The sequence below is a fragment of the Tachyglossus aculeatus genome, chromosome 5 (assembly GCF_015852505.1).
Source record: "Tachyglossus aculeatus isolate mTacAcu1 chromosome 5, mTacAcu1.pri, whole genome shotgun sequence".
In the NCBI taxonomy this organism is placed as follows: domain Eukaryota; kingdom Metazoa; phylum Chordata; class Mammalia; order Monotremata; family Tachyglossidae; genus Tachyglossus; species Tachyglossus aculeatus.
In genome coordinates, this window is record NC_052070.1 from 46,518,344 (window position 1) to 47,661,067 (window position 1,142,724).

The 1,142,724-nt window shown below is 45.4% G+C and overlaps 9 protein-coding genes and 9 non-coding genes across 31 annotated transcripts; 10 read left to right on the forward strand and 8 right to left on the reverse strand.

Moving 5' to 3' along the window:
• Nucleotides 1–1,863: 1,863 nt before the first annotated feature.
• Nucleotides 1,864–45,693, forward strand: SLC45A1 (solute carrier family 45 member 1). 6 transcript variants are annotated; one of them, XM_038747427.1, is made up of 10 exons: nt 7,601–7,710; nt 15,703–15,837; nt 17,639–18,070; nt 20,459–20,551; nt 21,409–21,633; nt 22,159–22,898; nt 32,126–32,279; nt 36,267–36,443; nt 39,996–40,201; nt 45,236–45,693. In XM_038747427.1, the coding sequence occupies exons 3-10, from the start codon at nt 17,668–17,670 to the stop codon at nt 45,500–45,502; spliced, it is 2,265 nt and encodes a 754-aa protein (XP_038603355.1). In that variant the 5' UTR covers nt 7,601–7,710; nt 15,703–15,837; nt 17,639–17,667; the 3' UTR covers nt 45,503–45,693. The 6 variants fall into 6 exon arrangements, with proteins under 6 accessions (XP_038603358.1, XP_038603355.1, XP_038603360.1 ...); XM_038747432.1 differs by having other exon boundaries at nt 45,457–45,691; XM_038747433.1 differs by having other exon boundaries at nt 45,462–45,691.
• A 14,721-nt stretch (nt 45,694–60,414) lies between these two features.
• On the reverse strand, nt 60,415–622,991 carry RERE (arginine-glutamic acid dipeptide repeats). Of its 6 annotated transcripts, none has more exons than XM_038746110.1 (23): nt 622,666–622,991; nt 434,057–434,525; nt 397,854–397,924; nt 386,315–386,440; nt 323,481–323,586; nt 321,186–321,282; nt 309,032–309,136; nt 244,930–244,978; nt 239,307–239,431; nt 235,892–235,991; nt 203,961–204,059; nt 149,214–149,294; nt 78,230–78,392; nt 75,674–75,766; nt 74,703–74,902; nt 73,076–73,237; nt 72,276–72,389; nt 70,358–71,742; nt 69,816–70,038; nt 68,004–68,724; nt 64,963–65,109; nt 63,888–64,068; nt 60,415–63,429 (listed from the first exon to the last, which is right to left on the reverse strand). In XM_038746110.1, exons 2-23 carry the CDS (start codon nt 434,379–434,381, stop codon nt 63,396–63,398), a joined length of 4,707 nt encoding a protein of 1,568 aa, XP_038602038.1. In that variant the 5' UTR covers nt 434,382–434,525; nt 622,666–622,991; the 3' UTR covers nt 60,415–63,395. The 6 variants fall into 6 exon arrangements, with proteins under 6 accessions (XP_038602038.1, XP_038602036.1, XP_038602037.1 ...); XM_038746108.1 differs by having other exon boundaries at nt 68,004–68,727; XM_038746109.1 differs by having other exon boundaries at nt 73,076–73,240.
• On the forward strand, nt 116,663–116,800 carry LOC119929112. The gene has a single exon (XR_005451252.1). It is a non-coding gene; the product is annotated as a small nucleolar RNA SNORA7 (small nucleolar RNA).
• On the forward strand, nt 588,938–589,075 carry LOC119929337. The gene has a single exon (XR_005451465.1). It is a non-coding gene; the product is annotated as a small nucleolar RNA SNORA7 (small nucleolar RNA).
• Nucleotides 622,992–636,405: 13,414 nt separating the features above from the next.
• LOC119929192 lies at nt 636,406–636,545 on the reverse strand. The gene has a single exon (XR_005451328.1). It is a non-coding gene; the product is annotated as a small nucleolar RNA SNORA7 (small nucleolar RNA).
• A 55,451-nt stretch (nt 636,546–691,996) lies between these two features.
• On the reverse strand, nt 691,997–715,506 carry ENO1 (enolase 1). The gene is made up of 12 exons (XM_038746320.1): nt 715,402–715,506; nt 712,326–712,419; nt 708,694–708,789; nt 705,868–705,926; nt 704,270–704,339; nt 701,819–701,952; nt 701,168–701,390; nt 699,650–699,847; nt 697,278–697,479; nt 696,268–696,376; nt 695,843–695,901; nt 691,997–692,450 (listed from the first exon to the last, which is right to left on the reverse strand). Exons 2-12 carry the CDS (start codon nt 712,408–712,410, stop codon nt 692,381–692,383), a joined length of 1,305 nt encoding a protein of 434 aa, XP_038602248.1. The 5' UTR covers nt 712,411–712,419; nt 715,402–715,506; the 3' UTR covers nt 691,997–692,380.
• A 22,023-nt stretch (nt 715,507–737,529) lies between these two features.
• Nucleotides 737,530–737,668, forward strand: LOC119929184. Its single transcript, XR_005451321.1, has one exon. It is a non-coding gene; the product is annotated as a small nucleolar RNA SNORA7 (small nucleolar RNA).
• A 33,304-nt stretch (nt 737,669–770,972) lies between these two features.
• CA6 (carbonic anhydrase 6) lies at nt 770,973–812,349 on the forward strand. The gene is made up of 9 exons (XM_038746716.1): nt 770,973–771,089; nt 774,000–774,182; nt 787,730–787,878; nt 790,268–790,363; nt 792,341–792,407; nt 796,851–797,008; nt 798,262–798,385; nt 799,729–799,818; nt 811,392–812,349. Exons 1-9 carry the CDS (start codon nt 771,014–771,016, stop codon nt 812,009–812,011), a joined length of 1,563 nt encoding a protein of 520 aa, XP_038602644.1. The 5' UTR covers nt 770,973–771,013; the 3' UTR covers nt 812,012–812,349.
• On the forward strand, nt 779,008–779,145 carry LOC119928975. Its single transcript, XR_005451120.1, has one exon. It is a non-coding gene; the product is annotated as a small nucleolar RNA SNORA7 (small nucleolar RNA).
• Nucleotides 812,350–813,389: 1,040 nt separating the features above from the next.
• Nucleotides 813,390–841,281, reverse strand: SLC2A7 (solute carrier family 2 member 7). Its single transcript, XM_038747291.1, has 13 exons — nt 841,164–841,281; nt 840,606–840,715; nt 838,164–838,262; nt 835,316–835,476; nt 832,122–832,246; nt 830,714–830,866; nt 826,608–826,733; nt 826,195–826,382; nt 825,865–825,975; nt 822,869–822,970; nt 819,280–819,355; nt 814,370–814,497; nt 813,390–813,611 (listed from the first exon to the last, which is right to left on the reverse strand). Exons 1-13 carry the CDS (start codon nt 841,279–841,281, stop codon nt 813,390–813,392), a joined length of 1,719 nt encoding a protein of 572 aa, XP_038603219.1.
• A 6,364-nt stretch (nt 841,282–847,645) lies between these two features.
• Nucleotides 847,646–874,381, reverse strand: LOC119928609 (solute carrier family 2, facilitated glucose transporter member 5-like). The gene is made up of 12 exons (XM_038747013.1): nt 874,334–874,381; nt 867,661–867,759; nt 866,315–866,475; nt 859,088–859,212; nt 857,333–857,485; nt 854,021–854,146; nt 852,795–852,982; nt 852,460–852,570; nt 850,288–850,389; nt 849,833–849,908; nt 848,819–848,946; nt 847,646–847,825 (listed from the first exon to the last, which is right to left on the reverse strand). Exons 1-12 carry the CDS (start codon nt 874,379–874,381, stop codon nt 847,646–847,648), a joined length of 1,497 nt encoding a protein of 498 aa, XP_038602941.1.
• A 21,821-nt stretch (nt 874,382–896,202) lies between these two features.
• LOC119928943 (solute carrier family 2, facilitated glucose transporter member 5-like) lies at nt 896,203–924,933 on the reverse strand. Its single transcript, XM_038747502.1, has 12 exons — nt 924,770–924,933; nt 914,742–914,840; nt 913,385–913,545; nt 907,460–907,584; nt 906,294–906,446; nt 903,715–903,840; nt 902,580–902,767; nt 902,220–902,330; nt 899,997–900,098; nt 898,720–898,795; nt 897,472–897,599; nt 896,203–896,643 (listed from the first exon to the last, which is right to left on the reverse strand). Exons 1-12 carry the CDS (start codon nt 924,815–924,817, stop codon nt 896,419–896,421), a joined length of 1,542 nt encoding a protein of 513 aa, XP_038603430.1. The 5' UTR covers nt 924,818–924,933; the 3' UTR covers nt 896,203–896,418.
• LOC119929228 lies at nt 916,462–916,599 on the forward strand. The gene has a single exon (XR_005451362.1). It is a non-coding gene; the product is annotated as a small nucleolar RNA SNORA7 (small nucleolar RNA).
• Nucleotides 924,934–926,106: 1,173 nt separating the features above from the next.
• Nucleotides 926,107–926,244, forward strand: LOC119929201. The gene has a single exon (XR_005451337.1). It is a non-coding gene; the product is annotated as a small nucleolar RNA SNORA7 (small nucleolar RNA).
• A 16,873-nt stretch (nt 926,245–943,117) lies between these two features.
• GPR157 (G protein-coupled receptor 157) lies at nt 943,118–970,619 on the reverse strand. 2 transcript variants are annotated; one of them, XM_038746619.1, is made up of 5 exons: nt 970,125–970,619; nt 955,968–956,181; nt 953,514–953,708; nt 952,643–952,917; nt 943,118–944,397 (listed from the first exon to the last, which is right to left on the reverse strand). In XM_038746619.1, exons 1-4 carry the CDS (start codon nt 970,514–970,516, stop codon nt 952,705–952,707), a joined length of 1,014 nt encoding a protein of 337 aa, XP_038602547.1. In that variant the 5' UTR covers nt 970,517–970,619; the 3' UTR covers nt 943,118–944,397; nt 952,643–952,704. The 2 variants fall into 2 exon arrangements, with proteins under 2 accessions (XP_038602547.1, XP_038602548.1); XM_038746620.1 differs by lacking the exon at nt 953,514–953,708.
• On the forward strand, nt 961,045–961,184 carry LOC119929100. Its single transcript, XR_005451241.1, has one exon. It is a non-coding gene; the product is annotated as a small nucleolar RNA SNORA7 (small nucleolar RNA).
• Nucleotides 970,620–1,079,314: 108,695 nt separating the features above from the next.
• LOC119929002 lies at nt 1,079,315–1,079,452 on the reverse strand. Its single transcript, XR_005451146.1, has one exon. It is a non-coding gene; the product is annotated as a small nucleolar RNA SNORA7 (small nucleolar RNA).
• A 25,953-nt stretch (nt 1,079,453–1,105,405) lies between these two features.
• H6PD (hexose-6-phosphate dehydrogenase/glucose 1-dehydrogenase) lies at nt 1,105,406–1,125,369 on the forward strand. 3 transcript variants are annotated; one of them, XM_038747505.1, is made up of 5 exons: nt 1,105,406–1,105,431; nt 1,108,885–1,109,516; nt 1,112,255–1,112,372; nt 1,122,655–1,122,924; nt 1,123,936–1,125,369. In XM_038747505.1, the coding sequence occupies exons 2-5, from the start codon at nt 1,108,896–1,108,898 to the stop codon at nt 1,125,297–1,125,299; spliced, it is 2,373 nt and encodes a 790-aa protein (XP_038603433.1). In that variant the 5' UTR covers nt 1,105,406–1,105,431; nt 1,108,885–1,108,895; the 3' UTR covers nt 1,125,300–1,125,369. The 3 variants fall into 3 exon arrangements, with proteins under 3 accessions (XP_038603433.1, XP_038603431.1, XP_038603434.1); XM_038747503.1 differs by lacking the exon at nt 1,105,406–1,105,431 and adding an exon at nt 1,106,202–1,106,404; XM_038747506.1 differs by lacking the exon at nt 1,105,406–1,105,431 and having other exon boundaries at nt 1,108,588–1,109,516.
• Nucleotides 1,125,370–1,142,724: the final 17,355 nt, after the last annotated feature.

Below are 1,142,724 nucleotides of genomic sequence, written 5' to 3' on the forward strand. Positions count from 1 at the left end.
TGCCAACCCTGTTATACTATATTCTCCCAAGTGCTTAGTAAAGTACTTTGTACACAGTAAGCACTGAATAAATATGACTGATCGATGGATGGATTAATTTATTGCCTCTAGCAGCCTGTAAAGACCCCAAGGATCTTTTAATGTTGCTCATCCAACCTCACGGTTAAACCTCTACTAAGCTCAGTAGAGTTGAGATCTTGGGACTGGGTGTCAGAGGAGCAGAGTTCTAGCCCCAAGATAAATCATTTAACCTCCCTGTACTTCCATTCCTTGTCTGTAAAAAAGTAACAAAATACCTGCTCTAGTTCCCTCTGAGTTTGGGAGGCTCATGTGGGACAGGTACAGTGTCCGATATGATTATTTTTTATCCACCCCAGCACTTGGCACAATGCTTGCCACAATGTTTAGCACAGAGTGAAGGTGTGATGACCATCACAATTAGCTAACAGCTCAGTGTAAGGCATGCTGCACTTTGTGCATCTCAGTTCTCTGTATCTGAGAGGGTCATCAGGGGGGCCCTATCTAAAATCTTTCTTCTTTCCTTCTTCCTAGATTTGAGGGCTGTGTCATAATCTAGTCCTGGTATTTCCAATCAATCAACCATATTTATGGAGTGCTTACTGTATGCAGAATACTGTTCTAAGAGCTTGGGAGAGTACAAAATAGCAGAGGTGGTAGAAACATTCCCTGCTTTCACTGAGCTTGCAGTCTAGAGGGGGAGGCAGACATGAATATAACTAAATAAATTAAATTATGGGTATGTGTTTAATTGCTGTGGGGAAGAGGAACAGAAGAAGCCCATTAGGCCAATGTTCAGAACAAAGATGTCCCCCTCGAGCTTCTGCTTACACATTCCTCGTGGCTCAGTGGAAAGAGCACGGGCTTTGGAGTCAGAGGTCATGGGTTCAAATCCCAGCTCTGCCAACTGTCAGCTGTGTGACTTTGGGCAAGTCACTTAACTTCTCTGGGCCTTAGTTACCTCATCTGTAAAATGGGGATTAAAACTGTGAGCCCCCCGTGGGACAACCTGATCACCTTGTAACCTCCCCAGCGCTTAGAACAGTGCTTTGCACATAGTAAGCACCTAACAAATACCATTATTAGTAGTAGTAGTAGTAGTAGTTGTAGTAGTAGTATTCCTGGTGGACAAGGGGCATGTCTATCAACTCTCTTCCAAACGCTCCACACAGAGTAACTTGCTTAATAAGTACCATTGATTAGACTGTAAGCTTGTTGAGGGTAAGAGTATGTCTGTTCTATTATTATATTGTACTCTTCCAAGCACTTACTACAGTGTTCTTCACTCAGTAAGAGCTCAGTAAATGCTATTGATTGACTGACTGACTGATTGATTGGATCTGCCTGAAACCTCCACCTCACCCTGTCAAAGCTACCCTTTCAAGAATCAGCATGGCCCAGTGGAAAGAGCACGGGCTTGGAAATCAGAAGTCATGGGTTCTAATCCCGGCTCTGCCACTTGTCAGCTGTGTGACTTTAGGGAAGTCACTTCACTTCTCTGTGCTTCAGTTCCCTCATAAGTAAAATGGGGATTAAGACTGTGAGCCCCACGTGGGACAACCTTGATTACCTTGTATCCCCCCAGTGCTTAGAACAGTGCTTGGCACATAGTTAGCGCTTAACAAATACCAAATATTATTATTATTATTACTCTGATTGGTAAAATTGGTTTACAGCAAATGAATCTATATGTGCTACGATTGTGCCACCTTGTGAGCAACTGAGAAATAACAGCTAAACAATCTGGCCGAAATCCTAGGAACCATCAAAACAAGTCTGATAAATTTAAATGAAGCCGCCTCGGTTATAGTCTCCTCTTTCTTGGAGGACAAGTCCCAGGCATTCTTGGGAAATACAGATCAGGTTAGTGGCTTTAAATGTTTTCTGGTATAAAATATACAAAAGACAAAATCTGTTCTTTGGAAAAACTAAAGTAATCTCTCCCAAAATAATTATTTTGATATCTAGAATTCTGAATTTACAGCTCTGTGATTTTTTTTCAACATGGAGGCAGGGAACCGGACTAAGTGCCAGGCACTGTACAAAGTGCAGAGGTAGATACAAGTTAATCAGGTTGGACACAGTCCCGGGCCCAAATAACCCAAGTGCTTAGTACAGTGCTCTGCACACAGTAAGTGCTCAATAAATATGATTGAATGAATGAATGAAATAAAGTTCATAGTCTTAATCCCCATTTTACAGATGATGTAACTGAAACACAGAGAAGTTAAGTGACTTGCCCAAAATCACAGAACAGACGAGTGGCAGAGCCGGCATTAGAACCCAGGTCCTTTTAAGTCCCATGTTTCCTGCCCTCTGAGAGCTTACAGTATAATGGAGAGACAGACAAAAATTATTTATAAATAATGAAAGCAGGAGGAAGAAGGCAGAAGCAATAAAATGTATCAAGATGAAACTGCTGAATAAATATATATATATATATATATATATGTATATATATGTAGTCATAAGTGCTGAGCATGGAATAAAATGCTTAAGTGCTAAGGATGGGTGTCTGAAGCACCTGGACTGCTATTAAGTAATCTGGGAAGGCTTCTTAAGATCATTTTTCTTCCTCCTCATTGGTGCCTATTACTATGAGGACATATACACTGATTAATGTGGTATAGTGCTTCTATTTTAGAGGTAGGCAAGGGTAATTAGATGCTTATTAGTGTCTCTGAGAGATTTGGATGGCTTGAGACAAGTGATTACAAGCCCAGGCCTGCAAGCTTTTGTTCATAATCGATCAATCAATCAATCAATGGCACTGATTGAGTGCTTACTGTGAGCAGAGCACTATACTAAGTGCTTGGGAGAGAACAACAGGAGAAGCAGCGTGGCTTAGTGGAAAGAGCCAGGGCTTGGGAGTCAGAGGTCGTGGGTTCTAATCCCGGCTCTGCCACTTATCAGCTGTGTGATTTTAGGCAAGTCACTTAACTTCTCTGGGCCTGTTACCTTATTTGTAAAATGGGGATTAAGACTGTGAGTCCCAAGTGGGACAACTTGATAACTTTGTATCTACCCCAACGCTTAGAACAGTGCTTGGCACATAGTAAGCGTTTAACAAATGCCATTTTTTAAAAAAAGAGCCAAGACTTGGGTATCAGAGGACCTGGGTCTAATTCTAGCTCTGTCACTTACCTGCTGAGTGACCTTGGGCAAATCACTTAACTTCTCTGTGCCTCAGTTCCCTCATCTGCACAATGGGAAATCAATACCTGTTCCCTAATCAGACAGTAAGCCCCATGTGGGACTTGGTGATCTTTTATCTACCCCAGTGTTTAGTACAGTGCTTGGCACATAATAAGCATTTAACAAATGCCTTTTTATAATTATTTATTATTATCATTACAACAGAGTTGAGAGATACATTCCCTTCCAAAAGGAGCTTAGAGTCTAGAGGGGGAGGCAGACATTAAAATAAATTATAGCTATGTACGTAGGTGCCATGGGGCTGAGGCTGAGGTGAATATAGAGAGAAGCAGCGTGGCTCACTGGCAAGAGTCCGGGCTTGGGAGTCGGAGGTCATGGGTTCTACTTGTCAGCTGTGTGACTTTGGGCAAGTCACTTAACTTCTCTGGGCCTCAGTTCCCTCATCTGTAGAATGGGGATTAAGACTATGAGCCCCACATGGGACAACCTTGATTACCTTGTATCCCCCCCCCCCAACACTTAGAACAGTGCTTGGCACATAGTAAGCACTAAACAAATACCAACATTATAGAGAAGCAGCATTGCTCAGTGGAAAGAGCACAGACTTTGGAGTCAGAGGTCATGGGTTCAAATCCCAACTCCTCCAATTGTCAGCTGTGTGACTTTGGGCAAGTCACTTAACTTCTCTGGGCCTCAGTTCCCTCATCTGTAAAATGGGGATTAAGACTATGAGCCCCCTGTAGGACAACCTGATCACTTTGTAACCTCCCCAGCGCTTAGAACAGTGCTTTGCACATAGTAAACAATAAATGCCATCATTATTATTATTATTAAGTGCTTAAAGGGTACAAATCTAAGTGCAAGGGTGAAAGAAGGGAGAAAGAGTAGGGAAAAGTAGGACTTGTTGGGAGAAGGCCTCTTGGAGGAGATGTGATTTTAATAAGGCTTTAAAAGTGGGAAGAATGATCCTCTTTCAGATATGAGGAGGGAGGGAGTTCCAGGCCAGAGGAAGGATGAAATAACTTCACCAGAAAAATACCCAGCACCTGTTTCTATGGACTGTCATTCATCTGGAAGGCTGGTTGTACTCAGTGTTGCGATGCTGTATCTGGCTGGTGCAGATGCCGTTCTCACCATTACAGAGTATCCTGACATTCCATTATACAATCATTACTTTCTTTGTCCTTGATAAGATTGTGTATTACCCCGTTAAGGTTCACCAGTCATGTCCTTCTGTGAAATCTGTTTTGGATAAGGCAAGCAATTTTTAGGGACTCCTTTTCTAGCCATTCAGTCAGTCAATAAATGGTATGTATTGAGTGTTTATTGTGCGCAGAGCACTATATTAAGCTCTTGGGAATGTACACTATAGTAGAGTTGATAGTCACGCTCCCTGCCCACAAGGAGTTTTTGGTCTACAGAAGGAGCTTCTGTCTCCCCTCTAGACTATGAACTCCCCGTGAACATGGAATGTGTCTACCAGCTCTGTTATACTGTACTCTTCCAAGAGCATTTTTCTCACCTGGCCAAGTCAGAACACAAATGAACGTGTTAAACAGTAATAAGAATTGTGGTATTAGTTGAGTGCCTACTATACGCCAGGCACTGTAATAAGCACTGGGATAGATACAAGACAATCAGGCCCCACATAAGGCTCACAGTCTAAATTCGAAAGAGAACAGACATTGAATCTCCATTTTGCAGATGAGGGAATTGAGGCACAGAGGAGTTAAGTGACATACCCAAGGTCACACAGCAGCCAAGTGACAGAACTGGGATTAGAACCTCTGGCTATTAGGCCCAGGCTCTTTCCTCTAGGCCATGCTGCTTCCCTAGCCTAGGTCCTCTAGGGCCTGAACAATGGGGAGAAAAAGAGACAGTGGATGAACCATGGCAAAAATTTTGCTTTTTCCTCCAATCAGTTCATAGCATCTATGTTGTACTCTCCAAAGTGCATAGTACAGTGCTTTGCGCACAGTAAGCTCTCAATAAATATGATTGAATGAATGAAGTGAATGCCTACTGAGTGCTGAACACTGAATTACAATAACTGTGGTATTTGTTAAGCATGTACTATGTGTCAAACACTGTTCTAAGCACTAGGAATCATGTAGGACATAGTTCCTGTCTCAAGTGGGGCTCACAATATAAGTAGGAGGGAGAATAGGGATTGAATCCCCACTTTACAGATGAGGAAACTGAGGCACAGAAAAGCCAAGTGACTTGCCCAAGGTCACACAGCAGAGAAGTGCAGAGCTGGGACTAGAACCCGGGTTCTCTGATTCCCAGGCCCATACTCTTTCATTCATTCATTCATTCAATCATATTTATTGAGCGCTTACTGTGTGCAGAGCACTGTACTAAGCACTTGGGAAGTACAAGTTGGCAACATATGTCTAACAGTCTAAGTTCAGACTGTCTTTCCACTAGATCACACTGCTCCCATGAAGTAGCATGACAAAGTATAAGCATAAGTGAAGTATTAATGCTTCAGAGAATTCATGGGAAGTAAAACACTTGTTTATTCACAATGCGCTCTGGTAATTATGGTCTGTAGCCCCCCACCTGGTAAAATGTTCTGCCTCTCAGTGAAGCAACACACCATGCTTGGACGTCCTCAGTATACTTCCTCATCCGTAGCTCCTCTCTATAACCCATCCATTAATCATCCATTAATTCATTTAACCCCTCTCTATCTCTTTAAATTTTCCTTTAATTACTCAGTGTGGGCTTTCTGTCCATGGAGAATAGTCCTGGGAGTGACAAAAGTTCTTAAGTGTTCAGTACAATGCTCTGTATACAGTAAACACTCAGTAAGTACCAGGGACTGATATATTGACCAATCTTGTCTTGGCCTGCTTTGTGACCATGGACAAGTCGCTTAGACTTTCTGTCTCTGTATTTTCCTCGCCTATAAAATATGGAGAATCGATCAATCAATCAATCAATGGCATTTATTGAACATTTACTGCCACTTCTACCTCCCTCTAGACTGTAAGCTCATTGTGGGCAGGGAAAATGTCTACCAACTCTGTTGTATTGTACTCTCCCAAGTGCTCAGTACAGTGCTCAGTAAGCACTCAATAAATACCACTAATTGATTGATTAGATGGCAAACCCAATGTGGGGTCTGATTATATCATAGCCTCCCTAAGGATTAGAAAGGTTCTTGCTATATAGTAAGCACTTAATTCAATAGTAATAATGAATTTGTCCTAACCTTTCTTGAATCCATTGATACATTTATTGCCACATCCTTCTGAAGAAACAAATTCCATACAGTTACCATTTGCTATAAGAAAATGTTTTTCCCTTTTTTTAACGCATCTTCAGCTCCCCTTCTCAAGTGGGGCCAATAATATGTGCCCCCCAGAAAATCTGAGATTGTCACAAGCTTCAGCCTTCAACACAAGCAGTAAAGACCCTCAGGACAAGAGGCTTTTATTAGAAATATTCCAGCCCTGGTAGAAGCAGTGTGGTCCTATTGATAGAGCATGGATTTGGGAGTCAGAAAGACATGGGTTCTAATCCCAGCTCTGCTTCTTGTCTGCTATGTGACCCTGGGCAAGTCATTTAACTTCTCTGTGCCCTAGTTTCCTCATTTGTAAAATGGGGATTAGGACTGTGAGCCCAATGTGGGACATGGACTCTGTTCATACTTACGCACTTAGAACAGTGACTGGTCCATAGTAAGCACTTAACAAATACCATTAAAAAAACCCACATCTTGGCCTAGTGGATAATATCAGGGTTCGTGGAGTCAGAAGGACCTGTGTTCTAATCCTGCTTCCATCACTTGTCTGTCTGCTGTGCGACCTTGGACAAGTCAGTTGACTTCTCTGTGCCTCAGTTACCTCATCTGTCAAATGGGGATTAAGACTGTGAGCCCCATGTGGGAAACGGACTGTGTCTGACCTGATTAACATGTATCTACCCTAGGGCTTAGTGTAGTGCCTGGTACATAGTAAGCACTTAAGAATTACCATTAAAAAGCATTGTAGGTTCATCCTCTGTGGTAACTATAAAATGAGAGTAATATGGTTATTCACCTACGTTGGGGGAGGCGCTTAGCCCAAGGAAAGCGGCAAACCACAGACTCATCCTTAGCTATTTATGTCCTGTGGCCTTGATGAACAGAGAGATAGATGGTCCCTAAGGGCTCGGCTCATTGGTGAAAATCAATCACTGAAACAGAGCCCACAATGACCAGGATCCTGATGCAGGTGAGGGGGAGATGGAGTCATCCTGTCAGTCTCCCAGATAATACCAGCCACTCTGCAGTTGCCGCTTTAAGGAACAATAGCAGAGCCGAGAATCGCTGATGCTTCTGCAGAGACTTCAGTGGGTTGGGAGGTGGCAGGACTGCACGAGTGATGTCATCACCACCTCCCCAGACGGAACGGAACGCAGGCTCCTTGGGTAGGAAGGAGGGAAGCAGGAGCAGCAGCAGCAGCAGAATCACAGGCCTAGGAACTACCGCTTCGGATGATTCAGTCAGTAGACCAGCCTTTGAGAAGGGATGATCTCTAATTACAGGTACCACCATTTCATACTGCATCCATTCACAAAGCTTCCCAGATTACCGAGCAAAAATCCTGCTGTATCAGGCCCAGAAGCAGTTAAGTCTGCAAATCGTGAGATTTGGACCCAAGATCTTTGTTCTTTGTGGATCTCTAATCTATTAAAATATCGATGGACAAATCTCCAAAATGGTCCTTCATTATCAGAAAGCTACTGCTAAATCGGAAAGAGAAGGGAAAAAGTGGAAATAGCTAGATGACTGATTGTGTTGTACCGGGATTTTCCTGAAAATAGCAGGCAGCTTGAATGGTACAGGGAGGAGAGAAAATCCCGAGTGTCAGCCACGGTGATATGCATTGGGTTTATGAGGACTGCAGGTACACCCCCAGTGTCACCTGCACAGGTTTGAGCTGGCTGTTCTTTCAGTTTCCGTCGAATGCCGAAACCGCTTAAGATACATCCCGGATAATTTCTACGAAATTAGGGTGAAGCAGCCAGAGTGTTGAATATTTTCAAGTACTAGGGAGTGGTATATCTTTTTAAAACAGTTATAAGCTGCTACTAAATGAGAATGTAGGAAATGATCCACAGTTGGGCAGTTCCTTGAGGTGTTTTTTGCAAAGCTGTATCATTTTTAGTATTACTTTTGTTTATTGGAAGGAAGTAGGATATTCAGTGTTGAACAGAATGGCTGGATCCATTTCTTGCCTAAGGGATGACAGGAGCAGTTCAAAGTCCAGACAGGGAGGATGATGAAATTCTGAGGAAGAAACCACTTACAATTTAGCAGAGCACTAACCTGTAGGCCCTGTGAAATCCAACCTAGATGTCCTTAGGAACTTAGCAAAAGACTTTTCATAAAAATTAATTTATGATTTGGGAAGGTGGAAAAAGAAGGATTATTCCATGCAGTGGAAAAAAGAATAAAAGGGATGCTTGCAGGGGCTTGAATAGAGTGAGAGGTAGAGTAATAGAAACCCTAAAATTATTTTGGTTCAGAATAGGATGGCCAGTCTTAAAGCTTGCAGGTAGCCTGTCCCGTATCCTGTAATAATAATACCAATAATAATAATAACTATGGTATTTATTAATAAGCACTTACTATGTGCCAATCACTGTCATGGCAGAGTGGATAGAACACCAATCTGGGAGTCAGAAAGTCATGGGTTCTAATCCCAGCTCCATCACTTGTCTACTGTGTGACCTTGGGCAAGGCACTTCACTTCTCCCTGACTCAGTTACCCTATATGTAAAATGAGGATTGAGACTGTGAGCCCCACGTGGGACAAGGACTGTGTCCAACACAATTTGCTTGTACTCACCCCAGCACTTAGTACAGTGCCTGGCACATAGTAAGCACTTAACAACTACCGCAATTATTATTACTATTACTAAATGCTGGGGTAGATATAAGATAATGAGGTAGTACACAGTCCCTGTCCCACACAGGGATTGCTGTCTAAGTGGGAGGGAGGAGGATTTAATCCCCATTTTACAGATGAGGAAACTGAGGCCTAGAGAAGTTAAGTGACTTACTCAAGGTCACACAGCAGGTAAGGGGCAGAGCCAAGAATAAAACCCAAACCTTCTTACTCCCAGGCCCATGCTCTTTCCGCTAGGCCATGCTGCTTCCATGGATGTATAAATATGAAACCAGACTCTCTAAAAATTTTTTAAAGTCCTTAAAATCTTTAAAATTTTATGTTCCAAGACTCCCTCAGCTGAAGTTCCTGCTGCTAAGTTCCCTGCCCAAGCACTAGAACCCACATGAACCTGGGAAGGGAACACAACAGCCTTAGAACACAGAGCTTTGCACATAGTAAGTGCTCAATAAATACAATTGAATGAACGAATGGAACAAGAGGTGGGGTCAGGGGTCCCTGCAAAGTAATGCTCCAGGATTGGCCAAACTCGGACTTACCTCTGCAATATAATAATAGCAATAATAATCATAACGTTGGTATTTGTTGAGCGCTTACTATGTGCCGATCACTGTTCTAAGCGCTGGGATAGTTACAAAGTTATCGGGTTGTACCACGTGGGGCTCACAGTCTCAATCTCCATTTTACAGATGAGGAAACTGAGGCACAGAGAAGTTAAGTGACTTGCCCAAAGTCACACAGCTGACAAGTGGCAGAGCCAGTATTAGAACCCAAGACCTCTGACACCCAAGCCCAGGCTCTTGCCACTAAGCCACGCTGCTTCTCTATGATCCAGGATTGGCCAAACTCGGATTTACCTCCGCAATATAATAATAGCAATAATAATGATTATGGGTTTTTTTAAGTGCTTGCTATGTGCCAGGCACTGTACTAAGCACTGGGGTAGATTCAAGCAAATTGGGTTGAAAACAATGAGGACTGCAGATACGCCCCCAGTGTCACCTGCACAGCTTTGAGCTGGCTGCTCTTTCAGTTTCCATTGGAGTCTCTGTCCCACGTGGGGCTCACGCTATAAATCCTCATTTTACAGATGAGGTAACTGAGGCCCAGAGAAGTTAAGTGACTTGCCCAAGGTTACACAGCAGACACATGTTGGAGCCGTGTGCTATCCACTAAGCCATGCTGTTTCCCTGGGGCATCATCACATTATGCTGTGTAGGACTTCAAGTCAATCTCCTGCTCCAAAATTAATGAAGAACGTCAGGACCCCCGTAGTTTGGAACTGGGCCGGTGGAGAAGCAGTATGGCCTAATGGAAAGAGCATGGGCCCGGGAGTCAGAGGACCTGGGTTCTAATCCCGGCTCTGCCAAATTCCTTGCTGTGTGACCTTGGGCAAGCCACTTAGTTTTCCCATTCTCCCTCCAACTTAAACTGTGAGCCCATATGGGACAGGGACAGTGTCCAACCTAATTGACGTATATCTACCCCAGTGCTTAGAACAGTGTTTGACACATAGTAAGCACTTAACAAATACCAGAAAAAAATTGAGATGTGCCATCTGAAATAAATGCTATTCGAGGTAAATTCTTCTGATAAAATCGTGATTTACAAACTTTTCATATAGTAAGAAGACTTTATAAAGTGTATTTCTAAACTGAATGGATCCACTTATAGAAGAACCAATTTCCTAACACACTAACAAAAATCTAGGCACTCGTGACAAGAATTTTAGGGTTTTTGAACCTGCCCTCATGAATCTTGAGAGATTTCCTATCTTAAAACTTTCTTAAAATTTTGAAAGTAAAGAAGATACCTAACCTTTTTGGATCCCTGGGATATATGTTGAATAATGTAGAATGATTAAATAGCCTTGTGACTGAGAGTTTGAAAAAGTCTAAGTCCATGTAAAATAAAATTTCCCATAAGTTTAATTTCTACTTCACTTGTAAAATTGCACAGTGACCCAAAAAAATCAGCATTCTTTTGGTGCAGCTATGAATTCAACTATTAAAAACTTGTTTTTTCTCTCTTAAAGATATATTAAAAGTGTTACGTAGTGGAAACAACACAAGCCTGTAAATCAGAGGACCTGGATTCTAGTCCCAGTTCTGCCACTTGCCTGCTGGTCAACCTTGGTCAAGTAACTTAACTTTTCTGTGTCTCAGTTTTTTCTTCTGTAATATGGGGATTAAATGCCTGTTCTCCTTATTTATCTAGACTGTCAGCCCCATGTGGGATAGGAACAGTGTTTGACTTGATTATCTTGTTTCTACCCCAGCTTATGAGGCCCAGAGAAGTGAAGTGACTTGCCCAAGGTCACACAGCAGACATGCAGTGGGGCAAGGATTAGAACTCATGACTGTGCTATATCCCCTAAGCCATGATGAATTGCTGGGGGCAGGCCAATTTTGGATGGTGTAATACACCATTGTGTAATAAAAATTGTGGTATTTGTTGAGCACCTATTATGTGTCAAGCACTGTACTAAGCACTGAGGTCACAGTCTCACTGGAGGGAGAACAGTGCTCTGCATACAGTAAGTGCTCAATAAATGTGATTGATTGAATGAATGGATGAATCTCTGGTTTACAGATGACCCACAATGGGCAAGTGGGTCGAGAGTGTGCAGACTTCCCATAATCCGCAGGGCTGAAGCTGAAGCTGTCACTCTCATTCTCCCTCCGCAGTACTGTGGTCCCTCTGGAGTGCAAGTCCAGCTTTACTCCCCTCCAATAAAAACTGTGGTATTTTTAAGCACTTACTATGTCCTGTACTAAAGCATTGGAGTAGATAGGATACAATCAGATATGAGACTGACATGCATGGGGCTCACAGTCTAAAGGAGAAGCAGAACAGGTAAGGGTGGATTTTAGTGATATTATGAAGTTTGAAGTGACAGGATTTAGTGATAGATTGAATATGTGGATTGAAAAAAAGAGGAGTTAAGGATAATGCCAAGGTTACTGGCTTGTGAGACAGAAAGGATGGTGGAGCTGTCTACATTGATGGGAAAGTCAGGAGGAAGACAGGGTTTGGTTGGGAAGATAAAGAGTTCTGTTTTAGAAATGTTAAATCTGAGCTGAAAGCAGGACATACAAGTACAGATGTCTTGAAGGCAGGAGGAAATGCAAGACTGCAGAGAGGGAGCGAGATCAAAGTTGGAGCTGTAGATTTGGGAATCATCCACATAGAGATGGTAGTTGAAACCATGTGAGCAAATGCATTCCCAGACTGAGCCCCCTTTTTCCTCTCCTCCTCCCCATCTACCCCACCCTACCTCCTTCCACTCCCCACTGCACTTGTGTATATTTGTACAGATTTATCATTCTATTTATTTTACTTGTACATATTTACTGTTCTATTTATTTTGTTAATGATGTGCATATAGCTTTAATTCTATTTGTTCTGACGATTTTGACACCTGTCTACATGTTTTGTTTTGTTGTCTGCCTCCCCCTTCTAGACTGTGAGCCCGTTGTTGAGTAGGGACTGTCTCTATATGTTGCCAACTTGTACTTCCCAAGTGCTTAGTACAGTGCTCTGCACACAGTAAGCGCTCAATAAATACGATTGAATGAATGAATGAAAGAGTTCTCCAAGGCAGTGGATGTGGATGGAGAATAGAAGGGGACCCAGAAGTGAACCCTGAAGGACACCCACCATTAGAGTAGGGGGAGCAGAGGAGGAGTCCACGAAAGAGCCTGAGAATGAGTGGCCAGAGAGATAAGAGAACTAGGAGAGGACAGTGGCAGTGAAACCAATTTTGTATAATGTTTCCAGGAGAAGGGGATGGTCTGAGGTGTCAAAGGAAGCTGAGAGTTTGAGGAGGGTTAGGATGGAGTCCTTTGAATTTGGCAAGAAGGCTATTATTTGTGACCTTTGAAAGGATGGTTTCTGCAGAGTGAAGGGGATGGACGCCAGATTGGAGGAGATCAAGGAGAGCACTGGAGGAGAGGAACTTGAGACAGCGGGTGTAGACAATTCACTCAAGGAGTATGGAGAGGAATGCTAAGAGTGAGATGGGGCAATAACTGGAGGGAGCCATGTGGTTAAGGGATATTTTTTTAAGATGGGGAAACATTAGTGTGTTTGAATGCAGTGGGGAAGAAGCAATTGGAGAGAGAACAGTTGAAGATGGTAGTCGGGAGGAGGAAGGAAGAAGGGAGGGGGCAAGTGTTTTGGTAAGATGCAAAGGGATGGGGTTGGATCTGCAGGTGGAGGGGGTGGGATGGAGGGGTTGGATTTTGAGAGAGGGCAGGAGACCTCTTGAGAAACTGCTAAGATAGTAAAGAATATAAAAGGGGAAAGACTCCTAAGTATATAAAATGGGGAAAAACCAAAATCAGTACAGAACCATTAGGCTCCTCTGGTGACCTTGGCCAACCCACATACTCTGCATCTTGAAGATATTCTGCAACCAGTTTCTTACTACCCAAAGACTTCATCTTTCTGGTCTTTCCTTTTATGCTCTCATTTCATTAAAAAAAAATTCTTTTCCCAAGACCTCAGGTGATTGGTTGTCCTAACTATTTAGGTGGGATTCAACAGATGAATAATTAGTCCACCTTGCTTAATGCCAAAAGGGGATACAGGCTTTCAGTTAAATTATTTCCCAGAGAAGCAGCATGGCTCAGTGGATAGAGCCCAGGCTTTGGAGTCAGAGGTCATGGGTTCAAATCCCAGCTCTGCCAATTGTCAGCTGTGTGACTTTGGGCAAGTCACTTGACTTCTCTGGGCGTTAGTTCCCTCATTTGTAAAATGGGGATGAAAACTGTGAGCCCCCCCCCCGTGGGACAATCTGATCACCTTGTAACCTCCCCAGCACTTAGAACAGTGCTTTGCACATAGTAAGCGCTTAATAAATGCCATCATTATGATTATTAAGCAGCTTCCCACCCTCTTCCTATGAATTATCCCTGAATGAGTAGTTGGTTAAACCCAAGACAAACAAACCCTTTCATTTCTCTGTTATATTTACATGGATTAGCTTACCTTGTGATTTTAGTAGGTAACCTATCTCCTCCCTTCCCCTTTTTCTATTGTACTGGTGTGAAATTCTCTTAATAAGTAACTCACCCAAACTAGTAGATTTCAGAGACTTCTCAGACTTTCTGTCTCCCCTCAAATCTCCTTTGTATCAGTGAACCTGGGCATTACATGAAATATCATTGTGGAGTTTCCCCGGGGCAGCTAGGGTATTGGATCTACGAAGTGTTGCTCTCTGGGTTTCTGAAGATGAAATCCCAAAGGAGACTATTTTGGAAGTCAGGCTGTCCAGATCTTATCAAAGACAGGCAGACTGAAGCTGACTGTCCTTTCCCACTCTTGGTGAGATTTTTTTCTCAGAGTATAGGCTCAGAGCAACACTCATTTAATTTCATTGTCCCTTCACTGATGATATACCTTTTTTTTTCTTAAGTGGCATTTATTAAGTACTTCCTATGTACCAGACACTGTACTAAGTGTGGGGGTAGATACAAGTTAATCAGGTTGGACTCAGTCCCTGTTGCACAAGGGGGCTCAGTCAGTCTCCATTTTACAGATGAGGTAAGTGAAACACAAAGGATTTAAGTGACTTGCCCAGTGTCACACAGCAGACAATGGCAGAGCCAGGATTAGAACCCAGGTCTTGCTGACTCCCAGGCCCATATTTTTCCACCAGGCCATGCTATTTGTCACTTTGCATTACACACTGAATGCAATGCAGAAAGTTTGTTCATTTCTAGCTTCGTCCTCTGATGCAAATAAGAGAGCATATAATTGTAACTTGGTCTACAAATTCATAAAGGATCAAAAACAACCACCAGGTCTACAAAATAGGGTGAAGGGTGTATGTGGAATTGTTCACCAAATCCTACAACACCAGTACTAGAGCCACCCCTTAAGCTTGAAGATGGTAGGTTCGAGATAGGTGCAAAATGGAGGGTTCAAATTATAAAGAGATAGGTTCAGGACAAACACAAAGTACCATCACACAAGATGGTAAACATGTAAAACATAATAATAATTGTGGTATTTGTCAAGCCCTTACTATGTGCCAAGCACTGTACTAAGCACAGGGGTAGGTACAGAAAAATCAGGTTGGGCTCACAGTGTAAAAGAAGGAAAACAGCTATTTAGTCTCCATTTAACATATGAGAAAATCGAGGCACAGAGAAGTTGAGTGATTTGTCCAAAATCACACAGCAGGCAAGGGACAGAGGTGAGTTTAGAATCTTGGCTCCTTGCTCTTCCCTCTAGACCACAATGCTTCTCAGCCTGTAACTACAGGAAGTTGTGCAGGCAGAAAGGAAAATATATTCAAGAAGAAATTAGATGCCTTGAGACCAGCAGGGTCCCTATTAGATTATCACGGAAAAATTGGGAGATGTTAAAGGGACAATCTTCCATGAGCCTGGATGTCAAGGAATCCCAGTTCCTCCAGCCATCTTTTGGTACCATTGTGAAAGGCAGAATCTTGGTGTTGGATACCACTGGATATTTGGTTGGATATTGGCTTACTATGTTGGATACCATGCCCAGTAATATTGTTCATTACGTTTAGTGACTCCCTTCATGCCAATCCTCCTGGTTTCAGTTGAAACTCATTTGCTTGCTTACTTTCATATTCCCCCAAATTGTTTAGCACCCTAATAATTCATTGCCCATCATGGAGCGGATCTGACTTCCAGCTACTCGGATACTAAAAAGCTTTTAATGTGACTACAGAAGAGCTACACAGTGCAGATCTTTGAATGGTCTGGAGCTGTGTTCATCCCAGGTAGGTGCAATTTCCTCTCCAACCTCTTAGACATCCTGGGAGCACTGCTGCCTAGTGGAGCTTATTACAGAATTTCTGAGACAGGACAAATAGAACCTCCAAATTGTGTTAAAGCCCTAAAGCCAATCTTCGTCTGGGTTGGCCTCCAAAATAGTCTGGATAAGTAACCTCCTTTTTATGATCTTATTTATCATTAAGTGCTTACTCTGTGCCAACCCCTATACTAAAGTTAGGGTAAATTCAAGATAATCAGATCGGACCCAATTCCTTGGCCAACAAGGAGCTCACAGAAGGAAGGAAAATAGGTATTTTAACCTCATTTTACAGATGAGGAAACTGAGGCCCAGAATGATTAAGTGACTTGACCAAGACCACACAGCAAGCAAGTGGCAGAGCCAAGAATAGAAACTAGGTCTTCTGACACCCACTCCTCTGAACTTACCACAAAGCTATGCTGTCTCCCTGTGAGTCTTCTATGCAAGGTCACTTCAGGAACCACCTTCCCTGACCGAAAATTATTCTGGCTGCTTTTACCCTTTGTCCCTGAATCCCTTTTGATCCCTTTGAGATGTTCAGGCTGGATCATTATTTTTTTTAATGGTGTTTGTTAAACCCTTACTATATGCGTCCGGAGCAGACTGTGAGCCTGTTGTTGGGTAGGGACCGTCTCTATATGTTGCCGACTTGTACTTCCCAAGCGCTTAGTACAGTGATCTGCACACAGTAAGTGCTCAATAAATATGATTGAATGAATGAATGAATATGCCAGGTACTGTACTAAGCTCTGGGGTAAGTACAAGATAATCAGGTTGGTTACAATCCGTGTCCTTCATGGGACTCACAGTCTTAATCCCCATTTTACAGGTGAGATAACCATGGCACAGAGAAGTTAAGTGACTTGCCAAAGGCCACATAGCAGACACATGGCAGAGATGGGTTTACAGTCTAGATCCTCTCACTCCCAAGGCCCGTGTTCTTTCCATTAGGCCATGCTGTTTCTCATGGGCTAAGTCTGGAATCAGCCTTGGAAAGTTTTCTTTTGACATCATGAATAGCATTGATTAAGAGGAGGTGGAGGAGCAGAGTGGAGGAAAAATGCTCACCACCCCAAACAATGGAGTGTTGCCATTGCACTTCTGGATTTTTTATCTGAATCTAGTGAGGAGAGAAAAGATCCATGGAAAGGACAGAGAATCCTCATTGGGTAGATGGAGATGGGTGGGGCTTTGGGGTCAAATAACTCTGATGTTCTGTACTCTTCCAAGGGCTTAGAACAGAGTTCTGCACCCAGTAAGTATTCAATAAATATTATTAATTGATTGATATTCATGTCTGTCTCCCCTCTAGACTGTAAGCTCATTTTGGGCAGGGAACATGGCTAGAGCATGGTCCTGGGAGTCAGAAGGGCCTGGGTTCTAATCCCAGTTCTGCCACATGTCTACTGAGTGACCTTGGGTAAGTCACTTCACTTCTCTGGGCCTCAGTTACCTCATCTGTAAAATGGAGATTAAGACCGTGAGCCCTATGTGGGACGGAGACTGTGTCCGAACTAATTATCTTATATCTACCCCCTTGCTGAGCACAGTGCCTGACACATAGTAAGCACGTAACATATACCATTAAAAAAAAGTGTCGGCTAATTTGTTGTACTGTACTCTCCCAAGTGTTTAATATAGTGCTCTGCACATAGTAAGTGCTCAATACATATGATTGATTGATTGTTAGAAATAGAGGTGACAATTTGTTGGGTGAGGTGACAGTTTGTACCATCACACCCTGACCAGGACTTTCTTCCTTCCAGGAACGGCCACTAAAATCTCTCCTTTTAGGATGATCCCTTCCACGGCGGCCATGGCGACCCCTCCCACTGAGCCCCTTTTCCCCAGCTTGGCGTCTCAGGAATTCTGGAGATCCCAGGTCTCCGGCTATTCTGGATCGGTCACTCGCCACATCAGCCACCGGGCCAACAACTTCAAAAGGCACCCAAAAAGGAGGAAACACATCCGTCCGTCCCCACCGCCACCCCCGAACACTCCATGTCCCGTCGAACTGATTGGCTTTGGGGGCCTGCACCCTCAGAGATCACTCCGAGAGTTGCTGTTTAACGGGTGCATTCTCTTTGGGATCGAATTCAGTTATGCCATGGAGACGGCCTACGTGACACCAGTTCTGCTCCAGATGGGGCTGCCTGATGAGCTGTACAGCATGGTGTGGTTCATCAGCCCAATTCTAGGTAGCCCTCATCATTATTATTATTACCATCATCATCATTATTATTATTATCGCATTTGTTAAGCAATGTGTCAGTCACCATTCTAAGCACTCGGATAGATAAAAGTTAATCAGGACAGACACAGTGCCTGTCCCTCATGGGGCTCTCAGTCTAAGAAGGAGGGTGAAAAACTATTTAATCCCCATTTTACACGTGAGGAAACTGAGACACAGAGAAGTTAAGTGACTTGCCCAAGGTCTCACAGTAGGCAAGTGGCAGAGCTGGAATTAGAACACAGGTCTTCTGATTTCCAGGCCTGTGCTCTTTCCGCTAGGCCACACTGCTCCTCCCTCTTCTTCTTCTGTATATTAGCAGAAGTACTTATCCTTCCTCTGGATTGTCTTTCTTTTCCCTTATTCCCCTTCTCTCTCTTGCCTCTTTCTGGCTCCCCCATACTGTCTCTTCCATAGCCTCTTCCTCTCTCCCTCTCTCTCTCTCTCTCTCTCTCACACAAACACACACACACACATACGTACAGGCAAACACAACAACAGCAACAGACAAGGCTCATATTCTGTTATGGATCCTGTAGGAGCCAGTCAGGAAACTCAGCCAGTCAGCAGCACAGAAACAAGAAAATGCTGGTCCATAGTTTTTCCTGTTACTGAGCTTTGGGCTGATATATCTACCTCTGTAACTGCTGCTCTGCTCTACCCTGGGCCACTGACACACAACATAGCCTAGGGGATAGAGTACAGGGTAGAGTACGGAGTCAGGAGTACCTGGGTTCTAATCCCAACTCTGCCACTTGTTTGCTGTTTGACCTTGGGCATGTCACGTAACTTCTCTGTGCCTCAGTTACCTCATCTGTCTAATGGAGAGTAAGACTATGAGCCCTATGTGGGACAGGGACTGTGTCCAAACCAATTACCTTGTATCTACCCCAGTTCTTAGTACAGTGCCTGGCACATAGTGAGCGCTTAACAAATACCACAATTATTATTATTAGAATCCTTATCTTGGCTCTTAGAGGATTTATGCCGGGATTTGAACCCAGCCAATGGGAGTGGCCGGGGAAGCAGTGGTCCTTCACACCAGTCTTTGGATGGGTGTTGTGGTCCTTTCTCTGTAAAGACTGTCTCTGTGGTTAGTATTTCAATGGCTGCCTTTATGGCGCCTCCTGACTACAGGGCTTTTAGGAAACGAGATAATCACTTTTCCTCCTATGTATGTAGAGATAAATTGGAGAAATTGATCATTCTATCATTCTTATGGGGCAGGGTACGGTGATTTCATTATCTCTAATTAAGATTATGCCTTGTGCAAGCTGCGATCTGTGCCCATCCCTGCAGTGGATATGGAGGAAAAAAAGAACAGGAGATTTTAATAGTAACAAGCTGAAGTTCATGTTAATGTGGCAATACCCTACATATGGTTAAGTAATTCAGTTCCAAACATTCTTAGGAAAGCAATTAGTTTATGGCCTCAAGTTTTCAAGCCTTATAAAGATGCTGCTTTTTTTCTGACTAGAGTTTCAAACTCCCCTTGGGAACCTTGGATAGAGCATGGACCTGGGCATCACCCAGCTCCACCACTTGACTGCTGGGTGACCTTGAGCAAGACACTTCACTTCTCTGTGCCTCAATTACCTCATCTGTAAAATGGAGATTTAGATTGTGAGCCCCACGCAGGACAGGGACTGTGTCTAAACGGATTAGCTTGTCTAGCCTAGTGCCTATAACAGTGCATGGCACATTGTAAGTTCTTAACAAATATCATCATTATTTTCATTTTTATTATTTATTAACCGTAGTATTCAATAATTGTGTTATTTGTTAAGTACTTATTGTGTGCCAAGCACTGTACTAAACACTGGAGTAGATGCAAGAGAATCAGGACCCACATGGGGCTCACAGTTTAAGGATGAAGAACAGGCATTGAATCCCCATTTGATGGATGAGGAAACTGAGGCACAGAAAAGTCAAGTGACTTGCCCAGAGTGACACAGTAGGCAAGTGGCAAAGCAGGGATGAGAATCTAGTTCCTATGACCCTCAGGCCCATGCTCTTTCCACTAGGCCAGGTTGTTTCCCTAATCAATAAAACTGATCAATAAAGCTGAGGGTGCCTTGGGATAGGACAGTGCTCAGAATTTTGTAAATCCTGAAAGGGTCAATATGGCTGTGGACTCTTCAGTTAGAACCAAGAGAGGGAATTCTATAAAATTCCAAGTTTGTATATTGAAATACATCTTTCCCTAGATCCTCAGATATGCACTTTCTCCCACCACACACTGGGTTTGATTGGGGAGTGATTTCAGACTAAGAAGAAGCGGTAAAAGCAGGCTTGTGGTATCTCCTTAACATGAGATAAAATGGAAGTGCCAATTATTGATGAACTTTTGTTTCAGGATTTCTTCTGCAGCCTTTTCTAGGGGCTTGGAGTGATCGATGCACCTCAAGATTTGGAAGGCGAAGACCTTTTATTTTTGTCCTGGCAATAGGTTTGTGGTTTTTGACATTTGAAAAAAAGCACCTCAGTTTTCAGAGAGGGCAAGAGTAGCCTTTTTTTCCAGTTTTGGGGTGGGAAGCAGCGTGGCTCAGTGAAAAGAGCAAGAGCTTTGGAGTCAGGGATCATGGGTTCAAATCCCAGCTCTGCCAATTGTCAGCTTTGTGACTTTGAGCAAATCATTTAACTTCTCTTTGCCTCAGTTACCTCATCTGTAAAATGGGGATTAAGACTGTGAGCCCCCCATGGGACAACCTGATCACCTTGTAACCTCCCCAGCACTTAGAACAGTGCTTTGCACATAGTAAGTGCTTAATACATGCCGTTATTATTATTATTGACATCTACATCTTCCTCATAGATATCCACAGAAATCTGATATGCCCTACTAAAAGACGTAATTTACCTTTCTCAGTGTTGCGTAGGCGACCTATCTTAGACACCTACTTCACCTACAGTGATGCCTTCAAGCATGGGGTTAATTATCGGTTGGTATGGAAACCCAGATACTAAGAGGAAGAAGCTGGTGAATCTCACCACGAATTGCTCGTTATCAGGGAAGGGATTGAGTCTACTAATTCTGTTGTATTGGAGTCTCCCAAATGCTTAGTACAGTGCTCTGCACGCAGTAAGCTATTGTAAGCAATAAGCAATTGTAAACAGTAAGTAATAAATATCATTGATTGATTCTCAAGTATGCAGAGCAGAGAATTTGACTTACGACCCCCATGATCCCCTGGGTTAGAGATTAAGAGAGGGAAGACTTTGGGGGAGAGATGGGGTGGGTGCATGGGCTGAAAATGAATAAATTATACTTTCCCCGGCTGACTGATATTTCCTTCTTGTTGCTAGGTGCGTTGCTGGGGCTTTCACTTTTACTGAATGGCAGGGACATTGGAATAGCACTGGCTGACACTGTGACTAATCATAAATGGGGGATCATTCTCACCGTGTGTGGGGTGGTCCTGATGGACTTCAGTGCCGACTCAGCAGACAATCCCAGTCACGCCTACATGATGGATGTGTGCAGCCCAATGGATCAAGACAGGGGACTCAACATCCATGCACTCTTAGCGGGTACTTAATTTCCTTCAAGTGTTTAGCTATCTGTCCGTTAAAGTCACCTTGAAGTTTATTGAGGGCAAGCCGGGAAGTCCTCAAGATTGCAAACTTGTTGTGGGCAGGGAATGTGCCTATTACATTGTTATATTGTACTCTCCCAAGTGCTTAGTACTGTGCTGTACACACAGCAAGTGCTCAATAAATACAAATGATTGATTGATTGGTAAGTCAGGAGAGCATGCCAAAGAAGAGTCTGGAAGAGAAAGTCCCAGTGGACTGTGTCCCTGGAAGGTGATCCAAGATGGTGAACCTTCCCGGAGTGGGACACCCCTCCCTGAGGTCCCCATTCTGGCCTTATTTATGTACACATGACCCAGACAAGGGAGCTTAGAAGTTGTGGCTTTTGGGTGAATTTAGGTAGTTATTTTTGTGTTGCTCCAGATGCGATTCTATTTAAAGAAGGATCGCTGGGAGAGCAGTCTTCATAACTGAACTGCCGTGCCTCTGGAAGGAAAAGTAAAACTCTGTTTCTCTCACTAGGTCTTGGAGGTGGTTTTGGTTATGTCATTGGAGGAATAAACTGGGATCAAACCAGTTTTGGAAGAGCCGTGGGCGGACAGCTGCGCGTCATCTATGTCTTCACCTCAATTACTCTGAGTGTCATGACCGTATTGACTCTGATTAGCATTCCTGAGAAGCCCCTGCAGGTATTTGACAAGAAGAAAACAGTGATGAAGAGTCCAAGCCTTCCTCTTCCACCTTCTCCCCCTGTTTTGTTTGAGGAAGGCACAGATGAAAACCTCAGCTCTCAGAGTGCCACGCATTTATACACGAGTTTTACCAGCCCTATTTCCCCCCTCAGCCCTTTAACGCCAAAATATGGCAGTCTCATCAGTCGGGACAACTCTTTGACAGGGATTAATGAGTTTGCATCCTCATTCGGAACCTCAAATATTGACAGCGTGCTCATCGACTGCTTCACCGGAGGTCATGACAACTACTTGGCGATTGCAGCCAGCTTCCCAAGACAGGCCATCAGCGTCAGCTTTCCCAGGGCTCCCGATGGCTTTTACGGGCAAGACAACAGCTTTCTGGAGAGAGGGGACGTTTCTCTGACTCCTGGCCCAGATGGAGAGATGTTAAGAGCGGGGTCTCTGGATGCATCAAAACCTCGGTCAGCTGGGATTCTGAAGAGGCCTCAGACTTTAGCCATTCCGGATGCCATCTCAGGAAGCTGTCCAGAAAGTAGCAGGAGGAGGAATGTGACCTTCAGTCAGCAGGTAAAAATAATCATCTCTTGTGTTTGGAGAACACTTCTGTTGTTCTAAAGTACTTTCACGTTGGTGATCTCATTTCATCCTCACAGCAATCCTTGGAGGTAGGGAGAGGCAGGTATTATCATTCCCAGTGTTCAGATGGAGGCACAGAGAGGTTAAGTAACTTGCCCAAAGACATACAGTGGACCAATAGCTGAGCTGGCACTATAATTTAAGTCACCTGACTCTCACTCCCATGCTCTGGCCACTACACCTTGGGACTGTCTATGATCTGGAGGCATTTTTTAGGCAGTAGTTACTGTCATTATTTACATCATGTAATCACAAATTCAATTTAGCTAGAACAGTGTCTATTGGGTAACGCTACAGAGTAATATTTAAGCAGAAGATCTCAATGAGCATAAAAAACAACCTTATGGCTAGTGAATACTGTTGTACACAACTTTGCCTAGAAGTATGAGTGCTGACAGAATAAAAAATCCCAAATTCGTGAGTGTGTCCACTAATTCTGTTGTATTGAACCCTCCCATGTGTTTAGTACAGTACTCTGCAAATAGTAAGCATTCAGTAAATGGCATATATTGATTGACTGCTGGAAAAAATGTCGGAAAATGAAATGCCACATCAGAAAACCTGAATGGAAATGCTTGGCACATTTCATTTATTTCTGTGTGGCTCAGTGAAGAAGTATTTTTGAATCAATCAATTAATCAATCAGTTGTATTTTGGGGGAGCTTATTGTGGGCAGAGCACTTGGTATAAGCTCTTGGAAAAGTACAATACCACAGAGTTAGTAGATGCGATCCCTGCTCACAAGCAGCTCACAATCTGGAAAACATAGAAACTCTTTAATGGCTTCTGAACCTCACATACCTTCATAGGCAGGATCAGAGGGAGATTTCTGAGAGAAGACTGTGTCTATCTGACAACACCATCAGCCCACTGGGTCCTCCAGAGTAATGCCTTCGGCTCATCTTCGGGGTAGGAGAGAAGTGATCTCACCTGGGAAAGCCAAAGGCCACCTGGAAGGCTGATTCATTTGGCTTTAGGCTGCAGTCTGGCTTCATGACAAGCCCACTGATTTCCCTGGAGCAAGATCCCTGAATTCCAATTTCAACCTCACTGCTGAATGGCTGGGTGGCCTCAAACGGGTATGGCTGAGATGCAGAAAAGTGATTTCCTCAGTCGTGAACTGGAAAAAACCACCCCTGCCCCATCTGGTCATGATGGAGGATGTTGAGATCATTTTGGCAGAGAGTGTTGAATGACCTGCAGATAATAATAATAATAATGATGGCATTTATTAAGTGCTTACTATCTGCAAAGGACTGTTCTAAGCACTGGGGAGGTTACAAGGTGATCAGGTTGTCCCACAGGGGGCTCACAGTCTAAATCCCCATTTTACAAATGAGGGAACTGAGGCACAGAGAAGTTAAGTGACTTGCCCAAAGTCACACAGCGGACAATTGGCAGAGCTGGGATTCAAACCCATGACCTCTGATTCCAAAGCCCGTGCTCTTTCCACTGAGCCACACTGCCTCTCTATGCACCAGATAACTGGTGCATTGAAATCCTTCAGGTTCAATGGAAAAGACTGTTGGGAGGACTTGGGGAATTAAAAAATGCATAAAATTAATTATAGGGGCACACAAATAGAAGTTTAGAAATCCACATGGGTTATCTGATAAATGATAGCACCTTCTCTACACTCAATTTAACCGTTCCATTCATTGAGGGCTCTTGCCCAATTCTGCTTGTTTCCAACTCCTACCAAAACCTTTTACCTAGTGGACTGCTTCCACACAGATTTCTCTTCTTGACCCTGATATTTGACTCCTAATTTCTTGACCTCTAATTTTTTACAGATATAGAGTTAGTAGGTGAGGCTTACCTGCAGCTGGGGCCAGTGGACCAAGACTAGACAGGGTGAAGACAGGTAAAAGGCAGCAACAGATGAAACAAATACCATCATCATCATCATCAACAGAGACATAGTCAGAATTAAAGAGCCAGAGAACGAGAGCAGCTACTGATTGAATGAGACAGACGTGTGAGGCACAGTGACTGACTATAAGCTCTTGTGTTCTGGGTTACTCTCCCAAGTTCTTAGTTTAATGCTCTGAAATCAGTGGGTGCTCACTAAATATCACTGATTGACTGAGGAGAGCTCCTTGTGGGCAGGGTTCATATCTACCACCTCTATTGTACTCTCTCAAGTGCTTAGCGCAGTCCTCTGTACACAATAATCTTGCAATAAATTGACTGAGAGAAACAGACAAGAGAAACCCAGAAGAAGCAATGTGGTCTAGTGGATAGAGCACGGGCCTGGGAGCCAGAAGGACCTGGGTTCTAATCTCCACTCTGCCACTTGTCTCCTATATGACCTTGGGTGAGTCATTTAACTTATCTGTGCCTCAGTTACCTCATCTGAAAAATGGGGATTAAGTCAGTGAGCCCTATGTGGGACATGGACTGTGTCCAACCTTATTAGCTTGTATCTACCCCAAAGCTTCATACTGTGCCTGGCACATAGTAAGTGCTTAACAAACACCTTTAAAAAAAAAACTTCAGGCACCAAGAGGTAGACAAAAATAGGAAAGATGTAGGAAGACAGATGGACAGAGACTGGGACTGAGAGACAGAGGAAGAAAAACAGAGGGAAATGCAAGGCAGGGAAACTGGAGCTACAGAGATAGGGCCAAAGAAACAACAGCAGGCACAGAGATGAAGAGACAGAGACACACACCAAAATACACACACAATACTCTCACTCGGATGATTTGTCCTCAGGCAGCAATGATAGCAGTAGCAGCAGCACAATAGGAGACAGTCAGAGAATGCCCCCTCTTCAGCTACCCTGAGCAGGCCTGCTGTGCTCCCGACTGGAGGGGCTGCTGTTGCTGATGTGGAGCGTAGTGGGCAGGAATTGTTGGGGTGAATAGAAAGCTGCCTGAAGGGTGACCCCCAAAGCCTTCGAACCAGGAAACCTGAGGAACAGGGGTACAAGCTGGAGCCAGGATCCGAACTAGTAGAGGTGCTGAATGGGTGTCTGAATGGTCTTCCTTCTGCTTTCTTACTGTAACTAACTGGCCTGCAGGCTACACCAAGCTTCTTAGTGGCCACAATAATAATTTTAAAAATTGTGGTATTTGAAAAGACATGTATGTAAATGCCATGGGATTCAGGGTGGGGTAAAAATTAAATGCCCAAAAATCACAGATCCTAGTGCATAGATGACACAGAAAGGAGAGTGAGTGGAAGGAAAAAAAGCTTAATCGGAGAAGCCCTCTTGGAGGAGAGGTGACCGTAACAATAACTTGAGGGTAGGAAGAGTGGTGGTCTGGCATATATGGAGAGGAAGGGAGTTCCAGGCCAGGAGGAGGGCATGGGAAAGGGGCTGGTGGTGAAACACACAAGATTGGGGCACAGTGAGTAAGTTGGTGATAGAGGAGTAAAGTGTGTGGGCTGGATTGTAGTAGGAAATTAGTGAGGTGAAGTAGGCGGAGAGAGTTGATTTCTTTAAAGCCAATAGTAAGGAGTTTCTGTTTGATGCGGAGTGGAAGGGGAACCATTGGAGGTTCTTGAGGAGTGAAATGACATGGACTGAATTTTTTTTCTAGAAAAATGATCCAGACAGCCGAGTGAGGTACAGATTAGAGTGGGAAGAGATAGGAGGCAGGGAGGTCAGTGAGGAGGCAGAAGCAGTAGTCAAGGCGGAATAGGATATGTCAGCCCATTGTTGGGTAGGGACCATCTCTATATGTTGCCAACTTGTGCTTCCCAAGCGCTTAGAACAGTGCTCTGCATACAGTAAGTGCTCAATAAATACGATTGAATGAATGAATGAATGAATATGTGCTTGGATCAGAGTGGTAGCAGTTTGGATGGAGAGGAAAGGACAGATTTTAGCAATGTTGTGAAAATAGAACCAACAGGATTTGGTGGCAGATTGAACTCGTGGGTGGAATGAGAGTGGGTGGAATGAGAGACGAGTTAAGGATGTGAAAGAAAAAATTCACGGACTTCGTTGTGTTCAAAAAAGGGTATGTCAGAGACAAGTTTATTACTACTAGCACCTCTTCTAGCACTAGTCGGGAGTGGTGGTTTAAGGGCAGAATTTCCTCTGCTAGTCAAGGCCAGATCAACTTCAAGCAGTGCAGAGTTTCTTTATATACAGTTGGTACAGTAACCACACTGATTAGAAGAGCATAATACAGGAAGACCGGAAACCCAGGAATTCCTCCTGGACTATTTCCCACCCAATCCCAGGGCCTGGTTTGTTCTCCAGGTGATCAAATACAGCTGATAAGCAAGGCCAGGAGTCTGACTTGCTAAGGAAAACACAGCTTCATCCTGTATTGAGTTGATATGCTAATATCCTTGATAATTCAGGCTCTGGAAACAAAGGGAAGAACATTTGTGATAGTTTGCCTTGAGTGGCAATGTTCAGCAGTACTTGGTTCCTTATTATGTGGTAATCAAGCAGTTCTAGAGTTGAAAAAGCTAGAATGGAAGATCTCAGAGAGTGGTGGGGTGGGCAGGCAAATGCAAGCCCCTGACCATTGTGCTTTCATAAGGACAATGCCAAGGTTATGGGTCTGTGAGATAAGGAGTATCATGGCTTTATCCACAGTGATGGGAAAGATAGGGAGAGGGCAGGGTTTGGGTGGGAAAATAAGGAGTTCAGTTTTGGACATAAGTTTGAGGTGCCAGTGGGACATTCAGTCGTATTTATTACTTGCTATGTGAAGAGCACTGTACAAAGTGCTTGGGAGAGTACAATGCCACAGTAAACAGACATATTCCCTGCCCACAACGAGCTTGCAATCTGGGGGGGTGGGGTGGGGGGAGAAAGACATTAAGATAAATAAATAAATTATATATATGGACATAGATGCTGTGAGGCTAGGGTGGGGGGAAGTACAAAGGGAGCAAGGAAAGCAGGGGTTCAGTCAGGGAAGACCTCTTGGAGATAATAATAATAATAATAATGGCATTTATTAAGCACTTACTATATGCAAAGCACTATTCTAAGTGCCAGGGAGGTTACAAGGTGATCAGGTTGTCCCATGGGGGGCTCACAGTCTTAATCCCCATTTTACAGATGAGGTAACTGAGGCACAGAGTAGTTAAGTGACTTGCCCAAAGTCACACAGCTGACAATTGGCAGAGCTGGGATTTGAACCCATGACCTCTGACTCCAAAGCCCAGGCTCTTTCCACTGAGCCAAGCTGCTTCTTCAATAAGGCTTTGAAGCAGGGGAGAGTAGTTGTCAATCAGATTTGAGCAGGGATGGTGTTCCAGGCCAGAGGCAGGATGTAGGCTAGGGATTGGAGTCAAGATAGATGAGATCCAGGCACAGTGAAAAGGTTAGCATTAGAGGAGTGAAGTGTGCAGGCTAGACTGTAGTAGGAGAGTAGCAAGGTGAGTTAGGAGTGCTTTGAAGCCAAAGGTGAGGAGTTTTTGTTTGTTATTGAGGTGGGTGGGCAATGACTGGAGTTTTTTGAGGAGTGGGGAAGGAAATATGTCCTGAACGTTTATTTTTTTTTTAAATGATCCGGGCAACAGAGTGTAGTACGGACTGGAGTGGGTGGGGAGAGACAGGAGTCTGGGAGGTCAGCAAGGAAGCTGATGCAGTAATCCAGGTGGGATAGGGTGAGTGATTGTATGAACATGGTAGCGGTTTGGGGATGGAGAGAAAAGGGTGGATTTTAGCAATGTTGTGAAGGTGGGACTGACAGGATTTAGTAATGGATTGAATATCTGGGTTGAATGAGAGAGAGGAGTTGAGGATAATGCCAACGTTATGGACGTGTGAGACAGGAAGGATGGTGGGAAAGTCAGTGTTGGGAAGTCAGGTAGAGATGTTCTGAAGGCAGGAGGAAATGTGAGACTTCAGAGGAGAGAGATCAGGGTTGAAGATGTAGGTTTTGGAATCATCTGCATAAACTCCTCACTCTGGGCTTCAAGACTCTCCATCACCTTGCCCCCTCCTACCTCACCTCCCTTCTCTCCTTCTACAGCCCAGCCCACACCCTCCGCTCCTCTGCTGCTAACCTTCTCACTGGGCCTCATTCTCGCCTGTCCCGCCGTCAACATCCAGCCCACGTCCTTCCCCTGGCCTGGAATGCCCTCCCTCTGCACATCCGCCAAGCTAGCTCTCTTCCTCCCTTCAAAGCCCTACTGAGAGCTCACCTCCTCCAGGAGGCCTTCCCAGACTGAGCCCCCTTTTTCCTCTCCTCCTCCCCATCCCCCCCACCCTACCTCCTTCCTCTCCCCACAGCACTTGTATGTATTTGTACAGATTTATTACTCTATTTTACTTGTACATATTTACTGTTCTATTTATTTTGTTAATGATGTGCATATAGCTATAATTCTATTTGTTCTGATGATTTTGACACCTGTATACATGTTTTGTTTTGTTGTCTGTCTCCCCCTTCTAGACTGTGAGCCTGTTCCTGGGTAGGGACCATCTCTATATGTTGCCAACTTGTACTTCCAAAGCACTTAATACAGTGCTCTGCACACAGTATGCACTCAATAAATACGATTGAATGAATGCATGAATGAAATGGTAGTTGAAGCCATGGGAGTGAATGAGTTCTTTAAGGGAGTGGAGAATAGAAGGGAACCTAGAATTGAGCCTTGGGAGACCCCCACTGTCAGAGGAGGAGCCAGCAAAAGAGACTGAGAAGCAGCAGTCAGAGAGATAGGAGGAGAACCAAGAGAGGATAGTGTCTGTGAAGCCAAGGTTGGATAAAATTATAAGGAGAAAGGTGGTCTGCAGTGTCAAAGGCAGCTGAGAAGTCTAGGAGGATTAATACAGAGTAGAGACTGACAGCACTACAAGTCTGTAGTTGAGTCATAGCAGGCAAATTCCTTTATTCTTGAAACATTTACTGTTAAAAATAATTAGTTCTCGCCCAGTATCTCTCAGACGTTTGGAATGTCCAACAAACCAAAACACTCATTTCCGCCGAGTCACTGTGAATTGAAACCTAGCATTAAGCAAACCAAGCCCCTTTGGGACAGGGGTGTTTGGTGCCAAAATATTGTTTTCAAATCCCAGGAAAAAAAAAAATCCAACTTTCACTTAACTGGTTTCACAACTGGGAGTTCCTAGGAGTATCGGGTCATTGGTTGTAGGGGTAGAGGGCACTGACTTGGTTGCTACCAAGTAGCTCTCACTTAGGTGAAGTTAGTCAAAGGTTTTTCCCTATTTGACTTTGCCTTAATGGGAAGATCCTGGATGAAAGAAACAATGAAATGACTCCATTTCACTTAGGGGTGGGCGGGTTGTGGGGAGCAGGTGGGGGTGTGTGTTAGAGAAGCAGCGTGGCTTAGTGGAAAGAGCACAGGCTGTGGAGTCAGAGGTCATGGGTTCAAATCCCGGCTCCGCCAATTGTCAGCTGTGTGACTTTGGGCAAGTCACTTAACTTCTCTGGGCCTCAGTTCCCTCATCTGTAAAATGGGGCTGAAGACTGTGAGCACCCCCATGGGACAACCTGATCACCTTGTAATCTCCCCAGCACTTAGAACAATGCTTGGCACATAGTAAGTGCTTAATAAATGCTATTATTATTAATAGAGCGGGTTTTAGCTCTTACTCCACCCACAGCAAGAAACAAATGCCTAAAAGCATTCAGCATGACATTATGTGGAAGCCGCCTTAACCCAGGCAGTTGTCAGGAGACAATTACTCTCCCCCTCTTCAAAGCCTTACTGATGGCACATCTCCTCCAAGAGGCCTTCCCAGACTAACCCCCACTTTTCCTCATATCCCACTCTGTTCCACATCACTGACTCACACGCTTTGCTCTTCCCCACCTCTCCAACCCTACAGCACTTAGGTATAGAACTGTAATTTCATTGATTTATATTGATGTCTGTTTACTTGTATTGATGTCTGTCTTTGCCACCCTGGCCCCAACACCCCAGACTGTGAGCTCGCTGTGGGCAGGGATTTTCTCTCTTTATCACTGTATCGTATTTTCCCAAGCACTTAGTATAGTACTGTGCACACAGTAAGTGCTCAATAAATACGATTGAATGAATGAATGATCCCCTGAACTTAATTATTATTGTTATTATTATTATTATTCTTGGGGGGGGATTCCCTGACCCACCCCCTGCTTCACCGGCCCCTCCCAGGTTCCTAGTAACACAGCGGTATTCTTCTAACTCAGGCCATGCCCAGCACTGTCCACCCTCTGCCACTCCCCTGGTGCCACCATTGCTGCCCCATCTGGAGAAGCAGCGTGGCTCAGTGGAAAGAGTACGGGCTTTGGAGTCAGTGGTCAAGAGTTCAAATCCCGGCTCTGCCAATTGCCAGCTGTGTGACTTTGGGCAAGTCACTTCACTTCTCTGTGCCTCAGTTACCTCATCTGTAAAATGGGGATTGACTGTGAGCCCCCTGTGGGACAACCTGATCACCTTGTAGCTTCTCCAGCACTTAGAACAGTGCTTTGCACATAGTAAGCGCTTAACAAATGCCATCATTATTATTATTATCTCACACCGGGCTCTGAAGTGGTTGTTTTTTACCTCATGTACTCTGTGCAGCTGACCCTGCTGGGGAAGAGGAAACAAGGAGTCTGTTCATTAATTGACGAGGGATCGACCTGAGATTACCTTCCAACCTCCCATGTCCTTCATTCAAAGGCAATGGAATTAAGTGTCATCCCCATTCATTGGTTGACATGAGATAATAATAATAATAACAATAATTGTGGCCTTTGTTAAGTGCTTACTATGTGCCAAGCACTGTACTAAGCACTGGGTGTAGATACAAGGTAATTCATTCAATTTTGTATTTATTGAGCGCTCACTGTGTGCAGAGCACTGTACTAAGTGCTTGGGAAGTACAAGTCGGCAACATATAGAGATGGTCCTGGGTTGGACACAGTCCCTGTCCCACATAGGGCTCACAGTCTTAATCTCCATTTTTCCATATGAGGTAATAGGTCCAGAGAAGTGAAACAACTTGCCCAAGGCCATGCAGCAGACATGTGATGGAGCCAGGATTAGAACCCAGATCCTTCTTACTCCTAGGCCTGTGCTCTACCCGCTGTCACACCACTTCTCAGACAACTGAGCCCCCAAACTGTGTTTAATAGATTCTCTTATTGTTGCGCTCCTGATTTACTTTTCCAATAGGTTTTAGGGTGATAGAAGTAATTTGGAAACATTTGTCTTAATTTCTATGTGTTTTATGATTTACTCAACAGGTTGCTAACATTTTGCTGAATGGCGTGAAATATGAGAGTGAACTGAATGGGTCAGGAGAGGTTTCTGAGCAGCCCCTTTCCATGAAGCGTCTCTGTACAACCATCTGTAACATGCCCAAGGCACTGCGTAATCTCTGCATCAATCACTTCTTGGGTGAGCACAAACACAGCCACATCATCATAGAAATAATAACAATAATAATTAGGGTTTTGAGTAAGTTCTTACTAAGTGCCAAGCACTAGGCCAGACACTGAAGGATAATTGGATTGGATACTGTGAGGGAAGTGATCTTGTCCTCTTGGAAAAAAAACTGGGTAAGTATGAAAATTGACAACATTAACAAATGTTATTACAAAGAGTCTAAACATTTTTAATGGTATTTATTTAGTGTTTTTTATGTGCCAGACACGGAACTAGATACAAATTAATTGGGTTGGACACAGACCATGTCCCACATGGGGCTCAGAGTCTTAATCCCCATTTTATAGATGAGGTAACTGTGGAACAGAGAAATTCAGTGACCTGCCCAAGGGCATACAACAGACATGTGGCAGAGCTGGGATTAGATCCCAGGTCCTCTGACTCCCAAGCCCATTCTCTATCCACTTGGTGACATTGCTTTTCCATGGACATGCTACTTATGTGAGATTTTGTGTCTCCTATACAACTTCTGAGTGGGGGGTAAAAAGATTCCTTGCTTTTGTAAGGGGAATGTTTCTTTGTGTGGTTTCTGGGGGTTCTTAGACCTAAATCCTGGCCAAAGTAACTTCCATAGTCACTTTAGGAGGGCCAGGACTCCTGTTTGCCCCCACTGAGACCTAAAGCTTCCTAGTTCTTCCTTCCCAGGAAAGGCTAGGCTGGGAATTCCTGCCGAAAAAGCCCCAAATCCCTGCACCCCTATTGCTGCCATCGCCTTCTGCCTCAAGCTTAGGCGTCTCCCTGAAGGCAAGGGATCATTTGAGGACCAGTCTACCACAGCCATCCTGGGGCTGGCTACAGAAAGCCAGCAGAGAAAGGGCTCCCTCCCCATCTCCATCCTGCAACTTCCTGGGTCTAGTCACCTCCCCAGCAACTAGAGCTTCTTCCCCAGACAAGAGACCCACAGGCAGACAACAAGATCAGATATTTCAATAACTTTTAATCAAACTTTTTTTCCCTAGATCTAATACTTTCCTACCCAGGACTACTTTCCTCCAGGCATCCTGGTCCTCACCTTCTCCTAAACTTCTCCCTTCTTCTCTCTGGGCATCATAGGTTCCAGTCTCTCATCCTCTCTGAACTCTGAGACCTTCCGGTGCCAGAACCATTCTGTGCCATTTCATTCCCTCAGAGGCAAGAGCCTCTCTCCTGCTGAGTCCTAACCTCTGGACCATGAAAAGTTCTGGGTATTCTAATGCTCTGAGATTACATGAAGCAGCAGGGCTTAGTGGGAAAAGCACAGGCCCGGGAGTCAGAGGACCTCAGTCTGCTGCTCAGACTCCACTTGACCTTGCCCAGACTTGACCTCGGGAATGTCACTTAACTTCTCTGTGCCTCAAATTTCCTCAATCAATCAATCAATCCATCAATCAATCATATTTATTGAGCACTTACTGTGTGCAGAGCACTGTACTGCTTGGGAAGTACAAGCTGGCAACATATAGAGACAGTCCCTACCCAACAGTGGGCTCACAGTCTAGAAGGGGGAGACAGAGAACAAAACCAAACATACTAACAAAATAAAATAAATAGAATAGATAGGTACAAGTAAAATAAATAAATAAAGAGTAATAAATATGTACAAACGTATATACATATATACAGGTGCTGTGGGGAAGGGAAGGAGGTAAGACGGGGGGATGAAGAGGGGGACAAGGGAGAGAGGAAGGAAGGGGCTCAGTCTGGGAAGGCCTCCTGGAGGTGATGAGCTCTCAGTAGGGCCTTGAAGGGAGGAAGAGAGCTAGCTTGGCGGATGGGCAGAGGGAGGGCATTCCAGGCCCGGGGGAGGACGTGGGCTGGGGGTCGATGGCAGGACAGGCGAGAACGAGGCACGGTGAGGAGATTAGCGGCAGAGGAGCGGAGGGTGCGGGCTGGGCTGGGGAAGGAGGAAGGAGAGAAGGGAGGTGAGGTAGGAGGGGGCGAGGTGATGGACAGCCTTGAAGCTGAGGATGAGGAGTTTCTGCCTGATGCGCAGATTGATTGGTAGCCACTGGAGATATTTGAGGAGGGGAGTAACATGCCCAGAGCATTTCTGGACAAAGACAATCTGGGCAGCGGCGTGAAGTATGGATTGAAGTGGGGAGAGACACGAGGATGGGAGATCAGAGAGAAGGCTGATGCAGTAGTCCAGATGGGATAGGATGAGAGCTTGAACGAACAGGGTAGCGGTTTGGATGGAGAGGAAAGGGCATCCATAAAATGGGGATTAAATGCCTATTCTCCCTCTTACTTAGACTATGAACCCCATGTGAGGCCCAATGCTTAATATGCCTAACAAACACTTAACCCAAATATCATTATCATGCCTGTATTCCCTCCTTATGCCCTGTGTCCTTACAGGGTCACTGTTCTGAGCCTTTCCTGCATCCCGCCCTCCAAGGATCGTGGTTCAGACTTCTCTCCTAAAATGGCCAAGAATGGCTTATTGGAAAGAGCAAAGGCTTGGGAGTCAGAGGATGTGGGTTCTAATCCCAGCTCTGCCAACTGTCAGCTGTGTGACTTTGGGCAATTCACTTAACTTCTCTGTGCCTCAGTCACCTCATCTGTAAAATGAGGATTAAAAATGTGAGCTCCACGTGGGACAACCCGATTACCCTGTATCTACCCCAGCACTTAGAACAGTGTTTGGTGCATAGTAAGTGCTTAAGAAATACCATAATAATAATTATTATTACTATTATTCATTCAGTCAATCGTATTTATTGAGAGCTTACTTAGGGAAGCAGTGTGGCTTAGTGGAAAGAGCATGGGCTTGGGAGCCAAAGGACGTGGGTTCTAATCCTGGCTCTGTCACTTGTCTGTTGTGTGACCTTGGGCAAGTCACTTAACTTCTCTGTGCCTCAGTTACCTCATCTGTAAAATGGGGATTAAGACTGTGAGCCCCACGTGGGACAACCTGATTACCTTGTATCTACCCCAGTGCTTACAACAGTGCTTGGCACATAGTAAGTGCTTAACGAATATCATAATTATTATTATTACTCAGTCGTATTTATTGAGCACTTACTGTGTGCAGAGCACTTTACTAAGTGCATGGAAAGTACAATACAGCAATAGAGACAATCCCTGCCCACAATGGGTTTACAATTTAGAGGGCTTACTGTGTGCAAAGCACTGTACACTGTATTAAGAGCTTGGAAGAGTCCGTGCAACAACAGACACATTCCCTGCCCATAACGACCTCACAGTCTAGAGGGGGAGAAAGACATTAATGTAAATAAAAATATAAATTGCAGATATATACACACATGTGCTGTTGAGCTGGGAGGGAGGATGAATGAAGGGAGCAATTCAGGGCAACTCAGAAGGGTGTGGGAGAAGAGGAGAGGGTTTAGTCAGGGAAGACTTCTTGGGGGAGATGTGCCTTCAATAAGGCATTGAAGTGGGAGAGAGCACTTACCAGTCTGAAATGAGGAGGGAGGGCATTCCAGACCAGGGTCAGGTTGTGGGTGAGAGGTTGGCAGCAACATAGATAAATTTAATTAATTAAATGAATTAATACCATTAATGGCTGCTCAACTGAACTTCTCTCAGCGAGGAGCACTTAGGAGTCTATTTCCTGGGTTCCTCTTTCCCCTGCTCCTGAGTGACCACCATAAGCATCTGTCATAAACCACAAGCACTTGTGTACATATCCATAATTTATTTATTTATTTTAATAGCTGTCTCCCCCTCTACACTGTGAGCTCATTGTTGGCTGTGAACATGTCCGCCAACTCTGTTATAGTGTACTCACTCAATGTTTAGCACAGTGATCTGCGTGCAGTAAATGTTCAATACATATGACTGAAGCCAAAGCACTGAACTCTGAACCAGGAACTGTCTGATCAACACTATGGCCAATTTTAGGTTACCTTGCATTTTCAAAGTTTCTATTTTATTTTAAGCAGTAATCGACTGTTGATTTGAGATTGCTGCTGATCCTGTGATTTCTCTTTTTAGGGTGGCTCTCATTTGAAGGCGTGCTACTCTTCTACACAGACTTCATGGGAGAGGTGGTATTCCAGGGGAATCCTAAAGCTCCCCACAATTCTGAAGAATATCAAAATTACAATGCTGGCGTCACCATGGGATGCTGGGGCATGTGCATCTATGCATTTAGTGCTGCCTTCTATTCAGGTACGAAACTGCCGAGTGGGTGGTGAAATTCCCAAGGCATATTAAGTTCTCCTGGAACTTGCAAAATCCACCCTATGGAAAACTCAAATTGGCTGTACTTGGTGTTCCACACCGCCTGCAGGCACGTGAGCAGTTTCTTCAATAATGCGACACACCAAGTCCAGGCAAGCTCACGCTGTTGGAAGAACTTTCCCCAAATCCCTAGAAGTGTACTCACGAGAACACATAGTGAAAACCCTCATGATCTCAGACCTGAGTGTACTCCTTGGATCCAACAATGGATTTCTGAGTGTCTATTGTGTGCCGAGCACTGTATTCTTTGTAGGTGTCCTTTGCATTCAAAGAAGATTCCACTTATGGTGAAATTCACCCTACAGTCTGGCCCCCTCTGTGCACAAAAAGAGACCATTATGTTGTCCTGTTTGATGCTTTCAGTGCCCGGTGCTGTTTTCACTTTTGCCTCCTTGTCTCTTCTTTCTTACCAAGCCTTTGCGAAAGATTCACTTCTTTCTGGACAGCATGCTGGTCTCTCTTCAGCGTGGCTCAGTGGAAGAAGCCCGGGCTTTGGAGTCAGAGGTCATGGGTTCAAATCCCAGCTCCCCCACTTGTCAGCTGTGTGATTTTGGGCAAGTCACTTAACTTATCTGCGCCTCAGTTACCTCATCTGTAAAATGGGGATTAAGACTGTGAGCCCCCCGTGGGACCACCTGATCACCTTGTAACCTCCCCAGTGCTTAAAGCAGTGCTTTGCACATAGTAAGCACTTAATAAATGCTATTATTATTATTATTAATACCCACTTTTCTGCTGGGATGCTGCACTGTCTCAGGCTATGTTTCACCGTGTCCTTATTATTATTATTATTATTATTATTCTTAATACCCACTTTTCTGCTGGGATGCTGCACTGTCTCAGGCTTTGTCCTTAAAATATTCCCTCTGTCCTGTTTTCTTCTGGTGTCCTAGTTTCAGCTTTCCAGAGAACAGTTGTTTGGGTCTCCTGCTGTCATTCATTCTCCTCACGTGTCCCTCCCAGCTCTGTTGAGATGATTGTAGAGTTTGGGAGAGTACAACAGTGATAGAAAACATGAGCCCTGCCCCAAGAGTCCTTACAAATCTAATGTGGGATGCAGACACACAATAATTTAAATAGGAAGAAGGAGCTCTTAAATAATGCAGTGAGCAAACTGATATAAATCCTTTACCGATCAATCTCTCCTTTGAATCACAATCTTAGTTTTGGAGATGGCCCACTTTTTAATAAAATAATAAAATAGTGATGGCATTTGTTAAGCGCTTATTATGTGTGAAGCACTGTTCTGAGTGCTGGGGGGATACAAGGTGATCAGGTTGTCCCACGACAGTCTTAATCCCCATTTTACAGATGAGGTAACTGAGGCTCAGAGCAGTTAAGTGACTTGCCCAAGGTCACACAGCAGACAAGTGGCAGAGCTGGGATTAGAACCCATGACCTCTGACTCCCAAGATCATGCCCTTTCCACTGAGCCACACTGCTTCCCTGAGATCTGTTTGTGTCATACTATAAAGAATTCAGAGCTAGAATCTCTGTAATCACAGAAGTGCATGTCCTCTTAAATAACCCCTTGAGCAGTTGGCACCCTTCCAAAAATGTCAGGGGAATGGTCACTTTCCCAGAGCTATATATATGTGCATTAAGAAAAGGGTAATCATATAGAATGCAACCTTGTGTAGAGAGTAAAAAAATCGTATTAGGTATCTCGCACAAGCTTGGATATGGGATGGCCCATTTTTTCAGAAATTCTTCATGATCAGTGTTTTCCAAAGAAATAATCAAGATATTGCTAATAACAAACTCACTCTACTAGTAGTAATAATAATTATTATTATGGTACTTATTAAGCGCTTACTATGTGCCAAGCACTGTTCTAAGCACTGGGATAGATACAAATTAATCAAGTTGATTAATCACTCTCTTAATCCCCATTTTTTACAGATGAGGTAACTGAGGCCCAGAGAAGTAAAATGACTTGCCCAAGGTCACACAGCAGACAAGTGGCGGAGCCGGGATTAGGATAATTTTGGTATTTGTCAAGTGTGTGGCAGGCACTGTACTAAGCACTGGGATAGATACAAGCTAGTCAGGTTGCATAGTTCCTGTCCCACATGGGGCTCACAGTCTTAATCCCCATTTTGCAGATGAGGTAACTGAGGCACAGAGGAGTAAAGTGACTTGCCCACAGTCACACAGCAGACAAGTGGCAGAGCCAGGATTATAACCCAGATCCTTCTGACTCTCAGACTCATGCTGCACTAGTAGGTCTTGCAGTAGTAGTGGCAGTGGTGGTAGTAGTAGTAGTAATAAACGCCTATTAAGTGCCATGCACTCATCTGAGCTCTCTTCTACTGGATGAGGGTAATTCCAGTAGGTGTTTCATCAACCATGGGTGTTTTCAGGGCCTTTGCAGATGCAAATGAGGCAGCACCTCTCTGGGCTATAGGGTGGGGCTTTCTCTCCCATTTTCAGGTGGAGAGAAAGTTCCAGGAAGCCCCAAGGACTTCTAGGAAGTCAGTGGGAATGTCTGGATGAAAAGTTTCAGTTTCAGAAAAATTTCTTCAGCGTTCAGATCACTGGGCCGTACCGCTACAGACCACAACCCCTCCAGAGATAAAACAGTGGTTGGTAAGAACGATGGAAATTCATACTCTGTCTCTGTAATCCAAAAAGCTCCTTCTCTAGGCTGATCATTGCCTGAGCCCCAAGTTCAAATGTCAGTTGGACTTTGGCCTGGCTTCCTTGCATTGGGAAAATTAATAGCCAAACTCTGCTAACCCCCAAATAACTTTGACCGTTAACCCCTCAAGGGCAGGGAACTTGTCTGTCACTCTCCCCACCCTTAAAATCTTACTAAAAAACTCATCTCCTCCAAGAGGCCTTCCCTGATTAAACCCTCATTTCCCCTACTCCCTCTCCTTTCTGCATCACCCTTACACTTGGATTTGTACCCTTTATTCACCCCCCAGCATTTAGGTCCATGTCCGTAACTTATTTTAATGCTTGTGTCCCCTCCTAGAACATAAGCTGTGCATATAGCTTTAATTCTATTTGTTCTGACGACTTTGACACCTGTCTACATGTTTTGTTTTGCTGTCTGACTCCCCCTTTTAGACTGTGAGCCCATTGTTGGATAGGTACCGTCTCTATATGTTGCCAATTTGTACTTCCCAGGCACTTAGTACAGTGCTCTGCACACAGTAAGTGCTCAATAAATACAATTGAATGAATGAATGAATAAGTTCCTTGTAGGCAAGGAACATGTCTACCAACTCTATTATATAGTACTCTCCTTAGCACTTAGAACAGTGCTGTGCACACAGTAAGTGCTCAATAAATATGATCGATTGATTATAGTTTCCAGAGTGCTTAGTACTGCATATTGCATTCAGTAGGTGCTTAATTACTACTCCAATTAATTTTTTAAACTGTGACAGCTCAGAGGGTAAACTATTAACAGGGGAGAGATAGCCATCTAATCAGAGTGACTTTTCTGGCAATTTATTCTCTGTTTTATAGCCATGCTAGAAAAACTGGAAGAATACCTCAGCGTCCGCACCCTCTATTTCATCGCCTACCTTGCCTTTGGGCTGGGAACAGGCCTCGCCACCCTCTCCAGGAATATCTACGTGGTTTTATCCCTTTGCATAACCTATGGGATATTATTTTCTACTCTCTGCACCCTCCCCTATTCTCTTCTGTGTGACTACTACCAGAGCAAGAAGGTAAGTGTCTCTCCTATCTCCTTTCCTCAAAAATCTCAATGTGGAGCAGTTTTTACCTCACCCAGGCTCTCCTCTACTTGGCGTCAGACTAGGTTTTTATTTTTTAATGGCTTTTGTTACGCACTTACTAAGTGCCATGGACTGTACCAAGCACTGGGGAGGATACAAGCTCATCAGGTTGGACACAGTCCATGTCCCACATGGGGCTCGCAGTCTTAATCCCCATTTTACAGATGAGGTACCTGAGGCACAGAGCAGTTAAGTGACTTGCCCAAGGTCACACAGCAGACAAGTTGCAGAGCCAGGATTAGAACCCATAGATTACCCTAACTGAGCCTCTCTCCTCTTCCTTTTCTTCCTTTCCCTAGATATGTATCTATTAGACCCCTAATCTCAAACAATCAATCAATTGCATTTATCAAGTGCTTTGTGAGTGCAGAGCACTGCACGAAGTGCCTAGAGGAGTACATTATAATAGGGCTGGTAGACATGTTCCCTACCCACGAGGAGTTTACAAATATTTTAGGATTCATGTGCTTATGAAAGGTTAGAGAGAAGAGCATCCCCATTATCCCTGGTGTATTGCCTTTCCCTCTCCTGTGGGCAGGGACCCAGCAGAAAACACCTGCTAGAAACAGCTTGGTGTCTCTGGGTCAGTTCCATCCTGCAGCCATTAGAGTCAGCTGGATCCCTTTGGATCATCGCCTTGGGAATTTGGGACCTGAAATAATGCATTCCTCAGGGCCGCAGTGCTGCTGGCTCCGGATAGGGTTGGGGGGCGGGGGGCAGCAGCATTAGATACCCCAGCCTAGGCTGGAGCAGTCAGCGGGGGCATCGGCCGAGGGCCATGCCCACTCAGACCAGGGCTTCAGATCATCATCATCATCATCAATTGTATTTATTGAGCGCTTACTGTGTGCAGAGCACTGTACTAAGCGCTTGGGAAGTACAAGTTGGCAACATATAGAGACAGTCCCTACCCAACAGTGGGCTCACAGTCTAAAAGGGGGAGACAGAGAACAAAACCAAACATACTAACAAAATAAAATAAAATAGATATGTACAAGTAAAAAATAAATAAATAGAGTAACAAATATGTACAAACATATATACGAGCTGTCTGACATGGTCCAGGGAACTGGAGGAGGGCGGGGCCACTACTGAATCAATTTGGCAATTGCTCTGGCCCCAGTGTTTTTGCTTGTTGAGTGTCCTAAGCAGTTACCCTCTTCCCCCTCTCTCCCCCTGCCACATCACTTTCTTTAATTATAGTATTTAATAATAATAATGATGGTATTTGTTAGGCACTTACTATGTGGCAAGCACTGTTCCAAGCTCTAGGGTAGATACAAGCTAATCTGGCTGGACATAGGCCCTGTTCTTCATGGAGTTCTTAATCCCCATTGAGTTCTTAATACCACTGAGGCCCAGAGAAGTGAAGTGACACAGCAGACAAGTGGTGGAGGGTATTAGACTGCAGGTCCTTCTGACTCCCAAGCCCGTGCTCTATCCTCTAGGACATGTTGATTCACATATTTGTTCCTGAACTGCCGTGTTCAGCTGTGGAAGTCCTTTCCAGGCAAGGATGGCTTTGGCTGGGCCTCACTAGAGGGAGAGGAAGCAGGGTCCATGGTTGGAGGGGAGACCCACCTTCCAGGGCACTTGGGGCAGTGGAGTTAGTGAAAGAGCGGAGAGGATGTGAAAAGTATGCCCCATCCCCAACTTCTGCTATGAAGCCAAGCTCAGCAGAAGGACCACAGAAACACCCTCTGAGCTTTCATTGCCTTTGAGGCTGATTTATAGCTAAAAACATGTGTAAGTAAAAGCCACCTAATTGTTCTGCTCTGTTGGCTTGATTACTTCGATAGTGTTCAATCCTATGTTGGCCACATCCAAGTATTACCTGTCTTAGTAAGACCAACTTCTGACTCTGACGAGACAGAACAGGGCAGTGAGGGAGGAAGTGATCCCCAGGATATGGCTGAAAGGATAGGGGCTCTCCATCAGCCATGGCTGGAAAAGCCCCAACATTTTTCATTATCAGTTGTAGTTGTATTTCCATGAGCACTCTGAGGTCCTAAGTAACTCACTAATTAACAAGTGAGTCCATCCGCAGGCCCATTTCTTTGTAGAGAAGGGGGCTGCTTCTTAACCAGCCAAGGTGATGTTCAGATAGATGGGAGTGACCTGGACCAATTGGGGTATTTATTAAGCACTAATTATGTGCCAAGCTCTGAACTAAGCGCTTGGGTAGGTATAAGGTAATAATAATGATGGCATTTATTAAGCGCTTACTACGTGCAAAGCACTGTTCTAAGCGCTGAGCACTGTCCCACATGGGGCTCACAGTCCAAGTAAGAGGGAGAACAGTTGTTAAATTCCCATTTTGCAGGTGAAGGAACGAAGACACAAAGAGGTTAACTGACTTGCTCGAGGTCACTCAGCAGACACAAAGAGGTTAACTGACTTGCTCGAGGTCACTCAGCAGACAAGTGGTGGGGTCAGGATTAGAACCCAGGTTCCCTGACTCTCAGGCCTGGGCTCTTTGCAGTAGGCCAGGCCCCTCTAGACGTAAGCTCGTTGTGGGCAGGGAACATGTCTGTCTATTCTGTTGTAGTGTGCTCTCCCAAGTACTGAGTATGGTGCTCTTCACAGAGTAAGCACTCGATACATATGTTTGATTGATTGATTAATTGCTGCTTCCAGTGGAAAGTTCCTAGGGGATTACTTCCATTTTAGTACAGGAGTATTTCTGGATATGAATATCTTATAGAAAAAGCCTCAGCACTGTCCTTCTGCCACCTGCAGGATATTTTTTAATGGTATTCTTTTAAGCACTTACTATGAGCCAGGCACTGTACTAAGCTCTAAAATTTTCAGGTTGGACAGAGTCCCTGTCCCACATGGAGCTCGCAGTTTTAATGCCCATTTTACAAATGAGGTAACTGAAGCACAGGGTAGTTAAGTGACTTGCCCAAGGTCATTCAGCAGACAAGTGGCAGACCCGGGATTAGAACCCTGATAGGCCTATGCTCTATCCACTAGGTCAAGGTGCTTCTCAGTGTGTGACCAACCTGTCTCCCCCTTTAGACTGTAAACTTGTTGTGGGCAAAGATCGCGCCTACCAACTCAATCGTATTGTACTCTTCCAAGTACTCAGTACAGTGCTCTGCACACAGTGAGCAAATAAGCAGCATGGCTTAGTGGAAAGAGCACAGGCTTGGGAGTCAGAAGTCATGGGTTCCAATCCTGGCTCTGCCACTTAGCTGCGTAACTTTGGGCAAGTCACTTAACTTCTTGGTGCCTCAGTTACCTCATTTGTAAAATTGGGATTAATAATAAAAATAAGAATAATGGCATTTGTTAAGTGCTTACTATGTTCTAAGCGCTGGGGAGGATACAAGATGATCAGGTTGTTCCACATGGGGCTCACAGTCTTAATCCCCATTTTACAGATGAGGTAACTGAGGCACAGAGAAGTGAAGTGACTCACCCAAAGTCACAGCTGACAAGTGGCGGAGCTGGGATTTGAACCCATGACCTCTGACTCCCAAGCCCGTGCTCTTTCCACTGAGCCAAGCTGCTTCTCAGACTGTGAGCCCCACGTGGGACAACATGACAACCTGTATCTACCCCCAGTGCATAGAACAGTGCTTGGCACATAGTAAGCGCTTAACAAATACCATCATTATTACTATTATTATTAAGTACCATTGATGGGTTGACTTGGTCTCATAATGATAATGAGTGGAAGGCAAACTGCCTGCCTCCCTCCCGTTTGATGCCCATGCAATCGGACCTGAGAACAGAGCTGACATGTCACTGCCTCAGCAGCGAGGATGTATCCCTGCCTCTTGCTGCCCTAGCCAGTGCTGCAGACTGCAGCCCGTATTCCTACACCAGTGTATTTCTGGCTCTGCAGCTCATGGTCGACGCCTTCTGCTGTGGACCACAGTGTTGCTGTTGTAGTTATTATTATTATTATTATTACACTATCTGTTAAACATTTATTCTGTGCCAAACACTGTATTCAGTGCTGGAATAAGATCATCTGGTACCGACCCTATCTCACACACACTTCAGAGCCAGATATTGAAGCTTCTTTTTAAAAATGAGGAAACTGAAGCACAGAGAAGTTTAAGTGACTTGCCGGAGGCCACACAGCAGACGAGTAGCTGAGCTAGGGTTAGAATCAAGATCGTCTGACACTCAAGCCTGGGCTCTTTCCATTAACACATCTAAGTATCGAGGCCTAAATTGTTCCTGGTTTTCTAATTGCGGAATCTTCCGTTGTGTTTCCCCTCAGTGTGATTCAGACAGGATTTCCAGTCAGGACCATTAAAGGCTATAATATTAGCCCCCAAATGAGTAAAAGTCAGGAGGTGACTTACACAAAATGAATAGTGTAAAATAGGAGGGATAGAGTAATCTGATGCTTAGAGTTACTGGGATGATAACACCTTTCAATAGCCCCAAAGAAAAGAAGATGATTGATTGAAGAGTTTTGTCTTTAAAAAGTACCTAGAATGCTTTGTGCTGTAGAAATTCTTGGGAATAGATAAGATTGAGAAAGATGGCACATCACAAAGTTTTCTTTCAGATGCCCAGATTTTCATTCCTGTCCCTTAAAATAAAGAACAGGCCCCGTAACTCCCCAGATCTTCTCATTTCTTGATATGGAGTCAGTGGTCCCTAGTGGGGAAGGGGTGAGAAGGGGCTTGTGCAAACCAATCAATTTTAAAAAAATGCTTCTTAGAATGCCACTCCTCATTTGGTGGTAGTCACGGATTTTGGGGAGGACCATCATCTTTCAGGAAAAAAAAAAAAAACAGACATTGTTTATCTTTGTTTATCTCTCTGATTTCCTGCTAAAAGGGAACAGTGGAAAATTTGCTCTCCACGGTCCCGGAATGGAAACATCTGTGTTTGGCACAACTTTGAACAATTCTGCGCTTTATTAAAAGTTCGTGCCCTAAGCTCGGCGTTGTTAACTCAGTTACAGTGTCTCTCACGTTTTTCTCCCTCTAAAATCAGTTTTCAGGGTCGAATGTGGACGGTACGAAGCGAGGAATGGGGGTGGATATCTCCCTCCTGAGCTGTCAGTACTTCTTAGCTCAGATTCTGGTTTCCATCATTATGGGCCCCTTGACCTCAGTGGTGGGCAGTGCCAATGGGGTGATGTACTTTGCTAGTCTCGTGTCCTTCACTGGCTGCTTGTACTCCTCCCTCTTTGTCATTTACGAAATTCCTCCCAGCGAAGATCTAGAAGAAGAGCACCAGCCCCTTTTGCTGAATACCTAACATGTTGGGGTCTTCCACTTCGGGACTCGCCCTCAGAACACGGGCACCATTGGCATCGTTGAGTGTCAAACCAATAAAGTAACCAAATTGCCTTGAGCAATCTCCTCAAGCAGTGTACAGTTGGTGAGACTTCCTGTGGCTATGTAAATATGTAACTCTGGAAAATAAAGGAGATTACTCTTTACTCTACTCTTTATGACCACTGGATCAGCCTTTTCAAAGACCTCCCTGCCTCTAGTGCCTCCCCTCTCACGCTGCTGTCTGGATCATTTTTTAAGAAATAGTTCCGAGTAAGTCTGCTCCTGCCTCAAAAATCTTGGGTGGTTTCCTCTCAACATCAAGCAGAAACTCCTGACCGCAGGCTTCAGAGTACTAAATCAGCTCTCTCTTCCTCTCTCTCCTCCTTATCCATTCTTATCTTGTCAGTCAATCAATGGTATTTACTGAGCACATACTGTTTGCAGAATGCTGTACTAAGCACTTAGTGCTGTACTACGTGACACTCCACTACACCCCAGCTCACACACATTCTCTGTTTCTCTGAAACGCACTATCTCACTGTGCCTCATTCATGCCTCTCCGCCTCCCTTCCCCCGATAAGGCTCTTATTCCTGCCAAAAACTGTCTTCTTCTACAAATCTGCCAGATCACAGGGATCCCCATGTTAGCAGTCCTTCACAAACCACACCTCTCCTGGAGGCCCTTCCTGATGAATTTTTCATTTTTTTCCTTTTATAAAAAATGATATCTGTTAGATGCTTACTGGATGTCCAGCATTGTTCTAAGTGCGGGGGTAGAAATTCATTCATTCGTATTTACTGAGCACTTACTGTGTGCAGAGCACTGTACTAAGCACTTGGGAAGTACAAATTGGCAACACATATGAAATGAAACGTAGAAATGAAATAACCAGGTTGGACCCAGTCCTTGTCCCACATGGGACTCACAATGTTAATCCCCATTTTACAGATAAGGTGACTGAGGCACATAGAAGTGTCTTGCCCAAGGTTACATAGCAGGCAAGTGATGACGCGCAGTGCCTTTCAGAGCACCTGGTTTAGGCGTTCACACAGACCTCATCAGGGCAACATTACAACCCACAGCATGCCCAGCTTTTGAACTCACCCACCAGAGTACCGTATCGATACTGTAATGACGTCACATGGAAAGTAATCCCCCATCTCAGGATGGCCTAGGGCCTGAAACCGCCCTGTGTTCACTAGCCTCTGCGCTCAGATTCACTTTGCCCAGAAGGGAACATTAGAGCAACAGAGATGGCACCAGAGGCCCAGAAGGGAAGCCTGGCCTGGGGTTAAGGGTCAGTGGGTATCAGACCAGACCAAACTGGTTTGAATCAATGACTCATATTCTTGGTAAAACCTCCACTCCCCCCAAATAAAATATGATGAAGCACAAATCCTCCTTTGAGATCTTCCAGGTGACTGAGTGGGAGGGTGGGACCACCTGCAAGTTCATGACTCACCTCCCCTCGGGGCACTAGAAGAGAGTGAGGCGACTACCCTCAGGGTACACTGTCAGAGGGAGCGGAAGAGGTGAAAAATTTGTAAATGTCCAGAGCCCCTCTCCGGCCCGAATCAGACATCATCATCATCAATCATCATCAATCGTATTTATTGAGCGCTTACTGTGTGCAGAGCACTGTACTAAGCGCTTGGGAAGTACAAAATTGGCAACATATAGAGACAGTCCCTACCCAACAGTGGGCTCACTTTGTGTACAGACATGGGGCCTACGCTATGGTGAGCGGCCTTGGACTTGGGGGAAGGAGCATTGTGACTCCAGAGAGAGGGAGTGGGGCCAGGTCCCCCCCAGAAACCAGGTTTGGGTGTTCACACAGACCTCCCCAGAGCAACATTAAACCCTGCAATAAGCCCAGAGTTGCACCCGCTCTTAGAGTACTGAATCGATACTACAACAATGTCACTTAGAACGTGATCTCCCTGCTCAAGTCGGCCAGGGGCTTGGAACCTCCCTGTGTCCACTCACTGCACTCTTCTCAGTCTTGCAAACAGGCGCAAAGGCTTTACCTCATTTCTCCTACCAGGCCACTCTCCCTCTGGAGGAAAAGGGAGAGAATGGAACAAAATCAGGGCCCTTCACCACATACTGCTCACCTGGGTGACATCGGTGGCGGGTAGGGGACAAGGACAAAGGTGAAGGGCCTTCTACACTGGAAAGTTGCAAGATTCACATGTATCAACCATGGCACATCACAAAATAAAAAAACAACTTGGTCACTCAGCTGAAACCCTAAACTGATAAAGAACTTTGGACCTTGCCCTTCTCTTCCACTCTACTGCATCTCCGCCCCCGTCTTCTCCTTTGGATTCTATTTATTTTTTTCCTACTGGCTCTCCCTTCTTAGATCTTCCCTCTCTCCCTTTTACCCTCCAGCTAAAGCTGCTCAGGCTCTCCTTCCCTTGCCTTCCTCTCTCTCTCTCCTTCCTCTCTCCCAATCTGAAGCCTCTAATTCAGGGGTTTTCTCCCCTGTTCTCCTTTCCTTCCTGTGCTCAAATACCCGGGCAAACAGACCCACCTCCAATAGTAACTGCTGCAATCATTAATTAATTCATTCAATCATATATATTGAGTGCTTACTGTGTGCAGAGCACTGTATTAAGCACCAATGGTATCTATTGACGGAGTGTGGCTCAATGGAAAGATCCCGGGCTTTGGAGTCAGAGGTCATGGGTTCAATTTCCTGCTCCGCCAATTGCCAGCTGTGTGACTTTGGGCAAGTCACTTCACTTCTCTGTGCCTCAGTTACCAACTTGTATTTCCCAAGTGCTTAGTACAGTGCTCTGCACACAGTAAGTGCTCAATAAATATGATTGATTGATTGATTCTCTGTGCCTCAGTTACCTCATCTGTAAAATGGGGATTAAAACTGTGAGCCCCCCGTGGAACAACCTGATCACCTTGTAACCTCCCCAGTGCTTAGAACAGTGCTTTGTACATAGTAAGTGCTTAATAAACGCTATTATTATTATTATTGTGTGTGGGCCACTGTGCTAAACACTTGGGGAGGACTAAAGATTCAGTAGACATGATCTCTGCCTTCAAGGAGGTGGACAGACAAATAAATGACAGGAAGGAGAAAGCATGGGAGGGTAAGGAATGTACATGAGTCGTCAGTCAATTGTATCTATTCCACACTTACTGTGTGCAGAGCTCTGTACTGAGCACTTGGGGTACAATATAGCAGTAAACAGACACATTCCCCTGCCCACAATGACCTTACAGTCTAGAGCACATGAGTGCTATTATCACCTGTTTGAGGCTCCTGTACCCTTGCTGCAAATTATGAAGTTGGTATCAGGGAGGCTTGCCCTTCTGAAGGGGCACATCTGGCTCCTTGACAATAATAATAATAATAATTATGGTATTTGTTAAGCGCTTACTATGTGCCAAGCACTGTTCTAAGCGCTGGAGTAAATACAAGGTAATCAGGTTGTCCCCTGTGGGGCTCACAGTTTTCATCCCCATCGTCCAGATGAGGTGACTGAGGCATGGAGAAGTTAAGTGGCTTGCCCAAGTCCACACAGCAGTAAGGTGGCAGAGCTGGGATTAAAACCCACATCTTCTGACTCCCAAGCCTGTGCTCTTTCTACTAAGCCACAACAACCTTTCCCACCTCAGTCCTTTCCTCTTGACATGGCTTCTTCGGTTTGAAATCCCCTCTGGAAAGTGCTCAGGTGCAGTTAAGTTGCTCAAGGAGGAGAGGTCGTGGGCTGAAGAGGCAAGATGGGACAAAGGCTGGCAGAGGTAGGAAGGGGCGGGAGTGACACCCAAAAACCCACGTCCCCCAGACACTTGAGCCATGTGTCAGCATCATGGGAGCCTAAAGCAGGAATGAGCAACTGCATCTATTGGGGACAAACAGCGGGGCCAAGGTGCCTGTTGTCCTGGACTCCAAATATTATTGCCACCGTAAGCACCATGGTTGCCATTAATAGGGCTCAGCCACAGGCTGCTTGCCGGTGGTGGTAGCGGCAGCAGAAGAATGTGTAGCATTGAGAAGCAGCATGGCTCAGTGGAAAGAGCCCGGGCTTTGGAGTCAGTGGTCATGGGTTCAAATCCCGGCTCCACCAATTGTCAGCTGTGTGGCTTTGGGCAAGTCACTTCACTTCTCTGGGCTTCAGTTCCCTCCTCTGTAAAATGAGGATTAAGAGTGTGAGCCCCCCGTGGGACAACCTGATCACCTTGTAACCTCCCCAGCGCTTAGAACAGTGCTTTGCACATAGTAAGCACTTAATAAATGCCATCATTAGCAGTGAGAGGTAAGGACTCTCTAGACTGCATGCTCCTTGTGGTCAGGGAATGTGTTTACCGATTGTTACATTGCACTCCCCCAAGTGCTGTCCATACGGTGCTCTTCCCTTCCACTCCCTCACACCCATTGCCTGCTTTCTCTGCCCTTCCTTTCCTCTTTCTCCTCCCTCCAAACTCCATCCCAGATTGGCCCACCCAGAGTGGAAGGCGGCAGAAGGAAAGTCCCTGACTGTTGTGGTCACAGGGCAGGGGGGCAGGGGCAAGTGAGGGACATGGGTGGGGAGGGCCGTTCTAGCCACTGCTTCTCTCCCACTACCCCAACTCCATTTGTGGGGGCCAAGGGGTCAGAACTCCTCACCACAGTCGCTGCTGCTCCCCCAGCCCAAAACAAGACCCTCCTAGCTCCTGTCAACCCCAATTTGGGGCACAAGAAGGTGGTCAAAAATTGGGATCAGCTCCCAGAGTCCCTTAAGTACAGACAGCTGGTCACTTCACACTCAATCCCTCTGGCTATAAGAAGCATTTCCCTGGGCATCCTGAAAATCAGGGGCTGATCCATGCTGGAAAGCCTGTCTAGGTCAGCAGAGGGGCAGCCCTACCTGAGGGCAGGAGAGTGACAAAGCGATCATACCTAGGTCTGGGTTATCTCGCTGCCGACCTCTTGCCCTCATCCTGCCTCTGGCCTGGGGCACCTTCCCTCTTCATATTTGACAGAGGATCTCTCTCCCCACCTTCAAAGCTTTATTAAAAGCACAACACCTGCCACAAGCGTTCCTCAAAAATCTCCAGTGGCTACCAATCAATCTGCGCATCAGGCAGAAACTCCTCACCCTGGGCTTCAAGGCTGTCCATCACCTCGCCCCCTCCTACCTCACCTCCCTTCTCTCCTTCTCCAGCCCAGCCCGCACCCTCCGCTCCTCCGCCGCTAATCTCCTCACCGTACCTCGTTCTCGCCTGTCCCGCCATCGACCCCCGGCCCACGTCATCCCCCGGGCCCGGAATGCCCTCCCTCTGCCCATCCACCAAGCTAGCTCTCTTCCTCCCTTCAAGGCCCTGCTGAGAGCTCACCTCCCCCAGGAGGCCTTCCCAGACTGAGCCCCTTCCTTCCTCTCCCCCTCGTCCCCCTCTCCATCCCCCCCATCTTACCTCCTTCCCTTCCCCACAGCACCTGTATATATGTATATATGTTTGTACATATTTATTACTCTATTTATTTATTATTTATTTTACTTGTACATATCTATTCTATTTATTTTATTTTGTTAGTATGTTTGGTTTTGTTCTCTGTCTCCCCTTTTAGACTGTGAGCCCACTGTTGGGTAGGGACTGTCTCTATATATTGCCAATTTGTACTTCCCAAGCGCTTAGTACAGTGCTCTGCACATAGTAAGCGCTCAATAAATACGATTGATGATGATGATGATGACAAGCCTTCCCCGACTAGGCCCTCATTTCCTCTTTTCCCACTTCCTTCTGCGTCACCCTTGCACATGGCCTGGCTCCGATTTGCTCACATCCACCCCAGTGACCAACCCAGTACCTAATAATAATTATAATAATGGCATTTATTAAGTGCTTACTATGTGCAAAGCACTGTTCTAAGCACTGGGGAGGTTATAACGTGATCCGGTTGTCCCATGTAGGGCTCACAGTCTTAATCCCCATTTTACAGATGAGGTAACTGAGGCACAGAGAAGTGAAGTGACTTGCCCGAAGTCACATAGCCGACAATTGGCAGAGCTGGGATTTGAACCCATGACCTCTGACTCCAAAGCCCGGGCTCTTTCCACTGAGCCACACTGCTTCTCTAGTACAGTGCTTCTCTAGTACTGCTTCTAGTAGTGTCTGACACACAGTAAGCGCTTAACAAACACCACAATTATTATTTAGAGAAGCAGTGTGGCTTGGTGGAAAAAGCACAGGCCTGGGAGTCAGAGGACGTGGGTTCTAATCCCAGCTTTGCCCCTGACTGCTGTGTGACCTTGGGCAAGTCACTTAACTTCTCTGTGCCTCAGTTACCTCATCTGTAAAATGGGGATTAAGACTGTGAGCCCCACATGGGACAATCTGATGACCATGTAGCTACCCTAGTGCTTAGAACAGTGCTTGGCACATAGTAAGCACTTAACAAATCCCATAATTATTATTATTTATTTCACCCCTCCCTCAGCCTCACAGCACTTACGAACAGTGCTTGGCACATAGTAAGCACTTAACAAATCCCATAATTATTATTATTTATTTCACCCCTCCCTCAGCCTCACAGCACTTATGTCCAAATACAAACTCCTGGCTTTGCCACTTGTCTGTGTGAACTTGGGCAAGTCACTTCACTTCTCTGTGCCTCAGTTACCCCATCTGTTAAATGGGGATTGAGACTGTGAGCCCCACATAGGACGGGGACCGTGTCCAACTCGATTTGCTTGTATCCACCCCAGCATTTAGTACAGTGCCTGGCACATAGTAAGCACTTAACAAATACCATTACTACTATTATTATCATTATTATTCATATTATCATCAATCGTATTTATTGAGCGCTTACTGTGTGCAGAGCACTGTACTAAGCGCTTGGGAAGTACGAGTTGGTAACATATAGAGACAGTCCCTACCCTACCTAGAGAAGCAGCATGGCTCAGTGGAAAGAGCCCGGGCTTTGGAGTCAGAGGTTGTGGGTTCGAATCCCGGCTCTGCCAACTGTCAGCTGTGTGACTTTGGGCAAGTCACTTCACTTCTCTGGGCCTCAGTTCCCTCATCTGTAAAATGGGGGTTAAGCCTGTGAGCCCCACATGGGACAACCTGATCACCTTGTATCCTCCCCAGCGCTTAGAACAGTGCTTTGCACATAGTAAGCGCTTAATAAATGCCATTATTATTATTATTACCCAGCAGTGGGCTCACAGTCTAAAAGAGTCTATAGACTGTAAGAGTCACAGTCTATATTAATATCCATCTCCCCCTCTACACTGCAAGCTTATTGTGGATGGGGAACGTGTCCAACAATTCTGCTATACTGTACTCTTCCAAGCGCTTAGTACAGTGCTCTGGACACAGTAAGCATTCAATATATGCGACTGAAGGATTGATTTAAGGATTCAGCTCAGGGATTTGATGGGATGCAGAAAGGATTCGGGAAAACCAGGCTCGGCAGTGGAAAGGTTTCCCCTTATTGCTTTGGTTAATGCTGCCACCTTGTGCGGAGCAGGGAAACGATGGACACCGAACCATTTTCAGGGGCTTCAGTTCCATTCTATAGGCCAATCAATCAATCAATCAATCGCATTTATTGAGCGCTTACTATGTGCAGAGCACTGTACTAAGCGCTTGGGAAGTACAAATTGGCAACACATAGAGACAGTCCCTACCCAACAGTGGGCTCACAGTCTAAAAGGGGGAGACAGAGAACAGAACCAAACATACCAACAAAATAAAATAAATAGGATAGAAATGTACAAGTAAGATAAATAAATAAATAGAGTAATAAATATGTACAACCATATATAATGATTCTGCCAATCTTAAGTATGAGATGCCCAGAGAGGGAGGCACCGCCCCAACCCTGCTTTGGAAAGGTCAAGGGTCAGGAGGCCATCATCACAAGGCAAAGTGCAGAGAGCTCAAGACAGAGTCAACAGCAGGTGACAAACTCAAAACTCCATTCCAGCTTTTCACAGCTGGGTCAATAATAATGACAATAACGATGGTATTTGTTAAGTGCTTACTATGGGCCAAGCACTGTTCTCAGCATCGATAATAATTTTGGCATTTGTTAAGCGCTTACTATGTGCCAAGCACTGTTTTAAGCACTGGGGTAGATACAAGGTAATCAGGTTGCCCCACGTGGGACTCACAGAAGCAGTGTGGCTTAGTGGAAAGAGTGATATTTATTGAGTGCTTACTGTGTGCAGAGCACGGTATTAAGCATTTGGGAGAGTATAGTACAGACGGTAATAATAATAATAATAATGTTGGTATTTGTTAAGCGCTTACTATGTGCCAAGCACTGTTCTAAGCGCTGGGGTAGATACAAGGTAATCAGGTTGTCCCACGTGGGGCTCACAGTCTTAACCCCCATTTTACAGATGAGGGAACTGAGGCTCAGAGAAGTTAAGTGACTTGTCCAAAGTCACACAGCTGACAAGTGGCGGAGCTGGGATTTGAACCCCTGACCTCTGACTCCAAAGCCCGGGCTCTTTCCACTGAGCCACGCTGCTTCTGTGAGTCCCACATGGGGCAACCTGATTACCCCAATGCTTAAAACAGTGCTTGGCACATAGTAAGCCAAGACACGGTAGACATGACCCCTGTTCTCACGGAATTTGCCGTAGTGTGGCCTTGTGGATAAAGCACAGGCCCGGAAGTCCGAAGGATCTGGGTTCTAATCCCCGCTCTGCCACTTGTCTGCTGGGTGATCTTGGGCATATCACTTCACTTCTATCTGCCTCAGTTCCTTCATTTGTAAAATGTGGATTAAGACTGTGAACCCTGTGTGGGACAGGGACAGTATCCAACCTGACTAGCTGTATCTAGGCCAGCGCTTAGTACAGTGCCTGAGAGAGATTGTTGAATTGTGTGCAGGTCCTTGGGCCCTTGAGAATGAAGAGAACAGGAGAAAACAGGGCTGGGTTGGTGTGAAGGCAGTGATCAATCTGTAAAAATCCGGGTCGTTGTCACCTGAGAGTTAAAGCAGCCACATCCTGATCTGTGTTCTCCTAGGACCATGGTTGATGAAACTTGGGACTTCCAGGAACTGGAGGGATTGGACATGGCTCCCCGCTGCTCCTCATAACAGCCTGGAGGCCTCCCCTTCATGGCTGAATGAACCTTCAAAATCTCCTCAAAGAGAGCTTGGACTTCCAGAAGGGATTCTGAGATCCTTCACTCTCCTGCAACAGGAGAAAAACAACAACAAATACACTCTCCCAAACACTCACCTCACTGCTCTTCAGGTACACAAGGGGATCATTTGGGGGTCCAGACAGCCAAATCTCTGCATCCTAAGGGCTGGCGGCTGGGGAAGAAATTTTTCCAGCATGCATGAGAAAGGCATCTCTCTGCTTACACACAAGCAGGTTACTGTCTGATCTTTTCCTTTTTAAAGTAGAATAAATACATGTACACAGCAGATATCTAATGAGTTCAGGGACATTTGAAACAAGTCTCATTTCAAACTGCCTAGCCCTAAGCTTATATGGTTACTAAGGGGTTAACCTCTAGTTGTCCCCATCCCTATAACTCCAGGACTTGGGAACTTCCCTGCAAGAAGCAGAGTGGCCTAGTGGAAACAACACAAGCCCAGAAGCCAGAGGACCTGGGTTCTAATCTCAGTTCCACCACTTGTCTGCCGTGGACCTTGGGCAAGTCCCTTCACCTCTCTGTGTCTCAGTTTCCTCAACTGCAAAATGGGAATTCAATACCTGGTTTCCCTCCCACTTTAGACTCTGAACCCCATGTGGGACACAGAGTATATCTGACCAGGCAATCTTGTATCAATTCCAGAGCTAGGATCAGTGTTTGATACATATTAAGCACTTAATAAATATAATTTTAATTAAAAAAGGTCATCTTGAGGTACTTCTGGACAATCCACCTCCTCTCATCACCACCACTCTGCAAACTCTACTACACTGAGGGTCTCCAAAACCCTGGAACGCCCACCCCGTCCCATCTTTTAAAGACATCGCTAACCTTATTCTTCTTCTTAGCTAGACCCAGTCCCCAGCTCTTAATTCTCCTTGACTGACTTTCTCTCTGATGACCCAGCCAAGAGGTAGTGATTGACAGCTATTTTGATTCACCGTCTCTGTTAGGATGTGGCACGCTTCCTAGGGGCTCCCACTACAGATAAGTTTTGCTGTGGGACGAATAATCAATCAATTGTATTTATTGAGCACTCAATGTGTGCATTGTTCTAAGCACTTGGGAGAGTCCAATATAAAAGAGCTGGTAGGCATGATCCCTGCTTACTCTTTGTGTCTTCTCCATTAAGCCGCCTTCTCCTTTACTCCCTCTTTTTTCAACATCACACATGCACTTGGATCTGTGGAAGAAAAACTTTACAGAATCTGCATTGTATTCAGAAAAAGGTATGTCATGGACAAGTTTTATTACTAGTAGGGAGAGGCGCTGAGTGGCAGAGATTCCCCTGCTAGTCAAGGCCAGCTCAACTTCAAGCAATACACAGATTCTTTATATGCCATTAGTACAGCATCCATAATGATCTGAGAAATACTTTAGGATAGAAAGCAGTGAGTCTCTGGGGTGTTTTCTGTTTAGTCCTGGACCTCCTTTGATAAGAAGGGTATAAGTAGGGCCAGGGGCTTGATTGGTTCACAAGGGCAGGGTTTTACCACGTTGTAATGTGCTTGACTGAGATGGAGATTGGCTATTCGATTTGAGTCACTCATATAGTGAAGTTATTTGAGTCAATCAAATGACTGGGCTTGGCTCTGAGTAGGTAGTTTAGGTTAATTAAACTACTGGGCTTGATTTAACCAAGCCTGGAGTCAATCAATCTGTCAGGCACACCCAAAGTGGTCAAGTGGGACTAGACAGAGGGGAAAGGTCAGAGGGAAAGATGGAAAAATGCAGGACCTTAACTACTGTACTTCCACAGATCTATATCCTTTAAGTACTTGATATTCACCCCACCAGATTTATACCCTTTAAGCACTTGATATTCACCCCACCCTAAGCCCAACACCACCATATATACATATCTGAAATTTATATAAGTGCCTGCCTCCCCCTCTTAAGCTTCTTGTGAGCAAGGAACGTTCTAGACTGTGAGCCCACTGTTGGGTAGGGACTGTATATGTTGCCAACTTGTACTTCCCAAGCTCTTAGTACAGTGCTCTGCACACAGTAAGCGCTCAATAAATACGATTGATTGATTCTTACCAATTCTGTTGTATTGTACTTTCCCAAATACAACGCTCCGCACACAATAAGCACTCGATAAGTAGCACTGATTGATTGTGGGAGAGGGGTCTTATACAACTGCCTTTCCGAATACTGGAGAGCTCCCCTTCCCAGGACTTTCTAAGCTTCTGACCCTATTGCCAGGTGTGAGGCTGGTGAGCATGACACTTGAAAAATGTATTCTTGTTGTGAAAAATACACACGCCCCCACCCCCAAGGACTTGCAGGAGCTGTCAGCCTGATCCGTAACACCCAGAGACAGTGGTGAGGGACCAGGACCGGAGCTATGCCACCGTGCCGGGGGCAGATTTGAGGGACCCAAGCCCACTTGGTGGAAGGGAAGGGCAGAGCAAGGATCCCCACATCAATTTTCCCAACAAAACAAAGACTTTCACCCTGGACAGTTAACTAGCCTTCCCACAATTAACAAAGCTACCTCACCCTCTTCTAGTCACTCTCATCTTTTCCTCCTTCCCAGTACTAACCAGGCACCTCTACGACCCTTAATCAATCAACAGTATTTATTGAGTGCTTACCGTGTGTAGAAAACTACTAAGCGCTTTGGAGAAAACAACCCACGAAAATGGGTACATGCGATCAGCAAGTTTGAGGAAGTGGGGTACTTAACTGCATGGCTCAGTGGAACGAGCACGGGCTTGCGAGTCAGAGGTCATGGGCTCGAATCCTGGCTCTGCCACTTGCCAGCTGTGTGACCTTGGGTAAGCCACTTAACTTCTCTGTGCCTCAGTTACCTCAGCTGTAAAACGGGGATTGACTGTGAGCCCCACATGGGACAACCTGATCACCTTGTATCCCCCCCAGCACTTAGAACAGTGCTTCGCACATAGTATGCACTTAACATACTGAGCTTCATTATTATTATTATTATTATAACTGTTGGGGCAGCCCATGGGTTGAAGATGTAGAGATAGCAAGTCCAACCTCTTTGGTTGGTGGTTTGAGGGGTGGTCACCTTGGGGCCCCAGATTCCCCTTATTATTAAACTGGTTTAATTCTATGGCAATCACACTCAAAAGCCACCCCCATCTATGTGAAATATGTAACCGGTTCTCCTTAATAATAATGCTGGTTTTTGTTAAGCGTTTACTATGTGCCACTGTTCTAAATGCTGGGGTAGATATAAGGTAATTAGGTTGTCCCACATGGGGATCACAGTCTTAATTCCCATTTTACAGATGAGGTAACTGAGGCACCGAAAAGTTAAGTGACTTGCCCAAAGTCACACAGCTGACAAGTGGCGGAGGCAGGATTAGAACCCAAGACCTCTGACTCCCAAGCCCATGCTCTTCCCCCTAAGCCACGCTCCTTGAGGCAGGCAAACTGAAGGAGAGCTTGTACAGTGAGATACCTCCAGAAAGAAGTGGGTTCAAGTCTGGGGAGGAGAAACCAGAGGATCCAACCATGTCCAGGACAGTGTAAACCGGCACAAGCCGGTTCCCTCTTGGGGTTCTTGGGCTTGAACCCCAGCTGACATCTCCCTCAAGCCCACCAGACTCTGAAGGGACCCCACAGCTCTGGGCAACGCAGCCGATGTGGGAACCCGATTGCAACTCCTCCCAAAGCTCTATTTGCCCCGCACTGATGCTGCTGCTCACTTACATCCACCTTCTCCGCCTCACCACCTCTGGCTTCGGGGGCCTCATTCACTCAATCGTATTTATTAAGTGTTTACTGTGTGCAGAGCACTGGACTAAGTGCTTGGGAAGTACAAGTTGGCAACATATAGAGACGGTCCCTACCCAAAAACGGGCTCACAATCTAAGAGGGGGAGACAGACAACAAAACAAAACATGTGGACAGGTGTCAAGTCGTCAGAACAAATAGAATTAAAGCTAAATGTACATCATTAACAAAATAAATAGAATAGTACTCCTCTCTTCCCTATTAGGCGAACAATCAATCAATCAATCGTATTTATTGAGCGCTTACTGTGTGCAGAGCACTGTACTAAGCACTTGGGAAGTACAAGTTGGCAACACATAGAGACAGTCCCTACCCAACAGTGGGCTCACAGTATAGAAGGCGGAGACAGAGAACAAAACCAAACATACTAACAAAATAAAATAGAATAATAGAGTAAAATAGAGTAATAAATATGTACATAGAAAGAGTAAAATAGAGTAAAATAGAGTAATAAATATGTACAAACATATATACATATATACAGGTGCTGTGGGGAAGGGAAGGAGGTAAGATGAGGGGGATAGAGAAGCAGCATGGCTCAGTGGAAAGAGCCCAGGCTTTGGAGTCAGAGGTCATGGGTTCAAACCCCGGCTCCGCCACTTGTCTGCTGTGTGACCTTGGGCAAGTCGCTTAACTTCTCTGTGCCTCAGTTCCCTCATCAGGAGGAGAACAACCCCTTGGCATGCTGAGTTAAACTGGCTCTGTGCCCCCCAAGCCCACGAGGACCTGCCCCTCCTTGCCCCCAGGACTGTTGTGAGAACAAATTACGATAGCTGATGAGAACGCACTTTGGCAAAATTAATGTTCTCTAAAATTTGAGGTATTATTATTATTTCCCTTGCTAAAGTGGAACAAATGCTGAACCATTTAAGAAGGGAACAGGATGTACCAGCAAAAAGAGCCCCTAAGGTAAAAGAAATATTTCTCTAGGAAAGTGCCAAGACAGCTTCGTAATTTCAAAGGCAGCAAAGTCGTGACAACTGGACGGGGAAATGGCGGTACTTGCTGCTGCCCTCTTGTAGCCTGTCTCTGTCCTGCGTAGGTCCTGTAAGCAGGAGGTGGAGGCCGCAACCAACTTTTTCACCTCTCCATTGGTCCTCTTGATATCAATCTGGATTCCCCTTCTGGAGCAGACACAGCACAGACCACAGAAAGGAGTCAGCGGGCTGCCGAGGGCAAGGAAACACAACTGGATTTTTCTCCCCCAAATGAGGAGAGAGTTCTGGTTGTGGGCAGGGAATGTACCTGCTGGTTCTGTTGTATTCTTCCAAGTGCTTAGTACAGGGCTTTGCACATAGTACAGTGTTCTGCACATACGTAAGTGCTCAACAAATATCATTGATCAACTGATTTTCCAGGATGTAAACAGGTGAAGAGATGGGAGGGAGAAGGGTGTAAGTGGACCAGTGGCCATCCACAAACCCCGAGTCCATGGGCTGGGGGCATCTCATGGAAGGGACACACAGGATCTGTGGAGGCACGTGGCCTCACAGGCAAAGCACAGGCCTCGAAGTTGGAAAACCTGGGTTCTAAATCCTGTCTCTGCCAGTTACCTGCTCTGGGACCTCGGTCAAGTCACTTAACTTCTCCGTGGCTCGGTTTCCTCATCTGTAAAATGGGGATTCAATGTCTGTTCTCCCTCCTATTTAGACTGTGAGCCCCAAGTGGGACAGGGACTGTGTCCTACCTGATTATCCTGTATTCACCCCAAAGCTCAGAAAGGTGCATGTTACAGAGTAAGCACTTAATAACATAATAATAATGATAACAATAATAATAATATCAACAGACCAACAACTGATTGTCCTCACCCAGTGCCTGTGACTTCAAGCTGGACTCCCCTCCTAGGCCGCCGCCGGTTGGGATCGCCTTTCTTAGGGCCGACCGACGCTCCCCACAAGGTTTTAAAGTTTCAGCCACCGCCCCTCGGACCATTCCGTTCCCCTCCCCTCCCAGGAATGAGACACACATCCCGCCGGCCAGTGCCGGGTGGCTGTAGTGTAGCTTGGTTTTATTTATGTCCACAAATATTTCAAAAAAATTACAAAATACTCAAATGGAGAGAACACAGAAGTCACGATTTCTGGGTTTCTACTCTGTTTACACTGTGTTATCTCATGGCAAACTACTCATATATACATTAAGCTTCAAGATATATATAAATGTAGCAAACCAGAATGTACACTCTGCTTATGCTGCAGTGAAAACAAGAAGCTCGACCTGACGACATTGAACAAGATACGTTCAAAACACAAAAAAGCAAAACAAAAACTTCAAACGAAAGGAGGGGGTGGTGGGGGTGGGAAGGCCAAAGGAAACAGTGTCTGTGTTGCCTCTAACAGGGTACCACACATAGGAGGGTTCTGGGGCCGACGCAATCAAACTGTAGCTAATCAGTTGGCAGGTGCAGGGCTCGGGGAGAAGCAAGGAACTTCGGTCTCAAGTTGGGAGAAAGATCCAGGGAGAGGAAAATAAATAAATAAGGTGGACAATGCTGAACTGAAGGACGAAACTTCTCAGCTCAAGACATTTTTCAAGTCCAGCTACTGAAACACTCTACCTCAGAAACTTGAGGGGGGTGGGGGGGAGGGAGGGAGCGAAGACAGTAGAAGAATGAATGGCCCAAAGGATTCCTTTGCTCCAGAGGAAATGCTGGAGTGGGTTGGGGTGGGAGAGAAATAGGGAGTAGCAGCAAGGTGGGTGAGAGGAGTGTTCCTTGGTTCCCCTAATTCTGGAGGTGACAAGCCACTTTTGCGACTCAGGAGAAATGGCCAAACAGCCCAACAATGGAGTCGTGTCAACCCTGCCCCCAAAAGCTCCTGAATTTCCAATCCGAATGCTGATGGATGCTGCTCATCTGGAGTGACCTTCCCCAAGGAGCTGAAGTTAAAGCAGAAACGGAATAAGGAGGGGAAAAAGAAAAAGCAGTTTGAACAGAATAAGCTCCAGCTCCTCCCTACCAACACTGAGGCTGTGTCCAGGAGGACGGGAGGAATTGGGATGGCCCGATTCAAGTTCATGACCTCAAGATGGAACCAGGACCAAGCAGCTATTGCTTCTGCTGGTCACCACGGGGCTTGGGTCAAGGGGTTGACAACTGCTTCTTCCCTACTCTGTGGCTGGTCACTGGCCAGGTACTCCACAGCCTGAATGGACAACTACAGCTTTATCTGCCATGGCCCAATACAGTCCTATGACACGACCCCCACAAAGAACAGTCCACAGCCCTTAAGAGTTTGAGTGAGAGAACGTGAAAGTGGACAGTGAGGGTGAGACAGTGAGAGTGAGACCGAGCGACAGAGACGGTGAGTGAGAGAGAATGAATGAACCTGATCAGCAAGTGCAGGCACCTCCTGGATTTAATTCCCCTACCATCTGCTTTAGTAAACAGTGCCCAGGTGAGAAAAATCAAAGGGCAACAGGCAGAGGGGCTCCTCTTGGGTCCAGGAGCAAGAAACAGAGCCCATGGAGGTCTGGCTGCCGCAGCCTGTGGACTGCTTCTGTGGTTTCTGCTGAGGGACCGTACCTTAATGTGGGACAAAGTCTGCTCCATCAACAAGACCCCAGTTTGACCTGCACCATCTCCAAGATCCAGTTGCTCTAGGTTGGAGCTGAAATGCTTCTATTGGCTTTCAAACTTCACCACAGCCAAAGTGCCACCTCCCCGCCCCCCACAAACCCCCAACTCTGGAGCTGCCCAAATATGCTGAAACAGTGAGTATGTGTGGAGTGGTGGGGGAGGAGGAGACACAAAGGAAAGGTGGAATTCCAATCTAAACCCATCAAAATGAGTCCATTTCATTGTATAACTGAAAAAGCCCTAAAAGGCAACTTGCAGCTGAAGATATCTATCTTGAGCAAACAGTCAGCCTCCTTCTAAGCTTGGGTTTTGGATCAGATTTCTTGTTTTGTCAGGTGGAGAAATTTGAAGGCTGACGCAAATTTGGACAATGAGGAAGGCCGTCAGCCTCTGGACATTTATGGGGTCGTGGAAATTCAGCCCCTGAATTACTGGGGGTGCCAAGGGCCTGCTCTGTTGGCCAGGAGAGGGGAGAGGGGAAAGGGGAGAGGAGTGGGATAGAGAGAGGAGAGGAAAAGGGAGGGGAGGGGAAGGGAGAGAGAAGGGAAGGGGAGAAAAAAAAACAAAAAGCAAAACAAAAAGAAAGTTCATCTAAGTTATCCCTGCAATCCCCTGAATGCTAACTGCTGCTACCAAACCAAATTCCAAGCTTTCGTCCATTTATTAGTGAACACCCATCTAGTCCCTTTAATTAAAGGGATAATTATATTTTTTTATTAAAAAATCAACTCTGTATTCTGTCAATAGCAGGTAGGAATTCACGATTAGTGACGTGGCTGGAAAAAATATATCAGAATAGTTTGTGGAGAAAACAACAAAACACCTGTTTGTCTTAAAATTATTTACAGACTTAAAAAGCCATGCTGCTGAACTGAGCTCTCTTTAAAATTATGAAGATTTCCCTACAATGTATTAAAATAAAAGTCGATTTTTTTTATCACAGCTCTTGGATTCCAAATTCATGTTCTGCCTAGGCTCCCGCTGGGACCTGTGGAGCTGAGTGTCTCCGCACAGGCTCTAGGACTGTTAACAGTGTTTGGGGGAGGTGGGTGTTCAGACTCTAGCCCCCCACCCACCAAATCGAAAGGAAGTTGGAGAAAGGAAGCAACACTCAGCTCCCTCAATGCCTGGAGACAGCGTGGTTCTCGGATTGCTCCACAAATCCAAAGAGGCAGTCGTGCAGGGAGGCCCAAACCAGTCGTGAAGAACCCTCTCTACAAACGAACACTATTATGTGGATAAGTGTCTAGTGGTGGTGTTTTTTTTTTGTAATATATAAAGAAATCTTTAGAAGATAATCTTTTTGCTTTTGCAGCTCCTACTGTATGTTAAGAGTCCCATTTCTTCCCAAAGGACTGGGGATTCTGCAGCCAGCGCTAACAAATAAATAACTTATTACAACTGTTTGTCACCTTCTTTCTTCAGTCGACTGAAAGAGAAAGAGAAGTCGGGTTTCAGTTCGAGTGGGAAGACGGGCTATGTGGTGGTGGCCGGGGAGGGGAGCCAGAGGAGAGGACCGGGAGACTGCGGTGAGAAACCGGGGCCCGAAAAGGGAGTAAGAGGCTTGGACGGCCGAGGGAAGAGTCAGTGTCAGACCCAAGAGTGCCCGGCTCTATGCTCATGAAATGTCAGCCACCGGGCCAGGCAGATCTAAAGATGCCCAGTTCCCTTCTGGTGGCTGTTCACTGGGGCTACTGTGTGGGCTGCTCAAGGTGGTAAATAGGGTTGGGGTGATGTCAGGTGGCGGAGGAAGTGACGCAGTCCCAGTGGGCAGGGTTGTTCATCCTCCCCGACACTCCAACCCAGGCCCAGAGACGGAGGCGGCGGCCCAGGTGCCTAGACCAGGAGCCAAGGGGCACGGGGGCTGACGCTAGTTGGTCCTCTCACCTGTAATAATCTTCCTGACTTGGTAGGTGTCCTCCATGCATGTGAGGATGCCCATGCAACCACTGCTGCTCCATGGCCAGCCTCTGCAGCTCCGCCGACTGGGCGTGCATGGCCTGTAGCTGGTGGGCGGCTGACATCGGCGGCGGGATGGCCCCGGGCAGGTCTCGGGGGTAAGGGGTGCCTGCAAGGCACGAGTGTGCACACAAACAAAAACCATCAGAATGGGAACAGTCCCATCCCCTGGAAGGGTGAAATGGTCATGGGAGAACCCATTAACCCTTGCCTAACACTTGTGAGGAGTAGTCTGGTGTGCCCTTTCACCTCAAAAGAAACCCTGTCCCTTTCCAGGGTGGGGACATCTTCCGACGGCTGGGAACGTTAACATCTATTGCGTCTCAGCATCTGAGCCCCCTGAAAAAGCCCCATGGGCAGGTCACAGACCATGGGCTTGACAGCAGGTGGCTAACAGACTCTTTGGAGGCTCATACTGGCCAGCCAAGGCCTCCTATTGGAGACTCTCTCCAGTCAGTCAGTAGGTCAATCATATTTATTCAACACTTACAGTGTGCAAAGCACTATATTAAGCGGTTGGGAGAGTACAACGGTATAACAGACCTCCGCTACCACCCAACCCCAAGTCAGTCCACCATATTTACTGAGTGCTTACTGTGTGCAGGGCACTGTACTTGGAAGAATACAGCAGAACAATAAACAGACACATTCCCTGCATAAAACAAGCATATAGTCTACTGAGGCCAGCCCGGACCACTGCTGCTGCCCCTCACCCCGGCAGCATCTGTGTCTCCTCAGAGGTGCTCAGAGCCCTTACAGACCTCTTCCACGCCAATCTTTCCCACTATGAACCTGGGGGCCCGGAGCAGGCGTGAGCACCTTTCCCTTTACAGAGGAAGCAACTGGCTCCGGCAATCTCTCTGGTTCTCAGAGTACGTGAGAGGTAGAGCGAAGCCGAGAGCTCAGGCGCACCGTCTTGACCCGCCTGTTCCCCGGCGCTTAGTCCCTGCGGTCAGCGTGGTCCACCGTCAGCCCCCCATGCAAATACAGCGCAGCTTCTCACCAAAAACAGGGTGCCGGAGCATCTCGTGCTCATGGGGCGGCTGTCCCAGCAGAGGGTTGGGGAGGGTGCCAGGAGGGTAGGGGAACCGGGCCAGATGGGGGCCGGCTGCCAGGGGATCCACCAGCGGGTGCACCGGTCCTGCCGAACCTGGAAAGGGGAGGGAAACCAAGCGTAGCCCTGAGGGAGACTGGGGCAAGCTGGCCGCCAATGGCTCGAGGCCTCAGGTGGGGGCCCATCTCCTGCCCCAGCCTTAAGCCACCAAGCCTAGCGCACACCACCGGGGCCCCACCCCAACCTGTTTTAGCAAAGACACGAACCGGTTCACCTTATGGCCCGGAAGGAGTGGAAGCAACGGTACGAGTCAATGGACATAGGAGCCAGGATGCCTGTGCACGAGCTGCCCACGCCCTCGCTTTTGGCCCAGATGCACGAGGAGCCAACTGCTTGAAGGCAAAGGGCGGGGCAGGCCGACAGGGCCCAGACTCCAGCTTGGCACAGGCCTCCGGCTCGGCATCCCTCACTGCTAGCACAGAGCACCGCGGGCACGGACCCTAGATTTGGGACTGGATTTCCATTCCCGCCCCAAGCAGTGTGGCCTGGGGTACTGCGGTTTGGTTCCACCTCTCTGCCATCCCTGGCTGCGGGGACAGACCTGGGCGCCAGCTGCCACCTCCCCGCAGGGCACAATAGCCACAGCGCTGGCCCCCCTGGAAGCTTCTCTGCAAGGGACTCTGTGTCCCTCAGCACTGCCCTCAGCTTTCCTCCACTCTGGCCCAGTGAAGCCAAGGTCCCCCAAGAGCCAGGGGCCTACTGACCCCCAGGCCACTGCTATCCGTGCCCATGTTCACATTTCCTGGCTGGTGCCACCTGAATCCCCTCCCCACAGGGTAACTTTTTAAGGGCCTTTAGGATTCATCTAAACACTTCACTCCACCAAACTTGGAGAAGAAAACTGGGCTGAGCTTTCACCAGGATTCCTTGCAGAGCTGTGCTTTAACCAGAAAAAGCAGCCTGAGGCCTTTAGAGTTTGCCCGATTTTTGGCCTGCTCTTCATTGTAACGGGGTGGCAAGAGCTGGGGAGACGGGGATGGACCTGGCCCCCCACAGGGCTGCTAGGAGGCTCCTTGGTACTTAGCTGGGGGGCACGGAATTCACCCATGGGGCACCCGTGGCCTCTCCAAGCGCCACCTGAGAAAAGACCGCTCGCCGCTGTTCTAGCTTGGCAAGTGTTTCCCCTACGGCAGTTGCCCAGGACCAGCCGTTGTCTGGAAAAAGCTACACAGACACCAAAGACTAGGCTCTGCTGCCACCAGGAGCTCATGGATCAGCAAGGAGAGGGCAGCAGAGCTCAATTATTCCCTGCTCACTCAGCTACATCCTCAAGGCCCAGACCAGCTTTGGGGTCTGCTTTCAATCCCCCTATTTCTGCCACTAAATGCTCCCACCTGAAAGTCCATTGACTCTCACACGGGGACGGGCCTGAGACCATCATCTGGCCAACTCTCGGCCTGCCCGCTGCCTTGGGGGGTCACCTGCCGGGACTTCTCTTTGGGGGAACCAACTTTTTGGGCCCCTTTCTAGGCTGCAAAAGCTCCAGTGAGAGGGGACTGCTTGAATGAACACCCACCCACTGGCCACACCATCATCATTTGCAGAATTTGCCCCTGGCCTGGCAAAGGGCCTCAGTTTCTCCATCTGTAAAATGGAGACGAAACAGCTCTTAGAGACCAACTCAAGGCAAACTTGCTGGGGCCGGGACTGGGCCAGGGGCTGGGTGCCCTGACACTCGGCCCGGCTTTGCTCCCTTGAACAGCTGGGTCCTTCAGAGGGAAGCAGATGGCAGGGTACTGCCAACTGAACCTGCTGTGCCCTGGGGACCCTCACTGTTGGCTAGGGGGAGCGAAATGAGACTACCTTACTACATCTAGCCTGACGGAGAAACCTGAGCTGAGGTTTCTCCAGCCTTCTGTCACGAACTGTGCGTTAAGCGGAGGAAGCAGCTGCCGCCACCTCCTCCAGAACCCCACAGGGAGAGTTCCTCTCTACTTCTTGGTTAATAATAATAATTGTGTCATTTATTAAGCGCTTACTATGTGCCAAGCACTAGCCTAAGCGTTGGGGTAGATAAAAGATCAAGACCCTCATGAGAGGGCGGGAGAACAGATACTGAATTCCCACTTATACAGACGAGAGAACTGAGGCTCAGAGAAGTGAAGCAACTTGCCCAAGGTCACGCAGCAGGCAAGTGGCAGAGCCGGGATTAAAACCCAGGTCCTCTGACTCTCACGTCTGGGTTTTATCCACCATGCTGCTGCTTCCTAAGACCCAGAGCTGACACCTCCAGCCCCTCTTCTCTCGGTCTCTACTGCTTGGGCCCCAACTGTTCCACAGGGAGGGGTCCTGCTCCATGGCCGTGATCTGGCCCTGGGCCCGTCACAGTGTGCCAGCTTGGGCATCCAGTCAGTACACCAAGCACGTGTCTCCCGTGGTCCAGTGAGGCCACGAACTCCCTTCTTCCTCTCCCCCCCGCCCCGCCTTACCTCCTTCCCCTCCCCACAGCACCTGTATATATATATATATATATATATATATATATATATATACACATACACACACACACATATACATATATGTGCATATATATACATATATATATATATGTTTGTACATATTTATTACTCTACTTATTTTACTTGTACATATTTATTCTATTTATTTTATTTTGTTAATATGCTTTGTTGTCTGTCTCCCCCTTCTAGACTGTGAGCCTGCTGTTGGGTAGGGACCATCTCTGTATGTTGCCAACTTGTACTTCCCAAAGGCTTAGTACAGTGCTTTGCACACAGTAAGCGCTCAATAAATGCGACTGAATGACTGAAGCTCACTCCCTCACCCCTGAACGGGAGCTCCTCTCCCGCAGACAGGGCAGGCACCCGCGGCGATTGGGCTCTCCAGCTGAGCACCCGACAGGGCCTCCCAGAGCCGGGGTGGAGGGCCCCACCCCAGGGACCCCCTCGCGCCCCAGGGACCCCCGGGCTCACCTTGGTGCAAGGGGTCCTGCTGGTGGAGGTGGAGGTGAGAGTGTATGTGCGAGTGCTGGTGGTGGTGCGGCGTCACGTTGAACATCTGCAGCCGGGCCAGCGGGTCATTGGTCAGCGAGGCCATGCGCTCGGCGTGGATCCTCTCAGCCGCCAGTCTATCGGGGTAGCTCATTTCAGGCCGCAGCTGGGGGCCCGCCAGCGCCAGTCTCTCCCGCTCCAGGGGGTTCAGCCCCGGGTGGAAGGAAGCAAACGGGTGGGGTCCGGCCGTCGGGGGGATGGTGAGTGCGCCGTGTCGGGCAAAATGCTCCATGGGGTTCGTGGCAGGGTGCAGGGCATCCAGCTCGGGGGGCTTCACCTCGAAGCCCGGCTTCATCCTCTCCCGTAACTCCCGCTCCCGGAGTTCCCGCTCGCGAATCTCCCGCTCGCGGAGCTCCCGCTCCCGGATGGTGGGGTCCACGTTGTAGAGGCCGGGCATATGGTAGGCCAGCAAGGGGTCGGTTGGGTTCAGGGGAACGAAGAAGGGGTGGTTGCGGTTGGTGGGCGACATGACGTGGGGGCGGGCGTACTCGCTCAGAGTCCGGAGCGCGGGGGTGTCGGGCCCGATGTAGGGGGGGACGGCAGCAATGGTGGTCGGGGGCGGCTCAAAGGAGGGCCGCATGTGGGCCGGGCCACTGAGCTGAGTGTCGCCGAGGCGGCCTTCGTGAGAAGAACTGGACGCCTTCTGCTGCGGGAAAAGCCGGGGACAGTCAGCCAGAGGTGGGGTGACAGAGCATCCACCCGCTGCTATACGCCGACTGAGAGGCGGCTGATGTAGCCCAGATCGGGGCGGGGGGAGGAGAGGGGCAGAGAGTCTGCCCGACGAGATTGGGGGAGGGACTGCCACAACTGGCTTAACACCGTTGATGGGGGCACACTGCCCCGTCCAATGCCCAACACCCGAGTCTTCAGCCAGGGAGCGGGAGGCAGAAACTGGGACTAAAGCCCTTCCCTGGCTGAACCCGCCAACCTAACAGGGCAGATGGACCAATGCGGGTCACAGGAGAGGGCCGGGCCCTGCCCCTGTCAACACCACCTCCTCCCCAACTTGGGCTGGTTTTGAGGATGAGGAGGACAGATGGGAACCCGCTGTGTAGGGTGGAGCAGGAGGTCGAGGGCGGATGCACGACCGAGTCCAAACCCAGCCGGTAGCCCCAGATGGGCGGCTACTTACTCATGGGATCGGGGAAATCCACATGCCAGCCGGTGAGAGGCAGTGGGGAGAACCCCTACGTCATTCTCATTAAAGAGCAACTGACGCGCAACTGGCTGTCAGTGGCTCTCGTCCTGGGCAAATCTTTCCCATTAGGCAGCTGGACAATACTCCAGTCCCTGTCCCAGCCCCCTCTCCGGCCTGTGCCACTTTTCTCCATTTCCCACCCCCAAATCACCACAAATGCCGGAGGAGGGGATGACGGGGTCAGGACTGAAAACGGAAACAAGGGCCTCCAAGCTCCCGGGGCTGGCAGCTGCTCTGCGGTTCCCCAGGAAGCCCGCTCCACTGCTTCTCTCAGGCCCACAAATGCCAACACGCCAGCGGGAAAGACCAGAATGAAGGCATGACTAAGAGAAGCTGCTGATTTCACTCGCGATTGTTATCTCCAACCCAGAGGCATTACTACTGCCCTCATCGGCAGTAATATCCAGCAAAGAGATCATTTCAGACACTTCCTACAGAGGGGGGGATTATGCCTTTCAGAGCATCCAGCCCCCTGGGCGGGACTCTGCGCACCATGCTGCCCAGACCCTGACTGACCCTGTTGGGCGGGCACTCACCGCTGCTCGTTCAGCCTCTCTCTCCCGCTCTCGCTCCCGTTCCCGCTCCTTCTCTTTCTCCTTCTCTCGCTCCCGCTCTTCCCGCGCCTTCTGCTCAGCCTCCCGCTTGGCCTTCTCGCTGGCCTCCTCTCTCTTCTTGGCGAGCTTGGATCCCGCCAGGGGGATGAAGTACAGGTCGGTTCTTCCGCAGGAGTTGTAGCCCCGTTCCAGGTGCTTGTAGAACCTGCGGTTGACAGAAGACACCGTGACGCTGCGAAGCAGGAGCCTACCATGGTGGAAGGACGGGCCCGGGGGCAGAGCACTTGACGGGCTGGCCTGAGCTCCGGGGGACCCCGTTGTCGATGGTCGTCCCCAGTGCCCCCAACCAGTTCATTGGGGTGTGCTATGCTCCCGGGGGACAGCACGGCTGCTCTAGGGAGACCACACTGATGATTCCCCGACCACCACCAGGGAAAAGTGCCGGACGGCTACCCGGGGCTCCCCGTCTCCCAGAGGGCTGGTGCCGGGCCGGTCGGTGCCTCAAGGCCCTGGTGAGCACATACCGGGCAGATTGGCTGGCGTGGCTCGGCGTGTCCACCACGGTGGGTTCAGGAGACGGGCTCCGTGGAGGAGGCGGAGGGCTCTCGGGCTCCTCGGCCTCGTCGGGGGCCTCCTCCTTGATCTGGATGGGTGGCATGGCGCAAGGTGTCACCACAGGCCCGCTGCTACTGGAGGCCACCACCGAGGCAGAGCAGGTAGGCTGTGCCGGAGCGCTGGCCCCCGAGGGTGGCGTAGTGCTGGAGGGCCCAGAGGGAGGTGTGATGGGAGGTGGACCCCCGGGCACGAACGGGTGCTGAGAGAAGGGCGGCTGCGGGGGCGGCTGGTGGAGGCCGGAGGAGGGATGGCTGGCCGCCGCTGCTGCGGCTGCTGCCGGGGGGAGGCTCTGACTCTGGGTGAGGACCGGGGGCTGAGCCGGAGAGGACTGCAGCGGCTGGCTCTGCGGCATCAGCTGCAAGGGGGGCGGGTGGGCCGACGGCGGGTGGTGAGTGGACAGCGAGCTCAGGGGCTTCAGAGCCGGCGGAGGGGGCAGGTTGGAGTTCATGGCGAAGGGGGATGGGCCCGAGAGATGGGGTGGGTGCTTGTGGGCCTGCGGTGTGGGTATCTGGGGGATGGGCGTGGTTGGAGGGGGCTTGATGTGCGGCATCGCCATGGGGGCGGGCGGCAGCGGCTGCTCTCGGGCCGGCTGGCCGCCCGGCCCTGGCAGCGGGGCGTGCGGATGGGCAGGGGCCTGGGATGCCGGGAGAGGAACCTGAGACGGAGAGGCCTGAGGCGGGAGGGGGAAGGGCTGTGGGGTTCCCGGGTGCTGCAGGAGGGGCTGGGCCTGCAGGCTGTGAGGCAGGGGTGGGGCCTGGCCGTGGAGCGGGGGCTGGGAGTGAGGCTGTGACGAGACGGGGGCCGGGGGCTGGCTCTGGCCCGCCGTCAGGGGCTGCAGAGGTGGGTGTGGCGAGGGCAGTCTCTGAGGGTGCAGGGCCGGGGCCTGCTGGATGTGAGAATGGGGCGGGGGCGGCGCCGGAGGCTGGGGCTGACCGGGCGGCTGAGGAGCCGCCGTTGTGGCCGGTGAGACTTGCGGAGGGGCCGGGGTGCCAGGCGCACCGGGGCCCGGGGCCGGGAGCTGAGCTGCCCCGGGAGGGGTGGAGGGCGGGGCCTGGCTGGGGCCATTCTGGGCCGGCTGCCCCGGGGGCTGGGCCGGCAGCACTTGCTGTTGGGCCGAGGAATCCGAGTCGCTCTCATTATCCTGGGGGCTGGGGATGCTTGGGGACGTGCTCCGGTTGTCTTGGTCGATGTCCTTGGGGTCGCTGCTCCCTTCATCGTTGACACTGCGGCTGTCCGAGCTCTCCCCCTCCCCCTCGCCCTCCCCCTCTGACGGGGAGTTGGGCCTGCTGATCTCCTGGGTGGCGAAGACAGCGGGAGGGACACAGAGGCAGAGGAGGGGTTACCAGTGCTGCTGTCGAGGGTGACGCGGTCTCCTTCGGCTGCCGAACTTACCGGCCTAAACCGGCCAGAGCCGGGTCCCTGGATGCTGTTGCTGCTGACTCTCTCCCCGCCCACCCACCACTGGACCTGCGCTCCAGGCTGAGCCACGTGCTCAGCGGTCCCTCTCCAGTGGGCAGGTAAAGATCGAACAGCCCCCTGCCCTGGGACAGACTCAGCTTGCCTCCTCTGGCCCCACTCTGAGAGAAGGGGCTCAGTGACCTCAAGTCTGGGCCCAAGTCTAGTGGAGTGCTTGGACCGGCAATGCCGCTGTCGATCAGGTGGGCCGAGACTTGTGTCCCAGTTGAATCCCTCCCTTGCAACCATACCCAAGGCCTGGCAGAGCAGTTTTCCCTAAGAAAAGGCCAATCGAACAATTAGGAGGGGCTGGAGGGGGGAGGCAGTTCTAGGGAAAGAACAGGCTCCACTATGGGGGCAGGAAGGGCTTACCTGGGTTTTTGATTTCTTGGCGTTGGTCCTGTCGGGCTCTTCGGTGTCAGACGCTGCCTTCTCTCGCTGCCGCTTGGTGCTTTTCAAGGGTGAAGATGCCTCTTCCTTTATTTTCTGCCGAGTGGCAAACACAAGGGATCCAATTCAGATAAAAGCACGGGCCCTACGGCTCTCCCCTCTCTAGGAGAGGGAAATGGCTCAGAGAATCCAGAGGCCTCACTGTACTCCTCCAGGGTGTCGTAGTGTCCTGGACACGGTACAAGTAAAGGGTGTGGCGCGCTGCAGGTTGAGGTGGGATTAGTGGGGGGCTGACTGGGTGGGGGGGCCAGGGAACGACCAAGTTTTTCATCTGCGCTCTCCTGAGTCGACAGTGCTCCCTACGAGGCCAAATTGACCCGTTGCTCAGCACAGTGCTACACAATGGGGAAAGGTGCCGGCCTCCAACGCCAAGCCGCTCCTTCCCCTCACTCATCATATATGGAGGGGAGCTAGCTCAAGGCACCAGCCTTTGCTCCCTGAAGAAACATCTGACGACGGCCCCCGACCAACAAGTCGGGGTACCACCTGCCTCCAGGGCACAAGGTTTAGAATGGAAATGGCACTACCCTGCGGGTGGGGGCCTCTTACAGTGAACCAGACCTAGTGTTGAGTCGGAGACGGGCACCTGAGCTCAGAGCCACGGCCCTGGCCTTGTGGCCGATCCAAGCTCATGGCTCCCGCCCAGACAACAGAGTCAGAGCTTGCGCAGGAGGAGAAGATGCGACTCTGGAGGACAGAGAAGGCACCCCTTCAGGCCCTACCTTGGTAGATTTCTTCACGGAATCAGCTTTGCTGTCATTACTGGAGGTGCTGGCGGCACTGGGGGAGTTACGACCGCTGGATCGGATGTCTTCGTTGATGGGAGAGGCTCTACCATCAGGGCTGGCTGGTTGCTTCTTCCTTCCACTTCGTAGTGTAGACATCTGCTGTCCGCAAAACACACCCGCCAAGGTTGGGTTTTCCCTCCAGGCCCCAGTCCTCTCCTCTCTCCCAGGCCCTCAGGCGCTACTCGGGGAATCCCTGCCTCACGTATTACAGAGAGGAAAATAAGACCCAACGAGGAGGTCACTTCTCATGCTGCCTGGGAGTGCTCCCCACGCTTCCTCAGAGGACAGAAACCCCCACCCCACTCTCATCAGGCCTGGCTCACTATAACACAGCATCTGCCAGAATCACCAAGACCCATGCCGACTGCCTCAACGGTCAGCAAAGGAAACCTCCCCTCGCCTCCCAAGTCTCCTCCACCAGCTGGGTAGGGACCAAAGTAACCCAGAGAGACAAGCCTGTCATGTAACGTAGCCTGACTCTTAAAAAGCAATAATAGCTCTAGCCTGTTTCTGCCACGACAGCAAGGGCTTGGAGGAGATTACGTGGCAATAATTCATGCAGTTTCATCTGTTCCCTCCTAATGTCGCAGCTGGGTGGATGACTGGTTGTCAGAGAAGCCAAGAGCGAATCTGAGCTGACAGGGCTACTGAGCAGCCCTAACAAGGCCCTAGGTAGGCGGGAGGCAAAGGAGGAGATGGAGGTGAGGAACAAATCTATTACATGATACCTGACCAAAAAAAAAAGGGAGGGGATAGAAAGAGAGGGGTAAAGGGGAAGAATAGAAAGAGAGGGACAGAAAAAAGGGGGGAAAAGAGAGAGGGAGGGAAGGAGGGAGAGAAGGGGATAGGGAGGGAGGGAGGGAAAGAGAGAGGGAAGGAGAGAAGGAGAATGGGGGAAGAGAGAGAGAGAAAGAGAGAGAGAGCTGGTGGGGGGAGGAGGTAGGGAGAAAAGGAGAGAAGAGCACTCAAACAAGCTTAAAGAGAGACTTGGAGGTGGGGGTCAAGACCAAGAGATCCTATTGCCCTAAATCAGTGATTTTCTTGCTTAAAGCTCCCTGCACTCTATATGAAAAATAGAAAAAGAAAAGGAATGGAAGGGTCTGGAGAGAGTCCAAGATCTAGCACAGAACTGTGCACAAAAACAATTCCCCAAGTGCCAGAAATGGGCAGCACTCTGAATTCTGCAACTCTTTGTGGAAGGCACAAGGCAGCTTTCAGTGGGAACCGTGAACCAGAGGCCACAAAGATCTGGGTTCTCTGCCCAGTTCTGTTATGTCTTCCTGTGTGACCTGGAACAGAAGGATTTTCTCAGAGCCTCAGTGTTCACATCTGCAAATTGGGGATGTTGCCTGTTACTTTTTCTTCTTTCTGGGGACTGGACAGTAAGCAAGCACAAGTATAGCCTTTTGTGGTGCAGATGTTTGCAAGGCATCGGTTGACAGCCCATTTTCCAGGAGAAGCCCAGGCCTACTAGAGGTCTGAACTGGGGGTAGCCAGAAGATGTGGGGAGGCCAGGCAAGGGGAAAGCCCCACGGGCAAGGCCGGCCGTTGGGGGACATACCGAGCCTCGACTCCTCCGGGTCCTCATGCTATGCTTCCCGCTGAGCCCGTCATCTTCCTCTTTGACAGGTTTGAACATGAAGGGTGGGGGGTCCACCGGCTTCTCTATGGGAGGGAGCTCGCCGTACTTCTTGAAGTGGATGCGGCAGTCGGTGCACAGCAAGATGTTCTCGCGCCCGCCGTGGTGCCAGTCTTTGGAGGCTTCGAGGGGGGGAGGGAGGAAGAGGAAATACCGGTGAAAGATTGGTTTGGAGCAAATGGCCTTGGACTTGGGGAACCTAAGAAGGACATAACAACCCCCAATGGACTTGCGCAGCCTGGCCGGGGCCTGACTCGGGCAATGTCTGAGCAGAGGTGGCTACTGGCCGCTGGAAGCACTTCCTTGGCCCATGGCGTTTGGACTCGTCCACTGGACCAGCACTGAGGGGGGGGGGGGGAAGAAGAGCACAAGAGCTTGGCCAAGCGGCTGGGCTCGTCGGATCGGAGCCATGGCCGAACAGAATCCGTGGTGCCTGAACGTGTTCTGTGTACTCGGGAATCAGGGTTCTACACCGAGTTACTCATCAGGAAACTCATTATCACAAAGGACACAACCTGGACAGGGAACCCTGATTCCATGTATTCCCCAACTTTCTCACTGAGTTCCTGGAAACCCGCCCTCTCGACCAACTTCCCGAGCCCTCTTGGGCATGCCCCGGCCATCAGATTCCTGATCATCATCATCATCAATCGTATTTATTGAGTGCTCACTATGTGCAGAACACTGTACTAAGCGCTTAGGAAGTACAAATTGGCAACATATAGAGACAGTCCCTACCCAACAGTGGGCTCACAGTCTAAAAGACAGAGAACAAAACCAAGTGATGATTTCACTTCACTGAGGTTAAGGCTCTGTGGCTCTTTAGGACGACTCAAGCTGGGCCACTGGGCCAAGGGCAGAGAACCAGAGTTAGATCGACAGGAGGCACGTACTAGTGGTGAAGCAGTGACGGCAGGCATAGCCTTTCAGTTCCTGTTCACTGTCCTCGCTGTCGAAGTCATCTTCACTGGCTGAGCTCAGGTCCACTGAATTTGCAGGAGAGAGGGAGAGAAAGCAGGGTTAGGATTAGGATTCCTCCAATGGTCATGGCCAGCTGAGCGGTTATTTCCGAGGGTTTGAGTCCTGCTTCAGTCCCAGCAAAGCAGAAACCCTACAACATATGGGCTGGGACGGGGGGAAGGGCCCATGGCCACCCCTCCTCACCCTCCCATCCCCACGACCCTCTTCAGATTTCAACCAGCTTGGCCAGGCCCATACAGGGTCAGTGTGGGTTCCCAGCAGAATCACCAGTGAGGATGCGGGGCATGGCTGGGCTAAACTGAGAAGCAGCGTGGCCGAGTGGAAAGACCACAGGTCTGGGGGAGCAGCGTGGCTCAGTGGAAAGAGAATGCGCTTTGGAGTCAGAGGTCATGGGTTCGAATCCTGACTCCGCCACATGTCTGCTTTGTGACCTTGGGCAAGTCATTTAACTTCTCTGAGCCTCAGTTCCCTCATCTGTAAAATGGGGATTGACTGTGAGCCCCACAAGGGACAACCTGATCATGCTGTATCCCCCCTCAGTGCTTAGAACAGTGCGTTGCACATAGTAAGCGCTTAACAAATGCCATTATTATTATTAATCCTGACTCTGCCACTTGTCTGCCTTGTGACCTTGGGCAGGTCACTTCACTTCTCTGTGTTTCAGTCACCTCGTCTATAAAATGTAAGACTGTGTGCCCCACAGTGGATATTGGCTGTGTCAATCATCATCATCATCATCAATCGTATTTATTGAGCGCTTACTGTGTGCAGAGCACTGTACTAAGCGCTTGGGAAGTACAAATTGGCAACATATAGAGACAGTCCCTACCCAACAGTGGGCTCACAGTCTAAAAGGGGGAGGCAGAGAACAAAACCAAACATACTAACAAAATAAACCTGTATATATGTATATATGTTTGTACATATTTTTTACTCTATTTATTTATTTATTTATTTTATTTGTACACATCTATTCTATTTATTTTATTTTGTTAGTATGTTTGGTTTTGTTCTCTGTCTCCCCCTTTTAGACTGTGAGCCCACTGTTGGGTAGGGACTGTCTCTATATGTTGCCAATTTGTACTTCCCAAGTGCTTAGTACAGTGCTCTGCACATAGTAAGCGCTCAATAAACACGATTCATGATGATGATAAAATAACTGTGTCCTACCCAACCAGCGCTTAAGAGCAGTGCTTAGCACATAGTCAGCGCTTAGCAAATACCTTCATCATCATTAGCTTGCACCCACCCCAGCGCACAGTAAGTGCTTAACAAACACCACAAAAACAAAGCAACAAAAACAAAAAAAAGGAACTGCGCCCCCTGGTGGCTTTTGCTAGCCAGAGCACAATGGCAGAGGGCAACAGAGACTCCAGGTATTTTTCTGGGTTCTGACCCTAAAGGGCCAGGCGGGATTCATCATCATCATCATCAATCGTATTTATTGAGCGCTTACTATGTGCAGAGCACTGTACTAAGCGCCTGGGAAGTACAAATCGGCAACATCTAGAGACAGTCCCTACCCAACAGTGGGCTCACAGTCTAAAAGGGGGAGACAGAGAACAAAGCACATAGTAAGCGCTTAGCAAATCCCAGCATTATGATTACGATTCCAGTTTGAATCACCGCTTCTTGCCTCCCCACACTCCTTCTGCAGCGTCACCCAGACGGAAATGCCTGTAGCCACACTCTTGCTGCCATGCAACTGTTAGGGCACAGCCGCTATGTCTCCCCTGCACCAGGCCAGCAGCGTTTCAATAGTGGATGGGCTAACCCCCAGTAGGACCAATGCAGCCGTTTTATATTTTTTTCAGCGTGTTGGCCTGGCGTATAAATGTCAAGATATCATTTCTACTGCAGGTGCTGCCTGAACACAGTATTTGAAGCCAATACTCCATTATTAAATTACTGTTCGGATTCTGGTCAGCACAGGGATTTTTACAAGTCACTTGCGCCTGCGGGTGGGAAATTTAATGAAATCATCCAGTGCCAGAAGAAAAGCATAATTAACCAAAATTTTCTCAAGTGGATCCTGTAAACCTTATTCCTATTCAAATGACTCCTTTGCCCTCTACCTAGGCTGGGCATTGCATTCCTTGGCTAACATCATGGGGGTGGGGGAAGGGGGGAAGAGAGAGGGGAGAGAGAGGGAGAGAGAGACAGAGAGAGACAGAGAGACAGAGACAGAAAGAGGAAAAACAACAACAGACATTTCGGAACCACGTCGGTGACACCCTGGGGAAGGGAAGGAAAATCCACCCCGACTGCCTTCCCTCCCCATTCTGCCACTTAACACCCTCACACCCACAGGTCAAAAATCGGCAGTGGGGGCAACGGAGGTAGGGACTGTGTGCTGTTGCCCACTGTTGACACCGGCCCCCTTGGCTCTCCCTTCCAGGATCGGGCAGAACCATTATAAGACTGTGGCTTTCTGCGCTTTGGGCCAAAACGCCCCCCTCAGCACTTACAAAATTCACTGGAAGGAGGCCTAGATGGAGTGTTGACGGGAGTGGAGGCCGTGCGGGTTTTAATCCTCCGAAAGACAGCCTGCCTGCGGTGCCTGCGGTGCGCTCGGGAGCTCGCCGCTTCCGGGGTCTTCTTCCAGTAGTAGTAGAAGGTGATCAGCTCTCCCTGCGGAGCACAAAGGAAAGAGGTCAGCTCACGGTTCTCCGGATCTTCCTGCTCCCTGCTGGGAGGGTATTCACCCCGGGGGGGAGTGGGGCCAGCTCTGACCATGAGATGAAGCCTTGACCAGAACCTATTAGGTGAGTCGGCCCCAAGGCTTTCCAAAGGGGTCGATCCTGCTCCCCCGTTGCTGGGTTCTGGCTGCCGTGGTTCTAGACCTGGGCCCCAAAGCGCCACGGGGAGTCCCTGGCTCGAGAAATACCCCAGGGACTAATCCCCTGAAACATAAGGCTGGATTAACCCAGGTGCCTGAGACACCCAGAGCCCTGAGGACTGTTTCTCGGGGCTCATGCTGGCCTCCCAATAGCTGTCACTTGTCCCTTTATTTCCACCACTCTACTCTGGTTCCTTGAATGGGCCTTTCCATCCTAGCTCCAAGGGGCCACTAATAAATCAATCAATGGTATTTATACAGTGCTTACTATATGCCCAGCACTGAACTAATCACTTGGGAGAGTATGATACAACCCAATTAGCAGACATGTTCCCTGCTCATAATGTGTTCACGGTCTTGGGGAGGGGGGAGGGGAGAAACAGACATTAATGAGTAAATGAGTAATTTATAATATAAAATGTAAAAATATGTACATAAATGCTACAGGGTTGGAGGTGGGGTGGCTATCAAATCCACCCTTGCTCTAGACCACTGGCACCCTTTAGTTCTGTACTGGTGAAGTGACATATGGGAGCAGTTCTATACACTGTAAAAAAAATGCACTTCTTTGGAGAAGATATGGGTTCAACAGAGGGCATCATAGTCATTTCCATGCCGATCTGGCCTTGCTAAATCATCCTAACCTTTACATTGTACAAACCAGCCACAGATAAAAACAACCAACCAGGATGACAGCAGGATGGCCTGGTGGACAGAACACAGCCTGGGAGTCAGAACGACCTGGGTTCTAATCCCGGCTCTGCCACGTGTCTTCTGTGTAAACGTGGGCAACTCACTACACTTCTCTGTACCTCAGTTACCTCATCTATAAAATGGGGATGAAGCCCGTGAGCCCCATGTGGGATATGGACTGCATCCAATCTGATTAGCTAGTGTTTACCCCAGCACTTAGAACAGTGTTTGACACACAGTAAGTGTTTAACAAATACTATTATTATTACAACTATCATCTCTATGCTGATGACACCCAAATCTACATCTCTGGCCCTGCTTTTTCTCCCTCCCTTCAGGCTCGTGTCTCCTCCTGCCTTCAAGACATCTCCATCTGGATGTCTGCCCACTATCTAAAACTCAATATGTCCAAGACTGAACTCCTTATTTCCCTCCCAAACCCTGCCCTCTCCCTGACTTTCCCATCACTGTTGATGGCACTACCATCCTTCCCGTCTCACAAGCCCGCAACCTTGGTGTCATCCTCGACTCTGCTCTCTCGTTCACCCCTCACATCCAATCCGTCACCAAAACCTGCCAGTCACACCTCCGCAACATCACCAAGATCCGCCCTTTCCTCTCCATTCAAACCGCTACCCTGCTGGTTCAATCTCTCATCCTATCCCGACTGGATTACTGCATCAGCCTCCTCTCTGATCTCCCATCCTCCTGTCTCTCCCCACTTCAGTCTATACTTCACGCTGCTGCCTGGATCATCTTTGTGCAGAAACGCTCTGGGCACGTTACGCCCCTCCTCAAAAATCTCCAGTGGCTACCAGTCAACCTACGCATCAAGCAAAAACTCCTCACTCTCGGCTTCAAGGCTCTCCATCACCTCGCCCCCTCCTACCTCACCTCCCTTCTTTCCTTCTACAGCACAGCCCTCACCCTCTGCTCCTCTGCTGCTAACCTCCTCACTGTGCCTCGTTCTTGCCTGTCCCACCGTCGACCCCCAGCCCATATTCTCCCCCTGGCTTGGAATGCCCTCCCTCTACACATCCACCAAGCTAGCTCTCTTTCTCCCTTTAAAGCCCTACTGAGAGCTCACCTCCTCCAGGAGGCCTTCCCAGACTGAGCTCCCTCCTTCCTCTCCCCCTCCTCCCCTTCCCCATCACCCCTGCCCTACCTGCTTCCCCTCCCCACAGCACCTGTATATATGTTTGCACAGATTTATTACTCCATTTATTTTACTTGTACATATTTACTATTCTATTTATTTTGTTTTGTTAATATGTTTTGTTTTGTTGTCTGTCTCCCCCTTCTAGACTGTGAGCCCGCTGTTGGGTAGGGACCGTCTCTATATGTTGCCAACTTGTACTTCCCAAGCACTTGGTATAGTGCTTTGCACACAGTAAGCGCTCAATAAATACGATTGAATGAATGAATTAATTAATTATTGTGACACAAAACTGAGGTAAAAGCCAACCACACTGGTGTCCATGCGGGTCCCCATCTGTGTGCACTACTCCCAAAGCAGCAGTACAGTTAGTACACAGCAGGATTTGTGTCTACAATACCACAAAGCAACTAAACTAACCAAAACTTTAACCTGAATCAACTCAGAATCAATTAATTAGGGGGCTGAAATTTCATGTCCAAAGAAGAAAGTAATAATTCCACAACAAAATGGATCTGGCCCATGTACAATAGACGAGCAGACGACACTCAAATAGTGGCTGTTAATATGGAGCTAAAACCGTGTGTGGTTTCTAATCCCTGTTCTTTCATTTCGAAATCCTGTTGCTTCCTGGAGGCTGGCCCACCTTCAAGGGAAAAGAAATGATTTCGTTCACGCTTTCTAAGCCCCTGGAAAAAACAGCTTCAGTACAAACAGAGCAGAATTTCCCACCTACAGTAAGAGCCAGGGCATGCGTGAGTTAGACTGGTTCGTCCACACATCCCTTGAAAGTCAATCACACACTGTTAAAAGCCAGGCCAACGTCACTGTTATGCCAACAGATCAGCTCGCTTGAAGAGAGCTGGTTCTCAACTAATAGTACACGGCTAACTCTTTGATGTTTAAGCAGCTCTGATGTGGTCAGGGCGGGTACATCAGGGTGTGCTGTTCCTAATTAAATCAATATTATTGATATTCAATCTAGTTATTAATCTGAAACGATGCCACAAAACACCACTCTCAAAGGTTTTGCTTGGTTACTGTGTTTTTAGTGGAAAATTAAGGAGAGCAAAGGGCAGGATGTGGATGAAAGAGTCTCCATGAAACAGTCTGACAAATTTCCATAAATCTAAAACACCAATAGCTGAAATGTTGGTTTTATTTATTGAACAATTTTACCAACTGCACATGTGTTCACAATTTATTTGCTACAACTTAAAGGGGAACGGTAGGTATTTAAGAACTCTCCTTCCAAACCATAGCACTTACACCCAAATGGGAGTCACCAGCTCATTCCCCACTTTCACTGAGAAAATTACCATTGTGCAAGCAGTCCCCTGCCTGCATTGTCTGACTGGCAAAATACGCCTGGACTCAACTGTCATCAAAACCAGTCTTCAAAGTGTTCCCTCACTTGTTGAGGCCTGTCTTGGAGCTAAGAGCTGGGAACGCTGAGCTGGATGAAGGAACTGGAAAATGGAGGACCAGCCTAGAACATCTGTTTCTGGGTGGCTCTGGGTTGCAACACTTGGCAGCGTCAAAGATGCCACCTCTTCTCCAAGGGGCCTTCCCTGACTAAGCCCTCACCTTCCCTACTTGCCGTCCCTTCTGCGTATCCTAGGTACTTGACTTTGCACCCTCTAAGCACTTGATATTCCTTCCACCCCCACGCCACTTTATGTACATATCTTTACACTCCACCACTTCTCCTAACTATAATTTATCTTCATGCCTGTCTCTCCCTGTACAATGAAGCTTTCTGTGGGCACAGAGTGTGTCTACTACCTCTACTGTACTGTACCCTTCCAAGCGCTTTGTACAGTGCCCTGCACAAAGCAGGAGCTCAATGAATACTGTCGATTGATTGACTTACTGATTGGATGGAAGAATCCTGCACCTTCTGGAACTTCCACTCAAGCCAACCCTGTCCTGCCTCCTTATCCAGAAGCACCAGTTACCCCAGGGACCCGGCTAGGGCCAGAAACAGGCAGGCCAGAACACAGACTTCAAGAAACCTGCTTTCTCTCACTGAAGGAATATAGTCCGGCACTAGACTCTTTTTCCCCTCTCTTCCTCTGACCTTAGTTCTCCACTCAACTCACAAAGACCTCTGCCCCTCCAACCCCTCTTCTTATCTCCTCCAAGCCTCTCTCTGCCCCATTCCTTCCCTCCAAATCTGGTTCCTCATTTCAGTTTCCTCTTAAAACAGCCTACCGACTGCTGATGACTGATTTTACTCATCTACTCAGGCAGTAATAAAAAAACAAAATCCAGTTAAGGCAAAACATAAAGTTACATAAATGACACAATTTAAAACATCTCCCATTTCTTTTCCTTTTGCCCCATATACTGGGGTAAAATCCTGCTTAGCTTTATGTGATCATTTCCCTAGCAAACACCCAGAGGGCAAGGACTGGATGGTATTTTGGGTTAACTTCGGTGGGCACTTAGCAAAAGGCAAAGAGCTCACAGTTTAATAACATAGGTCATCAGAAAGGAGGTACAAGTATCTTTAAGTGGGGACTGAATATCTATGAACCAATCAATTGTATTTATTGAGTGCTTACTGTGTGCAGAGCACTGTATTAAGTGCTTCCCTGGCCACAGCGAGCTCACAGTCTATAGGAACCTGGCAAATCCCAACCCTCTTTTTACAGATGAGAGGAGAAAAGCCCAGGAAAGGTCGGGTGGCTAACTTGAGATCTAAGTGAGAGGCAAAGTCAGTAACCAACCATTTAGTACAATGCTTTGCATACCGTAAGCCCTCAATACATAACACTGATGATGATGATGATGAGGCTGTGAGCCTGTTACTGGGTAGGGACCATCTCTATATGTTGCTAATTTGTACTTCCCAAGCACTTAGAACAGTGCTCTGAACAGAGTAAGCGCTCAATAAATACGATTGAATGAATGAATGAATGTTGAGACTCCTGGTACCCAGTATCCTATTACCAAATGTGCCTGGTGCACACTGGGAGCCTCTGGAACAGAGACCAGTTCTAATTTTGTTTTTTAAATGGCATATATTAAGCTCTTACTAAATGCTGGGGTAGATGCAAGCTACTCAGGTTGGACACACTCCATGTCCCATATGGGGCTCAAAGTCGTAATCCCCATTTTACAGATGAGGGAACTGAATCACAGAGCAGTGAAGTGACTTGCCCAAGGTCATCATCATCATCATCAATCGTATTTATTGAGTGCTTACTATGTGCAGAGCACTGTACTAAGCAGTATGCACTATGTACTAAGGTCACATAGCAGACAAGCAACAGAGCCGGAATTAGAACCCAGGTCCTAATTCCCACGTGCGTATTCTCTCCGAGCACCTAGTACAGTGCAGCACACAGTAAGAGCTAAATACAAACACTACTATTACTACTTCTGTTGGGCTGGACGGCTGTGCTGCTCTCCTGATAATTTGCTCCCTCGTCTCTTACCCTAAAACCACATTCAACTCTCCTACTTTCAACCCAAGGCTCATGTTTTTCTTCCTGCCTGGATCTTGCTCAACTCTCTCCATCTTCAGAACTCAGCTCTCCCCATCTTCAAATCTTTCTGAAATCCCAGGAGGCTTTCCCAGATTCATCTTTCCTCTCCCCAGGGCATATGCTCTCAATGACCAGCTCAACACTTTTGCACCACCTATGTATGCAAGCTTAGCCTCAGGTATCTCTTTTGCACAGAAAAATTTACACTCTGTACTTCTCCCTCTCACTCTGAAGTTATTTTGTGTGCCCCCTGTCTCTCAGACTGTAAAATGCTTTAGGGATGGGATTGTGTCTTCTAACCAAATTTACCCTCTGAAGATCTTTGTACAGTATTCTGCACAAAGTATGCACTCAATAAAAACTGCTTGATTTCTTCTCAAATCAATGACATTTATTGAGCACTTACTCTGTGCAGAGCACTGCACTAGGCAATTGGGAGAGCATAACAGAGTGGGTAGACATGATCCCTGCCCTCACAGAGCTACGCTCTAGCAAGAGAGAGGGAAATTAAAATAAATTACCAGTGGGGGATGCAATTGAGTGTAAGGCTATACATATATAAATATACCTAAGTACTGTGGAGGTAGGGTGAGCAACTAAGTGCTTAGGGGGTATAGACTCAAGGACAAAGGTGACACGATAGGGGAAAAAAAGGGTACGGAAATGAGAGATTAGTTGGGGACGCCTTCCTGAAGATATGATTTTAGAAGATGGGCAGGCTGATGGTCTGTCAGATATGAAGGGGGAAGTAGTTACAGACAGGAGGGCGGATGTAAGCGGGAGATCAACAATGAGAGAGATGAGATCGAGGCACAGTGAGTAGGTTCTTGATAGAGGAGTAAAGTGTGGCAGCTGGGTTGTAGTAGAAAGGAGCAAACTGATGGAGTGCCTTAAAGCCAACGGTGAGGAGCTTCTGTTTGCTGCAGAGACGGATAGGCCACCAGTTGAGGTTCTTGAGAAGCAAAGAGACATGCTCAGAATGATGTTTTAGAAAAATCATATGAACTGGAGAGGAGAAAGGCTGGAGGCTAGGAGGTCAGGAAGGTGGTTGATAATAGCAGCTGAGACACCTAAGTGCTTGGGCCACCACAGTAGTAGTTTGGATGGAGCGGAAGGAAGGATTTGAGAGATGTTGGGATGCTAGAACTTTTGGAGCCAGAAATAAGGGATAAGCCAGTGTCTCAACTCTCTCAGTTTGGGGATTAAGAGAGTTATTAGTGAGACAATGCAATCTTTTCATCTCTCAGAAGAAAAAAAAAAAATCAGTGGTATTTACTGAATGCTATGTGCAGAGCACTGTACAAAGCGCTTGGGAAGTACAAATTGGCAACATATAGAGACAGTCCCTACCCAACAGTGGGCTCACAGTCTAAAAGAGTGGGCTCACAGTCTAAAACTGACCACTTAGTACAATATAACAGAATTGGTAGACAGGTTCCCTGGCCTCTAGACTGTGAGCTTGTTATGGGGAGGGATTGTCACTGTTTATTGTTGTATTGTTACCTTCCCAGGCGCTTAGTACAGTGCTCTGCATACAGTAAGCACTTAATAAATACAACTGAATAAATGAATGAAAAGGTTACAGCTGAGAGGAATATGAAATAGAAACAAATTTAGCCCAGCCTAATTAATAATTGCGGTATTTATTAAGTGTTTCCACACAGCAGATACATGGTAGAGCTAGGATCACAAGCCAGGTCCTCCAACTCCCAGGCCTGTCCTTGCTCTTTCCACTTGGCCACGCTACTTCTATAATTCTCCAGGTCACTCAAATACTGTGAAAGGATAATAACAGTCCCTTTCCAATAATAATGATGGCATTTATTAAGCGCTATGTGCAAAGCACTGTTCTAAGCGCTGGGGAGGTTACAAGGTGATCAGGTTGTCCCACGGGGGGCTCACAGTCTTAATCCCCATTTTACAGATGAAGGAACTGAGGCCCAGAGAAGTTAAGTGACTTGCCCAAAGTCACACAGCTGCCAAGTGGCGGAGATGGGATTTGAACCCATGACCTCTGACTCCAAAGCCCATGCTCTTTTCACTGAGCCATGCTGCTTCTGCTTCTTCACACTCTTTCTAGAGTGTGTCAGGTCATAAGAGTTAGAAATAAAAAGTAACTTCTGGAGAATAAACTATAGTCTTTTATAGGATGCAGAACCCTATGCTGTAGGGGACAACTGGCTTATTTTTCCTTAAATAACTCTCCAACTTTAAGGCACCAAACTTGCATCAAGCACCTTGAGGAGTCAAAACTCATTCTTAGGTTCAGTGTCTCCATGCAGTCACGATTAAGGGTCAATCTTGGGCCACGTTCAATTTCTACCCCTGGGGAAAATGAAGTTAAACACTCTGAGGGCAGGGATTATGTCTCCGAGTTCTTTTTCTGTTCACAAGCATTTAATGGTAAGGGGCTGGGAAAGGTGCATGATTAAGTGCACTATTAAGGTCATATCTCCTCCAAGAGGCCTTTCCTGATTAAGCCCTTTTTTCCCCACTCCCTCTCCCTTCTCCTTTATCTATGCACTTGGATCTGTGACCTTTGGCCATTTGATAGTCACCTCACTGAGAACCCCACGGTCCTTCAGTATGCATCTTTGCATTATATAGTCTAAATTATTACTTATATTAATGTCTGTCTCCCACTCTAGGCTGTAAGTTTGTTGTAGGCAAGGAATGTGTCTGCCAACTCTGTTGTCTTGTACTCTCCCAGGAGCTTAGTAGCAGTGCTCTGCACATTGATTTATTGATTGATATTGTACTTCCACGGACAAAGTGTGGCAAGAGACTCTCTCTCCCTGCCACTCGTGGATGCAGTTTCATCACCAGTGCCCTGTCTAATGGAAGGGCAACTCTCCTAGTACAGGGCTCCCCGATCAACAGGTGACTAAGCCCCCCCACACCTTTCCTCTTCTCCCATTCCCTCCTGCGTTATCCTGACTTGCTTTCTCTGTTCTTCCTCCTCCCAGCCCCAAAGCATTTAAATACCTGCCTGTAATTTTTTTTTTTTGTATTTATGTCTGTTCCCCCTCCCAAACTGTAATCTCTTTAAGGGCAGGGAGCGTGTCTGTGCTGTATTGTACTCTCCCAAGTGCTCTGCACACAGTAAGCACTCAATAAATATGACTCAGTCATAAGAGAAGCGGGGCCGTAAAAGAAGCAGCAAGGCGTAGTGAATAGAGCAGGGGCTTGGAAGTCAGAAGGCCACGGGTTCTAATCCCAGCTCCACCACTTGTCTGCTGTGTGACCATGGGCAACTCACATTGCTTCTCAGTGCCTCAATCAACTCATCTATAAAATGGGGATTGAGACTGTGAGCCCCACATAGGACAGAGATTGTGTCCACCTCTATTTGCTTGTATCCACCCCAGCGCTTAGTACAGTGCCTGGCATAGAATAAGCACTTAACAAATACCATTACTATTATTATCATTATGAACAGCTCTCAATAAATGCTCTCGAAGACGGAATTACTTATCCAAAGTTATTCAGATAAGCCTGTAGCAAAGTTTAAAAGATGGCCGAATGGCAACAGCCCCATGTCCTCTCCCTGTAAGAAGATGATAATAAGGATGGAATTTACCAAGTGTTTACTGTGTGCCAAGCACTGCACTAAACGCTGGAGAAGATCCAAGATAATCGGGTGACACACGGTTCCTTTCCCACAAGGGACTCTCAGTCCAGGAAGGGGAGAAGATCATTATGGGCAGGGAACATGACCACTATTTCTCTAGTAGTTGTACTCTCCCAAGAGCTTGGTACAGTGCTCTGCACATAGTAAGTGCTCAATAAATACCACTGATTGAGTAGGAGAGAAAGGTCCACAACATCAATCATCAATATCAATGGAATTTATTGAGCAAGATGGACTATCCAATGTCACCATCCGAAAGTGTTGGCATTTCTCCAGCTAATTAGGAGCTTGACTAGCCCTCAGACTCAAAGGGCCAGCGTTTCTTAAAAATGAAAAATGCCAGGGGCCCCCTAAGATGGATTTGGAATTAAAGTTAATCAAAGGAAGTGAAAAGACCCAGCGTAACCCCCAAATTCCACCCCTGGTTTTATGAGTTACCCTTGCCGTCAAATGCTGTAATGTCTACCTAAGGGATTAAACCTTGGAATGGAGCGAATCTGGGAGGATTAGAAGCAGCATATTGGTGACTGCATGGGTGGCAGGGTGTTGAGCACAAACAAAGGAATACGTCGAGGGGGGAAAGCTTTGGTTCCGCAAATAGAGAGTGAAACAGCTCTGGGCCTCGCTATGAGTGAAGTCAATTGAACTTTAATCAAACATGCATAGTGTGTGCTCCGGAGACCCACTGCACATAAATTCTGGGAACAAAAGCTGTTGCAGAAATCAATAGCCTCCTGAAACATTAACACAGGCAATCATTGATCAAAAGGCCGCTTTACAAAGGCAGCCTTGCAAATTAGCTCCTGCTTTTGCTTGCAAGCAAACACAGAGGCATAAATGCCATTGACATGAATGGCCTGTAATGATCATTTTGTTCCCAGTGATCTCACCTCATCTCACAACAAGGTCTTACAGTCAACACATCTTACATCTCTGTGCTATAATTGCTAACAGCATGATGAACAGAACTGGTTTCCTACAGGAGCAAAAAGAAAAGGAAGGGAAGGAAAAAAAAAAAAGGAGGAGGCATTTCGAATCTTTAGTGTTTTGGGCTTCAGCTCTCATCAAGGGTGCACCTAGCCAATCATCCTATATTTAGCTGACTTAGAAAAAAATCCCTTAGTGCCAAGAGCGAGATTTTTTTTTCCCCAGCAGTTATTACACTAGAAGTGGCCGACAAGGAAGAGATTCTGCTCCCAGCTAGAGCCGTTCACCCTCGTATCCCCCGCAACCGGGAGAGAATTCCTCCCTTGCTTTCTTTGGCTGCCCCAAACACTCCCCATCCTCAAAGAAAACAGGGTTGCTTTCATTTGTTTATTCTTTTTCCCAGGACTATAAAAAAACCCAAAGAAAAATATCAGACACACACACAGTGGAACCAGTGAGGAAAATGCTTAGCTCAGCTCTCTTCTCCAAGTACCTGCTTGGAAAGGCAAGTGGACAAAAGGATTCCGATGCCATCTGAGAACTGCTCCATCACGGCCTCCTCCTGAAACCCAGCATTATTGCCCTCTCTCGGCCTGGGCCATTTGTAATTATTAAGAGGTGGTTTCCTTGGCCTGAAGCACCACCTCTCCTCTGCCACCATTTTATTCCTCTGCCCTCCTGGGTTATGCTGTAACTCAATCAAGCTCTCTTAGCAGGCCATAAAGCTGGGCCACCTGATTAATCACTCCATCTTTCAGAAAGGAGTAGGGGTAGTGTGACCTGGTTTCTCACTTTTTAAGGCTGGGTTTTCCGAGGAAAATACACAGCTTAAGGGAGGCTTAAAGTGTGAAGTACCAGGTTGGTGTTACTTTAAATAAACAAAAGATTAATACAAGATTAACACTGAATGTCCTGACACTCTGTTTCTGAAATTGAGAGACCCTGACAGCAGTTCCTGGGAAGACTGTCACATGAGTCCATCAACTTCCCTTCCAGTATTTGTTAGGGCAAAACAGAGAGAAGCAAACAGACTAATTGCTATTTAATTTCCCCTGGGCATTTCTCTGCCCTGGAGGAGAACCAGTAACTTGCTCAGTGCAATAAAAAAAATAATTTTAAGTAAGATAAGTCACATGGCCTCTCTTGATCACTAAACTGGGGAAGAGTGGGGGGCCTAATACAGAAAGATTGCTGGAGAGGAATAAAGTAAAAAGTTGCACTCAGAATTCCTTGAATAAAGGATCCTAGGGCATCATGTAATTCGCTGTATAACTGTCTGCTTCCAGAACTTTACATGTCCTGGTTGGCAGTCCGTGGTGACCTGGCTTCCCAGAACATCACTTATCGCCCCACGTTTTCAAAGCAAATGAGATGCCAGAAATAGAGTGGGGGCAGAGAGAGGAGCCTGGAAATCAACAGCTTTTGGTTCCGCCAAATTACACCTCAATTCATTTTATTACCACCCTAAAAAAGTGGCCACATCCTGGAGACACCAAGGTGGGTAGGAAGAGATGGATCCCAGAAATTCCACTGACTCCACAAAACCCCAAAATACATCCTGATCTATGTGTGGTGTGGCAGAACCTCTCAGTGTGCCAATACAGTGAAAAGTCATCAGAGATCCCCTCTCCAAGGCTACAGAACAGCAACTTGAAATCACTTTGCAGCACATGAGCCCAGAGAGCTTTCTTTTCAATCCTAAATTTAATTTTTGCCACATCTTGTGTCTTAGTGGAAAGAGCACAAGTCTGGGAGTCGGAGGACCTGGGTTCTAATCCTGATTCTGCCACTTGTCTGCTGGGTGATCATGGGCAAGTCACTTCACTTCTCTGTGCCTCAGTTCTGTCATCTGTAAAATGGGGAATCAATACCTGTTTGCCACTCCAACTTAGATTGCGAGCCTCATGTGGGAGCTGATTATCTTCTATCTACCCCAGAGCTTAGTACAGTGCTTGATACATATCAATCAGTCATATTAATTGAGCACTTCCTGTGTGCAAAGCACTGTACTAAGCTCTTGGGGGAATACAATATGATAGAGTGGGTAGACACGTTTCCTGCCCACAACAAGCATTTAGTAATGCTTAAACACCACCATAATTACGACTATGGAAGAAGACTGTAGGCTACTGGAGGACATAAGAATCATGCCTACTAACAAACTCTACCTCAGTATGGTGTTCTGCATAGAGGAAGCAGTCAACAAATATTAGTGGTTAAGGAGAGGATCATTACCCCCTCATTTTACAAACAACCAGAACCACTTGCACAGAATGCCAAAGTAGCTGACCATTTCAGAAAACTCCCCCAAAGGAGGCATTAACAGTCATGGCATTTATCAATGGCAGTGAGTGCAATGCACGGTATTGAGCACTTGGGAAATTACAACAGAAAAAAAACAATAACAAGAGGGCGGAATCTTTAAGTACTTACTATAATAATAATAATAATGATGACGATGAAGCTATTTGTTAAGCACTTACTATGTGCCAGGTACTGTACTAAGTGCTGGGGTGGATACAAGCAAATTGAGTTGGACACAGTTCCTGTCCCATGTGGGGCTCACAGTCTCAAAATCCATTTTAGAGATGAGGGGACTGAGGCCCAGAGAAGTGAAGTGCCCTGCCCAACATGATGCAGCAGACAAGTGGTGGAGCCGGGATTAGAATCCATGACATTCTGACTATCAGGCCTGTGTGCTATCTACTTCGCCACGCTGCTTCCCATTCATTCCCTGCCCAGTTTGGAAATCCACACTGGTCTCGGGAGGGGCTCCCTCCTTGGGGTTAGCTCCAGCCACAGGCACTGTCTACAGGTTTTGCTGTGGATGCACTTCATTTGTGATGAAAGATCTTCAGAGACACATGATGGGGCAATCGTCCATTAATGAGATTTCACTGCTACCACAGACATTTCATTGTGTCTCTTGCTGGCCCAGAGGAACCTGAATTGAACACTGTGAAATGAAATGAGAGGCAGGAGAAAGAATTGAGGGGCTGGAAGGGAGATGTCTGATAACTAGGTCTATAAATCCCGCCTCCCCCCCCCCCAGCCTTTTTTTTTCCACTGAGGTCATTGTATATGGCACTTTACTAAGGTTTTTATTAACCTGAGCATTTTTACGGTTTTGATCGCAAACCCATATACCATTGTCAACTTTGACAAAGAGGCTGATGTGTGATTCTAATTAAGAAAGGAAGCAGGACAGACCAAGCAGCAGTGCTGATTAATGTGCACCTTTGGATGCACAGTCAAGCTCTGCAGTTGCTGGGGCATAAAAATAAAACATTTAGCGGAAAATCTTTTTCCTCACTTTCCAAAACTGTTCGAATGAACAAACATACAACAATTTGAGGGTAAGGAGACGGACGTGGTTATTTGCACGGAGCCCTGCATTTACAAAACGGCAAACTGAGCAGTTCAGGGTCTTCAGAAACTCCTATTTCCCTTCAGGTGGCGTTAACACCACCTGATGGGGTGTTTAGACCCTGTTTAGTGGGAGCGTCCCCAGCTGAATTAATCAATCGTTTCTACTGAGCACTTACTGTGTGCAGAGCACTGTACTAAGCGCTTGGGAAGTACAAGTTGGCAACATATAGAGACAATCCCTACCCAACAGTGGGCTCACAGTCTAGAAGGGGGAGACAGAGAACAAAACCAAACATATTAACAAAATAAAATAAATAGAATAGATATGTACAAGTAAAATAAATAAATAAATAGAGTAATACATATGTGTAAACATATATACATATATACAGGTGCTGTGGGGAAGGGAAGGAGGTAAGACGGGGGGAAGGAGAGGGGGATAAGGGGGAGAGGAAAGAGGGGGCTCAGTCTGGGAAGGCCTCCTGGAGGAGGTGAGCTCTCAGTAGGGCCTTGAATCAACCCCGGTTGCTCTAGAACACCTTCTAACTTTCGGACCTGCAACTGCGCTTCCCTCTAGCACGAAGGGGGGCTAATTCTGATGACAAGCAAGCTTAACAAAATTTGCTTGTACTTCTTTGATTCCGTAGACGTTAAAAGGTCAGATATGACCAGTCAATCCATCAGTCAATAGTTTTTCTTGAACGCTTACTACATACAGAGCACTGTGCTAAGTGGTTGGGAGAGTACACTACAACAGAGTTGGCAGACATGCTCAAACGCAAGCTGGGAAGCCGTACTCTGAATTTGGATTGCCTTTTCTTTCTCAAGCAGCATGCCTTTTCTGGACTGCCTGGTGCCTTGCATGCCGCTTGAGAAAGAACAGGCGGTTCCAGTGATTAAAGCCTGGCTGCCGTTCCCTTCTCTTGGCAACCACCTGAGTCTCCCCTATTTCCTAATGGACGCTAAGATATTGTTGGCTTGCTCCACTGCTAATTTACTAAAACACCACTTTCCAAAGAGTTTGAGTTAGCCTGGCAGAATACTGGCCCAGTTGCCAGGCATTGGGAGAAGACGTGATACACTGTTCCCTCTAGACGCCTCTCCCAGGGCCTAAACGTTTCGGACCCCTGGTAAATAGTTCAAGCAGGAAAAGGGAGGCTGTGGAGGTAAACCACAACCAGGAATCTTACCTTTTTCCGATCAATCAATGGTGTTTATTGAGCACTTACTGTGTGCAGAACACTGAGCAAAGTGCTTGGGAAGGTACAGTACAAGTTGGTAGAAGTGATTCCCGCCCACATGGAACTTAGAAACTTCATTTTCCTTTCATCTCTCAGAAAAGGAAATCCAGGCCATTACCCCATAGGATGCTCTGTGAATCCATGTACTTAATAATTATGGTATTTGTTGCACTATTTGTTAAGTGCTTTCTACGTGCCAGGTACCGTACTAAGCACTGGAGTAGACACAGTCCCTCTCCCACATGGGGCTCACAGTCTAAATCTCCGTTTTACATATGAGGTAACTGAGGCACAGAGAAGTGAACTGACTTGCCCAAGGCCACACAACAGACAAGTTGCAGAGCTAGGATTAGAACCCATGACCTTCTGACCCTCAGGCCTGTGCTCTATTCACTACACCATGCTGCTATTGATGGATTATCTTCACCTAATCATCTCGGTGTCTTTCTGCTTCTACCATCACCACGCATTACCCCCCTGAACCCAACCAAGGTGCAGTCCATATGTTTCCTTTCTTTTTTCTAGGGAACAGGGCTCAGACTCACTTCAAGAACCTGGGTCACGTCATCATCAGCATTAAGGGAATGCCTACTGCTGCGAGGTCTTCAAGTTTACAGAAGAAAAAGACAGAGCCTCTGCCCTCTTGGAGCTTACAGTCCGACAGGAGAGATGACACGAACACAGAATCAGGGAAAGCCGGCCAGAGCGAATCCATAAAAAGGCACATATTGATGATGAGTGCACAGGTGTCTGGCTTGACCAAGAAGGGAGGAAACATAAGGGAACCATGTGCACTTGCTGTGGACTAGCCAAGTCTCACCCTAATGTATCCCAGTTCAACGAGAGGATTCTCTCCTTTCCCCAACTGCACTTGGCAGTCCTAGAGTTCAATCCAGCGGTGGTGTGGAGCATTATATTAAGCACTAGGGAGAGTAAGCTCTTGGTAAGTTCCTCCTCTTCAGACTGTGAGTCCCATGCAGGACAGGGTTTACTCTGCATCTACTCTACCTTAGTATATGGTACTTGGCACATAACAAGGGCTTAACAAGTATGATGATGATGATGACGATAATTAATACTGATCCCCAAGGCTGAAAAACAAGGAGTGAGTCAGAACTGTCCCAGGTCCCAAAACGCTTACACTCATCACAGCAAGGTTTCCGAAGTGAAAGAAGCTGCTTTGACTGACCTGGCCTTTGGCTTGACTCAGATCTTTTCAGCCTTTCACATCCTTTAATACTACTACTACTACTAATAATAATGGTATTTGTTTGCACTTACTAAGTGCCAGGCACTGCACTATACGCTGGATGTGTGTAGCTATATATCTACATACACACACATACACACACACACACACACACACATATATACACTATATGTTGTCCTTCGTAGAATCTATCTATACATATATATACACACACACATATATATGTATATCTACATATCTACATATGTATAGTCTATGAAGGACAACATTCCTTCATATTCAAAGACGCCACTGATGGTGAAGTTCATCTATGGGTGCATGTACTGCTGAAAAGGCAAATATGGGATCCACAGTTCCAGCTGCAAAAGGCACAAAAATTGGTTGTTGTGTTGTTTTGTGTTTTCTCTTTTGCCTCCTTGACTCTTTCCTTGTGAACCTCTCCAAGAAGCAGCAGCTTGGCTTAGAGGGAAGAAAACGGGCCTGGGAACCAGAGACCCTCACTCTAATTCTGCCTCCGCCACTTGTCTGCTGTGAAGCCGTGGGTAAGTCACTTCACTTCTCTATGCCTCAGTTAACTCATCTGTAAAATGGGGTTTAAAGCTGTGAGCCCCACATGGGACATGGACTGAGTTCAACCTGATTAGCTTGTATTTCTCAAGCGCTCAGTACAGGTCTTTGCGCACAGTAAGTGCTCAATAAATACGACTGCCTGAAAGATTGATTTCATTGCTTAGTAGGGTGCCTGGGACATAGTAAGCGCTTTAACAAGTAACAAAACAACCACAGCAACAAAATGACACCTGGGTGTGGCCTAGGTCACACAGCCATAGGGAAGGCTGGAAAACACTTCTGTTCTGTAGACCTTTTAGTTTGGTCTAGAGCCTGGCCACGTTCTGACAGTCTCCTAAAGGACAGGCTGGCCTTTTTGAACCGGTTTTTCTATTTCCTTATCTATCTTGGCATCGTTGGACAGTGTGCTGCCTTGAGAGCAGAATCCTTTCACAGACCCTTGCTCTTAAAGATGGACTCAAACGGCGACTGATCTTCCCAACTCAGGGCTAATATCCACATACTGGATATTATGGAGCATCTTGCCCTAAGTTCCTAAAAAGCTGCCTATTTACAGAGGAAGTAGGGAGTTTGTAAACTGAGGGAGTGGGGACACACCCCTATTTCAGTGTGGCCCTCCCATCACAAAGGCACTTGTCCAAAGGACAGGGCTACCCACCCCAGATGACAGTAAGGTGGTATACAGTTTTATTCACAAGATCAGCAGTGCATTCAGTGGGATTCTTATACATGTCCATGCGTGTTGTGCCCAGGCTTATGGAGAATGTTTTCCTAGTCTCCATTTCCCCACAAGACATTTCACAAATTCCCCAGTGTGCTCAATCATTATTCATGACCAAGCAAGCACTAGAACCCTAGGGCTGCCAGAATGCATTCATTAGTTATGGGGCCCTTCAGACCTGGTCTTGGATTTGGGGGTTGAGCCTAATCAATTCAACCAATCAATAGTATCTATTGAGTGCTTACTCCTTGCAGGGCAGGGTACTGAGCACTGGGGAGAATACAACAGAGCTAATGGAAAGAAGAATTAGAATGCCTGGGTCCCGAAACAAAACGGAGGGGAAGGGCTACCTTTAGTAGGGCATGCAAATAAGTGACTCCTACTGTAGCGGTGGTGGTCTGCACTGAGCCATCCACACTTTCTCGCCCAGTTCCCTGGGCTGCTTTGGGAGACAGCTGGAAGGAAAAGAGGTATGGTCTATGGTCAAGGATCAAACTGTGTCTGAGATTACCTCCGCAACATCGCCAAAATCCGCCCTTTCCTCTCCATCCAAACTGCTACCCTGCTCGTTTAATCTCTCATCCTATCCCGACTGGATTACTGCGTCTGGACTGTGAGCCCACTGTTGGGTAGGGACCGCCGTCTCTATATGTTGCCAACTTGTACTTCTCAAGCGCTTAGTACAGTGCTCTGCACACAGTAAACGCTCAATAAATATGATTGAATGAATGAATGAATAAATGAGATCCTGGCAGCGGCAGACACTATGTGCCTTTACCCACTTTGAAAGCTATAATTCTATTTATTCTGATAGTACTGACACCTACTTATTCTGTTTTGTTGTCTGTCTCCCCCTTCCAGACTGTGAGCCCGCTACTGGGTAGGGACCATCTCTGTATGTTGCTGATTTGTACTTCCCAAGGGCTTAGTACAGTGTTTTGCACACAGTAAGCACTCAATAAATGCGACAATGAATGAATGAAAGGTACCTCTGGGAACGATATTGAGTGACTTAGTTAATAGGGGTCAGAAGGGTGTTTTCCACTTTCTTAAAAAAAAGTAAAAAAAAAAAACCCAGTGGAAAAGCAAATAATTAAAGCAAACAACAAAAAAGAAAAATACTAACTGTAACAAAAAATACACTGACCTCTCTCCAACTTGTCCTTCTGTACTGTGCAGAGCAGTGCTTACTTTATTATGCCTTAGTAAATAAATGCCAGAATGTAGGAGGAGCATCAAGACAAGGGGGCAAATACAGGAAAGGACTTTTATTTCAGGGAACAGTGCATAATCACTAGCTCGGGCTATTTGAGAAACCCTAAAAACAGCTTCCAGAACTGCACGTGGGACCAGTCCCTCAAACTGTGAAGTGCCTTTTACACTTCAGTAAGGACAAAATGTTCTAAACCAAACAGAGGAAAAAAAAATACTTGCTCCTGGCTTCTTTTTCAGGAAGTTTTCAGCCTACAGCAGCGTGAAGAAGCTGATGAGAAGCAGCGTGGCTCAGCAGAAAGAGCACAGGCTTGGGAGTCGGAGGTCATGGGTTCTAATCCCAGCTCTGCCACGTCTGCTGTGTGACCTTGGGCAAGTCACTTAACTTCTCTGAGCCTCAATTTCCTCAGCTGTAAAATGGGTATTAAGTCTGTGAGCCCCACGTGGGACAACCTGATCACCTTGTATCCCCCTAGAACTTAAAACAGTACTTTGCACATAGTAAGCGCTTAACAAATGCCATTATTATTATTATTACATCACTATTTTTTAGGACAGGTCCAATACACTATGGTACGCACAAGCCTTACAATGGGGGTTTGCACACAATTGGTTTCTTGTTGTTTTTTTAGAGATTGTTGATATTTTAATCTCAGTGGCATGACACCAGGAATCTGATTTTCTCAGCAAGGCCATCCTGGTCTCAAGAAGTCATTCCTCGAAATCAGTTTTCTTTTCCACAAGCGGAATACTTCATTATTTCCTGAATTCATTTTACTGGAGTTCAGGAACAGGGCCAGTGGGATTTCACTGCAGTTGGTTATATCCTTACATTACCTTTCTAACTGTTTTCTTGTGCTGGTAACTAACCACAATTCCATCAGTGAAGAGGAAGAGGAGGAGGAGGAGGAGAAAAAAAGAGAAAGAAAAGGAAAGAAAAGCCATAAGGCCGTTAAAGCCCCCATTCTCCATCTCGTAAACATTTTTCTATTTATCTGCCCTTCATTACATGTGCAATCTTATTATCTCTGCAGAGCATCAAAGTGACATCCGTCAGGGTCACCCTATAAAATATACATTGGCAATGTTACATTTAATGACGGGAGCGAGGAGAAAGATGAAGGATGGGAGAGGGTGGAACACTGCAGGACATTTTAAGGGGATCATCAGTTATATCTGTGCATTTCCCGAGGTGATAATTGAATGACAGGGGCTGGAGGGAAATCCATTTTTGAGCTCAGGAAAGGATTGTTAGGAGAAAAATGTTTTTGTATTGGAGGCATGTAATGGCTGCCAGGAAATGAAAAAGGCTCCTCCAGCCATATCACTTCTTATATTTTATGGCTTTTATGTACGCTCTGCAAATTATCAAATACAATGAGCTTTTGAGGTTCAAATTTAAAAATACAGGACAGACTTCCTCATTACATCTTGTAGAGAAAAAGGGTTATTTAATGGTGTCGCTCTCCTCACATTCAGTTAATTCAAGTATAGGAGCAATGGTTAGCTTTATATCATAAGAACGGAGATGGCATCACACCATTTCTTAGGGGCAAAAGTCTCTTCCTTTAGTTTTGAAATAAAAGGACAAAGGAAAATGATGTTAGCTATGAAATTCACTCCACTCCCCAAAATGGTGACATCAGTGTAATACCACCCACAAAAGCCACATAGTTCAGTCTAGACTAACCTCATCCATGCTGCTCTCACCCAAACCGTTGCACCCAGCGATAGCTTCAGACCTGCAATTCCAGAAACTCTTGGAACCAAGTCAGGTTTTTTGCACCGAGGGCAGCTGAGCAGCCGTTACTGTGGATTTTTCCAAGTGTGGTCAGCAAGGTTCCTCCCCACCCTTCGATGACTAAAATGCCACCGCTCTGCTACAGGAGCCTGATGGTTTTTTTTTTAATAGTTTTTGTCAAGTGCTTAATATGTGCCGGGCATTGTACTAAATACTGGGGTAGATACAAGAAAATCACACTGGGCACAGTCCAATGGCCCACATGGGGTTCACAGCTTTAATTCACATTTTACAGATGAGGTAACTGAGGTACAGAGAAGGTAAATGACTTGCCCAAAGTCACATTGCAGACAAGTGGCCGAGCTGGGATTAGAACCCAGATGCTCTGACTCTCAGGCCACGCAGCTTTTCATGTGTTTCGAAAAATGCTTAAGGAGAATCAAGTACCAAACTATTTGCATCAAGCAGACATGGACAGTCACAGTGAGGCCTAGTGGAAAAAACCCTAGCGTGGGAGTCAGAGGACCTGGACTCTAATCTTGGCTCTACCACCTCCCAATTTGGTGACCTTGGGCAAGTCACTTAACTTCTCTGGGTCTCAGTTTCCTCACCTGTAAAAATGGGGACTCAATACCTGTTCTCCCTGCCCTTTAGGCTGGGAGTCCCATGGGGGACAGAGACTGATTCTGCCCTGATTATCTTTGTATCTATGTCAGCGCTTAGAACAGCGTTTGACACAAAATAAGCACTTAATTCCCATTATTATCATCATCTGGAGTGAGCCAGATTTCAGTGATGTTTTTAGCACCTCACACTGCCCAAGACCAACCACAGCTCAGTACAGTCTTGACACATAGTAAGCAGTTAACAGACACCATCATTGCTGTGAGCCCCAGTTGGGACAGGGACTGCGTCTAACCCGATTACTTTGCCTCTATCCTAATGGTTGGAACAGTGCTTGGTACATACTGAGCACTTACTGAATACCACAATTATAATTATTACTTGTTTTATCTTGTGGGATTGGGCCCAAGGAATGGGACAGGCAGTTTGGGGAAAGGGCAAGCTAACTGGCCTCTTCACGGTTTTTAAATATTTCAAACTCGGGCAAGTCTGAGCCTCATGTGGGACAGGGACTGTGTCCAACCTGATTACCGTGTGTCTATCCTAGTGCTTGACACACAATAAGCACTTAACAAATACCATCGTCATTATTATTATTAGAGGTCCATTAGGGATATTACCCAGGTGACCTGTGGCCAGCTAAACTCCTACTGAATTCTTCTCCCTCCCCTTGAGAATGGAAGACGCACGGGGGAGACAGGGACTGTGTTCCATCTGCTCACACTGTATGGCTCTTGGCACAGAGTAAGAGCTTAACCAACACCACAGTTATCATTAATTCTCTCTCTCTCTCTCTCTGAAATCCCAAGGAAATTGTTCAGTACTGGAAGATGGTGGGGAAAGAGAAGAAAGATCCCAGTTTAAAGGGAAATTATTGCTAAGAGGAACCACTGCTGTTTATTACTAACACAACAAGCCAACCCACCCCAGGGACCCAGCTAAAATATATAAGCATTTAGCTGTTCTGTTTCCACCCCCAAAAAAGCTCTCTCGTCCAAGATAAAATAATAGTCTTAAAAACAGAAATTTAAGCCTTTAGAAATGGCTGGCACAAGAAGTAGTAATATCAGTAGTTTTTAATTCTCACCAGGTGCAATCAATCAAGGATATTTATTGAGCATTTTCTGTGTGCACAGCTCTGTTCTAAGGCCTTTAGAAAGTACAGTGGAGGTTTTTTTAAAAATGGTATTTGTTAAGTGCTTGCTATGTGCCAGGCACTGAGCGCTGGGATAGATACAAGATAATCAAGTTGGACACAGTTAAGGGACTTAACCAAGGTCACAAAGCAGATGAGTGGTGGAGCCGGGATTAGAATCCAGATCCTCAGACTCCCAGGACTGTGCTTTTTCCACTAGTCCACACTGTTTCCAACTTCCTTCAAGGAGTTCACATTCTAGCAGCAAAGCCTTTAAAGACTGTGTTATTTTGGCAACTCCTGTGGAATTGCTTTTGTTTTCAATAAAACATAAATGAATCAACCCCAAGGAACAGCAAGAAAGACTCCACACACCCTGGCCTAATGGATAGAGCTCCGGTCTGGAAGCCAGGAGGACCTGGGTTCTAATCTCACTCTGTCACTTGTCTGCTGTATGACCTTGGACAAGTCGCTTATTTTCTTTGTGCACCAGTTTCCTCATCTGTGAAATGGGGATTAAGTCTGCGGGCCCCATGAGGGGACATGGACTGTGCCTAACCTGATTACATTTATCCTCCCCAATGTTTACAACTGGGCTTGGCACTTGTAGGAAAAACCATGAGAAAACCAAACCAAACAAAAAAAAAAACCACCTTTAGGTGCTGTCTGTGAAAATGGTTCGTGTTCATTTGTACTTATCCTCAAAAGGCTGGTAAAGATTTAGAGTGTTCACTGCTCCCAGTTCCTTGGAACTGGTGTCAGAAAGAGTAACACTTATAACATGTGTATGATAATAATTATAGCATTTGTTAAGCACTTACTATGTGCCAAGCACTGTTCCAAGCCCTGGGGTAGACACAAGGTAATCAGGTTGGACACAGTCCCAGTCCCATAGTCTTAATCCCCTCTTTACAGATGAAGTAACAGGCACAGAGAAGTTAAGTGACTTGCCCAAATTCATACAGCAGACAAGTGGCAGAGCTGGGATTAGAACCCACATCCTCTGACTCCCAAACCCGTGCTCTTTCCACTAAGCCACGCTGCTTCCGTGGCTTAGTGGCAATGTGGACCTGGTAAAACGCCAAAGCGACACTGAGCCAGGACACGTATCCGCCAAAGGGGGCCCTGATCTCACCTGAATCTTCCTGAGAAAATCCTAGAAGGACCTCGTTTGGCTCACAATTACATCTACTCATAGGCAGCTCAATAAAAGCAGGTTTGACTAAGTACATTTGGGGGACTCAAATTCCCTCGTCCCTCTCTCCATCCCCCCCATCTTACCTCCTTCCCTTCCCCACAGCACCTGTATATATGTATATATGTTTGTACATATTTATTACTCTATTTATTTATTTATTTATTTATTTTACTTGTACATATCTATTCTGTTTATTTTATTTTGTTAGTATGTTTGGTTTTGTTCTCTGTCTCCCCCTTTTAGGCTGTGAGCCGACTGGTAGGGACTGGTAGGGACTGTCTCTATATGTTGCCAACTTGTACTTTCCAAGCGCTTAGTACAGTGCTCTGCACACAGTAAGCGCTCAATAAATACGATTGATGATGATGATGATGACCCCACCACTAGAGTGGAAAGCACCTTGTGGGCAAGGAATGTGTCTGTTTATTGTTATACTGTACTGTCTCAAGCACTTTGTACAGTGCTCTGCTCACAGTCAGTGCTCAATAAATACAACTGAATGAACGAATGCGGGAATCATGTCTACCAATTCTGTTGTACTCTCCCAAGTGCTTACTAGAGTGCTCCGCTACACATTAAGCGCTCAACAAATACAACTGATGACCCCATAATTCCCACAGCATCATGGATCACGATATCAAAGAAGTCAGAATGGCAGGTGACGTCCTGTGGGGTTTTTGGATTTATTGCCCTATTGGGATTTGGACTGGGTCCTGTAGCTTGTTACCTTCACTTTGAACTAGCAGCTTTGAATCTTCACCTGTTGATTGGATTTTAGCCCGGACAGTTTTCCTCTGGGCTGAATGTCAGCAATCTCAGCTTTGCTGAGCTAAGTTGTCCAGTACTGGCCTTGGAAGTTATGTCAGCTAGATGGAAGAGTTGCCTAGATGGAACCAGGCTGAAGGCGATTTGTTGCTGGGTGCCAGAGGGTAAAAAGCGTTAGCGCTACCCTTCTATTTACCTGTCACTCAGATTAACTTGAAGGAGCCCTTAGGTGATCTTTCTAGCACCTCACACTGCCCCAAGACCAACCATGGCTCAGTGCCACCTCTGCACACCATGTTAAAGGCAGAATGATAATGATGACCGTAACAGTGATGATAATAATTGTGGTATTTGTTAAGTGCTTATTATGTGCCAGGTACTGTACTAAGCACTGTGGTTAGATACAAGATAATCAGGTCCCACCTAGGGGCTCTCGGTGGAAGTAGAAAAGAGAATCCCCATTCTGCAGATGCAGAAGTTAAGTGATTCGACCATGGTCTCATGGAAGGCAAGTGGCAGAGCCGGGATTAGAACTCAGTTCCTCTAACTCCCAGGCTTGTGCTCTATCCACCAGGCTACACTGCTTCTTATGGGTGAACAATTACTTTGCTGATACATCTGAATTAGGTGTGAGGCTCCCCAAATTTCCTCAGCAACTCCTTCACACTCTATTACCCGCCTCTTTCTTCTCCTTCCTCTGTGGTTTCTCAAGAGGAGGTTTCCCACCTACTCACTAAATCCACCCTCTACTTGCATATCTGACCCTATCCACCTTCCATATGCACATCTTCAATCTCCCAACTCACATTCTGTTTTTCTACCTTTTTAAAATGGTATTTGTTAAGCGCTTACTATGTGTCAAACGCTGTTCTCAAGGCTGCGCTAGGTACAAGTTAATTAGATCAGACAGTCCCTGTCCTGCCTGGGGTTCCCAGTCTAAGTAGGAGGGAGAACAGATATTCCTGTTTTACAATTGAGGAAACTGAAGCCCAGAGAAGTGAAGTGACTTCCCCAAGGTCACAAAGCAAGCAGCTAGCAGAGCCGGGATGAGAATCCAGGTCCTTCTGACTCCCCAGGCCTGTGCTCTCTTCACTCGGCCGTGCTGCTTCTCCAAGCTTACCTTCTACCTGAACCTCACTGCTTCCATCCCCTTATTGACATTGATCCCCAAGCTCGGGACTCCTTCCCTTTCCAAATCTGACAGACCCACATCCCTCCCCATATTCAAAGCCTTCCTGAAATCCCATCTCCTCCAACAAGCCCCCTCTGATGAATTCCCAGCACCCCATTTTTCTAAAATATCATTCTGCACAGGTCTTCCACGTGGCTCAAAAGCCTTCAAAAGGTTTGACCAAGCAGGAGCTCCTTGCTATCAGCTTTGAGGTACTCAAGAGGCTCCCTCTCTCCCACTTCTCCACGTTCTTCTCCAACTATACCCCAGCTTGTGCTCTTGGGCTTCGTTCTCATCAATCTCTCCCACTGCCAACCTCTTGTTCGCATCCCTTCTCCTGCCTACCATTGCCTTCCTTTCACATCATGCAGACCACAGTTGTCCATCTCTGAAGCATTCTGATCTCTCATCTCCTCCAGGAGGTTTTCCCTGATTAACTATTATTCTTCCCAGATTTTCCTTCCTCCTAACCATCTCTGTGACACCAAATCATTCAAAGATTGTATACATCTCATACCCTTTTATTTAAGCACGGATTCTTCTACTTATTCTCTTTTCCTTCTCCTTCCCATCTACAATTTATTTCTGTATCAAACACTCCCGTTAGAGCATAAACTCCTTGAGAGCAGGGGTCACATCTATTAATTCTATTGTAGTCTCAAGTGGGTGCTCAATAAATGCTATTGATTGACATAGCTTTTAATTGCATATTCAATTATGTAATTTGACTATTTGGTAAACATTTTTATGTCTGCCACCCCATTTAAGTGAGAGAACACAGCACTTCTTTATTTTGTACTTTAAAAGCATTTAAAACTCTGTTTTGCAAACACTGAGAGCTCGGCATATACCACTACTACTGCTGCTGCTAAACAGTGTGTTTCTCCTGTTTCTGAGAGCACTTAACTGCTACTTTGGAAAAGCCAAGAACGTTTTACTTACAGTAACTAAAGTTAAGGCCAAAAGCTCTACAGAGTCCCAGCGACACTGAACCTCGAAATCTCCACTTCCCATTCCAAGAGCACCCAAGCCTACCTCAAAAGACTTATTTTACAGGCAGTGATTTCTCTCTCGAATCCAATTCTACTAAGGCCAAAGACCACTGGCCTTGTGGAGGGAGAGACTTCTAAACTAGGATCATCCAGCAAGGCGGGAAACAGAGTCACCCACAATCTTTTCCAGAGGGCACTTAGCCCCATCAGTCTTCAGTCAAATACCATCATCGTCATTATTATTCAGTCATTTCTGGTGGTTGAGTTATGCCCAGCACTGTGCACCTGTGGGAGAGGCCACTACCCAGATAATCTGGAAAACCAGAGAAATCTACAACCCTCGCAACAAAGATCCACTTCAGATCTCTGGGGCAGGAGAGCTCAGTGAGCTTTCGGGAAGGCTTCTCAAATCTGAGACAAATACAGGCAAACTGGAGGAAACTCCTGACTGTCGGCTTTTAAAGCACCCAATCAGCTCACCCCTTCTTAATCTCACTCCTAATAACAGTTGCTTCCCTACTTCTTCTCCTACTGCAACCGAGCCCATACGCTTCACTCCTCTAAACATATTTATTTTGCCTCAATCGTATGCCTCGCCATCGACATTTTGCTCATGTCCCGCCTGAAACTCCCTCTTCCTAGGCATCCAAATGACCACCACTCTCCCCCTTTTCAAAGCCTTACTAAAACCACATCTCCTCCAGGAAGTTTTCCCTGATTCACCTTTCATTCCCTTCACCTTATTCTCCCTCCAATGTCACCTGTGTACTTGGGACCATTCTCCCTAATCTCCTGTACACTCACGCCACCTTTCATTCATTCATGCAGTCAGTCATACTGATTGAGCATTTACCGTGTGCAAAGCACTGTATGAAGCTCTTGGGAGAGTACACTATAATAAACAGAGCCATTCCCTGCCCACAGTAAGTTTACAGTCTAGAGGGGGGAACAGGCATGAATATAAATACATAAACTACAGGTATTAATTATATAATCACATAAGTGCTGTGGGGCTGGGAGGAGGAATGAATAAACGGAGCGAGTCGGGGCGACGCAGAAGCGAGTGGGAGAAGAGGAAAGGAGGGCTTAATCAGGGAAGGCCTCTTGGAGGAGATGTGCCTTCAATAAGGCTCACAGTACATATGTACTTATCCTTATAATACTTTATTGTTTCCCCTAGCAGTAACTTATTTGAATGCCTGTCTCCCTCGCTGGATTGTAAACTCCTTGAGAGCACGGGTCATGTCTACCAAGTGTATTGTACTCCTGCAAGCGTTGGACACAGTAAGCGCTCAGTAAGTGCCTTTGGACTGATTGCCTCTTTGTACCATCAAAGTCTTTCAGGATTAATAAGTATGTAGGCAGAATTTTTCTATTTTATTTATTTATGAGATAAATTGAGGTTCAGGCCTCTAGATCAATTGAATTAGTTAAGGTAGCCTGAGAAAAGAGAACTGCTTTCCCATCCCAAGGGAGGAAGATGCGTAAAATCGGAACAAGCAACGCTAAGACGGTGTTGATACCTTCATGCGCTGATATGCACTTTGAGTTTCACTTGAACAGATGTTTTTTGTTTTCCCTACAGATCTGTGATGAACCACACAAGCCTGGCTTGACAGGGTGCCAGGGGCTGGGTCTTAACTTGCATTAGCAAAGCTCAGGAAGGATATCTCACTCTGTGAAAACTACCCTGACTTCTAAAGGCTCCCTTCCCCCTTCAGCTCTTGGAGCTGTACATTTTTTCCTCTGGAGCCATGTGAAGCAGTTCCCAAGCTTGTCATGTTATTAGTATGGGCCTCTGAATAAGTAAAAATCAAAAACAAACAAACAAAAAAACCCCAAATCCTCACTTCCTTTCTCACCAACCCAGCTTTCCCTCTTTGGAAAACATAAAGAGTGTGGGACAGCTTTCACTGCTGAAATAGGGTATCAATAAAATGATACCAGGAAATTCATCAAGATATTGAGATTAGTTCATGACTGCCTGACTGGTTTAGGTCTGAGCTAAGGGGCCCAGGAGCTATCTGATCCTATCTGCCCATGGAGGAAAACAGCATGGCCTAGTGGCTAGAGCAGGGGACTGGGAGTCAGAATGTCCTGGGTTCTAATTCTGGCTCTGCCACTTGTCTGTTGTGTGACCTTGGGCAAGTCATTTCACTTCTCTCTGACTCAGGTCCCTCATTTATAAAACGGGGATTGAGACTGTGAGCCCCATGTGAGACACAGACTATCTCCGACCTGATTACTTTGTACCTGTCCCAGCGCTTAGTAGAGTGCCTGGCACATAGTAAGCACTTAACACATGCCATTAAAAAAAAAAAAAAAGACAATGATGCAGAGTTGGCCCAGTCCAGTTCCAACCATGATACACAACCATGCTAAAAGACGCATCAAGAGCTCTGGAGAGAGGTGTTAGAATACACTTCCACTCTCTGAGAAACTCTTACAACTCAAGACTTCCAGTACCATCCAAAGACCTACAGAGTCATTTAAGAATTGCGGGGGGCCGATGACTGCGCCCATAGGCACACACCCAAGAAGATGTGCGAATGAGTCCCTTCGTGGGAAGGGAATGTGACCACCACCTCTACCAATAATTTAGTACGGTGCTCTGCTCACAGTAAGCGCTCAATAAATACGACTGAATGAATGAATGGATCAGAGCTCACAACCTTCTGAATTCCAGGCTAGAGTTGAAGAGCTGCCTCCATGGCTGTGAGACCTGGACAGCACACGGGTGACATCCTGCTTCTTGAGAGTTCTACCACTGCCATCTATGAGACCTTCTCAATAATATCAAATGGAAAGACAAGATTCCCTTGGACTGTAAACTCCTTGAGAACAGGGATCCAGTCTACCAACTCCACTGTGCACTGTACTTCCCCAAGCATTTAGTTTAGTGCTCTGCACCCAGAAAGCACTCAATAAATACTACTGATTATTAATAACAGTGGCATTTTTAAGCACTTACTATGTGCCAAGCACTGTACCAAGCGCTGGGGTTTGATACACGCAATGGGGTTGGACCCAATCCCTGTCCCACATAGGGGTCAGAGTCTTAATCCCCATTTTACAGATGAGGTAACAGGCAGAGAGAAATGAAGTGATTTACCCAAAGCCACACAGCAGACAATAGCAGATCTGAGATTAGAACCCAGGTCCTTCATTCATTCAATCGTATTTATTGAGCGCTTACTGTGTGCAGAGCACTGTACTAAGCACTTGGGAACTACAAGTTGGCACCACATAGAGACAGTCCCTACCCAACAGCGGGCTCGCAGTCTAGAAGGGGGAGACAGACAACAAAACAAAACATATTAATAAAATAAATAGAATAAATATGTACAAATAAAATAAATAAATAAATAGACTCCCAGGCCTGTGTGCTCTATCCACTACTAGTATCCCCTGCTTCTCTTGATTGACTGATTGATACCAACAATGGTGAGTAAGTTATGCCCATCTCAGTGTGACTACGCTGGATGGGACACGTGAGGAGAATGAATGACAGAAAGACACTCAAACAACTGCTATATCGAGAAATGTAGGTGGGAAACTTAAAGCAAGGGCGGCAGAGGAAACATTTTCAGAGCCCAGTTTAACAAAGTCTCAGAAGATGCTGAATACCAGTTGAAAACTGGGAGTCAGGTGCTGAAGGCAGAGGAGTGTGGCATACCACCATAAAGGCAAGAACTATGACTTCTGTGTCTCGTGAATGATGCTTAATGAATGCCAATGATTGATTAAGCATTTTTTGGCATCTTTCTGCCTTGGAATCCTGTACCTGAGCCCAAAGGACGAGGCCTAATTCAGACGAGCTAAAACTAGACATATGGGGGAAAAAAAAAGTCAATGTAGCCCTGTCACTTTGGTTCTTTTCAAAGGGCTTTCGGTGAGTGTCAGATGCTAACTCCTCCGACTAGGAACATTTCGTTTTCGGTTAAAGCTGGAGAAATTCTCAAGCTATTACGATGTACCAGAGCAATGATGTGTGATGGATATAAGTGTCATCCTCAGGCAACACACTAAGCAGAAAGAAAATCCATAGTAGTTGCAGCCGGACCACAGTTGCTGTCATTTTTCCGTGACAGTCTCAAATTCCTGTCGTAAGAAAGCCTCTAAGTCAGGGAAATTTAACCAAACAAAACCTGCAAGAAACAGCAAAAGTAGTAAAACAATACTGGGCTAAATTGTGAATGTGGCTCACTGGTGTGTAATAGAACTGAACTGGATAAAAAAAAATGAGGGAAACAAGACTTTAGGGCCAACAAGAAACAGATCAAAACCCCATCAGCCTTGAGGAATGAGAAAAGTAGAACCAGGTGTGTCCTTGCAATGTGAAGCAGCAAAGCCTCGTGGATACAAGCACAGGCCTAGGAGTCAGAAGGACCTGGGTTCTAATTCCGGCTCTGTCCTTGTCTGCTGTGTGACCTTGGGCAGGTCATTTAACTCCTCTTTGTCTCTGTTATCTCATCTGTAAAATGGGGATTAAGACTGTGAGCCCTAACTGGGACAGGGACAGTGTCCATCCTGGATAACTTGTATCTAATCCAATGCTCAGTACACTACCTGGCACACTGTAAGCACTTAACAAATACCACTTCTTTTTAAAAAATGTACTTCTGCCTAATCACTCCCTATGGTGAGTCATAATCATCTCATGTGGTCACACGGGTTAATCTCATGTAGGTTAACACAGGACCTCTTTGAGGATAGACAAAGCACAGTAAAATAATCAAAGCCCCTGTTTAGTATGCACACTTTGTAAACAGCTAGTTCTTGAATAATAATAATAATAGTAGTAGTAACAACAATAATAATTGTGGTATTTGTTAAGCATTTACCATGTGCAAGGCACTCTATTAAGTGTGGGGGTGGATACAAGCACATTGGCTTGGACACAATCCCTGTCCCACATGGGGCTCACAGTCTTAATCCCCATTTTACAGATGAGGTAACTGAGGCACAGAAAAGTAAAGTGAATTGCCCAAGGCCACAAGGCTGACAAGCGGTAGAGCCGAGATCAGAACCCGTGACCTCTGATTCCTAGGCCCATGTTCTATCCACTACCCCATGCTGCTTACTGTGTGCCAGGCACTGTACTAAGTGCTGGAGTGGATACAAGCAAATCGTGTTGGATGCAGACCCTGTCCCACGTGGTCTTAATCCCCATTTTACCGAGGAGGTAATGGACACAGAGAAGTGAAATGACTTCTCAAGGTCACACAGCAGATAAGTAGGAAGCCGGGCTGAGAATCTAAGTCCTTCTGACTCAAGGATTGGGCTCTATCCATGCTCTGTTCCTCATGCTTCCTCCTAATCCAAAGGCCTGACCGGCCCATTAACCCGCTGTGCAACTCAGAGTATTCCAGACTCCAAAGGAGAACTGTTTTGGGAGGGGACTGGGTAGGGGAGGAGGGTGAGGGAGCAAGACTGTGAGCCCACTGTTGGGTAGGGACTGTCTCTATATGTTGCCAACTTGTACTTCCCAAGCGCTTAGTACAGTGCTCTGCACACAGTAAGCGCTCAATGAATACGACTGATGATGCAAAGGAGCGTAAGCAGGCTGATGAGCCCGTGACCTCCCAAACAGGTGACTAGCTTAGTCACTAGTCATCACTGTCGGAAACATTTCCTCCATTCCCCTGTACGTGCAGCATCGTGGTAGGCATTAAAGAGCAACTTAAGCAGCCCCTGGCCGGCAGAGTTGACATTACACACCATTAAAATCCTAGAACGGTGCTTTGCACATAGTAAGTGCTTAATAAATGCCATCATTATTATTATTATTGGCATGGCACAATCACATCTGAACCTGAGGATAAACCAACAGAGAAAATGAACAGACAAATAATGACTGTGAATATCTACCCTTTTTTATGTGATGCAATTATATGTTTCCCCAGCCTGTTCAAAACTCTCTTCAAATTCTACTGCTGTTAAGGAAACTGAAGACCTATCAAAGGTATTTACTGAGTGCTTACTATGTGCAGGAAACTGTACTAAGCGCTTGGGAGAGGACAACAGAATTAGCAGACACCCTCCGTGCCTAGAAATCTTTAGGGAAATAAAGGGGCAGAATGCATATTCCTGATCCTGATCTGGGGCAGATAGAAACTTGGCACAATTCACCAGATCAAACTGAAGACTGTTTTATCCCAGCTGTACTCGGGGGGATGGGAGAACGGGCTTCTTTTTTAAAATCTACTACTCCAGAGGCCCTTGCAACCTTCCCATCATTCCCAAATGAGATTTCCTAAGGATGCTGTGATTTCCAAGATGTCCCTGAACCGTGGGCACTGACCTCCTGCTGCATAATTTCTTTTGTCTCGTAAGCACCTAGAATCTCAGCTTCACATGACACAACGTGGTAACGCTTCACCATCGTGGGGTGAAGACATTGTGCTGATGTGCCCTGGAAACTAATCTGCTGCCTCAAACACACTGGTATATTAGAGCATCTATCTCCTGACATCATGTTAAGACAGCCACAAAGGGTTGAGACCCTCACTGAGGAATCCAAGGGTTCGTTTCAATTATGACTCATACCCAGGTGGTAAATAAAGATGGCAAATGTTTGTTACTGAGGCAGTCATAAAAATCCCACGTTGCCCACTTTCCTTTTACAAGAAGAAAATTTATCTGATCAGGACTCGTTTTTACAGTAGGGAAATGGGCTTTGATTAGATCATAACAGATCTGTTGCCATAGGTAGCAAACACCTCCTAAGGTCAGTGCCTTGGCTTCCCCCAGCCAGAGAAAGTTTTTTTGGGGGGGTTTATTGTTGTTTTTTTAATGGCATTTGTTAAGGGCATACCATGTTCCAGGCACTTTACTAAGTGCTGGTGTAGATACAAGCAAATCAAGTTTGACACAGTCCCTGTCCCATATAGGGCTCACAGTCTTAGTCCCCATTTTACAGATGAAGTAACTGAGGCACAGAGATGTAAAGTGACTGGCCCAGGTCCTTCTCACTCCCAGGCCCATGCTCTACCCAACAGGCCATGCTGCTCCTCAAGTTGTTAGCTACTTGGAACCACAAGAGAACTTCACATTGATTATGCGCTTAGTACAGTGCTCTGCACACAGTAAGCCCTCAATAAATACGAATGAATGAATGAATTATGCTTTCCAGAACTATGCTGCATTATGAACAGTCTTTTTGGGTGTGTTTGTGTGTGTGTGTGTGTGTGTGTGTGTGTGTGTGTCTGTTTTGTTTCAAACCATCCAGAAAGTCCTATGGAGGTTCACCAGGGAAATGCATAAGAAAAGAAGCTGCTTTTCCCAGGCAGCAAAGGAGCTGATTCATGCACCCCAGGAAGGAGTGGTTCTGGGCAGAGGTAAGCCCCCCGGATTTTCTTGATCGAGCTGGAAAAAGACTGCTTCCTCTTCCCTGCCCATCGCTGGTCGAGTGACGAGCTACCTATGACTGCACAGCTGGTCCACTGAGGTCAGCCCAAAAGCCCCTCATTCAGGGGATGCAAAGAGAAGTCTAGAAAGTTGGGGTTGGTGTTCTGTTTTGGAGTTTCCTCTTTTGTGAATCTGTAGTTCATTTGTAAATCTGCAATTCATTTGTTTTCCATCTCTATTTGGAGTCACGTCCTCACATGGTTTTCAATGACATCTCCGATTAAAATGTTATTCATTCATTCGATCGTATCTATTGAGCGCTTACTGTGTGCAGAGCACTGTATTAAGCGCTGGGGAAGTACAAGTTGGCAACATATAGAGACGGTCCCTACTCAACAGGGGGCTCACAGTCTAGAAGGGGGAGACAGAGAACAAAACATGTTAACAAAATAAAATAAATAGAATATGTACAAGTAAAATAAATAGAGTAATAAATGCATACAAACATATATACATATATACAGGTGCTGTGGGGAGGGGAAAGAGGTAAGGTGGGGGGGATGGGGGGGGAGGGGGACCACTCCACTTATGTGATCATTCATTCAATTGTATTTACTGAGTGCTTACTGTGGGCAAAGCACTGTACTAAGCACTTGGGAGAGTACACTGTAACAACAAATAGGCAAATTCCTGCCCACAGAGAGCCCTCAGCCTAGGGGACTATGTTCATAGTTCTTCAACATACTCAGACACAGCTTCCTTTGTGATTCTTGCCAGATTCCACATCTCTTTTATTTCCTCTGGATTGCCTAGTTTAAGGAAAGGCTATTATTTATGTTACTGACCCTAAGTATCTTAGCTAGGTAGCTCCTCTTTAACCAAACAACTAACAAGTATGATGATGGGATTTATTTTCTATCCCCAGGCATCAAAAATGACCCACAGAACAACTACAGAGCTCGGATCTGTATGCGGAGAAAGAAAGAGAGTGTTTTTGCCCTCCACCCTGTGATGAGGTCCAGGGCTCCTAAGCTGGGAGATTCTGTCTCCTTCCTGTCTGTTAGGACTGTCAGTTCCCCCGTAGCCAGCTTCCTGCCGTCGACCCCCGGCCCACGTCATCCCCCTGGCCTGGAATGCCCTCCCTCCGCACATCCGCCAAGGTAGCTCTCTTCCTCCCTTCAAAGCCCTAGTGAGAGCTCACCTCCTCCAGGAGGCCTTCCCAGACTGAGCCCCCTCCTTCCTCTCCCCCTCCTCCCCATCCCCCTGGCCTTACCTCCCTCCCCTCCCCACAGCACTTGTATATATGTATATATGTTTGTACGTATTTATTACTCTATTTTATTTGTACATATTTATTCTATTTATTTTATTTTGTTAATATGTCTTGTTTTGTTCTCTGTCTCCCCCTTCTAGACTGTGAGCCCACTGTTGGGTAGGGACCGTCTCTGTGTTGCCAACTTGTACTTCCCAAGCGCTTCGTACAGTGCTCTGCACACAGTAAGCACTCAATAAATGCAATTGAATGAATGAATGTTGCCAACCTGTACTTCCCAAGCGCTTAGTACAGTGCTCTGCACACAGTAAGCGCTCAATAAATTCGATTGAATGAATGAGTGAATCACAAATGACTGATGGGAGAGTCAATCATTCATTCATTCAATCATATTTACTGAGTTCTTACTGTGTGCAAAGCACTGTACTAAGTGCCTGGGAGAGTACAACAACTGACACAGTCCCTGCCCATTTCGAGCTGCAGTTTCACTAAGAAAAGCTGAGATGATGTGGGAGGGGAGTTACGTCCAGCCTCCCCAATTGCTGGGGATCACGCCTAAGGGGCTGATACCAGAAGCTCCACCCTCCTCCCCCACAACTTTCTGGGCAAGGCGGGCAGTCACGCCAAGACCGCTGGTGCCAAAATGGCAGACTCCCTTTTTGTCCCCTGCAAGAAGGAGGTGGCCCCCCGCTCTTCAGATCCCCAGCGGGCTGCTTCTGAGTGGCTCTTCTTGCCCCCACCCATCCCCACCCCAGCTGGTCCAGCAACCTGGGAGGCCAGCCAGAGATGGTGCAGGAGATGCCACACAGGGCTGTATGAGCGCTGAAGCGTCCAGGTCTGGATCCATGACCACTGCCCCTTGTGCTACCCTGCATGGTGCCCATTCCATGGCAGGTCCAAGGCTCCGACTTCCATCCTGTCCCCAGTGGAACCCCAGGTCGCCTGGATAATAATTCTGTTATTTGTTAAGCGCTTACTATGTGCCAGGCATTGTACTAACCTCTGGGAAGGATACAGGCCAATCAGGTTGGACACAGTCCCTGTCCCACATAGGGTTCCTAGTCCCAATCCCCATTTTACAGATGAGGTAACCAAGGCCCAGAGAAGTGAGGGGACTTGCCTGAGGTCACACAGCAGACAAGTGGTGCAGCAGAATTACAACCCATGACCATGACCATGACCAAGCCAGTACTCTAGCATCATGCTGCTTCTCCATGCACCAGGAAAGGGGGAGGCGGTCAGAGGTTCCTCCTCACACAGCTTCGGCTTGAGAAACTGCTCGAAGCGGGGTGCTGGGGGAGGAGCAGGAGGAGGAGGAGCCTGGGGAATACCTCTTCCTTCTTCTTCTCCTCCCTTGCCCTTCTCTCCCTCTCCTCTCCCCATGCTCCAAACAGAAGTCACCAACCTCCCCTCTTAACATTCCTTCCCAGTCCCCAGTCGAGTTAATAGGTCTTATCTGAAGTTCGTATGATCAAGAGCATCTACATCCAGGGCTGGGAAGGAACAAAGTCATTTGGGCTTAAATGAAAACCATATTCTTTAAATGCAAATTGCATGGAGCGCCGAGGCCAGAAATATCAGGCTGGATTTTTGACTTCTTTTTGAAACATCCTCTCCCTTTAAGATTTAAGCCTAGCTGTTGTAAAACTCCCCTTCAAATGGTGCCATGGAGATCAAATCGATAGAAGGATTAAGTTCAGGGTGATAGCTTCGGCCTATTCTTACCTTGCAGAGAAGGACTGCTTGAACATCGTTCATTTGGTAGAAGAAAAGCGAAGTGTAAAATGGCCAGAGAGGTCTTTCAAACCACATTTGGTTTACTGCTCAAGGAGGGGTAATATAAGACATTAATGACACGGCGCAGACTTGCTTTGAAGTCCAGGGGCATTTCTGATTTAACATTGTGGGGAAAATCAGCTCATAAGACAAAAGGCTTGATTTAAGGGCACGTGGAATCTGAAATTAATGATGCTCAGCTTTCTTCTCACTGCAATGTGATGTGCCTTTCTATTAGCATCTCATCAAAAACATAACCCTCCTTCCCCATTGAGCAGGAAAAAAAATAAAAGCAGAGAGACAGAGAGAGAGAGAGAGAGAGAGAGAGAGAGAGAGAGAGAGAGAGAGAAGACTTTTTCTATTAGCATTAAAAATGAGTTCTTCATTGGATTTATATTCCAAAGCTCTCCACTAGCCACTCAGGGAAGCCACTTGCCATTTCAACCTGCAAGGCTAGGCCGCATTAGGTTGGGGTGCATGGTTCAACAGTTCGGGAGACTTGGCCATCCCGCCTTGACTGCCAAAGACACTATTTAGGATCAATTTAACATCATCTCATCACTGACAGCAGCACCATTTACTATGCACTTCCATGGGCACTGCATCGCACGAGGTGCCCGGGAAAAAGCCTATAAAAGTCCACGACATCCGTAGTCTCAAAATGCTGCTTAACCTGGGGGTGTTCTTACCAGCCCCATCGCAGTAAAATCAGAAAAGAACGGCTCAAGTACACAAAGTCTGCGGTTGGCATAACCCCCCCAGAGAAGCAGCGTGGCTCAGTGGAAAGAGCAAGGGCTTTGGAATCAGGGGTCATGGGTTCAAATCCCAGCTCTGCCAACTGTCAGCTGTGTGACTCAGTTCCCTCATCTGTAAAATGGGGATTAAGACTGAGCACCCCCTGTGGGACCACCTGATCTCCTTGTAACCTCCCCAGCACTTAGAACAGTGCTTTGCACATAGTGAGTGCTTAATAAATGCCATTATTATTATTATTATTATTATTCAAGGACATCCTATCATGGAAAGTTACTGAGCGCCCAAACTCCTTGCAGTCATTCAATCATTCCAGATTATTTATAACAGATTGGCTGCCCAAGAGGATAAAATGCAATCACAGCTAAGATGACTGAAGATGACCCAGAGGAGGCCTCTTAAGCTACCTTTTGCCCTGCTCTTCTCCAACAACTAGACAACACAGTTTCTGAAGCTAAAAGGCTTCTTCAGCCCCGCTATGTACACAGACCAGGTAGCTCTGTGGCATAGAATAAACATGCTGTGCCTGACCTCCTAAACCTAATGCTCCAGCTTGGACCTTCCTTATCCCCAAGAGTGCTACAGTGCAAACCCTTTAATCCTTCGTGGACCAGTGGAAAAAAGTAACAACAACAGTGGTAGTTGTAAAGTTCTTACTATGTGCCAAGCACTGTTCTAACCTCGGGGGTAGATACAAGGTAATCAGGTTGTCCTACATGTCTTAATTCCCTTTTAACAGATAACAGGCACAGAGAAGTTAAGTGACTTGCCCAAGGTCACACAGCAGACAAGTGGTGGAACCGGGATTAGGACCCACATTTCTGACTCCCAAATGACCTCTGACCTCCATAAGTATAGGGCAGGGGGCAGAATCCCTAAATCTGAATGCCAGCTCTACTGTGTACTGCTGGGCAAATCACCTAACCGCTCTATGCCTCAGTGCCCTCATCTGTAAAATGGCGGAGAAAGTACCTGTTCTCTCTCCCTCTTAGACTGTGAAGACCCATGGGGAGGGGACTGTGCGGGTTCTGATCATTTTGTAGTAGTAGTAATGAGATTTCCCCTCTCAGGGTCACACCTGGAGGGTTTCCAGTATTCTACCAGTCTCGACTATGGGAGGGTGAGTCAAGCAGAGGCCCATCCATTCCATTCCCAGCTTGGGCAGTGGCTAGCGAGTGGAAGGCAATCTGCTACAAGTCAAAACTCACCTGTGCTGGGTAGCAGCAGCAAGGGAGACAGTCAAGGGTGGAGACTCAAGTTTACTGTGCGGAAGGAAGCAATGGTAAACCACTTCTGCAGTTTTACCAAGAAAACTCTACGGATACACTACCCAGAACAACTGCGGATGGAAGTGGGTTGTTCAGGGAGAGATGTGGCCATGGCGTCGCTATGGGTCGGAGACAACTCGACAGCATGAGACAAGACAAGGAATGGAACTGTATGAGTATCCACTGGGTGAAATTCACTGTGTTGGGAACTTCAAAACAGAACAATGGCATACTCCCCACCCACAAAGAGTTTATACTCTAATGGGGAAGACTCATGTGGGAAACCACCTGTAACTGAATATCTTATAACTACCCTAATTCCTAACTCTGGGTTGGGCGTATATGATGTGCTCTACATCATCATCATCATCATCAATCGTGTTTATTGAGCGCTTACTGTGTGCAGAGCACTGTACTAAGCGCTTGGGAAGTACAAATTGGCAACACATAGAGACAGTCCCTACCCAACAGTGGGCTCACAGTCTAAAAGGGGGAGACAGAGAACAAAAACAAACATACTAACAAAATAAAATAAATAGAATAGATATGTACAAGTAAAATAGAGTAATAAATATGTACAAACATATATACATATATACACGTGCATCATCATTATTATCATTATTTTTTCCCACAGTACCATCTGGGATGGGGATTACAGATGAACAGACCTGCAGATACCCACCCAAGTTCTCGTCTACATAGGTCCTGAAAGGGAATGCAAGATTTTACCATAAGTGCCAACTCATCTAAAAAATGCGGCATACGGACGCTATTTTTCCTGGTCTCTTGAGGGTTGGGGAATTACTCAAATAGGCCCCTTACCTGATAAAAAGCTTCTAGAGGGTTTGGATGATCCTTCTATATTGATGAGTTTAGGCCTCCCAGAAAATCTAACACTAGACCAGAAAGCCGATGAAAGACTAGCTTTAGTTGTGTGGACCAGAGAATTAACCAGGAGGCATACCACAAGAGAGTACCAAGAGGAGCCAAAGCAGAAGGAGCCTATCATCTTGCTCCAATCAGTCAAAACATAAGGATGACAATTTTAATTTTTCAGAAAGAAGGTGCCAATCTGTGGCCATTGAGGCTAAATAATCCTACTTTAACAATTCATACTGGTGAGAAATCAAGGCAATTTATTTTGCACTCCTAATTATGTAACACAGGAAGAAGGCGGACGTGAGGCCAGCTCAGGCAAAAGGATTCTGGTTCCCAGGTTGACAGGCGCTTACTTCCACAAGGGTATTAACATAACCCAAACAACATTTAAGTAATGCTCTAAATTCACCCAGAGTTGCACAACAAAGACACTCATGCCAAACAAATAGCACTTCCTGTTCCAAAACAGGGACCCAAGCTGCTCTGCCACCATGGGAACAGGTGGATGAAGAAACAGGATTAAGGATGGGTGAAATGGCCCAAGTCGGTGAGTGACGAAGAGCGTGCGTGCGTGCGTGCGTGCTCTCTCTCCCCGTGCCAAAGAAAAGGGAACAGCTGCAGGTAGTTCTGAATATTACAAAATAGGAAAGGGTGGTGAGGAGAATGTGAAACAACTAATGTTCTCCCAATGAGTCAGATATGAAACATTCCCCTTCTCCTCATAAACTGCTCTATTTGTTCGCTTGTTTGTTTCAGCAAAAAAAAAAAAAAAAAAACCAGACAGACAGGCTGGTCTCATCTCCCCCATTGCTGATTGTTTTTTTTAAAATCCCACTTATTTTCACTGCATGTAATATTTGAAAATTTAAGTCCCATGGAAGCACTACAAAGAAATTTCGCCACATCGAACTTGCTGGTCTTCTCATTTCAGAATGCGTACTTCAACCCTAAAGGCTTCTGAACATATTATTTTTTGAGTTCTCTTGCTCACCCACCCACCCCACCGAGGTATTCCCATTAGGATAATTGTTCTTCCAAATGTCGCTATAATCCCAAAGGGTGAGCAACATTTTTAAAAGGGTTTGCTACGGAGCTGCCTCTGCAGTTATTAAATGAGTTGCACAGAGCGAAACCGAGGATTTTCTCTTATTCATTCATTCATTCATTCATTCATTCATTCATTCAATTGTATTTATTGACTATTACTGTGTGCAGAGCACTGTACTAAGCGCTTGGGAAGTATAAGTTCACAACATATACAGATGGTCCCTACCCAACAACGGGCTCACAGTCTAGAAGGGGGAGACAGACAACAAAACAAAACATGTGGATAGGTGTCAAGTCATCAGAATAAATAGAAGTAAGGCTAGATGCACATCATTAACAAAATAAATATAATAGTAAACACGTACAAGTAAAATAAACAGTGTAAGTTCTGGGGTAGCACAAGTTAATCAGGTCAGACACTCTCCACTGGGGTGGTCATTTCAAATGCATTTCCATCAGTTTAAGATGATCAAAGATGTCTTTGGTAAGATGGCCAAAAAAGATTGGTGAAAGAATCATCAGGCGCGCAGGCCACTGCCACTGTAAATTCATTCTCAGGAAAGTGGGGGCCTGCCTCTACACCTGTTTTGGGTGGTGGTAGGCTTGCAATAAATACAGAGCAAGCAGGAGAATGTCAACAGATGGCATCGCAATCAGTTGCAGCGGATGGCATAGCAATCGAGTAGGCGAAAATGGCAGGTCAGCCCAAGAACAAGGCATGAAGCGGGACTTTGATCCTAATGTAAATGCATTGTTAATGGCCGTTGGATTTAGTGATTCCTGGTAGGCAAATTCCAAAGGTACAGGGGACGGGGATGAAGTGAACTGGTAAACTACTTTTATACATCCCCTCCTCAGGTCTAAGGCTTGAGGGGACCAGAGATTTGTCAAGTGAGGGTAAATGCCCCAATCCTCCTTACATGAGGGGTTTTTTTAAATTTGCTTATTTTTTCAGGGGCCACTGGGAGTGAATGCAGCACTTTTCAGATCAAATATGTTTCTCCAGGAACCTGTGGGAAATTCAACAGACACCAAGCAGATTTGCTCCAACTTAGGAAGCAATCTCAGGAGATGTCGGAGTAGAGGGAGGTGGGGGGACAAGGTGACCCCAGCAGCATCCAAGAGACCATGGCACTTTGGGAGAATCTGAAAACACGCTGGAACCTGGTGATAAAGGGAAATGGGATTTCCCAGAGACTCATAAATCACTAACCCAAACCACAGACTAAACCAAATGTCAAACCCTCACCTTCCACTCCTGCTGATTGGAGCAAACTTTTTACCCAGTGGAAACCTGATCCAGCAAGAACATTAAACAAGCAAAACTAGATTTGGATGGAACTGTTCTTTAGAATGCGCGGGCAGGGAGGTCGTACGCACGTATGGATGTGTGTATTCACGTATGAGGGTTGGGGTGGAAAGACAGGAGGAGGCTTAACACAAATCCTAGGCCTCTGAGCACAGCCTCATTGTGATTTCCATATGAAATATTCAATAAGCTAAATATGCTCTCAGCTTTGTGTGCAGTTCTCCATTAATTAGGAGCAAATCATAGCAGTGACAGCCGCCTCAGCTCTTAAAGGCACCTGCAACTCCAAACAATCCTTCACTCCAAGTTATTCAACAGCAAAGGAGATGCTGTCACCCAAGTGTCTCTGCCTGCTGCTGAACCTTTCTATTTTTGTGCCTGTCCAGATTTAGGGCTGGCAATACTCAGCCTGCTGCCGACGGCGGGCTTGAGTTCCCTTGGCTCGAGATATAAAATGAGCTGACCAATGATAAAGACTCTGGGCGTCCACTGGGGGTTTTTGGCGAGAACTCTGCTGCTTTGGTGGAGGAGTCGGAGACGGAAGGAAAAAAAGTAGCACTGAGTTATCCAAACTGAGGAACAGAAACAAATATCTAAAAAGTGCTGGGTGTTGTGGGAAGGGGACTTGTCTACCGACTCTGTTGCACTGTACTCTCCCAAGGGCTTAGTAATAATAATCATAATAATTGGCATTTGTTAAGCACTTACTATGTGCAAAGCACTGTTCTAAGCGCTGGGGAGGATACAGGGTGATCAGGTTGTCCCCTGTGGGGCTCACAGTCTTCATCCCCATTTTACAGAGAGGTAACTGAGGCCCAGAGAAGTGAAGTGACTTGCCCAAGATCACACAGCAGACATGTGGCGGAGTCGGGATTCGAACCCATAACCTCTGACTCCAAAGCCCGGGGCTCTTTCCACTGTTAATATCTGCCTCTCCCCCTATACTGTAAGCTCACTGTGGGCAGAGAATGTGTCTGTTATACTGTTTTCCTGTACTCTCCCAAGTGCTTAGAACAGCAATCTGCACACAATAAGCATTCAAATAGGACTGACAAAAATAAGACTGACTGATGATTAATATTAAACTAAATTAAAAACTAAACAGGGAATTTCTGTTGTGAACTAAGAACAAGAGCCAATACTTATGACCTCACTGCTTGGTAATCTCAGTTGCCACCATCAGTACCAACCAGAGATAATTACTTACCTTCCCTGAGTTTGATTTTGATTTTTTTTTTTCTTTTTAAGCTTCTGGAGATCTCACAAGGAATAGTTGCGAAGGAAAAAAGATTACACAGAACTTTGATGTGGTTAAGCGCTTTCTATGTGCCAAGCACTATATGAAGCGCCGGGATAGACAGGATTAGACAGAAGACAATCAGGTCCCCCATGAAGCTCACATTCTAAGTAGGAGACGGCACATGTATAAATCCCCATTCTGCAGATGAGGGAACTGAGGCACAGAGAAATGAAGTGACTTATCCAAGGTCATGCAGCAAGGCAAGTGGCAGAGCCAGAATTAGAACCGGTCCTCTGACTCCCACTACGCAACGCTGCTTCTAAAGTATGACACAAAAGGTCAACAAAATTACCACCGAATACTGTGGATCTCTGTTGTCCAACAGGATCTGATCTACTTGATGAAGAATACATGACAGGAGAAAAATGAAAACACTCTTGCTGCTGACTTCCCTCCTCTCAAACGTTACTTCCCTCTCCACTCATTCTTCATGGGTTTGCAGAAACCTCTGCAACACCGAAACAATTGATCTTCTCTGTCAACATAGGACAGCTGCTGTGACTGTACACAGTCCACACCCTCCCCCCCATATAGCCCAATCCCATACTTCCTTTTAGTAGCTTTAATTACTGCCTGAAACAAAATGTTTATACAGTGCACCAGCCATGGAGTCCATTTAAAAGGGACAAGGAGGCAGTAGTGAATTACGTTCAGCATTTGTTAAGTCGGCACTAGGGCAAACATCTGCTCCAAGGTTGTGGTGAAAACATCTCTATCAATTCGGCCATCTTGTCTGGAAAATTACAAACCCTGGAGGGATGTTTGCTATTAAAGTTTCAGCCATTCGAGGAGCAGCACTCTGACTGATGCAAGACACACACACAGAAGAACACTGCTACTAGGAATATAATGTGCCATTTAATAGTCACTTGCATGAATTTCTATCTCAGACAGGCCTCCTTGGCAATTTCCAATCTTCACAGTGCACAAAAAGGCAGGGGTAGGGGGTGATACTCACCTACGAAGTGCACAGCTGAAAGAAATAAAAGCAATCACAAAACTCCAGGTAGCAGTCTTCAGTAGGGGATTTGTATGGAAGAAAGTTCAAAAGCTAAGGAAACCTCCTCTCCACCCTCCCCTCCCCCTTGGCTTTTCCTAGGGTTCTAAATGTTCAGTAACTCCTGCAGGAGTGGGTATTGCTCTGCTACATTATTTTCCCAGGCTTGGTAGTATTCTTGCTTTAACGTACATAATTTATCCTTGGGGAGTTTGCAATCCTTGCATGATTTTCCTAACCCAAATCCCTTACCTCAAAGACTAACTTCTCAGAGCACCTAAACAATCCACTCCCCATCTTCCCAAGAGAAGAAAACCCAAACCAAACCCCCGCAAGTCACCCCAAAGAAAACAGAGGTGGGCACAGGGCCTACCACTCAGAGACAGGCATGTGCCTAGGGTCCCACAGCCTATCATCATCATCATCATCAATCGTATTTATTGAGCGCTTACTGTGTGCAGAGCACTGTACTAAGCGCTTGGGAAGTACAACCACCACATCCTAGATGCAGTAGGGAAGGAGGCATATGGTCTAAGGCAGTCAGTCAGTCAGTGGTACTTATTAGAGTGCTTACTTACTGTGTGCAGAGAACTGTAATAAGTACTTGGGAGAGTACAACAGAGCAATGTAACACACACATCCTCTGCCCACAACAAGCTTGCAGCCTACAGGGAGACCTCGTATCTGTTGCTGAAAGGTTGCGATGTTGTGGACCAGTGTTACTTATTCTTTTATGCCTCAGGCAGGAGCGGGGCAGATGGGGCAATCACCCTGGGCTCCAGGCTGCTAGAAGAACCCCCGCAACACGAAGTCACTCCCACTCTAGAATGTTTAGCACAGTATTATTGTTTTTATCGAGCACTTACTGTGTGCAAAGCACTGTACTAAGCGCTTGGGAGCATACAATGCAACAACTACCCCTACCCTTGATTAATTTAGGGTGCATCTACCCCTACCCCTGATTACTATCCTTCCCCTACCACGAGAAGCAGCATGGCTCAGTGGAAAGAGCATGGGCTTTGGAGTCAGAGGTCATGGGTTCAAATGCCGGCTCTGCCAATTGTCAGCTGTGTGACTTTGGGCAAGTCACTTAACTTCTCTGGGCCTCTTTACCTCATCTGTAAAATGGGGATTAAGACTGTGAGCCCCCCGTGGGACAACCTGATCACCTTGTATCCTCCCCAGCGCTTAGAACAGTGCTTCGCACATAGTAAGCGCTTAATAAAATGCCATTATTATTATTATTGATTAATTTAGGGTGCATCTCCCCCACTAAACTGTAAGCTCCATGAGGGCAGGACTCACGTCCACTGACTACATTGTTCACTCCCATGCCCTTTGTTCAGTGCCCAGACCACAGAAAGCACCACAAGGAAAATCTGATTTTCTGCATTTAAGAAGCCTGGGGTTATAAAATGGCAACACTGCTACATGCCAGAAGTCCCTCCGGGGTCCTCATCCAGTAAGCACTCAATAAATATGACTGATTGATTGATTGCTTCATCACTCATGAAATATACTCGGTTCTCCTAGGACACGAAGAGCGTGTCTTGAGAAACGTCGTGTTAAGGAAAACTTGTGTTGTGATATTCCACCCAATGTAACACTGGGAAGTCAAGTCCAATTATGCGGTATGTCAACCCCAAACAGGTGTATGTTGCTTGAAGAGGGGAACTCATACCCTAATTCCCTAACAATGTTCTAAGCAGAAGAGATGAAGTCGCGTATTGTGGCAGAGCTAAATGTTCACAACTGAAGTTCAAACCAGCTGGCCCAGACCACCATTTTACAACATTATCCATGAATCTTAGTCTCCCTGTTAACATTCCAGTTCTGCAGTTCCACCAGGGCAAAAGCAGATAGATTTCTACTTCCACTGTTGTAAACTTGAGTCACTCAGCTAAGAGACCCTATGCCGCCTTTCTTTCATTGCTAATAACTGTGGCACTTATTAAGCGTTTACTAGGTGTCAAGCACTGTACTACGCGCTGCGGTAGATACGAGATAATCAGATTCCATATGGGACTCACAGTCTAAGTAGGAGAGAGAACAGGTATAGAATCCCCATTTTGCAGATGAGGAACGGACGCCCAGAGAACTCAAGTGACTTGCCTAAGGTCACACAACAGACAAATGGTAGAGCAGGGATTAGAACTCAATTCCTCTGATTCCTAGGCCTGTGCTCTTTTCACTTGGCCATACTGCTTCTGATCTCTGGACCTAGCCTTAACCTCCAGCGCTCTGAGAAACCAAATCCCAAATTATGGGTTTTTTGGTGCTGTTGGTGTTATTTTGGGGGGTCTTCACGTTACCAAAATACAGTTTTAGAAGCGCAGCATTTTACATTTCTGGATTACTGGAAAGCTGTCAATGTGGCCTAGTGGAAGTCAGGAGGAGGAATCCAGTTCAGACAGGTCCATTGATGAACACAAGAGCCACAATGAAAGAGCTGCCAAAATAAGATGCCTCACCCGATAAAAGGGGGAAAAAAAGATCAAAACCCATACACATTTCAAGATAGGTGAAAGCAGAACAATGGCTTTATACCACGTAGCAGGGGGCTGCTGGGCTACATTCACTGGGAAAACACCACTCTGGTTTACCGTGCCAGGTGGACTTCTTCATTGCAGAAATCCAGTAGCGGTGTTGGTGTAGTAAAGAACTAAGATTAAATATAAAAATCCCAAAGAATGGGTGATTTCCTTTTCGGCGGCCTTTGACCGCATTACTGGCTGCAGGAAGAGAGCGACTTCATTTCCTGCCCAGCTGTACGGTAATCTGAGGACACTTGAAGAGTGCCATGGCTAGAGGGACATCAGAAAGGCTGGAGGCGGCAGGGAGGGGAGAGGGAAGGAGTTTGAGACTATTTCAAAAGCAGTAAAGAACAGGCTTCTTTAAGGGCATATTACCAACTCTATTATTTCAAATCTTTTTTTTTTTTTAGATAAGAAACAAAAGTTAAGTCCTTTCGAGCCAAAGGGATTTGTTCCAATTCCCAAACTGTGGAAGGAAGTGAGGCTTAAAAATGAATACAGTGGAATTCCCAGGATGGATTCTCGGAGGTGAGGGATCATGGCTAGATTTCTGAATAGAAAGGAAAATGCTTCTGTCCAGTTGTGCAATAAAAGCCCAAGGAAAGACTCTGAGAAGGAGAAGCACAGAACACAACCTTCTCAATTAGCTAATTACAAGACTCAAAGAATGTATGTTATCTCTAAATCACACAAGACATAGGTGACTGCAATACAATCTGGGGGGAGGGGGTGTGTGGGTGGGGTGTGTGTGTGTGTGTGTGTGTGTGTGTGTGTGTGTGTGTGTGTGTGTGTGTGTGTGTGTGTGTGTGTGTGTGTGTGTGTGTGTGTGTGCATGCACGCGTGCGCTAGTGGGAGAGTGTGTTTGCATTGTCAGCTGGGGATTGAATGATGCCTAGATCAAGGAACCAGAAAAAGAGCAACTGAGGAACTTTAGCAAAAGCCTTCAAGCAAGTGATGCTAACATTAATAATTATTGAGGAGGCGGTGGAGTCCATCCCTAGGCAGCAAGAAACCCTTTTCCCCGGCTGTCTTTCAAAGATACATCTAATGAAACCAAGTGAAAATCCTCCCTGAACCCAGGATGTGAAGACAATCGGAAGGGCGGTGGATGTGAAGGCCAAGGAGAAGGGTCAGCTGAGAGATCAACAGCGTAGGTGTGCCCAGGGACTCTCCAAACGTGGATTCCAATGTTTCCAATCGGCTCCAGAGCACAAGAACCATTTACCAACAGGTCCAGCTACACCAGGCTCCATATCCAACTGCAGTCTCAAGCACTGAATCCATTGGAGGGCTATTACCAACACCCAACTGGCAAATGTCAAAAGCTGTTAGAGGAAGCAGCTCTAGAATACAGGAACACACACAAGACTTTGGCTATAAAAGGGAAGACAAGAAATGCCCAGATAAGGAGGGTTTGGAGTCTAAAAGATCACCTTGAAAATAAGCTACCTCTGCCCTTGGGACACCCTTTATTTTCAAGCTCTTTCAATCTTGTCTGCAGAGATGATGAATGGAGGGAAGGATTTCCAAAGGTTACTCAGGGATAGGTCTTGACATAATGAATCGAGTTTAATTTTAACCATATGAAGTATCTCCCATTACTTCTCTCCGAGTTCACTCGAAAAGGTCAAAACTCAAATTACCCCGAACAGGACTAATAATACCTAGAACTCATAGAGGCCAGTTTCTTCTTCAAAATACTTTACAATGCTTACTAATTTACTCCCAGCAAAGCCTGGATTATCACCAGTTATTAACCCCACTTTACAGAAGGGGAAACAAGCAAATTAAAGGGTGGTTGGTAGGAACGAGTTAGGGTCTGAACTCATACGCATACCCAATAAAATAGCTCTGGGAACAAAATGGATGAAATGTGCATTCAGACCTTATTCTGAATCAACAGGATTTATTGAGCACTCTCTATGGGCAAAGCACTGCTTTTAAGATCTTGGGTGGGTATGATAGAGGAAGAAGACATGATTTCTGTCCACAAGGAGTCTACATGTAATGGGGAAAATAGACTTAAAGTAATTTTAAAAACAGGAGGGGGTGCTCCCTCCACAGTAAAGTATGCAAAACGATATGTACAAAAGTGAAACGAGCAATTGTGAGACTGCATAGATGCTAAGCTAGTAGAGAGGAGAAAACTCCTGAAGGAGGTGGGATTTCAAAAGTGCTTTGAAGATGGTAAGAGCTATGGTTGGCAGCAAAAGTGGGAGCTTTGTCAAAACATAGCTTTCCACATTCTATTTCATTTGCTAATACATTCAAATACAAAATCTCTAAATGGGCTTCCGTAAAAGACTGTCCTAACCTTTGAATGTACTTAACAAAAATTGCCTTGGTTATACAGATTGCACCTCTGATAGGTTGAAAGTATTTAACTGATTTAATTTCATTTAATTCTAAAGTCCCGTGAGAGTTAGACTGGTACAAAGTCCCCATTTGACAGGTAAGAAAGCTGGGACTCCCAAACCAAGGAATTTCACTTTGCTGGACTGAAAAACTGGAACCAGAAACCCCTCGTTCTTGGATCACACTACCTAACTGTCAAGCATACAGTGTCTTTGGATGAGGGAGGGAGGGAGGGAGGGAGGAAGGAAGGAAGGAAGGAAAGAAAGAAAGAAAGAAAGAAAGAAAGAAAGAAAGAAAGGAAGAAAGAAAGAAAAGAAAAGAAAAGAAAGAAAGAACCACCACCACCATCACAAAAAAAAAAAAGCTTTCACTGACCCAAATGGACAGGAGGTTACCTCCCTCTGCAGGTACCCAGACCCAAGGACCTGGGATTTTGGGGCCAGTAGTGGGGTTCTGGATGGGACCATAACAAATCATTCATTCATTTAATCATTTTTATTGAGCCCCTAACTGTATGCAAAGCACTATATTAAGTATTTGGGAGAGTACAATGTAACAACAGACACATTCCCTGCCCAAGCTCAGCTTACAGTCTAGTGGGGGAAGCAGACATTAATATAAATTAACTGCAGAAATGTACATGGCTGGGGTGGGGTGGGGGCAGTGATGAATTAAAGGGGCAAGTCAGGGTGACTCGGAAGGGAGTGGGAGAAGAGGAAAGGAGGGCTTAGGAAAGGCCTCTTGGGGGAGATGTGCCTTCAATAAGACTTTGAAAAGGGGGAGAGTAACTCTCTGGGATTTGAGGAGGGAGGGCCAGAGGAAGGTCATTAGTGTGGGGTTGGCTGTGAGATAGACAAGGTTGAGGTATAGTGAGAATGTCAGTATTAGAGGACAGAAGTGTGTGGGCTGGCTCATAGTAGAAGAATAGCGAGGTGAGGTAGGAGGGGGCATCAGCCCTGAGTGGCAAGGTGCTCAGCAGAGGGGAAGGTTCCTGCCCATTTCCACTTGCTCCCCATTAAATTTTGAACTAAACTCTGGAGGGAGTCTCCCTACTGGGTGAGGAGTCCACTATGTAACTTCCCAAAAGTTCATGTAAAGAGAAGACCTTTTTATGCACCCTGGAAAGCTTCCCCCACCAGCCCGGGCGTGTGGACGCCCAAGGGTGGCGGACAGATGGTTGCTGCTTCTGTTCAGGATGAGTCACTGGCAAGCAGTAAGTTACCTGGCTAAGGAATGAGTCAGGGGAGTTGGTGATAAAATGGGGAAAATATTCATCTCTATTGACTAATAATAACAACTGTGGTATTTGTTAAGCGCTTACAATGTGCCAGGCACTGTACTAAGCACTGGGAAGGATATGAGTAAATCAGGTTGGACTTAGTCCCTGACCCATGTGGGGCTCGCAGTCTAAATCCCCATTTTACAGATGAGGCACGTAGGAAGTGAAGTGGCTTGCCCAAGGTCACTCAGCAAGACAGGTGTTGGAGCTGGGATTAGAACCCAGGTCCTTCTGACTCCAAGGTCCAACCACTAGGCCAGGCTGCTTCCCCCCAAGGGCTAATGACAAAGGGGTAATGGTAGTAGTCACTTAGATCCCCATGTGGAACAGAGACTGCATCCAACTTGATTACACAATCTACTCCAATGCTTAGTACAGTGCCTGGCACATAGTAAGTGTTTAAATACCACAACTTATTATTGAGTCATAAATCATACCAAGGTTGTGGGCTCGTAAGACAGGGAGGGTGGTGGTGTTGCCATGTTGGACAAGTCAGGGGGAAGAGAGAGTTTGGGTAGCACTTTGGGTGCACACGATAAGTCTGAGTTGTCAGTGGGACTTCCAAAGAAAGATGTCCAGAAAGCAGGAGGAAATGAGAGACTGTAGATAAGGAGAAAGGTTAGGGCTGAAGAGGCAGATTTGGAAATCATTTGCAAAGAGATGGTAGCTGAAGCCATGGGTGCAAATAGAGGCAGCGTGGCTCAGTGGAAAGAGCCCGGGCTTGGGAGCCAGAGGTCATGGGTTCTAATCCCAGCTCCGCCACTTGTCAGCTGTGTGACTCTGGGCAAGTCACTTAACTTCTCTGGGCCTCAGTTACCTCATCTGTAAAATGGGGATGAAGACTGTGAGCCCCCTGTGGGACAACCTGATCACCTTGTATCCCCCCAGTGCTTAGAACAGTGCTTTGCACATAGTAACCGCTTAACAAATGTCACCATCATCCTCATCATTCTCTGAGGGATTGGGGTGCCCAGGGAAAATACAAGGGGACCCAGAACTGAGCCTTGAGGAGCCCACCATAATTAAGTGGGAGGCAGAGAAGGGCCCCACAAAAGAGACTGAGGAGCAGCCAGAGAGGTAGAAGGAAAACCAAGGACGAGTGTCAGTGAAATCAAGGTTAGATAGTGTCTCAATCAATCAATCAATCAAATTTATCGAGTGCTTGCTGTGTGCAGAGCACTGCACAAAGCACTTGCGAGCTACAATATAACAGAGTTGGTAGACATGTTCCCTGCCCCCTGTGACCTTACATTCTACAGGGGGAGACAGGCATTAATATAAATTACAGATACGTAAATAAATGTCATGAGGCTGAGAGAAGGGTGAATAAAGGGCACAAATCCAAGTGTCATGGCGATGCAAAAGGGAGTGGTAGAAGAGGAAATGAGGGCTTAGTCAGGAAAGGCCTCTTGAAGGAGATGTGCTTTTAATAAGGCTCTGAAGGTGGGGAGAGTGATGGTCGAGGTACAGTGAATAGGCTGGCAGTAGAGGAGCAAAGTGTGTGCACTGGGGACAAGTAGCAGGAAATCAGGGAGGTAAGGCAGGAGGGGGCAAGGTGATTGCTTTAAAGCCTATGGTAAGGAGCTTCTGTTGCATGATGGGGTGGCTAGCCAACCACTGGAGGTTCTTGAGTGGGGGAAAAAGGACTAAACAGTTTTATAGAAATATGAAAAAGAGATGGTTCCCAGTGTCAAAGGCAGCTGAGAGGTCACGGCAAAATTAGGATGGAGTAGAGTCCACTGTCAATAGCTGGAAGGTTACTGGTGACCTTGGAGAGAGCCATCCCAGTGCAGCAGATGGGGTGGAAGCCAGATTGCAGAGAGTGCAGTTTAATTTTTAAGGTAACATCTCAACCCTACTTTACAATAGAATAATTTAATCCTGGATCAAATGCTCAAATGGCAAGTGGTGGAAAGATTCAGGACTCACTATTCATTCATTCATTCAATCATATTTATTGAGCACTTATTGTGTGCAAACCATTGTACTAAGAGCTTGGGAGAGTACACTATAACAGACACATTCTTGCCCACAATGAGCTCTCAGTCTAGAGGGGGAGACAGACGATAATATAGATAGATAAACAAATACATAAATTACAGATATATACATATGTGCTGTGGGGATGGGAGGAAGGAAGAATGAAGGAGCACGTAAGAACGGAGCAAAAGGGAATGGGAGAAGAGGAGAAGAGAGTTTAGTCAGGGAAGGCCTTCTTGGAGGAGATGTGCCTTCAATAAGGTTTTAAAGTGGGGGACAGCAATCCTCCCCAGCACTTAGAACAGTGCTTTACACATAGTAAGCGCTTAACAAATACCATCATTATTATTATTATCTGTGTGATATGAGGGAGGTCGGGCATTCCAGGCCAGAGGTAGGATGTGGGCAAGATGTTGGTGGCGAGATAGATGAGATCGAGGTACAGTGAGAAGATTAACATTAGAGGAACAAAGTGTGTGGGCTGCATTGAGGGCTCTCACTAGAGAGCTCTTAAGAAGCCCTCATTATAATAAAACTCCGAACTCGGGCAACACAAACCTTCTACCTCAAATGGCACAGAATAACACACATTAGAATTGTCCGATCATTAAAACCACACACCACAAATGAAAGCAGAAGGACCTTTTATATGGAACAATCTCCCAACTTCACGTCGCAATGGGGCAAAAGTCCAGAAACGGAACCCACGGAGTTATTCTGCCAAAGGGAGGCAACCGAACAGCGGGAAGCAGAGTGAATGACTGCTCACATCCTCTTAGACCTGCCAGGTCTGTTCTGATACAGTTCGTATTTTTGCCCCGAATCGGACAATGATGAAACTCTGCAGGTCGGACCAAGTTCTTGCAGAAACAAAGCTCTTTGCTTGTGAAAGTGACAGTTGTCCAGGCCCTAAGCCCATCAGCCATTACAGTTTATTAGCACCAACAAAATGTCAGGAAACACGCCTCCTTTGTTGCATGGAAGGAAGGAAGGAAGGAAGGAAACCAAGCATGAGAGAAACAGAACTCTCTCCGAAGTTCCAGGCTACAGAGCCTTTCACCAGTTCCCAGAAAATGGTCCACAGCCAAGGAGACCTATTTGTGCTCAAGCAGCATGTGGCCCTGGCTCCTCCTGATCAGTAGCGCTAAGCTTTCAGGGGGACGAAAACATACAAACAAGTCTTAATGGGTTAAAGAAGTCACCAGGAGTGAGAAATCCTGGGTTCTATCCTTGGCCCAGCATCTGTAATAACTGGGAGCAAGAATTTAACCTCTTATTTCCCTGGCTTCTCCATCTGTAAGAGTGGAATAATACCCGCTTCCTTCACAGGGACAAGGGAGAGATTAATGAGATAATATTTGTAAAATGCTCTCAGCTGCTAGGATGAAAGGAACCACTGAAGTACAAAGCAGAGGTACCATTTCCTCCAAATAAAAAAAGCACAGCCATTTTTTCTGGCTGCACAGTAGGAATGGCTGGGGGGGTGGCGACGGGGGAGAGGGGATGGGAGGGAACGTGCTTCGCTGTTCATTTACTGCCAACTTAGGTGGCATCTTCCAAGGCATCGAGCAGAAGCCACAAGCTGGTTGGGCTCCACACCAAAAATTCGAACAAAAGCAGAGGGGAAGTTGCAAAATGGTTTCTGTGAGTACTTCAAGCAGAAGAAACTGAGAAACAAAAGTATCATTCAACTAAGGTGGTGTGTTGTATTCTTGACTTAAGTAGAAATCAAAGGAGGCAGGGAGGTCTTCCGAGGAAGGAATGCAAAATTCCAGAAAAGAAAGAAAAAGAGCTCAGGAGGTTTCCTATTGCCTCTTTTTTAGGTAAAAGCCAACGATTCCCTGAACTACTCCAGTGCAGCAAACTTTTGTAATGAAATGCTTAGCCTTGGCAAGGTTCACCAACTCTGCCATAAAAATGGGAACAAAATTAAGCTTATGGGAAACAAATCTAATCAAAGCTCAAATAGTAACAAAGGGCAACAGAAACATTTTTACTATATCACATCCTAGACCCTGGCCAAGAGCCCAGAATTTTCATTACAACTTAAGAAAAAGAAAAAAAAAGGGATTTCACAATGGAATTATCAAGGCCCCAACCCAGGATGCCTTGCTGCACAAACTGAAATTTGCAGGAGGTCAGCCTTTCAGGAGGTCAAAAGCCCAGCATGTGGAAAGCGTTAGGACTTTTATGTAGATGGGGTGGTTCTAAAAATGACTACTGTTCTGCTCTGAAGTCTCAGAGCTTCACAGATCATTAAAGGTTTCTAAACCACAGAGAGAGAGAAGAGCAGAGTTAGGAAAATAAATCAAAAGTTCCTCCGGGATGCTCACATGCTTACTTGGAACAGGCTTTAGGCACAAATATCCTTAGTATTAAACAACAGGGAGGACTTCTCCAAAAAAACAAGAGGGAAAGAACTCCATTTTATTGGGAGGCATGCGCTTTCTTTTGGGTTTAAAGGTTACTTAGATGTGCTGTAGAAAATGATTCAGCTCCTGTCATGAGGGCTGGAAAAAAAGAAAGAGCAACTGTGAGTGGACACAAAATCCAACAAAGAAATGCTCTGTCTAGGGAAAAACCGAGTTAATGGGGTCTGCAATGTTTAGGGGGCACTGCCAACAACTTCTTGCCTTCATCTGTTGTTTTCCACTGCTCATCACATCCTCTCGCCGGATTTGAAAATCATTTTTTCAGATCTGCTTCCGTGGTGATTTTACTGGCGTGTTTGTGACTCGGGGGGAGGGAGGGGGGAAGAGGAGAGGGAGGGGGGTGTAGAAAGATGGGGGAAAGGGTCTTTTTGGGACCCATGGCCACTTTGAATGCTGAGCAATCCAAACGTCTGGGAAGAGAATGAGCTGTTCGAGAGCCAGCAGAGGGAGTCTTGGTTTTAGAGATGGGCAAATGGAAAAATGGTGGTCAACTTGGTTTCTGTGCTTTTAAGGTTTTCCTCCCTTGTTAATGAGATAGAGGCAGATAGCGATAAAAGCAGACATCTGACACAAGATGAGCATTCTCAACAACAACACTTGGGCAACTTCAGGGTAGGCTCTACTTCAAATCCAGCCGAACACATCTTTTAATCCGACTGGATTATGGCATCAGCCTCCTCTCTGATCTCCCATCCTTCTCTCTCTCCCCACTTCAGTCTATACTTCACTCTGTTGCCCAGATCACCCATGTGCAGAAACGCTCTGGGTACGTTACCCCCCTCCTCAAAAGTCTCCAGTGGCTACCAGTCAACCTACGCATCAAGCAAAAACTCCTCACTCTCGGCTTCAAGGCTGTCCATCACCTCGCCCCCTCCTACCTCACCTCCCTTCTCTCATTCTACAGCCCAGCCCGCACTCTCCGCTCCTCTGCCGCTAACCTCCTCACTGTGCCTCATTCTCGCCTGTCCCGCCATCGACCCCCGGCTCACGTCCTCCCCCTGGCCTGAAATGCCCTCCCTCCGCACATCCGCCAAGCTAGCTCTCTTCCTCCCTTCAAAGCCCTACTGAGAGCTCACCTCCTCCAGGAGGCCTTCCCAGACTGAGCCCCCTTTTTCCACTCCTCCTCCCCATCCCCCCACCCTACCTCCTTCCCCTCCCCACAGCACCTTTATATATGTTTGTGCAGATTTATTACTCTATTTTACTTGTACATATTTACTATTCTATTTACTTTGTTATTGATGTGCATCTAGCTTTACTTCTATTTATTCTGATGACTTGACACCTGTCCACATGTTTTGTTTTGTTGTCTGTCTCCCCCTTCTAGACTATGAGCCCGTTGGTGGGTAGGGACCATCTCTGTATGTTGCCAACTTGTACTTCCCAAGCGCTTAGTACAGTGCTCTGCACACAGTAAGCGCTCAATAAATACGACTGAATGAAAGAATGAATGAATAGGTTAATAAATGGACAAAGCCACTTCCTTAAAAAACACATACAACGACTTCAAAAAACAAAGCGCCAACAACTGGCTAAGTTTAAATCAAATCTTTACTTAACTTTTTGGGGGGAGTTAGAAGGGGGAAGAAGATCAAACACTCAATAATAAAGATACTGGGTTATGACCTTAGTATATGTTACACTTACACAGCTTTTCAGTGCAACCCTGACACCATTTTCCAACAAGCAACTAGTTAAGACTAATGGTTTAGGCCCAAGAAAGGGAAAGATTTGAAGAGGGAAAGGGATTTAGAAGGAAAAATGGATTCACTCATACTTTATGACTGAGTTTTACAATTTTATTTGGGAGAAGGAAGTGGAGGTTTAGAGGAGAAAATACTGTTTCAACAGACTATCTGACCTTGTCTCCAGAGACTCAAGACAAGTAACAGAGCAATTATCTTCTCACCTTGAAATTCAGCTTCCTATTTATTCTATGAACTACATAGTTCCAGAGAGTTTTTATTTGCTCAGGAAAGAAACCCTGTCAATCAAAGCTATGCCCTAAACAGCTGGTTTGAAACTAAAGCCCCAAACGCAAATGAAGGCATCTGTTTGATAAATTATGACCATCTCAATCTCCATCTTCATAGTTATAACAACATATAGCAATGCCAAGAGGTGGATAATGGATTGGGGTGGTGGGGGTCGGTTTGGTGCCAGAGTAAGAGAGTGGATATAGTTATTAGGGTTAATCTGGGAGAGCAGGGAAAGCAGTAAGCCAAAAGAGGTCTTCATTTCAGGCACCTTTCTGTGTCTGAAGTGAGAGGATGGCTTACTCATGGCCTCTACTCTAGGTTTCGGGAGAGTCTGAGAGCAACTGCCTTCTGTTTCATCCATATCAATTCCTAAATTTTTGTGAATGAAGGGTGGAGGAAAAATGACCACTCCTGACTAAACAAACCCTAAAAATCCCATAGTCCCACAGAGAAAGTGCAAAAACTCATATCCAAGGCTTCAAAGGAACAAGTAGGGGTTTTTTAATAATTCTCTTTAGAAGGGGCTATTACACACACACACACACAAAAAAAAAAATTCTGCTCAGGAAAAGTAAAGGTTTTAAAGAGCTAATTGACCAGGCCTTTGATATCAGGCAGCAAATAAAATCACTTACCATGACTTCAGGGAACTACCTGCAAAAGGTGGGTTGAGAGACTGGTCTTCCAAAACAATAGTTCACAAATAGTTCACAAATATATATATATATATATATATATATATGTGTGTGTGTATATATGTGTATATATACATACATATATATATAAACAGAAAAAACAAAAAACAAAAGTGCTTTATCAAGACTGCCAGTATTTTAATTCCGGAAAACAAATTATAGGCCTGAAGGTATTGGAAATGAAATATAGTCAATAAAAGAAAAGTTTAATAAGCTGATATTCCTACTTGGAAAAAATCCTACTCTTTTCTTGAAAAAAAAAACCAGCCAAAGCTGAGTTCACCTTCCATCCATAAGCCTCAAAATACTTTATCATCCAAGATGAAATGCTATTCGACTGGAAAGGGCTAGGTCCAAGCACTACTCAGATTTATGGATTTTCCTGCAAAACGGTGACCCTGAAAGTAGTTGGTCCCCGGTCCTCACTCCTTACGTAAACGGTAAATTAAGCATAAGCAGTAAATGAAACCTTAAAAAATATATGAGTGGGTGTCCTCAGTGGGTCGGAGGCTCCTTCTACTCCTGCACCCAGGCTGAAAGAGAGGGAAAGGGGGTGGGATTGGAGAAAGGAGATTGCTCTGTTCTGGTATTCCTATAGGACTGTCCCAGAATTGCCTATCACCTCATTTTCCAGGGGACAAAGTATGCTTCAGAAAAGATGATTTCCCTTTTCAGTCAGTGTGCAGTTTTTGTGGGGGCTTTTAATGGTGTTTGTTAAGTGCTTACTATGTACCAGGCACTGTTCTAAGTAGTGGCATAGATACGAGTTAATCAAATTGGACACAGTCCATGTCCCACATGGGGCTCACACTCTTAATCCCCATTTTACAGATGAGGTAACAGGCACCGGGAAGTTAACTGATTTGCTCAAGGTCACACAGCCGACAGGTGGTGGAACCAGGATCAGAACCCAGATCCCTTTTCTTTCTTTTTTTTTTAATGGTATTTGTATACCGCTTATTGGTACCAGGCACTATAAGTTTGTCTTGAATAATAATAATAATAATAATGTTGGTATTTGTTAAGTAAATGTGCCAAGCACTGTTCTAAGCGCTGGGGTAGATACAAGGTAATCAGGTTGTCTCAAGTAGGGCTCACAGTCTTCATCCCCATTTTACAGATGAGGTAACTGAGGAACAGATAAATTAAGTGACTTGTCCAAGGTCACACAGTTGACAAGCAGCAGAGTCGGGATAAGAACCCATGACCTCTGACTCCCAAGCCTGTGCTCTTTCCACTACGCCACACTGCTTCTCCGAAGACTGTACACTCTTTGTGGGTAGGGAATGTGACTGCTTATTGTTGTAATGTACTCTCCCAAACGCTTAATACGGTGATCTGAATGGAGTAAGCACTCAATAAATACAACTGAATGGAAATACATAAGTGCTAGGGTGAATACAAGCTTATCAGGTTGGACACAATCTGTGTCCCAATGGGGCTCACAGTCTTAAATCCCCATTTCACAGATGAGATAAATGAGGCACAGAGAAGTTAAGTGACTTGCCCAAGGTCACACAGCACACAAGTGGGGAGGCCCGTGCTCAATCCACTAGGTCATGATGATTCTCATATCCCAGAAGATACCTGCAGTTAGTTCTCTGGTGAACAGGGATGGTCAGAATAGCCAATCTGAAAAATTCAGGTAAAATAAAGTTTTATGTGGTCAATAAGCGAGTGATCAATAAATACGTTTGACTCACTGTGCGCAGGGAACATGCCTATCAACTTTGTTGTATTGTCCTCCCTCAAGTGGTTATTACAGTGCTCTGCACACAGGATGTGCTCAATAAACTGAATGATTGATTGATTTTAAGCGCTTAGTACAGTGCTCTGCACACAGTAAGCGCTCAATAAATACGACAATGAATGAATGTGGTCCAAATTCTCTGGATTCACTGACCTGTCTAAAATTTGGCAGATAACTCCCCACTCCCCAAGCTGTTCTCTGACTTGGTAGGAATGAAGAAAAGGTCCCCTGGGAAGCAGCGTGGCCTAGTGAAAAGAGCAGGGGTTGGGGGTTGGGGGCTGGAGGACCTGGATTCTAATCACAATTCTGCCAATTGCTTGCTGTGTGACTTTAGGCAAGTCACCTAACTTCTCTGCACCTCAAGTTTCCTCAACTGCAAAATGTTGGTTAAATACCTATTTTCTTTCCTAATTAAACTGTGAGCCGTGTGTGGGACAGGGACTGTGTCTGATCTAATTAACTTGAAACTACCCCAGCACTAAGAACAGTGTTTAACACATTGTAAGTGCTTAAATACCATAAAAGAAAAAAAATGCTACTTTTGGCCTTTTCCAATGAACCTTGTTCCCTCTATTTTGCCAAATACCTGAAGTTAAAAGCCCTTCTTAACAAGCATCTCGTTAGTAAAATCATGAAAATATGTTTTCCAAACATTGAGATGGCCTGTTTGATTACTCTTGGAAGAACCATAACAATATACTTTCCCATTGATGAACTGAAAAGCAAATCCTTCTGGACAGGGGGATTTCAGGCAGGCATGAAGGCATATGCACACGGGCCACTTAAGAGAGGTCTTGGCTTCCACCACTGGAAGAAAGTATCTAAAACAATAGGCCTGTTAATATTGCTCCACTCCTATAAAACAAAAAGGCCTTGTATCAAGATAGGGAAAAAAGGCATAAAATTGGAGGAGGGAAGTGACAAGACATAAAGAAGGCCAACTTTATATATCCAATGGTTGCCTTTGGGGAGGAGACCAGGAAAAGTACTAGAAAGAAAAAACACCGAAGCACCTTTTCATCCAAGGAAAGAGGATGGGAGGGGAGAATGTGGGGAGAGGAGGATGAAGAGGAAGGGAGGGAGGCGGGCAGGCAGGGAGGGAGGGAGGGAAGGAGGGAGGGAGAGAAGGAGAGAGAGCAAGAGAGAGATGACAGAAAAGTCAAAATCATTGGTATGTGTGTCTTTAATCTCCTCCACACAGATAAAGGACAATTCCAGAAGCTACAATACATAGTTAATGAAATGGCACCCCAAGATGACTCACTGACAGTTACACAGACCTGAACCCTTTTCTATGAGCCTGCTGAGGAAAGGGGGAGAGCTGGTCATTCTGAATCCTTCCCCCAAATCCCTTGGCTCCCATCTCCTGTAGGCATTTTCTTCACTAAAGATGTGCTTTACTGGTTCATTCTGAAGCCAAGTTGCAATTGGCTAATGGCTTGCTACGGCTTAAAACAATATGTTATCCTTGATTAGCGCACTAAACCTGCCGAGAAAAATAAACAATGGGTTTCAATCTTTTAAGTAACCTAGAAAATAGAATTGCTGTGCAAATAGATTAGGTGATTTACCGTTCACGATAAACTGATCGGGAAAGTCCGATGTTGGCACACGAACCCCCAGCTTCTCGTTTTACTGTCTTTGGCCCCAGCAGCTAACACGGTTTTCCCCACATTACTCAAGCAAGCAGTCGATGCCCAAAGCTGTCAGTTTCAAATGCACTTAAAAACAACAGTCAAGCAGACCAAGTTTTCACTAAATTGAACCAACCAGTGGAAAACACTTAAAATGGAACATTATTTGCCTCTAAAGCTGTACAGTGCTCACATAGGCCTGCGAGAGCTGCTGATCTTAAATTTTTTTTTAAAGAATCACATGAGCGTAAAGGTTGGAACACAAGTGAGGGGGCAGGACTGTGGCTAAGGAATGTAAGGCTGAACTTTTTCAGTGTAGTTAACATATGAAAATAATAAAGTGGACCAGCTGGGATCACCAGAGTGATTATTAGCCAGGCCCCAGAAACCAAGATATAGTCCTGAGACAAAAACTCCTTCAAGGAAGAAAAAAGGAAATTAAAAAAAAAGCTACAAGGACTTCCACAGGCACAGAATGGAGAGGACCTTGGCAAGTTTAGATCTTAGCGTGGCTCAATGGAAAGAGCCCGGGCTTGGGAGCCAGAGGTCATGGGTTCAAATCCCGGCTCCGCCACTTGTCAGCTGTGTGACTTTGGGCAATGGAAAGAGCCCGGGCTTGGGAGCCAGAGGTCATGGGTTCAAATCCCGGCTCCGCCACTTGTCAGCTGTGTGACTTTGGGCAAGTCACTTAACTTCTCTGTGCCTCATTTCCCTCATCTGTAAAATGGGGATTAAGACTGTGAGCCCCACGTGGGACAACCTGGTTGCCTTGTATCCTCCCCAGCGCTTAGAACAGTGCTTTGCACACAGTAAGCACTTAACAAATGCCATCATTATTATCATTATTATGTTGATGATAAAATCTGGATCCTCATAGTAACCTGACCGATGCTCAATTTTCTCCCTTGGAAGACCGAGCCAGTATTGGAAGATGTGGTTCTGGGAGCTCCAGCTCTTTCCTGGGAGACGATCTGAGACCACAGTGGCCAAATTCTAGTAATTTACCACCATAAACTGTGCCACATCCAAGAAGGTTCTGAGGAAACACTCAACAAGAAACCATCCAGGTCACTCCATTAGATGCACTGCCATAGCATACAGGAGACTTTCCCTGCCACTGCCAGAGGCAGAGAGTTAAAAATGTGCCATATTCTATAAATCAAAACTGGACTCAGTGCAGCTACTGACTTTCCCAAGGCCTACCCAACACTTCCCCAATCCTTGTTACCCGTATGGGGCTTTATACCTTTTAATAATGGTACTTGTTAAGTCCTTACTATGTGCCAAGCACTGTACTAAGTACTGGGGTAGATACAAAATAATAATAATAGTAATAATAATAATAATGATGGCATTTATTAAGCACTTACTATGTGCAAAGCACTGTTCTAAGCACTGGGGAGGTTACAAGGTAATCAGGTTGTCCCATGTGGGGCTCACAGTCTTAATCCCCATTTTCCAGATGAGGTAACTGAGGCCCAGAGAAGTGAAGTGACTTGCCCAAAGTCATACAGCTGACAATCGGCGGAGCCGGGATTTGAACCCATGACCTCTGACTCCAAATCCTGTGCTCTTTCCATTGAGCCACGCTGCTTCTCTAAAATCATCAGGTTAGACACAGTCCGTCTCACATGGCGCTCACATTCTACCTGTACAAAACAGTCGATCGATGGCATTTATACTGTGCGCATAGCACTGTACTAAGTGCACGGGTGAGTGTAACATAACAGAGTTATGTAGTTAACAGAGTGTAACATAACAGAGTTGGTAGATATGGTCCCTGTCCACAAGGAGTTTACAATCTAGAAGGGGAGAAGTACATTACTGATGCATAACTCCTGTGGTGCTGAGGATGGATGATTATCAAGTGCTTAAAGAGTACGGATCCAAATGTACAGGCCAATGCAGAAGGGAAAGAGAGTACGGGAAATGAGGGCTTAGTCAGGGAGGGTCTATTGGAGATGTGATTTTAGTAAGGCAGAATACCACAGGCTCCTCTGGGAGCTGGACACGGGGAAAATGGGGATCTGTGAAAGAGCGTGGCCTGGGTGGCTATGAATATTTTGCTTTTCAAGCCATTACCGTATTTTTAAAAGCTGCTATTGCTTTTAAACAAAATCACTCCACGAGATGATCTCAAAACAAGATTCGAAGTGCATAAATTAGCCCAAGGACAACCATTTAGGTCCTATTTTATGATCAGAATGGTTATTTTTAAAGGAAGTTCCACAACTATGGTAGTATTTTTAGATTCCTCAATAAATTGGAGTCCAGAGTCTGAAGAAATTTTAAAAGGGTTCTCTAGGTTCAATTTATAAAGCCGAAAAATCCTTATCTACGGCGTAAAGTAGGGACTGAGCAGAGTGGATAAACACAACTGAGCATACCAAAGGAAATCACAACTTGTAAGTCTTTTTAAAGACCATTTCAAACCTTCCATTTGTTTTACTAGCCTATAAAATTGCAGAGTCTGCATAGGCTTAACAATCATAAACGTCTCCATCTAAAAATCATCTGGGTAAACCACGATCCAGCCAAACCATTAAGAATACAGGTCCGTGAACAGCAACAGCAGATAAATATCTGGTCCTAGTAAACGGCTTTTTGCTTGTTGCCCTGTTATTGGGTCTTGAGTGCTGCTTCTGGACATTATGCATTTCCCAAGATGAAGGGTCTCCGCCAGGCCCGTAATGCCTCATGCAAGAGATGAAATGATGCCCTAAAATGGCTCACCTTAAGGATATCAGACCCAAAACTACACTCAAGGTTCTTTCCTAAGCCAGCTACTCTAGACATTTGTTGGTTTTAAATAAAATTGTGTGGGTTCCTCCTCCCCTCACCTCCCCATCTCCTATTTGTTATGCAAATGGATTAACTGCTTCACTTTCAGAAGGAAAACAGTCAACCAGTTCCCCTGGGCCCCTGGTTCAACCAAACTACAACCCAGTGGAACATCAACACGGATTAAAGGAAACTGAAGAATTTTTAGTTCATCCCACTAATACCTTCGTGGTCCCTCCCTACTTTAACTGGAACATTCTTCTACCTTCCCTCAATGAAACAACTACAAGTGGCAGAAGTCCTTGTGACTGAGAAACAGGACCTGTTTACACTGGCAATCATTTCTGCCTCCAGTGGAAAATTTCAGCTGTCTGTCTGCACCAATTCTTGGACAAGTTATTAAGGAGAAAGCTTTGGCTTTTAAATGTTTTCCCCACCTTGCCAACCCTGCAAAAGAGCGAACAGAACTTCTCCATATGTAAATAGGGCCTGTGAAAGCAAATCTCCAAAAACTCTGTGCCAGCACAAAACCACAGGTTAATATCACATCAATAGGGGAAGACAGTATCTAAAGCAAAACGTTTTCCATTAAAGGCAGGACAGTGTCTAATCTCCCTTGGGTTGCGTACAGTGATTTGATGATGTGAAGTTCCCAAAGGTAAAAAGCAAAACAAAGACAATGGGTACTTAGTAACATTAAATGTTCTGGAGGGAATACGGTAGAAGAGTCTCTTGCTAAAAACCTAAACTTCCTATTTCTTCCATTTTAAAGCCGTATTCTTGTTAAAGGAAAAAAAAAGAAGATGGTTACAGTCTGTGACGAACTGGAAAAAAATAAAAAAAACCACAAAAGAAAAACTCACTTTATGCTTCCCGGCGAATGGGCTATGCTACTTAAGTTTACATCATTATCTACACAGCTAGGCATTAGAGGAGAACCCCGCTCTAAACCCAGTGACCTTCTCAGCTACCATTACAATGCTGCAATACATTAGCCCTTAATAATACAGAGCTGTTCAGGAAGTCCATTCTGTAGATTATGTAACACTAGATTAAACAGTAATGAGGCTAGAATAAGATTGTTTATTTAATGTCACAATCTGAAATTAAATAAAACTTTATACTAAAAGCACAGAGGGAAGTCATTTTTGCCTCCTGATTAGTATGGAAGCTGGCTTACCCTGTATTGGAACTCATTTCCAACACTATCCACTCCTGACTGGAGAAACTTGTTGCCTGAAAAAATTATTCTGGGTCAGAGAAAAGGACAATGAGTATTCAGTTCTGATACATACACTTTTCCGAATATTATCCAGACACTAAAGGTGGTGGGTGATTCTCATGCTGTTTCCTAAATTTAAAATTTTAACTTCTGTTTCATTAAGTGGCAGTCCCTCTCACTTCTGGTAAAACCATTAAAACCAAGTGCCATATCACCCAGTCTTGGTAACATCTGTTCAGCGACCAAATATTAAAGGAATAATTCAATATTTAGAATCAAAATGAGAGTTAACCTGGGGTCACCCTATCATAATTTTCATTTCTCTCTGGGCATTTTCCCTGAAGGAACAACCATCAAGGATTCACTGACCCTGGAGAGAAATTGGACATGGTCACTATTAGGACACCAGAAGCCTTAAGTACTTAATATGCTTAAAGACTGGTGTGGCAGATGCCATAGAAATTAGAAAGACAAGTGTGCAAAGATATACCCCTTTATTCCTTTCATTTCCTATCTCCAGAGATTTAGAGTATCACATCTGTGACATTCCTTGATACAAAGCAAAGAGGCTTCCATATCCTGCCCAACTCCTAACCCAGGACTGTTTCTAAGACAGGGGTTATGATGGCCAGAATTCTGAAGAACAGGTCTCACTGTCTACATTTAACAACAATACTAATATCCACAACAGTGGTATTTGTTCATTCATTCGTTCAATCATATTTGAGAGATTACTGTGTGCAGAACACTGTATTAAGCACTTGGGAGAGTACAGTATCACAGTAAACAGACATTCCCTGCCCAGAATGAGCTTACTATGTGCCAAGGACTTTACTAGGCAGGGGGGTTAATAGAAGATAATCGGGTTGGACCCAATCCCTGGCACAGTCTACATAGGAGGGAGAACAGGTATTGAGTCCCCTTTATACAGATGAGGAAACTGCAGCCCAGAAAAGTTAAGTGACTTGTCCAGGGTCACACAAAAGGCAGGTGGCAGAGAAGGAATTAGAACCCAGGTCCTCTGACTTCCAAGTCCATGCTTTTCCACTAGTCCAGGCTGCTTGTGTCAAAAACTGAACATAATTAACACAATTTCATTAACTGACTGAAATCATCGTCAGTATGACACATTAACCAGAAATTAAAGAAAATGTAAAAAAACCAAGGTGTCGAGATGCAGAAAACCCCCACAAAAACTAACAACTTCTAATTCAGCTTCCTAGGGAACTTTCTAATCTGGAAATACAATGATACAATTCTACTTCGCATTCATGTCTGGATTTCCAAATACTTGCAGGAAAAAAAAAATCTGTCCTCATCCTGTGACCAAGGTAATATTTCTCCTGTTTGGAACATGAGTTAACTAAGCATCAGAGATTGTGTGATTCATCTGAAGCCTTAGTGTGAGTCAGTGACAGAGCTCAAAATAGAACCTGATGCCTGGTTCTACAGCCCATGCTCTGAGGCTCAGACCGAGCAACACTTATTTTGATTTGTATAAGGCGAGGATCTCCTATGTGGTAAGGGCTGAAAATCAACTGGTGGGAGAAGAGGAAGAAGCACGGTAAGACTGGGATACTTGGGCAAAAATGGCCACTATATTTGAGAGAGCCCGAATTTCTAAGTAACGTTCAGGACATGTCACCCCTCTCCTCAAATATCTCCAGTGGTTGCCTATCGACCTCGTATAAAGCACTCCATCACCTCACTCCCTCCAACCTCACCTCGCTTCTCTCCTTCTACAACCCAGCCCGCACACTTCACCCCTCTGGTGCTAACCTTCTCACTGTGCCTCAATCTCGCCTGTCTCACCATCGACCCCTGGCCCATGTCCTACCTCTGGCCTGGAACGTCCTCCCTCCCCAAATCCTCCAGACAAGTACTCTCCTCTGACCCCTCCAAAGCCTTACTGAACTCACATCTCTTCCAAGCGGCCTTCCCAGACTAAGCCCCACTCTTCCTCATTTCCCACTACCTTCTGAGTCGCCCTTTCTCCCTTTGCTCTTCCCAGCTCTCCCCGCCCCACAGTACTTATGTATATACATTGGTAATTTTATTTATTTATATTGACGTCCGTTTATTTGTATTGATGTCTGCCTCCCCCCCCCTAGACTGTGAGAGTTCCTGGTGGGCAGGAATTGCCACACTTTACTGCTGTATTGTCCTTTCCCACAGTAAGCGCTTAACAAATACGACTGAATGAATGAAGAGGCATGGAATAATGGGCAAAGGAAGACTGAGAGGGAGTGTGCTGCTAATAAGGGGAAAGAGAGAAAAACCAAATCATTCCAATATTTTTTGAGGTTTTACTTGCTGCTATTCCCTTCGGTAGTTTATGGTTAACACATACCACCAATCCAACTAAACCCCTATAAACATGTTGGTTTTCCTTAACAGCCACGTTCCCATTCCAGCAAGGGAGTATGGTTAAAGAAGAGTCAGTTTTTTTTTTTTAGTTCCAGTGCAATGTACACATAAAGAATGTAAAAGCTGTTTATGCACATGTGCACCAGGAATCTCTCTCAGACATAATTGCATTGAAATAAACTGGTGCGCGGGTGTTCTCCTCTACCCAGCTTCCTGATACAGGGAATAAATTTCAATACGTTTTCCTTCCTCTCACCCACTCCACCTGCTTAAAAAAGAATCACAGCAACAGAAACATTTGATTCCTTTCTCTGAAAAGGTTCAGCGAATTTGCACGGCACAAGGGAAAGAAGAGAAGAATGAGAAGAGGGAATGAACTGAGTCTTTCCTGGTTCTTGGAGCATGAGACGTGATAATAATAGGCAGGAGGAGCTATCCCTGGCCACAAATGCACTGGCACCTTGGAACTCCAAGCCCTTTACAAATGCTACTTCTCCAAATGAGTAGTCTGAAACAGAGAAGTCAGGTGACTTGTATCTGATCGCAAAGTAGTTAGTCCTGGAACCAAGAATAGACTGCAGGTGTCCTGTTCTCAATCCTTTGCTTGGCCAATCTATTTCTTGACTAGACGTCTACCTCCCTCCTGACATTACAAGGGATTTAAAGAATGACCAAGGCCATTAAGTTAGAGGGAAGGTGATATTAAAAGCAGCCTAGCCTGGAAGTTTTATGTGAAAAGGGGACGTGAGTGTCGGACGGAGTGATCTAAGAGAGCCTCCACCTTACACACAGCTTCTTGGTTAAAGCAGTAAAGAGAGATGACCTCTGCCCCCCGACATGAGCGGTGAATGATTAGCTAGGCAGGGTTGTTACATCAGGACAATGCAAGATGAGGCAGCCAAACTGTGTTACTACTCCCAGAGTCCTTGTCAAATAAAAAAAGGCCCGGGCCTATCCTTTGTGACATGCGGCAGATGGCATAATGTGGGTACCTAAATGTGGAAAACGGGAGGCTCAAAGAAGGGGGAGGTGGGAAGTTTGACTTCTTTGCTCTGCTATGCACTCCTCCACGAAATGAAGAGAAAGCTGTTGAGTCAGACATCAATAAGGAAAAGAAGGGAGAGCTGCCAGGAAGGAGAGAAAACAATCTATTCTAGGACAAAGGTCATCTGTAGATAAATGACCACAAAGAGGTGTAAAACCAGCTATAATTTGGAGGCCTAATGCTTACTCTCAGCACCCACTTCTTAATGGTGCTGAAAACAATAAAAACTGCCAGGGCTTGAATGCAACTACCTGTATCATATTTCCTTGGCACTCCACCCCTAAGAAGGCACAAGGAGGTATAAACTCTGGAGTTCAGTTGAACCCTTCAAGAACTTGATACTCACTCCATCCTGAGCTCCACAACACTTAGGTAGCTAGCCATAATTTATTCTGATGTCTGTCTCCCCACCTAGACTGTAAGTTCCTTGTGGGCAGGGTGCGTCACATCTGCCAACTCTGTTGTACTGTGCTTTCCCAAGCTTTCAGTACAGCACTCAATAAATACTTGACTGATAGACTCAAGAGGTAAAAGCAGCTGGGACACTTTGACACATTAGAGGTCACACCTAGTGGGTTCTAATCATTCCTAGTATCTTTAAAAAATAAACTAATGGTATTTGTTAAGCGCTTTCTATGTACCGGGTAGTGTACTAAGTCCTAGGGTAGGTGCAAGAAAATCAGGCTGGGCACAGCCCAGGTCCCACATGGGGCATACAGTCTTAATCCCTGTTTTACAGATGAGATAACTGAGGCACAGGGAAGTGAAACGACTTGCCAGAGACTTGCGGACAAGTGGCGCATCCACGATTAGAACCCAGGTCCTCTGACTCCCAGGCCTGTTGCTCTTCCCACTAATAATAATGTTGGTATTTGTTAAGCGCTTACTACGTGCCAAGCACTGTTCTAAACGCTGGGGTGGAGACAAGGTAATCAAATGGTCCCACGTGGGGCTCACAGTCTTCACTCCCATTTTCCAGATGAGGTAACTGATGCCCAGAGAAGTTAAGTGACTTGCCCAAGGTCACACAGCTGACATGTGGCAGAGTCGGGATTAGAACCCGCAACCTCTGACTCCCAAGCCTGTGCTCTTTCCACTGAGCCACGCTGCTGCTCAGTAGCTACTCCCTGAAGAAACACCGGCTCGGGGGCAAGACTAAGCAAAGGCATTTTCAGTTTTAAAAGCACTCTTCAAACTTAGAGCAGAAGCAGTTTCCCCCAAAAATACTAATGACAAAAGTAATTATTGGTAGGGGGTGCTTTACACAGTAGCCATTTCTAACCCACAATAACTCCCTTTTTTGTCTTGGAGGAAATTAAGAAACAGACCCCTGAAATGCTTAAGGTTGCCAATTTAGGTTTAAAAAATAAATAAAAATCCCCCAACACATCTGAATCACTGTTTCCTTCCTCATTGCTTTTTCTAAAGCACGTACAAAAACTAGAAGCTCAGAAAGGGCCCTATGGTTGATATCAAACCCTAGAACAAGAAAGCCAAAGCCAAAGCCTACCACCTATTTTTTCCCTATATGACAAATTGGAAAAGCGACTATAATGTCGGAAATCCACCTGATTTTGGGTAGCAGGAGGAAAGGGAAAAACCCACTGAAGTAAAAACATCCTTAAAAACTGAAGAGGCATTTGACGACATATAGTCCTTTTGCCCTGTGAAAGTTTGCTCCAACTGTCCTCTTCACCCTTAGTGGCGTTATACATGGTAAAATACACATAAGGCAGCTCCAGCCAAAGGGCCTGTTTGCCTCCCCAATTTATGTTACTTTATTGGGCGACATTCTAACCTCCCTCTCTGTCTTCACTGGGCCCCGAAGAAGCTCCAGAGACTCAGACTCCACCAGCAAGCAGAGCTCCTAGGGAGGGGGGCAATTAAATGTAAAGCAAGGCTGACTCCTCCCAGCACTTCCTTTATCTCTTTCACTTTGAAGTGAAACATTTTGGCTTTGATTCCCAACACTTCCTCCCACCTCAAATTGTTCAGGAATGTCAGATGCAAGACTCCCAGCTTTATCAAAGTCAAGGCAGTTAAATGAAAAAAACATGCAAACGCCCCCCCCCCCCCAAAAAAAAAAACCCAACAAAAACCACTCCAAAAATCCCCTCTCCACTCTTTTTAAAAGTGCAAGTTTGCCCACGGAACAAAAGTGCATTTCAGAGTAGGAACTTGAAAGAGTTAAAACTTAACAATTCATCAGAATTGGGCAGTGTTAAATGATGAAGAGGAAAACTCTCGGCGGAATCCAAAGTGCATTTGGCACAAGTTTCATCTTTTTAAATCAATTAAGCTTTGTTTTGTTTAAAGCTTTTTGTTAATCGCTAATCCTAAACCGGAGTTATAAACGAATTAACCTACTTCATCCTCAGAACGTAAAAATTAGATCTGAATTCCATTTCGGCTGCCTCTCCCCCACTCCCCTAAACTCGGCCTGCCCCCAAAGGGGGATGAGATTCATACAGAAACAACAGAAGTTTATTGTTTTAGTGGTGATTACAACAAACTGTTTCCCCAGACTGCAGCCCTGATTCCTTAGCTACAACCGAAAAGCACCGAAAAAGAAGAAAAAAAGAAAAACATTACAGGATGGAACTGGTTCACGGTGGCTCACTTCCCTCTAGCTAAATCCTGGAACCCAGCATGGGGTTAAAGGAAATAATTTCATAATAACAAGTGGCGAGAAACAGTAGGAGTCAGAAGGAGGAAAAAAAAAAAAGCAAGTTATATAAAGTCCGGTTGCACTCACCGTCTCCTTGTTGGGCAGCAGCTCCTTTCTAATCCTGAAGAAGTTCTTGCCGTATTGCCTGAGCCCTTTAATGAAGCGTTTCTGCGTGAAAAAAGAAACATAACAAATGGGATGTATAAAGAAGAACGAAGAAAATCACGATGTCAGCAAGAAAACAAAAGTCTCTTTAATCAGCACAATGGCCAAGAAAGTCTGAGCTGGAGATCGCTGATAATGGAAGGGAGGAGAAGGCGCACACCTAGGGCCAAACCCCAAAAGTAACGACCCTCGGGGGGCAAGCCATCGCCCCAACCCTCCCCCAATACCCCAGAAGATCCGGGAGGTGTTGCTACGCAGCAATCAATCTAATTTATTGAGCGCTTACTGTGTGCAGAGCACTGTACTAAGCGCTTGGGAAGTACAAGTTGGCAACATATAGAGACAGTCCCTACCCAACAGTGGGCTCACAGTCTAGGAGGGGGAGACAGAGAACGAAACCAAACATATTAACAAAATAAAATAAATAGAATAGATATGTACAAGTACAATAAATAGAGTAATAAATATGTACAACCATATATACATATATACAGGTGCTGTGGGGAAGGGAAGGAGGTAAGGCGGGGGGGATGGAGAGGAAGGAGGGGGCTCAGTGTGGGAAGAATAACTAATAACGATCAAACTTCCAGCCGTCCAAGCTCAATCCCCGGGCGCGGGGCCGGTCTTTGCATTCATCACCAATCATATTTATTGAGCGCTGACTGTGTGCAGAGCACTGTACTAAGCGCTTGGGAAGTACAAGTTGGCAACATATAGGGACAGTCCCTACCCAACAGTGGGCTCACAGTCTAGAAGGGGGAGACAGAGAACAAAACCAAACATATTAACAAAATAAAATGAATAGATATGTACAAGTAAAATAGAGTAATAAATATGTACAAACATATATACATACATACAGGCGCTGTGGGGAAGGGAAGGAGGTAAGGCGGGGGGGATGGAGAGGGGGATGGAGAGGAAGGAGGGGGCTCAGTGTGGGAAGAATAACTAATAACGATCAAACTTCCAGCCGTCCAAGCTCAATCCCCGGGCGCGGGGCCGGTCTTTGCATTCATCATCAATCGTATTTATTGAGCGCTGACTGTGTGCAGAGCACTATACTAAGCGCTTGTACTAAGCATCGGTCCAGGGGGTTTAGAAGAGACCCCCCCCCCCCCCCCGGCCCACTTGAAGGACAAGTGAGCGGGGCCAGCCGGAGGGGAGGAGAGGGTTTGGTTCTGTTCTCTGTCTCCCCCTTTTCGACTGTGAGCCCACTGCTGGGTAGGGAGGGTGCCAACTTGTACTTCCCGAGCGCTCAGTCCACCCAGGAAGCGCTCAATAAATACGATTGATGATGACGATGAACGAAAGCGCTTAGTCCAGTGCTCTGCACATAGTAAGCGCTCAGTAAATACGACTGGTGATGAAAGCGGCGACTTGGCCCAACTGATGATGATGATGAACGAAAGCGCTTAGTCCAGTGCTCTAAACATAGTAAGCGCTCGGTAAATACGATTGGTGATGAAAGCGGCGACTTGGCCCAACTGATGATGATGAACGAAAGCGCTTAGTCCAGTGCTCTGCACATAGTAAGCGCTCAATACGATTGATGATGAAAGCGGCGACTTGGCCCAACTGATGATGATGAACGAAAGCGCTTAGTCCAGTGCTCTGCACATAGGAAGCGCTCACTAAATACGATTGGTGATGAAAGCGGCGACTGGGCCCAACTGATGATGATGAACGAAAGCGCTTAGTCCAGTGCTCTGCACATAGTAAGCACTCACTAAATACGATTGGTGATGAAAGCGGCGACTTGGCCCAACTGATGATGATGAACGAAAGCGCTTAGTCCAGTGCTCTGCACACAGTAAGCGCTCACTAAATACGATTGGTGATGAAAGCGGCGACTTGGCCCAACTGATGATGACGAACGAAAGCGCTTAGTCCAGTGCTCTGCACATAGGAAGCGCTCACTAAATACGATTGGTGATGAAAGCGGCGACTTGGCCCAACTGATGATGATGAACGAAAGCGCTTAGTCCAGTGCTCTGCACATAGTAAGCACTCACTAAATACGATTGGTGATGAAAGCGGCGACTTGGCCCAACTGATGATGATGAACGAAAGCGCTTAGTCCAGTGCTCTGCACATAGTAAGCGCTCAGTAAATACGACTGGTGATGAAAGCGGCGACTTGGCCCAACTGATGATGATGATGAATGAAAGCGCTTAGTCCAGTGCTCTGCACACAGTAAGCGCTCAATACGATTGGTGATGAAAGCGGCGACTTGGCCCAACTGATGATGATGAACGAAAGCGCTTAGTCCAGTGCTCTGCACATAGTAAGCGCTCAGTAAATACGATTGATGATGAAAGCGGCGACTTGGGCCGGTTGGAACGGAAAAGTCGGTCCGCACCACCGCCCAACCGGGGCCTCGTAGGGGCGGGAGGCCGCGATGGTCCCCCCCTCCCTGGTCGTTGGTTGTGCAGGCCCTGCTCTTTCACTTGGCCGCGTTTCCCGGGGAGCCGGGCCCCCTTGGCGCCCTTCCTGCCCGGGTCCTCTCCCGGGGAAAAGAGGGGGCGAAACCGGGGGGCGAGTGGGAGGAAAATGGGGGGGTCCGGGGGGGCGAGACCTGGATGTCCGCGGCAGCAGCAGCAGCAGCAGCAGCTACAGGTCAATCCCGTCCAAGGCTCCGGAGCTGGGGAGCCGCCGCCGCTTCCACCACCACTACCGCCGCCGCTGCAAACCGCTTGTCAGTCGGGGGCTTTGACACTACAAAGGGGGAGGAGGAAGGGGAGGAGGAGGAGGAGGAGCAGGCGGCTGCTGCTTAGCATGTGACCGCGGCCGGGCCCCGGCGCGCTGCAAAAAGCGGCCTGGATCCCCTCCAACATCATAATAATACTGACGGCGTTTGCTAAGCGCTTACTAGGTGCAAAGCACTGTCCTAAGCGCTGGGGGGGGGGGGGATAGCAGTCAGTACCAATCAATCGCATTTATTGAGCGCTTTCTGTGTGCAGAGCACTGGACTAAACACTTGGGAAGTACCAGTTGGCAACATATAGAGACGGTCCTTACTCAACAGGGGGCTCAAGGTGATCGGGTTGTCCCACGTTGGTCCCATTTTACAGACGGGGGGACTGAGGCACAGAGAAGTGACTGGCCCGAGGTCACACAGCCGACACGTGGCAGGGCCGGGATTTGAACCCATGGCCTCTGACGGTGAGCCCACTGTTGGGTAGGGACTGTCTCTATATGATGCCAATTTGTACTTCCCAAGCGCTTAGTACAGTGCTCTGCACACAGTAAGCGCTCAATAAATACGATTGATGATGATGACTCCCAAGCGCGTGTTTTTACCATTGAGCCACGCTGCTTCTCCAAAACACACACACACACACACACACACACACACATACACACACACACACACCCACCCACCCACCCAGCTGTGTGACTTTGGGCAAGTAGCTTCACTTCTCTGTGCTTCAGTTCCCTCATCTGTAAAATGGGGATGAAGACTGTGATTAGGTGGGACAACCTAATCACCCTGTAACCTCCCGAGCGCTTGGAACAGAGCTTTGCACATAGTAAGCGCTTAATAAATGCCATTATTATTATTATTATTACACACACACCCCATCCCCAGCCAAAGCAAGAAAGCTGGACCCGGCCTCCCGGGGAACGGTGAAGGCCCAGCCCGGGGGTGGGGGGCAGGACTGAGCGTCACTCCGGGCTGGGAAGTAATAATAATAATAATGGTATTTGTTGAGCACTTATTATGTGCCATTCATTCCTTCATTCAATCGTATTTATTGAGCGCTTACTGTGTGCAGAGCACTGTACTAAGCGCTTGGGAAGTACAAGTTGGCAACATATAGAGACGGTCCCTACCCAACATTGGGCTCACAGTCTAGAAGGGGGAGAGAGGGTTGTGGGATTAGAACCCACAACCTCTGACTCCTAAACCCGGGCTCCACTGAGCCACGCTGCTTCTGACTTTTCTTCCTGATTTTACCATTCTCACGCCATTCCCCGTTTCCCCTCTCTGGGGGAAAAATCTGTTTTCTCACTTCTCAGGGGCAGTATTGGCATTACCCTTTCCCTTCCCCGCCCATCCTCCGGGTGGACAACCCTCTTGCTTCCTTTTCCCTGGATTTTGGATTACCGAACCTTGGAGGATGGGCCTGGATTTCTCCAACCCCAACGTCATGATCACAGAACACCGAAGAAATCAATCTGAAACTGGAGAAAGATCTTCAAAAGTTCTCCGGGAAGAGTTGATGCATTGGCATTAGGGATTCAAAACCTCGGCTGGTCGATCGCGTTTTCAAGCTCAGCAAGTAAAACAGACAAAAATCTGCGAGAGCAGTGATGATGTACGACCCGCTGGATAATTATCGAAAGCCTTTGTATTTCCAGGTTATATCCTGGCTAATATATGAATCAGATTCACTGACTATTTTCAACATCGCTCATAAAGAAATAAACGGAATACCTCCGGCTGATTTTGGAGGACGGAGGCCTCGGAGTAAATCTCTAGCATTTTTAGAGGGCTGCTGAAATTGGTCCAGTAATTTGGTGCTGCGTCTTGGAAAGTTATCACCCAGTGTCTGCCCCAGCGTTTAGCACATAATGCTTAATAAATGTTCTATTAATAATACTAATAATGGTATCTGTTAAGCACTTACTTTGTGCAAAGCATTGTTCTAAGTGCTGGGGGGGATACCCAAGCACTTAGAACAGTGCTTTGCACATAGTTAGCACTTAACAAATACCATCATTACTATTACAAGGTGAACAATGCCTTGCACATAGTAAGCACTTAAATATCATTATCATTATTATTATTATTATCAGGTTGTCCCACGTGGGGCTTACAGTTTTAATCCCAGTTTTACAGATGAGGTAACTAAGGCACAGAGAAGTTAAGTGACTTGCCCAAAATCACACAGCTGACAAGTGGTAGAGGCCAGATTAGAACCCATGACCTCTGACTCCCAAACCCGGGCTCTTTTCACTGAGCCACACTGCTTCTCCTAACATTACTATTAATAGCAATAATAATCAACCAAATTTAATCAATCAATGGTATTTTTCAGCTGAGCACTGTGCTAAGCACTTGGGGAGAGTACAACAGAGTTGGCAAACATTCCCTACCAGAAAGAGCTTTCAGTCTAGAAGGGGAGACGTATGTTAAAGTTAATTATTGATATAATAGTAATAAAGTGATCAAAATAATAATAGTATTTGCTAAATGCTTACTAGGTTACTTGGGAAGCAGTGTGGCTCAGTGGAAAGAGCACGGGCTTTGGAGTCAGAGGTCGTGGGTTTGAATCCCGACTCTGCCACATGTCTGCTGTGTGATCTTGGGCAAGTCACTTCACTTCTCTGGGCCTCAGTTACCTCATCTGTAAAATGGGGATTAAGACTGTGAGCCCCACGTGGGACAACCTGATTACCCTGTATCCTCCCCAGCACTTAGAACAGTGTTTGGCACATAGTAAGCGCTTAACAAATACCAATTATTATTATTATTATTAGCTGCCAAACACTGTACTAAGCGCTGGGGTAGGTACAAAATAATCAAGTCCTACAAGGGGCCCACAGTCTAAGTAGAAGGTAGAACAGGCATTGAATGCCCATCTTGCAGATATGAGAATTGAGGCACAGAAGTTTTGGGGGGGTTTAATGATATTTGTTAAATGCTTACCATGTGACTTGCTCAAAGTCACGCAGCATGTAAGTGGTAGAGCCGGTATTAGAACCCAGGTTTTCTGCCTACCAAGTCTGTGCTTTTTCCACTAGGCTGTGGGAAAATGAACATAAGTTGTGAGGCTTAACGTGGAGTGAATATCAAGTGCACAAAGGGTATACATCCAAGTGCAGAGGCGATGCAGAAGGGAGAGACAGCAGGGGAAACGAGGGGCTTAGTCTTGTGGGCAGGGAATGTGTCTACCAACTCTGTTGCATGGTATGCTCCTAAGTGCTTAGTACAGTGTTCTGCACACAAAAAGTGCCCAATAAATGCCAGCGTTTGAATAGTCAGAGAAGGTCTCTTGGAGGAGATGTGACTTTGGCAAGGCTTTGAAGGTGAGAAGCAGCATGGCCTCGTGGAAACAGCAAGGGCCTGGGACTCACAAGATTGCTGACGAGATGGATTAGATTGGGGTACAGTAAGCAGGCTGGTGTTAGAGGAGCGAAATGTGAGGGCTGGACCGTAGTAGGAAATCAGTGAGGTAAGGTAGGGAGGGGAGAGCTGCTTGAGTGCTTTAAAGCCAACAGTAAGGAGTTTCCGTTTGATGTGGAGGTGGACAGGTAACCAACTACTGGAGGTTCTTAAAGAGTGGGGAGACGTGGACTGACAGGTTTTAATACTCAAAAGGGCCAGGCAGCGTGCAAAAGAAACAGATGATTAACAGCTACCCCTTCCGCCCACCAACACTGCTTTTTCCACCCACCAACACAGTGCTTTTCTAAAACGTTTATTCCAGAAGTTCTGCCATATATACCCTGTAGCCTTTTCTCTCTGGATCCATCACCTCCACTTTAGATTGCCAGCCTGTTACAGACTCAAAATATGCTGATAAATTGCCATGTATTCACTGTGTAGACTGTAAGCACTTAATAAATGTTTACGGTGATGAAGACATAAGATTAGAATGACAAAAGCGTGGCGAATAAATGCATGATCGGACTCGAACAGGGGTAGGCAAAATCTGGCCCATCAAATGAGGAGATTCATTCAATCGTATTTATTGAGCGCTGTGTGCAGAGCACTGTACTAAGAGCTTGGAGATGACACTCTGGCCATAATTGCTGGCAAAAGCGACGGTACTTCAACCACGATTTAAGTCTTTCTGCTGATTCTTCAAACACTTTGTGATTCCCTCAGCATGCCACAGCCCCCAAAGGTTCCCCAGGGTACTTCCGTCCATGCACCTTCCTCCCTGACCCTCTGCTTCTCATTCAGACAGCCAGTAGGTTTGGAAAATTTGGCAAGGGGCCTGCCGGACCGAATGAATGCTCCCCTCTGAGGTCGGGTCTGGCACAGACCCAACCCCCGGACTTAGGATAAAAGGCAACGCGGTGGAAAAACGGACCGCGTTGCCTTGGCTCCCGCACTAGATGGCTGGGGAGGGGAAATGAAAGTGAGAGGGTGGCCACTGGCAAGCAATGCAGCTGTGTCACCATCACAATCATATACACGCTGGAGTTTGGGGGGTGTCTACTGACATTACTAATCTCAGCAATGAAAGGAAAAACCTTGCACGAGCGACCATCTGTCCACAGACGAACCCAAACCAGAGGCAAATGGCAGCCCAGGACTGGGCCTGGCACTTGATGGGCCTGGCAAGGGCTTAGATGGGGTCCCAGAATGGGCAGGACTCACGTCACGCTAGCAGTAGACGGGAGAGAAATCTGCCCCTCCCACATAACGATTACCAACCCCTGAAATACAGTTTACCAGAATTATGGACTGACTTGGAAAAAAAATAATCTATTCTGATTGTAGTCTAAATGGAATGGATCAGTGTGTTAAAAGGATTTCAACAATAATAATAATAATTATGGTATTTGTTAAGCGCTTACTATGTGCCAGGCATTGTTGTAAGCACTGGGTACATACAAGGTAGTTAGGTTGTCCCACGTGGGGCTCACAGTATTAATCCCCATTTTACAGATGAGGTAACTGAGGCACAGAGAAGTAAAGCGACTTGCCCAAGGTCACACAGCAGACAAGTGGCAGGGCCGGGATTAGAACCCTTGATCGGTGACAGTGATATCTTCCCTCCCTCGGCAAACTCATACTTTCACATTTAAGCCCGTGAACGAATAAAAAAGTGGTCAACTTCTACATGATATCTTCATGAACAGTCCTACTTCACAGCACTTTATTCTGCTGATATCCTGTATTTCCACTCTGAAATTCAAGGTCTCAAATTAGTTCCTTCCCTATTTACTTTCCTTTCCCTGATTGTGAGATACAAAGCAAACACTAAGATGCCCCCTCTAGACTGTAACCTCCCTTTGGGCAGGAAATGTGTCTGCTAATTCTGTTGTAATGTATTCTCCCAAGCGCCTATTACAGTGCTTTGCACATAGCACCCAAATTTGACTGATTGATGGACAGACTAAGATGCAAAGCTAAGGGAGAAACCATGCATACAGTAAGTTTCTCTGTATGAATACCATGGTAGTCCCTCTGTTTTAAAACTAGTTTCTGATCCTTCTCCAAAACTTTCAGGGCAAGTTTTTGCAATTTTCCATCAGTGCAACTGCCACCATTTTACACGAGCAAACTTCCAACCAAACACAAAAGCCCCTAAGTTCATGTGAGAAAACAAAACAGCTATACTGCTCTGGCAGACTAGTGAGCAAGGGATATCTAATTTCCTTAGGACACTGTGTCCAATCAGATTGTCTTGTATCTCCCCCAGTGATTAGCACAAAGTAAATGCTTTATAAATGCCATTTTTATTAGCTCAATTCACTCTAACTTGAATTCTGAGGAGTCTGGCCAATCACTCTTGATTTCATTGGACTTTTCCTAGTCTTTCCTAGTCATACCCCAATATGGCTTGTCATTTCATTACCCCAACCACTTACATGCTAAATGGAACCAAAACTGCCCCTAGCAACACAGTAGCTTTGTCAAGTCCCAGGCGACCTTGTGGAAGTCACTTCACTTTTGTGCCTCAGTTTCTTCATCTATAAAATGAGGATTCAATACCTGTTCTCCCTCTGACATAGACTGTGAACCCCATTTGGGACAGGGACTATATATGACCTATTTCCAACATACATAGGCATGGCATATAATAAGTGCTGAGCAAATACCACAGTTGTTATTATTATTATTACATTAACCCCTTGCTCTGAACTCTCAGAATTAACTCCCTCTAGTACATTCCAGCTAGGATTATAAGCTTTCTCTAAACTGAGTTTCTCTCAGGCCTTGAGGTAAGTAATAAAAGAGTTCCCACTGAATCCTGATCCTGTTCAAAACTTAGTGTTAATAATTTACTGGTTCTCAGAAGGCTAAAAAGAAAACAAATTATTCTCAAAAGGTCCTGGAGTAGAGGAAGAGCTGTGAGTTATGTCAAGCGTACCTCTCTTTTCCTAAGAAGGGAGCTGTGGGGAAAATCCAAGGAGTCTTAAACACAATCTTCAGAGGGATAGCAATATGGTCAAATGCAAATGCTGCATTACAAAGAAGTTGGACAATGGGTATTCCAGTAAGGGCTATAAAAATAACTTCCAAAAATTTGAAATTACTTACTTTTTCATTTAAACATCTGTCTCCCCCCTTATACTGTAAACTCATTATGGGCAGGACAAGTATCTGCTAGTTCTGTTGTACTGTACTCTCCTGAGTGCTTGCTACAGTGCTCTGCACATAGTAGTTGCTCAATAAATACCCTTGATTGACTGAACAGTATTACCACTTCTATTATTGCTACTACTACAGGACTACTTTCAAACGGACCTCATCCCAAAGGCCCACTCTTAGTATTGCCATGAGAAGTGAGGTTTGGGTTAAGTATATTATAAAATGAAATGTGGAAAGGAGGAGATAGAAGGATTGGTCACTAGTTATCTTAAATGAGTTGCAGTGGATCCAAGGGCAGAATGCCATCCATTGCTGGCACTGGTATGATGATTATCAGAAACCCATGGGCTTCTGACTCCAATAATTGTTGGTTCGATCACTGAACAGATCCTATAGTTTCCTTCTGCATTCTGTAAACAAGGGCTCTATTACCCAGAAGCTCCAGCCTCAGGCATGTTACTTGTGCTCCTTGGAAGCCCCATATGTCATCCCAAGAAATAAATACTCTGACAAGACAGGCGGAGCAGTGATGATCTCGGTAGCAAAGGGCAGACAGCATGCTTATCAATGTGAGATTACCATTATGAAGCTGGAGTTTAGGTCGGGTGCATTAGGGTTACTATTATCAGGCAATTATAGTGAGATTGTTAAATTGACTGTAAGATGAACCATACCAGGTCCCCACTGATCCTTTGGGGAGGAAGTGGAGGTGGGGATAGGAAAGGTGGGGACAGAAGGGTCAAAGGGGAGGGATTGCAGGAGCGGCAAAGATTGAGTGACACTGAATGAGCCATCTGGTACCTTGGAGCAAAGATGCTAGCTTGGAAGATGTCCCTTCAAATGTTTATCAAAAACCTGAAAATTTAACATTTTGGTATAAATTAAAGGCTCTAATCACTATAAACCTTACAGTGTGGTCATCCACGGGATCTTTGATTTTGCAGCCAGAACTCCTTTCCTTAAAGATGATGATGTACTGCAGGCAATGGATTCTGAAGCAACTCCTGCATTTGGAGTTTACAGGAGCCAACTGTGGACTGTGGGAGGCTCACACAACGCCTTCCAGCTGCTTTCCAGGGGCCCACATACCTTGGCAGTTCCATCTCCCTTCCCTGTCTCCCAGCATAATGAATCATATGTGACAAGAGAATGTGCGCATCCCTACCTGCCCCTCACAGACAGGGAGAGGGAGTGCGAGTCACACCCACGTAGGTCACTTTTGAACTGGTAAGGGCGCTGGGAACCATGGCCATGTAGCCACGGAGGCAAAAATGCATTACGGGCCCCATAGAGGCCAAGAACGGGACGCAGTATGCGAGGGAAACCAGCAGGCATGGCTGAGATTTTCAAGGCTGAAAAATCTCTTTAGCAGGAGCCCTCCCTTTCAATGTGGTTATTTGAAAAGGAACAGTGAGACTGTCTCCCTGTTTCTGCAAAGCTAGACCATCTTGATTCATAAAATAAAAATTCCAGCCCAGGATCTGTATAGGAATGGGGAAGCACTTACAAGAGTAATTAAGGGCTTAATAAATACAATTGAACGAATGAATGACACATACTATTACTACTACTACCACCACTACTACTACTAGTAGTAATAATGAAGAATCCCTGGCACTGTCCTCCAGTACCTACAAGACGGGGAGAGGATAAGCCTTTTCTTTGACAGGGCCCCAGATTGGAAGGCTGACCATACGAGTTAGGCTACCAGGAAGCTCAAGAATTTGAGCACGCTATTTCCCCATGAACTACTAAGTAATCGTGGTTGCATCATGAAAGTATTGTCATGGCCTGTTTCTGCCTAACATTTTGGATAGGATACTGCAGGAGAATTAGGGAACCTTTTACCAAAAACACACACCTGTCTGGATGGAATGGAAGGTGGCACTGGAAGAAATAGTTGTACATATGCATGCAGCATTGCACAATCAATCAATCAATGGCATTTATTGAGCACTCACTATTTGCAGAGCACTTGCAACAAGTGTTTGGGCAAGGCACAATGAGAATGATCAATTAATGATATTATTGAGTGCTTACTGTGTGCAGAGCAGAGTACTAAGCACCGGGGAGGGCACAATACAACAGAATACATACACACATTCCCAGCCAACAAGGAGCCTACAGTCTAGAGTGGGACACAGACATTAAAATGAAGAAATTACAGATATGTACATATATGCTGTGAGGCTGGACAGCAAGTGCATAAAGGGCTCAGTCCAGGTGTATAAGTGACACAGAAGAGAGAGTGAGTAGGGTATGATGGCTTACTTGGGGGAAGGTCTCAGAGGAGATGTGAAAACAGAACTCATCTTTTCACCAAAATCCAGTTCTCCCCTGTAACAGCACTACCCTCCATGTCGCACAAGCCTCTAACCTTGGCATTAACCACGACTCACCTCCCTCAGGCAATCCACATATTGTGTGTCTTACCAAACCCTATCAGTTCTACCTTTACAGCATTGGTAAAATTCGCTCTTTTTTCTCCATCCAAACTGCTACCACGCTGATTCAAGCACTTACACTATACTACCTTGACTACTGCACATCAGCCTCCTCCCTGATCTCCCTGCTTCCTGTCTCTGCTCTCATGAGCCCATTCTTCACCTTGCTGCCCAGATCATTTTCTAAAAAAAAGTTCAGTTCAGCTTTCCCCAGTCAATCATCTTCACTGAAATCTTACGGTGTGGAGAGCACTGGACAAAGCGCTTGGCAGAGCACAGTGTAACGGAGTTGGTAGACATGTTACCTGCTCACAATGAGCTTACAGACTAGAGGAGGGGACTAATATTAATATAAATTATGAATATGTACATAAGTGCTGTGGGGCTGAATAAAAGGTGTAAATCGAAGTTCAAGGTTGACACAGAAGAGGAAATGAGGGCTTAGTTGGGGAAGCTTCTTGGAGGAGATGTGCTTTAAATATGACTTTGAAGTGGGGAAAGTGACGTCTATCAAATATAAAGAGGGAGGGGATTCCAGGCCAGAGGCAGGATGTGGGCAAGAGGTAATGGAGAGATAAAAGCTTGTCCCATCCTAAGTTACTTTGTTGATTTCCAACTACAACCCAGTCCAAACACTACATTTAATGCCAACTTACTCAATGAACCCCAAAGTTGTCTAACTCTCCAGTGACCCCTTCGCCATCACCTCTTTCTGGCCTGTAAGTCTGCCCCCCTTCAAATGCCACAGATCACCACCCTTCCCACCTTCAAAGACTTTTTAAAATCACATCTCCTATACGAGGACTTCTCCAATTAAGGCCTCTTTTCCCCTACTCCTTCTCCCTTTTGCATCACCTATGCAATTGAATCTGTTCCTTTTAAGAATGCCTGTCTCCCTCCCTAGACTGTGAGCTCCCTGTGGGCAGCGAACTTGCCTCCCAGCTCTGTTGTACTGTACTCTCCCAGATACTTATCACAGTGCTACACATACCCATGGTAAGCATTTAATAAATATGATTGAATGGGGAGAGTGGTGGTCCGTCATGTATGAAGGGGTAGGGGAGTTTCAGGCCATATGGAGGATGTGGGGAAGGGGTGAGTGATGAGATAGATGAGTCTGAGGTGTAATGAGTAAGTTAGTGTTGGAAGGAATAAAGTGTGCAGACAGGGTTATACTAGGAAATTAGCAAGGTAAGGTAGAAGGGAGAGAGCTGATTCTTTTAAGCCAACAGAAAGGAAATTTATTGGATATGGAGGTCAATGGACAACCACTGGAGGGTCTTGAGAGGTGGGGAGACGTGGCCTTAACTTGTTTTCAGAAAAATGATCAGGCAGCAGAATGAAGTAAGGATTGGAAGGGGGGACAGAGAGGAGGGAGGTCCATTAATCATGGTATTTGAGTGCTTATTCTGTGCAGAGCACTGAATCAAAGTGCTTGGGTGAGTACAATTTAACAGTCAGTGGACACATTTCCTGCCCACAACAAGCTTACAGTCTGGAGGGAGAGATAGAAATAATACAAAATGTATAGCTATGTACATAAGTGCTGTAGTGCTGAGGGAGGGGCAAATACTGAACGCCCAGAGTTCAGAGGTCCAAGTGCATAGACAATGCAGAAGGGAGAGGGAGTCATGGAAAGGAAGGCTTAATCGAAGAAGGCCTCTTCGAAGAGGAAGGGAGATCAGAAAGAAGGCTGATGCGGAAGTGAAGGCAGAATAGGGTGTTTGGATCAACCTCTCCCAAGTGCTTAGTACAGTGCTCTGCACACAGAAAGCGCTCAATAAATATGATTTGATTGATCAATGCAGTAGTGGCAACTTGGATGGAGAGGAAAGGGTGGATTTTAGGCCTTCTATATATTGCACTATGTCTTTTATATTTACTTATATTTGTATTTTATATATTTCATTATAATGTGGGCTTCTTCAAGAAAACAACCTCTGTGTTATGAGCACTAACCACAGAAACATTTATTCTACTCAGTTTCAAAGAATCCCATGGATTTTTAAAAACTAAAATGAATGGCATATACATCTCAGAAATCATTTTATCCACTAAACTGATGTGACTTCATGGGTGAAAGATGACAACTGCTATAATAATCATCCGGGAACACTATCCAGTGGTATAACGCAAGAACAGGTCTGATGCTTTGGCCAGTTAAAACTATTAATTTTGATTAAGGTACAGAATGACTTTGAATCACTATCCCTCTTCCTGTATGCAAAACTTACTACTTTGTGTATATTTCTTGGGACTTTAGAGAGAAAAGGCTTTAGAGAAGCAGTGCGGCTTGGAGGAAAACAGCATGGGACTTGGGGGTCAGAGGAGGGGCCATGTTCTTCATCTTCCCTCTTTCCTTGCAGTCAGGGTGTGGCTGTTAGCCTCCAGGTAGCAAAGGCACAGATTCATAATAATAATAATGGCATTTATTAAGCGCTTCCTATGTGCAAAGCACTGTTCTAAGAACTGGGGAGGTTACAAGGTAATCAGGTTGTCCCACAGGGGGCTCACAGTCTTAATCCCCATTATACAGATGAGGTAACTGAGGCACAGAGAAGTGAAGTGACTTGCCCAAAGTCGCACAGCTGACAATTGGCGGAGCTGGGATTTGAACCCATGACCTCTGACTCCAAAGCCCGTGCTCTTTTCCACTGAGCCACGCTGCTTCTCTAAAAATTCATGCATTTTTACATTTCAACAGCTGCCTGGCTTGGCTTCACACACACTTAGTCCCTGCTTTCTCCTACATTCACACCAACCTGGTCTGTTTACGCCTAATCACTGGCTTCTTCCCTCTCAAGAACATTGGCCCCTTCACCCTCAAAGACCCAAGGAAAATTCAACCATCTTCCCAGGGTATGTGGCTTAGTGAAAAGAGCACGGGCTTGGGAGTCAGAGGTCGTGGGTTTTAATCCTGGCTCCGCCACTTGTCAGCTCTGTGACTTTGGGCAAGTCACTTAACTTCTCTGTGCCTCAGTTACCTCATCTGTAAAATAGGGATTAAGACTGAGCCCCACTTAGGACAACCTGATTACCTTGTGTTACCCCAGTGTTTAGAACAGTGCTTGGCACATAATAAGCACTTAACAAATACCATCACCATCATTATTATTAAGTAGCTATTGCTGTCTAATCTCAACTACAACTCAAACTTCTCCGTCTCATTTTAACCCTTCGATCCCCCAATCCAGTCAGTCCATTCCTCCCCTCCACCACCCAAACCGTCCCTACCCCTTGCACCATCCCACCCCTTCTCCCCACCCCAGCTTCCCTTCATCCTTGACTTGTTCCTGACCCTCATTACTTCCCCTCGCCATCATTGAAATCTGGGTCTCCCTAGATGACAGTGTCTCCCCTGCTGCTGTCTCCAAAGGGGGCCTCATCTTCTCCTACTCCCCCAGACTCACTGGGAAAGAAGGTGTTGGCTTCTTTCTCAAGCCCCAGTGCCGCTTTCACATCATTACACTTCCCCCATTCCTTTCCTTCCCTTTCTTCAAAGCCCATATTATCCGCCCCTTCCACCCACTACAGTTTCTAATAATGGTCATCTACCACCCCCCAGGTCCCACCTCCAACTTCTGTAACTATTTTGATCTCTTTCTCACATTTCTTCTCTCTTTCGCCATGCCTACATTGACCCTTGGGGACTTCAAAATCCACACAGATGTTCTATCGCTCCTCAACTTCACTGACCTGCTCCACCTCCCTTTGCTCACTCACCAACTTGGACATACTTGATCTCATCATCTCTGGCCATTGCTCAATCTCTACCCTCACCAACTCTGAAATCCCTCTATCCAACCACAACCTCCTCACTTCCCTTCTCTCCCATACACCTCCTCCACATACATCTGTACTCTTCCCCCGGAGAGATCTCCGATTTTTAGACCCCATCCAATTTTCTCAACTCATCATACCCAACTTGCTGTCCATTCCCAAACTACCTTCCCTTGCTCTCAACACCACCCTGTCTACTGAACTCAAGTCACTCGCTCCCCTAGCCCTTAGTTGCTCAGAGCACTGGATCACCTCCACATTCCGCCTCCTTCGCTCTTGTGCATGAGCTGCAGAACGCTGCTGGTGGAAATCTAAATATCAGGCTAACTTCATCCCCTGCATAACTGCATCCAGACATTTAACTACCTCCTCAAACCACATATTCATTCATTTGTATTTATTGAGCACTTACTGTATGCAGAGCACTGTACTAAGCATTTGGAAAGTACAATTCAGCAACACAGACAATCCCTGCCCATAATAGGTTTAAAGTCTAGGTGGGGAAGACAGACATCAAAACAAGCAAACAGGTATCATATCCCATATCTCCCCTCCAACCCATCCCTTACCTCCAATGATCTGGCTACCTACTTTTTTTAAGAAAATTGACACTATCAGATGTGATGTCCCTAAAATCTGTCCTGCGTCCTTTCAAAAATCCACCCCTTCCACCTGCACATCCAAACCAATTCTTTGCACCCTATCAAAACACTTGGCCTCTCCCTTCTTCCCTCCCTAACAGCCATCTTCAACTGTTTGCTCTCTAATGGCTTCTTCCCCACTGCTTTCAAACATGCCCATTTCCCCCCACCCTAAAAAAAACCCTCCCTGGACCCCTCGGCTCCCACCAGTTATCACCCAGTTATCCCTCCAGTTATCAAGAAGCAGCATGGCTCAGTGGAAAGAGCACGGGCTTGGGAGTCAGAGGCCATGGGTTCTAATCCCACCTCCACCACTTATTGGCTGAGTGACTTTGGGCAAGTCACTTAACTTCTCTGTGCCTCAGTTACCTCATCTGTAAAATGGCAATTAAGACTGTGAGCCCAATGTGGGACAATCTGATTACCCTGTATTCCCACCACCCCCAGTGCTTAGAACAGTGCCTGGCATATAGTAAGTGTTTAAATACCATCATCATCATCACCCTATCTCCCTCCTACCATTACTCTCCAAACTCCTTGAGTGAGTTGTCTACACCTGCTGCCCTACATTCCTCTAATCCGATTCTCTCCTTGACCTCCTCCAATTTGGCTTCCAACCCTTTCATTCTACAGAAAGCACTCTCTCAAAGGTCACTGATGATCTCCTTCTTGCCTCTACTGCATCCTAATCCTCCTCGATTGGAAAACAGTCAAATTCCAGTTCCTCCTTTGTCCACCCTGCCACAGCTCCTACTCCGGTCAGGAAATGGTGTCAGTGGTTAGAAGGTACCAAGCAGAAGGGGAGGGGTCACAGTCCAGGAACTCAACCTAGTGATTTGGGGATTGTATAAACTGCTAATGAGCATGTCCTAAGTCCTGACGCAGGAAGTCTAGGCCTTTTGAGAGCAGCTCTGGACAATTCTTCAGGCAGAAGACTCCATCCTCTGTGCCAGGAGCCCTTAACAAGAAAACTACACCTACCCACAGGCCCCTGAGGCACGACAACCTTTCTAGTTCACTTGCCCCTTGACAGTAGCTCAACTTTCATTAATTGGGATGCAAGCCCCCAAATTTTCCCCACCCGATTCCTAATTAGAGACTAATTTCTCACTCCTTTCCAGGTCAATGTATGTGACCACCTGTATTTCCTCTTAAAATCGCCATCATTGATTTTATCCAAGAATCAGAGACAATGCCGGCAAGTCACCTTTTCAATATCTTTGTGGGCTTCCTCTACCACAGGAGGTCTTGACTGTTCTGGGGAATTTACTGCCCTTTCCAAGAGTCCCACCACATGACCAGAGCTTAGAACAGTGCTTGGCACATAGTAAGCGCTTAACAAATACCATCATCATCATCATCATCAAAAGAGAAGATGACTTTGAGCCCGTGTGGGACAGGGACTGTGTCCAATCTGATTATCTTGTTTCTACCCCTGAGCTTAGTACAGTGCTTTGCACATATGATAAGCACTTATCCAAATAATTAAACAATCAATCCATCAATGGTATTTATTGAGCACTTACTGTGGGGAGAGCACTGACTGAAGAGCTTGGGAGAATACAATAAAAGAGGGTGGATAGACATAATAATAATAATAGTGGCATTTGTTAAGTGCTTACTATGTGCAAAGCACTGTTCTAAGCGCTGGGGAGGATACAAGGTGATCAGGTTGTTCCAAGTGGGGTTCACAGGCTTCATCCTCATTTTACAGATGAGGGAACTGAGGCATAGAGGAGTTAAGTGACTTGCCCACAGTCACACAGCTGACAAGTGGCGGAGCCGGGATTTGAACTCATGACCTCTGACTCCCAAGCCCAGGCTCTTTCCACCGAGCCACGCTGCTTCTCTAAGCATGGGACATGATTCCAACCCACAATGAGTTTACAGCCTAGAAGGAGATACAGACATTACAAGTAGTTGCAGATAGGGGAAAGGACAAAGTTTAAGTACAAACATGTTGTGGGACTGGGGTTGGGTATCACAATGTTTAAGGGGTACAAACCCAAGTGCATAAGTGATGCGGAGGGAATAGCAGATAGGTTAGGGAAATGCGGGGTTATAGTCAGGGAAGTTTCTTGGAGGAGATATCTTTTGAGGAGGGCTTTGAAGATGAGAGTGGTGGTCTGTCAGCTATGAAGAGGGAGGGAGTTCCAGACAGGATCAAGGTACAGCAAGTAGGCTGGCATTAATCACTACCATTATTATGGGTTCAACTAGACTGTTTGTGCAGGAAGTGGGCGTGGTATATCAGTCTTCAAATCGCTATTTAGTTACCTCCATAATACTGTACGGTTCTTGAGGGCAGGGAATGTGTCTACCAAATCTGATGCATTGACCCTTAATTCTTGACCCTTGACCCCACAGCTCCCTCCAGTTATCACTTCATCTCCCTCCTACCATTCCTCTCCAAACTCCTTGAGTGAGCTGTCCACACCTGCTGTCTCCACTTCCTCTCCTCCAGTTCTCTCCTTGAGCCAATAATAATAATTGTGGTATTTGGTAAGCACTTACCACGTACCACGCCTGTACTAAGGGCTTGGGTGAATACACGTAAATCAGGTTGGACACAGTCCCTGTCCCACATGGAGCTCACAGTCTCAATCCCCATTTTACAGATGAGGTAACTGAGGCACAGAAAAGTGAAGTGACTTGCTCAAGGTCACACAGAAGACTAGTGGTGGATCCTGATTAGAATCCATGTCCTTCTGACTCCCAGGCGTGTGCTCTATTCACTATCCCACACTGCTTCTCCAATCTGGCTTCCATCTCCTTTACTCCACAGAAACTGCACTCTCAAAGGTCACCAATGATCTCCTTCTTGCCAAATCCAACGGCCTCTACTCCATCTTAATCCTCCTCGACTTCTCAGCTGTCTTCAACACTGTCGACCAACCCCGTCTCCTTGAAATATTTTCCAACCTTGGCTTCACTGACACTGTCCTCTCTTGGTTCTCCTCGTATCTCTCTGGCTGCTCATTTTCAGTCTCTTTTGCAAACTCCTCCTCTGCCTCCCACCCCCTAACTATGGGTGTCCCTCAGTTCTGCATCTCCTTCTATTCTCCATCTACACTCATTTCCTTGGTGAACTCTTTTGCTCACATGGCTTCAACTACCACCTCTAGGCAGATGATTCCCAAATCTACATCTCCAGCCCTGATCTCTCTTCCTCTCTAAAGTCTCACATCTCCTCTTGCCTTCAAGACATCTCTACTTGGATAATAATGATGGCATTTATTAAGCACTTACTGTGTGCAAAGCACCGTTCTAAGTGCTGATGTCCTGCTGTCACTTCAAACTTGATATGTCCAAAACAGAACTCCTTATCTTCCCACCCAAACCCTGTTCTTCCCCTCATGCTGCTGCCCAGATCATTTTTCTACAAAAACGTTCAGGCCATGTTTCTCCACTCCTCAAAAATCTCCAGTGGTTGCCCTCCCACCCACCTTCTCATCACACAGAAACTCCTTCCTGTCAGCTTTAAAGCATTCAATCACCTTGCCCCCTCTTACGTCACCTTGCTACTCTCTTTCTACAATCCAGTCTGCACACTTCGCTCCTCTAACGCCAACCTTCTCACTGCACCTCGACCTCTTCTATCTCGCCGCCGACTTCTCACCTCAGCCTCTGACATGGAACGCCCTCTCTCTTCATAGGCAACAGTCAATAACTGTCCCCAGTCTGAAAGCCTTTTTGAAGACATATCTCCAAGAGGCCATCCCTGACTAAACCCTCTTTACCTTCTACTCCCTTTTGCATGGCCCTGATTTATTCCCTTTATTCATTCCCCTTCCCAGCCCTTAAGCACTTATGTACATATCCATCATTTATTTCTAGACTGTGAGCCCGCTGTCGGTTGGGACCGTCTCTATATGTTGCAAACTTGTACTTCCCAAGCACTTAGTACAGTGCTCTGCACTCAGTAAGTGCTCAATAAATATGATTGAATGAATGAATGAATTTATTTATATAAATGTCTGTCTCCCCACCCTAGACTGTAAGCTTGCTGTAGGCATGGAGCATGTCTGTTATACTGTTACACTGTACTCTCCCAAGCGCTTACTACAGTGCTCTGCACCCAGTACACGCTCAATAAATACCACTGATTGACTATATGATGCATCATTGTCAATGTAACTCTTACTCGTTTGGGTGCACTCTGTGCCTAGAGGACCAAGACCAGCACACAAAAGTCCTTTCATTATTACCAGCCTTCAGGAGGCTCTGCCCTTGAGGGCCGATTAGAAAAAAATTCCTGGGTGCATAGCTGTAAGGCAAAGAAGAGCTGTATTTCAACTTTAAACTCAGCTTGTAAGTCGATCATATATAGGCCATTAAAAAGTTCACCTTATCTTGGCAAACAAGGTCTCAGCTCAGGAGTGAGAAGAAACACAACTGAAAAAAGGAGGCTTTTATCCGATTTGCAAATGACAAGGGAAGAAAAGGAAGGGCAATCTCCGAAGGATCTTTCAGGCAGTCTTGAAGAGGTCCTAGCTCCATAGGCCCCCGCCCTCTGAGTTTTAAAACATTAAGAGGACAGGATCAATTGAACCGTTCTGCGAGGGGTGAGCAATGACTTCACTGTCATCCCCCTGCCTCCGCACATCCGTCAAGCTAGCTCTCTTCCTGCCTTCAAAGCCCTACTGAGAGCTCACCTCCTCCAGGAGGCCTTCCCAGACTGAGCCCCCTTCTTCCTCTCCCCCTCCCCATCCCCCCGCCTTACCTCCTTCCCCTCCCCACAGCACTTGTATATATGTATATATGTTTGTATGTATCTATTACTCATTTCGTTAACATGTTTTGTTTTGTTCTCTGTCTCCCCTTTCTAGACTGTAAGCCCACTGCTGAGTAGGGACCGTCTCTATATGTTGCCAACTTGTACTTCCCAAGCACTTAGTACAGTGCTCTGCACACAGTAAGCACTCAATAAATACGACTGATTGAATGAATCAATGAATGAACTGTCACAATCACACTCTGCAACTCTAGAAGGGCCATCATGTTAATTAAAGTGGAAAATGAGAGAGCTGGAAAAAATAAATCTATTGTAAGTAAGGTCTGAGATTCCAACTCCTCTGACTCCTTCCTCTGTATGATCTCAACCTGCTCCTCAACTCACCATGATTTGCCTCACAGAAACAGGGAAAAAGAGGAGCTGGAGAATTACCCTAGGCCAATCCATGACCCAGAGATGCACCAGGGCAAGGAATCCAGTTCCCAGTCTTCTGTTCTTTTTAAAACCAAGGAAACCCAAACAAATCAACCAACAAACAAAAACGTCTTACCTTTTCCACTTCTAGAAATGGGGTGGGGGTAGAAGGTCAAACTAAGGAAATAGATCCAAACGGGATTCCTGTTCATTAGGGTCTGCCCGTTCAATATTGTAACAGTCACACTCACTGAATGGCAATCGTTTCAGAACAGACACCCTCAAGGGAGTGCCACAAGATCATGGGATGGTAATGAGCCCCTCCATGGAGCCGCACTGTTATCTTTTGTTCCGAACAATAGCTCTCCCATGATACCTCACTCCCGCTGAAAATATTGGTATTAAGTGAGCATGAACACAGCTGTGTGTAAATTACATATATAAACAGATTAGATTTGTATATTTATTCAGAATACAAACACACTAATAGCACATTTACATACACAGTTGGATACTTTGGACTATGCACAGAGTGGAATTTGAGTTCCTATGTATTTCAGAATTTGATGAAAATACATTCTTGGGCTACTGTTCAGGAGGTCAGACTGGATAGCTTTCCTTTCCCCCATCCATTAAGTACTATATGCAGGATGCTCTCAGAGATACGGTTTTTACTCATTTGCAATCCCATTGGGATTTTATCTGTAATGGGGAAAAGCCTCACATGCCGTCTTTTATCTCCTAGCTTTACAGAAGAAATTGAAATAGGAAATTTTGATTGTTAAAAGGTAATTTGGCTTTTATTTTTTAGGGAGGTGGGGAGCTTAAGGAAGACAGTGGCAGAGGCAAAAGGGGTAAGTAGGAGCCATCTGCCGGAAGAGAATTAACTAGTCCCAAAATGGCAGCTCCCTTTTCCTCACACATACCCAGAGTAGGACCCATGAAAGACACCTGTTCAAACAGAACAAAAGTTCAAAGGCAAGCCACACTGCCTTTACTTTAATTTAGGATGGGTTTCTAAGTGGAAGACAGAACTCTTCTGCTTATGACAGCTGAAGAGCTACAGGATTTGCCCAGGTTCCAGAATTTTATGACAACTTTCGCACAAGGATATAAGTTTGGAGACCTGGATTCTATTTGGGGGGAATCTACCACTGGTTTTCTGTGCAACCTTAGGCCAGCCATTTTAATTCCCTGGACCCTACGGCCTGTTAATAAAGCCCTTTGAGATTCTCATGGGTAAGGACATGAAGTGGAATGCAATTTATACAGACCTTTAACATTCAGGTGCACCAGTTTTAAAAAAACTGCTTCTTTTTGAAGCCAGCTTTCACTGAGATACTTCAATACATGATTTACACCCATGCAAACTCATACGTGTGCATCTCTGCGTGCTTATGCAAGCTCATTAGGGGCAACGAATGTGTCTATCAACTCTGTTGCATTATACTCGCCCAAGTGCTTAGTATAGTGCTCTGCACACAAAACGCTCAATAATACATATCTGTATCTATATATAAAACATATAATATATGTATGTTTATGGGCAGATACACAGGCATTTTACACACACACCCATTTCCAGCTGAGAGTTTTAGTTCCCTATAATTGACAGCCCCAGTGACTTCTTTAAAATCTTTATATTGAACCTCCCCATCACACCTCCCGCAAAGATGTCTTCAAGTTTGTCTCCTCGGGTTCCCCTTTGTGGTTTGCGTGTCGCCTCCCGTTAAAGGGTCCATTTCTGCGGCTTGGGTTTACCACGCTTGCAGCCCGGCTAATAAATCATCCACCAATCTGGGCTTGGAAAAGCACTGGCCACGGTTTGATTGCTGCAGCCCTGGGGTTGCCAGGCAACCGACACAAGAGGGAAGTCTGAGGACTGCTGACAGATAGCCAAGTGGCTGAAACAACAGACTTCTCTCTGTCAAAAATGTGTTTCAGAGAGCCACTTCCCCGCCTCTGCTCTCTGCTCAACACTGCACGATTGTCAAATCCAAATCAAAAGGCTATTGTAATAAAAACACACTTCCTGCTCAATTACTAATTGTTCAAAAGCAGTGGGGAGGCTGAGATCACAGTGTATGGCAACAGAAATGAGATCCTGTTAAGGAGATAAAGTCAACAGCACACCAGGAACCAGATCAAAAAGCAGCTCCACTGCCCTTCACCTGAACAAGGACCCTACCAGCTGGGTAAAAAAAAAAACCCAACCAAAATAAAATCCTGATTTTTCAGAGGATTTTTTTTTACTGTGATGATTTCTGAAGGTACAGGCTAAAGCTATTTACAAAATGACCCTAGTATCTTCCCAAATTGTTCTGAAGCACACGAACTATCTGTTGGTCACCAAAATTTTTGCAGCCTAGCAACTGTGGTATTTGTTAAGGACTTGCTTTGTGCTAAGTATTGTGCTAAGCACTGGGGCATTCAGGTCCTACAAGGGGCTCACATTCTAAGTAGGAGGGAGAACAGGTGTTGAAACCCCATTTTGCAGATGAGGGAATTGAGGCAAAGTGAAGTGACTTACCTAAGGTAACACAGCAGACAAGTGGCAGAGATAGGTTTAGAACTCAGGTCCTCGGCCTCTTAGACCCAAGCTCTTTCCACCAGACTATGTAGCTAGGACAACTTAGCCAGGAGTAAGGAAGAAAATAGATCTCCTTTTGGGGTGGGGCAGAGATTGGGGCTGGGGGATGCTTATTCGAACAGGTTTTTTAAATGAGGAAGCTACAGAATGACCCCGGTCTTCTCTTGGGATTCCCCCCGTCCCCCACACCTGGTGGTTAATAGAAGAATCAAAGGCCTTCTCATTGGGTACAAACTGGATAGAGTCATTGAGATGTGAAAAAGTAAAAAAAAAAAAAAAACAAAAAACCCCAAAACCAAGATCACACCAAAAAATTACTGGCTCTATCCCCACACTATTGAAAATATTTGCTAAGGTCGGGAAAAGGGGGTGGCATTGCTAGAAGAATACAATAAAGCACCAAGACTTTTGAACATAAAATAGGCCTCTTTACGTTACTTGCCTTTTAAACAGATTATAATGCAGCACTCTTTAGTTGGCTTCGATCAGAGACAGATAATCACTTGGCACATACTATTTGACATTATTTCACCAGAATAGGTTAATCATACTAATTTCTACTAATAGAAGCCTTCAAAATTCCTGAAAAGCACCGCTCCACATGCCTTGGAAATGCAGATAAAAAGAAGATGTCCAAGCTGCTGGTGACCAACCAGAGGTATAGTGCATGCTAGGCAGAATGACAGAAACAGAAAGCGGCTGATTATAATTCAAATGAAGTTGCCCAGCACAGGAAGGTATTCATTCTGGATTGTGGCTTGTTTTAAGACGCAATAAAAGTGCTCTACCACATAAAGCGTTGTTTTCTGATGGGCTTAAGCTAAATCAAGGCAGTCTGAAAAGAGACCCATCTCACAGTGCATTCCTACTCTTCTTGGAGACATTTCTCATTTGTCGATTGCAAACATCATAAGGAAAGAAAGGGAGCATACCATTAAACATCAGGAAGGTTAAGTATGTCAAATGTTCTTCACCTGAGTAGACACAAGAGAAATGTCAAGAATATGTGAAGCGCTGCGCTCTAAAATTGCCATAAAATGTCAACTTTCACTAAGTTTCTGGGATTCATAGTCTCATAAACCAGAGGGATTTTCATTCATTCATTCATTCAATCATATTTATTGAGCGCTTACTGTGTGCAGAGCACTGTACTAAGCGCTTGGGAAGTACAAGTTGGCAACATATAGAGATGGTCCCTACCCAACAGTGGGCTCACAGTCTAGAAGGGGGATTTGCACACGCAGTAAAATCTACAATGGATCCCAACAACAGATGGCATGGCAAATTGGATAGCGCATGAGCCTGGGATAATCCCACCTCTGTCACTTGTCTGATGTGTGGACCTGGGCAGGTGACATGCCTCAGTTACCTCATCTGTAAAATGGGGATTGAGACTCTGAGCTCCACATGGGACAGGGACCGTGTTCAACCTGATTTGCTTGTCCCCACCTAGTGCTTAGTACAGTGCCTGGCACATACTAAGCACTTAAATGCCATAATATTATTATTTTAAACACAAAAATTATAAAGCAGCAAAGGAGTGGGTCTAATATGAAATTCACTTCTTCACAGACACATCTTCCCGGTAAAGGAGGTAACTGCATTGGAATGGATAAAAAACCATCAGCCAACCCTGGGTTTAGTTTTCCCTCAGTTCAAAACTTTATTTCCCAACTAACTGTGATATGCCCAGATTTCTCCCTTTTAATTTTTTTTTAACTTGTTCAGCACTTCATATATGCCAACACTGTTCTAAGCTCTGGGGTAGATACAAGAGAAGAGAAGAGACTAGAAAAGCAATTTGCCCTAGTAAAAGAGCACGGGCGGGGAGTCAGAGGGCATAGGTTCTAGTCCTGGCTCTACCACATGTCTGCTGTGTTACCTTGGGCAAGTCACTTAACTACTCTGGGCCTCAGTTACCTCAAGACTGTGAGCTCCATGTGGGACAGGGATTGTGTCCAACGATCATTCATGCAATCATATTTATTCTCTCACTGCATTCTCTCACTGATGTTCTGTTTTTGGATTTATTTATTTATATTAATGTCTGTTTCCTCCTTTAGACCGTGAGCTCGTTGAGGGCAGGAATGTGTCTGCTGTTCTACTGTACTCTCCCAAGCACTTAGTATAGTGCTTAACACACAGTAACTTAAATATGAGTGTTTACTATGTGCAAAGCACTGTACTAAGCACTCAGAAGCATACAGCATAACAGTAAACAGACATATTCCTGCCCACAACAAGCTTACATTCTAGAGTGGGGAGACAGAAATCAATACAAATAAATAACAAATATATACATAAGTACTGTGGGGCTGGGAAGAGGGAAGAACCAAGGGAGCAAGTCAGGGCAACGCAGAAGAGAGTGGGAAAAGAGGAAAGGGTGGGCTCAGTCTGGGAAGGCCTCATGGAGGAAATGTGCCTTTAATAAGGCTTTGAAGCAGGGGGAGAGTGAATGTCTTTTGGACTTGAGGATGGACAGCGTTCCAGGCTAGAGGCAGGACTTAGGATAGGTGTCAGTGGCAAGATCGAGGCACACTGAGAAGGTTAGTATTAGAGGAGCAAAGTGTGGAGGCTGGGTTATAGAAAGAAAGTACCGAGGTGAGGTAGGAGGGGGCAAGGTGATGGAGTGCTTTAAAGCCAATGGTGAGGAGTTTTGGTTTGATGCGGAGGTGGATGGGCAACCACTGGAGTTTTCTGAGGAGTCAGGTGACATGTCCTGAATGATCCAGGCCCCAGAATGAAGTATGGACTGGAGTGGGGAGAGACAAGAGACTGGGCAGTCAGCAAGGAGGCTGATGCAGCAATCCAGGTGGGATAGGATGAGTGACTATAACGTGGTAACAGGTTGGATGGAGAGGAAAGGGCAGATTTTCTACCCCCAGTGCTTAGAACAGTGCTTGGCACATAATAAACGCTTATCAAATACCAAAATTACTGAGATAATCAAGCTGGACACAGTCCCTGAACCACTTTTCCCAGGCAGTTCTCTAAACACCACGCCATGGGACTGGCGAACCGGTGGCTTATACCACTTAAATTACATATTTACATTACATATGAGAAGCAGCATGTCTTAGTGGAAAGAGCACAGGCTTCGGAGCCAGAGGACATGGATTCTAGTCTTGGCTCCACCACTTGTCTGCTGTGTAACCTTGGGCAAGCTACTTAACTTCTCTGTGCCTCAGTTACCACATCTGTAAAATGGGATTAACACTGTGAGCCCCACGTGGGACAACCTGATTACCCTGTATCTACCCCAGCACTTAGAACAGTGCTTGGCACACAGTAAGCATTTAACAAATACCATCATTATTATTAAAACAATCAATCGTATTTACTGAGCACTTTACTATGTGCACAGCACTGTACTAAGCTCCTGGGAAAGTACAGTATAACAGAGATGGTAGACATGGTCCCTGCCAACTGCAAGCTTATAGTCTAGGGGGAACAGAGAAGAAACACTGGATGCTCACAATAGAGTTTATTTTTCATGATGTGTGTTTATTCTCTTCAATGTCCAGGATACACTGGATCCTTAAAGCACAGTTTCTGTTTATGAAAAGAATTCCTTTAAGACTGTTTAAGCAGTACTATAGCATGGGCTTTTTTTAAAAAGGGTGTGTTTCTTTTAACTGTCCACTTATCATACAAAATGCTACGAGTTAGACGATTTAAAACATATTCCATAACCCTTTCCAGTCACAAACACATCATGTCAGGGGAAGTTTTCAACTGAGGAAATGCTGACCTAAGGCTGAGGTTATTACTGATCCAATTATTCAGGAGCCCTATGGCTTTTAGCCTTTTGGTAGTGAGGTGGGGAAAGTAGTGGAATGAAGGAGGGAAGAGGAGAGAACTTTAGCTCCTTCTCTTTAGAGCAATAAATTGTATTTATTGAGCACTTACCATGTGCAGAGCACTGTGCTAAGCAATTGGGAGGGTACAAAATAACAGAGTGGGTAGACACATCCCCTGCCCACAACAAGCTTACAATCTAGAGCAAGTAACAAATAGAATGAAAATTTAACCCACTGATAGCAGGAATCAGAAAGGAAATCATATAAGCTGGGGTGTAAATGCCTCTTCTTCAGATGAGTTGTCTAGGCCCAAAAGCAGCAGATTGACTGTTTTGTGGAGACTGAAAGCTCTTTGTGAGTAGGGAACATGACTACCAGCTCTGTTGTATTCTACTTTCCCAAGCACCTGATACAGTGCTATGAACAGCAAGCATTAAATAAATACCACTAATGGATATTCTTGAGACTGGGGAACAGGCTTCTCTGCCTTCCTTCCAAGCCTGGCAGGGTTGACAAGTGTATTCTAGAGAATGCCTTCAGTCAGGCTCAGACCATTCCAGCATTCTAACACAACCAGGCACAGTGGGTCTCACGCTGGGAACAACTAGGAAAAAAAAGTTCTGCACATTAAAGGAATTATTTCTCCACCTATCAAATTCCTTACAGTTCCAACTCCAATCTTCGCTCCACATTCAGAGCTTTGGCTGGCTGGATAAAAGGGGGAGAGGAAGCAAAAAGGGAAGAAGGGGAAAGAGGGAGATACTGAAACCCTAGTCACGCAGGCTGAATGGGCTTGCCAGCAGAATCAAGAAGTTAACATGAATAGTTCACAGTAGAGTTTAGCAGCATTCTCTCACTGCTTTTCGGTTTATGGATTTATTTATTTATATTAATGTCTGTCTCCCCCTTTAGACTGAGCTCATTGTTTGCAGGAATGTGTCTTTTGTTCTATTGTACTCTCCCAAGCGCTTAGTGTAGTGCTTTGCATGCAGTAAGTGCTCAATAAATACGACTGAATGAATGAATGAGAGGATTTTAAGATGTAAGGTCAACTCCAGTCTAATAGCTACATGAGTGTGAGATTGTACAGTTAGGAAGACAGAACTATTCCCCACTCTAGGGTAGGGAAAAGTTTAGTAATGCTTTCATGCATTTGCATTTATTTTGAGAGCTTACTGTGTATAAAGCACTGTACTAAGTGCTTGGGTGAGTACAACAATAAACAGACACATCACCTGCCCCAAACTTTCAGATGCTCCCAATTCCTAAATTCACAGAAGAGAATACTTGCAAAAGTGTAACCTGAACCTGATAACAGAACTTGGAAGGACTGCCACTAGACTCCCCAACCAGCGGTGACCCCTAACCCTCAAATTCAGCAGGCAGTTGTCAAAGTAAATGTACACTGCTGAATCCTACCTCTCTAGGCCCTGAGTCTGAGAGGGCTGTAGACCTCACAAAGAGAGGCACCATTCCCCGTTCGCCTCCCCCCGCCATCCCCCCACCACATGCCAACACCATCAAATTCCCCCTGACAGCAAGCTCGACCTAAATGACTCACACTAGCATTTATAACCAGACTGCTTTGGGCCATATTCAGGACTCTGATGAAGACAGGCCCATTTGGACCTTGCCTCTTTTCTTCAGGGCACATGATCTCAGGGCTCTCAACTGAGGTTTGGGGCCTGATGAGCCCAATCACCCCAGCATTTGCACCATTTCTTTGTATCTCCACTGGATACAGACATTCCTGAGCCTGGGCCTTGAGAGGAGGGGTTAGTACAGTGCTCTGCACACAGTAAGCGCTCAATAAATATGATTGATTGATTTAGCCTTCTTGCAAAAACTCCCAAAGATGCCTGCATTATAATAATTGACCAGCCTTTCTTTCCACCACCAGTTTCACTTCCTTGACCAGTGCTTCATGGCTTGTTGGGTTACTCTCTGAACTCCAGGCTGCCTTCTCTGAACCTCCTCGGGAACTGAACAGGGGTCTTTCATGGTGCTTTGTGTTCAATTTCAGAGTCCTTAGGCAGGCAGGGTGAAACTCATGCTTCCTCTTATTTTTAGACCATGGGCAGTCTGATTCCTTCAAACACACCCATACACATATTCAGACACACATACACACATGTCTTCTGTGAGGACAGCCTCCACAAAGAGCATTAAAACCACACAGAACTAGATAGGAATAATTGTCCTAGTGCAAAGTTCTCTTCCCTCTTTCTTTTCTAGCCAAATCCAGTGGATGTACTCAACTCGCCTGATCTCTTAGTATTTTTTACCAGCCTGCAGTTACTACTACTAATAATAATTATGGTTCTTGTTCAGCCCTATATGCCCAGCACTGTTCTAAGCACTGGAGTGGATACAAGTTAATCAGGTTAGACCCAGTCCCTGTCCCATATGGGGCTCACAGTCTTAATCCCCATTTTTTACAAATGAGGTAACTGAGGCACAGAGAAGTTAAGTGATTTGCCCAAGTCACAGAGAAGACATGTGGCCGAGCCAGTATCAGAACCCAGATCCTTCTGACTCCAGGCCTGTGCTCTATCCACTAAGCTACGTTGCTTCTTGTAGTTCCTCATTTGGTCCTGTCTTTACAGTGTCAATCAATCAATCCATTTAAGTGCTTACTACGTGGACAGCACTCTACTAGTAGCTTGGGAGACTACGGTATCGTTCCCTGCCTACAAGGAGTTTACAGTCTAGTGAGGGAGATGGACCTTTAAATAAACCAAAGATATGTAGATAAGCATTGTGGGGCGAATAAAGGACACAAATCCAAGTGCAAGGGTGATGCCGAAGGGAGAGGGCTTAATTAGGAAAAGCCTCTTGGAAGAGAGGAGACTTTAATAAGGCTTTGAAAGTAGGGAGAATGATGTTCTGATAGGTATGAAGAGGGAGGGAGTTTCAGGCCAGAGGAAGGATGTGGGTGATGGGTTGGTAGTGACAGAGATGAGTTCGAGGTACAGTGAGTAGGTTGGCATTGCAGGAGCAAAGTGTGCAGGTTGGGTTGTAGTAGGAGAGTAGCGGTGAGGTAGGAGGGGGCAAGCTGATTGAGTGGTTTAAAGCCAATCGTAAGGAATTTCTGTTTGATGAGGAGACGGATGGACAACCCCTGGAGGTTCTTGAGAACATGGAAAATGCAGACTGAATGTTTATTTAGAAAAACAGTTCCTCAGTTCCTCAAAAATCTCCAGTGGCTACCAATCAACCTATGCATCAGGCAGAAACTCCTCGTCTCTGCTTCAAGGCTGTCCATCACCTCGCCCCCTCCTACCTCACCTCCCTTCTCTTCTTCTACAGCCCAGCTCGCACCCTCCGCTCCTCTGCCGCACCCTCTCTCCTCACCGTGCCTCGTTCTCGCCTGTCCCGCCGTCGACTCCCAGCCCTCATCAGCCCCCTGGCCTGGAATGCCCTCCCTCCGCACATCCGCCAAGCTAGCTCTCTTCCTCCCTTCAAGGCCCTACTGAGAGCTCACCTCCTCCAGGAGGCCTTCCCAGACTGAGCCCCTTCCTTCCTCTCCCCCTCGTCCCCCTCTCCATCCCCCCCATCTTACCTCCTTCCCTTCCCCACAGTACCTGTATATATGTATATATGTTTGTACATATTTATTACTCTATTTACTTATTTATTTTACTTGTACATATCTATTCTATTTATTTTATTTTGTTAGTATGTTTGGGTTTGTTCTCTGTCTCCCCCTTTTAGACTGTGAGCCCACTGTTGGGTAGGGACTGTCTCTATATGTTGCCAATTTGTACTTCCCAAGCGCTTAGTACAGTGCTCTGCACACAGTAAGCGCTCAATAAATACAATTGATTGATTGTACATATTTATTCTATTTATTTTATTCTGCTAATATGGTTTGTTTTGTTCTCTGTCTCCCCCTTCTAGACTGTGAGCCCACTGTTGGGTAGGGACCGTCTCTATATGTTGCCAACTTGTACTTCCCAAGCGCTTAGTACAGTGCTCTGCACACAGTAAGCACTCAATAAATACGATTGAATGAATGAATGAATGAATGAATGGATGAAAACGATCCAGCATCAAAATGAAGTATGAACTGGAGTGGGGAGAGATAGGAGGCACCGAGGTCAGCAAGTCGGCTTCATGCAGTAAAGTCAAGGCAAGATATGATAAATGACTGAAACTGTACACTATAAACTCATTGTAGGTGGGGAATTTGTCTTGTTTATTGTTATATTGTACTCTCCCAAGCGCTTAGGACAGTGCCCTACAAATAGTAAGCACTCAAATATGACTGACTGAAGCAGCGTGGCCTGGTGGAGAGAGCATGGGCCTGGGAATTAGAAGGACCTGGGTTCTAAAACCGGCTTCACCACTAGTCTGCTTATTGACCCTGGGCAAGTCACTTCACTTCTCTGTACCTCAGTTACCTCACCTGCAAAATGGGGATTAAGGTTGCGAGCTCACGTGGGACATGGACTGTGCCCAAACTGATAACCTTTTATCTACCCCAGCTCTTAGACAGGGACTGGCACACAGTAAGTGCTTAACAAATACCATAACAAAAGTACATGGATCAACACAGTAGCCATTTGGCTAGAGAGGAAAGGGCAGATTTTAATGATGTTGTGACAGTAGAACAGACAGGATTTGGTGACAGACTGAAGATGTGGGTTGAATGAGAGAGAAGAGTCAAAGATAATGCCAAGATTATGGATTTGTCACATTCATTCATTAGTCTCTGTGAAATATGCCCAAGAAACGTGACCAGGTGGGGTCAATCTAATTTGTCTGACTCAAGTGAGAGGAAAGCAGAATGAGTGCTAAAAATCTGGGATTTTTTGTTTGCTTGTTCATGATACTTGTTAAGCATTTACTGTGGTGCCAAGCACTATACTAAGCACTGGGGAAGAAACAAGATCATCAGGTGGACACAATCCCTACCCATATGGAGCTCATAATCTAAGTAAGAGGGAGTACAATGTAACCCCTATTTTACAGACAAGGAAACTGAGGCACAGAGAAGTTTAAAGGGCAGAACCAAGATTAGAGCCCAAATCCTTGACTCGCAGGCCCGAGCTCTTTCCATTAGGCCATGCTGCTGCTTCTTGTCTTTAGAGTGAAACACCCCAATTCCTAAAATCTTTCCTCACAGATACAGTTCTTCTCACAATGGATCCAGCCTTAGGAAAGGGGGTAAACACTTATAAGAAAATAACAGACCAGCCTGCCTTTTCTTTATGCATTAGGCTTCATAGGGGCTAAGCAGCTTCCACACACCAGGTGCTTCAGGATGGCAAATGACAGTGTCCAGTCATAAGGTTCAGTTTCCCAATGCCAAAAACAGTCAAGAATGCCACAGTGACAGAGAGAGCCCTGCTACACTGCCAACCAATTACAGAACAAGATGCTGGTTCAGGCGGAGAACTTGGCAGCTAAAATATAAAAGCAGTTTTAAAAAGAGCCGATGATTCATAAGTTCCTTTCCCTTTGTGCGAGTGTCTCAAAATACTGAAAAAAAAATTCCTCAAAAACTGTGCCAAATATAAAAAGATCTCTTGGATAAAAGAAAGAAAAGAGGAAACGGAACCACACTGTCAGCAGGAATTACGAGAAAGAACAGGCCCATGAATGTAGGTTTAGAGGCAGGTGTAAGCTTCTCTAGACCGTAAGCTCGTTTTGGGCAGGGAAAATGTCTATCAACTCCGTTAGATTGTACAATCCCAAATGCTTTGTACAGTGCTCTGCACGTAATAAACACTCAATAAATGATTAATTGATGAATACAGTATGTGTACCTATGGAATCTTCCCAGTGACAGTCCCAATGACAGGGAGAGCAGATGTGTCTCAACAACGGCGGAAAAATGGGATGACGTCACAGCAGGGTCCGCTGCTGAGGGGGTCCACCTCAAAAACTGTGCCAAATATAAAAACATCTCTTGGATAAAAGAAAGAAAAGAGGAAACGGAACCACACTGTCAGCAGGAATTACGAGAAAGAACAGGCCCATGAACGTAGGTTTAGAGGCAGGTGTAAGCTTCTCTAGACCGTAAGCTCGTTTTGGGCAGGGAAAATGTCTATCAACTCCGTTAGATTGTACAATCCCAAATGCTTTGTACAGTGCTCTGCACGTAATAAACACTCAATAAATGATTAATTGATGAATACAGTATGTGTACCTATGGAATCTTCCCAGTGACAGTCCCAATGACAGGGAGAGCAGATGTGTCTCTGCACAAAGTAAGCGCTCAATAAATACGATTAATGATGATGATGTGTCGCAACAACGGCGGACAAACGGGATGACGTCACAGCAGGGTCCGCAGCTGAGGGGGTCCACATCCTTTCTCTATGGTGGCCCTTGGATTGCTCCCTTTTTTCACCTCTCCCTCAGACTCACAGCATTTATGTATATATCCCTATTTATATTAACATCTGTCTTCCCCTCTAAACTGTAAGCTCGGTTTTGGCAGGGAACGTGTCTAACAACTCTGTTATACTGTACTCTCCCAAGTGCTTAGTACAGTGCTTTGCACACAGTAAGGGCTCAATCAATATGACTGATTGATTCCACCACAGATTGCAACAGTACCTTCCTCACCAACCATTAGGGAAGGAGCGTGGGCCTGGGAATCAGAGGACCTGGGTTCGAATCTCAGCTCCACCACTTGTCTGCTGGGTGATCTTGGGCAAGTCCCTTAACTTTTCTGTGCCTCAGTTACCTCAGCTGTAACATGGAGATTAAGACTTTGACATGCACTGTGCCTAGTGCTTTGAATGGTGTCTAGCACATAGCACTTTAGAAGCAGCAGGGCACAGTGGATAGAGCACTGGCTTGGGAGTCAGAAGGTCATGGGTTCTTAACCCGGCTCCCCCACACGTCTGCTGTGTGACCTTGGGCAAGTCACTTCACTTCTCTGTTCCTCAGTTACCTCATCTGTAAAATGGAAACTTAGACTGTGAGCCCCACATGGGACAGGGACTGTGTCCAACCTGATTTGCTTGTTTCTACCCTGGCATTTACAACAGTGCTTGGCACATAGTAAGTACTTAGCAAATACCACTATTATTGTTATTATTATTACAAATACCATATTAAAAAAAATCCTCAACATTTTGCCAGGCATGCTGTTGGATTCAGAGGGACTGGGTCAGAATGTGTATATGGCTCAGAAAACAACATCACTAATGAATACCACCTAACTGGTGGTGGGATACCTCACACCTCACACTCACAGATAAATTTCACCATCAGTGGCATGATCTTTCTGTGTGTGTGTGTGTATGTCTGTGTGTGTGTGTGTGTGTGTGTGTGTGTGTGTGTGCCGTGCACGCACGCACATTCGGTACTTCCAAAAAGAGTGCTTTTACTATGGGTTTTGGAAAAGACTGAAGTCAGAGAATTAGGCGGGTTTTTTTTCCAACCACACATGTCAAGCTGGAAAACTTGCGGTACAATGTTGGAAGAAATGGTTGCACATGTACGCGTGGCATATAAACCAGTTTTTTCCACTACACAGAATTTTATAGAACGTTACCCCTATATTTTAGGCACACTGAGCGTACATATGTGTTTTCTCCATTTTTTGATGGGACACTAAGGTTACCTGCTTATTCATGAAAGAGCTACTGCTCAGTTCTGCACCAGAAATTCAATTCTAAAACAGGTATCAAAATGAGGTGAAGGTCTCCCCCAGCCCCCAACTCATAACAAATAGAATGCTTGATTTGAGTGCTTGAAATTATTCCGACCCAGTGGAGGGTAATATGGTGTGATGCCTATTGACTCCTCTAAATGCATGAGCTACTAGCTGATCCATCTCCCAGTGTAGCCTAAAAGCAATATAAATCTAAAAGGATACTTTGAATGTTTGACGGGGGTGGAAGACAGAGGAACGGAAGAGAAAGTGTGAGCTGAATTAGACACCAACAAAAATAGAGACAAACGCAAGCAAAGTGGAATGGAGACGACAGATCTGCAGGCTACTGGGAGTTCTGGATGCCCCAAGAGATTGGCTGCAGATGCTTTATTCCTTAAGTTCGGAGGCTGCTGATAACCAAAGGACGGAATTTTCACGGCGCTGATCCGATGGGAGAAAGAAGGAAGAAACCCAGGTGCCAAAACCACCCTGCTAAGCAACAAAATCCAATAGAAACATTTAGAATCTCATTTCCTTGGAATAATAATGATAATGGAAATACCAGTACTTGTTAAGCACCCTCTTCGGATTGCACCTGGAGAGTTTCCAATACTCTACTAGTCTCGGCTATGGAAGGAAGAGTCAAGAAGAGGCCTATCCATTCCATTCTTAGCTTGGGAAGTGACTAGTGAGAGGAAGACAATCTGATACATGTCAAAACTCGGCTGTGCTGGGCAGCAGCAGCATGGGAGAGAGTCAAGGGCAGAGACTCAATTTTACTGCACAGAAGAAGGCAATGGAAAACCAATTCCACAGTTTTACCAAGAAACCTCTATGGATCCACTACCAGAATGATTGCAGATGGAGGTGAGGGGTTCTGGGGGAGATGTGTCCATGGAATTGCTATGGGTTAGAGATAACATAAGGCAAGACTTGTTAAGTGCTTACTATGTGCCAAGCACTGTTGTAAGCGCTGGGGTACATACAAGTTAATCAAGTTGGACACTGTCCCCACCCCACATGGGGCTCACACTCTCAACCCCCATTTTACAGATGAAGTAACTGAGGCCCAAAGAAGTTAAGTGACTTGACCAAAGTCACAGAGCAGACGTGGTGGAGCTGGAATTAAAATCCAGATCCTTCTGACTACCGGGCCTGTGTTAATAATAATAATAATAATAATAATAATAAAAATCGTGGCATTTGTTAAGAGGTTACTATGTGCTAAGCACTGTACTAAGTGCTTGAGTAGACATGAGCAAATCGGGTTGGACACAGTCCCTGTCCCACATAGAAGCAGCGTGGCTCAGTGGAAAGAGCGCGGGCTTTGGAGTTAGAGGTCATGGGTTCAAATCCCGCTCCGCCAACTGTCAGCTGTGTGACTTTGGGCAAGTCACTTAACTTCTCTGGGCCTCAGTTCTCTCATCTGTAAAATGGGGGTTAAGGCTGTGAGCCCCCCGTGGGACAATCTGATCACCTTGTAACCTCCCCAGCACTTAGAACAGTGCGTTGCACATAGTAAGCGCTTAACAAATGCCATTATCATCATCATCATCATCATCATAGGGCTCACAGTCTTAATCCCCATTTTACAGATTAGGTAACTGAGGCCCAGAGAAGTTCAGTGACTTGGGAGACAAGTGGCAGAGCTGGGATGAGAACCCATGACCTTCTGACTCCCAGGACTGTGCTCTATCCACTACACCGTACTACTTCTCAGTAAGTTCGATCCACTAAACCACACTGCTTCTCTGGGACAGAACTAGGATGGGGCAACAAGAAGATGGTCACACTCGGCCCAATTCCCTCCCTGTTTCACCCTTCATCATCATCATCATCAATCGTATTTATTGAGCGCTTACTGTGTGCAGAGCACCGTACTAAGCGCTTGGGAAGTACAAATTGGCAACATATAGAGACAGTCCCTGCCCAACAGTGGGCTCACACCCTTTCCCTCACCGCCCCTGCGCACCCACTCTGAGTTCTGAGTTTGAGGGGTTCCTGGGGCTGCAGGGGTATCTGACTCCTCTCTTCCCTAGTCTCCCTTGAAGGAGGGGAAAGCTCCAAGCTAAATCTATGCCCTGAAGCCCCAGCCAGGGAGTTAAACCACTCATTGCCCTTGTCCCTTTAAACGCGCAAAGGATTCCACTGGGCATGAAGGAACGCTAGCCTCGGGCTGGTGGGTGGCTAGCACTATTCAGGAACAAAGTTATTTTCGGGTTCTAGTCTAGATCATCAAACGGATCCTCAAGCCACCGAAACAGTGAGCCTGGTGGTGCGGTCTTTTTTTCCAAATGGTTAACTAAGCCCGGTTGGCCGTTACCCTCCTAACTAATCAGGATCCCTGGATGGGCAGAGCAAATGATTAATATTTAGGTCTTACGTGCCTGCTACCAGAAAGAAGCATATTAGCCAACGAGTGACACCTCCACAAACTTAAATTAAATAATGGCTCCCAGAGAGAATTCAGAGCTGCTGACAGAATGGCAAGTGATTTAAGTAACATAAAGCGGAGCAACTGGTGATGGATCACAGTTTTTTCTCACCCACTCTGCTCTAGCCTATAATAGAACAAATAATCATTTTTCAGCCTAATTGAATATGGCCTCCCTGCTTGTGCACAAAAGGAGACAGAGCTATATAATTTGCTTCATTAAAATGCATTTTTATGTCATCTCAAAGATTAAAAAAATTGCCACCACTGATGGGGAGATTAGAAAAATAAAATTTATCATGCAAACACAACCTGCAAATGAGCTGCAGAGTGGCATCTGGGGCCCTTATTTTGCACAAAAAGATCAGTGTGCAGAACTAAAGGACACAAGAGCAGCTATGGCTTTGACAGGATCAGGATTTCCTAAATAAGAACCGATTTGACACTGGTTATGCCACAGATGAGCTGACAGACATACCTACTAGCAATTGAGCAGTTCTTTTTTTCAAGTGAAAACAACAACCCCCCAAAACACTTTTGTTCTTTCTTACCTCATTACCCACTAGGAAGTTTAAACCCTTAAGGAAAAAGTATTTTACAACATTCAAAGATATATGCCATGCAGTTTAAGTCACAAAAGCCTGATATTGTCTTTTGGCAATGGTAGTAACTGGGGGCTTAGAGTACAGGACTGCTGTCTGCCTCACCTGGGGAGAGGCTGGATTCTCCTATTTCATTTCCACTGACTTTGACTCTCTTCCTGCAGCTTTATCATCACTTTTCCTACTAACCGCTTGGCCCACCTTTCAAAATCTAAACCAATTTCTCCCCATCTGTCTTTTCCATAGGAAGAGAAAGGGAAGTGACTTTTTTTTTTTTCTTTTCTGCTCTTTTTCAAAACTCCAACGGAAAGAGGTAGGTCACCAGTAAGGCATTTATGTTAGCCCAATGCTGGGTGTGTCTGTTGGGGGAGGACTTTCTATTTTTGGCAGCCCATCCCAAAATGGCACTGCTTCAGATGTCCGATGCTTAGTCAGACGCTGCCTAAACCTCTGTTGTAGTCAGGAAATTAAGAGAATCTCAATGATTATTAAGTGCCTAAGGGATGCTATTTTCTGAATGGAATTTGGGACTAGGCAGATTTGTACTTTGAATGAAAAAAAAAATACATTGCAGCTGGTACCCCACTCTTTAATTCACTTCTAGGGTAGTTTTTACTTTTCTTGGAAGTATCTTTGAGCATCATTCCCCACTCTGCTCCATATGGATCAGAAGAGTCTCTCAATTTCCCTCTATTGAGGAAAAAGCTGCTACCACCAGCCTTGGAAGAAAAAAATGAAAGCACACATGGGGATGTTGAAGGAAGCTCACGGGACACAGATATAAACCCCACACTCTCAGTAAAACAGGTGATGAATCAATGCATCTCCAGGGCCTTCGTAAGCAGGTTAATAAATCAGAATTTCGGCAGTGAGGTGATGTAATGTGCTGGGTGGGGTCTGCAGTTTGAGTCAAAGGATCAGGATCCTCATTGTGTTGTTTGCTGAACCCTTTTACTCTGCACAGGTTACCCCCGTACAGCAGCTGATTTCCAACTCCGTGAATCACCTAACGGCATCAGGGGATCTGGGCAGGCAAGGTAGCTGTTCTCCAAGGCCCAAAGACTGGCACCACCAGCAGCCCCAAATCCACCTCAACCAAAAGCGCCTACAGTGGCCTAAGGTTCCCATGCCATTTAAAGGCAGACACCCGGGAAGCAGAGAAGCCAGCAGGGAATATTCCAGCTGACAGAACTGGAGGTCCGTTGAGCCAGATCCAGATTTTTTCCACCACAGAAGCTCGGAAGCCCAGGTCACAGGAGTTTCTCAGCCTACGGCCCTAATTTCTGTTACTTCAGCAAAGAAACTGCATTGACTCTTAGTGAGCAAGGATTTAGCCAGTCTTACGCAGCAATTCCCTCCATTCTACTGCAGCGTGGGAAGGGAAGCAGCGTGGCTAAGGGAAGCAGCGTGGCTCAGTGGAAAGAGCACGGGCTTTGGAGTCAGAGGTCAGGGGTTCAAATCCCGGCTCCGCCAGTTGCCAGCTGTGTGACTTTGGGCAAGTCACTTAACTTCTCTGGGCCTCAGTTCCCTCATCTGTAAAATGGGGATTAAGACTGTGAGCCCCACGGGGGACAACCTGATTACCTTGTATCTATCCCAGCGCTTAGAACAGTGCTTGGCACATAGTAAGCGCTTAACAAATACCAACATCATCATCATCATTACTGCATGTTCCCTGCTTGAAGAACTAGGGGAACACTTGTTCTGGAGTTCCTGCCGGAGCAGTTCTTTACACAGAGATGTGAAGCAGCGTGGCTTCGTGAAGCAGTGTGGCTCAGTGGAAAGAGCACGGGCTTTGGAGTCAGAGGTCATGGGTTCAAATACTGGCTCTGCCAATTGTCAGCTGTGTGACTTTGGGCAAGTCATTTAACTTCTCTGTGCCTAAGATACCTCATCTGTAAAATGGGGATTAAAACTGTGAGCCCCCTGTGGGACAACCTGATCGCCTTGTAACCTCCCCAGCGCTTAGAACACTGCTTGGCACATAGTAAGCACTTAACAAATACCATTATTATTATTATTATTATTATTATTATTGAGAAGCAGCGTGGCTCTGTGGAAAGAGCACGGGTTTTGGAGTCAGAGGTCATGGGTTCAAATCCCGGCTCTGCCACATGCCTGCTGTGTGACCTTGGGCAAGTCACTTAACTTCTTGGAGCCTCAGTTACCTCATCTGTAAAATGGGGATGATGACTGTGAGCCCCACGCGGGACAACCTGATCACCTTGTATCCCCCAGCGCTTAGAACAGTGCTTTGCACATAGTAAGCGCTTAACAAATGCCATTATTATTATAGAAGAAACCCAACCACTGGGGAGAAATTCGTACAGGAAACAATCCACTGATGATGGGACCAAGAATCTGCTTGATCTAAGCCGCTCCACAAGGTAAAATGGACAAAACAACAGTCTTACTTCTGCAAAAGTCAATCTGTCCACTACCTTGTAACAAGATTCTGACGTTAAGGAGAGAAAATTTCTGCTAAGATGCTCTCTGGCCACTAGGTGGTGCATTTCAATGAATCAAACGATGGGCCCTGGCTCCAGCAAACCTTAATTTCCTCAATTAAAATCCATAAGGAAACATCAAAATGGGGATATGCATAAAACAGCTTTGGACAAACACTCGGCATCTGCCCAGGCCTATTTATTCCTGTCTCTCCGTTGCCTCCTCAGTTCCCACTGCTAATTTTGCTAATTGTGGACTTGGGGGGGTGACAGCCGCTGGCAGCTTCACCTTCAGTTTTTGGCTTCTGATACGCTGAACCTGCCTCCCACTAGCTCAACCCCAGGATTTTCTTTCTTTAATCTGATCTGTCAGCCGCCACATCCTTTGCTGGTATTTTGTCAGCAGGCTGGGAATGCTGGCGGCAGCTCCCTCTGAGTCAGAGAGGCTAGAAATCAATCCATCGTACTTATTGACAGCTTACTGGGTGCAAAACAGTGTACTGAGGGAGGACAATCAGTGATCACGTGGATATCAAGCAAAAACTTCTCACTCTTGGCTTCAAAGCTCGCCATCATCTCACCCCCTCCTACCTCACCTCCCTTCTTTCCTTCTACAGCCCAGCCGGCAGCCTCTGCTCCCCTGCCGCTAACCTCCTCACTGTACCTCGTTCTCGCCTGTCCCACCGTCGACCCCCGGCCCACGTCCTCCCCCTGGCCTGGAATGTCCTCCCTCTGCACATCTGCCAAGTTAGCTCTTGTCCTCCCTTCAAAGCCCTACTGAGAGCTCACCTCCTCCAGGAGGCCTTCCCAGACTGAGCCCCCCTTTTCCTCTCCTCCTCCCCATTCCCCCCGGCCCTACCTCCGCCGCCCCCAACAGCACCTGTATATATGTTTGTACATATTACTCTATTTATATCACTTGTACATATTTACTATTCTACTTATTTTGTTAATGATGTGCATCTAGCTTTATTTCTATTTATTCTGATGGTACTGACACCTGTTAACTTTTGTTCTGTTGTCTGTCTCCCCCTTCTAGACTGTGAGCCCGTTGTTGGGTAGGGACCATCTCTATATGTTGCGAACTTGTACTTCCCAAGCACTTAGTACAGTGCTCTGCACACAGTAAGCGCTCAATAAATACGACTGAATGAATGAATGAATATGGACCCAAGTCCTCCACCAAGCATAAATCCCTGCTGCAGCACAACATTTTCCATCTGCCCTGTTTCTAGCTAACATTCTGGTAAGTGGCAATGAGTAGGAAAGATAAAAGAAATAAGCTTGTTGGGGGCAGGGAATGGGTCAACCAATTCTGTTACACTGTACTCTCCCAAGCGCTTAGTCCAGTGCTCTGCATACAGTAAGCGTACAATAAATATGACTGATGATAACTGATGACCAACATTGTTATTGAGAGGAATACTTTAAAATCATCAGAGACAAAAATCAAAAGTATCATTACTTAGAAAACCATAAAATTGAGAAGAAAGCTGAAGATAACTCTCTTTCGAGACATGGGTGCTCCGTTCTTGACATAGCCCGCAACTGGGGGCAAACTCATACTTCAGTACACACAGTACTCACAGATGCATAATTGCAAATGTTTCTTCTGACACTACATCACACTCACTCCAAATGAATGTGCGCTAGCGATCGATTACTTGCTACTCTGGAATAAAGCAGGAGTGAAAATACGTGTTACGAGAGAACTTGAGGGTATTATATATTAATTAGCTACAGCCAACTTTGACCGGGACTGGACCAGAACTGCAGAACCTCCAAGGAAATGGAACCCTGATTTCACAGCATCAAAATTGGACCACTCACCCATTTTATATTTTCTGGCTGCTCAGACATTTTTAGCAACAAGACCATAGGAAGTTCCCTATCATGCCCTCAGTCACCACACAATATTTGTATTTGTATTGTATTGTGTAGTAAATATTTGTATTTCCTATACAATAAATGTGTAGTAGACAGAATCCACACCTTGGGTCCTGGGGCTTATTCCAATGGCCCCTTTGTGTGGCTCTGTTACACAACAGAAACACCAAATTCTTGTGGCAATAAACTGCCTTTTGACAAATTCCTAAGGGTGTCCAACACCTCTAACTCCTCAGTTTTCTTGCCTGCAGAACAGTGAAGAGAGGGATTCTAGCAAGGTAACAGATCATTATTAAATAATAGCAATACTAGTAATTATATTTAAGCGCTTACTATGTGTCAGGCACTGTTCTATGTGTTGGGGTGGATTCAAGCAAATTGGGGTGGACACAGACCTAGAGGTCCTGAAGCAGTGGCTCAAGACTTACATAGCAACTCCAAAGGTGACTAGTGTATGTTCGGGGCTAGGGACAAGGGAAGAAAATGGAGCAAAAGTCATTAGATGGAATAATGTACTGCCGGCCTGTTATCAGGAAAAGATCGAAAAGGGCCGACAGGTAGCAGAGTCCGGAATTACATTGCTCAGGGCCACCGTGAGTTATTTACCTGGGAGAAACTTTGATTTAGTGAGCGGGGCCCATCACTAGGACTGATCTAGTCTCTCTCACTTTGAATGGTTTCTATTTTTCCTCCTTTCTCTTTCAGAGTTTCCTATTACCAGTCCAATCTCCGTCTCACTTGTGAAGCTGTAAGGCTCTACATCTAATGTTGCTATACATAGAATATACATTACACACATACACAGAAGATTGACTCCAGCTCTGTTGCTAAGAAACTACCAAGGAGAGGTTTTTTAGTCCTCTTCATTTATAAAATAACCACTTTGCCTATGGGAGAACAAATGCAATCTCTCAAGCCCTCTTGTGTCTTGTTCTCATTTTTAAATGAACACAGAAAGATGATCGAGAGCAGCTGAAGGTGTAAGCTATCTCCATTTTTTCGTCGTCCTTGAAAATGAGATGAAAAACACAGTTTCAACAACCAACTGCTATAGCATTTATTAATCTTTCAAGCAGCAGACTTTCCCCCCCTTGGAAACAGTGAAAAATGCCTCATAAAAAAAATCTGATTTGAAAAGATTACTTGGAACACCTAGGAATAATTTAGCTTATGCTGGCAGGCATTCGATTTGGGGTTAGCGTCCTACCCCTTACTCAGAAACACCTCCCTCCAGTAGCCCTGAGCACCGTGGAAAAAAACCCCCAACTCAACCAACTTTTCCTTTTGCTTAGGGTATCATAAGTACTTAACTATAAATATTCAGTCTGGGGAAGAAGGACAATGAATAAGAAAAAAGAAGAAAGAAAAATAACAACATTGGTAGGAAAAGGACCAACTTATTTGGCAGCTGTAGAAAGATCAAGCCTAGAAAAGCAATAAAGTCACCCATGGCGAAGCCAAGGTCACTGACTGGATTTACAGATTTTTCCTGAAGAAAGCCTTTGCTGAACATGAAATGCTGATTTTTTTAAAAAAATTCTCTCCCTTCCTAAGTGCTTACCCTATCTCATTTGCTAAAGGCTTTTAAAATTCATTCATTTTTACAGCTGGTTAAACACTAGGATCTTTCTGCAAGCTAGGGGATGAAACTGATTGCCCTATATCAACTTTTCTACACATATAATTGATTTTTAATTCACTGTCTCATTTCTAAAAGGATTCCACAATAAACTCGGCTCGATCCACGATATCTACCTCTTTAAGCAAAGGTTTTGATCAAAATCTGATGAGAGTTAATCACAACAAGAGCAGTCATATTTCATTATTAAAGGACATTCATCTTTAGATAAGGACAACCTCATCCAAATTTTTCTCCATTTTTTGTTTTATTTGAGTTTCTCCCCGCTACCATCCTAGTCTTTTAAGACTTCATGCCTTGTCTGTAATGAGTTAACCCACAAGATCAACTGTAACCACCTTTGGTTAGTAGTAAAATGCTTGAGAATAGTCACTATTTTTAAATGACTTGCTTCACTGACAATTTTCTCTGAGGAGCTCCTTCTAAATATGCGAACAAATACATTCCCTTTTTCCTGTTTGTTCATAGAATATTACTTTCGGGCCTACCCTCTGATTAGATAGATTTTTAAATGGGGGCTAAGTGGAAAGGAATGTGGTAAAATCTACCTTTCTATCAGGTCACACACATTTAGGCCTTCCCAGACTGAGCCCCCTTTTTCCTCTCCTCCTCCCCTTCCTCCCTACCCTACATCGTTCCCCTCCCCACATCACCTGTATATATATAGGTGTATGTATATATATATATATATATATGTTTGTACCGATTTATTACTCTATTTATCTTACTTGTACATATTTACTATTGTATTTATTTTGTTAATGATGTGCTTCTAGCTTTATTTCTATTTATTCTGATGACTTGACACCTGTCCACATGTTTTGTTTTGTTGTCTGTCTCCCCCCTCTAGACTGTGAGCCCGTTGTTGGGTAGGGACCGTTTCTATATGCTGCCAACTTGTACTTCCCAAGCGCTTAGTACAGTGCTCTGCACACAATAAGCACTCAATAAATATGATTGAATAAATGAATGAATATCTGGTTCCTGGCTAAGGTTTCAAAGTACAACTTTCAATTTATTCCCAATTTCCACAGAATAAAAATTGTTTCGAGACTGCCTGAATTTCAGTGATGTGATTCAAATTGGAAGGGTGGGAATTCTTACCAGCAATCTCTCCAGAATGAAACTGTCCTATTTTCTGGATTATGGACATAAAACTGATGTCAAGCCCATGCACTTTTCTTCAACATTTAAAAATATTTTCCACGATTCAAATGCAGGCAAGCAATGGAGGTTTCATTTACAAAGATGGCTTGATGTTTCCTTCTCCTTCATGGCTGCCCTCTCTTCCACTCCCTCTTCTTGTTCCCCGTGCAAAGACTTTAGTTCGATTTTGCTCAGAGTTAGTTCCCTTTTTTACAGCTGCCACACAAACAGTAAATAAAATTCATAGTGTTTTGCCCCAGTAAGAAGCCCTGTCTTCCAGCATATTCTAGGTGCTTGGCTTCAAAGGAGTGAACAATGAAAACAATGTTTTCTTGAGCAGATATTCCAAAAGGGGCATGAGAGAGGTGTTTGGGGAAGATGCTGGGAAAAGAAACCAAGCAAATAACTGTGTGTATTCTGTGGAAATAATTTCTTGACCAGCTGCACTGGTTCATCGGATTACGGATATTCAGAAAATTAGTCTGCCATGTCATGTCATTTTTGGAAGAAGGGTTTTCATTTATATGTATGACAAACAGCTTTAAACTGAAGACGTGATCCAGACGTTTTAAAATTTATGAACTTGTAAATCCATGTACATGGCCAATTAAGGTTTACCACCAGCAAGGATTAATTATCTTTGGATAAAAATTTCAGAGGTTACTTGAATTTGGTTGTTGACCTCAACAGCACTACATTAAAAGTGGTATAAAATATTTAAAAGATGGCATGTTTTGTGATAAAAGCTACAGTTATCCAGGATAAAATGGAAGGGTCTTCGACAGGATCCCGCATTAATTTGCACCGTAACAAAACCTTCACCTCAAGCAACACCTGGCCTTCTCCTTCAAGGTGATTCAATGTCTAGACAATTTCAAAAACCAAAGAGGGTCAAACAGACAGCTATGGAATGCAAATTCCACAATTCTTTGAAACTCCAATCACACAAACCTTTGCCCTGTGCAGCAACCTGTCTGACTTTGCAAGGAAAATGCAGGCCTCGGTTTTTAAAGAGAATTCAATTAGCCTCATCAGTGTTTCTGTAATCAACAGCTGAATGCTAATTAAGATCCCAGCATCATGCTGCAATGGAATCCCAGTGCAATAAGCAGCAACAGAGCAGCAGCAGCAAATGCTGCCTTCAGCTAGCATGCATAAATAAACAGAATTAATATCTATCCGAGTGTGGATGGGTGACTTAATCCGTTTCGATTAGGTGCAGTTCAGCCTGAGGCCTTTGTGTTATTTAAATGTGTTCATCATGTTTAATTAAAAACTTAATAAACTATGGGTTCTTTTAGTTCTGATTTGTATTTTTCTCTCTTCCTCTTGTTTAAGCCTTATTGTTCTAGGTGGTTTTGCCACAGAATGAAAGAACATAATTTTTATATGGCCTGTGTGCAAACTGGCTAATGATTAATATGCAGGTAGCCACAAGTCAATTACTTTGACTCTTTTTATTCATTCAATCGTATTTACTGAGCGCTTACTGTGTGCAGAGCACTGTACTAAGCGCTTGGAAAGTACAATTCAGCAACAGAGACAATCTCTACCCAACGATGGGCTCACAGTCTAGACTCCTGCCTTGCCTGTCCTGATATAGTAAATATTCTTCACAGCCATAATAAACTTTTGCTGAAGAGGATGAAGTACAAAAAACAACTGCTACGATTTGAGCGGCGTGGCCGAGTGGAAAGAGCACGAGCCTGGGCGTCTGAGGGCCCGGGTTCTCAGCCTGGCTCAGCCACTTGCCTGCTGTGTGACCTTGGGCAGGTCACTTAACTTCTCTGTGCCTTAGTTCCCTCGTCTGTAAAATGGGGATTCAACTCCTCTTCTCCCTCCTACTTGAGACTGTGAGTCCCAAATGGGATCTGATTATCTTGTAACTACCCTAGCATTTGGTACAGTGTTTGGGACATAGTAAGTGCTTAACAAATACCACAATTATTATTACTGAACGATTATTCATTCATTCGAATTCCAGCTCCTCCACTCGTCTGCTGGGTAACCCTGGACAAGTCACTTCTCTTCTCTTCCACCTGTATATATGTCTGTAAATATTTATTACTCTATTTATTTATTTTGCTTGTGCATATCTGTTCTATTTTGTTTTGTAAGTACGTTTGGTTTTGTTCTGTCTCCCCCTTTTGCACTGTGAGCCCACTGCTGGGTAGGGACTGTGTCTATATGGTGCCATCTTGTACTTCCCAAGCGCTTAGTACAGTGCTCTGCACACAGTAAGCGCTCAATAAATACGATTGATTGATTGATTTATTGAGCGCTTACTGCATGCAGAGCACTGGACTGAGTACTTGGAAAGTATAATTCGACACCAGATAGAGACAATCATCCCTACCCAACAACTGGCTCACAGTCTAGAAGGGGGAGACAGACAACAAAACCAAACAAGTAGACAGGCATCAATAGCATCAAAATAGATAAGTATAATTATAGATCTATACACATCATTAATAAAATAAAATAGAATAAGTATGTACAAATAAACACAAATGCTGTGGGGAGGGGAAAAGGGTAGAGCAGAGGGAGGGAGGAGGGGTGATGGGGAGGAGGCGCAGAGGAAAAGGGGGGCTCAGTCTGGGAAGGCCTCCTGGAGGAGGTGAGCTCTTAGGGTTTTGAAGCGGGGAAGAGAGCTAGTCTGGTGGATGTGAGGAGGGAGGGCATTCCAGGCCAGAGGTGGGACATGGGGCAGGGGTCGATGGTGGGACAGGCGAGAACGAGGCACAGTGAGGTTAGCGGAGGGGAGCAGAGTGTGTGGGCTGGCCTATGTATCAACTATACATTTTTTTCCCCCATCGAAGGCTGCTACCAAGTTGGCACCACTACACCTTCCTCCTTTTTAGAAGCAGCAAGGCCTATTGGATAGAGCAAGGGACTGGGAGTCAGAAGGTCATGGGTTCTAATTCCGCCTACTCCATTTGTCTGTTGTGTGACCTTGGGAAAGTCAGTTCACAACGACAACCTCATTCGCACCAACTCAGCCTTCCTGTCCCGCCATCGACCCCCAGCCCATGTCCTCCCCCGTGCCTGGAATGCCCTCCCTCTGCCCATCCGCCAAGTTAGCTCTCTTCCTCCCTTCAAGGCCCTGCTGAGAGCTCACCTCCTCCAGGAGGCCTTCCCAGACTGAGCCCCTTCCTTCCTCTCCCCCTCGTCCACCTCTCCATCCCCCGCATCTTACCTCCTTCCCTTCCCCACAGCACCTGTATATATGTATATATGGTTGTACATATTTATTACTCTATTTTACTTGTACCTACCTATTCTATTTTATTTTGTTAATATGTTTGCTTTTGTTCTCCGTCTCCCCCTTCTAGACTGTGAGCCCACTGTTGGGTAGGGACTGTCTCTATATGTTGCCAGCTTGTACTTCCCAAGCGCTTAGTACAGTGCTCTGCACACAGTAAGCACTCAATAAATACGATTGATTGATTGATTGATTCTCTGGGCCTTGGTTACCCCATCTGTAAAATGGGGATTGAGACTGTGAGCCCCATGTGGGACAGGGATTGTGTCCATCCTCCTTCGCTCATATCCACCCCAGCACTTAGTACAGTGCCTCGCTCATAGTAAGTGCCCGCTCATAGAGAAGCATCATGGCTGAGTGGAAAGAGCATGGGCTTTGGAGTCAGAGGTCATGGGTTCAAATCCCAGCTCTGCCAATTGTCAGCTGTGTGACTTTGGGTAACTTCTCTGGGCCTCAGTTACCTAATCAATAAAATGGGGATTAAGACTGTGAGCCCCCCATGGGACCACTTGATCACCTTGTCACTTCCCCAGCGCTTAGAACAGTGCTTTGTACATAGTAAGTGCTTAATAAATGCCATCATTATTATTATTCTTATTATTAAGTGCTTAACAAATACCATAATTATTATTTTAGAATGGAGATTGAGTGCAAGACATTCCATGTCTATTAGTTACAGACAAATCCACATTTACTCGAGGAAATATGTTAAAGTGTTCCTTTTTTTTTTTTCAACTAGACTGTCTTTATCATCTGAATATAATTTATGCTGACCCAACTGACTGAAGTGGACCAGTAGATCAAATGTGAGGCTTTCACAGAAAACCAAGCTTCTTTACTAAGTTTTAAAATGACTGCCTCAGATGCCTGTTTTGTAACATTTTGAAGCTCATCCACAAAAATACCCTAGTCAACGGGAAAGCTAATTACCCAGATTATCTAGGACTGGAACTGGTTCTCATACTTGAAAGACAGAAATATGGATCTGATTTGCTTTGGCAGGTGAGAGCCCAATTCCCTTCAGTAATCTGAAACATTTTCAATCACTCAAACTGTTGTTTACTTTGGATAGCCCATCAGGTGCCTAGTTAATGTTTCTAAGTGTTGTGTTTTTAACTTGTCCTTGATAAACTTACTCTACTCTCACGTCAGTGATTCAATAAGAGGCAGCAGGCAGGAAAGTCATCTAAATGCTGAGTATCTTTGTATTATTACTTTTATGGTATTTGTTAAGCAATCACTATGTGTCAAGCACTGTTCAAAGTGCTGGAATGGATAAAATTACACAGGTCGGAGACCGTCTCTGTCCCACATGGGGCTCACAATCTAAGTAAGAGGGAGAAAAGGTACTGACTCACCATTTTACAGTTGGGAAAACTGAGGCACAGAAGTCAAGTGACTTGTCCAAGGTCACACAAGCAATTTTACAATTTTTATTGTAATAAAAATAAAAAGTATGGCCTAGGTGAAAGAGCATGAATGGGCTGTGTTGTTACTCCCAGCTCTGCCATTTGGTTTCTGTGTGACCCTGGGCAAATCAACTTAACTTCTCTGGGCCTCCATTTCCACATCAATAAAAAGGAGATTCAATACTTATTTTCCCTCCTTCTTTGGGGCAGGGGCTGGGTTCAACTTGATGATCTTGCATCTACCCTAGTTCCTAGTATAATGCTTGGCATGGAATAAGCACTTAACAAATATTATCATTGTTATTATTTACAACAAACCATATATCTATGGCCCAATCAAGGCTGGAGCATGACCTAGTGAGCTCTGTAGGCCACAAGCTCGTTGTGGGAGGGGAATGTGGCTTTATACTGTTATTCTTCCAAGCACTTAGTACAATGATCTGCACAAAGTAAGTGCTTAATAAATATGACTGACTGACTAGTGGAAAGAGCACGGGCTGAGAGTTAGAGAAACTGGGTTCTAATCCTGGCACCGTCATTTGTCTGTGTAACCTTGGGCAAGTCACTTCACTTCCATGGTCCTCTGTTCCCTCATCTGCAAAATGGGGATTCAAAACATGTTTTCCCTCCTGCCCCATGTGGGACCTGATTACCTTGGTTTTACCCCAGGGCTTACTACACTGTTTGGCACATACAAATACCATAATTATTATTTGGTCCTTGCAATTTCAGAAGGACGTAACAGAGCTAGGGAAACTAAGAGGATGGCAAAATGACCCCAAATGACCAAGGGATAGAGCAGCTTGCCTAAGAAAACAGATAGAAAAGAAAGGGAAAGAATGAGAAGGGGCATGTTTCAAGTTTATGAAATCACAAAGGTTATAAATAAGGTGAACTTGGAATAGTCACTTACTAAATCCCATCACACCAGGGTCAGGAGGAACCCACTAAAGCTGGAAAGAAAAAGGATAAACACTCACAGTTTAGGTGGTACACATACAGAATTTGTTACCAAAGGAAACTCTGTAGGCAGAAAATATCAACAGCTTCAAGAAGGGGGAGGCATTTATAGTCAAGAGACCTGGGATGGATTATTAAAAGGAAAGTGAGGAGTTTAGAGGAAAAATGATAGGGATGTTGGAATGCTTGAGGGGGGTGGGCAAAACACATGGATGATAGTAATGGTGTGTATCTAGTGCCTGTGGAACTAAAGAAGGCCAAGACATATTCTCTGCTCACAAACGGTTTACTCTCTAAAGGTCCACAATAGGTTGTTTGAGAGAAAAATTAGGAATTAATCAATCGATGGTATTCACGGAGCTTCTACTTTGTGCAGAGCACTGTACTAAGCACTTGGGAGAGGACACTTCAACAGAGGAATTTATAGTCTAGAGGGCTAGATGTACATTTCGGGTAGGGGAGGCAAAAGAGTATAAGGATATATACATATATGCTTTGGGGATGGGGTGAGTATCAAAGTGCTTAGAGAGATCAGACTTAAGTGTATGGGTGACACAGAAGTGAGGGATAATTGGGTGAAGAAGGGAGAGGTTAGTCAGGGAAGGTTTCCTGTAGGAGACATAATTCATTCATTCATTCAGTCGTATTTATTGAGCCATTTCTGGGTGCAGAGCACACTACAAAGGACTTGGTAGAGTACAATATACAATAAAAGGACCCATTCCCTGCCCATTATGGGCTTACAATCTAAAGGGGGAGACAGACATTAAAATAAAGAGGAGTCTAGGGTATTGGCAATAAGAAGGCAGGACAAGGATCTTACTAGAGCTTTGAAGACAAGGAGAGTGGTGGTCTGTCGGACATGAAAGGAAAGGGAACTCCAGGCAGGAGGGAGGGCATGATCAAGGTGTCTTTGCCGAGACAATCAATCAATCAATTGTATTTATTGAGCGCTTACTGTGTGCAGAGCACTGTACTAAGTGCTTGGGAAGTACAAGTTGGCAACATATAGAGACAGTCCCTACCCAACAGTGGGCTCAAGACAAAACTGAAGCAGAGTAAGTAGGCCGGTATTTGGGATGGAAGAAGGTAAATCCCCAACCCAGGATAGATGTTCGGAAAAGCCACCACACTATTCCCCCAAATATCCTTTGTTGCCCCCACTGGAGATGGAAAACTGGGCTAATTGCAGCCTGGGTCTCCTTCCTGTAATGGAACGGCTTCTATGACATCAATATGGAGTGCTCATATACATGACTGCAGGCTACTAGCTCATGGTCTGTCAATAGAGGCAGATCTGCAGGGATTACTGGATAACCTGATCCCTCCCCGTACATTTCACGGTCGGAGATTTATATTGCCAGGTGTTTCACTAACCCCTAAAAGTCGGCAGCAGCCGCTGTGAAGGTTGCACACTGATGCTACAGGGATACAACTCCTTCTCGACTTTTTATATGACACGATAAAACAGAATGATATACTGGAAACAGAGAGCTTAAAAATAACCAGATGAAAAGTGTGCAAGAAAATGCCTTTAAAAAGGGAGAAGACCAGAAGTGGGCATGGTACGCTTTTGTCCAAGCAGCTCTTTTATTTCTTGTCATTTATTTTCCGATTCCTCTGAAATCAAGTTTGGGGAAAAAGCAAGTAAGCTTAAGAGCACATAATGTACTGACAGGGAATGTTCTTTAGGGAAGAGACTGAATTATGGTTACGATTCTAATTGTCTTATCTGGTGCGCTATTGCTCCAAGATTTGATTTTGCTACATTCATCCGGAGCGTTCTCCAAGCTGTCAATCAGAACTGCAAACAAATCCACATGATAACCAAGGATATGTACGGGGGTGCACGCACATACACACACACGAAAACAAACAGCTCCCTTCCCCACTCTCCTCCCCTCTCATACACTTCAGATTTTGAGGGTGGGGCTTAACTTCCTATTTATAAGACAGCAGTTTGATCTCTGGCTCCACAAGGGTTGAATCACTGCCAAACATTTCTGGAAACTTGGACAGAATAGAACCAGCGGCAAATATGATAAAATGAGCCAAGACTGACAATGATTTATGGCGTTAATGATCATTATTCTGTACTCATAGCATTCTCTGTTTTGGAGTAATGTTTCATTTTTCAATAAACCTTGCCTTTGCTTATTTGTAAGGCTGCACTCTCCATCATGTAATACCAACCGCTGATCACAAACCCCAGGCTGTAACAATGGTGACACAGTCAGCGTATCACAGTTAACATAGGCTACTGCTGCAGGGCAGTAACCAGGGAAGGAAAAAAAAAAAGGAGCGGGTGGAGAGGAGGGAATAGGAGAGAGGTGGTGAAAATGGAGGTTGGAGGAGGGAAGGGAAGAGAAGGGAAAGGCTGGGGAAAAAGGAGGGAAGGGAGCTGAGGGACAGGAAGAGTGATAAAGACACTCAGGCAAGATGGAGGAGGAGAAAGAGGAGAGGATAGAAGCTACTGAGTTGATCCAAATGTAATAAACAGTTAATCATATTATATGTAAGGCCAGGGTAAGTAAAATAACTTACCCTGTAACTATTAGACACACCTAATTGGTAAACTTAGATTATTGGATTTTCGTATTCTGTACTGTTTTCCTCCTACCCGCTTTCGTCCCCAGAATGTTTTTGGGCAGTCCCCTTCCCACAGTTTCGTCTGCTTGATAGAATAAACTGCTGAAATCTAGGCCTCTTTTAATCCAGATTTTACCTTCGACTACCAAAAAAGTTACACTGAAAAGCGGCAAAACGCATTGAAATCACCTGCTTGAGCCTTTCAGAATAAGTGGAGTTTATCGATAAAGAAAAGTACTGGAAAGAAAATTCAACCTCCTTTTAGCTTCAACAACAGCTTGCTGTTTTAACTGATTCTCCCAGCTTGGGATTTGCTTAAATAGTCACACGGTCTTTTGGGTTATGTCTTTTGGTCTATGTCATTAGGCAGGCTATGTTCATTTACAGCTCGTCGGTTAAAAATTGAGGATCCACAAGTGTTATGTTACATTTCGACTTTTCAGGTAAGAAAATATACAAAAACTTAGCCTTTCAGTTGCAAGGCCCCCAAAAGAGTGAGGGGCTTGTCCAAAGTTCATGGAGGTGGAAAGCCCAGGAAGCATGAGTCAAAATGGGGAAGGTACGGGGTTCCCACTGCCCACACACTTGAACCTACAGACGCATATGCAATTGGATCAAATATGGAGGCACCTAAGGCTCCTAGAGTATCCACCCCTACCCTAAAGCCACGGCTTAAGGATACAGTCCCAAATTTTACATTGGGAGGATATTCTACAACACTGATTTCCAAAATACAAATGGAGAGCTCTCAACTTTCTCTGCCTTATCATTCCCGTGATCTTCGCATCACCTATTGGCCATTGTCTGCCGATTTACCTAAAAACCAAGACGACACTTCCATCTTGTTTAGGTGGTGGAGTTTAGAGGCCTGCTTTCCATGGGTCTGTGTTGACTGACATCCCATTCAAAAATGCATCCCTTTTCCCAGTGTGGCAGTACAGGGATGTCCCAGGGAGGGGGTGGGGGGAACCCAAAGCCACCTCATGAGGACCATTCCTTACCACTTCGTCTTCAGTCCAACACTTCTCAATCAGCTTGGGCACCGGCTTCTTCACCAGGCGCTGAAGGGCCTTTCCAGCGTCGTAGTTGCTTTCATGTAGCTAAATGATAACAAAAAAAGTCCAAAGAATTATTTCATTATCCACTTCAGAACAGGAGGCAAAGCAACAAAGAGGAGCCCTTGATGAATTGAGTGTATCAATGCTGAAACAGATATGGAGACCGGGGGAGCTCATGCCCACAATGACCAAAAGTGACCTACTTCCAACCCCCTCCTCACTTACTCGTGGGAGATGTGGCAGCAGAACTGCAGAGACATTCAACAGGACCGAGTTAGAGGCGAGTCTCCTAAATGGCTGCAGAGCCTGGGCTCCAGAGAACTGTCTGAGAATGGTTTCTATGTTTATATAGCCTTATGTGGGAGGAGTTTCCCCAAAGAGAGTGTCTATTTAGGGCAACTGGTCGAGTAGAGTGCAAGGATTTGGGAGTCAGGATATTGGCGTCCTAGTCCCAGCTATGCTAGGCTGACAGTGCGACCTCAGGCAAATCAGTTAACCCATGTCGCAGTTTCCTCACCGTAAAATGGGGATGACACCTGCTTTCCTTTCCTCTTATCCTGATTCCTGTGTGGGACAGGGACTGTGTCCATTTTGATTATCTTGTCTCTAGCCCAGAATAACTGCAGGGACTTGCACAAAGTAGACACTAAATACACCTGGAGATCTACCCTAAGGTCAGCACACTTAGGTACTGTCTTTAGCTGGGGCACTGAGGGGAAGGGGGTATCAAGGAAAGACCCCTATCAAAACGCTGCCAAAGGTCCCAAACAATTCTTTACTGTCTGACTGGATGGAGTGTATCTGGGTTTTGGCTGATCCTCAGAAGGGTTAATCCACACCCCACAAAAAAGTCAGGCGTGTACCATACATTACTGAGATAAATCTCTTCGGGTTATGGGATGGGTATCCAGAAACAACCACCTTCTGACGGTGCCAGTGAATAATGGAACCCCAATTCCTTAAGACTTTTAATCATCCTATACCCTCAGATAATTGGCTTTTTCTTTCTTGTGCAACGTTTCCAGTGTTTCAACTCCTCTACCAGGCCTACCTGTTTAACTATCTTCACTGTGCACATCTTAAATTATTTTTGCTTAGGAGACAATCAGTGAGTTCTATCAACTTCTTGTATTTATCAAGCAGGAGAATGTCTGGTCTGTTTGCTAGAATTTGTCTGTATGTAGTCTTGACTCTATCTGGTTTTGTTTTTTCTTAATATTATGCCTGGGCTTCCCAAAGAGACTTTCTTCCTAAGAAAACAAAGCTCTTGCACATGGATTTTCTTCACCTCACCCTGCCTAAAAGTCTCCAAGGCTCACAGGAGCAGGGATTCTCCTGCTATTACAGATGGGGAAACTAAGGCATCAGTAACAAATTATCCATTTTAAAAATTAGGTAAGAATGAGAGGATAAATATACACACAAACACTAAATTGCTCGATAGGTGGCAAGAGCAGGAAGAGGGGAATTAATAACGGAATGCCTCCTGAAGTTGGCTAAATTTTAGGAGGGCCCTGAAGATATAGCGAGCTTGGCGGTGGGGGGGGAGGTATTCCACACAAGTAGGAAAGTGGTGATGGATTGAAGAACTGAAGAATGAGGTACAATTAGAAAATTAGAAGGAGTGAGAAATGTAAGCCGGGGTGTAGTAGAAGAGAGGAGATGGGTAAGAGGGAGACAGCTGGTCACAAGCCTTGATGCTAACGCTTAGGAGTTTCCTATTTAAGGACAGAACAAGTACCCACTGGAGGCTTCTGAGGAAGAGTGATGAGTTCTAAACAGTGTCTAAAGGAGATGAAACACACAGCTGAATGTAACAAGGTTTTTGAGGGGAGAAGATTGAGGTGAGGAGACCAGCAAAGAGGTTTCTTACATGTAGATAGGGGGTGATGCAGGCTAGCTGAGTAGTTGTAAGAGGGGAGAAGAAAGGATGTATCCATAAAATACTGTAGTAAAAGGACTGGTAGGATTTAGAGACTGATGGGTTGTGGGATGCAGAATGCAGAAAATTCAAAGGCAGCAACAAGGTTGAGAGTTTTATGTACAGGAAGTACAATGGTGGTGTCAAAACTGATGGGAAAGTTAGGAGGCTATGGCTTAGAAAAGAAGTTGAATTCGATTTATGATGGCAGGTGATTGAGGTGCAGATATCCCAGACACAGGAAAAGATACAGTCAGGGTAAAGCAAGGGAAAAGACAGCGTCAAAAAGATAGATTTGGGAGACATCTACTTGGTTCTGGTAGCTGGAACCCTGAAGGAAGATGAGATCCCCAAAACAGCGAGTGTAGAGGACCTAGAGCAGAAGCTCCACAAACATCTACAGTTAAATGGCTTCAACATCTCAGGCCATTTTGACTTCTAACATGGATATCAATTAAATCTAATTATTCATTCAATCATTTTTTGAGCGCTTATTGTGAGCAAGGGAAAAGACAGCGTCAAAAAGATAGATTTGGGAGACATCTACTTGGTTCTGGTAGCTGGAACCCTGAAGGAAGATGAGATCCCCAAAACAGCGAGTGTAGAGGACCTAGAGCAGAAGCTCCACAAACATCTACAGTTAAATGGCTTCAACATCTCAGGCCATTTTGACTTCTAACAAGGATATCAATTAAATCTAATTATTCATTCAATCATTTTTTGAGCGCTTATTGTGAGCAGAACACTGCTTACGCACTTGGGAGAGTACAATGCAACAATAGACACATTCCCTGCCCACAATGAGCTTACAGTCTGGGAGGTTGGGGAGGGGTGGCGGAGAGAGACAAACATTAATATAAACAAATAAATTACAGATATGTACATAAGTGCTGTGGAGCTTGGGGGGGGGGGAGAACAAAGGGAGCAGGGAGACACAGAAGGGAGTGAAATAAGAGGAAAGGGGGGGGACTTAGTCAGGGAAGGCCTCCTGGAGGAGCTGGGCCTTCGATAAGGCTTTGAAGGGGGAGAGTAATTGACTGTTGAACTTGAGGAGGGAGGGTGTTCCAGGCCAAAGGGAGGATGTGGGCAAGGAGTTGGCCGCAAGACACAAGGTTAGCATCAGAGGAACTAAGTGTAATAGCTGGGTAGGAGAGTAGCGATGTGAGGTAGGAGGGGGAAAGGTGATGGAATGTTTTAAAACAATGGTGAGGAGTTTTTGTTTGATGCAGAGATGGAGTTTTTTTGAGGACTAGGGTGACATGTCCTGAACATTTGTGTAGAAAAATGATCCGAGCAGCAGAGTGAAGTAGGGACTGGAGTGGGGAGAGGCAGGAGTCTGGGGAGTCAGCAAGGAGGCTGATGCAGTAATCCAGGCAGGATAGGATGAGTGATTGTAATTCAATTGTATTTACAATTGAATAAATGAATAAACGAATAGTATTTAGTGAGCATCTAGTCTGTGTGTTGGCCTTTACCAAGCACTTGGGAAGTACAAGATAGGTTAAAAAAAAAAAAAAAACATGGACCCTGCCCACAACGAGCTCACAGTCTCGGACTGATTGAAAAGTTCCCCAAAAGTCTTTTAGCTGAACCACTAACTGTCAGGGGTGATGGTTCCTTTCCCCCAAAACAGGAACAGATCAATGCTCCTCTTTCACGACAGTCCCCTTGTGAAAGCTGGAACGGACTGGAAGCAGAGTCCATCGCTCCATGTCCTTTGGGGCAACCATTAAAATAAACCATAATCGACTCTGGTTGGAGCAATAGAACACAACCAACTGATCAACTTACAAATATTCTATAAGATACACACTTTAATATTTTTCAGGTGATTTAGGTTGCTGGTCAAGTACCTATAAAACATGTACCAAATCAAGAAATTTTTCAATGAATCTCCACTCCTCTGAAAATACATCAGTAGTCAAATAGATACACCCAGCATCCTTTATAACTTGCCTGAGTTGCACTGGTTAGCCTGGGTGGAAATGACTGAAATCAGATTAATATAAATCATGATATATTCACAATTTAAGTCACTGGTCAAGGAGTCTTGATTTCAAATGAATGTTTTTGACAAATAGTGTTATTTTTTTGTTTGCCATTAATACAAATTATTCACATTGTACATGTCATTTTTAGAAGGTAATAATAATAATAATAATGATGGCATTTGTTAAGCGCTATGTGCCAAGCACTGTTCTAAGCGCTGGGGCGGGGATACAAGGTGATCAAGTTGTCCCACATGGGGCTCACAGTCTTACTCCCCATTTTACAGATGAGGTAACTGAGGCTCAGAGAAGTTAAGTGACTTGCCCAAGGTCACACAGCAGACATGTGGCAGAGTCGGGTACCTACGAAACATTTTAAAACAGTGGTTTATTTAGAACCTTATTCAAATCATATTTACAGTTAGACTGGAAAACCGGATTGAGATTTAATTACTGTATTTCAAAAATCTACTGGATATTTAGGAACTCATGTTAAGTAATCTTTCGCTAGATTGGTGAGGAATATTTGAAAGCAGGAAAGGAAGGAGGGTATGCATAGCATGCTGAGAGCCACAGAAGTGACCAAAAATAAGCACCACTTACAGATTTGATTTAATTATCTATGTATCAATCGCTGATATTTATTGAGCACCTAACTAGGCACCTGGAAGAGTACAAGACAAGGAAGATCCATGTCATAGGGTGCAGGATTGTTCAGGAAATTTCCAATCTCATGAGCAGACAATCAAGCAATATTTACAAACTAGTGGGAAAAGGAGGAAGAACACAGATGAAACAAGTAGTAGTAGGTCTGCATGAAATGACTGAATACATAATTGAATATTCATAAGTCCATAAATGTTGAGAATAGAAATGAGAAGCAGCATGGCCTAGAGCATGGGCCCAGGGGTCAAAAGGACCTGGATTCTATGTGTCTGCTGCATGACCTAAGGCAAGTCACTTAACTTCTCTCTGCCTCAGTTACCTCATTTGTAAAATGAGGATTGAGCCCCATGTGGGAAATGGACTGTGGCCAATCTGATTAGCTTGTATCTACCCCGTGTTTAGTACAGTGCCAAGCACATAGTAAGCACTTAAATTCCACTAAAAACAAGACAAAAATGTGCACGGGAGTTGTTGAGCTGCCATGACTGAGGGTTTTGTGAATTACTTGGGGAAGGCTTCCTGGAAGAGTAGGATGTTAGAAAGGCCTTGACGGCGGGGAGAGCCGTGGCCTGGCAGATTTAGAGGGGTGGTAGGGACAGAGGAATCAGATAGTTCCAGGCAGGGGTAAGTGAGCGACCGAAGGGTCGGATACAGGAGAGTTGAGCTGCTGTCATCATCATCAATCATCAATCGTATTTATTGAGCGCTTACTGTGTGCAGAGCACTGTACTAAGCGCTTGGGAAGTACAAGTTGGCAACATATAGAGACAGTCCCTACCCAACAGTGGGCTCACAGTCTAAAAGGGGGAGACAGAAAACCAAACATACTAACAAAATAAAATAGAATAAATATGTACAAGTAAAATAAATAGAGTAACAAACATGTACAAACATATATACATATATACAGGTGCTGTGGGGAAGGGAAGGAGGTAAGATGGGGGGGTGGAGACGGGGACGAGGGGGAGAGGAAGGAAGGGGCTCAGTCTGGGAAGGCCTCCTGGAGGAGGTGAGCTCTCAGTAGGGCCTTGCTGTGAGGTGAGCTGGAGAGAAGTGAAGAGGCTGAACTGCAGTATAGCGGGTGAAGTGAACCGATACACAAGAAAGAGGATTAGCTGGCAGAGAAGGTTGAAGCCATTATCAACATGTATTTTGGATGTTTTTCTTCACCAACAAACCATACATAACTATTCCTAGGCTCTTGCTCCTCATCCAGAATGACTGCACCCCTCAAACTTGTACTCCTCTAAGCACCTTCAAATGACTTTTTTTTAGGGAAAGTTAAAGACTTAATTCTGCATCCCCAAGCTTGAAGGTGGCTGCAGCAAGCATTTTAAGGATTGATTCTTTAGTCACTCCCCGAGAAAAAAATGCTTTAAAATAAATTGGGAGGTTGGGGTCAAGGATCAAGAAAGTCAATTTGAGAACAGACCCACCATGCTCACTCTATAACAATAAAGAAAATGGAAAAGCTGGGCTAGTACAGGCCAAGATGCTACCATTCTCTTTCAACTTCCCGTCTTTTGTCGAATCATTAAAACCAAAGCACGTTCCAAACTGTAGCTCGGCGAAGCACTTCTTATCATTTGCTTTTGAAAACCAGCAGAGCAAGAAATATTTTCCAGTGGGATGGAGAACTGAATTCGTGTCTGGGCCACACACTCAGGTAAATTCCTGCTGAGGTGCTTCCATTAGAGCTTGGCCTTTCCTGTTTGCTGTACAGACCTCGGTTTCAGATCACTAGCTCTGCCGAAGGAGCCGTTACAATCCCCATCACGCCTCAAGCTTCAGCGCCGACGAATCGAGAGGCATTAGTATTACCAGGGTTTTAATGAGAAGCAGGGTGAAGGAAGTCAGTAAATACAAATAGAAAGCAAGTATGCAAACTGTCTGGTTTTAATTCCAAAAAGAATGAACAACGTTTTAATTGAAGTGAAGCAGTTCTCTCCCTCAATTCCTAGTGTGTCAGAGAGCTGGTCAGTTGATTGGCCAAAACATTTGAACTAGAATCCTTAAATCTGGACACAGGCTCCAAACACGCTTGGGAATGCTCTAATAGTAGGGAGCGCTAATCAGTAGGGAGCAACACCAGACATGCTCCTAGTTTAAAATGGCAAAAGGTTCTCGGCCAAATAGGACTACAACCAGTTCTCCTAGAATACGAGGGTTGAATTTTTGCAAGACTGTGCATTAAGAGATAGAGGATTAAGAGATAGAGGATTAAGAGATGAGGATTGAGCCCCATGTGGGAAATGGACTGTGGCCAATCCGATTAGCTTGTATCTACCCCGTGTTGAGTACAGTGCCAAGCACATAGTAAGCACTTAAATTCCACTAAAAACAATACAAAAATGTGCACGAGAGTTGTTGAGCTGCCATGACTGAGGGTTTTGTGAATTACTTGGGGAAGGCTTCCCGGAAGAGTAGGATGTTAGAGTGGCCAAGGATAGAGTACGGATCTGGGGGTCAGAAGGATCTGGGTTCTAATTCCGCCTCCCCTAAGTGTCTGCTGTGTGACCTTGGACAACTCACTTCACTTCTTTGCACCTCAATTACCTCATCTGTAAAGTGGGATTAAGACTGGTGAGACCCATGTGAGACATGGACTACGTCCAACCTGATTAGTTTAGGTTAGAATAGTGCCTGGCACATAGTAAGTGCTTAAATACCATTAAAAAAAATTAAGGAAAACTAATGCTGTAGCCCTCACCTGCACCGGCACTGAGCACATGTGCATAAGCAATTTATTCTGACAACGTTTCACCTGCTATAATAACAGTAATTGTTAAGTGCTTATAATTGTGTCAAGCGCTGGAGAAGATAAAATATAGTCTGGTTACACACAGTCCCTGTCCCATAAAGGCTCACGATCTAGGAGGGAGAATATTCTCAAATAAGCCCACATTGGCCAAAAAACATTCCCTAACTTCTTAAGAGCGTTCTAGTCAGAACGCAGAGAAATGCATAATGGCAGACTAAGTACCCTTAGTTCACAAAACAGTGTTGCATTTCAGGTCTCTATAATAGTGCTGAGGTGAAGCGGCTGTGATACGATGAAATATCCTACTACATTAGAAAAAGCTATTTTTCTGGAAGAAAAAAGAAAAGAAAGGAAAAAGAGACAGCTGAGCAGGGAAACCATACTGGAAGAGCAAGTTGAGTTTTTCCCCAGCTTCATTTTCAGGCCTGCTACATTTAGCTGCCGGGAAAGCAGGCTGAGAGAGATAACTTGCCTGGATACTAAGCCTTTGTCCAACCTGGGGCGAAGTGAAAACTGGGTTAAAACTCAACATGGGTGTAGTGTCAATAGGGGTCACAATTCAGAAATAATTCTGGAAAAGGATCTCTGCAGAAAGGACAGTTTAAGACACCAATATCTTTGCTCCATTCGTCTCTCAATCTCTGCAAGCCATTGGTAAGAGATGCATTAACACACCCAAGACATCAATACGCCTTGCCGGCAGTAAGTCAGTAAGATCCATTACCTGCAGTCACTTAGGAGAAGCCCTGCTTTTAAATGCACCAGCACAGGTAAAGATTCCAATGTGCACTAGAATATTCGCCTGTAAATCTGCCCATGTCACCCACATCAGTGGCAGCTCTCTTGACTGCGATCCCAACCCAGTGAACAAGACGCAAGCCCATGGCCTCGGGAGTCAGAACAGAGATGCTCCAGACCCCAGATCATCATCATCAATCGCATTTATTGAGCACTTACTATGTGCAGAGCACTGTACTAAGCGCTTGGGAAGTACAAATTGGCAACATATAGAGACAGTCCCTACCCAACCGTGGGCTCACAGTCTAAAAGGGGGAGACAGAGTACAAAACCAAACATACTAACAAAATAAATAGAATAGATATGTACAAGTAAAATAAATAAATAGAGTAATAAATATGTACAAACATATATACAGGTGCTGTGGGGAAGGGAAGGAGGTAAGATGGGGGGATGGAGAGGGGGACGAGGGGGAGAGGAAGGAAGGGGCTCAGTCTGGGAAGGCCTCCTGGAGGAGGAGCTCTCAGTAGGGCCTTGAAGGGAGGAAGAGAGCTAGCTTGGCAGATGGGCAGAGGGAGGGCATTCCAGGCCCGGGGGAAGACGTGGGCTGGGGTTCGATGGCGGGACAGGCGAGAATGAGGTACGGTGAGGAGATTAGCGGCGGAGGAGCGGAGGGTGATCTGACTGAGCACCGCAACATCAAATCATTACTGCGGTGGCATGTGCCATCTTTGAATTTTCCGGATCCCCGTGGCTTACCTCTAAACCTCCTAAAAGACATAATCTTTCCCCTCTTGATGTGCTTTATGACTGAGCAAACGTTGACGTACCCCTTCTGAGGGGCCAGAACAACACTTCCCTTCTCTTTTCCCGCCCCCTCCCACCCCTCGGGCTATCACGCCTGCCTGCTCATATGCCAGCATTCGTGGGAATAGTGGCACTTTGGGCAGAGTGTACGTATGTGGGTTAATAGTCTGCAGGTGCATGGCAACCTCACAGCTGCTCTGTCTTTGTTTATGTGTGAAGGTTTGCTTTTTTTTTTTATTTGCTTGTCCTCTCTTCTACTATTTAAGCTGACTAACTTTAATGATTTCGGGAGGGAATATGTCTATGTCGCCTGCAGGGATGTAATATATTTTCGTCCGTTCCCATTTACTCCCACTTCTGAGCCACCCAGACGTAACAAAGATGGGGCCACAATGAAATGTTCTCCCTCCCCATTAGACTGCGAGCCTCAAGTGGGACAGGGCCGGGTCCGATCTGCTTATCTTGGATCTACTCTGGCACTTAATACAAGACTTGGCATTATAGTGAGTGCTGCATAAATACTACAATTATTATTATTACTATTATTATCATCATCTTGGAATCTATCAAAGGGAGAAGGGAATTCACCAGCGCAGGGCTAGCAGTATCTACGGCAGCGCACTTGGAACAAATTTCCTGTGAATCTGGAACACTGGCTCCTACCCAAGATGGTCCAAACCAGAGCACGAAGGATCATTTATTAAGAAGAAAAAGGCATACCACAGCATAACTGCTGCACTCAAATCTACTTTTCTAACTCTGCCTGTGGATCATTCCCTGCTTATCACTTTCAGTAATTTAATATATATAAGCACTTTACTGGCAAGGTACTTGGAAGAATAAATAATACCTAATGATGACTGCCTACAGTTTAATTAACTCATGGCTGAACTTTTCAGGGAATCGCTATAAAAACTGAATTATTATCCCACTCCAAAGCTGTCACGGGGGGAATCACTGTTTGAAGCATCAACCCTGCTGACAGACTAAGTCTGGAAATATGGCAATCCTACCTGTGCCCAAACACACATACATAACTGGGTCCCTCAACCTAACTTGTGCTTTATAAAGCGGCATTTCTATAGCAAGCACAGGGTTTTAATTTAAAGAAAATTTTGAGCGTGCGCGTGTCCAAACAGCTCATTTATATCACAACAGTCATTAAATATCTCTGAAACGCAAGCAAATCTTGTTAGCATAAGCTAGGCGTAGGACCACAAGGTTTCAAGTTTCTACTCCAGCTTCACATTGTGGCGAAGCTGCCATTTTCTGTCTGCGTGATGTTGCAAATAAATTTTCCTTTTGGCATGGCTCAGCTGTCAGGCACCTCCGTTCTATAATGAACCCATGAATTACATCTCCCCGCTCTGACATCTCTGGTCTCACACATCAAAATATTGTTCTTCAATTGTAATTTATAACTTAATTTAAATGTCCCTTTTACTGTGACCTTTTTAGATCAGAATGGCACTGCATCTGGCAGCTTCTATTTCAGCAAGGCATCCTTTTACAATTACAGTCATTACGATGGCTGTAGAAAAGTCTATGTGACTTACACTGCTTTCAGACTACAATATTAAATAATTGGAGCCCATTAAGAACCCTATATAGATCTTTTTCCTCCCTGCAAAATCCCTATAGCATGCCACAAAAAACCCCACCAAACTTTAAATCATCTTAGAAAAGAAAAATTGCACGGGAGAGCCGAGGGGGAGAAGCAAATATACACCCAATAATTCTAGCTATTTGGAGCCTGGAGAGCATTGTTATTTTTTTTTTTCCCCAGGCACATATAAGCAACATCTCTCTCCTTCTGGTCACAGTTTCCCTGATAAGCCACACTCAGGCAGCATTCCATCCGATCCTCATTTCAGGGTCACCACCTCACTTTCATCCATCTCCTCATCTTCCCCGATATATCACTTGAGGACTAGAGGAGGGGGGAAAAAAATGAACATGCAAATGCATTTTTGGAAGTCCAAGTGTGAAGCTCCATTTGATGATAAAGGATAGCTCTAAGCACTGATCACTGAACACCAAAAAGGGGCATTTCTTTTTCATTTCTGTGGATCACCGAGAGGCGGGGTTGACGGACCAGAGGTACGAGCACTCAGACGGGGATGGTCAGGCTGGATCTGATCCATACATATTTATTACTCTATTTTATTAATGATGTTTATGGATTTATAATTCTATTTCTCTGTTTTGAAGGTATTGACGCCTGTCTACTTGTTTTGTTTTGCTGTCTGTCTCCCCCTTCTAGACTGTGAGCCCGTTGTTGGGTAGGGATTGTCTCGATCTGTTGCCGAATTGTACTTTCCAAGCGCTTAGTACAGTGCTCTGCACACAGTAAGCACTCAATAAATACGACTGAATGAATGAATCTGAATAAACTGTATGTGTGTACCCCACTTTTTGGACCACTTGGTCTGGCCAAGTGACTGGGATGAATCCAATTTGATTCTACAGCAAGCCGGTATGGGACAACAAGCAACCTCTGAAGCCCTAAACATCACTTTATTCCTAATGCCTTATCAGGTGGAAGTTCTGCAATATGGCCACCTTTTCACAAAATATGGAGGCTCCAACCCATATTCCAATCTTTTTTTCAATCGATCCATTGTATTTATTGAGCACTTACTGTGTGCGTGGCACTGTACTAAGCGACTGGGAGAGTACAACACAACAACAACAATAATAATAATAATGGCATTTATTAAGTGCTATGTGCAAAGCACTGTTCTAAGCGCTGGGGAGGTTACAAGGTGATCAGATTATCCCATGGGGGGCTCACAGTTTTAATCCCCATTTTACAGATGAGGTAACTGAGGCACAGAGAAGTTAAGTGACTTGCCCAAAGTCACACAGCTGACAATAGGCGGAGCCAGGATTTGAACCCATGACCTCTGACTCCAAAGCCCGTGCTCTTTCCGCTGAGCCACACTGCTTCTTAACATAACAGATACGTTCCCTGCCCCCAGAGTGCTTACAATCTAGAGGGACAGTGGCACTATGGTCAGAGAGGGGAACAGTGGGTTATGTTTCTGGCTGTTTCAACATGTTCTGCCTTGGGATTCTGAACTTCAAACAGTTTGTAACCTCAATTTCCTCCAGCTGCGAAACGGGAAGGATGACTTTTATTAATTAACCAAGCATAGTCTGCTGCCCATGGTACCATGGTGCAAAACCTCACAATACCATGGAAAGAGGCTGACTTCCTGGCTACTCCAAAGAGTGGCCACGCCATTTAACTGTGCCACGATCAATCACTCAATCAACGAAATTTAGTGAGTGCTTAAATAGCATGGTGTAGTGGATAAAGCACAGGCCTAGAAGTCAGGAGGTCATTGGGGAGAAGGTCATTGGTTCTAATTCCACCTCCAGCACTTGTTTGTTGTGTGACCTTGGGCAAATCACTTCATTTCTCTGGTCCTTAGTTATCCCATCTATAAAATGGGGGTTGAGATTGTGAGCTCCATGTGGAACAGGGATGGTGACCAACTCAATTTGCTTGTATGCACCCCAGCGCTTAGTACAGTGCCTGGCACATACTAAATGCTTAACAAATATCATTATTATTATTATGACTGTGTCCAAATCATGGTCCTTAAGCCCTTGTGGGGAGAGTACAACACAAAATATTTTAGGAAGACATAATCCCTCTGTACGAGAAGCTTAGTATGTTTGGTTTTGTTCTCTGTCTCCCCCTTTTAGACTGTGAGCCCACTGTTGGGTAGGGACTGTCTCTATATGTTGCCAACTTGGACTTCCCAAGCGCTTAGTACAGTGCTCTGCACACAGTAAGCGCTCAATAAATATGATTGATTGGTTGATTGATTGACTGATTGATTACAATGTAGAGGGGACCTCATCCAACACTCTAATTCCCACCTGCTTGTGAATAAGGTACAGGGGATCAGCCACGAAAACATATTCACCCTCCTCAGAAGCAAGCCAAGGGGCACATCCCATTCATTACTGGTCCTCCTCTCTGACAAGTACAAATTGGTAATCTGATGATGATTGGCTTGATTTGCTAGAGAAACTCCATCTAGAGGAAAAAATAATTTACCTGACCAGCCTCACCATTTTAACTGAGAAACCAGACAAAGGCATCCCGCACCAATTGTCCTGTTCGTGCCATATTTGGGGTAATTGAAAATAAAAGAATCTTCCTTGGTAATTCTGCTCCATGCCTGTTGGCCAATGAGGGCTTTTCAGACTCACCTCCCTGTTTATTATGGAGCAGGAGCCAATTCAAGCCCTTGTCAGTTTCTGCCTCTGGAGCAAAGATGGGCATCAGCCTTCTTGGGAGAAACAGGATCATCTTTGCTTAACTCTACCTTCAAAGCCAAATGAGAGTCTACAGACTATTTTGCAGTTTGACACTCCTGAATAACGAATATAGTGATGCTGGGTGGAATGAGAAAGCAGACTATTAAGGCTTAGTCCTGGGTTGTTCCCCTTCCATCTCATAACGAGGAAAAAAAAAAGCAATCCCTGCCCTCTCTCCCCCACATAAAACACTCTCTCTCTCTCTCTCTCTCTCTTCCCCCCCACCCCAACATTTCGGTTTAGGGACTATTATTTCAGCTCTTTCTTCAGGCATTATTAAGCTAGGTCTTGATTTTTAACAACATCTCCAAAAAGGCTTAGCCCGGCAAACTGCACCTAGCTCAATATAACGTCCTCAAAAGGATGAGGGGCTAAATTGACCTTGTCAACATCTGAACTCCTGGTTCCGGGGAGTACAGGCAATTCCAACATGATGGGTAGCTCACTAAATTACCTAACTAGCTTTTGAACTACCTGCGATATAGCATCCATACTTCACTGGTCCAAGCTACAAAACAGTTCACCAGATAAAAATCATCTTGTTTTATCCCTGGGCCCCTCCTACACCAAAAAGGGAAAGGATGAATATAATCAGCAGCTGACCTAACCTCCCATTAGCCTAGGAGAGGCAACGTCTGTAACATGCACAAAATGGCAGATGTCAAGCCGTGTGGCCTAGTGTAAAGAGCACAGGTGTGGGAGTCAGAGGACCTGGGTTCTAATCCTAGCTCTGCCTCATGATTGCTGTGTGACCTTGGGCAAGTCACCTAACAGCTCTGTGCCTCAGTTACCCCATTTATACAATGGTGATTAAATCTTTCTCCTTCCAATTTAGAATGTGAGCCCCAAGTGGGATAGGGACTGTCTCTGACCCAATTAACTTGTACAGACCCCAGTGTTTGGAACATAGTGAGCACTTAACAAGTACTATTATTATTGTTATCAGGTGATGGTAGTGCAATAGCACTACCTCATTTGAGCCATTCACTTTCAGTGCAACAGAGACATACTGCCACTTTTACAACCGCTAATGGGGGTTATACACACAAAGAAGTTCCTGCCCTCAGAGGACTTGTACTTCCCAAGCACTTAGTACAGTGCTCTGCACACAGTAAGTGCTCAATAAATACAACTGAATGAATGCATGAATGACTGCAGAATTATGGTTATTAAACAGTGAAGAGGGCTGGGCCCCAAGAGATCTCTTTATCCAACTAAGCGTTATATTATTTAAGGAGTTTTCTTAGGCCTTCAACCTTGGCTGGAGTTAATGAACAAGAAAAATCTGGTCTAAGGGCACGTCAAAACAGGGAGTGATTTGTCTGGGTGACATCTCCCTTAGAACTGAATTTCCCTTGGTTGATATTGCACTGGCACATTTGTCACTCACAGTGACACGCTGCCATGTAATATTGTGGTTGGGAAATGCAGAGCAATCCTATTAAGAGGGAGCGATTCACATGAGAACCTGGACCCTATAACCAGTCAGCTTGGCTTTGAAGACCATTTAAAAGGGGCAGAAACAGGAAACCACTCGACAGTACAGCGACCAACCTCGTCACAGAGGAACATCTATGAATGAGAAGCGGCATGGTCTTGTGGAAAGAGCAGGGGTCTGGGAGTGGGATTCTAATCCCAGCTCCACCACCTGTCTGCTGTGTGACTTTGGGCAAGTCACTTAACTTCTCTGTGCTTGGTTACCTCACCCGTTAAATGGGGATTAAGACTGTGAGGCCCCGGTGGAACTCAGACTGTGTCCAATGTGATTATCTGTTATCTAACCAGCGCTTAGAATAGTCAGCAGGGAATGTGTCTGTTTGTTGTTTTACTGTACTCTCCCAAGCACTTAGTACAGTGCTTTCCACGTGGAAACCGCTCAATAAATATGATTGAATGCATAGGAAGTGCTTAACAAATACCCTAGAAAAACCAAAACTGGCATATATGCCAACCAAAGCCAGATAATTCAACTACAGGAGCGTCCTTGTATGGAGGGAATACGTCTAACAACTCTGTTAGACTGTACTCTCCCAAACACTCAGTATAGCGCTCTACATACAGTAAGCACTCAAATACGATTGAATCAAGAGAAGCCTGACTAGAATTGTAAATACCCCTATCCATCTTGCCCACCTTGCTCCCACTCTCATGTTCTTAGGGAAAGAGCTGGAATGGTTCTCAAAAGACTTGTGCCATCTCCTCCTCTGAGGCAGAGCGAAGCATGGCCAGTGAGGACACGCACAGGAGATGGCTTCCACTTCCACCAAAAGAGTAGAGGGGTATAGGAATCCTGTACCCAAGTATTATCTAGCTTTTGCTTTGAAAGACTCGTATACATCGACCAAAGGAAAAATATGGGCACACAGGCTATTCAGTGAGGGAACGGGTAGGAAGCAGAAAAGAGGCTGCTCCATGCAATCACACATAAAACTAAAGCCATGCTCTCGCTTGGCCTACTTTGCCAAATATCGATGGAGGAGAGCAGCCCTCTGCACTCTGAAATGCTAGAAACTCTGCATTCAGGGCACTGAAAATTTTCCTCGGATTGGCAGAACTGGGACGCCAGCACATCTGATCGTCTGAACAGATGTTTAAAGCTCCTTCTCAGCTCTTTTTCCATTTTTAAAAAACAAACAACCGAGCTCCACTAAAAACATTCGGTTCCTCATAGGTCTAAGCAATCCTCCTTACAACCTGGACGTCCTTGAAATCTGGCAGTTCTGAATGTGTACTCTGTCCCCTCTAAAGAGGACAATGAAAACGAGGGAGCCCAGGGTGACACATTCCCAAATGCGAGTCAGTGGCAATAAACTGAACTACCCCGCTATGGCTGCAGAAACCCACTGCTGACTCCTTACCATTAAATGATCAATAGCATTTATAATGATGGTATTTATTATATGCTGTGTGCCAAGCTCTTTGGAGAGTACACATGAATTAGTAAAGAATTAGTATACACGATTCCTACTCTTAAGGCACTTACTGTATAGATGAGGAGACAGGTGTCGAAATAAATTACAAGTAGGAGGAAACAACAGAGATACATACATAGGCGCTTAGGTGGACGAAGGTGCTTACCCTGGCTTCAAGTACATAAAACAGGAATCTTTGCTACAAACACCGCCTCACTGGCTCCTCAGTTTACCACTCTTCATTCTTCCCACTTCCTCCCACTCTACTATTTCCCCTATCTGTAATTTATTTTAATGTCTGTCTCTTGTAGATTGAAAGCTCCTTGTGGGCAGGGAACATGTTTGCCAAATCTATTACACTGTACCTTCCCAAGTGTTGACGATGATGACTCTGGACCAAGAACCTGTAGAGAAAATCTGACCGAGTGGCAATAGGATAACGCATTCTGCAATTCTCCAAAAAGACGACAATAATATGGCAATTGTTTCCCCATTCTGCAGTCAGTCTTATTGATTGAGGGCTTACAGTGTGCAGAACACTGCACTAAGCACTTGGGAAAGTACGAAAATGAACAGAAACATTCCCTGCCCACAACAAGCTTGCAGTCTAGAGTTCTCAAAAACCTCCGGTGGTTGTCCGTCCACCTCTGCATTAAACAGAAACTCCTTACCAGTGGCTTGCCCTTTCCTAGCTAATCTTGCTGATTTCCTACTACAACCCAGCATCCTCACTCCGCTCCTCTAACCCCAACCTAGTCACTGTACCTCAGTCTCATCTATCTTGCCGCTGACCCCTTGCACAAGTCCTGCCTCTGGCCTGGAACTCCCTCTCCCTCCATATATAACTGATGATCACTCTCTCCACCTTCAAAACCTTGTTAAAATCAGATCTCCTTCAAGAGCCCTTCCCCAACTAAGCCCTCATTTCCCCTACTCCATCTCTCTTCTGATGCACTCTTACACTTGGATTTGTACCCTTTATTCACCCAAGTCACTTAACTTCTCTGGGCCTCAGTTACCTCATCTGTAAAATGGGGATTAAGACTGTGAGCCCCACATGGGACAACCTGATTACTTTGTATCCCCCCAGTGCTTAGAACAATGCTTGGCACATAGTAAGCACTTAACAAATATCCTTCTAGACTGTGAGCCCGTGGTTCTGTAGGGGCTGTCTCTTTCATTCATTCATTCAATGGTATTTATTGAGTGCTTACTGTGTGCAGAGCACTGTACTAAGCGCTTGGGAAGTACAACTTGTCACGGGCTTTGGAGTCAGAGGTCATGGGTTCAAATCCCGGCTCCGCCAACGGTCAGCTGTGTGACTTTGGGCAAGTCACTTCACTTCTCTGGGCCTCAGTTCCCTCATCTGTAAAATGGGGATTAAAAACTGTGAGCTCCCTGTGGGACAACCTGATCACCTTGTAGCCTCCCCAGTGCTCAGAACAGTGCTTTGCACATAGTAAGCGCTTAACAAATACCATCATTATTATTATTATTATTATTATATAGAGACGGCAACATATTCAACCAAGTGCACAGTCTAACGGAGTTGTTAATAATAATAATAATGATGATGGCATTTGTTAAGCACTTACTATGCGCAAAGAACTGTTCTAAGCGCTGGGGGGGGATACAAGGTGATCAGGTTGTCCCACGTGGGGCTCACAGTCTAAATCCCCATTTTACAGATGAGGGAACTGAGGCTCAGAGAAGTTAAGTGACTTGCCCAAGGTCACACAGCAGACATGTTAAACAACCTAATGAAATAGTGAGGTCTAGAGAAAAGAACATTGGCCTAGTAATGAGGATAATTGGGTTCTAATACTGGCACCATCTCTTACCTACTATGTAACCCTGGGCAAGTCACTTAACTTTCCTGCAACTTGGTTACCTCATCTGTAAAATGAGTGAAGTCGGGGATGACACAAGGTTGTGGGCTTGTGAAACAGGAAGGATGGGAGTGCCGTCAACAGTGATGGGAAAGTCAGGGAGAGGGCAGGGTTTGGGAGGGAAGATAAGGAGTTCAGTCTTGGCCATGTTGAGTTTTAGATGGCAGGCAGACATCCAGATGGAGATGTCCTGAAGGCAGGAGGAGATACGAGCCTGGAGGGAGGGAGAGAGAGCAGGGGCAGAGATGTAGACTTGGGTGTCATCAGCATAGAGATGGTAGTTGAAGCCGTGGGAGCGAATGAGTTCACCAAGTGAGTGAGTGTAGATAGAGAACAGAAGGGGACCAAGAGCTGACCCTTGAGGAACCCCTACAGTAAGGGGATGGGAGGGGGAGGAGGAGCCCGCAAAAGAGACGGAGAATGAACAGCCTGAGAGATAAGAGGAGAACCAAGAGAGGACAGAGTCTGTGAAGCCAAGGTTGGATAGCTTGTTGAGGAGAAGGGGGTGGTCCACAGTGTTGAAGGCAGCTGAGAGGTTGAGGAGGATTAGGATAGAGTAGCGGCCGTTGGATTGGGCAAGCAGGAGGTGATTGGTGACCTTTGAGAGGGCAGTTTCAGTGAAATGTAGGGGACGGCAGCCAGACTGGAGGGGATCGAGGAGAGAGCCGGCATTGAGGAATTCGAGGCAGCGGGTGTAGATGACTCGTTCGAGGAGTTTGGAATGGAATGGTAGGAGAGAGATAGGGCAATAACTAGAAGGGGTGGTGGGGTCAAGAGAGGGTTTTTTTAGGATGGGGAAGTCGTGGGCATGTTTGAAGGCAGAGGGGAAGGAACCAGTGGAGAGTGAGCAGTTGAAGATGGAAGTTAAAGAGCGGAGGAGGGACGGGGCGAGAGATTTCATAAGATGAGAGAGAATGGGGTCAGAAGCACAGGTGGCCGGAGTAGCACTTGAGAGGAGGGAGGAGATCTCATCTGAGGATACTGCTGGGAAGAATGGGAGAGTAGCGGAGAGGGTTGAGAGCTGGGGGGTTGGAGAAGGGGGAGGAGTGACTTTGGGGAGCTCAGATCTGATGGAGTTAATTTTATTAATGAAGTAGGAGGCCAGATCGTTGTGGGTGAGGGAAGAAGGAGGTGGAGGAACAGGGAGCCTGAGAAGGGAGTTAAATGCACAGAAGAGCTGATGGGGATGATGGGCATGGGTGTCAATAATGGAGGAGAAATAGTTCTGTCTGGCAGAGGAGAGGGCAGAGTTAAGGTAGGAAAGGATAAACCTGAAGTGAATGAGGTTGGCTTGGTGTTTAGTCTTTCGCCAGCAGCGTTCAGCAGCTCGAGCATAAGAGTGAAGAAGGCGGACAGTGGCAGTGATCCAGGGCTGTGGGCTAGTGGTACAAGAGCGGTGAAGGGAAAGGGGAGCGAGGGAGTCGAGCTGAGTAGAGAGGGTAGAGTTGAGAGCAGTACTGGCACAGGCAAGTTTTCCATATAAGGTCTTTCCTCATGGACTCTGTGTACATTGCGCCATAGAATATCCAGAAAAGGAATTTAGTGCCTTAGCTGCTTACAAACCTTGTCAGTAGCATAAAGGACAGGACGACTTACTAAGAGTTAAGGACACCCATGGATCACACTGAATCCTATCACAACAATATTATGGTGCTGACATACATGCACCACACTGCTTTAAACGGACTGGGGTTTGGTTTCCCTCAGCAGCTTCAATTGTTTACCCCATTCCCATTTCCAATTACCTTAGAAGACTTCTAGCTCACCAAACCAGTGGCCCAACTCATATTGTAGGAGTCCAAACAGGGAAATTGAAACTGGTATGGCCTCAGGAAAAGCCCCAGTTTCTGCACGATCTCAGGCCCTGAAGTTAGGCCTAGCTGGGCCTCAGATTTGCAGCCTGGGCTAGGCTCCAGAGTATGGATGGCTAATGCAGTTTCTCCCAACAGCCTGAAAATGCTCTCAGAATGAATTCCTTCCTGAGTTATAAAAAAAAAAAAAATGGAAAGAATTTCTACTGGAAGGACTTTCTCAGTACAGAGCCAAAGAGTAAGAACAGAAGCATTATTTCAAATTGATTTGACCACTTTGAGGATCATCTGCTTCTAGGGTACATTTTCACCTCGGCATTGAAGGGAGAGCTAGGAGCGGCTCCCTCTGCTTGGAGAAAACTCTGCCCCCTGTACCTACTAACCAGCTCCCACGAATCCTTTTCAATCAATCAATCAATCGTATTTATTGAGCGCTTACTGTGTGCAGAGCACTGTACTAAGCGCTTGGGAAGTACAAGTTGGCAACATATGGAGACAGTCCCTACCCAACAGTGGGCTCACAGTCTAAAAGGGTGGGGACAGAGAACAAAACCAAACATACTAACAAAATAAAATAGAATAGATATGTACAAGTAAAATAGAGTAATAAATCTGTACAAACATATATACAGGTGCTGTGGGGAAGCGAAGGAGGTAAGATGGGGGATGGAAAGTAGACAGGTGTCAATCCCATCAGAATGAACAGAATTGTAACTAAATACACATCATTAATAAAAGGAATAGAGTAATAAATCTGCACAAATAACCCTGCTTTCAGACTCTGCTGTGTGGCTCCTTCTCCCTCCCTCCTCAATATCTACCCTCTCTATTATTCCGGCAGTTGAGGAAATAAGAGATTTATGGAGTTTGGAACAAAAAGTACCAAGGTCCAGGGTGAAGGAAGGAGGTATGTATGGAAAGAGAAGCAGTTTGGCCTATTGGAAAGAGCACACGCCTCAGATTCAGAAGGATATGGGTTCTAATCCCACTAGTCTGCCACTTGCCCTTGGGCAAGCCACTTCACTTCTCTGTGCCTCAGTTACCTCATCTGTAAAATGAGGATTAAGACTGTGAGCCCCACGTAGGACATGGACTGTGTCCAACCTGATGAGCTTGTATCATCATCATCAATCGTATTTATTGAGCGCTTACTATGTGCAGAGCACTGTACTAAGCGCTTGGGAAGTACAAATTGGCAACATATAGAGACAGTCCCTACCCAACAGTGGGCTCACAGTCTAAAAGGGGGAGACAGAGAACAAAACCAAACATACTAACAAAATAGAATAAATAGAATAGATATGTACAAGTAAAATGAATAGAGTAATAACTATGTACCTAACCACAGCACTTAGAACAGTGCCTGGCACACAGTCAGTGCTTAACAAATAGCATAAAAATAAAAGATGGAGAGGGAGCAAGCAGGCACTTGCCAAAGAGGACAGAGAGGGAACAAATCCCAAATATACTCAGTGTGGAACCAAGTCCTTGGCTTAGGCAAGGTCCAGGGACTTCCTGAAGGTGCCTTGTGGCTGTCTCTTCGACGAACACTAATTGCAGGAGTTGTTTCTTGCAGGAGCAATTCCCAGCTGTGTATTCTTTCCGAGCACTTAGTATAGTGCTCTGCACATAGTAAAGGCCTGATATATACTATTATTACTATCAATCAATCAATCAATAGTATTTATTGAGCGCTTACTGTGTGCAGAGCACTGTAGTCTACAAATTGGACAGCTCAGTGATTTTGAGGCCCATTCCATTTTCCCCCCCTTTTTAAGTGGGTGGGAGTGGAGGTAATTAAGTTTCCTCTAAAAATAGATGGGTGCTAGAAGGCGGGGGAAACTCATTTATCAGTCCTAAGCTTGGCTGTGGGGCATCAGTAGGTGGCTCCAGGAAATCAAATGCCAAGTTTAGTAAAAAAACAAAAACAAAAAAAACGCAACAACAGAGCCAGCCCCATTTCTTGGAAGGGTCAATATTATAAGCAAAGCTCATGGCACATCTTCATCCTAATCGTTCATTTAAATAATACGTTTCTAAGTAATACCACTTAAAGGTGAACTCTGTTGTTGCAGGATATACTTGGTGAAAAAGTAATGACAGTTCTCAGGGTTTTTAAAATAAAATTATTTGGATTTTTTTTCCTTATTTAATCTGGAGGAAAAAAAATCAGGCAAATTTGCAAATTAGTTCACTTGCTTTAAATAAGTTTTTTTTTCACCCTCTCTACAAATTACAGGCTCTTTTGTGCTGAGAGCAGCACTTCAAATTTAGTAGCCAAGAAGTTTTAGAGAAAATTACAAACACGAGACGGAAGAGGATCTCAAATGGAAAAACCTGGGTACTATAATTCTCAGAATTTGGGGGCACACTTTCAAACCATCATTTTGCTTTTCCTGGGTGCATTTTTCAGTCCAGAAAAAATTCCAGGGTGCAGTATTCATTCAACTGTATTTATTGAGCGCTTTGTGTGTGTAGAGCACTGTACTAAGCTCTTGGGAAGTACAAGTCGGCAACATATAGAGACAGTCCCTACCCAACAACGGGCTCACGGTCTAGAAGATTCATTCATTCATTCATTCAATGGCAATAGTGGCCATCTGTAAGAAAACACACCCCAAGGCTGGTACATGCTGAACCTCAAACCCATTTCCAAAACTCAGAGTAAAGATTTTAAACATTTTTCTGTTCCCTTAAATTCTTGGTAAATAATTTGGTTGTCTCCTTTTAAAAGTGAAATTTTTCTTCCAGCTGTTTAAAGATGAACTGCTTTAATGCTTTCCATGGCACCAGAGGTTTGTGAAAGAATCTCCATAACCAGTAAGAGACAAAGCGAATCAAAAATCATCATTTGTAAAAATCCCAGAATTTCTTTTTTTGTCTTCCAAGGGACACCCATGTAAAAAACAAATGGACCCGGGATGGAAAATTGGCATGCTTTTCCCTAATTTTCAGGAATTAAAGAGTTACGTGACTATTACTGCTACTTCATAAAGTGTTTAAACATTTTCCCATTCTAGAGCCACACAGATAGGGTTAAGGATTAACTGGAGGCTGATGATGGAGAACTTTTGATAGGGGAACGTCAAATATTGTTACCAGATTTGAGCACCTTCCTTTAAAAGATACAATACTAATCCAAGAGAAGAAGGAAAAAACTCTCATAGTCAATCTCAAGATAAATGTTCCCACTATTATTATCCAAGCCTGTCAAACTGAAGTATGTCTTAACTGCCAATTCTGCTGTGGCAACCTCGGTGGATTTCCAACAGCCTGAAAGGAAACACAACACTAAGCTCAGAAGATTTTTCCTTTAAAAAAGTGTTTTAACCTAGTGCATTAAGGGGTCAACAATTTACAAAATGAAAATCTTCAAATGTTCTCCAACTGCTGAGCAAAGTGCTCTAATGTGGCACATGAAGCTGTTCATCAAAGCTACAAAATGAAAGTTGAAATTTAGCCATGCTATTAAGTAAATAATCACTTGAAGGAGTTATTACACTGAAAAATCGAAATCGCATGGCATCTTCCCTCATCTTCATTTCTATTTGGTGTAATTAACAATATATCACACTGCAGGCTACAGCACCCCGTTATTACATAAATAAAACACTCGCAAAGGAACTTGTCGAGATTGATTTATATGATGTGCTGCTCTGAAGTATATTGGATTTCCATAATAAGATATCATATAGCATATCAATTTTTCCCATTCATCTTCTGACATTTATCTCATCCCATTCCATTCAAAGACCACTCTGACCCAGCCAACCCCTAAGTTAGAAAAGCAGTAACCTCTGACGTAGGGTGAGGCCTGTGGAACCCCCATTCCATCATGGGGAAGCTTCCCTTCATCCTTGCTCCATTCCTGCTCCTCCGTGCCATCACTGAAACCCAGCTCACTCCGGATGACGCTGTCTCCCCTGCCGTGCTCTCTTGAGGGGGCCTCGTTGTCTCCCCCAAGGCTCACTGGGAAAGGAGAGTGGCCTTTCTTCTCGCTTCCCATGCCGCTTTTGTACCATTCCACCTCCCTCATCCCTCTCCTTACATTCCTCCAAATCCCATCCCATCCATCTCTACCACCCACTCCAGTTACCACCACCCACCAGGTCCCAGCTCCAATTTTCTGAACCATTTTGATCCTTTTCTCACATTTCTTCTCTCTATCCCAACATTGATCTATGTGTATGCTTCCTGTCACTTCTCAAGTCCACTGACCTAGTATTCCACCCCACCTCACCCACTCACCAACTTGGGACACACTTGATCTCACCATCTCTAGTCACTGCACAAACTCCACCCTAACAACTCTGTAACCCCTATGTCTGACCACAACCTCTTCATCTACCTTATCTGCCACACCCTGTGAAACTGTCCTTTTTCCCCCACAGAGATGCCCAATCTTTTGACCCCATCCAATTTTCTCAAGTCATCAAGCCCCATTTAGTCTCAATATCCCATTTGTCACTCCATGAAGAACAAACTGATGCCCTCGGCACCACTCTTTCTACTGAACTCAACTCACTCGCTCCCCTATCCCTTTGCATAACTTGTACCACTAACCCACATCCCTGAATCACTTCCATAGTCCACTTCTTTGGCTGCCATGCACAAGCCATAGAGCTCAGCTGTCGGAAATCCAGATATCAGGCTGACAATGTCCATCTCAAATTCACCTTAATGTGCTTTAACTCTGCCCTCTCTTTCACCCAACAACATTATTTTTCCACCCTTATTGATTCCCATGCCCACTGCCCTTGCCAGTTGTTTCGGGCATTTAAATCCCTCCTCAAACACCCTGTCCCCCCACCCCCTTCCATCTCTTGCCCTTAATGACCTGGTCAAGTACTTTATTGAGAAAACTGAAACCATCAGGCATGATCTCCATAAAATTTTCCCTGCTCCTCTCCTGTCCTTCCCTCCTCCTGCCCTTTCTTCAACTGGCCCATCTTTTCCAGCAGTATCTCAAAAGGAAATTTCCTTTCTGCTCTCAAAATCCACCCCCTCCACCTGTACCTCCAACCTCATCCCTTGGCACCTTATCCCCACCCTTGTCCCCACCCTTCTTCCCTCCCTGACCGCCATCCCCCCTCTCGCCTCCTCTAGACCGTAAGCTCATTTATGGGCAGGGCAAGTGTCTGTTTATTGTTGTACTGTACTCTTCCAAGCGCTTAGTACAGTACTCTGCACAAAGTAAGCACTCAAATACAAATGAAGGAATGGATCTTCAGCTGTTTACTATCCCATGACTTCTCCCCCCGTGCTTTCAAACATGTTCATGTATCCCCTATCCTAAAAAAGACTTCCCTTGACGCCCCGGCTCCCTTCACTTACCATACCTCTCCAAAATCTTTGAGCAAGGTGTCTATATCCACTGTCTCCACTTCCTCTCGTTCATTTCTCTTGACCCCCTCCATTCTGGTTTCCATCCCCTTCACCGCAAGGGAACTGCCCTCTCAAAGGTCACCAATGCAAACTGGAACCCCCATTCCTTCATGGGGAAGCTTCCTTTCATCCTTTCCCCGTTCCTGGTCCTCCGTGCCATCACTGAAATCCATTCCAATCCTTCTCGACCTCTCAGCTGCCTTTGGCACAGTGGACCACCCCCTACTCGTGGATAATGATCCAACCTTGGTTTCACTGACACTGTCCTCTCTTGGTTCTCCTCCCATCTCTTTGGCCACTCAGTCTCTTTCACAGGCTCCTCCTTTGCCTCCCACACCCTAACTATGGGAGTTCCTCAAGGCTCAGATCTGGGTCCCCTTCCATTACCCTATTACACCAATTTCCTTGGAGAACTCACTTGCTCCCACAGCCTCAACTACCACCTCTTATTCACATGACTTCCAAATCTATATCTCCAGTCCTGATCTCTCTCCTTCCCTAGTGTCTCATATTTCTTCTTGCCTTCAGAACATCTCTATTTGGACTCAAATTTAACATGTCCAAAACAGAACTAATCTTACCACCCAAACTCATGACATTCCCAACCCTGCAGACAGCACCGCCATGTTCCCTGTCGCACAAGTCCACAACCCTGGCATTATCAGACTCATCTCCCTCAGTCAACCCACATATTCAGTCTGTCACCAAATCCTGTCAGTTCACGACAGTGCTAAAATCTGCCTTTTTCACTCCACCCAAATTGCTACCATGCCTATCCCACTACCATGCCTATCCCACCTTGATTGCTACAGCAGCCTCACTGCTGACCTCCCTGCCTCCTGTCTCTCCTCATTCCTCTCTCCTCTCTTAAACCTCTTATGTGCTCTTTAGTCTGTTGCCCGGATTATTTTTCCATTAAACCATTCAGTCCGTGTCTCCCCACAATTCAAGAACCTCCAGTGGTTGCCCATCTACCTCCAGATCAAGCAGAACCTCCTTATTACTGGCTTTACACCAGTCAACTGGAACCCTCTTATTTTACTTTCCCTCCTCCAATGCCAACCTATTCACTACCCGATCTTCTCTATCTCGCCACCAAACCCACTCCCATGTCTTGCATAGCCCTTTTAAAACCCCATCTCCTCCAGAAGGCTTTCCCCGACTTAAGGCCTCATTTCTTCTAGTCTCTCTCCCTTCTGCATCCCCCCTGACTTAGATTGTTTTGACAGCCCCATAGCACCTATGCACATATTCATAATTTTATTTATGTATATTAATGTCTATATCACCCTCCAGACTGTAATCTCCTGATGGGCAGGAAACCTGTCTACCAACTCTGTTATAATGTACTCTCCCAAGTGCTTAGTACAATGCTCTGCACACAGTAAGGGCTCAATAAATACAACTGATTGACTGACTGACTTTGAACTGATGTTACGGAGAGAAAGTAGCAGAGGATATGGAGAGACCAGAAGTGTCAGAATCATGTGTCAAGGTGCTGCAAAAACAACCAGTGCCCTAAGGGAAAGTCATATAATGTGGAAGACAGACTTTCACTCATTCTCGTGGATGACACCCATTACAAATCAAATGATCTGTGTGGATCCTGGATTATTTTGTTACTTTGAGCACAACGAATTCTCCTGACAGTACTCAACTGGACTCTTTGAAAACCCCATTTAACTTAAATTCAAATTAAGTCAACAGCTAATACTCCACTGTTGACTCAACCATGGTGGGGAGTGGGGGAGTGGAGGGCGGAGGGGGAGACACAAAACTAATGCTTTAGGACAGCCCGATCAACAACCACCAGATTCTACATGAATAAACGACCCATATGGGAAGGTGATCACAAAAACCTCTTAAGTGCTCTGCATGCTGCTTTTTTTTAATGGATTCAGCCTGCTTTCAGGGTGAATTAAAGAGTGCTGTAAGTGGCTGCAACGATAATCACGAAAAGAGAGATTAATTAGGAAACAGCCAGGACCCCAGGGTAAAGCGGAATCTTCTCTATGGAGTAGCCGTGTTTCCATTAGCCTGTTTGAGTAAGGATATTTGGAGGGAGGTTCCATCTCAGGCATTAGAAATCTCTGGCAAAGACACTGGCATTTCAGCCATCTGTTTTGCTAGTTTAGCCTCTGGCACGAGTGGCAGGACCACCCATCTTCTTCAACCCTGAGGCTTTACACAGTCCAGGCTGCATTCATCTCTCCTTGGCTCTACCTCTGGCTCGGGCTCGCCACTACTCTCCTAAGCACTGGTTCCTCTGTTTAGAGTGATATGGAGGACTTGTTTGTGGTTATAGCACCCCAAAGAATTAGCTCCAAAAGCAGGAGGGGTGGTATCAAAACTGGTGGGGAACCCTGACCCTAAGGGAAAAGCAGCAGTTCATTCATTCATTCATTCAATCGTATTTATTGAGCGCTTAACTGTGTGCAGAGCACTGTACTAAGCTCTTGGGAAGTACAAGTTGGCAACATATAGAGACAGTCCCTACCCAACAATGGGCTCACAGTCTAGAAGGGGGAGACAGACAACCAAACATGTGGTCAGGTGTCAAGTCATCAGAATAAATAGAAGTAAAGCTAGAAGCACATCATTGACAAAATAAATAGAATAGTAAATATGTACAGATAAAATAGAGTAAAATCTGAACAAACATATATACAGGTGCTGTGGGGAGGGGAAGGAGGTAGGGCAGGGGGATGGGGAGGGGTAGAGGAAAAAGGGGGCTCAGTCGGGGAAGGCCTCCTGGAGGAGGTGAGCTCTCAGTAGGGCTTTGAAGGGAGGAAGAAAGCTAGCTTGGCAGGTGTGTGGAGGGTTAGTCTTCATCCCCATTTTACAGATGAGGTAACTGAGGCCCAGAGAAATGAAGTAACTTGCCCAAAGTCACACAGCAGACAAGTGGCAGAGCCGGGATTAGAACCCGTGACCTCTGACTCCAAAGCCCGGGCTCTTTTCACGGAGCCACGCTGCTTCTCATATGAGAAGAGAACAATGAAAACTTAAGAAGAAAAAAGCTGGAGGAAAGGAATATGCCTTTTTAAGGGAAACTAAGAAAGCCTGAAAGCAGCCGGTATGATGATTGCTGGGAGCCCAGGATCAGAAGGGTCAACTGGATTTGGGTTAAAGGGAGCTGAAGCAGAAAGCCACCGTCCAGAACAAAATTCAGCTAAAATGACTTAAATTTCCCAGCTCCCTGACTATGGCTATGGCCAGATTCTACTGTGCCACAGAATCTCATTCATCTCCATGGGGACAAATAATAGAGAAGTGTATAAATAACATAGGTATTTTTTTTTAATGGGTCTGCTTGTAAATTTGCTATCAGAAGTTTCCAATTAATCAATCAATCAATCGCATTTATTGAGCACTTACTATGTGCAGAGCACTATACTAAGCGCTTGGGAAGTACAAATTGGCAACATATAGAGACAGTCCCTACCCAACAGTGGGCTCACAGTCCTGTGGCCAGCTTGCAGCCCCTGCATATGCTCCCTATCACAGTATTGCCTTAGGGATGTAAACAACACTCTCTCTCTCTTCCAAAGCGCTGTTCTCAATTACTTTATTGGATAATGTTATTCCAATCTTCTGTTTCACTCTGAGAACGAAACAAAAGACACTAGCTTCTCACAAGACAATTTCTATTTATTTTGTATCTTCATTGGTTAAGAAAACTCAAAACCTCCATTATTCTGGGGAAGTAAAAAATGGAGAGTAATGTCTAACTGGATTGCTTTCATTCACTATCTGCATTTATTTAAAATGTGCCTATTGCCTGAAGGCCTCTGGGGACTTGGAGAGAACTGCAAAAATAAGCAATTCTGCAACTGTGCTGCCCCACAGGGAAGGTGAAGGGGCTGGGTACCTGGGAGCTAGTCTGCTACATACATTTTTATCTTACGCAGAACAAAAGAAAGAGCACCCTTGACTTGGGGAAAGTTCAAGTTTGGTCTGTTGGGGGCAAACAAAATAAACGATCAAGAAGAAAACTCAGGAAAAGTACCTAAATTATCTTTAAACTCTCCCTAAATTCTAATAAAAGCTTCCAAAAGCAAACCCTGTAGAACTGTTTTAGACCACAGTGAATAGGTACAATTTTGCCAAAGTCTCAACACTAGTCACAAGACAGGAATGTATTTTCAGTTGTGCCTGCCCCCTCTTTGGAATGGGTGAAATGATAGAATGAGATGGCCATTGGGAACAGTGTTATTATATGAACTTAGGTCTTACACAATGAATAATGGAGACTTGATCTAGTGCTAAACGGTGTGAAAGGAAGAGGGTAATTGATCTGTTCATTTTGACAACTACACCTTGGCTATTACTGGAGGTGACTTTTCTGGAAAATACTGTTTTGTAAAAATGCTGATTCCATGAAAAATTTATATATAGATATTACACATATACATATATTTCTCTATGTAATGTTTGTATGTGTAATACCTACACATATCTATATTACACACACACATATATATACTTATCCATATATATATGGGGGGGGTATTTATATGCATCTATGTCAGTGTCAGCTATGTCAGCTGTGGGTGTGGATGGCTTTCCCAAGTTCTTAGTACAGTACCCTGCAAACAACAGACATTCAATAAATATTCCTAATTGACTGCTGATCTTAGCTTTACTTTCCAGGTGTCTCTCTGTCTATGGCTCGCTATATCTAAACACATTACAGTTAAAGCAGCTGATGTCCGTAATCCTATTCTGCATTTTATCCTAGCATACTGGGTGCCTTGTTGGATTAACGGAGGCACTGTTAACTTTAAGACGGAGGAAATGCATCCTATTTTGAATCTAAACCTTCCTGCTTTGGCAGCAGTAGAATTGGGGAAGAGAGGAACCAGGGTTATGCACATTTCAATACCATCTTTGCAAAAAGGAAGTTGCACCATCTCCTGAGAAGCAGGATGACATCATCCACATTTTACTGACATAGCATGTTGTAAATTTATTTGCTTTACACAAGGCTCCAGTGAAATTGAGGACACAACGTCTGGCACAATAGCAAAATTTGCAGAATAATTTCAAGAAAGGGAAAGGACACTAGGAGTCCCCCAAATTTGGAAATTTTCTTGAGAAATTGAATTGAGGTTCCCCACCACTAGAAAAGGATATCAGTTAAAGGGAATATGACATTTGGGAGAAATCAATCAATGGTATTTATTGAGCGCAAACCTTGCGCAGAGCACTGTACTAAGCGCTTGGGAGAGTAGAATACAACACAGTTGGTAGGCACGTCCCCTGCAACGAGTTAAAGGGAATATGACATTTGGGAGAAATCAATCAATGGTATTTATTGAGTGCAAACCTTGCGCAGAGCACTGTACTAAGCGCTTGGGAGAGTAGAATACAATACTATTGGTAGGCATGTCCCTTGCAATGAGCTTACAATCTAAAGGGGAGATAGACATTAATATTAATATAAATACATTACATATATGTACGTAAGTGCTGTGAGGCTGAGCGAGGGGTGAATAAGGGGAGGAAATCGAAGTGCAAATGGTGAAAATAAACATGTAAAATTATACAGAAACTCCAGGGATTATACAATTATGACCCATAATTCTGTGGGACGTCCAACTGAAATAAGTTCTCAACATTCTGTCTGACAAAGGAAACACACATGGCTCAAAAGCAAGAAACTTGGCTTTTACACGAAAATGTCTAAACTGATTTAAATAGAGAATCCTGAGCAGGGGACACATAGCTGATTTCAGTCCCCACCTACCACTCTGAAAAGGGAAAATGTCAAATGACTATCCATGACAGTAAACAACAGTAAATGGAGACAAATTAAAATTCTAACTACAGCCAGCAGACATCAATTTGTGAGTTTCATTACCATGGGGAAATATCAAGTTATAAAATTATATAGCTTTTGAAAATTGTTTTGACTATTTGCATCTATTCACTAACCAAAAATACAGGAAAGGAAATTAAATTGTTTAAGACTTCAGGAAAACGGTCCAGACATCTGGTGGGGGTCAGGGTGAAGTCCTTTGTTCCACTCAGCTAAGCTAATTGGGCTTTTGAGGTCAGTAAAACGTCCACCATTCTAAAACTGGGCAATGCCAGAGTTAGGCCAGGGAAACGGAGCCTGTTCCTCAAATACCACTACAGGGTTAAACGCCCTGTTGCAGCCTACACCATTATTATAGAAAGTGAACTGGAATCAAACATTTCTGCATTTCCTTCTGGGTCTTCTGATTGGAAAGCTTCATTCTGAGGTGTGCAAAAGGCCCATTATGCTGGGCAACTAATTAAAGCACCCTAACCCTCCAGGCTAGGCCACCAAGGGGAAGCTCCAACTCTACTGTCATCAAGTCCTAAAAAATAGGCTCCTTAGTAATAATAATGATGGTATTTGTTAAGCGCTTACTATGTGCAAAGCACTGTTCTAAGCGCTGGGGGGTTACAAGGTGATCAGGTTACCCCGCAGGGGGCTCCCAGTTTTAATCCCCATTTTACAGATGAGGTAACTGAGGCACAGAGAAGTTAAGTGACTTGCCCAAAGTCACACAGCTGACAGCTGGCGGAGCAGGGATTTGAACCCATGACCTCTGACTCCAAAGCCCGGCCTCTTTCCACTGAGCCACGCTGCTTCTTAGTAGAACTAGAGAGTCGGCCTGGGAACACTTACTGTGTTGAGGGCGTTGAGTGTGGTGTCATCCCGGGAGGCTGCGACACAGCCATCCTCTGTGGAACCTCCATCACACATCCCGGCAAAAGCGGCCATACTCCTTCAGAGAAGAGAAGGGAAACCCAAGGTAAAAAACAAAACAAAACAAAAAAACATCACCAGATCCATTCGGGGCTTCTAATTACCACATCACTTGCACTGTGGTAGAACTTCTGCCTTTCTCATGAGAAGCTCCGGTGCTGAGGAATTTTGGCCTCATGTTTTATAGACACAAATATGGAGACAATTTAGCTTGCCATTTCAGACTTACCAACCAGGGTTAGTAAGCCACGTCACCCGCCGGGGCGAGAACTCTATTTTTGGTTTTGGACATTGTGCATTCTCTTCCCCAGACCAACCAGTGCTAAGCCTTATTACAGTTTCAACCATGATTATGTTGGCAGCCTACAGGTGTTTCCAAAGCAGCTTCACGGATCACTGGGTACAACTGATTATTTTTAATTTTTGAAGAAAAAGAATATTTACTGCCAATAAGAAATTGTGAGTTAAATGCCTTCAAAACTTTTACTTGATTAGCAACTGACATTTTTATAAATCTCCAATGCATGTTTCTTAGTCTAATGAGTTTTAAACTGAGCATTCCAGACCTCGCCTCTTATTTTGTTTAACAGTATTTGTCAAGCACTCACTGTGTGTCAAAGACTGTTCTAAGCGTTGGCGTAGGTTCAAGTCACTCAGATTAAACACAGTCCCTATCCCACTAAGGGCTCTTAGTCTAAATAGAGGGAGAAGAGGTATTTAATCCCAATTTTACAGTTTGAGGAAACTGAGGCACAGATAAATTAAATGACTTGCCCAAACAGTCGGCAGTACTGGGATAAGAACCCAAGTCCATGTTCTTGGCACTAGGCCATTCATTTATTCAATCGTGTCTATTGATCGCTTGGGAAATTACAATACAGCTCGGGCCATGCTGCTTCTCATTAAACTATTGAAATGAATTTTGGGCCAAAAGAATAAATTTCTCCAAATTGTCAGCTCAGACCCTAACCTACCCAATCACCCACACATGCTCTTTGGGAGGACATCTAAAGATGCCTCGCTTTGGAGATCATTCTGGAACAGGTTGAATGTGTCTTGAGCTCAGTGACCCGCAATATGGCAACTTCCCCAGGCTTTTTTCCTATAGGGGCTGCCCAGGAGTGATGTCAAACAAAAAGCCAAATCAAAGGGATTAATCTTCCACAGTGCACATCAATCATACTTAAGGCATCCTTACTCTAATACCCCATGCACTGCATTCAATACGGCTTTTCTGTTCTGATCCTGATAGTTCACGTGCTTCTTTATATTAAAAAAAAAACCCATTTCTATGATTATAACCTGGCCTCTGAAATGGTTTCAGATCAGAACCTTTGAGTGAATTCACACCTTCCAAAACTTACAGGACTAACACAAACTCTTCCCCCATCCTCCAACCCCTTCATCACTACTGCATAGATTAAAGTATTTATGAGCATAGATAAGAATATCTATGAAAACTGTCTTTAAATGGCTTGTGATTACCTATTGGGCTCCCCGGAGTATTAAAATCCCCCGAGCTGTAGCATGGCCTAGTGGAAAGAGCCTAGGCCTCGGAGTCAGAGGACCCGGATTCTAATTCCAGCTTGTCTGCTGGGAGACCCTGGACAAGTTACTTTTCTGCATCTCAGTTTCCTCATCTGTAAAATGGGGATAAAATCCTACCTACTCCTTCCTATTTAGAGGGTGAGACCCATGGGGGGCGGGGACTATGCCCAACCTTCTTATCTTGTATCTACTCCAATGCTTAGTACAGTCCTTGGCATATAGTAAGCACTTAATACCATAAAAAAAAAATAAGAAAACAAAACCAAGCAAAAAACCAAAAAAACCCTGTGGCCTGGACATTTCTTGAGGCATTTCAGACAATTTAATGACTTTTAAAGAGCCGGGTATGGCAGGGTATTCAGCAGGCTAGGTCCAGGAAAGTCAGGCTATGGTTCTGATGATTGGTAGTCCTCGAACCCCTAAAATTCAACATGTAGGTGAAATTTCCAGAAGGTTTGGACATCTTATAGGCTAGTGCAGGTGGCATGCCAATGGATGAACTATCCCAGCCTAAGGAGTGTTGGTGGTGGTAATAATAATAATAATAATAATAATAATAATAATAGTAATAATAATAATAATAGTACTTGTTAAGCACTTACACTGTTCTAAGCACTGGGGGAGATCAAGGTTATCAGGTTGCCCCACATGGGGCTTACAGTATATATGGCTCAGCATGGCTCAGTGGAAAGATCCCGGGCTTTGGAGTCCGAGGTCATGGGTTCAAATCCCGGCCCTGCCAATTGTCAGCTGTGTGATTTTGGGCAAGTCACTTAACTTCTCTGGGCTTCAGTTACCTCATCTGTAAAATGGGGATTAAGACTGTGAGCTCCATGTGGGACAACCTGATCCCCTTGTATTCCCCCCAGTGCTTAGAACAGTGCTTTGCACATAGTAAGCGCTTAACAAATACCAACATTATTATTATTGCATATGAGGTAACTGAGGCACAGAGAAGCTAAGCGACTTGCCCAAAGTCACACAGCTGATAAGTGACAGAGCCGACATTCGAACCCACGACCTCTTACTCCAAAGGCTGTGCTCTTGCCACTAAGCCACACTGCTTCTCTTGGGCCAGCCTTCACCTGGCCTGGCTCATTAGATGGCAGACTCAGGGCTCCAAGGTTACGGCCAGAATAGCGTAGGAGTCTAATCCTTAGAAGAATTCATTCAAACCAATACCCAGCCAAACTTTGCTCAGAAGATTCCAGCAGCCCAGGGGGCTGTTTAGTAATACAGGATGCCCAGAGTGCTCAGGCAATTGTGCGATCAGTTTGTCTTGTCTTATGCCGTCGAGTCGTTTCCGAACCATAGTGACACCATGGACACATCTCTTCCAGAACGCCCCACTCTCCATCTCCGCTATCATCGTTCTGGTAGTGGATCCACAGAACTTGGGGAAGATTCACGAGCCAACTATGCCTTGCTCCCAAAATGAGAAACAGCATTGTTTAGTGGAAAGAGCATGGGGCCGGGAGTCGCAAGGACCTGGGTTTTAATCCTGGCTCCGCCACTTGTCTGCTGTGCGACCTAAGGCAAGTCACTCAGTTTCCTCATCTGTAAAAAGGGGATTTAGACGGAGTGCCCCATGTGGGACAGGGACTGCATCCAACCTGACTAGTTTTATTGCATCTACACCAACGCTTAGCCAAGTGCTTGGCAGATGGTGAACGCTCAATATTGTAAAAAAAACAACAACAAAACTAAACAACAACAAAAAAATGAGACAAAGTCCCCAAGGGAATCTGCTCCCTCTTATCAGAGAACGAGGGCTGGCTACCGTTACCTTGCTGCCCGCAAGTACATGAGCAGGTCACAATCGTTAACACCAGGCATCCAAACCAGTTCTTCATGCTGTGTCACAGTGTCACCATCTGGGGAAGGGAATGGCTGCAAATCGGGAAGCTTTGCCTGGAAGACAAGGATGCACAGATAAGAGGTTTCCCTGGGCAGGCCGCCACAAAAGCCTTGACTTTTCTGACTTTTCCTGAGGTTACTGTGAAGAAGCCCCTTGAATAAAGCCCCAGGGGCAAAATGAAGGCTCAGCAAGTCACACTCTACCTGGAGTCCTTTTAAACTGCACCATCATGGGTGTGGTGTTAAAAGATGGACCTCTATTTGAACAAGCTAGCTGCATTTATCAAAAGGGAGCCACTCTCAGAACAGCCGTCTGGAAGAACGTTTTGGAGCTGATATAGTGAAACAGAAGACTGCCAGGACCCGGCTGCCCTTGGGGAACATCTCCCTTTTTAAATTCTTTGCAAATTCCCCAAGTCTCATTCACATGTTGGGTATTGAGATGACTTGAGAAACTCAGGAAAACCAGACTGGAAAGACCCAAGGAAATTTTCACAAAGGGAGATAGTTCAAGAGAATGAATTCTGCAATCAAAGTGTTATTACCCTGAATCAGGGAACCCAATTAATGGCCATAGTCACCTATGATAAGACAAGGGAGTTGAGAGCTTATAGGGTAACAGCTTTGGGGATATATAGTTTTGATGCAAACCACATCTGAAAGGCAACATTTACACACAAGCAACAATTCAATGTTTCAGGTTACCAAGTCTTCACTGCTCTCCCCACTTCTCCAACTCATAAAATTCTTCTTTCCTGAGAAAATGGACTACTTAAATTGTCTACTGTTGAGAGATAAGCAGCAATTAAAAACACCACTGCTAGTGGGGATTTGTGTAAAATTCACTGTCACATTTGCTCCTAAACTAACATACTCTCCCCACCTTCTTTTGACACTAACAAGAGGCACAGGTTTCATTAGAGAAGCAGCGTGGCTCAGTGGAAAAAGCCCAGGCACTGGAGTCAGAGGTCATGGGTTCAAATTCCAGCTCCGCCAATTGTCAGCTGTGTGACTTTGGGCAAGTCACTTCACTTCTCTGGGCCTCAGTTACCTCTTCTCTAAAATGGGGAGTAAGACTGTGAGCCCCATGTGGAACAACCTGATCACCTTGTAACCTCCCCATTGCTTAGAACAGTGCTTTGCACATAGTAAGCGCTTAATAAATGCCATAATCATTGTTATTATTATTATTATTATTATTATTATTATTATTATTAATGTGCTTGTGAAAGAGTCCAGAAAACCAGAAGAGAGTACGAAGGAAATTCTGAATCAATTATCCTAGATAGTGATGTCAATTAAATCTAACATTATGTCCAGTTTTATAAAGTCTTCAAAAAACCTCATGAGTGCACTTGGATTTGCTCCTTTTTTTCATGCCTCCTTCAACCCTTAGGTACATAACCGTAATTTATTAATTTGCATTAATGTCTATCTCCCTCTAGACTGTAAGCCCATTATGGGCAGGGAATATGTCTACCAACTCTATTACATTGCACTCTAAGCTCTTAGTGCAGTATTCTTCACATAGTAAATGCTCAATAAATATGACATTGAAAACTAAACATAATCTCAGAACCAATAGAAAAATCGCTACACAGTGCCTATATTAATTAATTCATTCAATCATTTATTGAGCGCTTACTCTGTGCAGAGCACTGTACTAGGCACTTGGGAAGTACAAGTCGGCAGCATATAGAGACGGTCCCTACCCAACAACGAGCTCACAGTCTAGGAGGGGGAGACAGACAACAAAACACGACGTGTAGACAGGTGTCAAAATCGTCAGAACATATATAATTAAAGCTATATGTACATTATTAACAACATAAATAGAATAGTAAATATGTACAAGTAAAATAAGTAGAGTAATAAATCTGTACAAATATAGATATGTGTATATATATACATATATATATGTGTGTATATATATATACACAACTGCTGTGCTGTGGGGAGGGGAAGGAGGTAGTGCAGAAGGGATGGGGAGGAGGAAAGGAAAAAGGAGGCTCAATCTGGGAAGGCCTGCAGGAGGAGGTGAGCTCTCAGTAGGGGTTTGAAGAGAGGAAGAGAGCTAGCTTGGCAGATGTGTTGGGGGAGGGCATTCCCGGCCAGGGGAAGGATGTGGGCTGGGGTATGACGGCAGGACAGGCGAGAACAAGGTACAGTGAGGAGGTTAGTGGCAGAGGAGCGGAGGGTGAGGGCTGGGCTGTAGAAGGAGAGAAGGGAGGTGAGGTAGGAGGGGGCGAGGTGATGGAGAGCCTTGAAGCCGAGACTGAGAAGTTTTTGCTTCATCCACAGGTTGACAGGCAGCCACTGGAGATTTTGGAGGAGGGGAGTAACATGCCCAGAGCGTTTCGGCACAAAGATGGTCTGGGCAGCACAGTGAAGTATAGACTGAAGTGGGGAGAGACAGGAGGATGGGAGATCAGAGAGGAGGCTGATGCAGTAATCCAGTCGGGATAGGATGAGAGATTGAACCAGCAAGGTAGGGTTTGGATGGAGAGGAAAGCGCGGATCTTGGCCATGTCGTGGAGGTGAGACCAGCAGGTTTTGGTGACAGATTGGACGTGAGGGGTGAACGAGAGAGCGGAGTCGAGGATGACACCAAGGTTGCAGGATTGTGAGATGGGAAGGATGGTAGTGCCGTCTACGGTGATGGGAAAGTCAGGGAGAGAGCAGAGTTTGGGAGGGAAGATAAGGAGTTCAGTCTTGGACATAATGAGTTTTAGATGGCGGGAAGACAACCAGATGGAGATGTCCTGAAGGCAGGAGGAGACATGAGCCTGGAGGGAGGGAGAGAGAGCAGGGGCAGAGATGTAGATTTGGGTGTCATCCGCGTAGAGATGATAGTTGAAGCCGTGGGAGCGAATTAGTTCACCAAGGGAGTGAGTGTAGATAGAGAACAAAAGGGGACCAAGAACTGACCCTTGAGGAACCCCTACAGTAAGGGGATGGGAGGGGGACGAGGAGTCCGCAAAGAAGACTGAGAGTGAACAGCCAGAGAGATAAGAGGTAACTGAGGCACAGAGATGTTGAGTGATTAGCCCAAAGTGACAGAGCCAGGATTACAACCCAGGTCCTTCTGACTCCCAGGCTCACATTCTATCCACTAAACCACACTGCTTCTCTTTTGGAGGAATAATCAGGAACCCCTTGCAAGCATGTCTTCCTAGAAATGGGCAAGGAATTTCTTCCTTTTCCCCTCTGTCCTCCTCTATTCCATCTGAGGAGAAAAAAGGGCACAAAATACATCACGTAATTACTGGATACTTCCTCAGTGGTACCTCTATTTGGATGTCCTGCTGGCACCATGCTCAATCTGTCCCAAAGTGAACTCATCTTCCCTCCTGAATCGTCTCCTCCACCTAATTTTTCCATCACTGTTGAAACATCACTTTCCTCCTCATCTCAAGCCCATAACTGTAAAATTATCCAATTCCTCCTGCTCTTTCAGGCCCCACCTTTATAGTTTTGTTAAAATCACATCAACTCCAAGAGGCCTTCCCAAACTAAGCCCTCATTTCCCCTACTCCCTCTCCCTCGCAATTGGATGTGTACCCTTTATTCATCCCACCCTCAGCTTGACAACACTTACGCACAGATTCATAACTTAACATCTATCTCCCCCTCTAGACTACTACTTTCCTGTCCAAAAGTAAGCTACTTTAGGAAACTTACCTAAAAACTCTGTTAAGCTGTACTTGCCCAAGTGCTTAATATGGTGTTCTGCACACATCAAGTGCAGATAGTGCAGATAGTGATGGTAGTCCAGTGGCTACCAAACAATCTGCGCATCAGGCAGAAACTCCTCACCCTGGGCTTCAAGGCTGTCCATCACCTCGCCCCCTCCTACCTCACCTCCCTTCTCTCCTTCTCCAGCCCAGCCCGCACCCTCCGCTCCTCTGCCGCTAATCTCCTCACCGTACCTCGTTCTCGCCTGTCCCGCCATCAACCCCCAGCCCACGTCATCCCCTGGGCCTGGAATGCCCTCCCTCTGCCCATCTGCCAAGCTAGCTCTCTTCCACCCTTCAAGGCCCTACTGAGAGCTCACCTCCTCCAGGAGGCCTTCCCAGACTGAGCTTCTTCCATCCTCTCCCCGTCGTCCCCCCTCTCCATCCCCCCCATCTTACCTCCTTCTCTTCCCCACAGCACCTGTATATATGTATATATGTTTGTACATATTTATTACTCTATTTATTTTACTTGTTCATATCTATTCCATTTATTTTATTTTGTTAGTATGTTTGGTTTTGTTCTTTGTTTCCCCCTTTTAGACTGTGAGCCCACTGTTGGGTACGGACTGTCTCTATATGTTGCCAACTTGTATTTCCCAAGCGCTTAGTACCGTGCTCTGCACACAGTAAGCGCTCAATAAATACGATTGAATGAATGAATGAACCAGTCTGCTGTGTACATATACTTACTCTTATTTATTCCGAGTCAGCCTGTGAAAATTTCTATCCCTGCCTCCCAAGTATAAGAGGGTAAGCTCTTTGCATGTTATGCTTTTGATGTTTTATTACCATTAATATTTCTAGTACAATTATTAAAAATTCTGAAGACTGCTTGCAACACAGGGAAGTCCCTGGAGTTATCCACAGGCTAAGCACAGTAACTAGAAAGGTTAACCAAACACTCACGTTTACTGAGCACCTATTATGTGCTGAGCATTGTACTGAGCATTTGGAGGAGCACACTACAACAGAATTAGCAGACATGTTCCCTGCCCTTCATGAGCTCACAGTCTCGAGGGGGAGACAAATTAATATGAATCAAGGAGAAATAATAATAACAATGATGGCATTTGTAAAGTGCTTACTATGTGCCAAGCACTGTTAGAGATACAATGTAATCAGGTTGTCCCATGTGGGACTCACTGTCTTAATCCCCATTTTACAGATGAGGTAACTGAGGCCCAGGGAAGTTAAGCAACTTGCCCAAAGTCACTCAGTTTATAAGTGGCAGAGCCGGGATTAGAACCCACATCCTCTGACTCCCAAGCCTGTGCTCTTTCCACTAAGTCACGCTGGGAGATTCTTTTTTGTGTGAAGAAAAAATGAGGCTGACCCATGTGAAGAGACTTGGAATTGCAATCCAGATAAGGTGAAGGAAGGAACTGATCAGAGACTGACCACAGAAGGAGTCAGCTTCACACTGGCTGCTTTTCCTTCTTTGGGATGCCAAGGGCTACAAAATCCACCATACAACATACGGTGTCCAGAGCAACAAAACCCTGGAGAGGCTGAGAGGAAACCTGAACACTTGTACCCAATTCCTGGTGGAGTTACCCCAGTTCCTTGGTGCTGCTCAGACCTAAAGGCTAAGGGGAGTCAACAGGCTGCTGGGGAGACCTCTAGGGTGTGAGCTCATTGTGGGCAGGGATTGTCTTTATGGCTGTATTGTACTTTCCCAAGCGCTTAGTACAGTGTTCTGCACACAGTAAGTGCTCAATAAAGATGGATGGTTGGATGGATGGATGGATGGACGGACGGATGAATGAATGAGAATGAAGAGCAAATAGGAGAGTGGCTCCTAAGAATTGACTTTACCTGATGACTGGGTCCCACCCGGATTTCTCCTTGAGTGCTGTTCAGCCTCCTGCAACGAGACAGAGAAAGCAGCATTGAGCCAGTTAACAAAGCTTTGACACAAACGCTCACATTCAGGCAGGAAAACGATATTTCCACAGTATCTGTGATGCAGTTTGGGACCAGAAAGCCGACGACTGCCGAAGACAGAAAGGTAGAATAGGTGATTACCTAGGCAGGTCACGGGACTTCAGAGTGCCCAAGTTCTCCCAACGTCCCTGCCTCAACGTCCTCATGATTCTCACTAACAATTCCCAAAGCCCCCTTAATTTTCCATTTATGAACTAGCAGAGGCATTAAGCTTTCTGCTCTTCCCCGCTGCTCTCAGGTGTGTGGATGCTTTCTACCCCAAGGTGCAACCTGAAATGGAATAAGCCTTTTGTTCTTTGAGACCCCAGTCCTACTGCACTTCTGAAAATATCTTCACAAACTAGTATTTTACTACTTCCCCTTTCTGTAATTGATTTTAGTGCCCATCTCCCCCTCTAAACTGTAAGTTCCTTTTGGACGAGGGAATGTGTCTACCAGTTCTATTGTATCATACTTTATAAAGAGAAGCAGCGTGGCCTAGTGGGAAAAAAGCACAGCCATGGAAGTCAGGCTCACTGATGTGCTGTGTGACCTTGGAAAAGCCACTTCACATCTCTGTGCCTCAGTTTCCTCACCTGCAAAATGGGGATCTAGCTCCTACTTAGACTGTGAGCCTCATGTGGAACAGGGACTGTACCTGACTGCCTGGCTCATAGTAAGTGCTTAACAAATAGCATAATTATGATCAACTATCCAGGGCTTAGAACTCTGCTTGGTACCCAGTTAGCACTTAGCAAATATCACAATATTATTACTACTACTACTAATAATAATGATGGTATTTGTTAAGTGCTTACTATGTGCAAAGTACTGTTCTAAGCGCTGGGGGGATACAAGGTGATCAGGTTGACCCACGTGGGGCTCACAATCTTAATACCCATTTTACAGACAAGGTAACAGGCACAGAGAAGTTAACTGACTCTCCCAAAGTCACGTAGCTGATAAGTGGCAGAAACGGGATTAGAACCCATGACCTCTGACTCCTTTCCACTGGGCCATGCTGCTTCTCTAGTTTCCTTCTAACATTTAACTTACTACCTTCACGGGCTGGGTTGCATGAGCTTACAGACATGCCTCATAAGGATCCAGAGTTTACTCCCCTTCTCTACAAAAGGAAGGCTCTTTTCTCAGATATCTTTCTCCTGAACTTTTCATTTAGTTTGCTGAATCGCTTCAGGTTTTGCACGTTCCAGGCTGAATCAAGACAGATTTTTTTTTTGGAAACCAGAGTGAATCAGAAATGCAGTTCTTTCACTTCGTGCCAAATCAGCTTGATGTTCTGCTCCTGGGATGAGAGGGTGGAAGGAAAGGGATGCCCAGGGGAAATTTGTTGGAAATAAACATGGCAGCTAGCCATGACCACCTGGAGAATCCAGATGTCAGGGATGATCTGGACACATGACCCTAGGTTCTCAAAGGGTTGTTACAGGCTCCTTTAGAAACTGCGGGTAGGGATGGAAGACCGTGGAGGACGCTGGAGGGTACTGGGTTAACATTTTCAAGCACTTTCTGGAGTTAAACTCTTACACACCTGGAAATAGTAGATGCATTAGTGAATTAGGAAGGATAAACAGGCAAAAGCAACCTGAGATCTTCCTAACTGGAACTTGCATCTTGGGGTTGTTCTCTGAGAGAACAGGGGCTTCCTCGGTTCCAAACACAAAAGACCCATGAAGAGCATTAATGTAGACTGTCCTGGATTTCTATGGTTGGCTATGAACATGAGTGTCCACTGCTATGACTCTAAGGTTGACCAAAGTTTCTCCGCGGACCCGCCTAAGTTCCACAGACTTCTGATGCTGGGTAATGTAGACTGGAGAGATTAGGACTCCAGTGGCAGGTACGATTAAATGGAAGAGTTTACAGGATCGGGCCTGGGGAATGGTGGCGATGGAGGCCAGGATGATGTTACATAGGTGCCAAAGCTGTGGGAACCATGGGGACAAATTGCCCCATAACTTTTTGAGCTGGACGCAGATTTTCTCATCCCAGGTCTTAAATAGGAAATGAAAGTTACCAATGTGGGCTGAAAAAGCCCCAGACTGTGGCTTATGACTATTGTTCTTTTGAACCTGGTCTCCCATTTCTCATCCCCCACTCTAAAATTTGTGCCTTTCACTCCTCACTCCTATGAATGTAGGTCCTTTATATGATGTTCTTATTGGACTTAAACCAAAAATGGAGAATAACAATGACAATAATAATGGCATTTGTTAAGTGCTTACTATGTGCTGAGCACCGTTCTATGCACTGGGGTAGATACAAGGTAATCAGGTTGTCCCACGAGGGGCTCAATGTTTTAATCCCCATTTTACAGATGAGGTAAGTGAAGCACAGAGAAGTTAAGTGGCTTGCCCAAGGTCACACAGGAGACATGTGGCAGAGCCAGATTTAGAACCCATGTCTCTGACTCCCAAGCCTGTGCTCCTTCCACTAAGCCATGCTGCTTCCCAACAACCAACCAAAAATCCAACCAAGTGTAACTTAAACGGTTAAGGAAGAGAGGATAGGGATGAAGTGAACTGGGAGAAAGGATTCTGGAGAAAGAGGAGGCCAGCTCCAGTGGAAAAGACTTCCTGTTCTGTGCCAGTCAGCACCGTGAGGCTGAAAAACATCAATCCATCCAGAGAACTGGAGGAAATTTTCTCAATCAACAGAATTACCCGTGTATTTGTGAAGCATTTACTATGCTCACTATATTAGCCCTGTTCTAAGCACTAGTGAAGATATAAGATAGTCAGGTCAGACACAGTGCCTGTCCCACATGGGACTCACAGTCTAAGTAGGAGGGAGAGCAGGTACTGAATCCCCATTTTACAAATGAGGAAACTGGGGCACAGATAATTGAGTTGACTTGCCCACGATCACACACAGCAGGAAAAGTGGTAGAGCCAGGACTGGAACTAAGGTCCATGCTCTTTCCACTAAGCCACACCGCTCCTTTGTCTCATCATTTGAGTTTTCGTACTTCCTACAAAATGATCAGAAAATTTGCAAGGTGTTGGCCTGTGTCCCCCATTTCACGTTGAGTTAGCAGGAACACAGGAAGGAACAAATGGCTTTATCGTTAAGAAGAAAGCTGCCAGTGTTCTCAAAACGGCTATACTGAATCTTTCCTTCCACTCTGCCCCTTCCCACAGCTCTGTGCGCCGAACAAAACAAGCTGCTAAATCCATTTCTTTATTCCCCAGCACCTTTCTGCACAGTGGCTCAACGCCCAGAAAGAGGTCTAGCAGGAGGGCCTCCAAATGGCCATAAGAAGAGCACTGGGAAAAACTTCACCGGCGATTCTTGCCAGATTCCTGTTCCTTTGGTTCTATATCCAGCGGCCAAAGGAGGCCGGAGGCTCAGTGCTCCCTGGCAGCTGGATGCGGATCCGGTGGGGTGTCCCCTCCCATACCATCATTTTCCTCTGTGTACCACCATTCCACAGACTACGATGAAGGATAATGACATATTTGCCACCCACGGTATGCAAGACAGCCCGGACTCCAGACTTACACACTGCAGCAATTAATTAAGCTTCCTCTCTATATTTAAATGCAGGATCGAAACAACAGGGAAATGGGGAAAGCTGCAAACACCAAGATAGAAAACAAAACGAAAAACAGAGTTTAGCCACTCTGAACCATCTACATCTGGAATACCACTTGCCATTCTGGACACACCTCAACTTAAGGAAGCACCAGAGCTGGAAAAGCTATGAAGAAAGACAACAATCACCGTCAGAGGGATGGAGTAGTTTCTTCTGAGGACAGGTACCCTGAAACGATTGGGACTACAGTTTGGAATCATGACATGATTGAAGTTTACCGAACCATAAAGGGTTTATAAAATCATAAAAACACTGAATTATCATTCACCAACTTCCACAACACCATGACTGGAGAGCCCCTACTTAAGCTTGAAGACAGCAGGCTGAAGACAAACAAAAGGAAATGCCTCTTCATATGACAGGAGCTAAGTGGCATTCATTGCTAAGGGAAACTGTGTAGGGAGAAGATACAATAAAGTTTAGGAAGGGCTTGGATAAATTCATGGATGAGAGGCCCATAATGGCTTCTGTTAGATAGTCGGAGGAAAAAAATGGCAATACCCAAAGACTTGAGGAGAGTGAAATAAATACATGGACAGTAGAGCTGACAGAGATTCTAACAGTGTTTGTTGTTTCTTTTTTTATGGTAAAATGCACTTCCTAAGAGTTAGGCACTGAAGGAATCGCTGGGTAGATAGAAGATAGTCGGATCAGACAGAATCCCTATCCCACTTTGGGCTCACGGTTAATCTCTATTTAATGGATGAGGTAACTGAGGCACGGAGAAATGAAGTGACTTGCCCAAGCCCACATAGCAGACAAGTGGCAGGGCTGGGATTAGAATCAAAGTCCTCTAACTCCCAGGCCCAAGCTATTCCCACTAAACCACCTGGCTTCTCATAGAAAGGTCATCCCTGACCCCAGTGTTGGCTGCCAACAAGGGCCAGCTGCCCTTGGAAGCTCTTGGTATAAGCATCCTTTGGTACCCCAGTTGGAGACGGTAGGCTGGACTGGACCCGCATGGCCCCAATACCAACTCACCCTAAATGCCACTCTCGCATCCTCTTACCTGGAACTCGCATGCAGCACACCACTCTTCTCCCTATCTTCAAAGCTCTACTAAAGCCACATGTCCTCCAGGAAGCCCTCCATGATCTATCTCATCTCCTCATTCTATTTCCCTCCCCAGTGCATCACCAATGCACTTCAGCCCTTATTTCTATTCATTTATTTTTTAATAGTACTTCTTAAGTGCTTACTACATGCCAGGCACTATACAAAGCACTTGGGTAGGTACAAGCTAATTGGTGATAATAATATTAATAATAATAATAATAGCATTTGTTAAGTGCTTACTATGTGACAGGCAGGGTACTAAGTGCTAGGGTCGATACAAGCAAATCGAGTTGCACATAGTCCCTGTCCAACAAGGGGATCACAGTCTTAATCTCCATTTTACAGATGAGGTAACAGGCACAGAGAAGTTCAGTAACTTGCCCAAAGTCACATAAGAGACAAGTGGTGGAGCCAGACTGGATCGGGCTCACAGTCTTAGCCCCCGCATTTTACAGATGAGATAACAGACACAGCGAAGTAAAGTGATTTGCCAAAGATCACAGCAGATAAGTGGTGGGGCCGGGATTAGAACTCTTATCCTTCCAACTCCCCAACCTGTGCTCTATCCATTAGGCTATGCTGCCTCTCCCTTTACCCTCTAAGCATTTCGGTACTCACCCCCTGGGCCCGGCACTTCTGTAAAGGTCGTTATTCTCGGTTGCTTCCCCTCCCTGTAATGTAACATCTGTCTTTCCTGCTAGACTGTACATTCCTTGAGGACATGGATCATGTCTGCTAAAGCTGTTCTACTCTCCCAACTATACGGCTCTGCACAGAATAAGTGCTTAATAAATACTACTGATTGAGTGGTTGACCCATTATAGAATTTTTCATGCTAAGACAAGAGAATTCTGAAAACCATCAGGCACAGACCGATCCTCTGTACTACCCTGACACTGCCACCAACATGTGAGTGACTGGCTGGGCCTATTCAGGGACCACACAGGCCTCACCGATTCCCCCCACCCCCTCCGTACCTCCGCGGTGCCCTGAGGGGAGAGTTAAGGTCGCAGGGCAGCGGGAAATTCCCCACTCCCAGGGCTGCCTGCATCCCAGCTCTGCTTTGGTGATAATCCGGCCCATTGGGGACCGGCCCGGAGGATTATCTTATTATTTTGGGCAAGCAGCGTGGCTCACTGGAAAGAGCACGGGCTTTGGAGTCAGAGGTCATGGGTTCAAATCCCGCCTCCGCCACTAGTCAGCTGTGTGACCTTGGGCAAGTCACTTAACTTCTCTGGGCCTCAGTTCCCTCATCGGTAAAATGGGGATGAAGACTGTGAGCCCCACGTGGGACAATCTGATTACCTTGTATCTACCCCAGTGCTTAGAACAGTGCTTGGCACATAGTAGGCGCTTAACAAATACCAACAAATATATATATTTTTATATATATATATATATATATATATATATATATATATATATATATATATATTATCTCGCCTTTGGGTCGGACTGCCTCCCGCCACCACCACCACCACCACCAGAGCAGGAGCCACAGCAACAACGAGTGAGCTGAGAGGCACCTGGGAAGAGAGGCTGCAGAAACTTTTATGGTGCTTGGGCCCGTCCATCCCGTTTACAGGCGCGCCCAACCCGATCCAGCCCGGCCAGCAACCTCTTCCTCCCTCACCCAGCTTGGGGTGACACGGTGGCCGTGCCTCTCAACTCCTCCCTGGGGAACTCCCTCCCCCTTCGGAGTCCAAAAAGCTAAGGATGCCCTGCCTTGAAAGCCCTTCTGACATCTCGTCTCCTCCAGGTCTTCCTCAAATAATCTCTCCTTTATAACACAGTAATAAACTGTATACTCACTGTGGGCAGGGACCGTGTCTATTTATCATTAATAATAATGATGATGGCATTTATTAAGTGCTTACTATGTGCAAAGCACTGTTCTAAGCGCTGGGGAGGTTACAAGGTGATCAGGCAGCATGGCTCAGTGGAAAGAGCCTGGGCTTTGGAGTCAGAGGTCATGGGTTCGAATCCCGGCTCCGCCACGTCTGCTGTGTGACCTTGGGCAAGTCACTTAACTTCTCTGAGCCTCAGTTACCTCATCTGTAAATGAGGATCGACTGCGAGCCCCACGTGGGACAACCTGATCATGTTATATCCCCACAGTGCTTAGAACAGTGCTTTGCACATAGTAAGCGCTTAACAAATGCCATCATTATTATTATTATCAGGTTGTCCCAAGGGGGGCTCACAGTCTTCATCCCCATTTTACAGATGAGGGAACTGAGGTACAGAGAAGTTAAGTGACTTGCCCAAAGTCACATAGCTGACAACTAGCAGAGCCGGGATTTGAACCCATGACCTCTGACTCCCAAAGCCCGTGCTCTTTTCCACTGAGCCACGCTGCTTCTTGTATTGTACTCTCCCAAGCTCTTAGAACAGTGCTCTGCACATGGTAAAGGCTCAATAAATACGACTGACTGACCCTCCCAGGCACCTAGTACTGTGCTCTGCACATAGCAAAGCATTCAAATGTGATTCAATGATATTCCCCAACTGCCACCCGAAACTCTGTTGTACTCTTCCAAACGCTCAGTACAGTGCTCTCCGCATAGAAAGCACTAAATAAACACTATTGAGGATGAAGAAGACACCACTGTCGGGGTTCAACTATGATTGAGCGAGTGGCTGAAAGGATCAATGTGGGAGCGACAGCCCCGACCAATGCGGGCACCCAATAATAATAATGATGGCATTTATTAAGCACTTACTACGTGCAAAGCACTGTTCTAAGCGCTGGGGAGGTAACAAGGTGATCAGGTTGTCCCACGGTGGGCTCACAATCTTCATCCCCATTTTCCAGATGAGGTAACTGAGGCCCAGAGAAGTTACGTGACTTGCCCAAAATCACACAGCTGACAATTGGCAGAGCCGGTATTTGAAACCGTGACCTCTGACTCCAAAGCCCGAGCTCTTTCCGCTAAGCCATGTTGTGTGTCGATATTGTGGCTGCTTTTCTCTTTTGTCTCCTGGGCTCAGATGAAGCTCTCACTGAAAGTGCACCACAACAACTGACTCCCAGTGTTCAGCTGGGATGCAGTATCGTCTGTGGTTTTGTTTTACCACCACACACACTCACCGTTATCTGTGCCAGTCTTTAAATAATTAGTTGTTGCTGTTTATGGTATTTGTTAAGCATTTACTATGTGCCAGGCATGGTTCTAAGAGCTGGGGTAGATACAAGTGAACCAGGTTGGACACAGTCCCTGTCCCTTTTGGGGCTCACAGTCGTAACCCCCATTTTACAGATGAGGTCACTGAGGCACAGAGAAGTGAAGTGAAGCGACTTGCCCCAAGTCACATAACAGGCACTTGGCAGAAGCAGCGTGGCTTTAGTAGAAAAAGCACAGGCTTGGGAGTCAGAGGTCATGGGTTCTAATTCCAGATCTGCCACTTGTCAGCTGTGTGACTTTGGGCAAGTCACAACTTCTCTGGGCCTCAGTTAACTCATCTGTAAAATGGGGATTAAAACTATGAGCCACACATGGGACAACCTGATTACCTTGTATCTACCCCAGCGCTTACAACAATGCTTGGCACACATTACTATTAAGTGGCAGAGAAGGATTAGAACTCAGTTCTTACTCTCAAGCCCACTTGTTGAATCAATCAATCGTATTTATTGAGCACTTACTGTGTGCAGAGCACTGTACTAAGCGCTTGGGAAGTGCAAGTTGGCAACATACAGAGACAGTCCCTACTCAACAGTGGGCTCATGTCAGTCGTGACTTTAAAATGCCTTGGGAAACGGCTGATGATAAATACGAATGCTGCCCTTTAGTTTCATGACAATTCATGTTGTTTCTTTCCTGAGACAAACGGCTGGCCTACACTCTAATCCACAGAAAAGCAAAAAGCTCCTTGTTGGGAAACACAATATACCTGGCTCATATAAGAGATGGAAATACAGTTCAAGTACGAGTAAAAAATGTCGGCAGCACCCATGAAGAAAGGCAGCAAGAAATGGTGGGTAAAGTGGTGCACCTGGAACAGGAGAAGCTGCTGCAAGGCCTGAAGTGCCAAGGATGAGGTGAAAAGCTGATGGCAGAGCAGATAAAAGGAGCTCATAGTGAGGTTCGGCCTTTGTTGGTTCGTGGACAAGAAGAATAAGATGGAACAGGAACCAAGCAAGACCGAGCCTTTGGAAGAAAACTCAAGGATTTGGAAAACCACACTTCAAGATAAAGCACCGAAACAGTGGGCATCTTAAGGACAGCGAGATATTAGCTACACTTTATTCAGCCTGATTAAACATGACTGAGATCAGAGCAGACCACGATTTAATGGTGAAGTGAGAAATGACAATGAGAACTCTCAGTTTAAGTACTGTAGATAATGAGTAAATTTTACAGAATTCAAAGAGTTGGGTTTTAAAGAAACACAAAGGAAAGTAGTAACTAAGTAAATCCAGAGGAAGACTAGAGGTACCATGCAGGTCAAATAGTTCCAAATCAAACTTCTTTCGATTCATTTAAAGGTGCCAAGTATTGCATCACTGGGGCTACTTCATCCTTATAGATAACGGCAGGGACCCTAAATGAGTCAGAAAGAGCACGTTTTGCACTTCCATGCACAAATACTTCACCTCAGATATTTTTTGCCAGTTAAACCAGACCCAGCTTTACAAATCTTTGCTTTGGAAGCTGAAACACCCAATAGTTTGCAAAGCCAAATTATATTGGTGAATAATAAGTGATTCCAGTTATAATTGGAAGTCACCATGTTTATTCCAAACACCCCCCCCAAAAAAAAATCCAGCACTGTATATGAAATCTGACACAAAAGAAACTGATGTAACAAAGCAGTATCCATAGCAACGACAACTTAATATTTCAGTCCTCTTCAGCTGCAGTGGATTAAATAAAATGACAAGATGTTCCCTTTGAAAAGTAACCTGTTGCCATGGAAACATTGTATTCTATGCAGTAAACAGGGGCTGGACAGAAAGGAGCTAGAAGCTTGCAACTGAATATCAAAGAGAAAGAAGTGTCCATAAGCAGAACACAAGAGGAGCGCTAATCTCTAATCCAGGAAAGGCTCTTTATGAAGAGGTCTGAGCTGGGGGTGTTTACTTTACTACTCCCTTTTTCTCCAGGCACTGATAAGCATAATAGAAGACCCTGCCACGAGCTCCATTTAAAGTAGAGAAGGAGAACTGTGAACAGGCACAAATTCTATGATATCTCACCCTGAGGAGCAGCGAGGCTTAGTGGCAAGAGCACTGGCATGGAAGTCAGAGGTCGTGGGCTCCAACCCCAGCTCCACCACTTTGACAGCTGTGTGACTTTGGCCAAGTCACTTCACTTCTCTGGGCCTCAGTTACATCATCTGGAAAATGGGGATTAAAACTGGGAGCCCTACATGGGACAACCTGATTACTTTGTATCTACCCCAGTGCTTGGCACATAGTAAGTGCCTCAAAAATACCATTATTATTATTATTATTATTAATACTAAACTCCCAGTGGGCAGGGCCTTTTTTTTTTTTACAAAAAAAAATTGGTGTTTGTTAAGTGCTTACTATGTGCCAGGCTCTTTACTGAGCACTGAGATAGATACAAACTAATTGGGTTGGACAGGGTCCATGACCCCACATGGGGCTCACAGTCTTAATCCCCATTTTACAGATAACTGAGGCACAGACAAAGTGAAGGGACTTATCAAGGGCCACAAAGCAGACAAGTGACAGAGCCAGGGTTAGAACGCAGCTCCTTCTGACTCCTGGGCCTATGATCTATCCACTAGACCAGGCTGCTCCGCTGTCTTCAATTCCTAAACTCTCATCTTTCTGTTGTGACGTCTATGCACTATGATCTGTACCCTTTAACCACTTGATATTAACTCCCCGCTCAGCAGTTTTGCACATATCTGTAATTCATTTGAACATCTGCCTGCCCCTCTAAGACTGTAAACTCCTCAAGGGCAGGGAACGTGTCCATCAACTCTGTTTTACTGTATCCTCCTAACTGCTTAATACAGTGCTTTGCAAACATTCATTCATTCAATTGTATTTATTGAGCGCTTACTGTGTGCAGAGCACTATACTAAGCGCTTCGGAAGTACAAGCTGGCAACATATAGAGACGGTCCCTACCCAACAATGGGCTCACAGTCTAGAAGGGGGAGACAGACAAAAAAAAAAAACATTAACAAAATAAAATAAACAGAATAGTAAATATGTACAAGTAAAATAAATAGAGTAATAAATCTGTACAAACATATATACAGGTGCTGTGGAGAGGGGAAGGAGGTAGGGCAGGGGGGATGGGGGGGGAGAGGAAGGAGGGGGCTCAGTTTGGGAAGGCCTCCTAGAGGAGGTGAGCTCTCAGTAGGGCTTTGAAGAGAGGAAGAGAGGGAGGAGGGAGGGCATTCCAGGCCAGGGGGAGGACGTGGGCTGGGGGTCGATGGCGGGACAGGCAAGAACGAGGTACGGTGAGGAGGTTAGCGGCAGAGGAGTGGAGGGTGCGGGCTGGGCTGGAGAAGGGAAGAAGGGAGGTGAGGTAGGAAGGGGCGAGGTGATGGACAGCCTTGAAGCCAAGAGTGAGGAGTTTTTGCCTGATGCGTAGGTTGACTGGTAGCCACTGGAGATTTTTGAGGAGGGGAGTAACATGCCCAGAGCGTTTCTGCACAAAGGTGATCCGGGAAGCAGAGTGAAGTATAGACTGAAGTGGGGAGAAAAAGGAGGATGGGAGATCAGAGAGGAGGCTGATGCAGTAATCCAGTCGGGACAGGATGAGAGACTGAACCAGTAGGGTAGCTGGATGGAGAGGAAAGGGGGATCTTGGCGATGTTGAGGAGGTGAGACCGGCAGGTTTTGGTGACGGACTGGATGTGAGGGGTGAACGACAGCAGAGTCGAGGATGACACCAAGGTTGCGGGCTTGTGAGACGGAAAGGGTGGTAGTGCCGTCAACAGTGATGGAAAAGTCAGGGAGAGGGCAGGGTTTGGGAGGGAAGATAAGGAGTTCAGTCTTGGACATAAGCAGAAAATGGTCAATGAAAAACAGCACTGACTGATTCCTAGGGAGACAGCATGGTCTAGTGAATACAGCACATGCCTGGGTGTCAGAATGACCTGGGTTTTAATTTCAGCTCCACCACTTGGTTGTGTGTGACCAGGGCAAGTCACTTTACTTTTCTGGGCTTCAGTTACCTCATCTGTAAAATGGGGATTAGTACTGTGAACCCCAAAGGGAACAGGGACTGTGTCCAACACAATCTACCCCAGTGCTTAGTAGAGTGCCTGGCACATCGTAAGTGCTTAACAAATACCACAATTATTATTATTTGGTACATTCCCAAACATCTAGTTCAGTACGCTACAGAACGGGGTTCACAAAGTCCTTGCATCAGTTGGGCCTTTCCCGAATGGTCCATGCGTCCAATTTTAATTGTGAATTAACACAGCGGCCACAGGGTCAGAAGGGTCATCCACTGATCAGCACTGAGACATCCAAGCTTTACGGGAAGGTGTCCCAGGCCCTGAGGCCCTAGTAAACTTGTTTTGCTGGAAGCACACTGCATCCTGCACACCCCTCAGGGAGTTGGGGTGACTTGGTCCCACATTCAAGCACTGATCCCTGCTCTAGCCAGGAGCAAAGCAAATCCTGATGGCAGCATGCCCTACTGAGGTCAACACACGCCCTCAGGAAAGAAAAATTCAAGTTCTAGCCTGCAGTCTGTGGCAGACTCAGGTCCTAGGCTCCTCTCTGGATTTTTTTTTAGGTTTTTTTTTTTTTTAAAAGTACTTGTTAAGCACTTACTATGTGCCAGGCCCCATACTAAGCGCTGGGGTGGACACAGTGTAATCAGGTTGGACACAGTCCCTCCTCTACATAGGACTCACAGTCTTAGTCCCCATTTTACAGATGAGGTAACTGAAGCACAGACAAGTGACTTGCCCAAAGTCACACAGCAGATGAATGGTGGAAGAGGAATTAGAACCCAGGTCCTTCGACTCATGCTCTTTCCACTACGTCAGGCTGCTTCTCTCTGTTCCCGGGATTCTTTCTCCTTACCTTCTGAATAATAATAATAATAATAATATTAATAATAATAATAATAATAATATTTGTTAAGCACTTACTATGTGCCAAGCACTGATCTAATCACTGGGGTAGATACAAGACAATCAAGTGGGACACAGTCCCTGTCCCACATGAGGCTCACAATCTTGATCCAAATTTTACAGATGAGGTAACTGAGGCCCAGAGAAGTGAAGTGACTTGTCCAAGGTAACAACAGCAGACAAGTGGTGGAGTTGGGATTAGAGACCACAACCTCTGACTCCCAAGCCCATGCTCTTGCCATTAGGCCACGCTGCTCTCCTTCTAAATTAGGGTGCTGGGTGACCTGACCCTAATGACCAATAGTGGGACAAGTACTCTAGTAAAGCTATTTGGTCATTCATTGTACACAGGGCCTCATCAAAACATCTTTTGGACCCAGAACTTACATCCCTCACTCCATGAAAACCCTAAGTATAAGAGCCACAGTAATCTGCTTGGAATAGTCAGGCTCTGAGCTTTGGAGACAGGGATACAACTCAACCAGGAATTAGACTGTGAGCCCACTGTTGGGTAGGGACCGTCTCTATATGTTGCCAACTTGTACTTCCCAAGCACTTAGTACAGTGCTCTGCACACAGTAAGCGCTCAATAAATACGATTGAACCTGGAAAGAAGAAGAAATAAGCATTTGTGCAGCTGCTTGCCTACTGAAGAGTGGGGGACTGGAGAGAGGGGAAGGAGCTCATTTTTGGAAGAGTCGGTTAAGTCCTCAGGGGCTTTTCCGATCTTTTTTATGGGCCCTGGCCAAAGAATCTGAGTTTTTAAAAAAAGTTTCTGTACCAAAGCAGCCTACGACAGAACAAGGACCTAAGAACAGAGAGGAGGTGAACATGGTATTAATGAATTTGCAAGGGTAAAAATCATGATACAAACAAAACGACAAAAGCAAAAACTTTTGCTCTGCCCTCTGCTCGACAGGCCAGCAAGTATGGCCTATTGCCCAGAAGTAAGCACATTGAAGCCTGATGAAGAAAAATTAATAAGAAACAACAACAAAAAAGAGCATGCACAAGAAAATAGTCTTTTTTTAAAAAAGAATGGTATTTGCTAAGCACATACTATATACCAAGAACTAAACTGAGCACTGGGTTAGATACAAGAGAATAAAGCTGGACACTATGTCTCGCTTGAGGCTTACAATCTAAAGTAAAGGGAGGAGGATTTAATCCCAATTTTACTGATAAAGTAACTGAGGCACAGGGAAGTTAAGTGACTTGCCCCAAGTCACACAGCAGACAGTTGGCATGGCAGAGCTGGGACTAAGATCCAGGCCCTCTGATCCCCCAGCCCAGGCTCTTTCCACTTAGATTCATTCATTCATTCAATCGTATTTATTGAGCGCTTACTGTGCGCACAGCACTGTACTAAGCGCTTGGGAAGTACAAGTTGGCAACATATAGAGACAGTCCCTACCCAGCAACGGGCTCACAAAGGGGGAGACAGACAAAAAGCAAAACAAACATGTGGAAAGGTGTCAAGTCATCAGAATAAATAGAAGTAAAACTAGATGCACATCATTAACAAGATAGATTGGTAAATATGTACAAGTAAAATAAATAAAGTAATAAATCTGCACAAACATATATACAGGTTCTGTGGGGAGGGGAAGGAGGTAGGTCGGGGGGATGGGGAGGAGAGGAAAAAGGGGGCTCAGTCTGGGAAGGCCTCCTGGAGGAGGTGAGCTCTCGGGAGGGCTTTGAAGGAAGGAAGAGAGCTAGCTTGGCAGATGTGCGGAGGGAGGGCATTCCAGGCCAGGGGGAGGACATGCTTCCCTGCTGTGAGAGTCTGTAATTTACACACAGACACAAGCATACATGCACCCCCGCATAAGCACGTGCACACACACTTACACACACCACCACCACCATGCCACCCTCCCTTCCCCACCCGTGACCAGGAAGCAAAAGCAGGGCTATTTCAACTGTCCCAAGCCTGAGCCATAGAATAAGATAGAAGTCATTGCTGGATACTATCAAGGGAGTTGTGGTAATGGGGACATACACTTTTCCCTGTTATAGCCACCAAAAGTCACCAATTTGCTTATAAAACCATTGAGCTGGGGGCTTCTGCTACCCTGCTACTTTTCCTACTTTCTGTCCAATTGAACGTATCTCATCTACTGACTGCAAGGACCGCTGCTTTGTCCAGATGGCACCCAAGGACTTCACAACTCTAACATACATGGGTAGAGTTTCCACCCTAATGAGGGGGGCAGGAATCAGATGTCAGCATCCTTGGGGGCCTTTGAAGATTAGGCTCTTCTTCCTGGCAGAAACTCTGCTCCCTTTCTGCATACTGAGATGGTACTAAAGGGAATGGAACGTCCCAAGAAAAAAGGACTTTCAGATAAAGTAAACATTACACCCCAATGCACCTATAAAAGTCTATTTGTTCCTGCTGGGAGGTCTCTGGGAATTACTTCCAAAAGTCCTTACGCCCCCATATTCCACCAGCTGTGTGAGTGTGTGTATTTGGGGAGGGGCAGTCAAGGAGGCAGGGGGCCCATTGTGGGTGGGGAAGGAGCCACTTGGCTTGAAATACTATTCACGCAGGGGAAGGTGGATGGTTGAGGACTAGGGAGAATCAGCCTGGTGCTGAGAATGCGAAACCTGAAAGACCTTGAAAGAAAAGGTTAAAATAAGAAATGTTTTCCAACCATCAGGCCCGAGAGAAACCAGCAGCAGATAAGGAGTATCGAGGATGCTGAAGCCTATTTTAACTGCTGCGGTCCTCAAAGGGAGCCCTGACGATCCGATTTGACAATGTCATCCTCTGGCGGGGTCCAAAGTGAAGTCTCTCAGACCCTGTCCCCTCAATGTTGACTTTTGAAACTTCTTAAGGGAAGTCATTTGGACCACCTGCTGCTGCTTCATCATCATCATCAATCGTATTTACTGAGCGCTTACTGTGTGCAGAGCACTGTTCTATGCGCTTGGGAAGTACAAGTTGGCAACACATAGAGACAGTCCCTACCCAACTAAAGGGATGCAAATTGTAGAATTTACAGCAAGAAAGCCCCTTGGGGACCTGGGACTACATCTACACCTCATCTGTGCATGTCTTTCCCAGCACTTAATATAACAGGTTGTACATAGTAAGCACTAAATAAATATAATGATAATAATAATGATGGTATTCACTAAACACTTACTATGTGCCAAGCATTGTTCTAAGTGCTGGGATAGATATAAGGTAACCAGGTGGTCCCATGTGGGGCTCACAGTCTTCATCCCTATTTTACAGATGAGGTAACTGAGGCACAGAGAAGTTAAGTGACTTGCCCAAAGTCACACAGCTGAGAAGTGACGGAGCCGGAATTAGAACCCACGACCTCTGACTCCCAAGCTCGTACTTGTCCCACTGAGTCATGCAGCTTCTCATTTTAACTATTACCACTAAAGCTGATGATCGGGACTTTCTGCTCATTGCAGAGAAAAACGAACACCTGTTGGAGATTTTTGGAAAGCAGGGAGACATGTGAAGAACCACATTTTTAGAAAAATGGTTCAGGCAGAGGGAAGTATGGAATTCAGCAAGGAGGGTGATGAAGTAATTAAGTTGGATATGAATTGCCTGGACTAGTGCAATGGCCATTTGGATGGAAAGGAAGGCGTGGACTCTGGAAATGTTGTCAATCAATCATATTCACTGAGTGCTTACCATTTGTTGAGCATTGTACTAAGTGCTTGGAAGAGTACAACACAACACTATAACAGACACAATCCCTGCCCACAACGAGCTTACAGTCTAGAGGGCAAGACAGACATTAATATAAATAATAATCACCAAGATTTGGTGGCAGATGGGATCATGGGGATTGAAAGAGAGGGAGGAATCAGGGGTAATGCCAAGATATGGACTTGAGAGATGGGGAGGAACGTGGTGTTGTCAACTGTGATAGGAAACTTAGGTGGAGGAGAGGAGGTGGGAGAGAAGATGAAGAGCTCCATTTTGGACATATTAAGCCTGAGGTGCTAGCAGGCTACCCAACAGAAACGAAGAAAATAGAGTAGAAAATAAGAAGCAGCAGAAAGAGCACGGGCTCGGGAGTCAGAAGTCGTGGGTTCTAATCTCAGCTCTGCCACTTATCAGCTGTTTGACAAATCCCCATTTGACAGAGGAGGAAACTGAGGCCCAGAAAAGTTAAGTGACTTGCCCAAGGCCATGCAGCAGGCAAGTTGCAGAGTCAGGACTAGAACTCAGGTCCCGACCCCCAGGCCCATGCTCTTTCCACTAGGCCCACTGCTCTTAACGCACACAATAAGCGTTCAGAAAAAAATCACTCAAATCATACCTGTAATTTATTATATCTGTAATTTATTTATGTTAATGTCTGTCTCCCCCTCTAGACTTGTTGTGGGCATGGAATGTGTGGTTATTGTTTTATTGTACTTTCCCAAGCACTCAGTACAGTGATCTGCACACAGTAAGCACTCAATAAATATGATTAAGTGAACGAATGAATGAATGACTGGCATTTGGGCACTTACGGTGCACAAAGCACTGCAGGAAGTGGTTGGGAGAGTAAAGTATAGGAGGTAGACACAATTCCTGTCCTCAAAAAGTTTACAACCTAGCAAAGGAGACAAACATTGAAAGAAACTATGGGAAGGAGGATTCACCAGAGTACAAGGGGTGGGGTGAGTAACAAAGTGCTTGGGTGAGAAGCAGCGTGGTGTAGTGAATAGAGCATGAACCTGGGCAAGTCACTTTACTTCTGGGCCCCAGTTACCTCATCTGTAAAATGGGGATTGAGACCATGAGCCCCACTGTGAGCCCACTGTTGGGTAGGGACTGTCTCTATATGTTGCCAACTTGTACTTCCCAAGTGCTTAGTACAGTGCTCTGCACACAGTAAGCGCTCAATAAATACGATTGATGATGATGATGATGACAGGGATTGTGTCCAACCCGATTCACTGGTATCCACCCCAGCACTTAGTACAGTGCCTGACACATAGTAAGTGCTTAACAAGTACCATTATTATTATTACTATATTATTATTATTGGGTTGGCAGGAAGACAAGAGTCAACTGAATGCCATAAAAGCAATACTTCCACCTGTCTCCCCCGCAGATTCTGCGCTCGTTGTGGGCAAGGAATGTGTCTCCCAACTCTGCTGTACTGTATTCTCCCAAGGACTTAGTACAGTGCTCTGCACACAGTAAGCACTCAATAAATACAAGTGATTTATTGAGGAATTAACTGATGCAAAGACAGATGGGAAATCATTGGAGGTTTTTGAGGAGTGGGGAGATGGAGATTGAGCTTTTTTTTTAGAAAAATGATCTGGACAGTACAACGAAGTGCGATCAGAAGTGGGGAGAGACAGAGGCAAGGAGTGAGGAGACTGATAATAATAATGATAGTATTTGTTAAGCGCTTACTATATGCCGGGCACTGTATCATCATCATCAATCATATTTATTGAGCACTTACTGTGTGCAGGGCACTGTACTAAGCGCTTGGGAAGTACAAGTTGGCAACATATAGAGACAGTCCCTACCCAACAGTGGGCTCACAGTCTAAAAGGGGGAGACAGAGAACAAAACCAAACATACTAACAAAATAAAATAAATAGAATAGATATGTACAAGTAAAATAAATAAATAGAGTAATAAAGATGTACAAACATATATACATATATACAGGTGCTGTGGGGAAGGGAAGGAGGTAAGATGGGGGGATGGAGAGGGGGACGAGGGGGAGAGGAAGGAAGGGGCTCAGTCTGGGAAGGCCTCCTGGAGGAGGTGAGCTCTCAGTAGGGCCTTGAAGGGAGGAAGAGAGCTAGCTTTGCTGGGGTGGATACAAGTAAATCGGGCTGGATACAGTCCCTGTCCCACATGGGGCTCACAATCTCAAACCCCATTTTACAGATGAGGAAACTGAGGCAGAGCCGAGATTAGAAACTCATGACTTTCTGACTCCCGGGCCTGTGCTGTATCCACTATGCTGTGGAGTATCAAAGCAGGACAGGATAAGTGCTTGGAACAGTGTGGCAACAGCCTGGATGACACGAAAGGGACGGAGTTTAGAGATGCGGTGAAGGTAAAACCGACAAGATTTGATGACAGAGTGAATATGTAGGTTGAAAAACGGAGCACTGTACTCTTCCAAGCACTTAATACGGAACTCTGTATACAGAAACCACTCAATAAATGCCACTGATTAACTGATCATGCTCTGAATAATGAGCTATATCTACTTTTCTAAGGCAATTTTGGTAAAGTCTTCCTCAAAAATCTACACTAGACGTAGTATCTTAAACCACTCTAGTGCGACCTGTCTTGCTTTTCTCTGAACAGTTCTAACCTAGACCTCTTATTCAAATGATTTCAAATAATTGCTCTTGCAATCAATCAATCAATCGTATTTATTGAGCGCTTACTGTGTGCAGAGCACTGGACTAAGCACTTGGGAAGTACAAGTTGGCAACATATAGAGACAGTCCCTACCCAACAGTGGGCTCACAGTCTAGAAGGGGGAGACAGAGAACAAAACCAAACATATTAACAAAATAAAATAAATAGAATAGATATGTACAAGTAAAATAAATAAATAAATATATTAACTATTACAAAATATATTTTCTTGAAATTTTAGCTTTCATGCTCAAGTAAAACAGTATTTCCTATATTCTACAACTTCTGGTAATTTTGGGGTTGCAGAGAAAACCCAACACAGCATACTTTCCAAAGACACTAATTTGCCAAGTCACAGCTTACATTTCTCTACCCATGCTCAGGAGGTTTGAGGAGTCCAACTGAACTTGAATGCGACAAAAGGTTAATTGGGGGGCAAAGACACAGAAAAGCCAACAAAGAACTAGCCAGTCACCTTTTCCCCAAGTGTTTGCAGGTTTTGATGTGAGATTGGTCCAGCAAAAGTCTTGTTGACTCAATCAGCTGTCCCCTCCTACTTCATCTTCCAGGAATACAACTCAGCCTCCATGCTCTTACCAGGCAGAAACTCCTCACCCTGGGCTTCAAGGCTGTCCATCACCTGGCCCCCTCCTACCTCACCTCCCTTCTCTCCTTCTCCAGCCCACCCCGCACCCTCCGCTCCTCTGCCGCTAATCATCTCATCTCACCGTACCTCGTTCTCGCCTGTCCCGCCATCGACCCCCGGCCCACGTCATCCCCCGGGCCTGGAATGTCCTCCCTCTGCCCATCCGCCAAGTTAGCTCTCTTCCTCCCTTCAAGGCCCTACTGAGAGCTCACCTCCTCCAGGAGGCCTTCCCAGACTGAGCCCCTTCCTTCCTCTCCCCCTCGTCCCCCTCTCCATCCCCATCTTACCTCCTTCCCTTCCCCACAGCACCTGTATATATGTATATGTTTGTACATATTTATTACTCTATTTATTTATTTATTTTACTTGTACATATCAATTCTATTTATTTTATTTTGTTAGTATGTTTGGTTTTGTTCTCTGCCTCTCCCTTTTAGACTGTGAGCCCACTGTTGGGTAGGGACTGTCTCTATATGTTGCCAACTTATACTTCCCAAGCGCTAAGTACAGTGCTCTGCACACAGTAAGCGCTCAATAAATACGATTGATGATGATGATGCTCTTCTCTAACGCCTAGCAGTAACTGTACTTCAATCTTGCCTGCATTGCCCCCAACCCCTCGCCCACATCCTCCCTGCGGCTTGGAAATGCCTCCCACTTCATATCTGACAGACCACCATTCTCCCCACTAAGAAAGCCCTACTAAATATTGCATCTCCTCTAAGAGACATTCCCAAATTTCCTTCCCCTACTGGCCCTCCTTTCTGTGTTGCCAATACATTTCGTATATTCTATCGTATTTATTGAGCACTCACTGTGTGCAGAGCTGTACTCCCTTGATAGTCACAGCACTGCCACAGCACTCATGTACATATTCTTGTAGTCTGTCATTTCCCTTACCTGCAATTTATGTTAATGTCTGTCTTTCCCTCTAGGCTGTAAGCCAAGGTGGGCAAAGATCATGCCTACCTACACTACTGTCTCACATTTCAATCGTATTTAGTATTTCTTGCAAAGTAGCAGTGTGGCTCAGTGGAAAGAGCACGGACTTTGGAGTCAGAGGTCATGAGTTCAAATCCTGGCTCTGCCAATTGTCAGCTGTGTGACTTTGGGTAAGTCACTTAACTTCTCTGTGCCTCAGTGACCTCATCTGTAAAATGGGGGTGAAGACTGTGAGCCCCACGAGGGACAACCTGATCACCTTGTAACCTTCACAGCGCTTAGAACAGTGTTGTGCACGTAGTAAGCACTTAATAAATGCATTACTATTATTATTATTATTCTACTCTCTAAAGTGCTTAGTACAGTGCTCTGCTCACAGTTAAGCGCTCAATGAATACCACTGATTGATTTGATCCTAAAGCCACAGTGCTAAAACTGAAAGAAAAATAATTTCTGTTTGAGTAACGCTAAAGGGCCAGCAGTGCTAATCCGACTGGAGCTGATTTGTTTAGCTCCAGAAACCTAGGGCGTTAATAATAATAATAACGACGGTATTTGTTAAGCTCTTACTATATGTCCAGCACTGTTCTAATGGCTGGTGTGGAGACAAGGAAATCAGGTTGGATACTGTCCCTATTCCATGTGGAGCTCACATTGTTGTCCCCTACTCCCACCTTAGATGGGAATCCCTGAAAACAGCTCAGCACCCAGATAATCCCAACAATAATAATAATAATATTAATAATAATGGTATTTGTTAAGCACTTACTTTGTGCCATTCACTGTATTAAGTCCTGGGGTAGATACAAGCAAATTGGGAACAGTCCCTTTCCCACATGGGGCTGACAGTCTCAATTCCCATTTTACAGATGAGGGAACTGAGTCACAGAGAAATTAAGTGACTCGCCCAAGTTCACACAGCAGACAAGTGGTGGAGCCGGGATTAGAATCCATGACCTTCTGAATCCCAGGCCCCTGCTCTATCCACTATACCACGCTGCTTCTCACGAACACATGAGCAAGGAAGCAAGGATTTCCTCCTGGGAAATCCTGGAAGGACGCTTCGTGGGGAGGAGGTTTGCAAAAAGGGTGTCATTTTTCTTGCACTGCATTTCTCCCCAGGTCTCTCAGTCAGGGAAGCTAGCGGGTCAAGCGCTTACTGCAGTGTTGTACACCTGGTGGACACCCAATAAATACCACGGATTGACTGGCGCTGATTAGAGTGGTGCAGTGTTTATGGTCCAGACGGATCCCGGCTGATGGAGATTTTTCCCCAGTCACAGCTGGCCTTGCCCAGCTCTACCAAGTGATGAGAGGAAGAAGTCACCGATCAACCAGCCGATGAAAAGTATTTATGGGCTATCTCCTGGGCTATCTATTAAACAGTTAGGGGAGAACAACAGTTTGCAGAATCTTTGCCCACAATGAAGCTTTTGGTGGGAAGGAAACAGCACTAAGAAACAGACTGGGAAAGGAAAGATAGAAAATGCTTTCCATTTCTCCTCTCCTTCACAGATTCCAAGTTGAATTTTTCACTGCATTATTCAAATACTTAGACCACAAGAACTTACATCCCTATTTCGCACTTGGCCCCAAAAGTCAGAAGCAATTTAATAAGCCACGGTCTTTTCCAAATATGCGTCTTCAAAGCTAGTTTGGCTTTTCTGTGTAACACGTAAAGCTCTGCAGAGAAATTAAACCAATTTATTTTCACCGTACCTATAAGGAACATACTCATCAAAAGTCCAAGCTCACCTACCACTGTCTGAACAATGATATTTTAGTATTGTGGAATTTATGTCATCTCCTCCAAGGGGTCTTCTCAGACTAAGCCCTCCTTTCTTCTTCTTCTCATTCTCTTCTGTGTTGCCCCTGGCCTTGGATTTTCACCCTTTATGCACCCCATCTTCAGCCCCTCACCATTTAGGCACATATCCTATATGTCCACATATCCGATATGTTGCCAATTTGTACTTCCCAAGCACTTAGTACAGTGCTCTGCACATAGTAAGTGCTCAATAAATACGATTGATGATAATGATGATATCCATAGCTTATTTATATTAATGCCTGTCTATCCTTCTAGATGCCTGCCTACCCTTCTAGATGGTAAGCTTGTTGTGGGCAGGGAATGTGTCTACTAACTGTTATACTGTATTCTCCCATGCATTTAGTACAGTGTTATGTGAACAGCAAACACACTTCCCCCCTTCCAAGCCCTACTGAAGGCTCACCCCACCATGAGGCCTTCCCAGACTAAGACCCCCTTTTCCTCTGCTCCTCCTCCCCAACCCATTGCCCCGATCGCTCCCTTTACTTTATCCCCTATCAACACCCCACAGCACTTGTGTATGTATGTACATATCTATAATTCTATTTATTTATATTAATGCCTGTTTACTTGTTCTGATGTGCGTATATATATATAAATAGAATTAGATATATATCTACATCTAATTCTATTTATTTCTATTGGTGCTACTGATGTCTATTTGTTTTGATGTCTGCCCCCCCACCCCCCCACTTCTAGACCGTGAGCCCATTGTGGGCAGGGATTGTCTCTCTGTTGTTGAATTGTACTTTCCAAGCACTTAGTCCACTGCTCCGAACACAGTAAGCACTTAATAAATACAACTGAAAAAATGAATGGAATTAATAATAATAATAATGACATTTATTAAGCACTTACTATGTGCAAAGCACTGTATTAAGTGCTGGGGAGGTTACAAGGTGATCAGGTTGTCCCACGGGAGGGCTCACAGTCTTAATCCCCATTTTACAGATGTGGTAACTGAGGCCCAGAGAAGTGAAGTGACTTGCCCAGAGAAGTGAAGTGACTTGCCCAAAGTCACACAGCTGACAATTGGTGGAGCCGGGATTTGAACCCATAACCTGTGAGTCCAAAGCCCGAGCTCTTTCCACTGCGCCACGCTGCTTCTCTTAAGCAGAATGAATGAATGAAGAGTGAGCGCTCAAATACAATTACTGCTCTGCACACAGCAAGGACTCAATAACTACCACTGACTGATTAATAGAGTTTGATGTCTAGCAGATAAAAGTCTGAGAGCCTTATGAGACCATACCACAATGAACTCAAGGGAGCTCTAGTTTCTAAGCAGTACCGGAAAAGCATGACAACTAGGAGTCATTCTCAGAAGCAAAGCTGGCTAAAGCCTTGCCCCCAAATAATGCACGCCTAAATCATACGACCATAAAGCAAGATATGTTTCACAAGGATTAAGACCTCCATAAAAGGCAGAAATACTGACCCTAGGATGACGTGAACACCACTATTAAAGTCGACCTACTGTTTCGAAAGGGCGCAAGTGTAGTACTTTGCAGCTCACTGCTGGTTTAATGGATTTATATCTTGTCTGCCCTGCAAGGACTACAACTAGGGTAGGGTCTGGTCCAGTGTCTGAGTTCTGGGGTACGCCATCAATCAATTCCCTGGGCCACGCAACTTGGTGTTTGGCAGCAGCAGCAGCTGCAGAGTGTGGCTGGTTGTGACAGACACGGTCCCCCGCACTAAAACACTCGGCTGAGGGCAGAGCAATGCTTGGCCACAAACCACTAGAGCATCTCTGGTAAGGGCTAAAAGGCTCAGACTCCTAGCCATACAGCCTGGTGGAGAGCGCTCAGGCCTGGGTTCTACTCCCAGCTCCGCCACTTGTCTGCTACGTGACCTTGGGCAAGACACTTCACTTCTCTGGGCCTCAGTTTCCTTTTCTGGACAATGGGATTTAAGACTGTGCGCCCCATACTGATTAGCTTGGATCTACCCCAGCACTTAAAACAGTGCTTGCCACATAGTAAGTGCTTAACAAATACCATCATTATTACTATTATCATTCCTTTAAGCTTGGAAGAGGGAGGGGGTGATATCTGGCCTCCAGGGACAGAGCTGGGGAAAGCTGAAGGCCAAAGGGATGGAATGAGGCTTCTGGCTTTAGAAAACCAGAGCAGGAGTCCCAGAAGCTTGAGCCTTGCCCAGGGAGCCCAGCCCAAGTTCAATGTGTGCCCTGCATTATCAAGTACGTGACCCCAATCAGTGGCATTTATTGAGTGCTTACTGGGGACACAGCACTGTACCTAGTACCCGGAGTCCAATATAACAGACTTGGGAGATATGTTCCCTACCCACAAGGAGCGTATAGTCCGGAGGGGAGAGATACATTAATAAAAACTAGGGATCTATACCTTAGTGCCGCAGGGCTGAGGGTGAGGTGAATAAAGGGTGCAGGGTGAAGAGGAAATGAGGGCTTATTCAGGGAAAGCCTCTTGGAGATGTGCTTTAAATTAGGGTTTGAAGGTGGGGAGAGTGATAGACCGTTTGATACCATGTGGGAGGGGCTTCCAGGCCAGAAGCAGGACGTGAACAAGGGGTCGGCGGCAAAATACACCAGCTGGGGTGGGGGGTGGGGGGGGCGGTCATGTAACACCTACCTAGTACCTAGATATCAGTTGCTGTTTGGACAAGTTCTCCTAGGGTCAAATAATAATATGAATAATAATAGTTGTTAAGCCCTTAACTATGTGCCAAGTACAGCACTCGTGTATATATGAACATATTTATTATTCTATTTATTTTATTAATGTATATATCTATAATTCCATTCATATTGATGCTATTGATGCCTGTCTACTTGTTAGGTTTTGCTGTGTGTCTTCCCCCCTTCTGGATAGTGAGCCCGTTACTGGGTAGGGATTGTCTCTGTTGCCAAACTGTACTTCCCAAGTGCTTAGTACAGTGCTCTGCACACAGTAAGCATTCAATCAATCAATCAATCAATCAATCGTATTTATTGAGCGCTTACTATGTGCAGAGCACTGTACTAAGCGCTTGGGAAGTACAAATTGGCATCACATAGAGACAGTCCCTACCCAACAGTGGGCTCACAGTCTAAAAGGGGGAGACAGAGAACAGAACCAAACATACCAACAAAATAAAATAAGTAGGATAGAAATGTACAAGTAAAATAAATAAATAAATAAATAAATAGAGTAATAAATATGTACAACCATATATACATATATACAGGTGCTGTGGGGAAGGGAAGGAGGTAAGACGGGGGGATGGAGAGGGGGACGAGGGGAGAGGAAAGAAGGGGCTCAGTCTGGGAAGGCCTCCTGGAGGAGGTGAGCTCTCAGCAGGGCCTTGAAGGGAGGAAGAGAGCTAGCTTGGCGGAGGGGCAGAGGGAGGGCATTCCAGGCCCGGGGGATGACGTGGGCCGGGGGTCGATGGCGGGACAGGCGAGAGCGAGGTACGGTGAGGAGATTAGTGGTGGAGGAGCGGAGGGTTCGGGCTGGGCAGTAGAAGGAGAGAAGGGAGGTGAGGTAGGAGGGGGCGAGGTGATGGAGAGCCTTGAAGCCCAGGGTGAGGAGTTTCTGCTTGATGCGCAGATTGATCGGTAGCCATTGGAGGTTTTTGAGGAGGGGAGTAATATGTCCATTCAATAAATACGACTGAGTGAATGAATGAATGAAAGCACTGCACCAAGCACTGGGGTGAATACAAGATACTTGCTCCCTGCTCCCCATGGGGAGAACTGGTATTTAATCCCCACCCTGCTCTCTCTCCCTCCCTTCAGGCTCATGTCTCCTCCTGCCTTCAAGACATCTCCAACTGGATGTCTGCCCGCCATCTAAAACTCAATATGCCCAAGACTGAACTCCTTATCTTCCCTCGCAAACCCTGCCCTCTCCCTGACTTTCCCATCACTGTTGACGGCACTACCATCCTTCCCGTCTCACAAGCCGGCAACCTTGGTGTCATCCACGACTCAGTTCTCTCGTTCACTCCTCACATCCAATCCGTCACCAAAAACTGCCGGTCTCACCTCCGAAACATCGCCAAGATCTGCCCTTTCCTCGCCATCCAAACCGCTACCCTGCTGGTTCAATCTCTCATCCTATCCCGACTGGATTACTGCATCAAGCCTCCTCTCTGATCTCCCATCCTCCTGTCTCTCCCCACTTCAATCTATACTTCACGCCGCTGCCCGGATCATCTTTGTGCAGGAACGCTCTGGGCATATTACTCCCCTCCTCAAAAATCTCCAGTGGCTACCAATCAACCTACACATCAGGCAAAAACTCCTCACTCTCGGCTTCAAGGCTGTCCATCACCTCGCCCCCTCCTACCTCACCTCCCTTCTTTCCTTCTACAGCCCAGCCTGCACCCTCCACTTCTCTGCCGCTAGCCTCCTCACTATGCTTCGTTCTCGCCTGTCCCACCATCGACCCCCGGCCCACGTCCTCCCCCCGGCCTGGAATGCCCTCCCTCTGCCCATCCGCCAAGCTAGCTCTCTTCCTCCCTTCAAGGCCCTACTGAGAGCTCACCTCCTCCAGGAGCCCTTCCCAGACTGAGCCCCCTCCTTTCCCTCCTTTTCCTCCCCCCCCGCCCAATCTCCTTCCCCTCCCCACAGCACCTGTATATGTCTGTACAGATTTATTACTCTATTTTACTTGTACATATTTACTATTATATTTATTTTATTTTGTTAACATGTGTTGTTCTGTTGTCTGTCTCCCCCTTCTAGACTGTGAGCCGGCTATTGGGTAGGGACCGTCTCTATATGTTGCCAACTTGTACTTCCCAAGCGCTCAGTACAGTGCTCTGCCCACAGAAAGCGCTCAATAAATGATTGAATGAATGAATGAACTTTACAGAGGAGGACACAGAAAACTTAAGTGGCTTACCCAAGGCCAAGGAATGAAATACGATTCATTCAATCGTATTTACTAAGCACTTACAATTTGCATAGCACTGTACTAAGCATTTGGGAAAATATAGTACAGCAATAAAGAGTGACAATCCCTGCCCACAACGAGCGCTCAGTCTGGGGAGGTTGTGGGGGGAAAGGGTGGGAGGTTGCGTGCTTACTATATGCAGGGCACTGAACGAAGCAGTGTGGCCTAGTGGACAGAGCATGGGCCTGAGAGTCAGAAGGTCATGGGTTCTAATCCCAGCTATGCCACTTGCCTGCTATGTGACCTTGGAAAAGTCACTTAACTTCTTTGTGCCTCAGCTGGCTCATCTGTAAAATGGGGATTAAGACTGTGAGCCCTATGTGGGACAGGAATTGTGTCCAATCCAATTATCTTGTATCTGCTTCAGCGCTTAGAACAGTGCCTGGCTCAGAGTGAGTGCTTAGCAAATGCCATCATTACTATGGTATTATTATTATCATCATCATCATCAATCGTATTTATTGAGCGCTTACTATGTGCAGAGCACTGTACTAAGCGCTTGGGAAGTACAAATTGGCAACACATAGAGACAGTCCCTACCCAACAGTGGGCTCACAGTCTAAAAGGGGGAGACAGAGAACAAAACCAAACATACCAACAAAATAAAATAAATAGGATAGATATGTACAAGTAAAATAGAGTAATAAATATGTACAACCATATATACATATATACAGGTGCTGTGGGGAAGGGAAGGAGGTAAGATGAGGGGATGGAGAGGGGGACGAGGGGGAGAGGAAGGAAGGGGCTCAGTCTGGGAAGGCCTCCTGGAGGAGGTGAGCTCTCAGCAGGGCCTTGAAGGGAGGAAGAGAAGATGCATTCCTTCCCAATAATCATCAAATGTAACAGAGATGATGGAAATGTACAATGTAACAGAGATGATGGAAACATTCCCTGCCCACAGAGAGCTTATTTTCCCACCTTCTTCCTTTGGCCCAAACTGCACTTGGCCCACGCACCTTAGCTCATCCAGAAAGTGGATGGGAAGTCTTTGGAACTGCCCTCCTCCACCCCAAAGCCTGACTCACCTCCCCGCAATCAGTGAGGAGTGGGGTGGGAGGAACAGACAGAAGCTGGGGAATGCCTGCCGGGATTACACCGTCTGTAGTGAAGGCTTCTGACCAAAGAACCACCTAGAACATCTCATGTACAGGGAAGGCCAAGCAGGAATCCTGAACAGCGGGGGCTAGTTTGAGTAACGAGACCCACAGAGGCTAACGAGGCCACATCCAACTGGCAGCAACCTGCTGTGGTACTTTCCAGGGCGACGGCTTCACGGTTCATCATCATCATCATCAATTGTATTTATTGAGCGCTTACTATGTGCAGAGCACTGTACTAAGCGCTTGGGAAGTACAAATTGGCATCACATAGAGACAGTCCCTACCCAACAGTGGGCTCACAGTCTAAAAGGGGGAGACAGAGAACAGAACCAAACATACCAACAAAATAAGTAGGATAGAAATGTACAAGTAAAATAAATAAATAAATAAATAGAGTAATAAATATGTACAACCATATATACATATATACAGGTGCTGTGGGGAAGGGAAGGAGGTAAGACGGGGGGATGGAGAGGGGGACGAGGGGGAGAGGAAAGAAGGGGCTCAGTCTGGGAAGGCCTCCTGGAGGAGGTGAGCTCTCAGCAGGGCCTTGAAGGGAGGAAGAGAGCTAGCTTGGCGGATGGGCAGAGGGAGGGCATTCCAGGCCCGGGGGATGACATGGGCCGGGGGTCGATGGCGGGACAGGCGAGAGCGAGGTACGGTGAGGAGATCAGCGGTGGAGGAGCGGAGGGTGCGGGCTGGGCAGTAGAAGGAGAGAAGGGAGGTGAGGTAGGAGGGGGCGAGGTGATGGAGAGCCTTGAAGCCCAGGGTGAGGAGTTTCTGCCTGATGCGCAGATTGATCGGTAGCCATTGGAGGTTTTTGAGGAGGGGAGTAATATGTCCAGAGCGTTTCTGGACAAAGATAATCCGGGCAGCAGCATGAAATATGGATTGAAGTGGAGAGAGACACGAGGATGGGAGATCAGAGAGAAGGCTGGTGCAGTAGTCCAGACGGGATAGGATGAGAGCTTGAATTAGCAGGGTAGCGGTTTGGATGGAGAGGAAATGGCGGATCTTGGCAATGTTGCGGAGCTGAGACCGGCAGGTTTTGGTGACGGCTTGGATGTGAGGGGTGAATGAGAGAGCGGAGTCGAGGATGACACCGAGGTTGCGGGCTTGTGAGACGGGAAGGATGGTAGTGCCGTCAACAGAGATGGGAAAGTCAGGGAGAGGACAAGGTTTGGGAGGGAAGACAAGGAGCTCAGTCTTCGACATGTTGAGCTTTAGGTGGCGGGCGGACATCCAGATGGAGATGTCCTGAAGGCAGGAGGAGATGCGAGCCTGGAGGGAGGGGGAGAGAGCAGGGGCAGAGATGTAGATCTGGGTGTCATCAGCGTAGAGATGATAGTTGAAGCCGTGGGAGCGAATGAGGTCACCAAGGGAGTGAGTGTAGATCGAGAACAGAAGGGGACCAAGCACTGAACCTTGGGGAACCCCCCACAGTAAGAGGATGGGAGGGGGAGGAGGAGCCTGCAAAAGAGACTGAGAAAGAATGACCGGAGAGATAAGAGGAGAACCAGGAGAGGACGGAGTCTGTGAAGCCAAGGTCAGATAACATGTTGAGGAGAAGGGGGTGGTCCACAGTGTCAAAGGCAGCTGAGAGGTCGAGGAGGATTAGGACAGAGTATGAGCCATTGGATTTGGCAAGCAGGAGGTCATTGGTGACCTTTGAGAGCGCAGTTTCCGTGGAATGAAGGGGACGGAAGCCAGACTGGAGGGGGTCGAGGAGAGAGTTGTTGTTGAGGAATTCTAGGCAGCGCGTGTAGACAACTCGTTCAAGGAGTTTGGAAAGGAATGGTAGGAGGGATATGGGACGATAACTAGAAGGTGAGGTGGGGTCAAGAGAGGGTTTTTTTAGGATGGGAGAGACATGGGCATGTTTGAAGGCAGAGGGGAAGGAACCAGTGGAGAGTGAGCGGTTGAAGATGGAAGTTAATGAGGGGAGAAGGGTTGGAGCGAGAGATTTCATAAGATGAGAGGGAATGGGGTCAGAAGCACAGGTGGCCGGAGTAGCACTTGAGAGGAGGGAAGAGAGCTCCTCTGAGGATACCGCTGGGAAGGATGGGAGAGTAGCAGAGAGTGTTGAGAGCCAGGGGGTTGGAGAAAGGGGGGAAGAGACTTTGGGGAGGTCGGACCTGATGGATTTAATTTTGTTAATGAAGTAGGAGGCCAGATCGTTGGGGGTGAGGGAAGGAGGAGGGGGAGGAACCGGGGGCCTGAGAAGGGAGTTGAATGTACGGAAGAGCTGGCGGGGGTGATGGGCATGGGTGTCAATAAGGGAGGAGAAATAGTTTCGGCATTGGCGTCATGATGCCTCGGTCTGAAATAGATTTCTCACGTGCACTTTGCAATGCGCTGCCTCCCCCACCCCAGGAGGAACACAATCGGGAAGAACTGGAGTACAGATTTATTTTGATTAATGCCTGTCTTCCCCTTTAGACTCCAAGTTTACTGTGAGCAGGAAATGTGTCTGCTTACTGTCGGATTGTACTCTCCCGAGAGCCTCGTACAGTGCTCTGCACACAGTAAGCGTGCAATACAATTCGAATGAACGAACAAAAATTGACTGAAATGCAAAAATCACTACCATCATAATCAGTTCCTTTGGACAGGGTCTCGGTCTCCAGTCTCCGAGACAAGTCTGTTGTTCTTGGCAGGAGACTCCAACGGTAGGCTGGGAATCGCCTCCAGCCATCCAAGGGACTAGATCGCCCACGCCGGCGCCCAGGTCAAGAATGAGACCAGAAGTGCGGTCCAAAAAAAGAGACCCACTGGAGGCGCGAAGACTCCCCGACACAGGTCCCAACTTAGTCCAAGTCACAGCATGGCCCAGTGGAAAGAAAATGGGTCTGGGAATCAGGAGACCTGGAATTTCGTCCGTCTCCATCACCTGCCTGTCGTGTCACCTCCGGCAAGGCACAGCTTCTGTGTGCCTTGGTTTCCTCATCTGTAAAACAGGGATTTGATTCCTGCCCTCCCTCCTGACTTATTCCTCCCTTCTGGACTGTGAGCCCGCTGTTGGGCAGGGATTGTCTCTGCTGCTGAATTGTACTTTCCAAGCGCTTAGTACAGTGCTGTGCACACAGGAAGTGCTCAATACACATGACTGAATGAATGACTTTAGACTTTGAGATCCATGTGAGACACAAACGGTGTTTGACACATAGTGGGTACTTCTTTTCTTATTTTTGATGCTCGATCGGAATCAAAGTCACCAGACATGTTGGCGAGGTCTTTTAAGGTCCAGTCCTGCTCTGTCTTAGGATTCTGCCAGATGCCAGGCCACAAGACAAGGGGGAGTTGTAATACTGCCTTTTGAGGCTTTCATAAATAATGTTTCCAATAAACAAAGTTATATTAGGAGAGAAATATTTGGTCAAACAGTGTAACCAATGCACTAAATTGGTCTTGTAAATCCCTTGTCTCCTTAATCCAAACTCTGGAAAAACGTTATCCACCAATCGCACCATGGCTTCCTCCGCTGGTTTTAGTGACCGCCTCTCCTCCAACTCTCTCCCTGACCCCCGGCAATCTGGTTTCTGCCCCTTTTGCTCCATAGAAACTGCCCTCTCTAAGGTCATCAATGATCTCCTTCTTGCTAAATCCAATGGCCAATACTGCACCTTAATCTTTCTCAAGATCCCTGATGCCTTTCGACACTGTGGATCACTCCCTTCTCCTGGAAATAGTATGGTATCACTGACCTCTCCTGGTTCTCCTCTGGTCTTTCTGGCTGCAACTGCTCAGTCTCTTTTGCAGGGTCTTCTTCTGCCTCCCACACTCTAACTGTGGGGGTCCTTCAGGGCTCAGTGCCGGGCCCCCTTCTATTCTCCATCTACATCCACTCCCTTGGAGAATAGTAATTATGGTATTTGTTAAGTGCTGACTATGTGCCAAGTACTGTTCTAAGCACTGGGGTGGATACAAGATAATCAGGTTGTCCCACGTGAGGCTCACAGTTTTAATCCCCACTTTACAGATGGGGTAACTGAAGCACCGAGAAGTTAAGTAGCTTGTCCAAGGTCACACAGCAGACAAGTGGCGGAGCTGAGATTAGAACCCACGTCCTCTGACTCCCAAGTCCGTGCTCTTTCCACTAAGCCATGCTGCTTCTCTCATTCCGTCCCAAGGCTTCAACTATCATCTCTACGTGAATGATTCCCAAATCTACCTCTCAAGCCCTGACCCCTCCTTCTCCGCAGTCTGTATTTCCTTCCGCCTTCAGGACATCTCTGCTTGGATGTACCACCAACACCTCAAACGTAACATGTTCAAAACACAACTCATCTTCCCACTCAAACCCTGTCCTCTCCATGACTTTCCTAACACTGTAGAGAACACCATCATGCCCTCTGTCTCACAAGCCCATAACCATGGCATTATCCTCAAGTCGTCTTTGATTCTACCCACATATTCAATGTCACCAAATCCCGTCAGTTCTACCTTCACAACAATTCTAGAATCTACTCAACTGCTCTCCATCCAAACTGCTACCACGCTGATCCAAGCACTCATCATCATATCCTGCCTTGACCACTGCATGAGCCTCCTGGCTGACCTCCCAACCTCCTGCCTCTCCCCACTCCAGTCCATACTTCCCTCTGCTGCCTGGATCATTTTTTATGAAAAATCCATCCAGTCCATGTTTCCGCACTTTGCCAAACCACCAAGGGTTGCCCATCCAGTTCCACAAAGAGAAACTCCTTACCACCAGCTTTTAGGCGATCAATCAGCTCTCTACCTCCTACCTTACCTCTCTGATCTACTACAGCCCAATCCTCACATATTACTCCTCTAACACCAACTACTCACTGTACCTCAATCTCATCTACGTCTCTGCTGACCCACTGCCCACGTCCTCACTCTAGCCTGGAACTCCCTCCTCCTTCATATCCAACAGTCCACCACCTTTCCCACCTACAAAACCCTCCTAAATAATAATAATAATGACATTTATTAAGCGCTTACTATGTGCAAAGCACTGTTCCAAATCACATCTCCCCTAGGAGGCCTTCCCTAAATCCTCATTCCCCCTGCCCCTCTTTTCCCCACTTTCCCGGGGTTGCCAACTCACTTGGATCCAAATCACTTAAACACTTGATATTCACCTCACCTCAGTCCCACAGCACTTAGATTATGAGAGGCAGCACGGCTCAGCGGCAAGAGCACGGGCTTGGGAGTCAGAGGTCATGGGTTCTAATCCTGGCTCCGCCACATTCATTCATGTCCAACTCAACATGTCCAAGACTGAACTCCTTGTCTTCCCTCCCAAACCCTGCCCTCTCCCTGACTTTCCCATCTCTGTTGACGGCACTACCATCCTTCTCGTCTCACAAGCCCACAACCTTGGTGTCATCCTCGACTCCGCTCTCTCATTCACCCCTCACATCCAAGCCGTCACCAAAACCTGCCGGTCTCAGCTCCACAACATTGCCAAGATCCGCCCTTTCCTCTCCATCCAAACCGCTACCCTGCTCGTTCAAGCTCTCATCCTATCCCGTCTGGACTACTGCATCAGCCTTCTCTCTAATCTCCCAAACTCGTGTCTCTCCCCACTTCAATCCATACTTCACGCTGCTGCCCGGATTGTCTCTGTCCAGAAACGCTCTGGGCATGTTACTTCCCTCCTCAAATATCTCCAGTGGCTACCAATCAATCTGCGCATCAGGCAGAAACTCCTCTCCCTCAGCTTCAAGGCTGTCCATCACCTCGCCCCCTCCTACCTCACCTCCCTTCTCTCCTTCTACAGCCCAGCCTGCACCCTCCGCTCCTCTGCCGCTAATCTCCTCACCGTGCCTCATTCTCGCCTGTCCCGCCATCGACCCCCTGCCCACGTCCTCCCCCGGGCCTGGAATGCCCTCCCTCTGCCCATCCGCCAAGCTAGCTCTCTTCCTCCCTTCAAGGCCCTACTGAGAGCTCACCTCCTCCAGGAAGCCTTCCCAGACTGAGCCCCTTCCTTCCTCTCCCCCTCGTCCCCCTTTCCATCCCCCCATCTTACCTCCTTCCCTTCCCCACAGCACCTGTATATATGTTTGTACATATTTATTACTCTATCTATTTATATTACTTGTACATATCTATTCTATTTATTTTATTTTGTTAGTATGTTTGGTTTTGTTCTCTGTCTTCCCCTTCTAGACTGTGAGCCCACTGTTGGGTAGGGACCGTCTCTATATGTTGCCAGCTTGTACTTCCCAAGCACTTAGTACAGTGCTCTGCACACAGTAAGCGCTCAATACAATTGATTTATTGATTGATTCATTCATTCAATTGTATTTATTGAGCGCTTACTGTGTGCACAGCACTGTACTAAGCGCTTCGAAGTACTCCTCACTTTCGGCTTCAAGGCTCTCCATCACCTCGCCCCCTCCTACCTCACCTCCCTTCTCTCCTTCTCCAGCCCAGCCCACACCCTCCACTCCTCTGCCGCTAATCTCCTGACCGTGCCTCGTTCTCGCCTGTCCTGCCGTCGACCCCCAGCCCACGTCCTCCCCCTGGCCTGGAATGCCCTCCCTCCGCACATCCTTCAAGCTAGCTCTCTTCCTCCCTTCAAAGCCCTACTGAGAGCGCACCTCCTCCAGGAGGCCTTCACAGACTGAGCCCAATTTTCCTCTCCCTCTCCCCATCCCCCCCGCCCTACCTCCTTCCCCTCCCCACAGCACCTGTGCATATGTTTGTACAGATGTATTACTCTATTTATTTTACTTGTACATATTTACTATTTATTTTGTCAATGATGTGCTTCTAGCTTTACTTCTATTTATTCTGATGACTTGACACCTGACCACGTTTTGTTTTGTTGTCTGTCTCCCCCTTCTAGACTGTGAGCCCGTTGTTGGGTAGGGACTGTCTCTACATGTTGCCAACTTGTACTTCCCAAGCTCTTAGTACAGTGCTCTGCACACAGGAAGTGCTCAATAAATACAATTGAATGAATGAATACAAGTCGGCAACATATAGAGACCATCACTACCCAACAGCGGGCTCACAGTCTAGAAGGGGGAGACAGACAACAAAACAAAACAAGCCACATGTCTTCTGTGTGACCTTGGGCAAGTCACTTAACTTCTCTGAGCCTGTTACCTCATCTGTAAAATGGGGATTGAGACTGTGAGCCCCAAGTGGGACAACCTGATCACCCTGTATTCCCCCCACAGTGCTTAGAACAGTGTTTCGCATATAGTAAGCGCTTGACAAATGCCATTATTGTTATTATTATTATTATTATATCCTCATGCTCTGCCATCTCCCCTGTCTGTAATTTATTTTAATGCCTGTCTCCCCCTCTAGACTGCAAGCTCCTTGTGGACAGGCATTGTGCCTATCAACTCTACTTTGTTGCATTTTCTCAAGCACTTAGTACAGTGCTCTGCACATAGTAATGCTCAACAAACACCACTGATTGATTGATTAGGCCACTGAACAGTATTACAAGAAACAGCACAAATTCCCCATTCAGAATCAAGGATTCCCTCAAATGTGACAAGCCACACAGATCACTACAGATCAGAGTCCAAAAGAAACCTAAATCTCCACTGCCCAACTGCTGGATGAAAAGTTTCTCCTAGAGTGGTTTTCTGCCCACCTCTCATTCATATATTAATAGATTTTTTAACTTCACATTGTTTCCTTCTCCATATGTACTTATGTTCGCCAGACTGGACTGCACAAATCAAAGTTTTCATAATTTTCATTTAGAAAAGAAAATTGGCAGAGGGGAAGGAAGAGGGAAACAGGAGAGAGGGGAAGGAAACGTACTCTCAATAGCTGAATCTCAACAGGCTCATGAAAGGGTGGCAGACCTGCTGATCCATGAAGGAAAGGGGGCAAAAACCCAATCTCTTGGAATAAATTCTCGAGATAGCTAATCTGTGCACCACCTGGCAGCGTCATCCTCTCAGATCCAATCAGACAAGTGGAGAGCAGAAAAGTGCACCTCAAAGAGCAATCCGGGAGCACCCAAAAAGTCATGGCCATCAGAGATGGCCACGCCTCACTTCTCTAATCCATCAAACTACAAAAGTCCCACATCCCCTTCCTAGCACCAACACCACCAGCCAAGCAATGACCTCTGGACCGAAGCAATCAATCCTGTTTATTGAGCACTGATCTGAGCACTGAGCACTGATCTGAGCACCTGGGTACGATACAACAGAGTTGACAGAAATGTCCCCTGCCTGCAACGAGCTTGCCGTCAACCTAACCCAGAATCGACCCCATCAGCTACTGTCTGATCATCAAAGACCCTGTATGGGTTTTTTTTTTTTGCACATTCATTAAGAAGGAAACAAAAAATGGTTCTCACTACTGGTTTAGGATTTGATCCGAACACTATTTAAGCAACATTCATTCATTCGTATTTATTGAGAGCTAACTGTATGCAGAACATCATACTGAGCGCTTGGCACAGTACGATACAACGATCAACATGGCTAGGGGTGGTATGCTGCAGACAGGTGTGACACGATAAGCTTAAGTAAGGCTTCTAATAAAACATATATACTCTCGCTTGATATGTCGGCGAGAGGCAAGCCGACTCGCAGACTATTTGCTTTTCGATTCTTCAGAAAAATATCCCAGGAGCTATAATTTGCTCCGGCTCTCAATCAAAAACAAGTTCCACCCACCTTCAAAGCAACCAATGGCTGCCCACCTACCACCCTCCCTAAAACATTATCTGCACACAAGTCTCTCATAGGCCCAAACATTCTCTAATAGCCACATAGGCAACAGTACATCCTGCAGATGTGCTCTGCAGCTCTCTCCGGGCAAGCAGCAAGCTTGGCACCATGCATACAGGCAACTCAAATTCAAACTGCACCGTGAGGAAGGAAAAGGAGGAAAAAAAAAAGAGCAGCAGAAAAAAAAAACCCAAAAACCCACCCACACAGCTTTTACATTCTGCGTTTGCTACGCACATCCCTGCGCAGAGTCGAGCCTTTCGACGCTGCTTTTCATGCACCGGAAAACCACCTGCAAGGCCGGGCCGGTCTACCAGAAAGGTCCTGAGGAACATGCAACATGAATAATGAAATGATTTCGCGGAGATTCTCCCAAGTCAGAAACGGCAGCAAAAACCATCACTGTTTAGGTGAGGCCAGAGTATCGTAGCCTACCTGCAGGGGTTGAATGGATCGTCCATGACTAAAAGAAGCTCTGGTGGGTCTAGCTGCTTTCCTCAACCTCTACTTACTGCTGAAAACTCTGCCTTTTCCTACTCTCGCAACTCAAAATGGAGGCACATGCAGTCTGAGAGACCTCAGAGAGCTTTCACTGAGCTTGTGCTATGACCTAAGCCTTCACGCAGAACGCAGAAACTTCCCCCTCAGACTGACAGGACTGAGCATGTGCTGTGACCCTCCCTCATCCTCACGCTGTCTCCCAATGCAATCAATCTCAACCCTGCTGTTTCCGTAAATAAAGCGCAGCGGAACAGACTCTGCAGCTTCTCCCTGCATACCAAGCTAGTGTGCAGAGAAGTGGGGCCGTAGCGAAGGGACTCTCAGACAGCCAACGCCTGCTCGGCCGCGAGCGCAGCAATCCCAGCCATCCGGAGCCTTCTGCGTTTGAAATGAATGCGACCTTTACCTCCGAAGACACCAGGACGAGGCGAGAATAAAACAGAGCTGCGGAACAGCTTTAATCCGAGTTCCTTTCCTTCGCTGCTTCGCAACAGAATAAAAATGACGCAGTTTTAAATAAATCATTGGGGACATTCTTTCAGCGATCACACTGCTCCCTGAAGTCTTCTAGACTGTGAGCCCGCTGTTGGGTAGGGACCGTTCTCTATATGTTGCCAACTTGCACTTCCCAAGCGCTTAGTACAGTGCTCTGCACACAGTAAGCGCTCAATAAATATGAATGAATGAATGACGCTTTTGACCACCTCCAACAATCAGCTGGGCAAATATATATACCTATATATACACACAGAAATACATATATTTGAGGCCATGCAGATCAACTTTGGAGCTGCCTAACATTGCTCTAACTACCCAGGAACTTCTAAGTGACAAACAGAAATCACTTCAACTACCAATCAATTGTATTTACTAAGCACTTACTTTTTTTAATGACATTTGTTAAGTGCTTACTACATGCCAGGCACCGTTCTAAGCACCATGTGCTTACTGTGTGCAGAGCACTGTATTAACTGAGTGGAAGACTACAATACAACCACAGAAACGCAGCCATCTCTGGGGTGGAGAAGAGTGCACAAACGTTGAATACAAGCCTTTCTGTAATTTTTTTATTTGTTCATTTATTTATTTTCAAGTACCGCACCATCTATGTGCTTCACAGGATTTTCCCTAGATAGGGCCTTGGTCTCTGAGGAGTCTCGCACAAAATAAAATCCTCCCTCATTCATGAGGTGAAAGGGTGAAGCAAATACAGACAGTTTCATATTTGCTATGAACAGTTTTTGAGGTTAGGTGTCTCCAACCTGAACTTGGACTTGCACCCATTACTCACCCCTCCTTCAGCCCTACAGAGCATATGTCCATATCTAGAATTTATTTATATTAATGTCTGTCTCCCCATCTATCTACACTGTAAGCTCACTATGAGCAGAGATTGTGTCTACCAACTCTGTGATGCTATGCTCTCCCAAGCGCTTAGTACAGTGCTCCACACACAGTAAGCACTTAATATGATTAATCCAATCATTCTGGGACCTGGGACAAAGAACTGCATCATTAGCTACTGAGTGGGCTCTAAACTCTAAGAGCCATTTACAAAAGTTCTCCCATAACCAAGGGATTGTGTTCCTGCAAAACTCCATGTAACAACTCACTCTGGGTCCAACCCCAAGTGCTCTCACAAAACCACTCGTTTTGGTATTGCATGACACTGGATTCTGGCAGACCTGGGCTGTTGGAAAACATACCCTAATTTTCTAACAGGGTTCTGGCCAAACTGTGTAGTAAAAGCTTCCTTTCCAATAGAACTGAACGTATAGTGAAACCTTTTGAACAGCACACTCCCAAAAGGCCAGGTGTTTTCAACAACTTTTTTTTTTTTCAGAAAAATATCAAACAAGAAATGAGAAAGGCACCAAAAGAGAGTAATAGTAATAGTATATCTTAAGTGCATACTGTGTGCTGGGCACTGCGCTAAGAGCTGCTAATTCAAGCAATTTTCTAGAATTTCCTGAAGGTCCATTCCATTAATCCCAATCACGCCACACAACACATCTAATATCTATTCTATTTATTTTATTTTGTTAGTAAGCTTGGTTTCGTTCTCTGTCTCCCCCTTTTAGACTGTGAGCCCACTGTTGGGTAGGGACTGTCTCTATATGGTGCCAACTTGTACTTCCCAAGCGCTTAGTACAGTGCTCTGCACACAGTAAGTGCTCAATAAATATGATTGATTGATTGATTGATCTAATACTCACATTCAGAACCAGAGTCAAACATTCTGTGAAGAAGTCAGTAAGGAAAGTAGTCAGAACTCATATTCTGGCCCCCTCCCCACTTGGTGCAAATTTTCAATGCTGGATTATTCCAACATTGGACAAAAACTTCCATCTTCCCATTTGAAATCTAGCTAAAAGCATCTTTTTGACATATCAAAACAAGAACCCTGCAGAAGGGCATCAAAACCCAACTAAAGAAACGCTTTCACCAGTTGTTTATTCAATCATATTTATTGAGGACTTACTGTGTGCACAGCTCTGTACTAAGCGCTTGGGAGAGGATAGTACAGACACAGATACACAGATACAGATAAACAGTACAGATAAACAGACACATTCCCTGCCCACAGTGAGTTTACGGTCGGGGGCGGTGGGAGGACGGAAGGTGAGGGGAGTTGACATCAATACAAATAAATAAAATTACAGATAGTACATAAGTGCTGTATGCCTGGGACGGGGGAAGACCAAAGGGAGCAAGTCAGGGTGAAGCAGAAGGGAGTGGGAGATGATGAAAGGCAGGACTTAGTCTGGGAAGGCCTCTTGGAGGAGATGTGCTTCCCTTCAATTTGTTCAATTTGTACTTCCCAAGCGCTTAGTACAGTGCTCTGCACATAGTAAGCGCTCAATAAATACGATTGATGATGATGATGTGCCTTCAATAAGGCTTCTGTGGCTTCCAATTAACATTGAAGTACCAGATACAGGCAAAACCCATTATCTGGCTGAATGAGTAAATTGCATCCAGAACAAGAAAGTGTTATCCTTTAAAACTTGTGGGTTTTGATCTTTTCCTGAATTAAAAAAAAAACCTCAAAGGAAGAATATGAACCTGTGATCAACTGTGAAGAACAAAGCAAGTAGGACAGAGATTTCACAGTTTCCAGGAATCTAATGGAGTGTGAAGGAAGAAATTAAAGCCTATTTAAAAGAATGCCCAAGTGTCCTTTTAAAGGTAAATGCAGTCCTTCAATGCAATTGTTAGTATAAAAACCAATGCTGAATTCTGCAAACTTGATTAGAAAAAGAGAGCTCTCTCAGCACACACTCATACACACTCTCTCTCTCTCTCTCTCTCTCTCTCTCTCTCTCTCTCTCTCTCATATTTGAGTGCTTACTGTGGGCCAAGCACTGTACTAAGCGCTTGGGAGAGTACAATATACCAAAGGTGGTAGACACATTCCCTACCCATTAGCTTACAGTCTAGAGGGGGAGACAGATATTAATATTAATAAATAAAATTACAGATATGTACTGTTATCGGACTGAGGGAGGGGTGAATAAATGGAGCACATCAGGGAGCTGCGGAAGGGATTGGGAGAGAAATTGTACATAGTTGTACAAAATTGTACATATTTACTATTCTATTTATTTTGTTAATGATGTGCATCTAGCTTTATTTGTATTTATTCTGATGACCTGACACTTGTCCACATGTTTTGTTTTGTTGTCTGTCTCCCCCTTCTAGACTGTGAGCCCACTGCTGGGTAGGGACCGTCTCTATATGTTGCCAACTTGTACTTCCCAAGCGTTTAATACAGTGCTCTGCACACAGTACGCGCTCCATATGATTGAATGAATGAATGAATAGGGACCATCTCTACATGTTGCCCACTTGTACTTCCCAAGCGCTTAGTACAGTGCTCTGCACACAGTAAGCGCTCAAGAAATACGATAGAATGAATGAATGGATGGATGGATAGATGGATGGATGGATGGATGGATGGATGGATGGATGGATGAATGAATGAATGAGAAGAGGAAATGAGGACTTAGGCAGGGAAGGCCTCTTGGAGGAGATGGGCCTTGACTAAGGCTTTGATGGTGGGGAGAGCAACTGTCTGTCGGATATGAAGAGGTCGGGCATTCCCAGCCAGATGCAGGATGTGGGCGAGAGGTAGGAGGCAAGATAAATGAAATCGAGATACAGTGAGTAGGTTGGCGTTAGAGGAGTGGAGTATGCGGGCTGGATTTAATAATAATAATAAAATAATAATAATGGCATTTATAAAGCTCTTACTATGTGCAAAGCACTGTTCTAAGCGCTGGGGAAGTTACAAGGTGATCAGGTTGTCCCATAGGGAGCTCACAGTCTTAATCCCCATTTTACAGATGAGGTAACTGAGGCCCAGAAAAGTTAAGTGACTTGCCCAAAGTCACACAGCTGACAAGTGGTGGAGCCGGATTTGAACACCTGACCTCTGACTCCAAAGCCCGGGCTCTTTCCACTGAGCCACGCTAGGAGAGCAGAAAGGTGAGGTAAGAGGGGGCAAGGTGACTGAGCGCTCCTAAACCGATGGTAAGGAGTTACTGTTTGAAAGCTCACACACACGTGCGCGCGCGCGCGCGCACACACACACACACACACACACACACTCTCTCTCTCTCTTTTTCAGGGAATTGCCCCTCAATGTCTGAGCCAATACATCTCATAAAACTGCAAAATGAATAGGATTAGTCTAATGGAAGGAGCACATCCCTGGGAGTCAGAGGACCTGGGTTCTAATCCCAGCTCCACTACTTGTCTGCTGTGTGACCTTGGGCAAGTCACTTAACTTCTCCATGCCTCAGTTTCCTCATCTGCAAAATGGGTATTAAATCCTACTCTTCTCCTACTTAGACTGGGAGCCCAATCTGGGACAGGAACTGATCCCAGCCTAGTTATCTTGTATCTACCCCAGTGCTTAATACAGTGTTTAGCACAAAGCAAGTGCTTAAATACCATACCGAAAAAAATCTGCCAATCTTCCTCCTCCACTGTCTCTCCTGTAGCACCTTTAAAAAGTAACCCATACTCTGCAGTTTTCCGTCTGACCTCCCATGAGCACAGGAATAAAAGTCAGAGGTACTGATAATGCTTCCAAGAAATTTCTCCATTCCCTTCCAAAACACAAGGGAACGTGTTTGTTGTGTTTGTGAGCAATGTAATCTCATCCACATCAGAATTCCAACCCGAAACCAAGTCTTTCCTGGCCTGTCATCTCTTTCTAAAATAGCTTTTAGAACCTAATAACTTTTCCTTCTCTCATTTAAGAAAGTGTGTTGAGTAAAACAAAATAAAAAGGCCACAGCCTAACAAGGGGATACCTCTTCCCAAAATGATGATAAAGGTAGCTCTTAAGAGAAGGTAGATCTTAGAGAAGCAGCGTGGCTCAGTGGAAAAGAGCCCGGGCTTTGGAGTCAGAGGTCATGGGTTCAAATCCCAGCTCTGCCAATTGTCAGCTGTGTGACTCTGGGCAAGTCACTTAACTTCTCTGTGACTCAGTTCCCTCATCTGTAAAATGGGGATGAAGACTGTGAGCTCCTGTGGGACAACTTGATCACCTTGTAACCTCCCCAGCGCTTAGAACAGTGCTTTGCACATAGTAAGCACTTAATAAATGCCATCATTATTATTATTACTTACTAAGGGTAAAGGACTGTACTAAGAGCTGGAGTAGATAGAAGATAATCACATGGAACACAATCCCTATCCCACATGGAGCTCACAGAACGGGTATGGAATCCCTATTTTACAGATCAGGACACTGAGACAGAGAGAAGAGAAGTGACTTGCTCATGGCTCAGTGGAAAGAGCCTGGGCTTTGGAGTCAGAGGTCATGGGTTCCAATCCCGCCTCCGCAACTTGTCAGCTGTGTGACTTTGGGCAGGTCACTTAACTTCTCTGTGCCTCAGTTCCCTCCTCTGTAAAATGGGGATTACGACTGGGAGCCCCAGTGGGACAACCCGATCACCTTGTAAACTCCCCAGCGCTTAGAACAGTGCTTTGCACATAGTAAGCCCTTAATAAATGCCATTATTATTATTATTATTATTATTATTATTATATTTTATTATGTTCAAACAGCAGCTCAGTGTGGCAGAGCCAGGGTTAGAAACCAGGTCTCCTGACTTCCAGTGGAGTTCTTTCCACTAGCACTTGCTGCTTTCCCGTGTCCTTCTAGACTATGCGCCAGTTGTTGGGTAGGGACCATCTCTATATGTCACCGACTTGTACTTCCCAAGTGCTTAGTACAGTGCTCTGCACACAGTAAGCGCTCAATAAATACGATTGAAGAATGACTGAATAATGAGCAATTTGAAACAGGCTCTGAAAGGCATTCAGAGACGCAGCATAGCAGTGGATAGAGCACGGATATGGGAGTCAGGAGTCTAATCTCAGTTCTGCCACATGTCTGCTGTGTGAACTGGGTAAGTCACAACTTCTCTGGGCCTCAGTGACCTCATTTGTAAAATGGGGATTACAAGTGTGAGTCCCATGTGGGATAGGGACTGTGTCTAACCCGATTAACTTGTATCTACCCCAGCTCTTAGAACAGTGCTTCTAACTTAGAACAGTATACAATAAGTGCTTAACAAGTACCATGATTTTTATTATTATTATACAGTCATTCAGTTTAGTAGTCTTAGAAGGAAGTTGACCAGATTACTTAATTGTACTCAGGGTGGACAATGAGAATGAAAAACATTTATTATCAAAATTTTGTATAAGACCAGACTGCTTAAAAAACATTTTTTTCCTAATAGGAAACTAAGAGGGACATACAGTAATTAAAATTGAATATCAAGGAAATTCTAATAAGCTATCTTTTGAAGAGATATTGTATTCGAATACCACTTAATAACAACGAATAACATTATTACTATCAACATTTGCTGAGTGCCAATTCTGTGCCTTAAGGAAGGATACAGAGAGCAGTACATGCTCTCCTTGTCCAAAAAGTTACAATGTAACAGTTCCAGGGAACGATTCTACCAGACCCTCTAACCAGGAGACAGATGAGGGAGAAGAGGAGCAGATAAATTGACCGGGGCTCCTAATCTCAATCCCCATTTTACAGATGAAGTAACCGAGGCACAAAGAAATGAAGTGACTTGCCGAAGATCACACAGCAGACGTGATGAAGCCGGCATTACAACCCAGGTAATTCCCAAGGCTGTACTCTATCATCATCAATCGTATTTATTGAGCGCTTACTATGTGCACAGCACTGTACTAAGCGCTTGGGAAGTACAAATTGGCAACATATAGAGACAGTCCCTACCCAACAGTGGGCTCACAGTCTAAAATACTCTATCCAACTGTAATTGAACTGGTATCCCTGAGCCCAGACTCAATCATTCAAGACTGGCATTTTAGAGATGCCCCTGGATGAGACAGCCAGTAGGCCAAGATCTGTCCACATGCCCTTCTACTTTGCAGCTGTCTCTTGACAAGCTCGGTTTAAGGCAGAAGCCTTGAAGGCCTAGTTCCTAGCTGGGCCCTACTTCCACGCTGCTGCTCCTCAGAAATCTCCGGTGGCTACCAATCAATCTGCGCATCAGGCAGAAACTCCTCACCCTGGGCTTCAAGGCTGTCCATCCCCTCGCCCCCTCCTACCTCACCTCCCTTCTCTCATCATCATCATCATCATCATCAATCGTATTTATTGAGCGCTTACTATGTGCAGAGCACTGTACTAAGCGCTTGGGAAGTACAAATTGGCAACATATAGAGACAGTCCCTACGCAACAGTGGGCTCACAGTCTAAAAGGGGGAGACGGAGAACAAAACCAAACATACTAACAAAATAAAATAAATAGAATAGATATGTACAAGTAAAATAAATAAATAGAGTAATACATATGTACAAACATATATACATATATACAGGTGCTGTGGGGAAGGGACGGAGGTGAGATGGGGGGGAGGCCGGGACACGTTCCCGGCCCAGAGCAAGCTCACAGTCTCGCGTTGTCACCCCTGCCTCCGGGACCCTCGTTGCATCCTTTAACGCGGGCAGGGGGCAAAGCCTTCCCTCCGCTGGACCCATCGACGGCCAGAGCACCAGGGCGTGAGAGAAGCAGCACGGCCTAGTGGCTAGAGCTCAGGCTTGGGAGTCAGAAGGACCACTTGTCTGCTGTGTGACCCTGGGCAAGTCACTTCTCTGGGCCGCTCCTTCTCCAGCCCAGCCCGCACCCTCCGCTCCTCTGCCGCTAATCTCCTCACCGTACCTCGTTCTCGCCTGTCCCGCCATCGACCCCCTGCCCACGTCCTCCCCCGGGCCTGGAATGCCCTCCCTCTGCCCATCCGCCAAGCTAGCTCTCTTCCTCCCTTCAAGGCCCTACTGAGAGCTCACCTCCTCCAGGAGGCCTTCCCAGACTGAGCCCCTTCCTTCCTCTCCCCCTCGTCCCCCTCTCCATCCCCCCATTTTACCTCCTTCCCTTCACCACAGCACCTGTATATATGTATATATGTTTGTACATATTTATTACTCTATTTATTTTACCTGTACATATCTATTCTATTTATTTTATTTTGTTGTATGTTTGGTTTTGTTCTCTGTCTCCCCCTTTTAGACTGTGAGTCCACTGTTGGGTAGGGACTGTCTCTATATGTTGCCAACTTGTACTTTCCAAGCGCTTAGTACAGTGCTCTGCACACAGTAAGCGCTCAATAAATACAATTGTTTGATTGATTGATTGCTACTGCCACTGCCTTCTCTGCGACTTGGGCAATCCGTTTCACATCTCTGTGACTCAGTTACCTCATCTGCAAAATGGGGCTTAAGACTGGGAGCCCCACGTAGGACAACCTGATGGCCTTGTATCTACCCCAGAGCTTAGAACAGTGCTTGGCACACAGTAAGCACTTAACAAATACCATAATCATTATTATTATTACTTCCACTTCTCCTAGGCTGGTGCCCTGAATCCCAATATCCCAATAATAATAATAATAATAATAATAATAATAATAATAGCATTTATTAAGCGCTTACTATGTGCAAAGCACTGTTCTAAGCGCTGGGGAGGTTACAAGGTGATCAGGTTGTCCCCCGTGGGGCTCACAGGCTTCATCCCCATTTTACAGATGAGGTAACTGAGGCACAGAGAAGTTAAGTGACTTGCTCAAAGTCACACAGCTGACAATGGAGGAGCCGGGATTTGACCTCTGACATACTGAATGGCCGTATGTCTTCAGCTTCTCTTCTTCCTGCTGCATTTCTACTGCTGCTACTGTTCCTTCTGTTGTAGCTTTCACAGCAGCACCATGTTGCAGGCCGTAAATGGGATTTGGTAGTAAAAGTCTGCAGCAAGGCTTATTCATTCATTCAATCGTATTTATTGAGCACCTACAGTATGCAGAGAACTGTACTAGTGCTTGGAAAGTACAATTCGGCAACAAATAGAGACAATCCCTACACATCGGGCTCACAGTAATGGACAGAGCACAGGCTTGGGAGTCAGAAGGACCTGGGTTCTAATCCCAGCTCTGTCACAAGTCTGCTGGGTGACCCTGGGCAAGTCACTTCACTTCTCTGTGCCTCAGTTACTTCATCTGTAAAATGGGGATTGAGACTGGGAGCCCCATGTGGGACAGGGACTGTGTCGTGGCTCAGTGGAAAGAACACGGGCTTGGGAGTCAGAGGGCATGGGTTCAAATCCTGGCTCCGCCACGTCTGCTGTATGACCTTGGGCAGATTACTTAACTTCTCTGAACCTCAGTTACCTCATCTGTAAAATGGGGATGAAGACTGTGAGCCCCAGGTGGGACAACCTGATCATCCTGTATCCCCCCGAGTGCTCAGAACAGTGCTTTGCACGTAGTCCATGCTTAACAAACGCCCTCATTATTATTATTACCCCATTTCCTCATACCCACTCCAGTGCTTAGTACAGAGCATGGCACATAGTAAGCGCTTAAATACCACAATTATTACTATTATTACTACTACTACTTCACTTCTCTGGCCCTCAGTTATTTCATCTGTAAAATGAAGATAAGAGTGTGAGCTCCATGTGGGACTGTGTCCTACTTGATAACTTGTATCTACCCCAGGGCTTAGAACAGTGATTGGCACATAGTAAGCACTTTACAAGTACCATAATAAGTATGACTTATTATTATTGTTATGTGCCATACTCCGGGCCTGCCTCATCCTCTGTTGAATTCACAGCCCAGGAAGGAGAAGTGTGTGTTGCCAACTTGTACTTCCCAAGCGCTTAGTACAGTGCTCTGCACACCGTAAGCGCTCAATAAATACGACTGAGTGAATGAATGAATGATTGCAAGGTTCGGAGTACGAGTTGCTCCCTGCAATCACTCTCACTGTCACCAATTCCTTCACTCAGGTCTTCCAGACTAGACCGAACCTCCTCCATCGGTCTTCCAGACAACACCGAACCTCCTCCATCATTCTCAAAGGGAGAGCCCATCGCGGATGATCTCAGCTGAACAGTAATCAATCAATCAATCAATCAATCATATTTATTGAGCGCTTACTATGTGCAGAGCACTGTACTAAGCGCTTGGGAAGTACAAATTGGCAACACATAGAGGCAGTCCCTACCCAACAGTGGGCTCACAGTCTAAAAGGGGGAGACAGAGAACAGAACCAAACATACCAACAAAATAAAATAAATAGGATAGAAATGTACAAGTAAAATAAATAAATAAATAAATAAATAGAGTAGCAGTAACAGAAGCAGAGGAGGCATTAGAGGCAAAAGTAGCAGCGGGAGGTAGCAAACCTTTAGCCTCTGGACATGTGGACAAGGTATGTGTCGGTTATACTGCACTCTACAAAGTGCAGAGCATGGTGCTCAGCACACAGTAAGCGCTCAATAAACACCACTGACTGATTGTTTGATTTCAGCATCCAAACTGCCTCCCGGCAGATGATCTGGAGGAATAGCAGCAACAGCATTCAAATGGGGGTGAAAGGGGGAGGGGAGGGGAAGGGAAGGCGAGAGAGAGAAAACTGTTGAATCAAACTTGCCTTTGTGCCCATCTTGTAGTTTGTTTTTTAACGGTATTTGCGACATGCTTATTGTATGTCAAGCATTGTCCTAAGTGCTGGGACAGATACAAGATAATCAGGTCCCACTTGGGCTCACTAAGTCGAAAACAGGTACTGAATCTCCAGTTTTGGTAGTTAAGGAAACTAAGGCACACAGAAGTTAAGTGACTTACTCAAGGTCACAGAGCAGGCAAGTGGCAGAGCCAGGGGTTTTGGGGGGTTTCTTTTAATGGAACTCGTTAAGCACTTACTATGTGCTGTGCCAACCAAGCACTGTACTAAACACTGGCGTAGGTACATGCTAATCAAGTGGGATACCATCCAGGTCCCACATATGGTTTACAGTCTTAATCCCTGCTTTACAGATGAGAAAACAGAGGCACAGGGAAGTGGAACGACTTGTTCAAGGTCACACACAGCAGACAATTGGCAGAGCCAGGATTAGAACCCAGGTCCTCTGGCTCCCAAGCCCACGCTTCATCCACCAGGCCTCGTTCCTTCCACGTGCTCCAGCCCAAAGTCATAATAATAATAATTATTATTTTGGTATTCATTAAGCTCTTACTGTGTGCCAAGCACTGTGGTAAGTACAAGGTCATCAGGTTGTCCCATGGAGGGCTCAGTTTTAATCCCCGTTTTACAGATGAGGTAATTGAGGCACAGAGAAGTTTAGCAGCTTGCCCAAGGTGACCCAGCAGGAAGGTGGTGGAGCCGGGATTAGAACCCATGTCCTCTGGCTCCCGGCTCTTTCCAGTAAGCAACACTGACCAGCAGCAGCCTTCAGAGGCATACAGCAATTGTCTGCTTCCTGAATCTAACTCCTAAATTGGGAATTAGGTCAAGCATGAAAGGCTGGAAAGAACCAGGTTGGTCCACACAAGATACGAGTAGGGTAGAGATGAAAAGCAGCATCGCTTAAGTGGAAACGGCACAGGCTTGGGAGTCAGAGGACGTGGGTTCCAATCACAGCTCTGCCACTTATCTGCTTTGTGACCTTGGGTAAGTCACTTAACTTCTCTGTGCCTCAGTTACCTCATCTGTAAAATGGGGATTAAGACTGTGGGGCAGCCTGATTACCTTGTAACTACTTCAGTGCTTAGAACACTGCTTAGCACAGAGTAAGCACTTAAAAAATACCATTACAAGCAGCGTGGCTCAGTGGAAAAGAGCCCGGGCTTTGGAGTCAGAGGTCATGGGTTCAAATCCCAACTCTGCCAATTGTCAGCTGTGTGACTTTGGGCAAGTCACTTCACTTCTCTGGGCCTCAGTTACCTCATCTGTAAAATGGGGATGAAGACTGTGAGCCCGACGTGGGACAACCTGATCACCCTGTAACCTCCCCAGCGCTTAGAACAGTGCTTTGCACATAGTAAGCACTTAATAAATGCCATCATCATCATTATTATTATTATTTTATGAGAAGCAGCATGGCATAATGGACAGAGCACAGGCTTGGGAGTCAGAAGGTCATGGGTTCTAATCCCAGCTCCAACACTTGTCTGCTGTGTGACCTTGGGCAAGTTGCTTTGCTTCTCTGTGCCTCAGTTACCTCATCCATAGAATGGGGATTGGGACTGTGAGCCCCATGTGGGACATGGTCTGTGTCCAATCCAACTTGCTTGTATCCATCCCAGTGCTTAGTATAGTGCCTGGCACACAGTAACAGCTTAACAAATACCGTAATTATTATTATTATTAGGGTCACATGTGTTTTGTGGGCCTTGATTAATGCCCGTCTCCCCTTCTAGACTGCAAGCTCACTGTGGGCAGGGAATGTGTCTGTTTATTGTTGTATCGTTTTCTGCCAAGCGCTTAGTACAGTGCACTGCAAACAGTAAGCCCGCAATAAATACGACTGACTGACTGGCCTTCATGTCCCAAAAGATGGAAACAATGGGACCCCAGTTTAAAGTACCTCGCTCTGCTGGATCATCCCCAGTTTCTCAGAGGCCTCAGTTTTTCTTTTCTTTCAGGAAATTCACTGAAAATACTTTACAACCACGTTTGAGAATCCATGAGAGGGCACTTGGTCCTCCTGGTCTTGTGCCACTGGATATCGGGAATTCTCTTCCCCAAGCGCTTGTGGGATTACTGGGAACACAAATCTCCTTCTCCCAAATCTGCTTCAAGGCAGGAGAAAGAGAGTGTCATATTCCCCAAACTCAGTCTTAACGAGTTATTATTTTATCAATCAATCAATCAATCGTATTTATTGAGCGCTTACTATGTGCAGAGCACTGTACTAAGTGCTTGGGAAGTACAAATTGGCAACACATAGAGACAGTCCCTACCCAACAGTGGGCTCACAGTATAAAAGGGGGAGGCAGAGAACAAAACCAAACATACCAAAAAAATAAAATAAATAGGATAGAAATGTACAAGTAAAATAAATAAATAAATAGAGTAATAAATATGTACAACCATATATACATATATACAGGTGCTGTGGGGAAGGGAAGGAGGTAAGATGGGGGGATGGAGAGGGGGACGAGGGGGAGAGGAAGGAGTTATTATTTTATGGACCCCAAACCTTATTTATATTCAAGTTTCACAATAAGAACCTTTACCCAGTTAACTGATCTCATGAAATACACCTGCCTTTTCCTATAAGGCAGCAACTCAAGCTAAGGCAGTTCACTTTTTAACGTTTGCAGAATACCAGCATTGCTCTGCACTCCCACATACTTCAATCACGATGCTCAGTCACCTGGTAGGCCACGCTCCCATACAATCTCAGGAACTCAACTGGCAGGAAAACCCCCAATGGGTCTGATTTCTTCTCATAATTGCTCTGAATGATCCAATTTGACAGATTGTAGCATTCCAGACTCAGAGAAAGGGATAAAACATCCCTGAAATTTTCAAAACTAAGGTCCAAGGTAATAATAATAATAACGATGATGACGAAAAAATTCATAAATATGGTACCTAAAAATAATAATTACTATTAGTATGGTATTTGTTAAGCAAATACCCAATATTTTGAACCAATATATGATATTTTCTGTTACACGCTCACCCAGTTTTCAATATCTTAACTGCTGGAAACAGTGAAAACAAACTCCTTCGCTAGAAATCTCTGTCTCCAAACTGCTACACATAGGCCTTGAGAACATTCTGATCAGACAGACATTGCCCTGAACATTCATATTTGAAAGACACAATCAGGTATTCCAAACAGCCTAGGGAATCCTCTCCCGCCAAAATGGAGTCTGAGCGTTCTGCTATATTTTTAGATTTGGCTTTGTAATAATAATAATGATGGCATTTGTTAAGCGCTTACTATGTGCAAAGCACTGTTCTAAGCGCTGATAATAATAATGGCATATTAAGCGCTTCCTGTGTGCAAAGCACTGTTCTAAGCGCTGGGGAGTTTACAAAGTGATCAGGTTGCCCCACAAGGGGCTTACAGTCTTAATCCCCATTTTACAGATGAGGGAACTGAGGCCCAGAGAAGTGAAGTGACATGCCCAAAGTCACACAGCTGACAAGTGGCGGAGCCGGCATTTGAACCGATGACCTCTGACTCCAAAGCCCGGGCTCTTTCCACTGAGCCATTATGCTTCCCCAAGAGCTTTGTACTTTCTAAGCTCTTAGTACAATGCTCTGCACGCAGTCAGTGCTCAATAAATATGACTGAATGAATGATGATTCTCTTGAGGGTCCGACATTCATTCACTGAATCGTATTTATTCATTCATTCATTCATTCAATCGTATTTATTGAGCGCTTACTGTGTGCAGAGCACTGTACTAAGCGCTTGGGAAGTACAAGTTGGCTGGGCCTCAGTTCCCTCATCTGTAAAATGGGGATTAAGACTGTGAGCCCCCAGTGGGACAACCTGATCACCTTGTAACCTCCCTAGCATTTATAACAGTGCTTTGCACATAGTAAGCGCTTAATAAATGCCATTATTATTATTATCATACAAGCAAATCAGGTTTGAGCGCTGTGTGTAGAGCATTGTACTAAGCACTTGGGAGACTACAATATAACAAGCGGACACATTCCCTCCCCACAACAAGCTTACAGTCGAGTCCCATTCCTCTAAAACACATTATTCTCCTGTGCTCTGCCTGAATTCTATTTATTTTATTTTGTTAGTATGTTTGGTTTTGTTCTCTGTCTCCCCCTTTTAGACTGTGAGCCCACTGTTGGGTAGGGACTGTCTCTATATGTTGCCAATTTGTACTTCCCAAGCGCTTAGTACAGTGCTCTGCACATAGTAAGCGCTCAATAAATACGACTGATGATGACTGATGATGAACATTGCCTTAAACTTCTGGGAACCCACCTGCTCGAGGACACGTGTTGCGCCCAAATGGAATTACCCTGCTGCCGACTGCAGCCTGGACCCCTCCCCTCCAGCGTCCTCCACTGCGCTGCCTGCTCATTTTTCACTGCAGCACCGCGGGCCGCCCGCATGGACATTCACTCATTCAATCGTATTTATTGAGAGCTTACTGTGTGCGGAGCACTGCACTAAGCACTTGGGAAAGTACAATACAGCAATAAAGAGGGATAATGCCTGCTCTCAATGAGCTCACAGTCTTGGGGGCGCGGGGAGGGGACGAGGACACGCATCACCCTGGATCTCTCCACTGGGCAGTTGCGTGGCTCCTGCGGATGTTGCCGTCGGCCGTCCGCCAACCCCGCGTTGTCTCCCTCGCTGCCTCCCTGGGATCCCACACCAGCTTCCCACCTCATCACTGCGGAACCTCCACCCTGATCCCCCTTCCATCATTCCGGAAGGATGGACAAAAGCAACCGCTGCCCGGCCCCGCTTCCGTAAAACCTCAGGAAGACTGCGGCGGCTACCGCTGTAGGGATCACCATGGCCGAGGACTCTGAACCCCAAGGAGCCTGAAATTCGGCTCCTCTAGCCACGGAGCCCTCCTTTATTCATTCATTCATTCAATCGTATTTATTGAGCGCTTACTGTGTGCAGAGCACTGTACTAAGCGCTTGGGAAGTCCAAGTTGGCAGCATATAGAGACGGTCCCTACCCAACAGTGGGCTCACAGTCTAGAAGGGGGAGACAGACAACAAAACAAACCATATTAACAAAATAAAATAAATAGAATGAATATGTACAAATAAAATAGAGTAATAAATACGTACAAACATATATACATGTGCTGTGGGGAGGGGAAGGAGGTAAGGTTGGGGGCGTGGAGGGGGAGAGGAAGGAGGGGGCTCAGTCTGGGAAGGCCTCCTGGTCATTTAATAATAATAATGATAATAATAATAATCAGATAATAATAATAATAATAATAATCAGAATAATCTGGAACATAGGCCCAGTGAAGTGACTTGTCCAAGGTCACACGCCAGACCAGTGACGAGCTGGGGTTAGGACCCAGGTCCTTCTGACGTCCAGATTTGTGCTCTATCCACTAGGCCACGCCGCTTCTCCATCTGTTTTGCTCGGGAATGTGAATTACGACACCACATTATGGGAAAATTCCCAACTTCTTATTCAACAGAAGAAACACTGTCTCATTCTCACCACAAGTGGCCATTTCAGGCGCAGAGAAGGTCAGGGGTGTATTGATCTTTGTTCTCGTCTTCATGTTGTCTTAACGTTTTGTTTCGCCTCTCCATCTGTATGTCTTTAGTCTCCTCCTCCCCTTTTAAGTATTAGATTGGGAGCCCCCCCCCCCGAAAAGGACAGGGACTCTTGCCTAATTCCCACCTGCAAAGTTTTTCCCAGGGTTTAATCCAGTGCTCGGCCCACATGAAGAGCTTAATAAATGAGAAGCAGCATGGCCTAGTGAATACAGCACAGAAGGACCTGGGTTCTCGTCCTGGCTCTGCGCTTGTCTGCTGCTGGGTGACCTTGGACAGGTCACTTCAGTACTCTGTGCCTCATTACCTCACCTGTAAAATGGGAATTAAGACAGTGAGCCCCGTGTGGGACAGGGACTGTGGCCATCCAATTTGTTTGTAGCCACCCCAGCACTTAGTACAGTGCCTGAAACAGGGTAAGTGATTAATACCACTATTTTTGTTTTTAAGAAAAACTATGACTCTCTTGATCTTCTCATGCCCATTCAGGCTATTACTCTGAGAGTAAAAGAACTCAATAATTTATTTAAGGGAGACACAGAGACACCCTCTCAGGTCAAGCTCATAGCCAAATTCCTCTGGGACAGCTACAGCCACAAATCACTGGAAGTGGGCAATATTGCTAAGAGATGAGATAAAACAAGCCCGATTAAGCTATCAATTTGTCCCAAATATAATTTCACACATGAAAACTCTGGTTTTCTCAGGCCTGAGAGCAGTCCCAAGTTTGTGTCCAACCATTACGTACTATCCTCTTATTGTAGATACCGTCCGAGAGGCTTCACGAAAGGCAAGCTTGGAAAATGAGCTGTTCTCCAAGTACTCACCCACTCCCCCAGTTTCTAAGTTTTAAGGTATTTTTTAATTCTGGTTTTATTAGTAAATTGAGTAGCCAACCCACAGGTGAATTAGCCTCTCTGCCTAACTCTTTCAAGCTTCCAATTAAACTATCTCAGGGTTTAGTTGCCAAGGGCCCGGTAACAATGAACAGGCACTAAGTCAAGTATTGGCAGCCTTGGGCACATCAGGCCTTCAGCTTCTAACGCACCCAAGGTCAGGGGAAGCGGCATGGCATATTAGATAGAGCATGAACGTGGGAGGTAGAGGGTCATGGGTTCTAATCCCGGCTCTGTCACTTGTCTGCTGTGTGACCCTGGGCAAGTCACTTCACTTCTCTGGCCTCAGTTACCTCATCTGTAAAATGAGGACTGAGACCGCGAGCCCCACGTGGAACTGGGACTGTGTCCAACCCGATTTGCTTGTATGCACCCCAATGCTAGTACAGTGTCTGGCACATAGTAAGCGCTTAACAAATACCGTTATTGTTATTATTATTACACTGGGTGGGCAGGTAGGGTGGCTCTACAATTACACCTCTTCCAAAATCCAAAATGAACTGAATGAAATTTTATTCCAGGAAATAAATCCTCTTGGTGGTACAGCCTCCCCACTGACCACTCAGAATTCGAGCCCACTATTTACTGAAGATTTTGCTCTGATCCTAGAAACCATCTGTGGATACCCTTCCCACAACAACCCTTCCTATCCTTGAAAACGTCAAACTCAATCTTCAGCCTTCTCTACCTCAGGCCCAACAGGCCCTATTCCTTTAACCTGCAGACCGTGAGCCCCCTGAGAGACCAGGACAGTGTCCAACCTCATTAACTTGGATCTACCACAGCACTTAGAAGGGTGATTGTTACATAATAAGTGCTTAACAAATACTATAAAAATAATAATAGTTATTATTATACCCACCCTCAGCACTTCCATTTATTTTTATTTGATTGCAAGTTCAACTTGACTACTGTAAATGTTCTCTTCCATTAGAATGTAAGCTCCGTGAAGGCAGGGAATGCCCTTCTTTGTTTTGGGCTTCCTGAGCCCTTACTGCAATCAATCAACGATATCTAAGCACTTACTGGGTGCAGAGCTTTGAAGAGTACAACAGAGGATGCAAAAAAAACGATCCCCATCCTCAAAGAGTTGACAACCTTGCAGTGCAACCAGTGGGGTTCAATATAAACCATTATTACTAGTACTATTACCATCATGATTTCGTTCAATTATATTTATTGAGGGCTTACTGTGTGCAGAGCACTGTACTAAGCACTTGGAAAGTACAATTCAGCAACGAAGACAATCTCTTGCCCACAACGGGCTCACAGTTCGGGGTGGGGGGAGACAGACATTTAATTGCACTGTGATTTTAGGTGACGTGGAGTAGCTGTACAAAGAATTGTCCTTAATGTCTCTTTCACCATAGCCTGTAAAGTTCTGGATAAGACTGTAAAGTCCTAAGGGACAGACCTGTGTCTCCTTCTGTAACGCTTCAAATTCCTAGAAGAGTGTTAATAATAATAATGATGATGGCATTTATTAAGCGCTTACTATGTGCAAAGCACTGTTCTAAGCGCTGAAGCACTGTTCTGCACAATGCCCTTCAATTTAATACTAATAATAATAATGATGGCATTATTAAGCGCTTACTATGTGCAAAGCACTGTTCTAAGCGCTGAAGCACTGTTCTGCACAATGCCCTTCAATATTTAATAAATCAGCAAGTATTTAATGATTACACAATGGCAATGCCTCTATCAGGAGAAGCAGCATGGCTCAATGGAAAGAGCACAAGCTTGGGAGTCAGAGGTCATGGGTTCAAATCCCAGCTCTGCCAATTGTCAGCTGTGTGACTTTGGGCAAGTCACTAAACTTCTCTGGGCCTCAGTTACCTCATCTGTAAAATGGGGATTAAGACTGTGAGCAACCCGTGGGATAACATGATCACTTTGTAACCTCCCCAGTGCTTAGAACAGTGCTTTGCACATAGTAAGCGCTTAATAAATGCCATCATTATTATTATTATACTAAATTTCTTGGGCACCTGGATAATATGTTAAACAGTAGATAATGTCCCTACCCTAAAGAACCTCAGAATATAATATGGGAGACAAGATGGTAAAACAGACAATCCACAAAAAATGTTTGAAAGATTAAGTCACAGAGTGTGTGAAGCTTTTTTAGTATTTTACGCTAACTGGCACTGAGAAGTTAAATGACTTACCCGAGACCACCAGCAGACAAGTGGTGAGGCCGGGATTAGAACCCAGGTCCTCTGATTCCCAGGCCTGTGCTCTTTCCCCTAGGCCACACTGTTTCCTCTCTTAAAAGCACTGAAAACCTGCCTTATTTCTTTTCTTGTCTTTTTTGGAGGGGCACTGCGTACGGCAGAAGGGTAATGCTGGATAAAAATGTTGAAGAATCCCAGGGCTGGAGCCTCAACAAGAATCATCTCACCTTGAATTTGCACAGCACCTTTTATTTCTCCAAAGTACTTTCAAACCCATTATCTGTATTTTATCCTTTGTGGCTGATGGAAGCAGACATATATGCTATCCCCACTTTCCAGAAGAGGAAGCAAAGGCATAAGAGAGACTCTGCCCTGATGTAAATTTTCCCTCGGCAAGTTTTGAAACTTTAATTTGAACACTTTCCAACCTTCCACTTACACCAGCAATTTCTGCATTATGTCCCAGAGTGTATCTTTAAGAGGCTAGAGATGTTCTGCCCGTGGGCCAGAACAAGCAGTTAAATTAATGGTGGTACTGTACTTCTCAAAGCGATCGGCTAAAACAGTCGAGAGGGCGCGTCCACGTGTCCCTTGGCTTGTTTTAACAGGCCGAGCTGAGTTTCCCTAAGTGACTGCCTAATTCCACCCGGGCTGCTGGCATTTTTCTAAAATGGTACATGAGCTCAAATTTGCTCTCCTTACTAATGCCTCTTAGCAGAGATTTAATCGCCTTTGTGAAGCTCCTAAATACATCTGCCGCAGATTCTTCCAACAAAACAACAGTTTAACTCCATTATCTCTCTGAGTGGGTTGACAGCAGAGGCAGGTTTGGGAGGTACTTACTGAATTTGCAACAGAGCTGAACTCTTGAGAGCGGCGGAAGTAAATCAAAAGCAAATGCTTTCAAAAGGAAAATCCATGGGAAAGACCAATTACACAAACGTGGAAAGTTTAGTCCAGAATTTTGTTCAAGTTCTTCTTTCATCTGGTGAACTCTTTTTTCTCCCCTTGCAACATCTGTCCTAATTACGTCTGTCTGATTAAGTGTGGTTGCTTACAGACCAGCACTTAACACTATAGGTTACCTTACAGTCAACTAAACAACCAACAGCCACACGCACATTCCAGGCAACGGGAAGCAATGTAACTATCAACATTGGCTGCTAAATATATTCTTCAACAAATTACCTTAGGCCCCACCAATTTCAAGAGGAACAAATTAATGCATAGAAGGAATGAGGCCATTAATTCTCACTGTCACCCACGCAGTAAAAAAAAAAAAATGAGAAAAGAACTCAGGATTTTTGTATTCCACTGTCTCTTAGCAGTCCGTGCACTATCCACAAAAACTCTTAATCCCTATTTTACAAATAAGGTAACTGAGGCCCAAAGAAGAGAAGTGATTTGTCCAAAGTTTCAAAGCAAAATGGCAGAACCAGGACCTGAATCCAGGTTCTTCTGACCCCCATCCATCCTGTCAAACTTCAAGGAATCATTTTATGCAATAAAGATTTCCCACCCAAAGTATTTCCCAAGGTTGAAAATCTTGTACAGCACCATCGGCAGAATAAAATGAATTTTATTCCACTACTTACTATTTTTTCCTCTGCTCAAAAATACAAGCAAAAACAACCACAATGCTTAATCAGGAACTTCCAAGGTCCACCAACAAACCTGCTTCTGGCACTAAAAAGGATTTTCATTTTAAACGCTTTTAGGATCAGTAGTTTGGGGCCACAGTTGTTTTGCATACTATCACCTATTACAAAATAAGGATTATAATAATAATAGTATTTGGTAAGCACTAACTATGGACCAAGCACTGTCCTAGGCACAAATACAAGATAACCAGGTCTGACACAGTACCTGTCCTACACAAGGCTCACAGTCTAAATGGAAGCAAGGACAGATGAAGAAATTCAGGCACAGAGAAGATAAATGACCCTCCCACGGTCACACAGCACAGTACGTGTCCTACTTAAGGCTCACAGTCTAAATGGAAGCAAGAACAGAGGAAGAGATTCAGGCACAGAGAAGATAAATGACCTGCCCACGGTCACACAGCACAGTACCTATCCAACACAAGGTTCACAGTCTAAATGGAAGCAAGAACAGATGAAGAAATTCAAGCACACAGAAAATAAATGACCAGCCCAAGGTCACACTGCAGGCAAGTGGTGGAGCCAGGATTAGAACCCCAATGTCCTGTGACCCAAAAGCCCAGGATCTTTCCTTCTCATTAAAACACCTGTTAGCAGCATCAAAGAACAAAACCCTATCCGCTGAAACTTTCCAAGAATCCGTTCTGGGTGAAACAATGACTCCCTGGTTCACTAGATAAATTCCTCTTTAATTCCTCTCAGAGAATTTCTTCCAACTTCAGGACTACATCATACTCAACAATGTGTACCAAGAGTAACCAACTCTGAAGCTCGCTTTCTACTATGACAATGGCACCTCATAATCAGTGATATTTACCGAGCACTTACTATGTGCAGAGCACTGCGCTAAAGCACTTGGAAATATACAAGAGAATTAGCACACCTGTTCCCTGCCCATAGTGAGCTTACAGTCTAGGAGGGCCCACAACAGAAGTCAATGCCCGGCCCTCGACCTGCAAATGATCGGCTGAGTCTTAGCCTTTCTAAGCAGTCTAAATTGTGTATACCAATTGATCGATGATATTTACTGAGCACTTACTGAGTCCCGTGGAGGAGTTCTGCAGACTCTCCTGGCTACCCAGAAAAGGGTACTCACATGTGGCAAACTGTAGCAGCATGGCTCAGTAGAAAGGCATGGGCTTTGGAGTCAGAGGTCATGGGTTCAAGTCCTGGCTTCACAAATTGTCAGCTGTGTGACTTTCGGCAAGTCACTTAACTTCTCTGGGCCTCAGTTACCTCATCTGTAAAATGGGGATTAAGACGGCGAGCCCCCCGTGGGACAACCTGATCACCTTGTAACACACCCAGTGCTTAGAACAGTGCTTTGCACATAGCAAGTGCTTAATAAATGCCATTATTATTATCATCAACCACACCTGCAGCTCAGCCCAGAAATATTTTTTTTTAATTGTTACTTGTTAAACTCTTACTGCGTGCCAGGCACTGCACTGAGCGCCAAGGTAGATACAAGCTAATCCTTTGGACTGTAAGCTCGTTGTAGGCAGGGAATGTGCCTATTTATTGTTGTATTGTACTCTACCACAGTGCTCTGCACACAGTAAGCACTCAATAAATACGATTAAATGAATGAATGTTGCACCCAATCTATGTCCGTAATGGGGCTTATAATCTTAATCCCCATTTTACCGATGAGGTAACTGAGGCACAGAGAAGTTAAATGACTTCCCCAGGTCACAAAGCAGATGTGGTAGAGCTGGGATTAGAACCCAGGTCCTTCCTACTCCCAGGGCCATGCTCTGTCCACTAGGCCACACTGCTTCTCCGCTGTGGGTGTTCAAGCAGTGGCCTGGGTGTTAGGCTCTTAAAAACACTCAGTAGATCCTAATCGACAGAGTAGCCCTGTTGCTATTTACCTGCAGACTGTAACTGATCCGACTTTCATACCTTTCCAAGTTACCTCTGTGATTCCACTGGAAAAAGGGATAAAAGAAAGAAGGGCTATTCAACTGAAGACAGGTACTGCCTCTAATATCATTTTTAGCACTCCTCTGGCTAGTGTTTTTCCACCCAGGGATAACAATGCCCTCAACAGGCTGATGTATTCAGTTACTGTGTCAAACTAAGCAAATGAAAAACAAGTAAAAGCTCCTAAGAAGACACGACGAAAACCGGGAACCCAAGTTCCAAGTTAATGTGTACTCCTCTTTACTTAGATGGCAAAGCAAAATTCTACATGGGGTTTTATAACTCTTCCAGTAGAATGAGGGTACAGTTCGATTAACGAAATATACACCCTTGTGGACTTCAGTTTCATGAAACCCTGAAGCCTAGCCAATAACCGACTCAGTTGAAAATGCTCTGACGACATTTAGTGGAACGGTTCTTAGTAATATTTTTAAAAAGTGGTAAATTCCTCAGCTGCTCTGGAAGGCCCCATTTTTGCTAGATGGGAATCCAAGTTCCTGTTGTGGAGGAGGCACAAACAAATGTGCGTACGGTGAGAAAGATACTGTGTATATGTGTACACGAGCATGTGAACGAGAGAGAGAGAGAGAGAGCGTGAGGGGGAAATATTTCAAGACAAGACACCTTTGGAACATGAACACAGAAAACAAACCTCCATCTGGGTTTGTTTTCATATTTCTAAAAAGCAAACCAACAGAGCTCCAAGAGAAGCTTAAGCCTCTGAAAAGAAATAGCCCACTTCCTAACGAGGAAGAGTCCCCATCCATTCTATCACTACCCCTTCACATTTTGCGGGGAGGAAAAAAAACAAAAAACAAACAAACCCTAGCTAGTGCACATACTCTGGCAAAGCTCTCTGCAGCTTTGTACACTACACAGCTCCCAGTAGGCTCTCTCAAAAGTAGGGGCCAAGACTTTCCACTCTCTCAGAATCCTCAGTAAAAAAAGTACTTTAGAGGCAACAAACTGAACCCTGGTGATACACTCATCACAGAGTTCATCCACTTCCATGAACAGAAGACAGTAACAGACCACATTTTGGATGAAACTCATTTTTATACCACTTCACTTTTCTCAGACTTTTATGTGAAAAGATCAGATAGTTAAACAATTAATGGTATTTACTGAGTGCTTACTGTGTGCAGAGCACTGTACTAAGGACTTGGGAGAGCCCAATACAGTTGATAGACAATCCCTGCCTGCAAGGAATTTACAGTCAAGAGGGGAAGACAGACACAGAAATAAATTACAGATGGATATGAACATAAGTGCTGTAGAACTGAGGGTGGGGTGCATATCAAGTGCCTAAAGGATCAAGATCCAAATTCAGAGGTGATGCAAAAGGGAGAACAAGTCGGGGAAATGAAGGATTAGTTGGAGGCCTGGTGGAAATGTGATTTTAGTAGAGCTTGGAAGGTGGAGAGGGAGGTGGTCTCTCAAATCAGGATGGATGGAGTTCCAGATCAGAGGGAGGATGTGGGCAATATGTCAGTGGCGAGATAGACGAGATCCAGCTCCAGCGAGCAGCTTGGTGGTAGAGGAGTGAAGTGTGCAGGCTGGGTTGTAGTAGGAAATCAGTGAGATAATGTAGGAGAAAAATTGATTGAGTGCCTTAAAGCTGAAGGTACGGAGCTTCTGCTTGGAGTGGATGTGGATGGGCACCCGCTGGAGGTTTTTGTGGAGTGGGAGACATGGACTGAATTTTTTGTTTTGAGAGGAATGATCCAGGCAGCAGAGTGAAGTATGTACCGGAAGGAGGAGAGACAGAAGGCAGGGAGGTCAGCAAGGAGGCTGATGCACTAGTCAAAGTTGAATACAATGAGTGCTTGGATCAGCATGGTAGGCAGTTTGGACGGAGAAGAAAGGCTGGATTTTAGAGATATTGTGATGGTAGAAACGACAGGATTACGTGACAGACTAAATATGTGGGATAACCGTGAACTCATATCTATACACCCCAGAGCTTAAAAGCAGGGCTCAACACATAGTAAGCAGTAACAAATACCATAATTATAATTATTGTTATACTTATTGAATGAGTTGCACTGAGGATAATGCCGAGGTTATGGGCATTATTAGGTTAAGATGTGTTCTTCTGCCTTTAATAGCAAAGACTATCTTTCCCCTGTAAACTAGTAAAAGGGGATTGGGTATTAATAACAACAGGAATAGGAAGAGGAATTGGACTAGGAATAGGAATTGGAATAGGATTCCTGAGCTGTGCATTGATTAAACGTACCACTCCTGGGAAAGATAACTTTCTCTTGGTGGATTGAATTGTGCACTACGTAGCTTTGAAAGCAAAATCACCTCAGCAGAGATTTGATCAAAACCTTTCTGGAGGTCAATGCCTTATATAATGAACAGCAACTCACTTATATTTCAACCGAACTCAGACATCTCATATCCATTTTACAATTTAAAGGGCTTCGTGAGGGCCAGTTGAGGAGTGTTTCAGGCTCCCTGAAGTTTACCACTAGACTCGAATGAAGCCGATGAGTTCCTACAAACAATCAGAAGTACTGGGGCTCTGCTTTTTACTGTGGTCTGCCATTTGAAGATGTTATTATCTCATGCCTGTTGAGTCAGTGTAGTCTGCCAATTCCTAATCTCGGTTCAAAATAGGGAAACTACAAAAACTTCCTTGGCTCCATTCAATATGTCACGTTTCCATCTCAACACCCGTTTTTTCATCCATTTTCACCTTTTCCTTTCCTTGGAAACTGTAATATGGTGAACCTCGTTCCTAACATTAAAGACATCACTTAATCAGCTTCATTGAGGAGTATTTTTTTTACGAGTTTTTGTGTGCATTTTGGTTACCCAAGCATACTTAGATTCACGTACCCACAAAATGAACAAAATAAACACAAGGGTCCTTTTGTCCAGTGAACTGTCTCTTGATCCCAAAGCTCTTGCAGAGACTGACTTCAGTGGAAAAGACTCTTGTATGCTCAGCAGAGCAGACACATAAAATAAGAAGTTAGTAATCGAGAAGAATGAGTTACTCACCGGGTTTCTGGATTGTAGCCCAATATATAGAAAAATGAATCCCCTCGGGCTTTGAACTCTCTAGCAGCAAATATATCAGAAAAATGGGAGATGTTACACTTTCCCCTGAAAAGAAGAGACCAAAACAAAAAATCAGTACCGCACAATGGACAAGTATTTGTTATTCAAAATAGTCCCCTGGGAAGATTCTTCAAAAGGGAATTCGGGACCAACTAATTTAGGAAATCCTTAGGGTCCATCTTTTCTTAGCAAGATGGGAATCCTGAGGTTCACTTGAGAAAAGGAAGGTTTAACAATTTAGAATTTTCTTTTCCTTCCCCCACTCACCTTTACAGTGTCTGATCTGACCTCATCACTTCAGTCCTTAAGAAAAACAATCAACTATCAATCAACCATATTTATTGAGGGCTTGCGGTGTGCAGATCACACTACTAAGTCCTAGGGAAAGTACAAAACAACAGAAGCGGGAGACATGTTCACTGTTCACAAGCAGCTTAGTCTGGAAGGGGGGGAGAGATCAACATTAATATAAATAAATAATGGAGATGTGTAAGTGCTGTAAGGCTAAGTGTGAGATGAATAAGGTTTAAATTTAAGTGCAGGTGACAGAAGAGAGTGGGAGAAGAGGAAACGAGGGCTTAGTCGGGGAATGTCTCTTGGAAGAGATGTGCTGGTAACAAGGTTTTGAAAGTGGGGAGAGTGATCGTCTGTTGGATATGAAGAAGGAGGCACTTCCAGGCCAGAGGCAGGATGTGGAGAGGGGTCAGAGGGTCATGGGTTCTAGTCACGGCTCTGCCACTTGTCTGCTGTGTGATCCTGGGCAAGTCACTTAACTTCTCTGTGCCTCAGCTACCCAATCTGCAAAATGGGAATTGAGATGTTAGCCCCTCGGGAGACGGAGACTGTGTCCAATCCAATTTGACTGTATCCACCCCAGAGCTTAGTACAGTGCCTGACACATAGTAAGTGCTTAACAAATACCAGAATTATAGATAGGTTGGCATTACAGAAGTGTGCATGCTGGACTGCAGTAGACAATCAGAGAGGTAAGGTAATAATGATGGTATGTGTCAAGCACTGTTCTAAGCGCTGGGGTAGATCCAAGCTAATCAGGTGGGACAGTCTCTGTCCCACATGAGGCTCACAGTCTTAATCCCCATTTTACCAATGAGGTAACTGAGGCAAAGAGAAGTTAGGTGACTTCCCCAGGGTCATGCAGCAGCTAATCTTCATGGAACTTCAGAGGTTCCATCAGCAAACTATGCTCTGGGGCAGTAGGGGAAGGCAAGGAAGAAAGCTTACTGTCCAAGAAGTAAATGGGCCAGGGAACGGATCCAAGTGGTTACGCTTCCCCAAGGTCCTACAGGTCCAGAGACCTTCCGCTCTGCTTCCCTTCCCCTCCTAAATCCTACCCAAGTAGCATGAGAAGCAGCGTGACAGTGGACAGAGCACGGGCCACAGAGTCAGAAGACCTGGGTTCTAACCCCGGCTCTGCCACTTGTGTTCCGTGTGACCTTGGCCAGGTGACTTCAATTCTCTGTCCCTCAGTTACCTCATCTGTAAAATGGGGCTTAATACTCCAAGCCCATGTGGGCCAGGGACTATGTCCAACCTGAAACTCTTTTATCTACCCCAGTGCTTAGTACAGTGCCTGGCACAGAGCAAACGCTTCGCAAATACCATAAAAAAGTGCTTAAAAAATATTTAAAAAATAAATTGTTATTAACCAAACATGAGGGTGCCTTGCTCCCTCTCATTCCTCTGCTGTCCACTAAGGGCTATTGGAAGGTGATTTCACGGGCAATGGTTATTTGTGGAAAGAAGTCCTGGAAAGTCAGAATGGAGTTGGGATTAGAACCCAGGTCCTCTGATTGCCAGGGCTGTGCTCTTTCCACTAAGCCATGACTCTTCTCTCCTGCATGCTGTGCTTTGATTACTGGCAGACATGTGCCTGCATATCAGAGGCAGAAGTTATATAAAGGTGGGAAACTAGCCAGGCTCTCTTCTTATTCTGATGTGTTTTGCCTCCTGTCTGCTGCCAATGTGCCATAGTGTGCCAACTGAGGGGCCAGTTGGGGGTAAACCTGTTTCGTCCATTTAGCCCTGAGGCCTGCTAGTGTGAAAATTAACCTTACCGTACATACCCCAACACTGACTAACTGCCTATTGAGTTGGAGTACTGGGAATGGACCGGGCGGGGAGTCCTTACATTAACCAGGACAACTCAAAAACCTTGGACTTTCCAGTATTAACCAGGATTTATGGCCAACCCGCCTACAGCCCACACTTAAAGAACCATTTTTTTCAAATATCAGTCCCCTTTATCTCTTCCTCCAATTCTTTCATTAGCTGGAGGATTAGGCTGCCTATCTACGGAAAACCTAAGCGCTGCTCAACAGAGACGGTTCAGAAGAAATGAAAATCTGGTATGCTCTGATTTTGAAGTAGGAATGCCATTTAAAAAGCTGTAATGTTGTAACATCCAATGAAGTGCTGAGCTTCCTGTCTCTCCCTGCCCCTCATTTGAGGGGGAAAAAAAGAGGCTGCTGCTTAAAATTGTTTCCAGGTACATCAGCAGCATATAAAAAAGCCTGTGGTTGAAACATAACAGGCTTTCTTCATGAGTTGTAAGGCAACCTAAAGCCCATTAGGGAACTTGCAGTAGGTACAGGAATTATAGAATGCTAAGCAAGTGGCAGTAAAACACGCAAAGGGAACTGTACAGAAGATGGAATTAACTTGTTTAAATCTGTGCTATACTTATGCTCCTAGCTAAGCTCACAACAAGTTCCGTTACGACACTATCTAAAGGCCACACTGCTTCTATCAAACTGATTTGGTGGGGTGGTGGGGAGGGAGGGCGGCGGCACACAGCCGGGGGAAAAGAAACAAAAATACAGGGAAAGCCATAACTTTAAAATCACCCCTCTCAATAAGGCCTAGCACAGAGCCAGCCACTTACTCAGTAAACATCTGTTGATAATTTACAACAAACGTAACTGAACTACGTGTGCTTAGAGACCACATATGCTTCTAAACTTGAACCTTATGGCATTTTCAAATGCTTTTTCCAGAAAAAAAAACTTAACTTGAAAAGGGGAAAAAAATGTTGATCCCTTAAGCTAGAGCCCTACAAACTGCAATTCACCCAGCTCAGCCTGTAAACACCCATGGAAATGCTGCAGGTCAAACAATTCAATTTGTAGAGATGGGTTGGATACCGTCTCTATATGTTGTCAACTTGTACTTCCCAAGCGCTCAGTACAGTGATCTGCACACAGTAAGCGCTCAATAAATACGATTGAATGAATGAATGAATATACTGTGCGTGCAGGCAACAGTGTGCCCTAGTGGATTGAGAACAGGCCTAGGAGTCAGAAGGATCTGGGTTCTAATCCCAGCTCCCTCACTTTTCTGTTATGTGACCTTGGGCAAATCATTTCACTTCTTTGTGCCTCGGGTAATTCATTCAGAAAATAGGGATTAAGACTGTGAGCCTCCTGTGGGACAGGGACTGTGTGTAACCTGATTTGCTTGTATCCACCCCAGCACTTAGTAGCACCCCAGCACTTAGTACAGTGCCTGGCACATAGTAAGAGTTGAACAAATACTACAATTATTAATTATTATAATTCAGCACCCATGCAGGTCTTCATTTCATGCCACTGGCCCAGCATGTCTAGGGATGATGTGTGTCAGTTCCTCACAAATATCTGAAATTCTGAGTCATCAGCCAAGTGAGAGGAAAGAACTGGGATAAAGATCTCCAAATATGTCATAGATATATTTGATTTTGCCATTCTCTTCCTGCCGCCGGTAACTTTGAAATGAGTCGAAATGTCACCTGGACTAGAGATCTGGGGCTTTATAGCCATCAGTACCTCCTACTAAAGGTTTGGAGATTTGTTTCATTCTGAAAAAGGCCATCTGCAAAATCTGAACCAAAACGCTGCTGAAATGTGGTTTATTTCCACATTTCTCCCCCTCCCTCCTTCCACCCCCCAGACCCATTTCTCCTCTTCTGCCTTTCTCCATGACTTACAATCCCATATACATGGCTATATCTCAGTTGGATAAAGACAATACAGAATTTAAGTAGATTATTTAAAAAAAAAAAAAACTCAGAAAAACCAGAATCCAGTTTAACTTAGATTTAGCTTTCCCCACCTCCTCTGGACCACCATGTCATCTCAAAGAAATTCCCATGGGCACGGGGGGAACATGAGAAAAAGAGGGAAGGAGAGGAGATTGATTGCATTTATTTTGTGTTTATAATGTGACAAGCAGAAGCAGCATGGCCTAGAAGAAAGCAGACAGGTCTGGGGATCAGAGGATCTGGGTCCTGATCCTTATCTTATATGACCTTGGGAAAGTCACTTCACTTCTCTGGGCCTCAGTTACCTGATCTGTAAAATGGGGATCAAGACAGTGTGTCCCTCGTGGGACATGGACTGTGTCCAACCGGATTATCTTATATCTACTTCCAGCACTTAATAAAATGCCTAGCACTTGTTTAAAAAAAAATGTCCTGTACCAAACACTGCAGTAGATAAAAATGATCAGGATGGACACAGTCCTCCTGTCCCTTACAGGGATCAAAGTCTAAGAGGAGGGAGAAGGACTATATTAACCCCATGTTACAAACGAGGAAGTGAGGCACGGGGCAGAAGTGAAGTGGCTTGCCCAAGGTCAGTCACACACCTAGAAGGTGGCAAGAGTCAGAACTCAAACCCGATTCTCCTGGCTTCTACTAATACGTTCTTTCTCCAGTCTCCTTCCTGACTCTCTGGCACCCAGCCCTATTCTTATCTCAATCCATTGCATCAGTACCTGTGCAAACTAGTTTCCTTGTGTTTATTTTTAATTCTTCATTGGCCACCAACCATACCTGTCCATCCAGATTCCTCTGTGTAACTATGTCAGTACTCCCCTTTTCAGATGGTAAACCTCCTCAAAGGAAGGGGTGACATCTGTTCGATTTGCAATGTAGAGTGAAGGGTCTTCAATCGGCATTTGTAAACTCTTGCTTTAAGTTAATGGCAGACACCTTCGAGGTTGCTAATTTTTAGTAGAATGGTTTGAGGTTCCTTGCCCTTCAAATGCTTGAAAATTAAATTTCCCCATTTCTTCAAATTTGAGGGACAAACCATTTTTTCCTTTGGCAATAACCAGCTTATTTCTACTTTTACCTTAAATGACTAAGTATTCTGACTAGGCTATCTTGGCCCTGTGGACTGGACTGTTATTCTTTAGCAACATAAGCTCTTTGAGACAATCCCTGGACAGGTACAAAATCACCAATTGTATGGGCCAGAACTGATGGTATTAAATATGTCATGTCTGTATCTCACCACCTTCTTCTGTATGAAGTGTGTCAGAATGACCAAAGTTTCAAACCCCGCAGCATTAAATCAATCTGCAATGGGGGCTCCGTGCTTTTAGATGAATATGCTAATACCACAGATTTACTGATCCGGAAGACAGGTCTAACACTATTGGTAGCTCAGGAGGAAAGACTGAGTTGAAAAAGTAACAACCCCATATTGGTTTAAGACCGTTCAATAGTATTATTTTAAGGCTTTTTCCACACCTGCAAACCAGTAACTAACTGTTGGCTGGCTGGAAATAATGATCAAGCAAGAGATTTCAGGGGCCCATAAGTGAGCCATGCACTTGGCCTGAAGGTGAATGCCAAATGCAAGGGAGACCCAATAGTGCCTAAATGGACTTAGGGAAAAACCTGCTGCATCCAGACATACACATGCCATAAAAAAGATGTCAAATACCGAAGTTTCCCCTACTATGCCGCAGCAAGCTCCCCAGTGTCACCGCGTCAATCTCAGATTCTACCATCCTAGATTTTTCTCTGTGCTGGATGTGTGCCTTGGAGATGAGTCTAGAAATACAGGGCTTCTGTCTAGACAGATACTGCTCCCTCTTCTTCATCTGCTTTAACTACATCAAGACAGCACCCTCTCTCTTCTGACAGAAGACAGGTTATGAAGGAGAGTGCTCTGCACACAGTAAGCGCTCAATAAATACGATTGATGAGAGTGCTCAGGACAGTGAAGCAGCACCAGAAGATGAATCCCTAAGGAACAAAACAGGTGAGCCCTTGCCTAAAAGTTGGAGCATGGGAAGGGGGGCACTAGCCTTACTCCCACCACTCATTCGGCCAAAGAGTATGGAGAAAGCAGCGTGGCTTAGTGGAAAGAGCCCGGCCTTCAGACTCAGCGGTCTTGGGTTCTAATCCCGCTCCTCCACTTATCAGGTGTGTGAGTTTGGACAAGTCACAACTTCTCTGTCTCAGTTACCCCACCTGTAAAATGGGGATTAAGACTGTGAACCCCATGTGGGACAACCTGATTTCCGTGTATCTACCCCAAAGCTTAGAACAGTGTTTGGCACATAGTAAGCTCTTAACAAATACCATTATTATTATTATCACTATTATTAGAAAGCTCTATTCCATAGACCTAGAATGTTCTTCTAGTAGCCAACTATCTGCAAGACACCTTCCCAACGCTCTGCACACAGTAAGGACTTAGTAAAGACTCTTACGACTACTACAGCAGGCATTTAATCTCTTTGGGTTTAATTTCATTCATTCATTCAATCGTATTTATTGAGCGCTTACTGTGTGCAGAGCACCGTACTAAGTGCTTGGGAAGTACAAGTTGGCAACATATAGAGACGGTCCCTACCCAACAGCAAGCTTAAAGTCTAGAAGGGGGAGACAGACAACAGAACAAAACATATTAACAAAATAAAATAAATAGAATAGTAAATATGTACAAGTAAAATAGAGTCAAGTAAATAGTTTAATTTCGGAAAGACTGAAGGCAACAGTACTTCCAGCTTCTACCTGTCCCACGAAGATGGTGTGAGGATAAATGAGAAACAGTACAGGATAATACTTGCTTTGGGTGGGGGAGAAAGATGCTTATATCACTCAAAATTTCTATTATTGCAGTACTGCTAACAACCAACTTGTCATCTGTAATGTGAATTAGAGGAATCGGTGCTGACCACTTCCCCTCAATGAGTAGAAAACCAATAATATTCACAAAGTCCTAAAAGCCTTGAAGAGAATGGTGCTGAACACTTGGCCTTATTTTCTTCCAGCTCTTCACTTCCTTGGCATTTCATCTCCTTTTATGGGTCTCCAAGTTCATCTTTCCTTACCTTCCTTCCTTCCTCTCTTTGGAGCAGTAGTACGCTGACTTCTGTGAAGCAGCATGGCCTAGTAGTAAAAGCCCAAGCCTGAGAGAGGACTCTCTGACTCTTAATTCTTAATTCTGGCTCTGTCAGCTTCTTGCTGGGTAACCTTGGGCAAGTCACTTAACTTCTCTGTGCCTCGGCTTCCTCAACTGTAAAACGGGGGTTAAATCTATCTCTCTTCCCTCCAACTTAGGGAACATGTGGGACAGGGACTGCATCCAACCTGATTAACTTGTATCTACCCCAGCGCTTAGAACCGTGCTTGACACACAGTAGGTGCTTAACAAATATGATGATGATAATCACAATAATGGTTTTGTCTGTAGAGAAACTGTCCTCGACCTGTAGAAAGAGTTGAGGTGGAAACTGGAAAAAAAATCACTGAAAATTTTCTGTGAAATCTTCCCAAAGGTGCCAGTTTTGTTTTTTGCGCTGAGAGAAAGGCTAGGTACATATGCCTTCCATCTCCCTCAAAGAAGGTAGTTAGTGATAGCAACTGAAAAATCTAGGCACATACAGTATCACAATCAATTAAGTGTATTTATTGAGCGTTTACTGTGTGCAGAGCACTGGACTAAGCATTTGGGAGAGTACAACAGAGTTGGGAGACATGCTCCTAGCCCATAATGAGCTTGCAGTCTAGAAGGCACATTATACCGGCACGTAGTGTGGAATGATAATGTCCTAAGGCTGCCATTTGGTGAAAGCCCACCTCACTCGGCAGAACCAACCCAGAACCATAGCATTCTCCTCCAGGTAAACAGAAACTCCTTACCACTGACTTTAAAGCGCTCTATCAGCTCCCTCCTCCTATATTCTTTGGCTGATCTCCCTATTATCATCATCAATCGTATTTATTGAGCGCTTACCGTGTGCAGAGCACTGTACTAAGCGCTTGGGAAGTACAAATTGGCAACATATAGAGACAGTCCCTACCCAACAGTGAGCTCACAGTCTAAAAGGGGGAGACAGAGAACAAAACCAAACATACTAACAAAATAGAATAGATATGTACAAGTAAAATAAATAAATAAATAAATAGAGTAATAAATATGTACAAACATATATACATATATACAGGTGCTGTGGGGAAGGGAACAACCCAACTTTCCGCTGATATCCACTACACACAACCACTCACAACACCAATCTGCTCAGTGTCCCTCGATCTCACCTTTCTCACCATCTTCCCTTTTCCACATCCTCCCTCTGGCCTGGCACTCCCTCCTATTTCATAACCAACAGAGCATCTCCCTCGCCGTTTTTAAAGACCTACTAACACCACATGGAGGAACAGTGTGGCCCAAAGGAAAGAGTAAGGGCCTAGGGGCGCGGACCTGGGTTCTAGATGTCTGCTGTGTGTCCTTAGGAAAGTCACTTAACTTCTCTGTGCCTCAGTTTCCTCAGCTGCAAAATGAGGATCCAATGCCTGTTCTCCCTCCTTCTTTGACTGTGAGATCCATGTGGGAGAGGGACTACGGCAGGTATTACTAACCTGTACCTACCTCAGTGCTTAGACGATGTCTGATACACAGTAAGTGCTTAACAGGTATCACAACAAAGAAAAAAAAAAATCACATCTCCAACAGGCCTTCCCCCAACAAAGTCCTCACTTCCCTGCCTAAGCCCTCCATTGCCTATACAATTGGGTCTGTTCTCTGTAAGCACTTTGATATTCATTCTGCCCCGAACACCTTTATTCATTCATTCATTCATTCAATCATATTTATTGAGCACTTACTGTGTGCAGAGCACTGCACTAAGCACTTTATTAATATCCATCTGTACTTTATATTTTAATGCCTGCCCGGCTTCGCAGTCAGTAAGTTCCTTGTGCACTGGGATCGTCTTTGGCAACTCTCTTGTACTGTACTTGCCCAAGCTCTTAGTAGTGTTCTGCACATGGTAAGTGCTCAATAAATACCACTGATTGATTTAGTTCAGCACAGGAACTCCAGCAGAGAGATGCTGGGTGCCGAAGGTATGTTAGCTGTAAAACAAGACAGGATATAAGCAAGATGAAAACCTGACTGCCTGGGGCAAGCCAGACAAATAGCCGCCCTTCCTCCAGAGAGGAACAGGTGAAAAGGGGGAAGTGGCAGAAATAGAATGACTGACGTTTGTTATCCCTTCGATCCAGCTTTGTGAACGATCCTTTCATTTCCTCAAAATTGGATTTACAGTATTTAATCACCTTGCCCCTTCCTATCTCACCTCGCTGATTTCCTACCACAACCCACCACATTCACCTCATTCTTCCAACACCAACCCACTGCACCTCAATCTCTTATATTTTGCCACCAATCCCTTGACCGCATCCTGACTCTGGCCAGGAACTCCCTCCCGGCTTCATATCCGACAGACCATTGCTCTCCCCACCTTCTAAGCAATATTAAAATTACATCTCCTCCAAGAGGCATTCCCCAACTAAACGCTCACTTTCTCTACTCCACTCCCTTCTATAAACCTCTTGCATTTTGATTTACATCTTTTAATTGCTCCACCTTCAGCCCCACACCACTTACCTATATAGCCGCAATTTGTCTTTTTATTTATATTACTATCTCCCCCTCAAGCACAGAAAAGCTTCCTCAATCTGATCTTGTCATCTTGGTGGCCATGAAGCATTCACAAGTTCCAATTCTTACAGGCTAGTGGGAGTGGAAACTAAATGTTGCAAATACTGCAAATAACTTAGTCCTGCTCTTTGTCATCCCCTAATGAATGAACAGATTTCCCTGGAAACCAACTTGGAAAGATCGAGCTTCTACTGAAGGTCAAAAGCACCTTCAGAGGTCATTTGAACACAACGATAACTGGCCCTCCGGCCATGGCTTTGAATGGGAGATGAGTCTTTAAACTATAATCCATTGGCCGATACAAGCCCAATGTCTACTTTAACTCTGACAGGGAAGAATCGTGGCCTAGTGGAAAGAGCCTGGGTCCTGCCATGTACTCAGTGTGTGACCTTGGAGAAGTCACAGCTTCTCTGGGCCTCAGTTCTCTCATCTGCAAAATAGGGATTCAATACTTGTTCTCCCTCCTTCTTAGACCATGAGCCCCATGTGGGGATCTGATGATCCTGTATCAACCCCGGAGCTTAGTACAGTGCTTGGCACATAGTAAACACTTAAAAATTAATTACTATCATTATTTTTATTATTAAGGCTCTCTTAACCCTAGGACTCTTTGATTAATCAGATCTAGCAGGATTTGATTAATCAGATCCCCTTCTAGACTGTGAGCCCACTGTTGGGTAGGGACCGTCTCTATATGCTGCCAACCTGTACTTCCCAAGCACTTAGTACAGTAAGCGCTCAATAAATACGATTGAATGAATGAAGCTCCCACTCCTTTCTGCATCACCCCGACATGCCCACTCCCCCACCAAGCCCCACAGCACTTATGTGGATTATATATATATAAGAGCCCCACAGCACTTATGCATATGTCTGTAATTTTATTTATTTGTACTGCTGTCTGCCTCCCCACATCTAGACTGTGAGCTTGCTGTGGGCAGGGAATGTCACTGTTTACTGTACCTTCCCAAGCACTTAGTATCGGGCTCTGCACAAAGTAAGCACTTAACAAATACGATTGAATGAATGACTACATTTCATCTTTGCCTGGAGGTTATATTAATGAAAGGGGAGCAGACGAGGAGGAGTCAGGGAGGCAAAATAGCCTAAGAAATATTCCCAGGCACAATCCGCACATATGTTTCAGTTTCTTGTCTTCTAAGCTGACAATTTAATTTGAAAGTCTGGTTCCATCAATCCAGCCAGCCTCCCATTAGCTCACTCTACTCGCTCAGCAAGCCAGTTTAATATTTGAAAGCTACCTTCATGGAGACATAAAATGCACTCTGGAGTTTTGGTGGAAGATTAGAGCACACCACTGGAATTTTCTAAGTTTATCTAAAGCCTTGTAATAAGTCAAATCAAAGACTCTCCAACCTCTAACCCCACTCTCCCCCTACAGTGGAACTTGCTGCTAATTCGCCTTGAAATAAGTGGCTCCAGTGATGTGGCTTTGAACAAAGAAAAATGTCTCCAGATGGTTTTAAAGAAACACCATCTGAGCATTATTATCAGGGAGATTATTCCATTCACATTTTTGACAATATCCATGCTGATGCTGGTAACCTAAAAAAAGCAGGCCAACGCCAACAAAAATAACTCTTCGGTGCTTCAATGGGGTAAAATTTAATTGTCTTCCTTTCCCATACCCCAGGTGACCAAATGTGGGCATTTAAATGCAAGACCTACTAAGAATAAAAGGGCATCTCCCTGTTGAGGGGCAGGGAACCTAAGAGACTGCATCTGCCTGTTGAGGGGCAGGGGACCTAAAAGACCTTGTGGCAAGGCCCTTCTCAACTACTACTCCATTCAGCGCACTTTAATAAAGCCCTAGAATTGGCTGCAACAATGGCTTTTACTTCCCAGAAAAAGTATTCAATACCATGTATTGGGGTCACACTTTACAAGGGACTGAGTGTCAGTAGGGGACAGATACCACATGGAAAAGGGGAAGATCACTTCTCTAAAAAAATAAAGTTGGGGGGGGGGGTTGGTAGTGTAAGAAAGAAATCTAGAGCAGCAGATATTAACTGAGAGAGATTTAAGTTATACTTTGGGAACAACAACTCTTCCTGAATTGAAAAATTCTTTAAGGCTGTCAGATCAGGGACATGTATATATATATATATATGCATATATATAGAAATATATAGATCGAGATGGAGAGAGAGAGAGAGAGAGAGAGAGAGAGAGAGAGAGAGAGTGTGTGTGTGTGTGTGTGTGTGTGTGTGTGTGTGTGTGTGTGTGTGTGTGTGTGTGTGTGTGTGTGTGTCTCCAAACATGCCTGGGATCAATTTCTTCCTGCTGAGACTTTTCTCCTCTACAAGAAAATGTAGACAAACTCTGCCACTTACCTAAGGGCAGCAGCATGGTAAGTGTCAACATAATCAGAAATGAAGAGCTCCCGATTCTTGATCACTGGGTCCGTAATGACAAGTTCTCGTCCAGAATCTGTCAAAAACAACAGCATTAGGTAGGGACTCCCACCATACACACCTCCGCTGAACCAATCACCTGAAGGTTTCCAATCCACAAGCCCTCCATTTCCAGACCATGCTACCTTAGGACCCCAACAGTCAACACAGTAACAATAAACCAACCCTCAAAATAGAGTACAATCTCCAGATCTCAAAGGCTTGTTGCATGGAACATTAACTTTTAAGATCACAATTAAGAAGTACAGCAGGCCACCTAACCAACAGATTAAGGTTTGCAACTTATGGTGGCATTCCTCTTTTTTGGCTTAGGGTCCCGTCTCCTGATTTTTAAAAAAGCTGGACCCATCACCACCACCACACTGGCAGTAAGTTTTGCGGATCTCACTGTGTTGGCTTTGAGATTTTTCTCTTTTCCTTCTCTACTGCCAACATCTCCAGACCCTCACTTGGACCATCTCCTCCAAGTCTCCAATCAATTAATCAGTGGTACTTATTGAGCACTTACAGTGTGCAGAACACTCCCTCCCATGAGACCTTTCTCGTCCCCTCTCCCTCAGGCTCTGCGGCTCCCCAAGATTCTGGATTCCAACAGATTTCCTACTGAACCAAGCTTCCCGACCAAGTGTGGTCCACAGTCCGTAAACGCCTAGCAACTGTTAAAAGCAAACAATGGATCCTAAACTACTGGATCACAGAGAAGTGGATCACACAAGACCATTTTTGCATTCAAGCTGCAACTACCTAGTTACTTTGGTTGCCATGTTGAATAAACTCTTAAGAAAGGAATGATTGGAGCGAAACCCCCAAAGAACAATCTTGCATTTTTCCCTAAAGGCTGAATTTCAAAGGGTATGAGCCTTTAACACAGGAGACGCCCAGTTCCCTGTATAATGGGCTCTGTAGTTCAAAGAAAGGGGGAAAAAAACACTTCTGAGACAAGAGATGCCACTGTACCTTAAAACCATCAGTTTGACTACTGATGTGGTGACTCAGAGGAAAACTTAGTCTTTACATGAGCACATGAAATGAATTTCCCCTGCCTGAGTGATGTTACATAACAAAGTCTTACGCTGGAGGGAGAGCCTGCTTTGGGCAAAGTGCCCATTTTTCAGGGTCATGAACTGCAGTTGGGCTCTGGAGCATGAAATACCATTAGGCCTGGGTAGATTTTTCAAAAGCAAAAGGAGAAATCAGAAACTACTCCACCCTCCCCCCCAAACCCTGTAAAAACAAAATCAAACACCTTTATCGTCTCTGGGTATCAAACATTTTCTTCCACGGAATATATTCACTCTAAACTTCTGAAAGCAAATTCCTTGGTTTTCAAAGGGTGTTTGTTTTGAAGGTTAAAGTTCATCCTTCCAAAGAAGGAGATGGGCTTTACAGTTTTCTTAAGTTAGAAAGGCAGAAATGATAAACTATGTCCTTGGGTGGTCATAGCTGGAAACCGAAAACTCCTTTTTTTTTATACTTTGGGGTGGGCAAGGGCAGGGGGAGAATGGTATTTGTTAAGTCCTTACTATGCAATGTTCTAAGCCTTGAGGTAGGTACACACTAATCAGGTAGGGCACAGTTCCTATCCCAAATGGGGTTCACAGACAAATAGGAAGGAGAACAGGTATTGAGTGCTTCCCCATTCTATAACTGAGGAAATTGAGGCACAGAGAAGGTAAATGACTTGCTCAAGGTCACATGGGAGGCAAGTGACAAAGCCAGGACTGGAACACAGGTCCTCTGGCTCTCAAGGCCAGGTTTTATCCATTAGGCCAGGAAAAATGGAACACAAATGAAGCCATTGCTCTTTCCATCGAGATTTTTCCGAACAGAAGGATTAAGGATGACCCACAAAAGGGAAGCGATAATGGACAAACTCAACTGGGGAATCCAACTATCTAGAGACACCATGTCCAGGAAGTTGTTGTTTCACGGTGATTTAGAAAAATGAGCTTTCCGTGTCCCTAAAATAAATAAGGGATGTTTCAAATAAAAGAAACACATTTTAGCTAAACAACACAAGAGCAGATAAATCAGAGAAGGATAATGTCTTACATCATGGCTAAAATTCACTGCCAACGCAAACCACATGATCTGACACCTTTTCAGTACCAACAGACAAAAACGTCGATAATGTTTTCCCCTGTTGCCCTCCTTCCCCTCACTTTCCTATTGAGTGAGCCTGTTCAGCCCCAACCTAGGAGAAGGAGCACTCACCGTTCTCATTGTGTCGGTCTTGAACTAAATGCTGATAGACGGAATCAGGAACTTCAGACTGACGGTAGTACCATTTCACGTTCATGAGGAGATGGTCCCGTTTGCTCTGAAAGAAGAAAATTTTAAACATTACTGAAAAGCAAGAATGATGACCACAAGGCAACTCAAAGGCCTTATCCAAGCTTAGGTCCTCAAAACAATATTAAAGGACAAAGTGCTGGACTCGGGAAGGGCAGTTCAATAAATCAAAGTTCTCATCCCATAGCCTCACTAAGGGACCTTAGAAAATGTTTTTTCTCCCCCAACCAAAAAACAGATAGCTTAGTTTCCCTGATATGCACATTTTTAAAGGTCACCAAAATGTGTAATGGGCCCAGTAGCAGTTACTGCTAGAATGCAAGTTGATAAAACCCAGGAGTCTGTCGATGAAAAAAAGGTGGTTTTTCTCAACTTGGTTTACATTTTGGATCTGTGGTATATCAGTTTGGGATGCAAAAATCATTCATCCCTGGGTGATATTACAATTCAGTTCTGCAGAGCACCAAGTTTACTTCCAGATTCACAAATGCCACTATACAGTGAGAATCTGCTAGCATTCCTGTCTGAGCCTCTCCAGACCCCGAAAATGGAATTTTCCTCTCAGAGGTCCTGTCTAAAGAGATTTAGCAGCTGGGGTTGAACTGGTTTGAGACCTTTCCCCGAAGATTTCCCCGCCCTGACTAAATTCTCCATCTATCCAACTCGTCGACATTCACCTCCAACAGCACACCCTATGACCCACTCCCCAAATGAAGTAGCCAGTGATTTGCATAAATCCTAAAACGTGGTGGGCGACCAAACTGTCCCAGTGAAGGAGCTTCACCCTTTCTTTTGCTATCCTATACTTTCCTAACCCGCCTTGATTACTGCATCGGCCTCCTGGTTAGTCTCCCTACTCCAGTCCACACTTCGCTCTGCTGTCCGGATGGCTTTTTTTTACAAAAGTGTTCAGTCCATGTTGCCCCAGTCCTCAAGAACCTCCAGTGGCTCTTCATCCACTTCCACCAGAAACTCCTTACCATCGGCTTTAAAGCACTCAATCATTTTGGCCCTTCCTACCTTACCTCACTCCTTTCCTACTACAACCCAGCCCACACACTTTCGCTCCTCTAACGGCAACCTGCTCACCGTACCTCGATCTCATCTATCTCACCACCCACCTCTCACCCACATCCTGCCTCTGGTCTGGAACGCCCTAACTCTTTATATCCGACAGAAGATCATTCTCCCCACTTTCAAGACCTTATTGAAGGCACATCTACTCCAAGAGGCCTTACCCGACCAAACCTTCATTTCCTCTTCTCCCACTCCCTTCCGAATCGCCCTTGCACTTGGATCTGCTTCTTTTCAATCACCCTACCCTCAGCCCCACAGCACTGTACAGATCTGTAGTTTATTTCTATTACTGTCTCTCCTCCCCGCTAGACCGTAAGCTCATTTTGGGCAGGGAACCTGTCTACCAACTCTGCTTCACTGTAGTCTCCCAAGAGCTTAGTAGAGTGCTCTGCTCACAGTAAGCACTCAAACATGATTGATTGATATGCATAAAAATAATAGTAGTAATAATAATAATTCCGGAATTTGTTATGCTCGTCCTGTGTGCCAAGTGATGGAGTAGCTAAATCAGCTTGGATACAGTCCCTGCCTCTCACAGGCTCCCAGTCTACATAGGATGCAGGTAGCTTCCCTCAAAGAAATGGACAATGGCTTAGCTTAACAGAGAGCTAAACTAAAATTCTGAAATATGGGTTAAAACAATTAGAAACATATGGCCCCAGAGCAGAAATGATATTTTCCTGTTCAACAATATTGGCTAAAGGGCCAAAAGAGGTGGCATGAGGTCCAGAGTGCCATCTATGTGCCAGCTGCTCCGGCTTCTGCCAAGCGACCTTCCTATCTGAATTAGGGCAAACACAAACAAAAGGGACAACGGGAGTTCCTCCTGGAATGCACTCCAAGAAACTGAATTCTATCAGGACAGCCTCACGGAGGGGGAGTTTGTACATTTTCTCTTTCCACAAAGACCCCTGTGTACTATTCTTAACCAGCAAGAACAGTCTCTTTCAGAGGGAAGAGAGACAGGAATTCTTAGAAACAAGCTCTCCCCAAAGAGCCACAAGACATCTCAGTCCCTGGAACTGGAACTGCTTTGGGCAGCTCTTTCAGAGCACTTCTAAAATGAGGGCAGCAACCAGGAATCCAAATCACACATTACACTTTTCTGCTCGGCATCAAATGTAAACAGAAACCCCAAAAAAACCCACAAAGCAATTCCTAGATGAAGAGCTGCTTTCAAAAGCCTAGAATCTGTTCCTTAACTGGACTCTGATACACTGAATACTGAATAGCTGATTCTTTCCACTACTCCAAGACACTTAAAAAAAAAAAAAAAACAAAGGGAGGGTTAATGGGAAATTAAAATTCTTTTAGCGTGAAGCAAGTGCAAGATCCAGTTTGGATTTGGTTTTGGAATCACGAAAGCGGTTCAATCCTTTTCTGATTCTCTATCCAATATTTGATTCCAAATGACCAAATGTATTAGTAAGGTTATCCTTAACCCCTCCTCCAATCCTTCATGGCCTGTTATCGTGATGATTCCTGGTCAAAAACATGCAAATTTAGGAAGGTTTTTTTTTTAAATCCGATTAAAACTACAGGCAGTATCTCAAAACTACCAGCCAGTGGCAGCATTGTGTCAGAAAAAGGCTTTGGAATGCTGATTTCCAAATAGAAAATGCTGTAAGGCCTAATAAGGAGCCTCAAAAATAAAGTCTGTCCCTTCCCCACAACAGTCCCCTCCAAAAAAACAGAAAAAGAGAGAGAGAGAGAGAGAGAGAGAGAGAGAGAGAGAGAAATACGCCTGTGCCTTATAAAGGGACTGGAGCTTCATTAGAGACTTACAAAAATAACATAAGAGCAGTTGAAGATAACAGGCTTGTAATCCAAACAAACCGAGGGATGGAATGAAGGGGAGATGGAAAGGCACACAAAGCCTCCTGCTATCTCTGATTTTAAGGAAATATGGTGACTTTCCCCCTCCTCCCCCATGGACCCCAGCTAACTCTCCACCTTGAAATAAAGCCATGGCAGTCCGATAGTGTTTTAATGTGAAAGAGACTAACTGCAAATCTGAGTCTGGTTTCCCTTCCCTGGGCTGCCCTGTGGTCTTTAGTGGTGCAATTTCAGGCCCTGGCTACAGAATCCAGGCTGCCAGGCCCTGTTGATTATTCCACATGTTCGACATACTGGAATGCCCCAAAAGCAGCCTTTATTTTAATTGACCGGCACCCTGTTGAGACCCTCTTCCCCCTCTGATTGTTCCCTGGGAATCTGTCCTATGCCGTTTTCTAATTTCTAACAGTCCACCATCACCAAACAGAAGATAAAGGATGGGAAGACAGGGGAGGGAGGAACAGAAAAAGGGTAAAAGGAGTGATCCCTTTCATTTCCGAGGCAGTTTCTGTGACTGTATTCTGAGAAAATGTAGAATCAAGGTATGGCTACCTCCATAATAATAATAATGATGGTATTAGTTAAGCGCTTACTATGTGCCAAGCACTGTTGTAAGCACTGGTGAAGATAAAAGGTAATCAGGCTGTCCCACGTGGGTCTCACAGTCTTAATCCCCATTCTACAGATGAGGTAACAGGCACAGAGAAGTGACTTGCCCGATGTCACACAGCTGACAGGTGGCAGAGTCAGAATTAGAACCCATGACCTCTGACTGCCAAGCCCAACCTCTTTCCACTAAACCACGCTACTTCTCAATTTACATTCTCCATTTTACAAGTAAATGGAGTTGGGGGGGGGGGGGGGGGCGGCGAGAGAGAGGAGAGTCACCAGATCCTAGGGCCAGCACACGCTTTCCTAAATAAAACTGGCTTATTCTCTTGGCTGCCTTCCTTCAACAACCTCTACCTCCCATCCTCTTAAGCGTGAGAGGAAAGGCTCCTCCAAGGAGGGAGCTGCTCAGAGTAGGGAACCCTGGGGTAGAATCCTAAATATTGACCTCAAGGTGAGGAGAGACAATGCTTTATTTCTTCAGCAAGCCAAAATCTTGGAAGGGGGAAGGAAGGGAAGGAAAGAGAGGGAAAGAAGGGAGATGCAGAGAGAGTAGAAAAACAGAGGAAGAGAAGACAGAGACGATACACAAACATAGAGAGAAGAAAAGGGAACCAATGGATGTAAGCCACAGAAGGCTGTCCATCACCTCGCCCCCTCCTACCTCACCTCCCTTCTCTCCTTCTACAACCCAGCCCGCACCCTCCGCTCCTCTGCCGCTAACTTCCTCACTGTACCACGTTCTCGCCTGTTCCATCTTCGACCCCCGGCCCACGTCCTCCCCCTGGCCTGGAATGCCCTCCCTCCACACATCTGCCAAGCTAGCTCTCTTCCTCCCTTCAAAGCCCTACTGAGAGCTCACCTCCTCTGGGAGGCCTTCCCAGACTGAGCCCCCCTTTTCCTCTCCTCCTCCCCATCCCCCCCACCCTACCTCCTTCCCCTCCCCACAGCACTTGTATATATTTGTACAGATTTATTCCTCTATTTATTTTACTTGTACATATTATTCTATTAATTTTGTTAATGATGTGCATATAGCTTTAATTCTGTTTGTTCTGACAATTTTGACACCTATGTGTTTTGTTTTGTTGTCTGTCTCCCCCTTCTAGACTGTGAGCCTGTTGTTGGATAGGGAGACCGTCTCTGTGTTGCCGACTTGTACTTCCCAAGCGCTTAGTACAGTGCTCTGCACACAGAAAGCGCTCAATACGATTGAATGAATGAATGAATGGACCCAAGGGAGACTGCTCCTTTATTTACATTAGAAACAAATGCTCAGAGCTTAAGGTTCAGTGGATAGGGTTGATGTAACACTGAATTTGAACTTTTGCCTCAACCACTCCCACAAAAAAAAAAAAAAATGAAGTTTTCTTGTGGCACCCTTACCCCACCTCCCCAAATCCAGACAAGTTTGAATCTGTGCAGTCTGCATGGGGGAGGAGACAGGGACCTAGAAATGATGAGCAGCAAGATGCTGGGGTTTACTAGTGCTGTTCAAGGAACCAGTGAAAATCGAGGTAGGTAATTTTTAACCAGTTCACCAAGTTCTGGTGGCATACTGCTCCATGCAAGATTCCTTCTGGTGCTTTTATCCTGTGAAATTAAACTGACTGCCCTCACCACATCCCTGCCACACAACTCGGCCATTACAATAATCACACAGAAACAGATCAGTTGCTACCAGGAAGCACAGCCCAGGGCTCTCCCTCTGGAATAGATTCTCAACCCAAAATAGCAACCACAAAGACCAACAGAATCACAGGGCTCACTGCAGGGTGTGTGGGGGGTGTGTGGTGTGTGAGTGAGAGAGTGTGCATGCACATGTGCATATGTGTGACTGTGTGGGTGTATGGAGTGGGTGTGTATTTTCTCTTTTCATTCCATACTGTAAGAGTTGATTACAGGCCCCATTTTAATTTCACTGACTTCAAGAGGAAATTATGTTTGCACGCTAAAGAAGGTAAGAAGCATCCGAAGCACCTCATGAATGCCTGAATCCCAGCATTCAGGTTACTTTTGACAAGACAGAAGCATGAGAAGCCTGACCACTGACACACAGTCGTAGAGCTCCAACCACCTGAACTTTAGCCAGAATCCTTGGCTCGTGGGATGGGCCCATCACATGGCAGACTCCTACCATCATCGCACATTCAACTTGGCTGTGGAAGGAGCAGCTTCACGAAGTAGAAACAGCAGCTGGAGAAACTCGAGGAACACAGGTGAGATGAGAAGCAGTGTTGCCTAGTAGAAAAGAGCACGGGCCTGGGTGCTAATCTTGGCTCCACCACTTGCCTGCTACATGACCTTGGGAGGGCAACTCTGTGCCTCAATCTTCTCATTGGTAAAATAGAGATTAAATCCTAGTCCTTTCTACTAGGGGCAGGGACTGTGTCCAACATGATTTCCTTCTATCTACCCCAGTGCTTGGCACATCAGTAAGCGCTTACCAAATATCATAAAAAAGTGTGTGTGAGGGGGTGAGATTGCCCCATAAAGCTAACAGAGAACTCAAATTTCATATGATGGCAGAGCACAGATTCAGTGCCAACTGGGCAAGTTTGAAAACCTTTACTTTATAAGCTGAAGTAGCTTAACAGCTAACCAAGTTTTTCCAGAAATTTGGGAAGTGGGCGTGGTTCTTTTAAATGGCTAACACATGCATGCAATCTGGTTTAAGAACATCCCTTTTTGAGCAACTGTGTACTTTTCATGCATTTTTAAAAACCACAGTGTTTCCATAACTGGGGATGGAGTTGACTGAAAAACAGCTAACTATGCATTCTGGAGCTTTAATTATATGCTCCAAGAGGTCTGACCACAGGGCAGTTTTAACTGCTCTTAGGGTGAGATTTCCCTTGAATGAAAGAACTCAGAAAAACGGGAAAACTTTGATAACCTCTTTCCCTTTCAGCAACGCTTCTCAAAAATCACCCAGGAACAAATTTAACCTACCAGGGAAAAGCTCCATTTAACAAGCATTTTAGCCACTTCTGGTACAGCCGCGTTCCAGAGAATCAAATTTCAAACCTAGTTTTCAAATTCAAGATTCTAACAGTGCACAAGAACTTCTTCATGAAAATGCGAGGGCAAGTGTTAGCCTGGGAGGGCTAGTATGAGGCCCTGGAAGTGACGGCTTTGGAAAAACTTGGACAGCCACCCCCTTGTGGAACAGGGACTGTGCCCAATCTGCCTATGCTGTACCTACCCCAGAGCTTAGTACAGTACTTATGGCACACATTAAATGCCTAACGACTACTACAGGGAAGCAGAGATGCAGTGTAGCTCAGTGGAAAGAGCATGGGCTTTGGAGTCGGTGGGTCATGGGTTCAAATCCCAGCTCTGCCAATTGTCAGCTGTGTGACTCTGGGAAAGTCACTTAACTTCTCTGCGCCTCTGTTCCCTCATCCGTAAAATGGGGACTAAGACTGTGAGCCCCACGTGAGACAACCTGATCACCTTGTATCTCCCCAGCTCTTAGAACAGTGCTTTGTACATAGTAAGCGCTTAATGAAATGCTATTATTATTATTATTATTATTATTATTATTATTATTATTATTATTATCATTATTATTATTACAGTGATAATGATGATGACAGGTGGGGTTCTTCCAGGGCCTGCAAACACCTATTTAAGCCAATGGTGTAGTGATACCCATTTTCAAATGCAAATGAAATGGACAATGGAATCCCATTCCAGAATCTTGAAGTATCATCAATCGTATTTATTGAGCGCTTACTGTGTGCAGAGCACTGTACTAAGCGCTTGGGAAGTACAAGTTGGCAACATATAGAGACAGTCCCGACCCAACAGTGGGCTCACAGTCTAAACGTATCACAGTAGTTCAAAATTTGGAGGTTTCAGAGAGATATCTCCACAGAGATGATCTTCTTCACTGGTCTCCCTGTTTCCACCTTCTCCCCGTTTCAGTCCTACTCCAGCCCGCTGCCCTTCCCACCTTCCTGAAATGTCACTCAGCTCAGAACCCTCCAATGGTTTGTCCATCTCCTTATACATCAAACAAAAACTCCTTATCATTGGCTATCCACCGGTTCTCTCACTCTTACATATGGACTCTCCTCACCTTCTCATTACTCCTCAATCCTATCTCAGCGCCAACCCCTAGTCCACGACCTGCTACTGACTTCCCTCCTCAAATCCGACAATCAGTCTCTCCCCCTTCAAAGCCTTAATGAAGTCACAAGTCCTCCAAGAGGCCTTCCCTAAGCCCCCCTTTCCTCTTCTCCCACTCCCTTCTGCATCTCCCTGACTTGCTCCCTTTATTCATCCCCCACCCCAGCCCCACAGCACTTATGTATACATCTGTAATGTATTTATATTAATGCCTGTCTCTCCTTCTTTATCGTAAGCTCGTTTTGGGCAGGGAATGTGTCTGCTTATTGTGTTGTACTCTCCTGAGTGCTTAGTGCAGGGCTCTGCACATAGTAAGTGCTCAATAAATACGAGTGAATGAATACTTCCCAATTGACACTCTTTGTGCCATCCAAGCCCACCTGGTCCCTATATCCTGCTCCTGATCAGCCCATCCTTGATCCTTTATTCACACTATCCACCTGGCCTCTCACTCCTTTTTTCCTGAAATCTGCCACCCTCAGCCTTTCTGACCTCCAGTGGCCTCCGAAAATCTCACCTCTTAAAACTAACCTTCCCTGATTAATTCTCAACTCTAACAACCACTTAGTACAGTACTCTGCTCACAGAAGGCACTACATCAATGCTATTAAGTTGTACCACCCCTACTCTAGAGCTGTTGTACATGGGTATGTTGTTTGAATAGTAGATTTATTCATTCTGATTCCAATGTTTAAATACATTTTTATGTCTCCCGTTTTAGAGTATAAGCACACTTTCTGGGAAGGGAACGTGTCTTGTGGACCTCTCGTAAGCACTTGGTACACTGTACTGCATTCAGGATGATTTCAAAACACAGTATTACAACTTCTATTACTTCACTGAAACCACCCAGACTGCAGATTGGCTCTGTGAATGAATTATCTGGAAGAACTAGAGTAATGTACCACCATTTGATGTAACTAGAATAATAATAATAATAATAATAATATTAACGGCATTTATTAAGCGCTTACTATGTGCAAAGCACTGCTCTGAATCAAGCATTTGCAAAATGGATGATTGCCCTTCAAACCAAAATAGTGACTTTCTGTTGTCAGTGAATTGCATCAGACTCCATTTCTACATGACGGGATACGTGATGTCTGTATGTCAGATGTCGGGGGGATATTTCTAAGTGTTTACAATGAAGATGTGCAAATAACCAGCTACACATAAATCCCTAGACAGATGATGCAACTAAAAATGTGCTGACATACTAATTTGCTGCAATCTGTGCTTCACTGATATCAGAAGTATTTTCCAAATCGCAGCTCCTCTTTAGGATAGCTTATTACAGAGAGTGCTGCTTTTTGTCCAATTAATTTAGAAGCTTAACCTGGAAAATCATTCTGAACATTCAAAACAGGCTATTTTGTGGGTCTTATCTCTCTGCAAACACATCTATTTCGATATTGTTCTTCCACAGTTCTTTTCTTTGCTACTGTGAAGCTTCTAGACTGATTGTCTCTCTATTCCTTCGCAGAGACCATCATGGAGTTGTAATCAGAGAGAACGAAGAAAATGATGACTGAAGTAATAACCTCAAGCCAATGTCTGTCAACCTAAACCATGTTTCCATCTGAACTCAGAGCAACCGAAGGGGAAGGAGAGGGGCAAAACATCCTGCTCCCCTCCAGCTATCTGGCATCGTCCCCTTAAGTTCCACCTCCATCTTACTTCAGGAGTTTCAAACTTCATCTGACTCTGCCTTTGTTTCTCCCAGATCTACCCTGCCCTCCCTCCCAAGGTGATCCAACTTCACCTCACCACACACACTAGAGCCAGTTTCCACTAACTCACCCTTTCCTTGACTCCTCCCATTTTGGCTTCCCATGCCTCCGTACTACTCCTAGAGTGAAAATGTTATTCATTTCTGATAGTGACCCCAGAGTGTCTGATGTCATTCCTTTCATCCATGGAGAAGCATCACGGCATAATGGATAGAGTATGGGCTTGGGAGTCGGAAGGTCATGGGTCCTAATCCTGACTCCGCCACCTGTATGCTGTGTGACCTTAGGCAAGTCACTTGGCTTCATCTGTAAAATGGAGTTTGAAACTGTGAGCTCCACGTGGGGAGGGAACTGTGTCCGACCCACCTTTCTTGTCCCCAACCCAGCACTTAGTACAATGCCTGCCACATAGTAAGTACTTAACAAATACCATAATTATTATCATCATCAGATAGGTGACCCCATTTGTTCAAACAACACGAAGTACCTTACGTGGATGAACCCATGGATTCTCATGAGGATCCTGTGAGGTTTTTTTCCAACTGCCAGTCTTACCATGGGAAATGAAAAGTCAAGAGGGTGAAAGTGACTTCCAAACACTCCCACCAGGAATCAGCCAGTACCGGACCCATACATCCCCACGCTCAGCCACGGCTGAGCCACCGGAAGACCGGGTGGGCCATCTTGTCAGAACTAGGCCTCGAACACATGCAGGAAGGTGATGTGTGGAAAAGGGAAGTCAGAGGGGGTGCCAGGGGGTCTTTGGGGCTGGGATGGGAGAGATATTCTAATAGTGCCAGCTAAAGGGGATGTGGACACACACTGAGATGGCAGGGATGAGCGAAGGTGGTGCGGGCCAGGCTGGCCAAGGGCGGGGAAAAAGAGGAGTCAACAGAACCGGGGTGGGTTTTGTTCTCCAGGACATGCCATCCGGCCCAACTGTATTCTTAGATCTGCGGCAACTCCTGTTCTCTGCAGGGGACGTGAAAGAGGAGGGCCCCCATCCCCATCTATGTGAGGGCCAATGAAACCACACTCTGGTAATAATAATGATAATAATAATGGCATTTATTCAGCGCTTACTATGTGCAAAGCACTATTCTAAGCGCTGGGGAGGTTACAAGGTGATCAGGTTGTCCCACGTGGGGCTCACAGTCTTAATCCTCATTTTACAGATGAGGGAACTGAGGCCCAGAGAAGTTAAGTGACTTGCCCAAAGTCACACAGCTGACAATTGGCAGAGCTGGGATTTGAACCCATGACCTCTGACTCCAAATCCCATGCTCTTCCCACTGAGCCATGCTGCTTCCCTACAATCTGAGGCAGCCCTGAAGTGCTCCTTACAGTAATGATAATATTTATGATTGTGGTATTTGTTAAAGCACTTACTGAGCACTGGACTGAGCACTGGACTAGACAAAATACAATTAGAATAGACAGAGTTCCTACCTCACATGGGGCTCACAATCTAATGGGGAGAGAGATCGGTATTTAAAACCCAGTTGTCTACACCCACTGCCTCCACTTTCTCTCCTCCAATTCTCCCCTTAACCTCCTGTAATCCAGTTACCACCCCCTTCACTCCATGGAAACTGCCCTCTCTCAGGTGACTTCCTTCCCCAAATCCAACGGGCTCCAGACCATCCTAGTCCCCCTCCTCCTCATCCTCTCAGCTGCCTTGGACACTGTAGGCCAACCCCTTCCCCTGGAAATATTATCCAACCTTGGCTTCACTGACACTCCTTTTACTCTCTGGTTGCTCAGTCTCAGTCTCTTTCACAGGATCCTCCTCTGCCTTCCCCCCTCTAAATATGGGAGTCCTTCCAAGCTCAGTTCTCAGTCACCTTTCATTCTCCATCTTCACCCAATCTCTTAGAGAACACATTCACTTCCATGGCTTCAACTATCATCTCTAGCAGATGATTCCCACATTACCTCTCCAGCCCTGACCTCTCTCCTCGGCAGTCTCGCATTTCTTCCTGCCTTCAAGACATGTCTACTTGGATATCCTGCCAACATCTTAAACCTAACGTTACCGAAACAGAACTCCACTTCCCACCCAAACCCTGTCTTCCCCATTACTGTGAACACCACTATCATCCCTGTCACACAAGCCCATAATCTTGGCATGAATCTCGACACATCTCTCTCATTCAACACAAATATTCAACCTGTCACCAAATCCTGTCAGTTCTATCTCCACAACATGGCTAAAACCCTCCCTTTCCTCTTCATGGAAATTGCTGCTATGCTGATGCCAACTCTTATCATACCCTGCCTTTACTACTGCATCAGCTTCCTCACTGAACTCCCTGCCTCCTGTCTGCCCCTACTCCAGCCCTTATTTCATTCTGCTGCCTGGATCGTTGTTCTAATAGAAATTCAGTTTATGTCTCCCTATTCCTCAAAAACCTCTATTCATTCATTCAATCAATCATATTTACTGAGCACTTACTGTGTGCAGAGCACTGTACTAAGCACTTGGGAAAGTACTACAATACAACAATAAATGGTGGCATTCCCTGCCCACAACATTCAATGGTTGTCCATCTACCCAAGCAGTAAACCAAAGCTCCTTACCAATGGCTTTAAAACACTCCAGCAACTCGCCCCCTTCTATTTTAACTTACTGATTTCCGGCTACAAACCAGCCCGTACATTTAGCTCCTCCAACACCAACGTACTCACTGTACCTCAATCTCATCTACCTCACCATCAATCCCTTGCCCACATCCTCCCTCTGGCCTGGAACTCCCTCCCACTTCTTATTTGACAGACTACCACTCTCCCCACCTTCAAAGCCTTATTTTTTGAATAGTATCTGTTAAGAATGTCCTATGTTTTAGGGTCTGTAGTAAGCTCTGGGGTAGATACAAGATAATCAGGTTGGCCAAGTCCATGTCCTACGTGGGGCAGACACGGTCCATGTCTTATTTTACAGAAGAGGTAACTAAGGCACAGAGAAGTTAAGTGACTTGCCCAAGGTCACACAGTAGATAAGTGGCAGAGCCAGGATTTGAATCCAGGGCCTCTGATTCCCAGACCCAAGTTCTTTCCACTAGGTCACTGGCTTCTCACCTTTCCTCCCAGAGGAGGCCGTCCCTGACTAAGCCCTCAATTCCCCAACTGCTGTCTCTGCACTTGGATGTGCAATCTTTAGGCACTCGATATTCACCCCAACCACTTAAGTACATGCCCACAATTTAATGCCTCTCTCCCCCTCCAGGCTGTAAGCTTTTGTAGGGCAGGGAACATGCACTTAGTAAGTTTTCAGAAAATACCACTGATTGATTTTACAGATGAGGAAAACTGAATCACAGAAGCGACTTGCCCGAAATCAGAGTTTTGTGGTGTCCCTAAACTGGGAAGTAAATAGCTATTTTGAGGATGCCAAGCCAAGAGTCTTGATTACAGCAATATTTTTAAATATATTTAGGTGGGTCCTTTCAAAACAAACTCACTGGAAATGATGATGGCTTTATTGCACTTTCCAAGGAAACAAGTTTATTTGTTTTGGGGGGAGTTATCTCTTATTACTTCACTGGGTGGCAAAACAAACAAGGGTAGAAAAGAATTCCATAATACATCAAAAGTTTTTTTTTTAGCATCAGGATGATCGTTTTTATTACTAAAACTAGTCTACTAAAAAATTCCCTCCTTCTTCCAGGAGGTGCATCCCCCAAAGTCTACTAGGGCTGTATAAATCTGTGACATTGAGTTCCATTTGTTTTACAGATGGAAGTATGTACTTTATGAAGAAAATCTACAAGGAGGAATACCGAGTTATTACTCATTCATATTCTACTCTCTGGTAAGGATTTTACAGGGTACCAGTAACCTCAGAGGGCTGCAATTAAAACGGTGCAAATGCTCACAGATGTCCCATGCCCCCTCCCTCACAGTGGTTTCAGCAGCATCTCTTTCGGTCTCTCCCTCTCTCGGAATTTGCCCCGGTTAGATACTGTGTTCAATTGTAACTAGCTCTGGATGCAATGTACTCTGCATTAGAGATGACAGATGGGCATATTGAATTCAGCGAGCAGAAGTTTCAAAGTGGCAAAACAGGAAGGTAGAAAACAAAAAATAGAAGGCAGGCAAACAGGAAGAAACAAAAAACACAATCTTGTCAGAATCCTTTTCTTTGAAACATTTGAGACTATTGCTTCGAAAAGATCTGAGCATTAACTCTCCATATCATTTCGATAGGATCCAACACATAAAAATAAGCCCTTAAAAATACAGTTAATCCCTTTCTCCTTCCTCAATGCCAAATCCCGTGCTTGATGCTTGATAGGTTCAATGTTATTTTAATCAACCACTCTCCCCCTCCCCTTCCTTCCTGGACTAAAGCCCAATAAATCCTAAAAGCAATCTCTGTCTCAGAGAAAGCAGATTCTCATGTTTTGGGAAATTCTAAACAAATCCACCTCCAAAGCAAAGGACCTGACACTCCAACTGACCTTGCTGATTTTCCCTTGGGGCAGTATTCCTTTCTCCAAACCAGAGTGCTAACCCTTTTCTGTTTCCCCCAAAGCTCCCCAATTCATGGGCTCAAATACTGGCTGAATTAACGAGTTGACTTTTCATCATTTAGGAAGCCCAAAGTATCCGTTATACGTGGCTCCAGCCATCTCTTCTCTCAAACATCAGTGACAGATTTTTCTGTACTGTTGATCTCCTTGTTAAATTGTGGAAACAATGAACAGCTGCTTACAGACTTAAATAGAAATAAATAAAAGTCATCTTCAGAACCAAATAAGAAGTTCTACTTTGAAAAGTGCACTACAGGTATTTGTTGGCTTCACAGACTCCGTCCTCTCTTGGTTCTCCTCTTAATCCCTCTGGCCGTTCATTCTCGGTATCCTTCGTGGGCTCCTCCTCCCCGTCCCATCCCCTTACTGTAGGGGTTCCTCAAGGGTCAGTTCTTGGTCCCCTTCTGTTCTCTATCTATGCTCACTCCCTTGGTGAACTCATTCGCTCCTTCAGCTTCAACTATCATCTCTACGCTGATGACACCCAAATCTACATCTCCACCTCTGTTCTCTCTCCCTCCCTCCAGGCTCGTGTCTCCTCCTGCCTTCAGGACATCTCCATCTGGATGTCTGCCCACCATGTAACACTCAAACATGTCCGAGACTGAGCTCCTTATCTTCCCTCCCAAACCCTGTCCTCTCCCTGACTTTCCCCATCACTGTGGATGGCACGACCATCCTTCTCGTCTCACAAGCCCACAACCCTGGTGACATCCTCGACTCCGCTCTCTCAATCACCCCACACGTCCAATCCGTCACCAAAACCTGCCAGTCTCAATTCCACAACATCGCCAAATTCCACCCTTTCCTCTCCATCCAAACCACAATCTTGCTGGTTCAATCTCTCATCCTATCCTGACTGGATTACCGGTTCAGCCTCCTTTCTGATCTCCCATCTTCCTGTCCCTCCCCGAGACAGTTCAGTTTATACTTAACTCTCCTGCCCGGATTATCTTTGTACAGAAACACTCTGGTCATGTCACTCCCCTCCTCAAAATTCTCCAGTGGTTGCCTATTAACTTTCGAATCAAGCAAAAGCTCCTCACTCTCAGCTTCAAAGCTCTCCATCACCTTGCCCCCTCCTACCACACCTCCCTTCTCGCCTTCAACAGCCCAGCCCGCACACTCTGCTCCTCTGCCACTAACCTCCTCACTGGGCCTCGTTCTCGCCCGTCCCGTCGTCGACCCTGGCCCACATCCTACCTCTGGCCTGGAATGCCCTCCCTGCACACATCCGCCAAGCTGGCTCTCTTCCTCCCTTCAAAGCCCTACTGAGAGCTCACCTCCTCCAGTAGGCCTTCCCAGACTGAGCACCCCCTTTCTCTCCTCTTCCCCTCCCCTTTGCCCCCCCCCCGCCCTACCCCCTTCCCCTCCCCACAGCACTTGGGTGTATTTGTACATATTCATTCATTCATTCAATCGTATTTATTGAGCACTTCCTGTGTGCAAAGCACTGTACTAAGCGCTTGGGCAGTACAAATCGTTAACATATAGAGACGGTCCCGACCCAACAATGGGCTCACAATCTAGAAGGGGGAGACAGACAACAAAACAAAACAAGTAAACAGGTGCCAATACCATCAGAAGAAAAAGAATTATAGCTATATAATAATAATAATGTTGGTATTTGTTAAGTGCTTACTATGTGCCAAGCACTGTTCTAAGCACTGGGGAGGTTACAAGATGATCAGGTTGTCCCACGGGGGGCTCACAGTCTTAATCCCCATTTTACAGATGAGGTAACTGAGGCCCAGAGAAGTTAAGTGATTTGCCCAAAGTCACACAGCTAAGTGGCGTACCTAGGATTTGAACCCATGACATCTGACTCCAAAGCCCGTGCTCTTTCCACTGAGCCATGCTGCTTCTCTAACAGAGTAATAAATATATACAAATATATACAAGTGCTGTGGGGAGGGGCAGGGAGTACGGTCGGGGGTGATGCGGGGAGGAGGAGAAGAGGAAAAAGGGTCTGGGGCTAGAGGGACCTCAGGGCATCACCCCCCTATTCTCTGAAAGTTATTATTCTATTTTATTAATGATGTCTCTATAGCTATAATTCTATTCTGATGGTATTGACACCTGTCTTCTTGTTTTGTTGTCTGTCTCCCCCTTCTAGACTGTGAGCCCATTGTTGGGTAGGGACTGTATATGTTGCCGATTTGTACTTCCTGAGCAATTAGCACAGTGCTCTGCACACAGTAAGTGCTTAGTAAATACGATTGAATGAATGAATGAATGTTGAGAGTAAATCATTCTTTGAATTCAGTAATTCCATCAGGCATAGAAATCTGAATCCAAATCGCGGCTAGCAAATATCCTCATCTGGTCAGAAAATAGGCTTGGAGCATTCAACACGAATACCCTATAGTGCTATTTCACCTTTCTCAAGCTTTCTACTCATCATGGATAACCTTACCTCCTGGTTTCTGCCCTCTTAACCTGAACCAACACAAAGACTGCAGCCTTCCAGTGTTATCTAAGGGCAGTTCTATCTACAAGAACTTTTCTAACAGAACCATGCCTTGATGGCTTATCACAGTCCACAAAGAAGGGTTGGCCTGATTGAGCCCAGTAATGGAAGGCAGGAAATGAGAAGGCTTGATTAAGCTGCGGATAATTGATTGGGGATTGATTCCATGAAGTGTGAGCCAGGCCAAGAAGCTGCCACTGTTCCCTGGGCAAACTCCCATTTTCTAAGATCTTTATAGAAGGAAGAATAATTTATCAAACAATAGTGGATTCTGTCCCACTAACTCTTCGAGATGAATAAAAGGGTATAATGTATGTGCACGCCTGCAGACACTCACACATATCCACCTTTACAGTCCGGGGTTGATGATCCATTTAAGGAGTCATTTGATAAGAGTGTCTCCCTATACCACATTCCTTATTTCAAGAAGGAAAATAAACGAATCCATGATTAAGAATGCAAAAGAAGCTTTCTGGATCCCTTTGCCTCACTACGTTACTATGGGCGAAGACGTCAACTCCCTAACAAATCCGTGGGGCTCTCGTGAACCTAATGATCCTGGATTCGATTCCATAGGGAAACTGTCTGACCCTAAAACTGCCTGATTCTCTAGATGAAGCTTCCCTGGTTCTTTCATACGCTCTCACAAAAGGCAAACTTCCCTACCTCGATCCGGACAAGTTTTCATGGACCATAAATGTAGAAATTGAGTACATTTCCTGATGAACCCATGTTAGACATCAGTTCATCAGCTATATGTCACAATCTCCAGTAGCAGCCCAGCACTGCGAAGTCATGCGAATGAGTGAATGGTTCCTTCTCCCTCCATAATTGTGCACCGTTCCACTTGAAAAGCAGGTCTTTTATGGAAAATACCTTTAAGTACAAGTTGCATAAATTACCTAGAGAGGTCTGTATTCTTAAGCTCAGAGGCCAGATTTGTGGGTGACCACTAGGTTCAATCATGCGTGGGTGCAAATAAATCCAGGTCTCCCAATGGATGTGGTACTTACATCACTATCAATACCGAGTACCCCAACCACATATAGGGTCCTGCTTAAGTACCTCGTACATAATCAATAAAAACACGATTCCATTACGATTTCGAATCCTGCATCTTAATTTCTGAACGCTATAATCTTGGCTGATCTTAAAGATCGCATGATATTATTAAAGCTCGCTGTACCACGAGAACATAATTAACAAGCTGTGTGGGCACCAAATAAATGTCTTGCTCTGCAATAAAATAAGCAGATCACACCTTGGCTTTCCTGAATGTCCCACCCCTGCAGGATTGGGGGCTGGGGGAGTGGGGGATAATCCTGTAAAAGAAAAGCACTGACGAAACCTAACAGTCAGAAGCAACTGTTGTTTACAACCAGCCCACTGTTGGGTAGGGACCATCTCTATATACTGCCAACTTGTAATATAATAATAATGATGGTATTTGTTAAGCGCTTACTATGTGCAAAGCACTGCTCTAAGCACTGGGGAGGTTACAAGGTGATCAGGTTGTCCCACGGGGGACTCACAGTTTTAATCCCCATTTTGCAGTTGAGGTAACTGAGGCCCAGAGAAGTTAAGTGACTTGCCCAAAGTCACACAGCTGACAGTTGGCGTAGCCGGGATTTGAACCCATGAAGTCTGACTCCAAAGCCCGTGCTCTTTCCACTGAGCCACGTGTACTTCCCAAGCGCTTAGTACAGTGCTCTGCACACAGTAAGCGCTCAATAAATACGATTGAATGAAGCAGCCAGCGAATAAGCAAATCAATCTTAGTCCAAGTGATAGCAGTGTCACCCACACCTCATCTCAGTGGTCACTTGCCTGCTTAGGGCTCTCTGAAACAAAGGGCTATCAGGACCCCAGGCACACCCACTTCAATGACCCATCCCAAACCAGCAAATTGAAATAAGTTAAAAAAAGATGAACTGGGAAGCTATTTAGCATTACATTTTTCCAAACGGCCATGGCATTTTGAGATTATATTCATTCATTCACTCAATCGTATTTATTGAGCGCTTACTGTGTGCAGAGCACTGTACTAAGCACTTGGGAAGAACAAGTTGGCAACCTATAGAGACGGTCCCTACCCAACAGTGGGCTCACAGTCTAGAAGGGGGAGACAGAGAACAAAACAAAACATATTAACAAAATAAACTAAATAGAATAAATATGAACAAATAAAATAAATAAATTATAATATATAATGTAATAATAATATAACCATCAATGGACAATGCAAAGCAAAATGAGCAATCCATGACACAACACAGTTTAAATCTACATATCCTAAGAAGAAAAAGACTCTCATAACCAAAACCAGGAGACAAATATTTGATTCCCATGCAAGCAGGTGGTGAGATTATTTCTACTGGTCTTCTTCCTGAACAGTTCTGTTACACCCTCCAAAAGCCAAACGATGTAATTACAATCAATCTGCTAATTCTAACAAATTTAAAAACACACAATGTCAAAAAAAACCAAAAACAACCTGAACGATCATCACATGAAAATCAAATCTGACTGGAACCTGACAAAGCACTAATCCTAAACCTAAGCACTAATCCTGGCTGCTCCACTTAAAAAAAAACAAAATCCACTCTATCACAGGGTATATTGTTTAGATCCCAGGCCTTTGCTTACTAACTTTCTCAACTCGCTCTGGTATTTTTCTGCTCTGTTTCCCTGTTATGTTCCTTGAATTCCACTCAGCAGTGCGTAGTGTCAGCTGTGTCAAGCAGAAGGCTGCACTAAGCACACTGTTACAGGATAGATAAAACGGTCGAATTGTATCCTTCTAAACTGTGAGTCCACTGTTGGGTAGGGACTGTCTCTACATGTTCCCAACTGGTACTTCCCAAGCGCTTAGTACAGTGCTCTGCACACAATAAGCGCTCAATAAATATGATTGATTGATTGGTCAGGGCTTTGAGGGAGGGTGTCTGATTTTTTAGTCAATTGTATTTTTTGAGCTCCATGTACAAAGCATTCATTCATTCATTCAGTCATATTTATTGAGCCCTTACTGTATGCCGAGCACTGTACTAAGCGTTTGGGAAGTACAAATCAGCAACATATAGAGACGGTCCCTATCCAACAACGGTCTCACAATCTAGAAGCACTGTACTGGGAGAGTTTAGTATGACAGAGTTGGAAGATACATTCCCTGCTCACAATGAGCTTTCAGTCTACAGGGGCAGGCAGACATTAATAAATTATGGGTATGTTCCTAAGCACTGTGGAGCAGAGGGAGGGGTGAAGAAAGGTAGCAAAACTAGGTGCAAGAGCTATGCAGAAGGGAATGGGAAATGAGGGCCTAGTTTCCTCAAAAACTTGACTCTCGTTCAGTTTAAAGAGGCTCGCACAGCATTTTACCAAGAAAGCTGGTAAAATCATCTCTGTGAATAGAAGGATGTGCCGCTTGGTGCTATCCTAAAATTAAAAAAAAAAAAACACATGATGTGCAACTCCAACGCTGCCAAATACTAGCTATTCAGTCTCTGAAATATCATGAAAGCTGAACACACTAAAAATCGGATTCATTAATAGGCTGTAATTAAAATCACCACTAAAGAAAGCAATAAGCACTATTTTTGATCACAGCTTCTTCTGCCTATGTTTGCTGCTTCCACAAACCCCACTTTGATTACAGATTATGTCTTTTTCTCAGAAGCAAATTTGGCAGCAAGCTGCTGACAGGGTATTGATAGCGACCCTTCTTAACGCACTGCCTCATTAGCATTTCTATTGCGGCACTGCACAAGCTGGGCATTGTAAATCAAATACACTCTCAGTGTCAAGCACAATAAGCAAACTGTTACCTAACAGCTAATGGTATTACAAATGCATTTAACTAATCTTGGAATATATGTTCTCGTAATTAAATTCCATTAAGGTTTTGGGCTTTAAAAACTTGAAGGCGGGCAAGGGTGAGGTGGACATGCCACCGACAGTGTCCCTAACGTTTGCCATTAAATGTCACTTACAGTGTACAGTTCGCATCTAATTGCTGAACACAACCAGCCAAGAGCATTAAAACAAGCAGTGCACGGCAGAGGGGCTGTTTGAAGACAGTTTAAATAGATCTCACCTTTTAAATATCAAGGGGCCCCATTTCCCTGAACATCTCACTAAGGGATTTGGCCTTTTAACAAAGAGAGCTACCAAGGTTGAAAGACAAAATGTTCATGCTCTTGTACAGCCCAGCACAGAGTTGGGACAGCTGACCCGTGCTAAAACACCTACTGGCGGTGGATATTTTATTTTGCAAAATAAGTGGAAAAGGTGGGACTTTCTAAAAGTGGGAGACAGGGCAGCAGAGTCACTTCATGTCAGACTGCCCCTCGGTTTCCCTGAAGCCCATCTCTCCCGTTCTTAAGGCATATTCTCGCTGGTGTTTGAAGCCAGCTGCTTTTAACACAGAAACCCAGCCAACAAAAGCCCCATGCTGATTTTGAAAATAAATGTCCAGGAAACTAAGTCCTTCTGGTGCAGGCAGGCTTTTATTGGAGGATGGAAGATTGAATGCTGACCTTTGTTAACATAGATCAAATTGGAACTGCCTGCTTATTAGTATCATTAGTATATACTGTAGTTTAGTCATCCCACCCCTTTACCCCCACACCTCCTCTCACCCCCCCAAAAAAAAGTACCGTTAGAGGAAATAGGCTAAAAGCTTACATTTCCCTCATCAAACCTTACGCAGGACACTCGGGGCTGTGCTTACTGTGAAACAAAGATGGACTGGCAACTAGAACTGTGCCACGGCCTTCATTAAAATTACCCCGAAAATAACCGTCGTGCTATAAACTGGAGCAATTGCTCAAGAACATGAAACAAACTGGGTAGCAAAGGAGGAGCTGCCCTTTATTTTCAGTCTAGGAAATCTGTTAAGATGTCCAGTTGGTATCTGCAAGCACATCTGGAGTTGGCAGGAGCAACACACTGCTTTTACATTTGCTCTCTGCATTTATATGTAAATCAATACTAAATAAATACACCTGAAACCCTAGTCTCCAGGCTGCAATCTAATCTAAACTAATAGATTGAAAAGACGACTACACTCATCTGGAAATAGCTAGACAATGAAAATGCTAAACGGAGAAATAACTACAGTGCAAAACAAAATGGAGGCTTTTACCTGCCCTAAAAGGACATTGTTCAGAGGCAGATTAAAATGCCTGCCAAGTGGCTTTAGCTCCCTGACTTCTGAAAGCGGGGCATGTTATTGGCTCAGGTGATGTTAATACCCTGTCTAAATATTAACAGAATAAGAGATGGAATGGCCACATCTAGGGAACTCCGGAGACTCACTCAGATTCGCTTGGACTAGCCTGCCATGGAAGAACATTCCAATAATATTCATTCATTCATTCAATCGTATTTATTGAGCGCTTACTGTGTGCACAGCACTGTACTAAGTGCTTGGAAAGTACAATTCAGCAACAAATAGAGATAAACCCTACCCAACAACGGGCTCAAAGTCTAGAAATAGTATTCACTAGTATTCACTGGGCACCTGCTGGATGACTGCACTGTATTAAACCCTTGGTAAAGTACAAAAGAAGCAAAACACTGGTTCCCTGACCATGAGAAGCGGCTTGTAGTCTAACTGGGGAGGAGGGAATACTAAATATTTACAAAGAGTGGGAGGAATCGATTAATGGTATTTAGTGAGCACTTATTGTGTGTGAAATACTGCATTAAGCGCTTGGGGTATTGCAGTATAATAGAGTTAGTAGACAAGATAGCAGCCAACTAGAGGCTTACAGTCCAGAGGAGGAGACAAGCACTGCAATGAATTACAGATAAACTAAATGGATTATACTTACATAAATGCTGTGGGTTGGGGTAGGTTAAAAGGGCCTAAGAGGTACACATCCAAGTACCTCTTGGATGTGGGAAATGAGGGGTTAGTCAGGGAAGGCCTCTTGGAGGAGATGTAACTTTTGGAGGGGCTCTGAATGGTGCAGGGAACGGTGGTCTGTCAGATATGAAGTGGGAGAGAGTTCCAGGCCAGAGGGAGGACACAGGGAGAGGATGGCAGTGAGATAGAAGGTACGGTGAGTAGATTGGCATTAGAGGAGCAAAGCCCATGGACTCGACTGTAGAAGATTAGCCATGTAAAGTGTAGGAGGGGGTGAGTTCAAGACCAATGGTAAGGAGTTTCTGTTAGATGCGGAGGTGGGGGGCAGCCATTGGATATTTTTGAGGAGTGGGAAAATAAGGACTAAACTTTTTTTTTAGAAGAATGGTTTGAGCTGCAAAGTGAAGTATGCACTGGAGATGGGAGAGATGGGAGGCAGGGAGGTCAGTGAAGGGTTGATGCCACCTCCTGATGCCAAGGCGGTACAGGATAAGTGTTTGGATAGGCATGGTTTAACGGTTTGGATGGAGAGGAAGGGGTGGATTTTAGATATGTTGTGATGGTAAAACCAACAGCACTTGGCCACAGTTGAGTATGCAAGGATGAATGAAACCATTAGAAAGAATACAGATCAGTTAGGGAGCTGAAAGAATATAGAAGAAATAAATATCAGAATAAATGAAAATACAGCTGCATGAACAGCTCTATATATGTGCTAAAAATGAGTGTAACTACACAAGTGCCAGGGGCGGCACCATTAAATCATCCACTATATATACCCTCTCTATTGGGCTGGGCCTAAAAAAAGCAGTTAGGGCACTTGCTAATATCTTCGTATCTCAGTGACCTACTGAGAAGCAGTATAGCCTACTGGAGAGAGCATGGGAATAGGAGTCAGAAGGACCTGGGTTCTAACCCCAGCTAGGCCACTTGTCTGCTATGCGACCTTGGGCATGTCACTTCACTTCTCAGTGCCTCAGTTACCTCATCTGGAAAATGGAGATTAAAACTGTGTGCCCCATATGATACAGGGACTGTGTCCAACCTGTTTAGCTGGAATCTACCCCAGCGCTTAGAACAGTGCCTAACTCATAGTAAGCGCTTTGCAAATACCATCATTATTATTATTAGAAATATTTAGGACCCATGAAGATAATTTAGTGGTTCTCAGATGTGGCCACAATTCCATTTCAAGACAACAACTTTTAGAGAGGATGATAGTTTTATGACCACTGGCCATGGCTGCATCTGGAGGGATCATTTTGGGGCTGACATGGTTACTTGCCAAAAAATAATCCAACATCCTCACTAAAAGGAGGAGCAGCAGTGGTTCCAGCACCCCACACCACTACAAGTTACTATGTCTTGAAATGTAATATTTATTTATATTAATGTCTGTCTCCCCCTCTAGACTGCAAGCTCATTGCGGGCAGAGAATATGTCTTCCAACTCTGTTATACTGTATGTAGTCTCCTTCTTCAAACCCAACAGACAATTTCTTTCCCCACCTTCAAAGCCTTATTGAAGGCATGTCTCCTCCAAGAGGCCTTCCCTGACTAGCCCCCATTTCCTCTTCTACCACTCCCTTCTGCATAATCCCTTTATTATGCAGAATAATATAATAATAATAATATTCATTCCTCCCTCAGGCCCATAGCACTTATGCGCATATCCGTAATACATTTATTTCTATTAATGTCTATCTCTGCCTCTGGTCTGTAAAAGCTCTTTTGTGAGCAGAGAATATTTCTATCAAATCTGTACTCTTTGTACTCTCCAAGCACTTAGTACAAAGCTCCGTACACCCTAAGTGATCAAATACACGACTGATACTCTCAAGCACTTAGTAGTGCTCCACACACAGTAAGTGCTCAATAAATACATTGCAATTAAAATGTAATTGACTTGCAAGTAGCTGCCCCAGAGGAAGGAGTAAAAAGTAAGGAGCAGGGACATTTTTTTGTCGTTTTATTTTTTTTTTTTTATGGAAGACATGCAAGAATCCAACCGGGTACCCAGGCAAGTTGGCTGGGATCCATACGGAGGTAGAGAAATCCAAGCTCGCCAGGGAGGCTCAGAGTGGGCAGAGGCTCAACAGGGAGGGTTGTGCAGCCATGAATTACCAGGGAAGCACTGGGCGAGGGAAGAGCTTTGAAGGGAGAAGGGGAAGAATACCTGGATGGGAAGGCTTTGGGAAGACAGCTAATGTCTAGACTCCCTCTAGACTTCAAGCTCATTGTTTGCAGGGAATGTGTCTACCAACTCTGTTATACTGAACTCCCCCAAGCACTTAGTATGGTGCTCTGCACACAGTAGGCACTCAATAAGTATGACTGATTGACTGAATGTTAAAGATGTGCAGTCCCTGTCTCACCTGGGGCTCGCAGTCTTAGAGGGAGGCAAAACAGGCATTTGATCCTGACTTTACAGAAGAGGAAACTGAGTCACTGTACAGCTCAGGGACTTATCCAAGGCCTACAGGAGGCAAATGACAGTGTTGGGACTAGAACCCAGTTCTCCTGGCTCCTACTCCCTTGCTCTTTCCACTCGGCCAGGATATGCTGCCACTAAAGAGCCCACCATACAAAGCGGGCGGTAACAGTAACTTGGGGAAATCGGGGGTTTCTAAATGAAACCAAAATTTTCCAAATAACCTAGTGGCTTTTCAATTTTGCAGGACAAGGAAAACAAAGAGTAAACAGAACCTCATCTTAGGGCCATATTTCACTGATCACTTGATCCCAGGATCAAGGTCAGTAATAATAAAATTAAGTGAAAGAGTACAGGACTAACAATCGCACTTTAAATAAAAACTATGCAGCAAGCAATTTACTAATCAACCTAGGACACTTTATGTAGCCTCACTTCCAGTTCCTAGGACCTATACTTCACTTTCCATACTGAAGCTGAGCATCCCATAATCAGTCACACTTCAGAAATATGGAGAAACACAGGAATAATGTAACAATTGTGGTCTACTTCAAATGATGGTGATAAAATGGCAATATTATTTGAGAACCTATCTTTATTACTAAGCAGTACTTCTGGATGCCTTAAGCTTCTGGGGGAAAAAGATAAAATTACATTGGACTGTTTTCATAGCAATTTGTGTGAAACTACACAGATTCATTGTGTTGTTAACTGCTGTTCTATGAAGCTTATAAACAACTCACTGAATCTTGAAATCTGCTCAACTGAGGAAATACAACTAGGTTGATCCATTTTACACCTCTTTCATTTGGGGGGTCCTCTCACCCAAACTTGCCCAACTCCATAAGCTTCTGAGGGGAAAATAGTACAAGTAGAAAAACAAATCCAAACACATACTGACTTCACTACAGAGGTCTTGAAGTGCTCCCTCTCCGCTTTGTATTGCTCTCTGTACATTTTAATTTCTTTCAAAGTTTTAGACAAATGGTTCTGCAATTTCCCTTACTGATCCAATAGTAGTAATGGCATTTGGGTGCCAATAAGAGCCACACCATGTACTAAGGAAAGAAAACACAACAAAAGCACAGGATATATTCCCCAATCTCATGTGGCTTATTCATTCATTCATCATATTTATTAAGCGCTTGCTATAGGCAGAATACTGTACTAAGCATTTGGGAAAGTATAATGCAACAATAACCAATGAGATTCCCTGCCCACAATGAGCTCACCCTCTAGAGGTGGGGGGAGTCAGACTTCAATACAAATAAATAAAATTACAGATGTATACCTAAGTGATGTGGGGTTGATGGGGGAGGGGGGTGCCAGAGGGAGCAAGTCAGGGTGGCACAGAAGGGTGTAGGAGAAGAGGAAAAGAGGAAAAGTGGGGCTTCATCTGGGAAGGCCTCTGGGAGATGTGCTTTCAATAAGGCTTTGAAGGGGTTTACACTGTTATGTGGAAACAGACACCAAAATATGTATAAAGAATGGATTCTGAATAAATAAGGTAAATGACAATTGAATACATAAATATACCCGATTAAGACTCACACAGCAATCTGACTGCTGAGGAGACAAAGGGCCACAAATGACCACATACACTACAGGTTAAAGAATCATCATCATGACAAGAAAAATGTGAATGGTAAAAACAGAAGAAATCCACAGAAATGCCGGACTGTAAATGTTCATATTTCCATTTCTATTTTCTCCACTCTCCCCGACAGCAGCGACTGGCTTTCAGTGCCAGATCAACAACCTTTACAGGGGCTTGATTTTTATGCAGGCAAAATTTTGGCTCCAACTGCCCAGTGTCAGCCCCGGTGAATTTAACATATATCAAGCCTCATGTCACACACAGGCTCAGATTCCCTCCAGCTGCCTCTACTTCTGGCCCTGTGTGCAGCCCCCTGACAAATGGCACCCTTTGTTTAAATCACCTCCCCTGCATTCTGCATCAAAAGGCCCAAGTGAAAGCCACTGGAGAGAACAACCCCCTTCGGCAATTGAAAACAGAGAGCACGTGAACGGGAAGTGCATCTAGGGGACATGCCCTGCCTAATCAGAGGTGAAGCTTATGGCTTAGACTGAATTACCCAGAGTAGCAGGTTACCCGGAGTGTGGGGAGAAAGAGAAACGACAGCTGCAGTTCCGGATGAAAGATTCATGCTACTTTATCACCGTTCATTGAATTTCTACATTACAGGAGTGTGAAGTTTCTAGCTTACGGGTCAAAATGGCTTCAAATACAAATCTTTACACTGGAAAACATTTTGCACATAGGGGAAAAAAAGAAGGAGGGGGACGCAGTTTACAGAAAAAAGAAAAGTGCAGCCTCAAATTCGCCTTGCCCTTTAAAGGGTTTTGGTCAACCCAACTGTCCGCAATTGAAAAACACAACTCAAGTGCATGTCAGTCAATCGTACTTGAGCACTTACTGGGTGCAGAGCACTGTACTAAGTGCTTTGGAGAGTTCACTATAACAATATAACAGACACATTCTCTGCCCACAACAATCTTACCGTTTAGAGAGGCGTTAATATAAATAAATTGCAAATATGTACATAAGTGCTGTGAGGGGGGATGAATAAAAGGAGCAAGGCAAGGCGGCACAGAAGGGAGTGGGAGAAGAGGAAAGGAGCCCTTAAGTCAGGGGAGGCCTCTTGGAGGAGATCTGCCTTCAATAAGGCTTTGGAGGTAGGGAGAGTAATTGTCTATAAGGTATGAGGAGGGAGGGTGTTCCAGGCCAATTGGTGGTGAGACAGACAAGATTGAGATACACTGAGAAGGTTACAAGAGAGGAGCGAAATGTGCGGGCTGGGTTGTAGTAGGAGAGCAGTGAGGTGAGGTAGGAGGGGGCAACTTGATTAAGTGCTTTAAAATAGATTGTGAGGAGTTTTTGTGTGTGATGCAGATGGATGGGCAACCACTGGCTATTTCTGAGGAGTGGGGAAACATGGCCTGAAAGTTTTCGTACAAAAATGTCCTACTGGTGGTAGCCAAAAAAGGTTCACTACTTTGTACATGTGTGCAAGAGATCCACAACTTTTGGGTACAATCTGACCATCATAAGCAGCAGTATTACTGAACCGAAAGACAACTTGATATTACTTAGCTTGGTCAAAATGCTACCCTTTGTTCATGGCACAACAAAGAAAAATGAAATTTTTTAGCTACTGTACAATTCTGGATGGGCAAATATGCAAAACATAGGGGATTGGCAGACCAGCAAACGTGGAAATAGAAAAACATTTAAGTCATCAAGTTGTTGACATGACTGGTTGAATTTTTATACATCAAGCCCTTCGATTAAAGGCACTCAGAAATTCAAATACCTATTTTAAAACACTGGAACGGAGGATTCAGAAAGTGGGCTGGAATTCCCAAAAATAAATCAGTCTTTTTAACTACCCTTATAGTTGGGACTATGCTATTTAAATCCTTATCTTCTTCCCTTAATAGCCCACTCTGGATTTATCAAGTATTCTTCCACTTAATGCTTCTTGAACCTTCTAAAATCCCTTACTTTTCTCTCTAATTATTCATTACAGGTCCAATTTCCTGTTTGCACTTTGTTATGGACTTTTTCAGACCATAACCAGGGAGGGACAATGAGGGAAAATGAGGAGTTTTTTTTTTCGGGGGGCGGGGGGGTTAACTATGTTCCTTGGAAGGCTTTTCTTACATTACCATTCAGTTCATTTCCTAGGCTTTTTGGTTCAGGGGCCCTGGTGTGGCTCTGCTTAAGCTTCTGCTGGTGGTTACACATCCTCCAGGATTACTTTATTTTTAAGAACAATTCCCTGAAAAGTAGGCCTGGCACTGGGGCGATCCGCAAAGTAGAAACAAAACAATCTACAGTCACCAGTAATACCTGCAGATGGAGATACAAAATGACTGTCTTCACTTCCTCACCTGGAGCCCAAATATTCTTTTTCTCTCAAGTATTTAACCACCAGAAGTATGCGATCATCAGGGTTTCTGCCATGAGGGCATAAAACACTCCTGTAACCCACTCATCTGGAAAATATTCTAGCACAAAAGTCGCATTTCCTTCAACTAACCACAGGATTATTTTTAACTCCCACCTGCCCCTCTTCTACCGCATCTAAACACGGCGCCTCGGTTTGTGCTCGGTGCCCTTCTGTCAGGGGGCCCCGGAAGCTCCACCGCTGGGCTGCCTCGCCCTGAATCCCCCAACATTTCCTTCCTGAACTGCTGAAGAACTGCTGTTCAGAAGGGGAGGTTGGCCAATTAATCTCCAAACTCCCTGACCCAAGTATATCCTCGTGTGAGTGTTTGCAACAGTTGAAAGTTGTTCAGCCATTTCAGATGTTAAGAACTGAACATGAGCCGGGTGCCAAATGTTTGTTCACTATAAAGGAGAAAAGTCAGTGGAACTCTTCCAGCTCAGTCTCTGAAGAGAGAACTGGAAGCGATTTCAGTGGTGTTGCCATAGAATTCACTATATCTTGTTATATCTCTCTCCTACTTAAGACTGTGAGCCCCGTGTGGGACAGGGACTGTGTATGACCTGATTTACTTGTATCTACTCCAGGGCTCAGAACAGCACCTAACACATAGTAAGGGCTTAACAAATACCATAATCATCCTCTTGTTGCCTCTCTTTCCCACTCAGACTGTGAGCCCCTGGTGGGACAAGGACTTTGTTCAACCTGATTAGCCTGTAATAATAATGGCATTTATTAAGTGCTTACTATGTGCAAAGCACTGTTCTAAGCATTGTACCTACCCCAGCGCTTGCAATGGTGCCTGGCTCATAGCAAGTGCTTAAATACCATAATCATCCTCTTGTATCTCCTTCTCACTTAGACTGTGTTCAACCTGACTACATCTACACCAGCACCTGGAACAGTGCCTGGCACATAGAGAGCAATCAATCAATCAATCGTATTTATTGAGTGCTTACTGTGTGCAGAGCATTGAAACATAGTAACAACAAATGCCCCCCTTCTAGAATGTAAGCGCGGTGTGGGCAGTAATTGTCTCTATTGTTGAATTAGACTTTGCAAGAGCTTAGTACGGTGCTCTGCACACAGTAAACACTCAAGAAATACGACTAAATGAATGAATGAATAATAATCATCATCATCAATTCCTGCCCAAACTACATGGACATAAAGAAAGAGATCGGCATACATTGGCAGATGAGGCAGACTTTTCTTTGAATTTCAATTTCAATTCTCTTCGAATTGCTGACCTATGTGGGGGGATTTCTTTAGGCTATATCATGAGGAAGAGGGGAAATCTTCTAACTAGTCCTGATCCTGACCAACTAAAACTCTAACTAAAACTGATCCTGAGGATGATACTGGGATCAGACAATTAAGGCCTTCTACCAAGCACCTAGTACAGTACTCTGCACATAGTTAAGTGCTCAATGAATACCACTGATTAATTGTTACCTATTTCACACAGCTTTACAAAATCCTGAAAGGGCAGAAGGCCAACTGCAGGAATATCCCCTGATGAAGAAAAAATCTCCAATGAACTTTACTCCACCTGAAACCCAATCCCTAGCATCATTCTTGGTGGTTCTGTGGTGCATGAGACCCAGTGTTAAGAGCACAATCTAAACGCGAGTTGTGACGAGCCTTAAAGGTGAAGGGAAGAAATGTGTGTATGGAGGGGAGAAACAGTCATTCAATCATATTTATTGATCAGTTACTGGGTCCAGTAGTGCAGTGAAGAAGGGAAGTACAGTGCAATCAGATACACCTGCCCAAGAGAAGACATCCCTATCGCACATAATAATAATAATAATAATAATAATAGCATTTGTTAAGCGCTATGTGCAAAGCACTGTTCTAAGCGCTGGGGGGGATACAAGGTAATCAGGTTGTCCCGCATGGGGCTCACAGTTATCATCCCCATTTTACAGATGAGGTAACTGAGGCTCTGAGAAGTTAAGTGACTTGCCCAAGGTCACACAGCACACACGTGGTGGAGCCGGGATTCAAACCAGTGACCTCTGACTCCAAAGCCAGTGCTCCTTCCACTGAGCCACGCTGCTCACCTGAATGGAAAAGGGCCCACAGGCAGCAGGCAAAGGGAGTTTGAGAAACCTTCAGAAAGTACTAGTTCTAGTCAGGAACAATAATAATAGCGGTATTTGTTAAGTGCCTACTATGTTCCAGGCACTGCACTAAGCGTTCGGGCGGATACATGGAAATTGGGTTGGATACAGTCCCTGTCCCCTGTGGGGCTCACAGTCTCAATCCCCATTTTACAGATGAGGTGCTTGGGGCCCAGAGAAGTGAAGTGACTTGCCCAAGGTCACACAACAGATAAGTGGAGCCGGAATTAGGACCCATGACTCCCAGGGGCTCTACTCACTACGCCACGCTGCTTATCAGCACCTCAGTCTTGAGACTCAGGACAGAGAGAGAGACCCTGCATGAAAGAACTGACAAACAGCGCTACTGGTTTCCATTGACCTAGGAGGGGCTGGAAAGGGTTAAGAGGAAAGATTGTGGGTCATTTAAAATTCAGCCCTTTACTCTGTTTTATGGTATTTAAGTTCTTACTATGTGTCAAACACTGTTCTAAGTGTAGGTACAAGTTAATTAGATTAGACCCAATCCCGTGTCCCACATGGGGCTCACAGTCTAAGTAGGAGGGAGAACAGGCTTTGAATCCCCATTTTACAGTTGAGGAAACTGAGGAAGTTGTGACTTGCCCAAGGTCCCTTAGCAAGCAATTAGAACAGTTGGCAGAGCTGAGACTAGAATCCAGGTCCTCTGAATCCCAGGCCCATCCTCTTTCCTCTAGGCCATGTCGTTTCTCATTCGTTTCTCTCGTACATATCTATTCTATTTATTTTATTTTGTTAGTATGTTTGGTTTTGTTCTCTGTCTCCCCCTTTTAGACTGTGAGCCCATTGTTGGGTAGGGACTGTCTCTATATGTTGCCAATTTGTACTACCCAAGCGCTTAGTACAGTGCTCTGCACATAGTAAGCGCTCAATAAATACGATGGATGATGATGATGATGACACTACTCACATTCTCACCTCTGCCAGTTCTCTTTCCATATTCCCGGAATGGGCCAGAACTCAGTTCGGCTAAAAAAAAAAAAATGTCCTGGAACGGTAGCTGATCTCAAAATTCTCTCCAAACCTTCAGAGCCATAGTACAATCACATCTCCTCCAAGAGGCTTTCCCTGCTTAGGCCCTCATTTCCCCATTTCACCCTCCCTTCCGCATCACGTACGCACTTAGACCTGAACCTTTCAAGGATTTAATATTCACCCATCCTCCAGCCTCATAGTACTTATGTACAATAACCTTATACTTTCCCATTCACCCATCTGTTATTTATTTTATGCTTTCCTCCCTCAACGGTCCATAGGCTCGTGTGGGCAGGGAGCACATCTACTAATTCTATTGTACTGTACTTTCTCAAGCACACAGAGCTCATTGTGGGCAGGGACCATGTCTGTTTCTTGTTTCATTGTACCCTCCCAAGCGCTTAGTACAGTGCTCTCCACACAGTAAGTGCTCAAATATGATTGAATGAATGAACAAATTCAGTAAAGGGCTCTGCACACAGTAAACATGCAATAAATTTGATTGACTGACGGACTACTACTTTGCTGGAGTAGTAGTGTCCACACACCCCGACCCCAGCCCCTGCCATGAGCTCACTGTGGGCAGGGAATGTGCCTGTTTGTTGTTGTATTGTAATCTCCCAAGTGCTTAGGACAGCACTTTGCACACAGAAAGCGCTCAAAGAATAAGACTGAATGCTGCCTCATCAAATTTACTGCAGAACTCCTCACTCCCCATTTTTATAATAATAGTAATAATGGCTTTTATTAAGTGCTTACTATGTGCAAAGCACTGTTCTAAGCGCTGGGGAGGTTACAAGGTGATCAGGTTGTCCCACGGGGGGCTCACAGCCTTCATCCCCATTTTACAGATGAGGTAACTGAGGCCCAGAGAAGTTAAGTGACTTGCCCAGAGTCACACAGCTGACAATTGGCAGGGCTGGGATTTGAACCCATGACCTCTGACTCCAAAGCCCGTGCTCTTTCCACTGAGCCACGCTGCCCCCAGGACCTCAGCTGCAGGTTCCGACACATGGTTGGACCCGGAAGGGGTGAGAGTTAGAGATGACGATGGTATTTGTTAAGCGCTTACTATGTGCAAAGCACTGTTCTAAGCGCTGGATGGAGCCCAGATGGTGGTTCCATCCTTGCCCTCTCCTAGCAACCAAAGCCTCTGGTCCAGTTGGATCACCTGAAGGGGAAATCTGGGCTCTCCACCTGGCCGGCAGGCTAATCCCATCTCCCTCTCTGCCTCTCCATCCCGTATGCCTACCCGACAACCTCTCACCAACGGAGTTCCAGCTGGAAAACTTGATTTTTTTCCCCCGCCACTATCTCTGGGGCAGAGTACAGTGAGCAAGTAGGTGGGAAAAGGTGCAGCACACTGCAAAATGCACACGGAGATGCTTTTTGTGTCGGGCCCAAGTGACTCTAACACGGGCCTGATGCTGTGCTGCAGGCAGCCAGGATGCAAAATGCTTCTCTGGCAGCCCCGGGAGCCACTGGCCACGAGCACCGGCTACTTTTCAGAATTCCAGCTGGGCCGGTTCCTCTGCCAGAAGCCTTCATCGCTCATGGCATAGCCCCAATAGAGAAAATTGGAAGTGGAACCCGAGTCCCGGAGCAGCTCTCTTTCCACTGGACTGAATGAAAGGCTCAGGCTCAGACAGTCAATGTCATTACCAAGGAAGAGGCAGAGAATTCATACTCGCTGATGCTTTTGCGAGCAGGCCTTTTAATGAACTGAACCAGAGACGCCTTGCTGTTTGTAAGTTTGGGCAAGTCACGACTTCTCTGTGCCTCAGACACCTCGCCTGTAAAACAGGAATTAAGACTGTGAGACCCATGTGGGGCACTGACTCTTTCCAATATGATTAGCTTGTATCTACCCCAGAGCTTTATACAGTACCTGCATAGTAACTGCTTAATACCATTAAAAAAAAAAAGCACATGAGTTACAATCTCCTTGAAAGATCATCCTCAAGGAATATTTGTCATTGCCCTGAAATTAACAAACAAGCTACGATGCTTACTTACAGGACCTCAAGATAGAGAAGGGCAATTTCAACTTTGGATAATATCTGTTTGTAAAGGGCAAGTCACAGAGGGGTTAGAAAAGTTGACTGTAAACTCTGCTCCGTGGCTCAAAAAGACTTGATCTCAGCAGATCACATAAAAATACACAAAAGTCAGCTCAAAACACAAAATAACCCATTTTTTAAAATCAGCTTGTGAATAAGGAGTAAGGGAGCATGGAGAAAATCCACATCCAAGATTAAGACCAATTACCATAGGTGAACTAATCTTACCTACAAACAGTACCAGACTGATTTAAGCTGTGTTTCATATGAACATGCAGACTTGACATGATAATGATTTTAGACTGATTTCCAAGCCATGAAGATGTAAGACTAAGAAAGAAAAACGTATATGCACAAATTCACTAAAGTTTTCCCTTCTTACAAATGCCACCTGAGGAATCTCTCTCTTTTCAGGCCCCTCTGACCTAGGCATCTTTGCTCATTTTCTTGCACAGTTAGGAGTTGCTTTGCTAGAAAAAAAGGCAATTGGTGGGTTACTGGGAAAAGAAAAAAGGAGAAACATAAGAAAGCACTCTAGTTCTTCAAAAAAATAAAAATAAATGGTGCAATATAAATCCACCACATTAACATTATAATTATTAATTAGTGCTGATGCTTTCTTTAAAATGCTGATTACTTCTCTGAAGGATTTCATAACATCCTCCTCTCTGTCAGCTAAATGGCAATGACAGGTTTTATGGACAAGGACAAAGTAGAATTCATTTCACCTCTTACGAGGAGTGTGTGTATGTGTGTGTTTATGTATTTTTGTAGCTATTGGGTGGAGAGAGGAAAAAGCTCAGATGATTTTTACAACAATTTAGCTAGGAGAGTACTATGTGTGAACTCCAGTTGAGGATTCCATTTAAGTTGGGAAGGATGAAAACCCATGCCGTTATAGAGTGGTTTCAAATATCCAATCCAAACATCAATACTTCATTTCCCCTTTCCACCTGCACCTTGAAGAGCACATGATTAATCTGAAAAATCCTCAAAGCACACAGCAGTCAAATTCTATATAACCAATAAATGCAACACGATTTTTGCTTTAACAAAAGATCACACTGAGACAAAAAAAATGGTAGTCATGTTTTGGGGCAATATCAGGAAAACAAGGAATCATGATGAAAAGCTTAAATGCAAAAATAGACTAAGTTCTTCTAGTGGCATTTAGAACTTTAAGTTGGAAGAGCATCCTTTCCATGGCACAATTGTTGGCTTTTTTTTTGTTTTTTCAGTTTTTTGTTTATTTTACCAACACAGATCTCTCCCAGTTCTCCTCTTACCTCTTTGCCTGATCTTTCTCTGTCTTTCACCTGCTAATTGAGGGTGTCATCCAAGACTGTTCTGCATTCCCTGCTCTTCTCAATTTGCACTCATTCCCTTGAGGAGCTTATCTGCTCCTATGTAAATCAATCAATCAATTGTATTTATTGAGCGCTTACTGTGTGCAGAGCACTGTACTAAGCGCTTGGGAAGTACAAGTTGGCAACATATAAGCAGTCCCTACCCAACAGTGAGCTTACAGTCTAAAAGGGGGAGACAGAGAACAAAACCAAACATACTAACAAAATAAAATAGAATAGATATGTACAAGTAAAATAAATAGAGTAATAAATATGTACAAACATATATACATATATACAGGTGCTGTGGGGAAGGGAAGGAGGTAAGATGGGGGGATGGAGAGGGGGACGAGGGGGAGAGGAAGGAAGGGGCTCAGTCTGGGCAGGCCTCCTGGAGGAGGTGAGCTCTCAGTAGGGCCTTGAAGGGAGGAAGAGAGCTAATTTGGCGGATGGGCAGAGGGAGGGCAATCCAGGCCCGGGCGATGACGTGGTCCGGGGGTCGATGGCGGGACAGGAGAGAACGAGGTACGGTGAGGAGATTCTGCACACAGAATCAATTGCTGGTATTTATTGAGCGTTTACTGTGGGCAGAGCATTGCATTAAGTGCAAGAGAGTACAATACAACAAAGTTAGTAGACACCTTCCCTGCCCACAATGAGCTGACAGTCAGAAAATCCTCCAAAACTTGATTAATCAGCTCCCAGCTCCCACCTCTAACCCAATGACTCCCAGCCCTGAGCTCTCACTGCCTCTTCAATCTGGCATTTCCCCATCCACCCTTCCCTCCTTACTGACAATGGCTAAGGACCCCATAAGCACCTTGATTACTCATCTCAGCCCCATAATCCTTAGGTAAACATTCCTCTACTCTATTCTCTTTCCTATCCCTAACTGCTTTTTACTGTCTCCCCCTAGACCATAAGCTCCTCGTGGGTAGGAATCACATCCAACATCTCTTGCACTGTACTCTCCCAAGAGCTTAGTTCAATGTTCTGCCGAGAACAAGCACTCAATAAATGCCACTAATCGATAGATGTCCACATGACACCTTAAGCACAATATTCCCCTAAACTGAATAATAATAATAATAATGGCATTTGTTAAGCGTTTACTATGTGCAAAGCACTGTTCTAAGTGCTGGGGGGATACAAGTTGATCAGGTTGTCCGACGTGGGGCTCACAGTCTTAATCCCCATTTTACAGATGAGGGAACTGAGGCTCAGAGAAGTCAAGTGACTTGCCCAAGGTCACACAGCTGACATGTGGTGGAGCCGGGATTCGAACCCATGACCTTTGACTCCAAAGCCTGGGCTCTTTCCATTGAGCCACGCTGCTTCTCTAACTGAACTGCTCACGTACACTTCCAAAACCTCTCCTTCATCTAACTGCCCTCAGCCCAAGACTTACATGCATGTCTATAAATTATGCTATAAATTTGTACATGTCTAAAAATTGTGCTACAAATTATTTATTTATATTTAAGTCTGTCTTTATATATATATATATATATATATATATATATATAAAGTGTATGTAGACTGTATGATCGTTGAAGGCAGGAAATGTGCCTACCAATTCTGTTGTACTGTCCCGAGCACTTATTCATTCATTCATTCAATCGTATTTATTGAGTGCTTACTGTGTGCAGAGCACTGTACTGAGCGCTTAGGAAGTACAAGTCGGTACCATAAAGAGATGGTCCCTACCCAACAACGAGTTCACAGTCTAGAAGGGGGAAACAGACAATACAAAACACGGAGCCAGGTGAAGTCAAAATCGTCAGAACAAATAGAATTATAGCTATAATGCACATCATTAGCAAAATGAATAGTCCAATAATGGGACAGTAGAGTGAAGGACCTTTCCAAAGAGGATAATACTATGAAAGATTAATTTTAGGCATTGAGAGAAATTGGATTTAAAATGTAAAGTCTCAGTAATTCGAGGAAAATATTGCTTTTGGTAGGTTCACTTGACCCAGATCTGCACTGCCTAGTGCCCCAGGCCAAGCTACCCCTCGACAATGCCACTGCAGAATCCCAGGAGAGGGCTGCGCGGGTCAAATTGGGCAAACTCAAACCTACCGAAAGAGCAGGTGGACTTGAAATGGGCTTTGGGTAACGAGAGCTGAGAGACTTCCCAAGCTGTACCTAATAAAGGGCACTCTCAGGTCATTCAGAGAGTGAAGAGGTGAATAGGCTCCTTGTTCATCCCACCATTTGTGAGACAATATCTGGAATTGTTTCATTTCGTTGGAATTCACTGTTGTCGGTGAACGTTCCTTTGACCGCATGCCTCAGCTTTCTCATTCCAGTCAGGCCAAGGAAGGTCACAAAATTGCTCTTTAGCCACACAGGCTGATGACTATTACCAATGTAATCCCAAGGCTTAGTACAGTGCTCTGCATACATTAAGTGCTCAATAAATACCACTGATAATGATGATCGCAGTTGACGACACTATCATCTTCCCTTTTAATAAGCCTGCAACCTTGATATTAACCTTGATCCTTCCCTCCCTTTTGACTCTCCCTTCTATTTATGACTGTGAGCCCCATGTGCAACCTGATTGTTCTGTATCTACGCCAGGACTTAACACAGTGTAAGCAATGAACAAATATCAAAATAATAATAATTATCATTATTGTTATTAATTCTCACACTCAGACTGTCACTACATCCAACTGGTTTACCCTCCCCAACATTTCCTGGATCTAGCTGTTCCTCTCCATCCAAATGACTACTGCTCTGGTCAAGGCAATCATTGTATAGTGGTTAGGCTATCAACCAACCTACTGGAATGAAACATACACACATAATGGCCCCTTCTAATATTTTTGGTAACATTCCTAGAAAAAAGCCCCAAATAAATGAGGAACAACTACTATAAAGGAGTTTTTTATTGTATGTCTTTTTGATACATACACTCATTTTTGTAGTATTATTATTACTACCACTACTACTACAGTCCAACTTCCAGGACTCTTTACCTAGCATTTCAGTTTAGTCCAGTAATTGTAAACTAAGTTTTTCTGACAAGTTGCTCCAAACCATTTTGATCAGATAAGTTAGTCCGAACCATATGACAACCCTCTCCAGAAATCCAGAATAAGTCAGAATTTGACAAAAATTAAGTGATCACACTGACATTTCACCTATCAAAAAGAAAACCGATTTTCAAGTGAGAAAACAGATATCTCTAATGAATTATCTTTAGTGACTTATGAAGTGTAACAATGTATCTTTGGAGACTTACACCAATGCAAGGAATCTGATGGTGCTCAAGTACTCCCCAGTGACCAGAGGGAAAATTTCAACTTCAATATTCCTAAAGGTCAGAGCCATTTTTAAACCTGACAGACGCCCTCACCATTCACCAACAGAAGGCAAAGCTACTGGCTTCTAGCTCCAGTTGTTCCACACTGGTGAAATTGACATAAATTTTTGATATATATATATATATATATATATATATATATATATATACATATATATATATATTCTTTTTTTAATAGACCTCATTTCCCAGATTAGAGATACCAGAGCCTGAAGGGTCATTTGGTACAAGGAAGTATAGAATAAAGAAATGACAATTTCTGCGCACTCTAATGAAAAACAAAAACAAAAATTTTTACAGGAATCCAGCTGGGATAAGTCAGGGTCCTGAACCATAGCCAATCAATCAGTCATTCAATGATACTTACTGAGCACTGACTACAAGCAGAGTACTGTACTAAGCGCTTCAGAGAGTATAATATATCAGACAAGTGGTGGACCTGACATTAGAATCCATGACCTTCTTACTCTCAGGCCCATGCTCTATCCATTGCACCATGCTGCTTTTCTAATCGGCCCAATTGATAACTGATGCCTAGAAGTACATTTAACTCCCTTCTCAGGCCCCCTGTTCCTCCCCCTCCCCTCCCCCCCAACGATCTGACCTCATTCTTCATTAATAAAATTAACTCCATCAGTTCTGAGCTCCCCAAAGTCACTCCTCCCCTTTCACCAACCCCCTGGCTCTCAACCCTCTCCGCTACTCTCCCATCCTTCCCACCAGTATCCTCAGAGGAGCTCTCCTCCCTCCTCTCAAGTGCTACTCCGGCCACCTGTGCTTCTGACCCCATTCCCTCTCATCTTATGAAATCTCTCACCCCGTCCCTCCTCCCCTCCTTAACTTCCATCTTCAACGGCTCACTCTCCACTGGTTCCTTCCCCTCTGCCTTCAAACATGCCCACGTCTCCCCCATCCTAAAAAAAACCCCTCTCTTGACCCCACCTCCCTTCTAGTTATCGCCCTATCTCCCTCCTACCATTCCTTTCCAAACTCCTTGAACGAGTCGTCTACACCCGCTGCCTTGAATTCCTCAACGCCAGCTCTCTCCTCGACCCCCTCCAGTCTGGCTGCCGTCCCCTACATTTCACCAAAACTGCCCTCTCAAAGGTCGCCAATGACCTCCTGCTTGCCCAATCCAACCGCTCCTACTCTATCCTAATCCTCCTCGACCTCTCAGCTGCCTTCGACACTGTGGACCACCCCCTTCTCCTCAACATGCTATCCAACCTTGGCTTCACAGACTGTCCTCTTCTGGTTCTCCTCATCTCTCCGGCTGTTCATTCTCACTCTTTTGCGGGCTCCTCCTCCCCCTCCCATCCCCTTACTGTAGGGGTTCCTCAACGGTCAGCTCTTGGTCCCCTTCTGTTCTCTATCTACACTCACTCCCTTGGTGAACTCATTCACTCCCACAGCTTCAACTATCAACTCTACGCTGATGATACCCAAATCTACACCTCTGCCCCAGCTCTCTCTCCCTCCTTTCAGGCTCATGCCTCCTCCCGCCTTCAAGACATCTCCATCTGGATGTCTGCCCGCCATCTAAAACTTATTATGTCCAAGACTGAACTCCTTATCCTCCCTCCCAATCCCTGCCCTCTCCCTGACTTTCCCATCACTGTTGATGGCACTACCATCCTTCCTGTCTCACAAGCCCACAACCTTGGTGTCATCCTCAACTCTGCTCTCGTTCACCCCTCACATCCAATCCGTTACCAAAAACTGCCAGTCTCATTCCGCAACATCGCCAAGATCTGACCTTTCCTCTCCATCCAAACCGCTACCATGCTGGTTCAATCTCTCATCCTATCCCGACTGGATTACTGTATCAGCCTCCTCTCTGATCTCCCATCCTCCGGTCACCCCCACTTAAATCTATACTTCACGCTGCTGCCCGGATCACCTTTGTGCAGAAACGCTCTGGGCATGTTACGCCCCTCCTCAAAAATCTCCAGTGGCTACCAATCAACCTACGCATCAGGCAAAAACTCCTCACTCTCGGCTTCAAGGCTCTCCATCACCTCGCCCCCTCCTACCTCACCTCCCTTCTTTCCTTCTACAGCCCAGCCCGCACCCTCCGCTCCTCTGCCGCTAACCTCCTCACTGTGCCTCATTCTCGCCTGCCCCGCCGTTGACCCCCGGCCCACGTCCTCCCCCTGGCCTGGAATGCCCTCCCCTCCACACTTCCACCAAGCTAGCTCTCTTCCTCCCTTCAAAGCCCTACTGAGAGCTCACCTCCTCCAGGAGGCCTTCCCAGCCTGAGCCCCCTCCATCCTCTCCTCCTCCTCCCCCTCCCCCCGCCGTACCTCCTTCCCCTCCCCACAGCACCTGTATAAATGTTTGTACAGATTTATTACTCTATTTTACTTGTATATATTTACTATTCTATTTACTTTATTTTGTTAATAGATTTTGTTTTGTTGTCTGTCTCCCCCTTCTAGACTGTGAGCTCGCCGTTGGTTAGGGACCATCTCCATATGTTGGCAACTTGTACTTCCCAAGGACTTAGTACAGTGCTCTGCACACAGTAAGCGCTCAATAAATACAATTGAATGAATGAATGAACCTTGGGCAACCTGGTTGGCCTCTGAAAATTCCCCCATGACTGCCCCCAATCTGTCCCGCACCCTCCCCCAGCCCCTCCAACCCCACCCATGGTAAAGTTGGGAATGAAAGGACAGGCCTATGGGACAGCAAAGCCTAAAATGCTGCCCATCAGTCAAGGCAACATGAAGACCTCAAAGGGTCTGGATCAGGCTCTGAGATGACACTCCTGGTTCACTGCTCATGGCTCTAATTTGCAGTAAAGTATTTCCTAGAATAATCTAGCTTCCCAAGGTCTACTTTTATTTGGAGTAGTCTTGTGTCTGATGTACTAGGCTTTCTTAGGGAAGAAAGGGAGGGGGATTTTCAAATGCCTCTGAGGAGAACAACAAAGATGGAGAATCTCTAGGCTCTAGTGGCTTTCCTTCTCCTCAAACTCTCCCTCCTCCTCCCACCCACAAAATGAAAAGTGGACCTTCAACTGTCTGCGAGGGTAATGGTAAAGAGGCTTTGGGAATCTGGAAGAAAATGGCCTCTGCCGGAGGAGATTTCTGTTCCCCGGTATGTGCAGTAAACAAATTACAGTAGGTTTTATTCCTTAACAACAAAAGCCTGGGTAAATGTAGGTTACAAAAAGAGAACGTCTACAGGCTTCACAAGGAAAACAGAAGTGTGAATGCACCAATTGAGACATTTATCATGTCTTCCCCATCTTATGGGTTCTTTAGCACAGCAGCGGCAAACATCCCTAACCATGGGCTTTTTGGTCATGAGGTCTGGTTGGTGGCCAATGATTTTGTTGTAGCTGCCTCAAAAATCTCTCCTCATTATAGTTCCACCCTAACCCAAGTACCCCATCAACCCACGGTTTGAAAAGAACAAAAAGGTAAAGTGCCATAAAACTCCTCTTAACATTGGCACTCAACCAGCTCCTTCCCTCCTGTCTTATCTCCCTGACCTATCACAACCCAAATTCACACACTCCATCCTCTAAAGTCAACCTACTCTCTGTACCTTCCCCTCATTTATCCCACCACTGATCTCTTGCCCACATCCTCCCTGGCAAGGAACTTCCTCCCCCTTCACATTCAATAGTCCACCACTCTCCCCACTTTCAAAATCCTCCTAAAAAAATCACATCTCCTCTAAGAGGTCTTCCCTGACTAAGCCTAATTTCCTCTATCTGCCCTCTCCTCAGCACCCACTACTCACTTGGCTATATACTTTGCAAAGGCTTTTTTTTGGCTTTTTTTTATTTTTACATAGGGCTTAGCAAAGCCCTGTGCTACTCCGATCAACCCCAGAGCACTTAAGTCCACAACCTTATACTCTACTATGGCATTTAAGCACTTACTACGTAGCAGGCACTGTACTAAGCACCGGGGCAGATATAAATTTAGCAGGCTGGGCACGGTCTCTGTCCCATAAAAGGCTCACAGGCCTAATGCCCATTTTACAGATGAGGAACTTGGGCACGGAGAAGTTACTTTTGCACAGTCATATGGCGCACAAACGGAGGAGCCAGGATTAGAATCTAGGTCCTCTGACTCCCAGGCTCTCTAACACATCTAGTTCTGTTATAAAGTCAGAGGATAAAGTATTTGGGTTTTGTCTGTTATAAAGTCAGAGGATAAAGTATTTGGGTTTTGTATTCGAGTTTTTTTTTGTAAATGGTATTTGTTAAAACTGACTGTGTGCCAGGCATTGTACAAAAGCGCCGGGGTAGATCAGGTTGCAAATGGGGTAACAAACCAAGAGACGCTAAGTGACTTGCCCAAGGTCACAGAGCAGATGTGGTGGAGCCACATGTGTCCCATAATAATGACGGTATTTGTTAAGCATTTACTATGTGCCAGGCACTGTTCTAAGCACTGTCTTCTCCCCAATCCTGACACTGGAACAAGCTGACGGCATCAGAGATTCAAAACTAATTATTTTCAAGCAACGGCCCAGTGGGAAGAGCACAAGCCCATGGATTCAACGGTCCTGGGTTCTAATCCCAGGCTCAGCAATCTGTCTGGCTGTGTGACCTTGGGCAAGTCACTCCACTGCTTTGTCTCGGTTTCGTCATATGTAAAATTAGGATTAAATGATGGTGTTAGTTAAGAGCTTACTATGTGCCAGGCACTGTACTAAACGCTGGGGTGGATCCAAGCAAATAGGGTTGGACACAGTCAACCTGTCGATTTCTGACTCCCAGGGTCATGCTCTATCCACTGCACCATTATGCTCTCTCTCCTATTTAGATGGCAAGGTCCATGAGGAACAGCAATTGGGTCTGACCTGATTGTGTCCTGTATATATCCCAGTACTTCGTTAAGCACATAGGGCTTAACGAATACCATTCATTCAATCGTATTTATTGAGCACTTACTGTGTGCAGAGCACTGTACTAAGCACAATTATTACTCTGCCTGCAACCCCTCGGCCAGGCACATAAAGGGTGTAACTGTCTTTTTCACCGGGTTGACTAAAAGCTCATTCTCATCTTTTTAACAGACTAATCACCAGTTTACAGACTAAGAAAAATAAAGGAGACTTCACTCCCCAGTTTCCAACATCCCATCCGGGATCCTCTGGCAGAATGTGCTTCTGGTGAAACATAAAACTAAGGGTATACAATGTATCTCATTAATATAACATGCCAGAGGCAAGCAACTGAAATTGGTATTTAGGAAGAATAACAGTGAAGGAGTCTATAACCTCCCCTCCCCCGCAAAGGAGAAGAAAAAGTGGGTGGGAGAAAAAGCTTTGCATACATGCCAAAGCTGCAGTTAGATCAGCAGGAAAATACAAAGCCACCGCAGCAAAAGTAAATCACGAATCTCTACAAGAGCATTGTAAAAGGGAAGGGAATTATCAAAAGGGATTCACAGGCAGACTGAATAATTTTAATACAAAATGCCCAGCAAATCTCCCTGTGCTGCAGACAAATCACCAGCTGAGGCAAATCCCAGATAATGAAACATTGTAAGAAGGGCTCTTTTTAATAATTTAGCCCCTGTCAAGGAGTTTGTATTGATTCTTGTTTTCAGCACAGGGAGAGAATGTTATCTTCAGCCTTACAGCTCAGTGACAGCATCAGTGAATTTAATCACTGTGCGGTTCCTGCCATGCAATCCTTAAACTGTCACCTCTGATTCTTTGTCATTCCTTGTTCATTTCTTCATAACCCCTTATTTGCACAGACTTTCCCCAGCCCCCTCCCGGACCAACAGTCACCATAGCAGCCTTCCAGCCTTCCCAAATTAAAGGGACCTGCCAATCCTCATTCGCAGGCTGATATTTTTTTTTTAATCATTTAACGCTGCTTCACTTTATCTTGGACATTCCATCTCCTTTATTAACAAATCTGCTCAGTATCTTAATAGCAGGCTTCTACTACATCAGGAATGTAGCGTGCCAATCCCTGGACATCTGCTCTGTTGAAGATTTTGAAATAAAGGCAAAGAGAGCCAAGAAGGGGCTACTACCAGGAAGAAAAAATCAAGGGGGTGCGGGGGTGGGATGGGGGGACATCAGCTTGGGTAGCGATCATCATTTTCTCACTTATTCCAGAAAAGGTCAGGATGCCCAGAAACAGACAGGAAAAATCAGCCCTAGAGTAAATGTAGCTGTGGTTCAGCAATGCAAGGTTTGATTCAGTTCCAGACAGCATGGGGTTACAGTGGGATATGAAGCAGCTCGAAGCCTCTAGACTTTAAAGATCCTTGTGGGTGAAAAACAGGTCTACCAACTCAAGCGCTTAGTACAGTGCTCTGCACATAGCAGGCACTCAACAAAAGCCATTGATTGACTGATGGGGTGAGTTCTGGAAGAGAAAAGACAGGCTATCCTTTCATTGCCTTTTCTGAACATGTTGAAACACTCTGATGTGAACTAATCCATTTGAAGTCATCTTCCTCCTAAAACAAAGCACGAAAGCTTCCACTTTCCACTGTATACAACTGGAGAAGGTGGGAAAGAAATCTGTTCCTTGTTGCTTTTGATGCGATCCCTTTGGATCATTTTTATAATCCTCTGAATCACTGTATATTGATCCCAAATGCCTTTCTAGCCAAGGCCATCATCCAAAGATTTTCTATTACAGGGTAGCAGCGGCCTTTCGCAACTGTCTTTTTATGCACTTCTGCTTTCCATCCAGACTATAAATTGCTACAAGGCCCTAGGGCAATCCAGCTGTATGCGCCATTCAAATCAGGCTTCAAGGAGAAAGCATCACAGTCAAGATGCTTCAATCACGCAAACACATAGGCACAAAGGGCAACAGCATATCACAACTAATAATGTTTCCTTTTATACCGCAAACACACCATTTTTTCTGTTTTAAAAGCACTGAAAATTTCCCTCATACTCAGATTGAAAATCTGGCCAATTACCATTTTAAATGAGGTTCCAAATAATTAAACAAAAGCACGAACATAATAAATCAGCACCATGTTAAGTTGCTGGTGCACACGTATGTTCATATCAGGACGTACTTCCAAATGACTGAAATTTCAAAACCTGGAGATGAACATGGTTCACAATTCAGGGTCAAACACACAGACCACACCTACTTTATTCTCTTAAGAATGATTTGGGTCTTGGGGTGTTTAGTTTTCTTTCTAAGCCTTCCTCCCCAGGTCCTGGTCGTTTGCTTTGCGCCTGTCCAACAACTACACACGTACTAATATTCCCAGTGTTTTAGGAAACATATTTTCTCTATTTTTTCTCTTTACTCTCACCTATCTCCAGCCACACTGGTCTGTTGTAATCAAGCAACCACCATTTAAACTGGTTGTTATAAACACACCAATTTCCTTTTGCCTTTTCATTTAAGTAAGGCAATCTTCCATTGCTTTCATTTTCTTTTATTAATCCTTAACTTAAAATTCAATATACATGCAAATATAGGCTCAGCTGTATGATCTGCTATGCTTTCAAGCCAGGATTTTATTGCTTTCGAGAAGGCACAGGGATGCTACATTGTAGTGTGTATTTTCAGGAAGAATTCTGCATCGAGCCTGAATTCTAGTGCCGGCCTGATTCGCGTGAACCAATGTAAATCATTCAACAGTCCTTTGTCTCAAGTCCCCACAGATGGTAAAAACAAAAATTAGTCTTGCTCAAGCTTGGTGGAAGAATTGGGATCAGGTCTACCAACTCCACTGTACTCTCCAAAGCACTTAGTAACAGTGCTCTGCACAGAACAGGTGCTCAATAAATAATAAAGAGTAAGAGCAACACAAATTTGAAGCAGACTAGAAGCTTCCCCAACATGTATCATCAATCGTATTTATTGAGCGCTTACTATGTGCAGAGCACTGTACTAAACGCTTGGGAAGTACAAATTGGCAACATATAGAGACAGTCCCTACCCAACATTGGGCTCACAGTCTAAAAGACTGTATAGCCTCATAAAGTTCTTTCAGTGCCTCTGGAAGTGTTACACTATACAATAGTCCACCTTTCACAGAGTTTCTGAATTATTCCTTCAAGACATGAAAGGGAGCCCTAAAGATAAGAATGTGTACAACGGGTAGGGGAAATATTCAGCTCAAAGGTAATTGTGATTTCTAAAAAGCAATATGCTACAAATGTACCCAGTGGAATTTATTTCACTGCTTGGCACTGCACGTCTGTACTCCACACAATGAGTTCAATATATTTCCTCACCATCAGTGGTATTCATTGAGCAGTCTGTGCAGAGCACTGTACTAAGCACTAGAGAAAGTATAAAACAGAGTTGGTAGATAACGTTTCACTACTCTTCTGGGGGATGCTCAGATTTCTGCATATGGAATCTACTTTTCGCAGGTCTCGCCCTGCATGGCCCTCCGGGGGCAAACAAGTGATGGGGTGGGATGGAAAGGCTGCCGTGCACAATAATCTCTAGACTCTAGTCTGTAAACTCACTGTGGGCAGGGAATAATAATAATGATAATAATAATAATAATGGCATTTATTAAGCGCTTACTATGTGCAAAGCACTGTTCTAAGCGCAGGGGAAGTTACAAGGTGATCAGGCTGTCCCACAGGGGGCTCACAGTCTTAATCCCCATTTTAAAGATGAGGTAACTGAGGCCCAGAGAAGTCCATCCCCCCGTCTTACCTCCTTCCCTTCCCCACAGCACCTGTATATATGTATATATGGTTGTACATATTTATTACTCTATTTATTTATTTATTTTACTTGTACGTTTCTATCCTATTTATTTTATTTTGTTGGTATGTTTGGTTCTGTTCTCTGTCTCCCCCTTTTAGACTGTGAGCCCACTGCTGGGTAGGGACTGTCTCTATGTGTTGCCAATTTGTACTTCCCAAGCGCTTAGTACAGTGCTCTGCACATAGTAAGCGCTCAATAAATATGATTGATTGATTGATTGATTAAGTGACTTGCCCAAAGTCACATAACTGACAAGAGGCGGAGCCAGAATTTGAACCCATGACCTCTGACTCCAAAGCCCGGGCTCCTTCCACTAAGCCATGCTATGTCTAACAACTCTCATTGCTTCTGAGCTACCATTATATTGGCTTGAAAATGTGTTAACTGCTTAAGGCTTGCAATGAAAATACACTTCGTTACATATTTCATATCTTACACATTTCAGCAATAGAGAAGCAGTGTGGCTTAGTGGCTAGAGCCCGGGGGTCAGAAGGACCTGGGTTCAAATCCCAGCTCTGCCACGTCTACTGTGTGACCTTGGACAAGTCACTTAACTTCTCTGGATCTCAGTTACTTCACCTGTAAAAATGGGGATTGAGTGTGAGCCCCAAATGGGACAAGGGACTGTGTCCAACCAGATTATCTTGTATCTATTCCAGTGCTTAGAACAGCGTTTGGCACACATTAAGCACTCAACAGGTACCACAATTATAATTATTACGATTATTATTAGCAATATCTTTTAGCAACTGTATAGGAGGAGCAATTGCTTTTATTGAATACTCACTGGAAACAATGGACTATACTAAACGTTTGGGAAGGAAAAAACAAGCGACTGACACATTCCCTCTCCACGAGGAGTGCACATATGAATGGGGGAGGCAGATATAAAATGATTTACCCATAGAGAAATGAAATTATTGAGTAAATGTATACAAATAAGTGCTAAGTACCTACGTGCTGGAATGCCAGATGGGTTTATATGATTTGGAAAATTGGGAATGCATCAGGGAAGGCCTGATGGAGCTGGGTTTTCTGGAGGGCTTTGAATACTGGGAGGCCTGGGCCTGTAGGATTTGGGGAAGGAGGGAGTTCCGACGGACATGGGAGAGTCAAGAGCAAGGTACAGGAAAATAAAACTGGCTTGGGAAGAGAAAAGGGAGCAGATAAAGGTGGAGTGAGTTGGGGGAGAGTCTCCAAGTCCATGGTGAGGCAATTCTGCTCAATTTGGGGCTGAGAAATGCTTCAGGAAGAGGATCCAGGCAGCAGCGTGTAGTATGGAAAGGAGAGGGGAGACTGAAAACAGACACCCTTGCGAGGCAAAAATACAACAATCTTCTACACTGTAAGCTCCTTGGGGGCAGGGATCATGTCTTCCAACTCTACTGCATTATATTCTCCCAAGCGCTTAGGACAGTGCTCTGCCCCAGCAAGTGCTCAATAAATACCACCAGTCGACTGAACTTGCCATCCATTCGTTCATTCGATCATATTTATTGAGCTCTTACTGAGTGTGGAGCACTGCACTAAGTGCTTGGGAGAGTTAAACAATAAACAGATACACTCCCTGGCCCTAAAGAGCTTACATTCTAGAGAGGGAGACAGACATTTATATAAATTACGGCATTTGTACCCAAATGCCATCTGTTTAGACGGAGAGGAAGGGTGGAGATTTTCACAGACCTAAATCCTACAGTCAGCTGGCAAAATTGCAAATACAGCCAATTTTCAGGTACAGTTCATTCTGTCTGTATGCACTTGTCTGCTGTGTGACCTTGGGCAAGTCATTTAACTTCTGTGTGACTCAGTTTCCTCATCCGTAAAATGGGGATGAAGACTGTGAGCCCCATTTGGGACAGGGACTGTGCCCTACCTGATCACCTTGTATCTACCCCAGTGCTTAGAACAGTGCTTGGCACACAGTAAGCGCTTACATACTATAATTACTAATTACTATTTTGGTTAGAATGCTATTGGAGAATTAGGAAATGTTCTTCCAACGACGCCCGTCTTTCTGGTTCAACTGCAAGAAAACGTTGAAAGGAATGGATGAGCACATTCCAGCATCATCAATCAAGATATACATGATTTCCCCTTACAATGAATGCCACTCCTGTGCTATAGGAGAACTAGACTGTGTTTGAAATGAGTAGCTGATTCTACTTTAGATAAGAGAAAGGCAGGAGTGAAGGGGATTCTTTGGACTCTACCAGCCCTTTATTCTTTCCCATGCAGTCCTGGATTAGACTTGGAAGTAGCTGAAAATAGATGCCTCCTGACACCTGGGAAAGACTGTAGAATGTAAGCAATCTGTGGGCAGCGAACATATCTACCAACTCTATTATTTGGTACTCAAAGAAGCAGAATGCTCTGCACACAGTAAGTGCTCAATAAACACGTTTAATTGAAGCTACTGAGCCAAATGCATGCTAAGTGGGCAAGTACTTGACTTCTCTGTGCCTCTGTTTCCTCATCTGTAAAATGGGGATTTGATACCTGTTCTCCCTCCTACCAAGACTGTAAGCCCCTTGCAGGACAGGGTCTGTGTCCAACCTGACTTGACTCTACCCCAGTGCTTAGAACGGTGCTTGTCACGTAGCAAGCGCTTAAATACCATTAAAAATATTATTATTACAATTATTATACTCCTCTTTCTCCCACAGACATGGGAGCAGTAACCAAAATGGCAAGAGGTGACCTTTGCATTGCTGAGGAATTCCAAGGAATATTGGACACCGCAGGGTTTGAGCTGGCAGCCTCAAGGAGGCTGCAGGCTGAGCTGCTTTTGAGAGTTCTCATTCCCATTTTATTACGGACTTTGGAAGTTCTCGAGTGCCGGCATCTTCCATATGCGCCCCTGCCTATTTTACACTGAGTTCACCGAAGGACAGGAAGTGTGTCTGCTCATTTTCGCTGGATTTTTTTTTTTTTACCAAGTGCTTTGCATGGTGCAATATGCTCAGGAGGCAGAGGGGAGGGGGGAGAGAGAGAAAGGAAGACAGAAAAAGGCAGAAAGACAGAACCCAGGCATTCTCTCCATCCCCAGCAGCCTAAGCTCTAGTGGGAGCCTTACCCTCTTTAGGCCACTAACTTCCACTCAGAATCAATCATATCTATTGAGTGCTCAGTGTGCACAGTGCACTGTACTAAGTGCTTGGGAGATATAACAGAGTTGGCAGACACGTTCCCTGCCCGCAACGAGCTTACCCAGAACTGCTGGAAAAGGAGGTGAAACCTTCAATTCTGATATTCTGCCTTGCATGGACTTACTACGCTTGAAAATCATAGAAACCATCGTTCACGTGGCCGCGTCTAACAGCAGTGGTGTGTGTCAAGGTTGAGTCCATAGATACATACATTCCTGTGTGCTGGTTTGTGCTTCTGTGGTCAGTGGCATGAGGGAGGGAATAAAAGGCAGAAAAAAGAAGTCTTGGGCATCTTCCTGGGGCAGGGGGAGGCAACTGACAGGATGGGTTGGGTGAGGGGGGGAGGAAAGGTTGTTTCCAGCTGGGAAGAGAAGTCCAAGGAGCCCAGCTCCAAGAGCAGCAAAGTGCCCTAATTCCTCTACTCCCTGGGCTCAACTTCTGCAGGTCTTCGAGCCCCAAAGTCAATATCTCTGACTGAGAATAAGAGTAAATCAATCAGTGGTATTTACTGTCCACTTACTGTGTGCAGAGCAATGTATTAAGGACTTGGGAAAGTACACCGTAATATAGTTGGTAGACATGATGCCTTCCCACAAGTAATTTAACCTAAGTAATAATAATAATAATAATGTTGGCATTTATTAAGCGCTTACTGTGTGCAGAGCACTGTTCTAAGCGCTGGGGGGATACAAGGTAAGCAAGTTGTCCCACGTGGGGCTCACAGTCTTAATCCCCATTTTACCGATGAGGTAACTGAGGCTCAGAGAAGTTAAGTGACTTGCCCAAGGTCACACAGCAGACATGTGGTGGAGTCGGGATGGTGAAGTTGGGATGGTGGTGGTGGAGTCCAAGTCGTGGAGAGGGGAAATAATAGAGTATAAGGATATGTACATAAGCTCTCTTCCTCCCTTCAAAGCCCTACTGAGAGCTCACCTCCTCCAGGAGGCCTTCCCAGACTGAGCCCCCTGCTTCCTTTCCCCCTCCCCCCACCTCCTTCCCCTCCCCACAGCACCTGTATATATGTATATGTGTTTGTACATATTTATCACTCTACTTTACTTGTACATATTTATTCTATTTATTTTATTTTGTTAATATGTTTTGTTTTGTTGTCTGTCTCCACCTTCTAGACTGTGAGCCCGCCGCTGGGTAGGGACTGTCTCTATATGTTGCCAACTTGTACTTCCCAAGCGCTTAGTACAGTACTCTGCACACAGTAAGCACTCAATAAATACGATTGAATGAATGAATGAATACGGGTTGTGGGCCTGGGATGAGTATCAAAGTGCTTAAAGGGGTACAAACCCAGGTGCATAGCTGATGCAGAAAGGGCAGTTAGAGGAAATGAGGGTTTAGTCCGGGAGAAACGTTCATTCATTCCATTGTATTTATTGAGCACCCTGTGCAGAGCACTGTACTAAGTGCTGGGGAGAGTATTATACAACACTTAATCAAAACAATCCCTGCCCACAATAACTTTACAGTCTACAGGGGGGAGGGAGACATTAATACAAATAAATCACACGTACAGAAATAGAAGCAGCATGGCCTAGTGGATAGAGCAATAGCCTGAGAATCAGAGGACCTGGGTTCGAATTCCGGCTCTGTCACCTGTCTGCTGTGTGATCAGGGCAAGTCACATAACGCCTCTGGGCTTCAGTTACTTAATCTGTAAAACGTGGATTAAGATTGTGAGTGCCATGCTGGACACGGAATGTGTCCACCCTGATTATGCCGTATCTACTCCAATGCTTAGCACAGTGCCTGGCACATAGTAACTGCTTAAGAAAATATCATTTTAAAAAAAGGCCTCTTGGAGGAGATGTGATTTTAGGAGGATTTGAAGGCGGAGAGAGCAGGAGTCCCTTGGATACCAATCATATTTATTAGAACCTACTGAGTGCAGAGCACTGAACTAAATGCTTGGGAGAGTAGAATATAGGAGTAGGTAGACAAGTTCCCTGCCCACAATGAGCTTGCAGTCTAGCAGGATATGAAATGGGATGGTGGTGTTGTCTACAGTGATAGGAAAGTCATAGGGAAGATAGGGTTTGGGCAGAAAGATGAGTTCTGTTTTGGACATGTTAAATTTGAGGTGCCGGCGGAACATCCAAGTAGAGATGTCCCGAAGGCAGGAGGAAATGTGAGACTGCAGAGGAGGAGAGATCAAGGCTAGAGAAGTGGATTTAGGAATCAGCCACAGAGGTGGTAGTTGAAGCTGTGATGTTGAGCGAGCTCTCCAAGAGAGTGGGGTGTAGACAGAATATACGGGGACCCAGAACTGACACTTGAGGCCCTCCACTAATAAAGGGTGGGAAGCAGAAGAGGAGTCCGGGAAAGAGACTGAGAATGAGAGGTCAAAGACATAGGAAGAGAACCAGGAGAGGACAGTGTCAGTGAACCCAAGATTACATAATGTTTCTGGGAAAGGAGGACGGTCTACAGTGCCCAAAGCAGTTGAAAGGCCAAGGAGGATTACGATGGAGTAGAGGCTACTGGATTTTGCAAGAAGGCAGCCACTGGAAACCCTCACTTCCAGACCTGAATTCTTTCCACTAAGCCATGCTGCTTCTCAGGAGGAGCCAAAAAGGCAAGCTATGGGGAAGAGGGAGGGAAAGCCGCTTATCTTTCTTCCTTTTTCACTCACTTACTGTCTCTTGCGGAGGCCCCAATGTCTCACAGTCAGTGGAACAGCAAGTTCACAATGAGGGATGAACAGTCCGAGTGGCTCTGCCTTGGCCCAAATTTTGCTTTTAGACAAGATTAGGAAATATTCAAATGATTCCCCACTGGAAAATTTGTTTGGCATTCAATAAGTCACTCTCTCTTGCCATTTGACCTTGGGCAAGTCACCTAACTTCTCCATGCTTCATCATCATCATCATCATCAATTGTATTTATTGAGCGCTCACTGTGTGCAGAGCACTGTACTAAGCGCTTGGGAAGTACAAGTTGGCAACATATAGAGACAGTCCCTACCCAACAGTGGGCTCACAGTCAGCGTTACCTCATCAGTAAGCATGAGAAGCAGCTCAGTGGAAAAAACACGGGCTTTGGAGTCAGCAGTCATGGGTTCAAATCCCCGCTCCGCCACTTGTCAGCTGACTTTGGGCAAGTCACTTAACTTCTCTGTGCCTCAGTTACCTCATCTGCAAAATGGGGATTAAGACTGTGAGCCCTCAGTGGGACAACCTGACCACCTTGTAACTTCCCCAGTGCTTAGAACAGTGCTTTGCACATAGTAAGTGCTTAATAAATGCCATTATTATCATTATTATTATTATTATCAGTAAAATGGAGATTGAGACTGTGAGCCCCACAAGGGATGGAGACTGCGTCCAACCCAATTTGCCTGTATCTACCCCAGCGCTTAGTGCAGTGGCTGGAACATAATAAGCACTTAAATACCATAATAATAATAATTATGATTAGATAAACTTTATTTCACTCCAAAGATTGCTGCTAATATATTCACCGGCAGCCCAAACCCCGGCTATGCAACAAAAACCATAATGTTCTTGACAAGATACTGGGTACCTCTCTCAACAATATACCAAGAAGTGAGCATTTCACTCTTGTAGATGGTATCTTTATTCAGATCCAGATTATCGTCTGGGCCCGGGATGGGGAAAATTGAGGTATGTGGATAGTAAATCCATCCATCAGTGGTATTTCCTGAGTGCAAAGCACACAGTAAGGTCTTGGGAGACTACAATAAAATCAAGGTGGTAGAAATGACCCTTGCCCACAAGGAGCTTGCAGTCTACAGGGGATGCCTACCATACTCCAAGAATTACAAATCTAGTTATGGCTAGAAATCAGTGACTAAATCATGCCACCAATCAACCAATCAATAGTATTTATTGAGCACTTACTCCACCGGAAATAAAGGTGTGGCTTAGGAGATAGAATCTGGGCCTGCGAGTCAGAAGGACCAGGGTTCTAATCCTGCCTCCGTTACTTTGATGTGTGACCTTCAGCAATTCGCTTCACTTCTCAGGACTTCAGTTACCTCATCTGTGAAATGGGGATTAAGACCGTGAGCCCTATGAGGGACAAGGACTGTGTCCAACCCAATTAGCTTATATCTATCCCTTCGCTTGGTACAATGCCTGGTATATAGTAAGCGCTTAATACCACATTTGTAGTATTAAGTAAAGTTTTATAAGTAAAACATGACCACGTCATCAGGGCTTCCTTCAAAGCCCTACTGAGAGCTCACTTCCTCCAGGAGGCCTTCCCAGACTGAGCCCCCTCCTTCCTCTCCCCCCTCCATCCCCCCCACCTTACCTCCTTCCCCTCACCACAGAACCTGTATATATGTATATATGTTTGTACATATTTATTACTCTATTTATTTTACTTGTACATATTTATCTATTTATTTTATTTTGTTAAAATGTTTTGTTTTGTTGTCTGTCTCCCCCTTCTAGACTGTGAGCCCGCTGTTGGGTAGGGACCATCTCTATATGTTGCCAACTTATACTTCCCAAGCGCTTAGTACAGTGCTCTGCACATAGTAAGCGCTCAATAAATACGATTGAATGAATGAATGAATGAATCTAGCCTTCAAAAATAGAGTATTAGATTGGCTAGACTTTCTCACATTTTAAAGGGTGGTGGAAAAGGTGGAAAACAAGCTACAGTGGGTTATTATGCAATTTAAAAAGTCCCTGTCCCCAGAGAAGAGAGAAATGATAAAACTCTACACTAGAAAAATTGTCAAGTATAATAGAAATGGCCTCGACAAAGAGATTTGAAGTTAATGGGACCTACAGCAGTTTAACAATGTTTGCTGTGTTAAGAAGATGAACTGCTGCTCTATGGCTCTTTCCGCTCAAAGGAACAAGAGATGGGATAAAAGATAGGCAAATCTCGTAACGGAATGGTTGGGATGAAGGACATCCTAGACATAAGATTTTCCAAAGGAACCAAAAGCACCTGGAAAAAGCTTAGTCCTGACTCGCTTCAGCTTAACCTGGCTAAAAATTAACGAAATTAATCTGAAGGATGAAACAAAAGAAAGAGAGAACCAAAATAAAAAAGAAAGAAAGAAAAGAAAAGCGACAACCAAAAAACCCCCACTCACCTCTGGAATGGCTGAGAGCCATTTGCCGAAAACTGCTGTGACAAGCAAGATGGTGGTGACCCCAAGAATCTGCAAAAATCTCCCTCCAGCAGTCCTGAACAATGGAATTTATTTGTGGCCCTGCCAATATTCCTCCCCCTAGAAAAGCACGTGTGACCTTGCTGTTGGTGACAGCACAACAGCCTGCTTTGGAATTCTAGAAACATCTCCCGGTTCGGGAGCAGGGATGGATCGCTCTCACGTAATGTAATTTGTTTTCAAAAAGTGCTTAATCCCTTTCCCGGTTTTAGGATTCAATTTAAAAGAAAAACAACGATCCCATTTGCTTGGAACGTGCTTTATGCCACGATGCACATGCTAGTTACATCTCCTAGAAGCCCCCCGTGGCAAGCATTTTAATTCCACCCTGTCTGTTCCTGTTGCCTCACCTGCTTGTAGAGTGAAGGAGACAGAGCTTTGAGAAGTGAGCTTGCTAGCCAAGGATCCTGGGGATGTAGCCTCCATGTCCCCGAGTGGAGTAGCATTCCCGAAGCCCAGGTAGTCCGGAAGCCAGTGGGGCAGAATTTGTTATACCAGACCTAGGCCTAGTCAGCCTGGGGGTAAATACATCACTTGGCAAGGGGGGAGTGGAGGGGTGGTGTCAAAGCATAACACAGACACACACACACACCCCCCTTTTATTTAGATACACACAAAATGTAGAGGAAATTTAAGGTCTCTTTCTACCATACAGCCCCCTTTATCTGTGGTCCCAAGGGACAAAGAACACACTGATAATTAAATCCACACATTCTAAGTCTCTTCTGAAGGACTAGTTCCAGTGTCCTACCCGACTTAACCTTTGAACAGACTAACAAGTAGCAAAATGAACTGCTTCCCTTCCTCTCCCCGTGCACCTTTGAATGGAAATGCTAATCAGCCACGACAAGGCCAAAGGCCTGCCAGCAGCGGGAAGGAAGAGAAACCTGGATGACCCACAAAGTAAATAATCAGCCTCTGAAAAATGAAGAGGTGCCTAGAAATGAATCAAACCTGGGAGTGACATGAATAGTTGCAGTGTAAGGTAAGGCCGAACTTTCCGATGCGCCTGGGAAATTAGATGGTATAAGATTCCAGCCCCCTGGGGTCAAAAGCAGACACAAAGATAGGACGCAAACCTGGAACAGGGAACTCTCCTGAGCTCACCTTCTGGTGAATTACCTTCCTCGAGTCCTCGGATCATCTTCCCGCCCCTACAAGCCTTATGTTCCAGGAAGACGTGTTATCAAGATGGAGTCCCAGAAACCCTACAAAGTCACAGAGTCCCCAGTGTGTGACTTCCAAGTTCAGAAGCATAGGCCTCAAAAAAGGAAATGAAATTGTGAACCCTAAATTTTAAAGGCAATACTCTTGCTAATTTTGTGAGGGAGAATGAATGTTGCTCTACAAAAACAGATTTCTATTAGGCACTGAGGATAGTAAAACCATAAGCTCCTTGTGGGCAGTGATTAGGTCTACCGCCTTTATTGTACTGTACTCACCCAAGTATTTCATAGTTTAGATTGGCTTAGACTGGGATACTAATTTCTCTGCACACAGTAATTAATAGTATTTATTGAAGTTTATTATGTACAGCGCACTGTACAAAGCACCTGGGAGAGTACAATACAACTGTGTGAGTAAGTAGACACAATCCTTGCCCAAGTGGAGGAGGAGCTAAATGTTAAAATAAATTATGGCTGTGTACCTAAGTGTGTGTGGAGCTGATGGTGGGGTGAATATCAAGTGCTTACAAAGTACAGACACAAATACATGGGCAATGCAGACAGAAGAGGGTGAAAAAGTGCTCAATAAATACCATCAATTGACTGAGTGAAGGCAAAGCAAATGCACGTAAAACTAAAAAGAAAAGCCCATAATGTGAAAAATAAGAGCATCTTAAAACACTCCAAGAAAAGTTTTAAAAATGTACATGGCTGTAAAAACAATCAGATTCCTGAACTGTCCTTTTATGTACAAAAGAACAAATGGATGCGATGGAGAGGCAGCCCTTGTGGCCAATGTATCTGATAATTTACTACAACAAGACAAAGTATCAAAACAAGAGTGACAAGTGAAGAAATTTATATGGAACTGGATTCAGATTTTAAAGTACTTCCCAGTGGGCATGCCCCCCACCCATCAAATCTAGGACAGAATCTTCAAGAAATTTTCAGAGTTGACTACGCAGCCCGACGAAGAATTCAATTCCAGCAACGTGCCATTAACTATTACTTTCTAGTTTAACAATGATCTGATTCATTCCCATTTTTTTCTTCCTTCTGATTATTTTTCAGGCTTCAATATAATGAATCATCACATTACAACAGCCAGACGTGAAGGAAGCATCTCCACTGGGGAGCCTCTCCTTAGAGACTCTTGGAAAGGTAATACCAGCTCTCTGTGATATTTTGAGGCATTCACAGTAACGGTAAAAAAATGTAGCATCTCCTTAGAGACAGAGGTTTGTATCCAGTTCCTTCCCAGAAAACTAACCACAGAGAAAATTTAAGACTAGTCAGACCAGGTTCCTTAATGGGAAAAAAAAATCTATACAAAGTTCCTGGGTGATGGATACCTTATAGCACGGTAATTGCCATCTTGGAAAATACCAAGATTTAATGAATAAGCATTGTTTCTTCCCTTCGGAGGTTTACAGCACTAGTCAGGACTTATTTCCCCAGGGATGGACACACAGTCCAGATTAAACCTGTCCCAAATTCCAGGGAGAAGCCTGAAAATCTGGGTCTTCTGCCCCAACTTTATAAAATCATATTATCCAAAGCACTGAGTGAATGGGAAGGAGAGGGCTTGCCCCCCTTAATTTGGGTGAGAGACTGAGGATTAGGTACTTGAGTCACATCCCTCATTCTTTCAATGAGTCAGAAAATAAGACTTCAAAAGGGAGGGGACAGGAGCAACTCATCCTCCACCTGTTGTTTGAGACTTCAGGGAAATCAGTTAATCCAAGGAGATTCTCATCTTCAGGAGGACCCCAAGGAGCCCCCCGCCCTTACAGAATCAAGAGTTGGGATACAGAAAAGCTTCCCTCCTGCCCCTTGTCTGAAGGCACCTTGGTTTCAATCGAGTGAAATAATAATAATAATAATAATGGTACTTGTTAAGTGCTATGTGTTAAGCATTGTTCTAAGCGCTGAGGTAGATATACATTAATCAGGTTGGACACAGTCCCTGTCCCACATGGGGCTTACACTCTTATCCCCATTTTACAAATGAGGGAGCTGAGGCATTGAGGAGTGAAGTTACTTTCCCAAAATCACACAGCAGACATGTGGCAGAGCCGGGATTAGAACGCAGGTCCCTCTGACTCGCAGGCCCGTGCTCTATCCACTAAATCACATAGCCCACCCACTAGAAACTCCCACAGTCAATTCCATGAGGATTGGCATTGAGGCCCAGTTTCAAACTGGGCCCCCAACTCAAGTGTCAGGGCCGGGGGCAGGGAATAAGGAGTGGCGGTAGGAAAATTATTCCAGTTGGGCAAAACTGTAACTGGAGTGAACCACCACATTTGCCACAGATCTCTGCAGGCAGGTTGTCTGCAGTCTCATCTTTCAAAGACAAGCTTTTTGAGGCTTACTTAAATATGCACAGATATATCATTAGGTATTTTATGCTGAAACCCTACTTTTACCATAGGAGTTATTTCCTGGTTCAGGAAAAAACCTAGGAGATCCTAGGAGACCTCATTTGTTTAAACCATAGTTGTCTGTGTGTAAGCAAGGTTTAGACTGGGCAATATTGAAAGAGTAGAAAGAAAAGAATAATGATGCCAAACTAAATTAAAGTCACGCCTAGCACATTAACAGGAAATATATGAAACACCATCCTCAGCATTACCAGTCAAAAGCACAGGAAGAGATCTGATGTGGTTTCGGCAGAGATCTGATATGGGCCTCTGCCTATCTAGTCTCTAGCATCTGCCTATTTGTTTTTTAATGGTATTTGTTAAGTGCTTACTATGTGCCAGGCAGTGTACTAAGTGCTGGGGTAGGTACAAGATAGTCAAGTTGGACACAGTCCATGTCCCAGGTGGGGTTCACAGACTCAATCCTCATTTTACAGATGAGGTAACTGAGACAAAGAGAAGTGAAGTGACTTCCCCAAGGTCACACAGCAGACAAGTGGCGGAGCCGGGGCTAGAACCCAGGTCCTTCTGATTCCCAGACTTCTTCTATTAGATCATGCTGCTCCTCTAATTTGACCAGGAGTAACAGTTTCCAAAATAAAAACAAAACAAAAAAGCCCAACAAGTCTCAACTCGGACCTAAGCCACTGTCTGGACAGGATGAATAAGTAGTCCAGCGTTCCACCAGGGCCAACGGTTGGATGCATTAGAGTCTTTAAATCATTTGTATTTAGCTGTTGCACCCCTGAAAAGCTAACTAGGCACAATTTGTCTTCGAAAGCATCCTAAAAAAAAACCTGATCCACTCATCCCTGCCCCAAGAAAGCAGGTTGTTTGAAGTCGACACAGCCGTGGTGTGAGTCGTTCATCGGAGATAAATAAAGCCTACGGCACTGACCTCACAATGTGGCTTTTGCTTGGACTTTCACTTCAGCATGACAAACCAACCAAAAAAACTCATGCTAAGAAAATCACTACTGAAACACAATAGAGCGAGCCAAGCACTGCAGCACTGTTTGACATTCTTATTGTGTGACGAATCACTTAGTTGCAGCCTTAAGCGTACAGCAAGCGCTGGATAAAATATGGGAAACGTAAGTAATCCAACTCAAACACAAGGGCATCTTGTTCTCCTAATGAAGAGAAGCACAGGTGCAATGAAAGTGAACTAGATTCTGCGGCTCCGCAGCACATTCCATTACAAAGAAAATAAATGTTCGTTTTAAGCCCGTTTTAAAGGGCTGCACATCTTCTGCTTTGGAGGGAACTTCTATGACACTGCCATGTAATTTGTATTTAAACAACCTAGGCAGCTGGAAAAAAAAAATCATCCTCCAATCTAGGGGGAATTCAAGGAATACTAGCTCGGCCTTTCGCCTTCCTTTATTCCTTCCGCCTGCCTCTTTTCCCCTCAACTACCCAGGTTCTTTGTTGGAAGACATTAAATTTAATGGACGGAAAGGCTGCCTTACATGGACATTTACAAAATGAACGGCAAAGTTAAAATTGTATAAACTGTAGAAGCTTTGAGTTGATGCCACCATTAGTGCCGGCACACAAAACAAATCTGTACCTGAACGGTGACACCGAGAAACTTAAATTATGATGCAATCAATGAGAACCTATAAAAACTAAATGAACAAAAATAGTCTATTAGTGAAGACATCTGGTGTATTAGAGCAAGAAATGTTAATGATATTGTCGCAAACCCCATAATCAATTTTTTTCCCCAGCAGCTCTATCATTACACTGTATTAGATCTGTGTGCCTGTGGAATTTATTAGATCTCAGCACACGGCGGGGGCCTTGCCAACTGGATCCGGTTCAGATCAAGCTAAAATGGTTTTGGCAGCCCTCGGCATCTTTAAAGAACAATCAATAAAGTTGCCTTTATGCTGCATTGTATTGACTGCTGGAAGATTTATGGCCTTCCTACAGAATCTCTTTCAAACACATTTGAGATAGTTTGTGAGAGGACTACCAATCATCTTCGCATTTAAATCTCCAGTAAACAGAGTATTTTGCTGCTAACAGAGAAATATTGGTAATCAATTTCAGGGAGCTGGTCACATGACATTAATGCCAACGCAAGAAGTTGGCCAAAAATCAATGCAAGGGGTGAAATTTACAATCAGTTCAGGCAAATCCTAGTTAATGAGCAACCTGGAAAATGCAATAAAATATAAATGAACTAGCTGCTGAATGGGGTACGAATTTACGGAATTGGAGGGAAAAGGAAGGAAAAAAAAACAGGCCGAAGGATGAAAATGTCAGGATCTCTAAAGCACACAGCAGACTGGCTGGCAAGGGCTAAGGCTTTGCTTTCAAGAAGCAACAACCAGGCATTGGGGTTTGGATCATTCGCACCCTCAGAAATCTCTCTTTACAGGGAGCAAAAATGACCACCTGCTAAGGTTCTTCCCTCTGGGCTTTATTCTCCATTTTGAGGGGTGGTGGACTTTGAGAATAAGAGGTTACTTGTGACCCCTGTCCTTTGGACCCTGCTCTGCAAGGGTTTCAGCAGCTAAGCTCCTCCAACAGAATTTCTGATCTTCTTTACACTTTGATTTCCCAAGACCCAACCACACTCAGACGGGGAGCCCCATGTAAAACAGGCACTGTGTCCAACCAGATTAGCAAGTATCTACCCCAGTGCTTAGAACTGTGCTCGACACATGTGTCAAGCACTTAACTAACACTATACTAATAATAATCATGCTAACAGCCACCCAGAAAGGAGGGAAAATACACTCCAGATTGTTCTTTCCCCTTTCAAATCCCTCAAACGACTAATACTTTACAGAGGAAAATTGATCATTTAAAAATGGTTCCATGGCCCTGCCCCCCCACAACCCCCTTCTCATGGATCCTTACACTCAATTCTTTCCTGAAGGGACTAGAAGCCAAGAAAATTGGCACTCCAACACTTTTACAAAAAAAAAAGATCTACTCCACAGAAGAACACTTTACAAAGAATCAATACCAGACATCTGTGCTCCGAGAGTGGCTGATGCCACTTGACTTTACAGCTGTTAACACATAATGGTAATGTCCATTTCATCCCCGCTGTTCCACCCAGAGTAGAATGAAATCACTGGTCACAGGGCACGTTACTCCTGACCGTTTAGAAACGGGGCATCTGAGACAGGCCTACCTGAGCATTTTTGGACACAAAAACTCTGAAACAACAAATCAACTAGTGGCTCCTTCTGAGTGGCACCTGAAAGCCCTGCAGAAGTGAACTGAGAGCAGATCACCCAGCTCAGTTTAGACTCAAGTGTCTGGAGAAAGCCACACTCCACATCACACTTGGCCTCAAACTTACCCCCGTTTCTCCCCATTTGTGGGCAACATCCAAACTCGCTGCCGATTGTCAGCTCCTGCTCCTTGCAGCAGCCCAGCATGCTCTCTGCTGATCCCATCACACCCCACCACCAAAACCCACTAGAGTCTGGAACTATCCTAGAGGGGTAAGGTAAGTCCCGTATTTTTCTTCCTCTTATGCAGGTCCATTTTACTCCTTTAAAACCACATACACTACCGCAGTTTTTCAAAAGGGTATTTTGGGGGGAGGTAATGTTCCTATTTTATACCCTGTGGGATATAAAATATCGAGAGAGCTTTTAAAAACGGGATTCTCCTTACCCCTACAGGCCCTCTCCCGGCTTCAGTAAGGTGCTGTGGTGGCTGTGATGCCACCGGCAGAGAGCATGCTGGGGGGTCACACAGAGCAGGAGTTGGAGATCTGCAACAGGTCTGGGAGTTGTGGACCTAAAAGAGAAAAGAGTTTTAAGTTAACGTGCCCAACGCCCCCTTTCCCCTGCTCGTTTGGGGCGTTCAGCAGAGAACAATCTGATCTCTTCGAGAATCCTTTCGCAGATCACCTTCCACGCCTCCCAGGTAGCCAAAACCTTTGGGAGTAACTTGTATGCTTTTCCAAGACATACCTTTTATCAACATTAAAGAGTAAAGCTCAAAATGTAGATTTAAATAGACGGCACAATTCACTCTTCCCTAGTTCAACACTTCCAGCCGCCGCTCAAAGGACAGCAGTGTCTTTGCCCTTAGTAACGGAGTTTTCAGAGGAAACGGAATATCACAGCCAAGTACCGGTGGCATACCTCCATTAAGAGAAAATTGCAGGATATTTTTTTTTAATAAAGGCAGTGATCTATTTCCAGGATAGCATTTTCTGGTGGCAAGACATTTTGGAAAGCACATGTCGAGGAAATGCATGCTAGGCAAAATAATGATCTCAAGAGAACCACACAGCCAATATTCTCTGCTTTTTCCCTCATTTCTCAGGTGCATCCTGAACAAAGTGTTGAGGCTGGAAAGGTCAGGAATCTTAACTCCTGGGTTCCTTTCCCACAGCCTGGGATCATTTCAAAATGATAAAGATGAGACATACTTGTTGCAATGAATCTCGATTGTGCCTAATGCCCACGGCTAAGGGATCGTATCCAAAGTTGCTTCGGTAGGTTCTGAACTTCTAGAGAGTGCTGAGTCTTTGAAGGACAGAACTGGTACTCACAGTACCTACCAGCTCTCTTTTCAAAAGAGGCACTCTGAGTGAGCCTTCAATGCAGGGAAGATGGGCGGTAGGCAGCTTCTGACCTTAGATAGCATCCTTTACTGGCCTTTATATTTCCAAAACGCTCTCTGAGATAGAGTTTGAAGATGTCCTCTCAAAACGTCCCAGGCTGATTGGACAGTACATAGAACGTGTTAAAAGAAAATCACCAGAAAACTGAAAAAGTAGAAATGAATTATTTGCAATGACTATTTACCAAATGTTTAATTTACTTTGTAACACACCCACAAAGCGGCATTGACAGGTGATGCTAAACTGGCACATTAATTCAAACAAACAATTGAGGAAAGAAATACCTGTGAACTTTCTTTACAAAAGAGAAAAAGGCGATCAACCCCAAGCCCTTGGAAGGGTCTGAAGTCAGGAACCGAACAGCTTTTAAAATATACAAACCTGGTGGTGTATATGCATTCCTCCCACTTTACTTGCGAAGGCCTTTCTGGGTAATTGTCCTGGAGGACTATGCTTTGTGCTCTGGGCTCTTGAGATAACTTTGAATGAAGTATACCTGCCGTGCAATTCTCCAGATCAGTTTCCAATCCTACTGAGCAAGTCTAAATGAAACGGGTGCTGAGGCCCCACCAAAGCCACTCTCAGAATTCATCAAGAAGCGACTAGGGCAGAACTGCCTCAGAAAGAAGGAATTCTATTCCTAGGAGCTCACTGCTTTTGAAAAACCTCAGGTACAGGAACAGGGTTTGGGAAATGAACATTTTCCTTCCAGATATTTTAATGAAATGTAAAAAGTGATTATGCATTTTTTTCTTGGGACCTATGGAGATACTACTGCAAATCAGTTAAATTAAGAAAAATAAGTCACTATTCAAAGTTGTTTGGGAAAATCTCCCTGGTCTCAAACATTTGGGAGAGAGACTGGGTTCCGGAATGATCACCGTATCAGTCAGCGCTTAGAACAGTGCCAGGGCTTAGAACAGTGCTTGGCACATAGTAAGCGCTTAACAAATACCATCATTATTATTAGGAGAGACAATATATCTTTTACGCTGTATCAATACTTCTCTTTATCCAACTCAACGCCCGATCTCCTTCTTGCCAAATCCAATGGCCTCTGCCCTCCAACCGAATCCTCCTCAACCTCTCAAATGTATTTGATACTGTTGGCCACTCCCTTATCCTGGACACATTATCCAGTCTTGGCTTCACTGACACTGTCCTCTCCTGGTTCTCCTCCTATCTCTCTGGCAGCTCCTTCTCAGTCTCTTTTATGGGTTCCTCCTCTGCTACCCAACCCCTATGAGAGTCCCTCAAGGCTCAGTTCCAGATCCCCTTCTATTCTCCATCTATACCCACTCTCTTGGAGAACTCATTCATTCCCACGGCTTCTACTATCATCACTACACAGATAATTCCCAAATGTACCTCTCCAGCGCTGATTTTTCTTCTTCTCTGCAGTTCCATATTTCCTCCTGCCTTCAAAACATCTCTACTTGGATGTTCTGTAGACACTTCAAATATAACATTTCAAACAGAACTCCTCATATTCCCACTGAAATCCTGTCTTCCCCCATGACTTTCCCATCACTGTAGACAGCACCACTATCTCCTCCCTGTCTCACAAGCCCATAAACTTGGTGTTATCCTCAACTCCTCTCTCTTTCAACCCATATGTTCAATCTGTCACCAAATCCTGTCGCTTCAACCTTCACATGGCTAAAATCCACCCTTTCCTCTCTATCTAAACTGCTACCACATTAATCCAAGCACATAACAATCCCACCTTGATTACTGCATCAGCCCCCTTGCTGACCACCATAATTCCTGTCCCTTCCCACTTCAGTCTAGACTTCAGCAATTAGAACAGTGCTTGGCACATAGTAAGCACTTAACAAATACCATAATTACTATAATTATTCACTCTGCTGCCCAGATCATTTTTCTACAAAGCCATTGAGTACTTGTTTCCCCACTCCTCAAGAACCTCCAGGGGTTGCCCATCCACTTCCACATCACACAGAAACACCTTACCATAGGCTTTAAAGCACTCAATCACCTTGTCCCCTCCTACCTTACCTAATTTCCTGCAACCCGGCCCCCACACTTCGCTCCTCTAATGCCAACCTACTCACTTCACCTCAAACTCATCTATCTCATCCCTGACACCTTGCCTACATCCTGCCTCTGTCATGGAACTCCTTCCTGCTCCATATCTAATAGATGTTCACTCTCCCCACCTCCAAAGCCTTAGTAAAAACACATCTCCTCCAAGAGGCCTTCTATGACTAGGCCCTCATTTCCTCTTCTTCCACTTCTTTATGCAGCTCCCTTTGCGCTAGGATTTGCACCCTTTATTCACCCCTCTCTCAGCCTAATAGCACTTAAGTACATATCTGCAATTAAATTTATTTATATTAATGCCTTTCTCCCCCTTTAGACTGTAAACTAATGGGCTGGGAACTCTGTTATACTGTACTCTTCCAGGCGCTAAGAACAGTGCTTCGCACAGAAAGCACTCAAATAGCACTCAATGACTGAGTGGTTAATCACCCTTCAAATTCAGGGCTGTTATCTCTGTCTCAATAACAATCTTACACTATACTGGGGGGTGGAGGGGAAGCGTGCCTCTTGCTTAAGGAAATACTTTCTCTAAACAAGAAAAACACAGAAAAATAAAATCCACTGTTCCCCACTTCACCCCATTGACTATGATTAACAAAATGTCACGCTGAGGAAGTTCGGCCCACCTCCACTTCCCAAAGGATTATCTGAAATTATAAGCAACCCTCAGATTTACATGTTAAAAAGGAATTTCCCAATTCTAGTCTGGTTGATCATGAACCAATTGACTTAAGGCCTTCCCTTATCTTACTGCACCACTAAAGGATAATAATGATTACTTCAATTATCGTGGCCTCAAATTTCTACTAGGCCAGGGAATTTTCTTTTACTGGACAAACTGGTAATGAGGATCCCTTCTAACCCTAGAAATTTACCTTTTTATAATTCCCATCTGCAGCAGTACGGTTTTCTGGTTCCTGATGGGTAAAGCCAAACTAGCGGCAATGCAGTCTTCGAAGGAACTCATTCATTTTAGAACTATATTATCAGCCCAGAAATAAAGAACAGTTTCCTACTGGAAAGCAGTACCATCAATTGCACCTTTAAGTCCTCACAACCTCAACTCAAAGAGCAGTACAAAGGCCCCCTAACACACACCCAAACAAACCAAGTCCCAAGACTAATGACTTATGAGCGAAGGGGGAGGTGGAAAGTGTGCTGCCTTAAATGAGGACGGTAAAAAAAGTAAAACACTGTATTATACTAAGACTGGAAGAGCCATAGCCTGAAGAATACTTTCGGTGACAGCCTTCCAGGTGCCATATGGACCCAATCTGTTATGATTATTATGCAAAAAAAAAAAAAAATGCTGCACACTGAACCAAATAGAAAGATTGGAACTGCCCACTTAGTGCATTCGTTTTAAAATGAAATAAAAAATTAAACACCGGATTCATGTTCGGTCATTATGGGCAGGGAATGTGTCTGCTAATTCTCTTGTATTATACCCTCCCAAGTGCTTAGTACAGTGCTCTGTACACAGAAAGAGCTCAATAAATACCACTGATTGATTCCCTTTGGCTTATGTTTCAAGAGGGCAACTGGTGGGGGTCAGGAGGTAGACTTTTAGCCCATATTTCGTTGGATTATTTTCATCTACAAAATGTCATCCCCCATCTCGCCGATCTCTGAGAAAGACAGTTTGGAGAATCGAGAGGTAGGGCAGTTAGAAGGTTGGAGGCATCCTGTTGTCCTGCTACTGTATGGCTCCTCTCTATCTTTGTCAGAAAAGAGGGACAAAAGCAACCCTGACTGGAGAGTGTGATGGGATAGTCAAGGTCTTTAAACTACTGAAATGTGGTCCCGGGCAAGGAGTCTGACCCTCTGGCTACCTCTTGGCTTCTAGTGGTACTTGGACAAGGAAGTCAGGGGATCTTAAAGAGAGAGTCACCTCACGTTAAAAGAGAGGTTCGCCATAAAAGGGATTCATTAAAATAGTGATTCGTTCTCCAGGATAAGAAAACTTCACCTCTGTCTTGGGGTGTCTTGCATATTTATTTATGCACTACATTACCCATCTGAAATCATGACCAAGCTTTCCACAGAATTATCCATATACTCAATGTCCATCCCATTTTTGATTTTAAGGACAGATACCTTCCTTGCTTTCACTTATTAACTATCCACTAAAAATCAAAAGCATTCAACTCAAATAATGGCGAATGGGCCTCACACATTTTTCCAAAAAGAAATGAGTGGGGATGATGCAGTTACATAGTTCTGAGACAGGAGAATCACATTTTCACCTCCTGTGTCTGGCCAGGGGGAAAAAAAAAAATACTTCACTCAATTCCTTGAGGGACAGTTAAGAATTTGGCTTCCACCTCGAGCATTTCTCTAATGCAAAGTCTCCTAGGAATGGAGCAATAGGCCCCAGGGGTAGCAAAATATTCCTTCTGTTATTGCCGTAACTCTTCACAACTAACTCTTTCAGAGCACAGGGCCTTTACAAATGGCCAAAACGCACTACATTTGGTTCTTCTGTGTTTGTACTACAATAAGTGTATAATTCCATCTTCTGTTTGGAAGCAAGGGAGAAATCTCCTTTTTAGCACAGACGGTGAAATGATTCTTGGCAGGCTTTTTGGTCCTTTTGGAGTGCTCTTGAGGGGAGAGATCTAATGGTGTCTATTTGGGCCCTGGCAGGAACTCAAAGGCATTCTCTAATTGCCATCTCTCTGGAAAGTACTGGTCATGAGTGATATCAGACCACTCCAGCTGAAATAAACAGTGTAGAGCATCCTTTTACAATTACACCTCCTCTGAGAACTGATTCTTGCTCAGAATGCAACCCTGGGACCTTGAAAAGTTAAGCTCCCTTCTAATCCACTGTGGGAGGTAGTATAGTCCGTAATAACAGGTACAGCTGGTAAAATATCTGGACCAGGCGCTAAAGTGACCTGAAGCTATTGCTGGGTGAACCAATTACACACAACAATCACTACTGCCCCTCGCTTGTGGGCATTTTCCATTGGGTCGGGATTGTCTCTAAATGGGCTATATGGGAAGATGACTACATGGGCTTCCTTAAAGATCAGAAGTATTGAACTGACTGATTATTGGACTTGGAGCCGAGTCACAATCTAGGGAGTAAACGAAAGACAGGCCACAATTTGAAGAATCAGGACTTTGTTTAATCATCATCATCATCATCAATCGTATTTACTGAGCGCTTACTATGTGCAGAGCACTGTACTAAGAGCTTGGGTAGTACAAATTGGCAACATATAGAGACAGTCCCTACCCAACAGTGGGCTCACAGTCTAAAAGGGGGAGACAGAGAACAAAACCAAACATACTAACAAAATAAAATAAATAGAATAGATATGTACAAGAGAAACGAATGAGAAACGACATGGCCTAGAGGAAAGAGGATGGGCCTGGGATTCAGAGGACCTGGATTCTAGTCTCAGCTCTGCCAACTGTTCTAATTGCTTGCTAAGGGACCTTGGGCAAGTCACAACTTCCTCAGTTTCCTCAACTGTAAAATGGGGATTCAAAGCCTGTTCTCCCTCCTACTTAGACTGTGAGCCCCATGTGGGACACGGGATCGTGTCTAATCTAATTAACTTGTACCTACACTTAGAACAGCGTTTGACACATAGTAAGAACTTAAATACCATAAAACAGAGTAAAGGGCTGAATTTTAAATGACCCACAGTCTTTCCTCTTAACCCTTTCCAGCCCCTCCTAGGTCAGTTAATGTTTTTCCTCATAAAAAATATTAACTAAATCATAACTCAGGGGAAGCGGCGTGGCTCAGTGGAAAGAGCCCGGGCTTTGGAGTCAGAGGTCATGGGTTCGAATCCCAGCTCCGCCACATGTCTGCTGTGTGACCTTGGGCAAGTCACTTCACTTCTCTGAGCCTCAGTTCCCTCATCTGTAAAATGGGGATTAAGACTGTGAGCCCCACGTGGGACAACCTGATCACTTTGTATCCCCCAGCGCTCAGAACAGTGCTTTGCACATAGTAAGCGCTTAACAAATGCCATCATCATTATTATTATTAAACACTGGCTTACAGGTGGAACATCTGGATTCAGGGCGATTCTAGGTACTTTCTTTCCTAGGCCTCTAGTAATAAGGGGTTAATCCTACTTACTGAAACTCAGGCAGACAATAAATGTGACAAACCAAAGTCACCACATGGAGCCTCACTCCCAACTTCATCCCCAGAGCTAAGCCATTCCAGCCTCTTTCCACCATGCACTATTTTACCTTCCCTCGTCTCCTTCCTTTCTGATTTTCCTTGAATCATCATGGTGGGGAAGGACAAGAAGCCACAGCAGTAGAATGCCTCACCAAAATACAAAATGTTGAGAAGCTGTTGCTATGGCAGTTACTGGACTGGGGTTGTGGTTGTCGGATTCTGATGATAAGGTGGCTGAAACTTTTTGTTTTTGGAATTTGTCAATCTACCTAACTAGGTGCCAAGCACTGTTCTAAGCGCTAGGGTAGATAAAAGGTAATTAGGTTGGACACAGTCCGTGTCCCGCATGGGGCTCTCCGTCGTAATCGCCATTTTACAGATGAGGTAACTGAGGCACACAGAGGTTAAGTGATTTAGCCAAAGTCAAACAGCAGACAAGTGGCGGAGCCGGGACTAGAACCCAGATCCTTCTGATTCCCAGGCCCGGGCTCTATCCACTAGGCCACACTGCTCCTCCTGTTCCTCTAGCCTTGGTAACCTACTGCTTTCTTTTCATTTTTGTGTTTTGAGTTTCTTCTTGTCCTTTTCTTTTATATTGCTTTAGTGATTCTAGTGTTTCATCTTGAAAGGTCTGATGTCAGTCCCCTCTCCCCTTTAAGACTGTGAGCCCATTGCGGACCAGGGACCATTTCTAATTCTCACCAGTGAATTCTTTCCTGACACTATGGTCCTGAGCACACAAGCAAAGAACTAGATAAATATTATAATTACTCCTCCTCCTCCTCCTCCCTTCGTTATGATCAATAAAACTCCAGTTCCCTTTGAAATCAAGCTAAACTTTGCCCTTAATCCATTACGGGGCTGTTCTTCCCTCTCCGCCATTAAAATATAGCTGCCCTCTGAGATCAAATCCTCTCTCAACTGGATTTTCAAAAGGGGAGAGGAGGAGGGAAGGGAAAAACAACATCCTGCACAATGACCATTCCAGAGCCTAGACTGGCAAGTGCAAAGTCCATAACCAGCCTCAAGAATCCAAGCATGTGTACGAAATCCCTATGTTTATCAAGTAGGCAGCACAATGTGGGTATGTGTGAGGATTATACTGTACATAGGAGAGCTTCCTAGCCATAATCAAGGGAGTAGAGCCCTAGTAGTTGGGGTAATAGTGCACCACCTGAAAAGCTACTAGCTCTTCTGGTCACATAGGTACCACATTACGTGCACCAAGACGTCATTCGGCCACCACAGCAACTTGGTAGGTATGCCACAGTACTCCACAGCCCCAAACCAGAGGCAGGGTATAGAGACAGTAAAATAATTACGACAGCATAATTCAATTTCAAGATAATATAGATAGCCTCTTACTCTGAAAAGTCCCAGTGACCACCAGCACAAATAGAGTAAAATGAGCAGGGGAGATTTCTGAATGCAGCTCAACAACAGGCTTGATTTTAGTATCTCATCCAACGCTGCTCCCACTACACACACACACCTAAACTCATCCTATTAAATGAAAAAAGAAGATTGAAAGACTGAGTCCAGGGAAATGGATCAATTGTATTTATTCAGCGCTTACTGTGTGAAGAGCACTGTACTAAGCGCTTTGGAGAGGATGCCAGACAGAATTGGGAAACCCATTCTCTGCCCAAAAGGAGCTTACAATCTACAGAAAAAATATGAATCTCTACTTCCCGTTCTTGGGAGCTGCTATTCCGGGGCCTAAGACAACTATCCCCTCCCAGGCAGCCCTGCAGGGAAAAGGTAGCTAAGCTCGGTAAATGGTTTTGTTGTGCTGCAAGTCATAACTAGTGACAGATGGCATACCATGCTTTACTCTCAATTTCCTGGCTTTTGTTAGTTCACAGCACAGCCATTATGTTTAACATTGTTTCCTGGGTTCATATGCACACTATTCAAAGTCCTCTTCCTGGTTTCGAAACAGACTCCTCAGCCAGAAACTGGGTGTATCCCAACCAGCAAGGTAAAATGTTTATACTAATTGGGAAAAGAATATTCACAGCTGTGCCTCCAAACCCACTTTTGCATTATGATAACTAAGACTATAATGCACTTAGTCAGTGACATTTCAAGGCTGTTGATTTTTTTTTTTTTTTTTTACCTCACTCCACTTGACACGTTTTGCTGTTGGCAAAACCAAACTGCAACTGCCTTTTGAAACCTGAGAAAGGGAGGGAGAGAAGGGGCAGAGGGAGGAGAGAGGCAGAGGATGTGAGGGAAGGAAGCTCAAATGCTCTCTCCAACAATAGAACAATGAAGACCAAGAGCTCCAGTACATTTTTAGTTGACGGCAGCCCCCTCTTCTTTACTCCATTCCACTCACACTGTGTCTTATCCTTTTTCTTTTGGGGGTGGGGAGGGGGAGGAGGGACGGTCTGCAAATTTTGGTAACAATTTCCATTCTCTCAAGAGCCACAGGCAGAAATAGGAATACCGATGATCACTATGGTACATTTCTTCCAAAATGAGAAAAGAGCCTCACTGCTGCCATAACACCGCATCTCAAGTGTGTGCTGAATATAGAACCTCAAACAAAAACATAAGAAATAACAGAGGATTTTTTTTTCAAAGGTAGCAAAACATATTGCACTCTGCTTCCCACATTATTTTTGCAGACAGCTTTAATGTGTTGTACTAGACCAATACTGACAACAGAAGCTTCAGCTTTTATTGCTGTTAATACCCTGAGCAATTACTGTAACTCAGCAGGAACTTCTGCCCAGAATGGCAACTATCACATTATAATTCAGCATTGCGAGATTCCGTTCAAACATGAAGGCACCTGCTAATGTGCAAAAATCGTACAAATGGGGATTTAAACATTATTAGAAGCTAGCAGATTAATGGACACATTTGCAATTTTATTTCAACCAAGTAGTTTCTGTTCTGCCCTGATACAGTACATGGTAAAGATCACAAACCACAGAAAGTGAGCAGGGAAACAACAGTAGCAATGGCCACGGGAAAAACGTTCAAGGAAAACAGGTAACTGCTCCAATTTGGAGATGTCAGCGCTATGTGTGAAAAACTGCTTGGAAAGAAAGATACTGTAAATAATGAAGACCTTTAGAAAGAGAGGAACTCCTACAGACATAAATATTGAATAGAAAAGCACTTGGTGTGACAAAGGAAAGGAAAGAACATATTCTACTGCACTGCAGCCATACACAATTAACCAGAGGGGAAAAAGGCTATGGTGGGTGCAGGGTTGGTTTGAATGGTAAAGGACACTTCTGGGACAGAATGGTGGATGGTTGGCATACGATTTACAGTGGCAGGGTGCACTCAGGGGGCTTGGAATTATTTTTACTTGGAATGCAAAATGCCAAAGGAAAAAGATCACTTATCCTTCGTCACTCAGGTCAAAAGGCACCCAGAGGTGAAAGGAACCTCCCCTGCCAGTTCTCTAGAGTGCAGCATTGCCTGCTCCCTCCAAGTGCAGACTGTGCTGCAACCTAGCCAGTTATCCTTCAAAACAGTGATGAGAGGAACCCCGAAGGCAGGCAGAAGTGCTCAGCGCTGAGTACGGTGCTGAACGCTTAATAAATGCCATTAAAAACTAATCGCAGCTTAGTGGATAGAGCAGAGGCCTGGGAATAAGAAGGAGCTGGATTCTAATTCCGGCTCTGCCACTTGTCTGCTCTGTGACCTGGAGTGAGTCACTTCACTTCTCTGGGCCTCAGTTAACTCATCTGTTAAATGGGGATTAAGACTGGGAGTCCCATGTGGAACTGTGCCCCACCTGATTACCTTGCATCTACCGCAGCTCTTTGACCAGTGCCTGGCATATAGTGATCGCTTAAAAAATACCATTTAAAAAAAATTAAAAAGACAGAGGGACCACTTGGCAGCCCAGCCATGCTCCTCTGGAAGATGTTTTCTGAACCCAAATTGGTCCTTTTGGCCAACCAAAACAAGGTTAAAGAAAACTCGGGATTCCTTCAAGTCCTCAGTCTTGAGCTTTTAACCATCAAGAGCTCATCAAACCCCCGAATTCACTTCACCATAGTCTTAAGATAACGGCCGAGGCTCAGGAGGAAGAGTGTGGAAAAGTAATGTAAAAGAACGAACAAAGGAGTTTCTGAAATTTAAGCAAAAGCCAGAAATGCCAAGGGGGAAGGGAGGGAAGATTGGGGACCACTGTTAGGTTATCTGGAAGAAAGGAATCGACTCACCAAATGTTGAACCCCAACAAAGCATTCCACCCCCCAAGTAACTGGTAATCCCTACCAGGACTAGTAAGAATATAGAGGATGACTAAAGCCACCGCACTTCAGTAGTTAATGACAGATTTACTCAAGAGGAGGAAAAAATATAGGGATCGGAATATAGAAAACAATGCTTACCAGTTTGAAGTCTTGAATGCTACAGATGAAATACGGGGTGTTTGGTCTCCGACTCTCGATATACACACAGTCTTTAAAAGAAAAAGAGATTTTAAAACAATGGCATTTACCCTTAGCAAAAAAAACAAAATACGGCCCTTCAAAGCCTGTCTACAAAGCAGAAACCATAAAACACGCACCTTCTGGTTAACGTAGCATAAGATTAGTAACGAACCCTTTCTAGCAGCATGAAAAGGGGAAAATATCAACCCCACATTATGGTTTTTTGCTTTTTTCACCTCTTCTCTGAAGAATTTCATGCACTTTCCAGATAATTCCATCACAATTACAATACCCACCCCCCTTCCCAGTGAACAGAGAACAGCCATGATTAGTCCCACTTTAAACATGAAACAAAGAGGAAGTGACTTGATCAAGATCACACCACATATTGGTCACCCAAATTGTCAAAGAGCCAGGACCTTAGTCCAGAATGTCTCACTCACTGGTTTCGAGCCACCAGGCTTGCCAGCCTCCCCATCAGGAAAAGAAAATACTGACTTTGAAACATGTGATCCTAATTTCAATAGACATTTATAAAAGAAACCAATGAAAAATGCAAACAGGGCTGGATTGAATGTGACTGGTGCAATGACCAGGTCATAACCTTGTGACCTAAACCAGCACCAGACAGGAAACAAACCTAATCTCTAGTGGTTAACTTGCTATTAAAACCTCGCCCAAACACATTTTCTCTTATAGTAAGGAAAACCAAGGCAACCAGTCATAGCTAGAATGCAGAAAACTAAATTAGATTTTCCTCCGGGAAGGAGGGAGCACTCAAATTACATTTGACATGGCAGAGGTTGGATAATTATTTTTGTTGCTTTCAACAGCTGGACTCTAAAAGGTTGCTCAAAAGCAAGGTCCGACGTGTTGTGAACAACCTGGCAGTGATCTTGATAAAAACGATGGCTGAAAGGGAAAAAAATGACTACATTAAAATACAAGTACAGCTGCTCCTATCAAGAAAGCTTAGAAATGAGGACAACTATGAACTGTTTACTGAAAAGCAGAACTGTCTCTCGAGTCAGTCAAATCATTAATGGGTAGTCGTCATTGTGCTCTTTTCATTTATGCTCAGGTTTATAACTCCAGATACCCAAATAAACACCACTCATCTCAGTTTTTTTCATCTTTCTTCATTAAGCTTCCAAACAGGTGCAACTCTGAATAACTCAGGTGCTCAACTTTACAAAAAGGTCTCTCTATTACACAGGTGTTAAAAAAAAAACCCCAAAAACCAAGGACCAAGAAGAAAGTAGCAACTCCTTTAAACCTTCAACACAACTGAACAATATAGTACAGGTGCCTGAAGGTAATGGCCCAAGGAGGCAGCTTAAAGAAAAGCTGAACAGTAGATTGAGCTGGTGGAGTCATTGTATCCCCTTGAAAAAGACCTTAGCCAAATAAGGCCCATATTAGAGAAAAATTCTTGTTCAACAGCCAAACACTTCTTTGTACATACCCAAAGACCCAGCCAAAAGGAAAATGAAAATACCTCTTAAATACTATTGCTTTTGGCCTCCCACTAAGGATTTTTTTTTTTTTTTACCATTTAGACCTGACTCCTTTCACCTACTCCTAGATCTAATGAAAAGCAGCAACTTAGAAAATGTTTGCTGCCTAGGGCAGATTGGGCTGTGACTTGCTCTCCCATCACAAATGATTCTTTCTGCTCTAAAACCCTCAAACAGGCTAGACTCATTTAATCAACAACAAGTGCGCCGGGGGAGAGAGACCCGACGGCATGGGATGCAGACCTGGAGCTTCATCTTAGTATATACTGAAAAGGTCTTTATCCCTCAGCCAAGCAGATCAGGACGCTTTAGCTGCTTAACCAAAATCCAAGGCAAAAATTAGGCTGCCATCTCTGCGACTGTTTCTGGAATGCCTGTCTGAGTCTTTTTACCATCATCATCATCATCAACGGCATTTACTAAGTGCCTACCATGTGTAGAGCAATTTGCTGCAGAAGCAGTCTACCAACTCTTCTACTGCACTCTCCCAAGCACTTAGTATAGTGCTCAACACACAGTAAGCGCTCAATAAATACAAATGATTTAATAAGTGCTTGGGAGAGTATTCATTCATTTATTCAATCGTATTTATTGAGGGCTTACTGTGTGCAGAGCACTGTATTAAGCGCTGGGGAAGTACAAGTTGGCAACATATAGAGACGGTCCCTACCCAACAGTGGGCTCACAGTCTAGAAGGGGGAGACAGAGAACAAAACAAAACAAATTAACAAAATAAAATAAATAGAATAAATATGTACAAATAAAATAGAGTAATAAATACATATATACAGGTGCTGTGGGGAGGGGAAGGAGGTAAGGCGGAGGGGATGGAGAGGAGAAGGAGGGGGAGAGGAAGGAGGGGGCTGAGTCTGGGAAGGCCTCCTGGAGGAGGTGAGCTCTCAGTAGGGCCTTGAAGGGAGGAAGAGAGCTAGCTTGGCGGATGGGCAGAGGGAGGGCATTCCAGGCCAGGGGGATGACATGGGCCGGGGGTCAACGGCAGACAGGCGAGAACGAGGCACGGTGAGGAGATTAGCGGCAGAGGAGCGGAGGGTGCGGGCTGGGCTGTAGAAGGAGAGAAGGGAGGTGAGGTAGGAGGGGGCGAGGTGATGGACAGCCTTGAAGCCCAGGGTGAGGAGTTTCAATACAACAGAGTACGCAGACATGCCCCCTGATCACAATGAGCTTACAGTCGAGAGATTTTAAGGGTATCTATAAGACCACTGGATATACCGCAATCTACTTTCAACATCCCCCTCTTACAACTCTTCTACTTAGAATTAAGACGCGTGCCTTTTCTGGCTGTGCCTCCTGAAGTGAAAGAAATTCAGGATTGACAAATGAGCTTCTGCTTCTTTTTAACAAGCTTGGTTTCCCTTTTTCCAGTTGTAACATGGTAGACAGGAAAAATGATTACTTTTTAACAGAGAAATGTAACTTTGGGAGAGGGGGAGTTACAGGGAAGGAGTGTGCTGGTAAATTGAGGGTAGTCATGCAAATCCAATTGCTTGAGAGATGTGTCTCGGAAGTGGTGAGCTGTGGAGCAATGCCATGAAAAAAAATTTGACGCCAACTGGTGGGGTCTAGCCTGCCTTACGTGGAGCAGGAGGAGGTTGGTGGGGAGAAAGAGAAGAGAGAAAATTTGGGCTAAGAATTGGCAGAAAGGTCGGCGGAAATCAATTTACTTCAATGCTAATACCTTGTTACTGAACAAAAAGTCACTTCCAGCTGAGTGTTTGTAGTCACCATGGCAACTTGACTAATCCAAAACCTGTAAAGCCATATGTCAAATTCCTCCACACAACACTATTATTTGTAAAACAGGCTACTTTATCAAGCAGCTTCTTTCCCATCAGTACTTGTGCAGTTAATCACCAGGTGACAGGGTTTAGATAAAGTCAGATGAGCTCAGAGCAATATTTTTCTTAAATGATGAAATCTACTGCTTATTTTATAGAAAGTCATAAAATGCAGAGGGATTAAAATCAAGGCCGTCTGGCTTTATAATTTTATCACCATCTTTCAAGTTTGTCTTCTATTGATGACAGGAATGGAAAGAATGTCCTGTTCTGACCTGGCTTCTGTAACTCATTTATAAGATAAAAGGCAAGAAAATTACAGCTGGGCATTGTATTCAATCTTTTTTTTTCCATTCTCAACCTTTAAAATTAGGAGATTGCAATTCTCCTTTAGAAGGATAAATCTAAAATGGAACTCAGTATGCAAGTCTCAAGGCAGTAAGCTAATTTTTAATTATTCCTCTTGATGACTTCAAAAAAGGGTTAGGTCATTCAAGTTAATGCTGAACTCTTCTAGAAGATATATTTTCCCCCCAGATTAGTTAGCCTAACAGTTATTTACTAAAATAACTGGGTATGAATGTTTGCACATGGCAGAAGAGAGGCTTATTTTGAGAGGGGAAGAGGGGAGGATGAGGAAGGGTTATTTAGCCGAGACCCCTATTAAAAACTCATTTGCTCCACATGCCCGGGAATTTGGGGGGCCAAACAATCTGCCAGAATTTTAGTTCAACTTGAGAGCAAGTATGCTGCAGCCTGATTCATGAGTGGTTACAGTCTGTTGGGTCAATGATCCTCAAACTCTAATCCACTTTTTAACCAATAAAAGAAGTCAAAAGAAGGTTTCATACTGGTGAGGTTCAGAGGCTTTGAAGGAGTTGAGTGCAGTCGATGCGATCCATTAGGTACACAGTGAACATTTTCAAAATTACCCATACCAAAATGCATATTTACCAGATAGAGCATAACGGCTGCTGCGGGGCAAGTATATGTTTTTAAAAGCTAAAATCTGAATACATGTAATGGGCCAGAACAATGAGTTGAAGCCATTAAAATCTATGTCCATTCGGTATCCTCCATAACACATGGCAACTCACTTCTTTTCCTTAATGCTGTTACCTTTTTATTTTTCTAAATGAGTCACAGACCCCAAATTCACTCCAAGAAACTTGAGGCTAGCTTGATGCTATATCTTCCACGTGCTTGTTTCTGGGAATGGATCCCACAATAAACTGAAAGTGGGGAACAGGAACATGGACAGAGGTACTTTGATGCTAAGTTGGAAGGCTTTAGTCATCTGTCACAAGACAATGCTGCTTTGTGGTGAAGACTAGCACTGCTTTCTGCCATCTACAAACAGCATACCATTTGCTAAGCTGGAGAGGAAAGGCCACCAAAATTGAAAACACGTCTAAAATGATAAACTGACAAGATCCTGCATGCCTTCCAATACTTCTTCAAGTCAGCAGTTCCATGTAAATGGAGCAAATGCTCCAGGGAAAACCATATCCTGAAGTCTCAGACAATTTTACCACCAGGAAACACTGCAAGCATTTATGTTCATATACATGGACATAAATGCTTGCATGCATATATACATACATATATGTAAATACATACATATATGTAAATATGTATGCATATTCATAGATACATAGATAGGTACATAGAAAAGCAGCATGGCTCAGTGGAAAGACCATTAGCTTGGGAGTCAGAGGTCGTGGGTTCTAATCCCACCTCTACCACTTATCTGTGTGGCTGGGTAAGTCACTTAACTTCTCTGTGCCACAGTTGCCTCATCTGTAAAATGGGGATTACGACTGTGAGCCCCACATGGGACAACCTGATTACCTTGTATCTCCCCCAGTACTTAGAACAGTGCTTGGCATACAGTAAGCACTTAACAAATATCATCATTATTATTACAAGCATGTTTATTTGTATATTCAAATAGTACTCCCTAGACTGTAAGCTTGTTATGTTATTAGCAGGAAGTGTGCCTGCTAATTCTGGAGTACTCTCCAAGCACTAAATACAGTGCTCTGCACATAGTCAGCTCTCAATAAATACCCATAATTAATTCAACTATTTATTCAGCACTCAGTCCTGAAAGATGTATTAATTCCACAACTGTCAATGCCTGACAGCAGGGATCTCCTCTTCTGGTGTACTCAAGCACCAACAACGGACAGGACAAATCTCCCAGCCCTCAATGAATTGACACTGCATCAATGTTTGCATACGCTGATGAAGCTTAGAGCTCTGCCATAATAATAATAATATAATGGCATTTATAAAGCACTTACTATGTGCAAAGCACTGTTCTAAGCACTGGGGAGGTTACACGGTGATCAGGTTGTCCCACAGGAGGCTCACAGTCTTAATCCCCATTTTACAGATGACAGAAGTTAAGTGACTTGGCCAAAGTCACATAGCTGACAATATAGGCTTACCCACAATGGAAAAGCCTAAACTGAAGCATCAGAGTCGATTCATCTGCCGCTGGGCTGTAGAAGGAGAGAAGGGAGGTGAGGTTGGGGGGGGGGCGAGGTGATGGAGAGCCTTGAAGCCGAGAGTGAGGAGTTTTTGCTTGATGCGTAGGTTGACAGGCAAACACTGGAGATTTTTGAGATTCATAGGGTCTCAGAGCCTCATCAGCTCCTTACCGAGGTCTGAGTAGCTATGGGTCTCATCTGAACTATGGCCTTCGAAAACTGAATTCTGAAAACAGGCTAACTCTTCACGAGAAGCAGCATGGCTTAGTGTATAGAGCACAGGCCTGGGAGACAGAAGTACCTGGGTTCTAATCCCATCATCATCATCAATCGTATTTATTGAGCGCTTACTATGTGCAGAGCACTGTACTAAGCGCTTGGGAAGTACAAATTGGCAACATATACAGTCCCTACCCAACAGTGGGCTCACAGTCTAAAAGGGGGAGACAGAGAACAAAACCAAACATACTAACAAAATAAAATAAATAGAATAGATATGTACAAATAAATTAAATAAATAAATAGAGTAAAAAAATATGTACAAACGTATATACATATATACAGGTGCTGTGGGGAAGGGAGGGAGGTAAGATGGGGGGATGGAGAGGGGGACGAGGGGGAGAGGAAGGAAGGGGCTCAGTCTGGGAAGGCCTCCTGGAGGAGGTGAGCTCTCAGCAGGGCCTTGAAGGGAGGAAGAGAGCTAGTTTGGCGGATGGGCAAAGGGAGGGCATTCCAGGCCCGGGGGATGACGTGGGCCGGGGGTCGATGGCGGGACAGGCGAGAGCGAGGTACGGTGAGGAGATAAGCGGTGCAGGAGCGGAGAGTGCGGCTCCGCCATCATCATCATCATCATCATCATCAATCGTATTTATTGAGCGCTTACTATGTGCAGAGCACTGTCTGCTGTGTGACCTTGGACAAGTCACTTCACTTCTCTGGGCCTCAGTTACCTCATCTGGAAAATGGGGATAAAGAGTGTGAGCCTCATGTGGGACAGGGACTGTGTCCAACCTGATTAACTTGTATCTACCCCAGCATTTAGAACAGTGTTTGGCACATAGTAAGCGCTTAACAAGTACCATAATTCTTCTTATTATTTGGCCTGGGCAGACCCCTGCCGAGCTCCTGGCTACTTTATGCCCACTTGACAGAAGGGAAAATGTTGCCCAGGGAAGAGAAACTGGTCAAAGTTGTAACTAGAAGTGTATTGTAGGGTTTCTCCCATGTGCAGCTCATTACATAAGAATCTCCCTAAAACGAATTAGCCAATCCCTGTCATCAGTCGTATTTACTGAGCGCTTACTGTGTGCAGAGCACTGTACTAAGCGCTTAATGATGGCATTTATTCAGTGCTTACTGTGTGCAAAGCACTGTTCTAGGCGCTGGGGAGGTTACAAGGTGATCAGTTTGTCCCACGGTGAGGGGGGCGGCTCACAGTCTTAATCCCCATTTTCCAGATGAGGTCACTGAGGCCCAGAGAAGTGAAGTGACTTGTCCAGAGACACCCGGCTGACAAGTGCGGAGGCGGGATTTGAACCCATGACCTCCGACTCCAAAGCCCGGACTCTTGCCACTGAGCCACGCTGCGGAGCTCCTGTCTTGAGCGGACCCGCCATCCCCAAACAAGCTCAGGTAACCATCGGCGCCCTGTCTGACAAAACAAGGAGGGCTTTCAACTGGTCCAGAAAGGATCGCTCTCTTCCCATTCAGTGAACCCTAACCTTCCGTGAATAAGCCTGGGCTCTAAAAATCTCCTCAAGTAAGGGCGGATAACGGAACTGCCTATCGACCTTTAATTTAGGCCTGCGGATGGGGCATGGCTGTAATAATCTGGGATAAAAGCAACGAACACCCAAAGAGGCAGAATACTGGGAATACTCGGTGCCGTTTCCGAGAGGAAAAGATCGCCAGTGACAGGTATGGTGGTGCGAAGTTCCCTCTCTCCTCACACGGCTGACAACCAACAAATTGCTAGTCTGATCTTTCGGTGTCATATCCCGCCGAGCAGATTTCAAGCAACGCCGCTGGCTCCGTGTCAGAAAACAATGCGCCAGAGCCTGGGTTTTACAATAAATGATTCAACCAATTTGCAGTGTTCACTTGAAATACACAGGAGTATTCATGATGCCCAGGCTATAGTTCTTATTTGGCAAATGATTTTATTATAAACTGGTATCATAGTGAATCCATTTTCTTTAAGGGGTTTCTGCTGCTGCTGTTTAATGGACTGTCAGTATAATTTAGATTTCATCTATTTAAACTCATTCAAGCCTGGCTCCGGATTGTACAGTAAATGGAACATATTTCTATTCAACAAAATTAATGACAGTTAATTGTAGTCTGCAGTTCCCAATTTTATAAAAGCAACTGTTCGGCAGTTCAAGCATCAAGCTACATGATTTCCCACACCAATTATTTTTTTCTACCCTTCCTATGTATGCACATGGCGTTTTCTAAGGCTTCTCGGCAAGGCTAAAACACTTTTACCTAATATACACCCCAGCTGATACACTTACCACTATGACTATCGTACAGGAGACAGGCAGGGGAAAAAACACCTATGCAAGTGCTAGCAAATGCTAATGTCAAAGTGTTCTGCGGTAGCTTAAAGAAACTATTATTTTTAACCAAGGCTGTAAGGACAGGATTTTTCTAATCCTACATGACCACCCCGAGCTATATGGTTGTCCTCACTAGGCCACAGCATTTAACTCATAAATAACGAGGTCTGTAGCCGAGAGAGGTCACTTCCAGACCCATATGGTGGAACTGATCTCTCGAGCCATCAGCAAAGTCCTCTGATTTACAGTTATGTCTCTTTTCCCCTACAGTAGGATTCTAATTCAATCCTGGTTCTTTGCAATAATCCATATTAGCTCACCAGGCTAAATCCATGGAAAAGCAGACATCTGCTCCCTCCTCCCCCACTATCCACCCTCCGTATCACCCCATGGTGACCGCCAAGAAAAGCAAAAGATACAGCAGTGGTATGGAGTATCAAATATCATTTCTGCTGAAAAACTGTCCTCATAGTTGCAACCTAAACCAAACGCAAATGATTTAAACCCTGAAGGCTTCTGCCATCCACTGGCTCTTGAAGACCTTTAGAATCTGACAAAAAAAAAAAAAAAACACCTTACCGATCAATGGTATTTACCGATCACTTATTGCATGCAGAGTACAATGCAACAGAGTTGGTATGTGTTCAACACTTACCATCTATGGTAGTAGCGGGAATGAATCGATCAATGGTATTTATTGAGCACACTTACTATGTACAGATCACTTACACTAAGCCCTTGGGAGAGCACAATCCAAAAGAATTAGCGGACATGCTCCCAGCCCACAACGATCTTACGGTCCAGATGGTGAGACAGAATTAGAGAAGCAGCGTGGCCTATTCATTCAATCGTATTTATTGAGCGCCTACTGTGTGCAGAGCACTCTACTAAGCGTCTGGGAAAGTACAATAAAAGAGGGAGGCCTAGTGGAGAGAGCACTGGCCTGTGAGTCAGAAGGACCTGGGTTCTAATCCAGGATCCACCTTTTGTCTGCTGGGTGACCTTGGGCAATTCACTTCACGTCTCTGGGCCTCAGTAATATCATCTGTAAAATGGAGGTTAAGACTGAGCCCTGTGTGGGACAGGGACTGTGTCCTACCTCATTTGCTTGTTTCCACCCCAGCATTTAGTACAGTGCCTGGCACATAGTAAGTACTTAAATACCACAATTATTATTATTACATTAATATAAATAATTTATATCATTTAAAGACTTTATTTCCTCTTGAACCTGAGGGAACTCAATCATTTTCAACTGATTCATCGGTTCAAATCGCTAAATTCAGTAACTCCAAATGAGGCCAATAACGAAAATGCAAGCCATCAGTTAATTTCGACCAATTTACAAACCACCCAAAAATCAACATTCGAAGGACCACAGACTTTTACGCTTGAAGTGATTAAAGATGTCTAATGGATTCCACGCTGGGTAATACTGCTTTACTAAAGTACACATCACAATCAGATTCCAAAGAACTCTTCTCTACCAACAGAATTACATCTAATAATCTGCCTGTTATGCCTCTCCTGCTCATCTGGCAATTTGGTATTTGCTTACCTGCCATTTTTATAATCAGAAGGATAGCTGCTCTGAGCAAGGTAGTTGCATCTGAAAGCCTTAAATGCTTCTTGTTTTCCAAAATGAGATGGGAGATTTCACTATTGTTTAGAACACAAATGGCTTTCAGTTGCTTCCGATAAAGAATCTGCGTTCTACCCTGCTTCTACAAGTGAGTGCAGCTGCTTTGGAGATCTAACATTAGGAGGGTAGTCTTGTTTTAACACTGTCCCTTTGTAATCGGTCTGTGGAGAAAAATCACGTTCTCAACACCTGCCTGGACCAAATGAACTTGCTCTGAAAGGAGACATTTCTCAGCTTTAAAGAAAATGGTGGGTTAAGTCTTCTAAACGTGTCCTAGTGAATGAGCAAAGGGGATAAACACATAGCAAAGAGAAATATTTCCCGGTAGCTCTGCAGTTTTGCTACCTTGCAGATGACCCGGCCAAGTTCGAACATTTCCCACTCTTCCCACTCAGCACTTCCCGCAGAGGCCTTCTCCACAACCCAGCTGGATCCATCTAGGCTGTAAGCTTGTTGTGGGCAGGGAACGTGCCTGTTACACTGTACTCTCCCAAGAGTTTAGTACGGTACTCTGAACACAGTGAGGACAAAAAAATACAACTGACTGAGTGACTGGGAGGTTCAACACAGTTCTCTTCCACATGTCATGACTCGGACAACTACTGTGATTCCCCCCTTTTCTTCCCAATATGTTCCTGGCCTCTGCTGCCCAAAACTAGTCCCATGCAATAGATCACGAGATCCCTGGGCACTGTTCTTCTCCTGTGCTTCTTTCTCCCCACCCTAATGGTTTCAAAGCAGGAAGAATTGGCTGCAAAAAGGGAAACAGGACTCTGATGGCCATAAAATGTTTAGCTCCAGGCTCCTTCCTCCTGCCCATCACCCTCAAGGCATCTACCAGCCTCTATTTATCACCCTATCAAGGCATCTAGCAGGGACCACAGCTCACAAACAGTAAGAGCACCACAGCAACAGAAGAGGAGGAGGAGGAGGTGGCAAGAAACCATTTGGATTTCTGCTGATGTGACTAAACGGGTTAATGTTCTACTCCATTAAATGTAGATAATTGAGGGCACGCTGCTAACGCCTAGAAGGCTGCAAGTATAGGAATCGTATTACCCATAACATCTCTGTGAGAGCATCCAACATAGGAATGACTGCTGAGGAAACCAAGGCACAGAGAAGTTTGTTGTTTCTTGGAAGAGTAAGAAAGCAAACAAGGGTATGGTGTCAGTAGGGCAAGAAGTTGGGAAGCAGCATGGCCTAGTGGAAGAGCACAGGCCTGGGAGACAGAGGACCTGGGTTCTAATCCCAGCTCTAAATCTTGTTTGCTGCGTGACCTTCAGCATGTCATTAGATTCCCTTCTTTAGAATCTGATCTGATTAACTTGTGTCTTACCCCAGGGTTTAGAACAATGCTTGACAATGGTATTTGTGAAGTACTTACTATGTGCCGAGCACTGTTCTGAGCACCGTTCTAAGCACCGGGGTAGATACAAGGTAATCAGATAGTCCAGCACGGGGCTCACAGTCTCAATCCACGTTTTCCAGATGAGGTAAGTGAAGCACTGAGAAGTTAAGTGACTTGCCCAAGGTCACACAGCAGAGCCGGGATTAGAACCCATGGCCTCTGACTCCCAAGCCCGTGCTCTTTTCCTCTGAGCCACGGTTATAGCTATTATTATTAGTTATTTGAGAGAGACACAAAAATAAAACCAAGTGATACTCCAAACCTTACAGTATTTGCCCCCACCGCAATGTCATTCTTTCTGGAGTAGCTGCAGGGAAACACGTCAGAGTGTTTTGGGCTTCTTTGCTATTTTGTTCTGTTTTACTGGTATATTTTGGGCGGGGGGGGGGGGGGGGGGGGTGGGGGGGTGGGGGGTTGTATGGCTTAATGGAAAGAGCACGGGCTTGGGAGTCGGAGGTCGTGGGTTCTAGTCCCTGCTCTACCACTTGTCAGCTTTGTGACTTTGGCCAAGTCACTGCACGTCTCTGTGCCTCAGTTACCTCATCTGTAAAATGGGGGTTAAGACTGTGAGCCCCATGTGGGACAACCTAATTGCCTTGTATCTACCCCAGTGCTTAGGACAGTGCTTGGCACATAGTAAGCGCTTAACAAATACCATCATCATTATCATCCTCCTCCCTGCCCCCTGGGGTGGAACTAAAATGAGAACTTATATAAGTAAATCTAGACTGCCCTTTGTCTCCCCACTCACCTCCACAGGCTCTGGGACCAGGGACTCAGAGTATCAAGTACTGTGTAAAAATAAGTACCCTTTAACCCCTATGCTACTTTCACAGCAAGTGGGGAGAGAGAGACAGAGAGAGAGACAGAGAGAGAGAGAGAGAGAGACAGAGAGAGAGACAGAGACAGAGAGAGAGAGAGAGAGAGAGAGAGAGAAAGACAATTAAGTCCTTTAAAGTTATAAAGAATGGCATTTGCATTTCTAAATTTTCCAATACACTGTTCCAACTTCATAACACACCAGTCTTTCACTATGTAGAACAACCTCCCAAGATACAGTGGTCATGGGGAAATGGGAGAACAATTTGAAAGTCTCATTTAGGGGGAAACAAGGAAAAAGAAAGGGTACAAGCTGGCTACCATACCGAGGAACCTGACTCAATAAACATACAATTGAGCTACAGTACACATGCATAATGGACTCAGTACACAACTCTGGTCGTTTTGGTAAAAGTAAGGTAACCAGCACTCTTCAGGAACCAATCCCTCATTTTGAACATGTTCCTTCGAAAAGAATGGTTCTGACTTAAGCTTCGACAAGAGATCCAATCAGTGCTCTCCCTCCTATATAACTTGGCTGATCTATTTCAGCCCAGCCTGTACGCTTCACCCCTGTAACACCAACCAACTCACTTGACCTTGACCTCATCTACCTTGCCGCTGACCCCTTTCCCCCACCCGCGTCCCCTGGCCAGAAAGCCCTTCTCCCTTCCCATCCAAGGGACACCACTCTCCCCATCTTCAAAGCCCTAATAAAATCACTCCCACCCACCTCTGACACCACTCTCCCCGTCTTCAAAGCCCTAATAAAATCACTCCCTCCATTTCATTTATCCACCCTATCACTCTCCCTTTGGCACCACCTCCGTGCTTGGGTCTGAACCCCTTAAATACTGTGGCACTCAACCTAACCCCAGTCCCAGAACACTTATGTACTTTTCATTCTGCCATTTCCCATATCTGGAACTTACTTTACTATCTGCCTCCCCCACTAGACTGTAAGCTCCTTGTCACTAAGTAGGATAGGGCCGGCTGGTGGGAGATTTTTTGATGGCAAATGGTCAAAAGTCCACAACCGATCTTTCATTCATTCACTCATTCATTCAATTGTATTTATTGAGCGCTTACTGTGTGCAGAGCACTGTACTAAGCACTTGGGAAGTACAGGTTGGCAACATATAGAGACAGTCCCTACCCAACAACTGGCTCACAGTCTAGAAGGGGGAGACAGACAACAAAACAAAACATATTAACAAAATAAAATAAATATGCACAAGTAAAATAGAGTAATAAATACATACAAACATATATACATATATGCAGGATCTGAAAGGCAACAGCCAGCTACTGGGCAGTTATTAGTAGGACACTACGAAGGCACTGTGAAACTATCACAGTCATGAGGGCTGGTTAGCAACAGTAACGGCATCGGGTGTGAAGCACTGGGCTAAACGCAAGCATAAAGACAAGGTGAGCATTAAAAAGTCAGGTGCGTTCTGAGAACGCACAGAAATTCTTTTTTGCCTAAAGGGCTTTTTTTCTCATTACATCACACCATCGACCTCTAGATCGGTTACATTATGTTACTTTCTTTCTCTTTGAGGAAGTTCTGATTCACCAATCTTTGGTTCAGAGATCACTTGGACTCTAGTGCAAACGGAACATTTCTTGCAGTTGAGATGCCACCAATTTAGAGGGCCGCCTCCATAAGGTGCAGGCAGATTTGGCCACAAAGAACTGCCAACTGGATTCCTATTCCCCCGATTCAGAAACACTGCAGTGTGGTGAAGGAAAGCCCTCGAGGAGGACTTGTCATATCGGGCTGACAAAGTCGAACCAGGTCACACTTCAGATGACCCCGATCCCCCAGGTCATTCAGGCAGGGAGACACGGTAGCACCAAACAAGTAGTTTTCTGTGGCAAGCCATAATTCGGCAAGAGCTCACTTTGGGGTGAAGTTCGTTGTGGACAGGGAACGTGGCTACCAACTCTGTTATACTGTACTCTCCCAAGAGCTTAGCACAGTGCTTCAAACACATCAAGCGCTCACCGAACAGGACTGGCGAAGTCTGAGGCCAGAGGGGACGACACTTGGGATACCCCAGCTAAGGAAAGAATGGCATAAGGCAAAGGGAAATGGAAGCCACTTTAAAACATTTCATCAGCTCTCTCTCCCACCTTACCTCATTGATTTCCTACTAGAATCCAGCCCGCACACTTCACTCCTCTAATGCCAACCTACTCACTGTACCTCAATCTTGTCTACCTCGCTGCCAACCTCTGGCCTGGAACTCCGTTCCCTTCATATCTGACAGACTGTCATTCTCCCCACCCTCAAAGTCTTAATAAAGTCACATCAACTTCAAGAGGTCTTCCTTTACTAAGCCCTCCACTGCCCTACCTTCTTCCATCGCCCCTGCGCTTGGTTCTGAACCCCTCAAGGACTTGATATTCACCCTACTCTCAGCCTCATAGCAATCATGTATTAAACCACTGATTTATTTTCATGTCCATCTCCCTCTCTAGACCGTAAGCTCCTTGTGGGCAAGGACATTTTCTACCTACTCTAGTGTACTGTATTGTCCCAAGCACTTAGAACAGTGTTCTGCACATACTAAGCACTCAGCAAATAACACCGACTAATTGGTTACTTCAGCAGTCAAACCGAAAAGTGGAAAAAAGAAAAATCAAATCACCTGATGGCCAAACAGAGTTTGTACCAAAGAATGAAACCTCTGTCCTCCAAGAATATTCTCTGTCCACTTTACGACCCAAGAGATGAGTTTCGCATTTAGATTAAACACTCACACGGCCCAATATTTATATTTTGGGGATGACCGTAAATTGAAAGAACACTTCAGCATTTTACTAAACTTGAAAATTGCAAACTAGGTTTCCCCTTTCCCAGAAAGCCTCTCTACAGTCTAAGTCTGGCTAAGTCAAATTTCCTTATGTCTATTTTGAAAATAGGGCCCTATATTTCTTCCTTAATAAATGTGCCTCCTTGTAGTTAGTGCAATTTACCCATATATGGAGGCTGCAAAATCCCCTAATGTAATTTGCAAAACCCATGGTATCTGTGCACCATGAGTACCTATGGTAATTAAAACACTGCTATTCAATTATAACTGCTACTGACATGTTCCACAACATGTCGGGTGAAGCCTTTGTATGAGACTTCCCTCCTCTCTCTAAATCCTCTCCTAAATGCTGAAAGACCCCAGCAGCTTGATGAGATTTTGTTTGTATTTATTCCCTTATCTGCCATTCGATAATGGTACATGCAAGATTGAACTAGTGCAGTAATAAACATGCAGGGCGCAACACAGGAAATCTGGAGAATGAATGTGCACGTCTGGTCTAAATCCAGCTCTTGCACATGGCTTTAATAATCCATCAAACGCGGCCTCATTTTTATCTGTCATTATAAAGGGGGGCAATATCAGGAACAAAATGTTGGATCATACTGGATTAACACTCAAGCCTCCGTTATAAAACACACCTTTTTATTTGAACAGGATCTGCAGGATAACCAAACAAAAGAAAATTTTCAGGACCAACCTCTATTGATCGGTCTTAAGTGAGACACTAACGTTCCATCTGTCAAGCATTACCAGCTGCCCCAGTATACAAAGAAAACCAGAACAATGCCTGCCACATACACAGGGGACATGAAAGAAGTAGATGTTTGCATTTTAAAGTTCAGTTTTTGCATTTTCTTTCTGCCACCAGCGCTTGCTGCAACATACTGCACTGTCCTTCTAATGAAAAAGGGGCACTGTAACATAGCAGTCTTTAAGGAAGGGGAAAAAAAGCCCCTACTGAAAGAGAATGCCAAAATGCAATAAGTATTACCTTGGGGGTATAATAAAAGCTTAAAAAAAAAAAAAGCAGGAGCTTCTCTAACAGGTACACATGACTATGGCACAAACAGAATTTTTCCTCTAAATCTCACAACCTACTGACGATTAAATTAACAGAAGTTAACACATTTCTAATGGCAAGAATAAATGCAAATAATTAAAAGTACCAGATATTAGAAACACACATAAAAGGGAAAATAACTCAGCAACCTCCCTGCTCTTCTAGCAAGATCCAAAAGAATCTGCTGACCTATCCATTTGTCTTATTGTAGTTTTTACAACAAGCTAAACTGCTATTGTGGTATTTATCGTAATGTAGATTTAACAAGGAGAGGAGGGATGAAAGCATGGATCATATTTATGAGCTTCCAAATGTGCCACTTATGCAGACATTTCCTAAGCCAAAACTTCTGAAGGTAAGTATTGTTTATTTGGCACAGATCAAACATTTTCTAAAAACCCCGATATATTATTTGCAAACTGCACCACGAATTCAAAATGTAATCTGCAGCTCTGAGATTGCTCTAAAGCGGGTTGTGTTCATAGTCATTTTACTAGCAGAAAACACTGGTTTCATCTTAAAATTCCCTACGAAATATTTTTAATTCTGGCGTGCCTGGCTCTCTCAGCTGGTGAGGTTGTCAGAATAAATAGAAGGCAATATCTGGAAGGTTGACAAACACATGGGTCAATGTCAAATACAAGCCAATCTCTGTCAAGGCAAGAGCCAAATTCCTGCATTTCAATTTGACTAATGTTATCCAACTCAAATACCACTATGCCACTTAAAATCAAAACTGTTTCCTCATTTAAAAAAAGGAGGTTTTTACAAAACTGGTTACAGCCGAGCAGATTCCCTTTCAGCAATTTCCTTAGTTACTGCAATGCAAGGCATCAAAGTATAATTATAATAAAGGGAACATTTAACAATTAATTGAGCCAGCACAAAGCTATACCTCTGGACCTCGGGAGTTCAAATGCTTCTCACTAAGCAAAAGGGTAGCCGATTTTACCGTAACTGCAGGAAATCTCAGTCCAATTAATATTTAGGTAAATATAAATCTGGTTCCACTGGGTTCAGGAGTCTACCTGACACAGTGCACTAGGAGGATTTCAAGAGCAAGCCTGGAGATCATCATCAACATCATCAATCGTATTTATTGAGCGCTTACTGTGTGCAGAGCACTGTACTAAGCGCTTGGGAAGTACAAGTTGGCAACATATAGAGACAGTCCCTACCCAACAGTGGGCTCACAGTCCAAATGATGCCTGAACCTCCTTCTCCACTGTTTTTCACCTCGCTGCTCTGGTAAACCAAACCCGGCAGGCTCCAACCCTGGACTGAAATGAAGCAAGGGCACTTTCCGGTCAGGTCAAAGGCTCATTTGGACAACCCACTGGCCAACTCGTCCCAAAATGAAAAGCTAAGACATCCATCTACTACATGTGGTGATGTCTGGGTAGTCATTTTTTACAAGGGTGACCCATTGGGCGGCTAATTTCATTTCTCTGGTTCCCATATATGTCCAGATGCTAGCCGGAGGTAATGCTTTCTCTTCAACTTCAAGTACACCTGGGGCCTAAGCTCCTTCCTAGAGTGGCAATTTTTCAGTGGAGTATCGTTCCCGTAAGCAGCAGCTTGGAGAGGGCATTGTTAATTTCCTACTTCACATTAGAATCCTGGCTGCTTCCCTAAGAACAGAGTCTGAAAATCCAGTCCTATAAAATAGGGGGGAAATAGTCCCATAAGAATGGGAACAGAATAACTGGTTATCCTCCACATCCCCCCACACCCCACCTTCTCATAATTTAAGTACATGTCACAGTTGCTTCCTCCACCTGAATCTGTTCCAGTGTCTGTGTCCCCTACTTGACTGTAAACTCCCTGACAGCAGGAACTGTGTCTATTTACTAGGTTGTACTCTCCCAAGTGTTCAATACAGTGCTCTGCACTCAATAAATACCACTGATTGACTGACTACAGGAGTCTTTCCTTCAGTCCCAAGAACAAAGCTGATCCAGCATTCAAATTACCTAACAAAAAGACAATGCAAGCTCCTTGCAGTAAGGGAATTTCTCATGCTTCTGTCATATGTTGCCAAATTGTACTTTCCAAGTGCTCAGTAAAGTGCTCTGCATACACTAAGCGCTCAATACGACTGAATGAATAAATACTTCCCAAATGATGGACGCACTGCCCCGCACTTAGTAAGGAATCAATAAATACCACTACCACTACTGCAACAGCCTGGCTCACAATCTTCCCACGGGTGCCTGATCTCTCTAATCCTTACCAGCCACTACCAAGTGGAAAAAAAGATTCTAAAAAGATTCATGGCATAGGGGATAAGCTTGGGAGTCAGAAGGAGCCGGGTTCTAATCCTGACTCCGCCACTGGCCTGCTGTTGACTTTGGGCAAGTCTATTAACTTCTCTGTGCCTCACCTTACCTCATCTGTAAAATAGGGATTAAGACTGTGAGCTCCATGTGGGACACAGACTGCATTCAACTTGATTAGCCTGAATCTACCCCAGCGCGTAGTAAAGTGCCTGGCACATGGGGAGCACTTAAAAAAAATGCCATAAAAGGCAGCTCTCAACGAAACCTAGCCCAAGCTCCCTGGGTCAAAAAGAGTCAGCATAGACCTTCAGCGCTGCCTCGTTAAGTGAAAAAATCCTTTCTTGAAGCATAGGTGTCAATCGTTTTAGACGCCTCCTGTGCAGAGCACTGTACTAAGCACTTGGGGGAGTACAGTATAACTATATAACAGACATGTTCCCTGCCCACAATGGTGTTGGCAAGTCTCAGATCTCAGATCATAGCTGGCTTTCTTGCTCTCAGGTATGGCTCTTGCATTAGAGACGCCCATTCCATGGGGACCACTGACCCAGAAAACACGGCACTGTGCAGGTGACACTAACAGCTTGGCCCCCAAGGGGGTCCTGACCCGGCAGAGCAGGGTGGGCCATGGAGGGGGAGAAATCAGCTCGAGCCCTGGCCTGGCCAAGTGGAAAGGGTGGTGTAATCTTGCGGGGGTGGACTGAGGTCTCCCCACAGCACTCCTGAACGCATCCCTACGCTCTGCCATTTCCTTACCTGTAATTTATTTCTATGTTTGTTCCACCCTGCTCCGCCCCTGCTCCCCACCCCCGCAATGGGGAAATTTAAAGTTCTTTGAAGATAGGGATCATGCTACCCAACTACACTCTTCTAACTGCTTAAAACAGTACCCTGCACTCCGAAGCGCTCAATAACTATGAACAGGAGCTTTGGAACTGAGATGTGACCTTTTACTCTACTATTTCCCCTACCTGTAATTTACTTTAATGTCTGTATCCCCAAGTAAACTATACACTCTTTGTGGGCAAGGAACACAACTACCAACTGTATTGTACTGTATTGTATTGTACTGTATTGTCTTGTACTGTATTGTACTGCACTTTCCCACGCAATAAGTGTTCAATAAATACCACTGATAGAAAAGCAGCACGGTCTGGTAGAAAGATCACGGGTCTGGGAGAAGGACCTGGTTTCTAATCCCAGCTCTGCCCCTTGTCTGCTGTGTGACCTTGGGAGAGTCACTCAACTCTTCTGGGCTTCAGTTATCGCATCCGTAAAATGGGGATGAAGAGATGGTGAGCCTTGTGTGGGAAGATGGACTGCGCCCAACCTGATTAGCTTGTATCTAAGCCACTGCTTACTTCCTGGCACATAAGCACTTAAATGCCATTAAAAAAGTGGCTGAAATATCCCACGCCTCTGAACGGGAAATGGGATCGAGGGGTGAGTCAAAACGGCTGCCCCACTCCTTGACTCCTGTTGGCAGGCCGCTGCCTCTCCCACCCCAGAGAATGGGGGACTCTCGTCATCTTCCAGGTGCCAGGGTGACCTGGAGAGGTTCTCCTCCTCCGCCCTCCCAAACCCCAGCATCCGTGTAAGCAGGAGCAGAGGCAGGCCAGCCAAACCAGCCAGCGAAAGGGACTTCTCAGCCTTACGGTGGGATGGAAACAGATGGTGGACTGCTGCACATTAGGCAGGCAAGCGCTAAGGTACGCAGTGAAAGCAGCCTGAGTCAGGCACTGCACGCATCTGCCGGGCTCCCCATAATGGAGCTGGCCATTGGTTTGAAAAAGATGGTGCCAAAGGTGATGCTCCAGCCGCGAGCGTGCCCGTTTTTTTGAGAACCTCTCTTTTTTTCTTTTTTAAAGTGCATTTGGTAAGAGCTTACAGTGTGCCAGGCACGGTACTAAGTGCTGGGATGGATAGATAGAAGATAATCAGGTTAGACCCAGTTCCTGTCCCACATGGAGCTCGCTGTCTCTATCCCCGGATGAGATGTGTGAGGCACAGAAAGGACGTGACTCGCCCAATGGAGGGGCCAGGATTAGAACCCAGGTCAATCAATCAATCAATCGTATTTATTGAGCGCTTACTGTGTGCAGAGCACTGGACTAAGCGCTTGGGAAGTACAAGTTGGCAACATATAGAGACAGTCCCTACCCAACAGTGGGCTCACAGTCTAAAAGGGGGAGACAGAGAACAAAACCAAACATACTAACAAAATAAAATAAATAGAATAGATATGTACAAGTAAAATAGAGTAATAAATATGTACAAACATATATACATATATACAGGAATGAATAGATAAGCTATATGAAGGCATAAACATATACTACAGTAAACCATTTAAATTGTACATAAATAATTAAAACAATTTAAATTAGACTTTTTCCATTTTGATTCTGGCTCTTTCCCATCACAATTCAACCAGGCCTGTGCTCCTTCCACGAGGCCATGCTTTGGGACACTTTGTCCCAGAAAATACAGTAGTGAAGTGCCAATCAGGGTGGGCACTGCTTAGACACCAGTGGTGAAGGGGGGAAAGGATATGTCTTGTCACCAGCTGGGCACACAAGTGAGTTGTTGAAGTAAGCAAACATATTTATTGAACGCTCACTGAGTGCAGGGTACTGTTCTAATCGCTTGGGAGAGTCCAAAGTAAAATTGGTAGACATTCCCTGCCCAAAACAAGCTCACAGTCTAGAGGGGGAAACAGATATTAATGTAAATAAATAAATTACAGATATGTAAATAAGTGCCATGGGGCTGGGGATGAATAAAGGGAGCATGTCAGGGCGACAGCAGAAGGAAGTGGGAGAAGAGGAAAGGGGGGCTTAATCTGGGAAGGCCGCTTGGAGGAGATGTGCTTTCGATAAGGATTTGAAGGAGGGGAGACCAACTGTCAGATTTGAGGAGGAGGGTGTTCCAGGCGAGGAGGACGTGGGCAAGGGGTCGGTGGAGAGATAGACAAGATTGAGGTACGGCGAGAAGGTTGGCAATAGGAGTGATGCGTGTGAACTCGGCTGTAGTTGGAGAGAAATGAGGAGAGGTAGGAGGGGGGTAAGGTGATGGACTGCTTTGAAGCCAATGGTGAAGAGTTATTGTTTGTTGTGAGGTGGATGGGCAACCACTGGAGTTTCTTGAGGAGTGGGGAAATGCATCTTGAATGTTTCTGTAGAAAAATGATCCAGGCAGCAGAGAAGTATGGACTAGAATGGAGAGGCCAGCAAGGAGGCTGATAGAGTAATCAAGGCAAGAGAGGGTAAGTGACTGTATCAATGTGCTAGCAGTTTGGATGGAGAGGAAAGGGCAGATTTTAGCGAAGTTGCGAAGGTTGAACCGACAAGATTTAGTGACAGACTATGTGGGTTTGATGTGAGAGATGAGTCGAGGATAATGTCAAGATTACGGGCTTGTGAGACAAGGATGGTGGTGCTATCTATAGTGAGCCCACTGTTGGGTAGGGACTGTCTCTATGTGATGCCAATTTGTACTTCCCAAGCGCTTAGTACAGTGCTCTGCACATAGTAAGCGCTCAATAAATACGATTGATTGATTGATTGATTGATGGGAAAGTCAGGAGAAGGACAGGGTTTGGTGGGAAGACAACACTGTCCGAAACAGAACTCCTCAAGTTTGAGGTGTCAGCGAAATATGCAAGTAGAGATGTCTTGAAGTGTTCCTGAAATAGTGGTGAGACGGTCCGCCATGAGCCTTCCACACTCTAAGCAGCAGTGCTCCTGGGCCCAACACAAGCATTACAAAATGGCTGGTGGGAGAATGAATGTCAAGGCCTTAGAGCAGTGTCTCTCCAAGCAGTATTGTCCAAGGATCACTCTGATGAAGTAACAGAATCCTGGGAGCCTTTGAAACGAGAGGGCCTTTACTCCCTGAAACTTATATTATATATATATATAATATAATAAGTTTTTTTCATTTTTCATATTATATATATTTATTTTACTTGCACATATCTATTCTATTTATTTTATTTTGTTAATATGTTTGGTTTGGTTTTCTGTCTCCCCCTTTTAGCCTGTGAGCCCACTGTTGGGTAGGGACTGTCTCTATATGTTGCCAACTTGTACTTCCCAAGCGCTTAGTACAGTGCTCTGCACACAGTAAGCGCTCAATAAATATGATTGATTGATTGATTATATTATGGTGGTGCATGGTGGTGGTAGGGGGGAGGGTAGAAACTCCACGGCATGGTCTAGTGGATAGAACACATGCCTGGAATCCCAGCTCCACTGCTGTCTGCTGTGTGACCTTGGACAAGTCACTTCACTGGGTCTCAGTTACCTCATCTGTAAAATGAGAATTGAGACTGGGCGCCCCATGTGGGACAGGGACTGTGTCCAACCCTATTTGCTTGTAACCACCCCAGTGCTTAGTACAGCACCTAGCACAGAATGCATGCTTAAACGATACCACCTAATGCCAGCTGGCCTCTCTTCAAACTAATTCTCCTCTCATCTGTATTGAATTCAAGATGACCATGCACAGCCCCAAACAGGCTAGCCTTCCCGGCGGCGCTTCACACCCAGCTTCCCCAATCCCCGACACCACCATGTTGCATTGCCGGGTTTCTCGTGTCCAGACCCTCCAGCCCCGCCTGCTCCGTCACTGGCCCGAGCTCTCCAACTGGTGCCTCGCCACATTTCCTTTAGAGGTCCAAGGGAGAGCAGGAATCAAGGCACAGAAAGAGAGGAGATAGAGATGAACACATCCCCCCCTCCACCACTTCTACCCTATTCATAACTCTCAAGTTCAGGTAGCCTTCTTGCCCTGCTTCCTGGCAAGCTTTCCCCCACCTTAAAAACTACATCAGGCAGCTGGCTGCCTGACACTCCAAACTTGCTTGTATCAATAAATTACCTGATGAAAGTCAGAGAAATTAGAAGCAGGTGAAGGCCTCCTTAAGGGCCGGAGATATGTGATTACTTTAAAGAGCTTCAGGCTCATTATACAGACCTAACCATCCAGCTTTACAAAGTCTCATTTCTCCCCTTAGCTGCAAAATGGCTAGAAAATGACTGTGGTGGACAATGTCATGGAAGATGAAAATATAAAAATCCGACCTATTCCATAAACTGCTTTGAGCTATGCCTAAGCTTAACTAAAAAAGGAATCAGGGTGGCCTAATGGAAAGAACAGAGGCTGGGAGTCAGAGGACCTGGGTTCTAGTTCCAACTCCACCACCTGCCTGCTGTGTGACCTTGGGCAAATCACTTCACTTCTCTAGGCCTTAGTTCCCTCATCTGCAAAATGGGAGTTCAACACCTGTTCTCCCTCCTACTTAGACTGTGAGACCCCTGTGGGACATAATAAGCTTTTAGCTACCCAGTGCTTGGCACACAGTAAGTGCTTCACAAATACCACAATTATTTCCCAGATGAACCGGGTTTGGTTTGCCACTGTTCAAATGGTGATGGCCAGACTTGAAGCATCAAGTTTCAGCAAGAGAGAAGGAACATTTTCTAGAGTTTAATATTCTGCCAGGTTCACTTACTAACCTCACAGTATTGGAGGGTAATGACTGCCAAAATACTTATAATTTAGCGTGCCCCAAGTCTTAAGTTTAAGAGGCCTGTTTTATTAGGGTACCCTACTACCCTATCAGAGAAGCATCATGGTGTAGTGAATAGATCAAGAGCCTGGAAGTCAGAAGGTCACGGGTTCCAATCCTGGCTCTCCCACTTGTCTGTTATGTGATCCTGGGCAAGTCACTTCACTTCTCTGGGCTTCAGTTCCCTCATCTATAAGATGATGATTGAGACTGTGAGTCCCATGTGGGGCTGGGACAGTGTCCGACTTGATTTGCCTGTATCCACTCCAGTGCTTAGTTCAGTGCCTGGCACAAAATAAGCACTTAAAATAGCATAATTACTATTATTATTATTAAATTGCCTGGAAAACTGCTGGATAAAATACTATCAACAGCGTTTTCCAAGCACCCACTGTGAGCCAAGCACTGTATTCAGCTCTTAGAAGTTTATAAAACACAAGGTCCCTGCTCCTGAGGATCTCACAAGCTAAAAGAAGGGACAAACAAGGGCAGGGGGCCATCACCCCCACAGCTCTTTGGGCTGGGCTCCCAGACTTGCTCATCCCAGTTCTAATAATAATAATAGCAACCATGTTGCAAGTTATACACTTACTCTGAGTCAAGCACTCTTCTAAGTGCTAAGAAAGATACAGGATGATAGGTTTAGACATAGTCCCTGTCCCATATAGGGCTCACAAGTTGAAGGGAGAATACATACTGAATCCCTATTTTACAGATGATAACTGATGAATAGATAAGAGACTTGCCCAAGGTCACCTAGAAGGCATGTGGCAGAGCTGAGATTAGAACCCAGACCCATTCTCTTTCCACGAAACCACACTCCTCTCTGGCAAAGAAGTGGAAGTTTCCAATCAGGGCTGAAGATATCCAAAAAGGTGCCTCTAAGCCCTAGCATCCCTTTGAAGCCTGTACTGTGCCCACCCTCATTTCCCCCCTCTCCCACCAATTCTGTCCCGCTCCCTATACCCCCACCCCTCAACTAAAAATGAAAAATTTGGCACCTCTGGACCAGTGGACAAAAACTGACCCAACTAGGTAAATTAGGTAACATTTTCCTGAGTTTAATATTCTACCAGGTTCACTTTTTAACCTCACAATATTGGAGGGTAATGACACCCAAGATACTCCTAATTTAGCGTGCCCCAAATTAGGTAAAGAACAGCATTGCTACAAAGGTTAAAGAGAAACTCCATGAAGCGTTAAGGTAACAGAAAGGAAGCTAGGGTTAGGAAGATGGGGGATTTTAACCACCTTCCCCATCATCACAACTCAGGGAGCATTTTGTGCAGTAGTTCTCTTGGGCCTCGCCATTTCGAACGGAGGCCTGAGCTGCGCACCGGAACCTTCATATCCAAACACGACCGGTTCCCGATCCAAGCCGGAGCAAACTGGGTCGACCCCCAGGCCTCCAAGGCAACTTTTAGGTCTATTCCTGGAGTCCACTCCACCCAGGCCAGCTTTGAGAGCATCTTCAGACACCACACACCCCTGCTGGGAATGAGCTTCCTGTGAAGTCAGCCCTTTGTTCAATTTTATCACTAGATGAGTAAGCAATGATGCTGGCAAGTTTCCTCCAATGTTTCGATGCTGTGCCACCAACTTCCTTATTCCCAGCAAGTGTGTTTGCTGTTTACATAGCCAGTGGTGCCACTGTCGGCCTGGATCCTTACAAATCCTTTAAAGCACTAAAGCTCTTTTTAAGCAATTCTACATGGGAAGACCAAACAATTCTCCTCTCACTTCCAAAGGATTTGGAGAGAGATTTTGCTTCTGCACAGAATGGGCTTGGGATTTCGCCCTCCCCGCCTTGGGGAGGGGAGGGGAGGGGAGGGGAGGGGAGGGGAGAGAGAGAGAGAGAGAGAGAGAGAGAGAGAGAGAGAGAGAGAGAGAGAGAGAGAGTGTGTGTGTGTGTGTGTGTGTCAGTCAGGGGTCTTCTTTTTGAAACCTCAGCCACAAATCTCCAAGCATGTAGGAGCTGATTGAGTGAAGCACTTTAATAATTGAGCGGCACCCAAACATTTACCGTTAGACATATTTCCACCTTGATTTCCCATGTACCACGGGAAAGGATCACGGAAAAGTATCCACACATTCTGATACCCCATCGTGAATATATTCACATATACCGTTTCTCCAAGGCCCTTCAGCCCCAGTCTCCTGGTGTGAAACCAATTTTCATGGAACTACTTATGAGCAGAGCCCCAGGTATTTCATGCAAAGTTTCATGTAATGCTGCGAACAAGCTTCACACCATGCCCAGTGGGCTCTGCTGATTGCCATGTCCACCAGACTCTTCTCTGTCCCTCTCCTCCTTGACCTTTCAGCTGCCTCTCACAGTGGGGTCCTCTTTATCCAGTTTCTTTTGCCGGCCTCCAGGACATCTGCAAATGTATGCCCTCAAACTCGACATATCAGAAACTCCACTTCTCACTTTCCCTCCCAAGCTCTCTACTCCTCTCAAACTCCCCTGGCTGTGTCAATAGTATCATCATGTCACAGACACACCCAAGCTCAGGTCATCCTCAACTCCTCACTGTCTTCATATCCTTCTCTAGACTGTGAGCTCATTGTGGGCAGGGACTGTCACTCTTTATCATTGCACTGTGCTTTCCCCAGCACTTAGTACAGTGCTCTGCACACAGTAAGCGCTTAATAAATACAACAATGAATGAACTGCCAAATCCTGCTGACTATCTACAAGTTTCCCAGATCCGCTCCTTCCTCGACACCTAAACAGTTACCCATCTGGCTCGAGCATTTACCGCACAGCAGTTAGACTACTACATGACTCCTCACTGGTTTCCCTCCCTCCAGCTCCTCTCCTATCCATTCATACTCCACATTGCTGCCTGGATCACCTTCCTGCAACATCATTCAGCTCACATCTCTCCACTTCTCAAAAATCTCCAATGGCTGCATTAACTGTTCACCTGGTTTCGAGAGTCTCCAAAAGTGGAAAAGCATGGGACTGGTTCATTCATTCATTCAATCGTATTTACTGAGCACTTACTGTGTGCAGAGCACTGTATTAAGTGCTTGTAAAGTATAATTCAACAATAAACAGAGACAATCCCTGCCCACACCGGGTTTACAGTCTAGAAGGGAGGAGACTGGTTGTCAGGACACCTTGGGCAGCTTACTAAAACCTCCTTGGGTCTAAGTTTCCTTACTTGAAAACTACCTGTTCTCTCTCCCTCTTAAGACTGCAAAGCCCTTATGCCACCAGGTATCTGATTCTCTTGTAAGCACGTGATAAATCATCATGGCTACAGAACAACTCTCTTAAAACCTACTCCCCAGCATGCACTCTTCTCCCTTCCTGATCTAATCTATTAACTGTACTCCAGTACTCAATTTGCCTGCCCCAACCCCTTTGCTCACTGTTCCCCATCCTGAAATCCCTCAGCCCTAATCTGCCATCAACTCTTCCCATTTTCTAAACTCCTAACACTTTAAGCATGCCATCCCCAATTAATTTCTAATACCCCAAGTTTCATCAACCCCTAAAATGATGCTCTTAATTGTGGAATTTGTTAAATGCTTACTATGTACCAAGCACTGTCCTAACCACTGGGGTAGGTACAAGATAACCAAATTGAACACAGCCCCTGTCCCATATGGGGCTCACAATCAAGGGGGGAGGGAGTAGGACAATTTCCATTTTACAGATGATGAAACTGAGGAAGAGAGAAATTAAGTGACTTGTCTGAGGTCACAAGGCAGACAAACAGCAGAGCCAGGATAGAATCTTTCCTTTATGCTATGCTGCTTGAGCATTATACAAATCCTCAGCATTTATGTTTACACTCTCTTTTAGGGTCTATCAGCCCTACCAGACTGTCAACTCTTTGAGGGAAGGAACAGCATTTACTAATTCTACCTCTCCCTGGCACCTCTAAATCATCGCATTTATCTTCTTTCCTATCCCTGCAGAACCATATCATCACTTTCTTTGATATCCCGCCCAGAGCGTACTTACGTACTCATCCTTATACGTGTCACTCCCCTTGTTTCTAATTCAATATCTGCCTCACCCTTTAGACTTTAAGCTCCTTGGTGCCAGAGATCTCGTCTCCCAACTCTATTGTACTGTACTCTTCTAAGCACTTAATACAGTGCTCTGCACACAGAGCTCAATACTAATGCTTAACTGGGTATATGTATATTCAATTCTACATCCAGTTTCTTTTGCTCTATAATATCTCATTCTGGTCTACTGGTTCTTCTCTTGAATCCTTGTTTGTCCTTCTTTTGGCAAAATAATTTCTGTCTCCCGGACTGGACTCTAGGCTACTTGTGTAAGGAAATGTGTTTTTTGCTTTGGTTGTACTTTCCCAAGTTCTTACTAATTGAATCATACTCAGTAGGCACAAAATAAACACCATTACTACTACTACCACCAAAACCCATCTCCTACTTTTTCCACATTCACTAAACAGAAGGGACCAAAACCTAATGGATTAATATCAGCGATGAAATTCATGGGAAGCTTCTGACATACTCTTAGCATCCCTGTCGCTTCACTTTCAAATTATAAGTGAACCCCAAAACCTGATATCTGTTCCAAGGGTCCTTGTTTAGGCCCACAATTCTTTAGCTGCAGTAATGGGTCACATACAGTCTTGGCTCACACCTAAAATGGGAAGAGTGCTTCCTATGAAATCAGATTTCTTTCCATGTTTGATCCATCTCCACCTGCTGACTAGGACAGAGCTGACTGGGTATAAGAGAGAGAAATTAATTTGCCATCCTGACCGAGCTAACTTTAGAAATCAATACCTCATGCTGAAGAAGCCTGTAAGCAAATCTGGCTGCACATTTACTGTGTAATAAATCAATTTGTTACCATGACAAAGTCATCTCGACAAAAGCAGACTAAGAGTTGGCAGACAAAAGAGTAGCTGGATTAGACACAGGGGAGACATACAATAGGGTCCAACAAGTTTTTAAACACGGGCCGGTGTTATTTCATTGCAGAATGAAAGAGACATACCGGATTTCTTTAGCATCAATCTGACTGACAGCACTAATAACAAAATAAAACAAGTGGTGGGGGAAAGGGGGTTGTTTTGATTTAGGTTTGCTTTTTTTAAAATGGAAAACGGGTGTGGCTGATACACAGGATTGGGAAACCACTTCCCGATAATCCTGAACCTTGCCAGTTCCCAATTTTCCCAGGGACACAAAGGAACTCACGTTTGCTTCCATGCTGCACAACCTGAACACCAGCCATTTCTTTTGCAAGGATAAAGCGGCCAACTGGGAAGGTCAAAAGAGTAAATATCGTGCAGAAACAATTTTAAAAGTCTAAATGGTTTTACAGGGTGGCAATTTGGTTACCTATTCCATAAGATATACTTTACTCTGGATAATTTATTCATATATGGGGTGAGGTGTAATGTTCTTTAACCACATTAATTCTAGGAGTTTTAATTTGGTCTCAACTTTTCTAGAACTTGATGAAAACCATTTCAAAGATGTGACCCAACAGTCCATTTAAAGCATAATAGCATTCACGATAGCCCACAAATAGCTAACTGGCTCCTAAAATGGTAACTAAGGACCGAGGAATCCTGCATGGCGATGAGGAGTGATGATTTTTCACCATTAACTATGGGTGTCAGTGTGGTGACACACTAGGAAAGAAAGAGGCCAGGCAGGGAGAGAAATGAAAAAAGGGGAGGAATAATCAAGTTCACTGCACACAATGGCCTTCTCTGCTAGCTGATTTCCTTCATCTGGATTGATGGAGCCAGGATGGCAAAGCTCCACCCAGTCAGAACAAGACTCACTCAGAGAAAACAAGCGGTTTGGCTCCCAAGCCCAGCTTCAAGGAATAAAAAAGCACCAGTAAAGGTGGCTATGTCAGCAAACAGGCCCAATTACTCTACTGCCCTACAGAATATCCTGAGGTCTAGATTAGCCTGGCTGCAACTTTTCAACCCTTTGAAAACTAAAGGAACTTGTACATTATTTCTACTGCTTGGGTGTTTGATGAAGGGCAGACTTGTTGTAAAATCAATCTGAAAAAAGTTAAACCTCAAGTCATAATGTCATGGACAAGTAGTAGTAATAGTAGTCTCTAAGGATACAGAGCCTCTCCCATGGTTACATGAATAGTTCACCTCTGAATTGGAGTGAAGAATATCCAGTTTCTCATCTCACCTTGCATAGTACTACAGGAATGGCTGCCTTGCTCCTGAAGTCAATTAGAGACCATACGTAAGATATGCCACAAATCATCTTCTTCAGAGTGGTACTGACTCCACTCCCAGGCCTTATACCTCTCCCTCCACCCACTTTTAGGAGAAAAAAGGAAAAAAAAAAAAGGACCTCCATTTACCGTTGAGGTTTCCACAGGAGGCCAAAGATGAATAGGAGCAAAAGAATTTATTAAGCACCTACTTTGTGTAAACCACCAGGAAGAAGTACACATCTGAAAATGAGACACAGTCCCTGGCCCTCAAGGAGCTCCCAATCTAAGAAAAAACTCCGGAGGCTGAGACTCATAAGGAAAAGTGCAACAAAGGAAACCACAAAAAGATAAGGACAAGAATAAATACCAGAAGAGGTGCAGAACAATACTGCTAAAGGGGCAGCTTCACTCTCTTCTCCTCCCAAGCAGGGCCAGTGTCATAAAAGCCATTGCCACCCAAGCCCTGATGTTCTAAAAATGCATAAGGGATGCTGTGGATTTGCCCTCACGCTGCCAAAGTGGAGAGAGTAGGATGGAGTGCAATGTCGAGGGGAACAGTGGCTGCAGGGGACCTTCTGGGCTGAGTGGCTTCCATTCCAGTCCTGGGGGAGTGACAGAGCTTCACACAATCGCAACTGATTGAACGCTTACTATGTGCAGAGCACTGTACTAAGCACTTGGAAGGAAGAGTACAATATAACAGACTCGGTAGAAAAGTTCCCCGCCCACTTGGGCTTATAGTCTTGGGGGACGGGGGATGGGGTGGGGTGGGGGGGGGGGGGAGAGACACCAGACGCTAAAATAAATTATGAACATAAGTGCTGAGGTCTGAGGGTGGGATGCATAAAGGGTACAAATCCAAATGATGCGGAAGGGAGAGGGAGTAGGGAAAATGAGGGCTTGTTCAGGGAAGGCATCTTGGAGAAGATGTGATTTTAATAAGGCTTTGAAAGTGGAGAGAGTGATCCATCATCTATTGGATTGGGGGGTAGGGGGTGGGGTGGTCCCCAGGCCAGATGGAGGACATGGGCGAGGGGTCGGTGGCGAGATGTATGAGCATAATGTACCATGTAGGTTACCGTCAGAGGAGCGAAAGTGTGCATGTTGGATTGTAGTAGGAAATCACTGAGGTAAGATAGGAAGAGGGCAAGGGGACTGAGTGCTTTTAAGCCAATGGTAAGGAGTTTCTGGTGATGCAGAGGTGGATGGGCAATCACTGCAGTTTCTTGAGGAATGGGGAAACATTAATTGAATTTTTTTTTTAAGAAAAATGATACAGGCAGCAGAGTGAAATATGGACTGGAGTGGGGATAGACAAAAGGCAGAGTGGCCTACAAGGAGATGATGTAGTAGTTAAGGCAGATTACAATAAGTGCCTGGATCAACACAGTAGCAGTCTGGATGGGAAGGAAAGGGTGGATTTTAGCTATGTTCCGATGTTAGAACCGGCAGGACTTGGTGACAGACTGAATGACAGAGATGAGTCGAGGTTAATGCCAAGGTTATGGCCTTGGGAAATAGGGAGGATAGTGGTGTAGTCTAGAGTGATGAGAAAGTCAGGGGAGGACAGGGTGTGGGTGGGAAGATGAAGACTGTCTTGAACATGTTAAGTTTGAGGTGTTGGTCCAAGTAGTGATATCCTGAAGGCAGGAGGAAATAAGAAGCTGCAGATACGTAGAAAGATTGGAGCTGGAAATATAAATTTGGGAATCACCCTCATGGAGATGGCACTTGAAGCCATGGGGGAGAATGAGTTCTCCAAGGGAGTGGGGATAGATGAAGAATACAAGGGGACTCAGAATTGAGCCCTGAGGAACTCCCAGAGTTAGGGGATGGGAGACAAAAGAGATTGAGAATGAGTGGCCAGAGAGATAGGAGGAGAACCAAGAAAGGACAATGTCAGCGAAGACAAGATTAGACAATATTTCCAGGAGAAGGGGCACTCCATAGTGTCCAAGACAGCTGAGAGATTGAGGAGAATTAGGATGGAGTAGAGGCCATTGGACTTAGCGAGGAGATCATTGGTGACCTTTGAGAGGGCAGTTTCCATGGAGCGAAGAGGGCAAAAGGCAGATTGAAGGAGATCGAGGGGAGAATTGGAGGAGGAGGTGTAGGTAGCGGGTGCAGACAACCTGCTTAAGGAGTTTGAGGGGAATGGTCCAAGGTAGATGGGGAAGTAACTGGAGGGAGCTGTGGAGTCAAGGGAGGGCTTTTTTTAGGATAGGGAGACATGAGCATGTTTGAAAGCAGAGGGGACGAAACCTTTGGAAAGCGAACAGTTGAAGATGGCAGTCAGGGAGGGAAGGAGGAGGCAACTGTTGTCATGAGGTGTGAAGGGATGAGGTTTGAGGTGCAGGTGGAGGGGGTACATTTTGAGAAGAGGAGGGAGCTCTCCTCTTGGGATACTACAGGGAAAGATGGGAGAATTGAAGGGGCGGGAGGGAGGGACTGGAGAATATCAGGGGAAGTTTTAGGGAGATCATGTCTGATGGTTCCAATTTTATCAATAAAATACAGTCAAGAAGCAGTGTGGCCTGGTGGAAGGAGCACAAGCCAAGGAGTCGGAGGACCTGCTGTGTGACCTTGTTGTGTGTCCTTGGGCAAGTCACAACTTCTCTGTGCCTCAGTTTCCTCAACTGTAAAATGGGGATTCAATACCTGTTCTCTCTCCTACTTAAGACTATGAGCCCCCATGTAGGACAGGGGACTATGTCTGAACTAATTAACTTGTACCAATCCCAGTGCTTAGAACAGTATTTGACACGTAGCAAGTGCTTAACAAGTACCATAAAACAAACAAAAAACAAACAAACCTGGGCAGGTCATTAGAGGCAAGAAATGAGGGGGGAATGGTGAGTTGGGGGGTGGAGGCAGACAGGGGGTTTGAGGAGGAAGTTAAAGATCTTCAACAACAGGCGAGGGCAATGGGCATGGGAGTCAATAAAGATGAATAATGTTGCCAGGCACAGGAGAGGGCAGAGTTAAGGCAGAAGAGGACGAATTTGAGATGGACGTAGTAGGCCTGATATCTGGATTTCTGCCAACGGTGCAATCATTGCAGCCTCACCCAGGCATGGTGGAGACAGCAGGCTAGGGCCAGATGTCTAGGTGATAAATGTCCCAAAGTCCACAGGACGACTAGACTTTTTAGTCAAATCGAGTGTCAAGCTTGTTCTGCGACAATACAGCTCCACAACACAGCTGTGCTGGCAGGACATGAAGGGAGAAAGGGCAACAGTAGGATAATCAGTGGAATTTACTGAGCAGTATCTGGGTGGAGAGCACCATACCAAGCACTTGGGAAAGTACAATTCAACGGAGGTGGTAAATATGATCTCTACCTATAAGAAGATAACAGTCTATAAGGGGAGATAGGGCAGATTACGAATACCGGAAATAGTAGAGTATAAGCATATTTACATAAGTGCTGTGGAGATACCCAAACGACTGCTATATACTGAGCTGAAATTGGGAAACCAGGAGCAAAGAGGACAGAGGAAATATTGTATGGTGGGCAGGGAATATGTCTATTACTCCGCTGTACTGTACTCTCCCAAGTGCTTAATACAGTGATTTGCACACAGTAAGCACCGAAATTACACCGATGATAGTATAGTCTCAGTTGAATACTAATAAAAATAATGATAATATTAATAATGGCATTTGTTAAGCACTTACTATGTGTCAAGCATTAGACAAAACACCGAGGTGGATACAAGCAGATTGAGTTGGACTCAGTCCCTGTCCCACATAGGGCTCACAGTCTTTATCTCACTTTACAGATGAGGTAACAGGCCCAGAGAAATTAAGTGACTTGCCCAAGGCCACAGAACAAGGTCACCCAGCAGGTCCCTCTGTCTCTAAGGCCCGTGCTCTTAGCCATTAAGCCACGCTGCTTCTCAACTGCAGCTTCTCAGTTGCATCTCAACTGAAAACTGGGAGACAACTGCCACAGATAGATCAACATGGTGGACTGCACTCAAGAAAGGAGCAACTCGCTACAAACAGAAGCTTCACATGAACAGCAAGGCCAGGAGGTAAAAGACAACAGTGTCAGGCACTGCAAACAACCACCATGGCAAACAACAGTCCTTGTGAAAGCACGGTACTGGTGGGACTGTAGATCCCGTACTAGCCTTTTGACTCACACTATGGCGACCTCCACCATCAGTTGGGCCTTTTTCAAGCACGATGGATAACTGTCTACACTGACTCTAGCTCTGTGGCAGAGGAAAAGGGTGACAGACCTAATAGGCCTTTTCCAGCTCTTAACTATAATGACCTAATCCTCATTTAAAAAGAAACTCATTTCCTTTGCATGATACAGTTCAGCCCTGGGATGGATCATTATGAGCAATTTTGCAGTGACTCCACGACACGAGATTTCTGTTAAGGCAGAGGAACTGATTCTTACTTGTTTTAACCTAGATTGGACATCAAGTTCCCAAAGATAATAAAGCTAGTGACCTTTATGGGAGGTTGGTTGTTGTTTTTGAAAGCTCTCAACCTCCAAAATCCGGAGCAATTAATTTTAGGGCACAGAATGATAGGGGATAGTGTTACTACTAATCCCTACTGCAAGAAAATTCTAAATCTTTACCATACTGAAATAATTTTTCTGGCATTTGCAAAACTCAGCAGGAAATAAACAACCCACCTATTCAGATCTATTTTTTTTAACATGAGCTTGAACTCAAGTACGACCAAAATGGACCTGAGGCAACGTTTTCGTCCCCTGTTCATGAAGTATACCCATAACCTTAACTTCACTTTTCCATAATACCACAAATGACATCTTCCTTGAATCCAAGCCAGCTGCAAACTCAGGGATTCCAAACAATTGGCAGGTTTAGTTTCACCAGCTTCAAGGGGAATGTTATATGAATCCCCCAGCATATTAAAAGACACAGGGAAACTCTCCTGAACACTGATGTGCTTCCCATGACTTATTTCCAGGACTCCCCTTTGACACTTCGATGCTTTGGCTTTCTCACTGTTACCTTGGGCACACTGGCTAATCCCCTCTAGACTAAGTGCGTTGTGGTCAAGGAATATGTCTGTTTATTGTTATATTGTACTCTCCCAATCACTTAATACAGTGGTTTGAACATAGTAAGCACTCAATAAATGACTGAATGAACCCCAACAGTTTTACAGAGTATTGGGTCCTGTTGGATCAAATGATCCTTTAATCAATTAAGGAGCTGGGAGCACAATACCCTAGGCTCGAAGACTCCAGTGGTAGCAGCAGCAATGTGACCACTTCATTCCCAGTAACTCACTCAAATTTTCCAGTCACCAGTGTTAACCTGGCATTTGGGCATTTTAAGGCCAGTATGTTCCCATTTCTCAATCATCTTAGGTCATCATAACCCTGCCATGCGGTAGACTGTACATAAATACGTTAAGGATTGAAAACAAGCATAAAAGGTAAACAAGCATCCTGGCCAGGGTGAGTCAGGTTATGAGGTGGAGTGTGTGGGATGGAGGAAAAGTAAATTTAAACTCAAAAAAGGAATGGGGGCAGAGGAGGAGGAGGGAGGAGATTGACCCCCACTGCCTATATTGAGTGGGCACTTGAGGGTAAGGCTTCAAGGGGGAATTTTTTGTGAGCCCCTTGGGAGCTAGGAACCTGACCTTAGTAACCACACATTTTCCCGAGCACATGATGCAGTACTTGGTACATTGCAGATGCTTACTAAATGTCTTTAGCGAGTTATTACTATCAAAAAGCAAGGAAAAGCTCAGGGGTGAAGACACAAGAGGCTCAAAATTGGAAAAAAAAAATCCAGGTCCAACCCAGCTGAGTTCCTCTATTTTCTACTTGCCCAGAGACCAACAATTGGTCTGCATGAAGCAATGCCTTCCCTCCCTCCTGTGGGGGTCCACACCCCCCAGTTTAGAACCGTAACGACAACAAATGGGCTTCTCCATGAGGCCGCTCAAACAACAGTGGATTGGAGAACCCCCAAACTTAGAATTCCTCACCTCCTGGCCTGTACACCACATCGTCCTCGGTGATGAAGGACGTTATCTCGCCAGTGTCCGTCCTTTCGTAGCGAGATTTCTTCTTGGGCGGCTTCTTCTTATTCTTCTTGGTGGACTCCTCCGTGGTGGCACTGTTGTTGTCATTGTCCTCATCTTCGCTGTGGTCGCTCTCCGCATAGTTCTTGGCGCCTCCCTCCAGGGTGCAGCTCCGGCGAGGCCGCGAGTTCTCGCTCTCCCGGGTCTTGTCTCTCTTGTCTCGTTCCCGGTCCCGATCCCGGTCCCGGTCCTTCTCTTTGTCTTTATCCTTCTCTTTGTCAGCCGTCATGATTCGCCACGTGCCTTCTTCTGTCCTCTCACGGCTGGGCCTCCGTGAAAGGTAGACAGTGAGCCTGGGCTTCAGTCTTCTGAATTTCTCACTCAATTCCAGGGAAAATCCAACCACTCCAACAACCCCAGCGTTTCAAGAATGCTGTGTTGATGAAAGAGAAAAAAGGGGAGGGGAGGGGGAGTTGTAAATAAATACCTGATGTTCTCCTACTTTTATTTCTTTTCCCAAAGCTCAAAACAGCCTGCAGAATGATCAGATGAAAATTCACAAAAAGGAAAAGTACAAGACGGCATAAATTTATGTTTCCTACGCTTTGCAATCATTCAAATTGCAGTTTCATGTCCTACACAGCTCTTTGGAGAATCTAAGGGGAAAGGTAGCAGATTGAAACTTAATTTTATTCCCCAATAGAGCCCCTGCCCCCAGGATGCATAGAAGAATGCCCACTGTTGGGTAGGGACTGTCTCTATATGTTGCCAATTTGTACTTCCCAAGCACTTAGTACAGTGCTCTGCACACAGTAAGCGCTCAATAAATACGATTGATGATGATGATAAGGCAAAAATGGATTTTTAGGGATTTACCAGATATTACCTCATTTCTCCTCCTGAATAATTCTTAAACATCTCCCTCCCCCAAAACAAGCCAAATTAAACTTAACTTTCCCAGCACTTTCATCACCAAACTTTATAAATCCAACCTCAGTTGACGCACTATTTAATGTGATTGTTGAATGTGAATAATGCCACTGCAGTTCCTATATTCAACATGTTGCAATACCATACCTTAAGGTGTGGGTCAGTATTACATGTGGCATAACGTGGCATAAAAGGGGATTTCCTTTTTCCTTGCTTTGTAAAACATTGGTTGTTTCTTTACAGTGCTCTGCACACAGTAAGCGCTCAATAAATACAATTGAATGAATGAATAACTAGCATCCATAGGCAATGTGTCTACCAACTCTGTTAAATTCTACTCTCCCAAACGCTTAGTAAAATGCTCCCCACGCAGTAAGCGCTCAATAAATACAATTGACTGATCCGTGTTCAGTATTCACTAAATCTCTTGTGAATGCCACCCCTCACCTTACTTCAAAAAAGAACCATCATCTAAACCCGGTGTGGGCAGGGATTGTCTCTATTGCTGAATTGTACTTTCCAAGCGCTTAGCACAGTGCTCTGCACACAATAAGTGCTCAATAAATATGACTGAATGAATGAATAAACCCAAGATTTGCCGATTGTGAATCTGTGGACATTCACTAGAGTTTAACACCCTACACTCAGCTAGGATATCTTAACATTATTAGCTCTGATGCTGAGTATCTGGCTAGCCAAGTATCATTTTCATACAAGGAATCATTAAGAAACAATTGTCATGCAGGCAGTGCTACGTATAAAACAAAATTTAAAAAACTAAAACAAAACCCCAATTTTTTGAAAAATATAATTGTTAACCTGAATTTAAACCCCCCAAATCCATACTTTAAGTATAATGATTACACTGTCAGTGCTTCATTTACTTTGGACTCCAATAGAAGATAATTGTGTTCACACCCCCAACTCTTTATGTTTGTACTGAGATAAAGCTGTTTTTAAACGAGAATGAATTATGGGGATTAAGACTGTGAGCCTATGTGGGACAGGAACTGTATGATAATGATGGTACTTGTTAAGCGCTTACTATGTGCCAAGCACTGTTATAAGCGCAGGAACCTGACTATCTTGTGTCTACGCTAGTGCTTAGTATAGTGCCTGGGACAGCAGGAGCTTGACCAATTCACGGGCCTGGGAAGCAGGACCTGGGTTCTAATACCGGCTCTACCATCATCATCAATCGTATTTATTGAGCGCTTACTGTGTGCAGAGCACTGTACTAAGCGCTTGGGAAGTACAAGTTGGCAACATATAGAGACAGTCCCTACCCAACAGTGGGCTCACAGTCTAAAAGCAGTTGTCCGCTGTGTAACCCCGGGCAAGTCACTTCACTTCTCTATGCCTCAGTTACCTCATCTATAAAATGGGGATTAAGACTGAGCCCCATGTGGGACAGGGACTGTGTCCAACTTGATTTGCTTGTATCCACTCCAGCACTTAGTAAAATGCCTGGCACACAGTAAGCACTTATCAAATACCATTATTATTATTATTATTATTATTATCCCCCCGACCCCCAAATAAGTATTCTCAGGAGGAACAGAGTTCCAGTCCCTCATGAAGCTCAGTCTAAATAAGAGGGAGAACAGGTACTGAATCCCCATTTTTACAGATAGGGAAAATGAAACACAGCCAAGTTAAGTGGTCACATGGCAAGCAAATGGCAGAGCCAGGATTAAAACCCAGGCCCCCTGTCTCCAGGCCCTGCTCTTTCCACCATACCACACTGTGCCTCTAGCAGGTCATGCTGCATCTCTTAAAATAAGTTATCCCTAAGCACTGTCCCCCTTTGAAGAAACAGACCCCTCAGTAATAAGGGATACAGAGCAGTGATGGTTCTAAAAATGACAAGCTCTATCCTCAAAAACCAAGAAGCCCCTCTCATATGTAATTGCATTTGCCATATTCCGAAACTCCACCAGATGAGACTATCATCTTTTTCTGAAAAAGACAATTAACTAGCTGATGGCACATTCTCCCCAGTACTGCCCTTCGCACCACAGCTTCATAAATAACCAGACTGATCCCATACCTCTTTATACTTCCAAAGAGTAAAGTTAAATTTCGTGCCAACACAGTTGACAGAAAAGTTGCTTCACAATAATCGCTTTACGTGCCACTAGCGAATTTCAGAAAGACAGTACTGATAGCCCCTTCTCTTTCATCATTTCATGCTTCGCCCTCACCTATGCAAAAATGGAGCCAAACAGAAAATCTATACTTCATTTGCTTCCCACGTTGATGAGGGCTAGAGAGAAAATGCCCCATGCAGAAGAACAGAAGACAAACCCTCTTTTTTCTAGACAGCAACGAATGAAATCAGCTTGCAGACATATGCTACTACTGAAACAGTATTTCCCTTCCATCATGTTACAGATGATAAAACTGCTATAAAGCGCTCATATAAAGCTGTTACTATGTGAAGAAACTACTTGTTACCCCTTTCTTTGTAAATCCTAGATTTAAAAAAAACTAAACAAAAAGACCCCAAAAGACAAAAAAACCTCTTGCCAAGTGGACATCAATGTACTCTACCTCCAGTACACAAAGTCAAAAGTCCCCAGAAGACACAGCTCTTTTCAACTGCCTTTCCCCTTCATGGCAGACGGGATTTGAGGTTGACTATTTCAATTTTCTGAATCTGTTTCAAGACAGGCAAGCTTGCCATGTGCCTGAATATTTCCCCCCCTAGATGAATCATCTTTTAAACAAGCAGTAATAAACTAAAATCCCTGTGGACCACTAGTCCCAGCAATTGAAAACACAGAGATATATTGCCTTCTCCACAAGGATTAAGTCTGGAGCACGAACAAGCCAATCACGCAGGTAAGAAAAAGTATCAACTCTCTGTAAAGTCACTGAAAACGCAGCAGGGCTTAATGGGAGTCCAAGGAAGAAAACCTGAGTAGTCTAAGTGCAGACTGCCCAAGTCTCCTCTGAGATAGGGATAAGGGCAAACCTATCCAGCAACGGGCAGTAAATTTCATATCATCATTCTCCCCTGGGCTTCCCAAATAACTACTGTGGAAAATTCCATACGAAACTCAATTTTGGCAAAAGTAGATCACTTGAGTAGGAGACAACTCCCTAACCCACAGGTTGTACTTTTGAGTTCAGTGCCAGGAAAATGAACCTATTTGTATCTCAAAAGGGGAGATGGCTGGAAAAGGATAAAGCAAGAAGGACGAGAGACGCTCTTCTGGTTTGTGAAACCCCAGAGCTATGCAAAGAACATATGACCATATTCCAACTTTATCCAATGGTCAGCTAGGGCGGATTCTTTGCATCCTCTGGGTGAAACATAATCCTATTTACAGCACATGGGACGGAATGTACAGGAATCATTAAAAGACTAGCAACTTTTACAAAAAACAATGGGGGGGGGGGAGCGAGCAAAAGACAACAATCAATCGTATTTACTGAGCACTTACTGTGTGCAGAGCACTGTACTGAGTGCTTGGGACAATACGACCGAGTTGGTAGACAAGTTTCCTGCCCACAACGAGCTGACCTTATGCTCGTTTGGCACTCCTAGGTTATTTAAAAAAAAAAATACAGAATGGCCCAAAAACCTGGCCTGAGAAACCACTCCCTAGTTCTCAGGCATTCTACAGCCCGTAATAGCCTTCCAAATATCACCAAAGCCACAAAAGAAGTTTACAAGTTCACTACTCACCTGGTATAAACTGTTATTCACCCTGGATGAGTGCCTATTTGTTTAGAGAGCAGATTTTCTGGTGTAATGCCTGGTCAGAAATCTCGCCCAACAGCCGTGAAGAGGCTAAGGAGATTGAAGTAAAAGGCAAAAACTCCTGCCCTCTGATTAAACCAGTTGAACTGCAGCACTAAGCTTCCTGACTTGCTTTCCAGAGTGAAATAAAGGCAGGAAAGCTGGCTGCTAAGTTTATCAGCCAATCAAGAAAGGGGAGCTTAGATGACGAGGATATGACTTATAACCCATCTGATTCTCCTCAAACCCTTTTCTCAGGCTGTGTAAATAGCAGTTAGGATATGGCCACGACCAAAACCATTTTCAATGCCACCCGGCTCTTTGTCAATAGCCCCCTTCATTACCGCTGCACTGAAGATTTTTTCAATCATTCAATCATATTTATTGAGCGCCTACTGTGTGCAGAGCACTGTACTAATAATAATAATAATAATGGCATTTGTTAAGCTCTATGTGCAAAGCACTGTTCTAAGTGCTGGGGAGGATACAAGGTGATCAGATTGTCCCACGTGGGGCTCATAATCTTCATCCCCATTTTACAGATGAGGTAACTGAGGCACAAAGAAGTGAAGTGACTTGCCCAAAGTCACACAGCTGACAATTGACAGAGCCGGGATTTGAACCCCTGACCATGACTAAGCGCTTGGGAAGTACAAATCGGCCACATTTTTCTCCCCAGCTGCTGTGCAGCCCACTTTCTAAAGAGGACTGCATGTAGGTAACCTACATTTTACATACTATCCCCCAACCCTAAACAGATGGCATGGATTTTTTTTTTCATCCAATTACCCCAACTCGTCAATTAAGAAGACTTCACCAGAAGAACATGGAAGCTCTGTTGGCTTTTCCTTACCTAGTCGTATTTACTGAGAGCTTTCCGTGCGCAGAGCACTATACTAAGCACTTGGGAGAGTACAATACAACAATAAACAGACACATAGGTGCCCTATAACAACCAGAAGAGTCTTCAGGCTGACTAAACTTGGCACACCTCCTTAATGTTTTAATCATCCATCAATAGTATTTACTGTGCTGTACAAAGCACTGGGAGTGGGGGGCCACAGGCAACCCCTCGATCTCTTGTCCCCACTGCAAGCAGCAGCTGCTGAGAAGCAACAGAGCTTAGTGGAAAGAGCACAGGACTGGGAATCATGCCCGGGAGTTGGCCTGGGCTCTGCCAACTGCTTGCTATGTCACCCTGGGCAGGTCACTTCACTTCGCCGTGCCTCACTTTTCTCAAATGTAATGGGGATTCAGTACCCATTCTCCTCCCTACTTAAGACTGTGAGCTTTATGGACAGGGACTGTGTCCGACCTGATTAACTTGTACCTAACCCAGCGCTTAGAACAGTGGTTGACACACAGTACGCGCTTTGCAAGTATGATAAAATAAATAATACAGAACCCTGCCAAGCAGCAACTGTAGTTATAACGAGCCCACCCTTTAAGGCCACGCTATGGCTTTTCCCAGTCCCCTGTCATTCAATTGTTTTTACTGAGCTCTTACTGTATGCAGAGCACTGTACTAAGCACTTGGAAGGGTACAATACAACAGGAGGAAGGGGGGCTTAGTCAAGGAAGGCCTCTTGGAGGACACGAGAGAAGCAGCGTGGCTCAATGGAAAGAGCACGAGCTGGGGAGTCAGGTCAAGGGTTCAAATCCCGGCTCCATCAATTGTCAGCTGTGTGAAGACACTTACTTCTCTGCGCCTCAGTTACCTGTAAAATGGGGATTTAGACTGTGAGCCCCAAGTGGGACAACCTGATCACCTTGTATCCCCTTCCAGCACTTAGAACAGTGCTTTGCACATAGTAAGCGCTTAACAAATGCCATTATTGTTATTATTATGTGTCTTCAATAAGGCTTTGAAGGGGGAAGAGTAATTGTGTGTTGGAATTGAGGATTGTACTCTCCCAAGCACTAGAGCATGTGACCAACATATGCCTGCCCCTGGGGAAAGCAGATCCTGGCTACCCACGAGGTAGTACAATCCAGGCCTGAGGCCCGAGACCCAAGCCAAGCAACATTCTGGAAAAAGGGGTGGCGAAGCATCCCAAACATCCACCACTGCAGGCCGAAATCATGATGCCCAACATGCCACTAGCCACACAAAGCAGATGCTTGTCAACAAGCGGGAAAACGGTTCCCTTGGGATCCTATGTAGGATCTTTCTGCAATACACAAAGCTAGTTGGCCACATTTTTTTCCAGACACCAGAACAAACATGGGTCAGACTGGATAGTTTACACAAAACAAGTTTTGTTTTCATGCCTGTGTTACTAAACAACACTCTTCATTGAGCCTATTGTATACTTCAACCAAATGCAAACCCTTCAAAGTGTCTGTCAACCCATTTCCCAAAAGCACAGAAGTGCTGGGGGTGAAATGCAAATTGTGATCCAAGTGCATCAGCCACATTTAAAGAGAACCTTCTACAGCTTTTAAAATATTGAAGGGGGTGAAGAAACCTCCATCATAAACACTGCTCAACATTTTCCTCATATGACTCACATGTGCTAACCCCTTTGCTGTGAATCATACAGGATATCAACTGTGCAGAGGAATAAAGCCTTCTTGACAGTGTTAGACAATGCACCTACTTCTACGTTTTCCCAAGAAATTCACTGTACAATGCCCAACATCAATGGAGAGAGGAGAAACAGTTCTTTGGCCTGCACCATAAACCTGTCACCTAATTAAGATTAGTCAGTCAATCGTATTTATTAAGCATTTACTGTGTGCAGAGCATGGTACAAAGCTCTTGGGAGAGTACAACACAACTTAACAGACATATTCCCTGCCCACAAGGAATTTACAGTCTAGACTGAACCACTAAGAAAATATGCTACAATTTGCAGCTAATTCAGGCTAATGTGCTGCCTGAAAAGTGTGAACAGGGAGTCCTAAAAAGGTTGTCATTCTCTGTGGGAATTTCAGCAAATAGCACTTTGAAGTCTTCTACTCTTTTTTTTTTAAAAAAAGCCAACCATAATAACTTTCCTCAGTTTATCAGCACAAGATAGCAAATCAATATCCCCGCATATATTTTAACCTCATCCACATTCTGAAGTAGTGTGCTCTTTCTTCTCTCCGTGTTAACTGAAATTTACCAGGCGCTGAAAAATAAAGCTCCTTGCTTCATGTTATTCTTCTTTCACAGATGTTTCAACGGGTTAAGCACTTATCACTCTACATAATTATGCTTGGTTGATACGGAATCCACAAACCTAACACCATTATGAAAATATAATGTGCCATTTTTTTGTTTTCTAAAATCAACGAGGCTGATACATCACACACAATGCCAAAAACGGTAATTACACAGATGTTTAAAGCTGGATCCGGACAGTAGAAGTAAATATGCTGAAAATCTTAAGTGTTTTTGGCAAGTTCTGTGGACTGGGTTAGCAGTAGTATTACTCACCGGTGGCCTCTCCTCCCATTGCAGAATGTAATAGGGACAGACAGAGGTTTCCACTGTCACATAGGCAAAGAGAAGCTCAGGGCTCACAATGGCCCAGGATGAGGAGAATTAATTGCCTGTGAAACCAAGTCACTGCACTATCTGTGGGGAATTTCTGAGATTCACCTCTCACTAAGTGCAGCAGTAAAAGTAAGACCAGTAGCAGAGGGGATCCATATAAAATCCCAGCAGGAACATCACAGACTAAGAAGACTGTTAGACTCTTGGAAAGGAGGAGTCAATCTTTTCTACTGCCAAGCGGAAGGGCATTTAGCAGGCAAAAGACTCTAAAAATAAGAGCAATGCATCTGCATTGGGAGAAACAAGCAGATTTCCTATTTGCCAAAGTACAATTCGCCACACGATGAAACAGAAAAGCTCAAAGCAACGTTTTACTTCAGTGGAACACTCAGCAGGATCCACTTTGGGACAGAATAATCTTCAAAACTTCACAGTTCCTTGGCAGGCTTTTGGACTCTCCAACTTGACATGGTTTAATGCAGCTCTTTTAATACAAACATTTTCTATATGCGGAAGGTTCCAAGGTTCAAGCTAACCTGTAGCCATGGGATACAGACTCAATGCCCAATGGAAATAGCTACACCAAAGGCAGGGCGTGATGGAAACCAGTTTATTATCATTGCATAACACATATTCAAACTTAAAAAAGCACCTAAACTTACTTTTCATCAATAACTGGTGATAATAATATTGATGGCATTTGTTAAGCACTTACTATATGCGAAGCACTGTTCTAAGCGCTGGGGGATACAAGGTGATCAGGTTGTCCCACATGGGGCTCAATCTTAATCCCCATTTTACAGATGAGGTAACTGAGGCTCAGAGAAGTTAAGTGACTTGTCCAAAGACACACAGCTGACAAGTGGCGGAGCTGGGATTAAAACCCATGACCTCTGACTCTCAAGCCCATGGTCTTTCCACTGAGACATGCTGCTTCCCTACTTAAGCGCTTACTATATGCCAAGCACTGTGGTAGAGAAAGGATAATCAGATCCCTCATGGGGCTCCCAGAGTAAGAAGGAAGGAGAACGGGTACTGAATCCCCATTTTGCAGATGAGGGAATTGAGGCTCAGAGAAGTCAAGTGACTTGCCCAAGGTGACAGCGGGTAAGTGGCAGAGCAGGGCTTACAGCCCAAGTCCTCTGACACCCAGGCCAAGTTGTTTCTCTGAGGGAACCACTAAGGTCTTCAGGCTCATCTGAACCAGATAAGCAGTCCTAATTTAAGACAAATTAGCAGGTTTGCTAGACCCACCCTAGCAAACGAGCAGATAAAATAAAGCTATAATAGCTAAGGGTGAATGAGTGGCCTCACCCCAAACTCAGTTGTTATTCAAATTTCTGCACTGTTGAAGATCACTATGCTTCCACCTAAGTTGACCAAATGCATTTCAATACAATTTTTTGTTTTAAACTTCACTCATGCAAATGTGACCCACAAGACCTATTCAATTACAGACACCAGCTGCTAAAAACAAAGGGAAGGGAAAGGAGCCTTAAGACCCAAGACCACACCTGTCACATAATGTGAGCTTAAAAGTGATTACTATTCAGCCAACACATGGTTGCCCAATACCAAAAGGAGGAACAAAGACAATGCCTCGTCCCCAATCTTAATCAGAGATACAAAAATTACTTGAAAGAGGGACTAAGTTTCTAGGTGAGTGTGGCAATAAGTTTAAAAGCAAAAGTGCCTACTTAAAAGAATGTCTGTTAATCAATCAATCCTATTTATTGAGTGCTTACTATGTGCAGAGCACCGTACTAAGCGCTTGGGAAGTACAAGTTGGCAACATATAGCAGCTGTGAAGCTGTGTGGCCTATTGGAAAGAGTGTGGGCCTAGGAATCCTGAGTCTGCCACTTGCCTGTGCTGTGTGACTTTGGGCAAGTCGCTTCACTTCTCTGTGCCTCCGTTCCCTCACCTGTAAAACAGGGATTAAGACTGAGCTCCATGGGGGACAGTGACCCTATTTGCTTGTACCTTCCCCAACGCTGGAACATAGTAAGTGCTTACCGAATACCATAGCCCCCCCAAAAAAACATGTTTGCGAACTCATATGCCACCAATCAATGGTATTTACTGAGCACTTATTTTGTATGAAGAACAGGTACTATGCGCTTTGGAGAGTACAATACAAAAGAGTTGGTATATGATCCCTGCTCACAAGGAGTTTACACCACTGTCTATAAACCTTTTCACTCGTTCAGTTGTATTAATTAAGCACATAACTGCATACACAACTCTGTACTAAGTAGCACTTGGGAAAGTAGAGTACAACAACGAACAGTGACAATCCCTGCTCACAATCTTATGGATTGTATGCGCGTGGGTGGGGGGAGACAGACATCAGTACAAATAAACAGACATCAATACAAATAAATAAAACTAAGGATGTATGCATTAGTGCTGTGGGGCTGGGAGGGGGGAGAAGAGGGTGATGCAGAAGGGAGTGAGTGGGAGATGAGGAAAAGCGGGGCTTAGTCTGGGAAGGCCTCTTGGAGGGGATGGGCCTTCAATCATTCAATCATATTTATTGAGCGCTTACTGTGTGCAGAGCACTGTACTAAGGCTTTGAAGCCGGGGGCGGGGGGAGGAATAAATGCCTGGCAGACTTGAGGAGGAAGGGCATTCCAGGCCAGAGGCAGAACATGCGCCAAGGGTAGGGAGCAGTGAGATGGAAGCACAGTAAGAAGGTTAGCACCATTCATTCATTCATTCAATCGTATTTACTGAGCGCTTACTGTGTGCAGATTACTGTACTAAGCACTTGGGAAATACAAGTTGGCAACATATAGAGGCGGTCCCTACCCAACAGCGGGCTCTAGAAGAAGAGAAGCCAGAGAAGAGAAGCCAAGTGTGCGGGGCAGGGCTGTAGGAGAGATGCAAGGTAGGGGATTGTGTTGTACTGCTCAGGCAGGTAGTACACTTACAAAAAGCATATTTTTTTTTAGTCACAGCTATTTTATAGAAGATATGAAATTAGTTATGGAAAGATCTTGTTTCCATAAACCTCTTTCAAAAAGACATTAACCTAAAGCCCCTGAACAGTGCTTTAGGAATTACTAGGTTTAATAATAATGATGATATTTGTTACACACTTACTATGTGTGCGGCTGTTCTAACCGCTGAGGGAGATACAAGGTAATCAGGTTGTCCCTCGTGGGGCTCACAATCTTAATCCCCATTTTATAGACGAGTTAATTGAGGCACAGAATTTAAGTGACTTGCCCAAAGCCACAGAGCTGAGTGGCTGGAAGTTTAGACTGCAAGCTCCACGTGGGTGAGGATCATGCCAACCAACTCTATTACACTGTAGTTCATTCATTCAATTGTATTTATTGAGCACTTACTGCATGCAGAGCACTGTACTAAGTGCTTGGAAAGTACAATTCAGCAACAAATAGAGACAATCCCTACCCACAATGGGTTCACAGTCTAGAAGTCTACCCAAGCATACAGTACAGTGGTCTGCATATGCAGTAAGTTCTCAAAAAAGAGCACTGACCGATTCATGGATTATAAATACAACAATTTAGTTATGATTTTCCTGATCATCATCATCATCAACAATCGTATTTATTGAGCGCTTACTATGTGCAGAGCACTGTACTAAGCGCTTGGGAAGTACAAATTAGTCCAACCTCACATACAAAGATTAAAATACTAGTGCTACCAAATATTCAATGTAAAACATAATTCTTTAAATAGGGGGAAAAAATCTGAAATGCTTTCAATTCCTCAAATGTAAAGCTATTTAATCAATCAATCGTATTTATTGAGCGCTTACTGTGTGCAGAGCACTGTACTAAGCGCTTGGGAAGTACAAGCTGGCAACATATAGAGACAGTCCCTACCCAACAGTGGGCTCACAGTCTAGAAGGGGGAGACAGAGAACAAAACCAAACATACTAACAAAATAAAATAGAATAGATAGGTACAAGTAAAATAGAGTAATAATCAATCACATTTATTGAGTGTTTACTGTGTACAGAGCACTGTATTAAATGCTGGAGAGTGTGCAGTGTAACAGTTGGCAGACACATTCCCTGCCCACAGGGAGCTTACATTCTAGGAGGAAAACCTCTCCCCTCATCTGGGAATTGAACCTCGATCTCCCACATGAAATAAATGCAGAGTGCACTTTACGCCCAACTCAAATCCAATTCAAATTTGATTTCACTAGGAGTAGTCTCTCTGCACTGTGACAAATTATAATCAATTACAACACCTGTGCACTAGATTTCTGAAATAAGCAGTGATGTTTGCAACAAGGAAGGGAACCAAAGATAGTTGGTGCCAGACCTCACTGCCTAATACAAGAACAGGGCTAACTCTGGAAGCATCTTGAGTTTGGGATTAGTGAGTGGAGATTTTTCTCCTTAAATATATGGCACACCTACAACAGGAGGGAAAAATAATGAGGTGAGGTAGGCAAAGAGGAGAACCGAGGGGGCATGTTAGCCATTTCCAACCACGACATCAGAATGGTTACCGAACTAAAAATCATTTTTACTACTGACTGAATGGATGTGAGAAGCAGCGTGGCTCAGTGGAAGGAGCACGGGCTTTGGAGTCAGAGGTCGTGGGTTCAAATCCCGGCTCCGCCAATTGTCAGCTGTGTGACTTTGGGCAAGTCACTTAACTGCTCTGTGCCTCAGTTCCCTCGTCTGTAAAATGGGGGATTAAGACTGTGAGCCCCCCGTGGGACAACTTGATCACCTTGTATCCTCCCCAGCGCTTAGAACAGTGCTTGGCACACAGTAAGAGCTTAACAAATGCTATCATTATTATTATGTGAATCAATGATACTTACTGAGCAACTTATACGCAGAGCACTATACTATGCGCTTGGAAGAATACAACAAAGTTAGCAGACATGTTCCCTGCCCACAATCAGCTATAATAAAATGACTGTACAGAAACTGGGCATAATCAGTGGATATGCACTGCACCCCACAGCACCTGTATATATGTATATATGTTTGTACATATTTATTACTCTATTTATTTATTTTGCTTGTACATATCTATTCTATTTATTTTATTTTGTTAGAATGTTTGGTTTTGTTCTCTGTCTCCCCCTTTTAGACTGTGAGCCCACTGCTGGGTAGGGACTGTCTTTATATGTTGCCAACTTGTACTTCCCAAGCGCTTAGTACAGTGCTCTGCACACAGTAAGCACTCAATAAATACGACTGATGATGATATGCACTTACGTACATATCCAGAGTTAATTTTAGTGCCTGTCTCCCCTTCTAGACTGCAAGTTCTTTGTGGGCAGGAAGTAATACAAATAGTAATAATAATAATAGTATTTCTTAAGTGCTTACTACATGCCAAGCACTGTTCTAAGCACTGGGGCAGATATGAAGTAATCAGGTTGTCCCATGTGGGGTTCACAGTCAATCTGCATTTTACAGATGAGGTAACAGGCACAGAGCAGTCAAGTGGCTTGCCCAAGGTCACACAGCAGACAAGTGGAGGAGCCTGGATTAGAACCCCAAGCCCGTGCTCTTTGCACTAGGTCTACCACAGTTTATAATGTAGTCTCCCAAGCCCTTAGTACAGTGCTCTGTACGCAGTAAGAGCTCAATAAACATCATTACACGCCTAGGAGAGTACAACCCATAGAGTGGGTAGACAGGATCCCTGCCCACAAGCAGTTTAAAATCTAATAAATTACAGTGGAGGGGGCGAGGGCGTCAGTAACAATATGACGGCATATATACATAAGTGCTAAAGGTGGGGATACCAAGTCTTATAAAAAGGAACTCAAGTGCATAGGTGAGGCAGTAAACAGGGTGGGGAGATGAGAGGTTAATCAATCAATCAATCGTATTTATTGAGCGCTTACTATGTGCAGAGCACTGTACTAAGCGCTTGGGAAGTACAAATTGGCAACATATAGAGACAGTCCCTACCCAACAGTGGGCTCACAGTCTAAAAGGGGGAGACAGAAAAAACCAAACATACTAACAAAATAAAATAAATAGAATAGATATGTACAAGTAAAATAAATAAATAAATAGAGTAATAAATATGTACAAACATATATACATATATACAGGTTAATCAGGGAGGGCTTCCTACAGGAGGTGTGACTTTGGAGATAGAGTGGTGGTCTGTAGGATATGAAGGAGGAGGCAGTTCCAGGCACAAGGGAGGATGTGGAGAAGAGAGACAAGAGAGACAGGATTGAAGCACATTGAGTCCGTTGGTAGAAGAGGAGCAAAGGACTCGGGCTGGGTTGGAGAGGGAGAGAGCTGACTGAGGAACTTAAAGCCGAAAAGCTCAATGCTTCTTTGATTTTTAAATGGCTGCATGTTATAAAGTGAACATTGCGTGCAGTGTGGAAAGGACCAACTTCACAACAGTCTTTTTCGGTCACACCCCAACTCACGGATCATAATTATCAAGAGTGCAGACTATGTGAAAAACTGGTCTTTCGTCACCTTCATATAGCAAACCTAGACTTAGCTCACCCATCAATCCAAAACACCACTGGTCTAACACTGTCGACATTTGCCCCTCTGCGGCATTTTTGGCTTTTCATTTTGTCTGAGTTGGTTTTCTATCCTCAATTTCTCACCACCTACTGTGGCTGTGATTGCTAATTAAACACAGGATTACCAGCTGGTATCACACTGGTATCAAACTGGTACCAGCTGGTATCAAATGGAGTTAAAGTGTGCAGAACTGTATGTTAAGGGTTTGGGAAAACATTCACTTAAAAAGTAAAATATGCAAGCCCTGCCCGTTAGGAGCTTACGAACTTTTGTCAATGTGTTTTAGCCCTCTAAAGAGGTAATTCCAGAATAAATCAACCAATCAATGGCATATATTGAACACTTACTTTGTGCAGAACACTGTAGTAAGTGCTTGGGAGAGTGCAACAAGATTAGCAGACACATCCCCTAAGTGACATTTTACAGCCAAGCTTCAATTCAAATGTAAACTTTTGAATTGGCACTCTCAGAGTATAAACGATAAGTGCAAACTAAATAATAACAATGGCATGTTACACATTTACTAGGCCAAGCACTGAGGTAGACACAAGATAAATCAGCTGAGATCCAGTCTCTGTCCCATATGGGGCTCACGGACCCACTGGGAGGGAGAAATGAGGACACTGAACAAGGAGAGTTAAGTGACTTATCCAGGGTCACACAGCAAGCAATTGATTACATGCAGAAACACTGTGGTAAAATACCGCTTAATCTCTAACATGGAGGTAGGAGCTGTTTTAGGTGACTCCAGTCCGCAATGCTCGTTCTATTGCTTAATAATACAAGGCTAAGCAGCAGCATCTAATGGACAGAGAATGAGCTTGGGAGTCATAGGGCCTTGGTTCTAATCCCAGTTCTGCCACTGGTCTGCCGTGTGACCTTGGACAAGTCATTTCACTTCTCTTTGCCTTGCTTCCCTCACCGCTACTTGTGTGGGCCAAGTACTGTATCCAACCTGATTAGCTTGTAACCAACTAAGCGCTTAGCAAAGTGCCTGGCATATAGTAAGCACTTAAAAAATACCACAAGAGAAAAAAGGAACCAAATAAAAGAAACTGTCACATATTTCAGGCAACTCTAATGATAACAATGCTATCACTCCTGACCACAGGCCTACGTTTAACCGAATAGAGAATGTCATCACATTTACTGCTGGAAGAGAAGAAACCACTTTTTAAATATGTGCACTCAACCGAAAGGGTAGTTCTCATTTGTCAGATGAAAGACCATGAAAAATTAGAATATTAAATTGTAATCCGATGCTCATATTTAGTGCCAAAGTGAGACAAACTCAGAGTTGTATGTTTTTATGAGTCGAAATACAGAATGGTATTTCTTTCACCTCTTCTTGAGTTGAGACCTAAATCTTTTTGGCAGTTAATTCTGTAGGATTACAGCTAAAAGCCCAGCCAGATACTTTGGTCTGACTTTTAACTTTATAGCAAGAACAACGGTCAAAAACAGCCTCACCTGATTTTCAAATGACTCAAAACACAACAATATGACCACCACTGAGTTTTTATGTTCGTTTAACCTACACAACTGGAAATCACTTTTGGAAGGAAATAAGATACAAGTTAGCATTGTTGGCACAGATATTGGCCAAGAATTAGCTCAGCTCACCCAAGCCCAATTTTAAAGATTACGCGAAAGCAAATCCACAGAGCCCCGCAGAATTGGAAACATGAGCCCGAGGCAATGAGAATACCCAGGACAACTGGGAAAAATACGGATAAGTGCACAGCAAGTCAGACAGATAAATCTTTTAACAAGATTTGTATTGGTCATGTGTTGCTGGCCTTAATAAATACAACGGAGCCATTATTCCGTAAGCTGTTGGTCTCATTTTGCAAGATAAAAAGGCACTCTGTTCAGCAAATGCCAGATTAAAGGAGGCATGTGCTGCACCAATGGCTCAAATTCAAGTTCCTCTGACAAACTCCCTTAATTCTGCTGTCAAGAAAAGTTAAGCCTGTAAATTTACTGAATGCCTTTTTGTTAAGGTAAAAAGATTATATCCCTAATTGATTATTGTAAAATTACAAAGTTTACTTAAGAGCTATAGGCTCTCCATTATCCTTGAGATAATTAGCCAATACAAGGCAACATTAAAAACCAGGAAACGTTAATCCAACAGCAACAGGCGAATGTGGTCCAAATGGAGTTAGAACTTAATTTTCATTATTGTCATTATTATTATGATTACTGTATTTGTTAAGCGCTACTATGTGTCATGAACTTTTCTTGACTGGGGTAGATACGAGTCAATCAGGTTGGACACAGTCACTGTCTCAAAAGGGGCTCACAGTCTCTCCACCCAAACATTAACATCCCCCTGACTTTCCTGCCATTGTAGACAGCACCACCATCCTCCCTGTCTCACAAGCCAGTAACCTCGGTGCTATCCTCGGCTCATTCATCACTCTCATTCAATCCACATATTAAGTCTGTCACCAAATCCCATCGGTTCAACCTTCACAACTCTATTAAAATCCCTTCTTTCCTCTTCATCCAAACTGCTACCACATTAACCCAAGGATTTATAGCCTCTCCCTCCCGATTACCTCCTTGCTGAGTTTTCGGCCTCCTGTATCTCCCCACTTCATTCCATACCTCACTCTGCTGCCAGCATCATTTTTCTACAAAAATGCACTCAGTCCATTCATTCAATTAAATTCATTCAATCTTATCTACTGCGTGCTTACTGTGTGCAAAGCACTGGACTTAGCACTCGGGAGAGTACAATGTAACATACGGTCACATCCCCACCCACAGCGAGCTTACAGTCTAGAGGTGGAGACAGACAATATACACAAATAAATTGAAGATATATATGTTATGTGCTTTGGGGCTGGGAGGGGGGAATGAATAAAGGGAGTGAGTCAGAGTGACCCAGAAGTGGGTGGGAGAAGGGTAAAGGAGGGCTTAGGGAAGACCTCAAAGGAAATGTGCCTTCAATAAGGCTTTGAAAGGGGGTGGGGAGAGTAAAATAATAATGATGATGGTATTTGCTAAGCACTTATTGTGTACCAGGCACTGTACTAAGCGCTGGGGTGAATACGAGCAAATCAGGTTAGAAACGGTCCCTGTCCCACATGGAACTCACAGTCTTAATCCCCATTTTACAGGTGAGGTAACTGGCACAGAGAAGTGAAGTGACTTGCCCAAGGTCACATAGCAGACAAGTGGCAGAGTCAGGATTAGAACCCATGACATTCTGACTCCTAGGCCTGTGTACTATCCACTATGCCATGCTAACCCCATTTTATGGATGAGGAAACTGAGGCCCAGAGAAGTTGTAAGTCAATCGCATTTATTGAGCACTTACTGTGCGCAAAGCACTGTACTAAGTGCTCGGTAGAGACAATATAACAGTTAAGCAGCTTGCCCAGGGTCACTCAGCAGGCAAGTGGCAGAGCCAGGATCTCAGCCGGTCAGGCCCGTGCTCTCCACTCTGCCGTACCCACACTGACTGGATGCTGTGGGAATGCTGCTCCTGTTGCTCCTCCCCAGCCACCCAGATGCAATCTTCTCAGGCCTGGTGCCTGCCTCCATTTTCAGCAGGCCCCAGGGTCTGTCTTCCTGCTTTTTACCCTTTGCCTGGCCCCAAATTCTTACATACTTGAAAGCTACACAAGTTCTGGAGCCCAACAACTCTAGGATAAAAGCAGGAGTATATGGCACGTCACTTGCACTGTACCACAGCCTGAACTCTGGGCACAGCACTGGCAGGACAGAGTCAAAGCGGCTCCAAGTACTTTCAAACATCAGGGCCAAACTGAAAGATGTGCTGTGTATTTGGCTTCTGGGACCTGAAAATAAGCCTGCTTTGCCCTGGACCTGCTTCAAGGTCTTTCCCAATCTCTAATATCTAGGTTTCCTTTTTCATTGTTCTGCTTGATAGCCAGCTGGCCGTGGCAAACAAAACATACCCAAGGGGCTCAACTGTGGGAATTCTATTGTCAGATGGGAGGGGGCTGCGGTCCATATATGACTTTAAAGAAGAACTTCAGGTGGCTTTTATACTTAGCACAGTGCACTGCATACGTGGAAAGCAGCATGGCCTAGCGGATAGAGCATGGGCCTAAGAGTGAGAAGGACCTGGGTTCTAATTCCGGCTCCACCACCTGTCTGCTGTGTGACCGAGGGCTAGGGACACTCACAAGCGCCAGGTCTGTCTTATGGCCAAGCCCAAGCACTTCCTTCCGAGTTTCAGTTTGTCACTCTGAGGGCTTGATCAAAATTTCACCGCATCTGGGCAATCCAGGCTGCTGTGAAGCTGACGCTTTTTGCTCCATTAGTCCCTCCATGGGCCTGGCTGCCCAGTCAGAACCTGCCAGAGTGCAGCGCCCAGCAAATAAATGATGTCAGAAAGACAACTGCCACCCAGAGTTGTTTCCACAGGCTGTCTTTTCCCAATCCCAGTTATTCATCTGTCATAGTAGACTTCTGCCAGATCTGGAGAAGCAGGGAGAGCCCCATCGACCCTGATCCAGACCGGCTGGACATTTGGTTTGGCCTCTTCAGCTGGCCTGATCACAGAGGAGCAAGGGACTCTTTTCCCTTCCTGGAAGTGGTTTTGAGGCTCTCTCCTAGGCCCAAGCCAGCCTCCCTCAGCTCACCAGATCTCAAGAGCCTTAAAAGCAGTTACTGGAAACATGAAAACGGTTACCTTGTATGCCCTTCAAGTTGAGGAATTAATAAAAATAATTGTGGTCCTTGTGAAGCACTTCCTGTCTGTCAAGCACTATTCTAATAATAATAATTATTATTATAATGGTACTTACGTACTTTCTATGTGCCAAGCACTGTTCTGAGCATCGGGGAAGAGAAAAGTTAAGCAGGTTGGTCACAGTCCCTGTCCCACATGCGGCTCACACTCCATCCCAATTTTACAGACGAGGTAACTGATGCCCAAAAGTGAAGTGACTTGCCCAAGGTCACACAGCAGGCATGTGGCAGAGCCTGGATTAGAACCCAGGTCCTCCCAGGCCCTTGTTCTATCCATGCTGCTTCTCTAAGCACTGGGGTAGATACATGGTAATCCGTCACTTTGGACACAGTCCCAGGTCCCTGTGGGGCTAACACATCTAAATAATAATAATTATGGCATCTGTTAAGCGCTTATTTTGTGCCAAGCACTGTTCTAAGCACTAGGGAGGAGGAACCTATGAAAGGTTTAATTATTCCACTGCCTGGAGACACGGGACTGGGACAGTGAGGTCCAGGACCAGGCCAGCTCTGGGCTTTGATGAAATTTGATGATCTGGCCTGCAACCTCCCTGTCCATATGGTATGCTTAGGGAAAGGGTGCTTGTATATAAGGTCAGGATAAGGTGACTAGGTCATTAGGTCAGAAAAAGTGAGATTTAATAGTAGAGAGGTGGGAGGTCAGACTCAACTGATCGAAGCGGTTGATTAACTTCTCTGAGCCTCAGTTACCTCATCTGTAAAATGGGGATTAAGACTGTGAGCCCCACGTGGGACAACCTGATCACTTTGTATCCCCCCCAGCGCTTAGAACAGTGCTTTGCACATAGTAAGCGCTTAACAAATGCCAACATTTATTATTATTATTATTATTAGTTGAACATCTAATACAGGAAGCTGCTCTGGGAAGGTGGCAAGAAAGGGGCTGATATTAGGACAGAGTAACTATAATAGTAATGATAGTGAACTTGTTAAGTGCTTACTGGTGCCCAGCATGGTACTAAACACTGGACTAGATACAAGATAATCAGGTCAGTGCCCCATGGGGTTCACAGTCTAAGGGACAAGCAGCATAGCCTACCGGAAAGAACCGAGAGGACCTGTGTTCTAATCCCAGCTCTGCCACTTGTCTGCTGTGTCACCTTGGGTGAGACACTTCACTTCTCTGGGCCTCAATTCCCTCACCTGCAAAGTGTGGATTCAATATTTCTGCTCCCTCCTACTCAGACTATGAGCCTCATTTGGGACACTGCCTTTGCCCAATATGACTCTTGTCTCTACCCCAGTACTTAGTACAGTGCTTGACACATAGTAAGCATTCAACAAAAAAATTCTTATTATTATTAAGGGGGAGGGAGAACTAATTGGAACTCCATTTTACGGAAGACAGAACTAAAGCCCAGAGAAGTTAAGTTACTCACCCGAGATCACACAGCAGGCAAGTGGCGGAGCCAGGATTAGAACCCAAGTCCTCTGACTCTCAAGACTGTGCTCCTCCCCCTAAGGCCATGTTGCTTCTCCTCCCATTGTGGCTACCTATCAATGAATATTTAAGTCCTGCTGAGGGGAAGATCACCCTTCTGACCATTGGTACATATTGAGTGCTGTGAACACAGTACAGTACTAAGCACTTTGCAAAATATAACACAGTTGGTAGACATGATCCCCGCTCAACATGGATCTTACAGTCTACAGGGGGAGGCACACATTAAAATAAATTACAGATGGCTATGTACATAAGTGCCATGGGGCTGCGGTGAATATCAAAATGCTTCAGGGGTACAGATCCAAGTGCATAAGCAACACCAAAGGGAAGGCAAATAGGAAAAGTGAGGACTTAGAGAAGTCCTCTTGAGGGAGATGTGACTTTAGTAAGGCTTTGAAAATGGAGAGAGCGCTGGTCTGCAGGACATGAAGGTGGAAGGGGGAAGCTCCAGGTCAGAAGGAGGATGTAGGTAGAGAGTCGGCGGCATGACAGATAAAATCGAGACACGGTCATACTAAGTTGGGGTACAAAGCGGCAGAATTACCCGATACTCCACCCCACAACTTGCCTTGATTCTTCAGATAAAAATCTTTACTGCAAGAGAAAGTGCTTTGGGTAAAGAGGCAGATCCAGGTAGGAAAAACTTCCTATCTACTAAGCCCAGCTGGGTGATTGTTACACAATATCCATCAGGAAAAAGGGGTACTGGTGCTCTCGCCATGTTCTTGGTATGGCCAAGAAACTGCTCCTGGCAAAGCTGTAAACAGTCACAACAAATAACCAAAACTCACCATTCTCAGCAAAGACCAAAATGAATCTTTTTCACATATCTCATAATCCTCACCTTACCAACATGAAGCGGATGAGTAATACTGGCCCAACTCCTACCTCCCAGTCCCATTTAAGTATTGCACGGACAACACTTAACAATGGCAACTTGGAAATCAATTAGTAATGAGCCTGGCTGACCCACATGAATTCGCTATTGGGTTCTTCAGTAAAAGTTCCGGAAAGTAAGGTGAGAAAAATCCATCTGTAACTCCCAAACCTGCCAATATTAACCTCTCGCAAAATAATCAGTCACACTCTCATAATACCCCACAGCCCAAATTTTCCAGGCTGAAAAGCAGCCCAGAAATCTCGACAAGGTGCCAAACTTGCAAATATTGTGCATTTGTTCCTTAAATAATAATAACGATGATGATGGTATTTGTTAAGCACTTACTATGTGCAAAGCACTGTTCTAAGCACTGGGGGGATACAAGGTGATCAGGTTGTCCCATGTAGGGCTCACAGTCTTCATCCCCATTTTACAGATGAGGTAACTGAGGCACAGAGAAGTTAAGTGGCTTGCCCAAGGTCACGCAGCTGACAATTGGCAGTCGAGATTCGAACCCATGACCTCTGACTCCCAAGCCCGTGCTCTTTCCACTGAGCCACGCTGCTTCTCTAAATGTTTCTAAATCTTTCTAAATCTCTACATCTTCTTTAAAGATGAAACATTAAAGGGTGCTGGTGTTGAGAGCAGGCACTGGAAGGAGGGGGGCATTTGAGATGCAATTTCAGGCAGGGAAGTAAAGGAATTTCCGCTCCACTGGTAAGTGGCTTCTGAGTCAATCAATCAATCAATCAATCGTATTTATTGAGCGCTTACTATGTGCAGAGTACTGTACTAAGCGCTTGGGAAGTACAAATTGGCAACACATAGAGACAGTCCCTACCCAACAGTGGGCTCACAGTCTAAAAGGGGGAGACAGAGAACAGAACCAAACATACCAACAAAATAAAATAAATAGGATAGAAATGTATAAGTAAAATAAATAAATAAAGAGTAATAAATATGTACAACCATATATACAGATATACAGGTGCTGTGGGGAAGGGAAGGAGGTAAGATGGAGTCAAGCACCAGTCCTCCAGGGCTCTAAGATATATGGGGCCTGAAGCACTCTCTCCTTTGCACCAGGGTTAATCGGACCCTGGCACTCCTTACCCAGGGAATACAGCTGGAAATGCTACTCTGTGACCTTGGGCAAGTCACTTCACTGGGCCTCAGTTACCTCACTGTAAAATGGGGATTAAGATTTGTGAACCCCATGTGGGACAGGGACTGTGCCCAACCTGATTAGTTTGTATACATTCATTCACTCAATCATATTTATTGAGCGCTTATTGAGTGCAGAGCACTGTACTAAGTGCTTGGGAGAGTACAATAAAACAATAAACAGTCACATTCCCTGCCCACAACGGGCTTACAGTTTGGAGTGGGGAAGCAGCGTGGCTCAGTGGAAAGAGCCCGGGCTTTGGAGTCAGACGTCATGGGTTTGAATCCCGGCTCCGCCACAAGTCTGCTGTGTGACCTTGGGAAAGTCCCTTAACTTCTCTGCGCCTCAGTTACCTCATCTGTAAAAATGGGGATTAAGACTGTGAGCCCTACGTGGGACAACTTGATCACATTGTATCCCCCCCCCAGCGCTTAGAACAGTGCTTTGCACACAGTAAGCGCTTAACAAATGCCATCATTATTATTATTATTATTTACCCCAGTGCTTAGAACAGTGCCTGGAACATAGTAAGCACTTAAATACCATAAGAAAGTACCCTAAGAGAAATGCTAGCTAGGTTTATTCATTCATTAAATCACATTTATTGAGCACTTACTGTGTGCAGAGCACTGTACTAAGCGCTTGGGAAGTACAAATCGGCAACATATAGAGACAGTCCCTACCCAACAACAGGGTCACAGGCTAGAAGGGAGAGACAGACAAAACAAGTAGACAGATGTGCAAAGCACCGTACTGAGTGCTTGAGAGATAGATCACCAAACAGACACAACAAGCTCACAGTCTAGAAATGACAAGGCAGGGGCGAGAAGGGAGGAGAAAGAATCCGGACTGAGAAGAGGGCTGGAGGTGGCTCATCATCATCATCAATCGTATTTAATGAGTGCTTACTGTGTGCAGAGCACTGTACTAAGCGCTTGGGAAGTACAAGTTGGCAACATGTAGAGACAGTACCTACCCAACAGTGGGCTCACAGTCTAAAAGGGGGAGACAGAGAACAAAACCAAACATACTAACAAAATAAAATAAATAGAATAGATATGTACAAGTAAAATAAATAGAGTAATAAATATGTACAAACATATATACATATATACAGGTGTTGTGGGGAAGAGAAGGAGGTAAGATGGGGGGATGGAGAGGGGGACGAGGGGAAGAGGAAGGAAGGGGCTCAGTCTGGGAAGGCCTCCTGGAGGAGGTGAGCTCTCAGTAGGGCCTTGAAGGGAGGAAGAGAGCTAGCTTGGCGGATGGGCAGAGGGAGGGCATTCCAGGCCCGGGGGATGACGTGGGCCGGGGGTCGATGGTGCAGATGGCCTGGGTGGCCTCTGGCTAAACAGCACGGCCCTGTCCTGGCATCCAGGGGGGCAGGCAGGAGACTGAGGGGCCTGGCCCTGATTAAGCAGGATGGCCCTCTCCAAACATCCCCCCGGGAAAGCAAGAGGCTAAGGGGCAGCGGCCAGCGGCACTGAGGAAAACCTCCGGGCCCGGTACGACCCCCGACAACCCCCCTCAGCGCGGGACGCCCTTCCCCCTACCTTAAAGACATTCTTATGCGCACCCCCTTCCTTCTAGGACTGTTATGCCATAAGAACCAAAAAGAACTAAAAATAAATGAGAAATAGGATTGGCAGTGGGCAGTACTTGGCAGAGAAGGGACAGAAAAGGGCTGTCATTCTTCAGTGGGGAAGAGAAGTGAAAAGGTCAGAAACACATACACGAAGAGGACCACAGAGGGCCAACTGCGCATTCTCTTTGATTTGATGGGCCTCTTTTCCTCCATGCCCAGGACTAAGTGCAGGGATCCAGTCCAGGTGCCTTTTAGGTCAGTGGTTCTCAAAGAAAACTTGCTGGGCCGCACAGGTTGCTGCCAAAACATTTCAAATCATTCATTCAATTATTGAGTGTTCTACTGAGACGCTTAGGAGAATGCAATACAAAAGAGCTGGGAGACACAATCCATGCCTTCAAGAAGCTTACAGTCTAGAAGGACTTAGGTTACGAGTGAAAATAGTGAAAACATGCATGGAATTTTAGACTACTTGACTACTCCATCAGCCTCCTCGCCTCCATCTACTCCAAGAGGCCTTCCCAAACTAAGTCCCACTTTTCCTCATCTCCCACTCCCTTCTGCATCACCTTGACTTGCTCTCTTTGCTCTTCCCCCTTCCCTGCCCCACAGCACTTGGTATATATACAGGTTACAGGCACATATCAAGTTACACGACACCCCCCCCCCCCCCCCCCCCCCCCCCCGCCCCCATCAACCCCTGGCCCACATCCTTCCCCTAGCCTGGAATGCCCTCCCTCCACACAACCGCTAAGCTAGCTCATTTCCTCCCTTCAAAGCCCTACTGAGAGCTCACCTCCTCCAGGAGGACTTCCCAGACTGAGCCCCCTTTTTCCTCTCCTCCCCCTCCCCACTGCACTTGTATTCATTCAGTCAATCGTACTTATTGAGCGCTCAATAAATGAATGAATGAATGAGCACTTACTGTGTGCAGAGCACTATACTAAGCACTTGGGAAGTACAAGTCGGCAACATATAGAGATGGTCCCTACCCAACAACGGCTTTGTACAGATTTATTACTCTATTTATTTTACTTGTACATATTTACTATTCTACTTATTTTGTTACTGATGTGCATATAGCTTTAATTCTATTTGTTTTGACGATTTTGACACCTGTCTGCATGGCTTGTTTTGTTGTCTGTCTCCCCCTTCTAGACTGTGAGCTCATTGTTGGGTAGGGACCGTCTCTAGATGTTGCCAACTTGTACTTCCCAAGCACTTAGTACAGTGTTCTGCACACGGTAAGCACTCAATAAACACATCTGAATGAATGAATATCTGTCACTTTATTTATTTATATTGATGTCTGTCCCCCACCAGACTGTGAGCTTGTTGTGGGCAGGGATTGTCACTCTTTATTGTTGTATTGTACTTTCCCAAGCGCTTAGTACAGTGCTCTGCATACAGTAAGTGCTTAATACAACTGAATGAATGCTCTCTCCCCTCTCATAGTGAAAGCATACTTCACTATGTTTCCCAGATCATATAGCAGAACATCATTCAGTTCACACCTCCAAAACCTCTAACGGTTGCCCGTTTACCTCGGCATCAAACAGAAACTTTTACCATCAGCTTTATGGCAATCAGCTCCCTCCCTCCTACTTTACCTCACTGATCTCCTACTACAATTCAATCCATACACTCTGGCCCTCTAGTGCGACCTTAGTGAGTAGGCTGGCATTAGAGAATCAAAGTGTATGGATCAGAGAGGTAAGGTAGGAGGGGGCAAGGTGATTGAATGTTTAAAGCCTATGATAAGAAGTTTCTGTTTGATGTGGAGATGGAGGGGTAAACACTGAAGATTACCTCTATCAGCCCACCATTCTCCCCACCCTCAAAACTTTTCTAAAAATCCAGGAGGTCTCCCCTGATTATGCCCTCCCTCATTTCCCCTATCCACCCTCCCCTCTGCATTCTTCATTCATTCTATCATATTTATTGAGCGCTTACTGAGTGCAGAGCACTGTACCAAGTGCTTGAAAAGTACAAAACAGCAATAAAGAAAGACAATCCCAGCCCACAACAGGCTTACAGTCTAGAGAGGGGGAGACAGAAATCAAAACAAGTAAACAGGTAACAGTATAATGCTATTTACCAATCAGGTGGACCTACTGATATCAGAGAAGCTAAGACTGTCTTAGTTACAAGGTACCAAGAGAGGTATGTGGCTCCAGAAACTTAAGTTTTGTTTGGCTAGAGCAAATCCTTACATCGTGGGCCTGCTTAGATTGTGAGCCCTGTGTGGGACATAGACTGTGTTTGACCTGATTATCTTATATCTTCCCCAGCACTTAGATCAATGCTTGACATACAGAAAGTGCTTAACAAATGCACTTGGCTATGTATTGTTTAAGCCCTTTGATAATTCACCTCCAGCCCCACAGCATATCTGTGCATAGTCATAATAATAATAGTATTTGTTAAGCGCTTACTATGTGCAAAGCACTGTTCTAAGTGCTGCGGGGGATACAAGGTGATCAGGTTGTCCCACGTGGGGCTCACAGCCTTCATCCCCATTTTACAGATGAGGTAACTGAGGCTCAGAGAAGTGAAGTGGCTTGCCCAAGGTCACACAGCTGACAAGCGGCTGAGCCGGAATTCAACTCTCTTCAACAAACTCTCCCAGTTCCCCTATCTGTAATGTATTTCAATGTCTGCCCTCCCCCTGTAGACGCTAAGCTCCTTGTGAGTAGGGTCCAACTCTAGTGTATTGTACTTGCCCAAGCACTTAGTGCTCTGTAGATAGTAAGCACTAAATAAATACACCAGATTTATCAATTTTTATGGTATTTTAGGTGCTTACCATGTGCCCAACAGTGTTCTAAAAGCTGGGAGAGGTACAAGTTAATTAGATCAGACCCAGTCCCTGTCCCACATGAAGCTCACAGTCTAAGTAGGAAGGAGGAACGGTATCCCCATTTTACAGTTGAGGAAACTGAGGCACAGAGAAGTGAAGTGACTTGCCCAAGGTCACACTGCAAGCAATTGGCAGTCAGAATTAGAACCCAGGTCCTCTGTTTCCCAGGCCTGTGCTCTCTCCATTAGACCATGTTGCTTCTCCCACACCATGGGCAGGAAATGTGTCTACCAACTGTGCTGCATTGCGCTCTCCCAAGCGCTTAGTACAGTGCTCTGCGCACAGTAAGCACTCAATAAATACCACTGATTGATACGGAGGCAGCTCTGGGAAAGGGGCACGGCAGGGACCAGGTCTGGGGAGAGGAAGAAGTTGCTACCTTTTACTACCTGCTGCGAACTTTCAGCTTCTTTCTGTGTTTCCCCCTTTCCCTCACCCCCTTTTCTGTGTTTCTATCTGTGGTGACCTGGTGGCCAAATGCTGAAAACCACTGCTTTTGACTTTTCTTCAATGCCCTGCAGGACAGTGCTTTACCTGAAAGTGAATAATTTTAACGAGGGAAAACTCTTTCCTGATTAAAGGGAAAGGCAAAGGTCACCTTGAGAAAGGGTAATTCTTAAAACCACCATCAAGAAATGAGCAGTCCCAAAAACAAACGAATGCCCATTTATCATTTCTGCTTGGTACTGCTGAAAATGCAAGGGTGAGAATCAATATAAAGAAGGGACTGCCATGGGAGAGCAAAATAAAGGAATAACATTAAAAGAGTAACCAATCTAATTGCAGACTTTTAAGATCCTTTAAAAGCCTCATCAACTTCCTTTTCTAAGACACCATCAGTGAGAAGAAAGGATTCACTCAATCAAGAAACAGTGAGCTGACTTTAGAGCCCGAAGCCCACAATTTCCCAGCAGCTGAGAGGTTAGTCAAGTCTGTGGATAAATCGGTCTACTCTGATTCACTTTATCTGAGTAATTGAGAGGTGCGAAGTTCGTGTCAAGAGTTGCCTCTAAGTGCTAAAATGGGCATTAATGGATTGGAGAAAGGAAATGTATCACCGGGACAAGAGCAAATCCAGGTATTCAGCAGGGTAAGACATTCCAAGCAAACAGGATCAATCCTCACTGAGGGAGGCAATACTTCGACTAATCTGTGGCTTGTTGCTGTTTCCTTAATTTGGGGTGGGAAGGGAAAAGAGATCAGAATCCAGCTCCATATCCACTTATGCAATGGCTGTTTCTGAACCATTATGTCAATAAGAGATGGGAGGGGCGCTAACATAATAGCAGCAATAATAATAATAGGTAACATTTGTGAAGTACTTACCGAGTGCTAAGCATTGTAGTAAGATACAACGTAATCAGATTGGGCACAGTCCAAGCACTCAAATCATTTAAAAATAGCTTGGGCAACTGTTTATGTCCAGTTCAGCCTTTAAAATGCTTGCTGGAGAGCTGGTCTTGGGAGCAGCTTTCATCAGCGCGTAGAACAGTGCTTGGCACATAGTAAGTGCTTAATACTATCATCATCTCAATCTCCTTTCCCTCATCCATGCTGGTCACCCCAGGCTTCAAATCAATCAATCAATGGTATTTATTAAGTGCTAACTGCGTGCAAGAGCACGGTTCTAAGCACTTGAGAGAGTACAATGCAACAGAATTAGCAGACACATTCCCTGCCCCTAATAATAATAATAATGGCATTTGTTAAGCACTTACTATGTGCAGAGCACTGTTCTAAGCGCTGGGGGGTTACAAGGTGATCAAGTTGTCCCACGTGGGGCTCCCAATCTTAATCCCCATTTTACAGATGAGGTAACTGAGGCTCAGAGAAGTTAAGTGACTTGCCCAAGGTCACACAGCAGACATGTGGTGGAGTCGGGATTCGAACCTATGACCTCTGACTCCAAAGCCCGTGCTCCTTCCACTGAGCCACGCTGCTCCTATTGGGTTTACAGTTTAGAGGGGGAAACAACTGTTTGGATTCTTCCAAATCCCTTACAAAAACTGAATGCTTCCCAGTGTCCTGGGAAGTCTGCTATTGGTGTAGTCTGAAAAGGAGAAAGGCACTATCTCCCATGGCTCTCAATGCCACAGTCTCCAGTTCAGCGCGGCTTAGTGGAAAGAGCAAGGGCTTGGGAGTCAGAGGATGTGGGTTCTAATCCCGGCTCCGCCACTTATCAGTTTTGTGGCTTTGGGCAAGTCACTTCACTTCTCTGGGCCTCGGTTACTGCATCTGTAAAATGGGGATTAAGGCTGTGAGCCCCACTTGGGACAACCTAATTATCTTGTATCTACCCCAGCGCTTAGGACAGTGCTTGGCACATAGTAATCTTTTAACAAATAGTATTATAATTATTGTGACTGTTGTTATTAATAATAATAAAGGAAAATGAACTCCAGGGAAAGGAGGCAACTGGGTCCACACTAGGAAGTAACCTACTCTCACTCAAATCTCCTTCCCTCCAATCAATCAATCAATCGTATTTATTGAGCGCTTACTGTGTGCAGAGCACTGTACTAAGCGCTCCACCTTCCTGCTGTAGCCCTTCCCCTTGCCTGGAACTCCCTCCCCAACCCTTCTTATCTGAGAGACCACAACTCTCCCCATCTTCCAAGACACACTTTCTCCAGGAGACCTCCCCAGTTCACCTCTCCTCTCCACACCTTAAATTCATTCCCCAACTGACAATTCAATCTTCCAGTTGATCTAAGCACCTGAGCACTCATTATCCCAGAGCACTTCTGGAAATATCTGATAGACGCTATTACTTCCTCCTATCTGTAATTTCAGGATTTGTCTCCCTTTCTAGATTGTACATCCCTTAATGGCAAAGGCCATGTAAACTAATTTTGCTGTATTTCCCCAAATGGTTAGTAGAGTGCTTAATACTTAGCAGGCACTCAATACATGCTATTAAGGAGCAAATTTTCCAATTCCTCCCTCCTTTAATGCCCTTTCCTTCAACCCTGACCTCCATCCCGCCCTCCTGCTTCCTAGTCCTCCACTAACCCCCAGGGTAAACCCCAGGGCCAGTTCATAGCCTATTCATGAATGGCATCTGTTAAGTACTTACTATGTGCCAAGTACTATCCTAGGCTCTAGGGAGGGTCCAATACAATCAGATCTGATTAGTAGTTAATCAAGATTTCCCCTTAACACTACTAGTAGCTCTCTAATGCAAACTACTTTCCTCCACCTTTTGGGGCAGGTTTCTTAGTTGTTTCATTCCTTGACTCCTTACAGACAAAGCCTGCTGGGTTTTTGCAAAAGCTCTCATCATCAATGCTGTGTGCAGACCACTGTATTAAGCACTTGGGAGAGTACAGTACAACCCTAAAACCCTATGCCCTCCTCTCTGAGCCTTCTTCCGGAAATCAACCAATAGCTCAGTAGAATTTGAATTTGGTGTGTCAAACTGGGAATATGAACCACCTTCCTGGAGAAGAACATAGAGCTTGTGGATATTCTGGGTTCGCCTTGCCATATCACACCTTGTCTTTCTCTCCAGGAAAGGACTTTCCAGTAACTCTCTCTGTCTTTTCCACTCCCTTCAGGAAAATATTACTTAAACAAGGAGCAGAGAGGAAGGAGAAAGTGTGGAGAAAGAGGACAACAGCCATCTGAAGAAGCCAATCGCAAGTGAACTATTTCACACCCACTTGGTACACTGAGAAATCCACTTTTCCTCAAGAGAATTAGTAATATTATTAATAATAATAGGAGTAAGGCCAAGTGGATACAGCACGGGCCTGCGAGTCGGAAGGATGTGACTCGGCCACCTGTTTGCTGTGCAACTTTGGGAAAGTCACTTACCTTCTTCTCTATGCCTCAATTTCCACATCTGTAAAATGGAGATTAAGACTGTGAACCCCATGTGGGGATATGGACGGAATCCAACCTGATTATCTTGTATCTATACCAGCGCTTAGTACAGTGCCCGGCACATAGTAAGGGCTTAAAAAAGTATTATTAAAAGAAATAAGAGGTATCTGTTAAACGCTTACTATATGCCAAGCTCAGCTTAATAAGGAGGCAGAACAGGTATTGAACCCCCATTTTACAGATAAGGACACTGGGGCATAGGGAGGTTAAGGGACCTGCCCAGTCACACATTAGGTGGAGCTGGGATTAGAAGTCAAGTCCTCTGACTCCCAAGACCATGTTCTTTCCACTAGATGCTGACAAGTAACATCATGTCCATAATGCCGAGAAGGAGTGTGGGGCTAGTAAGGAAGTCTGACAGACTGAATTAGACATTTCCCAAAGTCCCTGTACAAGACAGTTTTTTAATTGAACCCATTTTGCTTCTTAGGAGATTGAGATGTGACACGTAGACCTAGAAGCAACTGTACTCCAGCGCTCTCGATAAAACTAGCAATCTTCCTAGCACATGGTCTGAAAGGCCTTTTCATCTAGAGAAAAGATTGTGCTTGTTTTTCCTCAGCTCAGCTGCTTTTTGACATATTGGAGGAAATATTTTTCTGGATACAGAGGAGCATGTGTCTGTTTTATGTGAAGCTTCAAATGAGGTAGAGCATAAAATGGGAAAACGGAGACCCATAATTTCAAGCAAGGGCAGAGAGAGCCTTAAAGCTTGTGGCACAGGCCAACTGATGCCTCCGCTCCCTTGACGAGAACGACTGACCTAACAGTCCTACTCTGTCCCATCACAGCTAACTTCAACTGGGTCCAAGTGGCATGCACTTTGTACAAGACAGAATGTTTTGAACTGCAAGGGAGGAATAGATAGTAATAACCTCATTTTCACTTCTCTGCTCTTATCTGTAGTCTGCTCCACCACATTATTACAGTTAGAGGAGGTGTGGGAGGCCACTCAAGCTGACAAAGAACGCTTTCAGTTTCAACAATTTCAGGGCTCTCTGATAGTTTTTAATTTTTAGGATTGAGTTCCCCTATATTTTATGCCCCAAAACTTGCACATCCTCACCTTCCATTTACATCCACTCCCTGACCCTTTCACTGTTGTCTCCTCTGCAGGTAGCGGCTAGATCCATGCCTTTCCATTCCCTCAACACATTTTGAACTACTGCCCTCCTTCAAAAGGTTATTTCCTGATGGAGAGATTTTGTAAGTTGCTCCTGGTCACCTTCAGCAGGTGGTCACTGAAGGAAGGTTTTAAAACGTATTAATCCTAAAGAAAATAAGATTTGTGCTTGGAAAATACAGTTGCTTGGGCAAAAGATGTTCAAATGGTTCTGTAAACAGACTGTGCTGTGCCGGCCACTTTTCCAGCATCTTTTGCCCAAGATTCTCGAGGGTTACCTGAGATTAAAGGGTCTCCTTAAATTAAGCCCCACTAGTGCGAACCTAAACGTTAGCATGGATACAAAAGTGCATTAAAAGAGAGCTCGTCCAACTCAGAAAGTAGACTATCCTTCTCTGATGGTAAGGTAAGGTGCTCTCCCACAGATGAGATAAGCCTCCACTCTTTCCAATTTTTCAGCATAATTATTCCATTTGACTTGAGAAAAAGTAGTAAAGCATCTTTATTATCCATACCTTTGGTAGCCAACACAGATCTGGGGAGTTTTAATGCTTTACTACTTTTTGGATTACTCTGTACCAGTGATTGCCTTTCAATTCCCCTTTTAGTTTCTCTTCTGAGGTGGAATATTGTGCCATCTTTCTAAAATCAGGGTCACAGGTCTCTGGCAGACAGGCTACAGGCAGTGACTGTTTGGATAAAATCTGCAGTCTAATCCCCTCTCAGAGGAATTCCTACACTCTGCGACTCCTGTGCTAATATGGAAGAAGCTGCACTTTTTTTTCTTAATTCTCCTACTCCCTTCTGCATTGACCTGACTTGCTCCCTTGTTTCTTCCCCCATCCGAGCACCACGGCACTTATATACATATCTGTAATTTACTAATTTGTATCGATGTCTGCCTACCCCACTTTAGATTGTAAGCTCGTTGTGGGCAGGGACTGTGTCTGTTTATTGTTGTATTGTACTCTCCCAAGCGCCTAGCATGGTGTTTGGCACACAGTAAGCGCTCTATAAATACGACAATGAATAACTGAATGAATAACGGGTGACCGTTTTTAAATAAGCAAGGACGAGGGTCAGCCTAAGGACTTCATGTCTGTATATTTCCTCATTCACTGCCCTGAGTACCTGAGATCGGCCGAGATGACTGAGGTGGTGATGACCACTCCATCTATGGAGGAGATGGGGCTGAACCCACGCAAGGATGGGCTCTCCTATCAGACCACGCTGTTTCTCAAAATACCAAAACAGAAATGGAGAAGAGCAGTCTGGGAGGAATAGAGAAGCTGCACAGGGGGACTGGCACTCCAGCCCGTGGGTGTTTTGTTTTGTTGTCTGTCTCCCCCCTTCTACACTCTGAGCCTGTTGTTGGGTAGGGACTGTCTCTATGTTGCCAACTTGTACTTCCCAAGTGCTTAGTACAGTGCTCTGCACACAGCAAGCACTCAATAAATACGATTGAATGAATGAATGAACTGAAAACCCCGCTTTCTGCAATGCTAATAAGTTACCTCTGTATTTAAGACACAAGATGACAGGCAGTGTTCTGTATTTTTGTGAGAATGGGAACATTTAGAAGCACATGTTTTCAATCACTTATTCCTTAGGGATGTTAGAAATACCTTCAAGAAATCTCGGAGTACTTTGCCAGTTTTACCTGCCATTTGCGTTGATTGCTGGTGGCTTCTTGTGAGGCAAGAAAAAAGCTGGGGGGGGAGGGAGGGGAGAAGGGAGAAAGGAAGGCCGTTTCTTTGGGTCTTTTTTTTTTTTTTAAGCCTCCCCTCCACACTGTGTACCACATATGAGGCGCCCTTCAAAACAAACCACAAAGGAGCCCCTGGTTCAAGGGACGCAGCCCTTCAGGCAGTTGTCTGGTGACAGTCGCTGGCCTAAACTCTCTACACCACTTTTAAATGCTCTAAGGACCGGTTACAGCTGTCCTACAGAAGCACCGCTATGAAAAAATTATAAGAATACAAAATTGAAATCAAATACCTCACACCCGCTATACAACCAGCCTGGTGGAGGTAAACAATGAAAGTTGGTTGGCTGAAGATAATGGAAACAATTTAATCCCAGCAAGGTTCTGAAAAAACAAGATGCATTTGAAACCTTTGTACAATGCAACACAGCACCCTCTCTTTAAAACACCATTCATGGGAGACTGGCTCCTTGAGTGATCTCTAAAGGGGTTGTGTTATTACAAGGGTGATTAGCAAGGGATTTAATGCAGTTTGAAGCCAAGGGAAAAGGCAGACTGTATCACAGTTAATGACAACCCAGACTGCCTAAGACTTAGGAGTTGTTTTCTGGTTTTTCACGTTGCTGTTTTTTAAAGGGGGATGGTTCATTACAAGTACAATGGAGAGAAATCCACTGGTCTTATGATAAAGGCATATGTTGCATTACTCATGAACACACCCTTTCCCTGCAAGCAGTTATGTGTAAGAGAGCAATGTGTTAGAGGGAAAAGGTCAAACTGCTCAACTGCAAGAATGTAGCTGATACATGGGGAGAGGTTGGGGGTGTGGGGGAGTGGAGTGGGGAGGGGTGCAAAATTTGTCAAATCAAGGGTGCTTCGGGGGGCGGAGAGAAAGGGGGGGGAGGGAAAGATGGAGAGGGAGAGAGAGTCTAAGTAAGTAAATTTAAGGGTAGAGCAAAACTGAAACAATCAAGGGTGCTCCTGGGGGATTTGTTGATCACAAAGGAACCATCTGGGACAGAAAATGTTCCCAAGAAAAGGAAGAAGATAGAGGAATAAATCCTGAAGGAAGCCAAGATAAGAGAAACAGCATGGTTTATGGGAAAGAGGCCGGGTCTGGGACTCAGAGGACCTGTATTCCAATCCTAACTCTGCCTCTTTCCTACTGTGTGACCTTGGAAAAAAAAATCACTTAATTTCTCAGTGCCTCAGTTTACTCATCTGTAAAATGGGGATTCAATGCCTATTCTCCTTTCTACTTAGACTAGGAGCCCTATGTGGGTCAGGAACTGTTTCTAACACGATTATCTTGTACCTAGCCCAGTGCTTGCACAGAGTAATTGCTTTTCTGATTTTTCCTACATCTGGAAGTTTACATTCTAATTCTTCCCAATTTCAGATTTATTTCCCACATCAGTGTGGGAAGAAGTAAAGAGAAACCTGAAGGTACTGTGATGGTAAAAAAAAAAAAAATCCCAGCTTTAAAGATTCAGTGGAAGGGAAGCTTGCATTGAAAATCCAAAAAGGAATACATGAACTTTCATCATCATCAATCGTATTTATTGAGGGCTTACTTTCATCTAAAGCTCAAGTGGATCTTGGGCAGAAAACACTGAGTCAAGAAAAAACGAATGAAGAAGAATGATATTTTAATTTACACCACATTACAAGAGAGTGGTAAAGGAAGTCCGTGGTCTGAAAAAGTTTGCAGGAGAAATGACGATGAGAGAGACAGCATGAGAGGAAATGTTTCTCACTAATTAATATGGGTCAGCAGTGCTAGAATATGCATTAAAACGGGGATTAAGACTGTAAGTCCCATGTGGTTCAGGGACTGTGTCTAACCCGATTTGCTTGCATCCACTCCAGAGCTTAGTACAGTGCCTGGCACAAAGTAAGCACTTAAATACCACCATCATCATCAGAATTACATTATTTTAGGTCAACCTGTACTGCCACATACTAAATACAAGCATAACTCATAACTAACCAGTCAGGGTGGGGATCAGACAAGAGAAGAAAATGTGAACAAATCAAATAGTGTTTTATTGGGGGGGGGGGAGAGCGGGCAAAGAAGTTTCAAAATCTGTACCCTGTTAAAAGGACTGAAGGATAAGAACACTAGAAACAGAGAAAGGAAAACTGAGAGGCTAATTCTCCTAGATGCAGTTTACATAGCCCTATATCTGAAACAAAATGAAACCATTTAACATTCCTTAGTTAAGAACAGCTGCCAGAAATAAACCTGAGGGGGGTGAGGGGAAAAGAGGGAGAAGACAAAGGAAGAAAAAGGAGAAAGAGAAGAGGAATGCAGACGCTGCTCTCCCAGCAGGATGATATTCATAAAACACTCCATGTATTTCCCACACCAAATCTCCAGTGGACTTTCAGGCAAAGAGCTAAGTCACCAGGACACCTTAGATCTCTCTGTACACTAAATCATCGGCAGTAATTGGAGGCTGTTTTTCTTTAAAGAAGAGATGTTTAAAAGATAGCAACCAATAAATGCAGTGGGAGCTGCTGCTTCCAACTCTGCCTCCTCCGACACCCCTCTTTCTTTTCAAAAGGTGAGAGACTTTGGTTCTTCAGTTTGGCTAAGCTTTAATCTCTATATTCAATATTTGACTTTGGCACGCCTAACACTGGCAAAGTGGCAAATATTTGCCCAGCTTAATCATTCCCAATGTATTTGGCTTCCTTCTCTTGTAAATAGAAATGCTGGGTGAAACCTAGCTTCACTACTACCTGGAGCTTGTCACAAGTTTAAGGGCACTGCCAAGACAACTCACATAGTAGAAACTGTTGAAGGGTCGGTACCTAGGTTCTAGTTTCCCTCTAGCTTCCCTACCTTTCAGGCAGCAATGGTGAAGTGTCCTCCATGAAACTGACAGAACTAAAATGCAGTCTTGACTTCAGAATAACCAGGCTCAAAATCAAAACAGTTGAAACGGGTGCTTCTGACTTGGTTAACTTCAACAGCTTTGCAAGAGAACCATGTGAAATGAAACTAGGAAATCCAACACACACAAAGGAGTACTTTCCTCTATTTTTAGGAGGATTGGTGAGTCAAATTTTTTTTTAAAAAAAGTTGAAGGTTCTCTCTTACACTAACGCTCAGTAAATTTTACATAAATTTTGGTAAAGATGCTGAGCTAGATTCTACAGTGCACAACTCCTATGGCTAGAAGGGCACATCCTTCCAGTAGAGTACAGCCTTATGTACAAATCCACAATATTTATATTAATGTTGATCTCCCTCACTGGACAATAAGCTCGCGAACGCGTCTATCAACTCTGTTACACTGTACCATCCCAAGCACTCAGTCCAGTGCTCTGCACACGGTAAGCGCTCAATAAATAGAATCGATTGATAAGGGAACATGAGCAACTTCCACTCTTCCCCTTCCTTTTTCCTTCCTATTCTGCTCCCAGAGGAGAAAATTCCTTCCAGGCTGAGAGTGGTCTGCACCACGACATGGCAAGTGACTCAGACTTGGGAGGGGAACAGAGCCTTTTCTCGTTTTATGCCATCGAGTCAACTTCAACCCACAGCAACGCCTTGGACACATCTCTCCCAAAATGCCCCCCCCACCACCTGCAATCGTTCTGGTACTGTAACCATTGAGTTTTCTTGGTAAAAATGAGTAGTGATAGTCATACTACTGCTGCATGTCCACAGAAAGAACTGTGTGTCATCTCTGGCTGGTCAACACACACTTTCAAACATGGGAGGGTTGGAGGGTTTGGGGGGAGGGGGAACATGAGGAAAAATTGGGGATCAGGATGTATTCCAACTGTGAGTCTCGGTGGGATAGGGACTGTGCCTGACCTAATTATCTTGTCTCTACCCCATCACTTAGCATGGTGCATGACAGGGAATAAGTTTTAGTACCCTAATTACGATGAACATTAACCGTCACCATTAAGCATATGGTCTCCCTCTAGACTGTAAGCTCGTTGTGAGCAGGGAAGGTGTCTGTTATAATGTACTCTCCCAAGTGCTTAGTACAGTGCTCTGCATATAGTAAGCACTCAGTATATACAATTGACTGACACACGGATTTTTAAAGAACGCACTTTCCCCACAGAAAGCACACATCAGGGTTTCTGTTCAAGGATAGTAAAGAAAAAATTCAACAGTTTGGGAACCTAAATTTAATGTTCAAAAGATGCACTTATGAAACAGCAGCAACATGGGACAGCATGGAAGATAAGAGATCATTTTTGGTGGGCCTAACTATTCAAATGTTTTCCCATAAAGATCGTTCCTAATAGGATTTATGGCTGCAGAAGCACTATTTAATTTTAGTTATAGGTCGCATTTTCTCTGAGCAGCATCCTATTTTGGTTAACAAAGTTGACGTCAACATTTTTCCTCGACAAAGCTCTCTCTTCCCCTGTACAGTAGCATTGTTGTAATCATGAGATTAAGTCTGCTTATTCATGTGTGAAATGGAGACTTGATCCTTTCCCTGTATCGTTGGCTGCCTAGAGCAAACTGGGTCTGCATATTCTTCATAATTTCATAATGCCTAACAACTGTAATATATTAAATTACATCTCACTTCCTTTATTGCATTTAGGGAACAGGGCATCATAAATACATGGCACTTAAAGGTATACTATCAAAAGAACCACCTCTGAACTTAGTTCTTTAAGTTACATAGCCAGTTTCTGCTCTGGGGGCACTACATCAACATTAAGCAAAATGCTGGGGTGTGCTTTGGTTCTAGGTTTTGGGGTTTTTCTTTTTAGTGACCCTTCTCAAGGGTTTTTTCACTTGCTACTAAAATTCCTCGTATACTCTGTATAGTCAAGATTTTCCAACCATAATAAGCTCTCCCTTCGCAAAAAGCCCAAAGGTACCCAGCCATCAGTTGTTAGACAAGGCTATTTCCAGTTTTATGACACAACATTCACTGAACAATGAAATAATAACCACAGTCTCCAAAGGAAAGGGATGGGGAAATTAATGTTATCTGCCATTTAAGGTTAATCATGATGACTCTGCAATGTTTCCACACCCCGGAATGTGCTGAGGCATTTAATGAGAAATTCTGGGTTTAACACTACCTAGACTCCAACATTAAAAAAAAACAAGAATCAAAACTATCTCCTGTTGCAGACTGCTAAACTAAGAACTCAGGAGAGTTTAAGTGCATTTGTAGACATGACTCTCACTCTCAAGGAGTTTACAATCTAGTGGGGAAGGCAGACACTAAAATTACCATTGAGAAATAGAATAAATGTGTACGTAAGTGCTAAAGGCATAGTCAGGACAAAGGGGTTAAGTGGCTTGGAAATCCTGAAATATTTCTTCAACTTGATTCTATTACTGCAGATCCATCAGGAAGTTTATTTCTTTCCAAAACGGAAAAAAAAAAAGTCTTGGTCTTCAATTCATAATTCAGAGAAAACGTACAAAAGCTAGATCATGAGATGATGAAGACAGTTAACATTCAGGGACTTTACTCCTGCTTATCTGGGCAACTATCTAAAATTTAACTACAGTATTAAACAAAATAAATCCACGTTGAGTCTGGAAAAAACCACTATCTTTTCAGCTCACTGAGGGCAAGGAATGGGCCTGCCAACTCTGTTAAACTGTACTCTCCCAAGTGCTTAGCACAGCTCTGCATACAGTAAGCACTCAATAAATACAACTAACTGATTGATGGCTGAACACTCCAAACGGTCATCTAATGCAAGGGATTTCACTGAACCTAGGCTGAAGACCCCAAGCGTCAAACATGTTAACAACTTTTAGTCTGGAATTGTCGGTACCAATTTTAACTGTGTCTTGAGATTGTGAATTTTCCTTTTGAAAGTTAAAGCACAAACTCCAAAACTGCATGTGCTATTCTACCTGGTCGCTATACTCTGGAGGACGACGGCTGACTTCCCATGACCAGATTAAAACGCATTACAGAATCTCAAACCAGGAGCTAAATTTTAAGACTTTTAAAAAACACTTCTTTACCAATGTAGTCTAGTGGAAAGAGCACAAGCCAGGGAGTCAGAGAACCTGGGTTCTCATTCCAACACCACCACTTGTCCACTATCAGACCCAGGGCAAGTCATTTCACTTTTCCGTGCCTCAGTTTCCTCATCTGTAAAATGGAGATTAAATCCTAATCCAACTGTAAGCCCCATGTGGGGCAGGGACTTTGTCCAATCTATCCTGAATCTACCCCTGAGCTTAGTACAGTGCTTGGCACATAGTAAGTGCTTAATATAATTATTACTACTACCACCCAACTATCTGGGAAGTCATAGAAAAAATGCAGATGCACACCATCATTTTTGGAGTGAATTAAATATTGGCATCTCATGAAAAACCATTAAACCAAGAGAGCAACTTTAGCCTCAGAAATGTTCATTTTTTAGATTAATTTTTGACAAGTTACTACAAAGCACCATGCTTTTCTGAACTTTGAACAAGGAATCTGCTGGCCAGGTCTCTAAGCATTTATTTTACCCTGAAATCTGAAACGTGTACCCTGAGAGTTTCCTAATGGATACTAATAAAAGCTTCAAATTACTTACTGGATTTGTGTTTTTCCATTTTATCCATTCTAATGCTCAGGTTTTGCATTCCTAGTATAGGTGGCTGGATTGCCTCCAAAAACTTGTCCCCCGGCTATCATCTCAACTGCATTCTACAGTCTCAGGAAAGGGCCCTCTGTTTGTCTGTCAGTTGCTGAAAACCCTTCGTAAAATTTAGAGTGTTTAGCTTCCAGGGTCTGCCACAATTAAACTATGTTCTGGACAGGATCCTCTGATCTATACTAGGCAGCTGTTTTTAATTCATTTAGGAAATCTCTGGGATGTTACCCTTTGGAAAAGACTGTTCTTCTGGGTCATCACAGGAGATTCTGAAAAGCACACACTAAATTTTGTGTGGTGACTTTTGGCCAAGAGTGCCCAAATTTCACAACACCAAGAGTTGCCCTGACCAATTTCTGGGAACCTGAAGAGCAAATAAAATCCACAAAACTATTTTGTTTTTGTCACAAACAAGTGTATCCTCTATCAGCTTGCCCTTTCCATTCCGAAAACAAAAAACATAGCTTCTTTGGCTTGCAGTTCCCTGGCAATAAACATTTGCTATCACCCAGTTTTGCCTTCACTACAAATATAATAGATTCAGAGCAGTTGTGCATGAAGACTCCTTGAACCATACTTTGATCTCCACTGACTTAAAAAAAAAATGCATACATGCTGTCCTGTCCTATCAGCCTACCATTGTTAGGACACAAGTAAGCACATTTAGTAGCTCTGGAGACTTTACTCAGCCTTAGTCTTTCACCTTTGGCCAATAACAATCGAGCCACAAATACCTACCGGTCACTGACACTAGTGGTTTGAGTCTGACAGCTTCACTGGCAATAAATAATCCATCCCAATGCTTGCCACACTAGATGCCACCCTATTTGATAAAGACTTAGGAGGGGAAGATCAGGTGTTCCCTGCAGTTCATAATGGAGCTGTAATGAAAGAGCTGTACAATGAGAGTTTTTAAACAATGTCCCTAGATCAAACCTGGGTCATTAGTTCTCATATCTAAGAACACTACAACAACAGCAAAATGCCATCATAAAAATGTAAAGAGAATGAGTGAAACTACAAGATGTTAAACTGAAAGGGGGAAAAAAAATTTGAGGAGCTCTGAAACTATCAGTCAGAGCCTTCCCCCCAAAATGAGGCCATTCCTCACAAAAAAAAAAAAGTTTCCTACACATAGCTGTAATGAGAGATTAGCCCTTCCTCCCTATTGCAAGATGGGTTTTGATGATGAAATAAACAGGCCTGTGAAATGCTTTTAAAGGATTATGGCTATTAAACTGATATATAGGCCCTGACCAGACACACTGCCAGTCTTACAAAATTAAGAAGCATGCACAGACACTCTCTAATGGGGATTAGAAAACTGAGACAAGAAAAATAATACAAACATGCAGTAAGCAAGTTCAACGGTTTTAGAAAAATCCATTTGGGACATCTGTGAACCTCCTTCATGCCACAGACACACAGAAAACAGCAGCATTCTCACTCCCTCCACGTGACCGGGGCCTCCAATAATGCTATTATTCATGTTATAACCATCATCCTATTTTCCAGGAACTACAGTAGACGGGAGCAAAAACAAAGTGCTCCACAAATACTGACAACTTCACAAATGGATGCCGCTGTATTTTTAAAGCATCCGTCATCTTTGGTTCAGTTGCTCCTCGGTCATATCCACAAGAAGGGGTGCAGCACCAACACGAAGGATGTAAACTCTACCCGATGTTTGTAATATGTGTACATCCTAGACGGTACTACGGCTGTCCTGCTCTCTAGACCTGCTCTCTGTGAGCTGCACAGCAAAATCTGCCAGATGCCCCCAGGCTAAGCAATCACTTCTCAATTAAATCTCCTCAGGGCTGGATGGATTGGCCTGTTTTTTCTACTAAAGGGTCAGGTCGCATCTCCCTGGAGATAAATTAAAGATCTTCAGGTCCATCAGAGATTCTGTTATGGTGAGTTAAATTTGATTTTATATGGATTATGATTTGGTTCCCAAAGAGGGGTTTTCGCCTTTAAAAGCGCCGATGAAATTTCAATATTCAGTAACCGAAGGAGGGATGGATGAAAAAGGGGAAAACTACCTCTTTGGCAACAAGGTTTTCATTCCTTTCAAAGATGCACGATTCACATGAGCCTATGATATTTACCCAACAAGGAGTTGGTTTCCAGGGCCCCGTCAGGAGTTTGATGAGTTAACATCCACCCTGACGTCTCTTCTTAAAGAATGGCAGAAGGATGGAAGGAGGAGCCGGGGGTTCCTAAGGAGAACTCTGGGTTCGGAGAGAAAATCAGCAGACACAAGTTCCCCTGGGCCCAGTCTCCCACTGACATCAGCCCAGTCCCCCTCCACCCACTGTCCCAAAGCTCCCTCTACCACTCCCACAATTCTCAACTGGAGGGAGCCTTAAGACGATTAGAAAAATTATGTGACTTAATACTAGTCATAGACTGAAGAACCGGATGTAGCAGCAGCTATACCAAGATTGTTTAACTACTCGTTTCAAAGAAAAGTTTTCCTCTTGGCCCATCTCAACTGAGCACTTAGCTTTCTTTTGTTTTTAGGCAATTGAGGCTGGAATGTAGACAATACCTACAAATGTGCTTAAATACCACAATTATTATTCTTACAAAAACATTTTTCAGGCTCTTCAACAGGAGAATACTAACATTTAAAAGGACAAAACTGGTGACAAGTAGAATCTTAAAATCTGCTTAAAAGCCTCACTGCATACCAAGCAGAAACTTCCCTCCCCGCAACCCAACCCCTTTCACCTCCTAACCTCGAACAAGGATGAACAAAGACTGTAACATTCATCACCCAATGCAGTAAGCCTAAAGGAGGTACAACCATCTCCAGCCCAGGCAGACCAATCCCATTCAAATTCCTTCCATCCCACTGAGAAGGGGATTACACTAACCAAGTCATTAAAGTTAGATTAACCAAGCAACTATTGCCCTGCTGACTCGAAAGACCTTGAAGTCACACTGAGTCATAAGACAAGTCTGCAAATACCTTTGGTCTTTGTTATAAAGAGAAAACTGCCACTGTATCCCAGTTTCCACTCTTCACTCCTCAGGCTAAGTTACTTACTGTGCCATATTCTCCACTCTTCATCTGCCATCTTGCTCACACCCTTCCTGAACCTGGAAGTCTCTCCCCCTTCAAATGACAGATCACAGCTTTCCCTCCCGAAATCAAATCCCTTCCAGGAGACCTCTACAATTAATTTCAAATCTCTTCAGGTTCTATAGATCCCCAACAATGCACTAATACCTTCTACACCACAGTACTTAATTGCTGACATATACATAGCCCCTTTTCTTTCTCTCTTTTATTTGTTCACTATTTGTAATAATAGTGATATTTGTTAAGCACTTACTATGTGCCAGGCACTGTAACTAAGCACTGGGGGAGATACAAGCAAATCAGACAGGACACAGTCCCTGTCCTACATGGGGCTCTCAGTCTCAATCCCCATTTTACAGACTAGGTAACTGAGACACAGAAGTGAAGTGACTTGCCCAAGGTCAGATAGCGACAAGTGGGGGGGCAGGGCCTGCGATTAGAACCCAGGTCCTTCTGACTCCCATGCCGTGCTCTATCCACTAGGCCATACTGCTCTTTCCCCCACTAGACTACAAGCTCCTTGCAAGCAGGGTTCACTTCCACTACCAAGTACTAAAAACAGTGTGCTCTCTACACATGGCAGCCACTCAAAGACTTATTGTCTGTTCAGAACCCCAATGAAATAATTCAGTATTAATCTCCAACTAACTATTGCCTTGTTTAAAAATTGGTTTTCCAAGTCAAATGCACCAAGAAGCAGCAGTGCCTGGTAGACAGACAGCAGGCCTGGGAATCAGGACCCGGGTTCTAATCTCAGCTCTGCCGCCTGACTGCTGTATGACTCTGGGCAACTCTAGACCCTTCTAGACTGTGAGCCCATTGTGGTCAGTGATTGTCTCTCCTTGTTCCTGAACTGTACTTTCCAAACGCTTGGTACAGTGCTCGGCACCTAGCAGTTATCGCCCTATCTCCCTCCTACCCTTCCTTTCCAAACTCCTAGAACGAGTCGTCTACACTCACTCCCTCGAATTCCTCAAAGCCAAATCTCTCTTTGACCCCCTCCAATCTGGCTTCCGTCCCCTACACTCCACCGAAACTGCCCTCTTAAAGGTCACCAATGACCTCCTTCTTGCGCCTTCGACACTGTGGATCACCCCATTCTCCTCAACATGCTGTCGCCTGTCGTCCAGGGATGGGTTCGCTCAACTATCCGTGCGGCGAGAGAGAGAGGGAGAGGCTGGGGGTGGAAAGCCTGAGTTTTACGTAAAATTTATTCCATGAGGCGAATTGAATTATTCAATTGTTTAGGCGCAATGGACTGAACTTTCCGTTGCGAAGAATGTATCAATTAGTAATATTAGAGCTTCCCTAACAGGAGGAACAGACATATACACTGCTCATACATGGCAGAACTCCCAGGTCCCACCCAGGCGGAATTCCCTTACAGTTTGTATGCACTCATGCGCAGTTCCCACTCGGGAGGAATCCGTTTGAGTTATACACCCATGGGGGAAGCCCCTAGCTCCCACCCACGAGGATTTTCCATTTGGGAGGAATCCATTCATTCGTTACATAGCCATGGCGAAGCACCTGGCTTCCAGCTCCACAAGCATCCAGTGGGACAGGACAGTCCCCCATCCCATGGCTCCTCACTTGGTGTGGGCAGAGTGGGCTTCTCACGCTCTGGACAGAGGCGCCCTGCAGCCATCTGCTGCAAGTCTTGATCCTCTGCCTAGAGGGCCAGAGGGTGCAACTATTTATCACCTGTGCTCCTAGGCCATTCCAGCCTCAGTTTATCCAATCTCTGCCCTCCCCCCTCCTCCATACCTAATTTGACTGGCATAGGGGCGAGGGACACCTTCTGTATTCACAGCTTGGGCTATCAATCTACCAGTGTTGGTTGTGGGGGCGGTATCCCACCCTCACTTCCGAGTTCCGCCTGCTGGCTCAGGCAGCCACGAAATAGTATTTGACCTTGAGATGACTGGTATCCAAGGGTCACCTTGGGACATATGCTATCCAACCTTAGCTTCACAGACTCCGTCCTCTCCTGGTTCTCCTCATCTCTCCGGCCATTCATTCTCCTTTGCGGGCTCCTCCTCCCCCTCTCATCCCCTTACTGTAGGGGCTCCTCAAGGGTCAGTTCTTAGTACCCTTCTGTTCTCTATTTATCTACACACACTCCCTTGGTGAACTCATTAGCTCCCATGGCTTCAACTATCATCTCTATGCTGATGACACCCAAATCTACATCTCTGCCCCTGCTCTCTCTCCCTCCCTCCAGGCTCGTGTCACCTCCTGCCTTCAGGACAACTCCACCTTGATGTCTGCCTGCCATCTAAAACTCAATGTGTCCAAGACTGAACTCCTTGTCTTCCCTCCCAAATCCTGCCCCCACACCGACTTTCCCATCACTGTAGACAGCACTATCAACCTTCCTGTCTCATAACCTTGGTGTCATCCTCGACTCCACTCTCTCGTTCACCCCACACATCCGATCCGTCACCAAAACCTGTCAGTCTCACCTCCACAACATCGCAAAGATGTTCCTCTCCATCCACACCGCTACCTTGCTGGTTCAATCTCTCATCCTATTCTGAATGGATTACTGCATCAGCCTCCTCTCTGATCTCCCAACCTCCTGTCTCTCCCTACTTCAGTCTATACCTCACTTTGCTGCCAAGATTATCTTTATACAGAAACGCTCTGGGCATGTTACTCCCCTCCTCAAAAATCTCCAGTGGCTGCCTGTCAACCTACGAATCAGGCAAAAACTCCTCACTCTCGGCTTCAAGGCCCTCCATCACCTCGCCCCCTCCTACCTCACCTCCCTTCTCTCCTTCTCCAGCCCAGCCCGCACCCGCCGCTCCTCTGCGCTAATCTCCTCACCGTACCTCGTTCTCGCCTGTCCCACGTCATCCCCCTGGCCTGGAATGCCCTTCCTCCGCACATCCACCAAGCTAGCTCTCTTCCTCCCTTCAAAGCCCTACTGAGACCTCACCTCCTCCAGGAGGCCTTCCCAGACTGAGCCCCCTTTTTCCTCTCCTTTTCCCCATCCCCCCTGCCCTACCTCCTTCCCCTCCCCACAGCACTTGTATATATTTGTACAAATTTATTACTCTATTTTACTTGTACATATTTACTATTCTGTTTATTGTTAATGTGCATATAGCTTTAATTCTATTTGTTCTATGATTTTGACACCTGTCTACATGTTTTATTTTTGTTCTCTGTCTCCCCCTTCTACACTGTGAGCCCGTTGTTGGTTACAGACCTTCTCTTTATAATAATAATAAATAATAATAATGGCATTTATTAAGCGCTTACTACGTGCAAAGCACTGTTCTAAGTGCTGGGGAGGTTACAAGGTGATCAGTTTGTCCCATGTGGGGCTCACAGTCTTAATCCCCATTTTACAGATGAGGTAACTGAGGCCCAGAGAAGTTAAGTGACTTGACCAAAGTCACAGAGCTGACAATTGGCGGGGCCAGAATTTGAACCCATGACCTCTGACTCCAAAGCCTACGTACTCTTTCCACTGAGCCACTCTGATGTTGCTGACTTGTACTTCCAAGCGCTTAGTACAGTGCTCTGCACACAGTAAGCACTCAAATACAGTTGATTGAATGAATGAATGATTAGTAAGCACTCAATAAATATGACTGAGTGAATAAAAACTCATTTTGCCTTTCTGTGCCTGTTACCACCTCATCTATAAAATGGGGATTAAGACTGTGAGCCTCATGAGGGCCACGGACTGTGTCCAACCTGAGTACTAAGCACTACCTCAGTGCTAATACACTGGCACATAGAAAGTGCCTCACAAATACCATTTTTTTAAATGCTATCTTTTAATTTGTTAAATGGTTGATATTCTGTAGAGGAACCAGATGAGCAAATAATAATAATTATTATGGCACTTTAAGCACTTACTATGTGCCTAGCACTGTTCTACGTTAGTCAGGCTGGATACAGTCCTATCCCACATAGGGCTCACACTCAATCCCCATTTTACAGATGAGGTAACTGAGGCCCAGAGAAGCGAAGTGACTTGCCCAAGGTCACACAGCAGACATGTGGTGGAGGCAGGATTAGAACCCATGACCTTTTGGCTCCCAGGCCAGTGCTCTATCCACTAAACAACACTGCCTCCAACAATGGTACTTGTTAATTGCTTCCTATGTGTCAGGCACTGTACTAAGCAATGAGGTGGATACAGGCAAATCAGGCTGGACACAGTCCCTGTCAATCAATCAATCGTATTTATTGAGCACTTACTGTGTGCAGAGCACTGTACTAAGCGCTTGGGAAGTACAAGTTGGCAACATATAGAGACAGTCCCTACCCAACAGTGGGCTCACAGTCTAGAAGGGGGAGATAGAGAACAAAACCAAACATATTAACAAAATAAAATAAATAGAATAGATATAAGTAAAATAAATAGAGTAATAACTATGTACAAACATATATACATATATACAGGTGCTGTGGGGAAGGGAAGGAGGTAAGACGGGGGGTCCGACATGGGGTCCCGTCTCAAGCAGGAGCCCGGGCTTTGGAGTCAGAGCTCATGGGTTCAAATCCCAGCTCTGCCAACTGTCAGCTGTGTGACTTTGGGCAAGTCACTTAACTTCTCTGTGCCTCAGTTACCTCATCTGTAAAATGGGGATAAAGACTATGAGCCCCACATGGGACAACCTGATTACCCTGTTACCTCCCCAGCGCTTAAAACAGTGCTTTGCACATAGTAAATGCTTAACAAATACCACCATTATTATTATTATTTTACAGATGAGGTAACTGAGGCCCAGAGAAGTGAAGTCATCTACCCAAAGGTGACACAGCAGACAAGTGGCAAAGGCAGCATTAGAACCCATGACCTCTGACTGTCAGGCCCATGCTCTCTCCACAACACCCTGCTGCTTCCCATAAATGTAAAGCACATGTAATGAGCTACGGATGCATGTCAAATTCAAAAATCTAACATTTTAGAGTCAAATCTGAAAACATTGGCACTGCTGTTTAAGAAGTATACCTGGGCTGGTCAGCATTTTGAAACATTAAACCAGATATCGTTAATGCAAAGGTTCCTTCAGCTTTGGCTCTCCCGAATGTCGATTTGGGTTCTTCCCCCACAGAAGAGACCATCCCCCATACACAATTTCTAGATTCAAATTTCATCAGAATGGCAAATAGCATATAAAAATCTGGATTTATTGCTACATCAACCTAACTTGTTACCCCAAACATGCCAACTGTGAAAACGATTCCAAGAAAGAGTGTTAACTCAAATTTGATGTATTTTTAGAATAAAAAGCTTCAGGAATGCACGTATCCTTCCTCTGAAAGTTAAATGCCAGCAACTCTCTGTCCAAGCACGTTTACATCACTAACTGGCTACCACTGTCCCACACCGAAGAAAACTTAACACTTGTGGAATTAAAATGAGCTGAGACACAAACACAAAGTATTTTTCATTAATATTAACTAATTAGCCCTTAAAAACTGTTCTTTGGCTGAATGATCGTTGGAAGTCCTGGACCAATTTTAAAAACCAGAGAAAGTTAAAGTCAACTGTACCACTCTGTGTGGTAAATTTTATCCTTTCAAGCAGAACAGCAGCACAGAGAAGTGACTGAAGTGATTCTCACAACTCCGACCTTTTTTAAAAAATTGACAGTTACAGAACTATTAGTTAAATTTAAACTAGTAACAGAATCACACCTGTATCACTGTCTCTGTTCTAAGGCTACACATAGTTCATTTTTCATTTTCAAGGACCACACATTTCCAAGACTGCATTAACTGGTATCTACAGACTACAGTTTACACATTTGATTAGAAGGGGGAGAATCTAGCTTTTGTTCAAATTTCTCTAAAAATATTAAGAGATTCAAACTAAACTTTGATAGTAGTAGTTATACTACAAGTATTTCAGTCAAAAGTTACTAATAACACCATGTGAAACTTTGGCCTGATTAACTTCCATTCTTTGTGGGAATACACAGAGCTTAGTATTAATTCGATACCTGTTAAACATAACTGCATATCAAATAAAATCTAAACCTGATCAAATAAACTTTAGAAAATAATCACATTTCTAAAATGGGGGCATTAAAATGAGTTGTTCAATAATGTCCCTTAAATAACTATTTTTCCAAGCCTGTCAAGCGCTTCTAACAGTGTTCTGCACACAATAAATGCTCAATAACATTGACTGGCATGAGATAATCAGGTTGGACAGAGTTCATGTCGCACATGGGGCTCATAATGTTAATCCCCATTTTACAAATGAGGTAACTGAGGCACAAATAAGTGAAGTGGAGCCAGAATTAGAACCCAGGTCATTCTAACTCCCAGGCCCACATTTAAACCATTAGGCCACACTGCTTCCTATGCTGAGTACTATACTATTCAATGTATGGCATTTCTTTTTAACATTCACTTTTGTTTTTTGTTTTTTCCAAAAATCATTTTAGTTTCAGTTCAAATGTGCATCTCACTGGCAAACCAACAGCCAAACAAGAACTCTCGCTTCATCGACTCCCCTTCAGCACTAAAGCCTCTCATGCACTTCAGAGATCTGAGTGTGGATTTTACAGGGAAAAGTGGCATGTGCTTTGGGCAGAGCAAATATACTTCATTTGGTAATATGAACCAGAACTAAGAAACTCACCAACGCATCACAAGTGGCCTTCATCTTTGTTAGGAACAATAAAAATCCTTTAACGCTGGCTTTTGAAAAATGGCAGGTACCGAACATGGCTTTGGCGTATTTAAAACGTAAAACAATACAAGGGGGAAATTCAGTTTCTTCAAAAAGACAAGCAGCAGTAATAAGTTGAAAGACTGCAGCCAATTTTCATAGAGTATTCATAATTACTTTATTATACTGTGACAGGGTAATCAGTTTCTGAAAGATCTAATAACTCTGGTTTACTGTTGGCTCCTTTACACCAGTCTTAGCTACCAACAAAAAGCAAGGTTGGTCTGCCTTTAGTCACAAGATTTTCTAATATTAAACATGCAGTTTAAGTACATTCTTCCTCACACTCAGCCCAACAGACATACGAAGGATTATCTCAGAGCAGTCAAGTAATCAGCAGGAACTGCCATAGAAAAATCAATTCCCAACACTAACCTCAAAGGAATAGGTTGATTATCACAAAGTGGAAATCTGATTTTTTCATTTCTTTGTTAAGATTTCATTGGGAAATGGTCCAAATGCAGTATGTTTTGACTGCTTGTAAAAGTAAATGCTACAGGGATTTGTTACTGTGTCAGATTTAAGGGTAGAGGACTTTTTTTAAAAAAAACTGCTCGAAGTTTATAGCTTCTCAAATTTTGGTTCAATCACTTTCAAACTGTCTTTAAGATCACCACCTGCTGCGGGTCCATTCAATCACCAGGCAATCACTAAAATGGTGGAAAAACAACCCTGCCATGCTGGGGATACCTACAAATAAAAAACCTGGCTCTCACAATGTACACTGTGGAGGTAATTCCTATAGAAACTCCTCGACCACAAAAGGGCCAATCAAAACAGGACTCAGTTTAAATAAAATAAAGTTTCACAAGCTCTAATTCAGATAAACATACCATTTCCAAGAACCAAAATTCTTCAGGAGATTTTAAAAATTCCTAATCTAATCAGCATCAAAGGAATTCAGTCCCCTTGATTTCTTCAGGGCAGGGAAGAAAAAATTTAACTATTTGATTACTGCAATTCTTCTACCAATCAAATCAATGAGATTTATAGATATTTCTACTAATCTAATTACTGAAGTACCCAGAAGCAAAAGCAAAGGGAGCTTGGAAGGCACTACACTGCATACAAACCAAAATATTTTTTGTAAAAGAATGTTCCAAAATAAGATGCAAGTATTTCTGATGTATTTTACCACAACCCCTATAGGCTGCCTTTTTAAATACCAACCTAACCTTAGCACTTAGTACAGTGCTTTGTACACAGTAAGCACTCAAACATGAATGGCGAAAAGAAGTTCTTTGGCAATGACTTTCTGATAAATGCAGGTGTATTCAGGTATACTTAGAAGCATAAAATGTGGCATTCAAAGAAGAATCTACAATGAGTTTGGAAAAACACCCATTCCCTTAGCCAAGTCTAAATAACTAAACAGATGCCTCATTTAGCCAAGAAACCAACTGAACTGCCGGTGGTAAAGTAGGTATTACAGGGAACGATAACTTTCTTACCACTTTAGAACCATTATTTTGCACCAATCAATGGTATTTACTTAGAGCCAACTGTGTGCCGAGCACTGTACTAAGTGCTTAGGAGAGTAAAATAGTCAAAGCGCTTGGGAGACTGTGTCCAACCTGATTTGCTTGGATCTACCTCAGTGCTTAGTTAAGTAAGCACTTAATATGAGAATTATTAAAATACAGCAGAGTTGGCAGGCACGTTCCCTGCCCATCTCCAAAATTTGCATTGTTACCTGGCCCAAGAGAAAGTCAGAAGTGCTGATGCTAATGCAAAATTTACCACCTTCATTTCCCTCATGCCACTGCCAACAGCAAAGTTAGAATTTCAACACAGCCATCAAATCAGGAATATGTAGTTGCCATAAAATACAAAAATCACAATGTAATTTATTCTGTCAAAAGAATATGTGTGCAGCAACTGAAGTTGTTAGTTGGTGTGGGTGGAAAAAACTTTTCTAAAGAAATGAGTTTGTTAAATCGTTTACATTTTTCAATACTATGTGGTCTTGCTTTCCATTCAAAGGTCAAAACTCAAACTGCTTCCTCTGGCAAACTAAGGAGTAAATATGAATTACTATGAGTTCTTCAATGAAAATCTAACATTTATTATCATAAGGTGAACATTCAACTGCTGAACATTTGCCCTCACCTGTTCAGAGAGTGCACTTTGCAAGGGTATTACAAGGATGAAAATACTAAGCAGGATGGGGGAAAAATAATAATAATGGCATTTATTAAGCGCTTACTATGTGCAAAGCACTGTTCTAAGCACTGTGAGCCCACTGTTGGGTAGGGACTGTATCTATATGCTGCCAACTTGTACTTCCCAAGGGCTTAGTACAGTACTCCGCACACAGTAAGCGCTCAATAAATACGATTGATGATGACAAGGTGATCAGGTTGTCCCACGGCGGGGGCCCAGTCTTAATCCCCATTTTACAGATAAGTTAACTGAGGCACAGAGAAGTTAAGTGACTTAACCAAAGTCACACAGCTGGCAATTGGTGGAGTCGGGATTTGAACCCATGATCTGAGTCCAAAGCCCGTGTTCTTTCCCCTACGCCACGCTGCTTCTCTGCTGCTTCTCTTTAGATTTTATTACTAAAATCTAATTTAGTAATACATTAAAAATCATCTTGTTACTAAACAAATGCCAATTCCTCTTCTCCCTTCTTTTTAACTAAATCTTCTTTCAAAATTCCAATTATCTTCCATTCACAAGAAAACCTAAAATTACCAACACTGAAAAGCACATGTTCAAGAAAAAAAGCATACAACAGGAAGGTCCCACTAATGCCTCTAACAATCCCACCCATCCTGGATTACAGCAGACATATTAACCAACAAACATGAGCTTCCTTCCCAAACACATAAACACATGGATTAGCCTTTAAAATTTTCTCTGCTCTTATTTTCACAAGAGTGATTTCATTTTATTTAAATAGCTTGCAGTTTACTAACAAGTATCCTGTAGCATATCTGGTTTATGGTACTGGGCTATTATAACCTCCACACTCTACCTCATTCTCACCTGTCCCGCCGTCGACCCCCGTGCCCATGTCCTTCCCCTGGCCTGGAATGCCCTCCCTCCGCACATCCACCGAACTAGCTCTCCTGAATGACTGAATAAATATTAAATCTCTGCAAAGTAGGGAGACAAAGCTTCTCTGGGATTGAAGGAAGGTGACTGTAGGTTTAAAGGCTGATCAAAAATGGTGAGATTTCTGTAATAGTAAATTTCATGAGGTTTGGTTTGTTTTTCAATATAATTGAGCTCAATTTCAATTGCATTTTGAAGGGAACAAAAATTTCCCTCAGCAGAATAGACTATTATTAGTACGGCATTCATTTAGCATTTACTGTGTGTCAAACACTGTTCTAGATACAGGTTAATCGGATGGGACTCACTCTCTGTTCCAAATGGGCTCACAGTTTAAGTAGGAGGTAGAACAGGTGTTGAATCCCCATTTTACAGTTGAGTCCTCTGACACCCAAGCCCAAATCAGGCTGCGGCAGATGGAAATCACGTGAAATACACAACTTAGTCACATCTTTGTCATCACACTCCCATGTATTTTACACCATATACACACACGCACACACATTAATGGAATAAGTTTATTTTAATATTTGTCTTCTCCTGTAGATGGTAATCTTCCTGTGGGGAGGGATCATGTCTAACAATTCATTAGTATTGTATTCTCCTAAGTACTTAGTTCAGTGCTCTACATACAGTTAAGTGCTCAATAAATACCACAGATTGATTACATTTCAAAAGGAAAAAATAAGTGAATTAGCTATCAGCAGAAAATGCATTCACAGTCAACTTATTATTACTATTTTTTTATATTCTTACTTGCCTCTGCCAAAATTGGGGTGGGGGGGGAGAATGGAGTACAAAAATGGAGGTGGCTTTAGGGGCAACAGGGGAAAGCTGGAAAGAGTTACTATTCTGAACTGTGCATGGTGCAGCCTGACAGAAGGTTGGAGGGAAGACAGACATAGAGCTGGTGAGAGCTTAAAAATTTGCAAGGATAATCCACTCACAAATAACCCAGTTAACTTTATTTTTAATACAGAATAGTATAATGAAAAACATAGGGTCTTTAAGGTACACTTGAGTGGGATGTGTGGATGGTATTCCAAAGGTATGGATAGAAATATTTTCTTCTAAACATGAAGCACCAAATAAAGAATGCTTTTCAATGGTAAGAAACCTGATTGTTCCTTTTTGTAAATACTGAGCCCATTTTTATTGGTGATTCACGCTCTGACATAACATACAGGCAGTTCTCGACTTCAAGATGTTTCGAGTTAAGACAAATAGCACTTTTTACTGCCTGTTTCAGCTTTACAACACACTGATTTCCACTTTACAACACCAGCCCTGGGGACGCAGGTGGCTGGGGAGCAAACTGGAACCAGGTGGAAATGGAAAAACAATTTTAAAAATTAAGAGGGAGGAGGGAATGTATGGAGGGGGGAAAAGGTAGAGAGCTGGGGGATGGGCACAGCAGGAGGCCAAAATGCTGGAGACCCATGATTTTTTTTTTTATGGGATGTGTTCAGCACTTACTATGTTCCAGGTATTATAGTTAGCACTGGAGTAAGTCAAGGCTCACAGTCTTAATCCCCATTTCACAGATGAAGTTAACTGAGGCACAGAGAAGTGAAGTGATTTGCCCAAGGCCGCAGAGCAGACACATGACAGAGCTGGGATTAGACTCTAGGTCTTTCTTACTCCCAGGATCACGCTCTATCCACTAAGTGCTGCTTCTCATGACTGCCAGGTGAGACACTAAGGAGGGTAAAAAAAGTCAGCTACCTTATTGTAGAACTTCTCAAAAATCAATTCAAATACATTAGTATATCTATACTACTCATGTATAATTAATTGGGTACACAATGTGGGGTACTTTTGGTAAAAATGGGTGTCTAGTGGGTGCGGGGGGGGGGGGGGGGAGGGGTGTTCTGGAACTAATCCCCCATTTAAAACACTGTTCCTGTGAGAAAATTGGACAGTTTACAGTGTATGGATTTAAAAGATGCTGTTTCCAGGAACCAGTTGTGTTGTAAATCTGTTGCCTGCCTATGGATAATTTATTGAATGTTGAACTTCAATGTACAGCAAAAATAAGTAATTTAAATGGGTATTTCAGCATCTTACTAAAGTGGATGTTAGACGTTACTGCGGCAGGGGTTCAAAATTCAGAGAACTTTAAACACATTACTGTCTTACCAGGTATTTAAAGAAATATATTCGAATACAACCTAGTAAATCAGATTGGTATTTACAACTGCAGTTGCCAAAGGATACATCTGCAAGATACATATTTTGACATACGGTTTTTCAAATGCTAACTACAAAAGGAACAAAATGCAGTTAGCAGCCTTGAATAAACTGACCCAATTTTAACCCCAAGTACAAAACCAATTTGCATCATAAAAATTATAGGGGTAAGATCTGACTGCCCACCCCAAGTCCAACCAGGACTTTACATTCAAGTCTAGGTTGGAAATAACAGACTTTGACATTTTAAAATTTCTCAGTCAGATTTCTTAAATTTTCCCAACATCCAAGAATAAACTTCTCTGGTTTTTCCCAGTTGCAAGTCATTATATCCAGTTTTCTCTCTCGCTCTACTCCTCATTGATACTTTATTTCTTTAATGTTTTAGCAGCTATCAGTCATTTCCATCTCACTAACTGCTAAGCCAATGGTTAGCTCATCAACTCTCCATTTATTAAGTCAACCTCTCATTTCCCTTCATTTGATTAGCCATTTTTCAATTTTTTTTCTTTCAAATCGGAATCCAGTGTTCCAGATGCAACCGCTTCACAACTGCTTAAAAGAAAACTACAAGCTTGGTTCATTATGCTGTGGCTTTTTTGTTCAATTTAAAAACTGCAACCACCTACCTAATTTTGTCAGTTCTCCCTAGTTTCTTTCAGTCTTCCTGATGTCTAGCCTACACCTTTGCACTGACTACCTAGTCAATCAAAAATATATATGTACTGAGTGTGACCTTGGGGTAGTAGTGGGTGGAGGAGTTCCTTGCCCACAAGGAGTTTACAGTCTAGAAGGGGAGGGTTCCTGACGCCAAGGAATTTATATTATGTGTGGGGGAGGAGGAAAAAGGGGAGGAAGCAGTGGAGGGAAAGTAGAAAAAGAAGGGAAGCAAAAGCACAATATAGGAAATAAACACTTCTGAAAGTGTATCAAGATGCAGAGACCTGTGCTAAAAGTAGCAGGGAGACAGTTAGGCTTCATTTAGGATGCTTGAGGTTCAGGCTCTCTTTTCTTGTCTTTTTTCCCTGATTTCTTTGAACTATTTGCATAACATCCAGATCATTAAAACGTTAACATAAATCACTGAGGCTTGACACCCCACCTAGCCTTTCACTATCACCCTAAAAAATTTCAATCCTTCGAGCAATTTTCACACCAGGTCCACTCTTAGACAAATCAATTTCAATCGATTCTGCAAATCAAAGTTCTGGCTACAGTCAAGGAGAACAAATAACATCTACTGTGCTCTTTTCCGCCACTTTTCCCCCCAATTCTAAATCATCAACTGTATCTGGCACGGCTTATGCTTAACAAAGCCATCCTCATAACTTCTTTGTCTTCTAAATGTTAACAGATTCTCTTTCAATTTTTGTCTCAGTATTTGACTAATTGTAATGACAGACTTAAAGAATGATAATTTACAGGTTTGCAGCCTTCCTTTTAGGTTCTTTTTAAAGACCTGGGCAGCACTTGCTTTTTTTGCCACCCGCCGCCCCGTAAATCCTAATTTGTCCCCATGTTCATGATTTTTCAAATTGTGATTCATTTGATCCATCAAATATTTTCTACCTACGTCTCACCACTAGATGTAGTCACCAGTTATTGCTTTCTGATCCAATTATCCATATTCTGACAGATTGCTTGCTAGGAATCCAGGATCCCAGTTATTCTAAAGTGACTCGGACAGCAACTTCCTTCATTTGCAGGTCAGTGGGCTCACTTCCTAGGATTCCTCAGAGGGTAAAAGTCATCTCTGAAATTTCCAAGTCCCCTTTTCACACCCTTTCTCAAACTGTGCCCTGATAGTCCCACTTTAAACTTGCCTGATTCTCTTTCTTCTCTTTTTCGGGTCAGACCCCCCTCCCCCCTCACCCTCCCCACACACACTGTTTAGACAGTTAATTATTCTTCCTAACATCATGGCAGATGTCTCAACCCTTGCATTCATGGATTTTCACGCATTGATTAACTAATATGCTTTAACAACCACCCCAAATTTGCAGATTTTAAGTCCTAGGTACTAAATTTGAAAAGGATGCTAAAATTTCCCCTTATTTTGCTTTCATAAATTAGTTTGCTGGAGCTGTTATATTTGTCACTTTTTTGGCTTCAATAGGTCGTTCATACTAATCTCACTCTTATTCATCAATTTCAGCCACTCTTATGTTAAGTTTAAAGACCAAGAAACATCTCCCCTTTACAGGCAGGCTTTTTTGATTAGTGCTGTAGTAAATTTCACTGCAAATATATCTACTGGACAAAGCTCAACTTTCTCTCGATTATCTTCTTATTCTGACAGCTGACATTTCTTCAGAGTTAAATTCAGGATTCTCTCACTAACCATCCAATCTCTTCTTCCCTTTCCTCAGTCTGGTTTCTATCAGTTAATTGGGTTTCAGATAAAGGCCCGTATTAACTGTATACATACACAGATTTTATGCGTGTTTACTTTTATGGCTTTTGCGGCTTTTAAAAAAATGCAACCTATACAATCTTATCACTTATAATCTTATCTTATCACTACTACTAGCTTCTTACAAGCCATGGGAGTATTCTCCCCAATTCAAAACCAGACATGGAAAGATTGGCTCAACCAGAAAGGATTGGGAGAGCATGGATTTTATTGACCGGAGCAGACTAGAGGACTATATTCAGGAATTTACATTTTTTCCCCCTTCTAAAAGTAAACACTTCACAATCAAATGGGTTCCATAGCTCCAACATGCTTACATTTTAAAGTTCCAAGTCAATAGCACGTGCACCGAAGCTAAAACAATGTGAGCCCTCAGGTTAAGGGAACAATGAAACTGCTAACATTCAAGTCATTAAGTACACCTGCAAAATTTAAGGCCCTCGTGGAAGAAGAGGACATACTATTTCTTAATACATGAATTCCACATTATATTCTCAGTTTATAGATTGACATGAGTCCGTAATTTTTTTCCAACTAATTTGGGTTTTGGTTACAACACTTCTTTGGCAGGACCAAAACACTGACCTCCTGAGTCAGTTTGAAATGGATGATTCCTTTTGGCTGCTTATAAGTCACACAATACGTAGTACAACCCTTTTGACCTCAAAACAGGCTGGCTTAAGCAGGGTCTATTAATAAATGACCCTGTTTCCTTTTCCCGCCCAAAACCCAAAATAAAGTCTCACAAATGAACCATTAGATATTGATATGAGTAAATAAAAGCTGGTCTTGCCCTTCCCATGAATAACAGAAAGCAGGGTGGTGGGGGAGGGAGTCTGAGAAATAAGGTCAAGCAGTTCCATAAAACCTCCAGTGTATAAAAAAAAAAACCTACACTGCAAAAGGAAGTAAACACACAGTCTGACTTAACAGCTGTACACAGTTACATTAATTAAAAAGGCTAGTCTACCTAGCAACCAAGGAATTCACTAAACCTTCCTGACAAATTGGAGCTGCTTCTCCACCTCCCCCTGCTCCCCCAAATGAATAAAAAAACAAGCTGTCATGTCACTGGAGACACCTGGATTAAAGACGTGTATGTAAGCATTTATGAAGCAGTTACAACTCAAACTGAAACGTACATTATACAACTATAAAAACACACACACAAAGGAAGTGGTATGACTACATTACGTCAGCTCTTGCCTCAATTCATAAATGAAAAACCACAAAACAAGACAAAAATCTAAACTGCCCTTCTCTGGAAACCTACTTAAAGGGAATGCATGCAGTTTGAGTCTTTAAATATGTTATTGAACAGCACTCGCCGATGCATCACTTTCAACTGCCACAGGGAAAGAAATGGTGTAATCCTAGTCAATTCTATCGTGCAGCCAGATCAAATAACATTTCAAGCACTGCCTGCCAAGCACCAGGCCCTGCCAGAGTACAATAAGCACTCAAGTGCTCTGGACTCAAAACCACCTTTCACTGGTCCCAGAGATCCTTATAAAATAGTTTGAACACTACTAAATTACAGAGCTGGGGAAAAAACAAATACAAGCTTCTAAATGCTGCTCCCACACAACTCTGAACTTGCTGTACAGTATCTAAAATGTCTGCCTTGTGTTACTTTACTAGGCAATGTAAATATTAAAGAATGTAGTTGCCCGTAAGAATCTAAATCACACACACACCAAAAAAAAAAAAAAAATGCAGGGCGGGTTATGGGGTGTCTGGAAATAATTGCCCACAGTTCAATGGCTTTACATTGGGATACTGTTCCCGTCTGTAAGTTTTTAAGTCCTGTTTAACTTTGGAGTTCCCAGAAAAAATAAATTACCAGAGCTCAATACGTTTTAATTTTGGCACCAGATTTTAGGAATTTGAAGATTTGTCAACTCTAACCTCAACTTTTACTCATTTCCTAAGTAGAACACCGAGTAAAACACACACACAAATCCTCGCCTACAATTAATTACAATGGGGAAAATTACTCTCCTTGTTCACCGCCATTTTCACACACATACCATTTAAAAAAAATTTCCATATGGCTGAAAAGGAGGCCTTCCAGCCAAACAATGCCCAGTGGACTGTAGGGCCACATGTGCTCAGGAGAGGCTTTAAAAGCTGATTGCTGGGAAAGAAACCAGTTCCACTTTGTTTTACAAACAGAAAGTGGTCAAGCAGGTCTCCTGTCACTTCATCTGAGAACAAGGTTTGAATAAACATTACATTAAAAAAGAACCTTACACCAGAGAACTGTAGCAATTAAAACTTAAGACACATTCCTCCTTGAGGACACTCCCACACTTCAACTACTACTGGAGAAAGGCACAAGCCTTCTCTGAGGCCAAAGAGGAAGCTGTGTTCCCAACCTCCCTGGGACAAAAATACTTGATAATTAAAAGTCCTGTCTATTTCAACAAACGCAAAAAGGTTCCTCCACACATTTAAACCAAAGTAGGCAAAATCAGAAGCCACTGAGCCAGACAGTGACTCTCTAATTAATGTCTTGATCCAATAAAAACCGTTCCATCACTTTACCCACTCAACTCAACTTTCCTGGTGAAGAGAAGGGAAAATAAACAAGAGACAGAGAAGTGCTTTCTCTGCCCATTTTTTTTTTTTTTTTGGTTCACTGAGGTTTCTGGGAGGACTTTTGAAACACATACACACACTCACTCTCAGCAGGACTATAAACCCATCCAATGGGCAGTGTGCGGTTAATCCCTGCCCATTCCTGGGCAGATGGGAGCATTACTCTTGATGATACACTAATGTACCCTTCATTACGATCAATAAATAACGCTCAGCAAACGCTGCGCTCCCGTTTAACCAAAGGCTTCTAAAGGCCCACAGAGGGGACCCACAACTTGTCCGGCCTGACGAGGTCAACTGGTAAAGGGGCCAGAACCCTGGGGTTCCCTTTTCGACTGTGAGCCCACTGTTGGGTAGGGACTGTATATGTTGCCAACTTGTACTTCCCATGCGCTTAGTCCAGTGCTCTGCACACAGTAAGCGCTCAATAAATACAACTGATTGATTGGTTTTCAGGCCCCCATTGGGCTGACCTGTGGTCAGCAACCCTTTCCCTCCCGACCCCCAATCCTGGCCGGAGGGAGGGAGGGGGGGTCCCCAATAACGCCCCCAAATCCCGGCCTCATCTCCCCCAGGCGACACCCCTTGCTACTTTCAAGCCAGCCCCCCCCGACTCTCCCTCGAACACACATACTTCCCAAGCGCTTAGTCCAGTGCTCTGCACACAGTAAGCGCTCAATAAATACGATTGATGATGACATACACACACACTCAGTCATCATCATCATCATCATCATCATCAATCGTATTTATTGAGCGCTTACTATGTGCAGAGCACTGGACTAAGCGCTTGGGAAGTACAAACTGGCAACATATAGAGACAGTCCCTACCCAACAGTGGGCTCACAGTCGAAAAGGGGGAGACAGTCCCTCTGCCAACGTCCTTGGCTTTTTTTGTTGCCAACCTGTACTTCCCAAGCGCTTAGTCCAGTGCTCCGCACACAGTAAGCGCTCACTAAATACGACTGATGATGATGATGATCCTTCCAATTCCTCGGAGGTGCCGGGCCACTTGCCTGCAATCCCAGCAGCTGCTCCGGGTTGACCCCGCAGGCCCTTCTTCTCCTCCTCCTCCTCCTCCGGAGCCGGGAGAGGAGCTGCCTGGCTCCTCCCAACCTCATGCGGGACCCGGAGCCGAGTCAGCGCCCCATGGAAGGAAGGAGGGAGGGAAGGAGGGGGAAAAAAAGGAGGGCGGCGGGGTGGGAGAGTGTGCAAATGCACTTGCTGAACAAAAGGAGGCCCCCCTCGGGTTCAGCGCTGCCCAGCTAGGAAGGCTGGGGGTGGAGGGAGCATGCACTGAGTCGCAGGTTTGCTGCTGCTGCTGCTGCTGTTGCAATTGGGTGCCCGGGCCCGGTCCTGGCGGCTGCGGTGGGCCTCCCCGCACATGCACCCGCCGCCTCTGCCCGTGCTCCCCTCTCCCAAGCTGGGGCTCAGCCTCCGCCGGCGGGCAGACAATTGCACATGCCTGGGAGCCGGTCCCTTGTCTCTCACTCGGCCGGCGTTGAAGAGAAAGAGCGGCCTCCCGGGGACAAGAGGCGGCCGCCGCCAAAACCCGGCCTGGAGCCCCCGCGCTCAATTCCCCTCTGCACACACACACACACATACACAGCACGCTTCCTCCGTCTACTACCTTGTCCCCTCCTCCTCCCGGCTGCGTGATTGATGGCCGCTCTTAATAGCCTGGTCAGCTCGAAAACGCATCTGCAAGCATGATACTGAAGCAGCATCCCCGTGAGTGATCCGCGGTTCGCACATCCTGGGGCCGCCGCCGGGAATATTAATGTTCAACCGCCTCCTGACATCCAACGAGGCGTACATTTTCAGGAAGCAATAAAGGGGAAGGGGGGGGACACCCGAGAGGGTTGGTCCAGAGATGCATTGCTTCACGTCAAAAATAAAATCATCATCATCGTATTTAGTGAGCGCTTACTGTGTGCAGAGCACTGTGCTGAGCGCTTGGGAAGTACAAATTGGCAACATATAGAGACAGTCATCATCAATCGTATTTATTGAGCGCTTACTGTGTGCAGAGCACTGTACTGAGCGCTTGGGAAGTACAAATTGGCAACATATAGAGACAGTCATCATCAGTCGTATTTAGTGAGCGCTTACTATGTGCAGAGCACTGTACTGAGCGCTTGGGAAGTACAAATTGGCAACATATAGAGACAGTCATCATCATCAATCGTATTTATTGAGCGCTTACTGTGTGCAGAGCACCGTACTGAGCGCTTGGGAAGTACAAATTGGCAACATATAGAGACAGTCATCATCATCAATCGTATTTATTGAGCGCTTACTGTGTGCAGAGCACTGTACTGAGCGCTTGGAAAGTACAAATTGGCAACATATAGAGACAGTCATCATCATCAATCGTATTTATTGAGCGCTTACTGTGTGCAGAGCACTGTACTAAGCGCTTGGGAAGTACAAATTGGCAACATATAGAGACAGTCCCTACCCAACGGTGGGCTCACAGTCCAAAGGGGGAGACAGAGAACAAAACCAAACATACTAACAAAATAAATAGAATAGACATGTACAAATAAATGGAGTAAAAAAAAAATGTACAAACATATATACATGTGCTGTGGGGAAGGGAAGGAGGTAAGATGGGGGGATGTCGAGGGGGACGAGGGGGAGAGGAAGGAAGGGGCTCAGTCTGGGGCCTGAGTCATCATCATCAATCGTATTTAGTGAGCGCTTACTGTGTGCAGAGCACTGTACTAAGCGCTTGGGAAGTACAAATTGGCAACATATAGAGACAGTCCCTACCCAACAGTGGGCTCACAGTCTAAAAGCGTACATTTTCAGAAAGCAATAAAGGGGAAGGGGGGGGACACCCGAGACGGTTGGTCCAGAGATGCATTTCTTCACGTCAAAAATAAAATCATCATCAATCGTATTTATTGAGCGCTTACTATGTGCAGAGCACTGTACTAAGCGCTTGGGAAGTACAAATTGGCAACATATAGAGACAGTCCCTACCCAACAGTGGGCTCACAGTCTAAAAGCGTACATTTTCAGAAAGCAATAAAGGGGAAGGGGGGGGGGGGGGACGACACCCGAGAGGGTTGGTCCAGAGATGCATTTCTTCACGTCAAAAACAAAATCATCATCATCATCAATCGTATTTATTGAGCGCTTACTATGTGCAGAGCACTGTACTAAGCGCCTGGGAAGTACAAACTGGCAACATATAGAGACAGTCCCTACCCAACAGTGGGCTCACAGTCTAAAAGCACACATTTTCAGAAAGCAATAAAGGGGAAGGGGGGGACACCCGAGACGGTTGGTCCAGAGATGCATTTCTTCACGTCAAAAATAAAATCATCATCATCATCAATCGTATTTACTGAGCGCTTACTATGTGCAGAGCACTGTACTAAGCGCTTGGGAAGTACAAATTGGCAACATATAGAGACAGTCCCTACCCAACAGTGGGCTCACAGTCTAAAAGCGTACATTTTCAGAAAGCAATAAAGGGGAAGGGGGGGGACACCCGAGAGGGTTGGTCCAGAGATGCATTTCTTCACGTCAAAAATAAAATCATCATCATCATCATCAATCGTATTTACTGAGCGCTTACTATGTGCAGAGCACTGTACTAAGCGCTTGGGAAGTACAAATTGGCAACATATAGAGACAGTCCCTGCCCAACAGTGGGCTCACAGTCTAAAAGCGTACATTTTCAGAAAGCAATAAAGGGGAAGGGGGGGGGGCAACCGAGAGGGTCCAGAGATGCATTTCTTCACGTCAAAAATAAAATCATCATCATCATCAATCGTATTTACTGAGCGCTATGTGCAGAGCACTGTACTAAGCGCTTGGGAAGTACAAATGGGCAACATATAGAGACAGTCCCTACCCAAGAGCGGGCTCACAGTCTAAAAGCTGACCCGGATTTGGGGTGCAATTTATCCCTCCCGAGTAAGCCATTTTGTTGCAAGCCTACACTCCCAACCCTTGTCCGCAAGAGAATAAAGATCCATCTGCTAAGCAAGGCATGGCTTAAATTGGGGTTGATTGAAATTCATCTAATAAGGCAGCAATAAGCGTCTGTTCCTTTCCATGTGGCCTTAAGTGAGCACTGAGTCCTCGGCTACACAATCCCAGGCTCCCTCATTCATTCAATATATTTTTTTAAATCTGCATCGAGACAAAATCATCGATTTAATTCGGGACCGGTTTTACCCGCACCACGGCGAAAAAGACGCTGATTTGCCAACAGTTTCTTACAAAGTAATTTTAAAACACGGTTACAAAGTCTATCCCTTGGTAGCCAACACCCAAGATCCTTCCGTTCCCATAAATAAGAGGCTCCTCCAGACGGGGATGCAAAACCACTAATTATATGCACTGAAAGAGTGCAAGTTCCCCTCAGGCCCAACTAGTTAGAAAGTGACCAGCTCAAGATCCCAGTGATAATTTCTGATCTGCTTAATAATACCTTTTCACCCTCTAGATAGCTCTTTCAGGAGTATCTCAAAAGCCCTTATAAATATTCATTAAACCTCACAACATCTCACGAGATTGCCAAATTATCACAATGACCCTTATACCAATTGGCTAACTGAAACTATACAAGATTAAGTGACTTGCCCTATGGCACAATGAGGAACAAGTCAATCAGGGGATTTAAATAGAAATCCCCAAGACCTGCCTTACCCAATTCGTGTTCCAACCAAACTGACCCTCTTTGGCTTCTTTCAGATGATGCCTGCTCAATTTACACCACTCTTACCTTTAAGAAAGAAATCACCGGACTCCACGCTGGACAGAAATACCTATCTAAAACTACTAACACAGCAAATTCACAAGGAGCTAGCTGATGGAGTATAATGCCCTTGCCACCCTGAAAGGCTGTTGTGATCAGTACAAATTGAAGGTGGTGTGTAGGCAAGCCTGGCTCTCCAGCAAGATGCACTGTACTTTAGCTCTTCAATAAGAGAGGAATGAGCTGCTTGAAAATAAGCTTCATAACCACGTGGCTTTATGATAGTTCTGCACCTGTCACAACTGAAATCAATCCCGAAGTCAAACGACAATAGCAGCGGCTGTACTTGTCCACACTTCCAATTTTCTAATCAGCTTGGCCTGACACATGGCAAATCCTAAAGTATTTTTCTGTTGTCCATTTAAGAAATGCAGGTTTACACTGATTTTCAACAGGCTGGTGATAATAATACTGCCTTGTATTATCCTGGGAAGTCAAATTGATTTTACAGGTCTTCTCTTACCTCAACATCCCAGTTTTAGATAGAAAAAATAAAGGTGCAAATAGGTATTAATGGAATTAAACCGAGTTTCCCCGAAACCCTAATCTGTGTTCTATCCACTAGTCCAGCATTTCCCACCCATTTTTTGCGCTGAGAAACCCTGAAGACATGGTTCAACCCTCTCACTACCCTACATCCCAGATATCTCCTAGACCTGTGACTGACAGACCTCCCTTCACGTCTTTAGGGGGTCTGGAATGAAGAAAAAAAATCCCTGACTATTACATATAAGAAGCAGCGCAGCTTAGTGGAAAGAGCGTGGGCTTGGGAGTCAGAGGTAGTGGGTTCTAATCCCGACTCTGCCATTGTCAGCTGTGTGACTCTGGGTAAGTCACTTAAACTTCTCTGTGCCTCAGTTAACTCACCTGTCAAATGGGGGTTGAGACTGTGAGCCCCACGTGGGGCAAACTGATTTCCTTCTATCTACCCCAGTGTTCAGAACAGTGCTTGGCACATAGTAAGCACTTAAATACCATCATCATCATATAAGGACACATACACAGGTTCACCAAAAGGCACACTTTGTGGCGAGGGGTTTGTTTTTGAATGTTATTAAGTGCTTACTAAGGGCCAGGCAGTGTATTAAGCGCTGAAGCAGATACAAGGTTGGACACAGCCCATGACCAATATGGGGCTCAGTCTTAATCGCTATTTTACAGATGAGGTAACTGATGTACAGAGAAGTTAAAGTGACTTGCCCAAGATCACCCAGCAGACAAGTGGCGAAGCAGGGATTAAAACCCAGGTCCTCTGACTCCCAAGCCAGAGCTTTATCCACTAAGCCATGCTGTTTCCCTGGGTGATCATCATGCCACACCACCATCACAGTATTGATTGTGTGCCAAAAGAAACCAAACTACAGCAGGACCTGGTAGTTGTGGGGTGGAAAGGGAAGTATAAATTGTGATTCCTGCGCTCAAGGACTTTATACTCTCATGAAGAAGACAGACAGATATAAAGGAACACCTTCTCTAAGCCACACTGCCTCTCTGAGGGGTTTATCCCACCTTTCAGGAAACCTTCCCTGAAAAGTTCAAAACACTCCAGTTGCACCACCCTTATCACTTATTTTACTTTCTTTCCTATCATCAACACTTATCAATCAATCAATCAATCGTATTTATTGAGCGCATACTATGTGCAGAGCACTGTACTAAGCGCTTGGGAAGTACAAATTGGCAACACATAGAGACAGTCCCTACCCAACAGTGGGCTCACAGTCTAAAAGGGGGAGACAGAGAACAGAACCAAACATACTTATGTACAGAGAGTCATCAGACTTAGGTCACAGTTGTTTCCTGAAAACTGTATCTTATGTAAACTTTAAGTTCGAAGCAATTTTCTCACAAGGACAATGCTATAGAAGAGGAATTGGTTCCTGAACCAAGGTGGGAAACTATGTTTTTGCCAAAATTATCCAGAATTTTATAATCAATTACAGATGAGTGACAGTGCTACATTAGGCTGTAGGCTTGTCTCTAGACTGTGAGCTTGTTGAAGGCAGCAATCCGCGTCTACCAATGAATGAATTGTATTCATTCATTCATTCAATCGTACTTATTGGGCGCTTACTGTGTGCAGAGCACTGTACTAAGTACTTGGAAAGTACAATTGAGCTCTGTGTGTACAGCACTAACCTAAGTGTTTGGGAGAGTACGATATAACAATAAATGGACACATTCCTTGCCCACAACGAGCCTACAGTCTAGAAGGGGAGCAGCGTGGCTTTGAGTGGAAAAAGCCCGGGCTTGGGAATCAGAGGTCGTGAGTTCTAATCCTGCCTCCGCCATTTGTCAGCTGTGTGACTTTGGGACAGTCACTTAACTTCTCTGTGCCTCAGTTACCTCAGCTGTAAAATGGGGAATAAGACTGTGAACCCCACATGGGACAACTTCGTTACCTTGTATCAACCCCAGCACTTAGAATAGTGCTTGGCACATAGTAAGTGCTTAACAAATACCATCATTATTATTATAAATAAATAAATTACAGATAAGTATATAAGTGCTGTGGGGCTGGGAAGGGGGAATGAATGAAGGGAGCAAGTTACGGTGATGCAGGAGAGAGGGAGAAGAGGAAAGGAGGGCTTAGTCGGAGAAGGCCTCTTGAAGGAGATGTGCCTTTAATAAGGCTTTGAATGGGGGAGAGAGTAACTGTTAGATTTGAGGACTGTACTCTCCCAAGCACTTAGAACAAGGCTCTTCACACAGCAGGTGCTCAATAAAATACCACTGATTGACTGAGTATGCATATTGAGTCAGAGGGGATCTGTCACTGGGTAGGTGATTTTTACTTCATCAGGCAGTAGATTCAACCCAGTGATTTCACCTAGCAATCAAACTGGCTTCCCCAATTCCCACCCCTCAGCCTCTCCTGTTTTGGCCCTCTATTCTCTTTAAACTTTTCTCCCTGTTCCCCCTATATTTGGACTTTTATAATTGTTTCCCCATTTCCCTGGTACATCCCAAGCACTCAGTACAGTGCTCTGCACACAATACGATGGATTGATTGATTTCCCACTGCCTGTGTCCTGGGAACGAATGCCCTAAAGGAAGTGAGTTTGAAAAGTCAAATACAGATGTGTTGTACAGCTGAATCAGCGTATAAATTGAGAATAGGGAAAGTGTATTTTATTGTAGACCACCAAGTGCTTAAAATAGTGCTTTGCACACAGTAAGTGTGATATTAAGTGCTTCACACTTAATTGGCACTCAAAAAACACTACTGATTTGATTTACTAAATTAAGCACGGTTGAGAGACTGACTGGATGGGATGAAAAAGGGTTAGCAATGTCTCTGGAGAAAATCTCCACTCCTGGAGAGAGGGTTGAGAATACAGACTTAAGAGTTTGCTTCCCCCCCAACCCCCCACCCCGGGCCCCAAGACACAATACTGGGTAAAAGTTGTTAAGTTTTTGTTAAAACACACATTAACCTCTAAAGCTTAGTGACATGTGAACCACAGATCCAAAACTTTCACGTGAAAGGCCAAACAAGACAATCAGTAAACACTTACACATGATCTTTTCCTCTTCAATTTTCTCTTCTCTGAATACAAGATTCCCATCTCTGTCCCACACAGGGATGGCAGAGCTGTCTCCAGAATGGAGTTCTCCCAGTTGGTGATAGAACACAATATCCCCCTCCATGCCACACCAGACAGGCTTTCACCTTTGAAACCCTGCAGGCACTGAGTTTAGAATTTAATAATAGTGTTGGCATTTGTTAAGCGCTTACTATGTGCCAAGCACTGTTCTAAGCACTGGAGTAGATACAAGGTAATCAGGTTGTCCCACTTGGGGCTCCTAGTCTTCATCCCCATTTTACAAATGAGGTAACTGAGGCACAGAGAAGTTAAATGACTTGCCCAAGGAGAGGAAAGGAAATACTCAGCCATTCGAGGAACAACTTTAAACACACGATCTAATGAAACAAGAGGAAAGGAAAAGGAGGAAAGGAGAAGAAAGCTAGATGACCAAATGGAGATTTTCACACCACAAGCCCCAAACAACAAAGAAATGAGAAGCAGCATGTCCTAGTGGCAAGAGCACGGGCTTGGAATCATTCATTCATTCAATCATATTTATTGAGCGCTGTGTGCAGAGCACTGTACTAAGCGCTTGGGAAGTACAAATCGGCAACATATACAGATGGTCTCCACCCAAGAACGGGCTCACAATCTAGAAGGGGGGTTCACAGTCTAGAAGGGGGAGTTCCTCGTGGGTTCTAATACCGGTTCCACCGCTTGTCATCTGTAAAATGGGGATTGAGGCTGTGAGCTCCACGTGGGACAATCTGATTACCTTGTATCTACCCTAGCACTTAAAACAGTGCTTGGCACATAGTAAGCGCCTCACAAATACCATCATCATCATCATCAACAACAAATACCGTCCATGTAACTCAGTCTCCAGCTTCGGTGACACACCTCTCCCATGTAGTTTTGAACTCCACTCCAACAGAAGTCCAGCTCAGGGTTTCGCAGCAGCCTTCAATTTATCAAAACAACTCTGTCATGTTGAGTACCATTAACAGATAATGAAAGGAGACAACGGAAGAAGTTACAAGCAAAGTACTCCTATTCAACAGGCCTAAGCATGCAGCCTAGTGAGCTGACATCTGACTTTCTTCTAATAATTATAATTAAACACAAAACCCAGTTAAAGTTGCATTAAGGCTATGACACATAGCCACAGAAACTGGGAAATTCAAAATTGAAGCCTGGTAAATCTATGCTGGTACAGAATAGCCCAGAAAGACCAGCCCTTAACTTGGAACAATCATTTTACCCTATCTGTATGTCTCATCTGAAAGGCTCTCTCCATCGGCTGACTTTGGAACAAAGCTAAATACCAAGTAGGTTATTTCCCAAGAACTGTAACACTCACTACTGAGCTCACCGTTCAGAAGGTATTCGTGAAAAGCACAATGATAGCAATATCCATCTAAAAAAAAAACTACACTTCAGTTAATTCAAACCTCAAGATCTACTAAGATAACCAACATACCTTCCGATAGTATTATCTGTTGTGATCTATCAGGTAACCACATTCATTCATTCATTCAATCGTATTCATTGAGCGCTTACTGGTCTTCACAGAACTGAAATAGCCTACAAAAGTAATTCTTCCTCTAAGTGCCTAAGCAAAGCACATTGGCCAGTTAAAGGCACTCAAACTTCCAATAAGCCACAACCTCAGTCTCAGGATTTTGGACAAACCTAACTCTGAACATTCCAAGAATTTATCTGGCCATAAATGCTACCTGATATTGGGAAATGGAATGCAATATTTTCAGAGTCAGGAGGAATGCTCAAGACAGATCCATTTCTGTTAACACAGAGATATATATCATTTGCATATGCATGCAAATGCATAAATGGATAGCACAGTGCAAATATAAAATGTTAACACTTTCCCTTCTAAAGGAAGGGAGAGGGACAAAGCTAAATTCTAAAGATAAAGATGAAAACAGCTAGGGAACCAACTTTTGGACTGTAAAAGAACTGTAAAAGAATTCCAAAACACCTCAACTTTTCAAAGCAACTGCGTGTTCATTAATTCATACATTCCAAAGCTTTAAATCATCTTTAAACAAGATCAGTTTCAAGGTAAGTTCACACTTTCACATGAATTAAAATAATTTTACTCATGATGACCAGTCGATTATAAAATTATAGTCCTGATACACAGCAGTTAGTTACAAATTTACTCACCCAATCTGCCCTTGTCATTTTGGAGCACTATGGCAATGTAGAAATTCAAAACCTCAAATCAATAATTGATAATCGATAATAATAATAATTACTGTAGTATTTGTTAAGGGCTTACCATGTTCCAGGCACTTTACTAAGCACTGGGGTGGATACAAGCAAATCGGGTTGGACACAGTCCCTTGTCCCACGTGGGGCTCACAGTCTTAATCCCCACTGTACAGAGTAAGCACCAAAATTAACATCTTTCTGATTTTAAACTATACCCTTTACTGAAACCAGATGCTTCAGTTTGACCCACTTGGAAAATGATAGTAATGTTACTTAAGGGCTGGGTTTTTCGATTGAAAGCAACTAGAGTTGAGGGACAATATGAATCGCATACTTCGATATCTGGTACATCACTGAACCCCCAGTGGGCCTCTCTGCAAATGTTAAGTGATGTTGCTGATGGTATTATTCATGGATCAGGATTTCTTCTAACAGTAATCCCGAACCAGCTGTTGAAGTTTAGCTGAAACTTCAGCTGGGCTCTCAGCCCAGGTTTATTTTTGTTTTCAATTGGGCTCTGAATTGGGAGGGACGGTGTGGGAGGGGGAAAACTGGAATATCACAGAAGTGCAGCCCAAGAAAACTAGCTACTGTAAAAGGAACTACTTTCCAAAAGGACACACACAAATAACACAAGTAAAAGCATTTGGAGAACTAATTGGGGATGTGTCCACAGAGTAACATTTACACAACAAACTGTCACAGTTCAGCGTTATCTGTAGGATTCCTAACTCTGAGAGAACAATGAACAAGTGTGTTGCAATATTCAGACAACACAGAGAGAGCTATGGGGTGAGGTGGGTGTAATTTTCCCTTTCAAGCCACAAACAAATATTATCTCTCCAACACTTAGCAACAGAGCTTACCAAGAAGAGTTAAAGACTAAGCTCCTTGTGGGCAGGTAAAGTGACTGCCAACTCTGTTAAACTTTCTTCCAAGAGCTTAGCACAGTGCTCTGCACACAGTAAGCAGTCAATAAATGTGATTGACTGATACACTGTCTTTTGTTTACATACACTGTCTTAAACAAAAGGAGTCAAAGTCTGCCTACCATTTTTTACCCTTTTAAAGGCATCAGAGATAACATGGGGGTGGGGGAGGCGCCCATTCGGACAGGCTGACCTATAGAAAAATAAGAAACAGTGCCCACAAAACCAGACATACAGGTAGGTGCTGTCAGCCCCACTGACATGCCAGGAGCAGAGCAGTCAGTTATAAATTCCTGGACTCCACTCTCCTGTGCTGTAACCGTGGACTATGTCCTTTTATTAAAAGTTTCTCACTTCACACTTTGCAGATTTAAAAAAAAAAACAACTCTCAGTAACAACAACAAAAACATATTTTCTTGCTTGGGTTCTCAATTAGCAACTACAGAATTTCCCAGAATAGTACAGATTACTTGAAATTTCCCTTCTGCAGAAGCCAGTGTATTCCCGCAGGAGGGATACTTGACACACCGGCATTCATGAGCACACCTCCCTTGCCAACATTTATGCTGGATCAAAATGGTTGGGGCCCAGTCCTGTGGGCACGGTGATCTCTACATGGGGAGACTGTGAGGTACGTGCAACCCCATCAAGGTTCTGAGCCTTGAAACAAGCCTTCAAGCAGCTAAAGTGCCACTGTAGGAAGAAGAGTGCTTTAAACATATAAAAAAGTGGCATTTTCACTCACAGCTCAAAACTCACTAGAGATCAAGCTAGATAGATGAAGCTATAGTTTCAAGACGACTGGACTTTGAAAGGACAAAAAACAGTTTGGAAAGAGAGATCTCTCCCCGGGTGAAGAGTTGTGGGCAAAATGACAAAGAGGGTCATGCGGATGAATGAGCTGTGGAATTCAGGGAGCTGGCAGGATGTTTAAGGCGAGATCCCTTACGTACTTAAATGTCTACTAAATGTAATAAATTCAGTCGGGGGATCTGGCCAAGTTGCTAGGAAGCAACTTGTGAGAAAAGACTTAACTCAAAAACCCAGCTGGAATCTTCACAGCAAGAAATCAAAACATTAGCCAGGCTGGGTAGATATTGCTGCAAAGATAATGTTTGCAAATCAGAAACATTAGCTTACCTGCTGTTGTTTCTTTCAGATTCTTTCTTTCCCTTGCTACAGCACCCAATCCAGAGGCTAAATAGCTTTCTCATCCAGAAAAAAAATCTACTCTGGGAAAAAAAAATTGGTCTTTGAATAATATGAAAATTACAATTAATGTTTTCCAAAGTTCAGCCAACTTTCGGCTTCAAAACCACCGCTTCCCTCTGAAACTTCCATTGAAAACACATACACACACACACACACACACACACACACACACACACACACACACAGTCTGATGAAACAAAATATAAAACCACACTGATGGGAATTTCCAATTCAACTCAGGTTTGTGCCTGATCACAAAGCACAAACCTATGAAATCAAGCAGGAGCTTGATTTCAACTAAGGTTTCTAGAAAAATATACATTTGGGGTACAGAAAACACAATTTACTAAGGAAGACTCGGCGCTCCCCTGTGAACTTTTATATCATTTAAGTAATTCTAACAATAAAAGCTAAACCACCAATCTTCCCCCTCCCATCTTCAGGGTAGGTTAACTCTAGCAATGGAAAATATGATACTCCTATCAGCAGGCTCTGGTATGTTTAAACTATTATAATGTAAAGCATGCTCATTCTCACAAGTGAAAGGAAATGACTGCCAAATGCTTCCTTTACAATCTTTCCAGAATAGGAAAGATCCTTTAATGTGAGATTTTCCTGACATTCCAAATGTAGCAGACACTGAGCAAACAGAGACGCATTAAGAGCTGCTGTGGCTCTATTATCTTTTATTGAAGGCCTAGCAAAGATCAGAAATGAGACCACAGCTATTTACATTTTTGGTGCATTAATCACTTTTATGTTCAAGGGCTTTAGAAAATTCAATAGACTTTTTTTCAAATGACAATAACCACAGGATGTGACCATAGCTATATTAATCTTTTTCTCAGGAGGGTCAGATAAGCTTTAAAAACAGGAAGCCTGTGCTATAAGGTTGAGAAATGTTTAACAGTCTATGACTGTTTGGATACAGTTGGGACTGGGACAATAGTGGGGGGTTTTTCCTCCCAATCTTGAATTCCTCTTCCTGGAAGAAAGGCCATGAAGGCGGGTTAGCAATTGGAAAAGTGTAATCTTAATAAACAAGATTTCAGAGAAAAAAAAATGTGAATTTCAAAATCTTTAAAGAGGACACCTTATGAGTGGAAATCTAGAATTTATTAGGAACAGTGTGGTCTAGCGGAACCAACATCAGCCTGGAAGTCAAAGAACCTGAGTTTGAATCCCTGCTCCAAATCCTCGCTCCACCAGTAGCCTGCTGTGTGATCTCAGGCAAGTCAGTTTACTTCCCTGTGCCTCAGTTTCCTCATCCATAAAATGGGGATTAAATATCTGTTCTCCCTCGCCCTTACACTGTGAGCCCCTGTGGCATAGGGTCTGTATGCAACCTGATTAACTGGTATCAACCTCAGTGTTTAGAAGAGTGTGTGAGACATAGTATGTGCTTAACAAATGCAATAATAATAATAATATACTTACAGTAGATTAAAAGCACGCCATAGTTTACTTTTTGTGACCATATGTAAAGTCACAAAAGAAATCATGGTGATACCCAATAACGTTCTAAACATAAGAATTGCTTCTAGCCAAATTATATTCATTTTCTACTATTCAACACCACACATTTAGATCACTATGCTTAAATGAGTCACTGCATTAAAAAGTTGGGCATACCACATTCTTTTCCTCCAGGCAGATTTGCCCCGCAAAATCTTAAGTGACTCATATTAACAATAAAATCCTTTATCCCTCATGAAAAAAGGCTAGCTTTCTGCTTTGAAGAGCGGGGCAAAGAGATCAATTTAAATCTGTACCCTTCAGAGTATCACATCTAACAGCAGACGTAGATTTTACTTCAACAAATCGGATCTGATACTTCCATTTATCATCCCGAGATTAAAAGGGGGGAAATGCCAAATATATTTTATTTTAGGGTTTTTCTATCAGGAAATCGTTAACAGTAAAGTCTGTCATTAGAAGAATCGACCAGACAATAATAAAAGTTAAATTTTTTATCATGAAAAACATTTAACTACCAAACATCCCCTTCCCTTATTGATGTCAATTTATCATCCCTCTGGCCTCTAGTAACATCACTTGGTGAATTAGGTCGGGTAGCATGTATTATGAAGATGAGGTTTAAAAAAAAAATCACAAAGTGCTACTATCCAGCCAAATGTTTGCTTGTTTACTCTGGGATGTGTCAAGAAGGAACCAATTGAAAAGGATTTGTATTTCCTACTGATGGTTGTAATTAAACAATTTTTTTAAATTGCACTTGGCCAATATTCCCGCAAGGTTATTTTGTAAATTGGGCAGAATGACCTGTCTCAAAATTTCTCAATGAAATGACACTCATTTGGGGTCTGCTTGATTTATTTTAGAATGAATGAATGAATGAATCTTAAGCCCCGTTCACTTTCAGTATGGGGTTGTGTTAGAGAAGCAGCATGGCCTAGTGGAAATAATAATAATAATAATAATGGCATTTATTAAGCACTTACTACGTGCAAAGCACTGTTCTAAGCGCTGGGGAGGTTACAAGGTGATCAGGTTGTCCCATGGGGGGCTCACAGTCTTAATGCGCATTTTACAGATGAAGTAACTGAGGCCCAGAGAAGTTAAGTGACTTGCTCAAAGTCACACAGCTGACAATTGGCGGAGCCAGGATTTGAATCCATGACCTCTGACTCCAAAGCCCATGCTCTTTCCACTGAGCCACGCTGCTTCTCAGTAGAGAAAGAGCATATGACTAGGAGACAGAAGACCTGGATTTTAATCTCAGCTCTGCCAGTTTCCTGCTGTGTAGCCTTGGGCAAGTAATTTAGCTCTTTGTGCCTTAGTTGCCTCATCTGTAAAATGGGGATTTGATACCTGTCCTTACTCCTACTTTGACTGTGAGCCTCACATGGAACAGAAACTGTCTGACCTGATTATCCTGTATCTACTCCAGTGCTTAGTCAGTGCTTGGCATAAAGTAAGCACTGAATGAACACCAGAGTTATCATTATTATTATTATTATTATTATTAGAGAACTCACATTAAGGAAAACTTGCATCGTAATAGTCACCTTCTGTTCAACTTCACACGCATCCCTCCAACTGTTTCTCCTGACACTATGCTGTACTGTCTCCAGACAGACAAGCGGTATAGAAAGAATATTCCTTAATTCTGCCATAACATTCTAGCCAAAGGGCACGGTAAAGACACATGTCGAAGACAGAATTGATTTACATTAATGACCTAAAATAAAATCAAACACTTCAACCAAGACTAAACTTCCCCGGCCCGCCCCCAGTCACCGTTTTTTATGATCTGACGGAATAAAAATCTAGCCCTTAAAGACCCTCTTGGTCAACTATTTTGGTTTTTTCTCACTGAGAGAGAAGGGGAACAAATACCGCAAGGCCTGGAAGAAGTTCAGAGTCATTTACAGCTCCTGGGTGGGACAAAGGTCCCTCTGGACCATTCCAAGGAGGGCTGGGGGTGTGGCAGGCTTTTGCCAAAGAGGATGAAGATCATCATCATCATCATCAATCATATTTATTGAGCACTTACTGTGTGCAGAGCACTGTACTAAGCTCTTGAGAAGTACAAGTTGGCAACATATACAGACAGTCCCTACCCAACAGTGGGCTCACAGTCTAGAAGGGGGAGACAGAGAACAAAACCAAACATACTAACAAAATAAAATAAATAGAATAGATATGTACAAGTAAAATAAATAAATAAATAAATAGAGTAATAATCAGCCCCCAGGCCTGAGCCACTCCTCTGGGAGCACCGTTTTTAGAGCCCATTCTAAGTATAACATCAGCAGCATCCTGCAGAGTGTACAGATTCACAAAAAGGACCAAAGGAGAAACCTCCTTCCTAGAGGTGAAAATTTCTGTAAGGGAACCACGCTTCAATAAACCCCACACTAGAACTATGCTGATAATCCAACAAGGGCACATCAAACTTTAAGGAAGGACAGTTACAATGTCAGATGCCCGATTTCATCATTTGATTCCTCGCTAACCCACATATGTAACTTGCCTCTCCTTTAATAAATTATCTCTTTCCCTTGCCAACCCCAGTAGGGGAACCTGAGCAAAGAAATAAGCAAAGTCCTGATATCCTAGGAATTATAAACTGTGACAGGGAGATAAAAGGGGGACATTTCTGTTTTTCCCTAATCTACATTTATGGGAAACTTTGGTTTCCAAGGAGTGTTTTCGGGAATTCGCAGGGATGTCTTGAAAACATACATTAAGGATTACTATTATTGTTATCATTATATCAATAACAATATTTGTTAAGCACTTCCTCTACGCCAAGCACCAGGGAAGATTCAAGACCATCAAATCAGACAGAGTCCCTGTCCTATATGGCTAAGAGGAGAGAACAGATATTCAATCCCCCTTTAACAGATGAGGAAATTGAAGCACTGACTGAGCCTCCTTTTTCCTCTCCTCCTTCCCCTCCCCACAGCACCTGTATATATGTTTGTACAGATTTTTTACTTCAGTTATTTTACTTGTACATATTGACTATTCTATTTATTTTGTTAATGATCTGCATCTAGCTTTATTTCTATTTATTCTGATGACTTGACACCTGTCCACATGTTTTGTTTTGTTGTCTGTCTCCCCCTTCTAGACTGTGAGCCCGTTGTTGGGTAGGGACCGTCTCTATATGTTGCCAACTTGTACTTCCCAAGCGCTTAGTACAGTGTTCTGCACACAGTAAGCTCTCAATTCGACTGAATGAATGAAGTAAAATGACATGCCCAAGGTCACATGGCGGGCAAGTGGTGGAGCCAGCATTAGAACCCAGGTACCCTAATTCCCCAGGCCCAAGCTCTTTCCATTAGGCTGCTTCATTTACTCTGTATGTCCACTCTTCAGCCTCCAAAACTAGACCATCAGAGTAAGAATTGAGCACTGTTTTAGGAACTTGGGAACTTGCCAAAGGTGAGAGAAGGCACTGTGCCTGCCCCTAAAAGATCTTGCCATCTAATGAGGAAGTCAGGCAGATATAAATCACAAACACAACAGCAAAGAGTAAAAACAGACACAACGGATAAAAATAAAAGACGGGGACAAAAACAGGCTCATAGGAAGGCAAGGAATGGACCGGCTAGTTCTATTGTACTCACCCAGGAGCTTAGAACGGTGCTGTGCGCTTAGTAAGTGCTCAATAAATACCATTGATTGATATGAGTATTAAGGATGGCTAGTAGGATGGCCTGTCTAGGGAGAAATTAGTTGGGTGATGCCTCCTGGAGAAGACGGCATTTTAGAAGGTGTTGGAAGGTGGAGAGGAAAGGGCTTTGCTAAGTTTGAGGAGGGAAAGGAGGTCCGTATAGGTGGGAGGATGTACACACAATGAGCTGGAGAGTTAAGAGTGACCTACAGTAGGGTGATTAGCTTGTCCAGAGTGTGTGAGCTGGGGTGTAGGGGAGATAGGAGTGGAAAAGTAAGGAGACATCTGGTGGAAAGCATGAAATTTAAAGCCACAGTTTGGGCTACATGGCAAGACCAACAGGTGAAGGCAGTGCTTTTTTACCCCTCAGAAAAATGTTACAGAAATGTTGACTTTTCGGTCTAAACCCATCACTTAGCCTTCTCATCAGGGTGCAGGGAGTTACTTCCACAACCTCAATGACCTGAGTTGAACTGAAGACTCTGAATTGCTGTTTGGATTGGGTAGGTTCTTTAAAATTTACCCTCTTCTCCCCACTACTTAACTTTTCCTAGCCTAGATAATTGCTCATTCATTTAATATATACGTTCTAAGTTGTCATCTTTCATATATTGGACATCTATAGCCAAATTTGCACACAATAAAACTAAAACTGGTTTCCATGAAAGCAACACACACACACACACACACACACACAGAGACACTTACACATTCTCTCTCTCTCTCTCTTCTTTTCAGCACAACCTTTTCCAGGCTTGCTTTCAAGTCTACCAAAAGCAGATAATAACATAAACTTGTTTCCACGTATGCATTTATGCAACCTTGAATTTCTAGCTCTCGAGTGGAGTACTTAGGTGAGTCTTCTTTCTGATCCAGAGACCCATTGGTGAATCACTGCTGGCTGGGAACTTCTGAGTTCCCCTTATTGTGGGCCCAGCGACCAGCCAGCCTGGGCTCAGGAGACAGTCAACAGTGTGTGGCTCAAGGTTTGACTGGGGCCGGCAGGGTCATTCATTCATTCAATCACATTTACTGAGCGCTTACTGTGTGCAAAGCACTGTACTAAGCGCTTGAAAAGTACAATACAGCCATAAAGGGAGACAATTCCTGCCCACAACAGGCTGACAGTCTGCAGAGGAGGAGACAGACATCAAAACAAACAGGCATCAGTAGAATGCTGTTTACCAAACAGGTGGACCTACTGATGTCGAGGAAGCTACGATTGTCTTAATTATGAAGTACCATGAGAGGGATGTAGCTCCAGAAACTTAGTTTTGTGGGGCTAGAGCAAATTCTTACATTTTCCTGCTTAGATTGTGAGCCCTGTGTGGGACAGAGACTATTTGACCTGATTATCTCATATCTTGCCCAGCAATTATATCAGTGCTTGACACAGTAAGTACATAACAAATACCATTATTATTATTATCAGCAGCATGGCCTAGTGCATAGAGCATGGGTCCAGGAGTCAGAAGGACATGCGTTCTAATCCCGGCTCTGCCACTTTGCTGTGTGACCTTGGGCAAATCCCTTCACTTCTCTGTGCCTCAGTTACCTCATCTGTCAAATGGGAATTGAGACAGGGAGCCCCACATGGGACGAGGGGCTGAGTCCAACCCGATATGCTTGAATCCACCCCAGCACTTAGTACAGTGTCTGGAACATAGCGATTAACAGATACTATTATTATTATTATTATTATCATGATTATTAAATCCATCCTGTTCTTCGTTCACAGAAGCTCAGATTTGGCCCTTCCTCTCCACCCAAACTGCAGCCTCTCCACTTCCAAATCTATACCTCCCACCAGCGCATGGGTTATCTTCCTGAAGTGTCACCCACTTTTCAGCTCCTCACAAATCTCCCCTGTTCCTCCTTTCCTCCGCATCACGCAAAAACCCTTCCCAGTCGACCTCACGGCTCTCTGCCAATTCATCTCACCTTACTGCTCTCTTTACTTGTTCCTCTCCAACCTACTCTTTTCAATCAATCGATGGTATTTTACTGAGCTCTTACTGTGCGAAAAGCACTGTCTGTATTAAGCGCTTGGAATCCCAGGATCCTGGCCCACAAGGAGCTTACAGTCTACAAAGGGAGACAGATATTGAAACAAATTACAGTTGGGGAAAAAGTAGAGCGTAAAGATATTTACCAAAGTGATGTGGAGTTCCTCCCAAGCTCACTTCTTAGTTCTGCCTTGCTCTCAACTCTCCCTCCTCCATTCCCAGCTTAGAACTCCCTCCCACCGCAAATCAGGCAGGCCACGGTCCTCCCCATATTCAAAGCCCTCCTGAAAGCTCACTTCCTCCAACCTGCCTCTTCCGATTAATGTCCCTTCAAGTCATCCGTGTGGCCTCGTTCCAGTCTTGCCTTGCTCCCTGTGGCAGGAAGGACCCAAACAAGTGTCGGTACACACCCTTCACAAAATGAAGAACGTTGGTTAAGCCGTGGTGGCTGCTGGAGCTGTGGCAGTTACTGCGGCTCTAACTGTAAGACTCTGAACCGCGAGGAGCCTGAAACTCTGTTCCTCTAGCCACATACCTTGCTGCTTATCTCTGTGTTCTGCATTTCTCCTCTTGTCTTGTTGTTTTAGTTTTTTTAACCGCTTCTCATCTCCTTTTGGGTCTGCTACCAGTCCCCTCACCCCTCAGGGAATGGGTGCTATATCTAATTTTCAACCGTACATTCCTTTATACCACTTAGTAAAGTGCTTTGCCCATAGGAAGTGCTTAATAAACATTATCACTATTGCCACTACTAATTCCCAGCATCCCAAATCATCTGCTCACTCCGTCCCTCCTCCCCTCCTAACCTTACATCTTCAACTGCTCACTCTCCACTGGTTCCTTCCCCTCTGCCTTCAAACATGCCCACTTCTCCCCCATCCTAAAAAAGCCCTCTCTTGACCCCACCTCCCCTTCTAGTTATCGCCCTATCTCCCTCCTACCATTCCTTTCCAAACTCCTTGAACGAGCCGTCTACATGTGCTGCCTCAAATTCCTCAACGCCAACTCTCTCTTCGACCCCCTCCAATCTGGCTTCCGTCCCATACATTCCATGGAAACTGCCCCCTCAAAGGTCACCAATGACATCCTGCTTGACAAATCCAACGGCCGCTACTCTATCCTAATCCTCCTCGACCTCTCAGCTGCCTTCGACACTGTGGACCACCCCCTCCTCCTCAACACACTATCCAACCTTGGCTTCACAGACTCTGTCCTCTCCTGGCTCTCCTCATCTCTCCGGCTGTTCATTCTCAGTCTCTTTTGTGGGCTCCTCCTCCCCGTCCCATCCCCTTACTGTAGGGGTTCCTCAAGGGTCAGTTCTTGGTCCCCTTCTGTTTTCTATCAACACTCACTCCCTTGGTGACCTCATTCGCTCCCACAGCTTCAACTATCATCTCTACGCTGATGACACTCATATCTACATCTCTGTCCCTGCTCTCTCGCCCTCCCTTCAGGCTCGTGTCTCCTCCTGCCTTCAAGACATCTCCATCTGGATGTCTGCCCACCATCTAAAACTCAATATGTCGAAGACTGAACAACTTATCTTCCCTCCCAAAGCCTGCCCTCTCCCTAAATTTCCCATCACTGTTGATGGCACTACCATCCTTCCCGTCTCACAAGCTCGCAACCTTGGCGTCATCCTTGACTCTGCTCTCTCGTTCACCCCTCACATCCAATCCGTCACCAAAAACTGCCGGTCTCACCTCCGCAACATCACCAAAATCCGCCCTTTCCTCTCCATCCAAACCGCTACCCTGCTTGTTCAACCTCTCATCCTATCCCGACTGGATTACTGCATCAGCCTCCTCTCTGATCTCCCATCCTCCTGTCTCTCCCCAGTTCAATCTATACTTCATGCTGCTGCCTGGATCATCTTTGTGCAGAAATGCTCTGGGCATGTTACTCCCCTCCTCAAAAATCTCCAGTGGCTACCAATCAACCTACGCATCAGGCAAAAACTCCTCACCCTCAGCTTCAAGGCTGTCCATCACCTCGCCCCCTCCCACCTCACCTCCCTTCTCTCCTTCTCCAGCCCAGCCCACACCCTCCGCTCCTCTGCCACTAACCTCCTCACTGTGCCTCGTTCTCGCCTGTCCTGCCATCAACCCCTGGCCCACGTCCTCCCCCTGGCCTGGAATGCCCTCCTGCACACACCCGCCAAGCTAGCTCTCTTCCTCCTTCAAAGCCCTACTGACAGCTCACCTCCTCCAGGAGGCCTTCCCAGACTGAGCTCCTTCCTTCCTCTTGCCCTCTTCCCCCTCCCCCTCCCCACAGCCCTACCTCCTTCCCCTCCCCACAGCAACTGTATATATGTTTGTACAGATTTATTACTCTATTTTACTTGTACATATTTACTATTCTATTTATTTTATTTTGTTAATATGTTTTGTTTTGTTGTCTGTCTCCTCCTTCTAGACTGTGAGCCCGCTGTTGGGTAGGGACCGTCTCTATATGTGGCCAACTTGTACTTCCCAAGCACTTAGTACAGTGCTCTGCACACAGTAAGCGCTTAATAAATACGATTGAATGAATGAATGGAGCTCTTACTGTGTGCAGAACACACAGTATTTATCTTAATTACTGTTTGCAAATACTTTTGTTTGTCTCCTTGGCTATTATGTAAGCTCCCTGTGGGCAGGGAATTTTTTTTGTACTTCCCAATCACTCAGTAAAGTGAATTGCATCCCATGGGTGATCGATAAATGCTATTTCTCCTTCTCCTCCTTCTCCTTTCCCTCCTCCTCTGACTGCCACCATCACCACTATTGGGTGCTTAAAGTTTGACTTTCCCCATAGAGGCTCTGGTCAGAAAAGGAAATTTTCTATAAAGAAATTCTTTCTAAAAATATGCTTTTCCCTTTGGTGATCCAACCAGTGGGTTTTTAACTCCGTCATTAACAGAGGTATGGGAACTCCCTTTTAGTGAGTTCATATGGGGGAAAGTAAAAAAAAAAAAAGAAAAACAAAAAAAGCCCTATGTAGAAAGTTACCACAACCTCAAGAAATTGAAAACCACTGCCCTAAGCAACTGATCAGACGCACATATGAAACCAAATTAGAAACTGGCTTTGGGTGGGATTCGGGAAGTACTTTTTGGTTAACGCGGGCTGGCTTTTAGGTGGGTTCATGTTCCCCAGAGGGCTCTAAACTCTTCTTCCCTCAGATCCTTTCACTCAAAGATTCCAAGATGTTCTTGGCTGAACAGCTGGCGGGCCTCGGTTTGAACTTTCAAATTCAGACTGTGGACAGCTTCTGAATTTCAAATATCTGATTCAAAATGAGTCTTTGCTAGATTTTCTGTACTCACTCTCCTCAGTGTAATTCCCTTCCGCAAGAAACAAACCGAGGCATTCTGTGGAAAGCACATGCTGAACTACATTCATTCATTCAATTGTGTTTATTGAGCGCTTACTGTATGCAGAGCACTGTACTAAGCGCTTGGGAAGTACAACTTGGCAACATATAAAGACGGCAACATATTCAACCAAGTGCACAGTCTAACGGAGTTGTTAATAATAATAATAATAATGATGATGGCATTTGTTAAGCTCTTACTATGTGCAAAGCACTGTTCTAAGCACACTCATCATCATCATCATCAATCGTATTTATTGAGCGCTTACTATGTGCAGAGCACTGTGCTAAGCGCTTGGGAAGTACAAATTGGCAACATATAGAGACAGTCCCTACCCAACAGTGGGCTCACAGTCTAAAAGGGGGAGACAGAGAACAAAACCAAACATACTAACAAAATAAAATAAATAGAATAGATAGGTACAAGTAAAATAAATAAATAAATACATACATAGAGTAATAAATATGTGGAAACATATATACATATATACAGGTGCTGTGGGGAAGGGAAGGAGGTAAGATGCGGGGGATGGAGAGGGGGATAAGGGGGAGAGGAAGGAAGGCCTCCTGGAGGAGATGAGCTCTCAGTAGGGCCTTGAAGGGAGGAGACTCAAATGCCAACCGCTAATTCTTGACAACATTTAAATATCTTACGAGAACGGACGGGTTTAAGGGACGGGAAACCAAGCTGCACAGCGCACCGATGGGGTCAATTTTCACTCTGCATTAATGCCGGGACCTCTACAGAAGGGGGGGAAAAAGAAGGATTCGCGAAAAGGCCTTATCCCATTTAGTCGCTGGTGTGGTTTGATTTTCCTGATGGATAGGATCTTGGTGCTTCGGAACCCCGAACAGCCCAACGGTACTAAACATACTGTTAGGAGCCCTACTGTTGTTTGTTGTTTGTTGTTTTGTTTCATCTTTACTAGCTGCTCCAATCTGGCTTGGAATTCCTTGGGAATTCCAAGATGATGATGGGAAATAGTGCATCCCAACTCAGGCTGCGCCGAGGGGCGCCACCTGCTGGTAAGACTCTTGAACGACATCTGCAGTGAAATCCGGCCCCTCAGTACCTCAACCATGTCTCATGTCAGAAGGGGTAGGAATCATCATCATCATCATCATCATCAATCGTATTTACTGAGCGCTTACTATGTGCAGAGCACTGTACTAAGCACTTGGGAAGTACAAATTGGCAACATATAGAGACAGTCCCTACCCAACAGTGGGCTCACAGTCTAAAAGGGGGAGACAGAGAACAAAACCAAACATACTAACAAAATAAAATAAATAGAATAGATATGTACAAGTGAAATAAATAGAGTAATAAATATGTACAAAATATAAATATATATTTATATATATCCATATATTATATTATATATTATATTATATATTCATATTTATATATTATATATATATATATAAATATAAAAAAGGAATGTCCCAAAAGAGCCCCAAACGTGCCTAAATCGATTATTTAATGGTTGGTCTTAATAGCTTCGAACTCTCTCTAGACAACTGACACCTATGCAAATTATCAAGAGATAGTGCTTATAAAGTAAACCTTCCAAAACGGTCCCTGCATAGTGCTCTGCACACAGTAAGCGCTCAATAAATACGATTGGATGGATGGATGTACCACTGAGGTTTCTTTAATCAGTCCATCAATCAATCAATCAATCGTATTTATTGAGCGCTTGCTGTGTGCAGAGCACTGGACTAAGCGCTTGGGAAGTACAAGTTGGCAACACATAGAGACAGTTCCTACCCAACAGTGGGCTCACAGTCTAAAAGGAGGAGACAGAGAACAAAACCAAACATACTAACAAAATAAAATAAATAGAATAGATATGTACAAGTAAAATAAATAGAGTAATAAATATGTACAAACATACATACATATATACAGGTGCTGTGGGGAAGGGAAGGAGGTAAGATGGGGGGATGGAGAGGGGGACGAAGGGGAGAGGAAGGAAGGGGCTGAGTCTGGGAAGGCCTCCTGGAGGAGGTGAGCTCTCAGTAGGGCCCTGAAGAGAGGAAGAGAGCTAGCTTGGCGGATAGGCGCTGCTTGGAGAAGCAGCGTGGCTCAGTGGAAAGAGCCCGGGCTTTGGAGTCAGAGGTCATGGGTTTGAATCCCGGCTCCGCCACATGTCTGCTGTGTGACCTTGGGCAAGTCACTTAACTTCTCTGAGCCTCAGTTACCTCACCTGTAAAATGGGGATTAAGACTGTGAGCCCCACGTGGGACAACCTGATCACTTTGTACCCCCCCAGCGCATAGAACAGTGCTGTGCACATAGTAAGCGCTTAACAAATGCCAACGTTATTATTATCATTATTATTATTATTATTATTATTATGGGCAGAGGGAGGGCATTCCAGGCCAGGGGGATGACGTGGGCCGGGGGTCGATGGCGGGACAGGCGAGAACAAGGTACGGTGAGGAGATTAGCGGCAGAGGAGCGGAGGGTTTGCAGGCTTTAACTATTTGCAACGTTTCAAAGGATTATTAAAAGGGCACGCTTTATGACTAAATGGGCCACATTCTCCTTAATCAGTTAAGAGGGATGAAAACAGGATAAACTGGGTTGGGGGAGAGGGATGTGGCCAGCAATTACAAGCATCCTGCAAGGTAATCATTCAACTGGGTAACAGCTGAATTTTTCAGAACCACCCGAACCCAAAGCCTAGTCTTCATTTAGGGGATTGACAAATCAACTGTTGAATTTTAATGCCAGTGTTTTGTCAATAAAAAATTCTTCCTGTAGACTTCACAACTTCATTAATAATCCACTAAAAAGCCCTAAATTAAAGTTGGCGAGCATTTCTTCGGGAAACAAAATCTGCTTCTTCTGGATTAGAAGAGCTAAATGTGCCAAGTGTAGCAAACTAAGCTGTGAAAACACATTTTAAAAGGTTCCACTTTAGAAAGTATTCAGTGCCTGAAATAAAGGTATCATTAGGCAGTGGCAGAACAAACATAGTGGGGCCTATTTCATTTCGGTTTTAACTTGCTGCCTGTCAGATTTCAGATAAGGTAATTTTACTTAGCCCACCAAGGGCTGATAAAAGAACCTCTGAATGAAGACAAAACAATAGGTAGACACACACCCTTCCCCACCCCGTCCCCATATCCACTAGAAGGTGACTTTAATGGATCCAATTTTTTCAGCAATAAAGGGGAAAAAAACCCACAATGTCAAATAATTCACATAGAAACTGCCATTGTGCTGGCTGCATTATGTGTGTTTAGCTTCTATGGGAATGCTGACATGTGTACTGCAAGTAGTGATTGAAGAGTCAATTAAGTAGTGGGAAAGTGCTTACAGCAAAAATTTAAACTAAAAATAATCCATTTACAGGAGAGCAGTACCAGGAAAGCTGGCTAAACTATAATCAAAGTCTGTATTTCTAGTTTCAATAGTAAACACAGTTGTTAAGAGTGGTTAACACACAAGACCATAACTGCATGCAATTTCAAGTAAGAAACATCTGTTTTGCCAACAGTATCCTCGTTATATCCTCCACATCGGTGTGTGAGTAGGCATGTGTACCCATCTCTCTCTTTTTCTCTCTCTCTGTCATACACACACACACACAATTTTCACCCTAGACCGTGCTAAGATCGCCTTCCCAGTTCCTAAAATTACAAATTTGAAAAGTGTGACTTTGCAAGCAATTTACTGGTTTTCAAAAGCAAATTTAGTCAAGAATTCATACCCTAAACTCCTTCTTCTCCATGAGCTCAGCCAGCCAGCCAAGGAGTTTCCTTCCTTCCCACCACACCGAGCAGAAATGGCAGAGCTGAAGTAATCATCCAAAGGGAAAAAAAGTTTTTTTAAAAAATTTTAATGTACAAAAGTTAAATTACGCATGGTACAAGCCAGTGATCTCTGTCCAGATCAGGGCCAGTCAGGCAGAAAAAAAAAAAAAAGTCTCTAAAATCCTGAGTTAAGATGTCTAGCTAACAGCTTTGTCAGTGTGTGAGGGTTTTTGTGGGATTTTTTTTCTGCTGTATGATTTTTCTTCGAGGATGAGGAAGTATCCTCTAAGTCAGATGACCCTCACTTCCTCCGCTTGGAAAACAAAAAAGAGTGTGGCCCCACATATCCCGTTTTCATCTGCAGCAGTCAGAGCCAACAGCCAATACAGCCAAGCGCCTCCGGCTTACAACCAAAGGCCATGAAATTTACTCAACTGCATCCACACTTTGGTGCCGGCCATTTGGCTTTAACTCTGGACTCTGCCACTGATTCACTCTGTGATCTTGGGCGGGTTGTTTCATCTCCAAGCCTCAACACTAACAGCTGTAAGATGAAATTCAAGAAAGTGTCTCCACAGCCCTTTGGGCTCCTTAAACAAGAGGGCTTTACCCGTGCTGTTTTCTTCCTATCATTATTTCTATTAAAAGACTACATCATCTACCCAAACACAGGGACCCCACTCGAATTCTCTTTCTTGGCTGATAAAAAATACTGTTATACCAGAGCCACTGCCCATCTCAAAATTAAAGGCATCATTCAATTCTCCAGCTTTGTTTTGGTTTTGCTTTGTTTCAAGTTAGCACAAATGGACTATTGAATCAATACAGCACTTCTATCTGCAACTGGGCAAGGACTGCTTTAACAGTGAACTCATTCATCCTTTCCCCTCCTCCCTTGGCCATTTCCCCCCATTATGAGAAGTACAATAGATCCACACAACTGCTAAATAATGTCAGATAACTCATGTCTAAACATCCTGGCAAGACTTGTGATGGACTGGTGTGCTCAATCACTAATTGAATCTTTTTGTACTCATTGTATGTCCTTAAGGTATTATAAAAAAAACCTCAAAAGGTTCAAGGTCTTTTTTAAAATAAATAGGGGAGGGAGGAAGGATATGATATTATGTGCTAATCCCAATAAGAATATTTATTAAAGAAGAGCAAGTAACAGGCAGAGTGGTCTACTGGTTAGAGCACAGGCCTGGAAGTTAGAAGGATCTGGGTTCTCATCCCAGCTCCACCATTTGTCTACTGTGTGACCTTGGACAAGTCACTTAAGTTCTCTGGGCTTCAGTTACCTCATCTGTAAAACGGGGATTAAGACTGTGAGCTTCATACATGGACTGTGTCCAACCTGATTATCTTGCATCTACCTAAGGGCTTAGTTTAGTGCCTGGCACATAGTAAGCATCTAACAAATACCGCTCCCCTTCCCCCCAGTCAATCAATCAATCGTATTTATTGAGCACTTACTGTGTGCAAAGCACTGTACTAACCCCCAAACTCCGACACTCCAACAACAACAACAAAAAAGGTCTGAACAACAGCAGCGTATAAGCTTGCCACATAATGGTGGTGAATAACGTTTTCCTGACAAGTTGAATTCAGAATAAGAATTTGAAACAAAATAAAGAGACTGAGGAGCCAATCAATCAACTGTATTTTTTGAGCGCTCACTGTGTACAGAGGACTGTACTAATCAACTTCTCAGAATTTGGGAGTGTCTACCTTAAATCACAGCTTGTTCTGGCAGGGTTAAGCTGTAATCACATTTTTTAAATGGATAGGCAGTAAGGAGAATGGATCTTTACTAATAGTGTTTACCCCACTCAGACCACTTTCCTAAATCGCCAGGGGTCTACTCAGTATCATAACCAGGGAATTGTAATTGTTTACTGGGTCATCTCGGTAAATCAAGTCAATCAGTGGTATTTATTGAGCACCTACTGTGTGCAGAGCATTGTACTAAGTGCCGGGGAGAGTAAAATTCAGCAGTTGTTATTCACACTGCCTGCCTACAAGGAGCTTATAGTCTAGAGGGGGAGACAGATATTACAATAAAGTAGGGATTGATATATAAGTACTGTGGGGCTGAGAGTGGGGTGAATAACTTGTATTTAAAGGGTACAGATCTAAGGGCAATATAGTTGGTAAACATAATTCCTGCCCTCTAGGAGCTTTCAATCTAGTGGGGAGCTAACATTCCTATTCTTTGGGTAGCCCAGTAACTACACCCCCCTTTTTCCTCTGTTCCCCCTCCCCATCACCCCCACTCACTCCCTCTGCTCCAGCTCCCTCCCCACCCCAAGCACTTATGTGTATATATGTACATATTTTTAATTCTAGTTTAGTAATGAGATTGACTGTTGCGAAGAGGAGTGAGGATTTCATCATGCCTTTGCCTAATAACCTTAAAAATGATAATTTTGGGATTTGTTAAGCGCTTACTAAATGTCAAGCACTATGCTGAGCAATGGAGTAGATCAGACACAATCCCTGCCCCACATGTGGCTCACAATCTAAGGAGAGAGAGAACAGGTATCTTATGCCCATTTTTACAGATGAGGAAACTGAGGCACAGATAAGTGCCTGTACCCACCCCAGTGCTTAGTACAGTGCCTAGCACAAAGTATGTGCTTATCAAACGCCGTAATTACTTGGAAAGCAGCATGACTTAGTGAATTGAGTTTGGGCTTGGGAGTCAGAGGACATGGGTTCTAATCCCAGCTCTGCCACTTGTCTGCTGTGTGACCTTGGGCAATCCACTTAACTTCTCTCTGCCTCAGTTACCTCATCTGTAAAATGGGGATTATGCCTGTGAGCTCCACGTGGGATAACCTGATTACCTTGTAACTACCCCAGCACTTAGTACAGTGCTTGGCACATAGCAGTGTGGCTCAGTGGAAAAAGCCGGGGCTTTGGAGTCAGAGGTCATGGGTTCAAATCCTGGCTCCGCCAATTGTCAGCTGTGTGACTTTGGGCAAGTCATTTAACTTCTCTGTGCCTCAGTTAACTCATCTGTAAAATGGGGATGAAGACTGTGAGTCCCCTGTGGGACAACCTGATCATCTTGTAACCTCCCCTGCACTTAGAACAATGCTTTGCACATAGTAAGCACGAATAAATGCCATCATTATTATTATTATAGCAAGCACTTACCAAATACCATAATAATAATAACAATTACTATGATTAAGGCAGTAGGGTTATGAAGTAAAGTTTAATGTAAGTTCCCAAGAAGTTACATATAGAGAAGCACTGAGTTACACATTGAGAAGTCTAGTAGAATGAGCAAAGGACTGGGAATCAAGAGGCCTGGGTTCTAATCCCAGCTGTACCACCGCCTGCTATGTGACTTTAGGCAAGTCACTTGGGTTCTCTATAAGTCAGTGTTCTCATCTGTAAAATGGGGATTAAGTATCAATCCACAGAATTTATGGAGTGCCTACTGTATGCAGAGCATTGGCCTAAGAACTTGGGAGAGAACAATAGGGTAGATAGAGGCGATTCTTGCCCTCAAAGGGTTTACAATCCACAGAGCTTCTCTCTTCCCTCAGACTGGGAGGCCTTGTGCGGGACAGAAAATGTGTCTGATTTGACTGTTTGTATCTACCCCAGCACTCGGCACAGGGCTTGGCATGAAGTTCAGTGTTCAAAAATACCACAATTATTACTATATAGCTTCACACACATGGTATATATGAAAACATGTGGGTTAATACACATGGGTCTTCCAAATGAACAGAAAACTAAACTAAAAAAAAAGGGATTGCTCATGACTTACACAAGTGACTGAAAAAAAAAAAAGAGGATTCCGTAGCTCAATGTGAAATGCAGATGGTGAACAGCTGGCACCCACTGTTGGGTAGGGACTGTCTCTATATGTTGCCAACTTGTACTTCCCAAGCGCTTAGTACAGTGCTCTGCATACAGTAAGCGCTCAATAAATACGATTGATGATGATGATGACGATGAAGGTCATGGGGCATATTTGGTAGCATGCACGGCCTCCAGAAAGCTTTCTTTTCCAACTTCCTCATGCAGGACAATCACTTGGTAATATCAGCCACTCCTGGACCTCCAAGACCCTCACATTCAAGTGGAAAGATGTCCAAGGAATGATTGGAAACATCCACTCAATTTTCCAGAAACTCAGTATCAGGCAAGATTGGCGACAGGAACACGTGGGCAGGGATCGTGTCTCCCAACTCTGCTGTGATATACCTTCCCAAGTGTTTACTACAATGTTCTGAACACAGTCAGCAATCGATGAATTGAATGATTTACTTTACTCCCTCCACTCATCACGCTCACTTGGTACCTTACCAGCCATTACGCCTTTTTCTGTCAAGCAATTAGTCAAAGGTGTTTATTGAGCACTTACTGTGTGCCCAAGGACTGTGCTTAACGAAGGTACAATACTGAGAAGCAGCGTGGCTCAGTGGAAAGAGCCCGGGCTTTGGAGTCAGAGGTCAGGGATTCAAATCCCGGCTCTGCCAACTGTCAGCTGTGTGAATTTGGGCAAGTCACTTAATTTCTCTGTGCCTCAGTGACCTCAACTGTAAAATGGGGATTAAGACTGGGAGCCCCCCATGGAACAACCTGATCGCCTTGTAACCTCCCCAGCGCTTAGAACAGTGCTTTCCACATAGTAAGCGCTGAATAAATGCCATCATCATCATCATTACTCACTGTGGGCAGGGGACCTTTACCAACTCTGTTCTACTGTACTCTCCCAAGGGCTTGGTACAGTGCTGTGCACACAGTAAGCGCTCGATACAAACGACTGATTGAATGCAACACAACAGAGTTCGTAGACACGTTCCCTGCCCACCTGGAGAATTCCATAAGTCAATGCTACATTTTTTGTTACTTTTTTTATAGTACTTGTTAAGCGCTTACTTCAAAGCGTTACTTACGTCACCTCTCCTCCAAGAGGCCTTCCCCAATTAAACCCTCTTTTCCCCAGCTTGCTCTCCCTTCTGTGTCACCTAGGCACTTCAATCTGTCACATTCAATACTTATCCCATCCCCAATCCCACAGCACTTAATGTACATATCTTTAAATTATATATTATAGATTATTTATTTATTCATATTAATGTCTGTCTCCCCCATAGACTATGAACTCATTATGAGCAGTGGACATGTCCACTAATTCTGTTGTAGTGTACTCTTCCACGTGCTTAGTACAATGCTGTGCACGTAGTAAGCGCCTCATAAATACAATTGATTGATTGATAAGTGCCAGGCACTGTACTAAGTGCTGGGGTAGACACAGACTAATCGGGTTGGACACAGTCCATATCCCACTTGGGGGGCACAGTCTTAACCCTCATTTTACAGATGAGGTAACTGAGACACAGGGAAGAGAAGTGACTTGCCCAAGGTCACACAGCAGACAAGTGGCAGAGCCAGGATTAGAAACCATTTCCTTCTGATTCTCTGCCCCATGCTCTATCCACTAAGCCATTCTGCTTTTCTTGCCAATGACTCTGCCATGGAGCAAAAATCAAGGCCCTATCCAAGTGGATAACTCTTGAGGGGGCCATGCAGCCATATCAGTGTCATCAAATCGAATGAAAAGCAGACAATGGGAAATGAGGTTTGGGCACCAGTTGGGCAATTACAGGAGCAGGTAAAGAAAAAAGGCCCATTATCAAAATGTAAAGGGAAACAAAGGAAATTGGTTCGATTTGCACAACAGGCTAAATGTGCAATTCCAGGCTGGGCTCTTTGGGTATTCTGTACACAGCGTTCTGCCGATGAACTGAACTCCTGCAGACTTCGCCAACCGGGGCTCAGACCAACAAAAAAATTCCTAAGTTGCTTGTTTACACATGAACTTTATTTAGTGAGCCAACCTCATTCACCTCTCAAAACAAATTATCTCTTGACAGTGTCTGATAGGCAATGTTGGGCCAAGAATGGGTGCGGTGAATATTTATTTTCAACCCATTATTCATTGGGAAGCTTCATGGCCTAGCAGGAAGAGCAGAGCAGTCAAAAGGATCTGGGTTCTAATTTTGATTCTGCCACTTGTCTGCTCTGTGACCTTGGGCAAGATACTTAACTTATCTGTGGCTCAGTTACCTCATCTGTGAAATCAATCAATCAATCAATAAATCGTATTTATTGAGCACTTACTGTGTGCAGAGCACTGTACTAAGCGCTTGGGAAGTACAAGTTGGCAACATATAGAGACGGTCCCTACCCAACAGTGGGCTCACAGTCTAGAAGGGGGAGACAGAGAACAAAACAAAACATATTAACAAAATAAAATAAATAGAATAAATATGTACAAGTAAAATAAATAGAGTAATAAATACGTGCAAACATATGTACATATATACAGGTGCTGTGGGGAAGGGAAGGAGGTAAGGCGGGTGGGATGGAGGGGGGAGGGGGAGAGAGGAAGGAGGGGGCTCAGTCTGGGAAGGCCTCCTGGAGGAGGTGAGCTCTCAATAGGGCCTTGAAGGGAGGAAGAGAGCTAGCTTGGTGGATGTGGGGAGGGAGGGCATTCCAGGCCAGGGGGATGACATAGGCTGGGGGCCGATGGCGGGACAGGCGAGAACAAGGCACGGTGAGGAGATTGGCGGCAGAGGAGCAGAGGGTGAGGGCTGGGCTGTAGAAGGAGAGAAGGGAGGAGAGGTAGGAGGGGGCGAGGGGACGGACAGCCTTGAAGCCCAGGGTGAGGGGTTTCTGCCTGATGTGTAGGTTGATTGGTAGCCACTGGAGATTTTTGAGGAGGGGAGTAACATGCCCAGAGCATTTCTGGACAAAGACAATCCAGGCAGCGGCGTGAAGTATGGACTGAAGTGGGGAGAGACAAGAGGATGGGAGATCGGAGAGAAGGCTGATACAGTAGTCCAGACGGGATAGGATGAGAGCTTGAACGAGCAGGGCAGCGGTTTGGATGGAGAGGAAAGGGCGGATCTTGGCAATGTTGCAGAGCTGAGACCGGCAGGTTTTGGTGATGGCTTGGATGTGAGGGGTGAACGAGAGTGGAGTCGAGGATGACACCAAGGTTGCAGGCTTGTGAGACGGGAAGGATGGTAGTGCCGTCAACAGTGATGGGAAAGTCAAGGAGAGGGCAGGGTTTGGGAGGGAAGACAAGGAGTTCAGTCTTGGACATGTTGAGTTTTAGGTGGCAGGCAGACATCCAGATGGAGATGTCCTGAAGGCAGGAGGAGATGCGAGCCTGGAGGGAGGGGGAGAGAGCAGGGGCAGACATGTAGATTTGGGTGTCATCAGCATAGAGATGATAGTTGAAGCCGTGGGAGCGAATGAGGTCACCAAGGGAGTGAGTGTAGATCGAGAACAGAAGGGGACCGAGAACTGAACCTTGAGGAATCCCCACAGTAAGGGTATGGGAGGGGGAGGAGGAGCCTGCAAAAGAGACTGAGAATGAACGACCAGAGAGATAACAGAACTAGGAGAGGACGGAGTTAGTGAAGCCAAAGTGAAATGGGGATTCAATGCCTGTTCTCCCTCCTACTTAGACTCTGAGCCCCATGTGGGACAGTGACAGTGTCCAACCTAATTTATATCAACCCTAGCATTTAGAAACAGCGTGGCTCAGTGGAAAGAGCCGGGGCTTTGGAGTCAGAGGTCATGGGTTCAAATCCCGGCTCTGCCAATTACCAGCTGTGACCTTGGGCAAGTCACTTAACTTCTCTATGCCTCAGTTACCTCATCTGTAAAATGGGGATGAAGACTGTGAGCCCCCCGTGGAACAACCTGATCACCTTGTAACCTCCAATGCGCTAAGAACAGTGCTTTGCACACAGTAAGTGCTTAATAAATGCTATCATTATTATTATTATTATTAATTAGTACAGTCTCCTCAGCATATAGTGAGCACTTAACAAGTATTATTACTACTATCATTATCATTATTATTATTAACCCAGCTTTCAAGTGACCTTGTGGATTCAACTGAAATCAACTCTTTTGAAATCTCATTCAATCGTATTTATTGAGCACTTACTGTGTGCAGAGCACTGTACTAAGCACTTGGGAAGTACAAGTTGGTAACATGTAGAGACAGTCCCTACCCAACAGCAGGCTTACAGTCTAGAAGGGGGAGACAGACCACAAAACAACATATATTAACAAAATAAAATAAATAGAATAGTAAATATGTACAAGTAAAATAAATGGAGTAATAAATCTGTACAAACATATATACACGTGCTTTGGGGAGGGGAAGGAGGTAGGGCTGGGGGGATGGGGAGGGGGACGAGGGGGAGAGGAAGGAGGGGGCTCAGTCTGGGAAGGCCTCCTGGAGGAGATGAGCTCTCAGTAGGGCTTTGAAGGGAGGAAGAGAGCTAGCTTGGCGGATGTGCGGAGGGAGGGCATTCCAGGCCAGGGGGAGGACGTGGGCCAGGGATAGACGGTGGGACAGGCGAGAACGAGGCACAGTGAGGAGATTAGCGGCAGAGGAGCGGAGGGTGCGGGCTGGGCTGTAGAAGGAAAGAAGGAAGGTGAGGTAGGAGGGGGCGAGGTGATGGAGAGCCTTGAAGCCAAGAGTGAGGAGTTTTTGCCTGATGCGTAGGTTGATTGGTAGCCACTGGAGATTTTTGAGGAGGGGAGTAACATGCCCAGAGCGTTTCTGCACAAAGATGATCCAAGCAGCAGCGTGAAGTATAGATGGAAGTGGGGAGAGACAGGAGGATGGGAGATCAGAGAGGAGGCTGATGCAGTAATCCAGTCGGGATAGGATGAGAGATTGAATGAGCAGGGTAGCGGTTTGGATGGAGAGGAAAGGGCGGATTTTGGCAATGTTGCGGAGGTGAGACCGGCAGTTTTTGGTGACGGACTGGATGTGAGGGGTGAACGAGACAGCAGAGTCGAGGATGATACCAAGGTTGCGGGCTTGTGAGACAGGAAGGATGGTAGTGCTGTCAACAGTGATGGGAAAGTCAGGGAGAGGACAGGGTTTGGGAGGGAAGATAAGGAGTTCAGTCTTGGACGTATTGAGTTTTAGATGGTGGGCAGACATCCAGATGGAGATGTCTTGAAGGCAGGAGGAGACATGAGCCTGAAGGGAAGGAGAGAGAGCAGGGGCAGAGATGTAGATTTCTGTACATCTCCCTACATGTAGATCTCCCTACCCTGTCTTAAATGGCCTCTCACTTTTATGAGATTTAAATTGGTTAAGAAACTAAAAATAAAAGGAAGGGTCAGGGAAGTCCCCAGAAGGGGAGAAGGGTAGGGAAAACAGAACAGCCCTGCCTGCACAAGCCCTCAGGTTTGAAAGAGGCATGAATAGACAAAGTGCCTTTCAGTGTCTGAAAGGGCTCCTGCCACAAAGAGATTAGTAATTAAACTGAATGGCTCTGGCTCAATCTAAACTAGAAAGGTTTTTTTTTGTTTTGTTTTTAATCTGAAAGAATTCTGGAGCAGAAAACAAGAGTAAATTTAAAGGAGGGGTGGAGGGACATGAATTTTGGAATTAGAAAAAAAAAACTTTAATCATTTTATTTCCCTTCTCTGAATCTGCCTTAGTGGGTTTTGAAATGGCCTTTAAGGGGGTTCACTGTTGATTAAACCATTTTCATGGCCTAATGAGTTTGATTCCTATTAGTTCAGACCGAGCTGTGTGCATTGATTTTTGCCATAGCCAGGATCAACAGAAGTAACAGCTTTTCAAATTAAGCAACTGCTCACAATGTTAAGTAGAAAAATGTGTCCACTGTGAAATGCACGAGTGTCCAAAGCACTATTCCGCGCCAACAAAAGCTAATAGGCGGGCTACATTTTTAACCTTAAGCAGGAGAAGGAAGGTAAACTCTACGTGCTCAGCAGACAGCCTGGCTCTCGTCAGCATTCCCAAGGAAAAAAAAAGCTATAATACTAAGAAAGGTTCAAAATTAGAGACAACCCACTTTCCAAGCTCTGAATTACCATCATTACGTGGCACAAATCATCAGGTTGGGACAGAGTAGACCAAAATAGGAATCACAAGCTAAAATGGACTAGCAGGCAGTGCTCCCCCTTTCAATGAAGCCTTTTATATCAAACAAATCCATACAGTTTCTGTATTACAGCCTTCCACCAAGGCACGCTGTAAATCAAAGAGTTTGCTGTAAAACCATTAGCCATTTCCCTCATTTAATATCTGATGAGGGACACAAATCTTCATCTGCCATTAGGGTAAAACAATAACTATGGCCAGAACCACTTGAGTTAGTATTAAAAATTACTTGGTTTATATTGTCTGTCATGCACTAAAGAGCAATTTATTTCAGTCCTCATGGCTGAAAGGAACCCTCCACAGGCTACTTGAGCCCAGGGAATGAGGGTGTGTGGCCACCTTTGCTAGTAATAATAATAATTGCATTTGTTAAGCGCTCACTATGTGCCAGGCACTGTACTAAGTGCTGGGGTGGATACAAGTAAATCAGGTAGGACGCGGTCCCTGCTCTACATGGGGCTTACGGTCTCGGTCCCCATTTTCCAGATGAGGTAACTGGGGTAGAAAAAAGTGAAGTGACTTGCCCAAGTCACAGCAGACAAGAGGCGGAGACAAGATCAGAACTCATCTGTGCAAGTTCATGCCTAAAATGGAATGAGAATCAGTGTGGCTCAGTGGAAAGAACATGGGTTTTGGAGTCAAAGGTCATGGGTTCAAATCCCCGGCTCCGTCACTTGTCAGCTGTGTGACTTTGGGCGAGTCACTTCACTTCTCTGGGCCTCAGTTCCCTCATCTGTCAAATGGGGATGAAGACTGTGAGCCCCCCGTGGGACAACCTGATCACCTTGTAACCTCCCCAGTGCTTAGAACAGTGCTTTGCACATAGTAAGTGCTTAATAAATGCCATTATTATTATTATTATTATTAACTCATGACATTCTGACTCTCAAGCCCGTGCTCTATCCACTATACCATGCTGCTTCTCGTACTCTCCCAAGTGCTCAATATGGGGCTCTGCACATAGTAAGTTTGCATTAAATACCATTGATTGAGCGACTGAAGTAGGCAACAAAAGGGGTTTATCTCTAATAACTAAAGTTGGATTCCTGGGAGTGATTTTTTTCCCCCTCTGGCTAGCAATGTCAAACATTTCAGCTATCATTTTGCTCACTGATTATAAAAAAAGGTCCTTGGTGATGGTCAAATAAAAGGGGCTGTGCAGGTGCAATACTGCTCTATAGGTGGCAATGTGAATACACGTGCCACTTGTCTCGTTTAATCATTGAGATTGAATTTCAAGCTATTTCACGATATGTCTACTTCTTGCAACAGAAACTCCGTGGATGTGCCTGCACAGGACAAGCGTGTTTTTTGAAAAGAATTCTTGAAGGAAAATTCCATTTTAGGCATGAACTTGCACAGGGCAAGGCTCATGCTAAATGCATACCTAATACCACCAAGGACCGACAGTACTGTCCAGACACGATACATGCTTTTGGAGTCCCAGGCCACTAATCTTACTCCCAATCCTGCTCCAGGGAAACTGGATCTCAACACATCTGCCTGGTTGACAATTGGCATTTCAGGCTTTTCCACCCTTTCAATTCCACATCTGTTTGTGCTTCTCCCTCCTCTCCTTCCTTCCCTTTCCTCCTCCCCCTCCTTCCCTTTTCCCTCCCCCCATCATCTGGGTTGGCCTCAGAACAGCACCCCCACTCCCTACCCCCCTCAGGAAGGAGAGCAGGGAGAAAGGGAAGCGACTTTAAATCACCATTTGGATCAATCTGAGCGTATTTCCGGGGATGTAATCCTTTGCCAAAATTGCCCTGTTGGCATGAGCTCAACCTATTATTTTTCAGCCCAGGGCTGAAATGCAACAAGTAGGGCAAAGTTTCACCATAACATGCATTTTGAGGGAAGTGAATCCTACCTCCACCACTCTAATTTAACCGTGGCATAAAAATCAACTGAGGAGAGAGGGAAAGCCTGGGTCCTTGAGAAGCAGTATGGCCTAGTGAAAAGAGTATGAGCTTGAGGGGCAAAGGACTCAGGTTCTAATTCCACCTCTGCCAGCTGTCTGCTGCATGTCACTGGGCAAGTACCTTAACTTCTCTTGCCTCAGTTTTCCCACCTGTAAACAGGGTTGAAATACCTGTTTCCCCCTTTTTGGACCATGAGCCCCAAGTGGGTTAGGGACTGTGTCTGACCTGATGATTTTGTATCTACCCCAGTGCTTAATACAGTGCTTTGAATATAGTAAGTGCTTAACAAAGACCCCCAATTATTTTTATCTTTACTGTTAGCTGACCAGAAATGGAAGCCAAGTATCTCTTCCTCCTCCCGGTCCCTTATCATCATCATCATCATCAATCGTATTTACTGAGCGCTTACTATGTGCAGAGCACTGTACTAAGCGCTTGGGAAGTACAAATTGGCAACATAGAGAGACAGTCCCTACCCAACAGTGGGCTCACAGTCTAAAAGGGGGAGACAGAGAACAAAACCAAACATACTAACAAAATAAAATAGAATAGATATGTACAAATAAAATAAATAAATCAATAAATAGGAAAACTAGTCATCAGGCGGAGGTGGGCTGCTGGGAACAAGGGGCTCCTAGGTTAGAAAATGGAGTCGTGCTGTAACCTGTGGCATTTCTTAATCCAGGGTATTACAGAGGGTGGTGCAACCAAAGTTCCCTGTACAAGTGGCAAATTTCCCCCTCATTAACTAGCTAATGAAACAAAGCCCAACAATACCACTAAGACCCTAGCCAATTTCATGAACTTTTTTCAAACTGCCGTCAGGATTTTCCATGCAGACTTGTGCGGTGACTACCTAACAGTGATCGGCAGCCCTAACATGCCAATCAAAAGGACAATGCCAATTTCAACATTAACTGCAAAATACCCGAGAAACAGAAACAAAAGCCTAGGCTCAGTGGAATTCTGAAATGGAATCTCGATTTAAAATCAAAAAGAAAATAAAAAGACTGGCAAGTAATTCTGGATAACAATAATACTCGGTATATACAAAATTAAGTACTTTCTGTGGTGCTCAAATCTCTTCATTCGATGGTCAAGTCTGCCCAAGGCCAGACATACTGTTTTCGACATTTGGGGCTCAAATTTGCACACACGAAGCAAGCACTGTACTAAGAACTGGGGTAACTAAAATGTAAACAGATCGGGCACAGTTCCTGTCCCCCATGAAGTTCACAGTTTATGGGGAAGAACAGATATTAATTCCCATTTTACAAATGAGGAAACTAAGGTACAGAGAAGTCTTAAGTGATATACCCAAGGTCACACAGCAGTCAGCTGGCAGAGTCAGGATTAGAACCTTGACCTCCTGACTCCTAGATCCAAGCACTTTCCAATGGCCATGCTGTTTCAGGGAAATATCAAACACCAAAATTAACACGAAAGGAGACTGCACCGTGCAGGGAGATCAATATTTCAGAGGCATATAGCACTCTAGTCCATTTGACCAGGAACCACGCTGGTCTATGTACTTGTTCTATGCCAGCTGACTGCCACATCAACCTCCACATTGATTGCCTCTGCCTATACTCCCCTCCCAACCCCAGTCCATATATCGCTCTGCCATCAGGATCATTCTTCTAAAATGATGCAATATACAGTGTAATCCACCCGTCTCCAATAATTCCAACGACTTCCCAATCCACTCCACACCAAGTAAAAACTCCTGACCAGTATTAAGGCACACGTTCAACGTTCTCTTCCTCCCATTGCTCTGCTCTCCTTTCCCATCCCACCCCAGCTCACGCTCTTTGTTCCTCATGCTATCTTACTCACTGTCTCATTTTTCTCTCTACCACCAGAGACCTCTTACTTATACCTTCCCCCCATCTAAGACTCCCTCACCCCTTCATATCGTCAGACTGCAGCCTTCCCCATCTTCAAAGCCCTTAGGAAATCCCATCTTCTCCAGAAGGTCATCTTATTATTATTATTATTAACCATATTTATTGAGCACTTACTGTGTGCAAAGCACTGCACTTAAGCCCTTGGATTTACACGATTAATTTCTAATCTCACTACTTGATACCTCCGTACCCCATGTCAGCACTTTTGCCTCACTTAGTCTGTCAGTTAATCGTATTTATTGAGAGCTTACTCTGTGCAGAGCGCTGAACTAAGCGCTACAGAGAGCAATAACACACAAATTCCCTACCCACAACGAACTTACACTCTAGAAGGGGAGGCAGACATTAATGTCAATAAATAAGTTACAGGTATGTACATAAGTTCTGTGGGGCTGAGAGGGGAGATTATTAAAGGGAGCAAGTCAGGACAACGCAGAAAGGAGTGGGAGAAAAGGAAAGGAAGGCTTAATCAGGGAAGGCCTCTTGGAGGAGCTGTGCCTTCAGTAAGACTTTGAAGGGGGGTGAGCCTGTTGTTGGGTAGGGACTGTCTCTATATGTTGCCACCTTGTACTTCCCAAGCGCTTAGTACAGTGCTCTGCACACAGTAAGCGCTCAATAAATACGACAATGAATGAATGAATGGTCTGTCGGATATGACACCTAAGCATTTAAGTACTCAAAACCCCCTGTAACAGACACGTACATACCTTATAGTCCTCTACTAACTCCTACCTGTAATATAGTTTAGTGTCTGTATCCCCTGCTAGATTATAAACTTTCTGAGGGCAGATATGATGGCCACTCATTTTACTGTGTTGGTCTACACAAAGTAGGCGCTCAATAAACACGACTGACTGACTCATCAGTCCTGCCTCTAAATCAACCCCAGGAACCCTAAAATTGGCATCTGTACCTCCCTGGAGCAAAGCATTTACAGCTTTTTTCTCCTGCTGTTCCAACTGGGCCGGAGAGCTCCGTAAGGGCGAGGCCTTCCCTCCCAGGACTCTGCACAGGCCAGGTTTTGGGGTTGAGGGGAATCAGAATCTTATGAGTAGAAAGCTTCTCTCCCCACTGTTCCTAGTGAACACTGGTCCCAATGTCTAAAAGAAAACAGACCCCATTAAGTCACTTATTCTTAAAGCATCTTGGCAAGGTAGGGAAGGGGCAATTTTAAGGAGAAGGAAGCTATACCCTGTGAAGTGTAAGTGAAGAGAAACAAGAAAGGGTCGGTTCCAGAGTCAGAAACTGTAACTGTGGTCTTCCTGACTCTGCTGAAGCCCAGGATTCTTGCTATTAAACTACCCTGCCTCTCTGGGTTTTTTTTAATGGTTAAATTTGTTAATTTGTTAAGCACTTACTATGTGCAAAGCACTGTTCTAAGCCCTGGGGGTGGGGTACAAGGTGATCAGGTTGCCCTACAAGCTCACAGTCTTCATCCCCATTTTCCAGATGAGGTAACTGAGGCCCAGAGAAGTTAAAAGACTTGCCCAAAGTCACACAGCTGACAAATGGCGGAGCTTGGGATCTCCGACTCCCAAGCCCGGGCTCTATCCACTGAGCCACACTGTTACCCTCTGCTTGGAGCTAGCTGGCATTTTGACTGATTCGTTTGGCATCTTGAATAATTCTGGATCTGCTGTTTCTCCAAACGAGAACTAGGTTTGACAAGAACAGTTATTCTATATTACTCTTGAAGGAAACCTATATAAAACATGTTTTAGAGAAGTAGATTTATCACAAAAAGATGGAAAAGCACTGCTCGACATATCGGTTGGTTGAGTTTTCAAACCAATGTGATAAAAACTAACATAAGATATATTGGTGCCCGGGTAATGAAAGGTTTCCTAGAATGATAATTACTATGATGATAATTTGTACTTATATATTGGCCCTTTCATCTAAGGATTTCAAAGTTCTCTGGCAAACTCTGATTACTCTTTAAAAGACCCGTTTCTGGTAAACAGGAATTACCCCAGTTGCAGATGAAGAAACTGGTAACCTTGAAAGGTTGCAACTTGTCTGAAGTATCTGAAGACAGGCAAATTTGTTTTTCCTAAGGCATTTTTTTAAAGTGCTTACTATGTGTCAGTCACTGTGCTGAGCACTGGGGCAGATACAAGCTAATTAGGTTGCACACAGTCCATGTCCCACATGGGGCTCACAGTCTTAATCCCCACTTTACAGTTGAGGCAACTGAGGCACAGAGAAGTGAAGTGACTTGCCCAAGGTCACACAGCAGGCAGGTGGCAGAGCCAGGATTAGAAAACAGATTCTCTAACTCCCAGGCCCATTCTTTAACCAAATGAGAAATGAAGGGCAGGACTCCTCCTTCCCTTTTCTGCCAAAACAATTGGTCGCCTTCTCCTTTTCGCTTTGAAATGACCGCTGGAAAGGGGAGAACTGAAGTGCAGATAGGAGAGTTTTTGGGATTTTCAACCCAACATCAAAACACTGGGAGATTTAAGTTAGTTTGTCTTTTCCAAAACACTATTTCCTGATTCTGAGGGAAAAAAAAAAAAGTTGTATTAAAAAAACCCCTCCAAAAGCATCTTGGACATCAAATAGCTCTTTCAAAACCACATTTTGATGAGTTATGTGTAAATGAGTCAGAAACATAAGGATTAGATTTCCCTGAAAATACACAGGGGTTTAAAAATTAGGGGAAAAAATGATTGGGAAAATGTGTTTTGGGTTTTGCTGAATCAAAACCATTTGAAAAATAATTTTGAGTGGTTCAAGACACACACACACACACACACACACGGCATGAATGTGGAACAGTACATTCTGGCTGCAAAGGATTGTACAAAATGTCAAACTTTACTCAGTTGTTGGAATTCTCCAAAGGAAGGCACGTTTACTTCCTACCCAAAAAGATGAAAAAAATTGAAACGAGATATATCCCTCTTTCTGCCTAATGTTCCCAAAACGCCTGAAAGGCCAATTCAAATATCCACTTCAATTATGTCCATATACATATTGACATAATTTACATATATATATGTAAAACTCCAGGATGTTGGAGAGCCAGCGTGCTTTTAAATTTGAAAAGAAATTTCCCAGGGCTAAATAATTAAGCTGTATCATCCGGAATAACCTTTCTAAGCCAAGTTAGGGCATTTCTTCTCCAAATTCAATTTTCTGCCAAACTTGGGGGCAGGGATTCGGAGCAACTTTCATCTTCACTCCACCGAGAAAAATACAGTCCAAGTTTCCTGGTCTGAGGAAGCCCAGTACATGCTGCATTCGAGTGCCCTCTAGAGTCTTCCTTTCCTATCATATTTATATTTGCCTAAAATGAACCCAAAAGAGCTTCCAATTCCCCAGACTTTGAAGCTCCTCTCTTTAACATTACAGTTTGTAGCTTTCTAAAGGAATGATCACTGCTTTGCACATAGTAAGCGCTTAATAAATGCCATCATAATTATTATTATTATCACTGTGAGCCCACTGTTGGGTAGGGACCGTCTCTATATGTTGCCAACTTGTACTTCCCAAGCGCTTAGTACAGTGCTCTGCACACAGTAAACGCTCAATAAATACGATTGACTGAATGAATGAATCATTACTACCCACCGAAGCCTGTGATATGCCACTTGTGTCTGCAGGGCCTTCCCCATTGGGTAGGAAAGCACCCATTACCTGAATGTTTCCAAATAAATATCATCATCATCATCATCATCATCATCAATCGTATTTATTGAGCGCTTACTATGTGCAGAGCACTGTACTAAGCGCTTGGGAAGTACAAATTGGCAACATATAGAGACAGTCCCTACCCAACAGTGGGCTCACAGTCCAAAATATCATGTAAATATCATTTAACATCAGTGGGGAAAGGAATGAGAAAAAAGTCTTGAATTCTTCTGACAAATTTCAAAGGCTTCCTCGAAGGTCTAGCAATCAGTTCTATTTAATGTATTCAAAGTCTTGTAGTTTAATATCCATCTTCCCCTGTAGACTGTAAGCTCCTTGTGGTCAGGGATTACATCCACCAACTCTATTGCACTGTGCCTTTTCAAGCACTTAGTACAGTGCTCTGCACACATTAAGCACTCAATTAATACCACTAATTGACTGACTGATATATAAAGGCTACCTTTCCTCCCCCAAAACTCTCAATAATGAACAGTCCATTGGAAGTACACTTCTGCCATTTAATACCAAATGAAAATCAATCGATAAATGGCCTTTACCTACAGAATGCAGAGCAAGTCCTAAGAACTTGGGAGAACACAAAGCATCGGGGAGTCAGAAGGTCATGGGTTCTAATCCCGATTCCTCCACTTGTCTGCGGTGTGACCATGGGCAAGTCACTTCACTTCTCTGTGCCTCAATTACCTCATCTGGAAAAAGGGGATTGAGACTTTAAGCCCTCTGCGGGACAGGGACTGGGTCCAACCCAATCTGCTTGTATCCACCCCAGCGCTTAGTATAGTGCCTGGCACACAGTAAGCACTTAAATACCATAATAGTAATTATTATTATCGTTATAACAGAAGCGAGACACACATTTCAGGCCCTCAAAGAACTCTAAAATCTAATAGCTCGCCCCATCCTACCTCACCTCACTGATACGGGCCAGCCCGCACACTCCATTCCCCTAGCTCCAGCTTACTCACTGTTCCCTGATCTCGTCTATCTCGCCCCTTGTTGGCCTGGAACTTCCTTCCCTCCATATATGCCACACCACCACTCTCCCCACCTTCAAAGCCCTTTTAAAATCACATCTCCTCCAAGAGGCCTTCCCCAATTAAGGCTTTTTTTTCCCCAGTTCACTCTCCCTTTTGCGTCATCTTCACCCTTGGATCTGTGACCTCTGGATTCATTCATTCAATCATATTCACTGAGCACTTACTGTGTGCAGAGCACTGTACTAAGTGCTTGGGAAGCACAAGTCGGATATTTCACTCATTCATTCAATTGTATTTACTGAGCACTTACTGTGTGCAAAGCACTATGCTAAGTGCTTGGGAGAGTACAGTGTAACAATAACCAATCAATCAATCGTATTTATTGAGCACTTACTGTGTGCAGAGCACTAAGCGCTTGGGAAGTACAAGTTGGCAACATATAGAGACAGTCCCTACCCCACAGTGGGCTCACAGTCTAGAAGTCACAGTCACATCCTTCCCCACAACTAACTTACAGTCTAGAGGTGGAGATGGTTATTCATATTATTCAGTAAATAAACTGTAGATATGGACGTAAGTGCTGTGGGCCTGGGAGGGGGCAAAAATAAAGGGGCAAGTCAGGGAAATGCAGAAGAGAATGAGAGAAGGGGAAGCAAAGACTTAGTAAAGGGAAGGCCTCTTGAAGGAAATGTGCCTTCAATAAAGCTTTGAAGGGGGTGGGGAGAGTAAAATGTAAAATCCCATTTTACAGATTGATCTTCACCTCACTCCCAACCCCCCAACACGTATGTACATATCTTTAAATTATATATTATAAATTACTTATTTATTCATATTAATGTCTGTCTCCCCCCTAGACTGTAAGCTTGTTATGGCAGGGAACGTTGTCTGCTAATTCTGTTGCCTTGTACTCTCCCAAGCGTTTTATACAGAGCTCTGTACATAGAAAGCACTCGATAAATACCATTGATTGATTGATGAACTGGAGAGATTGACAAAAATTTCTTACAAGCATTAGGTGCATATAACTGCCAGTAATACCAAGTGCCTACTATGTGTACAGCACTGTATTAAGCGCTTGGAAGAGTACAATTGAATTACAGCACATGATCCCTGACCTCAGAGAGCACTGACTATAGCAGAAGAAACAGGCACAAAATAATAATCAGAGGACCTGCGTTCCAATCCCAGCTCTGCCAACTGCTTGCTGGGTGACCATAGGCAAGTCATAACGTCTCTGGTCCTTAGTTTCCTCAACTGCAAAATGGGGACTCATTCATTCATTCAATTGTATTTACTGAGTACTTACTGCTTGCAGAGCACCGTACTAAGCACTTGGAAAGTACAATACAGCAATAAAGAGAGATGATCCCTGCCCACAGCAGGCTGATAGTCTAGAGGGTCTCCCTGGTTAATACTTGGGCTCCCTCCTACTTAAGACTGTGAGCCCCCATATGGGACAGGGACTGTGTTGTTCTAAATAATGGTTGTTGGAGGGAATTAATATTCCATGCCCAAAGACTTCATCTCAAGAAAACTAGTGAACTTGTCTTTCTGCAGTGGAAAACTAAGAGAAATCTAGGGAATGGGCCATGAAATGAGAGATGGCATTCGTAAAGGTGCCCCAGGAAAGGTAAAAGCATGAAGTAAAATCCCTCAAACAGCTACAGCCAACAGTTGTTTCGACAGAGGCATTCAGTAAGGCAGAGTTTTCTGACACCGACCCCTGGGGAGGATCCTATATGTAAATCAAAAAGTGTTATTTTTCTTCATCTGTGGTGTGCCTGGGTGAGACATAATTAATTTCTGAATGTGCTTACTCACACACATCCTTCAAACTCTTGTGGGCTGGTGTTGAATGCTCTAATAGCAACAGACTCTCCGCCACTGACTTCGGTTTCTGTCAGAAGAACCCTGAACATTTGCCTGTAATTCAGTTTATCCAGTGAGGATCAATTTGAAAACCTGATTCCACATTCGAGAAAAATGCATCTTTAAAGATATGCAAGTTGTGGAAGAAAGACAAGACAGACAGAGAGAGAGAGAGCACACATGCCAAAAGAGAGGAAAAAGGAGGGAGGAGGAAAAATGCTGTATTTTTAACTTTCTGTCTTCCAGATGTTGCCTGCTGTAAGATTCTGTGTGGCTTGAAGAAGAGTTGCCTTAGCAGGAAAATGAGAAGGGAAAGATCATTCCTCACCACTGCAGTTTGGCTCCAGGCAAGAGCTGCTACCACTCTCCAAGGTTCAGGGGCCACTTTGCATGCAGTTCCCAAGCTAGTAGAGTTGAAGCAGAAGCACCAATCAAGCAATTGTATTTACTGAGTGCTTACTGAATGCACAGCACTGTAATAAACCCTTGGGAGAGCACTGTAGCCTAGTGGATAGAACAAAGGCCTTAGAGTCAGAAGGACCTGGGTTCTAATCCCGGCTCCACCACTTGCCTGTGATGTGACCTTGGGGAAGCCACTTCACTTCTCTGGCCCCTCAGTGACTTCATCTGTAAATTGGGGATTAAGATTATGAGCCCCATGTGGGAGATGGATCAGGTCCAACCTGATTAGCTTGTATCTACCCCAGTGCTGAAAACAGTGCCTGGCACATAGTAAGTGCTCAACAAATACCATAAAGTATATATAACAGAGTTGGTAGACATGCTTCCTGCCCACAATGAGTTTAGAGTCAAGAGGGGGAGACAGACATTAATATAAATCGATCAGTCAACAAATAGCGCTAATCTATTACAGATCTATCATAATTACAGATCTATTATAATCTATTAATAGAGCTAAGCAGCAGCACCAGTCTTTCCAGCATTGAGCAAGGAATCAGGCTGTTCAGATGAGGTGGGGGAAGAACAGTCTGCTCTGTCTCTTCTGTGGCTGATGAGGAGGGAGGGAGGGAGGGAGGGAGGGAGGGGGAGAGGGAGAGAGGGAGAGGGAGAGGGAGAGGGAGAGGGAGAGAGAGGGGGAGAGAGGGAGAGAGAGAGAGAGAGAGAGAGAGAGAGAGAGAGAGAGATTGTCTGTTTTTGTCACCTGCCTTTCTATCAAGTCAAGTCTACGATTGAATGAATGAATGAATAAGAGGATGCAGGGCCCAAAATAATCAACCTGGTTTGGGGCTTTATTAGCCTCACAGGGAGAAGAGAGGTTTTAAAGAATTCCCACTCTTAAAATCTCCTTCTTCCCACTGTCATTCATTCATTCATTCAGTCAATCATATGTATTGAGTGTTTTCTTTGTGCAGACCATTGTACTAAGAACTTGGAAGATCAATTTGAAAACCTCACTCCACATTCTAGAAAAATGCTAAGTTCTAGAAACATTTGAGAAAACATTCTAGAAAAGTACTAAGCACTTGGGAGAGTACAGTATAACAGTAAACAGACATATTTCCTGCCCACAATGGCCTTTCAGCCTAGAGAATGTTGTGTGCAAAATTACATCCCACCATCTCCCAAAAGGATTCTGGATCTTGATCTAAGGGTGGAAAACTACTTGGTAAGCAGGGCTGTGGACGGTTGCCTGCCATCTCACAGGACAACTGGAGGCCGGGCAAGATGAATCTCAGTCCGGAGCTTCTGGCAAACCCCTTGTTTCCCCCTCACCTCCGCTTGGCTCTGCAGTGGCTGCTCTCCAGTGCTCTGTTCTCTGGGAGGTGACCCAGGGCTGGACAGAGTCCCATCAGGAGAGGTAGAAGATGTGGCAGTTGGGTGGTGGGGGGAGAAAGAGGAGAATTTAGGCCTGTAAATCCTCTTCCTTCCCCAGGATGGATAGTTCACTGCCTCCTTTCATCCCAGTGAGACGGCCTCTGGCCAGCTACTCCTATGTAAAGTCAGGGGGACGGAGGATCTCAGCGGGAGATGCAGGGCTTCCAAAAGGATGAGGCAATGACCCACATTAGTTTGACACAAGAGGTGACTGTTTCTCCTTTTCCTGCCTTATCATCATCAATCGTATTTATTGAGCGCTTACTGTGTGCAGAGCACTGTACTAAGCGCTTGGGAAGTACAAATTGGCAACATATAGAGACAGTCCCTACCCAACAGTGGGCTCACAGTCTAAAAGGGGGAGACAGAGAACAAAACCAAACGTACTAACAAAATAGAATAGATATGTACAAGTAAAATGAATAGAGTAATAAATATGTACAAACATATATACATATATACAGGTGCTGTGGGGAAGGGAAGGAGGTAAGATGGGGGGGATGGAGAGGGGGACGAGGGGGAGAGGAAGGAAGGCGCTCAGTCTGGGAAGGCCTCCATATCGATGAATCAATCATATAAATTTAGCACTTACTGGGAGCAGAGAAGTTTACTAAGCAGTTGAGAAAGTACAATATGACAGAGTTGGTGGAAATGTTCCCTGCCCACAATAAGCTTTATCCCCACCTATTTCTGGAAGCCCCAAACCACTAACATTGTATCTGCAAGAATTCACCAATGATATTTCCCTTCATTCCATTTAACAATAACATATTAGATGGCTAATCATTTTACAAAGAATGGACTTGCACTATTCTGGGTCATTTTTAAAGTGCAACCCAAATACAAATAATGTGACCACAGATATGGCACATTCCAAGAATAAGTCTGCCATATCTGTTTTTGATTTTCCAAAAAAAGATTTTCCAAAGAACTTAATACAGTAAAACAGCAATGGATTAATCTTGTAAGAGTTCTAGGACCTTTATCCCAACAAAAAATGGAAGTTTCACCTAGACTGTAAGCTTGTTGTGGGCAGAGTTGTCTGTTGTATTCTCCCAAGCACTTAGTACAGTGCTCTGCATATAGTAAGCACTTAATAAATACTATCTCCGATGGCAAAAGGCAATTTTTTTTTACAACTGAGAGGGGCTTTGATTTAGGCAGTTTTAAAGCCAAAAAGCTAAAAATTTAGAGGAAAATGTTTACACTTCACAGGGCAATGAACATAATGGCTATCCAAGGGCTAGGCCTCCTGAAAATTAGGGATTTCTAAATTAGGGTTATTTTTCACACTAGACTGGAAATCGGAGTGAGTATAACAGATGAGATTCCTAATACCAGAAACTTGGCTAACCTAGTCAACAGATAGTATTTACTGAACACCAGTGTACAGAGCACTATGCTCTTTGGAAAAGTACTGCAGAGTTAAAAGACATGGTCCCTACCCTCGAAAGGCCTTTCAACCTAGTGGAGGAGAGAAAACAAATCGCAAATAGGAGGAATATGAATGGAAATGAGAATATGTGGATGAGAATTTATGTAATTGGGATAGTACATAAATTAGTATGTATAAAAATGTGGAATGGGCTGTGTCCAACCTGATTAACTTGTATCTACCCTAGTGCTTGGCACATAGTAAGGCCCTAACAAGTACTATTATTATCTTTATTATTAAAAACACTATAGGTGATTTTAAGTGCCTCAGTTAGCTCATCTGTAGAATGGGGCTTAAAAACCTATTCTATCTCCCCCTGAAATTGAGAGCCTTGTTTGAGCCAAGGACTATATTTGAACTGTGTCTGTGCCCAGCACTTAGTATAGGGTTAGGCACAGAGTAAGCACTTAAATACAATTATTACTATGATTATCATCATCCTTCAATCACATCTGGAAAAGTCTTGCAGATTTGGTCTGGGGCTTGAAATCACATTATCACACTGCAGAGTTCCCACACAACATACATACCTAAAACGGTACCCAGGCAAATCTGATGCAAAACTCAGAAAGGTTTCATTTTATATTAATCCCTTACAGGATCTTCCCAGAATTCTGTCAAATGTACTTTTTTGGTTCCTCATTTAGGTGTTTCAGGACAGATGTTTTCAGATATTTTGTTTTTCAATCAATGGTATTTATTGAGCGCTTACTGTATGCAGAGCACTGTGCCAAGCACTTGGGAAAGGACAATACAAGAGTCGGTAGACACGTTCCCTGCCCACAACAAGCTAGCGTTATAATATTTGGGAAGAGAGAGAGGAAAATCCTACTGAAAGAGAGTCAATTTTCTCACTGTCTGTGTTCCTGAGACTCTCAGTTCTAGGACAAAGGAGACCTATCTGCCAAAGATGCTGGTTCAGAAAAATCTAAGATTATCCTTCTAATCTTTCTTTGAAGGGGATAGTCATCCATCCTCTAAAGAGATTCAGAGAAAGGGTCTTCAGTAGGTTTTTTGGGAATCAGCTATGCAAGTCCAGCAGCTGTGAGGAACTAAACAATATCTTGGAATCCCTTTTTTCTTGAAGGTGGGAAAATGGAAAAAGAAACCGGGGTCCTTTGGAGAAACAAACAGTATTTTCCTTGAGGTTCTTCATCTATGGTGTGCAGGAACTGCAGCAGCCACATCTAGCACAGAAAGACACAGTATGATCAGCGCTTGCCCAGGAGACTAAAATCCCCACGAAAAATGAACCCAACTCTAAGCTCCCTAAGAAAAATCCACCACCACCATAACACAAAACACTGTGAAAAAGAACCCATTACTTTATTATTCAGGGAGTTTTCTTATAACATGATGGTTGTATTCTTGGAGAATCTAGTGCTATGGGGAAATGGCATTATAATAACCATTGATTCAATGGAATTTAATGGGATGGAGGTAAATGATTCAAAGACACCACCATGACTGGCATTATGGATACAAATTCCTATACTATTGCTATGTTCACTATTTGCAGAACGCTTTACAACCTGGCTACTCATTGTTATTTTAGAGTATTAAATACTGTAACTTAAAAAAAAAAAAACCAAAAAGCACTGCATTTCGCAGTAAAGGTACGGCTTTGGCAGAGGCTGGGAAGCATAAGGATACAACAATTTAACGCCTTGACAGACCTATGCGGAACTGTTTCTTCCAACATCATATCTACTTGTTCCAACTTGTGGGCCATGTTAACTAATACCAGAACAAGTCTCAAGATGTGGGCCTCATTCTCTCATCATGCTTAGTACACTGTCATGGAGTGTACTAGTATAGCACAGCATGTGCAATACAGTATGTGCCAATAAATACAACTGACTGACTGCTCCATACTGTGTAACGAAAACATGCATTAGAACAGCACGGAGTGTATTAGCTCAAACTATCCTTTGTTCTAAGGAGACAGCAACACTGGATTCACAGATGAGCTGCCAGGGAGTGATAGCTACAACGAATAAATCCTGACAGGATTCAGTGCACTAGCTTTATCAGAGAAAGGCAAAAACCTGTATTTTTTATTCCAGGTAAATTTAAGAACACTTTTTTTTTCCAAAATTAAACAATTATCTTTTCTTGTCTTTGGCCTGATTTTTAATGGGATAGTCAGTCGCACAGTGCAACTAAGTTCTCTTACAATGCCCTATACTTGGAGCTTAAGGTGCTAGAATATCTGCATGTCTTTTTTTTCTGAATTACCTGTTCACAAGATTAACCTTGCCATACCAGGATGGTGAGCCAGAAACCCAACATTAACCTGAGCAAATTTTCATGGCTCATCAAGATTTTTTTCCCCCCATTTAAGCAAAGATGCAGACAGTTCAAATTAAAAAGGAAAGAAGTATAGCCACTGCAATCCAAGATTCCTCTGACGAGAGAATGGGGTTCTTTTTTTTTTTAACATTTTCAACAAAAGGATAAGCTTTCTTGGGGAACCACTGCTTACTTTCCCAATCCATGGAAGTGGTAAACATATTTAATATGCTACCCACCCCAATGAGCAGTGCCTACTGCCACTAATTCAGGAAGTCACTCATTCTTCCGGACTTCAGTTTCTCCTGCTATGGAAAGGAGAATATCTCATCGCACATTCAATTTATTTATTCTGATTTCTCTATTGTAAATATCTTTACAATTGTCTCCCCTGTTAGAATGTATGCTCCTTGTAGGAACTAAGCGCTTCAAGCACTTAGTACAGTCCACTACATTCAGTCGATGCTCAATAAATATCATTAATGCTACTACTCTCAAAGTGTTATTGGAACCTGAGGGCTCAATTTAAGTTGCTTTAGCCAAGGCATTTCATCTCCTTCTCTTTTGCCTAGTAGTTAGAACACTGGCCTGGGAGTCAGAAGGACCTGAGTTCTAATCCCTGCTCTGCCACTTGTCTGCTGTGTGACCTTGGACAAGTCACTTCTCTGTGACTCAGTTCTCTCAACTGTAAAATGGGGATTAAGACTTTTAGCTCTATGTGGGACATGGACTGTGCCTGGCACATAGTAAGAGCTTAGCAAATACCATTTAAAAAAAAAAAAACCCAGGTACTAAGAGGCAGACAAAAACATTGACTAGGTCTAGGAAGAAAGACTGACAGAGACTGGGACAGGGAGACAGACTGAAACACAAGAACCGGGGTGGGGAAACTGGAGACAGAGACAGGGCCAGAGAACCAGCGGGAGCCACAGAGACCAAGAGACAGCGTGAAACACATGACAATCAGAAAAATTACTAGTAAATTCCCACAGATTTCCAGGGTTATAGCTCCCCAAATCCCAAGGAGGCTAAATATATAAATTATCCTTCATGCTCACAGAAGATGCCTCTGATAATGATGTTCACCTACGGGGGTATGTGTGGCTGAAAATGTCCATGAGGGCTCCACAGCTCCGACCCCATTCTGCACTGAGAAACTGCTCCTTCTGGTGCTGCCAGGTTTGTTGTTTGGCGCACCTGGCATTGTTTTGTCTCTCCCCTTGTGTCACAATCCTTACAGTCCCTCTGCTCAAAACGGAGATGATACACAGCATTGTCTGAAATTTGGTTTTATTGTATCCTTAAACCATTTCCTCTGTTCTGTTTTCTTTCATTTCCCAATTTCAGTTCACACACAGGAGCTGTCACCCATTCTCAACACATTTCCTCTCCAGCACAGCTGTGTTGAAGTTAACATAGTTTTATTGGTAAGAGACTGACTCTCCCTTCCAGGCCCTCCTTATTTTGATCATGTCTTACAATTTGACTGTGAATGCATCCCACAAGGGATGCTGAAGAAATTTCTTAAAGAACTGGATGAGGCATCTACGGAGCCGTCTTGCAGCTGTCGAGAAGGTTGGGCAGCACTGCAGTTCTAGAGTCGTAGTTTAGAGAAGAGCCTAATTTCACAGATGAGGGAACTGAGGAACAGAGAAGTTAAGCGACTTACCCAAGGTCACAGAGCAGACAGGTGGTGGAGCGTGAATTAGAACCCAGGTCCTTCTGACTCCCAGGGCTATAATCTATCCGGTAGGCCATGCTGCTTCCAACTGTTCTGTTCTGGGAACAGACATCTGAGCAGATTAATTATTGAATGACTGCCTCGAAGACTTCAGTGATGCTCCAAGTCTGTTGAGTTAAGGGAAGCTAGTCCAACATCTAGGTCTCTTGTTACATCCTCCAGCATGGTTGCACAGAATATATACTGAACAGAATCAGGCCCAACATGCATCCCTGACTTTCTCCCCCGGCAACGGGGAATGGATTAGACAGGCATCTTCAGCTCTCAGTCGGCCAACCATGCCGTCGGAGAGTAGTCTTGGAATTTCAATTTTTCAAGATAGCCAAATTTACTCAGCATTTCCAGGATTCAGAACTACTGATGGTATCAAAGGCTGACAGAAGGTCTAGGAAAATAGTATAAAGGTTTAGGGACATACTGCAGAGATCAGGTCTGCTGGGCCACACTGAGATTTGAAGCCATGCTGTGATTCCAGATTTTAGTAGATGATATTCTTTGAGATTCAACTGTTACATTTTGATTTTTTGCTTTGCTTTTTGAAGATGGTCACGACGGTGGCCTCTCCGAGACCTTCCTATTTGTCCACTCTCTTCCCCAGAGTGCCCTCTTGGTTTCTCTCAACCTAACATACTTACTGTGTCTGCTGTTTGCCTATTGTTTGACTTTGAACAAGTCGCTTCACTTCTCTGTGCCTCAGTTCATCAGTACAATGAGACTGTGCGCTACACACGGGACACGGCCTGCGTACAACCTGATTAGCCTGTATTTACCCCGATGCTTAGTTCCGTGCCTGGCACATAATAAACGCATAAATACCATAAGAAAAAATTGTCCATTTGTTGTTTAGATTGAGGATTGTGGTTTGAGTTTCCTACACCAACAGGAGTGTTGAAATACTGATGCAGAGGTCCTATTATATGTTTTGTTCTTCAGGATTTTTAGCTTTAAGTGCCCTGGTGTTTTGGAAGCCATTTTTTGGATACAGTGGTGTACAGGCAGTGTGAGCTTGGGGCTGATTGTATCATCATCAATTGTATTTATTGAGCGCTTACTATGTGCAGAGCACTGTACTAAGCGCTTGGGAAGTACAAATTGGCAACATACAGAGACAGTCCCTACCCAACAGTGGGCTCACATTGTATGATGGACCAATAAGCATTCTGTTCTACATATGGTTGTTCAGATTCTGCAAAGTTCCTCTGCTGCACTACGATATCAAATAGGGCAACTTAACCCAAAACTTTCAGTGAATGAAAAACTCAGCAGGAAAACACTAGATTTTTGTCCCCCTAAATGCTTCTAAGGAGTCAATCAGAATTCACTGCTGGAGTGAAGTACTCTGATCAATGGTATTTATTTAGCGGTTACTGGGTGCAGAGCATCTAAGTGCTTAATATGTCAATTTATATCACTTGTCTTCTCCATTAGACAGAAAGCTCCTTGCAGGTATGGATACCTTCTTTCAATTCTGAATTTTCAAGCACCTAGTGCATTGCTTTGCATACAGTAGGCATTCAGTAAAAACCATTGATGAGGAGGAATAAGCAGCGTGAGAAGCTATGTGGCCTAGCGTTGACAGAACATGGGCTTGGGAATCAGAAGGACCTGGGTTCTAATTCCGGCTGCCAACTGTCGGCCGTGTGACCTTGGGCAGGTCACTTCACATCTTGGTGCCTCAGTAACCTAATCTGTAAAATGGGGATTAATATTGAGCCCCATGTGGGTCGAGGACTGTGTCCAACTTGATTAACTGTATCTACCCCACTTTTAGTACTGTGCCTGGAAGGTATTAAGTGCTTAACAAATACCATTAAAAATAAATAAGAAGAGTTAAAGGAGGAGGAAGAGGAGGAGGAATGAAGAAATTGTCTTTTGTTCAGTATGGCAGTTAAATTTAAACTTCTCAAATACAATCCACTGGAATAAAAAATATTAAGCAGTTCATATTACAATGATGAAGATAAATAAGATTATGTTCACTTTCAAGGTGACTGGTGAGATCTTAATGTACTTTGTTCATCAAAAGATTTTAGTTTATTTATCCCCAATAATGAAAATCAAATATTACAGCATGACATCTATAGCAAACCATGCTCCAAGAGCAGAACTCGGTAAATTCTCTTCCTATGCACCGATTTGTTTACCCAGTCATAGTTCCAGAATCATAATGCAAAGCAAACAATCTTCTCAGGCACTTTGTCACTATGTGAAGCCCAACTAGCCTACTGTGACATGTACTCCTAAATGGAAAAAAAAAAAACCTCTCTTGCTCGCTTTCAGGGACTTTGCTGAGGTCTGCAAAAAACTGTAAGATGTACAGCTGAACTGGTAAATGCAAGTACACAGTGGATTCACAACTTGGAACCCGGGTTTTACCCACTCAGTGGCCACTGGAATTACTCGTTGTTCTTTCGAAAAAATTCAATTTCATCAGCGCTTATTTTTCTTCTGTTCACACCCATAGTTTTAAGACCCACATGAACACATGAAAGAACCTTTAAAAATGCTCAATCTTTTCATTGTTCGTTGTCTGTCTCATGTCTCCATGTCCCAAATATTTTTAGAAAAGTTACAGCCGCAAGACAGTCCCATAATTTGATGTTAATTCTTTAATCCTCTTATCATAAGATATGGCTTGCTGACCCGTCGTATTAGGTGAGGTTACTTAAACAGAAACAAGTTAATTTATTCCCCAGTGCTTTTAAAAAGGTAAAAAAAAAAATGGAATTATAACCTGCTTCCACTGGACTGTTTACCTAGCCAAAGATAAACCATCATTCAACATTGGGGCATGGATAAATATTATAAAGTTCCACTCCTATATAATCCTTTTTCCCAGGCTTCACATCAACTAACATGACTGTGAAACTTTCACATTGGATCAGCAACACAGTGAACTCTACTGACAGTAACAATAACCCATATCATTACCAGACCGTGGGCCAGGACGTAAGCTTTCCAACATGATAGCACCATACAGTAGGCCCTGTAACAAAGCCATGGTTTCGCAGGGCCATTTCTCTGTTTGTGTCATCCATTCTTCACTCCCACCTCCTCCCCAAGCCCTGGCCACATGAAGTGAAAGAAGGTTTCAGAACGGATCAGGAGCATCGACAGGTTTGTAACGGACATGTGGATTTCATACTCCCATTACCCACAAGTACAGGTGTGTGTGTGTGGGGGGGGGATTACACATAGTAAGCGCTTAACAAATGCCAACATTATTATTATTATTACCTAATGGGTAATCCAAACTGGCAACGCCAGGAACCAGTCTCAAAACACTGCTTAGAGGCCTTGGTTAACCTAGATTATCATTACACAAGAACCACTTTGCACAAGTCTGCCTTTCAACTGAAAGCCCTCCACACACATCACCACCGTCCTTTTTAAACAGGAAAAGAGCAGAAAAAGAAATCCTACAACCAGATCAGGAAGGAACCTTCTTAAAAAGGCGATCCAGTCCATTCCAAAGCCCATCTGATGGTCCACCTCTCCCAGTAAGCCTTCCCCAATTAGTTCCTTGCATTCCAAGTCCTATAAAGGACAATGCTTTGTACAACTACTCCAAGTTGCCTAAAATCACAGTGTGATGAAATGTCTGTCATCCCGCTTCTACACTGTGAATCCATTGTGGGCAGAGATTGTCTCTCTGTTGCGGAATTGTACTTTCCAAGTGCTTAGTACAGTGCTCTGCCAACAGTACGTGCTCAATAAATAGGATTGAATGAATAAATGCATCAGCCATCTCTAGCAAGGTTCTAATTTATACCTTTATACCTTTCATTCATTCATTCAATCTTATTTATTTAGTGCTTACTGTGTGCAAAACACTGTACTAATAGCTTGGGGGAGTACCCTACAACAATAAACACACACATTCCCTGCCCACAACGAGCTTAAGGTCTAGAAGGGGAGACAGACATCAACACAATTAAATAAATTACAGATATGTACACAAGTGCTGGGGAGCTGGGAGACGGGAAGAACAAAGGGAGCAGGTCAGGGCTATGCAGAAGGGAAAAGGAGAAGAGGAAAGGAGGGCTTAGTCAGGGAAGGCCTCTTGGAGTAGATATGCCTTCAATACGGCTTTGAAGGGGGAGAGAGTAATTGTCTTTCGGATTCAAGGAGGGAGGGTGTTTCAGGCCAGAGGTAAGACATGGGTGAGAGGTTGGAATTTAACTGAATGCTCAGTTGAATAAGCGTGTGTGTATATATTTATATATACACACACACATAAATGTTTATTCAACTGTACATTCAATTAACCAAAATATGAAATTCGACCTCTAAGCCCCAATCCTAGAGCTAGCTCCAACCTCAGTACTAACACAGTAATCTGACACCGTCGATACTGTCAATATTAATCATTCGTTGTTTGACTTGGGGACCACTTTTCCCCCTGACTGATGAAGCACAAAGAGCCCAGCTGTCAGGACCCAATTAAGACTCAGGAGGGCTTGGGTGAGTGGAAGCCCAGGGGAACACCCAGACCTTCCTGAGAGAACTCCAAGGAACACCAAGTCTAGTCCTTTTTGAAAAATAATGATAATTTTGGTATTTGTTAGGCACTTACTATGTCCTAAGTGCCGGGGTAGATACGAGGTAATCCGGTTGGACACAGTCCCTGTCCAACATGGGGCTCACAGTCTTAACCCCCATTTTGCAGATGAGGGAACTGAGGTACACAGAAGTGAAGTGACTTGCCCAAGCTCACGCAGCAGACAAGTGGCGGAGGCAGGATTAGAACCGAGGTCCATCTGACTCCCAAGCCCGAGCTTTAACTACTAGGCCACGCTGCTTCTCTTTTGATTCCCAGGCCCTTCCGGCCTGCCATCTCTGCAGCACACATTCCCCTACCTCAAAGCACATGCTGCCCGCTCCAACACCGCCAGATTCATTTTTCACTCTGAGGCAAAAGCAATAAGTAGGTGATGGTTCTATCGGGATGACCACGGGGTTGCGGAAGGGGTCTGGGGCAGTTGTCCCACTGCCCACTAAAGCCGTCCTTTTAGAGGAGTGGGGCCATTTGTCTCTAAACTGCACTCCCTTAATAAAATAATGGTTAATACACAATGACTTGGTGTCTAGCACCAAGGAAAGTACAAGTTAACCAAATCAGATATAGTTCTTGTTCCAGATGGGTCTAAGAGGGGAAGGGAGCAGAGGTATTTTATTCCCATTTTACAGATGAGGAAGTTGAAGTCCAGAGAAAGTGACTTGCCTAAGGTCACGCAGCAAGTCAGTGGCAAAGCTAAAACTGGAACCAAGGTCTCCGGACTCCCAATCCCATGTTCTCTTCACAATTCCACAGAAGTAGATGTCATACTTTCACCATAACTGGTTTCTGAAAATTGCACCCGTAGTTAAACTGTTCTAAGTCAGAACCAATTCTATAACAATCATTCGTATTTATTGAGCGCTTACTGTGTGCAGAGCACTGTATTAAGCGCTTGGGAAGTACAAGTTGGCATGAACAATATATTATAAATGGGGGATTGGTTCCTAAACCTAGCTCAGAGATACTTTTTTTTACCAAAATTACCCAGAATTGTGAGCTCAATCAAGTACAGACAGAGATAAATTGATGTATCAATCATTCAGAGTGCCTACTCTCTGCAGAGCCTTGTACTAATCTCTTGGGAGAGGGCAACAGAATTAGAAGACATGATCCCTGCCCTCGAGGTGTTTACAATCCAGCAAGGGAGACAGTCGCAGAAATAAAGTGCAGATAGGAAGAAGCAAGCCAGTATATAAATACATACGGAATTGAAACTTGGGGAGGTGATTACTTCATCATCATCATCAATCGTATTTATTGAGCACTTACTATGTGCAGAGCACTGTACTAAGTGCTTGGGAAGTACAAACTGGCAACGTATACTTAAATACTCAGGTGGTGTGAGTGGTGAAGTGTCCATTGGAAGGGGATATAAAGTTGGGAGATTAGAAATCACGTGAGGGGGTGTCAAGTACAAATGACTAGAGTAGTTAGCATGAGTCTGGAAAAGAAAAATTAGTGAGGGATGTTAGAGCTAATTAGAGGATGGAAAATCCATGATTAGAAGTTTAATTCAAGTCGTTTGTATGCAATTATACATGACTGATATAGCCATATATTGACTTGAAGGTTCCACACTAAAGTAAGCAAATTCTACTTCCACATTAGTAAAAAGGATGTGTTGACCCTCCCTTGTGACCCCACCAATCACTGAGGTAATTTTCCCCCATTCTCATCTCCCAGCTTCTCCCACATTGCCCCTTGATCCTTCTTTTGGAAGTTTTTCCCCCTTTTCATTTCTCCATTTCCCATGGGTTTCTGTATGCCCTGTCCCCTCCTGTGCATGGAACTACAAAGTAGCATGGCCTAGTGGATAGAGTATGGGCCCGGGAATCAGAAAGCCCTGGGTTCTAATCCTGACTCGGCTACTTGTCTGCGATGTGGCCTTTGGCAAGGCAATTCTCTTCACCTCAGTTCCACATCTGTAAAATGAGGATTAAGACTGTTAGCCCCATGGGGCACGGACTGCATCCAACCTGATTACCTTGTATCTCTACCCCAGGGCTTAGTACAGTGCCTGGTATATAGTAAGCGCTTAACAATTACCATTAGGAAGGGTAATATTTTGTTTTATTTACTGAAAATTTGGTTAGAAATGACATGAGAACAGTCTGAATGATTAACTGTCATTTCTAACCAATAAAGGTCCTTCCAAACTACGCTCTCTGCCACCCCAAAATGATAATTCACCTTACCGTTGGCACAGAAGCTAAAACAACAAAAACAACCAAGACTCACTTGTTAGAAGGAAAGGAAGTTGTTCATTTATCAGAAATACCAAATATAGAGTAGGGGGTTTCTTTTTTTCCTCCGATGACCACTGATTTACTATTCACATTTTTAAAATTATTACTAATAATAATCGTGATACTTGTTAAGCACTTACTATTTGCCAAGCACTGTGCTAAGTGCCAGGGTAGAAAAAATACAATCAGATCAGACACAGTCCCCGTCCCACATGTAGCTTATAATCTAAGGAGGCGAGAGAACAGGTATTTAATCACTGCTTTCCAGATGAAGAAATTGTCCAAAGTGACAAGAAGGCAAAATGGCAGGGTCAGGATTAGAACCCAGATCTCCTAAGCACCAGCCCGGTGCTCTCTTCAGTGGGCCACACTGCTTCTCACATTTCACACTTCACATAATTTCTCTCTCATTATCTGCACAGTTCCTACTTACTAGAGGGGAATTTGTCCACAGTCCAACCGGCAGAATAACCTTCACAATGAACCTGCTTCCAGGAGTTGTCCCTGGACTGAGCTTTCCAGGGAGGTGTGGACAAGTATTTTTGGAAAGGTGCCCTAAGAGCACAGTACTGTCTTGTGAATCTGACTATCTTATTTCACTCTGCATCCAAAACGGCTTTACAGATTTAAATAGAAATAGAAGATACCCACAGGGAATGCTAAACCACTACTGAAATGGAACACAACTGCTCAAGTGCAACAAGATGGATAAGCGGGGAATGTAGTAGCCAGTGAGTCCACAAGTATTTATGGTCCCTACAGGGTGCACAGCACTATCCAATGTAACTAGGAAACACAGAAGCTAGGCACCGCAAAGTCAAATTCTGGAAAGAATTTGCTGGTATCGAATTCCAGTTGGGGTACAGATCTGCATGGGGCAAAAATAACGTTAGGCAATCAGGATTGCTATGGGGAGGCAGAACTAGGGCCTCTGGAGGCACCAATCAATCCGTTTCCCCAGCCAATGGATGAGCCCTCTCTATTAAGAGCACGGGGGCTCCATGATATTCATTTATCCGGCAATTACGTTTTTCCTAGGCATAATGGCTTTGACATTTTGGTCCCACTCTAACTCCAGAAATACCCCTCCCCCCCATCTCAATCACTGTGAAACTAAGTGCATCTGGGGCAGGTCTACTCCCACTGACATTAGCGTCAAACGTTCTGATTCGGTCCCAAGTCACGCTTGGACGCAAGAACCGCGGGGAGGTCAAAATTCCAATGTGGGTTTCGGATTCCATTTAGAGTGGTTCGGGACCAAAGAGGACCCTTAGACTCAAAAACCCTTTGCACAGTAACCCTGGAGAAGCCAAGTCCAGCTCCTTGAATGCTCTCAGGTCCGAGGATGACACTAGGCCAGTTCAGATGCAGTAGGGGGCCACTTGATCTGGGTCAGTTCCAAATCCAACCAACAGTTTCTACTGGAATTGGCCTGACTGTGGGTTTAGCATCTGACTCAATAACACCTCCTCAGTCAACACTGAAATCTCAGGGTGAATTGTGCTATGCAAAATATAAATGATCCAAAATGAGAAAATGGTAAAAATGAGGGGAAAAATATTCCAACGCTAAAAAAAAAAAAGTATGAGGCCACGGGCAATTTAGGGCAAACCATCCCACCCAAATCCACAGGGTTTCCTATCTAAGGGGCCTTTCTAATGGATTTGGTTATATGAAACTCCCTCAGCCTCAACTACCATGAAAGCATTCAAGCAGCCTTTCCTCTCTGGCTGGCACAGATCCTGCCTAATCCTAGTTAGGCTACTGAAGCTGAGGAAATCAAATACAGCGTGGCATGGCAGCAGGTCGTCCCAGGCAAACACCCAGCAGGAGCAAATCAGGGATGGAGATGGAAATGGATTCCCTGGGGAACTCTCAATGTATTCCTGCTAAATCATTTATATTCTTTAAATGATTCATGTATCAGTACAGCATGCGGGCACATTGTTCTTACTAGGAAAAATCTATCCAGCTCTTTATTAGAGAGCCAATGTCAAAAACAAACTTAAAACCCCCAAATCCACTCTACTAGAGCTGAAGGAAATCCACATAACCTGGCATTAAAGGCAGAAGAAATCCAAGTTTTGGCCAAGGGCAAGAAAATTAACCCCGAAAACCAATAATGGGATTAGATTCCTTTTCTAAAGGTTCAAATTTTGAAAGTTAGGAGAGGTGAGAGATTGGACAGTTGGGGCTTTATCAGCAGACATATTTTCCACATTTTCTAAAAATACGCTGGAATTTGTACAACCGTGTTTGTCTGCCTTTGGAAAACAGAACAGAGAACAATACCTGACTCTTAAAATTGTCATTCACAGATAAAATCACCAACAAAAATAGGTTCCAAACACACTTCACAATTACGCTAACTATACTTCAAATCTTGCCTGACACACATACAGAACACGTAATTAATCATTAACCTGCAACAGCATTTTGCAATATGACTTTGGTTCCTCATGCTTTGCCAGGTTGATTTGAAAATGTAGTATTCAGTGTATCGAAGTTCTTCAAAATTAATATCGTAATATCAAGGCAGAATGACCTTATATGTCAATATGTTTCCAAATCAAAGTTTACCTCAGAACAATAACATTTCAACAGAAAGCGACTGTACTGTTTCAAACAACCATGACGAGTCTACTTCAAAACACTTAGTGGTCATTAATAACCCTAACAGGAAACCTTCTGCTCTCGTGTAAGCTGTATTAGGCACTGAAAATACTGCTTGATCCTGCTTCTAAGACCTATAATGCAAAATGCAATTTGATGGTTTAGTTAGGACTCAAATTTTATTTCTGAATTTACCTCTACTGCATCTTTAATAGTGAGCATGTGATTTGACCACTTCCTTTTTACCAGTTCCTCAGTCTACTCAATAATAACAGAGATACAATTGCTAGTTACTGTAAATATGCAGAACCTTGAGTGACCCTATAACCAATTGCAGAAAAACAGTCCATATAGGTCTGCACATACAGGAGGAGACTGAGGAGTAATAACTTGAATCAGTGAATTCATTCCCTTTCATCTAAAACACCAATGCATTTTTCAATTACTAATTAACCTAAATTTGGGAACCTATGACAATAAGAAATTAGATGCCTTGCCCAAGGTCACACAGCAGCAGCGTGGACACCAGGCAGGGAGTTGTTCATGACATCATTTGCATTACGTCGGGCAGGCAGCATAACACGCTGAATTCACGGGTGCCATTTTCCAGAAGTGTATACATTTTGCATGATTCATAAGTGCTTCTCCTGGGGGAGCCCTGAACCTTTCATTTGGTCCAGAATCTTTGTGCTCAGTGTGAAATATGGCAGAGCATTTAATTCCAAGTACTTGGCAGCAGGTGTAGTACAGACAGAGGGAGGCCCTTTGCCCAAATTAAAGGCTGGACAAAACGAGGTCTGGTTGGAACTGGACAGACTGCATGTTTGTAAGACATGAAGAGCAGACTGCATGTTTGTAAGACCTCCTCTGACACCAGTCTATTTACTATTCCTTCAACTTGCCCCTTTCACCTTTCCACCTCTTGCTCACATCCTTCCTCCTGCCTGCGACTCCCTACGCCTTGACATCTGACAGATCCACCACTCTTAAAGCCCTAAAGCCCTAAAATTATATCTCCTCCAGGAAGCCTTCCCTGACTAATCTCTCATCTCCCCTCCCTAGCCTCCTTCCTTTCTGCTTCATCTAAGCACCTGTGTTCATTCCCCCTAATGTTCTGCTAGTCACCTGACCCCTACTCCCATAGCACTTATATACCTATCCTTATACCGTCATTTTAAGAGAAGCAGCGTGGCTCAGTGGAAAGAACACGGGCTTTGGAGTCAGAGGTCATGGGTTCAAATCCCAGCTCCGCCACTTGTCAGCTGGGTGACTTTGGGCAAATCACTTAACTTCTCTGTGCCTCAGTTCCCTCATCTGTAAGAATGGGGATTAAGACTGGGAGCCCTCCGTGGGACAACCTGATCACCTTGTAACCTCCCCAGCACTTACATAGTAAGTGCTTAATAAATACTATTATTATTTTAATCGATCTGCAATTTATTTTAATATCTTCCCTACTAGATTATAACCTCCTGAGGGCAGAGATCCTGTCTACCAACTGCATTTTTAATGGCGTTTGTTATGTCTATACTATGTGCCAGGCACTGTGCTAAATGCTGAGGTAGATACAAGCTAATCAGTTTGGACACAGACCATGTCCACTTGGAACTCACAGTCTTAATCTCCATTTTACAGATGAAGTAACTGAGGCATAGAGAAGTGAAGTGACTTGTCCCAGGTCACACAGCAGAAAAGTGGAGGAACCGGGAATAAAACCCCCATCCTCTGACTCCCAAGCCTGTGCTCTTTCCATTAAAGAAAGAAGCAGTACAGAATTAAATTAAAGCATTAAAGAAGCATTCCATTAAACAGAGAAGCAGCGTGGCTCAGTGGCAAGAGCCTGGGCTTGGGAGTCAGAGGTCATGGGTTCTAATCCCACCTCTGCCACATGTCTGCTGTGTGACCTTGGGCAAGTCTCTTCACTTCTCTGGGCCCCAGTTATCGCACCCAGAAAATGGGGATGAAGACTGTGAGCCCCACGTGGGACAACCTGATCACCTTGTATCCCCCCCAGCGCTTAGAACAGTGATTTGCACATAGTAAGCACTTAACAAATGTCATTATTATTATTATTATTATTATTATTAGGCAATGCTGCTTCTCAGGCTGAATTGTATTGCACTCTCCCAAGTAGTTAGTACAGTACGTTCTACACAGGGTAAGCACTCAGTACATGCCACTGATCGATTAACTGATTGACTGGCCACCCTATAGCCCAGCAGTAGAGTTAAAGAGAAATTCAAACTTCTGACATCATCTTTCTGTAGTATACTCCTTCTAATAAAGCATGTTATAAGAAAAGGAAAGAAAGCCAAGTGCAAGAACCATGAAGCTCTTCGAAAATATGCTTAGAGTTTGGGAAAGATTACCTCCCTCATTCCATAGCTATCAGCACTTTATTAATTTGCTAACAACTCTAGCACTCTTGCTCTCTGGCCCTCTTTCATAACTTCCATAAACAGTCCACAGGGCAAATGGAACCTAGATGTAACTTACTTTACTCTTACCCACCCAGTTCAATATGGTGAAAAAGGATAAAAGAGAAATACTCGTTATCCTTTGACAACATGTGTGAACAAGAAAAAAATTTCACCAGATTTACTTGGAATCCTTTGCAGAGTACAATTCTGAAAGTGATTCATGAACAAAATGTACAGGCATCTGTAAATGCTTCAGGAGGAATAGGAAATTAATGGAATCATAGTAAGATCCAACAATGCACACAACATACTGTTTGGTATCAGAGTTGACCCTAATTTAATTGAATACAACTTCGAATAACAGTTTTCAAAAATAATCCCATTAAGTGAGCTCTGCATGACACTGTTTGTGATTAACATTTTGAAACCACCTGGAGGATCTTAGGCCCTATGCAGTCCTTGACCTTAGGGAGTTTTCCTGCTAAGGAAGATGATTTTATATAGATTGTAAGTTCGTTGTGGGCAGGGTACGTCTCTATCAACTCTGTTACACTGTACTCTCCCAAGCACTTAGTACCGTGCCTTGCACACAGTAAGGTCAATAAATATGACTGACTGATACAGGTTTAGAAAATGAGCAAGTTGTTTTGAGTTTTTGTTGTTCCCTGGTAAGAACTAGACATATTAAACCAAATATGAGACAATTTAATTAGACAATAGCATAGTTAAGAGTCTCAGGTGCAGTCAGATGTCAATTTGAATTAATGTTGCCCCTTTCCCCAGCCCCCGCCAAATTGCCAATGCCTCTAAATCTAAATAATCTAAAGAAAATGTTGTTGTCAGAATGCTAAATTAACTGCAATAGTGTTTCCCATGAAATGTAGTTCACTGTGTCACTCTGAAATAGTTCAACTGAAACAAAACCTTCCCACAATTGTATAAACACATACATAAGGAATCTGCAAGCTATGTAATAAAACTAAGATGTTGGTCTTCAGTCTAGCTACATACATTTAGTAATGTAAAATGAGAAGTTAGAGAGATTTTTAAAATCAATACAAATTAGTAGCTTTTAGTTGTGAATCAGAACATTAGCAAGTAGTCAAAATGGTTTGTGCATGTTAATTAAAATATACACTTTCCTCCATTATTACCTCTGCAAAATTCTCAGGTATTCCTAGAGAAAGACCACAAACAAACAAAAAAAACCATGTTGTCTCAAATTGGGGGGGGGGGGGGGGGGGACTGTAACCAAATGTCCTCACTAAGAAGGGGACTTATAATTAGCAAAACTGCCATCAAACCATCTCATTTTTCAATAGATAATGTTACAGCCCCTTCTAATTCAAGACGACCTTTAGTGATCAGAAATAGGTTGGAGAGTCTCCATTTTGCTCAATTTATTTATGTCTAAGTCAACCTAACTGAACCCCCCACCCCAAGATCAGCATGGCTACTTTCAATGTAAGTTTGTAATTACTGATCTAAATTTGGGGTGTTTCCTGGGCACCTCCAATATTCTTGCACACACCACTCCACTTCGGAAAGATGAATTTGTTTTAGAGAAATTCCTGATGTGAGAACAGCTTGCTTACAGCAGGCTTTTTGTCCTCCACTCTGATCACCCTCAGACCCGCTACCCTTCCTCCACTGGACTATGGACTCGTGCCCATCTAAAAGCAACTCCAGGAACAACTTTCCAATTTTCTCTCCTTTTCTCCTCCCCTTCTCTCATCCATCCTCCATCCCTGTTAGTCTCAGCACATTGCTGGCTACCTAAAATGATCACAGAGTGACAGAAACGAAAACAAAACTGGACCACCTTTCTACCACACATTATTTCAGAAGCAGCTCTTTTTTATGGTATTTGTTAAGAGTTCACTATATTCCAAGAACACTGCTAAGCACCGGGATATATATGAGCTAATAAGGTTGAACACAGTCCATGTCCCATATGGGGCAAACAGACTTGATTGCCATTTTCAGCTGAGGGAACTGAGGCAGAGAGAAGTGAAATGACTATCCCAAAGCCACAGAGCAGACAAGTGGAGACTACAGTACTACAAAGTTGACAGACACATGATGACTTCTTGACATTTTTGCCCGGAAACAGTGCATGGTATACCCAGTTTTCCTAAAACACGAGGGCTGTGGTCTTGCCAACCCTCCCGCTAAGGAAATCTTACCCTCTAGTTAATATTCAACTGATCAGCTGCTACAAGCATGAACAAGGCAGTTTCTTCAATGCTGTGGCATGCTGACCCCATGAATCCCATGCGGGACGGGGACAGCATCCAACCCGATTTGCTTCTATAATAATAATAACAATAATGATGGTATTTATTAAGCGCATACTATGTGCAAAGCACTGTTCTAAGTGCTGGGGAGGTTACAACGTGATCAGGTTGTCCCACGGGAGGCTCACAGTCTTAATCCCCATTTTACAGATGAGGTAACTGAGGCACAGAGAAGCTAAGTGACTTGCCCAAAGTCACACAGCTGACAATTGGTGGAGCCAGGATTTGAACCCATGACCTCTGACTCCAAAGCCCGTGCTCCTTCCACTGAGCCACACTGCTTCTCTTAATCCACCCCAGCATTTAGTACCATGCCTAGCCCAAGGGACTCCTGCTCTCCCCACCTTCAGACCCTCCTAAAATCATATCACAATCAATCGATCGTATTTATTGAGCGCTTACTGTGTGCAGAGCACTGTACTAAGCGCTTGGGAAGTACAAGCTGGCAACATATAGAGATAGTCCCTACCCAACAGTGGGCTCACAGTCTAAAAGGGGGAGACAGAGAACAAAACCAAACATACTAATAAAATAAAATAAATAGAATAGATATGTACAAGTAAAATAAATAAATAGAGTAATAAATATGTACAAACATATATACATATATACAGGTGCTGTGGGGAAGGGAAGGAGGTAAGATGGGGGGATGGAGAGGGGGACGAGGGGGAGAGGAAGGAAGGGGCTCAGTCTGGGAACGCCTCCTGGAGGAGGTGAGCTCTCAGTAGGGCCTTGAAGGGAGGAAGAGAGCTATCTCCTCCAGGAGGCCTTTTTTAAAAAATGATATTTTCTTAAGCACTTACTGTGCCAGGAACTGTACTAAGCACTGGAGTAGATACAACAATCAGGTCGGATACAGTCCATGTCCTGCAAGGGGCTCACATTCTTAATCCCCATTTTACAGATAAGGTAACTGAGGCCCAGAGAAGTTATGTGACTTCTCATGGTCACACTGCAGACAAGTGGCAGTGCTGGATTTAGAACCCAGGTCCTCTGGCTCTCAGGCTCTTGCTCTTTCCACTACTGCTTCTATTTCTTTACCTATAATTTATTTATTTATATTAATGTCTGCCTCCCCTCTAAACTATATGCTCACTGTGGGCTGGGAATGTGTCTGTTTATTGTTGTACTGTACTCTCTCAAGCGCTTAGTACAGTGCTCTTCACATAGTAAATACTCAACAAATACCTCTGATTGATTGAAACAGGGGGTAGAGGATGCTCAAGCTAACCCATCTTGAGCCAACACCCAGCCACGCGGAGCTCTACTAGGAAGTTTTCCTCCCACTATGACAAAAAGGACCAGAAGAGACGGTCTTTGGGAGCTTTCCAGAAAGCTAATGGGCAGGTCAGCTTATTGGGTAAAGGAAGTGATAGAAAATTGATATTCACTGATTATACAGATGAAATTATGGACAACGTCTTCAGTTCTGTTCACCAGTGATAATGATTCACAATATCATAAATGTGCATCTTGGCCATAACATGTTTTCATTGTGGGTTTTGGTGAGAATGGAATTAGGTAATTAGGGAAATGTTCTTCTGGGAATGCAGTCCTGTTTTAATAATAATAACAATAATAATAATAACTGTGGTATTTGTTAAGTGCTTACTATGAGGGTTTCAGGCTGGAGGACTGCAGTTTTGGCAAGTGGGAGCCTGTAGCATACCTCCCCACCCACCATGTGATGTGATTTTTGGGCATGTGCTGAAGACCCTGTCCACACACTACAACTGTAATAGCTCATAAGAATAATTGAGTATGTATGACATCATAAAAATCATAATCATTATGGTACTTGTTAAGCACTTCCTATGTGCCAAGCACTGCTCTAAACACTGGGGTAGATACAAGTAATCAGGTTGGACACGGTCCTTGTCCCTCAGGGGGCTCGCACTCTTAATCCCCACTTTAGAGATGAGGTAACTGAGGCCCAGAGAAGGGCTCTATCTCCAACAACGCAGGAGATACTTTGGACAAGAGGATGTTTTTTTCATTCATTCAGTCATATTTATTGAGTGCTCACTGTGGGCAAAGCACTGCACTAAGCACTTGGAAAGTACAATTCAGCAACAGAGACAATCCCTACCCAACAACGGGCTCACAGTCTAGAATAATAATGGCATTTGGTAAGTGCTTACTATGTGCCAAGCACTGTTCTAAATACTGGGGGAGATACAAGGTAATCAGGCTGTCCCACGTGGGGCTTACAGTCTTAATCCCCATTTTACAGATGAGATAACTGAGGCAAAGAGAAATTAAATGACTTGCCCGGAGTCACACAGCTGACAAGTGGCAGAGGCAGTATTAGAACCCATGACCTTTGACTCCTAAGCCCAGGTTCTTTCCACTGGGCCATACTGATTTCTCAAGTACCTCTGGAGTGTGCAATACTCCTGAGGGCATCTTGCATTTAGCAAAGTTGAATTTTCCTGATTAGTGCCGTCCGCATTTCTCAGGAGCTTTTAAACTATCTCGGTCTTGGGTGACCTTCAAAGCCATTTCCAAAACTCAGTAAAGGGCAGCAGTCTTATCAACGATTCCCGATATGATCTACTATCAACCCAATCTCTTAGCTCGTCCCTTGTCCAACAGTAAGATTTGACCTCTCCACATTTTTGGTAAGACAGTAAAGCACAAGAAGGCACTTCAAACTGAAGCCTTTTGAAAATCAGAACACTTGTTAATTTTACCCTATTCTTCAAATGTGAAATCTTAGAAAGGTTCCTACTAAAGTAGAGGCCTGACGCATCCTTCCAAAAGCAATCCTGGCTTCAGCTTATTGTTCTGTAGCCATTAGGGATAATTAGTATTTTAACTTTAATAATTTTCCCAACTAATTTCCATAAAATGCTTCTAATCGGTTCATTGTTTCCTATGATTGCCTTTCAGGAAGGGTGAAGTGTTGGTTTTTTCCAGGGCACACCTGCTCAGTGATGAACTGGATGGAGGGCAGCAGGGAGGGGGAGGGTTGATAGGTTAGGATTTGGGGTTTTATTTTATTTCCCAATCATGTTTTCTCATCCCTTCAAAATGTTCCACCCTAGTGATCTACTGCAATTTGTTTTCTTAAGACGTTTCACAAATCAGATTTTTTTAAAAGCCAAGAATGAGAACAGAGATGTTTCTAACCACTGTCGAGAAAAGAAAAAAACCTGAACTATTAGCTAGAGAAACAGATAGGTCACCCCAACTACACTGATGGTTATAAATGACAACATCAGTCAGCTTCCAATTTACACTACTCGCTCTTTACATTCCTTTTCCCCTTGATAATGTCTGCAAACAAAAGCCATCTTGGCCATGACACTAATTCCCATATATTAATATCAGAGACCATTTCTAAAGCATCAATGGAATCCACACAGCAGCAAAAATACGAATCTGGAATGGAAGTCTTATGTGAATTGCTGGAGCCTCCTTATTCTTTCTATCAAATGCTCTGAACGACTCAACCAAACCCTGGTGCTATGCACAGAATTTGAGAATAGTGTTTTCATCTACCCTGACAGCTGAGACTGTGTAGATACCAAATACACAGTAAACGTAGCAAGTATTCCTTTTAATAAACTGCCACAGAAAGGGTATAAAAAATGCTTCAAGCTGAGGACATAGAGATGGGTACAGAATCCTCCAGGCTTTATGCAGCTCACACAAGCTCATGGATAAGTATTAGTGCAGCAACCAGTATCCATCAAAGCCATTCACCCCAGGGAATTTCCTGTGAGGAATGGGTTCTATGGACACCTTCTGTAGCTGTCAAAGACTGCACAGGCTGGAGGGAAGAGGGAGTACTGAGCATGTGTCATACCCAATTACCAACAGTGTTTTTTTTCATGTCAGGGTACCCCTGATCAGTGGACGATAATTTATTACGAGATTACAAAAGTAAAATGGAAATGGGAAAGGTAGAAATCAATACACGTGCATTGCACGCTTTCACCTTCACTTACAGCCACAGGCAAAATAAGAGAGCACAACCGCTAGATTAATCCCCTTGGGTGTGTGTGTGCGCATGCGCACACACATACACAATAAGAATATATTGCTGGGGTTATCCAACAGCAGTGAAAGCTGATAAAGTTACCCAACTTAAAAAGGAGCAAGTAAGGGAACATTGGTGGTGGTAAAGGCAAACCTAAAGTAGTCAGTTGAAAATGCTCCCTACATGCCCTTTTCTGCCTATCAGAGCTCAGCTGTTCGGACAAAAGAATTGCAAATCCTCTAAGCAAGAACAGTGTCTGTATTAAGCTCACAGGCATACCAGTAGTCCTTGGAGTCAAAAGAAGACTATAACAGAGAAACATTTACCATCAGCAGGCAATTGGGTCTTTAGAGTTGAAGACTCATTTTACCCTTGGATGAAACAACTGCCCCTTGCACTTTGATGCCAAATAAGACACTGCAACAAACATCAGGCCTTATTCCCATGCACTTCTCAGAGCTTATATCCCTCTTGCTTTATAACAAACTCCATGGTTTATAATTAGAGCCAACATTTACCAATAATTCTTTCAGCACACAGCAATATAGGTCAACATATTTTACTAAAATAACTTTTGATGCAAGACATTCCCCTATGTCACAATGAAAGTGGGTCAGTTCACTCTGAGGTTCTGGCAAAGACTGCACCGAAATATGGGTTACTGAAAATTGGTAAAGGTTCTGCCACTAATCTAATAAGGTTATTTTTCTTTTTATACTCTAGTCCAAATCAAAATGGTCTAACTTCCCCTGGATACATTTTTTAAAAATGCGTATCCAAGAACTATTTGCATTCTTTCTGTTGGCTGTGAAATTAATCCCTGCTATTTATCAGCTGGGGAAGGTTTCCAGGTTAATAAGATTTTCAGTCACAGTTTGTCTTGCAATAGTCTGAAGCTCAGAAATAGATGAACATTTCATTTCAAAAGCTATTACCGAGCTTTAGCATCTCCAATATGAGATGTTCCAAAGTGGCTGGAACTTCTAAGTCCATCTGACTGAAAGTATTTCTCTTTTACTTCCAGTATCTTGTCTGGACAGTTTCACAAAAACATTTCTCGGAAAATGCATACAGCACATTCTTTAAGTCGAAGCGCACAGAGTAGTTATGATAATTTAGCATTTTTCTTTGCTGCCCGGGGCTTTAGACTTAAAACCCGCTAGATTTGTGGATTCTAAAAGACACAACAACCCCATAGCATGGATTCACTGGAATTTCATTACTTGTTCTCCTCTAGCACCTCACCTCCCCTTCCTACAACTTCCATTGGAGCAATGAGGAAAATGAAAATGGATGGAACTATAAATTCCCCATAAACCAAGGCAGCTGCTGAAATCACACCGCCTTCGTGGCGGAACAGAGCACGGGCAAGCCCTCCCAAGAAGACGCCGCCTCAGCCTGCAAATAAATATGAACCTAGCATTTCAGGAGCAATCGTGAAAAATCAGCTTGACCGCATTTAATTGAATGGGGGAAGAAACTTTCCCAACTGATGCATGCACTGCCTTTCCAAATAAGGCCCTCAGATGTACGCCTCAAAACGGTGGGCCTGAAAGTATAAAACAACATGGGGCAGATCAGAATTCTGTCTTTCCTACTCACTCTTGGCCCCATCCCATGTTCCTCAGCTGTGTTGGATGCAACTCCCAGGTGAAACTGAGGCTACGCCGGGTAGGTCATTCTGGAAGCAGCATGGCCGAGTGGAAAGAGCATGGGCCTGGGAATCAGAGGACACGGGTTCTAATTCCAACTCTGCCACTTGTCCCCTGTGTGATCTTGGACAAGTCACTTCTCTGGACTTCAGTTACCTCATCTATAAAATGGGGATTAAGACTGTGAGCCCCATGTGGGACAGGGACTGTGTCCAAACTGATTACCTTATATCTACCCCAGTGCTAAGGACAATGCTCAGCACATAGTAAATGCTCAATGAATACCACTATTATTAGTATTATTATCACCACCAATTAATAATAATAATAATAATGGCATTTATTAAGCGCTTACTATATGCAAACCACTGTTCTAAGCGCTGGGGAGGTTACAAGGTGATCAGGTTGTCCTACAGGGGACAAATAACAGTTTTCTTAAATAATTTTTCCCACCACATGTTAAGACCCTCTTGGAAGCTAATTTTCATATGACGCTGCTGAAACACATAATGTATATTTTACCTACAGGATTATTTTTGAAAAAATATAATCTGTCCTCTATTAGAAAGAGATGTATAGCATGTTGTTTTAATAGAGCTAAATGCAAAAGGATCAATATTATTTTAATTTTTAAAGGTCTGTTTATGAAATGCAATCATCCTTCATTAAAAATGCAATCTATTTACAGTCTTAATCCCCATTTTACAGATGAGGGAACTGAGGCACAGAGAAGTGACTTGCCCAGAGTCACACAGCTGACAATTGGCGGAGCCGGGGTTTGAACCTGTGACCTCTGACTCCAAAGCCCGGGGTCTTTCCACTGAGCCACGCTGCTTCTCTAATTCACCAACTGAGAAACAGGCACATTTTCCTTACCCCTTCACTAGTTACCAGTAAACTGGAATTAACCAATTAACCCATTTGACAGAGCAACAAAAATATTAAGAAGCTAGACCTCAACCACAAAAGTGGGCCAGGGGTATTGTAAGGAAAGAAACCCAACTCCTGAATCAGTTAGGGTTCCATCCTCTTGGCCGCGTAAAAAGCCTCTCTCTCTTGGTTGAGATTTCAGCCTAACATCACTTTATGCCTACCTACCTTGCAACAAAAGATCTAAAATCGGATGAGGGAAGCAGTCGGGGTAGAAGGTGAATTGAACAATAATACCAGTTTGATGGTACTGGTACGATGTGGGGTTCACAGGGTTCTTCATTTGAGCGATGCATGAGGCTCACATATATTCTCTCTCTGAGGGTTAGAGAATTATGAACAGTGCAATCCTCAAAAGCAACCTTAAGTACCTTTCCTTAGCATCTCTATTTACATTTAAAAAATATGAAGAGCTTTTCACCAGCACTACAAAACACTTATTTATTGAGCATCTGGGTGCATAACACACTACACTATACAGGATCTCACTGACCTCCACTGAAGATGTTCACAATAAAAAAATAAACCATACATTTTTTTTCCCCCCAGGGAATGGACTGGACAGAGGGAAGAGAGGAAAAATAAATGAAACAAATGAAAGGGCACCACTGAACACTGGAAATACAAAATTCATTATCTCAGAATTCAGAAAAAGCGACTGCTTTTACAAGTACTAAATGCACAAATAACAGTATTCTTAAATAATTTTTCCCACCACATGTTAAGACCCTCTTGGAAGCTAATTTTCATATGATGCTGCTGAAACACATATGTATATTTTACCTACAGGATTATTTTTGAAAAAATATAATCTGTCCTCTACCTATTAGAAAGAGATGTATAGCATGTTGTTTTAATAGAGCTAAATGAAAAAGGATCAATATTATTTTAATTTTTAAAGGTCTGTTTATGAAATGCAATCATCCTTCATTAAAAATGCAAGCTGTGCTTCAGCAAGAGGTTAGCGTAAATGATTCATAGTTTGATATCTCTCCAGTATAATCTGCCTCTCCTGGGAGCCTCCATCGGATGCTTCATCACACCACTCAGGCTGCTATTATTAAAAATGCTTTCCCATGATAAAAAAAAATACTATTAAAAAAACCATCCACAACACACCCCTAATCAGTTACCTCCACAAGTAGTGCCTCCTGCGTTTGACTAAATTATTTTCGGCAGCTAAAATTAACATTTTATCCTGCTGCACTTTTCCACTATCACATCTCTGATAAAACCATTTCCAGCAAAGACACTGTATAATATTCTAAAAAGGTCAATGCTGTCCACCCCCCCAAGCCCCCACCCCCCGCCCCACTAAAAAGAAAAATCCAAAAGGTTGAAATTCACTACCTAGTTTGGGATTTCAGACTGGGTGCTGCTGCCTTTCATTAAAATAAAAGGAAATCTACCTTTTCTGTATTGCACTCAAAAGGTCTTAACCGAAATCTTCAAAGTCAAGGCTGCCCAACATTAAATGCAATTCCCTGCTATTTAAAAATGCTAATGGAAGTGGCTGTTTCAATATAGTAGCATCTGGTTCATTATAACATGCGGTTTTGACTAATAAATTCTTAATTATTAAACTCTGGTGTTCAATTTCTTTCACATAGATAAAACAGGCTCACATTACTACAATTATAAATACCTTGGATAAATTAGTTACAACTAACCTATATCACAGAAATCACCTGATTCTTTTTATTTTTTCATCCTCTGACAATTCACCAGCAGTACTAATGGAAAGCCACATATGCATTTAAAACAGCAAGTATTTAGTTGGCATTTATTGGCTAGTATATATTTCATTCTGCTAGCTGCTCAGACATAATGCCTTCAGTGATTTGCTTGTTTGTGCAATGCTGCTAGCCAATTTTTTCTTTGCTTTCCCAAATTGAACATGTTGGAATTGAATGTAAGTGCATATACCCACCTCCAATTTTATACAGCTGATTTCATCCAACTTGGCGTATTTGTGGAAGTGATATTGAATATACTTGAATATGCCTAATAAAGGAATTATAGCACACTGAGGTGACTATTAGAGGCTGTTCTCCTTGAGAAAATATGCATGGTTTTAAAACATTAATACATGCAAGGGATTTTTCTCCTCTCTTTCCCAACCCCCCAATCTTTTTATCCCCCATTTTAATCAGCAACATCGACAGTACTGACGGAATATCTTACAATGGAGTTGCAGAGTATGTGTGTTCAATCGTTCAGTTTCCCAGAAGATTCATTACAGTTACATTAGAAAGTCAAATCAGGCAATTCTGCAGTCTGCTGAAAGCTAGCATATGAAAGGAGGTTAATACAAAAGAATTTCATTTTAAATAGAGGACATTTAGGACTTTTTAAAGCAACATTATGATAAAAATTTCAGGCTGTTTGTTCTGGCTTTAGCACATGCTTTTCAAGTTTAATTTCAGAATGTCTAGGTGATTTTCTAAAAAGAGTAAGAGTATGTGTACAGGGAAGGGAAGAATGTTTGATCTGCAAGGTTTGCCATCTTAATTATCCTCTTGCTTCCACATGTCTCTAAGAATCATACTGAAGATATATTTTTTACCCTCACTCATGGGTGCAGATTTCACATACTACCCAATTACTCCAATATAACAGGTGTAAAACAAAAATCAAGGTGCACTCATTTGACTGTTACAAAGGGCTCTTTTTTTTAACTGGACGTGCATTTTTAAAAATTTGAATACAACTGAACGCTTCAGGGATTTTCAGACACTAACGTCTATGAATAGCAACATCAATGACCTAATATTCTTTTCAGGGTTAGCAGCAGGAAAAGAAAAAATCTTCTCAGGCACCACACACAGACACACAAAGCTGTGTGTCTGTATGTAAAAACTGGCTTTGCAGCCATGTTACCCTTAAGCTTCATCACTACAGCCTACAGGAAACCCCTGAGTTACCTAGTTTGTTTCATTTGTCCCCACTGGTTCATCATTAACCAGGAATGAAAACTGACTATTTGTTGGGGTGAAGAGAAAAAAGCAAACCTTTTTATTAACTGGAGTTGGTATATAAGAATACAAATTTCTGTGCCTTAAACAGACTTCTCTTGTGCCAAAGCAATTCCACTGCCTAAATATCAAGGCAGGAGAAAAACAGCAGCTACCAACTGTGCTAGGAAAATGAAAAGAAGTTGTCTTTGGTGCCAGCTTTGGCAGTATTACAGATGGACTTCATGGGCCTCTGGCTATGCTTAATTTAATATAAAGCTAAATACAGTCAAAACATCTGGTGCATTATTGATGGCTATCATGATAAATGAAATCCGACATTACATGGAAACCCATTAAGTATTCTATTTATACTCCACTTTTTACCTAACACACAAAGATAAAGCTCTACATTTGCTTTTGTTTTTCATATCCCCTAAAAACAGATGTGCCGAGCGGATAACTGAAATCCCATTTTTAAGGAAGAAAAAATGGCAACTGTGAACAATGAAAAAAACGCCCAACCATACATGGAATGCACAAACACAAATGTTTGCATTTGACTATCAATCTCAAGATGGAAATGGGTAAATGCCAGTTTTTCAAGGAGATGCAAAGATGGGTGACTTGTGACATTTCTGAACAGTTCTTAAAGTTACAAGGAATCTGTAACGACTCATAAAAAAGTTATATTTTAGCCAACATTCCAAAGCCGTGTCCACAGTAGGAAAACCAACAAGAGATTGACTTTTTTTTTTTTTACTGAAACCACATTTTTCTGAACCATCATTATACTCAACAGTATTTACTGAACACCTACTTTGAAAAGCCCATTGTGGACAGGGATTGTCCCTCTTTACTCTGCATTGTACTTTCCAAGTGCTTAGTACAGGGCTCTGCACACAGTAAGCGCTCAATAAATACCACTGAATGAACAGGGCTTTGAGAACTGTTAAACGTAGGAATGGGACAAAGGGAATTACAAAGAAAGAAAATACATGCCATTTCTGCCCACAAGGAACTGAGCAATTTAATAGGTGAGATGAGAGCCCCCAAAGGAAAAATATGGAATGAATGTCCATTGCCAGGAACATTAAATCCATAAAGTACAAACAACAGAAATGTCTACAAAAGATCAGTAAAGTTGTATGAAAGGACTGTGTGACTGGATTGCACCCCACCTCTTAGAAAGGTTTCATCTCGAGTGCTTTTGTCATGATTCCTCCCAAGATAACTGAAATGGGTGAGGTTGAGCAGGTGCAGACATGAAACTGATTCCATGAGGTACCATAAAGGCATCTTACTGGCCTGGGAGTCCACTCAATCAACAGTTGGTGCCCAGAGAACCTGATGCTTCTCCTCTCCCTCCCTGCTGCCCTCCCCTTCTCCCCTTCCCCCAAGCCCCCACCCTGCCTGGACCCCAGGGGATGGCCCCAAGAGCCTCTGTAGAGTGACAGCAGAATCCTGAAATAACTCTCTATCAGGGATATGTGCTGATGCCATGCCTCTGATGTGGGCTTTTTGGGGATCCTAATGGCACAAAGCTCCAACAACATTAGGTCTCCATCCACATCCCTGAACATTCCTGCTAATGTCGTTTCAGCTCCTTAACAAAAGTATCCCTGCACTGTAGCGACACGGGGCATAACATTTCCTGAGATGTTGGGCAAGGTTTATTCTTGAGAAATCTTTACTCTCTCTATCCTGACCCTCACCCAGAGCACCAAAACAAAGGACCATTACATCAAACCTCAGGGGATTCTAGATTTACATTTGTTAATCTGAAAATGTATTATCCTGACCCTACGCCCATTTTAGGCAGGAACACATATGCATCTTCCCAAACGTTTCCAAATAAAACACAAGAAAAATCGCCAGTGTGGTGCTTAACAAAATAACACTTTACTGTAATAAAATGTAGCCAACATGTCAGAACAGCAAATCCCACATTTCCAGGTTAAATTCCAATCACCTGGCAAAGTGGGGAAGAGGATACAGTACCAGTCTGAAATGCAGGAATGCAAACATGAAATGATCCACTTACCTCTGGACCATCAATGGGATTGATAGGAAAAATAAATGGAAGAAAAAATGGAAATGCCTTAATAGAGGTCTCACTTGGGTATCTAATACCCAATCTAATCTGTGAAATTAAACCTGAAATTACAGCTCAAAACACATGATAAACCCTGATCATTTTTTATGGTAGAAAAAGACAGGAATGACTTGGTACTGGAGAAGTCACCGTCTGCCAATCGATCAATGGTATTTATTCATTCAATCGTATTTATTGATTCAATCGTATTTACTGAGCATGCACCATATGCAGAGTACTGTATTGAGAATTTGGGAAAGTACAATACAGCAATAAAGAGACAATCCCTGCCCACAATGAGTTCACAGTCATATTTTTTTTTGCTTATTTATTGCATATTTTTTGCTTATTTTTTGCATATTTATTGAGCGCAGGGCACTATACTAAGTGCTTTGGGGGAGCACTGTACATTAGAGTTGGTAGACATGTTCCCTGCCCACAAGGAGCTCACAGTCTAAATGGGGTGACACACATTAAAATAAATTATGGCTATGCACATAAATACTGCAGGGGTGGGGAATGGGTGAATATCAGTTGCTTAAAGTGTACAGATACAAATGCATGGACAACAGCAGGGAGAGGAAGTAGAAGAAATGAGAACTTGGTCAGGGAAGCCTCTCACAGGAGATGTGACTTTAGTAAAGCTTTGAAGGTGGGGAAAGTAGTGGACTGTCACACATGAAGGGGGAGGGAGTTCCAGGCCAGAGGAATGATGTGGACAAAGGGTCGGAGGACAGATACACAAGACCGAGGTACAGTGACTAGGCTGTCGCTGGAAGAGTGAAGCGTGTGGGCTGGGTTGTAGCAGGAAAGCAGTGAGGTAAGATAGAAGAGGGTGAGCTGATGGAGTAATTTAAAACCTACTGAAAGGAGTTTCTGTTTGAAGCGGAAGTGGACAGGCAACCACTGGAGATTTTTGAGGAGTGGGGAGCCAAGGACTGAATTTTTTTTTTTTTAGAAAAATGATTCAGGCAGCAGAGTGAAATAAGAATTGGAGTGGGGAGAGAAAGGAGGCTGGGAGGTCAGCAAGAAGGTTGATGCAATAGTCAAGGTAGGATATGGTATGTGCTTGGATCAGCATACTAGGATTTTGGATGGCAAGGAAAGGGTGGATTTGAGCAATGCTGTGAAGGCAGAACTGATAGGATTTGGTGACACTGAATATGTGGGAGAGATGAGGTGATGCAAATGGCAAGTTCACAGACTTGTGAGACAGGGAGGGATGTTGTGTTGTCTTCAGGGATGGGAAAGATATGGGGGGGGGGGGGACAGGGTGAGGTGGGAAGATAAAGAATTCTGTTTTACATATGTTAAGTTTGAGGGTGTCCGGTGGCGGGACATCCAAGTAGAGATTTCCTGAAGACAGGAGGAAATAAAAGACTGTAGAGAAGGCGAGAGGTAGGAGTTGGAGAGGCAGAATCATCTGCGTAGAGATGGTAGTTGACGCCTTCCATTACTTGCTGTACTCCAGATAATGCACATCTGGACTGTTACTTTGAATGACACTTACTGTGCAGAAATTTTAATTCACCTCTTATGCAACTGCTACAGAAAATTAGCTTCACTCACAATCCTCTAGGAAATAAGATTCTCGGCCCCATTTCTACTTCCGAAGGGGAGATGGCACTCTCCATTGAACACAGTAAATCTGAATGAGATTCAGAATCAAAATGAGAACCATATTTCCCTTTAACTTTTCACAGCTTGGCTCAAGAGTTGTAAAAAAAGTTATTAAAATTAATGCAAACTACCATAATTCTGTTCTTTTTATTACTGGTAATATTCCTTCTAAAATATTAGCCTGCTTTGCCGCATCAGTATATCTCTTTGAAAGTTCCCTTTGAAAGATCAAGATCACTTTAGCATATAGAATAAAACGTGCAATCATATTACTTTGATTCAGGAAGGAAAATAATTTACTATCGTTTTAAAGGAGGAAGGGAGAGTGGAAACTTTGAAAATAGTTCCCTCATTAGAAAAGCCACTCATTTTTCTTCACTGCTTCCAACTGCACCAAGTAAGGTATAGCAATAATGAAGCCATTTGCCATTTGGAATATCTACATTAAAAAACCCCAAACCTGACAAACTTGGAAAATGAGCCAGGGCAAACACTTTCTCAGCCCAATTAAACATCATTTCCTGGGTTAAAATAACCAGAGTCCTATATGAATTGCCCACCATTACCTACAATTCCCTTGTTTACTGAATAAATAAAGAAATGGTTAAAAAATAACACCCCAAAGCAAGAGCTCTTCCTGCTGCCCTACCTCCAACCACCTTCCTCCACAACTAAACTGCTGTTATCTACCACTCACATATCCACAATTTAAATGCTTTAGGCTGGTGAAGGCTCAACTCACTACTAGGTGGGGAACCTTAAACTCATAAACTGATCATCAGAAGATCCTAAACTTAACCCACTCTTCTCAATTTCATAAAAAGGGTCCTAGCCATGAGTTAAAAAAATAAATGAATTGGGGAAAGGCTTTATTTCTTGTGGATTTTCTTATTGCAGGGGTTATGTCAAGCCCGCTGTTGGGTAGGGACCGTCTCTATATGTTGCCAACTTGTACTTCCCAAGCGCTTAGTACAGTGTTCTGCACACAGTAAGCGCTCAATAAATATGACTGAATGAATGAATGAATGCATGTCCTTGCAAGAGCCTCACTTAAGGAAGCCTTGTATTTTTGTACTCAGCCTGGATCCAACACTGCAGACAAACACACAACTCTTTTTTCTGACCTTACATCAAGTTGTACTTTGACAGATGTGCAGTCAGAAGAACATTCCCTAATTCAGATATCTCATTTTCTCTCCTAAAACACATAGTGAAAACATGTATTCAGTAGAATTGGTTTTACTTTCTTCCTCTCCCTTCCAAATATCTCCATTTAGCTTATTAAAAGTCCAAGGTAAGGAATAATCTCATTTACTCAACATTTACTACTATAACGTCCACAAGGATGGAAAGAAGGCGTAGCCTCGATGTCAAGACATGCATTTTCAATGATTAACCACAAAGACCCCCAAATATACATACATTTAATAGCGTTTTGACAGCAAGTCTGTCCACACAGCAGATAAAGCCACAAATCTTCCAAAAGAGAAGTCAAACGGTCAGACCTTATGACGGTTTGAGAATTCATTACTATTTAAGATTTGGTAATGGGGACATCCCTCTCACCTCAACACACAAAGCATTTTCAGGCTAAAAGGAGTCAATCATCAAGACTGAATGTAAACTCCTTTAGAGAAAGTCAAATAAAAGTAAGTGGGAAGGCATGGGGAGGCTATTTTTCTCCTTTGACAAAAATAAAAGACTTCAATCGGTAATTATTACTTTTCTCTCCTGCCATTCAAATTTAGAAGCTGTCATAAGAACAGGAAACAGATTTACTAAAGGAGGCCTTCCACCTCAGAGATCTCTTGCAGCAACATGGAAACGGGCAGCAGCTTTTCAATGGGAAAGGATGAAGAATGTATTCAACCGTTTGAATGGAAAAGATCAAAAGCCCACAAATGAAACAAGCCAGGGCTCCTTAGGCCTTTGTTTGCAATGGCTCAAGCTGTAGGGAAAAATTACAAAGGGAAAAGAAAGACTTTGCAGTTATCAGACAAGACAGTTAGCCGAGAATTTCAAAGAAGCCTGTTGCTGATACAGGGGAGGCAGCAGTAAGAAATGGGACAGAGACCATGTTACCTATCCCCACCCAGCCAGGCAGCATGGTCTAGTGAAGTCGAAATCAAAAGATTCAAATTTCTAGTTCCAGCTCAGCAACTGTCTCCCAAGCTGTGTGTCTCAATTTCCTTCTTTGTAAAATTTGGCGAATGCCACCTGAAGGCGAGGAGGGGTGGATGAGTGAAACAACAGTAAAATACATGAAAGCCCACAAATGTAAACACTATAAAACATACAGCATCACTATTATTATTATTATTATCATTCCCCTCACAGAGTAAATTCCATACAAAGTGCAAATTAAACCTACCTTTGGAAAACCCAGCTCTCAAGTAGGAAGATCCCATGAGGAGGGACACTGGCCTCTATAAAATTACTTGAAACAAGCTTACTCTCATTAAGAAAACCGTAAAGACGCAATAGCCCCAGATCGGATCGGGCTTGGACAACAGTTGTCCTTTTTTTTTTTGAACTTTAAGACAGAGATAAAAGAAAGCAACATCACCCAGGTCAAGCAAGATCAGACATGTTACTCAATGAGGACATGCAGCTGTCACTTCACTAAACAATTCTCTCCACGAAGCTCAAAGGAAAATGGCATTATGACCTTAACTCTTTCTGTTCTCATTTAAAAAAGGCTTTATGCATTCCTGGATGGAGCCTCATGAGGGCTCTGGACAATGCCCTGAAAGACATGAGACGCAATCTTAACAACAGGAACTGACATGCTATGTGTAAAAGAATCTATCACTCTCCAATCAACTTTGTTCCAAACACTTTGATTTTTTTTTTCCCTAAGAGGTGGGCTCTTTTTTCTCAGTTTTTTTAAAGAGATGGCTTAAGGAGTAACCAAGGCATCTGAATTAAATGCAAGATCAGAAGTCATGAGCAGCCATTATGACAAGGGGTCACAGAGAGCATTAATATTTGCCTTCGTCAATGGAAGTTACACTCCTTTTCCTGGAAGAAGAAGAAGAAAAAAAATACTGTTAGAGACTGACAAAGAAAAAGAGTTGTGGGGACCAAAGGGGCAGAAGTTGGAGAAAATGAACATTCTTCAGGAAAGCACTATAGCAGGGCCACCGGAGAGGTCACTCTTCAAGTGACCAAAGAGAAAGTGAAGGTGGGAAACTGTACTTCTTACCAGATGTCCTGGATCAAAGGAAAGGGCAGCCTTCCTCAAGAAAAAACATTCTAAATTCAAGACTGCGTTCTGACGATAATACTGGCACACTGAAGAGCTTAGTATTCCTTTTTCCTCAGAGATAAATGCCCCTTTTCCACTGAGGGAGCAAGAGGAACCCCATAACCAGAATTACCACTGAGCATTAAAGGCTGCCTCCCCTACACCTGGATGGGGCTGAAAACCTGGCCTGGGCCCCGATTAATAACTGGCTGGATATCTTCATTTCTAGACAGAAAAAGATAAATCAAGGTCAGAGCAGCACTCTGCCTAGTTTACAGCACGACAAAACTGTGAATCTGTTACTCAGAGCCCGTTGTGCCTCTTTAATCTCTCTCTGTGTTTATATCCTTTCCTTTTGCTTCTCTCCCCCCTCCTCTTCTGGTCAAAGAGCAACCTCAGAGCAGACGGTGATTGCATCTGCGCTGTTTGGGCACACAGTACTTACCCAGCAGAAGAAGCAGCATGAAACTGATGAGCGTTCTCATCGGTTTCACACAGCTCCTGCTGCCAAAGTCATTGGGGGAAGCACTCTGAACAAGAGCAACAAAAGTGCAATCCTTCTCTGTGGGATTTTCCTCAAACGTCATGTGGGAAAACACGTGCGGGTGGACAAGGGTCATTGGGAAAATGGGGGAATCCCCAGTTCTGGATCCAACTGAAATTCCTGGAAAGGTTAAATTGATCCTTAAGTATAGAGAAGCTGGACAGAGAAAAACAGGGCTGCATGCATGAAAATCGACAGATTTTAAGAACTGATCATTACTGTAGCACCAAAACGCATATATTTCTTTTGAAAGAAATTCTGTTATTTTCCAGTTCTGCTGACATGCTTCAGGACTTGAAATAGGGAAAGAAAACGAACTTTACACCTAACATCAGATGCCCAGAACTCCTAAATTCTAATCCTGGATCCGGGAACAAATTCCTCCTTGTTGAGAGCATATCTCATACTAATAATAATTAAGGTATTTACTAAGTGCTTACTATGTGCCAGGTACTGTACTAAGCTCTGGGGTGGATACAAGCAAATCACAGTTCCTGTCCCACCTGGGGCTCATGGTCTTAATCCCCATTTTACAGATGAGGTAACTAAGGCACAGAGAAGTGAAATGACTTGTTCAAGGTCACACAGCAGACACCTGGTGGAGCCAGCATTAGAACCCATGACCCTATGACTCTCAGGCCCGTGCTCTCTCCACATCACCTTTCTGTTATTCATTCATTCATTCAATCGTATTTATTGAGTGCTTACTGTGTGCAGAGTACTGTACTAAGCACTTGGGAAGTACAAGTCGGCAACATATAGAGATGGTCCCTACCCAACAACGGGCTCACAGTCTAGAAGGGGGAGACAGACAACAAAACAGAACATGTAGACTGGTGTCAAAATAGTCAGAACAAATAGAATTAAAGCTATATGCACAATGCCACCTGCAAGATTAAAATAACATCATACCTGCTCCACAGGGTTGCAGAACACTCTGGGAACCTTGGGGTCACTGAACTGCCCTGATGTGTGGTGGGTTTCATAATTTGGGGAACTGGGGCCAGCTGGGGTAGCACCTGATAACTATAGCATTCATTTCAATCCGCACCCATGGGTGGGATACCTTTTCTTTTCTTTTTTTTAAGGTATTTGTTAAGCATTTTCTTTGTGCCAGACACTGTACTAAATGCTGGGGTACCTACAAGCTAATCGGGTTGGTCACAGTACATGTCCCAAATGAGATTCACTCTCTTAATCGCCATTTTACAGAGAAGGTAATTGAAGCCTAAAGAAGTGAAGTGACTTGCCCAAGGTCACACAGCAGACAATTGGGGGAGCCAGGATTAGAATCCAGGCCCTCTGACCACCCCCCAGGCCCGGGGACCTTCCACTAAGACATGCTGCTTCTTCCCATCCGACAGTCCCAATGATTGGGAATTCATCTGGGAAAGGCTTCCATAGGAGGTCCTAGAACAATCAAATAAATCAATCCTATTTATCGAGCACTTACTGTGTGCGTCTCTGGGCCTCAGTTACCTCATCTGTAAAATGGGGATTAAGAAAGTGAGGCCCATGTGGGACAGGGACTGTGTACAACCTGATTAACTTGTACCTACTCCAGCACTTAGAACAGTGATTGCCCCAGAATAAGTGGTTAACAAGTACCATTCTTTCATTTATTTTTTCAGAACACTGTACTAAGTGCTCATGAGAGGACAGTACAAAAGAGTTGCCCACAAACAACTAACAGTCTAGAGGGGACCAATCCAGGGGTCCACCTGGCACTCATTTACAAAAATCAAAAACCCTAGGATAAATACCCAAACTGGGTATTCTCTGGACTGGGAACTGCTTGAGAATTTGACCTACATGACAGTTTTGAATTTAATCTGAAGACCAGAAAGCGTAGACTGGGAGGGGATGGGGCAAACTAGGGGAAGAATGAAAAGGAGGGGAGGAGTCCGTGGCATCAAGTTATGACCATGCCAGACCTTAGGGCCACTAGCAGACCTTCGTATTTCACCGTAGCTAATGCCACAGCAAAAAATGGAGGGACAAGGCCATTTCCTCTGGGGCTCACTTCTTTGACACACAGCTCTACAGAGCAGTTGAAGATTCTAACGTGACATTTCCATGCTGAAAATCATCTCCCATTCTCCCTGCATTTCATTAGGTTTCTTAGCTCTGTTTGAAGTTTTAATATCTTGCCACACTAATGGTTTGCATTATTACAAGTGAAAACTAACTGTGTTATCCCTTTGATTTATACTCCATTTCACTCGCAGTTTGTGGTCATGACCCAGTGATGTAGTGTCTGAGTGGGAGAGAAAGGTTAAATTTAAAAATGAAAATCCCATAAATAATCTACTTTTACTTATTTCTTTACAGTAATTTCACAAACAGCATCTCTCCCCATTAGGTTTCACTGAGAAGCAGCATGGCAGAGTGGATAGAACATGGGCCTTGGAGTCAGAAGTCATGGGTTCAAATCCCAGCTCCTTCACGTGTTTGCTGTGTGACCCTGGGCAAGTCACTTCACTTTTCTGTGCCTCAGCTACCTCATCTGGAGAGTGCGGATTGAGACTGTGAGCCCCATGTGGGATAGGGACTGTGTCCAACCCAATTTGCTTGTATCCACCCCAGCACTTAGTAAGCACTTAAGTATCATTATTATTATCATTATTATTGAACTTTTGAGATATACAAAATTTACATTTTTGGCCAGAAAAACCTGACAGTGGTCCTTTTGGACCTAAGGAATTTAAAATATAGAAAGCACTATAATTAATCAATCGTATCAACTGAGTGCTTCCTGTATGCAGGGCACTGCAGTACACTATAACAGAGCTGGTAGACAGTAGGGACCATCCCTATGTGTTTCCAACTTGTACTTCCCAAGCACTTAGTACAGTGCTCTGCACACAGTAAGCGCTCAATAAATATGATTGATTGATTGTCACCAAATAGAGACAGTCCCTACCCAACAGTGGGCACACAGTCTAGAAGGGGGAGACAGAGAACAAAACCAAACATATTAACAAAATAAAATAAATAGAATAGATATGTACAAGTAAAATAAATAAATAGAGTAATAAATATGTACAAACATATATACATATATACAGGTGCTGTGGGGAAGGGGAGGAGGTAAGACCGGGGGGATGGAAAGGGGGAAGAGGGGGAGAGGAAGGAGGAGGCTCAGTCTGGGAAGGCCTCCTGGAGGAGGTGAGCTCTCAGTCAGGCCTTGAAGGGAGGAAGAGAGCTAACTTGGCAGATGGGCAGAGGGAGGGCATTCCAGGCCGGAGGGATGACTTGGGCTGGGGGTCAACGGCAGACAGGCGAGAACAAAGCACGGTGAGGAGATTAGCGGCAGAGGAGCGAAGGGTGTGGGCTGGGCTGTAGAAGGAGAGAGGGGAGGTGAGGTAGGAGGGGGCGAGGTGATGGACAGCCTTGAAGCCGAGGGTGAGGAGTTTCTGCCTGATGCACAGATCGATTGGTAGCCACTGGAGATTTTTGAGGAGGGGAGTAACATGCCCAGAGCGTTTCTGGACAAAGACAATCCGGGCAGTGGCATGAAGTATGGACTGAAGTGGGGAGAGACACGAGGATGGGAGATCAGAGAGAAGGCTGATGCAGTAGTCCTATCGGGATAGGATAAGAGCTTGAATGAGCAGGGTAGCAGTTTGGATGGAGAGGAAAGGGCGGATCTTGGCAATGTTGCAGAGCTGAGACCGGCAGGTTTTGGTGACAGCTTGGATGTGAGGGGTGAATGAAAGAGTGGAGTCGAGGATGACACCAAGGTTGCGGGCTTGTGAGACGGGAAAGATGGTAGTGCTGTCAACAGTGATGGGAAAGTCAGGGAGAGGGCAGTGTTTGGGAGGGAAGACAAGGAGTTCAGTCTTGGACACGTTGAGTTTTAGGTGGCGGGCAGACATCCAGATGGAGATGTCCTGAAGGCAGGAGGAGATGCGAGCCTGGAGGGAGGGAAAGAGAGCAGGGGCAGAGATGTAGATTTGGGTGTCATCAGCATAGAGATGATAGTTGAAGCTGTGGGAGCAAATGAGGTCACCAAGGGAGTGAGTGTAGATCGAGAACAGAAGGGGACCAAGCACTGAACCTTGGGGAACCCCCACAGTAAGGGGATGGGAGGGGGAGGAGAAGCTTGCAAAAGAGACTGAGAATGAACGACCGGAGAGATAAGAGGAGAACCAGGAGAGGACGGAGTCTGTGAAGCCAAGGTTGGATAGCGTGTTCTCTCATTCAATCCACATATTCAGTCTGTCATATTCAGTGGCAGACTGAATATGTGGATTGAATGAGAGAGGTGAGTTGAGGACAATGCTAAGGTTAGGGGCTTGTGAGAAAGGTAGCGTGGTGAAGTTGTCTACGGTGTTGAGAAAGTCAGGGGGAGGGCAAGGTTTGGGTGGGAATATGAGGAGTTCTGTTTTGGACATGTTCAGCTGGAGGTGTCTGTGGGATATCCCAGTAGAGATGTGCTGAAGGCAGGAGCAAACACAAGACTGCCCATAAGGATTGAGATCAGGGCTGGAGAAGTAGATTCGGGGATCATCGACCTAGAATGGCAGTGGAAGCCACGAGAGCAAATCAGTTCCCAAAGGTGTGGATGGAGAATAGAAGGGGACCCAGAACTGACCACTGAGGTACTCCCACAGTTAGGGGGAGGGAGGAAGAGAAGGAGTCTGTAAGGAGCAGCCAGAGAGATAAGAGAACTAGGAGAGGTCAATGTCAGTGAAGCCAAGGTTGGATCATGTTTCCTGGAAAAGGGGGTAGAGGACAATGCCAAAGGCAGCTGAGTGGTCAAGGAGGATTAGGATGGAGTAAAGACCATTGGATCTGGCAGGAGGAGATCATCTGTAACGTCTGAGAGGGCGATTTTGGTGGAGTCAAGGGGGTGGGTCAAGGAGAAAACAGATGGGGAGGAAGTGGAGACAGTGGGTATAGACAACTCACTCAAGGAGTATGGGGTGGAATGGGAGGAAGGAGATGAGGAGGTGGCTGAAGGGAGTCGTGGAGTCAAAAGAGGGTTTTATAGGTTAGGAGAGACATGAACATGTTTGACAGCAGAGGCGAAGAAGCTACTGGACAGTGAACAGTTAGTGGTAGGAGAGAGAAGAAGGGAGGGGGCCAGTATTTTGATAAAGTGTTAAGAGATTAGGTTAGAGGTGCAGGCTATGGGGTGGGAGAGTTGAAGAAGGGGCAGGAGATGGTTGGGATGTGGGGAGGGGGCAGGGGAGATTTTATGGAGATCATGCCTGATGGTTTCAATTTTCTCAATCAGCAGCATGGTCTAGTGGAAAGAGCCCAGGCCTGGAAGTTAGGGAACCTGGGTTCTAATCCCAGCTCTGCCAATTGCTAGCTGTGTGACCTTTGGCAAGCCTCTAAACTCCTCTGTGCCTCATTTTCCTCAACTAAGAAATGGAGGTTCAATACCTGTTCTCCCTCCCTCTTACGACTGGGAGCCACAGGCACGGCAGGGATTGGGTCCGACCTAACTGACCTGTACCTACTCAGTGCTTAGAACAGTGTTTGACTCATACTAAGCACTTAAAAAGTATGATAAAATAAACAAAACAAAAAAAAGTAAGGGCAGGTCATTAGAGGCAAAAGATGGGGAGGAAGGGGAACAGGGAGTTTGGTGGGGGAGTTAAATACCTGAAACAACTGGTGAGGGCAATGGATATGGGAGCCAATAAGGAGGGAGAAATAATGTTGCCAGGGAGAGGAGAGGGCAGAGTTAAAACAAGCAAGGATGAACTTCAGGTGGATGAGATTAGCCTGATATTGGGATTTCCACCAGCAGCGTTCTGTGGCTTGTGTACAGAAGTGAAGGAAGTGGACTGTGAAGGTGGTCCAGGGCTGAGGGTATGTTGTACAAGACTGGCAAAGGGATAGGGAAGTGAGTGAACTGAGTTCAGTAGAGAGGGTGGTGTTGAGGGCATCAAATTCGTTGTCAAGGCAAGGTGGTTTTGTTATGGAAACTAAATGGGGATGACAACTTGAAACAACTGGCTGGGGTCAAAAGATCAGAGATCTCTGTGGGAACACAGGACAGAATTGCAGGGAGAGAGTGTATAGGAGAGAAGGCAGGTGAAGACAGTGTGATCAGATCCAGGGATTGTGGTCAGATCAGGGATTTCAGAGTTGATGAGGATAGAGACTGTAGACTGAGAGATGGAATACGTGTCAACATTGGTGAGTGGGAGAGGTAGGGTGAAGCAGAGGGTCAGTGGAGTTGAATAGTGATAGAAAAGCTACATAACCTACATAAAAAACTTTGGTGAGCAAAATATCCTAAGGTTTCTGGTCACATTTTCATGTTTGAATAAATCTCATTACTGCTACATATATTTTGCAATCAAGACACAGTATTTGATATTCTCCTGGAAGTATCATTGCAAATTAAATTTCTCAGAGCTAACAGTTAGGGCAAGAGGCACTGATATTACATACCTTGCTATTTTCAAACACTCATTCCCGCCCTGTGCAGCAAAGATAGGCAAGTCAGTGTTTCAAAGGGTAAAAAACTGCATTCTTTTGAAAAACTGACCTTTCTCCACTGAATAAGGGAACACCTGGTTTGCAACTTCAATCCTACCAGCACAATTAAATACGAAACAAAGAGCTCTGTCCACCAAGTTAAAGAATAGATTTAAAAAGTTAACATTCTAAATATGTCCCTGACATCTGACATCTCGATTTAAAGATCTGCAAGTAAAACATCTGCTCAACTGAGAAATTCAATTCAAGTAAACAGACTAGTCAATCCTTTGAAATATTATAGCAACAATTTGAAATTACATTAAATCTTGTCCAGATGGCTTGTCTTCCATAACCAGTCTCATCCAAAGTAAGCAGTGGCTGAAACAAGTCTTGATTTTACAAAACTTGCTGTTAATATGAGTCAAAGGAATGAAAGCATGTAATCAATAAGAAAAATACTGGCCCAACATCATTTCCAGGATTAATCGTTCATTAAAAACTGAAGCTCACTCACACCTCACCCTCAGGAATTAACTTCTGTTATGAGGTTGTGGGTTTTTTTTTTCCCTATTTAAAGAGAAAAGGACTATAAGTGAATTTGTGAAATAATTGTGGGGCACATTTCCAGGACAATATTCAGACAGACATCTCAAATCTATGCAAATTTTATTACTTAGTACAGAACTGAAAAGCAGGTCATAACAGTTTCCCTAATCTTTTTTAAAATTACATCCTAGAGAATTAACACGTTTGTTCCTTAACATTTCTCCACTCCTCTACTAAAAAACCATTTTTACTCAATTTAAGATTTGATAAATCAGAAGAAAATGGAAGAAGAATATGCATTTTAGCCCATTGCAAATTTCTATTTCAATATAGCAGGAAAAGAGTCTTTAGAAAGCAAAACAAAAGTTGTAAATAAACTGCCAAAATGGAGAACTGAATTACTTAGATATTTCAGGGTAAACACACCATTGAGGGTTTTGAAGTCTGAATTTGCTGCCTACATTGATCAAATTCACTAGATAATTGCTTAGCTCTTTACTTTCCCTTTGTAGTTCTGACTAGATAAACACACCACCGCCCATCCAAAATACTATATGGAGTCACCCAACCTTTATTTACTTAAGCGGAACAAAAGTGTTCTTTTGGTGTACACAACCTTCCACAAGGCTAGCCAGCACTCCAATAAGCATAGCATGAAACACTTTTGATCAGCTACAAAGAACTCCAGGACTTAAATACAAGACCTAATAATTACTAAAATACTCAGCAGGAAATGTTTAACCTGACCATTTGTAAAAGTCACTCATCGTTCTCTCTAATGCCCAAAAATATCTTCGGAATCACGCTTTAAAGGGTCCTGGGATATTACAGAGTTTGAAATCTACAATTATAGGGGTAATGCATTAGTTATTTCAGTATGTTCATACACACAAGCTCATTTTCTAGGTAAACATCTTCAACCAAGGCATTCTGCAAAACACATAATGCTCCCAAGAGCATCGTACAACAAAGAGCATGCAACTTGTGTCTCATCAATTGGTTTTCCAGGACACTTAAATGCCTGATTTGATAAATGATCTCATGAAAATGCCCACTTCGTAGGGTCTTAATGCTTAATTACAAAAGAAGATGTAAATGATCATTTATTCTCTTTCACTGTAATGTCGCCTCCATTAGCTAAATGAAATGCCCTTGTCATATAGCTGCTCAAATAAATACCTTATTCTTAGTGTCTGATGCCTATGTGACACCTTTGGTCTGGGAAATGTCACTAGAATCCAGGTAAGCGCTAAGTTAATTCTACTAAGCGCTAATCACAAGCAATCTATATACTCAACTGATCAAGTGAACAAAATGCACCCCTCTCCTACAGTACAATTGATGTTACCTCAAAAAATACACGAGAATGATATACCATGGACCTCCTCAGGATCGCATCTGGGGAGTTTCCGGTACTCTACCAGGCTCAGCTTTGGGAAGGAGAGCCAAGCAGAGGCCTACCCATTCCATTCCTAGCTTGGGCAGCGGTTAGAGAGTGAAAGGCAATCTGCTACAAGTCAAAACTCACCTGTGCTGGGCAGCAGTGGCATGGAAAGGAGTCTGGGGCAGAGACTTAAGCTTACGGTGCAGAAGAAGGCCACTTTCGTATTTTTACCAAGAAAACTCAATGGTTACACTACCAGAACAACTGCCAATGGAGGTGGGGCGATCTGGGAGAGATGTGTCCATAGAGTCGCTAGGGATCGGAGACGACTCGATGGCATAAGACGAGACGAGATATACCGTGGAGTTTAAGTTTCTGTTGTTTACTTGCTAATTTTGAACATACAGTTTCAATCGACTAGCTCTAGAAACCACTACAGAAGTTCAGTCTTACTTACTACGCAAGTATGAGCAGCCATGACTACTTCGGTTTGCAATCTTCTAAGCGCTTGGGAAAGCACAATATAATAGAGTTGGCAGACGTTCCCTGGCCACAAAGAGCTTACAATCTAGAGCTTACAGTCTACAGGGTACAAAATCACATCTCCTCCAGGAAGCTTTCTCTGACTAATCTCTCATCTCCCCACCCTAATTCCCTCCTAACTTTATCACCAAAGCACTTGAGTTCTTACCCCTTAAAGTATTTAAGAACTCACCTCATCTCCTGGCCTTTCAGCACTTACACATATGTATGTATATACAGGGTGGAGTGAGTTCTTTAATATATATGTATCTCTACATTTGATAGCTTCCCCTACCAAGAGGCTTTTTTCCTGATTAAACTCTCATTTTCCCTACTCTCTCTCTGTTCTGCATTGGCCATGCCCTTGGAACTGTGCCCTTTAAGCACTTGACATTAACCCCACTTAAACCCCACATCACTTATGCACATACCCATAACTTATTTTGTTTTGTCTCCTGCTCTAGACTGCAAACTCCTCGTGGGCAGGGAATATGTCTACCTACTCGGTTATACGGTACTCTCCCAAGAGCTTAGTACAGCACTCGGCATCCAGTAAGCACTTAATAAGTACCACTGATTGATTTATTATCTATCTCTCCACTTGGATTGTAAACTCCGGAGGTCAGGGATTGTGCTTATTTACTCTATTGAACTCTCCCAAATGTTTAGTAATAATGAGGTGCATTCGGTAAGCACTCAAACGCTACTGATGATGATGCTCTCAGAGGAGATGAGGAACCAACAAGGCCTTTCTAAATTTATAAAAGGTAAGCCCCACTAACTAAAGCTTTCATTTCTTGGAGTTGAATCCCTCTTCAGACTTGGAATTTCTTTTGAAGCCAAAGCTACTAAGAGAACCGCACATTTCCACACTGGGACTTACCCTAGCACTGAGTTGAATCCGGTAGAGGTTGTTTGGGAGAGTCTGTGGTAGTTTGGCCTTTTTTGTTTGTTTGCTTTCCAATTCAGAACTATTTTAGAAACTAAAGATGTAAGCAGGCAAAGGACTTTCTGGGGGCAAGGTAGATAAAGAAAAACTGATTTTCTTTCATCTTTTAGGTACATGAGAATAGGTCAAACAGACAAAAACACAGAACAAATGGCTGCTTTCCAATGATTTGGTTATGTGATGCTCCACAGGATACCACAGTTAAGAAACAAAAGACCCTACTTGGATGGCTCTCCTTAAATACAAATAGATTTTTAGAGTCCTTGAATTGTAAATATCCAACCTCAGAAAGTTAGCCCGCCCACACACACACACACACACACACACACACTCTCTCTCTCTCTCTCTCCCTCTCTCTCCCTTCTATAGGAAAATCTTAAATTTGTAATCAGGGTCATAGAACTGTTATGTGATTTATAAATATCTAGTCAGGAAAGATGAAATTGCTGGAAAATATAATTGCTCTCCATAATATAAATTTTTTTTTTCAAAATATTTCTTTGGTTCAAAAAAGGCCAGAGCACCAATACTGTTCTTCATCTAATATCATGGCTTCTGAAGACAGGGAATACGAAAATGAATTTGTATTAATCAATCAGAGGCATTTATTGAATGCGTTCTGTGTGTTGACCACCGCTCTAAGTGCTTGGAAGAGTACAATGTAGCAGGTAAATATGATCCTGGCCTTCAAGGACCTTAAAATTTAGCACTAGAGACAGACGTTAAAATAAATTACAGGTAGGGGAAGCAACAGAATATAAGGATATGCTCATAAGAAACACACAAAATTGATCAATCATGAGCACGAACTCTACGAAGAAATGTGTCCAGTATTATTAAAGGATGAACTAATTCATTGTTGGCAGGGAATATGTATATCAATTCTGTTATATCGTACTCTTCCAAGTGCTTAGCACAATGCTCTGCACACAGTAAGTGTTCAATAAATACAACTGATTGACTGATGATGAGGCTTGCCGCCCAACTTTTCCGTCCTAACACACAGGGAAGGGTATCAAATGATTTTATCAATCTGAATGCAGAAAGTTTCAAACAACACTTTCAAATGAACATTTGACTCTTATATAGCATGAAACATCTTTACCAGAAAATAGTTTAGTTTTATTTTAAATGCAGTTTTAGATCACTGGCAATATTATGAAAAGACTTATAGGCTGCAAGAAGCTTAAAATCTACTGCTGGGCTTGAGATCATTTTGATCTATTTAAGAAAATTTAGGCCACCGAAGAAGAACATCTTTCATTCAGGACTTTTTCATTCCAGTAGCTACTCGGCTTAGGAGTGCAATTATTGACTGCTACCCTACCGGTTGGGAGCCAGTAAACCTGTCCGGGTGGCTTAGTGGAAAGAGCACAGGCTTGAGAGTCAAAAGGTCATAGATTCTAAGCCCTGCTCCTCCACTTGTCTGCTGTGTGACTTTGGGCAAGTCACTTAACTTCTCTGCGCCTCAGTTACTTCATCTGTAAAATGGGGATGGAGACTGTGAGCCCCACACGGGACAACCTGATTACCTGTATCTCCCCCAGCGCTTGTCGAGAAGCAGCGTGGCTCAGTGGAAAAGAGCCTGGGCTTTGGAGTCAGAGGTCATGGGTTCAAACCCCGGCTCTGCCAATTGTCAGCTGTGTGACTTTGGGCAAGTCACTTAACTTCTCTGTGCCTCAGTTACCTCATCTGTAAAATGGGGATTAAGACTGTGAGCCCCACGTGGGACAACCTGATCACCTTGTAACCTCCCCAGCGCTTAGAACAGTGCTTTGCACATAGTAAGCGCTTAATAAATGCCATTATTATTATTATTATTATTATTATAACAGTGTTTGGCACATAGTAAGCGCTTAACAAATACCATCAATTTAAGTGCTTAATACAGTGCTCTGCACACAGTAAGCGCTCAATAAATACGATTGAATGACTGAATGTTCGGGGTTGTGAAGAGCTGAGGAGGGTCTTCCCAGACTGTCAATCAATTGTATTTATTGAGTGCTTCCTGTGTGTACAAAGCACTCTATTAAGCGCTTGGGAGAGTACACTGTAACAGAGATGGCAGACATGTTCCCTGCCCACAGTGAGTTTACCATCTAGAGAGAGCTTACAGTCTATCTTGGAGCTGGAAGTCTCACTATGGCACATTTATATTACTCTTTTCTTAAGATCCAAGCCCTTGTGTTTCCCAGTTTCAAGGACTTGGCCAAAGTGCCCTGCACCTCTATCTTAGCCAATATTTGCCTGACTGATCTGGTTTACTTGAGCCTGAGGAACAGTGTGGCTTAGTGGATAGAGCACGGGCCCTGGAGGCAGAAGGACCTGGGTTCTAATCCCGGCTCCACCACCCATCTGCTGTGGGACCTTGGGCAAGTCCCTTCACTTCTTTGTGCCTCAGTTACCTCATCTGTAAAATGGGGAATGGGACTGTGAGTCCCAGGTGGGACAAGAAATGTGTCCAAACCCATTTGTTTGTGTCCATCCCAGCGCTTAATTAGTGCCTGGCACACAGTAAGCACTTAAATATCACAATTATTATTATTATAGATTCCCTTTCTTCCCTAGGCTACCTGGATCTCTGGCTCAACCCTTGGGATTCCCGTGTTGGCCAGTTTCAAGTATGTTTGGTTTTGTCCTCTGTCTCCCCCTTTTAGACTGTGAGCCCACTGTTGGGTAGGGACTGTCTCTATATGCTGCCAATTTGTACTTCCCAAGCGCTTAGTACAGTGCTCTGCACATAGTAAGCGCTCAATAAATACGATTGATGATGATGATGATGATCTCACCTAAGCCATCTGCATAATGGGGACTGAGCCTGTGATCCTGGCACTGTGCCTGGCACATAGTATGTGCTTTACCAATACTCTTATTATTATTATCCTCTTTCTAGCCCAGCACACCAGATCCATGGGTTGGTTGGTGGAGTAGGAAAAGAGCTGCACTTGGCACCACACCCCACTTGTGGGGTGAGACGACCTTCTGAAACGTATTCCTGGACTCCAAGCCAAAGACCTGAAGCAAAGTCACTGGGTTAGAGCAACGGCACATCCAATCCAGCGTCCAACCGCCAACTTTGGCAACAGGATGTTTGGAGGAATGGGGTGCTGGTAATTGCCTGATGTCCACCCTGATAATTCAGGCTGAACCATCTAACATCCCTAATTCATCCCTAGCTTTCCTTTGCACCATTCTGAACCTCTCATCTGTGAGTTCATCCAAAACTATCTGGAGCCTACTGATATTTTCAGTCCACAAAACTTGCCACTGGAATGAGTTCCCCATGCTTACCCACCCACTGTGCGAAGCAGGGCTTCCTTTGGTATGTTTTGTTCACCTTCAACCTTCAATAGGGGCCACTTCCTCCTGGTGTTACGGCATCTACGCTTACCTGCACACCCTGCACAATTCTGCACGCCCTTCCCAAGAAGACAAGAGGAAGGGGAAGAGAAGTCCCTCTGCTTAGTCCTCTAAAGTGCTTCCCAATTAGAAGCAGTATACTTTGGCTGAAGGAAGCAGGTCCTCCCCTACGAATCCACCCGCAATTATCTACTGGCTCTCGTGGTAAGATAAAGCAGGGGAATGGCATTGAGAGGAAAGAGAAAGCCTTCCCAAGTCACTTCTTTTGTTCGGCTTCTGTGGACTACTATCCACAGTGTGGAACCCAAGGACTAGGATGGTCCCAGAGATCCAGGAGCCTTCCTTAAACACCTCTGGCTTGTTGTAGGGCAGGGAACTTATCTACCAACTCTGTTATATTGTACTCTCCCAAGCGCATAGTTACAGTGCTCTGCACATAGTAAGTGCCCAATAAATACCACTGATTGGCAGGAGAGGCAGGCAGTCCAATTTAAAGGAGTGGACCATCCACTCTTTACACCTTTTTGGTGATATCTGTTAAGCGCTTACTATGCTTCAAGCACTGTACTAAGCACTGGGGTACAGATCACCAGGTCAATCAATCAATCAATCAATCGTATTTATTGAGCGCTTACTATGTGCAGAGCACTGTACTAAGCGCTTGGGAAGTACAAATTGGCATCACATAGAGACAGTCCCTACCCAACAGTGGGCTCACAGTCTAAAAGGGGGAGACAGAGAACAGAACCAAACATACCAACAAAATAAAATAAGTAGGATAGAAATGTACAAGTAAAATAAATAAATAAATAAATAAATAGAGTAATAAATATGTACAACCATATATACATATATACAGGTGCTGTGGGGAAGGGAAGGAGGTAAGACGGGGGGATGGAGAGGGGGACGAGGGGGAGAAGAAAGAAGGGGCTCAGTCTGGGAAGGCCTCCTGGAGGTCCCACAAGGGGTTCACATTCAAAGGAGGAGGGAGAACAGGAATTGAATCCCCATTTTACAGATGAGTAACTGAGGCCCATAGAAGTGAAGTGACTTACCCAAGATCATACAACAGGTAAGTGGCAGAGCCGGGATTAGAACGCAGGTCCTCTGATTCCCAGGCCCGTGCCCTTTTCACTACGCCATGCCGTTTCCCACCTAACTGAAGAAATGAGGGTCCTTCTCTAGGGGGATTACGTTGTGCACAAGAAGAGTCCTTCCTGAGGTTAAAAAAAAAAAACCTCACCAAAAATCCAGCCATTTATTTATGCTGCTACTTGGCTCAGGGTTCTCTTTATTCAGTTTCGGTCCAGATTTCTAGATTTCTTGAATGGGTGCATTGCTTCTTTTGTCAAAGCTTTCCCTCAAAAGGAAAGTCAGTGATTACTTACTAACACTCTAGACCAATTCTCAATGGCTTAAAACCCAAATCTGAGAAATGATTTTAACATATGGTTCAAGTAAACATCAGATTGTTACATAGTTTTCATACTGACTGCAATAATTTCAGGGTTTCCAAGCATCTGTTTTTAACATAATATAATTATACATTTATTTCCAATCCCGCAAACTGACCCCTTATATAAATTTTCTTGATCTTGAGTGCCACTTGGCACAGCTTAAGGTCTTTCAATATTTTCTCATTCATCTGAAGCTACTTATCAGGCACTTCCCTCACAATGCTGCATTGTACTACTGTAAACACGAAATACAATTCACCTAGTTACACAAATCATTAACAAGATTATTATTTTCTCTCTGCATATACCATTAATATTGTGTTTTCCCATAAATACTTTATCCTTTACAGAATGCTAAACCAATTTTACAGTCAAAAGTTAGAAACATTTCCTCAGGCATGAAACAAGACATAGTACTTGAGGGGGGTTTTCAAAATGGAGACAAGGAAGTTATCAATATTTAATCTACCATCATTTGTAATCAAACCTAATCAAAACAGTAAGGTGTTGCAGCTGTTTCCATTTTGAAAAGCTCTGACACATCTACGATTCCAGATTTTCTTTTGATGTCTATATAATGTGTTACATAAATACTCAAAGGACTAGTAAGTAGTACTGGTATTTATTGAGCTCCCACTGGGGACAATGCAATGCACCTAACAAGCTTCATGTCTTCTCTATATTTTACATCCATGGAATCCTTTTAAGGCTGAGGGATGTTTTAAAAGAAGATGTGGAGCATCTAGGTCCTCATGTAAAAAATTAAATGGGGCAGTCAGAGTGTGGAAGGGGTAGGCTTACTAAATGTTAAAGGCATTTCACGGATTCAAAGAGAAAGCAGATCACAACAAGCAGCAGCAGTTTCCCTTTACTTCACCCTGTCCTGGGAATCCACCTCAATCTGGTTTATAGGGGGCAAAGCAGGCATGGCACTTGTGGGACCTTGGGCAAGTCACTTAACTTCTCTGTGCCTCAGTTATCACATCTGTAAAATGGGGATTGGGGCTGTGAGCCCCATAGGACAGGTGCTGTGTCCAACCCAATTTGCTTGTATCCACCCCCGCACTTAGAACAGTGCGTGGCACATAGTAAGCCCTTAACAAATACCATAATTATTATAATTCTTATTATTACATTTCATTACAATTGTTACACTACATTTTCAATGGACAGGGCACTCCCACCCCAGCTACTGTGAAGAGAGGAGGGCTTAATTAGGCCCAATTTCCAAGTGCCATAAATGCTAGGTTTCCCTGCTCTGTTGGATTTTGTTTTTGTCTTTTTATGGTATTTAAGCACTTACTATGTACCAAGCACTGTACTGAGCGCTGGGGTAGGTACAAGCTAATCAGGTTGGACACAGTCTATGTCCCACATGGGGCTCACACTCTTAACCCCCATTTTATAGATGAGGTAACTGGCACTGAGAAGTTAAGTAACTTGCCGAAGGTCACACAGCAGACAACTGGTGGAGCTGGGATTAGAACCCAGGTCCTTTTGACTCCCAAGCCCGTGCTCTATCCACTAGACCATGCTGCTTCCCTACTGGATTATTATTATTATTATTATCATCAAGTGCCTTTGAGTCATTTCCGATTCATAGTGACTCTATGGATATATTTACTCCAAAACATCCTGTCTTCTGCCATAATCTGTAACCTTTTCTAATGGTTCTTCCATTATTGTTGTTATGTTCTCTATCCATCTAGCTACTGGTCTGTCTCTTCCACGTTTTCCCTGGCTTTTCCTAGCATTAGTGTCTTCTCCAGAGAATGAGTCCTCCTGATTATGTGTCCAAAACATGCTAATCTGAGTCATTGGCCTTCCAAAGACCACTCCAAAATCCATTTGTTTGTTTTTCGGGCAGTCCATGGTATTCGCAAAAGCCGCCTCCAACACCACATGTCAAAAGAATAGATGCTCTTTCTGTCCTGTTCTTTCACTGTCCAGCTTTCGGATCCATACTTTGTCACCGGTAACACCATAGAATTGACGATTGGTATTTTTGTGGCAATTGTTACATCAGCACGTTTCATGACTTTTTCCAAGCTCTGCATAGCAAGTCTTCCTAACATTAATCTTTGACGTACTTCTTGACTACTAGTTCCTTTATTATTGATCCTAGGAGAGAAAAATTTTCAACTATTTCAATCTTCTCTCCATCCACTACAAAAGTGTTAACACTTCTACTGGATTAGGCTTCCAATAATAGTGACAGAGAAGAATCAACTGAAATCACAATCAAGTGTTTAGTAAGTGAGGAAGAGGCAAATTTCCAAAAATATCCAGGTTAGATCAGCTGCGAGACCTCATTACTACTAAATACTTGCTGGTGATTACAACTATTTTTGGGTTGAGTCAAACTAGGTTCTGAATGGTGCTGAGATTTCTCTCTTGAACAACCAACCCCAAAGGTTTAGTCCTCCAAAAGATACAGAGAACATGAGAGAGCCAACATCAATCCAGTGGAGTAGAAGCTGTCAGTTTAAAGTCAACCTTAAAATTTGAAATTTGACCTTTATATAGATTTAAAATAATGGCTAAATTCACATAAAATTTTGATTGAGAGATTTATCAGCCAAGCAAAAAATTACAAGCATCGTGCTACACTTTCAGCTGTTGAATAACGAAAAATCATTAACCAAGTCTTTTTAATATAAAGAGTTGATGATACTTGAAATTTCCTTTCTGGGGTGCCCATTTATTTTAATTTTTTTAATAATTGTGTGTGCCTGGCATCCATTGTACATTTAGCTCTAAGTAAGAAAAACACCATGTTAAACAGGGCTTAAAAGAATGTCCATGTTTTCTTTTTAAAGGAAATGTGGGCATGAAACAAATTACCTCTCTAATACAAGACTCATTTGCTAACATCTCACATTCCTATTCAATTGCTTCCATAAACTCAAATGACATATAGAAGAGTTGTGTATTATTGCACTAACAGGCTGAAATATTTACATAATTTTAAAATCTCCTTTAATTATCTTTGAACTGTCTTACAAATATTAACTGAGTTATACAACATCCTCTTTGATTTTCCCTAGCCCTAATTTCTGGACAAAAAAAAATGCAGAACATTTCAGTAACAAAGAAGAACACGAGAGTTCTGAACTCCCAAATCTTGTGGCTTAGCTAGATGTTGCCTAACTCGCCAAAGGCAATGAAAACACTTGTTGGGGTTCAACATAGCTTTTGTTCTGATTCTCAAAGTCAAAAGATGCTATGGAGAGATGAGGCCTGGAGGCTGAAGGGAGGATCGGGAAGGGGAGTGGACGTACAAGAAGAAGATCTAGAACCTCCTTGTCCAAAGTGGCCTTGGAAACCCACACAATCTTCCAGGGGGTAAGTTTGGCTTCTACAACAACATGGCAACATCTCCACATTCCAGTCCAACAATGGGAGAGGAGTAGCGAGAAGAAAAGAGAAAAACAGGAATATGAGAAAAATATATTTGCAATCACTCCTACCCCTCCCCTCATTTTTTAAAATGGTATTTGTTAGCGCTGACTATGTGCCAGGCACTAGGGTAGATCCAATCTAATCAGGTTGGCATATCCCCGGGCTCACAATCTTAATCCCTGTTTTACAGTTGAGGAAACTGAGGCACAGGGAAGTTAAGTGACTCACCCAAGGTCACACAGCAGACATGTGGCAGAGCTGGAATTAGAACCTAGGTTCTTCGGACTCCTAGATCCCTCCTCTATCCACGAGACCAAGCTGAAGGTCATTTGTAGTTCTTGTCACTGAGGCTCTGGAGAATATCATATGAGCTGACCCATTGCTAGAGATTATTTATTGGAGAGACACATTTTTAAACTATTCTGGGGAGGTAAAGAATCATGGCCTTTGTAGGGGAAAATGAATCAATGTCTAAGCTTGTCAGAAGAAAACCTTACAGCAGGCTGAGAATATTTCACAGACTTCATCTGTGCCTCAGTGGTGTTAATTTCCTCTGCCCGCAGAAGAGCTCATTAATGTTAAGGATGCTGGAGACTAGCATTGTTCTGTTAACATTCGGCCAGGAAGAGCCGAAAAACGTCATGATGAATCTTGCAAACACAATGTATTCTTTCCGTGAGATCGCTTTCTGGGCGTCTCCTGACTGGCTCTGGAATCGCCGTCAACAGCAGCTGCTGCTCAGACGTCCTGCTTTCTCAGTGATGCCTCTAGCATATTGCCACCAGCTCACCTGGACTCTGGATTCTTCATTTGTTCAACTGTATTTATTGAGCGCTTACTGTGTGCAGAGCACTATACTAAGCGCTTGGGAGAGTAGAATACAACCATAAACTGACACATTCCCTGCCCACGATGAGCTTACAGTCTAGCGGGATTCTGCCTTGAGACCTCTGTGGGTGACGGTGATGTGGGAGATCGGGGCTGAGAGGTGATAAACCCAAAATGCTCTTTGCCAATTGGGCCCATTTGCCGGCAGCTGAGTTCTCATTGTGAGCTCAGAAGCAGGAGAAACGGTGGGTCCCTCCAAAAACATGGTTTCTGCTTGCAGAGTAATCCCCGCTAATGTCAGGTTGGCATAACACCAGGTTTCCCTACAAAGATTTGGACCCAGAGTGCAAATGTCTCTAAGGAAATCACTTCCAAAAGCAGTGGTGGCCTAGGCAAACACAGACTAGCCATGTAATAAATTAAAAAGTGTCTGCAGATCCAAGTCCCGTGCCCAGAGAAGTCTTGATTGACCCAGCTGGGTCATATTTCTTTCCCCCTTCCAGTCTAGTACCCCAGATTCATAATTGCACTACCTTGCTAAAATCATAGCTAGCAATTTCATTTATCTGATCTGAGAGAGCAATGCTGCCTAGGGTGGCCATCTCAATGTCAAAAGAACCCCCCGCAAAAAAATGCAGGTGGCTAGGGAGCTACTTCACCTGCTGGGAGTAGAAAGAAGGGATCTGTAAGCTTGGCAACATCTCTTCCACAAGTGAATAGCTCTGTGCTGGCAGAAAGGACCTACACCTCAGCACCTGGAATAAAAGCATCATTGCATTGTTTGGACTCACTCTGCCTAATTATGCAGTACATCACCAGGGACCAAGCTAAGAGTACACTTCTCCCTATTATTGGGACTCTCCAAGAGCTCTACAAACAAGCAACTCCCCAATTTCATAAATTAGTATCTGAGACACTGCAGGGAGTAAATGATGTGTCCAAAACCCCACTGCCTTGGTGCGAGGACCCCAGGGAACTATGGAGTTTTGACTATGATTCACATTGCTCCAACCAGCAGATGCTCTTGATGCGAAAGAGAAAACTCAAATCGTCAGGCATCTCCTGGAGGCAGTGAGGCCTAGGGGAAAGAACATGGGATTACGATTTAGGAGACTCTGGTTCCAATCCCACCATGGCCACTGGGCCTGCTGTGTGGCTTTGGGTGAGTCACTTCACCTTTCTGTGCCCCAATTTCCTCAGCCAGTTCTCCCTGCTTCTTAGACTTTGAGCCCCATGTGGAGCAGGGTCTGTGTCTGATCATTTGATGTCTACCTCAGCACTTAATATTAATAATAATAATTATTATTATGGTACTTCTATATGCCAGGCACTGTTCTAGGCCCTGGGGAAGATACAAGCAAATCGGATTGGACCCAGCTGCTGTCCCATAGTGGGGGCTTACAGTCTCAATCCCCATTTTACAGATGAGATAACTGAGGCCCAGAGAATCAATCAATCGTATTTATTGAGCGCTTACTGTGTGCAGAGCACTGTACTAAGCGCTTGGCAAGTACAAGTTGGCAACATATAGAGACAGTCCCTACCCAACAGTGGGCTCACAGTCTAAAAGGGGGAGACAGAGAACAAAACCAAACATACTAACAAAATAAAATAAATAGAATAGATATGTACAAGTAAAATAAATAAATAGAGTAATAAATATGTACAAACATATATACATATATACAGGTGGGGTGGGTAAGGGATGGAGGTAAGATGGGGGGATGGAGAGGGGGACGAGGGGGGAGGAAGGAAGGGGCTCAGTCAAGTGAAGTGACTTGCCCAAGGTCACACGGCAGACAAGTGGCAGAGCCAGGATTAGAACCCATGACCTTCAGACTCCCAGGCCTGTGCTACATTCACTACACCACGCTGCTTTTTGTAACCCAATAAGCGTAGGCCTGGGAGTCAGAACCTGGGTTCTAACCCCGGCTTCACCGCTTGTCTGTGTGACCTTGGACAAGTCATTTCACTTCTCTGTGCCTCAGTTCCCTCATCTGTAAAATGGGGATTAAGACTGAGAGCCACATCTATGATTATCTTGTATCTCCCCCAGCGCTTAGTACAGTGCCTGGGACAGAGTAAAGCGCTTAACAAGTGCCAGAAAAAATAAGTGCTTGCTAATATCATAATAATGATTATCACAAAAAATGGCAAAAGACTTCTAAAATTGCTTAGGTGTCCAGTCCCAGAATTTTTCCCCTTTCCCAGGGGTCTGGACTTGCAGGGGCTGGGGACTGAGACCTGGCTCCTTCACCTTTTTTTTTTTAAATGACATTTATTAAGTGCTTACTATGTGCAGAGCACTGTTCTAAGCGCCGGGGAAGTTACAAGGTGATTAGGTTATCCCACAGGGGGCTCACAGTCTTAATCCCCATTTTACAGATGAGGTAACTGAGGCACAGAGAAGTTAAGTGACTTGCCCAGAGTCACACAGCTGACAATTGGTGGAGCTGGGATTTGAACCCATGACCTCTGACTCCAAAGCCCGGGCTCTTTACCACTGAGCCACGCTGCTTCTCTACGGAAGAGGAGAATACTACCCTTCCTGCACCTCAATTCAGTTCGGATGCTGACAAACTGTTCAGACTTTTGAGGCCCCAGGCAGCCAGTTTCTCCTACAACGCTCTGATGATTAACTGTTTCAACATTCTCAAATAGGTGTTTCTGTACTATGGCTTTCTTAACAGTACCATTTGAGGGCTGAACTTTTCCCATACAGTGTTCTCTTCTCCCATTGTAGATAGTAAGCTTCCTGGCAAGCAAGATTCACGACTACTGATTTCCACTCCATTTTTTTCCACGAGGATTACGGTGGTGCTTAGAGTAGCATTAGCATGTTTGATACTTTGATGATGCATAAAAATCTACATTAGTATCCTGCAGCTGCAGGTGTAATGGGTTGATCAGCAATGGCAAATCTTCACAGCCAACAGACAATCCAAAATTGCTATTTTCCCAGCCTAGAATTCCTCCTTGAGAGATTGGAGACGAGAAGGGGAGGATAACTTATGAGGAAAGGAAGGGAGGAAGAAAAAGAAAAAAAAAACCATAACCTGCTTGGCATTCATTATTAAAAGGTAAACAGATGTTTACTCAAAACGTAACATCATTGTTTGTAAAGCCTTTAGAAACTGTTGTATCAGCAGAGAATGGATGTCATTTACTTATACTGCTTTAGTATGAACCATAAAGCATAACAATGAAAGGCATTCATGCACAACAAAACTTGTTAATGGATTTTGATAGCAGCAGCAAGGCACCCACTGCATTCGTTATTACTGCCGCAACATATTTCACAGTTAATACTAAACAGGTCTAGTTGAACACAATCATACTAAACAGTACAATTCAGCACATTATTTATCAAAGCATACAATTACTCTGACACACCTTTTATGTTAAGTAAATGACCATTACGAGGAGAATTTCCAAGTCCGCTCTAATGGAATTTATTGTGTTTCATCACCAGATGGATTAACAATATAACCAAGTCATTAACTTCCCGTGTTCTTTTTCCCCACCTCCTTCTCCATCTTGGTGTTTATCATATTTCCATTTTGACAAACTGAGAGGAAAAATCCACTCTCATTAACATGTACCCCATCTCACAGTATCAATAAGAGAGAAAAAATGTGTGTCCTCTCTACAAGTCACCAAAATTTACTATCAAACATGAAGACTTAAATTTATGTACAATTACCAATTGCATTCCTGCTAAATTCTGAGAAGTTGAACTGGTGAGGCTTTTCAATCAAGGATTTTTAATCCCTTTAAAAACAACAATTGGTTCTCATAAATGCTTCTGTCACACAGGTACAGACACACCCTTTGTACCATGAATCAATGACACTTACTGAGTGCTTACTGTGGGCACAGCATTGTACTAAGAGCTTGGGAGAGTACAATACAACAGAGTAGACAGACACAATCCCTGCCCACAACCAGTTCATAGTCTACAGGGGGAGCAAGGCATCAATATAAATAATCTACAGATATGTACATTAAGTGCTGTGGGGCTGAAATTGAGGTGAATACCAAATGGCCAAAGGGTACAGAGCCAAGGGTGTAAGTACAAGCAAGGGAAGTGAAGCACAGAGATTCAAATGATTAGCTTCAGTTAGACCGTACTTGGTATTTTGCTGTTACTCAGACAGGTAAACCATTTGAAAGATTATATTCATAATAATACTGGATTCAAAATAATTATTTTTCCCCAGAACAATAAAATCTACTGTCCCCCTCAATTTTTGTGTCACTGATAGTCATTCATAAATAAATCAATTTATATTAACACCTGTATACCCCCCAAAACTGTAAGTTCACTGTGGGAAGGGAACGTATTTACCAACTGTGTTACACCGTACTCTCCCAAGCGTTTACTATGGTGCTTGGTACATAGTAAACTCTCAGTAAATTCAATTGACTGATTAGTGACTTAAATAGTAACTCATACACATTTACTAAAGATGACATCCTTAAAATCTCTTCCACTTAACCACCGACAGACCTTGTATGATCATAATTTTCCATGCGGTAGCTAGTTATACTGGATAGACTCAGAATAGGTTTAATTAAAATACATTGTCCTGACTACAAGAGGAGAAAAAAAGCTGAGTGCTTACCAATTCTTTTATGATGGAAGGGGAAAAAAGCAAAGAGCACCTTTATTACTGGCTTTGTTAATCTGGCAAATTGGAGAACACAGTAATGAGCTATAGAAGCATTCGACAGACCATTTCACATTAGTTTCCACGAATTATAATTTGCCTTGGTTTAAGCACCCCAGCTGCTTTACTCTTTTTCAAACTTGTTCAATTTGAATGAAAACATAAAGATGTATATTTCTCTGCTTAAAATGAAATTGGGTAAAAACTGCTTGCTGCTTTCCAGAGCACCATGAGGTTAGAGATTAGGTTAGACATTTTTCCTTTTCAAAAATGCTGAAATTGGGCCACTTGGCTGTCAGTTGAAAAAATTACCCATTTTGCATTGGCGTATGGTTTGGGTTTTTTTTTCTGCAACAAATGCTACTTTTACATACAGTCAGATGCAATCACTTAAAACATTATGCACTGTGAACATCTTTAGCCTTCATAAACTGCTATTTGCCACTGACACAAAGCTGCACAGTAGGAAAATTCACCCAGCTTCCCTTGACCAGTGGCTTTGACCCCTTTATATAATCTCTCAAAACCTCTGAAATGGTCACTAATTAAGTGAGTTAAACAGAAAGAGCTTTCAGAATAGAAAGGAGTCTTTTATAGCCTGGGTGCTTTGCCTCAGATATATAAATGAAACCTTAGTTCCATTTCTAAAATGCAGATATGCCCTCCGGCTAAGAGCAAAAACAGCATCTTCACTTCTGAACTCAGCCTCCTGGGAGATTTGAAAACTGTCTTGCCTAAAAACAATAAATAACCCGTACACAGGAACTGTCACAAGGGTTGGTGATTGTTTGGCTTGCCTAGTAATGATTCCATTCAACAGCAAAGGCATGAGAAGAACATTAAACAAAAGGAGCAGAAACATAAACACTTCACATCTCTTATGAGCTGTAAGCAAGCTGCACATCACATCTCTGAAAAGAAGAACAGGTTTCCTGTTCTGACATCTAGGTTTTTGATGTTAAATCTAGGATAATTTATGTTGGCAAAGCTCACAAAAAGGACAAAATCAGAGTTGGTACACTCATCCCCTAACTAGGAGAATGGATGCCACACAGAAGGCACCAGATCAGTCAATCAATAACATTTACTGAGCAACCATTGTGAGCACAGGGCTGTACTAACAGCTTGGGAGAATACAGTAGAATTAGAAGACATGATCCCTGTTCTCAAAGACTTTATCATTTTAGCAGGAGAGACAGATACAAACTAATTACTGATAGGAAGAAAATGGGAGTGGATAAACGGAAATGTGGAAGTGCTTAAAAAGCAGAGTATGCGAGTTGATAAGAAGAGAAGTGTTATGGATGGTTGTGAGGATATGACCTAGGGAGAAGAAAAACTAATAGGGGAAGGCCTCCTGGAGGAGTTATTAGGAAAGGGCTCTGAAGATGGGGACAGCTGGCACATTTGAAGGGGTAGGAGGTTCTAGGAAGGTGGTAGGGAATGAGCAAGGGGTTGGGAGTAGGGGGAGAATCGAGAATGAGGCACGATGAGAGGATGAGTTTAAGATGAATGAAGAGTGCGAGCTGGGGTGTAGTGAGAAGCAGGTGCATGGCCTGGTGCAAAAAGCATGGCTCTGGAACTCAGGAGACCTGGGTTCTAATTCCGGCTCTAATACTGGCCTTCTAAGAAACACTGGGTACATCTCAACTTCCCTGTGCTTCAGTTTCCTCATTGGGGATTTAAAATCTGTTCTCTCTCCTGCCAAAGCCTGAGAGCACACAATCCTCATCCCTATTTCGCAAAAGGGGGGAACTGAGCCACAGAGAAGTTCAGTGACTTGCCCAAGGTCATGCAGCAGACAAGTGGTGGAGCTGGGATCAGAACCCAGGTCCTTCTGACTCCCAGAACCGTGCTCTTTCCATTAGGCCACGCTCCTTCCCTGCCTTGTCTTGTCCATTACACTGTAAACTCCTTGAAGGCAGTTACCCTGGCTACTAATTCTATTTGAACCTACCAAGCACTTAGTACGAGGCTCTGCACCCAGTAAGTGCTCAATATATGCTGCTGATGGATTGCTACCACCAACCCCATCCCTCTTGGAGGTAGAAACAGCCCAACTCTCTCCTGGATAATAATAATAATAATAATAATAATAATAATAATAATAATAATAACGGTATGTGCCAAGCACTGATGGGGAAGCCAGGAATAGGGGGAAAATATGTACCTGTAAAAACTGCAGAACAACTCCTGATGGGCAGAATCCCCTTCTTTTGGCCCTCCATGCCTTTCCTGATATGGAAAAGGACTTCAGAGACTCTCTTGGAGGAAAGGGGATGAAAAGATTTAATATGGGAGTAGGAGATCATTGATAAAACCTAATCCTCCTGAAAAAAAAAACCTCTCTCTCAAACATAGGAATGCATTTGGGTTTTCATCATCTGGTTTACGTATATGGAAAGTCTTTGGGATTCCCTACACAGAATAATCCAGTAGGAGGTAGAGGGAGGAACAGATCTGATGATAAAAGACTTCAGTTAAAAGATCCTAGAAGATCTTAACCACCAGGGAAAACTATGTTATGAGACATGGAAAAAAAAAGCTCAAGAGAAAACAAAGGTCTTTTAAGGGTCAACAAAAATGAAGTGATCACTGAATCTTGGAACACCACTACCACTGAAATTACCACTAGCAGAGAAAGCAGAGTTTCAAAAAGAATGATATAACTGAAGAAGTGCCTTCTTCACTTAGCGAAGCCAACGTTAGTCTTTTCAAAACATGGTAAATGTATGTGAAAGTTGCTTGCCAAGTACATGCTCACTTGAACAATATTTGGAATAGTAACTCTGGTTGGAAACTAATAAATGCCTTTGGTACAGCCCACCTCTAATATATAACTTTTTAAAATTTGACTGCTGATCAAACATTTGCATACATCTTCAGACGGCAGAAAGATCTAGGCGCCAAAATTGCACACATTTCTTTAGAAGAGACCCAAAGATCCATGCAGATTTATATCACTCAATCAGGCCTCATGGTGATCAATACTCATCTGCTTCCTCACTAATAACCAGTATACATGTAAGAACTTTGGGACAATCATTCCTCAAAACAAGACAGATGATGAATGTTTCTGTGTCTGAGGTAACTAAGCCACAAAAATGCAGCTGTACCTGCCCTGTGTCAATGCAATGTTCAAAACTAAATAGGTGTCACCGATAAGCTAAAGATAGGTCAAGTTGCCCTCTCTTCAGTGCTTTTGCAGTGTTCAATTATCTGACACTTCCCCCAGGTGTCAGATCTTTTTAGTGGCCACTTTCACCACGTATTTTCTCTCAATTTTTGAAAAGGTTTAAAGAAGTGGTGAAGGCTGAAAAAAAAAATACATCAAAGAAGCAGGGGTCTATTTTGATATCGGGGGCTTAAAGGGAATCATTACCCTGATACACACAGACAACACTGAAGCCCACCCTGATGACAGCTATATCAAAGGCCTAAATTTCCGGGGATCATAAATCATTATAGGAAGCGTATCAGCAGCATGTGGTACTCTGTGAACGCTTGGCAACCTTAACATTTCCAGCCTCGGCAGCCCTTTGAAATCCAAGACATCTTTTGAGGATATCAAAGGCAAGCCCCATATCAGGAGAAGCTGGCAGTCGGCAGCCCAGGATACTGTAAGAATAAGGGCAGGACCCAAACACAATGGACTTTAGGGTTCCAGGGAGTGTATTAGAGCCTGCAGTCTTCAAAAGGGGTGAGGGAAACATGGCCATTTCTGATGCCAACTGATCTTCAAAAAGAAGCTCCCTCAAAATTCTGAACCAAAAAAAAAAAAACTTGGGTAAAAACACCCTGGTTTATGACACTCACTCCTGATGGAAAGAAATGTTCTTATGGGCAGGCTACCCGTAACTGCAAACTCCCCCTCTTACTTTGGAAGTAAGAGATGGAACCTCAATTCAACTGTTTATCCAAATGATGACGTTTCCGGGTAGTGTAAGGCAAAGAGGCCTCCCAAACGGGGTTGGCATTCATGATACTTTAAGCTTCCCAGATGTACCCGACAGAGGACACGTGGCTTCTTAATCTCTCTACCTGACTCCAGTTTTCAAGGAACATCAATCTATACTAACCTTGACACACGTTACAGCCTAGAACTGTCTCCTATTTTAACTCACCTCCTTACTAAATACCATTCCTCTTTTATTTTTTCTCATTTACTAATTTTTTTTAACACTGTCAAATCATTCAGTGGTACTTATTAAACACCTACTGGGTACAATTACTATATTACATGCTTAGGAGAGTACATTATGATTTGGGGCGGATATCTAAAAAATCTGAAGTTAAATTGGATTTCAGTTGAAGCGTGGGATATATGAAGGGAAGAAATGAGGTAAATACTGACACTTTCATCTTTAAATGTTATTATCTATTCTCCTCTTTGCAGCCTTTCTGTTGAATTGACAGAGCAGCAGACTCAGAAGGACAAAGAGCTAAAAGGCAAAGGACAACTCTGGGATTAAAAAGTAATGCAAGACACAACAATAATACTTGCATGACGATATATAAAAGACCTATATATCCTATAAGACTCTTGTTCTTTTTTGCTTACTGGACACTTCAAGAACAACAGTATTGATTTTGATGAATAACTTTAAGGCAATTAACAACATTTACTAAGCACATTGTGCCGTACTAACCACTTGGGTGGGTACAATTCTGTAGGCACGATTCCTGCCCTCAAGGAGCTCACAATCCAGCATGGGCAGATGCTAAAATAAATTATTATTATTGATAATAATAATAATGGCATTTGTTAAGCACTTACTATGTGCCAAGCACTGTTCTAAGCACTGGGGTAGATACAAAGTAATCAAGTTGTCCCACGTGGGGCTCACAGTCTTAGTCCCCATTTTATAGATGAGGTAACTGAGGCCCAGAGAAGTTAGGTGAGTTAATCAAAGTCACACAGCTGACAAGTGGCGGAGCTGGGATTAGAACTCATGACCTCTGACTCCCAAGCTCGTGCTCTATCCACTAAGCCTCGCTACTTATTACAGGATGAGTGTCTAAATTCTGGAGGGTGATGGGGTGGGATGAGTATGTAAATGTTTGGGACGTAAAAACTCAAGTGCATTGGTGATGCAGTGGGGAGAAAAAACACAGCAACATTAAGGACAATGGAAACTGCAAAGATTAAGCCAGAGGTGACAGAGCAAGAAGCAATGTCTGACCTAAAGAGAAAACACATGCTCAAGACACACAATCCAAACGTAAAATTTCTAACCAACTATGCTAAGGGGTTGACTGTGATACCTCTGCTCATTCACATGTAAATTTGTCCAAGAGAACATCTATTCCTGGTTTAGACTTTATCTTCCCCATAATTTACTTAAGAAAAGTGGTGCTCAATGAGACCTGATATGCCACCCTAAAACATTACACTAGAACATTATATTGTGCTTGTTTAGCTGTTTAAAGGTGGAAAATATTTGCTCACATAGATGAACCCAAGCAGTGGAAAAAGTCAGCACTACACCTCTAAGATGTTAAAAAAAACCACAGCTTCTCGGTTCCTGAAAGGTCCAGAAATGAGGTAAGTGCAGAAAAGTCAAGAATGTTCTTCATTAAGGTAGCATTCAGAAAACCTTTATTAGTAATGGGGAGGTGACAAAATTGCTTAGAATATCCCATGTCAGTAATGAGGGGGCAGAAATGCCCCTGATAGCAGAGGTGACAGGAAAGCAGGCCCAAGTCCCAGTAAACTTGGGACTTAGTGTCCACTAAAATTCTATTGTACTGTACTCTCCTGAGTGCTTACTACAGTGTTCTGCACCTAGTAAGCAATACTTACAAAGAGCACACCTCCTCCGGGAGTCCTTCCCAGACTGAGCCCCCCTTTTCCTCTGCTCCTCCTCCCCATCGCCCCTACTCCCTCCCTCTGCTCTACTCCCCTCCCCGCCCCACAGCACTTGTGTATACATGTACATATTATTCTATTTATTTTATTGATGATGTGTATTTATCTATAATTCTATTGGTTTATTTTGATGCTATTTGATAGCTGTCTACTTGTTTTGTTTTGTTGTCTGTCTACCCCTTCTAGACTGTAAGCCCACTGTTGGGTACGGTTTGTCTCTGTTATCTAATTATACTTTCCAAGTGCTTAGCACAGTGTTCTGCACACAGTAAGCACTCAATAAATGACTGAATGAATAAGCAAGTGCTCAATAAAAAACACTGACTGATTTTTTGACAGAGTATTGAAAGGATTCACAATCTATTCATTTCTAATGAACCCAGCATCACCATCTTTTCTTGTGGCACCATTTTTGCGTTTTCTAACATTCTAAAATTAAACCCCCTGGGTTAGCCAGTTGTCTCAAACCAACCACATTTCTGCATACGAGCTGGGGTAGAGAAGGGAATTCATTCATTCATTCAAACGTATTTATTGAGCGCTTACTGTGTGCACAGCACTGTACTAAGCGCTTATACAGTTAGTTCTACCAGAATGCTTGTTTTCATTACTCATTTTGGTTGGAAAGCTGTTGAAGAATTATGTAATATTCTGCTGATAACATATGCCCATCTGGATAGAGTGGGATGCAGAAATGTAATGTCAGAAGAAATGGTTTGTGCACATGCATGTGGCAGTAAAGGTAGAATTCTACATGATTTCTCCATACCCCAAGGTTTTTCAAGAAAGCAATGCCCCTGGAATAGAAGAACTGACTGCACTTTGTGAAACCGAGAGTTTCCTGAAGAGACTGCCTTTAAACAACTAGCCTCTTGGTGGGAATGGAAACAGTTGTGACTCAGATAAATCCCTTCAAACGAGCTGTTAAGTTTTCACACTGACATTCTGAGCAACCATGCTGTGACAGACCTGTTGAGCCAGATGTCAGCATCATCTTCCATCTCCCCCAGAAAAGCCAAACAAAAAGAAACTCTAATTAAAATAGAAAAAATTGAAAAACTACAAAATCCAAGATAAGTGTCATTAAGGTAGAAAAAAGAATCAGCTATGAGGAAAAATGAAAACAAAAAGAAATATCAAGGGGGCTAAAGCAAAGACATTTTCATTTAAAAGAAAGGCCTGAATAAGACAAAAAGCAATGAAACCGGATACCAAAACGACCAGAATTATATTTTTAATATTTAAAGGAATTACAGCAGGTGATTTAGAAAATACAAAAATAGTGCAAGAAAAGAGAAAACAGCTCAGATTTCCTCTTGATCACTCTGGAGAATAAGTAGCACGCCAAAGGTCTATCAAAAAACATTAAAACCCAAGAAAAGGGATTGTATGGCAGCAAGCGATTATTTTTTTTAAGGAGTTGTTTTGTTCCCACCAAAATTAGAGTTCTCAAATCAACCCAAGGAAAGGAGACACTACAGAAAGATCCTGAATCCTTGAATGGAATGATAATAGGGGTAGGGCAATTAGCAAGGGCTAAATTCCTGGGCCCTTCCTTCTACTTGAGAAACTGAGAGGATCTGAAGAGAAAAGCCTACAGTAAAACCTTCTGAGTTCAGCCCTCACTAGTTCAAAAGTTACGAAAATTCAGCTTGAGATTTTACTGCTTAGGACACTCCATTCAGCATTTACTGTAAAAAGCAACTGAAGAAAATGGTGGCCACAGGACTAAGTGCCCGTCCAGAGGAGCCAACCGGAGTAAAATGAGAGGAGACGGAAGAAATGATCACCAGCAAGACCAAGCCTCTGTCAGGATCATTCATTCAATCGTATTTATTGAGCGTTTACTGTGTGCAGAGCACTGTACTAAGCTCTTGGGAAGTACAAGTCCGCAAAATAGAGAGACGGTCCCTACCCAACAATGGGCTCACAGTCTAGAAGGGGCTCACAGTCTAGTCACAGTCAGGATTATATCTTATGGGTAAGAGGATCACCATCCAGCAGACTCATTATTGAAACTGGGTCCAAATTGAAAGAAATTCACAGTCTCTAAATTTGTGAATTCATAAAATGAGATAAGGTCCCCAGACTTATTCACATAAAAATACAGAAACTCAATCATCAACATTAGAGAACCTGTTTCAACACTGGAAAATGAAGAGTATTCACAGTGATTCACACTCTGAAGAGTGAATTTCAATGCCTAAATTTTCCAACATCATAAAACCAAAAACCAGCAGATTTATCATATTTACCATGTAGAAGATAACAGCCTTCTATCTCAGAGGCCTGATTATATTTCTGTGTTCAAAATTAAGAAAACAGTTGTATCAATTTGCATCCACAACCAGCCACTTGGAAATCCCATTTCCATTAACAGATTATTATTTTAATCCCTCTGCTCAGTTCTGAAGTCTAAAAATTCTAAAACATTTGTCCTGCATAATTCTGTATTAGAATACAGTTTTCCCATTTTGATTGTCAATCCAGAGAGGTTAATAAGCCACAGAAATAGCAGGAAAAACGTTCTTTGCCATTTTATATTACAGACGTGATGTTTCTGGCATTTCCAGAAAAGAAATTAAACCTTAATTGATAGCAATTGGAGTCTGCTTAACAGTAAGAAATGATTGAACAAATAACTGACAATAAAATAAATGATTAAAATATCAAAATTGCTATTTGATGCAATATAGAATCTAGGTCGGCGTGGCTCAGTGGAAAGAGCATGGGCTTTGGAGTCAGAGGTCGTGGGTTCAAATTCTGGCTCCACCACTTGTCAGCTGTGTGATTTGGGGCACGTCACTTCACTTCTCTGGGCCACAGTTCCCTCATCTGTAAAATGGGGATGAAGACTGTGAGGCCCCACGTGGGACAACCTGATTACCTTGTATCTACCCCAGCACTTAGAACAGTGCTTGGCACACAGTAAGCGCTTAACAAATACCTGTATTATTATTATTATCATTTAAATTATCAAGGTACAGACACATTCTTAAATCTTAATTTTTCAGGTATGTCAAGTCCTAAAAAACCTTCCATCTAAAATTTAAACACATAATTCAAGCAAGAAAATTTGTATATTCTGCGACACTTCTAGTTGAGTTCAAAGACTTTCAACTCGTACGTGACTCACCAAAATCATCTGAAATTCTAAAATAACAAGTTGACCATAGATTTATTAAAATAAATTAAAAAAAGCCCAGCAAGGCCAAAACCATAGTCACAGAAATGCAACACTGCTGAGAAGCCACAAAAAACAAAGGGCTAAATCTCTGAAATCCCATTTTGAAGTGGGGCACAAAAGAACTATCACATTTAGTATATGAAAAACAAAAGAAACATTAATGGTAGCATTTCTCAACATGAAGAGAGCATCAAGGTGATCTTCTTTAAGATTTAAAAGAATCAGATGTTTTCCAAGAGGCGATAAGGAAAATGTTCTGGGGCACAAGAACTTTGGGAACCCAAGCTGTGATTCCTCCAGCGGCAATTCACTCTGTGCCCCAAGTGTGGTTTAATTAAATTGCTGCAATCGGTCTTCTAATCTCAAATAAGTCATTTTATGTCCAATTTGAAATTATAGCTTAAAAATGAAAAGCTGAAATAAATTCTGATTTATTTCACTGCAAAAACATCATTTTCAAAAGTAAACCATCCCACTAATTTTTCGATCTCCAAGTCAGAAGTGAGGAACCAAGGACTCCCAAACTTCGGAATGTAAACAGAATAGAGTGCAGTGTTCCTTTAGGTAAATCTCCTAGCAACACAGACACATAGCTAATACACATGGAATAGATTGTTTTCCAGTGCGTACTGCTTTCCACATTTGTTGAGCATCCTCTGACCATGTCAACCCACACTTATGAGATGATTTTTCTAACATTTTGAAGAAAAACACTGTACATACTGTGTAAATGTTCTGAAGCCATAAATAAATCTCACCCCAAGACCCCACCTAGGCAACTCTGATGTCGGCAGATGTGTCAGACGCTGGGCATCATCTTGAGCGTTGATATTCCAAGCCCTAAACCTGGCATCCTGTCACATCTGGGAATATCTTGGAAATCCTCACAGTTTAGGTAGGTGACAGTAGGTGAGGGGAAGCAAAATAGAGCTTCAGCACACCTGGGCAGCAAGTGTCAATCTGATGATCTCTTAATCCTATCAGGAGGCTGGCAGGACAAATTTTCATATTTTCCAATTGCCTTTAATTAGAGGACCAGGACATGGTTGCGTCATTAAGACTGGATCGAGACATTTCAGAAAGGAGTTTGACCTCTGCCCCAAGCATTTACCAAAAAAGTAGAGTTTCAATCAAACAGACTCCAGTATATACAACCGAAGTGCATCAGAACAGAGATCACACAAGGGGTAGGTAACCTGGGGGATAAGAAGAATGAATGAAAGATGTTGTTGGGAAAAGGGGATGTTATTGGGCTGAGTTGATCACCTGAAGGTTTGGCAGAAAGAGGCAGGATATGTTTAAGGAAGAAAACTAATCAGAGCTTTGAATGAAATCAATTATAAATATTACAGGCTTACTGTATGCATGACACTATAGAAGCATTTGGGAGAGTACAATATAATAGTTGGAAGACAAGATCTCTGGCCACAAGGAACGAACTCACAGTCTAGAGGGGTAGGTAGACATTAAAATAAAACACAGATAAGGGAAAAGACAGAGAATAAGTGCTCTGGAGGTAGGGTTTCAAAGAAAGCAGGGCTATGGATTTGGCAGAGATGGGAAATTGGATAAATGTGATGACTTAGAGGTACAGGGAGAGATTTGCCAATCGGCAGAATTTACTGAGCTCCTTAGGTGTGCAGAGCACTTCAGTAAGTGCTGGGAGAGAACAACAGAATTTGCAGATGGGACTCCTGCCCTCAAGGAGTTGATAATCTGTTAGGGCTGCTAGACACCGAAATAAATTGCAAGAGGAAGAAACAAAATTTAAGGATATTATACATGTTACATGAAGTGTTACCTAAGTAGTTGGGTGGCATGGAAATGCTGGAGCAATTTATTTTACATCTCTCCCCCTTTCCATCTGCAAGCTCCTTATGGATGGGGAACATGTTTACCAATTCTGCTGTACTGTACTCTCCCACGCACTCACTAAAGTGCTCTGCACAGAGTAAGCACTCAATAAATACAATTGACGGATTGAACTGTACTCTCCCAAGCACTTAGTGCAGAATTCTGCACACAGTAAGCACTCAATAAATGCCATTGATCGATTGATTGCACTTGGGGGAATACAGAGTCAGGCAATTAGAAATTATGTGAGGGGATATCAAGGAAGTTTGACTGCAGCAATGAGCATGAACAAGCCTGGGATGGAGCAGGAAGTGCAGGAATTTATATTAATGTCTCCCCATCTCGACTGTAAATTCACTGTGGGCAGAGAATATGCCTGCCAACTCTTTTGTTTTGTACTCTCCCAAGCACTTAGTACAGTGCACATAATAATAATTTGGGTATTTGTTAGGTGCTTACTACATGCCAGACAGTGTACTAAGCACTGGGGTGGATACAAGCAAATCACATTGGACACAGTCCCTGTCCCACATGAGGCTCGCAGTCTTAATCCCCACTTTACAGATGAGGTAACCAATGCACAGAGAAGTGAAGTGTCTTATTCAAGATTACACAGCAGATAAGTGGAAGATCCAGGATCAGAACCCAGGCCTGGGCTCTATCCACTAGGCCACACTGCTCCTCTGCACATAGTAAGTGATCAATAAATGTCATTGATGATAATGATGATTAAAACGATCTAAATGTTTGAGGAACTGGATTCTTTATGGTATGTGTAGAACAAAACAAAAGAGGTTGGAGGCAGGGAGGCTAGTAAAATCCTCCTTTAATAGTTCAAAGGCAACAGAGTATAGCCTGGACTAATATTGTGGCACTGGAGAGGAAAAGGCAGATCTAAGAAACAACATTACGAGGAAGAATTGGCAGCACTTGAATATACACTGGCTGCGAGAGGCAAAGGAAAAGCAAGTACTGAAGTTTCTTCCAAAGTTGCTAGCCTGGGGAGCCACAAGGACAGTGATTGGAAAGTTGAAAAGTGCCGAGAACTTTGGGGGAAAGATAACTCAGGATTAGAAATGTAAAGTTTGGTTGACGAGGGATATCCACGGGACATCCAGAAATTCTATGGTTAACAAGAACTATGGAAATAATTAATGACAGGTCAGTGATAAAGATATAGATAATACTTTTAAAGTTCATCAAACATTAATATTTTAAACAGGACATTCCAAAGATCTGGCAGAGCTATAAATGTTATTTGTTAAAATAATGACAACAGAAAAGCTCTTCACAAACAAATTGGGAGCAAAATCTCCAAAATTATGATCTGAGAGTCTTCGCAAAGTACAAAAGCTGTACAAAAGCTGAAATAGTGCCCAACTAATTATCTGTCTATAAGTGAAATCAAAATTTTTTCTATATTTTAAAAAATATTTTAATAAAGGATCACAAGAAAACAAAATTTACTGGGTCCATGAATACAACCACTATAGTAGCTGATTTGAGAAGGAATTGGGTTTCAAAGAAGGAACTCTGATCCAAAACAAGATTTGTAGTTGCTATGTCTAGTGAAGTTCTACAAACAACTGCATTAGAATGAATTCTGCTTATTTTGTACCTCAATGATTTGGAAGAATAAAGACGCAATAACGTAATAATAATGTCTGATCAAAAAAAAAGCATTAGGATCCTGGGGAAAAAACCCAATTCAAATGTCAGAGTGATTCAAAAAGGCAAATTACTTAAGCAGCATCATTTAAGAAAATAGGAGGCAATTAGAAATCGAAAAGCCATGTAAAGGAAACATACCCTTTAGTGCTCATACACTCCATAATAGGCTAAAATCAAGGGAGAATGAGTCTTATTTGTACTATAGGATACATTTTATTTTAAAACACAACACTAGATTTTAAAAATATCAAATATAACTTTAAAAGTGATATTAGCTCCCTAAAAGAGATTACCAAAGAGCTACTGAAAAAAACTACCTGCAATTTGATAAAAAAGAAAAGCAGATCCTGTGGCAATGACTCAATCAGTAAATGGCTTTTATTATGCACTTACTGTGTGCCAAGGACTGTACGAAGTGTTTGGAGAATACAGTTGTGTCCAACCCAATTTGCTTGTATCCACCCCAGAGCTTAGTACATTGCCTGACACACAGTAAGCACTTAACAAATACCACAATTATTATTGGTATTATTACAACACAGTTGGAAGACATGTTCCCTGCCAACAATGAGCTGACGGTCTAGAGGAGGGTATAGACATTAAATAGAGAAACAGCTAACAAGGCCCTCTGGTTATTCTGAAAGGTTAGAAAAGGTCTGAATGTTACGTGTCACATGTCTTTGATATGTGTGGGAAATTTCATATCAGTGTAAGTTGTGTACAAGTCCAGGGGACAGTAAACATTCACTATGGAAAACAAAGGTCCTCACTGTTACACATAATTGCAAAAGAAAGTAAGGGACAGATGCGTCCAAAGATATGAAGGCAGGGAGAGGACCATAATCCAGAGAAAATCAAATTACCGAAAGATTTTAATAAGAGTTTCTTAGAGCAAGATTAACTGGTACATGGAATAAACTGTCAAAAAGAAGTAAACAAAAGACACACAATGGAAAAAAGTAAAAATAAAACATTAGAAGGGGGGGGAAAAAACATGATAAGGTATGGGTTAATGGAGAACCGGACAGCCATCCTTTCATCCTAAAGGTTTAAGTACTCCAAGTCATGTGTAAAACCAATTTATAGTTAGAAAGGGCGTTCCCCATGGCTATTCTTGTTTGATGTGGAAACTTACCCTAAGATCCTAAAGCAAATATGCTGGGGGCCTCCTCACAATCCAAGTGTTCTTTCGGATTTAGAAGCCGATCTTTACAATTTATCATGCCCAGCTATTATGCATTTATACTGGGAGTAATTCCATCAAGAAACACGGCCTTTAAGATCTATGCTAAAGACGCACTTTGCTCACGGGGGATTCGAATTTATTTTATAAAAAGTAAACAAATCAGAGTCCTCTGTAATACCCGGTAAAAAGGTAATTGCTTATACCTGCTGCATCAGTATTACATTACTTGGCTCCTAATATAATTTTGCCAAGTCATGGAATGTATTAACTCTTTCTGGAGGTTAAATTTATGCAGAAACAGTTCAGTCCAGTGTGCATTTCAAAGCATGGTTAAGGCCTGCTAAAACGCTATATTTGTGTCAAAATCAAAGACCAATTAAAACAGCATTCCAAAATCTTTAACAACTTTTCTGAACACTTCCTTAAACATTTCTTTTTATACTTCTTCTAAATAGTTTCATTGCCTTGGATCTGGTTTACTTTTAACTGACTCACTGAAATAATATTTAATGGTGCTATGAAAATATGGTCAAGAATACTAATCAGGAAACTACATAACACGCTAAATTTGATTCAAAAGACAGTCCTAGTCAACAGAAAAACCTTATGATTAACTGGGACAGAGTGCCACTGGGTATTTACTATGCAAAATAATGGTGTGTTGTTTCAGGGTGGGATTTTTTTTATGAAGTTCATACCTAGGTTACATTAATGACTCAAGTCACCTGAACTTTCTACTATCTTAATCTTTAAAGTCAACTGAAAAAGAAACTAACAAAAGTAGTTAGAGGAGAGATTATTGTGCCTCCCCCTCCAAAACTAGTATGTCATTTATTTAATTACTTAAGCATTTTTTTCAATTATCGGGATTCAATCACTGTTAGAGATTCCAAACTAACTTTAAAAATAGCAACTTGGGTTGCCAAATCTTATTCAATACACGAAGTTATTCTTATAAGGGAGTAAAATTCCATGTGTTGTGCAATACCTAGCATATCGATCGTCAATAAATGTTAAATAAGTGCTGCATCTTGTCCAAGGTAAATACTAAAATATTCTGAAACGGCCCACTGGTTATAGATTACAGTGGCACTTTTTTGGGTAAATCTTCAAGACTTGATAGCTACTGAATGACCCTAAAAACTAAACAGGTGATATTTTATTTAATGATTTCCCCTACCTTCTACTAGGGGCATTGTCTTTTTCCATTTAAACTTCAATTTCTTTGCCATTTAATGAATATTTATGACCCATAAAAAGATAACAAATTTTGGACTGAAACTACCAAGCAGTATTCCCTGTGGATGAAAAATACAGAATCAGGTTTACTCCATTTCCTTTTGTTGAAAAATGCTATGCAACCTTGGGCCTTTGATTTGTTCAACTATGTTCCACATATTGAAGTTTTGATTCAAAAAGAACCAAATGTCTAAATAAAATTCTCTAACAGCCAGGCTTTTAAATGAAAGGTTTATTATCTTGGTCTGTTCCTTTTATCCCCTCAACTCACCCATTATGCCAGAAAGCTCCATCCACCAAGAGACACAATGAAAGGGTCTGCTTGTGTCACATAGCTAACAATATCTCACAGGACTTTTAACAAGTAATACATCTTGTCATTTCAATTTTTTGATCCAGAATCTGTATTTTGGGTCACAAGATCATAGACCAGGAGGGTCAATGTGGATGTCCCATTCAGTTCCACATACACCAGTACCACCCCACTCCACCAACTTTGGGCTGTTCAGCCCCCTACTCTGTCACAAGAATGGTTGTCCCCCTAGTAACAGTAAACTCATTTCATATATTCTCACCCTCCCACTGGAGTCATTTTTCCTACACACGAAGCTCCAAGCCAGTCCACCCAGAGGACCACCATTTCTTTTTACTGAGCTTTGTCCTTCCAACTCCAACTAGCACACCCCTGGGCAAAACTCAATCGATTCTTCGCTAGAGAACCCTGTGAACCTCAACGAGAACATAACTGGGCATCCAAAAATGTACAAAGGGATATTAGTTTAAAAAGATTTCCATTCTATTCACTGTTTCCAACATTCAGGACTTATCTAACGAGTCCCATACTTTGTTTCATTATTAAGATACTCTACTCTTTATGTTATAAGGTGGGAAAATATCAATTCAAAGCAGTACTTAGGGAGTCGTGGTGTCTGCACAGTTCTTCAGGGAGCAGAACCATAAACTCTGATGTGTTATCGCCCAGCCAATAATGTAGTAAAACAGTAATGCTGCAGTTGCAGTGCTTATGTGGATAGCATATCCATGTTGCACTGGCAGACGTGCAAGTACAAATGCATTCATTAGAAACCATTAAGACCCACACATTCCTCCCCTTCCCAGGCTACTGGCCCTGCCACTTAAAGGCCTCACAAACAAGCAGAAGGAGCTATTGAGTCACCACGCATTTAACCAGTTCTTCATCTCTGGACTGAACCAGTCCTAACCCCGAGATGCCCCCTCTAAACTCCGTCCCAATCCAAGATCAGACCCCCAAATACTCTCCCTCTATACCCATGCCCCAAAAGCAGGTTCAGAGTATTCCTTCCAAAGACCGTCTGCTTTTTTTTAAAAAAAGCTCACCATCAAAGTTGGAAATGTGTTGCCAATTTGTACTTCCCAAGCGCTTAGTACAGTGCTCTGCACATAGTAAGCGCTCAATAAATATGATTGATGATGATGATGATGATTTAGAAGCTAAAGGGGGACTCTGCATTCCCATCCAACCACCCATTAACTCCCAATCCCTTCACACACACCCCTGCTATGCCTCAACAAACACGAACTCTGGGTTCTTTGCAGGATGTGCTCTCCCAAACGTTTGATCAAGAGATTCCCTCCTGCCCTCCCAAAATAAAACTGATCACATTCCCTGCAGCCGACGTCGGGTGAAAGACAGACCACTGTCCCCACGAAAATCAGGGACAGGAGCGGTGGGAGAGGCAAGCAGCGAAAAGCAATAGTGTGAGCCCACCCCATGAAGTGCATGATCCTGTCTTCAAACACAAAAAGAAATAACAGTGGCAGAAACCAGAGCTGCGAAGGGAAGGAGGAGGAAGCGGTAGGGGGTGGGGAAAGAGGGAAGGCTGGATTTTTTTTGTGTAACCTTTAGTTTCTGATTGACTCTTTCGCTTTTTTTGCAAGGTTGGACAAAAAAGCTAAATACGAGATGGGTGGAAGAGACTGTCTCGGGAAAAAATGCACCCTTCCCTTCCCTGATCTTTTCCTCCCCCTTTTCTCCGCCTTTCCCCCCCTTCCCCCCTCCCCCCAAAAGAACTATTTGGCTATGTAAACCGAGTCCCAAAAATGGGAGAGGAAGGGAAGGGAGGAGAGGCTGAGAGAGTGTACCAAGGAACAATGAGCTCTCAGCCTGGGGGGTGGGGGTGGGGGGCGGGTGTGTGTGTGTGTCTGCCTCTCTTTCTTCCGACCTCAACTCACAACAACAAGGAGATCTGCAAGCCAGTATTCCACCCTGTTTGTGCCATTAAAATAAAAAAAAATTCTTAATTTACAGTGTTTCGACTCAAGGAGAAGATCCAAGGAAGGCAATATTTACCCAAAGGATGTTTTTATTATCGCAGAGATCCATTTGCCTTCCCTCCCCCTCTTAACAACCTGAGATTAAAGGAACCAGCATACACATAACAAAAAAAGATCGTTTTTCAAATACAAAGCAATTATTTTAACTATGGTAAATCTAAACACACTGCACAATAATCTGAGTATCAATAAAGATGTTTATTTGCTAACAAGCTTCCTCTTTCATCAACGGGTATCTCATTTTTGCATTAAAATAATAATGTTTTGAATCAAGTTATTGCAGGCTTCTTCCAAAGGTACTTTGCAAAATGTACCCTAAAATAGCAGCACATACTGAAATGCTTAAATCACCTAGTCTCCAAAGGACACTTATTTTGCTCCTCTCAATGTGAGAAGTCTGTAACCCAAAAAACTGCAAGTTCTTTTAAAAAAAGGAGAGACAGAGGAAGAATTCCACAATGAATCATTTAGCTTTCCTCTCAGCAACTTCTTAAACCAATTTCGGAAATGAAACCTGCAATGTTGTCTCTCCCCACCCCATTCTGGGGGGAAGTACTTATCTGATTTCCATATCCTTTAAAAAAAAATGGGAGCCACCCCGGCCAAACCCACAGAACTAAAAGAGGATAATGAGGTTTTCATTCAGATGAAATGGATTTTTTAAAAAATTTTGAAATTTGGGGCATATTCCCACGACACAAATGATTTTAAACACAGTACAAAGGGAGAAGCTTCCCCCCAATGTGAAGATGATTCCCTAGTTCCTCCCCACAACTACCCTTACCAGCCCTCGCTTTCATTCCAAACGCTCACAGGTTGAATCTACAGTTCCCTTCTTCCTACAAGTCACGGTGATTTAGTGATATAAAAGAAATCACCCCCACACAGAACAGAAGCAAAGGAAGAGCAGGGAACAGGAGGCAAGTTGGACAGTTACCTTCCTCTGAGGAAACCAAATAATGTCCCTGACCTCTTTTTCTCCTGCTCCAGCTCCCCTTTTCCAATTCTCAACAATTCACCCCGACAATCACAGGTCGCTATTATCTTCCACCTTTTTCACCAACCTCTCTTCCTCTCTGGTTTACATGGCATAAGTGATTCACAACAGACACCCCTCTGTACCCCCACCCACAAACTGCTCCCCATCCTCCAAACCTCCAGTCACTCAGGAAAAAGGGGTGGAAAAAAAAGAGTAAGGCAAGTTAGAGACTTACCTTTCCCTAATGTTCTACACCATCAATGGGGATTTGTTTGTGGCCCAGCTGCCTCTGGAAGTGGAAGAAGAGGGAGAAAAGGGGGAGAGGGAAGGTGGTGTGTGAATGTGGAGTTCAGGCCAGGAATTAGAGGGGGAAGGGAACTGGTATGCTGGAAGGGAAAGGAGAGGATGGCGGAAGGCGAGGGGTATTTCCCTTCCCCTTGATCTTTAATGAGATTTTAAACAAGAATCCCTTCTTCTCTTGGCGTCAAATCCTTCAGAAGCAGGAGTCCAACGGCATGTTATGTTTTGTTTTTCCTGGGAAGGGGGCTTCCCTGATGATGAAGATGAGTTTTTTTTTATAACCAAGAGGGGGGAAAAAAAGGCAGAAACAATGTGGAAGGAGAGAGGGAGAGGAGGGGGGAGAAGGAGGTGGGGACTGAGGAACCAGTGAGGGTGTCTCTGTGCGGGCGTGTGAAAGAGAGAGAGAGGGAGAGAGAGAGAGAGTGAATATGTGTGTGTCTGTGTGAGTAAGAGCAGAACAACCGCCTTGCTAGTGCTGGTGGTGGTGCTGCTGCTGCTGCTGCTGCACAAAATCATCACCCACTAACTGCTCCAGGACCTGCCCACCTCCCAATATCGAGCCTCTGCATTGGCCCAGCCCCAGGCCCATGACCCAAAAGGAGGCTCAGCCAATGGTGGAAGGGAATAAAGTGATTTTTTTTTTTTTAAAAAAAAAGGGGAGAGAGAGAGAGAGAGAGAGGAAAAATGAGGAGTGTGTTTGGGTGACTGCCTCAGAGGGAGTTTTTAGTCAGGGCGTCAAGGGATGGGAGAGGGGCCGAGCTGCCGGCCTGTTACCACCCACACCAACACCTCCCCAGAAAGAGAGGTGAAGGGAATGTGTTTTCTCTCTCCAATCAATCAATCATCGTATTTATTGAGCGCTGACTGTGTGCAGAGCACTGTACTAAGCGCTTGGGAAGTACAAGTTGGCAACATATAGAGACAGTCCCTACCCAACAGTGGACTCACACTCTAGAGCCTCCTTCCCTTCCCCACAGCACCTGTATATATCAATCATATTTATTGAGCGCTTACTATGCGCAGAGCACTGTACTAAGCGCTTGGGAAGTACAAATTGGCAACATATAGAGACAGTCCCTACCCAATATTGGGCTCGCAGTCTAAAAGGGGGAGACAGAGGAAAAAAAAAAACCAAACATACTAACAAAATAAAATAAATAGAATAGATATGTACAAGTAAAATAAATAAATAAATAGAGTAATAAATATGTACAAACATATATACATATATACAGGTGCTGTGGGGAAGGGAAGGAGGTAAGATGGGGGATGGAGAGGGGCATATATGTATATATGTTTGTACATATTTATTGCTCTATATATTTAGTTATCTTACTTGTACATATCTATTCTATTTATTTTATTTTGTTAGTATGTTTGGTTTTGTTCTCTGTCTCCCCCTTCTAGACTGTGAGCCCGCTGTTGGGTAGTGACTGTCTCTATGTGTTGCTGACTTGTACTTCCCAAGCGCTTAGTACAGTGCTCTGCACACAGTAAGTGCTCAATAAATACGATTGATTGATTGATAGAAGACTCCCTCACCCTCACCCTTCCCCTCTCCCTCACCCCCCGCCACAATCCTTAGCCTGACCCTGGCCTGGGACCCCCAATACTTCCCCCCCTAGATGAAACGAGGGCCACCGAAAGATCCAAGAAAGGGGCCTTCCTGCTTTAAAGTTTAACAAACGGTCCCCTGAATCTTCCCCCTTTCCCTCTCTCTCACCACCTCAGCCTAAACCTTTCCCTCAGTCTTCCAAATCCCCAAACCCAAATTCCAAAATTTAGTTTGTGGGAGATGAGTCCTTCGGGGGTGGGCAGCGTGGCTTAGTGGACCCAGAGGTCGTGGGTTCTAATGCCGCCTCCGCCACTTGTCTGCTGAGTGACTTTGGGCAAGTCATTCATTCATTCAATCATATTTATTGAGCACTTACTGTGTGCAGAGCACTGTCCTAAGCACTTGGGAAGTACAAGTCAGCAACATACAGAGACGGTCTCTACCCAACAAAGGGCACTTCACTTCTCTGTGCCTGTTACCTCATCTGTGAAATGGGGATTGAGGCTGTGAGCCCCACGTCGGACAACCTGATTACCTTGTATCTACCATGCTATTGAGGCCGTCTACTGGTTTTGTTTCATTGTCTGTCTCCCCCTTCTAGATTGTGAGCCCGTTGTTGGGTAGGGACCCTCTCTATCTGTTGCCGAATTGTACTTTCCAAGCGCTTAGTACAGTGCTCTGCACACAGTAAGCGTTCAAATAAGATTGAATGAATGAATTCCTCAGTGCTTTGAACAGTGCTTGGCATATAGTAAGCACTTACCAAATACCATTATTATTATTATTATTATTATTATTATTATTATTATTATTATCTGCAAGGTAAATTGCCCTTGTGAGATTTCAATTCGACCTCACCCCAGCTGGGCACGGGGGTGTCTTGAGGGGACGAAAATCATAAGGAAGGGTGCCAAGGCCTCTGGCTGGGGAGTGGAGAATGCCATCCTTTTCCTTTCTTTTAAGAGGCCACAGAATGTACATGGAATCTTTTTACCTCAAAGCCCTTCCTGGAAGGATAGTAGATTCAGCCCATTCTCTCCGCCACTGGCATCAAGTCTGGGCAATGTACAGAAAAAAAAAACCTGACCCGTCCGGTTTTGTCATATGAAAAGAAAGGTCAGAGTTAAATAGCAAAACACAACTGATGAAAAAAATGAATTTCAAGGGTCTGATTTAACTGAATAGACAAACTATTTTAAGGATGCAAAAATTTGCCATTCCCTGGAATGTGCTTTATGCCTTAGGTTTTGTAAATTATAACAAATGGATGGTTTATATTTTTGTAATTCAGTGTAAACCCACTGCCCATGGGGCAAGGTGAATTTTGGGGAAGGATTTCTTGGTAGAAAATTGTCATTTTTGTATCCAAATATGAATGAGGAAAGTCCTTGGCACCAATCAAACGTTGTGGGGAAAATCTGCTTCAGGAAAGGTGCCCATTCCATGTGGGCAATGGCCCCCACAGGTTTTTGAGCTGCACTCAAAGCTTTGCTCATCTCAGGTCTCTTAAGACCTGAGAGTTTCAAATCAGGGGCAAAAAGTTCCAAAATAGTGGCTTTTTTTGCCTACTAGCTCTCTGAAGCCTGAACTCTCCCATTATCTATCAATTAATGGAATTTACTGAGCCCTTACTGTGCAAGAACCTTGTACTGAGCAGAAAACTACAATACCACTGAGTTGGGCCCTCCCCCTTCTGGCCCACTCTTCAACTCTCCCATCCTTCCCAGTAGTATCTCTAGAGGAGAGCTCCTGCTTCCTCTCAAAAGCCACCCCCTCCACCTGCACATCCGACACCATTCCTTCGGACGTTTACAAAACTCTCACCCTCTCCCTTCTTCCCTCCCTAACAGCCATTTATAACTGTTCACTCTCCAGTGGTTCCTTCGCCACTGTTTTCCAACAGGCCCATGTCTCCCCTATCTTAAAAAAACCCTCCCTTGATCCCATGGCTCCCTCCAGTTATCACCCCATTTCCCTCCTACCATTCCTCTCCAAACTCCTTGATTGAGTTGTCTACACCCACTGTCTCAAATTCCTCTCCTCCAATTCCCTCTTTGACCCCCTCCAATCTGGCTTCTATCCCTCCACAGAAACCTCCCTCTCAAAGGTCACCAATGATCTCCTACTTGCCAAATCCTGTCAGTCCCACCTTCACTTCACTAAAATCCACCCTTTCCTGTCCACCCAAACTGCTACCATGTCAATACAATTGCTCATCCTATCCCTTCTGGATTACTGCATCAGCCTCCTTGCTGACCTCCCAGTTTCCTGTCTCTCTCCACTGCAGTCCATACATACTTCACTCTGAAGCCCAGATCATTTTTCTACAAAAACGTTCAGGACATGTCACCCAAGTCCTCAAGAAACTCCAGTGATTGCCCATCCACATCCACATCAAAAACTCCTCACCATTGGCTTTTAAAACACTCCATTACCTTGCCCCCTCCTACCTCACCTCGCTTCTCTCCTTCTACAACCCAGCCTTCACACTTTGCTCCTCTAGTGCTAACCTTTACACTGTGCTTCAGTTTCATCTGTCTCACCACTGACCCCTGGCTCAAGTCCTGCCTCTGACCTGGAATGCCCTCCTCTTCAAATCTGACAGATGATTACTCTTCTCCATCTTCAAAGATTTATTGAATGCTCATCTCCTCCAAGAGACCTTCCTAGACTAGGCTGCCCATTTCCTCTTCTCCCACTTAACTCCTCACTATTGGCTCCAAAGCTCCCCATCACCTCATCCCCTCCTACCTCATCTCCCTTCTCTCCTTCTACAGCCCAGCCTGCAAACTCCACTCCTCTGCCGCTAACCTCCTCACTGTCCCTCATTCTCACCTGTCCCGCCATCGACCCCTGGCCCACATCCTACTTCTGGCCTGAAATGCCCTCCCTCCTCACATCCGCCAAACTAGCACACTTCCCTCTTCAAAGCCTTACTGAAAGCTCACCTCCTCCAGGAGCCCTTTCCAGACTCAGCCCCCCTTTTCCTCTGCTCCTCCTCCCCTCCCCATCACCCCAACTCCCTCCCTCTGCTCTACTGCCCTCCCCACCCACAGCACTTCTGTATATATGTACATATTTATTATTCTATTCATTTCATTTATGATATGTATATACCTATAATTCTATTTATTTATATTGATGCCTGTCTACTTGTTTTGTTTTGTTGTCTTTCTCCCCCCTTCTAGACTGTGAGCCCATTGCTGAGTAAGGATTGTCTCTGTTGCTGAATTGTACTTTCCAAGCACTTAGTACAGTGCTCTGCACATAGTAAGCGCTTAATAAATACAGTTGAATGAATGAATGAATAAGCTTCCTTCTGCATCACCCTGACTTGCTCCCTTTGTTGTTTTTTTTTTTAGTGGCATTTATTAAGCGCTTACTATGTGCAAAGCACTGTTCTAAGCACTGGGGAGGTTACAAGGTGATCAGGTTGTCCCACGGGGAGCTCACAGACTTAATCTCCATTTTACAGATGAGGGAACTGAGGCCCAGAGAAGTGAAGTGACTTGCCCAAAGTCACCCAGCTGACAAGTGGCAGAGCTGGGATTTGAACCCCTGACCTCTGACTCCAAAGCCCAGGCTCTTTCCACTGAGCCACGCTGCTTCCCTCCCAGCCCCAGTGCACTTATGTACATATCTGTAATTTATTTCTTTGTATTGGTATCTGTCTCCCCTCCCTCTAGACTGTAAGCTAGTTGTGGACAGGGAACATGTCTGTTAACTGTTGTACTTTCCCAAGCATTTAGTACAGTGCTCTGCACACAGTAAGCACTCAATAAATGTGATTGATTGAGCTCTTACTATGTATACAGCACTGTACTAAGTGCTTGGGAGAGCACAATACAAAATAGACGGCAGACACATTGTCTGTCCACAGTAAGCTCACAGTCTAGGGGAGATAGGCATTGATATAAATAAATACTTTACAATATTTACTGTCATTGCCCTGAACTAATTTATTTTAATATCTTCTTCCCCCATCCAGGCTGTAAACTTCTCATGGCCTTGTCGGCCAACTCTAGTGAGTAGATTGGCATTAGGGGAGTGAAGCGAGGATGCTGGCTTGTAGTAGGAAATCAGGGATGAAAGTTAGAAGGAGGCAAAGTAATTGAATGCTTTAAAGCCAATGCTTTAAAACCCATCTCCAATCTCTCCCATATCTGATCCATACTTTATTCTGGGGCCCAGATCATTTTTCTAAAACTATGTTCTTCATAAATATCCCCACTCCTCAAAACCCTCCAGTGGTTGCCTATTGCACTCCACATTAAGCAGAAGTTCTCCACTCACCCATAACCTTCCTCTGGCCTGGAACACCCTACCTCCTCATATATGTCAGACCACTGCTCTCCCCACCTTCAAAGCCTTCTTAAGTTTACACCTTCCCCAATTAAGTCCTCTTTTCCCCTGGCTCCCTCTCCCTTCTGCAAATTCTATGCACCTGTGCATCTGTGACCTTTGGGCATTTGGTATTTGCCCCACCCTTGGCCCCACAGCACTTATCTACATATCTATAAATTATAAATTAGTTCTATTAATTCCTGTCTCCCCCTTCTAAACTGTAAGCTCATTTTACTGGGAAAGTGTCTACCAACTCTGTTTCATTTTCCCAAACAGTGCAGTGCTCTGTACATAGTAAGTGTTCAATGCATACGATTGCTCAATTGATTGATTGAGGCAGGGAGATGAGTGAAGAGGCTGATGCAACAGTCCAACTTGTATATGGCAAGTGCCTGGATCATCATGATGCTGTTCGGATGAGAATTTGGAAATGGGAAATAAACCACGGGACAATTCTTCCAAAATTCCCTGCCCCTTTTTCATCCACCTCTCTCAAAATGGAAAGTTGATACCAATACTACCAAAATTTTGGAGCCATCTGCCACTAAGCCCAAATGCTAATACCCTCCTTCATCTTGTTGCCTCCTTTGGGAGATTTACAGCAGTCCCCATAATCTAGGTAGACTGGTAAAAGGATGAGGAGAGCACTCAGATAGCATCTGACATTCAGACCAATTTCCAGACCAATACCTATTTGGTTTGAGTAAAAATGAAGGTAAGAAATTTTCCACTTTAAATATGCGTTTATGAATGTTTTGAAGACAATTGTTTTGAACCGTAGAACCTTGGTTATAATTTCTCCATACTACATGTGAGTTTGTTGTGGGCAGGGGATGCGTGTCTGATGTTATATTGTACTCTCCCAAGTGCTTAGTACAGTGCTTTGCACACAGTAAGTGCTCATTAAATATGATTGATTGATTGAATGAATGAATATATATACATTTGCACTATGTATATACATATATATGCATATATATAACATGTATATAGATACATATATATGCATACATAGTTGTCCTTGTTTGACTACGAACACTTCATCCAACTGCGTAGGTGTGGCTGAAAGGATAGATGCATTTCCAGTAGTCTGTGCCATACTTTGCACATTTATAGACTGTCCTTAGCTGAATTCTGAATTTTCTATTTGCAGCATCTAGAATTGGTTTATATCCTTCTTCTTACAATCTTTCTGAAGTCTCTACTTAAAACAAACCACCTCTTTCCAGACTGTTCAGTCTGGCGCCGATGCTTCCCAACAGTCCATGATTATGCCTCATAATCTGAAATTGGTTTTTAGTGTTTTATATTTGTTCTCGCTTCCCAGTTTATGTAAGCCCCATGTCAGTTCACCACTTAGTAGTTACCTGGGTGTCCTTTGCCTTCCATTATGAATTCCCCTCTCATATTCTGTCAGTTGAAGTTCTATTTGTAAATATTTTTATATTTATCTTCCCCATAAGAGTGTAAATTCCCTGTAGGAAGGAAGTGTCACTTTGATTCCATATTTCACAAGCACCTTGTACAGTGCCTTGTACCATGGATACTCTACAAATGCTGCTACTACTACTTCTACTATTATTTCTACTCTCGCTGCTGCTGCTATTACTACTACTACTACTCCTATCAATCAGTCAGTGGTATTTATTGGGCACTTACTATGTGCAGAGTACTGTACCAAGCGCTTTGGAGAGGACAGTGCAGCAGAATAAGCAGACATGTTCCCGGCCATAATGAGCTTACTGTCTAGAAGGGGAGACAGACATTAATATGAATAAGAAATTTATAATATATAATTTAAAGATATGTACATACTATTATGGGCATTCCATTCCAGAGGCAGATGTGGGCGAGAGGTTGGCAGTGAGATAGACGAGATCAAGGTACAGTGAGTATGCTGGCATTACAGCATAGTAGACGGACTACATTCCATCCAAAAGGTTTAGCACCACTTAATTTTGAAGATCTTTAGATACATCTGAGACTAAATAGCATGTTAGCTGTACATCCTGGTCTGTCAGTCTTCCAAAAAACTTGCTGGCCTCTTTGACTCAGTTTTTTATTTCTTTATCATCATTTCACTGGGCAAGATGTTGCCTAAAAAGCCAGTCAGTCAGTCCGTCAGTCAGTCAATCGTATTTATTGAGTGCTTACTGTATGCAGAGCTCTGTGCTAAGTGCTGGGGAGAGTATAATATAACAATGTAACAGACGCATTCCCTGCCCACAATGATCTTACAATCTAGAGGGGGATACAGATATTTATATAAATAAATAAAATTAAAGAGATGTACATAAGTGCTGTGGGGCTGGGAGGGGGGATGAATAAAGGGAACAAGTCAGGGAAACTGCAGAAGGGAGTGGGAGAAGAGGAAAGGAGGGCTTAGTCGGGGAAGGCCTCTTGGAAGAGATATGCCTTCAATAAGGCTTTGAAGGTGGGAAGAGTAATTGTTGGATGTGAAGAGGCTAATTCAATATCACCTTTTAGCTCCAGTGCTACTGATGAAAATCTTTACTGTGTGTATAGGGCTTCTTTGATGCAAGCTAATGCATAATTGTAAATATAAAGCTACATGCTCATTAGGAGTGATAATTTGTATACAATATCTATTGAATGTAGTGGGGATACACTTTATATAAAATATTAAATTTTAGATTTATGGAAAATTATCTGCTTACCCACATTCCTATTGGAAATATTGATTTGCTTCTATAACATCTGCTCAGGTTAACATTTCTACATTTAGCCCTTCTGACGTTCGGTAGGAAATCTATTCTTGTGGACAGATTATTGGATTTAGTGCCAGGAGATCAGACTCATCACTGGTTTGTTTGCTGGAGAACCATACACAAATCATTTAACTCTTTATTCTATATGAGATTACACTTCTTCCTAACTCAGTGGCAGTGTGAGCATGAATGAAGAGACGAGTATAGTGCATTACACACATTAGGTGTTCAGTAAATGCTTCTGTTAATGACGATTAAAGAAATGAAGAAAATCTGTATTGTACTTTGAGCACATAGAAGGTATTAATGAGTTACCTTACTGAATTGACTTCAACTGGACATAACAGGAAGAAAGAATTGGGCGGCCTTAGTTTTGATAAAAATCTGCATTTGAAGGAACACATGGACTTTCAATGTTGTTAATAAGAGTAATATATGATGGGAGAATGATCATTGCTCCATGAGGATGTTTTCAGATTACAAATTATCCCATGTGTTCTCGCTTACTTAGGAGGTTTCTATTTCAGCACTTCTGTGAGAGCTACTTTAACACCAGACTCCTCTGCAGTGGTCCTTAGTGATTAATACTATTTGCACTCAGTTATAAAGACCCAGACTTATAAGGCACCGAATTTCAGAGATATCACATAGTCAGAAAGCATAACATGAAGACATCCAGGCCATAAATACAGCAAGCTAGCTATATTTAACTTGAACTTTAGCAATCACACTCAAGAATTTGGATCTGTGAAATAATTCACATAGCCATAAAGCTAGACAGTGTGCATTCCCTTCAAGGATCTGATAAATTTCTAGTGAAATAAAAGAGGGAATTGTTTCCCTTAGTAGTTAGTTACGAGGTGTTTGCTGACGCACTTTTCAATAAGCTTTAGAAGACGTAACCTGCCTTCATTGTTGATACTGAAAGAATAAGACGGTACATTTGAGGCTTTGTTAAAGTTGTTATTTTCTATAGAAGTGAAATGGGAACTTATTACATTGTACAGAGGGACACAGAAGTGGATTTGATGTCTGCACTCCAGAGAAACTGAATGCTGTTCTGTGAACATATGGCTTATTGTACCCTGGTAACTATCCTCGATAATTCCCCCAAAGTGCCCAAGATTTAGAACAAGTGGATTATTCTTTCTTTAAATGCCTCAAGCAGACTCATTTGCTATTATATACTTTAGCAACCCTATTGAAATCTTTATGCATTTCCTGTATCTGTGCATTTTCTCTGGTAATCGTTCCCAGTGATATATTTGCTGGAGTCTAAATTTCTCTAAATCTAAGAAAATAATCAGCTTAAATTCACCTTCAAGTTGGCATTTGTGCAGGCTAAACAGTCAAAACACCACCTCTCCTTTCTCAGTACTCTCTTGGTGATCGTGTCACTGCCAGCTCTCACTGTGCATTTACTAACAATATATTTTCATTTGGTAATTTATTGTAAAATAGAATTGTTCCCATCTCCAGCCATACCCATCTCCAAAATAGAATTGTTCCCATCTTTTCCCTTAGGGTAGATAAGTAACATCTGGATAGTGTTCAGAAGTTCATGCAATGAGCTAGATTGGAGGAATGGATGATTTGCTTTAGTAGGTTTACATAAATGAACATGTATACACACAAATGCATTGGATAACCATCTTTAAAACAAAACAGGACTGAAATGATTTTTTGTTGCTAAAATACTGCTCGATTCTGGCCTTGGGAGATGATAAATGCATCTGGGTTAGCCTGGATTGTGATTTGGTTCCATTTCACCCCAAGTAGATTTGGGTCTTGCTAATACACAGCAGATCTCCAAGGAATTCCCCTGGGGATGCTAAAGCTGGCATGAGTGATTCACTAGAACTGACGTTTTTCCCTTTAGAGTCAATGTTTAGCAAATGCCACAACATGCTGTCTGAGGGCACTGTGCTGTTGTCTCATGGCTGAGCTATAAAACCAACATCTGACTCTTGACCATTTGTGGTTATTAAAAAAAATCTCAAAGGACTTTGTGTAAGAATGGGGGTGTTTGCCTCATTGTTCTGGCCAAATTCCAATTTCGATAATTAACAGTCAGTTGCCCTCAGCGCTCCTGCCATTTCAGTGAGATGTGATATTCCACAGCTCCTGTTGTAAACAACTGTGTACTGTTAACTCTGTGCTAGCAAATAATTGGTGAATCTTGCCCCAGAAAAAAATTCAGCCTGGTTTCCTTTGATCTACAAAGTTATCCTGAATCACTTGGGAATCCTTTTTGTGAATGATTGTATCTTCAGAACAGATTGTTAACCCTATGGCTAAGATCTTGTGAATTATCTATAACCCTATGCAATATTTGGTATTTGCCTTTTGTCAGTCAGCCTCTTTCCTCCAATTCAAGAGCATTTTCTAAAAATAGCAAGTAGGCAACAATTTATTTAACAACAACAAAAAAAGACAGAGAAAAGAATTATTCATGTGGACTCTTCTAACAAATTGCTTGCATATCACCAGAAAAGAGTGTATTTCCTAAATTTCACTGGAATCTGCTTAACTGTGTACCAGGCACTGGATTAAGCACTTAGGTGGATACAGGCAAATTGGATTGGATATAGTCTCTGTCCCACAAGGAGCTCACAGTCTCAATCCCCATTTTATAGAGGAGCTAACTAAGGTACAGAAAAGTGAAGTGACTCACCCAAAGTCACACAGCAGACAAGGGATGGAGCCGGGATTAGAACCCATGACTTTCCGACTCCCAGGCCCATTCTCTATCCACTATGCCACACTGCTTCTGTGTTTCTTCATAATACAAATAAAAAAAGACGCATTTTCAATCCAAAACAGAGTTTTGCAACTAGTTATTTTTCTCTTTTTTTTTTTCTAATAATCTGAAAGCGATTCGTGCACATGCTAACATGGATTTGGACTGCAATTTCATGTTGATGCATGCCTCCTGAGGGCCCCAGAGATATACTCAATTGCAATTGACAGTTGCTGGCCAGGAGTGTTGGGGTTGCTTGCACAGCTTCTCTCATTCCTGGACTCTGAGAACTGCCACGTTGATCCCTAGGGCAGAAGGGGAGTGAGGGGAGAGAGCTGGTAGATGGGAAGGCTCTCAACACTTAATCAATCAGGCAGGTGTGCTAATTCTGGCTCCCAAGGCAAGGCTAGTAGAATGGGAGGCCACAAACATTCCTCTGAATCCTGCTTAGGGACCTCTTCTTGCAAGCACTAAGAAAGCTGCATGGCCTAGTGGAAAGGGTACAGGCCGGAGAGTCAGAGGACCTGGGTTCTAATCCCGACTTCGCCATTTGTCTGCTGTGTGACTTTGGGTTGCGTGACCTTGCTGTATGACACTTCACTTCTCTGTGCCTCAGTTCCCTCATCCAAAAAATGGGGATTCAATACCTAGTCTCCCACCTGTCTACATTTTTTGTTTTGTTGTCTGTCTCCCCCTTCTAGACTGTAAGCCTGTTGTTGGGTAGGAACCGTCTCTATATGTTGCCGACTTGTACTTCCCAGGAGCTTAGTACAGTACTCTGCACACAGTAAGTGCTCAATAAATACTATTGAATGAATGAATGAATGAATGAATGAATGAAGACTGTAAGCCCCAAGTAAGACCTGATTATCTTGAATCTGCACAGTGCTTGACAAGTGGTAAGCACCTTAACAAATACCACAAAAAAACCCTACTAGTTTGGCACTGATTGTTGTATTTGGGTGAAAAATTGATATTTCCACTGAAAATCATCTCAGAAGTTACAAGTGTATAAAGGAGTTGGGATTCATATTTACCCTTGACATTCACTCTTATTGTTTCTGGTCCTTTAGTTTCATAGTTTTCCACCTTCTTTACTCCTGAAGGGTCCCAAATACTTCCTTCTTTCCTTCATCCTCCAACAGATCTTAATATCAATCAATCAATCGATCGTATTTATTGAGCGCTTACTGTGTTCAGAGCACTGTACTAAGCGCTTGGGAAGTACAATTGGCGACATATAGAGACAGTCCCTACCCAACAGTGGGCTCACAGTCTAGAAGGGGAAGACAGAGAACAAAACCAAACATATTAACAAAATAAAATAAATAGAATAGATATGTACAAGTAAAATAAATAGAGTAAAAAAATACGTACAAACATATATACATATATACAGGTGCTGTGGGGAAGGGAAGGAGGTGAGATGGGGGATGGAGAGGGGGACGAGGGGGAGAGGAAGGAAGGGGCTCAGTCTGGGAAGGCCTCCTGGAGGAGGTGAGCTCTCAGTAGGGCTTTGAAGGGAGGAAGAGAGCTAGCTTGGCGGATGTGGGGAGGGAGGGCATTCCAGGACAGGGGGATGACGTGGGCCGGGGGTTGACGGTGGGACAGGGGAGAACGAGGCACGGTGAGGAGATTAGCAGCAGAGGAGCGGAGGGTGCGGGCTGGGCTGTAGAAGGAGAGAAGGGAGGTGAGGTAGGAGGGGGCGAGGTGATGGACAGCCTTGAAGCCGAGGGTGAGGAGTTTCTGCCTGATGCGCAGATTGAAATGCAATCTTACTGAAAGATCACACACCTACATGGTGAAGCAATGTTCTTGCTAGGAAACAGTTGAAGATTTAGAAAATCAAAGCTTACAGATACCCAATTGCCTTCTATAAAATCCTCCTATAGATTAAAATAATTCTCCACCCAAGAGCCCATAATAAAATACTAATGGGAATGCACATTCACAAACTCCACGAGGAAAATAAATATTAAAGGCAAGATTCTTATTACAGTGCAAGGCCAATCACTCCATGGTCTTCTTTTTTTCAGATTTTTTCAGATTTTTCAATATCCCTATAGACCTGCTGAATGGCTGTCTTGTCTTATGCCGTCAAGTCATCTCCTACCCATAGTGACGCCATGGACACATCTCTCCCAAATCGCCCCACCTCCATCTGCAATCGTTCTAGTAGTGGTTCCATAGAGTTTTCTTGATAAAAATACAGAAGTGGTTTACCATTGCCTTCTTCTGCGCAGTCAACTTGAGTCTCCACCCTGGACTCTCTCCTGTGCTGTTGCTGCCCAGCACAGATGAGTTTTGACTTGTAGCAGATTGCCTTCCACTCACTAGCCACTTCCCAAGGTAGGAATGGAATGGGTATCCCTCTGCTTGACTCTCCCTCCCATAGTCAAGACTGGTAGAATACTGGAAACTCTCCAGATGTGACCATGAAAAAGGTAAATGGCTGTAGAGACCCTTTTGCTTTTTTAAAAAAAGGTATTTGTTCATTCATTCATATTTATTGAGCGCTTACTGTGTGCAGAGCACTGTACTAAGCATTTAGCACTGCTCTTACTATGTGTAAGACTTTGAACTAAGTGCCGGGGTAGATATAAGATTGGACACAGTCTATGTCCCACATGGGGCTCACAGTCTAAATCCCCATTTCACAGATGAGGCAACTGAGGCACAAAAAAGTGATGAAGCCGGAATTAGAACCCAGGTCCTCAGACGCCCAGGCCCATGCTCTTTAGGCCAAGCTGATTAGAGCTTTTGAAGATATGTATAATGTTTGGGCATAAGTACATAAAGAAAATAATTCATGTAAAATTGAATGTTTAGCTGCAGGTTTCTGCATTCATCACCTAGGGCTGTTCTCCATGGTGTCACTTCTGATATTTCATCTACTTACTTGGTAAACTACATAATTTAACTACTACTTTTGTCAGAGGGAATGTTTAAAAACTAACACCCAGAAGATGTCAAAATCATCACCATCATAAACCACTACTTACACCTCCGGAATAAAAGTAAAAACCTTGCTAGAGGAAATGAAAGTTAGACCAAGAAAAATGATAGATTTCTGTCTGAAAATCACATAGCTGTTTCTGTCCTGATTTACAATAGACAGGTTGAAGTGAACTCCAGGGTGAGAAAACAGCCTCGATCTTGGGAACTAGGAAGAGTCGACTAAATGACTTTCTCCCGGGACATAAAAGCTTCAAGAAAGATGAACATCACAAGCGAAGGAAGTGAAATTCCTTCTTTCTAATTAACAATAAAATGGATGAATACCAAAAACTATTAGAAGAAGCAGAATCCTGGATCTTTGCCATTAAAGGCAAAAAAAAAATGCAATCTTACTGAAAGATCACACACCTACATGGTGAAGCAATGTTCTTGCTAGGAAACAGTTGAAGATTTAGAAAATCAAAGCTGACAGATACCCAATTGCCTTCTATAAAACCCTCCTATAGATTAAAATAATTCTCCACCCAAGAGCCCATAATAAAATACTAATGGGAATGCACATTCACAAACTCCATGAGGGAAATAAATATTAAAGGCAAGCTTCTTATTACAGTGCAAGGCCAATCACTCCATGTTCTTCTTTTTTTCAGATTTCAGACATGAAGTAAAACCCTTAGCCTACAGTTCGTGAAGAATTATGCCCCACCAGGGGAGGTCATTTCTCAAAACAGAGCTAGACAACCCCAAGATTTAGGATGGCTGTTTAGGAAGCGACACTTTTCAAAGGCGGGTAACACCTGGCAAGTAACTCAGGAGCAAAGTCCCCCACTTCAGTATGCTGGAGAAAGTTTCTCTGGCCCCCAACATCCTGAATCTGTTACTTATTTCCTATTATAGGCATCAGAGTCGGAGACCTTGAACTGTACTGGCCCCTCCTGAGATGCTGATACTTTTTGTCCAAATCCACTAAATCAAAACCAAATCTTTAGTACAGATCTCTGGTTCCCTAGGAGGCTTCAACAAAAACATCAACAAATTGAGCCTCAGGGAAAGTACCAATTAAATGGCATTCAGATAAGAAAACAAACAGTACAGTACTGTGTACAAAACCAAGTTGTGAAGGTTTAGGGCCCAAGTGGATAATCATTTACCTAGTCAGGTTTCTCAGACCTAGAGGAATGGACCGAGTTAGTGCAGAGAGAAGAGGTACGTAAATAATATTAAATTCATGAATTGGTTTTCCCAGCAGTTTTCTAAGTTTGTTAGAAGCTGTCATATATGTTAATAGAGTGTGTACAGAAGATTGAATTTAAGTCCCTTGTGGGCAAAGAACATGGCTCATGCTTTTGTTGTACTTTTCCAATGGCTAAGTACAGTACAATGCATTCAGTAAATGTTATTGTTACTACTACTACTGAATGCCAAAGTGGATTAATAAATCAATGAATGGTATTTATTCAACTCTTACTGGTTGCAGAGCACTCTCCTTAGTGCTAGGGGAAAAGCAATGCAACAGAGTTGGTGGACGTGATCCATGCCGAGGAGCTTACCATCTACAGAGGTAGACAGACATTAAAAAAATTATTATTATTATGGTATTTGTTAAGCGCTTACTGTGTGCTCGGCACTTGTACTAAGCACTGGGTTGGATACAAGCAAATCAAGTTGGACACAGTCCCTGTCCCACGTGGTGCTCACAGTCTCAATCCTCCATTTTACAGATGAGGGAACTGAGGCGCAGTGAAGTGATTTGCCCAAGGTCATACAGCAGACAAGTGGCGGAGCCGAAATTAGAACCCATGACCTCTGACTCCCAAACCCAGGGTCTTAAACTTACATATCTTCAAACTCTGTTGCCTCCCGCAACTCCTCCTAGAATTTATTTTAGAGTCTTCTTTTTGGACTTGATTATAAATTCCTTGAGGGCAAGGACTGTGCCTATTAACTCTATTGTACTCTCCCAAGCAGTACTCAGTGAATACTCCCAAGCACTAAGTGAATACTACTGATTGATCGATTTGGATTTTTATCAATCAGTGGCATTACTAAGAGCTTACTGTGGGCAGAGCATTTTACTAAGAGCTTGGGAAAGTCCAATACAATAGAGTTGGTAGACACATCCCTTGCCTACAAAGAGAAGCAGTGTGGCCTATCCATTCATTCATTCATTCAATTGTATTTATTGAGCACTTACTGTGCGCAGAGCACTGTACTAAGCGATTGGGAAGTACAAGTTGGCAATATAGAGAGACGGTCCCTACGCAACAACGGGCTCACAGTCTAGAAGGGGGAGACAGACAACAAAACAAAACATGTAGATGTGTCAAAATCATCAGATATTCAAAAATGATTAAATGAGAAGCAGCATGACCTAGTGGAAAGAGCATAGTCCTGGAAGTCAGAGGACCTGGGTTCCAATCCCAGCTCCACCACTTGTCTGCTATGTGACCTTGGGCAAAACCGCTTCACTTCTCTGGGCCTCAGTTACCTCATCTGTAAAATGGGGATTAAGCCCTCTGTGGGACAGGGACTGTGTCCAACCTGATTAGGTTGGAGATGGGGGCTGGTGGAATTCAGGGATGATAAAAATTCACCCCCTTATTTGCACATAATCGGGATTTCGGAAGGCAGGTGGCCTAATGGAAAGATCATGCTTTTGGAAGCCTGGAATCACTGCCCATCCTTGTCACAGGCCTTTGCCACAGGCGTACTTGACCTTGCGTGTGCACTTGACCTCCTTAGACTTCAATTCCCTCATTTGTTATATACGGATAGGATATCTACTCTTCCTACTTTTTAGATTGGGTGTCCCATTTGGGACAGAGCCTGTGTCTAGTCTGCTTATCTAACAGTAATACATTACCGATGATAAACGGTAGTTTATTTATTTTTATTAATTAATTAATTAATTCATTCATTCCATCGTATTTTTTGAGCGCTTACTGTGTGCAGAGCACTGTACTAAGCACTTGGGAAGTACAAGTTGGCAACATATAGAGACGGTCCCTACTCAACGATGGGCTCACAGTCTAGAAGGGGGAAACAGACAACAAAACAAAACATGTGGACAGGTGTCAAGTCATCAGAATAAATTCATTCATTAATTCATTCAATCATATTTATTGAGCACTTACTGTGTGCAGAGCACTGTACTAAGTGCTTGGGAAGTACAAGTTGGCAACATATAGAGATGGTCCCTACCCAACAGTGGGCTCACAGTCTAGAAGGGGGAGACAGACAACAAAACAAAACATATTAACAAAATAAAATAAATAGAATAAATATGTATAAATAAATAAATAGAGTAATAAACCCATACAAACATATATACATATATACAGGTGCTGTGGGGAGGGGAAGGAGGTAAGGCGGAGGGGGGAGGAGGGGGAGAGGAAGGAGGGGGCTCAGTCTGGGATGGCCTCCTGGAGGAGGTGAGCTCTCAGTAGGGCTTTTGAAGGGAGGAAGAGAGCTAGCTTGGCGGATGTGCGGAGGGAGGGCATTCCAGGACAGGGGTCGATGGCGGTACGGTGAGAATGAGGCACAGTGAGGAAATTAGCAGCAGAGGAGCGGAGGGTGCGGGATGGGCTGTAGAAGGAGAGAAGGGAGGTGAGGTAGGAGGGGGCGAGGTGATGGAGAGCCTTGAAGCCCAGGGTGAGGAGTTTATGCTTGATGCGTAGGTTAATTGGTAGCCACTGGAGATTTTTGAGGAGGGGAGTAACATGCCCAGAGCGTTTCTGCACAAAGACGATCCGGGCAGCAGCATGAAGTATAGACTGAAGTGGGGAGAGACAGGAGGATGGGAGATCAGAGAGGAGGCTGATACAGTAATCCAGTCGGGATAGGATGAGAGATTGAACCAGCAAGGTAGCAGTTTGGATGGAGAGGAAAGGGCAGATCTTGGCGATGTTGCGGAGGTGAGACCGGCAGGTTTTGGTGACGGATTGGATGTGAGGGGTGCATGAGAGAGCGGAGTCGAGGATGACACCAAGGTTGTGGGCTTGTGAGACGGGAAGGATGGTAGTGTCGTCAACAGTGTTGGGAAAGTCAGGGAGAGGGCAGGGTTTGGGAGGGAGGATAAGGAGTTCAGTCTTGGACATGTTGAGTTTTAGATGGTGGGCAGACATCCAGATGGAGATGTTCTGAAGGCAGGGGGAGATGCGAGCCTGGAGGGAAGGAGAGAGCAGGGGAAGAGATGTAGATTTGGGTGTCATCAGCGTAGAGATGATAGTTGAAGCCGTGGGACTGAATGAGTTCACCAAGGGAGTGAGTGTAGATAGAGAACAGAAGAGGACCAAGAACTGACCCTTGAGGAACCCCTACAGCTAGACGCACATCATTAAGAAAATAAATAGAATAGTAAATGTCTGTCTCCCCTTGTAGACTCACTGTGACAGGTCCCCTGTCAAACAACTCTGTTATATTGTAGTCTCCCAAACTCTTAGTACAGCGCACTGCACACAGTAAGTTGAGTAAGTGCTCAATAAATATGACTGATTGATTATTTCATATCTACCCCAGCACTTGCTACAGGCCGGTCACCAACACTTAAATACCATAATTACTAACATGGTTTTATGGAAGACAGTCCATTTTATCCAGTGGGGAAAAAAATAAACTGGCCCTATCTTCCTCATTCCATAGGTTCACTATTTGATCAACAGAAGAACCCGTGAAAGTGTTGGGAAATCTCCTTTTACTTCCACCAAAACTTCCCCTCAGAATTGAAAATAGTCCTGAAAGTGCTGGAGGCAAATATGCAGATGCATAGAGGTAGAGCAGGAAAGGGGGTCAACTTTGACTTGAGGATGCCTGAGACTTTCACTGCCCAGGTTTAGCACCTTAATACAGCCCTGAATGGAGGAGTGAAAGTAAAGAGGGAGATGGCAAATGGATAGTTGTTCTGGGTACTTGTTTGGTAAGTGTGAATTTGAGGTTCTCTGATTTAAAGATGTGAGTAGTCTTGAGATAATCCAGTCAATTATCTGTAAAGTAATATATCTCAACCCCTACAGTTACCTGTCAGCCCAGCATATTTTGCTACTCTAAGAACCTCAGAAGTGACCCCCAGACCTTTTTCCTTTTGTGGGCAGGGAACCTGTCAGTTATCTTGTTCTGTTTGTAATAATAATAATAATGATGGCATTTATTAAGCACTTACTATGTGCAAAGCACTGTTCTAAGCGCTGGGGAGGTTACAAGGTGATCAGGTTGTCCCACAGGGGGCTCACAGTCTTAATCCCCATTTTAAAGATGAGGGAACTGAGGCCCAGAGAAGTTAAGTGACATGCCCAAAGTCACACAGCTGACAAGTGGAGGAGCAGGATTTGAACCCATGACCTCTGACTCCAAGGCCCGTGCTCTTTCCACTGAGCAACGCTGCTTCTCTTGCCAATGGCACATTGCAAGTACTTAACAATACTACAATTATTATCATTAAACATATTAACTGCAATATTAAACAAGCTGGTGTGATCAGAAAACAGTTGTACTTAAATTAGAGTTCAAATATCAAAAATTATTTTAACCTTTGTGACATAAGGCTACAACACTCTCCCAAGTGCTTAGTACAGTGTTCTGCACACAGTAAGCTCTCAATAAATGCGATTGACGGTCAGTCTGAATTATCTACTTCCCTTTCCTAAATCCACATGTAAATCCAGCCCTGCTTCCTGCCCCTAGACCTGGGATTTCCCCAACTTTCAGCTTGCTCTACATCCCAAACTTGTCCCCTTTTGTCAACCCAGCCCTCCTTTTTTTTCAAAAGTTCCAATGTCACTGGGTCCCACTGGGGACTACTGCTTCTGTCACCACCTCCCTTTCCCATCCCCGGTCACTTCCAAAGCTTTTGGTCCCCACTTTCCTGGATTGAAAAGCTGGGGGTGGTAGGGAAGCAGAGATATACTAGGGTGAGATGGGGATAAAGGAAATGGTGGAGGAGAAGGAGGAGGAAGAGAAATAAAGAGGGAAGGATGAGGGAGACCTTCTCCCCTGTACCTTCTCCTTCTTCCCTCTCTACTACCACTGCCCACTCTCTTCCCTCCTCCACCCTACTCCCCATCACCCCCCAGCCTAGTCCTGGCTCCTGAACTTTGCAGTCCTGGAAAGTGGGAACCAATAACTGTGGAAGCAGCTGGGGCAGCGGAAGGCAGTGTTGCCCAAACTGTAAGCTTGTTCTGGGCAGGGAATGCGTTCACCAGCTTGGTCATATTGTTATATTATACTCTCCCAAGCACTCAGTACAGTGCCCTGCACCCAGTAAGCACTCAATAAATATGATTGACTGATTGCATCAGCAGCCATGAAATTCCTGTTGGGACCCAGCAGCATTGGAGCTGTAGGAAAAAATTCATCAGTTGAAAGAAGAGATAGAATAAAGGGGAAGGCCAGGGAGGGCAGGTGAGTTTGGGGATGCAAGAAGGGGAGACAGGAAAGTCTAACGTTACAAGAACCAGGGAGGGTGAGACTCGACGGTGGAAATAGACTGGCTACTTCCCTGGCAAAATCCCCAAAGCAGAGGTTCAAGCAGCAGTCATTTTAGGAGAAAGTGATTTCCACTGGTCTGAAGTAGAATCTCACTACAGCTCTTTTCAACCGCTAAAATGGGAAAAAAATGACACCATTAAAATGTTTGTTCCAAAGTGATTTCCTCCTTATTTTAAGGACATAGTGTAACTTCCTCTCCTCTGCCCCCATTAGATGAGATCACTAAAACAAAGCTTGGAATTTTTTTTCCACCGAGATAGCAAAATTGAAACCCACCTCACCATTGTTTTTAGATGTTGAAATCTAGATGCTCCCGGCTCCTGCACACCAACCTGGTTTTTCTGCCTGGCTATTGCTTTACACCGATGTGTGGATGGGGACCTCTTTCAGCTTTGGACCTTTCCATCCACCTGCCTACTGACAGGAGAACAGATGTGCTTGAAGCAGCCTATTCATTAAAAAGTCATGTGAAGATCTACCTCAGCTAAAGACAGCAATCAAGTAACAGAATAATTCAAGACAAGCATAGGAACTGAGCGGGAATACATACATTGTATGTGTCTATTTATTTGTTTCTTGTTTTCTATCACTCTCCCTGTTTTCATCTAGTAGAAAGAACAAAGTTTATAAGCAAATACTAGGAACATTTTTAAGCACTAAAGGTGGAATACTTTACCTTTATAGAATACATTCTGATGAGGTACAGTTTTTGCTTACTTAATTCCAAATTTTTATCCAATTTGGGGAAATTTTAAATGGTTTTTAAAGGAGCAGAATTGGCACTAGAAATTCAAAGTGAGATTTTTAAGACTTTAAGGGCAGAGTAATATGAGTAAAATCCACCCTTTTACTCCTGTAACATTATCTCTCTAAAGTTCAATTCCATAAAATCCAATAGTTTAATCACCTGTGTACATTTGGTAACCAGCTGTGGGTTTTCCTGACATTACTTTGTAGAGAATTCTGAGGAATGAAAATTAACAAAGGTTGACTTTCCAAATATCGAAGCCTTAAAAGCACCCCATCTAAAAAGAAAAAAAAAAGATGCTTAAATTAAACAAATGTTCAAAACAACTATTACTTATTAGATTTTAGTTTTGTACTCTTGAGCGTACTCTTGTACACATAGTGAAAAGATAAAATGGCTATTTATGGAACATGAAATTTCTCTTATAAGAGATTTGTTCACCTTCAAACTCACAAGTGCTGAAGCTGCAAATGACTAATGAAGATCTTTCCCCCTGAGTGGGATTAATTGCATATTCCCACAGATGCCTTTTTAAATATTCTGTTTATACCCTGGGGGAGCAAAAAGTAGTCCATTCTTGTTTTTTATCCGGTAAAATATCAGAATTTAATTAAACAATTTTGGTCTGAATCCAAAACAGCCTCTCTGCAATGTCATAGAAGTTATAAGATTCATGATTGATGCCAAGACTATTAAAACTATATATTATGACCATTTTATATTCATATAGTATGTTCATTTTATATTTTCTGGTTCATTATTTAACTATTCTTTTCCAAGATGATGTTTTCTTTTAAGAATGGTTATAAGGAACTTAGCAATTCTCATTTTATAAATCTGCAAGGAAGAATGCTCACAAAAATCTCAGTAGTTTTATGCCAGTAATTCACAAATTCTTTTTGTTTTAACAAGTACACTCCAGCACACATTCTTGTGTTTAAGGAAACACCTATTAAAACTAACTGCAACCAGTCAAAATGAGTGAATAGAATGCATTTTGCAGCTATTTTAAAAAACCATGTTTTTCCCTTATATGTTAAATTCCAGAAATCAGTACCTTGAACTGGTTCTCTTCATCACTAATATAAATTGATTAATTTTTTTCTGAATCAAAGAGAAATACTGCCAAAATGAAAAACTACTAAAAGATATTTTATAAGAATAAAACAATTTGTCTTGCCTAATTAAAATGATTGGAAGCATGATATTGTATCAAAAAGAAACTCTGAAGTTTCTTTAGGAAAAAAAGCTAAAGAGATTATATGGAATAACAAAGACATCATTATAAAAAAATATGATCAACTTTTAGGTGTCTACCAACTCTGCTGTATTGTACTCTCCGAAACACTAAGTACACTAAGTGTTTTGCACTAAGTGCTCAATAAATACAATTGATTGAATGATTGATCAATTAACATTTTTAGGGCAATTAACTGACCTCTTGAGACAGGGTGAATTCACAGTTTGAAGTCAGGCCTCTGAAATCCTGGTCAGTGTCACTGGAGCAAACATGTCCCTCTTAGGCAAACTCACAACTTAATTTGGTACCCATATGGATCTAGTTTTCAAATTATTGGCTGGAAGATTTCCTCATACCACCACAGAAATATCAAACACTCAGAATAGTGTATTCATACAATAAAGTGTTTTAGAGCTATACATTGCATTGAAATCTCCACACAGTCCCTGATAGCTTTTCTTTGTGGAATTCTCTCCTTGGAGCAAATTGAAGCTGAATACACAGGGGAGGATGGGCATGTATTGGAGTCACAGTGGGACATATCTTTCACAGCCTAACAATTGGTTTCCAAACATCCTCTCTCAAAAAGAAGGGCCCAGAAAAAATACTCTACTGTATTTTCACCAGTGTATGAGAGATCCTCTCAAAGATACAGACGAAGGCAAACTCGCCATCAACAATGTCATCTTCAAGTCACAGGACAATGCTATATTTTGGGTGTTTCTGAATTCCTTTGAAGTTCTGTGATGTTTTGCATCTCATTTTATCTAGGGCTTACAGTAGAGCTTACAATCTCGATCCCCATTTTACAGATGAGGTAATTGAGGCTCAGAAAAGTTAGGTGACTTGCCCAAGGTCACACAGCAGACATGTGATGGAGCTGGGATTAGAACCCAGGTCCTTCTGACTCCCAAGCCCATGCTGTACCCATTAGGCCACACTACTTCTGATCAATGAAGACTCCCCTCCCTCCTTTCACATTTATTTTCCCACCTAATTTGGGCCTAGTCAGCTTTTCCTCGATCTGCAGCTGAGTTGTTTAGATCCCTAAGCATTCATTTTCAATCAATCAATCGTATTTATTGAGCACTTACTTTTTGCAGAGCATTGTACTAAGTTCTTGGGAGAGTAACAATATAACAATACTAAAGGGTTGGTAGACACATTCCCTGACCACAAGGAGCTTATAGTCAAGAGGAAGCATACCGCCTAGAGGAATTTAGATTTTAGAATTAGAATTTAGACATTCCCTTAATGAATTTCATCCCGTTTCTTGTAGGATGAAATTCACTAGATTGCCTCTATTCTGTAAACTCGTTGTGGGCAGGGAACGTGTCTATCAACTCTGTTGTATTGTACTCTCCCAAAATGCTTAGTCCAGGGCTCTGTACACAGTAAGTACTTAGTATATACCACTGAGTGATTGATTGTGAGCTCCTTGAGGCCAGTGAACATGTATTGTACATTTCCAAGTACTTAGAACAGTGCTCTGCACTCAGCCAGTACTACTGATTAACTATTTTTCTAGATTTCCAAGGTCACCTTGAATTTTATCACTATCAACAGGGGTACAAACAATCCCCCAAGTTCATTCATTCATTCATTCATTCATTCATTCATTCATTCAGTTGTATTTATTGAACTCTTCCCCTCCTTCTCCCCTTCAAAGCCCTACTGGAGGTGCATCTCCTCCAAGGGGCCTTCTCAGACTAAGCCCCCTTTTCCTCAGCTCCCTGCCTTCCACGTCACCTCAACTTCCATCCAAACCGCTACCTTGTTGGTACAATAACCCATCATATCATATCCTGACTGGATTACTGCATCGGCCTTCTTTCTGACTTCCCCCACTTCAGTCCATACTTCACTCTGCTGTCCGGATTACCATTCTACAGAAATGCTCTGGGCATGTCACTCCCCTCCTCAATAATCTCCAGTGATTGCCTATCAACCTTTGTATCAAGCAAAAACGTCTCACTATTAGCTTCAAAGCTCTCCATCACCTTGCCCCATCTTACCTCACTTCCCTTCTCTCCTTCTACAGCCCAGCCCACACACTCTGCTCCTCTGTCGCTCACCTCCTCACTGTGCCTCGTTCTCAACTGTCCCACCATTGACCCATGGCCCGTGTCCTACCTCTGGCCTGGAATACTCTCCCTCCTCACGTCTGCCAAACTAGCACACTTCCCCCTTCAAAGCCCTACTGAAAACCCACCTCCTCCAGGAGGCCTTCACAGACTGAACCCCCACTTTTCCTCTGCTCCTCCTCCCCCCATCACCCCGACTCCCTCCCTCTGCTCTATCCCTCTCCCCACCCCAAAGCACTCATGTATATATGTACATATTTGTTAGTTTATTGTTCTATTAATTTCATTATTTTATTTTATTAATGATGTGTATGTATCTACAATTCTATTTATTTATATTGACACTATTGATGCCTGTCTACTTGTTTTGTTTTGTTTTGTTGTCTGTCTCCCCCCTTCTAGACTGTGAGCCTGTTGTTGGGTAGGGATTGTCTCTATTTGTTGCCGAATTGTACTTTCCAAGTGCTTAGTACAGTGCTCTGCACATAGTATGCACTCAATAAATATGATTGAATGAATGAATGAATGAATGAATGAATGAATGAATGAATTGAACACTTACTATGTGCTGAGCATCTGGTAGCATCTGTAAACTTGATAAGGATACACTATTCTCAGGTCTTACAGGGGGATACACTGTACTAAGGAGGGTGTAAATCTATCCCTAAGTGCTTGTATTTGCATTTCTTTTCAAGAAAATCCACCTAAATTAAATATTCTAAGTCAGCAATCACTGTTTGAAAATAGAAATATTCACATGTTCAGAAATGTTCACAAAGTGTCTCACAGCTTTTCAAAGGACTCAAGCCAAGTTCTCCTCTGGATTCTAGCCAGACATACATTTTATTTCTTTTGCCTGCCCTGCTTGGTGGAGGGTATCTCTTTTGCTCCTCACTCAGGTTATTTTAGCAAGTTGGTTCCAAGTCACAGAAATTTTATTTTCCCAGAGACCCCTGAATCTTATGGGACTGGGAAATCTACTTTATACAGGACTGAATAGGTCTTGGGGCTTGGAGGGGGCCAGTTACAGGCAAGATGGATATTTAGATCTACTTTGGTCTTCGATGATGGGAAAGGATCACTCAAGCAATCATCCATCAATCAATATTATCTATTGAGCACTTACTGTGTGCAGAGCACTCTGTTAAGTGAGTGGAAGAGAACAACACAATAGCGTTGGAATGGTCCTCAACAAATTTACAATCTGGGAGGAGAGGTAGGCATTAAAATTATTTACAGCTAGAGGAAGCAGCAGAGGATATGTGTTGCCGACTTGTACTTCCCAAGCACTTGGTACAGTGCTCTGCACACAGTAAGAGCTCAATAAATATGAAAATGAAATGAATGAATGAATATGTATATAAATGCCATGGGGTTGAGGGGATGCAGACCCAAGTGCCTGATGACACAAAAGGAAGGAAGAGAAGCACAGGGCTGGGAGTCAGAAGAAACTGGGTTCTAATCTGGGCTCTGCCACTTGTCTGCTGTGTGTTCTTGGGAAAGTCACTTCACTTCTCTGGGCCTCAGTTCCTTCATCTGTAAAATAGAGATAAAGACTATGATCCCCATGTGGGATGTGGATTGTGTCCAACATGATTAGCTTGCACCTACCCCAGTGCTTACTGCAGCACCTGGTACATAGGAAGTGCTTAACAAATACTATTAAAATAAGGTGGGGAAATGAGAGATTAGTCAGGAATGCTTCTTGGAGGAGATATGATTTTAGCAGGGCTTTGAAGATGGGAAGAGTGGTGTTCTGCCTGCTATTTCTGTTATATTGTTAATTCCCAAGTGTCACACAGCAGACAAGTGGCAGAGCTGAGATTAGAACCCAGATCTTGATTCCCAAGCCCGTGCACTTTCCACTAAGCTGCTTAGACCATTAAAAACCATCAAAAATAAAAATAAATAGGGGAAGACTTCCAAACAGGTGGGTGCAAGGAATTCTGGGAGTGTGTTTCACTAATCGCTCTCTGTTTCTAGGAAATGGGAACCTGGTCCTCATAGATAGGCAAATTTAGGACTGAGCTCAGAGCCATGTAAGAGCACCAAATCCTCCAGCCAATTCCAAAGGGTCCCCAGCTGGGTTCACCTTGGGGGCATGACTTAGTTTGGTTATGGCTAAAAGGATCCTCCATCTCTGTTGGAAGGTGGCAGACCAATAGTAGCTCTGTGGCCTAATAATAATGATGGCATTTGTTAAGCGCTTACTATGTGCCAAGCACTGTTCTAAGCGCTGGGGGGGATACAAGGTAATCAGGTTGTCCCACATGGGGATCACAGTCTTAATCCCCATTTTACAGATGAGGTAACTGAGGCACAGAGAAGTCAAATGACTTGCCCAAAGTCACACAGCTGACAAGTGACAGAGCTGGGATTAGAACCCATGACCTCTGCTTCCCAAGCCCATGCTTTTTCCACTGAGCTATGCTGCTTCTCTTGGAAAGTGCTTGGCCCTGGGAGTCAGAGGACCTGGGTTCTAATCCTGATTCTTTCACATACCTGCTGTAGGACCTTGGGCAAATCATTTAACATCTATATCTCAGTTCCCTCATTGCAATAATGGGGATTCAATATCTGTGCTCCCTCATACTTAGACTATGACCCCCATGATTATCTTGTATTTTGCTCAGTGCTTAGTCATGCAGCCTGGGTGATGAGTCTCCAGTAAAGTGTGCACTGTGGTGACAAATGGGGAATCCTGACTTCCTGGGACATCTGGGGGCTGGGAGCAGACCCAGAAGCGAGAAATGCTCTGGGCATGTCACCTGCCTCCTCAAAAATCTCCAGTGGTTGCCTATCAACCTCCGTATGAAGCAAAAACTCCTTACTATTGGCTTCAAAGCTGTCCATCACCTTGCCTCCTCCTACCTCATCTCCCTTCTTTCCTTCTACAGCCCAGCCCTCACACTCCACTCTTTTGCCGCTAACCTCCTCACTGGGCCTCATTCTCACCTGTCCCGCCATCAACCCCGGGCCCACATCCTACCTCTGGCCTGGAATGCCCTCCCTCCTCACATCCGCCAAACTAGATCTCTTCCCCCCTTCAAAGCCCTGCTGAAAGCTCACCTTCTCCAGGAGGTCTTCCCAGACTGAGCCCCCCCTTTCCTCTGCTCCTCCTCCCCTTCCCATCGCCCCACTCCCTCCCTCTGCTCTATCCCCCTCCTTGCCCCACAGCACTTATGTATATATACATGTTTATTATTCTATTAATTTTATTAATGATGTGTACATATCTATAATTCTATTTCTCTATTTTGATGCTATTGATGCCTGTCTACTTATTCTGTCTTGTCTGTCTCCCTCCTTCTAGACTGTGAGCCCGTTGTTAGGTAGGGATTGTCTCTATTTATTGCTGAATTGAACTTTCCAAATGTTTAGTACAGTGCTCTGCACACAATAAGCAGTCAGTAAATACAATTGAATGAATGAATGAACAAGCAGGCTCTCTCTAGGGCCCAGATGCAGGTAGAGGCTGGTTTCCACTAGGATTAGTCCGTAATGCAAGGAAGTAAAGAGTTGGAATTTTGGACTCGGCCAATTGAGTAGAGTAGAGGAGTCATCCTTCTACTTCAGCCCTAACCACAGCAATTGGGTTTTTGTGTCCCAGATCCTTAGATGTGTTAGGCTGTTAAGGTGTTCTTCTTCATCCAGAGTCAAACTAGCTCTCAGTTGGATGGCCAGTCAGGATGTTCTTGAGATTACACACTCAGAAGACCAGTAGAAATTCACTAAGAAATTTGCCCCTCTAAATAGGCATATGGGTGATTGACATGCTACAGGAAAAGATCTTTCCCTGAGGAGGTTAAAAACACTAGTCTGTCTCACTTTCCCCACCTTCACAACCCTCCTATATATATTATATCTGTAATTTATTTATATTAATGTCTGCCTCCCCTCTAGACTGTATGCTCACTGTGGGCAGGGAATGTGTCTTTATATGGTTGTGTTGTACTCTCCCAGATGCTTTGAACAGTGCTCTGCACAGAGTAAGTGCTCAAAAAGTATGATTGATCGATTGATTCGTAGAGTAGTTCCCCAACTAAGCCTTCATTTCCCCTGTACCCTCTCCTTTTTCATTGCCTGTGTACTTGGATCTGTACCCTTTAGGCACTCGATAGTTACCTCATACTCATCCCCACAACACTTATGTACAAAGCTGTAGTTTATATTAGTGCCTGTCTCCCCCTCTAGACTGTAAGCTCATTGAGGGCAGGGAATGTGTCTGTTTACTGATATATTGTAGTCTCCTAAGCACTTAGTACAGTTCTTTGCACACAGTAAACACTCAATAAATAGCATTGATTGACTGATTGATTCCAACTCCCTCTCTCAGCCAGCCATGAATGTTCTTACGCTTCCGGTCAAATCATGATACCATCTAGGTCCTTGAGCATTTTGGTCTACGGGAACAAATGATGGGCAAATGTGACTTCTCCCTTGCCTGGGCCACAGGCTCCCTTCTTCTGAGGGATGGTGAGGTCCTGTGGAATTCGAGAATTTACATCCTCTTCTGCCTGCTGAAAGCAATTGGCACTCCATCAGCCTCCTCACAGATGGTCCTCAATCCTGGTTGCTGCTGGGGCCTTAGATTTAGGGATGGTTTATATTTGCTCCTCCCACTTCACTCCATAGGGATCAAGTTGAGGCCTAGGCTACGGACCAATCATTCAATCAGTGGAATTTATTGAGTGCTTACTGTGTGCAGAGCTGTGCTCTGCACAGTATTAAGTACCTAGGAAAGTACAATACAGTAGAGTTGGGAGACGAGATCACTGCCCATGAGGAGTTTATAGTCTTCAGGGGATGATGGCATTCCAGAGCTGGAAGGCTTTCTTGGCTTCAGTGTAGCATCTAACGAGCTAGGATGTTTATGATCTTTTTCAAGAATTGTTTCAGAGGAATCCCTCAAAACAAGGAAACTCTTGATTTTCTTCCCTTTCTTAGAACTTACATTGATACACGAGAAATGATTCCTCTGACTTTTTGCTTTTTGAAAGTAAAAGCAAAAGCTCTGTTCATTTCCAATACTTCGGTTAAGGTCCTGATTGACTCCCTGGACACAGAGCTAGCAGGCATTTCTTTTCTAAGGAGAAGCAGCGTGGCTCAGTGGAAAGAGCAGGGCTTTGGAGTCAGAGGTCATGGGTTCAAATCCCGGCTCAGCCACTTGTCAGCTGTGTGACTTTGGGCAAGTCACTTAACTTCTCTGGGCCTCAGTTACCTCATCTGTAAAATGGGGATTAAGACTGTGAGCCCCACAACCTGATCACCTTGTAACCTCCCCAGCACTTAGAACAGTGCTTTGCACATAATAAGCATTTTATAAATGCCATTCTTATTATTATTATTAAAGAGTAGCTGTTCATTTTGGCTGCTATCTATTCAGGGCTATGAGGTATGGGGCAAAATGGAATGATTTGTGCAAGGCAAGGGTTAGAATTTAAGGTTCCCGTTTAAACAATGTGCTACGCACAGCTTTCGCTCTCAGGGTCACACCTGGAGAGTTTCCAGTACTCTAACAGTCTTGACAATGGGAGGGAGAGTCAAGTCGAGGCATACCCATTCCTAGTTTGGGCAGTGGCTAGCGAGTGGAAGGCAATCTGCTACGAGTCAAAACTCACCTGTGCTGGGCAGCAGTGGTACGGGAGAGAGTCGAGGGCAGAGTCAAGTTTACTGTGCAGAAGGAGGCAATGGTAAACCACTTCCGTATTTTTCCCAAGAAAATTCTATGGATCCACTACCAGAACAACTGCAGATGTAGGTAGGGCGTTCTGGAAGAGATGTGTCCATGGCATCGCTAAGGTTCGGAGACGACTCAACGGCATAAGACAAGACAATGCACAGCCTGCATCCAGTTGTAAAACTCTCTCCACTTCCTTTAGCCTTAGAAAGATTAGTTGGCAGCGTTCCCAGGTTTGTTTCTATTCGGGCCATAAGAACTCTCTTACCCGGGAGGTCTCCCCAAGGCCTTTTGTCCATCAAGCCGAAATCTTCTCCAAGTATGATCTTTAGACATCTCCCTGCAAGCTTAGGACTAGCTAACCGGAATGGCCATTGAATCCCTCTAAAGCCACCTTCAGAATGAATAATTAAATGTTCCTTTCCCCAAGGCACTATGGAGCAGATCCAGGTCATCAGCTCAGACACAGTTCTCGCCTGGGATGGGGATCATGATTCTAAGATGCAAAACCCACCCACCTTGAGTCCTTCAAACCTAAACACTCAAAGAAGGAGGAGGAGATCACGTATTTCCTCTCCCTGGCATTCTCACCCTGGCCTAAAGTTCTCAGAGCCAGAGGTTTTCACATGCTCTTCCATTCCTAGAAGGGGGTCTAAAGGATAACAGGAATGGCTAACCAAAGCGGGTTTTCTTCTCATTCATTCACTTATTCAGTCATATTATATTATATAAGCACTTAGGGTATGCAGAGCACTGTACTAAGTGCTTGGAAAGTACAATTCAGCAACAAATAGAGATAATCCCTGTCCACAGTGGGTCACAGTCTAGTAGCGGGGAGACAGACATCAAAACAAAACAAGTAGACAGGCATCAATAGCATCAATAGCATCAATAATAATAAATAATAATAATGCTATTTGTTAAGCGCTTACTATGTGCAAAGCACTGTTCTAAGCACTGGGGTAGATACAAGATGATGAGGTTGTCCCACTTGGGACACACAGTCTTAAGCACCATTTTGCACATGGGTAACGGAGGCCCAGAGAAGTTAAGTGACTTGCCCACAGTCACACAGCTGACAAGTGGTGGAGTTGGCATTAGAACCCGTGACCTCTGACTCGCCAAGCCCTGGCTCTTGCCACTGAGCCATGAAGAATTATAGATATATATTTATACATCATTAATAAAGTAAATAGAATTATAAATATATGCATATATATACACACAAGTGCTGTGGGGTGGGGAAGGAGGTAGAGCAGAGGGAGAAAGTGGGGACAATAGGGTACAAACCTTCAGCCATGGGATAAGCCAGTCTGGGGAGAATGCAGTGGTCTTGGGAAGGAAAGTCTCAAGGAGTCTTTTAAGTGCTTCTCCCTAAAATATTATCCTAACTAGTGGGATCCAGAAAAATGGAAAGTGACCCACTGAGGGCCAGGATAGACCTACTTTATGTATCTTCAAATTATATATTATAAATGATTTATTTATACTAATACCATCTCCCCTCTAGTCTGTAAAGTCATTATGGGCAGACAATGTGTCTGCTAATTCTGTTGTATCATACTCTCCCAAGTACTTGGTACAATGCTCTGCATATAATATGGGCTCAATAAATGCCATTGATTGATTGATTAATTAATTGATCACACAGGATCCTATCCTTCTTATCTCTTCTCATAGAAGATATCTTCTTACCTTCCATGAAGTCACCGTGCCCAGAGATTCTCTCTTACTGTCTCAACCTAAAAAAGACACTAGGATTTATTTCCTCATTGCTTGCTTGCTTGCTAGGGGTGTGTATTTCTCTTGCTAGGGGTGTGGGTTTCTGGCAGGGAACGGTGAGGAGACTTACTAGTTTTCTCCCTCTTGTTCTATCCCTCTGCACTGCACGGCTCCCTGGGAAAATATGATAACTCCAAATGGATAAGCAGGGAAGCACCTCAGAGTCAAGGAGCAATGTGTCTAACAACTCTGTTAGATTGTACTCTCCCAAGTGCTCAGTACAGTGCTTGGCACATAGTAAGTGCTCAATAAATAGACTGAATGGGAGATCAGTCTCCTTAAACCCTAATGGAGAAGTAGCGTGGCTCAGTGGAAAGAGCACGGGCTTTGGAGTCCGTGGTTATGGGTTCAAATCCTGCCTCCGCCAACTGTCAGCTGTGTGACTTTGGGCAAGTCACTTAACTTCTCTGTGCCTCAGTCCCCTCATCTGTAAAATGGGGATTAAAACTGTGAGCCCCCCTGTGGGACAACCTGATCACCCTGTAACCTCCCCAGTGCTTAGAACAGTGCTTGGCACATAGTAAGCGCTTAACAAATACCATTATTATTATTATCTTTATTCTCCAGGGTATTTAATAATCTCCTTTTCCCTTGTCAGCATTTTGATAACAACAACTTCTTATCATAGAATGATTAACACATCATGAACTTGTTGTTTTGGGGAACAATTACAGGTCAGCCTCCCTCTCAAGGTCTCCTTCTGAGCCTATCAGGTGTTTACTTGTTTCCCTTTTATTTTTCTTCTTCAGCAGATTGCTTTGTCTCAAACTCTTTCCTCTGCACCATAATAATTGCAGAATTTCTTAAGCACTTACTATGAGCCAAAGTCCTGGAATAGATGCAATCTAATCCGATTGGATGCAGTCCATGTCCCACACGGGGATCACAGTCTCCATCCCCATTTTACAGAGGAGGAAACTGAGAGACAGAGAAGTTAAGTGACTTGCTCAAGGTCACCCAGCAGACAAGTGGAGTGGGATTAGAACCCAGGTCCCTCTGACTCCCAGCCCTATGCTCTATCCTCTGTGTCATGCTGCACCCCAGCCCCAATTCCTGTTGTCAATTTGGTCCCGTATTCTGTGACTTAGACACTGCCCTCTTGGGAGTTTGGTTCACTTTTTAAAAAATGGTATTTGTTAAGTACCTACTATGTGTCAGGTACTGTACTAAGCGCTTAGGTGGATAGATTAAAAACTAATTAGATTGGACACAGTCTATTTCCCACATGGGGCTCATAGTCTTAGTCCCTATTTTACAGATGAGGTAACTAAAAGTATAGAGAATTTAAGTGACTTGAACAAGTCACAGACAGACTAGTGTTAGAGCCAGGATTAGAACCCAACTTTTAAGCCTGTAGCTGGTCTTTTGCATTTCACCATATGGCTCCGTCATTAAAATAACATGTCTGAATATGCAAGTTCATGCAAGTATTACTGGCACATAAAACAACTGGGCAGGAGGTACAAACATCCAGGAAGGTAGGTTAGGCAAGGTAGGAGGTAGATTAAAAACTAATTAGATTGGACACAGTCTATTTCCCACATGGGGCTCATAGTCTTAGTCCCTTTTTTACAGATGAGGTAACTAAAGGTACAGAGAATTTAAGTGACTTGAACAGGTCACAGACAGACTAGTGTTAGAGCCAGGATTAGAACCCAACTTTTAAGCCTGTAGCTGGTCTTTTGCATTTCACCATACGGCTCCGTCATTAAAATAACACGTCTGAATATGCAAGTTCATGCAAGTATTCCTGGCACATAAAACAACTGGGCAGGAGGTACAAACAGCCAGGAAAGTAGGTTAGGCAAGGTAGGACTAAGCCCTCGTCTGCCGACATTGTTTTTTTTTAAAAAAACTCATTTAACTCTAGGCCTTTGGATTCCGGATGAAATGCTTGAAATTACAGAGGGAGAATGTGTGTGTGTGTGTGTGTGTGTGTGTGTGTTCTTATGAAAAAGTATGCATGTATTAATGATATGTAGGTGAGTGTGGTATGTGTTTGGAATACTTTTGTGTTCAATGTTTGGCGGGGTTGGGGGGGGGAAGAGAGAGATTGAATGTTAGGTTAGGAGTCCAGAATAAGTATTTTATTTTTTTTTTCTAGGAGAGAAAGTGGCCAGGAAGAAATGTTGGGCAGGGATTTAGGGTTGTTAGGGAAAACCAGCCCTGCTAGGGTCACATCTCCCTGTAGTGGCCAACAAGTATCGCTGCAGCCCGAGCTGCATGACCACAGCTTGGCACCGGGAAAGCCCCGGGTAACTTTGCCCACTAGTTGCTGAGACAGAATAGGAAAAAGCCACTGGGCTTAACTTACCCAGGATTTCCTAGGCTTCAGTTCCAGCACTTCAGCATTTTTCAATGTAAGGCCCCAGCAGTCAATTGCAATACTCAGTTGCACATTCCAAGGAAGTATCAAATTTAAAATGTAAATGACATAATTGTTGGCGTCTTGGCACCTCTTTCATTACAAATTAAGCAGTGTCTATGGTCTCAAGAACCAGGACAACCTTGTCACTAGGAAAGGAGCATGAATGGGAAGCCAGAGGAGACCACTGTACTCTCCCGAGCACTTAGCAGCATTCTGCACATATAAATGCTCAATAAATACCACTGATTGATTGGTTGACCAGGTTGTCAGGCAGAGAGGGCTGTGGGGTGGGTGGGGGAGGTACTGGAGAGATGGAGAACCCGATAGAAAGAAATGAATTGGGCAAATGAAGCGAAAGGGCACAGGTGGAAAAGAGTGTGGGCAACCACACGAAGAGCCCTAGTGGAGTAAGAGACCCGAATTTTTAAAATTGTGACCAGAAAAATGTTGGGGCGGCCAAAATATTGACCATAGTAAAATTTTCTTTGAGAGTCACTGGTCAAAACCATTTCTTTTAGTCAGTCAGTAAGAATGTCATCTTGGACAGGTACTGTTGTGAAGTTTAGCTGGATTACATGTATTTGCTTCCCACTTGTTTCTGTGGCTTGTCATTCTATTATGAAAGGAAATTGAATGGATCTTGCATGATTTCCTCTCCACAAAGCTGTGTTGATTGCTTCCTAGCATTGTAGTCTCTTTTAGGTGGTTGCAAATGGATTTTTTTGTAGTGCCTTCCCAGGTATTGCTGCTAAGATCACCAATTTGTGATTCCCAGAAGTCAGCCCTTTTTCCTTTTTTAAAGAAGGGCAAAAATAATTACCCCTTTCCAATCCTCCTCAATCAGTCAGTCGATATTATTTCTTGAGTGCTGACTGTGTGTGGAGCACCACGCTAGTAGTAAAAGTGATAATAGTGTTTATTAAGTGGTTACTGTGTGCAGTGCACTGAACTAAGCACTAGGAGAGATACACAGGTGGGAATTAGAAATGGTCCCTTTCTCTGTGCGGGGCTCACGCTTGGGAGAGTACGTGGCTTAGTGGCAAGAGCACGGGCTTGGGAGTCAAAGGATGTGGGTTCTAATTCCGCCTCCACCACTTATCTGCTGCGTGACTTTGGGCAAGCCACTTAACTTCTATGTGCCTCAGTTACCTCATCTGTAAAATGGGGATTAAGACTGTGAGCCCCAGCGTTTAGAACAGTGCTTGGTGCATAGTAAGCACTTAACAAATATCGTTATTATTATTATTATTACAATACAATAAAATGGGTAGATTTGATCCCTCCCCACAAGGAGTTTACAGAGTAGAGGGGGAGACAGAGATTACAATAAATTACAGATGGCTATGTACATGAATGCTGTGGGATGGATTAAAATCAAAGTGCTTAAAGGATATGTACCCAAGTGCACAGCTGATGCAGAAAGGAGAGGGAACAGAGGAAGTGAGGGCTTAGTCAGGGAAGGCCTGTTGGAAGAGATAAGATTTTAGTAGGGCTTTGAAAATGTGGGGAGGGTTGGTCTGCCAGATATGAATGTGGAGGGAGTTCCAGGCCACAGGGAGGTTGTTGGCTAGGGTTGGCAGTGAGAAAAATGAGATAGAAGCACGGTGAGTAGGTTGGCATTAGAGGAGCGAAGTGTGTGGACTGAACTGTGGTAGGAGATCAGTGAAGTAAAGTAAGAGTGGAAGAGCTGATTAAATGCTTTAAAGCTGATAGTAAGGAGTTTCTGTTTCTGTTTGAGCTTGTTGTGAGCAGGGAGCATGTCTATCAGCTGCTGTATTTTACTTTCCCAAGCACTTAATATAGTGCTCTGCACACAGGAAATGCTCAATAAATGCCACTGATAATGATGATGTGGAGATAATAATAATGGCATTTGTTTAGGGCTTACTATGTGCCCAGCTCTGCTCTTAGCACTAGATAGTGGGCAACCATTGGAGAGTTTTGAGGACTGACATGGACTGAACTTTTGATAGAAAAATGATCTGAGCAACAGAGTGAAGTATGGACTGGAGAGGGGAGAGACAGGAAGCAGGGAGGTCAGTGAGGAGGCTGATACAGTAATCAAGTAGGGGAGTGATATGTGCTTGAATCAGTGCAGTAGCAGTTTGGATGGAGAAGGTGTGGATTCTAGAAATGTTGTTAAAGTATACCTGATGGGATTTGGTGGCAGACTGAATATGTGGATTGAATGAGAGAGATGAGTTGTGGATAATGCCAAGGTTATGGGCTGATGAGACAGGGAGGATAGTGATGCTATCCACAGTGATGAGAAAGTCAGGGGAGGGCAAGGTTTGGGTAGAAATACGAGGACGTGCTTTGGACATATTAAGTTTGTGGTCTTGATGGGACATCCAAGAAGAGATGTCCTGAAGGGAGGAGGAAATGTGAGACTGCAGAGAAGGAGAGTGGTCAGAGCTGGAGAGGTAGATTTGGGAATCATCCATGTAGAGCTGATAATTGAAGCTGTAGGAATGAGTGAGTTCTCCAAGTGAGTGGGTGTAGATGGAGACAAGAAGGGGACCCAGAACTGAACTTTGAAGTACCTCCACCATTAGAGAGTGGGAGATGGAGGAGGAGCCTGCGATAAACTGAGAAGGAGTGACCATAGAGATAGGAGGACTATGAGAAGAAAATGGCAAGAGAGCCAAAGTTGCATAGTGTTTTCAGAGAAGGCCTTCAACGAGAGAATTGGAAGAGAAGAGTGGAAGCAGAGGGTGTAAACAACTCACTTGAAGAGCATATAGAGGAATGGTTGAAGGGAGGCAGGGTTATAACTGGAGGGAGCCGAGAAGTCAAGGGACTTTTGCTTTAGGAGAGGGGGTACATGGGCATATTTGAAAACAGTATGGAAGGAGCCATTGGAGACTGAATGGTTGGAGATCATGGTCAGAGAGGGAAGAAAGGAAGGGGCAATTGCTTTAATGAGGTGAAAAGGGATGGAGTGAGAAGCACAAGTGGAGTGGGTAGGTTTTAAAAATAGATGGGAGATCTCCTCTTAAGGTACTACTGGGAAGGATGGGGTCATCAAAGAGCAGATAGGAGGAGGATGGGACTGGAGAAGTGCATGGGAAATTTTAGGGAGATCACACCTAAGAGGGTTTACAATGAAACACGTGGCAAGGTCATTAGGCGGAAAGAGTTGTGGGGAAGAGAGCAGTGGGTTTGAGAAGAGAGTTAGAAGTCTGGAACAGCTGGAGTGAGCACTGGGAATGGGAGTCAGTAAGGATAGAGAAGTATTGTTGCTGAGTGGATGACAGGACAAAGTTATAACAGGTGAGGATGAGTTTAAGATGGATGAGGTCAGCCTGATATTTTGCGGGGGTGGGAAAGTGGGAGATAAGACAGGTGAGGATGCTGTGATCTGACAGAGGAATGTCAGAGTTGGTGAAGGTAGAGATTGTACATGACTAGAGATGATGAGATCGAGCTTGTGTCCAGGTTGGTGAGTGGGTGGGGGGGGTGGAGCAGGAGGTCAGTGGAGTCGAGGACTGAGAGGAAGCGGGCAGTGAGTAGGTCATTGGAAACATCCACATATAATAATAATAATAATGATAATAATAATGATAGCATTTATTAAGCACTTACTGTGTGCAAAGCACTGTTCTAATCACTGGGGAGGTTACAAGATGATCAGGTTGTCCCACGGGGGACTCACAGTCTTCATCCCCATTTTACAGATGAGGGAACTGAGGCCCAGAGAAGTGAAGTGACTTGCCCAAAGTCACACAGCTGGCAATTGGCAGAGCCGGGATTTGAACCCCTGACCTCGGATTCCAAAGCCTGTGTTCTTTCCACTGAGCCGTGCTGCTTCACATAGATAATGACATCCCCAAGGATCAGTGGCAAGACAGAGAAAGAGAGAAAGAATGTGAGAAAGGGGCAAAAATGGTTCAGAAAGTTGGAGGTGAGGCTTGGGAGGGGTTGGTGAGGGTGACTAGTAAATAGAGTGAACGGAAGAGGCAGATGATATGGGCTTCAAAGGAAAGAAATGAGAGGGATGGGGGAAGAGGGCAAAAAGGAAGCTAACTTCTCCCCTTTTCCCAATGAGTCTTGAGGAGAGGAAGAAGATGAAGCCCCTTGGGGAGAGAGTGGTGGGGAGAAAATGTCATTTGGGGAGAGCCAGATTTCAGTGATTCCTCTCCTTTATAATAATAATGATGGGATTTGTTAAGCGCTTACTATGTGCCAAGTACTGTTCTAAATGCTGGGGTAGATACAAGATTATCAGGTTGTCCCACGTTGGGCTCACAGTCTTAATCTCCATTTTACAGATGAGATAACTGAGGCACAGAGAAGTTAAGTGACTTGCCCAAAGTCACACAGCTGACAGGTGGCAGAGGCAGGATTAGAACCCATGACCTTTGACTTCCAAGCCCGGGCTCTTTCCACTAAGCCACGCTGCTTCTTTGGAAATTCTCTCAATCCCATTCATGCAATGCAATCAGTTTTTAAGGTATTCTTTAATTCTTTTCCTGTTCTAGGTTTGCTTTTCAACTTTTTGTGCAAGATTTGCTCTAGTCAAACTGTTCACTTTTGCCCTTTCTCATAGCCAGAAGTGAAAAAAACCCTTAAATATTAGTCAACCATTATTATCACCTTTCTCTTCTTTTTTGAATCAATGGGTGGGGAAAGACTCTCTTTTCTGGTCTTTTTCTTTTGTTTAGTGTAATATAATTTTTTGTTACCTTTCATGTTATTTACTAGCTACCTGTTCTTTCTGGCTTCAGCTTTTCTAATCTACACAATCATACTATTTGTTTGTACTCCTCTGGTGATTTGGCCTATTCCTACTTTCTGCTGTTTTCCCAATTGTCCTTCAGGCCTTTATAGAGTTGTTGGTTTAGAGTTGTTATCCTCCTTTCAATCAGTCAATGGTATGTACTACATGTTTACTGTGTACAGAGCACTTTATCAAGTGTTTGGGGGAATACAATACAACAGAGATCAGTCAGTCAGTCAATGGTATTATTGAGGCTTGGGAGAGTACAATATAACAGACACATTCCCTGCCCTCCAGGAGTTTACAATCTAGAGGGGAGACAGACTTTAAAATAAATTACAGGTATGTTCCTAAGTGCTGTGGGACTGAAGGTGGGGAGAATATCAAATGTTTAAAGGGTAAAGATCCAAGTGCATAGATGACACAAAAGGGAAAGCCATGTGGTTTAGTGGCAAGAGCACAGGCTTGGGAGTCAGAGGTCGTGGGTTCTAATACCGGCTCCGCCACTTGTCAGCTGTGTGACTTTGGGCAAGTCTCTTCACTTCCCTGAGGCCCAGTTACCTCATCTGTAAAATGGGGATGAAGACTGTGAGCCCCATGTGGGACAACCTGATTACCTTGTATCTACCCCAGTGCTTAGAATAGTGCTTGGCACATAACAACATAAGCGCTTAACAAATACCATCATCATTATTATTATTAGAAGGGAGAGGGAGTAGGGGAAATAAAGGCTTAATAGGAGAGGGTCTCTTTCTGTCTTTCCTGTTGTGGCAGTAATGGTATTTACTGAGCACCTACTTAGTGCACTGCACTGTACTAAGTTCTTGGGAAAGTAAGAACAGAAGCATAAGATGTATCCCCTGGCCATAAGGAGCTTACATTTGAAAAGATTAATACACGAAGTACTAATTTGGAAGAGTACAACATAACAATGGAAATTAATACTGTAAACCCCATGTGGGATATGGCCTTGGTCCAAAGTGATTATCTTGTATCTATCCCAGCGCTTATAAGTGTCTGACACATAGTAAGTGCTTAACAAATACCATAAATAAATAATAATTTGGTTTAGTTTTGTGTCTGCGACCATCCAGCTCTCTTGGACCTCTCTCTTTCTTAAGTTTCCTTCCTATTGAGTCCTATCAGTGTCCTAAGTCTGTTAATATTTGTCTTCCTCAAGTTCACTTTCTCTATCTCACTGACTTCTCTCCTGTCTTCCTTTAGAGTCTTGAATACATTCATCGTGTGTTCATTTATTTAATTTGATGAATTCTTCCCTGTTGTAAGTATGAAATAAAAAAGTAGTTAATTCCTCTACTCTCTACACCAGGAAAACCCCAAAACCCATTTGATGATCAATGGCTCTCTGCCCTGTTTTTCCATCAGATCTCTGGGTAAAGTACCCCATTACGGAAAGAACTCCATTACCCTTAACCCTCAGGGGCATAACTAACCATGGGTTTTCTCAGTTCAGCCCCATGGGGCCGTGACTGGGAAAGTGAAAGATGCATTTGCACAGCAACCTAGAGGTCCTTGTCAAGGTGCCATACAGTGCCCAGGTGCCTGACACTTTAAGAAAGTCCTGGAGGAATCATTGCTGGGGGAAGAAGAGGAAATGTGTCAGCATCCACATCCCCTCTGCTCCAGTCATAGAATTCCCATCCCCACTAGTTTTGTCAGTGAATCTCTCCATCATCATCAGACTCTGACTCCAAGTCATTATAATGGGTTGACCAAACAGGGCCTTATCCATGTTTTCCTAATTAGGAAGTCTATAATAGCTGACTAGCATGATGTTGTCTTTGTTCTTTTCGCTTGTCACTGTAACCAGAACATTATCTATTGGCCTCCTTCTGTTTCCAAGGCCACTGAGTATATGTCTCCTCTCCTCAATGTATAAATGGACACCATTTCCCTTTTTTTGCTTTTCTTTTGTCTTTTGGGGAACATATACTCTTCTACTGCAGCATTCCAGGAATGTCTAATCAGAACCAACTCCCTCTGCTGAGCCCTCCGGTTTTTCCTGTTTATTGTCCATGCTCTTTATTATGCCTCACTCTTGCCTCTTTCTCACCTTCAACCCCTTGCTCATACCCTTCCTCCTGCCTAGAATTCCCTTCCTTCCTAATCCGCTAGACCTCAAAGTCATCTCCCCATCTTCAAAGTCCTTCTGAAATCCCACCTCCTCCAGGAGGCTTTTCCTGATTAATTTCTCGTCTCTCCAGGTCATATCCTTCCAACTACCTCAGCACTTTTGTGCTATTGCCGCATTTACACACTCACAACCACCCAGAGCACTTCAGCGTATGTTAGTTTAACTACTCAACTAGTTGTCACCCACATATCCATCTTTCCATTCTCTTCTTTCTCCTATCTGTAATTCATTTTATGACTATCTCCCGCTTTAGATTCTAAATTCCTTGAGGTTAGGGGTCATGTAGTCTAACTCTATTGTATTTTTCCAAACACTTAGGTGCTCAATACACACTATTTATTGATTTGATTGCTATTACTACTACTATTAGTAGTAATAATATAAAGCATTTACTGTGGGGCAGAGCACTGTACTAAACATTGGGAAAGAATGGATATATGAGAATTAGACATGTTGCTTAGCCCTCAGAGGGCTCACAATCTAAAAATAGAATGAAGGAGAGGGGATTGCAGTAATATGAAAGAAAGCATTAAGACAACTTAAAGACAAAAGACCAAGATCAGTAAGGTGCTATGACTAGATGAGCAGAATTTCAGGCTCCTTGCAACTCAGAGTCCACAGTTACCGCAGCAGTGATAGTGACCACTATAGCAGTGTCCCGAGGTGAACCTGGGGTACCGGCCATCTCAAGGTCAAATACTATCTCGTGACCACCTGAGCCAGCGGGCGGAACTCGGAAGTGAGGGTGGGATACTGCCCCCGCAACCAAAACTGCTAGATTGACAGCCTAAGCCGGGAATACAGAAGGTGTCCCTCACCCTCGTGCCAATCAAATTAGGTATGGAGGAGGGGGGAGGGCAGAGGTTGGATAGACTGAGGCCAGAAGCTGGAATGGCCTGGGGCACAGACGATAAATACCTGTCGCCTCTGACCTTCAGGGTCAGAACACCAAGACACGCAGCAGCAGGAGGAGCAGCCACTGCAGCAGCAGCAGCCCACATGTCTCTCTCTGCCCAGAAGGCCAGATGCCCACTCTGCAACCAGAACCAACACACTGAGGCAAGGGCTGTGGGATGGGTGAGTGTCTCATGGATGGGATCCAGGTACCCCACTGCTGATGGGAATCATGAGTGGATTCCTCCCATGTAGGGAGAGCACATGGTGAGAGGTAGCCGCCCACCATGTGCGCAGGTAACGGAATGAATTCTTCCCATGAGGGAAAGTGGATTCTTCCCAAGTGGGAAGTGCACATGGTGAAAGCTAGCTTCCTCACCCACGCATGATTAACGTATGATTGTGTTCCTCCCATGTAGAGAAGCTCTAATATTGCTAATTGATTATATTCCTCCCAAAAGGGAAGTTCAATCCATTGCGCCTAAACAATCACATAAATTCAATTCGCCTCATGGAATAAATTTTATATAAAACTCAGGTTTTCCGTCCCCGGTCTGTCTGTCTGTCTGTCTGTCTCTCTCTCTCTCTCTCTCTCCTCTCTCACTTCACTGATTACTGAATGAAACTGTCCCCGGATGACGGGTGACAAGCAGCCACCTTCATGGTCTCCCCAAGTTTTTGTGGAGGCAGCGTCCTGCTGTGACAGCTTTTATTATTCCCACCGGGGTGGGATGGAAGTGGGGATGGAGGGTCCTTGACAGTGTGGAAGAGAGCTTGGGTGGGGTTCTGGGGAGGCAGCGTGGAGATCAGGTAGCGTGGTGGTCAGATAGAAGAGGATGCCAAGGGCCCAATGTCACACTTGGGAAGGCAGCAGTCAAGATGGATTCTCTTGCCTGTCTGGTGGAGAGAGAGGTAAGGGACAGTTCCACAGCAGTTTAAATCATGAAATCCTTCTTGTCCCAGGCATGGCAGGAGTAGGAATCCTAGGAGCCATGATGGGAAGTTGGCAAGTTCCTAGAGGGTTCACTAGCCTTTGGAAAGAAGCACAAACCCAGAACTCAGTATACAGTTAGCATATTTGTGCCTCTGACCCAAGTCAAACTTTTCCAATTCTACTGTACTTTCTTAAACCAAACTATTTTGGAACAGTCTTCTATGAACAACATCCTCTTCAACACTACCCTTCTCATTCTCTATTGCAGCTTTTTCAGGTAGACTTCAGTTTTTTGAGATAATGATCAGCTTGTGTCAGGGAAACTACTTGCTTCCAAAGATCATGTGTGGGCAACATGGGACCAAATACTATGTTGGAATTCTGTTAGCTGTACTGCACACTGCTTTAACAGGTGATCATAGAGAAGGAAGTAGAAAACGGAATCAAGAAGCCAGCATATCCTCGGGGAGACCGTCAGACAGACTATGGCAGTAAAGAGGCATCATGTTTTGGACAAAATTTAAGGTCTACAGATTCTGTCCAACACTTGAGTCATTCGTGAGACACAAACCATAAACAACTCATCCAGTTTCGTGAGCTGTTCCATCTCTGTTAATTACAGGCCATACTCAGAATCAAGGGCACAGACAATGATGTCCTGGAGCAAAGTCAGTTTACTCTCACCTCACCACAGTTTAGCTGGGTGGATCAAATGAGGAGAACAAGTTATCAAGAATGTGGTGAGCTGAAATAGATATCAAAGGCAAGGGGTCAAAATAAATGCTTTAAAGATGTCCAAGAAGCAGAGCTTGAGACAGGGGCTGAGAGCTGGCAGATAACTGCTGCAGCCAGACCTGCTCGAAACCCTGCAACCCAGAAAGGAGAGGCACTTTTTGAGCAGAAGCCAAAGAGAAAAGGAGACAAAAACAAAGAGTCAGTAAAACCTTTTGTGTAGACACGATGTGATTAGAATTATCAGTTTAATGTTGACCAGCCAAACACCCATATCAAAGCTTCACCATCAGTAGTATCATCTTTGACTATAAAGACCAATTATTTTTAGATAAAGTGCTTGCTCTTAGTTAAATAAGGCTTGATACCCAGTTTTCTGGTTCCTCTAAATCTAGCCTCAACTAACAAAGCATCAGCACAGGTTGGCAAGATGGCTGGAGGCAGAGGTACAGAAAAACAGAAATGAGGGCCCTGGTGGAGTGGAAATACAGAACTAGAGACCAAAGGCCAAGACCTATGACAAGTAAGGTGCCAGGGAAGAGAATCATGGAGGGTGAGGGAAAGGAGAGAAGAGGAGAGATTTGACTTATCTTTCCTATCTTGAGCCCAGGATTTATCTAATTTGGAGTGGACTTCTTAAAGTATAGAACTTCTCTTTTTATGCTTGGATAGATGGTTATAAAATTTCATAATAAGCATACAGTCAAATGAGCCATGACTTAACTTGTTCTCTTGGCTGATCGAAGGAAAGCTTAACACAGCAGCTCCTGTACCTATGGAGCTGAGAAGCTGAGAAGCAGCATGGCTCAGTAGAAAGAGCATGGGCTTGGGAGTCAGAGGTCATGGGTTCAAATCCCGGCTCCACCGCTCATCAGCTGTGTGACTTTGGGCAAATCATTTCACTTCTCTGTGCCTCGGTTCCCTCATCTGTGAAATGGAGATGAAGACTGTGAGCCTCATGTGGGACAACCTGATCACCCTGTATCCTCCACAGCGCTTAGAACAGTGCTTTGCACATAGTAAGCGCTTAACAAATGCCATTATTATTATTATTATTGTTAGGGAAAGCCAGAGGACAGCATAGAGATAAAAACAAAGGACTTTGGGCTTCTTTCACAGCCCAAGACAACACCTCACCCAGACACTAGGGGAAGGGACAGTGATAAGCGGTTGTACCCCCGCTTTATTGCTGTTGGTCTATTCATCACCTCAGTGGATGTGAAATACCTCATGAAGACAGTCAAGTCACTTAAAAAGCGCTTGTTTGTGAAAGGAGTTTCAGAAAGGAAGAGGTCAGGTACTTTAGACATTGCACATAATATTTTCTAAGAACTTCAGGCCTCCAGGGAAGTGACTGCTTCATAAAGCTGTTGTTTGGCACTCTGGTTGTGTGGCTTGTTCTGATCCAAAAGAACCAATCTGTCATCTAAGCCCTAACTGCTGTTCAGAACTTTGCCTCCAACCCTCAACCACTCAGAGTGCTAAATTGATTTTGAAAGGAATCCTGACTGCCTCCTCCTTGCCTGACTTTGCTTTGAGCCATCAGAAGAGAATGGCCAAAGTGAAGGCAGAGGGAAGAGAGAGAAGGATCTGAGATTTCTATTTGTGTTGCTCCTGCAGAGGGCACCCCTTTGGGAAGAAATTTTGCCTTTACACTTCCACTGTCACTGCTCTCCTCCCTGAGCCTGGTAGCTCAGTTTCCTTTGAAGAAACAATTTGAAAGTGGAAAGGAAAAATAGCTACAGGAGGGAGAGTTCCCTTTTCCAATATGATTGCTGTTGCATTCCCCTTCTTCTCCTGGGCAACCCAAGCTGAACCAAACTGAATTTTTAATAAAGGCATGCAGAATCCAACAAAAACTCAGAGTTCCTTCAAAACCAGTGGCAGTCCCAAGATTCCTTTCTCTTCCTGTTTTCTACAAAAGAAGGTGCTAGTAAGGTTAAAAGAAGCTACGTGTGTCAACGCTGCCTGTTCATAGGAGAAATAAATGACTCCAAGATAATTGGCATTTCCTGAAGTCTTACAAAACTGAAGATAAAAACAAGAGTAATGTTGGCTTTTTAGAACAGTCAGGGTTTGAGAGATTATTTGAAAGCATTTACCTGTTAGAAAAGCTTTACCCGGATTTAAGCCTCAACTTTTCCATCTGTGAAATGGGCATCAACAGGTCCTTGGGTGCTACTCTTCAGATTCTCAAATGAAAGCATTCAGGAACACATAATAAGTCAAATCAGTTAAATCCCCTTGACTCGGAACTGATGGATGCTATAAGACATTGTTCAGGAAAAGGTGAAGTTAGGTGAAAAGAAAAATAATATGGATATCTTTTTGGCAGAGTGCCACTGCTCCCTTGGATAAAGGGGGCTCTGAACATGAGTCACAACCCACCTCTGCCCACACTGAGAACTTATTTCTTACCCTCTAAAGAAAGAGACCTGCTTGTCATACTTGTAAAGCCTTATTAAAAGCACAGCCCCTCCTAGAGACCTTCCCTGACTAAACTCTTATTTCCTCCTCTCCCACTCCTTTCTACATTGTCCTTGCCCAAAGATTTGCACTCTTTATTCACCCCTCCCTCAGCTCCATAGCACTTATGTACATATCTGTAATTTAATTTATTTGTTTATATTAACGTCTGTCTCCTATTCTGGACTGTAAGCTCACTGTGAGCACGGAATGTGTCTACCGACTCTTACTACAGTGCCCTGCACACAGCAAGAGCTTAATAAATACCATTGATCAGTCGATTGATTGACGTATCCAGAAGAAATCTAGAGGATTTTAATCAGTTAGGCCTGTCCGCCTCACAGAATGTCCTACGTGGTACTTTATTCAGAAAGCTTCACTGCTGATGGTATGGGTCCAGTAGACATTTCCCTCCTGATAGAGCTGGGACTAGAACCCAGGTGTCCTGATTCATCGTCATCATCATCATCATCATTATCATCTTCATCACCATCAAGGTATTTATTGAGCACCTACTGTATGCAGAGCACTGTCCTAAGCACTTGAGAGAGTAATGATTGCCAGAGCTCTGTTCTTTCCTCTGGGTTAACAGGAAGTTTAGAATGGATTCTCTGAGGAGTATCTAATACTTGTCTTTTTAATGGTATTTGTTAAGCATTGACTATGTGCGAGGCACTGTACTAAGCATTGGTGTAGTTACAAGCTAATCAGGTGGGATACAGTCCATGTCCCACATGGGGCTCAGAATCTTAATCCCCATTTTACTGATGAGGTAAATGTGGCACAGAGAAGTTGAGTGACTTGCCCAGGGCCACACAGCAGGCGAGTGGCAGAGTCAGGATTACGGCCCAAGTTCATCTGACTCCCAAGCCCGTGACTCTCTCCATTAGGCCACGCTGCTTCCCAACAGGGCTTTTTTCCCCCTAAATTCTGGAGGAGATGGCACACAAGAAGCCAACAGGGCCAACATTTCCCAGACCTCCCAGAGAGCAGAGAACAAGCATCAACACTGGGCTCTGGGCCCCAGACTATTTCTGCTGAAGGATTTCGATTTATCTAGTTCTGATTATTCTAAAGCTCACAGAGGCCCAGCACAGAGATTTACAAGGCCCTTTCAACACAACAGGATTCTTCCTGTCAAAATACTTTATCCCTTTTCCTCTGGAGGGTGGCTGGACTGATAGGATGCTGGGGGATGAGACGAGGCTGTGCATTCTGTAAAAAAGGGAAAAAAAAACCCAGCACATCACCTGGAGAGGAGCTGCCACTCCTCCAGCCTCTGCAGACAGGCTAGGTGTCCAGGGAACTGGGAGCTTTTGTCCGGTTGATGACACTCATAGCCTGGAGCTGAATGAGAAAAAGCCAGGAGGCTGTCCCTGCCCTAGAAGCCTTAGCCCCCAGCTCCCCTGGAAACAGAGCGCACTCCTCAGTTGTTCTGACGTGACCTGACCAGGGGACCTGTGGGAAATCCAGAGGCCCAGGAACAGGGAGCCAACAGGGAAAACTTGTGTAAACCCATCACCCAGAAACCTTATCTGGGTTGTGTTTGGCCTGCCCCTGCTGCTGGCTCCAAGGTGTACCTCTCCTTCTTCACCCCACGCTGGATTGTTTTCTGCTGAGCCTGAGAAGGCTCAAACCGAACTGCTGGTGTGGGCCCAGCTCAGCTCCCATTTGGCTGGCAGAGAAGCAGTGTGGCCTAATAATAAAAAGAACAATAATAATAGCATTTGTTTAGTGCTTACTATTTGCCAGGCACTGTACTAAGCACTGGGGTGGAGACAGGCAAATTGACTTGGACATAGTCCCTGTCCCACATGGGGCTCAAAGTCTTAATCCCTATTTTACAGATGAGGTAACTGAGGCACAGAGAAGTTAAGTGACTTGCCCAAGGTGACATAGATCATCATCAATCATCATCATCAATTGTATTTATTGAGCGCTTACTATGTGCAGAGCACTGTACTAAGCACTTGGGAAGTACAAATTGGCAACATATAGAGACAGTCCCTACCCAACAGTGGGCTCACAGTCTAAAAGGGGGAGACAAAGAACAAAACCAAACATACTAACAAAATAAAATAAATAGAATAGGTATGTACAAGTAAAATAAATAAATAAATAGAGTAATAAATATGTACAAAGATATATACATATATACAGGTGCTGTGGGGAAGGGAAGGAGGTAAGATGGGGGGAATGGAGAGGAGGACGAGGGGGAGAGGAAGGAAGGGGCTCAGTCTGGGAAGGCCTCCTGGAGGAGATGACAAGCGGTGGAGCCAGAATTAGTACCTGGGTCCTTCTGACTCCCAGGGCCATGGTCTATCCACTAGGCCACACTACTTCTAGTGGGTAGGCTTGGCTCCCAGGCCTAGTGGATAGACCATGCACCTGGGAGTCAGAAGGACGTGGGCTGTAATTCTGGCTCTGCCATTTGTCTGCTGTGTGACCTTGGGCAAGTCATTTCACTTCTCTAGGTCTCAGTTGCCCCATCTTTAAAATGGGGATTAAGACTGTGAGACTCATGTGGGACAGGGACTATGTCCAACCTGATTAGCTTGGATCTACCCCAGTGCTTAGTACAGTGCCTGGCACATAGTAAGTGCTTAACAAATGCCATCTGGCTGGTTAGGGCCACTGGTGCCACTCACTGGTTTTCTTTCCATATCCAGCTGGGTAGGATCAGACTGTGATTCCTTGACCCTGGCACCTTGTTTTATTTTACTTATTATGGCATTTTTAAGTAGTTACTATGTAAGATGTAAGCTTGTTGTGAGGAGGGAACGTATCTGCCAACTCTGTTGGATTGTATGCTCCCAAGCATTTAGTAGTGCTCTGCATACAGTAAATTCTCAATGAATACCATTGATAATGATGATGATGATGTGCCAATCTGTGCTAAATAATCATATTTCTGTCACACATGGGACTCACCATTTAAGAGGAAGGGGGAGCAGGGATCCCATTCCCAATTTACAGATAAGAAAACTTTGGCATAGAGTGGATAATTTCCCAAGGACAATTAACAGGGATGAGCTGAACTGGGATTAGAACCCAAGGCTCCTAACTCCCAGCCCCATGCTCTTTCCAGCATGAAATCTTGGGATGTTTCTGTTTATTTGGAGGGTTATCTCCAGTTTGTCTCTTTGTCTTACTAACGATACATGACCAAGGATGGGAAAGGGAAAAGTCTGGAGTTCTCCCTCCAGGGGGAAGCCTAAGGTTTACTTAGAACAGAAATGGGCAAATCCTTGGGTCTGAGGGCCAGACCTGGCTGATGGCACATTGGACTGCTGAGATTACTAACGCCTGCAGTCCTCTTTTTCCTGACCTAAGCAGCATGGTGCAGTAGTTACAGCATGGGCCTGGGAGTCAGAAGGTCATGGGTTCTAATCCCAGCTCCATCACTTGTGTGCTGTGAGACCTTGGGCAAATCACTTCACTTCTCTGTGCTTCAGTTACCTTAACCGTAACATGGGGATTGAGACTGTAAGCCCCACGTGGGACAGGGACTATATCCAACCCAATTTGCTTGTATCCACCCCAGTGTTTCGAACAGTGCCTAGAACATAGTAAGCACTTAACAAATACCCCAGCCCACGTCCTCCCCCTGGCCTGGAATGCCCTCCCTCCACATATCCGCCAAGCTAGCTCTCTTCCTCCCTTCAAAGCCCTACTGAGAACTCACCTCCTCCAGGAGGCCTTCCCAGACTGAGCCCCCATTTTCCTCTCCTCCTCCCCACCCCGCCGCCCTACCTCCTTCCCCTCTCCACAACATCTGTATACATGTTTGTACAGATTTATTACTCTGTTTATTTTACTTGTACATATTTACTATTCTATTTATTTTGTTAATGATGTGCATTTAGCTTTAATTCTATTTGTTCTGATGACTTGACACCTGTCCACATGTTTTGTTTTGTTGTCTGTCTCCCCCTTCTAGACTGTGAGCCCGTTGTTGGGTTGGGACCGTCACTATATGTTGGCAACTTATACTTCCCAAGAGCTTAGTACAGTGCTCTGCACACAGTAAGTGCTCAATAAATACGATTGAATGAATGAATGAATATTATTATTATTACCACCTCTCCTGTAAGACTTATTGTATTATATTGTACTCTCCCAATCGCTTAGTACAGTGCTTTGCACACATGGCATAGTGGATAGAGCATGGGCCTGGGAGTCAGAAGATCATAGGTCCTAATCAATCAATTAATCAATCAATCAATCGTATTTATTGAGCGCTTACTGTGTGCAGAGCACTGTACTAAGCGCTTGGGAAGTACAAGTTGGCAACATATAGAGACAGTCCCTACCCAACAGTGATCTGCCACATGTCTGCTATGTGACCTTGGGCAAATCACTTAACTTCTCTGGTCCTCAGCTGTCACCTCATCTGTAAAATGATGGGGATTGAGACTGTGAGCCCCCCATGAGACAGGGACTGTGTCCAACCCAATTTGTTCGTATCCACCCCAGTGCTTAGTACAGTGCTTGGCATATACTAAATGCTTAACAAATACCATCATCATCATCATCAGTAAGTGCTCATTAAATATGATTGACTGAATCAAGGGTCAATTCTTGGTCCCCTTCTGTTCTCCATCTGTACTCACTCCCTTGGTGAACTCATTCGCTCCCACAGCTTCAACTATCATCTCTAAACTGATGACACCCAAATCTACATTTCCACTCCTGTTCGCTCTCCCTCCCTCCAGGCTCATATTGCCTCCTGACTTCAGGACATCTCCATCTGGATGTCTGCCCGCCATCTAAAACTTAACATGCCCAAGACTGAGCTCCTCATCTTCCCTCCCAAACCCTGTCCTCTCCCTGACTTTCCCGTCACTGTAGATGGCACTACCATCCTTCCCATTTCTCAAGCCCACAACCTTGGTGACATCCTCGACTCTGCTCTCTCATTCACCCCACACATCCAATCCATCATGAAAACCTGCTGGTCTCACCTCCACAACATCACCAAGATCCTCCCTTTCCTCTCCATCCAATCCACTACCTTGCTGGTTCAATCTCTCATCCTATCCTGACTGGATTACTGCATCAGCCTCCTTTCTGATCTCCCATCCTCGTGTCTCTCCCCACTTCAGTCTATACTTCACTCTGCTGCCTGGATTATCTTTGTACAGAAACACTCTGGGCATGTCACTCCCCTAAAAAATCTCCTGTGGTTGCCTATCAACCTTCGAATCAAGCAAAAATTCCTCATTCTTGGCTTCAAAGCTCTCCATCACCTCACCCTCTCCTGCCTAACCTCCCTTCTCTCCTTCTCCAGCCCAGCCTGCAAAGCCTGCTCATCTGCTGCTAACGTCCTCATTGTGCCTTGTTCTTGCCTGTCCCGTTGTCGACCCTTGGCCCACGTCCTACCTCTGGCCTGGAATACCCTCCTTCCACACAACCACCGAACTAGCTCTCTTCCTCCCTTCAAAGCCCTACTGAGAGCTCACTTCCTCAAGGGGGCCTTCCCAGACTAAGCCCCCACTTTTTCCTCTCCTCCTCCCCTCCCCATCACCTCCCTGCCCTACCCCTTTCCCCTCCCCACAGCACTTGTGTATATTTTTACATATTTATTACTCTATTTATTTTATTAATGATGTGTATATAGCTATAATTCTATTTATTCTGATGGTATTGACACCTGTTTACTTGTTTTATTTTGTTGTCTGTCTCCTCCTTCTAGACTATGAGCCTGTTGTTGGGTAGGGACCATTTCTATATGTTGCCGATTTTTACTTCCCAAGCACTTAGTTCAGTGGTCTGTACACAGTAAGTGCTCAATAAATATGATTGACTTGAAAGAATGAATGAACTTTGCTGTGCTTTGGTTTCTTCATCTGTAAAATGACAAAATTGCTGAAAATGATGATGATGAAAATTAAAATAATAATAATAATGATAGTATTTGTTAAGTGCTTACCATATTCCAAGCATTGTACTAGGGTTGTTGTAGATACAGTGTAATCAGGTCTGCCATCGTCTCTGCCCCACATAGAACTCATGGTCTAAGGGGGAGGGTGAACTGGTATTAAATAGCCATTTTACAGAAGAGGGGACTGAGACTCGGAGAAGTTCACTCGAACGAGATCACACATCAGGGAATTGTAACCTGTGTGAGAGGAGGAAGCTGCATGGCCTAATCGAAAGGGCATTGGCCTGGGAGCCAGAGGACCTGGGTTCTAATCCTGGATCTGCCAGATGGCTGCTATGTAACACTGGGCAAGTCACTTACTTTATCTGTGCCTCAGATACCTCATCTGTAAAATGGTGTTTAATGCTGTGAGCGCCATGTGGGATGGGGACTGTTATCAGTTATCTTGTAGCCTTCCCAGTGCTTAGTACAGTGCCAAGCACATAGTAAGCGCTTAACAAATACCATTTAAAAAGGTGGTGGTAGGATTAGAACCCAGGTCCTCTGACTCCCGGACCTGTTCTTTCCACTAGGGATGAAATACCTGTTCTCTCTCCTATGTAGAATGTTAGCCCAATGTGGGACAGAGACAGGGACAAGATAATCTGACCTGAGTATCTTGTATCTATTCCAGAGCTTAGTACAGTGTTTGGCCCTTAGTAATGCTTGTTCTTCTTTTTGCTGTCACTATGTGTAAATCATTTCTCTCTGTCTTCACCTTTACTTTGGTGTCTCCTTGAGGGCAGGGAATCTTACTTCTGTTGTACCCTTCGAAGCACTTAGCACACGGTGCCTTGCACCCTGAAGATGCTTAATATCTACAAACGACTGATTAATCAGCAAACTGCAAGGAGCTCATGGAAGCAAGAAGCTACATAAATTCCCCATCACAGGAGCAAATGGAACAGGTCTCACTTAGGCAAATCCCCTTCATCATCTCACCCTTCGGAATTCCCTACCTCCCAAACCCACCCTCACAACCGGCTTTCTTTTTTCTGCTTAGCAAGGACCCATGTGTCACTGGCAAGACCCCTTGCTATGCCTGGAGAGAGAGAGAGAGAGAGAGAGAGAGAGAGAGAGAGAGAGAGAAAGAGATTGTTTATGAGCCTCTCTGCTTGTGAATGAGTGAGTGGGTGTTGACAAGGGGCTAGAGTCAGTGAATTTTCTATCAGCGAGTGACAGCCTCATTCACATTCCATCAGTCTCCTTGAGAAACTGACATGTTTCAGGGCTGATTCCTCCCTCCCCTTGACACTGCACCGCTCATAGAGAAGGAAATTCTCCCTAGATGAAGTTTTCAGGGAGGGAAGGAGGAAGAAAGCCAGATTAGCTGAGGAATGGGTATTCAGTGGCCTCTTGTTGAGGCCCGGAGACCCAAGAAAATTCTTGGAGAAGGAAGGGAAAATGTATAGATGCAGGCACAACTTATACCCTGGGACGTCGTGAATAGAGCACCAGCCCGGAATCAGAAGGACCTGGGTTCTAATCCCAGCTCTGCCACTTGTCTGCTATGTGACCTTGGACAAGTCATTGTACTTCCTCTGTGCCTCAGTTACCTCATCCATAAAATGGGGACTAAGACTGTGAATTCCATGTAGGGCAAGGACTGTGTCCAAACCAGACTAGTTGTATCTCTTCCCAGCTTAACAAGTACTATAAACAAACAAAAAAAAACATTCTTTCTCCTCCTTCCTCCTAGAGAAGGGTGCCTTCCCTAAAGGCCAGTTTTTCGGATGGAACTCTGGCTCCACACACCTTGCTTCTGGAGGAAGAGGAGGAAGAGGAGGAGGAGGAAGAGGAGGAAGAGGAGGAAGAGGAGGAAGAGGAGGAAGAGGAGGAAGAGGAGGAGGAGGAGGGGGGAGGAGGAGGAGGGGGGAGGAGGAGGAGGAGGAGGAGGAGGACGACGACGATGACGACAACGACTACTACTACTACTAATAATGATTTTGGTTAAGCACTTACTTTGGGCAAAGCACTGTTTTAAGCTCAGGGGTATATACAAGGTTATCAGGTTGGACACAGTCCCTGTTTCACGTGGAACTCACAGTCCCTGTCCATATTTTACAGATGAGGTAACAGACACATAGAAGTTAAGTGGCTTGCCCAAGGTTACACAGCAGACAAGTGGGGGAGCTGGGATTAGAACCCAAGTCCTCTGACTCTCAAGCCCATGCTCATGACATTGGCTGTGACTAATGCAGCTGGCTCTGCTATATACCTGCTGTGTGACCTTGGGCAAGTCACTTAACTTCTCTGGGCCTCAGTTTGCTTACTTGTAAAATGGGGATTCAGTACCTGTTCTGTCTCTCTTAAACTGTGAGCCCCCTGTGGGATGGGAACCATGCCTGGCCTGATTATCTTGTATCTACCCCAGTGCTTCGTACAGTCAGTGTTTAGCACATAGTAAGTGCTTAAGAAATACCACAACAATAATGATAATTTTAGGGTGTGGAGGTGGAAATGCCATTTAGGTGCTGCTCTTCACCACTGGCTGTTTCTAATCCAAAGCCCTCATTGAATAGACCCTCTCGCCAGGTTTCTCTGGTTTCCCTTTTGCTTTGTTTTGCAGCTTTTCCTTAAACAACGAGAATAATTGTCATTAGGACTGTAATTCCAACCCTCTCACCCTCTAATACAAGCCCAAAGATGGTCCAATCATGTAAATGAACAACAGGGAGAAAACATAACAAACCAGAGCGTCTGGAAAAAATTCCATGTCATCCACGTTCCAGATTGAGCCAAAGAGATCCACCCCTGGGAGTCAGGCAATGAGTCTGAAGCAGCCAAGCTGTCCTTATCTCCTGCCTGCTGTCCTGTCCTGGCTTTCCTAAGAAAGCCTGGGGGTGGAAGTGAGCTTTGGCCTGGAGATAGCGGGGAGGCCCACCAGCATTCCTATTCTCCAAGCCTCTCAGACTTTACACTGGTATGGCTGTGCCACACACAGTTTTGCAGGCAGCAGCTCTCTCATTCATACTGTGTGTAGCACACTCTACTAAGGTTTTTCGGGTTTTTTTTAAGTGCTTACTGTGTGCCAAACACTGTTCTAAGTGTTGGGGTATCAGGCCATGTTTCCCCTCTCCTCAAGAACCTCCAGTGGTTACCCATCCATCTCCACATCCAACAGAAACTCCTCACCATTAGCTTCAAAGCAATCGCCTTATCTCCTCCTACCTCACCTAGCTACTCTCCTGCTACAATCCGGCCTGCACACTTCGCTCCTTTAATACTAACCTTTTCACTGTACCTCCATCTCGCTGCCTACCTCTAACCCACCTCCTATCTCTGGCCTCTAACACCCTCCTTCTTCAAATCTGACAGACAATTATTCTCCCTCACTTCAAAGCCTTATTGAAGGAACATCTCCAAGAGGCCTTTGCTAAGCCCTTCTTTCCTCTTCTCTCTCTCCCTCCTGCATCACCCTGACCTGCTCCCTTCATTCATCGCTCCCTCCCAGCCCCACAGCACTTATGTACATATTCATTCATTCAATCGTATTTATCGAGCGCTGTGTGCAGAGAACTGTACTAAGCGCTCGGGAAGTACAAGTTGGCAACATATAGAGACGGTCCCTACCCAACAACGGGCTCACAGTCTAGAGGATCTGTCATGTATTTGCTTATATTAATGTCTGTCTCCCCCTCTAGTCTGTAAGCTCATTATGGGAAGGGACTGTGTCTGTTATATTGTACTCTCCCAAGCACTTTGTGCTTTGCAAACAGTAAATGCTCAATAAGTATGATTGACTGACTGACTGCAAGTAAATTAGGTGGGACACAGTCCCTGTCCCGTGTGGGCCTCACAGTGTAGGTAAGAGGGAGAACAGGTATTTAATCGCCATTATACAGTTGAGGAAACTGAGGCACAGGGAAGTCAAGTGACTTGCTCAAGGTCACACAGCAAGCAATTGGCAGAGCTGGGATTAGAACCCAGGTTCGCTGACTCCTAGGCTTGTGCTGGGGAAAAGACCAAGGGTTGATATGGGATCCATGTCCACCATCCCTATTGTATTGTACTCCCCCAAGTGCTTAGTACAGTATTCTGCACAAAACAAATACTCAGTAAACATCAGTTAATCCATAAATAAATGGTATTTATTGAGTGTTTACTGTGTGCAGAGCATTGTACTAAATGTTTGGGAGAATGCAATACAACAGAGTTGGTAAATACATACCCTGTCCACAAGAAACTTGTAGTCCAGAGGGGGAGATAGATAATAACATAAATTTTAAAAAATCATGGATATGAATATAAGTGATGCAGATCTAGGGTGGGATGACTATCGAGTTCTTAAAGGGTACAACTTGAAGTGAATAGGCGATGCAGAAGGGAGAGAGCATAGGGGAAAAGAGAGCTTAGTTGGGGCAGGCCTCTTGGAGATGTGATTTTAATAAGGCTTTGAAGGTGGGGAGGGTGGTGGTTTATCAGAAATGAAGTGGGTTGGAGTTCCAGGCCAGAGAGAGAATTTGGGCAAGGCGTTGGCAGCAAGATAGACAAGACTGAGGTACAATAAGTAGGTTGGTTTTGGAGGAGCAAAGTATGCGGACTGGGACGTAGTAGGGGATTTCCTTACTTAAAGGGAGACTGTAAGCTCACTGTGGGCAGAGAACATGTCTAACTCTGTTGTATTGTACTCTCCCAAGTGCTTAGTTCAGTGCTCTGCTCACAGTAAGCACTCAGTAAATACAAATCATTGATTGATTGAAATTAGAGGGATAAGGTAGGAGGGGGAAAGCCGATTGAATGCTTCAAAGCCCCTGGTAAGGAGTTTCTGTTTGATGTGGAGGTGGATGGACAACCACTGAAAATTCTCGTGGAGTGCGGAGACATGGACTGAATTTTTTTTAGAAAAATGAACCAGGCAACAGAGTGAAGTATGGACCAGACTGGGGAGAGGCAGGAGGGAGGGAATCAAGGTGGGATATGGTAATTACTTGGATCAGCATGCTAGCAGTTTGGCTGGAAAAGAAAGGGCAGATTTTAGCAATGTTTTGAAGGTAGAACCAACAGGCTTTGGCGAATGGTTGAATATGTGGGTTGAGAGAGATGAGCCGAGGATAGTACCACTGTTACAGGAGTTGTCTACAGTGATGTGAAACTCAGTGAGGACAGGGTTTGGGTAGGAAGATAAGGAGTTCTGCTTTGGACTTGTTAAATTTGAAGTGTCAGTGGGGACATCTATGTAAAGATGCACTGAAAGCAGGAGGAAATGAAGAAGAGAGAGGTCAGGGTAGGACTGGAGAGGTAGATTTGGGAATCATCCAGGTGGAGATAGTAGTTGAAGTGGAGGGAGTGAATGAGTTCTCCAAGGGAGTGGGTGTAGATGGAGAATAGAAGGGGACCCAGAACTGAGCCTTGAGTTACTTCCAGAGTTAGGGGGTGGGAGGCAGAAGAGGAGCCTGTGAGAGAGATTGAGAATGAGCAGTCAGAGAGATAGGAGGAAAACCAGGAGAGGAGAGTGTCAGTGAAGCCAAGGTTGGATAATGTTTCAAGGAGAAGAGGATGGTCCAGAGGGTCAAAGGTTGATGGGAGGTCGAGAAGGATTTGGACAGAGTAGAGGCCATACAATTTGCCAAGAAGAAGGTCACTGGTAACCTTAGAGAGGGCAATTTCTGTGGAGCGAAGGGGATGGAAACCAGATTGGAGTGGGCCAAGGAGAGAATTAGATTAGGGGAAGTGGAGTCAGTGGGTGTAGATAACTTGCTCTAGGAGTTTGGAGAGAAATGGCAAGAGGGAAATGGGGTGATAAGTGGAGGGAGCCGTTGGGTCAAGGGAAGTAGGTTTTTTTTAGGACATGAACATGTTTGAAAGCAATGGGGAAGAAGTCACTGGATAGTAGACAGTTGAAGATGGTGGTAAGAAAGAGAAGAAGGAAGGGGGCAAGTGTCTTGATAAGGTGTGAAGGGATGGGGTTGGAGGCCCAGGTAGAGTGGGTAGAATCTGAGAGGAGGCAGGAGATCTCCTCTTGAGATACTGCTGGGAAAGATGAGCAAGCCAAAGAAGGGGCAAGAGGAGGAAGGGACTGAAGAGGAGCATGGGAGATTTTAGGGAGATCATAACTGATGGTTTCAGTTTTCTCAATAATGTATGTGGTAAGGTCATTAGGGGAAAGAGATTGAGGGTGCTTGGGGGCAAGTGGTGGGGTTTGAGGTGGGAGTTAAATATCTGGAACAGCTGGCGTGGACAATGAGTATTGGAGTCAATAAGGATGGCGAAGCATTGTTTGGTGGAAGAGAGAGCAGAATTAAAGCAGGTGCGTCTGAATCTACCATTGATAGATTGATAATTCAGATCCAACCACTGCCTTCTAGAGGGCTTATGATCTAACGATAAGGGGCTGAGGGTGACTGGCACATAGGAAAAGATTGAAATGATAAGATAACAAAACAACATTAGATAACAAGAATGGCAATAAATACAATTTCCTCCCTGACCCTTTCTTTCCCCAGCGGATTCAAGGATAAGGGAGGAAAAGGGATAGGTTTGAGGCTGAGGCCCTGAACATTGGGAAAGAGAGGGAATGAGAAGAGGGAAAGGGATGGAGGAAATTGAAAGGAAAAGTGTCTGTTCTGGCCATTGCCTCAGTTGAAAAAGTCACTGGTGACCTCAGGGGGATCTAAACTCACTTTCTAACTGTTCCCCACCTCTTGACTCTCTCATTACCGACCCCTCCCTCCTGCTGTTTCCCCAGCCTGGAATCCCCTCCCCATTCCAAAGCACTGCTCTCCTCATCTTCACCATTCTCCTAAAATCCACCTCCTCCAGGAAGTCTTCCCTGACTAATTCCCAACACCCTAGTTATGTCTGCCCAAAGGTCACCCTTAACAGTTAAGGTACTTTATTCCTGTGCTCAGCACGTATAATAATAACAACAATTATTATTAGTACGGTATGTTTAGTGTTTACTATGTGCTAAACCCCAATTCTAAGCACTGGAGTAGATGGAGACTAATCAGGTTGGACACAGCCACTGTACCATTCACAGTCTTAGTCTCCATTTTTTACAGTTGAGGTAACTGAGGCACGGAGAAGTTAAGCGACTTGCCCAAGGTCACACAGCAGACATGTGGAGGAGCCGGGATTAGAACCCAGGTCCTTCTGACGCCCAGGCTCGTTCTCTATCCACTGTCACACTGCTTCTCATAAGCAGTATATGCCACTGGGTGTATCCTACTGAGAAATTCTTGCCCCTAGAAATCCAGTCGGACCCCTTTTCTGGCCCCTTTGCCTTTGTGAGCAATGGAGAGGTCCCTGTGAATGATGAATCAGCTCTCACCTTCTGTTGGTTGTCATCCTGGGAATGGGCTGGTGGAAGCCGTGAAGGTGGACTGCCTGGGGCTCCCTGAGAGAAGTAGTAGGAGGAAGAGTAGGAGGAAGAAGTCTCGGGGAGAAAGGCGGAAGCATAAATTGCTCCATAGGGGAGCCAAGACACAATCTGGTAAGCCAGTGAGCTTACCCCTCTGTCCCCCTCCCACCGCTCCCCTCAGTCTATAGAATGAACAGCAGCAGCCTACCCCTCAGCCACGGTACAGAGACTATTGGGCCAACAGGGTAACCAGGGCTCAGCTGCCATCTCTTCTGCCTCAGATATATTTAATTAAAATGACTAGAGATTTGGGGTTTTTCCATAGTTTCTTTTCTCAGGCTCCCCTGGCTCCCTTCCACATCACCTCTCTGGGAATCCAGGTTTCTTTCTGCCTGGCCATCCCCAACCTTCGAGTTCAGTGACTTAGAGGCCTTCCCAATGGTTTCCGCTCTGATGTTAACAAATCCAGGAATCGTGAGGTCAGAAGCCAACAGCAGACAATGAGAGACAAAAGCTCCTACAGCGGAAAGAGTGTGCTTGGGAATGACTAAATTGGGGAAGGATGGAAAACTTGATTAAGTAAGCCTGGGGGACTAATAAAACATGCTAAAAGGTCTGCCTCCGCCAGCCTAGTCTTTTAGGTTTAAAATAGAACGCTTACCAAGCCACTGTAAATTAAACATAAAAAAGATCTCATTTAAAGGCTTCTAAATGCCTCTTCTTTTACTCTGCCTCTGCTTGTCATGCCTCCTGGAAACTCAGAGTTCGGTTTTTTTTTTCCTGTTGGGATTGATCTTTTCTCCTTTAAAGATATGAACCTTCCATAGAAAAGCCCACGCCTGCCACTTCCTCTGTGTTCAAATCTTTTGGCTGAGGAGAAGGAGAGGGAAATAGAGAGGAAGAGGGGTGTGTGTGTGTGTGTGTGTGTGTGTGTGTGTGGGTGTGTGTGGGTGTGTGTGTGTGTGTGTGTGTGAGAGAGAGAGAGAGAGAGAAAGGGAGAGAAAGGGAGAGAAAGCTGGAAAGAGGGTAAAGGGAAAGAGGAGAGAGAGCTGTGAAGGAAGAAACTGGGAGAAAGATACAGAGGGATAGAAAGAAAGGAGAAGGGAGAAGGAAAGAGGGAGGGGGAGAGAGAAGGAGGAACAAAGGGAGGGAGAGAGAATGAGAGAGAGATAGAGAGAGGGGGAGGGAGAGAGGGAGAAAGAAAGAAGAAAAAGAAAGGGGAGACAGAGAGAAGCATTTGATCAGTTCCAGTCTCTCAGGATTTCCTGACTGTTGGAGTCTTCAGCCTAGCCTTCAGCCAAGGGACTGAACAAAGAAGTAGGTTGAACCTGAGTCAGGCAAGGGGTCACATACGGCTTCCTCAGACATTCTAGTGGCCCAGGTTCAGGAGGAGCCGTAGCTTCCCAGCAAGCCCCGCAACTGCAACAAAGTCACCTCTGAAAACTGTGCAGTATACATGAAAAAACTAGGGGAAACCGTGGATTCAGGACCCAAGGGGCACACAGAGACAGCTGGCAGAGGGGAGCCCCAACTCCCAGCAGTTGCCAAGGGAGGTCTGACCCACAGGGAGGTTCTCCCCATTAGCAGAATGGAGTCGGGCCAGGGTCTCTGTTACTGGACTTGGTTTGAGTTCAGAGAGGATCTGGAATTTTGAGAGAACAGATCTCTGTGGTGGGTGACCCTTGGCCAAACTGACAAAGCACTCCATCACTTTGCCCCCTCCTACCTCACCTCGCTTCTCTCCTTCTACAATGCAGCTCACAAACTTCGCTCCTCTGGTGCTAACCTTCTCACTGTGCCTCCATCTCATCTGTATTGCCGCCAAACCCTGACCCACATCCTACCTCTGGCCTGGAACGCCCTCTCTCCTCAAATCTGCCAGACAACTACTCTCCCCCACTTCAAAGTCTTATTGAAGGCACATCTCCTCCAAGAGGCCTTCCCAGATTAAGCCCCACTTTTCCTCATCTCCCACTCCCTTCTGTGTCACCCTGACTTGCTCCCTTTGCTCTTCTCCCCCTCCTAGTCCCACAGCACTTATGTTCATATCTGCAATTTTATTTATTTGTATTGATGTCTGTCTACCCGCCTGTAGACTGGTAGCTCATTGCGGGCAGGAATTGTCACTCTTTATTGTTGTATTGTACTTTCCCAAGTGCTTAGTACAGTGCTCTGCACACAGTAAGTGCTTAAAAAGTACGACTGATTGAATGAATGAATGAACAACTCCTGACCTGCTCCAGCTCAGGGTGATCACGACATGCTTTATCTCCCAGCCCAGTTATCCTAAGTGAAATGAGGGCAGACAGGCAGACCTGGGGGCATCATCAGGACCCAAGTGCCAGGTCACGAATGCACCTGGCTCTGCAACTACCCAAGAAACTGGATGAGGAAGAGCAATTCCTTCTCTACCTTGGGCCCAAATAAACTGCACTTAGACTCCAAAGGCCTACCTAAATCGGGAGCAGTGTAGCCTAGTGGAAAGATCGTGGGCCTCAAAGTCTAATCGAGCTCTGCCCCTTTCCTGCTGTGTGACCTTGGGCAAGTCACTTAACTTCTCTGTGCCTCAGTTTCCTCATCTTAGAAATTAGAACAGCGTTTGACACCTAGAGAAGTACTGTGGCCTAATGGAAAGAGCACAGACTTGGGAGTCAGAGGACCAGCGTTCTAGTCCCAGCTCTGCCACTTACCTGCTTTATGACCTCGGGCAAGTCACTTAAATTTTCCATCCCTCAGTTCCCTCATCTGCAAAATGAGGATTCAATACCTGTTTTCCCTTCTATGTGAACCCCATGTGGGACCTATCATGTATCTACCCCAGCATTCAGTACAGTACTTGACACATGATATATGCTTAACAAATGTCACAATTATTATTAATATTAAGTGCTTAAAAACACCATTACTATCATGTCTGGGGTCATGTCTGGCTTGGCAGAAGTAGACAGGTTGGATATTTATAGTTTTAGCAAGATGCTGGACCTGTTACACTAGCCACACAGTATAATGTGATGAAGTTAACAGGAGCCATTTTGAGGAAGCACGTAGACTTTGCACAATCCTCAATCATTTCTCCTGGTAGGCTCTTGGAGCACCCAACTTCCTCCACAGCCTTTGGATTCCCCTGCGCCTCCCCCGGCCCCACCAAGTCTGAATGAATTCTGCCATCACGTCCAAACCATGACACTTGGGGGCAGAGGGAAGCTTGGTGCTGAAAACTGAAAAGTTCCATATCGGGATCGGACAGGGACCGGCTGGAAATCCAGCTGGCTGGTATAAAACCGGACACCAAACCACCGTATCAGAGGGTGAGGAAGTGCAGAGGGCTGAAGCACAATGGGGCCAGGGATAGCACAGTTCATCACCATGTCAGTGGACCAGGAGAGAGACAGCTCTACCATCGTAATTATTATTTCTCCATATTTTGCTTCAGCCTATTCTTACATTGCGGCCAAGGCGCATACCTGCCTGCTCACAGATTCTAGTATCCGAATGTTCAGCTCAGGGAGTCTTGGAAGTGATATGGCTTCCTGAGTTTTCTTTCTTCACAAGCTCCTTCTTCCAAGTCAAGGGGCTTTTAATGATAAATGTTTCTGAGGAGCTTTTCAGCTCCCCTGCAAAGCAATATTTTCAAGACCCGGCAACCTCTTGAGTTAGTACTGGCTTTTACACTCACCTGCCCTCTATTTTAGAGAACGGTAATTGCTCTTGCCTGCCCAGACATTCTCAATACAAGAAAACGATTTGGGCCATTTCTTACTGAAAATTCAGCTCTCTCTCAGGATGAACAGCCCAGGCTGGTTAGACTTGTTTTTGACAGCATCACTCCAGCCTACCTGCAACATCCAAAGTCTCCAGGGGCTAGGTGATGAGGAAATAAGAGATTTGACTTCAGTGTAAAGCAGCTACAAAGCTCAGGAGAAAAATTCCAACCCACTTACTTGCCACACTGAAGGAGCATGTCCAGAAAGAGGCCACTGTATCCCACCTCAGAGCTGCACTGCTTGGAAATGATAGAACCGAAGATCCTGGAGGCTCAGAAGTGAGTTGATTTAAAGAAAACACTTTTTCAAAGAAAGGGAAAAGACTGGTGGAATCAGAGCAGAGGAAGCCAAGGGTAGAGGTAGAGTGGTCATTTGTGCAGTTTCATACAGTGTGTTTTTCAGCTGGTCTGCCCCTGACTGGTATTGTTAAACCACTAATAATAATGGTACAGACATTTTAATGACTGTAAGTTCCTTGAGGGCAGGGATCATGTCTACCAACAATATTGAATTGTGCTTTCCCAAGTGCTTTATACAGTGCTCTGCACACAATAAGTACTCAAATATCACTGATTGATTGTAATAACTCATAATAATTACAGAATTTGTTAAGCACTTACTGTATGGCAGGCATTGTACAAAGCACTGTAAGATCCTTGAGGGCATGGGTTCTGACAACTCTATTGTGTTATACTTTCCCAAGTGCTCTGCATAAATCCTGGCACCACTGCTTGTCAGCTGTGTGACTTTGGGCAAGTTACTTAACTTCTCTGTGCCTCAGTTACCTCATCTGTAAAATGGGGATTAAGGCTGTGAGCCCCACATGGGGTAACCTGATCACCTTGTATCCTCCCCAGGGCTTAGAACAGTGCTTTGCACATAGTAAGTGCTTACCAAATGCTATCATTATCATTATTATTATTTTATTTTCAGCCTCCAGCCTCCCTGGGTCTAGATTCTTGGTGCTGTGTTCTGTGGCCTGGAAAATGGCTTCTGTGTTAACAGGGACCAGGGAGAGGAATACAATGACTCTGGAATAACTATTGGAGGAGGGATAAGCTTGTGTCAAGGACTGCTCCAGATTCAGACTTCCACAAAATGTTCCAAAGGACATCATTATGATTTGCTGTATGCCCAACCTAACCTACAGACTGTCACATCTAACTTGGTGTCCTTCCTGCCACTGGCCATCCTAACTAGAGAAACCCTCAGGTCAAGGTTTGCCACTTCCCTAATAATTGGTGGTATTTAAGTGCTTATTATGTGCCAATGACTGTAGTAAGCGCTGGGGTAGATACAGGATAATCAGTTCCCACATGAGGCTCACAGTGTAAGTAGGAGGGAGAACAGGCATTGAATTCCCATTCTCCAGATGACAAATCTGTGGCATAGAGAAATTAAGTGGTTTGCCCAAGGTCACACAACAGGCCAGTGGTGGAATCAGGATTAGAAGCCAGGTGTTCTGAGTGCCAGGCCCTTAATCTCTCCACTAGCCCCCACTGCATTCCTGGGGTGTCCACTCTCCTAGCTCCATTTGTGCTAACTCTTCTCAGCTGTTCTGGAACAGGCAGTGCTGGAACTAAGATCAAGGATGGAAACAGTACATAGTACAGAGTCAGTACTGGCGGGCATCCCACCCTACCCGTAGGCATACGTAGGAGGCCTCCATCAGTGGGCCCTGAGCAAATGTTCACTTTGCCCATGGATTAAGTGGCCCTGAGGAAAAAAAAAATATATTACAGTGCAGAATTCAAAACCGCAGAGGCCAAATACTCTCATTTCTGTGGTTTTCAATTCATGATTTGCCTAGAACAAGATGGAAGAATTTGGAAACCTTCTCCCCTGCAACCTGAATCCATTCTGGGGTAACATGATACAAAAGTGGGCACAAGTTGATGTGGGGTAAGAGGATCTGTCCTTTCCTCTCCATCCAAACCGCTACCTTGCTGGTTCAATCTCTCATCCTATCCCGACTGGATTACTGCATCAGCCTCCTCTCTGATCTCTCATCCTCCTGTTTCTCCCTGCTTCAGTTTATACTTCACTCTGCTGCCCGGATTATCTTTGTACAGAAACGCTCTGGGCACATTACTCCCCTCCTCAAAAATCTCCAGTGGTTGCCTATCAACCTTCGAATCAAGCAAAAACTCCTCACTCTCGGCTTTAAGCTCTCCATCACCTCACCCCTTCCTACCTCACCTCCCTTCTCTCCTTCTACAGCCCAGCCTGCACCCTCTGCTCCTCTGCCGCTAACCTCCTCACCGTGCCTCATTCCCGCCTGTCCTGCCATCAACCCCTGGCCCACGTCCTACCTCTGGCCTGGAATGCCCTCACCCCACACACCCGCCAAACTACCTCTCTTCCTCCTTTCAAAGCCCTACTGAGAGCTCACGTTCTTCAAGCGGCCTTCTCAGACTGAGCCCCCCCCCTTTTTTCCTCTCCTCCTCCTCCTCTTGCCCCCCCCACCACCTCCCCCTCCCCACAGCACTTGTGTATATTTGTACATATTCATTACTCTATTTTATTAATGATGTGCATGTAGCCATAATTCTATTTATTCTGATGGTATTGACACCAGTCTACTTGTTTTGTTGTCTGTCTCCCCTTCTAGACTGTGAGCCTGTTGGTGGGTAGAGACCGTCTCTACATGTTGCTGATTTGTATTTCCCAAGCACTTAGTACAGTGCTCTCCACACAGTAAGCGCTCAAATACAATTGAATGAATGATTGCAAAGAAGGTTGTCAAGGTGGTCAAGTTGTGATACTGTTATGCTTCGTGGCCTCTGCCTCAGCTTTAATGTACTGCACAGTGCTGTGTTTTTGCAATTTTTCAGTAAAATAATGGATGGCATGTACATAAATCATCCTGCTAGTGGGGGACATATCAATAATCGTGGAATTTGTATAAAAAAAATCAGCCATAGTGCTCTTTGATCCATCCATGCCCTAAACCATTCCCATTGAATCAATGAGTATTATAGTAAGATTTCCCCATTAATTTCTTCAAGAACACAACTATGACATTCACAGCAAAACTGCCTGTAAAAAGGACAAATCTTTCTTTTCCTCAGCTCTCCACCTGCTGGCCAGGTGGTGCATGTTGCACTGTAGTTTTGATTGCTGCCAATTTTTTTTTTTACAAGAACTTCAAATCTCTTGGGATTCAGAAGCAGATTTAGTTCCCACCTACCTTTGGCATCCCTCCATTTCATTACCATCACCTGTACTGAATGTTTGCAGAGGAAACACCACACGAAAGCTCAGAGCTCTGCTTCCCGGGACACCTCCTTAAGAGGAAGAAATGGGGGAAGTTTTGACAATAAATCCCTGACTCCTCAATCCCCTAATAATAATAATAATGACATTTGTAAGAGGAAGAAATGGGGGAAGTTTTGACAATAAATCCCTGACTCCTCAATCCCCTAATAATAATAATAATAATGACATTTGTAAAGTGCTTACTATGTACCAGGCACTGTACTAAGCTCTATGGTGGATACAAGCAAATTGGCAAATTGGGTTGGGCAGTCTCAATCCCCGTTTTACAGATGAGGTAACTGAGGCCCAGAGAAGTGAAATGATTTGCCCAAGGTCACAAAGAAGACAAGTGGCAAATCTGGGATTAGAACCCATGACCTTCTGTCTCCCAGGCCAGTGCTCTATCCATTACGCCGTGGTATTTCTCCCCCGATTTATAACATTTGTTGGCCAATAATTTTGTATATCTTGGCTCAGGTGACTATGGTCAGGACATACCTTCTCTAAATATATATTAAACTCCATATCTCTCTCTCAATATATATAGTCTTAACTGTGTCCCAACCATGTTGTAGAAACACAAAGACTGTCCCTAGAAGCACTATCACTTCTGTGTTTCAGAGCCTGCTGCTGTTTCTGCATGTCCCCTCAATCCATGAAATGTCTATTCAAGTAGAGCTACTCTTCAGTTGGTTGCCATATAGTATTTTGGTCTACCTGCAGCAAGACTCCATTTTCAGCTTTGATGTAGCATTGTCTGGGACTGTCTCATTCTCTCCTTAAAATGTTTCCTGTTCTCCTTGCTTTGCTTCCTAACTCAGTGAGCTGGAAGAAAAAAAAAAAACTCTCTTGGCTCCTGAAAAAAGTCTAGTCCAGAGCTAAGCAGAGGAATTGTCTGCAACGGACTCTCTCAGCTTACTCACATTGGTTTCTCCCAGGCAGAAAGAAACAATGCACCCAGCCGCTTCCTTTGTGGACTTACAAAAACAGGTCCTTTTTTAAAATTTTTTGAGCTCCCACCAAGGGCAACATACTGAACTAAGCGCTTTGGAAAGCACAAAGACACAAGATCTATTCCCTACCCACAAGGAGCTTACATTCCTTTACAGATTTCACAGCCTCAAAATCCAATACTATTTATTTAGTACTGAAACCCCTCTCCAGAGATGAGTTGGCCAGGCTGCGCCGGCAACGCTCATTGTTCAGATGGTTGGAGCTGGAACTGGAATTGAATCATCTGGCCTGGAATGCCCTCCCTCTTCATAGCCAACAATCACTCTCCACCTTCAAAGCACTTCTCCAAGAGGCCTTCCCTGACCAAGCCCTCCGTTCCTCTGCTTTCACTCCCTTCTGCATTGCCCTTGACTTTGGATTTGCTTTCTTTGTCCATGCCTCCCTCAGCCCCATAGCACCTGAACATATCTAATTTATATTAATATCAGTCTCCCCCTCTAGACTGTAATCAATCAATCAATCAATCGTATTTATTGAGCGCTTACTATGTGCAGAGCACTGTACTAAGGAGGGAACGTTCCCACCAACTCTGTTATATTGTACTCTCCCAAGCGCTTAGTAAAGTTCTCGGCACACAGTAAGTGCTCAACGAGTTTGATTGATTCCAATGCTCCAGCTCAGGCTTCAGAGGTCTGTCTTCCCCCTGACCCATAAACACAGGCAGGTCTATTCTGCTACCTGAGGTTTGAAGCTTCCAATCCCTCCAAAGAATTTGGGTAGCCAAGTGGTTTGGCAGAGCTCCAAATCCAAGTCCCTTAGGTTGTGCCCAAAGCTCTTGGCCATAAGTGGGCTCTGTTGGAGCACAGATTGATTTTACCTATACTAGGCCTTAGCATATCTTCCACTGTGGCTCAACCTCTAGCATGCATGGAGGGACGAAGCTGAAAACGTATCTTTAGAGTAAGTGATTTTCTCATCAGGTAAACTCCTTGAGGGCAGAGCATGTATTTTAGTTCAGTTCTTTCTTTATGCAGGACACAGGTCGAGGGTAAAGTGAGGAAGACGGAAACAATTTAAGAGGACAGGGTTAAAGGAAACACGATGAAAATCAGACCCCTTATCTGCTTTAAAAGCTTATGCACACAATCATTTACATCTACTGTAAAAGGGAGCTGCAAAAATGTTCCCTCTAAGGGAAACTTTCCTAAGAGGGGTGGGGAGGAGCCTACCCAGAGAAACACAGTCTACAGTCTCAGGACAACACAAATCTACAAAGGAAAAAAAAAGCAACAAAAAACGGAGAGGCATACACTCCTGTTCTGCTCCTTTATCAGCTTTTTCAGTAAAGGTAGACCTGTGGCCTACGTATCAGTCTTTGGAGTTGTGGTCTTCCTCATACCCTCCCAACCTCCATCCCATTCCCTACCTCCCCCAAAAACGGACAAATGTTCCCAAGGGGGTTATCTGATGCTTTTATTTTGCACGTAAAAACCACTAAAGATCTGGCCTGCAGGCACCTTGGGAGCTGCATCACAAGTACACACAGTTCCACACACACACACGTACATACGGGTAAGTGGACAAGGAAAACCGTATTTCTGGCCCACTCATAAGATCACAAAGCGAGGTCTTCCACGGGGTTGGTTCTGGGCATCAGGCAGTTCTATTGAAGGAGTGAACATCCCAGGGAGAATGAGGTGAGAGAGGGGGGTTAAACTAGGAGAGGCTCTTGTGAAAAACTGGTCTGGTGCCTTGAGCTGCCCTTCTTTCTTAAGTACGGGAACGGGAGGTCTAATCAGCTGACTAGTGCTTGAATGGGCTCAGGGCCCTCCAGCTTTACTTGGCCAGAGGGTTTCTGAAGTTCCTGCCGGCGAAGACAGCCTTGCTGCCCAGCTCTTCCTCAATTCTGTGGGGAACAAAGATGGAGTGAGGGTCACAGGTCCATGCATCAGTGCAAGCTAGCCTGCCCACCCACCCACAACCAAAGAAATGTGAATTCTAACACCTAGCCAGAACCTTTGTTGCTGGCTGGTTACACTCAGCCTCTCTTCCTAGACTGTGCTAGGGAGTATTCTCTCCCCTCTAGACCGGGAGCCCGTTGCTGGGTAGGGACCATCTCTATATGTTGCCAACTTGTACTTCCCAAGCGCTTAGTACAGTGCTCTGCACGCAGTAAGCACTCAATAAATACGATTGAGTGAATGAATGAATGAATTGCTTTCCTGCAACAAGAAGCCTAGAATCAGCCAGTGATTCTACTACTTTCCTTCCCATTAAGCTGATTCTTTGCTCAAAATTTGGCACTAGAAGGTCTTTGGTGCTGTCAATTACAGAGTCTTTCCTTGAGCGGGGGTGATTCTATAAGGTGCCAAAAGGTGGCAGCACTGCGCAAAAAAGCTCCAAAGCAAAGGGATTTAATAATAATAATGATAGCATTTATTAAGCACTTACTATGTGCAAAGCACTGTTCTAAGCGCTGGAATAATAATAATGGCATTTATTAAGCACTTACTATTCATTCATTCAATCGTATTTATTGAGCGCTTACTGTGTGCAGAGCTCTGTACTAAGCCCTTGGGAAGTACAAGTCGGCAACATATAGAGACGGTCCCTACCCAACAGCGGGCTCACAGTCTAGAAGGGGGAGAGAGACAACAAAACGTATTAACAAAATAAAATAAATAGAATAAATATGTACAAGGAAAATAGAGTAATAAATATGAACAAACATATATACAGGTGCTGTGGGGAGGGGAAGGAGGTAAGGCGGGGGGGTGGGAGGAGGAGGAGGGGGAGAGGAAGGAGGGGGAGAGGAAGGAGGGGGCTCAGTCTGGGAAGGCCTCCTGGAGGAGGTGCGCTCTCAGTAGGGCTTTGAAGGGAGGAAGAGAGCTAGCTTGGCGGATGGGCAGAGGGAGGGCATTCCAGGCCCAGGGGAGGACGGTGGAGAATAAATATGTACAAGGAAAATAGAGTAATAAATATGATCAAACATATATACAGGTGCTGTGGGGAGGGGAAGGAGGTAGGGCAGAGGGGGGATGGGGAGGAGGAGAGGAAAGAGGGGGCTCAGTCTGGGAAGGCCTCCTGGAGGAGGTGAGCACTCAGTAGGGCTTTGAAGGGAGAAAGAGAGCTAGCTTGGCGGATGTGTGGAGGGAGGGCATTCCAGGCCAGGGGCCTGGAGGAGGTGCGCTCTCAGTAGGGCTTTGAAGGGAGGAAGAGAGCTAGCTTGGCGGATGTGTGGAGGGAGGGCATTCCAGGCCAGGGGGAGGACATCAATCAATCATCATATTTATTGAGCTCTTACTGTGTGCAGAGCACTGTACTAAGCGCTTGGGAAGTACAAGTTGGCAACATATAGAGACAGTCCCTACCCAACAGTGGGCTCACAGTCTAAAAGGGGGAAACAGAGAACAAAACCAAACATACTAAAAAAATAAAATGAATAGATATGTACAAGTAAAATAGAGTAATAAATATGTACAAACATATATACAGGTGGTGTGGGGAAGGGAAGGAGGTAAGATGAGGGGGATGGAGAGGGGGACGAGGGGGAGAGGAAGGAAGGGGCCAGGGGTCAACGGTGGGACAGGCGAGAATGAGGCACAGTGAGGAGGTTAGCGGCAGAGGAACGGAGGGTGCGGGCTAGGCTGGAGAAGGAGAGAAGGGAGGTGAGGTAGGAGGGGGCGAGGTGATGGAGAGTCTTGAAGTGAGAGTGAGGAGTTTTTGCCTGATGCGTAGGTTGACTGGTAGCCACTGGAGATTTTTGAGGAGGGGAGTAACATGCCCAGAGAGTTTCTGCACAAAGATGATCCGGGCAGCAGCGTGAAGTATAGACTGAAGTGGGGAGAGACAGGAGGATGGGAGATCAGAGAGGAGGCTGATGCAGTAATCCAGTTGGGATAGGGTGAGAGATTGAACGAGGAGGGTAGCGGTTTGGATGGAGAGGAAAGGGCAGATCTTGGCGATGTCGCGGAGGTGAGACGGGCAGGTTTTGGTGACGGATTGGATGTGAGGGGTGAACGAGAGAGCGGAGTCGAGGATGACACCAAGGTTGCGGGCTTGTGAGATGGGAAGGATGGTAATGCCGTTAACAGTGATGGGAAAGTCAGGGAGAAGGCAGGGTTTGGGAGGGAAGATAAGGAGTTCAGTCTTGGACATGTTGAGTTTTAGATGGCGGGCAGACATCCAGATGGAGATGTCCTGAAGGCAGGAGGAGATATGAGCCTGGAGGAAGGGAGAGAGAGCAGGGGCCGAGATGTAGATGAAACCGTGGGAGCGAATGAGTTCACTAAGGGAGTGAGTGTAGATAGAGAACAGAGGGGGACCAAGAACTGATCCTTGAGGAACCCCTACAGTAAGGGGATGGGAGGGGGAGGAGAAGCGCGCAAAAGAGGCTGAGAATGAATGGCCAGAGAGATAAGAGAACCAGGAGAGGACAGAGTCTGTGAAGCCAAGGTTGGATAGCGGGTTGAGGAGAAGGGGGTGGTTCACAGTGTCGAAGTCAGCTGAGAGGTCAAGAAGGATTAGGATAGAACACTGTTCTAAGCACTGGGGAGGTTACAAGGTGATCAGGTTGTCCCATGGGGGGCTCACAGTTTTCATCCCCATTTTACAGATGAGGTAACTGAGGCACAGAGAAGTTAAGTGGCTTGCCCAACATCACACAGCTGACAACGTGCAGAGCCGGGATTTAAACCCATTACCTCTGACTCTGACTCTTTCCGGATTTGAGGCCCTCAACACTGCAAATCTCACCTCTGGCCCAACCCATGGTACCATGCACACCAAGTTATCCCTTATGCTGACACCCTGAAATTCATAGATCTTATTCTGATCTTTCAAGAACTCACACAGCACAACCCCCACCTCTAGCCTGCCTCCACAGTTCCCTTCCTCACCTGGAGCCACAAAAAGAGTCAAAAGCCCTAAGCAGATTTGGAACACTTCAAATCCATCCTTACTTGCTATAACGCTACCTTCTTGGACTCAGCAACACTACCTCTCATCCCTTATCGGCTCCGGGCCCATGATTCCACTTGTTATTCTAAATTTTTAGCTTTCTCCTGAAGCTGTAGTCTGTTTAGCTTAGAACAGTGCTTGGCACATAGTAACAGCTTAACAAACGCCATCATTATTATTTTAGCGCCTACCTCCCCCACTGGACTGTACGCTCCTCAAGGGCAGGGGTTGTGTTCACCGATTCTACTGTTCACTCCCAAGTGCTTAGTACAGTGCTCTGCAACAGCAGGCAGTTCCCTCCAGCCATCCCTCCCTCCCAGCAGGCCTAAATCCCAATACCTGAGGAGCTGGTTGTACTTGGCCAGGCGCTCAGATCTGCAGGGGGCCCCAGTCTTAATCTAGAGAAAGGGGGAAAAAAAAAAGGAAGCAGAGGTCAAAGGTTGACTTGGAGAGAACAAATGAACCCACTGACAGAAGAGTGGACTATGGAGGACCTCAGTGATAACCAGACTCCCAGGAAAGCCAAAACAAGAAGGGAGAAGAAAACTGGGCCTGGGGATTGACCTGTTGTGCTCCAGGGGGCTGCAGAAGGGAGAGAGTCCTCGAACTCTTAGGGGTTTGGAAAGGAAGAAAGTCCAAAAAAGACAGTTTTGTCATGTTTAAGGAAGGCTTCTTCTAGGCAGTAGGGTGACAGTGGTAGCCCGGGAGTCTGGCCTGATTGAAGGTTATTGAGGGTCTCTTTGGCTCTGGGAGGAGGTACTGACCTGTCCAGTGCAGAGACCCACCACCAGGTCAGCAATAAAGGTGTCTTCAGTCTCCCCAGAGCGATGAGAAACCATCACGCCCCACCCATTGCTCTGGGCCAATTTGCACCTAGAGATTCCGGGGAAAGAACAGACACATCACCATCCTGAAACATCAGTTACTGTTCCAAGTCAGAGCAGACTAAAAACTTGCACAGTAGACATCAACCCCTCAAATTTAGATTCTGCTGTTCCACCAGTGTGCTCAAAATTCTCTCAATTTTAACCACTTTCTCCAGGACCTCAATGAACAAAATCATCTTGTAGATCCTCTGTCAGCTGGCCAGTTGATGATCCCTAAAATAAATGCCCATGCTTCCCCGCAGACACAAAAGGTCATTCCTGAGCTTATTCATTCATTCATCCCCCGAGCCTGGAATGCCCTCCCTCTGCCCATCCACCAAGCTAGCTCTCTTCCTCCCTTCAAGGCCCTGCTGAGAGCTCACCTCCTCCAGGAGGCCTTCCCAGACTGAGCCCCTTCCTTCCTCTCCCCCTCGTCCCCCTCTCCATCCCCCCCATCCTACCTCCTTCCCTTCCCCACAGCACCTGTATATATGTATATACATATTTTTTTACTCTATTTATTTTATTTGTACATATCTATTCATTTTATTTTGTTAGTATGTTTGGTTTTGTTCTCTGTCTCCCCCTTTTAGACTGTGAGCCCACTGTTGGGTAGGGACTGTCTCTATATGTTGCCAATTTGTACTTCCCAAGCGCTTAGTACAGCGCCCTGCACATAGTAAGCGCTCAATAAATACGATTGATGATGATGATGATTCATTCCTTGAGGAATTTGCATCTGGACAGATTACTTCACTAAATGCCCGGGCACCCAGGGTCTTGAGAGGAGAAAGCCTGTTGTTAGCCATATCAGACACAAGCCACGCCGGACTCATCTGCTTGACTCTTACGATCCATCGATCAGTCTCCTCAGTGGGATCTGCCGGCCCTGCCGTTGGGAGACTTACGCCTGCAGAGACTCCGTCACGGAGCCAATCTGATTCACTTTGAGCAGCAGGCAGTTGCAGGACTTGTCATCCACAGCCTTAGCGATGCGCTTGGGGTTGGTCACAGTCAGGTCATCCCCCACCACCTGGATACCCGCAGTGGCAGTGAACTTCTTCCAAGCTGCCCAGTCGTCCTGGTCAAATGGATCTTCAATTGACACCACTGAGGGAATAAGGACACAAAGCTTGAGGAGGATTTGTTCTTCTGGTGATGGTTCAGCTAGGCTAGTCCAAATAGAGTTAGGTGGAAAAAGGCCAGAAGTTTATAGAGCAGAAAAATGTACTCGCCCCTTAGGAACCCTCCCAAAGGGAAAGCTCAAAGTGTTTGGGAATGCCAAACACTCATCTGGTGACATGAGCAGGAGCACAGAAGAGGATATTGGGAAGGAGGAGGACAAGAGACCCTATGGGCACAGCCATCTACCTCTGGCCTGTAAGCTTCTTGTGGGCAGGGATTGTGTCTACCTACTCCATTGCATTGCATTCTCCCCCAGTAAGACAGTGGTAATATACCAGTGATTGCCACTTATACATTCACAAGGAGTGAGAGTGGGGAGTTGGTATCCTCCAGGAAGGCAGGAAGAATCAGCAGGGTGAACTGACAGAGAAGACTGTGTGGATGGAATGGCCTGCCAAGAGATGTATGCCAGTGGGTTTTAGGGAGGCAGATATGCCTTGGATTAAATTGGGAAAGTTTCAGATGAGGGAATAAGCAGTTATTCCTGGATCTTGTCTTCTACTTCTACAACATGTACAAGTGCTTCTGCCACTGGGAGTCCAGCCCCCAAGAAAGGAAGATCCACCTCAGCAATATATCATTCAGGACACCTATGACGCCAGAGCTGGTCCTGGTCATCCATCTCTGTTTAGAGGAGTGACAACGTCACGGTGAAAGCATCTTGGGTCTGGGACTCAGGCGATCCTGGTTCTAGTACCAGCTGCGGCCTGCTGGGTGATCTTGGGGGAAAAAAAATCACTTCTACATACCTTATAGAAGAGGGAACCAAGGCTCAGAGAGATTAAGAAATCTGCTCTCCCATTTAAGACTGTATGCCCTACAGGGGATTAAAACTGTCTAATCTGATTATCAGTTATCTACCCTATTGCTTAGGACACAGTAAGCGCTCAATAATGCCATTAAGGGCGTCAACTAATGGAAACAGTATAGGGCTGGGGGGTGGTAGGAGGCAGGGTCAGAGAACCTGGGTTCTAATCTGGGTGCTATGCGTTCTTGGGCAAGTCACTTAACTTCTCTGTCCTTCTGTTTCCACATCTGTAAAATGGGAATTCAATACCTGTTCTCCCTCCTATTTAGACTGTGAGGCCTATGTGGGACAGAGATTTTATAATAGTAATAATGGCATTTAAGTGCTTACTATGCACAAAGCACTGTTCTAAGCGCTGCGGGGAGGGGGGGGGGAATACACGGTGATCAGGTTGTCCCACGTGGGGCTCACAGTCTTAATCCCCATTTTACAGATGAGGTAACAGGCTCAGAGAAGTTAAGTGACTTGCCCAAGGTCATATAGCACACATATGGCGGAGCCAGGATTAGAACCCATGACCTGACTCTCAAGCCCATGCTCCTTCCACTGAACCACCCTGCTTCTCTATCTTTATCTGACCTGATTATCTTGTAACTACCTAACTACCTCAGTGCTTAGAACAGTGCTGGGCAACCTATCAGTTGGATTTCTTGAGTGCTTACGGTGAGCAGAGCACTTTACTAAGCATTTGGGAATAGTACGACAGTGTTGGTAGATACAGTCTAAAGAAAACTTAGCACATAAGCGCTTAGTAAGCACCATAATAATAATAATTTTTAAAAATAATTTTATTAACTATCACATGCCACAGATCTCTCACAGGACTATTAAACTTCAATGCCTGTCTTCGGCAAAAGGCCAGCCTAAGTACATATCACCAAGCTTAAAGTCAAAGCCTGGTCAAGCCACCTGTCATTCTAATTCCTTAGCAAGGCACAAGTCAACTGAAACTTAAGGAAATCGGAGAGAAGTTATAGACCTAATTCTAGGGCATGAGGGCACCTCCATGAGATTTCAGGTATCTTCATTGCGATGGCAGGGTACCCAAGGCCTTGCTAAGCAGAAATCATGTGGCACCGGGCTGGCATCAATACACAACTAGCCTATGCCCCATCCCACTACACCACCCAACTCAGCTACAGTGAAAGACCTATGCGTCTCATTCATTCAGTTGTATTTATTGAGCACTTACTGTGTGCAGAAGCACTGTACTACGCACTTAGGGCCTCATGTGACCTGACACCATGGAGGGAGAGGAACTAGGGGAAGCTGTAGCAAGGCACTCACCTGGGTAGTTCTTAATGAAGCTCTTGTACAGGTCTCCTAGCTGGTCAGGAGAAATGTACCTGCTGGGGTCATCGGGAGACTTGAAGTCCAGATCATACTTCCCATCGCGGTAGAACTCAGAGGCAGCCACATCCATGCCAATCACGATCTTGTCTGTATAGCCGGCTTTACTGATAGCATTTTTTAGCAGCTCCAGAGCTGGAAGATGCAACAGCAGAGTGAATAGACCAGGGCTGGGTTAAGACAAACATTCCACTTCAAAGGGAGTCCAAGAGAGAGTTTAACAGGGAGGGCAGGAGATGTTCTTTCCCCAAATTATCTGGCCCAGGAGCTTCAGTTACCTCCGCAGGTCTCTCCTCCCTTGGTAACGAGACGCTATTTCTGACTGAAGGTGGCATTGCCCTCACCTGAGTACACAGCAGGACATGCAGTTAAGAAAAAGAGTCTTCCCCACCACCAGCTGCCCCAGATTTAGAATCCCGGAGCAGCTGCATTTGCCAGGCTACTGTTACTGTAATCAGCTGAGAGAGCAGGGCTTTCAAAGCAGGAGACTTATATGGAGGCAGAGGCTAAGCAGCCACTGTAAGCATTCCAGAGGGGGAGACCTGAATGGAGAAGGCCTATTTATACTTCCTGCTATTAGCGACCAGTCCCATCATGAAGTCATTTTCTATTATGGACCCTCCCTGGTTTAGGAAGAGAATGTCACAACTTGCATTTGAAGATTCCACAACTCGCTGTAAACCTCCTACCAAAATGAGGCCTAGGAACCCCAGGGAAACCTACAGGCCCTTCATGCCCCAGGGTCCTGGATCCAAGCCCCTTCTTAGTCCTGGAGGAGCACAAGAACGTTTGCCTGGCTGAAGGGCAGCTTTCCAAGTTTTGTTCAAGCTTCACCCTTACAGACTGAACATTGTTCAAACTAGCTCTCTTAAGGAATCTCTAATCCTGGCTGTCTCCTGCCTGCTGTGTGACCATGGACAAGACAACTTTCCAGTGCTTCAGTCCCCGCATCAACAAAATGGGGATTCAATACTCATTCTCTACCCTATTTAGCCTGTGAGCCCTGTGTGGGACAGGGCTTATGTCTGATCTGCATAAACTGAACCTATTCCAGTGCTTACTAGAACAATAATAATAATATTGTAAGGAAGATTTTGAAAAAGGAAACATCTTAATAGGCTCCCTTCCCTTTGGAAAGAAGGAAGGAAATCTACCAGGCCTGTGGCCCAGCACCCCAAACCTGGTTTGAGGCGCCCTGGGATCTTCTACTCTTCTGTAAAATTGGGATTAAAACCTACTACCTCTTTAGATAGTCTGTGAGCCCCATGTGGGACAGGGACTGTGTTCAACCAGATTATCTTGTATTTACCCCATTGCTCAGTGTGCCTGGCACACAGAAGATAGCAATGGGAAAAGCCAGCACTTGGGACGGATAAAACTGGTAATTGGGCCCTGCCTTCACCCTCTGAGATTTTAACTACTATGTGGGATGTTCAAGAGGCCTCAGCTGATCACCTTCTTTGTTCTCCAGGATGTTGGGGGCAAAGCCACCCTCATCCCCCACATTGGTGGCATCCTTCCCGTATTTTTCCTTGATGACATTCTTCAAGTTGTGATACACCTCGGCCCCAATGCGCATAGCCTCCTTGAAACTCTCTGCTCCGATTGGGAGGATCATGAACTCCTGCATGGCCAGCTTGTTGCCAGCATGGGAGCCACCGTTGATCACGTTGAAAGCCTGGAGGGGGAAGGAAAGATGGGGGAGAGATGGGATGGTGCAATGAATGGGGCAGCTGCCCGACAGCTCAGGGGCCCGAGTTGGGCAAGGAACATGTCTACCAACTCTTACAGTGTAATCTCTCAAGTGCTTAGCACACAGGAAGCACTCAATAACTACCACCGATTGACAGGTAACTAATGCTGTTGCTCAAGGTGACAAAGTGAGATGAGGAGGCAGAATGTACTCCTGTCAAATAATGGCAGTTAAGGGAGTCTCAGATCCACATTTCTCAGCGGTGCAGAAATGCTATGGGTCACTACAGCTTTTCCCCATGGCTAAGTTTCATGGGAGGTAAAAGGGAGAGAATATCAATTGTTGGGACCCCTCTTCAAGCAGGGTGACCACCTACCCCACCCCAACCTGTGGAGCCCTAACGGAAGACTTACGGGAACAGGCAGGATGACGTTTGGGTTTCCAGCCAGGTCAGCGATGTGACGATACAGAGGGACGCCCTTCTCTGCAGCTCCGGCCTTGCAGACAGCCAGGGACACCCCCAAGATGGCATTCGCGCCAAATTTGGCTGAAACAAGAACCAAGTTGGGTTTTGATGATCTACATTTTTCACACTCCTTTGTTGGCACCGGAACACCTCAGAACTAGTAAACTGGCTGGAAGAATCCGGAAACCCATCCCACCCCTCCACGGAGCAACAGCACTGACCCTGGTTGGGACCCCCACTTCAGGCCACAGTGATACCGAGAGAAGTGTTGGGCCTAGATCGAGGGCCTGCAACAGCAGGATGGCTACCTACACCTGATGTACCACCTCTGTTGGGGGTAACCCAAAAGCTTTGCGGATTCACGCCACCTCCCTCTCCCATCACACAAAGCATTTTCCCATTCCTGTTCACTTCCAAGAGCAACAGCACAACTAGCAGCACAGATTCTCAAAGTCCCCATATGAAAACCCAGGAGACTCTAGATTGTAAATTTGTTGCGGGCAAGGAAGGGGTCTGCCAACTCTGTTGTACTGTACTCTCCCAAGTGCTTTGTGTGTTGTTCTGCACATAGTAAGTGCTCATTGATGACTTAGTCCCCAGGAAGCAGGAAGTCACAAGCAAAATCTGCTCTTCTCCTTGCTGCCCCTATGACCCATGGAGAAGGCAAGGACAGGATATTGCTTAGAGTGAACTGACTGATGTTCTAACCCCAAATTCCTGAGTTTTAGAACCCCCTCTTGTCCCATTTTCATCCCAGATGAAAAAAAGGAATTATACTTTTTTCCTGAAGTTTGAGAATTTTTTTTAATAAGAACTAGTTTAAATTAAAAGTGAAAGTCCGTAAGTATGGGGGTTAGTCTTTTTTTAAAAAAAAAAAATGGTCTATGCTTTTTCCCTCCAAGTTGTTTTGTCTGCTGACTTTTCTCCACCAAGAAGAATAGGTTTAAGGACCTCAGTTTCAAAAGTGTTAAAATTCTGAGGTCTGAGCTATGACTTGTTTTCTAAATCCATTTCCTCCCCCACTTCCCCACACCCTATCGAGGGGAAATGGGGTGGGTGGACAAATGGACATTTCCTCTCCATCCAAACTGCTACCCTCCTCGTTTAATCTGTCAACCTATCCCAACTGGATTACTGCATCAGCCTTCTCTCTGATCTCCCATCCTCCTGTCTCTCCCCACTTCAGTCTATACTTCATGCTGTAGCCCGGATCATCTTTGTGCAGAAACACTCTGGGCATGTTATTCCCCTCCTCAAAAATCTCCAGTGGCTACCAGTCAACCTATGGATCAGGCAAAAACTCCTCACACTTGGCTTCAAGGCTCTCCATCACCTCGCCCCCTCCTACCTCACCTCCCTTCTCTCCTTCTACAGCCCAGCCGGCACCCTCCTCTCCTCTGCCGCTAACCTCCTCACTGTGCCTCGTTCTCGCCTGTCCCGCCATCGACCCCCGGCCCCTGTCATCCCCCTGGCCTGGAATGCCCTCCCTCTGCACATCTGCCAAGATAGCTCTCTTCTTCCCTTCAAAGCCCTACTGAGCTCACCTCCTCCAGGAGGCCTTTCCAGACTGAGTCCCCACCCATACAGCACCTGTATGTTTGTACAGATTTATTACTCTTTATTTTACTTGTACATATTTACTATTCTATTTTATTTTGTTAATGTTTTGTTTTGTTGTCTGTCTCCCCCTTCTAGACTGTGAGCCTGTTGTTGGGTAGGGACCATCTCCGTATGTTGTCAACCTGTACTTCCCAAGTGCTTAGTACAGTGCTCTGCACACTAAGCGCTCAATAAATACGACTGAATGAATGAATAAATGAGCAAGGCTAATCCAGTGTGCCTGAATACTAAATATTTGCTTGTAATAGCTCTCGTAGTGGACACTGCCAAGGTACACAGCAGTCAAGAAACAATTCTATTCTTGGACCCAAACTGGAAACAGAGACCGTTACAATCTCCCCGGAGGGGAGAAGCGAGGGGAGGAAGTGAAAGCAGAAAGCCATTCAAAGTTACTCCAATATCAGCAAGTCTTAGTATATGCCCTTCCTGTGACTATACTGCAAGAGAGACTCAGGTATCCAACTGTCCTTACAACCCACAATCTGACCTAATTCCTCAGGAAGCCAAAAGGGGCCTCGGGAGGTACTGTAGCCTATCCCACTGCCACCAAGGAGGTCTGCAAAGCAGCTGTCCTTCAAAGAAAGTGCTTTACTGCATCCACCTCCAGAACAGGTTATCCTACATCATCATCATCATCAATCGTATTTATTGAGCGCTTACTATGTGCAGAGCACTGTACTAAGCGCTTGGGAAGTACAAATTGGCAACATATAGAGACAGTCCCTACCCAACAGTGGGCTCACAGTCTAAAAAGTTCCTTGAACTCATGCGCACTTACATTTGTTCTCGGAACCATCCATCTCCAGCATCAGTTTGTCAATCTTCTCCTGCTCCAACACATTCACCTTCTGCAGGGAACGAGAGAGATAGACATTATTGTGGGAGGAAGACTGAATCTATCTAATCAACCAAGCACAAGAGGCCCAACACAGTGGCAGTCCAGCTGACCAGGGCCTGGCTAAGTCAAGGTAATCATGACCTGTGTCCCATCTTGCACTGGCATGGAGATAAAAACCGAAGAGCAATAAAGGACAGCCAGTTTTCCGATAAGTCCGTCCCAATTCCTGGTCATGACTGCCCTTCCAAATTTCAGTCAGATGCCGCACAGGCCTGAGTAGTGGAAGCAAGGCTGTCAATGGGAGTGGTCTGGGGAGGAGGCGGCATTAAAAGACTGTAAATGCCACCCTAAAAATCCTTCTTCCTCTACCAATATTGTGCAAACCACCACTGCTTCCCTGCCTGAGAGTTGTCATTACCCAGGCCTATAAGGAGAGGGGCCTTGCTCCTATTTATGCCTGCTGCCCCAAACAGCTCTTGGGGAGGTGTGGGGACATGGGACACTTTGTGGATTGGCCCTTCCCAAAGGAGGGCAGCTTAGTCAAATTTGGGTAAAGGAGTAGGAAGAGCTAGCACACCTGGCTCTCCTGGTAGGATTTAGATATGAAGGAACAAAATGCAGTGCTTTCTTCCGGGCGGGGGGAGAGACATTATGCTTCTTAGAGCCAAGGGGGAGAAAAAAAAGTAGTCTCCTGTATCACCGGGCAGGGAGTTATAATTTTAATTGTGGTATTTGTTAAGCGCTTACTGTGTGCCAGGCACTGTACTAAGCACTGGGGTGGACACAAGCAAATCAGGTTAGACATACTCCCTGTCCCACATGGGGCTCACAGTCTCAATCCCCATTTTACAGATGAGGGAACTGAGGGACAGAGAAGTGGTTTGTCCAAGGTCACACAGCACACAAGTGGCAGAGCCAGTATTAGAACCCACGACCTTCCGACTCCCAGCCTATGCTCTATCCACTACAGCACACTGCTTCTTGGGAAGGGCCTGTATAAATGAGATGGGAAGACTCAAAAGAAAACGAGGAAAAGCATCTCCTCCAGTCTGCTAGGACAAGACTGGTTTTCTCCTTTCCCCAACCATTTCCCATTTGAAATTTATTCCTCAATGAGGGATTTTAAAAAACAAAACCAATAAATCACTCAAGTTTAAAAGCAAAGAGACAAGAGCCATGAATGCATGGCTCTAGGCTCCCTCAGTAGAGGGATGTGTTAGATTTCAGTTATTTACCAAATATGATTTTTACAAAAGGCCAGACGGCTTAAGGAAGAAAGATTCACGCCCCTTGACTTAACCTTCTAACTGGGAAGGGAGGGATTCTAGGTTCCTCAGACTCAGTCCTATCAGTCACTTAACAAAAGCAGTTTCACAATCATGGGAAGGGTTAGCTTATATTCATTTATTCTCATGCATTTTTGATCTGGTTTTTCAGCTTTTAGGAAAAAACTTAATGAGGGAGAAGACGACTTACCGAAATTGGGAAACACTCAAAAGGCATCAATATAGGTTAGTGAAAATGAGGACGGCTCCTACCTTGCTAATCAGGGCGGGTGCAATAGTTTTATTGACGTGCTCGACAGCTTTTAAGACACCTAGAAGGAACAAGCAAATCACATCACTGACCTATAACAGACACAGGCTAAGCAGGCATTGCTAGATGACAGATAACCCTGCCTAGAATAACTACTTCAGCCCACCCAGGCTATTGAATGCCAGCCACCCACTTCAACACCACAGCACCTCTGTCCCATCTGAGAGTCTGGTTTCCAGGACTAGTGAACACTTTTGGTCTATCAAGAAGAGAAAACCAGAGATGGACACCAACTAAGAATGCCTGCTGGAAGGTTAGTTTGCAAGCCCATGCACTGGAGGCACCAGCTGCAGACAGACCATAATGCACAGACCATTACCTGGGTACATAAGGCAGCCGCCAGGAACTCATTAACATACTTAACAGGCCTGGAAACACCTGACGGGGCAAAGATCGACAGAAAGGAGAAAGAATAATATAAAAATGGAAAAGGTGAACACCTGTAAGAGAGAAATTTGTGCAGAAGAGCAGGAAGATAACAGAGGAGCAGGAAAGAGTGTTTTAAGGGCCTCATAATTGCCAGCTACCCTTCTCTCCTAGGTGGGCCTTACAAAGAACCCTGTGATGGAGTACATTTTTCACTTTACAGATTTCAGCATTTTATTCCCTCCACGACCCTCCCCCCATGTTATGCAACAGCTCCAGTCAACCGTGCTTTCAGCTAAGTCACTGGCTCACTAAGTACTTTTAGGTTCCACCGGTGACCCCACATGCTAATATGCTCCCCCAAGTCTTCGGGGCACTCTCCATTGCCTCTCCCCAAAAGGGTAGAGTTAATAATACTACAAAGCATCTTGAAGCAAGAGAAGCTATTTGTTCTGATGACTTGACACCTGTCTACATGTTTTGTTGTCTGTCTCCCCCTTCTAGACTGTGAGCCCCTTGTTGGGTAGGGACCATCTCTACCTGTTGCCAACTTGTACTTCCCAAGCGCTTAGTGCAGTGCTCTGCACATAGTAAGCGCTCAATAAATACGAATGAATGAATGAATAGCAGTATCAAAGAAGCCTTTGTAATTGGAAGGGAGGTAAACAGCACTTAGCCCTGCTTCAACTGGGGGCTTCTGGAATGCTGCTAACAGGAATGGAGTCAAGCTGTGGGAATTAATGAGAATTCAGGGTCACAACTCAGAAGTTTACACAGGGCTTATCTTTAGAGAGCTCAAAGCTTTGTCTCTCCCCATCCCTGAGAATTAGATAAGGGGGTGCTGTGATTAGCCCCTTTAAAAATGGAGAAACTGAGATCATGAGATAGTAAATGATTTTCTCCAGGTGACATTACCTGGAAAAAAAAGATTCCAGGTGTTCTGACTCAGGGTCATGCTCCATCTCTGGCAGGAGTAGCTAGCACTGTTAACTACCATGAAGCCTAATGTTCTTCCATCACAAAGAGGTAACTAAAAAAACAAGTGGCGATGAGGTTTGGACAATTCTTGTTATTGAAATCTGAATCCTTCCCAGTTTCCCTAGCAACCAAGTTTCTTGAACTGAAATTGAGGGAGTGACTGGTGTGGAAAGAAAAAAAAAAAAATCAAACTGTGTGAAACTCCCCCTCCATCTCTCAACCCTCCTGAAATACACCAACCTTTCTCTCAGGAGTGACTAACATGTCAGCTACAAAGGAACATTTCCAAAGACCTTTTGTCTCAACTATGCTGAGCAAATAAATCAGATGAAGAATTGCCCTAAGGAGCACATAGATTAACAATGCCATTTTAGGCAGCCCTCTTTAACTAAAGACTCCAAAATATCTTAATGAAACTGGACCATAATACTGAATTCTGAAATCAGTTGATGCCTTTTCCTCATGAGATGTGAGATAATCAGAGGAGACTTCTTAAAGATTTTTGGCTTCTGCAGCTATTCCCAATCTGAAACCTTAATCCTCAGAGGCCTGTTCTTGTTGCTGGAGAAATTGTTGCAATACAACAAACGAGCATTTCAGGGAGGGAACAGGAGCATAGCAAACATGTCAAAAACCTATTTTTTAGAGCCCTCTCTCTCTCAAAGGGAGGGAAGATATGGAAGACCTTCCTCACCTCTCCCCTATATTGTCTCCTTCAAGAGCCACTGCAATTTACTTAGCTCTTCTCTATGAGGCTGTGTGAACCGAGTGCAGGAGACAAGCAAAACACTCTGGCTCATTGGAGTGCAATGCCAATTTTCAGCTGCCTGACCTAGTAGTAACCAGGATCCCTCTATTGTGGCCAGAGATGCCAGACATTGTTGCCTATGTGAAGAAAGCCACAGATGGTTGTGTCTATTTGTATCCACAGTAATCACTGCCCTTAATGTAGAAGAATATTTCAAAGTACAGGAATATTTCCATTTGAAGAACATCTATTCAAGTGCAAAGAAGGATGCAGAGCCTACTGGCTCTACAGCCAAGAGGATCTGCTCTGGAAAGATGTTTCCAAATTTCTCCCTAACTGAACATCTACTTAGGGAGACTGGGCTTTTGTTTCTGGGACCAGAGGACTGTAGACTCAACAGACAAGAGGATCTAGTTTCTCTGCTTTAATTTAACCAAACACAGAACAAGGGCCTTGGAGTAAATGTCAGGGGAGATAAATTACACTACTCACAGTCTACGAGCAACCCAAAGTCCCTGAAATCACAGCCCACCTCAAAGGAGCTATTCAACAGCTGAGGTACTTCTGAGCCTTCCAGGAGACCCAAACCACATGGAGGGAGAGCAACAGCTGTTGGCAATGATGGAAACCACAAGAGAAATACCTAAGAGGTGGGGGGTGGAAATCATTGCTTTACCTTTCCCCATATAGCGGGTCTTGTCATTGTCCCGGAGCTCCAGGGCCTCATAGATGCCAGTGGAAGCACCGCTGGGCACAGCAGCTCTGAAGAGACCTGGAGAATGGAGAAAAGATGAGAAAGTCATGTTTGCTTTTTTTTGTTAATTAGGAGGGTTAGAACATCAAAAGCCAAGCAATAAGCTTCCTCCCTCCTCACAAATTGGGAGTGAAAAGTTTATAATCCCTCTAGGCTGTAAATTTGTTTTGGGCAGGGAACACGTGTGCTTATTCTGGTGTATTGTGATCTCCCAAGCATTAGTACACTGCTTTGCACGCAGTAGGTGCTCAGTGGATACAACTGATTAATGCCAACATCTGATCAGTCATGCTCATGAAATCTTGGGGCACTGAAAAGCACACTATCCCTCACCACACACTATCAAGCTCATGCAAAGCCCAGGTTTCAATTTCAGGTTGCCAGTTCTTAATCTTTGTGCATTCTGGCCTGAGAAAGCTCATTCATACCACTCATTAAGGAAATTCATTTGGCCATCCAGAAAGCAAGGTCAACCCGGCCTAACTAGTACACAACAGCTATTGTGCAAGCTCACTGCATAGGCCTGCTTTCGCACAATAGGAGGCCTGAAAGCAGAAGATAAAGTCCAATCAGCAAAAGGAGACAAGGCCAGGAACACAACCTTGAAGCATCAACAGCCTAAAGAACAAGAGGCATGCAGCCTCCCCAAAATGAAGCAACTAGCAATTTTGTTGCTACATTAGGCAGAAGAATGAGGACACTGGCAGATGGTGGTGAGCAAAATGTCACCCAGCTCTGGGAACACTAAAGGGAGGGGATTTTGTGAAACATTGTGGGTGGGTGTTTAAGCTGGAAAGGATTTCCTAAAAGAATACACATGGAGGTATGAATGCAAATGGCCTTGGGAATGTAACAGGAGTTACACTTTGTTTTTTATATCAACTGGCTTGAATTAAACTTCAGTAGCACAATTGCTCTGCTTGTGACTGGCAACATTTGACCTACTGGATGTGGGACTAAATGACACTCAGTTCTATTTTATGTGGGTTGCATTTTGGCAGAACCTCACATTAAGGAAAACTTACAATGTAATACTCATACAATGTTAAATGTAAAACCTCATCTTTCAACACTGCCCTGAGCTGAAAACAGACTTAGGATGCCGGAAGAATTTCCCTAATGGCACAATAATGCTCTATCCATCAGTGGTATCAGTGCTTACCATGTGCATTGCACTGTACTAAGCACTTGGCAGAGTACAATACAATAGAGTTGGTTGACACTTTCCCTGGCCACAACAGCATGGCCTGGTGGAAAGAGCAAGGGCCTGGGAGTTGGAGGACTTGGGTTTTCAACCCAGCTCTGCCAACTGCTTGCCATGTGATCCAGGGCAGGCCACTTCACTTCTCTGTACCTCAGTTTCCTCAACTGCTTCTCCTCCTAGACTGTGAGCCCCATGTGGGACAGGAACTGTGTTCAACTTGATTACGTTGGATATATCCCAGCGCTTACAACAGTGCTTCACCCATAGTAAGCACTCAACGAATACCATAATGAACAATCTTTACCCAGAATGCTTAGTAAAAACATGCACTATAGTATGATTGACTGTTCATGTTCATAGAATGTTAAAACAATGAAGTTGTCAAAAATTGAGTGAACACTCATTTTCAATCTAATGGAGGGGATTTTATCTATCAGAATTTCATTGGAAAAACCACAGGCAAAAGGAATAAACCAGTGGCTAAAAGGCAAAAAAAAGCATGTTTAAGGGGGAACTGCAGGAATGAGAGAGTCAATTTAAAAAAAAAAATAATTTTATTGAAGACAATTTCCTGAAGGACTCACCTAGGTCATCATCCTAAAAAGAATTACATGTTAAAAATGCAAACAAAACATTTGAAGATGCCCCTCCAAATTCCAGACTCTGCAGTTTGATGTGATTGGGGGGGCAAAAACCAAACCAGTCAGCAGGGGCTGCCTAGCTGTACTCAATGTCTACAGAGATAAGGAAGGAGCAAAGCAAGTGTAACTAAGCAGGGGGTCATCAGCTTCCATGAATACCAAACTTAAATAGAAAAACTGCTGGAGAAGAGGCTAATATAACCCACTGGTAATACACCGGCTTGGAGGAGAAAAGGCTGACTGACTTTAGACCAACATGAAGGAATCCTTCCCCTCTCTGGGGCCTCTCTGCTCTACTTTTTAAAAAGTTCCATTCATCTGTGATTGGCAAGTCTCACACTCTGACTCAACAGTGCAGCCTCACATGAGAGGCAGGGAAGTTACCAACCTCCCCAAAGAGACGTGACACTGAGCTCATGTTCAGGAGCCCCAAGCCTTTGCTTTTAACAGCCCAATTCTGGGGTTGCTTTATTACTCAAAGCCGCTTATGTAGAAGTGGAGAGAGGGAGGACAAGTTAAACTGGGGGTATCAATGAAAGTTGTAGACTTGAGAATCCATTTTTAGTAAGCATCAAGAGGTAGCGTGGCAGGAAGACTGGAGAGTTTTACTAGTTGGGTTATGACTCATAGTGGGAGGTGCACAACTCTCAGCAAGTAGCGATGTATTCAGTCCCACAAATGATTAAGCTGGAACCACTTGATTTCCTTCATTTTACTCTGCATCACTTTGGGACAAGGTTTAGCCCTGGCCTTGATACATTCTTCCCCAGGCTCCCTGCAGCTTTACAACAGTCTCTTACAGTCAGACACAGATTTCAGTCCGTTAGCTGTTCCAAACTAAGATGGAGGGAACCCTTCATTCATTCATTATTCATTCATTACTAAACGCTTGGGAAAGTGACAATTTCTGCCCACAAGGAGCTCACAGTCTAGAAGAACCTCTCCCTTTGAGCACAATTCCTTGTCTTGTCTTTAGGCTGTTGGGTCAACTCTGACCTATAGCGACTCCATGGACACATCTCTCCCAGAATGCCCCACCTCCATCTGCAATCGTTCTGGTAGTGTATCCAAAGAGTTTTTACTCAAGTGATAAAATGTGCCCCCTTCCTCTGTGCTTTTTGAGACAAAAAATGGGGATTAGAACAAACTCTTCCTCTTTGTCCCCACCACTGCAAATTAGGAAACTGAGTGGGTGTGTCACATTGTCTTTGCACATATCTTCCTCCATGATCTCACCACCCCCCGCCCCCAACATGAAAGCCTCAGAGTGGCATTACCATCACTTCTGCCCAAATCTTTCCATACTAAATAAAACTTCAACAAGCTCCCACTGTCTGTTTCATCATGTGGACACATGCCAGGTTTCCAGCCAAACCACTGGAAGCACAAAATTAAATAAGTTTAGACTCTGAGGTATTTGGGAGGTGAATCACATTTTTCAGTTTTCACTGCTGTCTCCCTTTGCTTAGGAAAAGTTCTACAGCAAGATGAACAGATGCAGAAGTACGGATTCCAGATGGGGTGTCACCCACCGCCCCACCCCATTAATCACCCATGCACCATCCCTTGCCGTGGTCAAAAGGAAGAGAAATTTTTAATTTTCTCAGGGCTGGCTTTCATTCTAGGAGGGCTTATGCCTTCAAAATGGAAGGTTGGGGACCCAGTGAGTGACAGGGGAAGGAAGATAGGAAGAGCAGAACAGCACAAACCTTTGCTGGTGTGCAGATCGACCTCCACAGTGGGGTTCCCCCGTGAGTCAAAAATCTCCCGGGCATGGATCTTGAGAATGGACATGGTGAGGGTCTGCAAAGAACAGATTAACAATTCAGGACAGATGAGACCACCTCACCTTTTAGCGTGGTTCATTTTGAGATTTATACAAACTATGTTTTTTTCGATCAACAATTTCTGAACATAGAGCTTTGGATATTTGGCAGACACTAACATTTAGAAAGTGCAGAATTCAGATGCTTAAAAATGCCGTCAGTAAAGATTTTATTGCAACAATTACATATTAACATTCTCTTTCTCTAGAGAAGCAGCATGGCTCAGTGGAAAAAGCCTGGGCTTTGGAGTCAGAGGTCATGGGTTCGAATCGCAGCTCCGCCACATGTCTGCTGTGTGACCCTGGGCAAGTCACTTCACTTCTCTGTGCCTCAGTTACCTCATCTGTAAAATGGGGATTAAGACTGTGAGCCCCACATGGGACAATCTGATCACCTTGTACCCCCCCAGCGCTTAGAACAGTGCTTTGCACATAGTAAGCGCTTAACAAATGCCATTATGATTATGACTATTATCTTCCACCCCCAAGAAGTTTGAAAAATGACTGGTCCCCTCCACATTTTCAAGAAAAAGTTTAAGAGTTCTGAACATGTCATGACTTGGAATTAAGGGAATGAGTCAACCTTGGCATATGGGGATGCTTGGAGAGAGGAGGCGGTCCAAAAAACACTACGCACCAGACAACTGGAAAATGCAGAATCTTCCACCTAGTGGCAGAAGAAACGGATCTGGGCAACGGAAGGTGAACTGCAGCAAAGCAGCCCTACGCAGACTCCAACTCCCTGTTAGTGTCTGCAGCGGCTCCACCCCACCTCATTTCTTCTGAATTTTGTTCTTTAACCCTCTTAGGAGGTGATGCAACCGACTATATCCACTTCCACTTGTGGAACTTTCTCCAAAAAAACGTTTACTGGTTCTCCTCCTCCTCCTCTAGCATATCCTGAGAGGCAGATGTGGCTTTAAAGAGTAACAGGCTGCATTTGCATTAGGCCAATTTATTTTCTCATTCCACTTCTAAACCCAAGTCACCCGTTTGATCAACGGTTCATTATTCTGATAGCGTTAATTGGTCACTATCAAATGAAAAAAATGACCCAAACCTTCCCTGCAATCCTTTGACTGTGATGTTTCCTTCTCCACAACACCACATTTCCAAGTTGATTTAACTCACTTCTGATACTCCCAATTCTGTAGGTAGTACAGATTTGTGTCTCGGCTTTTGTATTCTTTACACTTTAAAAATGCACCTGTTGGCCAAGTTATTGACCACCCTGAACTTCGTGCCACCCTCATTTTAGTTTTGAGATCCCCATTCTCACTCAAGAGACAGTCACCCTTTACTGTCTTTCACCTTTGCTCAGTCATCTCTGGCTGGCTCCCACAAGAACCTGGGAGCACGCGGACTCCTTGTGCTTTACTGTTTATCTCTGGGCTGTACCAGAGATTGACCTGTGAACCAGCGGAAAATCAAATCCTGATTATGAATAGGGTGGGGTATAGGGGACCAGAGTCAGAAATAGGCAAGACTTAGAACAGAAGGTCAAGTGAGATATGCAGGACACTGAAGAGGAAGTTACCGGTGCTTTTTTTTTTTTTTGACAGATTCTTACCAAATTAGAGAGCTCTCTGGCTACCTGCCCATTAGCCCCGAGGATTTTGAGGCAATTTGGTCAACAGCTAACATCAATCTTTGCAGTTATATAACCTCTGCCGATTTAAAAGCCATTCCTGTTGGACACCATGGCTCTGAGTGGCCATTAGCAAACTCAAAACACTGTGGAAGGGGTAGAGAAGGTGCACCTCCCATCGGCAGGGTCCCCAATTCTTGTCCCCTCCTCCATTTTGAGTGACCACGAGGCCAAGAGCCTGCAAATGAATGAGCTATTCTCTGGATAGATACAACGCTCCAAGATTTTTTCAGTCTTCATGGGCCCTCCATTATTTCTAGACTGTGAGCCCGTTGTTGGGTAGGGACTGTCCCTATCTTTGCCGAAATGTACTTTCCAAAGCGCTTAGTACAGTGCTCAGCACACAGTAAGCGTGCAATACGACTGAATGAATGAATTTATTTCCTTTCTGCTGGGACACAAAGTGTTCGTCATGCCGTGTCCTTAGTCTCCGGCGAGGTAACAACTAAATCCCTTCTGGAGGGTTCCATATTTGTTCATTTCCCTTATGACACACCTATTCTGAGGGCATTCTTACAGCAGTTCGTGACTTCCCTGCGTATGGTCCTACATGCTTTGTGGCCACAGGCCAAAAAATAGAAAAATCTCAGCTATCCCTTCGCTTCTGCTTGGGAGTGCAAAACGTTTTTCAATAAATCCCTTCTCGTGGAAGAACGAGGTGCTCTCCAGTTAAAAGAGGTGCGATTTTCCTCCAGAGAACAAGCAAGAAAATCTACATCCCTTCCCACGACACACACCTCGCGCGGCAGGGATTCAGGAAACCTGCCTCTACTCTTTAGATTTTCAACAGCTCACAGTCAGAAGCCCGCTGGGCCAGCCTCGACTTGGGAGGACTTAAATATCATCAATCGTATTTATTGACCGCTTACAGTGTGCACAGCACTGTACTAAGCGCTTGGGAAGTACAAGTTGGCAACATATACAGTCCCTACCCAACAGTGGGCTCACAGTCTAAAAGTCTAAAGTCCCTTTCCCCAGTACAGGGAGCCCTTAAAATGGGGGGGAGAGCGGGGCCCAACCGTTGTTGGGTAGGGACCGTCTCTATATGTTGCCGACTTGTGCTTCCCAAGCGCTTAGTACAGTGCTCTGCATACAGTAAGCGCTCACTGAATATGATTGAATGAATGTGGGGATGCCTCTGTCCCCCATTCCGGGCATCCATAAAATGGCCTCCATCCAATCCATTTCAATGAATTTATTGTCCCTCTAAAATAAGGCCGGGGGGAGGGAATCTCCCACAAAACTCTTGGCAAAAACGTGCTCCCTTTTCCTCGCGCTGCAGCTTGGGCCCAAATTTCCCTGCTCTCCTTACCTTGATGAAGGCTTGAGGCCAAAGAGGGAAAGAGCCGAGACAACCGGTGGTGGTGGTGGTGGTGGTGGTTGTACTGCCGCTACTGCTGACACCAAAAGGGGGTTGGTAACGGTGTACACTTCTTTTTTAACTTCCCCAAGCCCCTCCTTCCAAGCCCCGCTTTTCTGCTGGCCCACTTCCTGTCCTTGCTATGGGGGAGACGCCTCCCAACCCTTCCCCCCCTCCGAGCTTCATCCCGATTGGGGGAGTCCAACGTCACTCTTTTCCTCATCCCAGTAGTGCCCTCCCTCCACCCCCGGCCCCACCTCGGGAGGGGCTGCGGCAGGAGCGAGCTGAGGCTGCGTTTCCTCCTCGACATTTCTCAACCAGGATCATCTCCCTGGGCCGGAATGGAGACATGATGTGCATCAAGCTTTATTTCTATTTATTCTGATGCCCTGACACCTGTCCACATGTTTTGTTTTGTTGTCTGTCTCCCCCCTCTATAATAATAGATAATAGAGAAGCAGTGGAAAGAGCCCGGGCTTGGGAGTCAGAGGTTATGGCGCCACTTGTCAGCTGTGTGACTTTGGGTAAATCACTTCACTTCTCTGTGCCTTAGTTACTTCATCTGTAAAATGGGGATTAAGGCTGTGAGCCCCATGTGGGACAATCTAATTACCTTGTACCCCCCCCCGCCCCAGCGCTTGGAACAGTGCTTTGCACATAGTAAACGCTTAACAAAATGCCATTATTATTCTGGCATTTTATTAAGTGCTTACTATAATAATAATAATGATGGCATTTATTAAGTGATTACTATGTGCAAAGCACTGTTAGCGCTGGGGAGGTTACAATATAATAATAATAATGATGGCATTTAAGTGCTTACTATGTGCAAAGCACTGTTCTAAGCACTGGGGGGCATACAAGGTGATCAGGTTGTCCCACGTGGGGCTCACAGTCATAATCCCCATTTTACAGATGAGGGAATTGAGGCACAGAGAAGTCAAGTGACTTGCCCAAGGTCATACAGCAGACATGTGGCGGAGCCAGGATTTGAACCCATGACCTCTGACTCCAAAGCCCAGGCTTTTTCCACTGAGCCACGCTGATCAGGTTGACCCACGGGGGCCTCACAATCTTAATCCCCATTTTACAGATGAGGGAACTGAGGCACAGAGAAGTCAAGTGACTTGCCCAAAGTCACACAACTGACAGTTGGGATTTGAACCCACGACCTCTGACTCCAAAGCCCGGGCTCTTTCCACTGAGCCACGCTGCTTCTAGACTGTGAGCCCGTTGTTGCGTAGGGACCGTCTCTCTGTGTTGCCGACTTGTACTTCCCAAGCGCTTAGTATTCATTCATTCACTCACTCAATCGTATTTATTGAGCACTTCCTGTGTGCAGAGAACTGTACTAAGCGCTTGGGAAGTACAAGTTGGCAACATACCCAACAGCGGGCTCACAGTCTAGGAGGGGGAGACAGACAACAAAACAAAACATATTAACAAAATAAAATAAATATAATAGTAAATATGAAAAAGTAAAATACAGTAATAAATCTGTACAAACATATATACAGGTGCTGTGGGGAGGGGAAGGAGGTAGGGCGGGGGCTCAGTCTGGGAAGGCCTCCTGGAGGAGGTGCTCTCAGTAGTACAGTGCTGTGCACACAGTAAGCACTCAATAAATACGATTGAATGAGTGAATGAATGAATGAGGGATTGCTCAGAGCGAGCCTGTGCCCCATTAACTCGTTCTAGTCTTTCTCGTGAAGGGTGTGTGTGTTGGGGGGGGGGGGAACACTGCGGAAAAGCAGCGTGGCTCAATGGAAAGAGCACGGACTTTGGAGTCAGAGGTCATGGGTTCAAATCCCCGCTCCACCACTTGTCAGCTGTGTGATTTTGGGCAAGTCACTTAACTTCTCTGGGCCTCAGTTCCCTCATCTGTAAAATGGGGATTAAGGCCGTGAGCCCCCCATGGGACAACCTCATCACCTTGTAATCTCCCCAGTGCTTAGAACAGTGCTTTGCACATAGTAAGTGCTTAAGAAATACCATCATTATTATTATTATTATTCTCTGGGCCTCAGCTACCTCATCTGTAAAATGGGGATTAAGACTGTGAGCCCCCTTGGGACAACCTGATCACCTTGTAACCTCCCCAGTGCTTAAGAACAGTCCCTTGCACATAGTAAGCGCTTAAGAAATACCATCATTATTATTATTCTCTGGGCCTCAGCCACCTCATCGGTAAAATGGGGATTAAGACTGTGAGCCCCCTGGGGACAACCTGATCACCTTGTAACCTCCCCAGCGCTTAAGAACAGTACCTTGCACATAGTAAGAGCTTAAGAAATACCATCATTATTATTATTCTGTGGGCCTCAGCTACTTTATCTGAAAATGGGGATTAAGACTGTGAGCCCCCTTGGGGCAACCTGATCACCTTGTAACCTCCCCAGCGCTGAAGAACAGTCCCTTGCACATAGTAAGCGCTTAAGAAATACCATCATTATTATTATTCTCTGGGCCTCAGCTACCTCATCTGTAAAATGGGGATTAAGACTGTGAGCCCCCTTGGGACAACCTGATCACCTTGTAACCTCCCCAGCGCTTAGAACAGTGCCTTGCACATAGTAAGCGCTTAATAAGTGCTATTATTATTATTATTAAAAGATGAAGGAACAAGTTGCCTTAGAGGTGGGGAGAGTGGGTTGGCAGGGCCGTTGGGTACCGGAGGAGTTCCGTCACGTTTCGGGGAGAGAGGAGAGGCAGCGGCCCGTCCTTGGGCCGTGCCCTGTGGCGGGTAGGCCCTCCCTTTTCCCCTGCTCGGCACTGAAGAGGCGCCGTTTCCGTTAAGCCGCCGCGTGCCCCCGGGCGAGTCAATCAATCAATCAATCAATCGTATTTATTGAGCGCTTACTGTGTGCAGAGCACTGTACTAAGCAGCTTGGGAAGTACAAGCTGGCAACATATAGAGACAGTCCCTACCCAACAGCAGGCTCACTGTCTAGAAGCAGCGTGGCTCAGTGGAAAGAGCACGGGCTTTGGAGTCGGAGGTCATGGGTTCAAATCCCGGCCCCGCCAACTGTCAGCTGTGTGACTTCGGGCAAGTCACTTCACTTCTCCGTGCCTCAGTTCCCTCATCGGTAAAATGGGGATTAAGACTGTGAGCCCCCCCGAGGGACAACCTGGTCACCGTTTAACCTCCCCAGCGCTTAGAACAGTGCTTTGCACATAGTAAGCGCTTAACAAATACCATCATTATTGTTATTAGAAGGGGGAGACAGAGAACAAAACCAAACATCCTAACAAAATAAAATAGAATAGATAGGTACAAGTAAAATAGAGTAATAAATGTGTACAAACATATATACATATATACAGGTGCTGTGGGGAAGGGATCGTATTTATTGAGCGCTTACTGTGGGCAGAGCACTGTACTAAGCGCTTGGGAAGTACAAGTTGGCAACATATAGAGACAGTCCCTACCCAACAGTGGGCTCACAGTCCCCTCCCCCTCGTCCCCCTCCCCATCCCCCCATCTTACCTCCTTCCCTTCCCCACAGCATGTTCGTACATATTTATTACTCTATTTATCTATTTATTTTACTTGTACCTATCTATTCTATTTATTTTATTTTGTTAGTACGTTTGGTTTCGTTCTCTGTCCCCCCTCCCCCCCGCTTTTCAGACTGTGAGCCCACTGCTGGGTAGGGGCTGTCTATGTTGCCAACTTGTACTTCCCAAGCGCTTAGTCCAGTGCTCTGCACACAGTAAGCGCTCAATAAATACGATTGATGATGATGATGATTGTCTCTAGATGTTGCCAACTTGTACTTCCCAAGCGCTTAGTCCAGTGCTCTGCACAGTAAGCGCTCAATAAATACGATTGATGATGATGATGATTGTCTCTATATGTTGCCAACTTGTACTTCCCAAGTGCTTAGTCCAGTGCTGTGCACACAGTAAGCGCTCAATAAATACGACAGATGATGATGACGATTGTCTCTATATGTTGCCAACTTGTACTTCCCAAGCGCTTAGTCCAGTGCTGTGCACACAGTAAGCACTCAATAAATACGACTGATTGATTAAAAGGGGGGGGGGGGGGTCGGCTCGCTCTCCTCAGCCTCTCACCACCCTCTGGCTGGGCCCCGGCTCGGACCTGCGAGCCCACTGTTGGGCAGGGACTGTCTCTATATGTTGCCAATTTGTACTTCCCAAGCGCTTAGTACAGTGCTCTGCACACAGTAAGCGCCCAATAAATACGATTGATGATGATGAGCGGGGGGCGGGAGGGACGGAAGGAGCTCCATCCGAACCGCGGGGGCCGCAGGCTCCGCCGCCATGGTGGAAAATCCCAGGCCGGCCCCCTGGCCCGCCCACCGGCCCTCCCCGCCTCCTGGGAGGGCGAGGGCCGCAGTGCTGCGTGACTGGGCCAACGTAGGCCTCAGCCCAGCCGGTCTGAGGCGGCTCCAAGCGGTTTGCCCTTGTTAACGTACCATCCGCTTGGCCTCCCTCCCACCTCATTCATCGCACCCTTTATCTCTGTGGTGTGGTGAATTCAATCATTCATTCAATCGTATTTACCGTGTGCAGAGCACTGTACTAAGCGCTTGGGCAGTACAAGTTGGCAACACAGAGAGACGGGCCCTACCCAACAGCGGGCTCGCAGTCTAGAAGTCTGTCTAGTGGTGAAGGTCATATGCCCGTTGTTGGGTAGGGACCTGTATATATGTATATATGGTTGTACATATTTATTACTCTATTTATTTATTTATTTTACTTGTACATTTCTATCCTATTTATTTTATTTTGTTGGTATGTTTGGTTCTGTTCTCTGTCTCCCCCTTTTCAGACTGTGAGCCCACTGTTGGGTAGGGACTGTCTCTATGTGTTGCCAATTTGTACTTCCCAAGCGCTTAGTACAGTGCTTTGCACATAGCGCTCAATAAATACGATTGATTGATTGATTGATTGATTGACTGTCTCTGTTGCTGAATTGTACTTTCCAAGTGCTTAGTATAGTGCCGTGTACACAGTAAGCGCCCAATGAATACGACTGTCTCTATATGTTGCCAACTTGTACTTCCCAAGCGCTTAGTACAGTGCTCTGCACACAGTAAGCGCTCAATAAATGCGATTGATGATGATGACTGAATGAGCTCACTGTTGGGTAGGGACTGTCTCTATATGTTGCCAACTTGTACTTCCCAAGCGCTTAGTACAGTGCTCTGCACACAGTAAGCGCTCAATAAATACGATTGATTGAATAAGCCATTTTTCTGGGAGAAGGATAGGGGCGAGGCTAGGAGGACAGTAATAATAATAATAATGATGGCATTTATTAATAATAAATATTTATAATAAATATATAATACATAACATATAAATATATAATAAATATATAGATAAATATATGGATATAAATATATAATAAATATATAATAAATATTTATTAATAATCAACACATATGATTGATTTATTAAGCACTTACTATGTGCAAAGCACTGCTCTAAGCACTGGGGAGGTTACAAGGTGATCAGGTTGTCCCACGGGGGCTCACAGTCTTCCCCATTTTACAGATGAGGGAACTGAGGCACAGAGAAGTTAAGTGACTTGCCCAAAGTCACACAGCTGACAATTGGCAGAGCAGGGATTTGAACCCATGACCTCTGACTCCAAAGCCCATGCTCTTTCCATTGAGCCACAACATGAGTTCTGACCTGTTCCTGTAAGGGTTACTTTGAGCAAGTTTTCCTCTAGAGAACATGTGGGTTTCCTGAAAGAATAGGTGCGAGGCTAGGAAGACAGGAGCAGTGAGTTCCAACCTGCTCCTGAGAGGGTGACCTTGAGCATGCTTTCCTTCAGAGAAGTATTTGGTTTTATAATAATAATAATGATGGCATTTATTAAGCGCTTACTATGTGCAAAGCACTGTTCTAAGCGCTGGGGATGTTACAAGGTGATCAGGTTGTCCCACGTGGGGCTCACAGTCTCAATCCCCATTTTACAGATGAGGTAACTGAGGCACAGAGAAGTTAAGTGACTTGCCCAAAGCCACACAGCTGACAATTGGCGGAGTCGGGGTTTGAACCCATGACCTCTGACTCCAAAGCCCGTGCTCTTCTCCACTGAGCCACACTGCTTCTCTTTTCCTGGAAGAATACATTGGAGGCTAGGATGACAGGGGCAGTGAGTACCAACCTGCTCCTGGCAGGGTGACCTTGAGCAAGTTTTCCTTTAGAGAAACATTTGAGTTTCCTGAAAGAATATGTGTGAGGCTAGGAAGACAGGAGCAGTGAGTTCTAACCTGCTCCTGACAGGGTGACCTTGAGCAAGTTTTCCTTCAGAGAAGCATTTGGGTTTCCTTGAAGAATACGTGCGAGGCTAGGAAGACAGGAGCAGTGAGTGCCAACCTGCTCCTGGCAGGGTGACCTTGAGCAAGTTTTCCTTCAGAGAAACATTTGGGTGCCCGGGTCAGGATTGAGAACTGAAACCTCTCTTGTCTTGTCCTGGGGATTGATGAATAACAATGACCCTCTGTAGGTGCAGTTATGGCACATGTAATAATTCTCTTCAGTATGAGCAGAGTCCTAGCTCGGGTCTTCCCTATCTCCACAAGCAGGACACACAAGAGGAGATGGATGGATGATGGTCCCCATCAGTCTTGCACTTTATCCCCTTCTGGGGCTCAGGTAGAAGGGACAATTAGTGGAAATTTGTTTTTGAGGAGGGAGATAACAGATGTCCTGGAAGGTGGCTCTTCTCTGCTGCAGGCAGGAGCTGGTTTGAGATGGGGTATGTGAAGGGCAGGGAAAGGGAGAAAAGCCACCTCTAGATTGTAAACTCACCGCAGGTAGGGTGTCTACCAACTTTGTTATATTGTACTCTCCCAAGTGCTCAGTACAGTGCTCTGCACACAGTAAGTGCTCAATAAATACCATTGATTGATTGACCTGCCAGGCCCCAAACCTTAGGGAAGAAGTAGGAATCTGGAGAGCTTGATTGCTTCCCTGTGGGATGGAATGGGAAGCAAAATCAATTAATAGTATTCATTGAGGGCCTTTTCTGTGAAAAGCACTATATTAAGATCTTGGAGGAGTACAGCACAATATAATTGGTAGATACCATCGCTGCCCAGCAGAAGCTTACAGTCTAGAGTGGGAGGCAATCACTAAAATACATTTAAGGTAGGGGAAGTGGCAGAGTATAAGGATGTGTACATAAATGCTTGTAGGGCTGTAGGTGAGGTGAGTATTAAAGTGCTTAAGGGGTGAGTATTGAAGTGCTTAAGAGGTAAGCACAGGCATTGTAGAAAGGAGGATAAACAGGGTAGAAAAATGTAGGGTCAGTCAGACCTCTTGGAGGAGGTATGATTTGGAGGGTGGAAGTGGTAGCATGACTGAACCTGAGTCACTGGGGCCCCCCTTCTTTCTCTTCCACTGTCTTTTCCCTTTCCTTACCTGCCACCCAACCCTACCCATGTCACAGCAACTCTCCAGAGTCGCAGTCAATGGAAAGTACCAAGGAGTGAGGTGGTGAGATCTGGAGCATGGGGCTGTCCAGAATCATACTCTTTGGTGGGTGTGGTATGCACAATATTAATCTCGGAATGAAAGACCTAACACCTTCTGCTTCGAAAGACCTCCCACCACCTCTCACTAATGTGCCCCCCACACTCCAGGGATGGCTTGCCTTAAAAAAGAGGTTAACAAGATGGTGCAGTGGACCACACAGATTACCTGACATTGAGACAATATCCCTTCAAAAATCACTTCAGAAAGAGAGCAGCCCCTCAATTGGCTTATTTCAGATTTAAAATGTCCTTCAAGTAAACTGTTCTCCTGGCATAGTTATAAAAGTGTTACCCTCTTCCCGTAATTATGGTACCAAGCACTTTTTCCTTTTTCCCCACTCACTGCAAAATAGCTTCTGCAGTTACAGAAGAGCCATTTTATCCTATTTAGTTTTCCTCTCCATTCTCCCCACCTTCAAAGCCCTATTAAAATCATATCTCTTCCAAGAGAGCTTCCCTGACTAAACCCTCATTTCCCTTATTCACCTTCCCTTTGGCATTGACTATGTACTTGCACCTGTACCTCTGCAGCACTTTGATATTTACCCCAACCCCAGCTCAACAACACTATGTACATATCCATCTGTAATTTATTTTAAGTTGAAGTTTATTAATTTCCAACTAATGGCCTCGTGGAAAGAGCACAGACCTGGAAATGAGAAAACTAGGTTCTAATCCCGGCTCTGTCATGTACCTGCTATATGACCTTGGGCAAGTCACTTAAATTATCCTTGCCTCAGTTCCTTCATCTGCAAAATGGGCACTCAATACTTGTTCTTCCTCCTTCTTAGACTGTGAATTTCATGAGGGACTGGCTTATCTTCCATCTACCTCAGTGCCTATTGCAGTGCATAGCATATAATAAACACTTAAATATCATAATTATTAATGTTGGTCTCCCCTTCTAGCCTGTAAACTCCATGTGGGCAGGGTCCACCTACCCGACTGAATCATATTCTTCCAAGTGCTTAGTACAGTGCTTTGAATACAGTAAATGCTCAATTAATATAACTTTGATTGAAATCAAATTCCTAACCCCACAGAAAAAAATCAGAAATATTAGAACAGTGCTCCAGTGCTTAGAACAGTGCTTGATACATAGTAAGTGCTTTACAAATACCATTATTATTATTATTATTATTATTATTAAGCACATCATTTTCAAGATTTTTAAAAAAAGAATAAAATTCTCAAACCTCCCTCCCCCATCTTTTAAGACAGAATTTGTAGTTTTTCCAGGAAGACACTGAAATTTCTGCCAAATCACCCTCCCCCCTTTTTTTGAGGAAGAATTTGTGGTTCTGCCAGGGAGAGACTGAAATTTCCGCCATGGAATAAGCCTTGCCCCCAAGGTCTGTGACTCAGCACTTCAGTTAACGGCCAACATGGCAGAAGTCTGGCTAAGTGGCTCTGACAGCTTGCAGGAAGTCTCAGGACTCATTTTCAATCAATCAGTCAATAAATGGTATTTCAGACTAGGCACGCCCAAATTAAAGGGCAAACTGGGGAGGCTTTCAAATACACTTTTCCATATGTTCAGTTCTAAACAAGCAAAAAAAAAATTGAAGAGTATGATTCAAGGAGGCAGTGTGACCACGGCGGTTGATTTAACAGGAAATGAAATGCAGAATAGCCTGATCTTGGGACAGCTTCTGTTCCAGGAGATTCTTGGATGGAGATGCTGCATTCTCAGCCATGATAGAGTCTGCTCTGCAGACAGTACCTACAGCTGTTAATAACTAGACAGAATGCTCTCAAATCTCTTCTAATATCTAGAAGCTGCCAAAAGTCTCTCTGCTATCTCTCCCAGAGCCATGGGGCTTTGGCAGGGTAAGGAGCCAACCTTTGCCTGTAGACCCGTGAGAAGTGATGCACTGAACTTTCAACATGACACCCCACCCCACCTATGTACAGAAGTTGCCAGAGAAAAAACAATGGCTGAATTAAACACAGAAGGTACCCCTGGATTTCCTTGCCACTAATAGTAGCGCTGTGTGTTTCAATAGCACTCTTTCCCAAGTAACTCGGAAATTTGCATAATAGTATCAGTTCAGCAGATCCCCTACTGTGAATGTCTTTGGTATCAGAGTAACTATATCCACTCCTCATTCATTTTTAAACAGGCCTCGACTACAGTATCTTCCTCCTAGCTGACCTCCCTGCCTTCTGTCTCTCCCTACTCCAGGCCATACTTCACTTTGCTGCCCGGGTCACTTTTCTATAACTATGTTTTCAGTCCATGTCTCCCCATTTCTCAAGAACCTCCAGTGGTTGCCCATCTACTTCTGCATCAAACAGAAACTCCTTACCCATTGGCTTTAAAGCACTCAGTCTACTCACCCACTCCTACCTAACCTCAGTGGTATCTTTTTTTTAATGTTATGTGTTAAATGCCATGCTATGTGTCAGGCAATGTACTAAGCACTGGGATAGATACAAGCAAATCAGGTTGGGCAAAGTCTATGTCCCACATAGGGCTCACAGTCTTATTTTACAGATGATTTTACAGTCTTATTTTACAGATGAGGTAACTAAGGTGACTTAAAAGAGAAGTTAAGTCTCTTGCCCAAGGTCACACAGCAGACAAGTAGTGGGGCTAGGATTAGACCCATGTCCTTCTGACTCTCAGGACCATGCTCTCTCCACTAGGCTATGTTGTTTCTCTTACTAAAGCCCAGCACACACAGTTTGCTCCTCTAGCATCAGTTTACTCACTCTGCCCCATTCTCATCTATTTTGCCGCCGATCCCTTTCCTGCATCTTCCCTCTGGCCTAGAAAGAACTCCCACCCCCTTTAAATGTGCCAGACCATCACCACCACTCTCCCCACCTACAAAGTCTTATTAATTTCACCTCTCTCCGAAGGCCTCCTCCGATTAAGCCCTCTTTTTCCCTCTCCCTTCGGTGTCATCTATGCACTTGGATATGTGACCTCTGGGCATTTGATATTTGCCCCAAACTCATTCCCACAGTACTTATGTACATATCCATAAATGATATAAGTTATTGATCTATACTAATGTCTGTCTCCCCCTCTAGACTGTAAGCTTATGGTGGGCAGGGAACGTTTCTACCAACTCTGCCCTTTCCTCTCCATCCAAACCGCTACCCTGCTTGTTCAAGCTCTCATCCTATCCCGTCTGGACTACTGCATCAGCCTTCTCTCTGATCTCCCATCCTCGTGTCTCTCCCCACTTCAATCTATACTTCATGCTGCTGCCCGGATTGTCTTTGTCCAGAAACGCTCTGGGCATGTTACTCCCCTCTCAAAAATCTCCAATGGCTACCAATCAATCTGCACATCAGGCAGAAACTCCTCACCCTGGGCTTCAAGGCTCTCCATCAACTTGCCCCCTCCTACCTCACCTCCCTTCTCTCCTTCTACAGCCCAGCCCGCACCCTCCACTCCTCTGCCACTAATCTCCTCACCGTGCCTCGTTCTCGCCTGTCCCGCCGTCGACCCCTGGCCCACGTCATCCCCCGGGCCTGGAATACTCTCCCTCTGCCCATCCGCCAAGCTAGCTCTCTTCCTTCCTTCAAAGCCCTACTGAGAGCTCACCTCCTCCAGGAGGCCTTCCCAGACTGAGCCCCTTCCTTCCTCTCCCCCTCGTCCCCCTCTCCATCCCCCCATCTTACCTCCTTCCCTTCCCCACAGCACCTGTATATATGTATATATGTTTGTACATATTTATTACTCTATTTATTTATTTATTTATTTATTTATTTATTTATTTATTTATTTATTTATTTTACCTGTACATATCTATTCTATTTATTTTATTTTGTTAGTGTGTTTGGTTTTGTTCTCTGTCTCCCCCTTTTAGACTGTGAGCCCACTGTTGGGTAGGGACTGTCTCTATATGTTGCCAACTTGTACTTCCCAAGCGCTTAGTACAGTGCTCTGCACACAGTAAGCGCTCAATAAATACGATTGATTGATTGATTGATTGTATTCTCCCAAGTGCTTAGTACAGTGCTCTGCATACAGTAATCACTCAATAAGTACCACAGACTGATTGATTGAGATATACATTTTTCCCTAACCCTTTAACTCTAGGCTGTATTTAGGTTTTTGCCCTCCACTAAAGCTGATTTGGAAACATTGCCTCTCAGCACTTCTCCTATGGAAGGATTGTAGCATTGTGAGGCTCAAAGGAACAACTCCTCAGCGCAAGGAGGTTGGGAAGATGGTTAATGAGAGTGGCATTTAATGCCCACTCTCCTCTCTTGCACACAACCTTTACATGGCCATTTTTTTCTTTGCTAGTTTAGACCTAGGTCTAGTTGGCTTATTTGGAAATGTAACATTGCTTACTGGCATCAACTTTACTTTAATCAATCAGTCAATCAGTGGTTTTATGGAGCACTTACTTTGTACAGAGCACTGAATTAAGTACTTGGGAGAGCACACCACAATTAACAGGTACAATCCCTGCTCTCAAGGAGTTTACAGTCTAATAGTAATCTCAGGTCCGTCCACATTTCTCAGAAGCTCTTCAATTAGATTATAAGCTCCATGAAGGCAGGGATGACATCTACCAAATCTACTGTATTGTACTTTCTTAAGGCTTAGTAAAGTGCTCTTCACACAGTATTAAATACAAATCAATCAATTCATCAATGGTATTTATTAAGCACTTATTCAGAGCAGAGCACTGTACCAAGCGCTTGGGAGAATACAATACAGCAGAGTTAGTAAACAGACAAGTTCCCTGCCCACAACGAGCTTACCACTGGTTGATTGATTGACTAGCCTTCCACCTCTACTATTAATCATTTCCCTTTTTGATTTTTCCCCCTCTTTCTCTATCCTTAATCTTACCCTTTCTTGCATTTGCCCCTACTGGGTTTAATTTGATTTTGTAAAACTATTTTTCTAATTTATTAAGGTCACTGAATTTTGTTTTAATTTAATACCATCGGCAAATTTATTAAGTATTCTTTCGATTCAATTCTTTTGCCCAGATCATTAACATAGAAGGATTTTGATTGCAACTGATCTTCCTCCTTCAACCTATGCTCCAAGATCTCATCCAACCATGGATAACTATCTTTTGGGTATGAGCTCTTGGTCTGCTCTGTACCAACTTGATAGAGGCATCGGCAAGACTGTGTTTACTAGCTTCTTGATTAGAATATCATAAATCAGGACAAAAATCAGGACAAAAATCAGGATAAAATCTAATATGCTTAGATTGCATTTATTAATTCTCCCTTGCCTACAACATCACCATCAATCAGAATTAGCAGGCTTAGGTGGGACAGGGCATAACAGCTGAGTCAAGTCCCCTCTTGCACACAAAACCTAGAGAGCTCCCAAACCTCTGCTGCTGTGGAATCCCAAATCCAAAGTCCCTAGTCAGATTTATTTTATTTGTACATATTTATTCTATTTATTTTATTTTGTTAATATATGTTGTTTTGTTCTCTGTCTCCCCCTTCTAGACTGTGAGCCCACTGTTGGGTAGGGACCATCTCTATATGTTGCCAACTTGTACTTCCCAAGCACTTAGTACAGTGCTCTGCACACAGTAAGCGCTCAATAAATATGATTGAATGAATGAATGAATGAATGAATGTAGCAGCCCCTCTTTTGACCCATGGTAGAGGGCAGGCTTGACACTGAAGAAAAAAAAAAAAACCCAGCACCTCCTTCAAATAATTCAGGCTAAGGCCACCATACTGGGGAATGTACTTTTTTTTTTTTACTATTAAAAATGTTCAATTATTTTATTCTGTTGGCTTTTCGTTATTCCCCCATTTCAGTCACTGACCTTACCCTGTAGGTTGATACTCTCTCTTCACTTTGAGATTGGGAGCCGCTCGTGGACCAGGGGCTGGGTCTAATGAATATTCCTGTATTCTTCCCAGCACTCAGAGCTGTGCTTTATACTGTATAAACCAGGAGGCTCTGGTTTATTTTCACTCCTGATTGTTGTAAGACTATTGAATCTGCCTCCTTGCTGGTCTCCCTTCCTTTAGCCTTCCCCACTTGAATCCATACTTCACACTGTCTGGATCATCATTCATTCATTCAACCATATTTATTAAGCGCTTACTGTGGGCAGAGCACTGGTACTAAGCTCTTGGGAGAGTACAACACAACAATAAACAGATACATTCCCTGACCACAGCGAGCTTACAATCTAGAGGTGGGGAGACAGACATTAATATAAGCAAATTATAGAAATGTACATAAGTGCTGTGGGGCTGGAAGGTGGGAAGAACAAAGGGAGCAAGTCAGGGTGACACAAAAGGGAGTGGGAGAAGAGGAAGCGGGGAGCTTAGTTAGGAAAGGCCTCGTGGAGGAGATGTGCCTTCAATAAGGCTTTGAAGGGAGGGAGAGTAATTGTCTGTCGGATTTGAGGAAGGAGGGTGTTTCAGGCCAGGGCCAGGACGTGCGCAAGGGGATAGTGGTGAGATAGATGATATTGAGGCATAGTGAGAAGGTTAGCATTAGGGGAATGAAGTGTGTGGGCTGGGTTGTAGTAGGAGAGTAGCAAGGTGAGGTAGGAGGGAGCAAAGTGAATTGAGTGCTTTAAAGCCAATGGTGAGGCATTTTTGTTTGATGCTGAGGTGGATGGGCAACGACTGGAGTTTCTTAAGGAGTGGGATGACATGTCCTGAACGTTTCAGCAGAGAAATTATCCAGGCAGCAGGGTGAAGTATGGACTGGAGTGGGGAGAGGCAGAAGGCAAGGAGGTCAATTGTTGCTCAATACACATTTCTCCACTTTTCAAAAATCTCCAGCAGCTACCTCTCTCCCTCTGCATCAAGGCAAAATTCATTACAACTGATTTTAAGGCTCTCCACTGTATATCCCATTTTGCACCTACTTCTCAGTTCTGATTAATACACAACACCTCAATCCTACCAGCCCAACATACACATTTGAAAATTGTGTATTTTAATCATATCTTCAGCATTTGTGTACATATGTATATTTTATTTAGACATTTGTCCAGATGGTAATTTATTCAGCTGTTTTGATGTGTTTGTACAGTTTCCTGTTTTCTTCTTCTTCCTGCTACCACTATTTGTAAATGTTATCTGTTTCCCCTACTGAATTGCAAGGTCTCTGAGGGCAGGGAACATCATCTTGCTACTTTCGAACTCTTCCAAGTGATAGTACAGTGCCTAGCACTCAGTAGGCATTCAATAAATATCATTGACTGATTGACTATGGGGGCCCCGCCTGGGTGTTGATCGTGAGGGTGGAAGAGAAGTGGAGGACTTTTCTGATGGTTTGAAGCAGGACCAGATGGTGAGAGGGAAGTTGAGGTTGTCCTGATGGCTCCAATGATGCTCTCTTACTTGATCGAAACCAAAGGATTTCATTGAGCCGCTAGGAAAAATCTATTCAAAGTGGCTCACACTAGCTCTCTAAGGCCATCATTGGTGCAGGGCACAGAGCAGTTGTTCCTATTTACTATGGTTCATCTGGCCTTGTTCTCCTCACCTCTTACGCCAATTTAATCCTTGAGCTGCTAAAGCCCTCCTGCCTCCAATCAGCCCTCTGCTAACTACCTGTTAAGGAAGTAACAAGCAGATTTTGAGAAGCCCCTGCCTGGAGCAGAGCCATGTTCAGTGAACTACAGAAGAGTACTGCTACATTTTTTGCTATTAAAAATGTTCAATTATTTTATTCTGTTGGCTTTTCGTTATTCCCCCATTTCAGTCACTGACCTTACCCTGTAGGTTGATACTCTCTCTTCACTTTGAGATTGGGAGCCTCTCGTGGACCAGGGGCTGGGTCTAATGAATATTCCCTGTATTCTTCCCAGCACTCAGAGCAGTGCTTTATACTGTGTAAATGCTTAATAAATATTATTGGCAAAGGCAAAACTGTCACCTTCTTTTTCTAGGGTTCTCTGTTCCTCAGACTCCTTGACTAAAGCCAGTTACTATTTATCATTTTGGTTCCCCCCACCATGGGCCTCAGTAATTGGGTTTTTAAAATTTTTCTCTCCTACTGTCCCTTGCCCACCAGCAGAGTGAAGAATACAGGAGCTGAAACATTTTGGTTAAGTACAGGAACTAGAAGCAGTAATAGATTATTGGTGGAAGTGAGAGAAGACCTGGGCTTGGAGCTAAAGAGAAGCAGGAGATTAGCTGGAGATTGAGGGGCTCTCACAACACAAAAGTAACACTGGGGAAGCTGGGACCCAAAGAGAGGAGAAAAGAAACTATAGCTCTGTCATTAAGCACTGCCATAGCTGGGGAAGCAGCCTGGTCTAATGGATAGACCACAGGCTCGGGGGTCAGAAGGACTTGGGTTCTAATCCCAGATCTGCCATTTGTCTTCTGTGTGACCTTGGGCAAGTCGCTTAACTTCTTTGTGCCTCAGTTACCCTATCTGTAAAATGAGGATTAAGACTGTGATCCACATATGGGGTACGAACTGTGTCTAAACCTGCTTTGCTTGTGTCCACCCCAGTTTTGCTTGTGTCCACCCCAGTGCTTAGTACAGTGCCTGGCACATAGTAGGCGTTTAACAAAAAAAAACACAGTTATTATTATCTCTCTCTGGGGTAAAGTGTAGTATTTCCCTCACTAGCCTAAACTGCTGCTCCTTCCCTTTTCCACTAGAATGTAAGGTCCTCAAGGGTAGGGATCATGGCCTAATGGCAAGAACACAGGTTTGGGAGTCAGAGGTCATGGGTCCTAATCCCGGCTCCACTTGTCTGCTGTGTGACCTTGGGCAAGTCACTTCACTTCTCTGTGCCTCAGTTCCCTCATCTATAAAATGAGGACTGAGACTGTGAGCCCTACATGGGATAGGGACTGTGTCCACCCTGATTACTTTGTATCTACCCCAGGGCTTAGAACAGTGCCTGGCACATAGTAAGTGCTTAACAAAAACCATAATTATTATTATCATTACTAGCTCTATTGTACTCTCCCAAGTGCTTAGTACAGTGCTCTGTATAGAATAGGTACTCAGCCAATATTTTTGATTGAATGACTGATCAAAGGTTTGTGCCATTGTGTTGGCCATTGAGCACTGAGCAAGGCTGCTTTATATCTCAAATATCAGTCTCACTCCATTAATTGTTATAAATAGTTTGTTGTCTCAGCTTGGTCAGTGGACTGTAGAGTGATAAGAATAGGTGTCATTGCAGACAAGAAGGAGAGCCAACAGAATGGCCAATCCCAATTCAATGATGATCTAAAAAGCTTAGTCATAACTTTTGAGATCAAAGCTGTCCCTGCAGTCAAAGCCATGAAAAATGGTAAAGTTCCTAGATCTGATGTTTTCCTGCTGAAATCTGCAAGCAAGGAGATTTACTGCTTAGTCACTTGCATGGCTTATTAATCAAAATGTGGAACAATGAAGAAATGCCTAACATTAAAAGTTCCCATTATGATCAGAGTCATAAAGAAAAATGTGGCATCTACTATACCATCTCACTGTTCTCCACTAATAATAATAATAATTATTAATAATAATAACATTTGCTAAGCTCTTACTATGTGCCAAGCTCTGTAGTAGATAAAAGATAATTAGGCTGGACACAGTGCTTGTCCACAAGGGACTCACAATTTAAGTAGGAGGGAGTAAGATTTAATCCCCATTTTACAGATGAGGAAACTGAGGCACAGAGAAGTGAGTTGCTCAAAATCACATAGCAGACATGTGGCAGAGTTGGAATCCAAGAAGCAGTGTGGCATAGCATGGTCCTGGGTGTCAGAGGACCTGGGTTCTAATCCCACTTCTACTACTTGTCTGCTGTGTGATCTTGGGTAAATCACTTAACTCCTCTGTGACTCAGTTCCTTTATCTGCTAAATGGGGATTCAATACCTGGTCTCTCTCCAATTTAGATTGTGAGCCTCCTATGGGATGTGATTACCTTGTTACTACCCCAGTGTTTAGTACAGTTTAGTACAGTGCTTGACACATAGTAAAGTATTATTATTATTATTATTATTATTATTATTATTATTATTATTAGAACCCAGGTCCTCTAACTCCCAGGTCCATGATCTTTCCACAAGGCCATGCTGATCTTTCTCCTAGGCAGTGCCAGCAAAACCCTAGCCAGAACCCCTCTGGATTTATTCCTGAAGAACACTGTTAGGTGTGAATTCCCAGAAACTCATGACATCAACCTGCATTGCAATATAGTAGGCATGATTTATGCAGAATTACAGATCCTGGAGAGCTGTAAAGAGCATAACCAAGGTTCTAAAATAAATTACAGATAAGAAGAAGTAATAGAGCATGAAGTTCTGTACACATCTACAGTGGAGCTTGTGAAACCAGGTAAAACCTGCCGGTCTCACCTCCACAATATCTCCAAGATCCGCCCTTTCCTCTCCATCCAAACCACTACCTTACTGGTTCAGTCTCTCATCTTATCCCGACTGGATTACTGCTTCAGCCTCCTCTTTGATCTCCCACCGTCCTGTCTCTACCCACTTCAGTCTATATTTCATTCTGCTGCCAGGATTATTTTTGTACAGAAACGCTCTGGGCATGTTACTCCCCTCCTCAAAAATCTCCAGTGGCTGCCCGCCTACGCATCAAGCAAAAACTCCTCACTCTAGGCTTCAAGGCTCTCCATTACCTTGCCCCCTCCTACCTCACCTCCCTTCTCTCCTTCTACAGCCGAGCCGGCACCCTCCACTCCTCTGTCGCTAACCTCCTCATTGTACAACATTCTTGCCTGCCCCACCGTCGACCCCCGGCCCACATCCTCCCCCTGGCCTGGAATGCCCTCCCTCCACACATCCTCCAAGCTAGCTCTCTTTCTCCCTTCAAAGCCCTGCTGAGAGCTCATCTCCTCCAAGAGGCCTTCCCAGACTGAGCCCCCCTTTTTCCTTTCCCCCTTCCCCTCCCCCCGCCCTACCTCCTTCCCCTCTCCACAGCACCTGTATTTATGTTTGTACAGATTTATTACGCTATTTATTTTACTTGTACATATTTACTATTCTATTTATTTTGTTAATGATTTGCATTTAGCTTTAATTCTATTTGTTCTGATGACTTGACACCTGTCCACATGTTTTGTTTTGTTGTCTGTCTCCCCCTTCTAGACTGTGAGCCCATTGTTGGGTTGGGACCGTCTCTATATGTTGCCAACTTGTATTTCCCAAGCACTTAGTAAAGTGCTCTGTACACAGTAAGCGCTCAATAAATATGATTGAATGAATGAATGAGTACTTAAAATACTAAGGTGGCAGAGAAGTGCTGAGATGGCAGTTGGCAAGTATATGGCGAATTAGTAATCAGAAAGATTAGGAATTAGTAAATTAGTAATTTGTAATTAGAGATTAGTAATTGGGAAGGTCTCCTAGAGGAGATAGGATTTCAGAAGGGCTTGGAAGAAGGAGAGAGCAGTCATCTGAAGGATGAGAAGGGGGAGGGAATTGCTGGCAATGGGGAGGGTGTGAGCCAGAGGTCAGCTGTGGCAAAGAGGAGAACAAGGCACATTGAGTAGGTTAGCTTGAATGGAATGAAGAATGTGAGCTGGGTATAGTGTAAGAAGAAAGTAGATAAATAAGTAGGAGGGTGAAAGCTGACTGACTGCCTTAAGGTCATTTGCCAGGAGTTTCTGTTTCATGCAAAGAAGAATGGGGAAACCACTGGAAATAGTTGAAGAGTGGGGAGACGAGCAGAATGACACTTTAAAAAAATGATCTAGGCAGCAAAGTAAAGTATGGCCTGGAGAGGGGAGAGGCAGGAGGCTGGGAAATCAGTGAGTGGGCTAATGGTAAGTACATTAAATACCCGGACCAGCATAGTGGCAGTTGGGTGGAGAGGAAGGGATGGATTCTGGAAATGTTGAGGAGCTTGAACCAGAAGGATTGGATGCCAGACTGAATATGGAAATTGAAAGAGAGGGAAGAGTCAGGATAATGCCAAGTTCCAGGCTTGAGAGACAGAGAGGGTGGTTGTAGTAACTGGGATGGAAAAGTTAGATGAAGGAGAGAATTTGTGGGGGAAGATGGGGAATTCAGTTTTAGAACTTGCGGTGACAGCTGACAGCAGGACATTGATGCAGAGAAGCCCTGGAGGCAGGAGGAAATGTGAGACTGCAAAGAAGGAGAGAGGTCAGGGCTAGCAAAGTAGATTTGGGAGTCCTTCTCATAAAGATAATAAGAATAATAACAATAATAATAATAGTATTAAGCACTTACTATGCGCCAAACACTGTTCTAAGCACTGGGGGAGACACAAGGTAACCAGGTTGTCCCACGTGGGGCTCACAGTTTTAATTCCCATTTTACAGATGAGGTAACTGAGGCATAGAGAAGTTAAGTGACTTACCCAAAGTCACACGGCTGACAAGTGGCAGAGTCGGGATTAGAACCCACAGCCTCTGACTCCCAAGCCCATACTCTTTCCACTAAGCCACGCCGCTTCCAAGGGAACAGATGAGCTCCCCAAAGGAATGAGTGTGAATTAAGAAAGGAAGAGGACCCAGATCAGGGCCTTGAAGGACACACATTGTATTGTAATACTACTAGTAGTAGTAATATTAATTAGGCACTTGCTGTGTGCAGAGCATTGTACTAATTGCTGAGATTGGGGGACGGGTCCGCAGTGGGGGTATCATTGGAAGCAGCGTGGCTCAGTGGAAAGAGCACGGGCTTGGGAGTCAGAGGTCATGGGTTCTAATCCTGGCTCCACCGCTTGTCAGCTGTGTGACTTTGGGCAAGTCACTTCACTTCTCTGTGCCCCAGTTACCTCATCTGTAAAATAGGGATGAAGACTGTGAGCCCTATGTGGGACACCCTGATCACCTTGTATCCTCCCCAGTGCATAGAACAGTGCTTTGCACATAGTAAGCGCTTAACAAATGCCATTATTATTATTATTTTTTATTTGCATAAGAGGTGTTTGTTTGGATTACAATAGTGTCTGGGCACCCTAGCAAATCTACCAATCCCTAGTAGAAGAGGCATGGCACCACCTCCCCTATGATTGACTTCTGCCAGTCATGACACAATCTGAAACCAGCCTGGTGCCTGCCTCCCACTTGTATCTGTGTAGCCATGATGGAGGCGGGGGGCGGGGCTGGTGTGGACACTGGGGTGGGTGCTGATGCCACCGGGCCCCTAGATGTGGGCTGGCCCTCGCTGGGGTCAGCTCTGGCCAACTGGGGAGTTAATAATAATAATAATAATAGCATTTATTAAGTACTTACTATGTGCCAAGCACTGTTCTAAGTGCTGGGGAGTTATAAAGTGATCGGGTTGTCCCATGGGGGGGCTCACAGTCTTAATCCCCATTTTACAGGTGAGGTAACTGAGGCCCAGACTAGTTAAGTGACTTGCCCAAAGTCACACAGCTGACAATTGGCGGAGTTGGGTTTTGAACCCATGACCTCTGACTCCAAAGCCCGTACTCTTTCCACTGTGCCACGTTGCTTCTTCGTGGCAGGAGCAGCCCCCGTGGTTCCATGCAGGAAAAGGAAAAGAGAAAAGTCAAATATGTACTTATATTTTGTCAGTTTTTTTTAATTAAAGAAGAACAAATAAGGGACTTCTCACTTAATAATGATGGTATTTGTTAAGCACTTTCTATGCGCTATATAAGTGCTGGGGGAAGCAGAATGGCATAGAGGATAGAGCATGGTCCTGGGAGTCAAAAAGTCATGGGTTCTAATCCTGGCTCTGCCACTTGTCTGCTATGTGGACTTAGGCATACCTCTCTGTGCCTCAGTTACCTTGTCTGTAAAATGGGGAGTAAAACTGTGAGCCCCATGTGGGACAGGGACTGTGTCCAACCTGATTTGCTTATATCCACCCCAGCTCTTAGTATAGTGCATGGCACATAGTAAGTACTTAGCAAATGCCATTATTATCATTATTATTATTACTATTATTATTATTATAATAAGCACTGGGGTGGATACAAGCAAATCAAGTAGGACACAGTCCCTGTCCTGTGTGGGGCTCAATGTCTCAATTCCCATTTTACCGATGAGGTAACTGAGGCCTGAAGTCACACAGCAGATAAGTAGTGCAGCCTGGCTCAGTGGAAAGAGCCCGGGCTTGGGAGTCAGAGGTCGTGGGTTCAAATTCTGGCTCCACCACATGTCTGCTGTGTGACCTTGGGCAAGTCACTTAACTTCTCTGGGCCTCAGTTACCTCATCTGTAAAAGGGGGGATTAAGACTGTGAGCCCCCCGTGGGACAACCTGATCACCTTATATCCCCCCAGCTCTTAGAACAGTGCTTTGCACATAGTAAGCGCTTAACAAGTGTCATCATCATTATTATTATTATTAGTGGAGGTGGGATTAGAACCCATGACTCTCTGACTTCCAGGCCTGTGCCCTTCTACTACTCCATGTCTGTCACCAGGGCACAGTCCCAGGCTGCTACAAGGGGATGGGCTAACCCAGTGCCCGTGTTTCTTCAGCTCACCAGCGGATCCTGGGTCTGGTGAGGAGCTGCAGGAGTTTTCCTGCTTTGAGGGGAGGGAAAAGAAGACCTTCTTCACTCAGGTTGCTCCTCCAGAGCCTGTGCTGATGAGCTGGGAGTTGGACCTCAGTGGGCAGGGAATATGCCTATCAATTCTGCTGCATTAGATTCCCCCAAGCACCTAGTCCTCTCTCAGGATCGCACCTGGAGAGTTTCCAGTACTCTACCAGTCTCAGCTACAGGAGGGAGGAGTCAAGCAGAGGCATAACCATTCCATTCCTAGCTTGGGCAGTGCCTAGCAAGTGGAAGGCAATCTGCTACAAGTCAAAACTCCCCTGTGCTGGGCAACGGCAGCATAGGAGGGAGTTCAGGGTAGGGACTCAAGTTTACTGCATGGAAGAAGGCAATGGTAAACCACTTGCATAGTTTTACCAAGAAAACTCTATGGATCCACTACCAGTACGTTTGCAGATGGAGGTGGGGCGTTCTGGGAGAGATGTGTCCATGGAGTCAGAGACAACTCCATTGCATAAGACAAGACAAGCACTTAGTACAGGTTTTTGCACATAGTAAGTGCTCCTATTGATTGATTGGCTCCCATTGGGTGGCCAGGGTTGCTAGGGTCCTCTCCCATCCCCAGTCAGGGAGGGAGCAACTCCCTGTTACCATAACCATGTCCAAAGACAGGAGAGCCGTCATCATCATCATCATCGTCATCATCATCATCATCATCTCCTCCCCCTCCTCCTCCTCCCCCTCCTCCTCCTCCTCCTCCTCCTCCTCCTCCTCCCCCCCTCCTCCTCCCCCCCCTCCTCCTCCTCCTCCTTCTCCTTCTCCCCCCTGCCCCCCCAGGGCCCAGCTGTGAGAGCTCCTATGAGCTTTCAAATTCCCCACCCTCACATTCGCAGTCTTATGTTCAAACCGCTCCCCTTTGGCCCCACTCCCTTCACATTCAACTGACCAGGCTTTCCCCACCTTCAAACCCCTTTTGAGATCACATCTCGTTCAGGAGGTCTGAATAGTTTTTATTCTTCCTAGTTTGGAGCAATGTGGCCTAGTGGAAAGAACACAGGCCTGGGAGTCAGAGGGCCTGAGTTCTAATTCAGCTCTGGAATTTGCCTACCGTGTGACCTTACCTGTAATTTGCTTCAATATGTGTCTCCCTTGCTAGACTGTAAACTCTTAGAGAGTAGGGGTCATGTCTACCAACTCTACTGAATTATACTCTCCCAAGATCACAGAACAGAGTTCTGCACAGAGTAAGTGCTTAATAAATACCACTGATTGATTGATCTACTTTATTTAAATCTCCCCCACTAGATTGTAAACTCCTTGAAGGTAGGGATTATATTTACTTAATGCTACTGTATTTTCCCAAGCATGTAGTATAGTGTTCTGTGCACAATAGGAGCTGAATACTCTTGACTAATTCAGTCATTCATTAAAAAGTTTATGGAAATTCTTCCTTTCAACTGAATTCACCATATGCATGTCTATTCTGTGTGACTAAGCTAATCAGAAAGCAGAGTATCTACAGGAATGTCTGGAGCTTGACAAGGGCAGAATGTTAAAAAAAAGTTCACCTCCAGGGCATTCTATATGGGGAAGTGAGCTAATTAAAGTTCCCAACATTTTTGAGATCCAGATAAATGCTATATTCTTACTTCATTTGACAAATGATAAAATTGAGATTGAGAAGTTTGCTTAGGTTGATAGAAGGTGACAAAATCATAGCTAGGATTTCCACCCTTTATTCACCCCACCCTCATGTCTGCCTCCCGTTCTAAGCTGTAAACTCACTGTGGGCAGGGAACCCATCAACTCTATTACAATGTTTTCTCCCCAGCGCTTCGTACAGTGCTCTGCAAACACTAATCGCTCAATAAATACCACTGATTAATGTCTGTCTTCCCTTCTAGGCTGTAACTTCTTGTGGTCAGGGAATGTGTCTACCAACCCTCTTGTAATTGTACTCTCCCAAGCGATTAGTATAGTGCTCTGCACACATAAACCCTCAATACATATGCTTGATTGATTGATAGGGTTAAAATTATAGAATTTTAAGCTCTAGTGCAGAAATGTCTCAGTTCCCACATTTATGCAAAGGCATTTGCCATTTATACTAATACAGTCTATTAAATCTCAGGTTAATAATAATAATAATGACATTTATTAAGAGCTTACAATGTGCAAAGCACTGTTCTAAGTGCTGGGAAGGTTACAAGGTGATAGGTTGTCCCACGGGGGGCTCACAGTCTTCATCCCCATTTTACACATGAGGTAACTGAGGCACAGAGAAGTTAAGTGACTTGCCCAAAGTCACACAGCTGACAATTGGTGGAGCCGGGATTCATTCATTCATTCATTCAATCGTATTTATTGAGCGCTTACTGTGTGCAGAGCACTGTACTAAGTGCTTGGGAAGTACAAATCGGCAACATATAGAGACGGTCCCTACCCAACAGTGGGTTCACAGTCTAGAAGGGGGAGACAGACAACAAAACAAAACATATTAACAAAGTAAAATAAATAGAATAAACATGTACAAATAAAATAAGTAAATAAAGAGTAATATAAGCTAAATAAATAAATAAATAAATAAATGGAGTAATACACATGGTAAGAGCCCACTGCAGGACAAGGCCTGCATCCAACCCGATCTCCTTGGGAGCCACCCCAGCGTTCATTCATTCATTCAATCGTATTTATTGAGCGCTTACTGTGTGCAGAGCACTGTACTAAGCGCTTGGAAAGTACAAGTTGGCAACATATAGAGACAGTCCCTACCCAACAGTGGGCTCACAGTCTAAAAGGAGGAGACAGAGAACAAAACTATACTAACAAAATACAATAAATAGAATAGATATGTACAAGTAAAATAAATAAATAAATAAATAGAGTAATAAATATGTACAAACATATATACATATATACAGGTGCTGTGGGGAAGGGAAGGAGGTAAGATGAGGGGGATGGAGAGGGGGACGAGGTGGAGAGGAAGGAAGGGGCTCAGTCTGGGAAGGCCTCTGACACCAAAGTCCATGCTCTTTCCACTGAGCCACGAGGAGGCCATATTTCCTAAATTATTTTCACCAGAAATAGAATTAAGAGTTTATTTTATGTACATTTTTTGATTTTTTAAAAAGCTCATGTGTCTCTGTCCACTAGGAGGAGCTACCTTTCCAGTTGCTGGCCATTCTTCCCTTATGCACAGCTTTAGCCAAATAATCTTCTGTCTCCAAACAGCCATCCTCACATTCCCATGATCATTTTCACCATTATTCATTTTTATCCTGAGGTGTTTTTTAAACCCATCATTCCTTTAACATAGGCTCTTATTCAGTTTAACCCCCCCGCCCCCCTCCCCACCTTTTTTATAGTATTTGTTAAGGGCTTACTATGTGCCAGGCACTGTATTAAGCACCGAGTAGATACGAACTAATCTGGTGGTACATAATCCATTTCCCACACGGGGTAAACAATATTAACCCCATTCTACAGATGAGGTAACTGAGGCACAGAGAAGTTAAATGACTTGCTCTATTATGGCCTTTCTTACTGGTAATTATTGCGGTATATGTAAAGCTCTTAGCATGTGATAATAATAATAATTATGGTATTTGTTAAGCACTATATGCCAAGCATTGTTCTAAGCGCTGGGGGTGTACAAGGTAATCAAGTTTGTCTCATGTGGGGCTAACAGTCTTAATCCCCATTTTATGGATGAGGGAATTGAGACACAGAGAAGTGAAGTGATTTGCCCAAAGTCACACACATGTGATATTTGTCAAGTGCTTACTATAAACCAAACTGTACCAAATGCTGGAGTAGATACAGAATAATCAGGTTCCACATGGGACTCACAAAGTAAGTAGGAGGGAGAACTGTAAACTCATTATGGGGAGGGAATGTGTCTGTTTATTGTTATATTGTACTCTCCCAAGCACCTAGTGCAGTGCTCTGCACACAATAAGCACTCAATAAATAGAACTGACTGACTGAGAACAGGTACTGAATTCCCATTTTGCAGATGAGGGAACTCAGGCGCTGAGATGTTAAGTGACTTGGCCAAGATCACAAAGCAGGTAAATTGCAAAGACAGGATTAAAACCCAGGACCTCTGATTTGCAGGCCCATACTCTTTCCAATAGGCCATGCTGCTTCCCATGTGCTATGCATTGTAGTGAGCACTGGGGTAGATACAATATAATCAAATCAGACAGAATCCCTGTCCCATGTGGGACTCATGCTAAAGAGGAAAAAGAACAGGTATTTAATTCCCATTTTACAGATGTACACTTATGTGCATATCTCTAAATTATTTATTTATATTAGCGTGGCTTAGTGGAAAGAGCACAGGCTTGGGAGTCAGAGGATGTAGGTGCTAATCCTGGCTCCATCATTTGTCTGCTGTGTGATGTTGGGCAAACCACTTAACTTATCTGTGCCTCAGTTACCTCATATGTAAAATGGGGATTAAGACTGTGAGCCCCACGTGGGACAAACTGGTTACCTTGTATCTACCCCAGTGCTTAGAACAGTGCTTGGCACATAGCATTTAACAAATACCATAATAATAATATCTATCTCTTTCTCTAGACAGTAAACTCGCTGTGGGCAGGGAACATTTCTACCAACTCTGTTGTATTGTACACTCCCAAGTGCTTAGTACAGCGCTCTGCACTCAGTACGCACTCAATAAATGCCAATGATTGATGAGGCAACTAAGGTATACAGAAGGTAATAATAATGATGGTATTTGTTAAGCATTTACTTGCCCAAGGTCCCACAGCAGGCAAATGGCCAAGCCAGTGTTAGAACCCACATCTTCTGACTCCAGCCCCATGGTCCACACTGCTTCTCTACAGCCTTTACAAAAACAACTTACCATTTTATCCATAATATTTGATGGAACTATATTTACAGAATAGTGATTTCTAGTACCTTTCCTGCACTGGTAGCACACCCACTGTCATTTCCCCTAGTAAGGCACACTACCTTCTTCACTGAGCCCTATTAGGCATCACGATCAATCAATGGTATTTACTGAGCACTTACTTTGTGCAGATCATGGTATTAGGTATTTGGGAGATCACAGTACAATAGAGTTGGTAAACAGGAACCCTGCCCATGACTAAACCCTCCCTTCCTCTTCTCCCACTCTCACCCTGACCTGCTCCCTTTATACATCTCCCCTCTTGGCCCCACAGCACTTAGGTACATTTCTTTAATTTATTTATTTATATGAATGTCTGTCTCCCCCTGTAGACTGTAACTTTGTTGTGGGCAGGGAATGTGCCTGCTTTTTGTTATAATGTACTCTTCCAAGTGCTTAGTACAGTGCTTTGCACACAATAAGCACTCGATAAATACGATTGAATGAATGAATGAATGAAGCAACATGGCCTAATAATAATAATAATAATGATAGTATTTGTTAAGCGCTTACTATGTGCAAAGCACTGTTCTAAGCACTGGGGAGGTTACAAGGTGATCAGGTTGTCCCATGGGGAGGGGTTCACAGTTTTAATCCTCATTTTCCAGATGAGGTAACTGAGGCACAGAGAAGTGAAATGACTTGCCCAAAGTCACACAGCTGACAGTTGGAGGGGTCAGGATTTGAACCCATGACCGCTGACTCCAAAGCCCTTGAGCTTCTCTAGTGAGAAGCAGCATGGCCTAGTGGAAAGAGCACGGGCCTGGTAGTAAGATAACCTGGGTTCTAACACCAACTCTGCCAATTGCTTGCTTTGTGACCTTGGGCAAGTCACTTAACTTCTCTGTGCTTCAGTTTCCCCAACTGTAAAATGAAGAGTAAATGCCTGTTCCTCCTCCTGCTTAAGGTAAGCCCCAAGTGGGTCAGGGACAGTGGCCTACCTGATTACCTTGCACCTCTCCCCCTCCTACCTCACCTTCCTTCCCTTCTTCTACAGCCCAGCCCGCACCCTCTGCTCCTCTGCCGCTAATCTCCTCACCATGCCTTGTTCTCGCCTGTCCCGCCGTCAACCCCCGGCCCACGTCCTCCCCCTGGCCTGGAATGCCCTCCCTCTGCCCATCCGCCAAGCTAGCTCTCTTCCTCCCTTCAATGCCCTACTGAGAGCTCACCTCCTCCAGGAGGCCTTCCCAGACTGAACCCCCTCCTTCCTCTCCCCCTCGTCCCCCTCTTCATCCCGCTCGTCTTACCTCCTTCCCTTCCCCACAGCACCTGTATATATGTATATATGTTTGTACATATTTATTACTCTATTTATTTATTTTACTTGTACATATCTATTCTATTTATTTCATTTTGTTAATATGTTTGGTTTTGTTCTCTGTCTCCCCCTTCTAGACTGTGAGCCCACTGTTGGGTAGGGACTGTCTCTATATGTTGCCAACTTGTACTTCCCAAGCACTTAGTACAGTGCTCTGCACACAGTAAGCACTCAATAAATATGCTTGATTGATTGTTTGATCTACCTCAACACTTAGAACAGTGCTTGACACATAGTAAGTGCTTTCCAAATATAATAATAATAATGTTAATAATAATGATGAGCTTACAATCTAGTGGGGAAGACAGACATTAAAATGAATTACAGAAAGGGGAAGCAGTGGAGTATAAACACAGAGAAGCAGCATGGTGTAGTGGAAAGAGCATGGGCTTGGGAGTCAGAGGTCATAGGTTCTAATCCCTGCTCCGCCACTTGTCAGCTGTGTGACTTTGGGCAAGTCATTTATCTTCTCTGTGCCTCAGTTACCTCATCTGTAAAATGGGGATTAAGACTGTGAGCCCCACCTGGGACAACCTGATAAGCTTGTATCTCCCCCAACGCTTAGGACAGTGCTTGGCACATAGTAAGCGCTTAACAAATACCATCATTATATGTAAAAGGAAAGGTGTGTTTGAGACTGTTGGAAGTTTACAGGGATTGTGTACAATTTTACCTCAGTTTGCCTTTTCACCATTCCAGAACTTCAACTGCTTATTGTTATTTTGTACTTTCCCAAGCGCTGAATACAGTGCTCTGCACACAGTCAGCACTCAGTAAATATGATTGAATGAATCTAACAAAAAGAAGGTCTAGTTCTCTCCAATTTAGCAAACTTACATCTACTACCCCTTCTATTTGTACTTTATGCCTTCTTACCCAGTAGACTTGAAGATCCTAGTGAGGACAGAATGATTACATTGTAACAATAATAATAATGATTGTGGTATTTGTTAATTACTTATTATTATTAACAATCATATTTATTGAGCTCTTACTGTGTGCAAAGCACTGTACTAAGCACATCAAACACATTCCCTGCCCACAACAAGCTCACAATCTAGAGGGGGAGACAGACATCAAAATAAATAAATAAATAAATAAATAAATAAATAAATAAATAAATAAATACATACATAAATAGATAAATAAATAAATAAATAAATAAATAAATAACAGATATATGCATATGTGCTTTGGGGAAGGGAGAGAGGATGAATGAAGGAGCAAGTATGAGTGGCGCAGAAGGGAGTGGGAGGAGAGGAAAGGAGGGCTCAGCCAGGGAAGGCTTCCTGGAGGAGATGGGCCTTCAATAAGGCTTTGCAGTGGGGGAGAGCAATTATTTGTCTGATATGAGGAGGGAAGGTGTTCCAGGCCAGAGGTAGGGTGTAGGCGAGAGGCCTTCGGCAAGATAGATGAGATCGAGGTACAGTGAGAAGGTTAGTACCAGAGGAGTGAAGTGTGCAGGTTGGGTTGTAGTAGGAGAGCAGCGAGGTGAGGTAGGAGGGGGCGAGGTGGTTAAGTGCATTGAAGCCAATGGTGAGGAGTTTTTGCTTGATGTGCAGGTGGACCACTAAAGTTTCTTGAGGAGTGGAGAAACATGGTCTGAACGTTTTTGAAGGAAAATGATTTGGGTAGCAGAATGGAATATGGACTAAGCGCTGGGGTAGATACAGGGTAATTGGGTCAGTCACAGTCCCCTTGCCACATAGGACTCGCAGTCTTCGTCCTCATTTTACAGATGAGGTGACTGAGGCACAGTTAAAGTGACTTGCCCAAGGTCTCACAGCAGATAAGTGAGGAGCTGGGATAAGAACCCAGGACCTCTGACTCTCAGGCCCATGCTCTTTCAAGTACTTAGTACAGTGCTCAGCATGCTTCAGGGGCTCAATAAATACCATTAATTGATTGATTGAGTCTCAGATGACCTGGAAAACAGAGCTAGGCTTCAAAGCTCTCCATCACCTCACCCCTTCCTACCTCACTTCCTTTCTTTCCTTCTACAGCCCCGCCCGCACCCTCCGCTCCTCTGCCACTAACCTCCTCACTGTGCCTCGATCTTGCCTGTCCCGCTGTTGACCCCTGGCCCATGTCCTACCTCTGTCCTGGAATGTCCTCCCTCCACACATCCACCAAACTAGCTCTATTCCCCCCTTCAAAGCCCTACTGAGAGCTCACCTTCTCCATGAGGCCTTCCCAGACTGAGCCCCACCTTTTTTCCTCTCCTCCTCTTCCCCTCCTCATCGCCCCCCTCCCTCCCTCTACCCTACCTTCTTCCCCTCCCCACAGCACTTGTAAATATTGTACAAGTAAAATAAATAGAGTAATAAATACATACAAACATATGTACATATATACAGGTATGACCTGTTGGAAAGTTCACAGGACAGGGAGTCAGAGGACATGGGTTCTCATCCTTGCTGTCAGTTGCCTGCTGGGTGACCTTGGGCAGGTCACTTAACATTACTCTGCCTTGGTCTCCTCATCTGTAAACTGGGGATTCAGTGCCTGAGGCTGTGAGTCCCTTTTGGGACAGGGACTCACAATCAATCAATCAATGGTCTTTATTGAGCGCTTGCTATGTGCAGAGCACTCTACTACCCGTGTCACCTTGGGCAAGTCACGTAACTTCTCTGTGCCTCAGTCTCCTCATCTGTAAAATGGGGATTGAGACTGTGAGCCCCACGTGGGACAATCTGATTACCTTGTATTTACCCCAGCGCTTAGAACAGTGCTTGGAACATAGTAAGCTCTTAACAAATACTGTAATTATTATTGCCCCCCCGTTTCCTCTGCTTCCCCTCCCCGTCACCCCAATTCCCTCCCTCTGCTCTACTCCCCTCATTGCCCCACAGCACTTGTGTATATGTGAGTGTATTTATTATTCTATTTATTTTATTAATGATGTGTAAATATCTATAATTCTATTTATTTACATTGATGCTATTGATGCCCGTTTTTGTTTTGTTTTGAAGTCTGTCTCCCCTCTTCTAGACTGTGAACCCGTTGTTGGGTAGGGATCGTCTCTACCTAATTGTTGCTGACTTGTACTTTCCAAGCGCTTAGTACAGTGCTCTGCACACAGTAAGCGCTCAATAAATACCAGTGAATGAATGAATGAATGAAGTATTTGTACATATTTATTACTCTATTTATTTTTATTAATGATGTACATATAGCTATAATTCTATTTATTATGATGGTATTGACCCCTGTCTACTTGTTTGGTGTTGTTGTCTGTCTCCCCCTTCTAGACTGTGAGCCCATTGTTGGGTAGGGAAACCGTCTCTAAAAGATGCCAATTTGTATTTCCCAAGTTCTTAGTACAGTGCTCTGCACACAGTAAGCACTCAATAAATATGATTGAATGAATGAATGAATGAATATTTGGTGGCCCTGAGGCAGGGAAGAAAATCCCTCCCTCCTCTTTTCATTCGTCCATTCATTCATTCAATCAATCATATTTCTTGAGTACATACTGTGTGCAGAGCACTGTATTAAACTCTTGGGAGAGTCTTGTCTTGTCTTATGCCCCCAAATTGTTTCTGACCCATAGCGACGCCATGGACACATGTCTCCCAGAATACCCCACCTCCATCAGCAATCGCTCTGGTAGTTTTCTTGATAAAAATAAGGAAGTGGTTTAACATTGTCTCCTTCCGTGAGGTAAACTTGATTCTCCATCCTCAATTCTCTCCTGTACTATACAACAATAAACAGACACACTCCCTGCCCACACAAGCTTACAGTTTGGAGGCAGAGACAGACATTAGTATAAATAAATTACAGATATGGACAAAAGTGATGTGGGGCTGGGAGGGAGGAAAGAGCAAAGGGAGCAAGTCAGGGCAGTGGAGAAGGGAGTGGGAAAAGAGGAAAGGGGGGCTTAGTCAGGGAAGGCCTCTTGGAGGAGATGTGCCTTCAATAAGGCTTTGAAGGCAGGGAGAGTCACTGTCAATCGGATTAGAGGAGGGACATGGTCCAGGCCAGAGACAGGATGTGGGCGAGGGGTTGGTGGTAAGATAGACAAGATAAGGTAGAGTGAGAAGGATAGCATTAGAGGAGCAAAGTGTGCAGGCTGGGTTGTAGTAGGAGAGTAGAGAGGTGAGGTAGTAAGAGGCAAGGTGGAGTGCTTTAAAGCCAATGGTGAGGAGTTTTTGTCTGATGCAAGGTGGATGGGTAACCACTGGAGTTTCTTAAGGAATAGGTAAACATGTCCAGAATGCTTTTGTAGAAAAATGATCTGGGCAGCGGAGTGAAGTGTGGACTGGAGTGGGGAGAGACAGGAGGCTGGGAGGTCAGCAAGGAGGCTGATACAGTAATCAAAGTGGGTTAGGATAAGTGATTGTATTAACATGATAGCAGTTTAGATGGAGAGGAAAGGGCAGATTTTAGTGATGTTGTGAACGTAGAACTGCCAGGATTTGGCGATGGATCGCATATGTGGGTTGAAAGAAAGAGAGGAGTCAAGGATAACGCCAAGGTTACGGGCTTGTGAGACAGGAAAGGAAGGATGGTGGTGCCATCTACAGTGATGGGAAAGTCAGGGGGAGGACAGGTTTGGGAGGGAAGATAAGGAGTTCTGTTTTGGACATATAATTAAAAAAAATAATAATGATTATTATTATTATTATCATTACGGTAGTTGTTAAGCACTTACTATGTGTCATGCACTGTTCTAGGCACTGGGGTAGATAAAAGTTAAGTGACGTGCCCAAGGTCACACAGCAGACACGTGGCAGAGCAGGGATTAGAACCCATGACCTTCTGAATTCCAGGCCTGTGCTTTATCCACTATAACATGCTACTTCCCATAAGTTTGAGGTGAGGGAGGACACCCAAGCAGAGATGACCTGAAGTCAGGAGGAAATGAGAGACTCCATATGGAACTCCTGTTCCACATGAGTCATTACTTTAACCTGCATGCCCATATATTGCTCATCATGATATCACACGAAAGTTTATTTGAACCCACCCCTGACCCCTTTCCGACGTCTTCCCTCTGGCCTGGAATTCACTCTGGACTAGTGAATCAGAAGGGCCTGGGAGTTAGAAGGATCTGGTTTTTAACTCCGGCTCCGCCACTTGTCTGCCATGTCTTTGGGCAAGTTACTTCATTTCTCTGTGCCTCAGTTACCTCATATGTAAAAAGGAGATTTAGACTGTGAGCCCATGTGGGACATGGACTATGCCCAACCTGATTGCCTTGTATCTATCCCAGTAGTTAGAACAGTGCCTGGCACAAAGTAAATACTTAAAAAATCCAGCAGTCCCCCATTTTCCCCACCTTCGAAACCCTCCTAAAATCACACAACTCTTCTAAGAGAACTCTCCTGACTAAACCCTTATTTTCCCTATCTGCCCTCCCTCTGCGTCATCTAGGTTCTTGACTACCTACCCCAGCCCCACATCACTCATGTATATATCCTTACACTCTACTATTTCCCCTAACTTCATTTCAGTGTCTCTCTCCCACTGTAGCCCATGAGCAGAAAACATGTCTACCAACTCTGTTGGAGTCTGTCAAGCACTTACTACAGTAGTCTGCACATAGTAAGCACTTAATAATAATAATAATAATCGCATTTATTAAGCGCTTACTATGTGCAAAGAACTGTTCTAAGCATTGGGGAGGTTACAAGGTGATCAGGTTGTCCCATGGGGGCTCACAGTCTTCATCGTCATTTTACAGATGAGGTAACTGAGGCATGGAGAGGTGAAGTGACTTGCCCAAAGTCGCACAGATGACAATTGGCAGAGCCGGGATCTGAACCCATGACCCCTGACTCCCAAGCCCAGGCTCTTTCCACTGAGCCACGCTGCTTACCAGTGATTGATTGATCACCTACTGCCTCCACAGCGAGTAAAAACCATCAATTGATTAGATCGTACTCTCCCAAGCACTAGTACAGTGCTCTGAAAAGAATAAATACTCAATAATTCTAGATGCTGGAGTGAGACTGTACAGTAAAGAAGATGAGTCACCTTCAAAGTTACAACTACTTCCGCACAAGCATGATATCATCCTGCTTTTGAGCGTTGGTGGGCACTGGATCACCTTGGAAAAAAATCTCCAGGTAAAATCTCACTAACCTTCGAGTGTTTCTTTCGGGAACATTTTCATGAACAAAGCCGAGTGGGAGTAGGAAACGTCGACTTTTAGATAAGGAGAGGTCGGTTTGGAGAAACCCTTACAGCCCAGCATGAGCTGGGAAACTCAAGCCCTTTTGTCTTTAACCCCAGAAAAGAGTTTATTCTGTTGAAAGGATTGAATGAATGAATATGTATATATGTTTGTACGTATTTATTACTCTATTTATTTTACCTGTACACATTTATTCTATTTATTTTATTTGGTTTATGTGTTTGTTTTGTTGTCTGTCTCCCCCTTCTAGACTGTGAGCCCGCTGTTGGGTAGGGACCGTCTCTAGACGTTGCCAAAACTTGTACTTCCCAAGCGCTTAGTACAGTGCTCTGCACACAGTAAGTGCTCAATAAATACGATTGGATGAATGAATGAATGAATAATTACAACTGATAGAGACTTAAACAGCTGCAGACATCAGTGGGTCCTCAACCTCTGGAAAGTCAGTTTTAAGTTTAATAATTAAACTGGCCTGTCCCTCAGCTGTTTCGCCAGATGCCTTCAAATGCTCCATCTCCCTCCACCGCATTTCCTCTTGCCTTTGATTGAGTGCTCAAATCTGCCAATCACACTTTCCCCCTTCAAAGCCCTACTGAAGTCTCACCTCCTCCATGAGGGCTTCCCAGACTAAGCCCCCCTTTTCCTCAGCTCCTCCTCCCCTTCCCATCGCTGCAACTCACTCCCCTTGTTCTACCACCCCCGCCCCACAGCACTTGTGTATTTATGTACATATCTATATTTATATTAATGGAGGTTTACTTGTTTCGATGTGTACAAATCTATAATTCCATTTATTTATAGTGATGCTATTGATGCCTGATAACTTGTTTTGATGTCTGTCTAGACTGTAAGTCTGTTGTGGGCCGGGGTTGTCTCTATTGCTGAATTGTACTTTCCAAGCTCTTAGTACAGTGCTCTGCACACAGTAAGCGCTCAATAACTACGATTGAATGAATGAAATGAATTAATGCTTTTTCCTCCCCTCTAGACTGTAAGCTCACTGTGAGCGGTGAATGTGTTTGCCAACTCTGTTGAACTGTACTCTCCCAGATGCTTATTACAATGTCCTGCAAATAGTAACTTCCATAAATACCACTGATTGATTACTTAGGCTGGCTCAATAAAAGTTGGGAAGAGGAAAAAAAAATCAGTAACCACCACAGTTAAAAAATACACAGTCACCCTTTGCCCAGCAAGACAGACCAGAGCTGGAAAACAGCAAGGGCATCAAGGCCTATGAGGGAGGGCACATGATGTTGTTCCAGAAGGCAGTGAAGCATCTACCAGACTTCTACTTTTGGACAGGTGTGAAGGCCTAATCTCAACAATTTTCTGCATCACTGCCAAACCTCTCCAAGAGCAGGTGCCTTGAGAAGCCAACAGTGTGAGTCATCCTTCATGGTTCAGTGGAAAGAGCACCGGCTTCGGAGTCAGAGGTCATGGGTTCAAATCCCGGCTCTGCCAATTGTCAGCTGTGTGACTTTGGGCAAGTTATTTAACTTCTCTGTGTCTCAGTTCCCTCATCTGTAAGATGAGGATTAAGACTGTGAGCCCCCCATGGGACAACCTGATCAAATTGTAACCCCCAGTGCTTAGAACTGTGCTTTGCACATACTAAGCACTTAACAAATACTATTATTATTATTATTATCAGGCCATAGAGCCTCACCACGGCACTCCAAACCTGGACAGTTCATTTGCTACGAGGCACCATAAAATCTCTACAATGAGCTTTCATTATCTGCACACAGTAAGCGCTCAATAAATACGATTGATGATGATGATTATCAAGCAGTGCCCCAATTAGAGAGAGAATGGTATAGAAGTACATTTACAGATAGTGAAGGAGCCAGCTGGAAAAAGCTAAATATTCCCATACTTGCCCCAGGGAGTCAATCACATTTACTGAGTGCTTACTGTGTGCAGAGCACTGTACTAAGTGCTTGGGAGAGTAAAATATGACAATATAATAGATACAGTCCTTGTCCACAACGAGCCTAGAGGGAAAGACAGACATTAATGTAAGTGCTATGGGACTGAGCTGGGGATGAAAAACGGGAGCAAGTCAGGGTGACACAGAAGGGAGAGGGAGAAGAGGAAAGGAGGGTATAGTAGGGGAAGGCCTCTTGGTGGAGATGTGCCTTTGATGGGGGCCCCCTCAAGCACCATGGAAAGGTTGCAGATATTGTTTGAATGTACACGGTTCTGTTGCCATATCTGGTATGGGCCTTAGACCCTGCAGCCCACTGGTTGGGTCCAGCAACCAAATCAAATAAGGAGGTAGACTCCACCCAGCTCTGTACCAAATCTGCACCAATCCAGTCCCCACTGTTTTCAAATCTACCAACCACTATGATCAGCAACAGCGGTATATAAGCCCGCTGTATGGGGCACTTGGGGCCTTTTCCCTTAAGGAAATGAGCCCGCTGGGTGCGTTACCCCCTATTCAGTCTTCGGCCTTATCAATAAAACTTCATTAAAACTTCCGGCAGTCACATGCTGTCTGACTAATTCTTTAGTCATCCGGCGCCTTGGTGGCCATCCGGAACAACCGCCCGCCATCACCTTCAGTAAGGCTCTGAAGGGGATGAGAGTAATTGTCACCACATTAGCCAGGAAGAAGGGAACCGGATTTCCCAGAAGCTCCCTTTGTGGAAAGATTCATAAAAAGGCAGGTGGCTCATTGCCTTCCAGGTGAAAGTGAGAAAAGCAAAACCAACAAAAAAATGAATTTGAGATTTGTGGAGTGGAGACCACTTATCACGCTTCTATATGGAAGCCAGGAGGCATGGTGCGGGTAACCATGTTTTCCCAGAAACCACAGGGTAACCGTGCTTTTCTAGAAGCCTCCACCCTCTTTCTTGGATTAAGACAGGGTAGGGACAGGGAGGTCAAAACAAAAAGAGCAAAAGCAGGGCCCTATGTGCCCTCTCTGACAGATAGCAAGTGCATAACAAATGCCATAATTATTATCTACTGTTGTTCTTTGTGGTTTCTGGTGCATTCAAGGATGGTAAAACTACACAAGAACAAACTTCATTCTCTTTTCAACAGTGAAGATCTGTTAGGCATCCCTATTGTTCTCTGTGTTTCACTTCTGTGTGCTAAAGAGGGAGGAATTGAGGACATGAAAACGGGTGGATCAACTAGGAATTTCCTTCTTTTGTTGTCCAATCAGAGCCAAGTTCCATTGGCTTCAAGTAATTGTGCCCTGCCGAGACTTCCCATTATGGGTGAAGAAATTGCCTCCTAGAGGGTTTTGCACATGAATTGGGATTGGTTTGTAAAAAACAAAGCGCTTGAGAGGCTTAGCGGGGATCCTAAGACCTATAAGCACTCAAAAGGAAAAAGGCCAGATGGATACTATGTTACACTGTTATGCATGGATTTCCAAGGCAGAGTTTCCATCATTAAAAGAGCCATACAATCAGTTGCATTTATTGAGCTCTTCACTGTGTGCAGAGTACCATACTAAGGGTTTGGGAGAGTACAGTATAACAAAATTCCTAGATACATTCCATGCTCAGGACTAGCTTATACAAGGAGAAAAATGTGTCAAGGATAATGTCAAGGTTTGTGAGACTGGGGCCGGGGGTGATGGTGGGGCTGTCTACAGTGATGGGAAAAGCAGCGGGAGGGCAGGGTTTGGGTGGGAAGATGAGGAGTTCTCTTTTGGGCATGTTAAATTTGAGGTGACAGTGATGGCAGAGTTTATTTTAGTGTCTGTCTCCCCCTCTACTCTGTGAGCTCCAGGTGGGTAGAGAATGTGTCTACCAAATCTGTTATATTGTACTCTCCCAAGTGCTTAGTACAGTGCTCTGCACACAGTAAGCACTCAATAAATACCATTGATTGATGAGCTCTAGGTGGGTAGAGAATGTGTCTACCCACTCTGTTATATATATTGTACTCTCCCAAGTGATTAGTACAGTGCTCTGCACACAGTAAGCACTCAATAAATACCATTGATTGATTGATGGATCATCATACTGAGCTAAAATGGCCTCAGTAGTTGGGCTCTAGCAGGGCATCTGAAGAAGAAGACATTCTGGCCACTACAGTAATCTAGGCCCTCTTGGAGGTGACCGTGAGAAGGAGTGTGGCATTAACCATTCCACCCCACACCGGCCCCGAAAAAAAAAAAAACTGCAGGAAAAGGCGGGTTGTGAGGAGTTCAGTGAGAACCAATATTCTCTTGGATTCTCACTGTCCTCTCTTGGCCATTACAGATTCAACGGATTTTGAGCACCTGCTCTCACAAGAACTGAGCCATTGACAAGTCTGTTTTTGCATGGCGAGACAGGAAAGAGGAGGCATCTGGAGATGTTAGAAATAGCTCAAGGCAGCATTGGGCAGGCATCTGTAAAGGAATTCTCAGAGCTAGTCGGGTGTTTGGATAATTTTTCTCCATCAGCAATTCTAAAAAGCCCTAATGTGCACATTGACAAACATTGAGTCAGAACAATCTGAAAGAGCTTTGATGCTCAGTCATGTATCTTTGTGCACATGGTTTCAGAGCCAAGTGGCTTTGGAGAAAAGTCCAAAGCCTGTACATGTCTATTCAATTTTCTGTGGGAACTTGGGACTGTGACTGATTATGGTAGTATCTCATTCTCCCTTAATTTCTCTGTGCCTCAGTTATCTCATCTGTAAAATGGGGATTAAGATTGTGAGCCCCACATGGGACAACCTGATTACCTTGCATCTCCCCCAGTGCTTAGAACAGTGCTTGGCACATAGTAAGCACTTAACAAATAAAGTCACTTAACTTCTCCGTGCCTTAGTTACCTCATCTGTAAAATGGGGATTAAGACTGTGAACCCCCATGTGGGACAACCTGACTACCTTGCATCTCCCCCAGTATTTAGAGCAGTGCATGGTACACAGTAAATGCTTTACAAACACCATCATTATTATTCTCCAGGTCACTTGGGACAGAGCCTCTGCTGGGTAATTAATTAGATAATAATAATGATGGCATTTGCTAGCGCTTACTATGTGCAAGGCACTGTTCTAAGTGCTGGGGAGGATACAAGGTGATCATGTTGTCCCACGTGGGGCTCACTGCCTTAATCCCCATTTTACAGACAATACAAGATAGGTTGGGCAAAATCCCTGTGCCACATAAGGTTCACAGACAAAGTGGGAGGGAGAACAGGTGTGGAATCCCCAGTTTATAGATGAGAAAACAGTGGCCCGGAGAAGTTAAATGATTTGCCCAAGGAATCATGGCAGACAAGAGGGATTAGAGGGATTAGAACCCACCCATGTGTCTGACTCCTAGGTCATCCACTTTCCATTCAACCGTGCTGCTTCTCTCCTTGTCCCAGAGGGAGCAGTCCCCTAGTCAGCAGCCTCAGGAACAACTGCCATGTGGTACCATGAACTCGGAAAGCAATGAGAAAGGTTTCCCAGGAGACCTGAAGACACACACTGCTTCTCCTGGTGTCCCTGCCACTTAGAGAGATGGTGTGAATGGTAGAAAAGTGCTGCCCATGCTGCATTGCCAGTGCAGCTTCCCTGAACTCCTTCAGAAGCAGCTTCGCCCAGTGGCAAGAGAGTGGGCTTGGGAGTCAGAGGATGTTTTAATCCTGGCTCTGCCAGGTACGGGGCGTTGGCCAGCACTAGAGTAGCACCTTGTGTGGGCTGGGTTCCACTAGAAAATCAGTGAGGTAAGGTAGGAGGGGGCAAGCTGATTGAATGCTTTACAGCTGATGATAAGGAGTTTCTGTTTGATGCAGAGGTGGATGGGCAGCATGTAAAATAGGGATTGAGACTGTGAGCCCCATCTGGGACAGGGACTGTGTTCAACTTGATTTGCTTCTATCTCCCACAGCATTTAGCACAGTGCCTGGCACCTAGAAAGCGCTTAACAAATATGACTATTATCATTATTATTATTATTATCAAGGGAAAACAATGGAGGAGTGGGTAAACATGGGCTGAGTAATTTTTTAGGAAAATGATCAGGGCAGCAGAGTGAAGTATGAACTGGAGTGTTGTTTCCCATTTATTTCTGGGCCCTTGGTGCAGTGGGAGTTTTAGGGGACTGGGAATTTATACCCCCAATCTGGGCAAGTCTTGGTACTCTCCCAGGTCTTAGCCAGTTCCACCTCTGGGGACATCGGTGTCCCAGAAGTAGTATAGGTTCCTGGAGCTCCACATCCTACTTTACTGCAGATCTTTAGCAGGAGTCTGGAAAATCAAAGCCTTACTACTTTAGCTCAATCTGTTGCCTTTTCTGGAAATCATCCCATCATCTCCTCAGCGTTAGGCCTTGCAGGATGAAGCGTGGATCAGGAGTCACTTACGTTTACATCCTTCCATTCTCTTCTCTCTGTTGCTCCCATTTCCTTCATATGGGCCTAGTCTATACCAGTCAGCAATTTTCCAAGGCACTGGAGTCCTAGGTGATTGCAGACTGTTGGATCCTGGGCTGTGAAGAGCCCGAAACACTGCTCTGATCGCCACAATGCCCTCTTGAAGCCTCTATATCACTGTAATTGTCTTTTATGTTATCTATCTGTCCTTAGTACTTCATCCTTTCTTATTTGACCCATCCCCTTTCCCCTCCTTTATTCCTAGATTTGCAAGCCCTTTGGGAGGCAGCAGTCCTGTCCAAATTTTACCTGTGTATTTTTTCCCAGCATTTAGGTTGCTCTGCCCAAAGTAAGCACTTAACAAATGCCACTACTACAATTACTGCTACAAAAATTCCAGCATGGCCTAATGGAAAGAGCATTGGCCCGTAAGTCAGAGGACCTGGTTTTAATCCTGGCTGTACAACTTGCCTGCTCTGTGACCTTGGGCAAGTCAAGAGCCTTCTTCTTTATGCTCTCCACTGCTTTACCTCCACTGGGGAAGGCTATTAAGAGTGTGAGCCCTATGAGGGACAGGGACTGTGCCCAGCCTAATTAAATTGTATCTACCCCAGTTCTTAGAACAGTGCTTGGCACATAGTAAGCGCTTAACAAGCACTATTACTATTATTATTATTATTCTGTTGAGATGAAACCTCTCTCTGGATTTTTGTTCACAAATCCCCTACAACCATCACTGCCAGCACCATTGTAAATTGTCCTTACTGCTTGACTGTTTGAAACAAGGACCACTTTACTCATTGCAATATTCATTCATTCATTCTATCATATTTATTGAGTGTTTACTGTGTGCAGAGAACTGTACTAAGTACTTGAAAAGTACAATTCAGCAATAGATAGAGACAATCCCTACCCAACAATAGGCTCACAGTCTAAAAGTCTGTAATGGTAATTGTGGTATTCGTTAAGTGCTTAAAAAATGTGTCAAACACTATATTAAGCACTGGGGTAGATACAAGATAATCAGGTCAGACATAATCACTGTTTCATGTAGGGTAGCCTACAATCGCACTTAAGAATACCAGAAATGGTGATGCACAATGTATCACATATGTTACCCCAGCCAGGCAGCAAATAGGATGACATCACATGCATTGTTTTAAGAAGGTTCAAGTTTGTCCAAACCTAGAGTGTTTCTTCAGAGTCATTGCTTTACCTTTCTAGGTCCCTCTGAAAATAAGCACCACTTCTGAGCCACAGAATATCAATCAATCAATGGTGTTTATTTTGTGTTTAGTATGTTCACAGCACTGTACTAAGCACTTGGGAGAGTACAATGCAGCAGAGTTGGCAGTCATGGTCCCTTCTTGCAACGAGCTTACAGTCTAGAGGGGGAGAAAGGACATAATCAATGGGAGGGGGACCTGTGGTGGAGGGAGATGGGGCATTTTAAATAAAAATCCAGGACATGAAGACTGAATATCCGTGTTATAGCTGAAACAGCCAAGAGAAAGGCCAGCTGAAAACCAGCCTTCCTAGAGTGAAACTGGAAAATGGGCCATCCTAGTCTCCATGGATGAGGAACAATTGCCCCAGCCTTGTTCAGAGATAATTCCCTGTACCTCATTGCCAACTATTGTTGGAGGATTACCATATTGGGAGATTTGGGATAAGAGGTAAAAGAAATTTACCCCTTTGAGAAGAAGGAAGTCCTTATATCAATCAGTGGTATTTATTGAGTACTTACTGTCTTCAGAGTACTTCTACTAAGCACTTGGAAGAGTACAATATAATAGAGATGGTAGATACATTCCCTGCCCACAAGATGCTTAATGAAGAGGTGATTAGTCTTGTATGATAGCATGAGTTTTATCCTTTAGTTCCTTCAACCTCCCTGCTTCCAGTTTCTTTCTGCTGGATAAAGTCCCACTTTGTTCCATGGTGGCGCCTTGGGTGAGTGTGCTTCTCTGCTGGTCAATTTTTCTCTCTGTTTTAAAGTCTTTTCCAGTAGCTGTGGGATCTGGCCACTTATGTGCTGCATGACCCTGGGCAAGTCACTTTTAACTTCTCTGTGCCTCAGATTCCTCATCTGTAAAATGGGGACCCAGACTGTGAGCCCTTTGTGAGACAGGGACTGTGTCCAATGTGATTATCTTGTATCTACCCCAGTGCATAGTATAGTGTCTGGCACAGAGTAAGCACTTAACAAATGCCATTATAAAATAGCTGAATCTCACCTTGGGATAAAAACAGGCCTTTTTAAAAATCTAAAAATATTTTAAGCTGAAATAAAAATTTTCAGAAAGTTCAGATCCTCTTCTTCATCTTAGATACTGTTATCTGACATCAAATATGCATCTCATCTCTGCTCTGCCACATGTCTGCCGTGTGACCTTGGACAAGTCACTTAACTTTTCTGTGCCTCAGTTACCTCATCTGTAAAATGGGGATTAGGACATGGACTATGTCGAACCTGATAAGCTTGTATCTACCCTGTCCACATGTTTTGTTTTGTTGTCTGTCTCCCCCTTCTAGACTGTCAGCCCGTTGTTGGGTAGGGACCGTCTCTATATGTTGCCAACTTGTACTTCCCAAGCCCTTAGTACAGTGTTCTGCACACAGTAAGCGCTCAATAAATACGACTGAATGAATGAATGAATCTCAGATGGATTTCTTTGGAGAAAATATCCAGATTTATTGATCTTCAAGGCTCTGTCTCTTGCCTGAAGAACAGGTCAGGTGATTCACTGACAACAAAGTTCACTTACAGATGGGTGAGAGCCATAAAACTAAGTTAATTTGGTTAATTAGGAAATATATTCATACTGTGACCCTTCCAGAATTTTTAATAGTAATAAATCAGACATTTTTGAATGACATTTAACCCATCTAACAGTGCAAAGTTGCCTTGGTGGTTTGAAAGTTTTGTTTCTGGATTCCGCTCTTCAAAATCCTTGTTTCAAGCAGCCCCATAATCTAACCAAAATACTTGGTTGTAAAATCCTCACTAGACCGTAAGATCCTCGCGGTTAAGGATCATGCCTACCAATTCTATTGTACTCATCCAACACTTAGCACTGTGCTCTGCACACAGTAAGTGCTCAAAAATACTGCTGATTGATACAAGTCATTGAATCAATGCAATGGGGATGTGAAGGTCCCAAATATATCACCTTACACTGAATTCTAAACTGTACTTTCTATTTCAGTTAATCAGTAGCAATCAGAGATATTCATTGTGTTCTTACTGTGTTCAGAGCACTGTACTAAGTACTTGAGAAAGTACAATACCATAGAGTTGGTAGTCACAGCTCCTGACAATTGAGCTGGGGAGCATTTCCACATGCCATGAATTATTTACACCATCTGACTATTCCCCCAACCAAAACTCTAGACTGTTCCAGTTTGGCTTACCAACTGATCTTGGAACAACAATAATAATAATAATGGAATTTATTAAATGCTACCATGTGCAAAGCACTGTAATAAGTGCTGGAGGAAGTCCTGGTCTCCATGGGGCTCACAGTCTATTAACCCTGTAGTAAGGAGAATGGAGCAGCCCGAGGAATGCCCTGATGACATTTCTGCTTTCCATTTCTCAAAATTAATTCCCTCCTGATCATGTATTAACTCTAGATTGTAAGCTCCTTGTGGGCAGGGAATGTGACTACCAACTTTGTTTTATTGTACTCTCCCAAGTGCTTAGTACAGTGGTCTGCACACAGTGAGCACTGGTAAGCGCTTAACAAATACCATCATTATTATTATTATAAACACAATTGATGTATTGATTGATTGATCCTGATCATGTATTATCCTTTCATCTGCCCAGAGTGTTGGTAATAACATCTGAGAATGTCTCTATGTGAAAGGAAAATATCACACTCTACTGTTTTAAAACCACTGACTGTCATAATTACATAACTCATAATGTAACCAGAAGCAGGCTAATCCAGAGGAAGGCAATTTCTTTTTCCAAAGCAGTGATTTCTTAGTTTAACTCTGCAAAGGATATGATCAAAATTGGTTTTTATTGATTTTTCAAAATGCTTTCTCTCCACAAGCATCTTGGGAAGGAGCCATAAAGGACAAAGCAAAAATACAGCACTGGCTTTTTGCTCTCGATAAGGACAGGAAGCTAAAATTAAAAAGTAAAGTTCCATGTCCAATTGAAGCACTTCGATTTATTGTTGAGAATTTAATTTTGAACAACAGGGACCCTAGAGAAAACCAAACAAATTCAGCTCTGATTAAAGCACCCAAAGGACAGTGAAAATCTGCAATACAATGTCTGCCTCCCCCTCTAGACTACAAACTCATTGTGGGCAGGAGGTGTGCCTTCCAACTCTTTTATATAGTGCTCTCCGTAGCGATTAGTACAGTGCCCTACATATATTACGTGCTCAATAAATACCATTCATTAATTGATTGATTGAAACATCAATCTAAGACAGGAAGAGCGGACAAGACCTTGACAAACTTTTTTTTTCATTCATTCAATCCAATTTATTGAGCACTCACTGTGTGCAGAGCACTGGACTAAGCACTTGGAAAGTACAATTCAGCAACAGATGGAGATAGTGCCTACCCAATAATGGGCTCATGGTCTTGAAGGGGGAGACAGACAACAAAACAAAACAAGTAGACAGGCATCAATATCAACAAAATAAATAGAATTATATATATATATATATATGTATATATATATATATATATATACATCATTGATGAAATAAATAGAATAATAAATATGGACAAATATACACAAATGCTGTGGGGTGGGGAAGGGGATAGAGCAGAGGGAGGGAGTAGGGACAATGGGGAGGGGAGGAGGAGCAGAAGAAAAGAGGGGCTCAGTCTGGGAAGGCCTTCTGGAGGAGGTGAGCTCTCAATAGGGCTTTGAAGGAGGGAAGAGAGCTGGCTAGGCAGATGTGAGGAAGGAGGGCATTCCAGGCCAGAGGTAGGGAGTGGGCCAGGGCTCGACGGTGGGACAGGTGAGAACAAGGCCCAGTGAGGAGGTTAGCGGCAGAGGAGCGGAGTGCGTGGGCTGGACTGTAGAAGGAGAGAAGGAAGGTGAGGTAGGAGGGGGCAAGGTGATTGAGAGCTTTGAATCCAATAGTGAGGAGTTTTTGCTTCATATGAAGGTTGATAGGCAACCACTGGAGATTTTTGAGGAGGGGCGTGACATGCCCAGAACATTTCTGTAGAAAGATAATCCGGGACAGCAGAGTGAAGTATAGACTGAAGCGGAGAGTATACTGACCTTCAAATTTAGGGTCCTGTTTGATCCCCCACAACCCTAGTTGGCTGGAAAGTCCCATCTGGCCTAGCAGGAGGTTGTGGAGATTAAGCAGAGAGGTGCTGCTGAAGAAGGGGGAATGAGAACTATAAGTAGAGAAGCCCAGAATAAGCCCTCCTCTCCTTTTCTTCAACTTCCTTCTGAGGTGCCCTGACTTGATCCCTTCATTCATCGCTCCTACCAGCCCTCCAGCACTTATATATGGATCTGTAATTTATTTACATTAATGTCTGTCTCCCCCTCTAGACTGTAAGCTCATTTTGGGCAGGGAATGTGTTTGTTATATTGTCATATTGTACTCTCCCAAGAGCTTAGTACAGTGCTCTGCACACAGTAAGTGCTCAATAAATATGATTGACTGAGTCAATTAAACACTAATATTTATTGAGCACTTACTGAATGTTAGGCTCTGTACTAAGTGCTTGGGAGGGAGCAACAGTAGCAAGACAAACTTTACTTATCCTCATGGAGCTCAGCATCTACTGGGGGAGGCAGGACAAACTTATTCCCAGAGAGTATTTCCTATCCCCTATTGCCACCCTGGACCTGTTACATCAGGACTCTAAAGTTCCACTTTCCAGATGTGAAATACCAGGTGTGCAAACAGCTAATTAAAACAGTTCATTGACAAGTGTTTCCAACAAGTTTAGGTAAATGGTTTAAGTGACCCTTATGTTCCAATTACTCACTGCCATTTGTGTGCTATGAGTGTGTCCATAGAGCTCCCATGACCTTTCATACCTCAAGGTCAAGGTATGAACCAGAAACACTTCTTGCAGCAGGTCATGTTAGCAAATTAGGGGAACAGGCAATTCCAGTATTTTCATCTTCCTGTTTTTTTTTTTTCTTAATGGTATTTCTTAAGCACTTACTATGTGTCAGGCACGGTACTAAATTCTGGGGTAGATACAAGATAATTGGGTTGGAAATAGTTTCTGTCCCACATAGGACTCACAGTTTTAATCCTCATTTTCAGATGAGCTAACTGAGATACAGAGAAGGTAAGTGATTTGTCCAAGGTCACACAGCTCCCAGGTCCCTGCTCTGGACACTAGGCCATACTGCTTCTGTTTTGTTCATTTATTTTGTTAAGAGTGAAATTTTGTGGAGTGGAAACCTGGCAGGATGCAGCTAAATGGAGCCCAGCACTGGATCGTCATGGGGATATTTTCATTACAAGAGTTTTATGGTCATCTCTAGGTAGCAGACCATCCTGCCAGCTCAGCTCTCACTACACATCGAGAGCATGTGGTTAGGTTATTCAGGAAGTCATCCTTAAAGTGTTTAGGAAGCCATCCCTTTAAATCATTCCTGTCATTCTTGTAAAATAGTCCTGGGTACTAATGGCGTTAATGGAATCCTCTTTTAATCAGAACGGAAGGACACAGGTTATGCAGGAAACAAACAGTGCAACTGGTGTGGCTAGGAGGAAGAGAATGCTTCACTAGCATATTACTGCCAGTCTAGGTTTTAAACAGCATAGTGGAGTGGATAAAGCATAGGCCTGGGAGGGTCATGGGTTCTAATTCTGCTTCTGCCACTTGTCTGCTGTGTGATCTTGGACAAATCACTTACCTTCTCTGTATCTCAGTTCCCTTATCTGAAAATGAGGATTAAAACTGAGAGCCCTATGTGGGACAGGAAACTATGTCCAATCCGATGATCTTGTATCTACCCCAGCATTTAGTACAGTGCCTGACACATAGTAAGTGTGTGAGTATGCTTCCCTATTAGATCTACTCATGAAACATAGCCTTTGCTTGCCTTACATCATTGGTACCTTTACATACTGTATCATGTGCACTTACATTTGGTAACAGTGCAAATCGTGTCTTGTGCACTTACAGACAAGGACTGTGTCCAATCCGATTATCTTGTACCTATCCCAGCACTTAGAACAGTGGCTGGCACATAGTAAGTTCTTAACAAATACCACAGTTATGATGATAATGATGATGATGAAAATCGATAAATAATCAAATGGACAAATAAAATTTGCACAGGTACATAAATCCTGCGGATAGGGATTAAATATTACAATTCTCCTTGCCCTATCATCCCTCAAGAGAGGTTTGGAAAGAGAGATTTGGGTGACTGTGTGAACAGTTATCAAGAATTTATTGTCTATTTAATTTATTGCCTTATGCCATCGAGTGGTCTCTGACCCATAGTGACACCCTGGGCACATCGCTCCCAGAATGCCCCACCTCAATCTGCCATCATTCTGGTAGTGTATCCATAGAGTTTTCTTGGTAAAAATACAGAAATGGTTTACGTGGTTTACCGTTGCCTCCTTCCGCACAGTCAACTTAAGTCTCTGCCCTCAACTTTCTCCTGTGCCACTGCTGCCCAGCACAGGGGAGTTTTGACTTGTAGCAGATTGCCTTCCACTCTCTAGCCATTAACCAAGCTAGGAATAGAATGGACAGGCCTCTGCTTGACTGTCCTTCCTGTAGACAAGACAGGCAGAGTACTGGAAACTCCCCAGGTGCGACCCTGAGAGAGGACCTATTTAATTACAGTAAGAAAAGCCTCATTTTAACAAGTGATAGTAGCACTCAAACATCCCACTCTCTGGCATCAAATTCTTTCCCATCCAGGCTAAAGTTAAAAGTGAATTAATTGTATTCATTCATTCAATTGCATTTATTGAGCACTTACTGTGTGCAGCACACCGTACTAAGCCCTTGGAATAATAATGATGGCATTAATTAAGTGATTACTATGTGCAAAGCACTGTTCTAAGTGGTGGGGAGGTTACAAGGTGATCAGTTTGCCCCATGGGGGGCTCACAGTCTTCATCCCCATTTTCCAGATGGGGGAACTGAAGCCCAGAAAAGTGAAGTGACTTGCCCAAAGTCACACAGCAGACAACTGTTGGAGCCGGGTTTAGAACCCATGACCTCTGACTCCAAAGCCTGGGCTCTTTCCACTGAGCCATGCTGCTTCTCTACAATTGGAAACTACAATACAGCAATAAAGAGAGACAATCCCTGCCCACAATGGTCTTACAATCCTGCAGGGAGCATTAAGCATTATTTTCTGCCATTGTGAGGGAGAAGGAGGATGCTGACTGAAGATTTTTTTTGCATTTTGGAAGCTGGGGATTGAGTTGACTAGAGAAGCTGTGAGGTGAGCTACAGGGAACAGAAGAGGCACCACAACCCGGATCCTGAGAGAACAAGCCAGGGAACTATGTGGAAATCAACTCAAGAGACTAATAACACTGTCCTGATAATTACTGCACCCTGCCCTGTTAGCGCAACTTGAATAGGTGATTTTAATTTGAGGATTAATTAGTATTAATCATGCACCTGGAACAATCTTCTACACATGTACTGAACACCCTCCATGTGCAGAGCACAGTAGGAGGGGCCGAGGAGCATTATGCAGGAAGGAGAAGACACGGTTTCTGCCCTTGAGAGGACTATAATTTCGTAATCGGGAGACTGAGGCATAGGGTGAGAAAGTCACCAGCTGATCACCACAAACAGTGTTGGCAGAGTAGGAATATTTTAAAAATGCTTAATCCGTAGAAACTAATCACTACAAAATGAGCCTGAAAACACAGCTCAGACCCAATCCGGTGTTACACGTGCAGTCAATGTCACAAGTGCTGCCGCGGTGTCACAGTATTATTTCACATGCTCCTCTTGTGTGTCCTAAACTTAGTTCACTGGCTCAATCCTAGTTCCTTCTTTCTGTGCCTAGAGCCATCCTTAGGGCTTTTGGAGACTGGGTGTTAGGCATTGTGATTATTGATGATCATATCAGGGTGGGGATGAAGGAGAAGGAGATGATGCAGGCTTTCTGAAGTAAAATTGAGGTGGAGGTTTTATTTAAATGTTGGAAGACTCCGGCAACCTCAGATAACCAGAAGTTCCAGCAAACAGGAGGCGGTAACAAGGTAAGCCTGGAAGGGGAAAAGCATGCAGGGTAACGCTCGTATGCTGGGCTGCTGGAAAATCTTGTCCTGTTTGTTTCTCCTGATCATACCTGGACAGAGCTCTGGTCTGGAAGGGTTCTGAGTGAGATGTGCAAGACGGAGGAGGAGAGGAAGGAGGAAGATATTCGTTGCAGATGTACCTAATGGTAGACACCCTCAAGAGGTCATGTTGAAATCTAGGCGGAGGCTAGCAAGCAGAGAAGAATCCATTAGGAGAAGGCAGGTGAAGCTGTCAGAGATAGTGAAGAAAGGAGAAAGGGGGAATGGGACAACCAGGTAAGTCCTCTGAATAACAATGTTTAATTTTTAGGGAAGATTAAAGAAGCCATGGTTTTAATGGCCAGTAAAGAGGTCAAGCCTAGGATTTTTAAAGATGTTTATATTAGCTAATGTAAGGAGCTGGGTCCAAAAGCAGGTTGATAATGGGGAGGATGGTGGGTAAGAGAACATGGATGTTAGGTGAATCTGTAGACTGAGAACTTGTTTGGGGAAGAGATTGCATCTACCAACTCTGTTTACTGTACTTTCCCAAGCACTCAGTAATAATAATAATAATAATGATGATGATGGCATTTGTTAAGCGCTTACTATGTGCAAAGCACTGTTCTAAGTGCTGGGGGGGGATACAAGGTGATCACGATGTCCCACGTGCGGCTCACAGTCTTAATCCCCATTTTACAGATGAGGTAACTGAGGCTCAGAGAAGTTAAGTGACTTGCCCAAGGTCACACAGCAGACATTTGGGGGAGCCGGGATTAGAACCCATGACCTCTGACTCCCAAACCCGTGCTCTTTCCACTGAGCCACGCTGCTTCTCTTCAGTACAGTACTCTGTCCACAGAAAGCTCTCAATAAATACCATTGATTGACTTACTGATGATCAAAAGGAGAGCAACAATTGATTCATTCATTCAATCATATTTATTGAGCACTTACTGTGTGCAGAGCACTGTACTAAGCGCTTGGGAAGTACAAGTCGGCAACATATAGAGACAATCCCTCCCCAACAACTGGCTCACATCATCATTATCATCATCATCAATCGTATTTATTGAGCGCTTACTATGTGCAGAGCACTGTACTAAGCGCTTGGGAAGTACAAATTGGCAACATATAGAAACAGTCCCTACCTGCTCACAATCATTCATATAGCATCCTGTTGGCAGACGGTGACAGGATTCAGGGCTGGATAGACCATTGGTCTGACCCAGTGTGTTATTGCTTATATTCTTGTGATCATCCATAAATAGGATGGACTTGTAGGGATAAAATAACGAAATCCAAAGTGAGAAATATGATTCAAGTTGTACAAAAATGCAAGAGAAATGATGATGTCAAGAACATAGAGAAGCAGTGTGGTTTAGTGGATAAAGCACGGGCCTGGAAGCCAGAGGACCTGGGTTCTAATCTGGACTTCACCACTTGCCTGCTGTGTGATCTTGGGCAAGTCAATTAACTTCTCTTGTGCCTCAGTTTCCTCAACTGCACAATGAGTTTTCAATACCTGTTCTCACTCCTGTTTAGACTGTGAGCCCCACATGGGACAGGGTCCGTGTCTGACCTAGAATCTACCCCAGCACTTGGAACAGTCATTGACATAGTAAGGGCTTAACAGACACTATAAAAACCTAACAATTAAACCTTGTTCCTGAGAGTTTGGGATCTTGAGAAGCAGCATGGTCTACTGGGTAAAATATGGGCCTGAGAGTCAGAGGTCCTGAGTTCTAATCCCAGCTTCACCACTTCGCTGCTGTGTGACCTTGGGCAAGTCACTTAACTTCTCTGTGCTTTAGTTAGCTTATCTGTAAAATGGGGATTACAACCGTGAGCCCCATGTGGGACATGGACTGTATCCAACCTGATGACCTTGTATGTACTCCAGCACTTAGAACAGTACCTGGCCCAGAGTAAATGCTTAATAAATACCATAAAAAAAGAACTTGTGCAAAGGAATAGAGTACAGTGCTGGTGGTTTGGGTAGCGCCACTCACACTCTCTGGACTCTGCCACTCGTGTCTTCGCTGGGGCACAGGGGTGCAGCAAGAAAAGCCATGATCCAGGAGGCAGTTGCTTTGGTCCTCAGTGCAGTCTTCTCCATCCATGTTAGCCAGCTACCTTTCAGGATTTTTGCTGGGCCTAGCCACCTCACAGATATCTCTCAGTGACTTTTCCCTCAGAAACCTTCACCACTGATGACATAGTCCCAGCAGATGCGTCAGGACTAGAACTCAGATCTCCTAATAGCACTAGTGGTGTTTGTTAAGTGCTTACCATGTGCCAAACACAGTAGTAAGAGCTGGGGTAGAAATAAAATAATCCAAATGGACGCAGACCCTATACCACATGGGGCTTGCAGACTAATTTGCAGAGATGTTCTCTTTCCAAGGAAGAGATAAAGGAAAATAAGGAGGCATTCTTTTAAGTACTCAAAAAGCGCGAGTATCTTCTGCCTCAGCTGTTCTGAAGTTTTATTCATTGTAGATCAGGAAGCACTGAAGAGTAGTAATAGTTGCGTTAATATTTACTCACAGTCTGAAAAGGGTATGCTTTCTTGGATTATGCTTTTTGAATTGCATCTGTTAGTGCATGATACAGAACCTGTAAAAGATATACTTCTAGCATTAGCTTGCATAGAGTTTACAGTTTCTTACCTATTTGATTTAATGGTATTTGTTAAGTGCTTACTATGTGCCAGGCACAGTACTAAGTGCTAGGGTTGATACAAGTTAATCAGGTTGGATACAGTCCCTGTCCCACACAGGGCTCACAGTCTTAATCCCCATTTTATAGATGAGGTAACTGAGGCACAGAGAAGTTAAGTGACTCTCCCAAGGTCACACAGCAGAGAAGTGGCAGAGTTGGGATTAGAACACAGGCCGGTGGTCTAACCACTACCCTACTGTCTAGCTTTGTCTTATACATCTCTCCCAGAATGCCCCACCTCCATCTGCAATCGTTCTGTATCCATGCTGCTTCTCAATTTGATTACCACAGGCAAGTTGAGAGAACAATGTTTGTATTCTTCATGGATTAAAAGTTTACTTTTGAGCATCCTGTTACTTTAATCCTGGCAGGTCCAAACCTGACGTCTCTGCAGGTCTCTTTTCTTTTCTTTTCCTTTTCTCTCTGCCCTAACCAATCTCACAGCAGCAGAGCTGGAGGAATGCCATGAGAGAACAAAAGCATCTTTCTCCTCCTTTGCCCTCAGCCGTCAAAGCACCCAGGTTGGGTCTTGACACTCTAGGATGGCAGCCTTGGAACCCAAACAATTTGGACAACCTAAAGCTCTGCTCAGAAATCAACGAAGGGGAGTTCAGTTGGAAGCACACTGAAGGAGAAAAAATAATCTTCATAATCAGGAGGACTAATTCTCTGGAGAAGACACTAATGCTAGGAAAATTCCAGGGAAAATGTGGAAGAGGCAGACCAGCAGCTGGATGGATAGAGACCATAGCAATGATAACAGAAGAACCTTTAGAAAGGTTGTGGATTATAGCAGAGGACAGGACGTTCTGGAGGAAGTATATCCATGGAGTCGCTATGAATTGGAAATGACTTGACAGCACTTAACAATAATTAATAATAATAATAAATACAAGGAGAGAAATGAAAGGTCACAGACAAGGGCAGCTGAGAGATTTTAGGGTCCCCAGAAGAGACTCCTATCAGGAATGGAGGATGAGTTTTGGTCCTGAGACTTTGGGGCTGAGGTCCTGCAAGCAGGAATTGATTTTAGAGCTGATGGTTTGAACAGCACCACTTGCACACTCTTGTCCCAGTACAGTGCTCTGCACACAGTAAGTGCTCAATAAATACGATTGAATGAATGAATGAATGAATGTTCCTGACGTAGACAGGGCAACAAGCAAATGGGTGGGGTGGGGGATAGGGTCCAGCACATCTGTGAAATGCCCATGCAGTCTTCACCAGCACTCACCAGTTACCCGCAGGATCATTACTAGAATCCAGGTCGCCTGATGGCCAGAGAAGTGCTCTTTCCATTGGACCTGCAACAGGGCTGGAAGTCCCAGAAGATCATAAGCTAAACTTAAGTCCACACTGGAACTCTGTTGGTGAAAAGGCAAGAATGATGGCAGGTTGTGTTAAGCCAAGCATTCGGGTACTAGGAGGCAATCATCCCCTTGACTCGGCTGTGGCAAAGCCCTTGGAAACAGCCAGAAGAACCCCAGAAATTATAACAGGTTGGAAAGGAGAAACTTTAAGGTCTTCACTATTCAAAAAGTGGTAAAGCATCTTCTGGGTCTCAAAAGAGGATGGGAAATCAAGTTCCTCCTTTTTCTTCTCTTCTTTTTCTCTCAACTTTTCAGGAGGTGCTGGGGGATATATCCTTTACCTCCTGTGTATTTTGGTTCCCCCTAGGGCGTCAAATTGGTAACAGAAAGGGCAGAATGTCAGAGGGTGGGGAGGAGGGGAAAGATCAAACGCTCACTTCAAAGGGTACAAGGTCTTAACTTTGTCTTATTAGAGAACTGCTCTGGCTTGACAGGTCCATTCTCCCCCCCCCCCCCCCCCCCGGTAACCCATGGCAACCTGCATTCTGCTGGAACTGATGGAGGTTTAAACTGGTCTGCTCTTCTAATAGCTAGTCAGCCTACAGAAAAACTGACCAGTAAGAAGCGGGTCAGGAATACATTTGCTTTGTGCCCAAGGACTAAATAAACCTCATTTAGATCCAGGCAAGTTTCAGGAGGCCCATTTGAGCACATGCTTCCCTTTCTCTGTTCCTTCTGGCAGGCTGCTGTATGTGGAATTTTGGAGTGTAAACAGGTAAAAAAACCTGAAAATTTCTGTCAGCTAATGTCAAGGACTGTTTACCCAAGTGGATACACAAGGTTTAGGAATTGCATTACACTGGGCATGTTTGATTAGTTTGAGTGTTACACAGTTCAGTGGAGCTGTCAGAATAAATAATCTCCATGGAGAAAAACAGGCACCCATGTTTGCTCAAAAGGTCCAAGGCATGTACTTTTCTAAACTTTGCTCACCAGCAGCCCCAGGTCTCAGAGTCAATAATTAACTAAGGGGAAGGATTCAGCATAATATGCCTCAGTTCAGGAATCTTTGATTGGAAGCGGACTAGAGATAGTGCGAGCTGAAAATGAATCTGGCTAATGGGCATTCCTCCACCTGCCCACCTCAGCTCAAACAGTTGGATGAAATTTCACAGAAGTCATTTCAGGTCGGATATTAATCAAATATTGTCGCAGTTGAACCTGCTCAAGGCCCTTCAGTCACAGGAAGCTCAGGGCCTCAGGAATCTCCTTTGCCAGTTCTGAGGAGACAGAAAATGCCATTGTTTTCATGAACCCCACCTCTTGGGCACCTTTGCCTTGGGCATTTCCCCCATCGCATGGATGCCCAAACTATAAAGGTTTGACTGTTTGGCACTTTCAGAGATCGTCAGAAGTTTAGGTCATTAAATAACCATCTGTCTGATTGGATGGAAAAGTCATTGACCTGTGATGAGATCAATCAAACGACTGTAGCATTTTTTACAGAGAACAGATGAAGTAAAAAGGGCTATTGTGGTGGTGGTGGTGATGATGATGATGTTATTGTTTTAGTAGGGTAGAGTGAGGGTGGAAAGGTGAGCGGGGCTGGACTTGGTAAATTATTATTTACACTTTCTGGGCTTTTAAAAGAAAGGCTTTTCTAGGCTTGGTAGGAATTCCAGATCCCAGCTGCATCATGAAGACGCTCATCTCCCTCCTACTCCTGCTCTTCACTGTTGAAGCTCAGCATGGACCACTTTGGACGTACTCAGGTAATAAAAATGGATCTCAAACCTCCAGACAGGGCCTTTAATTTATCCTCATGGGGAGCTTCTGGCTCTGCTTTTCTGAAGAGAACTAAAAGCCAGGTCAGGTTGTTGGCTCTGAGAATTACAATTCCGGGCTTCCATCCTCCCTCCCCAAAAGGCAAAAAAAAAAAAAAAAAAAATGCAGACACTGATCATTTTGTGTTGCTGTCCACCTGGGACTTTGCTTCAGATCTACTTGTCCTTCATTGTCCTTGGAATGGATGATCTGGGGGAATATGAGCAAGGTTTGCTGAGAATTAAAAGAAGAGTCCTCCCTACCTTTTTAATCTCTCAATCTCTTGGCAGCTAAGTACCCTTGTCAGTTTCCCTCCTAAGAAGCTGACCAGCTGCATGTAATGCCAATGGCTCTGTCTGGGTTTCCAGCCAAATTCTGGAAATGAGGCCTGGTGTTGGGGTTTGAACAATGTGGGCTATCAGTCAGTCTGTTTTGCAGATTTCATCAGATGCAGCTTACCCCCAGCACGTGTAAAAGTTCTGCCTTGTGCAAACACAACTGGACTTAGACTCTCCTTTGAGGCGGTCCCTTTTTCTGTACTAACATAACCAATAATAATTGTGGTTAAGCACTTTCTACATGCCAAACACTGTCCTAAGCGCTGGGGTAGATAACAAGAATACCAGGTTGGACTTGGACACAATCTGTGTCCCATATAAGCCCACTGTTGGGTAGGGACTGTCTCCATATGTTGCCAACTTGTACTTCCCAAGCGCTTAGTCCAGTGCTCTGCACACAGTAAGCGCTCAATAAATACGATTGAATGTATTAATATAAGGCTCCCAGTCAAAGGGATGAATTCCAGGCAGCAAACCTCTGGCAACTTGGAAAACGCAAATTTTTTAAACCTTGGCAAAAAATGTATAGCCCGGGTCCTGGCAGTGTGATGGTCCTGATAATATACAGGAGCTATTTGTGTTTCTAGAGTAGGTATTAAATTGTGACTGCCACCTTCCTCCTTCCCTGCTGTAAGTTGGTATGTAGTGGAGGATAATTTACAGCAGCTGACTATCAAGAGTTTTGAGGGCAACCACTGAAAAAGCTTCAAGCATTTTTCAAAGGAAGAGCTGTGAGGTTGCAGGGGTCATGGACCAGAAAAGTTCCTAAGGAGGAGTTTTCAGCATCTCTTTCACCTTGGAAAAGACACTTCTCAAGAATTGGTGTGGTGTAAATGATGAAGAGACTGGAGGACTGGTAAGGAATAGATTTCTATATTGATTGTTCACCAGGAGCAATGATGAAGGGAGCCACAGATGCCTTTCTAAAAAGTTATATGCATTCTGTGTGGTTTCATCTTCAAAGGGAGAAAAGCGCAGCTTAGAGGCTAATAATACTCATTTTAAATTCAATAATTTGAGGCACAGATATATAAGGTCACATGGCCATATGAGGAGAAGCAGCATGGCCTAGTGGCAAGAGCATAGGGTTGGGAGTCAAGAGGATGTAGGTTCTTATCCGGCTCTCCCACTTGTCTGCTGTGTTACTTTGGGCAAGTCATTTAACTTTTCTGTGCCTTAGTTACCTTATCCTTAAAATGGGGATTAAGACTGTGAGCCCTGTGTAGAACAGGGACTGTGTCCAAGCTGATTTCTTGTATCTACCCCAGGTAGAACAGTGCTTGGCATATACTAAGTGCTTAACAAATACCATAGTTATGTAATACAGCCCTGACCTCCTGCCCCTCATTTATGGAGTTTTGACTCCATGTCCTGTAATCAATTAGATGTCAAGAATGAGTACCTTATGAATATTTCCTTTTTAATCATTATTTCTCATTCCCTTTTAAGTATCTTTCCTGTGCACTTGGATTTGCACCCTTTATTCACCCCTCCATCAGCCCCACAGCGCCAATACACAGATCCATAATTTGCTTATTTATATTAACGTCTGTCTCCCCCTCTAGACTATAATTTCCTTATGGGTAGGGAACATGACTACCAACTCGGTTATATTATTCTCTCCCGAGTGCTTAGTACAGTGCCCTGCATACTCAATAAATGTGACTGATTGATTTATTCCTAGCCCATCTTTGTGTTTTGATGTCCCTTTGACCTAGGCCCCAAAATGATCCCCCAGCAAGTCAGTGCATTCTAAGTCAGAGAGTCAGAGCCAGTCTCCTCCAACAGTCCCATCCCTGGAATGGATTTAAATGCCACCATAGTTCCCATGAGGGATCACCCCTTCCCAGGAAATGCAAGTAAGCTGTTGTGGAGCTATGGCTTTCCTGAGAAGATCTGCAGCCAGCAGCGTCAGAACAAGATGGATATCCTCTTTAGGTTCTGGCAGTTCCTGGGCCGTAATGACCGGGCTGAGATGTGGGGCAACAGTCTTGGGGAAAAGGGAGTCTTCCATTTTCTGTAGTGAGCTGGGAATTACAATAATAATAATAATGGTATTTTTAAGTGCTCATTATGTGCCAGGTAATAATAATAATAATGATGGTATTTGTTAAGCGCTTACTATGTGCAAAGCACTGTTCTAAGTGCTGGGGAGGTTACAAAGTGATCAGGTTGTCCCACGTGGGGCTCACAGTCTTAATCCCCATTTTCCAGATGAGGTAACTGAGGCCCAGAGAAGTTAAGTGACTTGCCCAAAGTCACACAGCTGACAAGTGGCGGAGCTGGGATTTGAACCCATGACCTCTAACTCCAAAGCCCATGCTCTTTCCACTGAGCCACGCTGCTTCTACCATTCTAAGGGAATGTGTCTACCATCTCTACTAGTTTGTTTTTTCCCAAACACTTAGTACAGTGCTCTGCACACAGTAAGCACTTAATAAATACAACTGATTGCTGTTTAGCCAGCGGCGGCTGCCACTCTAACGGCCTGAATGTGTGTTTGTCTCTCCTCCACAACAGACGGAGCCCTGGATGAAGCCCACTGGGAATTTATTTACCCCAACTGTGGGGGGCAGAATCAATCCCCCATTGACATCCGGAGGAATAAGGTGCGTTACAACCACCAGCTGAAGAATTTGAAGTTGTCTGGCTATCAGGGGCCTCTGAAGGGAAACTTCCTCATGACCAACAACGGTCACACAGGTGAGGCTGGGAAGCGGGGAAAGAGACATGTCCAGACTTCTGTGCTGACCTCAACTTTTCAGGGGTGTTCGAAAGTGGAGCCAGACAGCTGGTCCCTTCTCACCTCTCACCCTTTAACTTTCCTCTCTGCCTCCCCATTTCACTCACTTTCTGACCTCTCTGATGTTCAAAACCGGGTAAAAACAAGACCTGCTACTTCTCCGGGATTTTTTATCCCAGGAATTTCATGGACAATTCTGGTGTTCTTACAGCAGGGAGGAATGGAATCCCACTCCTTTCCCAGCACTGGCTCTGTCAGGTTCAAATGAAAGAATCACGTCACAGCAACACAGGGGGTTTATTACTGCAATAGTAGTACAGATCTGTATGGGTGAGGACAGACAGAGTCTGTTGCCCTAAAAGCGAGCTCAATCTCATCACCAAAAGGTGGGAGAGATAGTGTTAGTGCTTTTAGTCATTTGATCCAATGGGTCCAATCAAGTATGGCTGCCGGTTTCTTAACTGACGACCTGTGCGTTTGTGTGTATCTGAAGCACGACTTGGGAAAATAAGCTAGATTAAATACAAAATGGAGTCTGAAAAGAAAATGGAACAAGGGGTTTAAGAGTTGGTTTCCGCATTCTCCCCTTTGATGTCTCACTGGCATTATCACAGAGTCCCGTACTCAATTTGACTATTTATTTGTTTTGATGTCTGTCTCCCCCCTTCTAGATGGTGAGCCCATTGTGGGCAAGGATTGTCTCTATTTGTCGCTGAATTGTACTTTCCAAGTGCTTAGTACAGTGCTCTGCACCCAGTAAGCACTCAATAAATATGATTGAATGAATGACTGAATTCCCTTCCAGATGCAGCTGGATGGTGCCCCAGCTTGAGCAGTTTACCACCTCGTGATCTTGAGTCGACCTGATCCCTACTGTCACAGAGTAGCTGAGTGGACAGGTCCCATTGGTTGGACCATGAGGCAGACTTTAGGGCTGTATTTGCATGAGTTTTAGGATCTCTTTTTCCCAGGCTGTTTCCTTAGCATTCTCTTTCTTGAGGGCTGTGGAAACTACTCTTTCCAGGCTAATCACATTAGAGTGCCTCTCATACAATTACAGCAGTATCTCAATACGCAGAAAAGAATAGAAGGAAGTAGAATTACAAATAATCCAAGAAATACAATGTGCAGCACACCATTCAACCACCTCCCTACATTTGGGAGGCCAGGAGGTAATAGAAGATAATAATAATAATCCTTCATTATTACTTGCCTCATAGACCAAATGTTCCTGATTCAATCCCTCAATTTGGGATCATTAATGTTGTATTGCAGGGATGTTTTTCAAATTGTTGGGGATGTAGGTGCAACACTGGGTACCTACTATGAGAAGCAGCATGGCTCATTGGAAAGAGCCCGGGCTTTGGAGTCAGAGGTCATGGGTTCAAATCCCGACTCTGCCAATTGTCAGCTGTGTGACTTTGGGCAAGTCACTTAACTTCTCTATGCCTCAGTTACCTCATCTGTAAAATGGGGATTTAGACTGTGAGCCCCCCCTAGGGACAACCTGATCACCTTGTAACCTCCCCAGTGTTTAGGACAGTGCTTTGCACATAGTAAGCGCTTAATAAATGCCATTATTATTATTATTATTACTACAAAACAGGTCCCCCTTGGGCTACTCAGAGCACATCCAAAGCCATGCAGTTTTGCAGTGCTGCCAATGGGTTGGCTTGGTCTTCTGCCCTTAGCAGTGCCAGAACATTATTAGTGAGACCACAGACTTGCCTTAGCAGTCGTGCAACAGTCATAAGCCTATGCAGTGATCTTGCCACTGGGGAAGTGGCAAACCTTCCAAACGCATTGCTGGTATAAAGTTCAGTGGTATAGTTACCAACAATTCCCTGAAAGGTGTGATTACCTGGGTGGATTCGGATGGGGGCTAAAGATATTTAATATAGCAAATCCCGCTCCAGTTGGCTGGTAGCCATTTACACAAAGGTGCCACAAACAAAATAGTTCTGCCACAGACTCAATCTGCTGGACATCCCTTTAGAAGAAAGGTTACACAAACCTGACACTTTCTCAATATAACTTTGGGACCCAGGTGCCATTTTGGTTACGGGTGGTGTTAGTGCAAGACACAGTCCGATTACATTAGCTGCTATCCTACTGGGGCAGTGCCTTTGGCTTCGAAACAAATAAAGCCAATGGTGGGGATCACAACAATAGGGTCAATGTTCTGCCACTTGGGCTCCCACCAATTTGTAAATTTCTGGCTTCCAGTGTCATTTCTGGCAGTGGCATTATAACTCTTGGGGCTAATTGAGCACAAAAGTCGTCTTTCTCCCATGGAATAGAGACCCATGAGGTCACCTGTGCTACCCGTCTCGGGAAATAGGCACCAAAATAACAAGATGTACTTTTAGTGATGTTTGTTGCTTGAAAAGCGATTTCATAAAGGGTATTGGATTTCCAAAATCCAAGTACATGAGGTAAAAGGATGCCCATGGCCAAGAGCATATACATGGCTGTTCTTATAAAAATGCACACTCCAACAAAAAGGACTATTCCCAAGGTTAAGTGTCCCTATTGAGTATCGATGTCCCAATAATTCTGTGGGTTTTCCTAAGGACTAGTATTATTCATGTCACATTAATTCATTCTATTCATTCAATCATATTTTTGTGCACATACTGTATGCAGAGCACTGTAGTAAGTGCTTGAGAGTTTTTTATAATAATATTAAAAACACACATTCCCTGCCCACAACAAGATTACAGTCTAGCTGGGGAGAAAGATATTAATATAAATAAATAAATTACAGATATGTACATATGTCCCATGGGGCTGGGAGTGGGGGTGAATTAAAGGAGCAAGTCAGGGTGATGCAGAAGGGAGTGGGAGAAGAGGAAAGGGAGCTTAGTGTGCGAAGGCCTCTTGGAGGAGATGTGCCTGATTGAAATAAGGCTTTGAATGATGGGGGGAGAGTAAGATGTGCCTTATTGAAATAAGGCTTTGAGTGATAGGGGGAGAGTAATTGCCTGTCAGATTTGAGGAGGGAGGGAATTCCAGTCCAGAGGCAGGATGTGGGTGAGGGGTCAGTGGCGAGATAGACAAGATCAAGGTACACTGAGAAGGTTAGCATTAAAGGAATGATATCGGTGGGTTGGGTTGTAGTAGGAGAGTAACGAGGTGAGTTAGGAGGGGTCAAGGTGGTGGAGTGCTTTAAAGCCATGGTGAGGAGTTTTTGTTTGATGTGGAGGTGGATGGGTAACGACTGGGATTTCTTGAGGAGTGGGGAAATGTTCTGAATGTTTCTGTAGAAAAATGATTTGGGCAGTGGGGTGAAGTATGGACTGGAATGGGGAGAGACAGGAGGCTGGGAGATCAGCAAGGAGGCTGATAAAGTAATCAAGGCAGGATAGGATAAGTGATTGTATTAACATGGTAACAGTTTGGATGGAGAGAAAAGGGCAAATTTTAGCCATGTTGTGAAGGTGGAGCCGCCAGGATTTAGAGATGGATTGAATACGTGAGTTGAATGAGAGAAAGGAGTCAAGGATAACACCAACGTTATGGGCTTGTGAAACAGGAAGGATGGTGGTACCATCTACAGTGATGGTAAAGTCAGGGGGAGGACAGGTTTAGGGAAGGAAGATAAGGTGTACTGTTTTCACATGTTAGGTATGCTTGAGGTGACAGGAGAACATTCAAGTAGAGATGCCCTGAAGGCAAGAGGAAATGAGACATGGCAAAGAGGGAGAGAGATTAGGGCTGGAGATGTAGATTTAGGTGTCATCCTCATAGAGGTGGTAGTTGAAGCCATGGAAGTGAATGCATTCTCCAAGGGAGTGGGTTTAGATGGAGAATAGAAGGGGACCCTGAATTGAACCTTGAGGGACCCCCATAGTTAAGAGAGTGGAAAGCAGAGGAGGAGCTTATACATGAGAAGCAGCATGGCTCAGTGGAAAGAGTATGGGCTTGGGAGTCAGAGGTCTTGGGTTCTAATCCCATCTCCGCCACTTGTCCGCTGTGTGACTTGGGGCAAGTCACTTAACTTCTTTATGCCTCAGTTACCTCATCTGGAAAATGGGGATTAAGACTGTGACCCCATGTGGGACAGCCTGATTACCTTGTATTCCCCCAGTGCTTAGAACAGTGCTTGGCACATAGCAAGCACTTAACAAATGCCACCATTACTATTATTATTATGGAGAACAGAAGCGGGGTCAATCCTTAGGGGTTAAGGGTTAAGGGTTCAGTCCTTATATGACCTCAAGTGTCCTTTTCTGATGGTTCTGGAACTTAGTATGGAACGCGTGAATTCAGGTTAGCTATCCTCTACCCTTTACTGCAGTTCCTGTAATTAGCACCCCCTGGCATGGTCCGTTCTGCCTGGGCTCAAGGGTGTTATTTGTCATGAAAGACTTAAGAGTATCCAATTGTCTGGTTTGAGTCCGTGGCTCTGGTTCGGGTCTGGTTTTGGTAGGGCTTGTTGCACCTGCGAATGTAAGGCTTTAAGAGAGTCATTTAACAAATTTACAATAATCCAAGAAGGCATCATCAGTAAGGACTATGTTCCATCTTTCCCAGGACAGAATGGGACTTAATGAGGTATATAGGCCTTCCCATCAGGATTTCATGTGGGTTTAAGCCCATCTTTCGGCTAAGTGTGCTCCCTAAGCTAGAGAGAGCCAAGGGAAGGCATTCCAGCCATTTCAATCCAGTATCAGGGCAAAATTTTGTTAGTTTGTGTTTCCACCTTCCATTATATCATTCTACTAGGCCTGCGGACTGCAGGTGAAACAAGCAATGGAAATGCTGCTTTTCACCTAGTCCTTTCCCCTCTTAGGATCGCACCTGGAGAGTTTCCAGTACTCTACCAGTCACAACTACAGGAGGGAGAGTCAAGCAGAGGCATACCCATTCCATTCCTAGCTTGGGCAGTGGCTGGTGAGTGGAAGGCAATCTGCCACAAGTCAAATCTCACTTGTGCTGGGCAGCAGCGGCATGGGAGAGAGTCGAGGGTAGCATCTTGTTTACTGCACAGAAGCAGTAAACCTCTTCCCTATTTTTACCAAGAAAATTATATGGCTACCCTCCAGAACGATTGTAGATGGAAGTAGGATGTTCTGGGAGAGATGTGTCTGTGACATCACTATGGGTCGGACACGACTCGATAGAAGAGGGCAACAACAACAACCTAGTCCTTTACAGATATCTTTTGACTACTTGCCCAGTAAAATGAATTCCATGGTCCTGTTAATCCTGGCATGTAACCCAAAACAGAAATAAGTTCCTTTAGAAGGTGTTTAACTACACATCCACCTTTGCTCATAAGTATGCCTCAGGCCATTTGGAAAAAGCATCTATCATAACATGACAGCATTTGGGCATTTTAACTGTCAACTCGTATATTTATAAAGCATCCCCAGGGTGGCAGATGAGCAGACTGAAAGAGCAAGTTCAAGTTATCACCTCCTTTGCATTTTCGCACTTAATTAATTGACATCTAACTTGTCCAACTTGAGATGGCATACTTCACGGGAAAGCAAGCTAATCATTTTCTTGAGTGAGGCACCTTCCTTCAAACAAATTTTCCCTTTTGATCTTCTATAGTGGTAGCTCCAGCAGCACTCGAACTGTGGAGTTACCCAAATCTACCAAATCTACCCAAATTCCATTAGGAATTTCTCCCTGCAATACACATTTTCACAACACTGACCAGTCCAAAACCCATTCTACACTTACTCTTTACTCAAACACAATGGTGCATCCGATCTCAACACATTCACACATTCTTTTCAGTACTTAAAACAGAACCTTGATGTTCTCAGGTCACCATCAGGAATTTGTCTCCATTTAGCTGAGGCCAATCAGTCTCTAAATACTCTTCTTCCAGAGACGTAAGTGTCAGGTTATTGTCTGTCTTAGACAAACACTGCCTTTTCATGATAAGCTGGATTGGTGCCTGAAATTTAAATTTAGTACTGACATGAGCGTATATTTCACGAATGGAACTTCCCTTTGGGAGGACTGCATTTATTTAGCTATTTGCATGTGGTGAATTGAATGTCCCTCTTGGGAGGAATACACTTAGCCTCGTGGTGATCTCACAGTTCTTTCTGAGAGCCTCTGCCTCTTCCCTTGTACTCTGTAGCCACCTGCAGTGCAGCTGCAAGGAGTCTAAGGGCAGCCTTCTAGTTCCCATTATTATTATTATCAACAATAATAACAACAACAATAATAACAATATTAATTGTGGTATTTGTTAAGGGCTTACTATGTGCCAGGCAACTGTACTAAGCTCTGGGGTGGATGCAAGCTCATCAGGTTGGACACAGTCCCTGTCCCACAGAGGACTCACAGTCTTAATCCCCATTTCACAGATGAGGGAATTGAGGCAAAGAGAAGTAAAGTGACTTGCCCAGGTCACACAGCAGACAAGTGGTAGAGCTGGAATTGGAACCCAGGTCCTTATGAATCCCAGACCCATGCTTTTTCCACTAGGCCATGACCCTTCTACTACCCATTGCCTCCCCTGGGTCTCAAGGAGGAGGGGAAAGAGGACACAGGTTTGGAGGCAGTGGAATCAGGAGGATGGTGTCTAGAACATCTTCCTGGCCTTCGGCCTCACTGTCAGTTTGGGAGTTGAGGATAAAAGGGAGCAGTGGTTTGGGAGGAACAACAGTCAGGGAGTGAGGAGACTATCAAACCCTTTTCTTTAACTACCTTTAATTGCTCTTGAAGTTTTGAATTTGAATCTTTGAGGCCTCTTAAAACTGGATTTTGGTTTTGTTCCCACCCTTCCTCATACCAATCGAAAAAGACATCCCTCTGTGACTGTGCTGCTCGGCTTCCTCGCGACTGTAACTCTCCTCTTCAGTGCACCTTTTTTCGTAAGTCAAAAGATCCTTCCTCTGGAAACAAACAGTCTTCATGGGTCATCTCTGGTATAGAGTTGATTAAGAGTTGGTTTTCACTGCTCCTACCTCAAAGGGGCAAGATCAATTGGAAAAGTGGTTTCTTTTTTCTATGGTATTTGTTAAGCACTATAATAATAATAACTGTGGTGTTTGTTAAGCGCTTACTGTGTGTCAGGTACTGTACTAAGTACTGGGATGGATACAAGCAAATTGGGTTGGACACAGTCCCTGTCCCACGTGGTGCTCACAGTTTCAACCTCCATTTTGTAGATGAGGTAACTGAGGCACAGAGAAGTTAATTGACTTGCCCAAGGTCACACAGCATACAAGTGGTGGAGCCAGAATTAGAACCTAGGTCCTTCTGACTCCTAGACCCATCTGCTTTATGCCAAGACATGCTGGTTTTCTTCCAATGATCAACTCAGAGTCCCTTTCCCATTATCAGCAGAGCAGGGAGGCTCCAGCTTCCACCAACAAATTATCTGGGGATTTAGGTGAGGCTTGTAAACTGTTCCAGCCTGACTTTTTCCATTTGTAACCCTGTCACAGTGGGAGTCAGTGACCACCTTTGGGGAGTTGGTGAAGGGAGAAAAAAAAAGAAGTGAAATCCCAGTGGAAAGAACAGCAACTCTCAATTTCCTACAGAAGTGAGGAATGAAGAGACTTGGTTCTCAGATCATAAAAAACTCTCATTTTGTCATGACTTTCAACCACCTCCCTGAAAAACCTTCCCCTGGGGCTGATTTGAGTTTCATCTCCTATCCCAGTGAACAGACACTCCTCCCCAACCTGAGCCCTCATCCTGTGTGGTAGCTCCACTCCTGGAGTCAGGCCCAAGTGGAACGAGGCTTAGTAGAAAAAACACAGGCCTGGGAGACAGCAGTCCTAGCTTCTAATTCCAGCTCCACTACTTGGCTGCTGTGTGACTTTAGGCAAGTCACTTAATTGGCTCTGTGCCTCACTTTTCTCACTTGTAAAATGGGGATAAAATACCAGTTCTCCCTTCCTTGTAGTCCATGAGCCCCATTTGTGATTGGTTCTACATCTTATCTTCCCCAGAGCTTGACATAGTGCTTGGCACATTGTAAATACTCAACAATTACCACTTCTTATTATTAGTAGTATTATTATTAGTAGTTGTAGAAGTGGTGCCCTTTCTATCCCACGTGGACCCAATCATCACTCTCCTGGAGCAGGAAGTCAGCATGGGCTAGACCGACGCTTTTAACTGACACCAAGCTCTAGAAAGGCAGACAGTTGGAGGGAAGAGAAGGGAAAGTAAATTATCTGGGTAATGCATTGGCTGGATAGCCAGTTAGAGTCAAACGGTGGCTGAAAGTTAAAACTCGAAGGTATTAAATAAGAACATGAGATTTTTCAGGCCTATGGTGTTATTTCAGCAGGACCACATTGAGGGATGGGTAACTTCCCTCGATGATCCTTCCACTCAATAAATGTATTTATTGAGCACTTATGGTGTGCAGAGCACTATGTTTTAAAGTTCTCAGACAAATCCAGTAGAATTATATATAAGATTCCTCCTCTCAAGGAGCTAGCAATCTAGCAGGGGACACAGACATTAAAATGAACTGCAGACAGGTGGAAATGAGAGGCTAAAGATATATATATATATATACATATATATATATATATATGTATATATGTGTATATATCTATATCTATCTATCTATCTATATATATATATATATATATATATATATACACACTTGTCTGCTGTGAGACCTTGGGCAAGCCACTTAACTTCTCTGTGCCTCATGGGAATTAAGACTGTGAGCCCCACGGGGGACAACCAGATTACCTTTTATCTACCATAGTACTTAGAACAGTGCTTGGCACATAGTAAGTACTTAACAAATACCATTATTATTATTATTACATTAGGGAATAATTATCGAATTTGTTAAGCACTATGTGCCAAGCACTGTTCTATTATCATTATTATTATTATTATTGATAAATGTTACGTCACAAAGTAGAGGGGGTTGAGTACACAAATGCTTAGGTTGTAGAAATGCTGAAGTGGCAATAGAGGGGGATGTAGGGTGAGGAGATGAGAGGTTAATCAAGGAAGGTCTCAATCAATCAATCAATCGTATTTATTGAGCGCTTACTGTGTGCAGAGCACTGTACTAAGCGCTTGGGAAGTACAAGTCGGCAACACATAGAGACAGTCCCCCAACAGTGGGCTCACAGTCTAGAAGGGGGAGACAGAGAACAAAACCAAACATACTAACAAAATAAAATAAATAGAATAGATATGTACATGTAAGATAAATAAATAAATAGAGTAATAAATATGTACAAACAAATATACATATATACAGGTGCTGTGGGGAAGGGAAGGAGGTAGGATGGCTTACTTGGTAGTAGGTCAGACATAAAATGCTCTTTCTATACATTATTGGCAGGGCTTATGCAATCAAGGCCCCTTTCCTGGACATCTCAAAAAGATGGAAAGGAAAAGGACAGAAATTTGCCTGAGTTAGTTTAGATATAATCCTACCAAGAACGCCAAAGTTCCAAGTAGAGTGTCCGCCATCTCACAGGAGAAAACTAGCAAACACGTGGGCCGGGAATGCGTGTACCAACTCCTTATATTGTACTCTCCCAATTAGTACAATGCTCTGCACACAGTAAGCACTCAAATGTGAACGATTGATCCCTGGCATCTAATAATTGGGCAATAATTAATTGATTAAGCACTTACTAAATGTCCAGTACTGTTCCAAGCACTGGGAAAGACTCACTATGATCAGGTCAGACACAGTCCCTGCCCCATACAGGGCTCACAGTCCAAGTAAGAAGGAGAACGGGTATTGAATCTCCATTTTACAGATGAGGTAACTGAGGCACCGAGAAGTCACACAATGGGCACGTGGCGGAGCTGCGATCAGAAACCAGGTCCTCTGACGCCAAGGCCTGTGTGTTCTTCGCACTAATCCACGCTGCTCCTCCAAAAGCACCAGGCTCTGGCAACATGCTCCCACACTTGTCCTGGCTCACTCCGTTGGATCTCTACGTATTATTATTATTATGTATTATTATTATTATGTGGGCATTTGTCCTCCAGGCTGCTATCATTATCCCCTAGTGCCTGATGGAAACCCTGTCAGGGACTTTGACACTGTGGACCACCCCCTTCTCCATAACACACTATCCAACCTTGGCTTCACAGACTCTGTCTTGAGCAAGTCACTTCACTTCTCTGGGCCTCAGTTACCTCATCTGTAAAATGGGGATTAAGGCTGTGAACCCCCCGTAGGACAACCTCATCACCTTGTAACCGTCTCCTAGAGAAGATGTGATTTCAGAAGGGTTTAGAAAATGGGGAGAGCAGTGGTCTGCTGGATGTGAAGGGGGAGAGAGTTCCAGATGGGAAGGAGGGTTTGAGCAAAATGCTGATAATAGGAGAGTTAAAAACAAGGCATAATGAGTAGGCTGACTTGACAGGAACAAAGCGAATGTTATGGGAGAAGAGAGTGGATAAGAAGGAGGGAGAGAGCTGATAGAGTGCTTGAAAGATATTGGGCTGGAGTTTCTGCTTGATGCGCAGAGAAGTAGGTAACCATTGGTAGATTTGGAGGGAGTGGGGAGATTTGTGCAGAAAGACATTTTACAAAAACGGACTAGGCAGCTGAATGAAGTATGGACCGGAGAGGGGAGAGACTGGAGACCGGAATGCAGCCCCTCTGCTTGGCCCGTGGTGTGACGCCAGACAGTCTCAGGGATTGAGACCTTCTGACTCCTCGGAAAGGGAATGGTAATTGTGTTTTTGAGAAGCATAACTGTTAAAATGTCTTCTTATCCCTCACTTAGTGCTAACTATTCATTTAGGAAATTCTATGTGTCAGTGTTGTCTATTCCCCTACCTGTAAATCAGCTTGCCTGATGACTTACCTATTCACTTTTTTCCCTATTTTTGTCTTTGAATCGATTTCTGACTCAGGCCTCTTGACTCAGACATTGATTTTAAAGTTGTTTCTGCAGCACTGAACTTGCCCCACTCTTTCAACCACTTTCACATGAAATACAGTGTATTTCAGAGCAGTGGTTGATATTGCTCCCATCCCTGTCAAGCAGGCTGAGAACCTGGGCTTCTGTGTTCTGCTCTATTTAGCCACTGATACATCACTCCCAGGAGCTGCATTCATTTTGAGAACAGCCAGCTCAAGGGAGCCACTTCTGTAGCTTTGGCCATAGGATCAGTGCTGGGGTGGAAGCAAGGAGGAGGCTAGACCTGGCGTTTTTTAAGCGGAGGCGAGCCTAATGACAAGGATGATTAGTGTAAGCTCTAAATCGCTCTTTTGAAAACATTAACTCCCTGGCCAGGGTTGTATTTAGCAATTTACCATGCTAGTGACATTCCCTTACTGTCCAAGGTACTCTGGATGGCAGAACAGAATCATGCAAATCATGATGGTTCTGTCTAAAGAGAGACTTCTGGTCACCACACAGGAATTGAGCCAAGATGGTGCTAGGGGTCTGTGACTCCCAGCAGCCCCTAGGGCAAGCGCACCAAGGTAGAGTCATGGGTGTGGGTTTGAGAGATTCCCTGAAACAGATGGAAGAGCCTCTGTTTTGCTTGTGCTGACCAGCTAATCCGCCTTCTGCACTCAGGGAGAGAGACTTGGGAGAGTTATCTCAAGAGTAGCTTTATACAGGATCTAGCCAGCCTGAAAAACAACACCGTACCTCACTAATTTCTTACTACAGCCCAGCCCACACACTCTGCTCCTCTGACGCCAGCTTCCTCACTGTGACCTGATCTCAGCTATCTAGGTGCTAACCCCTTTCCCATGTCATCCCTCTAATATGGAGCTCCCTCCCCTTCCATTTATGCCAGACCACCGCTCTCTCTATTTCAAAGCATTATCAAGGTCACATTTCCTCCAAGAGGCATTCCCAGATTAAGCCCCCTTTTCCCCAGCTCTCTTTTCCTTTTGCAATGTTTCAGCACTTCAATCTATGACCTTTGGACACTTGATATTCACCCTAGCCCCATTTACCTCAGCACTTATGTACATATCTTTAAATTATATATTGTAAATTATTTATTTACCCATATTATTGTCTATCTCTCCCTCTAGGCTGTAAGCTCTTTATGGGCAGGGAATGTGTCTGCTGATTCTGTTGTATTGTACCCTCTCAAGTACTTAGTAAAATGCTCGGCACATAGTAAGCATTCAATAAATATGATTGATTGACTGAAGGAGTGAGGATTTCCAAGATGGAGATAATCTTCTGGCTGAATCAATCAATCAATGGTATTTATGGAGCACTTATGTGCAGTGCACTGTACTAAGTGTTTGGGAGAGTACAATACTACAGAATTAGCAGACATGTTCCCTGCCTATAACACACTTGCAGTCTAGAGGGTCAGACAATATAAATAAGTAATTTATAATGCATAATTTAAAGATATGTATAAGCAGCATGGCCTGGTGGTAAGAGCCCGGTCTGGAAGTCAGAGGACCTGGGTTCTAATCGCGGCTCTGCCAAATGCTTGCTGTGTGACCTTGGGCATGTCACTTAACTTCTTTGGGCCTCAGTTCTCCTGTTCTCCCTCCTACTCAGACTGTGAGTCCCAAGTGGGACAGGGGTTTTGTCCAACCTAATTCACTTGTGTCTACCCCAGCGCTTAGAACAGTGTTTGATATTTGATGCACAGTAAACACTTAAAAAATAATTTTAAAAAGTGCTGTGGTGTTGGGGTGAATATCAAGTGTCTAAAAGTCACAAGTGCATAGACAATGCAGGAGGGAAAGTGAGCAGGGGAAAGAGCGCTTAATTGGGGAAGGCCTCTTGGAGGAGATGTGACCTTAATAAGGCTTTGAATTTAGAAAGGGTGGTTGTCTGGCATGTATGGAGGGGGAGGGAGTTTCAGGAGAGGGAGAGGACATGGGAATCAATCAATCAATCAATCAATCAATCGTATTTATTGAGCACTTACTGTGTGCAGAGCACTGTACTAAGCGCTTGGGAAGTACAAGTTGGCAACATATAGAGACTGTCCCTACCCAACAGTGGGCTCACAGTCTAGAAGGGGGAGACAGAGAACAAAACCAAACATATTAACAAAATAAAATAGAATAGATATGTACAAGTAAAATACATAAATAAATAGAGTAATAAATATGTACAAACATATACATATATACAGGTGCTATGGGGAAGGGAAGGAGGGAAGACGGTGGGGATGGAGAGGGGGACGAGGGGAAAGGGGTTGGCAGCAAGATAGATGAAATAGATGAGATGGTAAGGTGAATAAACTGGCACTAGAGGAGTGGAGTGTGAGGGCTGGGTGGTAGTAGGAGATCAGTGAGGTGAGGTAGGAGGGGGTGAGCTGATTGATTGTTTTAAAGTAGATGGTAAGCAGTATGGCAGGTGTATGTTTGAGCCTAATCTACCCCCCAAAACAAGCAGAAACAGTTTACCAGCCCTCTTCCCCTTCGTCCTTGGTAAAGGAGAATCACCATTCTTTCTCAGCGCACTGTTTTAGCCTCAGTCACCGGCTTGCTCTGGCCTAGTGGGTGGGTGGCTCTGAGCTATCTTGCCTACGAGAACCGGCTAGACCGCATCCCATCCGTAAACAACCGCCCCAATCTCTTCTCTTCCAGTCTATATCAACCTGCCACCCACCATGCAGATCACCAATGGACTGCCCGGGACCTACACTGCTGTGCAGCTGCACTTTCACTGGGGCGGACAGAGCTTGGAAACCAGCGGCTCTGAGCACACGGTGGACGGGATGAGACACGTTGCCGAGGTACCTGTAGGGACGGGCCCGTACCTCTTCTTGGCAGCAGGGTGGGTCATAAGTACATCATCCATGGAATTTCTTGGGTGTTCACTGTGGGCAGAGCATTATACTAAGCACTTGGGAAAGTATGATACAACAGAGTTGGTAGATTTGTTTCCTGCCCACAAGGAATGTACAGTCCAGAAGGGGGACAATCAGGAATGAAAACCTTTAGTAAATAGGGTTTTGCCAGCAATTCCTGGGTTCCCCTTTATCAACAGTAATGTACAGTACTTGTTCACTACCACCGCACCCCAGTTTCACCTCTGGGTTTTGTTGGTGCTACACCAAGCCCTCATCATACCCAGGTCTGCTGTAATATTTCATTTATTCATTCCTTCATTCAATCAATCATTCAAATGTATTTATTGAGCGCTTACTGTGTGCAGAGCACTGTACTAAGCGCTTGGGAAGTACAAATCGGTAACATATAGTGAAGGTCCCTACCCAACAATGGGCTCACAGTCTAGAAGGGGGAGACAGACAACAAAACAAGTAGACAGGTGTCAATACCATCAGAATAGATAAATAGAATTATAGCTATATACACATCATTAATAAAATTGGGCACAAGAGACTTGGCCTTGTGCCCAACAACATCAAGGGAGCCCATTATGATGACCCTGAATGCCCAACTCACTCTTATTACCCTATGCTGCTGCTCTTTTTATTTTAATGATACTTGTTAAGTGCTTACTATGAGCCAAGCCCTGTCCTAAATTCCAGGGTATATACAAAATACTCAGGTTGGACACAGTCCCTGTCCCACATGGGGCTCACAGTCTAGGTAGGACAGAGTAGGATTTAATCCCCATTTTACAGATGAGGTAACTGAAGTACAGAGAAGTTAAGTGACTTGCCTAAGGTCACATAGCAGATAATCAACAGGGCCGGGATTAGGACCCAGGTCCTCTGACTCTTGGGCCTGTGCTCTTTCCACTAGAACACCTGCTTTTCTGGGCTGAAATTGACCCCGGCTGTGATCAGGAGGTGGGAGCAAGAGGAAACATATATAAGGGGGAGGAGCCCTGCTCTGGTCATATTTTCACTCCCCATCACCCTGACCACCTAGGCAGACTGGTTCAAAGCCAGCTGCATTCACTGGATGTTCCAGAGTCTGAGTCTGGTTCATCTCAGTCAGAGGTGACAATTCATCCCTATATCCACCCAAGACTCACCCTGGCCACCCCTTCCCCTTCACTGCCCTATTATTCTTGCCTTAGGCTTTCCCCTGATTTTTGTAGACCCAGATTTCTGGCTATTAAAATATCAAGAATTTACTGAAATAACCCACCTGTTAGTGTTCATCACACTCTGGGGCTGTGCCTCAAGAGATTTGGGAAGGATCACAGACAGGGTCAGAAGGTTCAGGAAAAGAATTCTTCCTCATCGCCTCATTGCAGAGAAGCAGTGTGGCTAAGTGGCAAGAGCCTGGGCTTGGGAGTCAGAGGTCATGGGTTCTAATCCCGGCTCCACCACTTGTCAGCTGTGTGACTTTGGGCAAGTCACTTCACTTCTCTGTGCCTCAGTTCCCTCATCTGTAAAATGGGGATGAAGACTGTGAGCCCCACGTGGGCCAACCTTGATTACCTTGTATCCCCCCCAGTGCTTAGAACAGTGCTTGGCACATAGTAAGTGCTTAACAAATACCAACATTATTATTATTATTATCACCTGTGCCCAACTCAGGTTCCCTCTGTAATGTCTGTCGAACTAGCCTTGAGCCTCTGCTGAAACAGCTCAGCTTCATGGGCATGGCTTGGATTGGGTGACATCTATGATGATGTGGGATTCGGGACTAATCCTGGCTCCCCCACTTGTCTGCTGTGTGACCTTGGGCAAGTCATTTCACTTCTCTGTGCCTCACTTCCCTGATCTGTAAAATGGGGATTGAGATTGAGAGCCCTATGTTGGACTGTGTCCAACCCGATTTGCTTGTCTCCACCCCAGTACTTAGTACAGTGCCTGGCACATAGTAAGCACTTAACAAATACAATAACAACAATAATAAAAATAATAATAATAATCCAGGGGTGTTTTCTGGATGGGAGTCAACATCAGTCAGGAGGAAAGGACTGGAGTGAGGCTAGAGAAAACAGGCACATCTCAGCTCCTACATCTGCCTCACTTCCAACAGAGTTTTAGTTTTCGAGTGATTGGGGTTTGCTGTTACCAGAATCCCAGGTGGAATGAGGACTTGTGGGAAGGTGCGTCGGGGTAATGGAAGCCTCAACTATTAAGCCCTAATCTGTGTTCTTTCCTCTGCCTTTGGGCACTGAAGCATTAGCTCTCGTTTCAGCCCAGTCCACCCAGAGATACTGAGCCTCAACCTTAACCTGATTTTGTCTCTCCGCAGTTGCACATTGTCCATTATAACTCTGATCGATATGCCAGCTATAAAGACGCCCTAAAAAAGCCCAATGGCCTGGCAGTGTTGGCAGCCCTATTTGTGGTAGGTTGGAACTGGGCCCGGTTGGGATGAACGAGGGGGTTTGGCCAGGCTGAGGTGATGGAGGCCGCTAGAGTGATCTATGAATGTGGTAGAGAAAGAGCCCCGAGCTGCTGACCTCCCAGTATTCCAGAAGAGATTGCTGTCCTGGGAGTCAGCCATAGCCCTGGTGTTTGAAAAATAAAGTTCTGGGAATGGGCACCACAAAAGTTCTTGGGAAACCGAGGATACCCTTTCTCCCACACTGGAATAATACTTTCAGGTGGACTTTTCTTTTCCCATCTTGGGTGATGGGTTGGGGGGAAAAGCAAAGTGGACCAGATGGACAGTATCCAATTTAACACTTGAATATCCAGAGGCAGAGATAGCATTTGTTCACTTTTTCCAGTACCTGCAGCCCAACAGCCGTTCAGCGTTTACAGGGGACTGGTTTCCTTCCTCCTCTCCTCCACTGCCTTTGTGGGGGTAATTGTGGTATTAGTTAAGCACTTACTCTCTGCCAAGTATTGAACTAAGCATTGGGGTAATAATCCCCATATTCCAGATGAGGTAACTGAGGCACAGAGAAATGAAATGACTTGTCCAAAGTCACACAGCTAAGTGGCATAGCTGGGATTAGAACCCATTACCTCTGGCTCCCAAGCCCGTGCTCTTTCCACTGAGCCACACTGCTTCTGTTAGTAGTTACAATCCAATCAGACACAGTACCTGCCTCACGAGGGATTCCCAGTCTAAAGGGGAGGAAGACTTCCATCCCCATTTTATAGATGAGGAAACTGAGACACTGAAAAGGTAAGTGATTCGCCCAGCCTCCCACACCAGACAAGTGGTGGAGCCAGGATTAGAACCCAGGTTCTCTGACTCCCAAGCCTCTGCTCTTTCAACTAGGTCATGCTGTTTCCATGATGTGGGGCCACAAGCTCTTAGTGTTCAGAAACCCAGTGGGGTTCCAACTCAGCTCCCCTCCTCTTCACTCAGGAAGGTACATGATAATAATAATAATAATGATGGCATTTATTAAGCGCTTACTATGTGCAAAGCACTGTTCTAAGCACCGTGGAGGTTACAAGGTTATCAGGTTGTCCCACGTGGGGCTCACAGTCTTAATCCCCATTTTACAGATGAGGTAACTGAGGCCCAGAGAGGTTAAGTGACTTGCCCAAAGTCACACAGCTGACAAGCGGCGGAGCCAGGATTTGAACCCATGGCCTCTGACTCCAAAGCCCGGGCTCTTTCCCCGAGCCACGCTTCTTCTCATCACCCTGAGAATTCATTTCTCATTACATGCACCCCGCCTGTTCTTGCTGACAATAGGGGCAGCCACCCTGCTTTGAGGATCAAGAGAGATAATGGATATGGCAGTGGAAACCCTTTTATGATCTTAAGAGAGATGAACTCAAACAAATGCCAGAGTAGTCCTGCCCCATGTCTCAGAGAGAGTCAGTGTGTGTGTACAGAGGAAGGAAAGCCATGAACTAAACCCACCGACGATACTCTTCTGTCTCCTTCAACAAATCAAATCAAATCAAATCAGCACCAAGGAACCCTCTTGGAGTGCTCAGGGCTCGTTTTCACTTATTGATACCTCCCTACCAGAAGCCTGATCTGAAATCCAGGTGCCTTTTTAAGTTCCATTACTTAAAAAGGGATCTGAAGCCAGGGAGGAACTTTAAAAAAAACAACTCACTTCTTTTGTTACTCTGAAGCCCTCATGTGACAGACACAGACTTCTTGGAAGTTCTCAAACATTGGTGTTGTTCCCATTTTAAAAATGAGGAAACTGAGCCATGGTGAGTAATTTGTCCAGCCAAGCAAAGGCAAAGATGAAAAGGATTCCTGGGTTTTCCCCTTTAGCCCCTCCTCCCCACCTCTTTGCCAGGAAGACAGCTGAATCCAAGGAACAAACAGTTGAATCCAAGGAAGAAAGTTAGATGCCTCCCTGCCCCTGAACCTAATCCCTGATTTGCATTCTTTCTACAGGCTGGAAATGCAGAGAATACTTACTACAGCCAACTCCTGAAGCACCTGGCCAAGGTCAAATATGCAGGTAGACTTCTGGGATCTCTATTCAGATCTCTAAGCGCAAGAGAAAGGGAGGGAGTAGAAGAAGTGGGGTGAGGAGTCCGAATAGAAAGGCAGCATCTTACCAGCTGATCTTCCTCTGAAGAACACAGGCAGAGAAAGCTCTTTCTTGGGATGTGTACTCCACGATGCTCTGCTTTTTTTTTTATGGTATTTGTTAAATGCCTATGTTCCAGGCACTATATTAAGCTCTGGGGTATTCATTCATTCATTCATTCAATCATATTTATTGAGTGCTTACTGTGTGCAGAGCACTGTACTAAGTGCTTGGGAAGTACAAGTTGGCAACATATAGAGATGGTCCCTACCCAACAATGGGCTCACAGTCTAGAAGGGGGAGACAGACAACAAAACAAAACATGTGGACAGGGTAGATATAAGCTTATCAGGTTGGACATAGTCCATGTCCTAATCCCCATTTTACAGATGAGGTAACTGAGGCACAGAAAGTGACTTGTCCAAGGTCACACAGCAGACATGTGGCAGAGCAGAGATTAGAACCCAGGTCCTTCTGGCTCTCAGGCCCTGACTCCTGCTGCTTCCATGGTCCAGGGCAACAGAGCTCCTAGTGTTCAGAAGCCTGGGGGAAGCGGAGAGTCCCAACTCAGCTCCCCTCCTCTTTGCTCAGGAAGATTCATTCATTCATTCAATTGTATTTATTGAGCAATTACTGTGTGCAGAGCACTGTACTAAGCGCTTGGGAAGTACAAGTTGGCGACAAGTTGGAGAAGCAGCGTGGCTCAGTGGAAAAGAGCACAGGCTTTGGAGTCGGAGGTCATGGGTTCAAATTCCTGCTCCGCCAATTGCCAGCTGTGTGACGTTGGGCAAGTCACTTCACTTCTCTGCGCCTCAGTTCCCTCATCTGGAAAATGGGGATGAAGACTGTGAGCCCCCCGTGGGACAACCTGATCACCTTGTCACCGCCCCAGCGCTTAGAACAGTGCTTTTTTTAAGTGCTTAGTATAGTGCTCTGCACATAGTAAGCACTCAATAAATACGATTGATGATGACATATAGAGACGGTCCCTACCCAACAACAGGCTCACAGTCTAGAAGGGGGAGACAGACAACAAAACAAAACATGTAGACAGGTGTCAAAACCATCAGAATAAATGGAATTATAGTTATATGCACATCATTAACAAAATAGAGTAGTAAATATGTCCAAGTAAAATAAACAGAGTAATAAATCTGTACAAATATATACAAGTGCTGTGGGGACAGGAGGTAGGGCAGAGGTGGGGGGATGGGGAGGAGGAGAGGAAAAAGGGGGCTCCGTCTGGGAAGGCCTTCTGGATGAGGTGAGCTTTCAGTAGAGCTTTGAGGGGAGGAAGAGAACTAGTTTGGTGGATATGTGGAGGGAGGGCATTCCAGGTCAGGGGAAGGACGTGGGCCAGGGATCGATGTTGGGACAGGTGAGAACGAGGCCCAGTGAGGAGGTTAGCAGCAGAGGAGCGGAGGTTTCAGGCTGGGCTGTAGAAGGAGAGAAGGGAGGTGAGGTAGGAGGGGCGAAGTGATGGAGATCCTTGAAGTTGAGAGTGAGGAGTTTTAGCTTGATTCGTAAGTTGACAGGCAACCACTGGAGATTTTTGAGGAGGGGAGTGACATACCCAGAGCATTTCTGTACAAAAATAATCCTGGCAGCAGAGTGAAGTATAGACTGAAGCGGGAGAGACAGGAGGATGGGAGGTCAGAGAGGAGGCTGATACAGTAATCCAGTCGGGATAGGGTGAGAAATTGAACCAGCAAGGTAGCGGTTTGGATGGAGAGGAAAGGGCAGATCTTGGCGATGTTGTGGTGAGACCGGCAGGTTTTGGTAACAGACTGGATGTGTGGGGTGAATGAGACAGCGGAGTCGAGGATGACACCAAGGTTGCGGGCTAGTGATACAGGAAGGATGGTAGTGCCATCTACAGTGACGGGAAAGTCAGGGAGAGGACAGGGTTTGGAAGGGAAGATAAGGAGCTCAGTCTTGGATTTATTGAGTTTTAGATGGTGGGCAGACATCCAGATGGAGATGTCCTAAAGGCAGGAGGAGATACAAGCCTGGAGGGTGGGAGAGAGACCAGGGGCAGAGATGTAGATTTGGGTGTCATCCGCGTAGAGATGAGAGTTGAAGCTGTGGGAGCAAATGAGTTCACCAAGGGAGTGAGTGTAGATAGAGAACAGAAGGGGACCAAGAACTGACCCTTGAAGAACACCTACAGTAAGGGAATGGGAGGGGCGAGGAGGAGCCCGCAAAGGAGACCGAGAATGAATGGCCAGAGAGATGAGGAGAACCAGGAGAGAATGGAGTCTGTGAAGCCAAGTTTGGATAGCATGTTGAAGAGAAGGGGGTGGTCCACAATAGCAAAGGCGGCTGAGAGGTCGAGGAGGATTAGGATAGAGTAGGAGCCATTGGATTTGGCAAGAAGGAGGTCATTGGTGATCTTTGAGAGGGCAGTTTCGGTGGAGTGTAGGGGACGGAAGCCAGATTGGAGCAGTCTAGGGGAAGGGTTGGGACTCAGTTCTTGCTGAGAAGAGGGGCAGTCACTTTGCTGCGGTTGTCGCAAGGGGCAACCCTGCCGTTCCCATTATCAAATGACAGGGCTGTTGCTAGGAGTTTTCTTAGCCCCTCCACTCATAGGGCATTCTGACCTATCTCTGACGGCGACGACCTTCTTCTCCAGGGACTCAACACTCATTTGTAGGCCTGCAGGGTCTTTGGAGGAAGTTTTGCTGGAAGCTTTGGTTCTCAAAACAAAGGTAGAAAGAGCAGGCCTGCCACCCAAAACTGTCTCCCACCCCAGTCTCCCTGGGCCGGGGCTTTTTGGTCTCCAGGATACCCCCTCTCTCTGAGTCTGGAGTAGCTGGATCCCCCAGTGCAGCTGTGCTGGGTCTGCCAATAGTCAGAAGACCCTGTCACCTTGTGTTTACTTTGCAGCTTTCTCTAAGTCCTGGAACATATTTTCTCATCAATAACCACCACCTCCTGGTATTTACATGACACCTCTCCCCCAAGGGCCCAATGCACTTGGCAGATTTTGTCGAAGACGCTAATGAATTCTCAGGAGGCCTCTGTGAGGAAGAGGGGGCAGGGAACAGCTTCCAAACTTATGGAAAAGAAAGGAGGTGCCCAGAGGAAAAGGCCCTGACCTGAGGTCACATGCTATTTGGCCCTGCAGGGGACACAATATATGGAGGTTTGCATTCAGAGTACTGGCTCTGTTGACAGGGAGCAGCTTGAGATGGGCAGAGAGGGATTTGGGGCTACGAGATGGCTGCCTTCAACAAGCCTCCCAATGGCCATTTTGCCTGACAGTCGTCCCAACCAACAGCCAGCTGACCCTCCGCTTCCTGCTGAGGGAGTGTCCAGTGCAGTGCTGCCATTGGGCAGACCAATTGCAAGTGGGGCTCTGATGTTCATCTAGCTTTATTTCTGTTTATTCTGATGACTTGACACCTGTCCACATGTTTTGTTTTGTTGTCTCTCTCCCCCTTCTAGACTGTTAGGAGTCCGTTGTTGGTTAGGGATCATCTCTACATGTTGCCAACTTGTACTTCCCAAGTGCTTGGTACAGTGCTCTGCACACAGTAATCGCTCAATAAATACAATTGAATGAATGAATGAATGAAAGAAGGGGGTGGCTTTGTCTGCCCGGGGCAAACTCTGCAAGCCCTTGGTGGTGCCAAGAATTAGACTGGCTCTGTCCAGGTTGGGGTCCAAACCTGGGGTTTCTAGTGAATTATCTCATTCACCTTTCCTTCCTGTCCCACAACCCTGCAGCAGAGAGACTCAGAAGCAAAGTGAAAATTGGGCTCAGGGCCTTAGTGCCAGGACACTGCTTCTGCTTCCGTTGGCATCAGCCATGGTTTAAACACTGTGCTGGGTTCAGGTAAGGTAGCTACCCAAAAGCAATCAATCCATTGGTGGAATTTATTGCGAGCCTGCTGAGTGAGAGTACACCAAAAGCAAAACACACAATGCCTGGCCTCAAGCTGCTTAGAATCTAATGGGAGAGTTTACCCTGACTCTGTGATGTTTTGACATTTACCTGGAGGGCCTGGCAGGAGCAGGAGATGGTCAGCTCACAGGGCATGGCCACGCTGGTCCCGGTTGCTAAGAACTCAACCACAGAATTTCCTTCTCTCCGCGTCACCTTCACCATCTACTAAGCCTAGTTTGCCATTTTCCTTCCATTCACTTAAAAACCCATCTCTGGTTGGAAAGTGTAGCGCACGGATTCAGGAAGGTTGGAGAAATTCATGTCTATCCTTCCGTCTCTTCTTCACTGGGCAAAATCCTAGGGGATTCTAGCATGGGGTTGGCGCCATCTCAGCCTGACACTTGGTGCCCCCTAAGCCCCAGCTCTGGACTTGCCAGCAGACTGTTTGAACACTGAATCTCCTGCTTGTCTTTCTCTGTTAGGACAATCCACTAACCTGACTTCCATTGATGTCCTGAGTATGTTGCCCAAAAATATTGATGACTTCTACAGGTACCACGGCTCTCTGACTACACCCCCATGCTACGAGAGTGTCATCTGGACTATTTTTGATGCCCCCATCACTGTTTCTCTTGCTCAGGTAACATCACCATCCATCCTGGGTCAGGCATCAGCTGCTTTCCTGACTTCCTCAGCTTCCTACCTATTGCCTGGGTCTGATTCTTCACCCCTTCTGTGGGTACCCTGGGACACTTCCAGCTTGGATGCCCTTCCTTTTCTGCTTCTTTCCCATCTCCCATCTATATCCTTTCCGCCTTCCTCTCAAGACTCAGTCCTGCTTTGGGGTTTTTTCTACTTTCTCAGCTGGAGGGCTCATGAATGCACTGTGGAAAACCCCATAAGGGATAGTGAGGGGATGGATATTTGTGACTTCTGGTTCCACCCAAGGTTCCATCCAGATGCTTGAAATAGGGGGCACTCTGAATAGGCCTACGTTCATTGTGCCACTTATTTTCAAGCTACTATTTCTTGACTTCCCTACTCTGGCCCAGAAGCTTTCAACCATTTTAAGACCGCTGTGGCCTGAAGGATCAATCTGAAGCAGCCTCCCCTATCATGTCATTCCCCTTCATGTATACCACCTTCATTTTACGCCCTACTCCTACCCAGATCAGCCTCCCAGCTGATCCTCCTTCCTCTCCCATCCAATTCTCATTATTTTTTGCCCATGCCGTTTTCCATAATGACTGCATTCCCAGTTAGAAAACCTCTAGTTGAGGCCTTTCCTCTCGCCCAGAGGACGAGACATAGCCCAGATGTTAAGGCACAGAGGAGGAAGACTCCGAGCCTTGGAAGGGGATCAGAAAACAGGAAGCCCCCAGAAATCCTGACTGGATCCCCATGGGCTTCAGGGCCAGAGCTGGGAGAGCATGTCAGCTGTCCAGCCTGGACGGAGAGTCTTCTTGCCAGTCAGTCAGTCGATCGCTTTCATTGAGCACTTACTGTGTGCAGAGCACTGTACTAAGAATTTGGGAGAGAATAATACAACAGTAAACAAACACATTCCCTGCCCATAACAAACCTATAGTCTAGTTTACAGTCAAGTCTTCTTTTCTGTTTCTGTAGCTTTTTTCCTCAGCCTCAGTAGCCTGACCCAGAGCCCTGAACCTTGTTCGGAAACAGAGAGCGGTCAGTAGTTGACTGTGACCCCAAACGAGGGTAGCTTCTAAACTTTCAGAGAAGCTGCTCCATTTCCTTCCACCTCTAGGTCATGTCTCCTGACCTGTTCTGCCAGGAGGTTGGGAATTAATTCTCCAGAATGGGCTTTCTCAGCCTTTGCAAGTAACCCATTGGCCTTCTCTAGCCCTTCTAAAGCAGCCTCTGTGTTTGCAGATTATAAAGTTGGAAAACTCTTTGCTCGACCGTAATAACAACACGATCCACAATGATTACCGCGAGACCCAGCCCCTCAACAGTCGTGTGGTGGAATCTAGCTTCCAAGTCAAAACCATTCAGGGTAAGAGAAGACAAGACCATTGTGATTCTCCTTATTATTGCTCTTTGTTATTTATCATGTATAAAATCCCGACATATTATCCAGAGAACATAAAAAGTGCAAAGGAGAGAGTCTCACTATCTTCTCAATACAGTCCTGGAAATCGAAACCCCAAATCCAGATGTGCAGAAGATGATTCTTACAAAAGGGTTCAAAATACAAGCTGGAGGAAGATGTGGGAAAGACAATCTGTGTATTCCAGAGCATTTCTCTTTATGGGAATGCGTGAAGGAAAGGTACTAACCTCCTGAGTACTTTCCAGAGAAATCTTGGCTGACGGGCAGGCTGAGAGTAGGCCAGGAGTAGGGGTAAACTCCAGGGTAAACTCTTTGAAAACAATAATAATAATTATGGTATTTGTTAAGCACTTACTATAAGCCAGGCACTGTACTAAGCGCTGAGGTTGGTACAAGCAAATCGGCTTGGACACAGTCCCTGTCCCAAGTGGGGCTCACAGTCTCAGTCCCCGTTTTACAGATGAGGTAGCTGAGGCCCAGAGAAGTGAAGTGACTTGCTCAAAGTCAGACAGCAAACAAGTGGCAGAGCGAGGATTAGAATCCATGACCGTCTGATTCCCAGGCCCATGCTCTATCCATTATGCCATGCTGCTTCTTTAGCCTGATATGTGATGTTGGGCAAGTCACTTAACCTCTCTGTACCTCAGTTTCCTCATCTATAAACTGGGGATTCTATATCTGTTCTCCCTCCTACTTGAATGTGGACCTCACATGGGGTCTATGTTCTAGACTGTGAGCCCGCTGTTGGGTAGGGACCGTCTGTATATGTTGCCAACTTGTACTTCCCAAGCGCTTAGTACAGTGCTCTGAACACAGTAAGTGCTCAATAAATACGATTGAATGAATGAATGGGGCAGGGGCTGTGTCTGACGATAATCTTAATGAGGGTTTAGCACATAGAAAGTGTTTAAAAATCAATCAATCAATCAATTGCATTTATTGAGCGCTTACTGTGTGTAGAGCATGGCACTAAGTGCTTGGAAAAGTACAACATAATATAGTTGGTTGACACCTTCCCTGTCCACAGGTAACTTACATTCCAGAGGGGGAGACAGACATTACTATAAATTACAGATATGTACCTAAGCACTGTGGGGCTGAGAGTTGGGTGAATAAAGGGTGCAAATCCCGGTGCAAGGTCGACACAGAAGGGAATGGGAGAAGAGGAAATGACGGTCAAGTCGGGGAAGGTCTCCTAGAGGAGAAGTGTGACAATTATTATTATTATTATTACAATTAATAATAATACTTCTTAGAAGCCTTTTACTATTACTTTTCTTCGGTCAGGTCAAAACACTTTTGATGAGGACATCAGGAGCATGCTGAGGGAAATCCAAAATGACCTCAAAGAACTAAGAGCACAGTTACGTTTCAGAGGTAAGGAGTACATCCAAACAACCAGTCCTCAACTTGAAACATGAACTCTGGACATTCACTCTGTCTCCATCTCCTCCCTCTCCGAGAAACACTCCTTCCAGTGGATTCATTATTCTTCTGGATTTCCCCCACATACATCATGTGTGCATGTGGAAGAAGGGTTCCTGGGACAACATGGGGGTTGCTATGGTGATTGGTGATGATGGTGATGATGTGGCTTAGACTGTTGTAGGAAATATTTAGGTGAGATATAAGCAGTGGTGGAAATGGAAATCAGTTGCTCTGGGAACACTGATTATATTACTGTTAATCATTTGACTCAATCTGAATAAATTATTACTCTGTCTGTACTTTTATAACCCTATTAGCTGCAATAAATTAATTTTGCTCTCTTGAAAGTTGAAATTTTGTAATTTTTTTCTTCTCTATTTTTTCCTTAGATTCCTGCTTTCTCTAAACTGAGGACTTAGGGAAACCTGGGAAGATGAGGAAGTGATGGGAACCTAGCCTGGGGTGGAAGAGCAGGTGTTAGAGGGGGTGGGAGTGAGAATGCAATGAGGAAAAGACAGAAAAATACGGAACTAGAGAAGAGAGTTCAGGAGGCAAATGACAAGGATGTGTTGAGACTTCAAAGACAAAAACCAAGATGATCAAGCTCACTGTGGGCAGGGAATGTGTCTGTTACATTTTATTCTCCCAAGCTCTTAGTATAGTGCTCTGCACACAGCAAGCACTCAATAAATACGATTGATCAAGCATGAGTTTTCATTCTAATTCTGACCCACCCTTTCACCCTACCTTTAGTCTGCCCTTTTTTCTCTGAATTCTAAAATCCTTCTGCTCAAATTCCCTTTACCCTTATCTTTCTTTTCCTCTCCTATCAATCCCATTCATTCATTGAATCATATTTATTGAGCACTTACTGTGTGCAGAGCACAGTACTAAGCACTTGGATCCTTCCTTTCTCCCCTTTCTTTGAGAAGCCTACTTTCAAGAAATCTTCTCTCCTCCTTAACTTCTAAGAGCTTGAAATATTCTATCAGAATTTATTGTTCCAGGATCTTCTCCTCCTCTTTTATGGTATTTGTTAAGCAGTTACTATGTGTCAAGCACTGTTCTACATGCTGGGGTAGATATGTTTACTAGGGTGAACACAGTCCGTGTCCCACATGGGGCTCACAGTCTATGTAGAAGAGAATAGGATTGAATCCCTATTTTAAAGTTGAGGAGTCTGGGGCACAGAGAAGTTTAGTGATTTGCCCAAAGTCACACAGCAAGCAGTTGGCAGAGTTGGGATTAGAACCCAGGTCTTCTGACTTGAAGGCCCAGGCTCTTTCCACTAGGCCATGCTACTTGTCTCCTCCACCCTCTGCAAACTTTTCCACCCACTCAACAGAAAATTCCTTGTGATCAATCAATCAATCAATCAATCAATCATATTTATTGAGCGCTTACTATGTGCAGAGCACTGTACTAAGCGCTTGGGAAGTACAAATTGGCATCACATAGAGACAGTCCCTACCCAACAGTGGGCTCACAGTCTAAAATTGATTGATCAATCAATCAATTATATTTGTTGAGGGCTTACGAAGTGCAGAGCACTGTACTAAGTGCTTTGGGAGAGTACAATGTAACAGAGTTGGTAAACCTGATCCCTGCCCACAATGAGCTTAGAGTCTAGAGGGATCTCCAAACCTTTCTGAAGTCATAGCCAAAGACTTATTTCTTAATCGTTAGTTTCCCCAATTTATCTGATGCCTCAGTATGGCTCTCCACCACATTGTCCTCTGATTGCTTTCCAACCCTGGTTTTGGATCAATCAATCAATCATATTTATTGAGAATTTATTGTGCAGAGAGCACTGTACTCAGTGCTTGGGAGAGGAATAATAACGATAATGGTATTTGTTAAGCACTTACTATTTGTCAAGCACCGTGCTAAGTGCTGGGGCAGATATAAAGAACAGCAGGTCCCACATAGGGCTCACAATCTCCGCAAAAGGGAGAACAAGTATTAATCCCCATTTTACAGATGAGGTAACTGAGGAAGTGCAGTGATTTGGCCAAGGTCACAAAGCAGACATGAGACGGAGCCAGGATTAGAAACCAGGTCCTCTGGCTCCTAGGCCTGTACTTTTTCCCCATGGCCTCGCTGCTTCTCAACATAACATAACATTGAAGCAGTGTGGTACAGTGGAAAGAGCATGGGCTTGGGAGTCAGAGGTTGTGGGTTCTAATCCCAGCTCCACCACTGATCAGCTGTGTGACTTTGGGCAAGTCACTTGACTTCTCTGTGCCTCAGTTAACTCATTTGTAAATGGAGAATAAGGCTGTGAGCCCCACAATGGACAACCTGATTACCTTGTATCTACCCCAGCACTTAAAACGGTGCTTGGCACATAAGTAAGCATTTAACAAATGCCATCATTATTATTATTATTGTTATAACAGGCTTCTGCCTCTCCCTCTCCACTGGCCAAGGAGCTTTCTTTAGCACCTCTCCCTTGCAGGGGTGGGGAGAAGATGGGGAGGCCGTATGGGAAGGAGGGGACCACCACCCCATTTCCAGTAGTAGGAGCCACCAAGAGCCACTTCTTTGGCTTTATTTCTCCTTCCACTCAGCCATGCCTTTCCCCTGGTCAACAGATTTGGTGCTCCTGGTTGGAACCCCTACCTTCCCTCTTTTTCTCAGGACCCTCCTCAGGGCCCAACCTTTCCAATTCTGGGAATCAAAGACCCTGCCCCTCAGCCTCCAAATCCCAGAATTAACTTCATCCAATCCAGTGGCCAGATCCCGCTTGTGCCGACCCAAGCTTGCCTCTGGCCCCCGCCCTCGCTTTCATCGTCCTTTCTTAGGTCCTGGTTCTCTCCCAGGTGGACTATTTCAATACTTTATTAATCCTAAAGTCATATTTTTCAGCAAACAGCTTCAAACACACCAAGGTGAGCTTCAGTGCTCTTTAGTCACATGATCTAATCTGATCTTTAATATATTTAACATAGGCTGGGAAGCAGCATGACCTAATGGAAAGAGCACAGGCCTGGGAGATAGAGAACCTGGGTTCTAAATCTGCCCCCGGCAATTGCCTGCAGTATGATCTTGGCATTCAATAAATATTCAATAATTCAACTATTCAATGAATATGGTATTCAATAAATACAGTTGAATGAATGAACCTTGGGCAAGTCACTTAATTTCTCTGTGCCTCAGTTTCTCAACTGCAAAATGGGGATTTAATATTTGCTCTCCCTACTACTTAGACTGTGAGCTCCATGTGGTATAGGGACTGTGTCTCACCTGATTACTTCTTTGTACCCCAGCCCTTAGATCAGTGCTTGACAAATACTAAGCATTTAACAAATAACATTTAAAAAAGAATTCCATCCTCCCACCTCTTACTTTCACACTACCATCCCTTTAACCTCCTGTTTCCTGCCCTGAGGCTCCAGGCCAAAAATTTTGTGGAAGGAATAATAATAATAACAATATCACAACAAAACTATTATTACTCCTCTCCTACTGCTATTCATTCATTCAATCGTATTTATTGAGCACTCTTTGTGTACAGAGCACTGTACTAAGAGCTTGGCAACATTTAGAGACAGTCCCTACCCAGCAACGGGCTCACATTCATTCATTCAATCGTATTTATTGAGCGCTTACTGTGTGCAGAGCACTGTACTAAGCTCTTGGGAAGTACAAGTTGGCAAAATATAAAGACGGTCTCTACCCAACAGCGGGCTCACAGTCTAGAAGGGGGAGACAGACAACAAAACAAAACATATCAACAAAATCAAATAAATAGAATAAATATGTACAAATAAAATAAATAGAGTAATAAATACGTACAAACATATATACATATATGCAGGTGCTGTGGGGAGGAGAAGGAGGTAAGGCAGGGGGGATGGGGAGGAGGAGGGGGAGGGGGAGGAGGGGGAGAGGAAGGAGGGGGCACAGTCTAGAAGGGGGAGACAGACAACAAAACAAAATGTAGACAGGTGTCAAAACCATCAGAATAAAATAGAATTATAGCTATATGCACATCATTAACAAAATAAAGTAGTAAATATTTACAAGTAAAATAGAGTAATAAATGTGTATAAATATATACAAGTGCTGTGGGGAGGGGAAGGAGGTAGGGCAGAGGGGGGATGGGGAGGAGGAGAGGAAAAAGGGGGCTCAGTCTGGGAAGGCCTCCTGGAGAAGGTGAGCACTCAGTAGGGCTTTGAAGGGAGGAAGAGAGCTAGCTTGGCAGATGTGTGGAGGGAGGGCATTCCAGGCCAGGGGAAGGATGTGGGCCGGGGGTCGACAGTGGGACAGGAGAGAATGAGGCAGCGAGGAGGTGAGTGACAGAGGAGTGGAGGATGTGGGTTGGGTTGTAGAAGGAGAGAAGGGAGGTGAGGTAGGAGGGGGTGAGGTGATGGTGAGCCTTGAAACCGAGAGTGAGGAGTTTTTACTTGATTCCTAGGTTGACAGGCAGCCACTGGAGATTTTTGAGGAGGGGAGTACACATGCCCAGAGCGCTTCTGTACAAAGATAATCTGGGCAGCAGAGTGAAGTATAGACTGAAGCAGGGAGAGACAGGAGGATGGGAGATCAGAGAGGAGGCTGATGTAGTAATCCCGTCGGGATAGTATGAGAGATTGAACCAGCAAGGTAGCGGTTTGGATAGAGAGGAACGGGCGGATCTTGGAAATGTTGTGGAGGTGAGACCAGCAGGTTTTGATGACAGATTGGGTGTGTGGGGTGAATGAGAGAATGGAGTCAAGGATGACACCAAGGTTGTGGGCTTGTGAGACAGGAAGGATGGTAGTGCCATTTACAGTGATGGGAAAGTCAGGGAGAGGACAGGGTTTTAGAGGGAAGATAAGGAGCTCAGTCTTGGATTTATTGAGTTGTCGATGGTGGGCAGACATCCAGATAGAGATGTCCTGAAAGCAGAAGATAGGAGCCTGGAGGGAGGGAGAGAGAGCAGGGGCAGAGATGTAGATTTGGGTGTCATCCGCTTAGAAATGATAGTTGAAGCCGTGGGAGCGAATGAGTTCACCAAGGGAGTAAGTGTAGATAGAGCACAGAAGGGGACCAAGAACTGACCCTTGAGGAACACCTACAATAAGGGGATGGGGGGGGGGGGGGGGGGAGGAAGGGGAGGAGGAGCCCGCAAAGGAGGCTGAGAATGAATGGCAGGAGAGATAAGAGGAGAACCAGGAGAGGACGGAGTCTGTGAAGCCAAGGTTGGATAGCATGTTTAGGAGAAGGGGGTGATCCACAGCAGCTGAGAGGTCGAGAAGGATTAGGATAGAGTAGGAGCCATTGGATTTGGCAAGAAGGAGGTCATTGGTGACCTTTGAGAGGGCAGTTTCGGTGGAGTGTAGGGGATGGAAGCCAGATTGGAGGGGATCTAGGAGAGAGTTGGAGTTGAAGAATTCGAGGCAGTGAGTGTAGATGACTCATTCTAGGAGTTTGGAAAGGAAGGGTAGGAGGGAGATAGGGCGATAACTAGAAGGGGCAGTGGGGGCAACAGAGGGGTTTTTTAGAGGGAGACGTGGGCAGGCTTGAAGGCAGAGGGGAAGGAACCAGCACCACTACTGCTACTACTAACAATACTTGGGTAAGCACCTAGTGGGCAGGGATCATGTCTATCAACTCAGTTGTACTGCACTTTTCCAAATGCTTAGAACAGTGTTCTGCCTACAGTAAGTGCTCAATAAATGCCATTGATTGACTGCTTACTATGTGCCACGGACTGTACTAAATGCTGGGGAAGATACAAGATAATTAAGTTGAAGATAGTCTCTGATCCACAAGGGCTCACAATCTAAATTGGAGGGAGGGCAGGTATCTAATCCCCATTTTACAGATGAGGAAACTGAAGCACAGAGAAGTCAGGTCACTTGTCTAGGGTCATACAGAAAGCAGGTGACAGAGCCGGTATTAAAACCAAGGTCATCTGACTCCCAGGGCCTCCTTCTCCCCTCTACTTGGGGGACTGTGAGGCCCATGTGAGACCTGATTAAGCTTGTATCTACCCCAGCAATTAATACAGTGTTAGGCAGAGTAAGCGCTTAACAAATACCACAATTATTGTAATTATTCTCTTTCCCCCTGCATATTGTCACATTGATGATGCTCCCCAGGTGTATGCTCCCCACATACATGCTCACCATGTGCATGCTCCATGCTCTGATTGTGGCAGGTCAGACATTCCTGTTCGGTCATTTGTCTGCTGTGTGACCTTGGGAAAGTCACTTCACTTCTCTGGGCCTCAGTTACCTCATCTGTAAAATGGGAATTGAGACTGTGAGCCCCACGCAGGACAGGACATGTGTCCAACATTATTTGCTTGTATCCACCCCAACATTTATTACAGTGCCTGGCACACAGTAAGTGCTTAACAAATACCACAAATTATTATTATTATTCAGAGATGCCTAAGGGTTGCAGAGGCTCTGGTAACCCTGGGATTCCCTGGACAGTACTTGTTGGGAGCAGTCAGGCCCCGCAGCCTCTCCAAAAGTCCCTTAACCCAAAGTTCTTGAACCAGTGGATAAATTTCCTCCTCCGGCCCCACCCATCTCCACCACTCCAACCATTCACTTTGGGTTCTCCATGCCCAGTCTTTGGCTGCCTCGGTGACCCCAGTGCCTGGAATATCACCCTCCTTCCTGGTCCCGACATATCTACATCCATTCAACGCCTCCCTTCCTCCCTACTTAACCTCCATCCATCCTTCCCTAGGCCAGGAGATGATGGAACCCATTCAGGCTAACTCCATCAGCCTGCCCGGCCCTCTGTACCCAGACATTTCGGAGCTGGCTAGACAGCATGCTCCTCAAACAATCAATCTCTGAATCCATGGTATTTATTGAGAGCTTACTGTGTGCAGAGCACTGAATTAAGTGCTTGGGAAAGTACAAAACAATAGAGTTGTCAGACACGATACCTGCCCATAAAGTCTAGAAGGGGAGACATAGAAATGAATTAAATAGGGGAAATGACAATGCACAAGTATTATGGGGCTGAGGGTGGGGTCAATATCAACTGCTGAAAGGATAGAGATATGAATGCATAGGCGACATAGAAGGGAGAGGGAGTAGGGGAAATAGGGGCCTTGTCAAAGAAGGCCTCTTAGAGGAGATTCATTCAATCATTCAATCGTATTTATTGAGCACTTAGTGTGTGCAGAGCTCTTGGAAAGTACAATTCAGCAACAGATAGAGACAATCCCTACCCAATAATGGGCTCACAGTCTAGAAGGGGTGATAGACAACAAAACAGAACAAGTAGACAGGCATCAATACCATCAAAATAGATAAATAGAATTATAGATACATACACATCATTAATAAAATAGAGTAATAAATACGTACAAATATACACAAGTGCTGTGGGGCGGCGAAGAGGGTAGAGCAGAGGGAAGGAGTCGGGGCAATGGGGAGAGGAGGAGGAGCAGGGGAAAAGGGGGGCTCAGTCTGGGAAGGCTTCCTGGAGGAGGTGAGCTCTCATTAGGGCTTTGAAACAGGGGAGAGAGCTGGTTTAGTCGATGTGAGGAGGAAGCGCATTCCAGGCCAGAGGTAGGACATTGGCCAGGGGTTGATGCAGGGACAGGGGAGAACGAGGCCCAGTGAGGAGGTTAGCGGCAGAGGAGCAGAGTGTGTGGGCTGGGCTCTAGAAAGAGAGAAGGGAGGTGAGGTAGGAGGGGGCAAGGTGATTGAGAGCTTTAAAGCCAATAGTGAGGAGTTTTTGCTTCATGTGAAGGTTGATAGGCAACTGGGGATTTCTGAGGAGGGGGGTGACATGCCCAGAGCGTTTCTGTAGAACGATAATCCAGGCAGCAGAGTGAAGTATGGACCGAAGCAGGGAGAGACAGGAGAATGGGAGATGAGAAAGTAGGCCGATGCAGTAATCCATTCAGGATAGGATGAGAGATCGTACCAACAAGATAGCGGTTTCGATGGAGAGGAAAGGGTGGATCTTGGCGATGTTGGGAAGGTGAGACCAGCAGGTTTTGGTGATGGATTGGATGTGTGGGGTGAATGAGAGAGTGGAGTCAAGGTTGACACCAAGGTTACGGGATTATGAGATGGGAAGGATGATAGTGCTGTCTACAGTGACGGGAAAGTCAGGGAGAGGACAGGGTTTGGGAGGGAAGATAAGGCGCTCTGACTTGGATATGTTGAGTTTTAGGTGGTGGGCGGACATCCAGGTGGAGATGTCCTGAAGGCAAGAGGAGATACGAGCTTGGAAGGAGGGAGACAGAACACAAAAGAACAGAGAGAGGTAGAGGGGGAGCTGGGAAGAGAGCAAGAGAGAGAGAAGATGGAATAGCAAACTCTCCCTTACTTTTCTCCTACATCTGCCTATCAGCTAAAATGTATGATGCCTCTGGCAAAGCATTGCTGCATGGGATATGCACCGCATGGCTTGCTTCAAAGTCGGGGAGCACCCCCTCTGCACCCCCAAATTCCTTTGAACTTTGGAATCCCATCCTATTCCCTCTCCCTAATTCCAGTTAGCAGCTGAGCCTATATCTTAGCACCACTTCCTCCCCCTGCCCTCCTCACAGCAGCTGCTGGAGTACCCAGAAGCTGAGAGACTGGTTCTGGAAAGAGCATGGCACTGGGGGTCAGGAGATTTGGGTTCTAGTGGAAGCTCTGTGTGACTCTGGGCAAGTGACAACCTCTCTGGGCCTTGGTTTCCTCATCAATCAAATGGAGACAAGATAGACTATGAGCCTTCAAGGGGCAGAGAACAGGAATTGGATCTGAACTGTAAAGTGTGTACAGCAGCGCTCTGTACCTGTGAGCAGCTAGTGGATAATAATAAAAATAATAATCAATCATTATTAAGTGCTTGCTGTGTGCTGGGCACTGTACTAACCACCGGGTTGATGCAGTTCGGACACAGTCCCTATTCAACAAGGAGTTTACAATTTCCTCTCATTCTTGGCTCCTTGACTGACCACTCTACTGCTTCCCCAGATGTTACACGGGTTTTAGGGTGCAGGGAATCTAAGGGCACAGGGTGTGACCACTAGGCACCAACGTGCCATTGCTGTCCAAGTGGGGCTTATTCCCCAGGAGGCCAGCTGGCAGGGCTTGGGTGGGGCTCACCCTCCTAACACCAGCCTCATATCCAGAATTTATTTATTTAAATTAATGTCTGTCTCCCCCTCTAGACTGGAAACTCACTATGGGCAGGGAATGTTGGATTGTATGCTCTGCATACAGTAAGTGCTTAATAAATATGATTGATTGATTGATTGATGACAGCTGGGGTCTTTCTCCCATCCTCCTCTCTTTACCTCACCTGAACATATGTGCCAGGCAGTGCAGGGCTCAGCTTTACCACCCCTCTACCTCCAGACCTCCACCCACAGGTGCCTGGCATGATGGCAGAACCTGGAGCAAGCCAGGTAAACAGGCACTGGAGCTCCCGCACACCTAACCCAATGCTCCTCAAGGACCCAGCCCTACTGAAAGCTCACCTCCTCCAAGAGGCCTTCCCAGACTGAGCCCCCTTTTTCCTCTCCTCCTCCCCACCCCCCGGCCCTACCTCCTTCCCCTCCCCACGGCACCTACATATATATGTTTGTACAGATTTATTACTCTATTTATTTTACTTGTTCATACTTACTATTCTATTTATTTTGTTAATGATGTGCATCTAACTTTATTTCTATTTGTTCTGATTACTTGACACCTGTCCACATGTTTTGTTTTGTTGTCTGTCTCCCCCTTCTAGACTGTGAGCACGTTGTTGGGTAGGGACCGTCTCTATATGTTGCCAACTTGTACTTCCCAAGTGCTTAGTACAGTGCTCTGCACGCAGTAAGCGCTCAATAAATATGATTGAATGAATGAATGAATGAATGAATAAGGACTTGGGTCCACCCTAATTTGCTTGTATCCACCTCAGTGCTTAGTACAGTGCCTGATTCATAGTAAGCACTTAACAAACATTATTATTATTATTATTATTACTTCCTTTCTTGAGAACCAGGTATCCGTTCCCCCCAGCTGCCTCCCCCTCAACTCCAGCCCCTGCTCCCCCAGCCAACACCACCAGGGAAGGCTTTTTGAAAGCTCTGACTGCACAGCATCTCCTGAGTACCTGAAGTTACCAGAAGAGCCATACACTTTACCGGTGACTACATAGTGTACTCCAGTGGTCACCTGTTCACCCCCGCAAGACATCTAGTCTACCTCGCTCCCGGGATGAGGTGGGCAAAGCCGCAACGGGCTTAGAGGAAGCTGTCAGTCTGCTGCCTCTTCATCCTGGGAAACCACTTTGTCCCTCTGGACAGGCCCGATCATAGGGAGGGGCAGAGCCCAGGGTGACTCACACCATTACATGATGGAAGGAGACAGTGTGACTTAGTGGTAAGAACATAGGCCTGGATCTAATCCCAGCTTCACTACATGCCCACTGGGTGATCTTGGGCAAGTCACTTAACTTCTCTGGGCCTCAGTTTCCTCATCTGTAAAATGGGAATTAAAAATATCTGTCCTTCCTCCCCTGTGAATCCCATGTGGGCCAGGGTCAAGGACTGTCTCCAAACTATCTGTGTCTATCAGCTCTCAGTACAGTTCTTGGCATACAGCAAGCACTTAACAGTATAAAAAGCAAGATTTTCTCCTTTAACTCTCTCCTCCCCATGAGCACCCAGCCTCTCCCACGGCCTCCCTGCCCCTCCCAGCTCCAGTCTCCATACCAAAGAGGCAGCCCTGAAGTGCTGTCCCTGCATGGGGCAGCAGGGAGATTGGAGGGGATTCCAACCCGATTTGCTTGTATCCGCTTCAGTGCTTAGTACAGTGCCTGGCATGCAGTACGTGCTTAACAAATACCACAATTATTATTATTATTGAAGAGCAAAGGTTACACTCGTGACCTGGCTGTGGGCCCTGGCTGTTTTGCCGGCCCTTGCTACCTGACATGATGGTGACTCCTTGGGCCTTTTAGAGTGTAAGGGCTGGATTGCTCCTATGGGTCTACCCTCAACAGTCCTGCCTGTGGAAAGCCCTATTGGCAGAAGGCAAGCCGCAGCTCTCCCCTTCAGCAAGGCAGGACAAAGTCCGTGGCAGGTTTGGGGAATACTGGCCTGGTGGGAGGAGTCCTTCGGGAACAGCTGAGGCCCCAAAGAGGGGTGAATCGGTTCGGGGTGGGGTGGAGATCTCTTTCTGCCCACAGACGATCTCCACACACATAGGTGGAGTCCGGCCCCAGAGGTGGTCAGTCATGGCTGGCTCTGGCTGCTCCAGCCTGCTGAGGGCCATGTCCCATCAAGCCCCACCTAGCTGATGCCCAGGGCGGCTAGTGGCACAGGAGTCATCTGGCCCTAGTTTATAAGCAGCACTGCCTCTTCGGTCCCCATGTTTCCTCCTCTCCCAAGTGGTCAAGCGGGCACAGCAGCAGTGGGCCAGCTTTGGGTTCACCCCTGGCCAATTCAACCCCAGATAATCAGAGCCTTCCCCCCCACTCCAGCTACCCAGGTACCCATGGAAGAGGCAAGGGGACCGCCCCCCAAGAGAAGGTTGAAGTTTCTGACGTCTGCCCCATTTCCCTTGCAGGCTCTTCTCCGGCTTTCCCTGCCTTCCACTTCCCCCGGGAGAACGTAGCCAGCTTCGTGCAAGTCTGGCCCCTGCGGTCCATGAAGCTCCACTCTTTCTCGTTATGCTTCTCTGCCCGGACCGCCGGCCGGGGCAGCCAGACGGTCTTCTCTTACTCCACCCTGGACAGCACCAGTGAGATGGAGGTCACGGTGGGCTCCCAGGTGACCCTATGGGTCGGGGGAGTCCCGGCAGTCTTCTCTGCTCACCCCCAGGCAGAGGCGTGGACCCACTTCTGCATGACCTGGGCTTCCCATTCAGGTCTGGCGCACCTGTGGGTCAACGGGCTGGCAAGGGGTGAGCAGAGCCTCCGGAGAGGGCACGTGATCGAGGAAGGGGGGACGCTGATCCTCGGCAAGGACCGGGACGGCCTCACGGAGGTCTTCTCCGATGCCTTTGAGGGTGGGATGAGCCGCATGAACTGCTGGAGCCACGTCCTGGACCCCAAGGACATCGCGACTCTGGCCCGCTGTGGCCCCGCTACGGCCAAGGCAGACGTGGTGGCCTGGGGGGAGGCCAGGATGAGCCTGTCCGGAGGGGTCAGACTGGACTATGATTCCAGTTGCTGGGGACACTACTGAGCCTAGGAGGCTGGCCCGCACCCACCTAATCAGGGGAGCATTCCATTCTGCTTCCGAAACCAGAACCCCAACCCGCAGATCTCTGCGGTGCCTTCCCTCTGCTGAGCTGCTTTCTCTTTCCTCTCTCTGCCCTAGAAGAGGGCTTCAGTCCTTCCCTGAATCCACTCTGAGAGTCTCTTTGAGTGGAGACGTGACTATTAAACGGGTTTGAACCGATCTGACTGGGGAGTGTGGCCTTCTAGGAAAAGCAGGAAGCAGCTCCGAGCTGATGGGGAGACAGAATGAGCAGGGAATGTTGTCTGTTTATTGTTATATTGTACTCTCCCAACCGCTTAGTACAGTGCTTTGCACAAAGTGCTCAATAAATACAACTGAATGAATGAATGAATGAACCGAGGCAAAAATTTTGCTGTTTCATTGATTCCCAGACCCCCTGGCTTCACCCTGAGTCAAAGAAGGGTTTTCATGAGGGGATTTCTACTTCTTCTTAAGCCCCTCTAGACCAGAAGCGCATTCTGGGCTGGGAATGAGTCTACCAACTCTGTTATACTGTACTCTCCCAAGCGGTTAGTACAGTGCTCTGCACACAGTAAGCACTCAATAAATACTATTGATTGATATTTCTTAAGCATTTATTATGTGTCAAGCACTGTCCTAAGCAGTGGGGTAAATAAAAATGAATCAGATCAAACACAGTCCCTAACCCATATGTGTTTCGCGGCCTAAGAGGGAGGGAGAACAGGCATTTTATCCCCATTTGATAGATGTGGAAACTGAGGTGCAGAAAAGTTAAATGACTTGCCCAGGTCACACAGAAGGCAGATGGCAGAGCCGGGACGAGAACTCAGACCTCGTGACAAAGACTAGAATTGGGCCAGTGATGGGTCTCCCATTTGCTCATCTCATGGTCCCTTCACTTGGGAATTGAGCTGGGAGACTTGGCAGACCTGAAGGAAGCTGGCTCCTTGACAAAACTCAGGAATACCAGCTTCCAAAGCCTCTGAGGGCCAAACAAGGGAGCCGGGCACAGTGCCCCTCTGGGAAGGTTGGGCCCCAAAGGTGGCAAGTCCGTGGGGATAATGGGGACGACAGTCCCCGGCCTCACTCATCCCAGTTCCCTGAGTTTCCAGTCAGGGTTACAGTGAGCCAAAATGGCTTTGGGACCTGGTTAGCTCTCCAAAACCTGTTCCCCCCAGCAGTCCCCCAGTGCCCCTGCAGCCCTTGCACCCGCTTTCGCACTTACAATCCCCCTCACACAGTTGGACCTGCTCCACTGTCCAGTTACCGGGGACACCCCCCATCCAGGAAATAGGAAGAGGAAAAGGGGAGGGCAGGGGGATTCCATCATGGCCAGTTCCCGGTCTGCAAACCTGTCAAGCTAAAAGGCTGTTTCCCTGGATGGGAGAGGTGGAGGAGATGGTCTGGCATCTGTTGTTCCTTCAGTCTTTCCTGGGATCTCAACCTTGTTTCTCTCTGCAAAAATCCGGTTAATCTCCACGAAAGTTTTTCCCTTGGTCTCGGGAATCACCACATGAATGTAAAGGGCAGTGAGGAGGCAAATACCGGTGAAGATGATGAAACTGTAGGGGCCAATGCCCTCCTGTGGAGACAGAACCAGAAGAGAGGGGGTGTAGGGAGTGGGGTTGCTGGTCCCTCCTGTCCAGGCTGTGGGACCTCAGGGACCCTGAGCAGTTGACCATGGGGCAACAATAGGGTGACCACTAATGACCCTAGTGGAAAATGGAAGAGAGATACATGTGACTTCACAAGTATTACCCAGGCATTCAGTGTAACAAGATGGCATCCCCTACGCCATATGTGGCGGTTTCACCAGTCCCAAAACGTTATCTTGGAAAGATCCCCACACCACTCCCACGCTTTTTCCAGAGTTGTCACACTACCCTCTTACGTCTGTATGATCTCTGGCTCCACACCCAAGCCATGGAACTGGGCAGCAGGAGCCCTGGCAAAGTGAAGTGGGCAGGGGTCAGGGGCTGGAGACGGGGAGGTGGGGCTGGGCTCTAAAAACAAAACAGACCAGATGTAAAAGCAGCCAGCCCCAAATCAATCAATCAACGGTATTTATTGAGCACTTACTGTGTACAGGGCGCTGTACTAAGTGCTTGGGAGAGTACAAAATAACAAAGTTGATGGATACTAGGCTGGGGACAGACTATCTGGAGATCAAGCTGTCTGCTAAAATGACAGCTAAACGTTCAGCCCATTGGGTATTGGGGCTGGAGAGGGCTAGGGTTTCGATGGTTCTTTGAAGCAGGCCTGGAGTGACCCTGGCCCAGGCTTCCCACCCCACTCCCCCTGCAAACAAACACACACACACATTTTCTCTCTCTCTCTCACCTGGACAAAGGGAAACACCAGCCCCACCACGAAGTTGGTGAGCCAGTGCACAGCACCGTCCACCATGAACGCGGCCGGCCGGGAGGACTGCAGGAAGATTTCAGTTCTGACCACGGACGGAACCGGACCTGGTGGGAGGGAAGGTGGGGCGAGCACAACCCTTGAGTGGGAAATCAGCATCAGGCTGAAACTCCTCACCCTGGGCTTCAAGGCTCTCCATCACCTCACCCCCTCCTGCATCACCTCCCTTCTCTCCTTCTACAGCCCAGCCCGCACCCTCCGCTCCTCCGCCGCTAATCTCCTCACCGTACCTCGTTCTTGCCTGTCCCGCCATCGACCCCCGGCCCACGTCATGCCCCTGGCCTGGAATGCCCTCCCTCTGCCCATCCGCCAAGCTAGCTCTCTTCCTCCCTTCAAGGCCTTACTGAGAGCTCACCTCCTCCAGGAGGCCTTCCCAGACTGAGCCCCTTCCTTCCTCTCCCCCTCGTCCTCCTCTCCATCCCCTCCCATCTTACCTCCTTCCCTTCCCCACAGCACCTGTATATATGTATATATGTTTGTACGTATTTATTACTCTATTTATTTTACTTGTACATATCTGTTCTATTTATTTTATTTTGTTAGTAAGTTTGGTTTTGTTCTCTGTCTCCCCCTTTTAGACTGTGAGCCCACTGTTGGGTAGGGACTGTCTCTATATGTTGCCAATTTGTACTTCCCAAGCGCTTAGTACAGTGCTCTGCACATAGTAAGCGCTCAATAAATACGATTGATGAAATCAGCATTCCTTTTCGTGGCCGCCAGAGGGGGCCGCTGGGCAACTCCGGCTTCGTACTTCGGGCCTGTGCCGCCCTCTAGTGGCGGCTCCGCGGAGCGGCAGGGTGGCCCGACTCCCAGCCGCACGCCTTTGGAACCCAAAGTGATCCTGGTGGGCAGGGTGGAAAAACTGGACTCTGAAAACACAGATCCTGTTGGACTAATCCTAGGGGTTTGACCAGCCGGGAGAGTCGGGAAGTAGTTGGGAGGAGGAAGAATAGAGAAGCAGCGTGGCTCAGTGGAGTCGGAGGTCATGGGTTCAAATCCCGCCGCCGCCACTTGTCAGCTGTGTGACTTTGGGCAAGTCACCTCAGTGTCTCAGTTCCCTCATCTGGAAAATGGGGATTAAGTCTGTGAGCCCCACGTGGGACGACTTGATTACCTTGTCTCTACCCCTGCGCTTAGAACAGTGCTTTACACATAGTAAGAGCTTAATAAATGCCATTAGTAGTAGTATAGTATAATAAGGCTCATGACTACAGAACACTGCACACAAGTAGTAGATAGAGAAGCAACGGGGCTCAGTGGAAAGACCACGGGCTTTGGAGTCAGAGGTCTTGGGTTCAGATCCCTGCTCCGCCACTTGTCAGCTGTGTGACTTTGGGCCAGTCACTTCACTTCTCTGTGCCTCAGTTACCTCATCTGCAAAATGGGGATTAAGTCTGTGAGCCCCACGTGGGACGACTTGATTACCTTGTCTCTACCCCCGTGCTTAGAACAGTGCTTTGCACATAGTAAGCGCTTAATAAATGCCATTAGTAGTAGTATAGTATAATAAGGCTCATGACTACAGAACACTGCACACAAGTAGTAGATAGAGAAGCAACGGGGCTCAGTGGAAAGACCACGGGCTTTGGAGTCAGAGGTCTTGGTTTCAAACCCCGGCTCCGCCAATTGTCAGCTGTGTGACTTTGGGCCAGTCACTTCACTTCTCTGTGCCTCAGCTACCTCATCTGTAAAATGGGGATGAAGACTGTGAGCCCCAAGAAGGACAACCTGATCACCTTGTAACCTCCCCAGCGCTTAGAACAGTGCTTTGCACATAGTGAGCACTTAATAAATGCCATTATTATTATTATGGAGCATGGGTCCGGGAGTCAGAAGGGCGTGGGTTCTAATTCCGGCTCTGCTGCTTGTCTGTTGTGTGACCTTGGACAAGTCAGTTAACCTCTCTGTGCCTCAGTTACCTCATCTGTAAAATGGGGATTGAGACTGTGAGCCCTATAATTCTATTTACGCTGATTGTATTGACACCTGTCTACTTGCTTCGTTTTGTTGTCTGCCTCCCCCTTCTATACTGTGAGCCCATTGTCGGGTAGGGAACGTCTCTATATGTTGCCAATTTGTGCTTCCCAAGTGCTTAGTACAGTGCTCTGCACACAGTAAGCACTCAATAAATACAATTGAATGAATGAATAAACTGTGTCCCACCTGATTGCCTGGTATATTCCCCAATGCTTAGTAATAACAAATATAATAATTATGGTATTTATTAAGCGCTTACTATGTGACAAACAGCGTTCTAAGTGCTGGGGTGGATACAAGGTAATGAGGTTATCCCATGTGGGACTCACAGTCTTAAACCCCTTTTTACAGATAAGGTAACTGAGGCACAGGGAAGTTAAGCAGCTTGCCCAAGGTCACACAGCAGACAAGTGGCAGAGCTAGGATTAGAACCCACATCCGCTGACTCCCAAGTCCGGGCTCTTTCCACTAAGCCTTCTGCCTGGGACATAGTAAGCACTTAACAAATCCTGTTAAAAATAGGATTAATTGATTGATTGATTGTCCCTGTTTTGGTTGGACAGGCCCTGTTGGGCCCTATCATTGATTAACTGATTGATTGGGAGGCTCCTTTCCTAAAAAGAGTGGCAGAAGAGGGTCAGGATGGTCTTTAATGACATTAAAGACGCCCCTTTCTGACCAGGAAACAGCAGACATTTGTTTGTGTTACATAGGTTGTCCAGGTTATATAATGTAATGACAATTTAAGAAAAGCAGTATGACCCTGTGGAAAAAGCACCCGCCTAGAAGTCAGAGGACCTGAGTTCTAATCCCGGCTCTGCCAGTTGCCTGTTGAATGACCCCTCATCCCCCTCTCCATCCCCGCCATCTTACCTCCTTCCCTTCCCCACAGCACCTGTATATATATATATATGCTTGTACATATTTATTAATCTATTTATTTATTTATTTATTTATTTATTTTACTTGTACATATCTATTCTATTTATTTTATTTTGTTAGTATGTTTGGTTTTTTTCTCTGTCTCCCCCTTTTTAGACTGTGAGCCCACTGTTGGGTAGGGACTGTCTCTATATGTTGCCAACTTGTACTTCCCAAGCGCTTAGTACAGTGCTCTGCACACAGTAAGTGCTCAATAAATACGATTGATTGATGGATTGATTGATTGACCTGGGGTAAGCCCTCTTCAGTTCTCTGTGTCTCAGTTTCCTCAATGGTAAAATAGGGATTCCAAACTTGCTCTCTCTCCTACTTAGACTGTGAGTCCCATATAGGACAGGGACCGTGTCCAATCTGATAATCTTGAATCTACCCCGGTGCTTAGAACAGCACTCGACACATAGTAGGTGCTTAACCAGTATGATAAAAAAAGGTTAAGGGCCCATGGAAAGGTTCTTTGTGGAAATCTACAGAAGTTAGAAGCGTGTTGTGGGGAGGGGGGCTCCTGACAGCCTCTCTTTTTTCCTCCCCCATTTCAAAGCCTCTGCTCCCAGACCCATGGGTACACAGGCACCGTTTCTGAGCCCCCAGTCTTGACGGCTGGAGCAGAGGCAGAGGGAGGACTGCGCTTCAAGTGAAAACATGGGAAACCAAGGCGCCTCAGGCCACGTAACAAACCAGCTGAAACCAGAGCTATCTGGTGCTCATTCATACAATTGTACTTACTGAGTGCTGTGTGCAAAGCACTGTACTAAGCACTTGGGAGAGTACCATATAACAATAAACAGACACATTCCCTGCCCACAACGAGCTGTGTGAAACAGGGTGAATGGCCATTCTGGCAAGGACATCAGGGTCGCTTCTGTATCAAAGGCGACAACCCTGTGGGTCTCTGCTTCAACCAATCAATCCAACAGTGGTATTTGTTGAGCGCTTACTGTATGCAGAACACTGTGCTAAGCCCTTGGGAGAGCACAATACGACAGCGTTGGTAGACATGATCCCTGCCCTCATCTAGCTTACAGTCTAGTAGGGGAGACAGAGATAGAAATAAATAGAGAAGCAGCATGGCTCAATGGATAAAGCATGGGCCTAGGAGTTAGAAGGTCATAGGTTCTAATCCCTACTCCACCACTTGTCAGCTGTGTGAACTTGGGCAAGTTACTTCACTTCTCTGGGCCTCAGTTACCTCACTTGGAAGATGAGGATTGAGAGTGTGAGCCCCACGTGGGACAGGGACCGTGTCCAAACCCATTTGCTTGTATCCACCCCAGTGCTGAGTGCAGTGCATGGCACATAGTAACAGCTACACAAACGCCATAATTATTATTATGATGATGATGACAGGTAGGAGGAGCGGCAGAGTAAAAGGATATGGACAGTTGTGCTGTGGGGCTGGGGGTGGGTTGAGAATCAGACCTTCTGGGAAAGTGAAGGTCCTAGGTGTGGCTGAGGGAGCATTCCGGATGCCTGGGTCCACCTGATCAGAGTGGTTCCTTTATCCATTCACACAAACTTCCAGAGGCCCCTGAGCAGGGACAACTGGGCCTCCAATCCCTTTCCCCTGGGGTAGCTTGCAACCCCCCACCTCCACCTCGCTACACCATTTGTCAGCTGTGTGACTTTGGGCAAGTCATTTCATTTCTCTGTGCCTCAGTTACCTCATCTGGAATATGGGGATAAAGACTGTGAGCCCCTCGTGGGACAACCTCATCACCACCTTGTATCTCCCCCCCGCCCCCCGCACCCAGCTCTTAGAACAGGGCTTGGCACATAGTCAGTGCTTAACAAATGCCATTATTATTATTATCTACCCCAGTGCTTAGTGCAGTGCCTGGCATCTAGTAAGCCCTTAACAAAGACCGTAAAAAAGAAGAAAAAGAAGAAAAAAATGCCTCTTCAGAGACACTTACTGGGCCCAATAGAGTGTCCAGCGATGTAGAAGAAGATGCAGATGACACCGAGGTAACTCAGCTCAGGGACCGTGCTCTGTGGGGAGAGTCAGAATGGTGGAAAGGGTTTGGAGAAGGAAAGGCCCCGAGAGAAGGGAAAAGCTGGAATGGGGGGGGCCTGGAATGGGGCAATGTCTGCAGCTCTAGCCGACTGGGAAGTCATGTTGTTTAGTTGTGGGGTGTGGAGGGTGGGGTTGTTCGCTCCTCAATGGTAGTACCAGAAGCAGCACTGTCTCCAGAAGCAGTGTGACCTAGTTAAAGGAACATGGGCCTAGGAGACAGGAGACCTGTATTCTAATCCCAGCTACACCACTTGCCTGCTGGATGACCTTGGGTAAGTCACTTAACTTCTCTGGGCCTCAGTTTCCTCATATGTAAAATGGGGATTAAATACCTGTTCTCCTTCCCCCTGAGACTGTTGGCCCCATGTGGGAAAGGGATTGAGTCTGATCTGATTATCTTGTATTTACCTTGGCACTTAGCATAGTGCTTGATGGATAGTAAGCGCTTAACAAACACCACAAGTATTCATTCATCCAATCGTACTTATTGAGCGCTTACTGTGTACACAGCATTATACCCAGCACTTGAAAAGTACAATACAGCAATAAAGAGAGACAATCCCTGCCCACAACAGGATTGTTATTGTTAGAAGAACTGGGTTAGGCTGCAAGTTATATGCATGTCACCCCTTCATATCTGGCTTCCGTCCTCTTCACTACACTAAAACTGCCCTCTGAGAGATTATGAGTGTTCTTTTTCTTGCCAAATCCGATGACCTCTGCTTCATCCTAATCCTCCTTGACTACTCAGCTGCCTTAGACGCTGTCAACCACCCCCTTCTCTTGGAAACATAATCTAACCTTGCCTTTACTGACACTGTCGTCTTCTGGTTCTCCTATTCCTCTGTCAGTTCATTCTCAGTCTCCTTCACAGGTTTCTCCTCTGCCTCCCACCTGCTAACTGTGGGGGGCCCTCAAGGTTTAATTCTGGGTCCCCTTCTACTCTCCCTCTGTGCCCATTCCCTTGAGGGACTCATTCACTTTCATCGCTTCACCTACCATCTCTATGCTGATGATTTCCTGGATCACTCTCCTCCTCTGCAGTCCCACATTTCCTCCTGCCTTTGGGACATTTCTACTTGGATGTCCAACCAATACTTCAAACTTAACATGTCCCAACAGAACTCATCATCTTTCCACCCAAACTCTGTCCTCCCTGTGACTTTCCCTCACTGTAAACAGCACCACTATACTCCTGCTTCACAAGCCCCTAACAATGGCATTATTGACTCATCTTTCTCATTCAATCCTCTTCAAACTATCACCAAATCCTATCAGTTCTACCTTCACTACATCACTGAAATTCACCTTTTTCTCTCCATCCAAACTGCTATCATGCTGATCCAAGCACTTATCCTATTCCTTCTTGATTACTGCAACAGCTTCCTTGCTGAGCTCCCTACTTCCTGTCTCTCCCCATTCCAGTCCATATTTCACTCTGCTTTCCAGATCACTTTTTTACAAAACTCTTCAGCCCATGTTTCTTCATTCATCAAGAACCTCCAGTGGTTGCCCATCCACATCCACATCATCTTACCATTAGCTTTAAAACACTCATACACCTTGTCCCCTCCTATTTTACCCAGCACACTCACTTAGCTCCTCTAATGCCGACCTACTCATTGTACCACAATCTCATCTATCTCACTGCCGACCCCTCACTCATGTCCTGTCTCTGGCCTGGAACTCCCCATTTCCCCCTTCATAATCAACAGACCATCATTCTCCCCACCTTCAAAGCTTTATTAAAAATCATATCTCCTCCAAGAGGCTTCCCCTACTAAACCCTTATTCATTAATTCAATCGTATTTATTGAGTGCTTACTGTGTGCAGAGCACTGTACTAAGCGCTTGGGAAGTACAAGTTGGCAACATATAGAGACAGTCCCTACCCAACAGCAGGCTCACAGTCTAGAAGGGGGAGACAGACAACAAAACAAAACATATTAACAAAATAAAATAAATAGAATAAATATGTACAAGTAAAATAAATAGAGTAATAAATATGTACAAACATATATACATATATACAGGTTCTTCTTATTTCTTCAACTCCCCCTCCCTTCTGTCACCTTTGCACTTGGATTTGCACCCTTTATTCACCAACCCCACCTCAGCCCCACAGCACTTCCATACATATCTGTAGTCTATTTTTTTTGTACAAACGCCCGTCTTCCCTTCTAAACTGTAAGCTCATTGTGCCCACCAACTCTGGTATATTGTACTCTTCCAAATGCATAATACAGTGCTGTGCATATTCAGTAAGCACTCAGTAAATAAGATTGATTGAATGATTGATATGCTGGGTGGAAAGGGCAATGGGGAACCAGGAAAGGGAAAAGGAGTCCTGCTCTTCCTAAAAAGAACCCATCTGCTTTCTACAATTGGGAACAAAGTTTTCAGATTAATCAATCAATCAGTGGTATTTATTGAGCATTTACTGCATGCAAGTGTACTGTACCTAGTGCTTGGGAGAGCACCCTATAACAGGGTTGATAGGTACGTTCTCAGCCCACAATTAGATTTTCCCCAGAAACAGTTTGGCAGCTACTCCCAACCCTGAGCCAGTTTGCAAAAACCCTTCCATGATTCCTAGGGCCATGGCCAGCTCGGCTCTGCTTCCGTGGACACATGAAGGTTCTCACTAGGGTGAGTCTGAGGCCAGAGGCTACAATCAAAGCCCCGTCAAAGGCGGGACAGGACAGGGTTAGTAGGGACTGGAGCCTGAGGGCTGATATTGCGACCTTAAAAAGCCTTGAGTAGCTCACTTGCTCACTAAAGACAAAGAAGGATTCATGCTGAAAAGCTGAATGGCAGAAGGCAGGCTGGAGTCATTTTGTGGGTTGGTCAACTGTTTGTAATGCTGCCTTAAAGCCCAGGGTGTCTGCTGGGGCTTGGAAAACTGGCCTTGTATAAATGGCTGGAAATCCAGAGTGCCCCCCAACCTCAAACTGGTTCCCACTGGAGCAGGCCCAGCCCAGCCCCAGCTCAGCCCCAGGACCCCCTCCCCACCCCACCTCAGTCCCATCCCAGTTTCTGTTTTTGTGGGTTTGACCCAGATCTGGTCACAACATGGAGCTGGTGGACCTGCCACACCAGAAACCGGCCCAGGAGGTCCCCTACAAAGAGGGAAGTCAGGTGTTGCTTTGGGTGGCCACTGACCCTAAGTCTGTTAACACCTCTGTTAAGGGACTCCAAATTTGGGTTTGGAGGTGCTGAACCTTCCGGTCCGCAGCTCTCTGTGGCCCCAGGATGGGAGAGGAGGCCCGGAAGGCCCACCACGCAAGGCTCAAGTCCAGCTGGGTTAGGCTTAGGGCCAGCCTGAACTGACCCTGAGGTCCTGGGTCCCCCAGGTGACCCCAGGCTGGGCCTCTGTCCCAAGGAGCTGACACATGATAGATGTCAGGGAAGGCCCTGCTAGGCTTCCTTCCACTTGGGGCCTGGCCCTGCCCCAGCCCAGCCCTGCATCCCAGTTGGATGCTTCAGACCTGGAAGAGGAGGGCCACCGTGAGAACAGCACAGGCCATGCCACAGATCCCATAGCCAGCCAGAAGCAGGGTCCTCCGCCCCCACAGCTCCACGATGAAAGCCTGCAAGGGAAGAAGAGGAAGTGGGGGAAATGCTATATTTGGGCTACATTGTATAGAATGCAAGCTCCTTGCAGGCGGGTAATGGACACTTGTGCTTTTTCAAGCTTCAGCAGTGTATTGCACCCAAAGGGCCCTCAGTAAATATCCTTAGGTCTATAACTATTCAACAAAGCCCAATCGGGAAACCCTGGCAGGCTGGGCACTTAAATCAGCATGTTGGCAGTGGGCCCTGCCCCTGGGCTGTCTTACCACTCCAGCCCAGAGCACAGCTCCCCTGGGCTCTTCCCTGGCTTTTGAAGCTCTGTGTTTCCAGTTCACAGGGTCATCCTGAGGGGTGGGGTTTAGTGGAAAGAGTACGGGCCTGGGAATCAGAAGACCTGGGTCCTAAATCCCGGCTATACTAATAATAATAATAATGGCATTTATTAATCGCTTACTATGTGCAAAGCACTGTTCTAAGCACTGGGGAGGTTACAAGGTGATCAGGTAGTCCCACAGGGGGCTCACAGTCAATCTCCATTTTACAGATGAGGTAACTGAGGCCCAGAGAAATTAAGTGACTTGCCCAAAGTCACACAGCTGACAATTGGCGGAGCTGGGATTTGAACCCATGACCACTGACTCCAAAGCCCGTGCTCTTTCCACTGAGCCATGCTTCTTTTCTGCTATGCTACTTGTCTGCTGTAACACCTTGGGCGAGTCACCCACTTAACTTCTCTGTGCCTTAGTTGCCTCACCTAAAGAATGGGAATTTAATATCTGCTCTTCCTCCTACTTAGACCATGAGCCTTAGGTGGGACAGGGATTGTAACTGACCGGATTATCCTGTAATAATAATAGTAATAATAACTGTGATATTTGTTAAGTGTTTACTATGTGCCAGGTACTGTACTAAGCACCGGAGTAAATACAAGGTAATAGGGTTAGACACAGTCCCTGTCCCACATTGGGCTCAGAGTTTTAATCTTACCCCAGCACTGAATACAATGCTAGTACATGCGTAACAAATATAATGATGATGATGATAATAATAGTAGTAACAACTCAGAAGGCTGTCCACTCAGATGTGTTGCTCATCCAAGAGGCATCAAGCCTGTCTTGGCAGTGATAGGATCCCCTGGCAATCCCCAGTGTGATGGCCTGAGTGGACACTGGTGGGCATGCCACAGGCTGCACCACCCTCTGAGGACCTCAGAACTCCTCATTCTTGAGTTTCCTGCTCAAGAACTGGGTCTATTTTACTCTTCTGGACTCTCCCAAGCATGTAGCCCAGTGCTCTGCACACAGTCTGTGCTCATTAAGCACAAGCACATCTGCCAAGCTAGCTCTCTTCCTCCCTTCAAGGCCCTACTGAGAGCTTGTTGTGATCGGGTTTGTCTGATCTCCACTTTGTTTTCCCATCCCTTCCTCCCCCCATTTTGTACACCCTTCTTCACGGAAGAAGAATGCCCGCCAAAACTTCCCGCCACAAAACCTGCCTAACAAAAGGCCTCCCCCACCCTGACCTGCCTGACAAAAACCCTCCCCCACCCTGTTCAGGGCCGTTTATGACCCCAAGCGAAAATTAACCAATTGCAAGCCTCTGTTTCTGTAAACTTTCCACTGATTCGCAACTCCTGACCGTTAGCCTTGCGTTTTGTGCCTTTATAAACTCCGGCCCTACCCCTGATCGGGGCTGCTTGATCTGGGTGCCTGGCGCGCTAATAAAATCCACTTCTAAATTACTACCTGGGTCTCACTCGCTGATTCTCGGCACAACAAGCTCACCTCCTCCAGGAGGCCTTCCCAGACTGAGCCCCCTCTTTCCTCTCCCCCTCCTCTCCCTCTCCATCTCCCCTGCCCTACCTCCTTCCCTTCTCCACAACATCTGTATATATGTATATATGTTTGTACATATTTGTACACAGGAGAAGCAGCGTGGCTCAGTGGAAAGCATGGGCTTGGGAGTCAGAGGTCATAGGTTTGAATTCCGGCTCTGCCAATTGTCAGCTGTGTGACTCTGGGCAAGTCACTTAACTTCTCTGTGCCTCAGTTACCTCATCTGTAAAATGGGAATTAAGATTGTGAGCCCCCCGTGGGACAACCTGATCACCTTGTATCCCCCCCAGCGCTTAGAACAGTGCTTTGCGCATAGTAAGCGCTTAATAATGCCATCATCACCATCATCATCATATTTATTACTCTATTTATTTATTTATTTTATTTGTACATATCTATTCTCTTTATTTTATTTTGTTAATATGTTTTGTTTTGTTCTCTGTCTCTCCCTTCTAGACTGTGAGCCCACTGTTGGGTAGGGACCATTTCTATATGTTGCCAACTTGTACTTCCCAAGCACTTAGTACAGTGCTCTGCACACAGTAAGTGCTCAATAAATATGATTGATTGATTGTTTAAGTATTATGGATTGATTGATTGATTGACCTGCCCTGGAGTTGTTCAGATGGCACCCAAAGTCCTTCATTCTCTAAGATGTTGGCCCTCCCCAGAGTGGAGCACAGACCCCAGCTTCTGCTGCCACCGCCCCCATAGGGAAGATGAACCTGAATGACCTGAAATGTCTGTCTCTCTTGCCCATCTCCAGCATGGCAACCCCCTCTCTGTGGCATTGCCTAACAGATTTCTGAGGTCCCTAGGGGTAGGGTGGGGTTCAGAGAGCCAGGAAATAAAGTTCTCTGCTCCGCTTACTGCCCTCCAGAGCTAGGTGAGGGCAAGGTGGGGGTAGGGGCGAAATCAGATTCCCAGATTTTCGGTGGTCTGGGGGAAGAGGGAGAAGAGGATTGCCCTGCTGTCTTGGAATCAACTTCATGGGGGCCCTAGTGGGCCACTGAGTGAGGAAAAGGGCTTAGGAGAATCCAGGCAGGAAATTGTTCCCAAGTAGGAGAGGAACGTACCGAGACAACCGTCATAATTATATTGATGATGCCAGCCCCCACGGTCACGTACTGAGTGTGAGCAGGATCCACACCCGCGCTGGTATAAATTGTGTCTGCGTAGTAGTTGATCTGCAACGAGACCCCAGCAGCATTAGGAGAAACCACCGATGCAGTGAAACTCCAAGGACCCAAGACACCAGTTTGAAGACTTTAAGAACCATTGGCTCTGTCCTGGCTGCCCCTGGGTGGTCTCTAGTTCCCTTGAGAAGGTTCCTATCGAACTCCCAAGACCAAATGCAGGAGGGCCATGTCCCCCGCCCACCCCCGCCGGGATGACCCCGCACCCACCGCGTTAACCCCCGACAGCTGCTGGCCGGCCATCAAGACAATGATGGAGATAAGCTGCCACCGCAGGGACCGGAAAGTGAAGAGGTTGAGGATAGACAGACGTCCCTCAGCCTTCTCCTCTTGTTCTTCCAGGTGCATCTCTTCCACTTCATCCTCCACATCATCCCAGCCTCTCAGTTTCTGTAAATCTGCAGGAAAGGAGGAGCCAGAGGCTGAGAACACAAGCCAGGCCACACCGGGGCAGCCCATGGTCTGCTGGACCTGGAGTCCCTCAGCCAGGAGTCCTCCCACGCCAGTGGCCCAAAAGGCTGCCGAGAGGACCGTGGGATGGTGGACTCTGTGTACCTCCCCTACAGCTGCCCATACTGGTGGATGAATCAGCTCTCTCCCCTCCCCTCCCAGGGTAGTGGTACCTTGTCGGGCTCTTTCTTCATCTCCCTTCTGGATCAGCGTGAACCTGGGACTCTCGGGGAAGAAGGGCAGGAAGAGCAGCTGCAGCCCTGCTGGGATGCCTGTGATCGCTAGCAACACGGGCCACCCTGAGGAGATTAAAACACCTCGGTCTCTAGATTGTCTCTAGAATACCATACTTCCAAAGTTACATTGACTAAAACTTGCCAGTTTCAAGAGCCCCATTTGTGGAAACTGCCAAATCCATCCTGAATTTGCCCTTTCCTGTCTTAAGAACCAGAAGTTCTTAACAAATTGGCAATCCACTGGCTTCAGAATCCTCCAGTGACTGCAAAGCCTATAAAGGGCAGGGTTCATGACTTCTAATTCTTTTGAAGAATAATAATAATTATGGTGTTTGTTAAGCACTTACTATGTGCAAAGCACTGTTTTAAGCGCTCGGGAGGTTACAAGGTGATCAGGTGGTCTCACGGGGGGCTCACAGTCTTCATCCCCATTTTACAGATGAAGTAACTGAGGCACAGAGAAGTTAAGTGACTTGCCCAAAGTCACACAGCTGACAATTGGCAGAATCAGGATTTGAACCCTGACCTCTGACTCCCAAGCCTGTGCTCTTTCCACTGAGCCATGCTGCTTCTCAAGATAATCAGGTCTCACATGGGGCTCACAGTTTAAGCAATAGGGAGTAAGGGTATTGAACCCACATTTTGCAGATGACGGAACTGAGGCACAGAGAAGTGAAGTGACTTTCCCAAAGTCACACAGCAGACAAGGGGCAGAGCTGGGATTAGAACCCAGGTCTTCTGTCTCCCAGGCTTTTGTTCTTTCCACTAGACTACACTGCTTCTCAGACTCTACTTGTACTCCCCAAAGTGCTCAGTATAGTTCTTATCCCACAGTGAGTGCTCAGTAAATACTATTAGAACAGTGCTTTGCACATAGTAAGTGCTTAATCAATCAATCAATCGTATTTATTGAGCGCTTACTATGTGCAGAGCACTGTACTAAGCGCTTGGGAAGTACAAATTGGCAACATATAGAGACAGTCCCTACCCAACAGTGGGTTCATAGTCTAAAAGCAGGAGACAGAGTACAAAACCAAATATACTAACAAAATAAAATAAATAGAATAGATATGTACAAGTAAAATAAATAAATAAATAAATAGAGTAATAAATATGTACAAACATATATACATATATACAGGTGCTGTGGGGAAGGGAAGGAGGTAAGATGGGGGAGGGAGAGGGGGACGAGGGGGAGAGGAAGGAAGGGGCTCAGTCTGGGAAGGCCTCTTGGAGGAGGTGCTATTGATTGCCTCCAGTCAGTCAGTCAACTATTTTTACTGAGCACTTTCTGTACTAAGCGGTTGACTTGACACCTGCCCCCATGTTTTGTTTTGTTGTCCGACTCCCCCTTCTAGACTGTGAGCCCGTTGTTGGGTAGGGACCGCCTCTATATGTTGCCAACTTGTACTTCCCAAGCGCTTAGTACAGTGCCCTGCACACAGTAAGTGCTCAGTAAATACGATTTAATGAATGAATGAGAGTACAATATAACAGTGTAACAGACACACTCCTTGCCCACAATGAGCTTACACTCTATAGAGTCTAGACTTGGGAGAACTGGGCCTTCAGGAAAGCCCCTCAAAGAGAGAGTGAGCAAAGGGAAGTGCCAAGGTTCTGTACAGTACTTGAGCACCCCTGTCATCTGCTACTCCACTGTAGAGGACTAACCCCATGGATACTTAGAATGAGAGTGGTGCTCAGCAATATAACTGAGGAAACCTAAATTGTAGACTTTAAGTCCCTTGTGGGCAGGTGCTACTGAGAAGCAGCATGGCCTGATGGATAGAGCACTACCCTGGGAGTCAGAAGGAACTAGGTTCTAATCCCAGCTCTGCCACTTGTCTGCTGTGTGACCTTGGGCAAGTCACTTAACTCCTCTGAGCCTCAGTGACCTCATCTGTAAAATGGGTGTTAAGACTGTGAGTCCCATGTAGGACAGGGACTATGTCCAGCCTGATTAGCTTGCATCTACCACAGTGCTTAGAACAGTGCTTGAAACATAGAAAGTGTTTAACAAATACCATCACTATCATCATCATCATCATCATCATCAACTCTGCAGAGAAACTGAGAAGCAGAGTGGCCTAGTGGATAGGGCACGAGCCTGGGAATCAGAAGGACCAGTGTTCTAATTCTGGCTCCACCACTTGTTTCCTGTGTGACCTTGGGCAAATCACTTTACTTCTCTGTGCCTCAGTTTCCTCATCTCTAAAATGAGGATTAAGACTGTGAGCTATATTGTGTCCAACTTGATTAGTTTGTATCCACTCCAGGGCTTAGTACACTCCCTGGAACATAGTAAGTGCTAAACAAATAATACTAAAAACCCCCCAAAAAACTCTCCCATCCCAAGCGCTTAATACAGTGCTCAGCACACAGTAAGCACTCAATAAATACGATTGAGAGAAGTAGCGTGGCTCAGTGGAAAGAGCTCAGGCTTTGGAGTCAGAAGTCATGGGTTCGAATCCCAACTCCGTCACGTCTGCTCTGTGACCTTGGGCAAGTCACTTCACTTCTCTGAGCCTCAGTTACTTCATCTGGAAAATGGGGATTAAGATTGCGAGCCCCACGTGGGACAACTTGATCAACTTGTATCACCCCAGGGTTTGAACAGTGCTTTGTATATAGTAAGCGCTTAACAAATGCCATTATTATTATTATTAATTGATCGATTTGTTAACAACATATCAGAGTGTATCTACCCCAGTACTTAGAACAGTGCTTGACACATAATAAGTGCTTACAAAATACCATAATAATAATCATATAAACCTCCAACAGCTGTATAGGAGACCCCCTGGTGAGCTATATTTTCATGCCAACTGGCTCTGGTTGACTGATTGTGATGGCATCACCTGTCTTAGGAATCGTGACAATGATACCGCCTCATGATGCCTCACCACTATTCCAAGTCAGGCCTGCTGTAGTGACTGGAGCTCTGGGAGCTCTTTCATTACAAAGTCAATCCACTCAGTTCTAGCACAATGTGCATTTTGTCCAGAATTCTGTTCAAACCTTGGTTGGCTAGAATGCTGTTGAGAGCCAGCATGGCCTAATGGAGAGAGCACAGAACTGGGAATCCAGGGACTTGAGTCCTCACCCTGGCTCCATCACTTGGCTGTTGTGTTCCCATGGGCACAATGTAACCATAGTTAACTTCTCTGTGCCTCAGTTCTATAAAAGTGGGGATTCAATTCCTGTTCTCCCTCCTTCTTAGACTGTGAGCCCTATGTGGGACAGGGACTGTAACTAGCCTGATTATCCTGTATCTACCCCAGCCTGAGCACAGTGCTTGGCAAATAGTAAAGTTTTAGCAAAGATCTCAATTATTATTCCACAAATATTATTATTGTTATTTAGGAAATAGGGAACGGCATGTTTGGGCTTGGCCTGCCACTTCAAGAGGGTTGGGAATGGATTAGGGCTCTCAAACATGAGTTTTCCTTGATGGTGGGTTTGGTGAGAACACAACCATCATGCTATAGAACTGGGTGAACTGGCACGGTCTCCCTTCCCTCCCCTGCCCACTTCTGGAAAAAATGTCAACAGCCTGCCTCCCCCAACCCCTGCCAGATACTCCTAGTAATAATAATAGTAATGATGATATTTTATTCAGCACTTACTATGTGTCAAGCACTGTTCTAGGTACTGGGGTAGGACAGGTTAGACACAGTCCCTGTCACACATGGGGCTCACAGTCTTAATCTCCATTTTACAGATGAGATAATTGAGACACAGACAAGTTAAGTGACTTGCCCAAGGTCACACAGCAGACAAGTGGCGAAGCAGGGATTAGAACTCAGTTCTGTCTGACTCCTAGGCCTGTGCTCTATCCACTAGTCCATTCTGTTTCCCCTCTGGTTCTATCTTGGGAAAATAGTTCATGCCCAGCTCCACCATGCTCCCATGAAGCTGGGACACAGCCCTGTCCAGTGCATGAATTCCTCGAGTAATGTTCCAAACATTTTCCCGAGCAGCGCTGGTCACTGCTGGTCAGCCCCACAGATGTCCTCCCTCCACCCCACAACTCTTTCTCTTACCTGCTGTGGTCCCCAGTACTGCCTCAAGGCTGAAAATTTGTGCCAGGAAGATTCCAGTTATGACAAAGACCTCTGTCATTGTTCCCAGCAATCCCCTGAGATTTTTCAGGGACAGCTCTCCCAGATACATGGGCAGAGCACTATAGGCCACACCTGCCAGGGAGAACAAAATCCAGAGAGGTAGTGAATCAATCCTGAGGGTATCAATGAATCAGACCCCTGGGCTCTGTCCTGGAGCTGGGACCTCGATCCAAGCTTCCAAGTGACGCTAGCTCAACCTTCCCTGGACAACACTCCAAGCCCCCTCAGGGGCCTTCCCCAGGACACTGACAGTTTGGGCCAAGACCCTTGTCTTTACCAAGGGAGGATGAGAATTATCTGTAGCAATCTGGGCAGTTACTCTGTTATACTGTACTCTCCCAAGAGCTTAGTACAGAGCTTACACACAGTAAGCACTCAATCAATACCACTGATTGATCCATTTGATAACTATTGTTGTATATAATGAGTGCTTACTGTGTGAAGAGCACTGTACTAAGGTCTTGGGAGAGTATAACAGAGTTGGTAGACACATTCCCTGCCCAGAAGGAGCTTACAGTCTAGAAGGAAAAGGTAATCATTGAAGGCTTTGGAGGAGAGGGAAAATACTTTGGACAGTGAAGTGAGGAATGGACTGGAGAGCAGAGAGACTGGGCACAGAGTGACTTGTAAAGAGGCGGATGCAATAGTCCAGCTGGGATATGACAAGCACCTGGATCAGTGGCCATTTGGACAGAGAAGAAAGGGAGAGTCTTGGAAATGTTGTAGAGGAAAACTTGACAGAACTGAGCTGCAGAATGAATGCAGGACTTGAACGAGAAGGTAGAATCAATGAGAATGCTGTGGTTTTGGGCTTCAGAGACAGACAGACAGAGACTGTGTTGGGAAGGGAAGGGAGTGGGCAAGATTTGGAAGGGAAGATGAAAGGTTCAGTTTTGGACATGTTGGGCTTGAGGTGCTAGGGAGACATCCATGTCCTGTAGGTAAGAGGAAATGGCATGAAATTAGTGGGGGTGAGACGGCAGGGCTTGCGAGGGAGATTGGAAGTCATCTGAAAAGAGGTGGTAATTAAAGTCATGGGAGTGGATGAACTCCAGCTGGGGGTGTGAAAGGAACTCCAAGCTGAGCCTTGAGGGATACCCACAATAAGGTGTGGGAAGTGAAGGCTGAGAAGGAGCAGACAGGGAAGTAAGAGGAGACCCAGAAGGGCGTGGTCCACGGCATCAGAAGCAGCCGAGTGGTTGAGGAGGATCAGGATCAAGCAGAACTGATTGCATTTGGCAAGGGGACAAAAATCATTTACAGCTCCCCTGACCTTCCAAGCTAGCCCTATTCAGGCCCCTGGCCCTGCTTGGGCGGAGCCATTGACCTGCACAGATTCCTACAATGACCCGGGAGAAGATGATCATCTCATACGACTTCGCCACTTTGCTGGTTCCCATCAGGATGGCAGGGACGATGGCGAAGATGTTGTTGATCAGCAGGGTCCTCTTTCTGCAGAGAGAGCAAAGGGCCCGACTGTGGGGTGACTGAGGGAGAGGCCCTGATGCTCGGAGGGACTGAGGCCTGTCCTGAGGAAGGAGCCGGTTGGGGTAGACACCCTGGGCACAATTCTAGGGCTGAAGTTGTCATGGCCAGGGTGTGGGCTGGGCTGTAGAAGGAGAGAAGGGAGGTGAGGTACGAGGGGGCGAGGTGATGGAGAGCCTTGAAGCCAAGAGCATGGGTCTAGGAGTTAGAGTTTCTGGGTTCTAATCCCAGCTCTGCCACATGCTTGCTGTTTGACCTTGGGCAAGTCACAACTTCTCTATGCCTCAATTCTCTTGTTCTGCCTTCCTACTACGACTGTGAGCCCCATGCAGAATAGGGACTGTGTCTGACCTAATTCCCTTGTATCTACCCAAGTGCTTAGAACAGTGTTTGATAGATAGTAAGTTCTTAACAAATTTCATTAAAAAAACAAAAAACGCACTACAGAAAGTGGCCTCGGTGAAATGGTGCCACCAACCATCATCAGATGGATCAATCAATGGCATTTATTGAGTGCTCACTATCTTCAGAACACACTGTTCTAAGCACTTGAGAGCGTACAATACAACAGAATTAGCAGACACACTCCCTGCCCATAATGGGTTTACAGTTTTGATAATAAGCTTGGTAGCATACACTCCCTGCAGAGGGGCTCCCTCAGGGATGGACCAGACAACACCTTTCTCCTCATTTACCTGCAAACCTTCTCCTACCACAGCCCTGAGCTGGATTTCTGTTCTCTCTCGGGTATTTCAGGCCCCAGAAGCCCTTCACCCCTTTCCACAGATAATAACCAGCCTCTGCATGACCTCTTCACAGTGGGCCCTCCTGTCCCTTCCATTTGCACTACCCTCCGTCCTAAGCTCTCCTTCCAGCAGCAGCAGCATCCTGGGATCCAGGGCTCACCTCCCACACTGGGGAGGATTTCTTTTTGGGTAACTTTGACTTTTGAATCTTTGCCCAGTCTTCCCCTGAATGGGAACTTTACCCTGGACCTGACCCCCTAATCTGCTGGTGGCATCACCCTTCCTGGTGGAGCAGAGATAAATGGACTGGGGAAGGAGGGCAGAGCCCACAGGAGCAGGTGTTGTGATTGTGATGTTGGTGATGATGGCGATGATAGTGTTGATGATGATGAGGATGCAGCAAGGTGGGAACCAATGACTCATGAGAAGCCTGTTTCATGAAAGCATTTTGCCAGCCCCAAGAGGCTCTGACTATTGTGGTTTTTACTCCCAAAGGGGTCTGGCCTAGGGAAAAGAGCAAGGGACTGAGATTTAGGGATTGTAACCCCGGCTTTGCCACTTGCCTGCTTTGTGATCTTGGGAAAGTCACTTAACTTCTCTGTGCTTCGGTTTCCTGTTATGTAAAATGGGGATTCAGTGCAAACATATATAAAGGTGCCGTGGGAAGGAGAAGGAGGTAGGGCGGGGGGGATGGGGAGGGGGAGAGGAAAGAGGGGCTCAGTCTGGGAAGGCCTCCTGGAGGAGGTGAGCTCTCAGTAGGGCTTTGAAGGGAGGAAGAGAGCTAGCTTGGCGAATGTGTGGAGGGAGGGCATTCCAGGCCAGGGGGAGGATGTGGGCCGGGGGTCGACGGCGGGACAGGTGAGAACGAGGTACAGTGAGGAGGTTAGTGGCAGAGGAGAGGAGGGAGCGGGCTGGGCTGGAGAAGGAGAGAAGGGAGGTGAGGTAAGAGTGGGTGAGGTGATGGACAGTCTTGAAGCCGAGAGTGAGGAGTTTTTGCCTGATGCATAGATTGACTGGCAGCTACTGGAGATTTTTGAGAAGGGGAGTAACATGCCCAGAGCGTTTCTGCACAAAGATGATCTGGGCAGCAGCGTGAAGTATAGACTGAAGTGGGGAGAGACAGGAGGATGGGAGATCAGAGAAGAGGCTGATGCAGTAATCCAGTCGGGATAGGATGAGAGATTGAACCAGCAGGGTAGCGGTTTGGATGGTACTTTATTTATTTTACTTGTACATATTTACTATTCTATTTATTTTGTTAATGATGTGCATCTAGCTTTACTTCTATTTATTCTGATGACTTGACACCTGTCCACATGTTTTGTTTTGTTGTCCGTCTCCCCCTTCTAGACTGTGAGCCCGTTGTTGGGTAGGGACCATCTCTATATGTTGCCAAATTGTACTTCCCAAGTGCTCAGTACAGTGCTCTGCACACAGTAAGTGCTCAATAAATATGATTGAATGAATGAATGAATGAATGAATGGTTCTCCCTCTCCCTTAGACTGTAATCCACATGTAAGAAAGGGACTGTGTCCAACCTGATTATCTTTTTTTCCCCAAATCTCCTACTGCAGTGCTGGCCCCATAGCAAGTGCTTGAAATATTATTATTATTATTATTATTATTATTATTAGGGAGGACTGATTATACAGTGGTCTTGCTTACTGCATTCACAGTCAGGAGCAGGCACTAACTCTGCCAGCAGCCTCACTTCTGGAAATGAAGGTGGGTCAAGATACAGGGCTCAATCAATGCAGATTAGATGCCTATGCAGGGTAGGACAGTTCCAGAAGCCACTTGGATACTTTCCCGAACAGCTGTGGGTCAGTCTGCTCTTTTGCAGTAGAGAGAGGGAAAGTGGGCTGAGTAGCCCTTCTCCCCCACGCCCTAGAAAGTCACAAAGGATATCTAAATCCTTTGCCTGAAAGCTACAAAGGGTCTTGGCACTACAGAACCTTGCCTATTTCTGGAGCAGGGTTAGTATAATCTTTATCTATCACATTTTAGACAACTCCGAGCAGTAGAGCCAATCCAGAACCCTGAATACCCTGGAAAACCATAGCTGCAACAGCAGAAACACCAGAAGCAGCAGGAGGGACAGAAGACGGAGCAGCAGTAGCAGCAGCAGCAGCAATCCAGAGCAGGAATTGGACTGGCAAAATTGGGGGTTAGGAGTCTCAACTGCATCTTTCTCATCCCACTTTTCTGAGGTGGCTGGAAGTCCTGCAGGCCAAGCAGAAGCTTGCAGGGGGCCGTGAGGTAAACAACTGGGTAGAAGACTGGAGTTACCTGCCACATTTATCAACCAGAGGGCCGACCATCAGAGACCCTAGCAAGCCGCCGAGAGGAAACATGGATACGGTGATAGACCAGAGGAGAAGCAGGGAGCTTTCGTCTAGGAACGTCTTGTGCTTCTCAAAGTAGGTCTCGTTGTAAAAGGCTTTAATCACCTGGAAAACACACACACACACACACACACACACACACACACACAAACACACACATACATATGCTGAGGAGTTCTTCCAGAGGAGACACAGTAGCACTGTCTTTCAGAATGAGGGCAACACTGCTGTCAGTGACTTGGTCTCTGTGTCCTTGAGAGAGAATCTCTTGCACACTTGCACACTGTGTCCAGGGAATTGCCGTCATGTGTCTGTTCTGGCCCCTGGCAATTTGGGGTGAGCATTGCTCAGACATTGTTGGCAAGTGCCTCAACCCCTGCCACAGGACCCAATCTTTTACTTTCTGGGCCTTGAGGCCATGTCTAGGGACTGAGGGCCGGGTCACCCCAATCCTACCCCAGCCACCAAGGCCCTTCTCCAGGGCACTGACCCTTCCAATTCTGCCACGGCGTGGGTTTTCACTCTGCTTTGCTAACAGAGTTGTCCAACAACCCAAGCCTGTTTGGTTACAGCATGACTTGGTGGCAGAAGATGCAGCTTGTGCATAGGCGCCTGGTATCAGAATGGCTGAGTACTACAGCACGGGTTTTCCTTAAAACAGATTTTACAAAAGCACAACCCATGGCACTAGAGGAGAACTGAGTATAAACTCCCCGCCCCCAATCCCAGTCACTGATCCCATTAATGAACTCCTGAGGGACTGTCCCTGAAATCTTCCCACCCTTTACCATGGCCTGCTTTAGCCAACACCATCCAGAACCAGAACCACCTCTTTTTTATGGTATTTGTTAAGTGCTTACTATGTGCTAGGCACTGTACTAAGCACTGAGTAGAAACGAAGTAGTCAGGTTGGAAATAATCCCTGTCCCACTTGGGACCCACAGTCTTAATTCCCATTTTAGTACTGGGGGTAACAGAATCACAAGGAAGTGAAGTGACTTGCCTAAGGTCAGACAGCAGACAAGTGGTAGAGTTGGGATTAGAACCCAGGTCCCTCTGATTCCCAGGCCCATGCTGTCTTCACTAGGCCACGCTACTGGTCATCAGTGGGAATACTATGCAGTAGCTGCCCCACGTGAGATATACTCAGTTCTCCTAGCCTGTGCGTTTTCACTACATGCTTTGGCTAGAACACAACGGCAGATATGAGAACGTTCCTCCAGCAACACATATTTGGTTGCAGCCCAGTGTGCTTGAATAAAAACTCCTCACCACTGGCTTGAAAAATACTCAATCACCTTGCCCCCTCCCACCTCACCTTGCTACTCTCCTACTACAACTCAGCCTTAACACTTTGCTCCTGTAGTGTTAACCTGCAGGAGGCCTTCCCAGACTGAGCCCCCACTTTTTCCTCTCCTCCTACTCCTCCTCCCCTCCCCATCGGCCCCTCCCTCCCTCTGCCCTACCCCTTTCCCCTCCCCACAGCACTTGTATATATTTGTACATATTTATTAATCTATTTATTTTATTTGTACATATTTATTACTCTATTTTATTAATGATGTACATATAGCTATAATTCTATTTCTTCTGATGGTATGGACACCTGTCTATTTGTTTTGTTTTGTTGCCTGTCTCCCCCTTCTAGACTGTGAGCCTGTTGTTGGGCTGGGACCATCTCTGTATGGTCATTCATTCATTCAATCTTATTTATTGAGCGCTTACCGTGTGCAGAGCACTGTACTAAATGCTTGGATGATTTGTACTTCCCAAGCGCTTAGTACAGTGCTCTGCACACAGTAAGTGCTCAATAAATACGATTGAATGAATGAATGAATGAATGAACCTTCTCACTATATCTCGATCTCATTTATCTCGCCTCTGACCTCTCGTCCATGTCCTGCCTCTGGCCTGGAACGCCTTCCCTCCTAATATCTGACAGACAAATACTTTCCCCCAGTTCAAAGCCTTATTCAAGGCACAACTCCTCCAAGAGGCCTTGTTTGACTAGGCATTCCTTAACTCTTCTCCGTCTCCCTTCTGTGTTGCCCCGACTTGATCCCTTTACTCATCTCCCCTCCCAGTTCCGCTGCACTTATGTACATATCTGTAATTTATTTATTTATATTAATGCCTGCTTCCCCCTCTGTGGTATATTTTTAAGCACTTACTATGTGCCAAGCACTGTTCTAAGCACTAGGGTAGATACAACATAATCAAGTTGGACAAATCCTTGTCCCACGTGGGGCTCACAGTCTCAATCCCCATTTTACAGATGAGGGAACTGAGACACCGAGAAGTTAAGTGATTTGCCCAAGGTCACACAGCAGACAAGTGGCGGAGTGGGATTAGAACCCACAACCTCTGAATCCCAAGCCCGTGCTCTTGCCACTAGGCCATGCTGCTTCTCTAGACTGTAAGCTCACTGTGGGGAGGGAATGTGTCTGTTTATTGTTATATTATACTCTTCCAAATGCTTACTACAGTGCTCTGCACACAATAAGCGCTTAATAAATACAACTGAATGAATGAATACACTGGAATAAACAGTTGTGTGCAAGCTGCAGCACCAGACCCGGGACACTACAGCATGAGTTTATGTTAGCAAGAAGCTCTGCAAGAATGCAACCCATTTGGTCTAAGAGAACTCCGTCGGTCAGTTTGGAAGCTGTTCCTGCTCACTGCAGGTCACCAGCCCTCTTGCCTGGAGTTTCCCTTTACCTCAATATCACGTGTCACCAGGTGTGGACCTTCCCCACTCCCCCCCACGTCCCATCAGCAGCCAAGCCCACCTTGTGCGGGGTGTTGACCACAGAGATGTTGTAGCCGTACTGGAAAGCCGACCCAAATGCAGACGTCAGTGTTGCCAGGGCAAGCGTCAGAGTCAGCCTCTGCAAAAAAGAGGGCACATTTCATCGGGTTAGGCTGGGCTCTCGGAAAACTACATTTAACCACCACATTAGTGCCCATGTGTAACAGATGGGATCAGCCACTCACAGTCCAAGTATTCTCACATCTACTTCTTCTCTCCCTCAGGACTGGACGGTACCCAGGGCCACTGCTCTGAGGTTGCCCAGAGGGAGAGTTGGATCAACCCATTCTACTAGTTTCTGAATCCCTAGATTCGGTCTTGAGAGCAATGTTCATCCAAGGGAATCAGAAGATCTGGATTTTAATAGTAATCATGGCACTTATTTAGTGCTTTCTGTGTGCCAAGCACTGTATTAAGCACCGGGGTAGATACAAGATCACCCAGTTGAACAAAACCCATGTCCAACGTGGAGCTCATGGAGTTCACAGTCTCAAGGGGAGAATAGTTATTCAAACTCCATTGTACAGATGAACAAATGGAGGCATTGACAAATTAAGCCACTTGAGCAAGGTCACACAGCAAGCAAGTGAGAGATCTGTGATTAGAACACAGATCCTCTGACTCCGAGGCCTGTGCTCTCACCACTAGACCACACTGCTTCCAGCTTGTCCAGTAGGGGAATGTCCACTGGGGCTTTTTGCTAGCAATCAATCAATCAATCAATCAATCAATCGTATTTATTGAGCGCTTACTATGTGCAGAGCACTGTACTAAGCGCTTGGGAAGTACAGATTGGCATCACATAGAGACAGTCCCTACCCAACAGTGGGCTCACAGTCTAAAAGGGGGAGACAGAGAACAGAACCAAACATACCAACAAAATAAAATAAGTAGGATAGAAATGTACAAGTAAAATAAATAAATAAATAAATAAATAGAGTAATAAATGTGTACAACCATATATACATATATACAGGTGCTGTGGGGAAGGGAAGGAGGTAAGACGGGGGGATGGAGAGGGGGACGAGGGGGAGAGGAAAGAAGGGGCTCAGTCTGGGAAGGCCTCCTGGAGGAGGTGAGCTCTCAGCAGGGCCTTGAAGGGAGGAAGAGAGCTAGCTTGGCGGATGGGCAGAGGGAGGGCATTCCAGGCCCGGGGGATGACGTGGGCCGGGGGTCGATGGCGGGACAGGCGAGAGCGAGGTACAGTGAGGAGATTAGTGGTGGAGGAGCGGAGGGTGCGGGCTGGGCAGTAGAAGGAGAGAAGGGAGGTGAGGTAGGAGGGGGCGAGGTGATGGAGAGCCTTGAAGCCCAGGGTGAGGAGTTTCTGCTTGATGCGCAGATTGATCGGTAGCCATTGGAGGTTTTTGAGGAGGGGAGTAATATGTCCAGAGCGTTTCTGGACAAAGATAATCCGGGCAGCAGCATGAAGTATGGATTGAAGTGGAGAGAGACACGAGGATGGGAGATCAGAGAGAAGGCTAGTGCAGTAGTCCAGATGGGATAGGATGAGAGCTTGAATTAGCAGGGTAGCGGTTTGGATGGAGAGGAAAGGGCGGATCTTGGCAATGTTGCGGAGCTGAGACCGGCAGGTTTTGGTGACGGCTTGGATGTGAGGGGTGAATGAGAGAGCGGAGTCGAGGATGACACCAAGGTTGCGGGCTTGTGAGACGGGAAGGATGGTAGAACCTTCACTAGCAGGGGTGAAGGTTCCTAACCCAAGAACCACTTGGGGCAATCCACGAGGTGAACAGCCTAGCCAGAATCCTGAAAGCTAGTTGGCTTATGTGGCTAACCTTCCTTATCAACAGCTTTAAGGCCCTCAATCAGCTCTCGCCTTCCTACCTTACCTTGCTACCCTTCTACTATAACCCAGCCCGCACACTTTGATCCTCTATTACAACCTACTCAGTGTACTTCAATCATGTCTTCTCCCCGCTGACCCTTTGCCCAAGTCTTCCTTCTGGCCTGGAACTCCCTCCCACTTAAAATCCAAAGGACACCATTCTTTGTACTTCAAACCTTCCTAAAATCACAACAGCTCCAAGAAGCCTTCCGTAACTCATTTCCCCACCCTATTTGCCCTCCCCTCTGCATCACCTATGCACTTGGATTTGTAATCTTTAAGCGTTTTGATAGTAACTGTATCTCTAACCCTACAGCACTTAGGTACATATTCTTTCACCCTGCCATTTCTGCTATTTGTAACTTACTTTAATGTTTATCTTCTGTTCTAGACTATAAACTCCTTGTGGGAAATGACCATATCTACCTATCTATTGTACCCACTGTATCGTGTTCTCCCAAGAACTTTGTACAGTGCTCTGCCCATAATAAGCACTCAACGAATGCCATTGACTGATTGATTGAAACTCCTGCTGGGTCACTGTTCTCCTGCCCAGGATCAGCATTCTGCAACAGTCACTTCAGCCATATATGGGTCCTGTTCATGAACACCTCTGAGGGTTTTTCGCAATGTTCTGCACTCCACCTGCTTATTTGCTTGTTGCCCTATAAGCCCCAGCAAGAACTCACCTGACGGGGACAAGAGAGCCTGAGTGGTGCCATGCAAACCACCATCACTATAATCAATTCCTCCGCATAGGTTCTCAGTCCTGAAATTTCAGGGCTAAAGCTTGGCCACTCTTCTCCACATAGAAAGACGGTTGTCATCACCTCTAGTTCCTGCTCCCTTGTAGGGGTAGGACCACGAAGGCTTTAAGTAGATGAGGGCTCCAATTCCTGGGCTCCAGGAATGGTTTCACACCACCCATGTTACAATCCTGTTATTGGCCCAGGATTCCCAATCTGGCCCGGGCTACTCCAGCCTCTGGGGGCTGCTCCAGGACTGCAGGGCCAGCCCATTTCCAACCACAGGTTGAAGAAAAGCAGGAAGTGGGTCAATCCAGGCCCTTCCCTAGGCAAATCCTCCTCCCCCTCTGGACTGGTCCATTGGGCTATCTGGAGATCCCAGTCCCCGGACCAGACTCCCTGAGCTCTGATTGGGCCATGCCCACAGCTGTGGTAAAGAAGCCAGGTTCCATAGTTGTCAGCTCCACATAGCCCCAGGGTGACATGAGCCTATGCAGGAAGTGGTCCATGGCAGGAAGTGGGCCATGATAGAAGTCAAGGCTCCTCCCAATCCCTTTCCCAGATCCAGCATGTTGGCTGGGGATTTGCTGTCAGGTTTTCCAGGTCAGTCAGGCTCTCACTTGCCAGAAGCCCCTCCCTGGCCTGCACCACGGAGGCCCCTCCCATAAGAGATGGAGGGTCCAGTCCTCAACACCTCCTCCAACTGATTCCCCAGTTAACAGCTGCACATAGCTGTAGGCCTTGTACCGCCCCAAACTAGACCCCCACACCTCACTTACCCCCGTCCTCGGGGGATCAGGCATGGATTTTTCTGCCTGCGGCTTCTCCATCCTTCCTGGTGTCAGGCGGCCCAGATCCTGGTGGCTTCTTAGCCAAGCATTCCCACGAACGAAGGGCAGCCAGCTCGCTCTTTTTTACGGCCAATTGTGGCCAGCCAAGATTTTATGGTCCACCATATCACTCATCTGGTCTCTGGACCCTGCGGGGGCCTTCTCAGGTCGCTTTCTTGCACTTGGGATTGTAGATAAGACATAAGTTGAGGTTTTAGCAACAAATAGTACATATAATGAATTCTGCCACTGTCACCCTTGCCTGAACACAGAATAGCATTGAACAAGTTTCTCTGCTCGCTCCGAGGAGATAAAAGGAGGCAGCCGTTGCCACCCAGGGCCACAGGAGGTAAGACAGAAAGAAATCAGTCGGGTTCAAAGAAAGTCAGGCAGGAGGCTTAAAGAAACATGAACAACTTCCTCGGCTTTCTCTCGGTGTTCTGTTGCATACTGGAGGTGCTGAGTGTGGGGACCTCTGACCTCCAAGTGTGTGCTGAGGACAGACTTTCAGGCCCTTAAGCCTAGGGATATGGAAATGGGAGCAGCAGGATGGGTGGCTAGGAGGGGAAGAGTGTACACTCCCCAGAGGCAGGGTACATGGTAGGCTTCTGCTGTTTTCTTCCAGACAAAATAGGATGAAGTAGCAGGCTCAGGATATCAGTTGTTGGGTCACCAATGTGAAAGTAGCAGTGCTTGGGGACACCCAGATGTCTGAGCAGTGTTTGAGCAGTCCTGTGCAGGGCCTGTGATCACCCTGAGTGGAGCAAGGGCTTGCCTTACTCACACACAAACACAGATATGTCCAACCACCCAAGCAATCATTATGGTTCTATACACTCTTAGGAGCTCAATAAATATCACTGATTGATTGATTGATTAATTGAAATAACTTGCCCTGAGCATCAGAATCAGTTCGGTAAAATGTTCCACCCTAAACTTCAACTGTAACAATGTCCCAGCAAAGCAACTGAAGCCCAAGGAGCTGAGACCCCAGCTTCTAGAGTTTGCAAGGGTTTCTGGGGGTACGGTGATGGCTTGTTCTTGCAGACAACCCTTCTCCATCACCTCCCCTCCTCATCCTCATCCCCTCCCCACTCTGACTTCTCTCATTTCCTGGAAGTAACGTTCTTGATATCATCAATTCTAACCTTTTCTGGGACATTTATTCTTGTCTGAAAAAACAGACACCTACTTACTGCAGGTAGGTATGAAGTCATGGTGACCAGCAGCAATCTTCAGAATCACTGGATCCCCAAGGTATCAGTGGCGCACAAGCCTCACTCTGAATCAAACAATAATGTGATGATGCTATCATACAGGTGTCATTTTTTTGGAAGTTTGCCTGGTATCGACCAACACGTGAATATTTCTCCAGGGTATCCCAATTTCAGCAATTTCTTTGGAGCCTTTATGCACCCCTCTCAGGTTCCCCTGAGCACGCCACACCGCCAAAGACATGGAACTCAGTGGCAGAGCACTGGACTAAGTACTTGGGAGGTGACGACAGAGGACATACTCTCCCAAGCACTTTGTACAGTGTTCTGCACATAGTAAGCACTCAATAAATATCATTGATTGATTGATTGATTTAAACAATCCCTGCCCTTCCCCACAGTCTAGTGAGGCTGTGAGAGAAAACAGGTAAAAAGAAAGAAAAAATGGACACATAAATGAATAAATTTCTAAATAGGGTATGCCCATATGCTCAAAAGTGGCATAAGGTACAACCAGCTGAAAACTAGGCTATCCAGTATAAAATCAGGCAGATGGTCACCAATCCACCCATTCATTCATTCAACAGCATTTATAGAGCACTTACTGTGCACTTTGGAGAGCACAATAGCATTGGTCATTTTTGACAGAATTGGGAAAACAAAGAATCACATCTTGTAGCTGACCATCAGAGTGGCAGAGAACCAGGAGTGTTTAGGCAAGACTTTTCTACTTTTACAAGTCTTTTCTTTATTTTAGGAAGTGCCTAGTAATGATCATTTCTCTTGTCCAGCTTGGATTCTGGAGTAAAAGGTATAGAATTTTCCACTGATGAAGCTTTGAGATTTGACGTTTTGCTAACCAGTTGGCTTGAAAATTTGATCTGAGATCTAAATTTTCTCAGCCCTAGACTCTTGTGTGTTCACTGAAACCAAGGCATCTCAAGACTCCATAACCAAACTGTGTTCTGCAGTGGCTGTTCACAGGATAAAAGATGGATAGGTGAGATAGAGCTTAGTGTCTAAGCGTTTAGTACAGTGCTAAGTGCTTAGTGCAGTGCTCTGCACACAGTAAGCACTCAATAAATACGATTGAATGAATGAATGTTTTAACAACAGTTTTCCAGTAACAGTTTGGCAGTGGGGATGGGTGGGGAGAAACAGATCTTGAGGAAAAGTAATCAGATCCCCTTCCCTTTCCTTCCCCTCCTTTGAAGCCCATATTATTCACCTCTACCACCCCCTCCAGATTCTTGCAGCTGTCATCTACCACCCCACAGCGCCCCCTCCCCCCACCGGTCCCACCTCCAACTTTTTTTTAACCATTTTGACCCCTTTCTCACCTTTCTTCTCTCCTTTTCCATGCCCACACTGATCCTTGGAGACTTCAACATCCACATGGATATACCCGGTGACTCCTCTGCTGCCCATCTTCAAGGAGGACCTTGACTCCTCCAACCTCCTGCTCCACCCCACCTCACCCACTCACCAACTTGGTCACACCCTCGACCTCATCATCTCTTACTGCTGCACTACCAACTCTGAAATCCCTCTCTCAGATAATAATCTTCTCACCTGCCTCCTCTCTCACATTCTTCCCCCCCATAAATCTATATTACTCCCCACAGAGACCTTCGCTCTCTCGATCTCATTCAGCTCTCTCAGCGCATCACAAACCCTCCTCACGTCCCTATCCTCTCTACCCACTCTTGATGACCAGATAACTGCTCTCAAATCCACCTTGTACTCAACTCAACTGGCTTGCTTCCCTTTCCTTTTGTCGCTCCTGCACCACTAACCCACAGCCATGAATCACTGCCACTCTCTGCCTTCTTCGCTCTTATGCTTGAGCTGCTGAATGCTGCTGGTGAAAGCCTAAAAACCAAGCCAACCTTGTACACTTCAAATTTATCCTTTCCTGCCTTAACTCTGCCTTCTCCTCTTCCAGGCAAAACTATTTTTTTTCCCTTTTGACACCCATGCCCATCACCCTCATCAGCTGTTCCAGACATTTAACTCCCTCCACAGGCCCCCTGTTCCTCTTCCTCTTCCATCCCTAACCCTCAAGGATCTGGCCACCTACTTCATTAGGAAAATTAATATCATTAGATCTGAGCTTCCCGTAGTCACCCCCCTCACCTTCTCCATCCCCCCGGCTCTCAACCCTCTCCTCTCCTTTCCCATCCTTCCCAGCAGTATCTTCAGATGAGATCTTCTCCCTCCTCTCAAGTGCCACCTCATCCACCTGTGCTTCGGACCCCATTCCCTCTCATTTTATGAAAACTCTCACCCCTTCCCTCCTACCCTCCTTAAATTCCATCTTCAACTGCTCACTCTCCAATGGTTTCTTCCCCTCTGCCTTCAAACATGCCCACATCTCTCCCGTCCTAAAAAACCTCTCTTGACCCCACTGCCCCTTCCACTTATCATCCTATCTCCCTCCTACCCTTCCTTTCTAAACTCCTAAAAAGATTCGTCTACACTCGCTGCCTCAAATTCCTCAACTCCAACTCCCTCCGAGAACCCCTCCAATTTGGCTCCACTGAAACTGGCTTCTCAAAGATCATCAATGACTTCCTTCTTGCCAAATCCAACGGCTCCTACTCTACTCTAATCCTCCTCGACCTCTCAGCTGCCTTCGACACTGTGGATCATCCCCTTCTCCTCAACATATTATCCAACCTAGGCTTCACGGACTCTGTCATCTCCTGGTTCTCCTCTTATCTCTCTGGCCGTACATTCTCAGTCTCCTTCATGGGCTCCTCCTCTCCCTCCCATCCCCTTACTGTTGGGGTTCCTCAAGGGTCAGTTCTTGGTCCCCTTCTGTTCTCCATCTACACTCACTCCCTTGGTGAACTCATTCACTCCCACAGCTTCAACTATCATCTCTATGCAGACGACACCCAAATCTTCATTTCCTCCCCTGTTCTCTCTCCCTCCCTCCAGGCTCGTATCTCCTCCTGCGTTCAGGACATTTCCACCTGGATGTCTGCCCACCATCTAAAACTCAACATGTCCAAGACTGAGCTCCTTATCTTCCCTCCCAAACCTTGTCCTCTCCCTGACTTTCCTGTTGCTGTGGACGACACTACCATCCTTCCCATCTCACAAGCCTACAACCTTGGTGTCATCCTCGACTCTGCTCTCTCATTCACCCCACACATCCAATCCGTCACCAAAACCTGCTGGTCTCACCTTCAGAACATCGCCAAGATCCACCCCTTCCTCTCCATCCAAACTGCTACCTTGTTGGTACAATCTCTCATCCTATCCCGACTGGATTACTGCATCAGCCTCCTTTCTTATCGCCCAACCTCCTGTCTCTCCCCACTTCAGTCTATACTTCACTCTGCTGCCAGGATTATCTTTGTACAGAAACGCTCTGGGCATGTCACTCCCCTCCTCAAAAATCTCCAGTGGTTGCCTATAAACCTTCACATGAAGCAAAAACTCCTTACTATTGCAAAGCTCTCCATCACCTTGCCCCCTACTACCTCACCTCCCTTCTCTCCTTCTACAGCCCAGCCTGCAAACTCCACTCCTCTGCTGCTAACCCCCTCGCTATGCCTCATTCTTGCCTGTCCCACTGTCGACCCCCGGCACATTTCCTACCCCTGGCCTGGAATGCCCTCTCTCCATACATCCACCAAACTAACTCTCTTCCTCCCTTAAAAGCCCTACTGAGAGCTCACCTCCTCCAGGAGGCCTTCCCAGACTAAGCCTCTCCCTTCTCCTCTGCTCCTCCTCCCCTCCCCATCGCCCCCACTCCCTCCCTCTGCCCTACCCCCCTCCCCTCCCCACAGCACTTGTGTATATTTGTATATATTTATTACTCTATTTTATTAATGATGTGTATATAGTTATAATTCTATTTCTTCTGATGGTATTGACACCTGTCCACTTGTTTTGTTTTGTTGTCTGTCTCCCCCTCCTAGACTGTGATCCCGCTGTTGGGTAGGGACCATCTCTATATGTTGCCAATTTGTACTTCCCAAGCACTTAGTACAGTGCTCTGCACACAGTAAGTGCTCAATGAATATGATTGAATGAATGAATTTGATGACTATAAAGAAACAAAGTTCTTCCTTGGCATAACAGTTCACCCCCAATTTCTCTTCTAATTTTCCCACTTAATTGAACAAAAATTACTGAAAGTGCCCCCTTCATCTCACGGTTTACTGCTAATAACCCAGCAAATCCACATTTCTGAGCGCTGATGTAGCAATGACATTTATTAAGCACCCACTGGATACACTGCACCGTTCCAAGTCCTTGGGAGAATACAACGGAAGCATGGGAAATTCCCTGTCCACAAAGAGCTTTGTCAGTAGTCAGAACAGCTGCTGCAGGCTGGGTCTGATTAAGAATGATGGAGTCCAGACCATGACAGAGCCACCCAGACCTCAGGGGCACCAGGCTCTGAGAGGGCCTCCCCAAACCCCCACCCCTCAACTTTGCTTGTTCCAGTTCTCCACTGCAGTTGCATTCAGCGAAAAACTGGTATCATTCACAGCCTCTGCCAAGATAGTTAAGCCATGAGGAAGACCAGGAGGAGGAGGAAATTTCCATGATGCTGCTTCAGAAGTGGTTGGCTGCTCTTTAATGAGCACAGAAATAAAACTTAGAAGGAATTCATGGGCTGGCCAGAGAGCCCAAAGACACAACTTGCCAGCCATGCTGGATGACCCCTATTTCTGCAGATACACAGTTAGCTGGTTGCAAATAAAATGAGAAAGGGAGGGAATAGTGGAAGGCTGGTCTCCCTGGGTGGCCACGAACCCAAGAGCTTAGGGTTGCTCGCAGGTCACAACAGCAAGGAGGAAGGGGGAGGGTTAGAAGTCCTTTAGTTCCTCCTTATCATCTTGGCTGTCAACCTGGTTCCGCTTGGCGAAAATCTGATTGATCTCCATGAATGTTTTGCCCTTGGTCTCCGGGACAATCAAGTAGGTATAGATGGTGGTGAGCAGGCTGATCATGCCAAAGATGATAAAGCTGTAAGGGCCAAGGGCTCCCTGCAGGAGGACAAATGGGATATGGTGGAATCCAGGAGGTCTTTACTGTCATCCTGTGCAAGAGGGGCTACAGGAGAGTCTGAATAGGCTGACTGTGCTAGTTTTGTTGAAAACCAGGGCACTGGGCTTTCATCCCAAGCTTATGTATCTTTTTCTTTCCCTCTTGGTGACCATGAGAATGGGAGTGGAGGAAAGTGTGGAATTTAAGTTCTTCAGCTTCCTGGAGTGTCCAAACTACAAGTCTTAGAATGCTGTGGGACCTTTTTTTCTTCCCCAGTTTTATTTGTTAAGCACTTACTATATGGCAGGCCCTATACTAAGTTCTAGGGTAGATACAAGCTAGTCAGGTTGGACATAGTCCCTGTCCCACATGGGGCTCGCAGTCTTAATCCCCATTTTGTTAGTATGTTTGATTTTGTTCTCTGTCTCCCCCTTTTAGACTGTGAGCCCACTGTTGGGTAGGGACTGTCTCTATATGTTGCCAACTTGTACTTCCCAAGCGCTTAATACAGTGCTCTGCACACAGTAAGCGCTCAATAAATACGATTGATTGATTGATTGATTGATTTTACAGATGAGGTGACAATCTCAGAGCAGTTAAGTGGTTTGCCAGGGCCACACTGCAGACAAGTGGCAGAGACAGGATTAGAACCCAGACACTCTGACTCCTGGGCTCACGTTTTTTCCACTAGATTATACTCCTCGCTCTGAGTCTGTACTGAGCACATTCCAACTGGGATGGGGTGAGCAAGAGCTCCTGGAGGTCAGTGCCAGGGAATGTGACAAGCTAGCCAGGACTGAAACTGCCTAAAACAACCCACAGAAATTTAGCGAGCCAGCTAAATTGGGATTGGAGGCCAATTTAGGACTAAGAGACTGATCACCAGCTGGGGTCTTCCCCTCTGCTCTATGTCACTATCAGGCTCCAGGCTTTCAGTTGGTGTATTTTCTCCTAAAAAGTTTCCCTAGAGCCTGGGGACAGGCAAAGCTCACCTGGATATAAGGGAATACCAGCCCCACGGTGAAGTTGCTGAGCCAATGAACCCCCCCTCCAACCATGAACGCAGCTGGACGGGAGGACTGCAGGAACATCTCTGTGATTACCAGCGCAGGGATGGGACCTTGTGGGAGAATAGAGGAGAAGAGAGTGAGTGCGGGGAATTGGATCTTGAGTCTTCCGACTGTGGAACATTCAGTGGATACCGATTCTGAAAATGTTCTGCCCCACTCAAGCACAACGTTTTAACAGTGGGTGCAGGGTGTCCTCTTTCCAAAGGCAGAATCAAGGAGAACATCTTCCTATGATATAAGAAACCCTTAGAGCAATGCAGAGAAATGGCACGTGACCAGTCATCCTGTAGTGGTCAGGAGGGTCATTCATTTTGTTCCCTGGTCCTCCAACTCAAAAGAAGGCTAGCATTAACCACAAATGTCCCTTTGGCCAGAGAGGTGTGGGGGTGGGGTGGCCAGTCCAGCACCAAGTTGAGCAGGAGTGGAAGGAGAAGGAAAGAGAAACCATACCAATCCCAACTGGTGTCATTTTCCCCAGCTGCCCAGAATGCCTGCCTCCCCTGGCCCCATTGTGGGACAGCTGGGGTGAGAACTCTGAGTAGTTAACAGCAGCAAGAGTTGCTTTCAGATTTTTTTTCTTACTCTGTCTTATTGGTCCTCTCCTTGTCTGAGGAACCCTGTAAATGTATGTCTGGAACACCCTCTGTAATGAAATTAAAGCTTTCAGTCCAATTACTCTTCCCATCATGCCTTTGAGGTTTCCATTGTGTAAGGTGGTGGATGGAAGAAAGAGGGAGAGGTGGGGGTGGGGAGCCTGCCCAAACTCAGACCACCTTCCCTGCAGTTTAGGGCTCTGACACATTAGCCTGCCCTGTCTGCCTGAGATCATCCATTCAATCCCTCCCAGGTCTGCTTCAGCAGCTGGTGGGGTTTGGCTCCCTGCACAGGCTGGTGAGAGGGAGGAGGGGGCAGGGTAAGCAGCCCTCAAATACTCACTGGGCCCGATTGCATGTCCCACAACATACACGATGACACAGACGATGCTGAGAGTCGGCATCCCGGCCACTTGGTCCTGTGTGGGGAGAGTAGGGGTGACCTGGGAGGCTGGCCTGGGCCAATCCCAGAGTGGTGGGAACCCTTACCTTTTCATCCCTAGGGTCCACCCGACAGGTTGCATCAGGGCCAGAACCCACTAGGAGAGCCTTTACACTTAAGGGGCTGGGTTCAACAGGAAGAGTTTGGAGATGGAGGCTGGGCCCACTGCCCCACGCAGTTTCCTCTGGATCTTTTCCCATTCCCAGAGGAATTCTGTTCTGGGGAGGTAGATGGGTGATGGTAGGCAGGGGTATTACTCCCCATCCTTGGGACCCAGCCCTGCCGGTGGTGAGGGAAGGGGCTGCACTCTCCCATCATCCATGGAAGGCAGAGGAAGGAGTGGGCTTATTCCCCACCTGAAGCACGAGGGCCACAGTCAACACAGCGCAGGTCACACAGCAGATGCCAAAGCCGGCGAGCATCAGCAGCCTCCTCCCCAAGACCTCCACAATGAAGACCTGCCGGAGAAGTTGATTTATTTATCATCTTCATTTGTATTAATATCTGTCTCCCCATGTAAACTGTAAGCTCACTGTGGGCAGGGAATGTATCTGTTATGTTGTTGTAGTGTACTCTCCCAAGTGCTCAGTACAGTGCTCTGCATACAGTAAGCACTAAATAAATACAATTGACTTACTGAAGGAGCAGCTGGAGGGAAGGGTGTCTCCAAAAATCCTGGCCAGCCGGGGCCCGTGGGAGCAGAGGGCCAGAATCTGCGAACCCAGCTAGCCCCGGGCCAGGGGGCCCATAGCTTTTCTAACCTTCGTGGTTTTCTCCACCACAACCAGCCCCAGAATGGAGGGGGAGAGAGCAGTTGAGTGGGACAAGAGAACCCCATAAAACTCCAGAAGTACTGATGATGGCAGCAGCCCTTCCCCAAGGCCAGAATTTCAATGAGGCCTAGTAGATACAGCCCAAGCCTGGGAGTCAGGAGACCCGAGTTCTAGACCCAACTCCATCACTTGCCTGCTGTGTGACCTTGGGCAAGACACTTAAAATCTCTGTGCCTCTGTTTTCTCATCTAAAATGGGGATTAAATAACCATTTCCCCCTTTCCCCCTTAGACTGTGAGCCCCATGTGAGATAGAGACTCTTTTTGATCTGATTGAATTGTGTGCTGGGCACATAATAAACACTTAACAAATTCTGTAATTCTTTTGATAAGAATTGGCTTTCACATACATGGGTACCTGGGTCTTGCAGAAAGAACTGGACAGTAGCAGCGAAGCTGATGGAAAACTTACCCAGGTAATCATTGAGCCCCCCAGATCCCTATGGGCTGTTGGGGCTGTCCCACTGCAGCTCTGCTCCCTGAATACCTTGGCCTCCCCACTACTTTGTCTCTTAACACACCAAGAAGCTCCATCCATTGCAGCCTGTCTCCTGGGCTCAGTCTCAGGCAGAGTGAATTCAGTAATTCTGCCTTTCTTTGGCCACAGGGGAGATCCAGTTAAAACAGCAGAGGGGTGGGACAAGGGCCATGACCTCTACTTTTTGACCCTTTGAACATTTGCCCAGGTTCAAGATTTGGGGCCCAGGGATCCAACAGCCACCCCTGGCCCCAATCCCTTCTGGAGGGGGTGTGTTTCACAGGCTTTCCAGCTCACTGTATGTCTGGTTCCTTGCAGTGCCAGAAATGAAAAGGTGGAATTGTTGGGCTCACAGTAAAAATCTTCAGAGAAATCAATTAATTGCTCACCTTAAGTGCCAGTTTTCTGTTGTAAGGGCGTGGAAGCAAAGGGGCAAGAAACTCTCAGGTCAGAGACCTGGGATGAGCAAGGCTGGGAGTCCAGCTCAAAGTGGCTCTGCCACTTGTCTGCTATATGACCTCGGGCAAATCACTTAACTTTTCTGTGCCTCAGTTACCTCATCTGCAAAATGAGGATTAAGATTGGGAGCCCCATGTGAGACATGGACTATGTCCAACCTCATTATCTTGTGTCTACCCCAATGCTTAGTACAGTACCTGGCAAATAGTAAGTACTTAACAAATACCATAAAAAAAAGAGAGAAGCAGCATGATTTAGTGGAAAGAACGTGGGCCTAAGAATCAAAGGACCTGGGTTCTAAACCCAGCTCCATCATTTGCTTGTTGTGTGACCTTGGACAAGTCACTTAACTTCTCTGTACCTCAGTTTATTCATCTGCAAAATGGGAATTCAATACTTGTTCTCCCTCCAGCTTAGGCCGTGAGCACAATGAAAGAGAGGGATGGTGCCTGACCTGAATACCTCATACCCATCCCAGTGCTCTGTACAGTGCTTGGCACATCATAAATTCTTAGCAGATGCTATAGTGAAAAGCTGTGGGGACCACCTCTTCCACTGCCTCCATGGAATCTTGCCACCCACCACCTCGAAAGTCTGACACCTGGAGCCCGCAGTTGAGTGCGGGATAGGAGGAGTGAGGAACTCTGGATTCTGTAACATGACTTGGCCCCTCTCTGAGGAATCTCACACACTCCTGAGACTGTCTCTTCCCAGATCCCTGCCTGTGGAACTCGCCGGCTCTCGGTGGGTGGTACGTACAGCCACGAAGGTCATCACTCCGTAGACTGCTCCGGTGCCTGCCGTCACGTACTGAACATCATCCTCCTTTATCCCCGCATTCTGGTAGACCCTGCCTGAGTAGTAAAAAATCTAAAACCAGATTAGAGAAGCAGTCAGTGGGGCTCACTCGGGCCCAAGGCACAGTCTTGCCCAGTCAAAGCCGAAGTGTGTCAGATTCCGCCTCCCGCCCCCTCAAGGGGAAGTGGGTAAATAAATCTGATTTGGGATCTTGGCTTTCTTCTTGGGATGGATTCTAGCATTTCCCCTGAGGAACAACTACTTAAGTCTGAGGGCAGGTGGCCCCATGCACTCACTGCTCCGATCCCTGACAGCTGCTGGCCAGCCATCAGGACAATAATGGAGATAAGCTGCCACCGCAGGGGCTGGAAGGTGAAGAGGTTGAGGACAGACAGACGTCCCTCAGCCTTCTCTGCTTGGTCTTCCAGGCGCATCTCTTCCATCTCATCCTCCACATCATCCCAGCCTCTCAGTTTCCTTAAATCTGCAGGCGAGAACAGAGCCAGAGGCTGAGAACACAAGCCAGGCCAAGCCGGGGCAGCCCAGGGTCCTTCCAACCAGGAGTCCCTCAACCCAGGACCTCCCAAGCCTGTGGCCCCCAAAAATGCTGGGGTGGGGGTGATGGCTGTGGGATGGTAGACTCTGGATGCCTCCCCTACGGCTGCCCAAATCAATAGCTTAGTCAATCCTCTACCCTCTCTTCCCAGAGTGACTATACTGCTCTACCCCAGTGGAGCACTCCTAACTCTTTCCATGAAAATCTTGTATTATGTGAAAGGATGCTAAACAAAGTTAAGTGCTTACCATATACCAGACACTATACTAAGCACTAGGGTAGATAAAAGCTAAACAGGTTGAACACAGTCCATGTTCCATATGGGGCTCACAGTCTTAATCCTCATTTTTCCAGGGAGGTAACTGAGGCACAAAGAAGTTGCATGATTTGCCCAAGGTCACACAGCAGACAAGTGGTGGAGTTGGGATTAGAACCCAGGTCTTTCTGATTCCCAGGGCCATGCTCTATACACTAGACCACACTGCTTCTCATGTCCAAGATCCAAAATATTTACCAAAATAATAGAAATGTATTTTAAAATATTGATTTCAAACCACAGTAATCAAGGCTTTTACATGATCCAACAACACAAGTAGGCACCAGCAAGGAAAGATTTTGAATTCAATGTTTGGTGTTCACATATGTCAATCTAGAATTTAGTTTTCCAAGTGTCATCTTTCACAGCCCTTGGTCAAGAAAAGGCATTTGATGCTAACAGGCTTGAGTTATCACTCCCTAAGCTAAATAAATCTGTCAATCTCGATGCTAAACTGCATTGGGCTTTAATCACTCTAGTCAAGTTAGTTAAAATACTTCAAAGGAAAGGGAAATGCTTAAGCCAAAATAACTCTAAAATTATCTGGAAGTGAAGGAGAGCACTGTAAGTAACACAGGACACTGAAATTTGGCAGTGGATTCAAGAATACTTGAAGAAGGGGGGATTGTGTTATCAGGGGATTGTGGTACCTCTTCGAGCTCTTTCTTCCTCTCCCTTCTGGATCAGGGTGTACCTGGGGCTCTCGGGAAAGAAGGGCAGGAAGAGCAGCTGCAGCCCCGCAGGAACACCCGTCAGGCCGAGCAGAATGGGCCAGCCTGCAGAAAACGTACACCCGGTCCAGACAGCTCCCTGGGGAGACTGACATCACTTACAAACACCCACATCCCTGCCCTTTCCCTGGAGGAGAATCTGCACTGGGGAATCCAGTCCCCGCAGTGAATCTCATCATTGCCCATGATGCCTTCATTCATTCATTCAATCATTCGCATTTATCGAGCACTTTACTGTGAGCAAAGCACTGTACAAAGCGCTTGGGAGAGTACAATATAACAATAAACAGATATATTCCCTGCCCGCAATGAGCTCACAGTTTAGACAGGTCCCCTCAGAAACTGGATGGGATGCTTGCTCTTGGCCTTAAACAGCACTTTTCCCTTGGAGCTCCAAACCCTGCAGTATACTCTACCAACCCTTTTTTTAAATTGAATTTGTTAAGTGCTTACTAAGTGCCAGGAACTGAACTAAACAATGGGGTAGATACAAGCTAATCAGGTTGAACACAGTCCATGTTCCACATGGAGCTCACAGTTTCATTTTACAGATGAGGTAATGGAAGCACAGATAAGGCCCTACTGAGAGCTCGCCTCCTCCAGGAGGCCTTCCCAGACTGAGCCCCTTCCTTCCTCTCCTCCTCGTCCCCCTCTCCATCCCGCCCATCTTACCTCCTTCCCTTCCCCACAGCACCTGTATATATGTATATATGTTTGTACATATTTATTACTCTATTTATTTATTTATTTATTTTACTTGTACATATCTATTCTATTTATTTTATTTTGTTAGTATGTTTGGTTTTGTTCTCTGTCTCCCCCTTTTAGACTGTGAGCCCACTGTTGGGTAGGGACTGTCTCTATATGTCGCCAACTTGTACTTCCCAAGCGCTTAGTACAGTGCTCTGCACACAGTAAGCGCTCAATAAATACGATTGATTGATTGATTGATAAGTAAAATGATTTGCCCAAGGTCACACAGCTGATGAGTGGTGGATCCCGGTTTAGAATGCAGTTCCTTCTGACTCCGAGGCCACACAGATTCTCTTTACAATATCCCTGGATGGTTGGGAGAGGATGAAGATTGTTATGCTCCCTGTAAAGATGGGGAAACTGAGGCCCAGAGCAGTAGAGGCAGCATGGTCTACTGGAAAGAGCATGGGCCTGGAAGTCAGGGGACCTGAGTTCTAATTCTGGCTCCACCACATGCCTGTTCTGTGACCCTGGGCAAGTCATTTCACTTCTCTGTGCCTCATTTTCCTCATCTGTAAAATGAAATTAAATACCTCCTTTCCCTCCCCTTTAGATGTGAGCCCCATGTGGGACAGGGACTGTGTCCACCTCATTCTCTTTTCTCTACCCCAGCTCTCAATACAGTGTTTTGCATTTAATAAGCCCTTAACAAATCAATCAATGGTAAATACCACATTTATTGTTCATTATTAGAGTCACTGGCAAATCCACCTTTAAAGTGTGGTCATATAGGCTTAGACCTGGGCCTTACCCCTGGGACCCTCCCCACGGCTCTCAACACACACTATTGCCTCCACCTCAGAATCACTATCTGGGATCACTGTTCTGTGAGCCACTGACCCAAGGCAACAGGGCAGGAGAGATGAGAGCCTGGGATCCCCTGCCCCAACACATCCACGTGATCCAATTTCTGATGACTTGACACCTATCCACATGTTGTGTTTTGTTGTCTGTTTCCCCCTTCTAGACTGTGAGCCCGCTGTTGGGTAGGGACCGTCTCTATATGTCGACAACTTGTACTTCCCAAGCGCTTAGTACAGTGCTTTGCACACAGTAAGTGCTGAATAAATACGATTGAATGAATGAATGAATGAATAAACATGATTGAATGAATTAATCCAATCTGATCAGTGGCTCTACAGGAACAACCCATTGGCTCCGGGGATGGTGCCCAACACAGCTCCAGTCCTGGGAGTCAGCGGCCGGGACTGTTACCCTCAGGACCAGCTGGGATGATCCAAGCCCCTTTGAAAAGATATTGTCTTATCTTTTCCACTCTTTTCTGCATTGCCCTGACTTGCTCTCTTTATTCATTCTCTCCTCCAAGCCCCATAGCACTTACGCATACATCTGTAATTTGTTTATTTATATTAATGTTTGTCTCCCCCTCTAAACTGTCAGTTTGTTGTGGGCAAGGAAGTACTATTACACTGTACTCTCTCAAGCGCTTGATACAGTGTTCTGCATGCAGCAAATGCTCAGTGAAGACAATTGTCTGACTTCCCAACCAAGATATCACCTCAGGTTAGGAGGCACTATGTGCTGCCTTACCCAAGGCAGGGAAATAGACTAGTTGACCTCCCAACCTCATGATTCACTTTTCCCATCAGGTACCTCTGCCCTAAGAAACCTGGGGGCAGCCATCTTCCCTCAAACAACTAGCTGGGGCTGCTGGCACTCTTGCTACCCCAGCTGCACTTCTGGTCAAATCTTTAAAACCAGTTGGTTCCCCCTACTTGTAATTTATTTTAGTGTCTGTCTCCCTACCTAAATTGTAAGCTCTTCGAGGACAAGTACTGCACCTACCAATTCTATTGCTCTGTACTCCTCCACATGCTTATCTGTGCTCTGCACAAAGTATGTGCTCAATAAATATGATTGATTGTGTTCTAAGTAGAGCCTGAAGGATCAATCAATCATATTTATTGAGTGCTTACTGAGTGCAGAGCAATGTACTAAGCCCTTGGGAGAGTAAAATGTGTCAGCTGTGTGACTTTGAGCAAGTCACTTAACTTCTCTGTGCCTCAGTTACCGCTTCTGTAAAATGGGGATGAAGCCTGTGGGACACATGGGACAACCTGATTACCTTGTATCTAGCACAGAGCTTAGTACAATGCTAGGCACATAGTAAGAACTTAACAAATACCATTTTCAGTGCTTAGAACAGTGCTTAGCACATAGTAAGTGCTTAACAAATACTATTATTATTATTATTATTATTATTATTATTATTAAGTCTACCATCAGAGTTGGTAGACACGTTCCCTGTCCAAAATGAGCTTAAAGTCTAGAGGAGTGAGCTTACAGTCTAGAGGATCCTAGCTGGTCTCTGGTTGTCTCTGGGAACGAAGTTGCCCTCCTTTTACCCATCCCTCCCTTACCTCTCCTCCCATCTTGTACTTTGTAAGCACTGGGAAAGCGTCATGCCAGAACCAATGGGAGTTTATCGCTGCACTTGGGCCCCACCCTGGATTTCACCTTCTTCACTTGAGAGAATGCTCCGGAGGCCTAGGATCTGGGCGATGATTAGGCCGATCGTGATGAAAAGCTGTGGCACCACGCCAAGGGCTCCCCGCAGGTTTCTGGGGGACAGTTCTCCTAAGTACATGGGGACCACGTTGGAGGACAAACCTGGTGAACAGGGGATGAAAAATCAGATCAAGAGATATCCATCTTGTTGGGAGAGTCAGCAGTGGGAAGAATTTGATCACTTTTTTATGGAATTTGTTAAGCACTTACTATGTGCCAGGTACTGTACTAAGCACTGGGGTAGATACAAGATAGTCAGGTTGGACAAAGTCCATGTTTCACGAGGGGCTCCCAATCTTAATCCCCATTTTACAGACGAGGCAAGTGAGGCAGAGAGAAGTTAAGTGACTTGCCCAATGTAACTAAGCAATTAACAAATGCCACAATTGTTATATTATAATTGGACAGCACTGCTTCTCCAGGACCTCTGGACTAACCCAATAATAGCACTGCCTATGCCCATATATTTATAAATACACAACACCACATATTATATGATCAATATGTGATAAATATAACATGATAAACATACAACATACAGTGCACATATTAACCTCCCCCTCAACCTCAACACACACACACACACACACACACACACACACACACACACACATCCCCTCTCTTTCCTCTTGGAGCTAACGTGGCTGGAGGAAAAATCCACTGAGTGGATGTCCAAGGACGTGGCTGTTAGTCGGATGTGGGACTCGTCAGTGAGCCAGGTGACCCTTTCTACACCCAGAGCTATTATCAGGCAAAAGCTCCTCACCCTAGGCTTCAAGGCTGTCCATCACCTCACCCTCTCCCACCTCACCTCCCTTCTCTCCTTCTACAGCCCAGCCCACACCCTCCGCTCCTCTGTCGCTAACCTCCTCACTGTGCCATGTTCTCGCCTGTCCCGCCGTCGACCCCCAGCCCACATCCTCCCCCTGGCCTGGAATGCCCTCCCTTCTGTACATCTGCCAAGCTAGCTCTCTTCCTCCCTTCAAAGCCCTACTGAGAGTTCACCTCCTCCAGCAGGCCTTCCCAGACTGAGCCCTCTCCTTCCTCTCCCCTTCCTTCTCCTCCCCATCCCCCCCCCCACCTTACCTCCTTCCCCTCCCTACGGCACCTGTATATATGTTTGTACAGATTTATTACTCTATTTATTTTACTTGTACATATTTTCTATTCTATTTATTTTATTTTGTTAATATGTTTTGTTTTGTTGTCCGTCTCCCCCTTCTAGACTGTGAGCCTGCTGTTGGGTAGGGACCGTCTCTATATGTTGCCATCTTGTAATTCCCAAGCACTTAGTACAGTGCTCTGCACACAGTAAGCGCTCAATAAATACTATTGAATGAATGAATGAATGAATGAGCTGGATCTATTCACCCTTCCACCCCCGGATAATCACCTGGAGATGCTGAAGCCCAACAACAATATAGGTAAACAATAGAGGGAGTGGAAGGGCTCCCGGGGACCCAGCCCAACTCTTCAGAATTTGGTTGAGCCACAGCTTGGTTTGTCACTAAGGCAGTGACTAGGAGAGCAGACAATTTTGCTGCCTGCAAGCCTGAAGAGAGAGAAGAGTAGCGGGGATCGCTGTTCTGCTGATCCTCACTGGATCCAAGAGCCCCTGGGATTGGCCTAGCCTTACTCAGCCTGCCCTTCTGCAGCCAGCTTGCCCCACAGGTTTGGCTGGATGGTAGAGCTGAACGTGGATACCTGCACAAATTCCCACCACAATACGGGAAAGGATGATCATCTCATATGACTTGGCCACTTTGCTAGTTCCCATCAGGATGGCGGGGATGATGGAGAAGATGTTGTTGATCAGTAGGGTCCCCTTTCTGCAAGGAGAACAGGGTCAGGTCATGCCCCTGATGAAGCTGAAGGATTGACCCCTCGTTTCTTGACTTGGCCCCATCTGTCAGTGGAGGGAGTTGTGTTGCTCAATGCCTCTGTGTGTGAAAGGTTCCCAGAAGGGTATGGTTTGGTGTAGAAACATACAGAGGCAATGGGAATAGCCAATTTCCACCCCAATCAGTCAATCAGTACTAATCATTGAGCACCGAGTGCAAAGCACTGTACATAGTGCTCAGGAGAGTAAAACACATGCAAAACAAAAGTTTCCTGCCCTCTGAGTGCTTATAATCAAAGAGATCTTACAATCCCTCAAAGAGTGGAAGCAAGAGGATGAATGAGAGTACAAATGGTAGTAGTGCAAATATGACAGGACTATCCATCAATAGTAGTTACTGAGCACCTACTCTGTGTAATTGTAGTAAGCTCTTGGGAGAATGCAATAGAAGGAAGAGACATAATCCCTGCCCTCAAGAAATTTACACTCCCTTGCAGGGACAGATATTAAAATACATTTTGGACAAGAGGAAGGAAAGGGAATCAGTATGAGTTAATGCTTAAGTAATAGAGTATATAAGTGTTGTGGGAGGTTGTGAATACATCTCTAGGTGAACTCAGAAATGCTAGAGTGACAGTTGAGGGCAGGTCTAGATTAATGCAGGGTTCATGGAACAGAAGTCCAGGAGCCCCAGACTAGGGTCCACCAATCCTGAACACCCCATACTGTAATGCCTAATAATAATAATCATGGTACTTTTTAAGCACGTACTATGTGCCAAGCACTGTTCTAAGCATTAAGATAGTTACAAGTTAATCAGGTTGGACACATCCCTGTCCCTCATGGGGCTCACAGTCTTAATCCCCAGATTACGATTGAAGTAACTGAGACACAGAGAAGTGAAGTGACCTGCCCACCGTCAAAACAGCAGTCATGTGGCAGAGCTGGGATTAGAACCCAGGTCCTTCTGACTCCCAGGCCCGTGTTCTATCCACTGAGCCATGTTGCATGACCTTCTGCCACCTATCTGCTCCTGCCAAAAGCTGTCCTTGAGTGTGCCAGATGGAGAACAGCTCCCCACTGTTAGTGGAAGAATTCTCTCTCTTCCCCTCCCTGCAGCCCTGGACTGTTACTGGGGACATGTGGAGAAAGCATGTGGGAACCACAGATCCGGTCATGCAGGACCCACAGCCCCAGAAAACCTGGCTTGAAAGATCCCAGCTCAGGTTCAATATTCACACCTCACCTGTCCACTTCTCTCCCTTCCCTGCTCCCAAAAAGCATGGCTGGAAGGTTGCTGGCTTGGGCAGAACTGCACCAGCTGCTGCCCAGAAAGTACCATGCCCAGGGACCAAATGCTAATAACTCCATTAGCAATAATTATTAGTCCCAATAATTGGCAAGTGCTAATAATAGAGGGATTAGCAATTGGTAATTGCCTAGAATTGCCTCGAATTCCTCAACACCAACTCTCTCCTCGACCCCCTCCAATCTGGCTTCCGTCCCCTACATTCCACGGAAATTGCCCTCTCGAAGGTCACCAATGACCTCCTGCTTGCCAAATCCAACGGCTCATACTCTATCCTAATCCTCCTCGACTTCTCAGCTGCCTTCGCCACTGTGGACCACCCCCTTCTCCTCAACACGCTATCCAACCTTGGCTTCACAGACTCCGTACTCTCCTGGTTCTCCTCTTATCTCTCCGGTCGTTCATTCTCAGTCTCTTTTGCGGGCTCCTTCTCCCCTTCCCATGCCCTGTAGGGGTTCCTCAAGGTTCAGTTCTTGGTCCCCTTCTGTTCTCGATTTACACTCACTCCTTTGGTGACCTCATTCACTCCCACGGCTTCAACTATCATCACTACGCTGATGACACCCAAATCTACATCTCTGCCCCTGCTCTATCCCCGTCCCTCCAGGCTCGCATCTCCTCCTGCCTTCAGGACATCTCCATCTGGATGTCTGCCCGCCACCTAAAACTCAACATGTCCAAGACTGAACTCCTCGTCTTCCCTCCCAAACCCTGCCCTCTCCCTGACTTTCCCATCACTGTTGATGGCACTACCATCCTTCCTGTCTCACAAGCCCACAAACTTGGTGTCATCCTCGACTCCGCTTTCTCGTTCACCCCTCACATCCAAGCCGTCACCCAAATCTGCCAGTCTCACCTCCACAACATTGCCAAGATCCGCCCTTTCCTCTCCATCCAAACCTCTACCCTGCTCGTTCAAGCTCTCATCCTATCCCGTCTGGATTACTGTATCAGCCTCCTCTCCGATCTCTCATCCTCCTGTCTCTCTGCACCTCAATCCATACTTCACACCGCTGCCCGGATTGTCTTTGTCCAGAAACGCTCTGGGCATGTTACTCCTCTCCTCAAAAATCTCCAGTGGCTACCAATCAATCTGAGCATCAGGCAGAAACTCCTCACCCTCGGCTTCAAGGCTCTCCATCACCTCGCCCCCTCCTACCTCACCTCCCTTCTCTCCTTCTACAGCCCAGCCCACACCCTCTGCTCCTCTGCCACTAATCTCCTCACTGTGCCTTGTTCTTGCCTGTCCCGCTGTCGACCCCTGGCCCCCATCATCCCCCTGGCCTGAAATGCCCTCCCTCCCCACATCCGCCAAGGTAGCTCTCTTCCTCCCTTCAAGGCCCTACTGAGAGCTCACCTCTTCCAGGAGGCCTTCCCAGACTGAGCCCCCTCCTTCACCTCCCCCTCGTCCCCCTTTCCATTCCCCCGTCTTACCCCCTTCCCTTTCCCACAGCACCTGTATGTATGTATATATGTTTGTACATATTTATTACCCTATTTATTTGTTTATTTTACTTGTACATATTTATTCTACTTATTTTATTTTGTTAATATGTTTTGTTTTGTTCTCTGTCTCCCCCTTCTAGACTGTGAGCCCACTGTTGGGTAGGGACCATCTCTATATGCTGCCAACTTGTACTTCCCAAGCACTTAGTACAGTGCTCTGCACACGGTAACAGCTCAATAAATATGACTGAATGAAGGAATGAATGAATGGGGGCAACTACCAAGGCATATACTCCAACTGGTCAGTGCTCCCAACTCGGCCTGCTGGGTGAGGGAGTAGAGCAGGGAACCCAGGGATGATGATGTCATGTGGCATCTGGGGATAAGCAAAATCTATTGGCCTTAGACAAATTGGGGTGTTAACTCAGTCCTATTGGAGGGATATAAACCAAGAGGAATAGAAATTAATAGGAAAAAGCTTTCGAGAGGAGATGAGGTTAAAAGGAGATGAGGTTAAAAGAGGGGTTTGAAAATGGGGAAAACTGTGGTCTGATGGATTTGAAGGGGGAGGGAGTTCTAGGCCAAAGGGAGGGTATGAGCAAGAGAGTGGAAGCAAGAGAGAAGAGAATGAGGCACAAGGAAAAGGTGAGTTTAAGAGGACTAAAGGGAACAAGTGGGATAAGGAAGAAGGGAAGGGCTGATTGAGTGCCATAAAGTTGATGGCATGGAATTTCTGTTTGATGTAGGGAGGAATGGGTAACAATTGCAGGATTTTGAGGACTGGGGAGATGTGTGCAGAATGATGTTTTCTGCACATCAGAATGATGGAGAAGCAGCATGGCTCAATGGAAAGAGCACGGGCTTTGGAGTCACAGGTTATGGGTTCAAATCCCCACTTCGCCAATTGTCAGCTGTGTGACTTTGGGCAAGTCACTTAACTTCTCTGTGCCTCAGTTACCTCATCTGGGAAATGGGGATTGAGACTGTGAGCCCCCTGTTTGACAACCTGATCACCTTGTAACCTCACCAGTGCTTTGAACAGTGCTTTGCACATAGTAAGTACTTAATAAATGCCATTATTATTATTATTATCATGTTTTCAATCCATCGCTCAATTTATTGTGCGTTTACTGTGTGCAGAGCACTGTATTAAGCCTTGGAAGAGTACAGTATAACAATATAACAGAGTTGGTAGACACATTCCCTGCACACAGTGAGTTTACATTCTAGAGTTTACAGTCTCTTGTTATGAGAAGCAGCATGGCTCAGTGGAAAGAGCTCAGGTTTGGGAATCAGAGGTCATGGGTTCTAATCCCGGCTCCACCACTTGTCAACTGTGTGACTTTAGGCAAGTCACTTCACTTCTCTGGCCTCAGTTCCCTCATCTGTAAAATGGGGATTGAGACTGTGAGCCCCACGTGGGACAACCTGATTACCCTGTATCTACCCCAGTGCTTAGAACAGTGCTCGGCACCTAGTAAGTGCTTAACAAATGCTATCATCACTATTATTATTAGAGGGTGAGATAGACATTAATATAAATCAATTACAGATATGTACATAAGTGCTGTGGGGCTGAGGGAGGGGTGAATATAGGGGGAAAATTCAAGTGCAAGGTTGACACAGAAGGGAGTGGGAGAAGAGGAAATGGAGGTTTAGTCAGGGAAGGCCTCTTGGAGGAGATGTGCCTTCAATAAGGCTCTGAAGGTGGAAAGAGTAATTGTCCCTTGGTTATGAAGAGGGAGGGTGTTTCAGGTAAGAAGCAGGACCCGAACAAGAGGCTGGTGTTGAGACAGATGAAAAATGGAGAAAAAGTGAGTAGGTTGACATTAGAGGAGGAAGTTTGTGGGTGGGTTGTAGTAGGAAAGCAACAAAGTGAGGTAGGAGGGGTCAAGGTAATTGCGTGCTTTAAAGCTGATGGTAAGGAGTTTCTGTCTGATGCACTGGTGGATGGGCACTGAGGAGTGGGGAAACACAGACTGAACGTTTTTGCAGAAAAATGATCCGGGCAGCAGAGTGAAGAATGGACTTTCCCATCACTATAGGCAACACCGCTATCCTTCATGTCTCCCGAGACCGTAATCTTGGCATTATCCTCAATTCAATTATTTCATTTAACGTGTATATTCAGTCTGCCACCCACCAAATTCAGTTCAACATTCACAATATTTCTAAAATTCACCCTTGTCTCTCCATGCAAATTGCTACTACGCTGATCCAAGCACATATTATATACTGCATAAGCCTCCCTACTGACTCTCCCCAGTCCGGCTCATATTTCACTCTGCTGCCCAGTTAACTTTTCTAAAAAAATTCAGTCCATGTTTCCTCACTCCTAAAGAACCTCCGCATCAAACAGACACTGCTTTCCATGAGCTTCAATCACCTTGCCCTCTCCTACCTTATCTCACTGATTTTCTACTACAACCTAGCCCACACACTTCACTTATCTAATGTCAACTTACTCACTGTACCTCAGTCTTGTTTATCTCACTGCAAACTTCTTATTCATGTCCTCTCTTTGGCCTGGTACTCTCTTCCTCTTCATATATGACAGTCCATCACCCTCCCCACCTTCAAAAATTGCTTAAAAATCACATCTCCTCTGATTAACTCTTCCTTCATTAAGCCCTCATATAGTTTTTTTAATGTTATTTGTTAAGCATTTACTATGTGCCAGTTATGGTACTCTTTCTCCCTTCTGCATCACCTATGCATTTGGATCTGTACCCATTAAACACTGGATATTTCCCTCACCCTCAGCCTCAGTGCTTAGGTACATATCTGTAATTTATTTTAATAACTGCCTCCCCCTCTGGACTGTAATCTCCTTATGGACAGGGAAGGAGTCTACCAACTATATTCTACTGCACTCTCGCAGGTGCTTAGTACAGTGCTCTGCACTCAGTAAGCACTCAACAAATACAGTTGATAAATCAACTGATTGATAATGCCAAGGTTTTAGACTTGAGAGACTAGGAGGAGGATGGTGGTGTCAACTGTGATGGGCAAGGCAGAGGAGAGGATTTGTGAAGAAAGATGAGGAGCCAAATTTTGGACATTTTGAGCTTGAGATACCAATGGGAAAACCATGTAGAAACCTCCCAGAAGTAAGAAGAAATGTGAACTCTTAGAGGAGAGAGGTCAGTGCTCTCATTGTAGATTAGAGAATCATCTGTATAGAGATGATAGTTGAAGCCATGGGAGAGGATAAGCTTCCCAAGGGAATGAATGTAGAGCTTGAAGAGAAAAGGACCAAGAACAGAGCCTTGAGGGACACCCATTTTTAGGGAGTGAGAAGCCCAGGAAGATCCTGCAGAAGAGACTGAGAAGGAAAGAGGAGAACCAAGAGAATTACGTCAGTAAAACCAAGGTTAAATGACATGCAGTAGCTGAATAAATAATTGTATGTACAACTGATTGTGATAGGCATACAAGTACTGAGGTTAAGAATAAAATATATTTGGGCTAAGTGTAGTTGTTGGGTTGGAAGAGCTTGGAATGCTGTGAATTAATTAAGGCCTCTTGGGGGAGGAGGGAGGACAGGAAGAATTTGAGGCTGAGAGCTGTGGCCCAACAAAAATTCCAGACCAAGAGAAGAGTGCAAAAAAGGGATTGGAGGCAGGAGAGTAAAGAGACACAGCAAGAAGAACTGCTTGGTTGAAGCCATGAGTGGGAGAGAGGAAGGAAAGGACCACCAGCTCCAGTTAGTCCAGGCACTGGGACCCACACCCTTTGTTCCTTTCCTACTCTGTGCCTTCTCCTCAATTAATAGCAGACCCGGTTGGAGGAACAGCTAGAGCAGGGATCAGAGGCAGGAAACTGATTGAATTCCCTTTCCAGAGAGGCTGGGTAGTCCTTTACCCCTGGCAGTAATCACCTTGGAGATTCAAAGTCCTCCTCTGTGACAGGGGTTGGAACTTAATGCCACCAGAGAACCGGATTAGGGGGGTTATAGCAATACTATTTTGACAATGCTGGGTTTGGGAGCTTGAGTGGAAAAAACACAGGACCGAGAGTCAGCAGACCTGAATTCTAGTCCCAATACCACCACTTGCCTGCTCTGACCCCTTGGGTAATTCACTAAATTTCTCTGTTCCTCAATTTTCTTACCTTGAAAATAGGGGATAAAATATCCATTTTCACTCGGACTGTGAGGTCCAGGTGGGACAGGGACTGTGTCTGAGCCAATTGTCCTGCATCAATGCCAGCACTTAGCACAGTGCTTGGCACAAAGTGCTTATTATTATTATTATTAATATTAATCATCTTATCTTGGCATCTTCTCAGGACTTGAATATTGGTTTCTCACAGACCGTGGCATTGTTTCACTTACCTGCCACATTTGTTCACCATCGGGCCAACCATTAGGGAGCCCAGGAAGCCTCCCAGGGGAAACATGGACACACTGAGAGACCAGAGTAAGGTGAAGGAGCTCTCATCCATATACTGTCCTGTTCTCTCATGGTAGGTTTGGTTGTAAAATTCTTGCATGAACTGGAAGACAGAAACACCCAACTTGGCCCAGGAAGAAAAAACATCTGCAGCTGTTAGACCATGTTCCTTCGTGGAAAGATGTGCCAAGAAGTAGCGTGGCCTAGCAGAGAGAGCACGGGCCTGGGAATCAGAGGACCTGGGTTCCAATCCCAGCTCCACTCCTTGTCTACTGTTTAACCTTGGGTAAGTCACATCACTTCTCTGTGACTCAGTTCCCTCATCTGTAAAATAAGGATTAAGACTATGAGTCCCATGTGGGACAAGGACTGTATCCAGCCCATCTTGTATCTACCCCAGCACTTAATGCAGTGCCTGGCATACAGTAAACACTTTAACAAATACCATAAAAAAAGGAAGAAAGGTGGTGGGAACAGTTTCACTCCCAAGGGTGACGGAATCTAAAGTGAACTTGTAAGTACTAGAGAGGAGCAAAGGCTCTATATGTTGCCAACTTGTACTTCCCAAGCACTTAGTACAGTGCTCTGCACACAGTAAGTGCTCAATAAATATGATTGAATGAATGAATGAGAGAAAGCCACAATGTTAGTAATGGTATTTGCTGAACTCCCACTGGGGACAGTACACTGTACCAAGCACTTGGGAAAATACAATATAACAGAGTTGGTAGGCATGTTCCCTGCCCATAATGAGCTTACAGTCTAAAAGTGATGCAGGAAAAATTATCAGCCAATTGAAAAAGGTTTTGATAAATTTATAAGCAAGGAGTCCATCTTGGGCTATCAGTTGGAATGGGAGTGTTGTAGAGGGCAAAGTTAGAGGGTACAAAGGTACCACTGAATCCTGCTGCTGAATGACGGATACTGGGCTGGATGGACTTTTGGTCTGCTCCAATAATGGCAATGCTTATGGTCTTTTTTTGAATGGTATTTCTTAAGTGCTTACTACGTGCCAGGCACTGAACTGAGTGCTGGGGTAGATACAAGCTAATCAAGTTGGATACAGTCCATGTCCCACATGGGACTCACAGTCTTCATCCTCATTTTACAGATGAGGTAACTGAGGCCCAATGAAGTGACTTGTCCCAGGTCACACTGCAGACAAGCAGCGGAGCCAGCATTAGAACCCACGTCTTTCTGAGTCCCAGGCCCGTGTCCTACCCACTATACTACACTGCTGGTCTTAGGTCTTAGGCTGGAGAATCAGTTCATGGACAATGGACCTTACCTGTGCTGCAGCGTTGATGACACCCACATTATATCCATACTGGAATGACGATCCAAATGCGGCCAACAGCGTCACCAGGGCAAGCACGATGGTCAGCTTCTGTGGAAAGACCACCAGTTGGATGCAGGGATCTGGGGGCAGGGGGAAGTGAAGAACCTTCACCGCCCTTCAGAGACTCTCCTGCCCCAAGGCAGAACCCATCCAGGGTGGGCACCAATGGAGTGGCTGCTGCCCAGCCCCACAGAGCTCTTCCTCCTGAGGCCATTTTCATTGACACCACCAAGTAATCATTCAATGTTTCACCACTTCTCATGTAGGTTAAAGGAGCCCCAGTGCCTTCAGGAAATGCAACCAGCGAGTTTGGGAAAGGGAAGGAAGGGAGGGTGCACAGAATCCAACACACCCACACCTCCATCACCTCACCCCCTCCTACCTCACCTCCCTTCTTTCCTTCTACAGCCCAGCCCACACCCTCCGCTCCTTGACCTCCTCACTGTGCCTCATTCTCGCCTGTCCCGTCGTCGACCCCCGGCCCACGTCCTCCCCCTGGCCTGGAATGCCCTCCCTCCACACATCCGCCAAGATAGCTCTCTTCCACTCTTCAAAGCCCTACTGAGAGCTCACCTCCTCCAGGAGGCCTTCCCAGACTAAGCCCCATCCTTCCTCTCCCCCTCCACCCCCTCCCCATCCCCCACCTTACCTCCTTCCCCTCCCCACAGCACCTATATATGTATAAATGTTTGTACACATTTATTACTCTATTTATTTATTTATTTTACTTGTACATATTTATTCTATTTATTTTATTTCGTTAATATATTTTGTTTTCTTGTCTGTCTCACCCGTCTAGACTGTGAACCCGTTGTTGGGTAGGGACCATCTCTATATGTTGCCAACTTGTACTTCCCAAGTGCTTAGTACAGTGCTCTGCACACAGTAAGCACTCAATAAATATGATTGAATGAATGAATGAACCTCCCAGCCTGCCCAATTGCATGCCAAAATGGGCTAGTTGTTGGCTGTGGACTGAACAGCACAATGTGCCATCAGAGTGGGCCACGAGCTGGGCCAGTGAAGTCAAGCAGGGCCCCGGAAGGGGGAGAAGCTGCTCTCGCTAAACTATTTTTTTCTCTCTCTTTTTTAAATGGAATATAAGTGTTTTCTATGTGCCATGTACTGTACTAAGCACTGGGGTAGATATAAGCTAATCAGTTTGGGCACAGTCCATGTCTCTCATGGGGCTCAAAGTCTTAATCCCCATTTTACAGTTGCGGTAACTGAGGTACAGAAAAGTGAAGTGATTTGCCCAAGGTTACCCAGCAGATAAGTGGTGTAGCCAGGATTAAAACGCAATTCCTTATGATTCCCAGGCCGGTGCCCTATCTACCATGCCACGCTGTTTCTCAAGTTTTTGTTAAGGGAGGCAACATGACCTAGTGGAAAGAGCATGAGGTTATGAGTCAGGAGACCTGGGTTCTAACCCCAGTTCTGCCACCTACCTCCTGTGACCTTGGGCAAGTCGCTTAACTTCTCAGTGTCTCAGTTCCCTCATCTGCAAAATGAGGATTCAATGCCTGTTTTTCCTCTCCTATTTAGACTGTGAGCCCTATGTGGGACTTAATTATCTTGAATCTTCCCCAGTACTTAGTACAGTGCTTGGCACATATTAAGTGCTTAGCAAATGTAATAATTTAATGTTTTTTTAATTTACCTTGTCCCTGCTGTAGTGGTGGATAGGCTTTAGGTGGATTCCTGACACTCTAAACACCTTTACCTCCTGTCAAACTCATGAAACACCAGTGCCCAGCCAAGCTCTCCCTTCAGTGATGCATCGGGGATTAGCCATGTTCAGAGAGGGGCCTGAAATGTAGTCTTACTCACCAAGGGCAGTAGTTCAAGTGTGCATCCATATACCAAGAGCCATTCTGCTCACAACAACCACCACTCCTGTAGCATTTCAATTTTCCAAACTTCCCCCAGGATCTCCTGTTTCCATGAACTCCAGTTGGCCAGGTGTATTTCATGTCTCTCAAAGCAGAGGTGTTTGTGGTTGAAATTTGTTCCCATTCTAATGTCAACACGTGTTCCATTTAGGCATTTTATTGCACTTCAGCATCAGACAGGGAGCAACTCCAGCTCCCAGGGGGACTCCCAAAGCCTATTAGTATTATTATATTTGTTAAGCACTTAATATGCGTCAAATGCTGTTCTAAGCACTGGGATAAATACAAGTTAATCAGGCTGAACATGTAGCGCGTCTTGGCCAAGGTCACTCAGCATGCAACTGGCATAGCCGGGATTAGAATCCAGATCCTCAGATTACAGGCATCTACCGTTAATGGAGGCAAAGGTGCCCACAGCTGCCTGAGCTGAACACCCAGCCTTGGTCATTCCAGGTCTCTATCGAGACCTCAGAATTTCCAGCCTGGTCTGGAATTCTAATCCCGGCTCCTCTGCTTGACTGCTATATGACCTTGGGCATGCCAATTAACTTCTCTGTTCACTTCTCTGTTCCTGAATTGCTTCATCTGTAAAATGGGCTTAGACTGTAGATTATAAACTCCTCTGTGCAGGAAACATGTCAATAAACTGCACTGCAGTATACTTTAAAAGTGCTTAGTAAAGTGGTCTGCACACAGTACTCAATAAATTCAATTGATTGATTGGATTGTTTGGAAATACAATTGATTGATTGGACTGTGAGCCCCATGAGGGACAGGGACTGTGTCCAACCTGATTATCTTCTATCTACACATTTGTAGTGGATGGAGAGAAGATTGAAATAGATGACAATTTTTCTCTCCTGGGATTGATAATCAATAATAAAGGAACTAGTAGTCAAGAAATACACTGAAGATTTAAAGCTGAAGATTTAAGCAAGTGAAGAAGACTTGCTATGAAGAACCTGGAAAAAGTCATGAAATGTGCTGATGTAAGAATTACCACAAAAATACAAATTGTCAATTCTATGATGTTTCCAGTGACAATGTATGGATCCAAAGCCTGGACAGTGAAAAAACAGGAGAGAAAGAGCACTGACTCTTTTGAAATGTGATATTGGAAAAGACTTTTGTGAATGCCATGGACTGCCCAAAAAACAAACAAATGGATTCTGGAGCAAATTAAAACAAAGTGGTCTTTGGAAGGCCAAATGACTCAATTTAGATTAGCATATTTTGGATACATAATCAGGAGAACTAATTCTCTGGAGAAGGCACTAATGCTAGGAAAAGTCCAGGGAAAACACAGAAGGGACAGACCAGCAGCTAGATGTATGGAGACCACAACAACGATAATGGAAGAACTGTTAGAAAGGTTATGGATTATGAAAGAAGACAGGGCATTCTGGAGAAAATACATCCATAGAGTTGCTATGAATTGGAAACAACTAGACAGCACTTGATAATAACACTAGTGCTTAGTACAGTGCTTGGTACATAGTAAGCACTTAACAAGTACTATTTTATTATTATTCCTCGTTCCACTGAAAAACCTACCTACATTTGGAAAGCTCTCATCCTAGCTCTGTCCCTGGACTGTTGTATAGCCATAGACAAAGTCACTTAAACTCTCTGAACTTCAGTTTCCTCTAATGAGGATGATGGCACCTGCCTCTCTCCACTTTAAAAGGGAGGACAAAATGAGACAATGGATACGAAAGTGCTCTACATTTTCCAAGGTATTCTAAGGTTTTATTATCGGTGTGTGGAGCCAACATTTCCCTCTCTGGTAATAATACTAATTGTGGTATTTGTTAAGCTCTTACTATGTGCCAGGCACTGTACTAAATGCTGGGGGAAGTTATAAGCAATTCAGGTTGAACACAGTCTCAGTCTTACGTGGGATCACAATCTTAATCCCCATTTTACAGATGAGTTAACTGAGGCCCAGAAAAGTTAAGTGACTTTCCCAAGGTCACACAGCAGACAAGTGGCAGACCTGGGATTAGAGCCCAGGTCCTTCTGAATCCAGGCCCGTACTCTATTCACTAGGCCATGCTGCTTCCCATGGTAGCATGGGACACAACTCTTAACAGCACTTTAAACAAAGAGGCAAACACCCATTCCCTTGGAGAACTCATTTGCTCCCAAGGCTTCAACTACCAGTTCTATGGGGATGATTCCCAAATTTACATCTCCAGCCCTGATCTCTCTCCTTCTCTGCAGTCTCACATGTCCTCCTGTCTTCAGAGTATCTCTATTTGGATGTCCCACCTACGCCTCAAACTTACCATGTCCAAAACAGAACTCCTTATCATTCCACCCAAACCCTGTATGCCCCCGGACATTCCCATTACTGTAGACAGCACAACCATCTCCCTGTCTCACAAGCCTGTAACCATGGCATTAACTCGATTCATCTCTCTCAATCCTGTAAATTCAGTCTGTCACCAAACCCTTGTTGGTTCTATCTTCATAATATCTCTAGAATCTGTCCTTTCCTCTCCATCCAAACTGCTACTATCCTGATTCAAGCACCCTCCATATTCTTCCTTGACTGCTGCATCAGCCTCCTTACTGACCTCCCTGCCTCATGTCTCTCCCCTCTTCAGTCCCTGAAGAGGGACTGCCCAGATCATTTTTTTTAAATAATACTCAGCCCAAATCTCCCTTATTATAAATCTCCAATGGTTGATCGTCAGTCTCCACATGAAATAAACTCCTTCCCACTGACTTTGGGGCACTCAATCACCTCTTCCCATCCAACCTGACCTTACTGCTCTCCTACTACAACTCAGCCTGCATAATTCATTACTCTAACACCAACCTACTCACTGGATCTTGATCTTGCCCTCTTCTTCCCAGTGGCCTGGAACTCCCTCCTCCTTCATAATAACAATTCTGGCATTTGTTAAGCGCTTATTATGTGTGAAACCCTGTTCTAAGTGCTGGGGGCGGGGGGATACAAGGTGATCAGGTTGTCTCACATGAGGCTCACAGTCTTAATCCCCATTTTACAGATGAGGTAACTGAGGCTCAGAGAAGTTAAGTGACTTGCCCAAGGTCACACAGTAGACATGTGATGGAACCAGAATTAGAACCCATGACCTCTGACTCCCAAGCCCATGCTCTTTCCACTGAACCGCACTGCTTCATGTTGGATGGACCACCACTCTCCCCACCTTCCAAGCCCTACTAAAATCATATCTCCTCCAAGAGGCCCCATTAAGCTGAGGCAAGCCTTTCCTGCCCTTTCCCTGCTGTCCTGGCCTGGCAACCCCTGTGTACATTATTCTGCTCTCTCTATCTGCCTGCTGAAAGTTTTAGAACTCCCTCACTAATTTGTAAAGCTAATCAGAACTATCAATTAATAAAACAGTGATGTTTGCTGAGCACCTACTATGTGCAGAAGATGGCACTAAGCACTTGAGAAGTACAGTGTGTTTGGAAGACACAATCCCTACCCACATGGAGCTTGCAATCTAGTCGGAGAGACAGACAGACTGAATTACAGATGGGGGAAGCAGCAGAGCATAATGATATGTGCATAAGTGTTCCTGGGGCGGGGGTGAAGGGGGTGAATATCAAAGTGCCTGGGAGTATGAACTCAAGTGCTTAAGTGATGTGGAAGGGAAAATAGGGTAGGAAAATGAGAGGTTGGACAAGAAAGGCTTCCTAGAGGAGATATGATTTTAGTGGGCCTTGAAAATAGGGAGCACGTTGATCCAATGGAAATTAGGAGGCGGAAGTTCCAGGCAGAAGGGAGGATGTGGGAAAGGGTTCAACGGGGGAGAGAGATGAGACTGAGGTACAATGAGTAGGTTAGTGTTAAGTTTGTGGATGGACTGGGATGTAGGGGGAGATGAGCAAGGATTTGCCTGTTCCTCAAAAAGAAACTAGGTGTTCTGGAGAGAGAGTCAGAGACAGAAAGAGACAAAGAGATTTGTACAGTTTAGATTTGCTGAATCTTTATTAGTGTCCCTGCTTCCTCCATAATAACAAGAACACAGTGGGACAATGAGACCAAGAGAGAGACACAAAGTTTTTGAAATATCAAAATCAGGATCCTTCCCTGTCCCTAGTCCCATTGCCCTGCCACACTCATCTCTTCCTGGCTGGGCATAGAGAGCTGCTACTACTGTGCCCACACAAGCCATGCAACCCCCCTTCATAAACTACAGTCCACGGCCCTGTAGATGGCCATGAGAGAGAGAGAGGAGGAGGAGGAGGAGGATGAAAAGCGGAGGTGGCTCCAGATGGGGTGGAGATCACCACAATAGACTGTGAACTCAGTGCAGGACAGGGACTGTGTCCAACTCGATTTGCTTGTATACACCCCAGTACTTAGTACAGTGCCGGGCACATAGTAAGCGCTTAACAAATACCATAAGTATTATTATTATTGTTATCCCACACTGCTTCTTCCCTAGTTCCACTCCCTACTCACTATGCTGGTGACTAATGAAGTTAAAGGATTTTTGTAATGGCTGAGGCACCCAGGGACTGAAGCAGTTTATCAGGTTATCTTGAAGGACTTCGCCAAATAGCAGGGTTATGGTTTACAAAGACAGTAATCCTTCAGGGGCATATTCCCCAGGGTGCCCCCAGTTCTGGACCCCAGAAGAGCCTCCCATCCCACTCCACCTTTCCAACTTTCCACCACCTACTATGGCTTGTCACCTCCCTCAAGCTCCAGACTGCTTAACTTCTCCTTACCCCACGGACACACTTACCCCTGGCTTCGAGGCAGATGGCTGAGTTGCTCCTGCTGGGTTTTCCATCCTCTCTCAAGTATTACCCACTAACCTCTAAGGAAAACAACAGTCGTCCGGGATGGAGAGAAAAGCCATTCTGCTTACCCTTCAACCTTGCTAGGTGCAATCAGTGAATTTTTATAGTTCAGCAGAATCCAGCTGACCTCTGAACCCTCATGGGCTCCTCAGAGGCTTGAAATCCTTTCACTCCTTTGAGATAAAGTCTGCACTGAGATTGGATGGGTAGGACCCATCCAGAGTCTCTATATGGGCCGTGATCCCAGGCCTGAGATTGGAGGTGGTCCCTGTGGCAGGGGATGATGTGGACAAGAGGCCACAGGATCACCACTCAGTGTCACTCCTGGCCTGTGGGAAGGGGAGGAAAGGAAGCCAAGTGGGGCAAGGTGGTTCAAAATGGGCTTGTTGCCAGGGGCCCCTTCATTATGTCTCTTCCCTCTTGGATTTTGTTTCCTTTCCTTTTCCAAAACTGATTTCACATCAAGAGCTGTAGGAGAGATAATTCTTGCATTTGTGAAACCCTGTTTTTCCCAGGGACTGGGCTGGGTGCATGGTGTAGTGGATAGAGCATGGGCCTGAGAGTCAGAAGGTCCTGGGTTCTAATCCTGACTCCACCACTTGTCTGCTGTGTGGCCTTGGGCAAATTACTTCACTTCTCTGTGCCTCAGTTACCTCATCTGTAAAATAGGGATTGAGACTGTGAGCCCCATGTGGAACAGGGAATGTGTCTAACCCAATTTGCTTGTATCCACGCCAGCGCTTAGTACAGTGCCTGGCACATAGTAAGTGCTTACAAATACCAGAACTATTATTATTATTATTACTATTCTTATTATTATTAAGGCCAAATGGCTCGAGCTCACAGCAAGCATCAACAGACCTGGAGAACTGGTTGGAGGATCTCCTCTGGGCAGCAGGGGCAGCTCAAGCTCAGGAAGGGAAAACACAAGGGCAAGGCTATTGGGCAAACCCAGGCAGAAAAAGGGAACTCAGCAGCAACATCAATGAAAGTTATTAAACACCTTCTGAGTAATAAGCACTGTAATGAGCACTTAGGAAAGTTCAACAGAAGCAAGACACATAAATACTGGTCTTCAGGAGCCTATGCTCTTACAGACGTCTCTGAAATCTCAGAAGAGCAGCTGTACCTATAGGAAAGTGTGCACATCTGGGACTGATACGCCCTCATTCAATCTTTAGGTCTCTTCCTCTTTCCCGTGTTCCTTTTTTTTAATGGAATTTATTAAGCACCTCCTACATGCAAAACCACTGTGCTAAGCACTGGGGCAGATATAGGTAATCAGATCAGAAACAGTCTCTTCCTAGCACGGGGTTCAGCATCTAGTAATAATTTTATTTATTTATATTACTGTCTGTCTCCCCCTCTAGATGTAAGCTCATTGTGGGCAGGAAATGTGTCTGTTGTATTGTTATATTGTACTCTTCCAAGCTCTTAGGACAGTGCTCCGCACACAGTAAGTGCTCAATAAGTACAAATGACGGACTGATAAGTGGTGGGGAGAGCAGGTAACTTATCCCCTTTACAGATGAGAAAAGTGAGGCTCTCAACGTTAAGTGAACTGTCCAAGGCCACACAATTAGTCAGTAGCAGAATTGGTATTAGAACTTAGGTCTCCTAACTCCCAGCCCCATGCTCTTTCTACTAGATCATGCCATCCCTCACTCTCTCCCTTCTTCCTCCCACAATTTCTAGATTTCTTTGCTCTCCCTTCTCCCTCACCCCTGCTCCTCCCAGTTAAAATCACCAATGGCCCTGATGGCCTACTTAAGGAATTTAGAGGCATTATTGCAGAGACACTAGCTATTGCTTTGAAAATGTACCCAAACCCAGGAGAAATCCCAGAGGATTCGAAAAGGGCAAAAGTAGTGTCCATCTTTACAAAGACAAAGAGAATGAATCACAGACCAGTCAGTTGTACAGCAGTTCCTAAGAGATTAAAACAAATTTTCCAATGATCCACTTGAAACCACCTAGAAGTGCAGAAAAGACTAGGGAGGAATCAACGTGGGTTTGCAAAGGTCAAACCAGGCCAGACTAACTCAACTTCCTGTGATGGCTGAGTGTCATACACATAGGAAAGGGTCAAGAAAGAGTTGCAATCTTTCAAATAATTTTTTTAATCAGAAGTGGCCAGGCCTCCTGATCCGAAAAGCCAGCTACCAAAAGCTTAATTGAATAGTATCGTGGCCTAGTGGAAAGGGCACAGGCTTGGAGGTCAGAGGACCTGTATTCTAATCCCAGCTCTGTCACTTGCCTGCTGTGTGATCTTGGTCGTCACATAATTTTTCTAGCCCTCAGTTTCCTCATCTATAAAATGGGTATCCAATACCTGTTCTCCTCCTACTTAGACTTAGACTTAGTAGGATGGGGACTTGTAGGGCAATGACTGTGTCTCACCTGATTATCTTGAATTATATAAAAATAATATTGCGTGCTTACTACGTACCAAATATTGTGCATCAAGCACTGTACTAAGCACATAAGACAGCTCTTGGCACCCATCATGGACTTATATGCCACAATTATTATTTAAATATAACCAAGAGCAGCAGATCAAACACCCTTTATCTGGAATGGTGAACTGGCATTCCTGGGAATTAAGTGACAAGTGGTGGAGAGCAGAGTTTTCTAGGGGAGAAGAGAAAGAGGAAGGAGAGGAGGAGGGGAAGGCAGCATAGAGAAAGAGGCATCCAGCAGCGACTGGGGACAGGGTCGGGCACTGCTCCCCTCCCCGTCCCGGGCCCACGTGGTCTGGGGTACAACCTCGCCGCCACAAGGATTGGAATGACATCCCCCTGCAGCCCTCCGTGCAGCCAAAATGATTACTAGTAAAAGTCTATATGTATAGGCTGCCCAGCAGCTGAATGAGAGCCATGCTTTAGTTTGGATTGGCCACCTCAATTTCTAATTTGGTACTGGGGACAGCCTCACGAACCAGCTGGAAACATCTGGTCTTGATCATACTGAGGTTCCTGAGTGACCAGCTGGATGGGGAATGCCAAGGGCAGGTCTTAATGGTGGTGACAACCTGGTCTGGTTTAACTGGAACCCAAAGGGATCAGGGCTGGGGCCACTGGCCTTCCTTTTCTTAGGCCCCTCACTCTGTGAGAGGAAAAGGATGACTTCCCAGGCACCTAGATGATTGGAAAAATGACCCCATAACAGAGATTCCTGCCTGATCCAAATCTGGGAGGGAGCAGGAGGCTGGCAGGAACACAGATAAAAATACCAGCAGAGGCAGAGTCACAGAGGTTGAAAGGTTGAATGGCAGCCAGCAGAGTAAAAGTCCTGAGCCTTGGAATGTGACATTCATGGCAGAGGTGTGAGGGGATCCTTCTGCCAGCTCTAATTTGTCCTGCTCAGATCCTTATTCAAGTGTTGTTTCCTGTTTTGTCCCAGGACTTGCAGGGACATGGGAGAGTACAGAAAAGAAAGACCACAGTGATTAAAGAGAGGGAAACAGGTCCAGTGAGGCAAGATTAAAGGAATTGGGGTTGTTTAGTCTGGAGAAGAGACAGCAAGGGCCAGGGAACCCAGTCAGAAGAAGCACAAGGCACATTCCCTGCCCACAAGGCCCTTACACGGTCTCCAGGGAGACAGATATAAAAATATAGCAAGCAACATCTCACATCTCTTCCTGTCTTGCAGACATCTCTAATTGGATGTCCTTCTGTCACCGGAAACGTAACATGTCAGAATCAGAACTCCTTATCTTCCTACCCAAACCCTGTCCGCCACCTGACTTTCCCATAACTATAGACAGCATCACCATCCTTTCTATCTCACAAGCTCATAACCTTGGTGTTATTCTGGACTTTTCTCTCTCATTCAACCCACATAGTCAATCCATCACTAAATCCGGTCAGTTCCACCTTCACAGCATTACTAAAATCTGCTCTTTGCTCTCTATCCAAACTGCTTCCACATTAATACAGTCACTCACCCTATCCTGCCTGGATTACTTCATCAGCCTCCTTGCTGACCTCCCAGCCTCCTGTCTCTCCCAGCTTCAGACCATAATTCACTCTGCTGCCCAGATCATTTTTCTCCAAAACCATTCAGGACATGTTACTCCACTCCTCGGGAAACTCCAGTGGTTGCCCATCCACCTCAAAAACTCCTCACCACTGACTTTAAAGCACTCCATCTTGCCCCCTCCTACCTAGAGAAGCAGAGAAGCAGTGTGGCTCCGTGGAAAGAGCACGGGCTTTGGAGTCAGAGGTCATGGGTTCAAATCCTGCCTCCACCAACCGTCAGCTGTGTGACTTTGGGCAAGTCACTTAACTTCTCTGGGCCTCAGTTACCTCATCCGTAAAATGGGGATTAAAACTGTGAGCCCCCCATGGGACAACCTGATCACCTTTTAACCTCCCCAGCGCTTAGAACATTGCTTTGCACATAGTAAGCGAAATACCTTTATTATTACCTCACCTCACTTCTCTCCTTCTGCAACCCAGCCCACACACTTGGCTCCTCTAGTGCTAACTTTCTCACTGTGCCTGGATCTCTCCTGTCTCACTGCTGACTCACAGTCTTCATCCCCATTTTACAGATGAGGGAACTGAGGCCCAGAGAAGTTAAGTGACTTGCCCATGGTCACACAGCTGACGATTGGTGGAGCCAGGATTTGAACCCATGACCTCTGACTCCAAAGCCTGTGCTCTTTCCACTGAGCCAAGCTGCTTCTCTGTGTCAGGCATTGTACTAAGCACTGGGGTGGATACAAGAAAATTAAGTTGGACACAGTCCCTGTCCCATGTGGGATTCACAGTCTCAATCCTCATTTTACAGATGAGGTAACTGAGGCACAGAGAAGTGAAGTGACTTGTCCAGGGTCACACAGCCAACAAGTGGCGGAGCCAGGATTGCAACCCATGACCTCCTGACACCCAGTCCCATGCTCTATCCACTATGCCATACTTCTTCAGAACGGTCCTGAATCACCACTTTACACATAAGGAAACTGAGGCTAAGAGAAGTTACATTAGCTGTTCACCCAACAGGCAAGTGATACAACTGACATTAGAACCCAGGTTCTAACGTCTCCCAGGCCTGTGCCTTTTCAAACTGCTTATCTAAAAGGGAATGGGCTTAGAGAGAAAAGAGCAAAGGTCTCAACCCAGAATGTTGCGGGATACCCTCAGTTAAGAGGAGCCAGCAAAGGAAAAGAGGTGCTAGGAGAGCTAGGAAGAAAACCAGGAGAACACGACGTTGACAAACTCCAGATCAGGCAGCATCATGAGACAAAACTGGTGGCCCCCAATTTCAAAAGCAGCCTAGAAGCCGAGGTATTCCCAGGTGAATCCCTTCCTTCTGGGCCATTCCCTCTTTTCAGCCACTTAAGCAGTTGTTTCCAGAGAGGTTAATTTAACCAGCTTTGCTTGTCATCTATGTCTACATTCACATGTTTGTTATTTTTTGGGTCTGGTTTCCCTCATTTGGACTGTAAAGCCCTCACAGGCAAGGACCTTGTCTCCTATTTCTTTGAGAGTTCCTTAGGTATAAAGTGCTTTCCGCTCAGAAAATGCTCATTCACTTCCAGTGATGATGAGATGCCACTCTATAGCCTGGGTGAAGTTAGGGAGACCAGTAAGGCCGCTTGTGGAGTTGCCAGGCCTCAGCCACACATAATGATATCAGACAGAACCTAGAACCTTTTCTAAAGGGACTCCAACCCCCCATGATGATGATGGCATTTATTAAGCGCTTACTATGTGCAAAGCACTGTTCTAAGGCTGGTCACTGTTCTAAGCCAGAGTCTAGCTCCCCTCTCCCAGATCCTTCTGAGCCGGGGAGGGGTTTCCGAGCCCCAGAATTTAGAGGAGGCAGAGGGAGATTAGGTGTTAAAAATTAAAATTCTGGACATAAGAGGGTCCAAGCTCAGGGTTGTTCCCCTACCAGGTCTGGATCATTTGTTGAGTGTCCACACGAGGCACAATGTCTCAAGCCTGGGGGAGCCAGGTAATGACCCAAACCTCTGTATAGCTCCCCAGCTTCCCCAGTGGAGGCCTAGTGTGGGAAAAGCCACCTTCTCACAAGGAACTTTGTAGTGTGGCACTGCCTTAAGGCTGGGTGGGTGGCAGTGGTGGCATGGGTGAGATGGCTGCCATGCCCTCCTGCCAGTACCACTGGGCCATGGCTGTAGAAGACCCACACTTGGCAGAAGACACAGACTCACTGGGGCAAGCTGGCAATAAACAACTTCTCCTCCGCCAAGCACTGGCAGTGTTGGCCTCCCCCCTTTTCCTCCCTGCTCACCCTTCCCAGTCACTCTCCCCTATCTCTCCCCAAATGCAGTGGGGGAGGTGCCTGGGAATACTGGGAGGAATAGTTTCCATCCAGGTGGCAAGAATATTGATCAGCTCCTGCTGGTTATTCATTAGCCACTCTACTATGTTTTCAACCTTCCCTACGGCCCTGAAAACTGCCAGGATTGACAGCGAGTAAGAATGGAAGCTCCCTGGGGATGGGGGAGTTCCCTGAATGGGGTGAGCAGCTGAAGCACACTGAATTTCCCAGCCTCTGCTGTGGAGGGAAAGTGTCACTACGTCAGCCTGGGTAGCCCAGCCCCAGAAGAGGGCCACTTTTAGGTCACCGTGAATGTAGAGAGCTGAACTGGCTGTCCCCAACATGGCTTAACCTTCTTAAGTCAAAAAGGAGAAAACCGCAGGGGCAGGGGCAGAGGGAAGGAGTATTGGGTGGGAGAATTCTTTTCTCTCCTCAGGCTTCTGGGCTGCCTCAGCTAAAACTATGAGAGTCAATGCTATAATAATGGTAGTATTTGTTAAGCACTTACTGTGTGCTAAGCACTGTACTAAGCCCTGAGACAAATACAAGTGTCTGTATATAGGACGTAGTTTGGATATTGTCCCTCTCCTCATGGGGCTCACAGTCTGCATAGAAGGGGATCACAGTTGGACTGGGTCCAACCTGATTTGCTTGTACTCACCCTAATACCATGCCCGGCCCATAGTCAGCGCTTAACAAATACCAAAATTATTATTATTATTTGATCCTCATTTTACAGATGAGGAATCAGGCTTGGTACAGTCCCTATCTCGCATGGGGCTCAGAGTGAAGTAGGAAGGAGAACAGGCATTCAATCCCTATTTTGTAGTTGAAGAAACTGAGGCCCAGAGAAGTTAAATGACTTGCTCAAGGTCACACAGAAGGCAACTGGAAGAGCCAGAATTAGATCCATGTTCTCTGGCTGACAGGCCCATGCTTTATCCTACATTGCCACCCAATCCCTGTCCCCCTTCGGACTTACCTGTCACTGTAGATGGCACCACCACCCTTTCTGTCTCACAATCCCATAACTTTGGCATTATTCTTGACTCCTCTCTCTCTCAACCCACATATTCAATCCATCACTAAATCCTGTCGGTTCAACCTTCACAACATCATTAAAGTCCTTTCCTCAACATCCAAACTGCTACCAGTCACTCATCCTATTCCACCTTGATTGCTCTAGCAACCTCCTTGCTGACCTCCCTGCCTCTTGTTTCTCCCAATTCCAGACCACACTTCATTCTGCTGCCCGGATCATTTTTCTACAGAAACATTCAGACCATGTTTCCCCACTCCTCAAGAAACTCCAGTGATTGCCCATCTGCCTCCACATCTAACAGGAACTGCTCATCATTGGCTTTAAAACACCCCATCACCTTGGCCCATCCTTTCTCACCTTGCTATTCTCCTACTACAACCTAGTCAACACATTTCACTCGTCTAATGCTAACTTTCTCACTGTACCTCGATCTTGTCTATCTCGCTGCTGATCTCTTGCCCGCACTCTGCCTCTGACCTGGAACAACAGCCTTCCCTCATATCCGAGAGACAATTACTCTCCCCGCCTTCAAAACCTTATTGAAAGCACATCTCTTCCAAGAGGCCTTCCCTGACTAAGCCAGCTTTTCCTCTTCTCCCACTCCCTTCTGCATGCATCAACCTATCCTGCTCCCTTTATTCATCTCCCTTCCCAGCCCCACAGCACTTATATACATAGTTGTAATTTATATTTATACCTGTCTACCCCTCTAGACTGTAAGTTCATTGTGGGCAGGGAATATGTCTGTTAAATTGTTATATTGTACTCCCCCAAACACTTAGGACAGGGCTCTGCACACAGTGAGTGCTCAATAAAGACGAATGACTGACGGACTGATTTATCCACTAGACCATGCTGCTTCCCAACAGTCCTTGGCATAAAGTAAGGGCTTACCAAAATTACTTTTATTATAATAATAACAGACTGCAGCTGATCTTCCTCTGAATTCCATTGTGATACACCCAGGTTCTGGGGTTCCAGTGGAGACAGCCATAGAGGAGAGTTGGGGAAAACAAAGACATTCATTCAATCTACCCACATGTAGAATTTTAAGTGAGGGGCCTAGACTCTCCTTTATCATCCCCAAAAGATTGGGGGGGTCTTGACAGAAGTAATAGCATTTTTGGGTGCCCGCTTGGTGCAGTGCATTGTGCTAGGTAATATAGAATAAAGAAGGGACTAGTTCCTTGCCCATAAAGAGCTGACACAATAAGGTGTCTAGTCCCCAGGGTTGCTACTCATCCAACTCCTTGGGCCCTCTACTGAAAGAATTTAGTATTTACATCCCAGACTGGGCCAGTTAACTGTCCTTTAATTCACAACATCCCAAGTAATGTCAATTCAACAACCAATGCTACTGCCTACATGTGCCAGAGACTGTACTAGGCAACAGGGTAGATGCTATCTACCTTGTGACTGCCTGAACCAGCAAGATGGAACTCGGAAGTGTGGGCAGGATACCAACCCCCGACAACCAAAACCACTAGATTGACAGCCCAATCCAGGAATACAGAAGGTGTCCCTCGCCCCCATGCCAATCAAATTAGGTATGGAGGAGGGCAGAGGGCGGAGATTGGACAAACTGAGGCCAGAAGCTGGAATGGCCTAGAAGAATAGTGGATCTAGAATTGCAGCAGCCAGCTGTGTGTCACGTCTGACCAGAGCATGGGATGCCGGTTCTGCTGGCACCAAGTGGGGACCCAGGGGAGGAGTGAGTGTCCCATTGAATGCTCGAGGAGCTGGAAGCTATGGCATTTCACCGTGGGCATATAACACATAAATGGATTCCTCCCAGGTGCAAAGCATTTGTGGGTGAACGCTAGCTGCCTCACCACATGTGAACAAGATGAAAGTGAATTCCCCCTGGATGGGAAGCATTCGTGGGTGTGACCAGGTGTTTTGCCACATGTGAGTAGTGGATGAGTATATTCCTCCTGACAAGGAAGCTCTAATATCATAATCATATTCCTCCCAAAGGGGCCTTCCGAAAGGGAAGTTCAATTCTCTGCATCCAAATTAATTGTATAATTATATCCTTCCCAAAAGGGAACTTCAGTTTGCCTCTTGGAATAAATTTTGTATAAAACTCAGCCTTTCTGTCCTTGCCTCTCTCTCTCTCTCTCTCACCACACCGATCCCGAACGAACCCATCTCCGGGTGACAGGTGACATAAATGGTGATGAGGATGGGATTGGAGACCGGCAACAGAGAGCTGGGGAGGCTGTTTGCCTTCCTTGTGGATCGGGGATGAAAAACCCCAAGGTGGGCAGCCACTGGATGGAGAATCACTGGAATGACCCTGTAGCAGGGAAGTGGCAGAGCTAGGATTAGAACCCAGGGCCTCTGATTGCCAGACCTGTGCTCTTTCCACTAGGCCAGACTTCCTCCGCCCATCCGTCTGTTTCTTCCTTCTTCCCTCCTGTTTCCCACTATTTGTAAATGATAGTTTGTCTCCCCCAATAAACTGTATGTTCCTTGAGGGAAAGAAGAGGGTATCTTCATACCCTCACCCAAATTCAATGATTTGCACTCAGTAGGCATGTGATAAATATCATTGATAGAGAAGCAGCATGGCTCAGTGGAAAAGAGCCCAGGCTTTGGAGTCAGAAGTCATGGGTTCAAATCCTGGCTCTGCTAATTGTCAGCTGTGTGACTTTGGGCAAGTCACTTAACTTCTCTGTGCCTCAGTTACCTCATCTGTAAATGGGATTAAGACTGCAAGCTCCCCTTGGTACAACCTGATCACCTTGTAACCTCCCCAGTGTTTAGAATGGTGTTTTGCACATAGCAAGCACTTAATAAATGCCATCATTATTATTTATTATTTATTAAGTGAGCAGAGAGTGGTGGGGAGGGAGGTGTTAAAGGCTGGCTTCTCCCTCTGTCTGACTGCTTTTTATAGACAAAGTCATTTGTCCAAGTCAACAAAAGCTAAGTCACCCAGAACAACCTAGAACTGCTGCAAGATCAGTCCCTCTGCACACCCCTCCCTACTCCCGGGTTCAGGGCTGCCAGTGGAAGGTTCAAGGGGAGTGGAGCTTAACCCTGAAGACAAATTGTTCAAATTCAAATGCCTAATAACTGAATTGCACAACTAAGCTCAGGAAATCATCTCCACCAAACACTGAAATCCTGTTTTGGATCAAATCCACTGGCAGATCTCTGACCCCAGTCAGAACAGGATTAAGACCAGGGTCAATGGAGGATTTGACCTATGGTGATTGGCAGTGCCCACCCTTGATCACTTGTTGGCTGAGCTTGGACAGTTTAACGGTTGCTCCTCTGGGAGACAGAGATGGTTTCATCTCGGAAGTGAGGTCGTGCGTGGGCCAGAGGGAGACCCCAGATCTGTGGCCAAGAGCCACGGAAAACCTGACCCCTGGAACCCTGTGAGCCAAGGAGGGAGGGTGACTAACCCTGTGGTGGGCATCTCATGAGCCCCAGCTCTACCCGCTCCAGAATTCTGGCATCCCTTACATGCAGCACTCATGCAGGCCCCAATTCACATTTGAACGTTTCTCTGACACAGAAACTATGAAGGGGAATTCGTATGGGAACAGCTTTGGAAAGCAAAAGGATGAAAATGTTAAGACAATTTGCCAAGAGTTGTGACATTGAGAAATTAATCTGCACTGGAGGAGGAAATTAATCTGCAATGTCGCTGATGCCTAAGAAAGTCATCTTAATGCCGGAGGGGGAACTGGTAACTCTCCAAGAAATGCTTGCTGCTTGAATTATGGGCATGTGCTGAGCAGGGTAGTCTAACTTTGGCCTGTAGGGCCCCTGGCAGCAGCAGCGGTACTATATTTCAAAGGAACCATCAGCTCCCTGGGGACAAGGTTATATAAAGGCAGATGGGGGATTGGGTGGAGGGGTCTGGAAGAAATTCCCTTACTTTCCCCATGCAGCAAGAGTTCTTAAATGCCAACTTAACATATGAGAAGCTCTCTTTCAAGCCCATCTGCCCACGTTTAGCAAGGGACTTCTGAATCAGGAGTCTGGGAACATTTTTGACTTTGTTGCATCCAGGAACCCACGGAACTACAGGCTTTGAGTCACTGAAAGCCCCCTCCCCACCTTCCTCCCTCTACGAACAGGAGCAAAAAGGAACTGGGACCAACCCAGCAGGCACAGGGATTCACATTTCATCTTTCCCGAGAAAGTCCAAGTCCATATGAAGCCGAGAGAAGGGAAGGTCCCAGGCTCAAGTGCCTGGAAGTTCAACTGGAGTCCATAAAGATTCCTGGGACCCTCCTGCCCATTCAGGGACAGGTGCATGGGAAGACCCATCTGGACTGTCAGAGAAGGAGGAGCGGAGTCGGCAGCAGCAGAGAGAGAAGAGCTGAGTATGGATCACCCGGGTGCAGAGGACCAACATGATGCAGTTGGTGCCTCCCTGGAACGTGTTCCTGATTCCCTGTCAGGTCAGAGAAAAATAAATTCCCCCAGAATTAATCAATCAATGGTACTGTGTGCAGAACACTGTCCTAAGCACCCGAAGAGTTGGTAGACACAATACCTACGACTTGTGGCCCACATCTCTCAGCCCATGTTTCCTGCCCAGAGTGACATCTGGCCCTAGGGCAGCCCCATCCCCAGGACCCCCAAATGCTAGGAGGCTCAAGGAGCTCCATTCAGTCCAAGACCCTAACCCCTTCCCTGATCTCTTCCAGGAGCAATCATACTGGACCAGAGATGATACAAGATCAAGTTGACACATATGTGTAGTGGATGGAGCATGGGCCTGGGCGTCAGGAAGTCATGGGTTCTAATCCCAGCTCTGCTACTTGTCTGCTGTGTGGCCTTGGGCAAGTCACTTCACTTCTCTGTGCCTTGGTTTCCTCTTCTGTAAAATGGGGATTGAAACTATGAGCCCCATGTGTGACAGGGGCTGTGTTCAACCTTATTTGCTTGTATCCATCCTAGTGCTTAGTAGTAATAATAATTATTATAATTAGTGGAAAGAGCACGGGCTTGGGTGTCAGAGGTCGTGGGTTCTAATTCCGCCTCCGCCACTTATCAGCTGTGTGACTTTGGGCAAGTCACTTAATTTCTCTGTGCCTCACCTCATCTGTAAAATGGGGATTAAGACTGTGAGCCCCACGTGGGACAAGCTGATAACCTTGTATCTACCCCAGCGCTTCAAACAGTGCTTGGCACAAAGTGCTTAAACATACCATTAATATTATTATTATTCCTTGAGTCACCGACAGTGTGGGAATTTTTGGTTTGAAAAGTTGGGAACTTGGGACATCTGACATCTTTCTTGGTCCATATTTTCCATTTTTTGTGTGCTGCTTCACCCCAACCCTTAGAACTCTCCTGGGAAAATTAATCACATCTTTTCCAGAAACCTAAGTTCAGAGTTCCTTTTCTCTCTCCCTCCTTCCCCCTTCTGTGCTCGAGTAACCTGGGATACATCCCTGGACACTCCAGAAGGCAGACCCTGGCCAACACTCACCCTCAGCCTTCCCCCTCACCTCCAAGATGCCAGGTCTAACTAACAACTAACAACTCAGTTTCGTAACCAAGCCCAGTACCCTGCTAATCCCTAATCGCACTTTGCTGCCTCCACTGGAAACTAAGCTCATCATCACAGAAAGAACTGCTTCAAACTAGAAAGCTGACCTTTCTCTTCCTCAGCACCCATGATAGCTATTGACAATGATGCCCAGCCCTGGAAAAAAGAGGCCCAAGGAAAGAATGCCTGCCAGGACTTATCTGGAATATATCTGCTTATTGTTATATTGGACTCTCCCAAGCACTTAGTACAGTGCTCTGCTTGCAGTAAGTGCTCAATAAATACAATTTAATGAATGACTGAATGCTCCTTGAGGGCGGAAGATATGAGCATCCTGAACCCCTTTGCTCCTAAGCATAAACCAACCTATCTCTAGACTGCAAGTTCATCGTGAACAGGAAACATGTCTACCAACTCTGTTATACTGTACTTTCCCAAGCGCTTTGTACAGTAAGAGTAAGAGTAAGTAAGAGTTCAATTAATACCATTGATTGATTGATTGGAGCTCCTTCCCCTCTTTCAGAGCATCACTGCCCACTTAGCACTTAGTCCAATGGTAAGTGCTTAGTACAGTGCTCTGCACACAGTAAGCGCTCAATAAATACGATTGAATGAATGGGTGGTGGCGTATTCAGTTCGGATCAGAAAGGTCCCACAGTCCAGCACGGTCTCACACCCTGATATTGAAGAGCATAACCACCTAGGGAGACAGTGTGGCCTAATGGAAAGATTTTTGTTCATTTGTTTGTGGGTATTTGTTGAGCGCTTACTATGTGTCAAGCACTGTTCTAAGGGCTGAGGTAAATACAGGTTTACCATGTTTGACACAATTTCTGTCTCACATGGGGCTCACAGTTTAACTAGAAGGGAGTAGGATTCAGTCCCCATTTTACAGTTGAGGAAACCGAGGCACAGGAAAGTTGGGTGACTTGCCCAAGATCACACAGTAGGACAGTGGCAGAGCCAGGATTAGAGTGCAAGTCCTCTGGCTCCCAGGCCTGTGATTTTCCACTAGGCTACAATGCTTCTCAAGAGCACCGGTCTGGGTGTCAGAGGACCTGCGTTCTCATACCGATTCCACCACTTGTCTGCTGTGTGAGCTTGGTCAAGTCACTTAACTTCTCTGTGCCTCAGTTTCCTCTTCTTAAAATGGGGATTAAATACCTGTTCTCCATCACTGAGTCCCATGTGGGACAGGAACTATCTGACCTGATTAACTTGTATCTATCCCCAGGGCTTAGTATAGCACTTGGCACATAGTAAGTGCTTAAAAAATACCATAGTTACTATAATTATTATTATTGTTATTATAGGAAATAGTCCACTTTTTCACCATCAGTAGCATGGCCGGTTTGGTATTCAATGCCCATCCCTATTCACCTGTGATTCCCACAACCTTTCTCCAAACCTGTTTAGCAGAGCCACTCTGAGCCCCTGACCCTGTAGATAGCTGCTGGAATTTATCCAACTCCTATCTGCTGGACTACTTAGTAGTCTTCCCAGATATGAACCCATTTATTCTCCCCACCACATGCCCTTGTGGTGAGTGACAGAGCATGGATGGAGAGGGGTAACCCTGAAAGGCCACATCCATGTTGGATGCTCAGTTCATGCCCAGATCCAGATCCTCTGCAATCTGGGACTTGTAGCATGAGCATCCCTGGATGTGGGGGTCTTCAACCCCACACTCTCCTCTCCCCAGCATCTTCAACCCTTTTTAAGTCACCAAGAAGGGAGGGAGGAGCACAATGGCATAGGCTGCAGCTTTGCTGTCGTGGCTTTTCCACAGAAATAATCTGGTCAGCTACATATGAAGGAGTTTCTCTAGCAAGGCCCAGGCCCCACCACCAGGGGTTTTATACTGGACAATCTGGTTTCCAGTAAGTCTGCTCCTACCTGGGATGGATATGACACCAGGCATCTAGGTGTCAGGATTTTATTTTTAATGGCATTTATTATGCACTTACTATGTGCCAGGCATGGTATTAAGCGCTGGTGTAAGTACAAGCTAATCAGGTTGGACACAGTCCATGTCCTACCTGGGGCTCACAGTCTTCATCCCCATTTTACAGATGAGGTGACTGAGGCCCAAAGAAGTTGTGACGTGCCCAAGGTCACACAGCACACAAATGGCAGAGTTAATATTGGAACCCAGATCTTTCTTACTCCCAGGCCTGTGCTCTATCTACTAGGCCACGAACCTGGCCTCCTTTCACCTTGGATCCTGCCTCCAAGTTCTGTGACTTGGAAGCAGCTCCCACATTCATGGGAACAGAGAAGGAATTGTTTTACCTTTGGAGCCAGTGGCATGGGGATCTGGGAAATCTCACCTCCTCCAGGAGGCCTTTGCAGATTGAGCCCCCCTTTCCCTCCCCATTGCCCCTACTCCCTCCCTCTGCTCTACCCCACTCCCTGCCCCACAGCACTTGTTCACATATGTACATACTTATTATTCTATTTATTTTATTAATGCCATGTATATAGCTATAATTCTCTTTATTTACATTGATGCAACTGATGCCCATCCACTTGCTTTGTTTTGTTGTCTGTCTCCCCCTTTCTAGACTGTAAGCCTGTTGGGTAGGCATTGTCTCTGTTGCTGAATCGTACTTTCCAAGTGCTTAGTACAGTGTTCTGCACAAAGTAAGTGCTCAATAAATATGATTGAATGAATTGAATGAATGAATGAATGAACAAACGGTTGTGCGCAAGTTGCAGCACTTGACACAGGCTACCATTCTTTGTACCTTCAAAATCCTCCTAAAATCACAACTCCTCCAAGAAGCCTTCCTTAACATTTCCCCACTGTGGCCCAGGCTGCTTCGGCCTCCAGGGGTCTGCTCCTGGACTGCAGGGGCAGTCGTATTTTCCAACCACAGGTAAAGGAAAGCAGAAAGTGGGTCCATCTGGGCCCTTCCCCAGGCAAGACCTCCTCCCCCACCGGACTGGGCCACTGGGATATGTGGAGATCCCAGGCCCTGAGCCAGACTCCCTGAGCTCTGTTTGGGTCCATTCCCATGGTTGTGGTTTCCATAGCTATCGGCTTCACACAGCCCCAGGTTGGGAAGAGCCTCGGCAGAAGGTGGACCACGGCAGACGTCAAGGCTTCCCCTAAACCCTTCTCCAGCTCCAGCCTGTGAGTTGGAGATTTGCTGTTAGGTTTTCCAGATCAGATGGTCCCTGCTCCCACTTGCCAGAAGACTTTCCCCAAGCAGCCCCACAAAGACCCCTCCCACAAGAGATGGAGGGCCCAATCTCAACACTGCTCCCAGATTCTCCACTTAGTAGCTGCATACAGCTCTAGGACTTGGATTGACCCAAATTAGGCCCCCACACCTCACTTTTCCCCTACTTCAGGGGGCCAGGTGTGGAATTTTCTGCCTGAGGCTTCTCCATTCATTCATTCAATCGCGTTTGTTGAGCGCTTACTGTGTGCAGAGCACTGTACTAAGCGCTTGGGAAGTACAAGTTGGTAACATATAGAGACGGACCCTACCCAATAGCGGGCTCACAGTCTAGAAGGGGGAGATGGACAACAAAACAAAACATATTAACAAAATAAAAAGAACAGTAAATATGTACAAGTAAAATAGAGTAATAAATCTGTACAAACATATATACAGGTGCTGTGGGGAGGGGAAGGAGGCAGGGCGGGGGGATGGGGAGGGGGGAGGGGGAGAAGAAGGAGGGGGCTCAGTCTGGGAAGGCCTCCTGGAGGAGGTGAGCTCTCAGTAGGGCTTTGAAGGGAGGAAGAGAGCTAGCTTGGCTGATGTGTGGAGGGAGGACATTCCAGGCCAGGGTAAGGACGTGGGCTGGGGGTCGACGGCGGGACAGGTGAGAATGAGGCACAGTGAGGAGATTAGCAGCAGAGGAGCAGAGGTTGCAGGCTGGGCTGTAGAAGGAGAGAAGGGAGGTGAGGTAGGAGGGGGAAAGGTGATGGAGAGCCTTGAAGCCAAGGGTGAGGAGTTTCTGCCTGATGCGCAGATTGATCGGTAGCCACTGGAGATTTTTGAGGAGGGGAGTAACATGCCCAGAGTGTTTCTGGACAAAGATGACCCGGGCAGCGGCGTGAAGTATGGATTGAAATGGGGAAAGACAGGAGAATGCGAGATCGGAGAGTAGGCTGATGCAGTAAGTAATCCAGTCGGGATAGGATGAGAGATTGAACCAGCAGGGTAGCAGTTTGGATGGAGAGGAAAGGTTGGATCTTTGTGATGTTGCGGAGGTGAAACCGGCAGGTTTTGGTGAATGAGAGAGCAGAGTCGAGGATGACACCAAGGTTGCAGGCTTGTGAGACGGGAAGGATGGTAGTGCCATCAACAGTGATGGGAAAGTCAGGGAGAGGGCAGGGTTTGGGAGGGAAGATAAGGAGTTCAGTCTTGGACATGTTGAGTTTTAGATGGCAGGCAGACATCCAGATGGAGATGTCTTGAAGGCAGAAGGAGACACGAGCCTGCAGGGAGGGAGAGAGAGCCGGGGCAGAGATGTAGTTTTGGGTGTCATCAGCGTAGAGATGATAGCTGAAGCTGTGGAAGTGAATGAGGTCACCAAGGGAGTGAGTGTAGATAAAGAACAGAAGGGGACCAAGAACTGACCCTTGAGGAACCCCTACAGTAAGGGGATGGGAGGGGGAGGAGGAGCCCGCAAAAGAGACTGAGAATGAACAGCCAGAGAGATGAGGAGAACCAGGAGAGGACAGAGTCTGTGAAGCCAAGGTTGGATAGCGTGTTGAGAAGTGGGTGGTCCACAGTGTCGAAGGCAGCTGAGAGGTTGAGGAGGATTAGGATAGAGTAGGAGCAATTGGATTTGGCAAGCAGGAGGTCATTGTTGACCTTCAAGAGGGCAGTTTCAGTGGAATGGAGGGGATGGAAGCCAGATTGGAGGGGGTCGAGGAGAGAGTTGGCGTTGAGGAATTCGAGGCAGCGGGTGTAGACAACTCGTTCAAGGAGTTTGGAAAGGAATGGTAGGAGGGAGATAGGGCGATAGTGTCCGGCAGCCCAGATCCTGGTGGCCCCTTAGTGAAGCACTCCCCCTGAATGAAGGGCAGCCAGCCCACCCTTTTGTTATAGCCAACTGTGGCCAGCCAAGATTTTATGGCCTATGGTATTGCTCATCTGGTCTCTGGACCCTGCCGGGGCCTTCTCAGGTCACTTTTCTTGCACTTGGTGTTGTAGCTAAAACACAAGTTGAGGTTTTAGGAACAAATGATACATGCAATGAATTCTGCCACTGTCACCCCTACCTAAACAGAGAATAGCATTGCCCAGAGTTTCTCCGCTCACTCCATGGTGATAAAACGAGGTGGCTGTTGCCACCCAGGGCCACGGGAAGTAAGACAGAAAGGAATCAGGTGGGCTCAAAGACTCAGGTGGGCTTTCTCTCAGTGTTCTGTCACATCCAGAAGGCACCGAGTGGGGGGACCCTGACCTCCAGGTGTGTGTTGTGGGTAGATTTTCAGGCCCTTAAGCCTAGGGATATAGAAGTGGGAGCAGAAGGATGGGTGGCTAGGAGCAGAAGAGCATATGCTCCGTAAAGTCAGGGAACATGATCAGCTTCTGTTGTTTTCTCCCAGACAAAATGGGATGAAGTAGCAGGCTCAGGATATCGGTCATTGCATCACTGATGTGCTTGGCGACACCCGGATGTCTGAGCAATGTCTGAGCAGTCCAGTTTAAGGGCTCTGATTGTCCTGAATGGGGCAAGTGTTTCAAAAGGGGCCCTAAACATGGTTTGCTTCACTCACAAACCAACACAGACATGCCCACCCACCCAAGCAATCATTATGGTGCTAAGCACTCCTAGAAGCTCAATAAATATCATCGATTGGTTGATTAATTGAAATAACCTGCCCCAAGCATCAGAATCAGTTTAGTAAAAATGTTCCACTCTAAATTTCAACTGTAATAATGTCCCAGCACAGCAATCAAAGCCCGAGGAGCTGAGACCCCAGCTTCTAGAGTTTGCAAGGGTTGCTGGGGGTAAGGTGATGGCTTGTTCTTGCAGACACCCCAGTCCATCACCTCCCCTCTTCATCCTCATCCCCTCCTCACCCTGACTTCTCTCACTTCCTGGAAGCAACATTCTTGATTTCATCAATCCAAACCTTTTCTGGGACATTTTTCTTGTCCATAAAAACAGACATCTACTTACTGCAGGTAGATGTGAAGTCACGGTGATCAGCAACCCTCAGAGTCACTGGACCTCAAGGTGTCAGTGGCATCACAAGCCTCACTATGGCTCAAATGATAATGTGACGATGCTATCATGTAGGTGTCATTTTCACGGAAGTTTGCCTGGTACCCACCAACATTTGAATATTTCTCCAGGTTACCCCGATTTCACCAATTTCTTTGGGGTCTTTATGCGCTCCTCGAAGGTTCCCCTGAGCACACCACCCCTCCAAAGACATGGAACTCAATGGCAGAGCACTGGACTAAGTACTTGGAAGGTGACAACAGAGGACATACTCTCCCAGGCACTTTGTACAGTGCTCTACAGACAGTAAGCACTCGATGAATATCACTAATTGATTGAAATGATCCCTGCCCTCCCCCACAGTCTAGTAAGACTGAGAGAATGCAGGTGAAAAGAAGTGAAAAATTGACATGTAAATGAATAAATGCCTAAATAGGGAAGTAGTGTGGCTCAGTGGAAGGAGCCAGGCTTGGGAGTCAGAGGTCATGGGTCCTAATCCCTGCTCCTCCACATGTCTGCTGTGTGACCTTGGGCAAGTCACTTAACTTCTCTGAGCCTCAGTTACCTCATCTGTAAAATGGGGATTAAGACTGCGAGCCCCACATGGGACAACCTGATCACCCTGTACCCCCCCCCCGCCAGCGCTTAGAACAGTACTTTGCACATAGTTAGTGCTTAACAAATGCCATCATTATTATTATGCTCAAAAGTGGCACAGGGCACAACCAACTGAAAACTAGGCTACTCAGCATAAAATCAGAGCAATGGTGACCAACGCATCCCTTCATTCACTCAGTAGTATTTATTTAGCACTCATTTCGTATAGAACACTGTATTAAGCACTTGGGAGAGCAAAATAGAGTTGGTCATTCTGACAGAACTGGGAAACCAAAGAATCACTTCTAGTGGCTGACCATCAGAGTGGCAGAGAACCAGGAGCATTTAGTCTACTTCTACTTTTATGGGTCTATTCTTTATTTTAGGAAGCCCCTAGGAATGGTCATTTCTCTTGCCTAGATTGATTCTGAAGTAGAAGGTATATAATTTTCCCCTGCTGAAACTTTGAGACTTGATGCTTTGCTAATCAATTGGCTTGGAAATTTGATCTGTGCTAAAAATCTAGATTTTATCAGCCCCCAGCTCTTGGGTTGTACACTGAAACCAAGGCTTTCCAAGACCCACAACCAAACTTTGCTCTGCAGTGGCTGTTCACGGGGTAAAAAGTGGGCAGGTGAGATAGACTAGGTGTTTTAACAAGGGTTTTCCAATAACTTTTTGGCAGCTGACAATGGCAGGGACGAAACATAGTTCTTAAGGAAAAGTAATTGGATCAGCTTTAATGACTATAAAGAAACAATTCAAAGTTCTTCCCTAGCAGAACAGTCCACCCTCAATTTCTCCTCTAATTTCCCCACTTCACTGAACAAAAATTACTGAAAGTATAGACTTCATGTCATGGTTCACTGCTAATAACCCAGCAAATCCACATTTCTGAGCTCTGATGTAGCAATGGCATTTCTTGAGCACCGGTTACACTACACCATTCTAAGTCTCTGGGAGAGTACAGCGGAAGCATGAGACATTCCATGTCCACAGGGAGCTTTGTTGGGAGCCAGAATAGCTGTTGCAGGCTGGGTTCGACTAGGCATGATGGAGCCCAGCCCAGCCCATTATGGAGCCACCCGGACTCCAGGGGCACCAGCTCTGAGAGGGCCTCCCCAACCCCATCCCTCAACTTTGCTTGTTCCAGTTCTCCACTGCAGCTGCATTCAGTGAAAAACTGGTAACATCCACAGTCTCTGCCAGGCTAATTAAGCCATGTGGAAGACGAGGAGGAGGAAGCAATTTCCATGATACCGCCTCAAAAACTTTCAGACCATGTTTCCCTGATCCTCAGGAAACTCCAGAGATTGCCTATCCACCTCCATATCAAACAAAAACTCATCACTATTTACTTTAAAACACTTAATCACCTCACCCCCTCCTACCTCAGCTCACTACTCTACTACTACAACCCACCCCACACACTTCATTCTTCTAATGCTAACCTTCTCACTATACCTCAGCCTCATTTGTCTTGCTGCCGACCTCTCACCCGCATCCTACTTAATGTTGGTATTTGTTAAGTGCTTACTATGTGCAAAGCACTGTTCTAAGTGCTGGGGTAGATGCAAGGTAATCAGGTTGTCCCACGTGGGACTCACAGTCTTCATCCCCATTTTACAGATGAGGGAACTGAGGCCCAGAGAAGTTAAGTGACTTGCCCAAAGTCACACAGCTGACAAGCGGCAGAGCCGGGATTTGAACCCACGACCTCTGATTCCAAAGCCCGGGCTCTTTCCACTGAGCCATGCTACTTCTGGCCTGGCACGCCCTTCCTCCTCATATCTGACAGATGATTGTTCTCTCCCCCACTTCAAAACCTTATTGAAGGGACATCTCCTCCAAGAAGCCTACCCTGACTAAGTCTTCCTCTCCTCTTCTGCACTGCTCTTGTTACTTCATTCATCCTCCCTCCCAACCCCATAGCACATATGTACATACCTTTCTATCTCTCTCTCTCTCTATATATGTTATATATATTTATATATCTGTAATTTATTTATATATGTATTTCTTTATTTATATTAATGTCTGCCTCCCCCTCTAGACTATGAACTAGTTGTGGGCTGGAATGTGTCTTTTTGTTGTTATATTGTACTCTACCAAGTGCTTAGTACAGTGCTTTACACACAGTAAGCACTCAATAATTACGATGATGATGATGAAAGGTAGTTGGCTGCTCTTTAATGACAGCAGGAAAAACACTCAGAAGGCATTCATAGGCTGGCCAGGGAGCCCAAAGACACAACTTACCAGCCATGCTGGATGACTCCTATTTCTGCAGATGCACAATTAGCTAGCTGGTTGCAAATAAAATGAGAAGGAGAGGGAAGAGTGTCAGGCTGATCTCCCTGGGCAGCCGTGACCCCAAGAGTTTAGGGCTGTTCATCAGTCACGCCAGCAGGGAGGAAGCGGGGGGTTTTGAAGTCCTTTAGTTCCTCCTTATTGCCCGAGATGTCGACCTGGTTCCTCTTGGCGAAAATCTGATTGATCTCCATGAATGTTTTGCCTTTGGTCTCTGGGACAATCAGGTAGGTGTAGATGGTGGTGAGCAGGCAGATCACACCAAAGATGATAAAGCTGTAAGGGCCAAGGGCTCCCTGCAGGAGGACAAGCGAGATACAAGGGAGTCCAGGAGCTCTTTGCTGCCGTCCCTTTGAAGAGGGCCTACAAGGGGATCTGAACAGGCTGGTTGTGCTAGTCTTGTTGAAAAACAGGGCACTGGGCTTCCAACCCAAGGTTGTATGTTTTTCTTTCCCTTTTAGTGATCATGAGAATGGGAGTGGAGGAAAGTGTGGAGTTTAAAGTTCCTCAGCTTCCTGGAGTGTCCAAACTACAAGTCCTAGAATGCTGTGGGACCTTTTTTCCAATTGTATTGGTTATGTGCTTACTAGGTGCCAGGCACTGTGCTGAGTGCTAAGGTAGATACAAGCTAAACAGGTTGGAAACAGTCCTGTCCCACATGGGGCTCACAGTCTTAATCCTCATTTCACAGATGAGGTAACTGAGGCCCAGAGAAGTTAAGTGGTTTGCCCAAGGTCACACAGCAGACAAGTGGTAGAGGCAGGATTATAACTCAGGTTCTCTGACTCCTGGGTCCGTGTTCTTTCCATTAAACCATGCTGCTTGCTTTGAGCCTGTACTGAGCATGTTCCGACTGGGATGGGTTGAGCAAAAGCTCCTGGAGGTCAGTGCCAGGGAGAGTGACCAGCTAGCCAGGGCAAACTGCTCGACAACCCTCGGAAATTTAGCAAACTGGCTAAATTGGGACAGGAGGCTGACTTAGAACTGAGGGAATGATCACCAGTTAGGGTTCCCTTCTCTGCTCCATGTCACACCTAGGCTCCCAGTTTTCAGTTATTGTATTTTCCCTATTAAGTTTTTCCCCGAATGAGTTTCCCTGGAGCTTGGGGACAGGCAAGGCTCACCTGGATAAAAGGGAAGACCAGCCCCACGGTGAAATTGCAGAGCCAGTGAACCGTCCCCCCGACCATGTATGCTGCTGGCCGGGAGGACTGCAGGAACATCTCTGTGATCACTAGCGAAGGGATGGGGCCTTTAGGGAGAAAAGAAGAGAAGAGAAGAAAGTGAGTGTGGGGAATTGGAACTCGAGTCTTCCCACCTTGTTGATTAATGGAACATTCAATGGATACCAATTCTGAAAATGTTCTGCCCCAATCAAACGCAGCTTTTTAATCAGTGAGAGTAGGGTGTCCTTTCTCCAAAGGCAGACTCAAAGAGGACTTCTTACTATGATATAAGAAACCCTTAGAACAATGCAGAAAAATGGCATGCAACCAGACAATATGCATTGGTCAGGAGGGTCATTCATTTTGTCCCCTGGTCCTCTCACTCAAAAGAAGGTTAGGGTTTCCCACAGATGTCCTTTGGGCCAAAAGTGTGAGGGTGGTGGCAAGTCCAGCACCAAGATGAGCAGGATAGAAGGAGAAAGAAAGAGAAATCATGCCAATCTCAATTGGTGTCACTCTCCCCAGCGGGCCAGAACGTCTGTCTCCCCTGGCGTCATGGTCAGGTAGCTGGGATGGGAACTCTGAGTAGTTAACAGTAGCAAGAGTTGCTTTCAGGTGGGTTTTTTTTCTTACTCTGTCCTGTTGCTACTCTCCATCTCTGAGCAACCCTGTTAGTGTTCCTGGAGCACACTTTGTCTGTCTCCCTCTCTCGACTGCTCTCTGGCTCGCCCTCCCTCTCCCCCTTTCCCTTATCCTTCCTTTTTCCCCCTATGCTTTTGTTTGTTTTCCTTTTTGGCTTCTCTCTCCTCCCCCTAAAAACATTTGGACTGCTGCATCCTCCCCTGGAACTCTATACTCACCTCTTCACTGCCCTCTCACTTGAAGCTCCAGAAAATGTGGCCAAATAGCCAACTCTATTGCAAAGAAACCAGTTACCTGTGTTCAAAGCCTTCTCAAATGTATTCATTAATGTAATATTTCAGCCTGATTGCTCTTCCCATCATGCCTGGTTTCCATTGCATAGCCAGGCCAAAATCAAACCACCGCCCCCAAGTCTAGGGCTCTGATACACTAGTCCACCCTGCCTTTCCAAGATCACCCATTAAATCCCTCCCAGGTCTGCTTCAGTAGCTGGAGGGGTTTGGCCTCCTGCATAGGTTGGGGAGAGGGTGGAGGTGGCAAGGTAAGCAGCCCCCAAATACTTACTGGGTCCTATTGCATGCCCCACGACATACATGATGACACAGATGATGCTGAGAATCGGCATCCCAGCCACTTGGTCCTGTGTGGGGAGAGTAGAGGTGATCCGGGGGGCTGTCCGGGGGCAGGCCTGGATTGGTGGGAACCCTTACCTTTTCATCCCCGGGGTCCACCCATCGGGTTGTAGCAGGGCTGGAACCTACTAGTGGAGCCTTTACACTGATGGGGCAGGGGGCAACAGGAAGAGCCTGAATTACTGCATCAGCCTCCTCTCTGATCTCCCATTCTCCTGTCTCTCCCCACTTCAGTCTATACTTCACACTGCTGCCCGGATCATCTCTGTGCAGAAATGCTCTGGGCATGTTACTCCCCTCCTCAAAAATCTCCAGTGGCTGCTTGTCAACCTATGCATCAAGCAAAAACTCCTCACTCTCGGCTTCAAGGCTCTCCATCACCACACCCCCTCCTACCTCACCTCCCTTCTTTCCTTCTACAGCCCAGCCCGCACCCTCCACTCCTCTGCCACTAACATCCTCACTGTGCCTCGTTCTCGCCTGTCCCGCCATTGACCTCTGGCCCATGTCCTCCCCCTGACCTGGAATGCCCTCCCTCCACACATCTGCCAAGCTAGCTCTCTTCCTCCCTTCAAAGCCCTACTGAGAGCTCACCTCCTCCTGGAGGCCTTCCCAGACTGAACCCCCTTTTTCCTCTCCCCCTCCTCATCCCCCCATCCTACCTCCTTCCCCTCCCCACAGCACTTGTATATATTTGTACAGATTTATTATTCTATTTGCTTTACTTGTACATATTTACTGTTCTATTTATTTTGTTAATAATGTGCATATAGCTATAATTCTATATGTTCTGATGATTTTGACACCTGTCTACATGTTTTGTTTTGTTGTCTGTCTCCCCCTTCTAGACTGTAAGCCTGTTGTTGGGTAGGGACCATCTCTATATGTCTCCAACGTGTACTTCCCAAGTGTTTAGTACAGTGCTCTGCACACAGTAAGCGCTCAGTAAATACAATTGAATGAATGAATGAATGAAGAGCTTGGAGACAGAGGCTGGGCCCACTGACCCACACAGTTTCCTCTGGATATTTTTCTGGTCCCAGAGGACTTCTGCTCTGGGGAGGTAAATGGGTGATTGTGGGCAAGGGTATTTCTCCCCATCCTGGGGCCCCAGTGGGTCCCCTCCAGTCCTACCGGTGGTGGGGGGAGGGGGGCTGCACTTTCCCATCAGCCATGGAAGGCAGAGGAGAGAGTGGGCTTGTTCCCCACCTGGAGTGCGAGGGCCGTGGTCAGCACAGCACAGGCCACACAGCAGATGCCAAAGCCAACGAGCAGCAGCAGCCTCCTCCCCAAGACCTCCACAATGAAGACCTGCCAGAGAAGGTGATTTATTTATCATCTTTATTTATATTAATATCTGTTTCCTTCTCTAGACTGTAAGCTCATTGTAGGCAGGGAATGTATCTGTTATATTGTACTCTCCTGACTGTTTAGTACACTGTTCTGCATATGTATCTGTTATATTGTACTCTCCTGACTTTTTAGTACAGTGCTCTGCATACAGTAAGCACTCAATAAATATGATTGACTGACTGAATGACCAACTGGAGGGAAGGATGCTTCTGAAAATCCCAGCTGGCTGGGCCCCACTGGAGCCAAGGGCAGGACTCTGCAAGCACAGTCGGCCCCAGGCCCAGTGGCCCATCACTTTTCTAACCTCGGGGGGTTTCCTTCACTCCCACCAACCCCAGAATGGAAGGCGAGAGAGAAGTTTAGTGGGACAAGAGAACCCCATCAAACCCCAGAAGTACTGAGGGCAGCAGCCCTTCTCCAAAGCCAAAATTGCAATGAGGCCTAGTGGATAGAGCCCAAGCCTGAGAGTCAAGGGACCCAGGTTCTAGACCAAGCTCCATCACTTGCCTGCTGTGTGCCTTGGGGCAAGACACTTAATTTCTCTGTGCCTCTGTTTCCTCATGTGTAAAATGGGGATTAAATGTCTGTTCCCCTCTCCCATACCTTAGACTATGAGCCCCATGTGAGACAGGGAGTGTTTTTGATCTGATTGAATTATATGTTTGGCACATAATAAACACTTGACAAATTCTATAATTCTTTTGGTAAGAACTGGCTTTCACATATATGGGTACCTGGGTCTTGCACAAAGATCTGGACAGTAGCAAGGGGCCCACCCCGACTCCCCTCAGATCAAGAAAGCTGCTGGAAAACAACCAGCTAATCCTTGAATCCCCCAGACTCCTTTGGGCTGGTAGGGCTGCTCCACTGCAGTTCTGATCCCTGGATGCCTTGGCCTCCCCACAACTTTTCCTCTTTACACATCAAGAAGCTCCATCTGTCATAGCCTGTCTCCTGGGCTCAGTTCCAGGCAGAGTGAATTCAGTAATTCTGCCTTTCCTTGGCCTCAGAGCAGACCCAGTTACAACAACAGAGGGGTGGGACAAGGGCCATGGCCTCCATTTTGTGGCCCTCCTGAACATTGGCCCAGGATCAAGATTAGGGGCCCAGGGTCCAACAGCCACCACTTATCCCAATCCCTGCTTGAAGGGATGTGTTTCACAGGCTTTCCAGCTCACTGTATGTCTGGTTCCCTGCAGTACCAGAAATGAAAAGGTGGAATTGTTGGACTCACTAACACTAATCCTCATGGAAAATGATTAATTGCTCACTTTAAATGCCAGTTTTCTGTTGTAAGTGGGTAGGACCAATGGGGCAGGAAACTCTCAGGTCAGAGACTTGAGATGAGCAAGGCTGGGAGTCTACCTCAAAGTGGCTCTGCAATTTGTCTGCTGTGCTACCTTGGGCAAGTCACTTGAGTTCTCTGTGCCTCAGTTACCTCATCTGTAAAATGGGGATTAAGACCGTGAGCCCCACATGAGACATGGACAATGTCCAACCTGAATAGCTCATACAGTATCTGGCACATAGTAAGTACTCAACAAACACCATAAAAAAAAAGAGAAGCTGTGTGACTTAGTCGAAAGAACACAAGTCTAAGAGTCAGAGGACCCGAGTTCTAAACTCAGCTCCGTCACTTGCCTGCTGTGTGACCTTGGACAAGACACTTAACTTTTCGGTGCCTCAGTTTATTCATCTGCAAAATGGGAACTCAATACTTGCTCTCCCTTCCACATAGGCTGTGAGCACAGTGAGTGATAGGGTGTGCCTGAACTGAATACCTTGTACCCACCCCAGTGTTGAGTACAGAGCTTGGCACATCATAAATTCTTAATAAGTGCTACAGTGATGAGTTGTGGAGACCATCTTTTCCACTGCCCCCATGGAGTTTTGCTACCCACAAACTCAAAACGGTGCCATCTGGAGCCTGCAGCTGAGTGCAGGGATGGGAGGAGTAAGGAACTCGGGAGTCTAAAACATGACTCGCCCCTCTCTGAGGAATCTCACATGCTCCTGGGACCATCTTCTCCCAGATCCCTGACTGTGGAACCCAAACAGCTCAGGGTGGCCAGTACGTACAGCTGTGAAGGTCATCACTACGTTGACTGCTCCAGTGCCAGCCGTCACGTATTGAACATCATCCACCTTTACCCCCGCTTTCTGGTAGATACTGTCTGCGTAGTAGTAGATCTAGAACCAGATCAGAAAAAATAGTCAGAGGGGCCCACTGGGGACCAAGGCACAGTCCTGACCAGTAAAAGCCAAAGCAGGTCAGATCCCCTATATCCCCCCAGACACTAACAGGAAGTGGGTAAGTAATTCTGATTCAGGAGCACAGCTTTCTTCTTGGGGTGGATTCTTGCACCTCCCCTGAGGAACAACCACTCAAGTCTGAGGGCAGACAGACTCCACCCCACCTCAGGATGACCCTGCACCCACCGCATTAACTCCCGACAGCTGCTGGCCGGCCATCAGGACAATGATGGAGATGAGCTGCCACCGCAGGGACCGGAAGGTGAAGAGGTTGAGGACGGACAGACGTCCCTCAGCCTTCTCCGCTTGGTCTTCGAGGCGCATCTCTTCCACCTCATCCTCCACATCGTCCCAGCCTCTCAGTTTCCGTAAATCTGCAGGAGAGGACAGAGTGAGAGGCTGACAATACAAGTCAGGCCACACCGGGGCAGCCCAGGTTCCACCCAACCTGGAGTCCCTCATAAATCCTCCCAAGCCTGTCCACCCCAGACAGAAGGATCCCTTCTTGGACAGGAGGGTCCCTCCCGGGGCCCTACCAGGCCTGCGGCCCCAAAGGATGCTGAGGAACTGTAGAATTGTAGGCACTAGGTGCCTCCCCTACAGCTGCCCAAATCAATAGTTGAGTCAGCCCTCTCCCCTCTCTTCCCATGAAAATAGAGTGTTATGTGAATACACAGTCCATGTCCCACATGGGGCTCGCAGTCTTAATCCCCGTTTGGCCAATGAGGTAACAGACACAGAAAAGTTGTGTGACTTGGCCAAGGTCACTCATCAGATGAGGGGTGGAGCTGGTATTAAAATCCAGGTCCTTCTGACTCCCAGAACCATGCTCTATCCACTAGTCCACACTACTTCTCAAGCCCAAGATCCAAAGTATTGACCAAAATGATAAAAATACATTTTGAAATATTGATTTTAAAACATGGCTTTTACGTGATCAAACAACACAACTATGTACCAGCAAGGAAAGTTTGAATTCAACGTTTTGTGCATACTTATGTCAATCTAGAACTTAATTTTCCAAGTATCATCTTTCACAGTCCTTGGCATAAAAAGGCACTTGGTGCTAACAGGCTTGAGATATCACTCTCTAAGCTAAATAAATCTGCCAGTTTTGAAGCTAAACTAGATTGGGATTCTATCATTCTATTCAAGTTAGTTAAAATACTTCAAAGGGAAGAGAAATGCTTAAACCAAAATAACTCTGAAATTATCTGAAAGTGAAGGAGGGCACTGTCAGTGATACAGGACACTGAAATTTGGCAGTGGATTCAAGAATACCTGAAGAGGAATGGACTGTGTTATCAGGGGATTGTGGTACCTCTTCGAGCTCTTTCTTCCTCTCCCTTCTGGATCAGCGTGTACCTGGGGCTCTCGGGAAAGAAGGGCAGGAAGAGCAGCTGCAACCCCGCAGGAACACCCGTCAGGCCGAGCAGAATTGTCCAGCCTGCAGAGAACGTACACCCAGTCCAGACAGCTCCCAGGGGAGACTGACATCACCTATGAACACCCACATCCCTGCCCTCTCCCTGGAGGGGAACCTGCCCAGGCGAATCCAGTCTCCCAACGAATCTCATCATTGCCCTTGATTCATTCATTCATTCATTCAATTGTATTTATTGAGCACTTACTGTGGGCACAGCACTGTACTAAGCACTTGGGAGAGTACAATATAAAGCAGCATGGCTCAGTGGAAAGAGCCTGGGCTTTGGAGTCAGAGGTCATGGGTTCGAACCCCAGCTCTGCCAATTATCAGCTGTGTGACTTTAGGCAAGTCACTTAACTTTTCTGTGCCTCAATTCCCTCATCTGTAAAATGGGGATTAAGATGGTGAGCCCCCTATGGGACAACCTGATCACCTTGTAACCTCCCCAGCACTTAGAACAGTGCTTTGCACATAGTAAGCACTTGATAAATGCCATAAAAAATGAACAGACACATTCCCTGCCCACATTGAGCTCACAGTCTCATAATAATTATAATAATAATAATAATAATAATAATAATAATGGTATTTGTTAAGGGCTTACTATGAGCCAAGCACTGTTCCATGCAGTGACCTTGGCTTCACAGACTCCATCCTCTCCTGGTTCTCCTCTTATCTCTCCGGTCGTTCTTTCTCAGTCTCTTTTGCAGGCTCCTCCTCCCCCTCCCATCCTTTTACTGTGGGGGTTCCCCAAGGTTCAGTGCTTGGTCCCCTTCTGTTCTCAATCTACACGCACTCCCTTGGTGACCTCATTCGCTCCCACGGCTTCAACTATCATCTCTACGCTGATGACACCCAGATCTACATCTCTGCCCCTACTCTCTCCCCCTCTCTCCAGGCTCGCATCTCCTCCTGCCTTCAGGAAATCTCCATCTGGATGTCTGCCCGCCACCTAAAGCTCAACATGTCGAAGACTGAACTCCTTGTCTTCCCTCCCAAACCTTGTCCTCTCCCTGACTTTCCCATCTCTGTTGACGGCACTACCATCCTTCCCGTCTCACAAGCCCGCAACCTTGGTGTCATCCTCGACTCCGCTCTCTCATTCACCCCTCACATCCAAGCCGTCACCAAAACCTGCCGGTCTCAGCTCCGCAACATTGCCAAGATCCGCCCTTTCCTCTCCATCCAAACTGCTACCCTGCTCATTCTAGCTCTCATCCTATCCCGTCTGGACTACTGCACCAGCCTTCTCTCTGATCTCCCATCCTCGTGTCTCTCTCCACTTCAATCCATACTTCATGCTGCTGCTCGGATTATCTTTGTCCAGAAACGCTCTGGGCATATTACTCCCCTCCTCAAAAACCTCCAATGGCTACCAATCAATCCGCGCATCAGGCAGAAACTCCTCACCCTCGGCTTCAAGGCTGTCCATCACCTCGCCCCCTCCTACCTCACCTCCCTTCTCTCCTTCTACCGCCCAGCCCACACCCTCCGCTCCTCCGCCGCTAATCTCCTCACTGTACCTCGTTCTCGCCTGTCCCGCCATCGACCCCTGGCCCACGTCACCCCCCGGGCCTGGAATGCCCTCCCTCTGCCCCTCCACCAAGCTAGCTCTCTTCCTCCTTTCAAGGCCTTGCTGAGAGCTCACCTGCTCCAGGAGGCCTTCCCAGACTGAGCTCCTTCCTTCCTCTCCCCTTCGTCCCCCTCTCCATCCCCCCCGTCTTACCTCCTTCCCTTCCCCACAGCACCTGTATATATGTATATATGGTTGTACATATTTATTACTCTATTTATTTATTTATTTTATTTGTACGTATCTATCCTATTTATTTTATTTTGTTAGTATGCTTGGTTTTGTTCTCTGTCTCCCCCTTTTAGACTGTGAGCCCACTGTTGGGTAGGGACTGTCTCTATATGTTGCCAATTTGTACTTCCCAAGCGCTTAGTACAGAGCTCTGCACATAGTAAACGCTCAATAAATACGATTGATGATGATGATGATGATGATGCACTGTGGTAGATACAAGGTAATCAGGTTGTCTTCTATGGGGCTCACAGTCTTAATCCCCATTTTACAGATGAGATAACAGACATAGAAAGTTAAGTGACTTGCCCAACGTCACACAGCTGAAAAACGGCAGAGCTGGGATTAGAACCCACGACCTCTGACTCCCAAGCCCATGCTCTTTCCACTAAGCCACACTGCTTCTAAGCCAACCCTAGAGAGAGAGTACAGCATAAAATAGTTGGTAGACACATTTCCTGCCCACAGTGAGGTTATAGTCTTGAGGAGTGAGCTTAGAGTCTAGAGGATCCTAGCCAGCCTCTGTCCATCTCTGAGAAGGAAGCTGCCCTTCTTTCCCCCACCCAGCCTCTCCACCCCCTCCACTGCAGCTTTGGTCATCAGTGGGGAGGTGTCACATCAGAACCAATGAGGGTTTATCGCCGCACTCTGGCCCCACCCTGGGCTTCACCTTCTTCACTTGCGAGGATGCTTCGGAGGCCAAAGATCTGGGCGATGAGGATGCCAACTGTGATGAAAAGCTGCGGCACCACACCAATGGCTCCCCGCAGGTTTCTGGGGGACAGTTCTCCTAAGTACATGGGAACCACATTGGAGGACAAACCTGGTGAATGGGGGATGAAAAATCAGGTCAAGAGATGGCCATTTGTTGGGAGGGCCAGTAGTGGGAAGAAATTCATCACTTTTTATGGTACTTGATAAGCACTTACTATGCTTCAGGCACTGTACTAAGCACTGGGGTAGGTACGATTTAATCAGGTTGGAAACAGTCCATGTACCACACGAGGCTCACAGTCTTAATTACCATTTTATAGATGAGGTAACTGGGGCACAGAGAAGTTAAATGACTTACCCAATGTAAATAAGAACTCAAATGCCACAATTTTATTATTATTGGGCAGCACCGCTGGTCTCACCCAGTAATATCACTACATATGTCCATATATTTATAAATACGTATGCCATATATTATACATGTAATAATATGTGTAATAACATGTATATACATAATAACATGATAAATATACAATGCACAGGGCTCATATTACCATATGCTCACATACACACAAACATCATAAAAACACACACACACACATACACAGAGGCACCCATGGAAAAATTCCCTTCTTTCTCCTGGAGCTAACATGGCTGGAGGAAAACTCCAACGAGTGGATGTCCAAGGACCTGGCTGATAGTGGGATGAGGATCTCTCCAAAGAGCCAAGTGACCCTTTCTACCCCCAGGACTTTGGGTGGGGAGTTGGATCGGTCGGTGTCTATTCACCCTGCAGCACTCTGATAATCACCTGGAGATGTTGAAACCCAGCAACAGTGTAGGTAAGCGATAGAGAGTGCCATAAGGTGCCCCAGGACCCAGCTCAGCTTTCAGAACTCGGCTGAGTCACAGCTTGGTTTGTCGCTAAGGCAATGACTAGGAGAGCAGACCCTTTTGCTGCCTGCAAGCCTGAAGAGAGAGAAGAGTGGCGGAGATCACTGATCCTTGGGCCCTCACCAGACCCAAGAGCTCCTGGAATGGACCCAGCCCATCCCCAGCCCGCCCTTCTGAAGCCGGCTTGCCCCACAGTTTTGGCCGGATGGCAGAGCAGAACACGGATACCTGCGCAAATTCCCACCACAATACGGGAAAGGATGATCATCTCATATGACTTGGCCAATTTGCTGGTTCCCATCAGGATGGCAGGGATGATGGAGAAGATGTTGTTGATCAGCAGGGTCCCCTTTCTGCAAGGAGAACAGTCAGGCCTTGTCCCTGGCCAGGATGAAGGATTGACCCCTCATTTCCCGACCTAGCCACGTCTCCCAGTGGAAGGGAGTTCATTCAGTCATATCTATTGAGCGCTTACTGCTTGCAGAGTGCTGTACTAAGTGCTTACAAGAGTTCAATGTGACAATAAACGGTCACATGCCCTGCCCATAGTGAGCTGATGCTGAATGTCTTTTTGCCTGAGGGGAGCCCAGAAAGGTATGGTTTGGTGAAGAAACATCCAGAGGCAATGGGAATAGCCAATTTCCACCTCAGGCAATCAGTGACATTTATTGAGCACCAACTAACTGCAAAGCACTATACACAGTGTTTGAGAGAGTAAAACAGATGCCAAACATAGGTTTCCTGCCCTCTAAGTGCTTATGATCTAAGAAGGCTTGCAATCCTTCAACAAAATGTGAACAAGAGGATGAATGAGAATACAAATGGTAACAGTGCAAATATGTTAGGACCAATCAATCCATCAATAGTATTCATTGAGCACCTACTATGTGTAGTCATAGTAAGCCCTTGGGAAAGTGCAACAGAAGGAGACATAATCCCTGCCCTTGAGAACCTTACACTCCATCAGGGGGACAGACATTAAAATACATTTTGAATGAGAAGAAGGAAAGGGAATCAGTACATCAGTTAGTGCTTAATAGGGCATTCAAGTGCTGTACTATGTTGTGAATACTTAAGTCCTTAGGTGGACTCAGAAAGGCTGGAGTGACAACTGGGAGCAGGTGCAAATTAATGCAGGGCTCCCAGGGTGGAAGCCCAAGGGCCCCCAGACTAGGACCTCCTAACCCTGAACACCTCACAATGTAGTCCCCGGTAATAATAATTATGGTGCTTGTTAAGCACTTACTAAGTGGCAAGCACTTTTCTAAGTGCTGGGGAAGTTACAAGCTAATCAGCTTGAACCCAGTCTCTGTCCCATATGAGGCTCAGTCTTAATCCCCATTTTAAAGATGAGGTAACTGAGGCCCTGAGACTTGCTCAAGGTCACATAGCAGATATGTGGTGGAGCTGGGATTAGAACCCAGGTCCTTCTGACTGCCAGGCCCATGCTCTACCCACTGAGTCATGCTGCATGAGCTTTGGCCACCTACCCGCTCCTGCCAAAAGCTGCCCCTGAGTGCTTCGGATAGAGAACATTTCCCTGCTGCCAATGGAAGAATTTCCTCTCCTTTCTGCCCTGCAGCCCTGGACTGTTTCCGGGGACAGTGAGGAAAAAGCACGTGGGAACCACAGATCCAGTCACACAGGACCCGCAGCCCCAGAAAAACCTGGTTTAGAAGACCCCAGCTCAGGTTCGATAATCACACCTCACCTGTCCTCTTCTCTCCCTTCTCTCCCCACCAAAACCGTGGCTGGAATGTTGCTGGCCTAGGCAGAACTGCACCAGCTGCTTCCCAGAAAGTACCAGGCCCAGGGACAAAATACTAATAGCTCCATTAGCAATAACTATTAGTCCAACCACTTGGCAAGTGATAATTGTAGAGGGATTAGCAATTGACAACGGTGGCAATTACCAGGACATACACTCCAAATGGTCAATGTCCCCAACCCCGTCTGCTGAGCTGAGGGAGTGGAGCAGGGAAGCTAGCGTGAAGCTAGAGGAAGATCTCAACCAGGCTCTAAGCAGTTAAGCCAGGGAGACAGTTTCAGTGTCATCCTACCCAGGGTGATGATGTCATGTGTCATCCGGAGAGGAGCAAAATCCATTAGCCTTAGACAAATTGGGTTGTTAACTCAGCCCTAGTTGGAGGGATATAAACCAAGAGGAATAGAAGTTAATAGAAGAGAGCTTTCTAAAGGAAATAAGGTTTTAAGAGGGGTTTGAATATGGAAAAAACTGTGGTCTGATGGATTTGAAGTGGGAGGGAATTCTAGGCAAAGTGGAGGGCAAGAGGTTGGAGTCAAGGGAGAAGAGAATGAGGCACAGGGAGAAGGTGAGCTTAAGAGGACTGAAGGGAGCCAGTGGGATAAGGAAGAGGGGAAGGGCTGCTTGAGTGCCATAAAGCTGATGGCCTGGAATTTCTGTTTGACGTAGGGAGGACTGGGTAACAAATGCAGGCTTTTGAGGAATAGGGAGATGTGGGCATAATGATGTTTTCAATCAGTCACTCTATTTAGTGCTTACTGTGTGCATAGCACTGTATTAAGCACTTGGAAGAGTACAATATAACAATAGAACAGAGTTGGTAGACACATTCCCTGCCCATAATGAGTTTACAGTCTAGAGGGGGAGACAGACATTAATATAAATAAATTAAAGGTATGACATAAGTGCTGTGGGGCTGAGGGAAGGGTGAATATGGGGGAAAATTCAAGTGCAAGGGTGACGCAGAAAGAAGTGGGAGAAGAAGAAAGGGGGGCTAAGTCTGGGAAGGCCTCTTGGAGGAGATGTGCCTTCAGTAAGGCTTTGAAGGCAGGAGGAGTAATTGTCCCTAGGCTATGAAGAGGGAGAGTGTTCCATGCAAGAAGCAGGACATAGACAAAAGGCTGGTGGTGAGACGTCAAAATGGAGGTACAGTGAGTAGGTTGGCATTAGAGGAGAAAGTTTGTGGGCTGGCTTGTAGTAGGGAGCAGTGAAGTGAGATAAGAGGGGGGCAAGGTTATTGTGTGCTTTAAAGCTGATGATAAGGAGTTTCTGTTTGATGCAGTTGTGAATGGGCAACCACTGAAGGTTCTTGAGGAGTTTAGAAACGTGGACTGAACACTTTCGTACAACAATTATCTGGGCAGCAGAGTTCATTCATTCATTCATTCAATCGTATTTATTGAGGGCTTACTGTGTGCAGAGCACTGTACTAAGTGCTTGGGAAGTACAAGTCGGTAACATATAGAGACAGTCCCTACCCAATAGCAGGCTCACAGTCTAGAAGGGGGAGACAGACAACAAAACACATATTAACAAAATAAAATAGAATAGTAAATATGTACAAGTAAAATAGAGTAATAAATCTATTACATATATACAGCTGCTGTGGGGAGAGGAAGGAGGTAGGGCGGGGGTATGGGGAGTGGGAGGAGGGGGAGAGGAAGGAGGGGGCTCAGTCTGGGAAGGCCTCCTGGAGGAGGTGAGCTCTCAGTAGGGCTTTGAAAGGAGGAAGAGAGCTGGCTTGGCGGATGTGCGGAGGGCGGGCATTCCAGGCCAGGGGGAGGACATGGGCCGGGGTGGACGGCGGGACAGGCAAGAGCAAGGCACAGTGAGGAAGTTAGTGGCAGAGGAGTGGAGGGTGTGGGCTGGGCTGTAGAAGGAAAGAAGGGAGGTGAGGTAGGAGGGGGCAAGGTGATGGAGAGCCTTGAAGCCAAGAGTGAGGAGTTTTTGCTTGATGCGTAGGTTGGCTGGCAGCCACTGGAGATTTTTGAGGAGGGGAGTAACATGCCCAGAGCATTTCTGCACAAAGATGATCCGGGCAGCAAAGTGAAGTATAGATTGAAGTGGGGAGAGACAGGAGGATGGGAGATCAGCGAGGAGGCTGATGCAGTAATCCAGTCGGGATAGGATGAGAGATTGAACCAGCAGGGTAGCGGTTTGGATGGAGAGGAAATGGTGGATCTTGGCGATGTTGCAAAGGTGAGACCAGCAGGTTTTGGTGATGGATTGGATATGAGGGGTGAACAAGAGAGCAGAGTCGAGGATGACACCAAGGTTGCGGGCTTGTGAGATGGGAAGAATGGTAGTGCCATCAACAGTGATGGGAAAGTCAGGGAGAGGGCAGGGTTTGGGAGGGAAGATAAGGAGTTCAGTCTTGGACATACTGAGTTTTAGATGGCAGGCAGACATCCAGATGGAGTTGTCTTGAAGGCAGGAGGAGACACAAGCCTGAAGGGAAGGAGAGAGAGCAGGGGCAGAGATGTAGATTTGGGTGTCATCAGCACAGAGATGATAGTTGAAGCCATGGGAGCAAATGAGTTCACCAAGGGAGTGAGTGTAGATAGAGAACAGAAGGGGACCAAGAACTAGAGTGAAGAATGGACTGAAGTGGGGAGAGACAGGAGGCAGGGGGATCATCAAGGAGGCTGATACAGTAATTATAGCAGGATTTAAGTTTTAGAAAAATGACCTGGGCAGGAGAGTGAAGTATGGAACAGAGAGGGTCAGGGAGGCAGCAACAAGACTGATGCTGTAGTCAACCTGGGAAGTGACAAGTGTCTGGACCAGCATGTTGGCTGTTTGACTGGATGGGGAAGGGCAGATCTGGGAAACAGCATGGAAGAAAAACCTACAGGATTTGGTAAAAGACTGAGTATGGGGCTGAAGAAGAGGAAGAGTCAATGATAAACTCTCTTCTTTCTTCTCTGACCACTATCTTCAACCATTCACTCTTTCAGTGGCTTCTTCCTCACTGCTTTTAAAAATGTTTATGTACCCCTAATCTAAAAATAAAAACCTCTCACTTGACTTCATGGCTTCCTCCTGTTATTGCCCTCCTACCATTCCTCTCCAAACTCCTTGAGTGAGTTGCCTTCCCCTGCTGTTTCCACTTTCCTCCAATTCTCTCCTTGATCCCCTCCAATCTGGCTTCCAATCCCTCCACCGCCACACCCCCTTATATCCCCCACACCCAGTCCATGGAAAATCCCCTCTCTATATTCAATGTCCTCCTTCTTGCCAAATTCAACAGTCTCTATTCCATTTTAATCCTTATTTTCTCAGCTGCCTTTGACACTGGGGACTACCCCCTTCCCTTTGAATCATCTTACTTTGACTTCATTGACACTGTCTTCTCATGGTCTTCCACCTCTCTGAACACACCTCTTGGTCTCTTCCCAGCTTTCTCTTCTGCCTCCCTCCCACTAAGTGTGGTAGTCCCTCAGTGCTCAGTTATGGGTTCCCTTCTATTCTCCATCTACATCAACTCCCTTGGAGAATCCATTCACTCCCATGGCTTCAATTCCATCTCTAAAAAGATGATTCCCAATTCTTCCTCTCCAGCCTCTCCTTTCCTCTTGCCTTCATGCATCTCTAACTCTAGACTATAAGTTTGCTGTGGACAGGGACTGTGGCTACCAACTCTGTTATATTGAACTCTCCCAAGCACTTAGTACAGTGTTCTGAATGCAGTAAGCAGTTTATAAATACAATTGATTGACTGATGCCCCACTGACATCTCACACTTAATATGTCCAAAACAGAACTCTTCATCTCCTCACGCATCTCTGTCCTCTTCCTGACTTTCCCATAACTGTAGACAACACTGCTATCCTCCATGTCTTCTGAAACTGTAAGCTTGGCATTATCTATAATTCATTTCTCTCATTCAATGTGTATATTCTGTCTGCCACCAAATCCTGTCAGTTCTATCTTCGCAACATTTATAAAATCTTGTCTCTCCATCCAAACTGCTACTATGCAGATATCCAAGCACATATTCTATCTTGCCTTGACTACTGCATAAGCCTCCTCACTGACTCTCCCCACTCCAGCTCATACTTCACTCTGCTGCCCAGATGACATTTCTAAAAGAAATTCAGTCCATGTTTCCCCACTCCTTAAGAACCTCCACATCAGACACTCCTTTCCATCAGCTCTAAAGACTCAATCACCTTGTCCCCTCCTACTTTACCTCACTGATTTCCTACTGCAACCCAGGTGGGATAGGGATTGTGTTTGAGCCAATTGTCTTGTACCAACACCAACACTTAGCGCAGTGCTTGGTACATAGTAAATGCTTATTATTACTAATATTAATCATCTTATCTTGTCATCTGCCCAGGACTTGAATATTGGTTTCTGACAGACCGTGGCACTGTCTCACTTACCTGCCACATTTGTTCACCATTGGGCCAACCATTAAAGAGCCCAGGAAGCCTCCCAGGGGAAACATGGACACGCTGAGAGACCAGAGCAAGGTGAAGAAGTTCTCGTCCATATACTGTCCTGTTCTCTCATGGTAGGTTTGGTTGTAAAATTCTTGCATGAACTGGAAGACAGAAACACCCAACTTGGCCCAGGAAGAAAAAACATCTGCAGCTGTTAGACCGCGTTACTTTGAGGAAAGATGTGCCGAGAAGTAGTGTGGCCTATCGGAGAGAGCATGGGCCTGGGAATCAGAGGACCTGGGTTCCAATCAGAGCTCCATCCCTTGTCTGGTGTGTGTGATGAGTTCCCTCATCTGTAAAATGGGGATTAAGACTATGAGTCCCTTGTGGGACATGGACTGTGCCCAACCTGACTATCTTGTATGTACCCCAGCGCTTAGTGCAGTGCCTGGCATATAGCAGCACTTTAACAAATACCATAAAAAAAGGAAGAAAGGTGGTTGAAACAGTTTCACTCCCAAGGGTCACAGACTCTAAAGTGATCTTGTAAGGACTAGATAGGAGCAAAGGAGAGAAAGTCACTGTGTTAGTTAATGTTATTTACTGAACTCCCACAGGGAGCAGTGCACTGTATCAAGCACTTGGGAAAGTACAGTTTAACAGGTTGGTAGGCATGTTCCCTGCCCTTAATGAGCTTACAATCTAAAAGTGATGCAGGAAAAATTCTCAGCCAATTGAAAATAGGTTTTGATACATTTATAGGCAAGGGGCCTATCTTGGGCTATCAGTGGAATGGGAGGGATGCAGAGGATGTAAGGGTACCACTGAATCCCTTTGCCCAGCTACAAAATACTGGGCTGGATGGACTTTTGGCCTGCTCCAATAATGGCAATGCTTATGATCTCTTTTGGTATGGTATTTCTTAAGCACTTAGTACGTGCCAGGCACTGAACTAAGTGCTGGGGTAAGTAGCAGCTAATCAAGTTGTACACAGTCCATGACCCACATAATAATAATAATAATGATAATAATGATAACTGTGGAATTTGTTAAGTGCTCACTATGTACCCCTGGGGTGGATACAAGCAAATCAGGTTGGGCACAGTCCTTGTTCCATGTGGCGCTCACAGTCTCAATCCTCATTTTACAGATGAGGTAACTGAGGCATAGTGAAGTGACTTGTCCAAGGTCACAGAGCAGACTAGTGATGGAGGCAGCATTAGAACCCATGTCCTTCTGACTCCAGGCCAGTGGCCTATCCACTAGGTCATGCTGCATCTCAATATCATGCTGCTAATCTTAGGCTCTATGCCTTGTTTTTCTGGGAAATCATTTCATGAACAACGGAGGACCCTACCAGTGCTGGAGAGTTGATGACAGCCACATTATATCCATACTGGAAGGATGATCCAAATGCGGCCACCAGTGTCGCCAGGGCAAGCACGACGGTCAGCCTCTGTGGAGAGACCATCAGTTGGATGTAGAGAGCAGGAGGTGGGGAGTGAAGGACTTTCAGTGGCCTACATTGCCAAGATCCGCCCTTTCCTCTCCATCCAAACCGCTACCCTGCTAATTCAAGCTCTCATCCTATCCCGTCTGGACTACTGCACTAGCCTTCTCTCTGATCTCCCATCCTCGTGTCTCTCTCCACTTCAATCTATACTTCATGCTGCTGCCCGGATTATCTTTGTCCAGAAACGCTCTGGACATATCACTCCCCTCCTCAAAAACCTCCAATGGCTACCGATCAATCTGCGCATCAGGCAGAAACTCCTCACCCTGGGCTTCAAGGCTCTCCATCACCTCGCCCCCTCCTACCTCACCTCCCTTCTCTCCTTCTACTGCCCAGCCCGCACCCTCCGCTCCTCCACCACTAATCTCCTCACTGTACCTCGCTCTCGCCTGTCCCGCCATCGACCCCCGGCCCACGTCATCCCCCGGGCCTGGAATGCCCTTCCTCTGCCCATCCGCCAAGCTAGCTCTCTTCCTCCCTTCAAGGCCCTGCTGAGAGCTCACCTCCTCCAGGAGGCCTTCCCAGATTGAGCCCCTTCTTTCCTCTCCCCCTCGTCCCCCTCTCCATCCCCCCCGCCTTACCGCCTTCCCCTCCCCACAGCACCTGTATATATGTATATATGGTTGTACATATTTATTACTCTGTTTATTTATTTATTTATTTATTTTACTTGTACATTTCTATCCTACTTATTTTATTTTGTTGGTATGTTTGGTTCTGTTCTCTGTCTCCCCCTTTTAGACTGTGAGCCCACTATCGGGTAGGGACTGTCTCTATGTGATGCCAATTTGTACTTCCCAAGCGCTTAGTACAGTGCTCTGCACATAGTAAGCACTCAATAAATACGATTGATTGATTGATTGATTCAGAGGCTCTTCTGCCCCAAGGCAGAACCCATCTAGGATGGGCACCAATGGAATGGTCGCTGCCTAACCTCACAGAGAGTCTCCCTACCAAAGCCATTTTCATCAGTAACAACCGCCTCTCCCAAGCAATCGATCAATGTTTCACCACTTCTTGTGTAGATTAAAGGAGCCCCAGTGCCTTCAGGAAAAGCATCCAGAGTGTTTGGGGAAAGGGAAGGAGGGGCGGGTGCACAGAATCCAACACACCCACACCTCCCAGCCTGCCAGATTGCATGCCAAAATGGGCCAGTTGTTGGCTGTGGATTGAACAGCACAATGTGCCATCAGAGGGGGCCACAAGCTGGGCCAGTGAAGTCAAGCAGGGCCCCTGCAGTAGGAGAAGCTGCTCTCGATAAACCATTTTTTCTTTTTTTTTTTTAGTGGAATTTGTTGAGTGTTTACTATGTGCCAGGTACTGTACTAAATACTGGGGTAGATATAAGCTAATCAGATTGGACAGAGTCCATGTCTCTCATGGGGCTCAAAGTCTTAATCCCCATTTTACGGACGAGGTAACTTAGGCACAGAGAAGTGAAGTGATTTGCCCAAGGTTACACAGCAGACAAGTTGTGGGGGATCACATGGCTGGGTTTTTCTCCAGATGCATTGCTCTTTACTTCGTTGAAGCTTAGAATTAAAAAGCGGTGTGTCTAGTGGATCCCCTCTCAGGGTCGCACCTGGAGAGTTTGCAGTATCCTACCAGTCTCGACTATGGGAGGGAGAGTCAAGCACAGGCATACCCATTCCATTCCTAGCTTGGGCAGTGGTTAGTGAGTGGAAGGCAATCTGTTGCAAGTCAAAATTCACCTATGCTGGGCAGCAGTGGCATGGGAGAGAGTCGAGGGCAGAAATTCAAGTTTACCACGTGGAAGGAGGCAATGGTAAACCACTTCCATATTTTTCCAAGAAACCTCTAGGGATACACTACCAGAACTATTGCAGATGGAAATGGGGCATTCTGGGAGAGATGTGTCAGTGGTATTGCTATGGGTTGGAGACAATTTGACAGCATAGGACAAAACAAGACAGACTGTCGGTCCCATGTGGGACCTAATTATCTTGTATCTACCCCAGTGCTTAATCCAGTGCTAGCAGTGAGATAGACAAGATTGGGGCACAGTGATTAAGTTGGTGCCAGAGGAGTGAAGTGCGGGGGCTGGGCTGTAGTAATAATAATAATGGCATTTATTAAGCACTTACTATGTGCAAAGCACTGTTCTAAGCACTGGGGAGGCTACAGAGTGATCAGGTTGTCCCACGGGGGGTTCACAGTCAATCCCCATTTTACAGATGAGGTAACTGAGGCACAGAGAATTAAAGTGACTTGCCCAAAGTCACACAGCTGACAATTGGCGGAGCCGGGATTTGAACCCATGACCACTGACTCCAAAGCCCATGCTCTTTCCACTGAGCCACGAGGCAATTAGCGAGGTGAGGTAGGATGGGGCAAGCTGACTGAGTGCTTTAAAGCTGACAGTAAGGGGTTTCTGTTTGATGTTGAGGTAGATGGGCAACAACTGGAGGTTATTGAGGAGTGGGAAAATATGTACTGAACGTTTTTGTTGATAGATGATCCATGCAGCTGAATGAAGTATGGATTGGAGTGGGGATAGACAGGAGGCAGGGAGGTCAGTGAGGAGACAGATGCAGTAGTCAAGGCAAGTACTTGGTTCAGCACTGTAGCAGTTTGGATGGAGAGGAAAGGGCGGATTTTAGCAATGTTCTGAAAGTAGAGCCGACAGGATTTGTTGGCAGATTGAATATGTGGGTGGAATGAGAGAGGTGAGTCAAGGACAAAGCCAAGGTTATGGGCTTGTGAGACAGAGAGGATAGTGGTGTTGTCTGCAGTGATGGGAAATATGGGGGGAAACAGGGTTTGGGGGAGAAGATAAGGAATTCAGTTTTAGGCATGCTTAATTTGAGATGTCAGCAGGACATCCAAGGAGATAGGAGATAGGTCTTGGAGGTAGGAGGAGGGGCTCCCAGACTGAGCCCCCTCCTTCCTCTCGCCCTCCTCCCCCTCCCTATCCCCCCGCCTTACCTCCTTCCCCTCCCCACAGCACCTATATATATGTATATATGTTTGTACATATTTATTTCTCTATTTATTTATTTTACTTGTACATATTTATTCTATTTATTTTATTTTGTTAATATGTTTTGTTTTGTTGTCTGTCTCCCCCTTCTAGACTGTGAACCCGCTGTTGGGTAGGGACTGTCTCTATATGTTGCCAACTTGTACTTGCCAAGTGCTTAGTACAGTGCTCTGCACACAGTAAGGGCTCAATAAATACGATTGAATGAATGAATGAATGAACGAAATGTGAGATTGCAGGTAAGGAGAGAGGTCAGGGCTGGAGATGTAGATTTGGGGACCATCTGCATAGAGATTCATTCATTCATTCAATCGTACTTATTGAGCACTTACTGTGTGTGGAGCACTGTAATCGAAGCCATGGGAGTCACTCCAAGGAGTTCTCTAAGGGAGTGGGAGTAGAGGGAGAATAGAAGGGGACCTAGAACTGAGCCATGAGGGACCCCCTACTGTCAGAGGGTGGGAAGCAGAGGAGGAGCCAGCAAAAGAGACTGAAAAGGAGTGGTCAGAGAGATAGGAGGAGAAAAAGGAGAGGACAGTGTCAGTGAATCCAAGGTTGGATAAAGAAAGCAAGAAAAGAAAGAAAAGGGGGTGGTCTACAGTGTCAAAGGCAACTGAGAGGTTTAGGAGGATTAGGATGGAGTAGAGTCCATCAGATTTGGCAAGAAGGAAGTCATTAGTTACATTAGAGAGGGCTGTTGCTGTGGAATGAAGGGGCTGAAAGCCAGATTGGAGCGGATCTAGGAGAGAATTGGAGTCTGAGGACCTGGGTTGTAATCCTAACTCTGTCTATTGCTCACTGTGTGATCTTGGGCAAGTCATTTTACTTCTCTGTGCCTCAGTTTTCTCCACTTTAAAATGGGGATTCAATTCCTGTTCTCCCTCCTATTTAGGCTGTGAGCCCCATGTGGGACAGGGACTGTGTCTGACCTAATTAACTTGTACCTACCACAGCCCTTAGAAACATGTTTGACATATAGTAAGCCCTAACAAATACCATAAAAAAAGAAAATCTCCTCAAAAGAGGTTTCAAGGCTCTCCACCAACTTACCGCACTGGACCTTTCTGCTCTCCTCATCCATTATTCCCCACAAGCTCTCACTTCCTCTTAAGCCAGCCTCCTAGCTGAACCCTGCTCTCAAGTCTCCTGCCTCCTTTCCCTAGCTCAAACTGTTCCCTCCAGCTAGGAACTCCCTCCTTCCTCATATCAGGCAGACCGCAGCTCTCACCCACATTCATAACCCTCCTAAAATCCCAACTGTTCCAACAGCCCCCAATGAGTTTACCAGAACCTTATGCTCTATTAACCCATCAGCCAGCTCTAACACTTGGGAACTAATTTATACTCCCTCTTTGGCACTCTCATATATACAGCTAAAGGACTGAAAGTACAACTGAAAATTTTGACATTCTTATAACTGTCTCCCTCTTTAGAGTGCATGCTCCCTGTGGGCAGGAAAGATATCACTTCTTTATTGTGTACCTCCTAAATGCCTAAAACTGTACAGTGCATCAATCAATCATGTCTAATGCTGCTACTACTACTCCATTGCATTGTCAAGTACATAGCACAGTGCTCTGCACACAGCAGGCCTGCAATCAATGCCACTGTTTGAATGATAGGAGGGGAACTTGGGAGCTTAGGGACGGAGGTTGTTGCCTAAAACCGAGTGTCCGAGCTTCCCCTAGCACCTTCTCACCATTTTCTCCCCCAGCCTGCCACTGTAGTACTCCTTTCAGTCCTCCTGCTCTCCCTTAATGATATGTGACTTCCCGTGTCTCTTCGCTGCAGTCAGGCCAACACCAAGCCCTGCTCTTTCTTCCCCTACTTCTGATCAATGGTGTTCATTGAATGCCTACTGAGGATCAAGTACTGCTCTAAGGGCTTGAGAAAGTGCATCAGAGACACGACACACCCCCTGTCCTCAAGGAGCTCCCACTTTAATGGGAAGCAGTGGGGCCAAGTGGAAAGAACCTGGATCTAAGAATCAGAAGACCTGGGTCCTGATCCTGACTCTGTCACTTGCCTGCTACATAATCTCTATCAAGTCACTCAACTTCTCTGTGCCTGAGTTTCCTCACCTGAAAATGGGAATTAGATATTTGTTCTATCTTCTGCTTAGACTGTGAGTTCCATATGGGTCAGAGACTGTCTGACTTGATTATCTTGTATGTACCGCAGACCTTAGTACAGTATTTGGCACACAACAAGCCCTTAATAAATATTATTAAGGGGACCTCTCTCAGTGTCAGGCCTACCCCTTCCTCCTCACTTCCCCAGCCTCTGTCTAAACTCAGGCCTTGACTCCCTCCAGACTGGAATTAACCCCAACTTCGGAGGTAGATTCCCTCTCTCCAGCCTTTCCTCCCTCTAGTCTGCCCTCCACATTGCAGCTGAAGGTTTTCCAGGATCCCCTTTCATAAACAGTACTGATACAATAAATACAACTGATTGATTGGACTGTGAGCCCCATGAGGGAGAGGGACTGTGTCCAACTTGATTATCTTGTATCTACACCAGTGCTTAGTACAGTGCTTGGCACATTGTAAGCACTTACAGAGTACCATTTTATTATTATTCATTGTTCCACTGAAAAACCTACCTACTTTAGGAAGCCTTTCGTAGACTGGTCCCAGAAGTCTCTGGTCATTCCAGTGGATTCCAGGGAGCCTCAGCTACCTGGGGACATTTCTGTGTGGTAGGTTTATGCCTTCTGTTTGCATTTAGAGTCTTTCATGAGGTGGACAATTGCTAGAATTGTTAAATCATTCCTGGGTGGAGTCAATGTCTTGCATTTAGAGAATCACCTCTATTCCTCCCTACTCCAGGTCCTCTAACTCTGGGCAGATGCCCAGTGGATACATTAACTGACCAAGGACAGGTATGAATGGAAGCTGGGGTCCAATAGGGCACCCCAGGGCCAGAGCCACCATGGTCCCCATGCCCAACTCCTGCCTTACCCCTGTCTGTTGGACCCCAGCAGAGGCACTGACTCTGCCAGTTGTCCTCTGCCCTCCTCTCCTCCACCCAACCGTGCCCTGTGCCACTCATTCCTACCCCTGCTAAGTACCATCACGGGGAGGGGGGCGGGGGCACACCTCTTGCTACCCCAGACCTCAGGCCAAAACTGGAGATCATTTCCCTGCGGGGATAATCATTCCCTAACGCGCTCTTCCTCAGGAGTTGCAGAGTGTCACGTTGGGTGCCAGAGTCAGTCACAGTCTGTGTCCTCTGATGTGAGGGCTGCTGCCAAGGAGCTGGACCAGAGAGCTACTTCTGTAGGCAAACAGCACCAGAGGCTGATATGGGTAAGGCTGGAGTTGGACAACTGGAGATGAGGGAATCAAGTCCCTGGGACTCCACAACAATCAATATGACCTTGTGTCATATTACCCAGCCAATAATAACATATGGTTCAGAACAGCATGGCCTAATGGAAAGAGCTCAGAAGGAGAGACAGGAGTCCAAAGCTCACAACCCAGCTCTGTTCTTGGACTGTTGTGTAACCATAGACAAAGTCACTTAAGCTCTATGAACCTCAATTTCCTCTAATGAGGATAATGGTAACTTCTTATGGTATTTAATAACAACAATAATAATAATGATGATAATGATAGTGTTTGTTAAGTGCTTACTATGTGCCAGGCACTGTACTAAGCGCTGAGGTAGAAACAAGCTAATCAGGTTGGACGCATTCCCTGTCACACATAGGGCTCACAGTCTTAATCCTCATTTTACAGATGAGGTAACAGAGGTGCAGTGAAGTGAAGTGACTTTCCCAAGGTCACACAGCAGACAAGTGGCAGAGTCAGGATTGGAACCCAGGACCTTCTGATTCCCAGGCCTATGCTCTATCCACTACACTACGCTGCTTCTTATTAGGCCACACTGCTTCTCTCCTCACCTCACAAGGGAGAACAAAATGAGACAATGGATGTAAAAGTGCTCTACATTTTCCAATTTATCATAAGGTTCTATTATTGGTGTGTTGAGCCAACATTTCCCTCTCTAGTAGCATGGGGCACAACTCTTACCAGAACTTTACAGGAAGAGGCAAACATCCTTTCCCTTGGAGTACTTATTCACTCCCATGGCTTCAACTATTATCTCTATCTGGATGATCCCCAAATCTAATAAAAATAATAATAATAGTATTTGTTAAGCATGTACTATATGCCAGGCACTGTTCTAAGTTCTGGGGTAGATACAAGATAATTGGGTTGGACATGGTCCATATCCCACATGGGGCTCACAGTCTTAATCCCCATTTTACAGATGAGGGAACAGACACAGGTAAGTTTAGTGACTTGTCCAATGTTACACAGCAGATAAGTGGCAGAGCCAAGATTAGAACCCAAGTCCTTCTGAGTCCCAGGCCCGTGCTTTAACCACTAGACCACACTGCTTCTCAGGGCTACATCTCCAGCCCTGAACTCTCCCTCATTCTCCACAGTCTCACAAGTCTTTTTGTCTTCACAGCATCATTATTTGGATGGCCCACTGACACCACAAACTTAACACGTCCAAAACAGAACTCCTCATCTTTTCATGCAAAACCTGTCCTTCCCAAGGCTTTCCCCTCACTGTAGACAGTGCCACCATCCTCCCTGTCTCACAAGCATGAAACCTTGGCATTAACCTCTATTCATCTCTCTCATTCAACTTGTATATTCATTTTGTCACCAAGTCCTTGTCAGTTCTACCTTCACAGCATCTCCAGAATCCATCCTTTCCTCTCCATCCAAACTGTTACTATGATGATCCAAGCACTCACCATATCCTTCCTTGACTACTGCCATAGCCTGCATGCTGACCTCCCCACTTCATGTCTCTCCCCTCTTCAGTCCATACTTCACTCTGCTGCCCAGATCATTTTTTAAAAATAATACTCAGCCCACATCTCCCTTACCATAAATCTCCAATGGCTGCTCATCAATTTCCACATCAAACTCCTTCTCATTGACTTTACTCAATTACCTCTCCTTACCTCGCTGCTCTCCTACTACAACTCAGCCCACATACTTCTCTAACACCAACCTACTAGGCCTCAATCTCATCTTTTTCTCTGCCAATCCCTTGCCCACTTCTTCCCTCTGGCCTGGAATGTCCTCCCCCTTCATGTCGGACAGACCACCAATCTCCCATTCTTCAAAGTCCTACTAAAATTACATCTCCTTCAAGAGGCCTCAATAAGCTGAGGCAAGCCTTTCTTTTCTTCCCCTTGATGCCCTGGCCTGGCACCCCCTACAAACACCATCCTCCTCTCTCCAGCTGCCTGCTGAAAGTTTTGGAACTCCCTCACTAGTCTGTAAGGCTAATCAGAGCTATCAGTGATTAAAACAGTGGTGTTTAATGAGCGTTTATTATGTGCAGAGGATTGTGCTAAGCATTTAGCACAATCTCTGTGCTAGGCACAGAGAAGCAGCGTGGCTCAGTGGGAAAGAGCACAGGCTTTGGAGTCAGAAATCATGGGTTCAAATCCCAGCCCTACCAATTGTCAGCTGTGTGACTTTGGGCTAGTCACTTAACTTCTCTGTGCCTCAGTTACCTCATCTGTAAAATGGGGATGAAGACTCTGAGTCCTCTGTGGGACAACCCAATCACCTTGTAACCTCCCCAGCGCTTAGAACAGTGCTTTGCATATAGTAAGCACTTAATAAATGCCATTATTATTGTTATTATTATTATTATTACCTGGGAAGTACAATGCATTTGATAGACATGATCCATGCCCTCATGGAGTTTGCAAACTAGTCGGGAAGTCAGACAAACTGAATTATAGATGTGGGAAGCAGCAGAGTATAATGATATGTACATAAGTGTTTCAGGGGCAGGGGCAAGGAGGATGAATAACAAAAAGTGCCTGGGAGTATGAACTCAGGTGACACAGAAAGGAAAACAGGGTTGGAAGATGAGAGGTTAGACAGGGTAGGCTTCCTGGAGAAGATATGATTTTAGTAGGGCCTTGAAAATAGGGAGCATAGTGATCTGATGGAAATTAGGGGGCAGAAGGGAGGACTTGGGAAAGGGGTCAATGGGGAGAGAGATGAGACTGAGATACAAAGAATAGGTTAGTGTTAGAGTTGTGTGTGAACTGGGATGTAGTAGAAGATGAGCAAGAATTTGCCTGTTCCCCAGAAAGAACCTAGGTGTTCTGGAGAGAGAGTCAGAGACAGAAAGAGACAAAGAGAGAGATTTCTACCGTTTACATTTGCTGAATCTCTATTAAATTTTTCTGGTTCTTTGGTAATAGTGAGGTCACAGTGGGACACAGGGACCAAGAGATTGACAGAACAAAATTTCTGAAATATCAAAATCCGGATCCTTCCCTGTCCCTAGCTGCATTGCCCTACCACACTTATCTCCTTCTGGCTGGGCATAGAAAGCTGACTCCACTGGACCCACACAAGCCATGCAATACCCCTTCATAAACCCCAATCCATGGCCCTTTTGCTGGCCCAGAGAGAGAGAGGAGGAGGAGGAGGAAGATGAAAAATGGAGGTGGCTCTGGGTAGGGTGGAGAGCACTACAATATCTCACACTGCTTCTTCTCCAGTTCCACTCCCTCCTCATTATGCCAGTGACTAACAAAATTAAACGATGTAGACAATGGTAGCAGCACCCAAGTGCTGCAGCAGGTTTATCAGGTTATGTTGGAGGACTTCATCAAACAGCAGGGTTACTGTTTATAAAGGAGGTAATCGTTTAGGGAGATCTCCCCTGGGGCCCCTCAGGCCTGGTCCTCAGAAGAGCCTCCCAACCCCGCTCCACCCTTCCAACTTTCTACCACTGCCTATGGCCTGCCATCTCTCCCATGCCCCAGGCCTCAGACTGCTCTAACTCCCCTCTGCCCCAAGGACAGGACACTTACCCCTGGCTTCGAGGCAGATGACTGAGCTGCTTTTCTGGAGTTTTCCATCCTCTCTCAAGTACCGCCTGTCACCCTCTAAGGAAAGCAATAGTTGTCCCAAACGGACAGAAAAGCCATTCTGGTTACCCTTCAACCTTGCTGAGTGCAGTCACTGGATTTTTATAGTTCAGCAGAACCCAGCTGACCTCTGAGCCTTCATGGGTTCCTCAGAGGCTTACCTTCCTTTCACTCCTCCTTCGAGATAAAGTCCGCGCTGAGATTGGATGGAAAGGACCCATACAGAGTCGCTATCTGGACCTTGACCCCGGGCCCGAGTCAGGAAGTGTTTCTTGGGGCAGAGGCTGATGTGAACATGTTACCAGCTGCTGTGGTCAGTGCCCATAGAGGGCCACAGGATCAACTACTCAGAGCCACTCCTGGCCTGTGGGAAGATGGGGAAGAGAAGCTGAGCAGGGCAAGGTGGTTCAAAATGGGCTTGCTGCCAGGGGCCCCTTCATTATGTCTCTCCCCCCTTGGATTTTGTTTCTTTTCCTTTTCCAAACTTTATTTCACATCCTGAGCTGTAGGAGAGACAGTTCTCGCATTCACAAAACCTCATTTTCCCGGGGTTTGGACTGGCTGCATGGTGTAGTGGATAGAGCACGGGCCCGGGAGTCAGAAGGTCCTGGGTTCTAATCCTGGCTCCACCACTTGTCTGTGTGGCCTTGAGCAAGTCATTTCACTTTTCTGTACCTCAGTTACTTTGTCTGTAAAATGGGGATTGAGACGGTGAGCCCCATGTGGGACAGGGAACGTGTCCAACCCAATTTGCTTGTATCCTCCTCAGCACTTAGTACAGTTCTTTGCACATAGCAAGAGCTTAATAAATACCAGAATTATTATTACTGTTATTAATAAGGCCATATGGCTCAAGGTCACAGCAAGCATCAACAGTCCAGGAAAGCTGGCAGGAGGATCATCTCTGAACAACAGGGGCAGCTCAATCTCAGGAAGGGGGAACATAAGAAGCAAGTCCATTGGGCAAACCCGGGAAGAAAAGGGGAACTCAGCAGCACCATCAGTGAAGGTTATTAAGCACCTTCTGAGTGATAAGCACTGTACTGAGCACTTAGGAAAGTGCAGCAGAAGAAAGACATGACTACTGGGCTCCAGAAGCTTATGCTCTTAGAGAGGTCTCTGAAATCTCAGAGAAACAGCAGGGCCTACTAGAAAGAGTTTACCTCTGGTAGTGAGGTAAATTGGTTTCTAATCCCAGCTCTGTCACTTGCCTGCTGTGTGACCTTAGGTAAGTCACTTAATTGCTCTGTGCTTCAATTCCTCACCTAAAAGAGGAACTCCCCGTCTTGGGATTGCACCTGGAGAGTTTCCAATACTCTACCAGTCTCAGCTATGGGAGGGAGAGTCAAGCAGAGGCATATCCATTCTATTCCTAGCTTGGGCAGTGGTTAGCAAGTGGAAGGCAGTCTGCTACATGTCAAAACCCCTGTGCTGGGCAGTAGCAGCATGGGAGAGTTGAGGGAGGAGACTCAAGTTTACTGTGTGGAAGAAGGCAATGGTAAACTACTTTTGTATTTTTAACAAGAAAACTGTATGGATACATTGCCAGAATACTGTAGATTGAGAGTGGGATGTTCTGGGAGAGATGTGTCCATGAAGTTGCTATGACTTGACAGCAAAAGACAAGAGAGTGATTAATACCTATCCTCCCTCCTACCTAGACTGGGAGCCCCATGAGGGATGAGGATTATGTCTGATCTGATTGCATTCTTTCTACTCCAGCACTTAGCACATAGTGAGCATTTAGCAAATGGTACAATTATTACTGTCTGGGCTCCAAGGAAACCAGATTGATCCGGAGAGATTTGGTCATGGGAGGAAGGGCTGATGAGCAGCAGTTTGAGGAACTATCTTCAAAGGTGCATAATTCCTTGTCCACACCATCCTTCTCATTTATTTTAATCAAAAGCATTTACCAAACCCCTCTGTGCAAAGCAATGTACTAAGAGTTTATGAGAATACAGTAGGGGTAAAGTCAAAATCCCCACACTCAAGGAGTTTACAATCTTATGGGGGAAACAAACCCAAAGTTGTTTACAAATAGGAGGAAAAAGAATGGGAAGATGGATAGGTGAATGACCTGCTTAAATAGAAGAGTGAATAGTGTGGCATAGTGGATAGAGCACAGGACTGGAAATGAGGAAACCAGGATTCTAATCCTAGCTTCACCCCTAGCCTACTACATAACCTCTGTGCCTCAGTTTCCTCATCTGTAAAATGAGAATTAAACACCTCTTTCCCTCCCAGTTATAGTTCCCACTGTGGGACAGGGACTGTGTCCAACTTGATTATCTTGCATCCACCCCAGCACTTAGTACAGTGCTTGGCCCATAGTAAGCATTCAAATACACTTATTACTCTAATAATGAATACAAAAGAGCTATGGGGGTCTGTGAGTGCTTAAGTGCTGAGGTACTAGTTGGAAGGATATGACCCTGGAAGGAGTAAAGGGCATTAATCATGCTCTGCAGATAAGATTGTACCCTGTGCTAGTCCACACCTAATTCCCCTCACATCATCTTTGCCCTGCAAATAGGCCTCAGGACAACTGTGGGGAAAAATAACGTTCCCATTCTGCCAAGTCACTTAAGCATTTGCTCCATTACTTCTCAACCTCATTTTAAAAGAACACTTACCTAACTAGAGCCATCTTTCTGGTTAGACGTGACTGAGAATTTTTTCCATGTGTGGATGGCTGAGGAGAGGAGTGCACTCCTGACCACCCGCTCTACCTTAGGACTCCACCAAAAGAGTCTCGGATGGGCTGCAGCTATTTGTGGGACCTGGGATGTTTTTTCATACTGCTTCTTGCTCTTCCAATTGTCCAGCTGTCTCTGCTCTAAGAGAGGCCTCCTAATTATTGCTGCCTTGAACCTTTCTGAGTGGGTCTCTTTCCGAGTCCTCCCACACTGAAATCCAATAAATTCTTACGGGTTTAATGTTTACAAAAATAACTTGCTGTCTCCGTACCTGATACAACATTAAAAGAGAAAGACACCAATTTACATACTTCAGATTTTTTTAAGGGTATTTGTTAAGCGCTATGTGCCAGGCACTGTACTAAGCATTGGAGGAATTATAAGGAATTATAATCAGGTTGGACCCAATCCATATCCCAAATGGGACTCACAGTTTTAATCCCCATTTTACAGATGAAGTAACTGAGGCACAGAGAAGTTGCTCATTGTGGGCAGGGAATGTGTCTATTCATTGCTATATTGTACTCTGCCAAGCACTTAGCACAGTGCTTTGTACACAGTCAGCACTTAATAGAATTGATTGAATGAATGAAAGTGACTTGCCCAAGATTGCACAGCAGATACTGACAGAGCCGGGATTAGAACCCAGGTCCTTCTGACTGCTGGGCTTCTGGACTCCCAGGCTTGGCAGCTTTGTACTGGATCATCAGAAAAGGACTGCCAGGCCCTTTCCTTTTGGATTGCCTTAGAGTGAGAGATGCTGTTTTCCTCACTGCTCAAAACATACATCAACCTCAAAACCAGGGGCAGCACAGAGAATCCTTGTCAGTCATCTTCCTTTCCTCATTTCATTCAGATCCTCCCTCACACAATCCTTAGGTCTCTTCTTCTTTTCTTCCTTCCTTTGTTTAAAAAGGGAATTTATTAAGCATCTCCTATGTGCCAAAGCACTGTCCTAAATACTGGGGCAGATATAATCAGATCAAAACCAACCCCTGCCTAACATGGGGTTCATAGTCTAAAAATAGTTTTATTTATTTATATTAATGTCTGTCCCCTCCTCTAGACTGTAAGGTCACTCTGGGCAGGGAATGTGTCTATTATATTGTACTCTCCCAAGCTCTTAGTACAGTGCTCTGCAAACAGTAAGTGCTCAATAAATACTATTGACTGACTGACAAGAATTGGGGAGAGGAGACAACTTATCCATCCCCATTTTACAGATGAGAAAAGTGAGGCTCAAAATTAAGTGAGCTGTCCAAAGCCACACGAGTCACTGGCAGAATTGATATTAGAACCTAGGTCTTCTGACTCCCAGCGCCATGCTCTTTCCACTAAACCATGCTGCCCCTCACTCTCTCCCTTCTTCCTCCCTTAATTTCTAGATTTGTCTCTCCCCCTCCCTTTCCCCCATTCCTCCCAGTTACCCAGGTAAAACACCAGCAGCCCTGATGGCCTGCTTAAGGAATCCACAGGTATTATTGCAGAAACACTAGCCATCACTTTGAAAATGTACCAAACAGGAGAAATCCCAGAGCACCACCTCCTAAGAGACTAGAACAAATCTTCAAACGATCCACTTAAAACCACCTAGAAGAGCAGAAGAGACTAGGAAAGAATCAACATGGGTTTGTGACAGTCAAACCAGGCTAGACTAAATCAACTTTCTGTGACGACTGAGTGTAAAACACATAGGAAAGGCTCAAGAAAGTTGTAATCTCTTAAATTTTTTTTTAAAATCAGGCTCTCCTGATCTGAAGAGCCACCAAACAAAACATAATAGAGTAGTATTGTGGCCTAGTGGAAAGACAACAGGTTTGGAAGTCAGAGGACCTGGGTTCTAATCCCATCTCTGTCACTTGCCTGCTTTGTGATCTTGGTCAAGTCACATAACTTTTCTTGGACTCAGTTTCCTCATCTATAAAATGGGGATTCAATACCTGTTCTCCCTCCTACTTAGATTGTAGAACAGGGACTTGTGGGGCAGTGACTGTGTCCCACCTGATTATCTGGAATTATATAAAAATAGTATTAAATGCTGTGTACCAACTACTGTGCATCAAGCACTGTATTAAGAACATAGGACTGCACTTGGCACCCAGCAAGCACTTAAATTTCACAATTTTTGCCATCAATAAATCCTGTCAGTTCTACCTTCATAACATTGCCAAAATCCGCCCTTTCCTCTCCACCCAAACTGCTACCACATTAAGGCAAGCACTTACTCTATCCCACCTTGATTATTGTATCAGCCTCCTTGCTGATCTCCCTGCCTCCTGTCTCTCCCCACTCCAGACCATACTCCTTGCTGCTGCCTGAATCATTTTCCTCAAGAATGTTCAGACCGTGTTTCCCCACTCCTCAAGAAACTCCAACGGCTGCCCATCCACCTCTTCATCAAATAAAAACTCCACAACATTAGCTTTAAAGCACTTGATCACCATGCCCCCTCATACCTCACCACTCCCCTACTACAATCCAGCCCACACACTTCATTCCTCTAATGTTAACCTTCTCACTATACCTTGATCTCATCTATCTCATCACCGACCTCTCGCCCTCATCCTACCACTGGCCAGGAACACCCTCCCTCCTCATATCAGATAGGTAATTGTTCTACCCTACTTCAAAACCTTATTGAAGGCATATCTCCTCCAAGAAGCCTTCCCTAACTAAGGTCTCCTCTCCTCTTCTCCCACTCCATTCTGCACCGCTCTTACTTTCTCCTTCATTCATTCTCCCTCCCAATCCCACAGCATTTATGTATATATCTGTAACTTGTTTATATATTTATTTATTTGCATTAATGTCTGTCTCCTCCTCGACTGTGAGCTTATTGTGGGCAGGAATGTATCTGCTATATTGTACTCTCCTAAGCGCTTAGTACAGTGCTTTGCACACAGTAAGCGCTCAATAAATACGACTGAATGAATGAATGAACAATTATTATTTGAATATGGCCAAGAGCAGCAGATCAGAAAAACACCCTTTAACTGGAATGGTGAGCTGGCATTCCTGGGAATTTAGTGACAAGAGGTGGAGAGCAGAGTTTTCTAGGGGGGAAAAGAGGAGGGGAAGGGAGAGGCAGCATAAAGCAAGAGGCAGTCAGCAAGGATTGGAGGCAGGGTCGGGCACTTCTCCCCTCCCCATCCCGGGTCCAGGTGGTCTGGGGTACCACCTCACCACCACTGGGTTGGAACGACATTCCCGTGGCCCACTGTGCATCCAAAATGATTAATAGTAATCATTAATCATTAATATGTGTACAGGCTGCCCAGCAGCTGAAGTAGAGCCGTACCTTAGTTTGGATTGGCCACCTCAATTTCTAATTTAGTCCTGGGAGGCAGCCTCATGAACCAGCCAAAAAATTCTGGTCTCGATCATACTGAGGTTCCTGGGTGACCCGCTGGCCCAGGAGGAGGGATGGGGGATGCCAAGGGCAGGTCTTAATGGTGATGACAATGTGGGCTGGTTCAACTGGAACCCACAGGGATCAGGGCTGGGGCCATTGGTATTCCGTCTCTTAGACTGCTCACTCTGTGAGAGGAAAAGGATGAATTCCGAGACACCTAGGTGATTGGAAAAATAACCTCACAACAAGGACTCCTGCCTGATCCAAATCCAGGAGGGAGCGGGAGGCTGGTAGGAACAAAAATAAAAATACCAGCGGGGGCAGAGTCAACCAGAGGCTGAATGGCAGCCAGCAGAGTAAAAGGCCTGGGCACTGGAGTGTGACATTCATGGCAGAGGTGGGAGGAGATCCTTCTGCCAGCTCTGATTCGTCCTGCTCATATCCTTATTTGAATGTTGTTTCCTGTTTTGTCCCAGGACTTGGAGAGACAGGGAAGGGTAAGGAAAAGAAAGACCACAGGGATAAAAGGGAGGGAAAACAGATCCTGTGAGGCAAGATTAAAGGAACTGGGGTTGGTTAATCTGGAGAAGAGACAGCAAGGGCCAGGGAATCCAGTAATGGCCTTCACGGTTGTGTTTGGGAGCTTCAGAAGAAGCACAAGGCACATTCCCTGCCCACAAGGCCCTTACATGGTCTCCAGGGAGACAGATATAGAAATGCTACACAATTGCTGAGAATAGCCATAAATACTTATGTGCAAGAAGTGACTGGAGGGTAGATAAGAATCAGACAACTGTGATTAATCAATGGTATTTATTGAGCACTTACTATGTGCAGGGCATTGTACTAAGCGCTTGGGAGAGTAATTAGGGAAGGCAGGATATTAAGAGTGCTTTGAATGCCAAGAGTCAGGAGAACCTGGATTCTAATACTAGCTCTGCCATTTGTCTGCAGTGTGACCTTGGACAAGCCATTTAATTTCTCTGGGCCTCAGTAACCTTATCTGTAAAATGGGGATCAAGACTGAGCCCCATGTGGGGCATGGACTGTGTCCAACCTGATTTGCTTGTAACTACCCCATCTCTCAGTCCAGTGCCACTATGTTCCAGGCACTGGACCGAGTGCTGAAAAAATACCATTAAAAAAGGTGGGAGAGTGTTGTGGTCTAGTAGATATGTGGTGAGGGGGTAGGGAGGGAGGAAGTCCAGATCTATCAATATTTATTGAGTAACCACTATGTACAGAGCACTGGAGTAAAAGCAATAGTATTTATTAGGCACTGGGAAAAGGTATGTGGGTGAAGAGTATCGAAGAGTTCCCCAGCTCACTCTCCCTTCTGCATCATCTATGCACTTGGATCTGTGACCTTTGGGCATTTGATATTTGCTCAATCCAAAAGCACTTATTTATCTTTCAGTTATATGCTATAAATTATTTATATAGTCTGTCTTCCCTTTTAGGCTGTAACCTTTTTGTGGGCAGGGAATGTGCTGTAAACTCTTTTGCATTGTACTCTTTCAAGTGCTTAGTACAGTGCTCTGCACATACTAAGTGCTCAAATACCACTGATGATTCATTTATTCAATCAATCATATTTATTGAGCGCTTACTGTGTGCAGAGCACTGTACTAAGCGCTTGGGAAGTACAAGTTGGCAACATATAGAGACGGTCCCTACCCAACAGTGGGCTCACAGTCTAGAAGGGGGAGACAGAGAACAAAACAAAACATATTAACAAAATAAAATAGAATAAACATGTACAAATAAAATAGAGTAATAAATACGTACAAACATATATACATATATACACGTGCTGTGGGGAGGGGAAGGAGGTAAGGCTGTGGGGAGGGGGAGGAGAGGGAGAGGAAGGAGGGGGCTCAGTCTGGGAAGGCCTCCTGGAGGAGGTGAGCTCTCAGTAGGGCTTTGAAGGGAGGAAGAGAGCAAGCTTGGCGGATGTGCGGACGGAGGGCATTCCAGGCCAGGGGAATGACGTTGGCTGGGGGTCGATGGCGGGACAGGTGAGAACGAGGCACGGTGAGGAGATTAGCGGCAGAGGAGCGGAGGGTGCGGGCTGGGCTGTAGAAGGAGAGAAGGGAGGTGAGATAGGAGGGGGCGAGGGGATGGAGAGCCTTGAAGCCGAGGGTGAGGAGTTTTTGCCTGATGCATAGGTTGGTAGCCACTGGAGATTTTTGAGGAGGGGAGTAACATATCCAAAGCGTTTCTGGACAAAGACAATCCGGGCAGCGGCGTGAAGTATGGATTGCAGTGGGGAGAGGCAGGAGGATGGGAGATCGGAGAGGAGGCTGATCCAATAATTCAGACGGGATAGGAGGAGAGCTTGAACAAGCAGGGTAGAGGTTTGGATGGAGAGGAAAGGGCGGATCTTGGCAATGTGCAGAGGTGAGACTGGCAGGTTTTGGTGACGGCTTGGATGTGAGGGGTAAACGAGAGAGCGGAGTCGAGGATGACACCAAGGTTGCGGGCTTGTGAGACGGGAAGGATGGTAGTGCCGTCAACAGTGATGGGAAAGTCAGGGAGAGGGCAGGGTTTGGGAGGGAAGACAAGGATGATGATAATACTGAGAAGCAGAGTGCCCTCTTGGAAAGATCCCAGGACTGGGAGTCAGGAGACCTGAGTTCTAATTCCAGCTCCATCACTTGCCTGGTATATGACCTTGGGCAAGTCACAACTTTTCTGTGCCTCTGTTTCCTCATCTGTTAAATAAATATTAAATATCTGTTATCCTTCCCTCTTAGACTGTGAACCCACTGTGAGACAGGGACTGTGACTGATCTGATTGTATTGTTTCTACCCAAGTGCTTAGTACTGTACTGGGCACATGATAAGTGCTTAACAAATGCCACTATTACAGAAGGTACCCGGTCGTCAAGGGGCTCACAAAGAATAAAGGGTGTGTAGGGGTTGACGGGGGTTGGCATCAGCCATGCCAGGAAGATGAAGGAAAAAAAGAGAAAACAACATAAGATAAACACAAGAATATATACCATAGAAGTTAAGGCTTTATGATCCTCACCACTTAGGAGAAATCAATAGAATGAGTAGATATGAAAGCTTACAGTTAAGTTATAAATTGGGGAAAACAAGGGAGAGAAAAGATATGTATATACAAGCTATGGGGATTGCAAGTACTTTGAGTGCTTAGGTTGTGCAGAAGCACTATGGAGGTGGTTGGGGAAGGAGTGTAAATTTGGGAGATTAGAGATCAACTGGGTAAGGCTTCCCAGAGGAGATGTGATTTCAACCCCTGGGACAGTGTAAGCAAGACACCAGCAGAGTACTGTCAACGGTAGGGCTGGGGAGGAGCGAAGGGCATTATATGGGAAGTAGGGGTGAAAAAAGTTGGTTAAGTATAGTGAGGTCATGGAGAGCCAATGGTATGGAGTCTTGGCTTGATAAGAAAGGACATGGGCAACCAATGGAGAGTTTTGTAGAGAGAGGAGACAGGATAGACTGAAGGTGGGGAGGCCAGCAAGGAGGCCAATACACCATGATATGTAATTGTGATATGATTATGCATTGAGCAGATTAATGGCTTACTGCAGGAGAAGTAGGGGCAGTTCCATAAAATAGTTGAGGAAAAGTGGAAGGGCTTTTAGCAGTATAATGAATGTGAGAGCTGGAGGACATTGAGGAATGAAGGATGACACAAAGTTGCAGACTTCAGTCACAGAGAGCGTGGTGGCAAGGTGGTGGCAAATGTCCCCTCTAGACTGTAAGCTTATTGTGGGTAGGGAACGTGTCTGTTTATTGTTGTATTGTACTCTCTCAAGAGCTTAGTACAGTGCTCTGCACACAGTAAGCACTCAAATACAACAACGAATGAATGGGAGATGGGAAAGTTGACAAGAGGAGAGGATTTAGGTGGGGAGAGGAGGAGTTCCGTTCTAGACATGTTGCGTTTGAAGTCTCAGTGGAGCAGTTTATGTGGAGATGGCCTGGATACCTACGGAGAGGGCAGGGCAAGAGGTAGATTTGTGAGTCATCTGCATATAGACAGCTGAAGCCATATGAGAGGATGAGTTCCCCACAATAAACAATAATATCACTACTAACAATAATGATAATGGCATTTGTTAAGCACTTACTATGTGCCAAGCACTATACTAAACCATGGCGTAGATACAAGATAATCAGGTTGAATACAGTCCCTGTCCCATACAAGGCTCACAGTCAAAGTAGTAGGAAGAACAGATCCTGAATCCTCATTTTACAGATAAGGACACTAAGGCATAGAGAAGTTACGTGAATTGTTCACCCAACAGGCAAGTGGCAAAACCAGCATTAGAACCAGGTCCTCTGATACCCAGGCCTGGGATTTTTCCAATGGGCCACACTGCTTCTCCGAAAGAGAATGGATTTAGAGGGAGGAGAGCAAGGACACCCACTGTTAAATAATAGGAGCCAGCCAAGGAAGCAGAAGAGTAGTTGCAGAGCTAGAAAGAAAACTAGAAGAGCACCATGCTGGCAAAACCAAGATCAGGAAGCATTCTGAGAAGAAACTGGTGGCCCACAATTTCAAAGGCAGCCTTGAAGTTGAGGTATTCCCAAATTAATCCTTCCCTTCCTGGCCATGCCCTCTCTTCAGCCACTTAAGCAGCTGTTACCAGAGAGGTTAATTTAACCAGCTTTGCTTATCATCTATATCTACGCTCACGTTTGTTATTTTTTTGGGTCTGGTCTTTCTCATTAGGACTGTAAAGCCCCCAAAGGCAGGGGCCATGTCTTCTATTTCTTTGAGTGCTCCTTAGGCAAGTAGTACAGTGCTCTCTAATTAGAAAATGCTCAATCACTACCAGTGATGATTAGAAGCCACTCTAAAGTCCAGGTGAAGTTGGGGAGATCAGTAAGGCTACTTATGGATGTGCCAGACCCTAGCCACACACGATAATGATAGACAGAACCTACAGCCTCTTTTCTAAAGGGACTCCAACTCCCCATCTTGCTCCAGAGCCTGACTCCTCTCTCCTAGATCCTTCTGAGCCGGGGAGGGGGTTCCGAGACCTAGAACTTAACCAGGAGAGCCTAGGAAGAGGGAGGCTAGGTGTTAAAAATTAAAATTCTGGACATAAAGGGGTCCATGCTCTGGGTTGTACCCCTACCAGATGGGGCCAGGCCAACTGAGGTCTGGACTGTTTGGCACGTGGCCACACAAAGCGTAGCATCTCAAGCCTGGGGGTGCTGGGTAATGGCCCAAGACTCTGTGTAGTTTCCCCAGTGGAGGCCTACAAAGGGAATAGCCACCTCCCCACGAGGAGCTCCCTAGCCCTGAGCTGCCCTAAGGCTGGGTGGGTGGCAGTGGAGGTGCGGGTGAGGTGGCTGCCATGCCCTCCCGCCAGGACCACTGTGTCATGGCTGCAGAAGACCCACACTTGGCAGGAGACACAGGTTCACTGAGGCAGGCTGGCAACACACAACTTCTCTGCCAAGCCCTGGCAGAGTTGGCCAGCCCCAACCCCTCCCTGCTCCCCCTTCCCATTCACTCCTTGCTCCCTCCCCCTGGAAGGAGCAGAGGAGATGTCTGGGAATACCAGGAGGAATACTTCCATCCAGACAGCAGGGACATTGATCAGCTCCTGCTGGTTATACATTAGCAGCTCTACTGTGTTTAAATCTTCCCTGCAGCCCTGAAAACTGCCAGGCTTGGCAGCGAGCGGGAACAGAAGCTCCCCAGAGATGGGGGAGTTTGCTAAGCAGGGTGAACAGCAGAAGCTCACTGCGCTTCCCTGCCTCTGCTTTGCAGGAATAGTGTCATTAGGGTCGGCCTGGGTAGCCCAGCCTCAGAAGAGGGCCGCTTTTGGGTCACCATGAATGTAGAGAGCAGAGCTGGCTGTCCCCAAGATGGTTCAACCTTCTTAAATCTAAAAGGAGACGACTGCAGGGGCAGGGAGAAGGAGTGTAGGGTGGGTGAATTCTTTTCTCAGGCTTCTGGGCTGCCTCCACTAAAGCTCTGAGAGTCAATACTGTAATAATGGTAGTATTTGTTAAGCGCTTACTGTGCTGGGCACTAGGATTGATAGAAGGTAACCAGATTGGTTATAGTCCCCCTCCTCAGGGGCTCACAGTCTAAGTAGAAGGGAGTAGCTCACAGTTGGACTGTGTCCACCCTGATTTGCTTGTACCCACCCCAGTGCATAGTGCAGTGCCTGGCACATAGTAAGCATTTAAATACCAAAATTATTACTATTTAATCCCCATTTTACAGATGAGGAATCAGGCTGGATACAGTCCGTGTCCCACAATGGGCTCAGAGTGAAGGAGGGAGAACAGGCATTCATTCCCCATTTTGCAGTTGAGGAAACTGAAGCCCAGAGAAGTTATATGACTTGTTCAAAGTCACGTAGCAGGCAAATGGCAGAGCCAGAATTAGAATCCATGTCCTCTGGCATCAGGCCTGTGCTTTATTCTATATTCCCACCCAAACCATAACCCCCCTTTCACTTTCCCATCATTGTAGATGGCACCACCATCCTTTCTGGCAAGCCCATAACCTTGGCATTATCCTTGTCTCCTCTCTCTTTCAACCCACGTATTCGATCCATCACTAAATCCTGTCAGTTCAACCTTCAAAGCATCACTAAATCTGCCCTTCCCTCACCATCCACGTTACTACAAACACTTATCCTATCCCACTTTGACTGCTCTAACGGCCTCCTTGTTCAACTCCCTGCCTCCTGTCTCTCCCCACTCCAGTCCGTTATTCACTCTTATGCCCAGATCATTTTACTACAAAAACATTCAGACCATGTCTTCCCCTCATGAAACTCCAGTGTTTTCCCACCCACCTTTGCATCAAACAGAAACTCTTCACGTTGACTTAAAAAGCACTCAATACGATTGAATGAATTTAAAGCACCCAATCACCTTGACCCCCCCAACCTCACCTCACTACTCTACTACAACCCAGTCTGCACACTCTGCTCCTCTAATGTTAACCTTCTCATTGTACCTTGATCATCTATCTTGCTGACAATCTCTCGCATACACCCTGCCAGACCTCAAACGACCAACCGCCGTCCCTCACATTTGACAACTGAGAGCTCACCTCCTCCAAGAGGCCTTCCCAGACTGAGCCCCCTCCTTCCTGTCCCCCTCCTCCCCCTCTCAATCCCCCCCGCCTTACCTCCTTCCCTTCCCCACAGCACCTGTGCATATGTATATATGTTTGTACATATTCATTACTCTATTTTACTTGTACATATCTATTCTATTTATTTTATTTTGTTAATATGTTTGGTTTTGTTCTCTGTCTCCCCCTTCTAGACTGTAAGCCCACTGTTGAGTAGGGACCGTCTCTATATATTGCCAACTTTTACTTCCCAAGTGCTTAGTACAGTACTCTGCACACAGTAAGCGCTCAATAAATACGATTGATTGATTGATTGACAATTACTCTCCCAGCCTTCAAAGCCTTATTGAAGGCACATCTCTTCCAAGTGGCCTTCCCTAAGCCCTCCTTTACTCTTCTTCCACTCCCTTCTGCACCTCACTGACTTGCTCCCTTTATTCATTCGCCCACTTCCAGCCCCACAGTACTTTTGAATACATCTGTAATTTATTTAATTTATATTTATGTCTGTCTCCCCCTCTAGACTGTAAGCTCGTGGGCAGGGACTGTGCCTGTTTGTTATATTGCACTCCCTCAAGCACTTAGTACAGTAAGAGCTCAATAAATACAAATGACTGACATTTATCCACTAGACCATGTTGCTTCCCAACAGTCTTTGGAATATAGTAAGGGCTAAACAAAATTATTATTATTATTACAATAAAACAGCCCGCAGTTGATCTCCCTCTGAATCCTGTTGTGATTTGCCCAGGCTCTGGGGCTCCAGGGGAGACAGCCGTAGGATCAAAGAACAAACAAAGACATCCATTCCATCTACCCACAAGTAGAGTTTTGAGTGAGGGGTCCAGATTCTCCTTTATCACCCCCAAAGGACTGCGGTGGGGGGGGGGTGTTGGTAGCAGTAATAGCATTTTTGACTGCCCACTTGGTGCAGTGCATTTTACTAGGTGCTTGGTTACTAGGTGCTGCTTAAAAGAAGCAGCGTGGCTCAATGGAAAGAGCACGGGCTTGGGAGCCAGAGGTCATGGGTTCTAATCCCGACTTTGCCAAGTGTCTGCTGTGTGACTTTGGGCAAGTCACAACTTCTCTGTGCCTCAGTTACCTCATCTGAAAATTAAGATTAAGACTAATTTTGGGATTAAGACTGTGAGCCCCATGTGGGACAACCTGATCACCTTGTATTCCCCCACACACACTTAGAACAATACTTCGCACATAGTAAGCACTAAACAAATGCCATCAATATTATTATTATTATTATAATGTAGAACAAAGATGGGACCAGTTCCCTGCCCATAAAGACCTTACGACAATAAGGTTCCCCATCTCACTGGGGCCCTCTACTGAAAGAACAAGGTATTTACATCTCAGACTGGCCATTCAACTGTCCTTTAATTCACAACACCCCAAGTAATCATCATCATCAATCGTATTTATTGAGCGCTTACTGTGTGCAGAGCACTGTACTAAGCGCTTGGGAAGTACAAATTGGCAACATATAGAGACAGTCCCTACCCAACAGTGGGCTCACAGTCTAATGTCAACCCAACAACCAATGATACTGCTTCTGTGCTTTCTACCCTCATTAACACTTAAGCAGTTTCTTTTTTTTTAAGGCATTTGTTAAGCACTTACTACGTGCTAGAAACTGTACTAAACAACGGGGTAGATGTAAGATAATCAGGTTGGACTTATTCTCTAGACTATAAACTCATTGTGCACAGAGAACATGTCTACCCAACCCTGTTATACTGTATTCTCCCAAGTGCTTAGCAAAGTGCTCTGCACACAGTAAGTGCTCAATAAATATCACAGATTAATTGGACATAGTCCCACATGGGACTCACGGTCTTAATCCCCATTTTCTAAATGAGGTAACTGAGGTGCAGAGAAGTGACTTTCCCAAGGTCATACAGCAGACAAGTGACAAAGCTGGATATTCAAAACACCTCACATCATATACTTGCTCTTCCTTCTGCTCCCATTCTCCGTAAAAAATTTTTGCCCATCTCCCCATTCAATTGTAAATTCCCTGAGGACAGGGAAGGTGTGACTTGCTTCTGCTGTATTCTCCCAAGCACTTAGTAAAGTGCTATGTTTTGCAGTAGGGAATCATTGCTGAATTGATTGCCTTAAGTTTCCTAGTCCAATGTTGCCAACAAGTGGCCCACCTACCCACTTCTCTTTTAAGCCAAATGGAGATTTCTTTGCTGTTGGGGTGGGGGGGTGGGGGAAGTACACTCACTCCAGGCATGCATCTGTTGTCAAGGCTTAGTACATCTTATGGCTCTCTTTTGTCACTTGCAAGAAGTCAAAATTCATGGTCTTCTCCAACCCTCTTCTCCTTAACACTGCTCAGCTTCTACTGTACCTGGCATGCTGACCCTCTAGCCAATCAAATCTACCCCTACTGACCTGAGAAAGAAAAAGAAAACACCATCCCCAACCTGGAGTGACTTCCTCTTGGCTCTAACCAAACCCCATTTCTCTTTGCTTTCAACTACACTTCCCCACAGTACTTCCCTAGCACCTGACTCTGGCCATGCAGAAGCAATATGGCCTCCTGGAAAGAGAATGGGCCTGGCAGTCAAAGGACCTGGTTTCTAATCCTGACTTTGCCACCCATCTGCTGAGTGACCTTGGACAAGTCACTTTACTTCTGCCTCAGTTCCTTCATCTGCAAAATGGGGATCTAATCCCTCTTCTCCCTTCTATTTAGTCAGTGAGACCCATGTGGGACCTGATTACCTTGTATCTACTCCAGCGTTTAGTACTTGGTAAGCGTTTACCTACCACAATTATGTTGACCACTCCAGGTAGCTTCCTAGGATGGTTTCTGTAATCTGTACTCCCTCCAGTCATTCAAGCTTAATGTCTCCATGTGTGGGCTTTTCTGCCCTCTCCAGCACTGGCACATGAGCAACTGGTCTGGTTTGTTCTTTCCATCTCCCCTCAGAACCTAGTACAACACTAATAATGTTGGTATGTTAAGCACTTACTACGTGAACTCCTTATCTTCCCTCCCAAACCCTGCCCTCTCCCTGACTTTCCCATCACTGTTGACGGCACTACCATCCTTCACATCTCACAAACCCGCAACCTTGGTGTCATCCTCGACTCTGCTCTCTCGTTTACCCCTCACATCCAATCCGTCACCAAAACCTGCTGGTCTCACCTCTGCAACATCGCCAAGATCCGCCCTTTCCTCTCCATCCAAACTGCTACCCTGCTCATTCAATCTCTCATCCTATCCCAACTGGATTACTGCATCAGCCTCCTCTCTGATCTCCCATCCTCCTGTCTCTCCCCACTTCAATCTATACTTCACGCTACTGCCCGGAGTATCTTTGTGCAGAAACACTCTGGGCATGTTACTCCCCTCCTCAAAAATCTCCAGTGGCTACCAATCAACCTACACATCAGGCAAAACTCCTCACTCTCGGCTTCAAAGCTCTCCATCACCTCACCTCCCTTCTTCCCCTTCTACAGCCCAGCCCGCACCCTCCGCTCCTCTGCCGCTAACCTCCTCACTGTGCCTCGTTCTCGCCTGTCCCACTGTCGACCCCCGGCCCACGTCCTCCCCCTGGCCCTCCCCTGCACATCCACCAAGCTAGCTCTCTTCCTCCCTTCAAAGCCCTACTGAGAGCTCACCTCCTCCAGGAAGCCTTCCCAGACTGAGCCCCTCCTTCCTCTCGCCCTCCTCCCCCTCCCCATCCCCCCGCCCTACCTCCTTCCCCTCCCCACAGCACCTGTATATATGTTTGTACAGATTTATTACTCTATTTTACTTGTACATATTTACTATTCTATTTATTTTATTTTGTTAATATGTTTTATTTTGTTGTCTGTCTCCTCCTTCTAGACTGTGAGCTCGCTGTTGGGTAGGGACCATCTTTATGTTGCCAACTTGTACTTCCCAAGCGCTTAGTACAGTGCTCTGCACACAGTAAGCACTCAATAAACACGATTGAATGAATGTGCTAGGCACTGTACTAAGCACTAAGGAAGATACAAGCAAATCGGGTTGGACACAGTCCCTATCCCACATGGGGCTCACAGTCTCAATCCCCATTTTACAGATGAGGTAAATGAGGCCCAGAGATGTGAAGTAACTTGCCCAAGGTCACACAGCGGACAAGCAGCAGAGCTGGGACTAGAACCCATGACCATTATTATTATTAATAATAAGTCATATTTGTTAAGCGCTACCTAGATCCAAGATAATCACCTCAGAGGCCCTGTCTCACATGGGGTTCACAGTCTAAGTAGTGGGGAGAACAGGTATTAAATCCTGTTGTGGGTAAAGCATTATACTCAGCAGTGGAAGAATACCATAGAGGTAAAAAAACACAATCCCTCAAGGAGTTTACAACCTAACCAGAAAGGAAAGATTTGAAATAATTTGCAGGTAGGAAGAAGAGAAAGAAGGAATAATAGACGAATAAGTAATAATAATAATAATATGGTATTTGTTAAGTGTTTACTACGTGCCAAGCACTGTTCTAGGCACTGGAGTAGATACAAGGTAACCAGGTTGGACACAGTCCTTGTCCCACATGGGGCTCACAATCTTAAACCCCATTTTACAGAGGAGGGAACTGAGTCACGGAGAAAGTGCGGGACTTTCCCAAGGTCACTCAGCAAGCAAGTGGGCAGAGCTGGGATTAGAAACTAGGTCCTCTGACTCCGAGGCCGATGTCCAACACCCACTTATTATACCTGTTTCTCGGCTTGAGATGGTGAGAAGTAGGAACCCAGAAGACATTAACTGTTCCTCTCAAGGACGCAGAAGCCCTTCCAGGAAAGAAAAAAAAATACACTCTGCATCTGAGTGCCCCTCATTCCAGAAAGCCCAATGAGAAACACTGCCTTCCTTCTTAATTTTCTTGCCTCAAGTCATATCCTTCCCACTAACACTTCAGTGATTTTGCACTCATGGCACCCCCTGGCACTTTTGTATATATCAGTGGTATTTGAGCACTTACTGTGCTCAGAGCACTGTACAGTCTATCAACTCTCATATTCCTTAAGTACTTAGAAAAGAGCATGAGCTTGGGAGTCAGAGGACATGTTATTCTAATCCCGGCTCTGCCACTTGTCTGCTGTGTGACCTTGAAGTCACTCATCTTCTCTGTGGCTCAGTTCCCGCATCTGTAAAATGGGGATTAAGATTGTGAGCCCCATGTAGGACAGGGCCTATGTCCAACCTGATTACCTTGTATGCTGTGAAATCACCATCCTCTCCTCAGCTAATGGAAGAATGAGAGGGGTGCTTGTAGGCCAGACTTAGTTGACCTCTGACCTCTCTCCTACATTGCCCTGCAAACTGGTGGGAGCCTGTCCCCAGCTCTTGCAGGATGGAGACCCTGCACCCAATGGCGTAGTGGAAGGTTAGGGCATGGAGCTCCCAGTACAAGGCTGAGGTAAAACAACAGAATTACATCAGCAGCTTCTCCCACACACCCGATACCTGCCCTCCCCAACAGTCTGCCACACACATTCCCTTGCAATCATTTATTGGGTTAAGGCTGGTGGTTTGTAAAAACATTTCTCCCTGTAGTGGACCTGAGCTCTAGGGCCTGCCTATGTGCCCTTGCTGCTCGCTGAAAACCAAAAATAATGACTTTTCTATACAAAACATCAATTCTTGCCTCAGGCAGGAATGGGCTGACTGACTAAAAAGACAAAGGTTCAGAAAGTGCATCAAGAGGGAAAGGTGAGGAATTCTGAACCAAACACACTGAAACGGTATTAGCACCCTTTTAAAAAAACCACAACCCTTTCAAAATCCAGAGCCATGGGGGAAGCACACGTCCAAGATCAAGAGGCCTACGGAGGGCAGAGAGAAAAGTCTTCCACTGGGATTGGCTGAACATGTGACCCTGCCAGGGAGTTCTTGTCTTGATGGCTCAGGCAGGCTTCTGCTTGACTGGGAGTACAGTCTTTGTAGAGTCAGCTGCATACTCCAGCACTCCAGAGAGCAAAAAGCTACATAGAGAGTAAACCAAGGGATTGCATAGAAAAGAGGAGAGAGTTGATCTGCTTTCATCACCTCTGGGGAACAGGGAGGAGACCGGCCTTAGCCCCAGCTAGAGAGGGGATTCTGTCCCACTACCCCTCACCCCCAAACCAGGTGTACACCTTCTGGAACAGGTTGACCCCACTCCCCCACCACAGCAGCTCCGGGTGTGGAAATGCACCCCAAAGCCACAAAAGAACCCAGATCCAATTCCCCACGTCTCCATATGTCAGGATAGGAAGAGGGAGGTAGGTGAGCGTGTGCCAAACAGTACTGTTCCAGTCCTCAGGAAAGCTGGCATCAGAGCTCCTCAGAGTAAGATGATAAGATGATCTTCCGGTTGGCTGCTCTTGCTGGCCAAGTGGACAAGCCTCCAGAGCCCTCTGCGGGCCTTTCCTAGGGCTTCAGCAGCATCTGCAGGGGGAAAGGACACAGCACCACATCAGCTTTCTGGGCCAGTTTCTGAGCCGGAAGCCACCCCCGCAACCAGATGGGTTCAAAGTCTCCTCGGCCCCGGAGACTTAGTCATAGCACCTGGGCTCTGCAGAAGAACAGTTTGTTCTAGTGGTACCTCCCACTGCAACGTGCCTGGACCTGCTCCACCTCCCCCATGCCCTGCCCACCCTCTGCTGTCCTTCCCTACAAGAAGGAGAGGAATATAGGCAACTTCTCCATTTCAGCAGCTCGGTGGTCTGATTGACCATCCCCTCGTGAGGGGGCACTGAGCTATCTCCAACCCCTGGCATGGCTGTCACTCACCGGACAGCCTTCAGGGCCTGCTGGGGCATCCCCTAACCCAAATGCCTTTTCTGGGGAGAGGTCAGTTCCATCCCACGAGGCTGACAGGCCTAGAACTCACTTGCACACAGGCCCCTTCAGAGGAAGAACCGATAGTTCTCCTGTAGAGGTGAAGTCAGGGCCCAATCCTCTCCCCGTGCAGGCTTGGGTACAAGGAACAGGAATTGAGAGAGAAGCTGGCTGCCCTTTACTTGAGAAGCAGCTGAGGGTGGGAGAGCCAGACCCATACCCCATTTCCTCTTCTCTTCATTTCAAGATATAGCAGTGACACAAAACTGCTTTCATTTTTACCCTCTTTCTAGCCCACCTCTGACCCCAAGAACCAAAACCCTGAGCTGGGACCCACGCCAACTCTATGGGTTGACAACTGCATCAGTGGTGGGGGAAGCAGGGTGCGCTAGTGGATAAAAGCACAGGCCTGGGAGCCAGAAGACCTGAGTTCTAATCCTGGCTCTGCCATTTGCCTGCTGTGTGACCTTGGGCAAGTCATTTATCTTCTCTGTGCCTCAGTTTCCTCAACTGTAAAATGAAGATTCAATGCCTGTTCTCCCACTTACCTGACTGAGTTCCCTGTGGGACTGTGTCCCACCTAATGAACAAACAGTGCTTGACACATAGTAAGCACTTAAATACCATTAGGAAAAAAAGGGGGTGAGGGGAGGGGCTGGGCCATTGGCTCTTGTCTCAGAGGGGAAATATTGGTCAGTGTGAGAATTTGGGGTCCCAGCCAAGCACTGGGATAGAAGCAGCATGGCCTAGTGGAAATAGCACAGGCTGGGGAGTCAGGGGACCTGGGTTTTTTTTTTGTGTGTTTTTTGTTTTAAAATAATACTGGTTAAGAGCTTGCTTTGAGCCAGGCACTGTACTAAGTGCTGGGGTAGATTCAGGCTAATCAGGTTGGACAAAGTCCATACCCCACAAGGGGCTCACAGTCTTAATCCCCATTTTACAGATGTGGGAACTGAGGCCCAGAGAAGTGAAATGACTTGCCCAAGGTCACACAGCAGACAAGTGATGGAGTCAGGATTAGAACTCGGTCCTTCTGACTCCCAGGACCGTGACCTAATCCATTAGGCCAGATTGCTTCTCCCAGCTCTGACATTTGCCTGCTATATGACCATGGGGAAATCACAACTTCTCTGGGCCTCAGTTTCCTCATCAGTAAAAATGAGGACTCTCCCTCCCACTTGGACTGTGCCAATCTGATTGTGTTCTATCTACCACAGCATTTGGTGCAGTGCTTGATACATAGTGAGCACTTAAATACCACAAGTACTATTATTATAGACTAAAAGAGACGATTCCACCCCACCAGCTGGTCTGGACCCTGCTTCCAAATAGGAGGCAGTTGGCTGAGAGATGGTCCCTGATTAAGCATACCAGACAATTATTCTCCCCACCTTCAAAGCCTTATTGAAGGCACATCTCCTCTAAGAGGGCTTCCTTGATTAAGTCTTCATTTCCTCTTCTCCCACTCCCTTCCGTTCACCCTTGCACTTTGATTTGCTCCCTTTCCCCGCACCTCCCTCAGCCCCACAGCCCTTATGTATATCTCCATAATTCATTTATACTAATGTCTGTCTCCCCCAGTAGACTGTAAGCTTTTGTGGGCAGGGAATGTGTCTACCAACTCTTTTATACTGTGCTCTCACTAGCACTTAGTACAGTGATCTGCATACAGTAAGTGCTTAAATATGATTAAGCCCCATTTTCCCCAGTTCCCTCTCCCTTCTGCATCATCCATCCACTTGGATCTGTCACCTTTGAGGATTTGACATTCACTGCACTTTCAGCCCCACAGCCACGTTGCCTCCTTCTATGAATTATATATTATATAATTGCAAATGTTCAATTTATATATATTATAAATAGAAAATTATTCATTTATATTAATGCCTGTGCTCCCCTCTGGACTGTAAGCTCATTGTGGGCATGGAATATGTTTGTTTATTGTTATATTGTACTCTCTCAAGTGCTTAGTACAGTGCTCTGCACACAGTAAGTGCTCAATAAATACTATTAAATGAATGAATACACTGCTCTGCACTCAGCAAGCGCTCAATAAACACCATTGATAATGACGACCTGCATCATGTCTTAACATTCTCTTCTTCATTTAAATAAACCATTCTGGGGGCCCACACTTCCTCCTCCCATCAAAAAGCCAGCATGGAAGCTGGGGACCTTCTTGATCCAGCCCCAAGTGATTAAGGAGCTGGAGTCGGTTCCCTGTCCGACCCCAGGACCTAAGAGCATCTGTAGGGTCACCTGGGTGGTGGCTACTCCTTTCCTCCAACCTTCTCCTTGACCACCCTTCAATCTGGTTTCCACCCCTTTCAGTCCATGGAAATGGCCTTTTTTAAGGTCACCAATGACCTTCTTGCCAAATCCAGGAGTCACTACTCCATCATAATTCTTCTCGATCTTTCTTCTGCCTTCAACATTGTGGATGACCCCTTCCTCCTAGATATATTATCTAACCTCCCTTCTCTCCTTCTACAGCCCAGCCCACACACTCTGCTCCTCTGCAACTAACCTCCTTACTGTGCCTCGTTCTCACCTGTCCCACCAGCGACCCCTTGCCCACGTCCTACCTCTGGCCTGGAATGCCCTCCCTCCACACATCCACCAAACTAGCTCTCTTCCTCCCTTCAAAGCCCTACTGAGAGGAGGCCTTCCCAGACCTAGCCCCCGTTTTTCCTCTACTCCTCCTCCCCACCACCCCCACTCCCTCCCTCTGCCCTTCCTCTCCCCACAGTATGTGTATATTTGTACATATTCATTACTCTATTTTATTAATGATGTGTATATATCTATAATTCTATTTATCTATTTTGATAGTATTGACACCTGTCTACTTGTTTTGTTTTGTTGTCTGTCTCCCTCCTCTAGACTGTGAGCCCATTCTTGGGTAGGGACTGTCGCTATCTGTTGCCAAATTGTACTTTCCAGGCGCTTAGTACAGTGCTCTGCACACTGTAAGCACTCAAATAAGACTGAATGAATGAATGTAACCTTTGCTTCACTGACTTTGTCTTCTCCTGATTCTCCTTTCATTCTTCTGACTGCTCCTCCTCAGTCCTTCACAGGCTCCTCCTCTGCATCCCCACCCTCTGTGGGGGTTCCTCAAGGCTCAGTTCTGGTCCCCTTTGATTCTCCATCTGTACTCATCCCCTTGGAGAACTCATTTGCTTCTACAGCATCAACTCCCATTTCTATGGACTTGATTTCATTTCTTCCTCTCCATCCTTGACCTCTAACCATCTCTTCAGCCTCACATTTCCTCTTGCCTCCAGGATAACTCTACTTAGATGTCACAATGACACCTCAAACTTAACATGTCCAAAACAGAACTCCTCTTCCCATTCAAACCCTATCCTTCCCATGACTTTACTAAGACTATAGTCAGCACCACCATCCTCCCTATTTCACAAGTCCATAACCATGGTATTACCTTCAACTCCTCTCTCTCACTCAATCCTTCATGAAATCCTTTCAGTTCTACCTTCACAACATCTCTAGAACCCACCCTTTCCTCTCCATCGGAACTGCTACCATGTTGATCCAAACACTCATTTACCACCTTGACTACTACATCAGCCTCCTCTCTGACCTTCCTGCATCCTGTCTCTCCCTTCTCCAGTTCATAGTTCACTCCACTGGCCTGGAATGCCCTCCCTCCACACATCCCCCAAGCTAGCTTTCTTCGTCTCTTCAAAGCCCTACTGAGAGCTCAACTCCTCCAGGAAGCCTTCCCCGACTGAGCCCCCTTTTTCCTCTCCTCCTCCCCATCCCAATCAATCATATTTATTGAGCACTTATTGTGTGCAGAGCACTGTACTAAGCGCTTGGGAAGTACAAGTTGGCAACATATAGAGACGGTCCCTACCCAACAGTGGGCTCACAGTCTAGAAGGGGGAGACAGAGAACAAAATAAAACATATTAACAAAATAAAATAAATAGATATGTACAAGTAAAATAAATAGAGTAATAAATACGTACAAGCATATATACATATATACAGGTGCTGAGGGGAAGGAAAGGAGGTAAGGCGGGGGGATGGAGAGGGGGAGGAGGGGGAGAAGAAGGAGGGGGCTCTACCTCCTTCCCCTCCCCACAGCACTTGTATATATTTGTAAAGATTTATTATTCTATTCTATTTATTTTGTTAATGATATGCATATAGCCATAATTCTCTTTGTTCTGACGATTTTGACACCTGCTACATGCTTTGTTTTGTTGTCTGTCTCCCCCTTCTAGACCATGAGCTCGTTGTTGGGTAGGGACCCTCTTTATATGTTCCCGACTTGTACTTCCCAAGCTCTTAGTACAGTGCTCTGCACCCAGTAAGTGCTCAATAAATACGATTGAATGAATGAATAATAATAACAATAATGATAATAATAATGGTATTTGTTGAGTGCTGTTTCCCAAGCACTGTGGTAGAAATAAGATAATCAAGTTCTGCATTGGGCCCATAGTCTTAAGTAGGAGGAAAAACAGGTAGTGAATCCTCATTTTGCAGATGAAGGAACTGATGCACAGAGTAGTCAAGAGTCTGACCTTGGCTTCACAGACTCCGTCCTCTCCTGGTTCTCCTTTTACCTCTCCGGTCATTCTTTCTCAGTCTCTTTTGCAGGCTCCTCCTCCCCCTCCCATTCTCTCACTGTGGGGGTTCCCCAAGGTTCAGTGCTTGGTCCCCTTCTGTTCTCGATCTACACGCACTCCCTTGGTGACCTCATTCGCTCCCACGGCTTCAACTATCATCTCTACGCTGATGACACCCAGATCTACATCTCTGCCCCTGCTCTCTCCCCCTCTCTCCAGGCTCGCATCTCCTCCTGCCTTCAGGACATCTCCATTTGGATGTCTGCCCGCCACCTAAAGCTCAACACGTCGAAGACTGAACTCCTTGTCTTCCCTCCCAAACCTTGCCCTCTCCCTGACTTTCCCATCTCTGTTGACGGCACTACCATCCTTCCCGTCTCACAAGCCCGCAACCTTGGTGTCATCCTCGACTCTGCTCTCTCATTCACCCCTCACATCCAAGCCGTCACCAAAACCTGCCAGTCTCAGCTCCACAACATTGCCAAGATCCGCCCTTTCCTCTCCATCCATACCGCTACCCTGCTCATTCAAGCTCTCATCCTATCCCGTCTGGACTACTGCATCAGCCTTCTCTCTGATCTCCCATTCTCGTGTCTCTCTCCACTTCAATCCATACTTCATGCTGCTGCCAGGATTATCTTTGTCCAGAAATGCTCTGGGCATATCACTCCCCTCCTCAAAAATCTCCAGTGGCTACCAATCAATCTGCGCATCAGGCAGAAACTCCTCACCCTGGGCTTCAAGGCTCTCCATCACCTCGCCCCCTCCTATCTCACCTCCCTTCTCTCCTTCTACAGCCCAGCCCGCACCCTCCGCTCCTCCACCGCTGATCTCCTCACCGTACCTCGCTCTCGCCTGTCCCGCCATCGACCCCCGGCCCACGTCATCCCCCGGGCCTGGAATGCCCTCCCTCTGCCCATCCGCCAAGCTAGCTCTCTTCCTCCCTTCAAGGCCCTGCTGAGAGCTCACCTCCTCCAGGAGGCCTTCCCAGACTGAGCCCCTTCCTTCCTCTCCCCCTCGTCCCCCTCTCCATCCCCCCCATCTTACCTCCTTCCCTTCCCCACAGCACCTGTATATATGTATATATGTTTGTACATATTTATTACTCCATTTATTTATTTATTTTATTTGTACATATCTATTCTATTTATTTTATTTTGTTAGTATGTTTGGTTTTGTTCTCTGTCTCCCCCTTTTAGACTGTGAGCCCACTGTTGGGTAGGGACTGTCTCTATATGTTGTCAACTTGTACTTCCCAAGCGCTTAATACAGTGCTCTGCACATAGTAAGCACTCAATAAATACGATTGATGATGATAATGATGAATAGTTAAGTGACTTGCCCAAGGTCATATAGCAGGTAACTGGCAGAGCCACAGTTAGAACCCAGGGCCTCTGATTGCTAGACCTATGCTCTTTCTACTAGGCCACAATACTGCCTAACCATCTGTTTTTTCCTTCTTCCCACCTGTTTCTCACTACCTGTAAATGATAGTTTATCTCCCCTATTAAACTGTACATTCTTTGGGGGAAAGAAGAGAGTATCTTCATGTCCTCACCCAAGTGCTTAGTACAATGATTTGCACTTAGAAGGCATGTGATAATCATTGATATCATTAAATGAGCAGAGAAATGGGGAGGGAGGTGTTCAAAGGCTGGCCTCTCCCTCTATCTGGCTGCTTGTTAGAGCCAAAGTCATTAGTCCATGTCAACAAAAATTAAACCACCCAGAGCGGCTGCAGGATCAGTCCCTCTGCAGACCCCTCCCCACTCCCAGCAACAGGGCTGCAGGAAGAAGGTCCAAAGGGAGCAGAGCATAGCCCTGAAGACAAACCTTTCAAATTCAAATGCCTAATGACTCAGTTGCACAACTAAGCTCAGGAAATTTTCTGCACCAAACCTTGAAGTTCAGTTGTGAATCAAATCTACTTGCAGATCTCTTACCCCAGTCAGAACAGGATTAAGACTAGGGTAACTCAGGGCACTCGGAGGATTTGACATATGGTGATTGGCAGTGCCCACCCTTGATCTTTTGTTGGCTGAGCTTGGACAATTTATCAGTCACTCCCCTGGGAGACAAAGATGCTCTCATTTTGGAATCGGGTTTGGGGGTGGGCCGAAGGGAGTACTACAGATCTATGGCCGAAAGCTAGGGAAACCTGACCCCTGGAACCCTCTGAGACAAGGAGGAAGGGCGACTAACCCTGTCATGGGCATCTTACGGGCCCTGGCTCTACCCGCCCCAGAGTTTCAGCATCCCTCAAACCCAGCACTTGTGCGGGGGCCCCAATTCACATCTGAACAACGTGACACCAAAACCATCAAGGGGGATTTGTATGGGAATAGCTCTGAAAAGCAAAAGGATGAAAATGTTAAGACAATTTGCCAAGAGTTGTGACATTGAGAAATTACTCTGCACTGGAGGAGGAAATTAATCTGCACTGCCGCTGATGCCTAAGAAAGTCAATTTAATGCCCAAGGGGGAACTGGGAACTCACCAAAAGGTGTTTGCTGCTTGAATCACAGGCATGTGCTGAACAGGGCAGTCTTGCTTTGGACTGTGGGGCCCCTGGCAGCAGCAGCTGCACTACACTTCAAAGGAACCATCCACTCCCCAGGGACATGCTTATCATCATCATCACCAATCGTATTTATTGAGCGCTTACTATGTGCAGAGCACTGTACTAAGCGCTTGGGAAGTACAAATTGGCAACATATAGAGACAGTCCCTACCCAACAGTGGGCTCACAGTCTAAAAGGGGGAGACAGAGAACAAAACAAACATACTAACAAAATAAAATAGGATAGATATGTACAAGTAAAATAAATAAATAAATAGAGTAATAAATATGTACAAACATATATACATATATACAGGTGCTGTGGGGAAGGGAAGGAGGTAAGATGGGGGGGATGGAGAGGGGGACGAGGGGGAGGGGAAGGAAGGGGCTCAGTCTGGGAAGGAAGATGGGGGTTTGGTGGAGGGGTCTGGAAGAAATTCCCTTACTTTCTCCCTGCAGCAAAAGTTCTTAAATGCCAACTTAGTCAGTGACAAGCCCTCTCTCAAGACCATCTGCCCAGATTAGGACAGGACTACCGAATCAGGAGCTTAAGAACCCCTTTGATTTTGTTACAACCAGGAACCTTTGGAACTAGAGGCCTCAAGTCATTTCAAGCCCCCTCCCCACCTTTGTCCCTCCACAACCAGGAGCAAATAGGAACTGGGCCCAGCCCGGTAAGCACAGGGACTCACATTTCATTTTTCCCCTGGAAGTCTGAGTCTGTATGAAGCTGGGGGAGGGGATGGTCCCAGGCTCAAGTGCTTGGAAGTTCAACTGGAGTCCGTGAGGATTCCTGAGACCCTCTTGCCCGTGCAGGGACAGGTGCATGGGAAGGACCATCCGGACTGTCAGAGGAGGAGGAGCGGAGTCGGCAGCAGCAGAGAGAGAAGAGCCGCGCACGGATCACCCGGGTACAGAGGACGAACATGATGCAGTTGGCGCCTCCCTGGAATGTGTTCCCGATTCCCTGTCAGGCCAGAGAAAAAGAAATTCCCCAAGGGTTAATCAATCAATGGCACTTATTGGGCATTTACTATGTGCAGAGCACTGTCCTAAGCACATGAAGAGTTTGTAGACACAATACCTGTGACTTGTCAGCCCACATCTCTTTGCCCATATTTCCTGTCCAGAGTGACATCTGGCTCTAGGGCTCCCCCATGTCCAGGACACTCGAATACTAGGAGATTCAAGAAACTCCATTCGGTCCAGGATCCTCGCCCTCTTCCCTGGTCTCTTCCTGGAGCAATCAAAATGGACCAGAGATGGCGCAAGGCCAAGCTGACACAGATGTGTAGTGGATACAGCATGGGCCTGAGAGTCAGAAGGTCATGGGTTCTAATCCTGGCTCTGCCACTTATCTGCTGTGTGGCCTTGGGTAAGTCATTTCACTTCTCTGAGCCTCAGTTACTTCATCTGTAAAATGGGGATTGAGATTGTGAGCCCCACGTGGGACAGGAACTATATCCAACCCAATTGCTTGTATCTACCCCACTGCTTAGTACACTGCCTGGCACACATTAGCACTTAAATACCACAAATTAAACAAAAAACCAAAAACCTCACATGCAGGACGACCAGGACAGGGGTCTGCACCGCAGGGGAGCCACAGAGGGTCAGGATGAATCGGACCGTGCTCCAGATGCGGAGGCAGATGAAGATGACAGGGATGAGGATGAGCTTCTTATCTGCGACTGATGTCCGAGACTGGAAAGGGTGGGGCCCGGCCAGGATGGGCCGGTACTCAGACAGTGTGGCGTGCTTGGTGGAGAGAGAGGAAGGGAATGGCAGCACAAAGAGACACTTCAGTGTGAATGGACAATTTGGGATGGAGTGGGGGGGGTCCAGCCCACCTCCCAGCATCTCTGGCCCATGCCCAACAGATTCTTTCCACTAGAACTTAAAACAGCTGAAGGAAGAAGAGGGGGAACAGGGAAAAAATGTCCACCCTCCTCATATTTGACAGACAATTACACTCCTCCCACCTTCAAAGCCCTATTGAAAGCTCAACTCCTCCAAGAGGCCTTTCCTGACTAAACCCTCCTTTCCTCTTCTTCCTCTCCCTTCTGTGTCACCCTGACTTGTTCCTTTCATTCATCGCCCTTTCCATCCCACTGCATTCATGGACATATCTGTAATTTATTTATATTAATGTCTGTCTCTTCCTTTAGACTGTAAGCTTGATGTGGGCAGGGAATGTGTCTGTTTATTATTGTATTATACTCTCCCCAACAATTAGCACAGTGCTCTGCCCACAGTAAGCGCTCAATAGATATGACTGACTGACTGCCTGGACTGCTGCTGCCCCTCAGTTCTCAGAGCTCCTTCCGACTTTCTGTTGGGCTGGGGGAGGGGAGAAGTGGATGGGGCAGGGACGGGGAGTGGAAGCGACAGGGTATCTGCCCTGAATGCTGCTGTGGAAGACCTGCCCGCTGGCCCAGGCTCCCATTGGGGAAATAGAGTAGAAATAAAGAGGTGATAGGCCCCATCCTCATCAGGGTCAACCCAGCTCAGAGAGAAGTCTGAAAAAAATACCCATGATGTTTATTTTAAGCTCTTCCCTAGAAAGGGCTAGAGAACAGAATGTGAAATCCCGTTCCCTTCTCAGTTTCCTGCCCGAGATCATTCTCCCTCCTGCCTTATGGCACAAGGGCTGGGAGAGCCAAGAAGGTCACGAGCCCAAAGTGGAACAGTCAATCCCACCAACCAGCATGCCCAGGAGCCCAGCCAGTCCCCTGAGGAGGGGTGTTTGTTCCCATTCCTGCCTGGAAGGGGCCAGGTTTCAGCCGTCCCCTCAGAGCAGAGCCAGTCACCAGACAGCCTGAAGCCGGGCTGAGTTTCCAGGGCATGGACACTGTGCTGGCTGGGTATGCAGTGGAGAAGGGAAGTTATTTATGGCCATGGAGGGAAACAGCTGTCAGGCCCAGAGTTGGGGAAAGTGAGGGGATGAAAGGATCTTCCACCCAGAGAAAAAGCCATCAGGAGGAAAGAATCATCTTTGCTGCCCAGGCAGTCTGTCCTACCAAGGCCCCTTGACCTGCCCACAGTCTACTAGCAAGTTTGCAGAGGAAGCAGCGTTGCCTAGTGGAAAGAGCCTGGGAGTCAAATGACCTGGGTTCCAATCCCAGCCCTGCTTGCGGTGTGACCTTGGGTAATTCACTTAACCCTCAGTTTCTTCATTTGTGAGATGAAAATTCAAAAGTTATCCCTCCTTCTTAGACTGTGAATCCTATGTTGGGCAAGGACTGTGTCCAATCTGATTATCTTGTATCTGAGCCAACACATAGTAGGTACTTAAGGAAGACCACAATTAATGTCACTATTATTAGCAGCTGCTTTGGTTTTGCTCAGACTCCATGGGGAAGAACAATCAGTTACCTCCATGGAACAGGAAGTGGACTTAGAGTTCACAGGGGCCAGGGAGGTTTCCTAATGGTCACGATGACAACCAGGCAAGAAAGTACCCTTTAGCTTCTGGGCAACTGTGAAGCTCAAGGAACAACCCAGGCACTGGGGGAAAACAGCCTTCACTTGCTTCCATTTCCAGCCTTTCCTGAGGTGGCCACAGGAAGCAGGTCCTGTGTGTCCTGTGGAGTTATTTCACTGGGGACCAAGAGTTAGCAAGATCCCACATCCCACTAGACTAGGAGTTCCTCAAGGGCAGGAATCGTGCCTACCGACTTGTACTGTTGTCTTCCAAGCATGTAGTACAGTGCTCAGCACACAGTAAGCTCTCAATAAATGCCACTGATTAGAAGCACGCCAGCCCCATTCGACTTGGGGCAGGAGAGCAGGAAATAACCCAAGATTTGCCTCTGGCTGCATCTTCAGTGTTCCCTGCTTAAATCCACCCATTCCCCCACAACAGACATCATCTAGATGCCCCTCAAAGTAGCTCTGCCAGGAGGAGAAGCAAACCCTAAGCTGGATGCCAAGTCCTGTATCGCCCACTCGGCAGCCATGCGCCCAGCCTTGGTGGCCCAGGGGAAGGAAAGCCACTGAATGAAACAGATGGCCTACCGCTCCGTGGATGTGCTTCTTGATGAGGATATAGAGGAGGGGTAGCAGGATGTAGGCCAAGATCTCCCACAGCTTCCCTGTCAAGAGCATCCACAGGACCCGATCTTCGGCCTCTATGTCGATCCAGCACCAGCCCACTGAGACGTCCGACGCGTCATAACCAATCTTCTTGAGGGAGACGGCAGCGACCGTGATCACCAACGGGACTCCCCAGCTGCACAGCCAAGTTGGGAAAAGGGCGGGAGGGTGGAATCAAGGAGAGCAAGGAGACACAAAAGGTGAGAAGGCTGAGATCAGGGGGAGGACCAGCATGGCCTAATGGAAAGATCACGAGCTTGGGAGTTAGAGGGCCTGGGTTCTATTGCCAGCTCTGTTACTTGTCTGCTGTGTTACCTTGGGCCAGACACTGAACTTCTCTCTGCCTCAGTTACCTCATCAATAAAATGGGGATTAAAACCGAGTGTCCTATGTGGAAGAGGAACTGTGTTCAACTTGATTATCTTCTCATGGCTCAGTGAAAAGAGCACGGGCTTTGGAGTCAGAGGTCATGGGTTCAAATCCCGGCTCTGCCAATTGTCAGCTGTGTGACTTTGGGCAAGTCACTTAACTTCACTGTGCCTCAGTCCCCTCATCTGTAAAATGGGGATTATGACTGTGAGCCCCCCATGGGACAACCTGATCATTTTGTAACCTCCCCAGTGCTTAGAACAGTGCTTTGCACATAGTAAGAGCTTAATAAATGCCATTACTATTATTATTTACCCCAGCACTTAATACAGTGCATGGCACATAGTAAGTGCTTAACAAATACAACAATTATTCTTATCAATAATTATTTTATAATTTTAAAAATAATAACTAGAAAATGGGAACTTGCGTGGCACTCACTGACAAGGAGGGCTAACAGCCACACAGAAATGGTAGAGGGGGAGTCCATCAGACAAAGCCCCCAGGTACGACACCCCCCATTTACCAAGAGAGGAGAAAGGTCTGATTGGCAACTTGAACCCATCAAGAGTAACCCCCTGGATCTTGCCTCTGCTCCCTTTTCCCCATGTCTAAACTCCCAGTCAGGTGAGTTCAGCAGATGCTGCCTCTGGTGTCCCATAGGAGAGAAATTAGGGGAAGGGGGGATAGGAAACACTCCACTTCCCCAAACACACACACAGCCAATCTTAGCATTCTGGCCTAGTGGAGTCCGGAAACCCAGGTTCTAATCCCAGATCCACCACTAGCCTGCATGTGAACTTGGGTATTTGACCCTCTCTGGGCCTCAGTTTCCTCATCTGTAAAACTGGGTTGATATCTGTTCTCCATCTTTCTTAGGCTGTGATTCCTGTGTGGGACAAGGAGCACCTGATCTGGTTATTTGGTTCTGACTCAGCCTCAGCACTTCCATACAGTCTTCAGGTATTTCATTCTGACATTTGGACTACTTCTTGCTCTTTCTACCCTCGCTGTTCTTCCTGCTTCCACTCTGAGGGTAACTGGTCTGTCTTCCCTATTACACTAGAGCACCTGAAGACAGTGACCTTGTGTTTTGCTCTGTTATCCTTTTCCACGTGCTTAGTACAGTGCTTGGCACACAATAGGTGCTCAGAATATGCCATTGATAAAGCGGGGAAGGTCTTATCTCTTCATCCTTTCAAGTTATTTACCACACTCTCCAGGGAGGTTTTGAGACAGTACTGGGACAGCTCAACTGGAAGACGACTGCACATGGTAAGGGAGAGCCGAGTCTGGAACATTTTCAGGAAGCAAGCCCTGCATTTTGGGGCCACTTGACAAGGGAAAAATGGCTCCTGAGGGTGAAAAGGGTGCTGCTATAACCACCTTCCAAAAAGCATGGAAACCACCACCCCGGACGCAGTCCTCCGATGATGGCTAAGACCCCACCGTCAGCCGGGTGACCCGTTTTTGTGCTGGCTGTGAACAGCCCACTGGGCTTTCTCTCCAAACTGGGCTTAAGTAAGCCTGAGACGCCAGTTCACTAGCCAGGGGCCACACAGTGTCACAGCCCCAGGCAGATTAGCCTCTTTTAGCACCTAATCACACAACCTGGTCCTTCCTGCATCCCTGCAAAGCACACGCTCCCCCTGCCCCATCTCCTCTTAAATGGGTTAAATTTGTTTCATATAATGAGGGAAAGTTTCATGTTTGCCAAAGTAAACCCTGGCTTGGGCCTTTTTTGGGAAAAGAAAACCTTGCACCCTGTGTGACTGCCAGCACTCCAACCTCCGTCAGCTGAATGGAAGAGATGACCCTGTTTCTGATCCCTTCAGCCAGCACCAACATGACACCCGAAGTCAAATCATAGTCCCCTGCTGGCACGGTCCCCACAAATCTGCTGGGTGGGTTCTTGAGGACCTCTGAAGTTCTAAGGGAGGAAGCGAGGTCTAGTGGAAGGGACATAGAATCAGGAGTCCGGAGACCTGGGGTCTAGTTTCAGCTCTGCCCCTGTCCTGCTCTTGGGTAAGTAACTTCAATCATTGTATTTATTGAGTGCTTACTGTATGCAAAGCAGTCAAGTGCTTGGAAAGAGTACAACAGAGTTGGTAGGCACATCGCCTGCCCACACAATGAGCTTCCAGTCTAGGGGTCTCCAATCAATCGGTATTATTTACTGAGCATTTACTGCATGCAGAGCACTATTCTATGCACTTGAAAGAGCATGGTATGATTAACAGACACGATCCCTTCCCTGGAGGAGCTCACACCTGTTCTGCATTGGCTGTGCTCAGTACAGTGATCTGCATTCAGCAAGCTCTCAAAAAATACCACTGATTGACTGATAGACCAGGCAGGCTGTGGTGTCATAGGTGGACTGCCCATCAGAGTGTAAGCTCCTTATGGGCAGGGAACATGTCTCATGCCTCTTCCCCCCGCATTTAGTATTGTTCACAGCACCCACTGGGCTCTCAAGAAATACTTTACTATTACTCTGCTTGGAATCTCCTCGGGTTTCCTTGAAATGGGAGACTCAATCAATCAAGGTTATTTATTGAGTGCTTACTGTGTGATAAGCACTGTACTAAGCCACCTGGACTCAGTTTCCTGATCTCTCAGACATAAAATAGCTGCTGTTCCTCCTCTAATGATTACAAGTTCCATGTGTCCATTCCGATTGTCTTGGATCTACCCAAACACTTATCAATCATTTAGTGAGTGTGCACTATGCACAGAGCACTATATTAAGTGCGTGGGCCAAAACACTATAAACAGAGTTGGTAGACATGCTCCCTGCTGACAACAAGCTTACAGTCTAGAGGGAGAGACACACAATATAAATAAATTATGGACACGTACATAAGTGGTGTGGGGATGAGGGTGGGGTGAATAAAGGGTACAAATCCAAGTGCAAAGGTCAACACAGAAGGGAACGGGCAAAGAGGAAATGACAGCTCAGCTGGGGAAGCCCTCTTGGGGGAGATGTGTTTTTAATAAGACTTTCAAGGTGGGGAGAGAGAATGTCTGTCAGATATGAAAAGGTAGGGCATTCCAGACCAGAAGCAGGATGTGGGCAAGGAGTCAGCTGCAAAACGGCAGAGATTGAGGTACAGTGAGTAGATTGGCATTAGAGAAGCAAAGTGTGCAGGCAGGGTTGTAGGAGGAAATCAGGGAGATATGGTGGGGCAGGGGCAAGGAGATTGAGTGCTTTAAAGCCTATGGTAAGGAATTTCTATTTGATGTGGTAGTGGACCCCACCCTACCTCCTTCCCCTCCCCACAGCACTTGTATATATTTGTACAGATCTGTTACTCTATTTATTTTATTTGTACATATTTACTATTCTATTTATTTTGTTAATGATGTGCATATAGCTATAATTCTATTTGTTCTGACGATTTTGACACCTGTCTACATGTTTTGTTTTGTTGACTGTCTCCCCCTTCTAGACTGTGAGCCTGTTGTTGGGTAGGGACCATCTCTATATGTTGCCTACTTGTACTTCCCAAGCGCTTAGTACAGTGTTTTGCACACAGTAAGCGCTCAATAAGTATGATTGAATGAATGAATGGATGGGCAATCACTGGAGGTTCCTGAAGAGTGGGGAAACACTGACAGAACAATTTTGTAGAAAAATGATCTGGGCAGCAAAGTGAAGTATAGACTGAAGTGGAGAAATACAACAGGCAGGGAAGTCAGCATGGAGGCTAATGTAATCAGGGCAGGAATGCTTGGAGTAACATGTTAGCAGTTTGAATGGAGAGGAAAAGGAGGATTTTAGTATTGTGAAGACTGAACTTACAGGATTTGGTGAGATTGCAATATGTGGATTGAAATAGAGGAGTCAAGGATAATGCCAAGGTTATAAGCTTGAGAAACAGACAGGATGGTGGTGTAGTCCACAGTGATGAGAAAGTCAGGGGTAGGACAGGGTTTGGGTGGGGATATGAGCTCTGTTTTGTACATGTTCAGTTTGCGGTATTGGCAGGTCATCCCAAGTAGAGCTGTCCTGAAGGCAGGTGGAAATACAAGACTGCAGAGGAGAGAGGTCAGGGCTGGATATGTAGATTTGGGAATCGACTAGATATGAAGCCACGGGAGCAAATAAGCTCTCCAAGGGAATGGGTGTAGATGGAGAACAGAAGGGGCCCATAACTGTTAGGGGGTGGAAGAAAGAGGGGCCTGCAAAAGAGACTGAGAAGGTGTGGTGAAAGAGCTAGGAGGAAAACTAGAGAACAGTGTTGATGAAGCCAACATTAATCTCAACACTAATCCTGACCATCACTTTTCTGCTGTGTGACCTTGAGCAGGTCACTTCACTTCTCCTTGTCCCCATTTCTTCATCTGTAAAACAGGAATTAAGACTGTAAACCATATAGGGACAGTGTCTAACCAGATTAGCTTGTAACTACCCCAGTGCTTAGTACAGTCCCTAGAACATAGTAAGCGCTTAAATACCATGAAAAAAAAAGCCAAGGTTAGATGTTTCCTGGAGAAGGGGGTGGTCCACAGTATTGAAAGAAGTGGGAGGTCAAGAAGAAACAGGAAGGAGTGAGGCCACTGGATTTGCCAAGTACGAGGTTATTGGTTACCTGAGAGAGGGCCATTTCTATGGAGTGAAGGTGGCAGAACCCACTCAGAATCGCTCCTGGAGAGTTTCCAGTATTTTACCAGTCTCAGCTATGGGAGGGAGAGTCAAGCAGAGGCTTTTATCCATTCCATTCCTAGCTTGGGCAGTGGCTAGTGAGTGGAAGGCAATCTGCTACAAGTCAAAATTCACCTGTGATGGGCAGCAGCGGCATAAGAGAGAGTTGAGGGCGGAGACTCAAGTTTACTGCATGGAAGAAGGCAATGGTTAACCACTTCCATATTTTTACCAAGAAAACTCTATGGCTACATTACCAGAACGATTGCAGATGGACGTGGAGTGTTCTGGGAGAGATATGTCAAGGGAGTCGCTATGGGTCAGAAACAACAACGGCACAAGACAAGAAGGTGACAAAAGCCAGACTGGATGGGGGTCAAGGCATTAATTGGAGGAGAAAATGTGGAGGGAGCAAATGTAGACCAACTCACTCAAGTATAGAGAGGAATGGTAGGAGGGAAACAAGGCGATAACTTGAGGGAGCCATTGGTTAAGGAAGGGTTTTTTTTTTTTTAAGAATACGTGATATGTGAGCATGTGCTATAGCAGCGGAGGAGAAGACACTGGAATGTGAACAGCTAAAGATGGTTGTCAGGGATGGAAGAAGGCAAGTGTTTTAATAAGCCATGAGGGAATGGGGTTGAAAGTGCCCGTGGACGGGGTAGACTGAGAAGAGGCAGGATATCATCTCTTGAGATACTGCTTATATGTTTGTCCCAATTCCATTAGACTGGGAGCTCCTTAAAGGGCAAGGGTTCTACTTCCGTCCCTTATTGTCCCTGTGATTCCCCACCCAGGAGGATTATTTCTGGCCCAACCAAGCTGAGCCTCAGGATCGGGGCGGGGGGCCTGGGTCCAGATAAGCATCGCTCAAATCCACTCTTTCCTTTCCATCCAAACTGCTACCATGTTAATACAATCACTCATTGTATCCCACCTGGATTACTGCTTCAGCCTACTTGCTGACCTCCCAACCTCCTGTCTCTCCCCACTCCATTCCATACTTCAATCCCATGCCTGGATCATCTTTCTACAAATACGTTCAAGACAAGTCACCCCGCCACCAAAAAAACAAAAAAAAAACCCCTCCAGTATTTGCCTATCCACCTCCATATCAAATGAACACTCTTCACCATTGGCTTTAAAGCACTCCATCATCATGTCCCCTCCTACATCACCTTGCTTCTCTCCTTCTACAACCCAGCCCATACATTTTGCTCCTCTAGTGCTAACCTTCTTACTGTGTCTCAATCTTGCCTGTTTGGCCGCCGACCCCCGTTCCACTTCCTGCCTCTGGCTTGGAACACCCTCCCTCCTCAAATTCGATAGTTACTCTCCCCGCCTTCTAAGCCTTATTGAAGGCACATCTCCAAAAAGGGCTTCCCAGACTAGGCCCCAGTTTTCCTCATCTCTCACTCCCTTCTGTGTCATCCTGTCTTGCTCCCTTTGCTCTCCCCTCCTTCAGCCCCACAGCACTTATGCATATATCTGTAATTTTAATTATTTGTATTGATGTCTGTTTCCCCCCTTCTAGACTGTGAGCTCATAGTGGGCAGGGATTGTCACTGTTTATTATTGTATTGTTCTTTCCCAAGTGCTTAGTACAGTGCTGTGCACACAGTAAGTGCTTAGTAAATATGACTGATCAAATGAATGAATAGGCATCCAACAAGGTAGAAGAGGATCAGGCCTCATTTCCAGATGATAGGGACACATCCGTAGCTTGTCCCAGCAGCCACCAGTCACCAATGCCCATGCTACACTGTACCACATACCCCTCTCCTCCAGAGATCTGGCACTGGTAAAGGGGTATTTTAGTGTCATGAGAGGGGATCCACATTAAGCTCTGCCCCCATAGTAGGGGTTTTGACACACATTGAGTTCAATGCATCATTCCTGGAGACTGACTATGCTATTCAGGGAGCATCCTGAGGCCCCAACTCAGCCCAGAGATGGATCGGTTACTCCCCATTCTTAGAATTCTCCTGGGAAAATTCACCCCAACTTTTCCAGGAGCCTAGGTTCAGGGTTCCTTTTCTCTCTCCCTCAATCCCCCTTCTGCGCTTGAGTAACTTGGATTACATCCCTGGACACTCGAGAGGGCAGACCCTGGCCACCACTCATCCTCAGCCTTCCCCCTCAATTCCAAGATGCCAGGTCTAACTAACAACTGCCAGCTCAATTTCAGAGCCAAGCCAGTACCCTGCTAACTGGACCATGGAGTTAATCACACTTTGCTGCCTCCACTGGAAACTAAGCTCACCATCACAGAAAGAGTGGCTTTAAACAAGAAAGCAGGTGTTTCTCTTTCTCAGCACCTGTGCTAGCTACAGACGATGATGCCCAGCCCAGGAAAAAAAAGGAGCCCAAGGAAATAATGCCTGCCGGAACTTTTTTAAAAATGGTATTTGCTTTCACTTACTATGTTCCAAGCACTGTACTAAGTGCTAAGGTAGATGTAAGCTAATAATAATAATGGCATTTATTAAGCACTATGTGCAAAGCACTGTTCTAAGCACTGAGCACTGTTCTAAGCGCTGAACACAGTCCATGTTCCATATAGAGCTCACAGTCTTAATGCCCATTTTTACAGATAAGGTGACTGAGGCACAGAGAAGTTAAGTGATTTGCCCAAGGTCACACAGTTGACACGTGGGTGTGAGATTAGAACACAGGTCCTGACTCCCAGGCACATGCTCTCTCCACTAGGCACACTGCTACTGTGATGAGGCTAGAGAACCACCGGGATAGGTCAGAACAAAACCAGCCAAAACATGTAAAAAACTCTCCCTCACTTGTTCTCCCATCTCTCTGCTGTTACTCTGACCTTGCTCCTAATATGGGGGTACAGAACACAAGACCTGGGGTTTGAATTTGTGGGGGATAATGAGGGAGGAATATTGACCTAAATATTGGTTCACCTTTATTTTCAAAGATTGTTGTAATGTACAGAAGGTGTGTAGCCTAGTGGAAAGAGAACAGAACTGGAAGCCAGGAGAGATGTGGGTTCTAGTTCCAGTTTTGCCACTGGCCTTCTGTGTGACCTGGGCAAGTAAGTCATTTTTACCTCTTTGGATCTCAGTGTTCTCATCTATAAAATAAGGATAAAATACTTTTTTAAAAAATTCTTTTTTTTAAATGCTTACTATGTGCACTGACCTATATACAAGATAATCAAATCGGACAGAGTCCCTGTCCCACATGGAAACTCAGAGTCTCTGTGCGAACAGGTTTTGAATCACCATTTTACAGTAAGGAAACAGGCACAGAGAAGTTAAGTGACTTGCCCAAGGTTACAAAGCAGAAAGAATTAGAACCCAGGTCCTCTGACTCCCAGAGTGGAGTTATTTCCACCAGGCCACACTTCTTCCTCATTAAAATGCCACAGGACTGAGACCAATCTGATTATCTTGCATCCACCCCAGCACTTGCACATAAGTGCTTAATAAAACTGCATCTTCAAAAGTAAAACTACAGCCTTCACCCAGCAACTGTTCACTGTGCATCCTCTCAGGTGAAGATGCACCCACCTGCTCTGGGAATCTCCCTTGCTCACAGGCATGCCAATCATGAGACACCCTTGAGTTGTCCTGCTCTCACAGAAACTGGTAGGAGGGAGGGGGCATTGAGAAAAGTTCTTAAAAAAAATGTTTGTTTAATCAGCAACTCATCTCCTACTAGGAACATGTCCACTAAAAAAAAAAAAAAAAGCTAGACACAAAGCTCTTCAAACCTTGCAGGATCCCTACTAAGACTGTTAGCTCCATGTTGCACAGGAACTGCATCCTACCTGATTATTTTGTGTCTTCCACAGCACTTAGTACATTGACACTAGTACATTGTACTATGACACATTAGTACATTGATACATTTGCTTAACCAAACCAAAATCATCATTATCATTACTGTCCAACATTCTCCAGTTCCAGTGAAATGAATAAGTTGCCACTCTCTACAAGGAACGTTTAGGCAAGATGCACAGGGCTTCCTGGGAGTGATGGATGTGCAATGTTTTTGAGGCTGTAAACACTCCTACTTTGGAGATTTAGGGCAGCTTCTCCTCTTACTGAGCTGACTAAGGCAGACTATTTCTGCAGGACTAGATGGCCTTTATGATGCTTCAAAATCCCTTCCAGACGTAGAATTCTAGAAAAAAAAAGACTCTCAACACAACTGGCCTCTGTGGCACCACACCACGTTTTAGCAAATGACTGGGGCAGGACTTAACAAGCTCTTTCACAGCCAGTAGACACGTTGGGAACTGGGTCAATAAACGGAGGAACCAGTTAGGCAGGTTGGAACCAAATCACTTTACCAGAAGATGGAGTCGGGGCATGATGCAGTTCAGCGTATCAACTCCCCAAACTGAACTGCTCCACACCACCACCATGTTCTTAACGGCAAATAGGTTGATCACATTCAGCTGAAGATCACCAAGAGAAGGTGCCATTCTCCACCCCCAACCCCCCCAAAAAAGTCAGCCTGTTTTTCCTAAAAGGTAATTCTTGGTCAGAATGAATATGAAAGAACCCCAGGATCAAGTTTATTATCTAATCTGCCCTTTGTGTCACTGGATAGTTCAAGGCTTTTGATGACACCAAGTAACCAAATGCAGCCAATTGATGGAATTGATTACTTACAGTGTGCAGAGTATGGTACAAAGCCTGATAGGGAACAATAGAGTTCGTAGACAAGATCCCGGCCTTCCAGAACCTTGCAATCTTGGGGGAAAGGGAGGGGAGGGGTTGAGCAAGGTGGCCAGCATTTAAATGTACCCTCACCTGTCACCCCCTGTTCCAGATGCTATCTGCTTGTCCAAGATATTTTACCTACTGCTCTCCTAAACCCCCCTGGATACCACAGAAAACAGAGGAAGATCTGAGAGTTGGTGTCTTTCTTCACTACAGTATTCAAAGTTTCTCTCCAACTTTTCTCTTCTGGAGTCGAGGTGAATGGGAGGTGGGAAGAGCAGGTGAGGAAAAGGATGAAGAGAAACTAGTTCTGTTGGAGGAACTAGAGAACCCAGCTCACTCGTATCTCACTGTAACACATATTAAACTTCTCATACCTATATAGGCCTTTGCTAATGTGAAGAATTTTTGAAATTGAACTCAACTGAATTGGGGAAGTGGGGAAGGGGAGGGGAATAATTCTCTACTCTTGCCACAGCAAAAATTTTGAGCCAAACTAACCAGCGCTTAGGAAAACCCCCGTTTTCAACAGCTGAAACTTTCAGTACACAGACTGTCCTTGCATCATACTGACCAACCTCTTCCTTTGATTTGAGGATCAAGAACCCCTCGTGTCTTTATGCTTGAAAGAGCAAAAGGTAAGGGGCAGGGACACTTCAGTTTACATGACCCCTCAGATCCTGGAAACCACCCCCATCAAAGGATGTCATTTTGAAAAAGTGTGCTACCTAGGCAATTGACCAGAGCCCTTACCTTCAGTAAGGAGGCAGAGGAAAGTCACAAAAATCATACAGCAGCCAGTCTTCATCATTAGGACTGAACTCAGTTCAGGTGAAAGCACTGAGTCAAGAGGTTTGGTGCCCTCTGACCTCCCAGCTGGTGGTCCTTAGACCTGTGGGGAGCAATCTTCTACTCCAAACTCCAAGGCAGAGGAAGCCCCATGATTTCCCCCCTCAGCCCATCGGAGTGAAAAATCAGTTCTTCGTGGGCAGGGAATGTGTCTGTTTATTCTACTCTCCCAAGCATTAAGTACTCCGCACACAGTAAGTGTTCAATAAATATGACAACAGAATTAAGATGACAGGAGGAGCTCTGAGCTCCCCCTGGAAGGAGGTGGCCTGGATCTAAAATCAGGATCAAAGAAACAAGTGACCCTTCCCAGGTTAGGGCGGCTGTACTGCAGTAGCAGAATGGTGGGTGGGACATGACCTGGGTGAGGGTTGGGCTAGGTCCCCAGTTCCACAGTTTTCTCCCTGCCCCAGTCCCTTTGCGGGTCTCCCTTCCCAACAAGGCAGGACTCAGTCACATCACACCTCTCCAGCTGGGGCCCAGGGGCTTCAACCCCTTACTTAATGCAGTCCTGGAGTGCAGAGTCCCCAGACTGTGCAGAAGTAGCTGCAGGGCCTAGTGGAAAGAACAAAGGCCTGGGAGTTAAAGGACCTAGGTTCCAATCCCAGTTCCACCACTGCTGTGTGACTGTTTCATGGTACTTGTTAAAAGCTTACTATGGGTCAAACACTATTCTAAGTGCTGGGATAGGCATAAGTCAATTAGGTTGGACATAGTCCCTGTCCCACAGGGGGCTCACAGTCTTAAGTGGGAGGGAGAACAGGTATTGGATCTCCATTCTACAGTTGAGGAAACTGGCTGAGAAAAGTTAAGTGACTTTCCCAAAGTCATTCAGCAAGCAATTGGCAGAACCATGCAAGTCACTTAACTTCTTTGTGCCTCAGTTGCTTCTGCAGAACAGGGATTCAATAACTGTTCTCCCTCCAACAGAGTTTGAGCCTTACGTGGGACCTGATGATTTTGTATCTTCCCCAGCACTTAGTACAGTGCTCGGCCCATAGTGTGCACTTGATGAAAACCGCTATTATTATTAGTTACTATAAGAGTGCACTATTCAATCGTATTTCTTGAGCGCTTACTGTGTGCAGAACACGGTAGGCCAAATGCCCACACTTGCTTAGCCTAGAGAAGGCCCCCTGCATATGGAGAGATGATGGTTCGTAAATTCTCCAGACCAGTACCAGGCCTGACCCAAGGGATAGCAAGGTCTAGTGGATAGAGCACAGACTGAGTGAGAGTGCTCTAAACTCAGCTCAGCCACTTATGCACTGTTTCACCTTGGGCAAGTCACTTCTCTTTGCTTCAGTTACTTCATCTGGAAAATGGGAATTACTGTATCTACCCCAGCGCTTACTATGGTGCTTGGCCCACAGTAATCACTTAACAAATACTACTATTACTAATAATAATTATGGTATTTGTTAAGCACTTACTCTGTGCCAGGCACAGTACTGAGAGCAGGGGAGGAGACAAATAAATCACGTTGGACAGAGTCCCTGTCCCGCACAGGGCTCACAGTCTCAATCCCCATTTTACAGATGAGATAACCGAGGCACAGGGAAGCAAAGTGACTCGCTCAGGGTCATACAGCAGACAGGTGGCAGGGTCCTCCTATTTAGGAGCAGCATGGTGTAGTGGAAAGAGTACAGGCCTGGGAGTCAGAGATCATGGGTTCTAATTTCTAGACTGTGAGCCCGTTGTTGGGTAGGGACTGTCTCTATATGTTTCCGACTTGTACTTCCCAAGCACTTAGTACAGTGCTCTGCACACAGTAAGCACTCAATAAATATGATTGAATGAATGAATGAATCCCAGCTCTGCCACTTGTCCACTGTATGACCTTGGGCAAGTCACTACACTTCTCTGGGCCTCAGTTCCCTCATCTGTAAAATGGGGATTAAGAGTATGAGCCCCACGCGGGACACGGACTTTGTCCAACTCAATCTGCTTGTATCCACGCCAGAGCTTAGTACGGTGGCTGGCACATAGTTAAGCGCTTCAGAATAATAATAATAATAATAATGATGGCATTTGTTAAGTGCTTACTATGTGCAGAGCACTGTTCTAAGTGCTGGGGGGGAAATACAAGGTGATCAAGTTGTCCCACGTGAGGCTCACAGTCTTAATCCCCACTTTCCAGATGAGGTAACTAAGGCTCAGAGAAGTGAAGTGACTTGCCCAAGGTCACACAGCAGACATCCAGCGCTTAGAACAGCGCTTTGCACATAGTTAGCGCTTAATGAATGCCATTATTATTATTATTATGTGGCGGAGCCGGGATTCAAACCCATGACCACTGACTCCAAAGCCCGTGCTCTTTCCACTGAGCCGCACTGCTTTTATTATTATTATTATTATAATGATGGTACTTGTTAAGTGCTTACCATGTGCAAAGCACTGTTCTAAGCGCTGGGGAGGTTACAAGGTGATCAGGTTGTCCCATGGGGGGGCTCACAGTTTCAATCCCCCATTTTACAGATGAGGTAACTGAAGCACAGAGAAGTTAAGTGACTTGCCCAAAGTCCCACAGCTGACAGTTGGTGGAGCCGGGATATCATTATTAAAGGGTCATCCTTGGGCCACGCTGCTTGAGAAGCAGCGTGGCACAGTGGGAAGAGCACGGGCTTTGGAGTCATAGGTCATGGGTTCAAATCCTGGCTCCACCAATTGTCGGCTGTGTGACTTGGGCAAGTCACTTCACATCACTTCTCTGTGCCTCAGTTACCTCATCTGTAAAATAATAATAATGATGGCATTTATTAAGCGCTTACTATGTGCAAAGCACTGTTCTAAGCGCTGGGGAGGTTACAAGGTGATGAGGTTGTCCCACGGGGGGCTCACAGTCTTCATCCCCATTTTACAGATGAGGTAACTGAGGCCCAGAGAAGTTAAGTGACTCGCCCAAAGTCACACAGCGGAAAATTGGCAGAGCCAGCATTTGAACACATGACCCCCGACTCCAAAGCCCGGGCTCTTTCCACGGAGCCACGCTGCTTAATGGGGATTAAGACTGTGAGCCCCACGTGGGACAACCTGATCTTGTAACCTCCCCAGCGCTTAGAACAGTGCTTTGCACATAGTAAGCGCTTAACAAATGCCATCGTTATTATTATCATCCTTGGGCCCCAGAAGTCGGGTTGTGCAGAGGGCAAGCTGGGCAGAACCGTGCCGGGGAGCTCTCTTCCTCCCTTCAAGGCCCTGCTGAGAGCTCACCTCCTCCAGGAGGCCTTCCCAGACTGAGCCCCTTCCTTCCTCTCCCCCTCATCCCCCCATCTTACCTCCTTCCCTTCCCCACAGCACCTGTATATGTTTGTACATATTTATTACTCTATTTCTTTATTTTACTTGTACATATCTATTCTATTTTATTAGTACGTTTGGTTTTGTTCTCTGTCTCCCCCTTTTAGACCGTGCGCCCACTGTTGGGTAGGGACTGTATACGTTGCCAATTTGTACTTCCCAAGCGCTCAGTACAGTGCTCTGCACCTGGTAAGCGCTCAATAAATACGATTGATGACGACCCACCTTACGATGTGGAAGCAGAAGAGGAGCCAGCTGCCGGGGCCGAGGCCGGAGCGGACGATGGTCACGTAGAGATAAAAGGCGATGGCCACGGTCCAGAAGAAGGAGCTGGTGTTGGCGAAGGTGGAGAGGGCTCCTTGCAGCCGGCAGTCCCAGGAGGAGCGGTCGAAGTCCCGCAGCACCCCGTAGAAGTAGGAGGCGGCCGAGAGGAGGTCGGCCAGGGACAGATAGAGCAGCAGCTGGCGGGCGCGGCTCCGCAGCTCGGGCCACAGGGCGTGGGTGGCCACCAGCAGGCCCGAGCCCAGGCAGGACAGGCCGCAGGACAGCAGCACCACGGTCCGCTCCGAGGGGTACACCAATGTCCGGGGCGGTGCCACCGCTGCAGCCGTTGGCATGGCCAGGGGCAGGGCACGACCGGGACGGATAAGAGCAAGGAAAGAAGAAGCAGAGCAGCGGGAAGCACGGACAAGAGACGAGAAAAGTGCGAGGAGGAGGAGAACGGAGAGCTAAGGGCCGGTCACCGGGGTCACATGAGCCGGGCGGTGCAGGCCTGCTCCTCCCCTTGGGGGAGGGCTCTCCTCTGCCCGCCCCCGCCTCACCCTATCAATCAGTCAATCGTATTTATAATAACAATAATGATGACATTTGTTAAGCGCTTTACTATGCGCTTACTAAGCGCTGGCACTGTTCTAAGCGCTGATCATAACAATGTTGGCATTTATTAAGCGCTTACTCTGTGCAAAGCACTGTTCTGAGCGCTGATCATAACAATGTTGGCATTTATTAAGCGCTTACCAATCAATCAATCTCAATCAATCGTATTTATTGAGCGCTTACTATGTGCAGAGCACTGTACTAAGCGCTTGGGAAGTACAAATTGGCAACACATAGAGACAGTCCCTACCCAACAGTGGGCTCACAGTCTAAAAGGGGGAGACGGAGAACAGAACCAAACATACCAACAAAATAAAACAAATAGGATAGAAATGTACAAGTAAAATAAATAAATAAATAAATAGAATAATAAATATGTACAACCATATATACATATATACAGGTGCTGTGGGGAAGGGAAGGAGGTAAGATGGGGGGATGGAGAGGGGGACGAGGGGGAGAGGAAGGAAGGGGCTCAGCTTACTCTGTGCAAAGCACTGTTCTAAGCGCTGGGGAAGTTACAAGGGGATCAGGTTGTCCCGTGGAGGGCTCACCGCCCTCATCCCCATTTGACAGATGAGGTCACTGAGGCCCAGAGAAGTGAAGTGACCTGCCCAAAGTCACCCAGCTGACCAGTGGCGGAGCCGGGATTTGAACCCATGACCTCCGACTCCAAAGCCCGGGCTCTCTCCACAGAGCCACACTGCTATAATAATAATGATGATGATGGCATGTGTTAAGCGCTTACTATGTGCAAAGCACTGTTCTAAGCGCTGGGGGGGTGGATACAAGGTGATCACGTTGTCCCACGTGGGGCTCACAGTCTTGATCCCCGTTTTTACGGATGAGGTAACTGAGGCTCAGAGAAGTCAAGTGACTTGCCCAAGGTCACACAGCGGACTTGTGGTGGAGCCGAGATTCGAACCCATGACCTCTGGCTCCAAAGCCCGTGCTCTTTCCACTGAGCCACGCTGCTTCTGTGTGCAGAGCACTGTACTAAGCGCTTGGGAAGTACAAGCTGGCAATATATAGAGACAGTCCCTACCCAACAGTGGGCTCACAGTCTAGAAGGGGGAGACAGAGAACAAAACCAAACTTACTATCAAAATAAAATAAATACAATAGATATGTACAAGTAAAATAAATAAATAGAGTAATAAATATGTACAAACATATATACAGGTGCTGTGGGGAAGGGAAGGAGGTAAGATGGGGGGATGGAGGGGGGACGAGGGGGAGAAAGAGGGGGACTCAGTATGGGAAGGCCTCCTGGAGGAGGTGAGCTCTCAGTAGGGCCTTGAAGGGAGGAAGAGAGCTAGCTTGGCGGATGGGCAGAGGGAGGGCATTCCAGGCCCGGGGGATGACGTGGGCCGGGGGTCGATGGAGGGACAGGGGAGAACGAGGCATGGTGAGGAGATTAGCGGCAGAGGAGCGGAGGGTGCGGGCTGGGCTGTAGAAGGAGAGAAGGGAGGTGAGGTAGGAGGGGGCGAGGTGATGGACAGCCTTGAAGCCCAGGGTGAGGAGTTTCTGCCTGATGCGCAGATTGATTGGTAGCCACTGGAGATTTTTGAGGAGGGGAGGAACATGCCCAGAGCGTTTCTGGACAAAGACAATCCGGGCAGCAGCATGAAGTATGGATTGAAGTGGGGAGAGACACGAGGATGGGAGATCAGAGAGAAGGCTGATGCAGTAGTCCAGACGGGATAGGATGAGAGCTTGAATGAGAAGGGTAGCGGTGTGGATGGAGAGGAAAGGGCGGATCTTGGCAATGTTGCGGAGCTGAGACCGGCAGGTTTTGGTGACGGCTTGGATGTAAGGGGTGAACGAGAGAGCGGAGTTGAGGATGACACCAAGGTTGCGGGCTTGTGAGACGGGAAGGATGGTAGTGCCGTCAACAGAGATGGGAAAGTCAGGGAGAGGGCAGGGTTTGGGAGGGAAGACAAGGAGTTCAGTCATTTCAGATGGGGTAACTGAGGTACAGAGAAGTTAAGTTGCTCAAGGTCACACAGCAAACATGTGGCAGAGGCAGAATTAGAAAACAGGTCCTCTGACTCCCAGGCTTATGCTCTTTCCACTAGGCCAAGTAGAATCTTCTTGTGGATAAGGAATGTGTCTACTAACTCTGTTATATTGTACTCTCTCAAGCACTTAGTACAGTGCTCCACACATTGTACGCCCTCAATAAATACAACTGATTCATTCATTCAATCGTATTTATTGAACGCTTACTGTGTGCAGAGCACTGTACTAAGCGCTTGGGAAGTACAAGTTGGCAACATTATAGAGATGGCCCCTACCCAACAGCGGGCTCACAGTCTAGAAGGGGGAGACAGACAACAAAACTGATTGACTGCACTGCACACAGCCCTCAGTAGATACCATGACTGATTGACTGGGAATGGCAGTCAGGCTTCTGGGAGCCAACAGTCCAGCAACAGCTGGTTAGACTCCAACACTGAGGCCAAGGAGGAGCCTTCAAGTGAGTGAGACTGAGAGTGTCGCCCAGAGAGCTGTGGAGGCTTAAATTCATTCATTCGTTCAATCATATTTATTGTGCACTTACTGTGTGCAGAGCACTGTACTAAGCACTTGGGAAGTACAAGTCGGCAACATACAGAGGCCCAACAATGGGCTCACAGTCTAGAAGGGGGAGACAGACAACAAAACAAAACATATAGACAGGTGTCAAAACCGTTAGAATAAATAGAGTTATGGCTATATGCACATCATTAATAGAATAGAGTAGTAAATATGTACAAGTAAAATAAACAGAGTAATACGTATGTACAAATATATACAAATGCTGTGGGGAGGGGAAGGAGGTAGGGCAGGGCGGGTGATGGGGAGGAGGAGAGGAAAAAGTGGTGTCAGTCTGGGAAGGCCTCCTGGAGAAGGTGAGCTCTCAGTAAGGCTTTGAAGGGAGGAAGAGAGGTAGTTTGGTGGATGTATGGAGGGAGGGCTTTAATCCCTAGGGGCAACTGCCCAGGGCTGTTGGCACCTCTCTCTCAGAGCACCTGTCTCAGAGAACCAAGCGTCTATTTCTAGCCCCATTTTGCTAATGTATCAACCCAGTTGTCCCAGCATCAAGGCTATCTGAGTCAGGAAGCTTCTCTGGTCTCATGTTCTGTCCTCTGCCCTGCCTCCATTGGACTGAGGAAACCCAGTTTGGAAAGACTATCCTGTTGAGGTAAGATCTAGCTGGATTCTTGACCTGTTTAAGTGGTCAAGTCAGATAGGGACTGTGTCCATTTCGATTTTCTTGTATCCACACCAGCACTTAGTACAGTGTCTGGCACAAGTAAGCACGTAGCAAATACCACAGTTATTATTATTATTGTCGCTATTATTTAAAGGGTCCTGCTCAATCAGTCAATAGTATTTATACAGGGTCTATCTTGTGCAGAGCTTTGCACTGTCCTGGGCTAAGCACAGAAGCCTCACTTTCTGAATGCTGGCAAGATCAAAGCACAACTTCAGAGTCTGCCTCCCCCAGCTCAGCTGTGCTTTGAGGTGACCCATGGTGAAATGGCCAGTCCCAGAGAGAATGGAGAATAGACGGCTTCAGTTCTGGGAAATGAAATACAAAGACCTTTATTGTAACCTAAAGAAGTCGAATGCCCTGGTAACATTCCTGCCCATAGTTCGATGGAGTGGGAGCATTCACTGGGTCAGCAGGACCAAGCTGGCTTTCAGTGACATCTAGAAGGCATTTGCTGCTCACAGACATGATGGAGCCAATGTCTTTTCCTGTGTGTCAGTCAGTCAGTCATATTTATTGAGCGCTTACTGTGTATTAAGTGCTTGGGAGAGTACACTGTAACTATAAACAGGCACATTCCCTGCCTACAAGCTTACAGTCTAGAGGGGTAGACAGACATTGATATAAATAAATAAATTACAGATATGTACATAACTCCTGTGGGGTTGGGAGTGGGATAATAATAATGATGGCATTTGTTAAACGCTTACTATGTGCCAAGCACTGTTCTAAGCACTGGGGGGATACAAGGTAATCAGGCTGTCCCACATGGGGCTCACAGTCTTAATCCCCATTTTACAGATGAGGGAAGTGAGGCACAGAGAAGTTAAGTGACTTGCCCAAAGTCACACAGCTGACAGTTGGCAGAGCCGGGATTAGAACCCATGACCTCTGAATCCCAAGCCCGTGCTCTGTCCTCTGAGCCATGCTGCTTCTCTAATGAATAAAGGGAGTTAGTCAGGGAGACGCAGAAGGAGAAGGGGAAAGGAAGATTTTGCCAGGGAAGGCCTCTTGGATGAGATGTGCCTTCAATAAGGCTTCAACGGTGGAGAGAGTAATTGTTGGATATGAGGAGGGAGGCCTGAAATGACAGGCAGGATATGGGTGAGAGTTTGGCAGCGAGATAAACGTGATGGAGGTACAGAGAAGGTTAGCATTAGAGGAGATAAGTGTGTGTGTGATCAGTTTCTCCCAGGTGTTCTTTTAATAATAAGAATGATGGCCTTTGTTAAGCACTCACTATGTGCCAAGCACTGTTCTAAGCGCTGGGGGGGATACAAGGTAATGAGGTTGTCCCACATGGGGCTCACAATCTTAACCTCCATTTTACAGATGAGGTAACTGAGGCCCAGAGAAGTTAAGTGACTTGTCCAAAGTCACATAGCAACAAGTGGTGGAGTTGGGATTAGAACCCATGACCTCTGATTCCCAAGCCCGTGCTCTTTGAAGCCCCTGAGTCCTAAGGAATTTGTCTGAATTTCCTATTACCTTTTCCCAGCGCACAGTAACACTCTGTGTGGGGCTTGGCACAAAGTGAGAGTTTTACACGAATACCGGCTGAATGTAAACAGAGCTCCCTCAGTCAGAGATTTGACTGAGTGTGTGGGGATACCTTGGATATTTGGCCTTACTCACTGCCCCGTGGTCAGGTTTAGTTTCATTTTCAGGGATCAGGTGAACAGTCTTCGTGATTTCCCATTTCAAAAAAAGGTTTCAAAATACAAACTTGTTACGGCTCCTGATACTGCTTCGCACCTGGCAGGCAGTTTGAGACTTCTTGAGTGGTTTGCTCCTTGCTCTTCTCTAGGCAACGGATGTTAATACCCAGTGGAATTCGAGTAATTGGTAGATTATCTGGCTCGAATGTTGTTCAAAGCCTTTTGCAAGTATTGGGTAGGAAGCCAGGAGCATGGGTTTGAGTCTAAGATCTCTGCTCAGGATAATATCATTATTAATATTATTAACAATAACAATTAATTGTGGTATTAATAATGACAATAAATTGTGGTATTTATTAAGTGCTTACTATGTACTATGTACTAAGCACTGGGGTAAATACAAGATAATCAGGTCCCACATGGGGCTCGTAGACTAAGGAGGAGGGAGAACAGCTATTGAATCTTGAATCTTGTACATATTTACTATTCTATTTATTTTGTTAATGATGTGTATCTAGCTTTATTTTTATTTATTCTGGTGACTTGACACCTGTCCACATGTTTTGTTTTGTTATCTGTCTCCCCCTTCTAGACTGTGAGCCCATTGTTGGGTAGGGACCGTTGCCAACTTGTTGCCAACTTGTGCTTCCCAAGCGCTTAATACAGTGCTCTGCACACAGTAAGCGCTCAATAAATACAATTGAATTAATGAATCCCCATTTTGCAGATGAGGGGAGTGAGGCACAGAGAAGTTAAGTGACTTGCCATATATCACACAGCACGTAAGTGACGGAGCCAGAATTAGGACCAAGGTCCTCTGACTCCCAGGCCCGTGGTCTATCCACTAAGGCATTCATTCATTCATTTGTATTTATTAAGCGCTTATTGTGTGCAGAGCACTGTACTAAGTGCTTGGGAAGTACAAGTTGGCCACACTACTTCTCTACCTGGGATTCCCAGGAATGGTGTGGCCATTCATCCAGCGTGGTTTAGTGGATAGAACACAGTGCTGGGAGTCAGAAGGGCATGGGTTCTAATCTAATCTAATGGGTTTTGCCACTTGTCCGCTGTGTGATCTTGTGCAAGTTACTTCACCCCTCTGTGCCTCAGTTACCTCATCTGCAAAATGGGGCTTGAGACTGTGAGCCCTATATGGGACAGGAACTGTGTCCAACCTGACTAATTGTTTTATTTATTTTATTTGTACATATCTATCCTATTTATTTTATTTTGTTGGTATGTTTGGTTTTGTTCTCTGTCTCCCCCTTTTAGACTGTGAGCCCACTGTTGGGTAGGGACTGTCTCTATGTGTTGCCAATTTGTACTTCCCAAGTGCTTAGTACAGTGCTCTGCACATAGTAAGCGCTCAATAAATACGATTGATTGAATGATTGATTGATTGATTAACTTGTATCTACCCCAGCGCTTAGAACAGTGCTTGGCACATACCAAGCGTTTAACAAGCACCATAATGATTATACTGGACAATCTGGTTTTCAGCTGATCTACCCACTACCTGGTCCTGATACTACACAGGATGCCTTTATGTTCAATCAATCAGTTGTATTTATTGAGCACTTACCATGTCCAGAGTGCTATACTAAGAGCTTGGGAGAGTACAGTATAACAGAGTTGGTGGACGCATTCCCTGCCCACAAGGAGTTTACAGTCTACAGGGGAGACAGATATTAATATACTCCAATAAATAAATTATGGATACGAACATAAGTGTTGTGGGGCTGAGGGTGAAATAGATAAAGGATACATATCCATGTACCAGGACATGGCAGAAGAGGAGATGAAGGCTTAGTTGGGGAAACATAGCACCGTGGATAGAGCATGGCCCTGGAAGTCAGAAAGTCATGGGTTCTAATCCTGACTCTGCTACTTGTCTGTTGTGTGACCTTGGGCAAGTCACGTCACTTCTCTGGGCCTCAGTTCATCTGTAAAATGGGGATGGGCCCCACATGGGACAGGGACTATGTCCTACTTGATTTGCTTGTATCCACCCAGCACTTAGTACAATAATAAGTATTATTAGTAGTAGTACAATAATAATAACAATAGTATCTGTTAAGCACTTACCATGTGGCAGGCATTGTACTAAGTGCTGGAGTAGATACAAGATAATCAGGACAGGGCCCAACTATGTCTTCTAAACAGGAGGAAGAACAGGTAAAATGACTCCCCATTTTAGAGATGAGGAAAATGGGACACAGAGAGGTTAAATGATTTGCCCAAAGTCACACAGAAGGCAAATAGTAGATGCAGGGTTAGAATGCATATCTTCTGACTCCAAGATGCAAGTTCTTTCCACTGAGCTCATTGTGAGCAGAGAATGTGTCTATTGCTATACTGTACTCCCAAGGGCTTAGTACAGTGGTCTGCACACAGTAAGTGCTCAATAAATATGATTGACTGACCGAAATGTTCCCTGCCTACCAGGAGTTAAAGTCATCTACATAGTCATCTTTCCAATAATTTTTTCCTTCTCTCTATAAATAATTTTATATCAATCTCCTCTCTTAGATTGTAGGCTCAAGGGCAAGGTTCATGTTTTCTAACTCTGTGTACTATTAATCAATCAATCATTACTATTCATTGAGCATCTACTGTGTACAGGATACTAAACTAGCCGTTGGGAGAGCAGAGTAAATCTACATGAGCCTTCCCTTCAGGGAGTTTATAGTCTAGTGGGGAAGACAGACACTAAAATAATTTCCTGATAGGAGAGAGGTGGAAAAGGGGAGTTAGTGCTTAAGTAATAGCATTACCTAGTGGATAGAGCATGGGGCTGGGAGTCAGAAGGTCATGAGACTGTGAGCCCAATTAAGACTGTGAGCCCCACGTGGGATCTTATTTACTTGTCTCCACCCCAGTGCTTAGTACAGTGCCTGGCATGTACTACGAGCTTAATAAATACCATGATTATTCTTATTATTATTATTAGTTCTAATCCCAGCTCCGCCACTTGTCTGCTGTGTGCAGAGCATTATACTAAGCACTTGGGAGAGTACAATATAACAGAGTTCATTCATTTAATCGTATTTATTGAGCATTTACTGTGTGCAGAGCACTGTACTAAGCGCTTGGGAGTACAAGTCGGCAACATATAGAGACGGTCCCTACCCAACAGCGGGCTCACAGTCTAGAAGGGGGAGATAGACAACAAAACAGAACATATTAACAAAATAAAATAAATAGAATAAATATTTACAAGTAAAATAAATAGAGTAATAAATATGTATAAACATATATTGATATATACATATATACAGGTGCTGTGGGGAGGGGAGGGAGGGAGGGCGGGGGGATGGGGAGGGGGAGGAGGGGGCTCAGTCTGGGAAGGCCTCCTGGAGGAAGTGAGCTCTCATTCATTCATTCAATCGTTGGTAGACACATTTCCTGCCCACAACGAGCTTACAGTCTACAAGGGGAGACAGACATGAAAATAAACTATAGACATATGCATGAGTGCTGTGGGACTCAAGAGTAGGGGAAAAAAGGGCACAAATCCCAGTGCAGGAGTGATGCAGAGGGGAGAGGACGTAGAGGACATGAGACCTTAGTTGGAGAAGGCCTCTTAAAGGAGTTGTCATTTTAATAAGGCTTTGAAGGTCGGAGAGTGACATCATCTGACTCAAGAACCACCAATGGCTGCCCATCCACATCCACATCAAACAGAAACTCCTTACCATCAGCTTTCAAGCACTCAATTAGCTCACCCCATCTTACCTCATCTTGCTGATCTTCTAACTACAGCCCAGCCAGCACATTTCATTCCTCTAACTCCAGCTTACTCACTGCCCCAGTTTCGTCTATCTTACGCCAATCCCTTCCCCACATCCTCTCCCTAGCCCGGAATTACCTCCCCCTCCATATAATCCAGACTATCAGTCTCCTCACCTTCAAAACAGAAGGCCCTGGGTTCTAGTCCTAGCTCTGCCCACTTGTCGGCTGTGTGACCTTGGGCAAGTCACTTAACTTCTCTGTGTCTCAGTTCCTTCATCTGTAAAATGGGGATTAAGACTGTGAGCCCCATGTGGAATAGGGACTGTGCCCAACTTGATTATTTTGTATCTACCCCAGTGCTTAGAAAAGTGCTTGGCACATAGTAAGTGCTTAATAAATACCATAATTATTATTATTAAATAAAATTGGTTGGTAGATTGATTGTCAAGCACTACTCTAAAGGCTGGGGTAGATACAAGTTAATTAGATTGGAAACAGTCCCTTTCCCACAGTGGGACTCACAGTATAAGTACGAGAGACAACAGGTATGTTTTTGCCTCCTCCCCTCCCTCTGCTTGCACATACGAGTCATTCTCTTTCCCACCACCTTTTTTCTAGGATGCCATTCTTTGTGGGGCTTGGGAGAAAGGAGGTGGGTTGGTGGGTGGGTAGGGAATATGGGTCAATGAACATGAAACCACACCAACTCTTCACTAATGGGGCTCTTTCCCTTCTGCTAGTTGGGGAACCTGGATTTTAAACTTGCTGCTCGTGTTTAAAAAAGAAAAAAATACCATCTCCATTGCAGCCTAGAAAGCCTAATCCCATTAAGCCAGGCAAAGGTTCTGCTTTCTTTCCACAGTCCAACAGACCTAGCCCTCTTGTGGGAAAATTCACATGAAATCACAGGAATCTTTATACTGACCACAAGACGTCACTCTTTCTCCAGCTGATGGAGCTGGCAGAGCTGGCAGTGAAACTGGTTCTAGTCATTTAGATCAAAGTCATTACAGGCTACTCCTCCTTCCCCACCCTCAAGCCCCACTCCCAATTGTCTGTTTAGAAAGTCAGAGGTCATGGGTTCTAATCTTGGCTCTGCCACTTGTCAGCTGTGTGACTTTGGGCAAGTCACTTCACTTCTCTGTGCCTCAGTTACCTCATCTGTAAAATGGGGATGAAGACTGTGAGCCCCACGTGGGACAACCTGATCGCCTTGTATCCCCCCAGCGCTTAGAACAGTGCTTTGCACATAGTAAGTGCTTAACAAATACCATCATCGTTATTATTATTATCTTAAAATAGTTGTAATAGTATTTTTTGAGCACCTTCCCGGGTGTGAAGCACTGTACTGAGTGTTTGGGACAATATGCCAGAAGACAAACACACAATCCCAACCTACCAGGAGCTTACGATCAAATGGAAGATCCTACAGTCTAATGGGTGGAGTACTGGGCTAGTTTGGAGCCTGCCACTTCCTCTAAAAAGGTTTCCCTTCACCCTTGGCTTCTGTAACTCACTTCCTGTTTTCTGGTTTTCCCTCTAACCTCAGCAACAATCCTCAGGTAGTGATGGCTTTGGATTGTTGAGGCCCTGAATCAGAGGGTCTCTTGGGGCCCCCTTTAATGGTTGGTGTGATGGCCTGCTAGCAATCAAACATTTTACCTTTCAGTTTCACTTTGTTAGTGCTGTAATCTTAGGAAGAACAAACAGGGCCAAGTTCAGAGGGTATGTGAGTGAGGCTGGCAGGGGGTGGCAGCAGTTAAAAATTGGAAAACATTCATTCAATTGTACTTATTGAGCACTTATTGTGTGCAGAACACTGTATTAAGCCCTTGGGAGAGTACAGTATAACAATAAGCCGATACATTCGCTGCCCACAGTGTGCTTACAGTCTAGTGGGGGAGACAGACATTAATATAAGTAATAAATAAATGTCAGATATGTAGGTAAGTGCTTAGTACAGTGCTCTGCACATAGTAAGTGCTCAATAAATACGATTGATGATGATGATGCTGTGGGGTTGGGAGAGGGGATGAATAAAGGGAGCAAGTCAGGGTGACGCAGAAGGGAGTGGGAGAAGAGGAAAAGAGGGGTTAGTCAGGCAAGGCTTCTTGGAGGAGATTCATTCAATAAGGCTTTTCACCCAACCAGAATCATGAGAGGGGGCTCCTATGTGAACAGGACCCTGGGACAGAGAATCAGGGGCCCCTCCAGAGAAACACTCCAGATTTGGGAGATCAAACAGACTTCTTTATGATGTCATACAGAACATTTGGTGCACACTCAGATTATGTGGCAATGTTTTATGGGCTGCTGTGTGCACAGGCTGTGTCATGTAATGGCAGCATATGGAATGAGGCAGTTGGACAGCCAAGCTGTCCCCGCCTCAGGGTAGAAAGCTCTCTAAAGCCTGCCCTAAAAACAAAGTTTCAGATCCATCACCCCTAGGACAAAGAGAGAGCAGATTCCTTCAACAGGTTTTTCCAGGCAATAATCCCAGGAGGTTCCTTTTCCTTTGGGCCAGTATGGAGGATTTTAGTAGTGGTAATAGTATTGATTAAGCACGTTCTCTGTGCAAAGCACTGTAATAAGCTCTGGGTTTTATTCACCCAGGAGGCACCGTGTTGGGAGGCATTGAGCAAGTTGGGATTTTCCTGACCAATCATCAAAGTAGATTGCAGTCCATGGAACTAGGGGCCATGTTGAATTTCCATCAGGTATATGCCAGGGATGTGACTACCACTTTGGACAAGTCACTTAACTTCTCTGTGCCTCCATTTCCTCGACTATAAAATGAGTATTCAATACCTGTTCTCCTGCCTGCTTAGACTATGAGCTCTGTGTGGGACAGAGACAGCTTCTGACCTGATTATTTTGTACTTATTCCATATTCTCGTACAGCGTTTTGCAAAAAAAAAAAAATAAAATAATAATAATAATAATAATAACATTTAAGAACTTACTATTCATTCATTCATTCATTCAATCATATTTATTGAGTGCTTACTGTGTGCAGAGCACTGTACTAAGTGCTTGGGAAGTACAAGTTGGCAACATATAGAGATGGTCCCTACCCAACAACGGGCTCACAGTCTAGAAGGGGGAGACAGAGAACAAAACAAAGAAAGTAGACAGGTGTCAATACCATCAGAATAAATAGAGTTATAGGTATATATACATCATTAATAAAATATAGTAAATATGTACAAATAAAATAGAGTAATAAATATGTACAAATATATACAAGTGCTGTGGGGAGGGAAAGGGGGTAGGGCAGAGGGAGGGAGGTGGGGCAATAGGGAGGACGAGGAGGAGAGGAAAAAGCGGGGGGTTCAGTCTGGGAAGGCCTCCTGGAGGAGGTGAGCTCTCGGTAGGGCTTTGAAAGGAGGAAGAGAGCGAGTTTGGCGGATGTGTGGAGGGAGCACATTCCAGGCCAGAGGAAGGACGTGGACCAGGGGTCGATGCCAGGACAGGTGAGAAAGAGGCACAGTGAAGAGATGTGAGAATCCCCCCTGCCATGAGAATCAGTGCCTGCCAGGAGCCCGGAGGCGGGTGTTGACAGAAGGCAGGTTTTCCTTGGGTAGAACTATAGGGAAGGGGACGTGGGCATGGCAAGCCCACAGAAGAATTGCTAAGGAAGGTATAGCAGTGTTGTGGTGGTGGGCTGGAGGCGGTAACCCTGGATTTAAATCAGGGGGGCAGGGGCGGTGGTTATTCCTACACCTTCTTTAAGATTGTTGAGAAGCAGCATAGTTTGTTGGAAAGAGCTCGGGCCTGGAAATCTGGAGACTTAGGTTATAATCTCGGCTCACTCACTCACCTGCTATGTGACCACAGGCAAGCCACTTAACTTCTCTGTGCCTCAGTTTTTCATTGCAAAACGGGGATTAGTTACCTGCTCTCCCACCAACTTGGACTGTGAACCCCATGTGGGTCGGGGACAGTGTCCGACCTATCTCGTAGCTTCTCCAGTGCTAAGTTTGGTTATTATTATTATATTATTATTATATATTATATTATTATTATTATTATTATCTACTGTGCTGTTGAAACCTTTAACCAAATAAATTCTAGTTGTCTTTGTATATAACTAAAGTGAGTTACTGAGCGTTCTGAATGTGTCACTCCCTCCTTCAGAAAGGTGGCTGCTGTCTCAGTGGGGGAGGGGGATTTGCCATTCCTGCAAACCTCAGCAGCCAGACCCCAGAAAGCAGGACTAGACAGTGGAACGATTAATCCTTAAAAATAATAATTACTATTACTGCATTTGCTAAACACTAACTCTGTGCCAAGCACTGTTTTAATCCTGCCCATGCCTTTAAAGGGGGTTCCAAATCTAACAGCGAATGGATGGTGGCAAACTGCGGGGCAATCTCGGGGTGCACTAGCATGAAGCCCCATCAGATTCCCCACTCTGGCCAAAAATTCCCAAGGGCATCTAGACCCTGGGGTGAATGATAGCAAGCACTTAGTACAATGCTCTGCACATAGTAAGTGCTCAACCAATACGACTGCTTGATCCAATCTCGAAAAATAACTAGAAACACTACAGACACATAAATACATTGGTATTTATTATACATTACATTTGTATGACTATCTCGTATGTGTACTTACAGACACAAAAACCAGTATCTCCCTCCTAAATTCAGCCAAATAAAATTGAGTAATGCTCCAGAAAAGTAATTGAGCATCTACTCCTGTGACTGTCAATATAAATACCACATGATATAGTTCGGCTTCAAGTAATGCTCACCATCAAGCCAGACAAAACAGACGACTCCCAAGAGGCTTATATGAAAATGTGGGACCCCGAATGATCCCCCAGGCAGGGTTGGGCTTAGCTTACTGGACAGATAATGTGTGAGAACCGCTGGGTGACTGGGGTTCCAAGGTAGGGGTAGGTTCGACTTTCCCACTGCATGTTTCCTTCCTGGACGGCCTTAATAAAGCCATGGTAACACTGATGGGCCATGCCTAAAGAAAGAGCAGCACAGAACTATTGTACTTCCCAAGCGCTTAGTACAGTGCTCTGCACGCAGTAAGTGCTCAATAAATATGATTGAATGAATGAATGAAAATGATTAATATTATTATTTCCACAACCTGGAGCTCTGCAGAAGTCCTCAGACCAGACTGAGGCCTCTTGCCAGCTGAGACTTCCTGCCAACATATTGCAAGGTCTCCAGGGGCTTGGCATCTCCACCCTTGGAGGGGCCCCAGAAATCACATAATAATAAGGAATAAATGAGGCCACCTAGCAGGGAGAGGGAATAGTTTCCTTCCAGATGACCAGAGTTCTTTGGATACATCTCCCCCTCTAGATTGTAAGTTCGTTGTGAGCAGGGAACATGTCTACCAACTCTGTTGTGTTATACTCTCTCAAGTGCTTAGTATAGGGACCTGCACGCAGTAAGTGTTCAATAAATATGGCTGATTGACTGACTGATAGATCCTTCCCCAAGGTTGAATTTCCTAATTAACAGATACCAATGTAAGCTGATAACTGTAAAGTGGATGTGGGTTTTTTTGGCCATTATTTCCCTGGTGAAGGGCAAAGGGGAAGTTTCTAATGTAGACTTACAGAAAATGGAAAATAGGAAAAATACAATTAAAAATGAGTGTCCCTTGAAACAGAGCGTACCTGTTTAGCTTTGTGCTTTTGCTTGCTGGTATTCCGCTCCTGAGTAACCAAGCTCCCACTGTAAGGTTTTGCTCGCCCTTCTGGGGCATGTAATTCTGAATGATCACCGCACAGTGTCACTGCTTCATCTGCCTAAAGGAAATCAAATAACTTGATTTCCTCAGCGACTAATTCATCCCCATCAAGAGGTTATTTCCCTGCCTCCTGGAAACACAGCATCTGCTCCATCCCAGGCTGATTGATGGGACTCTGGCCCATTCTTAGAGATACTCTGGGAAAGGGGGTGCTACAATCTTTCAAAGGTTTATATAAATAATATATAAATAATATATAATATAATATAAAAATATATATAAATATATATTTATATATATTGTACATATTTATTACTCTATTTATTTATTTATTTATTTTACTTGTACGTATCTATTCTATTTATTTTATTTTGTTAGTATGTTTGGTTTTGTTCTCTGTCTCCCCCTTTTAGACTGTGAGCCCATTGTTGGGTAGGGACTGTCTCTATATGTTGCCAATTTGTACTTCCCAAGTGCTTAGTACAGTGCTCTGCACATAGTAAGCGCTCAATAAATACGATTGATGATGGAAGGTTTTGCTTAGATTAATTCACTCAATCGTATTTACTGAGCCCTTACTGTGCGCAGAGCACTGTACTAAGCACTGGAGAAAGTATAGTACAACAGTAAACATTGACATTCCCTGCCCACAATGAACTTACAGTCTAAAGGGCAGGTGGGAGAGACAGACATCAATACAAATGAATAAATGACAGATATGTACATAAGTGCTGTGGGGCTGGGAGGGGGGAAGAGCAAAGGGTCAAGGTGATTCAGAAGGGAGTGAGAGATGAGGAAAAGTGGGGCTTAGAGAAGGCCTCTAGGAGGAGATGTGCCTTAAATAAGGATCTGAAGGGGGGAAGAGTAATTGTCTGTCAGATTTGAGGAGGGAGGACGTTCCAGGCTCGAGGCAGGATGCAGACTAGGGATAACTTAAATCCCTCCTGTTGCAATTGGAGACCATTTTCACTTGTTAAAGCCTCAGTAAGGTAAAGAACAGCTGGTTACTTTCATCATCATTGAGAAGCAGTGTAGCTTAGTGGATAAACCCTGGACCTGGGAATCACAGGGTCTGGGCTCTAATCATGACTCCCCTACTTATCTGCTGTGTGGCCTTGGGAAGTCATTTAACTTCTCTCTGGCTCAGTTACCCCATCTGTAAAATGGGGATTGAGACTGTGAGTCCCTTGTGGGACATGGACTGTGTCCATGTGTCCAACCTGAGTCACTTGTATCCACCCCAGCTCTCGGTACAGTGCCTGGCACAAAGTGTTTAAGAAATATTATTAAAAAAAAATCATCCTCAATAGTATCTGAGTGTCTGCCATATGCAGCACTGAATGAGGCACCTGGGAAGCAAACAATAGAATCCATTATTGAGTGCTTACTGAGTGCAGGGCACTGCACTAAGAACTTGGGATAGTACAAGCTCTTCATGGGCAGGGAATGTATCTGCTAATTCTGTTGTATTCTCCTAAACTCCTATAGCAGTGCTCTGCACATAGTTAAGTGCTCAGTTGATGCTATTGATTGATTGATTACTATGCAGCAGAGTTGGTAGACAGGTTCCCTAACCACATGGAGTTTACAGTCTAGAGAGGGAGACAGGCATTAAAATAAATTACGAATATGTTCATAAATACTGTGGGGCTGAAGGTGGGGTGCAATCACTTTCCAAGCACTTAGTACAGTGCTCTGCACACAGTAAGCACTCAATAAATACGATTGAATGAATGAATGAGAAGCAATATGGCCTAATGGAGCAAGAATGGGCTTAGGAGTCAGAAGGACCTGGGTTCCAATCCCAACTCTGCCACTTTTCTGCTGTGTGACCTCAGGCAAGACATTTAAATTCTCTGGGCCTCAGTTTCCTCAACTGTAAAATAGGGATACCTGTTTTCCCTCCAACTTAGACTGTGAGCCCTAAGTGGGACCGTGCCCGACAGGAATGCCTTATATTACTCCAGCATTTCCAGTCATTCATTCAATAGTATTTACTGAGCGCTTACTGTGTGCAGAGCATTGTATTAAGCGCTTGGGAAGTACAAGTTGGCAACATATAGAGACGGTCCCTACCCAACAGTGGGCTCACAGTCTAGAAGGGGGAGACAGAGAACAAAACCAAACATATTAACAAAATAAAATAAGTAGAATAAATATGTACAAGTAAAATAAATAAATAAATAGGGTAACAAATATGTACAAACATATACACATATATACAGGTGCTGTGGGGAAGGGAAGGAGGTAAGGCGGGAGGGGATAGAGAGGGGGAGGAAGGGGAGAGGAAGGAGGGGGCTCAGTCTGGGAAGGCCTCCTGGAGGAGGTGAGCTCTCAGTAGGGCCTTGAAGGGAGGAAGAGAGCTATCTTGGTGGCTGTGGGGAGGGAGGGCATTCCAGGCCAGGGGGGTGACGTGGGCCGGGGGTCGACGGTGGGACAGGAGAGAACGAGGCACGGTGAGGAGATTAGCAGCAGAGGAGCGGAGGGTGTGGGGTGGGCTGTAGAAGGAGAGAAGGGAGGTGAGGTAGGAGGGGGTGAGGTGATGGAGAGCCTTGAAGCCAAGGGTGAGGAGTTTTGCTTGATGCACAGATTGATTGGTAGCCACTAGAGATTTTTGACGAGGGGAGTAACATGCCCAGAGCGTTTCTGGACAAAGACAATCCGGGCAGCAGTGTGAAGTATGGATTGAAGTGTGGAGAGACAGGAGGATGGGAGATCGGGGAGGAGGCTGATACAGTAATCCAGACAGGATAGGATGAGAGCTTGAACGAGCAGGGTAGCGGTTTGGATGGAGAGGAAAGGGCGGATCTTGGCAACGTTGTGGAGGTGAGATCGGCAGGTTTTGGTGACGGCTTGGATGTGAGGGGTGAACAAGAGAGCAGAGTCGAGGGTGACACCAAGGTTGCGGGCTTGTGAGACAGGAAGGATGGTAGTGCCATCAACAGTGATGGGAAAGTCAGGGAGAGGGCAGGGTTTGGGAGGGAAGACAAGGAGTTCAGTCTTGGACATGTTGAGTTTTAGGTGGCGGGCAGACATCCAGATGAAGATGTCCTGAAGGCAGGAAGAGATGCGAGCCTGGAGGGAGGGGGAGAGAGAAGGGGCAGAGATGTAGATTTGGGTGTCATCAGCGTAGTGATGATAGTTGAAGCCGTGGGAGCCAATGAGGTCACCAAGGGAGTGAGTGTAGATTGAGAACAGAAGGGGACCAAGAACTGAACCTTGAGGAACCCCTACAGTAAGGGGATGGGACGGGGAGGAGGAGCCTGCAAAAGAGACTGAGAATGAACAACCGGAGAGATAAGAGGAGAACCAGTAGAGGACGGAGTCTGTGAAGCCAAGGTTGGATAGCATGTTGAGGAGAAGCGAGTGGTCCACAGTGTCGAAGGCAGCTGAGAGGTTGAGGAGGATTAGGATAGAGTATGAGCCATTGGATTTGGCAATCAGGAGGTCATTGGTGACCTTTGAGAGGGCAGTTTCCGTGGAATGTAGGGGACGGAAGCCAGATTGGAGGGGGTCGAGGAGAGAGTTGTTGTTGAGGAATTCGAGGCAGCGCGTGTAGATGACTCATTCAAGGGTCGTTACCCCTGCACTTACTACAGTACTCAGCACATAGTAAGCATATAAAAAAATCTCATTAAAAAAAGCAGTGTGAGGAATGGATCAGATGCTGAGAGTCAAGGACAGTTAGGGGATTTGATGGTTGCAATGAAGGTTACCATTTTCTATCCAACAACCCTTTATATATTTGGATATAATTCCTAAATCACTGTTATTGACCATTCCTCCTCTTGGGCGACCTCTGCATACAGATTCCATTCTGTGGCCCAAAGTGCTTTTATACGACAGGACTTCTGGCAACCTTGCCACTGCCCACAAGCCGAGAGTAACTTTTGTTTAATTTGTTATTGCAAAATGATTTATTTTCTGGTCACTCTAATGGTTCAAAATAAAATTCTTTAAACTCAATTTGGAAATGCCCCCAAAACCCAAGCAAGGCCCATCCCATTCAGAGAAACCAAATCAAGCTTAATGCAACCTGATAGTCTTGTATCTTTCTCAGAGCTTAGTATAGAGCCTGGCACATAGTAAGCGCTTAACAAATACCATTTTTTGTTAAAGTCACTCAGGAGCCCAAGTGAACTGCCAACAGAGCAAAGCTTCAAGAAGCAGTATAGACTAGTGGAAGGAGCATGAACGGGCCTGGGAATCAGACGACCTGAGCTCTAATCTTCGTTCTGCTATTTGTCTGCTGCATGACCTTGGGCAAGTCACTTCACTTTTCTGTGCCTCAGTTACTTCACCTGTAAAATGGGGATTAAGACTTTGAGTCCCATGTGGGAAATGGACTGTGTCCAACCTGATTAGCTTGTATCTACCACAATGCTTGCTTAGTACAGTTCCTGCCACACTGTAAGTGGCAAATACTATTTTAAAAAAAGCAGTGGAGAAGAATGTACAAACGCAGGGTTAATGTCATCTGATTGCTATGCATTCTATTTAGTGAGGCCTATGCAATTAGCTGGCCTGGCCAATCTGAGCAATCCTTCATTTATTCAGTCATATTTATTGAGCATTTACTATGTGCAGAGGACTGTACTAAGCTCTTGGGAGGAGCCAATCTATGGTACTTAGGAAGTGCCTACTGGGTGCAGAACACTGAACTAAACACTGGGGAGAAACTGGTCTAGGTTTTGGTGATACCTCAGACTAAGGTGCACTAGGAGTATATGTCCATGCTACTGCTGCAGTATTCAAACACAGGGTTTGAAGTTGTGGAGGAAAGGATATTCTAGGACCTCATTTCCAGTTCAACCCTGAACTCAAACTGGGAGACCCCAGCAGAGTAGGACAGGCCACCCTCGGTCACTGGGAATAAGCAGCTTACTGCACAATATCCCACACTGGACTGAGAATGGAAACAAGAGTCCAGGTAATAATTGAGTTCCAGTAATAATCCCTCAGTACTGCCACTCTATAATAATTATGGTACTTGTTTAGTGTTTATTATGTACCAAGCACTGTTCTGAGCACTGGGGTAGATACAAGCTAATCAGGTTGTACAATGTCCCTGTCCCATATGGGGCTCACACTCTTTATCCCCATTTTACAGATGAGGGAACTGAGGCCCAGAGAAGTGAATGGACTTGCCCAGGGTCACACAGCAGACAAGTAGCAGATTTTGGGTCCTTCTTACTCTCAGGCCCATGCTCTATCCTCTATCTGTCTCCCCCTTCTAGACTGTGAGCCTGTTGTTGGGTAGGGACCGTCTCTATATGTTGCCAACTTGTAATAATAATAATAATAATGATGGCATTTATTAAGCGCTTACTATGTGCAAAGCACTGTTCTAAGCGCTGGGGAGGCTACAAGGTGATCAGGTTGTCCCACGGGGGGCCCATAGTCAATCCCCATTTTACAGATGAGGTAACGGAGGCACAGAGAAGTTAAGTGACTTGTCCAAAAGTCACACAGCTGACAACTTGCGGATCCGGGATTTGAACCCATGACTCCAAAGCCCATGATCTTACCACTGAGCCACACTGCTTCTCCAAGCCACTGTACTTCCCAAGCGCTTAGTACAGTGCTCTGCACACAGTAAGCGCTCAATAAATATGATTAAATTGAACTGAATTGAATTGAGCTGTGATTGCTCTAGCACTTTTCTTCAGATAGGTCAAAGCCCTTTCACATAGAACTCTTGGAGATTTTTATTCATAATGATTTCTTTTTGGAGAATCCCCTAAACTGGGACTACCCAAGAGTTCCATGATGTATGAGATATTGTCCCATTTTACTGGTGAATAAACTAAGGCACTGAAAGGTTTAAGAAGCTTCTTCAAAGCTACTCTTTGTAAATCCTGGCTGGTTGGATTACTCTTGAATCATTTGCGTATTTGGATGATTTGCATATTAGATGGAGACTTTAAGCTCTTTGTGCGCACTCTGACATTATGACCCATGGAACTTCCCAAGCCCACCCCACGTTTCAGAATCCCCAAGGTGTAATAATAATAATAATGATGGCATTTATTACGTGCTTACTATGTGCAAAGCACTGTTCTAAGCGCTGGGGAGGTTACAAGGTGATCAGGTTGTCCCACGGGAGACTCACAGTCTTAATCCCCATTTTACAGATGAGGTAACTGAGGCACAGAGAAGTTAAGTGACTTGCTCAACCTAGTAGGTGTAAAGAACCTACTCCTGGTTCTGTCACTTGTCTGCTGTGTGACCTTTGGCAAGTCATATAATTTTTCTCTGCCTCAGTTACCTCAACTGAAAAATGGGGGTTAAGACTGAGCCCCATATGAGACGAGGATTGTGTTCAACCTAATTGTATTTACCCCCGCACTTAGTACAGTGCTTGGCACATAGTAACCATTTAAAAAATGACATTTGAAAAAATAGAGTGAACACAAAATCCAACATAATTTATTCTTCCACAGTGACAGGCACCCTAATACTCAAACACATCACAACCACCCTGAGGCTTATGCAGGCAAATAAGACAACCTGATCATTATCATCATCAACATTTATTGAGTACCTACCACGTACAGTGCTTAGTACTTTAGGTACTTGGGACCATATAACGGAGTAAAAAGCTTGGTCCCTGTCATTGAGGAGCTTACAGTCTAATTGGAGAGACAGGTGGACATAAATTCCAAATATACAGTATGTAAAAGAGTAAGAGCAGAGATACAAATTATAAAAAAATGAAATCAATCAATTGTATTTATTGAGCTCTTACTGTGTGCAGAGCACGATACTAAGCACTTGGGAGAGTACAATACAACAATATAACAGACACGTTCCCTGACCACAGTGAGCTTACAAAGTATACAATTAAATAAACGGTATTTTTTGAGCACATACTCTGGGCAAAGCACTGTATTAGGTGCTTGGGAAAGTACAATGCAACAGAGTTGGTATAGAGGATCACTTCCCACAAGGACATTACAAGCTGGAAGGGGAGAATTCATTCATTCATTCAATCATATTTATTGAGCACTTACTGTGTGCAGAGCACTGTACTGAGCGCTTGGGAAGTACAAGTTGGCAACATATAGAGACAGTCCCTACCTAACAGTGGGCTCACAGTCTAGAATGACATTAAAATAAATTACAGATCAATATGTATAAGTGCTGTTGGGAGTGGGGTGATTATCAAAGTGCTTAAGGGGAACAGACCCAAGTGCATAAGTGATGCAGAAATGGGGGCTGAAGCAGGGAAGTGAGGGCTTAGTTGGGAAAGGCCTCTTGGAGGAAATGTGATTTTGGAAAGGTTTTAAAAATGGGGAGAGAGGTGGTCTGCCAGATATGAAGAGGGAGGGAATTCAAAGTCAGAGGGAGAAAGTGGGCAAGGAGTTGGTCACTAGAAATTCTAGGTCAAGATCAATGAGAAGGTTGGTGCTAGAAAAGCAAAGTGGGAGGATGGGCTGGGCTGAGTTGTGGTAGAAGATCAGTGTGGTAAGGTAGGAGAATGAGAGCTGATTGAAGGCTTTAAATGATAATTAGTAATGAATATGGCATTTGTTAAGCATTTACTGCGTGACAAGCACTGTACTAAGTGCTGGGGAGATCCAACATAATCAGGCAGGATACAGTTCCTGTCCCATTTGGGGCTCCAAGTCCAAATAGGAGGGAGGAGAATTTAATCTTCATTTTACAGATAAGGAAATTGAGGCAAAGAGAAGTTAAGTGACTTGTCCAAAGTCACACACAGCAAGTAAGTGGCAGAGCCAGGATTAAGACCCAGATCCGTGTTCTTTCCACTAAACCACACTGCTTCTTGGTTACAAGGAAATGGTTGGGTAAGCACTGGCAGTTTATGAAGCGAGGGGAGAAATGGACTGAGAGTTTTGTTTTTTTAAAAGTGATCTGTGCAGCAGAATGGAGTATGTCCTGGAAAGGTGAGAGACAGGAGGTATAGAGGTACAAGAAGTACTAAGGTGACTGATAGACATTAATCAATCAAAAGCATTTATGCAGTGGTTCCTGTGTGCAAGGTATTTTACTAAACACTTGGGGGAGTTTATTGGAGATTCAAAAAAACAGGATCCCTGCCCTCAAGGATATTACAGTGGAGGAAACAGGCAGAAACAAATCATTTACAGTTAAGAGGAAGAGCAGAAACAACTCCTTCTATCAAGAGAAGGGAAAGATGGGTGTCAATAAATAGTAGTGTACATAGATCGATATGTACCTAGGTGCTCTGGGTGGCTTTAAACACCACAGTGTTGAGGCCATTGGCATCTTGACATAACCAAGGGAAGAGGAAATCAATCAGGGTAGGCCTCCCAGAGGAGGTGGTGCTTGAGGAGGGCTTTGGAGGGAGGGAGGGATGTGAATGGAGTTCAATACAGGGGGAAAAGCACGAACTGTGGTCAGTAAAGTGAGCGAGGTCCAGTTAGATGGTTAAGTAGGGAGAGCCAAGAGCAAGGTGTAGCCTGCTGGGGTGTAGCAGAAGAAAGCAGATAGAAAAGAAGAATCCAGGTGGTGGAAAGCCTTAAAGTTGATAGGAAGGAGTTTTTGTTTAATGAGAAGCAAACCAGGTAGTCATTGGAAGGGTCTGAGGACGGGAATGATGGGTTCACCTGCAACCATAGGCCAGGTCCATAGGCAGCTGCCTGTCAGGGTTTAGACACAATAGTTATCTGGCTTCTCCATTCCTCTGAAGACCTGAGAGCCCCAGCCCAGGGCTGTGCTGTATTCTGAATGGTAACTTCTCATGTTTGTGTGTCAGCATCACTACATTTGAGAATCAGCGTGGCTCAGAGGAAAGATCATGGGCTTTGGAGTCAGAGGTCATGGGTTCAAATTCCAGCTCCACCAAATGTCAGCTGTGTGACTTTGGGCAAGTCACATAACTTCTCTGTACCTCAGTTACCTCATCTATAAAATGGGGATTAAAACTGTGAGCACCCTGTGGGGCAACCTGATCACCTTGTAACCTCCCCAGCGCTTAGATCAGTGCTTTGCACATAGTAAGCACTTAACAAATACCATAATTATTATTATTATTATGTGAAAACCAGGGAAACAAGCTGCTTTCCATGGATAAAGAAAAGAGCGACACTAGCCAGGAAAGACAGATTATTCGCAAAACTTTTAATGTGCATTCCAATCAAATGGCCAATTAATAAAGTGTGTGTGTGTGTGTGTGTGTGTGTGTGTGTGTGTGTGTGAGAGAGAGAGAGAGAGAGAGAGAGAGAGAGGGGGGGCCCCTTTAAGCTAAATGGTAAGGGCCCAGAATAAACATCTGAGGGAAAACAAAACAAAAATTCCACATTCTTTGCTTCCATCGAAAACTAGGAAAAATGCAATGCTCTAGGTTTGGCGCTCTCCAACAAGTGGTTGTATTAAAGACGGATGCAAGGATTCTAAGTGTTGGGCCGTCTCTCCAACCACATTCCGGGCATTTCACCAGTTCCACTGCAGCCCACGCCCAGCTCCAACCCAGGCTGGAACCCCAGGAGGAGGAGACTTTGGACTTGAGGGGGAATGAGGATTCGGGGGGCTCCCTGGCAGCCATCAGCCTATGCTTCCAGGCAGCTGGGGCCACACCGGCAGTTCTGCTGGGGCTTTGACTTTCCTAAGAATAAAGTTAACTGACTCCTTCACTCTGCTCTAGCAGGGAGAGCAGGCAGGGCTACCTTGAGGGAGAAAAGGGGAGTAAGAGGGAAAGATTACACTTGTGAATATTCACTAGTCATCGTTGTTCTTTGGGTCCCAAGAGGACACTGCCTATGGTGAGACTCCATCTAGTTGGGAGAGTGGCTGAGAGATGCTGTCTCTCATCCTTGGCCCAGGATAATGGAGCAGGATGTCATGCTGGGACCTTTGTTGACCAGTGACCATTGGATCGCAAAGGACAGATGCTTCCTCAGACAGCCCCACTCTGGTCTCCTAATGCGTTTCCTCAGAACTTTAACTTAGGCTTGGGAGGATCTGGGGAGGCAAAACCCATCATCAGCAGGATATGTATTTGAGTTGTTTTTGCAGTAATGGTGGGTTGTGTTGCATCATTCACACTCTTTCGCCTAGCCCCCCTGTAACCAGCAGCAGGCGGAAGGAGATGGATTGGCAAGGGTAATCATAATCAATTGGTGGTATTTATTGAGTGCTTTCTGTGTGCAGGGCACTATATTAAGCACTTGGGAAAATATTATATAGCAGAGTTGGTAGGCATGATCCCTATCCACAAGGAATTTACTGTCTCCAGGGGGAGTTGGATGCTAAAATAAATTACAGATAGGGGAAACAGAGTATAAGAATAATACATAAAAATAATAATAATAATAATAATAATGGCATTAAGCACTTACTATGTGCAAAGCACTGTTCTAAGCGCTGGGGAGGATACAAGGTGATCAGGTTGTCCCAGGTGGGGCTCACAGTCTTAATCCCCATTTTACAGATAAGGTAACTGAGGCACAGAGAAGTGAAATGACTTGCCCAAAGTCACACGGCTGACAAGTGGCGGGGCCGGAATTTGAACCCATGACCTCTGACTCCCAAGCCCGGGCTCTTTTCACTGAGCCACGCTGCTTCCCGATCATAATAATAGCAATGATCACTGTGGTATTTGTGAAGTACTTTCCAAGCTTAAAGTGCTTGGCACTGTGACAAATGCCGAGGTAGGTACAAGATAATCAGGCTGGTCCCACACCCTGTTCTAGGGTAAAGGTAGTGGGTCATCTTTTTATGCTTTAACTCTGCCAGGCAAAATTATTTCTTCCTCCTAATTGACACCTATGCCCATTGCCCCCACCAGTTGTTCCAGATGTTTAACTCCCTACTCAAATCCCCTGTCCCCCACCGCTTTTTAATTATGGTATTTGTTAAGTGGTTACTATGTGCCAGGCACTATTCTAAGCACTGGGGTTGATACAAAAATTGAGTTGGACACAGTCCCTGTGGCACATGGGGTTCACATTTTACAGGTGAGGGGACTGAGGAACAGATTAGTGAATTGACTTGCCCAAGGTCACACAGCAGACAAGTGGCGGAGCAGGGATTAAAACCCATGACCTTCTGACTCCTAGGCCCGTGTTCTATCCACTTTGCCATGCTGCTTCTCTGATGATGATGATGATGATGATGATGATGTACTCTGTTCCGGCAGCAAGAAGAATGTGGCCCGTTGATTGACAAGGGCAGGTGGCCTGGGTGCAACGAGCATCCGGGTCTCAGCTTCTCATCAAGGATGCCCATGTCTTGCCTGGCACCTTGTTCTATCCACTGTGCCATGCTGCTTCTCTAATAATGATGATGATGATGACGATGGACCCTGTTCTGGCAGCAAGAAAAATGTGGCCCGTTGATTGACAAGGGCAGGTGGCCTGGGTACAACGAGCATCCGGGTCTCAGCTTCTCATCAAGGATGCCCATGTCTTACCTGGCACCCACTGGCCCCTTGGGTGCTTGTCTCAGTGGAGGGGATTAGAGAGCAGCAAGACACTGAGCATGACCTAAGCTCCGGGCCAGTCAGACATGGATTTACGTTATTTGAGGAGGAAAAGTGCTGGGGACTTGGGGATTGGAAAACAGGGTACACAGTCCTCAGGGCCTGAGGGAAGCTAACTATGGCTAACCTCCACTCCCGACAGCTTTTGGTTCCCCTGGATCATGGGGGAGTGGGGAGTGCTTGTTAAAATGCAACCCCACCGAATCAACCGCCATTTAGGGAAGGAGGCCATGATTCGAGTCTGTGGGTGGCATCCACCCGGCCTTGTGGGTAAGTCATCTTCTTTTGGCTTTGAATAGGTAGCTCCTCCCCATCAGGCACTGGAGCGGGAAATGACACTGCAGTCTCTTCATTTCCCGTCGGGTGTCCTGAGCCTTGCTTTAGCAAAAGAGAGAAACTTTCCCCAGAGCAAATGTTTCTCCTGACACCGCATGCCTCTTCTTTTCTCCTTTCCATTGGCTTTAAAACATTCACTCAGCTCCCTCACTCCTTCCTTACCTCACTGATTTCCTACTACAACCAACCCACACACGTCACTCCTCTAACACCAACCTACTCACTGTACCTCGATCTCATCTGTCTTGCTGCTTCTCTCTAGCCTAGAATTCCCTTCCTCTTCATATATGACAGACCACCACTCTACAGACCTTCAAAGTTTTACTGAAGGCTCATCTCCTCCAAGAGGCCTTCCCTAACTAAGCCCTCATTTCTCCTACTCCCTCTCCCTTCTGCTCACCTATGCACTTGGATGTAAGCACTTGATATTCACCCTACCCTCAGCCCCACAGCACTTACATACATTTCCATAATCTGTTTTAATGTCTTTCTCCCCCTCCAGACCATAAGCTCCTTCTTGGCAGGGAATGTGTCTACCATCTCTATTGGTACTCTCTTAAGCACTTAGTACAGTGCTCTGCAGTCAATCATCAGTGGCATTTATTGAGTGCTTACTGTGTGCACTGTGGAAAAGTACAACAGAATTGGTAGACCAGTTCCCAACCCACCAAGAACTTACAATCTACTCTACACACAATGAGCATTCAATAAATACTAGACTGTAAGCTCGAATCAAGACTGTAAGCTTGTTGTGGGCAGGGAATGTGTCATATTTTTATATTGTACTCCCAAGCGCTTAACAGAGTGCTCTGCACACAGAGTAAGTGCTCAGTAAATACAACTGACTGACTCCTATTGATTTATTAATTTTCTGCCTTACTAATGGCCACTTTGTGTGTGTGTGTGTGTGTGTGTGTGTGTGTGCGCACGCGCGCATACATGGGAATGCATGATTACCTGTCTGGCTTGCATGCACTTTCTGAAGTGTCTCCATGGTTGCAGGCCCAAATCCAGGTCTTTCTCCCTCCCCTCAGAGGGAGGTCACCAGGACAGTCACCCTCCAGAGACAAATTCCAGCTGAGCGAAATCTCTCTGAACCCAATGCCAGCTTTCTGGTTGATCCCTTCAGCATGAACGTGGTAAGGGTCCTCAAAGCTGCCCCCTTTTGCAGCAGCAGCAGAACTCACCTCCGAGGTGGACGAGGTTGGCTTCCTGATGCCATGGATCTGTTTCCCCGCCTCCTGGCTTCCCGCCTTGGTCTCCGTCCTCCCAGGCCCAACAATGTGCAGCACTTCTAGGGCAGTATACTTGCTGATTGCTTCCCTGACTATTGCTCACAACAACCAGCTAAGACACTGCCAAAGAAACACTCACAGCTGGCACTCTCAGAGCGGCGGTGGTGGTGGGTTGGGAGCAGGGGCTTTGTCTTCTCCAGACCTAAATAAGAGAAGGAAACTGAGGGTGAAGGAAGATGGAAGGGAAAGAGATGCCCTGGAGGGAGGTCACAAGGCTGGTTGCAGGAGGAGGGAAGGAAGGAGGGAAAGGGGTGACCAGCCAGAGCACCTGGAGGGGTAATTAAAGGAACAGGAATTGCAGGACTTAGAAGATCAATATGTGACTGAATTAATGGAATGAAGGCGCACCCCCACCCCTGGTTGTTTAGTTTATTTTAAGTCATCAGGCTCTTCATTTGCTCTTTCTCGCTCTCCCCCCCTTCTTTCTCTCTCTCTCTCTCTCTTTCTCTCTCTCTCTCCTCCCCCCGCCCCCCCACCTCTTCCTCAAGCACCCAGGAATGCAGCAAGCAAGAGTCCTGGGCACAAGCCAATGAGGTGCAGTCCAAGAATGGGCACAATCTCTAAGCATGACAAGAGGAATCTAATCTGGGGCTCTGTTCACCAGCCGGCTGGCCACCCAGCTGCAGATGGAACGCAGGAGGGAATTCCCTTCTGGCTGCCAACAGAGAGGGGTCTGAGAGCCCAGAGTTTATCAGTCTCCTCCCCACCCCCTCAGTCCTCCTCCCCCTCTCCCCTTCCCCAAACAGATGTACTGCACCTTGGAACAAAACACCCTTGTTTCAATTGTGACACAACTGAGACTTCAGTATTCCCCTCCAGGATTGTTTTAAAAAAAGGAGAAAAAAAACTTTATCTCAAAGGCAAATTCTTTGGTGACAGACGGCAGCATGAGACCAAAGGTACACAATCATCGTCCCCAAAGCAAGCACAGACACAAAGACAAGCAGGAAGATAAATAAAGGATTTTCCCTTTTCCCTTCCCATCCCCCTATGACCAACCTCAGGAAATTCCAAACTTCGCTGGGACCCTATCCTATGACTGAGATGGGGGGATTCTTCTCAGTTTCATAAGCTCAAATTTATTGGATGTGGAGAGTCAGTCTGTGTGATGCTCATCCCTTAAATCTAGAGTAAAACTAGGCCAAGAAAACTGCTATAGTTTCCATTTCCTAACTCAGTAATATTGAACTCTCTGAAGTGCTTACTTCAGTGCTCTGTACACAGTAAGAGCTCAATAAATATGATAGATGGGTTCACCAGGAGTGACCCTACTTGGATCCAGGTGGGCAGCAAAGCCACCTGCCCTGCCCAGGAGCGGGAGCAAATCCTGAGTTTCCAACACACAGAGCAAGGGTGTTGGGAGGGGAAAAGAAAAAGGAGGCTGGGGGCTGAAGGAAAAATCCACACATGTCTAAGTTCAAACTAATGCTGTTTCTTGGGGATATCTTTTCCCAAGGTACTCCTGATTCATCTCAGAACCATCCCCTTCTTGGTCTATAATATAGATATCTGAGTTCCAAAATTTCTCCCGGCCCACACCATAGACTGTGAGCCCACTGTTGGATATGGACCGTCTCTATATGTTGCCAACTTGTACTTCCCAAGTGCTTAGTACAGTGCTCTGCACACAGTAAACGCTCAATAAATACGATTGAATGAATGAATTAATGAACTTGGAACTGGCTAATGAATTAAGTGACTGAAATAATTGGGAAGGCCTGTCACAGATACAAGGGGCTAGAAGAGCTCATTAGGAGTTGACTCCCTCATTCCAAGATGGGGGTGGTGGCCAGCTGGGCTGTCAGACAGCAAGTCTGATCCTCGTTCAGTGAAACTCCCAGATTGGGCCCCCTCGGCCTCTGAGAGGACCCCGAGAAGCTGTCACTCAAACTCGCATCACCCAATCATCCCCAAGGGCCTGTCATGGATCCAGGCTTCCGTCCCTCCCTGAAGGCACATTGCCTCCAAGAAGCCTTCCCTGACTAAACCCTCCTCTCCTCTTCTCCCATTCCCTGCTGTGCCACTCTTACTTGCTCCTTCATTCATCTTCCCTCCCAACCCCACAGCACACATACTTAACAACTTTATCTGTAATTTATCTATTTATTTATTTATATTAATGTCTGTCTCCCCCTCTAGACTGTGAGTTTGTTGGGGACAGGAATGTGTCTGTTTGTTGTTATATTTTCTCTCCCAAGCTCTTAATACAGTGCTTTGCACAAAATAAGCACTCAATAAATGAATGAATGAATGAATGAATGAATGAATGATGCAGGGACCACCCAAAGCCTTTGTTGGAAGCCTCTCAGAGTACTTCATTAGGGCATTACTACCAGAAAGGATTATGGGTGGAAAACAAAAGCTAAGTTCAAAGGCTCCCTCACTGACTCACTCACATACTTCAGGGGGTCACCATTCATTCATTCATTCAATCGTATTTATTGAGCACTTACTGTGTGCACAGCACTGTACTAAGTGCTTGGGAAGTACAAGTTGGCAACATACAGAGACAGTCCCTACCCAACAGCGGGCTCACAGTCACCAAACCAAACAAGCTTGTTTCTCTCAAAAGCAGACTCCTTGAGGATAGGGAGTGCAGCTTATTCCTGAAACCTTGATATTATCCTCAACACCCCTCTCCCATTTCACTAACATATTCAGTCGGCTACCAAATCCTTTCAATTCTGCCTTCACAACATCCTTAGAATCTCTTACTTCCTCTCTATCTTTCATTCAACCGTATTTATTGAGCGCTTACTGTGTGCAGAGCACTGTATGCTAACTACTACTACGCTGATCCAAGCACTCATCATTTTCCGCCTCAGCCACTACATCAACCTCTTCACATCAGTCTCTCCCCACTCCAATCCATATTTCACTCTGCTGTCCCGTATCATTTTTCTAAAAAAAAAATCACTCTGCACACATCTCCCCACTCTGAAAAAACCTCCAATGGCTGTCCATCCACCTCCACATCAAAAGAAACTCCTCTCTATCAGTTTTAAGGCACTCAATAAGTTCTCTTTAAATTACCTAACCTCGCTCCTCTCCCACTGCAACTCAGCCCACACACTCAAACCCTCTAACACCAACATACTTACTGTGCCTTGATTTCCTCCTTCTTATCATCAACCCCTTGCTCACGTCCTCCCTCCTCTCTGGAACTCCCTCCTCCTTCACAGCAGCACAGGCCTGGGAGTCAGAGAACCTGGGTTCTAATCCCAACTCCACCACTTGTCTGCTGTGTGACCTTGGGCAAGTCACTTTACTGCTCAGTGCCTCAGTTTCCTCATCTGCAAAATGAGGATTCAATACCTGATCTCCCTCTTATTTAGACTATGAGCCCCATGTGTGACCTGATTAACTCGAATCTACCCCAGTACTTGGTTCAGTGCTTGACATATAGTAAGCACTCAACAAATACCACAATTATTATTATTACTATTACTATTATTATTATCCAATAGACCATGCTCTCCCCACCTTCAAATCCCTTCTAAAATCATATCCCCTCCAAGAAGCCTTCCCTGATTGATCCATTTCCCCATTCTCTTCCTCTCCCCCACCCCACTGCATTATCTATACACTTGAGTCATTACCCACTGAGCACTTAAGAACTCATCCCTGCTGCTTCACGGAACTTAGGTACATATCTTTAAACTCTGTTGCTTCCCCCATCTGTAATTTATTTTAACGTCACTACAAGACTCGAGTTTACCGTGCGGAAGGCGGCAATGGAAAACCATTTCCGTATTTTTACCAAGAAAACTCTATGGTTACACTACCAGAACGATTGCAGATGGAGAGCGGGGCGTTTTGGGAGAGATGTGTCCATGGTGTCGCTATGGGTCGGAAACGACTCAACGCCATAAGACAATATCCCACACTGGACTGAAAGCTCTTTGAGGCCAGGTGTTATATCTACTTACTCTATTGTACCTTCCCATACCTTCCCAAGCACTTAGTGCTCTGCACATAGTAAATTCTCAATAAATACCATTGATTGATTGATTTTGCCCCCAAGAAACAGAAAAGCAGCATAGCCTAGTTGATAGAGCATGAGCCTGTGAGTCAGAAGGAGCTGTGTTCTTATCCCACCTCTTACCACTTGTCAACTGTGTAACCTTGGGCAAGTCACTTCACTTCTGTAAAATGGGGATTAAGTTCCATGTGGGACATGGACTGTGTTCAAACTGATTAGCTTATATCTACCCCAGAACTTACTATAGTACCTAGCACATAGAAGTGCATAACAAATGTCATTAAAAAAAATACAGAAGAAAAAACTCCACACTGGGCTCTGCATACGGAAGGTCTCAGTCAGGTATATCACTAGGGTAGCCAGTTATCCAGTTTTCCAGTGACAGTCTGGTCTTACCTCCTTCCAGTGCAGATTTCACAAGCCCGCAACCTTGGTGTCATCCTTGACTCTGCTCTCTTGTTCACCTCTCACACCCAAGCCGTCACCAAAACCTGCCGGTCTCACCTCCGCAACATTGCCAAGATCCGCCCTTTCCTCTCCATCCAAACCGCTACCCTGCTCATTCAAGCTCTTATACTATCCCGTCTGGATTACTGTATCAGCCTCCTTTCCGATCTCCCATCCTCCTGTCTCTCCCACTTCAATCCATACTTCACGCCGCTGCCCGGACTGTCTTTGTCCAGAAACGCTCTGGGCATGTTACTCCCCTCCTCAAAAATCTCCAGTGGCTACCAATCAACCTACGCATCAGGCAGAAACTCCTCACATTCGGCTTCAAGGCTCTCCATCACCTCGCCCCCTCCTACCTCACCTCCTTTCTCTCCTTCTACAGCCCAGCCCGCACCCTCCGCTCCTCTGCCACTAATCTGCTCACCGTGCCTCATTCTCGCCTGTCCCGCCGTCGACCCCCGGCCCACGTCATCCCCTGGCCTGGCCTTGCTTGTTCAAGCTCTCATCCTATCCCGTCTGGACTACTGTATCAGCCTTCTCTCTGATCTCCCCATCCTCATGTCTCTCCCCACTTCAATCCATACTTCATGCCGCTGCCCGGATTGTCTTTGTCCAGAAACGCTCTGGGCATGTTACTCCCCTCTTCAAAAATCTCCAGTGGCTACCAATCAATCTGTGCATCAGGCAGAAACTTCTCACCCTCAGCTTCAAGGCTCTCCATCACCTCGCCCCCTCCTACTTCACCTCCCTTCTCTCCTTCTACAGCCCACCCCGCGCCCTCCGCTCCTCTGCCGCTAATCTCCTCACCATGCCTCGTTCTTGCCTGTCCCGCCATCGACCCCTGGCCCACATCACCCCCGGGCCTGGAATGCCCTCCCTCTGCCCATCCGCCAAGGTAGCTCTCTTCCTCCCTTCAAGGCCCTACTGAGAGCTCACCTCCTCCAGGAGGCCTTCCCAGACTGAGCCCCTTCCTTCCTCTCCCCCTCGCCCCCCTTTCCATTCCCCCATCTTACCTCCTTCCCTTCCCCACAGCACCTGTATATATGTATATATGTCTGTACATATTTATTACTCTATTTATTTTACTTGTACATATCTATTCTATTTATTTTATTTTGTTAATATGTTTTGTTTTGTTCTCTGTCTCCCCCTTCTAGACTGTGAGCCCACTGTTGGGTAGGGACCGTCTCTATATGTTGCCGACTTGTACTTCCCAAGTGTTTAGTACAGTGCTCTGCACACAGTAAGCACTCAATAAATACGACTGAATGAATGAATTTAGGACCACATACTTTTAGGACTGTTATTTTAAGTTTTCAATGCCCAATCTTCCTCTGCTACAGTTGCTGCCATCTTAAGTTCTGAAGCTCAAAAGGCAGATGTCCCAGTACGCAGATTTGAGAAACGAATACAAAGGCATAGACCAATTTAGGGACTGTTGGGTGTGGGGAAGGGGGGGTTAGGGTATATAAAAATCCTCCCAAAACACTTACTTTATACAGGCCTAAAGACTGGGACTTTCTCAGAAAGACTCTTTATATCCAGGGGGAAGCTGTCCTGAAGCATTGAGAACTTATAGAAAAACTTCCTGCCAACTCTGAGGAGGAAGTTCATGTTCTTGCCCTTCTGGAAATACTGAACAGGGTCTTGCCCCTGAGGAACTTTTCTTAATCTACATCCACATTCTTATTGGTCCAGTGGAAAGGGCATGAGCCAGGATGTCAGAGGTCCTGGGTTCTAATCCCAGCTCTGCCACTTGTCTGCTGGGTGATCTTGGTTAAGTCATTTAAATTCTCTGTTCCTCTGTTACCACAACTGTAAAATGGGGATTGAATATCTGTTCTCCTTCCTACTTAGACTATGAGCCCCATGTGGGACCTGATTATCTCACCCTTTAGACTGCAAGTTCATCCATTCATTCATTCAATTGCATTTACTGAGCACTTACTGTGTGCAGAGCACTGTACTAAGCTCTTAGAAAGTACAATACAGCAATAAAGAGAGACAATCCCTGCCCATAATGGGTTTACAGTCTAGAGGGGGAGACTGTAGACTGTAAGCTCCTTGAGGGTAGAGAATATGTCTGTTAATTCTGTTTTATTGTGCTCCCCCGAGTGCTTAGTACAGTGCTCTGCACACAGGAAGTGCTCAATAAATATGGTTGATTGATTGATTCATCTTGTATCTACCCCAGCGCTTAGTACAGTGCTTGGCACATAGTGAGCACTTAACAAATAGCACAATTATTATTAGTAGAAGTACTAGCCTTATTAAGGTTACATCTCCTCCAAGAGGCCTTCCCCAATTTAGCCCTCGTCTGCCCAACTCTCTCTCCCTTCTACATCATCTATGCATTTCCATCTGTACCCATTAGGCATTTGATACTCATATCACCCTCAGCCCCACAGCGCTTATGTACATATTTGTAAATTACTTATTTAATGTCCATCTCCCCTTCTAGACTGTGAGCTCCTTGTGGACAGGGAACATGACAACCAACTCTGTTGTACAGTACTCTTCCGAGGATTTAGAACATAGTAAACATTCAATAAACATGACTGATTGATTGATAGTAGTAGATCAATCAATCAATCATATTTATTAAGCGCTTTTGGGACAGTACAATAAAGCAAAGTTGGTAGACATGTTCCCTGTCCACAACAAGCTAACAGTCTAGTAGTAATAGTAGTAGTAAAGATACGAGAAGCAGCATGGCTTAGTACAAGAAACAGCGTGGCTTAGTGGAAAGAGCATGTGCTTGGGAGCCAGAGGACGTGGGTTCTAATCCCAGCTCTGCCACTTGTCTGCTGTGACCTTGGGCAAGCCACTTAACTTCTCTGTGTTGTCAGTTACCTCATCTCTAAAATGGGGATTAAGACTGTGAGCCCTACGTGCGACAACCTGATTACCTGTAACTACCCCAGTGCTTAGAACAGTGCTTGGCATATAGTAAGCACTTAGAAAATACCATAATAATAATAATAGTTATTATTATTATTATTATTATTATTAAGCACACAGTGGAGGTAATGAACTGTTCAGGGAAAGCACAACAGACACACTGTCCACAAAGGGCTTGACACTCCCTCATCCTATCCTGCTCCTATTGAATCAGCCTTAGGGGAGGGTATGTGTCTGTTATACTGTGGTACTCTCCCAAGCACTTAGTACAGTGCTCTGCACACGGTAAGCACTCAATAAATATGATTGATTGACTGATTGATTACCCCAGAGGGAAGAAACTAACGCACAACTTACTTCCATGTACTGCAGTAAATTGCAGTCTGTAAATTTTACCTTTTCTAGAAGGAAGGTCTGCCCCACTGCAGTATCCCTGGAGGATATTTGTATTTTAATCTTTCCATTAAAAAAGGAAAACCTACAACTCAAGCAAACAAAAAGCAAAATCAATCCAACCAGTTGTCTCTACAGGAGTGTGTAATGCACCAGCCTAGCACTTCAGTACTAAAGGGATAAGTATTTTCTAAAGGCCTAATAGACTTTGGATCGGGAGTTAGGAGCTAGAGGCAACCATATTTCTACACTGTACCTCTATCTCATCTACCTGCCGCCCCGACCTCTCACACATATCCTGCCTCTGGCCTGGAACTACCTCCCTCTTCATATCTGACAAACAATCACGCTCCCCACCTTCAAAGCCTTATTGAAGGCACATCCCCTCCTACAGGCCTTCCCTAAGTCCTCATTTCATTTTTTCCCACTCACTCATTCATTCATTCATATTTATTGAGCACTTACTGTGTGCAGAGCACTGTACTAAGCGCTTGGGAAGTACAAGTCGGCAACATACAGAGATGGTCCCTACCCAACAACAGGCTCACAGTTTAGAAGGGGGAGACAAACAAAAAAACAAAACATGTAGACAAGTGTCAAAACCATTGGAATAAATAGAATTATAGCTATATGCAAATAATTAATAAAATATAGTAAATATGTACAAGTAAAATAGAGTAATAAATATGTACAAATATATTCAAGTGCTGTGGGGAGGGGAAGGAGGTAGGGCGGGGGTGATGGCGAGGAGAAGAAAAAGGGGGCTCAGTATGGGAAAATGGGGGCTCAGTCTGGGAAAAAGGAGGCTCCTTTGAACTTGGATTTGCTCCCTTTATTCCCTCAGCCCCACAGCATTTATGTGCATATCCATAATTTAATTAATTTATTTATAATATTATCTGTCTCCCCCTCTCGACTGTAAGCTTATTGTGGTCATGGAATGGGTCTACCAACTCTGTTGTACAGTACTTTCCCAAGTGATTGGTACAGTGCTCTGCACACAGTAAGAACTCAATAGGTACCATTGATTGTCAGTCAGACCATCATATTTATTGAGTGCTTACTGTGTGCAGAGCACTGTACTAAGCGCTGATGCTGGAACGACAGGATATAATAACAAATGACATTCGGAAAAGCTGCAGGAGCCACATCCCTCACTGCTTGTTAGTCTTTTGGAGGGAAAGGCACTGGGTGATGGTGAATAAAAAAGACTTTTTGGGCCTTGGAGGGGAAATTGCTTTCTGGTTTATAGCTGGTGAGTATATCTGGGGGCTGGGGAGGTGAGGTGGATGGGTTGCTGGGCAAGAACCTTGGAAACCTGTAACATGACCTAGTAGAAAGAGCATGGGCCTGGGAGTCTAATTCCAGCTCTACTACTTCTCTTCTGTGTGACCTTGGGCAAGTCTCTTACATTTTTGGAGCCTCAGTTCCCTCATCTGTAAAATGGGGATTCAATGCCTATTTTCTCTTTACTTAGACTGTTAGCACCATGTGGGACAGGGATTATGTACACACTAATTATCTTGTATCTCCCCCAGCACTTAGTATTGTGCTTAGCACATAGTAAGTGCTTAACCAATGCCACAGTTATTGGTAAGCAGTGTGATCTTGTAGCTAAAGCTCAGGCTGGAAACTAGGAAACCTGGGTTTTAATCCAGGCTCCGTCAATTACCTGCTGTTTGGGCAAGTGACTTAACTTTTCTGTGCCTCAGTTTCCTCAGCCTCAAAATGGAGATTCAATATCTGTTCTCCCTCCTACTTAGACTATGAGCTCCCTGTGGGACAGGGACTGTAGCTGGCCTAATTAACTTGAATCTGCTCCAGCGCTTGGAATAATGCTTGACACATAGTAAGGACTTAACAATTATCATTTTTTAAATTATTATGTTCCAGAAATGGCAAAGACTTCCTTGATGGACCTAGGGATTGAAAAATTAAGAAACGGAAAATATTTTCCTCAGAGCATTGGTTACCCCATCCTCAGCTTCCACCAAGTTCCTATAGGTCTCTGCTGCCACTTACCATTCTGACAAACTAGGGCATTTATTAAGCCCTCGCTATATGCTAAAGCAGTGTGTTAAGCACTGGGATAGATAAAAGGCAGTTCCTGCACCACAAAGGGCTCACAGATGAAGAGACAGGGAGAGTAGGTGTGTCATCCCCATTGTACAGATGAGAAAACTGAGGTATGGAGAGATTATGTGATTTGCCCAAGACCCCACTGAGGTCTAGAGACAGAGCTGGACATAGAATCTGGGTCTCCTCAATCCCAGTCCCATGTTCTTTCCACTACACCCTGGGATGAACCCACGCTTGGTCGGGAGGTGTCCTCCGGGACATGTAGACGCACAGACACATCCAGTACCAGGATAATTACCACAACTTCCCCGTTGGGGGTTGATGGGCCAAAGGAGCTAAGGTTGTTGGCACAAAGTCCACTGAACTCTTTATCCCACCCTGGGCACACCTGTTGGGTTGGAGGCAACTGAACCAATAGGCCCTTTCTGTTTATTAAAATGATTACAATTATTATTATAATAATAACTGTGGCATTTGTCAAGCACTTAATACGTGCCAAGCACTGAGGAAGGAACAAGGTAATCAGGTCAGACACAGTTCCTGTCACACATGGGGCTCACAGTAGGAGGGAGAACAGGTGTGGAATTCACATTTTACAGATGAGGTAACAGAGCACAGACAAGTTAACTGACTTGCCCAAGGATGCACAGCAGGCAAGCAGCAGAGCTGGGATTTGAATCCAGTTCCTCTGACTCCCAGGCACATGCTCTTTCCATCAGGACATACCACTTCTCTATGTCCAATAAATGTTTAATACAATAACATAATACAATAATACAATGTAAGCAGATTGGACATAGTCCTCTCCCACTACTACTAACTAAACTCTTCCCTTTCCAGCCTTTAAGGGACAGTCTGGCACATTATGAAATATAGTAGTAGAAGCAGTAGTAATAGTAATGTGTTATTTATTGAGTGCCCTGACAGTAAAATGCACCATACTAACCACTTAAGAAAGTACAACGGAAACACAAAATCATATTCCCTGCCCACAAAGAGGCTAAAGGCAAATGAGAGGAGTCAAACATAACAAAATATTTACAAATAGGGCAATCAGAATAAATAACAAACTGCACATTTGATTTTATATATATATATATATATATATATATATATATATATTCAGAAGTATTGAGGAAGGGTGTAAATAAATATGTAAGTGCTAAATGTGACTAATGGGTTGATATAACTCAGTTTTGGGGAGGAAACCAAGGAAGGTTTATTGGAGGGGGTGGAATTTTAGAAGGGCTTGAAGAACTCATTTGCTAACATGGCTTCGACTACCACCTCTATGCCTGTTTCCCAAATCTACATCTCCAGCCCTGATCTCTCTTCCTCTCTGAAGTTTCGCATCTCCTCCTGCCTTCAAGACATCTCTACTTGGATGTCCTCCCATCATCTCAAAGTTAACATGTCAAAAACAGAACTCCTTATCTTCCCACCCACACCTTGTCCTTCCCCTGACTTTCCCATCACTGTAGATAGCACCACCATTCTTCCTGTCTCACAAACCTGTAATCCTGGCATTGTCCTTGACTGTCCCCCCAATCCCCCCACCCCCAACCAACCCTTCTAGACTGTAAGCCAGTGTGGGCAGGGATTGTCTCTCTTTATTCCTGAATTATACTTTCCAAGCACTTAGTACAGTGCTCTGCACACAGTAAGTGCTCAACAAATATGATTAAATGAATTGAATGTATGAATGACTCTCTCTCATTCAACCCACATACTCAATCTACTAAATCCTGTCAGTTTGACCTTCATGACATTGCAATCCCATCCTTTCCTCTCTATCCAAACTACTACGTTAATCCAATCATTTATCCTATCCTGCCTTGATTACTGTATCAGCCTCCTTGCTGACCTCCCAGCCTCCTGTCTGTCCCCACTCCAGCCCAGATCATTTTTCTACTAAAACATTCAGTCTAGGTTTTCCCACTCCTCCACAACCTCTGGTGGTTGTCCAACCACGTCCTCATCAAACAAAAACTCCTCACCATTGGTTTTAAAACACTCAATCACCTTAGCCCCTCCTACCTCACCTCACTGCTCTCCAACTTCAACCCAGTCCGCAAACTTTGTTCCTCTAATGCCGACCTCCTCACTGCACCTCAATCTCGTCTATCTCGCCATTAACTTCTCATCCACATCCTGCTTCTTCACTTGAATGCCCTCCTTCTTCATATCCATTAGGCAATTACTCCTCCCACCTTCAAAGCCTTATTAAAGGCAAATCTCCTCCAAGAGGCCTTCCCTGACTAAACCCTCTTTTCCTTTTCTTCCACGCCTTTCTGCATCACCCTGATTTGCTCCCTTTATTCACTACCGACCCACCTACCCCCAGCTGCACAGGTCTTATGTACATATCTGTAATTTATTTATTTATATTAGTGTCTATCTCCTTCTCTAGACTGTAAGCTCATTGTCAGTAGGGAATGAATATGATTGACTGATTGCTTTGAATGTTGAAGAGAGCTGTGGTCTTTCAGAAAAGGCAGGAGAGAGAGCTCCAGGCCAGGGGAATAGGAGGCTTAACAAACCCATTCACCAAGGCAGACACATCAAGGGGAGAAAGAATCCACCCAGAACTGAAATGACTCAGGGAAACAATCTCATCCAAAGTTAGCGTGGCAATGGGAAGGCAGACATAGTGTAGAACAAATTTGAAAGGAAAAGTGAATGTATTTTAGGGATAAAAATGAAAAGGCACAAATCTTTCTCAGCTGTAAGGACAGGACATTTTCAATATCAGTCTCCCTCCCCACTCCAAAAGTCTACCTCTTATGCCCTGTCATAGTTCTCCAGGATCTTAAGTTCCAAGATCTCCCAGAATGCTCACAGGTAAACAAAGAATTTGAGAACAACAAGCCACTTTCTCTTAAACTTGAAATGCTTTATTTTGAGCCTGGGATGGGGGCTCCCCTCCAATTTCACAAAAGCCCCATCTGGCTCTTCTGCCCTGGCCTCAGCCACAGGAATCCTAATCCAGAGTGGGTGTCCCACCTGCCATGGCTATGGTGAGGGGAAAGAGCAGACCAAAAGGCCATTTGTGAAATGTCAATCTTCCACTCAGGGAAGGATGCAGGCCAGCCCACCTTTCCCAGGGCAAACAGGGCTCCATGCGCTTCCTGAAGACACCTTTTTTTTAAGGAGTTGTGACTAGGCTAACCCTCAGATTCTCTACCACCAGGATGCCAAAGAATCTTACTTCCTCCCTCCCCTCTCCATCCCAACAATTTTTCCTACAGAAGAAACCGAAACAATAAAGTTCCAAGGTAGTTTTTCCATTAGGATTAAAGAGAAGAAACTCCTCTTGAAACTTCAGACAGAAAAGTCTCATGGCTCTGGGACATAACATCACCAATTTGCCAGCAAGCAGCTGGTACGGCAAACAATAGTTGGTTGCCCTTGATCAGCATGGATCAGGAAGCCTCGCTCTGCCTTCCCCACACCCAAACACCCTGCCAGGAAACCCAAGCCACCTCACCGCCCAGTTCCGCCCAAGTTTGTTCAGATTTTCAGGTGCAAACAAAGGCTTCTTTCAGAGCACGGAGATGTTCAGTAAGTTGCCAGAGAGCCCAGGCACTGGAGAGGAGAAGAGTAAGGATTTTTACCTGCTTGGTGGATGTTGAGGCAGTGCCATTTGGTTCCTTTAGCTGTGAATCAATGCAGCCTGGCAGTTGGCTGCCTCTCCCCTGACCCATGGCGCTCATTCATCTGCCCCTGGGGCTTGCCCGGCTGCCCAGATGGGAACCTGCTGCTAATGTCTGCCTCCACAGGGGCAGGTGTCCTGCCGAGTGGCACATCCCCTCCCACATCTACACCCAGACCCAGCAACAACTCCCTGATAGCTGCGCTCCGGTGGCCACACCCAGCTGGCCACACTGCCCTCGGGCCCCCAGGACAGCCAATCAGGAACCGGGAGGGACACTGAGTCATTTGGCTTTTAAATCAAAAGCTGATGAGGGGAAAGGACAAAGAGAAAGAGAAAAAAAATAATCATTGCATAGCCAGAGCCAGTGAGTCAGTTCTTTCTGGGCGTCCAGCGCCATCGGATGTGGGGTTGTGCCCAAAGGCGGCAGGCGGATGTGGGAGTCAGGGGCATAGGAACAGGGTGAGAAAGGAGAAAGGCTTGGAGGCAGCCTAGAGGAGAGGATGCTGCGGGGACCTCATCCCGGTCAAATTCCAGAGTTATTGGCCAGTCTTTCCCTCAGTGCTATCTTGCCCTCTGGGAGGCTACTAGCTGGCAGCCACCTTCCCAAAGATCCAGAAGAGGGGAAGAAGCATGGAGCAGGAAGCAGCATGGCCTAGTGGAAAGAGCACAGGCCCGGGAGTCAGAAGGACCTGGGTTCTAATCCCAGCTTCGCCACTTGGCTGCTGTGTGACCTTGGGAAAGTCATTTCTCTGTGCCTCAGTTACCTCATCTTCAAAATGGGGATTACAACTGTGAGCCCTATGTGGGACAGGAATTGTGTCCAACCTAATTATCTCGTATCTACCCCAGCACTTAGTAAATACCTGGAACACAGTAAGTGCTTAATCAATACCATTGAAAAAAAAGTGACCAAATATGCTCCCAGCTCTCAGCTCCTTATCCTACTCATAGCCCCCAAGGCAGGACTTCACCCTGTCTCCAGCAACTTCTCCCCTCTACACTCTTTCTGCCATCATCAGCAACACCAAAGGGAACAGAGCACTGAGTGTTCTCGGGAGAGAAGGGCACAGGTTGATTTATTATCTTTCTATACTGATGGGATACTCAGGGTGCTGACTGGCACAGCTGGTGAGGCAGATGTCCTGGATCTAGCTGCAGCACCCAGCTGCTTTCCTGCCACCCAAGGATGGGATCAAAAAACCTTCAATAGCTTGATTTATTGCCTCTCTCTTTTCTCTCTCCAGCCCTGACACAAGAAGCGGTATTAAACTTTGCCTGCCTTCATGCCTTATTTATTGAGCACCCTTAGGTCATAAGTGCTGGTGGTTCTGGGGGCTCTAGCTACCCCAGCTCTTATCCTGGGGTCCGCTTCCTCCCAGAGGTCCCTGCTCTAACCAAACTCAAGAGGTTTTAGTGCCAAAGTCCCAAGGGATGATCCCTCCCAAAATCATGGGCGTTGGGAGAAGGGGGCTCTAAAGTGTCAGATGAAAAGTAGATCTGCAGGCTGTGGGGTGAGGCCCGAACCCATTTTACTGATAATGAGGCAGAGAAGGAACAGGAAAATGAAACCCTTCTTTCCAGCCTTGGCCTCTATTTCTTAAGGAAAGAGAGAGGATCAGAGGACAGACGGTCCAGCTGATGTTTGGGGTGGCAGCGTGGCCTGGTGGAAGGAGCATGAATCTAAGAGTCAGGAGACTTGGGTTCTAGTCCCAGCTCTTAATGACGTTATTTGTTCATTTATTCATTCATTCAATCATATTTATTGAGCGCTTACTGTGTGGAGAGCACTGTACTTAGCACTTAGGAAGTACAAATCAGCAACAAATAGAGATGGTCCCTACCCAACAATGGGCTCACAGTCTAGAAGGGGGAGACAAACAACAAAATAAAACAAGTAGACAGGTATCAATACCATCAGAATAGAGTTATAGCTATATATACATCATTAATAAAATATAGTAAATATGTACAAATAAAATAGAGTAATAAATATGTACAAATATATACAAGTGCTGTGGGGAGGAGAAGGGAGTAGGGCAGAGGGAGGGAGGGGGGTGATGGGGAGAGGAGGAGAGGAAAAAGTGGGGCTCAGTCTGGGAAGGCCTCCTGAAGGAGCTGAGCTCCTAGCAGGGCCCTGAAGGGAGGAAGAGAGCGGATGTGTGGAGGGAGGGCATTCCAGGCCAGTGGAAGTACGTGGGCCAGGGGTCGACGGTGGGACAGGCAAGAACACGGCACAGTGAGGAGATTAGCAGCAGAGGAGCGGAGGGTTCGGGCTGAGCTGTAAAAGGAGAGAAGGGGGGTGAGGTAGGAGGGGGCAAGGTGATGAAGAGCCTTGAAGCCAAGAGTGAGGAGCTTTTGCTTGATTCGAAGGTTGACAGGCAACCACTGGAGATTTTTGCAGGTTACCTCTGAAGACCCCAGAGCTCTCTCAGAGCTACCTTGTTTGCTTCTCCCCACAAGGGGCAAGACTCTTCCTGAAATTAAGGTTCAAAGATTGGTTGCTGAGGCCACTGAGACAGAGGTTTGAGAGGGAGCCCAAGTATCCCCCCTGATTCCCATGCTCCCTTTGGTGAAAACAATCCTTCCTGCTCCTTTCCCAAAGACCCTGTTCTTGCCCACTATGGAAACCTCCAGAGCACAACTCTGTCCCCAGGGGGTAGCCTTGTTTCTTAAAACATCTGGTTGACTTTTCAGGGAACAGAGTCACACAGGTGCACACCTACAGAAATCACTTTCAATGCCCATTCAATGTGCTTTTAATTCATGCCCACAGGATAGGGCCAATGGGAAATTTACAGGGGATTGTTAAATCCAATTTTTCAAACAAGATCAGAGATGGTCCAAAGGTTTCTGGGCTGCCCCAAAGTTGAGAGGTCTTACTGTCAGTAGCCCCATGGACTCAACCCCCATTTCTACAACCCCCAAAGCAATTGGCTTTCCCCAGAGAAGAAGGATTTTCTAGGTATTCCTTTGCACCTGCATATTCCTGGGATTTGAGAAGCCCATCCTCTGCATGGCCCAATCTCAGATTATCGATTTCAGCCCCTGGCCTAGGCCCAACAAGAAATGTCCATTTGAACAAATCTCAGGTCACTCTGGGTGGGTCCCCACTTCCTTCTGCATTGCCCTGACTTGCTCCTTTTATTCATCCCCCAACCCAGCCATATCCCATGTCCATATCTGTAATTTATTAATTTCTATTAATATCTGACTCCCTCCTCTAGACTGCAAGCTTGTTGTGGGCAGAGAATGTGTCTGCTTATTGTTATATTGTATTCTTAGTTCAGTGCTCTTCACATAGTGAGTGCTCAATAAATATGACTGAATGAACAAATGAATGAATGGGTGTCAGTGAGGTAGGGCAGACCACCTGGAAGAACTCAGAGCTGCACAGAAGCAAAACCTTCCCTAAGCAGTCAAAATGAAGAAGGGGTGGCTACAGAGCACAGAATAATTATAATAGCTGTAATAATAATGATGGTATTAGTTAAGCACTTACTTTGTGATAGGCACTGTACTAAGCACTGGGGTGAATACAAGCAAATCAAGTTGAACAAAGTCCCTGTCCCATGTGGGACTCATAGTCTCAATCCCCATTTTACAGATGAGGTAACTGAGGCACAGAGAAGTGAAGTAACTTACCCAAGGTCACACAGCACACAAGTGGCAGAGCCAGAATTAGAGCCCATAATATTCTTACTCCCAGGCCCATACTCTATCCACTAGGCCACGCTGCTTCCCATAGGTTGCCTCTGCAGGATGCCTCTACTTCAGGGGTCTCAGGGTATTCCAGAGGCACAGGGAATACCAGACACCAATTTAAAGGGCAACTGAATCCAGTGATCCCTTTCCCCTCCTCCCTCCAGCGGGCTGGGTCAGGAGGTCAGCACATGCCAAAGCCATCCTGTTGCTGAGGCTAAGGAGCCCCACACTGGGCTAGCAGCCTATTAGATCCCAGCCAAGGCAGGCCTGGCTTCCAATCAGGGGACCTGTTCTCCTTGCCAGCAACTCAGAGAGCCTCAGTACTTCTTTTCCTGCTCCAGTGTGAGCGATCCTGCTATAGAGACTGCTTGGTTGAGTAAACAGGAGTCTTACCCACTGAGGTCGCCTGGCTAGACCTGTGTTGCATGCAGAGGCCACAAGAGCAGGAGGTGGTGGAGAGGCGGGCAGAGTGGAAAGAGAGCAAGGGGAGAGGGCAGAGGGAAAAGGAGAGAGGGGGTGGGCAGAGAAGGAAAAAAGGAGAGGAGGGAGGGCAGAGAGAAAGGGAAAAAGGGAGAGAGGGAGAGGACAGAGAGGAAAAGGGGAGAGCAGAGAGAGAAGGAAAGAAAGGAGAGAAGACAGAAGGAGAGGAGAGAGAAAGGAAGGAAAAATCAGCAATATTAGATTGTAAACTCTTTGAGGGAATGAAATGTGGTATGCTATTGGTGAACTCTCCCAAGTACTTAGTACACTCAGTAGTCACAGAATAAATGCCCCTTGATTGAGGAGAGAGAGGAATAGAAAGCAAGACGCCCAACTGGAAATAACAAGGAAACCAATGGCTTATTTCTCACAGCTGCCTCCTCCCCGACATCTTCCACACCCTCCTCTGCCTAAGTACAGGGCGGTCCCTGAATTTTGGGCATTCCATCAGATGATGACTCCAGTCAAGCCCAGCTGGACTCCCACACCAGCAGGCTACGCATGGCTTCTAGGTTTCAGTTGGGGGTGGGGGGGAGGGTGTCTATGTCAACCACACTTCAGGTGGCCTCTACCACAAGTAACAAGTGGTGGGCACCTGGAACATGCGGGATCCTAAAATCAAAGTAATCCAACAAATCTGAATGTTTGACTTCTGCTCCTCCTGTAAGGAGTCCTAACAACACACATGAGCTGATTGGCTACACATCTTGTTATGAAGGTACAGGTAAAAGGGCACCAACAGACATTTCATATTCCAAGAAAAGTGTCAGTTCTGCTGGTGGCCTAGTCTAAAACTCCCAAAAGTTCTCTACCCAAGGTTAAGGGGGCTGGGATATATGCTCTGGGCCAGCAATCATGTGAAAATGTTCCCTAGACATTGACTTGGTCTTTCTGGCAGATGTCACTGAGGTGAGAGTCCTTTCTGGAAAAGAGTTGTTTATGGGCAGAGGGAAAACTCTGTGATGGGAAACAATTCCACATCCTCTCCTCTGTGGTTGCCAGGATGGGAAAAGTCTGGGTTTGCCAAGAATTCCTTATTAAACTGTAAACTCCCTTATTAGAATTCTTTATTAGACTCCCCTCTAGACTGTAACCTCACTGTGGGCAAGAATATGTGTACCAGCTGGTTTGTTTGTTTAATGGTATTTGTTAAGTGCTTACAATGAGCCATGCATTATACTGTGCTTTAGGATAGATACAAAGTTGGACAAAGTCCATGTCCCACAAGGGGCTCACAGTCTTAATCCCCATTTTAGAGACTAGGCAACTGGGACTCAGAGAAGTTAAGTTACTTGCCCAAAGTGACACAACAGACAAGTGGCTCGTGACTCTGACTCCCAGGCCTGTGCTTTTTCCACTAGGCCATGTTGCTTCCCACAGCTCTGTTGTACTGTACTCTCCCAAGTGCTTAGTACAGTGCTTTGCAGACAATAAGTACTCAATAAATACCACCGATTGATTATTAAAGAAAATAAACCTCCAAAATCTTTCTGGGAAAAATTGTCCTTAACAGAATCCTGTGAGTCCCCTCTCCTGAAGCTGTGACATTCAGGTGCTTTTTATTTTTTTCCTTTTTTTTAAAGATCCCCCTGGACCTTTCTGCAGAGGGATTTAGAACTAGCATAGAAAAAAAATCCTTTAAGTACAAACTCCAACTTTTAGAAATTCAGCTTTTGGGAAACTGAGGGACTGAAGATTAGGTCTGAGAATACTGACAAAACAAAAAACATTTTGAAAATATGTTCTTCTTACAGTAGCAAAACAGGACATCAAATGGTTAGTTCAGGTGACTGGAAGCGATAATAATAATAGTTACTACATGCCAAGCATTGTGCTATGCGCTGAGGTAGGTACCATTTTAAAAGATGGGAACTGAGGCCTGGGAAGGTTGGAGTCAAAGGTGGGATTGGATCCTGGGTCTCCTTCCTCTCAGTCCCAATTGATCGTATTTATTTACTGAATGCTTACTTTGTGCAGCACACTGTACTAAGTGCTTGGGAGAGTACACTATAACCGAGTTGGTAGACACATTCTGAACTTACAGTCTACAAGTTCCTTCCTTCCTTCCTTCCTTCCTTCCTTCATTCATTCATTCAATCATATTTATTGAGTGCTTACTGTGTGCAGAGCACTGTACTAAGCACTTGGGAAGTACAACTTGGCAACATATAGAGACGGTTCCTACCCAACAGTGGGCTCACAGTCTACAAGGGGGAGACAGACAACAGAACAAAACATATTAACAAAATAAAATAAATAGAATAAATATGTACAAGTAAAATAAATAGAGTAATAAATACGTACAAACATATATACATATATACAGGTGCTGTGGGGAGGGGAAGGAGGTAAGGCAGGGGGAGGGGGAGTAGGGGGATAGGAAGGAGGGGGCTCAGTCTGGGAAGGCCTCCTGGAGGAGGTGAGCTATCAATAGGACTTTGAAGGGAGGAAGAGAGCTAGCTTGGCGGATGTGTGGAGGGAGGGTATTACAGGCCAGGGGGATGATGTGGGCTGGGGGTCGATGGCCTGACAGGTGAGAACGAGGAACAGTGAGGAGTTTAGCAGCAGAGGAGCGGAGGGTGCGGGCTGGGCTGTAGAAGAAGAGAAGGGAGCTCCTTCCTCTAGATCATGCAGGCCTCCTGGGAGGAAGGACCCCTGGGATTTTTGTCCCACAGAGTAACACTGGGATTGTTGTCTCTCACCTCCCTATCTCTTGAATTACCCATCAGTGACATCACCCCAGGAATAAAAACCCAACCAACCCTCACATCAAAGTCCCTCCAAGTCAGTTGTTACACTCCTACCTAGTTTATCAGTTCTACCCAAAGCTAGTAGCTAGAACAGCAGAGCCAGATAATAGCTGATACAATACAGTAGTGTGTTCACATCACCCATGACTCAGAGTCCACTGGTCAGTTCTTGGTCCCCTTCTGTTCTCTAACTACACTCACTCCCTTGGTGAACTCATCCACTCCCAAGGCTTCAATTATCATCTCTACGCTGATGACACCCAAATCTACATCTCTGCCCCTGCTCTCTCTCCCTCCCTTCAGGCTCGTGTCTCCTCCTGCCTTCAAGACATCTCCGTCTGGATGTCTGCCCGCCATATAAAACTCAATATGTCCAAGACTGAACTCCTTATCTTCCCTCCCAAACCCTGCCCTCTCCCTGACTTTCCTTTGCATCACTGTTGACGGCGCTACCATCCTTCCCGTCTCACAAGCCCGCAACCTAGGTGTCAGCCTCAACTCTGCTCTCTCGTTCACCCCCACATCCAATCCGTCACCAAAACCTGCCAGTCTCACGTCCGCAACAACGCCAAGATCCGCCCTTTCCTCTCCATCCAAACTGCTACCCTGCTGGTTCAATCTCTCATCCTATCCCCACTGGATTACTGCATCTGCCTCCTCTCTGATCTCCCATCCTCCTGTCTCTCCCCACTTCAATCTATACTTCACGCTGCTGCTCGGATCATCTTTGTGCAGAAACACTCTAGGAATGTTACTCCCCTCCTCAAAAATCTCCAGTGGCTACCAATTAACCTACACATCAGGCAAAAACTCCTCACTCTTGGCTTCAAGGCTTTCTATCACCTCGCCCCCGCCCACCTCACCTCCCTTCTTTCCTTCTACAGCCCAGCCTGCACCCTCCATTCCTCTGCCGCTAACCTCCTCACTGTGCTTCATTGTCACTTGTCCCGCCATCGACTCCTGGCCCACATCCTCCCCCTGGCCTAGAATGCCCTCCCTCCGCACATCTGCCACGCTAGCTCTCTTCCTCCCTTCAAGGCCCTACTGAGAGCTCACCTCCTCCAGGAGGCCTTCTCAGACTGAGCCCCCTCCATCCTCTCCCCCTCCCCCCCATACCCCCTGCCCTACCTCCTTCCCATCCCCACAGCACCTGTATATATGTTTGTACGGATTTATTACTCTATTTTACTTGTACATATTTACTATTCTGTTTATTTTGTTAATATGTTTTGTTTTGTTGTCTGTCTCCCCCTTCTAGACTGTGAGCCCACTGTTGGGTAGGGACCGTCTCTATATGTTGCCAACTTGTACTTCCCAAGCGCTTAATACAGTGCTCTGCACACAGTAAGTGCTCAATAAATACGATTGAATGAATGAATGAATGAATGAATGAATGGACACTGTCTGGGGAACCTGTCCTCCTGAACCTGTCTCCTCTGAGCCCTAGGACAAGCCTTGGGCACCCTTATCATCTTTAAAAACATCCTCAATAATTGTAAAACAAAAGCATCCTGAATTTGCTTTATAGCTTCAACCACTGCTGGAAAGCCAGTTTTGAAAATGGCAATAAATGGGCACTCTTCACTCTCAAGAGTGAGAAGGGAGGTGTTTAATGCACTCTCCCTCCATCTGGGGCTCAGTGGCTTTCCCAGCGGCTGGGTGTCCAGCCCACTTAAACGAACTATCTTGCGCTCACCATCTGCGAGAGGCTGCTGAGGAGCAGTATGAGGAAGTGACTACCGCCGGGCCTACCAGCGGCTGGGAAACCCCGAGCTCTCCGGAAAGCAGGAACAGAGCATTCTGGAGCCACCTGGAGCAGGACGGTTGATTCAGTATTTCCATGGCCATTCAGCTCTTCTCCACAACTGGACAGTGCCCTTTAGGGGCACTGGTTGTGCTCTACACACAGACCAGAAAAAAGGATGGTTAAAAGCTCTAAAGGGAAGCAGTGTGGTCTAGAGGGAAGAGTGAAGGGCCTGGGAGTCAGAGGACCTGGTTCTAATCCCAGCTCTGCCACTCGTCTGCTGTGTGAACTTGAGCAAATCACAACTTCTCGGTGCCTTTTTCCTCATCTGTAAAACAGGGATTAAATACCTGTTCCCTCTCTCCTCTAGACTCTGAACCTTCAAGCACTTAGTACAGTGCTCTGCACACAGTAAGCACTAAATATATATACTAATGAATGAACGAATTATTGTGTCTGATCTGATTATCTTATACAAACCCCAGCACTTAGTTTAGTGTTTGGTACGTAGTAAGCACTTAACAAATAAAATTATTAGTAGTACTATTTGTATTATTATTAATAACACTAGTGGACACCTCTGGTAGCATGACCTATGCCCCCTTTTAAGGCCCTTTCCACAGACTCTTGCACCCATGCCTCTGCCCTCTACCTTCTTTTCCCTTCTAACCTCCATTAGCCTGCTCTGCTGGCCTCTCGTTACTCTCTCCTTTCATTCCTGCCAGTGTCCCAGCTTTCCTCAGATCAATCAGTCAATCAATAAATCATATTTATTGAGTGCTTACTGTGTACAGAGCACTGTACTAAACATTTGGAAGAGTACAAAATAACAGAGTTGGTAGACACATTCCCTACCCACAACGAGTTTACAGTCTAGCTGGGGAGACAGACATTAATATAAATAAATAAATAATGGATCCCTATCTAAGTGCTGTGGGACTGAGGGAGGGGTGAATAAAGAGAGCAAATCATGGTGAAACAGAAGGGAGTGGGAGAAGAGGAAATGAGGGTTTAGTCAGGGAAGGCCTCTTGGAAGAGATGTGCCTTCAATAAGACTTTGAAAGTGGAGAGGGTGGTTGCTGAATATGAGAGAGAGGGTATTTTAGGGCAGAGGCAGGACATGGGCGAGAGGTCGGCCCAGATCTTAGTCAGTGGCGCCAGGTTGCATAGGGAGGGCACTGCTGAAGCTGGGGAGTGGAGTAGGAGGGGTTGAGCATCCCAAAGAACCCCAGGATTTTTAAATTTTTCCTTAAGCAGAAATCTCTCTCTCTCTCTTTCCCCCCTCTCTCTCTCCCCCCCTCCTTGAGTCTATTTCTCAAACACATTCCAGCACCAAGCAACCTCAAGAGGGGAGAGGTGCTTAACGGAGAGGCAGGGCCCTATACTGGCAACCAGAACCTCGCTTGGGGGTTTTAGCTAAGTGTGCCTGGGACAGGCTCCATAATGGAACAGGGATGGCCAAAGCTGCACAGTCAGGGAAGACTCTGGGGACTTGGCTCCTGGGTCACTGGGCAAAGGCTTGGGCTGGATGGGAGGGAGCACGGGCTCTATTCCAGCCATCCTCTCATCATTGCTGGGTCACACACAGGAGGCAGGGCACAATGTCCTCCCCACGCTCCAGTTTTCCCATACCAAAAATGGGTCAAATAATCCCTACCCTACTCGAGGGCGTTAGGAAACTCCGTCAGATCACGTGTGTGGGTGGCATGAGGCACATTCCAGGGTATTTTGTCAGTGGCCAGAGGCTGCCGGTACAAGCCGAATCAGCTTCAAGCTTGGGGTGAAGTCATGTCCTGCAGATCTCTGGCAGGTGAAAGATAATGTGCTAGGTAGAAATGCCAGTAGACAGAGGTAGGGACCAGCCCAGCCTTAATTTGGGCCCGTGTAATACCCAGAAAATCAACCAGACTGGGCTGCTCACTCTGCTGGAGACACAAACACCCACAGACTGACACAAGAACATCGACTGCGATTCCAATCAATCAATCAATCGTATTTATTGAGCGCTTACTGTGTGCAGAGCACTGTACTAAGTGCTTGGGAAGTACAAGTTGGCAACATATAGAGACAGTCCCTACCCAACAGTGGGCTCACAGTCTAAAAGATTCCAGGCAAGGAACAGCCCACAAAGTCTCAAACGACCTGCTCTCGGTGGGGGGGGGGGGGGGAAGGGGGTTCGCTTTCTCCTCTGTGAGTGGCAGTATAAGCCCCCCACTTATAATAATAATATTAATAATTATGGTACCTGTTAAGCACTTACTATGTGCCAAGCACCATTCTAAGTGCTGGAGTAGATACAGGTTAATCACTACTGCCACTGCCATCATTACCTCAGTTCCTGACAAGAGCCCCTCCAATCCAGCAAGAAAAATTTCTCTGTCTTCCCACTTTCCCACTCTTTGGAAATTCCGCCAGCCCGTTCAGTAGCTTTCCCGAGATGAAGGAAACTGAGGCCTGGAAGGAAAGTCGGCATCAGGGCATGCTGCCCCAACTTCCCAGTCCACTGCCGAGCCCTGGAGCCAAGCTGCCGTCTAGTCTGGTGTGATATTTGGCCCTCAGAGGAGGGTTTCACAGATAGAGCCAAGACAAGGGAGGGCATTTGATGGGGAGTGTCCTGAGCTTCTTGACCTGAGTTTTGCCTCCACCTCTCCTACGTCAGAGGCAGAGTCTGAGAAAATAAGGCTTTGGTGGTCTGTGGTTTTCTCAGACACTTGTGTCTCAAAGGGCAAAGAGCAGATACCAAAGCTGTGTGAGACACTGGGCTTGAACAGTGACAAGTGTGGGAGGGGAAGGCCTAGTCCGCCTGGTACAGTAAAATGAGGAGCAGCATGGCCTAGTGGAAACAGCACAGGCCTGGGAGTCAAATGACCTGGGTTCTAATCCCAGCTCTGCCACTTGTCTGCTGTGTGACTTTAAGCAAGTCACTTAATTTCTCTGAGCTTCAGTTAGGTTACCTCATCTGTTAAATAAGGATCAACACTGTCAGTCCTCTATGGGACAGGGTCTGTGTCCAGTGTGATTATCGTGCATCCACCCCAGTACTTAGTACAGTGCTGGGCAAATAGTAAATGCTCAACAAATACCATAAAAAAAAATTAGGCAAAGGGTCTCCATCAGGCTAGTTTATTGACTGAGTCTCGGTTGAATCCCGGAGTCCCCTGGGGCCTCTGGGCTTGCGCTTGTCTGGCAGTTCAGAGTACCAGCCTCCGCATACACCTGGGACTGCCAACACAGATCCGTCTGGACCACAGCCTTTCCTACTGCCCACATCCCAGGAAGCGACTGTGGGGTTTGCACCGCCGACAGCCGGGGCCTACTTGCCCTTTGCCAAGCCCTTCCCTGCCGATAGTCCAGAAAATCCAACCCACCACTGCATTACCTGACTTCCTGAAGAGAATCGGGAACACTGGGAGCGAGGCAAAATCCCAAAGATGAATCCTTTCTCCTGAGAGGGAATTCAGTGGGAGAGTCAGGAGATTCTTGAGCCTGGAAATATATAATAATGGTTGTGCCTCAACCATGTCCAGCTCAAAGAACTTTCTTTTTCACTAAAAGTAGCTGATTTCCTTCTGACCCTTTTCCATATGAACTCTTAACTGGACTTCACACACACACACCCATTCAAACAAACCCTTTTTCTGTCTAAATAAAGAGAAACCTGCATGCAACACTCGGAACATACACTGATATATTTCGCTTCATCCCAAGCACTCTCAAGCCTAGCACTCCAGCTGCAAAGCTGTGAGGCAAACTGACTTCAGACTCACTCGGGTCACTGGAGAAGGCTGAGTCCAGACTCACTGAACAAGCCCAGGCAAGCCCGACAAAGCCACTCCTAACCCTTCCTTCCCCGCCCCACTCCCCCAGCTAAGACACTGTCTTTCCCCTTTCTCCTCTGAGCCACCGGCACCAGGATACTGCTGCCACAGCCCTGGGCCCAGCCATCCCACCGCATTCGTTTGTATATTGGATCTGCAGACATTTATGAAAAAGGATTAAAGAAAGGGGGAGTGGGGAGGGGGAGGGTAGGATGAGACGGACTCCTCCGGTTGCTGGCACAGGAGCAGAGCCGCAACCCCTCAGTCACGTTGGAGGCTTTAGTAATTGGAAAAAGCAAACTGGCAATTGAGAGACATACTGCAGAGATTACATCACAAAACCACCAGCACAGAAAACCCGAGGTGAACACACAAGCCATTGATCCGTCAAGTTCCTACCCATCCCCACTGGGATGGTCCTTTACCCCTCGACCGGCGTCTATTCCCTCTTGTTTTTTTCCGGGCTGCATTAGTTCTGCTTCCGAAGGAAATCCACTCACACTCGTGTGAGCACACGCATATCACAGTCGCACATATCACACATCTCTGTCTCTCTCGCTCTGTCTCTCTCACACAAACACACACACTTTTCTTTCTGCTGCTCTCCTTTCCAGCACCTTCATTTAAAGTAAGTAATAATCATAATGACGGTATTTGTTAGGCGCTTACTATGTGCCAAGCGCTGTTCAAAGCTCCTGCTCAGTGCCCAAATCTCTGTGGTCAAGGCATTCAGTGACCCTCCCCGATGGACACGGACCCACCCCCACGACACACCTCACTGTCCCCTAACCCGAGTCCTTTTCGGTGTCCTCTTACACTGAAATCATCCCGGGCGTCTAAGACACCAGCGGCAGCAGCATCGCTCCCCAAGCAGACCTACGCTAGATATTTCCCTCGTTTCTTTGACTCAAATCTACACCCAGCACAACGTTCATCACAGGACAAGGGGGCACGGAAGAGGGCCAGGCGCGCTGAAGTTCTTACTCTGCGGAAATAGTGGGCTTTCTCTCCCTCCAGCGTGGCTTAGTGGAAAAGAGCCCGAGCTTGGGAGTCAGAGGACGTGGGTTCTAATCCCGCTCCACCACTTGTCCGCTATGTGACCTGGGGAAAGCCACTTCACTTCTCTGTGCCTCGGCTACCTCATCTGTAAAATGGGGATGAAGCCTGTGCGCCCCACGTGGGACTTGATTACCTTGTATCTCTCCCAGCGCTCAAAACATTGCTTGGCACATAGTAAGCGCTTAACAAATACCATAATTATTACTATTATTATTATTATTATTATTATTATTATTATTATTATTAAGTAGCCACCAGACTCCCGTTTCTGTAGATTCCCGACATGGTAGGGGTGGGGCTGGGGATGAGGGCTGGCCAGACCGGTCCCTGGTAGTGGGATATAAGAGCGGCATCCCTTCCCAAAGCCCCATCCCTCCCCTTCTCACCCAGCCTGTCAGTGCCCGGGGGTTCCGAGGGCAGAAAAGACGATCCCTAAATCCTCCCGGCTCCGATCCCCTTCCCTCCCCCTGCCCTGCGGGCACTTCCCGGACAGAGGCTCGTAGGACTTTGGCCAACGGAGGACCACCCCCCCCCCCCCCGCCACCACCGCTGCCCGCCTTCCGCAGGTCCTCGGGGGCGCTGGGAATGGGGCACAGGCCAGCTTGGCAAGGCTCGCCGCCGTCCATCCCGGGAGCCTCGGGGGAGAAGGTACCAAAGTTAGGTAGCCCGCAAGCCGGCAGCGAAGCTAAGCATCCTCCCCTGCCCCTTGCCGTGGGAGAAGGGAAGGGTTCTTGTACCTGGCTGGGGGGCACTCCTGGCTCCTCTAGGCTCAGCTGGCTCCTCTGGCTCTGCAAGGTTCCTCTAGGGCTCTTCTGGATTCCTCTGCACCTGGGGGTGGGGTTCCCTTGGGCTCTTTAGGATCCCTCTGGACCTGGAGGGGTCCCCCCGGGTTCTTCTGGATTCTCTCTGGACCTGTGGGGTCCCTCTGGGCTCTTCTGGATTCCTCTGGACCCGGGGGGTGGGGGGTTACCTCTGGGCTCTTCTGGATTCCTCTGCAACTGGGGGGGGGGGGGGGCGTTCCCCTAGGCTCTTCTGGATCCCTTTGGACCTGGAGAGGGGGCCCTGGGTTCTTCTGTATTCTCCCTGGGCCTGCAGGGTCACTCTGACCTCTTCTGGATTCCTCTGGACCTGGAGGGACACCTCTAGGCTCTTCTGGATTCCTCTGCACCTAAAGGGAGTTCCCCTGGGCTCTTCTGGATTCCTCTGGGCCTGGAGGGGTCCCCCTGGGTTCTTCTGGATCATCTCTGGACCTGTGGGTCCCCCCTGTGCTCTTCTGGATTCCTCTGGACTTGGGGGGGGGGGGTTTCCCCTCTGGGCTCTTCTAGATCCCTTTGGACCTGGAGGGGGGGCCCTGGGTTCTTCTGGATTCTATCTGGGTCTGCGGGGTCCCTCTGGGCTCTTCTGGATTCCTCTGGACCTGGAGGCGTGCCTCTGGACTCTTCTGGATTTCTCTGCACCTGAAGGGGGTTCCCCTGGGGTCTTCTGGATTCCTCTGCACATTTAGGGGTCCCCCTGGGCTCTTCTGGATTCTGCTGGAACTTGAGAGGTTCATCTGGGCTTTTCTGGATTCCTCCTGGCTCCGCGGGTCTCCGCTGTGTTGAGCCCGGAGCAAGCCGGGCACGCCGGAGAGGGAAACAGTCCTCGCGGAAAGTTGAGTGCTGCAGTGCCTTCCGCACACAATGACATTGTTCGGGATCTCTGGCAGCTCAAACTGCACAGCTCAGCAGAGTTCCCCAGTGCCGCAACACAGCCTGCAGGAGCTCTGCATATTAGCATGTGCTGGGACTTTAAAAGGGGAACACGACCTCGTGGGCTGGGAAATGAGGGGGTGGGCAGGGGTGGGGGAGAGGGGTTGAGGGTGGAAGGGGGAGGCGGCTGGAAGACAGACTGCCCTACGGATTCTCAAGGGCAGGAGAAATAGGCCCTCAAAGTCAGGGGCCTTTCCCCACCGTACACCAGACCCCTTGCCCCTCCATCTCTTCTTTACGGTATTTATTAAGCGCTAACTATGTGCCAAACACTGCACCAAATACTGGGGTAGATACAAGATAATCAGGTTGGACACAGTCCCTGTCCCACATGGGGCTCACAGTCTAAGTAAAAGAAAAAACAGATATTTAATCTCTATTTTACAAATGGGGAAACTGAGGTGCAGAGAAGCTCAATGATTCACCCAAGGTCAACCAGTACGAAGAGCTAGGATTAGAACCCAGGTCCTCTGACTCCCAGCCTGGGCTCTTTCCACTAGGCTGAAGAGACTTTCCTCACCCTAAAGATAGGGAACTAATTCCCCCCTGCCCCAACCCTCACCCCCACCCCAAACCCATTCCTTGTTAGTCAGACTGCTTGGGGTCTTTCAGTGAACCCCCTGCCCCTCAAGTCAGTGAGCCCTGCTGACCCAAAGAGCTTAAGGAAAACACCTCATCAGCACTCCTTCCCCAGACAGTAGGCTCCTTAGCCAGGTCCCTTCCCCAGTTCCTTTGGTGCAGAGAAAGCACTAAGTAGTTTTAGGCACAATGATAAAAACAAACCTCATCTTCTCCTCCTCATTCTCCGTCCCAAATTGCTTTTTCCTCTGGGGGTCCTTGGAGCTAATCGTGCCTCCCTCCCTTTCAGACTGCCAAGAAAAGAGGCAGGAAATGCTCACATGCATACTCACACAGACACACACACACCCTCTGCAGCATTAGCTATCAGGTTAGCTGCTTGCAGCGGCAAAGTGGAAACCCCCTTCCCCCCACCCCCACCCCCAGATGCACTGGATCCAAAGTTCTAAGCTCCATCCCCAGCTCCTCTGTCCCCAGCTCCTCCATCAGGGCTCAAAGAACAGTGGGGATGGAGTCGGGTGGGAGGCTGCAGGGACAGGATTGGATCACAGACATCCTTCAGTTAATAATAATAGTAATGATGGCATTTGTTAAGCGCTTACTATGTGCAAAGCACTGTTCTAAGCGTGGGGTTCCCTGGGAACCTCAGGAATGAGTTGCCACCGGAAGCCTGGGGGGTGGCAGTGGCTCCTCACCATATACGAAAACCTAAAGACAGTGGGCATTCCAGTGGAACATAATGGGGCAACTGGGGCAACTGGAACAGCTAGACATAAAGCTAGGCGGGAGGCAGGACTGGTAGGCCCAGGCAGTCGGGACTACAGCTAGCAAGGACCTCAGCGGTCCGGCACCCCAGATGGCTGGCACCTTAGTCATTAAGGACCACAGGCAGTCGGGATCCCAGGCAGCAGGGACTCCAGGTGGCAAGAGGGCTTCCCACTGTGGTAGTTCACCCAGCCCAGGGCAATGTTAGGACTGGGTATCAACAGCTCTCAGGATCTGGGTGGAAATTCCACGGCAGCAGGGAGTTCTGCCCTTTAAACTGGCCCCTGCCACAATATGCCACTTGTCTGTGGATACCAAACTGCTTCCCAGCCCCCAAAACTGACTCTGGACAGGACACGGGTTTCTCTCTCACGAGTGCTAAAATGTCTTGTTGTGGTACCAGAGACAGGAGTTGGCAGGGACAGCAACCTGGGGTGGGAAGGGGGAGTAACAACTGCACAGATTCAAGAAGTGGTCAGAGAGATGAGACTGGCTGGGCAGATATGGGGGTGACAAGGAGCAAGCAGGAAAATCCCAGGAATTTGAGCAACAGCAGGGCCGGGGACCCTGGTCCTGTTCCCAGCTCAATGAATGATGCTGGACAGACCATCCATTCCCCGCCAAGGGCCTTGGAGGCAGAGAGTGTGTCCACAGTCTGCAAAGTGCTTAGGGAACCTAGGGATCCCTCTGTGAAGGAGAAGCTGGCAGTGGGGGCAGGGAAAGTGTCTAACCAACTCTCTTATATTGTTATATTATACTCTCCCAAGCTCTTAGTACAATACTCTGTACATAAGTGGTAAATAAATATGACTGATTAATTGATTGACTGATTGGGTCTGCAGCCTGGAGCTCCTTAGGTACCTGGAAAAGATAAGAAGGTCCAAGTTCTCGCCTATCCACAGTCTGATTTCTCTTAGACCTGGGGCCATTCTTATTTGTGGGGTTGTACTGCATCAATGCATACCTGTCTTTGTGGAATGCTGGCCTGGAATGTGAGCTCCTAGAAGGCAGGGGCTGTGTGGGGTGCAGGACCTGTATGGTGTCTAGCACATTAGGGGGACTCAGTGACTCTCCAGCAGGAGGATTTGGCCCTCCTGTTCAAGTTCCCTGATTTTCTGCTCTAGGATCCTCAGAGTCCTTTATGCAAGGGTCAGTTCCCTGTCCTTCCTACCCTTTGGATCCCAGCAGCCAAACCCATCTGTATTCCCATCCATGGAATACCTGGCAGGTGGGAGCACGTCTCAAGCCTCCTACCAGTGGCACTGCTGAACCCTTGACCTTTCCAGATGTGACTATCAGAAAAGCTGGCAGGAGGAAACTCACTGTGACCTCATTTGGCCCACGCTTCCCCTGCAGTGATGTCACAGCATGAGACTCGGGCCTCAGAACAGACTCACAGTCCAAATCTAAACCAGTTCAAATACATCCCCAACACAGTGGTATTTTGGACTTCTTAGGCATTTTCCAGTCAATCAGGTCTCTGAGGATCTCTGAAGGTGAAACAGAGGGTCACCCACAGGCTTCATATCACACCCACTAAGATATGCCTGCAGGTTCCTGTTTTAGGTGAGAAACAACAGCTTGGGGAAGAGCCGCAAATGTCAAGTGTGGTGGCATAGCCAGCATAGCCAGCAGGTAACCCAGTAGTCCTAAACCCTTAGTTACGGTTCAGATCTACTTAATATCCCCAGAGCCTTCGAGAATATGATATTTATTTATTGTTAAACTCCTGCAGGCCTCTCTTCAGAAATTATCCAGAAATACAGCTCAAAGAGGGCTAGCTTCCAGAAAGCTCAAGGCTCTTCCTAAAATTGGTATTTGCCCAATTCTGATCATGGATTGTGGGGCTTGAGAAGTGGGATTAGGCTCCAGCTGGTGTAGGCTAGTCTTGTAATTAAAGCCAAAACACCTTGCCTTCCAGGCTGGCCGAGTTTCTCGCCACCAAGGAGGAGTTCTCCTGGAGGACCCAGGCACCCCAAACATAATTCCTGCTTTCAGCCCCCTGTAGACAGGAGTGCAGCTGGTTCTAGGAGCCAGGGATGTAAAAATGTGTAAGAGAAAACAGTTTATTGTCTGCAAGGAAAACACTCTCTTCAGTAGGACACTGGCCTTAGCTTCTTGGTGGAGTTGTCAGCCTCTTGAGGTCCTGAATCTGGGTTCTAATCCCTGCTCTGCCACATGTCTGCTGTGTGGCCTTGGACTAGTCACTCCACGTCTCTGTGCCTGTTACCTCACCTCTAAAATGGGGATTAAGACTGAAAAGCCCCACATGGGACATAGACGGTGTCCAATCTTGTATCTTCCTCAGTACTTAGTGCAGTGACTAGTACACAGTAAGCACTTAATAAATACTATTAAAAGGGGGTCTTGTCTTCTGTTTCTATTGTACTCATCCATTCAAGAGTATTTACTGAACACTTACTCTGTACAGAACACTCTACTAAGTATTTGGAAGACTACAATAAAGTTAGGAGACACGATTCTCACCCTCAAGGAGCTTACAATATAAGAGGGAAGACAGACATTAAAATAAGTTAGAGGTATCAGGAAGCAATTGAGTATAAAGATATCCGCATCAGTGCCAAAGGGGGAGGGAGTGGGTGAGTACCTAGATGCTTAAAGGTTGAGGAGTCGAGTGCATAGGTGATTAAGTGAGAAGGGAAATAAAATAGAGAAATCAATCAATCAATCACTGGTATATCTGAGCACTTTGTGCAGAGCACTGTACTAAGGTTCTGGGACAGTACAACACAACAAAGTTGGTAGTCACATTCCTGGCACACAAATGAGGTTACAATCTAGGGGGATAAGGGAGATGAGAGATTAGTGAGGGATGGCTTCCTGGAGAAGATGAGGTTTTAATAGGGTTTTGAAGATGAAGAGGGTATTGGTCTGCCTGATGTGAAGGGGGAAGGAGGGAGTTCCAGGCCAGAAGTACGGCACTCTGCTCTCCACACAGTAGGCACTCAATAAGTACCAGGTGCTTGCAAGCACTGCATTGTCAGCATTCTTGGCAATCCTCAACTCAAGAGTCCAGGCACCTTAGGGCAGAGTCCCAATTTGACTTGTGTTGACAGAGTATTATTTATTTATTTATTGTATTTACTGAGCACTGTACTAAGCACTAGGGAAGTACAATTCATAAGGAAAGGTTCCTGGGTAGGGGCCCATTACTACCTCACCACCCATCCCCACTGAGACCTCTCTTCCCTCACACCCTCATACCAGAAGACCTGCTTTGAGTGGGACAGCCCTATTAATAATAACAATAATAATGGTAATTGTTAAGCACTTACTGTGTGCCAAGCACTGTTCTAAGCACTGAGATAGATACAAGTTAATCAGATTGAACACGGTCCCTGTCCCACATGGAGCTCACACTCTTAATTCCCATTTTAAGGGTGAGGTAACTGAGGCCCAGAGAAGTGAAGTGACTTGCCCAAGGTCACACAGCAGACTGGTGGCAGAGCTGGAATTAGAACCCAGGTCCTTCTGACTCCCAGGCCTATGCTCTATCCACTAAGCCACGATTTTCTGGCCCTTCTCCTGACAGAACTTAGATAGGGTCCCAACCAAAAGGTCTATTTCTGTTCCTATTCATGGCCCAGGTAGTCAGTTTGTGCGGCTGGGTTGCCTGGGGCTGCAGTCCCACCATCCCCTGCTGCTGCTAACCAGTCTGGGCAAAACTTCTGGGGATGAGACTGGGTGGAGGGGAGGAGCCAATGGCAAGGAGTCAGGCATTGGGCAGGGAGCTGGAGGGGTTGGTGGGGAGGGGCAGTAGAGGTCCAATCAATCAGTCAATCAATCAATCTATGGCATTTACTGAGCGCTTACTGTGTGCATTCATTCATTCAATTGTATTTATTGAGCACTTACTGTGTGCAGAGCACTGTACTAAGCGCTTGGAAAGTACAAGTTGGCAACATATAGATACGGTCCCTACCCAATGGTCCCTACCCAACAATGGGTGTGCAGAGCACTGAATTGAGAGCTTGGGACGATGCAATATAACTGAGTTAGTAGACACGTTCCCTGCCCACAACTAACTTACAGTCTAAAGGTTCTTTATGCCAGGCAAAAGAGAGAGACAGTATGGACATTCTGGTCATTCTGCTCAGATCCTCCCCTTGGCCCTCTCTGCTATTACTTCTCTTCTTCCACCTCTTCCCTCCCCTCTTTCCCCTTTTATTTTGTTTTCTTTTCTTTTCTCATCTCTCCCTTCTTCTCCTTTCTCTACTCCTGCTCCCAACACACCCTGTATGCCACCAACTATGTGGACTTGATTCACTTTATTTTTTGTTGTTGTACAAAGTACAACAGAGTACTTTACCAAGTGCTTAGGACAGTGCTCTGCACACATTAAGTGCTCAATAAATACGATTGAAGGAATGAACATGCCCTGGACCTCTCCCCACCAGATACTTGTACTACTCCTCCAGAAACTTGCCATCCCTCACTGTGGCTCCAGGGGCTCTGTTCCCAAGATGCCCTAGGCACCATTTTGCCGCATGGACCTAAGCTGCTGTCCATGGCATCCCGGGCCTACTTTCTCTGCCATGTGGTTCCTTTCCAGGGTCCACCCCACCAACCTCTCCCCACAAGATAAGCACATGAATCCACTGCAACCATCGCCTTCTCACCAAAATATCCAGGGTCCTTGGTGTCCTCCCCTTCTGGGACCACCATGCTGCCTCCTTGAAAACATAAGTGTATCAGTATATGCGTAAGTTTAGTGGTTAAGTAGTAAGATATGTAAGATATGTATGAATGTAAGGGTTTAGGTACTGCAAAAGTGATGAAGTGGCAATTGAGATAAAAGCAAAGGAGAATATAAAGTAACTGGGAAAGGTCTCCTGGAGGAGATGAGATTTCAGAAGGACTTTGAAGATAGGAAGAGCTGTGATTTGAAGAATTTGAATGGGGAGGGAGTGCCAAACAGGGGTAAGGCTCATTAAGCTTGCTTGAGAGGAACAAAGTGTGAACTGGGGTATAGAAAGAGCATAAACAGGGAAGAGAGAGCTGATTTTAAGCCAACTGTCAGGATTTTCTGTTCGATGAGGAAAAGAAATATTTGAAAAGTGGGGAGATATGGGCAGAACATTATTGAAAAAATGAACCAGGTAGTAGTAAGAGTGAAGTGTGGACTAAAGAGGTATGAGGCTAGAAGCAGGGAGGAATCTGAAGCAGTAGTCAAGGGGGGATATGGCAAGTACCGGTCTAGAGTGGTGGCTATCTGGAAGGAGAGAAAGGGTCATGCTCCCTTTACCTCCATCATTTTTCTCTACTTAGTCTCCCCCACACCTATGTGCTTCAAATACCCCAAACTCTGGTCACTTTATCTTGTGGCACAGTAAGACAGGGTATCAAATCAGCTCAAACCACATAGTGTTTTATATTGGCTCCGTTCCACAAAGGATATTGCACTGGCTCCCTGTTACCAGACAGGGTTTAATAAAGGCTCCGTATAATCACACAGGTTATCACACCAGATCCCTGTACCACACAGGGTAGCACACCAACTCTCTGTACCACATAGGGTATCATACCGACTCCCTGTACCACACAGGGTATCGCACCAGCTCCCTGTAACCTCACAGGGTATCACACAGGCTCCCTGTACCACACAGGGTATCGCACTGACTCCCTGTTTCCACACTTGGTATCACAACGGCTCCTTGTAACCACAGAGGGTATTGCATAGGCTCCCTGTACCACACAGGATGTTGCTCTGGCCACACAAGGTATCACACAGACTCCTTGTAATCTCACAGGGTATCACATCAGTTCTCTGTATCACACAAGGTATCGCACTAGCCACACAGGGTATTGCACTGGCTCCTTATACCACACAAGGTATCGTGCCAGTTTCCTGTAACCACACAGGGCATCATACCAGTTCCCTGTACCACACAGGGGTATCATACCAGTTCCCTGTACCACACAGGATATCTCACTGGCTCCCTGTACCACAACAGGGTATTGCATCAGCTCCCTGTACCCCACAGGGTATCACACTGACCACACAGGGTATCGCTTAGGCTCCCTGTTACCACATGAAGTATCACATTGGCTCCCTGTCCCACGGAGGGTATCGTATCAGCACCCTGTTACCAGACACATTATTACACTGGCTCCCTGTAACCACACAGGGCATCATGCCAGCTAAACAGAAGCAGCATGGCATAGTGGATAGAGCACGGGGCTGGGAGTCAGATGGTTGTGGGTTCTAATCCCGGCTCTGCCACTTATCTGCTTGGAGACCTTGGGCAAGTCACTTTACTTCTCTGTGCTCAGTTACCTCATCAGTAAAATGGGGATTGAGACTGTGAGCCCCAGATGGGACTGGAACTGTGTCCAACCTGGTTTGCTTGTATCCACCCCAGCACTTAATACAGTGCCTGGTACAGAGTAAGTGCTTAACAAATATCATAATTAATATTAAAACTGACTCTCACATTGACCTGTTGAATCATGCCATGGTTTTTTTTCTAGCTAGAACCCAGCTTTTAGTCAGTGTTGTCATACTCAGGAGAAGACTGTGCAATCATCAGACCCTAAGCAATGCCACACCAGCAGAGCTTCATTTGTGCGTTTTCTATGTGTGGAGGGAGGGGGATAGAGTGAGGGGAGAAGCCCAGGACCTCGGCCTCTAACTTGTAAATGGAGGGTAAAATCCACAAGTTCTCCTCCCAGGAGTCACCAGAGAGAGAGCTTATCTCACTGGCCCAGCTCAGCTTCCCTCCAGCTGAGAGGGAACAATGCAAGCTCCCAGCCTGCAAACTTGATCCCGGAAACAGAAGAGTTTCCGGTCTGGGGGTGGTGCAGCTCCTCTTCCAGGCTATTGAGCCCAGCAGATATGCCGGTTTCTTGGGTACTGCCCATTAAGTACTCTTTCTCTAGAAGTAGTACTGAAGGATGGTGGGAGTAGTGGCTGACAGGTTGTCCACTTTCAGGTCCTCTAAAATCCCTGAATTTTCCCCTGCATCCCAAACTTTATTACCTATCATAGTTTATTGTAATAATATTAACAATGGTGTTTATTAAATGCTTACTATGTGCCAAGCACTGCTCTAAGCGCTGAGGTAGATACAAGGTAATCAGGATGCCCCGCATGGGACTCACAGTCTTCATCCCCATTTTACAGATGAGGGAACTAAGGCACAGAGAAGTTAAGTGACTTGTCCAAAGTCACACAGCTGACAAGCAGCAGAGCTGGGATTAGAACCCACGACCTCTGACTCCCAAGTCTGTGCTCTTGCCACTAAGACCCTAAACAGTCTCTAGACTGCAAGCTTGTCTAGCAACTCTGCTATATTGCACTCTCCCAAGCTCTTAGTACAGTGCCCTGCACATAGTAAACATTCAGTAAATATGACTGATCAATTGATTTCAATCACCATGCAGCCATGACTTGGAGGAACCACTCTTGAACTTACTGATTGTGCTATCTTCTTAGGGGAACTAATTCCACATAGTTACGCCTGCGACATATAGGAGAAATTTCTCTAGTTTGTCTTCTGCTTATCCACTACAATGAGAGTCTCCTAGTCCTGTTTTGTGGGTATTGATCTGGGGAATAATAATTTTTGGTTCACCCATCATGATTTTGTAAACTTCAAAACTTTGTCTTCCCAAGCTGAATCCAATCTCATTAGGATATTGTTCCATCTAGTCATCATCATCAGTAAGTTCCTCAAGTTGGCTGAGTGTATGGCATGATACTCTAGCACGCCTTTCCTGCATACGGGCAGGGCTCTGGAAAAGAAAATAATACCTCCTACCTTGGAAAATCCTGCAGAAATGGCTTCCCTCCTGATCCAGGCAGCAGCATGCTCCACTAACTCTCTTGAATGAACAGAAAAGTCATTAGTACCGGTAAGAAATGAGAACGGTTTGTTCCTAGAGGAGTGGGTACCCAGTAGAAGTTGCTTGGGATTGGAATTTTAGCCCTGGACATTGTGATCCTGGAGTGGTGACTGCAGGGAGGGCAGTTCAGAAAGGACCCCAGTGGACAGGCCTCCCTCTTAAAGTAGCTCAGGGTTTAGTGCTCCTTCTCCCTGTTCCAGCTCCAACTGCTTTGTGAAATACTAAGGGTTCACTTCCCACAAGAGACAGATCTATTCCCAAAATAGTACACCAGGCCAGCAAAGACAGCATCCTGAAAGAATGTCACCCTGCAGAACCAAGAGGAATCTAGGCCCTCGACTCCCATGTTCACTTTCATCATTCCCAGGTAGAAGTAATTTGAGTTGTTGTTGTCTAAATGCCTCCCTTTTGTCAGCCCCAAAGCGCACTTCTAATTCATCCAATTCCCTTGAGAGGCACTGAAATATCTATCCAGCTGAAGTGATTATCTGCCTATCCGCCCTTGCTGCCTATGGACTTACTAGTCAACCATATGGTTCCATTCCCTGAAAGGACTTTCGTTTGGGGTTTGTTTTGTTTTTTTCCAAGGGACAGAGGGCTGATGAAGTTGAAAGGCTACATTACTCACTGGAAACGCTGTTCACTGGGGTTGGTTCTTCCTTTGCTCTCAGGGAGGTGGTGATCACATTCCTCCTACAAAGGAGCAGGGAGGGAAACAGAATGATCGGGAATGACTACTGGAATAGGCTTAACCCTTCTAATTTCCTCCTAATTCAGAAAACCATCTAGAGAGCGGTGGCTTCTATCCCAAGCAGCATCTCCTCCGTGTCATCTCTTCACCCCCCACAATTTAAACCCAGCCTCAACCTCTCTTTTGACTTCCCCACGAGTCTAATGTGAACCTTTCCTGCCCCTAAAACAGTTAGATGTAGCATTTAAAAATTCACTTCATGTTTCATTGTTGATGGTGAATATTACGTACTGAGTATCAGCATGACCTAATGAAAGAGCATGGGACTGGGAGTCAGAGACCTGAGTCCTAATCCTGGCTCCACCACATGCAATCTGGGTGACCTTGGGCAAATCATTTACTTTCTCTATGTCTCAGTTACCTCATCTGTAAAATAGGCATTCAATAACTAGTCTCTCTCCTTTTTAGACTGATCCCTGTGTGGGACAGGGACTATTTCTGACCTGAGTATCTCAGCTTTTAGTAAAGTGTTTGGCTCATAGCAAGCAAATCAATCATTCAATCAATGGGTTCTAAAACTTATTTTATGATATTTGTTAAACTCATGATATATGCCAGACACTATCAGAGAAGCAGCCTGGCGTAGTGGATAGAGCATGGGCCTGCGAGTCAGAAGGTCACGGGTTCTGATCCCGGCTCCACCACTTGTCTGCTGTGTGACCTTGGGCAAGTCACTTCACTTCTCTGGGCCTCAGTTACCTCATCTGGAAAATGGGGATTGAGACTGTGAGCCCCATGTGTGACAGGGAGCGTGTCCAACCCAATTTGCTTATATCCACCCCAGCGCTTAGTACAGTGCCTGGCACATAGTTAAGCGCTGAACAAATACCATAATAATAATAATAATAATTATTATTATTATTATTATTATTGTTATCATCATCCAAAGCACTGGGTAGGTACAAACTAATCAGGTTGGATACAGTGTCCATGTCCCACATGGAGCTCACAGTCTTAATCCCCATTTTAAAGATGAGGTAATGGAAGCACAGAGAGGTTAAGTGACTTGCCCAAGATCACAAAGCAGACAAATGGGGGAGCTAGGATTAGAACCCAGGTCCTTCTGACTCCCAAGCCCCTGCTCTATCCGCTAAACCACACTGACCAATACTACATGCAGAGCACTGTACTAAGTGCTTGAGTTAGTACAAAACAATAGAGATGGTAGATATGATCTCTGCCCACAAGGAACTTACAGTCTGAATGGAGACAGTCATGAAAATTAATTAGTTGGGGGAAATGGGAGAGTATAAGTGGGCAGGGAATGTGTCTGTTTATTGCTGTATTGCACCCTCTTAAGCATTTAGTACAGTGCTCTGCATACGATCGACTCCGCAACATTGCCAAGATCCGCCCTTTCCTCTCCATCCATACCGCTACCCTGCTCATTCAAGCTCTCATCCTATCCCATCTGGACTACTGCATCAGCCTTCTCTCTGATCTCCCATCCTCGTGTCTCTCGCCACTTCAATCCATACTTCATGCTGCTGCCCGGATTATCTTTGTCCAGAAACGCTCTGGGCATATTACTCCCCTCCTCAAAAATCTCCAGTGGCTACCAATCAATCTCCGCATCAGGCAGAAACTCCTCACCCTCAGCTTCAAGGCTCTCCATCACCTCGCCCCCTCCTACCTCACCTCCCTTCTCTCCTTCTACAGCCCAGCCCGCACCCTCCACTCCTCCGCCGCTAATCTCCTCACCGTACCTCGTTCTCGCCTGTCCCGCCATCGACCCCCGGCCCACGTCATCCCCCGGGCCTGGAATGCCCTCCCTCTGCCCATCCGCCAAGCTAGCTCTCTCCCTCCCTTCAAGGCCCTGCTGAGAGCTCACCTCCTCCAGGAGGCCTTCCCAGACTGAGCCCCTTCCTTCCTCTCCCCCTTGTCCCCCTCTCCATCCCCCCATCTTACCTCCTTCCCTTCCCCACAGCACCTGTATATATGTATATATGTTTGTACATATTTATTACTCTATTTATTTATTTATTTATTTTACTTGTACATATCTATTCTATTTATTTTATTTTGTTAGTATGTTTGGTTTTGTTCTCTGTCTCCCCCTTTTAGACTGTGAGCCCACTGTTGGGTAGGGACTGTCTCTGTATGTTGCCAATTTGTACTTCCCAAGCACTTAGTACAGTGCTCTGCACATAGTAAGCGCTCAATAAATACGATTGATGATGATGTATGTAAGTTCATTCATTCATTCAATCATCTTCATGATTGAATGAACAGTCTCACAGTCTAGTAAGGGGGGGTCACAATCTAGAAGGGGGAAAGTTCCATGGAACTGGTGGTAGGATGAATAGCAAGGGCTTAAGGAGTGCAGATCCAAGTGGATATGTGAACAATTGTCATTATTTGTCATTATTAGTCTGTCTATGATTTGTCCTCTTCATTTAGCTCATCTTCATTTATCATCAGCCCCGCTGCTGGTTCAGTGGAAGGAGCATGGCTACAGGAATCAGAAGATCTGGGTTCTAAGCCCAGCTCTAAAAATTGGGGAATATCTACTGGCGCTGTGTCATCAGTGGCCATGGTTTCTGACAGAAGGACCTAGAGAAGTAGTGTGGCCTAATGGACAGAGCCACAGCCTGGGAGTCAGAAGAACATCAGTTCTAATCCCAGCTCCCCGACTTGCCTGCTGGGTGATCTTGGGCAAGCCGCTTAACTTCTCTGTGCCTCTGTTACCTTATCTATAAAATGTGGATTAAGAGTGTGAGCCCTACATGGGACAACCTGATTACCTTGTATCTATCCTAGTGCTTAGAACAGCACTTGGCACATAGTAAGCGCTTAACAAATACCATAATTATTATTAATTACCATTAACTCTCTGTGTCTCAGTTACTTTATCTGTAAAATGGAGATTAAGACTGTGAGCTCCATGTGGGACATGGACACTGTATCTAACCTGATTAGCTTGTATCGACCCCAGTACTTAGTTCAGTACCTGGCACATAGTAAGTGCTTAACAAATACCATAAAAAAGGACCTCCTAGGGTGTTTTGTAAGGTGGACAGGTCCAACAAGAATCCTGAAAAATAGCTGGCTACCATGGGCAACAAATGCTGCAGTGGCTAGAAAGGCAACTGCTTGTTAGCCTTGGCACTATGCTGCAGTCACTTGAGTCATAAATTGAGCCTACATATAAAAAAACCTTTGTGGGCACTCTGCAAACTGTTGCACCCCTGCCTGACTACTTGCTCACTCCACTCTGTGTCCCACAAGGAACAGGGCTGACAGGGATGAGAGAGTGACAGGGCACCGTGCAAACCAACAGGATGCTAATCAATCAATCAATGGTATTTATTGAGCACTTACTGTGTTCAGAACACTGTACTAATCACTTGGGAGAGTACAGTAGACTTGGAGGACATGATCTCTGCTTTCAGTGAACTTACAATCAAGTAGGGGAGACAGGCATTAAAATAAATTACAGATACAGGAATACACTGCAGATTGGAAAATCAATTCCTAGTCAATTACTTTGCGCAGGTTCTCAGCGCTCAGGTCTCTGGGCTAAAACCCATCACTTGTTTCCAAAGAATGCTCCATCATTCATCATCTCCTCCGCAGAAGCAGAACTAGGGTAGGAAGAAAGGATTTGCTGCCTCAAGCTCAATTCCAGTGGGAGGGGCAGAAAATAATGACCCCAAAGGTACAGCTCCCAAAGCCACCCTGAGCCTGCCACCACTTTCTGAATAATGCACCATGGAAAGACAGGTACATGTAGAGTCAGAGGACCACGTGAGCAGGATAGAAAGTGACCTAGCCATAAGAATAGAAAGATAGGTTTTTGCTAATCTGTGGTGCGCTCTTGAATCTTCAACCTCTAATAATAATAATTGTGGTATTTGTTAAGCACTTACTATGTGCTAGGCACTGAACTAAATGCTGGGGTGGATACAAGCAAATTGGGTTGGACACATGGGTCTCATAGTCTTAATCCCCATTTTACAGATGAAGGAACTGAGGCCTAGAGAAGTGAAGTGACTTGTCAAAGGCCCCATAGCAGATAAGTGGCAAAGCCAGGATTAGAACCCATGACATTCTGACTCTCAGGTCCGTGCTCTATCCCCTATGCTGCTTCCCCTGCGCTTATGTGCTTGCCCTTACTAAACCCACACAGAATTTATGTACACATCTTTAAACTCAGTTGCTTCCTTCATCCTGTAATTTATTTTAGTGTCTGCCTCCCCCTTCCCACTCCCTCTAAATCGATCACTCAATCGTATTTATTAAGCGCTTACTGTGTGCACAGAACTGCACTAAGGACTTGGGAGAGTACAGTATAATGATGTTGACAGGCATGTTCTCCTGTCCACAGTGAGCTTACACTCTAGAGGTAATCAGGTTGGACACAGACCATGTCCCATATAGTCGCAATCCCATTTTACAAATGATGTAACTGAGGCACAGAGAAGCGAAGTGAGGTACCCAAAATCACACAGCAGATTAGTGGCGGAGCCAGATTAGAACCTAGATCCTTCTGATTCCCAGGCCTGTGCTGTGTCCACTCAGCCACACTGCTTCTCTAGAGTGTAAGCTTCTCGAGGATAGGGATCATGTCTCCTAACTCAACTGCATTCTCTCATATGTTTTGTACAGTGCTTTGCCCAGAGTAAGCATTCAATAACCATGATTGATTGACTGAATGTAAACTAGAGGACAGAGAATGTGTGTTTTTTGATACAGTGCCTTACATGAAGCTTTTGTTCACAGCAGGTGCTTGCAAATATTTATGCACAATGGCAGTGACTTGTTAAAAGGAGGCTATTTAGACAAGAACACGGCTGGACTGGCCTAATGGGATACCCAGCTGGGATGCCAGGAAAATACCAGTGGCTAATGACAATGTAGACTGCTCTGAGCAGTGTCTATCCTATTTGGAGCCCAGAGACAGTGAAGAGAGCAGTGAAGAGAGTTACAGGCAGAAGTACAGGAACTTGCACTTCTCAAATACTTCCTCTTTGCTTCCTCTCTAAAGTGTTCTTCCTGGGATTTGGGGTAAATATTTCTAAGCCACTCCAGCCCTAGACAGTGTGGTCTAGTGGAAAGTGCAAGGGTCTGGAAGTCAGAGGATGTACATTCTAATCCTGCTCTGCGACTTAATTGCTGTGTGACCTTGGACAAGTCATTTAACTTCTTTGTACCTCAGTTCCCTCACCTGCAAAATGGAGGGTCTTCATCAGTGCTATTTACTGAGCAATACTATGTGCAGAGCACTTTACTAAGTGTTTGGGAGAGTTCAATACAACAGAGCTGGTAGAAACATTTTCTGTCCACAATGATCTTACAGTCTAGATGGACTCATTACTTGTTTTCCCTCTTACTTAGAATGTGAGCCCTATGTGGGCCCTGATGATCTTGTATCTACCCCAGTGCTTAATATAGTGCTTGTCACAAAGTCAGCACTTAACACTACTATTAGTAGTAGTAATAGTACTATAGGTAACCTTCACATTGATTCCTGAAAATGCTGAAAGTCAGAACCATTATTTTCATAAGAACAATGTCATAAATGGGAGATTAGTTCCTGAACAAAGGTCGAACAGCCTGTTTTTAATAACATGACCCCAAATTGTTTACTCAATCCATTACAAATGAGTTCTATTGCTGCAGTAATGTTTTATATTGAGTCAGAAAGGTTTCATGATAGATGCCCAACTTTTATTTCGTTAGAAGTAAGATGGACTTGTTGACCCTCCCGATGATGGGGTTATGTGATTCCCTGCCCGAGTCACCTGAGGGGGTCTACGCGAACACCTTACCTCTGAAGGATGCTCTATTATGGCTGCTAAATGGAGTTAGTGCCATAACTCCATGAGAAGCAGCATGGCTTAGTGGCTAGAGCATGGGCTAGCCACTCATGAGTCAGAAGGTCATGAGTTCTAATCCCAGCTCTCCCACTTGTCTGCTGTGTGACCGTGGGCAAGTCACTTCACTTCTCTGTGCCTCAGTTAACTCATCTGTAAAATGGGGATCGAGACTGTGAGCCCCACGTGGGACAGGGACTGTGTCAAACTCGCTTTGCTTGTATCCACCCCAGCATTTAGTACAGTGCCTGGTACACAGTAAATACCTAATACCATAATAATGATTATTATTATTAATATTACAAAGGGCATTAGTGTCATAGAGTCATAACCAAAGTGCTGTAAAACTGAAACAGGGTGTAAATTAAGAAGTTTTGTAAGAGCCATTCATTGTAACTCAAAACATCTTCAATCAACGACTGTCTGTGAGAAAAAACGAGTATGTATTTAACGGGGAAAGCTCCTCTCTCAGGCCAAGGAGGGGGTCAAGCTGGACACAGATTGGTTTTTCCCTCTTTGTCTTCTGTTACCTCTTTCCCCCACTAACCTTCCATCCTCAATCACAAGAGTAGCCCAAAGGACACAGAAAACCAAAAGACTTGTGACCCCTTCAAGCCCAAGAAGCGAGCATCCTGGTTCTAGCAAGATGACCCAAGAAGCTGAAGGTCAAGCAAACTGTGATAGAATGCCTGCAACGGTCACAATGTCCAGTCCCAAGAGCCCAAGGAATCAAGAAGGACTGTACGGAGTGGCCTATCAGTTTGAAAACAATCCAAGAACTTAATCCTATCCTGCCTTGATTACTGTATCAGCCTCCTTGCTGACCTCCTGCCTCCTGCCTCCTGCCTCCCCCAACTCCAGTCCATATTTCACTCTGCTGCCCAAATTAATTTTCCACAAAATGTTTAGTCCATGTTTCCCCACTTCTTAACAACCTCCACTGGTTGCTCATCCACCTCTGCATCAAAAAGAAACTCCTTACTATCGGCTTTAAAGCACTCAGTCACCTTGCCCCCTCCTACCTCACTACCTCTCCTACTCAACCTAGCCCGCACCCTTCGTTCCTCAAATGCCAACCTACTCACTGTACCTCGATCTCATCTATCTCACCACCGACCTTTCGCCCACATCTGCCTCTGACCTGGACACCCTCCCTTTTCATATCCAACATTCAATTATTCTCCCCACCTTCAAAGCCTTATTGAAGGCAGATCTCCTCCAAAAGGCCTTCTGTGACTAAGCCATCATTTCCTCTTTTCCCACTACCTTTTGCGTCACTCTGACTCGCTCCCTTTATTCACCACCCCCAAAAGCCTCACAGCACTTACGTACACATCCATTATATTTTTATTTATATTAATGTCTGTCTTCCCTTCTAGTTTGTATGCTCATTATGGGAAGGGAATATGTCTGTTATAGTGTTGTGTTGTACTCTCCCAAGGGCTTAGTACAGTGCCCTGCACATGGTAAGTGCTCAATAATTATGGTTGATTGATTGATTGATTGATGCTGCTGGCAATGAGGTTGTGCCCATGTGTTTGAAACTCACTTGGGGGCTTGCACATCATACCCATGAAAATGCAGTCATAAACCACTTCTGGGCCCATGCCATTGGAAATGAACATTGCTCAGAAACCAAGGGTTAAGTGGGGAAAGGCATTTCCGCCCACCAGCAGGGCATGGACTTGAACTGTTTTTGCAATAGTGGTGATGGTTTCTGCTGAACCAGATTCTTCTGTTCTCAAATGGAGCCTATCAACTGAATAACTGAATCAACTATCAACTGAATAAACTGAAGTGATCAGAGGGGGAAATGCAAAGTCTTTGTCCTTCAACTTCCTGGTCCATTTGTCCTGGCAAAGTTTTCCAACTCCCCACGTCTACCCAGCCATCTACAACTTTTTGTGATACTATATTGCCTGTCAGCTCAATGTGGGCAGAGAATGTGTCTGTCATATTGATACAGTGTACTCTCTCAAGCACTTAGAACAATGCTCCACATACAGTAAGCGCTCAATAAATACTACTGACTGCAGTAACTTTAGAAGAATCAGAGACAGATGTGTGTGTGCGTGCACACACAACCACACACACACACCCACACCCACACACTCTGCAGTTCACACACCTACCTAAATGAGAAGTCCAAAGAAAAGTCTACCCATTGACTATAATTATCTCATTCCACCATATGATCTGTAAATCATATTTAACTATAGGGAAAAAAGAAAGTTGCCGAATAATGCAGGTGAACAAGTAATCTTCTGGCTATTTATTCTAATTCACTCCCATTTGCTGAGGGGTTATTAAAGGTCATTAATATGCAACAATTCATCTTCAGGGATATACAGATTGGGCCTCCTGACCACATTATTTTGGGGTTGAAGGACTTCATTATTCATTAGCAGAGAAAAGGTCTTTCTTTGGGAAATGGAAGTTATTGTCCCAAATGGTCACACTCAGGGAGTTGGGAGCTGGAGAACAAGGCATGGTCACTTCCGCTTCCCTTTCAAATCAACCCGCTCCTATGCCTGAAGTCCAGGTAGACTGTGCTTCACTAGGAAGAGGGCAGATATCTAGAACAGAATACAAAGTCAACTACTGCACCTTGGCTCCAAGTCTAGAGGAATCTTTTCTGAATTTGTAACCTTTCTTCAGTGCCAACAAAGCCCAAGGAGTTTCCTGGAACTAAGGATCCACCCAGTGAGGGCTTCCATTTTTCTAAATGCATTGTAGCAGCCCCTGAGGCATAAAACAGAAGCAGAGAAGCATGACGGGAAGGATGGCCAGTAGGGTCCTAGGAATGCTTAGAAGACTGCCAATAGACAGACCCCTAATAATAGTAATAATAATAATGATGATGATGATGGGATTTGTTAAGTGATTACTATGTGCAAAGAACTCTTCTAAGTGCTGGGGAGGATACAAGGTGATGAGGCTGTCCCACGTGGGGATCACAGTCTTAATTCAACGCCAACTCTCTCCTCAACCCCCTCCAATCTGGTTTCCGTCCCCTACATTCCACGGAAACTGCCCTCTCGAAGGTCACCAATGACCTCCTGCTTGCCAAATCCAACGGCTCATTCTCTATCCTAATCCTCCTCGACCTCTCAGCTGCCTTCGACACTGTGAACCACCCCCTTCTCCTCAACACACTATCCAACCTTGGCTTCACAGACTCTGTCCTCTCCTGGTTCTCCTCTTATCTCTCCGGCCGTTCATTCTCAGTCTCTTTTGCAGGCTCCTCTTCCCCTTCCCATCCCCTTACTGTAGGGGTTCCTCAAGGGTCAGTTCTCGGTCCCCTTCTGTTCTCAATCTACATTCACTCCCTTGGTGAACTCATTTGCCCCCACAGCTTCAACTATCATCTCTACGCTGATGACACCCAAATCTACATCTCTGCCCCTGCTCTCTCCCCCTCCTTCCAGGCTCGCATCTCCTCCTGCCTTCAGGACATCTCCATCTGGATGTCTGCCCGCCATCTAAAACTCAACATGGCCAAGACTGAACTCCTTTTCTTCCCTCCCAAACCCTGCCCTCTCCCTGACTTTCCCATCACTGTTGACGGCACTACCATACTTCCCGTCTCACAAGCCCGCAAACTTGGTGTCATCCTCGACTCCACTCTCTCGTTCACCCCTCACATCCAATCCATCACCAAAACCTGCTGGTCTCACCTCCGCAACATTGCCAAGATCCGCCCTTTCCTCTCCATCCAAACTGCTACCCTGCTCGTTCAAGCTCTCATCCTATCCCGTCTGGATTACTGCATCAGCCTCTTCTCCGATCTCCCATCCTCCTGTCTCTCCCACTTCAATCCATATTTCACGCCGCTGCCCGGATCATCTTTGTTCAGAAACGCTCTGGGCGTATTACTCCCCTCCTCAAAAATCTCCAGTGGCTACCAATCAACCTACGCATCAGGCAAAAACTCCTCACCCTCGGCTTCAAGGCTCTCCATCACCTTGCCCCCTCCTACCTCACCTCCCTTCTCTCCTTCACAGCCCAGCCTGTTCCCTCCGCTCCTCTGCCGCTAATCTCCTCACCGTGCCTCGTTCTCGCCTGTCCTACTGTCAACCCCCGGCCCACGTCATCCCCCTGGCCTGAAATGCCCTCCCTCCGCACATCCGCCAAGCTAGCTCTCTTCCTCCCTTCAAAGCCCTACTGAGAGCTCACCTCTTCCAGGAGGCCTTCCCAGACTGAGCTCCCTCCTTCCTCTCCCCCTCCCCCCCAACTCCCCCACTTTACCTCCTTCCCCTCCCCACAGCACCTGTATATATATATATACATATATATATATATATATATGTTTGTATGTGTTTATTACTCTATTTATTTTATTTGTACTTATTTATTCTATTTATTTTATTTTGTTAATATGTTTTGTTTTGTTCTATGTCTCCCCCTTCTAGACTGTGAGCCCAATGTTGGGTAGGGACCGTCTCTATATGTTGCCAACTTGTACTTCCCAAGCGCTTAGTACAGTGCTCTGAACACAGTAAGCGCTCAATAAATACGACTGAATGAATGAATGAATCCCCATTTTACAGATGAGGTAACAGGCATAGAGAAGTTAAGTGACTTGCCCAAAGTCACACAGCTGGCAAGTGGCAGAGCTGGGATTTGAGCCCATGACCTCTGACTCCCAAGCCTGTGCTCCTTCCACTGAGCCATGCTGCTTCTCATAGTAATAATAATTATGGTATTTGTTAAGGGCTTATTATATGTTGGGCACTGTACTAAGTGCTGAGGTGGACACAAGCAAATTGGATTGGACACAGTCCCCACCCCTTATGGGGCATGACGGGAAGGATGGCCAGCAAAAAGGACCTTAGGCATGATGGGAAGACTGGCCACCCAATCTTATAGATCTGAGAAATTCAGGAAAAGTCCTTAAAAGTGCAGAACTTTAACCTCATTTAACCAGGTTTGAGCTGGTATCAGTTTGGTTGATTGTGTGATTGGTTCATCTCCAAAACCTCCCCAAAACCAGTGGCAATGAAACTACCCCCAGGAGCCATCTGTAAACCATTCTGCAAGATGAAAAGAACTGGTCGGTAGGGACCCAGGTGTGAAGGCCTCTTTTGCATTCTCCCAGGAGTTTATTACAGTGCTTTTCACACAGTAAATGCTCAATAAATACCACTGATTGATTGAAGGGAGGGGTGGGATGATGAGTGGAGAGTTGGGATGATGAAAGAAGGTGATGTTGATGCATTACCTCATCTGTAAAATGGGGATTGAGGCTGTGAGGCCCATGTGGGACAGGGACTGTGTCCAATCCAATTTGCTGGTATCCAGCCCAGTGCTTAGTACAGTACCTGGCACACAGTAAGCGCTTAACAAATGCCAGAATTATTATTATTATCCTTATCTTTGTGCCACAATTCAGAGTGATAGGGCAAACCTAACCTCAACAAGGTGGTGTGTGGGCTTTTCAACCTTTAGAGCTTTGGGATGGTCATTCATTCATTCAATCGTATTTATTGAGTGCTTACTGTGTGCAGAGCACTGTACTAAGCACTTGGGAAGTACAAGTCAGTAACATATAGAGACGGTTCCTACCCAACAACGGGCTCAGAGTCTAGAATGGGGAGACAGACAACAAAACATGTAGACAGGTGTCAAAATCGTCAGAACAAATAGAATTAAAGTTATATGCACATCATTAACAAAATAAATAGTAAATATGTATAAGTAATAAACAGAGTAATAAATCTGTACAGATATATATACAGGTACATTGGGGAGGGGAAGGAGGTGGGGGGGGGGTGGGGAAGAGGAGAGGGAAAAGGGGGCTCAGTCCGGGAAGGCCTCTTGGAGGAGGTGAGCTCTTAGTAGGGCTTTGAAGGGAGGAAGAGAGCTAGTTTGGCAGATGTGTGGAGGGAGGGCATTCCAGGCCAGGGGAAGGACGTGGGCCAGGGGTCGACAGTGGGACAGGCGAGAACAAGGTACAGTGAGGAGGTTAGCAGCAGAGGAGCGGAGGGTGTGGGCTGGGCTGTAGAAGGAGGGAAGGGAGGTGAGGTAGGAGGGGGCGAGGTGATGGAGAGCCTTGAAGCCGAGAGTGAGGAATTTTTGCCTGATTCGTAGGTTGACAGGCAACCACTAGAAATTTTTGAGGAGGGGAGTAACATGCCCAGAGCATTTCTATACAAAGATAATCCAGGCAGCAGAGTGTAGTATAGACTGAAGTGGGGAGAGGCAGGAGGATGAGAGATCAGAGAGGACGCTGATGCAGTAATCCAGTCGGGACAGGATGAGAGATTGAAACAGCAAGGTAGTGGTTTGGATGGACAGGAAAGGGCAGATCTTGGCGATGTTGTGGAGATGAAACCGGCAGGTTTTGGTGACAGATTGGATGTGTGGGGTGAACAAGAGAGCAGAGGCGAGTGTGAAACCAAGGTTGTGGGCTTGTGAGACGGGAAGGATGGTAGTGCCGTCTACAGTGATGGGAAAGTCAGGGAGAGGGCAGGGTTTGAGAGGGAAGATAAGGAGTTCAGTCTTGGACATATTGAGTTTTACATGGCGGGTAGATATCCAGATGGAGATGTCCTGACATGAGCCTGGAGGGAGGGAGAGAAAATGGGGCAGAGATGTAGATTTGCGTGTCATCAGAGTAGAGATGTTAGTTGAAGCCGTGGGAGCGAATGAATTCACCAAGGGAGTGAGTATAGATAGAGAACAGAAGGGGACCAAGAACTGACCCTTGAGGAACCCCTACAGTAAGGGGATGGGAGAGGGAGGAGGAGCCCGCAAAGGAGACTGAGAATGAATGGCCAGAGAGATAAGAGGAGAGCCAGGAGAGGACGGAGTCTCTGAAGCCAAGGTTGGATAGCGTGTTGAGGAGAAGGGGGTGGTCCACGGTGTCGAAGGCAGCTGAGAGGTCGAGGAGGATTAGGATAGAGTAGGAGCCATCAGATTTGGCAAGCAGGAGGTCATTGGTGACCTTTGAGACGGCAGTTTCACCGCCTCATCACAGCTGTGATTTCTGGGTCTGTTAGTGTAGACTGGGAGGAATCTGAAATGCTGCTCTTCCTTTTGTGTTTGCCATTGTACTTTGTCTTATGTACCTTTCTTTAGGTGTCTATTACCTACATTCCCTGTAGGATGATTGGGGATGAACAGAATGGCCATTGATGGCGCCTGAAGATATTGGACACCCCTTTGAGGAACTGGAGGTAACAATTATAGGTTACATTACCCCAGTTTCATCCCCAACATAACTATGTCCCAGGGGTCCTTTTGTGGAAGCCCACAAGTGCGTTTTTTTCCGAGGGACCTTTGACCTTCTCCCTTAGAGCAGGTGTGTTCCCCTCCCAGGTCCCTATTAACATGGGGGATTCTTCCACGGTGTGGGACTTAGGGGCAGTAGTCAGGGCAGAGGGCGGCTGATCACTGAAAATGAAAATACAGGACATAAAGACATCTGGTGTCCTATCAGTACTGGACAGGGGACAGACCAACCGAAACCGGATGAATGGCCACCCTAAACCTGAGGCCTTCAGATGGTTCCGGCCTCTCCCCCTGTAACTCAAGGACAGTCACCCAGCAGTGTGTGCAAATGTCAAAACAATGAGTCATTTAAGGGAACAATGGTAGAGATGATTTAAACATTTCCCTCAAGCAAATAAATAACAAACCCCTCCTCTCACCTCGAGAAGCCACTCCACCATATCCTGATCTGCATTCCTGACTCAGCAGATAATGGAAACAAAGATGTGGGGAACCTGAGGTGTGAAGTGGGTCTAAAGGAGGTGGCCATGTCCCACTGTGGGCATCTTTGTGTCACAATTCAGAGTGGTAGGGCAATCCTAATCTCAATAAGTGGTGGTGTGAGGGCTTTACAGCATTGGAATGGTCATTGCCCCTAACACAGCTGTGACTTCTGGGACTGCTGGTGTAGGCTAGGAGGAACCTGAAATAATAATAATAATAATCGTATTTGTTACGCGCTTACTATGTGCAAAGCACTGTTCTAAGCTCTGGGGGGATACAGAATGATCAGGTTATCTCACGTGGGGCTCACAGTCTTAATCCCCCTTTTACAGATGAGGTAACTGAGGTCCAGAGAAGTGAAGTGACTTGCCCAAAGTTATAATGCTGACAATTGGCAGAGCCGGAATTTGAACCCATGACCTCTGACTCCAAAGCCTGGGCTCTTTCCACTGAGCCACGCTGCTTCTCTAAATGCTGCCCTTCCTTTCATGTTTGTCATCATTTTTGCCTTGTGTACTTTTGTTCACCTTTCTTTAGATGTCTATTACCAATGCCCCTCCCTCCCCCATCATTTTTACATTGTTGTGCCTGCTGGAGTCCAGGAAAGAAAGTATTTCTTTCCCAATACTTAGTCCAGTGTTTTGTCCACAGAAAGGGCTTAATAAGCACCGTTATACCTACTAAAAAAAAAATGGCATTTGCTTACTATGTGCCAGGCACTGTGCTAACTGCTAGGGTAGTTACAAACATACCAGTTGGACACAGTCCCTGTCCCACATGGGACTCACAGTTTCAATCCCCATTTTACAGATGAGGGAACTGAGGCCCAGAGAACTGAAGTGGCTTGCCCAAGGCCACACAGCAGACAAGTGGTGGTGTTATATTAGAACCCATGAGGCCCGTGCTCTATCCACTACGCCATGCTGCTTCCTAGACTACTACTACTTAGATTGAGCTCGTGAGAACTAAGTGTTCTTGCTGCCCCATTGCATCCTCCTACAGGACTACTGAACTGATGTGGTGAGCTACCTGATTGACAGCTGGAGCCCAGGACTGCTGGCAACACTGCCCTCCTCCCCATCCCCATGCCACCAGCCTGTCTGGTCTCCAGAGGCTGCCCTGAAGGTCCCCAAGGCAGCAGCAGAGCTGAAAGACAAAACTGGATTAGATAGGTGTGAAGTGCTATCTGTCTACCTGTCCATCAGGAGATTAGTTATGTGTTTTTTGGTTCCTCCTTTGATGTTCAATTGGAGTTTGCCCCAGGCAGATCTGTACCCAAAATGGAATTTTCTACTAAAAAGAAATCTTCAAAAAATACCCCAGGACTGAGCAGACATGGCCAATAAGACGCATAGCCAATGACGGGCCGGAGAAACATTTTAAAGGAGCCCAACCTCAAACAACCCGGTGAGCTGCTGGGAGACTATGGAGTTTCAAAATTTAACCAAATATACCCCACTAGGAATGAAGTGAGGTTCTTTTTGGAGGGGGAACTTTGGGAAGCTCAGTTCCGGATTACTCTATTGTATGCTCCAAAGCATTTAGTAAAGTGCTCTGTGTATAGTAAGAGCTCAGTAAATACTATTGATTGATGGAAATAAACAAGAACAGCAAGGACAATCTTCATGTAGTCTATGTTGTGGTCTTCTCAGCTACCCTCCCACATGGATAAAATCCCACTCCTGGGAGGGAGGGGGCAACCTTCAAATGTTAAGTCTGATACCAAGGCTCCTTTGCTGGTGGGGAAAAGGGGGCACCCATTCCGAGGGCAGCCTCCCAACTGCTGTCCCGACAACACCTCATCTTCACTTCAACAGTTACTGGACTTATACTAGCCAACCTGGCTTAATGGGAAGGGTAAGGACCTGAGAGTCTTTCAGTGGAGATGGTTTCTAATCCCAGCACTGCCTGCTCTGTGACCTTGGGCAAGTCACTTGACTTCTTTATGCTTCAGTTTCCTCATATGTAAAATGAGGGATTCAATACCTGTTCTCGTTTCCCACTAGACTGTGAGTCCCATATGAGACAGGAATTGAGTCCAACCTGACTATCTTATTTCTACCTCAGCACTTAAAACAGCACCTGGCACAAAGTTAGAGCTTAACAAATACCACCCCTACAATTAGCCCCAGCAGTGATCATGCATTAGAAGGCAGAGAGGTGTGCATGATCCCCTGAAGGGGAGGAAGAGGAACAGGGAGATTCTCTCTGGGTAAGGAGGGGTGTCTCTGGGCTTCCACTCTCCCCAGCCTACTAGAGCCTTAAACTGTCCCTCCCAATGTTCAGGGGTGCTTGATGGTATTTCAAACTCCTTACCCTAGCCAACTGTTCTTGTTTGGCTTTTTATACTCAATCTGTAAATTGGCCTCTATTATTATTGCCAGTCCAAATTACAATTGCATGAATTGGAATTAAAAAGAAGAATGACTAAAATAATACCAATCCTGTCTGCTTTTTGCCAACCACTGGATACCACGTCACTGATTTCCATGCATCCATTCTGTCAACCACAGGCCTTTCGTCCAGTGCTGACCAAAAGGAAAGCAAAGAGAGTGAGTCTCGAACCCCGAGGGATTCTGCACCCTACAAAGACCACTTTTAATCATATTAGAAGCACAATTTATTTTCTCTAATTGGGTCTCACCACTAGACCCTTGCCCCTATAAATAGCACCATCATCATCATCATCATCATCAATCGTATTTATTGAGCGCTTACCATGTGCAGAGCACTGTACTAAGCGCTTGGGAAGTACAAATTGGCAACATATAGAGACAGTCCCTACCCAACAGTGGGCTCACAGTCTAAAAGGGGGAGACAGAGAACAAAACCAAACATACTAACAAAATAAAATAAATAGAATAGATATGTACAAGTAAAATAAATAAATAAATAAATAGAGTAATAAATATGTACAAATATATATACATATATACAGGTGCTGTGGGGAAGGGAAGGAGGTAAGATGGGGGGATGGAGGGGGGGACGAGGGGGAGAGGAAGGAAGGGGCTCAGTCTGGGAAGGCCTCCTGGAGGAGGTGAGCCCTCAGCAGGGTCTAGAAGGGAGGAAGAGAGCTAGCTTGGCGGATGGGCAGAGGGAGGGCATTCCAGGCCCGGGGGAGGACGTGGGCCAGGGGTCGATGGCAGGACAGGTGAGAACAAGGTACGGTGAGGAGATTAGCGGCAGAGGAGCGGAGGGTGCGCGGGAAGGACAAAAGGTCTACTCTCACCAGAAGGAGGTGCCCATGATCACTGGTGGAGGGGAGGAAAGGGGAGAAGAAGGATGAAACTCTGGAGATGGATGAATCCCAAGGTCTCCTTGCTAAAAATAGAGGAATATCTCCAAACTGTAGGATGCACAGCCAATGATTATATACTGAATGCTGGGGGGCCCTCTGCTGGATCATGATTGAGTTACACCCACTAGTGACCAGTGGGTACCCAAGACAGTACCAACTGGGACCATCATCACCAGGGGTTAAACACAAAGTTATCATCAACCAGATTAGAGTTCTCTCTACTAGAAACCAGAATTCTCAAAATTGAGGCCCTGCAAGGATGGCCCCCGGCCCTCTCTCCCCTGAGCCATCCCAGGTGTTAATTATGCCCATGGCTACCAGGATCAAGATTTTGGTGCAGAAAAGGAAAGTCAGAGCCTAGACTTCTGTTTTAATCCCCAGGCCCCAAACCCATGGATGGAAGGTAGCAGAAGCAACAACAGCCACTTTAGATACCAGCTCCCCAGGCTCAGCACGGATCTGAGAGGCAGAAGGACCTGGGTTCTAATCCTGCCCTGCCACTTGTCTGCTGTGTGACCTTGGGCAAGTCATTTCACTTCTCTGGGCCTAAGTTACCTCATCTGTAAAATGGGGTTTAATACTGTGAGCCCTATATGGGACGTGGACTGTGTTCAACCTGATTAGCTGGTATCTAGCCCAGCGCTTAGTATTGTGCCTGACACATAATAAGTGCTAGAATAATACAAGCTAATCGGGTTGCATAGTACATGCTTAATGAATACCATAAAAAGACTGGAGGCAGTTCCTGCCCTGGGGCTTCCTGCTGCCTAGTAAAAGTACAAGCAGAATAACCCTAAACCCCAAAAACTGTCTCTTCAGCCTGGTCCCCCACCCAATCTGTTCTAGTTTCATGGTCCTCTGAAGCTCCCTGGAGGAGGGCTGAAATTGCATGCCCTACTGGGGGAGTTCCACAAGTTGCTCAGAAGTGGGGTCACTATTTCCCCCTCTCCCTGCTATCCTCCCTCTCCACACAGGGCTGGGCAATGAGGGGGGCAGAGGACGGAGAAAGAGCTCAGCCCAGCCAGCCAATTTGGCACCGGGAAAAGCCGCAGGACATTCCCGGACGAGCCGGTTCTCTCTGCATCCTTGCCAGAGCAGCACTGGCTGCTGCAGCATTGCGCTTGGACCATGATGGGACCAGCTTCCAGCCAGCCACCAGCCTTGGGCAGCCAGGGGGTTGATGGCCTCAGACAAGCTGATGACATCAGTGCAGACTAAAGTCTGAAGATTCCACTTCCCCAATGCCCCCTTTTTCCCTTCCTTCTCCTCCACCCGCCCCTCCTCCTCCTCCTCCTGCTCCTCCTTCATTCTCTTTCTCCTTATGCACCTCCTTCCTCTAAGCGCAATGCAGGACTCCAAGGGCAAGTTCCAAGGTGGAGCTCCAACTCGAAAGCTAGGGATGACGGGGACTTGGGAAGGGACAGGAGCTGAACTGGAGCAGCTAAACAAGTTAAAGAATAAAGGAGAGCCATGTGCACAGCATGGCCTCAACCTCCCCCTCTCCCATGTTTCTAACTTTGCTGGGAGAAAGGGCTTGTACCAGCAAAGTCCCTGGGGACAAATTGACCAGTGTTCCCATTCTGCTGGCAAGCAAAAGTGGCTGCTCTTCAAGGCAGAGCCCCTCCCCAGGGGTTCTGTCCCCAAATCTCAAAGAGTAGGATTAGGAAACTGCTGTTGCCCTCTGACCCAGACAGTCCTGCCACTCTGGTGCTCTGTCAGTCAGTCAATCACATTTATTGAGCACTTACTGCATGCAGAGCATTGTACTAAGTGCTTGGGAGAGTACAATATAACAATAAAAAGACCTTGCCCTCCCCCAGCTTCCTCCTGTCTTGCTCGCTGGACCATCCCCCAATCCATTCATTCATTCATTCATTCAACTGTATTTATTGAGCGCTTACTATGTGCAGAGCACTGTACTAAGCGCTTGGGAAGTACAAGTCGGCAACATATAGAGACAGTCCCTACCCAACAATGGGCTCACAGTCTAGAAGGGGGAGACAGACAACAAACAAAACATGCAGACAGGTATCAAAGTCATCAGAACAAATAGAATTAAAGCTATGTGCACATCATTAACAAAATAAATGGAATAGTAAATATGTACAAGTAAAATAAATAGAGTAATAAATCTGTACAAATATATACAGCCTCTGTCCCCATCTGGGACAAGTCCAGCCAAGCGCTGGAGTCACATGACCTAACCCAACAACCACTCTGCTCTACCTCCCTCCATCAACTTCTCCTTCCCTTGCTACCCAAGGCAATGATCTGCAGAGGAGGATGCCCTGTTGCAGGGGAGAATGACTCGCTACAGGGGAAAATGTCTATCTGCAGGAGAAGAATGGCTCATTGCAAGGGAGAATCCCCCACTGCGGTGGAGACTATCCATCTGCAGGGAAGACTGCCCTTCTGCAGGGGTGAACTGCGTTTCTACAGACACCTTTACGCTGGGCCCACACCAGAAATTGTCAATCCTAATGCCATTACAGGACACGGGTACCTCCCTCTCCCCATCCTCTCCTTTCTCCCCGTCTGCCCGCAGCACTACCTCCAAGAGGACCCAAACTAGGGTCCCATTTCCTCTAGTCTTGGAGAGTTAGTGGCTCTGGAAAGGTGCCAGATAAGGTCACTGGATCATGGCCCAAAATGTTCCTAGCCTCGGCTGACCCTGAGGCAAGTACAGAATTTCAATCCTGGGTCTTCTCCTGGTCCAGAGAGAAAATACAGAGCCATTGCTCTCAGGTGAGGATTTTCCACTGGCTGATTCCTGCCCAGGCACTTCATAAATCTTGATTCCTCTCGTCATCCCTTATAGAGCAGGGAGAAAATTTCCAGTTGGGAAATGGTGGAAAGGAGGTGGGGAGGCTGCAGGATTGGGCTGGACACAGTGGCAGGCCCCCAGTGGGCTCTCATTAATAAGAGCAAGAACAATATTGATGGTGATGAGCTACTCAAGGTCACCTGCATGTCTGTATGTGGAGGGTGACTGAACAGAATTCCAGACTCCATCACTCTAACCACCAGACCATACCGTCTCCTGCCAAAAGCCCCAAACTCCAAGAAAACCCATAAGACCCTTTAAATGCTCCTTAAAAATTACTAGCAATCATCAGCGATCCCCAGCTCTCTCACTTGTTTATGGGGTACCCTTGCTTGGCAAAGTCTGGGGGTGTGAATGGGACTTGGACAGCCCTGGCAGCAGGGGCCCCAATGATAGTGTTGGCACAGGTCCCCGCAGTACCAGGCTACTGCAGTGGAGCAGCATTCTGCAACACTGATGCCATCAAGGTCCCATAAGCCCCTGCTCCTGGATTAAACTGAGAGATCTCAATCGTCAAGAAGAGATCATGCCCGGGTGACTGAGAGCAGCCCTCAGTGGGAGGTGGATGGGAAAAGGAGGGGACAGTTGGGCCAACAGGGCTGTCCTGGAGGGAACCCCTCTTATAAGGTCCCCTCTTTGAAATGGGGGACTGACCACAATCCCGATGTGGCACATAAACCATTCTGCACCCCCACTTTCACCAGAACTGCCTGGGCATCCAGAGATGGGCTCCGGAGACTCGGGAACCTGCCGCCGTTCTGAGTCTGGCCTGATGGAAGAGGCATGGAGAGGTGGGGGAAGAGCAGAGGGGACCAAGGGATGAGACAGGGAAAACTCACATTCCCTTCCCCATCTCTACCCTCCTTGGCAGACAGTGCTGCCAGACGGCCCAATCTGGGAGCTGAGGGGATTGATTTTGCCAGCTGCCAGGCATCGGCAGCCCAGTGATGGGGGCACTGGCCTCTGCATTGGCCCCAGCCAGCCTGGTAGCAATTAACTACTAAGCCCTTACCTAGCCCGTCCGTCAGAGCATCTACTCTGGGCAACTATGTGGCCCTGGCTCTGACAGGATTCCAAACCCAGAGAGTCACTCCTCCATCAGGTAGTCAGTCAATCGTATTTATTTATTCATTCATTCATTCAATCGTATTTATTGAGTGCTTACTGTGTGCAGAGTACTGTACTAAGCACTTGGGAAGTACATATTGTCAACATATAGAGACAGTCCCTACCCAACAACAGGCTCACAGTCTAGAATTGAGTATGTACTATGTGCAGAACACTTTGCTAAGCACTTGGGTAAGCGCTCAATAAATACGATTGAATGAATGAATGAATATAATAGACACTTTCCCTGTTCACAACGAACTTACATGCTTTGCTTATCTCCTGCCCCCAGTTTCCTAACCGCCCAACCTAGAGGATGGTTTTGCTCGGCTAACTCCCTGCTGAGACCCAGACATGCTTCTAAGGTTTATTTATGGTCAGAAGAGCAGGGGAAACCCAGGGCCCTGGTGTCTCATGAAACCCCAGACTGGCAGGACACAGTGGTGTGTCATGGTAGACCAGGGGAGTCACCTCTCCCCTTCAGGCTCATCTGTGGTCCTTATGGAGTCCCAGCTGCAGAATGCAGAGATCAGAACTGTGAATAGGTGCATGATTCCAAAGACAAACTCAGAGGCATCTAACCTGCATCTAACCTCATCTTCTCTGAGTCCAGAAGGAAGGGTCAGGCCCACCTGAACAAGTTGAAAAAGTTGTCCCTCACCATAGCCCCCTGGACCCCCCAGGGCTGAACCATCAGAGGAGAGGCCAGACCCAGCTTTGATCTCAGCCCACAGCAGCCTTGCTTGCTCCCAACAGTGAGGGATGTCATTGGTTCTCCAGCTAGAAAGTGGCCTGAAGCAACACAGGAGGGGTGACAATGGGAAGGGGTGAGGGCAAGGGAGCTGCCTTGCACTCCTGGGCTGTTTCCATCTGGCTTCCAGCCTGCCCCCCCACAACACAAACACACCAGGAATGAGACTGATTCACCAGAGAAGGTAAGCAGGTTATGATGCGAGGATCACTTTGCTGACACTCACCCCAGATCAAGGGCCAGGGGCAGAGGCTGCCTTCTGGATCAAAGTTTTGAGCTGTTGGGGAAAATGGCAGGTGGGAAGGGGCGTTCCAGTACTAAGGGTAGAGATAGGAGAGATAGAAGAGAGACGCTCCAAATGTGAGAAGAGCGACCAGGGATTCGGGCTCTGCTACCCCACCTGCCTGGGGTATGACCTTCAGTGGGTCACTGAGTCTCCAGGTGCTCAGCTTCCTCCTCTGTTCAGTAAGCAGAATCATTTCTGTTTAGGCCTCCCTCAAGCTTCATGTGGCAACGTAGATCAGACCTAGCTAGTACCAGTACCCAAGCAGGCCTGACAGGGCATATGGATGTTTTACTGAGGATAAACCGGCCAGCTCTGCCCCCTGCCCCCATCTAGAGCTGTTAAATGATCTAAGAGGCCTTGGAAATCACTTCATTTCATCAGCCCTGGGGGTTTCAGAAGTTTTACTGCCCAGTTGCTGTTCCAGGTGCTCGCAGGGGTTGATTTGTGACCACAATACTCACCGTTTGTCCTTTGGACGAAGTACGTTCCGCTGATTTACTGAATCCCTCTCAGAAAACAGAAAAATATACTTTTTCCAAGAACAACTTCAACTTTGGGACCCCATACTCCCCCTCATACAAACACATCCTCGAGACACCCTCGCCAGGAACTACCGGTTTGCAATCTCCTCTGGATGAGACAGCTGGGAACCATCCCAGCCAGTGTGGGTCCAGCAGCAACTGGCTGCAGGGCAGCAGACCTTTCGCCCCTGCAGACGGTTTGGAAAAGGTGAAATATGGATCCAGGGGGACTTGGGTTCAGCTGACTTGTGCCACTATTGCATTTCACCAGAATGGATGATTGCTTAAAGGCTGATCTCTCCCCTCTTCCCCAAGTTCTGATGGAAAACCCACTTGGACCAATTCCCTGCAGATTGGCCCCAGAGCTCCCCGCAGGACAGTTTCCTGATTTTTTCTGTCGTTTCAGCCACGCGAACTAATAACCCAGAAATGGTCCTGCCTGACTCCAAAATGTTTCCGTTCTCTCTCTCCACCCCTGCAAGTCGGAAATCACTTTGTTCAGCATTTTCTTCAGAGACCTGGACAGAATCATGTCCTGCAGGGAGCATTCGGTGGGTTCTAAGACAGCCAGAAATAATGGCAACTCTATCTGTACCCCGGTCCAGTTACTGCTGCTTGAGAGGTCAAGTTAGAAAACAATCCAGAAGGCCGGCGCGCAGTGTAGAAAGTGTCCTTTCAGCATTAAAACGGGGCAAAAAGGAAGACCTTTAAATTGAGGTCACACAAACTCTCCCCACCCCCTGGAAGAGGGTTAGGGGGAGCTCTGAAGCCATCCCAAAGGTGGGAAGAGACTTCAAGATCCTGATTCAGGTGTGGATGTTTGATTTAGCCCCACTGTGTCTGAGCTCGCAGGACCCAAAAGTGCTGACCTAAGGGGAAGTGGGAACTCCTCCCCTTGTGCTGCTGCTTTGGCTGCAGCAGCTGCTGCTGCTACTGCTGCTCTTGCTGCTGCTACTGCAGCCGCTGCTGCTCTGCAGATCACTTGAAGGAGAAAGATTTCGCAGTACGGCACTCTTAAAGCTGCAGTGGCCAATTTCTCCTTCAGACCTCAGCTGCCTCCGCAATGGAGTCCACCAACTTGCGAATCTTGGCCTTGGGGGAGGGAAAGGGGAAGGGAGAAGAGGGGGAAACGGAGGCAGAGTTGGGACTAATCCAGGAAGCCAGATTCTGACCAGGGAGAAGGAGGGAAGGAGAGAGGAGTGCCCTGCGCTAGCCCCTGCAGCTGAAGCAGGAATCTGGGACTGCACCAGGACCTGCAAGGGGGCCGGCCTGTAAATAAAGGAACCCCCCCCCAAAAAAACACCCCACAAAAATAGCCCCATAAACTTATCGATCATCTTTGAGTCCTTCCTAACGCGATGCGGTGCGAACATGAAGACACAAGGAGAAACAAAACGATTTTAAAAGAAGTTCCGAATGGCCTCCCAAATGATGACAAAGCCTGCCTGTTACTATACTTATCATCATCATCATCATTACTATCAAGACTCAACTGAGAGCCAATGACGTGGCTCTCCCGACGGGGTTCGCGACCCAAAACCCCGCTGGACCGAACCGGCCAGAAGTTCATTATCCGCGCCCCCATCCTTCCCACCAAGACCCTCGTTCGGTCCGATTCTGCAAAGTGACAGTCGGACTCCGGGGCAGTGAAGCTGATCTCGCTTAGGACAAGGAAGAAGATAAAAGAAAATAAAGGGATCTGAGGACAGAGGATAAAATTAGCCACCGAATGGTTCATTCATGCCGCCTCCGCCCCCAGAAAGTTACCTCTCTCTCCTGCAGTTTTGCAGGGCTGCTGGGTCCTGGCGCGTCCCCGCACTGGTCTGCCGCTTGACAAGTTGAAGGCGGCCGTCGCTGGTCCTCTTGCTGCTGCTTTTGCTGTTGCATCTGCTGCTGCATCTGCTACTGCTGCTGCTTTTGCAGCTGCTTCTGCAACTGCTGCTGCTAGAGAGGCAGGACCTGAAATAAGAAGTGTCAGCTGGGTCCCTGCACCGAAATGATGCCAGGAGAGTCCAGAAGCTGCAGGCGCACGAGCTCTCTCCCTCTCCCCCCACCCTCCCATTTTTTTTCCCTTTTTAATTTAAACCCCTGACTCGGCAAGATCGCTGCTCCTATAGAAGTGCACCTTAAAAGCGGCTCTCCGCCTTCCTTCCCGCCCCCACAAAAAAGGACCTCAGCATTCCCCTGCACGGCGGCGGCGGCGGGGCTGTTCACCTGAACATCTCTCTCTTGCAAAAAGCCAATCCCCTATCTGCAGAGTCTCTAGGACACTTTTATTTTCTCCTTCCTGGGGCCGTATTTTGGGCAAGTTGAAACTTGTTCAGAAGTTCGTATTGCTGACCGATCGGGCAGGGGGTGGGGGAAGGTTAGGAAATAATGCAGAGAAAGTGCCTTGCCCTGGACATGTTAATAATAGTCACGAAACGGGGAGGCAGACAGTAGCATACAAAAACTAGAAAAATTCTCCTCAGGGCTCTGTGCAATACTTCACAGTTCTCTATGGTTTTTCCCTGAGTCTCGGTGTTTTTTTCCCTCCAAGGAAATTGTATTGGAAAAACACACACAAGAACACACAAAACCCAGAAGTCATCTAGAAAATGTAAATGCCACCTTGTGCCACCCCTGAGCTTCCTAAAGTTCATATACCCTTTATCCAAGGTAGCGTGGGGCAAGTATGTCACTGGAAAATTCAAGATGTGTATTTTTTTGTGTGTGTATGTGTGTTGGGGAGCAGGATGGTGGGGGAGAGTCTCACGGAAGGACTTGAAGCTGCAAACCCATTACCCACCACAGCACACTGTCACACAGCAAGCAGATGACAGTGCAAACCACATGAAAAACTGAGAAGAGGAAGAGGAGGGAAAACATATTCCTGGGTTTGAGATTTAGCTCCCAGAGAGAGCCAGCAGACAGAGAGTGTAGGGAATCCAGAATCCAGAGTTCCCCGATAAGTAAAATGGCCAGCCTCAACTCATCTGTTTCACATTCTTAACTAGGCAGAATTTGGTGCATCCACCTGGTGCTGAGCAGATTTGATGGGAGAGACTCAGCCTGTAGCCAGTATCTCTCCCCCTGGTCCTGCAGATCATCTCTCCTGCAATGGAGGGACTGGAGGGGTTAGCAAGAATCTGATTTGATGGGAGAGACTCAGCCTGTAGCCGGTATCTCTCCCCCTGGTCCTGCAGATCATCTCTCCTGCAGTGGAGGGACTGGAGAGGTTAGCAAGAGTCTGGCCATGACCCCGAGCAGGCAGGAGTCCTGTTTCTTTGGTCATCTCACTGTAAGTCATGGCAGATGGCATGCATTAAACCTAGGGACCTCATACTGCTGCGGATAGGGCTCTGTACTAGACAGGCGGGTCCTTCCTTGATCTGGTCAAACCTCGGGCATTTGTCCTTGCAAACTCAGATGCAGCGATGGAGCCAATGGTGAGTGGCAGGGAGCCTGGGTCTGAGCCTTCCTGGCTTTCTGGGTGTTGATCACTTCAGCACCCAATGCCCTCGCCTTTAAATGGGGAGGGAGTGTGTGTTAGACTATCTGCTTAAATGCCCTGACCTCTTTGAAACAAAGGGAGAAAAGCATCCAGTGGTTTCCCTAAACCCAAAACACAGACCACAAAGGAGCCTCTCAAAGATGAACAGAAAACCCTCTACCTCGTCATTCTCCCTCAGTGGACCTTGGGGGCTTCCCCTCTGGAAATATTTAATTGTTCTTTCACCCCAGCAGGACCTCAGCAATGAACTGTGTGTGAGTCCCACTTGTGCTCTAGTAACTGCCATCAGTTAATCAATCGGTGATATTGGTTGAGTGCTTACTGTATACAGAGCTCTTTACAAAGCACTTGGAAAAACATAATACAATTGAGTTGGTAGATGCGGTCCCTACTGACCAGGCGTAGGAGAAGCACCATGGCATGGTAGATAGAGCATGAACCTGGGAGTCAGAAGGGCATGGGTTCTAATCCCGGCTTTGACACTAGTCTGTTGTGTGATCTTGGACAAGTCACTTCATTTCTCTGTACCTCAGTTACCTCATCTGGAAAATGGATATGGAGACTGTGAGCCCCATGTGGGACAGGGACTGTTTCCAACGTGATTTGCTTGAATCCACACAGTGCTTACTACAGTGCCTGGCACATAGTAAGTGCTCAACAAATACCATAATTATTATTTATTATTAACAGTTTATAGGGGGAGATAGATATTAAAATGAATTACATTTAAGGGAAATAGTAGAGTGTAAGGATATGGACATAAGTGCTATGGGGCTGCAATGAGTATCCTAGTGGTTAAAGAGTGCACAGTCAAGTGCATAGTTGATGCAGAGGAGAAGATGGGTAGGAAAAATGATGGTTAGGGAAGACCTCTCAGAGGAATCAATCAAACAATCAATGGTATTTACTGAGCATTTCCTGTGTGCAGAGCACTCAACTAAGCCCTTAGGAGAATACAGTACAACAGAGTTGGTAAATGCATTCCCTGCCCACAGTGAGCTTGCAGTCTAGAAGGGGAGACAAACATTAATATAAATAAATAATTTATAGGTGTATATATATATATATATATATATATATATATATATATATATACATAACAGCTGTGAAGACCTCTCAGAGGAGTCAAACAATTAATGGTATTTATTGAGCACTTCCTGTATGCAGAGCACTCAACTAAGCCCTTAGAAGAATACAGTACAACAGAGTTGGTAGACACGTTCCCTGCCCACAGTGAGCTTGCAGTCTAGAAGGGGAGACAAACATCAATATAAATAAATAATTTATAGGTACATATATAACAGCTGTGGGGCTGAGGGGGAAGTGACTACCAAAAGCCCAAAGGGTAAGGAGGGTTTTGAAGATGGGGAGAGTGGTAAACTGTCATGTATGAAGGGGGAGGGAGTTCCAGGCCCAAGGGAGGATGTGGACAAGGAGTTGGTGGTAAGATAGACACCATCAGGGGAAAGAGAGTAGAGTGGTGTTAGAGGAGTGAAGTGTGTGGGATGGGTTGTTCTAGGAGACCAGTGAAGTAAGGTAGGAGGGGGAGAGCTGATTGAATGCCCTAAAGCTGATGGAAAGAAGTTTCTGCTTGATGCAGAGGTGGATGGCCAACCATGGAAGATTTTTGAGGAATGGGGAAACATCCACTGAACAGTTTTTTAGAGAAATGATCCAGACAGCAGAGTGAAGAAAGGCCTGGAGTGGGGAGAGACAAGAGGCTGGGAGGTCAGCAAGGAGGCTGATGCAGTATTCAAGGTGGGCTTGGATGAGTTCCTTGATGGGATCCTTCCGGCTGTGAAGGCTCCTGCTTTCTTCCATCCTGGGTTACACAGGATCTCAACCCCTTTCTTCATCCCAGCTCTGATTTGGGTCCAGCCTTTTACCAAAATCCCGGGCTCAACTCTGATCAATCAATCAAGGGTATTTACTGAATGCTTCCTCTGTGCAGAGCACTGTACTAAGCACTTGATAAGTTTTGAGACCCATGGGCAAGGCATCAAGGTTTCCTGAGTTTTCTGGGCACCCTGGAAAGGGAGGACCTCAGCCCATCTTCATCCAGAGCAGAATAAGCTAAGCAGTTCGTGGCATGCTGTAGTCGTACTGTTCATGCTCATTCCCGCAGGCATCAGCTGGAAATCACTATGCTGGCAGCGGCCCGGGGCCAAACATGACCCTTCCTCTCTTCGAAAGACAAATTTAGGGCCTGGAAGGGCCGCTGAGAGGCCTCAGACTTGACTGTCTTTAGCTCCTGTCATGTTTGCACATTTGTTTCAAGTCTTGGAGCTTTCTCCTTAGGAAAGTTCTTTCAGCCCTGATTTCGTCTCAGCCAAAAGATCCATTCAGCATCGTGCCTAAGTCTCTGAGAATCTATGCCCTGCTAAACACAAACGTTCTCCTAAAAACAAGTGCAGCTCAGCTGCTAATTCATACCCCTTCTTCAGTAGGCCAATATTGTGGGGAGTGGGTGGTGGGGTGGAAGGGCAACTTTGGGGAGAGCATTCTGTTCACAAGCTTCCTGATGGGTGGAAGGAGACCATAGTGAGTATGTGCCACTAATTCTCTTTATTTGTACCCGCCCAAGTTTCTTGTACAGTGCTCTGCACATAGTAAGCTCTCAATAAATACCATTGATTGACTGATTGGCTGATGTGCTGAAACTGGTTTAAATTTCAACTGGAAAAACTTCAGTGAGAGCTAATAATAATAATAATAATAATAATGGTATTTGTTAAGCACTTACTACGTGCCAAGCACTGTTCTAAGCACTGGACAAGGTAAGCAGGTTGTCCCACGTGGGACTCACAGTCTTAATCCCAATTTTACAGATAAGGTAACTAAGGCACAGAGAAGTTAAGTGGCTTGCCCAAGGTCACACAGCAGACAAGTGGTGGAGCCAGGATTAGAATCCACATCCTCTGACTCTCAAGCCTGTGCTCTTTCCACTAAGCCATGCTGGTTGATTATTGGGTGCTTACTATTTGCACTGTACTGTACATTGGGGTAGGTTCAAAATATTCAGATAAAATATAGTTTCTATCCCACATGAGGCTCACAGTCTAAGAGGAAAAGAGAGCCACTAACATCCCCATTTTACAGATCCTTATTATTATTGTTATTATTATATTTAAGTGCTGATGATGTGTTAAGCACTGTGCTAAGCACTAGGGTAGATGCAAGTTAATCAGGCTGGATCCAGACCCTGTCCCAAATGGGGCTCACAGTATAAGTAGAAGGAAGAACAGTATTGAAGAGGAAACTGAGGATCAGAGAGGTTAAGTGACCTTCCTAAGGTCACAAAGATCAGTGGAAAAGCCAGATTTGGAATCCAGGTCTCTTGACTCCTAAATCCCTGCTCTTTCCAGTAGCTAATGCTGCCTCCCTGGGACTAAATCAAGCTCCTGGGAAAAGCAGAGAGACAATCATTTGAACCCTATCCTTGGCACGTGAAGGGGTAGGGGGAGGGTCATGGCCATATATCATCATCATCAGCAATAGTATTTACTGAGCGCTTACTATGTGCAGAGCATTGTACTAAGCGCTTGGGAAGTACAAATTGGCAACATATAGAGGCAGTCCCTACCCAACATTGGGCTCACAGTCTAAAAGGGGGAGACAGAGAACAAAACCAAACATACTAACAAAATAAAATAAATAGAATAGATATGTACAAGTAAAATAAATAAATAAATAAATAGAGTGATAAATATGTACAAACATGTATACATATATACAGGTGCTGTGGGGAAGGGAAGGAGGTAAGATGGGGGGATGGAGAGGGGGATGAGGGGATATAGCACTGCAGGGCAATGTAGTGCCCCCTTCATTCATTTATTCATTCAGTCATATTTATTGAACGCTTACTGTGTGCAGAGCACTGTACTAAGCGCTTGGGAAGTACAAATCGGCAACATATAGAGACGGTCCCTACCCAACAACGGGCTCACAGTCTAGAAGCACTATACTAATCAGTTGGGAGAGAGGTCATGGGTTCGAATCCCGGCTCTGCCACTTGTCAGCCGTGTGACCTTGGGTAAGCCACTTAACTTTTCTGTGCCTCAGATAACTCATCTGTAAAATGGGGATTAAGACTGTGAGCCCCACGTGGGACAACCTGATCACCTTGTATCCCCCCAGCACTTAGAACAGAGTAAGCACTTAACAAATACCATTATTATTATTATTATTATTACACTATAATAATAAGCAGCACAGTCCCTGTCCCTTTGTCATAGGTTCTCATCTCTAGCCCAATCATCTAAGTTTCTACACTTTTTATAGTGCCTGAAGTGCCCTTACAATCTGAAAAAGTTTGAATCTACCAGGCAAGCATGAGGGTTAGGAGTAGTAAGTAGGTCACAGGTTCTAATCCCTGCTCCACCACTTGTCTGCTGTGTGACCTTGGGCAAGTCACTTCACTTCTCTGTGCCTCAGTTACCTCATCTGTAAAGTGCCGATTCAGACTGTGAGCCCCATGTGGGACAGGGACTGTGCCCACCCCTATTTGCCTGTATCCACACCAGCGCTTAATACAGTGATTGGCACATAGTAAGTGCTTAACAAATACAACAATTATTATTAGTAGTAGTAGTAGCAGTAGTAGAAGAAATAGTAGTAGTAGTAGCTCTAGTAAAGGTATTAAATTACCTACATCCTGAGTGAAATGCACTGTACTAAGTCCTTGGGAAAGCATAATAGAAACACGAGTCATGTTCTTTGCCTTCAAGGAACTTTGCTCTTAACAGGGGAGAAAAACATTGAAATAGTGGAATCTAAATCATTTTCTATTGCATTTTTATGTGATTACTCTATGTCAGGCATTCTAAGCACTGGGGTAGATACAAGTTCATCAAGTTGGACATATAGTCCCTTCCCTACCCGTGGGTCACAGTCTAAGTAGGAGTGAGAACAGGTATTGAATCCCAATTTTACAGTTGACAAAACTGAAGCACAGAGAAGTCGTGACTTTCCCATGGTCACACAGCAGGCAAGTAGTGGGGCCGGAATTAGAAACCGAATCCTCTGACTCCCAGGCCTGTGCTTTTTCCATTAGGCTATTGAATATGGACAAGGGCAAAGATGGAGGTGAATACTATAGATAAAGTCTGGATATGTAGAGTCTGGGAACAAGAGGATTTGCTATCCCTGGTGCCAAGTTTATGGATGGTCTTCCTTCTTCTTCCTCTAAACTGTATGCTTGTTGTGAGCAGGAAACGTATCTACCAACTCTGTAATATTATAGTCTCCCAAGCGCTTAGTACAGTGTTCTGCACACAATACACACCCAAATATGATTGATTAGTTGATTTGCATTGCCATTAATGTGGGATGGGGAAACACAAATGGCCATGTTCATTTTCTGTCAATGAACCGCCTCACTTCCTGGATCTTGCTCTTTGCCCAAAGCAGTTCAATTTAATTCCTTATTATCCAGGGAAGTGGTGACCACTGTTTGATTTGAAAGCCACAAAAACATTGCAACACAGAACTATGGTGTGGGTTTTGTAACTTCCTCCCCTGGCCTTCCCTAAAGAAACAAAATCTACATCTGAGGATCTGAGCTCCTTGGCGATATTGGTCCTCAAAGGGAGCTGAGTTTGGAAATGAAAGAGAAGAAGCTGACTCACACACTCATCACCAATCCTTCCCAGCAGGAATTCAAGAGGATGACCCTAGTGGTCTGACTGTGTCCTGGTCAGTTGTAGGTAACTCAGTGATTGAAACACACATCCAGAAGATGGCCCCGGATCTCCCTGCTGCACATCAGCATTCAACTTTCTAGGTCTCTTGCTTCCCACATTGTATTCTTTTTGTTTGCTTCTTTGTTTTTTATGACATTTGTTAAGCACTTACTATGTGCCTGGCATTGTACTAATTGCCCTCCTTCTAGACTGTGAGCCCACTGTTGGGTAGGGACTGTCTCTATATGTTGCCAACTTGTACTTCCCAAGCGCTTAGTACAGTGCTCTGCACACAGTAAGCGCTGAATAGATACGATTGAATGAATGATTCTTACCACTCTCTTCCAGGACAGGAAAGGGGTGCCCAGAGGCTGAAATCAATCAAGCAATCAATGGCATTTATTGAGAGCTTATTATGTTCAGAGTGCTGTTCTAATTACTCAGGAGAGTACATTTCCATAACGAGCAGGAAATGAAGGAAGAGATGGTGGGTGGCGGGGTAATATGGAGTGGCAAGGAGGAAGCCAAACCATAGGCATCTCATGGCACAGGAACCAGCTCCCAGGCAAGGGAACTGAGTCTAATTATGCAGCAGGCTCTGGATCTTGTGCTTCAGGGGCAGGTCTGTGACCTGTTGAGTCTCAAAATAGAAACCCAAGAGGATAGGTGAGGGGGAATAATAATAACGGTATTTGTTAAAAGCTTACTACGTGTCAGACTCTTTACTAAGTGCTGGGGTAGATACAAGGTAGCTGGGTTGGGCACAGTCCCTGCCCCACATTGGACTCAGGCTTAATCCCAATTTTTCAAATGAGGTAACTGAGACACAGAAAAATAAAGTGACTTTCTCAAGTCACGCAGCAGACAAGTCGTGGAGCTGGGATTAGAACACAGGTCCTTCTGATTCCCAGGCCCGTGCTCTATTCACTAGACTCCACAGGGAAGAAGAGGGGATCTTGTGGAATCCCTTCTGTAACCCTGCAAAGCCTCAGAGATTCTCCCCAATTTTGGCCGCTACAACGTTCACTGTTCCCAGGCCCGTGCTCTATTCACTAGACTCCACAGGGAAGGAGAGGGGATCTTGTGGAATCCCTTCTGTAACCCTGCAAAGCCTCAGAGATTCTCCCCAGTTTTGGCCGCTACAACGTTCACTGCAGGTCTGTGCTCAGTATAGGCTGAAGACGTCTTCTCCTCCCAGGGAAGTACTCAATGGGGGAGGCACCTTGTGATACTGGTCCCTCCCTCCTTACCTCCCTGGGGTTCCTCTTGCCGTTTTCCCCAAGCCCCAATGCAGCCTGCCTCCATTGCCAAGCCCCTACAGAACTCTCACTTTGCCTCCAGCTGGCAAAAAGAGAGGAAAGGGTGGCGAATGGGCCAGTGTAGTGTTTTCTGGGGTGGGTGCCAGCTGGTTTATCTCCTACTTTCATCTGCTGGCCAAGCTCTTTTCCCTGCCCCGACCCAGAAGCTCAAGTTGAGAAATGCCAGTGGCAATGGGAGAGTGCAGGTACCTTTGGTGGGGAGATTATTCTAAAGGATAATAATAATAATGATGATGATGATGGTATTTGTTAAGCGCTTACTATGTGCCAGGCACTCTTCTAAGTGCTGGGAAAGGTACAAGATAATCAGGTTGGACACAGTCCCTGTCCCACCCGGGGCTCAGTCTTAATCCCCAATTTACAGATGAGGGAACTGAGGCACAGAGAAGTGAAGTGATTTATCCAAAGTCACACAATAGACAAGTGGCGGAGTCAGATTTAGAACACTTGACCTTCTGACACCCAGGCCCACGCTCTATCCACTGGGGAATGCTGCTTTCCTGAAGATTAGCATTCTAGTCTCCTGACTCCTAGAGCAGAACAATAAGTCTTCTGATCCAGGTGCCTCTGTCCTCATCCTCTCAACATCAGGATGAAAGCTCTGAGACTCTTCCCCAGCCCCTGCTCATCTGACAGTAGCTCCCCTTTACTCTTTCCTTCCTGTAGGAGGGCATCAAAACCTTCAAAATGGGGCCAATACCACATCTGGATTTCATCCTCTCATGCTCTAGATGAGGAACTGGAAGGACACAATGGTGAACTGACTTAATAAATAATAATTAATAATTATGGTAACTTGTTTAGCACTTACTACGTGCCAGGCACTGTTCTAAGCACTGGGGTAGAAATAAGTTAATCAGGTTGGTCATGGTCCCTGTCCCACATGGGGCTCACACTTTTAATCCTCATTTAACAGATGAGGTAACTGAGGCCCAGGGAAGTGAAGTGATTTGCCCAAGGTCACACAGCAGACAAGTGGAGGAGTTAGGATTAGAACCCAGGTCCTTCTGACTCCCCAGGCCCGTGCTCTCTCCATTGAGCCAGGCTGCTTCTCCAAACTTGCTTTGGGCCACCCAGTGAACCAGTGAAATTCAACCCTTGAATCAGGAGTTCTGGCTCCTAAGCCACTGCTGCCCAGTCATTTGCTGTCTTTATGCCCAAAGCTGACTCCACAATAATTTGGCCCATGCCAAAAGATTCGAGCTGGGGAGAAGAATGGCAAAGATCTGGGAGATTCAAGGTCAATTAGTTGTATTTGTTTAAGTGTCTACTGAGTGCCAGGGACTGCACCAAACACTTTGATTTTTATGGCAGAAGCCAAACACACAGTTCCTGCCCTCACAGAGTTTTCAGAGAAGCAGTGTGGCTCAGTGGAAAGAGCACGGGCTTGGGAGTCAGAGGTTATGGGTTCTAATCCCAGCTCCACCACTTGTCAGCTGTGTGACTTTGAGCAAATCACTTAACTTCTCTGTGCCACAGTTTCCTCATCTGCAAAATGGGGATTAAGACTGTGAGCCCCACGTGGGACAAACTGATTACCATGTAGCCCCCCAGTGCTTAGAACAGTGCTTGGCACATAGTAAGCACTTAACAAATACCAACATTATTATTATTTCAATCTATTTTTGTGGTACTTAATAGGTGCTTACTATGTAAACAATCAATCAATTTCATTCATTCAATTAAATTAATTGAGCACTTACTGGATGCAGAACACTACTAAACTCTTGGGAGAGTACAATATTACAGATTTGGTAGACACTCTCCCTGCCCACAGTGAGTTTACAGCCTAGAAGGGGAGACAGATATTGATATAGATAAATAATTTATAATTTATGGCAGGTACTATACATAGTGCTGGGATAGGTACAAGCTGATCAGGCTGGATGCAGTCCCTGTCCCACATGGGACTCAAAGTGTAAATAGAAGGGAGTAGGATTTAATCCTCACTTTTCAGATGAGGAAACTGAAGCACAGAGAATTTAAGTGACTTGCCCAAAGACACAAAACAGATGTGGCAGAGTCAGAATTAGGCCCATAAAGAAGCAGCAGGGTGTAGTGAATAGACCATGGGCCTGGGATTCAGAAGGTCATGGGTTCTAATCCCAGCTCCACCTCTTGCCTGGTGTGTGACCTTGGGCAAGTCACTTCACTTCTCTCTGCCTCAGTTACCTCATCTGTAAAATGGGGAATGAGACTATGAGCCCCATATGGGTCAGGGACTGTACCCAACTCAATTTGCTTGTATTCACCCCCCTCCTCAAAAACCTCCAGTGGTTGCTTATCAACCTTCATATGAAGCAAAAATTCCTCACTATTGGCTTCAAAGCTCTCCATCACCTTGCCCCCTCCTACCTCACCTCCCTTCTCTCCTTCTAAAGCCCAACCCACATACTCCACTCCTCTGCTGCTAACCTCCTCACTGTGCCTCGTTCTCACCTGTCCCGCCTTCGACCCCTGGCCCAGGTCCTACCTCTGGCCTGGAATGCCCTCCCTCCTTACGTCCACCAAACTAGCTCGCTTCCCCACTTCAAAGCCCTACTGACAACTCACCTCCTCCATGAGGCCTTCCCAGACTGAGCCCCCTTTTCCTCTCCTCCTCCTCCTCTCCCCATTGCCCCTACTCCCTCTCTCTGCTCTACCCCTCTCCCCACCCCACAGCACTTGTGTATATATGTACTTGTTTATTATTCTATTTATTCTATTAATGATGTGTATATATCCATAATTTATTTATTTTGATGCTATTGATGCCTGTCTACTTGTTCTGTTTTGTTGTCCGTCTCCTCCCTTCTAGATTGTGAGCCCATAGTTGGGTAGGGATTGTCTCTATCTGTTGCCGAATTGTACTTTCCAAGCACTTAGTACACTGCTCTGCACACAGTAAGCACTCAATAAATATGATTGAGTGAATGAATTAATGAATGAATCCACCCCAGTGCTTAGTACAGTGCCTGACACATAGTAAGTGCTTAACAAATACCACAATTATTAATTATTATTTATACCCTTTACAATAGGGCATACTGCTTCTAATGGGATTTTACAGTCTAGAAGTGCTTTCAGTCTGTAAACCTGACCTCTAGACTGTAAGCTTGTGAGCATGGATTGGATCTCTCTTCTCTGTGCTGTTAGCACAGCACTCCCCATACAGTAAACAGGCAATAAATACCATTGATTGATTGATTCATTCATTCATTCAATGGCATTTATTGAATGCTTACTGTGTGCAAAGCATGGCACTAAGTGCTTGGGAGAGTACAGTATAGATTGATGAAGAACACAGACAGATGAAACTTATTTGCAGATAGTAAGGCCTGAGGAAGAGCAAGGGTAAAACAGGAAGTATTACAAATACATCAGGATGAAATACAGTAGCTGAATGAATGAATGAATAGTAGTTGAATGAATAATTGAATATACAAATTATCATAAATATGTACATATTTACAGTCCCCTCTAGGCTGTAAGCTCATTATGGGTAGGGAACATGTCTGCTAATTCTGTTGTACTTTACTTTTGCAAGTGCTTAGTACAGTGCTCTGCATATAGAAAGCACTCAATAAATAATACCACTGACGGATAGGTTGATTGGTAAGTGCTGAGGATAGGTACAGAAAACTGTAGGGCTGAGCCTGAGAAGGGTGTCATGAATTAGTCAGGGAGGGCTTCCTGGAGAAGGTAGTATTTTAGGAGGGCTTTGAGAAGGGGAAAGGTGGGATCTGGCAGATTTGAAGGGGGAGGGAGTTAGAGACCAAGTAAGTGGTGTGAGTAAAGGGGTCAGAGGTGGGAGATTGTCATGTAATTTGTAAACTCCTCGAGGGCAAGGATCATGTCTACTAATTCTATTGTACTCTCTCAGGTGCTTAATATGATATGTGGCACACAGTAGGTGTTTGATAAATACTACTGATTGCTTGATTCTGATTGAGGATCAAGAGTGTAGTATACTTAGAAGGTGAGTTTGGGAGAAGCAAAAAGTGTGAGCTGTGAAGTAGCAGATGAAGAAAGGCAATACGCAGGATGGAGAGAGCTGATGAACTGCCTTGAAGCCACTCGTGAGGAGTTTTTGTTTGGTGCAGAGGGAGAAGGGTAATCTTTGGAGGTTTTAGAAGATTGGAAATATGAGAGCTATGTAACACTTCAAGATGATTCTTGGAACATCATGTAGAAGAAGTTGAAGCAGAAACAGGTTGGGGACAGAGAGAGAAGCCGCATGGCCTAATGGATAGAGCATGACCCCAGGAGTCAGAAGGACCTGGTTTCTAAACCCAGCTCTGCCACGTGTCTGCTTTGTGACCTTGGACACGTTACTTCACTTCTCTGTGTCTGTTACCTCATCTGTAAAATGGGAATAAGACTCTGAGTCCCAAGTGAAATGTCGACTGTATGCAACCTGATTAGCTTGTATCTACCTCAGCACTTAGTGTAATGCCTGGCATATAGTAAGTGTACCAGTAAACACCAAAGTAAATACCATAAAAAAGTAGCCAGGGATCCAGAGGTCCTGGGTTCTAATCCCAGGTCCCTCATTTGTCTTCCCTGTGACATTGGGCAATCCAACTTCTCTGTGCCTCAGTTTCCTCAACTGTAAAATGGGGATTCAATACCTACTTAGACTGTGAGCTCTCTGTAGGACAGGGACTGTGTCCAACCTGATCACCTTGTATCTGCCCCAGAGTTTAGAACAGTGCTTGAAACATACTAAGAGCTTAACAAATACCATACTTATGCTTTGTACTTCCCAAGCGCTTAGTACAGTAAGCACTCAATAAATACAATTGAATGAATATTATCATTAACATTATTATTATTATTATCAGTGAGAAGACTGATACACCAGTTTAGCCATAATATGACAGGAGTTTGAATCAATGTAGGAGCTGAAAGACAATGAGGAGTCAAGGATGACACCCAAGTCCTGGGCTTCTGGGACAGGGAAGATGGTGGTCAGCCAGCCGGTCGGTCAGTCAATTGTATTTATTGAGCGCTTACTGTGTGCAGAGCACTCTACTAAGCATTTGGGAGAATACACGTTAACAATGTAATAAACACATTCCCTGACCAAAATGAGCTTACAGTCTAGAGGGGGAGACAGACATTAATATAAATAAATAAATTACAGATATGTACGTAAGTGTTGTGGGGCTGGGAAAGGGAATGGAGAAGAGAGTGGAAGAAGAGGAAAGTGGGGCTTAGTCAGGCAAGGCCTCTTGGAGGAGATGTGCCTTCAGTAAGGCTTTGAAGGTGGGGAAAGTGACCGTCTGTTGGATCTGGAGAGGGAGGGCGTTCCAGGCCAGAGGCAGGATGTGGGTGAGAGATCAGCAACAAGAGAGACAAGAGCGAGGTACAGTGAGGAGGTTAGCCTTTGAAGAGTGAAGTGTGTAGGCTAGTTTGTAGTAACAGAGTAGCGAGGTGAGGTAGGAAGGGCAAGGTAATTGAGTGCTTTAAAGCCTGTGGTAAGGAGTTTCTTTTTGATGCAGCAGTGAGTGGGCTGGGTGGGCAACCACTGGAGGTGCTTGAGGAGTGGGGAAATGGCCTGAACAGTTTTTTAGACAAATGATTGGGGCAGCAAAGTGAAGTATTGACTGAAGTAAGGAGAGAGAGAGAGGCTAGAAGGTCAGCAGAGTCGGATACAGTAATCCAGGCAGAGTAGGATAAGTGTTTGGATTAACGTGGTAGCATTAGCAGATAGTGTTATTGACAGAGATGGAAATGTTAAAGTTCAGTTTGAGGTGCTGATGGTACACCCAAATGAAGATGTCCTGGAAGCAAGAGGATTTGCAAGATTGTAGATTAGGAGAAAGGCTGGGGATGGAAAGGTAGATTTGAGAGTTGGAGCTGAAGCCGCATGAAAAGCTGAACTCCCCAAGAGAGTGAATGTAGAGAAAGAAGCAACCATCATCAGTGATGATTGAGTACTTACTGTGTGCAGAGCATTCATTCATTCATTCAATTGCATTTATTGAGTGCTTACTGTGTGCAGAGCACTGTACTAAGCACTTGGGAAGTACAAGTGGGCAACATGTAGAGACGGTCCCTACCCAACAACAGGCTCACAGTCTAGAAGGGTGAGACAGACAACAAAACAAAACATGTAGACAGGTGTCAAAATCATCAGAACAAATAGAATTAAAGCTATATGCACATCATTAGCAAAATAAATAGAATAGTATAGAATAGAATAGTAAATATGTACAAGTGTATATGTACTGTACTAAGTGCTTGAGAAATTATACTACAACAGAGCTGGTGAACACATTTCCTGCCCAAAATGAGCACCCAGATAGAAGATGAGAGGTGGAAGAGGAACGAGTAAATGACACTGAGAAGGAGCAGCCAATGAGATAGGAGGAGAATCAGGTGAGGACTTGGTTGGTGAAACCAAAATCAGACAGTGCTTCTTGAAGGAGGATATGATCCAGTATTGGAAGGTGGCTGAAAGGGTAAGGAGGATAGGACACAAACTGAGCCCAAAGGACTTGTAAATGAGGCCATTAATGATCTTGGAACATTCTGGCACAGAGATTTTATGAAATGCAACACAGTAAAAAATAAAAACTTAGTGCAGGGGCCCAAGATGACCTGTATAAATCTGATTTTCAAAGGATTTCGTGAGGATTTCTCACCAATCCGATGACTTCTACTCCATCCTAATCCTTCTCTATCCTTCAACCTCCTTCAGCACTATGGACAAGCCCCTTCTCTTGGTAACATTATCCAACCTTGGCTGGTGCTGGCCTCTCCTGGTTCTCCTCCCAACTTCCTGGCTTTTTGTCAGGCTTCTCTCCTGACCCCCACCCTCTAACTGTGGAGGTACCTCAAGGCTCAGTTCTAGGTCCCCTTCTATTCTCTATTTACACCCTCTCCCTTGGATAACTCAAAGCTTCAACTACCAACCCTACAGGGATGATCCCCAAATCTACCTCTCCAGCCCTGACCTCTCTCCTCTGCAGTCTCGTATTTCCTCCTGCCTTCAGGAAATCTTTTTCTGAATGTTCTGCCTACAGCTCAAACTTAACATGCCCAAAGCAGAACTCCTCATCTCCCACCCAAACCCTATCCTCCCCTAGTCTGTAGACAACACTATTCTCTCTATCTCATTCATTCATTCAAGCGTGGCTCAAGAGAAGCAGCATGGTTCAGAGAAGCAGCGTGGCTCAGTTGAAAGAGCATGGGCTTTGGAGTCAGAGGACATGGGTTCAAATCCCAGCTCCACCACTTGTCAGCTGTGACTTTGGGCGAGTTACTTAACTTCTCTGGGCCTCAGTTCCCTCATCTGTAAAATGGGGATGAAGACTGTGAGCCCCCCGTGGGACAACCTCATCACCTTGTAACCTCCCCAGCGCTTAAAACAGTGCTTTGCACATAGTAAGTGCTTAATAAATGCTATCATTATTGTTATTATTATTATTATTATTGAGTGCTTACTGTGTGCAGACCACTGGACTAAACACTTGGGAAGTACAAGTCAGCAATGTGTAAAGACGGTCCTACCCAACAACGGGCTCACAGTCTAGAAGGGGGAGTCAGACAACAAAACAAAACATGTAGACAGGTGTCAAAATTGTCAGAACAAATATAATTAAAGCTATATGCACATTATTAACAAAATAAATAGAATAGTAAATATGTACAAGTTAGAGTAATAAATCTGTACAATATATACAAGTGCTGTGAGGAGGGGAAGGAGGTAGGGCGGTGGGGATGGGGAGGAGGAGAAGAAAAAGGGGGCTCAGTCTTGGAAGGCCTCATTCATTCATTTATTCAATCGTATTTATTGAGCGCTTACTGTGTGCAGAGCACTGTACTAAGTGCTTGGGAAGTACAAGTTGGCAACATATAGAGACGGTCCCTACCCAACAGCGGGTTCACAGTCTAGAAAGGGGAGACAGACAACAAAACAAAGCTGGATGAGGGCACTGTAGGCTGTTGGCATCTCCTCAGTGGTCTTTGGGGCTGGAGCAAGTGGAACCGCTCATGCACAGCTCCAAAGCCCCATGAAGAGCAAAGGGGCAGTGGACAACCCCTCACTTCTTCCCCCCCTGCCCACAGCAGGGCAAGAGATGAAGTTGCCATCTCGACTTCACCTCTAGTCCCTTTTGGCTCAAGAGGGCTGGGTGAAGTCGGGACCTCTATCAGAGTCCTGTATTTTTAATCTGGGAATTTGAGTCTAAATCTACCCCGCCACTAGCACCCTCATTCCCCCCCAACATGCACACTCCTCTGCCATTACACAGGTGAAGCACATCAATCAATCAGTTGTAGTTTTTGAGCATTTATTATGTGCAGAGCAATATACTAAACACTTTGGAGCATACAACAGAATTAATCGATCAATTGAGCATTTACTGTGTGCAGAGCACTATACTAAGCACTTGGGAGAGTACATTATAACAACATAATAGATACATTCCCTGTCCACAATGAGCTTACAGTCTAGAAGGGGGCACAGGCATTAATATAAATTATGGATATGTACTTGGGTACTGTGGGGCTGGGAGGGGGAATGAATAAAAGGAGCAGGTCAGGGTGATGCAGAAGGGAGTGGAAAAAAAGGAAAAAAGGGCTTAGTCAGGGAAAGCCTTTTGGAAGAAATATGCCTTCAATAAAGCTTTGATGGGGGCGAATAAAACATGTACTCTGCACATAATGCACTCCTTCCCTCTCCTCCCACACACAGGTGAGACAAATCCCTTCCCATCCCCTCCCCTCACAGAAGTGAGGCACATATCCTCCCTGCCCCAGATTTTTTTTAATATCCCAACCTGATAAATCAGTCAATAAAAGAGGAGCTCCATCTCTAAAGGTGCAGATTTTAAATATAGACCTTGACTTCAGTCCAATTGGCAAAAGCAGTCTTGGATAAAACAACTTTCTGGGAGGTTGGAGAGAGAGGGGCCCTGCTAAATTTGACCTGTGATCCTACACAAACATTTTTGGTAATGTTCTCCTTTGGCATCGGCTCTGATGGGTAGAGACAATGAACTCTCCTGTATAGCTCAAGCTTCGGCTACTGCCCAGAGGAAAGTTATGAAACCAAAGAAAGTCGTGCTCCTAGCATTGACTGCTGATGATCCCTTTCCCACATCTTTCCTCTGTCCTGGAACTCCCTCCCCTCCATATACATCAGAGCACCACTCTCCCCACCTTCAAAGTCTTACTAAGATCACATCTTCTCCAAGGGACCTTCCCTTATTAAGCCTCTTTTCCCCCAGTTCCCTCTCGCTTCAGCATCATCCATGCCCTTAGAGCTGTACCCTCTGGGCACTTGATGATCACTCCACCCTCTCTGCCTCACAGCACTTATATTGTTGTTGTCTTATGCTGTCAAGTCATGCTTGACCCGTAGAGACAGCCTGGACACATCTCTCCCAGAACGCCCCACCTCCATCTGCATTCATTCTGGTAGTGGATCCATAGAGTTTTCTTGGTAAAAATACGGAAGCAGTTTACCATTGCCTCCTTCCGCACAGTAAACCTGAGTCTCTGCCCTCGACTCTCTCCCACACTGTTGCTGAACAGCACAGGTGAGTTTTGATTTGTAGCAAATTGCCTTCCACTCACTAGCCACTGCCCAAGCTAGGAATGAAATGGGTATGCCTCCGCTGGACTCTCCCTCCCATAGTCGAGACTGGTAGAGTACTGGAAACTCTCCAGGTGCAACCCTGAGAGGGGTAGCACTTAGGTAAGTATCCATAATTTATTTATATGTCTGTCTCACCCTCTAGACTATAAACTTGTTGTGGACAGGGATGCGTATCTGCCAACTCTATTGTATGCTACCAAGCACTTAGTACAGTGTGGTGCACACAGTAAATGCTCAATAAATACTATTGATTGATTGAAAGGGGACCACTGACAGCATTTGGGAATACCAAATACCCCTTTGGCAACATCCCCTTACCTGATCCCACAAACACATGTACATACGCACAGTATTGTTTGGAGGACAGACCAGCTGAAAAACAGACTGACTGGTATAAAACTGGAAAAATAATAATAATTATTATAATAGTATTTGTTAAGTGCTTACTATGTGCCAAACAGTGTTCTAAGCACTGGAGTAGATACAAGGTAATCAGGTTATCCCACTTGGGGCTCACAGTCTTAATCCCCATTTGACAGATGAGGTAACTGAGGCACAGAGAAGTTAAGTGACTTGCCCAAGGTCACACAGCAGACAAGTGGCAGAGCTGGGATTAGAACCCATGTTCTCTGACTCCCAAGCCCATGCTCTTTCCACTAAGCCACACTGCTTCTAGAGACTACTTCTGCATGAACCCAGCTTGGCTCATTCCTGGGTACCTGCACTGTCATCAATCAATCAATGGCACTTACTGAGTGCCTATCGTGTGCAGAGCATTGTACTAAGCACTTGGGAGAGTACAATAAAATTGAGTTGGAAGGCATGTTCCCTGCACACAGTGAATTTATAGTCTAGTGGGGGGGGGATACAGACATTAATACAAATAAATGAATTACAGATATGTACATAAGTGCTGTGAGGCTGAGAGATGGGTGAATAAGGAGAAGCAGCATGGCTCAGTGGAAAGAGCACGGGTTTTGGAGTCAGAGGTCATGGGTTCAAATCCCGGCTTTGCCAATTGTCAGCTGTGTGACTTTGGGCAAGTCACTTCACTTCTGTGTGCCTCAGTTACCTCATCTGTAAAATGGGATTAAGACTGTGAGCCCCCCCGTGGGGCAACCTGATCACCTTGTAACCTCCCCAGCGCTTAGAACAGTGCTTTGCACATAGTAAGTGCTTAATAAATGCCATTTAAAAAAAAGAATAAAGTGTGGAAATCCAAGTGCAACACACAAGTCCCCAACTGTGAAGCTCCTTTCTTTGACCCCTAAATTCTTCTTGCTCCAAAGTGTGAATGGGAGGATAGGGAGGTGGGGGCTTGAACCCCTAGCCTTTCTCTCTCCCGAGAAGACCAGTGTGCCCTGTCCCTGGGGCACCCAACCAGGTCAAACAGTCTCCAAGATGGCCTCTGTTATCTTGGGAATCAAGGGTCAAGACCAGGAGCCAGCTGTCTCAGAGATCACTGGGTTCTTGGAAATCCCTTGCTTAACACCCTGTGTGGCAACGTCCTGGGGCTGGAGAGGGAGGGCTAGCTGGGTAGTAACTGGTTTCCTTACTGGTTGGCATTGTCAGCTACTTTCTCCTTGCTCTTTCTTATCTGCCCACTTAAAAAAAAACTAAGCAGTGAAATAAGCAAAACAACTGAGCTTTCTCCCTGAATGAGGCTTGACCACCAGGCCCAAGAACAGGGAAGAACAGGGCCCTGGCAGAGGGAAGAGAGAGTGTAATGAACACTTGAGAGGACGTGAGAGGCAGAGAAGAAGAGAGGAAGAAAACTCCAGAGTTAGGAGTTGGGCCTGAGGGCAGTAGCTGGCAATGCTTTGAGAGCCCCTGAGTTTTAGTGACTGCTCCACCACACTACAAATGCCCACCTCCAGAATAACACCAGATTTTGAGTAAATAGTACTGTTCAAGGATCAGGTTTATTTCCATCTAATATGGAAACATTCAGTGCCCATTTCTGATTGCTGCCATTTAATGGTTTAAAGACAATTTTCAAAATAAATAATTGTATCAAACACCAATAATGGTTGATTGATTGATAGATGCCTTCCTCAGATAGAACCCTTCCCTGATTAAGCCCTCTCTTCCCCAATTCCCTCTCCCGTCTGCATTATCAATGTTCTTGGATCTGAACCCTTTGGGTGCTTGGTATTCACCCCACCCTCAGCCCCACAATACTTACATACATACCCTTAATTTATTTAAATTAATGTCTGCCCAGCTACACTGTAAACTCCATGTGAGCAGGGATCCTGTCTTTCAACTCGGTTATACTGTGTTCTCCCAAGTTCTTAGTACAGTGGTCTGTGTGCAGTAAGTGAGCAACAGAAACCACTGATGGATTCATTGATTGAAATCACTGATTCCAAAGAAATCCACTGCTTGAAGAAACCGTCCTGAGACTGTGGCATGTGGGTTTGAGGAGAAAAATGTCCCTTAACGACTCTTTAATGTCTTTCCCATTATATAGTCTTTTTTTCTCATGCAGGTGGAAAAACAGATTTTGCAATAACAAATACCACACTCATTAGTGCTTACTATGTGCCAAGCACTATCCTAATTGCTGGGGTAAACACACAGCACACAGTCCCTGTCCCACATGAAGCTCACAGCTGAAGAAACAAACACAGAGAACTTCGATACCTTGCCCAGTGTCACACAATGGGCAAGTGGAAAAGCCTGGACAAAACCCCAGGTCTCTTGGGGTGGCATTTTTTTCCCTTCATGGTATTTAAGTGCTTACTGTGTGCCAGGCATTGTACTAAGTACTGGGGTAGATACAAGCTAATCAGGCCATATGCAGTCCATTCCCACACAGGGTTCCCAATGTTAATCCCCATTCTACAGATGAGGTACCTGAAGCACAAAGAAATTAAGTGCCTTGCCCAAGGTCACACAGCAGGCAAATAACAATTTAGATTCCAGGTCCTTCTGACTCTCAGGTCCACACTTTGTCCACCAGGCCAAGCTGTTTCTCTATGGGCTTTTTTAAAAACTAAGAAAAAAATGGCTCACCAAATCCCCAGCTGTGGTTTACAGGGAAAGGGGATTTCTCTGAATACTGAGACTCGGCACCAGCACTGCAAATGAGGCCACAACGATAGGGTGGAGGGAGATAGTAATAGAAATAACAATAATAATTGTGGTATTAATCAAGCGCTTACTATGTGCCAAGCATGTTACTAAGTGCTGGAGTGGATCCAAGCAAATCGGATCGGACACAGCCCCTGTCCCCCTTTTTCAGATATAAAACAGGCACAGAGATGTGAAGTAATAATAATAATAATGTTGGTATTTGTTAAGCACTTACTATGTGCCAAGCACTATTCTTAGTGCTGGGATAGATACAAGGTAATCAGGTTGTCCCACTTGGGGCTCACAGTCTTCAACCCCATTTTACAGGTGAGGTAACTGAGGCCCAGAGAAGTGAAGTGACTTGCCCAAGGTCACACAGCAGACAAGTGGCGGAGCCGGGATTAGAACTGATGACCTCTGACTCCCAGGCTCTTTCCATTAAGCCACGCTGCCAAGGTCACCCAGCAGACGTGGTAGAGTAAGGATTAGAACATTAAGTGCTTAGTACAGTGCTCTGCACACAGTAAACATGTGCAGATAATTGCAATAAATACGATTGAATGAATTGAATGAACTTTCTGACTCCCAGGCCCGTGCTCTATGCACTACGCCAGGCAACTTTTCAGTACATTTCAGTACATGAGAAGCAGTGTGGCCCAATGGAAAGAGCAGCGGCTTGGGAGTCAGAGGTCAATCAATCAATCAATCATATTTATTGAGTGCTTACTGTGTGCAGAGCACTGGACTAAGCGTTTGGGAAGTACAAGTTGGCAACATATAGAGACAGTCCCTACCCAACAGTGGGCTCACAGTCTAGAAGGGGGAGACAGAGAACAAAACCAAACATACTAACAAAATAAAATAAATAGAATAGATATGTACAAGTAAAATAAATAGAGTAATAAATATGTACAAACATATATACATATATACAGGTGCTGTGGGGAAGGGAAGGAGGTAAGATGGGGGGATGGAGAGGGGGATGAGGGGGAGAGAAAGGAGGGGGCTCAGTCTGGGAAGGCCTCCTGGAGGAGGTGAGCTCTCAGTAGGGCCTTGACGGGAAGAAGAGAGCTAGCTTGGCGGATAGCCAGAGGGAGGGCATTCCAGGCCCGGGGGATGATGTGGGCCGGGGGTCGATGGCGGGATAGGTGAGAACGAGGCACGGTGAGGAGATTAGCGGCAGAGGAGCGGAGGGTGCGGGCTGGGCTGGAGAAGGAGAGAAGGGAGGTGAGGTAGGAGGGGGCGAGGTGATGGAGCGCCTTGAAGCCGAGGGTGAGGAGTTTCTGCCTGATGCTCAGATTGATTGGTAGCCACTGGAGATTTTTGAAGAGGGGAGTAACATGCCCAGAGCGTTTCTGGACAAAGACAATCCGGGCAGCGGCGTGAAGTATGGATTGAAGTGGGGAGAGACACGAGGATGGGAGATCAGAGAGGAGGCTGATGCAGTAGTCCAGACGGGATAGGATGAGAGCTTGAACGAGCAGGGTAGCGGTTTGGATGGAGAGGAAAGGGCGGATTTTGGCAATGTTGCGGAGCTGAGACTGGCAGGTTTTGGTGACGGCTTGGATGTGAGGGGTGAATGAGAGAGCGGAGTCGAGGATGACACCAAGGTTGCAGGCTTGTGCGACGGGAAGGATGGTAGTGCCATCAACAGTGAGGGGAAAGTCAGGGAGAGGGCAGGGTTTGGGAGGGAAGACAAGGTGTTCAGTCTTGTACATGTTGAGCTTTAGGTGGCGGGCGGACATCCAGATGGAGATGTCCTGAAGGCAGGAGGAGATGCGAGCCTGGAGGGAGGGGGAGAGAGCAGGGGCAGAGATGTAGATTTGGGTGTCATCAGCGTAGAGATGATAGTTGAAGCCGTGGGAGCGAATGAGGTCACCAAGGGAGTGAGTGTAGATCGAGAACAGAAGGGGACCAAGAACTGAACCTTGGGGAACCCCCACAGTAAGGGGATTGGAGGGGGAGGAGGAGCCTGCAAAGGAGACTGAGAATGAACGACCAGAGAGATATGAGGAGAACCAGGATTGGACGGAGTCTGTGAAGCCACCGGCTCTGCCAATTGTCAGCTGTGTGACTTTGGGAAAGTCACTTAACTTCTCTGTGCCTGTTACCTCATCTGTAAAATGGGGATCAAGATTGTGAGCCCCCAGTGGGACAACCTGATCACCTTGTAACCTCCCCAGCGCTTAGAACAGTGCTTTGCACATAGTAACGAGTTAATAAATGCCATCATTATTATTATTCTCTGTGCCTCAATTTCCTCATCTGTAAAATGGGGATGAACACTGTGAGCCCCACGTGGGACAACCTGATCACCTTGTAACCTCCCCAGCGTGTAGAACAGTGCTTTGCACATAGTAACCGCTTAATAAATGCCATCATCATTATTATTAGTCTCTGTGCCTCAATTTCCTCATCTGTAAAATGGGGATGAACACTGTGAGCCCCACGTGGGACAACCTGATCACCTTGTAACCTCCCCAGTGCTTAGAACAGTGCTTTGCACATAGTAACCGCTTAATAAATGCCATCATCATTATTATTAGTCTCTGTGCCTCAATTTCCTCATCTGTAAAATGGGGATGAACACTGTGAGCCCCACGTGGGACAACCTGATCACCTTGTAACCTCCCCAGCGCTTAGAACAGTGCTTTGCACATAGTAACCGCTTAATAAATGCCATCATCATTATTATTAGTCTCTGTGCCTCAATTTCCTCATCTGTAAAATGGATGAACACTGTGAGCCCCACGTGGGACAACCTGATCACCTTGTAACCTCCCCAGCGCTTTGAACAGTGCTTTGCACATAGTAACCGCTTAATAAATGCCATCATCATTATTATTAGTCTCTGTGCCTCAATTCCCTCATCTGTAAAATGGGGATGAACACTGTGAGCCCCACGTGGGACAACCTGATCACCTTGTATCCTCCCCAGCGCTTAGAATAATAATAATAATAGTATTTGTTAAGCGTTTATTATGTGCAAAACACTGTTCTAAACGCTGGGGAGGATACAAGGCGATCAGGTTGTCCCACGTGGGGTCACAGTCTTCATCCCCCTTTTACAATCAATCGTATTTATTGAGCGCTTACTGTGTGCAGAGCACTGTACTAAGCGCTTGGGAAGTACAAGCTGGCAACATAAGCAGCGTGACTCAGTGGAAAGAGCCCGGGCTTCTGAGTAAGAGATCATGGGTTCGAATCCCGGCTCTGCCACATGTCTGCTGTGTGACCTTGGGTAAGTCACTTAACTTCTCTGAGCCTCAGTTCCCTCACCTGTAAAATGGGGGTGAAGACTGTGAGCCCCACGTGGGACAACCTCATTACCTTGTTTCCCCTCCCCAGCGCTTAGAACAGTGCTTTGCACATAGTAAGTGCTTAACAAATGCCATTATTATTATTATATAGAGACAATCCCTACCCACCAGTGGGCTCACAGTCTAAAAGGGGGAGACAGAGAACAAAACCAAACATACTAACAAAATAAAATAAATAGAATTGATATGTACAAGTCGATGAGGCAACCGAGGCCCAGAGAAGTGACTCGCCCAAAGTCACACAGCTGACAGTCGGCGGAGCGGGGATTGGAACCCATGACCTCCGGCTCCCCAGCCTGGGCTCTTTCCGTTGAGACACGCTGCTTCTAGAGCATCATCATCAATCGTATTTATTGAGCGCTTACTACATGCACAGCACTGTACTAAGCGCTTGGGAAGTACAAATTGGCAACATATAGAGACAGTCCCTACCCAACAGTGGGCTCACAGTCTAAAAGGGGGAGACAGAGAACAAAACCAAACGTTCTAACAAAATAAAATAAATAGAATAGATAGGTACAAGTAGAATAAACGTCCCCCTCTCCATCCCCCCATCTTACCTCCTTCCCTTCCCCACAGCACCTGTATATATGTATATATGTTTGTACATATTTATTACTCTGTTTATTTATTTATTTTACTTGTACATATCTATCCTATTTATTTTATTTTGTTAGTATGTTTGGTTTTGTTCTCTGTCTCCCCCTTTTAGACTGTGAGCCCACTGTTGGGTAGGGACCGTCTCTATATGTTGCCAATTTGTACTTCCCAAGCGCTTAGTACAGTGCTCTGCACATAGTAAGCGCTCAATAAATACGATTGATGATGATGATGATGATAAATAAATAGAGTAATAAATATGTACAAACATATATACATATATACAGGTGCTGTGGGGAAGGGAAGGAGGTAAGATGGGGGGGATGGAGAGGGGAACAGTGAACATAGTAAGCGCTTAAGGAATGCCGTTATTATTGCATTGGCTGGAGGAGCCGAGCCGGCGGCGGGGCATTCCCCCTTTTCCCGCCCGCCCGTCTGGGAAAAGTGGGACCAGCCGAGCGCGAACCATAAGACTTTCCCGGCGGGTCCCGCCCCTGCCCAGTGACGCAATGGGGGGGAAATAGGGGCGGGCGACGCCGACTGCGCATGCGCGGCCCCCGGCTCCTCCTGGCTCTGGCAGCTCGGGGTGAGTACGAAGCGGGGCGGGATCAATCAATCGTATTTATTGAGCGCTTACTGTGTGCAGAGCACTGGACTAAGCGCTTGGGAAGTCCAAGTTGGCAACAAATAGAGACAGTCCCTACCCAACAGTGGGCTCACAGTGTAATCGGACCGGATCTAATCTAGTCTAACCAGCGCTTAGAATCAATCAATCAATCAATCGTATTTATTGAGCGCTTACTGTGTGCAGAGCACTGTACTAAGCACTTGGGAAGTACAAGTTGGCAACATAGAGAGATAGTCCCTATCCAACAGTGGGCTCACAGTCTAAAAGGGGGAGACAGAGAACAAAACCAAACATACTAACAAAATAAAATAAATAGAATATATATGTACAAGTAAAATAAATAGAGTAGTAAATATGTACAAACATAAATACACATATACAGGTAATAATAATAATAATGTTGGCATTTGTTAATTGCTTACAATGTGCAAATCACTGCTCTAAGCGCTGGGGGGGATAGAAAGTGAACAGTGCTTTGCACATAGTAAGCTCTTAACGAATGCTATTATTATTATTTAATCTAATCGGACCGGATCAATCAATCGTATTTATTGAGCGCTTACTGTGTGCAGAGCACTGGACTAAGCGCTTGGGAAGTCCAAGTTGGCAACATATAGAGACAGTCCTTACCCAACAGTAGGCTCACAGTCTAATCGGACCGGATCTAATCTAATCTAGTCTAACCAGCGCTTGGAACAGTGCTTTGCACACAGTAAGCGCTTAACAAATGCTATTATTATTATTTAATCTAATCGGTCCGGATCAATCAATCAATCAGTTGTATTTATTGAGTGCTTACTGTGTGCAGAGCACTGTACTAAGCGCTTGGGAAGTACAAGTTGGCAACATATAGAGACAGTCCCTACCCAACAGTGGGCTCGCAGTCGAATCGGACTGGATCTAATCTAGTCTAATCTAATCGGTCCAGATCAGTCAATCAATCAATCAATCGTATTGAGCACTTACTGTGTGCAGAGCACTGTACTAAGCGCTTGGGAAGTACAAGTTGGCAACGTATAGAGACAGTCCCTACCCAACAGTGGGCTCATAGTCTAAAAGGGGAAGACAGAGAACAAAACCAAACATACTAACAAAATAAAATAAGTAGAATAGATATGTACAAGTAAAATAGAGTAATAAATATGTACAAACATATATACATATATACAGGTGCTGTGGGGAAGGGAAGGAGGTAAGATGAGGGGGATGGAGAGGGGGACGAGGGGGAGAGGAAGGAAGGGGCTCAGTCTGGGAAGGCCTCCCCAACAGGGTAACCATTACTGCCAATAAAATCACCTAAGGGAAGCGCTGTATTCAAGATCGGACCGGCACCGACCTGAGCCCGGTGCCTAACGGGATGGAGGGAGGAGGAGGAAGAGGAGGAGGAGAAGATGGGGCGCCCCATGCTGCTGCTGCTTCAGGTTCTCCTTTTTCACTTTGCAAAATGATAAGCGAGTTGTCCTTGTGGGAGGCAGCCAGGCTCTGCCCCTGCTGAAGCAGGACCGGCTCCCCTGCCAGTTCAGCAGAGGCCCACTTCATCAATCAATCAATCAATCGTATTTATTGAGCGCTTACTGGGTGCAGAGCACCCTACTAAGCGCTTGGGAAGTACAAGTTGGCAACATATAGAGACAGTCCCTACCCAACAGCGGGCTCTCAATCGTATTTACTGAACGCTTACTGGGTGCAGAGCACCGTACTAAGCGCTTGGGAAGTTGTGCTTCCCAAGCGCTTGGTGCAGTGCTCTGCACCCAGTAAGCGCTCAATAAATACGATTGAATGAATCCCCCCCTTACCTCCTTCCCCTCCCCACAGCACCTGTATATATGTATATATATTTGTACGTATTTATTACTCTATTTTATTTGTACGTATTTATTTTATTTTGTTAATATGTTTTGTTTTGTTCTCTGTCTCCCCCTTCTAGACTGAGAGCCCACTGTTGGGTAGGGACCGTCTCTATATGTTGTCAAGTTGTACTTCCCAAGCGCTTAATACAGTGCTCTACACACAGTAAGCGCTCAATAAATACGATTGAATGAATACAAGTCGGCAACACATAGAGACAGTCCCTCCCCAACAGCGGACTTACTGTCTAGCGTTTAGTGCAGTGCCGTGCACCCGGCAAGTGCTCAGTAAATACGGTCGAATAGAGAAGCGGCGTGGCTCGGTGGAAAGAGCAGGGGCTTTGGAGTCAGAGGTCATCTTTTCATTCATTCATTCAATCAATCGTATTTGTTGAGCGCTTACTGTGTGCAGAGCACTGTGCTAAGCGCTTGGGAAGTACAAGTCGGAAACATAGAGACGGTCCCTACCCAACAAGGGCTCACAGCCTAGAAGGGGGAGACAGACAACAAAACAAAACATGGAGACAGGTGTCAAAATCGTCAGAACAAATAGGGACCGTCTCTATATGTTGCCAACTTGTACTTCCCAAGCGCTTAGTACAGTGCTCTGCACACAGCAAGCGCTCAATAAATACGATTGAATGAATGAATGAATGGGTTCGAATGCCGACTCTGCCATACGTCTGCTGTGTGACCTTGGGCAAGTCACTTCGCTTCTCTGAGCCTCAGTGACCTCATCTGTCAAATGGGGATTAAGACTGTGAGCCCCACTTGGGACAACCAGTGTGTCCTCCCAGCGCTTAGAACAGTGCTCTGCACATAGTAAGCGCTTAACAAATGCCATCATTATTATTATTATTATCGAATGAATGAATACTAGCCCACCTGCCTCTCCTGCTAGTACACTGGAGGCCCACTTAAGTGCTTAATACAGTGCTCTGCACACAGTAAGCGCTCAATAAATACAATTGAATGAATGAATGCTAGCCCACCTGTCTCCCCTGCTAGTTCAGTGGAGACCCACTTAAGCGCTTAATACAGTGCTCTGCACACAGTAAGCGCTCAATACATACGATTGCATGAATGAATGAATGCTAGCCCACCTGCCTCCCCTGTTAGTACACTGGAGGCCCACTTAAGCGCTGTTGGGTAGGGACCGTCTCTATATGTTGCCAACTTTTACTTCCCAAGCGCTTAGTACAGTGCTCTGCACACAATAAGTGCTCAACAAATGTGATTGAATGAATACAGTACTCTGCACACAGTAAGTGCTCAATAAGTACGAATGAATGAATGCTAGACCTCCTGCCTCCCCTGCTAGTTCAGTGGCAGCCCACTTAAGCATTTAGTACAGTGCGCTGCACACAGTAAGTGCTCAAGAAATACGATCGAATGAATGAATGCTAGCCCACCTGCCTCTCCTGCTAGTACACTGGAGGCCCACTTAAGTGCATAATACAGTGCTCTGCACACAGTAAGCGCTCAATAAATACAATTGAATGAATGAATGCTAGCCCACCTGTCTCCCCTGCTAGTTCAGTGGAGGCCCACTTAAGCGCTTAATACAGTGCTCTGCACACAGTAAGTGCTTAATACGATTGCATGAATGAATGAATGCTAGCCCACCTGCCTCCCCTGTTAGTACACTGGAGGCCCACTTAAGCTCTGTTGGGTAGGGACCGTCTCTATATGTTGCCAACTTTTACTTCCCAAGCGCTTAGTACAGTGCTCTGCACACGGTAAGCGCTCAATACATATGATTGAATGAATGAATATAGTACTCTGCACACAGTAAGTATGAATGAATGAATGCTTGATCTCCTGCCTCCCCTGCTAGTTCAGTGGAGGCCCACTTAAGCGTTTAGTACAGTGCTCTGCACACAGTGAGTGCTCAATAAATACGATCGAATGAATGCTAGACCACCTGCCTCCCCTACTACTACACTGGAGGCCCACTTAAGTGCTTAATACAGTGCTCTGCACACAATAAGCGCTCAAAAAATAGGATTGAATGAATGAATGGTAGCCCACCTGTCTCCCCTCCTAGTTAAGTGGAGGCCCACTTAAGCACTTAATACAGTGCTCTGCACATTGTAAGCGCTCAATAAATACGATTGAATGAATGAATGAATGCTAGCCCACCTGCCTACACTGCTAGTTCAGTGGAGGCCCACTTAGGCACTTAGTACGGTGCTCTGCACACAGTAAGTGCTCAATAAATATGACTGAATGAATGAATGCTAGCCCACCTGCCTCCCCCGCCAGCCCCCTTGCTGCCAGTGGCCCCCTGTGTCCACCTTCTGGGGCTTCCCTGGGCCAATCCGAGAGTCACGTCTAAGGTCGGTTGGCTTCGTGCTCTACACACACACCTCCCTCCCCAGTCAATCATATTTATTAAGTGTGTACTGTGTGCAGGGCACTGTACTAAGTACGCTTGGGAGAGTACAACAGAGGGCTGGAAGTCACAAGGTTATGGGTTCTAATTCCAGCTCTGCTACTTATCTGCTGTGTGACCTTGGTCATGTCACTTCACTTCTCTCTGCCTCAGTTACCTCATCTGTAAAATAGGGATTGAGACTGTGAGCCCTATGTGGGACAGGGACTGTTTCCAACCCAATTTGCTTGTCTCCACCCCAGCGCTTAGTACAGTGCCTGGCATAGTAGTAAGCATTTAAATACCATAATTATTACAACGCAACAGTATAACACATTCCCTGCCCACTCCCCCCCCCCACCGAGAATCTGTGTCCTGTCATGTGACACAATAATAATAATAATAATTGTGGTATTTAAGTGCTTACTATGGGCAAAGTACTGCACTAATCGCTGGGGTGGATACAAGCAAATTGGGTTGGACACAGTCCCTGTAACATGTGGGGATCATAGTCTCAATCCCCATTTTACAGATGAGGTAACTGAGACACAGAGCCAAAGCCCAAAGCCACACAGCAGACAAGTGGTGGAGCTGGAATTAGAGCCCATGGCCTTCTGATTCTCGGGCTCAGGCTCTACCCGCTACGCCATGCTGCTTTGCTCTGTTTCCTATCCCACATGGAGGAAGGTGGGTTTCTGGGGTAAAGGGGAGTTGACCTTGGTGTGCTTCTGCATGCACCCCCTCGCCTCCCACAACCTCCCCTAAACTGTAAAACAACCAAAGTGTCCCACCGCACTCATGGGAGAGCCTGTGCTTTAACCCTTTGACATTCCTGGGAATTGAATGTCCCGGAATATCATCGCCCTGACAGCCTTAGATTAAGTAGACTGCAGTTCCCCCTGCTCCCCTCACCTTTGGCTCCGTTCCCCTGCTTTTATTTATATCCGGCAGCGATGGCGCATTCGCCAAGCGTTTGTATCATAGATCTGTTCAGATGATACATGCAACTGACCACTTGGGGTTACTTTAAAAAAAAAAATCCTTGGGCATTTTATGCTAGTCACCCTGTCCATCCCACTGTCCTGGAAGCTATCCAAGGTGGATAATGGAATTCTCACTTAAAAAATAATAATAATTATGGTATTAAGCACTTACTATGTGTCAGACACTGTTCTATAGGCTAGGGGGAATACAAGCAAATTGGGTTGGACACAGTTCCTGACACAGACCCATGTGGGGCACCCAGTCTTGATCCCCATTTTACAGATGATGTAACTGAGGCCCAGAGAAGTTAAATTAAGACCAAGGTCACACAGCAGATAAGTGGTGGGGTCAGGATTAGAACCCATGACCTTCTGACTCCCAAGCCCCCATGCTCTAATGCTCTATCGACTTCACTGTGTGTGTGTGTGTGTGTGTGTGTGTGTGTGTGCGCCCCTCTCCCTCCCTCTCTTCCCCCCCCCCCCAACCCCCCACCAAGGGCTAATAGGCCACTTAACAATTGCTGCATTCTGCCCCAGAAGTGGTTGAAACCAATTTTTTAAAAAGGCAGATTTTAAGTCAACTTACCTGTGCTGTAAGGACAAAGACCACATCTATTATGTTTTATATTGCCCCTGGTGTTTAACTTTTAGCATCAATTAATGATTTATTGAGCACCTACTGGATACAGAGTTTTGTATTAGGCACTTGGGAAAATGGAAAAACAAAAAGACAGCCCTTGCCCTCAAAAGGCTTACAGTCTAATAATGTAAAAACAATAATGTTAAATGAATCCATTTTTAAAGGACTTCCGTCATATAAGGGTGCTAAATGGTCCAAAAGCCTTAGGAAAATAATTTTTCTCAGGGAGTGAGTTGCTTACAAACTGAAGATATTTTCCTCAGGGATTGATTGTCAGGGAAAAACCAGCTCTGGATAGGATTTGGAGGAGTGGTGCTGCATTGTTCAGTGTTTATTGAGTGTTTACTCTGGGCAGAGCACTGTAATAAGGGTTTGGAGGAGTTCAGTAGAGTTAATGGTTGTGAACCTTGCCCTCAAGTAGTTTACAATGAAAGATGGGGAAGGGAACTATGGCACCTGTATATATGTGTATATGTTTGTACATATTTATTACTCTATTTTATTTTGTTAATATGTTTGGTTTTGTTCTCTGTCTCCCCCTTCTAGACTGTGAGCCCACTGTTGGGTAGGGACTGTCTGTATGTGTTGCCAATTGTACTTCCCAAGAGCTTAGTACAGTGCTCTGCACACAGTAAGCGCTCAATAAATACGATTGATTGATTGATTGGCAGACACTAAAAAATTACAGGAAAGGAGAAGAAACAGATGTACCTAATGCTCGTTGGGGTTGAGTGCCCATGTGCATAGGGATCAGAAGTGCCAGAAGTGGGGGGAAATATGGTAAGGAGATAATTATGGTGTCTGTTAAGCACTTACTATGTGCTAAGCACTGTTCTAAGTACTGGGGTAGATAAAAGTTAATCAGGTTAGACACAGTCCCTGTTCCACATGGGGCTCACAGTCTTAATATAGTAATAATAAATAATTGTGGTATTTAAGCACTTACTATGTGCCAGGCACTGTACTAAGCACTGGGGTGGATACAAGCAAATCAGATTGGACACAGTCTCTGTCCCGCACAGGGCTCACAGTCTTAGTCCCCATTTTACAGATGAAGTAACTGAGGCACAAAGAAGTGAAGTGACTTTCCCGAGGTCATACAGCAGACAAGTGGCCGAGCTGGAATTAGAACCCATGACCTTCTGACTCCCAGGCCCGTGTCCTATCCACTATGCCATGCTGCTTTCATGGAGAAGTAAAGAGACTTGCCCAAGGCCACTCAGCAGACAAGTGGCAGAGACAGAATTAGAACTCATGATATCCTGACTTCCAGGCCCATGCTCTATCAATCAATCAATCATATTTATTGAGTGCTTACTGTGTGCAGAGCACTGTACTAAGCGCTTGGGAAGTACAAGTTGGCTGAGAAGCAGCGTGGCTCAGTGGAAAGAACCCAGGCTTTGGAGTCAGAGGTCGTGAGTTCAAATCCCGGCTCCCCCACTTGTCAGCTGTGTGACTTTGGGCAAGTCACTTAACTTCTCTGCACCTCAGTTCCCTCATCTGTAAAATGGGGATGAACACTGTGAGCCCCCCGTGGGACAACCTGATAACCTTGTAACCTCCCCAGCGCTTAGAACAGTGCTTTGCACATAGTAAATGCTTAATAAATGCTATCATTATTATTATTATGAGAGATTAATCAGGGAAGGCTTCTTGGAGGAGATGTGATTTCAGAAGGACTTTGAAGATGGGGAGAGCAGTGATCTGCAGGATAAGCAGATAATCCTGGATCTGCCACTTGTCTGCTCTGTGACCTTGGACAAGTCACTTCACATCTCTGCCAAGCTAGCTCTCTTCCTCCCTTCAAGGCGCTACTGAGAGCTCACCTCCTCCAGGAGGCCTTCCCAGGCTGAGCCCCCTCCTTCCTCTTTCCCTCATCCCCTTCTCCATCCCCCCATCTTACCTCCTTCCCTTCCCCACAGCACCTGTATATATGTATATATGTTTGTACATATTTATTACTCTATTTTACTTGTACTTACCTATTGTATTTATTTTATTTTGTTAATAAGTTTGGTTTTGTTCTCTGTTTCCCCCTTCTAGACTGTGAGCCCACTGTTGGGTAGGGACTGTCTCTATATGTTGCCAACTTGTACTTCCCAAGTGCTTAGTACAGTGCTCTGCACAAAGTAAGCGCTCAATAAATACGATTGATTGATTGATCTCTGTGCCTCAGTTATCACATCTGCAAAATGGGAATTGAGAATGTGAGCCCCACATGGGACAGGGACTGTATCCAACTCAATTTGCTTGTATCCACCCCAGGGCTTAGTACAGTGCCTGGCACATAGTAAGTGCTTAACACATACCATTATTGTTATTATTATTGTTACTATTATCAGCATGGTCCAGTGGATAGAGCCCGGGCCTGGGAGTCAGAAGGACTTGGCTTCTATTGCCAGTTCTGCCACTTATCTGCTGTATGACCTTGGACAAGTCATTTAACTTCTCTGTGCCTGTTACCTCATCTGTAAAATGGAGATTAACTGAACCCCATGTGGGAGATGGACTGTATCCAACCTGATTAGCTTGTGCTACCCCAGCTCTTAGTACAGTGCCTGGCAAGTAATAAGTGCTTAACAAATACCTTAAAAGGGGTAGGGGGAATGAATGCGAACAAGGAGCTGTTGGCCAGAGATGAGAATGAGGTACAGAGTAGTGAGTATGTGAGCTGGGGTGTAGTGGGAGAGGAACAAGGATAAGGAGGAGGAAGAAATCTGACTAAAAGTTGCTTGAGTGTCATAACAAATGTTCAGGTGTTTCTGCTCAAGACGTAGAGGAATGGGTAACCACTGGAGCTTTTGAGAAGTGGGGAGATGTACACTAAGTGATGTTTTAGAAAAAATATCCGGTCAACAGTGTGAAGTATGAACTGGAGAGGGTAGGTTTGTGAGAAGGCTCCTGCAGTGGTTGTTGGAATACAACAAAAGCTTGGACTAGTGTGTTGGCAGTTTGGATTTTTTTTTATGGTATTAAGCACTTACTGTGGGCCAGGCACTGTACTAAGTGCTGGAGGAGATTCAGGCTAAGAATAATAATAATAATTATGGTATTTAAGTGCTTACTATGTGCCAAGCACTATTCTAAGCACGGGGTAGATACAAGGTAATCAGGTTGACCCACTTGAGGCTCACAGTCTTAATCTCCAGTTTACTGGTGAGGTAACTGAGGCACAGAGAAGTTAAGCAGCTTGCCCAAGGTCACACAGCGATAAGAAGAGGAGCCAGGATTAGAACCCATGTCCTCTGACTCCCAAGCCCGTGCTCTTTCTTTTGGCAGCAGCATGGCTCAGTGGAAAGAGCACGGGCTTTGGTGTCAGAGGTCATGGGTTCGAATCCCGGCTCCGTCACATGTCTGCTGTGTGACCTTGGGCAAGTCACTTCACTTCTCTGAGCCTCAGTTACCTCATCTGTAAAATGGGGATTAAGACTGTGAACCCCACATGGGACAACCTGATCACTTTGTATCCCCCCCCAGCGCTTAGAACAGTGCTTTGCACATAGTAAGCGCTTAACAAATGCCAACATTATTATTATTTCCACTAAGCCACTCTGCTAATCAGGTTGGACACAGTCCCTGTCCCAAATGGGGCTCACAGTCTAAATTCCCATTTTACAGATGAGATGACTGAGGCACAGAAAAGTGAAGTGACTTGCTCAAGGTCACACAGCAGACAAGCAGCAGAGCTGGGATTAGAACCCAAGTCCTTCTGACTCCCAGACCCGTTGTGTATTTACTAGGCCATGGATAAAAAGGAAGTGGCTCATTCTGGGAAGAACCAACAGGATTTGACAACAGACTGAATATAGGGCTTGAGAGAGAGGTCAAGAATAATGCCATATCTCCAGGCTTGAGAGACAGGGAGGATGATGGTATTTTCAAATAGAGAAACTTATGAGGAGGAAAAGTTTAGTTCTGCTGCATCTAGAATGAAGCAGCCATCCTGCTTCATATATATACATCACCTGTATATATGTATATCACCTGTATATATGTATATATGGTTGTACATATTTATTACTCTATTTATTTATTTATTTATTTATTTTACTTGTACATTTCTATCCTATTTTATTTTGTTGGTATGTTTGGTTCTGTTCTCTGTCTCCCCCTTTTAGACTGTGAGCCCACTGTTGGGTAGGGACTGTCTCTATGTGTTGCCAATTTGTACTTCCCAAGCGCTTAGTACAGTGCTCTGCACATAGTAAGCGCTCAATAAATACGATTGATTGATTGATTGATCCTCAAACAGGTGTTGCTGAAGTGCGACACGCTTGCCCAAACAGTAAGCGTCTGCCCCATCTCTGTCTCTAAAGGACCTGGGTTCTAATATGCCACTTGTCTGCTATGTGACCTTGGGCCAGTCACATAGGCACAGAGAAGTTACCTCACCTGAAAAAAATGGGAATTAAGAATGTGAGCCCTTTGTGGGACAAGGACTGTGTCCAACCTGATTATCTTATATCTATTCCAGCACTTAGACCAGTGTCTGGTCTAATTTTTAACAAATATGACAATTAGTAGAGAAGCAGCGTGGCTCAGTGGAAAGAGCACGGGCTTGGGTGTCAGAGGTCATGGGTTCAAATCCTGGCTCCACCAGTTGTCAGCTATGTGACTTTGGGCAAGTCACTTAACTTCTCTGTGCCTCAGTTACCTCATCTGTAAAATGGGGATTAAGACTGTGAGCCCCACGTGGGCCAACCTGATTACCATTTATATACCCCAGTGCATAGAATAGTGCTTTGCACATAGTAAGCACTTAACAAATGCCATCATTATTATTATTATTACTATTATTAGCATGTATCTATTCCTTTCAGCTGCCTTCGACACTGTAGACCACCCCCTTCTCTTGGAAAAGTTATCCAACCTCGGCTTCACTGACTCTGTCCTCTCCTGGTTCTCCTCTTGTCACTCTGGCCAGTCATTCTCAGTCTCCTTCGTGGGCTCCTCCTCTGCCTCCCACCCCCTAACTATAGGAGTCCCTCAAGGTTCAATTCTGGGCTCCCTTCCATTCTCTATCTACACCTACTCCCTTGCAGAACTCATTTGCTCCCATGACTTCAACTACCACCTCTGTGCCAAGGATACCCAAATCTACATCTCCAGCCCTGATCTCTCTCCCTTTCTCCAGTCTTGCATCTCCTCATGCCTTCAAGACATCTCTACTTGGATGTCCTCCCGTCATCTCAAACTTAACATGTCCTAAACAGAGCTCCTTATCTTCCCACCCAAACCCTTTCCCATCACTGTAGATGGCACCACCATCCTTCCTGTTTCACAAGCTTGTAACCTTGGCGTTATCCTTGACTTTTCTCTGTCATTCAACCCACATATTCTACCCGTCATCAAATCCTGTAGGTCCCACCTTCACAACATCGCTAAAATCTGCCCTTTCCGCTCCATCCAAACTGCTACTTCGTTAATATAATCACTCATCCTATCCCGCCTGGATTACTGCATCAGCCTCCTTGCTACCTCCTAGCCTCCTTGTCTCTCCCTACTCCAGTTCATACTTCACTCTGCTTCCCGGATCATTTTTCTACAAAAATATTCAGGACATGTCACCCCCCCCTTCCTCAAAAAACTCCAGTAGTTGCCCATCCACGTCCATATCCAACAAAAACTCCTGACCACTGGCTTTAAAACACTCCATCACCATGCCCCCTCCTACCTCACCTCACTTCTCTCCTTCTACAACCCAGGCTGCACATTTCGATCCACTAGTGCTAACCTTCTCTCTGTGCTTTGATCTCACCTGTCTTGTCACCAACTCCTAGCCCACATCCTGCCTCCTCAAATCTGACAGTTACTCCCCCCACCCCAAAAGCCTTATTGAAGGCACATCTCCTCCAAGAGGCCTTCCCAGACTAAGCCCCACTTTTCCTTATCTTCCACTCCCTTTTGCATTGCCCTGACTTGCTCCCTTTGCTCTTCCCCACTCCTAGCCCCACAGTACTTATGTACAAATCTGTAATTTTATTTATATTTATTGATGTCTGTCTTCCCCCCCAACCCCAACCCCCTTTAGACTGTAAGCTTGTTGTGGGCAGGGAATGTCAGTGTTCATTGTTATATTGTAGTTTCCCAAGTGCTTAGTACAATGCTCTGCAAACGGTAAGCACTCAATAAATATGATTGAATGAATGAATGAATATTCCATTGCCTAGTACAGTCCCTGGCACATGTAAGTGCTTAAATACCATAAAAAATTAACTGTGCCCATTTTCTTATCTATAAGTTGGTGATTAAATATCTGTTTTCTCTCTTACTTAGACTAGGAATCCTATTTTGCAACAGGGACTGTGTATGACCTGAATTCCTTATATCTACCTTAGCTCTTAGTACAGTGCTTGCCACAGTAATAATAATAATAATGATGATAGCATTTATTAAACGCTTACTATGTGCAAAGCACTGTTCTAAGCGCTGGAGAGGTTACAAGGTGATGAGGTTGTCCCACATGGGGCTCACAGTCCTAATCCCCATTTTACAGATGAGGGAACTGAGGCCCAGAGAAGTTAAGTGACTTGCCCAGAGTCACACAGCTGACAGTTGGCAGATCAGGGATTTGAACCCATGACCTCTGACACCAAAGCCCGGGCTCTTTCCATTGAGCCACGCTTCACAAACACCATTATTAGTAATTACTATTATTTTGTATTCAGCGCCCATCTGAATGAGCTCATGTTGTACAGGAATAGGAGGAATAATTTTCCTCACTAAGCTCGTTGTGGGCAGGGAACATGTCTACCAACTCTGTAATTATTGTACTTGTGCACAATGAATACCATTGATGATTTCTGAACTTAACTCAAAATCCACTCCATTTGTATGTGTGTGTACATATGTTTGTTTCAAATATACTTTTGTTTCATATCACTTTTATATAGACTCAACTTGGATCATTTTGCAAGCCTCTCTAAACAAATTGAGTCACTGAGACAAAGGATTCAGCTGTTCCCATTTTTATAAATACCTGCGGGACGGGTGGGCAGTGGCTTCAGCAGTAGAAGTGCCGTCGCTTCCATTCCACAGCAGTTCCTTCCCGCCGCCGAGTCGGCCCTAGGTTTGGTCAGTATGCCCAGCCGCAGCTGATCTGGGGGTCACTCTGTGCGGAAGATCGCATTCTGTGTCTGCAGCTGAAATGGTGCAGAGATCGAGCCACCCCCAGTGGAAATAACGGGCTTGGGCAGCCTGCTTCTGGTCCACAAGGCAGGCCACTCTGTGGGACATTTTGCCCATCTCAGGGGAAGACTGACTTTGAGCTGAGCCACAAAGAGGGCTCTAGAGGCTTCCAGAGTCCCATCCATTCTTCATCACCCAGTATGGTGGTCTGCTGAAGGTCGCCACTGAATTTCCTATTCCTCTCTTAAACCTGGGAAGTAGCACGACCTAGTGGAAAGGGCATGGGTCCTAATCCCTGTTCCGCTTCTTGCCTGCTGTGTCAACTTGGTCAAGACACTTAACAGCGTGGCTCAGAGGAAAGAGCCCGGGCTTTGGAGTCAGAGGTCATGGGTTCAAATCCCGGCTCTGCCAACTGTCAGCTGTGTGACTTTGGGCAAGTCACTTAACTTCTCTGGGCCTCAGTTCCCTCATCTGTAAAATGGGGATTAAGGCTGTGAGCCCCCTGTGGGACAACCTGATCACCTTGTACCTCCCCAGTGCTTAGAACAGTGCTTTACACATAGTAAGCGCTTATCCTTCCTCTCCCCCTCATCCCCTCTCCATCCCCCCATCTTACCTCCTTCCCTTCCCCACAGCACCTGTATATATGTATATATGTTTGTACATATTTATTACTCTTTATTTATTTATTTATTTTACTTGTACATATCTATTCTATTTATTTTATTTTATTAATATGTTTGGTTTTGTTCTCTGTCTCCCCCTTCTAGACTGTGAGCCCACTGTTGGGTAGGGACTGTCTCTTATGTTGCCAACTTGTACTTCCCAAGGGCTTAGTACAGTGCTCTGCACACAGTAAGTGCTCAATAAATATGATTGATTGATTAATAAATGCCATTATTATTATTAACAACTCTTTGCCTCAGTTACCTTATCTGTAAAATAGGAAAGCAATACCTGTTTTTTCTCCTACTTAACTGTGAGCCCCATGTGGGACAGGGACTGTCATGTATCTATCCCAGTGTTCAGTATAGTGCCTGGCACATAGTAAATGTTTAAAGACCATTTAAAAAAAAAAAAAGAAATGTCACAGAGGCTCCCACTCCCCATCCCCAATAATGGAATGGTGACAAATTTGTGAGCTTGACTAGTAGATTTCAGAGAAATTATTAATAATAGTAATTGTTAAGCAATTGTGTTCCAAACACCATTCTAAACACTGGAGTAGATACAAATTAATCAGGTTGGACACAGTCCCTGTCCACATGAAGCTCACAGTCTAATTAGGGAAACCAGGGAGAATTCTCAGGCCCTTGCCCCTGCTGCCCTGCCACTGCAGGAGGGTTAGGTTTCGGTGCCGTTCCTGTAGCTGGGGACAAGTGGCAATCGGAATTCCAGCCCCCAGTCCGAGGTGTCACCTTAATCCAACCCTGGAAGTCACCTCCCTCTCTGCAGGGACAAAAGAGAAGTGTCTGTGGTGGGAGGAGGAGGGAGCAGGTGGAGGTGGGCATGGGGTGCAGGGGGGCACACAAATCTTCGGCACAGTTTCTGTGGCTGCTGGGAAAAAAAAAAAGGCTGGGCTAGGCAGCTTCCTTCCAGGGACCAAGGACTCCACGGGTGGAAACCTCAGCTTTCGGATCCCTTGCTGTTCAGCCACCTTCTCAGAGCTGCCAGACAGTTTTGAGGTGAATGACCTTTTAAAAAAAAAAATGGCATTTGTCAAGCACTTACTATGTGCCAGGCATTCTGCTAAGCACTAGAATAGATACAAGCTAATCAAATTGGTAACAGTCCATGTTCCACATGGGGTTTACAGTCTTAATCCCCATTTTACAGATGAGGGTAACTGAAGTACAGAAAAGTGAAGTGACTGGCCCAGGGACACAAAGCAGACAAGTGGCGGAGCCAGGCTAAGAACCAAGGTCCTTCTGATTCCTAGGCCCATGCTCTATCCACTAGGCCATACTGCTTCTCTTCCAGGCCCATCATCTCTCCTATTCTCTACCCACCTCTCCTGCAAGGGATGCTCTCTCACTCTCTCCTCCTGCTCCAGTAGCTGAGCATGCTTTTCTCAAGGTTGTTTGTCTGTGGACTCTGCAGCTGTGGTGGAGAGTTTTAAGCATTTAACCCCAAATCTTTTTTTTTCTAAATGAGAGAGAAGTAACATAGGCCCTATCCCTTTGGTGGACCGGCTGGGTTTATGGGGCTCAGCAACCACTGAATGGCATCTCTTGTGACTAGACTTCCAGTTGGCCTTTTGCCCGTGCCCTCAGCCTAGGGGTCATGAAATTCTCTGTGATCTAGAAAATCAGAATGTGATTCCTGCCTCCTAGTTGGTGGAGAGAAGCATTCCAATTGGAGAAAGAAAAGCTGCTTTGTGCCAGGGAAATACCACCTCTATTTCCAAAGCTATTTCCAAGTCAGATACAGGATTTCATTTCTTCCAGGGGCCGAGGTTTCTATGTGCATTTTACAGGCAGGTAAATGGAGGCACAGAGAATTAAGCAACTTGCCAGATGCCACATAAACTATCAGGAGAGGACTAGACCCCAGACCCCCCTTCCTGTCCCCCACCTCTCTGTCCAGGGCTCTGCTATCAGCAACCGTCCCTCACCAAGGCTGATCACCCATCCAAGTCTGCCCAACTCTATTGTCATGCAGTAGATGTGATCAGATGCCTGGAAGCAGAAAGGGGACCTGGGACCATTTCCATGTTTTATGTGTCCCTGCTGTGCTCGCTTTTCCTTGCCCCCTTCAGGGGCTGGTGTAGCTGGTTCAGTTGTGACGGACCCCGCTGGCTTGCTATCTGCAGGACTTTCGAATGTGCCCCGCAGCTACATCTGGGTGACTGCAGAGAGAACCTCAGTCAGTCAGTCATATTTATTGAGCACTTACTGTGTGCAGTGCCATGCACTAAGCACTCGGGAGAGTACAGTATAACAGTAAACAGATCCATTCCCTGCCTACTACGAGCTTGCAATCTAGTGGAGGAGACAGACATTAATATAAATAAATTACAGATATGTACATAAGTGCTGTGGGGCTGGGAGGGGGATGAATAAGATGAGCAAGTCAGGGTGATGCAGAAGGGAGTGGAAGATGAGGAAAAGTGTGGTTTATCAGGGAAAGTGTCTGACAGGAGAGCTGCCTCAATAAGGCTTTTAATGCAGGGGGAGAGTAAAATTGTCTGTCAGATATGAGGAGGGAGGACAGGGGCAGGACACAGACGAGAAGGCAGCGGTGAGATAAATGAGATTGAGGTACAGTGAGAAGGTTAGCATTATTCATTCATTCATTCAATCGTATTGAACACTTACTGTGTGCAGAGCACTGTACTAAGCGCTTGGGAAGTACAAGTTGGCAACATATAGAGACGGTCCCTACCCAACAGCAGGCTCACAGTCTAGCATTATAGTAACCAATTGTGTGGGCTCAGTGCAAGGGTGCAAATGGGAGTGGCAGGATGAAGGAGAGTTCCCAACAGCACCCCCCCCCCCCCGAAATTGTGCAGGGCAAGGGGGTGGCTGGGAGGAGCCCCAAGGCCAGCCCCCCACACCAGGACCCAGCAAAACATGTTCCTCTAGGATGCCTCTTGGACCCAGAAACTGGTTTCTTCCCTGATATGATTCTGTTTAAAGGTGTCAAAAAACATGGATACTAATAATTGTGACATTTGTTAAGCACTTACTTTGTGCCACGCACTGTACTTAGCTCTGGGCTAGATAATGAGGTCAGACACAGTCTCTGTCCCACACGGGGCTCACAGTCTAATGTAGAAGGAGAATAGGCATTTAATCTCCATTTTAATAATAATAATAATGGCATTTATTAAGCGCTTACTATGTGCAAATCAATCAATCAATCAATTGTATTTATTGAGCGCTTACTGTGTGCAGAGCACTGTACTAAGTGCTTGGGAAGTACAAGTTGGCAACATATAGAGACAGTCCCTACCCAACAGTGGGCTCACAGTCTAGAAGGGGGAGACAGAGAACAAAACCAAACATATTAACAAAATAAAATAAATAGAATAGATATGTACAAGTCAAATAGAGTAACAAATATGTAAAAACATATGTACATATATACAGGTGCTGTGGGGAAGGGAAGGAGGTAAGACGGGGGGAATGGAGAGGGGGACAAGGGGGAGAGGAAGGAAGGGGCTCAGTCTAGGAAGGCCTCCTGGAGGAGGTGAGCTCTCAGTAGGGCCTGAAGGGAGGAAGAGGCGGATGGGCAGAGGGAGGGCATTCCAGGCCAGGGGGATGACGTGGGCTGGGGGTCGACGGCGAGACAGGCGAGAACGAGGCACGGTGAGGAGATTAGCGGCAGAGGAGCGGAGGGTGCGGGCTGGGCTGTGCTGGGCAGCAGCAGCATGGGAGAGAGTCGAGGGCAGAGACTTGTTTACTGCTCGGAAGGAGGCAGTGGTAAACCGCTTCTGTATTTTTGCCAAGAAAACTATGGATACACTACCGGAATGCTTGCCGATGGAGGAAAAGCACTGTTCTAAGCGCTGGGGAGGTTACAAGGTAAACAATTTGTCCCACAGGGGGCTCACAGTCTTCATCCCCATTTTACAGATGAGGTAACTGAGGCACAGAGAAGTTAAGTGACTTGCCCAAAGTCACACAGCTGACAATTGGCAGAGCCGGGATTTGAACCCATGACCTCTGACTCCAAAGCCCGTGCTCTTTCCACTGAGCCACGCTGCTTCTGTCATAGAGAATCAGAATTGGAATCAGAATCATAGAGAATCATAAAATCAGTTTCTCATTTTTACAGATGAGAAAACTGAGCACAAACAAGTTAAGCAACTTGCCTTAGGTCAGAAAGCAGGAAAGTGGCAGAGCCAGGTTTAAAATCCAAATCTTTTGACTCTCAAGCTCTTTCCAGTAGGCCATGCCAAAATTATTATTATTATCATTGTACTTAAGTGCTTACTTGTGCCAAGCATTGTTCTAAGCATTGAGATAGATACAAGTTAGTCAGGTTGGACACAGTCCCTGTCCCAAATTGGACTCACAGTCTTAATCCCCATTTTGCAGATGAGGTCACTGAGGCACAGAGAAGTAAAGTGAATTGCCCAAGTTCACACAGCAGACATGCGGCGGAGCCAGAATTCGAATCCAGGTTCTTCTGACTCCCAGACCTGTGCTCTATCCACTAAGCTACGTTGCCTCTCCTCTGTTTCCTCCCCATGTCAGAGGGGTTCCAAACTCTGGTCTCAAGATTGTACCATCTTGTCATGCCCATGTCAACCATGCAGATCCCCAGTCCTTTGGGAAGGGTAACCCAGGGTTGCCACCCAGCTGCTTTGCTGCCTTGTCTCTTTTTTTTAAGCTTTTTTTTCCTGCCTACCCCTTCCTCAGGTACTTATGTAGTTTATTATATTAATGTCAGTCTCCTCCTCTAGGTTGTAAGTGCTTTGTGGGCAGGGAACATGTCTACCAACTAATACAGTGAGCTGCACACAGTAAGTGCTCAATTAATACAATTGAATTATCGTCTGCACAAGGCCAACTTTGAGATTTCCAGCCCCATCTTGCTGAAATGGGATCAGTGCACTAGCTGAAAGCCCCTTTGGTTCGCTCATTGGTTGGTAAATTTACTCTTACTCCTATCTCGCTGTCAGGTTTGACCCTTGCAAAATGATGCTTTGTGTTAGTTTTTTGTGAGTTGCTTCTGTCCCAACAGGCCCTTTTGGGGATTTTGCTGCACGAGATTGAGGTTCTCAAATAGTGCAGCAGTGGGTGAAATGAATACATTTCGCCGATGGGCAATGTTTCACAGGGAGGCAGTTTTTTTGTAGGACGTGATCTGGTAGAGAGAAGAAAACAGCATACCCGGGTGCTAGGAGAAGGGCACCCGGCTGGGTGAGCATCAGGCAAAGTTCAACAGCAAATATTTAATTTGAACCTTTTGCAATTCTACTCCCACTCATTCTTTTCTGATTCCAGAGCTATGTGATTTTTTTTAAGGTAATAACTTCCTCGCTTTGTCTCTTTTGGGGAAGCAAAGTGCAAGCCTGTGGAGGGGTGGGGAAGAGGGACTGTAGCTGGGGTGAGGGCTTGGTGTGGGGGGAGGGTTGGGGTGTAGAGGCATCAGGACTAAGCACTTCCTGTCCCCCATTCTCTGCTGGGAATGGGAGGCCTTGAGCTGTCCCAGTTTACCAGAAAGCTTTCAGCGGCAAGCTTATCTCCACCTCAAGTCCTGTTTGTCTAAAGATTGATTGGGAGAGTCTGTTCGCTTGGGCTGATATGGACACCGCACCGGCCTGACCTGCCTCTCCTTGTGGAAGAGCTGTCCGGGAACCAGGAGGCAACGGAGGGAAGAGGGTCAGGGTCCGGCCCTTGCGTGATCTCAGCAAGCCCTCCTGGGGGGTCCGTGAGTCTGCTCCAGTAGACTTCTGGGGTCCAGGGAGGATCCCCTGAGCTCGTGTGAGGGAGGTGAGTCGGGGCAAGGGGAAGGCTGGTCCTGGTTCCAAAGCCATCCTTCTAAAAGAAGTGGATTTTATTTTATTATTATTAATAATAATAATGATGATGATGATGATGTTTGTTAAGCACTTACTATGTGCCAAGCACTGTTCTAAGCGCTGAGGTAGATACAAGGTAATCAGGTTGTCCCATGTGGGGCTCACACTTTTAATCCCCTTTTTACAGATAACTGAGACACAGAGAAGTTAAGTGACTTGCCCAAGGTCACACAGCAGACAAGTGGCAGGGTCAGGATTAGAACCAACGTCCTCTGACTCCCAAGCCCATGCTCTTTCCACTAAGCGACGCTGCTTCTCTACTTATACTATCTTATACTATCTGTTAAGCGCTTACTATGTGCTAGGCACTGTAGTAAATGCTGGGGTACATACAAGATAATCTGGTTGGGCACAGTCCATGTCCCACGTGGGACTCAGTTTTTCATCCATGTGGGACTCAGTTTTTAAGAAGCAGTGTGGCTCAGTGGAAAGAGCACGGGCCTTGGAGTCAGAGGTCATGGGTTCAAATGCTGGCTCCACGAACTGTCAGCTGTGTGACTTTGGGCAAGTCACTTAACTTCTCTGGGCCTCAGTTACCTCATCTGTAAAATGGGGATTAAGACTGTGAGCCCCCCGTGGGACAACCTGATCACCTTGTAACCTCCCCAGCGCTTAGAACAGTGCTTTGCACATAGTAAGCGCTTAACAAATACCATCATCATCCCGATTTTACAGATGGGGTAACTGAGACAGAGAAGTGAAACAACTTGCCCAAGGTCACATGCAGATAAGTGGCAGAGCTGGATTAGAACCCAGGTCCTTCTGACTCCCAGACCTGTGCTCTATCCACTAGGGCACCCTGCTTTTTACTAATTAGAATCTTCAGACAGGATGGAGAATCAGGAGAAGTGGTAGGGTGTTTGAAGAGAAACTGAAGCAGTCTTATATCAGCCTCCATTCAGAGTGGCTTCATGCTGAGGGTCGGAAGGGGCCACTCAGTCACAGCTGTCAGACTAGAATTCAGTAGCATTCTATACAGCCTCTCTCTGACTTTCTTGTGGTTCCCTTGGGAGCCCCAAAGTTCTCAGAGTCCTCAGGGACAAGAGACTTTGGCCCCAGGCCGAGCTCTGCTTTGGTTGTGCTGTGACCTGGGGCGGGCTGCTTCTGTGCTCTGTGCCTGTTTTCCCCTCTAAAAGATGAAAGGTAGAACATGGGGCCTTTGCTCTTCACTAAGGTGTGGTGAGGGTTAACTGGACCTTTAAAGGGATAGGGAAAACAAATAAGCTCTAAAGCTTATGAGAGTCCGGGGGTAGGTATTGCGTAAATGCAAGTTTTGTATTCTAGTTCCAGACCCCGGGAGACCAAGAACTTAACATGGAGTCTTCTCACCGACAGTGGGAAGATTGGAATTGGGCCATCTTTGGGAGCCCAGGGTAAAGAGCCCCTTCTCACAGGGTCAGAGCCTAATTGTATGCCAGGACGGTCCCATGCATGGACCCTTGTTAAAGTGTCAGAGGTCTGCTAGTCTGGATGCGGGCTGGAAAAGGACAGAGGGTAGGGAGGGAGTGGAGGGGGAAGGAGAGAGAGAGAAAACACACGAGAGAGAGAACAAGCACGAATGCTGTGAAGCCCCAGCCGGCGAGGCTGAGGTCCCGGACTCGGCAGGGCAGGGGAGGATGGCACTGAAATGAACCCAAGTGAAATTTGCCTGCAGCACAGCAGAGGCCTTTCAGAAGGTCAGCCCTTGTGCCACAAGCGATCTCTGAATAGGCACTTGGAGATCCTGTGTGCCAACTCGCTGCTGTTTCTCCTGGCTGGCCGCTTGCTGCTTCTCTCCCTTCCTGACCTTGCGGTTTCCCAGCCTTCCAACCCTCCTAAGGAGGGGGGCAGCAAAGTAGGGTGGCCGCTAGGGGCCCTCAAAAGTGCTGGACACTGAGACACCCAGGATGTCACCTGGGCTGCGCCAGCCAAGCAGCAGACACCGTTTTGGGGAAATGTGCCAAGTCGCTCAGGTTGAGAGAGCCCTGGCCCCACCCCCGGCTTCAGAGCCATCACCTTCCTCTCCCAGTTCATTTTGAACCCAGGAACTGCTTCCAAGCCAGTGGGGAGGAAGGGAGGTACGTGCTGAAAATTAAAATGTCAGACATAAAGGCATCGGGCATGGTGTCTGGACTGGGCAGGGGGGCAGGCCTACTGCAAAAAACTGGATGACTGACCACACTAGCTCTCAAGGATCAAGAGGGGAAGGAGTCTGAGAGCAGTACTGGGCTACCAAAAGGAACGCTTGGAAAGTTCTTGCTGGGCAGGAAGTAGCTGACTGCTTGGTTCTTTGTTTGATTTCCCATCCCAGTTAATCCCCTCCCTATGCTTTCTTTCTCTTTCTCTCTCACTTTCCCTCTTCCTCCTGCTCTCTCTCGCCCCACACCCACGCTCGCACTTTCCGGGAACCAGGCCTCCCGACAATGCTGAAGGCCACGTTCTGCACGGCCTTCCTTCTGGGGGCTGTGCTAGCCCAGGAGCCTCGGGGTCACGTGTCGGTGGTTCTTCTGGGGGCCACCGGAGACCTGGCCAAGAAGTACCTTTGGCAAGGGCTCTTCCAGCTGTTCGTGGATGAAGCAGATCGGGGCCACAGCTTCAGCTTCCACGGGGCTGCTCTGACGGCCCCGGAGCAGGGGCAGCGCTTCCTGGTGGAAGCCCTGGAGCAGCTCTCCTGCCCAGTCGACGTGGCGCCCGAGCCCTGTGCCACCCTCAAGGACCGCTTCCTGCAGCTGAGCCACTACCGCCAGCTGAAGACGGCCGAGAACTTCGCAGCCCTGAGCCGGGACATTGAGGAGCGGCTCCAGCAGGAGGGGCTGCGGGAGGCCGGCAGGATCTTCTACTTCTCGGTGCCCCCCTTCGCTTACGCAGAAATCGCCCGCCATATCAACAGCAGCTGCCGGCCGGGCCCGGAGGCCTGGCTGCGGGTGGTACTGGAGAAACCCTTTGGCCATGACTACCAGTCGGCCCAGAAGCTGGCCGAGGAGCTCAGGTCTTTCTTCCATGAGGAAGAGATGTACCGCGTGGACCACTATCTGGGCAAGCAGGTGAGCTGTTCCCGGGCTCCTGCTCACTAGGCAGAAGGAAGATGTGTGCCCAGTCTAGAGGAGGGAGAGGGGCGTGCCCAATTCTGGCTGCACCAGTGAGGCTGCTCCTTCAGCAGGGCAAGGACACATGGTAGATCTGGCCCAAACCGCAGCACCTGAAAGTCTAATGGCCCACATTTCCCTTTCCTCCCTCAGAATGGGCTCCTACATGTTCCCTGAAATTGGGCAAGAGGGCATGGGGTAGAGGAAGACCAATGGCTGTAGGCTTTACTGACCTCTCCTTGTGTCTGTAGGAGAGAAAGAGGGAGGGGCGTGAGCATGTGTTGGGGGTGTGTGGAGGGAAGTGGGTATGTACAAGCGGGCCAGTGGGAGGGCAAACCATTTGGTGTTCCAGGACAGTGTTCTGTTTTTGCTGAAACAGTCCCCACTCCGGAACTGGAAGTTGGCATAAGTGGAAAGAGCATTGGCCTTGGGAGTCAGGGGATCTGGGTTTTAATCCTTGCTTTCCCCTGGTCTGTTTTGAGTTTGAGCAAGCCACTTAATTTCTCTGGGTCTCAGTATCTTCCTCTGTTTTCTCTCCCCCTTCAACTGGGAGCCACATGTGGAACAGGGACTGTGTTTGATTTTGTATCTACCCCAGTGTTAATACAGTGGTTAGCACAAAATAAGCACTTAACAAGTGCAATTATTATTACTATTATTATTCCCTCTAGACTAAGGTCCTATGAGCAGGGAACCTGTCTACCAACTCCATTATATTGTTCCCTCCCAAGTATTTAGTACAGTGCTCTGCACATTAAGTGCTCAATAAGTATGATTTTTTTTAAACTAGCTAGTGGAAGAGGCTTTTAACTTATTAAAATAAATTGCAGGTAGGGGAAGCGTCAGAGAGTAAAGATACGTACATAAGTGCACTGTCCATGCTCCCTTCCCCCACACTCCCCTCCAAACTCCACTGACTTGCTCCTCCCCTTTCCTCGCCTTTTCTCTTCCCTTCCTCTTCCCCACTGAAGCCTGCTCTCACCCTTCAAGCTTAACAGGTCTCCTCTGCCGTCGCTTCTGTCCCCCGTCCTGGGACTTCCACATCCCGGGGATCATGTTGATGCCTCTGCAGACCCCTGATGCCACCCGGCGCCCTGTAGGTGCTCAAGAAATATTTGTTGACTGTCTGACTGATCCATCTGCTGCCTGCCCTGGTCTGTGCCAGCATCTCTGGGGAGTGATTACAGGAGAAGGCAGCACTGGCTGTGTGGGCAGGGAACGTATCTATCAACTCCGTGGTACTGTACTATCAGCACTTAGTACAGTGCTCTGCACATAGAAAGTGCTCAATAAATACCACTGATGCTGGCTGTGTCCAGTGGGAGCTCAAAGTCCCATGGGAGAAAGGAAACAGACATGGATATCAACCCAAGAGAAAGAAACATAAAAACATGTTCCATGACAATGAAACCGAGATGTTTCCTTACCCGTAAGTGCTAAGAACCTGGGAAATCCCTGCTTTGGCATCTTGCAGAGAGAGCAGGGATCGTGACTTCTAACTCTATTGGACTTTTCCAAGTGTTCAATGTAGTGCATGTAGTAGTTGCTCAATTAATATGACTGACTGATTTGGGAAGGATGAAGGATCATTATCATATCTGTCTTCCCCATTAGATGGAAAGCTCCTTGTCAGCAGGGATTTCATCTACAAACTCTATTGTCTTCTTCCAAACATTTAGTACAATGCTCTGCACTTAGTGGTGCTCAACTATTACTGATTGATAAACAGTATTGATCGAGGGTTTAGTTTTTGCAGTTCACTGTGGGCTGAGGGTAAGATGAGGTCTCTGCCATCAGGGACCCTGATTTCTATTGGCCTTGAGTGAGGGTGGATATTAATGGAGCAAGTTATCCAGGTGGACTTATCTGGAAGGAGGATAAGGAGGTTTGCTTGTTTATTTGATGACGCCTTTTAAGCACTTGTGTTGTTTTATGTCATCAAGTTGTCTCTGACCCATAGCAACGCCATGGACATGTCTCTCCCAGAATGCCCCACCTCTATCTGCAGTCGTTCTGGTAGTGTATTCCTAGAGTGTTCTTGGTAAAAATCCAGAAGTGGTTTACCATTGCCTCCTTCCACACAGTAAACTTGAGTCTCTGCCCTCGACTTTCTCCCGTGCTGCTGCTGCCTAGCATAGGTGAGTTTTGACTTATAGCAGATTGCCTTCCACTCACTAGCCACTGCCCGAGCTAGGAATGGAATGGAATGCCTCTGCTTGACTCTCCCTCCTATAGCTGAGACACACAGAGTACTGGAAATTCTCCAGGTGAAACCCTGAGAAGGGATTGTTAAGTACTACTGTGTGTCAAATGCTATTCTAAGCACTGGGGTAGGTACAAGGCAATTAGGTTGGACACAGTCCCTGTCCCGCATGGGGCTCACAGTCTTAAGTAGGAGGAAAGATGGGTATTGAATCCCAATTTTACCGTTGAGGAAACTGAGGCACAGAGAAATTAAATGACTTACCCAAGGTCACACAGCTAGCAATTGGCAATGCTAGGATTAGAACCCAGGTCCTCCAACTCCCAGGCCCGTACTCTTTTCACTAGAACACGCTGCTTGGTTTAGTGATTGGAAGATGAGAAGGAAGGACATTCTAGTCAGGAAGAAATGATCTCTGCACTGTTTGAGGCAGGAGGGGGCAGAGCGGGTACAGGAGACATCCAGGAACTTTTTCCTGTCTTCTCCCCAATAGGCCGTGTCCCAAATCTTACCTTTCCGAGACCAGAACCGGGAGGCTCTGGACCCCATCTGGAACCGGCATCACGTGGACAGGGTGGAGATTGTCCTGAAGGAGACGGTGGATGCGACAGGTGAGGGAATAGCACCAAATGTCACATCTTGGGCCTTCTCCCACCCCAGAGGTGGCAAGGGGGAATTCTGTATCTGCATGTGTCTTGTTTGCAACAAGATAAGGAAATCTTTGTGGGCCTGTGGCAGGCCAGTGCCCACCCTGGGCCCCCCTCTTCAGGGTGGTGGGGAACCTAGTCACGGTGGCATGTGGGGACAGAGGGCAGGGGAGGGGGAACCACCATGCCCAGATGTGCCAGGATCGTGGCCCTTTTCAGAGCCCGACCTGGTGCTGGTTCCCGCATCCAATTTGGAAGAACTGAAGGTGCCCAGTGGGCATCCTTGCTGGGTATCCTCATGGCAGCATTGGCGATGAATGCTGCAGTGGACCTGCCCCTTTGACCTGCAGGACCCTCTGAGCCCCTACATTTCTGTTCCCTGTCCTGTCCCATTTGGCTGGCGCCCTCTTGGACTGGCCTCTGGCATCTTGCAGGGAGTGTGCTCCAGGCCCGGGGCTGCTACTGCTGCACCGAGACAGTGAGTCAGGCCCTCCCACCCCTGTGAAGGACATGGCTGCATCGCCTTCCCTGCAGTGCTGCAGCACAGCCTGTCTGCAGTGCTCAGAATAGAGTTCCCCGGGCTGGATGGCCCCACAGAGCAGTTCTGGGGACTCTGCTTTCCGCAACCTCCCAACGCTGCTGCCAGCCTTCTTCCACCCGCCCTGTGCTTCCCCAAAACCTTGAGGGCTGCCGGGGGGGGTGGGGATGGAGGCGGGGAGGGCTGCATGAAAGGATTGATATTTCTTTCTTTTGTCTCTCTTCTCTCTCTGTTTTCTCTCTCTATTTCTCTGTTTCTGTTTCTCTCTCTCCATCTCTCTCTCTCTCTCTCTCTCTCTCTCTCTCTCTTTTTCTCTCTCCCTCCCTCTCTGTCTCTCTCTCTTTTCTCTCCTGGTCTGGGTCCCCAGTGGAGGGATTTTTTTTTCCCCTTTCTGGTTTTGGAATCCACTATAATTTGTCATCTGAGTTTTTCTGCCTGGCCCCTTTTGCCGGCTGGCATCTAGGGAGACTGCAGCATTGACTACACTAATGAGTGTGCCTTTTGAATTAGAGGGGGCACACACACACACACACACACACACACACACACACACACACTCTCTCTCTCTCTCTCTCTCTCTCTCTCTCACTCTATTACTCTAGATCAGTCGATAAACCAAGGGACCAGTTGAGGCAGGGATGAGCTCTGGGGCTGGATCGAGGCTTGGGTTTGAATAAGCAGCATTAGCTAGAACATCCTTCATTGTCCTTGTTTGATTAACTGTCCAGGAGCCACTTGCGGGCTTCAAGCCTGGAGCCGCAGAGTCAAAGAGGAGGTTGCAGGCCTCCTGTCCTTGGGGGATTATATGGGGACAAGCCCAGGGCCCACTTTATGATGAGGGAATTGGTTGGGGGGGGGCTACCCTCACCTGCCCTGCCTCGTACTGGGCTTAGAACCACCCTTGGCTCCGAGTGACCAATTTGGGTGACTTCAACTCGGCCTGGCTAGCAGAAGGGCCAGTAGAGTCAGTTTCTCTCCCTGCCAGTGCCCCGAGGGAGGTGCTGGCACTAGGGTGAGGCTGCTTGGGATCCTGTGGCCAGTCGGGGTAGCAGCCCAGATCAGGGCTGCCAGCCGATGCCAGCGGTAAGTGAGGAAGGGGCTGACAGGTCGGGCCCCCTGGCATGTCTCCACAAAAAGCTGGACTGAGACTTGCCAAATCAGCTGCTGTCAGTAGGCACCCATTGCCAGAGACAGGGCAGCCCTGTAGCAGCCTGGTGAAGGATCAGGGACCAAGGAAGACCCGGAGCCAGTGTGTGCATGGAGCCTGGGTGCAGTAGGTATGGGTGTGGAGCCAGTGAATCTTTCTTCTCTGCCCCCGCCGAACAACCTTCCCCCAGCCTCAGAGGTGCCTGACAGCCAGTAGGTGCAGTTGCAGCTTATTTTAAAATGGTATTTAAGTTCTTATATATGCCAGACATTGAACTATGTGCTGGAGTAGATACAAGCTAATTAGGTTTTTTTTATGGTATTTAAGCACTGCCAGTGCCAGGCACTGTTCTAAGCACTGGGAAAGTTATAAAACTATCAAGTTGGACACAGTCCATGTCCCCAGTGTCCCCATTTTACAGATGCGGTAACTGAGGCACAGAGAAGTAAAGTGACTTGCCCAAGCTCATACAGCAGACAAGTGGTGGAGCCGGGATTAGAACCCGGGTCCTTCTGACTCCCAGGCCCGTGTTATCTCCACTATCAATCAATCAATCAATCAATCGTATTTATTGAGCGCTTACTCTTTGCAGAGCACTGTACTAAGCGCTTGGGAAGTACAAATTGGCAACATATAGAGACAGTCCCTACCCAACAGTGGGCTCACAGTCTAAAAGGGGGAGACAGGCTATGCTGCTTCTCATAAATCGAACACAGTGCGTGTCCCATTTGGAGCCCACAGTTTTAATCCCCATTTTATAGAAGAAGTAACAGGCATAGAGAAGTGAAGTGAGTTGCCCAAGGTCACGTACAGCAGACAGGTGATAGAGCCGGGATTAGAAACCCAGTCCTCTGGCTCCTAGGCTTGTGCTCTTTCCACTAGGTCATGGTGCTTCTCAGCTGGACTCTGTAATCCAGGGCCTGAGCCACATCTCTGAGGCCTTGAGATGAGCTTGGCAGTTCCCAGCCCTGGGGGTGCCCGAATACTGACACTGCTTATCAAGGGAATTGGGGGGCAAGGGGGAGTGTCCAGAAGCATCCCCCTCCCCCCAACCTAGTAAGCTTTGACCCGCTGAACAACAGCAGTGCCATTGGCATAGGTTGGGGAGGGGTCCAGGGGATGGCACAGGGGTCGACTCGGAGCTGGTCCTGAATGCCTTCCAAAGCAGCCAGACACTGGGATTTTCTTTCCAACCAGGAGTTGTCCCCATTTCTCCATTCACATCTCCTCAGACTGCTAAGGATTTCTCGGATTCCTCTCCCCAGAACTGGCCAGCCATCCACCCCACCAAAGCCTGGGCGAGGCCCTAAAACTGCCCCCCTACACACACACACACACACACACACACACACACACACACACACACACACACTCCTCCCCACCCCAAACCTGTCTCCCTCAGGATCAGCCTTCTGGAGACGGAGCCCATGCTAGTTTTTTCCTCAGAAGTGGCCACAGGGCGAGACTTCGAGCCAACAAGGTCACCTGGAGATCCTGCTTTCCCCCAGGAATCAGGCTTCCTCCCCCTGACCCCTTCACTGCTGTTCTCTGTCGCAGCCTCTGGCCCGCAGTAGGTTGCAGTGGGGCTTGGTCGTAGCACTCGAGAGATGATTGGATGACAGGGAGGAGAGAGCAGCGTTGCAGGGACTTTTGGGCTGGTTCTGGAAGCAAAGTCATGTCCCTGCCTGGCCTTCTGATTTCTAGCTAAGGAGCATGGTCATTGGTTGGCCTGAGCTCACCACAGGGACCTTTCAGAGGATGTTCCCACACTGCTAGTTCTAGGAGAGTGTGCTGGATTGGAGCAGAAACTGAGAAGGATGGGACCCCTACTGCTTAGGACCACCAGGGTCCAGGTCCTGACTACCTGCAGATTGGGTCTCGGCTGGTTAGAGCAGCTGCTTTCCTCAGTTGGTCCACATTGCTGGCAGGCAGCAGCTCCTAGGGCAAACCCCAGCTTTCTCTAGGATTCCTGGGGAAATCTGAGGGCCACCCCCTCTGTTTTCTGGGTGGCATTTGTGATGGTAACAATAATAATAATAATGGCATTTATTAAACACTTACTATGTGCAAAGCACTGTTCTAAGTGCTGGGGAGGTTACAAGGTAATCAGGTTGTCCCACGGGGGGCTCGCAGTTTTAATCCCCATTTTACAGATGAGGTAACTGAGGCACAGAGAAGTGAAGTGACTTGCCCAAAGTCACGCAGCTGACAATTGGCAGAGCCGGGATTTGGATCCATGACCTCAGACTCCAAAGCCCGTGCTCTTTCCACTGAGCCATGCTGCTTCTCATAGCCATGGGCCAGGAACCGTTGGCAGTATCCTGGTGGTGCGAAGGAGTAGAGAAGGTGCCCAATGCTGAACTGGCCTTGAGGAACTCTGTAAAGGAGCCAGGGAGCAAGGGTGGCCTCTGCATCTTTCTCCCCCAGAGGGGTAGGGAGCAGCAGGAGGCACAGTGAAACTCAGTGTAGGGAATAATGCCGAGTCTCACTGGCACCTTGGCCAAGGACAGTGGCTCCTTTTTCAGAGGCCCCTGCCCTCACTGCTTCACTTGGGCAAGATGCAGTCCAGCAAGGCTGGCCTTGCCCAGAGACTGGGCAGAAATTTCCCAGACAGTCACTTGCCCAGCCTCATCCAGAACAGGCCAGACAGACCCACTTCTAGCACTAGATCCAATCTGCCCTCACACTTGGTTTTGCACCTTTTTCACCTCTCCCTCAGCCCCACAGCATTTATGTACATATCCATAATGTATTCATTTATATTAATGTCTCTCTCCCCCTCTAAATTGTAAGCTCGTTGTGATTAGGGAACATGTCTACCAAACCTGTTATATTGTACTCTCCCGCACGCTTAGTACAGTGCTCTGCACAAAGTAAGTGCTCGGTAAATACAGTCAATCGATCAATCGGTGGTAGTTACTGAACTCCTCCTGAGTGTTCTGTACTGAGTACTCGGCAGAGTGCAACAGAAGCAAGACACACGTGCCCTGCCGGATTGGCAGGGCTGGACCCTGTCATTGGGACCTGCCCAGATCCTGAGCTGTCTGCTGGCCTGCCTCCTGGCCACGTGGTGGGAACCTGGCCCCTGGACAGGGTGAGCACCGCAGCACTGGGGAGGAGCGATCCCCAGGACCGCTCTGCGGCAGGCAAAGTAGACAGGGCTGCCAGACCTTCCCACCCTGCTGTCCTGAAAGACGCAGGGAGACCATCCCTGGCAGCACCCGGCGGGAGTCGGCGGGCGAGCAGTCTGGCCACTGACCCTCATCCTCAAGGAGCCTCTTCTAGGCACTGAGCTGATGAGATAGGCCACGGGCATCCAAAAGAGGGGAGCCTAGCCCTGCAGGAGGCCTCGGAGTTGTTTTAGCAATGGGGCAAGAAACCACATGGGAACTGCTTTGATCATGGTTTGTGGTTGTTTTAACTCCAGGCTCAAAGCTTGACCCTCCCCCTGCCCAAGGGTCCTGGCCCGGAGCAGAGCTGCCATGAAAGAGGAAGCCAGACAGAGGGGCAGAGTTGGAAATGGGAAATTCAGAGTCCCAGAGCTCTGAGCCCTTCTCTGCCTCTCACTTGCCCAGGGAACTTTGGCCACATCAGGGCTAGAAGTAGGGGAAGCAAGTACTTCAGGCCTTTCAATCAATCAGTAGTTTTTTTATTGTCTGCCTTATCTGTGTCAAGCACTGTACTGTGCATTTGGGAGGGCATCAAACAGAAACTCCTCACCATCGGCTTTAAATCACTCAATCAATCAATCAATCAATCAATCGTATTTATTGAGCGCTTACTATGTGCAGAGCACTGTACTAAGCGCTTGGGAAGTACAAATTGGCATCACATAGAGACAGTCCCTGCCCAACAGTGGGCTCACAGTCTAAAAGGGGGAGACAGAGAACAGAACCAAACATACCAACAAAATAAAATAAGTAGGCTAGAAATGTACAAGTAAAATAAATAAATAAATAAATAAATAGAGTAATAAATATGTACAACCATATATACATATATACAGGTGCTGTGGGGAAGGGAAGGAGGTAAGATGGGGGGATGGAGAGGGGGACGAGGGGGACAGGAAAGAAGGGGCTCAGTCTGGGAAGGCCTCCTGGAGGAGGTGAGCTCTCAGCAGGGCCTTGAAGGGAGGAAGAGAGCTAGCTTGGCGGATGGGCAGAGGGAGGGCATTCCAGGCCCGGGGGATGACGTGGGCCGGGGGTCGATGGCGGGACAGGCGAGAGCGAGGTACAGTGAGGAGATTAGTGGTGGAGGAGCGGAGGGTGCGGGCTGGGCAGTAGAAGGAGAGAAGGGAGGTGAGGTAGGAGGGGGCGAGGTGATGGAGAGCCTTGAAGCCCAGGGTGAGGAGTTTCTGCCTGATGTGCAGATTGATCAGTAGCCATTGGAGGTTTTTGAGGAGGGGAGTAATATGTCCAGAGCGTTTCTGGACAAAGATAATCCGGGCAGCAGCATGAAGTATGGATTGAAGTGGAGAGAGACACGAGGATGGGAGATCAGAGAGAAGGCTAGTGCAGTAGTCCAGACGGGATAGGATGAGAGCTTGAATTAGCAGGGTAGCGGTTTGGATGGAGAGGAAAGGGCGGATCTTGGCAATGTTGCGGAGCTGAGACCGGCAGGTTTTGGTGACGGCTTGGATGTGAGGGGTGAATGAGAGAGCGGAGTCGAGGATGACACCAAGGTTGCGGGCTTGTGAGACGGGAAGGATGGTAGTGCCGTCAACAGAGATGGGAAAGTCAGGGAGAGGACAAGGTTTGGGAGGGAAGACAAGGAGCTCAGTCTTCGACATGTTGAGCTTTAGGTGGCGGGCGGACATCCAGATGGAGATGTCCTGAAGGCAGGAGGAGATGCGAGCCTGGAGGGAGGGGGAGAGAGCAGGGGCAGAGATGTAAATCTGGGTGTCATCAGCGTAGAGATGATAGTTGAAGCCGTGGGAGCGAATGAGGTCACCAAGGGAGTGAGTGTATATTGAGAACAGAAGGGGACCAAGCACTGAACCTTGGGGAACCCCCACAGTAAGAGGATGGGAGGGGGAGGAGGAGCCTGCAAAGGAGACTGAGAAAGAACGACCGGAGAGATAAGAGGAGAACCAGGAGAGGACGGAGTCTGTGAAGCCAAGGTCAGATAACGTGTTGAGGAGAAGGGGGTGGTCCACAGTGTCAAAGGCAGCTGAGAGGTCGAGGAGGATTAGGACTCAATCACCTTGCCTCCTCCTATCTCACCTCGCTACTCTCCTACTGCAATCCAACCTGCACACTTCACTTCTGTAATGCTAGCTATCTCACTATACCTCTGTCTCATCTATTTCTCCCTGACCTCTCACCCACATCCTGCCTCTGGCCCGAATGCCCTCTCTCCTCATATCCAGCAGACACTGTCCCTTCGCCACAAAGCCTTTTTGAAGTCACATCTCCTCCAAGAGGCCTTCCCTGACTAAGCCCCCCTTTCCTCTTCTCCCACATCTTTCTGCGTCACCCTGACTTGCTCCCTGTATTCATCCCCCTCCCCGTCCTGCAGGACTTATGTCCCTATCTGTAATTTATTTATTCATATTAATGTCTGTCTCTCCCTCGAGACTGTAAGCTCACTGTGGGCGGGGAATGTGTCTGTTCATTGTTATAGTGTATTCTCCCAAACATTTAGTACAGTACTGTGTGCAGAAACACACAGTAAGCTCTCAATCATATTTATTGCACTGAGGGTGCAATAGAAGAAGACATGATCCCTGCCTACAAGGAGCTTCTAGTCTAGGTGAGGAAACAGCTGTAGAATAATTTACAAAAAGTGCTCAGAGTATAGTATGTGAAACAATATGTATACAAGTGCTGTGGGAAGCAGCAAGGGAAAAAATGTTAAGGGTGTGCGAAAAGGCTGAGGTGATAATAGGAAGGAGGTGAGTTTTCTGGAGGGCTTTGAAAATGGGGAGAGCAGTGGTCTGGTGCACTTGAAGGGGGAGGGAGTTCCAAGAAGAAGGAAAGGCATGCTCCCAGGGGTTGCTGTTGGGAGTGTTGAGAATGAGGCACCATGAGAAAGTGAGCTGGGGTGAAGAGATTGGCTAAGTAAGAACGAGAAAGCTGATAGTGTGCCTTAAAAGCCAAAGGCCAGGACTTCCTGCGTGATGTGGAGAGGAGTGGGTAACCATCAAAGGCTTTAGAGGAGGAGAAAGATGCGTGCAGAACGGTGTTTGAAAAAGACGATTGGAGCAGCAGAATGAAGGGGAAGAGAAGGTAGAAGCAGGGAGACCAATGAGGAGGCTGCTACAGTTTTTCCAGTGGACTTGGCGAAGCCCACTCGGAGGGACTTCTTTAGCTGAGGGCCCACTCTCTCTAACCTGGTCTAGGACAGGTCACATAGGGGGCCAGTCAAGAAGGAGGTAATCTGTCAGTTTAAACCTGGATTATCCTCTTGGAGGGAGGGTGACCTGGGAAACATGGGTGTAGATGGATAAAATGTTTGGATTTACCTGCAAGGCTGCTTTACTCTTTGTGGGAGACTAGATGGTAAATGGGAAGCAGAAGTGGGAAAGCCATTTAATGACTAGGAAGATGCTTCTTTTGTGGGGAGGAGAAAGTGGATTGGTCAGGAAAAAACCCAGTTAATGATTTGGAGGGTGCTTCTGTTGTGGGGAGGACAAAACAGATTGGCTGGGTCTCAGCCCTTTGGAAGTCTCTGGAGAGTGTACTGAGCCTCCCCCTCCTCTCCAGATCCTAACCAGGGAGGGGTTCATTTGACATTTTTCCTTGCTTTGGGGAAGTGTGGGACAAGAATGAGGCTTTCCCCCACCCTCCATCCCAGAACCAAATGTCCTTAGATCCAGTTGGATGCTGTGATTCACAGAGCACTAATCTTTATTTAAAAACTGTGGTGCCTGGCACATAGTAAGCACTTTAACAAATACCATTTTAAAAAAATGATGTTATGTATTCGCTAGTACTTTCACATCAGTCTGGTATGTAAGTTTCCCCTCTAGGTTGTAAACCCTCCTCTAGACTGTTAGCTTGTTTGTGGGCAGGAAGCAGGTGTACAACTCTGTTATATTGTGTTCTCCCAAGTGTTTAGTACAGTGCTCTGCACACAGTAAGGACTCAAGAAGTACAATTAATCAACTTACTCTGTGCAGAGAGCAGTTTTCTTGTTTCCTTTTCACAACATTCCTGTGAGGAAGGGAGGAGGTAGGGCTTATGACTGCTATTCTGCAGGTGAGAAACCTGAGGCCCAGATGGGACAAGTGACTTGCCCAAGATCATAACCGCCAGGCAGTGGCAGAGCTGGGACAAGAATCCAGGCTTCTGGCTCCCATGTCCAGAACTGAACTCTTCATCTTCCCACCCAAAACGTGTCATGACTTTCCCAACATTATAGACATTACCACCATCCTCCGTTTCACAAGCCTGTAATCTTGGCATTATCCTCAGCTCATCTCTCTCATTCAACCCACACATTCAATCTGTCACAACATCCTGTTGGTTTTACCTTCATAACATCGCTAAAATCCACCCCTCTGTCTCCATCCAAACTGCTGCTATGCTGATCCAAATATTCATCATTTCTCATCTTGAATACTGTATCAGCTCCTCACTGACCTCGCTGCATCCTGTCTCTTCCGCCCTTCAGTCCATATTGCACTCTGCTGCCCTGATAGCTTTTCTGAAAAACTACTCAGTCCTTATCTCCCCACTCATCAGAATCCTCCAGGAGTTGTTCATCCACCTCACATCAAACAAAATTCCTTCCCATCAGCTTTAAGGCACTCAGTCAGCTCTCTCACTCCTACCTTACCTTGCTGATCTCCTACTACTTGCACTCTGATCCTCTAACGCCAACCTATTCTGTGTATCTCGAGCTCATCTATCTTGTCACCAACCTCTTGCAGACATTCTGCCGCCCCCTTCATATCCAATAGACCACTGCTCTCCCCACTTTCAAAACCCTCCTAAAATCACACAATAATAATAATAATAATGGTATTTGTTAAGTGCTTACTATGTGCCAAGCACTCTTCTAAGCACCGGGGGAGATACAAGGTAATCACATTGTCCCACATGGGGCTCACTGTCTTAACCCCCATTTTCCAGATGAGGTAAACACAGGCACAGAGAAGTTGTGTCTTGCCCAAAGTCGCACAGCAGACAAGTGGCAGAGCGGGTATTAGAACCCACAACCTCTGACACCCAAGCCCATGCTCTTTCCACTGAGCCATGCTGCTTCTCTAAGAGGCATTCCTAGACTAAACCTTGTATTTTCCCTACTCGCCCTCCCCACTGCATCGACTGTGTGCTTGGCTCCGTACCTCTTAAGCATGAAGATACTCACCCCAGCCCCATAGCACCTGTGTAAGTATTCGTATACTCTACTATTACCCGTATCCCCAATCCATTTTAAGGTCTGTAGACTGTAAGCTCCTTGTTGGCAGGGATCACGACTACCAGTTCTGCTGTATTGTACTTTTCCTAGCACTTAGTATGTACACAGTAAATGCTCAATAATTCCTATTGATTGATTGATTGGGAATCTTGAAGAAACCTAACGGAACAGCTGCCCGTGCCATCTCTGCCCACCAGGCCGCATGAGCTTTTACGAGGAGTACGGCGTGATACGTGATGTGATCCAGAACCACCTGACCGAGATCCTCCTGTCTGTGGCCATGGAGCTGCCCCGCAACGTCAGCAGCTCGGAGCAGGTGCTTCGGCACAAGCTGAAGACCTTCCAAGCCCTGCGCAGCCTGGAGAGAGCCAGCGCCGTCCTAGGCCAGTACCAGACCTACGGCACCCAGGTGCGCGAGGAGCTACAGAAGCCAGCCAGCTACAGCAGTCTGACGCCCACCTTTGCAGGTCAGCTGTCTGCCGAGGACAACCGGTGGGGGCCCTGGGGGGAGCCAAACAAGGTCGGGGGCACTGAGGATGGTAAAGAACTGTGGGGTACTGAAGGGAATAGACTTGGAGAGCAGAGAAGTGAGGGACCCTGATGGGGAGCACTGAGGATGAGAGCAGAGGTGGAGGGGGGTGGACGCTGAAGGGAGCAGAGAGATCATCTACTAAGATAATCAGGTCAGATGCCGTTCCTCTCCACATGGAGCTCATGGTCTAAGGAGGGTGGGGAACAGATACTGAATCCCCGTTTTGTAGATGAGGAAACTGAAGCACAGTGAAGTATCTTGTCCAAGGTCACAAAGGAGGCAAGTGGCAGAATCAGGATTAGAACCCAGGTCCTCTGACTTCCAGGTCTGCATTCTTTCCATTAGTGAATCATATTTATTGAGTGCTTACTGTGTTCAGAGCACTGTATTAAGCACTTGGGAGAGTACACTATAGTAGATATGTTCCCTGCCCACAATGAGCTTACAGTCTAGGGGGGAGACAGACATTAATATAAATGAATAAATTAAAGATCCGTACATAAATGCCGTGAGGCTGGGAGGGAGGATGAATAAAGGGAGCAAGTCAGGGTGACACAGAAGGTAGTTGAAAAAAAGAAAAAGGCCCTCGAGGTCCATGCTACCCCTGAGGTAGAAGTTTAGCTCAGGTTCCTACATGGGGCCTCAACTGTGGGAGAAGCAGGGACAAACCCTGGTTTGCCCAGGGCAGCTGGAGTCCACAGATGGTCCAGGCCAACGGGAGAATGAGGGATAGGGCCTCAGAGAGCAGGAGGAGGGGGCTGGAGAGGAGAAATGGGGAGACGCAGGTAGACTGGAAAAATGAAATGGGGCAGTGGGCGTCTGGCTGAGCCGCATCAGTGTGTGACTTGGTCGCTGGCCACAGAGGCCGGGCCCAACCTGACCTGCCATGCTTCCCTGCCCCTCCCCATCCCCCCCGCCCCGCCCCAACCCAACCGCCGAATTTCAGGAATCCTCATCCAGGTGGACACCCTGCGCTGGGAAGGTGTCCCTTTTATCCTGACGTCTGGCAAGGCCTTGGACGAACGGGTGGGGTACGTCCGAATCCTGTTCAAGAACCGGGCGTATTGTGCCCAGAGCGAGAGCCACCGGGACATGGGCAAGAGCCAGTGCCAGCCCAGGCAGATCATCTTCTACATCGGGCACGGGGACCTGGGCAGCCCTGCGGTGCTGGTCAGCCGGAACCTGTTCGAGCCCCGCATGCCCCCGGGGAGCTGGAGGGAAATGCCTGAGCGGCCAGGGCTTCGGCTGTTCGGCCTCCCGCTGTCGGCCTACCACGCCTATGGCCCCGTGCGGGAGAGGGATGCCTACTCAATCCTCATCTCCCACATCTTCCATCGCCGGAAGGATGCCTTCATCACCACCGAGAACCTGCTGGCCTCCTGGGACTTCTGGACGCCCCTCTTGGACAGTCTGGCCCAGGAGGTCCCACGCTTATACCCCGGCGGCTCAGAGAACGGACCCCTGCTAGACTTTGAGGTGGAGGGCAGCCAAGTGTCCTTCGTTCAGGAGCAGCCGGAGCAGCTGGTGCCTGGGCCGGGCTTCACCCAGACACCCAGTGACTTCCGCATTCTAGACGCCAGGTTTCGGCAGAGTCCGCTGGTCTCGGCCTGGCCGGAGGAGTTGATCGCCCGCCTTGCGGATGACATCGAGGCGGCGGCCGAGCAGGCGGTGCGGCAGTCCGGTGAGTTCCACCTGGCCCTCTCGGGCGGGTCGAGCCCGGTGGCCCTGTTCCAGAGGCTGGCCACCCGGCACTTTGGCTTCCCCTGGGCACACACTCACCTGTGGCTGGTAGACGAGAGGTGCGTCCCGCTTACGGACCCCGAGTCCAACTTCCAGTGCCTGCAGGCCCACCTGCTGCAGCACATCCGGATGCCCTACTGCAACGTCCACCCTATGCCCGTGCACCTGCACCGGCGGCTGTGCGTGGAGGCAGACCACGGGGTGGAGCTCTATGCCAAGGAGATCGCAGCCCTGGTGGGCAACATCAGCTTCGACCTGGTGCTGCTGGGCATGGGGGCGGACGGGCACACGGCCTCCCTCTTCCCCCACTCGCCCAGCGGCCTGGATGGGGAGCAGCTGGTGGTGCTGACTGAGAGCCCTTCCAAGCCTCACCAGCGCATGAGCCTCAGCCTGACCCTCATCAACCGGGCCAAGCAAGTGGCCGTCCTGGTGATGGGCAAGAACAAACGGGACATCACTTCGCTGGTCAGCCGTGTGGGCTATGAGCCGAGGAAGTGGCCCATCTCAGGGGTCCTGCCCAGCTCTGGCCACTTGGTGTGGTACATGGACTATGATGCTTTTCTGGGCTGATGGAGACCCTCCCCTGCCCCTCCCCCAACACGTGCCACCCTCTCCCTCCTCCCCCAACTACACACACACACACACACACACACACACACACACACACACTCTCACTCTCTCTCTCTCTCTCTCTCTCTCTCTCTCTCTCCCTCTCCCTCCCTCTCTCTCTCCCTCTCTCCCTCTCTCTCTCTCTCTCTCTCTCCCCCCCCCCGTCTCTCTCCCTCTCTCCCTCCCCCCCCCCCCCGGCCATTACCCACGTGGGACCCAAGGCGGGAGTTCTGCCAAGGCCTTGGACCCTGGTTCCAAACTTGCTGGCATCTGGAAGAGGGGAACTCCCCATTTCTCCATCTGGGGCCAACTTTACTGAAAGCCAGAAGGGCAGAAAAGCACCTCCGTGACCTCGATTCCATGGGGCGTGGGCAGCATTTGACTGGGGCCCTGACCCGGGAAGAAGGATGGGAACCTAGAGTCATTGGTGTTTTTAGCTGTCCCCGCCGTGATGTGGGAATGATGTAAAAGGGAAGCCATGAAGAAATTGTCGATATCTCACTACCCAAAGCAGGGTCCAAGCCTAGGCCCTGGCGGGGTGGTCTGGGATAGTTCCTAAGGGGAATCTGGTTTCAGATGGCTGCAGCTAGGAGGTAGCAGACAAGGAGGTGCTCTGCCTCCCTTTTCTCTCTCTCTCATCTCTCTTTTCTCTCTTCTCTCCCCCCCACCCCAAACCCGGATTCGTCCCTGTGGTTACAGTACAGTGAAGCGTTCAGTTGCAAGCCTTCAGTGCCCGACTCCTGTGCCCAGCTGGTCAGGGAACTCAATCTGCTTTTGCTTTCCTTGGTTCACCTGGACTTCAGGCCAAGTACAGGGTTCAGCCACCAGGTGGCAGCCTCACCCCATAACTCCGGTCCTAAAGAAAGTTGGCTGAACTGTGCAAAGGACTTAGTTTCCCCGAATTTTGCAGGTGTCTCCACCCGGCGCAGTTTCCCCCCTTCTCCCTCCATCCTTCTGTGAATCGTAAGTGTTCCCTCCGCTGGCTCCTCTGAGAACCCGTCCCACAGGGCTCCCTCAAACCAGAACACAACTGTGACCTCCGCTCCACAGAGCAGCAGCAGCCCAGCCCCCTCCGGGGTTTGGGCCTTTTTTAAAAAAATATGAAATTCCTTTGACTTAGTTGCATCCCCGGAGAGAATCTGGTGATTCAGAAATGCCCTAGAGGACCCTGGGGCGTGGGGCTACCATAATGTTACCATTTCAGAACAATGTTGAGTCACTGCGCTGGGGCCCTGACCCGAGACTGTCCTTTGCTGATTCAGAAAAGAAAATTTGTTTCTGCTTTGGACCATAGCCTTCACGCTGATGCATGTCCCGGCGGGTGGGGGGAGAGGGTCACTGGTGGGATTTGGGGAGCAAATGTCAAATGGTCTCAAAAGCAAGATTGAAAACACTTGAGAAAGGTCATCTGATTCCCCTCTTAGCCTTTTCCCCCCCTCCTTCCTTCAAGGGAAGATGTCAATCCTTTTGAACAAAATGGCTGCTCACCCAAAGCCAGACCAACAACAGCATTGATTGATCTTCCATTTGAGTTAGGGCCAAGTCACTCTCCCATGGGACACAGTCCCCAAAAGCTTAGAAACCAAACTGAGACCCAGCTTTATTAGAGAGCCAGAGGGGCTGGGAACCAAAGTTGTCTACTTTGTGTTTGTCTCTCTCCCTTGGGGTGGTTCCCTTTAGGCCTTGGGAACAGAGGCTGCTCTTAGGAGGAAGAGGTTTTAGTGTGATTTCAAGTACAGAGAATTTCACCAGGAGACCCCCACCCCCAGAGGAAAAAGAAGTGTTTGTGTGAGCACATTATGCAGGCACGTGTTCTGTACATCCCCATTACTAAGGAATGTCTCTGCAGCTTGCCTGGGAGACTGAGTGCTGCAGCCTAGAACCATGAAGTTGCCATGCTGTCCCTTCTGCAGACTAAGATATGTGTTTTCTGGGTGGCCAGACTAGAGCATCCCGTAGAGGCATCAGGCGTTCTAGTCCTCCCTCCTCCTCACTCTCCTTCCCCTCTTCCTCCACCTTGCTGGCCACCCTCGGGCAGAGCACTTAACCTGTTTGCGTGCCTATGTCTATGAGAGTTTCTGGGTTACTGGTAGGGATGCGTCTCCCAGGGGCGTGGTGTGAATTAATTCGTGTTATGTAAAATTCATCGCTGTTGTTGGGTGAAAGGCAAATCCTGATTATTATTTGCATGTGTGTAGAGAATGTGAGATATTTTCTCAGGGGCTGACAAGCAAACTCTGTTTCCGAACCTGGGGCCGATTTTTTCAACCAACCACAGAGGGAATCAATCAGTCGTATTTATTGAGTGCTTACTGTGTGCCAAGCACTGTACTAAGCGTTTGGGAGAGTACAGTATAACATCAGACACATTCCCTTCCCACAATGAACTCAGAGTCTAGAAGAGGAGGGACAGACATTAATATAAATAAATTAATAGATAAGCAAGGTAGGCAGCTCCGGTGGGGGTCAGTGCTACCCAGCAACTTTCCACTTTCCCATCCCCCTCCAGCTTTCCCAGAGTCTCCTCCCCACAAGGGTCAGCAAAACCAAAATTCCTGCTCGAGACTGACCCTCAAACTGGACCTTGAGACATTACAGGTAGAATGTGTGGTTCTTACCCAGTAAACCCACAACGGGCTGGCATCCTCAGGACACAAATTGAAGTCAATGGAAGGCCTTTGGGGGAAGGGGTGGGTTCATGCAGTTAGTAGCCTAGGGATTTTATCTTCTGCCTATCGATGCATGGCATGGGGCCAAGGATGGAGGGGAAGATCAATCAATCGTATTTATTTAGTGCTTACTGTGAGCGGAGCACTCTATTGAGCTCTTGGGAGAGTACAATATAACAGAGTTGGTGGATACGTTCCCTTCCCACAATGGGCTCCCTTTTAAGTCTGAGGCTGCTCCATACCTTTCTGCAGCACTGGGTATCCTTGCTGACCCAGTGGTCCTTCAGTTCATAAGCAACACTGCCGCCAGCAAGGCTGTTTGTGAGGGTGAGTCCCACCCAGAGAAAATCACTTGTGCACTTTGTCCATGAAGACACAATAGCGCACATTCTCCAACCCCTGTACAGTTCAGGAGGGCATTGCTCAGATGCCAGCATCAAAGAGGGGGAAGGTGTTTTCTACCGCCAGCAAGCTACACACTCTCATGGGTTTTGCAGCAGCATGATGGTTCATGCTGAGCCATCTCGTGTGGCCAGGTTGTGGGGAAAAACTCCCAAAGCTCTGGGAAGGCTAAAGGGGATATGGAAAGCATAGAAAAGCTTAAGGCATGTAGTACCTAGCATCTGATGAAGTCAGAAAGGGCATCAGAGGGAGGCTATTGTAGAAAAAGTTTCCTTTTAGGAAGCCAAATGCATGAGGTTGGTCTTTCTGACAGGCACTTAATTTCCAAAACCTTAAAGTGCTGCCTTGGTCTTGCTAGAGGAGAGGGTCACCACTCTATGGCTGATCCAGTTATAGTGTACCCACCCCAGCACAGTGCTATGCACAATAGTAAGTGCTTCAAAAATGTGGTAAAATAACCTATCATAAACCCTGGTGAGCCTTCCTTCTTTCACCAGGGCCATGAGGACAAAGAAAAGGCAAACAAGGGCCTACCCGTGTCTTCCCAAAACATGAGAAGACTCTCGTGGCAACCACAAGGCCAGTGTCAAAGGGCCATATAAGCTAAGAATTATAGGTTTGGAGGAGACCTCGGGGAGGCCATTTATTAGTTTATCCTCATGGCTTGTCACGCGGAAGTGAATGATGTTTTTGTCTCAGTTTGGTTCAGCGAAGTGCTTTTCAGCTCTTGTCAGGACTAAGCTGACCCAAAATACTGTAGACAGCTAGGGTAGAGTTTGAGTTCCTTCCCTAAAGGTGCAAAGGCAGCACTTTCAGTGGACTGGCTGATAACTTCACTGAGGTGACATTTCAGCCGCAGAGAAGGTAATTTCCCTCCATCAATTAGCACTGGGCACCAAGGGCTTCCTTGAGCTAAAATCAAAACCTGATTAGAACATCCAAGCCAGGAAGGGTGGAAATGGGTAAAGCCCCATCTTGAGACACTCAGAACATTTATCTGGAGCACCTGGGAGTTTGTTCCTTAATGTGGCAGGTAGCATCTTCCAAGGAGCTTATGGATTTTTGCCTTGGCCCATCAAGTCAAGTGCCCAGACAGCACGTGGCTTGTCCTCTTTTTAGTCCCTGGAGGTTTGCGAATTTGAATTGGATCCCAGTGCCTTTGACACGTGGTTGTACCTTTTTATGGCAGTTTGGGTGTGGGAGGATCATGTTTCTCTGGACTGATCATGATCTTTTAACCAAGTGGTCCGTACTAGTCCACTAGTCCCTAATGAAGACCATTACCCCTGTTATGAAACCAGTCACCAGCAGGTCCCACACAGACGCATGTTGAGCCGTCTGTTGGTCTTGGAATAGGAAACAACACCTCCCTTCCCCTGTTTCAAGAACAGCTACGGGAAGCTGGTGGTCTGCTGGAAACCATCATCATCAATCGTATTTATTGATGATACCAGAGAAGCAGTGTGGCCTAGTGGATAGAGCACAGGCCTGGGAGTAGAAAGGACTCGGGTTCTAATCCTGCCTCCACCACTTGTCTGTTGTGTGACTTTGGGAAAGTCCCTTCACTTCTCTGTGTCTCAGTTACCTCATCTGTAAAATGAGGATGAAGACTGTGAGCCCCATGTGGGACAGGGACTGTGTCCAACCTGATTAACTTATTTCTACCCCAGCGCTTAGAACGGAGCCTGGCAAAGAGTAAGTGCTCAACATGTACCATTCAAAACCCGCTCAAAAAACAAGGCCACCGTCTCACTTTTCCAGGCCGCGTGGAAAAACCCATGACTGTCATCAGGAAAAAGTCACGTTTACCAAGGACGGGCAAATAATTGCAAACTCAAAATCCCGTTACAGGTAAGAGACCTAAAAAAAAAAAACAAACCCCAAAACAGAGACCTGAATAAAACCAAACAGCTGAGACACTGCCGAACGGTGTCGCCATCTGCCTCCTCAGGATGCCAGCAATTCCCTTTGTGGGGGTACCTCACAGCACCCATCACCCCTGGCCTCGGCCTCCCAACGAGCAGTTGGTGGAAGTGGCGGCCAGTTTGGGTCACACCCCAGCTGGGAATCCGGCCGAGAATCTGAAAGACTTCTGTTTTCCCCTTTGGTGAAGGGGCCCGCTTCGGTGGGTTTCACTGGCCAGTCAGAAGGGGTTCAGTGGCCGTCAGTTGGAAAGCAAGACAGAAAGAACTTGAAATCTACCCTAGCTGCCTAGGGAGAGGCTGTGGAAACACTGGAAAAATCAAAGGCTGTGAATTTTGATGATTTTTAAACATTTTTTCATGCAAGAAGTATATTTTTCAACAATAAAATCCTTTTGCCTAGACATTCTGTTTTAACTTCTTTCTTCCCTGCTTGAGGGCCAAAAGAGACTCATGTCTGCCTCAGTTGCCTAGGTGTACCAAGCCAGGCAGCACTGGGCCTGGAAGCCTCCCCCCATCTCTCTGATTGTTTGCTTCCCACACCACCCTGCCACCAGCCAGCTGGAGAGCAGAAGCTGACGGCTGGTGGCCCCCATGTTACTCTTAGCTTTGGGACAGGCATCTCTCCTCTTTTAGATGCAGTTGGCTCAGTTTCTCCCTCTTCCCCTCAGGGCCCAGATCACTCACCCAGTGACAGGCGAGGGTGGGCACCCAGGAGGGCTCCTCCAAGCTTCCTGGGGACCTCATTGGAGATAGAACCAAGGGCTGGAGGGGTAGGTCATCTGACCATGCAATGGCCAGGCTTGTGGCCTTGCATCCCAAGCTGCTGGGGTACCATTCAGTGGCCCACTAAAATAACATGGTGCAATAAGGCCAAGGGCAAAAACTAAAACAGAGCCAGGCCAGGATGAGATTCCCAGCGGCGGCTGCAGCAGCAGCAAGCAACTTGTCACTCCGATAGAAAGGGTCCCACCCTCCTGCTCCAGAGACCCAACTACCCAGTTTTTGCTTGTCCCAATTCAGCAGCCACACCTCGATTCCTGTTTAACTCAGACTTTGGGGCTGAAGTTAGCAAGGGACTTGGCTGCTCCTCTCCCTGCCATCTATTAGCCTAACCCTGTACTTAGGAGGAGGTGGTGCTAGGAAGGTGTCCCAGCCCAAAGAGTTGGTGGAGGCCTCCACCCTCATAGCTGAGGAATGAGTCAAGAAAGGCTCAAAGATGGGGGGGGCGGGGGGGGCGGGTAGGGAGGAGGGATAGGGGGGTGGTTGTGATCACTGGACCAGATTTGGGGAGGGAGGGTATGTGGGTGTGTGCATCTTGAGCAGAAATTTCTGGGAGGGACACTGGGCTTCTGAGTGACAGCCACTTCTGTTGGGGCAAGACCGGAGACCCCCTCAAGTAGGAAAGCTCATGTCAGCATTTAGGCCACCTCTGGGGGCCATCCCTCTAGAGGGGCCGGAGCTGGATGTGGAATGGAGGAGGGGAGAAAGGTGTCATCTTGTTTTGGAGGAAAAGGTTAACTTCATAGGACAGGCTGGGCCCCACAGTCCTGTCTACTTACCAGCCTCCAGCCCAGCTGCCATTATGGATTCTGAGGGCCCAGGGTGCAGGTAGTGAGCAAGCTTGGTGCAGTCCAGCCATATAATCCACTGGAGACAGAGAGAAATGGCCCAATCAGATTCATTCATTCATTAAATCATCATTCAATCAGCTTCAACTATCATCTCTACGCTGATGACACCCAAATCTACATCTCTGCCCCTGCTCTCTCTCCCTCCCTTCAGGCTCATGTCTCCTCCTGCCTTCAAGACATCTCCATCTGGATGTCTGTCCACCATCGAAAACTCAATATGTCCAAGACTGAGCTCCTTATCTTCCCTCCCAAACCCTGCCCTCTCCCTGACTTTCCCATCACTGTTGACGGCACTACTATCCTTCCCGTCTCACAAGCCCACAACCTTGGTGTCATCCTCGACTCTGTTCTCTCGTTCACCCCTCACATCCAATCTGCCACCAAAAACTGCCGGTCACACCTCCGCAACATCGCCAAGATCCGCCCTTTCCTCTCCATCCAAACCGCCACCCTGCTGGTTCAATCTCTCATCCTATCCCGACTGGATTACTGCATCAGCCTCCTGTCTGATCTCCCATCCTCCTGTCTCTCCCCACTTCAGTCAATACCTCACGCTGCTGCCCAGATCATCTTTGTGCATAAATGCTCTGGGCATGTTACTCCCCTCCTCAAAAATCTCCAGTGGCTACCAGTCAACCTACGCATCAGGCAAAAACTCCTCACTCTTGGCTTCAAGGCTCTCCATCACCTCACCTCCCTTCTTTCCTTCTACAGCCCAGCCCACACCCTCCGCTCCTCTGCCGCTAACCTCCTCACTGTGCCTCATTCTCACCTGTCCCGCCATTGACCCCTGGCCTGGAATGCCCTCCCTTTGCACATCCGCCAGGCTAGCTCTCGTCCTCCCTTCAAAGCCCTACTGAGAGCTCACCTCCTCCAGGAGGCCTTCTGAGACTGAGCCCCCTCTTTCCTCTCCCCCTCCCCGTCCCCCCCACCCTGCCTCCTTCCCCTCCCCACAGCACCTGTATATGTGTTTGTATAGATTTATCACTCTATTTTACTTGTACATACTTAGTATTCTATTTATTTTGTTAATGATGTGCATCTAGCTTTACTTCTGTTTATTCTGATGACAACACCTGTCCACATATTTTGTTTTGTTGGCTGTCTCCCCACTCTAGACTGCGAGCCCATTGTTGGGTAGGGACCGTCTCTATATGTTGCCAACTTGTACTTCCCAAGCAGTTAGTACAGTGCTCTGCACACGGTAAGCGCTCAATCAATACGATTGATTAAATGAATGAATGAATGAATCCCCTTCAAAGACACAATTGGGATATCGATCAATTGATCTATCAGTATTTATTGAGCACTGTACTAAGCACTGAGAGATTACAACAGACTTGGCAGACTTGTACGCTGCCCATAGAGGGCTTACAACATAAAGGGGTTGATTTGGGGGAACACACAACTGTGAGCACATTGTGGGCAGGGAATGTCACTGTTTATTGTTGTATTGTACTTTCCCAAGCATTTAGTACAGTGCTCTGCTCACAATAAGTGGCCAAGAAATACGACTGAATGAATTAGCCCCTGTGTGGGGAAAGATGCCTTTCTATCAGATTCAACCCAAATTTGATTGCAGAAGAAAAGAGTTATTTTAATAGTCATTCAGGCCCAGCCTAAACTAAGTAGGGAACAGGTTTCAGGTCCAGGTCAATCATTCATTCATTCATTCAATCGTATTTATTGAGCACTTAGTATGTGCAGAGCACTATACTAAGCGTTTGGGAAGTACAATTCAGCAACAGAGAAAATCTCTGCCCACAATGGGGCAGAGAAGGGGGCAGACAGACATCAAAACAAGTAAACAGGCATCAGTAGCATCATTATAAATAAATAGAATTATAGATATGTATACATCATTAATGAAAATAAATAGAATTATAATTATAAGTATGTACTATATACACAAGTGCTGTGGGGCAGGGGGGTAATAATAATAATAATGTTGGTATATGTTAAGCGCTTACTATGTGCCAAGCACTGTTCTAAACACTGGGGTAAAAACAAGGTAATCAGGTTGTCCCACTTGGGGCTCACAGTCTTAATCCCCATTTTACAGATGAGGTAACTGAGGCACAGAGAAGTTAAGTGACTTGCCCAAAGTCACACAGCTGACAAGTGGTGGAGTCAGGATTAGAACCCATGACCCCCGACTCCCAAGTCCCAAGGGTAGAGCAAAGGAAGCGGGTCTTGGCAATGTGGGGGGTGGGGGGGAGGGAAGGGAGGGAAAGGGGGGCATTCAAAACTATTAAGCATTTACTGTGTGCTGAGCACGGAACCAAACACTTGGGAGAGTCCGATACAATAGTGTTGTTTGACACGATCCCTGCCTCTGAGGAATTTACAGTCTAGTGGGACTGTAAGCTCTGGTGGGATAGTCTGCGTTCTCAAAGCCAAAAATCAAAAGGGGAAAGCCGCTCCCATAGCACTGTGGGTGCTGGGCCAGCAGCCTTGGGGGCAAAGTTTCAGAAAAGCAGTGAAATGGGGTGGAATCACCCTGGCAGCATCTTAAATCTTCAAAAACAAACATCTATTTTAATGCTTTCCTTGGCTTCTCGTCAGTAAACTGCTAAAATTACTCTTCGAGGCTTTAAAATTCCAAGACCGTCACAGCATCCCCATTCTTGGGTCTGGTTTGATTTTTTTTCACAAATATTATGATTTAATGTGTTTTGTGCGTGTGGATATTTTAATAAAACCCTAATATAGAGAAGGGAAAGAAACCCATCCACCTATGGCAGGAGATTGAATCCTCATCCATTTGTAGTGAGCTGATGGAAGGAGTCCAGGGTATTCTGGAATGGGCCCTTGCTGGGGAGGGAGGAAGCTGCCGGGGATGAATTTTGATCATCTCTGTCAAATTATGTCCTTCAACTGATCTGGAACCTCAGCTGGTAGCTGAGGCTACCCTTACCTTTCAAGTAAGCACTAAAATCCTGCTAAGATGGAAAACCTTAGATCCAAGTCCACGCCAATTGAGAACCAGGCCGGTGGGGCCTGACACAGCCCCAATCTAATCCCAAGGGGTTGGAGTAGGACCCACCTAACTGTTCCTGGAACTACTGGGATTTCATTGTTATTGTTATTATTACCGCTTTGTACTTATTAAGCACTTACTATGAGTCAAGCACTGCTGTAAGCATTGTGGTAGTACAAATTAATCAAATCAGGCACAGTTCCTTTCCCACCTGGGACTCATAGGTTAAGTAGGAGGGAGAACAGATATTGAATCCCCATTTTACAGATGAGGAAACTGAGGCAAAGAGAAGTGAAATGACTTGCCCAGGGTCACACAGCAGGCAACTGGAGGAGCTGGGATCAGAACCCAAGTCTTCTAACCTCCAGGCCCGTGCTCTTTCCAACTAGATCACACTGCTCCTACTTTGTAGATTGTAAACTCCTCAAGAACAGGGACTGTGTCTAATAATTCTATTGTACTTTTCCCAATACTTAGTACAATCCTCGGCACAGAACAAGTGCTCAGTAAATACTCAGCGTGGCTCAGTGGAAAGAGCACGGGCTTGGAAGTCAGAGGTCATGGGTTCTAATCCTGGCTCCGCCGCTTGTCAGCTGTGTGACTTTGGGCAAGTCATTTAACTTCTGAGCCTCAGTTGCCTCATCTGTAAAATGGGGATTAAGACTGTGAGCCCCACATGGGACAACCTGATCATCTTATATCCCCCCCAGCGCTTAGAACAGTGCTTTGCACATAGTAAGCGCTTAACAAAATGCCATTATTATAATCATTATTCAGAGTAGGCCCAGCAAGGATACAGGGATATTCAAGATTGGCATTAGTGTTTTCCCAGAACCTGCATTTCCCCACTCCCTGCTAGAGTGACAATCATCAGGTTTCACAACAGACAGTTTGGTTTTCAACTGGTCTATGCCCTGTCTGGTATAGATAAGCACACGATGCCTTTAATTAGTCAAGGGTATTTACTGAGTGCTTACTGTGTGCAGAGCACTGTGCTAAACACTTAGGAGAGTACAATACCAGAGAGTTGGTAGATACGCTTCCTGTCCACAAAGTGCCTACTGTCCAGAGGACTTTGGTATTTATATGTTCAGTACCCAGCCTCCATCCACCCCAGCTCCTTCCATTGAGTTCCATGCCTCAGAACAGTGGCCAGAGAGGTGACAGAATTGGGTGGGGCTGCCATCATCTCTGAAAGTCATTTTCCTGTAAGAAATTATGCTTTTTTTGCCCAAATCAACACATCAAGTACCAGCATAACTCGAGCAGGAATTGCCTTCTGCAGACAGAACCGACAGAATGCCCCACTAGTCCTGCCTCTAAGCCCGTCCAGGGAAACCTGAGGTCAGCACTTCCTCTGGTCTAACTGACCACTCTGCCTCAGGCAGTCCCCCTAAACCCAGAGGCCATGCTGAAGGCCTGTAGAGCAGTGTCCCAAGCCCAGGCAGCTGGCGGGAGAAGTGCCAGCATTCCTGGGGAACTGCTATCAGTTTGGTAGCCCTCCACAGCAGGATTCAGTCTCGGCACAAAGAACCCTGTCTGTAGCAGCTCAGTTAAACACTGAACTGGATAAGATGCACCTGTCAAAATTCTGCTCAAACTCCTTAATATGGGGGGCGTGATGAGCACCGTTAAGACCTAGTTGGATTCATGAAATTATTTTTGACCTGTTGTGAGATTAGGGTTGCCTGGCCCTTAAGTAGGACTGCAGGCATCAGACTTCAGAGATCCAAGGGGGGAACTTGGGACGAGGTATTTAACTTCTCAGTGCCTTAGTTTCTCCATCTGCAACATGGGAATAATGCCTGGCATAGGCACCATGGTGTTTGGGGAGCTCTGAAGAGAGGAGCTATGAGGTCCCTAAAGGAAAATGCATGGAGGTGGATTATGTGTTGGCGTGTGTGTGTCTGTGGGTGTGCGGGTTTGCGTGGACATGTGTTCATTCCCAGACATGGTTATCTCTGAACAGCAGATGCTCTTTGGGGCTGTATTCCTCGGCAGAAGTATTTTGACGTGCACTGCACGCTTTCTGTAAACAAACCACCTACGTGTCTCTATGTTTTGACTTGGTGAGGGATTTATTCAGGTGCTTTTCAGTTTTGGACCATGGCCCTTCCAGAGACTGCTGGGAATGTTTGATGTTGCCTCTTTTGTGTTCTTTTCACGCCCAGCCTTGAACACAAAGGCAGCAGACACTAGACTGTCCATGATGATTGTACTATATTTGCATATGCACAGTACTTTTTAGTCAATAATTATCAATCAGTGTCATTTATTGAACATGTACTTGAAAAGCAGCATGGCTCAGTGGAAAAAGCACGGGCTTGGGAGTCAGAGGTCATGGGTTCAAACCCCGGCTCTGCCAACTGTCAGCTGTGTGACTTTGGGAAAGTCAATTAACTTCTCTGTGCCTCAGTTACCTCATCTGTAAAATGGGGATTAAGACTGTGAGCCCCCCGTATCACCTTGTAACCTCCCCAGCACTTAGAACAGTGCTTTGCATATAGTAAGAACTTAATAAACGCCATCATTATTATTATTATTACAACAGAAACAAGACAAAGGATTCCTGTCCTTTGGAAGTTTACAATCTAATGGGGAAGACAGAAATTGTTTACAAATAATGGGAGCAGGGGGGAAAACAAAGCTGGAACAGGAATATCATGATGAAATAGCTGAATAAGTAATTGACTATATAACTAAATACACATATGTATAATGGTGCTGAAGGAATAATTAAAATCCTTAAAACCTAAGGATGTCTGTGGAGTTAAAGTGACTGAGATATTCTGAATTAATTGGCAAGAGCCTCCTGGAGGAAGTGGGATTTTAAGGGGCTTTTGAAGATTGGAAAAGCAGTAGTCTATTAGCTTTTCCTTCATCACACACCATCCGGTTAGACTTGGTTTCAGGATCCATTTTTTTATGTTATTTATTAAGCATTTACTATGTGTCAAGCACTGTTCTAAGTGTTGGTATAGATACAACTTAATCAGGTCAGAGTCCCTGTCCCACTTGGAACTCACAGTCTAAGTAGAACAGGTATCGCATCCTCATTTTACAGTTGAGGAAATTGAGGCACAGAGAAGTTAAGTGAATTGCCCAAGGTCACACAGCAAGCAAGTGGCAAAACTGGGATTCATTCATTCAATCATATTTATTGAGCACTTACTATGTGCAGAGCACTGTACTAAGCACTTGGGAAGTACAAGTTGGCAACATTATAGAGACAGTCCCTACCAACAACGGGCTCACAGTCTAGAAGGGGGAGACAGACAACAAAACAAAACATGTGGACAGGTGTCAAGTCGTCAGAAAAATGCAATTAAAGCTAAATGCACATCATTAACAAAATAAATAGAATAGTAAATATGTACAAGTAAAATAAATAGAGTAGTAAATCTGTACAAACATATATACAGGTGCTATGGCAGGGGTGATGGGGAGGAGGAGAGGAAAAGGAGGGCTCAGTCTGGGAAGGCCTCTTGGAGGAGGTGAGCTCTCAGTAGGGCTTTGAAGGGAGGAAGAGAGCTAGCTTGGCGGATGTGTGGAGGGAGGGCATTCCAGGCCAGGGGGAGGACATGGGCCGGGGGTCAACGGTGGGACAGGTGAGAACGAGGTACAGTGAGGAGGTTAGTGGCAGAGGAGTGGAGGGTGCGGGCTGGGCTGTAGAAGGAGAGAAGGGAGGTGAGGTAGGAGGGGGCGAGGTGATGGAGAGGCTTGAAGCTGAGACTGAGGAGTTTTTGCTTGATGCGTAGATTGACAGGCAGCCACTGGAGATTTTTGAGGATTAGAACCCAGGTTCTCTGGCAAACAGGAATGTACTCTTTCCACTAGGCCAGGCTGCTTTCACAGATAAGGAAGCTGAGGCCAGGGGGAAAGAGCAGCGTAAGGTCACCGGGAAGGAATTGAAGACACAGTCACAATTAGAACTTTATATCCTATCTTGGACTCAACTCCCTGGGCCTTGCCTCCTGTGCCACCCTACTCCTCTCTAGCTTGACTTGGAAGAATTTACCCAACCCTTGAAAGGGCTGTGGGCGTGGTCTGTTGGAATTGGCTGAGGCTGGACACTGAATTAGTGGGTCTGTCTGGTTAGATTACTGTCACTTCCTTTCTCAGGGACTGTTTCCTCTTGATTAAAATGGGGAGACACCTGGTTCTATCACACATGGGCTATGTTCTTACACAACTCTGCAAGGAGAAAAATCTCAGGGGTGGGTGTGTCCGAGACCAAGCGGCGCGCACACACACACATGCTTACATGCTCATAAACCCCTTGGGCCCATCCCAGACCTTGCTGTATCCAAACAGGCTCACATTGTTAAGCAGATATACCCTAATTCCCTCCCAATGTTCTAACCAAAACACATGGTGTTATGACAGAATAGAGTGTACCAGCCCAATCAATCAATCAATCAATCAATCGTATTTATTGAGTGCTTACTGTGTGCAGAGCACTGTACTAAGCGCTTGGGAAGTACAAGTTGGCAACATACAGAGACGGTCCCTACCCAACAGTGGGCTAACAGTCTAGAAGGGGGAGACAGAGAACAAAACCAAACATATTAACAAAATTAAAAAAAAATAGATATGTACAAGTAAAGTAAATAGAGTAATAAATATGTACAAACATATATACATATATACAGGTGCTGTGGGGAAGGGAAGGAGGTAAGGCGGGGGGATGGAGAAGGGGAGGAGGGGGAGAGGAAGGAGGGGGCTCAGTCTGGGAAGGCATCCTGGAGTAGGTGAGCTCTCAGTAGGGCCTTGAAGGGAGGAAGAGATGGCGGGACAGGCGAGAACGAGGCACAGTGAGGAGATTAGTGGCAGAGGAGCGGAGGGTGCGGGGTGGGCTGTAGAAGGAGAGAAGGGAAGTGAGGTAGGAGGGGGCGAGGTGATGGACAGCCTTGAAGCCCAGGGTGAGGAGTTTCTGCCTGATGCTCAGATTGATTGGTAGCCACTGGAGATTTTTAAGGGGAGTAATATGCCCAGAGTGTTTCTGGACAAAGACAATCCGAGCAGCGGCATGAAGTATGGATTGAAGTGGGGAGAGACAAGAGGATGGGAGATCAGAGAGGAGGCTGATACAGTAATCCAGACGGGATAGGATGAGAGCTTGAACGAGCAGGGTAGCGGTTTGGATGGAGAGGAAAGGGCGGATCTTGGCAATGTTGCGGATCTGAGACTGGCAGGTTTTGGTGACGGCTTGGATGTGAGGGGTGAATGAGAGAGCGGAGTTGAGGATGACACCAAGGTTGCGGGCTTGTGAGACGGGAAGGATGGTAGTGCCGTCAACAGTGATGGGAAAGTCAGGGAAAGGGCAGGGTTTGGGAGGGAAGACAAGGAGTTCAGTCTTGGACATGTTGAGTTTTAGGTGGTGTTGAGTTTTAGCCCACAGGAAGTAGTGAGACAACTCTTAATCAATGACTCTAAAGCGTTTAGAAAATCAACAGAGAAGCAGCATGGCTTAATGGCAAGAGCCCAGGCTTGGGAGTCAGAGGATGTGGGTTCTAATCTCAGCTCCGCTACTTGTCTGCTATGTGACCTTGGGCAAGCCACTTCACTTCTCTGTGCCTCAGTTACCTCATCTGTAAAATGGGGATTAAGGCTGTGAGCCCCATGTGGGACAAGCTGATTACCCTGTAACTACCCCAGCACTTAGAACAGTGGTTGGCACATAGTAAGCACTTAAATACCAGAATTATTATTATTTATTGAGTGCTTATTACATGCAGAGCACTGTATTAAGCTCTTGGGAAAGTACAACACAATAGATTTGGTAGCCACACTCCCCAGCCAGTCTACAAGGGAAGGCAGACATTAAGATAAATGACAAGTAGGGGAAATAGTATAGTATAAAGATATGGACATTAGTGCTGTGGCGCTCAAGTGAGCATCTAAGTGCTTAAGAGGGGTACATGGCCAAGTGCATAGGCGAGGGCGAGTAGGGGAAATGAGCATGGCCCAGTGGAAAGAGCAAAGGTGTGGGAGTCAAAAGACCTGAGTTCTAAATCACACCTCACCACTTGCCTGCTGTGTGACCTTGGGCAAGTCACTTAATTTCTCCGTGCCTCAGTATCCTGAAATGTAAAATAGGGATTCGATTTCTGTTCCCCCTTTTACTTAGTCTGTGAGCCCCATGTGAGACAGGGACTGTGTCCAGCCTGATTATCTTGCATCTATGCCACGGCTTAGTACAGTGCTTGGAACAAAATAAGAGCTTAACAAATACCACAGTTATTATCATTATAACAGAAGGCCAAATCCTGTGTAAGGACTGCAGAGAACTATCCTTAACAGGTTCAGTAGCAATTTCACAATTTAATGGAACCCATAATGAGCGATAACTTGGTCTGAGCTGCAACCATGTTCTCAGTGTGGACATTTACCCTGATCTCGCTTTTAAAAATAAAATGGTATTTGTTAAGTGCTTACTATATGCCAAGCAGTTTACTAAGAGCTGGGGTAGATACTAAATAATCAAGTTGAACACGGTCCATGTCCCACACAGGGCTCACAATCTTAATCCCCATTTTACAGATGAGGTAATGAGGCACAGAGAAGTTCCAAGCACTGTACTGAGTGCTGGGGTAGATACAAGATAATCAGGTCCCACATGGGGCTCACATTCTTAAGTAGGAGCGGGAACAGGTACTGAATCCCCATTTTGCAGCTGAGGGAACTGAAGAACAGAAAAGTGAAGGGACTTCCTCAAGGTCACACAACAGAGAAGAGGCAGAGCTGGGATTAAAACCCATGTCCTCTGATTCCCAAACCCATGCTCTTTCCACAGAGCCATGCTGCTTTACTTAAAACCAGATGTCACATCAGCCCTAAAAGTGCCTGCAGACAAGTATAGGTATCCTTATTTCTCCCAAACAAAGGGAACCCAAGGCTTGGCAAAGGGGATTTTCTTGATTTCTGGATTTAATGGAATGAAAACATAACTGGACTCTCTGCCTCTTCCCTTCCCATCTTTCAAAGTAAACTGTCCAATTTCCATAACGCTCGGTTCAGAGTGAGGCTTCTCCCACAGCAGCACCCTTTATGCTGCCCTTTTATTATCCTTGGATTTATCATTAGTGAACAGTAATAATAGTAATTAATTATGGTACTTGTTAAGCACTTACTACATGCCAAGCACTGTTCTAAACCCTGAGGTAGATGCAAGGTAATCAGGTTGGACACAGTCCCTGTCCCAAAGGGGGCTCACAGTCTTAATCCCCATTTAACAGATGAGGTAACTAAGGCACGGAGAAGTTAAATGACTTGCCCAAGGTCACACAGCAGGCATGTGGCAGAGCCAGGATTAGAATCCAAGACCTCTGACTCCTAGGCCCGTGCTCTTTCCACTAGGCCATGCTGCTTCTAGTGGATGTATTTACCTCTACTAATATTGCACGGGGCAGAGATGCAAACTGTCCTGCTCTTTCACTTTACTCAGGACGCAAGCCCTGGGAGCCAGAGATGGAGCAGGTGAGGGAAGGAGAGTCGGAGGCAGGGATGGGGAATAGATTCTTCCTGGTACTAGGCAACTCAGGCCCCCAGGATGCTAATCCAAAAACAGGGCTTCCTCTGGCAGGAAGAACTGTGGGAGTCCTTGGCACATGAAAAACTGAAGGGCAAATAGTCCAAGGCTGCCAGAGGAACCTCAGAGGGAGTGATTAATCGTCTGATAATTTAACCAGACAGGATAGGTCAAAGGGGACTAGCACTAACAGACACCCATTTTAGGCCTGTCTGGTTTCAGGCAGCTGCCCTTACTTGAGTCCTAAA

What these genes read in the sequence shown, in the direction of transcription:
- SLC45A1 (XM_038747430.1), top strand. Translation starts at nt 17,668, where the DNA reads ATGATCCCTTCCACGGCGGCCATGGCGACCCCTCCCACTGAGCCCCTT. An exon ending in GTTCATCAGCCCAATTCTAG is followed by an intron (nt 18,071 to 20,458) that starts GTAGCCCTCATC and finishes CTTTTGTTTCAG; the next exon opens with GATTTCTTCTGCAGCCTTTT. An exon ending in ACTACTACCAGAGCAAGAAG is followed by an intron (nt 40,202 to 45,235) that starts GTAAGTGTCTCT and finishes CTCTAAAATCAG; the next exon opens with TTTTCAGGGTCGAATGTGGA.
- RERE (XM_038746107.1), bottom strand. Translation starts at nt 434,381, where the DNA reads ATGACGGCTGACAAAGAGAAGGATAAAGACAAAGAGAAGGACCGGGAC. An exon ending in GGGTGGGACCCAGTCATCAG is followed by an intron (nt 239,432 to 244,929) that starts GTAAAGTCAATT and finishes CTTGTCTTCCAG; the next exon opens with GCAAAGCTTCCCGATTTGCA. An exon ending in CCGTCACTGCTTCACCACTA is followed by an intron (nt 74,903 to 75,673) that starts GTACGTGCCTCC and finishes CCCCCCTCGAAG; the next exon opens with CCTCCAAAGACTGGCACCAC.
- ENO1 (XM_038746320.1), bottom strand. Translation starts at nt 712,410, where the DNA reads ATGTCCATTCTCAAGATCCATGCCCGGGAGATTTTTGACTCACGGGGG. An exon ending in ACGTCATCCTGCCTGTTCCC is followed by an intron (nt 701,391 to 701,818) that starts GTAAGTCTTCCG and finishes TTCCCCCTCCAG; the next exon opens with GCTTTCAACGTGATCAACGG. An exon ending in CATCCTGGAGAACAAAGAAG is followed by an intron (nt 699,848 to 701,167) that starts GTGATCAGCTGA and finishes TGCATCTTCCAG; the next exon opens with CTCTGGAGCTGCTAAAAAAT.
- CA6 (XM_038746716.1), top strand. Translation starts at nt 771,014, where the DNA reads ATGAAGACGCTCATCTCCCTCCTACTCCTGCTCTTCACTGTTGAAGCT. An exon ending in GGCCAAGGTCAAATATGCAG is followed by an intron (nt 792,408 to 796,850) that starts GTAGACTTCTGG and finishes TTTCTCTGTTAG; the next exon opens with GACAATCCACTAACCTGACT. An exon ending in TCACTGTTTCTCTTGCTCAG is followed by an intron (nt 797,009 to 798,261) that starts GTAACATCACCA and finishes CTGTGTTTGCAG; the next exon opens with ATTATAAAGTTGGAAAACTC.
- SLC2A7 (XM_038747291.1), bottom strand. Translation starts at nt 841,281, where the DNA reads ATGGACCACTTCCTGCATAGGCTCATGTCACCCTGGGGCTATGTGGAG. An exon ending in TGGACACTCTATTGGGCCCA is followed by an intron (nt 814,498 to 819,279) that starts GTAAGTGTCTCT and finishes CCCTCCCACCAG; the next exon opens with GTCCGGTTCCGTCCGTGGTC. An exon ending in TGGTGTTTCCCTTTGTCCAG is followed by an intron (nt 813,612 to 814,369) that starts GTGAGAGAGAGA and finishes CTGTCTCCACAG; the next exon opens with GAGGGCATTGGCCCCTACAG.
- LOC119928609 (XM_038747013.1), bottom strand. Translation starts at nt 874,381, where the DNA reads ATGGAAAACCCAGCAGGAGCAACTCAGCCATCTGCCTCGAAGCCAGGG. An exon ending in TGTGGTGGGAATTTGTGCAG is followed by an intron (nt 857,486 to 859,087) that starts GTATCCACGTTC and finishes CCTGTTCACCAG; the next exon opens with GTTTGTCCTCCAACGTGGTC. An exon ending in TGGTATTCCCTTATATCCAG is followed by an intron (nt 847,826 to 848,818) that starts GTGAGCTTTGCC and finishes GTCCTCCTGCAG; the next exon opens with GGAGCCCTTGGCCCTTACAG.
- LOC119928943 (XM_038747502.1), bottom strand. Translation starts at nt 924,817, where the DNA reads ATGGAAAACTCCAGAAAAGCAGCTCAGTCATCTGCCTCGAAGCCAGGG. An exon ending in GGAAGAAAGAGCTCGAAGAG is followed by an intron (nt 902,768 to 903,714) that starts GTACCACAATCC and finishes CCTCTCCTGCAG; the next exon opens with ATTTACGGAAACTGAGAGGC. An exon ending in TAGTGATGACCTTCACAGCT is followed by an intron (nt 900,099 to 902,219) that starts GTACGTACTGGC and finishes CTTCTCTGGCAG; the next exon opens with GTCTTCATTGTGGAGGTCTT.
- GPR157 (XM_038746619.1), bottom strand. Translation starts at nt 970,516, where the DNA reads ATGCCAACGGCTGCAGCGGTGGCACCGCCCCGGACATTGGTGTACCCC. An exon ending in TTCTGCTTCCACATCGTAAG is followed by an intron (nt 956,182 to 970,124) that starts GTGGGTCGTCAT and finishes TTGGCTGTGCAG; the next exon opens with CTGGGGAGTCCCGTTGGTGA. An exon ending in CTGTCCTGGTCGTCCTGCAT is followed by an intron (nt 952,918 to 953,513) that starts GTGAGGTTTTTG and finishes CTGGCCTGACAG; the next exon opens with GGAATCGGGAACACATTCCA.
- H6PD (XM_038747505.1), top strand. Translation starts at nt 1,108,896, where the DNA reads ATGCTGAAGGCCACGTTCTGCACGGCCTTCCTTCTGGGGGCTGTGCTA. An exon ending in GGAGACGGTGGATGCGACAG is followed by an intron (nt 1,112,373 to 1,122,654) that starts GTGAGGGAATAG and finishes TCTGCCCACCAG; the next exon opens with GCCGCATGAGCTTTTACGAG. An exon ending in TCTGACGCCCACCTTTGCAG is followed by an intron (nt 1,122,925 to 1,123,935) that starts GTCAGCTGTCTG and finishes GCCGAATTTCAG; the next exon opens with GAATCCTCATCCAGGTGGAC.